The 878,362-nt window shown below is 39.3% G+C and overlaps 5 protein-coding genes, 3 long non-coding RNA genes and 2 pseudogenes across 15 annotated transcripts; 3 read left to right on the top strand and 7 right to left on the bottom strand.

The window, feature by feature from the left end:
• Nucleotides 1-85,006: 85,006 nt before the first annotated feature.
• LOC129484012 (nucleophosmin-like) lies at nt 85,007-86,184 on the bottom strand (annotated as a pseudogene).
• Nucleotides 86,185-115,679: 29,495 nt separating this feature from the next.
• LSMEM1 (leucine rich single-pass membrane protein 1) lies at nt 115,680-126,088 on the bottom strand. The gene is made up of 5 exons (XM_055281413.2): nt 126,048-126,088; nt 125,774-125,920; nt 121,805-121,936; nt 119,707-119,835; nt 115,680-116,930 (listed from the first exon to the last, which is right to left on the bottom strand). Exons 3-5 carry the CDS (start codon nt 121,929-121,931, stop codon nt 116,791-116,793), a joined length of 396 nt encoding a protein of 131 aa, XP_055137388.1. The 5' UTR covers nt 121,932-121,936; nt 125,774-125,920; nt 126,048-126,088; the 3' UTR covers nt 115,680-116,790.
• A 4,478-nt stretch (nt 126,089-130,566) lies between these two features.
• IFRD1 (interferon related developmental regulator 1) lies at nt 130,567-184,303 on the bottom strand. Of its 2 annotated transcripts, XM_063642123.1 has the most exons (13): nt 184,233-184,303; nt 184,004-184,068; nt 151,507-151,611; nt 151,286-151,370; nt 150,331-150,455; nt 148,054-148,211; nt 145,197-145,247; nt 144,934-145,112; nt 144,735-144,843; nt 138,997-139,131; nt 134,830-134,958; nt 134,314-134,409; nt 130,567-131,330 (listed from the first exon to the last, which is right to left on the bottom strand). In XM_063642123.1, exons 3-13 carry the CDS (start codon nt 151,553-151,555, stop codon nt 131,241-131,243), a joined length of 1,206 nt encoding a protein of 401 aa, XP_063498193.1. In that variant the 5' UTR covers nt 151,556-151,611; nt 184,004-184,068; nt 184,233-184,303; the 3' UTR covers nt 130,567-131,240. The 2 variants fall into 2 exon arrangements, with proteins under 2 accessions (XP_063498193.1, XP_055139703.1); XM_055283728.2 differs by lacking the exons at nt 184,004-184,068; nt 184,233-184,303 and adding an exon at nt 156,583-156,782.
• Nucleotides 156,720-161,498, bottom strand: LOC129484900 (uncharacterized). The gene has a single exon (XM_055283730.2). It carries the CDS (start codon nt 157,446-157,448, stop codon nt 156,720-156,722), a length of 729 nt encoding a protein of 242 aa, XP_055139705.2. The 5' UTR covers nt 157,449-161,498.
• LOC129484901 (uncharacterized) lies at nt 165,015-174,181 on the top strand. Of its 3 annotated transcripts, XR_008658559.1 has the most exons (3): nt 165,015-165,098; nt 165,690-165,885; nt 173,933-174,181. It is a non-coding gene; the product is annotated as an uncharacterized lncRNA (long non-coding RNA). The 3 variants fall into 3 exon arrangements; XR_010121574.1 differs by lacking the exon at nt 165,015-165,098 and having other exon boundaries at nt 165,240-165,885; XR_010121575.1 differs by lacking the exon at nt 165,015-165,098 and having other exon boundaries at nt 165,240-165,885; nt 173,914-174,181.
• A 49,054-nt stretch (nt 184,304-233,357) lies between the features above and the next one.
• On the bottom strand, nt 233,358-234,339 carry LOC134736956 (cytochrome b-like; annotated as a pseudogene).
• Nucleotides 234,340-257,903: 23,564 nt separating this feature from the next.
• On the top strand, nt 257,904-280,422 carry LOC134737035 (uncharacterized). Its single transcript, XR_010121577.1, has 3 exons — nt 257,904-257,981; nt 267,475-267,543; nt 280,218-280,422. It is a non-coding gene; the product is annotated as an uncharacterized lncRNA (long non-coding RNA).
• On the bottom strand, nt 265,750-404,931 carry ZNF277 (zinc finger protein 277). Its single transcript, XM_055283726.2, has 12 exons — nt 404,699-404,931; nt 322,486-322,687; nt 313,433-313,521; nt 313,078-313,160; nt 290,259-290,350; nt 280,789-280,899; nt 278,398-278,530; nt 272,409-272,476; nt 270,761-270,857; nt 268,714-268,756; nt 267,552-267,726; nt 265,750-266,039 (listed from the first exon to the last, which is right to left on the bottom strand). Exons 1-12 carry the CDS (start codon nt 404,787-404,789, stop codon nt 265,853-265,855), a joined length of 1,371 nt encoding a protein of 456 aa, XP_055139701.1. The 5' UTR covers nt 404,790-404,931; the 3' UTR covers nt 265,750-265,852.
• A 119-nt stretch (nt 404,932-405,050) lies between these two features.
• DOCK4 (dedicator of cytokinesis 4) lies at nt 405,051-877,181 on the top strand. Of its 5 annotated transcripts, none has more exons than XM_063642120.1 (53): nt 405,051-405,405; nt 605,205-605,288; nt 608,789-608,829; nt 610,815-610,870; nt 615,461-615,557; nt 620,143-620,291; nt 624,904-624,988; nt 631,972-632,123; nt 657,002-657,083; nt 657,934-657,994; nt 662,260-662,392; nt 667,128-667,216; nt 687,273-687,398; nt 700,854-700,978; nt 702,113-702,275; nt 706,906-707,012; nt 724,641-724,797; nt 729,366-729,463; nt 729,570-729,653; nt 729,830-729,930; nt 732,562-732,643; nt 734,015-734,185; nt 738,574-738,766; nt 755,242-755,369; nt 757,467-757,601; nt 767,837-767,935; nt 780,653-780,747; nt 791,133-791,208; nt 793,680-793,780; nt 794,202-794,260; nt 812,752-812,900; nt 814,616-814,701; nt 819,261-819,287; nt 819,432-819,527; nt 820,465-820,525; nt 824,976-825,069; nt 834,110-834,258; nt 836,645-836,731; nt 838,540-838,644; nt 843,421-843,562; nt 844,932-845,098; nt 848,115-848,201; nt 856,252-856,428; nt 857,267-857,350; nt 861,221-861,340; nt 861,692-861,813; nt 862,143-862,209; nt 863,881-863,962; nt 864,113-864,222; nt 866,375-866,447; nt 868,202-868,315; nt 871,085-871,146; nt 874,575-877,181. In XM_063642120.1, exons 1-53 carry the CDS (start codon nt 405,369-405,371, stop codon nt 875,025-875,027), a joined length of 5,880 nt encoding a protein of 1,959 aa, XP_063498190.1. In that variant the 5' UTR covers nt 405,051-405,368; the 3' UTR covers nt 875,028-877,181. The 5 variants fall into 5 exon arrangements, with proteins under 5 accessions (XP_063498190.1, XP_055139698.1, XP_055139699.1 ...); XM_055283723.2 differs by having other exon boundaries at nt 862,143-862,263; XM_055283724.2 differs by lacking the exon at nt 819,261-819,287 and having other exon boundaries at nt 862,143-862,263.
• Nucleotides 781,233-794,782, bottom strand: LOC134737034 (uncharacterized). Its single transcript, XR_010121576.1, has 3 exons — nt 794,468-794,782; nt 793,627-793,752; nt 781,233-786,273 (listed from the first exon to the last, which is right to left on the bottom strand). It is a non-coding gene; the product is annotated as an uncharacterized lncRNA (long non-coding RNA).
• Nucleotides 877,182-878,362: the final 1,181 nt, after the last annotated feature.

Below are 878,362 nucleotides of genomic sequence, written 5' to 3'. Positions count from 1 at the left end.
AAAGTCTTCTAGACACCCCTGAGAGCAGCTCAACTCAGCTAGTCATTGCTTCTCTACAAATCCCAGTAACATCAGTCTTCTCTCCCAGAACTTAACGTATTGCTTCTATGTCACTTTCACCTCTTCACTCCAGGTACTTGGACTCACACCTGAATTGCTCATGAACAAAACCAAACCTTTAAAGGCTCAATATTTTTCAACAATGCATTAAGCTGAGAAACAAAACAGGGCGATATTAGGTTCCATTCCCATCTTACTGTCCACAGAGCTCCCCTTGATCGTAATTCAAACAATGAGAGGAAAGGTAGGAAAAAAATGGCCCCATGTATATCAACTGCATGGATGAAGAGTGCTTAGTGGGGATTTGAGTATAGGGTCCCAATATATAATTTATAGGCCCTCTGGGGGTAGGAGTAAAGAGAGTTAGGGGGAGGTTAGATAAGGCATTCTGGAGATAGTTTCACAAAGTTGTGTTTTGAAAGCAGACAGTTTTCTAGGTGTATAAGAGGAAGAACGGCATTCCAGGCAAATCAAACAGCACAGGGACAGACGCTATTCTTCCTCTTGGGACATAGAGTGTTCTGGCAACAATAGCAGTGTTGAGGGTATAATCACAATGTAAGGTCAGTGGGGTTGGCAGGAGATAAGACAGGTGGGATGGCAAGGGCCAGATCATGAAAAGCCCCATAGGCTAAACTAGGCAACTTGGATGTGGCTCCATAAGCAGTGCTCTGCCTCTGATATGTGTGGCACCACAGGGACACTCTAGCTTCATAAATGGAGCTGGAGGGGAGGGAAAAGGCCACAGTCAAATGACGACTTTCGAAATAGAGCCTTAAAATTTTTCCTTCTATAATCAGCTACATTATTAGATGTGTGATGAAAAACTATCAATTCCTGATCAATTGTATTGCTGTATTTAGCAAATGTCTAGATAAAATACCTATCTTTAAAAACTGGCACTGGGAATGTGAGCTCTTGCATCCATGGGAGTCACTGAAGTTATTAAAGATAACAACCATGAAACAGTTTTACTTCAAATCCAGGCTCTACTCTTATTCCTTTACTAGCTGTGTTACTATGAACAAGTTACTCATTTTCTAGCCTCTACAATGGAGGTAATAATATTATCTAACTCATAAGTTTATTGAGAGGATTAAATGAGACGGAGTATTAGCTTCCTAAGCTGCTGTAAGAAAGTACCACAAACTGTTTGGCCTGAAACAACAAAAATGCATTGTCTTAAAGTTCTAGATGCTAGAAGTCTAAAATTAAGATGTTGGTAGGGCCATGCCCCTTTTAAAACCTGTAGGAGAGAATCCTTCCTGCCTCTTCTAGCCTTTGGCCTTTGCCGGCAATTTTTGATGTTCTTTGGCTTATAAATGCATCTCTCCAATCTCTGCCTTTGTCATCACAGGACCATCGTCTCCCTGTGTGTGTGTCTCTTTTTCATATAAAAACATCAGTCATATTGGGTTATACTACTCCAGTGTGACCTAATTAATTACGTCTGCAACTACCCTGTCTGCAAATGAATTTACATTTGAAAGGTACTGGTGCTTAGGACTTCAGTATATCTTTTTGAGGAGAAACAATTTAATCCATAAGAAATAGTATCTGAAAAGCCCTTGGCACTCAATAAACATTTACTATTATCATTAAGGAAGAAGAGAGCAACAATTATGATCCACATTTACACTGTAATATCTTGCACTTCGCAGTCACTTTGTAAAAATCGTTGATATGGTTTTGTATGAATTTATATTGTTATTTTAGGGGTTTAAATAAGCTCAGTGTGGCTTTCCATCAAATTAGAAACAGTATCCTTAAGTACAAGGAAGTATCATCGTCTACTTCTCTTGTGTGATCCAGAGTTGACAAAGATATCATATGATAAGAGTTTAAATGCCAAGCAAATGAATTAACACAACTTATAACCACAGCTCTATTGTTTTTGAAGTATGCACAATGTTATTAAATTTATTAAGCTGGTTATTAAGCTTATTTAATTTATTTTTGGAAGGAAAATGTCTGAGAACCTCACCTTCCTTGAGGTGAGGATGCTTCAACTTTTTCAATAGCAGAATCCCTGACTAATATACAGAATTTAGTAAGATTTGTATGGTCCTGACAGGCTTCTCTATCAGCCACACCCTTCCTCACATTGTTATACATCTGGCATTGTTCATTTTCTATTCCCTAAAATGGAAAGGAGAAAAATGTCTTTCTTTGTTCATTTTGATAGTGATTTTGATAGTGACTTAATCATTTTGATAGTGATTTTAAAATACAAAAGATGGATGGGGACATACAAAAATTGAATTAAATCATAAGATTTATCAAGATGAAAATTTGCAATTCAGAATTAAATGGTCTTAGAGTGCTCTGAAATTTGTTGTAAGTAGAAAATCAGTTCAATTATCAGATTGGAAAGTATATATAAAAACACTGTTTATCAAATTCTTGTTATATTTTCTTAAATGTACTTTTAAAAGTTACTTCCAGGATAAACTGCAGTTTTGTATCTCAAATGCCTTTCAAAATCAACCTATGGTAAAAGACAGGTTGCAAAAATTTAGGAACAGTACATTGACAAAGAAAATGTTAAATAAGTAAATTTAACCATTATATGCTAGGTTGAAGTAAATATATAATGGAAAGGAGCAAATGAGAAAGGATGGAAAAGAATGTGAAAAAGAAGAAAGTGTTTGTGTCTTCTGTTTGGGAAAAAAACATAGACATGGGAATTCAAGTAAAGAATGATGACCAAGCAGCTACGGAAAAACATTTAGCTAACAAGAGAACTTCCACTGAATGGGAAGTCTAGGAATGTCCGAGGAGGAAGCTGGAGAAAGCAGCTGGAGTATGAGGAAACTGTCATCAAGAGGGGAAAATCCTGCATCAAGGAATTTATACTCACTGTTAATAGCTGTAGGTAAAATTCTAAGGTCAGTTAGGAGAACCAAAGCTTAGAATAAAAATGCACTCTGTTAAAAGGTACAGGGCAGTTTACCTAAATGTACTCAGATGTTTATCTTTTTTAAAACTTTGATCTCCAGTGGATTACAGACTTCATTCTGTCTGTTAGTGTCCTCTGGTGAGCCACAGAAGCTCTCTAGTTTCCAAATATTGCCATTGATCATTTGTTTCGCTTTGGATGGTTCAGGGTGCACAAATCTAAAATCTAAAATTATACTAAATGTAGGAATTTGTTATTTTAATGGAGATAGATATAAATCTAAATATAGATATGTGATTCTGTGAATACATATACACTGGAGTAATATTCAAAATATTTTACAACCAGTTTAGCATCAACTAATCAGGACAGAGACTGGCTACAAATACCCAGTATGGTCATACTGGTACATGCTTTCTGAGTATCAGCTCTGCAGGAGAAAAAAAAAGTGGTAGATAGACAGACAGATTTGAGTGTAAATGTGGCTACTCATACTTCCAGTAAACCAAATCTATATTCACACCATAAAAATGCAATCCATATGTTACTTACTGTTCACCTGGTTGTAATTTTCCTTAAATGTAGACCTAGTGAATAGGAGGAAATATATAGCTTCTGGGAAGGAAAGGAGGAAGGAAAGAAGGGGCAACTGCATTTATGAATCATAATTCCTAGCTCTTAGCATAGGTCCTGATTAGACTATAGCTAGAACTTGGAATTGCTTGGTAAGTACATACTTAGTCTCATCCATGACTTATAAGGGAACTAAAGACTCTCTTGGTGAAAAAAATTTTGAATAACAAGTTATGTTTACATGTACACAGTTAAAAGACTCAGCTGATGGACCAGGATAAGGAGCAGGGGAACTGAGAGAATCTAGGTGTGCCCTTAAGAAAGAATTCCCCCCCTGGCTGGGCATGGTGGCTGCTCACACCTGTAATTCTAGCACTTTGGGAGGTGGAGGCAGGCAGATCACTTGAGGTCAGGAGTTTGAAACCAACCTGCCCAAGATGGTGAAACCCTGTTACTACTAAAAATACAGAAAAATTAGCTAGGTGTGATGGTGGGCGCCTGTAATCTCTGCGACTCAGGAGGCTGAGGCAGGAGAATCCCTTGAACCCAGAAAATGGAAGTTGCAGTAAGCAGAGATCATTCCACTGCACTCCAGCCTGGGCAACAGAGAGAGATGGGAAGGGAAGGGAAGAGAAGGGAAGGGGAGGGGAGGGGAGAGGAGGGGAGGGAAGGGGAGGGGAGGGGAGGGGAGAGGAGGGGAGGGGAGGGGAAGGGAAGGGAAGGGAAGGGAATCCCCCTTGGAGAAGGAAGAGTCTGGCATGGGGCCATAATTATCTGGAAGGGAAAAGCAGTCTTGGATGTACCCTGCAGCACCATGCAACTGTCAGGCAGAGTCCCGGGAGAAAAAAAAAGTAGCCTCCGGACTCTTCTGAGAAGGGCTTCTGAGCTGCATCCAGCATTACCTCCTGTGGGACTTGGCAATTATTTAAACTTTCTAGGTTTCAGTGTCTTTATCTGTAAAATGGGGATGGTAATGTTAACAGTCCTTGTATCATGGGGTGGTTGTGACGACACATGTGGGAATTGCATATAAAGCCATTACAGAACTTAACACATACTAACTGTTGTTACCTGGAAGCTGAGGTGCCCTCTGAAAAGAAAAGGTGAGTTGTTTACTGATGAACTAAAAAAAAAATCTAACAATGATAAAAATAATAATAATAGCAATAACAATAACAACAGCCTCACTATATTACGTACCATTTAGGGATATGGCTAAGGGTGCCCCATTCCCCCTCTACACAGGCCTGTATTTTTGTTTCCCTCCTAAGAGAGTAATTTGGGCTTAGTTTTAGGGAATTCTGGGCTTCCCTCACTCTGGGGGAGAATGTGAAGCCTTTGATTTGAAAGCAGAGGGTCCCAGAGCTGAACTGTCTTGGGGAAAAGAACTCCTCGCATTAAAAAAGAGGAGAACAACCTATCTGAGGGAAACAAAGAACATTGGAATACACCTGTTCCCCAAATCCCACACATCAACGTTTTTAATTAAAAATAATACACTATTATCAGGGAAGAACTTCTTTATAACAGTTTAAAGTTGCTCCATATCACTCTAAAACAGGTTTAAAAACGTTCCAACAAAGAAAAGGCCACAACCAGATAGCTTCACAGCTGAATTCTGCCAAACATTTAAAGAAGAATTATTACGAACACTTCTTAAAATTTTCCAGAAACAGAGCTAGAGAAAACACTTCCAAACACATTTTATAAGGTCAGCATCACCTTGATACTTAAGCCAGACAAAAACAATGCCAGAAAAGAAAACTACAGGCCAATATTTCTGATGAACATCAATGCAAAAGTCCTCAATAAAACATTAGCAAACTGAATTAAGCAACACATCAGAAAGATTATTCATCATGACCAAGTGGAATTTATCTCCAGTATGCAAGGCTGGTTTAACATATGCAAGTCAATCAATGTGATATATCACATAAACAGAACAAAAGATTAAAACCACGTGTTCATCACAATTGATGCAGAAAAAGCATTTGACGAAGTTTAGCATCCTTTCTTGATGATTCTTTTTAAATTATTATACTTTAAGTTCTAGGGTACATGTGCACAACGTGGAGGTTTGTTACATAGGTATACATGTGCCATGGTGGTTTGCTGCACCCATCGACCCGTCATGTACATTAGGTATTTCTCCTAATGCTATCCCTCCATTAGCCCCTCACTCCCCAACAGGCCCTGGTGTGTGATGTTCCCCTCCATGTGTCCATGTGTTCTCATTGTTCAACTCCCACTTATGAGTGAGAACATGTGGTGTTTGGTTTTCTGTTCTTGTCTTAGTTTGCTGAGAATGATGGTTTCCAGCTTCATCCATGTCCCAGCAAAGGACATAAACTCATCCTTTTCTATGGCTGCATAGTATTCCAGGGTGTACATGTGCCACATTTTCTTTATCCAGTCTATTATTGATGGGCATTTGGGTTGGTTCCAAGTCTTCGCTATTGTGAACAGTGCCACAATAAACATACGTGTGCATGTGTCTTTATAGTAGAATGATTTATAATCCTTTGGGTATATACCCAGTAATGGGATTGCTGGGTCAAATGGTATTTCTGGTTCTAGATCCTTGATGAACTGCCATACTGTCTTCCACAATGGTTGAACTAATTGACACTCCCACCAGCGTAAAAGCATTCCTATTTCTCCACAACCTCTCTAGCATCTGTTGTTTCCTAACTTTTTAATGATCGCCATTCTAACTGGTGTGAGATGGTATCTATCTCATTGTGGTTTTGATTTGCATTTCTCTAATGACCAGTGATGATGAGCTTTTTTTCACATTTGTTGGCTGTATAAATGTCTTCTTTTGAGAAGTGTCTGTTAATATCCTTCCCCCACTTTTTGATGGGGTTGTTTTTTTCTTGTAAATTTGTTTAAGCTCCTTATAGATTCTGGATATTAGCCCTTTGTGAGATGGATAGATTGCAAAAATTTTCTCCCATTCTGTAGGTTGCCTGTTCACTCTGATGATAGTTTCTTTTGCTGTGCAGAAGCTCTTTAATTAGATCCCATTTGTCTGTTCTGGCTTTTGTTGCCATTGCTTTTGGTGTTTTAGTCATGAAGTCTTTGCCCATTCCTATGTCCTGAATGATATTGCGTAGGTTTTCTTCTAGGGTTTTTATGGTTTTAGGTCTTACGTTTAAGTCTTTAATTCATCTTGAGTTAATTTTTGTATTAGATGTAAGGAAGGTATCTGGTTTCAGTTTTCTGCATATGGCTAGCCAGTTTTCCCAACATTATTTATTAAATAGGGAGTCCATTCCCCATTGCTTGTTTTTGTCAAGTTTGTCAAAGGTCAGATGGTTGTAGACATGTGGCATTATTTCTGAGGCCTCTGTTCTGTTCCATTGGTTTATATATCTGTTTTGGTACCACTACTATGCTGTTTTGGTTACTGTAGCCTTGTAGTATAGTTTGAAGTCAGGTAGCGTGATGCCTCCAGCTTTGTTCTTTTTGCTTAGGATTTTCTTGGCTATATGGGTTCTTTTTTGGTTCCATATGAAATTTAAAATAGTTTTTTCTAATTCTGTGAAGAAAGTCAATGGTAGCTTAATGGGGACAGCACTGAATCTATAAATTCCTTTGGGCAGTATGGCCATTTTCATGATATTGATTCTTCCTATCCATGAGCATGCAATGTTTTTCCATTTGTTTTTGTCCTCTCTTATTTCCTTGAGCAATGGTTTGCAGTTCTCCTTGAAGAGGTCCTTCACATCCTTTGTAAGTTGGATTCCTAGGTATTTAATTATTTATGTAGCAACTGTGAATGGGAGTTCACTCATGATTTGGCTCTCTGTTTGTCTGTTATTGGTGTATAGGAATGCTTGTGATTTTTGCACATTGATTTTGTATCCTGAGACTTTGCTGAAGTTGCTTATCAGCTGAAGGAGATTTGGGGCTGAGACAATGGGGTTTTCTAAATAGACAATCATGTCATCTGCAAACAGAGACAATTAGACTTCCTCTCTTCCTATTTGAATACCCCTTATTTCTTTCTCTTGCCTGATTGCCCTGGCCAGAACTTTCAATACTATGTGGAATAGGAGTGGTGAGAGAGGGCATCCTTGTCTTATGCCAGTTTTCCAAGGGAATACTTCCAGTTTTTGCCCATTTAGTATGATATTGGCTATGGGTTTGCCATATAAAATAGCTCTTATTATTTTGAGATACGTTCCATCAATGCCTAGTTTATTGAGAGCTTTTAGCACAAAGGGGTGTTGAATTTTATCGAAGGCCTTTTCTACATCTATTGAGATAATCACGTGGTTTTTGTCATTCTGTTTATGTGATGGATTATGTTCTTCCTGGTTTAGTCTTAGGAGGGTTTATGTGTCTAGGAATTTATCCATTTCTTGTAGATTTTCTAGTTTATTTGCATAGAGTTGTTTATAGTATTCTCTGATGGTAGTTTGTATTTCTGTGGAATCAGTGGTGATATCCCCTTTATCATTTTTTATTGTGTCTACTTGATTCTTCTTTCTTTTCTTCTTTATTAGTCTGTCTAGCAGTCTATCTATTTTGTTAATCTCTCCAAAAGACTAGCTCCTGGATTCATTAATTTTTTGAAGGGTTTTTTGTGTCCCTATCTCCTTCAGTTCTGCTCTAATCTTAGTTGTTTCTTGTCTTCTGCTATCTTTTGAATTTGTTTGCTCTTGCTTCTCTAGTTCTTTTAATTGTGATGTTAGGGTGTCAATTTTAGATCTTTCCCACTTACTCCTGTGTGCAATTAATGCTATAAATTTCCCTCTAAACACTACTGTAGCTGTGTCCCAGAGATTCTGGTACATTGTGTCTTTGTTCTCATTGGTTTCAAATAACTTAATTATTTCTGCCTTAATTTTATTATTTACCCAGTAGTCATTCAGGAGCAAGTTGTTCAGTTTCCATGTAGTTGTGCAGTTCTGACTACAGATAGTATGAACTATGTGTAGTGAGCTCCTGTCTACTTTCCCACTGTTTGTCAACCCAGGTCTTATCATTTTTCTTTCCAAATGCATTGGGTTCTATGGTGATGTGACTGGTGTCCCCCTGCGATATTCCTCTGTGGCCCCTTATAATAAATGTGCATTCCTTCAGATCAGCTAAACACTATGGTCTTAGAGTTAAAAAAAATAAAATTAATACAAGCCATAAACAAAACAAAACAAAAAATGCCAACTAAGGGTGTTATTCTTCCATCTTTTAGGACAGGGAAGATTTAAAATTATAAAACAAAAACATAAACCAATGGAACATAATATAGAGTACAGAAATAAATTTAAACATGTAGGGTGCTATGGTTTGAGTGTGTTCCCCAAAAGTTTCTATGTAAGAAGCCTCATCTTCAATGTACCAGAATTGTGATGTAAGGCCTACTGGGAGGTATTTATTTGGATAATGGGAGCAGATCCCTCATGAATAGACTAATGCAATATTTCAGGAGTGAGTGATTTCTCGTTCTTATAGAAATGGATTTGTGCCTGAGAGAGTAGGTTTTTTGTTTGTTTGTTTGTTTGTTTGTTTGAGATGGAGTCTCACTCTGTCACCCAGGCTGGAGTGCAATAGCGTGATCTCAGCTCACTGCAACCTCCACCTCCCTGGTTCAAATGATTCTCCTGCCTCAGCCTCCCGGAGAGTAGGTTGTTATAAAGCAAGGTTGTCTCTAGTGTTTGGCCTCTTTTGGGATGCCTCCTTCTCCTTCTACTTCTCTGCCATATTATGATGTGGCACAAGGCCCTCAACAGAAGTCAAGCAGATACTGGCACCATATTCTTGGACTTTCTTTCTAGCCACCAGAATTGTGAGCCAAATAAACCTCTTTTCTTTGTAAATTAACAAGTCTCAGGTATTCTGTTATAGCAAAACTAAATGGACTAAGATGTGTGGACAACTAATTTTTGACAAGGGCACCAAGAAGACACAATGGGGAAAGGGTGCTCTCTTCAATAAATTGTGGTGGGAAAACTGAATTAAACTGGACTCTTATCTTATACGATCCTTAAAAATCAACTTGACATGGATAAAAGACCTAAATGTAAGACCTGAAACCATAAAACTCCTAGAAGAAAACATAGGAGGAAAGCTCCTTGACATTGACCTTGGCAATAATTTTTTTGGTTAGCACACAAAAGCTTAAGCTACAAAATCAAAAATAAGTAAATGGGATGACATCAAGCTAAAAAACTTCTGCACAGTAAAGGAAACAATCAACAAAATGAAAAGGCAACCTACAGACTGGGAAAAAATAATTGTAAACTACATATTTGATAATGGTTTAATATCTAAAATTTATAAAGAACACTTACAACTCAATAGCAGAAAAACAAATAACCCAATGAAAATATGGGTAAAAGATCTTAACAGACAATTCTCCAAAGATGACATAAAAATGGCCAACAGGTTTATGAAAAGGTGCTTAGTATCACTAATTATACAGAAAATGCACATTAAAACCACTATGAAATATTACCTCACACTCATAAGGATGACTATTATCTAAAAGACAAGAGATAACAAATGTTGGCAAAGGTCTCGAGAAAAGGGACACTTAATACATTGTTGGTGGGAATGTAGATTGGTACAGCCATTATGGAAAACAATACGGAGGTTCCTAAAGAAATTAAAAATAGAACTATCATATGACCCAGCAACCCCTCTTCTGGATATATACCCAAAGGAGGTGACATCACCACCTTGTAAAGATATCTGCACTCCCATGTTCCTTGCAGTATCATTCACAATAGCCAAGATATAGAAACAATCTAAATGTCCACTGATGAACAAATGGATAAAGAAAATGTGGCATGTGTACACACACACAATGGAATATTATTCAACCTTAAAAAGAAGGAGATTCTGCCATTTGCCACAACATGCATGGACCTAAAGGACAAAATGCTGAGTGAAATAAGCCAGATACAGAAAGAAAAGTATGGTATGATCTCATTTGCCTGTGGAATATATTTGTAAAAATAGTTCAAATACATAGAGCCAGACAATGAAACAGTGGTTACCAAGAGTTGGGGGAGTGGCAGGAAATAGGGAGATGTAGGACAAAGGATACAAAGTAGCAGGTATGTAGAATGAAAAAACCTAAAGAGCTAATATACAAAATGAGGACTGAAGTTAATAAAATCGTACTGCATTAGGGATTTTTGTTAAATAAGTAGATTTTAGCTATTCTTGTCACAAAAAGCAAATATGTAAGATGACAGATATGCTAATCTGCCTCACTATAGTAACCATTATACTATCTATATGTATCCCCAGATTGTCTCTTGGATAGGTTTCCAAGGGGGATTAGTTCCAGGACCTCCATGGATACCAAAATCTGCAGATGCTCAAGTCCCTGATATAAATGGTATATTATCTGAATATAACCTAAGCACATCCTCTTGTATACTTTAAATCATCCCTAGATTACTTATAATACATAATACCATGTAAATACTATGTAAATAGTTGCTATGCTGTGTTGGTTTTAAATTATTTTTATTGTTGTATTGCTATTTATTATTATTATTTTTCAATATTTTTTATCTGTAGTTGGTTGAATCTGCAGATGTGAAACTCAAGAATACAAAGGGCGAATGGTATACTCAACAAGAATGTTTTAAAATACAGGTTTTAGGAACCAACTTGGGAGTTATCACAGGGTTGAGGAAACAAGAGCGACCTAGAGAACAACTGAGGCCCCATAGCACTGCCAAAGATCTGAGTCACAAGTCAAGGATGTCACAGAACCCAAGAAAGTATGGGTTTCTTCTAGAAGTTAGAAGATGGAACTGGGATCAAAGTCAAACAGAATTGAGTTCTGTTTGATCAGCATCCAGAAACAACACAGGAGTTGGCTGACCAACCCTAGATGCACACAGTTTGCTGGCTTCCTCAACAATGGGGCCAATAAAAGTCTCACCCTCTGAGATGGACCACTCTCACAATATAGGGCTTAGCTTGCCCTGAAGGATTGGAAAGAAGGAAGGAGTTTGCAGAAGATCACTTTTAAAAGACCAGAGTTATAAATTGCTTAAATTATTAATCTAGAAGTTTATTATTTTGAGTTTTTTCCCAATGTCATGCATTGGGGGGAAAAAATGGGATATAAAAAATGATGAATGCTAATAATAACTCAAAGCCACTACTTTAAATTATTTTAAATGTCATAAGCAAGTTTTCAGAATTAATGTCAGAAACATATGCATGTTTCCATCAAGAGTTAAATACATAGTTTGGAGTGAAAATGAACAGCTATGAGATGTTTAATTACAAAAATATTTTGTGTGTGAGAGGATTCACTTTTGGTCTTGAAATGTAAAATTTGGCATTTTTATTTTTAGTCTACTTGGTGTCCTTATGTGACCAATGAGTTTATGTGTAAAAACAGTTACCATGGTGGCTAGAGACCTCCCTTTCTACATAGATGAAATGTGAGTAGTAATGTTTTAGATCCATTGTTTTCAACTATGTTCCTTTTAAATGTGTTTCTTCCCTCTAATATTACAGCATAAAGATGATCCACAATGCACTTAAACTCTTTCCTTTTAATATCAAGATGACTCAGCCACTCTGTCCTGTAAATAATAAGGTTGCAACATTTACAGATTACTCCTGTCAACTAAAAAGTGGTTAAAGTGAAAATTACCCAGTCCTGGCAGACATTCATGTGACCTAAGGTTTGGTTTTTTTCTTAGGATTTATAATCTCGACAGTTAATTTTGCAGGCCTCTTTTAAAGCCTGTCTTTTAGCACAAATTGACATTTAAGCAGCTCTTTAAAGCTCTAGTATAAAAATGTTAACACCGTCTGGGTTTTTTCCTATTAACATCACCTATTATTTATTACCATAGTCAGAGAAGTGAATCATTAATTTTCCCCCCTTTCAACATTTTCTTGGGAATTGGAGGCAGTGGAGAAGACAGGACATCCTCAAATTTATTTCCTTCATTAAAAAGAAAAAAATAAACTACTTAGATTAACATTAAAATCTTTTGTACAAAAAAAAAAGAAGACAACACACAATGAAGACAAGCCACCAACTGGGAGTTGTAATACATTTAACAAAGGGCTAGTGTCCGGAGTATAAGTATGTTAATATATACAACTACAAATTATTAAGGAAAAGGTAAACTGCCAGTATGAACATGGGAAGTGATATGAACTAGCAACTTGCAAAAGAGAGAGTTTGAATGGCCATATAAAAAGATGCTCAATCTTTCCAGTAATTAGAAAATATCAGATTAACACAATGAAATGCCATCTTATGCTCATAAGACTGGCAAAGATGTAAATGTCTAAGGGAGGAGGATAGTGCTTTGAATTAGTTTTGCGTGCTCAATATTTGCTGGGCCCTCACTTCCAGTCCAAAAGCCAGAACACCGTCCAGCCAAATGGCTCCTGGGCTTGGAAGGTGTGAGCTCTGGCCAGTCCTTAAGGAAAGAGATGAGCCCAAGGAGCACCCAGAGACCCAAAGAGAAAGTCCTAGGAGGAAGAGCAGACCAGTAGCTGAGGCTTCTAGGGAAAAATTGGCCTGTAGAGATCTGTGGTCCCTGGGTAAGGACTGCTATTCTTTCTGTCCCCCGAGGAACTTCAGAGGAGTCATTCAGGTACCAAAATCTTCCTTTCCTAAAAGATGGAAGAATAACACCCTTAGCTGGCATTTTTGGTTTTGTTTTGTTTATGGCTTGTATTAGTTTTAATTTTATTTTTTAACTCTAAGAGCATAGTGTTTAGCTGATCTGAAGGAATGCACATTTATTACAAACGGCCACAAAGGAATATCGCAGGCGGACATCAGTCACTTCACCATAGAACCCAATCCATTTGGAAAGAAAAATGATAAGACCTGGGTTGACAAATAATGGGAAAGTAGACAGGAGCTCACTACACATGGTTCACACTATCTGTAGTCATATACAAAACATCATCAAAACTGGGAGACATCTTCCATTACAAGATGAAGTCCGTGTATCCTCACTTCCCCAACTATGTTATTATTCAGGAGAGTAGGTGTCTTGAAATCCAAAATTGGTCATATATATATTCACAAGTTTTGGATAAGGCCAGGCCATTACTTGTTCAATGTCTGAAGCCCAGAAAAATGAGTTAACTCTTGAAGGAAACAACTTTAAACTGTATTGAATTCAGCTGCTTCAATTCAACAAGCCCTGATAGTTGAGACCAAGGATATCAGAGAGGTTTTTAATAGTGTCTGTCTATAATAAAGGAACGGTTCAGCAGGCAGATGAATACCATCTGGGAGCTGCTCAGCTAAGGGAACAATGAGATGCTGGATGGTACTTAGGACCTATTTGTGGTATTTAAAGAACACAGTCGAATTCGTCTAATGAAAAACAGATGTGAAGAGAAAGTAAAGGCATTTGAGACATTTAAAATCATTTTTCTAAGTAATCCTTGCATTAAAGGAGAAGTTACATCGAAAATTACTGATAAAAATGAGCATCAATGAGAAGACTGCATTTCCTGTCTATGGCATGGGGCCAAAGCAATACTCAGTAGAAACGCACAGCCTTAAGTGCATTTTTTAGAAAACAAGACAGACAGAAAATGAGTGTGTTAAGCTTTCAACTCATGATGATAATAAAAAGAACAAAACAAAAAATTATAAATGAATTTTAAAAGATAAAAACACAAATAGATTAAATACAAAATAACCCCTCAAAGGCAGACTGGATTAATTAAGATAAAGTTAGTTCTTTAAAAAGTCCAATAAAACTCAGAAGCCTCTGGCAATTCTTTCCAGACAGAGAAAGAGAGAAGACCAGAAATAAGAATGCAAACATAGCCAAGGATGCAAATAATACTTGTGAAACCACAAAAGAATCTATCTAATACTTATATCAATAAATCTAAAATTTTAAAGGAAAGAATTGTTAGGGATGCATAGATTATTAAAGGAATATCAGAGAAAATGTACAACTGAATAGCCAAATAGCCATAGAAAAGACTTGAAAACATGGTTTTTAAAAACCTGCTCTACAAAAAAAGGCATCAGTCCCAGACCATCGTGTGACTGAGTTCTACAACCTTTAAAGGAAAGACTTTTTTTCAAGTTTGACTTAATTCATTTCAGGGAATTGAATTGATATAAAATTTCCTTATTTTTTCTATAAAGCTAGCACAACACCAAATTGAAGAAAGACTATCCAAAATAACATTTTTCTAAACCTCACATAAGATTATAAAAGGAAAAGTCTTCTTAAAAGATTACAAATCAAAAGCAGCAACATATTACAATAATATATCATAACCAAGTAGAACTTTTTAACAAGAATGAAAGGGTGGTTAAATGATTAAATAATAAGAAATGTATTCATTTAATTTCTTATATAAATAAACAAAACCAGAAAATCTATTTGATTCATGCAATAATAGGTGCTGAAAAGGCAGTTGATAAAATTCCAAAACTACTCCTGAAATAAACTCAGTATATTAGTCCAGGTTCTCTGGAGGGACAGGACTAATAGGATAGATGTATATATGAAAGGGAGCTTATTAGGGGGTATTGACTTACACGATCACAAAGTGAAGTCTCACAATAGGCTGTCTGCAAGATGAGGAGCCAGGAAGCCATGCCAAGTCCCCAAAACCTAAAAGTTGAGAAGCCAACATTGCAGTCTTCAATCTGTGGCTGAAGGCCCGAGAGCCCCTGGCAAACCACTGGTGTAAGTCCAAGAGCCCAAAAGCTGAAGAACTTGGAGTCTGATGTTTGAGGGCAGGAAGCATCCAGCACAGGAGAAAGATGAATGCCAGAAGACTCACCCAGTCTAGTCCTTCCACGATCCTCTGTCTGCTTTTATCCTAGCCACACTGGCAGCTGCTTAGATGGTACTCACCCAGATTGAGAGTGACTCTGCCTCTCCCAGTCCACTGACTCAAATGTTAATCTCCTTTGGCAACACTCTCACAGACACACCCAGAAACAATACTTTGCATCCTTCAATCTAAACAAGTTGACCCTAAATATTAACCACCACACTCAATAATCTAAGGATAGCATGAGAATAGGAATAGAATGAAAATAGCATGAGAATTTTTGCACATTGATTTTGTATCCTGTGATTTTGCTGAAGTCGCTTATCAGCGTAAGAAGCTTTTAGGCTGGACTTAAGAAGCTCAACCATTGAGATAACGGGATTTTCTAGATAGAGAATCCTGTCATCTGCAGACAAAGATAGTTTGGCTTCCTCTCTTCCTGTTTGAATACACTTTATTTCTTTTTCTTGCAGATTGCCCTGGCCAGAACTTTCAACACTATGTTGAATAAGAGTGATGAGAAAGGGCAACCTTGTCTTGTGCTTCTAGAAGGGAAATGCTTCTAGCTTTTGCCCATTCAGTATGGTGATATCGCCTGTAGTTTGTCATATATGGTTCTTATTATTCTGAGGTATGTTCTTTCAATACCTAGTTTATTGAGATATTTTAACATGAAGGGATGTTGAATTTTATCAAAGGCCTTTTCTGCCTCTATTGAGATAATCATGTGGTTTTTGTCTTTAGTTCTGTTTATGTGATGAGTCACATTTATTGATTTGCATATGTTGAACCAACCTTACATCCTGGGATGAAGCCTACTTGATTGTGGGGGATAAGGTTTTGATGTGCTGCTGGATTCAGCTTGCCAGTATTTTGTTGAGGGTTTTTGTATTGATATTCATCAAGGATATTGGCCTGAAGTTTTCTTTTTTAATTGTATCTCTGCCAGGTTTTGGTATCAGGATGATGCTGGTCCCATAGAATGAGTTAGAGAGGAGTCCCTCTTCAATTGTTTGGAATAGTTTCAGTAGGAATGGTACCAGCTCTTCTTTGAACCTCTGGGAGAATTCAGCTGTGCATCCATCTGGACCTGGGCATTTTTTGGTTGGTAGGCTATTTATTACTGCCTCAATTTCAGAACTCATTATTGGTCTATTCAGGGATTCAATTTCTTCCTGGTTCAGCCTCAGGAGGGTGTATGTGTCCAGGAATTTGTCCATTTCTTCTAGATTTTCTACTTTATTTGCATGGAGGTGTTTATAGTATTCTCTGGTGGTTGTATTTCTGTGGGGTCAGTGGTGATATCCTTCTTATCATTTCTAATTGTGTTTATTTGAGTCTTCTCTCTTTTCTTCTTTATTAGTCTAGCAGTTTACCTATTTTGTTAATTTTTTCAAAAAACCAGCTCATGGATTCATTGATTTTTTGAAAGTTTTTTTTTTTTTTTTTTTTTTTTTTTTTTTTTTTTTTTTTTTTTTTTTTGGTGGCTCTATCTGCTTCAGTTCAGTTCTGATCTTGGTTATTTCTTGTCTTCTGCTAGCTTCAAGGTTTGTTTGCTCTTGGTTCTCCAGTTCTTTTAGTTGAGATGTTAGGTTGTTAACTTGAGATCTCGCTAGCTTTTTGATGTAGGCATTTAGTTCTATAAATTTCGCTCTTAACACTGCTTTAGCTGCATCCCAGAGATTCTGGTATATTGTATATTTGTTCTCATTAGTTTCAAAGACCTTGATTTCTGCCTTAATTTCATTATTTACCCAAAAGTCATTCAGGAGCAGATTTTTCAATTTCAATGTAGTTGTGTGGTTTGGAGTAAATTTTTTTTTTTTTGAGACAGAGTCTCACTCTGTCACCAGGCTGGAGTGCAGTGGCATGATCTCGGCTCACTGCAATCTCTGCCTCAAGCGATTCTCCAGCCTCAGCCACCCGAGTAGCTGGGACTACAGGCATGCATTACCACACCCAGCTGATTTTTGTATTTTTAGTAGAGACGGGGTTTCACCATGTTGGCCAGGATGGTCTCGATCTCTTTTTTTTTTTTTTTTTTTTTTTTTTTTTGAGATGGAGTCTCACTCTGTAGCCCAGGCTGGAGTGCAGTGGCGTGATCTCGGCTCACTGCAAGCTCCACCTCCCAGGTTCTTGCCATTCTCCTGCCTTAGCCTCCCGAGTAGCTGGGACTACAGGCACCCACCACCACATCCGGCTAATTTTTTTGTATTTTTAGTAGAGACGGGGTTTCACTGTGTTAGCCAGGATGGTCTTGATCTCCTGACCTTGTTATCTGCCCTCCTTGGCCTCCCAAAGTGCTGGGATTACAGGCATGAGCCACTGCGCCCGGTTGGTCTCGATCTCTTGACCTTGTGATCTGCCTGCCTCGGCCTCCCAAAGTGCAAGAATTACAGGTGTGAGCCACCGAGCCCAGCCTGGAGTCAATTTCTTAATCTTGAGTTCTAATTTGATTACACTGTGGTCTGAGAGACTGTTTGTTATGATTTCAGTTCTTTTGCATTTGCTGAGGAGTGTTTTACTTCCAATTATGTGATCGACTTTAGAGTAAGTGCCATGTGGCAAAGAGAAAAATGTATATTCTGTTGTTTAGGGATGGAGCATTCTGTAGATATCAGATCCACTTGATCCTGAGCTGAGTTCAGGTCCCGAATATCTTTGTTAATTTTCTGTTTCTATGATCTGTATATTATCAGTGGGGTGTTAAAAGTCTCCCACTGTTATTGTGTGGAACTCTAAGTCTCTTGAAGGTCTCTAAGAACTCGCTTTATGAATCGGGGTGCTCCCATATTGGGTGCATAGATATTTAGGATACTTAGTTATTCCTGTTTAACTAAACCCTTTACCATTATGCAATGCCCTTCTTTGTCTTTTTTGTGGTTTCAAGTCTGTTTTGTCAGAAACTAGGATTGTAACCCCTGCTTTTTTCTGTTTTCCATTTGCTTGGCAAATTTTCCTCCATCCCTTTGTTTTGAGCCTATGTGTGTCTTTGCATGTGAGATGGGTCTCTTGAATACCGCATACCTATGGATCTTGGCTCTATCCAGCTTGATATTCTGTGTCTTTTAATTGGGACATTTAGCCCATTTACATTTAAGGTTAATATTGTTTTGTGTGAATTTGATCTTGTCATCATAATGCTAGCTGGTTATTTTGCAGACTTGTTTATGTGGTTGCTTCAGAGTGTCACTGGTCTGTGTACTTCAGTGTGTTTTGTAGTGGCTGGTACAGGTTTTTCCTTTCCATATTTAGTGCTTCCTTCAGGAGCTCTTGCAAGGTAGGCCTGGAGATGATGAATTCTCTCAGCATTTGCTTGTCTGAAAAGGATTTTATTTCTCCTCCACTTTTGAAGCTTAGTTTGTCTGGATATGAAATTCTGGGTTAGAAATTCTTTTCTTTAAGAATGTTGAATATTGGTCCCCAATCTCTTCTGGCTTGTAGGGTTTCCACTGAGAAGTATACTGTTAGTCTGATGGGCTTCCCTTTGTAAGTGACCTGGCCTTTGTGTCTGGCTGCCCTTAAGATTTTTTCTTTCATTTTGACTTTGGAGAATGTGATGATTATGTGTCTTGGGGGATGATCTTCTCATGGAGTATCTTACTGGGGTTCTACGCATTTCCTGAATTTGAATGTTGGCCTGTCTTACTAGGTTGGGGAAGTTCTGCTGGATGATATCCTAAAGTATGTTTTCCAACTTGGTTCCATTCTCCCCGTCTCTTTTAGGTAACCCAATCAGTCTTAGATTTGGTCTCTTTACATAATCCCCTATTTCTTGGAGGTTTTGTTCATTCCTTTTCATTCTCTTTTCTCTATTTTTGTCTGCCTGTCTTAATTCAGAAAATCAGTCTTCAAGCTCTGAGAGGTTTTCCTCTGCTTGGTCTATTCTGCTGTTAATACTTGTGATTGCACTGTGATGTTCTTGTGTGTTTCTCAGCTCCAATGGGTCAGTTACATTCCTTTCTAAGCTGGCTATTTTGCCTGTCAGCTCCTGTATTATTGCAATTCTTAGCTTCTTTGTGTTGGGTTACAACATGCTTCATTAGCTCAGTGATGCTTGTTATTATCCACATTCCGAAGCTTACTTCTGTCATTTCAGCCATCTCAGCCTTGGCACAGTTCTGAGGCCCTTGCTGGAGAGGTGTTGTGGTCATTTGGAGGAAAAAGGGCACTCTGGCTTTTTGAGTTTTCAGCATTTTTGTATTGATTCTTTCTCATCTTTGTGGGCTTATCTATCCTTGATCTTTGAGGTTGCTGACCTTCAGATTGGGTTTTTTATGGGTTTTATGTTGTTGATGATGTTGTTTTCTGTTTGTTTTTCTTTCAATAGTCTGGCCACTCTTCCTTAGGACTGCTGTGGATTTCTGGGGTCCGCTCCAGACCCTAGTTGCCAAGGTTTTTCCCATACCTGGAGGTATCAGCAGGGAAGACTGTGAAACAGCAAAGATGGCAGCCTGCTCCTTCTTCTAGAAGCTTTGTCCTGGGTAGTTCTGACCTATTGCTGGCCCAAACATGTCTATAGGAGGTAGCTGGAGACCCCATTTGAAAGGTCTCACCCAGTGAGGAGGAACAGGATCAGGGACCTGCTTAAAGAAGCAGTCTGGCTGATTTTTGTTAGAGCAACTATGCTATGCCGGGGATCCCTTCAGCCCCCAATCAGTTTCGGCTTTCCAAGGCCCATAGGCTGAACCAGTTGAGAAGCCCAAAAAGCCAAGGTGGTGGCCTGCCCCACCCCTCAGGCACTCCATCCCAGGGAGAACTTAGAGCTCTGTCAGTCCCATAGAACACAGGTGGGGGTGGCCAGAGGCCATGGCTGGGAGGACCTACCCTGCAAGGAGGAGTGGATCAGGGTTCTGCTTAAAAGAAGTAGTCTGGCCATGCCTCAACAAAATAACTGTGTCATGGTGGGGAACCACTTCTGCCCCCTTGGCCTGGACTCTCCGAAGCCCGCAGGCTGGAATGGCTGAATCGTACAACCAACCCAGGTGGTGGTCCTCCCCTCCCTTGGGCACTCCATCCCAGGGAGAGATCAGAGCTCTGTCTATAATACATGTGGGTGTGTGTGGCTGGAGGGCCCAGCTGGGAGGTCCTGCCCAGTGAGGAGGAATGGAAAGGGGTCCCGCTTAAAGAAGCAATCTGGCCACAATCTAACAAAGCTGCTGTGCTGTGCTGCTTGGGGGACCCTTCCTTGTCCAGACCATCCAGACGCTCCAAAGTCAGCAGGCCAGAATGGCTGAGCTGACTGAACAGTCAAGATGGTGCCCACCTCTCCCCCTGGGGACTCTCTCTCTTTTCAGGCAGGCTCTATCCTGTCGCTGGTGGCTGGCTGAAATTCCAAGCCAGTGGGTCTTATCTTATGAGGTGTTGTGAAAGTGGGGCCTACAGGATGATGCCACTCAGTTCCCTGGATTCTGTCCTCTTCCTGGGGCTGTGTGTGGACCTCCCATCTTGACTTCATTGCAGACGCATTTGTTGGGGTTCCTGGGGCTGGAGTATTGTAAAGCTCCTGGGTCTCTGTGCATGCCTGAGCAGCTGCTTGCCCAGACTCCACACAGCTCTGTATGTCGTACCTGAGGCCCTGGTGATGTGGGCTCACAAGGGGATCTCCTGATCCTAGGGGTGCAAATATACAAGAGAGAAGTGGCGTTTCCCAAGCCTTGGACTAAACATCATAAGAAATGTATCAGAAAAAAAATCAAAACTTTATTAAAAAATGTTTAAAGACTTGATTAAGTGGAACATCACGTTATGCACAGTATGTTTCTGGATATACTATTTTTCCAGTTGTATAAGTAGGGCAAATTATTTAACCTATGTCTTCTTTCCCTTGTCTCTGAAATGAAAAGCAAAACAGTATATATTTCATTAGGTTGTTATATGGATTAAATGAATTAACTTATGTAAAATATAATGTCATTGTCTGCTATTATCACTAATAAAAATATGTCATAAATGAAAATACATAGTTAACTTATGTAAAGTATAATGTCATTTTTGCTGTTATTAGTAATAAAAACAAGTCTTCTCAATTTATAATTTCAACGCAGTTTTAAATGAAATGCCAAAAATATTTTCATGGATCATGAAAAATTAACTCTTTAGTTCATCTGCAGATATGAATGTTAAAAATTACCTATGAAAGGCTGGGCGTGGTGGCTCATGCCTGTAATCCTAGCACTTTGGGAGGCCGAGGCAGGTGGATCACGAGGTCAGGAGATCGAGACCATCCTGGCTAACACGGTGAAACCCTGTCTGTACTAAAAATACAAAAAATTAGCCAGGTGTGGTGGCGGGCGCCTGTAGTCCCAGCTACTTGGGAGGCTGAGGCAGGAGAATGGCGTGAACTGGGGAGGTGGAGCTTGCAGTGAGCTGAGATAGCGTCACTGCACTCCAGCCTGGGCGAAAGAGCGAGACTCCATCTCAAAAAAAAATAAAAATTACCTACGAAAATATATGAGTATGACAGGGAACTTGCCCTGCATCTATTTGAAAGCATACTGTGAAAAACTCTGGTAACTCAAATAGTGTAGTATTTATTAAAACAATAAACATCATTAATGAATAAAGAATACAATAAAATAGAAAGTCGAAGCAGATTCCTTTATCTGTATATGTGGGAGTTGGCGTAAGATAAATGTAACATTTCAAATCCATGGAAAAAGAATTGACTATTTAAAGAATTTTGTTGGAACTAATAACTATCCATTGTATCTTTATCCAACACCAAATACAAAGATAAATTCCAGATGTAGTCTCTACTTAAATGAACTATAAAAGTATTAGAAGAAAATATAGGGAAATAAGTATATAACTTTAAGAGGGAGGCATTGCAAAGTATATTAGTCAGAGTTCACTAGAAGATAACAGAAATTATTCTACCTGGCTTAAGCAGAAAACAGTTTAACACAAAGAGCCTAATACTGAGAAAATTAACAGAAGAGATTGAAGGAGCATGATTTAAGTAGAACTTTCAGAAAAGATTTCCAAACATCACTGCAGATCTGGCCACCAAAATAAACAATAACTCTTCTGTGATCAGAAAACTCCAACATCAGGAAGCTGGGGAATCCACTAACACTAAGACCACTCTACCTTAGCCCTTCCATATTAGCCAAATGAATTCCCATCTACCGGATTTCTTGATAGCCATGAAAGTAAAGATAGGAACTGGGACTTCTACTACTGCTGCCTCCGAAAATCAAATGCACCTCCCACTCTGCTTGCCTGTGGAAATAGCTAGAATAGCAAAGGCATAGATGTACTCTTCACTTCCACCTTCTAAATGCTGGCAGGCAGGGAATTGTCTGCTAGATATTAGTTTACTGAAAAATTTAAGCTTTGATGGATTTTGTGAAAGTTAGTTTTTACACATTGTAGTCTTTCTACTTTCTAGCCTCTAGTATGAATTAAAGCATACTACAAGCAGGTTGGAAATTTACCAAGGGAGTCAGTTTGCAATTCCTTGTACAATAAGAAAGAAAACTTAGAAGCTATAAAAGGGATGATTGATGAATGAACTACATAAAATTTAAACTTTGATATAGTAAAATAAGTGATAAAAAAGTAAAATAAACCAAAACAATAACAATAAACAAGCAATATCCTGGGGGAAAATGTTTGCAATATATAGAGCAGATGAACATCAGTGCTCATAATGTATAAAGATGACTGCATCACTAAGAAAAAAACACAATAGAAAGATGAAGAGAGTATCAGAACAATGAATAGAAAGAGAAATATACACAAATGATAAACACATGAAAGGATTCTGAACCTAACCAGTGAAGAGTGAAATGCATATTAACACAAGGCAATATGATTTTGATCTATCAGATTAGAAAAAAAATATTTAGTTGCTGACATACAGTGTTGATGGAAGTATTCATTAGTATTATCTTCTGGAGAGCCATTTGTCAAAATTTCTGATATATGACCGAATTTTAAATGTACATGCCATTTAACTGAACATTTTCACTTCTAGGAATCAGACATCCAGAAATCTACTTAGTAAGGCATCATTTGTGATAGTGAAAAATGGAGACAACCTAAATGCTTTCATCAAAAGGAAATAGTGTTAAATAACTTAGGCACAGCCATTCTATGAAAATAATAAGTAAGCAGCTTTTGATATGTATGTCTATTCATTCCTGGAAATAGACACAAAATTTCAGTACAGGGACAGATCAATTGTTACTTACAGTAATCACATCTGTTCCCCCTTCGCCCCGGTTATTTTCCTTTCTGAGATGGTATAATGAGAGTCAGATAGATATCATCATATATAGAACAGGGTCTGTATTGTAGGTGTGAGGAACTTCATAAATATGAATCTGGGAGCTTATACAGAAGAAGGCAGCTAGTCCCCAACTTTTGTCCTTAGAAAAGAAAGGAAACCTTTGCTTCCCAATCTAAACAAATTCTCCTAGGAGCAGAAGAGAAAGAATCCTAGGTTCTCATCATTTGGAATATAGGTAAGTGTTTCCAAGGGGAAATTAACACAAGCATTTCTCAGTTTACAACCTTTAGAATGTCTCCATAGTTTGGGAAAGATAGGTTTATTACTCTTCAAATGGAAGCAGATGGCTCTGGGTCTAACACCCTTGCACATGAGGAGCAAAGAGATCTGAGGAGATGGGGACATGCTCAAACATGTCAGTTTCCTTTGCTCAGGAAGCCAACCAAGCAGAAACACGAAAATACTCTCTTCCCGACAGTAAGCAAACGAATAAATGTAGATTTGTGATAGTGTCACCCAGAGTAATAACAATATAGAACATTCGATGAAAAGCCAAGAAATAGAACAATATATTAAGTATAATCTTACATATGTGAAATTAGTAAGCTAAAGATTAACATGACTAGCTCTTGGGAAAGGGAATGGATGTAGTAATTTTTAAAAAGTAATTTTCATTTTAACTATTTACACTTATTATTTGATCTGGGGTAGAACTAGGGGTGATTTTTAAATTTTCTTATTTTCCAGATTTCTTATAAGAAATATATATATTTGTTTTATAATGTCACCTTTTTAATAGTCAAAAACATTTCATTCATCAAATTGTTTCTCACACTTCAAGACAGCCATGAGATTAATAAATTGTGTCTGTTATCATTTACTATGTAATTAGGTTTCTCACTTATTCCAAAAGATAATTGGTACGTCACTGTTGATGGAATGAGCTTCTCTTCTGGCATCTGTTTATCAATGTTTGTTTGTTTCACACTAACTTTTTAAAACCTCATCCACTTAGCAATATTTATCAAGCATCTATTACATACTTGGGATTATAAATGGCACTGAGGTTACAAAAAATTGCAGTTGGTCCTTCTTAAAGAGCTCACAATCTACGGAGAGTAAACGTCCTGTGCTAAAACATATCATAATTCCCTGATAAACAACGGCATGGGAAATAAGCATGGTGTGGGCCATGCACAGGGAAGCTAAACAGAAATAGGAAATGTTTCACAAACAGGTGTCATTTGAAATAGATCCTGAAGATACCAATCATATCACATTGCCGCTGAAGGGAATCAGAACAGTAGGCAGTTTTTTATCAACCCACTAAAGAATATTAAGAAGCAGCTTAATCTCAATTTGTTAACTGATTTTTAAACCAAATGAGATAACACAAGTTTCCAGCATATAAGAGAAATTTAGTTCATGAGGAGACAGAGTATGCATGTGATTGAAATGAGTGGGGTCTCTCAAATTGTTATTATTATAAGTTGGGGTAGCTGTATAGGTATATATTACTCTTAACTCTTAAGTAGTAAGTCCTGTGTAACATAGATGTGTTTTTGGGGTTTTGTTTTTGTTTTTGAGACAGAGTCTCACAATGTTGCCCAGGCTGGAGTGCAGGGCACGATCTCTGCTCACTGCAACCTCCGCCTCCGAAGTTCAAGCGATTCTCCTGCCTCAGCCTCCAGAGTAGCTGGGATTACAGGCACCTACCACCAGGCCGGCTAATTTTTGTATTTTTAGTAGAGATGGGGTTTTACCATGTTGGTCAGGCTGGTCTCGAACTCCTGACCTCAAGTGATCTGCCCACCTTGGCCTCCCAAAGTGCTGGGATTATAGGCATGAGCCTGATGCCTGGCCAGATGTTCTTGACAAAAGTAAAATAGAGAATAACTTGGTGGTTAAATTTTAAAGCTTAAGTTCCTTTGGTTCGGTGAAAAGAACTAGGCTACTGCTGTGTCCACTCTTCATTACTCCAACAGAGACTCAAGTGAGGGGGACCCAGTGAGAGCAGGGAGAGTCAAAAGAGAGTGAGGCTTAATTAAGCCAGTAAATCTCAAAATGTGCTCCTCAGACTAGTAGCCTCAGCATTACCTGGGAATGGTTGGAAATGCAAATTCTCAATCCCCACTCCAGAACTACTAAATCAGAATATCCCAGGGTGGGGCCCATCCATTTGTGTTTTACCAAGCGCTTCAGTAGTTCTGCTGCCCACTGGACACCCAAGTTTGAGAATCACTGCACTAAGGTAAGAGCTCATTCATAAACATGCCAACAGTTAGTGGCTTTAATTTCACCAGCTACCTTCAACTTATGTATTAGTAAGAAGGAAACATGGCAGACAGGAGAATTTAAGCAAGAAAATTTTTTTTTGCTATTTTTCTCAAATAAATGTATGCAAATATTTAATAGAGGGTACACGAGTAAAAACACTCTTTTCATTTTAAATAAAATAGACTTGCAAGTGATGGGATGAATGTTTATGTCCTATTGCCTCTTGGGCTTCAGAGAATCAATGGAAGCTGCAGCAGGACCAGTCTTCACAATGATAAAGCAAACAATCCTGGATTTGTCCTGACTTGAGGAAACCAGGGTGATGCTCCTTGCCCCAAACACATGTCCACCATCCACAGGCCACATGATCAAAATTCCATCATGAAGACATTTTTTTCCTGCTTAAACTAAGCATTATCTGAGTATCTACACTTACATATGCAAATCCCTCCCCCATTCCGCCACCCAAAGAAGAACACCTTAAAATGTCACCAGTTTGATTCAACCATGGATTCATCAATCATAATCTCTTCTTCTGAAATGAGAAGTCCAGAAAGGAGTATACAGCCAGGTATATAGGGAGCAGAATAATGTAGCTAAGTGAGGTGGGGACATCAGTCACTGGAAATAAATTTCAACTTCTTCACCCACATAAGACCCTGGATTCTTCAGAGCCTAATTCTGGCCTAACTTTAAATAAGCCCTCCACCCCTTAAATGCCTCAAATTTCCAGCTGTCTAAAGTCTCTCAAGTTTAGGGTTTTAAAAATACTTGGTGGTCTTTGAATGTTAAGTAGGTAAAGAGAAAAAAAAAAACTCTAAATTTACAGTGTGTGGGAGCAGGGCATTCTGGCTAACTTCACTCATGACTCCTATTGCCAGTGCCAGTCTGAAGATCATCTAGAGTCCTGGGTGAAGTCAGGGAAGCCTTTTGTCCAGCACTCAAATATTATCTCCAGGTGACAGCTTATTTTACCCCAGTGAAGGAAAAGGCTGACTAAATTATAGTCAAATATTAATGGATGCTCAAAGCTTTGCATTATTCTTATAAAAATAGAGATACAAATAGTCACTATTTTTATAGAGACTAAACTGTGGGAAGGAGGCAAGTGTTATTTTCAGTGAACTTCACTACCTATATTGTTTATTTTACATACTTTTGTCTCCTCCTACAAAATATTCTGATAAGGCAGGAAGAAAGAGTTCCTTATATTTTATTACAGAACTGAGTTAAGTGGTTAATTAATAACTTGGGGCTTTAAACCACTTCCCCCACTGCCTAATGAAGAAAAAGATGTCTCAAGGTTTTCCTTCTATTCCTGGTAGCTGAGTTCTGAAGAGATAAGTAACCAAAACTGCTAACATCAATCACTCTTGGGGAGATAAACTGCCTGACCTTTTGGGGAGCCATTTACACTTATATAACACCAAAACCAAGGAGCTTGAAACTCTCATGGGAGGTTATTGTGCATATACAATCTTTAAGTATTTACTGTTGCCACTCCTTAAGAAAGGAAATAAACACAAAGAGTTATAAATATACTTTCCTGAACCAGCAGGGAGAGATCAAAGGAAGCCCCCCCTCCGCCACAGCCTTCTCAATCCTAGCCCCATCCAGTCCTCTATCTCATTGCTGATTCCCCCCACCCACCCACATACCCAGAAATCCTATTCCTCAGAAAATGGCACTACCATCCACCTGTTGCTCAGGCCTAAACCATAGGAATCTTCCTGGATTCTTCTCTTTCCCTCCCCAACCCACCACCAAATCAATCAGATCAGCCAAGTCCTACCATGTATGATCCAGGCATGAATGACCAATACACACATGTATACCCAACCACTTCTTGCCACTTCCATGACAGCCTCCATCAACATCTCTCATGGGGACCCTGACAGGAGCCTCCTACCTGGCCCCTTAGGAACTGAGTCATCTTTTAAGATGTAAATCAGATTTTGTGACTACCCTGCTTCAAACTCTCCAGCAACTTCTGAGGATAATTAGAATAAATTTCAAATTTTCTATCATGGTCTGTAAGGCCCTATCTGTTCATCCTCACTGTGTTCTACTTGTCTGTGGGGGTTCAGTTAGGCTGGAGGGAAAAATTTTAGTTATAGAGAATATACACAAACCCTTTTGGAAGGCCTGGGGGTTTTTACATATAGTACTTGGCTGAAGGCAGCCTTGTCCCCTTAGTTAAATACATTAGAGTAGAAACAAAGGAATGTGGGAAATTTATCTAACTAGCTTGTTTACTCATGTGGTCCTAAGATTAACCTTTGATCTACTGCAGGTGCTTAATTGCTTTCCACTCATGAAGTCTGCAATGTCAATTACCCTGTAATGGTGGTGACTCACGCCTTTGTCAATTAATCTTTACCGAATAAATGCGAGTCTCACTGGCTGGTCGGGCCATGGTCACAACTGTTTACAGCACTCTCCTGGGAGTCTGTAAGTGGCCTGGATGCTCAGCCAGGCTAGCAAAGCAGAATATCTGTGTCAGTGTACTTTATTCACCCGTCGTGGGGTCAGGGTCTGTGGGATGGACCCCCACACTTGTTCACTCTGTTCAGACTCTCCAGCTTCACTGGTCTTCTGGGGTTTTTGGTCCCTCAAACTCACCTGGCTTATTACCTTCTTAGAGCCCGTTTCCAGAAAGCTGGTTCCCCAGATCTTTGCACAGCAGGCATCTTCATATCATCCAGGTCCCAGCTTACATGTCATGTCTTCAGAGAAGAATTTCCTGAAATGCCTCTCAAACCCCATCTACTGTTGGTCCCCTCACTCAACCACATTATAACCTTATTATTTTCATTTTTCTTTGGATCACTTATCATACATGAAATTCTCTTATTTTTTAAATATCTGTCACAGTAGCGAAGATATGGAATCAACCTAAGTGTCCGTACACAGATGAATGGATAAAGAAAATGTGGTACAAAACACAAAGGCTATTCAGCCTTTAAAAAGAAGTATGTCCCGTCATTTGCGACAACATGGATGAACCTGGAGAACATTACATTAAGTTAAATAAGCCAGGCACAGAAAGACAAGCCCTGTACAATTTCACTTATATGTGCAATCTAAAAATGTCAAACTCATAGAAGCAGAAAGCAGAATGGTGGTTGACAGAGGCTGGGCCTGGGGATAGCGGATTGGGGAGATGTTGGCCAAAAGATACAAAAGTTCAGTCAGATAGGAGAAATAAGTTCAAGAGATTATTGTACAACATAGTGATTACAGTTAATAACAATATATTATAACTGGAAAATCATTAAGAAAGTAGATTTTAAGGGTTCTCATCATAAGAAAATGATAAATATGTGAGTTAATGCATTAATTAGTTTAACTTAGCCATTCTACAGTATATACATTTTTAAAAATGTTGTATATCATAAATACATGCAATTTGTATTTGTTCAATTAAAAAATAACATTTTAAATATATATATAAATAAATAAATATCTGTCTCTCTACACTTGACTGTAAATTCCATGAACGCAGGGACCTTGTTGCTACACACCCTAATTCCTAGAGCAGGGCAAAGCATAGAATGATCCTTGGTAGATACTTGTTGAATTATTGAATAAATTAAAAAATTATTCTAACTAAACCTACTCTATAGAAGTTTCCATCATATATGTAATACTAGGAACAGTCAATTCGACAAGTATTTTTATGTGTCTACCAAGAGCCAGGAATTATTCTATGCATTTCATTGGGTTGGCCTGTATTGTCCAATTTATTTTGATGAGGACGTGTTTTTGATCACCAGAATATGCATTTTAAATGCTCCCTGAAGAAAAAACTCACTTCAAGTATACAGGTTATGCCACTCACAAATCTTAGCCTGGGCATTGCTACTGGGGCTCCCAAAGGCGCCATTATAAAGCAAAATCTTATCATCACTTCTGGAAAAATAAATCACAGAGACCTTTCTGAAGATGAGGAAATGGCATTTTCAGGTATCCAAGAGTAAGACTCGAGTCCTGGGGCTGACATTCACAATGCAAGTAAACTTGGACAAGTTACCTTATCCCTCTGTGCCTCAGTTATGCATCATTTAAAAAGAAGAATATTAACATTTTTCCTGCCTACATTATAGAGTTATAGCAGCTAAGAACACTGAATACATGTCATCTAATATTATAGGCAGGCACATGCTCACACACACACAGAATGGATAACAATCAAACAGTAAATAATATATGGATTATGCTTACCATTTATAATCAAGTAATTTACGTTCAATGCAAATGATTGCTCTCACTAGAAGTAAGAATAGTTAGATCTTTCCATATCCATTTGTTTAAAAGGGATTTCCCAAACACAGCTTCCTTTTCATTTCCTTGGATCATGTTTTGAGATGTCCATAGGTAGTAGCTATTCTTCTTCCTAAAAAGAAACTAAACTCGAAACACAGACTACCTTTCAGTTAGGGCTGCAATGACATGTTCAGTGGCCCCCAATTCCCAAATTATTCCTTTCTGTATCCACTGATGGTGATAGGAGTCAGGGAGAATAACTGATACACTGGATCCCAAGTGTGAGTGCAATATGCAGACAGGCCAGGAGAGTCCACTCTGATGGAATAGTCTATGTGGATAATTCTCAGGCCTCTCTGGAGGTAGCGTAGATATACATAATCTATAGACTTCTCAACCCCCATAGTTTTTTCAGCTACAGATTTGACAAGGAGAAGAAGAGAAAATGACATTTCAGAACTCTAACTCTAGTAACTGATATAGTTTGGATGTGTGTTCTCACCCAAATCTCATATTAAAATGTAATCCCCAATGTTGAAAGTGGGACCTGGTGGGAGGTGATTGGACCATGTTGTAAGATTTCTCATGAATGGTTTAGCACCATCCGCCTTGGTGCTGTTCTCTCAATAGTGAGTTCTCCTGAGATCTGGTTGTTTAAAAGTATGTAGCACCCTCCCTGTTCACTCTCTTGCTCCTGCTTTCGCCATGTAATGTGCCCACTCCCTTTTCACCTTCCATCATGATTGCAAGCTTCCTGAGGCCTTCCCAAAAGCAGATGCCAGTACTCTGCTTCCTGTACAACCTGCAGAACAGTGAACCAATTAAACCTCATTTCTTACAAATTGCCCAGCCTCAGGTATTTCTTTATAGCAATATGACAATGGACTAATATAATTTTTGACAAATATTCCTAGGCAAAATTCAAATAATATTTTCTAAATGTTGTCTGTTTACTATCTCACCTTGGAGGATAAAGCTCATGCCACTTCATCTTTCCAACTCAAAGTCATTTGTAGTTCATCAATTATTAGGGAACTATTTCTTTCAACTCTTACTTGGGGCTCCTTCTTAATTATTTCACAACTCTGGAATATAAACTATATAAGCATATGTGAACATCAACTTAAAAAGGAGGCCTTTCAACAATTTTTGCACGTGGGCAAGTTTAAGAATTGTACCATAAAGGTGCCTGAAATGTGTAAGGATATCAAGAATCTTTAAAGGAAAAAAATTAAAGGTAATTCTATTAAGTACCTATTAGATTTGCTTGAGAATACAATCTAGATATTAGGATGTACCCTTCTTTCTGCCTTACATACCCAAGTCAATCTTCTTTAAACTCACTCTTTAGACCACACAGAGCTACACCATGAGACTGGCTTCTGAGTGACCAGAGTATATGAGGAGGTTCTTGGTGGAAGAATGAAGATTCTTGGTGTCTGCTGCTGATTGCAGCCATATGCTGGTTCTGCAGGCTGTTTCAGATCTGTCCTCTGAGTTCTTCTGGGTCTGCATCCAAATTCCAGAGCCTGGGTTGGGTGGCTATTAAGCTAAACATCTATCAGAATCCTAATCTCTACATGCAGAATTAAATGCAATACTCTATGTGTGGTTTCTTGTGTGTGTTTTTCTGAGGAAGAAGGACAATAGATTTTATTAGAAGTTAAAAAACCATTTGATACGGTTTGGGTCTGTGTTCCCACTGCATGTTGAATTGTAATCCCCAGTATAGAGGAAGGGACCTGGTGTGAGGTGATTGGATTATGGGGGTGTATTTCCCCCTTGCTGTTCTGGTAATAGTGAGTGAGTTCTCACGAGATCTGGTTGTTTGAAAGCGTGTAGCACTTCCTCCTTCCCTCTCTCTCTCTCTTTCCTGGCAGCCATGTGAAGATGTGCCTGCTTCCCCTTTGCTTTCTGCCATGATTGTAAGTTTCCTGAGGCCTCCTCAGAAGCAGAAGCCTGTGCATCCACAGAACCATGAGACAATTAAAACTTTTTTTATAAGTTACCCAGTTTCAGGTTGTCCCTTATAGCGATGCAAGAATGAACTAATATACCACTAATTTCCATTATCTGTGCTATCCTAGTTACTGAATTCTCTCTGGTTTAATCCATCACTTTGCTTTAACTCAGGCTTCAGGGTTCACCCATATTTAGAAGCACAACCTCTCTGGCATGTCTGAACAGCTCGTCTCATTCCAGCCCTTAACTAAGTTTAGCCATCATCTCTGGGCACTTTCCTGTCTCATTCCCTTCCTGTGCCTCCCCTCTTCTTTGTACACATTGCTATAAGTATTTAGCCTTGGTCCCACCCAATGTCAATATGCAAATCCCTATTTCAGCTAAATGTGCTGATCTTTAACCCAGTTAAGTATATTATCCTAAATGGATCCTATTCACTTGCCACTCCATGCTATTGAAGAAAAAGTGTGTGTGTGTGTGTGTGTGTGTGTGTGTATTTGTGTGTGTAATAAGAAATTTAAAGACTTCAATAAAATACATTGTAGTTGGCCTGTAGAATTGGTCAGAAAAGGACTTCTTTTTACTAAAGATTTGTGCTTTTAAACATAACATAAACCAACCAGGAAGGGGGTTTTGTAACTGCAGTCACAGTCTGTAAATGAGTTCTTGACACTGGGCAACAGATTTAGGAAAATATGGTCCCTCAGGCATAGCAGGTAACTACTAGGAAAATTATACTAAATTTCAGTATTGGAATAAGCATGTAGATGACCTAAAAGGCCCTATCTGCAGAAACCAGCTATTTTGTTCCAAACTCAAGAGAAAGTGTACCGTTAAATTCAGTAAAAAGTCATACATAGTTGTCTCTCATTTCTGGCCTGTGTATAATACACAAATGATATTCTATGTTGCCACAATGCATATTTTTCCCAAAGATAGAAGCCATATGATCAGATGATTAAAATGGAATAATATACTATAAGGATATATATTCACAAATTATAATAATTATCTTATCGTTTTAAATAATGTCTTTGTTTTAGGCAGAATTCTAAGATAGACCTCCAAGATTCCTGTCCTTTAGTTATTCAATCAAATACTATCCAGGTGCTGCTGTAAAGATATTTTGAAGATCTAAAGTTCCAAATTGGTTGACCCTAAGCTACAGAGAATCACATGAGCCCTTTAAAAGCAACATTTTATCTGGCTGGTAGTGGAGGATGAAATCAGAGAGACTTGAAGCCTGAAAATAATTTGATGTACAATCGTTGACTTTGAAGACAGAAGGGGTCACATGCAAGGACCAAGGAGCAACCTCTAAAAGCTAAGAGAGACTCCCAGCCAACAGTCAGCAAGGAAACGGTGGCCTCAGTCCCACAATGGCAAGTAATTAAAGTCTACCAACAACCTGAATGAACCCCGCAAGGCCAACACCTTTATTTCCACCTTTTGAGACTCTAAACAGTGAACTTGGTCAAGCCATGCCAAATTTCTGACTTACAAAACTGTTACTTAATAAATTAATGTTGTTCAAGCCACTAACTTTGTGGTAAATTGTTGCACAGCAATAGATAACTAATACGCTATTCCGATGTGCCATGTTTCTTTTGGCTCTAATATTTTCATGCAGTTTTGTACAAAGATTCAAAATCTGACTCACAAAGAGAAACAGCGAGGCCACCAGGTGACCATCAGAAGAGCTCTGTTGACTATTCCAATGATCATTTGTTGGGTTATGATGATCTGTATAGGAAAATGACTCACTCAGCTTTAATAACAAGCCAAAATAGAAGAATCAGCAGAACAATCTAACTAAAATGACTAACAATCATTTTCTAGATTGAAATGCATATTAGGAAGTTTTAACATAGGTCTCTGATGAAGTTAAATGTTTATTTTTATAGCACACGATTTTGCAATAAAAGCAAGTGATTGTAAAAACAAAGGGGCAGAACTACCCTGGATGATTCCATGGAAACCTGAGAGTGAATTCATACCTATGGGCATGAAAATTTGGTTTTACCACTGCTGCCTAGCACATCTCAACATTGCTTGGCTGGGCTTACCTTTATCCAGATTTCTGCCTGCCTCTCAACAGAACAAATATAATTGGAGGATGAGGAAATTGGTAGTCCATGGGGACCACAGAGAAAGTATATTAATGAGAATTCCACTGGGAAAGCAGTACAAAGCTCTCTCTACTCATAGTCTGGAAATAGCATGATTCTCCAATTAAAAATTAATCAAGTGAATAAGACCCTGCAACACAAAACAGCGAAAGAAAATTAAACGTCTCCCTAGGGGAAAGCCTACAAGTCATAAAAATTTAAAAAATAAAACTGAATATTTGCAAATATAATTTACAAACTTAAGGTTGTTGATGACTCACTCCCATGGCAAGATCACAAGTCCCGTATGCACAAAAACCACCACCTAGGGGATGGAGGGGGCAGATAACAAAACACAGACTCTGAGAACCCATCCCCCACGGAGGGTGCTGACGCAGAAGGCCTGGGATTCAGAAGGTCTGGCTTCAGTAATTAGGACTAGTAACTTGAAGGGATTCTGATAGGCATCTGATATGAGAAGCTCTAGTAGCAACCAGTTTCCTCACAATTGTCTAGCAAGTTAGGTGCTCTCTCAGTACAGCACATTGCTTATTGTACTGCTTATTCAGGAGCTGAACTTGCATTTGTGAATTATTCAGACACTTTCCAGTTTTATCATCCAGTTACAAATGAGATCATCCTAAGCAGATCTAACCTTAGGATAAACACTGGTGAATAGAACTTTTCCTGTTGCTATTTCCTTCATTCACTAATGAATTCAACAGCTAACGAGAAGCTATTATGTGCCAGGCACCAGACAAAGTCCTGAGGATTCAACGACAAAGAAGTAAAAATAGCCCCTGTTCTCATGGCATTCACAACCTAGAGTCATTAATAAGCAAATATGATACAATATAATAAGTGGTAGGTTGAGAAAAATACAAGGAGGAGAAAGAGTTCCTGGCAGTGGAAACAGCTCGTGCAGAACCTAGAGTTAAGAAGGAAGCTTGGTATGGTGGAGAGGAGTGTTATCAGTCTGTGGGTGTACGTCTGGTGTGCAAATGTGCACAAAGGTGTTGGGGAGAATAGCAAAAGATGAAATCAGAGAGGAAAGCAGGGGCCAAATTATGTCCCCTTAAAGGTAATCTCACTGCGGCAAAGTGTATTGGTAAACTTTCTCAGGGCTGTTATTCAAAGGGCTCTGACTATGTCAAGACAAAAATAATAAGGCTGGATACTGTGACAAGGTGTGTTTTAAGGACATCAAGATTTTCTAACAGCTTAACACTTCTTGATACAGCAGTTCTTGTGTAAATTCAGAAAAACATATGACTTTGTTTTCTCTCTTTTCCCATATAACATGAAAGAACACATTTCTCTGATCACTTTCAGGTGAGACTGGTACAGCAGATAGTGATCCATAAAGACAGCTACTATGTACCTTTGCATGTTGCCAATATTATCAGGCTTCCAACTCACAATATTTATAGACTTTAGAAGTCATGGTTCAATGTTCACCTGGGGCAACAATCTCTTGTAAGTCTTAAGTCTTCTTTTGTGGGGCAGCATCAGATAGAACCTCAACTTCCCATTAGGTGGCTTACTCCAAATTTAACAAGCCAAGCTCATCCAGTTCAAGCTGAAGCTTTTCTGGATTGAAGGTCTGAGCTATAGTTCTAGAAATTAATAATTTGGTGTCAGAAAAAGAAATGGAAGAGATCAACCAAGATATGCAATACAAAGAAAGTTTGAAAGTGACAGAAATATTTGAGTTGTCAATAAGTAACAGGTGGCATTCAAGGGAAGGTGTGATGTCGATATCTGGACCAATAAAAGTTAATTAACCCCTGGTGAATTGAGGGATTATATGTCTTAGCCTGGACACTGGATGTATTTCACTTGCTATTCCAGAACAAATTTATTCTCCACCTTGCTCTTCTCTGCTCTGTGCCTACGGACTGGCTTGTTGATGAACTGCATCGTGAGCTGTGCTGCCCTCTGGCTTACAGCTGAGTTCAGCCAGTGGGAGGCACTAGTAGATCAAAGTGAGGAAGAAGTGAGGCTAGGGTATCTTTTTCTCTGGCTATTGTTTGGCTCTTTTCTTCTACCAAAGGCCACAACCCCCATCAGATCAACTCTGCTATACCCTCTCTCTCTTTCTGTCTGTGTGTGTGTGTGTGTGTATGTGTCTTCCATCTCTCATATATGTATATATCAGTTCTACTTCCTTCTCTTGCTGCCTCAGATCTAGGAGGTAATGACGCCCTTCTGTTGCTAGCTTTATCATTCCTTACCGGTTCCTTTCGACCTTGCCTACCCTGCCTACATCTTTGTAAATGGTCCTTTCATTGAACTCTTTCTGTTACTCGGTTTAAGTGGGCCATTTATTTCGTGTCTGGATCCTAACTGATACAGCCTGCCACAGACTGCATGCTTCTTACATCAGCATCTAGAGTTAGCCTGACTTTCAGAGGTAGTTAAGACAATAACAATTGCTACTAAAAGTTAGATAGAAACTACAGTTCACTAAATGTATTCAGAGGTTATCTCACTTCTCACTCTTTATCCATCACGATTAAAATGCAGATCTCGCCTGCTCTAATGGGATAATAATTATAGATGATAAATGTAAATATGGGTATTTACTACCAGATCCAAGTCTAAATCATATTCTTAAGAATTCAAGACTGAGCATGGTGGCTCATGCCTGTAATGCCAGCACTCTGGGAGGCCAAGGCAGGTGGGTCATCTGAGGTCAGGAGTTCAAGACCAGCCTGGCCAACATGGTGAAACCCTGTCTCTACTACAAATACAAAATTAGCCAGGTGTGTTGGTGCATGCCTGTAATCCCAGCTACTTGGGAGGCTGAGGCAGGAGAATCGCTTGAACACGGGAGGTGGAGGTTGCAGTGAGCTGATCACACCACTGCACTCCAGCCTGGGCCACAGGAGTGAAACTGTGTCTCAAAAAAAAAAAAAAAAAAAGAATTTAGGAACCCCAATTTTGTATAGTCTTAAAGCTGAACGAATTAGAACTTCATTACATGAACTGGCTGGCTCTATTTCCTTCATCTGGACTCCAGATTCTTCAATTTCACTGATACTTATTTTTGAAACTTCATTTCTATTAGCAGATTTCTAAAGGCAGGAAAGGTGGGGTTTTGAGTCAGAAATTATCAGGTAGATATTAAGACCATATTTTATAATGATAATTGAATCAATTAAGAGTAGAAATCTGCCAAACCAATTGTTTACTGGCATATAGATAAATCAACCACCATAATGACTATTCTCCCTCTTTTTAACAACTTGTTTCTTTTTTATGTAGACATAACACAAATATCCTTATTGTATAAGCAAAACATATGGAAAAAATTTTTAAACTTTTGTAATTCTAAACAAAAAACAGCAAAGATAAAATATTTCTATAATAAACTTGATAACGAATTTCACAGGATACTCAATTCCCAAAATAAGTAACTCCATGATGAGTGTACACAAAATAGAGTTGAGAAATATGTGAAAATATAAATACAAAATATATGAGCAGTTTGTGCCTTTATATGGTAAGGATGTTGTTGTGGGCCCAGAAGAAAGATTTCTGTGTTAAAATTCAGGGAGTTTGGGCCGGGCGCGGTGGCTCACGCCTGTAATCCTAGCACTTTGGGAGGCCAAGGTGGGTGGATCACAAGGTCAGGAGATCAAGACCATTCTGGCTCAGACGGTGAAACCCTGTCTCTACTAAAAATACCAGAAAAATTAGCTGGGCATGGTGGCGAACGCCTGTAGTCCCAGCTACTAGGGAGACTGAGGCAGGAGAATGGCGTGAACCCGGGAGGCGGAGCTTGCAGTGAGCCGAGATTGTGCCACTGCACTCCAGCCTGGGCAACAGAGTGAAACTCCATCTCAAAAAAAAAAAAAAAATTTCAGGGAGTTTGGTGGTCTTCCTTTTAAGGTAAGAGAAAGTGGAACTGAAAAAGTTAGAATGCAACTTGGATTACTTCTGACACAGTGGGTTTCTTCCCTCATACCCAGAGAGCCAAAGGGCGTGAATCAGTGAATATCAGAAAGTGAAATATTCAGTGATTAAATGAGAAAATCCAGGTCTCCTTCTGATATATGTGTATCAAACAAAAAAAATTACCCCCAAATAAATCACACACAATAAAGATCCTATCTCCTTTTAGGAGAGAAACTATCATCATTGGAAGATATATTTCAGATGTAAAATAATGAAATATATGACCTGCAGATATAACAGCATCAAAAGAACCTCAATTTCCTATTGAGTAGCTTGCCTCAAATTTAGGAAGCTCTTCCAATTCAACATAAAGCTTTCCTGACCAAACTCATTCAGTTTGAAATAAAGCTTTTCTGAACTGGAATGATACTTTGAACTATAGTTCTAGAAAGAAATAATTTGAAGGTGGGAAAAGCAGGTGGAGATCATTCAATATGTATAGTACAATAGAAAGAAGGGAAAGTGTGAGGGTAAAAGAAACATTTGTCAATAAGGAAGTAATTGGTAACATTCAAGGTGTAGGCTTAGTAGTGGGGGAAGGCGTGTCCCAAACTATCCTAATGAGTGGACAGAAATAAAACGAAGATGGTAATCATAGCCTACAGAATGGAAAGATAAGTGGTTGAAAGCAGGAAAACAATCATCATGTTTGATCTATATCAGCAGTCCCCAACCTTTTCAGCATTAGAGACCAGTTTCATGGAAGACAAAAATCCTTGAAATATTCTTTCAGGTATTTCATTTTTTATGGCCCTAGTTTGTATTGGGGCAGGGGGTGGGCGAAGGTTTGTGGATGAAACTGTTCCATTTCAGATCATCAGGTATGAGTTAGATTCTCATAAGGAGCGCGCAACCTAGATCCTTCACATGCGCACTTCACAGTAGGTAGGGCTCATGCTTCTGTGAGAATCAAGAATCTAATGCCGCCACTGATCTGACAGGAGGTGGAGTTCAGGCAGTAATGCTTGCTCACCCATTGCTCAACTCCTGCTGTGTGGCCCCGTTCCTAACAGGCCACGGACCAGTACCAGTCTGGAGCCATGGGTTGAGGACCCCTGATCTATATGGCACTTTAAACAACTTATTTGGCAGATTTCTACTTTTTTTTCTTTCTTTCTTTTTTTTTTTTTTTTGAGACAGTCTCTATGGAGTGGAGTGGCACAATCACAACTCATTGAAGCCTTAACCTCCTGGGCTCAAGTAATCCTCCCGCCTCAGCCTCCAGAGTAACGGACTACAGACACATAACACAATACCCATCTAATATATATATATATAGATGTATATATATGATGTATATATGATGTACATATATGATGTATATATGATATTTATATAATATTTATATAAATATTATATTTTATTATATATGTATTATATTATATATTATATTATATTATTATATATATTATAATATTATATATAATATTTATATATTTATATATATATATATATATATATATATTTCACCTAGGCTGGTTTCAAACTCCTGGGCTCAAGAGATCCTCCCACCACAGCCTCCCAAAGTGCTGGGATTACAAGTGTGAGCCATCATGCCCAGCCGATTTCTGCCCTTAATTGATTCAATTATTTTTAAATATGACCTTAGATATCTACCTGCTCATGATTAATTTCCAATCATTCAGAAATTTTGCTTGTGAAAAGGAAAAATCCCTATTTTGTGCTCCTTTACACCCCTGGGACCTAACAGCTAATGCCTGGCAAATGGGCTCTCAGACCTTGTCTATCCAGTCAGTACTAATTCAACCAATGATAGAAAGGGCTTAAGATCAAGGGAAGGATTTTTCATGTGAGGGAGGAACTGTGTATGTATGAAGGCAAAGAGAAGGAAGCCAGTAGGGAGGAGAAATTGATCACATTAAAAGAAAGACCTTGATTTAGAGGGAAACATAGGCTAAGGTCACCAGAGGCAATGGTCGAAGATGGTGGAAGAGCCTTCCTAGGGCCTCTCCCCATTATTTCTAGAAATCCTTCTTCATTCCTGTCAATTCCCTTTTCTCTTTCCCATCAATCTTTCTTTCCCCCCAACTTCACAGTCTGTTCTTTTCATTTATTCTATTTCCTCTCTCCCTCACTTCACTTTTCTCCCTTCTACCTAGCCATAATATAGATGTGAAATATAAATAATAAATATTAACTTTTTAAAAATTACATTAAGTTTTATGACTGTTCTTAAGCTAAAATCAGGTGAATTGAATGTTTTATATTTATATCTAAAATGTTTTAATGTGGCTGTAGAATAAATATTTTTCCTTTGGGTAAAAGGCAATATTCTTAAAACTTCACCCCAGTGTAGACTCTTGGAAAAAGAATTTGTTTTTTGGTATAGAAGGCAGTACTTTGTAGCAGAAAGCATTATGTTATAGTCTATAACACGGGCTGCAGAGTCAAGCCGACCTGAGATAAATCACAAATCCACCACTGGCTGGCTGGGGGACTTTGGCAAGTTTCCCCATCTCTGCAATGGTGCTATCATCTTCCTCTATAGAGTGGCTCTAAGTTTTAAATGAGGGAATGATGGAACTTTAGCCTAGTACCCTGCACAGAGTAAACACTCAATAAATAGTAGCCATTGCCATTATTAGCTGCTATATCCTGAACTCCCTGAAAAAAATCAGTAAATTTTTTATTAAAGATAAATTAAACCGGCCGGGCGCGGTAGCTCACTCCTGTAATCCCAGCCCTTTGGGAGGCCGAGGAGGGCGGATCATGAGGTCAGGAGATCGAGACCATCCTGGCTAACACGGTGAAACCCCGTCTCTATTAAAAATACACAAAAAAAATTAGCCGGGCGAGGTGGCGGGCGCCTGTAGTCCCAGCTACGTGGGAGGCTGGGGCACGAAAATGGCGTGAACCCCGGGGGGCGGAGCCTGCAGTGAGCCGAGATCGCGCCACTGCACTCCAGCCTGGGTGAAAGAGCGAGACTCCTTCTCAAAAAAAGGATAAATTAAACCAAGAAGACGTTCTTTCAGACATTTAGTTTTTTATGGCCCTAGTTTGTATTGGTAAATTTACCATTACTTTTGTTCTCGTTATTCTCATTTAGAATGAAAAAGAGAAGAAACGGAATCAAACCCAGCCTCCTGCTAATACACACAGTTAACTGCCAATTGCAGCCGGCTGCCCCCAAGATGTAGCAGGGCTGAGAAAGTGAAAGGTGCCTGTGTTAACGTGACAGCTGAAGACATAAATAAGCATATCACTTTTAATTTAACTTCCCAAGCACTCAAGCTGTCACTCAAGATCATTGTTACGCCAATTATCTGGCATTAAATATTGTTATGATTTCTGACATCAAATCCATAATAGAACATTGTTTTAGAGTGACAGTTCAGTGGAAAATTCCCAGTAATTTCCCCCTGGCAATCTGGCCTGGTGAGGTTTAATTAAAACAGCCAAATTACAAGCTGCCTCAGAAGGTTTTATAAAGAAATTGCTGGCTGGCCTTTAGTGATAATGGTGCTACAGAACATTGCTTATTGTCACATGAGCTTACTTGGATATGAAAGAATTGGTCATTGATACAGTAATGGAAGCCAAGACTTTTTATTGCTGTCATTTCTGCTGCTTTTACTGGCAGTGAAAGTAGGAGATTTAAAGTTTCGTTTGTCCTCATAAATATGCCCAATCATGGAATAGCAAGGCAAAGGACTGGCACTTTAAAGGTCATCCATTTGAAAATCTATTGAAGGCTAAATAATTTAAAATCCTAAGGACATCAAATAATATTCCGAACACTAACAGAAAAAGACAGCTTGGTCCGGGCTCAAGCAAGTCATTTCAAGCCCTCCCGTCCAGTTTGCCAGCTGCTCAGTCCCCAGCTGCTTATATTACAGAAGAGGGAAAGAGGCTAGCTAGGGCTTCAGTTCTGTCGATGAGTGAGGTGGTAAATGGGGCATCGGGCTTCTCGCTTCAGCAATCTTTTGTTCTTTAGGGACTGCTCTGAAATTTCAGACCTGGAAAAGCCTTTCTAAGATGATGATTACTCCTCTCATCCTAGTGACATTAGCTCAACGTCTTGCTAATGTAACATATATTCTTCAGCACCTTGCTTTACTGTCTTTCACACATCTCTACTGAAGCCTTTGGAGGCTTCAATCTGCTTTTTCAAAATAGTCTCAATCTGCTCTTTGCTCTTAATCTGCTCAAATTGGCTACCTAGACATCAACCAAATAGTCCAACACCACCCTTCTTCATTTCTGTAGTCATAATGCTAGTGTGTTATTTATAGTTTTGAAACTACATATTTTTATAGATTATATGAATACACAATATCAGATTCAGGAAAGAGTGTGAAAAATAAGCACATAGTCAGATTTTCAACTTTGTATTATAGTAAGTGGATTTAATATAACTCCTTTGAAAATATATCTGAAAACTTTTTCTCCCATTATATAATTCTTCTTACATTGTATATTTACATTATATATAAAATATATAATTATATAATGTAAGAAAAATTGTAATGTATAATGTACTATAATTCTTCTTACATTATACAATGTCCCTTAGACATTACTTCTCAGGAATGACATTGAGCACACATGGACATAAACACGGGAACCACAGATACTGTGGACTAGTGGGGCGGGGAGGTATGGAGAGAGTTGTGGGTTGAAAAACTACCTATTGGGTACTATGCTCACTGCCTGGATGCAAAATACCCATGTAACAAACCTGCACATGTATCTAAAGTAAACGTTGAATTTTAAAAATATATGTGTATGATGTACTAGAGGTATGCCTGGCACCAAGTAAGCACCTTCTCAGGAATGTCTAAGATGGCATTATATCCTTCAATGTACTCTTTATTGGGAGCAAAGAGTAAACTTAAATCCTTAGAATTAAATTGTGAAAGAAAAATATATAGGCAAACTATATTATCATACTTCTTATTTTTAAACATGTAATCATGACAGTGAGAATTGTCATAGTGGAATATAAAGAGAAAATTTAGTCGGAGAACCTTATCTACTGGCACCAAAACTTTTACTTGAAATCTAGTGAGAGTCACTCAATTATTTAAGCAATACATGTGAAAGAGCTTTGATTGACAATGGACACTAAATTACTCTAAAACTTTTACTCATCAATAAAATAGTTGCCCATTTGGAGTTCCATCATCAAACCTTGTTCCTATTTCATTTTCTCTCATGGTCATAAACACATCATAGAGACAACTCTGGAATTGTATTTACCTAGGTTTGAACCCATCAACTCTTGTTTACTGTGTGACTTTGGGCAAGTACCTTAGCCTCTCTGAGCTTCAGATTCCTTATCTGTAAAATTAGGACAGGTGAAAATAGTATTACTATACAGAGCTCTTGTGAAGATGAAATGAATTAATATGGGTGATATCACCAATCAGAATAGCTAGTATTGAAAAGTCAAAAAAAAAAAAAACAGATGCTGGTGAAGCTGCAGAGAAAAGGGAATGCTTATACACTGTTGGTGGAAATGTAAATTAGTTCAGCCACTGTGGAAATCAGTTTGAAGATTTCTCAAAGAATTTAATACAGAGCCACCACTCAACCCAAAATAGTTCAGTATGCCAAAAAAGACACGTGCTCATATTTTCATTGCCATGCTATTTACAATAGTAAAAACATGGACTCAACCTCGGTACCCATCAGTAGTGGATTAGGTAAAGAAAATGTGGTACATATACACCATGAAATAGTACGCAGCCATAAAAAAGAATGAAATCATGTCCTTCACAGCAACATAGATGGAGCTGAAGGCCATAATTGTGAGCAAATTAATGCAAAAAGAGAAAACCAAATACCTCATGTTCTCACTTATAAATGAGAGCTAAACACTGAGCACACATGGACATGAACATGGGAAAAACAGACACTGTAGACTCCTAGAGGGGGGAGGTATGGAGGGAGGTGTGGGTTGAAAAACTACCTATTGGGTACTATGCTCACTGCCTAGAGGCAATATACCAACGTAACAAATCTGCACATGTTTCTAAAGTAAAAGTTGAATTTTAATAATATATGTGTGTGATGTACTAGAAGTATGCCTGGCACGAAGTAAGCACTCCATCAGGGCTGACTCTGCTACTCTAGGATATGAATGCCACAAAAGCAGGAGCTTGGTCTTCACTGTGTCTGTCTGTATCCACAGTTCTGGGACAGTACCCAGCACAGAGTACATGCTCAATAAATATTTGCTAAATGAATGAACCAGAACATTCAAGTATAAAAATGAACCACAAGATCATTTTTCTTTATCACTTTTTTATTTTTTTCGTTTAGTATTAAATGCTTACTGTGTACATTTTCCAAAAACATTTCTGTTAATAAAATCCACACAAACAAGGAAAAGAAGTCATGGGCATATGGACTCTACCAACACTGGGAAATACAACAAATTGTAAATTCTGCCAATATTAATTCTATAAGAAAATGTTGTCTTTAAGCAATTGCCTATGGCTCCAAGTTGCAGATGCAATTAATGCAAATAAGAAGAAAAATGTATTTAAGGTTTTTATTCCTAACATCTAAAGCCTAAATGCATTTCTTCCTTATTCTTCCTTGAAATAAACTTGCAATAGATTATTTCTATTTTTCATAAGATTTTTGGATATAAAATCCAGTTGGTGCACCATGATTCACTTCACTATTTGGTATTTCTGCAACTATATGTAAGTGAGTAAAGGACTGTTATGCTAGTTGCTGATCATCTACAATTGGATTAGAAAATGCACACCAAATGCTAGTTGCTGATCATCTACAATTGGATTAGAAAATGCACACCAACAGAAAGAAAAATATTGCATGTCGCATTTATTTGTGGGATTTAAAAATCAAAACAATTGAACTTATGGACATAGAGAGTAGAAGGATGGTTACCAGAGGCCAGGAAGGGTAGTGGGAGGGTGGGGGTAAGGAAGGTGGGGATGGTTTATGGGTACCAAAAAATAGTTAGAAAGAATGAATAAGACCTACTATTTGATAGCACAACACAGTGACTATGGTCAGTAATAACTTAATTGTATATTTTTAATAACTTTCATATTTTAAAACTGGATTGTTTGTAATTCAAAGGATAAATACTTGAGGCAATGGATACCCCATTCTCCATGATGTGCTTCACATTGCATGCCTGTATCAAAACATCTCATGTCCCCCATAAATATATGCAATTACTGTGTATCCACAAAAGTTTCTTAAAAAAGAATATGCACAACAGTCAGAAAAGCCCTCTAATTCTATACACGAAGTTAATTTGAATATGTCCTTAACTACGTACTTTGAGTTACAAAAAAAAATGACTAATAACCATGCTTCCCCAAACTACTAATATTTTCTATTCATCAAAAATAGGTCAATTATTTATTCTATTTTAGTCATCCACTATAGAAAATCTTTGCCGAGTGCCCACAATAAGCCAGGCCCTGTGCTAGGTGTTGAGGATATAGACAAATATGACCCCTGCTGTCACAGGATTTACAATCTAGCTCATGTTACAGAGGTAGTTTCATACTTGTATTTCAGATTTTATTTTTACTTATGATTTTATATAAGTTTATTTATTTTCCATTGTTCTAAGAATAGAAAAAAGAATCCTTATCTTAAAACTTCAGTTTTTTCAACCGTCATTTAATTATTTCAAGTCACCTGAAATTATCACAAACCAAAGGAAATTACTAGTTTCAATAACTCACAAGCCTAAGTATCTGTGTTCAAATAGTCTCTGAGACTAGAATTCCTGTCTATTTTGATATCTATGGATTGGAGAGGAAAGAAAAACCTAGTATTGGATTAAATGTAAGAGATTGATGTTGACTGGCAGGAGGGCAAGTCTGAGGCTCAGAATATGCAGACCTGCAGTCACATCGCTGACGCTGGAGAGTGAAGCAGAGTTGCAGTTCTTTGAAATTGTTCATGAGTGAATAAACACGAAAAAAAAGAAAAACATTCTTGAGTTCTTTAATAAATAATTCTTCATTAATATATTCACTGGCATTATTCAAATACTATAAGTGTGGTTGTCCAAATGCTTGAAAATAGCTTATTGGACTAGGGACTTTCATTAGAATAAGCTATCCGCTTCCCTTATTTACATGATTAATATCTATATCAAACACATTTTTTAATGCAAAGATAAACCCGTTCTGCAGGTCAGAATTATCACCAATTCCAATGAAGTCTGTTAATGAGGTGTTTGTTTGTTCTGTAGAGTACTATTCAAACCAGTAATGCACATCCCATGTAGCTCATAATGACTTTTTTATTATGCAATCAAGAGTATTCGCAGGAACAGCATACCCTTGCCTGTTTACCATGTCTCTGTTTATTTGTTCACTGATTTATGAAGTGCAATACATTGCAAAGGCTCTCTTAGTAATTATGGAAAATCACTAAGGTTCCTCTGTATAGTATTTTTCATTATACTATAACAAGAGTTGACAGATAACTCTATTATGTAACTAAAGATTAAAGTTTTTGTCCAAGTGATGATAAAAAGCTCAGGAAATCCAGTATAAATTTCAATTAATTCAGAAAAAGAGAAATTTACCCAATGTTCAATAGATCATGTAGACCAGTGATTGGTAATCTTTTGGGGCTCAAGGATTACTTTGAGAATTTAATGAAAGTTATTAATTTTCTCTCCAGAAAACCTAGACCAGGTAAAGAACTTCTGGTGGAGGGGAAAAAAAAACAGTGATTTTTCACTTATCAAGCAGTTATGCATCATTAGATAGTCCCCAGTTGCCAATGCCTTCTCTGTTTCTGAGCTCAGCTGTTTCTACAGTACAGTTATTAAAAAGGTCTACCTGAACTGTAAGTTCATCATTATAACTTAAATATAGGTTTGGACCTCAGAGGCTTGCTTTACTCCTCCTCTCACCTGAAAGCCTCCACAATTTTAATGTTCAGAAAAGGAAAGCTCCTGAGATGCCTTATCACTAAGAAAAGCGTCCTGAGACCCTCTTGGCCATTCTGGGTGGATACTTCATATCTTTGATTCTATCTTTCTTTTAAGTCTGCAGCTTCTCCATAGTCATCAGTTTTCCCCACTCTGGTATGTCCCTAAATCTGGTCTCAGCACTCCACCCCACCTTCCCTTCCAAATGTTCCTCTTGTGTTTTCTAACATTCCTAATCAATAAATTCCACTGTATCTTTAATAGCTTCTCTGGACATTCCTTTCTCCCCTTGCCTTAAGTATCTCCTGAGAACATTGCTTCCTCTGCAACCTTCTCAAATACAGGCCAGTCACTGCAACCTCCCCACCCCACCCACAAACCCTACCCAGCATCTCACATACACAAGGGTTAGAAGGTGAATTATCCTTCATGTTTCCCATTGCAACCTCAAATCATTCTTCTTCCTTCCTATAGAGCTTCCTGCTAAAGCTCTGAAACTCATACTGGCCAGCTATACCAGCTGCTCTACCTCCGTAATGCTACCATTTTATCTTTCAGTTACTCCCCTTCTTTCTTTGACAGGATTAGATCCTGGATTCTAGACCAGAGTCTTCCTTATCACCCCCACTCTGTCATCATTTTTAGTGAGGACAACATCCACATGGTTGATCCATCACACACCCCAGTGTTTCAATTTCCTAACCACCTGAATTTCAAGACTGTTTCTTTCACAGTCTCACCCAGCCATTCCCATAACAACACTGTGGGTCCTGTCATTATCACTTCCATAATCTCAGTTTCAAACATCCCATTTCTGGTCACCACCTTCTATTTCTTTGAGCTTACTTATTCTATTAACCACTCTCTCCACTGCTACACTTTTCCAACTAGACCACCATCTATCTATTGCTGACATACACCCAACTCCTGTCTTCATTTACCTTTTTTTTTTTTTTTTTTGAGACAGAGTCTTGTTCGGTCGCCCAGGCTGGAGTGCAGTGGTGCGATCTCAGGTCACTGCAACCTCTGCCTCCCAGGTTCTAGCAATTCCCCGAGTACCTGGGATTACAGGTGCATGCCACCATGCCCGGCTAATTTTTTGTATTTTTGGTAGAGATGGAGTTTCACCATGTTGGCCAGGCTGGTCTTGAACTCCTGACCTCAGGCGATCCACCCACCTCAACCTCTCAAAGTGCTGGGATTACAGGCGTGAGCCACCGTGCCTGATCCACTTACCTCTTTTCCAACCTTAGATGCTGTGGTCCATCATTACTATCATTCCCAGGATGCTCTCTCCTTCCAGTGTACTATCCTAACAAAACCCTGGTTGAACCTGAATACCCACTTGTGTTTTGAATAATGCTAGGGAAAAAATCTTAAAGTCACTACTACAAATCTCTAATAGGCAAATAATACTTCCCGGAATGTCTATTTTGTTTATCTAATAAGGTCACTTTTCCACTCCCTAAGAAAATTATTTCCTACCTCTCCCTCTCCAAAAACCTTCTACACCCCATCTCCTTTTCATTCATACTTGATGACCTTGACTCATACTTCCTGAGAAAAGAGATGTCATTCGATGGAAATTCCCTCACCTTCTCACTTCCGTATATAAAACTTGCTTGTGTCAATACCTGTTGCAATGGAAGAAGTATCTCTCCTCCCTTCAACAGCTAATCTTCCCACTAGGCTCAGATCTCATCACATTACTTTTTCGAATGAGGCAGAGTGCCCCCTCACAAATGTTAATACTGGTGCAGATGCCAACAGCCTCATGAATGGACTTAAATGTCAGAAGAAATACTGCTCGGTCTAAACTCTAATCCAAACCTGATACACTTCCCTAAAGTATCATGTCTGGCTCCTTTCGTGGAGCTACCCCAAGACACAATTCATATATACCAGCCATGAGGTAAATCTGGAGTCCTGGCTGTAATTACCTCACTTTCCACCCAGCAGACGAGGTGCCCATCTTGTATAGGAATGGACAACAAGCCAATATCTCCTATGCTCTGGGGGCTGAGGAGCAGCCTTTCCTCCTTGGAAGGGTACAGAAAGACTTGGATCAATCTTTATAATATTCTATTCCTATTTTGTGGAGTGCTATGATATGAATGTTTGTGTCCTCTCAAAATTCATATGTTGAAACTTAATCCTCAATGTGACAGTATTAAGAAGTGGGGCCTTTGGGAGGAGATTAGGTCATAAGAATGGAGGTCCCATGAATGGGATTAGTGCCCTTGTAAAAGAGTCCCAAGAGACCTAGTTCGTCCTTTCTACCATGTGAGAACACAATGAGAAGGTGACATCTATGAAACAGGCCCTCACCAGACATGGAATCTGCTGGTGCTTTGATCTTGGACTTCCCAGCCTCCAGAAATGTGAGAAATTACTGTTGTTTATAAGATACCTAGTGGATGGTATTTTGTTATAGCAGTCTAAACAGATTAATCATCCAGGTACTTTCTAAATTCTTCCAACATTTGTTAGAATCAAGATTTTTAGAGTCAAGAAGGACATTAGAGATTATTTGTTCAACTCCCATTTTAAAGGTTCGGCAAAACAGAGTGATTAGTACAAATCACAGGTTAGATAGTAGCGAGGTGGTGAACACAGTATAAATCATAATCTCTAAGACAGACGTGGTGTCCACTGTGCTATTTGAAATTGTGAGCTCTCTGTAGTAATAATACCCTAAAAGTACTATGATGTGAGCATCTGACCAAAAAGCAGAGAAACAGATTCATGGGTTCACCTTGTCAATTACATATGGATACTCAAAAGACATCTACAATACCAGACAAGAAACCATTCATTAGTGTGTAAAAGTAACATTCCAGGAGTGTACCAACCCATTAGCTATTTTGTATATTACTTCTCCGGAACAGTCACAGCTATCATGGCCTTATTGTAAAAGGATACTGAATTCTAAAGGACTCTGGATTTAGAAGCTGCCTTTACACAGCTGGAGATAGCTTCAGTCTCCTGGTGTTTAAGCAAACCCAGGGAATTTTAAAAATTAATCTCATTTTATAATTCATCAACCAGCCACCAATTAAACAAACATATACCGAGTGCCTGCTATTGTCAGGAACGGTGTGAGATGCTGGGTTTACAGTGACAAACGTGATATAACTCCAGCTCTCAGGAACTCAGGATCTGGCAAGAATGCCATAATGACACGGTCACTTGGTACAGCCATCTTGGAAGCCTAGCACAAGTAATTTGCTATTAATAACAAAGTACTAAAGTTGTTGAAATGTTTGCTTTTTTAAATTTGCTATAAAAAACAGATTATTGTCCTTATAACTTTGTAGTCATTTACTGTCATTGTGATATATATTATTTATTAGGAATAAAAGGGCTAGAGTCACAAATCATAAACTACAAATAATCCACATACTATCTTGTCTTTGCTACAGCTCACCATCTGGGTAAAAATCAGTGGGGGTGTGTCAGCAAATAAAAATTATCTGTAACATGTCCAAGTAGGAAAAAGTTGACAAGCATGAGTCCAGAGGCCAATGGGAGAGGGAGACACACAGATAAGCAATAATTACAAGATAGACTGTTAAGTGCTATAATAAGCACTTGGTATATGCATAGGAAGCTGTCAGCATGCGAAGAGTATCTAATACAGTCTTGGGGGTAAAAGAGAAAACTATGCATCTAGGAGAAGGTGGGGTTAGGGTCAGAGGAAACCATACAAGATGTAGCTAATATGGGATAAGACAGATCAAGGTGGGCAGAAACAGGAGCTGAATTGGGATAGCTTAGGCAGAGCATGAATTGGGGACCTGGGTCTCATACATCTTAAAGCAAAGCAGAATTTGGAGTTTGAGTTCTCAAGTTAAACTGGAGAAACCTGACAAGGCTCACAGTCCAGTACACAGGCTGCAGTCAACTTCCAGAGGTACAAGGACAGCAGGGGCCAGTCAGGCTGCACAGCACAGCCAAAAGCATGGTGGCATGGATCAGAGGTCAATATTTGGGCTCAGTATTTGGAGAAATAATCTGCAAAGAGAGTCTCTGCAACCATCAGAACACACAGGACCACATAGCAGCAGGGGCAAGGTGTAAGTATGAGGGCAAGATAGGCCTGTCTGACCTGTGCTCTTGCCATAAGCTCTGATTTAGGTATGTGGAAGATGAGGGTTAGCAAGTGTGTGCAGCTCCAGAATCAAGCAAGTAGAAGATATAGAATAAAAATAATACAGCAATATCCCCGCCACTGAAAAGCTGCCTAATAAAGGAGAAAGAAACAGGTAAGCAAACAAGCTCTAGCGATGCTGTGACAGAGCTTGTACAGGTGTAGAAGAGTGCAAAAGAGGAAGTGGTTGATTCAGCCTGGCAAGAAAGCCCTCATGACGCATTCATGTGGTTGCCTAAAGTTTTGAAATGTAGGTGACTAGTGACTAGACTTGGAAGATGAGTAGGTGTTTGCTTGGCAGACCTCAGAGGAAAAGGGCCACTGGGAAAGACATTCTGAGCAAAGGAAGCTACAGCATGAGCAGGAGTCAGTTGCACACATGGAGCAGTCTGGAGCATCAGGGATAGTGTCTTAATCCATTGGTGTTGCTATAGAAGACTACCTGAGACTGGGTTATTCACAAAGAAAAGAAGTATATTTGGCTTACAGTTCTGCAGGCTGCAAAAGAAGCATGGCACCAGTATCTGCTCCTGGTAAGGCCTCAGGAAGCTTCCAATCATGGAAGAAGACAAAGGGGGAGCAGATTTGTCACATGGCAAGAAAGGAGGAGGAGAAGGAGAGGGAGAGCGATTGAGAGAGAGAAGGAAAGTGCTATGTTCTTTTTAACAATCAGATCTCATAGGAACCAACAGAGCAAGGGCCCACTCATGACCTCAACGATGGCACCAACCCATTCATAAGGGATCCGCCCTCATGATCCAAACACCTCCCACCAGTCCCCACCTCTAACACTGGTGATCAAATTTCAACATAAGATTTGGAAGACACAAAGATTCAAACGCTATCAGTTAGCATGTGGACAAAACATTGAGTCAGGATGGATTTCATAATTTGTGGAGTACAGTGAGGAGAGATTTCTGAGCCTGACACTCTGCACAGAGGGCAGAGTGGAGTGGGACTAGTTTGAATTTTATTGTGTAAGTCACTAAAGTTATTTTAAATTTTCATTTAACAGCTTTATTGAGATATAATTCACATACCTTATGATTCACCCATTTAAAGTGTACAATTCACTGATTTTTAGTTTATTTACACATATGTGAAACCATCACCACAGTCCATATATTATATATATATATTTACACTCACCAGACTATGGAGGATTCGCCACCAGACTGGGAAGCAACAGCCCAGGATCCTGAGCTGGCCACCCGTCCGTGCACAGACAAGGAGAGGTCTCATGAAGTTTCGGTGCCGTCTGGGACCCTAACTCTTTTTTTAACAAGTTGTTTGGCATGAGGCCCAGCCACGAGGGCCCTTCACGACTGGGCTCAAGGAACACAAAAAGGTCAACTTGTTTTTGCGATTGTCTATTGTTTTTCAATAACTAACGTATAGGAATAGATTGAAATAGAGATTTTTTCCAAAACAGCACAGGATGAATGCCTCAAGGGGCTCACACAACCTATTCTGGGACTTGGTGACCACTGTTTGTGTCCACGTTCAATTGAGTTCAAATTTAATATTTAACTTTTCCTCCACAACATTTCATAGGAATGGAATCAAATAATATGTGGTTTGTTGTGACTGGGTTCTTTTACTTAGCATAACGATTTCAAGATTCATCCACGTCGTAGTACGTGTATTTCATTTTTATGCCCAAGTAATATCCTATTTTTTGGATATAGCACATTTTGTTTATCCATTTGTCTATTGATGGACATTTACGTTGTTTCCATGCTTTGACTATTATGATGAATGCTACCATAAATATGTGTGTACCAATTTATTTGTGGACAGACTTTGTAACTTCTGGGTATATACCTAGGGTTAGAGTTGCTAGGTCATACAGTAACCCTACATTTAATCATTTGAGGAACTGCCAAACTGTTTTCCAAAGTGAACGCACCATTTTACGTTCCTGCCAGCAGTGTGTAAGAGTTCCAATTTTTCACAACTTCACCAATTCTTGTTATTATCAGACTTTTTTTATTCTAGCCACCCTAGTGGTTGTCAAGTGCTATCACTAAAGGTTTTTGAGCCAATAATAAATGCAAATTTAGTTACAGAAGGATGACTCTGACATCAAGATGGGGAAAGAATTGAAATAAGTAGGACTAGAGGCAAAAGAGTCTAATAAAGAGATTCTAGCAAAGTTAGTAATAATATATAATTGAAATTTGCCAGGAGAGTACATCTTAAATATTCTCACTGCTGAAAACAAAAACAAAAAATTTAACTATACGAGGTTAAAAGAGAGAGATAATAAACCTATGACATAATCTATGTTTCTGTCAGTGGCTACTTAAGAAATATTACAAGTAAAAGAGGCCCATCACTCCAACTACTTTGTAATATCAGGGTCTTGACTTCACATTGTTTCCTCTAAAAGTTGATCATAATCTTTTAACAACTATCATGAAAATGGAGGCCACATTTTGAGACTCTTCCAAAGGAAGCCACCTCTTCTACACCTACCAATTTCTTTGCCTGTTCTTCCCACTTCCATCCACCCCAGTGATATTTCTGGACACAACTAGTGGTGATCCTGTTTTTAATGCATTAACAAGGATTAGGCAATTAATTGGCTCTAGAAGGTGAGAAAGAAAGAGGAGTCTAGTAACTCCTGGTTTCTGGCTGGGGTGGCTGGTAAATAGTAGTTCTTCTCGCTAAGACGCATAAAGCAGACCAGGAAAGGGTACTTAGGGGAAAAGGAAGTGTAGTTAGGGAAAAAGGAAGTATTCAGATTTAAGCACTTTGACATTGGAGACATCCAGGAGAAGAAGTTGGCAAGTAGCTGGATAGGAGTCTGCTTCAAGTGCTTAAACTACACACCTGTGGAAAAGCTTAATTATTTGCTCATTTAAATGTCTAGAACTTGCCATCCTCCTGCCCTCTGCTGTAGTAAATAGAGTTTGAAATCAGGAAATTGGCCCCAATACTCAGTGAAAAAAAATTTGGAGGAAGTATCTCAGCAAAAGATAAAGAATAGCTATGTATTTCCCCAATTCCCTTCTGTTCTTTGCTGGTGAGATGCACCATGTTTACAAAATCTAAAACCAATCACCGACTTCCCCTGATACTTGAATTCATTTGTTCACTCAGTTGTTCAACAGAAATGCATCAGTGTCAGGTACTGTTCAGATGCTCAAGATGCAATTTATTAAACAAAAGAGACATGGTTTCTGCCCATCTTATCCCCCGCCATGGAGGTGCCTCCATGGTTTTTCTCACTCACAAGCTATTTTTCTGGAAAAGACAAATCATCTAGCATCTGGGAATTGCACTAGATAGGAAGATTTTATTTTATGCATCAAATAATTTTCAATAATTATTTAAACCACCTTGGAAAAACATTTTTAAATGGTTGGCAGTTCTCCTAGAATACTAAGTTTCGTGAACAACATGAAAAAAATGGTTACAAAATTGTTTAAATCTCCAAAGAATACAATGCTAATTTTCTAAAGTAAGATAAGAGTTGAAAATCCTAGTTTAAAAATGGAAATTCAGAATAAAATGTTAAATACAAAACTGTAAACACTGCAGCACTGTTTGCCTCTGGCTCAAAAAACAAAAAAAGCAGGGCATTGAGAGGGAGCCACATTGATGTTTACAAGGCTTTTATTTAATGGTGCAGTTTCAATGATGAAAATTACTAAAACCCTAGATGAGACTGTTTAATCAAAGAATAATAGCACTTTGCTAAATTCTTATTGAAGTTTAATTTACATACAAAATTCTCTCATTCTGAGCAAACAATTTGATAAGTTTTGACAAATGTATACAGCCATGTACCCCATCAACACAATAGAGCAAAGGTTAATAGAACTTTTAGTAATGATGGAAATATTCTGTATCTGGCTTGTCCAATGTGGTAGCCATGAACTACATTGGCTATAGAGCACTTGAAATGTGGCTTGGGGAATTAGGGTACTGAATTGTTAACTATTTCATTTTAACAGCACATAGCATTTTCTTCACCCCTAAAAGTTCCTGTTGCTATCATCTTGCAATGTTACTCTAGTGCCCTCTACTGACAAAGCCTAGCATTCCACAAGCCGGCAAATAAATATTTATAGGATGCAACCTCACTATTACAAAGCAGGGACTAGAAGGGTAGATTTGAATAGATGACTGGTGCAATAGGTGTGCTTAATTTTGATGAATTTCAATTTAACCATTTTCTTTGTCCTTTTTGTCTTACCTTAGAAATCTTTGACTAAATATTTTCTCTTAGATTTTCTTTTAGAAGTTTCGTAGTTTAGCTCTTACATTTAGACCTATCATCCAACTTGTGTTAAAATTTTTATATGGTGGCCAGGCATGGTGGTTCATGCCTGTCATCCCAGCATTTTGGGAGGCAAAGTGAGAGGATCACTTGTGGCCAGGAGTTCGGGGCCAGCCTGGGCAACATAGGGAGACCCCATCTCTACAAAAAATACAAAAGTTAGCCAGGCATGGTAGCATACCCCTGTGGTCCTAGTTACTCAGGAGGTTGAAGCAGGAGGATCACTTGAGCCCAAGAGTTCAAGGCTGCAGTGAGCTTGATTGTGCTACTGCACTCCAGCCTGGGCGACAGAGTGAGACCCTATCTCTAAAAAAAAAATAAATAAATTATATGGCTTGAGGTAATGATATTTTTACATATGGATATCTAATAGCTTCAGCATTTGCTGAAACACATTTGTTGAAAATCACTTGACCGTATACACACAGGTCTATTTCTAAATTCTCTGGTTTATATGTCTATCCTTACACCAATGAAACTATTTGGATTATAGCAACTTTATAGTAAATCTTGAAATCAGTTACTGTGAGTCTTCTAACTTTATTCTTTTTCAAAACTGTTTTGGCTCTTCTGGGTAGTATGCACTTCAATATAAATTTTGGAATCAGCTTGTTAATTTCCATCAAGGAAAATGCCTCCTGGGATATTCCAGATTTTATTAAATCTATAAATGAGGTTAACTGACATTTTAATTCTATTGCATCTTCCAATTCATGAATTCAGTATATCTTTCCATTTATTGTAATTTTATAAAATGTATCTAAGCAATGTTTTGTAGTTTTCCTCAGTTGTTATTCTGGGGATTAGACAAACTCAAAATTCTTACCCCTTCTGGTTCAGAGATTAAACTTTCGTCTGTCTTTCATCTGTTTTTCAAAACTTTCCAATATCTTTAAATAGTTTTTTTAATTATTTAACAAGTTTTTATAATTATCTGCTTGGAATTTGTGGGATCACTTCACTCCTCCAAAAGCAAACTCCTTAAATATGTTGATAATAATCAAGTCTAAAGCAAAGATTAGAGCTCTTCTTGGCTCTAAATTCTATCAACTTTCTAGTCACATCTGGTGCTTGCATTATGATATCTTCATTTTAGTCAGCTAAAGCCTGAAATAGGAAGAACAAAATAGACAAAGCAAGCTCATTTTCTATCAAGCTTCTTATATTTATGAATTACACAGATTAGAACAGATTTACCAACCAGAAAACCCAAAGATGTGGTCATTCTCTCGAAATATTACATTATAAAGCACATAAAAATCCTCATGGAAAGCGAAGCAGTGAGGAGAGTACAAGTAAATATTTCACAATATTCTCCAATGTGTTTTAGTTCTCATTTCCAGCAATTCCTCCTACCATGCAACTATGTTCCCCAATTTCTCCGTTCAGAAAGCAGCAAGAGCAAGGGGGTCTCATATTCACTGCCATGTTCGGGTTTGTGTTGTTACAGCAGAAATGAAGTTGGAAAGAAATTAGTTAATACTAAGTATTTGAAATACAAATTAGACTTGAATATTCTGGCAAAAACAATATCCTTATTTAATTTAATTATTCAATTTTATTTTAAACATATTTGACTAGTTGATACATGTACATAGTACAGCATTCATAAAGTACAAAAAAGTCTATCATGAAAAAGTTTCCTTCACTCATTTCTCCCTACCAGCAAGTTTCTTCTCATGTTTTCTTCTAAAACTTTTATAGTTTTATTTTTTATATAAAAATACTTGAATCATCCGAAGGTATTTTTATGTAAAGTGTAAACTGTGGATCCACTTTGGTTTTGTTTCCAGGTAATTACTCAATTGTACCAACACCATTTGCTCAATAATCTACATTTCCCTTTACTAATCTGAAATGTTGCTTTCATCATCTGGATATTGAGGGCTTTAAAGCAATAAAACAATTTCAAACTACATACACCTCTATTTGACTTTTTTAGATCACTACTTAATTTCACATTGTTTTTGGTATTAGGTAGTAAGCAAAGAGAAATTTTAACTTAGAAAAATTATTTTTATAAAATTTTCTAAATGATTCATCAGTTTCCTATGATTAGCATTTATAGAATACTTACTATATAACAAGCAACTCACTGGGTATGAAGGAAATGGAAGTGTTTATATATTTATTTATTTTTGAGGGTCTCACTCTCTCAACCAGGCTAGAGTACAGTAGCGCTGTCATAGCTCACTGCAGCTTCAACCTCCCAGGCTGAAGCAATCTTCCCACCTCACCCTCCTGAGTAGCTGGGCCACAGGCATGCAACACCACACAATTGCTTGCTTAGCTGTACTATTTTTTGTAGAGACTGGGTGTGGCTATATTGCCCAGGCTGGTCTTGAACTCCTGGCCTCAAGCGATCCTCCTGCCTTGGCCTCTCAAAGTGCTGGGATTACAGGTGTGAGCCACCATGCCTGGCTGAGTTGTTCATTTTGATAAAACATTTGCTCAAAACCTATCCTATGATAGACTATCTGGAAACACAAACCATCAAGAGGTTTATCTCTGGGGAAGTGACTTAATTTTTATGGCATACCCTTTTATCACTTTTGGAATTTTATGTCCTATGTCTGTTACTTATTTTAAAAGTTTTGATTCTAAAATCCTATAGAGGGACCAAGATGGCCGACTAGAAGTCGCTGTGAACCGCAGCTCCCACTAAGAAGAACAAAAATGGTGAGTGGATCCTGCACCTTCAGCTGAGGTATGCAGGTTCCCCCATTGGGACTAATCAGGCGGTTGGCATGACCCGCAGATAACGAGGAAAAGCAGAGTGGAGCAAAGGCCCACCCAGGAGCTGCACAGGGCAAAGGGAACTCCCAACCCCAGCCAAGGGAGGCGGTGAGTGATTCTTCTACCCTACCCAGGAAAACATGCTTTTTCCATGGATCCTGCGATCAGGAGATCCCCTCGTGAACCCACGCCACCAGGGCCTTGGGTCCCAAGCACAGCACTGTGCAGACACTAGGTAGCCACTCAGGTTGCGGCCAGTGGCAGCACACTGGAGACTGCCTAAGACACCCAAGTTGGTTGGGTAAGGGGTGGGGACAGCCGCCATCACTGCAGCTCCAGTCGGCCGTTTTCCCCTGCCGGTGCCAGGGAAACTGGATGATATGGACTGGGAGGAATTCCCCAGGTACGGCTGTGGCTGACCACGGCCAGACTGCTTCCTTTGGTGAGACCCAGATCCATTTCTCCTCACCACACAGGGCCTCCCTGTGGGAATTTCAGCAACTCCAGCCAGATGTTTACAGACAGAACGCTGATCTCCCTAGGACTGAGCCCCTGCGGGGAGGAGTGGCCGCAATCTCCATGGTTCAGGGAACTTAGTCTTTCCTGCCTGCTGACTCTGAAGAATCCAGGCAGCCCGGACAAGGGGGATTCCCTACAGTGCAGTGCGTCCACTCTGCCAAGGGGCAGCCAGAGTGCTTTATTAAGCGGGTCCTGATCCTGTGTCTCCTGACTGCGTGAGACCCCCTCCAACAGGGGTCGCCAGACACCTTATAAAAAAGTGTTCCCACCAGCATCAGGTTGGTGCCTCTCTGGGACAGAGCTCCCAGAGGAAGGAGCAGGCAGCCATCTTTGCTGTTCTGCAACCTCCACTGGTGACACCTCCCGGTGTGGAATGACCTAGGTGAATAGGGTCAGGAGTGGACCCCCAGGAAACCACAGTAGCTCTATGGAAGAGGGGCCTGACTATTAAAAGAAAAATAAATAGAAAGCAACAACAACAAAACGAAAAAGACCCCACAAAAAAACCATCCAAAGGTCAGTAGCCTCAAAGATCAAAGGTAGATAAGTTCACAAAGATGAGAAAGAATCAATGCAAAAACGCTGAAAACTCGGAAAGCCAGAGTGCCTCTTCTCCTCCAAATGACTGCAATACCTCTCTAGCAAGGTCAGGAGCTGGGCTGAGGCTAAGATTGTTGAACTGACAGAAGTAGGCTTCAGAAGGTGGGTAATAATAAACTTCAGTGAGCTGAAGAAGTATATTCTAACCCAATGCAAAGAAGCTAAGAACAATGACAAAACATTACAGGAGCTGTTAACCAGAATAAGCAGTTTAGAGAGGACCATAAATGACCTGATGGAGCTGAAAAACACAACACAAGAACTTCACAATGCAACCACAAGTATCAATAGCCAAATAGACCAAGAAATGGAAAGAATCTCAGAGCTTAAAGACTATCTTGCTGAAATAAGACAGATAGACAAGATTAGAGAAAAAAAGTACGAAAAGGAATGAACAAAACCTCTGAGAAATAGGTGATTATGTAAAAAGACCAAACCTACAACTGATTGGGGTACCTGAAAGAGACAAGAACCAAGTTAGAAAACCAAGTTAGAAAACATACTTTGGGATATCATCCAGGAGAATGTCCCCAACCTAGCAAGAGGGCAAACGTTCAAATTCAGGAAATCCAGAGAACCCCAGTGAGATACTCCATGAGAAGATTATCCCCAACACACATAATTATCACATTCTGAAAAGTCAAAATGAAAGAAAAAATCTTAAGGGCAGCCAGAGAGAAAGGCCAGGTCACTTACAAAGGGAAGCCCCTCCGACTAACAGTGGATCTCTCAGTGGAAACCTTATAAGCCAGAAGATATTGGAGGGGTCAATATTCAACATTCTTACATGAAAGAATTTCTAACCCAGAATTTCATATCCAGCCAAGCTAAACTTCATAAGTGAAGGAGAAATAAAATCCTTTTCAGACAAGCAAATGCTGAGAGAATTCAGGCCTGCCTTGTAAGAGCTTTTGAAGGAAGCACTAAATATGGAAAGGAAAAACTGCTACCAGCCACTACAAAAACACACTAAAATGCACAGAGCAGTGACACTCTGAAGCAACCACATACACAAGTCTGCAAAATAACCAGCTAGCATCATGATTACAGGATCAAATTCACACATAACAATACTAACCTTAAATGTAAATGGGCTAAATGCCCCAATTAAAACACACAGAATGTCAAGCTGGATAGAGTCAAGACTCATCAGTGTGATGTATTCAAGAGGCCCATCTCACATGCAAAGACACACATAGTTTCAAAACAAAGGGATGGAGGAAAATTTACCAAGCAAACGGAAAACAGAAAAAAGCAGGGCTTATAATCCTAGATTCTGACAAAACAGACTTTAAATCAACAAAGATCAAAAAAGACAAAGAAGGGCATTACATAATGGTAAAGGGTTCAACAAGAAGAGCTAACTATTCTAAATATATAAGAACCCAATACAGGAGCACCCAGATTCATAAAGCTAGTTCTTAGAGACCTACAAAGAGACTTAGACCCCACACAATAACAGTGGGAGACTTTAATACCTCACTGTCAGTATTAGACAGATCTTAGAGACAGAAAATTAACAAAGATATTCAAGACTTGAACTCATCTCTGGATCAAGTGGACCTGATAGATATCTACAGAACTTTCCACCCAAAAACAACAGAATATACATTCTTCTCAGTGTCACATGGCAGTCACTTATCTAAAATCGATCACATTAGATCACATAATTGGAAGTAAAATACTCCTCAATAAATGCAAAAGAACTGAAATCATAACAGTCTCTCAGACACAGTGCAATTAAATTAGAACTCAAGGTTAAGAAACTCACTCAAAACCACACAACTACAAGGAAATTGAACAACCTGCTCCTGAATGACTTTTGGGTAAATAATGAAATTAATGCAGAAATCAAGAAGTTATTTGAAACAAATGAGAACAAAGAGACAATGTACCAAAATGTCTGGAACGCAGATAAAGCAATGTTGAGGGAAATTGATAGTAATAAATGCCCACAAAAAAAGCTAGAAAGATCTCAAATTGACATTCTAACATCACAACTAAAAGAACTAGAGGATCAATGGCAAACAAATCCCAAAGCTAGCAGAAGACAAGAAATAACCAAGATCAGAGCTGAACTGAAGTAGATACAGACATAAAAATCCCTTCAAAAAATTAATAAATCCAGGAACTATTTTTTTGAAAAAATTTAAACAATAGACAGACCACTAGCTAGACTAATGAAGAAAAGAGAGAAGAATCAAATAGACAATAAAAAGTTATAAAGGGGATATCACCACTGACCCCACAGAAACACAAACAACCATCAGAGAATACTATAAACACCACTATGCACATAAATTAGAAAATCTAGAAGAAATGCATTAATTCCTGGGCACATACACCCTCCCAAAGCTTAACCAGAAAGAAGCTGAATCCCTGAATAGACAAATAACAAGCTCTGAAATTGAGGCAGTAATAAATAGCCTACCAACCAAAAAACGCCTAACACCAGATGGATTTACAGCTGAATTCTACCAAAGGTACAATTAGCTGGAACCATTCCTACTGAAACTATTCCAAACAATTAAAAAGGATGGACTCCTCTCTAACTTATTTTATGAAGTGTACATCATCCTGATACCAAAACCTGGCGGAGATAAAACAAGAAAACTTCAGGCCAATATCCCTGATCAACATCAATGCAAAAATCTTCAATAAAATACTAGCAAACTGAATCCAGCAGCAAATCAAAAACTTATCCACCACGATCAAGTCGGCTTCATCCCTAGGATGCAAGGTGGATTCAACACACGCAAATCAATAAATGTAATTCATCACATAAATATAACTAAAGACAAAAACCACATGATTATCTCAATAGATGCAGAAAAGGCCTTTCATGAAATTCAACATCCCTTCATGTTAAAAAACTGTCAATAAACTAGGTATTTAAGGAACATACCTCAAAATAATAAGAGCCATTAATGACAGACCCACAGCCAATATCATACTGAATGGGCAAAAGCTGGAAGCATTCCCCTTGAAAACCGGCACAAGACAAGGATGCCCTCTCCCACCACTCCTATTCAACATAGTATTGGAAGTTCTGGCCAGGGCAATCAGGCAAGAGAAAGAAATAAAGGATATTCAAATAGGAAGAGAGAAAGTCAAACTGTCTTTGTTTGCAGATGACATGATCCTATATTTAAAAACCCCATTGTTCCAGCCCAAAAGCTTCTTAAGCTGATAAGCAACTTCAGCAGAGTCTCAGGATACAAAATAAATCAATGTGCAAAATCACAAGCCTTTCTATAAACCAACAACAGACAAGCAAAGAGCCAAATCATGAATGAACTCTCATTCACAATTGCTACAAAGAGAATAAAATATCTAGGAATATAGCTAACAAGGGACTTGAAGGACCTCTTCAAGGAGAACTACAAACCATTGCTCAAGGAAATCAAAGAGGACATAAATGAAAAAGCATGCCATGGTCATGGACAGGAAGAATCAATAATCAATATCGTGAAAATGGCCATACTGCCCAAAGTAATTCATAGATTCAATACTATTCCCATTAAACTACCATTGACATTTTTTACAGAATTAGAGAAAACTATTTAAAAATTTATCTGGAACCAAAAAAGAGCTTGTATAGCCAAGACAATCCTAAGCAAAAATAACAAAGCTCTAGGCATCATGCAACCTGACTTCAAACTATACTACAAGGCTACAGTAACCAAAACAGCATAGTACTGGTACAAAAACAGACACATATACCAATGGAACAGAATAGAGAACCCAGAAGTAAGACCGTGTATCTACAATCATCTGATCTTCAACAAATCTGACAAAAACAAGCAATAGGGAAAGGATTCCCCATTTAATAAATGGTGGCAGGGAGAACTGGCTAGCTATATGCAGAAAAATGCAACTAGACCACTTCCTTACACCTTATACAAAAATTAAGATGGATTAAAGACTTACAGTAAAACCCAAAACTATAAAAAGCCTAGAAGAAAATCTAGGCAATACCATTCAGGACATAAACATGGGCAAAGATTTCATGATGAAAATTTCAAAAGCAATTGCAATAAAAGCAAAAATTGACAAGTGGAATCTAATTAAACTAAAAGCTTCTCCAAAAGACACATGAAAAAATGCTCATCATCACTGGCCATCAGAGAAATGCAAATCAAAACCACAATGAGATACCATCTCACACCAGTTAGAATGGCCATCATTCAAAAGTCAGGAAACAACAGGTGCTGGAGAGGATGTGGAGAAATAGGAACACTTTTACACTGTTGGTGGGACTGTAAACTAGTTCAACCATTGTGGAAGTCAGTGTGGCGATTCCTCAAGGATCTATAACTAGAAATACCATTTGACCCAGCCATCCTATTACTGGGTATATATCCAAAGGATTATAAATCATGCTGCTATAAAGACACATGCACATGTATGTTTATTGTGGCACTATTCACAATAGCAAAGACTTGGAACCAACCCAAATGTCCCACAATGATAGACTGGATTAAGAAAATGTGGCACATATACACCATGGAATGCTATGCAGCCATAAAAAAGGATGAGTTCATGTCCTTTGTAGGGACATGGATGAAGCTGGAAACCATCATTCTCAGCAAACTATCTCAAGGACAGAAAACCAACCACCACATGTTCTCACTCATAGGTGGGAATTGAACAATGAGAACACTTGGACACAAGAAGGGGAACATCACACACTGGGGCCTGTTGTGGGGTGGGGGGAGGGATAGCATTAGGAAATATACCTAATGTAAATGACGAGTTAATGGGTGCAGCACACCAACATGGCACATGTATACATATGTAACAAACCTGCATGTTGTGCACATGTACCCTAGAACTTAAAGTATAATAAAAAATAAAATAATAAAATAATAAAAAACTAACAGCTTCTGCACAGCAAAAGAAACTATCATTGGAGTGAACAGACAACTTACAGAATGGGAGAAAATTTTTGCAATCTATCCTTCTAACAAAGGTCTAATATCCAGAATCTACAAGCACCTTAAACAAATTTACAAGAAAAGAAAAAACATTAAAAACTGGGCAAAGGACATGAACTGACATTTCTTAAAAGACATTTATGCGGCCAAGAAACATATGAAAAAACAACATCACTGATCATTTGAGAAATGCAAATCAAACCCACAATCAGATACCATCTCATGTCATGCCAGTCATCATGGCAATTATTAAAAAGTCAAGAAACAATAGATGCTGGTGAAGCTGCAGAGAGATAGGAATGCTTTCACACTGTTGGTGGGAAGGTAAATTAGTTCAATCATTGTGAAACCCAGTGTGGTGATTCCCCAAAGACCTAGACCAGAAATACCCTTTGGTTCCATAATTCCATTACGGGTATATACCTAAAGGAATATAAATAATTCTATTATAAAGATACATGCATGCGTATGTTCACTGCAACACAATTCACAATAGCAAAGACGTGGAATCCACCCAAATGCCCATCAATGATAGACTGGATAAAGAAAATGTGGTACCTATATACCATGGAATACTATGCAGCCATAAAAAGGAACAAGATCATGTCCCTTGCAGGGTCATGGATGGAACTGGAAACCATTATTCTCAGCAAACTAATGCAGGAACAGAAAACCAAATATCGCATGTTCTCACTTTTAAGTGGTAGCTGAACAATGAACATATAGACATAGGAAGGGGAACAACACACATTGGGACGTGTTGGAGGGTCAGCAGGAGGGAGAGCATCAGGAAAAATAGCTAATGCATACTGGGCTTAATACCTGGGTGATGGGTTAACAGATGCAGCAAATCACCATGGCACACATTTACCTATGTAACAAAACTGCACATCCTGAACATGTACCCCAGAACTTAAAATTATTTTTTAAAAAAGAGGGAAAAAATCCAATGTGTTCCATAAATAATTTGTAACATTTAGTGGATTTTTATATCTCATTAAAAGTCATTCCACATTGTAGCAAGTTAATAAATTCTAACACACTCTCTTGTTTATTTATCTTAATTTTTTTTTTCAAAGAACAGAGCCTGCTGTTTGACTCAATTTGCCAACCAGCATAGATTATTGTTGGATGCAGAGGATCTTACGACCCTTCACTTGTTCTTAATTAACCACAAAAGCTCCACAGGGAGAATTCTAGTGTATAGCATTAGTCTCTACTTGAAAATCAGTCTATTTGTACTTAGCACTAGCTTCTCCAAAGCTCTCCCATGACTCTCTGCTGGGTCCGACATCCCATATTAATGCAGCATCTCAATCCCTATGTCGACAGAGATTAGAAGACCATTTTTCATCTAATTCCCTTGCCCCACAGCATTCGCCTCTGTCAACGAGAGTGTAGCTGGGAGGAACTCAGCAAGGTGCTGAGGAAAGCTGGAATGAATCCTCTGTGAATATTAAATATACTGAGATGAAGCACTGAGAGAACACCTGATGAGCTATTGTTTCAGTAGCTTAAAATGAATTAATTTTTTATCACATTCAGGTTCTGGGATAAACGAGAAGATGAGTGAAGCATTACCCAAGACATTTGCTTTGTGGTTGTGCAAAGGAGTAGCCTAACACAGAGGGATAAATGCCAAAGGCTTACTCAGTCTATGGTCAATCTCAGAGGTGTTTGGATCATGCTGCAGTGTGGGGAGGATTGAAAAAGGGCAAGACCAGAGTAGAGAGACCATTTAGAAGACAGAATTAAAGCAGTAAGTGTGGGATAGAAATGACAGGAAAACGATTAAGGAGGAAGATCTAAAACATAATAACCAGGTAGAATCAGTAGGACCTGAGGACTGATCGGCAGTTTAGAGAAATTAAGAACAGGACCCTGCAGTCAGTGACTTCTGGCACTATTATTAAGAATTCTGGCTTAGTAAGACTAACAGAAATAGCAACTGAATTATTAATAATATTGGATACTTAGTAATATTGAATTAGTAGTAATATCGGGTGGAAATAGTGAGAGATAGGGATGATTCCCAGGTTCGGGATTACATGACTGGTAAGTAGAGGTACCTTTCTCTGGTAAAAAGAGGAAATACAGAAAGAACAGTTTGGGTGGGAGGAGGGAAAAATGAAAAAGATGCTGAGTTAGAGGAGCTTGGGAAGCATGCAGTTAGAAACATGCCACAGGCAGATGCATAGGTGAAAACTGCAGGCAGGAGAGGAGTTGAAGTGTAGAAATACAGAGCTGTAAATGGTCACACATATTAGTAGTTGACAGTATCAGTGAATGAGAAAAGAGAGAACCAGGAAAAATAAGTAGAATGTAGGAAAGGGGGAATGGAGTGAGGGGGAAGACCAGAGGGCTTGCAGGGAAACAAGGGCAGCAATAGTGACACAGAAGCAAGGGAGGGGAGAGTTCTAGAGAGAAGGGTCTGATTAGACACTGCTTCCTCACCAGATCAACCCAAGCAAAGTTGTGTCCAGAAATGCATAAGATTTGAGAACTTCTCTAGGACCTCAGGCCCAGGTCTCGAAGAGGATCCCCTGGGGCACACCAGGAACCTCCCACCAGTCTTCCTGGAAGCTACCCTGATTGCAATGTCCAGAACAGAGTAGTCTCCCTCTGCATTCGTATCTCGAGTCAGCCAGAAGTTTCACAGCTCCTACAAAGCAGAGAGAAGAATTTATCCCACTGTTCAGCATGTGGCCCTTGTCAGCTTCACAGCAGCTGGAAAAAATTTAAAACTCATGGAATCATGGAAGGGTGACAAAACAACTTGCCTACTAATAAGTTAGAGATGATAGTTATATGTTGGAACTGCAAAGTTGACACTCTTAGATTCGTCTATACTATAGTGTAGAGTAGTAATGTCTTCTTCGTGAAAGCAAATGTTCTAGATAAAGTTTACTATTTTAGAAAATAAGTATTCTATTTTAGCCGTCTTTTAACATAAATCTCATCAAATTTTGTCTACATTCCCAATACATGGTACACTGGATATAATATAGTCTTGCTTGCAAACTCAAGATCATCATTATGATCATTATTTCTCATGGTAAATAACGGAAAGGATGAGAAGTCACATTTATCGTTCACCTACTATGCGTCTGATATATAATACTTAACTTCCTTGAACCTGTGAACTAGGCATTGTTATCTCCATTCTACAAATAAAGACACTAAGGCTTAGAAAGATTAACTTGCCCAAAATAAGATATATTTAGCCAAAATATGTATCTAGTTATGTCTGATTTCAAAACTTTTCTATTCCTCTTCCCACAACCACCCCCCCCAAATTTTACCCCAACTTTTGAAAGTTGCTTTTTATAATCATTTTTTGCTACGGGGACCCTTAAAGGCTGTTTACCTCTATACCAAACAGCCCAGTTTGCTGAGATTTTAAAAGACGATTTCTCTCCCTCCTCCCTTGCTACCAATATCACTTTCAATATATCAGCTTTAGCAGTAACCCCTCCCTTCTCCTAATATGTTTTTTTCTAAAACCTAGGCAACTTGCCAGGGAAAACCAAATTGCCTATCTTATTAAATGAATAATACTTGAGAGAGGGATTCCTATCTCTTCTGTGAATACTGTTTTCATCCTTTCTTAGAGACTTTTTAATACTGTCAGATTTATGGCTGTATTCAAGAAGGTTAAAGTTCACCAAAGTCTAAATATTAAATAAATTGTTCTCTGGGTTTGCCTAACAAGTCTGCACCCAATCACTAAACCATATGTGGGCCACAGTGATTAGTCCAGAGGTGGGCAGGTACCCAAGCTAAACAATCAGAGCTTTTCCTAGGGATTTTTCTGGCTGGAGTTAGCACCAAAGAGATGCTCTTGTCACTGGAGCTATTACATTATGAGTGCAGAGTTTTTCACCACTTTATGGAACAGCCTACTGTTGTAGTAGAGAATAACTACCACTCAGAGTGAACAGAAACCAAAGAAGGAGAGAAAAAGGATCTAGATAGCCTTTGTCTCTGGATCCAGTTATTCCTAGCTCTGCAACCACCATGGTCTTATAAGCATATAAATTCCCCTCCCTTTTTTTTTTTCTTTTTTTTTTTTTTGAGTCGAAGTCTCGCTCTGTCTCCCAGGCTGGAGTTCGGTGGTGCGATCTTGGCTCACTGCAAGCTCCGCCTCCCGGGTTCATGCCATTCTCCTGCCTCAGCCTCCCGAGTAGCTGGGACAACAGGCACCCGCCACCACGCCCGGCTAATTTTTTTGTATTTTTAGTAGAGACAGGGTTTCACTGTGTTAGCCAGGATGATATCGATCTCCTGACCTCATGATCCACCCATCTCGGCCTCCTAAAGTGCTGGGATTACAGGCGTGAGCCATCGCGCCTGGCCCCTTTTATTTTTCTTAAGCTAGTTATACTTGTCTTTCTGTCACCTGTCACGGATAGATCCTTGACCAATAAATGTGGACATTAACCAACAACAGTACTTCTCAACTTTGTCTCACATTAGAGTCATCTGGGGAGTTTTTTAAAGTCTCAATGCCCAGGCAGCATCCAAAACCAATTAAATCAGAATTTCTGAAGGTGGGAACCAGCCACCGGTATTTTTGTAAAGCTCCCCAGGGGAATCCAGTGTGCATCCAGGATAAAAATAACTGCTCTGGAACAGCTTTCACTGTTCCATAAAAAGTGGCTTATCAAAAACCAGCAAGAAAGGATGAAACTTTAGATATATTCATATTGAAACTTTAGATATATTCTTATTGAAATAAAAACCAAAGGAACAATTGCTACTATTCCTTGTGCCACTCAAGGCATACTGAAAATCATAACTGATGCAATAATACTAAAAATGTTGTATAAAGTTTAAATCTAGAAAGTGAACAAACAACACTGTCATCTTTGGGAGAAAATATGACTGTCCACATAGAAAATCCAATAAAATATGTAGATAAATCATTAGAATTACTATTAGAAAAGCGACTTGATACAAAATAAACACATGCACAAAGTGTCAATTCTCTCCAAATAAATATGTGCAATCAGTAGAAATGTCCCAGGACTTCTTACAGAACTTGGCCAGCTCATCCTAATGTTCACTTAGAAAGATAAGGGACCAATAACAGCCAAAACAACTTTGGAATTGTTTACAACAAGTAGAGGACACGCCTAGCAGATATAAAGTCTCTCTCTCTTTCTCTTCGCGCGCGCACACACACACACACACACACACACATTCTTATACCATGCATATCTACTTTGACTCCAGAGATTAAAGTAGTATGCTACCAATGCAGTAAAAAAAAAAAACCAAATTGATTAATAACAAAGAATAGAAAGTCCAGAATCAGACCAACATATATCCAAAAAGTTGGTAAGTAACAGAGATAGAATAACAAATCAGTGAGGGGAAAAAATGAACTATTTAATAGATGGCACTTTGCATGGGGGCAAAATAGATTCCTATTTTCACAAAAGATAAATTACAGAAGAAGAATTAAAGACCTAAGCTTAAAGGCAAAATTTTAAACATTTTAGACAAAAAAAAAAGAAGAGTATTTTATAACCTTAGGATAGGGAAAGGATTCTTAACAAAATTTAAAAGTACAAAATACAAAGAAACCCAGTAATAAATGTGACACTTAAATTTAAAATTTCTACTATATAACACAACACTATAAAAAGATATAAGCCACAAACTGGGGGAAAATATTTGTACTGTAGAAAGCCAACAAAGAATTAGTATCCAGGCTATGTAAAGAACTCCTGTAAGTCCAGAAACCTAACAGAAAAATAGACAAAAATGGGTGGGAATGGGCAAATTACAGATGAAACCCCCTCAACAAATAAACATATGAAAACTATAAAGTATGATATATTTTACACTCATCAAATTAACAAGAATTTAGTAACATGACGACCACAAATTTGGGGAAGGATATGGGCAAAGGGAACTCTGAAAAACAAGTGTAAGCATATATTGCCACAACCTGTTAGAACTGTTTGAACTTGTCCTAAGATCCAATAATTCTATCTGAATATATGCTAGGGATACTATGGCCCATATGGACTATGAGACACGTGCAAGTGTATTCACCACAGCTTCATTTGTAATAGCAAGAAAAGAAAGAAATGAAACAAAAAAATTCTTATGAATAAATTATGATATATTTATATTGGAAATATACAACTGTTAAAATGAACTAGAACTGCATGCATTGATATAGATAATACACAAAAGCATATTATTCATTCTTGTATTATAAAAACATTCAACAAACTAGGAATAGAAGGAAGTTACCTCAACTTGATAAAAGGAATCTATGAAAAACCCACAACTAACCTCATACTCAGCAATACAGGAAAAGGAAACTCTCGTCAGCAAGTGGAAGCATGTATTGTCACAACCTTTTAGAACTCTTTGAACTTGGCTGGGCGCGGTGGCTCATGCCTGTAATCCCAGCACTTTGGGAGGCCGAGGCTGGCGGATTACCTGAGGTCAGGAGTTCAAGACCAGCCTGGCTAACATGGTGAAACCCTGTCTCTACCGAAAAATATATATAAAATAGCTGGGTGTGGTGGCACATGCCTGTAAACCCAGCTACTCAGGAGGCTGAGGCAGGAGAATTGCTTGAGCCCGGGACAAGGAGGTTGCAGTGAACCGAGATCATGCCACTGCACTCCAGCCTGGCTGACAGAGCAAGACTCTGTCTCAAAAAAAAAAAAAAAAAACTCTTTGAACTTGTCCTAAGATTCAATAATTCTATTTACTTAACTATTAACTTGATGTTTTTCCCCTAAGATCAGAACAATACAGATGTCCACACTCATCACTTCTCTTCAACATTGTACTGTAAGTTCTAGCTGGAGAAATTAGGTAAGAAAAAAAAAGGCATCTAGATTTGAATGAAGAAGTAAAACTACCTCTAATTACAGATGGCATGATCTTGTATACACAAAATTCTAAGGAATTTATTAAAATCAAGACTAATAAACAAGTTTGGCAAGATTGCAGATAAGAGATCAATATATAAAAATCTATTGCTTTTCTATATACTTGCAATGATCAACCAAAAATTAAATTAACATAATTCTATCTATAATCACATAAAAAATAATAAAACACTAAGGAGTAAATTTAATGAGGTACAAAGATTATAACCTAAAAACTACAAAAATTGTTTAAAAAAAATTAAAGAAGATCAAAATAATTGGAAAAATCCTATCTTCATAGACTTGAAGACTTAACATTGTTAAGATGGCAATACTCCCAAATTAATCTGCAGATTCAATACTTATCAGACTCTCACCTGACTTCTTTGTAGAAATGGAGAAGCTGATCCTAAAATTCATAAGGAATTGCAAGGAACCCAGAATGGCCAAAACAATTTCAAAAAAAAGAACAGAAGTAGGAAGACTCACATGTCCTGATTTCAAATTTTAGTACAAAGAAATAATAATCAAGACAGCATGGTACTGGCACAAGGATAGACATATAGATCAATAGGCTAGGATTGAGAGTCCAGAAATAAATCCATATATCCATGGCCAACTGATTTTAGGGAAGGATGAAAAGATCATTCAATAGGAGAAAAAAAATAGCCTTTTCAACAAATATGCTGGGACAACTGGATAGCTATATGCAAAAGAATGAAGTCAGGCACTTAACTCATACCATACAAAAAAATTAAAGTAGATCAAAGATGTACATAGAAGAGCTAAAACCAGGAAACTTAGAAGAAAACAGGGGTAAATTTTCATGACCTCCTTGGATTATGTGATAAATTCTTAAACATAACACCAAAGCATGAGAAAGAAGAAAAAAATAGTTAAATTGGACTTCATCAAAATTAAAAGTTTTTGTTCTACAAAGGATATCGCAAAAGTGAAAAGACAGTCTACAGAATGGAAGAAAATATTTGCAACCTATATATCTAATGAGACTTGTATCCAGAATATTTAAAGAACCCTTACAATTTAATAATAAGGCAAATAAACCAATTTAAAAATGAGCAAAAGAGCTGAATAGAAATTTCTCCAAGGTAGAAATAAAAGTGGCCAATAAGCACAGAAAAGATGCCTAACACTATTAGTCATCAGGAAATGCAAATCAAAACCACAAGACACCGCTTCATACCCACAAGGACAGCTAGAATTAAAAAGTCAGATAAGTACAAGTGTTGACATACGTGGAGAAATCAGTACCCTCATACATTACACATGGGAATGTAAAATGGCACAGCCTCTTTGGAAACAGTCTGGCAGTTCTTCAAATGATATTGGTATACAAAAGAATGGAAGCATAGCTACACAAAAACTTGTTCATGAATGTTTATAGCAACACTATTCATAATAGCCAAAGGTGGAAACAATACCAACGTCCATCAATGAACAAATGGATAAACAAAATGTGATATATCTACACAATGAAATATTATTTGGTCATAAAAAGGAATGAAGTACTGACACATGCTACCACATGTATGAACCTTGAAAAATTACGCCAAATGTGTGCTGAGTGAAAGAAGTCCATCGCAAAAGACCACATATTACAGTACACAGTTCCTAAGAAATGTGCATAATAGGCAAATCTAAATGACATCAAGTAGATTAGTGGTTACTTCCAACTAGGAAAGGAAGGAAGTGGGGAGATAAGGTGGTGATAGCTAATGGGCACAGGTTTTCTTTTTTAGATAAAAATATTCATATTCAGATGGGTGTGGTGGCTCACACCTGCAATCCCAGCACTTTGGGAGGCAGAGGCGGGAGGATCCCTCGAGCCCAGGAGTTGGAGACCAGCCTGGGCAATGTAGGGAGACTCCACCTCTCCAAAAAATAAATAAAAATATTAGCCTGCTGTGGTGCTGCATGCCTGTGGTCCCAGCTACTCATGAGGCTGAGGTAGGAAGATCACTTGAGCCCAGAAGGTCCAGGCTGCAGTGAACCAAGATCATGCCACTGTGCTCCAGCTGGGGTGACAGAGCAAGACCCTGTCTGTCTGTCTCTCTCTCTCTCTCGTGTGTGTGTGTGTGTATATGTATACATATACACACACATATATACACATATATACACACACACACTCAAACGCACATATTCATATACACACATATATACAATATATACATATACTCATATTTTTTAAATTGACCATGGTGATGGTTGCACATATCTGTGAATATATGAAAAATTTTTTAATTGTATACTTTCACTGGGTGAATAGTGTGGTATGTGAATTATCTCTCAATAAAGGTAATGAAAAACTGCCATTTAAATGACTTGTAAGATGTTATTTATGCCATAACTCCACTTATTTAAAAACACATGAAACAAATTTTTTTAATGTTTAAAGATAGAAATACAATATATGTCTTAAAATTAATTTGGGCAGAAAACAAACATTTTAAAATGATGAGTTAGCTTGAGAAAGATTTTTAAAGTGAGTAAATTGGGGAGGATGCAAAGGGAGCTTCAACCACATCTGTAATGTTATATGAAAATATTAAAGCAAAAGCAAAACAATTGTGTAAAAGCATTGTGGTATTCTCTAAAATTTTTAATAGATCTTTTTTGTTGGCTTTAGTTAGGGCCAATTGACATAAGCAGCAATTATACTAATTGCTAAGCCAATATTTGTCTCTTAAGCCAATATTTGTCTCAAGAGAAACAAAGTCTATAAGATCCCTCTACTTGGTATATTTTGAATAGAAATAAGGACCTGGGTCTATAATTAATGAGGACTTGCTGTACTTTACATCCTTTAACTTTTTAGTCTCTTTTCCAAACTTTTTTCTCTTTCTACCCTATTTTTCTCAAGTGCTTTGACAGATAATAGATGTAATATAACCTAACAACTATCTGACTAATGCAAGGATTTTGTATATTATCTTCTTTCAATACAGTCTAAATTCTGACATTTTCCCCCCACAAATTACCTGGCTATAGGCTCAGTCTCAGTCTGGGTTGTTGAGCCACAGATAATAACCATGGGTAACCAGCATGTAAAACATTCTGACTTAGCAACTATAAGACCAAGAATTTGCTTTGCTAGATATCTTGGTTCCTCAACATGGGAGTAACAACTCTTCCAGAGTGTATGAAATGCCTTTTGCAAACTAAGAGTTAAAATCCTCTCTAGATCTCCTATCACCTTAGACTAGTGATTTCAGCGCAAAGGACTTCCAGATCTCCCATCTCCTCTCATTCCCTCTTCCCTGTTCCGCTCCTCCACGTGCTGAACATGGTTCTCATGGCTGATTTATTAACTTTAGACCATGTGTATCTATTGCGTTTCTGCCACAATAGGCAAGGATTCAGCACACACTATTACCCACCTTTCCTTCCTCTTGCCTCCTCATTTTTGATATTTAGGTAACTATTTTAATTCATCTATTGCTTATCTTTATTGTTTTAATCATTAAACTATTTGAATGTATTCAACCCAATCTCGACTCCAGTTTGTAAAATAAGAATATTAACACTCTTACTTGCCCTCCATCTCACCTTCCCCTTCTACCTCCCGTCCATTGACAGCTGCCTCTTTGCTTTTCCCTTTTCAAAGTTGATACTATTTATAGTCTGTTCTATATTCATAACTGTGTGTTCCATAATTTTTAAATGTCGTCTTCTCAACTCAAGTGATTTCCAAAGAAAGATATTATGACATGGTTAATTTGCAAGTATTGTTTTGGCTTACAGGGAGATTTTAATGTAGTCATTTTGATGCAGCTTCATCAAAATTTAAAAATTCTCTATTGTTTAAAACAAGAAATAGAAATGTATGCAGTAGACTCCCCTAAGCCTCACCCCATCTCTGAACATAGGAGAGGATAGGAATGGGGTGAGGCTATTTATGATGCACATTGCTTGATCTTAAGAAAACAAATGCTTAATATGATTTGCACAGTAGGCCACCTCAAAAATGTCATGTACCTTCTGTCTTCCCCTGTATTGTGAAGGCATATAATCAGAGGGAAATATTGGAAAACTCAATTATTTCCTAAATTTGGGGCAGACTAGACAGCCAATCTAAATGAGAATAATAGCAAAACCTTACAACAGAATATGTCTAACTGTGCAAATACCCCTATGGGGAGATGTAGCAAAATTACAAAGAACAATGCTTTATAAAAATAAAACCTTGTCTGAAATGCCAATGCTAAATCTCTTCAATAAAATATAAGCTTAAGATAAATACTAGAATTTCTCATTCATCTCTAGTCTTCTGAGAAGGCTGTAAAAGAAGCATTGTTCTCTTCATACACATACCAGCCCACCCACAATTTCAGTGACTCCCCTGAAGCCATAATAAGGGTGCCAGTATGTTGCCACTAGAACCCAGTCTCATAAAGCTTGAAAATTGCTATAAGACAAAAATCAGTCTTGGATCCTGTACCACAAATTTTAATTCTCAAAAATGTCAGAATACATATTCCTGTAGCAAAACTCCCAGTCTGCATTATAGTGAGGCTTCAGAGTGTTTGACAGTTCATTCAACTGTCCTCCCACAATGTTCAGCATTCTGTTAGATAAGTTAGATTTAGTTCCCTTCATGAATGAAAGGAAGTGGACGCTTCCTTGTGCAGACATCCGTCTGCCTATGTCTTGCCAGAGTATTTTTGAAAGAGAGAAGAAGAAAAAAAAGATGTTTAAAAAGGAGTGCAATAGTTGTAAAAAATATTGATTCAATTGAGGTTGACTTTCAGATTAACATTTCAGGCTGTAAATTTGCTTAAGACCTCTGAAACAGAGCTGACTGCTGCTTCTGCTTAATTTTAAAAACAAGAATTCCTGCCCAAATTTCGGGTGAATTAAGAGCAATCATGGCCAGTCAAGTCAGCATGGAAGCAAAAAAATCAGTTGAGTTTTAGATATCATGTCAAGCAAGAATTGCTTAGCAGATAACCTCCATGACTGTCTGGATCTCACATTTAATACAGAACTCAAATGGGAGACCGAAGGGAGGGGTGGCATGGAAAGCTCCAGGAACTTCTACTCTGTTCAAGTGACCAGAAATTCACACACAAGAAATGGTGAGTTTCCCAATCAGAAAGGCAGAAATGGAAATAAAGAGGAAATTGTTTTGGGGAAAGAAACATTCTAGAGTGAGTTGCACTGACACTGAGTTGTCACCAGGACACTGAGGTAAAAGAAGAAACATTCCAAACATGAGGAAGTCATTCATTTTTGCTGGGCTATGTAGGGGAAGTTGACCAATTCCAGTGAGCTCTTAGACAGTAGACTGAGAGGGTGAAGGAGAATCCTCTGTGGGTGGTCAGGAACCTTCAAAAGTACAGCTCTCTCTGCATCAGCTAAGACAGCTCAAAGAGTTAAGATCAATTGATGTGGGAATTAAAGTAATCCTGTAATGGATCTCATTAAGCTGTGACGTACTAAAGTGAAGGAAAAGGGTACACAGCAGGCTCTGGTGTATGCACACCTAACACACATAAACCCTTCCCATATGAATGTGGACAAACCCAGGGGGTGCCCAAGGGACCCAGAAATTTCTCATGCTATCCTGATGCCACAGCTCAGGATTTCCTCCCCCTCTCAAAGGCTGCTATGGGAATCTACCTTTCTTCCACTCTGAGTTAGATGAAATACTTAGGGTTCATTAAATAGACTTATTCTCTGATATGTAAAAGTCTTGTTTCTATCCACCGTGTTCATAGAGTAATGAGAAGCTCTTATGCGCAAATTAACCTGATATGATCTGAGGGAAAATGGAAGGTTAGGATGGGAGGAAAACATAGAGGGATGCCTTCTATTTCATCATCTATAAACCAGGAAAGATACTCATCTCTACAGCTTCTTGCCACCTACAACTGGGCGGGTGGGGGGGGGGGGGGGGCCTATTCTGATCCCTCATCCTCTAGAAGTAATGTGCAAAAATATTCTAGGAAATATTCCCTTTGTAAAATATCCACTATATAGCCTTATTCTTTGCAAATTTCAGAAATGCCATGTGCAGCTGTGGACTAAATGGGCTCCAAAAGAGTTGTGCAACATGGTGGCCCTGAATACCTTGTATCCCAAGATTCATTCTTTACTCATATGGAAAATATCTTCATTGCACATCTACTATGTGTCAGGCTTTTTTCTAGAGGCTGAGAATACAGCAACACAAATGGCAGGGTCCCTGTATTCATGGATTTTTACATTCAACAAACAAGTAAATGATAAATATATAACCTCAAGCAGCAATAAGTACTGGGAAGAAAAATAAAGGTTAAGGAAATTGGCAGGGAGGAGAGCAGGTCAGCTGCTTTAGAGAAGATAATTAGGTAAGACCTGTCCAAGTGGTAATAGGTGAGCAAAACCTGAGTGATGTGAAAGAACAAGCCAAAAGAAAAGTGTAAGTTTTATTAGGGGTGTGATGGAAAGCCATTGTAGGGCTTGGAGAAGGGGAGTGAAATGACTGATGGTGTTTTATAGAGACCAGTCTAGCCGCTGTAAGAAAAACAGACTTTAGAGAATCAAGAGAGGGTATAGGGAGACCAGTTAGCAGGGAATACCAGTGAGAGATGACGATGGCTCAGGAAAATACAACCAAATGAAGGTGATACATGATTAGAGTCAGCGTATACTTTGAAAATCAAGTGTATGGCTGATGGATTGAATGGAGGGAAAAGATGAATCACGGATATCTTTTAAGTATTTGGCCTAAGCAATTAGATGAAAGGATGTATCACACACTGTAGTGAGAAAAGACTCGGGAGGAGCAAGTTTAGGGGAATGGGGAGCCAGGAGCTTTGTTTAGGATATTTGAAGTTTGAGATACCCATTAGACATTCAAATAGGGATGTCATAGGCAGTTGTGATGCAAGCAAACCTAAAATTAGGGCTCAGCTAGGATGGTTCTTGGCTTTGCACCAGAAAGAATTTAAGAGCGAACTGATAAAGTGAAAGCAAAGCAAGTTTATTCGAGCAACAGGGTACAGGAAAATGGCCGCTCCATAGACAGAGCAGAGCTGGCCCATAGGCAGAGTAGCACAAGTGGACTGCTGGCTAGCTATATTTATAGCCACTCCTTAATTATATGCTAAATAAGGGGCAGGCTATTCATGAATTTTCTAGAAAAGGGATGGGGAGTTCCTTGAACAGAGGTTCCTCTCCCTTTTAAACTATATGAGGTAACTTCTGGGCATTGCCATGGTATTTGTAAATTATCGTGGTGCTGGTGAGAGTATCTTTTAATATGCTAATACTTTATAGTTAGTGTAAAATGAGCAATAAGGGCAACTAGCGATTGTTTTTGTTGTCATCTTGGTTTTAGCTGGTTTCAGCCAGTTTCTTGAACTCCTTACCTAGTGATCTACCGGCCTCAGCCTCCCAAAGTGCTGGGATTACAGGCATGAGCCACCGCACCCAGCCTCAGTTGTTTTACTGCATCCTGTTTTAATCAGCAGCCTCGTGAATGGGGTCATGACCAGTACCTGGAAAACAAGTCCTGCTGATCTCCCATCTCAGTTGGATATGCAAATCCAGAGCTTAAAGTAGAAGTCAGAACTGACTGGAGATATTAATTTGGAGGTAATCAACCATGTGTAACATACCACATATTAGAATAAAGTTTTCTTCCCTTCTACTTGACCAATAAAGCTTTGCATTCGATTTACTTTCCTGTTGAGAAAAGGTACTCAATGGAAGTTTAAAGACTTTTCACAAAGAGTGGAGTTCACTAATGATGAAAGATCCTCCAAAACTTTCTTATGAGCACCATCCAGAGCTTGTTCCAACTGAGCTTGTTTAGTTGGAAGTTATTCAAGCTCCTGATGTATATGTAATTTTAGAAATGCATTTGGCGCAAAGTATACATATATCAAAACATCTTGGTGCACACCATAAATATATACTGTTTTTACTTGTTAATTAAAAAGATTTTAAAGAAATGCATTTGGGAAAATCACCCTCTACTTACCTGCTTACAGTTACCATGTCTCCCACCTGGCCACACACACAGCTATGGCTAATCTGAGCACTTGTTGGTACTGTGATTCCTCATGAGAAAAATCAGCTAATTCTATTTGCCCTCTTTTCCATTTTCCTTTTAGTATTAACACAGAGTGGATTTATTAAAAGGACTCAGAGATCTTGCACAGAAACCAAGAATGGAGATGTAGCCAAGACTCAGGAAAGACCTAGAACCAGAAATAGGAAAGTCACCAGGACTCTCTATCCTTCCTTTCTGTTTTTGAGTATCTGTGTCAGTCTTTTTCAAGATAGATGCACTCTCCCTATTTTGTGGTCTACATGGAGGAATATGGCCACCCACAGGTAAACCCAAGTTCACATGCATAATAGACTATATCACTGGCTTTGATTCTTCTTACCACCCACCACTCATCCCTTCAGTCCATATCCACGCCGTGTGCCATATAACTGCAGCTCTATCAAGGGGCAGAGTGCATTGGGGTCAGTTATTGACTTATTTGGCCAAGAGAATGGGGCAGAAGTGAAAACACCACTTCCAAGCCTAGCTTCTATGAGATCTGTTACATCTCCACTGGTATCCTTGTACTTTGGGCATTGCCATAGGAACTTTGCAGCCTAGGCCACTAGTGCCAGGATGAGGATAAAAGGCACATGTAATAGATCTGCTCAGCTGGGCCCAGACTAGAACAGCCAAATCCCTGGCAAGCACACATACATGAGTGTAAATAAATGATGATGGTCATGTGACCCTGAGATTTGTGGGTGTTTTGCAGCATTACTGCTCCCAGAACTACAGGACAAGCTAAACGACACATGTTACAGTGATAGTCACCCCCAGAGACTAACTTATCTCTGTCTGAATCCCAACTTCACTTTCTGAGGAAAGAGACTATAGTGGATTCAGCTTGAATCAAGTGTGAACACCCATGGCTAGGGAATGTATTCAAGGCTGTACATATAAACATGGCTATCGGTAACCCATCCCTGTGGATCAAGACAGAGTTCTCAAATGAAGGTAGAGATGTGGTGGTTATGGTGAGCTGAGCGGGCACCCAAAAGGAGTCAACTTCTGCTTTATGTACAAAATGCTTCCTAGAGCAAGAACTGCCTTTAGGTAAAAATTGTTTACCGTGACAAAAACTGTCTCCTGCGAGAAAATTCTGATCCCAAAGGCAACTGAACTTTGAAGAAGAAAAAAAAAGAATGAGAAACAGCCATATTCTTTAAAAAGGGAAGATAGAGCACAAGGAGAAATGTTTAACTGCAATAATTCACAAGCTTTGGGTAGAATTTGATCAATGGTATACCATTTGACCCAGCCATCCCATTACTGGGTATATACCCAAAGGACTATAAATCATGCTGCTATAAAGACACATGCACATGTATGTTTATTGTGGCACTATTCACAATAGCAAAGACTTGGAACCAACCCAAATGTCCAACAACGATAGACTGGATTAAGAAAATGTGGCACATATACACCATGGAATACTATGCAGCCATAAAAAATGATGAGTTCGTGTCCTTTGTAGGGACATGGATGAGACTGGAAAACATCATTCTCAGTAAACTATCGCAAGGACAAAAAACCAAACACCGCATGTTCTCACTCATAGGTGGGAATTGAACAATGAGAACTCATGGACACAGGAAGGGGAACATCACACTCTGGGGACTGTTGTGGGGTGGGGGGAGGGGGGAGGGACAGCATTAGGAGATATACCTAATGCTAAATGACGGGTTAATGGGTGCAGCAAAACAACATGGCATATGGATACATATGTAACAAACCTGCACATTGTGCACATGTACCCTAAAACCTAAAGTATAATAATAAAATTACAAAAAGAAAAAAAAAAGAATTTGATCAATGGTTTGCAAGGAAATCAAGGGTGAGGTAAGTAATTTCTATTCCTCGGCACTTACTCTTTTGCGAATCCATAAGCCTTGGCTGCTACCAGCCATTCCATGCAACCTGCCATCAGGCACAGATCTGAGCCTGGCAAAGGACAGAGACTAGTCTCTTAGTGAATAAAAAAGATCAGGGTGGAAAGGTGAAGTTGAGACATAATCACAACCATTTCAAATTTAATGAGTACAACATAGGTAATATTAGACCTTTACTTGAACGGTGAATGTAAAATCAGAGAGTTATTACACTGTAAAAAATTGATTTACTCAAGTTAGGTAATTCTGTCTCCTCTAATCACCCTTTGGGAAGATATAATGAGAACTTGTAGGTTTTGAACATTCAAATCGTAAAAATGTTTATAATAATGTACATAGTTTCATTTGCATTTACTATTTAAATTTCTCTGATTACCAACCCATTTCTTAGAATGCTAATACGAGGATGGAGATTATATTTTTACTTTACATGTCACTTCAAGAGAGGAAATAGCTGATTATGTTTTCACCCACTTACAAATAGAAGCATCCATATATACATATATTTGAAATACCATTATTATTACACAGACCACATGTGAAATTTAAATGGAATAGTACACCATATTGTAAATTATAGCCAAATGAACTATGAATACTTCTTTGGTTGGTTGGTTGGTTGGTTGGTTAGTTGGTGTTGTTTTGTTTTGTTTTTGAGACGGAGTCTTTCTCTGTCACCCAGGCTGGAGTGCAGTGGCACAATCTCAGCTCACTGCAAACTCCACCTCTGGGGTTCAAGTGATTCTCCTGCCACAGCCTCCTGAGTAGCCTGGATTACAGGCACGCACTACCACACCCAGCTACTTTTTGTATTTTTAGTAGAGACGGGGTTTCACCATGTTGGCCAGTCTGGTCTCAAACTCCTGTCCTCAAGTTATCTGCCTGTCTCAGCCTCCCAAATTGCTGGGATTACAGGCATGAGCCACCGCACCTGGCCCTATGAATACTTCTTTGAACAACTGAAATAATTCTGAAAGTAGTACATGATACTTGCCAAAAATAATGCTTACTGAAGGATTCTATTTGGAAGCAATTAATAATTAATAATAGTATCATAATGAGTGCATTTTGGGAGGTACAGGGTGTCCTACCAAATACTTGCCAGGCAAGCAATAAAATTTTGAACAAATAATCTAATTTAAAGAGAAAGGTAAAAGAAAATTGAGATGAAATGAAAAGCTGTTCCAAATACTTTATAAGAAATCGTACTGGGACCAGAGTCATCTAGCAGCAGCTGCCACTCTGAATTTCGGTTTTCGTGAAAAAACTAGAAGGGCTAGTCTTCAGCTTATGTTTTTTCCTAGGCAAAAATCCCTGAGGCAAGTAAATGCAAAGCACTGTGAACGACTCTAAGGGTGAGTTGGTCTTACCCTGTACCCTAGACCTACTAAATCTGATTACCCAAATGCATTAAGATTCTGTGTTTTTAACAGGCATCCCAGGTGATTCTGTTGTACAGCTAAATTTGGAAACCATTGCTCTGGAGAGAAAAATAGAAAGCTAATGCTGACACAATTGGTGCATCTGTGATGGCACTGAAGCAGGCATTCAGAATTCTCAGGAAATGCCAAGTCAGGAATGGCCTTTTTGGCTCAATACCCCACCCTTTTGCCCCTCCCTCCCAGGAGCTAAGAATTTTCCTTTCTTTAAACATCTCACTTAGGCAATGTGGTGCAGTTGGGGTGCGTGACTCCCGACAGTCTCTGCAGCCCCTGTGTGCCCTGAGAGCCAAGGGAAGGTTGGCACTGATGGAAACAGCATGACTGAGAGGTGGACAGGTGGAAAGTGCTGCCCTTCAATGACACAGTCCTCTGAAGCTCAGGCTGCAGTTTAAATCTTTCCTTAATGTGAATAAGGTCAATTAAGTTTCTTTTCTTTAAACTGCCTTTCTAGCATAGGATTTTAAAACTTTTTTAACACCTCAAGTGAAAACTAGATCCATCCAATGATATGAATGATTTGGAATTAAACTGGCGTAGGGTCCGAAATGAATCTCTAAATTATTTAATCTCTAAATTGTGTATATATTGGGGACTGGACTACAAAGAGGAGCAACTGACCACAGGCATGATTTACTTTTAAATGTGTGTTTTAAATCTATGTTTCTGCTGTTTTACATTTGAAAAATTAAATGCCACTTTTAATTCACAAACCCTTCCATGTATATTGATTTTTAAGTTATATCACCATAACTGCACCACATTGCCTAAGTGACATTATGCTACATGATAAACTGCTAATAATGAAGACCTAAAAAGAGCCTCCATCTGCCCATCAGCTTTCTGAAGAGCAATCAAGGCAGCACTTGTGCTAAACTGTGCTTAAGGTGCCATGACTCCCGATAGTGTCTGCAGCCCCTGCGGGCTCTGAGAACCGAGGGAAGGTTGGCACTGATAGAAATAGCATAATTGAGGGGTGGACAGGTAGAAAGTCCTGCCCTTCGATGACACGCTCCTCTGAAGCTCAGGTTGCAATTTCAATCTTTTCTTTAATGTGAATAAGGTTGATTGAGTTTAAGGAACCTATATTCAGGGATCTAATCATCTTTAGATTTCCAACACAGTTGGAAGGACAAAATCTACCTCTCTGACCCTTGTACACTGCTTTTGATGGTCACCAAGAACAACTCAGGCCACTACAGAAAGAAGGCAAAAAAAAGAGCCTGCAGAGTAGTGGAAAATAAGTAGACATATAACTTACATATAAACACACACATGTACACACACAAGCATAAAAGTGTATGCCAATGTGGGAGGCAGGATGCATAAGAAGCAAGAGGTTGGATACACAACAGGAAGAAAACAGGAAAGGCCACTGGGGCAGAACTTACCCAGTTCTCTTTGCATGAGGAATAAGAAGCCACTTCTTAAAAGTCTTCCTAAAAGAAAGGAGAATAAAGTTATACAAACTTGGTCCAAGAGCACTAGGTCAGTACAGGAAGGAAAAGGAAATTTGGGGACAGTTGTTTGCCTGAGTCACAGCAAAAGAGCCTGGAATACACGAAATGAAAAATAAAAGATTTCTTTCACTAAATTTTCAGTCAGGTACAGAACATGAAAAACAATACTCCTCTGGCCTGTGTAACGGAATATGAAGGAGTTAATCATCCCTTCTCACTTCCAGGGAATGTGGAGCTCATCAGAGCAGAGGGATACAGCAGCCTGGGCATGAAGTTGGACCTGCCTCCTTCTGGAATCAGGGAGATGTAGGAGAGAATGACAGAGGGAGGAAGAGAGGGCAGTCTGGCAGAGTGCTAGCTCCTAAGCTCATGTGAGGCATCTCAGGGGCTTTCTGAACCAGCTGGAGAGATCTGAGAGCCATCTCCGTTTCCACAATTACAGACAGGAACAGAGGTAGAGAAATACCTTTTTTCTTTCTTACATTATGACCTCTTAGTAACCTCCATAAAGGCATGACCTGAGGAAATAGGAGTCATCCATTTTTTAAAGAATGTGATGATATATCAAAGATGACTCATGTCTTGATCTAGCATGTGGCGTTATAGACGGATAAAAGAAGACATATTTATGTATACATACACACATGCACACACATGCATACATGTATTATGGTTGCAATCATGTTTAAGTATAGACACACTCTTTTCTTACTTTATTAAAAAGTTTATTTCACATATATATTTTGTCTCCCCATCATTTCCATGTCTGACCACTGCTACCGTTATATCGTATCACAACATTACATACATACTTAAAACCAAAGGGTGGAGTTCCATCTTTAAAAACCAAATAGGCATTTTGGACAACAAATTCTTGGTGACAGAACCTGGAAAACATTTATTAAACACAGTAGGGAAAGTTCTCACTCTGCATTACAGAGAGGACACCAGATATCAACTGTCACAGAAATGAAATGAGATGAAATTTTTTTAACAAATTGTTTAAACTCTTTTCTTAAAGTGACTTCCTCCACTGCCAGAGATCTTGAACAGCCTCTTGGTCGGTTATCTGGAAGCAGTTCTTCACATAACTGATGAGCTTAGCTTCCACTTCAGGAAGAGAACCGCCTTGTTCTATACTTGCTTGCATTTTTGCTTTAATGTCTTTTACAGGACTAGATCCTTTTGGTGTTTCAGGAGATTTTTTCCTGTTTGTTTTGTTTTGTTTTGTTTTGTTTTGTTTTGTTTTTGAGATGGAGTCTGGCTCTGTCGCCCAGACTGGAGTGCAGTGGCGCTGTCTCGGCTCATTGCAAGCTCCATCTCCCGGGTTCATGCCATTCTCCTGCCTCAGCCTCCCAAGTAGCTGAGACTACATGTGCCCACCACCACACCCGGCTACTTTTTTGTATTTTTTAATACAGACAGGGTTTTACCGTGTTAGCCAGGATGGTCTCGATCTCCTGACCTCGTGATCTGCCCACCTCGGCCTCCCAAAGTGCTGGTATTACAGGCGTGATCCACTGCGCCCGGACTTTTTTCGTGTTTTTTGAAGGATTCTTGACCTTTTGATCTGGGTGTTAGTGGTTTTAAGTCTTTTCCATTCTGGTTTCATTTTTGTGCATTTTTGGCTGGTATATCTCATATAGATTTTTTCACTGGAGCTTTTTCTTCAAGTTTCCTCATCATCTTCATCATCATCATCATCATCATCGTCTTCACAGCAGGTTTTACTTTTTTCCATGGAACCCTGCTACCACCTATAGGAGCAGATCACTTTCCAGATATACCTAAGAGTTTCACGTCCTCCACCTCATCTTCTGACTCTGCATCTTCCTCCACAGCTACTAAGTACTGTCCACTAATATGCACTGGCCCTAAAACACACTTCAATTGTAAGACCACAGGTAGTGGTATTTCAAAGCCCCCAAGGGAAACTGTTGCCTGCACAGACATTTTCAAAGTTGCCAGTGTTACTTTAATTGGACTACCTTTGTAATTCATTGCTTCTGCTTCAACAATGTGCAATTCATATTTTGCACCAGCCCCTATACTGACCGTTCTTAAAGATAACTGGTGCTTATTTTCATCATCATTCACCTTAAAGTGATCATCTTTGTAGGCCTTTGGTTCACAATTGAAAAGACAGCTCTGGGGCCTCAAAGGGCTCATCTCCATGTTCATCGAATCCTCCATGGAGGGGCGGCATGCAGTTATGTGGGAGAGAAGGCAAATAGAGATAAACGACTACTGCTCCAGGGAACGGCCCCACAGAACAGAATCACACCCAACACATACATTCTTATACGCATTTTGGTTTTTTTGGCTGAAATAACAACTATTGCTGATGGGTTTAATGACAATCCAGATGGTGGGTGGTGATGCCATTTCCCAAGTAGGGAAAACTGGGAGAGGAATCAGAGTGGGTCAGGGGGAATTATTAACAAGAGTTCAGTTCAGGACACATTCAGTTTGAGATGAAAATGTTAAGTACGCAGTGGATGCACTATGTGGGGTTCAGAGGAGAGATTGCAGGAGATGTCAAATGGGGCATCATCAGCATTTAAAGTCATGGCCCCAGATGAGCTCTCCTATGAGGAGAGGGTAGATGGAAAACAGAAAGCAGCCTAGAACTGAGCCCATGGAACCCTAGTTTTGTGGCTGGATCGAGGAAGTGGAAGAATGCGGAAACTAAGCTTTATGTTGAATTCAGTTGAATTTCATAGAATTGTGTTTCTCCAATTATAATCCTTGGTTTACCCTAAGGGAAAGGGTTCTACGACCAAATTATATGGGATATCTCTCATATACCACTCCCTCTGGGAGTTTCAGAGGACCAGAGCAATACTTATAGATGAAAGATTCGGAGATGTCCTTAAAAGAAAAAGTTAAATTTTAAAAGAGCATTTCTTTAAGTCAAGGGTTCTTGGAATGTGATCCCCAAACCGGCAGTATGAGCATCACCTGAGAACTTGTGAGGACTGTTCATCCTCAGCTCCCTGCAGACTTACAGAATCAGAAGCTCTAAAAGTGAGACCCTGCAATCTGTATTATAAGAAGCCTGCCACAGTGACTCCGATGTGTGATTCAAAGACCACGGTCCAAAACATTTGGCCATTTTTCTTTTGTTGACAAATAAGTGCTTTCCAAAATGTCCTAGTTGGAAAATATTGTTACTGCAAACTCCAGTTTTAAGATCTTTAGTTTAACAAACTTTAAAGTGCAGAATCACTATTAAGAATTAAATTCACAGCTGGGCACAGTGGCTCACACCTATAATCCTAGCACTTTGGGAGGCCAAGTTGGGCAGATCACCTGAGGTCAGGAGGAGTTTGGAACCAGCCTGGCCAACATGGTGAAACCCCCATCTCTACTAAAGACACAAAAATTAGCTGGGTGTGGTGGCCCACACCTGTAGTCCCAGCTACTTGGGAGGTTGAGGTGGGAAGATCGCTTGAACCCAGGAGGCAGAGGTTGCAGTGAGCCAAGATTGCACCACTGCACTCAAGCCTGGGCAAAAAAGCAAGACTCCATCCAAAAAAAAATTTAATTTACTATCTTACTTTTTATACATTTGTTGCTAAATCATCATGCCCCAAAATATTTCTATCAATTAAAAAGTGGCTTTTTGCCAACAAACACACTTGGTTATATGCCAGTCTATGATATATTTTTAAATATGCTTTGTTTTGTTGTTTTTTTGAGATGGAGCCTTGCTCTGTCGCCCAGGCTGGAGTGCAGTGGGGTAATCTCGGCTCACTGCAACCTCTGCCTCCTGGGTTCAAGTGATTCTCGTGCCTCAGCCTCTACAGTTGGAATTACAGGCACAAGTCACCATACCCAGTTAATTTTTGTATTTTTTAGTACAGACGGGATTTCACCATGTTGCTCAGGCTGGTCTCGAACTCTTGACCTCTAGTGATTCGCTGGTATCAGCCTCCAAAAGTGCTGGGATTACAGATGTGAGCCACCATGACCAGCCTCAAATATGTTTTTAAATTTTACAAATGTAGCGATCTCTTTGCCTTCCTAAACAGATCAAATTATCTACACCTGCACTATCTAATAAGTTAGCCCCCAACTATATGTGGCTATTTACATTTAAATTGCCTAAAAAAATGTTGACAGTTTCTCAGTCACACTATCCACATTTCAAGTGCTTGATAGCCATGTGTAGCTCACAGTTACATCAGACAGTACATATCTACAACATTTGGTGAACAGCACTGATTTAGATTATGAAGAGTTCCTCGCTTTTGTTACCAATGAATCCCTCATAGCCAGAATTTTTTAGAAGAAATTGTGATATGTGAGTGTGATCCTCATTTTTCCAGAGGATATCAGTCTTGATGGAAAAAATTAACGAGGGGCAATGAAAAACTCAGCTAAGAAAATCAATGGTCGGCCAGGTGCGGTGACTCACGGCTGTAATCCCAGCACTTTAGGAGGCTGAGTTGGGCAGATACCTGAGGTCAGGAGTTTGCAACCAGCCTGCTCAACACAGTAAAACCCCATCTCTACTAAAAATGCAAAAATTAGCTGGACATGGTGGTGGGTGCCTGTAATCCCAGCTACTTAGGAGGCTGAGGCAGGAGAATCACTTGAATCCGGGAGACAGAGGTTGCAGTGAACCAAGATTGTGCCATTGCACTCCAGCCTGGGCGACAGAGCGAGACTCCATCTCAAAAAGAAAAAGAGAGAAAGAAGGAAAAAAGAAAAAGAAAAGAAAAGAAAGAAAATCAGTAGTCTAGAACTTTAAGCTCAAATGTCTCCCTCATTTTTCTACACAGAGTCTTAGGCATCCCATGCTCCAACTCCATTGAAGTTCCCCTCCTGTTGCCCTTGAAATCCTCTCCTCTCACCACATAACAGCTTTGTCCAGCCATCACCCCTTTACCACTACTGCTGCTGCTGGTGTCAATTCTCACTGCCATTGTCATTCTCACCACATGTTCTGGCCACTCAGCATCTCTGAAACCCCCTTTTCTTCACTTGGGCACTCCCACTTTATGAATCCATGCTTTCTTAAACTAGATACCTTCCCCTTGCTAGTCTCCCTTGCAGTCTGTGTAGAAGCCTTTGACCTAGGCTCCACCAGTCAGGTGCATCCATGGGAGATTTCAATTTGGGAAAAAGCAATACAATTAAAAGGCACCACCCATGCTATCACTATGTGATAGCATGCCGGTGAGGATGGCAGAGGGTGGCCACAGAGATGTTCTGCTTTCAGCAGCAGCAGGGGCAACAGTCTGGAGGTAGTGCCCCATGCTCAATGTCAGCAAGGCAAATCCCTGTCCTGGCTCAGCATGGCAGGAGGACCGCCACCGGAACAACCCACTGATGTGACTTGCATCTTATTCCTGGCTATAAAACATCCGAAGCCCCATTCTGGCTTCTTGGAATTTCTGTGAGCTATCTTTTAATATGCTCCTTTTCAGCTCAAATTAGCAACAGTGGGTTCTGTTGCTTGTAAATAGCACCCATAGCAGAAATTCCTACCCAAGTTGGAACGAGTTCTCTTTATAGCATTTACCCACACACATTGATTATGCGGCTTGTGTCAGACTCTCTGCCAGGGACTGGAGATACAAACATACAGGAGATTTGTTCTCAAGGGGCTTAAAATTCAGGCAAAGAAATAGATCAGGACACCAATAAGGACTTTAAAATACTGTCGGTGGTCGTGACAGAAATACAAATGTGGCATCGTGGAGACCCAAAGGACAAGAAGGAGGAAAGCAAACTGGGGAAGTCTTTAAGGAGAAGATGGCTCTTGAACTGCGTGGTCAAAGATAAACAGGTGTTTGACAGGCAGACAATAGGACGAAGGAAAGGAAAAAGCATGCAGCAGGGGGAGCAGGCTGCTTCAGTCTTCCTTGTTCTGGAAGCAATGGTCAAAGCGTGTGGTCAGATGGGGACAGGAAGGAGTCCGGGTAGCAAACAACAAGGCCAGAGAAACCATGAAAACAATAGTGTCATCTGAGTGCCAACTGTGTACGTGTTCTAACCATTTTACATTGTATTAACTCATTCATGCCTCATTACAACACTAGGAAGTAGATGACTCTATCAGCCTTACACTATAAAACACTAAGGCAGGCTGGGTGCGGTGGCTCACACCTGTAATCCCAGTACTTTGGGAGGCTGAGGCAGGTGGATCACCTGAGGTCAGGAGTTTAAGACCAGCCTGGCCAACATGGTGAAACCCCATCTCTACTAAAAATACAAAAATCTGCCGGGTGTGGTGGCAGGCGCCTATAGTCCCAGCTACTCTGGAGGCTGAGGCAGGAGAATCGCTTGAACCCGGGAGGCAGAGGTTGCAATGAGCCGAGATTGTGCCACTGCACTCCAGCCTGGGCAACAGAGCGAGACTCCACCTCAAAAAACATAAAATAAAAAATAAAACATTAAGGCAGAGAGAAGACTTGCCCGGGTTACACACACCTAGGGGGCAGCAGAAGAAAGGTTTTACCCTGTGATACAGCTCTAGAGTCCATACTTTTAACCACCCACGCTACTACAGCCAGTTGGGAGCCAGTGCAGGGCATCTTTATATTCCATTCTAAGGAGCCTGGACTTGACCTTGTAGCAGTCCTAAAAGGATTTTTTTTTTTAACTTTTAAGTTCAGGAGTACATGTGCAAGTTTGTTATATAAATTGCGTGTCATGGGGTTTTGGTGTGCAGATTATTTCGTCACCCAGGTAATAAGAATAGTACCCAACAGGTAGTTTTTTGATCCTCACCCTCTTCCCATCCTCCACCCTCAAAGAGGCCCTGGTATCTGTTGTTCCCTTGTTTATGTCCATGTGTACTCAATGTTTAGTTCCCACTTATAAGTAAGAATGTGTGGTATTTGGTTTTCTGTTCCTGTGTTAGTTTGCTAAGGATAATGGTCTCCAGCTCTATCCATGTTGCTGCGAAGGACATGATCTCGTTCTTTTTTATAGTTTCATAGTATTCCTTGGTGTATATGTACGACCTTTTCTTTGTCCATTCTACCATTGATGGGCATTTAGGTTAATTCCTTGTCTTTGCTATTATGAATAGTACACTAAAAGCTTTTAAGCAGGTGAACGGAATGATCAGACTTGTGTTTTAGGAGAAACACAAGGTATTCACAGAACAAGGCAGCATGAGTATGGGTAGCTAAGCAGGAAGACCTGACTCCTCTTCCCACAATGCACACACACACATACCTCCTCCTGGAGCCTGCCACACAAACCAGGACAACAAAAAGGAAACCTTTTGGGAAACGGATTCAAAACCAAGGAAGAAACAGCAACTCTTAGCAGAATATCTCACAACAGACTTGGGGCACAACCATGGTTCCCAACTTAGCAGCTTTGTGACCCTAGGCAAATTATTACGTTGATGCAAAAGTAATTGCGATTTTTGCCATTGAAAGTAATGGCAAAAACTGCAATTTTGAACCAACCTAATACTTCACTGATTTAAGCTTCATTTTTTTTTCTGTGAAAGTGGAGAAACAGAATGAAAATCCCTATTCCAAAACTCTGGGAGGAGGTCAGACCTGTTTTCAGAATTCAGATTTCTGGATGATAGAACAGTAGCATGTTGTATATACCATGTATTATGTAACGCACCCACTGAGCTCCGATGCACTCCTCTATAATCAAATTCATTAATATTTCTGCAGCAAAACATGAATATTCACAACAGTTGGGATAAATCAAAACTAGAAAAAGTCTCACATAAGTTCTAGTTAGGTTTTGCTGTCAAAAGATTTCAGGTCAGGTTCATTTCACATTCAAATGAATTACGAAAAGCTTGAGGCTTTCAAAGATTTTTGGGTTTCCAAATTGTAAATAAGGGATTGTGCCCCTCTTATTGTACTATTGCTTTAGAGCTGTTGTAAGAATTAAGTGAGATAATGCATATAAAGAACTTAGGTTCTGCTATCCCTCCCAACTGTCAATGAATGTGACCCAGGATCCCAGCTATAGAGCCCATGTGCCTCAACTCTGCCATTTCAAAAAGAGTTCAAACTGGAGCCACTTTCATCCCCTCTTTTGATCGTAGATTCTAATCTTTACATCTGTGAGCCCTACCACCAATCATAATGCTTCCTCCATCATTTCTCTTGGGAATTCTAGCAAGTTGTCATGCAGTCGGGCCCCTCATGAAGTCCCCAAGTTCCTAAGGTGGGTGCTATAGACCAGCCCACTCCACGCGCCTCGATGCAAAGGCCTGTCTGCAGGACCATTCCTGGGAGGTGTGGAGCTGTGGCTAATCACTGTGAGGGAACTTCCTTGCATCCATGATATTTTTGAAAGCAAAATGTTGTTAAAACCAGGAAAAGTGATCATTACATTTTACTAAATATGGGAAAGAAATACCAGGGGAATCACACGGAACTTCAGCCAGACAATGGTCAGCAAGGAAACATTTATTGACTGTGTTTCAGGCATGACACTGCTGGGCCACCTGCCCCACCCTTAAGGACAGCACAATTCCTATCCCTTCTTCTCCAACCCTCCATTATATTCCTTTATCTCTATCAGAGTTTTGCTGAAATCAGTGTCACTATCATCATCATCCTTCCATGAATACAATGCTTTAAAACTTACTTAGGACTCACACACACATCACCTTGTTCCTGCCTCACAGCTGCATGGGTTATGATTAGACCTGTTTCACAGGTGAAAAAACTGGAGCTCTTGGAAGTCTGAAAGTTGCTACCTATGTCTTTATCTTTCTCTTCTACGGGACACTGCGCCTCCTCAGCCAGACTTCCCACGGAAGGCAATTTTCATAAAATGCTGGTTGCTCCAGCAGAGGCCCTGGAGACAAAAACATCAAGCAATCCTGAGTAATGCATATCACACCCACAGACCAAGCCATCAATGCCATTTCGTGTGTTTGACTGGACCAACTCAGGAGGCTTCCCTGGACTGGCCATTAGGCCCAGGGTGTAGAATGATCACAGTTCACCTGTCTGCAAAGAGAAGGAGAGCTCCTGGGTATTGACATTTCCATCTTCATTACCAAGAACGGCACTTCCCACACTCTGACTGAGCATCAGATTTACCCTGAGAGATGTTTTCAACTCCTATTTCCAGGCCAATCCCCAGAGATGCTGAGATCATCAATCTGAGGTAAAGGCTGGGAAGGTGTTCTTTTTTATGTGCCCCCAGATGATTCTGGTACAAAGGCAGTCTGGGGAACCACTGACCTAGAAAAATCAAGAGACACACATTACAGACAAACCACTTTAAACATACCAAATCCTACTTCCTGGCCACTTAAAATGTTGTGGCCACACCAGGGACAGAAAGGAAATGGCCTGGGAATATTCATGCAAACAGCTGTAATAAATATTCACTTTGGATAACTTTTGTACAAATGACATAGAGATGTTGTGAAGGAAGTATTTAAAAAATTAGGTGGAATGACAAATGAATATTGGGTATCCAGAAGATGCTCTCAGGCAGATTTGTATGAGGGCTTGTTGCTCATTCTTCACCTCATTCTCTCTTTTTCCCCACTGCCCTCCCCTACCGTCCCCAAGTAGGAGTTTATTTCAGTTGCAGGATAACACTTCAGAAGTCAAATGGAAACTGAAAAATTACTTCTCTGGTTAGCATCTGTTTGGCAATATGTTTACTGCCTCTATTCAGCCCTGAGCAACTGCCAGGAAAGCCAAAAAGAGGGCAAGAGCTCTATTCATCTAATTACTTCAGCAGAAGAAAAATGTGTTAATTAACTGACCTTAATAATTCATATATATCTGAAGTGAGGGATCATTAGACTTGCATGCAGGGCCTGGCATCTGAGTAAAGGATCACTGGAACGATCTCACAGGCAGCCTCATTTTGGAGAGCTGATCTATTTTTGTTTTCTTAAGAACAAATCTACCACCTCCAAAAATGATTGAAGAACTTTTCTGCAAATTACAGGTTTGTGGTAATACCTTGATTCCTCCAATTTCCTTAGCCCCTCAGGCGGATGTGAAATATTTTTAGAATCACAACAGCCTAACATATTAACTGGATTTCATTATGCTGGCTGCTGATTGGAACATTATACAGTAAAGGGGAATGCGACTGTGTGTGTCCTCTATAGACTTCCAAATAAGAATGAGGAGTGACAAGAATGAGGCTTGCTTTGCTGGGGAACTGATAGAATCATTCAAATCACAGTTCCCTATCAAATATGCTACTGAACAGAAACCAGCCCAGGAAGTAGTACAACAGGCCTCAGCTTTTGAAGATAGTCTAAGGAAGAGAAAGGATGCTGATAATTTTATTCTCAAAGATAGTGGGACCCCTAAGCAGGTACACTGTTTACATTTGCCTTCCTGGGGTTTTGGCAGGGGGAGTGCAGATCCATTTTAAATCCACGGATAGAAAGGCAAAAGTGAATCATGGTGCATTTGCAATGGAAACAAATCATTTTCCAAAAGCATTTATGAAACAATTACACAGGCATCGTAGATGGAGAAGCACATAGACGGAGGCTGTGAGTCTATTTCACAGAGGACAAACAAAAAATGACAAAGAGTGGTAGGAGGTTCTCCAGAGGGTCAGCAAGACATGGCAGTGATGACAAAGACACAGCTGCCACGGCGGCCGGACCAGAGCACCTGCCCCCTGGCAATGACTCCAGCCCATCAGGCCAAGGCTGTCACTGTAGTGTGTGCACCACAGCTGAGCCCCAGAGCCAGCCGCAGAGCAGGGGGATGCCTGTCCTTGCCAGAGGCCTCAGAGGAGGTGGGAACAGGCCAAGAGCACTGCCAACATAGGACCCCAGGTGTCCATGGGTTCCTGGGTGTTACAGGTTGAATTATGTCCCTCCTCCCAAATTCATGTGTTGAAGTCCTAATCCTCAGTGCCACAGAATGTGAATTTATTTGGAAATAGGGTCATTGCAGTTAAAATTAGTTAATGAAGTTATCCTGGGGTTGGATATGCCCCTCATCCAAAATTTATCCATTTGTAGAAAGAATGCCATGTGAAGAGGCAGACATACACTGGGATAATGCCATGTGGAAGCTGGACTTACTGCTACAAGCCAAGAAACTACCAAAAGCTAGGAGAGAGCCCTGGAATAGATCCTTCTCTAGCACCTTCAGAGGGAGCATGGCTCTGTTGACACCTTGATTTCAGGCTTCCAGCCTCCACAACTGAGAAACAATAAGTTTCTGTTGTTCCAAGCCATCCAGTTTACGGTACTTTGTTACAGCAGCCCCATGAAACTAAAACACTGGGCCATCAAGCCTATTTCTCCATCTATAAAATAGGGTTGCTTAAATAGCACCTGTTCATAGGATTGTTATGAGCATGAAATGAGACAACACTGGTAACGTGGTTAGCTCTGTCCTTGGCATATAAAGGGCATTCAATAAAAGCGAGTTAGCTACTGTTTAAGGGGCTACAGAATCAAATTAGCAAAATAGTGGTGACAGTGGACATCCATCTGTAATCTTTACCCTCCTAGGTTTTGCTTATATATCCCGTGAATTGTGATACATATTTTCGATCACGATGGCTAAAATATTTATCTGCATGGCTGATTCACAAACACCGCAACTCTCAAATCCTTCTTTCCATATCACTGCTTCACTAAATCACTCCTGGCTTTCAAATTCTCCACCGGCCCCTCTCTCTGCACCTTCCTCACTCCCTGCATCTCCATCTATCTCCACCCACATCCTTTTCCTCTTTTCCCTTTCTGTTTGCTGTGCCCACCTCCAGCTATAAATCTTCTTTGCTCTCCAGCTGCTCTGCCTGGAGCAATCTCCCATAACAGTGGGCCCTCTCCTCCTTTCTTTAAGCCCCCTCTCTCATCCTACTGTCTGCTCAAAAAACCCATCCACATCCAATTATAGTGAATGAAAATTGGAGGCAGGTTCCCACTCATACCTAAACATCAACTACCTTCTAACCTTAACCCACGCACAGCTGATAAAAATAAACCTTTAAAAAACAGAATGAGTCATATTAATGCAAGCTCTCCTTATTGCACCACAAGGAGCTGTGTCTCCACACCTTGCACAGAAACACTGCATGTGCATGACAGGGAGGTGTGCATGGATGCCAGTTCAGGAGAGAGAGCTGCTGGGGAGGTGGCCTGAGCCCCCTCACCTTCCCTGCCCTGCACTGGTGTCTACTAGACACCCCCAGGGAAAGGCAGAAGTAGAGCACCCAATAATTCATCTGTAAACCCACAGAAAGAAAACCACACCACACAGGCAGTCCCTACCTCCCTCACTACTCTCATCACCATGAGTCAACCTTTTGGGATTTTCCTCCCACCAATTTTAGAAGCAGCATCCAAAATATGAGTTGAATCAAGTAGAGCAGTGCACAAGTTTGTGGTGAGAGGAGCTCTTCAACTCTTTACCAACATCTTATCAACAAGTAGATAGTAGATGGTTCTCATGTTTGCCTGCCAGCACCTCCCAGTTTCTTTTGAGGAACTGTTTCTTCCCTGTTCCATATGAGTCTCATGATGCAATTAAGCACAAACATACAGATGGTAACAAAATGGACCCAGATTGGGTCAATCATCATACCTCATTGCCCTGACCACAGTGACTGCCCTAGGACTAGGCATGAGCTATGACGACCCAATGGAGCCCTTCTCTATGTAGGCAGAGAGTGAGAGAAATGCCTTTTCCCACTGGGGCTGGTTGCTAAACTGGAAGGATGTTTCCATGGGATTTTCATTAACTATCTTCCTCATTGCATTAGGAGAGCTTGCCTCCAGGAAGAGGACAACCCAAAGAGGGAAGGCAGAGGTAAGAGACTGACAGAGGCCCACACAAGGCTATAGCAGCAGCATTCGAGCCCCAGGATCCAACCAAGCTTAAACCATAGCCACCCCCAACGCACCCTCAGTTCCCCAGTTGCAGGAGTCTTATTTAGCCCAGTTGGAGTTGGAGTCCTGGTACTTACAACCAGAGCTGATATTTAGCTCATTTACATCTATATAGTGGTAATGATACAGAAGGGCTGGGCTCTCAGTTAAAGCCCACCCTTAAACCTTGAAACAGGCCCTAAGTGAAAACAGCTGACCCTGTTTTTCCATCCACATGTTGCCTTTTTAGCCTGCCCCACCCCTATCCTGTGTCCATAAAAGACTTCAGCTGGCAGAGCAATACAAGCAGCTGAGTGTCAAGGATACAAGTGGCTAAGCAGTGAGCAGAAAAGTAACTGAGTGTGGGAGACTACAGATAGACGCAGCTAACCTCAGACAGCATGGTTTTGGAGAGGGGCCCCAGCCGAATTCGGCCAGGTTTCAGAGAACAATCACCTTTCCATCCCCTTTCCAGCCTCCCTTTCTGCTGACAGCCACCCACCACTCAATAAAGACTTCTGCATTCATCACCTTTTAAACAGTTTGTGTGACCTGTTTCTTCCTGGACACCAGATGAGAACCCGGGTGATGAGAGGGTAGGGACTACCACTCTGATCCTCCACTGCGTTGGTTGGCACTTGGCCATCCCTGGACGGCAGAGCTGAAAGAGCACTGGTTGTAACACACTTGGATGTTGCTGCAGGACCCGCACAGAGCCTGATCGCGCCAGAGAGGAGCGACCAGCCAGTTTCAGTGTTCATTCGCTCCAGTTCTCACGATCACTCTTTCACACGCTCCTGCGTGGAGTGGCCCACAGCAGGCTGAGTGAAACAAGCCACTCCAGCTCCCACCTGCAAACGGAGTCACGGGATCTTTCCCATCTTGGCATCTATGGTTTATGGTCAGCAGCCATTTTGACTGTGTTATTGGTTGTTTACTATTTTGATAATCACCACAGCTTTCAGCAAAAAAGTCCTGACCCATAGGAGTAGGTGGTTAGCAGTGCTACCCGGGCTGTGAGTGGGCAGCCTCCATTCCCTGCAGTCTATGGCTGCCTCTTTAGAATTTCTTCCTCCTCAAATCCCACCACAACAGGGGACGAGACCTGAAAACTCTCTTCCTATCCCTGAGATGTGAGGAGGAGAGCTGCAGGGGCAAAACTAAGCTCTTATTCCTTATCTTGACATAGTCCCTGGCTAGAGACATCCCAAAAGACAGAACACAAGACTCCACAGGTACGTTCCATAAGGAAGAGATCAGAACAAAGTCAAAGAAGATGAAAAATGACGGTTCAGAGAGCAAAAGTTCAGGGAAAGAGTGGGTACTCCTCCCCCTGGGAAGATGGCACTGCCCATAAGAATAAGTAGTTCTCCCTTTATAGGAAGACTGAGATAAGAGTGGGAGGCTCACAAGCATTTCACGTGCTATGCACTGAATTACGTCCCTGCAAAATTCACACATTGAAGCCCAAACCCCCAATATGATGGTATTTAAAGATGGGAAGTAATTACTTTGGGAAGTAATTAGGTTTAGATGAAATCTTGACTGTGGGGCCCTTATGATGGGATTAGTGCCCTAATAAGAGGAGATACCAGAAAGTTCCCTCCCCCTGTCTCCCCTGCCCCTCCTCTCCTCTCTTTTTGTCTCCCCACCATGTAAGGACACAGTGAGAGGGTAGCTATCTACAAACCAGGAAAGGGGCCCCCACCAGAAACCCATCACACTGGCTTCTTGATCTTGGACTTCTTGCCTCCATAACTGTCAGAAAATAAGTTTCTGTTTAAGCCACTCAGTCGATGGTATTTTGTCATGTTAACCCAAGCTGACTATAGCATCATGAAACCAAGAACCTGGCTGAGTATATGGGATTCTGAAAGCAATGGAGCAACCCAAAATGTTGAGAAAACAAGCTGAGAGGATGGTTCAGCCCCTCAGCCACACAGGTGAGAGCAGGGGTACTCTCAGAATTTTGCTGAATGACCCCAGGCTGCCCTGGCTTTTGTCTACAATGATATCCTGTTAATATTTAAGCTCAATGCTTGCTGACTCCACAGCATCCTCCCAACCAGGCAGGAATTTCAGCCCCACAAAGATGCTCTACGAACCCTCAAGAGGAGTCCTCAAAAGCTATCCCACAGGTTCTCACGGATTGGTAGGAGCAGAGCAGCCATCCCTACACACCAGCCTCCACAGCTCCACCTTCCCCATGGCTCCTGCGTGGCCTCTCCACCGTCCTGCTTACTTCACTCCCCAACGGGCCTCAGCAGTTCAGAGGCTGTTTATGTAAAGGACACAGGACAGGAGTGGTGTCTCTCTGTGTTATGCTCAGTTGTTGAGCCTCACCAGCCCCAAAGTGTGACAGGCCTTGGGCCTTGATTAGGGCCACTTAGGCTGACTCAAAACCAACACAAAACTCTAAATCTTAGAAAAAAGAGATGGGAGTCCCATTCCATGGTTTCTTATGCAAACTGATCCATCTTCTCCCCAGATTTTAAACACTAATGCTGCCATTCACCATAGCAAAAATATGGAATTAACCTAAACGTCCATCAGTAGATGACTGGATAAAGAAAACGTGGTACACATACACAATGGAAAACTATTCAGCCATTTTTTAAAAAAGAATGAAATCATGTCTTTTGCAGCAACATGGATGGAACCAGAGGCCATTGTCTTAAGAGAAAAAAGTCAGATGCAGAAAGATATTACATGTTCTCACTCATAAGTGGGAGCTAAATAATGTGTACACATGGAGGTAGAGTGTGGAATGGTAAACACTGGAGACCTGCAAGGGTAGGGGGCCAGGCAGGGGCAGATGGTGAGAAATTAGTGAGTACATTAAGTAACATACATATGTATGTTATTTGGGTGATGGATACCTAAAAGCCCTGATTTACCATTATACAATCTATGCATGTAATAAAATTGCACTTTGTCTCTTCCAAGTCAGACATAAAGTCCCCTTACCTTGTCCAGAGCAGGCATTCTGATGCCTTACAGTAACACATTAAAAGGAACAACTCAACTCCTCTAACTCTTCAATTAAAGATCTAGTCCCATGTGACTCTACTTACTAAGCATACAGCTGTCAGTTTCTCTCAAAAGCAAGCAAAAGGCTCAGGGAAAGTACCCTATCAGGGCACCTTGTTATACAAGTAAAAGCAAATAAATGCAAGAAGGGGAGTTGTGACTGACCTCCATGGGCCAAATACAGCCACATCTCTGTTCTAGTCCAGGCCTTGTGACACAGACACACCATTACCAATTCAGTTACCATTCAGGTACTTCTCAGAGAAGAGTTGAGGAAAGCCGGTGGCACTTGGCAGAGCACAAAGCATGGATGTTAACAGTGGCCAATTGCCTAAAGACAGCATGCAAGAGAGAGACTGACTAGTGAAACATGGGAAAAAAAACAGCCAATCCTGGGGAGAGAATTGGACCAAGCTGCCAGCCAAGATTAACAGCACAGGCCGGGCGCGGTGGCTCACGCTTGTAATCCCAGCACTTTGGGAGGCCGAGGCGGGCGGATCACGAGGTCAGGAGATCGAGACCACGGTGAAACCCCGTCTCTACTAAAAAATACAAAAAATTAGCCGGGCGTGGTGGCGGGCGCCTGTAGTCCCAGCTACTCGGAGAGGCTGAGGCAGGAGAATGGCGTGAACCCGGGAGGCGGAGCTTGCAGTGAGCCGAGACTGCGCCACTGCACTCCAGCCTGGGCGACAAAGCGAGACTCTGTCTCAAAAAAAAAAAAAAAAAAAAAAAGATTAACAGCACAGTTAATCATCACCCATAAGAGGGCTATGCTTGATTTTCCAATACCCCTTCTCAATAGGTTTCTCCCTCCATATAAGACTCTTACAAGGATATGGGAAGTTTCAAGAAACAGGACATTTAGGGGGCTCATCTCCTTTCCCCACTCCAGGAGACACTTGGCCAGCCCATGCCTGCGAGGAAGGTAGACATTCAACGATTGCCATCTTTCAGGAGAATGAAATACTGGGTGCGTTGTTTCCTCCAGGCCCCAGCAAGAAGAGGGGGAACAGAGGCCCCTTATCTCATGCCTCAGCCCATCATGCTATCTCCCTGAGAGCTCATGCATGTTTGTTTTTCTGGCTTCTGGAACCTCTGCTTGGAGCTTTGCAGAGTTCCATTTGTATCCCTGGCTTTGGCTCTTAATTTACAGTTTTGCTGCCATCATCAGGAAGGCTATGGGCAAAAGCAATGGCAATCCACTGACTAGATAGAAAAGAGGGCTCAGGGTCTTAGGAAATTTTGCTTGGTAGAGAGAAACACAGGATACAAAAGCATACCCTGGAGAGGCATCTTAGCTCTGTTAATACCCAAAGCATCTTTACAAAAATAAATTAAAGGTAAATTTAGACTAGAATTAAGTACGGGCTATTACAAACAGAAAATTTTATGGGTCTGCTAGGAAAATGAACATTTGGAAGTTACTGAGTGAAGCCAGTCTGAAGTGTGTATTCTGTGGATACAGATAAAGACTGAATTGTCTGGCAGATACCACTGAGATAGAAAAGATTATAAATTGAAATAGGGACAAAAATACCCTGAGTGAAATAAACCTCAATGATGATATTGATTTTATTGCTTAGAAAATTATTAACATCGGCATGGTAAATAAGACTTTCTTATAGCATGAAGAAATGACCCCAACAGGGTGACAGCCTTGTCACCTATGAAAAGTAGGTTTCTCAAAAGTGCCTGGCAATGGGAGGTGGGCTGTTCAGAGATTGTTTTCCTAATCCAAGACTTGCCAGGCAGGGTAAGTGGTGGCTCCTGGTGCCCTGGAAACTCCATCCACTCTCTCTTTTCAGGACCCTGTTTAACCCTGGCTGCCCCTCCCGCCTCTGCCACTGGCCTCACCACCTCCCATGCCACCTGTGCAGGTTTGCCTCCTCCACTACCACTGCCATTCTGAAATCAGCAAACATTCGGGATAGTAGATCATCATCTCAAACTGAAAAACTAGATCTATGATCATCCTCCCATCTTCTTGTCCTCCTATCTTCCAACTCAGATCTACTTCTTGGCTTCATTTCTGACAACAGCACCTCTGTTCTCTCAATCACCCAGACTTTAAGCCACCAAGTTGCTTTTGACTTTTTCTTCATTAACCCTGCCCCTAAACCCACTGTGTAGGGGAGAATTAACCTTACCCAAGGGCTTTTAAAATGGCTAATGAAAAGCATCCAGCACTCGCTTCCTCCACAAAGAACAACCAAAATAGCAAGCAGATAATCACACTGCAAATAGAACATCTAAAAGAACACTGAAATTAAACAGGGAAGTGACAGGAAATACGAGGCATAAAAGGAGAGGGAAGTGAGGTGGCCAGCTGGGAGCCCAGAAACACTCCCCGGTGCAGGGAAAGGGTAAGTGAGACACCCCCAGCAGTCTACATTCCCACCACGAACTCCAGCAATCTTAACTACAGGAGAGCCCCTCAATTCTTGGGTCCCTGAGACTAGCATAGGAAGCTCTCTAGAGGCCACATGGTACCAGTGCTCCAGAAAGGGAGCTCACAATGAATCCCACATACCTGAGCTCTAAACAGCTGCAGCATGGCATCATTTTGAGAGCCCAGGCCCCATCAGACTGAATACTGCCTAAGAGTCCCTGCATCTCCACATCCCTGCAGCCCCACTGACATCCCCTCATGTTGCCCAGGTGGCTCTCAAACTCCTGGCCTAAAGCAATCCTCCTGCCTCGGCCTCCCAAGTGCTGGGATTGCAAGTGTGAGCCATGATGCCTGGCTAATTTCTTTTAAGTTAATCAATTAGCTATGTGTCCAGCCAAGACCACGTGGCAAGTGAAATATGTAATTCAAATTTGCTATTTGATCCTAAAACTTAGTAGAAGTATGCATTATTTCTGTGATATTAGAAAATCAGGAAAAGAAAATTTGCCGCAGTGAAATTTAACCAAGACAGAACTTGGCTGGGTCCGTGCTGGCTGGTCGAGTTTATACTTCCTCATAATACCAGTTTTATATATGAGTTATCACATCAAGCATGGATTCAAAACACAGATTGGAAACTTTAGACCCATATATTCAACTGCCCACTGGACATTTGCTGTTTGTCTCAGAATTTGCTCAACCTCAAATTGAAATTTATCAACTTCCTCACCCACAAAGCCTGCTTCTTTTCAGTATTCCCCCATCTCAGCGAATAGCACTTTTATCTACCCAGCGGCCCAAGCCAGAAAACTGAGAACCATGTGTGACTCCTCCTTCTCCCTCACCCACATATCTAATTATCACCAAGCCCAGTTGAGCCTCTAAATATCTTCTCTGTTCCAAGTCCTCCTGCTCCAGAAGGTCATCACCATCTGACAACTGGCTTGTAACTTTCTGCTAGCTGATCATCTGGCTTTCAACTTCCTGCCTGCTGGTATTACTGCCTCACCTCTTAGCCCTTCTAATTCTCCACAGTGTAAACAGAGTGATTTTTTTAAAGCAGAAATATTACTTTGTTATTCTCCCTTAAAGACTTTTAATAATTTCCCACTGTCCTGTGGGACCGGCCTCCCACACACCATCAACACCTGCCTGTCCAGCCTGATCAGGCACCACTTCCTCCTCCTACTTGATGCCCCAGTTATTCTGAACTTCATCCAGTTCCTCAAATTCACTACACTTTATTTCTTAAGTCCAGGTTCTTATTCATTCTATTCTTTCTACCTGAAAAACTATTACCTCCTCTTTGCCCAGCTAATTTCTGCACATTCATTAGGTCTGCTGAACGTTCAATTCTTCTGGGAAATATTCTGTACATATTGGGCTTTCAAAAGATGGCCATAACCGTATCTCTCATTCCACATGCTCTTTGGAGCCCTGAGCCTCCCATGTGAGGAATCCAACCATTCCAAGCCTGTCATGTTGTGAGGAAATCCAGGTCTCATGTGTGGGTCCTGCCCAGGGGCCAGGTATGCAAAGGAAGACACCTCCCGTGATGCCAGCCCCCGGCCATTCAAGTCTTCCTAGATGAGGTCCCAGGTGGCATAGAACAGAAGAACTGCCCCACTATCCCCATCCCAAATTCCTGACCCACAAATACTGTAAGTGTAATAAATTGGTGGTATTATGCCACTAAGCTCTGGGGAAATTTGTTGCCTAGCACTAGTAACTGATATGCTTTCTCTTACCACACAGGCCTGGATTACACTCCCTTTCTCTGGATTCCCAGAGCATCCTGTACTTTTCCCATCCTAAATTTCCACACTGAATTATCATTGCTGCCTTGCTCATCTCTACCCCACACTAGATATGAAGTCTGTAAAGGCAGAGACCACATTTACCTTATGTACCTATATATCCCCAGCACTCTGCACAGGGCCTGGCACAAAATAGGCAATAAATAATAGTTACTTAGCAAATTATCAATAAGGGAGTGCCACAGGAGCATTAGAAGGATTGCCAAAAGCATTGCCACAACAGGAGAAAGCAACCAGAACATGCACCCTGTAGAACGGGTGTGTCATCTTCATGTAGGAAAGCACCCCAGGTCAGTGTGAGGGTTAACCAGAGCCTAAGACCAGTTCCACTATAAAATCAGGTTTCAATTTGTGAAATCTTCATGAAAAGAAGACAAGCTGTGCACTCGAAGAAAGACCCAGATAGCAGAAAGGTTACAAGGTCAGGGCCATGGCTCTACATGGCAAATTACACTATGAGTTTAGACACAAAGGGACTCAGAGAGAGAAACAACGTCTGGCCGACCTTTATCTAAGGGCTGAAATTAAATATTAATCATAGAGTCTGACCCAAATCTATTGAGGCTACAGCTAAATCTTCTTTTCAACAGAGGCCTTTGTGGAGCTCAAAAGATGTAGGGAAAAGGGCCGGGTTGTCACACAGGGGAATAATAAAAGGATCAGGAAGATTCATTTACCGGATAAGGAAAAATTATAGGAGTTTAGCATAGGAGTCAAGATTTTATTCAGAGAAACTAGATGGAAATGTAAACACTTTAATTCCATAGTCAAAGTAAAAACCTAAAGAACAAAGAATATTTTCTAATCTTATTTCCTGGTTAGAACTAGGGCAAATGAATTGAAGTGTGTTGTATGATATGTAAAATAAGTATTACTAGCAACACAATCACATTTAAATCAACAAGGAAGGCTGAGCATTGGAATAAAAATGTCCTTAGAAACAACTAGAAATTCAGTAAATTGTTTTGACAATAAAGAATACCTTTTGAGATTTTCCTCTCTTCAGTTCCAAGATTTTTTTTCCTACAAAGGCTCTAACATAAAAAGGAAGTTGTTAATTTAAAAAAAAAATAGCCAGGTGCAGTGGCTTACACCTGTAATCCCAGCACTTTGGGAGGCCGAGGTAGGTGGATCATGAGGTCAAGAGATCGAGACCATCCTGGCCAACATGGGAAAACCCCGTCTCTACTAAAAATACAAAAATTAGCTGGGTGTGGTGGCGCACGCCTGTAGTCCCAGCTACTCGGGAGGCCGAGGCAGGAGAATCGCTTGAACCCAGGAGGCAGAGGTTGCAGTGAGCCGAGATTGCGCTACTGCACTCCAGCCTGGCAACAGAGTGAGACTCCGTCTCAAAAAAAAAAAAAAAAAAAAAGCCCTGACAAATGCAGACATGATGTACTTGCTAGAAGACATTCTATAAGCAGAGAGAACTGGGGTCTCACAGAGGTTTCAGACTGAGTTTTTGAATCGGCAAAGCTTGTACATGATAAAAAAAAAAATCCAACAAGTATAAAAGGATATAAAATACAAACTAAGTCTCTAGAAGTGTTCTTTTAATGCCCTTTTTTCCAAAAATTAAAAATCCTTGAACTTATTTTAGGCCTACTTCAAGAATACATTAGGAGTAAATTTCTGCGTTTGTGCCAAGAAAAAAAAATCTATTTGATCAATATGTGGTGTTATTACAGTCACTATCTTAATTTTACTCCTTAAGTTACTTTTCCTCCTCTCAACATTTTGAGACATGACCATGGCAAAATCCTACCACCTAGTGGAAAAACTCTCTGCTCTTTATTCTAAATCCACTTTAGAATTTGGAATACATTAGCTGTTAGCCACTAACTACGTATGTAGATCACTTTTAAAACTTACTTTCAAGAGAATGAGCTGTTCAAACATCTTTAATCAATGAAAAAAATGTAAATTTCAGTACCAAAAACTTCAGCAATGTTACCATTTCCAGAAAAACAGTATATTTGAACTGCAGATCATTGTTAGGACTTTTTCCATTTTTATGTTCATTTAGTGTTGAGAACATTAAGATCTAGACACAAGTGGGTGACATCAGGCACAGTTTTAATTGTCCTGTTCATATTAGCATGATAAATTCATATCCACACCTGTCTATGGCAGTCATTCAAACTCAGAAATGACGTCTTTTCTCTTCCAACAGGTCTGTGAAGCAACCCCCATTCTTTTAGTAGATTTCGAGGTTGCAATTTTTTTACAAGGAATAAACAACAATTCTGTTTCTTCATAGATATAGATTTTCCAATGCTTTGTTTAGTTTGATTACCCCATCCCAGGCAATAGTCCTGAAGGCACAAAACCTGCTTTAGAAATTACAGACTGAGGCAATAGAGAAGAGAAGGGAAAGAGAGGGAAGGCAGAAAGTCCAAATTATAATAATATACAGAAATAAACAGCTATGAGGAAGAATTTAATATCATATGCTATAGATCCATGATGTGTTTTTAATTTCTAATCACTCAGATGAACTATGGAAAACCACCATATTCATCCATAAAATATCCTTGACTGCCAAAAGCAGAATCCTGGGCTAAATATCTGACCCCATATGGGTGGACTTTCTTTTCTTAGGTCAAAAATTAAGACCAAAGAATAAGTTGATATGAAGCCAAAGAAAATAAAGAAATAGTCAGAAATCAATCAAGATTCAAGTAAAGGTGAGTGCTAAAATAATTGGAAGTAAAACTACACCTAGGAAACTGAAACAGAATGGATGTAGGAAAAGCTTGAAAAAGGAAATGCCAAGTATACTGGGTCAGAAGCCAACCACGAGAAAAGAGTGGGTCTAATTTAGAGCATAACAGTTGCTGGGGGGTTAGCGAACCATCCAGTTATAAGCTGGGTCTCCTAAAATCAAGGCAGCCTAAGCTCTGCCTTCACATCCATGGCTCCTAGATCACCACACTCCATTTTAAACACTTTATTTGCTGAGGAAAAAATGAAAATTGGAAGGCATCCAAAGAAAACTAAAATGACCATAGAAGGACAGTTTAAAAAAAAAATCTAAATGAGTTAAAGATGGAAAATCTGTTTAAAGGACAACAAATGCAAAGAAGAAAGACTGTAGGAATGAAAGAATGTAGTGCACATTCAAATTTCTAACAAAAAGGATGAGAGCAAGCAGACAAAAGAACTAAACCTGGAGTGGTGGCACAGCCCAGTGGCACAATGGCTCACACCTGTAATCCCAGCACTTTAGAATGCTGAGGCAGGAGGATCACTTGAGCCCAGGAGTTTGAGACCAGTCTGGGCAACAAAGCAAGACCCCATTCCTACAAAAAATTTTTTTAAAAATTATCCAGGCATGGTGTCACATCTGTAGTCTCAGCTACTTGGGAGGTTGAGGCAGAAGGATTATTTGAGCCCAGGAGGTCAAGGTTGCAGTGAGCTATGATAGCACCATTTCACTCCAGCCTGTGTGACAGGTTGAGACCCTGTCTCAGAAAAAAACAAACAACAAAAAAAAGAATTAAACCTGGAGAAATCATAATGCAAAGATGTTCAGGGTCTTGGGCAAAACAAACCAAAAAGACCAAGACAGTGTAAATCACAGGGAACATAGCAGAGCTTTATGAAGAAGAGAGGACTTACTGGCTGGGTATTTCTTTTTCTAAACTTCATAAGTCAGGAATTGAGCTGAACACTGCAGAAAATGTCAGGAACACACAGACTTTCTTGTCTGTCAATATGATTATAATCTCTAAACTAGAGCAGTTTCTTGGGTTGTCAACCTGTGCAGTTGCAGAGAACACTGTGCTTGGTTTAATACTCTGCTATTGCCATCTTGAAATTATTAAGAATTTATGAACACGGGGCCTGCACTGCATTTTCATTTTGCACTGGGCTCCACAAATCACATAGCTGATCCTGCACTAAATTCAGACTGTAAAGAATTCCACCACAGGCCGGGCACGGTGGCTCACGCCTGTAATCCCAGCACTTTGGGAGGCCGAGACGGGCAGATCACTTGATGTTAGGAGTTCAAGACCAGCCTGGCCAACATGGTGAAACCCTGTCTCTACTAAAAATACAAAAAGTTAGCCGGGCGTGGTGGTGGGCGCCTGTAGTCCCAGCTACTCGGAGAGGCTGAGGCAGGAGAATGGTGTGAACCTGGGAGGCAGAGCTTGCAGTGAGCCGAGATTGCGCCACTGCACTCCAGCCTGGGTGACAGAGCAAGACTCCGTCTCAAAAAAAAAAAAAAAAAAAAAAAAAAATTAGCCAGGCGTGGTAGCAGGCACCTATAATCCCAGCTACTGGGGAGGCTGAGGCAGGAGAATAGCTTGAAACCAGTAGACGGAGGTTCCAGAGAACCGAGATCGCACCACTGCACTCCAGCCTAGGCAAAAGAGCGAGACTCCATCTCAAAAAAAAAAAAAAAGAAAAAGAATTGCACCACTACCAGCAAAATGTCTCTTTTCTCCTACATCTGAAAACAAAACAAAACAAACAAACAAAAACCAGACAAATCTGAGAGTAAAGCAAGAACAAGGACAATATATTCACCTCCTTTTCTGCAAGACCCCCTTTCTGTCTCACCTGCTGACTGAGCTCCCCCTCATCATCCTTCCCCAGGACAGCAGCTGCAAAGTTAAGGAGAGTGGACCTTGACTGCATGAGCTGCATCATCAGAGTCCACTAAGCAATGGATTTCTCCACAAAGGTTACTATAAGTTAAGAAAAGCTTTCCCTAGTCAACTGACATCTCTAATCTTTCCAGGTTAAATCACTCTTCTTCAGGAGAATCCATAATCCACCTTTGAGGAGTAAAGAGATGCATTTGCAAATAAGAGAAAGCCTACAAAAATTAAAGGTTTCTTATCCCCAAGCAATTTTAATAAAGAGGAAACTGTAGGAAATACATATGTATACAAATACATTCCTAAAAGCTACTGTTTCTTTATTCATTTATTCAAAAAGCCTTCTGTCTGCCAGACACTGCTAGGCACTAAGGTTTCAAGGATGAAAAAGAGAGACATGGTCTCTACCCTCGTGGTGGTTACAGCCCAGTGGAAGGCTGACTATGAACCAGGAGTTATGCTAAGTGTTTCACAAACAGTGATCTCCTTTCAAACACTATAGGGTCAATGTTATCACCCTCATTTTCAGAGAGGAAGGAACTGAGAGAGTGGTTAAGGTTCCTTCCCAGGCCACACAGCTTTTAAGAATCAGAACTAAGATTCTAATCAAGTTCACCTGACTCCAAAGTCCATCTGGTGCCTGAAAATATTAGCGTAGGACTCCTTAAGGAAGAAAAACCAAAAACATTTTAGAAGGTCTGTTTGAGAAGACTGGATACATACAGGAGGGATGTTGAAATGAAGGGATTAGAAAGAATATCCCAAACAGAAGGAATGCTATGAACAAAGATATCGTGGAAATAGCACGCTATAAAGAACCTACAAAGCAGGATTTGGGAACTATTAAAGATTTTTGACTAGGGAGGGTATAGATTTACATTTTTAAGAAGATTATTCTAATGGCCTTGTGGAATGAGGACTTGAAAGAGACAAACCCAGAGTCTGCGAGACCAGTGGGAACGCTGTTGTGATCATTTGGACAAAACACAATTATGGGCTTAAGTAGAGCACAGACGGTAGGGATAGGGAGGAAGGGATGGATTTGAGCAATGTTTTAGAAGTTGGAAAGGGACAAATTGACTACATAGAACATGGTCCTGGGTTCGAAATAGGAGACTGAATTAAGGACAGAGGTTAGTTCTTAAAACAAGCAATTTACCTCGATCTGGGTCTTGAGGAAAAGCTAAAAGTTAGGGTGAGGTTGTAGGCAGTTCTGTAGAGACATCCAGAGAAACTCTCCAGATGGTTCTGTTATTCTCTCTAAAGGTAGAGTGATCAACTGTCTCAGTTTGCATGGGGCTGAGGGCTTTCCTGGGATAGCAGTTAGCTTATTGTCTGCTCAAGGAGATGTCCGCCCTCCCCTGAACCATTCCAGCTCTTATTTTCTGGGCCATAAATTTGGGCACTTAAAGCACGTTTTCTTTCTGATTTTGCCATTGTGTGGTAACCTTGCTTCCCCACTTAGAGATAAGGTCCATGAGGGATGCACGTCTACATGATGAAAGCGTCTGGAGCTTAATAAACTCCTAGTGCTTCACGAGAAGATTCTTCCCGGAAGAGGCCTGAAGATAAGGTTACCTTGTACAGACCTTCCTAAAAGTGGGATTGGAGAGCTCCCTTCTGAGGAAAATTCCTCAAATCCAAAAGAACCAGCAGCCCCTCTCTAGAGCCGGCAGAAGGTCTCGTCTGGACCTCAGACTCTGCTTTCCCCCTTCTTTCTGCAAATAAAAAGATTAGCCACGCTCATAAATCCGGTGCTTACCAAGTGCTAGGCATCATTTTGTTCGATCATCACAGCAACTCTGTGAGATAAGTGTTATTCCCATTTTATCGAGGAGCTGACCAAGGCCCAGGAAAGGTAAATAACTTAGCCAAGTTCACACAACTTGTGAGCAGCAGAGCCAGATTCAAAGGCAGGTCCTTCAATTCCAAAGTCCACAGTTTTCACCATGGTGTACACGGTCCTCTTAGCCTGTTCATGGCCATTTCCTCCAGTTGCAGCTCCCAGTTGTTCCAGGTCTGCTGCCACCATTTGCTCTCCCTCCAATATCCCACACATACTCCATCCTCTCACTTGCCTTCTTTCTCTCAAATGGACCTCCTTCGCTTGAAGTACCCAACTGCCACCAGGTGTCCCTCCTCTCCTATTAGTGAGCACCACTTTGCTCTAATTGCAAATCAGAGGCAATGCAAGCAGCCTGGAAACTCTTCCTAGCTTAATTCAATTAAACAAATTCACGTTATTGAGCAATGTACTAACATGCTGGGGATGCCCAGACCAGAATCAAACAAAGGGTACAACACAAATACACGATTACAAGGCAAAATCTAAGAGGTTCAAATGAAGTTCTAGGCTCAAAAGAAGAGTGAATTGCATCAATTTGGTGGGAAAACATTTATAAAATATTCCTTTGTGACTTCTACCAAGTAATATGGAAAGAACCTGGGTTTTCTAGCATCTCTACTGAAGGTTTTCTTTAAAAGGTCCCAAACTGAATGTCAAAGACTGCCTCAGGTCTTTCATCAGCGTTTTTCTGAGTCTATAAAAAAACTGTTTCTGAGCCTCTACATAAGTTTACAGTAATTCAGAAGTTGATCCTGACTTATGAATATTAAAGAAGTTTGGGAAGGGGACACAGAGTAGAGTTCTAATTTAGTCTAATTCTGGCAATATTGAAAATCACTTTAGGGAATGACAGATTAGACATTTTTAGCATTGGAGAAGCCATAATTGAATTATTAACTGGTTTTCAATTGTTTGGTCTACTCCGTTTGTTCATTAAACAATAAATGCTCTGTGGCAGCAGCACTCCACATTCAGAAGGAATGTTCCTAATGAAATAAGCCTGTTACAGCTCATTTCTTTGGGGATTCATGCATGAAAAATGAATCAAGTTTCAAAATTTAAAAGGGAACAGATGAAGCCAAGAAAGAAGAAGAATTAGGATCATGACTCTCTAAATTCAGGACTTCATTTCTCACAGATCGTTCGTTCTTTATCCACTTGGGAAGACATGAAATATCTCATGCCTGCCTCCATCTGAGAAGACGTCAAACACCGCCGCCTTGCAGGTGGGCTCTATATTTCATGCCATGGCTGCTTTCTCTGTTCTTATCCACCTTCACATCCTACTCCCCACATTGCTGGCCAAAAAGCAAATGTCTACAGAAGACTTCACAGCTATGTTAATGTTAATACTAATCTTGAAGGGAAAAAAAAAAACCAGAAAACGAAGAAATGAAACAGAAGTAAATGCTTCCTTGAATTTCTTTCTGACCGATTATGTGACTTCTTTTGATTTCCCTTAAGTGGTGAGGGAAATTCAAGGGTAACACAAGTTTTGTCCAAATTGACTGATTTGCAAAGACAGAAAACTCAGCTAAATTTAAGACAAGTTTTATTCTTTGCCATTTTAGGAGTTGCACTATACTACATAACAGCTTATCTCTGCTCACTTTAACTTTTTGCTCCTCAGCTCCTGAGGAATAAATCAATCACTTGTCTCAGTTCATGGTGCATGACTGTCATTGGTTCCAGTTGATTATTGAATATTTTAATATTGGTTGATTACATTTTTAATCCCACTAAATCTGAAGAGTAGAGTTGTTTCTAAGTCACTTATACAGCTAAATCAAATAAGGGACATCTGTCCATCCCCAGAAGGGAATGTCAATCTTCTCCTACCACACGGTCTAGAAAAGGTCTTCAGAAGAAGACTCAAGACAGGAAGTTCCCACTCAAAATGATGGGACTTGGTGGATCCTGATGTAATTGATGTGGATGGGATCAGGCAGGGGTGAGTCTAATGTGTAGCCACTCCCTTAGGCAGAGACCCGAGCAGCACTACTTTTCTCAACCAGATCTTCTCAGGCTCTCTTGGGGCAGTATGTAGAACAAGCCCCTTGCCTGGGCTCTCCTCGGGTCCCTTACCCTTCAGAGTTCCCAGGTGCTTGCTCACACCTGCTATCAAAACAGCCCTCCACAGCCCCAGTGAAGCCTAAGCTCCATGCAGTTGAGGAGGTCAAGACAAGTGGGACCGGAGGTACAGGAATGGGATGGAAATAAAGACAAAATGAAAACGAGTGAAGGAGGAAGTGACACGGGCATGTTCTTCTGAACATATTTGGGGGTTCTTTGACAAGAGATTACTAGTGTTGCCTAAACATTCAAAATAATATCTACAGAATGGCCACCCTCTTTAATATACAATTTAAGTTCATTTAATTTTTTAGTGACCTATAAACAACACAGAGACTGAAGGGCTTTGTGTCAACTCCCTTATTCTCACCAGCAGCAACACCCTCCCATGATGCAGAAGAAAATGCTGAAAGTCGGGGGAATTAAGGAACATGATCAAGGCCACACTGTTACTCGTGCATAGAACCAGAATCAGAACCCAAGTTTATTCTGAATCCGTTATCTGTCCAGCCACATAAACTGAGCACCAGAATCATCACAGCAGCATTTCATAACAGGAATTCCTAGTCCCACCCCATGCCTGCTAAGTCAGAATAGCCGAGGCCACAGTCCAAGAATCAGGGTCTTTCCAGCCTCTCAAGTGATACTCGGATGGGCACACTGAGGAACTGCTATTTCTGATTCATGGTTACAGATCATTACTGATTGCCTGTACATGGCTTATTTGCATGACCAGATCAGAAGCCTCTTTGAAGGGACCATGATTTTGCTGCCTCTGACACCCTTTGTAGTGTCCAGCACAGCATGGCACCAATGCTGGGCACAGTGTATATGCTTAGTACCCATTTATTAAATGGAATTTTGTTCTGTGTTGTTTTTTCATTGCTTTTTAAAAAACCATTTTCATCCTCATAAAAAGTAGAATTACATTTCAGTAATGTTTTCCCTATGTGAAAAAAAAATTACTGAGAAGTTATCTTCACCAAATAAGTGGCTGCACGGATTCCAATAAGAACATTTTTATTTTTCCTTAAAAGAAAATACACTGCCTGACCACAGTTCTAAGGCTCTCTCTTCTTTTCACAGCTTCTTGGGGGCAAACTCATTCACAGAGGAGCTAGACTACCAGTCTTTTCTGATGATCGATCTCTTTTGCTTATCCTTCTCTCCTGAATATAAATAGGGTCATTATGTTAAGCTGGAATAAAATTATTTTTATGCCCTGACTCAAGGAGAACTTGTTTCCATTAATCTTTTTTCTAAGCAATAAAAATTTGTTATAACATGATGGTTTGCACAATATATTCCAAGATACCTCAGTTAGTCCAAATGACATGTGCACCAAGATTCTCCCCTTTTCCCCAGGCTATTGTTACCCAGAACAAAACAGTTGTTTTGTGTTATTTTCATATCTCCTTGTTGCTTTGTTCTTGCTTTGGGGATTGGTGCTCATTGACAGAGTCCTGGCCAGTTGACCCTGGTCTATCCCTGAGTGATAAGTAAGTACCCTGTACCCCTTAGGTTGCAGCTCAGTGGCCTTACTAGAAGCCAGAGCCTCCTAATTCCAGGTAGCTCCAAGACCCAACAGCCTCCAGGTGTCACAGCAGTGCATGGTATGCAGAGCTGGGCCAGGCCCACCTATAGGTGGTTACCAAGACAGAACAATTTGTGGGGCTATAAGAAAATTCTTCCAGGGTCCTCATGGCAGAATACAAAGTACGTGACATGGGACCTGGAGTCAGAAGATATGTGTGATCCTCCCATAAGGGCTGGCGACATCAGGAAGGGTGTGCAGATAAAGTCTGTTACTAGAACAATCATCCCTCTCTCAGCCTCTTGTGAACACAGCCAAAGTCCAAAGAATGGTACAATACTCTCTTTTCTTTTCCTATCAGGACATGTCTTGGTTCAGCTGTTCCTTCTATTCCTTTTGCTTCTCCTGGGCCTTACCTTTAGTGTCCCACTCCCTCCTCCCAGTGCACCCTGTGGGTCAAGCCTTTAGCCCCGGGCAGACAGACAGGTTCCTGGCTCCATTGCAGGTAGGTGAATGTGGATCCTTATGTTATTCAGACTAGATCATTTGGAAAACAACAAACCTTCCTGCTTATACTGATCGCCTGTTATACCGTAACTTAACGAGTTATTTTGCTAAAAGACTCTCACCCCATCATCCTTGCTCAGAAGAGATCAGGGTGGCTATCATCTTAAACCATGCCACAAAAAAAATGTTTGGTCCTTAGTCTCACCAATAGAGGTTTAAATGTAGCCGGTTATTTCCACTATGCCACGCCTACTACTTTTAACAATAATATCATTATAATAACAACTAACATTTATTGAGTTAGTCCTTTATATTTTTAAGTCCTTTATATTTATAACCTTTTTTAAGCCTCATAATAATACTATGAAATCGATTTTCTAATTATTCAATTTTACTGAACACAAAAAATTAAGTTAATTTCCCCAAAGTCACAATAAGTGGTGGCACCAGGATTCAAACCAGGATGTTGGATCCCAAAACCCATGTTCTTAACCGCTGTATTTGACTACCATAAGATTATCTGTAGCCAGCCAATACGTTTTAAACACGTCCAATGGAAGTTGTTAATTTGTGAATCGAATACCCAATACCAGGAGTTGTGGTGACTGAAGTCTTCCAGGCTGTGAGGGTCAGAGGCATCACCACACCTCTGTCTGTGCAATACAGGCAGGACAGTACAGATAAAAAACATCGGCTCCAAAAAGATGAATAAAATGATTTATCAGACACTATTTTATGTTGTAAAAACCATAAATTTCTTGGAATAAAGGTTATCACTGGGGATGAAATATATCCACTGTTTAGATATTAAAGAGAGAAAAGTATAATAAGGCATACAGAAAGGAAAGAAATGTGGTTTTTTTTTCAAAGAGTTGTTGCATCAGATCATCAGTTTCTGAAACAACTTTACAACAAATCGTGATAACAAATGATTTTTGCCATACCCTATTAATAGGTCAAAAAAGATTTTCCAATAATTGCAAATTTCACATTTTAACAATGTTCTGCACGATATCTATCAATTTTAAGAAAAAGAGTATCAATACAAATGGTTTTTGAGTGCAAAACTGGATAAGCAAAATGTGTTTATTTCATTAACTATTTAGTATTGTAAAGTGAATGCTTAATATCCTGGTAAACCCAAATGTTTTTGATCAATCCAAAATGATAGAATCATAATACTTCTTCAATTGACTGGTAGAATATTTTTATATTAAATAAAAGATTTTCTAAGACTCATATGCTTTTTAAACTCATTTATTTCACACTGTACCTTATGTCATATGCTGTGTGTCTTACTTTCATTGCTGGAACTAATGCAGGTTCCAAATATTCTAACTACATAATTTCCTAGTGTAATTTAGCAAAGGCCACAAATCTATCAGATTTCTTCCAAATCAATCAGCACGGTACCAAAGTGCTTTTTCCATGAGAAACAAAACACACAAAGCTTATATAATTACATATAACTGTCCATCTCCTTTCTTTATCCTGCACTGTTATGTAAGCTCCTCTTGAGTAGAGTGATTTGTACAGAGTAGGAGCTTAATAAACATTAGCTGAATTAATTAGGCTTTCCCTTTTGACCCCCAACCCCACATAACTACTGCTCATGTTTTCACCAGCAAACACCAGACAGCAACTAGCTCTGGGGCCCACCCATCGCTGTCCCTGGGGAAATAGAGTCAAAGTCTAATCACCTGAGCAGAATCCCTCTTATTGAAAAGAGTAATCACCTGGTTCCCTTCAACACATAAAACTCAATGAATTTCTCAGGCTTTCCCAGACATCTGTAAAGGTGTATGAGGTGTCATGAACTTCACTGACACGGTGAACTTGTTCTGGTAGCAAAGCTCCTTCTGTAAGAAGTTGGACGTACATAGTCAAGTTATCTTGCTTTGTTGATTCTCCTCCCTGCTAGCTGCCTACCCAATTAAAGTTGAAGCTCCCTACCATAAAAGGGGGCTGAGACAAGTTCACCCCTTTTTAGTTGCTATTCCCATACCCACTTGCCTTGGAATTGCTCCCATTTTGCACAAAAAGTGGGCCCCAGGGGTGGGTTCCCTGACCAGATCATCTGTTGCCTGAAGAAGTGCACTTTCTCAGTTCCTAACCCTGTACACTCCCAGGAAAGTAAGAAGCTCAAGGTGTTAGCAGGTGCTTTCAGAAAATCATTTCTTTAGTTTTGTTCAGAGTCCAGTTGGTTGAGTTGGTTGAGTCGCTTTACGATCATGTTATTGATTCTCTTAAGATCATCTATGTCTTTTCCTTCAGCTGTTAGTCTTCTTGACACATCATCCATCTTGTTTCCAGTTTGAACTTCAAAACAGAAAACAGACTGTGTTACATTGGTTTCCACTGTGTTCCACTGAAATTCATCAGATCCCCATGTTGGTGCTCAGCTGATGCTGAAAGACACTCTTGGTAAATCCCCTGTTCCCATATCCACACATGCCAGAAGCCCAGGAGAGAAACTGGTGAAGGCTGAAGTTGCCTATCCAGTGAATTGTTTTTACAATCTCTTGGTGCCAACCTAGACTACCTTTGGCAACTTCACACCAATTATAGCTAAAAAAGACCTTGCTGTGAGCAACCAAAGGAAACTGTCAGCATGTTTGATTATCCTCCCAGAAGTGATTGCTATGTTGATTTATTTTGAGACCCATTCTCAGAAAAAGGTTTTTGCTCTTCATTTGAGAAATTACATTCTTTGGGTTCCAGCCTATTTTGACATAAGTCTGCTTGTTCTGAATTACCAGCCCAAAATGAATGTGTAATAATTCTCCCTCAGACCACCCATTAGAATGGAACAATATTTTCCAAATACACAGGACCTTTGGCAATAAGATGCAGAATGGAACACTTTGAGGTTTGCTTATCAGAGTTAAATTTTCTAAGATGGCTAGAGGAAGGATTTAAGATAATAAACTTAATGTATCTAACACAGAGCAATTATCCAATAAAAAGACACACTTCTTTATTCACCTGATCTTTCTGTTTCTCATTTAATATGACTTTGTTGTCAATAAAAAACACTCAAGGCAAATATAAAATAAATCTTATTCATAAAAGTGGAACATAGTGATGTTGATAAAGTACATAGTCTTTGATGTCAAGTGGAGCGTCCTTGAGCCCCAGTTTGGCACTTATTAGCAACATGACCTTGGGCACATTAATAGATCTCTCTAAATCTCAGTTTCAGCATTGGTAAAACCAAAATAATAATGGATTTGGCTGGGCATGGTGGCTCACACCTATAATCCCAGCACTTTGGAAGGCCGAGGCAGGAGGATCACCTGAGGTCAGGATTTCGAGACCAGCCTGGCCAACATGGTGAAACCCCATCTCTACTAAAAATACAAAAATTAGCTGGGCATGGTGGCTCACACCTGTAGTCCCAGCTACTTGGGAGGCTGAGGCAGGAGAATCGCTTGAATCTGGGAGGTGGCATTGCAGTGAGCTGAGATCATGCCACTGCACTCCAGCCTGGGCAACAGTGAGATTTCATCTTAAAAAAAAAAAAATAAATAATAATAATAATAATAATAATAATAATAATGGATTCTACAATACAGAGTTGTTATGAGGTTGTGGGCAAAGAGGTATCAAGGGCTTAGCACAGTGTCCGGGACAGAGTAATGACTCAATATATAGCATTCAGTATTATTTCCCTCAATCTTGCTACTTATCTCACAGAAAAAAGAATTTGGCGGAGGGTTGTTCACATGTCTGTAGACATACCTAAAATTTCCTAATAGTTTAACTCGGTCATTACCCCCAGGCAGGTGTGGCAGGATGACATGCCCAGTATTAATTTATGTTGGAGTAATGGTTCAGAATACTAGCCTGTGTGCTCTTTCTGGCATTGCTGGTTCAGTAGCCAAGCCTCCCCTAATTGATCATCAGATGCAAGTTTGCAACTATTGTAAAAATAGTGCACATGTTAGCTTCTAAATGCAAAAGGTCATCAGCCCGGTGCAAGAGAAGCAATTAAACATGACCCCTCCCTCCCAGTCCCAACCCTTTTCTCCAGAGGCTAGATAAAGACCTTCAAGCTGCAAGGAGGGAGGAGTCTTTGGGGGAGGAAATAGGATTGGAAGCGGTGAAAGGGTCATCATGAACTCTGCCCACCTGTCTCCTCTCATCGTCATCATCACCTCTGCCTCCTCTAATCCTGAATGAAATTAAATTAGAGCCCTTCCAAAGGCTACAAAGCACTCAAGGGTGAAAGAAATGACAGTGCAGTGCACCCAGGCAAAAAGATATCAAAGATGACACCTTCCCTTAGGCTCTGTCTGCTCTTAAGTCATCTGGAAGAGAATCAAAATAATTCCAGAAGAGAGAGGAAACTGGTGGGCTCTGTGGGAAGAGGCAATGCTCAGAACGGGAGGACAGCACCCCAGGTGGACAGCACCCCTCCCACATCCAAGGCAGAGAGGAGGGTGGTGCTGAAGGCTTGAAGGATCTCTTGACTGAGAAGCTGAGGTGGGGGAGCCTGAGTCACCACTCAAGGTCACAACATGCATGGCCCAGGCCAGGAGCAGACAAAGCAGGTTATATTAGGAGCAGGTTGCCTGGACAGGATCAAATTGGAAAGAAGCCACCTTTATACATCTCCAACACTGTCTCTGGGGCCTTGCACAAGCCCTCAAGTGCTTCTCATTGATGTCTAGGATGATATGCAAGTGAGAAAACCTGGGAGCGAGTTCAGTTCGAAACCTCAATGTTTCGATGTTATAGATCTGAATTTAGTGGAGAAATCTAGGCATTGGATAAAGTAAAGCTAGAATCAACCAGAATAAGTTGCCTTCCTTTGGGCAGCTAGAGGCTCCAAGTGAGAAATTAAAGTGCTATAGAATTATTTAACATACATATTCATGGACTTCTGGCACTATGGGCTTCTGCAGTGGGTTTGTGCCCAAGGGACCCTGTCCTCAGCCAGTGGGGTTCACTCAAGGCATTCCTTCTTCTTTCAGCGTAAGCATTGATGACCAGGAAGCATTGACTGGAGGGTGCAAACTTTGCGGGAGCAACGTTAACCAGCTATGAATAAATGCATACAAGTAATTAAAAATAAACCTGTGGTGGCACTTACCTATTAGAAATATAACGAAAAAAACCAGTGCCAGGCTGACAATCAGCACAATTAGCAGCCCCACAAAAAACAGACTCCGGCTTCCATTTCCTGAGTTTGTGCCAAGGACTGGGATTTTGTCCTCTAGAGCTAATATGAAACAAACAAAAAACAAGGACAAAAACTGCTCAGCATACAACTTGTCAGCAGAACTGAACAGTACCCCTGTGTTAGACCATGAGTAATGGATACACCCACTTTCTCTCTGACAAGCCTAGAAAGTGACTTCTTTTTTTCTGAGACAGTCTCACTCTGTCAACCAGGCTGGAGTGCAGTGGCTCGATCTCGGCTCACTGCAACCTCTGACTCCCGGGTTCACGCCGTTCTCCTGCCTCAGCCTCCCGACTAGCTGGGACTACAGGCGCCCGCCACCACGTCCGGCTAATTTTTTGTATTTTTAGTAGAGACAGGGTTTCACCATGTTAGCCAGGATGGTCTCAAACTCCTGACCTCATGATCTGCCCCCCTCGGCCTCCCAAAGTGCTGGGATTACAGGCGTGAGCCGCCGCGCCTGGCCGTGACTTGTTTCAGGAATATCTTTGGGCACAGAGAAATTTGTGAATTATTTACCTTCTTCTCTATTGGTATTCAAGGAATAAGCAGGGTTAAGCTATCTCCTTAGACCTGTTTGGAAAGTTCTTTGAAGACTATCTTAACACTGAAATAGCAGAAAGTGAATTTTTGTGTGTGGGGAGAGGGAATATAGAAGTTAAAGGCTAAGAGTGATAGAAGTTCTATTATCCTTTCCCAAAGTAACCCAGGAGTAAAACAGAGCTGGTTGTGGGACACCTATGCTGGGTGGAAGACTCAACTGAATGCTCTGGGATATCTCCCTGGAAACTTCTTTTATTATAGGAATAATCAGTTAAGCCTACATCCATTTAAACAAAAACGGCCCTGACCTATTTTGGTTTTTTAAAGCTGTCTTCTGGATAGATATGCTCTGGAAGCAAGGTTCTTTTAAATGCTTTGCAGTTGAACTGAGAATGCAGCTACATTTTGTCAATAGCTTGGTTCACTCAAACCAAGAATTGTCTGCATTTAATCACCGTTTTTCAAGGTCTGGTTGCCTAATAACACCCAGATTATTAGTTGCAGTGAATAAGCAACACCGAAACCTGGGGTAGTGGAGATCATCGGATTACTTTTTGCACACTCTCCTACATTGAATTGGTCCCACTCACTGTGCCATTTGATTATGGACAGATGGGTGGCTTACGTCCCATGCCTTATAAGTACATCCTATGCCATACCCTTCAGCCACTTTTGCTTCCTAATCAAAGCAACAGCATAGGGCTGACACCTGAACTTCTATTGAGACTGACTGCAATAAAAACAGATGAAAATTTGAACTTATTAAAATGAAGAAAAAAGGAGGAACTCAGAAAGGATTTAGACAGGAAATAATAGATATAAAATTGGGACAATAAGTTTAGAGTGCATATGAAACAAATGGCAAGTGAGCAATTAACACTGGTGTTTGAATGTCAGCATTTAAGCTACAAAAGATGGCACTCAGAGTGATCTGATAAAGTTCATTTATAATATTTAGGAGGCAAGATACACATTTAGTATTTAGCAGATTTTATTTTGCTTCCCCCACCCCCATTCTCCAACCCTTAATTGCGCAATTTGTAACTTGTAAGTAGAAAATGCTCTGGATTGAGCATTCTCTCAGCAATCTGCTATAAAACAACACTCCTGTGGGAAGTGGTCCCCATCGGTGACCTAGCCATGGTCACTAGGAGAGGGATGAGCCAGCCTCCAGGAGTCCAGCTCTGCAGGCTCCACCCCTTTCCAGGGACAGAAATGCCACAGGATCTCAGAATATTTGAAGTCAAGAGTTCAAATCTTGTGTAGGAGCCAAGAAAGCCCATAATCCTGTCAAGTATTCAGAAAACAAAAGCAAAATTGCCCAACAACAAATAACATTTCCAGTGCCAACCTCTTCCTAATGCCCACTCTGCCCCCACCACACCCACACATCCAGTCAGCAGTGGCTATTTTTAGGTAGCCTAGAAGCTAGGAAGGGCCACTCTGCCTTCCCCAGCACACATACGGAACAGATGCTGCGATCCGGCTGGACAGAGGTTTAGTTTGTTTAAGTCATTTATGGAATCCACCACATAAAGCTTTCCATCTTCCTGAATGCCACAAGAACCAGTGTCCTGGGAAGAATGAGTCATTGTCCCTGGAAGAAAACACTGATGTTAAAAACAAGAGGTTGGGCTTGTGAACTCAACTTCACAAGAACCACAGCCATCAGGAAGCCAGACAGGCCTATGAAGAACCACCCACAAACAGTATTTTCAACTAAGGCTCTGGAGAACTTGGCTTATCCAGAAAAAAAATATTTCCTTCTGTGGACCACTTTGTAATCGTTCTTTTTGCTTTGCTTGCCAGGAAGCTCACAGTCAAATGTGTGGCCCAATTTTAAGAATTGTACATCCATGTATACCCTGCTTATCTGCAAATGCTCTTTTCTCCTCCTCAGGTGTCTCAGTTCTGCCTATATTTTCCCTGGATCTGTTTTTATTTTGTAACTAATTTTAAAATTTTTCTCTTTTATTACATTGTTCACATTCTGGTGAGATGCCTCAAATCCTTTGTGCAAGAAGACTAGGTAGACAAAATTAAGCTAGTCAGCAGTGGCCACAAAACATTCTGAAAGAAGAGAATATTACCATGAACCATTCTAATTGCAGGAAGCTTTAATAGAAAATTGCAATTTTTATAGCCTCCCTCCATATGGCATATAAGTCCTTCTCTTCACACAATTCCTTTAGCCATAAGATGCTGACGGTGAGTCCCCAAGACAACAATCTTAGCAAACTTAGCTGCTATAGAGAGGAATCCTGCTAGACTTCAGGACCTCTGAGATCTCTTCCACCTGGGTTTCCCTTAGACTGAGGTCACTTATGTAATAGCTTAAGGTTTATTAAATATTAAAAGTAATATTCTCTAATGACAGCACAACTGCAAGCAACACTGAAAATCCTGAAGAGTTTAAAAGGTTTTCATGGAAATGTACCTCTAGCACAACAGAGAACTTGTGGCCATTTAATTATGTGAAAAGAAGGCTCTAGAAAGACAAATTTCAATTACTATAAAAGCTTTTCCTTTCATGGTTATCAAGTCTAATCGTGATAGAGGACGTTTGGATCTAGAAAGGGTGTTAGATGTGCTTTAGCTCCCATCCTTTCCGCAAATGAGGAAATGGAAGCTCGGCGAGGTAAATGCCCAGGATCACACATTTGCCTGGTAGCAGAGCTGGAATCAGGCCTTTTGTTCAGCGTTCAATGAGTCTTGCTTTGTGCTACTTTTCTTTTCTACATCCCTTCCTAATCCTGCCTCAAGACTCAGCTCAAACATCACTTCCCCTAAGAAGAGAGAACCAACCTGTCTTTCCTTTTGCCTTTGCTGGATTCTTCACATTCTTCTATCAGAACATCTATAGTATTTTATTGCATTTATTTGCTTACATCTTTGATTTCCCCAGATAGACTGAAAACTCCTTAGAGTAGGGACCAATCCTATCCTTCAAATGCCCAGTGCCAGGTTTAGAAGTTGGTGACTTATGTTAAGATGGAACGCCTGAAATGTTTATTTAGAATTTAAATCTCACCGTCTTCAAAAGAATTGGAGGCAGTTAATAATAAGTACATGAACAGAAATAAGATTGAGGATAAAAATCCTCATGTGATGTCTATCTGGACTCTAGTAAAGTCAATGCGATAAATATGGTGCCTGTGTGTATTTGACAACACACTGTTTACTTCCTGTTACTGCAAAAATTTCCTTTAAAACTCAACTACAGGATGAAGAGCAATATAGAGTTGGGAGAAACCAAATTCAGAGAAAAAAAAAAGTATACACCTAAAGAAGATATGGGGGAAAAAAGTATCAGACATTTACTGAGCAATTTAAATTTAGTCTAAAATATTAAAAAAAAAAAAATTTCCCAGTAATACCTAAAACTACTGGTACTTGTGAAAAATGTGCTACCAGAACCCTAGCTAAGAAAGTGAGCTCAGAAAGTCATGGACTAAAAATTTTTTTTAGAGTTAAAACTAAAAAAGTGTGTTTCACTTATCTTGAAATTTTAATTAACAAGAACAAACAATTCCCTGAGTTTTCAGATAAGATACTACCATAACACTTTATTGACATTACTGAATTCCAAATATACTTCATAGAGCATTCCTAAGGAAATGACTAGATATGACAATTAAAAAAAATTAAAAAGCAGCAGCAAATAGAGTAAAAGGGCTTTAGAGGTCAGTCAAATCTTATCCTTTTGCAGTTAAAACCAAGGCCCCCAAATATTCACTCATACATAGTCACAGATTTTAAAACAATCCTTTTAGATGTGTTTTATATTTTATCATCCGTTTATACTAATATTTGACCAAACAGTAATATACGACCAGGAAAAAAGTTTTATGTGTCACATCACAGGACCACTGTTCCGCACACAGCTTCTATTTTAGGTGTGGTAACTGAAGCATGGTTCATTTTTGGATCTCTGACTTAATAGCCTTGAGCCTTAGCTTCCCCTTCAGGAATGTATCTGCTGTTGCTTAAATTTCATACTGAGGCTTAATCAATGTTTACTAAATAGAGACCTAGCTAGAAAATCACGGCCACAAAAACTGACTTTAAGAGTACAGCTAATAAAATCTCCAAATTACTGGCCTTGCTATCTACTCAAAAGGTGACTCCAAAAAAAACTAAGACAACAACCTAGTGAGCCATGATGTGCTCTGAAAGAAAATGTTTTCTTTAGAGTGAAGTCGCAATGTAAACATATGCTATTCCAATATTTTTTTAATGAACTGCAACATGCAAATGGAAAAATAAAGAACTAGCAAAGAAAACTGAGTTGGGTGCTGTTCCAGGGCTCCAAGAGCCTGCAAATGACTTGCAAATGACTCATGAGTCTGCTAGTAAATGGATACAAGATCACATGGCCCTAAAACCAGGCCCCACAGCTGTTTGACACCCAGTAGTTGCTATCTTTGGCATCTCCAAATGAGGGCATCTAGGAACAACCAGCAAGGCTGGAGAAGCCAGTGTTACTAGCAATTCTTCATCACAATAACTTGACCCTCCTTTCAACTCCAGTGTGCAAATTTGCTTATTCACCAAGATTGGCTAAAGCAGCATCCCTTTAACAGAACCCTTTCTTATACCTTGACTGGAAACATGTAAGTAATTTCATTTTCCTCTGGTTTAGATAACTGCTAACAGTTGATTTTTTGTCATTTAAGAATTCTTTGACTATTTACAAAAAAATATTCCGACAAATAAAGATAATCGTCTATGAAAAATTGCCTGGTGCTTTATTTTTTAACCACAGGAGCTTGGTATCAAACCATAGCAATAACTCACACCAGTATTGCTTGCCACAAAAACGGAATTATTATAATAGGGCATAATTCAAAACTAATAAGCAGTGTTACTGAATGAGTCATGGTAATTTGTTCTTTAATTTCATTTCCGAGTCAATGCCTCTTAACACTCAGGAAGTAATTTTTAAAATCAAGTCTAAATCATTTCTATCAAAAATGAAAAACACAGAGCACATGCAACAAAAACTTCCCAGACTCAAGAATCATAATTCAGTCTCAGTAGAGTAACAGCATGCAAATTACTTACAAAAATGTGAGCTCTGACTGCTAGGTTACCAGAAAAACAAAACAAAACAAAACAAAACCAACAAACAAAAACTAATTGTTCAGAAGCAACTACAACAAAACTTTTCTACAAATTCTGTAGTTCTCTCTTTGCCTTTCTTCAGCATACGGGTGCTCCTATGAGGCCCATAAGCCCCAGCATGAAACTGTTGGTCTATATTGTGTTAATTTAGCCAAGCAGTGTTAAGATTCCATATCCTGACTTTTTTCATAATGTCTAAGGTTTTTAGTAAATATATGACTAAAACTATGCTTTAAAAGGAAAACAACAAAAAAACACCATGCCCTGATTTAGTTGGTAATTGATGAGGTTTTTATTGGAATGAAGTTACCGTCCTTATCTGGCTGAAGCAACTGTTAGCTGACACCACCTTTCCAGCACTCCTGCCATGGTATGCTTCCATATATAAATATCCTGCAGCAGGCGGAAGCTGCCACTATGATGACTGACTTGCAAACACTCCAGACAAACCAGAGAACTGCAATAAACATGGACAGAATATGATTATGACATCATAACAAGGATGACGGCAGGTCAGACGCCTAATGCTTCCAGTAGCTACAAAAAGCAATTGTGAGTGGGCGATTTCATGGCTACAGACCCACCACAGGTGAAGGAAGCACTCCATCTCATCAGCCGCCTTTCCTTTACAAAGGCTTTGTTCTGTGAGTGTCTGCACATCCTCCTTTCTCAGGAATAACAGCCTTCTATTTATGTGGTTCCCTCACATACATGCCAAGGAGCTTCTGCCCTCTGCTGTACATAAAAGATGCTACAGTGATGAGACCAACTATCCCAGCAGGATACTAACAGTGAGGTTGCAAACAGCTGTGCAATCCTTTATCATCCTTACTTCCATTGCCATGGCTTGATGGACATTATTCATCTTTGAAACATTTTTCATATCAGTGAGAAAATACGTGTTCCACAAAATTTTCTTTGAGACAGAATCTTACTCTGTCGCCCAGGCTGGAGTGCAGTGGCATGATCCCACCCAGCCTACTGAGACCTTCCTGCTTCCAGATTCTCCTGCCTCAGCCTCCCGAGTAGCTGGGATTACAGGCATGTGCCACCATGCCTGGCTAATTTTTTCATTTTTAGTAGAGATGGGGTTTCACCATGTTGGTCAGGCTAGTCTTGAACTCCTGACCTCAAGTGATCCAACCACCTCGGCCTCCCAAAATGCTGGGATTACAAACATGAGCCACCATGCCCAGCCCAAAATTTTCTTTACACCTATATCCCATACGGACCTCACTCTGCTTTGGGGGAAGAGGAATGTCATTTTTTTTTTCCCTTCACACTACCTAGTCTAAGAGGGAATGTCATTTTTTCAAGCCTCATCTGTACCAAAGACTAATTCTTGGAGGAAGACAATATAACTAGTAACTTTTCTCAGAAATATAGGTTAAAAAGCTATGTCAAATTTCTCTGAATAATGAAAATGTTCATGTTAGCTATTATGCTGTTTTTAAGAAATCTCCCAACTACTTGATCTGCCTTAAGCCATGTAACCTTTGAAGATATAATAGAAGTAACTGCCTCATTTGGGGGCATTTACTGCTTTTCCTCTCTCCTGTAATCTTCTAACTTTGTGGAATATTAAACTCCCCTGAAGGAGGAAGGAAATGGAAACTAAGGAATTTAATTGTTGAGGGATATACTGATTATAAGTGGCAGAGATGAGATGTAAACCCATACCTCGCATTCAAGTCTGAATTCAACTATACACCAGTGAGGGGTATAAGACTGCCTTTAGGCCGGTTAGACTTCTGGAGAGCCACTTAAGAACAAAGCAAGACAACCTACTTCATTTTAACTATAACGTACCTGGAAGACCACCTTTAAGAAGAGTTTTGGGGCCGAGCGCGGTGGCTCATGCCTGTAATCCCAGGACTTTGGGAGGCCAAGACAGGCAGATTACCTGAGGTCGGGAGTTCAAGACCAGCCGGACCAACAAGGAGAAACCCCGTCTCTATCAAAAATACAAAATTAGCCGGGTATGGTGGCACATGCCTGTAATCCCAGCAACTCAGGAGGCTGAGGCAGATTATACCATTGGACTCCAGCCTGGGCAACAAGAACAAAACTTCATCTCAAAAAAACTAAAAAAGAGTTTTGGGTCACAAAAAGAGATATTCTCACATGAAGTGTCTAATCTAGGGACACTCTCAAGTATTTGCTTTTTCTTTCATATATTACATCTCAGGGTATCTAAATTCACTCCCAGGAAATTTAGTACCCATCAAAGAGGAGTCACAGACAATGAACACTTCAAAATGCTTGAGCCTCAAAATAATGAAAGCGGGCAAAATTAATCAAGAATCAAGCAATGAACAACTAGTCTATCACACAGCATTTTTCTACTTTCAAGAAAACACAAGCATTCTTACACATTGAACACCCAGCCACCCTTGTCTAGCAGTTACCACAAGTGTCATGAATAAAGTCACCTGCATATAAATTCAACATGCAGATTAATACTCTATACCTTCTTCATCCCAAAAGCCCAGTAAAAAAGCAGGAGTACAAATTACAAAACCAGAAAAATTAAAATAGGAAGAAACAATACTGAAGAGCTCAATAAATGTATTGAACACGGTAAGAAGAGTGTTATCTGCCTTAGCAGGGCTATCACGGATGAGTGACAGTAGGACTGACCCTGCAGAATTCAGGCAGGGCTAGGATTTAGAGGCAAGAGGGTGGCATGGAGCTACACAGAGGCAAGTAATTTAATGCTAGTCAAAAATAAAATGCAATACAAATTGCAAAATTGTCTTAGAGAAATATCCCAGACAGAAAAAAAAAATAAGGCCCAAGATTCAATTTGGGAGCTCCACTATGTCATGGAGTTCCAGAACAAAGAAAATGAGGAGGAAGAGGAGAGATCAAGAACTTCATATTTTCCAGGTTGCCAATCCCACCAAAGCACAGTATCATGCAATTTTAGAACACTAGAAACAACAAGATGCTGAGAAAACGAAGAAACAAAAATAAAAACTGCATCAGGTATCTCAAGATTTTGCAAATTAGAATAGAGCAACGCCTTCAAATTTCTGAATTTGAATACACTTGTCAAAATTTTCAAAAATTCCAAATTTGATTTTCCACCTAGAATTTCTTATACCATGCAAACTATCTTTCAGAAATATGAAGTCACTAAATAACTGACTGATCTCTCACGCACTCATTCCCAAGAAACTACTGAAAGAAGTGCTCCATGTTAACAAAGAAGTAAATTAAGACATGGGATCCAGAAAATGAGGGATCCAAGAGAAAGAAAAACAAATCCTCACGATAGTGCTGTCTCAGGAAAACTGCTGTACAACTGGATTAGAGAAACTAGTCTAGATTGTCAAGTACAGACAAACAAGTACAGAATCAAGAAAAGTTGTAACAAATTTATTTGGGATGGTTTGGGAAGAATCAATGATGTGCATAAAAAGCCAAAAAATAAGAGAATTAACTCCAAGACAAAATGTTGTATGAGAATGAAAATGTAAGCACATTAAACTAATTCACGAGTGAGCATACAAGTATGATCACAGTTATGCAAACAAGTACGTGATCTAACCAAAATAATATTAGAAGGATGTGAAACGATAAAAGAAATTTTCACCTGTCTTAATAGTAAGTTGACAAATGCCAAAAAAATAAATGGCTGTATAATCTATTATTTAGAAACCTAAAACCAAAAACTGAAGGCTGAAAGAACCAAGCTAGAAAAAATTGAAGGCTGAATGTCTCTTGGGATGGGACTGAGGAATGGGAAAGGATGGAGCAAGGGGCTTTCCTTATTAGCCTTGAAGTACCATTAAACTATGTTCAGGCTGGGCGTGGTGGCTCATGCCTGTAATCCCAACACTTTGGGAGACCAAGGCGGGCAGATCACTTGAGGTCAGGAGTTCAAGACCAGCCTGGCCAAAATGGTGAAACCCCATCATGACTAAAAATATAAATTAGCCAGGTGTGGTGGAACACACCTGTAATCCCAGCAACTCAGGAGGCTGAGGCAGAAGAATCGTTTGGACCCTGAAGGCAGAGGTTACAGTGAGCCAAGATTGCACTACTGCACCCCAGCCTGCACAACAGAGGGAGACTGTCTCAAAAACAAACAAAAACCTATGTTCATATAACACTTCGATAAAAATTCATTTTTATTTATAATTACATATACATACATATATGCATCTGAATATCTAGAAGAAACTACCATTTGCAGTCTCTTTTCCATGGTTCTAACCTACTTGGAACATAACTGAGTGACAACATACAAACACCTTCTAGATTCTAAACCTGTTTTCCACTGCACTGTAACTGGGGGATGGGACTCAGCAACTGTGACTCCATAAGCCAGCAAATGATTTTCACCTAGAGGGAGCACCAGACTTCCAAGTGTTGTTGGGATGTGGGAGGGGAACACTAGTTTGGAAAGAAGACCTTAAACGATTTTGATACTTCTCCCTACAGTGTATATGCTTCCCTACCCCTCACTGCGACCTACAGCAAGAGTATCAAAGAAACAAGTCTACAGATTTGAAATGGCATGTTGCTTGCACCATATATTTTAATCTAAAGTTTATTAAATGTTAACGTGTCAAAATGCTTTTCATAAAATGAAAGAAATATACCTCATGGGCAAACAAGCAGCAATTCTTTTCTGTTTTGCTTTTGAGACAAGGTCTCACTCGTCACCCAGGCTGGAGTGGCACAATTGCGGCTCACTGCAGCTTTGACCTTCTGGGCTCAAGTTACCCTCTTGCCTCAGCACCCAAGTAGATAGAGTACAAGCACACACCACCACACTCATTTTTTAAATTTCTGGTAGAGACAGGGTCTCACTATGTTGCCCAGGCTGGTCTCAAACTAGGCTCATGCCATCCTCCCGCCTCAGCCTCCCAGAGAACTGATTATAGGCATGAGCCACACTGCACGTTGCCAGCAGAAATATTCTTGAAAGTCAGAAACCTTAATCCCAATTATGTATTGTTACATTCTTTTCATCTACTTTAATGTTTGCAAATATACACATAAAGCTTTGTCTCCCTGCCCACCTGGCCTAGTCATTTTGGACTCTGTACCTCAAAGCCATAAATAATGTTTCTTCTATTACAAGAGAAGCACTTTCAGTATGGAAAAAAATCTTTATTTCAAAGTAAAATGCACAAAGTCTCATACAGCAGATAAAATCAGTGTTACTGCTCTCAGAGGTTAAGGTTAGCAACCTTTCTGGCATATGCTAATTCATCATGAACTCCCAATAGCTGAACTGAATGGCTTTTAAGTACAGCTATATGGTCTCAATGGTATAATTCCTTTTGTTGATGCCAGTGACAGGATTTTAAAAGCTACATTCCATTAAAAATTAAAAACACAGCAGCTTTTCCAGGGGAACTAGATCCCAAAATTGTATCCAGAACTCTTGTCTAAGATATTAAGTTAAATATCTTGTATGTATATATCATTATAGTAAATCAGTATTCTTGACAACCACAGTGTAAGAAATTAAACTTTGGCTAATTGTTTTCCCCATCATGAAATCAAAGTCTTTTGCTGTCTTCATAAATAAATTATGACCAAACATTACAAATACTTTATACATGTTTACTGATTTACAGAGAATATTTAATAATCAGAACTCACCAGTTTCAATACTGTACATTAAATTATAAGCAATACAACCACTACTACAAAAGTTATCTAAGTTAATCCAAGATAAAAACTGTCTCTAGAGTTTAAATACATTGAAATAGAAAAAAAAAATAGAAATTAGGAAATAGTCTTCAAGTTCTGAAAATCTAGAAGAATTCTCCAACATCTGCTCTCTTATCTCGACATTTGCTTCTAGCTTTGGTTCGAGCTTTGAAGGCTGCAGAGTTATATAAATGCTGAAATGAAGAACAGGAAAAACGTGCATCAGTAAGACTTAAGATATTCTTATAAAACAGAAAAAGGGTAAAAGTCACAAAGAAAAGAAATGAACTAATTTGACCCTATAAACATTTAAATGTTTATAAAACACACACAAAGAATAAAGGAGAAAAACAAAGAGTTAATGGGGGCCAGGCAAGGTGGCTCACACCTGTAATCCCAGCACTCTGGGAGGCCGAGGTGGGCGAATCACGAGGTCAGGAGATTGAGACCATCCTGGCTAACACGGTGAAACCCCGTCTCTACTAAAAATACAAAAAATTAGCCAGGCATGGTGGCACATGCCTGTAGTCCCGGCTACTCGGGAGGCTGAGGCAGGAGAATCATTTGAACCCAGGAGGCAGAGGTTGCAGTGAGCCAAGATCACGCCACTGCACTGCAGCCTGGGCAACAGAACGAGACTCCGTCTCAAAAAAAAAAGGGTTAATGGCTATTCCATAGTAAGAAAAGTAAGAAAAGTACTAACCAAATTGTAAAACGCCAAGAAAATAAGACAATTTCAAAAAACAACAGTGAAAAAAGGACATTAACATTTAGCTTCATCCAAGAAAAGACAAATCATGACTAATGTGGAAAACAGTCCTACTTGGCTGTCAATTAAAACAAGGAAAAAAGTGATGAAGTGCCATTTTAATACCAATTAAATAAACAAATTTTTTAAATTAGAAAACTCAATGGTGTCAAATCTTTGTGTAACAGCTACATGCCTTCATTCATTGCTGGAGACAATTTAAATATTGTCTCCAATATTAGAGTAACTTTGGAAGGTAATTTGGTAATACATTATGCAGGGGATTTCTTCAAAAAAATTATTCAAAAGAGAAAAGTATGTAAAAATATTGATGTTTCTTAAAAAACTTAAAATGCTGTACAAGAAACAATTATGTGGATATAAAACTGATAAAATATCCAGGTTCTATAAAATGTAATTAAACACTTCACACCCACCAGAATGGCTATAATTAAAATAATTATTAGTGAGGATGTGGAGAAACTGGAACCTTTCTACACTGCTGATGGGAATGTAAACTGGTGCAGCAGCTATGGAAAAGAGTTTGGTGGTTTCTGAGAAAGTTAAATGTAAAACTATCATCTGACCCAGCACAATTCCACTCCTAGGTAATACCTCCCAAAATTGCAAAGAGCCTTTCAAAAAAAATTTTGTATGTGAATGTTCAGAGCAACACTATTCACAATGGCCAAAAGATGGAAACAGCCCAAATGTCCATCAACTGTTAAAATGGATAAACAAAATGTGATATATATCCATACAATGGAATATTATTCTGCCACAAAAAAGAATAAAGCTCTCTGATTCATGCTACAACATGAATGAACTTCCACAGCATTATGCTAAATGAATAAAGCCAGACACAAAAGGTTGCATGCTATGTAACTCCATTTATATGAAATCTCCAGAAAAAGTAAATCCAGAGACAGAGAGCAGATTAGTGGTTGCCAGTGGAGGGGGGTAGCACAAGGGAAGTGACTACTAATGAAGAGAAGGTTTTCTTTTGAGGTGATAATGTTTTGGAACTAGAGGTGCACAACAACATCATGAATGTAGTAAGTGCCACTGAACTGTATACTTTAAAATAGTCTGTTATATGAATTTCATCTCAGCACAAAAAAAAATACATAAATTAAGGATTTTTGAAATGTAGGCTGGTCGTGGTGGCTCATGCCTGTAATCCCAGCACTTTGGGAGGCCAAAGTGGGTGGATCACCTGAGGTCAGGAGTTCGAGACTAGCCTGGCCAACATGGCAAAATGCTGTCTCTACTAAAAATACAAAAATTAGCCAGGTGTGGTAGTGCACACCTGTAATCCCAGCTATTCAGGAGGCTGAGGCAGGAGAATCACTTGAACCTGGGAGGCAGAGGTTGCAGTGAGCCGAGATTGCACCACTGCACTCTAGCCTGAGCGACACAGCAAGATTCCATCTCAAAAAAAAAAAAGAAGAAAGAAATGTTAAGTAAAAATGATATTAATTACCAGTTTCCTCATTTGTAAAATGAGTCTGGTACTTCACTTAGCAGGCTATTATCTGATACAAGAGGACTATGTAAATACTTATTCTTAAACATAAAAACTCCATAGAATAAAAAGAAACAAATAATGAACATCATTCCTATATTAAGATAGAATTATACATAAAATGTATACGTACATATTAAATTTTAACGTGTTGTCAAAATATGTTTCATAAAATGAAAGAAATATACCTAATGGGCAAACAAGCAGCAATATTCTTTTCTCTGTTTTGCTTTTGAGACAAGGTCTCACTCTTGTCACCCAGGCTGACATATATATATATATGTGTATATACACACATATATGTGTATATACATGTGTGTATATGTGTGTATATATATACATGTGTGTATGTGTGTATATATATACATGTGTGTATATGTGTGTATATATACATGTGTGTATATGTGTGTATATATACATGTGTGTATATGTGTGTATATATACATGTGTGTATATGTGTATGTGTGTATATATACATGTGTGTATATGTGTGTATATACATGTGTGTATATGTGTATATACATGTGTGTATATGTGTGTATATACATGTGTGTATATATGTGTGTATATACATGTGTGTATATATGTGTGTATATACGTGTGTATATATGTGTGTATATACGTGTGTATATGTGTGTATATACGTGTGTGTATATATGTGTGTATATCCGTGTGTGTATATGTATATATATACATATGTGCATACACACACACACACACACACATATGCGCCCCCCCACACTCTAAATGCTTTCTATATCTTTAGTACAGCTATTCTACGTGAAGCATCATGAAAAACTAAAACTCCACATATAGGTAGACACAGCTAAGTTGCTGACATCAGACAGAATCAAAGCTTTGGCGCTCAAAACTTAGTTTTATTAAAAATAAAAACAAAACCTACCCTTTCAAAACGAGAAATCTTCATCGTTTTAAGCATTGCAGCATCAAGCATCACTGGAGGTCCAAGTTCAAATACATTTCGAAGGAATTCATTTGACTTATATGAAAGAAAAAGGTGGTACAGCTCAGTATTAAACATTATAGCTCTTTTTCACTAGACAGAGTGACTCTGATTAACAGAAGTTATGTGGAACCTACAGATATAAACTTAGATCACTTATTTTCTGTTTCTCAATAGGAGAGCAAATTGTTTTCAATGCCTTGAATCCAAGAAAGCTATGTCAAGCTATTTGCTTCCATACAGACATCAGTAACCGTCCACCCAACTTCAACAATACAAAGAAAAAAAAGGAAGAGCTTCAGATTTATTCAAGTCTACTTTCAAAAATAAGTTTACTGTTTTCTAACATGTGGAAGCACTCTGGATACCTCATTAATTTCAAAAGCCAATTAAGTGAGCCATATTCAAGACTGCTCCCTACTTTAAAAGCATTTATGTAGAAAGGATGACACTTACCTGCAAGTGGTACTGCATCCCTGATCCAAGAACCTCCTTAAAGGTGTCATAGGTGTGTTTTTTTACCCAGCAATCAATATACATGCGTTCAGGACCAAATTTAATGGTTTCTGTTGGAAAATCCCGTTCCTAACCAATGGAAGAACCAAAATTACCACAGGCACTAAAATGGCCCACAGGGATCTTATGTAAACACAATTTCTAAATGGTCATATACATGCTGAGATAAACGAACAATATGGCTTAAACTGATACTGCCATACCTGAGATGTGGACAAACTATTGCTATCCTGTATGTAAGGGTGTAGAATTGGTCTAGTTTTGATAAACTTGAAGGCACAACTGAGTTTCAGTAACTATTAAGGCAAAAACCACATTGTTGAGAATACCTTTAAATTTCAACAGCTCTCAACAAACTTAAAAAAAGTCAGGTGTTTTTAATGGCCTACGATGGGAGAGGGAAGAAAGCTGCAGAACAGTCAGGAAAACAAAATGGTACCACAAGCAGGGGGTGAAATGATGGGCAGTAGGGATCGAGGGAAGGAAGTGAGGGTAAATAGGGTTAACTGACCAAGCAAAAAGGAAAGGTCCAGCAACCAGAGGGCTCCAAGAGGTCTCAGGCTAGGTTTGTAAGAAAATAAGAGGTAACACTAGAATCTAAGATTTTAGTGATGAAACAATTCTGTCAGAAGACCATTTCGAAGGTGTAACCATGGGAGTGCAGCCCAAATGACATGGAAATAAAAGTCAGATGGATAAAAAAAGGTCAGCTGGAATAGTGGCAGAACTTGTTAAGAAGAAAACTGGCTATTTAATTCTTTGGTAAATCACGAGTATGTCAGAGTAACCAGGAAGGGAGGAGCTGACTGCCACAGGAGGAGGAGAAAGGAGATGGAACTTGAAGGACAAAACCACTCCACCTGCCTTCCAGACATCTACCTCAGCCCCTTCTCACTCAGCAGACAAAGTATATAATGTAATACAAAAGACCGTCAACCCTTAACACGGACATGCAACTTGCGGGCTTGTGATTTCATCAAGTAACTTAACCTTGTTGAGTCTGTTCCCTTGCCCGTAAAACGGGGCCATCTTTACCTATACTGCATGAGGGTTATTAGAGGTGTAAAAGAGGACATGCATGTCAGGCAATCACAGTGACTGTCTGGCACGTAACAGCAGCTCAAAAATAAATAAATAAATAACAGTAGAGTTATCTTATTTCAACCTTCTTTATTTCAGAAAACATTAAGGCACCAGGAAAGAACTATTTCCCACCAACCCTCTATAAAGTCATCAGCATCCTTACCTATTATCCTCTTTCCTTTTGGTAACAGACAAACCTCTGTCCCTCCACAATTCAAGGCTAATCCCAATCTTTTACATATATAGTCAATCCTCCATATCTGGTTGGTTCTGCATCACGGATTCAACCAACCATGGACTGAAAATATTCAGAAAAACATTGCAACTATACTGAACATGTATAGACTATTCTTTCTTTCCACTATTCCCTAAACAATAAAGTATAACAACTATTTACATAGCACTTACATTGTATTAGGTATTATAATCTACAGATGATTTAAAGTATACGTGCACAGGTTATATGCAAATACTATGCCATTTTATATCAGGGACTTGAATACTCAAATTCTGGTATCTGAGGGGGATCCTGGAACCAATGCCTCACGGATATTAAGGAACAGACTACATTTTCAGATGCTCCTTTCTCCACCGGTTCCTTCTCCATAAATTGTCTCTAGTATCTAGAACAAAACAAAACAACAAACCTTCCCGCAATCTGGCACTACATTCCAACTATCAACTCTCTTCCCCTTCCCATTACAGCCAAGGTTTTTAAAATAGTCAAGGCATACCATCTTCACTTAATCACTTCTCACTTTTCAATCCACTTCAATCTGGCTTTTCCCTCATCACTCCACTGAAGCTGCTCTTATAAAGGTCACCAAGGACCTAATCGACAGACCTAAGTGAAACGTTACTCTCTCACTTGACCTATCTGTATATAGGATTTAGCCATGCTCAAAGAGCACAGAACAGTGGGTTCAAATTTCAGCTCTGCTACTTAACTATTGGTCCTTTGGTCCCCATTTCTCCTTTAAAAGGAGACTATTCTATTGCTTAAGAGGTATAATAAAATGAAAACTGTATGGCAAAACACCTAAAATATTAAGTGCTTGCTGATTTGAGGAATCCATGAGCCTCAAGAAAGGTTTTAAATGAAAAGAATGGTGTGGCAGCCACTATCACACCTAAGATGTTTACATCTTTGTGGCAGTTGGGCAACCTTCATTTAAAAGACCCATCCTTCAGAAGCTGGATGCTCCAGAAAAACCTAGGTTCCAGTGAAAAAAAAAAAAAGAGAAACAACTCTTAGCAAAGCCCTGAGGACAGGCCTTTCTCAGGCAGGTGCATTGAAGCAGAGGCTGGAGGGACAAGGGCGATCCTGAGATGAAGAAAAGAAGGTGGGTGGGTAGATCACTATGGGATAGGAATGGCTTCCATTTAACAGTTGCCTGAGGAATACGCAACAAGGGGCTGTTAATACTGGTGTAGGCTGAAATGTCACTTGTGTCTTCCTCTGAATAATCAGTACTCAGTGCTATGGCTGGCCTGGTTTGACGGCCAGTAGAGACCCTTACAATATACTACTCAAAAGGGATGCATCAAGGCAGAAAACTTGAAATCAGGTCCATCCAGAAAATCTAGGACATGTCATCATATCTTTGGAGATTACAGTATCTCAAAAAAAAAAATCTAAATATAAGAACAGTTTATAGTTACTTAAAGAAAATAGCTTAGAGATACTGCCACACTAATTATAAGACTGATTTTAATTCTTAATATTGATATTTGCTTTAGTTAGGAGGTTTTTTGTTTTTTAGACTATAAAATCCAGAGTAAATATAAAATACTACTATAATGTGATAAGAGTCAGCATTAACCAAAAGTATTTAGATCCCAAAGGATCTAATTTGTATCCTAGATTTCACTTTTCTAAAAATAGATTAGAATTAAGAAAGTAGGGTACATGTAAGAATTCACTGGAACATATTAAAACTGGATCTGGGGTGGGGTCTCGCCATCTCCAGTTTAAATTCTCATTTTAAATTTTCATACACACATCAAGTTGAATGACATTTTGATGATATTCTTAAAATAACTGCTATATCAGATAGCAATAATCTAAGAAACACACCCTTTAAATCCAAGAAATATTTACCTGGCCTACCAAAAACAATTATTAAAGTTTTCAGTTTTCTCCAGTGAGATATCTTTTGTCCTATAGTTCATTTTAGCCATGCATTCTAAACCAATTTATTTGCCATATAGATTGAAACAGGTTTGAGGATTATAGAAGAAATTCAAGCATCAGATAATGATTTTAAGCGGCCTTGTTAAAATGCTGGGTTTTGTTATTTCGGTTTTTAGCCTCCAGCTTTCCTAGAAAGATCATGAAGATCTCTGGCACAGTGGCTGACGCCTGTAATCCCAGCACTTTGGAAGGCCGATGCGGGTGGTCAGGAGTTCAAGAGCAGCCTGGCCAAGATGGTGAAACCCCGTCTCTACTAAAAATACAAAAAAATTAGCCAGGCGTGGTGATGGGCACCTTTAATCCCAGCTATTTAGCAGGCTGAGGCAAAGAATTACTTGAACCCAGGAGGCGGAGGTTGCAGTGAGCCAAGATCGTGCCACTGCACTCCAGCCTGGGCAACAGAGTGAGACTCCACCTCAAATAAATAAATAAATAAATAAATGACAATGAAGCTGGGTTGGAGTCTAAGGGGTAGGCAATAACTTACTAAATTCACAAAAAACACTGTATACTAAGAATGTATATGCTAAGCACCATGGTTTAAATGATGACAAATATACCAAGGTCAAATACATTTCTATCACTATGGGTCCTTTTATTTAAAAGAGAAAAAACTAAAATAAAGTATCTTTATACACCAGCATTAATTTTTCTTTGTTTGAAAAAAAAAAAAAAGTCTTCACTTATATTGTTAAAAACATGCTAGGTCATAAAATGAGAAATTATTTTCAAAGGTGAAATTCAATCAACAAAATGGTCCAATTGTCAAGTTTAGCCTGAAACAATCCAATTTCAAAATGAGAAGCTATTACAGCATTTAAGAAGCCTACCTCCACTGCCCTCAGGACATCTCTGAAAACTGACCGCTGCTTTCTCTTGTCCACTTTGGCCCGGTGTTTATTTCCATCTGTTGCCAAGGCCCTAAGCATCTGTGTCAAGGACTCCATGTCTTCATAAAAAAAGTCCTGGTCAAGAAAAGCAATTTTGTTTCCTTTATTATTGTTTTTCTTTCCTGACCTCATATAGAGTTAGCAAAGAACAGTCTACCTTTGGAAAATATCCAGTTGCATAGGGCAATGTAAATCTTCATGGGCAATGTAAATCTTCATGGTGTTTAGGGACTAGGCATACATAAACACATATTTTCATGCAAAAATCGAACCCAGAAATGCTGACTACAAGATGATGTACTACAGCAAAACAATTAACATTTCCCTTCCAAGTAAATGCATCCAACAAATATTTCTTGTGTTCCCACCATATATAAGACATTACTGGGATTTCAAAGTTCAGTGAGAGACAGATATACCAATATAGCTTCTACCCTTGGCTCCCCAGTCCCCAAACCAAACATTCACAGGCTTCCAATCATTCTTATCCCAAAGGCATAAAGCTACTAGTAGTGCTTTTAAAGCACCTACTTTCTAATTTACTGCCATATTTCAAATAAGTAATAAAGCACATAATTCGGGTGATTAAATTATTTAAGGCAAGAACAAGTTTTAATTCCTTTTGGGGGACGGCTGCAAAATGTATTGAAATTTGCTGTGACCTTAAGCAGATTATGGGCTTCCTTGTCACAGTTAACATGGCTATGCATTTAAGAAGTCTCTTTATTAGTGGTGTTTTTATTTTCTAACTCCATTTCACAACCACATTAAAAACTAAAAAATGAGTCAAACTTATTTAGCAGATCAAAACTAGAACAGACACTTCTTACTAAGAAGCCAGGAGATGGGCAATCTCCAGTTCTAGTTAATTCATACATGTTTAACATTTATTGCATTAGAGGTTAAGAATCATTTAACTTATTCTACTAAAATAACAGCTCTTCTGGGCCTTCTTGGTTTCTTTTAATGTCTAAAATGAAAAGGATTATTACACTGGTGGAAAATAAGCTTGAAATTAATGTGACAGATATTCTAGCTTTTAAGTACATAAATATCTTCTTGTCATATTTCCAATTATATATTCTTAACTATTCCAACAAATGTTTTCTTCAAATGTTCCAATTCAACCTCCTATATCTAAGTTAGAGACAACACCCATTAATAAGACGCAAAGTGGGTATTAAAATAGACCAAACTGTGTTTAAATTCCAGTGAATCAGATTGCATCATAACAAGATGGGAATAATTTTATTTAAAAAAAAAAAGCACATTTCAGGGACTAGCAGTCTCCTACTCATTTTACTGGCTACTTGTTCTTTTACAGTATTTTAAATATATATATATGTGTATATATGTATATGTAAAGGGTTTTTAAATTTGTATAGAAGAATAAATCAAAATTTAAGAAAATTCTATACATTATTTTAATTTGTTCTAAGAAGAATCACTACCAGTGATTATCAACTGGGGATGATCTTACCTCCCATTGGACACCTGACTATGTCTGAGACATTTTTGGTTGTCACAACTAGGAGAAGGGGGTGCTATCGGCACCTAGTGGGGAGAAGCCAAGAATGCTGCAAAATATCTTTCAATGCACAAGACAGCCCCCACCCCTACAACACCAAAATATAATCCAGCCCAAAATATCAACCGTGTGTGCTGAGATTGAAAAACTCCACTGTAATATAATCTTAGCAATGGATAAAACCCAATCAAGTTTAGTTTGTGAATCACCAAGTTCAATATCCTATTAAAACTTGAAAAATTAAATGCTAGGTATTTTAGAAAAAAGACTCTATAGTGTACTTAGGCATTAAAAACACAAAAAAAGGAAGGAAGAAAATAAAATGTAACATGTAACAAAAAACAGTCCATAAACAGCTTCCAAAAGCCTATTAATAGGAGTTTAGGATAATTACATAATAGAGCTGTACCACTCTGGCACAAATAAAAAATGAGCTCTCAGAGAAATAAATATCTTCATATACTCTTACCAATAATAACAAAAAACAGCAGTCATTACTACACAAGGTCAAAAGTCCTAGATCAGAATCTCAAATCTACTACTCTCTACATCAAGTTTTATAAATTATAAATCTAACTTACCATCTGAAAAAAAAGATAATACCCACCCTTTCAAACAATGGTTGTAAGCATTAAAAAGACATAAAAATAAATTCCCCAATAAATTCTGAAGCATTAACTATTTTATCAATATTCTAGACTTGGAGGTATATAGAACTCACATTTTTTAAAAAAATCTGTGTAGCAATCACAACTATATGAGGCAGTTTAATATCATATTTAAGACATAGGATTTGCAGTCAGAACATCTAGGTTTGAATCACAAGCATCCACCATGTAGATCTATACAACCTCAGACAGAACTACATTAGCAATCTCTCTCAGGCTCCTCTTATATAACAGTTATTACCACCCACATCTCATGGGTTTTTTATAAGGAACTGAACTATTAGAAATATATAAAACACAGGACATAAACATCCATTAAGTTATAGATCTTACTGTTATGAACAGCCTGTTTGAATCTAACACAATATAAATACAACAGAATCTAACACAGTATAAATACAACAAACTCGTCAGCTGAAGATAATTATTTCACAGCAAAATAACAGTTACCAATTAAATGGTTTCAAAAGTTGATTGGAATTAGGATGAAATGAAACCAAAGAAAATTTCCAGTAAAGTTTAGGCAGACACGATGAGATGCTTAAGGTCACAAAAACTAACCATTCCCCAAACTATTATTTCTATACAAAAGTCACTGGAACACTCATTATAAACAAAATAAGCTGGGTTTGGATAGCTAAGTATTAAGAAATAAAAATCATACAAAAGCCTAATATTAAAATAAAACTTGAGGCCAGACGCTGTGGCTCTGTATCTATAATCCCAACACTTTGGAAGGAGGAGGGAGGATTGTTTGAGGCCAGAAGTCTGAGGCTGCAGTGAGGTAAGATCTTGCCACTGCACTCCAGCCTGGGCAACAGTGAGACCCTATCTTTAAAAAGACTTATTTATTTCAATTCCTGCTAATCAAGGCAGAATATCTGCTAATCAAGGCAGAATATCTTTGTCAAGGTATGGAGATATTTTTACACAGGGTCAGTTATTATACAAACAAGGGCAAAAAACAAGAAGAATGCTAAGTTGCTGCTTCTGAAGTATAAAATCTAGGTGATTTCAGATTTGGCTCCAAGGAGTATATTTGGTCTTTGATTATCTTTTTTCTCTCTATGCTGTAGCACTTCCCCTGTCCGCTCAGCTGGAGAATGTAATGGGTGAGCCCTGGAAAAGGTCTAACTATATTTTGTTAAATTTTCCCAAGTTGGGATTGTACCAGCAATGGCTCCCAAGATCTTAATTCTGCCCACCAAATAATGTCTCTCTTACATTAAGTTACTCTAGAGTTCCTAAAAGGACACTAGTAGACTACTGCCAAACACAATACTCAATTCAACCAATATTCCAAGTAACAGTTAACACTTATACTGTACCTATCACGTGTTCTCAAAAACTCTATGAGGTTGTGACTAATAATTTCTCCATTTTAATGATAAGGACACTGAGGCATAGAGAAGTTGCCCAATATTATCCAACCAGTAAGAGAGAAAGAGATCTGAAGGTAGGCAGAACAGCTCCAGAGTCTACTATTACCTAATTGGTTATACGGCAAACATCCATTAACCTAGAACTCTCATAAAGGAGTAATAATTACTAATTTCAACTTTGAACACAGTTTATTATTATTATTTAACCAACTCATTCATTAAAATCCGACCTAAAAGTTAGCTCTTCAAAAGTATTTTTCTAAGTCTCTCAGGCAGAATTCATCACATCACTAGATTTCAAAGTTAATAACATCAGAAAGTAAGTTAGCAAAAAGCCTTGAATAATTCAAAACTCATTTGCTGTATGAACCCTATTTTAAATCTGTCTATGTATTTCACTAACGCCCTGGAATTAATTTTTGAACACCCTGTAACTATCCCCCAACCAGCACCCACATATAAAAAGCTTATTTAAAAAAAAAAAAAAAAAGGCAAATAAAAACACTAGGTTCTGTTTTGTAACCCAGTTCATTTTTGTCCTTGGATAAAAATTCAAGTCAAATGAAATATGTCTGGATGAGTTGTCTTGGCTATCCTGTGTTATTTATTAAGTTGGAGAAAAGATATGTGGGTGTGTATGTGTGTATATACATATATATGTATGTATGTATGTGTTTATATATATATTTATACAAACTTAAACAAATTCAACATGTATAATTTAAACTGCATTATGACTTCATTTTAAAAATGCATTTCCAAGGAAAAAAAAAGAAAAGAAACTGCCATTTCTGGCCAGTAGCGGAATGTAAGATTAAAAATTGGGACATCTGGTTTCCGTGCCTTGAGGTTAAGAAGCTATTAACTAGCTCAATAAAATTAAATTGATTGCTAAATTTGAGTCCAATTTCTCACATAAGGAGAATTATTAGCTACTGACAACATTAACTTACTTTCCATTCCTACCTACTATCCCTCAAACAAAAGGAGTGTAGGGGAGTTGGAGAGAGCCACTTCACCCATAAAAATTTTAAGACTGTAAACTTTCTTCAATACAGGCCTAGAATGGAATATGAATGACTATACATGGCAGAACTGTATTAAGCCTGTTTGGAACTGTTCACTGTTAAATAACTTCTTTAAATGCAAAAAACGTTTCATTCTGAAAATATATTCTTTCTCCTTAAATTAAAAAGCATCTAGTAAGTAATTCAAGGTTGGCAATAATATCTACTATTTAGTTACCCATTTCCCATATATTTGAGTTTTCTTATTGGATCCTTCACAGATTCAGTGTGAAGGCAGTCAAACCTGCTCCTCATTTCTAAATATCAGCACAGTATCTGAATCACATATCTTAAGAATACATTCTCCCTTCCAATGGTAAGATTTGAGGCATTCCTTTCTCTTAGCAATCCTTAAAATAGAGATGACAAACTAGGGTTACCAAATGACCCAGTTTGCCCGAGATAAAGGATTTCCTGGAACATAAGAAGGTAAAGTGCTAAACCAAGAACAGGTACAAAGCAAATTGGGTTGACAGATCAAACTATCACAAACTCAAATCCCTTCGAGAGCCAAGCCATGGTAACTAACATCTGTGAGTGGACAAGTGAATGGGTAACTGCAAAGCGCATGTCCCAGTCTAATGAGCAGTGTTTATTTCCATCTTTGGCTTAGAGAAGTTACTGAACCCATCTCATCCCAAACCTATGCTGACTTAGTATTTTATTCATTTGTTTGATATTATGAAGCATCACATGCCTTCATTAGCTTGATATATTGGGTATCTGAGAAATCCAAGCAGCTTCATAAAGATTATGCTAGACAAAACTCTCTCCATGAGGATCCCTAAACTTCAGTTCTATAGATAGCAAAAATTAAGTATAATGAACCACAGTCAAACATTGCTCTACCAACCCTTACTGGTTTCCGCTCTCTAAAGTATTATACCACCACTGCCAAGAAGTAGGGAAATAAATCACTGGGTTCTCAAGCTGGCCATGTTCCAAAGTTATTGTCCAATTCTCAATTGCAAGGTAATGATGGAACAATGGGCCTTGTGACACAAGCTTTTTCCTCTGCCAGTTAGATACTTACACTCTCTATTCCTCTGGCCAATTCAAACAGAAGTGCCAAAGATTCACCAGCAGCTATTCTCATGTTTACATCATCACAAGAGAGGAGGCTTGGAAGCTTATGGAAATGCCTAAAAAATAGTTAGTAATTACTATGCGAATACAACCAATTATGTCCACTAAATGTTGCTTTTATAAAATATGAAACTAAAAATACATACATCTCAAGCTTTTTCTTCACTTCATTGATTGGGCATATGGTCAGCAGTAGTGTCCATGCAAGAAGCGAGCTGATATGAAGCACTGTATTAGGGGTGCTGCAAATAACAGTAGTGTCTTTCTCTTTGAGATAGGACTTAGTGAAGATATTTTCCAAACATTCCAGAGTTGAGTATAGTTCCTAATGCATAAGAATATGAAGTAAGATAACCATCTTAAATTAGAAATAACTGCAGATAACTAGAATCAAAGGTTTTTTACTTACAGTAATGTCATCTGTGGCAATAAAACAGCAAACACCAAAGCAAGTTGCACACTAAAAAAAAAAAATATATATATATATATAGACATTAATGATTTCATTTCTTATTAATTCTACATCTTCCTGCTTTTATAATTCAACGTGAAAATGTTCTCAGCAGCATAATATATTAGGTGCCAAGCATTATATATAAAAGAGGTGAGGAGAGAAAGAATATTGAACTAAGATCAAAGGAAGTACGTTTCAGCTCAAGCTCTGCTACCAAATTCACAGCATGACTTTAACTAAGTGATTCTGTTCCTCTTTGGTCTTCTTTTATTGATCCATAAAATCAAAAGCATGCAAAAGAATTACATAATTTCTGAAACAATTGCAGCTCCATAATCTATTATTTAAATTATTGAATTATTTTTATAAGTCTATGTCAGTAAAGCATTCCAAAAGGATGAACTATCCCCTTGTTTCCTTTCTGTATGCTTTACAGGTGCTTACTAGATCATTAAACTTCAACTGTAATTCAAAGATAGAAAGTTTAGACATATGAGATAAAGAAGCCTACCCTCTATTAAAAAGCCTTTAAAACACATTACAATTCCATTGGTTTTTACGCTGTTAAAACTATATTCTTTTGTTCTTATGAAGACTCTACTATGAAAACTTCTAAAAGAAATCAGCTTTCAAGAAATAAGCACACAGGAGCAGAAATTTCCTAAAATGTAAATAATTGTCTTCAAACTTCCCACCTAATTAATTAATCCCATTAATCCAGATTTCACTTATTCTGGATTATGCTGAAAAGAGGCTGGGAATCGTATAATTGCCTTTTGTTTGGGGAGGGGAAGGGCTAAACAAAAGTGAGTACCCTATATGATTACAAAGGTAAAGCTTATCGAATAAAACATACTCAGAACACAACACTTACACAAGCCATCTACTTGCAACATAAACAGAAGCCTTCAATTCTCAGAACATTTGTTTCAACAAATTAATCCACAGAAAAATAGAATTTGTAATCTGAGATTTTATTATTCTCCATTTCCCCTTTCTCCACATTTTGTCACTAAAATTCCCTCATGTTGTTCTAAGTATTATTAAAGCTTTAAGTCTTTAAAGGCACCATTGGTATCAGGCCCAGGTTTTAGCCAGTTCTGTTCCAGTACTATGAGGATATCTGTGATATTAATCTGCTTGGTATCACTATTTTATTTTCATTATATCATCCTAGTAAAAATTGGACACTGTTAAAATCTAAAAGTAGCCTAAGCATTAAAGGAAATTTTCAATCCATAATCCCTTCTGCTAAGTAAGCAGCAGAAGCAAGGCTACATCGTTCCTTTTAATGACTAAGAAAAACAGCCAATTAAAAGACTAGGACTGGCTAGGTGCGGTGGCTCACACCCATAATCTCAACACTTTAGGGAGACCAAGGCAGGAGCTCAAGGCCAGCCTGGGCAATACAGCAAGACCCATCTCTACAAAATATTAAAAGCGAGCCAGACATGGTGGCACATGCCTATAGTTCCAGCTACTCAGGAGGCTGAGACAGGAGGTTAACCTGAGCCCAGGAGGTGGAGGCTGCAGTGAGCCATGATTGTGCTACTGTACTCCAGCCTGGGTAACAGAGTGAGACCCTGTCAAAAAAAAAAAAAAAAAAAAAAAAAAAAACCTTAGGACTGCCTCAACTTAATATGGATTCCATCTGCTAAACGGGGAGGCTAAGGTTTTTTTAAAAATTCACAGCAACTCAGAAGTATGGAAAAAAAAAATGCCTTTAAATGACCAAAAAACTCACATACAATCAAAATTAAGTGACTGCTCCAAAAATCTACCCAGCAGAGTGTTTTCTGTCATTCTAGTACGAAATTATACCCATAGTTCCACATGATTTAACAGCTGCACATATTCACCCAAAAAGAAGAAAAGAAAAAGTTAAGTAGCAAAAGCTAATTAAATATTTCAGAATTACTAACTACTGGAGGGCAAGGAGATTACTATGAAGTTGCCAAACTCCAATTTCTTTGCCTCCAGGGCAAACAGCTAGACTATTCCCAGCCTCCATGTGGCTGGTAAGCCAAGGAACTAGATGAAAAAGTGCTCTGGCTGAGTCTGTCACCTAGCTACCCTGGCTGCCCTATGGAAAGAACCTAGAGGTGGGCGGAGCTGCAATGGAGGCCTGGGGTTCCAGCCAATTTGCATTGGGTGGTGATGATAAGAAGAATAAATAAATTTTTACCAAGCTACTTAGACAAAGATTAATGTTACTTACCTTAAGTAATACTAACAAGGAAGCTGATTTGGATAATCAATATTAAAAGTATTAAAATGTTTCAAGCTTAAACTGATTCACTTGTTTAAAAAAACAGCTTAGGATCACGTTATTTTTCCAAATCCACTAAGACCACCTCAGTGTCTTGTTTTCTGTGACACAGTAAAACATCTCCATATGATCATTTATATCACTTATTACCGCACCAAAAAACAAAAAATAAAACCCCCAAAACTCAAAATCTAAAGTCAAGTGTTACAAGAGGTAAACATCCAACACTTAGAGAATGAAAGCTTTCTCAAACCCCAAAATTAGAAGACTTTCACAAGTCAGAATTTCAGAGTTTCCTATGTCTACCCAAATCCATAAATATAGAATTATCTTTTTTTTTTTTTTTAAGATACAGTGTCTGGCTTTGTCTCCCAGGCTACATTTCAGTGGCATGTTTATGGCTCACCGCTGCCTCGAACTCCTTGACTTACAAGATCCTCTCTCTTGCCTCAGCCTTCTGAGTAGCTGGTACGGTACTACAGGCGCACCATGTCTGGGTGTCATGAATAGACAGATCTATAAATGTAAATATCTTATACTTACAGTTTGCCTAGCCTGGATACTAGCTGACCCATCACAAATGATTTTCTTTAGGAATGGTCCAAGAGTTTTCAAAATCTCTTCACTTTCAATTCCAGGGCCCAGCTGAATACAAAGAACAGATGCTAATGCTGCAGCTGCACGTTGCTCATCACTCTTACCTATAAAAGCAGCCAAGATGCAATCACGATAGTCTTTTCAGTAGACTAACTTACTAAGACAGTTATTTCCCAAATTTGATCAATGACAAAATAGCATTTACCATTTTTGAAACCCCATGCTCCAGGCTTTGATGTAAGTTACAAACTTAGGCTAAAGAGCTCAAACTATAGAAACAGACCTCACTCAAATCCTAGATCCCACTTATTAACCAAATGATCATCAATTAATTACTCTTATTCTCTAAATAGAATTCCTCATCTGTAAAATGGAGATTAGTATCTATCTTAAGGGAGTATTTTAACAGTTCAACTAAATGTGTTTCAAGCCAATTTCTGTCTTCAAAGTCCTTAATGTACTCATATAAACAGTGCTCAAATTGCCCTTGAATTAATCTCCTAAGCATTTCAGATGTACACAGTCCATCAGGTAAATCTTCAGGGTTTCCCCACCAACATTTTTTTAAATAAATAGGGGATTAAAAATAAACAACTCTTTAAAACCATAAAAAAAAATTTATTAACTTTTTTTTTTTTTTGAGACAGGGTCTCACTCTGTCGCCCAAGCTGGAATGCAGTGGTGCAAAAAATACATTTATATAAAGGTACATATAAATTAACTCTTGAGAACTGTATACACCACAAGCGTGGGGCAAACACTAAGCTTAAATTATTACCTGACAAAAATGTAAAAAATATGCAAACTAAAACGGAATTTTTAAAGGTCATCTAGTCCAACAACCATTATAGCATATAGTTTGAATGTAAAACACCTTTAATAGAGCCATTGTGTTATCTTTAAAAAGTTGGGTCTGCTGTCAACTATACCAATAACAAGATATATAAGCTTAGACCCACCTCAGTTTTCCTAGGCCTTTCTTTATTCTATTCAATGGAAGAGGTGAATTTGATCAAACGTTTCACTTACAACAAAATTTTTACTCTCAGGTAAAATGAGAAAAATAAGGATAGAAAGCTTAATTCATTCAATTTTTTTGAAAGTGCATTTCTACATTTTTGGTGCTAGAATATTTTGCTAATAAAACAATGATAGTGGAGGATAATTATTTTCATAATGTTCTTTTTTTTTTTTTTTTTTTTTTTTTTTTGAGACGGAGTCTCGCTCTGTCGCCCAGGCTGGAGTGCAGTGGCGCAATCTCGGCTCACTGCAAGCTCTGCCTCCCGGGTTCACGCCATTCTCCTGCCTCAGCCTCTCTGAGTAGCTGGGACTACAGGCGCCCGCCACCACGCCCGGCTAATTTTTTGTATTTTTAGTAGAGACGGGGTTTCACCGTGGTCTCGATCTCCTGACCTCATGATCCGCCCGCCTCGGCCTCCCAAAGTGCTGGGATTACAAGCGTGAGCCACCGCGCCCGGCCTTTCATAATGTTCTTACTTGGCTGAGTAAGTTGGCAGACACCAAATCTTGTTTTGTTTTGTTTGTTATAATAGAAACCAAGTATTGCTTTGTTGCCCAGGTGGTCTCCAACTCCTGGCTTCCAGCAATCCTCCCACCTGGGTCTCCCAAAGTGCTAGAATTACAGATGTGAACCACCATGCCTGGTCACAAGTCTTTTTAAATTTGGTGGTTCCTAAATCTAGTAAATCTGGTAACACTCGACTTTAAGGTCTGATAAAATTATCTTTCAGATCTCTCTTTGGTCTTAAAAGTTCTATCACTGTAACAATTTGAATTCCAGAATTTCTATTACAAAGTTCTAGAATTCGAATATTCCAAGGGATATCCTGAAAATGATGTAATTTACAGGTACAATCAATGTTTTATATAAGTGCAAGGGAAAATGAGCTAGATGTCTGACACACACTTTCAAGCTTTTCTGGTATAACAAGAGAATGACCATCACCCCTTCTGATACAAAAAAGGATGATGACAATCTACTCTACTCCTTCTTAGTTTCAAGCTATTTTTTTTTTTGTTTACGTAAAACAAAAACAAAGTTTTAATAAGTCTCATTTTGAGCTATAACAAGATGGTGCACTCCTTGACTATTAGAAAATTTTAAGAGTGGGCCAGTGTTCCAGTGCTATTACTGAATGGTACTGAAAAGATAACACAGTCCTTACTAGTTCTATGTCTGTGACTCAAAAATAAGGGCATTACCTTTTTTCAGGCAGCGTTCAATGCTATCAGTTAAAGTCATTCTTCTTTCCAGAATAAATTCATACAGCATTTTTGAAGCCAGTGCATTTTTAATACCTTCAAGAGCTGCTTGCCTTGTCTTTGCACTATTTAACACCCAACATAAGAGAAAGAAGATCAAGTTGGAGTATACAATAAATAACTTTTTAAAATCTTATTTCCTTCTAAACTTTATCTATGTATAGATTTTTTAAATCTAATTCTCATCAAGCTCTAACCATTTGTCAATAATATAATTTAATTTCCATCTCTGACTCACCTTATTACACAAAACACTTCAGGCTCTTTTATATCATGGCATTTTTCTTAGTTTGATAGCCACAACTTTAAATGCCTACATAATATTTTATTGTTTCAATGTACAAGTATAGTTTCAATGTATTGTTTTCCTATATTACATATTTAAGTAAATTTACACTATTTTAAAAACTATAAAAGTCTAGAATTGCATCTTCAGGGCTTTTTAATTCTATTAAGGTCAGTTCTGAAGCTATAGTGAAGAAAAACAAGCTAGCTTTGACATTTTTTCACATTATAACAACATTAGTGGACAAGCAGCTTAAAGCAAGGTTTCATTATCATTTCTAGTTGAAGATTAACTTTTAATTCAACAAATTCATTTCTATTATAATCAAATACAGCTATGTACGTGCTATTATGCTAGAACAATGACTAATCTGACTGAATCTAAATTCTAATGGCATGTTACTACCCACATTAAAGTCCAACGAAATAAGAAACATCCAAAGTAAACAAATTAACCTTTAGGAAAAACATATTGCTATTATCTGAGAGCTGCACAAATTATATACATGTAAGGTAGCTGATTAGAATCACACAGAATAATAACTTCTCTTAGCTTTTGACTAAGATCAAGCGTAGAATCACACAGAATGGAGTTTCCAGCATTGCCTACCTCTTATCCAGGGTTAGGTCAATTAATCCCTTCAACTTGTACTCTAGGTCTTCTTGAGTTCCTTCCTCATCAAGGACTTCTGGTCCTAAGAAATAATATAAACCAGCCATCGTAATTTAAAAGAAAAAAAAAACAGGCAATGATAGTATACTTTAGCTACAAGAATTCCTCCACCTGAAACATTTTATCTAAAGTTGCAAATTTAAATTTAAAACTCATACCATCTTCAGCAAAACTGGAAGGATCGCTATAACCACTGCAATGGCTCATTGTTTCAATTGATGCATCTTCATCACTAAAAGGCTGAACATTTCGATGCTGGCCACCTATTAGGTAAAAGAGGAAAGAGGTAAATTATTTTATTGCCATTTACCTAAATATTTAACTTTGGAATTTTTAAGTTTACTTAAGAGAAATCCAGTAATAAAACCACAGACTCATTTTATAAAAAGAGATTTTATCACAAGTGAACATAAACATTCTTAAACTAAGTTCACCTAATATGTATTTCAAAGCACCAGTGATACATCAACTATACACATCAGTCCTCTAACAAGAGGCATTCTTTTTTTTTTTTCTTTTTTGAGACAGAGCCTCCCTGTCACCCTGGCTGCAGTGCAGTGGCACAATCTTGGCTCACTGCAACCTCCACCTCCTGGGTTCAAGCGATTCTCCTGCCTCAGCCTCCTGAGTAGCTGGGATTACAGGCACGCACCACCACGCCTGACAAATTTTTGGTGTGTTTTTAGTAGAGACAGGGTTTCACCATGTTGGTCAGGCTGGTGTCGAACTCCTGACCTCGTGATCCACCCACCTTGGCCTCCCAAAGTGCTGAGATTACAGGTGTGAGCCACCGCGCCCGGCCGAGGCACTCACTTTTTATAACACAAAAACTGATACAAAGGTGGGCGAGGTGGCTCCTGCCTGTAATCCTAGCACTTTGGGAGGCTGAGGCGGGCAGATCACCTGAGGTCAGGAATTTGAGACCTGCCTGGCCAGCATGGTGAAACCCCGTCTCTACTAAGAATACAAAAATTAGCCCGGCGTAGGGGTATGCGCCTGTAGTCCCAGCTACTCGGAAGGCTGAAGCAGAAGAATCACTTGAGCCTGGGAGGCAGACGTTGCAGTGAGCCAAGATGGTGCCACTGCACTCCAGCCTGGGCGACAGACCAAGACCTTATCTCAAAAAAAAAAAAAAAAAAAACCCTTATGAAGATGAAATAATTATTTCTAGACCACGATTTCAAATCATGAAGACAATGAAAACAGATCCAGAAACAGAGTGTTGTGTCATAGATAATCATAAGAATAAGACAAATATATTTTCCAATGAGAATGGCTGGACTTAGCAAACATGAACTGGTGAATGGGTTTTTAGGTTACACATGTCTTATGTTAAGGAGAATTAAGGAGTTAAGGCAGGGTAGTTTTAAAGACAACTTGAAGTGAGAGAAGACAAAAAAGGCTTAAAATAGAAGTTTTGGTATTTGATACAGTATAAAAGCCTATCAGATAAACTAACTTTAAGGGAAAGTTTCTACAATGTGCAAGAGTTTAAAAGTACCAATGCTGGCCGGGCACGGTGGCTCACACATATAATCCCAGCACTTTGGGAAGCTGAGGCTGGCAGATCACCTGAGGTCAGGAGTTGGAGACCAGCCTGGCCAACCTGGCGAAACCCAGTCTCTACTAAAAATACAAAACTTAGCTGAGCTTGGTGGCAGGCGTCTGTAATCCCAGCTAACTGGGAGGCTGAGGCAGAGAATCGCTTGAACCCGGGTGGCACAGACTGCAGTGAGCCGAGATAGCACCACTGCACTCCCTGCCTGCGGGACAAGACTAAAACTCTGTCTCAAAAAAAAAAAAAAAAAAAAAAAAAAAGTACCAATGCTGTTACTAAAAATATAAAATCTTCTTTTTAAAAACTAGAATCTTTCTTTAAACTTCATTAACTTCAGGAATAAATACACAGTCACTTAGGGATTTTGTATTAATAAAAGAATTGCCAAGTCATGAACTACATACAATTTAACTAAGTTAAATTAAGTCCCAAATTCTGCCCCAAAAGTGACCGTGAGTCACCTGATTAACCTCTGAACCTAATTCCCTTTCAGTAAAATCAAAGTTCATATGTTCAAACGTCACCACCTTAAGGGTTTTTTTTTTAATGCTCCAAATTTAAGCCTGTTACTGTTGGGCTGGATTTTTTTTTTTTAACGGAGTTGTCTTTTTTTAAAATCAAAACAGAGAATTTAGCAGATTTTTAAATTAACACAGCAAGCAAGTGGCCTTCAGATTTGCTTGCGTGGTGCCAAAGTAGTAAAGCATAAAGATTAAGTAATGAAGCCAAAATCTCAAAATTTCTTGGAGTGCTTAGGACAGGAATAAACAAAGACCTATGACATCACACTCTATTTCTGGATCTATCTTCCTCGTTTTTATGACTGAAGTCATGGCAATAGATGAGTGTCATCTGATTAATTTTATTAACATTTATTCACAAGTCAATTCAGTTTTTCTTTTTCATAGCCTGTTTCTAAGAGTATTCTTCCTGTGCAGCTCTTACTCTGCTCCCTTAACTCATCAGTATTAATGATTTCTAAGATTCGAGGGAAAGAAAAAAATATATACATATATATATATCAAGAAAAAGAACCCTGTATGAATGCCTGATATTTAGGTCAAACTCACCCACACTGTGATCCTAAGTACCATGAAAGAGATGGCACTCTAGGCACATAAAGTACTTATTTCTAGAGGGCTTACTAACAAGGTTTTGTTCTTTCTTGAAAATATTCTCTTTAAATTAAGTGCTATGACATACCTGTATAAAAGAAGTCAATTTTATTAGCTTCCTAAAACTCTCCACTAACATAAAAAAATAAAGAGTTTAAATGGAAAACTCATTAAAGTAATAATGACAATGTGGTTACATAGTGGAGACCTCATTTGAATCCCATTTCTTCTAGATGTCACTTAAAAATACCAATTAGGTAAGGGGCTTGTAAGTAAGCAAAAGTCTGTGTAATTTTCCATCTCTTCTACTCAACTATTATTTATTCATTGTTTATTAAACAAGTAAAACATTCACATGGGACCAAGTTAAAGTTTTAAAAAGTAAATCTTACCCCCATACCTTTCCCCAGTTCCACTTCTGAGAGGTAACCACAGTTAACAAATTCTAGCACACACTTCCAAAGATATTCAAAGCATGTACTGTGTTATAAATCAATCAAAGAATTATTTTCCACTTGTTTACATATGCTAAAATTCAGTGGTGAAATGGATCTTTTCTACTAAAATAGTGAAAAGGTAGCAGCAATAAAGCTGATGAGGTCACAAATGAGCCCTGAGGCAAAATTTAAAAGGCAATCCCCGTACAGCCACCAGAGGCCTGTATAGGTACCGTAAGCACAAAGAGGGAAGGAGGCTTGCCCAGAAACTTTAGACGGGAATAAAAGTTTGTGCGTGATCTAGGCCATTACTAACATCATTATAACTTTCAAACTTTAGCTTTCAAACTTTTCCATTTCATCAACAAAAGGGTAAAAGAATAAAATAAGTATCTTCTAGAAAGAATTCAAATGTATGATTCAGATAAGGAAAAGCTGAAACACAGTGGTAAGAAATATCCTTAGACCAGGCACCGTCCCAGCATTGTGGGAGGCTGAGGCAGGAAGATCCCTGGGGACGAGGGGCTCGTGACCAGCCTGGCCAACACAGACCTTGTCTCTACAAAAAATGTAAAAAATAGCCAGGAATGGTGTCACATGCCTGTAGTCCTAGCTACAGGAGGCTGAGGCGGGAGAACTGCTTGAGCCCAGGAGTTAAGAGGTTGCAGTGAGCTATGACCACACCACACTGCACTCCAGCCTGGGCAACAGAGCCAGACTCCCTCTTTACCTTAAAAAAAAAAAAAAGTATCCTCAATTCACATAGAACAACCAGAGGCCACAATAAACTAATTACATATTTTACATCTTGATAAAGAATGAATTTCATCAACATGGACAGCATTCAAAATAAAGAGGCACCTAAAAAAATATAAAAAATTGCTGTTTTAAGAATCCCTCCCTATAGTCAATTATTAAATGTTTAATACATGATCACGAGTTTTTGAGCTTTTTAAATGCCAGTTTCCAATAACCTTTAACAACATAACCCCATATTTACTTTTCTTGTGAACAAAGGCATATCATTCTGAGTGGCAGCCGTGGCAGAGGGACAACTGTGTCCAAAAATACCTAATGGCTAATAGTTCCAGTGTGATAACGTCGGAGAATACTCCAATATTTAACTCCTGTTTAAATTTCTAAATAAAATGTTACCCAGGTTATTTAATACTCGATTTGAGTTTATTGGGGTCTCTCCTAGAAGGGCCTTCCAATTCCAATCGGAATCCTTTTTCTTAACCATATAATAAGTAGAAAACCATAACTTCAGTTAAGCACCTACCCATCCCACCCAGGAAAAGTTTCAACTTCGTAGCGAGAGCACTACAACCTCAACTTTTAGCCAACTGCAATCTAAGCTCCTCACCACCCTGCCTCTCTGGGGCTCACTGCAGAGAACATATAGAATGCAGCACAAAGGAGAACGCGTTTCTTTCCCCTGTGAGCAGGAGGTAGCCTCGGGAGGTCGCAGAGGTGCTAGAGGTTCGGGGCTTCTGCAGATGCCAGTTAGGGGAAGGAGCACAGCCTAGGGGGAATAAAGTGGTCCCGACGCCTCCAACGCCTCCGCCTGGCCAGGTGGACACGCGAGACGGAAAGCTTCCCCGGCGCCTCTGCGTCACCCCGGGCCCACCGCGCAAGGCCCAGGCCGCGTGACGCAAGAGCCCGTCCAAACCCGCCGGACGTTTGGCATCCCAGGAGCTCCATGTTGGAGCCAGGGTGTCAAAGGCGGCCAGTGACGGCACGGACTCAACTCCCCGTTCTTCCCCACCCGCGGTCGGGGAGAGATCGGGCGAGATCGCCGCAGAGAAAGGAACTCTGACAATGGTTCCTTTCCCGCCCAGCTCCCGGTCAGCCCCTGTCCCGACACACTCTCAGGCCCAAAGACCCATTCCTCCCCGCCCCGACGGCCGGTGCCCAAGAGTCCGGTTCGCACGCCAGATCTAAATCGCGCGAGGAGCAGCGCCCACGGCACGCTGGGAATTGTAGTTCAGTAGCCAACCCACGCACCCTGGAAACGCAAACGTGTACAGCAGAGAAAGAACTACAACTCCCACCACGCCCAAGCATGGGAGACTCGCCAGCCTGGCCGGCAACCGGGATGCCGGCGGCGGGGATACCCCATACCTGCTGTCGCCGCCGTCGCTGCGGCTGCTCCTGACCCGCCGCCGCCAGCACTGCCACCGCGGTGGGGAGTGTTCCGCTTCTTGTTCTTCGGCATCGTGGGACGCCCGGTGCCGCCCAGAGTCGGAGCTTAGCGAGGATCAGCCGATGGAGCTGCACTTTTTACTCGTGCGTCTGTGCGGCGGGCGGCTGAGAGGCGAGTCTTCGGCTAACAACAGAGGCGAGAAGCGGCGGGGGTAAGAGTGGGTGGTGGCGGCAGCAGAAATCCCCGTGAAGAGCTGTGATCGAAAACGATACATGTTTCTCTCTAGCGCGGGAGCTAAGGCGGGGCAGGGGAGGCCACGACGCCTTAAGTAGCAAGACCGCCAGCTGACGTCACCCTGTGGGCGGGGCTTGAGCGCTCCCCAGCCAATCCCTGCACCCCTCCCCATTGGAATCCTCCGTCGGGCGGGGCGCGGATCCTGCCTACAAATCCCATGCGACGAGTCTTCCGTCCGCGCCCAGGGAGCCTGTCTTCGTGGCCTCACTGAATTCTGGGAAACGTAGTAAGGCTGAGGCCGGGGCCTCCTCCCAGCCCTCTCTTCCCAACGGGCTTTTCTGCCGACTTGCTTTTCTCCTGGTGACCCACCCCTGCCTCGGCGCGGCCCCCGCCTTGGAACTGGGTGAGGTCGGCACCGGCGATGCGCAGTGGAGCGAGTATGCCCTATGAAGAGAGTCGGCTTCCAGCTGGCAGCTATGCAATCACCTTTGCTTCTCTTTCTCCGGAGGCTGGTGTTCTCCTTAACCTTTCCCCTACTTCCCTGCGGCACCTGCCAGGCACACAGTCTCCTGGGTAGCATTTCCATGGTTTTAGTTTTAACTAGTTCCATGAACTACTTAAGCCATCATCAGTACTGTACCTGTAATTGGACCGTGGTTCAGGGTTATGTGCTCCCCCGACCCCCCCCAAAAAAGGGATGCTTTCGTCTACTTAGTTGTGGAGTTCGTGTATATCTCAGATTCTAGACTAAGAATATATGGCGATTCAGCGTTGTGGGTTTCTATACAAGAATGTGTCCCTTGACAATACTACCTGCCAGTTCTGAGAACTTCACAGCTGATAAAACAAACACAAGTTATACAGATCAATAATCGCAGTGCAGCCTTTTTTCTCAAGGCACTCCTAGATCTCTGTCTTCCTCGTTAGGACATTTGTCAAGTTTTTCGAGCCTGTTATCAGGTTCATATACTAATGCTTATGACAGATCAAAGTCCTTGACTCACCTCAATGTAGGTGAGTCATCCGCCACTCCACCTCTCAGCTGAGCTCTATTCTTCTATTTGCAATTGCCTGTAGCACATTTCCACTAGAATGTTCCACTTGTGCCTCAACCCAACATCTCTGAAACAAATACTATGTTTCCTTCTTCCTGTCTTCCCTTTGTTCACTGTACTATTTATTATCCTCCCATATGTTAAATTCCAAAACTCAAATTCATACATAGTCTTTTTTCTCTTTGATGCACCACCCCCCCCCCACCATCAAAGCAATTAGTTTTAAAATAACACCCTTAAATTCCTGTCCTATTCTGTGATCACATGTGACCTCAGTTCATGCCTGGGCATTTTAAGCAATCTCCCAGTCTTTTCATCCATGTTTCATGCACAGTAATGCTGACAGATTTATTTGTGTGTTCCCTATTTTACTAATCCACCTGCTTTAATAGTTGCTCAAAAACATTCCATGGCTCTCATGACTAACTTTAAATGCCAACCCTTTTAGCCTGGTCCTGACTCCCTTTCCAGCCTCATCTTTCACTGCTTCCTCATACAGTTCTTGTTCTTCAGCCAAACAGGACTGCTTTTCATTTCCAATACACAACTCTGTTCTCCTACCTCCATTTCCTCATTCATATTCTTTCCTGTTCTTGTAATGCTTTTCCTCCCATCTTCACCTTAAGAAATTTTATCTACCTTTCAAGATGTAGCTCATGCTGCCACCTTTCTGAAGCCTCCAGCCAGAATTGTTTCTTCCTTCTCACAACTCTGACACTCATCCTAATAATGCCCTAATGGCACTTACTACCTCCCCACACGGCCTACTCAAAGGTGCTATTTAATGGGCAACATTTCAGGGTTGCTTTTACTTTGTTTAATCCTGAAGCAGCCAGTAAACTGCACAGAGCACAGAAACCAAATACGGAGGCAGGTTGTGGGGGAGGAAGCAGCTCGCATTGACTCCTTGTATCTAGAGGCACACTGCAACTCAGTGACAGGACCTACACAGAATGAGATGTCTCACAGAATTGTAGACTCAATATCTTTTATAACCCTAGGCTCTTCACCATCCAGAAACAACTTATACTATACATAAGGCAACAGTTTTGCCACTCTGGAGTCACATCACCTAGGCCTAACATCCAGGTTCCAGCCCTGGAAATGTTGCTCTGCATTTGGGGCAGGGGCTTTTTTTCCAAATCCCTTCACATCCACTTAGTCGTTCTTGGGCAGGCCTGGCCGTGGCCCACCACATCATATACATACTTGTTTTACGTTTATTTGTGAGCACATCTGTCATCTCATGAAATTATCAGCTTCCCAAGAACAAAAATCTGTTTTTCTTTTTAATTTTTTTTTCTTACTTTTCTTTCTTTCTTGTTTTTTTTTTTTTAAATCCACAGACCCAGGAACTTGAAAAATCTTGCTTTCATCATTTCTGTATCCTTCATGGCACAAAAAGAAGTGTTACATTTGAAATTGAAATTATAGTCAGTATATATATAGTCAAATGAACATTTAAGAAATAATTGTTGACTAGATTTTTCTGGATCAAGGAAAGGGAGAAACTTATGTATCACTACATACATACATTCTGGATCAAGGAAAGGGAGAAACTACTTATCACTACAAACATGAAGTATAGCCTTCAGTATAATGAATTCTGAGAGATACTGTACTTTTGATAAAATTACCTTACTATAGTTTTATGCCTACAGTTTAGCTCCAGGCCAGTGCAAATATCACAAAGATTTAGCCCACCTCCTCATGGGACAGTGGTCTTCAGCTCCACATATTATTTTGCAATATGTTTAAAGAAATTAGAAGACTCCAAACATCAAGTCACTAAATGATTACAAATATCAGAAGGGACGGGGAAGCACGAAAGGGAACAGGAAAAGGGGCTTTCTCCAGACTTTGCCTTTTTCTTCAGGAAAGACCACTCTCCCTAGAAACTTCCATCTACATGTTGACCAGAACTGTGTCACAGGATGACCCCTAGCTGCAAGGAAGTTTAGAACACAAGTATTTTTGGCTGGGCTCATTCACAAACAAAATTGAGGTTCTGTTGTTAAGAATGAAGGGGAAACCATGGATATAAGGTAGACAAATAGCAATGTCTGCCTCATATACCAGGAGGCAAAATACTCTCATGCTCTAATAAATAAATATCACATATTTGTTACCAACATGACATCATGTGCTGCCTCAACATTTAAGTCATTGTAAAATATATTCTCTTCTTATAAAACAACTTAGTTTAACATTCCATCGAACAGAAATCACCATCAGGGTAAGTATACTCAAATGTTGCAAAAATAAATTTTACATTAATCAGAATTTAGGGGCACACCCGAGAAGAGTTCTAAGTTCTCATTGATGACTTTGATTCAAGAACAAGTAATAGAGATAAGATTCAGTATTCATACCTTCCTTGAAGGCATAAACATGAAAGGTTTTCTTTGAATGACTTTAGTCATCGCCTCCTTGGGATTCTCTGCATAGCACTGAGCAGAAATAATACCTCCCAGATCCTCCATGTAGGGCTTGTCAGAATCTGTTTCTTGCTTTTATCTCCCAAATCACTTCTCTCATCACCTAACACAGTCCCTTTCCTAATGCCATATCAGACTCTTAGCAGGTCTCTGAGCTCGCCACTCTCAAGCTTCCAGGCCTCACCTAGGTTTGGCACCTGCCTCTCTCTCCGTATTGCATCTCTTGCCCCTCTGTTCATGCACTGCACTTCAGCCACACTAGTCTTTGCCAACTGAAAAACACAAAGTTCATTCCCCACTTAAGACTTGCAACAGCTTCTCCCTCTGCCTGATATGATCAACCCGAGCTTCCCACACTTGCCATTCAGATCTGAGCTTAAATGACACCTACCTGAAGAGGCCTTCCTACTCCCACTCTTCCACTCTCCATTCTAAGGTCACATCATCACCCACCTACCACCAACACCTCCACCCTGCTTATATTCTCCCAAAGTACATCTCACTACTTAATTTTTTTTGGCCCAATTAGTTTTTGTCTCTTCTACTAGAATGTTAGAATTACAAGAAAGAGATACTGTCTGTTTTATTCACTGTTGTATCTTCAGTACTGGAACAGTACTTGGCACTTAGATATTCAATTATTATTTACTGAATGTTTACACCACTCCTGAGAAGAATAAGCGTTAAGCGAAAGAAGGTGAAGCTGGCTGTCCTGAAAGACTGTAAGGTGGATGAGAATGGCAAAATAAGTCGCCTTCATCTAGAGTGCTCTTCAGATGGATGTGGTGCTGGAGCATTTATGGCCAGCCACTTTGACAGACATTATTGTGACAAATGTCTCATTGCTTCAGCAAACCAGAAGACAATTAATTGTGTATGAGTTAATAAAAGACATGAACTAACAAAACACATTTACTGAATGGATAAATGTATTAATAATTAAATGTCACTCCTCTGCCTAGAACATCCTTCCCCACGATCTCCCCATCATCCTTTAAGTTACTGATCCTGGGTCACTAATCCTGGGCCCCCCAACTTGTCTGATTTAAATGTCTTTCTTTTTTGTTCTTGTAGTGCCTTCTTTAGACTAGCATTAATTTTATGTATTGTAGTTTTTTTTACTTCTTTTTTTTTAATGTGTATTGTAGTTCTTGATTACTTGTCTGTTTTCCCCTCAGACATGAGATACAAGCTACATGCTACATGTGGGCAAAGCCCAGTTTTGTCACTTCTGAAACACACATGTAGCACATTTGTGCAAATTAGAAACAGAACACCAAGTCTGATGAGTGTTTATGGGCTGGAATCCAGTCACCAATCTCCCTTCAGCAGGGAACAACCTATACATCTGTACATAGTGGCCCAGTAGACAATAACTGTATATGTTTAATTGAATGAGGGAGTCAATTTCCTCTGTATTTTAGCAGTTTTCTTAAAAGCAAAGGAACTAATGTGGGTTAAAGGATGAGGCTAACATTTATTGGAAGTCCACACTGCCACTGTTCTAGACTGTTTTCACACCTCTCATGTAATTCTTACAGCAACCCTACGCAGAAAAGATTAGTTTTACCATTTAGTGGATGAAGAAATGAGCTTAGAGAGGTTTTGCAACTTCCCCAAGGTCGTACTATTGGTAAACAATGAGTCTGTGATGAAAGCCTAGGCTGGCCAGGTGCGGTGGCTCACGCCTGTAATCCCAGCACTCTGGGAGGCCAAGGCGGGCAGATCACAAGGTCAGGAGATCAAGACCATCCTAGCTAACATGGTGAAACCTCGTCTCTACTAAAAATATAAAAAATTAGCTGGGCGTGGTGGCGGGCACCTGTAGTCCCAGCTACTCGGGAGGCTGAGGCAGGAGAATGGCGTAAACTAAGGAGGCAAAGCTTGCAGTGAGCCGAGATGGTGCCACTGCACTCCAGCCTGGGCGACAGAGCGAGACCCTGTCTCAAAAAAAAAAAAAAAAAAAAAAAAAAAAAGGAAAAAGAAAGCCTAGGCCTATCTGATTCCAAGTTTGCCCCTGGCTGGCTTTGGCCATATGGGAACCTGACTGCTTGTTCCTAGGAGTCATGGGTTTTCTTGCTTGCTTTTTTATAATTTCAACTTTTATTTTAGATTCAGGGTATATATGTACAGGTTTGTTACATGGTTATATTGCATGATGCTGAGGTTTGGGATATGAATGATCCCGTCACCTAGGTAGCGAGCATAGTACCCAGTAGTTTTTCAACTCTTTCCCCCTCCATCCCTCCCGCATCTAGTAGTCCCCAGTGTCACTGTTGCTTTTTTATGTCCAGAGTCATGGGTTTTATTTGCAATCCTGCAAGAAAAGGCCCCTTGAAGTTAAATTTTGCCTTGTTCCCCTTTTTTTTTTTAGAGTCTCTTCACCCCTAGTATCAGTATACAGGGGACATTCAGTTGTTGACTGCCTGATGAATGTTTGCCAGTATAGTTTTTTCTGATATTTCTAAAGCTTTAGCAGAACTTTATTATTAAATAGTAATGTTATTCCATCAAATAATTTTTTACATGGATTATCACTTGTTATGTTTTAGATTGCATTGTTTTCTTAATATGTTTGCAATTTTTGTTTTATTGCCAAGAATGGTGATAATACAGCATGCTAAATTTGAGATCCCTGTTTGTTAAGAAATGATACAGTGGGCACATTTAGTTAGAACTCTTTAAGCCTTAAGATATATTTTGTTTGCTTTTTTCTTTTTGTTGTGCAGAAGATACTTCTTTGTGGTTTTCAGTTTTGAAATTACATACACTTTCTATAATGAAATTTCTGACAAAAGACAGTAAGTGTTTAATTGTCTTCTAAAATGGGAATGTTGCTTATCTCACAAAGCTGCAGTATTATCAATAATAAAATATGAGACTGTGTTAACAGGGTACTGTGAGCCATAAGTACCATAATACACACAGCCAAACTAGGATAGTTATGACGCATTGTGTTGGAAGAACTTTTTATGGCAACAGCGTAAGTAGGAATTATCTTTTTGTTGAACGTAAAGAATATCATTGGACTTTTCTATTTGGAAATCCTGACTCTTCATACTAAACATAACCAAAATCAACTTGTTCTTTACCAATCTGTCTACATTCTACAACGTTTTGTTTTTTTGTTTTTGTTTTTGTTTTTTTGGTGGGGGATGGTGTTTGTTTTTTGGGTTTTTTGTTTGTTTGTTTTTGAGACAGAGTTTCACTGTTGTCACCCAGGCTAGAGTGCCATGGTGCAATCTCGGTTCACTGCAACCTCCACCTCCCAGGTTCAAGCAATTCTCCTGCCAAAGCCTCCCGAGGGATTACAGGCATTCACCACCATGCTCGGCTAATTTATGTATTTTTAGTAAAGACGGGGTTCATCATGTTGCCCAGGCTGTTCTCGAACTCCTGACAAGTGGTCCACACACCTCGACCTCCCAAAGTGCTGGGATTACAGGCATGAGCCACCACACTCGGCCGTTTTGGGGGGGCTTTTTTTGATATGAGTCTCCCTCTGTCATCCATGCTGGAGTACAGTGGTGCCATCACAGCTCACTGCAGCCTTGACCTCCTGGGCTCAAGCAATCCTCCCGTCTCAGCCTCCTGAGTAGCTGGGATACAGACGCATGTATCCCAGCTAATTTACTTATTTATTTTTGTAGAAATGGGGTCTTGCTGTGTTGCCTAGGCTGGTCTCGAACTCCTGGGCTCAAGCAGTCCTCCCAGCCCAGCCTCCCAAAGTGCTGGGATTACAGGCATGAACCACCACACCCGGTCTACAACCAGTTCTTGTTCCCAGCTTTCTCCGTGTGATAGTACTAATTTTACGGCCAACAACCAGAGAATCTTAAATAGTTGACAATTTCTTAAGGGGTAACCTACTTCAGACTCCTGCCTCCCTAGGAAACCATTGACAACATGATTAAGATCCAAGGCTCTAACTCAGTATTCCAGAGTTCAAATCCTGGCCATACCATTTGCAATGGATTCTTGAGCAAGTAACTTCACTGTTCCATGCCTTGGTTTCAATGTGATTAATGATAGAACCTATTTCATGTGGCTGGAACGAGGAATACATGAAACAATACAAGTAAAGTACTTAGCTCAGTACTCAGCACATAGTAAACAATTAATGTTAGCCATTAATATTAGTAAACAGATATTTATCATTTTTTCTTAAACTCTGACAGTGCTAGAACTCACACAACTCTTCAGGGCAGCTCGTTCCAACAGTGGATATTTGTCATTTTTTGAAAAGTCTCAATTCCTTCAACAAATATTCCTCAGGTGTCCACTGTATACCAAGCATGTTCTAGAGCATGAGAACAAAGAGATGAGTGAAAACAGTGTTTGTCCTCATAAAGTCCCTAGTCCAGCAACAGAACTCAGTACCAGGTGGCCTGTGGCTGTCGGTCCCTCTCAGCCCATTTGGAGGTGACTCTTGCTTCTTTCATGACGGATCAGCTTTCACTGCCACCCCCAGGGACATGACCAAGGAGGTTCCTCCTCTTTACCCCTAAGCAGTGAGTCCACAGACTCCCTGGAGAGTTCAGTCATCTCTTCTGGAGCAAGTCACCTAGCCGCAGTGAACCTCCATTTCCTTATCTCAAAAATGGGAGTAAATAATCCCTGCCCTGTTGATGTCACTGGATTGTCATAAAAATGATATCATTATGTAAAGGTCTTTGTAACCTGCCAAGTACTCTGTAATGATGAGATACTCCTTATATTAAACCAAAGAAAGAAATGACTCTGCTAAAGATGGAATTTTAGACATCAGTAAGCAAGGGAAGATCTTTTGGCTGGGAGCTGATAAAGTGGTTAAGAGGAGAAATTTACTAAGACCCAGATCAGACTTATAAGGACAAGACTAGATTGAGTCAACCAGGCCTCCAGCATTGCTCCTAAAAATCTTATTGGAGGCCATATACTGTGCTGGAGGGTCACCGAGTTTTAGATCCAGACAGACAGAACTAGAGTCAAAATGCCTTATCAACCACTTACTAGTTTGGTGACTGTGTGCAAGTTCCTTAATCTAAGCTATATGAATGAGGAATATATGAAACAGTACGTGTTAGCTATTAATATTAGTAAGCAGATATTTATCCATTTTTTTCTTAAATTCTGCGAGTGCTAGGAATCACACAACTCCTCAGGGCCGCTAGTTCCAACACTAGATAGTCATCATTTTTGGAAAAGTCTCAGTTCCTTCAACAAACATTCCTCAGGTGTCCACTATATACTAAGCATGTTCTAGAGCATGAGACAAAGGGATGCCTGAAAATAGAGTATTTGGCCTCATAAAGTTCCTAGTCTAGCAGGAGAGCTCAGCATCATTTGTAAATCAGATTCTCTCTCCTTGGAATTCAGAATTAGAACTGAGAGACACTCAAAGAGTCTGGACTGTCTTCTGAGCAGAGAATAAAAAGTAGCTATCATCTGCCCACCACAGACATGGAAAAACAAGAAAGACAGTTTGCAGAGAGGAGAGAATGAAACAGGACTGTAGAGAGAAGCAGAGACAAGAAATGGATCTTCCCATCTCGTCATGAGCTTCCACTTCCAGGTAGGCAGAACAACCAGAGACTCAATTGAATTCCTGCCTTAGGCTCCCAGGGAACACCCTGAACTTTTTTTTTTTTTTTGAGATGGTGTCTTGCCTCTCACCCAGACTGGAGTGTAGTGGTGCGATCACAGCTCACTGAGGTCAGGTAACCCTCCCACCACAGCCTCCAAAGCCGCTGGGACTACAGGTGTGCACCACCATGCCCGGCTAATTTTTTTGGCTTTTTTTTGAGACAGGATCTCACTCTATCACCCAGGCTGGAGTGCAGTGGCATGGTCTTGGCTCACTGCAACCTCCGTCTCCCAGGTTCAAGCAGTTCTCCTGCCTCAGCCTCCCAAGTAGCTGAGATTACAGGTGCGCACCTCGAACACCCAGCTAATTTTTGTGTTTTTCGTAAAGACAGGGTTTCACCATGTTGGCCAGGATGGTCTCAAATCTCTTGACCTCGTGATCCGCCAGCCTCAGCCTCCCAAAGTGTTGGGATTACAGGCGTGAGCCACCCTGCCTGGCCTAATTTTTGTATTTTTTGTAGAGACGGGGTTTTGCCATGTTTCCAAGGCTGGTCTGGAATTCCTGGACTCACACAGTCTGCCCACCTTGGCCTCCCAAAGTACTAGGATTACAGGGGTGAGCCATTGCGCCCAGCCTGAACTTTTAAAATAAACTCTTTCTTATGCTTAAGTTAGGTCCAGTCAGTTTTTATTTCTTGCAAGCTAGAATAGTTTACAGTTTCTCCTTAGCACTCCTCTGTTTTTTTTTATTAGTGTCTCTTGGAGTTCCAGAAAACTGTCCAGGCATTTGCAAGTGGGACTTTAAAAGCCTATCTTTTACACTCAGATGAAAGGCAATAGGAAGTAGGAACAGATTCTCCAACACTTTGGAGGCATGTTAGCACCTTTCTAAATTATGGAGAATGAGTGAACTGCCAAATTTCATTCATCATTACTGATATTTATTGTGAACCAATCCAGCCAAAAGAATTCTGAACAGACACTTTAAAAACCTATGCCAAACTGAATTGACCATACCAGGCTTATCACATTGAAATATTTATTTAAAATAGTCTTAAAATTATAATTATGTTGTTTTATTAAAATCAAGGGAGAAAACTAACCATTTATCAAACTGCTGAGACTGCTAAAAGAGTTATCAGCCTTATATAAATAAGACACACTTAGTAAATATTTTCATTCCATTCAAGAAAGGCTTTTGTGACCGAGTGCCATGGCTCACACCTGTAATCCCAGCATTTTGGGAGGCCAAGGCAGACAGATCACTTGAGGTCAGGAGTTCGAGACTAGCCTAGCCAACATTGGGAAACCCCATCTCTACTAAAAATACAAAATTAGCTTGGCATGGTGGCGAATGCCTGTAGTCCCAGCTACTCTGGAGGCTGAGGCAGGAGAATTTCTTGAACCCAGGAGGCAGAGGTTGCAGTGAGCCGAGATTGCACCACTGCACTCCAGCCTAGGTGACAGAGCAAGACTCCAGCTCAAAAAAAAAAAAAAAAAAAAAGGCTTTAGAAATTAATTTGTTGCAGACATCATTGATTTCCTGCCGCAGATCCATCTTACTTTCTTGCTTATCCTCAGAACTCCAATTTTGTTCAGATATCCAACTTCCTTCGAGGGGCCATGTGCTTCAGGGGAACGCTGGACCCCAGCTCCAGGGGTTGGGTCATAATTGATTCCTCTTATAATTGATTCCTCTTATAATTGATTCCTCTTATAAACGGTTTATTCTTGGGCACAGAACACAGCTCTAGCCAGTGAGGTGTAAGAGTTGAGGGCTTGAGGGAAAGATTTCTCCTTCCCAAGAGAAATACAAATGAACAGATGGTCTTGTCTTTTTCTGGATGTTGTCATTTGTGAGCATAAAGGCAAACAAAGCTAACACCAAGAATAGCAAAAGAGAAGGGTTAAAGAACATTGATGAGGTTTTTGAGTCACTGAATTAACCAACAGGCACCACCTACCATCCCCTACCCCTGGACCCCTTATGTGATTATAATAAATGCTTTTAATATTTAAAAAAATTTAAACTTGAGATTTCTGTGGCTTGGGGCTGAAAGCATCTCAACTGATACTGTTACATCTAACAATCTCTTTAAAATGATGATACCATTTGGCAATTTCTAACAGTCTTATATGCATTCAGAAATAAGTAAAAATAATCCCCCAACTATCTCCCTACTTCCCTTAAAAGTCCCAGATGTTCCAAGAAAGAAAATGTCTTTGAAATCCTCACTCTTGTCACCTGCTGTTTTGTACATACAATGTATGAACATAGGGCCCTGCCCACTTCATTCCGCCTCCACAGAATTCTGTCCAAGGACACCCTGTTAAAACTGTATTTGGAGAATTTCCTTCCTTCTGTGCCCACTATTATTGTGTATGACTGCTTTTTGGGCTTTTTCACTCTTGTTCTTTACCCATCTTTGGCTTCTGAATTAAGAGTTTTCATTTCCCTTAATGGTCCTTAATAGGGTTGTTTGTTACTGTTCTTGTTGTTGTTGTTATTAATTGGCATCAGAACTTTTTTTTAACCGAAACATCTTTCAACGGGAGGAATCCATTTTTCTGTCAACAGTATCCCAGGTGGCTAACTTTCATTATGCTCAGGTCAATGATTCATGAATGGTAGTTTTCTTTCTAAACAAGTGTTGCCATAATTGGTGAGTAATGGTACCTTTGCTGTATTCCAAAGACTGAGGGAATAAAACAGACTCCACCCACATGATAATAGGGTTAATTTGACTCTACATATATAGATTGAAGGTTGTTTATTTGTTGGCTTGATTTCCATAGCCTCGTCTTTTTTGGCGAAGGAGGTATCTTGTAGTCTCAAGTTATTTCTACTCATGCATCCATTCAAACAAATTTGCCTTTGTCTCCAGGTTGTGTTTCTTATGATAAATTTTTGGAAACCCTAGGCTGATCAAGGAACTCTCAAAATAGGAAGTGAAACAACAACATTTATACTTATAGCTCTTTATGTGCTTAAGGCAACATTCAGGAATATTCTTTCCCTACCCTTGTTCTCTCAAACTCTGCCTCTTTACCTTGATCTACCTCTCTCCTCACCCCCTGTATTTTTCTCCTCAAAGGTATGCACAGTGCTTCAGTGCCATTTTCATAGCCCTATAAGCTAGAAAACCTGCCTACACGTTTGCTTTTAAATGAGGTAGTACACTTTGCCAGCTTCACTATTTTCTTTCTTGTATTATTATTCCTTTTTTACCCAAAAATTTGGCACCATTTTTTTATGAACTCAGTAGTTATGATTTGACAGAGAGATACAAGCAATTAAGTAATGTATTCTTTTGAAGCTCTTCAAAGATGACATTCAATAAAATCCCTAGCTTTGATATTTATCCCAAACTCCAGAACCCCATATCTAATCACTGTCTTCTTCATTTACTATTCCACAGACTGGTCATATTTAGCAAATGAAAAATGTATCCACTCTACCCCTACCCCACTCTTACCTGTTTCTTCTTTGGCTTTATGCATCGTGGTTAATGGCTCTACTATCCATCTCAATATGCAAACCAGAAACCTAACCTCATTCAGCATGCTAAACCATTTCACATCTAAAATATGTCTAGACCCTGTCCTTTCCTCTCCTTCCTACTGAAACTACCAAGTATTACTTAGCCTCTTAGTTCACAGTCCCACCTCTAGTTTTCCCCAGCTCTAAGCTATCAGAATGATCTTCCTTATCCCATCCCTAATCCCATTACCATCTCCATGAAGACTTTCCAGCCCCCACTTTCATCCCTGCAGAATGGATTGCCTTATCTAGTGTGGCCCCTAGTGCTCTGGAGGGATTTCCATTATGGGGAAGTAGCATAGCCCTTAGTGATTAAAAGGTACATTTTCTGAAGTCAGACCATTAGGATTTGAACCATGGCTGTACCACTTACCAGCTGCAAGTTACCAAATCTCTGTTTTTCAGTTTCCTCTTCTATAAAATAGCACTAATCAGTAGTACTTCTTGGGGGTCGATGAGATAATTAAGTAAGATAATACATGCTGGCACTTAGCGCATGCCTGGCACATGGTACTGATATACACCCAATAAGCTATCATCATCATCATCATTATTATAGAAAATCTATGACTTTCACTGCACTAACTTGTTTATATTTTTCTTTACTAGGTTTTGAGTTCCTTGTATCTAATTCATCTTTGTAACCCAGCACCTAGCACTGGCCTGAAAAGTAGGAGACACTCCATACATATTTTTTGATTGAATCATCAGGTTACTGCTTGGCTTATAACTCCTCACTGGCTCCTGATTGCCTGCAGAATAAGATTCACACTTTTTCAGCCTGGGCAACATAGTGAGACTCCATTTCTAAAAAACATTAAAAAATTAGCTGGGCATTAGCTGGATCACACACCTGTTGTCCCAACTACTTAGGAGGCTGTGGTGAGAGGATTGTTTGGTGGGCTCTAGAGGTTGAGAGAGACACTGTCTCAAAAAAAAAAAAAAAAAACTGTTCTCTTTAGCCTGATTTATGCACCTATTCAGCTTAATCTCCTATACTCTAAGCAAGATTGCTTGCAGCTCCTTGGACATTTCCTTAAATCAGGAATGTCCTTCCAGGCCCTTTCCCCAAACTTGGTGAACATTTTTTGATATATAAGACCTTAATCTAAGTATCTTTTCCTTTAAAATCTTTCCTGACCCTTTTATAGGTGGCCAGCAAGTCTAGAAACATAGGCACATACATAATAAATGGTTTGTTGGTTTTATACTATAATACACAATGAAATAATATATTTGCATTGCGTGATTTCATGGCCACCCTGTAGCTAGAACTGATCCCTCCTACTCCTTCATGCCATTAGCCCCTTTTATGAAGCACTGATTAGCTGAGACAGAACAGAGCACACAGAGGTACTGCTTTATTCATCTTTGTATCTCAACCACCTAGCCCCATGATTGGCACAGACAGGCACTCAACAAATATTTGTTGAATTAATAAAACATCAGTAAATATTTATGGATCATCATTGCATAGGCCAAGAAAAACTGCCACCCATTTAATCATTGATAGTGAATATCCCTAATCCCCCTACATTCATTTTCATCACTGCTGCTCTGGGTGTTCAATGAAGCAAAATACTTAGCATGTGTCTTGGTGATCTCGTTTTGCATTTGTTGCATTCAGCTTTCATTCATAGTTAAAACGTGTTCCTTGAACAAATATTTTCATTTTTAAAAAAAGGAAAATTTTAAGGAAAAGTATCTGCTTTAATCAGTCAACATTATTTGAAATTCTTTTTCTTTAAGAGGAAAAATATTCGGCCTGGCACGGTGGCTCACGCCTGTAATCCTAGCACTTTGGGAGGCCAAGGTGGGCAGATACTTGAGGTCAGGAGTTTGAGACCAGCCTGGCCAACATGGTGAAATCCCGTCCCCACTAAAAATACAAAAATTAGCCAGACATGGTGGCGCATGCCTGTAATCCCAGCTACTCTGGAGGCTGAGGCAAGAGAATCACTTGAACCCAGGAGGCAGAGGTTGCAGTGAGCTGAGATCATGCCATTGCACTCCAGCCTGGGCAACAGAGCAAGACTCTGTTCAAAAAACAAAAGAAAAATAAACAAAAAAGAAAGAAAAAAGAAAAATATTGATAAAGTAATAGGCATATAAAATATTTCAAAATTAACGATACATTGAAGTATGAATGAATGTTGAATGTTCATTTTAGTAAGAGCCAATTAAAACCTGACCAGATAAATATATTTCTGTTAAGGTCAACTTGAATTTATACTGGCTGATGGAGCTTATGTATGGGGTTGCAGTCAGAGCATGTGGCATTTTTTACAAGCGCGCGCACACACACATACACACCCCTGTAGCAGATTCTTCTGGCTCAGTTCTGGACTGATAAAATCCAAGTCAGTCTCCTCTCAGCAAATTCTCCAGTGAAATAATATCCCTTAAAGATGACATTCAGCTAGAAAAATAAATGTTTAACATGACAGTTGCATAACATAGTCTGTGAAATTGAAGACAGCCCCTGGCTAATGATGATACCCACATTGTCAGATCCATGTTTTGCAGTCAAACACTTAATGATCTAATAAGGGAACCATTTAGAGGTTCTCTCTGCTTTAATAATGACTCATTGTCCTGGGAATCTTCACTCTCTATGAGAATAAGCCCTGGAGTGGCTCACAATTTGATGGTCACTATGACAACTCTGAAGCTTTCAGAGATGCTCTGGTTCTGTCCGCGGGTGGTTATGTGTTGATCTGATTTTGAAGGAGTGTTGCAGTGGAGAGGTAATACCGCCATCACTTATTGAAATCTAAAGTAAAATTATTGCCGTCCAATAAAATATTACTCTGTTCACCATTAATCCAACCTATAAAAGGCATCTTGCATCATGAGACATAATATTTAGTCACAGCACAATAGCATCCAAGGCTAGGAGTGCCAAGTTGGCATTTGAAACCTCTCAGAAGAAGTTTTTAAATTATATAGGGTGATCAAAAAAATAATTGAACACTTCCAAAATGTATTTGTCAGTAACCAGGTAATTCAGAATCATGTATGAGCCAAACTGTGAGTGACCTTTTCAATGTCTATGGAAAGTGTTAGGTTGTGATCATGTTTATATTAATATTTGTACGTGTTCAATTCTTTTTGAATCATTCTGTACAATAGTATGAGTGTGATATTAGTATAATCTGAGGTCCAAACATCCCACAAAATGGGATTTAGATGGTCTTTGAAACCCCTGAAGTTATATGCAAAAATATTGTATAGTTGAAAGTTAAAGTTATTTAATTTTATCCCATATTATAATTTGTCTTTATGTAATAACATGGAATTGATAAAAATTTTCATTAACAAATTTTACAATGATGTAATTACTTAATTGCTAAGTTAATTTTAAATTTAATTTAGAGTTTAATAAACTTCTACAGTTTTTAAAGTATATAGTAGACATATTAAAAATGTGTTATCATATTAAGTACAGTATATAACCCTGGCTGTTGTAGCACCATTGTCATCATTCCTGCTGTGGGATCCAGGGCCATTGCTAGCCCATAGAAAAATCTTTCCAATTCATACAGATTTTAAGAAGGCTCCTAAATGCCCTTCTTTTGGTGGGAATGAGTCAGTCCTGCAGTGAGAAGCATTGTTTAGTATATAGGCTTGATTTCAAACTCTTTTCATGCTCTCAGCTTGGTACCTATGTTCAGTGCACAAAATAAACAACTATACACAGCAGCCCCATGGGGACCTCAATGAAAATGAGAATAGACTATGACTCTTCAATACTTTTACTAATTAAAATACCTCGAACAGAGAGCAAGACATGCTCATCAATTAAAAAATAAGACAGGCACAGTAGCTCACACCTATAATCCTAGCACTTTGGGACGCCAAAGCAAGCTGATAATTTTGAGCTCAGGAGTTCGAGACCAGCCTGGGCAACATGGCAAAACCCTGTCTCTAAAAAAAAACACAAAAATTAGCTGGGTGTGGTGGCTCATGCCTGTGATCCCAGCTACTCGGGAGGCTGAAGTGGGAGGATAGCTTGAGCTGGGAAGTGGATGTTGCAGTGAGCCAAGATCACGCCACTGCACTCCAGCCTGGGCGGCCGAGCGAGACTCTGTCTCAAAAAAAAGAAACTATATTTAGTTGTGAAACTGCCTTTACAAAAATTATAACTGAGAAAATTATGACCATGAAAGATCTGACCTAACTGACTCCATCTTGCTTCTAACCTCCAAGCTGTCCTTGTTAATTCCTGGGTGTAGGCAGAACTAACTTTGGGAGGAACTTAGTTTATAGTTTAACTTTGAAACAAAGGATGATAACAGCCCTTTCCTGAAACAAACCCCCTTTCTGCCTGGGGACTAGATTGCCCTTGCAGGATTAACAAATTAGCCACAAGATTAGAAACTGTGGTTTAGGAGTATGCAGCTGCAGGCTACAAGATTCTGAACCTCCCCAAATTTCTCCTGGAGGTAACAACACTGTTGTAAAACCTAAAAGTAGTGCTTGAGGTATTTTGCAGACCCTGTACTCAGTGGATCAGCTGGCATCACCCAGATGGATAAACTGCCTCATCTGGTCTTCTGGCCCCACCCAGGAACTGATTCAGCACAAGAGGACAGCTTCAACTTCCTATGATTTCATCTGTGACCCCACCAATCAGCACACTCCACTTTCCAACTCACTACTCACCAAATTGTCCTTAAAAACCCTGATCCCTGAGTTTTTGGGGAGACTGATTTGAGTAATAATAAAACTCCAGTCTCCTGTACAGCTGGCTCTGCATGAATTCAACTCTTTCTCTATTCCAATTCCCCTGTCTTGATAAATTGGCTCTGTCTGGGCGGCAGGCATGGAGAACCCATTGGGAAGTTACAGTTGATTCTATGATCCACATGTTTTAACAGTTTAATATCTCTGAAATGGAAATGTCTTACAGTGCCATATCCATTCTGACACTCAATAAATTGTATATAATGAATATTTTCATTGGGAAAAAAAGATTAAGGAAGTGAAGTAATCCTAACTTCTATTTATATTGTGTTTTCCCTGTTTTCAAAGACTCCTTAGACTAAAAGAATCCCTCTTCAACCCCAAAGCAGTTTGCTTACACTCTTGTAAGCACTGTAAGTGTATTTTACTTTTCTCACCTGCTGAACCATAAACCCCTACAGTGCTTGGCCTTTGGACTTTTCTCTTCATCATGCCATTGGCCAGCAGTGTGACCACACGGAAGCAGCATGGGCTCTGAAGCCAGGCTGATGTGCGTCCAGATCTAAGCCCTGCCGTCTACTAGCTTGGTGATCTTGGGCAAGTTATTTAATCTCTGAGAGTCCCATTTCCTCATTTGTAAAATAGGGATAGTCATACTTAATACATGGAATTGGTTCAAAGGTTTAAAAATGAGCCAAGTTATAAAGGATTGGCACTTAGCAGGTTCTTTGTAACTGATTATCAGTATTTTTCATAGACAGCACAAATTTTGGAATCAGTTTCAAATCCTGGCTTAGTCACTTGATATGTCTCTAACTACAAGTTACTTCTTTAAGTCTCAGCTCTAAGTGCCATGAAGGTCAAGATCTTGTCTGTGGTGTTCACTGTTGTCTCCTTATCATCTAACACAGATCCTGACACATGGTTGTTGAATGAACCAATAAATGAATGAAAAATTAAGATAATTTCTTACCACACTATTGTAAGGATTCTAAAAACTGTACACTACACTCTGTACCACTTACAGTTACAATGCCTAGTACACGGTAGGCCACAATAACTGATTTTTGATGCTCCAGACAAATGAATATAAGAAAATAGGATATATAAAGTCCTTGGGCATTCATGCTCCCGTATTTATCATGTAATTATAGGAGTAGGCAATAAGAGGATGTGGCTAAATGGCTGGCCTGATGACTAATATCTTCTAGTATTAAATTGTGTTCATACTGCCAACACAACACTATTAAAGGCAGCAAGAATCACTTGTTTGTTTAGTAAATATGTACTGAGCACATAGGATGTAGATGATGCCAAAATGGACAAAATATTTATGAACAAGTACATCTATGTCAAGGACAGAATGTGGAGATGCTTGCTTTCTAAGAATTGAGGCCTCAGATGACTGGAGTTCCCATATAAAGGAGATTCCAAAAAGATTGTAATGAATAGACAGAATACTTGGTAGCCCCTTTCTTTAACTCAAATACTACTTTCATAACTGTGACATTTCTGCTTCCACTCATTTAGGCAGAGAGAGTAACCCCTATGACCTTTGGTCATCAATGCAGATAGTAGAGAAACAGAGTATGGAGGTTAGGACAAGGGAGTTTCCTACTGCCCTGGATATTTCCCTCCCAGTATCGCAATAGGATGGGAAGGAGGACTGCATAGATATGAGGAATAGGTGGTGGGAGGGTAAACTGCAGCCTGTGAGTCTAAAGATAAATGATCACACCACACCTCATCCAGAACCTGGCTTCTAGGTGATTTCACCTAAAAGATTCCAAACTGATGCATGTCATTCGTGTTCTCCAACATAGATAAGAGAGTAGACTCCATAGGTAGTAGTAGAGTCCTGTTTCTCAAGAGGAGAAAAAAGTCCTGAACTGTTATGCTGAATTATCAAATTTGAATTTTGTTACCACATATTTATATATTGAGACCAATCAATCTTAATTCAATTTATATAATATGACATATAGTTAAAACAATAGTGTATGTCTTCGTATAATAATTTCTAGCCAAAAGAGCAAGACAGAAACCTCCTAGTCTAGCCTTAAGCTTCCTTAGCTCCCTTTGTGCCCTGTAAAGCACTAATGGTGTAAGTAGCTTTCTGGCCACAACAGGATACACAGGATACTGGTAGTAACAGCAATATAGCTTGAAAAATAATAAGCAGAAAATGTTCTAGGATCCAGGACACATGAAGAGAGAAGGTGGGAGGGAGGGGAGGAGAAGGATGAGGCAAGAAAGAAGAAGAAAGGAAAGAAATAAATTATTAAGTTCCATTCATCTCAAGGAGTAATTATGTAAAACCTTGAGCCAGAGGAGCTCAGAGGAATGGTCCTTCCACTCTCGCTGGCCTTTGGGGAGCCTCTGCATCAATCAGCTGGGGAACACGGTGTTGACCTATATGAAACACGATGCTGGGAGAATCTTCTACATCAGGCCCCAGGCTGTATGAGTACCCCAGGCTACTTCTGGCAGAGTAGCAAACTGCAATAGGTGATCCTTCTGGCTCCCTTTAGTCTAGTCCACCCACTTGGTCAACCTCAAAACGAACAGAGATAGAAAGGGGATGAAAAGTAGTTAGGAGTGAACATGTGTGTGGAAGGGAAGCAGAGAATTAGCCCCATTCCCGGACATGGGCTCATGAAGGTTTATTTTGGGTAGGCCAGATGTGAAATACTTCTCTATTTTCTAGTGTTCCCAGGGCAACAAAAATCAGGGCTCATGTCATTTGTGATGAAAAGGAAGTTTAGACTTTTACCAGGTTCTCCTTCCTAAGTGCTTCTGAAAATCCCCAAGGAATGCTCACCTGTTCCACACATCTTCCCTGGCTATTGCTTGTCCCCTCAGCTAGGACTTAGACTGCTGCTCCAGTCTTCAGCAGGCCACCCCTGGCCATCTCAGAACTACCTTCCAGGTTGTTGCCAGGCTTCCCTATCTGCTGTATTCCCGGCACCGACACATGCCCATCCCTGAATCCCCAAAGTACCACAACAATCAGGAGGCTTGGGATAACAGGAGGGAATTATGATATAGAAAACAGCATTTTCCTAAAAAAGAATTGGGCTCCCAAATCCTTCACCTGCCTCAGGTTGCATCTTTTCTATGTTGCTGATTACAATTTTTTGCTTTCCTTGGCTCCTAACTCCCTCTGTGGAATGACAGTGGGCAGCTCCAAGTCCTTTTATCCAAGAGAAGCCCTTAGGGCTCTGCAGATGCTGTCAACCCCACCATACCTCTGATTTGTATCTGCCAACATGGAACAGACATGGAGAGGATAAAGAAGTAGGAAGAAGCTGAGAAGAAGGGAGATGAGAAAGATCTGACTGAAACATCAGCACTATGCTCTATGGCTCAGAAGTGTCTTCTAATAGTAACATTCTATATTTTATTTATATAACAACTTTTCTCATGAGTTATCCTCTTATAAGAAAAACTGAAGGACTATCAATAGAAAACTTAACCAAGCTGCAATTTTTGTAACATGAGGTTGTAGTATGTGTTCTTTTTTAGGAAGATGCTAGGCCCACCTTATCCCGAAAGAAAAAAGAATATGCCTTGTTTATTGAGATTGCTAAAATATTAAATTGATATCATGAGTCCCATTTTAGTGTGCCTGAGTGAGAATCTGTTGAAGCAGACGGGACATTATGGGAAGAAATATTACAAAGTAAAATTAGATTTTTCATACACAGAGTAGCAGCTGTTCAGATAGCAGGAAAATCCTTAGAAGCCATTTATCAGGTGGCAATGTGGTGAACAACAAAGACAACTCTTCTTTCAGATGTGAGAATGGTCCAGCACACCTCTGTGACTGCAGATGACAGCATGCTGTGTTCCAGATATTGGAACTATCAAATAACTGATGTTCAAAGGCTTATACTTCTGAATGAACATTCTAGAGTGCAAATTGCCTTTGACTTAACGTGACCAAAAACAGAATTCTAAAGTGTAATCACATGCTGGATGTGCCCGACGGCTATGATACAGAGTGATGTGTGCATATGCCAGTGGTTTCTGTAGGTACAAGACATGCCAAACACAACTGAATAGCCAGGTCTGAGATTAGGCAAGTGTTTTAAAGTAGAAAAAGCCACAATTGGGATAAAAACAAAGCAAGAATATGGGTGACAAACAAGAAAGTACAACAGAGTAATTGCAACTAAGGCAACTCAATTGGTAGATAGGTCTAAGAACCAAAGAGTTCAAACATTTGTAAATTATTTCCCTGCTTTTGGACAGACAGGTCAGAGTTACTTTTCTGAACTAGAAAGATTTGTAGGGAGATGAATTTTATAGGCAGTAAAGGGCCACCTCAAAGTAAAACTGTCAAGTTAATAAAGTCTGTTGTCATGATGACAATAGCTTTTGAGAAGAGGATTGACATGATGTCAACGTTTTGTTTTTAGGAAGATTAATCTACTGGTAATACGAAAGATGACTCGAAAGGGGACGGGCAGGGTGGATTCAGGTTTTGTGTGTCTGAAGCTAATACCAGCTTTAAAAGGGTGGGGGCTCTGTTTAAGAAAAAGAATACAGATTCAAGTATACAAAATTTGCTAGGGCCCTTCCCAGAGCCTTTGAATGGCTTCATGCAAGGAAGGGAGTCTGAAGGTTAAGCTTCCTTACCTTCAATAAGCCACCTCATAAGCAAATGATAGCTAAGCCACTAACACTGTCACCCTCATCTTGCCAGCCACCCAAGTGAGAACCCCAGGAGTCATCTTTTATCCTTCATCTTACTTCCTCTTCAGTCACCCAGCCATGCCCATTTAATTTCCTAAGTATTTCTCAAGTTCATTTATTTCTTCATTCTTCATTCCAGTACCTTAGATCTACCTGTCACTGCCTCTTAACTACTCCATTGCAAATAGCTTTTCCAAACTGGTTCCCTGTTTCCACCTGTTTACCTCCTAGAAACCTATCCTTCACCCAGCCACCCAGAATACTCTATCTATGGGTAGATCTGATAATCTCACACTTCTGGTTAATACTCTTCATTAAAGCTTCATCAGGAGAAGGCCCAAGCCTCCATAGCATTATAAGCAAAGCCTGTGTGATCTCACCCCTTTGTCACCCTTGCTTTGCACTTCTCACATGTCAGCACAATACTGCATTTCCAGCAAATGCCTTGAAAGTTTTTACATCTGGGTTTTTGGTTCCTGACTGACCTCTTGGCTGAGAATTATCTCCCTTTACCCTCATCCCCCCTCCTTCCAAACTCTCTTTACCAGGCTCACCTTTTCCTGGGGGTCTTCATAGAGACCCACCCCTCTGCCCCAATCAAGCTGGTGAGGTGCCCTCCTCTGTAATGCCACATACAGTGCTCCATCAAGGCACTCAGCACCCTGTGTTAAAAGGACCTGTTTATAGCTGCCTTTCCCTCCCTTCTCCAGACTGTGATCTCCTTGGGAATAGGAGCCACATCTGATGCATTTTTTTATCCACAGCACTTCACAGAATGTAGGTCTCACTAGATATTTTTGAATGAGTGAACAAGTTAATGATGAAATCAAGCACTACATGCGTTATTCTCTGTGATACAGTATAGAAAGACAAGAGATAATTCTGGGGTATGTCTAAGCTTGTGAGCAGGAGAAAGAAAAGAAAGCAATTAAACACAGAAGACAGAATAATCAGTAAAAGGGATCAATAGCTATTGTTTATGTTGTTTTTCTACTTATCAAGTTAAGTTTCTAAAATGAATGCATATTACTTTTTAAAAATGAAAGAAAGGAGTTTATTAGGGTAATTGCTAAGCTACTGAGACAAAAGGACTACAAAATAGAATGATGAAAATGTAGTGTAAATGTAATTCTCTCACATGTAAAAATTCAGTGGTGATCAGTTTAGGGCTGGCAGAGGAGCACTGCTGTCCTCAACATGCTAGCCCTTCCACCTTAACAGCAATTGCTTCTACTATGGTTTGAATGAGTCCCCCAAAGTTCATGTGTTGGAAACTTAATCCCCAATGCAACAGGATTGTGGGGTGAGGCCTAATTGGAGGTGTTTAGGTCATGAGGGCTCTGCCCTAATAAATTGATTAATGTCATTATCTTGAGAGTCAGTTTGTTATGAAAGTGAATTCAACCCCCTCTTGCCCACTCTTGTACATTCTCTTGCCTTGTGATGCCTTCTATCATGTTTTGATTGTAAACCAAAAGTATCTGAGACAGGTCTCGGTCAATTTGGAAAGCTTATTTTGCCAAGGTTAAGGACACACCTGTGTCACAGCCTCAGGAGGTTCTGACAACATGTGCCCAAAGTGATTGGGGTACAGCTTGGTTTTATACATTTTAGGGAGACATGAGACATAAATCAATGCATGTAAGATATACCTTGGTTAGGTCCAGAAAGGCCTGACAACTCAGAGTGGGGGCCTCCAGGTAATTGGTAAATTTAAAGGTTTTATGATTGGCATTTGGTTGGAAGAGTTATTATCAATAGAAAGAAATGACTGGGTTACAATAAGAGGTTGTGGAGACTAAGGTTTTATCATGCAGATGATGCCTCCAGGTAGCAGGCTTCAGGGAGAATAGATTGTAAATAGATTGTAAATTCTTATCAGACTCTAAGAGTCTGTTCTATCAGTAATTACGAAAAGGATGAGGGCGTAATGAGACATGTGTGGATCCCACTTCCCATCATGGCCTGAACTAATTTTTCAGGTTAACTTTGGAATCCCCTTGGCCAAGAGGAGGGGTCCATTCAGTTGGTTGGCAGGACTTATAATTGTATTTTTGGTTTATGTGATGCGGCAAGAAGGCCCTCACCAGATGCGGCCCCTCAATCTTAGATTTACCAGTCTCTGGAACTATAAGCCAGATAAACTTCTAATGTTTATAAGTTACTACCCATTCTGTGCTATTCTGTTACAGCAGCACAAAACAGACTAAAAGCTTCCAACCAGTGGTGAGAACAAAAGACAAATGACAGGACAAGTAGTCAGCTTAAGGGAAGGCATAAGTTGCCCCCACTCTTAGCCAAATGTCCATACTCAACTGCAAGGGAGACTGGGGAATGTAGTTTCTAGCTGAGCCTCCACAGCTAACATATGACAGGTTCATTTTTATTTTTATTTTTTTAAAGACAGGTTTCACCCTGTCACCCATGCTGGAGGGCAGTGGTGCAATCATAACTCACTGTAGCCTTGAACTCCAGGCTCAAGTGTCCTCCCACCTCAGTCTCCCAAGTAGCTGGGATTACAGGAGTGAACCACCACACCTGGCTGAAAGTTTTATTCATGAAAGGAAGGAGAGAGGAATACCAGAGACAAGTGGCCTGATGTAAAGTCTTTTGTTTCTACAAAATGAGAAAGAAAGAGAATGTTTTAGCAAAAGCCAGATTTCATGGGATTAAGAGTTTTTGGTCAGCAAACAAGTGAAGATGAAAAAGTGCAGATATTTATTCAGATTTAACAGTAAACAGAAAAAATAAATGATGACAAGAAAGAACTAAAGAGTAATAGGTGGTGGTGTTTTGGTTTGTTTTGTTTTTCTTGAAGGAGTAGTGCCCGAGTGTATTAGTCAGGGTTCTCCAGAGAGACAGAACCGATAGGATATATGAAAGGGGATATATTAGGGAGATTTGACTCATATGATCACAGAGGTAGAGGAGTCCCACAATAGGCCACCTGTCAGCCGGAGAACCAGAGCGCTGGTAGTGTGGCTCAGTCCAAATTCAGAACCCTCAAAACCAGGGAAGCCAACATTGCAACCCTTAGTCCAAGGTCAAAGGTCCAACAGCCCCTGAGAAGCCTCTGGTACAAGTTCTGGAGTCCAAAAGCCAAAGAACCTAGAATTGGATGTCCAAGGGCAGGAGGAGAAAAGGTGTCCTGCTCCAGAAGGGAGAGAGAGAGAATCTCCCCTTCTTCTACCTGTTTGTCCCAGCTAGGACCCCAGCCCACATTGGATGGTGCCCACCCACATTGAGGGCAGATCTTCCTCATTCAGTCCACTGACTTCCAAATCAATAATCTCTGGAAAACCTCACAAATAAACCCAGAAATGATGCCTTACCAGCCATCTACACCTCCCTCAATTCAGTCAAGTTGGCACCTAAAATTCACCATCACACTGAGAATGTTTGAAGACATCAGTGGAGAGAAAGATAAAAAACTGACATTTGGCTAGGCATGGTGTCACACCTATAATCCCAGCTACTTGGGAGGCTGAGGCAGGAAGATTGCTTGAGCCCAGGAGTTTGAGGCTACAGTGAGCTACAATCATGCCAACACTGCACTCCAGCCTGGGCAACAGAGTGAGATGCTATCTCAAAAAAACAAAACAAAACAAAACAAAACAAAACCTGACAATCACCCAGGTGCTGTAGAATACATATTCTTTTCATCAGTACATGGAGCATTCTCCAGAATTGACCACATCTTAGACCACAGGACAAATACCAATAAATTCAAAAAGGTAGAAGTCATATCTCATATATTTTCTGACCACAATGGAATAAAACTAGAAATCAATAAAACAAGGGGAACCTCAGAAAATACAGGACATGAATATTAAACAACATGATCCTGAACTACCAGTGGGTCAATGAAGAAATTAAGAAGGAAATTAAAAAAATTTTTGAAACAGGCCTGGCACGGTGGCTCAGGCCTGCAATCCCAGCACTTTGGGAGGCTGAGGCGGGTGGATCACCTGAGGTCAGGAGTTCGAAACCAGCCTGGCCAACATGGTGAAACCCCATCTCTACTAAAAATACAAAAATTAGCTGGTGTGGTGGCAGGCGCCTGTAGTCCCAGCTACTCGGGAGGCTGAGGCAGGAGAATCGCTTGAACCTGGGAGGCAGAGGTTGCAGTGAGTCAAGATCGCACCATTACACAACAAAAGCGAAACTCTGTCTCAAAAAAAAAAAAAAAAAGAAAGAAACACTATCATAATCATCATAATCTTTACCTTCCCTTCACCAGACACTCCCTACACAGCACGCTGACCCTGTGCTGACTTAGAAACTCCAGAGCACCAGATTACCTCAAGACAGCACAGTCAATTTACAACCAAAAGTATGCCTGCAACAGAACTCTCTGCCACCTGGAGAGTATCTCCAGACGATGGCCACTTTACAACCTAGCTCTGCCTGCAATGGTGCCAGCTCGACCATGGGGTAGATAAGACACCATAAGTGAGTCAAGTAAACCCCCACCTGCTGGCTCCCTCCCCTGCATGCTGTTCATGCCAAGTCCCCCTTTAAAAGCCCCTGCTTTCTGCCCCCAAAGCAAAACAGTATCCTTAAAGGGAAGAACCTGTATTTCTTCTCATAAGCTAAGCTTTGGAATAAGTCACTTTCTTTATAACAGATCCTGTTCCTGTTAATTGTACTCTGCAAGCAGTGAGCAACTGAACCTGTGCTTCAGTTACAGTAGGGCAGATGCCTCTTCAGTCACACTGAATTCACATTTGTCCCCTGGTGGCTGGAAGAATCCAGATGTACATGATAAATCCATGGAACACACATAAGAAAAATGGAGATAACAAAGCATGTCGATCTTGAAAAGATGTTAGGTGAGCAATCCTGTAGGTGGGACCCTACATGGCCACAAAGGGCCAGAGGTTTTAGCGACTTTGATTTTCTACCAAGAGCTCATGCTTCCCTCCCTCTATCCTTCCCTCCTCATCACCTTCCTGACCCACTATTTGCTTTTAATTTTCTCCATGTTCTTCTGCATATGATCACCTTCTGGTTTTTGTTCAATCTCAAAGAAACATTTCTAATCTCTGCCAAGGTACCCACCATTTACCGGGTTAAGAGCATGGACTCTTAACTCAAAAGGCTTGAGTAGCATCTTAGTCTTTGAGCAATTTAACATCTTTAAGCCTCAGTTTTCTCATATGCAAATGGAGATAATACCTACCTTGTGATCAGCTTCTGAGAATTAAATGGGATGTCCACGTAAAGTTCTTCGCATAATGTTGGCACCTAGTGATCACCAATAAATGTTAATTTTATGTAACAGTGCTACCAGATAAAGCAGCTGGCATCAGCCCAAAGCCTGACCAGTTCAGGCTGTCGGCTCAAGTGAAAATAAGTAATAAAGGAACATCAAATACTGGGATGAATTACACACATCCCTCTGGAACAACCTTTAACTATGTAGACCTTGAATGAACCAGGATCCAGAAGGAGTGCAGTCTGGTTTTAACAGCAGTCAGCCTTGGTAGGGCCTCCTGGGGTTGGCCTTCACAACAATAGGAAGTGCTGAGTCATCCTGCCCCCGGGGTAGGGTGGGGAAGCCCACAGAAATCCTTCATGGCAGGCCTCCGAGCAAGCATTCCAGGGCCTACTCTGTCCACTCTGGTCTCCTGACCCATTTGCAGCTGACCTTCTCTTTGTCACAACCCTATTTATTCTCCCATCTCTCGCCCACTGATCCAACTGGTTATTTTCCTTCTCTGGACTCAGACCTCCTGATCCCAGTTCTTGGGGTGCAGCCAAATGATCAGGTGTTCTTATAAACACCTGAAAATTTTCTCCTTTGAATCAGGGGATGCCCTGAGCAGGGAAAGTACTAACTTTCTTGCGGGAACATTGCTCCCGTTCTTCTTTTAAGAGTTAAATGAGAGGGAGGAAAAAGCAAGTAAAAGGTCTGCACAAAGTGAAAACATAAAAATGAAGCTAAGGGAAAAATTAGATGTGTTTTCTAGAAGATAGATGGAGCGCAACTATGTTATTAATTTCCTAATCTTGTCTGTGCAATCCAAGGGCATAGCCAGAGTTGTAAAGATGGCTTGCCATCTATTCTGTTATAAATTCTACCCATAATAAGTATCAATTTTGGTAACTAATTGACCCTAGCTTTCTACTGTAGGACTGTGAGATGAATGGTTTGTTCTGATTGTCAGGATGCAGAGCTCTGCAGCAGACTGCAGGTGTCATGAGTTACAGAGCTGGTCAACACAGAAAAGGAGCAACACAGGAAATGCATTTCAACATCTTCAGTCACTGGGGAACCTGAATTGGCAAAAATACTTGCCCTTTGAAGTCTTGAATGTACCATCCCCCGCCCCATGTTTCCATCTAAGCCCCCTACTTCCTGTTTCCTCCCTTGTCAAATGTGAAGTTGTTAGAAGTCTCATGCAGGAGGACTGAGTGGTCACAGTCAGTCCCCACTGATCCTCTTGCAACCTTGACCACAGCCCCTGCAAGCAATAGGAGGTGGGAGGTGCTGGGCAGCTCACAGAGCAGAAACTACCATCTGTGCATTTCCTTCCCCCTTAGGTACCAATCTCTGAGATTGCATTCTCCCAGCCAGTGGTCACTTTCCACCCCTCAGGTGATGCAAACAATAGTCATCCCATTGCGGAGGCACCCACAACCTGACTATGAATCTTTCTCCATACTGATCCCTGAAAGTGGCTGTGGCATGGCTGAGGTCCCTCCAGAAGTGCCTTTGAAGAGGATGCTTTCCCAGCAGACAATGAGGGCTGCTCTCTGGTTCACAGAGGGCACACTATTGGCCCATTTCCTGATCTCGAGATTGTTCTTCTTGGCCAACATTATTCAAAGCTTGCCTTCTGTTCACCAGGTCCTGAAGTTCCTACTTCAACATTTGTGCTGAAGATCAGGCCCCTCGTTTAAATTCTTACTCATATTTGTTTGCAGACTGATTTTTTGTTTTAGACCCTGGGTCTGTGTACTCACATTAATTCTCCTGGTTGCCAATGAAATGAACTGACACAACTTATTTTATTTAGTTAGATTTGTGTTATTATTGAGGAACAGGACAGAATTGTGGGAGGATAATTGAGAATTTTTAAACTACTAAGGGTTATTTAAGTTATTATTTTATTAATATTTCTGATTATGAACCTACTGCAAAGTCATTTTACAAGATATAAAAAGCTGGGGAAAATTTAAATCACCAAGATAAAAGCACAATAATCTCACCACCCAACAGCAATGATTATTCATTTTGATGTATTTCCTTCCAATCTTTTTACCCTACAATTTTTAGTAGGAATAGTAGGTCTATTTTTATTCATAGCTCATTCTTCATCGAAGAATGGACACTGTGCAAGGGGTGTAGCATACGTATTTGCTAGTATTTCCAACAACTCAGAAAAATAGGTGTTGCTAAAATTGTGGAAACTGAGTCTCAGGATGGTGAATTAGTAAATTGTTCAAGCTAGGATTTAATCCACATTTGTTTTACTCCTAGGGCTAAATGCTTTAAGAAGTGAACTCTAAACCAAAGCCTTTCGGTGGACATTATGGAAACAATGAAATGCTAAGAGACGGCTGTGGAGAGGTTGATGCTATCCCTAGTGATAGTCAGATCTCTCCAGTTTATTGTTAAACCAGATCTACTAAACGAAATTTCTTCATCTGTATGTAGCCATTTTTAAAAAGAGATTTATTTCTCCATGAATCCAAACTATCAAGGCCCATCATTGTAAGCCGACTAGAAAGGAATGGAGAAACTCCTCTGAAACATCCACAAAGCAGCCCAGTGGGAAGTACACTAAAAGGAAGAGGAGAGTAAATCTTTGGCAGTTTGGGCCACTTTCAACACAGCACGAGCCTGGGCAATATCGTGGCTGCCGGGAGACTGCCAGCTACAGATGAAGTCAGGACAGCAGGGTCCAGGGCTATTGCCCAGACATGAATAGAAGTCAGTGAAGACAGGCATGTAGATGCAGTTCTGCTAAAAACATCTGGGCTCAGATAAAAACATGTATCAGGCAATTCCTTTGCTAGTCCTGTGCTAGCTTTGGGGCATTAAAATAAGTACACACAAAGAATGGCTTCTCTTCCTTGCCCACAAGGAATTTCATTCATTCGACAAATATTTATTGAACACCTATGGTGTGCCAGACATGTTCAGGCTATATGTATAAATCTGTGAACAAAGCAGACAGAGATCCCTGCTGCATGTAGCTGACTATTCAGTGGGAAAAGACAGACGATAGACAGTAAACACAATTGAAGGAAGTTGTGCAAATTCCACAGCCTGCCGTGGTTGCGGTATGAAGAGCAAGCTTTACTGGGGAAGCTCACAAGTCCAGGTTCAACAAGAAGAGGCACGTGGTCCCTCCATCTGATATTCAGTTTGAACTCATTTGTTTCCAATGTCTGTGTGTGCTCTCATTTTCCTTTTTAATTTTATTATTCTTAAATTTGTAAAACCTTTGCATTGCTCAATATATTTAGAGCAATATCACTGCCTCTACACAAAATATAGAATTTTATATATATATATAAAATCTATCTATTCATCCAATCTTTTGTTCCTAATCTTGTTTTTTTTGTTTGTTTGTTTTTTTGAGACAGAGTCTCACTCTGTCGCCTACACTGGAGTGCAGTGGCACAATCAAGGCTTATTGCAACCTTGACTCAAACGATCCTCCCACCTCAGCCCACTTAAATAGCTGAGACCACAGGCATGCACCACCAGCTGGGCTAATAGACGAGGCTTCACCATGTTGCCCAGGCTGGTCTCAAACTCCTGGACTCAAATAATCCACCCACCTCAGCCTCCCAAAGTGTCAGAATTACAGGCATGAGCCACTGCACCCAGCTGATAACTTTTCTTTTTCATAGCTGTTTCATTCTCAATTTTGTGGATGCACCATAATTGATTTAACAAGTCCCCTGTTGGTGGATATTTGTTATTGTTTTTCTCTCTTTTTTTTCTTTTCAATTTGTATGGGTTCATAGTAGGTTAATATATTTATGGGTTATGTGAGATATTTTGATATAGGCATACAAAGCCAAATAATCACTTTAGGATAAATGGAGTGTTCATCACCTCAAGCGTTTCTTTGTGTTCGGAATATTCCAATTATACTCTTTTAGTTATCTTTAAATGTACAATAAATTTTTGTTGACTGTAGTCACCGTGTTGTGCTATCAAATACTAGATCTTATTCATTCTAACTATATTTTTGTAACCATTAACCAAACTCATTTTCCTCCCCACCCCCACTACCCTTCCTAGCCACCAATAACCATTATTCTATTTTTTGTCTTCATCAGTTCAATTGTTTTAATTTTTAGCTCCCACAAATGAGTGAGAACATGTGAAATTTATCCTTCTATGCCTGGCTTATTCCATTTAACATAATATCCTCCAGTTCCATCCATGTTGTTGCAAATGACAAGATCTCATTTTTTATGGCTGAATAGTACTTCATTGTGTATGTACCACATTTTTTTTTTAATTTTACTTTAAGTTTCAGAATACATGTGCAGAACATGCAGAATTGTTACATAGGTATACATGTGCTGTGGTGGTTTGCTGTACCTATCAACCCATCATCTAGGTTTTAAGCCCCACATGCAATAGGTATTTGTCCTAATACTCTCCTTCCCCTTGCCCTCCACCCCGCAACAGGGGCTGGTATGTGTTGTTTCCCTCCCTGTGTCCATGTGTTCTCATTGTTCAATTCCCACTTATAAATGAGAACATGCGGTGTTTGGTTTTCTGTTCCTGTGTTAGTTCGCTGAGGATAATGGCTTCCAACTTCATCCGTGTCCCTGCAAAGGACATGATCTCATTGTTTTTTTTGTTTGTTTGTTTGTTTTTTTTGAGACAGAGTCTCGCTCTGTCGCCCAGGCTGGAGTGCAGTGTCTCAATCTTGGCTCACTGCAAGCTCCGCCTCCCGGGTTCACGCCATTCTCCTGTCTCAGCCTCCGGAGTAGCTGGGACTACAGGCGCCCGCCACTATGCCTGGCTAATTTTTTGTATTTTTAGTAGAGACGGGGTTTCACCATGGTCTCGATCTCCTGACCTCGTGATCCACCCACCTCGGCCTCCCAAAGTGCTAGGATTACAGGTGTGAGCCACTGCGCCCGGCCTGATCTCATTGTTTTTTATGGCTGCATAGTATTCCATGGTATGTAAGTACCACATTTTCTCTACCCAGTCTATCATTGATGGACATTTGGGTTGGTTCCATGTCTTTGCTATTGTAAATAGTGTTGCAATAAACATACATGTGCATGTGTCTTTATAGTAGAATGATTTATATTCTTTTGGGTATATACCCCAGTAATGGGATTGCTGGGTCAAATGGTATTTCTGGTTCTAGATCCCTGAGGAATCGCCACACTGTCCTCCACAATGGTTATATCAATCTACATTCCCACCAATAGTATAAAAGCATTCCTATTTCTCCACAGCATCACCAGCATCTATTGTTTCTCGACTTTTTAATAATTGCCATTCTGACTAGCATGAGATGGTATCTCATTGTGGTTTTGATTTGTATTTCTCTAATGATCAGTGATGATGAGCTTTTTTCCATATGTTTGTTGGCTGCATAAATGTCTTTTGAGAAGTGTCTATTCATACCCTTTCCCCACTTTTTGATGTGGCTGGTTTTTTCTTGTAAATTTCTTTAAGTTTCTTGTAGATTCTGGATATTAGACCTCTGTCAAGTGGGTAGATTGCAAAAATTTTCTCCCATTCTGTAGGTTATCTGTTCACTCTGATGATAGTTTTTGTTTGCTTGCAGAAGCTCTTTAGCTTAATTAGATCCCATTTGTCAATTTTGGCTTTGTTGCACTTGCGTTTGGTATTTTCATCACGAAGTCTTTGCCCATGCTTATGTCCTGAATGGTATTGTCTAGGTTTTCTTCTAGAGTTTTTATGGTTTTGGGTTTTACATTTAAGTCCTTAATCCATCTTGAGTTAATTTTTGTATAAGGTGTAAGGAAGGGGTCCAGTTTCAGTTTTCTGCATATGGCTAGCCAGTTTTCCCAGCACCATTTATCAAATAGGGAATCCTTTCCCCATTCTTGTTGTTGGCAGGTTTGTCGCAGATCTGATGGTTGTAGATCTGTGGCGTTATTTCTGAGGTCTCTGTTCTGTTCCGTTTGTCTATATGTCTCTTTTGGTACCAGTACCATGCTGTTTTGGTTACTGTAGCCTTGTAGTATAGTTTGAAGTCAGGTAGCATGATGCCTCCGGCTTTGTTCTTTTTGCTTAGGATTGTCTTGGCTATACAGGCTCTTTTTCGGTTCCATATGAAATTTAAAGTAGTTTTTTTCTAGTTCTGTGAAGAAAGTCAAGGGTAGCTTGATGGGGATAGTATTGAATCCCAGTGTTTTCTTTAGTAGTTTCATAGTTTGAGGTCTTAGATTTAGTCTTTAATCCATTTTTATTTTATTTTTGTATACACCCAGAGATAGGAGTCCAGTTTCATCCTTCTGCATGGACATCCAGTTTTCCCAGCACCATTTATTAAAGAGACTATCCTTTCCCCAGTGTATACTCTTGGCACGTTTGTTGAAAATGAGTTCACTGTTGAGTATGTATTTATTTCTTGGTTCTGTATTCTGCTCCATTGGTCTATGTGTCTGTTTTTATGCTGGTACCATGCTGTTTTGGTTACTATAGTTCTGCAGTGTAATTTCAAGTCATGTAATGTGATGCCTCCAGTTTTGTTCTTATTGTTCAGGGTAGCTTGGGTTATTCTGTGTCTTTTGTGGTTCTGTATACATTTTAGTTTTTTTATTTTTATTTCTGTGAATAATGTCAGCATTATTTTGAGAGGGATTGCATTGAATCTGTAGATCGCTTTGGGTAGTATGGACATTTTAATAATATTGATTCTTCCAATCTATTAACATGGAGATAGATATTTGGATTGTTTATAATCACTTGCTACTATACATAATTCTCTCAATAAATAACTTTCTTCACATATTTTGAATTTGTAGAGATTCTTAAAAGTAGAATTGCTCAATCAACAGGTAAATGCAAATGTAGTTTTATTAGTTAATTCCAAATTATTCTCCATAGGGCCTAAGCCATAATGATGACAGTACCTACTTTTCCACAGCCCCACCAATAAAGTATATTAGCAACCTTTTTGAACTTGCCAATCAAATAAATGAGCAGTAAGATTTTTAAATGCTTTTAATTCACTTTTTTCTTAATAAAAGCTAGATTGAGTAGCATTTCACATATTTTAGGGTCATTTTCGTTTTTAAAATTTTTTTTCTGTTTTAAATACCCAGTTCATTCCTTTTGTTTATAGTGCCTCTTTTTAGGAGTTTTCCTGAATATTCGGCTGGTTAATTTTTCTTATGTAGTTTAGAATCAACTTCTCTGACTCCAGAAAAAAAAAGGTTACTTTTAATGTAATGACAATAAGTGTGTATATTAACCTGGGAGAACTGGCATCCTCATGATGCTTCATTGTCTAATCCAAGAATACGACACATCTTTCTACTTTTGTGTTTCACAGGAGTGCTTTAAGGTTTTTCTCATATCTGCTTAGCACATTTCTTTGTACTCATTTGGCAAAACCACAACAGGATGCAGCTGAACGTTGCTGGAGAAAATCCCATGATCATGCTGACTGGTCTTACTTTAAATTTACTACTGCTAACTGCAAGCGGTGCCTTCATGCTGCTAGGGTGTCACACTGCCTTGTCCTTCCATCTCCAGCTCTTTCACATAATCATTCACACCTTCTCCCCTCACCCTTCTCCCATCCTCATTCAGCTGATTGTCTTGTTTTCTACCTCACTGACAAAACAAAACAATGCAAAACATCAGAAGAGAACTTCTGCCATTTCCCATAAGGTAATAACGCCAGCCACCCAAATTCAAATCTCTCCATATACCCTCTCTCTGCACAAAAAAAAGCACAGCTCAACAAAGACAGCTAATAAATAAATAAATAAATAATTAAATAACATGTACCTTCAGAATAACTGGGAGACAAAATAACTGAAAAAGATTTCAATTTAGATGTAAATGGAGGAGGAGACATTCAAGAGCAGGAGTTGCTCCACAGCCTACCCCAGAACAACACCAGTCTTGTGAGTATTACATGGGGGAGAGGAGAGAGCACTGGGAGAACCTCAAGAATGTCAGCTGGGGTTCACCCCCCGCAGGAGAGGGGAGAACACAGGTCTCAGATCGTGTGTTGCTTCACCCTTTTCTGCATGGCCCACTGGGAAAGGGCTGAACTTCCCCAAGCATGTGTGCTCTACTCTGTCCCATGTCCCTCTACTGCAGAGGGACTAGGGGATGCCTGTGAATGCCACGGTTACAGCAGGCACCAGGGGCCCTTCAGCAGCCCATGAAGGTCTGGGAGAGGCGTAGGGGCCTAGTTTCCATGGCCGAGAGCTCTTTGGGATCCAGTTGACGGGGTTGAATGAAAGCCTAGAGAGATGACAGTCACACTTGGGAAACAAGACAAACAACAAGCAATTAATAAGCAAGACAGATTGTTACATCTTATGTTTACTCACTGGCATGATAATTTACTTAATTATGTAGTGGAGACAATTCAGGAATGCTATAAGATATAGTAAGTTGCTAATCATAGGATGCAGGGGGTAAATACAAAAGATGCTTGAGAACAGACAGATGTTATAAACTAGAGTCACCAGGTCATGGATATCTTGATGAGAAGCAGGGGATCTAAAGCTAGATTTTTATCTCTGGCATAAAAGTTGTTGAGGAGGCGTTTACCAAATGGACCCAAAAACGAGCAGGATGGAGGATGTATATCTGTAACCCACAGGGTGTGTCTGATTGGCGTGTTCTGAGAAAGGTCTCAATTTAGCCAGCAGAGGGCAAGAGAATACAGAAACCATTCCAAGATTTATGACCTGAAGATTGTTTGGAATAGAAGGATTGCGTAGGTGTCTAAGCAAAAACAAATCACAAAAACAGTTACAAATCTGGCTCTTTTGAAACAATATATTTTAAAACTACATATCTAAAGAAGAGATTGACTACTGTTGGCATTGCAATAAATTCATGCCTTTTTATAAAAAGTCAGAATTTCTTTAAACAGTGCATGCCTTTATTTATAGATCCATAAGTGCTTGACAAAATATGGGAACCTCTTTGGAATATTTAACCTAATATTTTAAGAAACATTTTTATTTGAAGATCCCAGATAAATGAAACATTTATAAACATACATAGCAGTGATTTATTTTCTAAACCTCAGAAATAGGCTTTTTTAAAGAATGAGAGTCTATCATAAAGGTAGCATGTTATGACATTTGTTAAATAGACGAATTATTCAAAACAAACATATATGTAGTCTACCATGTAAGAAAGAGTGAAAGAAGCACCTGCCCTTTCCCATAGATACAGGGCAAATGCAGGGTTAGACGTCAGCAAAACCCAGAGGACAGTGGCCATGTGTCTGCTCCCTCCGATGTCCATCAGCTCCTCCTTTTATGCCATGCCCCACACCCCTACCTCCGTTGCTAAAAGTATCCCAATTATTCAAATAAAGTTTCAAGCCCACAGACTCCAGACCCAGGTACAGAAACAGCAGCAGGCTTCCATCGGGCATTCTAAATGTGCTGTTCATACACTTAATCTGGGGTGACAACAAGATAAAAAAATCTCCTAGACTGGAAGCCTGGAAACCTGGATTATGGACATTATCTGGTAAACTATTGAACCTTTCTGGTCCACAGTTTTTGGCTTTTCTTTTAAATCTACAAAATAAAGGTGTGAGGTTGGATGATCTCAAAGATTTCTACAAACTCATAGGTCCTAAAATTCTATTTATTTTATCCCCAGTTTGCAGTTAGTTCTCCATCTCAGCTAACATGGGAGCTGATAAGAGTGTAGGATGCTGGTCTCCATTCAAGAAAACACATAATTTAAAAAAGAAATCTTGAACACTCTAGGAATAAGCTTCACAAATAGAATTTCAGACTGAAAGCAGTTAATAAATTTATTTTATTTATTTTATACGCTAGATGAGAATGGAGATATCCTTCAAACCACACATTTAAAGGCCAACTTCAGTTGTGAATACAGGCTGCTTTTACACACCCCCAGGCTTTACTGAACTATACTCCTTAGGGCTCTTAGGGCACTGTGCAATTGAAGTGGCAATCAAGAAGGCAGCAATTAATAAAAGGTAGGATGGCCAAATTCTAATACTCCTCCAGGCAGCAGCGTGGAGATGCATTACCTCCTACTCAGACTTTCGACCATCTGTAGCAGCTGAAACTCATTCAGCTCCAACTAACAGAACATTCAAGTGCAGAGGCTTAAACCTTAAGAAACAAGAAGTTCAGAGCTAGGCTTTTCCAGGTGTGGTCAGCTCTCAGGGGTCTCATCCACAGAATTAACACCTCATGGTTACAAGATGCCTGCAGCCTCACATAACAGCTCCATAAAGCAGGAAGCGATGAGAGTGGGCAAATATAACTTTCTTCTCATGCAACTCTTGCTTTATCAGGAGGAAAGTCTTTCCTCCAGCACACTTGCTCTTATATTTCATCAGCCAGAACTAGGTCACAGGCCTTCTCCACGGCAAGGGAACAAGACTTCTTTTCCTGGCTTAAATCAGTCCTGGGTTCATACCCTAAGGTTGCAAAAGTATATATATTATTGCTACTATTGGGCCCATTGCTGCAGAACAAAGAATCCTGCTTCCAAAAGTGAAATGGGGGAAGAATGCTTATTCAGTGGCCAATTAATCTTTTCTTCCAAATGATTTCACAAACAGCCTAAGGACAGTGTTTCTCTGCTAGATTACAATAATGGCCAGATTTAAGCCCAACTGTGGCACTGAGAGATTGAAAATAAAAAATAGCTGTTGGTGGAGTAGATGATCAATGCTATTTTTGTCTCACTGAATTGAAGTCAACTAACCTGAGGTAGCTGGCATTCTTTGCACACCAGGTTTCGTAGATTTCTTCAGTGCTTTTTCTGATCTTTTATGAGACAGGAATCCACAGGCTGCTAATTGATTCATTACCAACTCACTGCTATGATTACAGGAGAGAAAAGCCTAATAATTTTCAGTGAACAAGATCCAGAGAATAAGACTCAATGTGAAGTAGTTGAGTTGTGGGGAGCCATAGATTATAATCCAGGACACATGATTTTCAATACTAAAATTAGGAAATCAAGCAAGCACATTTCTAAGACCCTTTCTTCAGTACTTTTCTATAGTCTAGGAATATTTGGAACTGAGAGAAAATTAGCATTTAAGAGCAATTTATAATGACTTTAGTAGAGAATGGAGGTAATAAGGCCAAGGTCAAGGACACGAGTCTAGTTTAGACCAAATTTTGTTAAAATCAGACATCCATCACAGTCCCATCTAACCAGCAGTGGCATACTCTTGATCACATGAAATCTGAGAAAAAAAGTAAAACTATATCAGCAAAACTGCTCCCAAATGGAGGGGAAAAAGCCAATTCAAATGTATATACCAATGATAATATCTAAAGACCATATTGTCAGTATATATCTAAATAAATTAAATGAATTGATACCTTTTTAACGTTTAAGTGTTTTCTCTCCTATTTTGCACATTTCCCTGATTTGATGAAGTCCTAGAAAATTAAAGTGCACGTTAATGCCACATCCCAAAAGAACCTCTGGCATTCAAGCTTTCAAATGCAGCCAATCTAGTCACACAGAACCATTGTTTGTCTCATTCTGTGTTCTAAAGAAAAGCAAACACTGGCTTGTAAAACTCTTTTTCATTATGGGAAACCAGATAAGCCAATGGGGGAAACACACCATTGTGCTTTCCTTTTTATATCCATGCCATTGCAATATACACCCAAACTCCAAGTTAGGGCATTTGTCTATGATTGCCTGGATTTTTCTACTTGAACAAATCCAAGTTGGTTTTTTAATGTGTGAGCAACAGCAACTTGCTTTTCCTGTTGTTTTCCTTTTTCTCACTTCACTTCTTCTTCACTTAAACACCTTTGTCTTAGTCAATTGGGGCTACTATAACAATATACCATAGCCTGGGTGACTTAAACAACAAACATTTATTTCTCACAGTCCTGGAAGCTGGGAAGTCCAAGATCAAGATGCCAGATGCTTGGGTTCTGGTGAGGGCCCTCTTCTGGGCTTACAGATGGCTGCCTTCTTGCGGCATCCTCATAGTGAAGAGAGAGAGAAGGCCCTGGTCTCTTCTTCCTCTTATAAGGGCACTAATCCCATTCACGAGGCTTCACCCTTATTACTTCCCAAGGGCCCCACCCACTAATACCATCACATTGGGGATTAGGGCTTCAAGATATGAATTTTGCAGGAGACATAAACTTTCAGTCTACAGCACCCACCAGAGGAGTTTTAACATATTTAATTTCTACTTTTCCCCTCCATTGTTTAATTTATTGTATTTCTCTTTCCTTTCTGTTGAAAGAAAAATCTGTGTTGAGCAGGCTGCCAGATTATTCCAGAGAATTGATTGAAGATGTTTCCTCGGGAAGACTTTCTTGGCAGACAGACAAAATGCATCCTGCATGTTTCTGCAGCAGCCCATAGAGTGCAGCACCGCACTACTCACTCCCTCCCAGGACGAAACTCTATGAGTTGTCAAATTAATTTCTTCTTTCTAAAATGCATAACACAGTCCATTCTGGGCTTCTATCTGTTCAAGAATTTAGAACCAGAACTTTAGACAAAGGGATTTTAATTGCATGCTAATAAAATGTCAAAACTATTGTGCACAAAGTAACTGTGCTTTTTTTTTTGTACAATGCCTCAAGGATTATGAGAGAGATTTGCCCCGTAAGTGAAATCCATTTTGTAACTCATCAGAAAATCTTTAACCTATGAGCTAATTCTTATAATCTCCTCTATAAGCCATTACACTGTGTCTTTCCACCTTCTGGATCGCACAGTTAGACAATAAGCTAAAATGAGTGGTCTGCAAATTTGGTTAACCCATTGCTAACTTTAAGTAGTGATTTTTACCTCCCTGTGAAAATCTGAATGATGAATAAGGACTGTTGCTTGTTTGGAGAAGTTGCTTATTTCACAGGACACAGCTGTTATGCCTCATGTTAAACTGTGAAGAGCTGCATCAGAAGGTCACCTTCCGGAACTGTCCTTCCTACTTTAAAAAGAAAATACCCAGAGAAGACAACAAGGATGTGGCTTGACTTTCAAGGCCATCCAGTGAGATAAAAGAGTTTCTCCAGGTGATGGTGGGAGTTTTCAACCAAGGCATAGGTATTACCATTGGTCAGAATAGTTGGGGGGTTGGGAGCAATGCTACTGGGTTTACAGAACAATTGCTAAGGCACCAGCAGGATACCTAGAAATACACAATCATCTTCCCAAAGACAAGTTTTTATTTCTGTCACAGACACAGCCTCTGAGGCAGCGATTAGTGAGAAGTAAAATTCAAAAAAACTAGGGCATTTTTCATTGTCTTTAGTATTTAAGAAAAAGGGTCCCCAAATATTTCCATTTGAGATGATAAAGTGCTCTTCAGTCATTTAGCTTACTCTTCAGTTCAGATGACTCATCATCTTGATTTCAAACAGAGAGTTCATATATGTCTGTTTTTAAAAACTGGTTCAAAAAGTCTGAAGTTACAAAACTAAACCAAATACTCATTACTCTCACGTCAAATTACAAGCTTTTAGCTGCTGGGTTTTTTTTACATGCAGCCTGGAGCCCTTGAAAACCTCTAACTCCCCTGTTAGACTCTCCAGGATACACAGAAGTTGCCTCATTATTTTAGTTAATGGTAATTGCAAATAAGCCCCCCAAGTTATTTAACTATGTGCTTACCACTGCTTTAAAAGAACCTCAAGTTAGGTCCTCATGTAGGTAAAGGAGCTTCCTTCACATATGTGTGTTCCTAAACTTGTCAAAGATTGTAGCAAAGCAATTTAAAGCTAAGATAAGGATAACTCTCAATACAAGATTAATTTGAAAATGCTTAAACAAGCATTTTTATTGAAGTCTAGCATACATACAGAAAAGTATAAAAATATTAAGAGTATAGTTCAGTGAAGAAATACTATGAAGGAAATGGATCAAAGAAGACTTTACTGAAGGAGGTGTCAGCCTACAATGAAATGTTTTAGGGGGAAAAGGAGGCTGGTGAAGGGACTGCCATGAGACCAAAGTAAGAAACTTGACACATGTCCCCCAGAGTTTGAAGAACACAGAGATTGTTATCTGATTCTCACCCAAAAGGGTGTGAACCGAGGGACTGTGTGGAGCTGCCAGAGCAAGAACAGAGAACTGTGGCTGAGCCAGCAGTGTTCCTCCCAATGGTGGACAAGGGTGTTTGCTTTCCATAGACCAAATTGACATCACAGAGGGCCATGACACCAGAACCATCTTCAGAGGACCCTGCTCAAGAGGTTGCCGGCAGGGACGAGGAGACCCCAGGTGAGGACTTTGGAATAGGACCGGAGAGGAAGTCATAAGAAATCAGACACAAGGACAGTACCTGGGTCAGAAAATAGTGTAATGAGAAGATCCTTGGTGGGTGGTGGCAGGGGGAGGGCTGTCCTCAGAAGTGCCCCAGGAGAGAAAAGAAAGCCTGGCATTTGGACATTCCCTATAACAAGTGCATTTCTTTTTTGTTTGTATTTATTTATTTATTTATTTATTTTTGAGACGGAGTCTCGCTCTGTCGCCCAGGCTGGAGTGCAGTGGGGCGATCTCAGCTCACTGCAACCTCCACCTCCCAGGTTCAAGAGATTCTCCTGCCTCAACCTCCTGAGTAGCTGGGATTACAGGCGCGCGCTACCATGCCTGACTAATTTTTGTATTAGTAGAGACAAGGTTTCTCCATGTTGCTCAGGCTGGTCTCGAACTCCTGACCTTGTGATCCACCTGCCTTGGCCTCCCAAAGTGCTGGGATTACAGGCATGAGCCACCATGCCCGGCTGTTTGTTTGTTTTAGAGACACGATCTTGCTCAGTCACCCAGACTGGAGTGCAGTGGCACAATCATGGCTCACTGTAACCTCAAACTCCTGGGCTCAAGTGATCTCCCACGTCAGCCTCCAGAGTAGCTAGGACTACAGGCACACACTACCATGCTTGGCTAATTTTTTTCTTTTTTTGTAGCGATGAGGTCTTTCTGTGTTGTCCAGGCTGGTCTCAAATTCCTGGCCCCCAGTGATCCTCCCACTGTGGCCTCCCAAAGTGCTGAGATTTCAGGTGTGAGCCAGCATGCCCAGCCCACAAAGGGCATTTGATCTCTGAGAGACAACTATAAACAGCAAGAGCTAAATTAAAAGGCAGGAGCTTCTTGTCCTGCCATCCTCTTCCACATTCAAATCCTAGAGGAGACAGAGGCAGGGAATGAGGAAGGGAAAAGATAGACCCCTGTGTCCCTCCCCACTGCTGCTCTGGGCAACTGCAGGTCAGACCCGCAAAGGGTAGGGGTGGGGATATGAGGTGAAGTTTTCATCTGAACTAGACTTTTTAATACCTGAAAACAAGACTGTTCTAATAACTGAAAGAGACCAGCAACAGAGGGCATGTGCCCAAGATGTCCACAGGGCAAGAAAAGAAAATCCAACACAGTCTGTTTGAGGGCAGCTCATTCCATAATGTTAGTTTGAACATCCACAGGCAGTATTGAAAAAAGCCTATTGGCCATCACAAAGTTGATCTGCTACCTGGGAATGTTTGGATTCTTAGGCAGGATTTGGGTGAGATGGAGAAGCTTTTAATTAAAGTCAAAAGATAAGAGCAGTGTGACATCAAGTTCTTCCTGCAGCTTCAAAGCAGGAAAGGTTAAAATGACAGCTTGGACATCTAGGTTCTCTCTAGGAGCTTAAGTAGCAATCATCTTTTTTTTTTTTTTTTGAGACGGAGACTTTCTCTGTCCCCCAGGCTGGAGTGCGGTGGCGCAATCTCGGCTCACCGGAACCTCCACCCCCTGGGTTCACACCATTCTCCTGCCTCAGCCTCCCGAGTAGCTGGGACCACAGGCGCCCACCAACACGCCCGGCTAATTTTTTTGTATTTTTTAGTAGAGACGGGGTTTCACCGTGTTAGCCAGGATAGTCTCGATCTCTTGACCTCGTGATCCACCCGCCTCGGCCTCCCAAAGTGCTGGGATTACAGGCTTGAGCCACCGCGCCCGGCCGCAATCATCTGCTTCACAGGTTATCCCTTACCTACCTGGCCCTGTCTCACCACACCGTATTTCACTCCAGGGGCCTTACTTTCAGAGGCATGTAGCCTAAAAGTAATATAAAAATTGTAAACAGAAGGAGATTCAAAGCCCTGAGAAATGAGCCAGTGGAAGGAACCTGGGATGTTGAGGTCCATTTTGTGAGCTGTGCGCCTGTCTCAAGAAAGCAGTCATTGTGTGACTTCAGGTGGCAAGCCCAGGTACAGTGCGAATTTTGGCAAGTAGGTGTGTGTTTTGTCTTTGGAGCGTTTGTACGGAAATGACTCCTAGCTATCTTTTAGGAGACATTACCCTAAGGCTTAACAGGCTGTCATTCCAGCCTGGGAGCTCCCTCTCCTTTGAAATGTCCAGCTCAACAAGTGCATGATTCCTCAGACATTAAATTAGAACTCAAAGGTGAGATAAGAAGCAGGCAGGAAATAGAATTGCATGTCCTAGGGCCTTGTTCTCCTATGTCTGCCTTTCAAGGAAGAAAAATGTTCAGAATTGGCAAATGGGAGTGAATGGGAGGGATTGTGGCTTCCAATGCATAGTAAGGTTTGTCAGAGCCAGAGGAGTGAATCTTGGTAAATCTAAACAGATCAAATAGAGTTCAACTTAATCATTTTGAGATTTTTTTTTAAAGGTCCTGAATTCCCATATTTCGGTTGACATCACCAACTCGGAATTCTACAAAAATATGGCGGTTTCTGGTCCCAGGGCTTCTTGGCCTTTGCAGGGAGAATGGTCAACAGTACTAAAGCAAGGCCAGTGGAGTCCCAGACAGAACCATTAGCTTTTTCTCATTAGCCATTCAGCCATCTTCAGGATGTCACAATTGAGATCTGTGGGGCACAATTATGAAATGTAGGAAAACAAGACCAAAAACTCTTGGGCAATGTTTTTGTGAAGTAATATCTTAAATCTCACATTCATCTAAGAACTTTGCCTCCCACTTCTTGTTCTTATTTTTCATAGCATCTGTAGCATTTCAAGAATAGGCATGAAAAATAAACTCCTTTTATGCCCTTTAGAAGAATCATTTCAAAGCCTGCTTGGTAGATATACAGCAGTGATTTAAAATGGAATATCCACCCTAACTAGTATTCTGTCTTTTGGTGCAGGGGTGATCCACCACCATTATTAGAGGATTTTTGATCTGATTTATTTTTCACCAGTAGTGGTGATACGTTTAGACTCATCCACTCAAGACTCCCATAATGAGTACATTTTGCAAGGCAGCCAGCTAAGCTTAGAAGTATAATCAAGCCCCCCCCAAAAAAGAAGTATAATCAAGCCCTGAAGATGACAAAATCCGCATAAACAACAATTATTAATAATATTTATTGAATTATTGGTATGTGCCAGGACCTGTTCTAGTGTTTTATTTACATGCATAATTGCATTGAATCATCACAGTAGTTTAACGAGGTAGGAACTATATATCCCTCCTTGCTACGGATGAGGAACCAAAGGCACAGAGAGATTACATGACTATTCCAAAGCCAAACAGCTTGTAAGTTTTGCCATCTGGAGGCTACCCAGCAGGGACTGTTATTTTATATTCATTAGCACTGTATTCCCAGTAAGAGTACTTTCTGGACACAATCAATTTGCTCAGATATGTGCAATTCTAAAATTTCCCCAGATGCCTACCCCTGCTGCCAAGCATTTAACCTTCTGAAAACAGTGTCACAGAGCCAGGTGGGTCTAAGTTAATGAAAATCTTGAGAGTGAGTTCAAGTTTCGCAGTTAATGTTTCTGAATGTGCACTATCCTGTTGGACATCTTCTTCAAGTAATAGCTAAAACTTGTCTTAAGAGCGGGTCAGTTGTGTGATTTTCCTCTTTTTGACCATTGAAAAATTTAAATATGTCAGTTATGGGCTGATTACAGTTCACTGTTCAGTTTCCTCTAAGTGCAATATACTTTCCTACCTTATTACACCCACTCTTCCTTCATTGCTGGCTTCATTACTGGCAACATTCACACCGCACTATCCCATTCTCCTCCCCCTGCCCACTTGAGACTTCATTTGTTCCCCTGACACCTTCCTCTGCTCATTTCACCCAGCATGGGCCAGGGGCCAGGGTCCTAACACTGTTTAAATCAATTTGGATAAAAATTATAGGTTTGCCTTTTTCTTTTTGAGACAGGATCTTGCTCTGTCACCCAACCTGGAGTGCAGTGGCACAAATACGGCTCACTACAGCCTCGACCTCCTAGGCTCAAGCAATCCTCCCATCTCAGCCTCTGGAGTAGCTGGGACTATAAGTGTGCACCACCATGTCCAACTAATTTTTGTAATTTTCTGTGGAGACAGCTTCTCCCTATGTTTCCCAGGCTGGTCTTGAACTCCTTAGCTCAAGTGATCCACCTGCCTCAGCCTCCCAAAGTGCTGGGATTACAGGCATGAGCCACCATGCTTGACCTACAAGTTATAATTTCGAATCAAGCCTATTAAAATCTGATTTCTGAAACAAGATGGGCATAAAAAGTAGGCTGTTGGGGTCAGGTTGCTATACCTTGGGCAGGGTGGTCCAGGTCTGAAACAGAAGCTCCACAGGCCTTAATATTTGTGGGGCTTAGGGCCAGAGTAAAAATTATTCTTTATTCTTGTTTCAAAGTATTTTATTAAAATTCAAAGGAAAATACTAATTATAATGAATGATTATAAAAAGTGTTTATTGTGGTAAAAACATAATGTGAAATTTACCATCTTAACCATTTTGAAGTGTACTATACAGTAGTGTTAACTGTATGCATCTTGTTGTCCAACAGCTCCCTGGAACTTCTTCATCTTGCAAAGCCAAAACTCTATATCCATTGAACAACAACTACCCTTTTCCACCTCCTTCCAGCCCCTGGCAACCACCATTCTACTTCCTATTTCTAACAGTCTGCCTACTTTAGATGCCTCATATCAGTGGAATCACGCAGTATTTGTCTTTTTGTGACTGGCTTATTTCATTTAGCATAATGTTCTCAAGGTTCATCTATGTTGTAGCATGATTACCCAAATTTTAAATCAAACTTATGTAAATCAACTTGATGTTTTAATTTAGTTTTTTGAAAATATTATGAAACCTCATTAAATATATTTATAAAAGTAAAATTACTCACAATTTTTACAAGCCATGAAAGTGGGCCCCTCAGAGCCCCTTTCAAAGAGAAAAATGGCCATGAAGTGTGCAGCTATCTACAGTCTTGAGCTACAGAGACTTTAGGATTTACCTGTGTGTTCAAGCTGAGGCTACACCCTTTCCGGGGAGCTACTGGAGGCTGCAAGGCAGGAGTAAGAAAACTGAGCCATTTCTGCTCAATACAGGACCCTTCTACTGGCAGTCTTTGCGCCTGAGCTCCCTGCCGGGCTGGCCAACACTTTTTCAGAGATGTGTTGCAGTCTGAGGGTCCTCCTATCCCAATTCCCCTCCTTCCCTCTCTCTAATCACAAGTGTCAGACACTTGTGGTCTGAAGGCTTCTCATGGCCACTCCTCTTCCCTCATCCCTTTATCTTTCATGAGCATTTCCCAAAGAAATCTCTTGCAGTTCTGACTGTCTTGCCATGTGCATTCTGGAAAACCCAAACTGGTACAATGCTCTAGCATTCTGTTTCCATTTAGTTGACAATGTGAAGAATTCATATTGCACTTTGCTCATGTTACAACAGGCCTACATATATACAAGTTTTTTTAAGTAATATGAATTAATCTTACAAAATATTCCTTGGCCACCATATACAATTTTTGTGAATACTGTGCTCTGGAACCACAGATTGGAACATGAGGAGAAGCAAGAACATGGACACTTGGCACTACTGAAAAGTATTTTATTTTACAATAATTTATTGCATTCAGGTTATCTGAGAGGAAGCATTCAACGTATTAATTGATTTTATCATCTCTTTTCTAAGCATTTCTGCTACTCAAATTCTCACATCAAAGATTCTTAAAAGTACAATTCTATATTTATTTTGGTTTCATCATAAAAAGTCCACTACCAGCCAAGATGGAGTAACAGAAACCATATTTACCCTCTCACCTTAAACAACTAGGAAAAAATGGACAAAATAAATGAAACAATTTTACATATTGGAGAACAGGCAGCAGGGCCTTGCTCTCTGAGAGAAAAAAAAACAAAACTAAAAAGGGAGCCCTACGGTTGCACCAGTTTACTCACTGGAGGCAGTTTCTAGGCTGCAGTACAAAAAGGGGAAACCCAAACAGACCCCAGAAGTCTTGCTGTGTTGCAAAGCAGGTATTGTCCAAGGCAAGTAGAATTTTTAAGACAAATTACCAAAAAAGAGGGAGCTTCTGAAAGAGAACAAGCAAGCTCCAGAGATCTACAGAGGAGTATGCTCAAGTATTTGGCTGAGTACTACTCTATGTGTGTGAAAGGAAACTACCCAAGGCCAGCAAAGGAACCACTGGAAATGAGAAGGCCTAACAATTCCAAGAGCTCACACAGGGCTGAGAATGGTTTGTGTTGCACAAGCCTGAGTGGAAAGGTTCTGCACGACATGGGCATTGGATAGAGTCCTCAAAAGTATTCCACCTTAGTTGGAGGGCTAAATTATCCTAGATTGAATACAGCTCTGGACCCGCCCTAACAAAGATTATAAGAAAGATTTGAAAGAATCCAATTGATTCCAAATAACTGTGTGCCAGAAGAAAATGTAATACTATTTAAAGGAATACAGCAAAATCAGATCTTCAAAAATGTTCAATATCCAATCATAAATTATTAGCATGCAAAGAAGCAAGGAAAATAATGATCTATAACCGGAAGAAAAACTATGCATGAAGCACAGAGGGAAAAAAGACTAAGAAATACACACAGCATCAGTGACTGTGAGCAATATTAGGGATTCTAACATGTGTGTAACTGGGGCTTACATTACACGTTAGAAAAAATACAGGGATATTTGATGATACGATGATCAAATTTTTTCCGAATTTGATGAAAACTGTAAACTCACAGAATCTCCACAAACCCCAAGCAAAACATGCATTCAGAAAACAATGCCAAGACAAATTATGGAACATTATGTACAAAGAACAAAGATAAGAATGACAGCAAACTTCTAATCAGAAATCATGAAAGCTGGAAGAGGCTGGAACAGTATCTTTAGAGTACTGACAGAATAAACTTTCAAGCTAGAATCATTTACCCAAAGAGAATATCAGATAATGAAAAGCTGAGAGAATTCATTGCCAGTGAATTTATAAAAGAAATATTAAGTGAAGCTTTACAGGCATAAAGAAAATAATATTCATTGGTTTTAGCAAAGCATATCTTCTATGAATTGATATAAACTCCTAGAGATTAAAGTCATACACACTTCTCTTACATTTTAGAAAGTATGTATAACACTTAGCCCAATTTTGCCAAATAAACAATAAACTCAATTCTCACCTGTAAAATTTACTTTCTGTTCATTAGTTTAAAGAATTGGGAGAAGCAGAAATTAGTTTACTATTTAATTCACTGCAAGAGAGTTTACTAGATGAAATGCACTGAACCTATGAAAATAGTATGTAGATTTTATAGGCTCAGTACCTGCAAGTAGGTCGTAAAGCCTGACCTGATATTAAGCATTTTCTAGGATATTTTCACAAAATTTCTAAACTCACAGGGTCTCACTTTGTTAACAATCTGATATTAGCTGCTATTTAAAAACAAAATAATTTATTATAACCAAGACCATCTGCCAAATGATTATTTCCAAAATATAAAACTCCAATGCCATTGTTGTAAGAAGTCTTTATAATAACCCCTAATGATCCTTGCTGCCTGATATTCATGCCCTTCTGTAATACCTCCTTTGAGTGTGGGCTGGACTTATTGGCTCACTTCTAATGAATAGAATATGGCAGAAGCCGGGTGCAGTGGCTCAAGCCTGTAATCCCAGCACTTTGGGAGGCCGAAGCAGGTGGCATGGTGAAACCCCTTCTCTACTAAAAATACAAAAATTAGCCGGGCGTGGTGGCATGTGCCTGTTATCATGGCTACTCAGAGGCTGAAGTAGGAGAATCGCTTGAAACCCAGAGGCAGAGGCTGTAGTGAGCCAAGATCATGCCACTGCACTCCAGCCTGGGTGACAGAGCGAGACTCTGTCTCAAAAAAAAAAAAAAAAAAGAATATGGCAAAAATTATAACATGTCACTTTTGAGATTAAGTCATAAAAAAGACTGGCTTCTATTTGACTTCTCTCCCCTCCTCCTTCTCCTCTCTCTCTCTCTCTTTCTCTTTTTCTCTCTTATCAGTGGGTGTATGGGAAGTCAGCTGCCATGTCATGGGGCAGCCCTATGGAAAAACCCAACTGGCAAGAAATTGAGGGCTGCAAACAACCACATGAGTGATCTTCGGAGCAGACCCCAATATCACTACCAGTTGAGCTGTTAGATAAGACTACAGCCCCAGTTGATAGCTTGATTTTAACCTTGAGAGATATTTTGAGCCAGAGGCATTCAACTGAGCTGTGCTTGGATTCCTGATTCATAGGAATTATTTTAAGCCTCTAAGGGTTAGGGTAATTTATTACACAGCAATACATAACTGATATAGCTATTATTCAGTAGTTTAAATACTTATCCATGAAAAAATATTGATGACCCTTTCCACATAATATAGGGGAAAATAATTCTACTTGCTACTTTGTGCAAGTATGTATTTTTATGGATCAGCCAACAGACCAACATGTGACAAGCTATTACATGGAGATTGAAAATCTGGCACCATGAATTATTCAACCATTGTCTCCAATGAATGGTCTGACACAGAGGTTAGATTTACCAGGAACCAAAGTAACACCTGCACTATCCAACTCTTGTTACCATTTTGTAATCTTGGAGAATTATTAGGTTCTTTGAAAAGTGTTCCAGAGTAGCATCTTTAATTGTGGATACCAGGTTCAAGTTAAACAACTTTCTGCCCACACAAATGGTAGAATTACATGATGACTTACTAATTCTCCCACTGAACAGAGCTGTACACAACCCTTTGACTATCTGGCTAAGATAGCTCTTTGGGGACTAATAATCTAGGGCTCCCTGGGACCTAATAATTATATTAGACTAATATACATACATACACACACATATATATATATATATATAACTCTAAATAACATCTATGCTGAAGCCATGAGACAAAGAAGATGATGATGAAAACAACATTGGTAGACAGTTTAAAGTTTATAATATTATACTACTTGTCATTCATAGTTTCATTTCTTTCCAAAAATCTTGTGTGCTAGATATGATTATTATTATAAGCCCCTTTCACCATGCTACACTCTGCCTTGCACATAAGACAGAGTTTGATAACTCTAGAACAATTTGCCTCAGAGTAGTTGTTAACCTCCTAAACTGTGAAATGCCTACATAAAAAGTAAATCGTTCCATCATAATGAGAAAAATCCTACTATCCCACTGCCTTCCCAACCTACCCTAGGCTGGAATTTGAGATTCTTTCTATTCCACACTGCTTACGAAAATTTTTTTTAGTTGCTTTTGAGCCACGTTCTCTGAGCTCTCCTACCAACACCATAAACAAAATTGATCATATTTGTTAAGGGAAAAGGCAGTCCAATGACACGGTAATGAGTGCCGACTGTGGAATGTTCATCTCCTGCAGAAATTTATGGCCCCATTCACCACAGCATCATATGCCTCCTAGAAAAAGAAGCAGTAGGTAGTTTATTCCTGTCTGGAAATTGATGTGTAGCCAGGGGTAGCATGTGCACATTCACGTCTGCCTAAAGCAGGATGTAAAATGTGCCTATGAATCAAACATACTCTAGTATTTTTAAATCACAGAGAGTCAGGACTAGCTGCAAGAGGCAAGCTTTTGTAGCTAGGCTGCACTTTGCTGAAATACTAGCCTTGATCTGTTGCTGCTCCATTCCTTGGACTAGATGTTGTTTATGGGTCCTTTTGGCTCTAATGTTGTAAGATTTGTGGATTAGCTAAGTTGGCTTAAAGAATCCTCCTGAACTGTGTTAGCCATGTATTGGATCTTTGATATCATCTGATATTTTTCTTAGGTGCTTTGGGTTAGGAGAGATAGTGCACATGGAAGAACATTACAGATTGACTATGACCAGCAAGGAGTCATCAGAATTAGTTGGGAGAAAAAAAAGAAAATGTTTGTATGAGTAAGAAAACAGATTACAAAATAATGTGTTTGGGCAAAGACCACTAGTGGTGTCCCAACTTCCATTCTCTCCTATTTCCTTTATATTAGAACTCCTGCTTTTAAGCTGGGCACACAGCCATCTGAAACAAAGCTATATCTCAGTAGCTCACCGGGAGATATGGTTATATGTCTAAGTTCTGGCCAATGGAATGTAAGCTAAAGTATTATGTGCAACGTCTTGGGAGTGTCCTGCTGGCCAGAATTCAGACAAGATGCCTGGAGCACAAGTAGCCATCCTGAACCATGAGGTAGAACTCATATGTTGAGGATGGCATATGATAGAGGAGCCTCGATCTCTGCCACCATGGAGTGTCATGGCAGCCAGAACTGCCTCCAAACTTCATTTACCTGACAGAAAAATAAACTGCTCTCTTATTTAAATCACTGCTATTTTGGATTTTCTGTCACTCATAGAGGAATTAACCTTGCTAACAAACCAGAGATATGTGTATCCCATTTTAATAAAATTATGTAGGTGTGTATGCAACATGTGTTCACGTGTGAGTATGTGTGTGTGTGTTGACTCTAGCCACTCAGCATCCATTCTCCCCTTTTAATATCATTCTAATTTCTTTGTAGGGAATTGCCTCTCTCCCACTGTGTGATGTCATTGTGGGATGGTCAATACACATGCCTATCCTGTCTCTAGGTAATTCAAGGAGGTCTCTGGAGGTCCCTATCATCAGGTCATTCTTCTCACTGCCGTGTTTCAGTGGGAGGTAAGTTAGAATTTCTTAGACCTTGGTCCTTAATCCTCTCCATTTCTCGGCTGTGCTCCCTCACAAAGGATTTATTATCCACACCAGCTTCTAGACATCTATAAACAGATGATTCTCAAAATGCCTTCCCAGCCAGCCTGAGCTTCTCCCCTGAATTCTGTACCCATGTATTCGTTAGTATCCTGGCAGAAATGGGCGATACATTGAGACTGAAACCACTAGAGTGAGTGGACAGGAAACAGGGACATGATAAAAGGTCATGCAGTATTCTGGAACAAGCAAGAGCACATCCAGAACCTGGAAAGAAAGAGAGGTGGAGAAGTCACCTGACAAGGGCTATGGCCTGTGGTTCAGAGATACAGTCAGCCCACAGCAACCCTGCAGGGAGGAAGCCAGATAGATAAACATCTCCTGCATTCCCTTTCCTTCTCTAATCTGCTGGGGTTCCCCACTGAACCAACCCAGTACGAAGCCAGAGGCAAAGGGAGTTTGTTGATGCAGGTCAGCCTCCCAGGGCCCAGAGCAGGGTGGAGGAGGATGGAGAGTAGTTCCGGAGAGGCAAACAGAGAATGTGCAGCACAACCCACCTATCCACTTGCCTACTAAAGATCTTTTGATGTCTCAAGGCACCTCAAATTCATTGTGCCCCAAATCAAACCATTCATCTAACCCCTCCCTGGATTTAGCCAGCCTAGTCCTCTGTCATTGTTCCCAATCTTAGGAAATAGCACCATTACCAATTTAAGTAAGCCAGAAACCTGGAAATGATTCCTGACTCCTCTCTATCTCCACCCACCGTCAGTCTATAGCCAAGTTCAGCTAATTTTATGTAACCTACCTCCAGCAAAACAAAACCGAACCCACTCTCACCTGGTACTTTCATCCTTAAGAAGAGTGGGGCAAACAAGGCAAAAAGCCAGGCCAGGCTCACTGAGTGGTCCATCCTATCTTCTGCAGCTGCCACATCCTTGTTTCTTATAAGCCCTATTCCTCAGCTTCTCTTCAATCCCAAGACCACACAACATAGTCTTCCTGTAAAACCTCTTTTTGCTTAATATAGTGAGAGTTAGTTTCTGCTGCTTGAACAAGAGCCTTAATGAGTAAAGTAAAAGATGTAATTAGGAACCTAACTGAAAAAGTATTTGGTCCTTAAATGTGTCATCCTTCTTCAGAACCTATAGGATATCTGAAACCATTCTCTATTTTTAAAATATCTTCTCCAAAAAGAAGTAATTAAAGATAATTCTGTTAATTAAAAATGGTAAAATACCGCTATGTATAATTCAATCATTGCATGTGCCCATATGTTAACAATGGGCATCCCTCTGACGGGGAATTAGAGGTGATTTGTACTTTCCTCTTTGGGTCTCTGATTGGGGATCAGAGAAAACATAGGTGTTTTCAACTGTGGGTAACTGGGTTTTACAAATTAAGTAAACATTATCTTAAAAGGTAAAGTGTAGTGTATCAATGCTGGAATAATAGTAAGGAAGCTTTGATACTGCATACTAAGGTACATAGCAAGAAAGCAGCTATTGTGGAATTGCTTTTAAGAACAAAACAAAGTTTTGGCTTTTGCATGGGTGTTCCCACTACACACACACACACACACACACACACACACACACATACAGAGTAGCTGAAGTCATCATTCAATAGACATTTATTCATGTATTGAATGTCTATTTCTGTCTAGGCACCTTGCATGTCTTGGAGATACAAATGAGTGAAGCATGGCATTCATTCTTTTTTTTTTTTTTGAGATGGAGTCTTGCTGTGTCACCAGGCTGGAGTGAAGTAGTGCAATCTTGGCTCACTGCAACCTCCAACTCCCTGGTTCAAGTGATTCTCCTGCCTCAGTCTCCCAAGTAGCTGGGATTACAGGCATGTGCCACCACACCCAGCTAATTTTTGTATTTTTAGTAGAGATGGGGTTTCACTGTGTTAGCCAGGATGGTCTCAATCTCCTGACCTCGTAATCTGCCTACTTCAGCCTCCCAAAGTGCTGGGATTACAGGTGTGAGCCACCGTGCCCAGCCGGCATTCATTCTTGAAATGCTTAGAATCTTATGTAGAGTTTACCCAAAGCGTGGCCTGTGGACCACCTACATCAGAGTCACCTGTGATGACTGTTAAATGAAGATACTTAAGTTATTCCCCAGGGCTAGGAAAGAGAACACAATGGAGACGACAAACTTAATTTTTAATAATATAAGGAATTAAACTGGGTAAAAGGCAAGGAACTGGGATTCCAGGTCAGTATAAGACAAAAGCATTCAATAACATAATCCTAGAGCTTCCCAACTTACTAGTTTGTAAATGACGTGTCATAATGACAATATTATAGGCTTATACCATTATAAGAATATACATGCTAGAGGTAAAAGCTGAATGCTGGCAGTGTCCATAGCTTGAAGGAATAATTAACATATTTATTAATTACCCTCCTGCTAATCCTTCAAACAGGTTCATTATTTGACCAACAGATTGTACCTCCATTGTAAGTAATCTGTGGACAATAATAAGTGAAGCTGAATTTTTATGGTTATATCTGAATTAGGAATGACTTACATTTCATACCATGGAGCCACATTCAACTGACTCTATATTAATACTGTCTTTTGGTCATAAAACATCAAGAAAACTTATATTTAAGCTTTTTTAAAAAAGTTGCAATGGAAATGTTAACAAAATGATTATTTTAAAATTATAACTCCCTGTGCTGCTTTTACCCTGCTTCAATTGTACATAACTCATTCATCCATGCATATATTTATTTATTTATTCATTCAGTCAGTCATTCATTCAAGCATTCATATACAGAGCATGGCAGATAGGTATGAGAAACTGTGGAGGTTCAAAGGTAATTAAGCTCCTCTCACAAAAAAAGTTTACAGATAAGACATGTGAAAGAACAGATGTCAGAGATAGCATGTCATAAATACCACAAAATTAAAACATGCAAATTACTAAGGGAGCCTGGAGATGAGAGAAATGGCTGTCATTTGGGTTCACCAAGACTGACTTGCCACTGACAGCTCAGATAATGAGGGATGAGACAGACAGGCTCGGCAGCAACTTGGATATGGGAGTGAGAGAATCAGGGATGCTTGGAGTCTGGGTAGATAATAGGTATAATGGGAAGATGGAAGTCAAGAAGAAGAACAGATTTTGAGAGAGGAAAGATGAATTCCATAAGGACTATGTATTAGTCCATTTTCACACTGCTATAAAGAACGGCCCAAGACTGGGTAATTTATAAATAAAAGAAGTTTAATTGACTCACAGTTCTGCATGGCTGGTGAAGCCTCAGCAAACTTAGAATCATGGCAGAAGGGGAAGCAGGCACATCTTACATGACAGCAGGCAAGAGAAAAGTGAGCGTGTGAGAGCACAGGAAAAATTGCCATTTATAAAACCATCTGATCTCATGAAATTCACTCACTATTATGAGAATAGCATGGGGGAAACCACCCTCATAATCCAATCATTTCCCTCCCTCGACAGAGGGGATTACAGGTCCCTTCCTTGACACAAGGGGATTACAATTTGAAATGGGATTTGGGTAGGGGCACAGAGCCAAACCGTATCAGACTGAATCTGATATACTAGTACAGTATTTATGGAAAAGTGACAGAAAGCACAGAAATTAGGAAAACTAGTCCTGGGCTCTGCAGAGATCACAGGACTCAAGGTAAGGTGGCGTACAAGTCATACTCAAAGCTCTACTGCTAACTGGAAATGTGGCTTCAGTTGCATCATTTAGCCTCTTTGGTTCTCAGTTTCCCCCTCTACAAGGTGAAGACACAGTGCTGAACCCAAGTTCCCCACAGTGTGGTCTACAATATGATTTTAGGTGGTCCACATGGAAATGTTAAAAAATTTTTTACCACTCATATTTATGTTGATGTGTTTTAGAAAAAAAGATTGCCCAGGCCTGTCATAGTGGCTCACATCTATAATCCCAGCACTTTGGGAGGCTGAGATGAGATGATCACTTGAGGCCAGGGGTTTGAGATCAGCCTGGGCAACATAGCAAGACCCCATCTCTGCTAAAAATTTAAAAATTAGCTAGGTGTGATGGCTCATGTCTGTAGTTCCAGCTACTTGGAGGGCTGAGGCAGGAAGATTGCTCGAGCCCAGGAAGTCAAGGCTGCAGTGAGCCATGATTGTGCCACTGCACTCCAGCCTGGGCAACAGAGCAAGACTCTCTCTCTAAAAAAAATGATTGTCCAACAAACTCTTCATTTTGCTGACACTACTTCTTTGGCTAAGTAAAGTGGGAAAGCATACTGATTTTTTAAAATAGTAAATAAATAATACATGCAGTAAACTGATAGGGTGGAAATGGTGAAGGTCATTTGCTAATGATAGGGTTGAGATAGGTTGACAACCTAAACTTTGGTTTAGGTTGAGTAAGAGGGTGCTTCATACTCAATAGTCCTAAGAGCCTAGGTTTTATGGCATTGTCACAGGTAGAACAGGAATAGATAAGACCATCAAAGGGCCAGGCACAGTGGCTCACTCCTGTAATCCCAGCACTTTGGGAGGCCGAGGTGGGCGGATCACCTGAGGTCACGAGTTTGAAACCAGTTTAGCCAACATGGCGAAACCCCCTGTCTACTAAAAATACAAAAATCAGCTGGGCGTGCGGGTGCACACCTGTAATCCCAGTTACTTGGGAGGCTGAGGCAGGAGAATCGCTTGAACCCAGGAGGCAGAGGTTGCAGTGAGCCGAGATCGCGCCACTGCACTCCAGCCTAAGCAACAGGGCAAGACTCCGTCTCAAAAAAAAAAAAAAAAAAAAAAAGACGATCAAAGGAAGAGCATATGACAAAGGAAAGGGGCTTAGGGCAGAGTACTGAGGATTTTACATTAAGAAAGAAAGAAGGGAAGCAGGCAGCAGGCAGGGGACCAACCAGTCCTATCAGCAGCTTTGGATGGAGCTGGGGGTAATGTGATCAGAGGAGGAGGAGGCAAATTGGAAGGTCAAGGAGCTGCCACCTTGGCTCTTTGCTCTCAGAGGTGGGATGCTAGAAGCTTGTTCCATGTAGAGGGAGCTGAAGGTGGGGAGATGGACCAACAGTTTCTCATTCTTCCTGAGGGCCTCCACATACCAAGCAGACATTCTCTGATCCTAGGATTCAGTAATCTGAGGGAAAGGATGGGAATTGCATTACGCCATTCTTGCATTGCTGTAAAGAAATACCTGAGGCTGGATAATTTCTAAGAAAAGAGGTTTAATTGGCTTACAGTTCTGCAGGCTCTACAGGAAGCATAGCGCCCGCATCTCACAATCATGACAGAAGATGAAGAGGGAGCAGGAGCAAGAGAGAGGTGAGGAGGTGCCACACACTTTTAAACAACCAGATCTCAAGAGAACTCCGTCACTATCGCAAGAACAGCACCAAGGGGATGGTGTTAAAGCATTCATGAGAAATCCATCCTCATGATCTAATCACCCTCCCACCAGCTGCCACCTCCAACATTGGGGATTATATTTCGACATGAGATTTGGGCGGGGACAAGTATCCAAACTGTATCAGGGACATTAACTGCACACAGCAGAACAACAAACGAAATCAGTCACCCCTACATCCCACACTGTATCTTCACCTACTCTTTTAGGTATGGGCAATGCGTTCCAACCGACATTTAACTGGTGCCTACAAAGTTCCAGACGCTGTTCAGGATACTGAGGATTTAGAAATACTTTAAATGCAGTTACTACCCCAAGGAGCCTACAGCAAGGGGAGGAAAGCAAACATGTTTATAAATAAATTAGAATTCAGTGTGATGAGTCTAACTATAAAAAGGTGTAAGGAACAGGAGTAATAAAGAGGAGAGAGTGAAGAACTCTGCTTGGATGAGAATAGAAGGACGGGTGGTCAGGAAGGCCCAACTAGATGTAGATGACCCCAAGTCATAAAGGAAATCTTACATTTTATATCACACACTCTGTTTAAGATTTATTCATTGAAACAATACTTACTGAATGCCTATTATGTGCCAGGCACTATTCCTTTTTTTTTTTTTTTTTTTGAGACAGAGTCTAGCTCTATCGCCCAGGCTGGAGTGCAGTGGCGCGATCTCGTCTCACTGCAAACTCCGCCTCCCGGGTTCACGCCATTCTCCTGCCTCAGCCTCCCGAGTAGCTGGGACTACAGGCACCCACCAACACGCCCGGGTAATTTTGTTTTTTGTATTACTAGTAGAGACAGAGTTTCACCCTGTTAGCCAGGATGGTCTCAATTTCCTGACCTCGTGATCCACCCGCCTCGGCCTCCCAAAGTGCTGGGATTACAGGCGTGAGCCACTGCGCCCGGCCTGTGCCAGGCACTATTCTAAAGCAGCCAACAAAACTGACAAAAATCCCTGCTCTTACGGAGCTTATAAGTTAGTGAGGGGAGACAAATAACAGGTAAACAAATAACTACACAGCATGTGAAAGGGTAAGGGACAGAGGAGCCAGGCACGGTGGCTCACAGATGTAACCCCAGCATTTTGGAAGGCCAAGGCGGGCGGATCACTCGGGGTCAGGAGTTTGTGACCAGCCTGGGCAACATGGTGACACATCGTCTATTCAAAAAAATAAAAATAAAAGATAACCAGGCATGATAGCACGTGTCTGTGGACCCAGCTACTTGGGAGGTTGAGAGGAGGATCACTTGAGCCCAGAAGGTTGAGGCTGCAGTGAGCTGTGATTGTGCCACTGCTCTCCAGCCATGGCGACAGAGAGAAACTATCTCAAAAAAAAAAAAAAAAAAAAAAAATTCAGTGAAGAAAAATAAGACTGGAAGAGAGAGGATCAGGAAGGCCTAAGGGAGAGTGATTGTTATTTTTTAAAAGATATTCAGGGGAAGCCTCACTAAAAACAGAATATTTGAGCAAATCCCTGAAGGAAATGAGGAAGAAAGCCATGTGGACATAGAATAGTGTTCCAGGAAGAGGGAACAGCAAATGCAAAGGTTCTGAGGTAGAAGCATGGCTGGTGGTGCTGAGGCAGCCGCGTGCCTGGTGATTCTAAGGTAGACGCGTGCCCGGTGGTTCCGAGGCAGCCGCGTTCCCGGTGTTTCTGAGGCGGATGCGTGCCTGGCGTTTCTGAGGCAGCCTCGTGCCCGGTGTTTCTGAGGCGGACGCGTGCCCGGTGGCTCTGAGGCGGGCGCGTGCCCGGTGTTTCTGAGGCGGACGCGTGCCCAGTGTTTCTGAGGCGGTCGCGTGCCCGGTGGCTCTGAGGCAGCCGCGTGCCCAATGTTTCTGAGGCGGATGTGTGCCCGGTGTTTCTGAGGCGGACGAGTTCCCGGTGTTTCTGAGGCTGAGGCGTGCCCGGTGGCTCTGAGGCAGACGCGTGCCTGGTATATTGGGAGAACAGCACAGAACAAAGTGAGTGGGAGCAACCAGAGCAATAGGAAATAAATTAGAAAGTTAAATCAGCTGAGTTAAATAAGTAATAAGTTAGGTAAGTTAGATAACCAGTTAGATCCAGTTCCAGTTTGAAGACAGAATGAGAAGCCTCTGAAATATCGTTGGAGTGAATATATCCAGTGGGAGTGGGCTCTTTGAATCTGGAGTTTATTAAGCAAATATCTCTTGAGCACGTGCTATGTGCTAGACATTGAAATAAGTGCTAAGGACATAGAGGTGACCCCAGACACAGTTATTCTTGTCTTCAAGGATCTCAAAATCAGACAAGTAAGCAAATACTGACAATACATACATAACTGCAATGATAAGGAATAGGAACACCGGGCACCGCGTATGGTGTGCGGGGGAGGGTGTTGAAGGGGCACCTAACACAATTATTCGGAGTGAGGGGGATTAGGGAAGTTTTCCTACAGAAGTGACCTCTAAGCCAAGACTTGAAGTAGAAGCAGTTTGCTCCACAAAGGAGAAAATAGTGTGATTTCTTGACAAGTGCGAGAACCACTGTGCTCCCAAACCATCTACATAGACCTAGGATAAGAAATAAGCCGGACATTTACATGGGGTTGCTGCTTTTCAAGGCACTGTCCACGTATTATTTTATGAGGCCTTCACGACGATCCTGAGAAGTAAGCAGTACAGGGTTATTATCACCATTTTATATGTGACCAGGTTAAGGTCCATAGAGATGAAATGACTCCCCAAGGACACAAGACCGGTACCTGCTGGAACCAGGGCCTGAATGTGGTTGATACATATGCAGCACTTACTATGTCTCCGGCAATATATTAAGCACTTTACAAGCAGTAATCTCTTTACTTCTGACAAAAGTCCTATGCCATCCCCATTTTACAGATGAGGAGACTGAGGCACAGAAAGGTTACACCTTGCCCAAGGCCACACAGCTAGTAAGCCGTGAAGCCAGAATTGAAACTCAGTCATCTGGCGTGAGAGCACTCAATCATACCCTCCATACCATATTGCCCATAGTTAGAAGAATTTCAGTCATTACTGAGACAAAGAGAGGTACACCTGTATAAGTGTGTGTGTGTGTGTGTGTGCGCACGCGCATATATGGGGTGGAGTGAGGTGGGACAGGTGTTCTTTCCTGGTAGTCCTGAATTACACCATTATCGCTATCATCTATATTGGGATGGCCAAATGGGCTTTATAAATGAAATATGTGTTCATTTTGTATAATCTTGTTTAACTAGGAGAAACTTCTCTTATCAAAGGGATGGAGGGATGGCTTGGTTTCTATGACCTGGGAATTGTCTTGAGGTTCCTCTAGTTTTGTTGCCTCCTCCACTCATAAGCTTTCCAGATCCTGCAGAGTATGTACAGAGAAGATTCACATACCGGATATCACAACGCAAGGATCTGACTGCTTCAGAAATACACTGTCAGTGAGACATCCCAGTGAGGGCTGTTCCCTTTAAACCCATTTCTTGAGGTGGGTTCTGAGGCTGCCATTCCTCAAAACATTTATGTAACTCTTCCACTCAGAGGTGGACCCTATGACATATAGAGAATGTTCATCCTTACAGCAAGGAACTGTGGGAATGTCTAAGGGACATTCATAGCCAAGTCTATTAATAAGGTTTTCATTCTTACCAACTTAATCGAAGTCTAATTTCTATACCATAAAGTTCACCCATTATAAATATACAAGTCAATGACTCTTATGAACGTATAGAGTTGTACAGCCATCACTGAAACCCAGTCTCAGGATGTTTCCATCACCGCATAAAGCTCCCTGGTGTCCATTTACAGTTAATCCCCGCTCCCATCCTCCTGCTTTAGGCAACAACGGATCCCATTCCCTCTTTATAAATTTGCCTTTTCTAGATATTTCATATGAATGGGATCATACAATATGTGGCTTCTTCCACTTTGCATTATGTTTTCAAGGTGTTGTAGTATGTATCAGTACTTTTATTTTATTGTTGAACAATATTTCATAATGTATGTAATTTTGTTTACCCATTCACCTGTTGATGGCATTTAGGTTGTTTCTAGTTTTTGGCTATTATGAATAATGCTGCTATAAACATTCACATGCGTGTCTCTCTGTGGACATGTTTTCATTTCTGTAGAATAAGAATTTTTTTTTTTAAGACTGAGTTTCACTCTTGTTACCCAGGCTGCAGTGCAATGGTGCAATCTCGGCTCACTGCAACCTCGTGGGTTGAACTGCCTCCTGGGTTCAAGCAATTCTCCTGCCTCAGCCTCCCAAGTAGCTAGGATTATAGGCATGTGCCACCATGCCCAGCTAATTTTGTATTTTTAGTAGAGACAGGGTTTTACTATGTTGGTCAGGCTGGTCTTGAACTCCTGATCTTAGGTGGATCACCTAAGGAGGCCCTCCTCAGCCTCCCAAAGTGCTGGGATTACAGGCATGAGCCACCGTGCCTGGCCAGAATGAGGATTTTTAAGTGTGCAATTCAGTGGCTTTTAGTATGGTCATAGTCATACAAACATCATTATTATCTAACTCTAGAACATTTTCTTCATCCCCAAAAGAAACCCCATACCCATTAGCAACCACTCCTTTTTTTTCTCTTCCCTCCATCCCCTGGTAACCATGAGTCTACTCTCTGTTTTAATGGATTTGCCTATTCTTGACATCTCATATAAAAGGAGTCATGCCATGTGTGGCCTTTTGTGAGTGAATTCTTTCACTTAGCATAATGTTTTCTAGATTCATCCATGTTGTAGCATGTATCAGTAATTTTTTTGTTTTTTTTTTTTTGTCTCCCAGGCTGGAGTGCAGTGGTGTGATCTCAGCTCACTGCAATCTCTGCCTCCCAGGTTCAGGTGATTCTTGTGCCTCAGCCTCCCAAGTAGCTGAGACTACAGGTGCAAACCACTGGCATGCCCGGCTAATTTTTGTATTTTTAGTACAGACAGGGTTTTGCCATGTTGGCCAGGCTCATCTGGAACTCCTGACCTCAAGTGACCCGTCTGCCTCAGCCTCCCAAAGTGCTAGGATTACTATGCTTGGCTTAGTATTTTACTCTTTTTTGTACCAGGTAACCAAGTATTTTATTCTTTTTTGTACCAAATAAAGTATGGATGTACCATACTTTTTTATCAATACATCAGTTGATGGTCATTGAGTTGTTTTTACTTTTTGGCTATTATGAATAATACTGTTATGAACATTTGTGCACACGTTTTTGTGTGGACATGTTTTGAATCCTCAGTTCTCTTGGGTATATATCTAGGAGTAGACTTGCTGGGTCATATGCGAACTCTAAATTTAAGTTTTTGAGGAACTGCTAAACTTTTTTTTCAAAGTAATGGTACCATGTTACATTCCCACAGGCAATGTGTGAGGGCTCCAATTTTTTCACATTCTCAGCAATGCTTGTTATTATCTGTATTTTTTCTTAATAGCCATCCTAGTGTTGAATAAGGTTTCGACCAAGGTTTTGGCAAAATTAAGTAAAACTAACACCACCACCAAGAACAAGAAAAAGAATCCCAGAGGTTAATAGCAATGTAAAAAAGGAGTTCTTGTGTGGTACATAATTTGACTATTAACAATTCCCAAGTACTGCCCGGCCGCCCCGTGTCTGGGTAGAAGTGAGGAGCTCCTCTGCCTGGCCACTCCGTCTGGGAGGTCTACCACGGAGGCCAGAAGCAATGTGGGAGCTGGACGTGGTGGCTCACGCCTGTGGTCCCGGCACTCTGGGGGGCGAGGCGGGTTGATCACTTTGGGCTAGGAGTTCGAGACCAGTCTGGCCAACTTGGCGAAACATGAAGAATACAACAGACAAACCAACCAACCAACTCAATGACAACAAAACAGGTCTACCCTGGAGTCATACTCTAATTTTCTCTATTTTCCTCCCTTTCTGATCCTTTATCCCACTTTCTTTTTCTTCCTCTTCCTTCTCCCTCTTCTTTGTCAAATAGAGGATTGAGTTATTATCACTGATCCATATAAAGTCCCTCTCTCATTTATTTTAACTCCCACCCCCATTTCTATTCCCCGACTTCCCATGTGCAACCTTCCTAATATGTTTGATACGCATCTTTTTGTTTGTATGTATTTTTAGAAAATGTTTATTGTTTTTGTATGCAAAAAAAATTAATAAAAAAAATAAAAAAAATAAAAATAAATAAAAATTCCCAAGTAATTTCTCTGTAAGAGGCTGGAGAAACCGTAGCATTGCATATCTGAACGTGGCTTTCGGTGGGACTATTTGAAGGGCAACACTGATCTCTCCCCACTTCTGTCTGATCATACAGAGGCTTTGGAGATTCATAGATGGCACATATGAAGACAAATTAGTAAGACCCTTTTGGAGGGCAATTTAGCAATAAAGTTTCAGAAGACTTAGACCCAAAAATTTCAGCTTTCAGAAATTTAGAATTTATCTCTGATTCTGATCAATCAGAATGTATCTCTAGAGACACTCAAAATTTATGCACAAGGATGTTTATTACAATATTATTTATAAAGACAGTTACGAAAGACTAAATCCTTGAATCTTTACATCTTTATTCTTATCTACATTTTTCAAATGTTCTATGGTTCCTTTATATAATTAAAGCAATTCAGTGTAAGTGTTATTTCTTAAAAACTCTATTCCATCTTCAAGGTCTAGTTTAAGGATGCATCTTTCTTCATGCCTTCCTCAGTCATCCAGTGGTTCCTCTTTCTTGGCATTTCAGGTGCATCTAGGTCTGGGTCTAAAGCAAAAAACAACAACAGAGGGATTGTTTGTAATGGCAGAGATCTGTCACTATAAGTGACTTATTAATCAGGTTTCTAACTATTCAAGAAACTGATTATACTTCTTTTGCATATTTAAGAGTTGTTTCTGAGATCATCAATAAGTGGGGAAAAAAATTCTTTTTCTAAATTAGGCTGTGAAATTTCACTTTTTTTTTTTTTTTTTTTGAGGCGGTGTCTCGCTCTGTCACCCAGGCTGGATGGAGTGCAGTGGCGCAATCTCGGCTCACTGCAAGCTCCACCTCCCGGGTTCACGCCATTCTCCTGCCTCAGCCTCTCCGAGCAGCTGGGACTACAGGCGCCCACCACCACGCCCGGCTAATTTTTTGTATTTTTAGTAGAGACGGGGTTTCACCGTGGTCTCGATCTCCTGACCTCGTGATCTGCCCGCCTCGGCCTCCCAAAGTGCTGGGATTACAAGCGTTAGCCACCGCGCCCGGCTGTGAAAATTCACTTTTAACCAGCTCAGAAGGGGTTACTCACACCTGGTATGCTTCCTAAGAGCATAAGACAGCAACATCCCTGAGTTGAGCCTCTGGAGTTTACTGCTGGTTTACTTCTGTAACTAAGGAAAGAAGCTATTACATGCAGACAGTGATCCATGGCAAAATCTCAGAAGACTCCTCTGTAATGAGCTAATCAAATAATAACAACCTTGTAGTAATAGTTATGCTGCAACAGCCATGCAGCTTCCCAGAACCTGCTTATTAAACCTCAGAGCATTACGCATACTTCATGAGCAGTTTCACTAACAGGTTTTAATTGATAAGTTGGAACATTTGCCTCATACAGGTAGAAAATCTGTCAAAGGAAATTAAATGTATGTATGTGTATACATATATACATACATATATATTTATTACTATAGAATTTGGCATCGTTTTATCATCCACACTAAAATGCCTAGGCAGACAGCAAAGAGCCTCAGACCATGCTTTTTCCGGTCCAAATAAATAATAATGGATAATTTGGAAAGTGTTAATTATACTGAATTACAATTAGTAGTATCTAAGTATGAGGTTGTTATGTGATATATTTCATTCACTGTTCAGCCAACTGCTTTAATTATAATTTTGGTTATGTTTTCTGCACTAATAAACGAAAAATATCACCTGCTCTGCTGGATTATACCAACAGGCACAATAATGTTAGGAAGCAATGAACCTTAGTAGAAATTCATGAAGAAAATTTACATACACTACAATCTAAGAATATTTTAGAAAATATTGTATCTATATATTTGAACGGACTTGTAATAGGCAATTAATACTAGCAAACACACATTCCTCTACTTTATAAAAATAACAATAAAATGTCCTTAGCGAAGCCATCACAAAAAAACTTTATAAGAGACAGAAAATCAGAGAGAGAAAGAAGAAGAAAGAAAGGAGAAAAAAATCAGAAAGACAAAATTCCAGGTGTCAGGGTCTTGGAACAAAATGATGTTAGAAATGTTCTCCTTCCCAGGTAGGCCTCACGGCTCATATCTATATTAATGTATATGAATCTATATTGCTATCTTTTTATTCTTTTTGATTAGTAGTTGAAATTATTGAAACTTTTTTCTCTTAGCAATAAGCATAAACTGAGCAATATTAGTGAAATCTTAGTAAACCCTACCTTGGAATCTTATGTCAGGGAAATGGCCCATGGGGCTTGAGTCAGGTGACTCTGGTTCAAAAGGACAAAAGTGTTCCAAGGTCTTTCTTGGGCCAACAGTGGTAATCTCATGTGTTGTGTACCAGAGACTTTTGATTTATAAAGATGGCAAAGGACTGGGAGGCTTGCTAAGTGCACACAAACAGAGAACGAAGATTTTTCAGAGGCCAGGGTTTTAAAAGACTCAACAGGAAAAGGGGCCATCCCCATTGAGTCCCTTACAATCATCCAGACGCTGGATACTGGGTTTAGCCAATCTTAGAACATGCTTTTTGAAGTCAAGAAGTAGAAACTCTAAAGAACAATTCCAGGCACACCATGTGGTGCCAGCTTAGCTGATAGGTCCCTGTCAGAGGGCTTTCTGAGGGCAGCCAGGTCAGACCTGGCTCAGCAATTCATGCCTTCCTGCAACTGTGTCGAGAGACTGCTCTGCCGGGCCTGGCAGAATGAGAGAGAGAAGAGCATCTGCCATGCCCCCTGCTGTTTCTGCTCAGACGACCCCCACCTCCACCCCCATGTTGTAGAATAGTAGTCCAGGAAAAATATCCTACCCCCAGGTCTGGGCATAAAGAAGGGAGCGGGTGGCTAGTCTAGGTCTTTGAGTTTCAACCACTGCACCCCTAACTGCAGACTTCTGTTTAAGGTGCAGATGCTAAGAGGACTCCATTCTGATGACTGTCTATATCAAGGCCTCCTACCCTCAGGGAAATTGGGTGAGCTGTTCCTGTTGACGAAGCTATGGGGCTCTCCTATGGGAGATACCAGTATTAGCATATGGGACTTGGTGCCTAGATTGGGGCTGGCTTTGGGGTAGGTGGAACAGAGACTTCTTGAAGCTCTCATGTAGACTAATCCAAGTCTCCTGAAAGTGGCTGCTATGTCTCAACTTCTCCCTGGCCCAGTGTGACTGCCCCTCATGGTCCTTCACACTGGGGACTTCTCCATATTATACCTTCAGCTTCCTGGCCCAGGAGGGATCCTTAACAATCCATTACCTCAAACAGATGCAAAACCCAGCAATATAGTGATACTAAAAAGACCTTCAAGACCAAATCCTGGTGAAAATAGCTTAGCCCGTGTGAATATCCCATGATTCTAAAAGATACAAAGAATTCACTCCTGAGCTATTCATGTCCGCTGACTATTCGCCCAACACTGATGAAGGTGTTGGGGATTCATCAGTGTATGAAAGAAATGAAAATCCCTGCTGGGGAGAAAAATAAAGTAGGGAAGAGGAGGACAGAAGGGGGATAGAGTGGGTTGCAGTAACAAATAGGGTGGCCAGAGGTTTCACTGTGGAAGTGCTGCGTTTGAGCAGACTTGAAAGAGGTGAGACTTGAGTCATGTGGTACCCAGAGGAAGAGTGTTCCAGGCAGAAGGGACAGCGAGTGCAAAGGCCCTCGGCTGGGAGCATGGCTGGCTTGGGCAAGGAGTGACAGGGAGGCAGATGTGCCAGGATCAGAGTGAGCAAGAGAGAGAGCCGTGGAGAATGACATAAAGGGGGATCAAGTTGTGTGGGGCCTCACAGGACCTGAAAGGACTTTGGCTTTTGCTCTGGGTGAAATGAGGACTCCTAGGAGCATTTTGAGCTGAGAAGAGAAAAGGCCTGACTTATATCCTGTTAGGAGTCCTCTGCCTGTGATGGGTCAGCTCACAGCACTCGCCTGGTTGGCTTGATGATGCCCACACTAAGTGCAGGTGAAGCCTCGGGGAAGGAAGAAAGGAAGTAGAAAGAGCAGCCAAGCAGGAGGAGCAGCAACGGGCACAGGAGGTGAGGGAGGCTGTGATTTGGAGCAGCAAGGGAAAACACAAGAATCCACATTTGCTGACAGTGGAGGAGTGACAGCTGGCACAGAGATGGAGGTGATGTGAACACAGGTGTAGGATTACATCAGTCTAGAGCCAAATCCCTAACCCACCTCCATGACCCTGGAGGGCTTCAGAACAATTATGATTTGACACATGAAGAAAAAGTTAAAATATGACCAAAAGAGGGCGTGGTTTTCACTTTCTTCTTTCATGAGCTTACGTCTTGGGAACAGTCTGCCAGACATGCCTCGCCACTCGCATTATGTGTGTCCCATACTGGTATCTGCTTTTAATGAATGCTGTAAGCCGCTTTGCACATGAGCATATACCAGTTGCTACTGGTGAGATATTAAACACCTATTTTATAATCAGCCTTTGGAAAATCCAAGGTGTACAGGGGAAGAGTACAAAGAAATCCAAGTCTGATGCTGAGCAAACATAGAAAATGCAAGATTTCTGATAAGCAACATGGGACAAGTGACCAATTTGACACTGGCCCCTGTGCCTGGTGTAGGGGATCAAAGATGTAAAGGCCCTGGGAGAGGCAGGTGGGTGGGGATGTGATGATAGGTGACTTTTTGGGGGGCCACCCTACATCTTTTCTATTTGATTTCAAAAGTAAAGGTTATTCATTGCAATTTCCCTCACAAAATTACAGAAGAATGTGAAGTTTAAAAAATCCTTCCTCTCTAATCCCTCTAACCACAAATAGTCACAGTTAACAGTTTGTTTATCTTCTAGAGTTTTTTCTGCACATGTATAATTTCTTATGTATATATATTATATATATTCCTATTACATATATACATACAAACACATATGCATATTTAAACAATGAAACCAGAGTTCTCCTTTACTTATTTTTCTCCCTCCTTCCCTGAACCCCTTACTTCTTGATGGTTTTCACTCCAGGTTAGGGTGTATAGATCTGCCTCATTTTTAAAAATATTTTTTTCTATTCTAAAATTAATATGGGCTGGATGTGGTGGCTCACACCTGTAATACCAGCACTTTGGGAGGCTGAGGTGGGCAGATCACTTGAAGTCAGGAGTTCAAGACCAGCCTGGCCAACATGGTGAAACCACGTCTCTACTAAAAATACAAAAATTAGCTAAGTGTGGTGGCATGCACCTGTAATCCCAGCTACTCTAGAGGCTGAGGCAGGAGAATTGCTTGAACCTGGGAAGTAGAGGTTGCAGTTAACTGAGATCATGCCACTGCACTCCAGCCTGAGTAAAAGAGTGAGACTCTGTCTCAAAAAAAAAAAAAAAAATCATATGGAACCAAAAGAGTCCAAATCACCAAAGCAATGCTAAACAAAAAGAACAAAGCCAGAGGCATCACATTACCCAACTTCTAACTATACTACAAGGCTGTGGTAACCAAAACAGCAAAGTACTAGTACAAAAACAGACACACACATAGAGGAATGGAAGAGAATACGGAACAAAATAGGGAACCCAGAAATAAAGCCACACACCTACAACCACTGATTTTTGATGGAGTCAACAAAAATAAGCAATGGAGAAACATTTTCTATTTAATAAATTGTGCTAGGATAGCTAGTTAGCCATATGCAGAAGAATGAAACTGGACCCCTACCTTTTACCATATACAAAAATTAACTCAAGATAGATTAAAGACTTAAAGGTAAGGTTTCAAACTATAAGAATCCTAGAAGAAAACCTAGGAAGTACCATTCTGGACATCAACCTTGGGAAAGAATTTATGACTAAGCCCTCAAAAGCAATTGCAATAAAAACAAAAATTGACAAGTCAGACCTAATTAAACTAAAGAGCTTTGCACAACAAAAGAAACTATCAACAGAATAAACAGATAGCATACAGAATGAAAGAAAATATTTGCAAAAAAAAGAAAATATTTTCAACAAATATCTATTATCCAGAATCTGTAAGAAACTTAATTCAACAAGTAAAAAACAAATAACCCCATTAAAAAGTAGACAAAAGACAGGAACAGACACTTCTCAAAAGAAGACATAGAAGCAGCCAATAAACATGAAAAATGTTCAACATCACTAATCATCAGAGAACTGCAAATAAAAGCCACAATGAGATAACATTTTACACCAGATGTTATCTGTCAGTCAGATGGCTATTATTAAAAAGTCAAAAAGCAACAGATATTGGTGAGGCTGCAGAGAAAAAGGAATGCTTATACATTGTTGGTGGGAATGTGTATTAGTTTAGCCACTGTGGAAAGCAGTTTGGAGATGTCTCAAAAAACTTAAAATGAAACTACCAATCAACCCAGTAATTCCATTACTGGGTATGTATCCAAAAAAATTGTTCCATCAAAACGAAACGCACTCATATGTTCATCAGTATTCACAATAGCACAGACATGGAATCTACCAAGGTGTTCATCAACGGTGGATTGGAGAAAGAAAATGTGGCACATATACACCATGGAATATTACACAGCCATGAAAAAGAACAAAACCATGTCCTTTGCAGCAACATGGATGCAGCTGGAGGCCATTATCCTAAGAAAATTAAAGCAGGAAAAGAAAACCAAATACTGCATGTTCTCACTTATAAGTGGGAGCTAAACCTTGGGTACTCGTGGACATTAAGTCCATGGCAACAACAGACATTGGGGATTACTATAGCATGAGGGAGCAGGGACAGGGTACTATGGTCACTACCTGCATATGGAATCATTTGTACCCCAAATCTTAGCATCAAGCAATATACCCACATAACAAACCTGCACATGCACTCCCTGAATCTAAAATAAAACTTGAATTTAAAAAAAAAACGGACTGAACTTAGCCAACTGCTCAACCCTTACATCCTGAAGCCACTTGTTGTTTATTTGATGCCAATATGGATTATTATTCTCATTAAGGATCTGTAGAGTAACTTAAATTTTAATGCTGTGTGGATGGAGTAGAGAGTGGAAGGCTGGAAAGTCAGGAGGAAAGGATAAATTAAAAAAATTTTTATTGATCATTTTACTATGTAGTATCTTTATCATGCACATAAACGTAATTGTAGTTTTTTTCCCCTTTAATATAGTTGAATCTTTTATGGCTTCTGTTTTTCTTTTAGTTTTCTCATGCTTACTTCTAGAACTTTTATGGTTTCATTTTTTTCCAGTTTACCTTGAAGGGTAATAGTTACTCTGGGGATAATGGTTATGTTCATTACCTTCGTTGTGGTGGTGATGGTTTCATAGATACATCAAAACTTATCAAATTGTAGGTGAATTAAATATTTTAAATATGCCCATTAAAAGTTTTACTATTGTAATGTAAATTAACTAATTAGATTTTTTTAAAAATTGTGGTATAATGCACGTAGCATAAAATTTGCCATCTTAACCATTTTAAGTGTACAGTTAGTTCAGTGGTGTTAAGTACATTCACATTGTTGCGTGCCTCACTTTTCTTAAGACATGGGATAGCAGAAGAGTCACAAATGTGGGCTTTGGAATCTGGCTGCCTAGGTTCAAATCCCAGCTCCTGTGCCTACCACACAACTTCTGTGTAGTCTCAGGCAAGCCATTTATCCTAGATGCCTCCGTTTGATAATCTGTGGTGTTATTATCTCAATTTCTAAAATTGGGGTAATAACGCCATCTATCTCATAGCAGTGTTGTAAAGCTCAAACACATATTAACAATTAAATTACTTATAACAGGGTCTAGCATGCAAGAATAATTAACTATAGGGCAAATTATATTTAATTAGAAGGATATATCATAATTAACTAATGCCCTACAAATGGCCAGTTAGTATATTTTGATAGATAGCTGTTAGCTATACTGGAGGCACCAATTCAAATTTTAACTTGTTCTTTTACGCTTCCCTTTAGACAAATGATACCAAAGTATTTAGCCTTTTATAAGGTAGGATATTTCATATATCTGAGAAAGCTAAGTGCAGGAAACATTCTGCCCTGGAATAAATTTAGTTGGATCTATATCTCACACAACACATAAGGATAAACTCTAAGGTCATCAAAGACTTCAAGATAAACTGGGAAAAAAATGAAGCCATAAAAGTTCTAGAAGTAAGCTTGAGAGAATTCCTATATAACTTTAGAGAGGGGAATGCTTTCTAACTAAAAGGAAAACAGAAGCCTTAAAAGATTCAACTATATAAAGGGGGAAAAGAACTACAACTACATTTATGTGCATGATACAGACACTACAAAGTAAAAAAAATCAAGAAAGTTTGTATTTCATTTAAAGACAAAAGGGTAATCTTGATATATAAGATGTGCTTAGAAATTGTGTGTTTTTTTGTTTTAAAAAAAAGACCAAGAATCCAGGGGGAAAAAAATGAGCACAGGACATGAGCAGATAGTTCATGTAGAAATAAACATTCAAGGCTCATAAATATATACAAATGTTCAAACTCACACATAATAAGAGAAATGCAATTGAAGCTATACTAAGATATTATTTTCCCTATATCAGATTAGTAAAATCCAGAAGTTTGACAACACTCTGTTGGTAAAACTGTGGGGAACAGGCGCTCATATATCACTAAAGAAAGTATAAATTTGGTTCAAACTTTTTGGAGGACAACTTGGCAACATCTATTGCAGTAAGCTAAACGGCGGCCCCAAAGACATGTTCGTGTTCTAATCCCTGGGACCTGGGAATATTCATTTATATGACAAAAGATTAAGTTAAGGATCTTGAAAGGAGGCATTTACCCTGAATTATTTGAGTGGGCTCTAAATGCAGTCACATGTGTAATACGATCACATGTATAATAAGACCACATGTGCAATAAGAGAGAGGCAGAGGGAGTTTTTAAGTGACATACAGAGAAGGTATAAAGAGAGGAAGGCCATGTGAAGCTGCAGGCAGAGACTGGAGTGATATGGCTGTAAGCCAAGGAACTCTTACAGCCACCAGAAGCTGGAAGAGGCAAGGAATGGATTCTCCTCTAGAGTCTCTGAAAGGAATGTGACCCTGCGGACACCTTTTTTGCACACTTGATTTCAGAATTCTGGCACCCAGCATTGTGAGAGAGTAAATTTCGTTGTTTTAAGCCACCAAGGCTGGAGCAATGTGTTACAGCAGCCACAGGAAACTAATACATTATTAAACTTACAAAGATTAGTAAAATTAGAAATTCAAACAAATTACAAATAAAATGAAATGACAAATATAAATGTTGGAGACATGACCATCCTGCCTCCCACTCAGAGGCAGTTGGAAAGGTGAAAAAGCACACACTGGCTGACCTCTGTGACAGAGGGTGCTGCTGCTGACATTTTGGGAGCAAGGAGCAGTAATACTAAACAGGCATGTAGGCAGACCAGTCCCAAACACTGACCAATTCCTTCACCCTGAATGTCATTAGCAGAGAAGCCCTGCCATACCTTTTAATGTTGCAATCCCACTTCTCGTCATTTTTTTCCCACAGATTTACTTGCACACAAACAAAATGGTGAATACAGAAGCTTATTCAGTGCAGTGTTGTGTGTAATAGTAACAAATTGGAAATGACTCAAATGTCCTTAGAATAGTCAAATAATAAGTTATAATATATCCATACAAAGGACTACTATGCAATTGTTTTAAAAGATTGAGAAACTTCTCGATTAACTAATATGAAAATATTCCAAAATATGTTAAGTGGAAAGGGCAAGGTATAAAACAATATACACAGAATGCTAACATTTATATAAAAGGGAGGGAGGATAATACAAAGCTATATTCATATATAATTTTATAAATGTGATTATCCAAGAAATGGTTTGCAGGCAGATGTGAGAATGTGATGGATGAAATTAGAGTGGCAATTAGCTTTTCACATTTATTTTTAAAGTTTTTAATCATGTGAATATAGTGCTATTAAAAATATATATATATCTGCCGGGCGCAGTGGCTCACGCCTGTAATCCTAGCACTTTGGGAGGCTGAGGCGGGCGGATCACGAGGTCAGGAGATCGAGACCATCCTGGCTAACACAGTGAAACCCTGTCTATACTAAAAGTACAAAAAGTTAGCTGGGTGTGGTGGCATGCGCCTATAGTCCCAGCTACTCGGCAGGCTGAGGCAGGAGAATCGCTTGAACCGGGGAGGCGGAAGTTGCAGTGAGCCGAGATTGCACCACTGCACTCCAGCCTGGGTGACAGACAAAGCGAGACTCTGTCTAAAAAAAAAAAAAAAAAAAAAAAAAAAAAAATCTAAGGCGTGAAGGTAGGCTCTCCTCAAACACTTGTGGAGCCTGTGGCCAGAGTACAGATGGAAGGCTACATACTATAAGTCTAAACATTTAAAAGCTATAAATCAAGCTGGGTGCGGTGGCTCATGCCTGTAATCCCAGCACTCTGTGAGGCCTACACAGGCAGATCATTTGAGGCCAGGAGTTCAAGAACAGCCTGGCCAACATGGTGCAACCCCATCTCTACAGAAAATAAATAAATAAAATAATGAAAGTTATAAGTCAAGCCAACAAACAGTTAATTAAAATATGTTCTCTTCTCCTACTTTGAAAAACTTGCTTATTGACAAAATAGAAAAAAAATAAGTATAAAATGTAAAATTTGGCAAAATATCAAACATGATAAAATTAAATTATTATTGTGCATGTCTGGGTGGTCCGTTGATAGTCCAGAGATGTTGAGAAGAGCAGTAAATAAAGACATTTAATTCACAGTGTATTTTATATTTTTTCCATATGTTATTTTTTCTTCATTTCAATAAGATCACTAATTATGTAGTTATAAGCAAGATTTTCGCATAATTTGACTCCTGTAGACGGTAATACCAAATTAGATAATATTTCTTGAGTAGTTAAAGTTTTTAGATGTTTTTCTTAATTAGTTTCAATTTGAGGAAACTTCTCTGCTGAGGCAAAAACAACTGGACTTGTCCATAACTTTTCAAAGTAACATTTAGATTAGAAACAAACCATAAAATTTATATATCATGTTCAAACAATATAATGGCGTCTTCACTTTAGTTACATCATATAGATTACTAGCACTCAATTGCCCTTCTCTCCATCTCTCAAATAAATATTTAGATCTATACAGTATTTCTTAAATTTCAAAAATTTCAGGCCAGGCACAGTTGTTCACACCTGTAATCCCAGCACTTTGGGAGGCCAAGGCAGGTGGATCACTTGAGCTCAGGGGTTTGAGACCAGCCTGGGCAACATGACAAAACCTTGTCTCTAAAAAATAAAATTAAAATGTCAGTGCTGAGAAATTGTAAAGCAAACTAGAAGTAGCATATGTCCTTCAGTATTCTATTCAAAGGACTCAAACTCTCAGAACTTGCCCAGGTCTTCCTGAAGTATGAATACCATTGGCTTCTTTTAAATTGGGAGACTATGTAAATCAAAATAAAATAAATTATGAAAAAGCATCTGTAATACCTAAAAACCTATTATTACAAAGATTGATAATGTGGTTTTAGAAAAAAAAGGAACTCTGAAGTAAATTGACACAGGTGAGGATGTGGTCAACATAATGCAGAAAGCAACAAGCTAACTCTTCTTTCAAAATATCTCAAATCATAATAGAACTGAAGATGCAATAGCAAACAATTTCACAGAACTGCTGAGAGCACATAGGAAAACCCAGACTAGCCATCTAAGACAGATGGAGATGAATGCATATAGCTATATAGTAAAACTTTCTCCAAAGAGAGTTACTAGGGGGAGAAAAATTTCAAGTCTCTGAAGAGAAGGTAATTAATCCAATTATTTCAATGAACTTGAGTTTATCCTTGCTACAGTGTTTCTGGAATATTTATGTTTATCCTTGCTACAGTGTTTCTGGAATATTTATGTGGTTGTAACCTTGACAGTGTGGTCATCTATTTATAATATAGCAGCAAGGGTCTGATACAAAATTCTAATACCCTAAAAGTACATCATTAAAATGCTTTATATGGAATAAGAATCTGAAATTCTGATTACTCACTAAAGGGATATATCTTAAAGTTAACTCAGTAAGGGAAAGTGGTTACAATGGAGAGAGAAAACAGAAAGAAAACTGAAGGAGGTCAACTGTAGAAAGAAGACTGGATGAAGTGGGAATAGATTGACTTATCAAGGGAGACCTATGTTCTTCATAACCCCTATGCTCACCTCTCCAACATGTAAATCACATTGTGTGGCCATGGCCTTTTTATTTGACTGTCTCACCACTGTACTATAAGCTTAAGGATAAGATGATGACTGTTGTGTTCTCCATTGTGTCTCCAGCAATTACACAAGGTCTAACATACAGTAGGTACTTACTGGTAGATGTTAACTGGATGGATGGATGGGTGGGTGGAAGGATAGAGAGGGATGGAGGAATGGAGAGGTGGGTGGATGGGTGGATGGGTAGACAAGTGGATGAATAGATGAATGGACAGATGGATGGATAGATGGGTGTCAAGAAGCTGCAGACTCCTTGGCCACAATAATTAGGAGTTTCCTCATATCCATGGGAAGCTCAACTACCAATGCCACAGCCATGGCCACAAACATCTCTCAGACACCACTAATCAATTAGTACTGCTAGTTGGTTAATACTGACATAGTAGTTAAAGTGGGTGCTGTGAAAACATTCAGGCAGTAGTTTAATTAGAATTTCAGCTTTGGCTGTTGACGGTGAAGCTTTCTCCCTGAGTTGCCCCGGGGAGGGGATTCTCCATTTCTGGTTTATAAGACCAGAGTATGGAATTGTACTACAAGGACATTCTCATTTAAGAAGTTTATTTTCAATTAGAGTAGTGAGTGGTATAAGGGTGAGAATGGTAGAGAAGTACATGATAGATGCTATCTGTCTGATGGCAATGAGAGGATATTTGACTGGCTGCCCTCTGATTCATGTGAGTGTAAGCAGGTCAGCCACTAGGATTCAGAATAGGCATTGACTTAACAACTTATTATGCTTTGTTGTTTAGACATGTGAAGTACTGGAATAACTGCTAGAATGAGAATGGGATATACAAGGGCCAGTATGCCTCCTAATTTATTAGGATAGATCTTAAGATTGCATATGCAAACAAAAAGTACCGCTCTGGCTTAATGTGGGGTGGGGTATTGAGGGGGTTGGCTAAAGTGTAATTATCTGGGTCACTCAGGAGGTCGGGAAGGAGGAGGAGAAAAATTAAACCTAGAACATCTTTGGTTGTATATTGTCGGGGGGAAGTGATTTTGTTGGGGTCTGATGAAACTCCTAAAGGGTTGTTAGATTCTGTTTCATGCAAGAATAAAAGGTGAACAGTTGCTAGAGCTGTAATGACGAAAAGTAAGATGAAATGGAAGGCAAAAAATCGTGTGAGGGTGGCTTTGTCAAATGAGAATCTGCCTCAGATTCGTTGTACAAAGTCAGTTCCAATATATGGGATGGCTGATAGTAAATTTGTAATTACTATAGCGCCTCAGAATAATATTTGGGCTCGTGGGAGCACATAGCCTATGAATGCTGTTGCTATAGTTGTGAATAGGAGAATAATGCCAATATTTCAGGTTTCTGGAAATAGTAATGACCCATAGTATAACCCTTGGCCAATGTGTAAGAAGAGGCAGATGAAAAATATTGAAGCGCCATTAGCATGAAAATAGCAGACCATTCATCCATAGTTTACCTCTCAGCTGATATGAGTGACTGAAGAGAAGGCAGTTGAGGTGTCTGATGAATAGTGCATGGCCAAAAATAATCCTGTGATGATCTGGAGAATTAGGCAGGCACCAAGAAGTGAGGCAAAGTTTCATCATGTAGAAATGTTGGAGGCTGTGGGAAGATCAATGACTGAATAGTTAATAATTTGTATTAGCGGGTGTCTTTTGCAGGTATTGGTCATTAGTATTCTTATAGTTGAAGTACAATGATGGTTTTTCATATCATTAGGTCATGGTTATAGTCCATGTGGAATAATGGTATATGCTTTATTTTTATTAAATGTTCTCTTGGTTATAGAGTTTGTAGGCTTTTCTTCGAAACCTTCTCCTATTTATGGAGGCCTAGGGCTAATTATTAGTGGTGATGTGGGTTGTGGTATTGTGCTGAATTTCGGTGGGGCTTTCATGGGGTTAATAGTCTTTGATTTATTTGGGTGGTATGATGGTTGTTTTGGGTTATACTGCAGTGATGGCTATTGAGGAATACCCTGAAACACAAGGGTCAAGTATAGACATTTGAGGAGGTTTATTATTAGGATGATTTGGTTGATGTTGGTTCAGTGAATAGTTGAGTACAATGGGGTGGTGATCACAATTGATTTTAAAGTGTAGAGAGTTGGATAATTTTTGAGGGTGAGGGGGTGGGGTTGTGTGAGGATTCTGTGGGTGTGGCTGCCTTCTACAGTTATGGGTGTTGATTAGTGGTAGTTGCTAGTTGATCATTATTTGTTAGTATTTATGTTGCAATTGAAAATACTTTGGGTAATAGATTAGATAATTAATAGTAGCATTAGAAGGGATGGGATAAAACAAGAGAGAAAGTAGAGTTTTATTAGGCCTTTTTGAGTAGATACAGTAATGGAGGCTGAAACTTAGATTTGTGAGATGGTCTTTGGTGTAGACGTTTCTAGTCAAATTAGGTCTAGTAGAAGTGAAGCCACATTTTGGTTTGTGAATAGGCTTGAGTGGGAAGTTGAATGGTTAATTGTGGCTGAATAAAAACCTAGGATATTGGAGAAGCTGAATGTCTGTAATGGGTACTTTAGTTTGAGGTTATTGGTTATGAGATTAAGCTCCATTGCTAGTAAGAGGCCTAAGGTGGTTACACCTAGGGCTTTGAGCTATAAGTGGAGTGGTATAATTGTTTGTGGGGATGAAGCAGGAATAGTACTGTTGGTGATGAGGAACCCAGCGAAGATACTGCTGATTGTTAGGCATTTAATTGAGTTAATTAGGAAGGGTTATTTTCGTTAATAATAATCAGAGTTGTGAAGTGAGGTTGTCCTATGAGAATGAAGAAAATAATACAGGTACTATAGACAGCTGTTAAGGAGGTGGCAATAAGAGCAATAGAAAGGGCTCAGGTGTTGGTGTATGATGTATTTGCGGTTTCAATAATAAGGTCTTTAGAGTTAAAGCCTGTGAGGAAAGGCATACCTGTAAGTGCAAGGCTACCAATAATAAGGGAGGAGGAAGTGAAGGGTAAAGTCCTGAATAGTCCTCCTGTTTTTTGGATGTCTTGTTCGTCATTGAGATTACGGCTGATGGAACCTGAACATATAAATAATACAGCTTTAAAAATGGTGTGTGCGCAGATGTGAAGGAATGCTAGATGTGGTTGATTAATGCCAGTTGTGACTATTATAAGGCCTAGCTGGCTTGAGGTGAAGAATGCTATATTTTTTTAATATCATTTTGTGTCAGAGCTCAGATTGCTGTAAATAAGGGGGTAATGGCCCCCAGACATAATGTAAAGTCTTGGATTGATGGATTATTTTCTATTACAGGGCAGAAGCGGATGAGCAGGAAAACTCCTGCTACAACTATAATGCTGGAGTGGAGTAGGGCTGAGCAAGCACAACAGCTTGCTCAAATTCCCGGTGTTCACCTAAAAGGAATTCCAAATATTGGAAGAGAAATTTTAGAAGTCCAAACCTAAAAAAAATAGAAAATATACCACTTTCTCATAACTGGCAACATTTTTTAGGGATAGTTCTGGTCAGGATCAATGTAATTGTTTTAATGAAATATTTTATTAACAGTGTTATTGAGAAATAACTCACATATGATTCCCCCACTTAAAGTACAGAGTTCAATGGGTTTATAATATATTCAAAGAATTGTGCAACTATCACCACAATGAATTTTGGAACATTTTCATCACCCCAAAAAGAAATCTTATTAGCAGTTACTTCCCATTTGTCCAGATCCTAGAAACCACTAATCGGCTTCCTGTTTCTATACATTCCCTATTCTGGACACTTCATGTAAATAGAATCATATGACATTTGGTCTTTCTTCAATTAGCGTGTGATGTTTTCATTCATCCATATTGCAGTATGTATTAGCACTGCCTTTCTTTTTATTGCCAAATAATATTCGATTGTACAAATATATTACATATTGTTTATCCATTCATCAATTGATGAATGTTTGGATTGTTTCCACTTTTTGGTTATTATGAATAACGCTACTACAAACATTCATGCACAAGTTTTTGTGTGGACATATGTTTTCATTTCTGGTGGGTTATATATCTAAGAGTGGAATTGCTGGGTCATGTGGCAACTTTATGTTTAGTCTTTTGAAGTACTGCCAGACTATTTTCCAACGTGACTTTGCCATTTCACATTTCCATCAGCAAAGTATGAAGGTTCCAATTGCTCTACGTTTTCATTCACACTTGTTTTCCCCTGTTTTTTTGAACAGAAGGCAGCCTTGTAATATATGCAAAGTCTGACTACTGGGTCCTCCTATTTCCCTTTACTTCTCTCTCTTTCCTAACCAGGTTTTATTTCAAGTATGTAGTGCCCTCCCTGGGCAGTATCCCTTCCCGCTCTCATATACTGTTGTGGCCTAAACTCTAAACCACTGATCCCTCCTTAATTCCCCAACCCTTATGATTTTTATTCAAAGACTTTGAGGAGCATCACATTCAAGAAGCATAGGTAAGCAAACCAAAACAATTTCAATATAACTCAAGTTCTTTCCATGACTTCTCAACACTGAGGAAAGTGTTGGGGTAGACATGTAACAAAGTACCCCCATTTTTCTAAGAAAAAGAAAATGTTGGGTTTTAAAAATATTTTTTCTTTTTTCTCCATTTTTCCCTGTTCCCCACTTCCTACTTAGCCCTTTAGTAATACAATTATAATCTTTTACCTCCCTTTCACCAGACACTCTCTACAGAGCAAGTTCATCTAACTATGTGCTTAGAAGCTCCAGAGTGGAGCTCTCACTCACCTGGAGGTTGCCTCGAGAGATGATAGTCAATCTACAATGCAAAATATGCCTGCTATGAAATTATTTCCTACTTGGAGAGTTTCAGCCACCTTTACAACCTAGTTCTGCCCACAAGGACACCAATGGTCACCAGCTTGATCACCTGGTAGATAAGGCACTAAAGCAAGTTTTGTGGACCCTCACCTGATGCTTCCTCTGCTGCTTGTCATTCATGCTACAACCCCTTTTAAAAGTGCCTGCTTTCTGCTCCAAAAGCAAAGTGTTACCCTTAAGGCAGGAAGCCTGTACTTCTTCCCCCTAAGCTAGCTTTGGAATAAAAATGTCACTTTATACCAGACCTCACTCTTGTTAATTAGACTCTGCAAATAGTAAGCAACTGAACCTGTGTTTCAGTTACAGACACATAGGTAGGTGGCCTAAATCGCTTTCAAAGAAGGACTGACTTCCCAGCTGGGGGTGGGTGAGATGGGGTGTGCAGTGAGCTACTTCAGAGGCCTCTTCCTTTCCAGAGCAGCTCACGTTCTATGATGAAGCCCATTGAAGGTGTATAAGCACATTCATTCCGGCTTGGCACAGAACACTCTCTCTATAGCTCCCTGCCAAATTGGCCAAGGCTACTTTCCGCCTGCACTGCAGTTCAACTTCTTTCTTTGCCCAATCCTTGCCTTCTTCCCTTCACAGGTGTTGATTCTTAATAAACACCTTGCACTTCAAACTCCATCTCAGCATTTGCTTCCAGAGAATCCAAGCTATGCGAGTTGGTACCAGGAGTGGCCCAAGAAAACAGGAAATAAGATAAGGTTGTTGAGCAGTTATCAGTTGCCTCTGGGTGGCCATGAGGACTGGTAGCAGGAGGAACACAGATAGCCCTAGGGCAAGGTGGCAGTCCAGTTGTGAAAACTTTGTGAATTTGGAAGGTGTACTGATGGAAGGGAATGAACCAGCTGGAGTGATTTTGGGCATATGAGGTGTATGGAGAAAAGAGCAGCTGCAAGGATAAGGGTATTGGATGGTGACTGCTAAGTGCCAGTGATCCTGTACAGAAACATAATGAACATTTAAGGGCTGATCAATAAGCTTTTGTAAGCCAGGTGTGAAAGCCAGAGGGCCTCTGTATATGCATACAAAGAAGCTCTCATTTCCTCAAGAAGGGTGGAAAAGCCAAGGAACAAGTTCAGGAAGGTTAATTCTCCAGACTCCTCTGAACTTACAGAGCCCATTGACTACAGATGCTGCTCAAGTACATTATGTGAAAGGAAAATAAAATCTTGGGACCCCAAATTCACTGTGCTAAATGGAAAGTTAAGCTTACGAACTGAGTCACATAAAAACTGCTTTACTTTTGTTCCCAGATAGCTGTAATTTCACATGCTTACTTTCTTTTATATAAAATGTAGATCTACTAAGCACAAGACCAATGCATAATTGACTTTTCCCTCCACTTTTTCCTTTGCACATATAAAATGTAGATTCACTGAGTGCTAATTAGAGCCTCAGAAGAATGTCACCACTTGCCTCATTGCCTACTCACTCCCCTCCTTTTTTCCTTTCCTTCTTCCCCTCCTGCTCACTCTTTCCCCTTTAAATATTGAAGTCCTCAAAACCTTCTTTGGAAAAAGCACAGGAGACAGGATTCTACTGTGACTTGTGTCTCTTTTTCCTGGGCACATCCTAAACTTTGCCAGAATAAACCTCTAAATCAATTCAGTTGCCTCAGTCACTTTTTGGTTTACAATTATGAAAGTACCTTTCATCCTCCCACCCCAGAAGACAATTCAGAAGCCTCTTCCTCTTCTTCATGTGACATTTACTCTGATAACTGCAATGGCAAAAGGGGAATATCTAGATATTTTGCAGACTGCTGGAAACAAAATCTGAGTAGACATTGATGATACCTAGAGACCTGAAGCATCACCATAACACTCTTGTTACAGTGAAGGTATATGGGAACTAGGAAATAAATACAATTTTAACCAAGTTCTGGCTTAATGGTCTACTGTGTCTGTGAACTAGTCTGTGATCAGTTCCGCTGTCACCAACTGTACAACTAAAATGGACATAATTGACAGTTGGTGCAACTCCCACATAGAGCTCTTGGTCTGTGAGGTAAGAGTAGGCTATCATAGCAGGAAAGATGAAGTAAAAGACTCTGAACCTCTCCTGCGCTCCCCCCACACCCTAACACAGTGATATTGTGAGAAAAAGCAGAGATCGATGCCAATCTTAAGGATCAAAAAGATGTAGACATGGTGATTCCTAAAATATCCCCCTTTAATTTGCCAATCTAGGCCCTGAGAAACCAAATTGGTCTTGGGGGATTACTATAAATCCAGAGTCAGCAAGCTTTTTTCATAAAGGGCCAGATGGTAAATATCTTAAATTTTGCAAGCCATAGAGTTTCCTGTTGCAACTATTAAATTCTGTTGTAGCGTTGTATTAGGGTTTTCTAGTGGGACAGAACTAATGGAATATATATATATATATCTATATATAGATAGATATAGATAGATATAGACCTATATAATATATATATTTTCCATTAGTTCTCTCTCTATATATAGATATATAGATATATTCCTATATATATAGGCCAGTCTCTGTTTTCAAATTTTTCTGCTTGCTTATATTCTAGCTGTGCTGGCAGATGATCAGATGGTGCCCACCCGGATTAAGGGTGAGTCTGCCTTTCCCAGCCCACTGACTCAAATGTGAATGTCCTTTGGCAACACCCTCACAGACACATCCAAGATCAATACTTTGTATCCCTCAATCCAATCAAGTTGGCACTCAGTATTAACCATCACAAGAATGGATAATTTGTAAATGTGGTTGTGTTTTTTGTTGTTGTTTTTTGTTTTGTTTTTTTGAGATGGACTTTGGCTCTTGCTGCCCAGGCTGGAGTGCAATGGCGCAGTCTTGGCTCACTGCAACCTTCACCTCACAGGTTCAAGCAATTCTCCTGCCTCAGCCTCCTGAGTAGCAAGGATTACAGGCATGCACCATCACATCTGGCTCATTTTGTATTTTTAATAGAGACAGGGTTTCTCCATGTTGGTCAGGCTGGTCTCGAACTCCAGACCTCAGGCAATCCACCCGCCGAAGCCTCCCAAAGTGCTGGGATTACAGGCATGAGCCACTGCACCCAGCCTGTGGCTGTGTTCTAATAAAATTTTGCTTACAAAAATGGGTAGAGGACTGGACTTGGCCTTCAGGCTTGAGTTTGCTGACTCCTGCTATAGACTACAACAAACATAACTAAGTAGTGTCACCAGTTATAGCCACTAGGCAATATATAGTACTATGGTTTGACTGTGTTTCCCAAATTTCATATGTTGGAAACTTAATCTTCAAATTCATATGTTGATTGGAGGTGGATCCTTTGGGAGATAATTAGGATTAAAGTTTATCAGGGTAGGGCCCTCATGATGGGCCTTCTAAGAAGAGGAAGAGAGGCCTGAGCTGGCATGCATGCTCTTGCCCTCACTATGTGATGCCTTCAGTCATATTGTAACCCAGCAAGAAGGTCCTCACCAGATGCCAGTGCCATGCTCTTGGATTTCCCAGTCTCCAAAACCATAATAAATAAATTTATTTTATTTATAAATTACTCAGTCTTAGGTATTCAGTTATATCAACAGAAAATGGAGTAAAATATATGATATCTTTGCTAGATAAAGTATATGGCATTAGATATATGGCATGTGGTCACTGATTTGATGAATACATTCCTTTTTATCACAGTCAAGAAAGGGAATTAGAAATGATTCACATTCACATTGGATGGGCAATAATATATATTTTTCAGTTTTGCTCCAGAGCTGTGTAAATGTCTTCCCTCTATCATGATGTACTATGAAGAGATCTGGCCTACTGTGCTCATGAACCACCCTGTGATTAGCTCCCCTGTCACCAACTGAACAACTCAGATGGACATAATTGGCAGTTGGCACTACTCCCACATAGAGCTCTTAGTTTTGTTCTGTGACATTCCACATAACAAGATATTAACTTATTACATGAGGCATTATATTGACAGGAACAAATGAGCAAAAGGTGACTAGCATGCTGGAGGCTGGTAAGACATGGGTGGTGGAAGACAAACTCTTTGAGTATACAGGAGCCAGCTATATCCATTAAAATGTTATGGTCCAGTGGTCAGGGGCATGTGGGCACCTCCTCCTAAGGAAAAGACAAATTACTGCATGTTTTACTTCTGACCACAAAGAAAGACACACTATGCCTGGTGGATCTCTTTGGGAACTGGAGGCATCATATTCTATGGCTAGAAATATTTCTACAGTTCATATACTGAAAGAGGTGAAAAGCTGCTGGATTTGAGAGCTGCAAAACAGGAAAGGGGTCTGCAACAGGTCCAGGCTGCAATGCATGCAGCCCTCCTGCATGAGTTACATGAGTCAGCAGATCCCATGGTGTTGCAAGTATCAGTGATGGGAAAAAAGACCACGTGGAGTTTGTGGCAAGCCCCAGTGGAAGAATCACAATATAGATCCTGGGGTTCAGGAGCAAGGCCATGCCTTTTGAAAAACAACTTTCGGTATGCTCCTGAGTCCTGGTACAGACAGAATGTCTTACCATAGGATGGAAAGTGACCAGACTTCTAGAATTGCCAGTTGTAAGTTGGGTCCTGTCAGACTCACCAAGACATGGTATTAGACTGGCCCCACAACAGTTCTTCACAAAATGAAGAGGTATATCCAAGAATGAGCATAAACAGGACCAGAAAGCACAAACAAGCAGCATGAGAGGGAAGACAGACCCCCATGGCACCCACCACTCCTGCACCAGCTTGCCTTCTTCAGCTCACACTTGTGGCTGCATGTGTGATTCTGTGCAACTAACTGAAGGAGAAAGCCCAAGCTTGAGTTACGGATGGGTCAGTATGTGCGTGCAATTTGAAAACAGACAGCAGCTACCCTTCAGCTCCACTCAGGGTGGCCTTGAAAGACAGTGGCAAAGGAAAATCCTCCCCATGGACAGAACTTTGGGTACATTTGGCTATCCACTTTGTGTGGTAAGAGAAATGGCTCAAGGGTAGAGTCTTTTTTTTTTTTTTTTTAAGACAGAGTCTCACGCTGTTGCCCGGGCTGGAGTGTAGTGGCATGATCTCCGCCTCCTGGGTTCAACAGATTACCCTGCCTCAGCCTCCTGAGTAGCTAGGATTACAGGCACCTGCAACCACACCTGGCTAATTTTTGTATTTTTAGTAGAGACAGGGTTTTGCTGGCCAGGCTGGTCTCAAACTCCTGACCTTAAGTGATCTGCCTGCCTTGGCCTCCCAAAGCGCTGGGATTATAGGCATGAACCACTACACCTGGCCTGGTAGAATCTTTATGAATTTACAGATGGCATCAGATGGGCCAGCCAGCTGGTCAGAGACCTGGACAGAAAATAATTAGAAAATCAGACAGAAAGAGGTTTAGGGGGAGCATATGTTTAGACAAACGGGGACAAAGTGTGGAGGTGTTTGTATCAAATGTTACCATCCACCAGACAGTGTCCATTAGAGAAGAGGCAATAACACCCAAGTAGAAAAAATGCCCAGGCTAGCCTCTCTCATCAGCTATCCTGTTGCTGGCACATGGATGAAGTGGCCACAGTGGCAAAGATGGAGACAATACCTGGGCAGCGCCATGGACTTTCCTTTACCAAGACTGATCTGCTGATGGCTTCTTCTTTGAGTAGAAAGGGAAATGGCCTAAGGCTAACTATCACCATTGCTGAATGTCCATTAACAGAGACCAGCATGGAGCCCTTGACATGGTATAATTCCCTAAAGAGACCAACTGGCCAGTGTGGCAGCAATGTGACTACACTGGGCCCCGTCAATCCTAGAAAAGCAGCAGTTTAGGAATATACACACTCTGGGCACTGATTTGAATTTCTTACCTGCAAGCCTCAGCCAACACTATTGTCCAGGGGCTTACAGTGTGCTTGACCCAATGGTATGAGACCCAATGGCATCAGACCATGGGGCCCCCTGCAGAGCAAAGGAGAAATAGGCTGGGCCCACAATCCTGGATCCACTGGTTGCAGCACATACCACACCTCCCAGAAGCTGCCAGCCTGAGGGAGCATGGAAACAGCCCACAGAGGGCACAGCTGAAGCACCAGGGCCACGGCATTCCTCTAAAAGGATGGGGTGCCAATCTCTAGGATGCAAGGTATTCACTGAATGAAAGCCCATTCTGTGCTCTAAGAGAAAGGACAGATAGGATCAGAAGCAAGGGTGAATCGGGGGTGGGCCACCCACCATCCCTCTCAGCAACCCAGCCACTGAGAGACTTTGTATTTGTTTAGTTCTGGGCTCTGCAGGGTTAGAAAACCTGGCACTCAAAGGAGACACACTTTTTTGTCAGGGGACATAACAAGAGTCCTTTGAATTATAAACTATGGCTTCCACCTGGGCAGCTTGGGCTCCTCGTGTCCAGGACCAACAGGAAGAGAACTTACCACCTTGGCAGGAGTGATTGTGGCTGACCATTGGAAGGAGGCAGGCCTGCTATTACACAATGCGAATGGGACAGGAAGGTCTATGGGTGGAACCCAATTGTGACTGTAAACAGGCAAGTGTAGCAACGCTGGCCTGCAAAGGGCATGGTGACCAGGTGCTTAGGCCTCTTCGGGATAAAGGTCTGGGTTACAGCACTAGGTAAGCTCCTGAGTCCAGCAGGGGTGGTAGCTGAGGGTGAGGGGAATTTAGAAGACAGAGTGAAGATGGAGCCAGTGAATATTATTTACAGCCTGAGACCATCTGCAGCAGCACCTCCTTCTTCCACGTTTCCTCTGAGGAATAGAAGCCCACAGAGCAATGGATAAATTGTGCCACAAGTGGGCTGGGAAATGTAAATCTGAGCCCTGGCTTGAGAGAATGTGTTAGTCAGAGACATGCCTACCGTCGTTTCAGCCTTGAGAGTGCAGTGTACAGACAGCCTTCAGCCATCAGGTCGTCAGTGTCTGTCTCAACTTTGCAGAGGCCCCTTTGGCCAAGGTCACACTCTTCCCGGGGAGCCCACATCTGGAGATTGAATAAGGCAGGAGTGCAAAGGCCTGGGCCTTCTAGCCTGCTGGGCTCCCCCTTATCCTCCCACCCCTGTCTGTGAGCGGCAGACTCCCTCCAGGGCCAGGGCTCCACACCAGACTGCAGTTCTTCCTTCTGTTTCCTCCCTCTCCCACCCAGCCATCACTAACCAATCACTTGCAACCCAAACACCACCGTAGTGTCGGCTTCTGGGGAACTCAACCCTAAATAAGAAGTATATGAACCACAGCAATAATTCTTTGGAGTCCCTTTTTCTCCCCTCTCCCATCAACTTCCTTCCTAAATTTTAACTGCTCCAGTCTTCTCCTTTTAGGGATTCCTCAAAGTACTCTGACATTTTTCTCAGGCTGCATTATTGAAAGTGAGTCCTCACATTTCACACCCACCTGGCAGAGAACCATGACAGAGCTCTGCCCCTACCCCTTTTGTATTTCGTCTTCCACATTCACTGCCGATCCCCTGCAAAGGGGAAGCTGTGGATGCTCATAAGCTACTTTTGTTGTAGTCACACATATCCCACAAGTGTAAATTATTGCCAAGGGTCTAATGAAGTATACCCCCACAGGTATTTGCATATTTTTTTTAGAGACAAGGTCTCTCTGTTGCCCAGGCTAGAGTGTGATCATGGATCACTGCAGCCTTGACCTCCCAGGCTCAAGCAATCCTCCCATCTCGGCCTCTTCAGTAGCTGGGATTACAGGTGCGCACCACCATGCCTGACTAATGTTTTATTTTTTGCAGAGACAAGTTCTTGCTATGTTGCCTAGGCTGGTCTTGAACTCTTAGCCTCAATTAACCCTCCTGTCTCAGCCTCTGTATTTGCATTTTTTAAAAAAGTTGTTAATCTAAAGAATGCCTCTCTAGCAGACTTTTACACACAATAAAGTGATAACAAGGTTGCTCCTTCCCTCTATTATTCCAAACACTCCTGCTTCTTTGCCTGCCGCTTGGCTTCCTCAAATACCAAAGAGCATTAAAACAACAAAAATAACAAATGACTGAGTCCTTGTTAAATGCTGGTCCTTGAGCTGGGCCTGTTACATTCCTCCAAACCTCTCACCAACTTCATTTTATATAAATGGCTGAGGCTTGGAGAGCCCGGCTCCCAAGGGCACATGGCTCAGAAGTGGCAGAGTGAGAATATCCACTCAGCTGTTTTGACTCCAAGTGCCCAGTCCACTGAAAGAGAAGGAAAGCCACTACCAGCTGGGCCCAGACGCAGGCTGCCATTAGGAACGGCTCAATAGCGCACCGCAGAAATCATCACACACTTAATTGCTGAATAATGATCAAAGGCATCGTTCACCAGTTAGGGCCTGAAAAATATGCTGGACTGCAAAGAAAATATTCAGTGGGATGTTCCTGGATCAATAGGAGAATTTCCAAATTTTTAATTTTCTTACACAAGCTTTAAAGCAACAGTGAAGCCCTCTGCATGTGTGAGTGCTGTGAGCTGGAAAAAGGGCTCTCCATTTGGGGATGGGGTTAAGGGGCGGTGGACAGCTGCTATTTACTAAATGTTAGTGACTGTCGGTTGTTTTAGATGTGTACTCAGGGGTAATGACAGGGATGCAACGGCCTCAGCCCCAGTGAAGTGGCAGTTTGGTTCCGGGAATGAAAGCTGATGAAGGCAAAGCACCTGTGATCCACCTCCCCTCTAATGTAACATTGCCATTATTTGTGAATTCCAGTCCCTCTGGTGGTAGCAGTTTTAGGAACCTGTGGGAAGTGATATTTCAGTTGTTCACACAACTATCTCAGCAAGTAAACCTCCCTGGAATGTCCTTTGTGAAAGTGGCAGAGATTTAAGGACAGGGTAGCGTGGTTGTGACCTTGGGGATATTCAAAATATTCTAACTCTTATGGTCCACTGTAAATTCCGCAGTTCCCCAAACAGGCCACGCAGAAATGACTCCTGGAGGCAGACAGCAGGAAGCTGCCACTTTGTGGTGGCCAGGTGGGCAGGGGGCAAATTTCCCTACAGTGTGACAACCCCTCCGTGCCCCCACCAGGAGTGCCAGTATCTGCGACTGGTCTGGAAGCAGTGGTGAGGGTGCAAGGTAGAGGGAGGAGAGGGTACCCATAGGACAACCTCAGATGTAGCAATGAGTGCAAATGACATTTTGGAGATCTGCAACAGATGATTGTGATATGAATCTATCTGTGGTTTCTATCATCAAAAGCACTGCTAAATTCTTCCATGATTTACTGTCTGCATTCATAAAGGAAGGAAATGCTAATTTTCAGTTTGTTCATGAAAATAAAGATGTCATTTTTCCCCTCTCATTCACAATCACAGACTCCTTGAATTCTAACCATGGACCCCTTCGGGGAGGGTGTAGGGACCTCAGGCTATGAAATCCTAGTTTCAGCCACTTGTTTCAGGCTATGAAATCCTAGAACCAGCCACTTGTTTGTCACGTTGTTCTCTAGGACTGGAGTTCATTGAAGTCCTGAGTTGTGTACACCAGCAACTAATGTCTATTATTTACCTAAATGCATATCATCCCATGTGTTCCTCGGAGGATAAGGGGGGGCACACAAGTGTCCTGGTTTTCATCATAGCGCAAATCATGTCCCAATTTCTGAGGAAACAGAAAACTCTTCCTATTGTGTAAATTCCCTGGGAACCTCAGGTTGCCCTAGGGACCATGGAATTGAATTGCAGACACCATGGATCCAGGCACGCAGTGAAGTGGCAGCTCCTTGTGGCAGTGCGTAAGTCTGGGAGCAGTCACCAACTCCCTTGGGCATGGTAGAGCCAGAAGAGAAGAGTGACTCTAATAGAATCCTTCTGCTTTGGCATCGACCGCACATGCCAGGGAGAAGAATGGCTGGCATCTGATCCTTGACTTTGTTTGTAAGAGTTGTACATTCTTACAGTTCACTTAATTTCTAATTATCTCCTGGTAGAGCGTAGGACTGGAAACAGATTATTTTTCAGATGTGGACCTTTAAATAAAAATATGTAGTAGATTTTGACGATGGCATGAGTGGAGTAAACTGGCACTAACACTTTTGAAGTATAAAGTGAAACTCAAATTTGGTCGTTACCATTTACTGTATTTAAATTGCAGCTATTATTTCATGGAAGGAAAAAGTAGACAGCTTCCACCTGGGACATCAAATAATGTTGCTCTGAACAAATGTCAAACAAGAATTTTGGCATAGTCGCCAATAAACACTCAGACACTTTTCTTGGCTCTTGCTAAGTCCTTCTGAAACTCCAGAAGTAGTTGTAGCTGAAGGCAATGGAAAACACATGCCCAGGCCTTGACCTCTATGCTTCATTCCTTCAATGTTTCATTCCTTGACCTCAAGCTTGCTCCGAAATTACCTGCACAATATAGTTCCCCTTTAGGCTGTTTATTTCACTGTTTCATTCTCTCGGCAGTGAGGTGTTGAAAATATTCCTAACAGTGTGGCATTCAAGAGTACAAACCCCACTGGGACTTCCATACTCTGTAGACTCTGTATAAACATATTAACAATAGCACCTAGGAGCCCATAATTGGCTTTGTGTGAGCTGTGGCTTTGCCTAAAGACTTGCTGACCACCATTGTCTGTCCAGCAACTCCCAACAGTGGAACAAGGATAAGTCCCTTCATTTCTATTCAAAAACCTGCAAAATAAAACAGATCTGAATCTTTGGGGGCTAATAAGATTTTGGAGCCTATTATTCCACACTTAATCCCTGCCTAAATCATGTTTCTCCTTATACCTTGTCAATACTCTTGCCAAACTCAAAGTCTATAAAAAAGGAGAGAAATGAACCTGAAGTAACATGACATCAGCATGCAATATGCAGAGAAGTAGGCTGGGAGAGAAACTGGTAATTATGTTCAGGCTTAGTGATGATTAAGTGATAATGATGATAATAATAGCATATTTATCAAGTGCCTGGTGTAGGCTGGAAACTATATTATTTCTGGGCTCTCTATATTATCCCATTGGTCTATATGTCTGTCTTTACACCAGCACCATGCTGCTTTGATTACTGTAGCTTTGTGATATGCTTTGAAATCAGGAAGTACGAGATTTCCAACCTTGTTCTTTTTCAAGATTGTTTTGGTGATTCGAGTCTCTTGAGAGTCCATATGAATTTTAGGATAGATTTTTCTATTTCTGCAAAAAAATGCTGTTGGGATTTTCATAGGGGTTATGTTGTGGAAACTATGTTATACACTTTGAAAGATATCCAATCTATTTCTTATGACAGCCTATGACATAGATACTATTATTTTTTCCGAAATACACATAAGGAAACTGAGGCACACAGATGTTAAGTAACTTGCCCAAGGGTACACAGTGAGCTAGAGAACTAGGTTTGCACCTAGGCAGTCAGATTCCAAATACCATCTACTTAACCATGATCCTGCACAGGCTTCTGACTGATGATTTGAGAAATCTAAAAACTTTCTGCCCTTCTACTGTACAAGAGTGCATAAAGCAGATGCAGCTAGTTGTTCAACAATATCCATCCTCTCTTTAATAATAAAACTACTGAATTTGGGTTGGCCATATAACCACCCAGCTGGTGACCACATGTCCCAGCATACTCTGCAGTTAAGGATGGCTGTGTGATTAAGTTCTGTCCAATGGAGTGTGAGCAGAAGTGATTTGTGCACTTCCGTGATGTGCACCTATAAAGAAACTGGCATGCACTCCTGTGGCTCCTTCCCCATGTCCAGTGATTGGGTTGGAAGTCCTATGCAGTGATGGCCTGGCAGCCCTACTGCCGTGGACTATCAAGACTGTGATGGAAAATACAAATAGACTCTTGGTTAAGTCATGTGTCCTTGGGCCTTTTTGTTACAGCAGCTTAGCCTAAAACTGATTCATTTGGTGGCAATTCTAATTCTATTAGAATTAGATTTGGGGGGAAGATTCACTTGGAATTTTTCCATTGGGAATTCAGCATAATGAGGTTTTCAAACACTTATCCAAAAATAGAATATCACTTTGTGTATATACCATTCAATGCTTGCTGGTATTTGCTTTTTTAATTTTCTTGGTGATTTTTAGGTTATACTTTCCAATCTATTAATAGTATCTTTTTATAAAGACATTGGCACTGAGTTGTGGAAATCAGGGCATGTGCTTTGAATTTCTTTCCCAGTAGTAGTAATGAATGTTCATCTGTCTACATTTTTCTTTTACCTGTTCCTATGATCATCTGCTTTTGTTGGTGGGAGTGCCTGTCTGGAGCTGGGGATTTGGCCCCAGTATTGAGTACAGGGCCTGGCCAACTAGATTATTGCAGCAGCAAGATCATGGTTGGGCTGGAAGCACCACCTCCAACAGCTCTGACAAACTGCTACTTCTACATATCGGCATGGTCGATGTGCTTCACACAGAATGCACACTAGGTCCATGAATAAAGCTCAGACTTTATTCATATTGGTGACATCAGAAACTCTCCCAGTGACTCACACATTGCAGAAGTTGGAGAGATCGTTCCTCAAATTCATTGCCCAGGTGTAAAGTCATGTGATATTACAGTCATCCTTAGGAAGAATATGTTTGGTGCAGTTCATGTGAATATAGACTTTTTAAAACTTTTTTATTAGGAAAATTTTCAAACACATTCATCAGTAAAGAGATAGGTGTGATGAGTATTCATGTCCATGAATATCTTCATATAGATGAAACCAAGTTAAAAAGAACATCAAGAGCTTTGAAGAGGAAAAGAATTTGAGAAAGGGCAGACAAAGGAGGGTGTGATACAAGAAAGGGGCTGTGCTCAGTCGAAGGCTCTTTGTAAGGTGGATGACAAGGGCCACCGCTTAGCTTGCCTGCAACGCCCCTAATACTGCCCACAGGACTTAAAGATGAATTAATGATAATAAAAACAGTTAATATTTTTTGAGCCTTTCCTATGTGCTGAGCACTGTTCTACAAACTTATGAAGTAGCCATTAATATTATGCTCATTTTACGTATTAGAATATTAGGACTTTGAACAGTTTAACTTTCTCAAAGTCCCATGGCTGATCACTACTGATAGGATTAGAGCTAATATTTGATCCCAGGACTTGTTGACTCAAGAGCCTACACTCTTAAAAACATACCTGTGTTTATTAAGTCTAGTCTGTGGACTTTTGGACTCAAAATCAATTGGGGCACTTGTTAAAAAAGCAGATTTCTCACCCTCACCCTAGACCACATGCATCAGAATACCACGGTGTAATGTCTAGAAATATGCATTAAAATAAGTTGTTTTTTTTTAAAGTCCATCAGAGTTTAAGAACCATTGTCCATGATATTCTGGAGAGGTAGTCTCCATAAGAGGTTCTCTGAACTCTCTTGATTAATATATAGACACCATTACTCTAATGGATTATGTATACTATAAATATACACAAATAAAAATTATTAAAGTATCCCCTGGGTGTGTGAACTCAACCCTACGTTTGGGAGCACTGGTTTATAGTCAATACAGTATGAATTTGTTATTCTATTTTATCATGTCACAAATATCAGGAGTCATAAATTAGAATTAATTCTCACACAGGAATTAAATCAGGCAATCTCATATAAACATCCGGATTTCTGATTTCTTTGAAAAACAGAAGATTTGGCCACCTGGGCCTGTGTTTCTGCTATAGCAACTGGCAGGGCTGCTTAGGGAAATGGGCTAGAGCTGAGCAGCCAGCCCCTTGCGGAGTGCACACACGCATGCCTCTGGGGTCGCCGTAGTCCCTGTCTAGCACACCTCACTCACTCGTATTAATTACGATGGTGGGCACTTCAGGCTTTGACATCAGATCTACTGCCTAGACATGAGGATTTCTAATTCTAGCCTAACATGAAGTTTAGATAATCTTCATCTTGGCATGTTGCTTGCTGCCAGTTCATTTTTACCCCCTCAACTTTGAAAGTTATTCATCTTAGTTGACTCATAAATTTGCTGTTTTTGTAGGCTTCAAATGCTAAAAATAAAGTAATTTTACAGAGGTCAACCTGAGCACAAGCCCACAGTTATTGTGTGCACCTTAGCTTGTTTTAATAACTTAACCTGAGTTAGGGAGCTGAGGATAATAATATGCTATTGAAAGAAGAAATTTCACTAACCAAGACATTTAAAAAACAAGATTAACATTGTCATTGGTTTCAAGGGAGATTAAAAAAACTATGTTGTCACTTTCCAAGGAAAGGAAGAGTGTGCAAAGATAAAGCTATCCTAGAAATTAATGAGCCAGACTTCTCCCCAGAGCTTAAGCCATTCCTTGATTGTAAGACAAAAATAACTATTTCATTAGTGTCTTAGAATTTCACTGGCAAAGGAGATTCTAAGTTTCACCCTGAGGTTTGTGATTATCCATTTGTTACTGGATTACCACTAAACTCTCTTGTGGCCTGCCTCTTCGTGGCACATCCAAAAAGAACACAGAGTTAACTACAGAAGCCTCAACAACAGATTTTTATTGAGGAACATTTTTTCTTAGTCACAATGAATTTTATTAGAAAGAATAATCTCAAAATAAACTAATATGGTTAAAATTTCACACTGAACAATTTATTAGAGATTTTATAAAAGACCAAATTGTTTTGATAAAATTTAGACCTACAAATATATGTCCAGAAAAATTGGATTTAATAGAAACAATGGTCACAATAGAAAATTCACAAAGGCAGAAGTTTTATAATGGATACAATTTTTTAGATGAGATGTATTCAATCCTTCCTGTATAATATGTACAAAACAAAATTACATTTTTTGGAAAATAATGTTAGTAAAATAAAAATAAAAGTAAAAAGTATTAGAAACACATTTACTAGACAGGATAGGAAAATGATCAGGGAGTTAAACTGGCTTAATGGAACTCACTTCAGAAAATTTATTACGTCTGCACTCATAAACATGGAGTCCAAGGAGGCCATGACTGAAACACTTATCCTGTAGGAAGGGTCAAGTCCACACTCTGGGGACAGAATGTCTTTGGTTCCCACTAGGGGGAAGTATCCTGAATCCATTAGAACTCGGGCACAAGTGTGGAGACTCCCTGGCTGAATCTACTCAGACTCCACCGCTTACCATTTGAGAGAGCCATGCCTAGGCATTGCCCACTTTTCTAGGCATCCTTGCAGTTCCCTTCAAAGTGGGTGACTCCCCAGCCCAGGTTCCTTTGTTTACATGACTTTCCCTGCCTAGCAGGTCTTCCCATGTTTTGATTCCTACCCTTCCTTCAAGACTCAGGTTCTGTGACCCCTCGCTGCCTCCCACGTGGCCTCCATCCTCTGCAACCCAGACCTTCCTCTCCTCATAAACTCCTCTGGCCAAAGTCACCCATGAACTCCTTGTAGCTCCTTTCAGCCAAGGGCAATGCCCATAAAGGAACACAGCTGGTGGCCATTAACAGCCTCTACCAGGCCAGCTATGGAAAGAGTGTCTCATTTCTGAAGGAGGGAGCTGGGCAGTTTCCACCATACGCCTCGAACTCAGCAGGACCAAAACCAAACTCATTTGGTCCTGACCATTCTTCTTACAAATTTTTTCCTGATGCTCACCGCCTCATTTGAAGTTCTCATGACCTCCTGAACAGATTAATCTACCAACCTTCTTCTTGATCACCTTGGCCTACTCCAGTTCATCCTTCACACAATCACCAGTTAGCTAATTGTTTTTTTTCCCCCATGTGTGTATTTTTTTTAATTGTGGTAAAGTATACATAGCCTAACATTTACATTTTGAATAGGCAAATGATCTGAACAGATATTTCTCAAAGAAGGCATACTAATGGTCAACAGATATATGAACAAAGCTCAACATTACATCATCAGGGAAATGCAGATCAAAACCACAGTGCCGTATCATCTCACCTGTTAGGATAGCTGTTACCAAAAAGACAAAAAATAACAAATGCTGGCAAAGATGCAGAGAAAAGAGAACATTTACACATTGTTGGTAGGAATGTAAATTAGCAGAGCCACTATGGGGAGCAGTATGGAGGCTCCTCAAAAAAATGACAAATAAAACTACTATATAGGCCAGGTGCAGTGGTGGCCCACGCCTGTAATTCCAGCACTTTGGGAGGCCAAGGCAGGCGGATCACCTGAGGTCAGGAGTTCAAGACCAGCCTGGTCAACATGGTGAAACTCCATTTCTACTAAAAATACAAAAATTAGCCAGGCCCGGTGGCAGGCGCCTGTAATCCCAGCTTCTCAGGAGGCTGAGGTAGGAGAATGGCTTGAACCCGGGAGGCGGAGGCTGCAGTGAGCTGAGATTGTGCCCCTGCACTCCAGCCTGGGTGACAGAGTGAGACTCCGTCTCAAAAACAGAAACAAACAAACAAACAAACAAAAAAACTACTATATGATCCAGCAATTGCACTACTAAGAGTTTATCCAAAGGAAAGGAAATCATTCTATTGAAGAGACATCTGCACCCCCATGTTTACTGCAGCACTATTCAGAACAGCCAAGATATGGAATCAACCTAGGTGTCCAACAACAGATGAATGAAGAAAATGTGGTGTATATGCTCAATGGGATTCTACTCAGCCATAAAAAAGAAGGAAATCCTATTATTGTGGCAACATGGATGGCACTGGAGGACATTATGTTAAGGGAAATAAGCCAGGCATAGAACGTTAAACACCTAATGTTCTCACTCATATATGGAAGCAAAAAGAGTTGATCTTCTAAAGTGTAGAACAGGCTGGGCATTGTGGATCATGTCTGTAATCCCAGCACTTTGGGAGGCTGAGGCTGGTGGATCACCTGAGGTCAGGAGTTCAAGACCAGCCTGACCAACATGGTGAAACCCCATCTCTACTAAAAATACAAAAAATTAGCTGGGTGTGGTGGCAGGCACCTGTAATCCCAGCTACTCAGGAGGCTGATGCAGGAAGATCACTGGAACCCAGGAGGTGGAGGCTGCAGTGAGCTGAGATTGTGCCACTCCACTCCAGCTTGGGTGACAGAGCAAGACTCTGTCTCAAAAACAAAACAAAACAAAACCCGAAAACCAAAACACAAGCAAACAAACACACAAAAAAGAAATAAAATGTAGAACAGAGAACAGTAGTGGCTGGGAAGAGTATAAGAAAGGGAGGGATAGACAGGTTTGCTAAAGTATACATAATTACAGCTGGATAGGAATAAGTACTAGTATTCTATACCACTGTAGGATGACTATAGGTAACAATAATTACAGTTTCAAATAGCTAGCATATTCAACATTCCCAACACAAAGAAATGATAAATGTTTGAGATGATGAGTATGCTAATCACCCTGATCTGATCACTATACATTATATGTATTGAAATATCACTATGTACCCCATGAACATGTAGAATTATTATTTGTCAGATAAAAAATTAAATAAAAAACACTTTAAAAATTTACCATTTTGATCAGTTTTGAATTTATAACTCACTGGTATTAATTACATTCACAATGTTGTGTATCCATCACTACTATCTATTTCCAGAATTCTTTCATTACCCTAAACAGAAACTCTGTAACCATTAAGCATTAACTCCTCATTCCCCATCCTCCATCCCCCAGCCCCTGGTAATCATCTATTTTCTGCTTCCAGAGGAATGTTTTTAAGGAAGTCACCTGCACACCATGCCTTGTTCAACAAAATATCCTCAAAGTCCTCTTCGCCTCTCCCATGCTGAATGCTCTGCCCTTTCTCTGACTCCTTCAGTCTCTCTCCAGTCTCTTCACTGCCTTGCTGGTCTCTCTCACTCCCACCTTGTCCCCACGTATCACTCAGCACCAGCTTCCAGCATGCCACCTTCTAGATCCCACACAGCAAAGTGCAGTCTGGCTCCTTACCCAGCTTTTGATTCACGGGCAGCACCCTTCTGGGACTCTTGTGAATCAAATTCTCCCAACCCCATGAGATGGCCCCACAAATCTATTGTATAATAGAGGGGAGATGAAGAAGAGACCAAATGCAATATTTGCTTATGGCGCCCAAGACTATTTCCAGCTGATAGCCTGACATTCCCCTGTCTTCTTTTCTTTGGGGTTGCTAAATTTGAAACTGCATTGGCAGCAGACCCATTAGTTTAGACATATACAGTGGACTGGGTAAGTATGGGGCGACAGTTAAGCTGAGACCTGGATGATAGGAAGACATTACTATAAAGAGGAGGGGCAAGCATATACAGAGAGAAAAACACGCAAAAACACTGAGGCAGAGAAAAGTGCAGTCTCCTGTCCGAGGAGCAGAAGGAGGCCTGGTTGCCTGGGGAATAATGGGCACTCCAGAAAATGGCATGGGACAAGATGGAAGATATGTGGGTCATGTAGAGGCCGGGCATAGTGGTTCATGCCTGTAATCCCAGCATTTTAGGAGGCTGAGATGGGTGGATCACTTGAGACCAGGAGTTTGAGACCAGCCTGGCCAACATGGCAAAATCCAGTCTCTACCAAAATTACAAAAATTAGCTCAGCATGGTTGTGCATGCTACTCAGGAGGCTGAGGTGGGAGAATCACTTGAATCAGGGAGATGGAGGTTGCAGTGAGCTGAGATCCCGCCACTGCACTCCAGCCTGGGTAATACAGCAAGACTCTGTCTCAAAAAAGAAAAAAAAGAAAGTTTAGACTTGATTCCATGTTCACCGGGAAGCCATTTGTATCAGCTGGGAAGCTTTTATTGCGAGTAATAGAAACTCCACTTAAAAAGTTCAAATAATACAAGGGGAGTTTATGGCCCGACTAAATGAGAAATCCAGAGGAGGACAGCTCTCAGGTGAGGGCTCTGGCTCCTTCCTCAGAAATTATCTTGATTTTGCTCTTCTCTAAAAGTTCTTGGGCTACTTTCTCTCAACACCACTTGATGGCTTTGGCAGCAACTAGGGTACAGGTTTCTTTTTTCATAAGGAAAGGGAGTCTTAGTTTCTCTAAGTCATTTAACAGAAATCTTCAGCTTCCCCCTGATTGGAGCAACCTGGTCTGGCCACAGTGACCCAGGCTTGCTATGCACCTTTGACTTGGGTTTAGTTACTGCCCATCTCTAATCCAATAAGCCAGTCTGCGTTGAGGGTGAAGTTATTACTCTAGTTAGCACTCCCCTCCCCCTGGAGGTAGGGCTGGGGTCAATTCCAAATGGCATGGCACTTAATGAGGGTAGAGTGGCTCCCCAAAGAATTGGAAAACTATAAGGAAAGAAAGAAAGGAGAATGGATGCTGGGTAAGTAACCGAGAAGGTCCGTTACACCATGGGAGGATTTTTTTTTTTTTTTTTTTTTTTGAGATGGAGTCTCACTCTGTCACCCAGGCTGGAGTGCAGTGGCACAATCTCAACTCACTGCAGCCTCCACCTCTGGGGTTCAAGTGATCTTCCCACCTCTGCCTCTCAAGTAGCTGAGATTACAAGTGTGCACCACCATGCCCAGCTAATTTTATTAGTTTTGGTAGAGACGGGGTTTCACCATGTTGACCAGGCTGGTCTCGAACTCCATGGGTGGACTTTCAAAAATCCACTCTAGCTGTTACGAAGGAACACACTGGAGGGTCCAGAGAGGAAGGAGGGAGGCCAGTTAGGAAACTGTTATAGTAGTTCAGGTAACAGACCATGGTGGCAGGGACTGAGATGTGTTTTGGAGATAGAACTGACAGGACTTGGTGACTGATCTGACGAGGGAGGAGGCAGTTTTGGCAGACTGTGAGGAGTCTCAAATGCCAGTCTTTGGAGTTTATCTTTTAGGCAAAGATGGAGGTGTAGGAGTGGGTTGTTTTCTTTGTGACAGTAAGAGATTAATAATGTTTGCTTTTTACTTTCACTTTCTCCCCCTCCTTCAGAATTAAAAAGAATTTATAAACAATTTACTACAGCATATTCTTTTGCTCTTCTGTTTTCCAAATGAATAAAACACCAGTATCTATGATCTTGAGTGATTTCCTGCTCACTCTGTAACCAAGTCAATTGACTAAGAATATCCTCAAAAACTGTTTTTTTGCAGTCTAATTTTATAAGGCAAAAAGAGCATAGCTTCACTTACATCTTAGAACATTGTGAAGTCAATATTAACTTCGCTGAATGTTTTCAGTTTGAATTTAACATGCTTACAGTGCCATTGCAGATTGCTATCATCAGGAATCGAACATGGTTTAGCCTTTCAATATATCAATTATAAGGCGTAAGAGTTCAACTGCAGCAGTTTAATCCTTTAACTACCTATCATCTAAAGCTTACTGAAGGAGTTGAATTAAGCTTCAAGGATGTAGGGTGGCTATTTTTGCAGACTAAGCAAACAATAGTTGAAATTTGATGCCCTTGATCTGTCAATTCTGCATATACATTCAGCAAAGTACTGACATTAAAGCATTTATTCTTGTTCTGAGTGCATGTTCTATTCCATCCTCTCAAAGAATTGCTTTTCCTCCATTCATTAAAAAAGCTCAGGACTTGGCTTTGTCTCATTTTAAATTCCCATGTATTATAATGTTGGATGTCACTTTGTTGTGCTTTTTTCTTTTGGCAGGTCCTCATCTCTCTGATCCTGTTTCCCATCCTCTCTTTACCCTTGATGAAGATAAAATTCCTGGCTAGATACCTTGTAAGATTGTATCTTCATTGTCAAGTGAGATAGAAGAGCTGTGAGGACCACTGAGCCTTACATAAAATGTTTTCTTCTGAGAATACACTACTCTTTGTGTATTCTCCTAGGACTGGTGGTGAAGAATGTAGCTATTGCTCTCAGAAGGCAATTCATTGATGGAAGTAATTCCAGGGCCATGCTGAACCCCAGCTGAAAGTTCCTAATTTCATCTTCCATTCCTAATTATGTCTAAACATGTTCACAATAGTGTTCAACACCTAGATTTGTAGCAGTTACTGTCATGATCTGCCAGTTCTTTTTTGCATAACAGTTTCCTCAGTCTTTGTGTAAGGGCCTTCCCCTACCTTCAGAGGATGCTAAATCAGTGTGTGAGGTAGGCTGGAAGTGCCAGGGAATTAACACTGCCCCTGGGAACAGCCCTCAACCCATGACCAATGGGAGTGGGTGAATGGCCTAGCTTTTTTGCCCCTTGGTAGTGAGCAGGGGGTGGGGGGTGTTGCGGGCAACTGTAAGAATAGTGTTCTGTGCAATCTCCCAGAGGTCCTCAGTGAGGTTGAGTCGTAGTTCCCATACCAGCAACTTTTTCCTTAATGTACAGTTTCATGGTTTTTGTTTTTTTTTTTTTCATTTTTCACTCTCCTGCTTCCTGAACTGGTATATTCCAGGTTTACCTCTTAAAAAAATGACCTGCACTAAGCACTAAAATTCTTTCTCAAGGCTGTCTGTGGGACTCAACAAGTTAAGACCCTAGTACTGATGGTTTTTCAGAAAGTCTATGTCTAACTAGCTCACAATGATATCCAAGCTATCAGCTCTCTGGCTTTATTTTGTCCTGCCTTAGTTCTATGTGAAACAAGTCTACTCCGCCTCCTGACTGACTGGACTTAGTGTATTTAGTGGTAACTTTCCAAGAGGTGGTTTCATGGTAATCCTGGCCACATCCACCATTTGCTAAGAGGCTGTGTACCTTCTAGAAGAGCCAGCTGATAAACGGCCAAGCAGATGGAGATGAAATATCACCTTTACTGCTAATTAAGATGATATTGCAGAACATGGCTTACTGCTGTGGGCAAGCAAGCTTCTTACTACTGAGGCCCCAAATTAGGCACTTATTTATATACATAGTCAGACAGTGTTGGACAACTCCAGCCTTCCAACTGCATGGGGCAGACCCTTCCACTCTGATGTTTATACAATGGTGGAGCAGAACAGGCTGTGTTCTCTCTGCAGACAGGCAAATCCCAAAGAAAAAAAGGAGTAAGGGACCGAAGCACAGATGCTAGTTCCTGTCCTTTAAATTTCTAGTCAGAAAATTCACTCCTTCTGTCTGGTAGAAGTGAAAGAGGGAGCAGAGAGAAACCAAGAATGTTATGTAATGGATTCCCTTTCTCGTAGAAGCAAAATACTTTGGAAAATGAGTTTCCCCTTTTCCAACACTCCTCAGGTTTTTGTTCTCTTTGCTCATTGGGCTTACCCACTAAGCTAAGGCCAGTCAAGAGTGTGACCATTTCCTTTGCGGGAGGCCTATCAGGACAGTGCTGCTCCCACCTTCAGGAGTGCATCTCCCACCACCCCCACCCGAATGGCCACTACTCTTTGTGTATTCTCCTAGGACTGGTGGTGAAGAATGTAGCTATTGCTCTCAGAAGGCAATTCATTGATGGAAGTAATTCCAGGGCCATGCTGAACCCCAGCTGAAAGTTCCTAATTTCATCTTCCATTCCTAATTATGTCTAAACATGTTCACAATAGTGTATCAGAGGTTCTGCAAAGAGATAATATGGCAATGTAAAGTTGCTTCAATAAAAAACATTTTGGTAAAAATTGATGTTTCAAATTTAAAAACAATCTTGACCATTGTGAATCTCTCAGGGAGAAATTAAAGTACAAAGATCGGATTCTCTTGTCTGAGTTAGTTAGAAGACATTAGAGTCTAAAATTCATCCTTCCCAATTTCTTATTCTGCTTATTCTGAACTGGATTCTTGATGCTGGGATGCGCTGTGGTTTCTTCCAGCAGCCTGGAGAGTGTCTCATTAGAATTGCTAGTGTGGCTTTCTTCTGGAATTGGAACTTGAAGTTAAACACCAAGTTTCTGGTATATCTCACTTTCAAAAGAGTATCATGAAAGCACTAACTGGCAACAAAATTAAACAAAAGAAAATGAATCAATTCCAAGATCTTCAGTAATAAGACAAAATGATGCTCCCAGAGATCTGCATTTTCCATAATAGAGACTTAGCGGTATCCTGATTTTGGATTCCCCAGGATGCTAGTCCATCTGTGTGTTACCTGATCTCCTTGATCTCTGAACTTAAACCTGATTGGGGGGAATCCTCCTGAAGACGTTAACATGTTTTATCATTCCTGGAGGAAGAATCCACAGAGATTTCTCTCAGGGTGACATATGAGACATTTGCATTCTTGCCAAGTTGAGAAATAGGCAATGATGGCAAGCCCAGTTGTGCGGTCTGTTTTGACTCTTTCTTTCCCATTCTGTATTTTCCTTTTGAGCCCTCTCTCTTCAACATCCCCTGATCCAGGGTGTTTGTGCTCTAAATAATGATGGCAGTTTCCACACTCTCCTGTGTGTTCACTTCCCAGTTCTTTGCCACAGTGGCTCCTGTTGTTGCCTTGGGCTTTGGAATTGCCTCGGCTTGTGAAGGCTGGCTTCTAAGAATAGTTTCCCCTTCATTCCTTCACTTATTTCGGCTGGAAAACATCCTCGGCCTATTCCTGAACGAAAACTGCTGTTGATGTTTCTGCAGCTTGAATCCCTAGGCGTATTGGTTGGAATAAGGCTCGGCTATGAATGATAGAAAACCTTAAATAACTGTGGGAAGGTAGAACTTTATTTCCTTCACATAAATGTGTATTTCAGCATTCCAGGGCTGTAGAGTCCTCCAAGGTGTCAGGGATCCAGATTCCTTTGACATTGATGTCTCACCATGCTTGACTTTGACCTCACTACCCCATATGCAGATATCTACATCCTAGGCTACAGGAGGTAGGAAGGGATGAAAAACAAAGCAGAGGGTGCTTATGTCCAGTATCTTAAGGAAGACTCTTGGAAGCTGTCATATGAGACCTCCTGCTTATATCTCGTTAGCCACAATTTAGACACGAGTACCCTGAGCTGCAAAAGAAGTGCAGTTCAGGATAACTGAACCTGGAAATGTAATTTTCATTTTAGGTAGCTTTATATCCAACCACACTTTATTATTATTGAAGAAAAGGAGGATGGATATTGTGGGCAACTGGACTAGACTAGTTGCACTGGGACCTGGTGAGGACAGACACCTCTGCTGAGCCCTCAGCATACAACCATCCCTTGCTTTCGATCTGTCCAGGTTCCAGCAGTACTTCTGCTCCTTTTTTTGGCAGTAGTGGATGCATTCTAGTGCTTGGTTTCTCTCTAGGCCTTTTAGGGAGAAATAGCTGAATTTGTTACAGTATAACTTACTTTTTATGTTGATCCCTTTCCTTCCCTAATGTAAATAGGTCTAATGCTACTTGTACTTTCTGTTTTTTTTTTTTTTTTTTTTTTTAACTTTCTCTTTACTGGGCCGGACATGTGCTAACATTTGGTTCTAGATTTATCTAATGGGGACTTCAGTTGTGAAAGATAAGTCAGTAGGTTTTGGTCTGCCAAAAGCAACCATTGCCCCAAAAATTTTGGCCGCCCTCACCTTTCTTAGTTATATAATCTTAACTGGCATGCATTTTCTAATTGGATTAACAGCGAATCTGAGCTTGGATTCCATTTATCACTGTCCCACCTGGCTCTCTTCTGTTATCTTCCACCTTGTTGCCTTAACTCTGTCTTAATTCTAAAAATTTCTCAGGCATGTTTCCTTTGAGGCACAAGAAGCTCTAGTATTCCTATATATAATTACAGTAGCAGCTGGAAATTCATCCAATAATTCCTTGAATGTTTTGCTTTCATCTGAAAGCAAATCTCTCAAATTGTCCTGACTTTCAGGGTACACTTGGTATCACTGTCCCAGTCTTTAAAGAGCAGTTCCCAGTGGTTTTTGTCAAGGTGTCTCTATGTAGCTTAGAGCTACATAGAGTCCTTCGCCAATAGTGGCCTATGTTCTTGCTCCATCTAGGAGTCAGTACAGTTTGCTGAGATTTTGCTTCTATTCTTGTTAGATTTCTTTGGGTCAAAGTTGCCATTTTTGTCCCCAGATAAACCTGAAAACGTTTAGCCACTTAAAAAAACAACTAATATGAATTAAACCCTAAGTACAACATCTTTTCCCTTTTATGTGTTGGTCTGTTCTTCAATTTCATTTTTCCTTTTATATCTATTTGACTTGTTCTCTATCGACTTTCTCTCCAAAAAAGCTTTCTCCTTCCCAAGTTTAATTACTTAGTTTATTGTGTTCTCATTCTTCCACTGCTCCTGTCCTAACACTGAAGCATGCTCTAAAAACCTCTTCAGACATTCCTTGATGTCCTGAACAAACCTGATTCCTACAGACAGACTGCTGTAGGCACAGTCTAATTGCCTAGACCGCCTCTTTAGTCTTTGGTTTTAAAATATTTAACTTAATTGTATCTTTAACTTAGGCATTTATCATTATAATACAGGCTCCTATATCTTTGTTTGCTTAGTTTTCAATAAAAGTCTTCCATGGTGTCTGCAGAGTGGGAGGGTTAGAAATCTAGAGCTGTGGCCAGAGCCTATGTAATTACCAAATACAGTTGAGTTAGGACCGAATGGTGGGAGCAGGTTGAGTCTCTGGACAGGCAATACGACTCCAAGATGAGTTTTGGGGCATTACCTACACAGACTAGCATTAATAATTGAAAACCAGAGCCTCAGACTCCAGCATTCTGTAGCACATATGCTGCATAAAGAACACACTGTAGGGCTGGGCGTAGTGGCTCACTTGAGGTCAGGAGTTTGAGACAGCCTGGCCAACATGGTGAAACCCCATCTCTACTAAAAATATAAAAATTAGTCGGGTGTGGTGGTGGGTGCCTGCAGTCTCAGCTACTCAGGAGGCTGAGGGGAGGTTGCAGTGAGCCGAGATTGCACCACTGCACTCCAGCCTGGGAGACACAGCGAGACTCCATCTCAAAAATAAAAAAGTAAAAAATAAAAATAAAAACCCACTGTAAAGAAAGGTCAGAAAGGCCTTTAGGAGGGTGATTAGGTCAGAAGGGCAGCCGTCATGGATGGGATTAACGACCTTATAAAAGGGTTTGCTATAATTTCAATGTTTTGATGTTCCCTCCAAAATTCCTGTTGAAACTTAATTCTTGCTACAACAGTGTTAAGAAGTGGGGCCTTCAGAAGGGTGATCAGGCCATGAGGGCAGAGGCCTCATCACTGGGATTCATGACCTTACAAAAGGGCTGGAGGGAACTAGCTAGGCCCTTTTGTCCTTCCATCCTTTTGTCCTGTGAGGACACAGCCTTTGTCCCCTCTGGAGGATGCAGTATTCAAGGTGCCATCTTGGAAGTAGAGACTGGGCTCCCGAACTGGACACTAAACTAAGATCACGGACCTCCCAGCCTCCAGAACTGTGAGAAAAAAAATCTAATTGTTTATAAATTTTCCAGTCTCAGGTATTCCGTTACAGTAGCAGAAATGGACGGAGACAATGAATGACAATGGAACATGTTAAATAATATAAAGAAGATACTATCATCCAAATCCAGAAAGCAAGGCAACTAATCCAATTGCTTTAACAAATAAGTGAATAAGTGCTTTAACAAACTGTGAATCGTTATAGATTAAAAGACCCTTAAGAACCACACCAACCAAATATAGTGCATGGATCTGACTTGGAACCTGATTAAACAAACCAACTGAAAAAAGACTTTTTTTTTTTTTTTTTGAGATGGAATCTTGCTCTGTCACCCAGGCTGGAGTGCAGTGGCATGATCTCAACTCACTGCAAACCTCCACCTCCCAGGTTCAAGCAATTCTCCTGCCTCAGCCTCCCAAGTAGCTGGGATTACAGGTGCATGCCACCACACCTGGCTAATTTTTGTATTTTTAGTAGACACGGGGTTTCACCATGTTGGCCAGGCTGGTCTCAAACTCCTGACCTTGTGATCCACCCACCTTGGCCTCCCAAAGTGCTTGGATTACAGGCATGAGCCACTGTGCCTGGCTGAAAAAAGACATTTTAAAAAACTTTTAATTTTGAAATAATTTCAGACTTTCAGAAAAGTTGCCATAGTACAAAGAATCTCCACGTACTTTTATCTAGATTCCCTAAATGTTAACATCTTGCCATGTTTACTTCATTATTCTCTATATACCCTTGTTAGTTTTTTGGGAGTAAGTTGCAAACAAAATGCTCCTTTACCCCTAAATACTTCAGTGGTATGAATATTTCCTGAAAACAAATATATTCTCATCCCACAGTACAGTTATCAAAATCTGGAAATTAACAACAATACCATAACATTTACTACAAATCTTATTCAAATTTTGCCAATTGTCCTGCTAATGTCTTTTGTAGCAAAAGAAAAACTTTTTTTTCTTGGTCTAGCATGCAATCCAGGATCATGCTATGCTATCTTTAGCCACCTTTAATCTGATATAGTTTTTCAGTCTTTGTTTTTTATGATAAGATTTTTGAAGAGTAAAGGCCAATTATTTTGTAGAATGTCCTTCAAATTTGGATTTTTTTTTCCATTTTTCCTTTTTTTGAGACAGTCTTGGTCTGTTGCCCAGGCTGAACTGCAGTGGTGCGATCTCGGCTCACTGCAACTTTTGCCTCCTGGATTCAAGCGATTCTTGTGCTTCAGCCTCCCGAGTAGCTGGGACTATAGGTGCATGCCACGCTGCCTGGCTAATCTGTGTATTTTTGGTAGAGATGGGGTTTTGCCACGTTGGCCAGGCTGATCTTGAACTCCTGACCTCAGGTGATCCTCTGCCTTGGCCTCCCAAAGTGCTGGGATTACAGATATGAGCTACTGTGCCCAGCCTCAAACTTGGATTTGATTGTTTCTTCATTATATCTAAGTTATGCATTTTTGGTATAAATCTACAAAAGTGATATTCTGTCCTCCTCAGTGCATCTTATCAGGAGGCACACAATATTCATCAGTAATGAAACTGATAATATTGTAAACATACATTTTGAGACAAATGGGAAAAACTGAAAACAGATGATATTAAGTTAATGTTAATTTTTTTTAGGTGTCATAATGGTATTGTGGTTATGTTTTTAAAAAATGGTATTTAATGTTAGTGACATACACATTGCAGGGAAAAGTGAAGTTAACTGGCTTGATGTCTATTTCCAGGGAATTTGGCCACCCTAGGCAGAAAGCGGTAATGATAATATAGTCAGCTCTTGATTGTTCTAATATAATGGCCAATTTGCATATTATCCAGGTCTTTGACCATTTCTTCTTTCTTCTGTGGCTTTTCTTTTAGTCATTACATTTATAGCTCACCCAATATAGTACAGAAAGGACATTCAAATTTTGCAACTTGTTGGATGAAGAAGGTCCTTGGGGAGGAGACTGAAACTACTGACTGAAAAATCAGGTTTATAAATAATTTGAACATTTCATTTCTTTGTAATTGGCATATCCTTCTATAGATAATTATGAGTTTAATGAAATGAGATAATTTAAGATGATCACACAATAAAACTTTATAGCTAAAATACAAAGTCTTCATCTTATTTTCCTACTTCATTTTTTTCATGTTCTTAGTAAGTGCATTTTTCTACTTTATTTTTTGAAAAGCACATTCATTTTTGAAAAGTTTATTTCACCAAGGACTAATCTTTTGTTGATGTTCAAATTTAACTTTTATTTTGTTTAAATTTATTCTTTCATGTCTGTCTCATAGGAGAAAAACATGAAAAATTGCTTCTGTGGTAGTTTCTTCTAGTTTTTCAAGTACTCTTGTAGTAGCAACTGGTTCAAAATACTGCTTTGTTTCAAAGCATACAGTTTAGATATATCTTCACTGATGATGGGAACATTTTCATTTTGTTCCTGAGCTGTCAGGTCACTTTCACTGTCAGATAGTGTACACAGGAGAGTGTCATTTTCATAGGTTGGAAAATAATACCTGAAAACAACCACAGATACATAGTATTAAATTACCAAACTAATAGTGTCCAGGTAGCTGAATGTACACATTTACTATAATTTTGCCAGGTATCCTTGCCAACAATTTCATAGCATTTTGCAAAGGCTATACTGGAGACAACTTCTGATTGCTTTCACTTTGACTTTTACTGGCTGACATCAACCTTACCAAATCTACTATCTAGATTTGGTAAACCAAGATCGTGGACCTCCCGGCCTCCAGAGTTGTCTCTGGAGTTGCCCGCTGGCCACTTAGCCTCTGCTTGATCATCTATCATGATAAGAAACACACTATCTTCGAAGGTAGCTGACCCTAGTAGTGGGTAGCTCTAGTTGTTTGATACACCTCCTATGAAGCTAAAAATGACATCTTTCTCATTTCCACTCAAAGGTCCTAGTCTTTCCTTATAAGTTAACAAACTTCAAATATAGTAATTTTTTCAAAGACAAATTCTTCAAATACTTGAGAATAATAAGCTCTCCCTTGTGTTTTGTTTTCCAGCCTAATTGTTCCTTCTTTCTAGGTAATCACAAAATGAAACACTTATGGAATATAAAGTTTGTTATTCTGGTTTCTTCTCTGAATACATTTTGAAGTTACTTTTGGAATATTACAAATTTTAATTTATATAAGAAGGATTATAAGAACAGGGTACCCTCACAAGTGTGGGATTTTCTGAAGGAGAAAAACTAGAACTTTCTGGTTAAAGTTCTGGGGGAACTGACTTAACATTCCCTAAGAACAGAAGGAGCTCTGGGCAGCTAGAACCCCACAGCCTCTCAGAGGAGCCCTCGACTGAGGTTATCCAGAATGATGTGAGAGCCAGTCCAGAAGGTTCTTGGCAAAGGACACTTGGGAACCAGTCCACAAGGTTCTGGCAAAGGATACTTGCGAATCCAACAACAGATGACCAACTGCTTAATTATTTCAAGTGCCAGTATACAAAATATATACCAAAAGTCCTAGCAGTATGCAAACTCTGACACAGTAATTTTACTTCTAGGAGTTCAGCTTAATGAAATAATTAGATAAGTGTGCTAAAAGGTAGGCATATAGATATTCACTGTATCATTATAATAGCAAAAAGTAAGAAACAACCTAAATATCTCACAGAATAGATTATATCCATACAATGGATATTTAGCAACCATTAGAAAGGATGCAACAGATGGATCTGGCTATAGAAAGATATTTACAATATTCTGTTAATAAAATATGATTTAAAAAATCTGTATCGACTTCATCTCTCTACATATGTATCTATCTCCATATCACAAATACTGAAAAACATTTGGTTTCATTTATAAGAGGGGGATTATTTTAAAAATAAGCCTTTTGAATATTTTTACATTTTTCCCCACACTATACTGATGTATACTTTTTATAATAAATATGTATTCCTTTTCTTCTGTAGGTTTAAAGAAATTAAATAAAGGGACAAAATCAAAGAGTTGGAGTAAAGAAGTGCACATGTGGTTTTGCAGTACGTACTCCAGTTGATCCCACGTCTTTCTATTGGGGAGCAGCGAAGTGTGTTTAGTTTCTTCCATGTGAGTTCTTAAGTCTGCTTTGGATTTGAACTTCACATGGCAGCCATAACATCTGCATTGGTGAACTTGCCTCCGAATAAAATTGACCAGTTTCACTTGCTGATAGAAATTTAATCCTGAAAATGACAAAACACAGAATCATTAGACAACTGTTCAGACCCATTTTTTGCACTATTATAATTTCTTAAAGGAGCTGCTTATTTTTATTAATCAACCTGAAGAGGTAGTACAATTATAAAGCATAATAATAGATACCAAATAATAACAGCCCATATTTACACAGGGCTTATGAGCTAGGCACTATTCTAATAATCTTCCATGTATTAATACATTTAATCTTCATAAAACTCTATCAGATAGGTAGTATCATACCTACATTACATATTAGGAAACTGCCTAGCATCGCATAGATAGCTGTCAGCTGCAAAGCCCATGCTTGACTACTAAGCTAATTATATAAACAATGTATATACATGTCTATAAGAGCAGCAAAGTAACACATCCAAGGACCTAGGAAAGCAGTGACTGAGCTGAGCTGTGAGAAGTAAGTTTTTTACTGTCTTAGATCTATTAGCAAGTCAGTACTTTATGTATGTCTTAATGCCCCAAATCCTTCTATTGTTGTGATACTTAGAATGATGCAATTGGGTACACCTATAACAAACAATCCTAGCTATACTGCTAAGCAGTGCAGTAGGCATTTACCATACGTTATTCACTCCTCACAACATTTTTCTGACCTGAGGCCCAATGTCATAGCCAGTAAGTGCCAGAGCTGGAATCTGAACTCTACTTTGACTTAAAAATCCATATTCTACTAGCCCCCTCCAATTTATGATATATTATTAACCACTAACTTATATTTCACTTGAAGCACTCATATATGTAGGAAAGAGGAAGAAGGAGTATATGAAACCAAAAACCATATTTGACCATTATGGTTGAGCATCACTGCTTCACAGAGAGTTCTGTCAAGACCATCTATAGAGAGACAGGTTTTGGTGGTGCACTCTCCAATCATAGCTACTGAACATAGGCATAGCTTACAGGATGGTTTATAAAAAATGAAGCATCACAGAAAAAAACTTCGGAATCAAACTTACCAAGTTCTGACTTTATTTTGAGAAGATCAAATTCGTGTGCATCCTAAAAAAAGGAATGAATACATCTGTAAGCATATGAATTATTTAATCTTTCAGGCTGAAGTTATAAACAGCTTATTCACAGGAGTTTGAGTAGTTTAGAAACTCAGTCTGAGTTCAGTACCTTCTGCTTTTGAAGTCTTCCAAGTCTAACTACTTCCCTCCATACCCAACTTCTTTTTACAGCATAGTCCAAATAAGTCATGTCAATCAGTTAAATCATCATAATTGGGCCGGGCGCGGTGGCTCACGCCTACAATCCCAGCACTTTGGGAGACCGAGGCAGGCGGATCACCTGAGGTCAGGAGTTTGAGACCAGCCTGGCCAACATGGCAAAACCCGTCTCTACTACAAATACAAAAATTGGCTGGGTGTGGTGGTGGGTGCCTGTAATCCCAGCTACTCAGGAGGCTGAGGCATGAGAATCGCTTGAACCTAGCAGGCAGAGGTTGCAGTGAGCTGAGATCGTGACACTGCACTCCAGCCTGGGTGACACAGTGAGACTCCAACTCAAACAACAGCAACAACATTATAATTGCTCATAGCTTATATCTATAGTTTTTATAATTTACAATGTATCCATTTTGTAGCCTTCTAAAAACGTAGAAGTCTATGTATGCATTCTGCAGTGTGATAAATGTGTAGGTAAGATATGTTTCTGTTGTACTGTGCATTTGGACTAGAATTATGGATATAGGTTCTCTGCCCCACATAGGTTTTTTACAAATTCTGCTTTTCATTTTATGCTGTCAAATACACTGTTTAAACCTCAAAGCTTCTCTTCACTCACACCTTCCTATAAATCACATTTCTTTTGATTTTTACAATGCACTTATTTTTTGCTTGTTTGTTTGACACCTGCAATTGTCTGTGTAAATGTTTTAACCTACAATCTCACAGAGGATAAAGACCATTTAACTCACTGGGATGGCATTTAGTGTAGCACCATATGCAGGATGATTAGGAATTCGTGATGTTATCACTGAAAGTGACCCAGCAGAGATTAAGGACACCTGTCAAGGATGCCAAAAAGGTAATCCCTACACAGGATAGGCACACTAAGGCTGCCTTCAATACAAAGACACTAAGATATTATGAATTAAATCTAAATACAGGAAATTATACACACATACTAGTGGGAACCTTTTTCAGAGAAACTAAAATCAAGGAAAATGCTTATGGTCTTTTGAGCGCTTTCTAGGTCCCTATTTTACTAAACTAAGAACAGTATTTCTGAATAAGGGTGGGGTGAAAGTAGAGAATATGGTCCACTATTGGCAGAGGTGGCTGCAAGGAGGGGACACAGAGATATCAGAATCATCCAGTAATATTTTTCTATTATAATCACCCCTCTGCCCACAAGCTGTGATACTATCATGAATCATTAGATGTTTCCCTTCCCTATCCGCCTTGTGCAGCTAAGGATCAGAGGTGTAGGGTGTGTGTCCTCTCTCAGGTATACTGGGGTGAAAAAGGTTTAGAACTGCTAGCTCCAAGCTTCACTATAACATAAAAATGGCATCCAGAAAGGAAAGCCCACACTAGGAATGCTCCCTAATTTCTTCTCTCCAAATCCTGGCACCTGAGAGAACTGTAGGATCATGCCCTAGAACCTCTCTACCCACCCTCCTTTTTTCCTATTCTTCCGGGGCCTTTGTAAATGGCAATGTTCTCCCTTCTTGCTCTCCTATTCACCAGCACAAGCAGCACTGGAAAAAACACTCAGAACCTGTCCCACCTGCTGAGCTAGAATGATCTTGTAAGCATCTCAAAGGTGAGATGGCATCAGTGGTCTGAGAAATCTCACAATAACAAACAGCTCACTCAGGTCCACTCAACTGTACTAACTAAATTGCCCTGAGCTCTGGTTCTCCCTGACAGACCTGGCCTGTCTCTTCTGTTTGGAATAATGATTGGGAAACTAAAGTATAAGCAGATGAGGGTGCAACAACTACCAGCTTTCTCCTGTCAGAATAAAACAAAATTCAAATAAATACAGGTATCTTACCTCCATGTGGACATACAACTTCTCAATTGTTTCTGCTTGCTTTTCACAAAATAAGCAGACGGCAGAGGCAGGGTATTCTTCCCAATCAGACCAGTCGCTGAATTAAAAAAGAAAAGAGAAAATACGGAGACTCCCTTCATTAAGACAGTATACTACACAGTGACTTGGTACTGCTTTCTCCTTACTAAAAATCCCTGCCAATCTCTTTCAACTCTGACATTTTGGTAAAGACTGTCACATCATATTGTGACTCTCAGATATAGCTTTTGAAATTCAAAGCAGCACCATGAAATTAATATACATAGTGAACAGTTGCTGTTCCATTTTCTCCTATTTGCCATTCTTCTGAGTAGCTATCTCAGTCCAGAGTCAGAGGAATGTCGTCCTGAGACAATGAGGTTTAATTTGCAAAGGAGACATATCAGAAAATGTGATGCTCTCTCTCATTAACCACAACCACTGAGTGCACACGCTGTGAGGTGTGATGCTGGGAATGTGTTTCTGCATGACAAACAGTGTATTTTACAAAGGCAAACCGTGTCTCTTTCACGAGGGAAATACTGATTATTTTAAACTGGGCAAGTGTTAAATCTGGTGGTAGACAGGGAACTCAAAAAGGATACAGGATCCCTTTTACCACTTTCCCTGCTCCTTGCATTTACCTTTTTGAAATACTACCAACTTCTTATCTTTCCCAAACCAGGAAAACTGCCAGGAGGGAAGAGTTGTGGAGACGAAGAACACCCATTCAAATTCAGATGAGAGAATTTCTCATGGCAAGCTCAGAAATGATCACTGATAAGACTCTCAAGATCAGCCTAACCCAATTCACACAGAAGCTTCCCTATTAGAAAACAGGAAACATTTTCCTTAACTCTATCCATCCAGGAGGGAGCCACCAGTCCTGGCCCAGGTCATGACTTACTATTTATAACCTTTTGTGTCATAAAAACTTCAACATTCACGCATTAAATATTCCAACTAGTATGTCTTAATGGGAAAGATGTTTTTATTTCAGTCTGGAAGATTCTCTGCCTGAATCTCTATGCATCAAGAAAATTCAGCAAATGGCAGCTCTCTACCTTTGGGCTTTACTTCACTATTAAAATAATAGTAATTTAAAATCCTGAGAGAGAAAAAACACCAAAAAGCTTTGACTGAAAAGAAGATGAAAAATAAGAAATCCTTTTAGGTTGAAAAGAACATTTCTCAAGCTTATAATTTCAAGCAAAGAAGCTGTGAATGTTTAAAGTTAGTCATCAATGGCCTGAACACAGAACAGGATTAACTTCAATGCAGTTATATTCTCTATTCCAATGACAGCAACATAGAGAGTTCAAAGATCACATCATTTCAAGGTCTGAGCACTAACTGAGCAGGCAAAGCACTTCGGAATGTATTTTTCTCTGAATTATATATTACTTGTGTGTTCAATCAATACCTTTAATTTAGTTGGAATAACAGTGTCTTTTGGAATTTTTATGTCAAAGTTATTTTGAATTCAAGTTTTTGCCACATTACATGAAGGGATGCATGGCTCAGAGAATTTTTCTTCTTATGTTCCCTCTTCATAATTTAAACCAAACTAAAGCATTGTCCTCTTACTGTTGGAACACTGCAATTAATTAGCAGCAATAACAACTCTTACTCTTCCTGATGGTCCAGCAACTCCCGATCATCTTCCAACTGAACTTCTTCCCACGATTTTCCAAGTTCCTTTGTAGGAAGAACAGAGGGATGAGAGAGATTGGAGGAGAGAGAAGGGAGAGAGTACGTAGAACTTTGAAAAAAATCAGAACCAAAAAAATAAACAAAACCACCCATGTTTAAATGGTTTTGAAACAGTACAAGTAGGATATACAGATGGCCCAACTTATGATGGTTTGATTCAACACTTTTTTTTGACTTAATGACAGTGCAAAAGCAATACGAAGTTGAAACCTTAATGAGATAATTTTTTAGAGAAGCAGCAATATCCTTTCAGTCAAGTTCTTTTCTCTTAAATTTGAACCAGTGTGTCTCAACCCTGAATGTGTATTAGAATATCTGGGATTCTAATGGCCTTTGTTCATTGTTACATTTCCAGAGCCTGGCATACAGTGGGTACTATTACTATAAACTATTTTTTGAGTTGAATTAGAAAGTAGAATTCAATTTGTTAGAACTAAAAAATAAAAAAATACACCTGAGGTCAATTTAGATTCTACCTCAAAAGGTGTTTTTAAGGTGATTAGTGAGTTACTGTCTATAAAGAAATAGTACTAGGCATGAGTAGGTGCTCTAGTACCTACTCAAATCCCTTTTATCCCTTACCATCAGTGGAAAAGTTCCACTCTTTTGGGGCTATGTCTGGCAAGCCTAGTCACAGCGTTAGCAAAACTTTATGGAGTGATGAGTAGGAATGATTTATTTCTTTTGTTCCCCTTGGGCCGTTTCTTCCTCTCTTCTTGCCCTGTCTTCTTTCTATCCAATCTTCCCACTGTGCCATGCAAAAGCAGACAGTGTCACAAAGAGAGAGGTAGGAACATTAATGGATATGTTTTCAAGCAGCTAAACTATGGTTAGGATCAAGCCCACCTGACCTGCTACAAGCATGGATAGCTTTGTTGTTCAATATTCTTCTTTTGAAAAACAAAACCAAAATTCACTCAATTATGGACTCTTTTTCCCCCAAATAAAGGTATTCATCTAGCTAAAAACAAAGAACTATGAGTGCCATTATGATTTAGAAGGAGAAAGAAAATCCATCATTCATCAACTTAATGAGAGGTTTTGAAGCTGTCATTATCTATCAGCTAAATGATGCATACATTTAGATATACAGAGATCTATCATAATGTCATTAGAGATGGTTAATTTGGACTCTATAATGTACTTCCCAGAGTCATCATGAAGTGTCTGAACCTCATTACAGAACACCAAAAATGGCCTCAACACTGCCAACAAGATGCTTGTCAGAAAGTTTGGCAATGAATTAAATCTTTCATGCCTTACTTCGTTTTTCTGTACTTGGACTTAAGGTCATGGTTTTATTGCTACAAGGTATTACTAAAGTATGGGCCTTCTGTGACTTGATAATTCTGAATGATAAGGGCAAATGCTGCTTGTCAATGAATATTTTGAGCCAAAAATAACAAAAAAAATCTTTCACTGTTAAACTTCTAAACTCAAAGCATTATTTTGCAACTTCCTCAGTGTTAGGTACAATATGTAGAGATTTATCTAGGCCATACAGCATTAGCCACTTACCCTACTTGAGAGGAAAATGAATGTACATGTTTATTAGTATATTAGGAAATAAGCAATTTGCATGTGACAGTGGCCCAGTTTCCTAGAGTGCTCTGATTTGGTACAGTTAAAAATATGATTTATTATAGAAACAAGACCCAAAGCAAAAAAAAAAGCACATAACTCTCTAATTAAGACACTGTGCCTGCTAATGAATCATGTCAGGAAAGCAAAGAATGTAAGAAAAACAAAGTTTGGAAGGCATATCACTAAAGATGTTCAGACACCCCCTCAAACCCCTGCATCAGATGGCTCATGAATAATAAGAGGGTGGAAAAAAACATGGAAAAAAAAGATCCCCTTCACCCATCACACTTCTGCCCTAATACATACTCACTTACATGTGCTTACACAAAACTCCATCAGAAACAGAAAGACGAGTGTTTTCAGTGTAAATAACTTCACTAGAGAGAACTATAAAAAACGATGAAAAATCAGTTAAAAGCCTACTTTTGTTTTAAGTGGCTTTGTATACTTAAAGAATAAAAAAATTTAAATCAAAGAATGATAAAAATCATAGCAAAACCAATTCCCTTTAGCAAAACTCGGTTTGAAACATGAGCATCATAGGAATATGTAGCTGAAGCCTCGATGTTAAGCAGTCTGTTGCCCTCTGAGGAAGGGTTATCTGAATGTGAACCTAACTGGCACCTTATCCCCAACCCATCCTCACTACCTGCTGAACTCTTTTGTTTGTGAGAAAGCAAAGCAAGAATTTGAAGTAGATTAATTCAGACTATGCAAAAGACTTTTAATGTTTTTGCAAGTCTGTTACTATTCAGAAACTGATATGAATGATTCAGCACAGAAATTATCTCATCTAAGAAGGAAAATGGAACTTGTCAATTTGCTGAGCTCAGAAAGCCAAATGCAGCCTCTCTGTCCATTGGCTCTATTTGTGCTGCCTATTAGAGTGTATCTTGCCACGGATATCCTGGATGTTCCCATCATTGTTGCGCTGGCAGAGTCTATGGCGTTGGAAGTGGAGGTGAGGAGCTCTGTGTATAAATGACTCAGTGACTGCATATATCTGCTATAGGAGAGGTCAAACGCTGACTTTCCATATACCATTACAAAGGGTCCAAACTAACGTGCTTACATGGTGGTTTTCCATACCGACTTCTGAACTCTTTGAAAGTAGTGACTCAAATCAGCCTTTCTGTCTACAGTATTTTTTCTTTCTCTTCTAGCATCTGGTACCTGGAAGGCACTCAAATGTAAGTAGAATGTATGATGTCAATAAAATGGATGTATAAACCCACTACTAATATAACAATTCTATCTTTTGCCCACACTCATGCACTCATGTGAGCCATTTTCCTCAGAGGGATAACAAGGGAATATCTTTCTCTTTTTTTTTTTAAATATTGTCATTATTCATTGTTTAAAATTTTAGAATTTATTCTTCATATTGATTTATTACTCATGTTCTTCACGTTAAATATTATTCTTTAATGAGGTCTGAAATAATACTAAAATGATACTGAGAAGAAACTGGCCTTTATTTTTCTCTACCTATACTCTGTTAGTATTTGGGACAGTTTTTTATACACTTGTTCTATATAATATTATACTTTTAATGTATAACAGTATTCCTTCAAATATTCCTAGAATGTTACTAAGGCTGATACCTCTGGTAAGCACCCCTCTAGTTTAGTGCCTGTGTATATCTTTAGTGAAGCCAATAGGCTTCTTCACTCCTTTTCAAAGGTGTTTACATCATTTCCATAATGCTAAGGCATCATAACACATTTTAGGTTTTCTTTTTTTGTTAATCATTCTTAAGTTTTTGGTTATTTACCTCAGCAGGAATTTTGCATAGGAATAGGGAATAGAAAATAGGGAATAGGAATAGGAATAGGAATCGGAAACGGGCTAGGAAGACTAAGAATGTGCAGCAGAGCCTTAAAGTGCTGATTAAAGTCAGTTTTACTTTGACCTTGGCTCACTTTTTAGTTTATTACAAAAGAGAATAGGCAAAGGTGGGTGAATAGATCATTATGAACTCATCACCATTACTTGACCAAAATACCCAACCCAAAGCATAAGATGTAGGTACTAGTCTTGCCTCAATTGTAAAAATGAAGGAAACTGATGCACAGGATAAGTAACTTGCCCTAGCCATGTGACCTTTGGAAAATTAGCCTCTCTGTGCCCCAGTCCCCTTACCTATAAGAGGCTTAATAACAATACCTGTGTCATAAAATTTGACTTAAATTAAACAATTTAATGTAAATACCTAGGATAGTGCCTGCAGATTGTAAGTATCAAATAGCTGCTAGTTAAAAAAAAGACTTCTATCAATATGACTCTAAAGTTGTAATTTAATTTTCATTTTGTACGTTGTTAAAGCCCTTAACTTTCTCTTGAAACACTTCTCTTAATCTGTGGTCCACACCACATCAAATCCGTGCCCTGTGTGAGCAGCACAATCTAGCATGCTCATCTAGAGATGGCTGGCCCTGGCAGATGATTTCGGTTTTGACAGCTGCCCTACTTGATGCCCAGGAAATGAAGTATCATACTTTTCTAAAAGTGCTGGCAGAATAAGAGTAAGCAAATCCTTTGAAGTCTCCTCTAAAAGGTAAAAACCTCCAGCTATATAATGTTCTGCTAGTCTCAAGCTCTTGAATATTAGTTTTAAAAGAGCCCCAGAAAGAAGAACTATTAAATTGCTCCTATAGCTAGATGCAGTAGCTGAATATTTCTTAGAGCTAGCACTGAAGTCCACTCCCTATTAGACTGGGCTGGGTCCTGAAGCAGCATTTGCTCTAGGAAGTAAAGACTGAGTGATTTCGAGAAAAGATTGAAGAGATCAAAGGGTACGTTTGCCTTTAGCTGGTTGTAAAACATTTGTAGAAAACCATGGCAACCTCTTAGAGTCAATCTTCAAACACACGTTAAACTTGCTTCTCAAGGGGAATTTTAACACTACAAGGAATAGTTAGAACAGGCAAAATTCCACCCTAAAGTAGAGATTTCCAACATAATTCAGGGTATGCTTGTTTCTATCCAATAGATAAAATGGCTGATTATATTCAATTAGCATTTTGTGACCAGTGGGTTTGGGTTTTAATTCATTTACACTGAGAGGAAAAAAAAATTCCATTTGCTTAAGAAAAATGCCCATTCAAAACAGAACTCTCCATTTTTCTTCCAGTTCCTCTGGAGAGTTACATGACCTCTTCTTTTATATGAGTAGTTTCCCTCCTTTATCATATATATTTTTTAAAAATCAGTAGATTGAAGGCAGGTCCAGTTCCCCAGTCATTGTTGTCTATCAAAAATCCCCTCCCATATTTCCAGATGCCTCTCTCCCATCCCCCACTGTCTCCATCTGAATGCCTCTTCTTGAAATCTACAGAGGCCAGCAAATGGCATTGAGGTTTCTGTGGAAGGAGAGCTATCAATACATTTAAAATCCTTGGCATGGTAACCTGGTTAGTCTACCTTACAAGCCAAACAAATAAAAATCCCCTTCCATAGTAAAACGGTTTGGTTTCCTCGAAACTTCCCTTAAAAATAAGCTGACTGAAGAGAATGATAAAGATACACACTTTTGTAGGGGTGAAGGGGAAAGAGCAAAGAGATTGCTTTTAAAGAATTATTTTGCATAGCACCTAGCACATCTAGTACTCAACTGTTTCTTTTGAATAGAATATAGAAGTCTCTCTGGCCAGGTGTGGTGGCTCAAGCCTATAATCCCAGCACTTTGGGAGGGCGAGGCAAGTGGATCACTTGAGGCCAGGAGTTCGAGACCAGCCCGGCCAACATGGAGAAACCCTGCCTCTGCTAAAAATACAAAAATTAGCCAGGTGTGGTGTAATCCCAGTACTGTACAGTACAGTAGCTGTAATCCCAGCTACTGGGGAGGCTGAGGCAGGAGAATTGCTTGATCCCAGGAGGCAGAGGTTGCAGTGAGCTGAGATCATGCCACTGCACTCCAGCCTGGGCGACACAGCAAGACTCCATCTCAGGAAAAAAAGAGACAAAAAAAAAAAAAAAAAAAAAGGAGTTTCTGGCCCCAAGTTAAAAGATATTACATAAATGGGGGATGGTATGTGGATATCCAAATGCTGTACTTTTTTTTTTTTTTTTTTTTTTTGGTCAAGATGACTGTGAGTTCTAGAGACATGGCGTTTTTACTACATAAACACTGTCAAATAAAAGACAAGTCAAATCGAATGTCTTGTACTCTAACCATTTCAAAGCTAATCACTACTTGAATGTGCCCCTCAATTACATTTTGACCTTTGCAATAATTGCTTATTCAAATATTAGTTGGTCCTCAGAAAGATTTTGTTTGCAGTACTGTGATCAAATTTTAAATTATGAAAAGAAAGCCTTACCAAATAATTGATGACATAAAATCTGTCATATTCTCTGTTCTTAGGATTAATCTTACGATGCTGTTTTTTCCTCATGTGATCTTTAAGTGTATTTTTGTCCCTGAAGGTCTTCTCACAGTACAAGCACTGCAAACTACAAGAAATACACAAACACTGATAAACAAGTCTCTTGTATAGTTGCTGCAATAATCCTTTATCATTATTGAGTTTCGTATTTATTCATTTTAGGTCACACAGAATCTTCAAATGGGATATACCATCCTTGTCAGAATCCCCCCTCACTTTATTCATTTGGCTTTGCAGAGTGCATACTATGGTGAATTTTGTAGTCAGCTAAGTTGACCAACTTGGCTGTTCAGTTAAGACTGAGACAAAGACAGGTAATATCCAAAAATTGTTTTAGTTCTTTACTAACTGAATTACCTATTCTAAAATAAGTATGTAAGTATGTTCTTCAAATAATTATAATGACTTGCACTGACTGCACCCATTGTATATAATAATTAGTACGTAGTTTGGGATATCCTGAGAGCTGATTGGCAGGGTTTAATTCCTTGCTCCAGTGCCAGCTAGCTGTGGGACTTGGTAAAGTTACTTGCCTTCTCTGTTGCCATTTTCTGATTTCTAAAGTGAAGATAATACCAACATTTTAGAGATTCTTAAATGATAATTTCATATATATATATATTTATTGAGCACTTACTATGCACTATGAACTGTGCTAGGTATTTATTCATGTATGTGAATAAGATAAATAGTAGCTGTTACTACCATATAATTCTCATACATCTGCTCGAATATTTCCACTGACTGGGCATTCATTACCTAGAGAAGCAGTGATTACCAGTTTTGAGCAGATTATTAACAAAATGTCTTTCTCATACTAAGCCTCCTGACAGTTGATACAACATGTATTATAACTGCTACTCAGTAAAAAGTAGAGAGTTCTACTTTCTGGAGCCACATAGTGTCTAAGTATAATATATTTTACATGGGAAACTCTCAAATGATTGCAATCTGTTACTGTTTCAATTTTGAATTTGTTTTTATCTCTACTAAATACCTTTTCATCAATTTCTTATGCCAAAGAATATATTCCAGGGCATAATAATATTCTTTTGTAGTATATTCTTTTATAGTTGACAATTTATGGGTGATAAGCTGACTATAGATATTCATTATTGCTAATCTTGCTGGAAGGCACATCTGGTCTTATTTTATAGACAGTCGTTTAACAAAAGGGTGAAGGGACTCGATTTAACATAGTGTTGACATCAGAATTTGAGTTAAAAATTTCTTGTAATTAATCTGTATTACTTGCTTCCTCTTATTTATTTATTTATTTACTTTTGAGACAGAGTTTTGCTCTTGTTGCCCAGGCTGGAGTGCAATGGCACAATCTCTGCTCACTACAACCTGTGCCTCCCCGGTTCAAGCAATTCTCCTGCCTCAGCCTCCCGAGTAGCTGGGATTACAGGCATGCACCACCGTGCCCGGCTAATTTTGTATTTTTAGTAGAGACGGTTTCTCCATGTTGGTCAGGCTGGTCTCAAAACCCAAGCTTAGGTGATCCGCCCACCTCAGCCTCCCAAAGTGCTGGGATTACAGGTGTGAGCTACCGTGCCGGGCCCTTATTTTTTTTTTTATGTGGTTGCTCTCAATGTTGTGGGTTGAAGCACCACACTTGTTAGTATTTTATTTAAATATAGAAAACTGGGTTCTCGGAGAAAAAATTTTGGGCCCTTTCCTAGAAAGAAAAGTGGATACATTTTTGAAAGTCATTTTGGTGACCTAAAGAATTTTCTTCCTTATTTCAACAGGCTAAGCTCTAGATACGGTTGCCAGAATATGACCTTGAGGAAATGGAGTATTATATACAAATGTGAATGAAAACCAAAAGGCAGAAGAACACACACAGTATGCTATGTTTCACACAAAATTAAACACCATTCCATAATTTGACAATATATTTACCTTATTAAATATGTAGACAAGTTACAGCAAAAAATAAAGGAATTACAATTACAAAATTAAGAATAGTGGTTTCTGGGGAAATACTAATAAGGAAAGACACATAGGGAGATTCAAAGGAATTAACAATGTTCTATTTCTTAGGCTAGACAGTGAGTATATTCTTCATATCCTATACGGCATACATTGTATGATATATATATTGTTTGGTATATATAACATAGTGTATTTGAAAAATTTAAAAAACACCAAAGGGCAATATGATCTAGACAAAATAAGAACTGTCGTACAAAATGTGAACTCCTCCAACATGGGAAATTCCCACTTCTGTAATTACTCTATTAAATTAATTTAAAAAAATTCACAACACAGCCCAAGATTAAAATAGCTTTAGGCAGTGTTTCATAAATCAGTACTTACTTGTCAAGCTTTTTCTGTAATGTACACAAAAATTCATTGCAGTTTACAATGTTGTCTGGCAATCCAATGTTGAAAGCATGTTCTCTGGCCATGTGGTTCAAAATAACAGATCTAGGAAGAAATTTGAGCAATTAGGATTATTCACAAATCATCTAAGAACACATTTGGGTTGGAATAGCATTCGCATAATAAAAACACTAATTAGAGGTATAAGCAAGTGCTAAGCACTAACACAAAGATTTCAGCTATTAAAGAGTGACATTATAAAGTATATAAGTGTAACTGTCACATCAGTTCTGTAAAGGGATACCAAAGTTTGTTCCACTATCTGCTGATTGGCCACACTCTATAGAAGAATCAGGTTCTGTCCTTTAAACCAGGGGTATTGGTCCATGGCCTGTTAGGAAGCAGGCTGCACCGAAAGACGTGAGAGGCGGGCAAGTGAGCATTACCACCTGCGCTCTGCCTCCTGTCAGATCAGTGGTGGCATTGGATTCTCCGAGGAGCGTGAACCCTTTTGTAAACTGTGCATGCGAGGGATCTAGGTTGTGCACTCCTTATGAGAATCTAATGCCTGATGATCTGAGATAAAACAGTTTCATTCTGAAACTGGTCCCTGGTGCCCAAAAGGTTGGGGATCACTGCTTTAATCTATTAAATTAACTATGCTGCTTCTACTTTTCCAATTCATCATGGAGAAGAGTAAGAGGCAACTGCCTAACAGAAAATACAACCTGCTATGACCTAAGATCACAGGCATTTAGCCAGTGTATCATTGGACAATGACCTGGAACCCACAGTTAACAGGTCTATTAAATGCAAGGGCTGTGATAACCTGCAACACAATGACCAACTTCTTGATTAATTTATACAGAAAAGGACAAATGTAATTGTGTAACTTTTACATAGCAAAAAAGTATATGTGTATAATATATTCTACAGAGCTTTTATCACAACTTTAGTTCATAAAATAAAGGTGACTGTTTTGGAGAGCCTCATCAGTATAAGTACCATTGATAGACTATGCATAGTGACATATCATATGGTTTTATCTAGATTATTTAGACACTTACCTGGTCCCCCCCAAAAAGATGTTTTTAGTGTTTTTTTCCCCTTGAGAAAGTGAAATAAAGAAATAAAGCAAACATTTCTATAAAAATACTTTGTTGACTTTTTTTTTTTTTTTTTACTATGTAAGAGATACATTTATTAACCTTGTGGTTAGTATGCTCGTTTGTCTCACTGCCTATTACTGATAACTTTGACTAAAACTACTTGTTGGGGTAGTTCACAGTGCCTTTTGGGCCCACAAAGGTTTTCCCAGGGGCAGCCCAGACAGAGCTAGACCTTTCCAGGGGTTCCAGACCTGAGGCTCAGGCTGTGGAAGAGTTCAGGTGAAAGCGGAGCTGGGAGCCTCTTGTAGGCAGTGTGGTAGGTGTGTGTGTGTGTTTTGGGGTGGGGGAAGGGTGTCAGGCAGAGGGTCGGAAAGTTCCCTCTATCCCCGAGGCCATGTTGGGGTAAAGTACAGTGCCTCTGGATTCAGGGAGGTTCTCCTGGAGTGGCCGAGCCATAGTTAACATCTGCCTAGAACTTCCAGGATGAAGATCCAGAGCCTAGATTGTGCCTGGGTACTGTCAGAAATGGTATCTGACTCAAAGGGTATGGGTGGGTTGGGAGGTTCCCCTCATCCTCACCCTCAGGCTATCTAGGATCAAAATGTCTTGCCATTAAGAGTCACACTGAATGTACTCAGGGGAGCCGAATCCGGCTCTCAACCTCTCTGGGGCCCAAGAATCTGGCAGCTAGAGTCTGAGTTACGAGATGAGAGGCCAGTGGTTGGCTCATGGGGTAAATGAGTTTGGAGGCTTGGCCAGTCTCGAAGACTCCGTTCAGGTAAGCCACAGTGGCTTCTGGGATCTGAGAGGATTGGTTCAGCAAGGATTTTGGTCACAGCCAACAGCTTGCTGGGAGGGATGTGGGTGGAACTGACTGACAGTCCTTGGAACTTGTTTCCAGGCTTATAGGCCAGGTCTTCTTGACTCCAAAGTGTTCCCCCAACAGCAACCAAGCCTGTCAGGTCTACCCAGGACTTTCAGGCCTGACATCCAAGCCTTGGAATGGACCAAGAGCTGGCTCAGGAGGAATAGGTGTACTAGGAAGGTCCCCATGATCTCAGGCTATGTTGCCCCACGGAGAACAAGCCCATGTGTGAGCCTAGGCTTGCTCTGAACTTTTTTGGGGCTTGCCAGACAGGAATGCAGATATTGAAAGTGAAGGAATGAGGGCTAACAAGCAGCTGTCTCAAAGCAGATAGGAGTGTTGGGAGGCTACCCCGGCCACATACTTAATTGCTACCATCCCTAATGCCTTCGGGATTCAGGACAGTTCTACCACAGTGGGCCAAAATTGAGCCAGGTTTGCCAAGGGTTCTATGACTGACATCTAAGAGCTGGAAGGAGACTGAGTGAAGGCAAAGTCAGTGTTAGGAAGAGGGTTGGTGGGGTTAACAGTCTTCACTTGGACCCATGCTCTGATCTGGTGGTCCTTGATGTCTTCTAGTTTCAGGGGAGGTTCCCCTAGGGGTGGCCTAGCCTTAGCCAGGACTACCCAGGATTCCAAGCCTGATATCCAGGCTCTGAAAGGGGGGCCAGGTACAGATGGAACTGGTAGCAGGCTCAAGAAGGGGCTGGCTGTCCTCTCCAATACTACGGTGGTTTATTTTACATGTCAGCTTGACCTGGTTAAAGGATGCCCAGATAGCTGGTAAAAATAGTATTTCTAGTTGTGCCTGTGAGGGTGTTTCTGGAAGAGATTAGTATTTGAATCAGCAGGCTGAGTAAAGAAGATAGCCCGTACCAACGAGGGGAGGCATCATCCAAGCCATGGGGGCCCAGATAGTTGAGCTGGGATATTCATCTTCCCTTGTCCCTAGATACTCAAGTTCATGGTTCTCAGGCCTTTAGACTCAGACTGAATTTACCACTGGCTTTCTTGGATCTTCAACTTGCAGATGGCATACTGTGGCACTTCTCGGCCTCCATAATTGTGTGAGCCAATTCCCATAATAAGTCTCCGCTTATATATCTATATATACTATTGGTCCTGTTTCTCTGGAGAACCCTGACTAATACAAGTACCTAAGTGGTTTGCTAGCTAATTCAAAATTAGCTTGATTCAGCCTATTAGTCTGAGGTGAGAAGGGAGGAAAGGCTTCACCCTTGTAGCCACAGTTGCTGGTTGGTAAAGGGCCAAGAAAATCTTTGGGGCTTTGGAGTAGAGATGGCACCTTATGTGATCTGCTTCAGGTCAGATTTTGAAGTCCTTTAATTCTTGATCAGCCAAGATGATTCTCAAATTGCTGAATTACTTCTTTAATTTTTAAATTAATTCCTAATGTCAACTTGCTTTAATTTCTGGGAAATTAAATGCATAACAGTTTAAATTATTATTTCAACTTTCTTTATAAACTTTATTTTATTATTAATGACCTAACTGTACTTTGAGTACCCATACAACTATTTTGTCTTTTACTTTCAGTGCAATATGCAATAACTTACATGAGACATTCAAACTTTTATTATAAAGTACGGTTTGTGTTAGGCAATTTTGCCTACCTGTAGGCTAATATAAGTGTTCAAAGCATGCCTAAGGTAGGTTAGGTATATTACATGTTTTTTTGACTTATGATATTTTAAATGTACAATGACTTTATTGAGATGTAACCCCACTGTAAATCAAGGAGCACTGGTATTATACTTTTTCACATTCATAATGGTCCTTACAAGCATGTAATAACTATAAATACATAATACCTTTTGGGCTGAAATGAAGTTTTACTTAAAATATTATTTCGTGTACTTTTCCTTTTCAAATATTCTTTCCCTATACTTTAGGAACAAATATTTCCCTACATAGTGCTCTCTGATCTCATTTTTTTTCCTGGTTTAATACTGTTTGTAATCAGTTTTCACTAAACTTATAAATGTGATTTGGGCAAATAGGATTAAATTAAAGAAACAGCTTTGAGAGAAGCACTTCTGGAACAGTGGGGCATGGACCTCTGAAAATCTGCTCCTCTATTAAAGCAACAGTAGCACTGGTGAAAATGGTCAAAATAAACTTTTTAAGGACTCTAGAATTAACAGGAAGGATGCAACAATCCAAGGAACATTTATTTAAGAAACATGGCTCAACTGTGGTAAGAATGGTGAGCTTTGTGATGTTTTAATTTGCCCCATTCCATTCTCCTCCCCTTAGCTCCACAATAGCCTTGACAGCAGGCTCACAGCCACTGGAAGGGGCAGAATACAAGTGGGCCATTCTGAAAGAACTGTTACAAGAACTGTTACTATTCAGCCTGTATGGCAGGTGATGGGAAAAGGCCCATTCACAGGGTTTATCTTTATTTGACATGATTCAGTCCACCCATTGAAAAAATTCTCACCCCTAAGGCATTTGCCAGAAACAATCAGTGACAATTTTGTAACAGCACAGCTGCCTGAGGCAATACTAATTGCAGCAAACAATAGGCCAAAAAATTTAAAAGGAAAATCTGGGTAATGAGGCGTCTACAGAGGACTCTGAAAAGTTGACATTTTCCTGGGGATCTAGAAGGCCATACACATGTGCTGGTCTATGTATGCCCAAGAAAAACCTGTGAAGATCCTAATCTCTCACCTCTGGTTAACCCTGAAACTCTACACAAGCAAGAAGTGGAGGCTAAATGAGAACTGTAAACTGACGAAGTGTTGAAGGTGTGCCCCAACCCACATACAAAGCCCCTTGGCAAAGGGCAGAAGATGGTTCAAGGAATTTAATGAAATCTCTGTCTGATCATTAGCTGAACACTAAGCTAACTGTGCAGAGACTTCAGTGGCCACACAGTAGCAATAATATACACTTTGGAGAATTAGTCCAAGAAAGTCACTAAACACACAAAAAGTAACAAAAACCCTGGTGGGGTAGAGCAGGAATCCAATTTCCAGAGTTGCCACATTATATTACTTAAATGTTGAGTTTTCAACAAAAAAATTACAAGACATACAAAGAAATAAGAAACTTTCGTCTACATACATGGGGGAAGAAAGCAGAAACAGAAATCACCCCTGAGAAAGTCCAGATGTTGGACACACTAGACAAAGACTTTAAGTTAGCTAATATGAATATGCTCAAAAGAACTAAAGAAACCCCTGTCTAAAGAATCAAAAGAAATTATGAAAATGATATCTTACCAAACAGAATACCAATAAAAAGATATAAATTATTATGTATTTTACATAGGCAGAGTGGCCAAGAGTAGCCAGAAAGTATTTTTTTAAAAAGACAACCAATTGAAATTTTGGATTTGAAAAGTACAATAACTGAAATAAAAAATTGACTAGAGGGGCTCAAAAGACTTAAGCTGGAAGTAAGAATCAATGAATTTAAAGATTGGTCAAATGGGATTTTCCAGTCTTAGAAACAGAAGAAAAAAAAACAACAAAAAAATAAACACAGCTACAGAGATCAAGTTTACCAACATATGTATAATAGGATTTCCAAAAGGCGAGCAAAGAGAGACAGAGAAACAGAGGGAGAGAGAGAAACGGGGCAGAAACAACATTTAAACAAATAATGCCTGAAAACTTTTCAAATTTGATGAAACACATTAACTTAAACATCTAAGAAACCCAATAAACTTCAAGTAGGACAAATCAAGAGAATTAATCCAAGAAAATCGCTAAACATCAAACAGGAACACAAATCCTGGTGGGGCAGGGGAAGAATCTGATTGATGATCTCTGTAGCTGTTTATTTTTTTTTGTTCTTTTTTTCTTCTGTCCTGAAGACTGGAAAATCTCAATTGAACAATTTTCAAATTCATTGATTCTTACCAAGAGATAAGAGATCCTTACCAACACATAAACTGTCAACAGGCAAAGACAAAGAGAGTCTCTTGAAAGATGCAAGAAAAAAGTCAACCCCTTACATACAGGCAGGCAGTCCTTAGTAAGTGATTTCTCATCAGAAATTATGGAAACTAGAAGGCAGTAGAATGTCATATTCAAAGTGCTGAAAGAAAAAGACTGCCAATCAAGAATTCTACATCCTATAAAACTATTCCTCAAAAAAATGATGGAAGAAAAAAAATGAAGGACAAATCAAGACATTCCCAGATAAACAGAAACTGAAAGAATTCATTACTAGCAGATCTCTCCAACAAGAAACTGAAGAAAGTTCTTTAGGTGAAAAGAAAGGGACACTAGACAATAACTCAAATCTACACAAAGAAATAAAGATCACCAGTAAAGGTAATTACATAAGTAAATATAAAATACAGTATAATCGCATTTTTATGACCCTTTTCTTCTCATATCTGACATGAAAGATAATTGTATAAAGCAGTAATTAGAAAACATGTTCATGAGCTGATAATATATAAAGGTATAATTTGTATGACAATAATAGCACAAACGAGTGAGGAGGAAACAAATTATACTGGAGCAAAGTTTTCGCATATTATTGAAATTAAGTTGTTATTAACCTGAAACAGATTGTTTTCAATTGAAATGTTAATTGCAATCCCCAGGGCAAACACTAAGAAAAAGAGTTCAAAATCTATGGTATAAGAAACAAGGGAGCCAGGCACGGTGGCTCACGCCTGTAATCCCAGCATTTTGGGAGGCCGAGGCAGGAGGATCACGAGGTCAGGAGATCGAGACTGCCCTGGCTAACACGGTGAAACCCCATCTCTACTAAAAATACAAAAAATTAGCCGGGCGTGGTTGCCGGCGCCTGTAGTCCCAGCTACTCGGGAGGCTGAGGCAGAAGAATGGCCTGAACCCGGGAGGTGGAGCTTGCAGTGAGCCGAGATCCTGCCACTGCACTCCAGCCTGGGCCACAGAGTGAGACTCCGTCTCAAAAAAAAAAAAAAGAAACAAAGGAACTAAAAATCATACAGTAGAAAATACCTATTCAACACAAAGGAAGGCAAAAATAGAGGAGAATAATGAGAAGACCTAAAACACATTGAAAAAAATAGCAAAATGGTAGAAGTAAATGTGATCTTATTAGTAATGACATTTAACACAAATGAATTAAGTACTACAATGAAAAGGTGAAGACTGGCAGAATGGATAAAAAATGATCCAACTGTATACTGTCTATAAGAGATATACTTTCGATTCAAAGACACAAACAGGTTAAAACAAACAATGAAGGGTGCGGAGGAGAGGAGAAAAAGTAGATGTATGGTAACAAGAAAGTACTCATTACTCTATCCTTGTCTGTTATCCATCTCCTTCTTTCTATATTTATGTCCCAATGCATACACAAATATTCTATATTATGTCCCAAGGCATACACAAATGTACGCCTGCAACACTGCTAATATAGTGCATAGGTGGAATCAAGTTGTGTCTTTAATCTCATAGGCTGAGCTTTTCATAAATGAAAAGAACTGATGAACGAAAGGGGATGTTTTATAAGAACTAGACACTATTTATCTTTCTCACTGGTTATTTTAAAAAAATGTACATTTAGTATAGAACAATGGCATAAGTCAAGACTACTGAGGAGCTCATGTAATTCCTATGTGACCCTACTCAATACAGAATGCAGGTAAGTTAGACTAGAAGAACAGGAGGCCTATATTAGGAACTAGAGAAACACCAATATTTAATATGTTCAAATACCAATATTGTAAGAATTTAATGTCATATGGATATTTCAAATCATATCAATATCCACATTCATCACTAGAACTTTATAGAAAACAAAAATATCATCTGTAGCTTCCCATATGCCAGTATGAGAGATCTTGACAATAATCACATGCCTCCTCACTAGGTCAATAATTACCTTAACATAAAATCGGAAATATTTTGTTAAAACATTGTCAGTGGTAATGTTTGGTAAATTTTCTGATGATGGCATGGGTTTTCACTGGTACTTTTAAGTTAACTTTTAAGACTAGCCTTTATTGTTATGCCCATAAAGTCCTTTGAAATAGAAGGACAAAGTTAGAAGTACAATCAGTGGCCTTGGCACTGATTTTTCTCTATGCTAACTGATCCAAGAATCAAACCTTTACCACTGGTGTTTTGAACATTAATGCCTCAACTAAACTCTTTTATAAATTCCAATAAGTGGATACCTTCTCCTTTCCAAGGTTTTTCACATAACAATGTCAGTTACTGTGCTGGGCTATGTTTTCACTAAAGACTGCTTTCTTTCAAGTGAGCAGAGAATGATATTTTACTGATTGTCCCCTGTATGCTGAATCAGTGAATCCTCAGTTCCTAGAGGTTACAATTTCATAACTTGTATTTAAGTGAATGTATATTTGTAAACATTACTGATGCATAATAATAAATGTGTCTGGTCTTTGTCTCTTGTCCCTAGCACAAAGTTTCTAGTAATTTTTCTAGTGATAGGAGTATCTTTATTATATGAATGAGGCGACTCATGGTAGGACCCTACATAGCTTCCAGATGGGGAATGTTCACCATAAAGACCAACCATATGATTAGAGGGTTGGGACTTTGAGCCAGTCAGACCTCCAGAGAGGGGAGGGGGCTGCTGATTGAGTTTAATAATTTAATCAATCATACCTACATAATTAAGTCCTAATAAAAACTTGGGACACAAAAACTCAGAGTAGGTTGCTGGTTGGTGAATTCCTTAATGTGCTAGGAGGGTGACAGGTCCTAATTCCTTGGGAAGAGGATTCAGAAACTCCTTATTCAGGACCCTCTCAGACCCTGCCCAATTTGTCTCTTCATTTGGCTGTTTCTAGTCTGTATCCTTTATAGTAAAACTGTAATCATAAGTACAGTGCTTTCCTGAGTTCTGTAAGTAATTCTAGCAAATTATCAAACCCATGAAATTATCAGTGGGAACCTCTGACTTTATAACCAGTGGTCAAAACTTTGGGTAGCCTTGGAACCACATGAGTTTATGGCTGGTGTCTAATGTGGAGGCAGTCTTGTTTGAGCCTATGCCCTTAAATATGTAAAACCTTATGCTAATCCCAGGTGATTAGTGCCAGAATTGAACTGTACTGCACCAGCTGGTTTTGGACCAGCTGGGGTTGGCGATAGAATCATCAGTGCCCCCACTTCTTTTTTATGTCTTTATTTTTTAATAACCAAAAGTGAAAAGTTACTAATGATTTAGAAGAAAAGAGTTAGTATACAGAGGTGCATCTGCAATAGTTTGCTGCATATGGTCTTGCCGGTCAGCCAATTTTAAAAGCCCTATAATATTAAACATAAATCTGCTTCTGTCATTTTAAGAATTTATACCCCTCTGCTGCTTAGAGCAACTACAGTTCATCTTTGATGTTGGGCATATTTTTAAAAAGTACTGCTTATATATGAAAGGGTCCTGAGCCAACACATAGAACTTAATTTATATAACCAACAGTTAGGGATGTTTTGATGAGTTTTCAGATTAAAAACAGTAACATTTAAAGATGCATAATGGCAAACCTGTTTCCAAGGAATTCTTCATTGCAAAACATACAAACGCCATGAAAATTGGTATCATTTCGTTCTTGCTGCTGTTGTTCCAGAATTTCTCTCTGGAAAGTAGAAACAGATTTATGGTATTATCTTAATGCACAATTGGCTAATAAAAAATGTCAAAGTCTGGATGGGAGGAAGCTGGGCTGGAAGCATAAAGGGAGTATATAAAAGTTGCCAACATTTCAAATTTCTCCATTCCTGTTTTTGCGTTAAACTCCAAGTCTGTCCCATAAAATGTTTACAGAACACTCCACTTGAACAGCTATGTGGGAATTAAAATCAACAAGGTTTTACCGTCCTTTGCTACCCTGTCTTTCCCAGTGTTTTCCCATCCCTATCCTCTTCCAAAACCAAAATTGTGGTGGGATCTTTGACTTGCTCTTTTCCCTAATTCTCAGTTTGATTTGTAATCAAGTTCTGATCAATTTTTCACTTGAACTATCTTCCACATAACTTTTCTCCACCATTCCCAAGGTCACCCTTCTGAGTTCAGTTTTTAGTCATTGTGGGTTACCATAAATAAAGTCTCCTAAAGGTTCTCCCTGATTTCAATCCCTTTTCTATCATATTCATCCTCTTTTTGCTGCTAGAATTTTTCTTAATATTTTCATGCATAATTATCTTGTTGCACCTCAACTCAAATAATTTAAAATATGCTCTGATAATATCCTGCTCTAATCAAGGTGGTTCCATATGTTATTTTTCCTGAGGTCATTTTATTTCCTTTTTCTTTTTCACTTTCACAAATCTTATCTGCTAATCAAGATCCCACTTGATTCCTGTTTTTTTTTTTTTTTTGAGACAGAGTCTAGCTCTGTCCCCCAGGCTGGAGTGCAGTGGCACCATCTCGGCTCACTGCAAGCTCCGCCTCCCGGGTTCACGCCATTCTCCTGCCTCAGCCTCCCGAGTAGCTGGGACTACAGGCACCCGCCACTATGCCCTGCTAATTTTTTTGTATTTTTAGTAGAGACAGGGTTTCACTATATTGGCCAGGATGGTCTCGAACTCCTGACCTCGTGATCCACCCACCTCGGCCTCCCAAAGTGCTAGGATTACAGGCTTGAGCCACCGCGCCCGGCCTCGATTCCTGTTTCTATCATGCAACCATTTCTGGCCACAGTACAACAGTTAAGAGCTCAGGCTCTGAAACACATGGAGCAGATCTGGATTTGAAATATGGCTCTCACATATAATTGATATTTAACCTCTTTAATCCTCAGTTTTCTCTTTTTTAATTTTTTATTACACTTTAAGTTCTGGGATACATGTGCAGATCGTGCAGGTTTGTTACATAGGTATACATGTGCCATGGTGGTTTGCTGTACCCATCAACCCATCATCTACATTAGGTATTTCTCCTAATGCTGTCCCTTCCCTAGCCCTCAACCCCTGATAGGCCTTGGTGTATGATGTTCCCTCCCTGTGTCCATGTGTTCTCATTGTTCAACTCTTACTTATGAGTGAGAACATGTGGTGTTTGGTTTTCTGTTCCTGTGTTAGTTTGCTGAGAATGATGGTTTCCAGTTTCATCCATGTCCTTGCTAAGGACATGAACTTGCCCTTTTTTATGGCTGCATAGTATTCCATGGTGTATATGTGCCACATTTTCTTTATCCAGTCTATCATTGATGAGCATTCGGGTTGGTTCCAAGTCTTTGCTGTTGTGAATAGTGTTGCAGTAAACATATGTGTGCATGTGTCTTTATAGTAGAATGATTTATAATCATTTGGGTATATACACAGTAACAGGATTGCTGAGTCAAACGGTATTTCTGGTTCAAGATCCTTGAGGAATTGTCACACCGTCTCCCACAGTGGTTGAACTAATTTACACTCCCACCAACACTCTAAAAGCATAATAACCCTAGAAGAAAACCTAGGCAATACCATTCAGGACATAGGCAAGGGCGAGGACTTCATGACTACAACACCAAAAGCAATGGCAACAAAAGCCAAAATTGACAAATGGGATCTAATTAAACTAGAGAGCTTCTGCAAGCAAAAGAAACCATCATCAGAATGAACAGGCAACGTACAGAACGGGAGAAAATTTTTGCAATCTATCCATCTGACAAAGGGCTAATATCCAGAATCTACAAGGAACTTAAACAAATTTACAAGAAAAAAACAAACAATCACATGAAAAAGTGGGCAAAGGATATAAACAGACACTTCTTAAAAGAGGACATTTATACAGCCAAGAAATACACGAAAAAAACCAACAAACCCATCAAAAAGTGGGCGAAGGATATGAACAGACACTTCTTAAAAGACATTTTTCCAGTGTTCCCCATTAATACATTCTATTTCTACTAACTACATCCAACCTCTCTACTCTAGTAAGATTTTCTTTCTCACCAATATTGTGTAGAACTGGCTTTTTACAACATGACAGCTGAAAGGGATCTCATGAAACTATCTACTGACTCTCTGTAAGAGATGTTAGGGGATTTGTTTAAAGCTACATAGCTACTTGGTGCTATTTTCATGATACCACTTTTACTTTTTTCTCAGAAGGCACCCACTGTAGCACATGTTGATACAGAGCTTAGAACAATGACCTCCTCATTTAGTGAACAAACAACTTCAGAAGCCAGGGGATAGTGATCTGGAGAGGTAGGGCAGCATTAAAATCTTTCTTACAAAATACCCACACGGAAGCCTCATTGAGATGAATTCAATATAAATGAGCCTCTCCGCATTTGGGGCTTAGAACACACTAAAATAACAGCATAGATAACATTTGCAAATATAATTATTCCTTATTTCTAGTTTAATTAGAAAAAGAGGAATTCTAAGACTTTCTAGGTCACAGACATTTTAATTTGCTATTTGAAGTTGGTTAAGTTTTATACAAGACGGTTTCTAAGACAATTCTCATGTTTTTCTGCATTTCAAATTCAAGACATAATTTAACCTGTTCTATATGATACAGGGTCTTTGCTGTGAACAATTACTACCATACCGTACTGTAATGCAAAAGTATTTTACTTTCAGGATCACTTTGCAAATGACTCTAAACTGTTGTGCTCTTTTGCTTTAACTTTATTCTCTCTCTTTTATGGCCATCTATGTTTATCTCCCTTTATTCACTGAAGCTTTTCATCCCTGTTAGTGGGTCTACTTCTACACCCACCAACTGGCTCCCCCATCTACACTTCCTCTCCATTAGCTATCCTCTGTTTAGACCTTCTGTTCTTCCTTTTAACCTAGAACAAAACTATAGAGACTTAGGGACTCCCAAAACTCAGCTAAGGAAAAACAGATCATCAAATTCTAAGAATAAAATTAACTCAAATATGTTTGGTACCTATGAAATTAACTCAAATATGTTTCGTACCTAAGAAAAAGTAGCTTCCAATATCTTCCTTAGATGAGAGTCGGGGGAGTTATTTTCATCTGGTAGGGTTTGTCTCTTGTTATTGAGTTCTCTACAATTTGGATCTACTGAGCTTACCAGATACCAGATGGATGGATTTATAGGAAAGACTTTCCCCGTACATATATTTTAAAAGTATGTTTATCTGATGCATGCCCAGAGGGATGGAAGACAAAATTTGACTGTAAATGGACCTTTAAAAAATTAGTCTGCAAATATGTAATTACACTATCTAGAAATAAAACTAAAACTGGTAATCAATAAAATCTTAAGTAACACCTTAATGGATCCTTGTTTTCTATTGAATAAAATCCAAAATATTTAGCATGGCATTCACAATACTCTGTACTTGATTCTAACCTAGGTTGTTTTGTTTTTGTTTCTCACTCTGTCACCCAAGCTGGAGTGCAGTGGCACGATCATGGGTCACTGCAGCCTCGACTTCCTGGGCTCAAGCGATCTTCCCACCTCAGCGTCCTGAGTAGCTGGGACTGCAGGTGCACACAACTATGCCCGGTTAATTTTTTCTATTTTTTTGTAGAGACAGGGTTTCTCCATCTTGCCCAGGCTGGCCTTTAACTCCTGCGGTCAAGTGATCCTCCTCCCTCAGCCTCCCAAAGGGCTGGGCTTTATAGGTGGGAGCCTCTGCACCTGGCCTCTAACCTAGGTTTTTAAAAGTCTTCTCTCACGTTTCTTCCCCATACAATCCTATGTTATAGGGAAAAGCAAGAACACATGCCATTATTTAGTTGTGTATTATTCTCAGTAGCAGTTCTGAACTACGTACTATGATTCTGAAGCCACTCAATGGCCTGGAGTAATCGTTCCCTCTTTTGCCCATCTTTGCTTATGCAAGGGTCAGTTCAAATGCTGTATCTTTGTGGTGAGTGGAAAGGATTATGGCCTGATACTTAGGAGTTCTGTAGTCTTGTTCTGTTTTTGTGACAAAGTAGCTCTTAGTGTGGCCTTGGGCATACCACTTCTCTAGGACTCAGTTTCAGATGACCTCTAAATTGCCTGTGAAACATTCTACAAATCATTAAAGTGACTTTCCCAGACCGTTTTTGTATTAGAAGTGATACTTCCTTCTTTACCACAGTTTTATAGCATTCAGTTGGCATCTACATTGCTTGGTCTTCAGGAAAACTGTGTCCCAACCATCTCTACTCACAGAAAATGAGCTCCTCTATGCCATAAGCACACAATTTCTTATAGTAGATTCTCAATAAATACATGATGACTACATTTATACCTGAGGTGCAACAACATACACACTACAAATCTTTGTGCTCTACTGAAAATCAAAATGGCTTTCTCAAAGGAAAGGGGTTTATAACACACTTGATTATCCCTTACTGACAGATGGTTGGCACTTATTATGTAGTTTATATTTCATTTATAAAGTAAAATGAAGAGCTTCCCACAGGGACAGTAAGTTGATAATTTGTTTAAACAAAGAGAATGGTCTACTACATATGTAAACTATTCCAAGAAATTTACTGTTGATTATGATTTTTAAAAATCCTAAAGTTTTCTTCTAAACTTATAACAGACAATTTTTACAAAATATATACAGAGATACATAGAATTTTACTTGCTATAGGACTAGGGATTTAGGGATAGGTTTTTACTTTTAAAAAATCATTTTTACTTTTAATACTATAAACATGGCCTGGACAACATAAGGAGACCCCCATCTTTACTAAAAATAAAACAATTGGCCAGGTATGGTGGTGCGTGCCTGTAGTCCAGCTATCCAGGAAGCTGACTGAGGTGGGACGATCGCTTGAGCCCAGAAGCTTGAGGCTGCAGTGAGCTGTGATCGTACCACTGCACTCCAGCCTGGGCAAGACAGTGAGGCCCAGTCTGAAAAAAAAAAAAAAAAATTTAAAAACATACTTTTTAAGGGCACAAATACAGTTTGTTACTAAAATGATGTTTTGAGCAAAATAGAAGATGCAGGTCATAATAAGGAAATGAATTAGTGATAATTATAAAGCCCAACAGCTAAGGAAAATGAAGTATGTTGGTATAGAACACAATTACTTTTGTTTCGTTTTCTAAAAAATATTAAGAATTGAAATAATGAGATCAAGGTTTTCCTCCTTTCCACACTAATAGTTTAGTCTACAAAGTACTTTTGCCTTATAAATTTCTTAAAATAACAACAAAGATATAATATATACTTTTGACCATTTTTCACTTATACATAAAATGTGAAAATAAAAAGTATTTTAAATATGCAACTATTATGTCTGGAACAGTTTTCATTATTGTATTGTAATCAATTCAATAAGGAGAAGAAAGCTCTCCTTTATTTGTTGAAACTGCCTTTGCTGACATAGCAATGTCATGACATTCTAAATGAATTAGTAAACCAGGAAGCTAAATAAGACAGGTAGCTATCCCTAAACTTTGCTACTGTTCTATTTTTAAAATTTTTTTATTATGAAAAATTTCACCAACACAGAAAAGTTAAATCAACAGTACAATTAACATTCCTATACTGAATATTTACATTCAGTAACTGAACATTTTGCCTGTTTCTTTCTCTCTCCTCACATGCACACTTACATTTGTATATTATATACTTTGTTTTGGCTGTACTATTTGAAAATAAATTGCAGATACGATGATACTTTACTCCTAAATACTTCAGCATGCCTCTCCTAAGAGTAAGGACATTCCCCTATGTATAACCACAAAACCATTATCATCACAAGTAAGAAAATCAACAGTAAATTTAAAATAGCTTGTAGTATCCAGATAATACTTAGATTTCTTCAATTACCCCAAGAATGTCTTTTAATGTTCCTCCCTAACCTCTACACAAGACCACTCCAGGTTCACACATTTCATTTGGTTGTGAGGTATTCTACATCTAAATCTTAAATTAGAAAATAATTCACCTGCCTAGGACTCAGGCTCTGATGCATAGAAAAAAATTTTTTTTCCAAACCAATAGTCTTCCAAAGTATATGAACGACTGATAGGAAAACCTTGTTAATGTTATTATCTCTACGTAATCAACTCAAAATGTATTCTACCAGATAATAAGCCCATTGAAGGCAGAACTGTTTTATTCATCTTTGTAATCTCCCCTGGGTATTATAGACAGGGTGAACAATAACGGTTGAATGGAGTTGCCGTGTTTCCCATGGCTTCTATTTCTTCAAAACTTCGAGTGGTTAACAGGAGTCTAGGTGGAAGACAGTCAGATTATCACTAGGCCCTAGCACCTTTATTCCTATTGCTGTTACCTTGCTGGGATGTGAGAAAACAAAACAGTTTTAAATTCCGTGCATCCTTCTTCTGTGGTAAACATACTGACAACTGCTGATCAGGCAAAAAACTGAGTAGAAGCTACTTGGGCGATGAAGAAAAGTATTTTTTCTTTTCTATTTTCTTCTCTCCTCTCCTTCTTCCCTTCCTCCTTTTCTCCCTCTTTTTTTTTCTTTCCCTTACTCTTTCTTTCCTTCATAAAGGTTAGTATCAGATAGAATTAGCTGTGGCATATGTTTGAAGTCACTTATGAATAAAAAAAAATTAGGAGACACTCCGTAAAAAGCACCACAAAGATGTGCAAATTGAAGATGTGCCCATCTACTTTGTGGATTTATGTTTTCTAAAAAAAAAAAAATTCATGCTGGGCTATATATCAGGTTTTATTCATTTAAGTTTATTCTGGGCTATATACTAGGAATAGGGAGATGAAGAGCACGGCGCAGACATTATACGTTTGAGCCTCTCAAAGAAGCTGATAAAAATCAGTTAAGATTTTCATTACAAATACACTTAGATAAAACCATAGCTGTAAGAATATAAGATCAACTTATGTGTTAGGCAGAAGTCATAATAATAAGCTATATATGTTTTTCTAATTAGTGTAAAATGTCAAGTGTGACAGCAAAGGGGTCAATGCCTAGTCTTTGATCTTTATTCATAAGCTAAAAGCAGAGAAAACATTAATAAAACAGCAGATATAGCAGATGGCACTCAACATAGTCATAGGGGATTGACACATAGGTAGAAAATGAAAATGTGAGTTAGGCTGAACATTATAAAAACCAGTCAATTTATGAAAGAGCAATTTAAAAAATGTTTATTTAGGTAAGAATTTATACACAGGAAAGTAAAAAACTGATGGTTAAAGTGACAAATCCAATGGAAATAACCTGCATTAACACATGAAAGTAAAACCAAGATGGATGTTATCAGCTAGGGCTATCAAAAACATTTTATGGAGACTGACAAGTAATAGATTTACAATAGAGTTTCTTGGCTAAATGGATATATGAGTGGCTATGAGAGAAAAAGGCACACTCCTCAGACTCCTTCCCAAACCGGCTTAAAGGCAGCAGCATGGCAGAACCAGCTAGGCATTCTCAGCCTAGGAGTCCAGTAGTACTCCTCCAATATAGAACACAACAAATCTCCCCAGGAAAATTATAGCAGTGGCCCAAAGGCTCCACAGCAAGGCAGCAGAATTTCCTATTTCTCCTGCTTTTTAAGAACCATGGATTAACTCTGAAGTATCTGGGATTATTTCACTTATGCCTCCACTTTGTTCTAATAAATGTTTCAAGCTGCTACAGAGCAATGTAGCATAGACATGGGAGTAAAAGAAGAAAGAAAAAAGTAGGGTGGGCACCTACATTGCAAATAAAAAATAAAATACACACACACACACACACACACACACACACATACACACACACACTCTCTCTCTCTCTGTCTCTCTCTCTCAAACCTAACCTAAAGGTAGGCCCTAAATGTGGCTCTCAGCTTTGGCAGACAAGGGAAACACACCAGATAAAGGGTTTGTGTGGAGAATTCAGATGGCCCTTGTTGTCTGTTCCTAGGAGGTAACTTACTAACCCTGAGAATTTCCCGAGTGACTAGAGGGTCTGTGTTATTCATGGTGGGCCCTTTGACCACACCTGATAGTTTATATAAACGACATAACTCAGGATGGGAACTGGCCATGCCAGAAAGACCAACCATGTGATTAGTGGGTTGGGGCTCTGAGCCACATAAGATCAGCCTAATCTCCTGGGAACGGAGGGGAGCTGGAGATCAAGCTTAACCATGTGACCAACGATTTAATCAATTACACCTACTCAATGAAGCCACAATAAAAACTCTGGACACCAAAGCTCCAGTAAACTTTCTTGGTTGGGATTATTCCGGGTATTGTTACATACTGATGTGCCAGGAGGACAATGCATCCCTAGGAACGATGGCAGCTTTGTATTTGGGAATCTCCCAGATCTCATCCTATGCGTCTCTCTGTTTGATTTGTTCTGATTTGTATCCTATTGCTATGACTGCACTGTAATCACAAGTATAGTGCTTTTCTGAGTTCTGTGAGTCATTATAGCAAACTACTGAACCTGAGAGAGTAGTGGGAACCCTTGAATTTGTAGCCAGATGGTGAGAAGCAAAAGTATCCCGAGGAACCCCCAATTTGTGGCTGGTGTTTGAAGTGAGGATAGTCTGTAGAGGGCTGTGCCCTTAAGTTGTGAAGTTTGGCCTGTCCAGGTAACTGGAGTCAGAGTCATTGTGGGTACATAATAAGTATATGTATCATGGACAATATACTTAGGATTAATAGAAAAAAACAACGTAGGACTGTTTCCAATATCAAGCTTCAAAAAAAAGCTAACCCTCACCCCAAAGCACACCCTCAAACTCAGTGAAAACAGTACAGAGGGGTGGGGTATGGATTGTCATGATGCAGTACAGATACTTCTTGTCTCCTGACTGATTGTTTAAGACTATATAGAGAAATTATGAAATTTTTCTATATAGTCTTAAACAATCAGTCTCCAGTCTTCCTCAAACAATTGTCCCTGAACACAGATTTTGTAAGTATTGGTTGGTTATAATCTTGAATCTGTCTTTCTTCCAGTCAGTATCTGGAATGTTGCTTTTATAGACTCTCACATGGATACAGAGGCACAGGCTTCAGGAGATCATCAGGAGGAGACATTTGGGTTGACTCTTGTAAAAACTGCATAGTCAGTGATGGGGTTCAGAACATGCCACCCCAAAATACGGCACCTTGGAATAGCAGAAGCAGGAAGCTCACTTTTACCTCCTCCTTCCCCTTTCCCCCTAAAGTAGATCGTAAAGCCTTCATTCAAAAGGTACCCTCTCTTATACCTGGGGGAAAGGAGCATCCCTATCTCTGAAGACACAAGGATAAACAGAAGAATCTGAACAAATAGGTTTTGCTAAGTCCTCTCCAGTTTTTTACCAGATCATATCCCCCTTGTCTAATCATACTTCCCCACAACTATCCACTCCTTCATCAAATTTGGCAGAAAAATGCACAGGTGTCCATTTCTTTGGGTCTTCATTTCCTTATGAAGGCTCTTGAGTCAGGTAAAACATACAAATACATTTGTATGCTTTTCTTTTGTTAATCTGTCTTTTGTTTTACAGGTCTCAGCCATGAAACTAGAAGTGAGTGAGGGAAAACATCTTTCCTCTTCTACATCCTAAGCACAGACTAGAACTTGCATGAAAAGTCATTTAATTGTTACTCAAAAATGACTGAAGAGAATAGCCACACACTAGACCAGAGTCCACTAATGCTCATCCACCCTCCTAACACCAACTATTGGCCTCCAAAGTTGTACCTCATATATATCATGATCATAATTTTTTCAATTTTTTTTTTAAAGACACAATCTTGCTCTGTTGTCCAGGCTAGAGTACAGTGGTGTAATCTCGACTCACTGCAACCTCCACCTCCTGGGCTCAAGTGGTTCTTGTGCTTCAGCCTCCCAAGTATCTACGATTACAGGCATGTGCCATGACGCCTGGCTAATTTTTAAATTTTTTTAGTAGAGAAGGGGTTTTGCTATGTTGGTCAGGCTGGTCTTGAACTCCTGGCCTCAAGTGATCCGCCCGCCTCGCCTCCCAAAGTGCTGGGATTACAGGAGTGAGCCACCACACCCAGCCATGGTCACAATTTTTAACATACTAAATTTTAAGTAAAGTGTTAGCAGACGCCTAGCCCTTATTGGGTGGGTATCAGAAAACTATCCAAAGAACATCTGGCAGTGAGTGACATAATTTGCTCGCATACACTCCAAAGACAAACTTCTGGCAAAATGGATATGAAGATAACCAAATATAGCAATTTATTGATAAAATAATTGATAGGTAAGTCAACAGCAAGATTAAACACCAAGCCATAGTAACAGGTTTTAGAATTTATGACAACTAGTTGACAGGGTCAATAGTCTCTTGAAGCTATACCTCATTTAGTAGACAAATACATATATATGTATTTGGACATATGTATACATACTAAATACATATGTATGTATGCATTTATCTTTTAGAACTCTATAAAAGGAAAAAAAAAAGCATCTACCTTAGCCAAAAGTAGCACTTAACCACTAAGATACTAACTAAAATCAAGCAGGGGGAGGAGGAGTTCAATTTCTGCTTAGGAGATAGATACAAGAGAACATCCTATCAATGAGAAAAAGCTGAATAATCAAAAAAATTCAACTGGGAGGTTGAGGCAGGTGGATCACTTGAGGTCAAGAATTGGAGACCAGCCTGGCCAACATGGTGAAACCCCGTCTATTTAAAATGCAAAAAAATTAGCCAGGCATGGTGGTGCATGCCTATAATCCCAGATAGTCGGTAGGCTGAGGAGGCAGAATCCCTTGAAACCAGGAGGCGGAGGCTGCAGTGAGCCGAGATCACACCACCGCACTCCAGCCTGGCGACAGTGAGACGGTCTCAAAAACAAACAAAAGAAATAAATTCATAACTTATTTTGAGTCCAAAGAGCTGAACTCACAAGCCAACTAGACAAACTGAATTCTAAAAGGCGGTCAGACACGAACACAGAGCATGGGAGGAAAAGGCAAGTAGGAAGACAAAAGTTTGTATTTTAAATAATTCTTAAAGGCAAAATCCGTGAAAGTCCTAGACACAAGGGGTCCAACTCCCGCCATGGACTTCCTCCAAGTTCTCAGGAGAAAGACTAGGAATAGGGCAAAGAGACGTGAACAAAAGCCCTTTAATGGTGAACAGGCACGAACCCCAGCTTGCTTCTGGGGACCATTCTTTAGCACACAAAACAAAGACTATAAGCTGCTGGGAGAAGGACCCAAATCCTACACTGCAAAGTAGATGTTGGCTACTGCTCGGGATGGGGTAAAAAATGTTGAGAAATAATATAATTGTTCCTGAGTTTTTCTTCTCAATGGTATCTGAGTGTGTATTAGTGTTCTGGGGTATAGGAGCTGGATGTAAGGACAGGCCTGAGAGAACCTAACCTGCAGTTTGTCAAGCAAGTTCTGCAATGCACTTTCCTTAGAACATTCAAAATAAAGTTATAGGCATGTATTTGGTGTTAAAAGATTTAAATATTAAAAAATTAAATATTTAAAATAATTAAAAGTTATGAAAATGAAGACCTTTTCTTTCAAAAGACAGGATAGGTCAGGTCTGGAAACAACCTGATAGAAAGGTGGCTGGAAAAGAAGGTAGATGAGGAGACCTACAGTACCACCTCTTGGTCATTGTGCTCCCCCAATATGTTTAGGGACCAGTAAAGATCTAAAGTGCATTCCCTTTTTGCTTACATGCTGGGATTATAAAAGAGCCTCTCTAGAAAAGGGATAAAAACATGAACATCGACTGGGGGCGGTGGCTCACGCCTATAATCCCAACACTTTGGGAGGCCGAGGCGGGTGGATCACCTGAGGTCAGGAGTTCAAGACCAGCCTGGCCAACATGGTGAAACCCCGTCTATACTAAAAATATAAAAATCAGCTGGGCATGGTGGTGCATGCCTGTAACCCCAGCTACTCAGGAGGCTGAGGCAGGAGAATCACTTGAATTCAGAAGGTGGAGGCTGCAGGGAGCCGAAATCGCGCCATTGCACTCCAGCCTAGGTGACAGAGCAAGACTCCATCTCAAAAAAAAAAAAAAAAAAGAACATTCTGAAATCTCAGAGGAGAGAAAACCTTAAAGAGCAAGCAGTTCTACACATGGACACAGGAAGAGGAACATAACACTCCGGGGACTGTTGTGGGGTTGGGGGAGGGGGGAGGGACAGCATTAGGAGATATACCTAATGCTAAATGACGAGTTAATGGGTGCAGCACACCAACATGGCACATGTATACATATGTAACAAACCTGCATGTTGTGCACATGTACCCTAGAACTTAAAGTATAATAATAAAAATAAAAAACTATAATAATAAAGAAAAAGAGCAAGCAGTTCTAAAACAGTTTAGAATATAGGATTAAAGTTTTCAGCCATTAATTAAAGTTCAGGATAGAAAATAAATAGTACATGGTCAAGAAAATGGAAACTTGAAAGTAATAAAAATTAAAATTCTCATTAATCAGATGCAGAAAAAGGTCTGTCCTGTTGATACAAAGGTGTCACAAAGTACTAGCTTTCTTTTGAAGTGACTTATTTATAATACCAGAACCCAGACTGCAGGTCAAATGGCAGAGCTCCCTGATACATACGGAATGCTGATGAGCCTCTTCTCTTGAAGAGTGTGAGCACTCAGAGTCTGTTAGTATAAGCACTGGAGACACTGGACCAGCATTCCTTTGAGGAACTGACATCAAGGCATGGAGAGTGGTATATTAGTCATCCGTAATTAAAAAGAGGGACCAGAGATGCTTCTTTGCTATCTAGTCCCTATATTCCATCAGAGTAAATACATTTAAAATATAAAGGAAAGAAGGTTTTTTGGTGAAAACAGTTGACTTGGATACTTCAATCAGTTAAAGCAAATTTTATTCAGTAAAAACTTCCTAAAGGCTCATTAAAAGTTTAGTATTACACTGGGCACTGTAGTCTATGACTTCTATTTGGTCATAACCTCAAATTCAGAATAGGTTTAAATCTTTCCTACCCCCGAGAAAGGAATTTCCAACAAATTAAACAATCAGTATAACTTTTGAGTATCTACTTTCCAAAACACTGTAGCTGATAGCTAAAGTTAATCCTCCACAGAAGGCAATTTTTCCTAAATCATTTCAGCTATATGAATTACTCTACATGTCTTTAGCTTCCCAAAGCACTTCCAAAGCAGTCATTTGCCCGTAGTACCATTCCAGAGGCTCATCTTCTCCAAAAACTCTTCTCTTTCCATTCAAAAAAGCCATGAGCTTCTTCTTCTTATTATTATTTTTAAGGAATGGAGTCTTGCTTTGTTACCCAGGCTGGTCTCCTGAGTTCAAGCGATTCTCTCGCCTTGGCCTCCCAAAGTGCTGGGATTACAGGCATGAGCCACCGCAGCCAGCTCATGAGATTCTAGAGAAGAGCATTCCAAGCAGAGCAAACAGCAAATGTGAAGGCCTTACAGCTGGAAACAGCTTGGTGTGTTTGAGGAACACAGACATAGCCAGTGTAGCTGGAGTACAGTGAGCACAGGAGAAAGTGGGTGAGAGAGACGTGGGAGAGTGGCTCAGAGAGGCATGTGACAGATCCTTTGAGATCTTGGTAAAAAGTCTGAATTTTTATTCTAAATAAATTTGAAAGTATTGGATAATTTTATTTTTATTTTATTTTTTATTTATTTTTTATTTTTATTTTTTTTCTTTTTGAGATGGAGTCTCACTCTGTCGCCTAGGCTAGAGTGCATTGGCACAATCTCTGCTCACTGCAACCTCCGCCTCCCAGGTTCAAGCGATTCTCCTGCCTCAGCCTCCCGAGTAGCTGGGGCTACAGGCGCCTACCACCGCACCCGGCTAATTTTTTATTTTTAGTAGAGACGGGGTTTCACCATCTTGGCCAGGCTGGTCTCGAACTCCTGACATCAAATGATCCACCCGCCTCGGCCTCCCAAAGTGCTGGGATTACAGGCGTGAGCCACCGCACCCGGCCTTGGATAATTTTAATTACTAGTTACATGATGTGAATAAGTGAACACTGTCTAAGTTACTGAAAGAGTTTTCAAATTGTTTCAAACTGAGGCTGGCTAAAGACATAACACCAACTCCTCTTGTTCTGTTTGCCATTTCTTATCTTTTGTGACAGTAAGATGATATTTTCATTTTAATCCCACTCAGTTTTAAGGTGAAATTATCTTTTTCTGTCACATCCTTTATTCTATCTGATGTAACATTCAATATGAGGAAATTAAAAGTATAAAAAGTTCAGTAAATTTCCACTAACTTAAGGATTAAAAGACAAGTTTGGTTAATAAAGTAAAATGGAAACATGAATAAATTATTTGTACAGATAATGATGTATAGCTTCACCAACTTTCAGAATGGAATCTACCTACAACTGAGTGAAATATTTTGGAAGCACTCACAGCAGGGGTCAAATAAAAAGCTACTTTTTCCCACCCCCAAAATTCTCTTTTAAGTGTCAAAAGGGTCACTGAACAGTATTGGGAATGACTGATCTGTTTGCCAGAGTCTGATCACTAGAGCATTTGAATTTATGTTAGCAATATACTCAAATAATATATTAAATAATACTTAATATACTTAAACACACACCTCTGCATGTAGAAGGCAGGGATAACTGTACTAAAACAAAAACTATTAATGGCAAAATACAGTTTCTTTAAAAACAATCAATAAAATCCACCTTTCTCAGCATTTTATGAGAGATGATAGAAAGTTAACCTTGTGACATTAGAATCTTAAATAAACAAGGAAAAGCTATCCATGTCAATGACTAAAATAAGACAGTGAAACATAAAAGACAGAGATAAATTTCTTAACTGGATGATGATATACACCCCCAAATCCATGAGAGTTGATCTGACTAATATTTCACCTTCTTGAAAGATATCAGTACCTCCCACCGTTTCTGAAACTGCAATGATAAAGGCAACAGCCATCTGCTTGCTATACAGGATAGAAATACAGTATTTTTCTTCTACTTTGAGTCTCACTGAGATAGCTTTTGAAGAGTGTCTTCAACACAGGACAGAACATCTAAAAAAATAAACTAGAAGATAAAAAAAAGAGATGAATTTAATCATTTACATGGAATATATCATCACAATGAAAAAAGGTAGATGTACAAAATAAAATGTAAATGCAAGAGTTAACACACAAGAAACTAGAAAAGCCAAATTCCTATTTGTATTAAAGGTATAAGAGAATTTAGCTTAGGTAGGAAGAGAAGGACTTTAAAAAATTCAATAGGTGGCCATGGGAGATTGAAAAATACCCATCTTTTGGAAGAAAAAGGAAAAAGAAAACTATCAGCATAGCATGACTCGGTATAGTATTACCAGCCTGAGTAAGTATTTTCCTGTAAAAACTCAAGGTCAGGTATAGTTTTAAAAGAACATATAAGAAGCTTAGGCCCAAGGGAATAAGAAATTCCTATCTACTACTGAACTAAGATAATAGGAAATCAGATTTTCTTTAAAAAAGTATTTAAAATGAAAACAGAATATTATTATTTATTTACATATATATTTATGTCCTGTTCAGCCATTTTCATTAATTCTAACAAATGTCAATTTACAAAATGTCACATTTAGCTGGACACAGTGGCTCACACCTGTAATTCCAGCACTTTGGGAGGCCAAGGCAGGTGGATCACTTGAGGTCAGGAGTTTGAGATCAGCCTGGCCAACATGGTTAAACCCTGTCTCTGCTAAAAATATAAAAATTAGCTGGGTGTGGTGGCACGCACCTGTGATCCCAGCTACTCCTCGGGAGGCTGAGGCATGAGAATTGCTTGAATCTGGGAGGTGGGGTTGCAGTGAGCCAAGATTGTGCCACTGCACTCCAGCCTGGGTGACAGAGTGATACTCTGTCTCAAAAAAAAACAAAAAAAGTCACATTTGCTCAGAAAGAAAGATCAAATGTGATAAGGTATCCTGGTGCAATTAGAAAGAGAATGGTGATTGGGGTTGGAAATTTAGGAGTTTGAATTGCTTCCCTTTCTATTTAACACAGTATATAACCATGGTTTATGCATGTTTCTTACTGTCCTTGACCTTGCATTTCCTGTTAAACAGGGGTAAGATTTCCTGCCTGACCTCACTCAACAAGTATATATACAAAATGTCCTGTAAATTTTAAGTCCTTGTTGAAGATGCTCAAAGTGGTGAGCCTTAGGACTCAGAATAATATTGTTTTAGATTGTGATTACCATTTGTTTCCCAAAGAAAGCAGTCATCAATCTGAAGGTTAAACTTACTCAATGGTCACTGCAGCTAAATTGATCTCTGTTGCACTGTTAATAACAATGTTACATTCAATGGGAAATATCATCTTATATTTAAGAAAATTTTATTCTGATGCAGTATTAGAACTTGTATGTATTGTGCCTGAAAGACAGGAATTATGCAAGAAAGGTATAAATATAAATTGATTTTTTTACTTTTAGTTTGTTGGCATACAGTAATTTGATCCTTTACCAAAAGTCTCTAAAACTATATTTTAAAAAGTGGCATGAGGAAGAACAATCTTCTCAGTGGGAGATAGGCAATTTCATTTTGTTGTGGCTTTATTGTGGGGAGAGGTAAGAGACATGAAGTAGAATTAAAAACAGAAAAAACTGTTTCTCTCCTGAAGATAAATTTGTTATATACGTTAAAACTTTCATAAAATATTTGTAGTTGTCATGAATGATATCTCAAGCTGACATTTGAAATAGTGATTAAAAAAAATACCTTCATACAGTTACCTTTCCCTCTTTCCCAATTTAGTTAAGTTACGTCTTGCTACTGAGAGCTTACGAATACCACACATTTTCTCCTGTAGACAAAGGAAAAACTGGGGATTTTTTTATGTTGAAGTGCAAAGTGTAATGCAGTGATTATAGATGTCTGCCTTAGCTACATTGTATCCTTGTTAATCAGGAATATTTGACTATACGGCTTTATAGAAATACAAGCCAATAATTCAGGATGAAATTTCAGTTCATACTTAAGAGCAAGCCTCAGAGAAGATACAAAAGTTAATACAACAGTCTGAACTGCTAAGAGGCATCTTAGTAAGGCAGATTTTAAAATAACTACCTATAATTGAAAAGCCAAATAAAATAGTGTGTCAATAGAACTTAGAAGAGGTTATTAATTTTGACAGGTGGCATATGGGAAACTTTTGGAAAATGTGGCAGTTGAGCAATGCCTTGAGGGATATGTATCTATACAGGTGGGGGTTGCCATTCCTAGTTCATGAAGCAGAATCCTGAAAGTACCTAACATACTTGATAAATGTGAGAAAAGTAATGTTTACACTACAGTGTAAACTTCACAAGGGCAGGGACCATTGCCTGTTTTATCCACTGCTATATCAGTAGTATTTAGAAAATATCTGGTACAAGATAAATATTTGTTGAATAAACGAATTAATTGGATGCTGGGCAATTTAGGGAAAAGACACTGGAAACACAGTTTGAGCCTAGAAAACCTTAAGAACATGAAGACAATAAAGAACAGTGCAGGTTTTTGAAGCAGAGAATAGGGCCAGGCGCAATGGCTTGCTCTTGTAATTCCAGCTTCTAGGAGGCTGAGGCAGGAGGATCCCTTGAGCCCAGGAGTTCGAGACCAGCCTGGGCAATATAGTGAGACCCTATCGCTACAAAAGGATCACTTGACCCCAGGTAACAGAGGTTGCAGTGAGCCACTGTACTCCAGCCTGGGCGACAGAGGGAGATCTTGTCAGAAAGAAAAAGAATAAAGTGATTTATGTTATTTATTAATATTAACAAATAATCAATTACTATTAATCAATTAATAGTAACATTGATTTTAATAAGTATTTATTAATATTAAAATTCTGGAGGCAGTGTCAATTGCCCGAAGAGGTGAGTCTATAGACAAGCTAAGTATGAGTATGGATGTGGGACTTGGGACTCAGCTGGACCCGGTAGGATTTGACAAATGACTTAGATATAGGGGTGAGAAAAAAAAGAATCAATTAAATATGCTTCTAGAGATTTCCAAACTGAGTGACCAGGAGAATGGTGGTGCCATTATGTAATAAAAGGAGAACAGGCAAATAGCAAGTTTTGGGGGAGGAAAAAAATAAGTTCTGTTTTTAGGCATACTAAAGTGCTGACTAGAAATCCAAATGGAAAAGTTTCACATGAGGAAATACAGATTTGGGGCTCAGAAGTGAACCAGGATGAAAGCTATGGATGAACTCAATTAATGAATATTTACTCTGACTGCCGACTCTGCACCAGCACTAACATTTAAGCCATAGGCATAATAGTGGTAGTTACACGGATGTGCATGTCCTGAATGGGGGATAAGATCTTGAGAAACATACAAATATATATTTAAGAGAAAAGAGGGAAGAGAACCACTGGACAAGACTAAGCTAGATTGATGAGAAATAAGAAAATGATGCACCAAGATCAAGTGAGAATTTTTAAAGGAAGCTAAAGGGAAGAAGGTGTTCAAGCTATTGAAATCCTCGAGAATCTTCCTAATTCTGTAGTTTCCTTCAGAATATGGATGAAAATATTCAAAGAAGTGTCAAGTAGGAATCAAGCTCTTCAAAAAGAAAACTGGGAACACATACAAATCTTGCAAATGTCAAGAAACCAGCGAAATCTCAAAGAAAGTGGAAAAAGAAATATGATTCTAGCATAAAATCTGTTACTGTAACTTTCAGTGAATCATTTAAACTCTATATACCTCCAGCCACTCACACAGAAAACAGAGTTTTGTCTGTTTGTTTAAAATGAGGTTTGGGGAAAAATAACAATATGAACTTAGGAGTACAGGGAGGACTAGGAAGGATGTTTAAATATAAGACCCAGTTTCTGCCCTTAAGTTACAAAGTCATTTTGAACTAACAGCAAACCATACAAAGGTACTTAAACTATATGCTTTACCTAGAGTTCCACATGAAAGAATAAATATTGAAGAATAATACATATGCAAATCATCGTTAATGCAAATCAAGTCAGCAAATGCCCTACTAATACTCTAGTTTGAGGGTTCTTCCTCGTGGACGTGAGTTGAGATCCTCAAGTTGAGATCCTCAAGATCCTCAATTCAAGGTCTTTGAGTTGAAATATTGAGCTGGGGTCACTCAAACACTGACTACATTATACATCCATTATCATAAAGCAGTTTGATTGGTTTAAATTACATGTTTTAGAAACTAGAATGGAATTCTGATTAATAAAAAATTGTTTGATAAAGTATAATTAGTAGCAACATAAGGAAAAAACCACCAAGCTGTGGTAGAGTGAGTGACTTCAAAACCCTCTGGCTGTAAAATCTTCCTAGGATGAGTTCCTGCACACTATGGGCCAAGGGCATAAACATCTTCAAGAGTTCCAATGCATGATGAGAAAGTGCCTCTCAGAAATGGTATGCCAGTTTACATTCTTAAAAGCAGCTGAAAAAGTACTTGTCTCTTAACATTCTTGCCACCATTTAGTACTATTATTTTCAAATCCTGTTAACTTGACAGAAGAAGAAAAAGTATACTGTTACTTTTGTTTCTTTTAATGGTTTAGACTTCTTTCTGGACATGCTTCTTACTGATTTGTAAAGTTCTTTCTATATAGAAGAGATAGATCCTATAATCATTGCTAACGCCCACAGAAGAATCACCCACACTAACCTCATGCTTCCACACTATGTAGCATAAAATTGTGATGAACTGGCTGATGGCAAATTCAGCCTGTCTTTCTGCTGTTTGGCAAGTCTTTTTTAACTTTTTGTTGATCCTCTAATCAGAATTCCAGTGGCGGGCTATTGTAAACTGCCTCTGCTTTCCCTCAACTTCAATCCAAGCCTGAATCCCCTCCCTACACAGACTTGGCAGACGATGAGCACCCAGGACAGAGAGATTCCCAGAGCCTAGAATAATAGTACCAGACACATGAGAGGCCACATAATTACTACGCTGGCATGGCAAGGCTTAAAAGGCATGTACCTGGAACATTTGGTTTGAAACTCTAGCTCTGCACCTCATTCACTATGTGTTCCTGGGCAAATTAAGCTTCCTAGGCCACATTTTACTCATAAATAGAACGGCATTTAATAGCCACCTCACAGGGTGCTATGAAGCAAGAACCAAATACAAGGCATGGCTTATGGATGGTCATCAGTCATTGTTAGCTTACTTCCAATCCCCAAGTTGGTCTAGTCTTTCTCAGGATTTGACAGCTTGAAATGGATTTATACACAGCTACATTTACTCTTTTCTTCATGTCACTGATGGGCAATGAGGGCACATTAATGGGTCTTTATTACTACAAAGTCAAGTTTCTGGCACTGAAGGATTTCCACAATTTAGCTCCATTTTACCTCTTCAAATTTATCTCATACTCCTCCCCATAAAAATTTTTCTACCTAAGCCAGAGTAGACTTTTACTCAATTTTCCTGAACACACCTTGAACATTTAGATGCATATGTATCTTTCTTCCCTTCTCTACAACTCTCTTAACTATCCAAATCCTTCTCATTGTTAAGACACAGCATTATTACTGTTACTTTTATTGGCTAATATTTATTAAGTGCCTTCTATGTGCCAGGTAGTGTTTTAAGTGTATTACATGTCACTTAATCTTCATAAGCCCTGCAAGATATTTTATCATTATCTCTATCACCAAGATAAGAATACATATTTATCTTTCTTCTCTAAGTAGACTGTACACTGTTGTATGATATGGACTATGCCTTGTACTCTTGTACTTCTTTGTATAGGCATCTACTTAAGCAGAAATTCAACGAGCATGTATGGATTAACTGCCTTTTCATTCTCATTTTGTTTCTGTAAGCTGGCATAATGCTCACTTCCATTAAATGTATCACTATCAAACTGTAAAGTAAAAAAGGTAACTTAAATGCAGTATATGTAGGTATTTTTAGAGACCTGAGTCCATCTGCAGACACATCGTACAGATTCTGCATGCTAAAGAACAAGAATGGCTGAAGTAGTAGGGTTTGAGTTCTTATAAATAAATCCTTAGGACTACTAGGATCATGACATCTTTTGATCATTCTTAAGGCCACTGTTAGCAACAGTGAGAAAATTCATGTAAATTGGAAATTATGAATAAGCGCACGCAAATAACATTCATAAGACATGATAGTAAATTTAGCCTTGTTTTGCAGATTTCATAAGACACTGCTATAAGGAGAGAAGAGAAACTCAGGAAGTCCTATTTCTTTACTGCAGTTGTTGTACAGGAAAAGCGTAACTTTTCTTACATATAAATCAACATCCAAGGGTATCACCTTCCTCTACTGGAAGAAATAATCATTTGGGATGTCTACAAAATAAAATGTGCTTCCAGGGACTTTAAATTATATGACTATGGTAAATAGTGTTTATTTTTCTCCTAGATCTCTTGAGGATATAGCACAAATATTTAAATCATTTCTCTCTCTTATAACATATTTAGCTAAGTCCAAAGATACAAGAAAGACATAAGAAATCACTAAAGGAACAGCAAGTCAACTTCAAGTAATAGTTGAGATTAAATCACAAATAATGGGAACCCATGTACTTTTAAACAAAATTAACAATTTAAAAAATTACTTTCTGATTAACTTATGAAAATAAAAATTTTCAGCCGGGCTCACGCCTGTAATCCCAGCACTTTGGGAGGCTGAGGCGGGCAGATCACGAGGTCAGGAGATCGAGACCATCCTTGCTAATACGGTGAAACCCCATCTCTACTAAAAATACAAAAAATTAGCCGGGTGTGGTGGCAGGTTCCTGTAGTCCCAGCTACTCGTGAGGCTGAGGCAGGAGAATGGCGTGAGTCCAGGAGGTGGAGGTTGCAGTGAGCCGAGATTGCGCCACTGCACTCCAGCCTGGGCAACAAAGCGAGACTCCATCTCAAAAAATAAATAAATAAATAAATAAAATAAAAATAAAAAAATAAAATAAAAAATTTTCATGCTTGTATGTGCTGTTATCTTTTTTAAAGGCTAAAGATGCTGAGATTTTCAAATTAGCTTGCTTATGGTTAAGGCTGAAAACCAGAAAGGCTACTTTGTAGATTAAACCATATGCTTAATTCATAAAGGGAAATAAAAAAAATGCTAGTGCATAGCACATTCCAGCGAAGGGGAGAAAAAAAGGTTAATCAATTCAACTCAATTTTAGCTGAGGGCATTTTTCCACGACTACTGAACCCTAGCATGTGTCAGGCAGCTAAAATTACACTAAAATGTGTAAGTTCTGTTGTTATTTTAGAGATAATCCAGGAAGTAAAACAAAGCCAAAAATTCTCTCTGCATTTTTAACATAAAATGCTTTAATTTTCAGTCAAGTGTATACTTTTTTTTGTTTTAAGACCTTTTTGTATTGTCTCCTCTTTTACATATGTTTGAAAGTTTCCATAACAAAAAGTAAAAAAAAAAAAGAAAAAAAAACCAATATGATTTTATATGTATTTATATGTATTTTCCAGACACTATTCACCCTTTAAAAACAATTCTTACCAGTCTCTGTTTCTGAAGCTCTTCTCTAAGAATTCTATCTTCTGGTAAAACATCACATAACAAAAAATAATTCTCTTGTTCTTCTGTTGAGAGATTAGGAAAACAAATAAGAAAAAATATATTAACCATTTTTTTCCAGGAAGGACTTATTTCTTAAAAAATACAGATGTGTGTGTCTATTAGGATCTCTTTGGCATAGAACTGTTTTAGCTTTATTCAAGTTAGGCAAAATAAACACATCAATTTAATTTTATCTATCATGAAAGTAAAAGCAATTCTAATATAAGACAGTAAGATTATTCCTTTGAATTTTTATACTGTAGGGGAAAAGATGGTAGCCAGGATGCACACTTACCAAATGGAGCAGTGGAATTAATTCTTATCACACTACAAAAATCTGTGATGGGCTGTTCAGTGAACCTTTTCCTCCAATATAAAATGTACCTTAGAACAATACAAAATAAGGAATGATGAGAAGATTCAATATACTATTTGCTTTAGAATGACAGGAATCTATAAGCACATTCAATTATCCCAAAGCAACAAATCAAATGTTAACTTAAAACTGCTTTTCTAGCAGTTTTTTGTGAATACAAAGGCAGTGAAGCATTATAGAAGTATCAAATAAAGATTTAATAAAAAGGAATTACCATGTAAGGGCATGAAAACGACTAAACTCTACTATCCCCAAATTCAATAAACAGACATATAGGAAAGTTAAAATGAATTATTTTTATGTGATAATGAATTTTTCTGAAATAACATCTAAGTTTATGTGTCTTTAAAATACAATAATGATTAAATAGACTATGACATGCTGCAATAAAGAGAAAACTAAGTGGTTATCTTATGTGTCAAAAGAACAGAGGTCAGAAGAATAATGCAATGAGAAATCAGTTTAAATTCAATATCAATATAACAAGATAGAAAAATTCCATATGTCCACACTGAGTCTGAAATGAGGCAAATTTAGACTTTGGAAAAATAGCCTAACTTACAATTCTTGTATCTAATGAGCAGAGTTAGAAGCAACACACCAGCTAAATTAAAAACCAAGCCTAACACCCAGACCTACATATGTGATGAAAGAGGGAGTAAGATGACAGGATTTAACAAGTGGTTCATCTTTCCATTTATCTAACAAGATTTATATTGGCAACTGCAATCTCATTTATTGAATGGTACCAAGAAGAGAGTGTTATCTTCATAGAGAAAAGAAAAGGAAAGGTTGACTCTATAGCTCCCAATTTAACAGGCCACACAACTGAGGGATAAAACAAGTAACTTACACCAAAAAAGAAATGGGACTTATTGAAATAGACGAAGAATATAGGAAGAGTAGAAATTTGGACACTTTAAATGGCTTGACGTAGCACATCTAGGAATGTTTTGGATATAGTAGGTCCACAGTAAATGTTTTAAAGAAGTAGAGAATTTGAAGATTCCTGTAAAGTTCTCTAAGTAGTCCCCAATTCCCAATATTTTGTCTCCTTTTTATTATTAATTTTTTTTCTTAACATTAATTTTCCAATCCCATGGTGCTCTATGGAAAGGGCATTTGTGTATTAGAAGTCTGTGCTGGAGAGAGGTCTGGGAGAAAGAGAGAAACATGACATGAGCTGACATCAAATAAAAATACACTGAATGAATATACAATATGTAAGAAAAAGTCAATGAATAGTGTATAGAAATAGAATCTCATGTTTAAGTTTTTCTTCTCCTGTACAACCACACTGTTAACTTTGATGGGTAAGTAAGGGGAGAACTCTTTCCTTATAAAACAGTGCTAACTTTTATTCTAGGAGATCTTAAAATGGCAATCTTAAGCTCCTATTGAGCCTTAAACCACAAATATATAAATGATGCACCCTACTCCTTGGCTAACTCACTGGCTTCCATATTAGAAATCTCAGAAAAAGGCAAGTGCATATTGGATCCATCACAGCAGACAGAGAAAAAGTACCTACAAAAGGCTGGGACATTATTTCCTTAGCCATCCTGGGCCAGCTTCAACACCTTGTACTCCTCGGTCTACTACATGGCTACTCCTAATCTCTATCTTTCCATTCCTCACTGGTTGCTTTCCCCACCACCTCATGGTAGAAAGGAAAAAAGGGGAAAGAGAAGACAAGAGGAGGCTTAAGAGAATAAAAATGACATTCCTAGTCCTTTTCTTATTCTCCCCCAAGCACATTTTCTATTACAAAGTGGTGACAGGGATGAAGGAACACAGTAGAACCTGTATTAGAGATGTTAAAACAGAAGATGGATTATTCCTCTAAACTGAAATACAGACATCTATTTTCATGATTAATCAAATTTATACATGGCAGAACCAGGTGCTAAGATAACTGACTTCAAAAGACAGGAAGACCAAGTTCCCTCTGGAGGTTCCTTATGGCTACTGCTAGAATACACCAAGGAGAGGATCATCAGTCCTGGTTGCCACTCCATTGAGGACTATCTGGATGGTATCCTCTAGACAAAACGGAGAATAGTGGTCAGCCCTATATAGTTAGTTCCATTTTGGGTCTAGAGCCTGCTGAAAGGCAGTGATAACTCCTTGAATACACAGACTACTTAACTTTGGAAAATGTTCACAGTCTTAGAAAAGTATCTGTGTGAAACCATGTGGAACAGATGACCAGGTAAGAGCTTGGATCCTCGTGAACAGACTGCTCTTTGAATTATTAATGACTTTTTTTTTTTGAGATAAGATCTCGCTCTATTGTCCAGGCTGGAGTGCAGTGGAGTGATCTCAGCTCTCTGCAACCTCTGCCTCCTGCGCTCAAGACATCCTCCCCACCTCAGCCTCCCGAGTAGCTGGGACTATAGGCATGCACCACCACGCCCAACTAATTTTCCTATTTTTTTTGTAGAGATGGAGTTTTGCCATGTTGCCCAGGATAGTCTTGAACTCGTGAGCTCAAGCAATCTGCCCGTCTTGGACTCCCAAAGTGCTGGGATTACAGGTGAGAGCCACCGTGCCTGGCCAATGACTTTTTTTTTTAATGGACAATCAATATTGTTCCTTGCTTATCTGCACAGATCTTATGATAGAAGCAGTTTTGCTTTTTAAATTAAGACAGTGGTCAAAGTATCATAGTTGATGTATTAATTACCACCCCAGAGGCAATGGTGAATAGGGAAGCAAGGACTTTGAATTCAAAGGTATGAACCTGAATTTAAAGTTATTTAATCTTTCTGAAACTCAGTTTATTCATGTGCAAAATAAATTCTTGATAATTAAATAGAATAATGCATGTAAAGCACACTATCCAAAATTCTGGGTGTTTAATATATATGACAGTTATTACTATAAGAAAAAGTAACATATTTAAATAAGACTAAGGTAGTGAAGAATTTATGTTTACTCCAGGGAAATAATGAGACACACAACAAAAACAACAGTAACATTTCAGCAAACATTTGATGAAAAAGACAAAATAGTTATATTAATAGCGTCAGAGGGCACATATAGGTGGCTAAAGTGGTAGAAGAGAAGAATGATGATAGTGACAATAATGACAATTATTAGCAGCTACCATTTAATGACTCCTTACTTGCCCAAGGTCAATTAAAATGTTAGAATTGAGATGTGAACTTTGTCTCTCTGGCTCCAAGGCCAAACTCAATCTTCTTCTTTTTTTTTTTTTTTTTTGAGACGGAGTCTCGCTCTGTCGTCCAGGCTGGAGTGCAGTGGCGCAATCTCGGCTCACTGCAAGCTCCGCCTCCCGGGTTCACGCCATTCTCCTGCCTCAGCCTCTCCGAGTAGCTGGGACTACAGGCGCCCGCCACCACGCCCGGCTAATTTTTTTTGTATTTTTAGTATAGACGGGATTTCACCGTGGTCTCGATCTCCTGACCTCGTGATCCGCCCGCCTCGGCCTCCCAAAGTGCTGGGATTACAAGCGTGAGCCACCGTGCCCGGCCTCAAACTCAATCTTCTACAACACAGTTCCTCTAGTGTCATGTGGGGACGAATCGGTACAAGAAATGCAGAAAAGGGAAGACAGGGACAGGAAAGAGCCCCTACAATTAAAGTTGTAATAGAGACTTAAAGCATTTTTTTCCCCTCAGAGACCAATGAGGTCACATAGAATGCTTTTTGACAAGGCAGAACCAGAAGTACAGAAATGAAGTCTGAAGAGAAAGAGAATGTTTTCCCTTTCCGAAAGGCATACTACTTAACAGTAGCCCTCAGTCTGAACTGCTCCTAAGTTGCTACCTAAGGGCTGAAAATTGATACCAACTGTTTGGGGCTGTTTTGGAACTGCTTAACTAGGCAAGGAAAGGGTGCAGAGAAGTTCCACTACAGAGGTAACAGGAGCCTGATTCCAATAGTCAGTGGGTCTCAGTTTCCAAAAACTTCTATGTTTGAGTACTGTCTCTTTGATGTCTGAAGAGAAGAATCACATGACATACTTATTTTCCATCAGAGTTTACTTCAAGGTGATATGCACAAGGGAAGAAATTACTGACATCAATTAACTTAGAATCATGGGGAGATTCTGTCTGGCAGAACCTCAGTTGCCCTCCTCAAATAGGAAGTGTTTCCCATGGGATAAAGCAGGTAATAGGTTGGTCCAAGAGGAACAAAGTTGTCATTTGAGTGTTCTCCTCCTAACCAAATCTTAGGTGACAACAACGTCAAAGAAAAAAAAATCATCTGTTACAAAGCAAAATATAACCATAAACCACTATACAACTTAAACACATAAAGTTAGGCATCATATCTTACTGTGGTATACTATAGACATCAACAACAACATACATTTGACCTATGTCTAAATTTGAGTAAAGAAACATCCTAGTCATTACACACATAATAGTGGTTTTTAAGCTTATAATTAAGAGGTATCAATATATACATTTCCTTTCGGATGGTACAGGCATTCAGATAAATTGTAATCAACTGAGTGATAGAATAAAGATAGCAGATCTTCAGTACGTGCTTCTTGTGGCATTTTTTCCCACTCACTAGAACATATTGTTCAAATTTAAGAGCTCATTTAGTACTTCTCTTCTGTATTTTTCCTACTTCTCTAGTTTACTGAAAGCTACAATTGCAGCTACTCAATATATAAAGCCCACTAAGAAATAACATGTGGTAGGAACTCTATTTGGATGAGTTATCAAAGTATTTCATACTTCATTAAAAATCCATAAAAGTAATTACTAGGTCATCAGCAAATACTTTTTTTCTTCCAAAGGAACTTCAAATCATGTCTCACGGAATTGTCTCACAAAAAATCCTTGTTGCAATATCTTGCCTGCCCACCCCCACTGTAATTGGTATGGTTATTGACATAGGTATAAAGGTTTGAAATATGGTTGTTAATTAAGTAGCAGTGAATGTGTGGAATTTAATATAGAAAAGGGTAAGAAATAAGAAGTTAACATTTATTTTCCAGAGCAATTTTATCTACTGAATAAAGCTAGCAAATAGCTCAGTATAAATAACTATGTTAAATGGACTCAATGGAAAGATTTTTATTTTTGTTTTTATTTCTTCTGCCCCAGGAAGTTTTACTGTTATTTTGTTTCATAAAAAATACATTTAGTATGAAAACTTGTAGCTTACTTCTTGTAAACCACAAGGTAAGTCCATCTCTTATTTATTATCATCTTCATTACCTATTGTACTCAAAAGCAACAATTCCTCTTGAGTTCTGAGTGAATGTGTTCATGCCAAATGAACCTCTCATGTTCCCTCCTCCCAACCCTACACCTTATACCTTGTCTTCTAAAATTAGAAACAAGTTACATGATATTGAGAAGATTCCAACTTAACTTTGATCATAACAATCAATACTTGGATTGTTTGGGAGAGGAATTTTTAGTTTCCTTAAGTAGTAGGAGGTTATTATCTAAAGAAGACTGGATATAGTCAAAGGTATTTAAAAGCAACAGAGTTTACTCAGATACATGCCTGATCAATTAGAATTAATCACATTTATACTTGCTGAGAGTGAAAATTTTACTTAATTAGAAGGACAGCTGACAAGGAAAATCTAGGTTTCCATATTTCAAATACATGTTAATGGTACACTTTAGAAAGCACTTATATCAGATATGCATCCTTTTCTTTTTAATTAAAGCATCCATTTTATTGTATATCTGCATTTAGAGCATGAATAATCCCAACATTTAATTACTGACTCCTAAGTCCCGAGACCTAGTAAATAATTCAATTTTCCTGCCCCCGTATGGATAATAAGATAATGAGATTAATAACAATGATACAAATAGAGACATTGATTAGTACAAATATAGCTACTTAACTATGATACAAAAGCACAAAGGAGAATACAAACTCTGATTCAGACATTCCTCACATACTTAATGGGCAGAGGAGAAAGAAAAATCTTAAACTATTCAATTATCACTGGTAGTTAATAATATTCTTCTGCAATTCCTGAAGGAAAATTTGTGTTTATATGATAAAAGGGAATAAAAGAATAGTTTCATGGCCAGGCACAGTGGCTCACACCTGTAATCCCAACACTTCGGGAGGCCGAGGTGGGTGGATTGCTTGAGCCCAGGAGTTCTAGACCAGCCTGGGCAACATGGTGAAACCATAAAAATCTAAAAACGTAAAAAATTAGCCAGGGGTAGTGGTGCATGCCTGTAGTCCCAGCTACTCGGGGAGGCTGAGGTGGGAGGATTGCTTGATCCAGGGAGGTGGAGGTTGTACTCAGCCGAGGTCGTGCCACTGCACTCCAGCCAGGACTCAAAAAGAAAAATAAAGGTTTTGTATTAAAGAAAAGCTGACTAAGAAGCCTTAGGAAAGAATAACCCATGCAGTATTTCTTTCAATGGTTGAGTATGAATTAGAAGATCTCTAGCCTAAGAAGTGTCTGAAACAAAATCAACAGATCTAACCACATATAACTGGGTTGCATATGAGAAAGCTCCCAGAATACTCCGAGAATAAAGACATACACAGAATATATTTTAATTGAGAATAAAGAATAACAAATGATAATGAGGAGCAGAGAGTATGTCCTATGAAAACACGTAAGGAATTAGTTTATTTTACCAGTTGGCAATATATATCATTCAATTAACTCTCCTCCTATCTCTGCTCCCTGATAAGGCAACACCAAAATCTCTTCAAAAATAGTAGTGCTGAGTTGATATAAGGCAACATACACAGAAGGCACATGGTAAATATTCAGTATTGGCGCTAGGCAATAAGGACAGAGATGAAGGCTAGAGAATAGTTATCATTACCCCTGTGGGTATGCTGGCTATTCCAACTTAAACTATCTTTCCAAAAGTTTAGATTATTTGGAAACTTGAATGAAATTTTCTCAAAAGCTACATTTTACAAATGATAATTAGGTTTTTAGATTAGCATAAATACAAACAGAAAACTCAAACGATAGCTGCAGAAAACTAAGATTTCAAATATACCTTTGGTAATAAAAATACAAATAAAATTTTGCATTTTATCTACCATTTATCAGGTACACATTATGTCTTAGGCACTAGCAGATGCTACACGTACTCTTCCTTTTTTTTTTTTTAAGAAAGGGAGACTGCCACATGCACCACTTCATTCGGATGTGTCTGGAATCTTGGAAGCTTGACTACCCTATGTTCTCCTACAAACGGACTTGAGAGCTTGTCTGGAGGTTCCAGCAGGGAAGTGCAGCTACTTGTATACCCTTGACGAAAGACTGGTCCTCTTCTAGTGGAGATGGTTGTCCTCTTTGACTCAGAACACAGCTTTGGGAGGCATGAACATGGAGTGGTGAGGGAGGAAGGGGACAGATACTTAGCCAGCCAGATAAGCCAGATCAGCCAAATCAACCCTGGCGATTAATGGGGCGACAGATGTCGCAGCCAGATCACCCTCACATTCCATACTTTGTTTTATGTAATATTCAATAACCGTGAGGGCTGGCGTTATCCCCATTTTATAGATGAGAAAATCAATGCTTGGAGTAGTTAGGTAGCTTGGCAGGAAATCACAAGATTAGGAAGTGCAAAAGCCTGCATTCAACCCCAGGCTTTCATATTTTCATAGTCAGCTCTTAATAATACAGCTTGCTGTTTTGTAAGACCTATTGTAAGAAAGAAGTTTGCTAGGAATGTTTTATATGGCCTGGGAGAAACAGAGTTTAGATGCAGGGGTATTCAGTGTCTGGGATACTACAATGTTTTATGGGGAAATCAGGACAGAATACCTCAAAATGGGACCTTACCAGATATACCAAATTTTATGCTTTCAGTAACTATACAAGGAAGGTATTTCTCTTGGACAACTACTTCCAGAAATTATAAATTAGGAAAAAAAGGAATCAATCTCATCACAACACTTAAACTGAGATTTGTTTGGGCAATATCCTTTTGGCTTGAAAGGCTCCAAGGATCCCATTCCCAAACACTGCCTTTTGAGTGTCCTGTTGCCAAGTCTATTCTGGAATTACTGGAAGGACCCACTCAGAGAATGTCTATGGCCTAAAACATGAGACATAATCTGGGAGACATCAGTAAGATCTACAATGTCATGGAATGCTGCAAAGTGAGTATTATCTACTCTTTGGAAAGTTCATCTCTTTAGAGAACTTATAGAAAATAAATTAGTATGTGACATTCTCAAACTTACAGACTCAAGAAAAATAATGCAAAGATTTTTTCAAAGTCTAAGAAGTTGGCTGGGTGCAGTGGCTCATGCCTGTAATCCCAGCACTGTGGGAGGCTGAGGCGGGCAGATCACCTGAGCTCAGGAGTTCAAGACAGGCCTGGCCAACATGGTGAAACCCCATCTCTACTAAAAATACAAAAATTAGCTGGGCGTGGTGGCAGGTGCCTGTAATCCCAGCTACGTGAGAGGCTGAGGCAGGAGAATTGCTTGAACCTGGGAGGCGGAAGTTGCAACGAGCTGAGATTGTGCCACTGCACTCCAGCCTGGGTGACAAGAGCGAAACTCCATCTCAAAAAAAAAAAAAGTCTCAGAAGTACAAAAGAGTTGTAAAGTTTTTTTTTAAGTCTAAGGAGAAACCTGAAAATGAATATGAATTTTCATATTTGTATAGGAATTATTTTATATATAGATTATGTCACTCCTTTAATAAACAATACATTTAATTCTCTTTCTTAAGAGACAGGGTCTCATTCTGTCACCCAGGCTGGAGCGCAATGGTATAACCATAACTCACTGCAGCCTCGAACTCCTGGGTGCAAGCAGCCCTCCTGCCTCAACCTCCCAATAGCTGGAACTACAGGTGCATGCCATTGAGCCTAGATAATTTTTAAATTTTGTTTTCAGAGCTGGCATCTTGAACTACTGGCCTCGGGTGATCCTCCCACCTTGGCCTCCCAAAGTACTAGGATTACAGGCATGAGCCACCACACCTGGTCAAATTTAATTCTTTTAAGGACAGAAACAGAACTTACCTTTGGAAATCAGCAACCAACTTGACATCAGCTATGACAATCTTATGCTCAATAATCATGTGCTTCAGAAGTTTGTCTTGTTCAGCCACAGGAAAATGTTCTTCACAGAAAATACAAGGCACAGATGGAGAACCTTCTAAAGTGGTGGTGCCACCTGGACTTTCTGGCAGGGAAAGCGGCTCCAGGATACAATCCTTACTGTCTGGAATAGACAAAAAAAAAGAAAGAAAGAAAGAAAGAAAAGCTGAAACCAACTCTTCATATGGATGATTTCCCATCTCCTGCATTAAAAAGATCCTAAAGATATTTACATGTCTCCAAAAAGAAAAATACATAGTGCTAGAGAGTAGGATATTTTATTATCATTTTAAACAGCATTTGTAGCCCAGAGGCAGGGAGTATTGCAAAGCAGCTCAAACCCCTCATTTGCTTGCTTGAATGGGGGAAACCCATTTGTCAGGGCAGCTGTTCAAGCCTTCTTCTTGGACACTGGCCAATGGCAGCAATTCCCGGGGTACTTGCAAGGGGGAAGGCTGAAACACTCTGGGTTAAGGTTCTAAGGCTCAATTGTGACCTATGGCTGAGAATCATCACACCAAGGGAATAAATGGTATACATTAAGGTTGCAGATGATGCCAGACCTGTCTTTTAAGCTGCTTCCTGTCGCATCCGCAAACTCTTTCCTGTTCCTGATTATTTGTCACAAAGAAGAACAAAGCTCTCACGCTAGGTAGACACAGTATGTGCTGGGTGGCCCTCATGGCAATTTTCTATGTTGACTTATGTTTATCATTTGCCTGTTACACAATTATGCATTACAATTCAGGCTTCTGTGAACAAATAGATAACTGCTCAATCACTAGACATATGTAATGTGGTAAACATTTTTCCTGGCTATATTATTCCTCTTCCTAACATCATCTACAGTATCTTTAAGAGCTGAAGTATGTAAAGTCTATGTCTCTCATTTCAGAGCCTAAAACCACAGCCAGTTGTGACAGTAGCCCCCTTTAGTCTGCCAGAGTGGACGTCTAGACCTGTCAGCTTATACAACAGGCTATTTAGTAGTTAGTAATCAGGAAACTGGGGTAAAGAAACTAGGGTAAGGCCTCTGGCATTTGCAAAAAGGCAGGCAACCTTCAGAAAGAAAAGAACCTTCTTCAGAAAGAAAGACACAAAAACTATGCCACAGACAAGTATTCAGAATTAGATTAATATTAGTTCTCCCGTTTAAGTTTCCTATTTTTTTCCCTTACTTTATCTTCTTTTTAAAAGCATTCTTAATTTATGAATTAATTGAACCAGTCACTGGTACACTGGTGACCATGGCTTGAGAATTATGTAAGTGCGGTGGCTCATACCTGTAATCCCAGCACTTTGGGAGGCCGAGGTGGGCAGATCACGAGGTCAGGAGTTCGAGACCAGCCTGGCCAACATGGTGAAACCCCGTCTCTACTACAAATACAAAAAATTAGCCGAGTGTGCTAGTGTGTGCCTGTCATCCCAGCTACTTGGGAGGCTGAGGCAGGAGACTTGCTTGAACCTGGGAAGTGAAGGTTACAGTAAGCTGAGATGGCGCCACTGCACTCCAGCCTGTATGACAGGGCAAGACTCCATTTCAAAAAAAAAAAAAGTTTCCTATTTTTTTTTCTTACTTTATCTTCTTTTTAAAGGCATTCTTAATTTATGAATTAATTGAATCAGTCACTGGTACACTGGTGACCATGGCTTAAGAATTATGTAAGTGTGGTGGCTCAAGCCTGTAATCCCAGCACTTTGGGAGGCAGAGGCGGGCAGATTACGATGTCAAGAGATCAAGATCATCCTGGCCAGCATGGTGAAACCGTGTCTCTACTAAAAAAATATAAAAATAAGCTGGGCGTGGTGGTGCACACCTGTAGTCCTAGCTACTTGGGAGGCTGAGGTAGGAGAACTGCTTCAACCCAGGTGGTGGAGGTTTCAGTGAGCAGAGATCATGCCACTGCACTCCAGCCTGGTGACAGAGCGTGACTGTGTCTCAAAAAGAAAAAAAAGAAATTATATAAGCAATGTAAGAGGGCAGCATTAATTCATTCACTTAACAAAAATCAACTATCTATGGCGATGTTCAATGTTGCATGATGTTCATTGCTACCAAGGTTAAAGTGCTCACAGTCTGTTTGAAGGTACAAGTAAGTTAAAAATATAAAGAGATGGAGAATGTACAGGGTTTACAGGAGCAGCGGTTGAGGGAGTCACTTAACTGAGCTGGAGAAGGAAGGTGTCCCATAGAAGAGGGCCTCTAATACATCACCCAAACATACTCTAGTCACACTAAAGTATGCTAAATCAAACTGTTTATTTTTGTTCACAAAATTAATATCAGAGAAGGTGAAAACACATAGGATATACATGACAGTACGAAGAATATTTAAAATACATAAGCCCTTTAGAAGCACTATTAACAAAACTGGTGTTATCAATTACTGTATTTATTAAATTAGGTAATGAAATCAAGCAGTTCTGGAATTCTACAGTTCTTCAGTTGTAGGTTATACTTTTTAGTAGTAGGTTAACTTTCGTAGGAATTTAAACTCAAATGTGAAAAACAGAATGGGGGACACAGAGATAAGTAATATACTTATGAAACTCTATGATAGTATTTTACATCCACTAGTATACAGCTACAAAAGGCAGCATATTCTAAATAAAGGTAACATTAGTAAATATTACCTGCCATGTAGGAAATAACAAGTACTATATTACATCCTTTCCACAAATTTAATTGAGATACACAGAAATTTATTGGTTTGACTGCTGAAAACAAGCCTATGGTATTAATAATAATAATCAACAGCACAACTAACATTTATCAGCTACTTGCTATTTGCAAATTACCTGCAAAGTGTGTTAGGACATTTTCCTAATTAATTCTAACTATCTTATTCAGTAGTACTACCATAATCCAATCTTCCAGATGAGAGAATCAAGATTTAGAAAACTTGACTAAGTTCCCAAAGTCACAATGTTAGTCAGTAGCCTAAACATTCTGAGTTGAGCCTAAACTCAAACACTATGCTATTCTGCTCCCTGTACCAAATGGCATTTCTCCAACTCTGTTTCTTCTTTAGTATGTGTATTTGGTGCTGTGAATTTATATATATACATTTATAAGCTACTTTGTATTTATATGTACTCTGCCAATGTCCTCCAGTCTCCCTAATACCCCATAGCAATTCTTATGCAAATATCAGTAGCCCACATTGTCCAAAAATCACTAGAGTACAGTTCATCGCCATAATTTTCTTCATTTTTTCCCAAGGTTTTATTGCAGTCTATTATTCCTCTGCGGTTCACTTGTTTTTCCCTTTTGTATGTCTAATGCTCAGTTTCTCTTTTTTCAAATTATTCCTAAGAGAATGGACCTAAATATTCACACATACAAGAACCAAACTGCCTGTGGTTACTACAAAGGTCTAGAAACAAAATCATGAATATGCAAATTTCATGCAAGAGAAACTTGTGGTTTGGGAGGTATTAAGTTGTATTTGGGGGCTTGAGTTAGTATGTAACAGAGTCTCACTCTGTTGCCCAGGCTGGCGTGCAGGAGCACAATCTCAGCTCACTGTAACCTCCGCCTCCTGGGTTCAAGCAACTCTCCTGTGTCAGCCTTCCAAGTAGCTGGGATTACAGGTGCCTGCCACTACGCCCTGCTAATTTTTGTATTTTCAGTAAAGACCAGGTTTCGCTGGCCTGGCTGGTCTCAAACTCCTTACCTTAAGTGAGCCTCCTGCCTCGGCCTCCCAAAGTGCTGGGATTATAGGCGTGAGCCATGGCACCCAGCCAGAAAATAAGTTTTAATATAACATTTTTAGATAAGAAGATTTTAAAGTTTTATCTGATTCCCAAATGATTTTTTGGCACCTTGCTCAAAATTATAACAGCATTGATCATATGGAGTAATTTGTTTATCTCTTCGTCTTCTTTGCCCCACTTCAGGTTGTTAGCCCTTAGAAGGCAAAGTAAGTCCTAGTTGTCTTTATTTACTTGGCACGTACACTGAATTAACCTGCTACCCCACTATGACTAACATAATCATTGTGTATTTGTTTTGTGCTAGGCATTGTTAACAACTTCACATGTATAGTATTAACTCAATTAACCCTCACAATAACCCTATGAAGGAGATTCCACTTCCATCCCTGTTTTACAGATGAAGGAACTGAGGGGGTGAGAGGTGAAATGACCTGCCTGCAGCTATAAAGTGATGAAGCCAGGGTTTGAATCCAAGCAGTGTTGCTTATATGTTAGCACTCTTAACTAATACATAAGAGTTTAGATCTTTTCCTATAGGAAGTAAAGCCACTTATGTTCTAAACTGATATGAGAATGGACTGGAAAGAGGAAGGTCTCAATCTAGGGAGACCAGGTGGGAAACTACTGCAGTGTCTAAGCCTGAGGGCTTGTCTGAGGCAGCAACAATAGCAGTGGATAGAAGAGAGAAGAGGGATAGAGGTTAAATGTACAGTTCTTGATTACTGACTGGCTACAGGGAGTTAAGGAGAAGCCTCCCATGTTCCTGGCTGGGGAGACAGCACAAAATGAAGTACCAGTCACCAGTCAAGGAATACACGTAGAGAAGCAGGTTTTGTTTGTTTTATGGCAGGGAAGGATAATAAATTATATTTTAAATGTACTCACTTGACCTGTTCAGAAGTTAGACATTCCTCTTATGTCCGATAAGGGTAGCACAGACCGGTGTCTTATGTGATGCATTTGTACTATTCTGTCTGCCAGGCCCTTCTCCAGGTTCTCCTGTGGTCTTGGCCCACCCCATCTCTCCATGCCCAACAAGAGCAAATATCTCTGTTGTAATTAATTATTTACGTGTATACCTCTATTACTGTGCTAGTCTGTGAACTCCTTAAGGTCAAGGACTAAGTCTTAAGTATTTTCATATAGCTGGTGCGGTGGCTCATGCCTGTAATCCCAGCACTTTGGGAGGCTGAGGCGGGCAGATCACAAGGTCAGGAGTTTGATACCACCCTGGCCAACATGGTGAAACCCCGTCTCTACTGAAAATACAAAAATTAGCAGGGCATGGTGGCGCAGGCCTGTAATCCCAGCTACTCAGGAGACTGAGGCCGGAGAACTGCTTGAACCCAGGAGGTGGAGGCTGCAGTGAGCCAACATCATGCCATTGCACTCCAGCCTGGGTGACAGAGCAAGACTCCGTCTTGAAAGAAAAAAATAAATAAAAAAAGAATCCGGTGGCCTGCAATAGCTGAAATAGCTATCGAATGGCTGGTATTTGATAAATATCTGCTGAATGAAGACATAAAAGAATGAATAATGGACCAAACGTACTCAGTTTCTAGGAAAGTCCTGTTTCAGGGAACACCTGTGGCTGTCTTTAGGGGAACTTTCTCTGCCTGAGATTGAGCGTAGTCCAACTATATTTACAGCCAGATGTTTAGTGCTATGGGCCTTGGTGTAACAGGCCCACTAGTAAATAATAAGCAATGATGTAAAAATTACATTGAATTTTAAGATAACAATAAATATTGCTGAGAGTAATAAAAGTATGTTATATTAAATTAGAAATTTTTAAATTATTTTTTCACTCTTCATGTAAGTATACTCCCCAGTAAGCAAGGAACAAGTGGCATTTGGAATTCACAGTATGTAATACCTACCACTCTACCAGAGGATATTTATATGAGATAGACCTGAATCCTGAATAGATTTTAGCTTAGAGCAGTGGTTTCCAAATTTGAGTTTTATCACCTGGAGAGCTTTTTAAAAAATACTGACTTGAAGACCTTACTGTAGACTTAGAAAATGTAATTTTTACCAAGCAGTAGTCCCTAGACCACTGTCTGGAAATCAGTGGTTCAGAGGATGATCACACAAGGATTGTGAATATCCTGATCATATAACAGTGTGGGTATTTTAAACCTAAGGAAAATTCCATAAATTAGGTGACATGGCCTTGTGGCAAGGCTTATTTGATAGTCTATTCCGTCTAACAGAGAGTGTCTAAATTACTAAGCACTGGACCAGCAGACATAATTCAGTAAGATTTGTCTGACAGATTACTTCCAGCTGTCACTACAAGTGTCACATTTATATCTTACTCCATGATAAAAGACAATAGAGGCTGGGCGCAGTGGCTCATGCCTGTAATCCCAGCACTTTGGGAGGCCGAGGTGGGCGGATTACTTGAGGTCAGGAGATCAAGACCAGCCTGGCCAACATGGTGAAACCCCATCTCCACTACAAACACAAAAAAATTAGCCGGGCGTGGTGGCAGGTGCCTGTGGTCCCCACTACTCGCGAGGCTGAGGCAGGAGAATTGCTTGAATCCGGAGGGCAGAAGTTGCCGTGAGCTGAGATCGTGCCGCTGCACTCCAGTCTGGGTGACACAGTGAGACTTGGTCTCAAAAAAAAAAAAAAAAAAAAAGACAATAGATACAGAAATATATAATCCTCTGCCACAGGGATCTTGAACCCTAAAATACAAAAGGAAGTAAATCACATCTATCCTATCTCCTTTTAGCAAAGAGGCAAACATCTTGGAAACTCTGCTTTGGCCCGAAATCCACTTTGCACATGTGTTACACATTAACAACAAATTATCTGCTCTAGTTCTCACTTTGAACAGCAACTCTGTTCAGATGAACCGTAAAAAAACACCATTCCAAGGAAGTTGAATTTTTTAGGAGACTCTATGCTGATTATTAACATTTTTATTGATTCTGGGGAAGACCCTCAAAGTGTCAAATTATTATGCTAGGGAAGCGCTTCTCAAAGTTCTTCAGTGTGCACATAAATCACTTGGAGGTTTTGTTAAAATGCAGATCCTGATTCAGTAGGTGTAATGGTCATGGAAATGCGCCATTCAAAGCTCCTGCTGCCATGAGCTTAACTGACAAGAGGACCTCAGGTGTGGTGCCCTGAAATCCCATTTGCACTGAAGCTAAGCCTCCCACACGCTGCTCTGAGTCAACGAAAGGGGATTAATATCCAGCATGCAGTTGACCCTTGAAAACCACGAATTTGAACCATGCACATCCACTTACACAGGAATTTATTTCAACAGAAGTTTACACCTAGTGTGCCCATCTCTCCTGCATCCCCTTCCACCTTGTCCATATCTTCAGCCTCAGCCACACCTGAAACAGCACAACCAATCCATCCTTCTCCTCAGCCTACTCAATTGGAAGACAATGAGGATAAAGACCTTTATGATGATCCACTTCCACTTCATAAGTAGTAAATATATTTTCTCTTATGTTTTTAAAAAATATTTCTTTTTTTCTAGCTTATTTTATTGTTAGAAATACCGTATATAATATATATACAAAATACGTGTGAATTGACTGTTTGTTATGTTCTGGTCAACAGTAGGCTCCAAGTAGTTACATTTTGAGGGAGTAAAAAGTTATAAACAAGAATTTTGACTAGGCAGGGAGCTGGTGACCCTAATCCCTTGAATTGTTCAAGGGTCAGCTGTATATTAAAAACTCATACAACTCAGTAGCATAAAACCTAAATAAACCAGATTAAAAAATAAGCAAAGGACTGGAATACACATTTCTTCAAAGAAGACATACGAACATCCAACAGGTATATGAAAAGGTGCTAATCACCAGAGAAAGGGAAATCAAAGCCACATTGAGATATCATCTCGTATCTCCTAAGATGGCTATTATTAAAAAAACCCAGAAAATCACATGTGTTGGCAAGGATGTAGATACATTGATAGCCTTGTGTACTGTTGGTGGGAATGTAAAGTGATGCACCTTATGCTATCAAAACCAATTTGGAGGTTCTTCAAAAAATTAAAAATAGAACTATCATATGAGCCAGCCACCCCACTTCTGGTTATTTATCCAAAAGAACTGAAAACAAGATCTCAAAGAAATATTTGTACATTTATGTTCATTGAAGCATTACTCAGAATAGCCAAGAGGCAGAAATAATAGATGTATGGACAAAGAAAATGTAGTATTTAAATACAATGAATAGTATTCAGCCTTAAAAAGGAATGAACCTTAAAGATATTATAAGAGAAATAAGCCAGTCACAGAAGGAAAATGAACTACACGATTCTACTTATATGAGTTATGTAGTCAAACTTACTGAAGCAGAAAGTAGAATGGTGGTTGCCAGGGCTGGGGAGAGTGGGGAAAAGGGGAATTACTGTTTAATGAGTATGGAATTTCAGTAATGGAACATGAAAAAGTTCTAGAGATCTGTCGTACAATAATGTACATATACTTAATAGTAGTGTACATTTAAAAATTTGTGAAGAGGATAGATTTCATGTTATGTATTTTTTTTAACCATAATTTTAAAAAATGGAGAGGAAGAGAGAAAAGTCAAGGCTGGAAGAATTATGGTCCCATTACTTCCCATTAACCAACCCTGACCAAGTTATTTAACCTTTCTTAGCCTGTTTCCACAACATAAAATGAATTAATCAAAATATCCACCTGATAGAGTGTTCCACCCGACAGAGCTGTTCTAAGTGTTAAACAAAGAAATTAATGTAAAGCACATGAGTGTCTGACACACATGGTCAATTATAGGTTAGTTCCTATCACTAACCCTGGTAATAATGAGAATGGTTTTACGTTTGAGGATGAAGAGAGATGGGCATCACATGCACTGGTATCTATTAGCAATTCCTATGGATTAATTCAAAATAAACACTCTAGGGCCCCAACACAGATTTAAAGAATTAAATCACATAAGAGTGAAGCCGAGGTTAGGCTGGTGCAAAAGTAATTGCTGTTTTTGCCATCACTTTCAATAAAATAGAATAAGCCTACTTCCCAAATATCTACTCTTAGGTCCTGAGTATACTGTTGAAATTCTAAGGCTTTTGCATTCTGTTCATCACTTTGTTATTTCTGCAGAACGTTAAATTCAGAGACAAGGGAGAAAACACAAGGAAATTTTTGATCTAGACATAAGGAAAAGTGAAGGGATTTATATTGATAGCCTCAGTTTTCTGAGAATATGAGATAAGCTCCGTTCATATTGAAGACAAAGGTTAAAAAAGGGGAAAAAGATTCGGAACTACCACTATGGAGAATGCAATCTTTTGGAGACAAAAGATAAAAAACAAATGATCCTACAACAGTCCTGAAGGCCTAGCTAAGTTGGCCTGCTGCCTTACTTTTAGTCAAACATATGTTTTAGCAATAGATTTGTATTCGGTACCTAAAAGAGACTGATATTTTTACAATATCTATTCTGGGTTTTCAAACTATGTGGTTTTATATAAACACATATACATAAATAAATGTAATGATAAGACAAATAGGCTATTTTAAAATCATCTAACCTGATGCTGCTCAACATAACTTTCTGTGATGAAAAAAATGCTCTATATCTACTCTGTCGAACAATGGTAGCTATTACGCACATGTGGCGATTGAGCATTTAAAACGTGAATAGTGAGACTTGGGAACTGAATTTTAATTTTGTTTTAATTAATTTAAATTTAATAGCCACAAGTGGCTATTGACTAGTCTATTAGACAAGACAGATAGAATTTATGCAGATGTTCTTAACCTGAGGTCAGTGGGCACTTGATTCAGAGACTGGGGTTTTGGGAATTCAATGGGAAACTATCTAAATACTGTGTGTATGTGAATTTTTTCTGGGGAGAAAGTCTCTTGATTTAATATTAATAGATTCTTGGCCGGGCGCGGTGGCTCACGCCCATAATCCCAGCACTTTGGAAGGCCAAGGTGGGCAGATCATGAGGTCAGGAGATCGAGACCATCTTGGCTAACATGGTGAAACCCCGTCTCTACTAAAAATACAAAAAATTAGCCGGGCTGGTGGCACGTGCCTGTAGTCCCAGCTACTACGGGGGCTGAGGCAGGAGAATGGTGTGAACCTGGGAGGCGGAGCTTGCAGTGAGCCGAGATCGCACCACTGCACTCCAGCCTGGGCGACAGAGGGAGACTCCGTCTCAAAAAAAAAAAAAAAAAAAAAAAAAATTAACAGATTCTTAAAAGGGTTCTGGGGACCCATAAAAATTTAAAAATCATGTATCCTGTTACTTATATTTTTCTATCATTTGACCCACCATTTTTATTTATAATGTCTATGTGACTAGTGTCATTCAATTGGGATTTCAAACAACAAAATAACTTACTAAAATAACCATCATTCTGGTTATTCTCATTTTGCAGCCAGAGCAGAAAGAGATAGCCTGAAGACAGAACAGGCAATAGTTATACAAGGCATAATATGGAAACTACAGCTAAATACCCTTGGTAAATGTAATTCTTAATATCTGGCTATCACAGTGCCTGAAATCTCCATTAAAGTTAACCCTTTGGACTGCTGTTTCTGGAAGTAACATGTTATCTTTACATAAACACAGCAATTTACTAATAACAATTGCTATAATTAATTTTCTATAATTTACTATAATTAATAGGAGTGGGTTCAAAGTTATGGGGTTATGTATTCTGGAAAGTCTCTAATAGGGCTAGATTACTGCATCCTGTCTACGACAAAAATTTATTTGAGAAAAGGCAACAAATTTTTCCACATAGACTCAGGGAAAACAACTCTTTTGCTCCCCGCCCAAATTTTTATTTTTACATTCTCATTCTATAAAGAAAACTCTGTTTTAGGTGTTAAGCTTTGTAGCATCTTTTATCATGCAACAGTTTCTAGGGAAGCCCATTTGTTCAATTTATAAGCAAGCATAAGCAATAGCAAAGATGAGACACGTAGGGGTTAAGTAAGAATATTTGGCAACTATCCTACTGTAATATTAAAGCTGTTAACATGTCCAACCTTTCTAGAAATACCCAGACATTTCTTTCTCATACATTCCTAAGGTACTATCCATCCATCCATCAGATTCCCCCACGATGGGCTGGGAAGTTGGTTATTTCCAAATCTATTCTTTTTGTCTAGAAAACTCTCAATGAGTTCAGGAGCTACTAAAAAATGGACTCGGCAACAAACCATTTGGTAGACTTGAGGTGGACCTCTTTGTAGAAATGGCTTGATTTCCTATCCATATTTTGGGTGAATTGCATGGTTAACAATACAACACTGATGAAGCTCCTTTCCCTCTATGTCAGCAAAGCACTGCAGATTCTAAGATTTTGACTGCCACACCATTTCCATGTGGCATTTCTTAGTTTCAAACTACCTAATGATGAAAACGTGGTTAAACTTCCTTTCTCAAGCAACTTTGGTAAAAAGTGGGAAACTAATGGTGCAATGGTTACATTTCCTGGCTATAGATTATGAATGTTTCTGGTTTATACATGATACCTTCTTACCTTAATCAATTTCATAAAGAGGAATCAGTGGTGTCTACATTACTAATGCAACAGTAACAATGATGTGGAAGCAGCTTTTTGAAATATTATAAATTCATGATAGAAATAAATACTAGGAAGAGAAAATAAATGGATTAAAAACAAATCCCTCTTTAATATGATAAATTATTGATTTATTTGTAGATTTAAATCAGACAAGATTTCCGGTGTTAAAAAATATGCTTTAAAACATATATGGTTAAGTATATTAAGTTCTACAGAAATACTTTCTATAACTCCACTGCTTAATGCCAATGAGATTTAGAATCTAAAAGGAAATGAAATGAAGGATGAAGGACCATACTATATGTTATATGCTTACTTTACACACTCTTTCACATCAAAGACATTTCATTTTCTCTACTGCTTTTACTGTGCACTACTGAAGATACTTCAGAGCACTCAGATTAAGACTACTACGAGTTCTTACTTCGATAGGGCCAGGACTAGGGATGCTGGGGCTCTAAGTAGAATTCAAGGCTGGGTGTATACTGTGTTCTAAGAGGCGGATACTAATAGTAACTAAATTCTCAACGTTATTTCCTTACTACCAGTAGAAGGAGCAGACATTAGGGATTTGGGAATATAAATGTAGTATGATTTTTCAACAGTAAAGGGGAAAAGAAGCAAAAAAAAAGACATTAAAATCCCTAATCTTGGTTCTGGTAAATCTAATTAACCAGAATAACCTATTGCGAATAAGCTAGTGATCTGAACAGGAGGGCCAATGTAACAAAAGACACTGACAAAAAAAAGAGACTTTTTGGCAAGAATGGAAACAAAGCGACTGGTGAGTGCTTTTATTTATTTGGTTCTATAGAGGAAGAGATAGAAAAGAAGGGAAGGTAAACTCTGACACGGATAGATTTGAATGGTTATTGGCCAGTGTTATACTTTCTAAATAAGTGATGCCCAATGGAAATTTCACAGTACATTAACAGAGGTTGGATTTAACCTAATTTAATTCATTTGATATGACAGAGTATTACTTTGGAAATAGTAGTCTAGTTAATACTTTAATGAAATGAGCTGGCAACTAGAAAATTGTAAGTCACCTATCTGATGCCCCCTATTATAATTAATGTTTTACATGGAATCATAAATTTCTGAGTTATGGGGCTAAGATTATCCCTATTTACAAAATTAAGTAGCTATGACACATTTTTATTTTACTGTTTGATGTCTTAATTCATTAACACGACCAATATCTTAACACAATAAATAGTTTTGTTTTTATGGAACAGATAAAGAATGATTCTTTTTAGGCCTATAAAAGTTAATAAAAGCAGGGCGTTGTGGCTCACGCCTCTAATCCCAGCATGTTGAAAGGCTGATGCAGGAGGATCACTTGAGCCCAGGAGTTCAAGACTGGTTTGGGCAACATGGCAAGACTCAGTCTTTACAAAAAATAAAAAATCAGCTGGGCATGGTGGCACACACCTGTGGTCCCATCTACTTGGGAGGCTGAGGTGAGAGGATTGCTTGGGCCCAGGAGGTTGAGGCTTCAGTGAGCTGTGATCGTGTCACCTAACTCTAGCCTGGGTGACAGAGGAAAAACCCTATCTCAAAAAACAAAGGCAAAATGAAAATTAATAAAAAATAAACTTTTGAAAATACCATATAACCACTCATTTAAATTCTTATTTTTGAACATGTGAATTTCTCAAACTTTTCTAACAAGATATATATATATTTCTCATACTATATATTAATGTATATAATTGCTATAAAGCAAGACTCGATTTGAAAATGAAAACTAATAAATTGTCTTTTAGTTCTAGTATATGAGACAGAAACTTTCTTAAATTAGGCAAGTCTTAGCTGATACTCATTTTATCACCACAATTTTATGAACTTATTTCCCTAGAAAGTAATTCTCCCTTCTAGTTCACTTTCAGGCAAAAGGCTCTGCTAGACACTGAGGAGCAAGCAATTGAAGAAAAAAAATAGAGCTACCCTAACCTCAAATAACCACATTTTTTTTTTAGACGGAGTCTTGCTCTGTTGCCGAGGCTGGAGTGCAGAAGAATCCACATCTTTTCCACCAGAGAGGGTGGTTATGTTCACAGACACACCCAACACAACTTTAGAATGTCAGGGAGCAAGATGGTCGAATAGAAGCCTTGACCAGTAATCCTCCTGGCAGGAACACCAAATTGAAAAACTATCTACACACAAAAAAATGCACCTTCATAAGAACCAAAAATCAGGTGAGCAATCACAGTACCTGGTTTTAACTTCATATCCCTGAAAGAGGCACTGAAGAAGGTAGGAAAGACAGTCTTGAATCGCTCGTCACCCTTCCCCCATCCCCCAGCAGTGGCCATGTGGCCTAGAGAGAGAATCTGTATGTTTGGTGGAGGGAGAGTGCAGTGATTGTGCGACTTTGCCTTGGAACTCAGTGTTGCCCTGTCACAGAAGAAAGCAACACCAGGCAGAACTTGGCAGGGGCACATGGAGGAAGCGTTTAGACCACCCCTAGTCAGAGGGGAATCACCCACGCCAGCGGTCACAACCTGAGTTCCAGCAAACCACAGGCTAAAGTGCACTTGGGTCGCAAATAAATTTGAAAGGCACTCGGCCACAAGGACTGCAATTACTGGGCAAGTCTTTGTGCTGTGCTGGGCTCAGGGCCAGTGGATGTGGGGTGCATGTGACCCAGTGAGACACCAGCTACGGTGTCTAAAGACGTGCTTGTGCCACCCCTGGCAAACAGGCATATGAAAAGTTGCTCAACATCACTGATAATCAGAGAAATGCAAATCAAAACTATAATGAATATCATCTCACCCCAGTTAAAATGGCTTTTACCCAAAAGACAGAAAATAACAAATCCTGGTGAAAATGTGTAGAAAAGGGAACCCTCATATACTGTTGGTGGGAACATAAATTAGTATAGCCACTATGGAGAACAGTATGAAGGTTTCTCAAAATACTAAAAATAAGGCTGGGTACGGTGGCTCACGCCTGTTATCCCAGCACTTTGGAAGGCCAAGGTGGGCAGATCACCTGAGGTCAGGAATTTGAGACCAGCCTGGCCAACATGGTGAAACCCCGTCTCTACTAAAAATACAAAAATTAGCCAGGCGTGATGGTGTGTGCCTGTAATCCCAGCTACTCAGGAGGCTGAGGGAGGAGAATCGTTTGAACCTGGGAGGCAGAGGCTGCAGTGAGCCGAGATTGCGCCATTGCACTCCAGCCTGGGCAACAGAGCAAGACTCTGTCTCAAAAAAATAAACAAAGAAACAAACAAACAAAAACAACTAAAAATAGAACTACTATGTGATCCAGCAATCCCACTGCTAAGTATATACCCAAAAGAAAGGAAGTCAGTATATTGAAGAGATATCTGCACTCCTGTTTGTTGCAGCACTGTTCAAAATAGTTAAAATTTGGAAGCGACGTAAGTGTCCATCAATGAAAGAATAAAGAAAATGTGGTATACACAGTAGAATACTATTCTGCCATAAAAAAGAATGAGATCTCCTCATTTGCAACAACATGGATGGAACTGGAGGTTATTATGTTAAGTGAAATCAGCCGGGAACGAAATGACAAACTGCATGTTCTCCCTTATTTGTGGGAGCTAAAAATTAAAACAATTGAGCTCATGGAGATAGAAAATAGGATAGTTACCAGAGGCTGGGTAGTAGGGGGTAGGGGGAAGGAAGTATGCTCAATGGGTATAACTATAGTTAAATTAAATAAGATCTAGTATTTCATAGTACAACAAAGTAATGATACTGTGTAACAATGTATTGTACATTTAAAAATCACTAAAAGAGTAAAATTAGAATGTCTGTAAGATAAATAAAGGATAAATTCTTGAGGTAATGGATATTCCATTTATCCTGATGCAATCATTATGCACTGTATGTGTGTATCCAAATATCTCATTTATCCCATAAATACCTACACCTAGTATGTACCCACAAAAACTTTCTTAAAATTAAAAAAAGAAAGAATGTCAGAAGCATCAGAGGAGAAAAAAAGAACAAAGTATAATTTTAAGATAGCCCATATCTAGCAAGTAAGATACTAAATCACTAGATTCATGTCCTCCATTTCCAGTTACATGCCTGCCTGCTAAGGCAGGTGATTTGGCCTTACTTTGAAGTATTTAATAAATCCTTTTCCTTCAAGTTACTTGGACCCATCAGGATTTGGGCTGCTTTTAAAAAATGTAGTTATAAGCAGTCTTTAAAAGCTCCTGCAAAACACCTGAGATTCAGTCATGTTCAGGACACTTAAAAAATATAATTCTCCAATTTATTTGTCTACTGACAATTACTCTTATGTTCTCAGTGACATGAAGTATCATAAATGCCAGCTCCATGATGTAACAAATATGTGACCACATTAGAAAGATCACTTGACTTCAAAGAGGAAGGATGAAGGAATAAAATGATGCTGGACAATAAAACAAGACACAACAGATTTTATTCCTAGCATTTTGGATACAGTATTAAATTCCTGTTTTACATAACAAAAATAAATCAAAAAAGTGATAGAAATCTCGTATCTCTGAAAGAATAGATTGTCTAGTTTACATAAATGGTACATGTTGCAAATTACTCGTAACAATTAACAATGAATTCTGTCAGCAGTTAATCTGATTAGCACTGGCTTCAATGGAATGTCTAAATGGAAATTTACTGAAAATGATATCCTAATTAATACCATTATTTTTATTTTCAGGAAACAATTCTCAATCCTAACAGTATGTATGAATCAACTTGGGAGCTTTGAAAATATGCTGATATTTTTTACACAGAGATTCTAATGTAATTTCTTGATGGTGGCTGGGATATGTTTTGTATTTTATTTTATTTTTTACTACTCCCAGCTGCTTAGAGAGAGATATGCTTTATGTGAAAGCACAAACCACTGTTCTAATGAAAACTCGATATGATCAATTTTATAACTTTATAAGTTAGTATAAGAAGATAGACACTACGTAGAGTAAGAGTTAAAAAATGGTTTCTGCTTTTAGGAAAACATATTACCTTTTCTATAGGTTTTGGAAGAAGAAATATTTTGTGATAGATATTATATTTTGTAGATAGCTGATAAAAAAGAAATGATTATTTATGAAACGTAATTAGACTACAGTCTTTATTAATATATGTTCCTTTGAGTCTGCTCATATATATTTGATAAATTGAGAATAATGTCAGAATACAATATAAGTTGTATTGGTTCATATGTAGTTTTGCCGGCACAATAGTGGTTTGAATCAATCAGGGCCGAGCTTTCTCATTACTAAAAGCAAGCCTCAGCAATACATACAGATCTTTAACACAACTCCTGAAAATTCTAAGTCCTTCCTTATAGCAAATAGGGACATTTTCAAGAAAGCCAAGAACGAGGATGAAGACCCCTCAAAGGCATTTCTTCCTGGGTTTTAAAAACACCTGACTGACAGAGGTCTATACCCAGGGTTAGATATTTAATTTTGATGAAACTGACCTCAATTCGACGTAAGTGCCCCCAAGGACCTACATTTTGAAGAAAGAAGCATGAATTCTAGAATTCAAGGATGCAAAGAATCAACTGGACTATGACTGTGAGTGCAAATCCAGTGAAGAATTAACCATATTACGCTTTTCATTGGGATTACTTAACTGGACTGATTCTGGATGCAAATCCAGTGGAGACTTAACCATGTCACTCTTTTTATTAGGATTGCTCTGGTTACAAAGTTCCATTGGTTTTGAATGATCTGTCCCTAACCCTCTTCCCTCATATGATCTCTATTATTCTTATTGTGTGATTTTGTAGAATGCAAAGTTTTTCAGCAACACAAATATAGTATAGAGTAGAAGTACCTGAATATAACAAAGTATTTTTAGGGTAGAATAATACACTGGGACAGACAAAGGTATCTACTGGCCAAGTCGGATAATACAGCTCAGCTTCTAGACTTTGATAAACCCTTGATAAACAGGGTGGGATTAGGACACAAAGGCATCCCACATATTGAAAAAGTGCTTCTGGTACAGTGTATCATGGCTTACAGCTAGAAAGGACCTAGAATCAAAAACCCACTTTAGAGATAAGAAAGCTATGACCCAAAACCTTTTTTTCTACCAAGCCATCCTCTTTAGTGAAGTGCTACAAGTCTTCTTGCATATGCCAATGTGCACTATGATAAATGACTGGCTATCTTAACTGTTTCTGCCTCAAGTTAACAACCAAGTTAACAATGAGGCTTTGTACCTCCCTGATACAGTTCCAGTGTTTTTTCCTGCAGAAGAATAATAAAATAGTGTTTGGTTTACCAAAACATGCTTTACAACTAATTGTCCTAGAATAATTTATTCCCCCCCAAATCCAGACACATAAATGCCGTACAGTGAGATAAACATATTAAATGGAGAAAGGTAACACAGTATCACTCAAGATTCCCCATCTTATGATTTGGGGTATTCATTCATGGAAAAAAAGACACTGATATCAAAGAGATGTAGAGTCTTTTATTTACAGCAAATTGTAAAAAAAAAAAAAAAAAATCCATTGTATTTTAAAATTTAATTTGATAGGGGCCGGGCGCGGTGGCTCACGCTTGTAATCCCAGCACTTTGGGAGGCCGAGGCGGGCGGATCACGAGGTCAGGAGATCGAGACCACGGTAAAACCCCGTCTCTACTAAAAATACAAAAAAATTAGCCGGGCGTGGTGGCGGGCACCTGTAGTCCCAGCTACTCGGAGAGGCTGAGGCAGGAGAATGGCGTGAACCCAGGAGGCAGAGCTTGCAGTGAGCTGAGATTGCGCCACTGCACTCCAGCCTGGGCGACAGAGCGAGACTCCGTCTCGAAAAAAAAAAATTTAATTTGATAACGCATCCTAGGAATAAGATCATGAACACATTCAAGGTCTTGCCATTCATTGTCCATATGGTTCTATACTAATGACTAACAAGAGGCAATTATATTTGAATACTGACAAATCAAGGTGTATCAGTCAGGTATTATCATATTAATGCCAGATAACAAACTGTCCCAACACACAGAGGCTTAAAACAGTAAGTAGTTGTTTAGCTTACACTTCTGTGGGTTGACTGCATGGTGTAGAGATGTAGAGTCTTAAAAGTGAAAAAACTCCTCAAAAATCTAGATTAAAACAAAATGCCCAACTGACTGTTTATCTAAAGTTATTAAGTGGCAATCAATGAAACCAAACCAGATGTTTATACAAACCACATAAAACAGATAATCAGTAATCTTAAAAAAATTGAGAGTAAATCAAAATAAGCAAGCCAAGGAACAATTAATGCATTAAAAAACATCATGATTTTGGTATATTTTACTCTGATCCGAAGGTAGGTAGTTATCATAATTCTAAAATATTTTCTATTTTAATTTTAAATATGCTTTTAATTTTAAATATGCAAAAAAGTTTCAGGAACAATAATCTATACACTTTTTTTGTAATTCTTGTGTTACAAAATCACTCCAAATTTCTAGAGTTTGCCAAATGATCCTATGTGGGCTAATGATCTGGTGTTTACCAAATGATCTCATATGCAAACCGAAAAAGACAAAAAGCAACACATTGTAAGTCCTTAAGGAAGATATACATAATACTAATTAGGAATTCCAAGCTCCTGAGAAAAACTGTTCTTTATCTGATGGTAAGTCCTATTCAAATTAAACAAATTAAAAAAAAGAAACAATTAAGCCCTACAGCTTTCCAGTTCAAAAACTGATTCAAAATACTCAGTCACTAAGCTGTGTTTTGTGTGTGTGTGTGTTTGCGTGTGTGTGCACGCAGGCACATGGTATATTTTCCCCCTGAATCTAAAATGAGCTTTTCTTTCCTGAAGGTCAACTCTGCTTCCTTTCCATTTTTGTACTTTCACACATGGTCACTTTCTCTGGACACTAGGTGAAAAGCTGTGTCTTACTGAGAGGTATTTTCCTGATGGATTTGATTTATAGGAAAATTAAATTCACTTTCATGGCAAATTGTCATGAGGTACCTTTGACTTTCTAGAAAAGGCACACCAAATCATTCAGATTGATTTGAACGGGTCTTAACTGGGTCAGAGTTAACAAAAATGCATGTCTATCCCTATAAAAGAAAAGAGTTAGTTCCTGATGCTTGAGAATTTCACTCGTCTGTGGGAGCATCCAGGGAAATCTTAGTGAAGGTCTCGGCTGGGGCAAGCTGCCACCCCTGCTATTTTGAAAGTTCAGTGGGCTGACATCCCCTTTCTGGAAAAACGAAATATCAATACTAGAGAAAACTTTCTTTCCCTCCATGCCTCTCAGGTTCAAAGCCTCAAACCTTCTACTATTTTCCTAGTCAGCCAATATCCCCTATCAGTGAAAGGCGCATTAACAAAAAGGAATACACAAAATGGAAAAGAGAAGAAAATGAAGGGGATTTTTAGAAGTAGGCAAGAGAGAGAGAGAAAAAAAGGCAGCAAAAGCTAATCACATGCTAGCAATTATTAAAGGGTTGTTCATTGTCCTTTTTGTATTCCCACTTTATTCTCCAATCTTTTCTCATTCTCAATTCTGATTCTATACAGCCTAAAGCATTTAAGAAATAATACCTTTCAAATAGAATGTGATAATTTTCAGTAAGATAACTAAAATTAAAACATATCAGGAAAATGTTTGATTGCTGAAACTGATAAAGATGAGATCAGCATCAAAAGATACTAGCTTTACCAAATCCCAGCAGTCCACTGAACACTGATTATTGATCATATATGATAGCCACTAAATAAAATAGAGAAATGTAAAATAAATTATTTCGGTTGTATAAAATAAGCTAAGGGAACAATAATTTTATTTAACATATCCAATATACATAAGAATACATTAAGAGGCTATAGTAGTGGTCAGAGTCTTTCAGAGCAGAAAGATGCTTTGCTCTGAATCTCACTGCAAGCTGCCATTTCTGCTGCCTTTTAAACCAGTGATTCACAATTAGGTAGAGAATATTGTTATAATACTTTGGGAAGCATTGTTACCATCCCCCACCCACCTTCCTGTGAAAACCACTGGAATGAACAAACTCTTACTCAAAAAGGAATAAAGAACAGAAAGTTTATGAATATCAAAGAGATGATTCCTACAGTTATTAGAATATAAGTATGTATTTTTTGATGCATTCAGGTTTCATTTATGAACTTCAGGAATGATTTTTTAAAAATTTAACATTTATGTGACACTGATAATTCTATAAGAGAAGACCCAGAAGTATAAATAGTCCAGGGACATTTCGAAACCGAAAAAAACCACAACATTGCTGATATTACGAGTTTTTGGTGAAGCAATTCTTTTAGTAGTACAATAAAACTTCAAACGTTTCCACAGGATTTTCTGTGCTCCGCATACCTAAATTTTATAATTATTTTCAAAAGTCAGTTTGGTTGTTATGATATGCTGGTGAGGTCTTTGAGTATCTTATCTGAAATCTCAGAAGCTACTGCAGCTCTTACCCTGCTGTCAAAAAAAAAAGTCTTCATTTTTTGATATTTAAATTTTGATTTTTAAATTTGATATTTAAATTTTTTGATATTTAGTGACAACCCTGGACCAATGTTAGTAACCTGATGGCCAGACAGTAACTATATAGCAATCTTAAGAATTAAAAAGTAGGCTGGGCACTGTGGCTCTTGCCTGTAATCCCAGCACTTTGACAGGCCTGAGGCGGATGGATTGCTTGAGGCCAGGAGTTTGAGACCAGCCTGGCCAACATGGCGAAACCCTGTCTCTAATAAAAATACAAAAATCAGCTGGGTGTGGTAGCCGGTGCCTGTAATCCTAGCTACTATGGAGGCTGAGGCAGCAGAATCGCTTGAACCCAGGAGATTGGAGGTTGCAGTGAGCCCAGACAGCGCCACTACACTCCAGCCTGAGTGACAGAGTGAGTGAGACTCCGTCAAAAAAAAAAAAAAAAGAATTAAAAAGTAAATGTAAAAATGTTATTCATAGGAATAATTTCCCTCTTTCTGCAGTAGGATGAAAATACTACTCACAGCTTCTATTTGTCCCTATCATTTAAAAGCACAGCAGAGCCAACAAAGTATCTGCCTCTAGTAGCTTCTTTCTGGACCCTTCCCTCTCCAAATACTGACCCTTCTTTTCTACAGAGAGGAACCCAGTACTGGGTCTTTTACCATCTCCTCTCATTCAAAATGTAAAGGAACAGCTCTCAGTGATCTTCTTTACTTCTTGGTTGACCAATGTAATACTTTGATTAAAACTCTCACTAAATTATTTTGACTAACCCTTACAGTGTTTTGAAACAATTTTCTGAATAAAAAAGCTGAACACATAGTTTACTGTAAAACTTTCAAGCAAAGTGAAAAGAAAAAATACCCATAATCTCACCATTCAGAAATAACCACCATTAACATTTGATGATTTTTCTTCATACATAGGCATACTTCACTTTATTGTGCTTTTTACAAATTGAAGGTTTGTGGCGACCCTGTACAGAGCAAGTCTATTGGTGCCATTTTTCCCCAACAGCACGTGCTCACTTTATATCTCTCTGTCAAATTTTGGTAATTTTGGCAACATTTCAAAGTTTTTCATATTATTATATCTGATATGGTGATCTGTGATCAGTGATACTTGATGTTACTAATTGTTATGTAATCCTTTTGGGGAGCTAACAAATTGCGCCCATATAAGATGGTGAACTTTAAGATAAATGTGTGTGTTCTTACTGCTCCACTGACCTGCCATTCTCCCCTTTCTCCTCCCTATTCCCTGAGACACAATGATATTCAAATTAGGGCAATGAATAATCCTACAATGGCCTTTAAGTGTTCAAGTGAAGAGTCTCAAGTCTGTCACTTTAAATCAAAAGCTAGAAATGATTAAGGTTAGTGGAGAAGGCATGTGGAAAGCCAAGACAGATTGAAAGCTAGGCCTTTTGTCCTAACCAGCCAAGTTGGGAATGCAAAGGAAAAATTGTTGAAGGGGGCTGAAAGTGCTACTCCACTGAATGCACAAATGATAAAAAAGCAAAACAACTTATATGGAGAAAGTTTTGATGAAGGGAGAAGTCAATAAATGCCACAAACTTCACTGTTGTCTTTTGTTAAGAAATTGCCACAGCCACCCCAACCTTCAACAGCCACTACCCTGACCAGTCAGCAGACAAACACCGAGGCAAGACCCTGCACCAGCAAAAAGACGCAACTCACTGAAGGCTCAGATGAGCGTAAGCATTTTTTAGCAATTAAGTATCTTTTAATTAAGGTATGTACATTATTTTTTGACATGATACCATTATTGCACACTTAATACGTGGAAATATAACTTTTATATGTACTAGGAAACCAAAAAAATCCATGTGACTCGCTTTATTGTGATATTGTCTTTATTGTGGTGACCTGAAACCAAACCCTTAATATCTCTGAGGTATACCTGTATATTTCAACATATATTTTTATTAAAATTCCAAAAAATACTTTCTTGATACTTTTTTTTCTCGATTTAATAGCTACAAATAACTTTCCACACCACGGAATATCCTTCTATAAAATTACTTGCAAGAACCACAGTATTCTAACATTGAAACATAACACAATTTGTTTAACCGATTCTCCAGGTTAGACGCTTAGGTTGCAAACATTTCTTGTTACCACAAATAAAGTTGCAGTGAAAACACCTGTACCTAATTTTTTGCCATTTTTTAATGATAATTTTCTTGAGACAAATTATTAGAAGTAGAATTTCTAGGTCAAAGAATATGGACATTTTAATGTGGTTTACTTATATACTATGTTGTGGCTAAAGAAAGTTTGGGCATTAGCATTTAGGAGTTGCATTCTAGGCAAAAGTGTAGGCCAGGGCAATGGGTTTTGAATATTAGTATACATAAGCTAATGAATATTACTGTACATAATCCATTGGCTTATGCACAGTAATATTCAAAACCCATTGCCCTGGCCTACACTTTTGCTTAGAAAAGGTCATTGTGGCTGGCAGGAGCTGGAACCCTCCTATCTAGTCAATGTCAACCTTTGCTTTGAAATGCCAAGATAACATTTTGTTTTCTAAGTCGCTGTTTTTGTTTATATTACTCAATGTTTTACAACTGAAACCTGTGTTTCCAGAGGTGAAGATTCTGACACAGAATTTATCCTTTTGAACAGAGGTAGCTCTGAAGAGCAGGGCCTGAACTTTCATGAAGCCTGAGAACCCAATAAACTGTACACAAAAATGTGTATATTTATATATACATTTCTCAGGGGATAGTGTTCACAGCTTTCAACAGGTTCTCACAGAGATATGTGATGCTCATAAAAGCTTAACAAAACCAAACCCACAAAAAGCCCACTGGCATAGAAAGCAAATGATATCTACTTACAACTGAGACAAATACTGCAGAAAATGCTGACATTGCAGAGCCGTGTATTAACTACACACACAAATGCAAATGAACAGCATGTACTGTATAACTCTGAGGAGTGAGACAAATTTGAGAGGCCACGCTGCCCAGTATGATGATCTGGAGCTACAAAAGCTGGGGCTTTCATACTTGAGGGGCTTTACTCTCTTTAAGGTCAGACTGATAAAGAAGAAAGCCTGTTTCTATTAGGCATTATGCTAGGAAGTTTACATGTAGTCTCTGATTTAATTATCAGAAATGTCCTATGAGGAAGGCAGTTTTATTATTGTTAAGTAGTAAGAATCATAAACAGTTTTAAACTCATCCCAATGGGTCATTGAGAACTCAATTCCATTACCACATTTCTGAATCATTGGCAACAGCCTCATTTAATGACTATACTGCCATAGCTAATGGGCCCCAATCCCCATACACCCTCCTGCTTCTGACAGTTGGCCAGTCCCTAACCTCTACTAGTCTCAAAACCCTCAATAAGATCAGCAGTTTGCTTTATTCAGAAAGACTGTGCCTTACAAGTACATATCTCCACTGTCCAACAACAGTAAATCCAGTTTTCTGTTTCACATATTGAGTAGAGGCCTTTCCTTGACAAAAAGGTTATACACAGGGTTACACAGCCGGTAAGAAATGGAGAGGACTGGCATCCATAAAGTCTGACTCCAGAGCCCAAGCTCATTATAGCTCATAATACACTTCCTGAGCAAATATCTTGACATCTGGATTATGATGGAGAAACCCTGGTTTTCCCCTCCTCCTCTTGACAGTAGGAATGTTGTTAATGAAATACAATATACATTTTATTACTGCTCTGTACTATTTTTATTATTTTTTTATGGACACTGTGAGTGTCTAAGTCCTTATGAAGTTAGGCAGTATTATATATCAACTTTTATAACCAAAAGTATCCATATTTCTAATTGGAACAAATATAAAATAAACTTCTTAAATGCTAAGCTTTGAAGAGTTTCTAAATAGGAAAAATGGCACATTTTTATACTATCAAGTATAAAGACAAAGTATTTTTCTTAAAAATATATAGCCCTCTATATTGTTTATAAAATATCCTGAGAGGCAATCCTACAGAACAAACTTTTTGTCATAAATTACCTTTATTTAGATATTTAACTTATTGGCTTTTAATATATCAATACGGAAAATAAATCATGTAAACTGTGTACTTTTTTCATAAATAAATAACTATGGCAAATAGACAATCCCTATAAAAACTGAATCTAAAAATACTGTTTGCTATAGGAACTTAAAGTACCAAGTTCTCTTTGTAATGACAATATCCCATACAGTGCTCTCTTTCTGGCTTGCATGCTGAGATTTAATATAAAGCTGAAAATTCCTGGCTAGCAGCTTGGACATTTTAAGATCCATTAATCTGGGCAAGCAGTCTACACACGTGGCTCAATGATCTTTTTTTTTTTTGTATTGCTTTTTTAAATGTCTCAGTAATTTGGAAGACAGGGCATGAAGAAAGACAAAATCTATTGAGGCTGCAAAACTAGAAGGGCAGATTGTAGGAAGGAGGAGAGCTATTACATGCAGGCTGGCTGAGAGTAGTGTAAAGAACTCATCGTAGAGAAATAGAAAGTAATGAGTTAGGGAACCCAATTTCTATAGAAAATGAGTACACCCTAGGTACTCATATGCTATAAGACACTGAACAGAAGAATCAATGTTTAGTAGAGGATAATACTCTAAACCTTTGGCACAGTGCTTTAAAAACTAAACCATTCTGAAATGTTTAGTGCCTTGGTATAAGTCAAAAGATGTTACTTAAAAACCAGATAATGAACTTTATTTGGAACAAATGGTAGTTCAGGTCACCTTGCTTTAAAAAAGTTTTCTATTATAGAATATTCAAGTGAAAGTGAGCTGAATGACACAAGAGCTTTGACTAGAGGCTTTGATATTCAAGAGGATTAAGCAAATGAGCAATGGTGTCTTTTAATGGAGACAAGATTATGAATAAATTCATAAAAACAGATACACTCCTAAATGGATCATAAAGGTTAAAAAATTTAAGAATTTGGGGTGAAATGTTATGTGGTGTGGTAGTATTTAGGGAAGAAGCATGAAAATAAATTAGGGGAGAAGTTAACACTAAAAAAGGAGTATTTTTTCCATCATCAATTCCAGAGTTGTTATTCTTTCCTCCCAGAAAAAGCAAGAAATGATTGTCGATACAGGCTAAAGTAAAATAATCGCTTTTCTTAATCTGAAAAACAAAAACATAATCAGAAAGTAGATAGAGCTAGGCATATGAAATGCCATCCATTGCATTTATGGGATGTAGCAAATTTATTTCTGAAATAAATAAGCTGAAAACCAAATTGTTGTATGTTAGGTAAAATGGACTTTAGAAAAGGTAAAAGGAAGGACAGTCTTCAAGTATGTACTTTACTATTGAAACTTCATTCCGATCACTTATGCACCTGGTTGAAGCTGATGACACCAGACAACCTATAGTACAAGGGAAGCCAAGTAAGGAATTAAAAGAGTCTAACGCAGAGAATGATAGAGATCTATAGAATTTATGAACTGACCAACGGCTGAAGTTTTTATGGTGGCTGGGATCTTCCCAAGCTGTCTGAGCAAACCCATAAACAGAACCACTGAAGCAAGATCTAATAGAAACTAATTAAGGGTTGGGTAACCTATTGTCATGAGTTCTGATCTTTCTTTCTCACACACATTTCTGTGATTGGCTTTGAATGACATTAACCAATCTATCAAATCATGAAAGAACTGTTAAGACTAAAAGAAAAATATCATAAATTTGTAAGAAGTGAACCTCAGATGAAAAACACAATCACTCAATGCTTTAATCATCCTGAAAGTCAGAAAAGGTAGCAGAGACACTAGAGTAGGCCTAACTATTTCTATCACCTGTGCTCTCTGCCTAGCCCACCTCCCACTCCTGATTTCATTCCCATTTTGCCCTAGTTTTAGGAAACTAATACGTTCCTTACACTCTGAAATGGAATTTGAAAATTAAAGTTTAACTGGTAACTAAGGCTTATCCCTTCCTAGAAATAACACCCTATAAGAGCAAGACTGAGGCGTTTATTCAAGAATACACATTGATGTTACATAATGCTAGGAAAAAATCAGAAATGACTCAATACCCAACAATAGTTAAATGAATTACAGAAATTAAGCAAGTCATTAAAATGTGTGTTTTTTTTTTTTTGAGACGGAGTCTCGCTCTGTCGCCCAGGCTGGAGTGCAGTGGCGCAATCTCGGCTCACTGCAAGCTCCACCTCCCGGGTTCACGCCATTCTCCTGCCTCAGCCTCTCCGAGTAGCTGGGACTACAGGCGCCCGCCACCACGCCCGGCTAATTTTTTGTATTTTTAGTAGAGACGGGGTTTTACCGTGGTCTCGATCTCCTGACCTCGTGATCCGCCCGCCTCGGCCTCCCAAAGTGCTGGGATTACAAGCGTGAGCCACCGCGCCCGGCCATTAAAATGTGTTTTGAGAGACTTGGTAGTATGGGAAAATACTTGGAACATATTGCTAAATGAAAAAATATAGAAAACCGTATTTATGATACCCATTTTTAAAAAATGTGTGACATATTTTTAAACAAAAGGAACTACCAAACAAAGCAATGAAAGCTAAACTGGAGAGGGTAAAGGAATTACTTTTGTCTTCTTCCTCCTTTTAATCTTTTTGGTGCTGTAGAAGCATTTTTTTTGAGACAGGGTCTCACTCCTATCACTGGGGTGTTGTGCAGTGGTGTGATCACGGCTCACTGCAGCCTCAACTTCCTGGGCTCAGGAGATTCTCCCATCTCAGCCTCTTGAGTAGCTAGGACCACAGGTGCACACCACCATGCCAGCTAATTTTTGTATTTTTAGTAGAGACGGGGTTTTGCCATGTTGCCCAGGCTGGTCTCAAACTCCTGGACTCAAGCAATCCACCCGCGTTGACCTCTCAAAGTGCTGAGATTACAGGTGTGAGCCACTGCGCTGCCTGTAGCTTTTATAGTCATATCTCAGCATGTTTACCTGATAGATGAACTTACCTACTTGTTAAATCTTATAACAGTTTTTCTCTCCTAATGTATTTGTATGTCAGAGATTGCTTAATTCACGTATCTATTGATATGGTACCTGAGACACTGCACAAAATCCTTTTATTCCTTTTTAGAAAGAGCATGCTAGAGGCTGAAAGTCCAAAATAAGGACTGCTCAGTTTGTATGAGCAGTTACTTTTGTGCATGCATTAACACATTTATAACTTTTCATCCTAATTTCTCTAATAAGGCCTTGAACATTAAAAATCTCTCCTAAAGCTGCCTTTTTCTCTTTCTTTCTTTCTTTCTTTCTTTCTTTCTTTCTTTCTTTCTTTTAAATAAAAGTCTTTTGGACACTGCGAACAAAACTATGAAAAGCAAACAGTTAATAAAACAAAGTCACTGGACGTGTCTCTGAAATTAAGCGCTCTTAAGTAACCTGTTTAGTGGTTAATTTAGAAAAGGCAACCTCTATTAAAGTAATAAAAAGAAATCTTCGGGAAGTATCTGCGGCTTAGGTTCTTTTCTATAGATCTGGGGGTCATGGCACTCTTTACTACTACGTAATTTTTATTCCTAGATTTTACTCTTATGCTAATTAGAGTTAGGTGAGTGTTTTAAAGGAAAACTGACTTTCCTTCTAATATTTGGAATATACTAGTAACAAAACATCCATCAGTTAGGCTTTTATAATATACAACAGGGTAATACATCTTGACTCAGTTTAATTTATGCAAAAATATAAAAATTCATTGTATTTTATTTTATTTGGGGGTAATGAAACAAAATCAGAACATCTGCTGGCATGTTAAATATCTTTCTAATTAAATCCAGCACTGAATGAATCAATTCATTAGTAACAAGCCTGGTTTATTATCTCATTAATGCAGATGGTTAATATCAGTAAGGGAAGAAAAGAGAACATCAAAAAGTACAAACACAATTGCAAAGTGACATGGGTATCAGGGAGAATACTATTTGAAGCAAAGTATTAATAATTTAGCTTTTCAAAGATAAAAATGAAAATCAATTTGCTAACATGGAAAGGGGGACATTTATGAAGATATGTTTGTTTTTTTTTTTAATGTCACAAAGGCAAATGGTAGCATGAGGGTAAATATGTAGACAAAAATGTTCATTAGAACCACAGAAAGAATTCTTTCGGTGCCAAAATAATAAAGCATGTTAAGAACAATTTAGAAGTTTATATATAAATGCTAAATAAGAAATTTTCCCCATAGATAAGATTATTTTAAACTTCCTATTTGCAGGCTTGCCCATCTTGACAAACAGCAATCACCCAATAAAAAAGTAAATTTTTAATTACTTAAAATTAACATTAATACATAGGAAAAATGATTAAAACATTTCATTTAGCCATAGGCCACTTATTTGGAGAACTTAATTTCATAATAGTAGCACAATGCTAGAACAGGGGTGCCAGATAGAATACAGCATGCCCAATTAAATTTGAATTTTAAATAACCAAAGAATACTTTTTTTTTTTTGGCATAAGTACATCCAAATACTGTATGGCTTTGCATAGTATAAGTATATTCTGTGCAGCAGTTAAGACATATACAAGGTACATCCTAAAAAAAAAAAAGTGTTTATTTGAAATTCAAATATAATTTGACATCATCCCTTATTGTCATTTGCTTAATCGAGTAATCCTAACTAGGAAGAAAGCAAAAAAAGGCTTCTGTGTATTCATATTAGATGGTAAAATGTATTCAAATTAAATGCTAAAATTCATGCACTTACCTCACAGAAGGCTTATTCTCTCAGGACCCACAAACTGGCAACTCTCACGCCAAATTTACCTCACTGATATATTTTATTTGCTATGCAAAGTATTTTAATTTCAATTAGTTACCATCATTAAAATGAAAAGAGTAGACATAAAAAAATGATTTCATATTCTGGCTTAAAAAAATTTGCCAGCCTGGGTAACATAGCAAGATCCTGTCTCTACGGAGAAGAAAAATGTTAGCCAGGCCTGGTGGTGTGTCCTGGAGTCCTAGCTACTTGGAAGGCTAAGGCTGGATTTTGCTTGAGCCTAGGAGTTCGGGGTTGCTGTGAGTTATGAATGGGCCACTGCGTCCCAGCCTGGGCAACAGAGCAAGACCCTGACTCTAAAAAACTAAAATAAAGTAAAATAAAATAATATAAATTAAAAATTAAAAATTTGAAAATTGTGATAACATTGGGAGTGATTTTCCACTTTTCAATAATCAGATCTAAATGGCTGCTTCCTTAGAGAAGGTATGTTATTGTTTGCCATGACCCTCACCACTCCCTATTACTCTAACATCAAGCTGAAGGTAGTAGTAAATTTAAAGTGGTCACGATTAAATTAAGTCTAATAACAACAGGTATTACTAATACCTAAAATCTACTAACGAAGTCTAATACCTGCTATTTTTAGACATTATCTAATCTTATTTTCTATTCCACTTCCCTCATTTCTGTTACCTGGCAGGTCCCTTGCAGGCTCTGAGTCCATGACCTGATTTCTGCTATAAACATTCATTTTATACCCAGCTCTCTCTAGCACCCATTAAGATATGGAAAGAAGTTGAGATACTGCTAAAGTCTATTTTTCCTGCCAGTTTTTAAGTTTGATGAAGGCAGGAAGCCTGTTTGTTTTGCTTATTCTTCTGGTTCTACCACCTAGCACTGTGTCCTGCACAAAGTAAATGCTGGGTAAATACTTGTTTAATTGTCACAAGGCAAGGAGAAGCAAGAATAACTAGCGAAACAAAAACCAAAAATATAGAGCAATTTAGAAATAACCGGTGTGGCGTCAGCAAGTAATATTGTATTGATTATGTTGATGGTCATCAATACACAATGTTTGTAGTCAGTGAAGTGTGTAATCCCATTGAAAAATAACTTAGCATAATAATCTAATAATCTTCAGAACTCTGGTAAACTCCTTATACAAAACTTTATATTGTTTTTCTGAGATGTTTCCAAATAAATTAAAGGTCATTATAATCCATTCCCCATGGAACAAACATAGAACTGTTTTGTATTTCCCAATTCTAGCCACTTTTCCCCAATGTTTTGAATTTTGGATGGGTATGAAAATGCAAAGAGAAGAAAGAAAAGAACAGATTTTCTATATGGTCTATTTCTAACAATTCTGAACAAAAATTATGGTACTAAACCTCTCAAGCATTCTATCCCATGCCCCAGCTTTAAACTGTACTAATGTGGCCAGCACAGTGGTTTACGCCTGTAATCCCAGCACTTTGGGAGGCTGAGGTGGGTATATCACCTGAGGTCAGGAGTTTGAGACCAGCCTGGCCAACACGGTGAAACCCCATCTCTACTAAAAATAAAAAAATTATCCAACCATGGTGGTGCACATCTGTAATCCCAGCTACTCGCTAGGTTGAGGCAAGAGAATCACTTGAACCTGGGAGGTGGAGGTGAGACACTTAGAGAGCAAAAGTGAGCCGAGATGGTGCCACTGCACTCCAGACTGGGTGACAGAGTGAGACTCTGTCTCAAAAAACAAACAAACAAACAAACAAAAAAACCCAAAGAACTTAATTAATGGACTTCCCTGGAGATGTTCTTAAATGGCTAACATACCCTTCCTCAGGAGTATAGTCTTCCTCTTTCTAGGTCCCTGGTAGGTGGTAACTTTAAGGAACTTTTCTTATTTCTATGTATAAGACATTCAGGAGATAAATTTGGGACACAGAAATAGCTGAATTTCAAAATTACTGATAGTTGAAAGAAAAGGACTAAATATTTCAAATCAAAATTATTTAGGAAAATCCATGATTTACATGTGCCATGCCTATTATATGTAGAATCTCTTATACAATCATTCAAAAAATATTTATTGAAAACCTATGGTATGCTAAGCACCAAGCTAGGAGAGAGGACTACAGAGATGAAAACATAGATCTAGTCTCAAAGAATGGGTAGCAACACAAGCAATTGTAATACCTGGCATTTGTTTTAAATAAAGGTATATACAAGGTCGAGAGAAAATCCAGGGTGAGGAGAGCACCTAAATCTGCCAATCAAAGTGTAACAAGTCAATTATTTGAACCAAGACTTAGGGGTAAGTACAAATACATAAAAGGAGCAAGTCCAGTGTGGAAAAGCAGGGCACTTCAAGGGGCATACGGAAGGAAGGCAGAGATGGCATATTCACAAAACTGAATGTTATTAGTATTCAGTGATTTGACTCCAATAAGGAAGCAATTGCAACAGCCCAGGTGAGATACAGTGAGGGTCTGAATTAGGGCAGTGATCCTCAAGAGGAAGGGGCACATGCCAGGTGCTTATTATATCAGGCTTCAGTGGGTAGTAGGAATTTCTGTGTTGTTACTGATTCCTTGGACTAACTGACATCTGGATTTCTGATCAAAGGATTCTTGCTTATCTTGATTTCTGAATCCTGTTTAGCTCTTTATATTATAGCCTGACAGGTGGGATTTCAGGTCTGGCCAGACCACCAACAATGCAACTTCTTTAGGCTCTGTTACCACATCCTAGCATAGAGGTGGTTCAGCTTTTGTGGTGAACAGCAATTTTTAATACTTAACTTTAAGACTGTCTCAGAGACTTAAATTTCTGCCTGGATCTTCAATTTCTGGATCCTACCTGCCTCTTAAAACTTTATGTGATAAAGTTAACTTGTGTCCATCTTGCAATTCTCTATTATATCTGCTTCCTATTTTTTGCTAAGTCATAGTTTCCAAAAAATCATTTTTTTACTGTATGCTTTTGATGTGTTTAAGCATAAAAAGAATGAAGTATTAACCACAAACAGAAAAAGCACTATTTAAAAGGCTTCTTTCAAAAAGGTGAATACTTGTCAGCATCCACACAATTGAAATATATTAGCTTTCCATTTAAGAAACAAAAATAGAAAAAAAAAGCACCCCCAGCTTTTATAGTTGAAGTTATTACCTACTACTATAGAGTAAATGGCAATCACTTGTTTTTTTGTTTTGTTTCTTTGAGACAGGATCTGGCTCTGTCACCAAGGCTGGAGTACAGTGGTGCCATCTCAGCTCATTGAAGCCTCGAACTCCCCTGGGCTCAAGCAATCCTCCCACCTCAGCCTTCAGAGTAGCTGGGACTACAAGCCCATGCCACCACGCCCGGTTAATTTTTAAACATTTTTTGTACAGGCGAGTTCTCACTATGTTGCCCAGGCTGGTCTTGAACTCCTGGGCTCAAGCAATCTTCCCGCCTTGGCCTCCCAAAGTGCTGTGATTACAGCCATGAGCCACCGCACCTGTCCTTAACTTGGCTTTTTCTTACACTTGTTAATAACAGATAAATAAGGATTAGGAAACACTTCTTCTCATTAGCTAATCTGACACTCTGTAATGCCATATTTATTTTAACACAAATTGTTATTCAGCTAATATTTCATAGCATAAATAAATTTAGAGGCTATAAAAAACAAACAGCACATTAATTTCCAATCATGTCAACACAACCCCAGACACACACACAAACTGGATGTGATGTTGTTGCCTACTACAGCACTGCCTATCCTGTACACCAGTGGTTCCTGAATTGTATCATGCATTTGAATCACCTGGAGGACTTGTTTAAACAGAGTATTGGGCTCCATTCCCAGAGTTGCTGATTCGGTAGGTTGAGTATGGCATGTCAATTAGCATCCCTAACAAGTTCCCAGGTGATGCTGATGCTGCTGGGGAACCATACTTTGAGAACCATGGCTGTATACCAACATGTGATATGAATGTGGGGAAGGAGATGGTGTCCCAAATGTGGTTTATTGCTTTCTAAAAAGCTTCTCTAAATTAAAGATTCAATGCTAGTTAGACAGTTTGGAAAATTAAGTCTTGATCATGGGAGAGATTCCAAAATACTGATTTCTTTTAAGGAAAGAAAATAGTGTTTCATGGCTATTTTAACAGAGATGCTCTGTGGGAGAGCTTAAGATGTTGCAGTTTCATTAGCATTAACCAGTGTTGCTATGGGGACAAACTAGAAAGAAGTCATCAGTACACAAGTGAATGAAAAGAGGGGAACTGATGAATAATAATAATGATGATAAAATAACTTTAGCATTTCTGAGAAAATAAAGCAAAGTCACATTGTACGATTTCTGGTATTTCTATAAATTAAGGTACAAATTCTCATTTAATAATAAGATATGATCATATATAGATCTCTCCATCTTTAGAAGATGCATAATCTCCTTGCAATTCAGGGAAGAAAACAAAAACAACATCTTTTTGAAAGGATGAGAAGGAAAACTGGCAGAAATAACATTGCAGGATTTTATTATGTGCAATAAGGCATGATGGCCCTGAGGCTGGGGGCTACGTGGGAAGGATTAGCTATTTGCCCAACTGGATATGGGGGACAGAGGGCTCAAGTAGGTAAAAAAACATAGTTCAGGAGATGAGGAAGGAAGAAAGACAGGTGAATGGTCTGCTCTCAGTTTTTCAAATAATGAAATTAAGAAGAGTCAGAGAGAAAAATAACATGAGAGGTAGATTTAAACAGGTTGGGGAGCAAGTATCATTAGAAATTGCTTTTAGTGGCCGGGCGCCGTGGCTCACGCCTGTAATCCCAGCACTTTGGGAGGCCGAGGCGGGCGGATCACGAGGTCAGGAGATGGAGACCATCCTGGCTAAAAAACGGTGAAACCCCGTCTCTACTAAAAATACAAAAAAATTAGCCAGGCGTGGTGGCGGACGGCTGTAGTCCCAGCTACTCGGGAGGCTGAGGCAGGAGAATGGCGTGAACCCGGGAGGCGGAGCTTGCAGTGAGCTGAGATTGCGCCACTGCACTCCAGCCTGGGCCACAGAGCGAGACTCCGTCTCAAAAAAAAAAAAATAAAAATAAAAAAAATAAAAAAAATAAAAAAAATAAAAAATTGCTTTTAGTGACACGTGGTTGTATGCATCAGTTTGCTTATGGTTTGTAATGATACTTATATTAGAATTTTAGACTCAACGTTAGCAAATGAAAATGCTATCTCCATGGAACTTTCTCCAAATTTTCCATTTCAAATTTCATTTCTTTGATTTTAGAAGAAAATCTAACAGCAAAATTCTTAAATTATTATATTTATACAACTGAGGACCAAGATTTACCACACCTGATATTTGATGTTGAATGCCTAGCAATACAGTCTTCAAAATAACTCCCTTTTGAAGCCTTTTATTACAACCTCCTCTTTGAAGATGTCAAAATCCTATTTACCTTTTTCCTGGGCATTCCTTGTTAAACATACCTGCTTATCAAATCCATTCACAGGACACTACTTATCAAACCATATTGTGATTTGCCTGTTTACAGGCCTGCTTCCTCTCTGTGACTTTCTCAAGGACAAAAGCCATGTTTTATTCATCATTCTATCCCCAGTAGGTGGCCCAGTTCCTAAGACACTACAACTAGGTTCTTAGGGAATACTCTTTGGTTTGTTTCTTTGTTTATTTACTCATTGACTATACAAAGCTTGAAATGCTGAGTATCTTTTGTTTCTTTTACTGGATCTCATGGTCAGGATTTCACCATATGTTGTCACTGCACTTCAATACAAAGGTCTAATCACTCTTTCATCTGATGAGGGTACTTCATTACTACTTTTCAGATAAGGAAACAGAAGCAGGGAGCTATCAGATGTTTAGTTTCACGTCCAAGGGTATCACTGGTAAATTATATTGTATGTCCCCAGATTCCAGGTTTGTTGATTCTACCCAAAAGAATTCCTTTTCAGGAATTAGGCAAAGTTATTTTTATCCTAGAGACATTATGGGTATATATGTATAAAGTACCTTTTAGCCAGAAAAGAGTTTTGTTTCTTTTGTTCTTCTTTCTGTCTCAATGACTCAAGGAAACCACAGCTCTACCCTTGTACTGCACACAGAAAAAATATTATGCTATCCTGCTCCATTCATTCACTCTTTTAAGAAAATGCTTAAAGAACAACGGGGCTCTATGGTGACAAAGGCACTTTATTCTCAGTTCAGTATTCCACTCAGCAGCCTTGTTTTTCTACTTCTTAATTGCAATAAGCTACCCTCTTGCATCTCAAATGTAGCTGTAATCCAAAGGAAATAAGCAAATCAATGGAACTTTCATTAACTGTATACTTCTTAAATAATATAGTAAGAAAAACATAAATAATGGGGCTTTGCTATACATGTAGTTCAGTAAAATGTACCAGTTCACATATTGTGCACCAGTGTAAAAAAGTTAGGCCAAAAGGCATAAATGGGATTGAGAAGTTATGTCACAAGACTGGGTCAGTCTCACAAAAAACTGATAATTGAAGTGGCATTCCTGAAAAATCTATCCTCCTTACTTGCTGCTGATGCATGAAATCATATCTTTATCAATCCATTCTTTTGCGTTATGTACCACCCTCTCTTATAAGCTGTCTTTAAAAATGAGAGATATTACTGAGAGAGGCAGTGCTTGTGTCACTTAAAATCTCAGTATGAATTTCATAGATCTACAAAATGAAATTTAAAAATGAATCAATCAACAGAAGACATCCCCTTTGCCTGGCACTGCATTTCAATACAAAGGCCTAATCACTCTCTCATCTGAAGAATTTAATACTTCATTACTACTTTTCAGATAAGGACACAGAAGAAGGGAGCTATCAAATATTTAGTCTCAGGTCCAAGGGTATTACTAGTAAAGAATACTGCAGGTCCCCAGATTCTAGGTTTGTTGATTCTACCTAGAATCCTTCCCCACTGGGGAAAAGAAACATAACTAATTTCAAGGAGCTTCCAGTGTAATTTATGAGACAAAACATATACATATAAAACAAAAATGCAAGTAACAGTATTTCATTGACTGAGTAACACATGAGTTGGTATTATTATTAGAGAGCAATATTTCTCAAACACTTTTTTAAGTTATGGAACTCTCTTCCAAATTATCTCACATAAAATCCCATTATATAAAATCTGTATGAGCAGAAACTTTTTGGTTAAAGAGGGTACAGGGAGTCTTCAGTGTGCCATCTGTGCCAACTGTCCTTCATCCCCAATGAGGCTCCTTGGATCTGAGGCATCTCTGGGATTAGAGTTAAAAATCATTAAATTTAGCAGCATTTAAATAAATGCTGCTAAATAATTATTAAATAATTATTAAATTAATTTATTAATATTATTAATAAATTAAATAAACATGCAGCAAACTGAGAAGAAAAAAATTCACTGTGAGTCTGACAAGTAGAGGAAAGTTCCAAGTGTGGATTCTTCCTCAAGTTGGTTTTTGAAGGCTAGGCAGGATTTATATGATTGGAAGAGAGGAAGAAACAAGAAATGCAAAGAAAAAGGATCTGAGCAATATGAAGGTTAGTGAGAAATAAAGGTGGGTGGAAATTATAAGCTAGAAAAGTAGGCATAAAAGTTGATATATGTTGAAAAGGAAAACAGGAGGCACTAGGTTTTAAAACTTGGGAATGATGTGATGACAGCCGACTTGAAGAAGGGAGACTGGTAGAAGATGCAAAATGATTTGGATACAAATTAATGTTTATTGGTGAGAGGGGCACTCATTTTGCAACTCACACCAACATTCTTAGCAAGACTTCCACCCCTTGGGAGGGTTGGGGAGGAAGCTTTTCTATTTCTTTGTTTACCTCTCCCCACAAGAGGAGCCCAGGTTAAAAAATAAAACATTATCAGGGCAATGTGCCTGAAAACACTACTCTCAACTATCAGGGAACCTGCCCCGATATTCATGTAGGTTCTTTTCTATTTTCCTGAAGCGTCAGCCAGCTTGAGAAATAAAGGGACAGAGTACAAAAGAGAGAAATTTTAAAGCTGGGCATCCGGGGGAGACATCATATGTCGGTAGGTTCCCTGATGACCCACAAGCCGCAAAAACCAGCAAGTTTTTATTAGGGAGTTTCAAAAAGGGAGGGAGTGTGCCAACAGGTGTGGGTCACAGACATCAAGTACTTTACAAGGTAATAGAATATCAAAAGGCAAGTGGAGGCAGGGCAAGATCACAGGACCACAGGACCACAGGACCCAGGCGAAATTAAAATTGCTAATGAAGTTTCGGGCATCATTGTCATTGATAACATCTTATCAGGAGACAGGGTTTTGAGATCAACCGGTCTGACCAAAATTTATTAGGCAGGAATTTCCTCTTCCTAATAAGCCTGAGAGCGCTATGGGAGACTGGAGTCTATCTCACCTCTGCAGTCTTGACCATAAGAGACGACCACGCCCAGGGGGGCCAGTTTAGAGACCTATCCCCAGGTGTGCATTCTCTTTCTCAGGGATGTTCCATGCTGAGAAAAAGAATTCAGTGATATTTCTCCCATTTGCTTTTGAAAGAAGAGAAATATGGCTCTGTTCTGCCCGGCTCACCAGTGGTCAGTTTAAGGTTATCTCTCTTATTCCCCGAACAATTGCTGTTATCCTGTTCTTTTTTTAAGGTGCCCACATTTCATATTGCTCAAACACACATGCTGTACAATTTGTGCAGTTAATGCAATTATTACAGGGTCCTGAGGCGATATACATCCTCCTCAGCTGACAGGATTGAGAGATTAAAGACAGGCATAGGAAATCACAAGAGTATTGACTGGGGAAGTGATAAGTGTCCATGAAATCTTTACAATTTATGTTTAGAGACTGCAGTAAAGACAGGCATAAGAAATTACAAAAGCATTAATTTGGGGAACTAATAAATGTCCATGAAATCTTCACAATCTATGTTCTTCTGCCATGGCTTTAGCCGGTCCCTCCATTTGGGGTCCCTGACTTCCCGCAACACTCAACTCTGTCTCCTATTTCCTTCTCTTTGATCACTTGTGCTTGAACACATCATCCAGGTCCCTCTTTTTCAGGACTCTCTCCTGCTTTCTACTATCAACTGTTTGCAAAGCTATTCTTATACAGCTATCTGGTTTAAGTATCTACTAAGCAGACCTCTCTCTTCCAGTCCCCGAGGTATGAAAGGGATCAAATGGCTCATTTAACACAGTACAAAGTCACACCTACTAACATAGTTTAAGAGGGAACCCCTAATTTTGAGTATTAAAGCCAATATTTTATTACTCATTTTGTTCATTGTACCTATGTATTTATTGGTTAAAACACAAAAGGGAAAAGATCAGTAATGAAGTGCCCTCCTGCCTCAGCCCATCCTAGCAACATAAAATTGCTTTAGACAGAAAACTGTGGAGACTCCAAGGCTTTAGCTAGAAGGACTCAAAGCATCAGAACAGTTGAACCTCTGGTCTGTGAATGTTAGGATGACAGTTTTTGGACCACAACTAGTATTACCCATGAGTGAGAAAAGAATGTGAAGTCACGTCTAGACATGTAGAATTTGGAGTTAACAGTACAGGCTAGCCAACACACAAAAGAATCAACAGGATGGAAGTAACAGGCAGAACCAACAACACAGATAACTCGGTAAGAAAAGATATGTCAGCAAACTATCGCAAGGACAAAAAACCAAACACCGCATGTTCTCACTCATAGGTGGGAATTGAACAATGAGAACACATGGACACAGGAAGGGAAACATCACACTCTGGGGACTGTTGTGGGGTGGGGAGACGGGGGAGGGATAGCATTAGGAGATATACCTAATGCTAAATGACGAGTTAAGGGGTGCAGCACACCAACATGGCACATGTATACATATGTAACAAACCTGCACATTGTGCACATGTACCCTAAAACTTAAAGTATAATAATAATAAAATTAAAAAAAAAAAAGAAAAGATATGTCAATCCAGATTGTGTTTTACAAGGCAAATTTCTTCCATGAAGAGAAGTCCCTGGAGAGAAAAAGTAAGAAGGTGTCCCATGTACAAGATGGAAAAGAAGAGCTAAGAATTCAGGGAACATTAAATAGTCACCAAAAATGATGACTATCATTTTTGAATGTATAGTTAAATGTACCAAGATATATGAGATTAAACCTAAAACAATCAGACTAGGAAAGAGAGTTTATGGAATGATCCTACTAAAAAAATGTATATATACACATATAAACATCATACATGTTTATACATATATATACAGAAAAGTCTGGAAGAATAGACACTAAAAGATTAACAGTGATTATCTCTTGGTGGCAGATGTATAGAGTAATTTTCTTCCCTTTTCCTTTATACTTTTTGGTGTTATGTAATTTCATTTATTGATGTGTTATTATAAATGTATTATTATAATTGGAAAAATTAAAGCTGTTTTTTAAATCTCTATTTTAGTTGTTTTATGATTCTGTTTTTTCCCCCTTTGTTTAGCACTTGTTCATTCTTCTGACCCTTAATTGAGCTTCCCGAGATTTTAATGCTTGTTTTTCTCTTTATGAAAAAAATAAAAATAAAACCAACCAAATATAAGACCTGCCCCCCTCAACCCTCACTCCCTATTCAGAGCCACATCCACTCTCCTAGATGAGCCAGTCTCTATCTGCAGTCATGATCAACAGGCATACATCCTAAGACTATTTGCATGTACTACAGTCATCTTGGAAATATATTAAATTTTCTTATTTCCCTGACAACCAGAAACACAGATTCTTGACTTCACACTTTTCATAAAAGATAAATCATTACCCAACTCTCCAAGGTGGAAATTAAACTTCTATATCATTTACCTTCTTCTGTATTTGTCCACTGACACCTACTGAGTACCCAAAAAGTATAAGGCCTAATTTGAGGCTTTTAAAATCTAAGGTCTCATAAAGTCTTTTTTTTTTTTTTTGAGATAGAGTTTTGCTCTTGTTGCCCAGGCTGGAGTGCAATGGCATGGTCTTGGCTCACTGCGACCTCCGCCTCCTGGGTTCAAGTGACTCTCCTGCCTCAGCCCCCCAAGTAGCTGAGATTACAGGCACCTGCAACCATGCCTGGCTAATTTTTGTATTTTTAGGAGAGACGGGGGCCTCACCACATTGGCCAGGCTGGTCTTGAACTCCTGACCTCAGATGATCCGCCCGCCTACACCTCCCAAAGTGATGGGATTACAGGTATGAGCATCCGTGCCTGGATGCCTATTATGTTACAATCTCAAAGACTCTCTAATTCTAGATTATAATAAATTAAAAAAACATTTAGTCATATAACATGATAGGTGCTCAATGATTCAACATGTATCTCTTGGATTTGTCTGTCTTCTATTTCCAACTTCACATCTTCTTTGCCTCACACCAATATTATTTCCAAAACGTTCTAGCTTATTATTCATTTCTGGGAATTCCAACACTCTAAGCTTGAATTCATCCTGTCTTTATGTTACTCTCAGACTAATCTTCCTAATACAATTTGCTCATGTCAATCTGCTATCTCAAAATTTTATAGCTGCACTGTACCATGTTTGAACTTTTCTGCATCTATTTTAATCTACCCTAGCTAATGTTGACCAAAAGGAAGAAACTGACACAAAAATGAATATAAGTAGAGAGCTCATTTGGGCCAAACTTGAAGACTGTGACCCAGGAGCACAGATTTAAGTTGCCCTGAATATACCCTCCACTTAGCAGCAATTACAAGTGGATTTTTAAAGGCAAAAAAGGGGAACAGGGAGTGGACTGATACAAAGTTGTTTGTCAGGAATTCTCATTGGCTTATACAAAAACATTGATTAGTGATTGGTTATACATTGCTAAACTATAGAGTATGGGTTACAGTGTGCAGTGTGGCATTAGGTTAATTTGTAGGTACTTGTGGCAAGAGCAAGCAGTTTCAAGAGATGAATACATAACTCAAAGCAGGTAGCAGTGCATGACTGCAGTCTCATTTAAATGTCTCTCTGGGGCCTAATAATTAAAAGGACTTGCATTCCTAAGATAAATGTTCTTTTTCTTTCCTCACTAACCAAAATAGTTTGCTCTGCCTTTCTAATAGTCATTCATAGGCCGGGTGCGGTGGCTCACGCTTGTAATCCCAGCACTTTGGGAGGCCGAGGCAGGCGGATCACGAGGTCAGGAGATCGAGACCACGGTGAAACCCCGTCTCTACTGAAAATACAAAAAAAAAAAAAAAATTAGCCAGGCGTGGCGGTGGGTGCCTGTAGTCCCAGCTACTCGGAGAGGCTGAGGCAGGAGAATGGCGTGAACCCGGGAGGCGGAGCTTGCAGTGAGCCGAGATTGCGCCACTGCACTCCAGCCTGGGCGACAGAGCAAGACTCCATCTCAAAAAAAAAATAATAATAATAATAGTCATTCATTAAATCAGTATTTATTCAATGCTTACTGTATGCCAAGCATTTGGATAGACATTGAAGGTACCAAGGAGAACAAGACAGAAAAGTCCTGCTTCCATATAAATCTGCTCCAGTCAGTGTCTTCACTGGCTATGTCTTCCATACAAACTGATGCTCCACACAAGACTCCAAAATCACCAAGCTTCCTCCTCATTTGCAATGCCGTTCTTTACTATGCATTATCTGATCTCAAAGGAGGTCCAAATCCTAGGTCCTCTAGAACTGGATCTCTTAGGTCCTCAAAGGCTTTTCTTCTCATCTTCCATTTACTTTTGGACTGATCCCCTTAGTACCCAGTTATAATATCAAATTTCCTATTAAGCTCTTTGAGGACAAATATTGCCATATATTTACCTTGGTTGGGTTTTGTTTTGTTTGTTTGTTTTTGAGATAGGGTCTTGCTCTGTCGCAAGGCTGGAGTGCAGTGGCATGATCACGGCTCACTGCAGCCTCGACCTCCTAGACTCAAATGATCGTCCCACTTCAGCCTTCTATTTCTGAGTAGCTGGGACTACAGGTGTGCACCACCATGCCTGGCTAATTTTTTTTTTTATCTTTTGTAGGGATGGGGTGTTACCATGTTGCCCAGGCTAGTCTCAAACTCCTGGGCTCAAGCAATCCTCCCACCTCAGCCTCCCAAAATGGTGAGATTACAGGTATGAGCCACTGTACTTGGCCTTACCTTTTATACCAATGTAGTTCCTGGACCATTATATTTTTGAGAACTACCTGGACATTCTTTAGTGACAGTGTAAGTGGCAAAGAAGGAAAACAGAAGACTTTCCCTTCCTTCCGTTGTGGAACCATGCTCACCAAAGGAAGAAGGTGAGTGTCCCAGTTTTGGATACTCTGACATTGGCTATTATAAGATATCCAGTGATATGTGCTGAATTGTGTCTCCCTAAAAAGATAGGATGTCCCAACCCACTGTATTCAGAATATGACCTTATTTGGAAACATGGTCTCTACAGAGGTAATCAAGTAAAAATGAGGTCATGAGAGGTCATAATCCAATATGACTGATATCCTTACAAAAAGGAAAAATTTGGACACACAGACACACACATAAAGGAGAACACCATGTAAAGGTGACAGCAGAGGTTGGGGTAATACACTATAAGGAATGCCAAAGCTTGCCAGCAAATCACCAGAAGGTAGGAGAGGGGCACTGAACTTATTCTCCCTCACAGTCGAGAAGAAACCAATCCTGCTGACACCTTGATCTCAGACTACTAGCCTCCAGAATTGTGAGGCTAGATCACAAAACTTTTGTGTTTATGACATAGTTTATGACACTATGCTATGACATAGCATAGAAAACGAACGTATCCACAACAACCATGGAATGGAGCTTCTCCCTTGCAATGGCCTAGAAAGGACATGAGAAGAGGATCTAAGAGGTCACAATAATATAGAGCCACGGTAAGAGAGAAGGGTGGTTGCAGCTTCAACTGGCATTCTCTGTCACCTTTACCCAGTTGCCCCAGCACTCAGAATCTGTGGATTGATCCCAAAACAATGTATGTGCTGACTGCTGTCACTGTTTTAGGGTAGCAGTAAAGGAATAACTGAAAGGAAGAAATGATGACTTGAAGGTCCATGAGCCAAAATATCCAGAAGAGTAGTCACTAAGAAATCAGAAAGCCAAGAAGAAGTTTCTGAAGGGAAGGCTAGAAAAGAAGAGTAGATGTGAGGAAAAAATATTATTTTGGACACTGTAAACCAACATTTATTCAAAAGATATATAATTTGATCTTTTCTGTGCCACTAAACTAGGTATTCAAAGTAGAAAAAAAACAGGATTTGTGCTACTTTTCCTAGTTAACAAAGGGTGGAACACATTACATTTCATTTGTGAAAACTGTTCATAATTACTTGATGAATTTTTTCCTAATTATATAAATAACTGTATATTATGAGGCTTTAAACTACTAAATTATAAAAAATTATGTTTAATGCATATATCAACGTTACAAACAGAAAGTGTAGGTTACTGCACATCAACAAATCACACGATCATAAATTCTAAGTTAATAAAATTAGGCAATAGGTGACATAAACAGAAGTCTTCAGGTATTGTAAAAGAAAGAGGTAATAGAGAAAACTATATATGCATATGATACTTAAAAGAAAAACTGGTTAGGGAAAATACATCTAACCTTTTTTTTGCTCTTTTTATTTCTGTGTATATTTAAATTTATGTCTACTAACTTCTCTGTTTTAATTTTAAAGAAGTAAAAGTCACTGATATCCAGAATGTCAATGGGTCTGCTTTAGTGAACAGAAGTATATGCGATTTAAATTATAACCAAAAAAATTGTGCTTAAAACCTCAATAGGTCACATAAGCAGAGAACCTAGAAGCGAGAACTGCTTATTATGAGAAATATGGGTAAAATAGTTAGAAATATATTTCCATTAGGCTTAATAGCTCACTGTCATAGGAAGTACATCTTATTTCCACAGAAAGACTATTACAGTATACATATTTCTTACTTTAAAAAATATATTTAGTGAGTACAAGTGCAGTTTTGTTATGTGGATATATCTCACGGTGGTGAAGCTTTTAGTTACATTACCTGAATAGTGCACATTGTACCCATTAGGTAGTTCCTCATCCCACTCACCCACCTGAGTCTCCAATGTCCATTATTCCACTCTCTGTGTCCATGCGTATACATTATTTAGCTCCCACTTATAAGTGAGAACGTGTGGTATTTGACTTTCTGTTTCTGAGTTATTTCAATTATGATAATGGCCTCCAGTTCCATCCATGTTGCTGCAAAATAAATGATTGCATTCTTTTTTATGGCTGAGTAGTATTCCATGGTATATAACACTATATTTTCTTTATCCAATCATCCATTGATGGACATGTAGGTTGATTCCAATGCTTTGTTATTCTAAATAGTATTGTGATAAACATGAGTGCAGGTATCTTTATACATTATTTCTTTTCCTTTGGGTAAATATCCAGTAGTGGGACTGCTGTATAAAATGATAGTTCTATTTTTAATTCTTTGACAAATGTTCAAATATTTTCCATAATGGTTGTACTCGTTTACATTCCCATTTTCTCTGCATTCTTACCAACACCTGTAATTTTTTGACTTTTTAACTACAGCCATTCTGACTCTTATAAGATGGTATTGTGTTTTTGTTTTAATCTTCACATCTCTGATGATTAGAGAACATTTTTTTCATATGCTTTTTTTTCAGATGCATTTGTATGTCTTCTTCTGAAAAATGTCTATGTCCTTTGTCTGCTTTTTTAATGGGTTTTTTTTTTCTTGTTTAGTTGTTTGAGTTCCTTGTGGATTCTGGTATTAGTCCTTTGTCAGATACACAGTTTGCAAGTATTTTCTCCCATTCCATAGGTTGTCTTTTCATTCTGTTAATTTTTTCTGTTGCTATACAGAAACTTTTTAGTTCAATTAAGTTCCACTTGTCTATCTTTGTTTTTGTTGCATTTGCTTTTGAGGTCTTAGTCATGAATTCTTTGCCTAGACCAATGTCCAAAATATTTTTTCCCAGGTTTTCTTCTAGAATTTTTGTAGTTTCAGGTTCTTACATTTAAGTCTGTAATCCATATCGAGTTAGTTTTTGCATGTGATGATAGATATGGGTCCAGTTTCACTCTTCTGGATATGGCTGTATAATTTTCCCAACATTTACCATAGATTCAATAGGCTGTCCTTTTGTAGTGTATATTTTTGTCAACTTTGTCAAAGATCAGTTGAATGTAGGTATGTGGCTTTATTTCTGGGTCCTCTATTCTGTTCTATTGATCTATGTGTCTATTTTTATACCAGTACCATTCTTTTTTGGTTACTGCTTAGCAGCCTTGCATTATAATTTGAAGTTAGGTAATGTGATATTTCCAGCTTTGTCCTTTTTGCTTAGGATTGCTTTGGCTATTCAGGCTCTTTTGTGGTTCCACGTGAATTTTAAAACCTTTTTTTTATAATTTTGTGAAAAATGACATTGATATTCTGATAGGAATTGCACTGAATCTGTAGATTGCCTTGGGCAGTATGGTCAATTTAATGATATGGATTATTTTAATTCATGAGCATGGGATGTTTTTCCATTCATTTCTGTCATCTACAATTTCTTTCATCAGTGTTTCATAGTTTTCCTTGTAGAGATCTTTCACCTCCTTGGTTAAATGTCTTCCTAGGTATTTTATTTTGGTTTTTTTTTTAATGGGTAGCTATTATAAATGGGATTGACTTCTTGATTTGGTTCTCAGCTTGACTGTTATTGGTGTATAGAAATGCTACTAATTTTTGTATGTTACTTAACATCCTGCAACTGTACTGAATTTATAATCTAGGCATCTTTAGCACCTATCATAAACAAGCAGAAATAATTTAGCTTTATCTTTTCCAATTTGGATGTCTTTTATTTCTTCTCATTCCTGATAGCTACAACTAGAACTTACAGTACTATGTTGAATAACAGTGGTGAAAGTGGGGAAACTTGTTCTATTTCTGAGGGGGAATGCTGTCAATTTTCTCCTGTTCAGTGTAACACTGGCTGTGCGTTTGTCGTATACTGCGCTTATCATTTTGAGGCATGTTTCTTCTGTGCCTAGTTTGTTGAGAGCTTTTATCATGAAGGATGCTGAATTGTACTGTATGTTCTTTCAGCACCTATTGAGATTATCTTTTTTAAAATTTTAAATTTTTATGGGTAAACAGCATACGTGTGTATTTATTGGGTATGTAAGATATTTTGATACAGGCATATGGTGCATAAGAACCACATTAGGGGAAATGGGATATCCATTCACCTCAAGTATTTATCATTTCCATTACAAATATTCCAATTAAACTATTTTTTAAATGTACAATAGATTCCTGTTGACTGTAGTCAACCTGTCATGCTATCAAACACTAGATCTTATTCACTCTAACTATATTTTTGTACTCTTTAATTACCCTCACCTCTCCGCCACCACTACCCTTCCCAGCCTCTGGTAACCATCATTCTATTCTCTATCTTCATGAGTTTGCTTGTTTTAATTTTTAGCTTCCACAAATGAGGGAGAACATGTGGTTTGTCTTTCTGTGCTAGCTTATTTCACTTAACATAATGTCCTCCAATTCCATCCATGTTGTTGCAAATGACAGGATCTCATTCTTTTTATGGCTGAATAGTACTCCATTGTGTAAATGTATCACACTTTCTCTAGCTATTCATCTGTTGATGGACACTTACTTAGGTTGCTTCCAAATCTTGGCTATTGTCAACAGTGCTGCAACAAACATGGAAGTGCAGATTATCTCTTTGATATACTGATTTCCTTTATTTTGGGTATATACCTAGGAGTAGGATTGCTGGACTGCACGTTTTTAGTTTTTTGAGCAACCTCCAAACTGTTTTCCATGGTGGTTGCACTAATTTATGTTCACACAGTGTACGAGAGTTCCCCTTTCTCCACATCCTTGCCAGGATTTGTTATTGCTTGTCTTTTGCATAAAAGCCATTTTAACTGAGGTGAGATGATATCTTATTGTAGTTTTGATTTGCATTTCTCTGATGATCAGTTATGTTGAGGACCTTTTCATATACCTGGTTCAGCATTTGTATGTCTTCTTCTGAGAAATGTCTCCTTAGGTCTTTTGCTCATTTTCTTAATGAGATTATTAGATTTTTTTTTTTCCCAATAGAGTTGTTTCAACTCCTTGTATATTCTGGTGGTCAATCCCTTTTCAGACGATAGTTTGAAAATATGTTCTCCCATACAGTGGGTTTTCTCCTGACTTTGTTGATTGTTTCCTTCACTTTTCAGAAGGTTTTTAATTTGATATGATCCCATCTGTCCATTTTTGCTTTGGTTGCCTGAGCTTTTGGGATATACTCAAGAAATCTTTGCCCAGACTAATGCTCTAGAGAGTTTCCCCAATGTTTTCTTCTAGAACGTTTATAGTTTGAGGTCTTAGATTTAAGTCTTTAATCCATTTTGATTTGATTTTTATATACGGTAAGAGATAAGGGTCTAGTTTCATGCTTCTGCATATGGATATCCAGTTTTCCCACAATGATTTGTTGAAGAAACTGTCCTTTCTACAATGTATGTTTTTGGCATCTTTGTCAAAATGAGTTCACTGTAAATGTATGGATTTATTTCTGGGTTCTCTATTCTGTTCCATTCTGTTTTTATGCCAGTACTGTACTGTTTTGGTTACTATAGCTCAGTAGTATTTGTTTTTGTTTTCTTAAAAATTTTTTTGTGGGTACATAGTATGTGTATATATTTTTGGGGTACATACTTTGATACAGGTATGCAATGTGTAATAGTGACATCAGGGCAAATTGGATATCCAACACCTCAAGCATTTATCTTTGTGTTACAAACAATCCAATTATATCTTTTAGTTATTTTAAAATGTACAATTATTGTTGACAGTATCACTCAGTTGTGCTATCAAATACTACATCTTATTCAATCTTACTATATTTTTGTATCCATTAACCACCCCTTTGCTGTGTAAAAGCGTTTTTAACTTGATGTAACACTGGAGTACAGAAATCTCTTTGATATCCTGTCATTTTGTTATTTGTTTTCTGATTGTTTTGTAGTCTTCCCTTCCTTCTTTCCTTTCTTCTAGTCTCCGTGTTCATAAAGGTGATTTTCCCTGGTGGTACATTTTAATTTCTGGCTTTTCATTTTTTATCTGTTGTAGGCTTTTTGATTTGAGGTTATCATGAGGCTTGCAAATAACGTCTTCTAACCCATTATTTTAAACTGATAAGCTAGCACTGTGGTTGTATAAACACACTAACAAAGAAGCAAAGAGAAAACCAATAAAACTCTTCCCACTTTTAAATATTTTGTTGTTTCTATTTAGATCTTATTGTACTGTCTGTCTATGTCTTAAAAGTGGTTGTAGTACTTATTTTTGATTGGTTCATCTTTTAGTTCTTCTACTCAAAACACTCAAAATATGAGTAGTTTACATACCACAATTATGGTTTTATACTATTCTGTACTTGTCTGTGTACTTACTATTACCAATGAGTTTTGCATCTTCAGATGATTTCTTGTAGTTTATTAACATCCTTTTCTTTCAGACTGAATAACTCCCTTCAGCATGTCTTGTAGGACAGGTCTGGTGTTGACAAAAATCTCTCGGCTTTTGTTTGCCTAATCCAGAATTCTCTGGATTAACAGGCAGAGTCTCTTGTTCTCTTTCCTTACCTTTCCCCAAACAAACAGAATCTCTTTCTCCATCATGAGCTGTCTGGAATTGGGGGGACAGGGGTCACAAACACTCCTGTGGTCACTACCACTGGGACTGTGCTGAGTCAGACCTGAAGCCAGCACAGTACTGGGTCTCACCAGAGGCCTGTGGCAACTATTGCCTGGCTACCACTGAGTTTTACTCAAGGCCCTAGGGCACCTTAGTCAGGAGTAATAAATCCAGCTAGACTTGTGTCCTTCCCTTCAGGGTGAGGGGGTTTTCTTCTGGCCAAGGATGGGTCTAGAAATACTGTCCAGGAGCTAGGGCTTAAAACTGGAAACTTTAGGAATCTACTGGTGCTTTCTTTTCCTGTGGCTGAGCTGGTACCCAAGTTGCAAGAGAAAGTCCTTTTACTCTTCCCTCTCCTTTCCTCAAGCAGAAGGAGTCTTTCTCTGTGGACACCATAGCTAGGAATGTGCTGGGTCACAACTGATGCCAGCACAGTACTGGGTCTCACCCAAGGTTCATTGGTGAGTAGTGCCTGGCTATCGCTGATGTTTATTCAAGGCTCCACGGTTCTTTAGTCATTAGGTGATGAATCCTGCTTAGACTAGGTTGTTCCCTTCAGGCAGTGGGTTCCCTTCTGGTCCAGGATGTGTCTAAAAATGTCATCCAGATGAGATCGGGCATGTTCAGGGTGGTATGCACCAAAATCTCAGAAACCACCACTAAATAACTTATTCATGTAACCTAACACCACCCGCTCTCTAAAAATCTATTGAAATAAAAAAAATTAAGTAAAAAAATATCATCCAGGAGCCAGGGCCTAGAATGGGGGATTTAGGACTCAGCAAGATGCTTTATTTTACCGTGGCTGAGCTGTATCCAAATCGCAAGACAAAGTCTTCTTCACTCTCCCATTCTTCTCTCCTCAGACCAAGGACGGAGTCTCTGCGGGAGCTGCAAGCTGTGATGCCTAGAGTTGGGGTAGGGGTGACACAAATACCTCCCTGGCCACCACAGCTGGTGTCTCAGTGGGTCGCATGTACCTCAAGTCCACTGGCTCCAAGCCCAGCACAGCACAGGGATTTGTCCAGGAATCACAGTACTTGTGGCCTACACTGCCTTTCTGATTTCTTTAGGACCTCAAAGCATTGTAGCCTTGCTGGTGGGCTAGCTGAAACTCAGGTTCCAAAGGCTGGAATGGATGGTTCCCCCTGGCTATAGGGCTGGTCTGAATGTTCCTTCCATGGGTGCTGGCTGAATTCTGCCCTGTGTTGCTTTCCACTATGACAGGGCAGCACAGAGCTCCAATGCAATGTCCCACAATTACTGTGCTCTCCCTCCCCTAAGCACTCTGCGCTAAGCTGCCACTGCTGAGAGATGGGGAGAGAAAGATTAGACAATTCAAGACTGTCTTTCCTATTCTATTCAGTGCCTTTTTCGTTGATATGATGTTAAAACCAGGTACTGTGATTTGCTCACCTAACTTCTGGTTCTTATGAAGGTGCTTTCTTGTGTGGATAGTTGTTCAATTTGGTGTTTGTATAGGTGGGGATGATTGCTGGAGGGTTCTATTTATCCATCTTCCTCAGCCTCCTCTGCAGGTGATGTTATTTATTTATTTTTGATGTGCTGTTGGATTCTGTTTAATAGTATTTTGTTGAAGATTTCTGCATCTATGTTCATCAAACATATTGGTCTATAGTTTTCTTTTTTTGTTGTGTCCTTGCCTGGTTTTGACATCAGGGTGTTACTGGCTTTGCAGAATACGTTAGGGAGGATTCCCTCCTCCTTGTCTTTTTGTAACAGTTTTGGTAAGCCAGGTACCAGTTCTTCTTTGTGTATCTGGTGGAATTTAGCTGGAAACCATCTGGTCCTGGGCTTTTTTTTTGTTGCTTTTGGGAGATTTTTATTTCTGTTCTGGATTTCTATTTCTTCCTGGTTCAATCTTGGGAGGTTGTATGTTTTTAGAAATGTATCCATTTCCTCTAGGTTTTCTAGTTTGTGAGCATAGTGTTGTTGATAGTAGTCTCTGATGATCTTTTGTATTTCTGTGGTATCAGCTGTAATTTCTCCTGTTTCATTTCTGATTGTGTTTATTTGAATTTCTCTCTTCTTGGTTAGCCTATTGAGCAGTCTATGAATTTTCTTTATCTTTTTTACCAGAACTTTGTGTTTCATTGATTTTTTTTTTTTTTTTTTTTTTGGTTTCAATTTATTTTAGTTCTGTACTGACTTGTTACTTCTTTTCTTCTGCTAGCTTTGGGTTTGGTTTATTCTTGTTTTTGTGGTTCCTTTAAGTGCAACATTAGGTTATTAATTTGTGATCTATTCTTTTGATGTAAGCATTTAATGCTATAAACTTTCTTCTTAGCGCTGCTTTTGCTGTGTCCCAGAGGTTTTGGTATGTTGTGTCTTCATTTTCATTTGTTTCAAAATTTTTTTAAATTTCCATCTTAATTTTGTCATACTGATCATTCAGGAACAGGTTGTTTAATTCCCATATATTTGTGTAGTTTTGAGAATTCCTTTTGGAATTGATTTCTGGTTTTATTCTACTGTGCTCAAAGAGGATACTTGATGTGATTTTGATTTTCAAAAATTCACTGAGACTTCTTTTGTAGCCTAACATATGGTCTACCTTGAAGAATGTTCTATACGCTGATGAGAATAATGTATATTTTGTGGTTTTGAGGTTGAAAGCTCTGTAAATGTCTGCTAGGTCCATTTGGTCTAAAGTCCAATTTAAGCCCAGTGTTTTTTTGTTGATTTTCTGTCTGGATGATCTGTCTAGTGTTGTCAGTGGTGTGTCGAAGTCCCTCACTTTACAACATAAATGTTTCTAAAATTGCCTTTTGGGTTGTAATTTAAAAGATTAGATTGTGTTTAATTTCTAATACGGAAAGTAAATAGTGAATGAGGACTCCTAGAATTTTATGAGTCACCAAAATTCAAGCCATTTGCCATAGCACTCACAATCATTCTAGCTTTCCATTTTAAAACTTACTGTGAATTGTACAACATGGGTGTTTCATTAATACTAACTAATGAGGACATTTTTTCTCTCCTATACTTACATTTTCAACTATAATAGGATGAAAGGGGGGATTATTGACCCAAATTTTTAGAAGCTATATTAGGGACTTCGGGTATCTAATTGATTCAACCTCTAAATACAAGAAAAAAACTAAAGCCCATAAATGTTCAGACTCTACCTGACCAGGGTAGTACCTAGGCCTAACGTAATCAAAGGATAGTACCTGAAAAATAATCCATTAAGAACAAATTTCAAGAGACTATTTACATTACATATATGCTAAAACAAAGGGTTACTGGTGCTATTTGTATTTCTTTTGATGTGCTCTGATTTTGGAAAAATCAGCAGGTTAAGTCAAAGAAATCTTGAAAAAGGAGAACAAAGTTAAAGCTCTCACACTTACCTGATCTCCAAACTTACTAAAACGCTACAGTAATTAAGATAGTGTGGTACTAGCATCAGAAAAGACCAATATAGATCAGTGTTAGAGAATTCAGAGTCCAGATATAAACCCTCACGTATATGGTCAATTGATACAGTAGCTTTTTCAACAAATGGTGCTGAAACTGGATATCCATATGCAAAATAATAAAGCTGGATTACTTTCTGAAACCATACACAAAAATTAACTCAAAACTGATCACAAACTTACATGTAAGAGCAAAACTGTAAAACTCTTGGGACAAAAACAGGGGTCAATATTAACAACCTTGGATTAGGCAGAGCTTTTTTGGTTAGGAAACGAAGAATACAACTGATTAAAGAAAAAAAAATAGACACATTTGATATAATTAAAATTAAGAACAACAACAAAAAAACCTTTTGTACTTCAAAGGACACCATCAAGAACATGGAAAGACAGCCCACAGAATGGGAGAAAATATCTGAAAATCACAGAACTGATACAGGACTTGTATCCAGAATATATAAAGAACTCTTACAAATAATAAAAAAGATAAATAACCCAATTTAAAAATGGGTAAAGGATTTAAACAGACATTTTCCCTCAAAAGTTATACAAATAGTCAATAAGAACATGAAAAGATGCTTAATATCATTAGTTACTAGAGAAATGCAATTCGATACTATAGTAAGATACTACTTCATACCCACCTGGGTGGCTATAGTAAAAAACTAGTAAGTGTTGGTGAAGATGTGGAGAATTAGAGCCTTAGACACTGCTGGTGAAAATTTAAACTGGTACAGCTGTTTTATAACAGTTTGACAGTTCAAAATGTCAAACATAGTTACTATATGACCACAGGAATTCTACTCCTAGGTATATATCCAAGAGAAGTGAAAACATGTCCACCCAAAAACTTCCTTATTCCACCATTTACCACAAAATAAATTTCAGGCAGACTAAAGACCTCAACAAAATATCAAAATATGAAAATACATTAAAAGAAAATAATGAAAAATTTAAAAATAATATTGGAGCGAAATTTTTTTCTAACTATGACGTAAAACACAGTAGTACACAAAAGATTGATCAATTTTGCAAAAAAATAAAATTTCTGCAGGCAAAAAATAGATGGCTATTAATAACAATGTCAAACAATAATTAACAAACAACAAACAGAATAAATTATTTCCTTACTATATAAGACACTCCTTCAAATCAACGTTTACGACTTAATAGAAAATGGGAAAAGGACACGGACAAACTGGTTATAAAAAAGAAAATACAAATGGCTCTTATATATAAGATGCTCAGCTTTCCTTACAACAAACATGAAAATTAGATATAAGTGGATATTAAGATGCAAATATATACTATGAAAAATAAATACAAATAAAAAAATATAAATTTTATAATATAAATAGTCATGTAGGATATCATTTTTCTACCACTGGACAGACATACATCAAAAACTTTGGTAATATGCTGCATTCTCAAGGATAGGCATCTCTACAAATTGCTTGCAGTGTAAATTAGTACAGTTATGAATAATGAAAATTTGGCAACTGCTAGGGTCTGAATGGTCCCCTTAAAATTCATATGTAGAAACATAATCACCAATGCGCTGATAGTAGGATGTAGGACCTTTGGGAGGTATTTAGGTCATGAGGATGGAGCTTTCATGAATGTGACCGTGCTCTTTAAAAAGAGTCCCCATAGAGCTGCCTTGTCCCTTCTGCCATGTAAAGACACAGCTAGAATGAACTATGCCCTCATCAGACATCAAATTTGTTGGTACCTTGATCTTGGACTTACCAGCCCCCAGAACTATGAGAAATAAATTCTTGTTGTTTACAAGCCACCCAGTTTACGGTATTTTGCTACAGCAGCATAAATGGACAAAGACAGAAAACATTTGTCAAAATTTAACCCAGAAATTCTACTTTTAAGAAATACAAGGATGGTTACTGCAGCATTCTTTCAAACTTCAAAAGGAAGTGCAATAATGTGAATGCCTATTAATAATGAACTGGCTAAATAAAGCACGGTAAAGTAGAAAAAAAATTTTAATCAGCAGGCAGATTTTGAAAGATACTAAATATTTTAAACTACCAGTGAGGTGATTCTAAAAAAACCTTATATTAAAATTACCTAAGTAACTGAAATAGAGGAAGGCAAGAGAGCAGTTAGCATAATTGAAAAAAAAAGTAGCCAGAAAAACAGTAAGAACTTTAATTTACACTTTCATATAATAGACCTATTACCAAAAATTCCAAAAAATCTGGAAAAGAATACAACTAGAAAAGTTATATTAATAACAAGTTGTTCTTAATTTTCAATTAGGTTCTCAATTTTCAAATGAGAATATTGGAACCTGTGATTTAATATATAGAGGTAAAGTCTCAGAATATTCTGTGCATAAAACTTCATCAAACTATAATAACCATGTAGTCAATTTGAAAACCAAAACCAACTATTCTAACCATTTTAAGTGCCTCTGCTTTGAAAAAAGAGCACTGCCAATATCGCTGGTAAGGAAGTAATATCATTGTATAATGATAACATGCTAAGAGTAAATAGATCTAGGAGTTCCCATGACAGTGCTGCTGGTAGAAACTAGTTGTATGACCTTTGGCTTTTGCTTTATAATTCACTTATATGGTAAAAGTAGTTGAGGTGATAAAATGAGATCAAGCATGGAATGATGCTCCAAAAAATATGACTTGCTAACAATGTGGGTAGGACTGTGGAGGAAAGCCAATGTAGCACTCGCCCTGCAAGGACAGTTATCTTGCAATGGTTAACAGGCAGAGAAGAATAAGATGGAACCAGAGGTGACTTAGCTTCTGCACTGGACATATAGCAGGCAGATGTCTAATCTCATCCAAGTGCCAATCAGAAGTAACACTGACATTTACTGGGCATCTGAACATAAAATACAAGAGCAAAGTGCATCCCAATCCCAATCCCAATAGGATTGTGAAATCCCTATTTCTGAGCTGAAATGAGAAGCTGATAATGAAAATGAAGCATTAACAAGATAAAACAAGAAAATTCTGGGTAGAAGTTTACCTTTTGGGTGGAGGAAAGAAGTCAGCAAGAACATTTCACAGAAAAGTTGAAGATGAAATCTAAATGAAATCTTAAGGAATGAGCAGGAGTTAGGTAGGCAGGCAGGGAAGAGATTATTTTAGGCAGAGAGAATATATGAATTAGAGTTAGACTGGTCAGAAGACAATAAATATAAACTTTTTCAAAATATGCAGAGATAATGAGAGTAGATCATTCAGAAAATCTTAGGCTTTTGGAATTACTGGCCATCACTCTGAAGAGTACAAAGTACTCCACTGACCATAGATAAAACTTCAGCATAGTGAGGTCAATAGGATAGGACGTGCAGTGTCTTGACTTAGACACTGCAAAAAACATTTGATACACAACTGCTCTAACACAAAACTGATATTAAATTGCCATCCAGATATACAACTCAAGGGGATCTTGAGGAAAGTGCATCCCAGGGAGCAGACTGTTTCAACCCTTGCTCATCCCTTTCAATGCCTAGATTATCATCAACTGTAATGTGTGTTATTGTTTGGGTATAGACATATGCTTGCACTTCCAGTAACCTCAGAGAAGTGGCTTCAATTCTTAGTACTTCATTTGTAATCTAGCTTTCAAATTAGTTCAAAGTAGGTATATCGTCAACTCAGAACAGGTACTGGAGAAGACACAAACCACATGAAGTGTTAATCTGCAAGTGATCTCAGACATACTACTTTATTAGAATTCTTCAAGCAGACATATCTTGTCCATTTCACAAGGTTTCTTCGGTTGTCTAGTTGAGACCTTGCTTCTTTTCCTTCCAATTCACTTTCTGTTTGTCTTCCGCTGAAACTTTAATCTCAATTAGATTGACTCCCAATCCCATTTTAATTCCTTAGATCTCATTATCTACTTTAAAAATCATCTGTCCAGTCTTTCACATATGACACTTATGAGAGAAGGGCTTTGAGATAACTTTCAGTTAAGGGAATATATATATATATTAGGGGCAGTTCCCAGTACTGTTGTTGTTTTCACCAAGGGAGGTAATTGGAGAAAACAAAAAATTTTAGATAGATACTTCTTTCCTCATGAAGTAGAAAATAATATTTTGTCTGTTTCTGAAATAACAGGCTAGATTTTTCACTCAAAATGACCTATTTCAAGTTAATATACTTGCTAGTCAGAAAGAATACATAAACCGTAAACTGATCAGTGGAAAGATTCTTTGAATTAACAAAGTTCCGTGGTTGTGTTGATAACAGTACTTGATGTAAAATAGTACTATGCTGATATCCTCTCTTGTTTTCAGAAATAAAAGGGAGACATCATTCACGTTAAAGAAAATTTAAAGAATGTCAGTAAAAACACTCATACGCAATGGAGTATATATATAATAAAAACTTATCCCCCCCCCCAAAAAAAAGGGAGGATGGAGAGATGGAAGGAGCCAAAAAAACAACCTGAAAAATTGCAACCCAGCATTTGGACCAGATGGCATTCATCAGAGACTTCAGAGATAATGGAGCTACTCATAAAACATGCAGTTTATCATGAAAAAGCACTCCAGTGGAAGACTAAGTACCTCCAAAATTTTGATAAGGGTGACCTTGGATTTATCAATTGCACAGAATAAAGGATTTGCAGTAGATATGAATGTAAGTTTTCAATATGAGAAAAATTATAGTGACAAACCAGCATTTCTCCTTTCTGGTTTATCACACTAAACTTCACTCCAATTAACACACTGACATTTTAAGAGTTTCTTTTTAAAAAAATTTTATACACACACATCATATACAAAAACACAATTTTTTTTTTTTTTTTTTTTTTGAGACAGAGTCTCACATTGTTGCCGGGCTGGAGTGCAATGGCGTGATCTCAGCTCACTGCAACCTCCACCTCCTGGGTTCAAGTGATTCTCCCGCCTCAGCCTTCTGAGTAGCTGGGATTATAGGCGCCTGCCACCACGCCCAGCTAATTTTTTGTGTTTTTAGTAGAGATGGGGTTTCACTATGTTGACCAGGCTGGTCTTGAACTCCTGACCTCGTGATCTGCCCGCCTTGGCTTCCCAAAGTGCTGGGATTACAGGTGTGAGCCACCGTGCCTGGTCACAAACACATGATTTTAAAGACACAATCACTCCTCTATCCCAAATCCCCAATGAGGTGAAGTCTTGTTTAAAAATTCTTGTAAATTTTGTATAAAATCTGGAGCTTAATTAGGAATATCTGGTAAAAACACACATGGATCAAAACAAAAATACAGAATTGCAGGAGTATTAATATATGGCCAATTTTAATTATGGAAAAGCTATAAGCTATAAAATTCCTTAGAAATAAGAAAAGCATGACTTTGAAAAATGTACTCTCATTTAGAAAATAAAGCAAATTTAAAAGTGTAGATTTCCACACAAAGTCAAGTGTGCACTCAACAAAGAGGTTTAATTACTTGATCTGTGACTCTTAGATGATTCTTCTAGTGTGGAACTCACACTTCACAAATGGTTATAAGTAAAGGAGAAAATATCCTCAGTTATCTCTGTTCTCTGGTTGAGAAGCTGCAAGAGATTAAAGTAGTGGGGCCAATTCTGGGAGACTTGCATGAGATATACTTTCATTTTGGGCTTTTTCCTTTAACATAAAGAAAATCATAGCGATTTTTAGCTGGGCATCCAGTTTGGACTACATAAGGAACATGTCCAATTAACAAGTCTCCTAACTATCCTGCCCTGACCCTATATCCATTCTCACATTAGTACGGCCACAGACTGTTTCTATGAGGTTTCACCATGTTGGCCAGGCTGGTCTCAAATTCCTGACTTCAGGTGATCCACCCACCTCGGCCTCCCAGAGTGGTGAGATTACAGGCGTGAGCCACTGCGCCCGGCCAGCCACAGGCTGTTTCTATACAGCAAATCTGATTCATATTACTCACCCACTTACAGCACTCTCCTCATCATGCAGGAGAAAATCCAAGTTCTTTTGCATGGCCCACAAAGTCCTTTATAATGCAGTCCTTGCTCCCTTCTCTAGCCTTGTCTCCTACTCCATTGCTCCATTTTAGGTTTTGGTAAAAAGCAGGTGTAGGGCATCCCAAGCCCTTCCTCAAGCACCTCACTCTATCAAGAAGGCATACCCATCCTTGGCCACCTGGCAAAGACCTCTGCCTAGGAATTATCTCTTTGTGAAGCCTACCCTAACTGCCTAGACAGGTTAATAACACAGAAATCTGGGATAAATTAACTTGCTGCTTCAGTGTTGACTCTTTCACGGCACTTCTGCGTTACTTTCCTCTACTAGACAAGTGGCTCCTTCAAGACAGGAACTTGTCTTGTTCTTTTTGGTGGCTTTACGGCCTAGCACATAATTAGTGCTTAATAAATGCTTGCTGAGACTCAGAGCTGGAGAACATCAAAGGTGTCATTTTTTTCTAGGGAAAATTGTCTGTGTGACAATTACTGGAGAGATTCTACTAAATGCTTTTGGAGGCCATTTGGCCTCATGGAGAACAAAGACCCACATGGCCATATAAATAAGGGCTTAGCAGATTGGACAGTTTTTTGTAAGTTGGTTATGAGATGCAGTATTTTGTTCCATTTTATCTACCACTGCTTCTCTTTGAAGTCTGCAGTTTTAAGAAGAGTTTCTGAAATGTCCTTGTATGCCATCTCACTCTTCTTTGCAGTGTTGTATGCAAGCTGCTACTCTAGACTACGCTACTCTGTATCCATCTACCTGCCTGTTAGTCTTTCCTGGTCCTCTGGTCTCTCTCACTTCTTCCATGAGGCCAACCATAATTACTTCTTTCAAACAAATATGTTCTCTATCCATTCCTCAGAGCTTAACCTAGTTATTGGTACTAGTTACTCTTCTCCAATTAGACTATAAGCTCAAAGAATACACAACTATGTCTTGTCCTTTTAAAACACTTCCCTAATTGACTTCTTTTCATGTCACTAACAAACACTGTATTTAAATGATATAAATACAAAAAGCATCCCTTCATGCAGGATGTTAATACAGCACTGCTTAATTTATATAACCCTTTAAACTTTGTAAAATAATCTCCTAAACACTTCATACCTCACCAAAACTCTGTAAGATTATTTGTTTTAGTTGTGAGAAAACAGAAGTTCAGGGATTGTGATTTATCTAAGGTCACACAATGAATATGTCAACCTGATTCTTTGGTACACAAGTTCAATGTTCTTTGTACCCCACTATACTCTCAATCTTTGGATAAGACCAAATTTCAGGGGTTGTGTGCATAAAGAACAAGTTTATAGTGATCTGTCAATTATATAAGCAAAAGAACTTAGCATATACTATGTACAATCTGATTACCTGAAACAATAAAAGGATAGTAAAAAAATAAGAGTGTTGGAAAAGCCTGGCATAAAAGACCATGCATATTTAATATGCTCCATTCAAAACGTCTGGGGTGACTTTCTAGGAGGAGTTTAATATTTATGGGAATGACAAGGTCAATGTATAAGGTATAATGTCCATAAAGTCAAGCAATGGACAGCATGTGCTCAACAGGTTGAAAAAAAAAAAAAAAAAAAGGCCTCTCCTCTTCCAGAAAGAACATGCATTCACCTGTGCACATACCTGTTGGCCAAATGGAATAGAAGACTATATAGAAATATGGGTGATATATTCAATAGAAGTAGTTGGTTGAGGCCGGGCGTGGTGGCTCAAGCCTGTAATCCCAGCACTTTGGGAGGCTGAGGCGGGTGGATCACAAGGTCAGGAGATCGAGACCATCCTGGCTAACACGGTGAAACCCCATCTCTACTAAAAATACAAAAAATTAGCCGGGCGTGTTGGCGGGCGCCTGTAGTCCCAGCTACTCAGGAGGCTGAGGCAGGAGAATGGCGTGAACCCGGGAGGCAGAGCTTGCAGTGAGCCGAGATCGCGCCACTGCACTCCAGCCTGGGGGACAGAGCAAGACTCCGTCTCAAAAAAAAAAAAAAAAAAAAAAAAAAAAAGAAGTAGTTGGTTGAATGATAACTCACAAAACATGTTTATCTAGAACCTCAAAATGTGATTTTATTTGGAAATAGGGTCTTTGCAGATGTAATTAAAGTAAGGATCTTGAGAGCATCCTGAATTAGGGTGCGTCCTCAATCTAATTCCTTGTTAGAGACAGATAGGGGGAAGACAAAGAGATGCAGGAAAGGAGGCCATGTGAAGATGGAGGCAGTTATGCTGCCAGAAGCCAAGACCACTTGGTACCACCAGAAGCTGGAAGAGGAAAGGAAGGATTCTCACCTAGAGCCTTCAAAGAGAGCGTAGCCCTGCTGAACATCTTGATTTTGGACTTCTGGCCTTCAAAACTGAGAGAGAATACATTCCTTTTGTTTTAAGATGCGGTTCATGGTAATTTGTTACAGGCAACCCCAAGAAACAAATACAGTATACAACAGCTGAACTATTAGAATTAAAATTTCTCTCTCTACAAGCTGATAATGGGACTTCCCCAGATAACTAAATAGGATAATTTGATTAAAGCTACAAAGACGTATGTAGCTAATTCAGCTACATAGCAATATAGCCATTCAGGAATGGCTTCACATTTAAAAAAGTTAAGATTTGAAGTATGAATATGACTTTACCAGAAAGAGAAATTATATATATTTATAATGAGGGTTACAATATTTACAAAGTATAACTTATAAAGAATATAACTGTTAAGTTTAGCCTAAAGCTGCCTCCTTACATAGGTTTGGCCAAAAGTTTTCTTCCTACATGGTGAACTGTAACCTAATCGGATGTGTAAATACATGGTAACCTACTCTTGTGCCAATCATGCAGTTTTGGCCAATCACAGGCCAAAAACTGTTTAAATTGCATTTAGGCAAAGGCTGATAACCAATACAAATGCTTCTGTACCTCACTTCTGTTTTCTGTCCATAAATCTCCTTTGACCATGAGGTAGCGCAGGAGTCTCTCAGAATCTGCTGTAATTTTGTGGAGTGTCCAATTCACAAATTGTTCTTTGCTAAATTAAACTGTTACATTTAATTTGTCTAAGGTTTTTCTTTTTACATAACTTATAAAAACAAAAACACGCAGCCTGCAAGCATATGAAAATGTGTTCGAATTTCTGAAGTATGAGTGAATTTCACAGCAGGATAAACTAATTTCACGCAAGGATCAACTAATGTTGACAGAGTTATAATTAATTTTGATAACTATCCATAAATAAGATGCATTCAAAGTCTGATTCACTAACGTATTGCCACAAGAGATATCAGCAAATGTAATTTCAGGAAAAAGTAACAAGCAAAGAGGGCAAGGCAGCTGTGTCAGTTAAACTCTGCTTGCCTAAATTGGTCTACTTTGAAACTACATTTAATGTAAGTGAAAATCCTAAAGAAATGGAAATTTGCCAGTTGGCTCTGAATATTGCTAATAGGAGTGAATAACAATGGGGCCTATGAATCATTTTGAAGCTGTCTTAAAAAAAAAGCTTTCACTAAAAAATTCCTCTATATCATACTAGTTTTGGATTTTACATCAAAGAGATGCCTAGATTTATCATTTAATTAATAAACAGTAATTCAGAAACTGACATTTCTGACAATGATACCACACACAGACAATATAAAAAAATGCAACTAACCTACATTCTTGAAGTCAATGAAAGCTGATAGAGGAATGTGAATTAAATTTTCATAACCTTAAATAATGCATTAGGAAGCTATGGTTACCTGACTTAATAAGAAGCACAGGCTTGAGTACTCTGGAACAGTAGGTCAGAAAATGGTTACTTAGGAAACTTTTTTGTTGTTGTTCAATATTCAAATCCTAATTCAAATGTACTATCAAAGGAACACTAAACTAGAGAAACAAAGACGCTGATTTGAAGAGTAAATGTTCTCATACTGTGCTAAAGTGGTAGGTTTTGTTTATGTAAATATTAATTTCAATGATATCTGGGACATTTTCAAAACAAGTCTGGCTTCTTGTATATAACGGAGAAAATGCTCCTTAAAGGATGCTACATCTCCCTGAGGCAGAAAAAATACCTGTTTCTTGTATTTATCCTGTGCTTTGGCATCCTATATTTATTTTCTTACTCCTGGGGCATAAATAGGAAACATATAAAGATGAACGACAATGATTACTATTACAGACACAGGATGCAGGATCTTTTCTGGAGATATCTACAGATGGAACTGTTTGGGATGGCAACATTCTTAATAAATAAGGGGGAGATAACTCTGATTAGCATTTCCCAAATTAAATTCCATGGAACACTAAAAACCCATGAAATGTTAATAGATGCTATTTGAGAAAAAAGTAGTGATAGTCAACTATTTGGGAAACAGGATATAATATTTACGTCTTGGACAGTCACAAAAATTAGCACACTAAAGTCCTAAAGTAAAACAGTCAGGTAACTTTAACTCAGGATTTGCAAATTATTTGCTCAAAAAATTTTCTTCATGTAATATCGTAATACTTTTCTCCCTTATAATTCTATGGAGTCCTGGAATACTGTCCCTAAAAACATAAATGGTATACTAAATTTACATTGGCCTTGCCTAATTCAATAGCATAGCAAAAAAAACAAGAGAACATGAATTTCTATTAAAATATCTTAAAAGCATGAAATGACTTTTTCAGTCCATTACCTAAAGGTCTTAGTTTGTCTTTAATTTTTAATTCATTTAGGCTCCAAGAACATGTAAATATGCATGGTTGGATGTACTCTGGGATTCACACAAAGAAAAGAAAAACATAATTGTGCCCTATTTGTAGAAACAACTATAACTACTGACATCTAAAAATATAAACGGGAAAATTATTAACATTATAATTTAATGTGTTCTATCAATAAACTCTAAGATATTTCACAAGGAAAAATAATCAAGAACAGGGATCTTTCTCTGCAGCAAATCCCTTGTACTTTAGAGGTCATGAAAAAGAAAGGGTATTATTACCTTATACTTGAGAATTATATTACAACTGGCTGATTATTCAGGATTAATGAGCTCAGGGTTAGAAGTTCAGTGGCCATATGGGCAACTGTAATGACTTGCCTGGCACTAAGCCCCTGCCAATACCACTAATCAGCATGGCAGGAGTCCCTAAGCCCACCATTGGTTTGGCTCTGTTCCAGCCTCAAGCCAATGGCTCTGCATCAACCCAGTTTTCTTGGCCTCATCTCTACCTGGTTCTAGGATGCTAGTCACTGGACACATGACTAACTGCTTGAAACCAAACCTCAACTTTAATTCCTTTTCCAGTAATTGAGCTCTCAATCTGTTGCCCTGATTCTATCACTTCTTGACTTGATGCCTCATCCAGAATCCATCTTCCTCTATATTTGTTGCTTTTGCAATTTTCTTTTTTAGAGACAGGGTCTAGCTATGTTGCCCAAGATGGTCTTGAACTCCTGACCTCAAGCAATCCTCCTGCCTCGGCCTCCCCAAATGCTGGGATTGCAGGTGTGAGCCACCAAAACACCCAGCCCTAAATTTTTTTTCAGGACTTTTAATAACTTGAGTCCTGTCCCTAAAGTCCAGTTTACTTGTAGCTGTGTCCTTGCTACTGAACAAAGACTCACTGACCATATTTTAGTCATGTTCCTCTGAACCCTTTTCCTGACCAGGCCCTGTCCTTGCCAGACCTGCATAGTTCAGTTTTATCAAGAATCCTGCTACATCAGTTTAGAGAGAATCCCCCATCCTCAATATCTCACCACCCTCAATAGCTGACAAACTTCATCATCTCTTACCATCCCCCAGGTGATATCTGATCACCCTGGCCTGCCTTCAGCAGGAATCCCCCCTTATCCCTGATGTTTCCTCTTAGTGATTTTCCATCTCCTAAACCCTCCAACCTATTTCTTGACTATAAATTCCCACTTTTCCATGTTGTATTAGGAATTGAGCCCAGTTTTATACTGAGGTGTCTTTTCCTCACAAGCTTGTCCAATCCCTGGCCCATAGGCCACACACAGCCCAGGGTGGCCTTGAATGAGGTCCAACACAAATTCGTAAACTTTCTTAAAACACTATGAAATTTGTTTACACTTTTTTAAAGCTCATTATCTATTGTAAGTGTTAGTGTATTTTATGTGTGGTCCAAGACAATTCTTCTTCCAATGTGGCCCAGGGAAGGCAAAAGATAGGACACCCCTTCTCTACTGTAAGAGTTCCTGAATAAAATATTTTTTCTACCAGTTTACTGTCCAGCTCTAGTTTTTCTTTAATACTACCCGCTACCAGATCTCTTTACTTGTCTGTATTCTAACTGATGCCTGTCTAATCTCTATGGCGTACTCTGCCTGCAGTCATCTGGGCATTCTAAATGACAGTACCCCGAGTAGAACCCAACTTATTAAAGTAGACAGAGTCTTCACATACAAGCTGCTCTGTCCCAGCACATTTTTCTAATCTCAGAAATTTCCTTACAGGAGTCAGCTATGCTCTGACTTTATTAACAAGGCCAAAGCTCTTTCCTTTTGAATGTGACAAGGAAGACTGCAACCCCAATTGCTTCTGAAAGCCTTCCTATGACTACAGTTGTCCGTAATACCTACTTTAAAACATTCTAACCAGAGACTTCTGGGTCGGCAAGACAGTGGAATAGGAGGTCCCCTGCTTGTATCCCTGCTTCTCTCAAAAAATTTTGCAGCCATTCCTGGACAAAAGTGCCTTTGTGGGAGCCTTGGGATTTAGGCAGGAGTTTCTAAAACCCCAGTGGAGTCTAAAACCTAGAAGGGTCGTTTTGAGAGGGCAAACCTACAACCAGGTGGCAGGCTCATGAACTGTGATCTTGCCTCCGGACTTGGAAATGACCCTGTCTCCCTGTGGGCTTGGCTACAGCCCCATTTGGATTTGGGCCTCTTCCAAAACTATCCACCAGGGAGTCTGGGAAAAGTCACACATACTAGTGCCTAGGGAGATAGACCTGTTGACCTCAGTCTCTGCTGTGGACCCTAAAAGGATCCTTTAACTTGGCTCCAGGCCTTCTCAGCTACAGTCCTAGATCAGTGTTCCTGGAACAAAGACACAGAGGGAGACACACCATTCTGAGTCCCCTGGGCCAGCTTGCAAACCTCAGTCCAATAGCAGTTCCTGAAATGGCCCCGAATCTCATCTTCAAGCCTCTATCAGCTGCGGAATGACAGTAGTGCTGCCTAGCCAGGGATCAGCTGGGAGACATGCTGCATTAGTCAGGTTCTCCAGAGGGACAGAACTAATGAAATATATACATATAAAGGGGAGTTTATTAAGTATTAACTCACGATCACAAGGTCCCACAATACGCCATCGGCAGGCTGAAGAACAAGGAGAACCAGTCTGAGTTCCAAAACTGAAGAACTTGGAGTCCGATGTTCGAGGGCAGGAAGCATCCAGCATGGTAGAAAGACGCAGACTGGGAGGCTAGGCCAGTCTCTCTTTTCACATTTTTCTGCCTGTTTATATTCTAGCTGTGCTGGCAGCTGATCAGATGGTACCCACCCAGATTAAGGGTGGGTCTGCCTTTCCCAGCCCACTGACTCAAATGTTAATCTCCTTTGGCAACACCCTCACAGACACACCCAGGATCAATACTTCGTATCCTTCAATCCAATCAAGTTGACACTCAGTATTAACCATCCCACATGCCTATTCACATCCCAAGGGCAGGCTTGCAGTACTCAGTCCCACAGTAACAACCAGAAAAATAATAGAAAGGATCAACACAACTAAAAGTTGATTTCTGGAAAAGATACACAAAATTGACAAACCCCTAGCTAAGCTAACTAAGAAAAAAAAGACAGAAGCCTCAAATACATAAAATCATAAATGAAGGAGATATCACAGCTGATACCACAGAAATACAAAGGATCATGAGGGTACTATGAGCAATTATATGGCAACAAATTGGATAACCTAGAAGAAATGGATAAATTCTATGCACATAGAACCTAGCGAGACTCAATTATGAAGAAAGGGAAAATGTGAACAGCTCAATATCAGGTAAGGAGATTAATTCAGTAACAAAAGCTTTCCCATGAAAGAAAAGCCCAAGACCTAATGATGTCACCACTGAATTCTACCAAATATTTAAAGATAAACTAACACCAATGCTTCTCAAACTCTTCCCAAACACTGAAGAGGAGAAACCACTTCCAAACTCATTTTACAAGGTCTGTATCACCCTGATACCAAAGCCAGACAAGGACACTTCAAGAGAACAAAAGTACAGGGCAATATCCCTGATGGACAAAATACTCAACAAAATAGTTGCAAACTGAATTCAACAGCACACTGAAAGAATCATTCACCAAAATCAAGTGGAATTCATCTCAGGGATATAAAGATGGTTCAAAATACATGAATCTATAAATGTGATAAACCATGTTAATAGAATGAAGAACAAAAAATATATGACTCCATAGATGTGGAGAAAGTATTTTAACAAAATTCAACGTCTCTTCATGATTAAAAGCAAAGAAGGAATCTACCTCAACACAATAAAGGCCATTTATCAGGAGTCCCCAACCAGTACTGGTTCGTGGCCTGTTAGGAACTGGGCCACACGGCGGGAGGTGAGCTGCATGTGAGTGAAGCTGAGCTCTTGCCTCCTGTCAGATTAGTGTCAGCATTAGACTCTCATAGGAGTGTGAACCCTATTGTGAACTGTGCATGCAAGGAATCTAGGTTGCACACTCCTTATGAGAATCTAACACCTGATGGTCTGTCACTGTCTCCCATCACCCCCAGATGGACTGTCTAGTTGCAGGAAAACAAGCTCAGGGCTCCCACTGATTCTTTATTATGGTAAGTATTAATAATAATAGAAATAAAGTGCATAATAAATGTAATGTGCTTGAATCATCCCAAAACCCAGTCTGTGGAAAAATTGTCTTCCACAAAACCAGTCCCTGGTGCCAAGAAGGTTGGGGACCACTGCCATAATGTTACCGGGGAGTCCTTCCTCCCAGAGCTCCCAAGACGGCGGCAGGCTGCTTCCAAGATGGTGGCAAGCCTCTTGTTCTCTGACCTGGGGTTCTTGGCCTCACGGATTCCAAGGAATGGAATCTTGGGCCATGTGGTGAGTGTTCTAGCTCTATTAGAAGCCGTGGGTCACCGTGGAACCCAGCAACTAGTGTTCAGCTCGATTAGGATGAACCCAGGCACTTAGCCATGCAGGAACAACAGCAAGCCTTTAGCCCGATCAGGAGCGGCAATGGGCGCCTCGCTCGATCAGGAGCACAGCGGACACCCTGCTGGATCTGGAGGGGTAGAAGTCAGCGGCGGGTCTGCGATGGTGGCAAACAGCAGTAGTGGACAAAGAGCAAAACTCAACTCGAGCCGTAACAAACACGGACCAGAAGAGTGTGCAGTTGGCAAGATTTAAGAGAGTGAAAACGGAGCTCCCATACAAAGCGAGGGGACCCAAAGAGGGTAGCCCTTGCTGGCTCGAATGCCTGGGTTTATATCCTGATAATTGTCCCTCCTCCTATGCTCTCAGGTGATAGATGATTGGCTATTTCTTTACCTCCTGTTTTTGCCTAATTAGCATTTTAGTGAGCTCTCTTTACTACCTGATTGGTCGGGTGTGAGCTAAGTTGCAAGCCCCATGTTTAAAGGTGGATGCGGTCACCTTCCCAGCTAGGCTTAGGGATTCTCAGTCGGCCTAGGAAATCCAGCTAGTCCTGTCTCTGAATAAGGCCTTGCTAACATACTCAGCAGTGAAAAGTTAAAAGCTTTTTCTCTAAAATAGGGAATAAGACAAGGGTGCCCATGCTCACCACCTCTACTCACCACAGTATTGAAGCCCTAGCCAGAACAGTTAGACAAGGATAAGCCATCAAAATCAAATGTTAAATTTTTTTTTGTGTACAAACAACATACTCTTATATACAGAAAACCCTAAAGACTCTACCAAAAAACTGTTAGAACTGATAAACGAATTCAGTAAAGTTGCAAGATACAAAATCAACAGGCAAAAATCATCAGCATTTCTATACACTAACATACGAATTGAAAAAGAAATACCATTTACAATCGTGCCAAAAAAAAATACTTAGGAATAATTAACTAAAGAGTTGTAAGAACTGTACAGGGAAAACTATAAAACACTGATGAGAGAAATTGAAGAGGAAACAAACAAATGGAAAGATATGCCATGCTTATGGATTAGAAGAATATTAAAATGTCCACAGTACTCAAAATGATCTACAGATTCAATGCAATCTTTAATAAAATTTCAATGACATTTCTCACAGAAACAGAATAAACAATCCTAAAATTCATATGGAACCACAGAAGACCAGGAATAGCCAAAGCAATGTTGAGCAAAAAGAACAAAACTGGAGGCATCACTCTACCTGATCTCAAAATCTACTACCAAACTGTAGTAATCTAAACAGCATAGCAGCTGGGTTTGGTGGGTTACACCTGTAATCTCAACACTTTGAGAGGCCAAGGCAGGAGGATTGCTTGAACCCAGGAGTTGGAGACCAGACTGGGCTAACATAGTGAGACCTCCCTCTACAAAAAATTTTAAAAATTAGCCAGGTGTGATGATGCACACCTGTAATCCCAGCTACTCAGGAGGCTGAGGTGGGAGGACTGCTTGAGCCCAATAGCTCAAGGCTGCAGTGAGCTGTGATTGTGCCACTGCACTCTAGCCTGGGAGACAGAGCACTCTAGCCTGAGCAATAGAGTGAGACTCTATCTGAAAATGAAAACAAAATCCAAAAATCCAGGTACTGGTATAAAAATAGACACATGGACCAATGAAACAGAACAGAGACCCCAGAAATTAATCTGTGCATTTATGGTCAACTGATCTTTGATAAGGGTGCCAAGAATACATAATGGGGGAAAGGACAATCTCTTCAATAAATGGTGTAAGGAAAACTGGATATCCACATAAAGAAGAATGAAATTGAACCCTTATTTCACCTCCTATATAACAATCAACTCAAAGTAGATTAAAGGCTTCAACCTAAGACCTGAAACTGTAAAAATCCTAGAAGAAAAAATAGGGTAAAAGTTTCTTGACATTAGTCTGGCCAAAGATTTTTTGTACATGACCCCAAAAGCACAGGCAACTAAAGGAAAAAGCTAACAGGTATATGAAGAAATGTTCAACGTCACTAATCATTAGAGAAATGCATATTAAAATCAGAAAGAGATATCCCCTGTTAGGATGGCTATTACCAAAAGACAAGAGATAAGCATTGGAGAGAGTGTGGAGAAAAGGCAACTCTGTACACTGTTGGTGGGAATGTAAAGTAATATAGCCATTATGGAAAACAGCATGGAGGTTCCTCAAAAAATTAAACATAGAATTACCATATGATCCAATGAATCTACTTCTGGGTACATATCTGAAGGAAATGAAATCAGTGTGCCTATGAGATATCTGCACTCCCATGTTCATTGCAGCATTATTCACAATAGCCAAGATAAAGAACCAAGCTAAGTGTCCATCAATGGATGAACAGATAAAGAAAATGTGGTGCATATATATACACAATACAGTGTCATTCAGCCTTACGAAAGAAGGAAATCCTGCCATTTGTGATAACATGAATAAACCTGGAGAATGTGAAGTTAAATAAGACAGACAGAAAAAGATACATACTATGCGATCTCATTTGTATGTGAAATCTAAAATGGTCACATTCATAGAAGCAGAGAGTACAATGAATGATAGGTACCAGGGGCTAGTGGGAGGGGAAGATTGGAGAGATGTTGGTGGAAAGATACAAAATTTCAGTCAGGAAAAAGTTCAGGAGATCTGCCGTACAACAGGGTAACTATTACTAATAACACTGTACTGTATACTTGAAATTGCTATGAGTAAATCTTAAATGTTCTCACCACAAAAAATGATAAGTATGCAAGGTTAATTAGCTTATTTTAGCCGTTCCACAGTGTATATTAATACATACATCAAAACATCATGCTGTACATAATACATACTTTTAATTGTCAATTAAAAAATTCTAAAATACAAAACAAAAAACAACGGCAAGTTACTGAAGTCTAGTGTGGTTCTTCATTAACTCTTGCTTTAGCAAGGACTCCTGACTTAACTTTCCCCCTCCAGTACACTGTTATCTGATTAAACTTTGATCTTGTCATTCCTTTTCTTCAAAGTTTCAAGACCCAATAAGTTCATTTTGCCCACTGCCCAGAGTCGATTTATCAAGACAGGGGAACTGAAATGGAGAAGAGTTAAAGTCATGCACAGCCAGCTGTACAGGAGACTGGAGTTTTATTATTACTCAAATCAATCTCCCCAAATGGGGATCGGAATTTTTAAGGATAATTTGTTGGATAGAGAATCGGAAAGTGGTAAGAGCTGATTGGTCAGGTCAGAGATGAAATCATAGGGAGTCAAACTTGTCTTCTTGCGCTAAGTCTGTTTCTGGGTGGCGGCCACAAGACCGGATGAGCCAGTTTATTGACACGGGGGTCCCAGCTGACCCACTGAGTGCAGGGTCTGGAAAATATCTCAAGCACTAATCTTAGGTTTTACAATAGTGATGATATTCCTAGGAACAACTGAGGAGGTTTAGAACCTTGTGGCCTCTAGCTGCATGACTACTAAACCATAATTTTTAATCTGGTGGTTAATTTAGTTAGTCCCGCAAAAGGCAGTCTACTCGCCAGGCAAGAAGGGGGTTTGTTTTGGGAAAGGGCTGTTATCTCTTTGTTTCCAAGTTAAACTATGAACTAAGCTCCTCCCAAAGTTAGTTCAGCCCACATCCAGGAATGAACACCGGCAGCATCCAGGAATGAACACCGGCAGCATCCAGGAATGAACACCGGCAGCTTGGAGGTTAGAAGCAAGATAGAGTCGGTTAGGTCAGATGTTTCTCACTGCAATAATTTTCTGCTATAATTTTTGCAAAGGCAGTTTCAGTCTGCATAATCAAGTTCTAACATCTGAGACAGTATGATCTACTTTCAATTTACATTTCCAGACTTCTTTTCCATTGCTGCCATTTACTTATCATTTTCTCTAGGCAAAATGAATTGACTTGATACTTGTTGTATATGCCCTTAGTTTTTCTATTGCTCCCTCCCTTTGTGTAGGCCTATAACACTTTTTCCTTGTTTCTGTATGTCCAAATATTATTAAACTTCAAGGCCCAGTGCCACCTGTTGGGAATAATCTCTTTTTTGCATAACTCTATCTATATTGCTCTAATGTTCCCTAGCACTTTCTACCTTGTAATATGTACTTCTTATATCCTCCCTATTAGGTCATAAGATCCTTGATGGCAAGACCAATGTTATTCTCATTTTTGTATTCTACAGCATTCAGAATAAAGAAGTTTGCACATAGCAGATGCTAAATAAAATTTTTGAATGAATGAAACCTCAGTTCTATCAATAGCTCTTTCAGATTTGCACTGTTTATTACAAATGGAAAGGAGAGTGAGATAGGATGCATCCTAATAATCAATCCATATTGTCTCAGAGTAAAGGATCCCAGAAGACATCTACTGCAGTGGTTCTCAGCCAATTTTCTAACCTGATACACCTGATCAATGACACACACATGTGCAACTAATGCTTCAGGCCATATCCAGATTTTTCTTCTTCTTTTTACAGATGCTAGGATTGAATTATGTCGGCTCCCGAGCTGTAAACCTACCTCCTCTTTCTTTTACTGACACTGGAAGATGGAGTTGAAAGGATGCTAACATAATCTCACTCCCTCATTTATAAACCAGGAAATCTTAACCAGGAGTGCTAATAACTTCTCTAAAATCACAGTCAGTTGGAAGGAGAAGTGGGATTAAAATCCTAGCGCTTTATGAGGCTGGGTGGGTGGATCACTGAGCTCAGAAATTCGAGACCAGCCTTGGCAACATGGTGAAACCTCACCTCTACAAAAAATACAAAAATTAGCCGTGCATGGTGGCACACACCTATAGTATCAGCTACTCAGGAGACTGAGGTGGGAGGATGGCTTGAGCCCGGGAAGCAGAGGTTGTAGTGAGCTGAGATCATGCCACTGCACTCCAGCCTGGGCAAAAGAGTGAGACCCTGTCTAAAAAACAAAAAACAAACAAACAACAAACAAAAAAAAACCTAGTTCTTCTGATTCCTTGTCCAGTGAGCTTTTTGCAAAGCTGTACTGTCTATGACCACTGCTGCTGGAAAAATAATTCAATGTCCCAGTACATTATTAGCATTACTTTCCTTTGTGAGTGGGTGCATATTTAAAAAGCATTCAAAAGTCATACATAAACTGGTTTGAAAGAAATTCAAATAAGCCTGCAGACTCTCACCTTCCTTTCCTTCCCCTCACCTCCTTCATTTGAGAAAATCAGTTGTACAGTGCCTTGGCAAAGACAGTTTGATTGATGTTATGTTACAGTTCAGCAACAGTTCCTGCTATTAATTGCTTTATAATGGTAATTATGATTAGCGGGTACAGGATATTTTCTTTTCTAATTGGCTATTACTGGTGAATAGCAGCTTATTACATAAAAGAAGACTGTGTTAAATAACCACAATTACAATTCTGAGATCTTTACTAGTAAAAAAACAAATCTCTCTATTTGGATAAAAATACTAAAAAAAGGTTTTTAAAGGCAGGGCCTCTGTGATTACTTGTAGGGAGGGGAGAGTTCTTTCAGTTAAGAAAAAAACATGAAATGAGGACAGTATTAAAGAAACAAGGAGGCAAAACAAGAATTTCCTTTCTTTTAAAAATAAACACATGTAAAACTTTAGTATGCTCAGTGCCTCTGGCAAGGCATGCATATCACAGATTCAAATGTATCCACTTCATCCCACAGTGCTATATGGAACTAGAAGAGACTCTCTTACAAGCTCCAGTGAGACAGGGATGCAGAGTCCACCAACTACACTGAGATGTCCACATAGATAAGGCTAGGGGTTCTTCATTTGTATCCCATATAGAACCCAGCATGGGGCTGATTCACAGTTGCCAAACACCACCAAATGCCATCACAACATGACACTGTCCCAGAGGATGAGGTTAAAGGTATATTTAACAGTTTCTGTCCTTACAGAGTTTATATATTGTATAATGTGGGATTTGTCTTGATTCCAGCTTTAATGTTCTTTGATTAGTTTGTAATCATTTTAAAGTTACATCCAAGCTTTTGTAGTAGTAGTAGTAGTAGTAGTAGCAGTAGCAGCAGCAGCAGCAGCAGCCATGATAGTAATAAGGAGGTCCTATTACTTGCTCAGGGTCATACAGCTTTTAGCTGACAGCTCCTTTTGATTCCAGTTTATCCAAGTCTAAAGCTTGGGCTTGTACCCGCTACTGCCTCTTGAGACAGACCTTTATCAGTAGCATCATTTGTCCCTATATTTTCATAGTGCCTCAAGATTCATAGAGTGCTTTAACATACTCTGCCCTCACCACACCTCCGAATAATATCAACATCATTTTTTTTTCCTGATGAAACTGAGGCTCAGAGAGGTTAAACGATTTTCCCCAAGTTCACATTGCTAAAAAGCTACAAATTCAGATGCAGAATCCAGGTCTTCTGACTCCTATTCCAATTTTTCCTTCTACATATTTTACTGATTCAATATTGTACATTGATTATTTTAAATATGCTACTTATGGAGAAAGCTTAATAGTATCCCACATTATCTTATAAAATTTTAAATATTTTACCACTTGTCAATTGTTGACTCCCTCTTTTCCATCCTCCCTTCACCCCATGAAGCAAAGGTTTAAATCCTGTTTAGCTCTAGAAAACTTTACTTGGTTCCTACAGCCAAAGATATCATTCAACCCCAGCTGCCTATGTTGCAAATAAATGCCACTAGTCACAAAGATGATCAGTGAGATGTAAAGAAAAACAGAAGACTGATCAGTCAAATCTATCACCACTTCTGAAAAAAGCTGCCCTGCTCACCTTTGGGTCAAGTAGGTCAGTAGAACATACTTGTTTCAGCATGAGGTGGCAAGTCTTTAAGGTACTGTCAATGAAATGCCAACTCATTCAGAGTCTGATAAGTTTATCAAATAAGTCAAAACTGAACCCTAATTTTGTGGCAAAGTTCTGTAAGAAGAGGTAATAGAAACATTTAAAGATTTAATCACTGGAGATAGCATTTTATGCACATGGCTTGTTTCTATATACTTGTGATTTATATTTAGAAGAAAGTATGATTTCTATTATATGAATCTGATCGACATCCTCTTTACAGTTTTTCCAGATGGAAGTGTATGAGTGTGTGTTGTAAAGGGCAGTACTATTCTTTTCCATGAATGGAAGGTCAAGGTCAACACAATAAGTGTATGTAATTCAGTATCTGACCCATCAAATCCCTCAATAATAACCTGCTCTTCAAGTGCAGAAGACATATTAAAATCACTTGTATCACTTCTGGCACATATGCCAAAGATGTGCCTATACCTATGACTGAAATAACAGTCACAATTGAAGACCAAACTATTATATCATCTCACCTAATCATTTCCACATCCCAGCAATATAGATACAGTATTACTCATTTTACAGAAGAGAAACTGAAGTTCAGAGGTTTACTAGAATCTCATCCTAAGTTGGCCTGATTTTAAAATCTTTTCACTATTCCATACTGCCTTTCTATGGTAACATTGGCTTTAGAGCATATTTATGTGTAAGAAAAGTCTGTTTCAGACCTCATTCAATGGAATTTAGTTACTATGAGACATCATTACAACCGTGCATAGGATAAAAGTCTTTTTTCAGTTATTGTGTGACTTTGGGCAAGCTACTCTTTTCATCAGTTTCCTCATTTGTACATAAAAAGCATAATATGACTACCTAGGGGTTGCTGTGAAGATGAAATGAGATAATACCTATAAAAGCATTTGAAACAGTACCTGGCACAGTTAGTGCTCAAAAAAATGTTAGCTATCATACACATCATCATTATTATAATATCCCTTTTAATAAGAGCTCTTCTCTAAATATCCTACAAGTTGGGTCCCACTGATTTGTCATAGGAAAATAAAAGAACACTTTAAATAAGGCCTCTTCAGAACCTTATACAAAATGTATTAGTCCATTTTCATGCTGCCGATAAAGACATACCCAAGACTGGGCAATTTACAAAAGAAAGAGGTTTTAATTGGACTTAGAGTTTCACATGGCTGGGGAAGCCTTACAATCATGGTGGAAGGCAAGGAAGAGCAAGTCATGTCTCACATGGATGGCAGCAGAGAGAGCTTGTGCAGGAAAACTCCTCTATTTAAAACCATCAGATCTCATGAGACTTATTCACTATCATGAGAACAGCACGGGAAAGACCTGCCCCTATGATTCAATTATCTCCCACCAGGTCCCTCCCACAACACATGGGAATTCAAGATGAGATTAGGGTGGGGACACAGCCAAACCATATCACCAAACAAGACCTACAAGAGTAGTTTCTATAATTATCTTCTCTGACATCCCACGGCCTATACCTTGTGAGGCAATCCCAGTATACAATGTTACTTGAGTTTCTTGATGACTTTGAGTGTCAGCGCGTGTGTGGGGGTGGGGAGCTGGGTGTGAGTAGAGTAGCACTGTATAGAAAGTGAGAGAGGATACAGAAGATAATATAAAGGCTTGCAGAGCACATAGTTGTAATACTAGTATGTAGCACCGACAGACACTCTGACAACTCCCAAATTCCAGGAAAGCATTGACAGCATAAGCAGTTACCACCAACACATTCCTAAGCTTCCCCAGGGTTACTCCACAATTTAGATTGCTTCCTAAGTGAATACAGTATCAAAGAGCAGGCAGTTCTTGATACGCATATCTTTATAATTGGGCATACCTTTATAATGAAAGCAACTAATACTTACTGAAGTCCGACTTTACAATAGGAAATATGCCGGGCTTTCATAAATATATAAATATGAAATAATCACAATAACCGTAAGACAGGTATTATACAGACATTTTCATAAATGTGGCAGCACATATGATAAACCTATGTTACACAGCTTTTAAATGTCAGAATTGGAATTTAAATACAGTTTTGTCAAAATAAGGTCTAGTCCTCTTTGCCAGGTCAAATATATGAGACTGGACTTAATGGTTTATAGAAATAGAATGACAGCCTGTAGAAAATTGGTAACAGCCATATAGATGATGAAAGACAGAATTCAAGGTCCATGTGGTAGGTCATTCAGTTACAGGCTTAAAGTTATAAAGGCCAGATCTAAATTATTCTTTTAAAAAATGTAATTATTATTTAAACAACATTAAAACTTCATTTTAAAAAACTGAAAAACTATCCTTAAATGCTAACTATGATCACCTTGACAGAATATCATCTTTCTGATATTTTGCATTTTAGTTGGTATGCATACCTTTCACAAGCATAAAACATCTATTCAGTTTTTTATTCTATTTCAGTTCCTCTGCTCAAAATAGTCGCCAATCTAAATGTCTTGAATAAATTTCAAGCATATTCTAACATTAGACTGTTATACAATGTTTACTGTATACAGCTTTGATAAACACTGGATGTACAAAAGTGAAATAAGACAACTCTTGACCTCAAGAAGTTCACTGTCCACTGGGGTAGACAAAGTTGCCAAAAAATAACTACAGTGTGACATGGTAAGTGGGTAATGGAGATATGGGAAAGGAAGCAGGTGACTGAAGATGAGGCTATACAAGTAGACTAGAATCTTAAATGCCACACAGAGAGTTTGGACCTAATTATACATGTAGCAGAATTACACTGAAGATTTCAAGTGGAGATCCATGAATATATTTGTTTTACAATGTGGATTAAAGGAGGTAAAGTCAAGAGTCAGCAAGATCAACAGGAAGGTTTTGCAATCGTCCAGGCTAGAATTCCATTCTGGTCAAACATTTATTAAATATTAACAATGCGCCAAGAACAGAATCAGGCTGACAAACACACATACGACTGGTTCTCAAGAGCACTTTCTGGGGTATGGGAGATGCAGGTAGGTAATTCAGCAGTAATGGTGAGGGTTAGTAATGGAATTAGCATAGTGGCTGTAGCAAAGAATAGAGGGAACAGGTTCAAAATAAGGCACAGAAAAATAAAGCTTGCTAACTGATCAAATTCAGTACCTGAGGGTGAGTTAGGAATCAAGGATGCTTCCTAGGTTTCTAGCTTAGACTAGATGCCATTTATTGAAATAGGAAATACAAGAATGAGGGGTTTGCATCACCTGCTACCCTTCCCCCTTTCTTCCAGAGACATCACACATGAGATGGTAAGTTCTCTAGAAGATAAACATTACCAAAATCATCAGATAATAAGGTCTCCAGAATCCAAGCATTAGCAAAATCATCAACTACTAAACATGCATTCGGAGGGAAAAAAGTTGACTTTGACAGAATATTACAATATGGAGATACAGATTAATACTCAGAAGAAATAGCCTCAGTCACAAAAGCCTCCTAAATGTATTATTATTAAATTGTGCTACCTAGCTGACTTTTAACTAAAAATAGCAAAAGAACAAATGCCAATGACACCGGGTGAGGGATGCTGAATCTATTTATTATCTTTTCTTAATTTTAGGAAACAAATTGAAACCCTGGTTACTGTTCAAATGTATGTAAAGCAGTGTCCTTTAACCCTTGACCTAGTGGGCTGGGCGCAGTAGCTCACGCCTGTAATACCAGCACTTCGGGGGGCCGAGGCGGGTGGATCACCTGTGGTCAGGAGCTCGAGACCAGCCTGCCTACATGGCGAAACCCTGTCTCTACTAAAAATATAAAAATTAGCTAGGCATGGTGGCACACACCCGTATTCCCAGCTACTCAGGAGGCTGTGGCAGGAGAATCACTTGAACCCAGGAGGCGGAGGTTGCAGTGAGCCGAGATCGTGCCACTCCACTCCAGCTTGGGTTACAGAGCAGGACTCTGTCTCAAACCAAACCAAACAAAACAAAAACACCAAAAAACAAAAATGAAAAAAAGCACAAAAAATCCTTGACCTCGTCAATTTGGGGACCTTCTTGGAGAAGGATGGAGCCACAGAAGTCTGGCAACACAATGGACTCAGTGAAAGTGTTGCACCTGCCTGCACCCCACCCACTGACTCACTCTAGCAGAGATTTTGAGGAATTGCAAGGATTTCTATAAAAAGTCTTCCTAGGCCTCGCTGTCCCGGGGTATTATACACACAGACTAACATTTCTATTATATGAATCTGATCGACATCCTCTTTACAGTTTTTAATCAGAGCAAGAAGAAAATCTCTTAAAAGAAGCAGTTTTCAAGAAGTCAAAAAGGTATATTTTTTTTAATTTTATTTTTATTATACTTTAAGTTCTAGGGTACATGTGCACAACGTGCAGGTTTGTTACATATATATACATGTGCCATGTTGGTTTGCTGCACCCATTAACTCATCATTTACATTAGGTATTTCCCCTAATGCTATCCCTCCCCCATCCCCCAACCCCACGACAGGCTCCGGTGTGTGATGTTCCCCACCCTGTGTCCAAGTGTTCTCATTGTTCAATTCCCATCTATGAGTGAGAACATGCGGTGTTTGGTTTTCTGTCCTTGCGATAGTTTGCTCAGAATGATGGTTTTCAGCTTCATCCATGTCCCTACAAAGGACATGAACTCATTCAAAAAGGTGTATGATTTTTACAGAGAAAGACATACTTGATAACCTAAATGACTGCCTAACAAAAAATATACTTTTAATATAAATATTTACACCTAAAATTTATATCACGCTTTGTTGGCTTTGAAAAGATTTTGGAAAAAGTAACAGAATGATACATCAGTTATTAGGCAGAATTTTTAATGACAACTTTATCTTATAAAACGACATAAAAAATCAACCATTAATTTCTCCTATTGACTGCTACAAGTCAATGAGAATACTGGATAGTTCTCCCCCAGGGTGAGACATTTTTTTATGTTATAGATACTGCAAATTCACTACTACTCAACACTTTTATTGAAAACAAACTGGAACCAAAAACTAAGCTTTCATCAGTTACTTAATTCTATCTACTAGTCATTGAAACATTGGTCCTGGATTATTTCCTCAAAGTTTGTGACCATATGGGGGAAAGAACACTCATATACTTACAGGTGGCAACGTATGCTGAATATATTTTAAGAGGAAAGTCTGGCATCTGTCAAAATTTTAAACTTGCATAATCTTTGATCCAGCAATTTTCCCCCAAAATATACAACCAGTGGGCAAGAATATATGTACATAAAGCTGTTCATTGCAACATTACTGAAAAACTAAAGTCACCCTATATGTTCATTTATAAGGGAATGGCTAAAGCATGGTACATTCATATTTTGGAATACGATGGGCACAGTCCTTAAAAAAAAAGGAAACAAATGTACTGACGTGGAAGGGTTTCTATGATAGACTGCTGAAAGAAAAAAGAAGGTTGCAGATCTTTTAGTTTATATAGATTTATCCCTTTTTATTATAAAAATCAAATCACAGGCCTGGCGCAGTGGCTCACACCTGTAATCCCAGCACTTTGGGAGACTGAGACGGGCGGATCATGAGGTCAGCAGATCGAGACCATCCTGGCTAACATGGTGAAACCCCGTCTCTACTAAAAATACAAAAAATTAGCTGGGCGTGGTGGCGGGCGCCTGTAGTCCCAGCTACTGGGGAGGCTGAAGCAGGAGAATGGCGTGAACCCGGGAGGCGGAGCTTGCAGTGAGCCGACATTGCGCTACTGCACTCCAGCCTGGTTGACACAGCGAGGCTCCATCTCAAAAAAAAAAAAACAAAAAACAAATCATATAGATGTGTGTCATATAAGAATATGTTGATTTAACAAATACGGGTTGTAGGATTAAAAAAAAAAAGAATATGTTGGAAAGAATATGTACCAAAAACTCTTGTCACTTAATACTCGGGGAGTGGCACTGTGAGGTGAAGGAATTTTCATTTTTTTTACTTCATACACTTCTGAATGGTTTGAAGTGCTTTTAAAAACTTTTAAACTTGTAAAATCTAAAAATAAATATTTTTAAATATTTTACATTTTTGAAAGGCATATCCTTTTTTTTTTGTTTTTGTTTTTGATACAGAGTCTTGCTCTGTCTCCCAGGCTGGAGTGCAGTGGTGGATCACGGCTCACCGCAACCTCCGCCTCCCAGGTTCAAGCGATTCTCCTGCCTCAGCCTCCCGAGTAGCTGGGACTACAGGCATCCGCCACCACGCCCGGCTAATTTTTGTATTTTTAGTAGAGACGGGGTTTCACCATATTGGCCAGGCTGGTCTCGAACTCCTGACCTTGTGATCCGCTCACCTCGGCCTCCCAAAGTGCTGGTATTACAGGCGTGAGCCACCGTTTCTGGCCATTTTTTAAAATAAGTTAGACTGTGAGATAAATTCACCAAAGAGTATATGTTTAGATCTTAAACTGGTAGCCCTCTGGAACTTTGAGAATCTGGGAAACTGTAATAGTCTGTTACCATCAGATAGCCCAATATATAACCAACCCAAAAATAAAGGATTAGGGTGTTAAACTCAATATTTAACTCAGGAGACTACCAAAGATTTGTTTGGTAGAGGTACTAAAATAATTTCAGAGTATGGAGTTCCACTGTTGGGAAATGGGAAAAACTGCACTTCATCTCTGTGCCGCTGAGGTAAACATTTAAGATGCTATCAATTTAACTGTGAAAGCAAAAACAAATAAACCGAAAAACAAAGTCTCAATAGTCTGAGAACTATATTTAAGCCCCAAACCATGTTCATCAGAAAAAGACAACTTGTGCTAAATTACACATCAAGACAAAAATGGGGTGGGGGGAATGGGGGAGGGATAGACCAAAGGTAAGAGTCCTAAACACAATCCACCTGCAGCTTTCAAAATTTGGTTTTTTATTCCTACAGTGGATCACAGGACAACTTGAAAGTCAGGTACAGCCAAAGTTGTGATGATTTTCAAAACCCTTTTCAAATGTTCTTTGAAGCCACCAGTGCAAATTATCTATCACTTTCCTTTTCTTTCTCTAAGGACCCAGAGACTGGGAAGATCTCTCAGGCTCCACATACAAATCTGGAGAACACCCAGAGCAGTTAATTATCTACAGAGAGATTGTGAGATACACACACTTTCCCTTCAGAGGTCACTTCGGCCACAAACTGGGCAAATCTGTAGAGTGGAGAGCAGTGACCACCAGTCTGCGACTGGAAATTCTTCGGAAGCTAAATAAAACCCATCTGTGAGGTCAAGCCAAGCAAACCGAGGCAGTGTACTGGTGAGGAGAAAGAGCTGCTAATCCCAAAGTTACAAACACACGCGCGCGAACCAGACCTGAACCAAACACACACAGCAGCTAGCGCAAAACTGGGAGCTCCAAACCAGAAGACAAACGCTCAGGGAGCTTCCCCGGCGGAGGGAAAGGCCATTTCCTGGCATTCTCTGCGCCATCCCCGCGCAGCCCCAACCAAGTAGCCACCCCCGGCTCCAACCCATCCCGCTGGGCCACCACCCGTGGGGCCCAATTGAACCCAGGTGGCCCAGAGCTGAACGGCTCCTAGGGTCAGACCAGAGGTCCGTTGCACTCCCAGTCATAGAGAAAGGAAGACACATCAGCCGCGCCTCCGGGGCACCGTACTCACCCCCATAACCTACACCCCCGACTGTGCTGCAGCTCCCATCACGGTCTTCCTGCATTCGGGCGACAGCCCCCTGGGTCTTGGAAGCAGCCATTACCCGGCAGAGAAGAAAAGGGAGGGCCGCGGGGCGGGGCGGAGGCGGGGGTGGCACCAATAGAAACGCTACTGGAGGCGAACTCCCCGTCGACGGGATGTTTTCTCCATGCCTACGCCACGCTCTGGACCAATAGGACGTAATGAGTAAAACTGAATCCCCGCCCCGAACCACAATTGCCGCGCCCACTTCCGGGATGGGGAGGCCCAGAACTACAATTCCCAGCGTGCTGCGGGGCCCTGAGACGGGAGGGCGGGACTAGGCGCTGGCGGGCGGGGGTGAGCCGGAGAGTCCCCCGGCGTGTTCGCTTAGTTCAGTGAATCAGAACAATGACTGCGCCGCCGGGTCCCCGGGAGCGCGTCGGAGGACTGTGAGCAGCCGCCGCCAGGAGAGCTGCGGGCGGCGCAGTGTCAACGCTGGGCTCGGGAACCTCCAGCACAGATCCTGCCCAGCGCCCGCAGCCCGCGCGAAGCCGCCGGGCTCCGGCACTGCAGCGCTGCTCGGGGACTGTGCATTGTTGTGAGCCGGAGAAGGGGCGCGGGGATTACAAAGCCTGAAGACCCGGGAGCCCCTTTAGCCATGTGGATACCTACGGAGCACGAGAAATACGGCGTGGGTGAGTCTCCGCGGGGCGAACTTTTATTCTGCTCTGGCCCGAGCCAGTGCGCATTTCTCGTCCTTGCCCCCGCGCCCATCTCGCTCCGCCCGGTTGAAAATGCCTAATCCTGGCATCGCGCAGCGGGTACGGGGCTCTGCCGAGCCAGCTCCAGGCAGAGGGCTGCGCACCAGGCTCTCGCCCCGCACCGCCTGCTCGGCGCGCCCCTCACTGGTTCCCCGAGCGCCTGCACAGCTTGGGGTAGCGCGCGGCCGGCCCGCTCGTTTCGGGCTCTGCCTGCGGAGTTTGGAGTGGCGACTGGGCGTGTGTGTGTGTGTGTGTGTGCGCGCGTGTGTATGTGTGTGTCAAGTTGGAAGAGGAGGCGAACGGGGTTTCTCTCCTTCCTTACCCTTCTTCCCTAAAGCGACAGGGAGCTGCAACGGTTCCTCTGGGGGGAGAGGGAGACAACACTCGGGCAGAGAGAACACCCCCAAAAGAGTAGGGAGGCGCAAACCCTTCCCTCTGGCTCGGATCGACATTCCCGGAGTGTGGAATGTGGCAGGGTCCTGGAGAGAGCCGCTCTGACAGGCTGAGCCCTCTCTGACCCTCCTCTCTCCCTGCGATCCCGGGTTTATGGGGTGTGTATGTTGCGGGGCGGGGGCATTGGTAAATTTCAACATCTGCGCCGCTCGGTTCTTTGGTCTTTGGAGGAGAACGGGTATTTCAGCAGTGTTTTTACTGCTGGCCACCCTCTCGACCCCGGGTGAGCGCAGTGGGGGCGGTGTGGCGGTACAGGGCTGCTGAGTGATAATGGGGAGGGGGATCGGAAAGCCTGGTTCTTGGGGGCAGGGAGATAGCTTTTAGGAAAGCGTACCCTGACACTGGCGTTCGGAGAAAAAGGAACAGGATAGCGCTCGCTGTTCTGTGTAAAGGTGAACAACAAAGGACATTAATGTTGACTGATGAATACAGGAGTCTCCCTTTTCCTCCTCCGATTTCAGGCGGGTTACAGTTCCCGTTTTTGTTGTTTGATTTCAGCTGGGTCGCCCCTTGACAGTTACTCGTTTTAGGGTTGAGACTATTAAGAAGCCAGGCTCTCCCAAAAGCCTGCAGCCGGCCAAATGCAATTATAACCTCCCAGAAGGTCTAACAGAGAGAAAGCATTATGGATTTTACTAACACTCTTTATTTCTTATAATGCCCTGTTCAGCCGACTGGTGTACTTTGTGTGTGTGTGTGTGTTTTAAAATTGAGGACAGGTCTAGTGATTTAGATGATGTGTAGATATCTGCTTAGGTTCTAAATTCATTTTCCTGCAATTTAAAAAATCTGGAAAGCCTTCCCGGGGAGTCGTAGTCCGAGGGGATTTTTGTTTTTTTTTCCCAACTTTGCCTGGGGATAGGACTTTGGGGTCCATTGAAAGGACTGTAGGATTCAACAAAGTCATTCCCACGTTTCACATTAGCTTCCATTCTGGATTGTGACTGATTAGCAAGACAATAGTTTGACCTGAACCCACCTTTGGGAAAGGTTTCCAGCTTTCCCTCCTTCAAAGTGTCAGGGGAGTCTTTGCCAGCCTCTTTACTGGCAAGGAGTAGATGTTAGTAGTTGTTATTTTCCTTCTCCTCACTCTCCTCTTTTTTGGGAGGTAGATTAACCCTTGCTAGGGAAAAGATAGTCCCTTTGCTGGACTGGTGAGGGACCAGAGGGCATTGCCTGCTAAGCGGCTTTAACATTCAGTGCAGGAAGCTCAGATCCATCCAGGCAAAACTGTCCTGCTTGGAGTCGATCCCAGATGTTGCTTTCTTCCAAGTGTTAAATTATACAGATTATGGATGGGATTTATTTTCTTGATTTCTTCATGTGCCAGGTCACAGCTGGGGTGCTGGTATCGATTAGTTCCTCTCTTGCCTTTCTTTACAAGCTATGGGCAGAGGCTTAAAAACCACTCTGGGATTTCCTGGAATGGCAAACCGGATATTATCAGTCAAATGTTTTGGGCTGCAGCAGACACCTCGGTTTTGGGTGGTTGTGATTTGATTGCAGAGTAGGGGAGGCAGAAGGGTGTGCTCACAATTGAGAAAAAGGTTGAATGAGATGAAGGACGAGAGCCAGAGAGAGGGTCTTTTGCCCCAAATTACTGCTGCTGTTCTCAATATCACATGTGCCAGAATGTTAATTAACCTTTATTATTAATTTTTGAGCATTTGGATTGTGGAATGCTTAGCTGTTTTTTAGAATCCATCTGTTAGGTGTGTGTGTGTGTGTGTGTTGTGTAGTGAAATTTTTGCTAGGATACTTATGTGTGGACTTTATTTTTCACCATGGAGAGCACTGTTTGTAGCTGCTTATATTGCAAGTTGTTTGTTTTTTCTTTTAACCTTGGTTAATGTTTGTGTTTTTCTCATGTAGTTCTTACAGATGTTAAAGAAAAGATCTTATGGGCACAGATTTTTGTTACCAGGTGTAATAGTAATTTAGTTTCTTCATTCTTTGAAATAAATCAGTCTTTGTAACAGAATATGTGAAGTTTTAGTATAAATTATATATTTCTGTAAAGGTACTTTTTATATACCCTCATGTACGAGATAATTATGCTTTTATATACTTATGATTAAATTTCAAGCAGCATACTGTAAACATGGGTAAAATTACTTAAATTTTATATCTGTAATTAAATGTATCAGAGACGGAAATTCTTTTTCATATCTGATATATAGGCACTGTCCCATTTAATGAATGATTACATTCATTAAAACAACGAATACTCAGTCGTAAGTGTTCTGATTTTAGGAAAAGGTATAGTGATGAAGTTATAGTTCTGAGGAACAGGGAACTTTGTCTTTTAGAAAACATGTTAAGAGGCACAGTGATAGGCAATTTCACCTTAGGAGATTCTAGTTAGCTCTTGATTCTGGGCTAGACACTGCTGCCAGCTGTGTAACCTTAGGTAAATCACTCAGTCTTTCTGGGTCCCAGCGTCTGGGGCAAGTGTTAACTAAAAGCCTTTCCTAGTACTAATTTTGTAGAGCTCTTCCAACTAACTGTGTTCCTTGGTTAGAAAAACATCTTCATTGTGTTGAGACTGCTATGACAGAGACACTTTTGTTGTGACATATCTCACTTGGTTTTTAAGTAAGATCAGAGGTAAGCAAACGCTACCTGGCAAGCTGCCAGAACTGAGGTGCTGGTTGCTCTCTTTCTCAATTTGTTTGATTCTCTGTCTAGCAGGAGCTCCATGGGCAGTGACTGAAGCATTTTGTTTTTTTTTTGTTTTTTAAATGTATTTTCCTTGACAAATAATAATTATATATTTTTTAAGTTTTCGTTTTTTTTCTTTTTAATTTGGAGACAGGGTTTTGCTCTGTTGCCCAGCCTGGAGTGCAGTGGCTATTCATAGGCGCCACCATAGTGCACTATAGCCCATAGCCTCAAGCTCCTGGTTCATCACCTCAAGCAATACTCCCACCTCAGCCTCCTGAGTAACTGGGATTTCTGACATGCACCTTCTCACCCAGCTGTATATATTTATGGTGTACAGTGTGATATTTTGATGTACATTTACAGTTGGAGTGATTAAATCAGGCTAATTAACAAATTACACCTCATATAATTACCATTTTTGTGGTGTCAAAAACATTTAAAATCTATTCTAGCACTTTTGAAATATACAATGCATTGTTATTTATTGTATCTCCATTCTGTGGATATCACCTCACATCTGTTAGAATGGCTGTATAAAAACAATGAAAGGTAACAAGTATTGGTGAGAGTGCAGAGAAAAGGGAACCCTGTGCACTTGTTAGTGGGAATGTAAATTAATACAGCTGTTATGTAAAACAGCATGGAGGACCTTCAATGAACTAAAAATAGAATTACCATATGATCCGGCAATTCCACTGCTTGGTATATATTCAGAGGAATTGAAATCAGTATGCTGAAGAAATACCTGCTATCCCATGTTCATTGAAGCAGTTCTGAAAATGTCTGAGATATGAAAGCAACCTAAGTGTCCATCATCAGATGAATGGATAAAGAGAATGTCATATCTATTCACAATGGAATATTATATAGTCTTGAAAAAGGGGAAAATCCTGTCATTTTCAGTAATGTGGAGGATATTATAGTAAATGAAGTAAGTGTAAGTCTGGCACAGAAAGGTAAGTACTGCATGATCTTGCTTACATGTGGAATCTAAAGAAGTTTATTTCATAAATATAGAGATTAAAGTGATGGTTGCCAGAGTCTGAGGGAAGAGGGTGGTTGGGGAAAGTGGAGATGATGATCAAAGTGTACAAACTTTCAATGAGACGGGGGAACATGCTTTAGTGGATCTATTGCACAGAATGGTGACTAAAGCATTCTTGATTGCATACTCACCAATTTCCTCAGATTACCTCTACCTCCTGCACGTCCTCATCTGTTAGCACACCTCCCATTCCTCCCCCCGCCCCACCCCGCCTTAAAGTGGTGGGAATTATTCATGGAGAAAGCTAAGACCTTTGCAGATATGTTTTTGCGTTCATTTGTCCAACAGGCTTTTATGCACAGATTCACAGATGAGTCATGGCATCTTCCTGAGCTGAAGGCTGCACCCCTCAAACCTAGCCAGATGTTTTACGTGTGTGAGCTTAGTTAAGCTTGACAGGAGAACATGGGCTGGATTGATTGGTGCAGAAAATCCATGAACCTTATAAGAAACAAAACTCAGAACAAGCTGATCTGAAGTCACGTGTCATTTAAAAAGTAAATTGTATTGTGCGAGTATCACTTAGTCATCACATAAATTCCTGTCTTCTATTTTTCTTGAAGGGGTTTTTGAACTCATCTGGGTAGGAATCATGTTCCTTTTTAAAGCCCCTTCTATGTTGGTGGAAGATGTTCCTTCTCGTATTCATACAGGATAGTTAGGTGTCATTCACCTTAGAAAGGTGCTTTAATGATAGCGTATGTGTGTGAGAGAGCATAATAAGGATGTGTTTCCTTTACTCTTAGTTTTTTGTAGTTTCTTAGCTAACAGTTTCTTAAAGTGTTTTCTATTAGTGGTCCCATGATGTATCTACGTAGCATGTAAAGCTAAATAATAATGTGCTGCTTGGGATTGTTTGTGACATTTAGAACCTGACACAGGATTCTAAACTTTAAGTGGGAATGGAAGAGGAATGATTTATACCTCCCAGTAAAATACCACCGAAGGGCCATACAGACAATGGGATGGCAGCTCATGTTCTTGATCTGGCCTCCTATGGGAATGGCCTATAAAAATGTTCCCCTCTTTTGGTCATTCTCCTAAGTGACAGTTCTTCACAAGGCCCCTGAAGCCACATAGAGATGCTGCCCTTCCTCTATGGTCTTGTTTTTTTTTGTTTGTTTGTTTGTTTTTTTAAGAGGCTGTTATGGTAGCTAGTACAAGGGAGATTATAAAAATTTCAAGAAATTTAGGACTTCCTATCTCTAGCTCTATTCTTTTCCAAAAGGAGATAACATTTTCTGAGTTATGTTTGATACAATATGTCTGTGTTTCTATCATAGTGACTTCATGCTGTGAGTATATACATCAGAGGAACATTAAACTCTAATGAAACCCTTCTAAAACGCTGTAACTGTAACACAGTAATACAATGTTTTAGTTAAAAAGTGAAATTATTTTATCTGAGTCTACCCTTTGAAGTTGAATGGTAATTTCTATTTAAGAGATGAGAAAACAGTTTCATAGAGATTAAGTGACTAACTCTAGATTAGTAGCTTTTAATCTTGTTTGACTATTACCCATAAGAAATATAGTTAATTTCCTGACCTAGTATATATATAAATATCCCCCAGTACCACCCCACACACATATAATTGAAACAGCACTTGCTTATACTCTATGTAATGTTTTATTCTTTTTCATTAAAAAAAATGCTCGTCACTAAATTGACTTATTAATGGGTCCTGACCCACAGTTTGAAAAACACTGCTTTAAATGCTACATTTGTGATACCAGAAGGACAGCAACTCACATCTTACTGGGTTTCTGTGAAGTTCCTTTCATGACATTGGCAAGGAGTTGATGGTGGTGGTGGTGGTTGTCTTTGATAGTCAGATACATGGGTTTATTTTAACAAAGAATTTAATTATCCTTTTTTCCTTCAATGTAAGTCTAAGTCTGTCTTCTGTAGTATTTCTTATTAAAGATGGAACAAATATTTAAAGCCATCACATACATTGCTTAAGTTTTCTCTTTTAGTACTTGTATGTCTTCCTACCAGGACCTTTTTGACAAGGATTACATAATGACCAATATTAGACTCTTCTATATCATGTCCTTCGACAACATTCTCTGGTCACTATAACAGAAGAATAAAGATAATGGGTTTACTGAGGTACTTTGCCAGTTGTAGGTTTACCACTCACTATTCTTTTGTACCTATTTTTATGTTGCTGATCATTATTAGAAAGACAAGGCAACTTGTATAACTTGTTTTATTAAAAAACTGAACTCTATGCTTACTTGGCTAGAGTATATAAGACAAAAAAATAAGGAATTAAAGTTCCCCAAGCCTAGCTTCATTTAAGCAACTTAAACTTACTTAAGGAACAACTCTTGAACTCTCTGGCATTGAAAAAAAGCTGTGCTAAGATGACATTGGGTAACTACTAAGAAAATAAAAATCATCAAAAAAGTGGAATGCCTTTGGTAACGTAATTGCAGTAAAACTGATATGCAGTACCCTGAGGAATGTATGGTAATCCTGATGCTTTTGGAAAGTTTTATATAACTTTTATTGGAAACTGCAATATAAAATAGCATTTATGGAGCACTTGCTACATGTCAAGCACAGTTCTAAGAGCTTGTCTTATATTGTCATTTAATCCTCATGATACCTCATGAGAGAGGATTCAGTTATCACTCATATTTCACAGGAAATTGAGTCATAGAGGGATTAAGTAACTTGTTTAAGGTCATACTGTAAGTGGTGGAGCTAGGATTGGAACCTAAGTTGTCTTGCATAGAAACTGTTCTCTTAGCCATTATGCCACATTACCTAGTATGACAGTGGTTAGCAGAAGTTTGAATCAGTAATGCCACCCCTTAAAGTTTACGTGACAAAAAAAAAAAAAAGCAACAAAACGTTTTATGCACAGAGTTGTCCCTTGCCGTGTTGTCTGTGAAGCAACTTACATGACCATGTAGTCGTTAAATCAGTTTTGGTTATGGGCACATTGGAGCATCAGACAATCACGAAATGAAATATTTTCATAAACAACACTATTTATTTATTTTTATTTTTGAGACGGAATCTTGCTCAGTCGCCCAGGCTGGAGTGCAGTGGTGCAATCTCGGCTCACTGCAAGCTCCGCCTCCCGGGTTCATGCCATTCTCCTGCCTCAGCCTCCCGAGTAACTGGGACTACAGGCGCCCGCCACCATGCCCGGCTAATTTTTTGTATTTGTGGTAGAGACGGGGTTTCACAGTGTTAGCCAGGACGGTCTCGATCTCCTGACCTCGTAATCCGCCCTTCTCGGTCTCCCAAAGTGCTGGGATTACAGGCGTGAGCCACCGCGCCCGGCCGCTAAACAACACTATTTCAAAAATATATTCCAGGTATATAGTGTTAAATGACAAAAGAAGAGTAAATATGGACTATGATTAGAGCTACATGAAATGTGTAGCCTATGGAGAAGAGGCAGTCGATGCACAGATAAGAACAATTTTTTTTGTTAGAATATATAGATTATCAGTAAATTCTTCTTTTAAAAAAACTTTGGAAATATGAGCAGTATTGAATTTTAAATTACATATTGTTATTTATGAAGGAAGAGGTGGCATAAAAATGAGTAAAGAGAGGCATTGCAGTAACTGAGGTGAGAGATAAGTCCGTGAATCAGGTTAGCAGTCATTGTCATGGTGAAGTGTGGATAGATCTAAGACATATGTAGGAAATGAAAGCAACAGGTTTGGTCATCAGATATGAGGAGTTAAAGTAAGGAAGAAGTTTAGGATGTTGTCTTAGCTCAGGATACTATAACAAATGTAGACTGGATAGTTTAAACAAAAGAAATTTATTTCTCACAGTTCTGCAGGCTAGGAAGTCCAAGATCAAGGTGTTGGCTGAGTCAGTTCCTGGTGAGAGCCTTCTTCCCGGTTTGCAGGTGGACATCTTCTTGCTGTATCTTCACGTGGGTGGGGGGAAGGGGTCATGAGGAGGAAAGGAAGCAAGCTTTCTCTCATCTCTTCTTATAAAGGCACTAATCCCATCATGAAGGCTCCCCCTCATGGCCTAATTACCTCCCCAAGTCCCCCATCTCCAAATACCATCACACCGAGGATTACAGTTTCAATATGTGAATTTTGGGGGGATATAAACGTGATTTTTAGCAGATGTCTTCCTGTTTTTGGCTTGGATGCCTGGATGAATACAGGTGCCATTCAACAAAAGAACCAATTTTTTTTTTTTTTTTCCTAGGCAGGTCAGGCTTATGTAAGATGAAGATTTTTGTTTGGCCACCTTGAGTTTGGGATACCTGCAATTTTTGAGATACCTGCAAAACATTCAGGTGATGAGATCTAGTAGAAAGTGAGTCTGCAGCAAAAAAGAGAAGTTCTGTGCTGAAGAGTGTGATTAAAGATTATTTGGCTTATGAGTGAAGGCTGAAGTAATGGGTCTAAATGAGACTTCGCTAATTGCTTTGACTTTGATTATGTAGTCTGCCTGTTCATTCTAAGTTTTAACATGACAGACCCCAAATTTCAAACAGCAGTCATCTCGAGGCATTTTATTAATATGGGTACAAAGGATTCTCAAGTAACAAATATTAGCTGTCCATTTAGAGTTGGTAGTAAACTACATTTTATGGTCTTTTCTTGCTTCCTTCTAGGGCGTTGCCTGGCTAAGGCATTAGTTATTTCTATGTCTGTGACAGTTTTCTCCCAAACAAATATTTCATGCCAGATTGTGCACGTTTGTGAGATTTCCCAATAAGCATGTTGAAAAACAGAGTGCACAAATAATATTTCAGTGAACAAGATTTATACATCCCTGAAACAGCATTTAAGAACACGCACTCATCTAAAAATGGAAAAGTGCTTCAATATATAAAGCAGTAGATTTTGTACATACAGTTTTTTTTTTTTTTTTTTTTGGTAAATATATAATACCTCTTAGGAACCACAAGAATTCTTAAAGTTATACTATGGCACTCCTGAAAAATAAGTGATTTAAAGGAAGGAATTCTAGCTTATGATGGCACTAGGTTCCCTTCCCCTCATGTAGGCTCTCCTAACTAATCAGTGAAATAACAATAAATTCACAGAAAGAGGCAAACATTAATAATATTGAAAACTAAGTCTGACAGGAAGTCTGTTGGCAAAATTCACGTGAAATTTCCCTAAGGCAGGTGGAACTGGTTGAAGAAAACCAATGTTTTCTTGGTTTTCAGTGGTACGGCGTGGTGATTATAGTTAATAATAATGTATACTTGAAATTTGCTAAGAGAATAGATTTAAGTATTCTCACCACAGGAAAAAAAGGGAACTGTGTGAGGTGCTAGATATGTTAATTAGTTTGACTGTGGTAATCATTTCACAATGTATGTATATATATTTAAGGTGATATAAACATCAATTTATACAACTTAAATATATACAATTTGTATTAGTTAACAATACCTCAATAAAGCTGGATTAAAAAGAGAAAAAAACCTATTGGTGGCTTCTTTTGGCTTTCCCTTATTAAACAGAGAGGCCTCAATGGCTGGAAAGATGACAGGAAGACCCATTGCCCCTTCCCCACTCTCTGTCACCAGCTTAGAGACCAGGTCAATACATCCAACTTGGAGCACGCCATTTACTGCTGGAAGCATCGGTAATCCTTCTCTTTTCACCCCATCTTTTTAATTCTGTTGAGAGATGACCACTCTCAGAAACGAGCGGGACAGGAAGGTGGGTAGGTGGGTGGAAAGAGGTCTATAGAAGATGCCACTTCACCATTGAGAAGTGTACTGTGGTCTTCATAAGGACAGTGATTTCAGAGTTGGCTTCAAAGTATTGCAATAACAAAGCTTACTAGATAGTGTAGTTTTTCTGGCAGGGTATTGATGACAGAGAAGGAGGTAGGGGGATAAGAGATGATTTCATCTGAATTGCCCTGAAACCATGGTACATGGTATATAATAACTTACAGCTGGGAACCTGGCTTGGAGCTGTACACATCAACTAGCCTTGAACGCAGATCTGAAAGTAGAATTGAACCCATACCTTTATTTTTAGCTCAGTCCTTCGCATTGTAGAGAGGTTCGAGATCCAGGTTGCCTTAATCAGTGATCACATTTGCATCTCTATGGAAGCGGGAAAGCAACTAAATCTGGACAGGTATCTGTCACTTAGCAATGAACGAAAACATGGCTGTTTCTCAAGAAAACGGGAGAGTGAGGAAGAGGGGAGCGCATGACATTTACATGGGAGGCTATTGGAAACTACTAACACATGTGTATCTGTTCTCCTCCCCCATTTGTGTCCCCTCTGAGTGTGCCAGAGAGAGAAGGTTGGTGGGAGGGTGGTTGGTGGGAACCCTTCTGGATATGAAATTTGAAAGTTTTCCTGGTTGAATTTGCTAACAACTTATCTCCCAAGTTGTGAAACATTTTCCCAAACCGAGAAATTTGCTGTTTATTAGGCTATCAGTTGGACATTAACCAAAAATTTCTCCCTGAAGTCTTTAAGCAGAAATGTGGAGATTTGGTTCTATGTCTTATTTTTTTTTTTTCTCCAAAATGGAATAATCTCATCCATTGTTGGCAACCAGAAGTAGGCAGGTTTGGGAACGTGGGGATGCATGTACATAAGGCAACTGAAAATAGCCCCAACCGAGATCCTGGATGAAACATTATTCACTTCCTGGGGAGAGGAGAGAACCTGTTCTCCATTCTCCTCTGGTAGCCAAAGTTGGTTGAGGAGCTTGTGAAGCTGCCTTGATAACAGGCTCAGGGGTTAGCCAGGGTCTCAAAGAAACAGGAAAACCCAAAACATCAACAGGCAGTTCTATAAAGAATGAAGAGAGAAGAAACCTCTGAGGTTTTCTCCAGTAGTCTGGATGAAAAACATTAAGAATAAGATCTGATTCCTAAAAAATTGCACACATAGTAAAGGTTTGCCCCTTCTCCAGTTTGTTTGCTAGTTTGTTTATTTTTTGAGATGGAGTCTCACTCTGTCACCCAGGCTGGAGTGCAGTGGCACAATTTTGGCTCACTGCAACATCTGCCTCCCAGGTTCAAGTGATTCTCCTGTCTCAGCCTCCCGAGTAGCTGGGATTATAGGCACCCACCACTGTGCCCAGCAAAGTTTTGTATTTTTAGTAGAGATGGGGTTTCACCATGTTGGCCAGGCTGGTCTTGAACTCCTGACCTCAGGTGATCTGCCCACCTTGGCCTCCCAAAGGGCTGGAATTACAGGCGTGAGCCACTGCGCCCGGCCTCCAGTTTGTTTTTTTAGGAGAACTATATTTGTATTAATTGTATGTAAAATCTCCTTTAATACTCTCATTCATAGTTATAGAAATTGATTCAGAAGACTAAATATTTATGTTCTTTGCCCCAGGTTAGGCAATATCATATATACACTATGTAGAAATTATTGTAATGAGTTTTAAAATGGGAAAATACTTATCAGAGGTGAAGAATTGGCATACACATTACCTGTAATGTTCTTACAACCAATTGTTATAATTGAGGAGATGGCTTATTTTTAATTTCATACTTTCTAGTAATTTCTTAAATTAGCATGAATTTCTTTTATAATCAGAAAATAATTATGTAAGTTCTTCTATAAGCCGAACATTATTTCCTTTGTGGGCTTTCCTTTCAGGATTAGAGGCTGGACTGGTAGAAGTTGAGTCTGGACAGCCTGAATTTAGTTTGTCATTTATGTGCAGAAAGTACTCTGTTTCAAAATTTTAAAGTAGCTTTCCTTGTTATACCAGTTTGACTGCCTGTGATGTCACTGCTGTGTTCATGTTCCAGTAACCACAGTGAAGATGTGCTTTCATATAGCTGTGGGGTCTAAGTCTTTGAAAGGGAGCTCTAATTGCTCTTTTAATTTGTTGAAACAACTTCAGATGAATTCACCTAAGGTAAAAATTCTGTTCTCTCCATGAAATGTTTGCTTAGAAGACTGATGTTGGTGTCACTGCTCACTTTTCCTTTGTTCTATAAACTCTGTCCTGTTGGACTATGGACCCAGGGATAATTTGTGCAGGACAGACCTTTCAACATAGAGAGTCAACAATTTGAAGAGGTTTTATTTAGCAATTACAGAATAATAGGAATAATTGCTTATTTATGGATGCTATAAACTGAATGTTTGTATTCCTCCAAAATTCATATGTTGAAGCCCTAACTCCCAATATGGATATATATGGAGTAAGGAGGTTACTAAGATTAAATGAGGTCATAAGGGTGGGGCCCTGATCTGACAGGATTTGTGTCTTTATAAGAAGAGATCCTGGAGAGCTCACATGCTCTCTTCATAGGTAGCATGAGAAAGGGCCATGTGAGGGTGCAGCAAGAAGGTGGCAAGCCAGGAAGAGAGTCCTCACCAGGAACTAGTCCTGCCAGACCTTGATTTGGGACTTCCGTCCTTCAGAACAGTGAGCCTGTGGTACTTTATATGGCAGCCCAAGCAGAAGGGTTAAAGACATATTAGGGATTGTAGGAAGAGGGATATAAAAAAAATAGAAGCAGGATCCTCAACCTCAGTGTAATCAATGTAGTTAGTGTTGGCCCTCTCTGTGGTTTGAGATCTGACTCCCCAGGCCCACCTCTGGAGGCACAGACTTAATTGAGCTAGACTTTTTTTTTTTTTTTAAGACATGGTCTGGCTCTGTCGCTCAGGCTGGAATGCAGTGGCGTGATCATGGCTCACAGCAGCCTTGATCTCTCAGGCTGAAGTGATCCTCCTGCCTTAGCCTTCTAAGTAGTTGGGACTATGGGCATGCACCACCACACCTGGCTATTTTTATTTTCATTTTTCGTGGAGACAGGGTCTCACTGTTTTGCTCAGGCTGGCCTTGAACTCCTGGGCTCAAGTGATCCTCCTGCCTTGGCCTCTCAAAGTGCTAGGATTACAAGTGTAAATGACTGCACCCATTTGAGTTAGATTTTTTGATGGTAGATATCGACTAATAACTCCAGGTATCTGTTTGTTTGAATAATGGCATTTTTGCAAAGTTGCTCACATTGTCTTGAGTTGTCACATCACTTTGGGTGCCTTCAAAGCAACCAAAAGAGGTAGAGTCTTCAGATGCTTCATTTCTTTTTGCTACAGTTTTTTATAAAAACCTAGGGTGACAGGTTTAATCATGTAGGTTAGCATTTTTTTAAAAGTAGATGGGAGTTTTATTATATGAAACTTTGGTTTGGGGCATTGGGTTAGGAGTACTTTGTTTTTGGAAGTCCTGGCTGTTGAATGTCAGGTCCATGAAGAGAATGAAGCAATATTTGGAGGAATTTCTTTTCTTTTTCTACTATCCTTAAGTATGTGTTTCCTGAGAGTAGCTAGTACATTCCTCCAAAGATTTACTTGTTGCATTTTTTTTTCTTAGTGACAAGCATAAGGGCATATTTTACAACATGTTGGTAAAAAAAAACTTCTGTTGGGTGATTATTTACGGTATATGCTTACAATGTATAAGGCAATATGCTAGCTTGATGAGCATCCAAAGAGATATAGAACTGGATGACTGGACAAGTGAAGGAGCTAGAAATGTTTCATAGTTTTATCTCATTTACTTTGAACAACATTTCTTCAAGATAGATGTTACCCTGATTTTTTTTTTAAATACACCGTAAGGGAGTACATGAAGTATCACAGATAAATCAGTGTGAAAGACAAGACAGATATTTCCCCTTCAAGCTTTAAAATGAAGATAAGGACTTGGGATGGTGATGATATTATTCACTTGTGCACCTGAAGAAACAGCCCTGAGGAGGAAAGAGTGTCTCATATCCTGGAAGACTCAGAACTTCTACAAAAGAATAGAAGTTTCATATTGAGATACTTCCCATAGCAGTGAGTCACTGGCTGCTAAGATCGCCCAAGATAAACAGCTGAGTGGAATCACATTTTAAATATCTGGAAAACCTTCTTCCTCTTCCTTTTGGGTAATTTCCACCTCCTCCCCCTCCCCTCCCCCTTGTCCCCTCTTATTCCTGTCACCTGACCGATGTTAAGTATCTTGGAAAATGGTTTGTCTTTTTTTGTGTGTGATTTCTTCTAAGACTGGGCAGAGGAAGAAAGGTGGATTTAGGATTGATTCTTCTCCTTCAAGAGATTTCGGGAAGGATAAATAGAAACTGTAGTATATAATTATATATACACACTATATACACACAAACACTGTATATATACTGTACTTATTTAAATTATACTATGTTTAAGTTATATACTATATAATATATAATATTTAAGTATACTTATATATAATTATATTATATAAGTATATATAGTATGTAATATTATATAGTATATAATTTAAACATATCCATATTTAAATTACAGAAAAATGAGAGTGGCCAGGCAGAGGAAAACCCAAATTTAGGATGAATGCTTACCAAGGGCTGGGCCTGTGTGATTGGCCCCGTGCACGTACTCCAGCCTTACAGCAGACCTAGAGAGGGCCAGTAATTTGTTGCAGGGGACCCACCTATGAAGGGCTGAGATTCAGGCACTCATCTGTCCCAGCCTGAAGCATGTGGTCCCTTCATGGTATCACACCTTTGTACATAAGACCTAGGGTCAGAATCTGGAGGCACAGCCCCAGGCTTTGGGGTTCTATGGGCAGTGCTGAAGAAATTGCTCACTATACTTTACTTTTTAAATAAAATACTAGTGTTAATACCAGTATTATGTGAAATAAGTCCCCATGTTGTCTTTTTACTCTAGCATTGGTCTGTGGTAGTGATGGTCAGTCAGTGTGCTGACTGCTGATGGGTGGGGGTGTGGGGAACAGTGGTGACAGAGGAGCCACTAGGTGCCTCAGGAGATGGGGATGGGTACTAGAGGGGTAGGAAGAAATAGGGAAATGGGAGCCAAGGACCAAACAGTGCTGAGTGACGTGAAGGGAATAAATTTGTGCGTGTTTGAGTGAGGATGGACCAGGAGCAGGGAGGAACCCTGGAGTGAAAATAAAATTCATGGCTGGTGTGATGGCTCACACTTGTCCCAGCTACTTGGGAGGCTGAGGCAGGAGGGTCGCTTGAGCCCTGGAGTTTGAGGCTGCAGTGAGCTATGATCCCACCTGTGACTAGCTACTGCACTCTAGCCTGGGCGACATAGTGAGGCCCTGTCTGAAACAAACAAAACAAGAAACCTGCAGTAACAGGGATGCCTAGTAGGTAGGGGGATAGAAAAAAGGGAGGATTCCCATTCATTGGAGGAGCAAGAGAAACCCTGAGCTCTGAGGCTTGTGGTTCTGATATTGGAAGCCCTTGCTCTACTGGGACCTGGGGCTTCGCATTCTGCTTCATCTGTGCTCAGAGAAGCCCTGTCCTACCTGTCCAAGGAGCTGGTGTGCTCCTTGGTGTGCTTAATAGGTACCTCTTTGGTCTGAATTACTGCTGTAGTCTTCTAATCTTTCTCCTTTTCTGCATTCTCCTTTCTCTAGTACATGCTTTGGACTTAAGCCACAAGTGACCTTTTTCATAAAGCAAATTTGTTGATGTAGTTCACTTGTAAAAAACAAAATCTTTAATTTTTTTTTTTTTTTTTTTTTTGCAGTCAGGATAGAGTCCAAAGTCATTTTATGGGACACAAGTTCCCTCCTAAATCGGCCCCTGTCTGCAATCTCATCCTGTGCTGGGCAGTTCTTTCTCTTATACTCTGTCCTCCATCCTGTGGAACCACTGGCTCCTCAGAGATGCCAGGCTACTTGAGGACTGTTGCCTCTGCAACTGCTGAAATGCTCCCTGGGCTGACCATCCACCTCCTGCTTCTTTACCTGGAAAACCTAACTGCAATGTCTCTTCTTTGAGAGTGTCTGTCTCTTTCTACTCCTCCTGGTAGAGGACTGCTCTACCTCTGTTCCTGCTCTGTGCCCTGCAGCTGCCTCTCTCAGGGCCTTTGCTACTGCTGTTTTGAAACTGTCTGACTTTGCTACCGTCTAGGGAAGCCCTTGAGGCTAGAGATGCTGTGTTGTTCAGCTTTGATTTCTCTAGAGGGTAACACAGACCTAACCTGTAGTAAGTTCAGTAAGTGTTGAATCAATGAATGAATGGGTTCCTTGGATGAGGGAGAAAGCCCAAAGCTCAGCGTGTTGTAGTTATTTGTTACATTTATATACAAAGTTGTCCAGGATGTATAATCCAGGCTTTGTTGAGTGGATGAGGGTATCCTGACTGGGGCCTGGCAACCCCCTGACATCCCAAAGTATTGACACAGAGGAAAACAAGTGTTTGTGAGAGAAGTGATAGAATTTGTCAAAAGTATATGAAATTAGTTACATAAAATCTGAAACATACATTGTGGTCCTATTTGTCCTGTGACTATGTAAAATTGCCGTTGAAAAAACCCAGAAAGCCGGGCATGGTGACTCGTGCCTGTAATCCCAGCACTTTGGGAGGCTCAAGCAGGTGGATTGCTTGAGCCCAGGAGTTTGAGACCAGTCTGGGCAATATAGAGACCTTATCTCAAAACAAACAAACAAAAACCAGACAGAGAATAAAAATAAGAAGGCTAGGCTGCTATGTCATGAAGAAACCTACCACCAACTGCTGAATTTCAGTGAAGATAGGACTGTATTATTTTTATTGTATCCTCTGCTCTTAGTATAACATTTGCTACATAATAAATTGTAACATATAACATATAACACACTGACTCATGTTATTTGAGTCAGTGTGTGCAGGTATAAATTTTTAATAGGGTATTTACACCTGAAGTCTTTACAACAGCATATGACTGCTAGACTCCGTTTGAATGCCAGAAGATACTCAGATACATCTGCTTGTCATATCCTCTGGCCACCATGTAATGGTCAGTTGTAGAAAATCTTCAGCCAGTACTGGATCTTAGGCATTTTTACTGCTTTCTGCAAGTTTGGGGTGCTTTTCCAACCTTTTAGTGATTGCATTTTGCAACAAAAATTTCCTACCACTGTTTTTTTTTTTTTTTTTCCAGAATAAGAGTATCCTGAGATAGCAAGGCAAGCTGTTATCAAAAGACAGAAACAAAACTCCTACCAAATATGCAATTAGCCATTGGTGAGAAACAGCATTTTCACTCCACAGCATAACCAACACAAAATATAGAAATATATGGCATGCTGAAGAAATAGACTACAATTGTTATTTATAGCTTCCCATTTTAAATTGTTTTCATTAGAATAGGCTTATTCACTAGAACACTGTGTTGGCAGTGATCTGTCACACACGTGTATGGTATGCTCTGCATATGGTGGCTGGATTTTGGGATGTCTCAGCTGGGAAAGAGGATACCTTCTTTCTCATTTACAGTGGTGTGACATGGGCTACCAGGAACCCTCATCATTGTTCTTACTGACTTGATACTGAGAAAATATAAATTCAGAAAGATAAAATAAGTTTAGTAGGATAAAATGCTGCTTTTATATGATGAGGCTGTATATAAGCATTTATTCGAACAACAACAACAACCCTTTACTGTGAAATCCGAGGTTTGAAAACCACTGACTTCAAATGAGGCTGGAGTATTGCATGTAAATTCTGTTACAACAAGGTTTGAAGTTACTACCTAGATTTTCCTAATGAGCTGACATCCTTCTACTTTAAGTGGTGGTGGGGAAATCTTCTGGATTGGGGGGTATGAATTGTCATGGAATTATTGCATGTTCCAGACACGTATGCCATGCAGCACAGTTTGCACCACTGATGTAATAAAGCTCTTCATATCTGAAAAACGTTTGTTTGATATCATCATTCTAAAGTACCTAGTTGAAAGGGTTAACTCCAGTTTATCATATGAAAGAGGCCAGAATTCTAATTTTGGTTCTTTCACAACTGTATGAACTCAAGCAAAGCATTTATATTCTGAGGGCCTCAGCTGTGAAAAGACAGTTGGATGAGGTGATTTCCAAGTTACCTTGAAATTACAGAATTCATTGTAAGTTCGAGAGTCTCTTGGGCACTCTGACTAGATGTCATTGGAACTGTCTGAAGTATTCTGTATCTGAAATGTTTTGGTTTGTGTTCAGGTAACTGAAGGTGAAGTGTATGAGATATTTACTGTTTGTGCTGGTCTCTTCTACCAGACACTTTACTCTGTTTGCAGCATTATGTGTTATCTTGAAGCTCTTGGGCAATTCCCTATAGTATTTGGTTCCGTTAATTTTGGTAAGTATTTGATAAATATCATATAAAACCACTCTACTTCCCTAAGTCTTTCTGTCCTTAACAGGGAATTGCCAGAGCTATTAAGTTATTTAAATAAATTAACTAAGCCCTATATTTGATTTTTGAGTCACATGGTACCAATTCAAAGAAAACATTGGTGAAAGGGGTCATATTTGGAAATAACTTATTTTTTCTGAAAGACTTCTTTTCTTTTTCAGTTGTGAAAAGGATGAAAATATAATATTGCACTTAGCTGTCAAATGGAAAATAATCATTTTAGATCTCATTTTACATCCAAATTATAGCACTCACTGACCATACTGTGCAAAATTGGTCAGATTCCATCGACTGGTTGCATTTACTCCACTAATTGGAAAAAATTATGACTATTAATCATTGTGACACAAGGCAGAATGTCATCATGGCATGACATTCTTATTTTCCACCTGAGAAGTGGTGGCTTCTGAGCGCAAAAGCACACTCTCCTTTCCTACCTTCGCTTGCCATTTCTTTTTTGGGTTTGGTTATAGTTCTCTGTAGTAAATCAGACAAAGACTTGTAAAAAGTGGAGGATGGAGAGGCAGAGCAAGAAAGTGTTCCTTCATTTTTATTCCCCAGAAACAGCTGTGAAAATGAAAATGGGATAGGGAGAGAAGAAAAACATCATAAGAGAAGGAAATGTGGCTGTTGCACAGACAAAGACATTTGAAATTATTTGCATGTAGACAATTGATGGAGGTAATGTCTTTTTGGGCATAAGGACTTCAAAATGACTGGACTCTGAAGTTTTATTTTTTTTCCCTCCTAGATTAACTCAGAAGAGAAATGTTTTCAGCAATTTGCCAGGATTTCCTATGAGGATAATAATTTTCTAGTTATAGAAGTAATTATGGCTGTAACACATGAGTTATTTTGCTATTGAGTTTTGTAATTTCTTAGTGTTTTGGTATACTTAAAATTTATTTGGGCAATTGCATTTCTTAAGGAGGATTGAAAAGAAAAAGGTAACTGATAAATGCTAGTCTATCTCATGCTTGGCTTTTGAAAATATTTCTGGTTTTTATTTTTCTCTCTAGGTATCAGTATTAATGGCTTAAAAAAAAGAGAAACAAAAGTGTTTAATTAGTGGTTTATTCTTCCTCCCTGGACCATCTATTTTTAATAGCCATGGCATATTTGCTGGGTGACTTTTGTTTGTCTAATAAATAAGCAACTTATTTTATATGTCCCTGAAATTTTGTTACCCTCCAAATAGAGTTCTTATAGTACTCTAAAGGAGAACTGACATGCTTTGTTTTAATGTTTCCCAATAGGAAAATTATGTGGCATATCTGGTGAATATTAGGTCCAAATGCAGTGGTTTCTCTGTGGGTGTCTTAGTAAGGATAATGAGAAGATTCTTTAATTTCCATTTCTGCCTCAGTACTAATGTTAATTTGATTTCAAATTGTTAATGCTACCATATTTTGTGATGATACAGACTACTATAAGCGGTACCTTGTTTTATAATAATAGTAAACCTTTACTGAACTCTTACTAGGTGTCAGGCCCTATGCCAAGGTCATACATGCATCATTTCATTCCGTGCTCATGACAACTACATGATGTGAGTACTATTCTTATCCACCTTTTTACTAGTGAGAAATTTAGGAACAGAAATGTTCTAGAACCTGTCCGGGATCACAAGGAAATTGAGTTGTGGAACTCTGATTTGCTTTCAGATTCTGAAGCCTGGTTTCTTAGTATGTTATAGTGTCTTCCCAGTCATGTCTTCATTGCTCTTTGTTTTGTTTGGGGTGATGGTATGGGAATAAGAGGTGTCTGTTACCATAAAGCTAAGCAACTGACAAAATTCATAGTACGTATTGAAGCACAGGTTCCCTCTTCTGAGACCAAGCAACTCCACTGGGATGCAGGGGTGCAAGGTGGCTGTTGGTGCAGAGCCAGGGCTAAAGGTTGGGCAGCCTGTGATCTTGAAACCTCTGCTTGGTCTCCTTCCAATGGAGATCCCCCGAGGATGTCCCGGTGAAGTTGCCCCCTGGCCTAGCCCAGCACTGTTGCAGAACTCATCAGAAGGTAGTGTGTGAGACTCAGCCAAGCATGGTGTGCTTCCAGAAGGCTGGGGCTTCAGCCGTCAGCCCTAAGTGTGCAGCTGTGATGGTCCTTCCACCAAAGTGACTCCTACCCTCAGCTGCAGCCAGTGATGGCTGGCACCTTCCCACCTGGCAATAGTTGCCAGCTGATCTATAAAAGACTGGATTCCGCTTGGGAAAGGCAGTTTAGGACTGTGCATTCATTGGTGTGGGAAGGAGCAGGTAGTGAGAATGGAACACGTGAAGTAGAGACCTGCCTGTCCTTTAGAGATGGATCTGTGGCAGTACAAGGGAGAGCTAATTATAACACCATTGTGTCACCCAAATGTTGTGGGCAGACTATTGGTGGTGTCTTTTATTTCAAGTGAACTTTTTCTTTTCTTTTTTTTTTTTTAACTGAGGGTGGCCCACATTCTGACTTCCTTTTGAAGCCGTCAGGCCTCATAAACAGAATCAGACTTGAATGCTTAAGTCATCCCTTTCCTGTTTGTAGAATACTACCCTATTCCACTTTTTCCTGTTTGGATGCTTTCTTACTTGTCCTGTTTGATCCTTTTAACTCTTATGGGGTAGACAGAGAGGGTTGTTCCTGTATTCATCATGAGACAGTTAAGACACAGCAAATTAAGTGACCAGTGCTGTTCGTTTGAAGAACTTAGTTTATTCTTCTGTGTACTTATTTTCCACATCTGCAGAACTGTGACCATCCTCCACATAACTTATAGTCCATACCAAGTAGTGGATCAAACGAGCTCCTGCCAGGCAGTCACCAGCTTCTGATGAGAACAGCAGCATGCAGTCTGCACTTCAATGCTGCACTCCCAAGACCAGCTGTGGCCCCCACACTGCCAGTGCTGTAGTTCAGTATTATTGGTTTCCTGCAGATTCTTTATTTTTTAAATAGCCCATGCCAGTTTCTTTCTTTTAAGTGTGGGAAGGGTCCTAAGCTTTAGTTTCCTGTTCTGTAAACAGGGATGATACTCTTTGCCTTGTTTATCTACCATGTAATTATTATGATCAAGTGAGATTATTTTTGTGAAGCCATGTAAACTATAAAGTGCTTTCCAAGCATAAGGAATTACTGGGGATGACCTTGAGTTTCAGACGGAGGTCAGGGGCAGTTAAAATAATTGGTTGTGATACTATCCATAATCTCTTCTATCAGTACCCTCTGAAAGCTCTAGGGGGGAATTGTAGGGGTCACACAGGTGTTATTGCTAGAAAATGAAAGAGCAGAAAGGCTTCTCAAGCCTACTGAGAAGGACTTAGCTCACACTTCTGGGAACCAGTGTCCAAGGCGTGTGAACATAGGAACAGAGACTCTCTGTCAGGAAGGAGTCACCAGCTGACTCCAAGGCCCGGGGTTTTTATGAGGAGAGTCAGTGCCATCCTGCATGGAACCAGTCAAAAGGAGGTTAGTAGCTTGTACCTTTTGCTCCAAAAGGAAAAAAAAGAGAAATGAATGACAAGTTGCAGAATATGTGCTATTAAACCTCAGATAAGTTAGAGTTAGCCAAAGGACTAGACTGTAATGCCCCTGGGTGAGGGCGGGGTGGAGACTACAGCTCTGCGCTGTGAAGAAGTTGCCCAAAGCAGCACCTACAAGAGGTGCCTGCAGATCATACAGAGGGGTGCATTTGGGAAAACCTGACCCTGCCCAGTTATATTAGCAAGTGCTGTTCACCTGTGTGGCTGTGTGTGTGTGGTTTTCACTGATGTGTGAGTTCCTCCTTTGTGCCAGGCACTGTGCTAAGTGCTAGGTCTACATTGGAGTGTGGAGGGTTTTCAGATCTCACAAAGCTTAGAAACTCATGCATCTGTTAAATACAGGTCTGTGCATTAGGCACGTGCAGTGTGCTGTGGGCACAGAGATGAGTGAATTCCAAAGAACTCAAACCTGTGTGGAGAAGTCAGAGAAAGGGTCACTGATAATGGTCCTAGGAGAGACAGGGTGGTGTGGTAAAAAGTCAGCACAGAGGAAGGGGCCCTCAGACCTGGGCAGGTGCGTGCATCCTGGAGAAGGTGTTACCTGAATTGAGTTGAGAAGGTACTGTAGGAATTAACTAGGTGAAAGAAATAGGAGAGGGCATTCCTGGATAAAGAAACAGCAAAAGCAAAGGCAAGGAAGCCTAAAGGCTTACAGGAGTGGCTGGGAAACCGCACATGGATTACTCCCATAAATGTTGCCATTATCAAAGTACTGCTACCTGTAGCTGACACATTGCCTCACTCCAAGTTAAATCAGTGGTTCTCAATCTGATTGAACTACCCAACCCTCACCCCCACTACCAAAGGTGTTTGGAAATGTGTTGCTTTTGATAAATGAGTGCTTGGACAGCCCTCCTGGCATTTGTTGGACAAGACTAGGTATGCTACATGGCCATCAGAAGGAAGAACTGCCCTATCCCATATGCCCATGCCATCCTTTTTGAGAAACCCAGGTTTAAATCCTGGCAGACATAATCCCGTGAGGTGACAAGACAGTAAGTGTGTTTACTGTTTTCAGCTAAGGTATGAAAGCCAAGGTCACATAGTTTTCAGACCATCAGTAAAGCCTGGAATGCTTTTCTTGTCAATACCTTTTGTTTGAAATTTCTTTCGCCCTTTTGGTTTCCATGTTTTATTGATGTCCTGCTTTATAAAATTCTAGATAATGCCTTTTGTTGATAGTATCTTTGTTAAGAGCTAACAGTTCTCCTCCTCCTGTTCCCAAATGGAGGACCTTCCGTTAAGAGGTAGTTATGGCCTTTCTCTGCCCTTTCTCTTCTTCCCTTTTCTACTAAATTGGCAATTGGCTGGTGAATTTGGAAGATGAGACTGAGCTGGCCTTGCTCATTCCCTCCTTTCTATGGACATCTTCCCTCGTAGAGAGGCTGCCTTCTGATTTGTAAGGTTAGTGGCAATGTGGGAGGCCTACATGTTTATGACCTAAACATAGTCTAGGGGAGTGTAGTTGGGCCCTGTGTACAGTAATGCTGTTTGTGTCCTGCACGAAGGGAGCAAGTGGCAGCTGGAAGCCAGCCAGAATTCCACTGGGCCCAGCCAGCTGTGCTGGGGCCCAGGCAGTTCCTTTTGCTCATTTGAACAAGTGCATTGTACAGTCCTGTGGCCACCCTGTTGCACAGCTCCAGAGGCCACCATTGTGTTCTCATTGTATTCTGTGTCTCATGGTTTAGGTCTTGATAGTGAGGCACATGTCTGCACACCTAACCATGTGCTTTCATGCAGAGTTTACTGGCCATAAAGCTGACTTCAGTTTGACCTGCTTCTTCTGTCTCTCCAGTGGGTGAAAGAGATGGTATTTATTACATTTTCTGGACCTATAGTTTCCTTAGTGACAAGAGGCTTTGCTCCTTTGTAATCTCTTAATTGTGTTTCTCTCTCACACACACAATTAATACATGCTTCTGATTAAAAGTTCACACAGTATAGAAAAATGTAGCATATGAAACTGAGGTCTTCCTTCGCCTCCTTCTCCCACTCTTCTTCCTGAAATCGATCAGTAGCCAATGCAATGCTAAGGCCCCTCTCAGATCCTTTCCTATTCTGTTGGTGTGTATAATTTTAAAAATGCGATCACATTATTTATGTTCTGTAACTTGCTTTTTAAAAAAAATATTACATCATGGAGAGATCATTCCATATAAGTACATCATAAATCTAGCTGTCTTTTAAAAATTAATTAATTTATTTCAAAATTGATTTGAAAAATTGTATATGAAAACAGTAATAACTATAAAACTTAAATTTGACTCCTTCTGCATGCCAGGTGTCACAACAACTCTATGGGGTAGGCAGTGTTAATACAATTTTTCAGCTCAAGAAACTGAGGAATAAAGATCACGTAACTTGTCTAAGATCATCCTGGACAAGTATAAAACTGGTATCTGAAGGCAGGTGGTGTGACTCTAGAATGCACAGTCTTAAATGTTATACTTGACAGCATTTGGTATCAAATTCAAAAGGTAAAAAAGGTTAGTGATATGGTGATTGTAGAGGTTCCTGGCCCTGTGCCCCAGTGCCTGGAGTTCTCTCCCTAGAGGCAGATCCCTTTGGGTACAGGTGCCCAGGCTGTCCTGCAGACTTACTAGCATAGAATCCTCAGGAGGTTGTGTATGCCCACTGAAAATGATTTTCCTTTATTCTGTGAGATGCAAGTGCACGTACCGTTCAATCCATTTCAATCCTGTGATCCTGCTTCTTGTTACTCTTTTTTTTGTTAAGAGTTGCCTACTATTCCACAGTGGGAATGTATCATACTTTATTTAAATAGTTCCTTTTCTGGTTTTCAGTATCATTCTTTTTTTTTTTTTTTTTTTTTGAGACAGTGTCTTACTCTGTTGCCCAGGCTGGAGTGCAGTGGGTGGCACAATTTTGGCTCACTGCAATCTGGAACTCCTGGGCTCAAGCAGTCCTCCTGCCTCAGCCTACAGGCACAAACCACTATCCCTGGCTAATTTTTAAATTTTTTTGTAGAGATGGAGTCTCAGTGTGTTTCTCAGTCTGGTCCCAAACTGTGCTGACCTCAAGCTATCCTCCTGCCTTAGCCTCCCAAAGTGCTGGGATTATAGGTGTGAGCCACTGGACCCAGCCCCAGTATCATGCTATTCCAAACAATGCTACCTCAAAAATTTTGTACTTATATGTAAATATATACAATCATATAATTACACATGCGCTCATATCTCTGTAGAATATAGACTTCAGTGTGAAATTTCTGGGTCAAATGGGATGCACACTAAATATTTTTATAGATCATAGCAAATTATCTTCTCAAAAGGCTGTATCATTTTATATTCCCACCAACATACTTGTTTCCTCTTTCTTGCCAACATTTGATATTATCTCTAATATTTTACAAGTCTGTAAAGTGATATTAGTATACCAAATGAGCAAAATTAACAACATTTGAAGTTATTTTTAGCTTATCCAGTCTTGCTAATACTCACTTGCTCAAGAAGAAAAGTTATGTGCAAGCCATTCTGCAACTACTACCTCCCCTTTTAATTAAGAAATGCCTTCCAAACTTTTGCCTTAAAAATGCAACTATCATGAGCCATTTTTATCAACTTCAGGAAAATGACTGCCATGTCACCAACATGGGGATGCTTCCTAGAGGGGCAGGCAGTTATGAATTGGGAGTCTACTTACAGCCCTTTAATACCTAAAGCAGCCTGCGTTGCCAACCCCTGCCCCTAAGGTGGTGGAGCAGTGCACAGCCACAAAGTGCTGTTGGCACTGTGGGGACCCTGGCTGCTCAAAAGAAGGATGCCATCATCGGGACAGTGCCTCATTCAGACATACATATCTACAGGCAGGGAGCTCATGCTGTTGTCGTGGCACGGACACAGCTCCTTAAGTGACTCTCAGGCTGTGCTTTTATCATGGGCAACCTTCTCTGAGATGATTTGCTAAGGAGAAGCCAGTGCCTTTAAGTCCATGCCCACAGATTCCATTTCTGAGTACTTTGGCTCCAGAAGACCAACTCACACTTACTTCCAAACTTGGAAAAGGAGAATCGCAGCCTGATCTGCCTGGCAGATGGCAGGTTGTGCTGTGTGGACCTTTCGGGGTAAACGTTGTCTGCAGAAGTGAAGAGGATATTTTTACATATAAAGGAGCACTGTGCTTCTGTTTTTCTGAAGTCTTTGGTCCTCTGATGCTTGTTGGGCTGTTTGGGAGAGCAAGGTTTTCCAGAGTCATTTTGCATCTGCTGGGGGTTTCTGGGTTGAGGGGGGCTAGCTCCTTCCTTGTCTAGTTCTGCCTCTGCCCTACCATGTGCTTAGTGAATGCCATTTCTCTTTTATGGTCTGTTTTCTGAATGATGAACTGTGCCTACATGGCACTGACAGCTGCACCGTAGTTGACTTTGAAGCTATTAATTTTTAGTTTTTACTTTGGAATTTTTTTTTCCATTTATGTTCTATTTTAGACTTTTGGACTTAGTATCCAGCAGAATAAGAAACTGATGCTGTGTGTGCACCCACCCCCACTCCACCCCTTTTTAAAACTAGATTGACAACTTGTCAGTTTATTAACAACATGTCAGAAGTTGGCATAATATGAAAAGTCAAAATGGAAAAGTGCTTATGCTAAAGTGATATGAGCCTAAGTTTAATATTCATCATACCTTTGAGGTGTCTGTTTCACTGTGTATTTCTGATTTTGAGGGGTTTTAAATCTATACTAATCTCCTAAATCTTGACAGCATAACTACCATTTTAATTTCCATATTTCTAATTAAGCTGGGTTTTTGTAGGGTGTGAAAGGAAGGGTTTTGAGGTGACCTTATGTGTCAAAAAAATCACACAGTGATTTTAGAAAAACTTCCTTTTGAAGCAGCTGTGTTCTCCTTGAAGGGATTCTTTGAGCGCCAGGCATGTTTAATTCACTTCTGGGTTTTTGTATGCATGTAGCTGGGTTAAAAAAAAAAAAAAAAAAAAACCTTTTGTGTTGGATGCTTTGCTGAAACTCCCGTAACAAATAATGGTATGTTAACATTGTATTTTTCTATAAGGCAATGCTACTAGAGAGTTCACTTAGAAGATTTTTTCCTGTGGTCACTTTTTTTTTTTTAAGGTACAGGCCCTGTTTCCCAGGCTGGAGTGCAGTGACGTGATCACCACTCACTGCAGCCTCAACCTCCCAGGCACCAGTGATCCTCCCACCTCAGTTCCCAGAGTAGCTGGGATTACAGGCATATGCCAGCACACCGGGCAAATTTTTATTTTTTGTAGAGACAGGGGTCTCTCTATGTTGCCGAGGCTGGTCTCGAGCTCCTGGTCTCGAGATCCTCCTGCCTCAGCCTTCCAAAGTGCTGAGATTATAGGTGTGAGCCAAATGCGTCCAGCCTCCATTTCTATTTCTGTTAAATAAATAAGCATCTTAAGTAGCTTTTTGAGTTCATCACAACTTTTGAGGAATTGGCTAAGCTCAAACACAGTTTTTTAAAGTGTTCATTCTGTGTCCCATCATAGGTTCATTTTATATCTGAAGTTTCTGTGTCTTTCAGGAAACCTTTGTAATAGATATTGTCCTGATTTCTCATGGCTTGGTTAGCCTATGAGGATACGTACAAAAGCTTCTGATTTGGCAGCCTGCATCATGTGCACCTTTATTCTGTACCTGAGCTTATCTTCTGTGGTTCCGAATAGAGGATGAACGAGAGGAGTGAAGGGAAATATGATGAATGAGGCATAGAAAAAATATTTTTATTTTTTGGATCCCTTTTTTAAAAAGTGTGCAAAACCAGTCATTTCCATGTGACTAGCTGCTATCAGAAACCAAAAAATGTGCTTGTCATCACAGTTGAGGCAGCTTCTCTGTCGGATTGGAACTCAGGTTATGTTGGTGGGTGACTGGTTTTGAGGAATGATATGATGAAACCATGTATTTTCAGTTCAGCTCTTTTCCTAGCAGTGTTATTTCATGGTGGGTATTTCCTGGCTACATTATAGGGATGGGAAGCCGAGACGAAGGTATAGTCTTTGACAAAGCAAGTCTTTTGAGCAGGTGTGGCTGGGAGAGAGAGGGGCTATTACCGATGATTTTTTGATCTCTCATAACTCCTCACCCTCTTTTAGCTCTCCACTCTTTTTTTTTTCTCCTTACCTCTCTTACGGCAAAACAGTTTATTCATTTAAAGTATAAAATGACTTGAGACCGTTAAAAATTGAATAAGAAGAAAGGCATACTGTAAGCCTCACTTCAGAAGTACAAAATGAGTGATACAGCCAAAGTCCTTCTTAAATCTTGAAGCAAGAACACAACTCTCTTAGTGCATGCACTGCTGTCACAGGACGTTGCATTTCACCTGTAACTGTGATGAAAGAAAATGAGACCAGGAGCAACCTTCAGAAAGGTCTCAGGGAATGAGAGAGTGATACCGATGTTAGTAAGCATTTTGGGATTCTTCTACATCTGGATGGTGGGTACTTAATACAATTTGTTTATTGAATTGATTATGGTCCCACAGCCATGGTACTATCATCAAGAAAGTCCCAGGGGATAGGTATAGGTGTGTAGCCTGTGCTAAGCAGGTGAGAGCTGGTGGCCAGTCATGCCCATGAGATTTCCCATGGTGTCCATATAGCATAAAGAAGAACAGCCTTTCTGTAAAGCAGGTGTCCTTTCCTTTAAGCAAACCTAATGCTGAGTTGATAAAGATACAGATTTCCTATAAAAGGTGACTCTTTTTTTTTTTTTACCTTATGAAAGGGCTTATTTCAAATTTCTGTTAAAAAAATCGGTAGTCTCCTATAGCATTTGACATATCAACTATGAATTTACAGAAATTCATAGTTGTGCAAAACCAGTCATTTCCATGTGACTAGCTGCTATCAGAAACCAAAAAATATGCTTATCACAGTTGAGGCAGTTTCTCTGTCGGATTGGAACTCAGGTTATGTTGGTGTGTGACTGGTTTTGAGGAATGATGTGAGGAAACCATATATTTTCAGTTCAGCTCTTTTCCTAGCACTGTTATTTCATGGTGGGTTGCAAATTTGCATTGGTTTGCAAATCCATAAAGATATTTTAACAACAGCTACCATTAAACGAACAGTTCTGTTTGCCACGTATCAGGCTAAGTGCTTTTAAATGCATTATTAGCTTCTTCACTCATCACAATAGCCTTGGTAAGTAGGTGCTATCATTATCATCTATGTATTTCAGAAGAGCTATCTAAGATTTAGAAAGGTTACTTGCCTAAGATCACACAGGTATAGTAAGGGGTGATAGCAGACTTTGAGCCCAGGGCTGTCTGATTCCTGCAATTTAACTCTTAACAAATACCTCAGCCTAGGCTGCTGTCTGTAACAGTAGGGACAGGCACCACTCTGCAAGGATCATACAGATTTCTAATGTCTCTCCCCCAACTACTTGTTCTAGCTATGATTTTGTGCTCTGGAGCTTGATTTTTGGAAGTGATGACTAGAATTAGAAGTTGGTTGGCAGGAGAATTATTTTCTTCCTTCCCTCATTCTACCTCATTATCCTTGTAACCTAGGGAACTTATGTCACTAAAGGACACCATGGCCAAGATCTTGAAAATGGTAGGTAAGGCTTCTCACATGTCGATGATCAACATCTGTGCAATGATGTCATTAAAAACAAGCACAAACAACACCACCACCAAACTTGTTTTTATATTATGTGCAATTTCAATTTTATATTATGTGCAATTTCAACACTGAACACAGTACTTTCAGAGCAAATGCAGTTGGTTGAAAGAAACAGGCACTCAAGATGACAGCTTACTGTAACGAGTCAGTTTCCATATTGTTACTGAGTAGGACTTGGTGTTAGAAGACTCTGGGGGGTAAAAATTAATGTAATTAAAATATAGTAATTGGCAGATTTGTGCAAACTACAGGTTTTTCTGTTTTGATCCTGAAGAAGCCAAATAAGGGCATTGTACTTGTAGTTTTTTTCCAATACATTTTTCTGTGCCAAGAAATGGGCCACTAAAAATTTTATATTGTTATTAATAATGACAGGTCACACAGACAAGAGCTGCATTACAGTAGGAGGGAAGAACAAAGCTCCCAGTTCTATGTTGTCTTTGGAGTCAGAACCAAATGAGCATTGTGAAGTCAAGTGGAGACCTGCAGACGGGTTCATGGACCCAGAGGCTTTCTAATGGCTACACATTGGGTGAGGGTGGTGATAAGAGGTATGGGTGGATTTAAGGAATTCTGTTTCCAGATCTCAACTTTCATATGTTCTTTTTCTTTAGTGCCTGTACTCTCCTTTCCCAGTAGATCTTCTTTCACTCAGTAAGAGAAAGGTCAGTCTTCCACACACCCCTGTTCTTAGTAGGGTGCTTTTTGGATTGTGGGGTAGAAAAACACCTGCTCTCCAAACAAAGGAATGATTGAAATAATGGTGTTGGTTGATGAAAATTAATGACTCTAATGACAGGATAACAAATACTTTTGCAATTCAGGTGGCATCCAATTCTTTATTTTCCACAAAATTGAGAAAGGACTTAATTGACTTGTCAGTTGATCACTAAAAATAATTTTGATGATAGATCACTCTGAGATTTTTTTGGCGTATGTCCCAGAATGAATTCAAACTATAGAGGAAAGTTATTATAGCACACTTAGATTTCCATGTAGTTATTTGTGTGAATAAGTTTTGTTAGCTTTTAGATTAAAAAAGGGGATGGGGGCAGATAGGAATAAAACTGATGCACATTTTAGCAGTATTCATCTGCAAATGCATAACTTAATTGGAAGAAGAATCTCCTGTGTCTCATTAAGAGATAAATTTTAAAAACTAATTTTTATTCTTAATAATCATTTATAAAGATGTGATATTTATGTTTTTATCAATTGTATACAACAAATAACAAATATAAATCAATCCAGCTGAAAAAAATGAGAGTTTTATGGCCACAAAACCTTCTAAACATTCACATTTATACACATATGTCAATTTCTAGTAAGTTAAACTTATATATTATGTATACTTAATTTAGACATATATGATAGGATGATTAATACAACTTTCAAACATGAAAACATTTTACCTTAAGATAAAATTTTGTGAGGATAGTGAAATGGAAATACAAAGGCAGGGCAAATAAGGGAAAAATTTCTATTACACAAGATCTTTTTCATGTTTTTTAAAACATGTATAATGGTAGAGAGCAAACAGCTTGGTGTTTTGATTGAGTGGATACATTTTAGAGACTCATGTTATAGTTTAATTTTCAAATGTCATTATAGGACACTTTGGAAATCCTTTTTTTACTATTTAAACTTCAGATGAAGAAATGATTAAGATGTCAAGTTAAAAATGTCCCAGGGGACGGGGCCGGGCATGGTGGCTCATGCCTGTAATCCCAGCACTTTGGGAGGCCGAGGTGGGCGGATCACGAGGTCAGGAGATCGAGACCATCCTGGCTAACACGGTGAAACCCTGTCTCTACTAAAAATACAAAAAATTAGCCCGGTTGCAGTGAGCCAAGATTGCGCCACTGCACTCCAGCCTGGGCCACAGAGTGAGACTCTGTCTCAAAAAAAAAAAAAAAAAAAAGTTCCAGGGGAAACAAGTGGCTATAATTCTTTTAGTAAGCATGCAAAAACAAAACAAAACAAAACAAAAAAACAAACAAAACCCACTTTTTAAAACATTGAGATAAAACATCATCTAGTGAAAATGAGAGACCAGTCATCTGGGAGTAGAACATGGACGTGAGACAGAGCCCTAAAATTGGATGGTATTACAGGTTTCTGGGGCCATTTGGGGTCATAATGAAGGGGAGGGTTTTGGGAAGAACATCTTTCATTATCCTAAGGTGGTGATGAGAACTTTTAATTAAAATAGTAACAATAATACTTACTATTATTATTTAAAATCCTGCCTTTATTCCCTGTAATCATGATTTCTTTCATATACATATATGGTGATGTGTATATGTGGGATGTGTTTCCCTGTGTGTTTGTGTATGTGCATGTGTAGTTACGATGTGATGATAAAGAGAAGGTTTTTGGTCCTTTTACTAGATAAAGGCAAAAAATCAGTAAGCTTGTGATTTTGTGCAAGATGACTCCACATACCTTTTCATGATAGAATGTCAGCAGCTGAACCTTGAATTAAGTGGTGAGTTGGATGAGCTTCTGAATGAATTAAAGCCCTTGAGAGAATAAAGCTCAAGCTAGAAAAGGCAGAGTGTGTTTTGAGGATTGTGGCAGTTTTTTCCAGATTGTGTGTGTGAGAGAACGATTTCTGCTTTTGGATGATAGGAGCTACCTCAGGTTGTGTACTAATGTCTGATGGGATACCACAGACTCTCACAGCCAACCGAAGAGTTGAAGGTCTGCAGCTGATCCAGGTGGAAGTCAGCAGATGGAATGCTTCATCTGCTGGACAGAACAGGAAGCAGGTGGAGACTCAGGAGGGAATTGGTGCAGAGGTGGGAGGTGGGGAAAGGCAATGAGGAAGGAAAACCCTGCATGGGAAGGCTGGAGTGGTCATCTCTGAGCCCTCCTTGTGGGTCACCTGCCCGGGGCTGGCCTGCCGGTCCAGGTCCTGTCAGTGCCTTGCTGTTGTCAGGCCACACAGGTATTCTGCTTGCTCTCTTATGTATTTTGGTCACTGCATTGTTGGCCATAATGCTGCTTAGGTTGCCTTTCTTGCGGGCTATTTTCCATGTGGAATTGCCAGTGAAAATGTTTGGCTGTGGGATTTTGCTGGGCTAGCACCTGCCCTTGGGCATTTCCAAGTTTTTCCTCAGCTGGCATAGCTGTGACTACGGCCTCCTGCAGGTCTTCATGCTGTTTTCAGTGTGTGTACTCGTCTTTGGGAGCAGATGATTCCTAAATATTACCCAACTAATACCTACTTGGAAAGCCACACTAGATCCCAGTGGAACCCTTTTGAACTAGCTGCTGACTGCCTTTAAAAGAGCAGCGCAGGCCTCAAAGCCACTTCTGTTTGGCTCTGTTATTAATCTCTTTAGGAAATGATTCCTTAGGGAACCAGGGCAAGAGGGCCTGCTGCCTGTAAAACAGCTGCCTCGCCACTAAGTCTTTAGAAAGAGACAATGGAAAATAATTTAGTACAACAAGGACTATTGTCCGGAAGTGACATTTCCCTCCTTCCCTTGAGTTGAAACAGTTGTGTTGAAACATGGAAAAGTAATTATAAATTGGGGAGGGGTTGGGGAGTCATCCCTTTTGCTATTTCTTTCTCACACAATGCACGAGGGAAATCATGCTTTTTAGCTGTTTGTTTTCTCCCTGGTGTTTGGATAAAATGTCTGTAAAATCTGACCCTAAAGTAATAAGGCAAATGTATAGAATGTCAGAGGGATTACACTGGATTCTGGGCATCACTGGGTGGCTTTTGAGCTGTGGACATGCCAGATGTCTTTGGTACCAGTGAAATGATAAATGTCTGTGTGAACAGACTGGTAGTCATGAAGGGCTCACACGAGGTGATTAAGCTTATTTCTGGTTTGTTCAGATCTGAGACGGTATCCTGTGGGTTCTGCTGTAGTCATGGGGTCTTTCATTACATAAGGCTGTCATTTTTACCTTTGCACCTATATAGCAGAAAATAAGATTTAACACTTTTTGGTTGAAAATTTGGAAATAACAAAAAGTGTAAAGAAAAAGTATCAAAATGTATGTATAACTTAACTGCCAGAAATAATCTGTTCTTCCTGGCTTTACGTTTTTTACTTATGTATTTGATATATCCTTACAGTAACAGGATTATAGAATATTTACCGTTTGGCATTGTGGTTTTTCCACATAATGACATATTGTTCATAAATTTATTTCTATTGCAGAAGATGAATACTTGAAGATGTGAATTACTGTAATTTTAATTAATTAGTGTCGTCTGGTTCTGGAGGGAACGATTGCCCGATTTTTACCTCTGTTTTTAATACTGGCAGTGAATATCTAAAAGTCACTTGTTCTCTTGATACGAAGGAAGTAGAGATTACCTGGCCTGTATCTGAAGTCAGATATTTTCTAATAGTTCACTTGCCACTAGAAGTAGAGAACAAGTCTTCTGAGAGATATGGCCCAAATTCCTTTCTCATAGGGAGGTAAAATAGGACCCTAAAAGAGAGGCTGGTGGCCACCAAGAAGAGATAAAGCTTCTGGCTTTCTTATTCAAGAAGTATTCTTATTTTTGCGGGCATTCCCTCTGGCCAAATAGTTGTTAGCCTTCTAGGTAGAGAATATTTCCCCAAATTGCTCTTAAGAATCCCAAAATGCACAGCACAGGAAACGTACTGGAATATTTGCTTTAAATTTCATCTGGGCATTGTTATGGACTGAATTGTCTCTCCACCCCTAATTCATATAAATCCTAACCAAGCACTTCAGAATGTGACTAACAGGCCCTTTAAATAGGTGGTTAAGTTAAAATGAGGCCTTTAGGGTGGGCCCTAATCTCTTCTGACTGGGTCTGTATAAGAAGAGGAAATTGGACACATAAGGAGACACCAGGGATGCATGTGCACAGAGGGAGGACCATGTGAGGACACAGCAAGAGGACAGCCATCTGCAAGCCAAGGCAAGAAGCCTCAGAGGAAACCAGCCCTGCCAGCACCTTGATCTTGGACTTCCAGCCTCCAAAACTGTGAGAAAATAAATTTCAGTTGCGTAAGCCACCCAGTCTGGTATTTTGTTGTGGCAGCCCTAGCAAACTAATAAGGCAGCTAGAAGAATTGTTTGAAAAATTTGGGAATATGCTTTCCAACTATAATTACTAATGTGGAGAAAATGTCAATGTGGATATGAAGAAAACACCTTAGCAAACAGAGGGATGCAATAGGGGTTCAGGGTACCCAGGCTTGTGCAGGTTTTTGGTAAAGCTTTAGTTCCCACATCATGTGGTTGGTTCACCATGTTCCATCACATTATTATGCTGTATAGAGTACACCTATGTAACATTATGTGATTTTTTCCATGGATCAAATATTATATTAAAGATAAAGTGAGCTTCAAATCCCTGACAAGTAGAAAAAAAAAAGATAAAGGAAAGAAGTTAAATACAAAAAAAGAAAAAACAGTTTTTTTTAACATGGATTATATTTAATGAAATAAAATATGACATGGTCAGAATTCTCATTACAATTCATTTAAATATTGCTTTTCCTTTCAATAGCCAGTCTATTCTGTGAAGCAGATTGTAATTGTATTCATTAGTTATTTCTTTATGGAAAATAGGTTAATTATTTTTCCATTTAAAAGGAAAATTAATATCAGAAGTGAGCCATTCAGCCTTGGCAATGAGATATGAAAATGTGGAAGCTTAAGCTATTGAAGCGTGATGCTGAAATATTTAAGCTTTGAAGAAGAGTTGGGACTGTTTGTGAAAGTTTTTCTAACATTAAGAATTGGAAATATTTATTGTGTCCTGAAAAATAAGTTGTGGATGTTTGGTGGAAGCAGGTCTGATCCATGTTCACATTAGTTTAGCCTTCCTTTTCTGTGTGTGTGTGTTGTGATTTGAGAGATTTTTCACATTGCTGGATTATATTTGAAATGTATGGCAATGGTTATAAGGTCTGACTGGGATCATTGCACTAAAAGTGCAATTTTTTTTTAGCATATATGGTACTACTTCTGAGTGTATACTCTCCTCTGAGGCAATAGCTAACAATATTTCTGTGTACAGTATCTCAGTATCTTGATAATTGTTCATAGGCAGTCATTTTGGCTTTAAAATTCCTTAGATTACTTAAGTACTACGTCAAGTTTTGTGGGTACGTACAACTCTTCTTAGCATCCTAATTAAAAATACTTTTAAAGAAAATTTTTATAAATTTTATAAAATATGTTAAATAATCCTTTCCTTCTTAGAGTATTCTGAATATAGCTTGACCATTTGTATAACTAATGAAGGTCATCATTATGAATGTAATTCTTGTTCTGCCTGTAATGATGTCTTTGGAGCTATTGAGATAAGCATGTTCTGCTCCTATAGTAAGTAACTCTAAATATATATGCTTTTTCTGCTTTTTTTTAGACAGGGTATTATTCTGTCACCCAGACTGGAGTGCAGTGGCATGATCATAGCTCATTGCAGCCTCACCCTCCTGATCTTAAGTGATCCTTCCATCTCAGCCTCCTGAGTAGATGAGGCGTATGCCACCATGCCTGGCTAATTTTTTTTTATTTTTAAATTTTTTGTAGAGATGAGGTCTTACCATATTGCCTAGGCTGATTTTGAACTCCTGGGCTTAAGCAATCCTTATGTCTTAGCCTCCCAAAGTGCTGGGATTACCGGTGGTCACTGTGCCCGACCATATATGCTCTTTCAATATTTTTCTTGCCTTTTATTTTTTTCTCTCTTCTCTTTTGTCATAAGACGATCACTTACAATTTTGTTTGCTGCTTTTTGCGGCCTTTTTCCTCTTTCAAATTTTGCTTTTACTCTGCTTATGAGAATGGAGATAACAATTGAACTTACAGGGGCTGTGTAAAAATCTGGAAACTGAGAGGCCCAAGAAATTCTGTTCAGGAAAAAAGTGTTGGTGGAGTTTGTAGTAACTAGTTGAAGTTGCACAACTGTTCAGATGAATATAACTTCTCTTGAGTGTCTATTGTAGGCAGGCTCTACCCCAGTGGCGGCACTGCTCAGCTCCCTGAATTTGGACTGGTGAAGCACAAAGGTGATTTGTTGCCCTCCTCCCTTGTCAGCCATGACATTTAGATTTTGCAGTTGAGAAAGAAAAATTTCTGCTTCTCTCAGTCTTGGTTTGCATGCTAGAATCGAGGCCAGAATTCTCACTAAAGGCTACACGAGAAAGGTGGAGCGGGACAAGAAGGCCTTGGATGGTTGACAGATGCATAATTGGGATTTACCTGCCTAATTCTGCATCCCTTAACTAGTGGGAAGATGTTTCTCAGAAATTTCTTTGTGAATCAAAAAATAATTTATAATTCCCCCACCCTCATAGAAAATGCTTCCTTTAAAATATCAAATATTTGGGTCACAAAATTCTCAATCCCTCAAAGAATTAAATGAGTCTGTTCTAAGTGGCATTTTAATTTTTGTGTTTTAAAGTTTCATTTTTCAAGCTGTATTGCCACCAGTTTTGCTGGGAAAGGTATAGCTTTGGAGCAATGGCTTATTAGTCCATTCTTGTACTGCTATAAAGGAATACCTGAGACTGGGTAATTTATGAAGAAAAGAGGTTTAATGGACTCACAATTCCACAGGCTGTACTAGAAGCACGGCTGGGGAGACCTCAGGAAGCTTTCAGTCACGGCAGAAGGTGAAGGGGAAGCAGACATGTCTTATGTGGCTGGAAAAGGAGAGAGTGAAAGGAAAGATGGACTTTAAACAACCAGATCTCATGAGAACTCACTATCATGAGAACAGCACCAAAGGGGGAAATTCACCCCCATGATCTAATCACCTCCCACCATGGCCCTCCTCCAACATTGGGGATTACAATTCCACATGAGATTTGGGCAGGGACATAAATCCAAACCATATCAAATAGTGATAATACACATATATGTGTATTTTTCTAAAAGGACCACCCAGGGTGCTGATACTGTTTTTTAAGTTGGCTGTGCTTAAAATGTAGTTTTTCGTGGACTTCTGATCCAAACTGGGACAACAGATGTACCTGATTTTCCCCTTCAGTGATTGACAAATATAGCTCTGAGTAGAATTCAAAATTATTCTCTTCATCAGCTATGGTCAGTGTTTACCTGACCTAAGTCCTTATATTACTTTATGTTTTTTTGAGACAGAGTCCCACTCTGTCACTCAGGCTGGGGTACAGTGACATGATCTTGGCATCTTGACCCACTGAAGCCTTGACCTCCCAGGTTCAAGCGATCTTACCTCAGGTTCCCGGTGGCTGGGACCCCAGGCATGCGCCACCATGCCTGGCTAATTTTTTAATTTTTTGTAGAGATGGGGGGGGGTCTCCCTATGTTGCTTAGACTGGTCTCGAACTCCTGACTTCAAGCAATCCTCCCACTTTGGCATCCCACAGTGCTGAGACTACCACTGTGCCTGGCTCGTTAACTATGTTTTTAAAGGAACTCTTTGTATGTGTACTGGCAGGTTACCCAAAAGGGGTGACTTTGAGACTTTAATTTACATAGCTCCAAACAACATGTCCGGGTGAAAGCATAGATATCAGAATAGGTATGACGGATCTAAGAGCCAAAGCATTTCATTCTCATTCATTGTAGTCCACATGAAGGACATTTGAATCATTCAACATTTTGAAGAATTTTTAAAACATGCTTTTAGATTGTTTTACAACAAAATTAATGATGTAAAGGTAGTTTAAAACTTGATTAATACCTGATTTTTACTAGTTAAGTACCAGACAGCCTTTATTTCAAACTGGGAAACTATTTTAAATACTTATGAGTAGTAGTATTTTTTTTTTGCCAGAAATTGTGACATGTGGTAGATTCAATGATTCAAAAAAATCGATACGGTTTTCAAATTTTAATTTAGATGTAATCGTGATCATCACTGTATTTATATATCCAAGTGAATACATTTTAAGTTGTTATTTAGAGGTATGAAGAATAAGAGGGAGCTGGTGGGAAGTTTGCTAGCACAGGAGAAAGTAAAAAGAAGCTTCAATTTTATAATAATGAAATTAAAAGTCTTAAAAAATCTTAGAGATTATTTAGTACAGTACTTTATTTTTTTTCTGAAGAAACAATCAAGGCAGATACTGGTTAACTGAGTTACTTAAGCTTACTGAGGTTGGCTTGAATTAGCAATTAAGGAAATAATACAAAGGCCCAAAGCATAAACTCCAAAGGATGATAATAAGCATGAGGGATGGGCAGTTTTGATTATCAGTATCTTAAAATAAGTTCCTTGAATATATATGACACCATCCTCACCAAATGTGAGTATGTGTCTTTGCTGCTCCTTCTTTTGCCATGAGCATTTTAAAGTAATGGGCGGAATTCCTAATGTTCATGGCATTCACAGATTCTGTAATCAAATGAGTATTTTCATGGCCTTTTCCTGTCTTTCACAAACATTTTTTTTTTTTTTGTAAAGGTGGGACTGACCACTATACAGCTGTGCATTGGGGAGTCACTGGTGACCTCAGCCAAGAATGAATTCAGGCCATCCGGCTACAGGCCAGAAGCTTTGCCAGCTTAGCTACTTGACCACCTGCTTCTGTTATTCTGTTCCACTTGCACATGGAGGGTGTTTGTTCTTTTCCTGGCATCAACATCAATTTAAGAAAATTCCTTGGAAGAAGTTGGAAAGGGGAGGCAAGAAGTTGATCAGTGTTATTAGTTTGCTGAAGAATAGCATCTCTTAATTGAGATGCTGGGACATTGGTCCAGCTATAGGCCACTGGCTGAATGGAATTTTCTCCGCTAATGAATTCTTTTGTAGTTGAGAACTGTTGGAGATGTGTCTGATGGCAACCTTGAAAATTACAAACCATTTATCTTACTTTTCCTTCACTATACAGCCCCAACAAATACAGTGGGTTTCATTAAAGTAATGAAAATTTAAGCTGGCACGTATTCTCAGCTACTCTGAAGGCTGGGGCAGGAGGATCACTTGAACTCAGGAGTTCAAGTCCATCCTGGGCAACATGGTGAGACTCTGTCTCTTAAAAAAAAAATAAGAATTTAAAACAGATATAGTTATCAGAATTTATTATTCCGTGCAACTATTATCACCTAAGAGAAGTTACTTTAAACATTTAACAGTTTTTCAGTGATGCCACCATTATCAAGTAAAAACATGTTAGAAATTTCTTACAGCCCAACGAGGTCAGGCTCTTTTTTAAAAAAAACTTTAATAGTTCTAGCTGGGTTGTTACATCCAATTCCCTTGAGAGAATTGAGGTTTAAATTTAAAATAAATCCTCTATGAAATGATTAGATTTCACAGATTAGATTAGATTCACTGTCGGCTCTGAAGGTACCTCCTGTGACATGATACAGGCAAAGTAAATGTGTAAGTCTTCCAAAGTGATTACTTAGAATAACACATGCACACACACACACAAAATAGTAATGCGAATAATAGAGGACAGGAGGAATCTTTTGGAGGCGGTGGATATGCTCATGGCATAGACTGTAGTGAGGGTTTCATGGGTGTATACTTACCTCCAAACTTACCAAGTTCTATACATTAAATATGTACAGCTTTTTTTTTTGTCAGTCATACCCCAAGAGCATGTTTTTTCTTTTGTTAAAAAAAAGTACAAAACACTTACTTTTGGCAGTTTTTTCTTTAATGGCGTAGTTCTAGGTTATTTCATACTTAAAATATGCCTTTTAGTTTCCCAAGAAACCTAGTTCAGATTGTATAGTGGACATTGATGTTTAAAAGCTCCTCACTTTCTTTGCCACTTATAGATATGGCGTTAAAAAGAAGCAGCAGCAGTTAGCAGGGATTTTCCTCTTAAGAAGATGAGAAAAGATGTGACAGAAATGATTGGGGACGATGGCCTGTTCAGTTACTCCTCAGTAACAGTGGTGCTTGTAGGATCGTGATAGTGCTAGAGATACAGAAAGTGGCAGTTATTTGGAGGGGGTGAGGGATGTCAAAGGGGTCTCAAGGCTTGGCGCAGGATGGGAAATGTGATGAGGATGTTTAAGCAGTAGGGTTCTTTGATCAACTTTGTGTTACTGAATGATTCCTAGGTGTTCTCATTTACCTTGATCTACTCTAACAGAATTTATCCTTAGTTTTATTCAGTTTCTTAGCAAAAGTTAAGTACTTCTTGATTTTTTTTCCCCTTACATTACTGTAAGAAAGGTACTTGATATTTAAATATCAAGATAAAAGAAGGGAATAATAGTTATCATCTTGGAATTTGTAACCCAGGGAAATAAATATGTAAAACATGGATTCACCCTAAGTGTCCAAAGAAATGGGATACACACACACACACACACACACACACACTATTCCACCATGAGCAACAATGAAACCATATCATTTGTAGTAACATGAATGGAGCTGGATGTCATTATCTTAAGTGAAATAAACCAGGCACAGAAAGACAGATACCTCATGTTCTCATATGTGGGAGCTAAAAAATCTGATCACATGGACATAGAGCATGGAAAGATAGATAGGAGAGATTGGGAAGGATGAGTGGAAGGGAGAGGGGAGGATGAAGAGAAGTAGGTTAAAGGTTACAAACATGCACAAATATAGAAGAAATAAATTCAGTGTTTGATAGCAGAGTAGGGTGACTGTACTTCACAAAAATGTACTGTGCTCTGGTGATGGACACCCTAAATACCCTGGCTTGATCACTACACGTTATATACATGTAACAAAATTTCTCATGTACCCCATAAATTTGTACACATAAAAATAATTTTTAAAGAAATTAACTTTGTACACATGTAGTGGGCAATTTTTTCCTTCTAGCCATAGATTGAAGCCGAAACTTGATATTCTACATAATATTAATATTAACTAGGCAGTTTCTGCTGATACCAGTTCTTAGAAAGGTAACAAATTTTTACTCCTTAATGGATAGTTCTATGTTTCACCAGGTTGTAATAACATATCCATTACCAGTTAGAGACATTTTCCCAGTACTCTGTAGTGGAACTCAAATGGAACATATTCTGGCTTTGCCACTTACTAGGTATTTAAGCCTTAGCTTCCTCATCTGTGTGATGAAATAACAGTACCCACTTCAGGATGGTCATGAAGATTCAGCAAGTAAGGCATGCAATGCATTTAGCATGATGTCTGGCATACTTAATGCCCCAGAAAGGTTTTTAAAAATAATTGTAGGTATTGAGTGTAAAACAGGCTCTCTGACTAATTCTAAGATTGGTGAGTTGAGAGACTTTTCCATCTGTTGAATTTTAGATAGAACACAAAGTCGTGTGTGTGTGTCTAGAGTATATAAATGAAGCAGTACATACTTAGTATAGTTCCTGGCACAGAGTAAGTAATCCAGATAGATTAGAGAATAACAACTATGAGTAATATTATTAATTCAGTTTTCAAATGTTTATAAAATGTGTACTTTATTAATATGGTTGGGTGCAGACTTTAAGACAATTATATGTGTATATATTTAAAGAACACTAAGCTTGCTATATAACCAGTAAAGATGTGCAGGATGATATTAATATGATTAGAATACAAATGCCTTCAAGACAGGGTCTTTTTTTTTTTTTTTTTTTTTTTTTCCAAGAGACGGGGTCTCACTGTCACCCAGGCTGGAGTGCAGTGGCATGATCATAGCTCACTGCACCTTCAAACTTCTGGCTCAAGCAATTCTCCCACCTCAGCCTCCTAGAGGCATGCGCCGCCACACCCAGCTAATTAAAAAATTTTTTTTGGTGGTGATGGTGTTTCTCTATGTTGCCCAGGCTGGTCTTGAACTCCTGGCCTCAAGCAGTTCTCTACCTTGGCCTTCCAAAGTATTGGGGATTATATGCATGAGTCTCTGGGCCTGGCCAAGACAGGGTCTGTGTGTGTTTTGTTTACTGCTGTCTTCCCAGGGACTAAAATGTGTGTGGTACATATAAATGCTCAAAACACTTGAATGGAAGGATGGATGAATATGTACTAGACACATATCAATGTGTGTGCTTGCCTAGCCCCTTGCAGTTCTAACTGATCATGAATTTTTCCATGGCATAAAGGTTGAGAGTATAACTTCTGTCACCAGAAAGTTCAAATCTACTTACTGGCTGTGGGTCTGGGGCAATTTACTTACCTCTCTAAACCTTAGTTTCTTCATCTGTAAAATGGGGTAATAATTATTTCATTGATTTATTATGACTATTAAATTAATGAATATTTATAAATCGCTGAGAAGAGTATCTGCCTTGCCTATAAATAATTAAATAATTAATAAGTCAATAAATGCTAATTGTGCCAGGAATGTGCACACAACCGAAAGACAACCATTCATTGGCTGACATTGGCATGATTTTGGCTTAGGTCATAAAGAGCTAGGCCAAATTTCTCTTTTAGGAAGCTATACCTGAGAAGTTGGAGATTAAGTCAGTTAGCTATGAGAAAGGAGATTTATAGCCCAGGGAAGAAGGTAGTCATTAAAGGATGCAGGCAACAAAGATGCCTTGTTGGCCAGGGCATTGATGAGAGTGGAGCATGTTGTGCACAGAGGAAGGGAGAAAATGGGGAGGGGAGGGAGGAGGGCAGGATGCTGGGGTATGGGGGTTAGGCCATGTCAGAGTGGTTCCCCCAAACCCATTCTTTTTGTTTGTTTGTCTTATAACTTGAGTGGAGCTCTGTTCCTTGTGAGACAAAGGACATGATGTGATTAGTCATTCCTAATAACTAGCTTGCCATGTCTTAATTTATTCCTTTTTGGTAAATGATTAATTGTTTAGGAAAAACCCACCTAAAAGTTGTAGGATATGGCAGTAGAGGCAGTAGCAGCTACAAAGGAGGATAAGTTGACGTCTGGCTCCCCACACTCAGGCAAAGTTATGTTGCATACAGTATAATGAACAAAGAAATCTGTTACAAAGAAGTGTCTGCCTATTTAGTGGAAAGTGAAGTATCCTTGGATAATTCAATAGTGCTTGAGAACATTATATGTTAGGGTTTAAGTAAGTGACTAGATAAAAAAGATAAAATCATGTTTACTGTGGCTTCTTTTTTCAAGGTAGAGAACCATGCAGTTCATTTTGAGAAGGTTTCCTTTAACATCAGGTAAAGTTTAGCCAGATGAACTTTGGACATTGTGTGAACCAGTATTCTTTTAGTTGAAAGTGATAAAAACCCTCCTCAAAGTAGTCCAGGGGCAGAGGTTATATGGAGTTTCTTAGGACTCCATTGCTTTTGCTCCAAGTTTACATGGTTAGGATTTTGGATAAAACAAGAGAGAGGGGAGTGGGGGGTGTGGGTGGGGGGCAGGAGGGAGGGGGAGAGAGAGACAGAGAGAAAGACAGAAAGAGAGAAAGAGACAGACACTCTCTTCCTCCCAACATCTATACACAAAACTAAGTGAAAGGGCACAGGTCCTGCTTGGGTCACATTCCTACTTCGGGTTGTACCACTGTATCCAGGGGGATGATGAGAGATTGGTCCAGTCTGAGTCATGTGTTTCCTCTGAGGCAAGGGGGCTGGGGTACCATGAGTGACAGCCCAGCCCAGGCCCTGCAGAGTGGAGGAGGGGAGGCCCTGCAGGGGAGGAGAGCTGGCAGTCAGAGACAACACTTCCACTCCAGGCAAATGAATGGCAGAGTGTTTGTTATTCAGGAAACCACTCCTCCAGAGCTCTCCTCTCTTGATGCCAGATAAATGAGGTTTCACACTATTTGGAATTACTTACTTTCTTTGGGAACACACAAAATAAAAATTGTGACCCATTTAAAAAAATTACATTATCATTTTTTAAATCAATTTTTTTGTACTTATACTGTCATACAAAGGGAAACTTTTTCACAAGCTTTTATACAAACACAGTAGTAACAGTGCACCCCCATTTCTATCCTCCAAATCTTAAGATCTTGGGAAGCTGAAACCAATCTGGATGGGGAGTAGCAACTGTGAGTTCCGAATTCTCTGTAGTTAGGATGCTCAGGATGTAGGCTTTTTGTTATCCTTTACTTACAGTCACCGTGGAAAAAACTACCTCGGCATAAAGGTTCTCCAGTTTTGTTATGCCACATTAACCAAGATGTGTAAATGTCATAAGTGAACTATTGATATTAAGTTGTCCAGAGAGACTGTACCAGAGCTCAAGTCATCCCCAGGAGAGCTTAACCCACCTTCCTTCCATAAATAAAGCGCCTCTGACATCACATAAATCAGCCCAACCTCTCTAGTCAGTATAGACTGCCTTTTTTTCCCACCCTAAAAAATTTGCTGCTTGACATTGGAATGTAGAATGAATATGCTGCTTTTGTGTTTCACAGGTTGATACAATGATAAAGACAGATCCCAGGGTCAGAGCAAAATTCTCTGGTTACCTTTCTAGTCTAATTAAAATTTATAGGAAGTGTAGCTTTCTATTAGGTTTTCCATGCCAGACATGAAAGATCTATGTATCTTTCCTTCCCATTACTATGTGCCTGGCCAGATTGTTTCATGCTGTTAGCATCCAGGTTACCTGGTACAGTGTATGAAATTTTCTTACATGGATTTTGCAATGGGCATACATCCTATTCAGTTTTTAAAACAAGTGCAGCAAGTTTTAAAACAAGTCCACAGAGTTTTTTTTTTTTCCTCAACGTTTTCTTTTATATTGGACTTACATAGGTAGTAACAAATATGTTCAATGTTCTAGAAATATTTGTATATAGGGTCTATTTGAAGACTGACTAGCGGTCACCAGGTAGACATCATAACAGGAAAGGAATCAGTAGGAAATTTGCCACTTACAAACCTTATCTGTATATGTCTGCTTTCAAGGCTAACTTAATTATTAAAGTCCTATGACTCACTTGAGTTGTTAAGTCTTTCTGTCGCCCTGCAAATATTAGTTAAATGTCTATACCAGAGAACAAGAGGTACAGGGCCACAGTGGTGATCCTGATGTGGGGCCTCGAGTCCTGCTTAATAGAGCTCAGAGTCGATGTTAGCCCGTGAAAATATTTGCTCAGCCTTCATTCTCAGGAAAAGTGATGAAATGTAAACTGATGAATGCTGCGATAGGATCTTTAGTAGAGGCTATAGCCAAGTACAAGTAAGTCGTTTAGAAAGATAAGTGTATAGAAAGCTAAAGTTTGACAAATTAATTGTTGTTCCCTGCTGAAGGAACATTCTGTTTTCTTTCCTGCAGTAGCCACCGACCTCTGGCTGGGGCAATGGGGGTGCCTGCTTAAGGAGATAACCCAGGGCTGTTCAGATTTCTGTGTAACCTCTGACTGCCATGTTCAGAGTCTTGCTGATTTACTAAATAGATTAAGATACTTTCCAGTGATTGGGCCAGCTTGATAGGCTTCCTTTGTCTTAGTTGCTCCTCCCTCAGGGTTTGCCTCAAATCATCCTCTTCAGGGAAAATTTGCCCCAAGAATCCCGTGGAACCTGATGTGGTCTGTACTGTCTTTGAATTCCTGTGGCATTCTAATGCTGTTAAGAGCTAGATATCATACTGTTCTCTTATTTGGTTCTCTGGCATTGTGTGAGTGTACATTTGCCTTCCCAATTAAATTATCCCACCAATTCAATTTGCAGAGTGTTTTCAAAAGAAATATTTTATCATCTCATTTGATATTCACAAAAGCCCTCTGAGAGAGGTAAAGCAGGAGCCTCTGTTTACAGATGAGCTGAGTCACAGTCGGATATACATGGAGCCTTTGCTCCGACTGCAGTACACTGAGATAAACAGAGGAGAATACAGGTTGAGTAGTCTTTATCTGAAATGCTTGCGACCAGAAGTGTTTCATATTTCAGATTTTCGTTTTGATTTTTAAATATTTGCGTTATATTTACTGGTTGAGCATCCCAAATCTATAAGCTTGAAATGCTCATTGGAGTGTCATGTTGGTACTCCAGAAATTTTGGATTTGGGAGCATTTTGGATTTTGGGTTTTGGGGTTTGGGATTCAGGTATTTGGGATTATTATGTATAATAATACATAATATTATGTATTATATACATTATGTATATATTATGTATATATATACATATTATGTATTATTATACGTAAGTATAATACAAAACGCTTGTTATAGAAGCTTACATCCTGGCTACAGAGGAAAGGTATATACAGTTACCCCAGATTGTGACTATTTTGTGGAAATGTGGGAAGACAGAACTGTTACTGGGATAGGGAAAGCGTCTGGGGTAGGAGGGTCATATAAGTGCTAGATCCCAACAGATGGATAAGACTTGGACAGAATGTGACACATCCTTGTCAGGGAGACAACTGTTAGAGCAAAAGAAATATGGAAGTACAAACCGTGTTTTGACAGGAGGAAGTAGGGCCGTTTGTTTGTAGTTGAGGAGTGTGTTTAGAGAAGCAGGAAAAACATACGTTGGAAACTCAGGATGGAATCAAATAATGGAGGGCTTATGCTAGACCAGGTTGGGCTATGAATGCGTTTGAGAATGGGAGTGATGGTGATAAAGGTGGTGGACACGCACCAGGGAGTGATGAGGATGAGACGGGTTGAGGGACTGCTGCAGAGGCTACATGATAGGGGCCTGAACAGGGATGATGAGGGCGGGAGGAAGAAGAGATGCAGATATGAGAAAGATTGGGAAGGGAAGAAAGGCAGCGCCAGTCAAGTAATGGGATGGTGGTAGGGTTTTGTAGAGTGGTAGAGACTTGAAAAGATGCTAGAACATCATTTTATGAGACAGTAACATATTTCTAGAAGGGCATATTTGCAGTGATGTACTGATAGGGAGGATACTGAAGGCATTTGGTTACATTCACAAGTATAAATTGTGACCGACTCTTTGGCTTCTGTTACATCCTTCATAGCAACCAACACAGAGCAGGCCACTTGGTAAATATTGCTGGCTTCAGTAATGGGATTCATTTAGTTGACTTGTAGTAACTTAGATGAAGCTGGGCTGAACCTTACCTGCCGTGTAAACCTTAAACTGTGGTAATAGTAAAAGAGAATGGGCAAGGAATATTTAAAATACTTATGGAAACAAATGATTTTTAAGTGCTGTCAGGAGCTTGAGAAACATCCATTTATAACCAAACAATTGAGAAGCTCATTAAAAATACTTTTTAGCCATTTATTACAAAGCTTCTCTAACTACTTTTATTGAAATATCCTTTGAAATTTGCTAAGTATATTAAAAGTGATAGTTTCTTTGAAATTTTCAGTATTTGACACTGATAACCTTAGTAAAAGAGAGATTTCTTTTTTTTTTTTTTAGACGGAGTCTTGCTCTGTCCCCCAGGCTGGAGTGCAGTGGTGCGATCTCGGCTCACTGCAAGCTCCGCCTCCCGGGGTTCAGGCCATTCTCCTGCCTCAGCCTCCCGAGTAGCTGGGACTACAGGCGCCTGCCAACACGCCTGGCTAATTTTTTGTATTTTTAGTAGAGACGGGGTTTCACCGTGTTAGCCAGGATGGTCTCGATCTCCTGACCTCGTGATCCGCCCACCTCGGCCTCCCAAAGTGCTGGGATTACAGGCTTGAGCCACCGCGCCCGGCGAGGGATTTCTTATATATGAATAAAGAGGATAGCATTTTAACAGCGTTGATTGCCCAAGTATTATTTTAAAAAGTAAATGCAATGCTGTAAGTGTATAACTAGTATCTTGAAGATTATTTTATGAACCTTATCAATTCTTGTATTTGATCTAAATTCATTGTGTTTAGGAATTCCAAGGACTATTTTAAAAAGCACAACAAAAACCAAAGAAAGGTATAACTTTTCCACACAGATTAAGTGCTAAATTTACTGTTGTGTCTATATTCCTACTTCATTTGTTCAAAAAGTATTTATTGAAAATTCATACTATGTATAAGCAATAGGTGCTAGGGATACAGAGATAAGTAAGACCGTGAGTAGTACCAAGTCCATATAGGCTTCTAGCTAGAAACTTGGGCATCACCCTAGTAAATGGTTCCTAAATGTATTATTCCCAAGACCAGAAGCATCAGCACAATCTGAGAATGTGGAGGTGCGGCTCCGCAATCTGTTCTTACAAGTTCTCCTAAGTGATTCTGATACAAGTTTAAAGGTTGAAAGCCATAGAATTTTAACCTGGGCTGCCATGGAGATAACTGCATTTCGGTATTATTATAGTCAGTATTGTATTATATACTGCATTTCAGTGTATATATATAGTTTCCAAATATTTTATGCATTTAAAAACATTTTGAGGAGAATTTATAGGCCTTACTAGATTCATCCTCTCCACTATAGCCAAAGAGACCATCCTTATGTGCTAATCATTTAAATGCTTAAAATCATTGTCATTGGTCACACGGGATCAAGTCCAAATCCTTTAGGATGGCTTGCAAGGTGTTTTCATGGCCTGGCCCTTGTCTGCTTTTCCAAGAACTCCTCCTATGCTTTTCAGCACATGCCCTGTGCTTTAGCCTTAGTGGAAGTCATGCCACACTTCCTTGATTATACCAGGACACCCAAATCTGTGCATTGACAGCTCTCTCCATCTGAAATATCCCTCTGTTTCTGCTTCGCCTGGTAAACTTCTATTCAGGCTTCTGGTCTGTAACCAGATGCTCATCAGCATACCAGGGCAGAGTTAGAGTGCTCTGATCCCTGAACTGTGAGAGTTTCCCTTACATTATCTCCAAATAATTATTATAAAAATTATTTGACCACAGATTTCCTATTTTAAAAATCTTCGATACTAAATGAAGATCTTTCAAATGGATTACACAGGTATATAGTTGCTACAGAGCGGTGCTTTCTTTTAACCCTTAAAATGTTCATACCTCTGGAGAGTAAGCCAACAGCTGGTGTAGAATCTGGCCAGCAGTGTACCATGTCCAGGGCAGGAAGGGGAAAATGACGTCTCCCATGGCTGCTACAAGGTGGGTATTGGATAAGCACTCTGTAATTACTCTCACTGCTTGGTTGCCAGGCTGTTGGAGGCCAAAACGCATTTGAGGTTTTGTGGTTTGAGCTGTTGTCCTCCCACAATACTATGAGCTGCTCTCAAATGACGGGAAAGAAAGATGACTAGGGCTCAACCACAGTGAATAATTAAAAAAAAATTTGAGCCTCACCTCCCAATATAAAAATCATACATACTCACAGAAATCTAGGAAGATAGGAAAAAGTGTGAAGGAGAAAAATTACATGTTTCCCTGTCTGCTAATGAAGATAACATTAAAAAAAACTTTTTTTAACGTATGTTTTTAACTTTTAAAATCAAGCTATATATAATTTTATAATCTGATTTTCTTTTCATACTATAAACTTGTCTCATAAATTCTCAATACATATTTTAACAGCTACATGATATTTTATTGAATTAATTTGTCTTTGCTTATATATTCTAATATGAAAGGTTAAGGTGGTTGTCCATTTTCTTTCTTTGTAAATAAAACTACCTTGAATATATAGTGAATAATTTGTGTGTGTGTGGTTTTTTATTAGTCTTTATAGCCAAGTATATAATTAAGTATGTCAGTAATTTCTTCTGAACTTCATCTGTTTGACATTAATCAAATATTTATTGAGCACTGGAACAATGCTGGGTAGTGCATCCTTACACAGGAATGTAGAGTCTCCAAATCTGCTATTTGTGAATACTACATCATAGAAAGTAGCATTTGGACAATTTTATGTGGTTTTATCTCTATTATAGAGTGTCATGCTTGGTAAGATAAGAGAAGAGCAGACTTTAGCTTTCTGGCTCACTGATTAACCAAATATTTAAACATGAGTACAGTTTATAATTCTTCAATTCCATACAATTTTTACCAAATTATAATGTCATTGCAATGTGATATTTTTCTTTTCATTACTTCTAAGAAATGCATACATTTTTACAGATTGTTCATGAAATTATATCTCATAATTGGCCGCTAAGTTCCAAATATGTAGTTCTTTTAGACTGAGAAGGATGAAGGAGGACTGAAGAGAGAACTAATTTTTACAGTGTCTGTGTGCTGGACACAGTGTGAGGGAGGCCATCCTGAGAGTTTGGTGTTGAGATTCCCATTATAGAGATGCAGAAGCCGAGGCTCAGTAAAGTACAATTTCAAGGTTGTGTAGGTTGGGTAAGAGACTCTAGTGTGTCAGCCTCCAAAGCCCATGCTCTGTTACATCTAGGGGTCTCGAGGTCTGCGAGCCCTGTGAAAACAAACTGGGCTATGATTCCTGTGTGGAGTGAGGTCATAATTCTAGAATTTTGCTGTCCACATATGGCTCTTTATTTTTAAATTTAAACTAATTAAATGTAAATAAAATTAAAAACTTATAGTTTCTCCATTGCTCTATACACTGTTCAGTGCTCGGTTGTCACATGTAGCCAGTGGCTGTCACATTGGATCGTGCAGATGTAGAGCATCTCCATTATCACAGAAAGTTCTTCTGGATGATGACAGGCTGCCTCTGGAAAAGTCCTTAAATACTACTGTCCATTACCTTCATTAGCAGAATCACTGACAAACTCAAATACTTCCCTGGGACTCTGACTCACATCTTTTGAACTCTGGGGTCCACACTGTCCACAGTCTGGGAGTCCTGACTGAAGGAGGGGAAGAGAACTTGAATAACCCACTGGGTGGTGATTGCAGCAGAACCATAATACTAGTTTATATGGATGTTTACCCAAAAACATTTCTTTGAATATGACAGGCCTTGAGAAAAGTAGTGATTTCTGTTTCTTTACATGATGAATGCTATGAACGATGTATTTCCAGGTGCAAGTTACTTTTTTCACATTTTCTTAATGTTTACTCAACACCCATTCTTAATTCAGTTGGGGAAGGGTAAACCAAAATGCGGAGGAATTAGTGGGAATCAAAATTCAGGTTATACTCTGATGCATTTTGAACATATTAAATTAATCCTTAGTATTCTCCTCAGGAAACTTTAATGATACAGAGAATAGACTAAGGACTTCTTTTGGGGATACATAAAAGAAATTTTAACCTACTGTGTATATATTTGGTTATGGCTTTTAAAAGTAGTTGGGGAAAACAGGTCATTTTGACGGGTTAAACAGTGTCACATAAAAGAAAAAGCGCTATGCTACTGATCTCTAAAAAGCCATTTAACTTCTCTGAGTTTTATCAATTTCCTTGTCAGTTTCTTCATCAATAAATTGGAACAACATCTTCCTTTCTTGTCAAAGTCAATAGAGACTCAATGAAATCATGAATATGGAAGTGTTTGGGAAACTGCCAGTGAGTGGTGTACTGTGCATATGTCAATATGGTGTTGTTTCGTTGATCCTCTCTTTTCTCTACCTGTTTTAAATCTGAAGAACAGCAAGGTATTGTGTCAGGCCAGAGCTCCTGAAGAATGCTCCCTGCTATTGCGTGCCTGTGGCCTGGCTGAAGTTGCAGTGCAGGATCTTGTTCTTTCTAGAGGGGCAGTAGTAATGAGATTGACATGATGAAAAATACCTTGAGTAGGAGAAGTCTTGATGCCATGGGCTGCATGAACTGTCTTCCCTTTGTCAACCCCAAGCCAGTGTTCCTGGGAGATGAAAGAGTCTTTATCTCATGGAGGAAAATATATCAGTGTCTGTCTTAGTAGATCTGTAGCAGAGGACAGTTGTCTTGATATATTGTAGACTGTACCCTATGTATCAGCTGCCATCCTGATTCAACAAGGGGGAAGGAAGTTGTCTAATACTTGTTAAGCGTGGAAGGACATTGTGACAAATGTAAAACATCACTATAGAACCTCACATTAATCTGTATTTCAGAAAGCAAGTGCAAAGAAAAAGGAGTCAAACAATGTCTAAGCATGGAGTTGTGCTGTTAGTTGTGAAAGCAGCAGTCTCTTGTTCAGTGGTTATTGTAATTCTCATGCTTTCTTCATGTATGTTGTTTAAAGGTTACTTATTCTTTTCATCTAAAAACAATATTTTAAAAAACCGACTGGGTACAGTTGCTTATGCCTATAGTCCCAGCACTTTGAGAGGCCGAGGTGGGAGGATTGCTTGAGCCCAGGAGTTTGAGACCAGCTTGGGCAACATAGGGAGACCTTGTCTCTATAAAAAATAAAAAAAATGAACTGGACATGGTGGCAAATGCTCATGGTCCCAGCTACTCGGGAGACTGAAGTGGGAGGATCGCTTGAGCCTGGGAGGTCAAGGTTGCAGTGAGCCCACATCAAGCCACTGTACTCCAGCCTGCATTAACAGAGTGAGACCCTGTCTGACAACAACAACAAAAATTGCTACATTATTGTTTCTACAAGAAGTTTGCCACTCTGTCACAGTTGTCCATTTTTTATTATTGCTAGCTTTTAACTTAGAGGCGGATGTTGCTGAAATATTGCTACTTTCTATCCTCCAAAGTACCTGGTATGATGCCTTGCACACATTGCTTGCTTATTCAATAACTGGGCTTGGTAGAAATTGGAGGGTGATCCTTTTGTTTTGCTGGGACAATGTGTCCTTCACACACATCCCACATTCTATATTGGAATTGGCAATTAATTTTCTAGTTGGAATAATGTTATAAATAATGGGTTGGTTCCCAGAGTGGTCCACCAAATTAACCCATAATATGGCTTAGCTCATGAAGAAATATACATGATGGAGAAACAACCAACTGACTTAGAGCTAAATTTTACACAGCTAAAAACTTAAATTGATAAGCTGGGAACTGCCTATCATTTTTTAAATATAATTTCAGATAATTATTATATTTGTCCAATTTTAAGTTATTCTTAGATCTCAGAGTATGAGCCTCTTCCCTTCATAGGAACATTAACCTTAAATCTAAAGTGTAGCAGCTGGTGGACATGGAACTAAATTTAATTTTGTCTACTTTATGTCAAAGTTGTGCTGACTATTAAAAACACTGTGATTTTAGTATTTTCCTTCCACTTAAATGTAGTTTTTAAATGGCTATTTTAAAATGTTCAAAGTGCATTTTAAATTACCATTTACAATGGTGTTCTTTGATTAATTTACACTGGTTTTTCTTTGTTATAAAGAGAATTACTTAAAAACTCAGCAAGTCAGTACATCATGGTGGTAACAAAGGCATAAATCTAAGAATTTATTGTGCTACATTCTGCAAAGGTAAATACAATTTATTGTAAAATAATATTGAGATATAAGACTATGATATATTACTCATTTGCCACTCCAAACTTTTTAGTCTTTAATTTACTTTTGAAAGTGACATTGGCATTCTGTGTGACCACTGATCCTATTTGTTACATGTGTTTGAAATGGTTAAACATAAAAATATGTTTAAATTTTTATTACATGATAGATTATACATTTACTCTTACAGGCTCTTAGTTTGAAGAAATGTTCATTTTTTTTTTTTCACATTTTACTACTTAAGATATGTTTGTTGGCTTAGTGTGTGTAAATTATAAAGGTACTCCTAATAATCAAGACTTCAGGCTGGATGCAGTGGCTCAAGCCCATAATCCCAGTGCTTTGGGAGGCTGAGGAAGGAGGATTACTTGAGATCAGGAGTTGAGACCAGCCTCAGCAACATAGCAAGACCCCCGTCACTACGAAAACAAACAAACAGACAAAAAATATCAAGAAATCAAGACTTTAGTATGTTTTGAATGGTGGACGAGTTTGTTTTTGGGACTTAAAATCGATGGCAGGGACATTTTTACTGCATATACCCTTTTCGTTCATTTTCAGTTGAATCAAGGAAATAGAAACCTTCTCAGTGCTGCAAGCTAAGAAGTGCTGTGCACACTGCCTGCCTGTTGGACTCTGTGACTTGTACCCCATCACACCACAGAGCTGTATCTTTAGGAGGCGTGCTGTGTGGCATGTGGATCCAATTATCATCACCATGACTATTTCATTTGATGGAAAATCTGTAGTAAATCAAGAATATTAAGTCTGTTTGTTAATATTGAAGTCCTTAGCAGCCAGCTGTGCTGAAACTGTTTGTTGCTTATATTTATGTATGAGTTGAATGCTAATACTCTCTGTCGTGGAATGGTCTTATTGTCCATTTTCTGAGCTCGTTACATAGTAAATGGAAGAATTATTTTTTCTTTAGCTTCTCTAAAATTAAAGTTGAGCATGTGCCTTTATATAAATATTCTTTTATGAATAGAGCGTTTGAGAAAATAACATTCATTATTCATTTGTATGTCTTTTAATGAATTTTAGGTTTTTTCCTCTCTGTCTCAAATGCAACTAAGCATCAAGTTATTGCATATTAGCTTCAATTAACTAGAGTTAGTGTTTTTTTTTTTTTTAATAACAGTTTGGTGCTCTAGTTAAAAATACATGGTTCCACATTCTGCTTTTGTGTGGCTGCTCTTCCTTTCCGTCCTCTGAATCTAAAGCCAGACACAGGTTTTTTGTTTTTTGTTTTTTGGTCATCAGATTTCTGTAGGTGGTTGGGTCATATTAATTTTCATGTTAATGTGTACCTTTTTTTTTTCCACATCTCTACTTCTTGCTGAACTTTCCTCATTATTGAAAAGAGACATTCATCCAAAAGCAACAGAGCTCTCTCTCTCATTTAAATTAAAAAAAAAATGCTTTTTAAAGAAAAGCGTTCAGAGACCCACAATAGCAGAACTTCGTGTTTGCCAGATTTAACCTCAGTATCGAAATGCAATGGGGGAAAGATGTGCCACTACTGCGTATGACTCAGAGATGCTTACTGGCGACGAGCTCTAGACCCAGTGGTGTCCCTCTGAATTTCCACAGTGCCTGCCTTCACAGTGAACTAAAAATTAAATGGATTTTTTCTTACCCTAGCTGTGTGACAACTGTGGTGCCGTGGGTATGCCACTGACTCACTCTCCTTTTTACTACTACTACTGTCTACCACATTTGGAGCATTTTTTTTGTTAGGTGCTGTATTGAGTACCTAACGTACATGATTTTATTGGCGTCCTGCAGACCTATGAGGTAGGTGTTATTACTGTTGCCATTCTACACTTGAGGCAACTGAAGTCACAAGAGGCTAATGTAGCTACTGAAGATGGGCCCATCAACTCCTGTTCTGATGCCAGAGGCCCAGGCGTTAAACACTAAATTGCCCTAGCTGTAGGTACAAATCTTCCCCCTTGTGAAACTGCTTCAGAGCTGTGTATTACATCATATCTCCTACGAACTGGCTCCAGGGTATGATAAAAGTATACAGAATTAAGTTACTCCTCCTGTCATGGAAAGTCACTTATTTTATGTGTGTTGTGCTTAGTGGAGATAAGGAAACGCTGCTCACCTTCCATTTAATAACCAGAAAACTCATCTTTAAGAGATGCTTGTGACTTAAACAAACCTCTGCAAGCCTTTTAGCATCCCCAGTCTGGCTGGGGCCAAGTAATATCTTGTAATTAAGCTATGGGGATTATGTTGCTGTTGCTGATGTTCCCAAGAATGTGGGTAGGAAATGGTGTCTGAATGTATAGGAGTCCTGAGAAGGGACCATGGTCTCACATTGGGACTTTTCAAGTTTTGGGGAGGTTGAGGATGGTGTTTATTAAGTCACCTTGGTGCTTAGCTGTGAGGACTGCTGGAGTGGAGGGCTTGGAGCTTTATTCAAAACTGGAAGAAAAGGATGGCAATAGATGAGCTGAGCAGATGTTGAAGGCACCTCGGGGAAGATCTGTGAATGGGATTAGGATACTGAACAGTCCAAACCTCAAGAGGTTTACAAGGCAGACCAGGATTGACTTGCTTTTGAATAGGTGGGCTTTGTCTCAGTGTTTGAAGGAAATAACTTGACACAGGACTACGTGTGGGGGTAAAGCAAGACAGGACGAGGTTATCTCCAAGTATAAGGGGCATAGACAGAAGCAGCAGATTCAAAGAGCTTGGAACGGCATGTTGGCAGACAAGTGCTCATTCTTGACGGATGTTTCATTGATTAACTTGAGGCTGTACCCATAAATTACCTAGTCGTTGGCTAATTTGTACCTTGATATTTCTGCCAACCATGATAAGACAATACACATTTACCACTGCAGTTGCATTAGACATTTTGGGAGATTTTTGATTAGAAAGGTAGAGTTGGGGTCTTAGAAGGAGAAATTTCCCAGGCAGAAAAGCATTTCAAAGCATGAGCTTGGAGTGAGACCTAAGTTCAGATTATATCCTAGGCTCTTACTAGTCTTGTTATTTTAGGAACATTACTTCTCTAAGCCTATATTTTCTTTTCTAAAATGGTGGACAATAATAAGGCTTTCCACAAAGTGCTTTTGGAAGGATTCGGTAAGACAGTGTGTTGGAAGCAGCTGGTACCTTGCCTGGCCCACAGTAAATGTTCAGTAAATGTCAGCAGCTGTTGCCTTTCCCACATCCTCTCCATCCTTTAAGCATGTGGCAATTGAACCTGGCCCATAAACCTTCTCTAGGGGCTGCCTTTGCGGCATATTTCAGAGACTGAGGGCTTCTTCAGAAGCCTGTTGATAGGACAAGCATATCAGGTGCTTTGGCCTGGAAGCTCATTCCTGCTTCCTCTGCCAATATTTTTCATCCATTTTCCAGATGTACTGAATTCAGAAAAGAGACACTAGAAATAATATCTCCTGGTGACAGATGAATTTTCTTTTATTATTCCTTTTATAGCTCATGTGAATTGCATTCTCTTGTCCATGATAGGATGGTTGACCTTCTCTTCTTTGATAGTCTTCTTTTATTATCTGTAAAATAAGGATATGTTGTATGTTTTTTATAATGTTGTCTGCTCCTCCTTTTTTTTTAAACCTCTTTATAAGTCATTTCTTTCTTTCCTACAGAGATTTTATGAAGACCTTGTATTCTCATACACAGAAGGGTTATCAGACCCATGTTGGCGTGGTAACAGAAAAATTATCACGTGTGCCCAGAATCTGTACTCTGAAAGGCCCAGTTGCTGAAAACATGATTGTCCTGCACTTTTTTCTTCCTTGGAGCTGGCTTATGTCAGCCTATGGGCTGTTTGCTTGAGCATAGAAATAGTGGTATATTCAAGTGGGAAGCTGAGAAACCATAATGACGAAGGGATGGCAGCGCCATCCTCTCCCAGAGCCTGGGAATGGCCGCACAGCTGCACCATCTTTTATGCCATAGGCATTAATGAATCATAAGTCTCTCTTGAAAAATTTCCATGGAGAGTTTCTATGATGTACCAGCCAAAAAGAGATGTGTTAACAAAGCACTTCTTAAAATGGTATTTTTTAAAAGTTCAAATAATTAGGAACAGAGCAAGATGAAGCAGTAGAGCTTGCAGGAGGGAGCAGCGTGCTCAGTGGCCAGAGACTTCACCTGAGTTCCAGAAAATCAGATTTCAGGGCTATCGGTGCAGTATGGTATCCACAAAACGTTGGAGTTCATGTTACCTCTTTTGTCCAGTGGTTTGTGTGTTCCCTTCTCACTGAGTTGGATTTGACATTCAATTTGAATTGACAGTGAACTTTGGGGTAATTCCTTTCAGAAACCTGCATCATTTTAGGATCTGGGAAGCATAACTCTGTGGCAGGGGCTCTTAACCAAAAAGCCCATGGATAGAATTCTAGGGTCTCTGAATTTGGATGGGAGAGAAAAAAAAAAACTCTTTATTTTCACTGTGCCCTAACTGAAATTTAGCATTTCCTTCAATTATGAATACAGACAGCAAATAATGGTTGTATTTGAAATGTGAAATTGTACTTGTGAAACATGCTACTGGCCCCTAGATTTTATGCTAGTAGTCCTATTATTCAGTGTTAGTAATGGAGAAGCACAAAACAACTCTATCAGAACTTTGTTTTTTAAGGGTTAGATAACCGTATTTCATTTTAATTATTTTTCATTGTCATTACATGATTTTTATGCCTTTAAAAACATTATTCTGACCAGGAGTCCATAAGCTTCACCAGCTTTCCAAAGGGGTTGGTTCTATGTTAGTCCTGGCTCTAAGCCATTCTTCTGACGTCTCCCCCTGTCCCTCTGCCTACACTCTGGAGAGCTGATATGTGGCTTTGAAAGGCCCAGCATCAATCACTGGAATCCCTATTATAATCTTGACTCCAGCAATGAAGATTCTGTTTATCTTATTTTTATCAATGCTTTACATGTCTTAAAGGAGGAGGCTTTCTTTAGCTTTTCTGTCTTTCCAGGACAATGCTGTCTACACAGACTTCCAGTGGAAGACGTTGATTCCGCGACAATTTACTAGAAAGCTGGATGCTGTGAAAGCAAGACACAGAAAGCAGAGAACATCAAGCAGTGGCAGTGTGGAGGAGAGGGAGAGAGCATGTGTGCTTGAGCAGAGGGGTGATAGGAGGCCTGAGGGGAGAGCTGGTGGAGGCTGTGAAATGAGATGGGGAAGTAGAGAGTTGGGTGGAATAATGAGGAGATGGAGAAGTAATTAAATTCAAGCTTTCAAGCCTCCTCCTGGTGGAGGCTTCTCTTTATCAAAAAACAAAAAAAACAAAAAAATCTATGTTTGCTCCTGGGAATTGTTCCTGTGTAGTTAAGGATGGATTATTCACTCTTGTCTTCAATTACTTGAATTCAGTATGGAGGTTTTGTGACTCAGAGCTTACCTCTCAAATAACTGCCTTATTTTTATGATGGTTGTGGCCAGGTCTTCTGATGCAGTATTTCTAGATTTTATACTGAACACAGGAAAGTGGGCAAACTTTTCAATTATAGGAAATACCTTTGAGGGTATTTTGAGGTATTGGGCAAAGGGTGAAAAGAATTTCAAAATAAAATATTTTTAGGCAAAATCTCTGTTAACTGTAAGAATGTTGACTCTGTTAAGCCCAGAGGGAAGTGTTACAGGTCAGGTGGATCCAGGACAGAGCTAAAGGTCGTAGACATGCACTGATATAAATGTCTGCGCGTAAAATGTGATTCTAAGAGACTAAAAAATTGTCTATTCTGGTACTAGTAGAACCTAGGTTTGGATCTCTTTGAAAACCCCCAAAATATATTTTACTTGCCATTTAGAAAAGATAGTTTTAATGACTAGACTTATGTGGGTTGTAGTCTCTAAAAACCCAATAATTTACTGTTTACCTGTGTATATTTCTAATGACAACACTGAATTCAGATTGAAGGTAATCTAAATTAGGTACAATACAATATCTATAAACATTATTATATAAGAACTGTATTACCGTCAAATAATTATCATATCTGGATTAATATAACAAAGTGTTCCCTAGTATATATTACTAGGAGTCCTGCTTTAAAAAATAAATACAGGATAGTTATATATCATTTGTAGGTAGATGTATTTATAAGGTGCTTTAGGGCTTTTAAGAAAGTGTCTTCTCTTAAATATTTAAAACATCATTTTTATTTGCATTACTGGTTTCCCTATAGCATATCCTTTCTTTAGAGAAAATATAATCAAATTTTGGATACTGTTATACTCATCTAAATTATTACAAATTCTTAATTTCAAACTTAATGAAGAAATTAGATGTGATGAAGGGATATCGAAGTCTCCTAGATCTCTGTTAAATGTTCTTCCTCTGCCAAAGTTCTTTTTTGAGACAAGGTCTTACACTGTTGCCCAGGCAAAAGTGCAGTGGTGCCATCGGGGCTCACTGCATCCTTAACCTCCCCAGGCTCAGGTGATCCTCCTGCCTCAGACTCCTGAGTAGCTGGGACTGTAGGTGCACCCCACCACACCCAGCTAATTTTTATAGTTTTTGTGGAGATGAGGTTTTGCCACATTGCCTAGGCTGGTCTCAAACTCCTGGGCTCAAAGGATCTGCCTGCCTCAGCCTCCCAAAATGCTGGGATTACAGGCATGAGCCACTGCACCTGGCTTCAAAGTTCTTTCAGTTATACTGGCAACAAAGCAGCTTTTGGGGCTTTGAAATTCCTCTATTTTATTTAACACTTCTGAAATCACAGTGACCAGGAAGGAGGGGATCAAGTTTTGCCAGCTTGTTAAAGAATGCCTTGGAAAGCCTCTTCTAGGATGACCGTGCTGTGGGGACTTCTGTAGCTTTTGCTTGGAGACTTTGAAACTCCTCCCATGCCAACCTTAGAAAAAGGCTGATTTGATGAAGTCTTTCTGGCAAAGCATTTAAGACCCAGCCACTTTTCAAAGGTGAGTTCCTCTGTAAAGTCACCTCAGGTTCTTGCAACAAAAACCAATCTTTGTTCTAAGTGTTTGATGAATACTGCCATGTTGTGATTTTAGATGTTGGATCCTTGGCTTTGTTATGTGGACTTCTGGCTTTGGGAGGTATTTTATCCTGTTAGAATATCATCTTTTCCAGTGTATTTCTCTCATTTTCTATATCACAAATAAACATGTAAGCACATTCTAATATAGTATGCAGTTTAAGAGAAGTTAGATGACATTGAATAATAGATTGTCATAAACATATTTTTACATACTTGCTCTCACACCCTCCTCGACCCACCCATTGCCCCATTTTTTTTTCTTCCAAGTAACTAAGTTCTGTGACTTGGATGCTGTCACTTGGACTTTAGAGGTGAAGTCAGATGACAAAAGAATTTCCATGCAAATCATGTTTCCAGAGTCATCCCTCAAATGCATGTATGTCTAGTGGAATGCAAGGCTTACTAGAGGAAGGATGAAATTTGGTGAGTGTTAAAGGAAATGTAAAAATCCTGCTTAATGATCCTGTTAGGTTTTTATACAGATTAACTGTTATTACACAAGAAATGGTATGTCCGTTTGGAATTTCTCATCCTCTGAATAGCCAGCTTTAGCACTATAAACTGGGAAGAATTCTGTTGTATCTCTGAATATATAATATTGCATTACTGCGAGCCCTGCGGCCCTTTTCCTGAACAACATATGCCTGCATGTGGCTCAGTTTTGTGTGAGCCAAACCCATCTTAGGCCTAGCATATGGGAGTTTATTAGTATGTGTATGTTCTTATGTTGTTTAAGAGAGATTTTAGGGTCTGGAGAACTGAGACATGGCAAGTTACAACAAAGCTTTGCTTAGGGATGTGGTTCATGGATCTCAGCCTAAGTCTGAACACTTATGCCTATAACATATCCTCGTTCCAGTTCTTGAGGCAAATTGTCTTTGATTCACATTTGCTTTTTCTTTCTGTGGTGCTTGCCTGATGCTTGCTAACCTCTCTAGCACCTGCTGCCTTTATACCTCCCTCAGGTATCCAGTCCCTGCCTTGGAACCACCTGCAACTTTCCTCCTTTTTACAACATATTAATAGATATTGTTTCATCATATAGGGAGCGGCTCTTACAGAAGCACCGGAAAATATCTGCATTTATAGCTTAAGTGTAGTACTTTAAAAAATTTTAACAAGCAAGAGTGTTTCATAACCCAGTGGAACAAAAATTCCTAATGATGAAATCCAGGCATATTCTGGGATGAGATTCCTCTTATCACACCTCTCTGCTGGCTTTCCGTCAGTAGTCCTGGTAGGACTGATGTTCCCAAGCATCCCAAGGAGAGTGTGCATACCACAGTGTGCTTTAGAGATATGGCATTTTGGTGTGCAGAGTGTAGTTACAGGATACCTCTGATAGAAAGATGTTTGCAAAAACTACTAGGATATTTTCTCATCTGTGCCAGAAATCTGGGTAGATGAGTGCTAGATTATTAGCCTTGGCACTGAGGTGCTCACCTGCAGAGCTCTGTTGCCACTGCCCTGGGTCCTTGCTGACCTGGCATCCTGGAGAGACCCTGGTCCTCCTAGATCTGACTCAGGTTGCAGCTGTGAGCTGGGTGCCTAGTGCCATCTGCCTGGGCAAATGTAGGAAATGCCAAGTGGGCTGGCAATTTTTCGTGTGGCCTTTGGATCCTCACTCAGCCATATGGTGCTAAAATGTCAAACTGTTCCTGAGTATGGGCCATGATGGAGAAGGCTAGATAGAGAACACAAACTTCAGATAAAGAAGCTGCTGAGTCTGTTTATTCCCCAGCCACTGGCTTATCACTTTGCTACTTTAACCAACATTTACTGAATAGTGCTTAGTTCGTAGTGGACTACTTATATTGTGAGAGGTGCCAAAAAAAGAAAATAAAATACTCAGATGGCTCTTACTGGCAAGGATTATGTCTCCTGTGTCCATGTATCTTGTATGTAATACTGTCACTAGAGGAAGGTGAAATGAAGGGATTCTTCCAGTAGAATTTAATGGGAGGAAAGTATCTTAGAAATTGAAGAATGCCAAGGAAACTGAATCCCCCAAAAGATTGTAGCATCCTTAAATTGTGATTGCAGAGATATTACCAAGCCCCATACTCTTTCCACTTCAGCTTTTTTTTTTTTTTTTGAGATGGAGTCTTGCTCTGTCGCCCAGGCTGGAGTGCAGTGGCACGATCTCGGCTCACTGCAAGCTCCGCCTCCTGGGTTCACGCCATTCTCCTGCCTCAGCCTCCCGAGTAGCTGGGACTACAGGCGCCCGCCACCATGCCCGGCTAGTTTTTTCTATTTTTAGTAGAGACGGGGTTTCACCATGTTAGCTAGGATGGTCTCGATCTCCTGACCCCGTGATCCGCCCGCCTCGGCCTCCCAAAGTGCTGGGATTACAGGCGTGAGCCACCGCGCCCGGCCCTCCACTTCAGCTTCTTTCTGCTCTATTCTGGCAGTAGCACTTGTTGATGGATTGACATAATGCCTTGAAAAGTTTACAGTCCGTGTAGGAAGAGAAAATGTAACAGGAACTTACAGATGATCCGAATCAAAACATCTGCAAGTGCTGTGATTGAGACCAAAGGGAATGTGTAAGTCTAAAGGGAGAGAGGAGGAGATGAGTGATGTGGTTCAGATGAGGTTAGCCCTGGCAGGCTTCCTAGAGGAGATGGCTGGGGTTGGGTTTGGCCCATGTAGCTCTTCTTAGTCCCACTCTCAGGAGACTTTACATAAACACATTTTTCTCCTGGCACAGGGCATCTGACTGGTTGGAAAGAACAGGAAGACAAAGAATAGATGCTTGAATTCCAAGAGGCCCTCCCATTCCTTATAGTTGGAGGGCCGCAAACTTTTATATGTGCCCTCAAATGCATAGAATTAAACAAATCTATCAGATAACAATTTAAACCTAGGTAAAAGACAAGTCATTTCATATATTGGATAGAGAGTTGTAGCTTGAGAGACTTTTTCACTAATGGAGCTTTGTTGCCTTTTCAATTTAAATAACGTCTGCTTGACTTGGTTTATAAATATTCAAAGAATTGCTTTGGTTTTAGTTAATCATACCTGACCATATATAAGCTCAGCTATTTGAGGCATTTTAAACAACCAGTTTCATATGGCAGTTTTGTGGCATTTCTGGGATGGAGGGCCCTGGAGCTAGCCTTTTCCTGTTTCCATTGCTGTGGAGGTCTCGTCTGTGTCTGGGATTCAGCCCAAGGCATTGTGACCCTATGGTGAATTGCTTGGAGTGGCCCAGGGGAGATGTTCTTTTCCTTTTTTTTTAACCTTTTGGTTTTGAACTAATTTTAGAATTACAGAAAAGTTGCAAAATTCATAGAAAGAGTCCCCTTACCTAACTCACCCACTTTCCCCAGTGTAAGCATTTTACATAATTATAATAAAATTATTTTAGTCACCCCCACTTATCCAGTCTTAGAGAAAGCCTCACACTTATTCATAAAAAGACACATGTACAAAGTGCTTTGTTTCCAGGTACAATCGAATGTCTAATAAAAACAAATAGATAAATACCCTGTGCTATGCAATAGTAAAAATACATGTCAAATGCATAAAGGAAACAAGCAAGTTGCAGAAGGGTATATGCCTTATGTTTCCACCTACTTCAGGTTTAAAAGCATGCAAAGCAATACTAGATACTATGTATGCATGTGAAGTAGCAGTATAAAAACTTGCACATGTATGTGAATGATATACACAAAATTCAGGATCCTGTTTAGTTCTGTAGTGGTAAAGAATACATGTGAGCTTTCTATTGTACTTGTAACATTTAATTTTAAAAAAATGAGTGGTAGGCACTCTGGGGATCATTATATTATTTTCTAAACCTATTCAAGGACTAAAATGTTTAATTTAAAAAATGGTAAATAATACTAATACAAAAGCCCAGCAAGTCCATTTATTAGAAATGCATTAGTGACGAGCTTTCCCAAGACAGCGTTGTACCTGCTGAGTTGAAAGGCAAAGGAGTAAGGCTTCAGTTGAATTCTTGGCTCTTCTACATGGGTTAGACATTCAACATGTCTTGAGTTTCCTGGGTCACATTTTCTCTACCTGTAAAATTTCCGTGACAGCCTTTACAAGCCTAACATACAATAGTGAAAATTCAGAGCTAAAACTCTTCAATAATGGTGCTAGAAAAGGTGTGCAATGTTGTCTGTGGCCCTGTACTCTGCCAGGGTTGGCATCCCACCAGCCCCACTTTCTAGCTATGTGACCTTGCCTGAGTTATTTTTTCTTTCTATGCCACAGTTTCTTCATCTGCAAAAGGGGCTTAATAATAGTACCTACCTCATTGGGACATTGTGAGGACCACATGAGTTAATGCATGTAGAAAACATAGAGCCTGTTTCTCCCTCTCCCATCTGGCTCCTAGACTCAGTGTATTTGCTCTTCATAGAGTCAAATTACTAGGTGCCTTAAATTTGAATTAGTTGCAAGTAGTTGAGAATTGCAATGAGTGGGGGGATGTTACATTTTAAAACTGTGGATTTCTGGCCTCTCTTGAACAAATGAAGCATTTGTTAGCACTGGCCCCAATTGCAATCTGGCAACTCTGCTGTCCCCTGTAAGTGGAAGTGTCCCCAGTTCAGTGTAGTTTCCAAAACACTCTCATGTCCTCTAGACACTGAGGCAGGCTGTTCATTGTCATTTATTGTCCAACAGACATTTGCACCAGTGACATTACCTTCCAGGCCCCCATTAACATTTGAGTTTGCAACCCTAATTTAAAGAGGTCGTAGTGATGCAAAGAGGGGATTGGATTATACATCAATCCATGTTCTCCAGAGAAATAGAACCTGTAGGAGATTTTACATATGTATTTATTATTATCATTTATATATAAGGAAATCCTTGGGCAGGAGTTGATGTTGGAGTCTTGAGTCAGAATTTCTTCTTCAGGGAAATCTCAGTGTTTGCTTTTAAGGCCTTTCAACTGATTGGATGAGGCCCACTCACGTTACCAAGAATAATTTTGCGTTTACTTAAAGTCAGCTGATTGTCAGTGTTAATCACATCTATAGAATACCTTCACAGCAATACCTGATTAGTGTTTGATTGAATAGTTAGGTACTATAGTCTAGCCAAGCTGACACATGAAGTGAACCATCACAGACTGCAAGTTTTTGAGTGGTCTTCTGATAACTGTGTGGCAACTGTACACTTTTCTGTCCCTTATGGTAGAGGATTGCCGTGGGATTAGGGATTGAGGATTTTTCAAAGGGGTTGAATATAAAAAGCTTGGAAAACTTCTGAGCTTTGCAATTAAAAGCTGCTGTGTCTGTGCCTCTGATTGGAGAGGCAGGATGTTGGTGATTGATGATGCAGGATGCTTCTCTGAGTAGAGGGTAACAGAGATGCTGCGTTTGGTAGTTCCGGGTGTGTCATTCAGGGTTGAGAATAGTCATGTGTAGACACTGGGTTTTGGAGGAAGACAGGGCATTTAGGAAGAAATTTTATTTATTTTTATTTTGCCAGCTGTAGAGCCTCATGCTAACCAGGTGTACAGGTGTGTGCTCTGCCTGCTCAAGGTCAGGTGTGAATGCAGGTTCTGAAAACATCTCCATCGTTAGGTATTAATGCAGGTTCTGAAAACATCTCCATTGTTAGGTATCAATGCAGGTTCTGAAAACATCTCTGCCGTGTGGTTCTGTGCATTGGAAGGTTGCCAACAAGGCTTAAAAGGAATTCTCCCAAAGCCTTCTTTGATTCTTCGAGATTTGTGCAGAGTTGCTATAGAGAGGCTGAAAGGCAAGGAAAAAAATTCTTCCGTGTATGTTTTTTTTCTGCATTTAAAAAATGCATCAGGTACGATTATTTTCTCTTAACTTTTTTTTTTTGTTGAGCAGGAGATCTGAATAAAGCCTCAAGACTTCATTTCTATATGTATTTTGAGAATTCACTACAACTTAAAATACTGAAATGTGTTTTGTTTCCATGAAAAACAGTAGACTGGCCAAGAATATTAATCTTAAGGAATGACCCCAAAACCCAACAGCTCAGCCTCACAGTTTTAATCTCAGAAAGCACGTTTTTGTGTGGAACATATTCAACTGCTGAAGACCGAATATATCATCAGCTCTGGGTGTGGTTTGGACATTGCTACACTGGAGTAAGAACAAGGTCCTGCAGGTGGGGATTGGGGGCTCTGACATCTCCACATTTCAGAGTTCCCCGTTCTAGGGGAGAGCATGGAGCCTTATGTTAGTTGGTTTGTTATTGTGACTAATCTTTTACTTGACTATCCTTGGTTTTTCATGGGATAATTTGAGCTGTGTTTTTGTTCTTGGACTGGATCGCAAACTTTTGGGAGGGAAAAGCCATGAATCTAGACCTGGGACCTGTGTTGTTCCATCTTGGTTCTGTTGGTGCCTTAGCTTTGAGGCCTTAGGGGCTGTCTCTTTTTCCTCATCTTAACTGCAAGGGGATTGAGCTGGATGGTAACTAAAATTCTAGAGGTAGTGTATTTTCCTTTTTAAACTGCACCTTGGCAAAAATTTTTAGCTTGGTTGGAGCTCCTCACAGTCCCTTGATTCTTCTGCTTTTTCTTCAACTAACATCCACTCTTTATTCAGTGGAGGCCTGTAGTCTGTGGCATGCTAATATCTCAATTCTCCTGCCCTCTTCAAACCTCCTATTCTGCTATTTCCCTTTTACTGTAGAGATAATGATTTTTTCTGTCTCTTTAGTACATCTTCATTGGTCCCTTTAGTTTTGTCACCTTGACTATATGTATATGTTTTAGGAAAACTTAATTATCACTGTCAATCTGTAAAGCACTTACTATTTTGTCACACTTGGCTACAGAAGTATCAGGCTGCCACTGAATTTGTTAATTTGATACTTTCCCTGTTCCCTCTCATTATAGGTTAGCTAAGATGAAATCCCATCCTCACATTTGATAAGGTTATTCTTGGATATTGCCGTTTTCTTAAGCTCTTAGTCACACATTGTCCTTTATATTTTAAAAAATATACTATTTATGAAATTGCTGCCTAATAGACCAGTGGGAGTGCCTTCTGTTGGGATTAGTGGTTACTGGATCTAGAACCCATTTTTCCTTGTATTAAATAGCAAACAGATTTGCTTTGGGAATTAATGTCTCTGTTGGAAAGATTCAGCCCTTTTTGGGGGTATTTTTTGTGCTTGCTACTTGAAGTAGCTTTTTTGTTGATATAGTGGTAGCCAGCTTCCATACCATTTGCAATTGTTTTCTAGATCTGAGAGGCCCTGGTTCTTAATGTACATAAATTGGTTACAGGAGGATTTGCAGCGACTGTTGAAACTACCGGTTTCTTATCTCTTTCCTGACTCTTGGTACCAATTACTGCCTTAGTCTGCTCAGGCTACTATCACAAAGTGCCACAGACTTGGGGGCTTAAAAAACAGACATTTATTTCTCACAGCTCTGGAGGTTGGAATTCCAAGATCAATGTACCCGCACAGTTGATTCTTGCCTACCTGCAGAGGGGTTAGGCCAACCTGCAGAGTTGAAATTATAATGCAGGCCCACTTCTGGCTTGTAGATAGCCACATTCTCACTGTGGCTTTTTCTTGGTGCATGTGCATGGAGAGAGATCTTTCTCTGCCTTCCTTTTCTTATAAGAGCACTAATCTCATTAACGGGGCCCCATCCTCAGGACCTAGTATAAACCTCATTACCTATCAAAGAGGCCCCATCTCCAAACTGTCACATTGGGGGTTAGGAAGTCAACATATGGATTTTTGAGAGACACAAACATTTAGCTCATAACAGGAACAGAGAATTGTGGGGGAGTTGGGTATGGGCAGGTGTGTTGTTAATAGCTCTGACTTCCTGGAATTGGGAACTGCCCTTGCCTTCTTCCTGTATACTGTTCTGTGATTTTGGTACTCATACTTCGTCTCAACATGTGCTGCCTGAATATGTAAATTGTAAAAATTTCTTCTGCAAATACTTTCTTGGCCATTCTTCTTTATCTGTATCTGAGAGACTGTAACCTAGGCTTTATAAGTAGAGAAAGCCTATCAAAAGTAAGGGCAGTAATTGTCCTCCCATACCATATGTATGCCAAACCAGTGAGAGCATATTGTGTCCATTTTCCAACAAAATACTTCTGTAGCCAGGTGTGACAAAATAGTAAATGCTTTACAGTTTAACAGTGATAATTAAGAGTTTTCCTAAAAACTATAGTCAAGGTGACACAACCAAAGGGACCAATAAAGATGTACTGAAAAGATAGTAAAATCATTGTCTTTAGAGTAAAAGGGAAATAGCAGAATAGGAGGTTTGAAGGGAGCAGGAGAACTGACAAAACATTTTTTAGGAGGGTGTTGACAAATTGGAGTGGACCCAGAAGTACACAAAAGTTTTAGCAAGTATGTCATATGAGAGATGATTGTAGAGAAGAAATTATTTAATCTAGAGGTGGATGATGATGATGATTGATTATGATCGTGGCTAACATTTACTAAATGTTGATTGTGTGCTAAGCACTATGCAAAATACTTTATGTGTATTATCCAATGTAATGCACACACAGAAAGCCTGTGAAGCAAAGATTATTGTTAGCCCTGTTTTACAGATGAGAAAACTAAAATTATAAAGAGGTGTGAGTCAGGTCAAGGTCACTCAGCTAGTAAATGGGAGACTGTTGCTGGGCTGAGGAGTGTATGGCTGCAGAACCTTGGCTTGGTATCTCTACTTTTGAGGACATTTGTCAAATATGGAAAAGAGATGAGCCATTGAAGAGGGGTTAGGCCAACCTTATGTAAAATATTATCTTACTGTGTTTTATTGCATCTGAGATACCACTGGCTATAAAATGAGTCATTATTTTATTTGCCTTTCAGAAAAATTGCCGCCTATTAAAGTTATAATGCAGAATTGATCGTAAGCCTTCCTCTGATTTTATAGTTGTTGAAATGTGCAAAAAGCATGTCTTAGAATAGATGGAAAAATGTTGTTCTGTGTGTGATCTCGGACCGAAGGACCAAGCTGCAAGGGAGATTTTAGCTCAGAGAAATGCTTTGCAACCTCTCAAGCTGTGGAGAAATGTAACCTTCTCTGACAGAGGCCTTGACACATAGCAGGAGCTCGCTGTGAGGTTCTCTGTTGTGCAGGTGTTGAGACTGGCTGGAGGAACTCTCTGGGATGATGTAGAGGGATTTATTCAGTTGAGTAGAAGGTGAAATAAATTATCTTCTAGAATCCTTCCAAAACTTTTAATGAAATATAGCAAACAGGCATCACATAAGCAGTGATAAAAAATTATTTAAATGTGGTTGGCGGTTATTTGTACCAATTATCCATAGCAATATGTATGACCCAATACCCTTTCTTTCTTGCTGTCTTCTCTCTCTGTTTCTCTTTTGGCATTCTAAACATGGTTGGTAGTTTCGCATTTTTTCCTCAGGTAAAGTTCAGATTTTTTGGCTCAGTAGTGGAGGCACTCTGCCTTCTCATCCAACCCATCTTCCCTGCCTTTTTGCCTCTCTCCCAAATTCCATAGCTGAATACCATTTTGCTTTCCCATTGAAAATAAATGAGATATCATAAATAAAAGCTCCTAGCACAGTGCTGGCATACATACTAGCCTTCTGGAAAATGTCAGCCCTCTCTCTCTCTCTTTTCATTTTTCAAATTATCCATCAGTCTCTGCTTTCAAAATCCTATTCATCTTTCAAGACCCAATTTAAATGTGGTCTGTTTCCAAAAAGCCCTGCCTGATCACATAAACTAGAGGTAATTTCTGCCCCTTCCTGACTCCTAGTGTGTTTTGTTTATGCCAGCCTGATAGTAGTTACAACATTTGACCTTGAACTCTAGTTATTTGTATCCAGTCCTTTGTCTTCCGCCTAAGTATAAATTCTGAGGGCAGACACAATTCTCTTGGCCACATCATCCCCCAGCAAGGGGCTTGACACATAGGTGTTACGCATGTGTGAGTGAGTGAGTGAATTATGGCATTTTATAGCAGATTTATCTTCTCATAATTGTCTGGATTAAGGTAATAAAAATTATTTTGTGTTCCCTAAGTGCATCATATTTGTCTGTGGGAGTGGGAATTCTGGCATGATGTTAGGCTGAGTGATTTACAAGCTACTCTGGGATTGCAGATGTGAAATCAACCACAGAGAGAAAAATCTACAAGATAATGGCTTTATGTGTGTTGCTAGTCCTTCATAGTTTCTATGTTTCTTTTGATATTAAAACATATTAGCTATAAAATGAAACCTGTTTCATTCTTTCTGTTTTGATTGTCTTCAGAGCTTTGAAATTTTACAAGCTATTGATTTGGGTTATAAGCCACACTGAGGCCAAAACTTCTCACAGTGTACTTAATTTTCACAACATCTTTGGAAATTGGCCCAAATAATTCCCCTTTCAACCCATGGCACTGGTGTATGACACAAGAAAAATCTGATTAGCTCTTGATGGTTGCCAAATACTTGGTTTTCTCAGTTTGGCTAAAGATTTAGATTATCATTTGGGGCAGGTGGCCTGGAATTAGGAAGAATGTGGAAGGAAATCAATAAGGGTTGGTTTCTCTTATTATTTTCTGTTGGCCTTTAGATATTCCACCAGGAAAGCAACAAAATTCAATTTTTTATCATTAAACTTTTGGATAATTTGTACTGGTTCAATTTTTTTTTGATGAGAGGACTGATTACAATTTTATGGAACCCTTGGAAAAAAGAAATAGAAAAAGCTATTGTTTACCTTTTTTTTTTCTTCAAAGTTTCTGGTGTTTGAATTTATATTCTAGATGGTATTTAATTCCTTGCACAGCAGTCTACAGGCAGCTTAATCAAGGCAGCAGGTTAGTCAAGTGGATGTAATACTGAATGCTTGGATTGATGGCTTTCTGTTGATTAAAGGAGATAGATTATATAGCTAATAAGAACTTGCTTTAGGGAATAAAATTTAATAAATAAGTTAGACTATAATTGGGTATTGGAATAAATTTGTCATGTCTTATGTAGTCTTTCCATTCAAAAAATAATTTTTTTTCTCAAGTACCTACAGTGTGTATGGTACTGCATCAGGGAAGTATAATGAGAAGTACGAATAGATAGATGCTTAGTTTTGACAAAAACATAAAGAAGACTAAAAAGGTAAAGCTTAAATATATTAATGAAAAGCTATTTATTTCCATGGTTTTAACTATTTTAAAATGACTTAAAATTCAATCTATATTTATCAATAAGCCTTAATCATATTTACTTGAAAAATATACCAACTTTCAATTTAGTAATATAAAAGAATTAATTTAAAGAGCCACAATTAGATAATTATGTCTTAGTTAAAACGAATTATGCCTTAAGGCAAAATTAAACTAAAGATTTAGAAATAGTAAATTATACAGAAAGGACTTTATTGTTGATTAAACAAAAAATTGTGGGGTTTTTTTTGGTATATATATACACACACATATACATGTTTTAATGGTGAAATAAATTTTATAGCAATCGCGGATGAATACTGGTTAAGGAAATTACTGAAGTAAATGTGTTTTATTATGATATATTATTTTTATTCTGAGAAATGGAATATGCCTCATTGAAGCATAGCATTTTCTTATTAAATAGGATAATGCATTGTGGCACTTTGAAACCCACCTCGATATACTTATCATTTTAGAATCCACTTCCTTATTTTTCTGGTCTTAGATATTTTATTAAGTTTGTTTGTTTGTTTGTTTATTTATTTATTTGAGATGGAGTCTCACTCTGTTGTCCAGGCTGGAGTGCAGTGGCGCTATCTCGGCTCACTGTAAGCTCCGCCTCCCGGGTTCATGCCATTCTCCTGCCTCAGCCCCCTGACTAGCTGGGACTATGGGCAACTGCCACCACACCCGGCTAATTTTCTTGTATTTTTAGTAGAGACGGGGTTACACCGTGTTAGCCCGCATGGTCTCGATCTCCTGACCTTGTGATCTGCCCGCCTCAGCCTCTCAAAGTGCTGAGATTACAGGCATGAGCCACCGCGCCCGGCCAGTAAGTTTATATTTTTAGGGTTATTTAAAGATGTAAGTGAAAACACTTTTATACCTTCCACAGTTTATTAGGTCAACCTGCCATATTGAAATTAGATGCTTGTGGAAGAGATTAAGATGTATAGGGTTTTTGATGGTTTGGCATAGGATATTTACCTCTCACAAGCTGTTGGTGTCACTGCTGGCTTTCCGTGCCTCAGGGAGGAAGAGTGTTGCTATTGTAGTGAAAGCTCCACCCTGTTTATTAATCTATCTTAACTCTATAAATTATGGGCTCTGAGACTTAGTCTAACTACAATTGAAATGATCCTGAAGCATTGTAATGCAGTGAAGTATTCAAAGTAATATGAACATTGTATTTACATTTTTCTAAATGTCAAATTGACATCATTCTGGCCTCCTACCATTGGCACAAGTTTAACCAAATAATAGCTAATCTGACAACCTGTGGTACACTCCAGTATTTTATTTTCCATTCTATTTCATTCCATCCCACTCCATTCCATTCCAGTCTGTTAAAAAACATTATTTCACAAACCATTTCAGGAAGCCTTAATGTGAGATAACTCATGGTTTGAGAAACACTGGTTCACTTAACAACCACCTGCCTGTATACAGCACTCTTCCAAAGAAGCAGTCTTTGTTCTTTATAACCATACATCCAAAGAGCCATTTTATTTTTTAATTTTTAAAATTTTCTATTTACGTTTTTTTTTTTTTGAGACAGGGTCTCACTTTGGCACCCAGACTGGAGTTCAGTGGTGTCGTCTCGGCTCACTGTAACCTTGACCTCCCAGGTTCAAGCAATCTTACTGCCGCAGCCCTCAAGTAGCGAGGACTATAGGTGCACGCCACCATGCCCGGCTATTTTAGGAGAGACGGGTGTCACCATGTTCCCCAGGCTAGTCTCAAACTCCTTAGCTCAAGTGATACACCCGCCTCGGCCTGTCAAAGTGCAGGGATTACAGGCATGAGCTACCATACCTGGGCCAAGCAGCCTTTTTATAACATACTTTTTTTCATTCAAGCAAAGAGGTGTAAAATCAAAGAGCCTAAATAAAAGATTAAGCAGGAAAGTGTGCTCATTTATATGAAAAAACTCATAATAAGAACATTTGTGGAGTGGAACAGTAAATTCTCTCTCGATCAGCCCTGGACTCTATTTTGGTTTCTGTCTGGCTAGGAAGAACTACCCCTGCAAAATGCTTCTGCATTTGAAGCTCTCAGAAGCTCCTGCAGGCACCCACATGGCTGCCATCAGTATAGCCTGTCACCTCTCGTCAAAACACTAGAGAGATGCAGTATGGGCTGTATCCCTATTCTGGGATATAGGTTGGAATGAAGACCTAGAAGTCTCAGAAGGACTTCAGTATTAGAGAAGTAGAAAATTCTTAGGGAATTTAGAGGCAGTTGGTCATCCTGGAATTTGAGATTCTGAATTTTAGGAGCCCTGAATACCAGTCTCTGGATTCATCCATTTCACTTCTGTCCATTGTCAGTTGAAATTCAGGAGTGAAACAGAATTCCTGACAAAGAGTAAAGACTGACTTATAGGAGCCTCCTTGCTTAATGAATCCTGCAGTGAAAGTGGGTCTGTCAAGCTGTGGGCCAGGTGCCCAAGGAGAAGTTTAAACCAGGAGTAAATTCTGTAAGGCCAGAGAATATTCTGTCCATCCTTTAATAACCTTTTTGCATGTGTCGCATGTTCCCTTCTACTTTGTAACCAAGCATATTGAATGGAGGTGAAATAGCAAGACCAAAGGCCTTTCCCCACCTCCTCCCGCCCCTTTTTTCTATTAAAGCATTTGCTTAACTGCCTTGCTTGGGCGTATGCATGCCTGGTCTCTATATAGCTTCCTCTTTTAAGGTCCTTTCAGGGCAGGTATGCCATCAATCTTTGTGCTGTTTGTAGATATCATCTCTGTGTGAATGTTGTTGATGCTATTTTTAACATTGCATCCTTTGTGTGAGCTGCCACAAGGCTGGGATGACCAAATGTCCTGTTTTTATCCCAGAATTTTCCTGGTTAATTTCCATTCTTTTGTTTGTGATACCTAGAAATCCTTTTGGGATGGCAAAAGGATTCGTTTCTGCTTCATTAACTGTGATGAACCTAAATTCAAGCAGAACTGTGCATTTGAGACAGTGTGACTTAAACCTCTTCAGCAATCCCTGTAGTTAAGACTAAGCAACCACAGAGAAAATGTCCTCTGGCTCTAAAGTAGGGGGCCAGTTTACATGGATTGATGAGATCCTATCAAAGTGAGAAGTAACCTTTGTGGCAGTCCACTGTTTTCCTAATGGTCTAAGGACTGCTGGCCTCCCACCCCCTGCTCTTTTCATCCTTGCCTTCAATGCAGATATTAATAAATCTGCCCGAAATGAGATTTTTGAAAGCTTTTCAGGCTCACAATGATTATGCTTATATGAAGGGATCCCTTTTTTCTTCTGTCTGACTTAGTCTTCTGCCTCCAGACCCTGCGTATTTTCCCTGTAGGACACTGGTGTCTTTCTAGGGATAGAATTTAAAAGCATCTCCTCCTCCCCCCATACCAATAGTTCAGTTTGAAACCATGAAGTGTGTTACAACCCCACTTTATGCTTTTTCCTTTCCTCCTTTTTTGTGTCATTAGTGTTCATGTCTGTCTCTCCTATTACATCTTTAAGGGCAGGGCCTGTGCCATATGGTTTTTTTTTCTCTTTCTCATTAGCTGGCATGATTTTTGGCTCATTATAGGCACCTGATAAATATGTTATAACAAAAAAAGTGAATAAATAATGTATGTATCACACTTTAGCTGTTTCCTGCATTGTACCATGCATGCATACATTCACTCTATCTTTGATTCATTTAGTCAAAAAAACATTTACTGAGAGGTATTGTCTTTGGAGCTGGGGATGTGAGGAGAAATAAGACATGGGCGCTCTTAAGGAGCCCATGGTTTATTGTATGAGAAAGTAGTTGGTTTCCTCTCTCCTTGTCCTATAAAATCAAGGGCAGCTAAGTTTCACATACGGGTGAAGGATCCACCCTGGAGTTTTTGAGTTGGCATCCCTGTATCATGGCTGAATTGCTTGCCTCCTTTTGCCCTTCCCAGGTACACAGGGAATCACATGGCTGCATATACTTGACACTGTAGTCACCATGGAGTGATTTATTAGTCATGGGCCACAGCGCTTTTAAAACAATCTCAAGTGCTGAATGGAGAGCTGATCTCATCTAGTGGGCAGCATATATCTCATGCTGTGAGTTTTAGATTATTTCAAAGAACAGAAGACCCCTCAGAAACTACAAGAAGCAGGATTACATTTGTTAGTTTTAAGACATATTTATGGCATACGGCCGGCCATTTCCTTTGTATCATGTAGGTTTTCACTATTATCAGCCTCCATATTTCTGTGCCAACTTGACATTGCGAGAAATGGCCCTATTTATTGTCTAAAATACTGGAAGTCAAATGGATTTATTTTTGGTAACTTTTACTGATGTAATGACTTGACATAAAATAAAGACTGTTCCAGAGACTGTGAATTACTGCCCACGCAAATTCAACTTTGCAATGCCATTAATATTTTACTGCCACAGTGAACAAAGTTGTTAAATTTAAGTCAAGAATTATTGGTTCCTTTTGGTAGGACACGTCTGTATTTTTACTCAGCCTCTGTACATTTTATTTTTCCCCACATTTACTAACTTAAAACATGACCTACGTTTATTTTGAGAGTGTAGACCAGCATTGAGAAAGTACATACTCAGAGCGTATTTTTTTCCGATTCAACCTGCTCTTGAGATTCCTTTATAATTTGTATATTATTTAGAGTAGTGATTTTGACATCCTTCATCCCTAGCTTAATTTTGCTTGCTTTACGTAGAATCCCTGCTTTGCTTAGACAGAAAAAACAACTGACAAAAGCATCCCATTATTATACTTATTGGGAGAACCATGACATCTTGTTTATATTAACTAGTGAAAGACATTCATGTGAGGAAGACAAATATAATGTAGGCATCTTAAAATACAAAGAGAAGTGTTAGGAGACTCCCTGTCATTGGTGAGCATAGTGGGTGCCTATCTTTGAGCTTTGAGAGTTACCATCTGTCAGATGGCACCAGGGACTTTTTGGACCTGGTGCCCACTTCATTCCAGGCTCATATTGGCTCTCCCCAACAGGTACCTGCACTGTCACACAGCCCCCGTCCCCATCCTGTAGTGCTCCAAGACTGGGATGCTGTCCAGGCCTGCAGCTTCCTGGATTGCCCTTTCCTTCCAGGTTTGCCAGGTGACCTCTTACCCAACATTCAAACTCGGCTCAAATTTCCCTGAATGCGGGAAGCCTCCCCTGACCTTTCCAGGCAGAGTTAAAAGTGGCTCCAGGTCTAGATGTGTTCAAGGCCCTGTTCATTTGGATCAGGAACCCCAAGGACTTGTCACTGGGGGAATGGCTTTACTGAAAGTCCAAGATTATGGATATGTTAATGCATTTGCTTCTTCATTTTATCCCATTATAAAAGGTGTGACAGAGGATTGCATTTTGAATTAGGTGGCATGAGATCTAGTCACTGTTCTGCTGCTAGGGCGAGTAACTTGGGGGAAATCACAACCCCATAAAAGGAGGAACGTTGTCCTCCTCTGCTGTTTATTGATTTCTACATATGAATGAGCTAAAAAGCTGCTTGGGATCTTTTGTTTTTTCTTTTACTTACATTTGAAATAATTATAATTATAGACTCACAAGAGTCTACTTCCACATGAAGAATTTTATGTACCCTTCACTCAGCTCCTCTAATGGTGACATCTTATACAGTTATATCAAAACCAATTTATTAATATTGGTACGTTGTTAAGTTAGACTGTATTCCTTGTTCAGTTTTAATCATTTGTACACACACTAATGGGTGTGCGTGTGTAGTTAATTGCAATTTAGCCTCATGTATGGTATATGTAACCACCACAATAATCAGGATACAGAATTGTTCCATCAAACAAAAGATCTTCCCTTATGCTGCCCCTTTATAGGTGTACCCATCCCTCCACTGTTCCCTGGCCACTAATAAATACTTGTTTGTTCTCTGTCTCTTTAATTTTGTCATTTCAAGAATGTTATATAAATGGAATTATACTGTCTATAACCTTTTGAGATAATGCCTTGGGATCCATTCAAGTTGTTATAAATAGTTCACTCCTTTTTATTGCTGAACAGTATCCCATAGTATGCACCACAGCTTATTTAACCATTCACCCATTGAAGGACATTTGGGTTGTTTGCAGTTTGGGACTGTAAAAATAAAGCTGCTAAGAACATTCGTATACAGATTTTTTGTGAGCACCTAAGTTTTTACTTCTCTGGGATAAACACCCAAGAGTGTAGCTATTAGGTTATGTAAGTGCATGTTTAGTTTTATAAGCAACACCCAATCTGCTTTCTGCAGTGACTATCTATTTTACATTTTCACCAGCAGTATATGAGAGGGATCAGTTTTTAAGGGGAGAGTAATTCAACACTGAGAAGATCATCTGGTTACAGAACTTAGAATCTTTTAGGATCGGGGAAGGAGAGTACTGGGATCTACCCTTGTCAGAAGATATTAAGAGACTCTTTAAATTGTGTGTTTGTGGTGCCGTTTGTCTAACTGAATGTTGTTTTAAGTAAATGAGGTATAAGCTTAGGCTGCCCTCCACCCTCACCCCCAGACAGAGTCTCGTTCTGTTGCCCAGGCTGGAGTGCAGTGGCGCAATCTCGGCTCATTGCAACCTCTGCCTCCTGGGTTCAAGCAATTCTCCTGCCTCAGCCTCCTGAGTAGCTGGAATTACAGGTGCGCACCACCATGCCTGGCTAATTTTTGTATTTTTAGTAGAGACAGGGTTTCACCCTGTAGGCCAGGCTGGTCTCAAACTCCTGACTTCATGATCCACCCAAAGTGCAGGCCTCCCAAAGTGCAGGGATTACAGGTGCTAGCCACCACGCCCAGCCAAGCTTAGGCTTTCTTTACAAAGCACACATACTCATTGGTGATGTAGCATTGGTTTATTTTGTTGTTGTTGTTTTTAATGTTTTCATTAGCAGGCATTCAGTGTGAGACTGCTGGTACCAGACACTAAGCGGGGAGCTGATCTAATATGAGGAATTGGAAGTCAGGGAGATAGTGTTTAACTCACCACCCTTACCCATTTTAACTGCAGGTATTTTTGTGAGCTTTACCTTCATCTCTAATGTGGAGATGATAATACCCAATTCTCTGGGCTGCTGTGAGGACTAAGCATGATAAATAAATAAATAGCATGATTCCTGATTATGGTATGCACCCAGAGAGCCTCTGTCCTTGAAGATTTCAATGTTACGCCATTTTGATTAATTTTTATGTTGATTAGAAATAGCTAATATTTTCACTCGTTTTGCAGAAGAGAGAAAATTCCATTGATGATTCTTCAATAATAAGAATAGTGAAGGCCAGACACAGTGGCTCACACCTGTAATCCCAGCATTTTGGGAGACCAAGGAGGATGGATCACTTGAGCCCAGGAGTTTGAGATCAGCCTAGGCAATATGACAAAGCCCCGTCTCTACAAAATATTAGTCATGCATGGTGGTGCATGCCTGTAGTCCCAGCCACTTGGGAGGCTGAGGTGAGATAATCTGAGACAGGGAGGTCAAGGCTGCAATGAGCCATGATCACGCCACAGTACCCCAGTCTGGGTGACAAGTGAGACCCTGTCTCAAAAAAAAAAAAAAAATAGTGATGATGAGCCTGCCATTTATTGAGAATATATTGAGTGCAGTGCCATGCTTGTTAAGTATGAATTACCTGTCTCACTTAAGCTTTATAGCAGATCTGTGACTAGATACTCTTACAATACCTGTTTTTCAGATAAGGAAAACCAAGGCTTAGAGAGTGAAATAACTTGATGAAGGTCACATATCTTGTGAAACTGAAATTGGTAACACAGTCTGTCTGTCTCTAGTTTTAATCATGTACCTGTATCTATTCCTTAGTGTTGATTGCTTCTTCAAAGGCCGTTCTCTGCATGGTATAAATTATAACTGAAGTGACTTTATACTAAGCAACACCAGATACACTGCTGCATTCATTGGGAGACAGCCTGTAAGAAGTACAATTGAGCTTTGTCTATAGGTCAATGGAAGCAACCACACAAACAAAATGACCTTGCGTTTCAGAAAGGAAGACTCTTAATAATTTTGGTATTTTTTAAATAGCTGGTTTGGGTTTTTGAGAGGCAAGACGATTACTCTAAATGACGTGATAGAGAGGGTTTGGGATCATTCTGATGGGGCGGGGGGGAGCATTGTCTCCGAAAACATATGATTTTCCCGACACACTGTAATTTAATTCACAAAGATATTATAGAAAATAGTGGATATTATAATTACCTGAGAGTAAACTGACTTATCCCTTTATTCATTCATATGTAATTTCAAATTTGGTGAAGCTATGGGATTTTAGGCTTCTTGTTTTCACAGTGAGGCCTTGGTTAACTCAGTGCTTTAGGGCCACGCTTGAGACTTAGGGCCCTGAAGCATCCTTATGAAAACATCTTTTTGATACATAGTAAACCAAACTCATGTTTATATGAATATCTCATCTAAGTCTATTATTTAGTTCTTAGCACATGAATAGATTCAAATACAGCCTATGTTTTGAAAGTTGAAGCAGGTTATTGTTAGGAAGGTGGTTAAAAAAACCAATTATATATGACGTGTCAGTAAACATATTGCTTTAGTGAATGTGGGTTCCTTCAATGAAAAATAAGCAATTAGCTAAGTGGTTTTCTTAAGACACTATGGGCCAGGCACTGCGCTAGACAGTTGATAATACATGATTTTATTTTATCCTTAAAACGGCCTTATGAAGCAGTTAATTATGTTATTCCCATTTTATAAATGAGGAAATGATATTTCACGTCACATGGCCAGTGAGTGGGTAGGCCTCTCTGCTGTTATTACACTTCTGCTTCTAAGCTGTGTTCTTTCCTGTATTACACTGGAGGAAGGAGAAAAAGAACTTGTATTTGGTCCTTGGCTGGGTGGAATATCCTTTAGTGTGGCTGTAAGGACATGGGTAGAAAATACTCTAGTCAATTCATTTCTTATTTAAATAGTGACAAAGGTATGTCCATGTTAACCATTTCTCACTTATCTTATGCTTTATACATAAGAATGGCTTATAGAGAATGTTGCTTTATTATATCACTTAAAATGTTTGGTCAGACAATGGTGACTCATGCCTTTAATCCCAGTACTTTTGAAGGACAAGTCAGGAGGATCGCTTGAGACCAGGAACTCAAGACCAGCCTGGATGACAAAACAGGATCTTGTCTCTACAAAAAATAAAATAGTCAAGTGTGGTGATGCAGTATTGTAGTCCCAGCTATTTGGGAGGCTGAGGTGGGAGGATCGCTTGAGACCAGGAGTTCAAGGATATAGTGAATGATGATCACACCACTGCATTCCAGCCTGGACAACAAAGCGAAACCCTAGCTCTAAAAAAAAAAAAAAAAAAGTTTTTAATTTCTTAATGATCGGAAAAACTAATACCCTATCCTCGTGATACACTTCTGAACTTCTGATTATAGCTCGTGCCAGGGCAGAGTAATAGGTGTGCCGTATAACTATAGACGGTCCTTCTGTTACTTCTAGTTAGATCCCTTTTATCTAGATAGATTCTGTCTATTAAGATTTAGGATATATTCTTTAGTTTTTAAAGCAGGTTTTTCTTCCTTATGATAGCTGATTCTGGGGATAATGGAAATTTATTTGCCTGCCTTGAGTTATAGCAGAAGAATGTGACAGAAGATAGTTCAAGGCTGTAATAGTTCTGGAATATACAAATTGCCATGGGTATTACACAGGTTGGTAGTAGAAAATTTATTGAGCAAATAGTTGATACATTGGATAGACACATTTAGAAAATTATTTCCTCTTTTATGCAGGGGCTAAGAGGTTTCTTGACTTGATAGCTAAAATTCCAGAATCTGTTCTTTGCTTGAATGATTGAAATGACTGGTGTAAACTGCAATCACTTAACTAGACTTTTATTTTGACTTTGAGTCAAAGATGTGTTCATGGTCCTTTTTATAAAGGCCATGAATTTTCATGTTACTTTTTTGTGATATATGTTAAATTTCTTATCCCAGTGTTGGGGTTCAGAAACCCATATCCCCAAATACGGCACTTTGACATGCTGAACCGAAGAAGCCTCAAGGTCTACCTGACCTTCCCCCTTTCTCCTCAGCCACCATCTCTCCCAAAGCACAGGATGAAGTTAAAGTTCTTTATCTGCCTAAAATCCAGAAGGAACAAGGAGATCTTCTCCATCTTGTTAGACCAAGATGTAACCACACCCGAATGGACATTTTCACAAGATAATGTCTGATTTAATCCCTGCTCCCTGATCCATTCATTCTCCCTCACAATCCCTTTAACAGAATTCCTCTTCTCTCCCTGCTATTTTGCCAGGAAGGCATAGAAGCTTCTGACTCTAGTTGGGGTTTTGTGGTTCTCTCTGTGTATACATTAATAAAGTTTGTATGCCTTTGCCCTGAGTAATTTGCCTTCTGTGAGTTAATTTTTCAGCAGAACTTCAGAGGGGAAGTTTCCCTTGGCTTCTACACCTCATATGAGAAAATTGGAAGTGATCTTGTTTTTGGCTACATAATTAGGGAAATATGGGCTTCAGTGTATATTTGATAACTTAAAGATAGTCACTCATAAGATAAAAACAATGTTTCAACTTTCAAAATACTAACATTAATTAAAGCAGACAAAAAAACTAGTCTTTATAACAACATAGAAGGTAAAGCATGTAACACATAAGCATACAACAAAAGGATGAAATAAAAATGACAAATTCAAATATATCTATCATCTCAATAAATGCGTTTGGGCTAAACACTAGAGGGTTAAAACTCAGATTGAGCTTTAAAAAATCCAACTAAATACTGTTTATAAGAGGCAGTCTTGGCTGGGCGTGGCGGCTCACGCTTGTAATCCCAGGACTTTAGGAGGCCAAGGTGTGTGGATTGCTTGAGGCCAGGAGTTCATGACCATCCTGGGCAACACAAGAAGACCCCATCTGTATTATTAAAAATAAGAAGAAAAAGAAAAAAGAGACAATCTTAAAACATAATGACCCACCTCTAAAGTAGTCAGATTCAAAGAAACAGAAAGTAGAACGGTGGTAGCTAGAGGCTGGGGGGACAGAGGAAAGAGGAGTTAATGGGTATAGAGTTTCAGTTTTGCAAGATGAAAATGTTCTGGAGATCTCTTTCACAACAATATGAGTATACTTAACACTGTTGAACTGTACACTTAAAAATGACTAAGATGGTAAATTTTATGTTTTGTTTTTTTACCACAATTTTATAAAAATACCATAATGACCCACCAAAATTAAAAATAAAAAGACAGGGTAAGATTTATTAGCAATGGCAAATGAGAATCAAGTGTGACAATGTTAATATCAGACAAAGCAGAATCCAAGGGAAAACTTAAATGTGGAAAATATTATCTAATATTGTTTGCAGCATTTTTTTATAGTCAGGAGTAAATGTAAATCAAATACTTATAGAAGTGACTGGAGAAATTGATTTTAGTATAGAATTCTATACTATATACTCTGTAATTCAAAAAGAAGAGAGTATCATCTGTGTTTAATAAGAGATCAGATATAATTTTGCACCAGGAAGGTCATGACTTTGATAAGAGCAGTTTCAGTGCATGAGTGGGGTCAAAACCACTGGTCTCTCAAAGAAGAATAAAAGGAAACCAGAAAGGGATTTCATAGACCCTGAATATCTATATGTTGGTCCATGAGCCTTCCTGCCTAGAGTTATTTTCTTTGCTGTCTGCAAATGAAATCTAATTTTTAAAAGTTAAAAGCATTCAATTTGTTGCTATTCTCTGTCACATTAGAGTGGGGTGAAGATTTCCTGGACAAGGGTGATGAAATAATGTAGGTGGGAAGCCTAGAAGGGAAGGTTTCTGAAAGTTAAAGAAAATTGAACCTAATGCTAAGAGGTCAGTGACCGAGAGAACATAAAGTGGATAAAAGAGAGAAAGAACCTTGCCCCTGTGGATTTGTCTAAAGCTATGTTAAACGTTTTGTTGATGGAGATGGACCTTTGTAAGAAGCACTAGGAGCCTGTGCTCCGCAGAACACGCAGGGGAATGTGGGGAATCTAATAACAGGATAGCATCCTGTTACTACTCCCTAGAAGGAAGAAGACTTCTTGGAGATCAGACTCTTTATCCAAGGATACAGAAAATATCATATCTGATAGAGAAATACCGTGAGACAGGAAGGGGGCATGAGATTTGGAGTCAGGCTGACCAAGTTCAGATCCCAGCACTTCCACATATGAGATGATAAGAGAGTTATTTAGTTTTGCAGTTTTATTATGAGGATATAACATACAAAAATATCTAGCACTGTATCTGGCATATAGTAGGTACTCAGAAAGTGACACCTGCTAGTTAATAAATGTCTCTTTTATGCTAAGATGACTGAGATCATGGGGTGAATTCCCTTGATGCCGGTCTCCTAGGCTGAATCCTCTGTTCTCAAAGAATGAAAAATTGAAAGGTACTTCCCAGTCCCCCTACAGTCAAATGGCTGCAGTGACCTAACTTTGATAATTATGTATTTCAGGCCTTGGAATGTCTAAATGTTTCTCCAAATGTTGAATTATTCTAAAATTAGCAAAGACATGTTGAAGAAGCTCACAAGATCATGGAATCAGGCCTCTGAGGTCATAGTATTCAGTAGATATATTACTTATGAGCCTGGAAGGAAAGGTTTGCAATTTTATATAGTATAATATAGAATTTGCTCTTGGTATCAACCTAAATTCATAAACAGATGTGTATATTATCTGTATTTATGTGTATTGAAGTCTGTATTATGAGGGCGAATAATTAGAAGTTGACTTTATATCAAACCAGGCTTATATAATTTAGATGTGTCCCCCAAATTTGTCCTCTTCTAGATATGTCCATTTGCTTTTAGTATGACTAGTAGGAATGTAGGGGTTTTAGTGTCTGATTTTGAGGATATAAACACAAAAAAAGTATTTTTTCTCTTTTGTCTAGATTGCTAATCCAGACAGAATGTAAAACTCACCCAAAATTTGTGAAATTTGAGACTGGATTTCTTTTTCATGGCATTACAACGTTATTTTAAAATAGTGCTACTAAACAGTTTTATCAAAAAATTCCAACAAATGACATGTGGCCCAGTGGATGAAAAAAAATTCTGCAATTATTAATAGATGTTTTTACTGTTCAGAGCTTTAGCAGTTACTTGTTTAGTAATGGTGGTGTTTGTGCATAGGCTTTGAGGCAAGGGAACTAATTAGGAATTCTCCATAATAATTTAAGTGAAGCTTAAATTATTAAAAGGAGCAATCTTGTAATCCCAGCACTTTGGGAGGCCAAGGCGGGCGGATCACGAGGTCAGGAGATCGAGACCATCCTGGCTAACATGGTGGAACCCCGTCTCTACTAAAAACACAAAAGATTAGCCTGGCGTAGTGGCAGGCTCCTGTAGTCCCAGCTACTTGGGAGGCTGAGGCAGGAGAATGGCGTGAACCCAGGAAGCGAAGGTTGCAGTGAGCCGAGATCACGCCACTGCACTCCAGCCTGGGTGACAGAGCGAGACTCTGTCTCGAAAAAAAAAGAGAAAAAAAAAAGCCATCTACCCATTTATTGAGCACTAAATATACGCCAGGCACTGTGCTGCCTGCCTTTGTATAATCCTTACAGCAGCTCCATGAGATGGGTTCCATTATTATCCCCATTTTATAGATAAGGGAACTGAGACTCAGAAGAATCAGTGACTTCCCCAAGGCCACAGAAGGGTGGAGCTGGGATGTGAACCCAGGTTTCTGACTTCAGAACTCAGACTTAATAACCACCCAGTTCTGTTTCCTTATGAAAGGGCTGTGTCTCCAATGTTCGTTTAGGGCACAGTTGCTTGGATTTGGCACACATGTTGCTATAGAACCTATATTTCAATCAGTGTTAGATGTTTGGGCCAATATTAATGTGTCAGAGATGTCTGAGTGCCAACAGCACTGTAGATCTAAAGGCATCCTGAGATGGTGTTGGGCTTTTAACTTTGATGGGCCAGAACTACTCTTTCCTCAGTGTTGTCTTGCCTTGGACATATTTGCCCTTTCTTGTACCCCTTCACCTACTGCCTGGACTGGTGGGGAACTACTGCCACAGCGGGGTGGGGGCAGAGGCTAAAAGTGGCGGGGTGGGGTGGAATGGGGCGGAGGCTTCTGTCTGGCAAAGCTTCTGGGATTCTCCATTTATCCAGTTCTCTATCTTCCTCTGCTTCCCTCCCGCCCTGCTGTTTTCACTTCTTGTCTTGGAGAGTGAGTCCTTCTGGATATCTCTTCTGCTGCTCTGGGTCCTTGATGGAATGACATAATGACTTGGCCGTTGTCTCTGGGTGTTTTTACTGCCAACAATGATTGGAAACAGGGAGCTAAAGTGACTAGCTCTGGTCCTATCCCTGCCCCTTTTTTTCCACATAGATACACAATTTCATTAGAAAGAGATGAAGATGCATATGAGCTCTATGTAGGCCACTGAATATTCAGACTTACAGGGAAGGGCACATCTACATTTAAGGAAAAATGAAGAAGTTTTGAGTCTTCTGGGTGGTTATTGAAGAAACTGGGCTCTGACTCTGTATGTACAACAGATGGAGAGTTTGGGAGCATGGCAGGGGTGAGCTGGAGGGCTGACAGTTTCTCCTGCTTCCTCTCCCCTTGCCAGACAGGCTTGTTTGCCAAAGTGGCTTGTTTCATTCATGGATTGTGGACAGGCTCAGGACTGGGGTTGAAGGGGTAAGAAGAGAAGATGATCTTAGCATCTTGATCTATATTACTGAAGGGAAAAACGTAGGAAGGGGAGTTTGAAGTATGGAGAGAAGTCCCGGTGGCCACTCAACGGTGAGTTACAGAAGGAAGGCATTTTTGGCAATGGTTTCTATATAGAGTCATTGAGTATTAGTTACTCTATATTTATATGAAGTGTGAATTTTATTTTGGTGTAGTATCTTTGGGTAGATTGAGAGGCCAAAATATTTATCTTGTTTTCAAATTACTCTGAAATCTCAATTCTTTACTTTATCATCATCTTGCCTGTCTCTTTTGAATGATTTTCATTTGAAGCAGTTCAATTAAATCTTGTTAAGTATAACAACAAATTACTTAGTGATTCCTATAAATTCTCTAAAATACAAGAAGGAGAAAATTGAATATAGCCCAAGTAAGCACCAGGGATTTTTAGAGAAATGATTTCTTCAATCTTGTCTCCATGGTTCTGTTGTTATTCTTTTATAAAAGGTCTCAGAGAGAGGAGAGAAAAAAATATATATATATATTATAAATAAGAGGTCTGCAAGAAGATCAGAGATTTTTGTGGAAAATGGGGATGGTTCAATAAGCAAAATGAATTTCCTTACACAATAGCTCTGTATTTTGTGTAGAAAATCGTGCATGGATTTTCCTGGCTCTGGACGAGGAGGCCATTCTTTCTTATGGTGATATGAGAAGAAAGGTTTTAAAGAGTTGAGTGGAGAGAGGCTTTTAGAAAGTGCCGTGATGTCTTTGGATGTCCAGGATTGACTCAAGGTAAAGGAAGAGGCATGTCATGAAGCTTGGTCTTAGACTTAAGCTTCTATTTGGAAATCAAAGTCATAAGTCAGTTCTGCCATAACACGAATGCTGCTCTCCTAAAAAATCACCATGCCATACAATAACACAAGAAAACCACAGTACTTATGAGGCAAACAGATGCAACGTTCAAAAACTTCATCAGCAGTACATTTAAAAAAAAGAAAACGTGGCTGGGCACAGTGGCTCACGCCTGTAGTCCCAGCACTTTGGGAGGCCAAGGCAGGTGGATCACCTGAGGTCAGGGGTTCGAGACCAGCCCGGCCAACGTGGTGAAACCCCATCTCTACTAAAAGTACAAAAATTAGCCAGGCGTGGTGGCTGGCACCTTTAGTCCCAGCTACTTGGGAGGCTGAGGTAGGAGAATCGCTTGAACCCGAGAGGTGGAGGTTGCAGTGAGCTGAGACCACATCACTGCACCCCAGCCTAGGCAACAAGAGTGAGCGAAACTCCGTCTCAAAAAAAAAAAGAAAAGGTATGAACCTAATAAAAGTGGTAGCATGGTTGTACACATGTTAAATGGTTATGAAATACACAAATACTATAATAAATACGACATTTTGACTTTAAAAAGACCTGAAGTTTATTTGTGAATGAGGGCTTTAGAGGACTGCAGCTTGTGAGTTACTGTGAAAAGGTAGGAGCAAAGCTATGGGACTCCCAGGAAGGCTGTTAACACCAGGTATCAATGGGTGTGGCTTACAACACAGGCAGTGAACTGAGATGGTTGCTGGATGTTTTAAAGTGTGTGCACAGGTGTGTTTTGTTTGTTGCTGCATGGTTTGGTTCACCTGGGAGTCTTCAACTACTGTTTCTTTCAGAGGAAGCACACTAAATAAACATGAAATTTGTGTTATGCTCAAATTGTTCCCTTTTAAAATCAACTGCATTAGAACAAATTTGTATTTTCAAAACAAGCATTAGAGAGAAGTGACTGTACTGGCTGGGTACAGTGGCTCATGCCTATAATCCCAGCACTTTGGAGATGAGGTGGGAGGATCACTTGAGGCCAAGATTTCGAGAACAGCCTGGGCAACAACAGCCGACTCTACAAAAAAAAAAAAAAAGAAAAGAAAACTGTACAATAAATTCTTTTGATTTTGTTTATTCTCTTTGATATTTACAAAAATATAAATGTAAGTCCTTTAGTTGGTCTAAAGAATAGGCTCTTCACTCTTCATCACCTTAGTTGTGAATACGTTATCAACAGAATTGTGGCCAAAGCTCACCCTTTCTGCAGTTACAATGTGATGTTTGCAGTCATTTGCTAATCTTAGGTTTTCTCTTCTGGTTTTCCCACTTGTGACACATATTCTTTGTGGCGGAAAATGGGGCAGGGATGCTGGGGCAGGCAGTTGCTTTTCTTTGATGTATGATCATAAAGTGAGCATTTTTTAGTAAAACTATGTATTCAAATGTCCATCAAGTGATGAATGAACAAAGTGTTTCTATACGATAGAATATTATTCAGCCATAAAAAGGAATGAAGTACTGATACATACAACTTGAATGAACCTTGAAAACATTATGCCAATTGAAATAAGCCAGACACAAAGGGTCACACATTATATGATTTCATATATATGAAATATCCAGAATAGGTAAATCTGTAGAGACAGAAAGCAGGTTAGTGGTTGCTGGCGGCTGGGGAGAGGAGGGTGGAGGGTATGAGGAGTGACTGCTGATGAGTATGGGGTTTCCATTCGGGGTGATGAAAAAGTTTTAGAACAAGATTATGGGGATGGTTGCACAACCTTGTGAATGTACTTAGTGTCATGAGTTGTACACTAAATGATTAAGATAGTGAATTTTCTGTGATGTGTATTTTACCACAGTTAAAAAATGGGCTGAGCATGGTGGCTCATGCCTGTAATTCCAGCGCTTTAGGAGGCTAAGGTGGGGAGATCAGTTGAGGCCAGGAGTTTGAGACCAACCTGGACAATATAGCTAGACCCTTTCTCTGCAAAAAGTAAAAAATAATCTGGGCATTTTGACTTGTACCTATAGTCCTGCTACTCAGGAGGCTGAGGCAGGAGGATCACTTGAGCCTAGGAGTTAGAGGCTGCAGTGACCTATGATCGTGCCACTGCACTCCCGCCTGGGCAAAAGAGTGAGACTCTGTTAATAGATAGAGAGATAAATAGATTACATAGATGATAGATGGATGGATGGATGGATGGATGGATGGATGGATGGATGGATGGATTGATAGATGGCATATGTTAGATCTCTGTCCTGGGCATGGCACCATGCTTAGCACTGCAGAGGATGCAGTGAGGAGTGAGGCAAGGTGCTGTCTTCAAGGAGTCTGAATTGTGGTTGAAAGATGAGATAAACAAAACAATAGTTAGACTGCAAGACAGAAATGAAATGTGCCATGGAGGAGGTGAGAACAGTAGGCTGCAGGTGTCCAAAGTAGGAGTGCACCTTTTCTGGAAGAATCTAAATGGTGTTCTTTCAGGAAGTAGCACGTCAGATGGACTCACTGGGTCTCAATTGAGTGTCAGCTAGATAGCACTGAAAAATATCTATTCCTAGGCTAGGCCCTATTCAGATTAAGTAAAAGTCTGTAAAGGGAAGAACTTTGAAATAGATTTTTTTTCTGTATAAATTTTTTAAAGATTGCCAGGTGATTCTTTATGCAGCCATTGGTGCAAACCACAGGTTGAAACAACAGTCAGATATTGATAGATGTATTCTGGGCAGAGGGAATTTTAGGGGCAAATGCCCAGCTGGGAGAGCCCAAATTCTGCTTGACTGGATACTAGAGTAAGCCAGAGATAAAAATGTCTGCAGTATAGACTGGAGAGAGGGAGGCTTGTTGGGCTTGGGTTTTAATGGTCTATGGTAGGTGCTCTCAAGGTGGAGTCTAGGGGTCCCTGAGACCCTTCTAGAGAGTCTGTAAGGACAAAATTATTTTCCTGATAATTTTAAGATGTTGTCTGCCTTTTTACTTTGGATTTGATGTTTGTGTCGATGGTGCAAAAGCAATGCTGGGAAAACTTCTGGTGCCTTAGTGTGAATCAAGACCCTGGCACCAAACCGTAGTGATTGTAATTCTTACCTCTTTTCGTTCTTGCAGAAAAAAATAGAAGTTTCACTTAAGAATGTCCTTGATGAAGCAATAAAAATCTCAGTCCCTCGGGTTCACATCTTTTTAATATTCTGTGGGACGAGATAGGAAGCACACGTAAATTACTTCTGCTGTGTACTAGAGAATGCTGGTTGTCTTGAGGAAAAACACTTCCACAAATATTAGAGTGAAAACAAGTGAACTAAACACTTTTTTCATGGAACATCATTTTACTTGGTAGACTGATTGACATACAATAGTTACTCAGACTTTGGTGTTTGACAGACATTTTTTTTTGGAAATGAATAACGAGAGCCTATCACTTCAAGGTAAACAGTTGACAACATTTATTGCCAATGATAAAATCTGAACTTTCAAGCAAAAATGCAAATTTTGGAAAATGTGTTTCTGCCACTGTGAACATAACAGCATACCAACACTTTTAGACTTCTTACTTTTATATTGTGTAATGAAATGCATCAATATTTGGATGATCTGTATTACAGGTGAACCAACATTTTCCAGTATTAGTGGTGGGGAATGACCGTGTCATGAAGGCTTGACCAGGGTGGGAACAGCTCAGGCAGGCAGGATGGCTCATTGTTCATGTCTTCATTCAGGAACACAATGAAGTAGGTTGAGTTTCCAGGATTTGGCCTCTGCATTGGGGATGGTTGGAAGAAAAGCCAAAAACCACAGCTTCTTCAAGCCCAGTGGACTTAAAAAACAGTAGTACTTTTAAAGAAACAAGGAATTCAAGGGAAGAGCTGTTTGTGGGACTAGGGGTAAAGAAAAATGATGGCTTTGCTAAATTTATATCAGGCTGCGTCCTGATACACATTTTTAAAAATCCAGGCCAAGCATGGTGGCTCATGCCTGTATTCCCAGTAATTTGGGAGGACAAGGCAGGAGGGTCACTAAGGCCAGAAGTTTGAGAACAGCCTAACAACATAGCAAGACTGTCTCTACAAAAAAAAAAAAAAAAAAAAAAAAAAAAAGAAAAATCAGCCAAGTACGGTGGTGCACGCCTGAAGTCTTGGCTACTCAGGAGGGACGAGGATTGTTTGACGTCAGGAGTTGGAGGCTGCAATGAGCTATGATTGCACCCCTGTACTCCAGCCTGGGCAACAGAGCAAGACCCTATCTCTGAAATATATATATATATACATATTTTTTAATTTTAAAAAAATTCTTTATAAAATTTTTGGAAAAGGAGCTAAACCTATTAAAACTTGTCTACTTGGGGGAGACTTTTATGGAGTAAGATACAGAGAAACCAATTTTCCAATGTGGTTTATTTCTCTCCTTACCTGCCTTAATAATCATAATTTCCCTTTAAAAAAAATCTTTTATGGTACTACAATTTAGTCCTCTCTGGCCTACTGACCTTACTGTCAGAACCCCTGATCTTGTGCAGAGTTGCCCTCTCCTCCTCATCCCAGCTGTTTTACCAGGGTCCTAGTTCTTCTGTTGTTCCTACACACTACAAATTTTCTTCCTTGGTCTTAAATACTGGCGTTTGTATTTGGGAACTCACGAACAGATCTCTTTGGCTTTTAAACTGCTAGAACTTGGCCAACACCCCACTTTGCCTCAGGAATTTCCTAATAATGGCTCCTTTCACCATAGCCTCTGACCTAATTTGTTGTTGTTCTTTATTTGCATGCTCGTTTTTATTGAATATGCAGTAGTATAATTTCTCTTTCCTATTAGTAATCCACTCCTGCCTTCTAAAAACCGTAGTCGGGAAAAAATCTGTGGTTTCCTGAGTACATAGTCAGCTCTTTCACAACAACAGCCCATCACGTCCTTGAAGACAGTGCTGAGGTCAGGGATACAATAATTGAGGTAGAAACTGGAATCGAATATGCAATTTTTCTGTATGGGCAAGTGGGAGAGATGAGAGGCTACTGAAAGTACCTGAGGAGGAGTCAAGAGCCAATGAGATTCAGAGGCCTCTTGTGTAAGCCAGTTTTTCTCTGCTATAAAGAAATACCTGAGGCTGGGTAATTTATAAAGAAAAGAGGCTTATTGGGCTCACAGTTCTGTAGACTGTATAAGAAGCATGGTTCCGGCATCTTCTTCTTTTTTTTTTTGAGATGGAGTCTCCCTCTATTGCCCAGGCTGGAGTGCAGTGGCACAATCAGCTCACTGGAACCTTCACCTCCTGGGTTCCAGCGATTCTCCTGCCTCAGCCTCCTGAGTAGCTAGGACTACCACCACGCCTGGCTAGTTTTTTTGTATTTTTAGTAGAGGTGGAGTTTCACCATACTGGCCAGGCTGGTCTCGAACTCCTGACCTCGTGATCTGCCCGCCTCAGCCTCCCAGAGTGTTGGGATTACAGGTGTGAGCCACCGCGCCCAGCCCGCTCCAGCATCTTCTTCTGGTGAAGGCCTCAGGAAGCTTACAACCATGGCGGAAGGTGAAGAGGGAGCAGCCGTTTCATAGCGTGAGAGAGGGAGCAAAAGAGATGCTATGTTCCTTTGATCAACCAGCTCTCATATGAACTCATTACAACAGTGAAGGCACCAAGCCATTCATGAAGGATCTGCCCCCATGACCCAAGCCCAGCCCACTAAGCCCACCTCCAACACTGGAGGTCACATTTCAGCATGAGATTTGGAGGGAACACACATCCAAATCATATCACCTCTCATGGGGAAGGCAAAGAGAGGGTAAGCTGGTGGCTAGAAACTAGAAACAAAGATTTGAGAGGAGGGAGATGCTACAGGTGTTGGTACAGTTTTGTGGGTGTGAGCATCCTGGCACTTCTACTCACTTCCAGTTTACTGTGAGCAGAATTTTCTGGATGGGTGTGGAAAAGTCTTCATCCAAGTTGGTCTGAGCAGAATCACAGAGGCTCTTGGAAATGGCCCATGTGGATTTTATGTAGCCAACTCAACTCTTTTTTACATGAATGAAGAAGTCTGTACTTATTTAAAGGATCTGACAATTCCAGGTTAGGCCGGCAGGTCCTACTCTGCCCAGAACAGGGACCTCGCCCCTGGCCCTTATATGAGGAACTTGGTCCTGTGCAGGTCAGGACACTATCGCATGAGTTCTGGAGAGCAAAAGCCAAAGATGGAACTGAAGGGAAGGGAGTGATACATTTTCGGAATTAGAGCTCATAAACATTAAGATGGTTAAATATGAAAAATAGAAATTACTGTCTAGAATTAAAATTAAAAAATGGCAAGATAACAGAAGACTTGTGAAAATGTCTAACATAGGTATAAGTTCAATATAGGCTAAATGACGTCAATATAAACAGTGGTTTTCAACCAATTTGTAAAATTAAAGTGTTTTTCTCAGCTTGATATAGATACACCTGAGACCAGGACCCCTGCCTAGGTCCTAAGGAGAGGAAGGCAGAAATAATGAGAACTGAGGCCCTTCCCTACCCCCTCCACACACAAGATGGGTCATACCCCTAGCATCCTCATATCTACTGCTCAGACCTCCAGGCATCCCTGCCCCACCTGAGATGGCTTTTCTTCCCCAAAGTCCTCACAACCACTCCTGGGTGTCATGTGATCTACTTGAATGATGTCAGGCACTAGCTATTGAGCTTGTGCCAGGACCAGATGCCCCAGATGGGATGAACTAAAAGGACCACTCTTCCTGTACCTCAATGACATCACCTGCTGTGGGTGCTTTTCAGAAATGATCACACCCTGTTTCTGATGTAGGTCACCCACACGCCTTACACTCCACTCAAGGGTGGACATCCAAGGGGCAATGGGGGTTTGGGGATTCGTTAGAACATGGGCAGGGATTCTTTTTGCTGAGGTACAGGTGCATTCTGAACGGGGAAGACGCTGGCAGGGAGTGAGGGTCCGCACATTTCAGTGGGGAGGGGAGTTGCCCCTGTGGGACAGCCTCCTCCTGCAGCATGTAAGCCACCCCTCCAGCTGACCACCAGTCTGACTTCCCCAAGCAGTGGATACTGTGTCTATACTGGAAATGTCTGAAGGAGGGTCCTCAGAGCAGCCCATGATAGGGTTGAGGAATCTTTAATCTGAAAGGCTACAATCCGGAAGTCACTCCAGGCAGAGATGAGGTCTCCCCTGAAAGCAGGGCCACCACCTCTTTGGCTCAGAGATTCCTGGATGACTCCCCCATGCATGACACTTGCCAGATTTGTCCTTTACCCTGCCTCCGCCCACTGATGAATGTGGCCTGAAGATCATGTTCACCATGTGGCTCCTCCCTAGACAGGCCCAATGTCAGGGCAGTGATGCAGGGGTAATAACATGTAAGTGTATTCTATCCCATTTGGTTTTTTGGCAAACCTAGTCATGTCTTTGAAGACTACGGCTATAAGATGGATGGACAAGTAGTAGATCTATAAATATATCACCCTGGACTCAATCCACAGGGTGATGAATGTGAAAGGTTGTTTGCATGCCACTGCACAAACCCATATGAAATACTCATCTTGGACTTTTAATCAAAATTGAATTCTGCAAGTGTTAGCAATGTTTTTAAGAGCAGATTTTTTAGTATTTAAATTTTTTAGCTTTATTGGGAAGTTATCTGTTAGGATAATACAATTTAATAAAAGAAAACAATACTAGGAGACTTGGAAGCTCCTATTCATATTTGGTAGCCCTTTGGCTCCTCTGGGAGAGCATCCACAAATGACTTTGCTGTGGATACAATGTTGTGTTCAAAGAGGATTTTACTGCAGCTTAAAAAAAATAGTGCTATGTATAGAAATGGACTCCGGCTACTCACAAATATGTAGCAGTTGTCCAATAACTACCTTCTCTTCAGACTTCTTAAAACTTGAGGACTTTCCTTTTCTGCAGGGCACACTATCCCTGAAAATCAATACGTTCCTATTTTTAGTTGAGTAGTTTTACCTTGAGAGAGCAGGTAGCCCAGGAGTTTCTATCATGAAAGCTAGTTGCATTTATGTGAGAGGTAGATTGCCTGCTTTACAGAGCATTTTCTTCAAAAGAACAGTCCTGCTTTTTCTACTTTAAGCTTCCCGTATATTTTTTTTCTTCTCTGTGACTTACTGGGGGGCCTGTGGAAGAATTGAGTTGGCCAGTGCTCTATGTCCTCTGGAAACCTAACTAGAGGGAGAAGTGTAGTTAGCACTTGTCTTGGGTGGCACTTGGGAAAGGTTTTTTTTGTTTTTTTTTTTTTTGCATGGGGAAATAATGGGAAGAGGGCAGTACTACAGTACTCATGAGCACCCAGCATGCTGCTTCTGCTGCACCAGGGAAACCCCAGCCCCTGGCCATGCCAGCTGGCTTGGCACCATGTGGCTGGGGAGTTTTAGTCTTCCCCTAAGGGAAGGGAACATCTCTTATTGAGATAAATCCATCAAGAGAGTCAAAGGCGCGTTCCTCTTACATCCATCTTTTGAAATGGGGTTAGGATAGGGAAAATTTTTCTCCATGGCTGCTCTCCTTCTCCCTCAGTAAAAAAAACTGGGCCAGATACTGGGAGAGATTGGTCACCTTTACATCCTGGTCCCTGGCAGCGCTCAGAAATAAGGAGTCTCGCCAAAATCCCCTACATTCTACTTACACCCCTAAGAAGCAGGATTACAATATTCACTTTCAATGTCCATTTTCAAGGTTTCTTTAGCAATTGTTGGGTTTCCGTTGGCACTGAAATGCAATCGTGTGGGTATTTTGACATTTGTCTTTGATAAATAGAAAGGATGTAATTAAAGGTCAGATCTTGAAATGAGTTTTTAGTTTATTTTGGTGTATGTGGAAACTTGCTGTGTTTGGTCAATGTTCTTTTAATTATCTAAGTTTTAAATACCTTTTTAATTATCTAAGTTTCACTGGGGTCTGCAAATTAAAGGAGTATAAATAAATGTCTTATTGCCAGCAGGGTGACCTAACAGTATCCTCAGTGGTCTAATAAGAAGTAGTGTAATTAATGGTGTAAAATATTACACTCTCTTGTTTATTCATTGAGGTAGAAATTTTAATTCAGAGGGAGAGTGAGTGTCTCCTTGGCTTGTCCTACGAAGTTTAAAATCAGAGCAGGCTAAAATGAGGGCTTTGTTTAGATCAGTCACTTTTTACTCAGTTCCTAGAAGGATATGTATCACTCTAGTATAGTGTTTTGTTTGACACCTAACAGATTATGTAAAGAATATAAATTTAGAATTCAGGTTACTATTTTTTTTATTAGAGAGTGGTATTTTTGCAAGCTCTTTAGGGTTCAGGATAGCTTGCAGTGAAATAATATCTTCAACATATATCTAAGTATGTAATTTCAGAAATGTTTGTATTATACTAATCTTAGGCTCTTATAATAAGTTTAAACTCAGAACTTTTGTGTGTGTTTTTCTTACAAAAAGGAAAACCAAGAAACTTTAGTAGCTCCATTGCCCTCTACAAGGTACTCTCCATATTCTGAAATAGTTATTGTTGTTGCACGTGCAGTCTGGGTAATTGATGATTTCTCTTTTATGGGTACTCCTACCTCTGCAAAATTTAGTATAAATTCCTCAGGCTGATATTTCCAGCCCTTGGCTTGTGGCTTTACTAGGCCCCATCTTCCTTGGTCACAGGCAATCAGCACATCACCAAAGTGAGTGACTGGCTGCTTTCCAGATGCTGTGTGTACTTCTTCCTACCTGAGGATCTTGGTCATGCCTAGAGTAACTTTTTTCTGTTCTTCCCTGACCTTCACTCTTCAGAATTCTATGCATCTCCAGGGCTCATCCCAGGTGCTTCATCCATGTTGTCTCTCCTATTTCCTTCAATTGAATAAAGCATCACTTTTCTCTTATAGTATGCATTATTCCTTTACAGAGTGGTTGTGTTCGTCTGCTGGAATTGCCATAACAAAATACCACAGACTGGGTGGCTTAAACAACAGACATTTATTTTCTCATGGTTCTGGAGGTTGGAAGTCCAAGATAAAGGTGTCCATAGTTTTGGTTTCTTCTGAGACCTCTCGTGTTGTCTTGCAGACAGCTGCTTTCTCTCTGTGTCCCCACATGGCCTTTGCTCTGTGTGCCTGCCTCCCTGGTGTCTTTTCCTCTTCTTAGAAGGACACCAGTCAGACTGGATTAGGGCATGACATCCATGTGACCTCGTTTAACCTTAGTTACCCCTTTAAAGACCCTATCTCCAAATACAGTCATATTCTAAGATACCAGGAGTTAGGACTTCAATATATGAAGTTTGTGGAAACACAAGCCAGCCCATAATAGTGGTTATTTATATACATTACATGTCTTCTCCTCTTTCCTTTCCCCCATTAGACTGTGAGGTATTTGAAGGCAGGGCCTTATACAGATGGGCTTATTAAGTCTTAATATAATGCCCATACATAACAAGTAGTCTCTAAATATCTGAAGTTAATTTTGATTAAATCAACACTTCAAAAATTTAGTGTAGTTATTAGACTTTTATGGAAATGATCTATAGCCACACATACTACTTAAAAAATTACTTTGTGAATTTGGCAAAATGCTGCCAAGTCATTTATAAAACAACACATGGCCAGAATACTAGGCTTCTCTTCTTTTTTTTCCCCTTCAGGCTTAAATGATACTCATTGTTCTTTTGCATACATATCTTCTCTCATTCCTATAAACTCAAGGTCGAAAAAAAGGTCAGGGTGGAACTTAACACGTCCACCTCCTAAATCCGCACAGGAATCTTCATTCTCTGCATTCAACTGGCAAATGTTAAATAAAGCTTGGATGTAACAAGCCAAATCATTCAGCTCTCTGGGGTAGTAACATCAAAGGCTACATCAGGAAGCCATGCTACTCAGAATTGGATGTTCCTTGGGAATACTTATGAAGTTAACATTGGCTAGGCTAGGAACACAGTAACTGCCATTTTGAAAACATATGAGGCTTAAAGCATTTTTGCCATCCATCGTGGTGTAGATTCCTGGATGCTCTATCAAATACATGTCTAAATGTCAGAGCAGAATCTTGGCTGCATGCTAAAAAGAATGCCTTGTTTAGCTACAGCCTCCTTAGCAGCCCACCTCTGTGTGTACACGCATTGTTCAGAAAGGTCTGGTTAAATTCTCAGCTTTACGAACAAGGTGCTGCCCTGCTATCTGGTTGTCTGATTTTCCCAGTATTAAGAGTTGTCCTCATCAGTGGTTTAGAATACCGATTGTTTGAGGCAGATTGGAGTATAAGCTCAACCTGTCTGACAAATAGCTTTTACTAGAAACCTGCCTAAGAGAAAGAATTTAGTGTCTGCCTAAAGGACTTGTATTTATTCGTATCTGCAGGTACCAGGTTCTCATAAATTCCATTGTCACCTCCCCAGAGCTGTAGTTAGTTGAATGTTGTGCACTCTTCTCTTGCCACAAGCCACAAAAGGAACAGCCAAACAGAATCTGTTGTGGTCCGTTGCCCCTTACATGCCTTCCCATTCCTTGATAGAAGATAAAGGCTCTGGCTGGGCACAGTGGCTCATGCCTGTGATCCCAGCACTTTGGGAGGCTGAGGAAGGAGGATTGCTTGAGCCCAGGAGTTCAAGACCAGCCTGGGCTGTTACATAGTGAGATCCTGTCTCTACAAAAATTTTTTCAAAATTAGCCAGACATCGTGGCTTATGCCCATAGTCCCAGCTGCTTGGGAGGCTGAGGTGGGAGGATTGCTTGAGCCCAGGAGGTCAAGGCTGCAGTGAGCTGTAACTGCGTCACTGCACTCCAGCCTAGGTGACAGACTGAGACTCTGCCTCAAAAAAAAAAAAAAAAAAAAGAAGAGGAGGAAGTGGAATAAGGAGGAGGAGGAAGGAGGAAGAAGAAGAGGGAGAAGAAAGAAAAAGAAGAAAGAGGAAAAAGGAAAGAAGAAAGAAGAAATCTCTTATAAGAATTTTTTTTTTTTAGATTTGTTGTCTTTTGGTCCTTGCTTCAAGGAAGCATAAACCACATTTGAAACGTAGTTTATCCAAAGTAACTCATATAGTTACAATGTTCACATTTTTATTTCACTCTCATGATGATTTAAAAACTTCTTACATTTTTAAAAAAGACTTAAGTTGTAAAAACAGCACAGAGGGGTCTCATTACCTGTTATATTGTGGTGGCTACTATTTTTTTTTCTTTTATTTTATTATTACTGTACTTTAAGTTTTAGGGTAATGTGCACAATGTGCAGGTTTGTTACATATGTATCCATGTGCCATGTTGGTGTGCTGCACCCATTAACTGGTCATTTAGCATTAGGTATATCTCCTAATGCTATCCCTACCCCCTCCCCCCACCCCACAACAGTCCCCGGAGTGTGATGTTCCCCTTCCTGTGTCCATGTGTTCTCATTGTTCAGTTCCCACCTATGAGTGAGAACATGCGGTGTTTGGTTTTTTGTCCTTGTGATAGTTTACTGAGAATGATGATTTCCAGTTTCATCCATGTCCCTACAAAGGACATGAACTCATCATTTTTTATGGCTGCATAGTATTCCATGGTGTATATGTGCCACATTTTCTTAATCCAGTCTATCGTTGTTGGACATTTGGGTTGTTCCAAGTCTTTGCTATTGTGAATAGAGATTTTGGATTTTCACATCGATTTTTAAATTTGTTTCCCTAAACATATTCCTATGTTCTTTATTGTAATTTTCTATAACTTATTAAGAAAAAGATGGAAAATAAACCCAGATAAATTAGAGAAAGTAACTTAGGAATCTGTCCTCTATGAGTTAACATAAACATATTTCAGATTACTTTCCACGGTGATGGTGACTGGGAGTTTTTCCACTTGGATACAAGAGCAGAAAAATGCACTCAACGTGATTTCTGACATGTTTCTGACAATGGCCAGTATCTTCCTGTTTTTTATGATCCCAGCAGCATATTAAGCTAGTAGTCTTTAGAGGATAGCCTAAAATGATGCTTTAATCCCTTTCTTGAGACATAATAGTTACTCTTGAATGCATATCATCCCCCAGCATTACTGATCTCATCTTTGAGCTCATTTACTGCTTATTATTGATATATCATTTAGCATTGGGTTAATTATATACTACCTTATATTTTTTCACCTATTTTTTATTCTCCAGAGCTGTGAGATAAGTATTTGTTGTTGAAGCCGTTCACTCCATGGCATTCTCCCCACCCAGATTATAAACATTTTGAAACTTCTGCCTTATGGTTTTTATATTCTTTCTATATTTCTTAGCACAAATTTAAAACACCGTAGGTCATTTGGATATTTTTCTCCTAAAAAATGGTATTTTATACTTGTCCATTCAAATTATGTTCTCCAATACAGGAGATGAGGCGGGGTGGGAAGCCAATTCCTTCTGAAAACTGATTCTCAGAACTTGGTAGCAGCCAAGGTTAATTTTGAGTTTTGGCGCTTCCCTTGCAATCAGAGAGCCAAGTTTCATAAGCCATGGCCTGCAATTATGCCTAAAGAGGCTGTAAAGGTTCTGAGTTGGGAGTTTTTTTTTCCCCTTAAGAGTAGAGGGCTGCACTCTAATGATTAGTTTGCTAATGGAGAGAACATGGCTGGCTAATGAGGCATTCTATTGCAGTGATGTACTTAAAAGTAATTCAGTAATAATTGCTGCATGGTATGATTCATATTCCAGAACACACAGTAGCAATAACACATCTGTTGTGAAAGTACCATTATAAGATTGAGAATGCATTAACCTACCTAACCCGGTTCACTAATGACCACTATGGTAAGAAAAAATTCAGAATGAATTTCTCTGCAAAAAGAGATCTTTCTGTTTGGCTGGGCAAACATTGGTCCTCAGCAGGGAGAATATAATTGAGAATGGGAGGTGGGAGCTTGGTTTTACTATCCCTGTTGGAATAAAGCTCTGGCTGCTAGGTGGTCCCCCAGAAGTTAGCCCTGTATCTTGTTCCAGAAAGGATATGCAGGACCAGGTTCTAGGTCTCAGAGAAGGGGAAAAATTATTGAGGATTATTCTTATTAAAGAACACTCATTAGTTTATGGGTTTTTTTTCTTCTTTTATTGAGATGGAGTTTCTCTCTGTCACCCAGGCTGGAGTGCAATGGTGTGATCTCAGCTCACTGCAACCTTTGTCTCCCAGGCTCAAGCAATTCTCGTGCCTCAGCCTCCCAAGTAGCTGGGATGACAGGCATGCGCCGCCATGCCTGGCTAATTTTTGTATTTTTAGTAAAGACGGGGTTTCGCCCTGTTTGCCAGGCTGCTCTTGAACTCCTAGCCTCAAGTGATTTGTCCGCTTCGGCCTCCCAAAGTGCTGGGATTACAGGCATGAGCCACTGCGCCCAGAGTGTTTATGATTTTTAAAATTCTATATAGATAATCTTTCACCTATCTATGCTTTCCCAAGACAGAACCTTTGATTTTTAAGGGCCAGGATCAAATATACTGCAGCCCTGATTTGCCTAAGTAAATAAAGCTTCTTCCTGAGCCCCAGGAGATCGCACTTTGGAGGTTTCCCCCTGGCTCTCAGGAACATGGGATGTTCGGCCTAGAAAGGAGGGTGGAGGTGCTGTGGATTTGTGGTTAGGACTTCTCTGGGCTCCAGTTCTCATTCATTTTTCAGTACTTCCATGGCTACTGTCTTGTTAGAAAAATTATACCCTTTTCTTGCTTTGCATTTGCTCTCCAAGTTTGGGGATTTTGATCTGAGAATTGAAAAAAAAAACATAAAAGTGAATTATGTGCTATTTTCCTATAATTTGATGAGAAAATGATAAACAGTGATTCATAAGTTTAAGAAATGGAACTGTTTCATGTGACTTGAGTTTATAGATATTTGAAATGATTTCTGTAGTATCACGTAAATTCAGACATGTCAGACATGTGGACAAGTCAATATAACCAGAGATGGAGGTCTAGGCATCTGTGGGGTTCAATAAGAAAACTCTTAAGCATTTTTTAAACTTCTTATTTTACTCATAACTTTAAAAGTTTATTGGTGTAAACAGAGTTTTTAAAGAGCTAACCTATTGTGTAAATGGTAATTTTTGACACAAAGTGTTTGGAATACTTAAAGACATTTTAAAAAAGTGTTTGGCATATATTAACTCGGTTATTTCTTACGACACTCAATAAAGTAGGTACTTGCTGTAGTTCATTTGGGCTGCTGTAACAAAAATATCATAGACTGGGCAACTGAAACAACAAATATTTTCTCACTGTTCTGGAGGCTGAGAAGTTCAAGATTAAGGCACCAGCAGATTCAGTGTCTGGTGAGGCCCTGTTCCCCAGTTCATAGGTGGCACTTTCTCACTGTGTCCTCACATGTTGGAAAGGGAAAGGGAGCTCTCTGGGGTCAGTTTTATGGGGTCTGTTTTTTAAGAGCATTCATCTCATTGCTGACAACTCCACTCTTACAGCCTAATCGCCTCCCAAAGGCCCCACCTCATAATACTATCTGATTGGAGGTTAGGATTTTAACATATTAATTTTGAGGTGACGTAAACATTCAGTTCATCATGGTACCTTTCCCAAGGCCACACAACTGGAAAATGGCAGGGCTGAGATTTGAACCCTGGCATTTTGCTGTAGAGTTTTTCCTCTTAATGACTATTTTCTTGGTATGCCTACTTTAAGCATTCAGAGTGTTTCTTAGTCACTTACTCATTAATCTTTCATTTCTTGAGACCCGCTATTAATTAGATGTTGTTAACGGGTATGCTTTCTGTCCTCAGAAACATCAGCCTGGAAGTGGGAGACAGATAGATCCATAAAAAATCCCAGAGTAGTACAGAAGGAGTGTTATAGCAAGAACTGAGGGAGGTCGGCCTGAGAGGGGAGAGATCCATTCTGCCGGGGAAAGGGTGCATGTGAATCTTAGAAAAGGTCTCAGAACCGACCATCCTTGCTAACATGGTGAAACCCCGTCTCTACTAAAATTAGCTGGGCATGGTGGCGGGTGCCTGTAGTCCCAGCTACTCTGGAGGCTGAGGCAGGAGAATGGCATGAACCCGGGAGGCAGAGCTTGCAGTGAGCCGAGATCGCGCCACTGCACTCCAGCGTAGGTGACAGAGCGAGACTGTCTCAAAAAAAAAAAAAAAAAAAGGAAAAGGTCTCAGAACCTTAGCATTTAAATGATGGGTGGAGGATAAGGGCCAAGCAAAAAAAGACTGTAAGAAAAGTTGGTCAGCAGGTATTGAAAGCAGAAAGTTCAAGAATGAACTACAGATCTATTTAAGAGCAAAAGGAAAAATGAGTCTATGTGCCAGCTTGAGAAAGATAAAACAGTTATGGTTGGAAAGTGAGGTAATGGAGTTTAAAAATACCTAGAGGGAGGGTTCTGAGGGGCTTCATTGTGTGGAAAATCATAACAGTTAACATCAAATCCAACTGAGGGAATTGCTTCAGGAAGTTGGCACTGGGTCATGACTTTTCTAGGTCTGATTGCTAGCCTTTGTAATAAGCTCTTTTATTGGTCCCATTTGTCTTTTGCCATAAAAGTACTTGATGCTAAGCAACGGTGTGTACAAATCAAGCCTTTCTTCTTTATAGCATATATTTTACCCCTTCGGGGACGAGAGCTATGGAGTAGGCAGGGTGACCATCGTCTAGATTCAAAACACATTTTGAGTGATATATTGTAGATGACTTTCTTAACTAGCATGTGAAATATATAGTAAATCAGCATGACCTTACACTGGGATAATGGAGCTGAATTTATACCAAGGATCTGTCTGCCTGTGATAAAATTGCTTGTTAATTCTGGGTAGATGACATTTTTTCTGATGGGTTGTTGACCATTATAATTCCCATCTTTACAAGGTGGTTTCCAAAGTGGAAATCTCACTCTATGTGTCTGCCCTGCACTCCTTCCTTCCATAATACACCCCCAGATTCTGTTCCTCGGAGACTTTCACAATAAGTGAATGGCTATTTCCTATGAACTTCTCAGTGTTGGCTGTTCACTTAAGTCTGAATTCAAAGCTCAGAGTTTGGAATGTAACCCATTCTTTAAGGATGGAGCTTATTTTAAATGCTTCCCTTAGCCCTGGTATCTTTTGGGTGATGTGTGTGCATGTGTATCTGTATCTCTATATAGATATATAACTTTCATTATTCATAATTTCTGACCTCATCTTTGCCTTTGGTAAATCCTTGAAGGTCTAGTATGTTCCAGGCCTGAGGAATATGGGAGTGAATGTGATTTGGTTCTTGAATTCACTGAGCTCTGAGTCTAATCAGGGAGATAGAAGTGTACATGTCTAATGCACTTTGATATATGCAATCTTGGATGTTGAGTGGAAGCTACTCAAAGTACGTAGCTATCTTTTGTTTTTTTTTTTTGTTTTTTTGGTTTTTGTTGAGACGGAGTCTCGCTCTGTCGCCCAGGCTGGAGTGCAGTGGCACAATCTCGGCTCACTGCAAGCTCCGCCTCCCGGGTTCACGCCATTCTCCTGCCTCAGCCTCTCCGAGTAGCTGGGACTACAGGCGCCCGCCACCACGCCCGGCTAATTTTTTTTTTTTTGTATTTTTAGTAGAGACGGGGTTTCACCGTGGTCTCGATCTCCTGACCTCGAGATCCGCCCGCCTCGGCCTCCCAAAGTGCTGGGATTACAAGCGTGAGCCACCGGGCCCGGCCAGCTATCTTTTGTTCTGTGGAAAGTCAGGAAAAGCTTTCTCGTAGATGTGGTGCTAAGAATGGGGCCCTTGGGCCGAATCTTAAGAAAGGAACAGCTCTCTAGCAGGCTCAGAGGGAAGGACGGGGTCTTTTCAGGCTTGGGTAAAAAACTGGAGCATCTGTGTCCACTTGCCTCTGCTGGATAATGAATTGGCTTTCTATAGCTGTTTCATCTTCTTCCCAAAGGGAATGGTAAATTTTATTAACTCAGCATCCAAATGCATATCTATTCCACAGTGAATCTCATGGGAGTGCCAGAGATCTCAAAACAGTAATCTCGACTAATTTATCTTTGAGGAGAATTATGTATATTTATTTTTTAGAGTTACCTAATTTCATGAATGGCTTTAAGTAGTTTCTAATAATACCTCAACTGTATCAAAATGTTACTTGAAATGCTTCATGCGTAGTATAATATTCCTATGCACAGTAGGAAGGAGGTATGATGGTTAGCATATGTAGGTTTGAAACACAGCTCATTTTTTATTGCCAGAATTTATTTTTGTTAAAATATTTCATGGGGTCTAAAAATAAAGGTATGATTGTAAAATTATAATAACCTAAAACATGAAGAGGATAAAATACTATTTGTGAGTTCTTGTTTTGCAAATATTTATCAGTGTTTAATTTGTGTAATAAATCTACAAAAAACACAACCTGTTCATCATTTTTTATTGGCTTTTAATTTATTGTAGTCTACTTACAGTTGTGTTATTAGTAATGTGATATATTGGGTTCAAATACCATCAAATATATTTATAAATATGGGGGGGTAGTTTTATCTTCTATGTCATCTGTCTAGCTAGCTATCTAATTACATCTGTTATTTTTCTTATATGCACATATTATGAGGTTCCTGGACCAACTTCATACTTGGCTTTTCTGAATGATGTGTGTATAAGGTCAGTGAACCTATACGAAAATGTTTATTCATGAATTCAGTCAATCGACTTATCAATTTTAGTGAATACTGACCATGTGCTATGATAGTTGCTGAGTTGTCAGCAGAACTGTTACCCTTCCTGACCTCATGGGACTTACAGTGAAGTACTGGGGACAGGCATTGAATGAGTAAACACAAGTAAATACGTAATTATCAGTTGCGTTAGGGAACGCAGTAAACTTTTTTCTGTTAAAGAGAATAAGGAACTACTGTTAAAGAGAGGCATGTGTGTGGTGGGTCACATTATAGATATGGTTATCAGGTTTGGCTATTGCCAATACAGGGTTTCTTTGGACTACTTTTTTTTTTTTTTTTTTTTAAATCCGAGACAGGGTCTTGCACTGTCACCCAGGCGGAAATGCAATGGCACGAACTCAGCTCACTGCCACCTCTGCCTCCTGGGCTCCAGCGATTCTCCCATCTCAGCCTCCCAAGTAGTTGGGACTACAGGCATGTGCCGCTAAGCCCAGATAAATTTTTGTATTTTTTTGTAGAGACGAGGTTTCACTGTGTTGCCCAGGCTGCTCTCAAACTCCTGGGCTCGAGCCATCTGCCCACCTAGGCCTCCCAAAGTGCTGAGATTACAGGCCTGACCTACCACACCTGGCCTCCTTGAACTACTATTGATTGACCTTTCTGGGCCGCAAATGGGGTAATTAAGTATTCAGAATTTAAACTTCTTTTCCTCTGCTTTTTAGGTGTTGTAAAATGTTTCTTAGATTATATAAAAATCAGTGTATGTTAATTTGGGTCTAGTATTTAAATTATGCTCATGAGATGTAATTTAGATGTAAATTATTCTCATGAGCATAAGTTAAATACTAGACGCAAATTAACATATACTCAATTTTACATAATCTATATAATTATGTAAAATTACACATAATTTTACATAATCTATATAATTACATAATTACATAATCATATAATTACATAATTATTTACATAATTTACGTAATTATATAGATTATGTAATATTACTTAATTTACATAATCTTACATAATCTATAAAATTATCTATATATTATATAACATAGTACCTATTCAGTGCTAAAGGAAATTATATATATATAATTTAAGTATAAGATATGTAATTTATAGGCTGGGCACTGTGGCTTGTGCCTGTAATCCCAATACTTTGGGAGGCTGAGGTGGGGGGCTCATGAGGTCAGGAGTTTGAAACCAGCCTGACCAACATGGTGAAACCCTGTCTCTACTAAAAATACAAAAGTTAGTTGAGTGTGGTGGTGCACGCCTGTAATCCCAGCTACTCAGGAGGCAGAGGCAGGAGAATTGCTTGAACTCAGGAGGCGGAGGTTGCAGTGAACCAAGATCATGCCACTGCACTCCAGCCTGGGCAACAGAGTGAGACTCCGTCTAAAAAAAAGAGATGTAATTTATAAAAAATTGATATAATTTCTTTAGCAGTGAGTAGTTTATTTTTAGAGAATTTGAGCAGAGGTATGTGGATTATCCTTGCATTTTTAGTGCATATAACTTTTCATTTTAGTGTTTACTCACATTTCTGCTGTTGCTGATAATTGTGTAGCATGGAAACATTTGAGACGAGGAGTGAGAGAGAAGGAAGGCATTTCTTGAAAGACTGTACTATTTGTATGTACCACTGTAAAGCTCCGGTTATATAACAAATCGTTGATGCTGAAACACACAGTGGAATCCCTTGAATTCTACCAATGAATTTAGCTTTCTGTGAAAAAAACTCTGGTGTGATAAACTCTGTTAGGATTGGGATTTACTTTGACATTCTGGCATTCAGCATTATCTCCTGCATCTCAGGGTAGTAATAGGAAATTCATTACTGAGCTATTTTCATAGGCCGAGGAATGACCAAGTTCTGTTCATACACACACCTGTGTGGTCATTACAAACAATACTGATCAGAACAACAAAAGTATATATGACTAAGCACTTTACTATAAAAATATTAGTCAAACATATGTTTAGTCTACAGAAGGCCAGTATCAGAGGCCCATGGAACAACCTGAATCTTTTTTTTTTTTTTTTGGATCAGGATCTTGCTCTGTCACTCAGGCTGGAGTACAGCCTTGACCTCTCAGGCTCAAGTGACCCTCCTGCCTCTCAGCCTCTTGAGTAGCTGGTACCACAGGTGCATACCATCACACCCAGCTAACTTTAAAAAAAAAATGTAGAGATGAGATCTCACTATGTTGCTCAGTCTGGTTTCAAACTCCTGGGCTCAAGTGGTCTTCCCACCATGGCCTCCCAAAGTGCTGGGATTACAGGCATAAGCCACCACGCCCTGCCACAGCCTGAATCTTTTTCATCCTTCCCTAGAACATTTTAAACTTTCATATGTTCAGACCTTCCCTGGGATTTGGAACCAATCCTTTTCTTAGCCAAGAAAGTTTAAAAATCCTTAATTTGGTGGCTTGAGGTTGGGTACCAGTACTCCTCTATCACTTCCTCTCTTCTGGGTGGGTACTTCGGTTCCATTAACTTAGTTTCTTTTCCTGTGAACTGATAGTTGACTTTTTGTGGTAACCAGGTCTTGTGTTCCGTTCTCAAGCCCTGCTTTGGTGTCCTCCATCTGATACGCATTCCATTTATTCTGTATTAAGGCCCTGCTTTCTAGAGACAGAAGTTCTGCCCCTGAGCCTTGCTGCTCAGCCCCTTTTATGCAGACAGCCTACTTCTCTGCCACCTTTCTGTTCTGTGTTCCCTAGTACTGTGTCCTGTAACCCATTGCCAGAATGTCCAGTTGTCCTTCTCCATGCTGGCTTGGCTTGTGACATTCCTTATCTTCTCACTGGGACCTTTACTAACCAGCTACATTTTGGTCTTTGGGTCTGGGCAGTACCAAATCTCACTCATTCTGGAATGCCTCATTTACATTTAACACTGTCCTAGCTCCTGGGTAGAATTCAAGGGCATTAGATTCTTCTTGTCTGATGAAATATTTATTGAGTACTAGCTGTGAATAAGGCAATACTTTGTGTTGTGACAAATAAATAAGTGAAACTTGGTTGTTACTTCCAGAACCATACACTTAAAAGACCAAAATAAAATTAGTACATGTTACATAATGGGTTAAAGAATGGCCTAAAAAGGCCTGGCACAGTGGCTCATGCCTGTAATCCCAGCACTTTGGGAGGCTAAGGTGGGAGAATTGCTTGAGCCTAGGAGTTGGAGACCAGCCTGTGCAACAAAGTGAAACCCCTTATCTACCAAAAAGTAAAAAATAAAAAAATTAGACGAGCATGGTGGCATGTACATGTCGTTCCAGATACACAGGTGGGAGTATCGTTTGAGCTCAGGAGGTCAAAGTTACAGTGAACCATGTTCCCACCACTGCATTTCAGCCTGAAGAACAGAATAAGACCTTGTCTAAAAAAAAATGAATGCCCTAAAAATATCACACACACACACACACACACACAATTTTATATAGTTGAAGAACTTTCTTCAAAAGACCCTATTTAATTATTTAATTATTTATTTATTTATGACAAGACCAAGTTTCTCGCTCTTGTTGCCCAGGCTGGAGTGCAATGGTGCGATCTCAGCACACCGCAGCCTCTGCCTCCTGGGTTCAAGTGATTCTCCTGCCTCAGCCTCCCGAGTAGCGGGGATTACAGGCATGTGCCACCATGCCTGGCTAATTTTTAGTGGAGGCTATTTTTAGTAGAGACAGGGTTTCTCCTTGTTGGTCAGGCTAGTCTCGAACTCTGGACCTCAGGAGATCTGCCTGCCTTAGCCTCCCAAAGTGCTGGGATTGCAGGTGTGAGCCACCGCACCCGGCCTAAAAGACCTTATTATACCCATTTATTTTTTATTTTTGTTTTAGTACAAAGCACACTTAAATTCATGAAAATTGCTTATTAAATCTTCTTAAGGGAATTTACTGAAATGCTTTGATTTCATGGTTGTGTTTTAAAATTTCTTGCTTTTATTTTGTCCTTCTCAATATCAATGAACTTTATACAAGCATATCAAATTAGTATGCATGGATTAGAAAAGATACCATTTTTTGATAGAGTTATCACTGAAACAATTAAGAGAAAGAAGACTTCCGTGAAATGTTGCTGAATTCTCTATTCATAGGAATCATAGTCAAATAACTTTAAGAAATGTCATGGGTCACTTAGTTACATATTCTTTCTCTTAATAGATTAAAATTTTGAGGTCTGACTCCTTTTTGTGTTCTGTTCACCATTTCTGTTGATTTAAAACTAAACCTAAACTAAATATTTCTTACAGCAATTAAAATCCCTTACCCTCCCCAACGTCTTCCCTCTTAAGGCTTTTATTTTCCTTTATGTAACTTCAAGTCTTTATGTGTTCCTCAGTGATTCAACATTGCCCTCTCAACTCAATTTCATTGTCTTTTTTTGACTCCTCCTTGCTCATAATCCATATAAAATAAGCCAAATGTCAGCCCTATACCATTGAAAGACTGATCAATGGTAAGTAAAGTAGAAGGAATTTTTCAGGATTGCAAATTATCCTTTTGCTGTACAAAAATTCACAATAAAAGTCCTGTATTAGGCTGTTCTTACATTGCTATAAAGAAATACCTGAGACTGGGTAATTTATAAAGAAAGGAGGTTTAATCGGCTCATGATTCTGCAGGCTGTACAGAAAGCATGGTGCTGGCATCTGCGTCTGGGGAGGCCTCAGGGAGCTTCCAATCATGGTGAAAGATGAATAGATGAGCAAGCACATTGCATGGTGAAAGCAGGAGCAAGGGGTCGGGGAGGTACCATACACTTTTAAACGACCATATCTATCATGAGAACAGCACCAAGCCATGAGGGATCCATGCCCATGACCCATACAACTCCCACCAGGCCCCACCTCCAACACTGCGGAATTACAATTCAACTTGAGATTTGGGCCAGGACAAATATCCCAACTCTATTAACTCCCCAGTTTGGTCATTGCAATATACTGTTAAGCTATGGTCAATTTTCAGTTTCAAAACTTTCTTTGTTGTTGGTTTTGTAATTTTCAATCACATACGATTACATTTTTTTATCCCTAGGTATGCATCGTATTTTAATAGACAGTTATCATTTTTTGAATTTCAAGTTTGCCACAACTAAGTTGTGTAATTTGAAAAGTATTCTTTTCCAATTTGCAGTACTGATAGCCCCTAGAGTTTCCCTGGATGTAAACTCAAAATTTTTGGAAGATGTTTTGACCTAAAACTATGTCGATTTGATATAACTATCATTTGGGAAGGAATGGGTTTGCTGAAATACAGCTCTATTTCTCGTGATCCACTTTTTTCTATGTAGCTTATCACTGTGTCACAAAAGAAAATTCACTGATGCTCATCCCTGAGCCCTGACCTGATACCATTGTAGTTTTTTTTTCCTTGTGATGACTGTTAATTTGACCAATGACAGACCAATGTTATTGAAGTAAGGAGTGTTTTTAGTGGGATTAAATGAATGCTAAATTTGTTTTTGAGACAAAGATAGCATGATGTGCTTTTGAAAAAAGCCTGTTGATATATATTTTAATATAAATATTTGCCAATCAGCTGCCATTATTTTAGTGTATTTTTATGCTTACCCTGGTTAAGTCAAATGGTCTCATAATATCTAAGCTCAGTATGCTTTTCTAAGATGAAGGCTAAATTTTCTGTGTTTAAATTTCAAAAATAACCATTTTAGACAGTTTTGGTGCTTTTTCTGTTTATTTTTTCCTTATATGTCGGAGAGCCATTAATTTTTTATAAGGGCCTGAAGTTATGGTGGATCCATTTTTTATCTCAATATTTCAATAGAATTTTTAAAAGGCAAGCTTTATAAAGCTAATGTTATATTAGGTGGGTGTAAGACATTCTCTTCCTTAAAAACTACAATCAAAATTGCTGGATTTTTTTGTACTAGTTTTTGAGGTGATACATTACAGTAATAAGAGTTTCCTTACAGAAAGGTCACTTTGCTTATGCAGCATTTCTCATTTAAAAGGAACAATACTTTTGCTGACTATGAGCTTTACTTTGGGAGTGTTTTAAAGCAGGGAAAGCAGCCTTGCTTCTTAGAATTGTTGGTCCACATGAAGCCACCAGTGGGGTGTTCATGACTGGACTCCAGTGTGGTGATATATTAATATAATTGTTTCCCCCCCTTTAAACGTGTGATGACTTTAAATATAGTCGCAATATTAGGTAGTGGATTATTTTCATGAAGAGTATATTAATGATGATTTGTAGACTAGCTTAAAAAATAATTTAAAACCAACCGTTAATTGCCCAGAAAGAATTACTTAACAGTGTTAACAGGAACAGAGATTTATGGGGAATGGGAGGTGGGAATGTGGGCATTGAGAAGGAGCACATGTGCTCAGAACAACTTCATGTTTATTTGTGATCAGGTGATCATGAAGCAATTCTGGGGTGACATTGTGCCTACTTGTATTCTTCCAAGCAACAGCGTGACTATCTGCCTATTTAAGGATGCAGCAGCACACCTTGACAATGTTTGGAGTCCTTTCTTTTCTGCATTCTGATATAATTATCTCCACATGCCCCCAAATCTTCCATAATGATGCCCACATGAGAGAGACAAAAGAGATAAATCTGTTGATAAACTGAAGTTTGATTTCTCATGACACTTTCAGTTATTAGGCAGGTAAAGATTTCAGTATTCTGTTCCTACTTCTCCCAAATGCCCACTGAGAGAATAAAACCTTTCTGACATCCTGAGGTGTGGGAGGGTGTAATTTACTGGTGCCCAGAGCCTGCTGTCTGTGCTTTTCATTCCATCTTCTTAGGGAAGAAGGACAGTGCAGTTTCAAAACTGGAATAGTGATTATGGCCTTCTGATCTATTGCTGCCTGTTGGGCATGTTAAAAAAGAAAAGGAAGAGAAGTTTAATGTAAATCACAATCTCTTTGTGGCAGGGTCATCTTTGGCTGTTTCGCACTGTAATAGCCTTTGGAGAAACTGTTTTTCACTTGAGTTCTTTTAGATGTTGCTTTGAAGAGACTTGATGCTTCAGGCCCAGAGTCCTCATGCGAGGCCAAGGTCAAGCAGCAAGAACCCAGGTTCTTTCCGTTCAGGTAGAGAGCCTGTCACCCCATTAGGTTGTTAGCAAGAGTTTTCTAATACTTGAGATCAAAAGTGTGCACACGTCAGCTCTGCAGGGAGCTGTTTTGCAGACACATAATTGAATTCTAACATCTTCTTCTATTAGGAAGTATTGGTAAAAATATTTCACAGGATTGTTGAGGGGATTAAAAAATAAAATGTGAAAACCCCTAAAATGTGCTTAATGCATGGTAGGAACTTGATAAGTGTTCGTTTATTTAGTGGCAGATGAAAGACCAGTGTGGCAAACGTACTGCGTGGTGGATAAACAAGAGGGAAGATGTGAATATTAACAGTGTGATAGTCAGTCAAGGAATGGTTCATGACAATCCCTTGTATCTTCATTCGCCAAACAAAGTTATTACACAGCCAGCCTGGGTGGGGGTGTGGGATATTGAGAACAGGGCTCAATATTGAGAAAGTGGTCCTGGGTTTATTAACGTTGACACACAAAAGCCTCTGTAGTTGCTTGCGAAGTGCTCACCTGCACATGTGTGGTTATCTGGTTAGATAGTGAGAGCATCACACCTGGTACAGGGAGCAGTGCAACTGACCTTGATTTGGAAATCTCAGGTAGCAAAAACTGATGCCAGCTTTCAAGATTTGGATTAGTTCAATGAATGCATTTAACACTGTATTAGTTAATTCTCACACTGCTATAAAGAAACACCTGAAACTGGGTAATTTATTTAAAAAAAGAAGTTTAATTGGCTCATGATTCTGCAGGCTGTACACGAAGTGTGGCTGGGGATGCCTCAGGAAACTTTCATCATGGTGGAAGGGGAAGCAGGCATGACTTACATTGCTGGAGCAGGAGGAAGAGAGAGAAGGGGGAGGTGCTACATGCTTTTAAACAACCAGATCTCATGAGAACTCACTCACTATCATCAGAACAATAGGGAGGAAATCCATCCCCATAATCCAGTCATCTCCCAGTAGGAGATTACAGTTCAACATGAGATATGGGCAGGCACACGAATCCAAACCATATCAAACACCAAACCGTAATTTAGTATTTGATTCATATGTCCTTTGGAAGGACTTCTGGATATAAGTTAAAGTCATTGGTTTTAAGTTGTATATCCTTGAAAGGTCATTAAGTGATAAACTGTAACTAAGACATTTATAAAAATTGAAAAATGGATGGGTGATTTGTTGGTGATGGGTTTGATTATTTCTTCTGGTGGAGAATGGGAGGTCGGTGTCAACAGGGCAAGGTACAATAAGTGGGTAAAGTTTTTTGTATTGATTATCTATAGCAAAAGTGTTCTTAAATTAAAACCTAATTTGAAGCCCTAGAAAGGAGGAAAGGTAATGGATCTTTAGTTTCAGGCATCAACCTTCTGGAGCATCCCTGGCCAATAAAAATGAAATGCAAGTCACACATATAATTTTAAATTTTATAACAGCCATGGTGAAAAGAACTTTAACAAGTAAAAAAGGGAAAAATAGGCAAAATTAATTTTGACATTTATATTTAACACAGTATATCTAAAATATTGTCATTTCATAAAAATTATTAATTAGGTATTTTATATTCTTTTTTGGAACCAAGTCTTCGAAATCCAGTGTGTCTTTTACATTGACAACATATAAAAACAAGCACTGACAACGTATTGAGCACTTACTGCCTGCCAGCTGTTACTGTAAGCTCTTTAAATGCATTACTTATTTAATCCTTTCAGTCACCCTGTGAGGTGGTAGATATTAGTGTTATCCCCATTTTATAGATGAGGAAACTGAGGGACAAAGGGGTTAAGGAACCTTCCTAAGGGCACAGAGCAACTAAGTGGCAGAGCTAGGATACATTCTCAGCAGTGCAACCCTAGAAGTTTCATGTTAACCAGCAGGCTCTCCTGCCCCAGTTAACACAATCCTGCCTGATAGGAAACTAAATGAGTGGAAACTTGCCAAGGGGACTCAAAGCTAGTAAGTGACTTAGCACATGTTTAAACTCTGTGCTCTTTCCCATAGTACTAATAGAAAAAAACAAGAGGCCATACTGGCTGCTTTAATCATGATTTTATCACTACTGAATATGAAGACTTGGATATGTACAGAAATTTTCACTTAGGAGTTTGGGTATTTCTATGTGTATGTATATATGTGTGCAAATAAGTATTGTCTTACATGTTTTCCAAAAGAAAGAGGGTAAGAAAATCCATTAATTATATAGGAGATACATTTTTTTTATCTATAAACATCTAACCTTTCAAAGAATTATAAGGGGATATTTCAGTTGCCAAAAGAACACATTTAAAAAAGCTTTGTAATTCTGTTTATTATCTGGTGGTTTATCTAGCCATGGACTGAGTGTTTAAACTTGAAGAAGAATGACTGTGTATTAAAACTTCACTCTAAAACTGATCCTCCAGCCAACAGTGTGACCTGTCTGAAGATGTGATTTTATGCTTCTATGCTTTTCCCTGAAAACTCACCTCGTTGTGCTCCCTGTCTGCATGCGAGGTCTCATATGGGACCTTGTCCCACAATCCCACTGGTCACCTGCTTGTCTACTGCCTTTCCAGCCTATTTATTTAAAAATCTACTCCCCTTCACCACTGTTGGGTATGTACCTCTCGCTAGGGATGCCACTGTATTTTTGACTATTTCCATCATATTTTTTATCACCTTGTGTTGGAGTAGTAATTACAAATCTCCCACCTGCATGCCACTCCATGGATCTCTCAGAGATGTCTAAACAGGGCTGTATTTCATTCACAATGTGTCTCCTTTGTCCCATAATTGACAAATGGTCCCAATAAAGTGTTAATATGATGGTCTAGGTCTCAGGAGTTAGATACCCATTTCTGAGTGGGGCTGGAGAGAAAGGCTTAGGGAAAAGTGAGACTCTATTTAGGAGATAACCCAAAATGAAGCTGTCTGACAATTTTTTCTCAGGGTACATAGTATTTTAGATAAGGATATCTTTTTTTCTTTTCTTCAAGGAAAAAATTTAAAGCTTAAATCTCTCAATTTTTTTCTAGACATTTTATTATTTGTTTTTGACACTTTAAGGGTACATTCCAGAGCTGCAGGATATTTTGCTGTGTCATTATTGAATCTGAACACTATCATGTTTATATAGGCATCTTCAGTGAATTTGGGCATTTTTATGAGGATGTCTATTTGTGTGCAAATAAGCATTTCCGTATGTGTCTTTCAAAACAGAACAAATCTAAATCTAAAGATAATTTTCAAGTTTGGCCAGGGAATGCTTACGTTATATTGATTCCATAAAAACAGGGGAATGTATTACCTAGAAGCTGAAGAAGAGATGGCCTACATTAGGCACCTGAGTGTCAGAAGGGGTTATCAAGAAAGTATACAGTTAATACATAAGTCTGTCCTGATTGAATTAATTAATCAAGAACTACAGGTGTTGAAAAGAGAAATGGTTGCCCGGAGAAGGACATCATCTAAATTGGCATCTTGGAATGTTAAAAAAGGAAATAGCTCACCACAGCCCTAGCCTGGTGAGCTGCCCTGTCTGCACCACAAAATATAGAACTCTGAGACTCCTGAGGGTTATCTCGGTTTTTCTGTCTTTTCTTCCTTTTTACCCAGGGTTCAGCATGCAAGGTTATTCATTAAAATCCTGTCTTTTTCTGATTTGTTTTTTCAGGGGTGGTGGGGGTGCTGGTAGTGACAGAATTTTCCAATTCTCCTGGGTGCCTTTGCTTTTCTATCCTGGTGCTACTGACCGTGTAAACTGTGACAAAATTCCCTTCTAATCCTTGGTTACTGTTTAATTCCCCTACATGTGCTTCAGAGTCAACATTTAGTGTGCTTGGGCAGGATGGCCTTGGCTCACCGTAAAACTCTGTCAGAATCGGTTAGATGTGACTTCAGAGTTGGGTTTTATTGACATTTTACATGCCTGAGTTGATTTTGGAAATTGCCTCTGTTACCACATCCTTACTTCTGATCCTAATGGGAAGCCAACATTTGCTAGATTTTTGGCAACCACTGTTTTAACAGGAAGAACCTGTGTGTCATACACTGCTGTATTCCACAGCTTTGAGTTTTGACAGTAAGGAGAAGGTAGGTACTCAATAAGTATTTATTGAATTAATGAATTTTGGTGCTCTCAGTTCTGATTTTAAAATGTTTTCTGTTTCATTGACTCTCATGTTAAGAAAACAAAACCTTTCCCAAACTTAGTTATTTAATATAGAAACTATAATTCTAAAGAATAAAGAGAAGAAAGAACAGACAGACACAGACGTTAACTGGTGCACGGCTTATGGTCCCTATATTTAAATGGGCATTAACTGTGGTGGGTTAGTTTTTCTGGATTTCCCTTTCTGCCTTATTTATTGTGGAAATTTGTACACAAAGGTATACAAAGATAATGTAGTATATATTCATGTATTTTTTGAACTTCAAAAATTATCCACATTTTGCTAATCTTATCCATGTCTGATCTTTCTTTTTCCTGTAGTACATTTAGGCAAATCCTAAATATGATGTTATATTACCTCAAAATACTCCAGGATACATTTGTGAGGATTTTTTTAACCCAATTGTCATGACATGTAACATAAGGAGTAATTATTTCAAGAATTAATATCCTATATAGTCAGCCCATATTACAATGTTTCTGATGGTTTCAAGGATGTACTTGTTAGCTGCAGAGACTTGATTAGACTCTGGCCTGTTTATTTGCTTTTTTTTGGCAAAAATGTCTCACAGCTGGGGCTGTGTCTTTTTTCCTACAAGGGAGATGTGTTGTCTGCCTGTCCCTCTTCCAGGGACACTGCTGAAGATACCTAGATCAGCAAGTTCGAATGCTGTCAGCCCGATCCCATTTGAAAGTTCTCTATCAAGCTTTCCTTGATAGATTTAGCATCCATTGATGATCACTGTCAAGATCCATTATTTATCTAGCAATTAGGAAAATCACAGTTTTCTCATTGTGATTCTGTCATTTCTTGTACATTTATTGGGTGAATTCTTCCATAAAGAACTTCTACCCATCTGCTATTTGATTACCTTGAAATACACTTTTTACAGGAAAGGCAAGATAAATGCTTGATACTTTCTCCTTATTTATAACTTTTTGGAATCATAAATTTGTGCCCTGGCAACTGGCAGTAAGGAATAATTGAAATTTTCTCATCAGTATTATTATGAACTCATGAGTTTTTACATATTAGATGTCTTTCAATCTAGTGCACTCTTTTCCTCTTAAATTGCCCTATCTTAGGTCACTTTGACCTCTGTTTCTTTTTGACACAGCCAAATCAGTTTTCGATGGGCTATGGATTTAAAATCTCTAATCTTGTTTACTGGTTTATGAAAGGTATTTGAAATTGCTCTCTTGAGCATCCTGACCCTTTGATTCAAGCAAGTATCGTGGGACTGAGGGGAAGCTATGAAGTTCTTTGCCAAATGTTACCTTATTAAATCTCTTCATTTTGAGGAGAAAAGATTAGAAGATGGCTTTGTGATATGATCTGTGTGGCAGTTTCTGATGTTGAAGTGAATATACTAGAACAATTTTCTCATAGAATGGGATATAGTAAGAGCACTGTTCTGAAGTCAGACAGCCCTCGCTCCAAATTCCTGCTTGACCACTTCCAAGCCATACAACTTGGCCAAGTAACTTATGTTCTGTATGTTTTAGTTTTTAAATTTTCTAAAGTACACATACATGGTAATAATACCTTCCTTTTGGAATAGTTGTGTGGTTAACTTGAAGTGATAATGGTGAAAACACCCCAGCACAAAGCCGGCCACACGGGAAGTGCCTTGTAATGGTAGCATAACAATGGTAGCAAGTCACGTCCCTGTGATTTGGCATTAAATCTGGATATCTGTTACTTCACTCTGTAAAAACATGAAGGGAGATTTTCCAAGAAAACAAGGATTTTCTTTCGTTTCTTTCATTATGCATGTCTTGAAATTTCCTGCATTGCTCTATTTGTGGGAACTGAAATAAACATTTTCTCAGCCCAAGCATCATGTGACTGTTTCTTATTGCTAGTCAGCAGTGTGAAACCTCAGATGAAAGTATATTAACTGAGGGTCTGGTAGAACTGTTCAGCAAAGCTAAGCAGACTTTATTTAAAGGAAATGCTCATTCCCTTTTGCTGGACACACAACTTCTAAGATCCATGTATCATGCTGCTAAGTAGTGGCTTTTGGATGCTGTCTGTATAAATGAAATTTTCTAGTCAGCTGAAATTCAAATACTAAACATTCAAATCTTTTAGTAGCTGCTGATATAAATTGTACTGAAATGTAACTGTTTTAAGCGGAAGCAATTTAAACATCTTTTCACTTTTTCTTTATGATTGCCATCAGTCAGCTGTTGCTCCATAACAATCAATTCCACAACTCAGTGGCTTAAACTAATTTTCATTCGTTCTCATTCTCTGTGATAGAGATTGGCTGGGCATGTTCTACGCCAGGCCTGACGGCATGACTCTACTTCATGTTGCAGGCCTGTCTGGGTTTAGGTCCTCACTGTGGATTAAGCTTAGGTGTGTTCAGAAATGTTTATTTTGAGGGCCCAATCTGAAGGAAGCAAACCAGCGAAGCTGTTGCTATGGTCGTGGTAGGAGTAAAAGAGTGTTAGCCCAACTGTGCAAGTGCACTTCAGCTGTCAACTGGAATCACATCTGATTCCATTCCGTTGGTCAAAGTAAGTCAATCACTAAACCTAACAGCAGAGCAGGGAAGTATACTTATTCCATGAGGTGGTCAGGGAAAAGTGATTATTTGCCAAATACCAATCTAATTTACCATACTAAACTAAGCCTTTGGTGTGATCCTCTAACAAGGTTCCATGCTATGTGTAGTTATTATTCATACCTTTAATATCCCTGCCATCAATTCCGACTTTTCATCTTGTTCATTCTGTGCCACAGAAAACCATGTCTTTTAAAAATTGTGTTCAGGTAAAGATAAATTCTACATGAAGATTTTAAGGCCTTCTGGGGAGTGAAGCTTTGTTTTCATAGCTATTTTGGATGTTTGGTAACCTTTTATTTTATTTTATTTTTTACCGTAATCATTTTGTTCCAAAAAGAATTAGAGATGTTGCCAGAAGTTTGACTTCTGGGTATGAGGGGTTAAGCTCAATATGTAAAGATAAAAACTTCTAGGAAACAGAGGTTAATTCATTATGTTATAGTAACTGGGTCATACATTATACTATTAATCCTATATTTTATATTCTAATCTTATATCTATAACCAACTCACAGAACAACCAGGCGGAAATTACCTAATCTCTAGGTACTTGTATGTGAAACCAATGGAGATGATAGATGTGAGAGCCTGAGGCAATTGTGGTGGTATTCACATATCAAATAAAATTATTTTCAACTATGTTAAGATCATATTAATAAAAAATTCTACTGATTCCTAATTCCTAATTAATCTGCCTAAACTACATTGAAATTTACTTTACCTTAGTGCCATTTATAGATAAAGGGATTATTTATAAAATTTATGTTGTGAACCCTCTGAAAAGAAGTACATTATTAAAATTAGATAATAATGCTACAATTAATGCTAATTATAATTAGTGCTAATTTCAAGTGTGCCTAATCTATTCAAAAAATAGACCCAGTGGACTTTAAATTGACCATCTCTATAATACATTAAAAGTAATAAAGTGGTTTTTATTTAAATAATTCTAGAATAAATGATACTTTAATTTAAAATTTATTTCTAGCTAAGTCACATGGGTAGAATTTTACCAAGTTTAAAAAAATTATATATTTTTCAGATACATGAATAGCACTATCAATCTCAGTTGCTTCTGATATAAAATGTCTCAGCAAGTACTGTGGTGATTAGTATTTTTCTCTCCTTTCTCTTTTTCTATATAGTAAACTATAAGCCTTAAATCATTAAGTGTAATGTAATCTGAGGAGAGAGAGTTCACTACTATCCATAAATACCTCTACATCTCCTTTAGTCGAGGGTTTAATATTAACAATACATTCTCTGTAGGCTTTTCTAGTTTCTTACAGGAAGAAAAAAGTAATTTTGTAGCGAACAGCAATTATGAAATTTATTTGATTTGCTGGGAAATCCCAGCCTGCCTGTGGGTCGCCAATCCTATTATCCCCCAGTAAAGGAGTAGGGAAGGTAATTTTGTACCACAGCAACCACCCCCCCTATTTCTAGCCATTCTTCCTTTTTTTCTCTGGCTTTCCTGCGTAATTACCCACTTCGTACCTGGCTTGCTGCTAATTGTTCAGACCCACAAATGGGGGCGTGGTGGTGGCTGTTATTTCCTCTACTGACATTGCAATAATGTATGAGACTCTCTGGGTTAACTGTGTATTTGAGATTTCACTAAGCATGATTGCATTAACATAGATTTCCTCTCCAGTCATGACACAAGTTTTTAAAAAGTTTTTCAGGTTCAATATTTCATTACTACTGTTCCCTCTGCATCTACCCTTCCTACCATTTACTGTGTGTCTATTCCATGACAGGTGCTGTGCTAAGAACTCTACGTGTATAATGTCATGTAATTCCCACGACTCTCCAGGGTAGGTGCTCTGATGACATCCATTTGTCACATGAGTATTCTGAGGCTGGAAGAGCCTTCAGTGACTTGCCCAATTTGTCACAGAGCTGGTAAGAGGCAGAGCAGGGCCCCAACCCAAGTCTGTCTCTGGACTCATGAGCACTAGGAGATCTTGCGCATTACTCTGTGATCTTCCTCTTTTGGTCTTCACATTTTATACTATGATACCTTAGATAGTTTTCCCTCTTTCTATTCTTGAGCCCCAGGTCCAATTTACCATCTTTCTTTTTGACTCCTTCAAGAGAACAGCTACAAATAAATTATTTAATTTAATCAGCATTTATTAAACATCACCTGTCTGTGGAGTATTGACGGGCACTGGAACTACAAAGATTTGTTTATTTTTCTGTCTACAAAACATTTGAGATAACTGACAAAGTACATAAAATAAGAAAGGGATAAAAATAAGTTGCAAGACCTTTAAGATGTAGTGACTTTCCTCCGGGGATCTTTCTAGAAGAATCCCACTTGAGAGTGGTTCTTCATGTTCTTGTTTTGTCTCCTTGACCTGCTCTGTGGGGCATGAGTGTTCATCTGCACTTTTCGTGTCAGGCTTCCCTCGAGGACTCTGTCTTCACCCTGAGTCTGGGATGAAAGCCACCCTGATTTGTGACTGTAATAACCAGCTTCTCCTAAAAAGTTGGTAGTGTTAGGGATATCTTCACATGGATTGTCTTGTTTCCATATGAAATAGTGTCTTAGAGCCCTGAGAAGTAGCTGTCATGTGGAAACGGAGTCATGCTTGCCTGCATTCTGTGTGTCTCCTCCAAACCTCACTACTTCCTTGAATTACCCACAGGATTCACATTCCTGTCAGACTGCGGGTTCCTTCTTCCTGTTTCGATTCTTTTTTCATGGGCTTTTTGCACCACTACCCGCCTTCCTGTCTCGGGATTTTTGTTACTGGCTCATCCTTCTTGTCTTCTCAGATGTCAGCCTCCTGTCCGTGGCCTGTGGGCTACTTGGCGGACCCTCTAGAAATGTACCTCGACAATTGTTCATGTCTTTTAACAATTTCTTTTATATTGTTGAGCAGATGGAACGATTAAGTCTATTCTCATTCCTCATACCCCACAAATCTACAAAAGTGTTTAGTGACATAAGTGTAAATATTATTGAAACATCAAAATATCTTGCTGCTGCATCCAGTTGCTAGTTCACAGCATTCAGGTGACAGTGGCTGTATTTGTAGAGCCTGAGGAAAGTGGCATAAGATGTTTTCTTTGACAGTGGTTGTCTTACGTATTTGGATATACCCATTGTGTAAATATGTGTTGAACGGAGGAGCTGTGTCATCCATATCTAACAGAGGTGAAAACGAAAGTCTACCATAAGGTCTGTCTGCCTTTAGCCAAATGGGAAGTGATGTTTCTGCACATTGACACAAGTACGCAGCCAACCATAACCTCTTCTTGAGCAACTTAAGCTGGCACAGGAAATCTGAGACATGACTGAATGACGTGTCAGGAAAGAAGAATTTCTGAAATGTTTAAACAAAAACTGGCAGATATGTAACATTTCTCTATCAATGCAAGAAATCATCCTACATGAAAAAGGAAGCTCAAAATTTTGTTTATATAAAAACTTTTTTAAATTACTTGAGTTTTGTTAACATTTATCCTTTTACATAGGGTTGCTAAAGTTAGCGAATAAATTACAGGATACCCAGTTAAAATTTAATTTCGGGTAAGCAACAAATAGATTTTTAGTATAAGTAGGTCCCATGAAATGTTTATGACATATATATACTAAAAACTCATTCATTATTTAATCTAAAATTTATATTTAGCTGGGCATCCTATATTTTGTCTGGCAACCCTCCTTTTAAGAAAATCTAATAATCCATATTTACCTGATAGGTAAATTAGAATATTGATTCTTTTTTGAATGAAAATAATGTATTTTTTTAACTGTTCTAACTTTAGTTCCTCTAATAGAAACTAATTTAGATAACTAAGGAACCACAGGAATTTAAAAGCTGACCTATCAGAAATAACTTCAGCTACATTACATTAAAATGAAGAGATGGAATCTGAAATAGGAAAGTAAGATTTATACCCATTATTCAGCCAAAATCTGTTTTTCTTTAACTTCTACCCATTGATCCTAAGTCTGCCCTCTGGGGGCTGTAGAAAATAATGAAGATGATGTTATTAATCATAACCAGCACTTGCTGTGACCAGTTATGTGCATTAATCTATTGGATTTAATTTGTTTACTCTTTGTAACAGCCATGTGAGGTAGGTGCTTTTCTGATTTCCATTTTACAAAATAAGAAACTAAAGCACAGAGTAGTTGATTAGCTTAACCATAGCCACATCTCTTTGTCTACTCAAAGTACCAGAGCTTTCGTAGTTTTAAAGTTCCCAATTCCTTCTACCATTTCTTTTAGCGCAAGATCTCTAGACCCTTTTCTGTCCTCATTCAACTCTCAGCTTGTTGTGGCTTGTCAGTGCCCTGAAATTTAAATTTATGGCCAAAATTTAAAAGTATACTTCATAAGTCATATAATTCACAAGTAGAGTACAACAGGATTTTTAATGGCCTTGGTACTAAAGTTATATTTCCAATAGCGACTCATGGATTCCCTGAGTTTTGTTTTGTTCTAGTTTTTGAATGGGGAATGTACTTTTACATAATACAGTTGGCTCACATTGACCTTTTTTAGTCAGGTAAAACTTCCAGATTCTTATCTATACAAAAGGCAGGTAAGCAAAGTCTCCCTCAATTTCCTCATGCACAGTTTGCTTTTTTAAACAGATGTGCAGGAATTCACTTGTATTTGTATAACTTTTACAAATTGTCTCATTTTACCTTATTCTTCCTGCCTGCTATCATTCTTATATATTTATTTTTGTTTGTGTTTTGAGACAGAGTCTCACTCTGTTGCCCAGGCTGAAGTGCAGTGGCACTATCTCAGCTCACTGCAATCTTTGTCCCCTAGGTTAAAACGATTCTCTTGCCTCAGCTTGCTGAATAGCTGGAATTACAGGCGCACGCCACCATACCCGGCTAATTTTTGTATTTTTATTAGAGACGGTTTTGCCATGTTACCCAGATAGGTCTCGAACTCCTGGCCTCATGTGATCCACCTGCCTCGGCCTCCCAAAGTGTGGGGATTACAGGTGTGAGCCACCTCACCCGGCCGTATTTTATATTTCTTTATAATATATCAGAAAGGTAGTACTGGCCTATGTTTGGAGCAGAGACCCAGACTCTGCAGGAGATACGTGTATAAGTGAGTGAGCTCCCTCCTGTTTCTCGTCTCCAGACATTCCTATGCCTCTGCTTTCTTCCCAGTTGGCTTGAGTAGACATCCAGGGGGGTGACATCAGCATGTCTATATTGTTTGACCATTTCAGCTTTGGGGAAGAAGGTTAGAGCTGTGTTACAACATTTCTCTCCCTTAAACTCGACAAACTCTTAAATCACCTTCCTTTGATATTCCACAGTGATCCTGCCTAGTTAAATATTTTTTTTTCCTAAATCGTCTCTCTATGTGCCATGCCTGTAGCTGTAGCTTTGGTAAAGCTTGTTTCCAAAATAATAAGACTTATAATACCTTGTTCTTGGTAATCAAGAGAGTTAATAATAGGAAAAAGTATTTACCTGGGGGAATTGTAAACCATTTGTATTTCATATAAAAAATGACAGCTCTAGTGGTCTTGGATGTAGCTGGGAGCAGAATGTTTTGAGAGAAATGGGGTAGAGTGTAGTGAGACAAAAGAGGCTTCTTTGTGATTGTTTTCAAGGAAAGCTCAGATTTAGATGTAAACTAATTAAGCATCTTCTAACATTTAAAAAAATATGAGAGATAACATCTTATTCATGCACCTGGTATTTCTAAAATTTTATGAAAAATTTAATGAATTTATGTATATTGAATTGATTCATGTGTCAGTATACCATTTAGTAGAGAACAATTTTCTATATTTTCATCATTATCAATAATTAGTGTAATTAATATCTATGCTGATACATTTAATAAATATAATAGAATTTTACTCAGGCTTGTATTTCTAATAAATACCAAACACAAAGTGATCAACACTTATTATTCTCTTTCTGGGACCACTTTGATGTGTCTTAGCTACCTTATATACATTAAATTTGTTATGTTTTTAGCAACCCTATTAACTGATAAATTTACTGATTGTAATTTTTCTTAGAATGAATAACATTTTATAAAAATTAGCATTATTCAGAAAATTACAAGTGCTGTATTATCCAGTGCTTTCTAGCAGCAACATTCAGCCTAGAATGTTGCCATGATACTGTATTTAAATAATTGGCATGTTAAAACACACACACATATTAATAAATCATAGGTGCTCTTTGAAGGTAATCTATTACACACTATGGTTTAAAACATGATTTTATAATGCATGATACCACAACTCACTTTGGAATGCATATGAATGATTTATTACTGAAAGACTTTTTCTAAATACGTATTCCATCACTCTTAAGCACACAGAAGAAATGATGCGTAATTTTCTGTTTTATAAATAATATATCTTTAAAAGATGTTAGTTTCTATAAATACTTAAAATATTTTTGTAGTATAGAAAGTATAAAATGAAAAATGTTCTAATTTGGGTTTCATTTTATATGATGTCTTTCCCATAGTAGTTAATGTAAATACTATTCTATTTTTGTCTTTAATGTTCAGAAGAAGCCCAGCTATGTTGTGTTTTTTGCTAGTATGATATTGGGCTAAATTTTATAGCATTTTTCCTTTTTAGATAACTTAATTTACCATATAATTGTCCATACTGGGGTGGAGCAAAGATGTATCCAAAAGGTTACTTTTATTAGAAAAGTGTACTGCTTTAGAGTTTTGAACTTCTGACTACTGGCTGACAGTAACCTTATTTGCTGCGTATCAGTTGTCATTCACTTACTCTTTCCCTGTCTCATTGGCTTTTCTCTCCCTGTTTCCCATTTTGACTTTATACTGAATAAAATCAAACGTCTAAGTACTCTACTTGCTATATACACCTTGCCATTTATATGTAACAAGTCTCTTGCAGGAAAGTGTTCAAATGATGTGATCTTTGTTTTATGCTATTGGAAAATATACTTGTCAACCTTAAGAAATAGTATATTCAGTCAACTCTTGATTAAATGTAATATTCTTTCCTGAAAAATAAAACCCAGTGCTCTGTTTAGTTCTTAGCTACTTTATAGTCTGAAAATAAGACAATGACAAATTGGTTGTAAGCTTAATTTCAATTTTAAATGAAAAATGATTTCTAAAAAAAATCTCATTTTGTTTCATAAAGCCCTGAACACGCTACACACTTATATAGAATTTAGGATTCATTTGTAACCATAAAGAAATGATAATCAAACTTCCCAACAAGATGAGGTTTTGGGGAAATATGAATTAAACTGGCTACCTGGAGAATGTCCAAATATTGCAAAACATATTTTGAAAATATCAAGTGGGCCTTAGGGTGGAATTCCATAAATAATCAAAAAAGCCAGATGTCTTTGATCATGAAATAATTTGTGGGAGTGTGCCAAGGTGTTCTAAGCTTTCCTCATCTGTTTTTAAAATAATCCATTTAATATGAAAATGGGTTCCAAAAAATTTAACATTTTTTGCCAAATTCAGTTTGTCTTTATTAACTGATTCCCCAGACTCTAAATTAATGAAGAATGTGATTTTAAATGTTTTAAGAACCCCCCAATTCTTTTTCTTAGTCAACCCAAACCAGCAAACATTTATTGTGTGTTTACTGTAAACACGGTGTTATACCTGTTTCAAGGGGATATAAAAGTAAAAAAGAAAACAAAACATACTGTTTACCTTCAAATTACTGCAAATGATTCCAACAAAATAGTTTCCTGTAGTATTTTATAAAGAAAGTTCTTTAAGTGGCTACCTGAAAATATTTTTAGCATTAAAGTCAACAAATATTTTAGGTGTTTTTCTTCACTGTAACAAATTCTAGGAGAATATAGAAAAAGTATTAAATGTAGCACTTCTTTTTGACAAACTAATTTTTTATAATCTAGCTTAAAAGATAAGATAAAATATCAGATAGTGTAAGGACATGAGTAAATGGTAATTGTATTACGATTTTAAGTGCTGTAAAAGCTCACAGAAAATGGAAATTAGAAGTCACTATATTATTTCAACACTTCTTTTGGGCTAGAAGAGCTAATTCCCATAATAGTATTTATTTCTGTAAGTTTTTTTTTTTTAAATAAGGACAAAGTTTAGCCCTACTTATGTTTGCACTATCAAAAGTTTCATTGTGACTATGCATGTGAATGGGGTAGTGTGTTTACATCCAGGTTGAAGTACTTTGTAATGAAAATCTTTGGTTCAGAAATTAATGTTGTCATATCAGTTTTTGAGATAGGCTCAAATTCTGTTGTTTGCTGCCAATGAGTATGGCCCAAAATTTGGGAGCTAGTTGTATTTAGCTATACAGTATTCGGTGAGTTGTATCTGAATTCAGAAGATGATCCCTGTGGGCCTGGGATCCAGGTCTTTAAGGAGGGTTGGCCAGCCAGCTGGTGGTGAGATCTCTGACTAGAGGCTGGGGTCAGGATGAGGCTGGTTTTGCAAGTGAAAAAATTGGCCAACTGGATTGAAATGCTGCTAGAGAGAACTGCCTCTGCCCAGATGAAGTGTTGCCTGGGTAACACAGGAACCACAGACAGACAAGAGGCGAAATGGAAACATCCGTAGACAGGAAGGAGTATGTCCCTTCTCCCTTCTCAGCCTTGCAATCACCCACTAGTATCCCTATGGCAGATCTAGGAGCCAGCAACTGGCAAAGCAGAAGTGAGGTTTGCAGAATTGTTAGCCCAGCATCACAGAGGAGGATGAATTTGTAGTTGATAGACAATGGTTTAATAACCGACACAGAAGAATAAATGCCTTCTTCCTGTTTGGCTATGAGCCCCTTGATGTAGGAGTTGTGTGTTATTTATTTCCAGTTCCCAAATATCTAAAATCTAAATCATTTTATAACTCATTTGACAGTAAAAAATCTAACCTGTGGATGTAATATTTGCTCATGTTGCTGCAAAAATATTAATCCTGCCTGGATGCTCACCCACATCTGCCTGGGAGGGTTTATAATACCTGATATTTAACCCAAATTATTTTGTAAGACCTGGAGAAATTCTTTTTTATTTTTAATGTGAAAGTCATTTATGTGAAAGTAACCGAAAAGGCTTATTACATACTAGTCAAAAGGCATGCTAAAACTCATTTTAGATAGAACTATTTTTTCTATTTTATTTTTATTGGGCATGTAATCATTGTACATATTTATGGGATACAGAGTGATATTTTGATTCATGTGTAGACTCAATTCATGTATAGAATGTATAATGGTAAATCAGGGTAATTAGCATACCTGAAACATTAAAATCTTCTAGTTTTTTGAAAATATATAATAAATTATAATTAACCACCTTCACCGTACAGTGCTACAGAACATTAGAGCTCATTCCTCCTATCTAGTTATAATTTGTATCTGTTAACCAGCTTCTCCCAATACCCTCCTCCCCCATCTCCTCCCCTGCCTCTGATACTCACAGTCCTACTCTCTACTTCCGTGTGTTCAAAATTATTTTTAGCTCCCATGGATAAGTGAGATCATGTGGTGTTTATCTTTCTGTGCTTGACATATTTTGCTTAACATAATATCTTCCAGGCTTATCCATGTTGCTGTGAATTACAGGATTTCATACTTTTTTATGGCTGAATATTTCCTTGTATACATACACAAAGAAATATTATTCAGCCATAAAGAATGAAATCCTTTTTTACATTACATTTTATTATCTGTAATAATACATGTAATACATGTATTATTTTACATTACATTATTGTAAAGAAGATACATTTTCTTTATCCATTCATGTGTTGAGGGACATTAAGGCGTATTCCATATCATAGCTATTGTGGATAATGCGACAGTAAACATGGGGATGCAGGTATCCCTTTGATATACTGATTTCCTTTCCATTGGATAAATACCCAGTAGTGGAATTGTTACTGGCAGGGAATCTATACAGGTCTGCAGCAACCTCAATTCTTGGCTCCTCAGAAGAAAGAACTTGATAGAGGGACATAGACAAAGTGAGAGACCTACGCAGGTATTAGGACATGAGTGGAAGTTTATTAAAAAGCTTTTGAGTAGGAATGGAAGGAAGTAAATGATTCTTGGAAGAGGGCCAAGCAGGCGACCTAGAGATGAAGGGCACTGTTTGACCTTTGACCTTGGGTTTTAGACGTTCGCGTGCTTCTGGGGGTGTTGCTATCCCTTCTCCCCTGATTCTTCCCTTGGGGTGGGCTGTCTGCATGCGCAGTGGCCTGCCAACACGTGGGAGGGGCTGCATGAGCAGTGTGATTACTGGAGTTGTACGCATGCTCACTTGAGGCATTCTTCCCTTACCAGTGTAAAGTTCCCAGAGGAAGGTTGTATACCAGTAAAGCTCCGCCGTTTTACCTATTAGTGTGCGTTTGTGAGACCACTTGCTCAGCTTCTGAGATCTTATCAGCAAGCTGCTGATCACGTTTCAGGTGTTGCTATCTGTTGGGAGATGGCCACTTCCTGGTGCTGGCTGCAACAAATACTACTTTAGGGAGACAGTTTAACAACCTCCTGACCATCACCTGATGGTTGCCTGACATTCCTGGTGGCAGGAGCCAGGTGAGGGGTTCTCCTGGCCTGCTCATGTCTGCCTCACTACCTACTGTAACAGGATTGCTAGGTCATATGATAGCTCCAGTTTTAGTTTTTTGGAGAAACCTCTGTACTGTTTTTCCTAGTGGCTGTACTACTTTACATTCCTACCAACAAAATATAAGAATTCCCTTTTGTCTGCATCCTCAAAACCTGGAGAAATTCTAAATTACACAACACATCTGACCCCAGCATTATCAGATAAGGGATTAAGGATCACAAGGTCTAACAAAATGTCTTGTGTAGTTTAGTAAATGTTCCATGAATTGATAGTAGATTGTTTACTAACTTCTTGTTGTCATGTATTTTGCAAGCTGATACTCTGGTTATAGATAGATTTTTTTTTTCCCACATGTGAGAATTTCTAAAGGTGATAAATCTATGAGCTCTTCGTAGTTACTGAGTACATGGAAATATAATGGTTTATTGGAGCTTTGGAAAAGGATATGGAAGCTCTTTTGATAGAGCCTCAGAGAAACAAAACAGAAAATGTTTTGAATTCCCAGTAGCTATGGTGTTCAAACAGGTTATGACTCAGAAAATAATTTTCACACTGGTTTGCAGGAAGATGAGTTCAGCAAGGTGAGGGATATTTTACTTCAATCTATGATAGTCATGTAATTTCACTAAAGTTGTAAACATATAGAGGAGGAATCTAGAGTTTCATTGGTTTGATCTTTTTAACTAGAAATATGAGATAATTCTTTACCCTTCCTTTGACAAGATTTCGATGGTAACTTCCTAATAGATTTATTTCTGTCAATATTACATATTGCTGTTGGTACATTTTTCTAAAGCTACTGTACTTTTAGTTTTTCCTCTGCTAAGGCAAGGACAGGCAAATAAGAAGATTTTGGCAGGTAATTGTGGATAAAAATACATTGAAAGGTTAGAAAATATTTTAAAGGACTATACTTGTATTTCTTTGAGAAGATTGAAGACTGCTTTGAATACGTAAATACTTTTACAATTTGTATGGCATTCCTATTGGAATAGAATCATTCCAATTCAAGTAATAATAGAACTTTTTAACTTTTAATTTTATGTGTTTGCATTCATGTGGCAGAATAACAGTTTACGGTTTAAATCAGTTAGGGTCTGTTAAACTTCAGACTATTAATCTTAATGATGCTAAGGAATTCCTTTTGTTTCTCTTCGGTCAACATCGATTGGGTCTTCCAACATGTTTAGTACACTCTGCCAGGCGCTGTGGAATATACATGAGAGAAAAGTCTGAAAGATAAAAATGAAGGAGAAGTTAAGTAATAATTAAGAATAGTAGAAAAAATCTGCGTCCGAGTTTTTACATTCATTGCCAGCATCAGATATCAACAAAGGTACAAGATATCTCAGGAGGAGAGCTCTGTTGTGGGCTGTGGCAAAGATAAAATCATATTATAAGCAATGCTATTATTTTAAAAACAAAATAATTTTGTAGAACAAATTGGTTTTCTCCTACTATCAGGTAACCCAAAGGCACTATTGATCTGGTGGCAAGGAATTCTGTGTAGTCAACTGTCTTCTGCCAACTGCTTTACTTACAGCATTTGCCTGAAGGCTTGTTTTATTTTATTTTATTTATTTATTTATTTTTTGCTTTTTAGGTAGAAAGAGGTTGTAGCTGAATGGCTCACATCTCTTTGGTCACTGTCACTGCTTACCTCATGCCCCTTCAACCCAGCCATGTACATGACACCAGCTGATTCTTACACAGTCACCTGAACAAACTCTTGAAGCTCCAGGGAATAGAAGGAGGAGGAGGAGAAAGGCAGGGCCAGTGTGCCTACTTTTCCTTTTCCCTTAGATTTAGGCGATTTCTTTTTATGTTCACTTCCTAATATGAGCTGTGTCTCATGACCTCAGTTTATTTTTATTTTTAATTTTATAGTTTTTTTTTAGTGGTTCATTTTAATAAAACTTTATCACCAAAACAACCCATGGCTTCAAATACAGTTTTCAAATCTCTGTCGCTGGGCAGGCCTTTTTCCTGGACTTCAGGAACCTAAATATTCAACTACTCCTTAAATACTGTCAGCTTGTTATTCCACAGGTTCTAAAACTCAGCATGAATAAAACTTAAATCCTATTTCCCCCAGAAATATTAGGTTGGTGCAGAAGTAACTGGTGCAAAAGTAAGTGTGATTTTTGGCATTTTTTTTTAATGGCAAAAACCACAGTTACTTTTGCACTAACTTAATACATCACTTCCCATAGTTACTCTCAGTGAATGGCATTACCATTCATGTGCTTGCTTAAGCCCGAAGTGCTGAAATCATAATATCCCTTCCTTCTTCCTCCCACCCCTGTATCTAAAGGGTTCTCATCTACTTCGAAGTCCACATCCTAAATAGCCTTTTAATTAGTCATCCCCTATTTAACTCTGTTGTCATTATATTCATTTGGCCTGAAGATTTCCTGCCTGCTACTATAGCTGCTTTCTACCTAGCCCTATTGTCCTTTCACCTCATCTAATCCATCTTCCACACTGCCATTAAAATGAACTTATTGAGTTGTGATTCTCATCCTTGACTGCCCCAAATCCTTCAATGGATCACCGTTGTTTTCTGGCTAAGATCGGAACTCCTGTCAAAAAGTGACCAGCTTTTTCTTTCTACTCTTAATGTTCCAGTATGACTCAGTTTGTGTACTGTGTAACTCTCTTCCCGTGGCTGCACATGCCCTTTTGTTTCCATCCTTTGCTCTTCCCTCTTCCTTGCCTGTTTGACAATTTCTAGCTTGGTACTTTCTGTTTTAGGAGGCATTTTCTATTTTCCTTTATTTTTCTTGTTTCTTTTTTAATGCAATGGATCTGTTTCAATGGAGAGGCATTTTCTGTTTTCTACCACTGAATTGGGTACTCTTGATCTTTGCTCTGATACCAGTCCATGCTCTTGTCACCGTATATCCACCACCACCACTAATTGTAACAGCAACAAGAACAAGGAAGCCAAGTTTTAAAGAGAAAGCTCTTGTGTGAGGCTCTTTGTACTGTATATGTGTTATTTCATTAAGTCCTCAGAACGACCCTGTGAGACAGGTGGGTACCATTGTCTTTGTCTTAGAGGTAAGGAAACTGAGAACCACAGTTTTAGCCGATTTTCTCTAAGTCTTCCAACAAGATGTAGAATTGAGATTCAAGTAAGTTACTCTTATTGTAGAGTCCTATCTAGTAACAATGACTTGATGCTACTTACCTCATTAGGCTGAGAGCCCCTTAAAGGCAAGAATTATGTCTTTCATTAATAGTTGGTTGAGTGACTGCCTGAATGAGAAGATGAGCAAAGGCATGCGTGTTATAAAAACATTTAGCCTACAACGCCAACAGTAACTCAATCTTCTCAGAAGAAAAGTACTGAGCTGTTATCCGCCCAATGACAAAAGTTTGCTCAGTGTACAAACTTGGTGTTACGTAGACGGCTTGCTGTACAAGCCATCATTGTCTGGCAGTACTAATGTCAGGCAACAGGTAATCATTTGGGCACTCGGAATAGCCAGTCTGTTATTCAAGATGTGCAGGAGTGCATTTTAAATGTCAAGCACATTTACTTCTTTGAGGGAGACACATTTTATACAGGAGTGAAGAATTAAAGATAGAAATTGGAAATTCTTCCTAATGATATCATTCATTAATATTTCTCTTTTTTGATGTTTTTAAATGTTTCAGCTGGTTATTTTCATGTTAACTCATTAAAAAAGTTATTCTCTGGTGAGTCACTTGGGGACAATCAGAAGAGACAGAGATCCTACATCTGAGGGCTCTCTGAATCCTCAGGAAGTACCTTGGGACATGATTTCAATCAGAGTGTGAATACCCACTAAGTACAGAGCCTACAAGAGGTGCTTGGGGATGCAGGATGAATGAGACACCATGTCTGTCTTTAGAAAGATGAGTCTCGCTGCAGCCGATGGGAATATCAGAGAAGATATTTTGCTCTTTAGGTTGCCTTATAGGCTTCTCATTGCCTAAGGCAGAGTAATAATTATAATAATTTGTATGCATTTGCAATGTGTCAGGAACTGTGCTAAGCACTTGATGTGGGTTCTTTTGTTTAATTCTCACTATAAGTTTATGAGGTAGATATTATTACCTCTATCTTACAGATGAGGAAACTGAGGTTTAGAGAGGGTAAATAACTTGTCCACATTCACATACGTAGAAGGGATGGAGCTGGAATTCATACCCAAAGCCACTGTGCTCTTAATCATAGTACTATGCTACCTCCCTATCTGACCCAAAGCAATCTGGGTAGATATAACTGTCAAGATCATTACAGGGTGCTCTAACATTGTTTTATCTTTTCAAGGAACCAACAAGGAATGCAGGTACTCTCACCACTTTACAGTTGAAGAAACTATCAGCCGGGCGCAGTGGCTCACACTTGTAATCCCAGCACTTTGGGAGGCCGAGGTGGGTGGATCACGAGGTCAGGAGATCGAGACCACGGTGAAACCCCGTCTCTACTAAAAATACAAAAAATTAGCCGGGCGTGGTGGCGGGCACCTGTAGTCCCAGGCAGGAGAATGGCGAGCCAAGATTGTGCCACTGCACTCCAGCCTGGGCAACAGAGTGAGACTCCGTCTCAAAAAAAAAAAAAAAAAAAAAAAAAAAAAAAAACAACAGTTGGAGAAACTGACACAGAAGGATTTTTCCTGGACCAAAGTCATACTGTTGTTATACTAGATTATGAGTACAACAGTGCAGTCTTCTTTGCAAACTCCCCAGTAGCAAGTAAACAAACAAGAACAGCAGATTATGTGTGAACAAAGAGATCTGGTGGTTATTATGTATTTCTTCAATTCATTTTTCTTTTCCCTTGTTGTGTGAGACATGCATAATTTTCTTGGCTCTGTATATAATTACATACCTGCTTTGAGATGAACATTTTTAAGTGCAGTGATTAATGGGCTGGGATTGGACGTAGTCGCCCTGCAGTCTAAGTTGTTCAATATCTTTCACCAAAAATGCTAATAATTAAACTACCAGTGGCAACAAACAGCCAAGGTTTGTGCTGATAGGTGTCTACTGTAGTTTTCCGTGGCAGTAATGTGGTAAGCATTGAAACGTTTCCTGGGGATTTCAAGTGGTAGCCTTTGAGGGTGTGTTTTGTACATCTCTCCTGCCCTGGAGAGCTTTCCTGTTCCCCACAGGTACTGGAAGGAAGTCAAAGCTGTAAGTTCTAGAAGAGCTGGCAGGAAACTCATCTCTGCCCATTTTCTACAAGTAATGCTGCTTCCAAGCAGGCAGCAGCCCCAGTACTTTACTGTGACATTTACATTATTCTTTTTTTTTTCTTTTTTAGCCCTCCAGTTATCACCCAATGAGAATGCAAAATACTTTATTTTCTCTCTAGTATATTTTTTACCCCTTTAAAACTTAGCTGAAGTGGTACCTTCTTAGAGGTCACCACCCTGGCTGAATCATACCTATCCTCCTCTCTCTTTCCTATTTCAGATTGCTTTTAATTGCCCTGGCCAACCATCCAGGAAGAAACACTGCCTTAATGGCCTTTCTGACCAGTACCTCGATGTCAGGATGTTGATGGGTTTGTTTGTCTGGTATCTTGGCAGTATCCAGTTCAAATCTAGGAGTAGGAACCATCTACTTTTTTTTTTTTTTTAAGTAAAGGTGTTTTTTTTTTTTCTGATTATAAATATAATAATGTTTATTGTGTAACCGTTTTTTGGGTGTTTTTTGAGACAGGGTCTTGCTCTGTCTGGAGTGCAGTGGCACGATCTTGGCTCACTGCAACCTCCACCTCCCTGGCTGAAGCAATCCTCTCACTATAGCCTTCTGAGTAGCTGAGACCACAGGTGCCTACCACTATGCTCAGTGGGTTTTGGGTCTTGTTTGGTTTGGTTTGGTTTGGTTTTTCTTTTGGTAGAGACAGGGTTTTGCCATGTTGCCCAGGCTGGTCCCAAAATCCTGGGTTCAAGCAATCTTCCTGCTTCAGCTTCCCAAAGTGCTGGGATTACAGGCATGAGCCACTGTGCCCAGCCCATTGTATAACAGTTTTAAATGAGATAAAAAGAAGAGACATGAAGTCATCTTTGAACTCGCCACTTGCAGGTGACCAATATGTTAATTTGGGTTCTCCAGAGACACAGAGCCAATAGGATATATATATATATATATATATATATATATATATATATACACACACACACATATATATATATACACACACATATATATATATACACATATATATGTGTATATATATATATATATATATAGAGAGAGAGAGAGAGAGAGAGAGAGAGAGTGCTATATGAAAGGGGATTTATTAGGGCAATTGGCTTATGCAATAATGAAGACTGAGATGTCTCATGATAGGCCATCTGCAAGCTGGAAAACCAGGTAAGCCAGTAGAGTGGCTTAGTCCAAGTCTAAAGGCCTCAGAACCAGGAAAGCTGATGGTGTAACTGTCAGTCCTGAGGCTGAAGGCCTGAGAACCTGGACTTTTGTCCAAGGACAGTAGAAGAAGAGTATCCCTGCTCCAAAAAAGAGAGTGAGCAAAATTGTCTTTCTTCTGCCTTTTCTTCTATTTGGGCCCTTAGTCACTTGGATGGTGCCCACCCACAGTGGGTGAGGGTGCAGTCCACTGATTCAAATGCTATTCTCTTCCTGAAACACCCTCACAGACATGCTGCAAATAATGGCTTACCAGCTATCTGGGTGTCCCTTAATCCAGTCAAGTTGATACCTAAAATTAGCCATCACGACCAGAGTTAACGTTTTTGGGCATTTGGGTATGAGTCAGTGTATGTTGGTTGTGTCCTTGGACAGAAGCTCCACTCTGGACACTTGATGTGGTATCATGTGGTGATGCCATGGCCCTCCCTTACGTTTTTTGATTCTTGGACAGAAGCTCCGTTTTGGATGTCTGGCATTACATCTAATGGTGATTGATGTCAGTGACTCCTCAATAATTCCATCAACAGTGTTTGTCTTATTGCATAACTTGTAACTTGAGGAAAAGAAACTGTCATGACACAAAAGTGTCATGGAAATGAACTAGTGTTGAAATGGAACTTGGAAGTCATCTATTCTTATGGCTCCAAATCTGGCTGTGCATGAGAATATCTGGGGGACTTGTTGAAACTGCTACCATCCCGGGCCAATTGAGCCAGAATCTTAAGGCTGGAACCTGAGAATAACAAATGCCCTTGGGAATTCCTATACTCAGCTGAGCACCATCTAGTAGGCTGGAATTGGAGAGCCAGTTTACTGATTTTTAAAACGTAGACATGGTACCTTCCCTCATGGAGCTGAAGTTTTACTAGTTAAGATAATGGAATAACAAGTAAATAAAAATAATAATTAAAATTATGGTAAGTGGTTTGAAGGCAAGGCACTGAGGGAGAATAACTTTCGCTACGGTGGTCAGGGAGAGCTTCCCAGAGAGGGAAGCAGTCTCAGGACTAGTAGGCTGAGAAAGAGCCAGTTGAAGGAAGTGTGGAAAAGAGGCTTCCAGCTGAGGAATGGCACTCCAAGACATGCTGGTGTGAGAAAAGCTTGGCATGTGTCAGGGAGTGAGGTAGCAGTGAGTCTGGAATGTGGCTAGAGAGGGGAGAATGCACAGAGATGTTCGAAGTTGTTTTAATTAGTTACTCAACAACCCCAGCTGGTAACTGGCAGAATGCGGGCTAGAACCTGCTTCGCCGATTGCATGTCCGGTGAATGTCCTGTATGCTGCTGTATTAGTCTGCTCAGGCTACCATAACAAAACACTGAAGACTGGGAGGCTGAAACAACAGAAACTTATTTTTTTACAGTTCTAGAATCTAGAAGTCCAAGATCAAAGTGCCAGCAGGTTTGGTTTCTCCAGAGGCCTCTCTGATGCGCTTACCAATGGCTATCTTCTCTCTGTGTCTGACATGGTTCTCCCTCTGTGCACATATGCCCCTGATGTCTGTTTGTGTGTCCAAATTTCCTCTTACAAGAACACCAGTCAGGTTGCATCATGGCCCACCTTAATGCCCTCATTTTAACTTAATCACCTGTTTAAAGGCCCCAACTCCAAATATAGTCGCATTCTGAGATATTGAGGTTAGGATTTCAACTTCTAAATCTTGAAGGGTACAGTTCAGCGCATAATAGCTGCTGTCTTGTAGTTGGCAAAATCCCCCATTTGTCCTAGGATCTAGTCTAACAAGACAAATCCCTGTTTCCCACTTGCTACTGAGACCAAGAGGGAAATCTGTATTACTTTCTTGGATTGAAATAACCCTAAACAAAACAGAGACTTAATATCCCTGCAAACTCTAATACAGATGGAGGAATGGTAAGTGATATGGAGCTGGCTTATACATTTTTTGCTCCTCTGGCTGGGAACTTTAGCAGTTTCAAAACCTTTCCTTTCCAGAGAGTCCTGTGTCTGCCAAGGTCCTTTGATGCAGACAATAGAACCCATCCTAGATGGCTTAAGTGGGATTTACTATGGGATACTGGTTGGTTTATAGACTCTTTGAAAGGATGCAGAAACATGCTCTGGGCTAAATTTCCATGAACATTTCCTAGAACCACCCCCACAGGATTAGTCTGACAAGAGAGCTGCCGCTGCCGCCAACCCCAGAACCACACTGCTTCTGCTGTGATCCACAAAGCTGCTGCCATGTCTCACTCCAAAACCCCATACCTCTGTCAGCACCTGTGCCAGCAAAATGGGTGCCTCGTACCTGGCTTGGTTCCTTACATACTAATTTCCAAATCAAAACTCACATCTGATGGATGGAACCTAGTCTCACCAGGCTGTACTCTAGCTGCAAGGGAGACTTGGGAAGGAAAGACACACAATATGGAGAGGTCTCAAAGATAGCCCCTTCCCTTTAAAAAAGGAATAGAAAGAAAAGGACTTGGGGTACCCAAAAATGTCATATGACAGATGTCCTCCGCAGCCCACCTTTTCAAGATGTGCTCACATTTTACATGTCCCAATCCTACCCTGACAACACTATAAAACATAAGCAGGCTCTATATTCATTGTCTTTTACATCTTTGAGGGGTACAAATAAGATACAAAGACCTTAAATTGGAAGATGAACATGAAAAAATCTTGAGTCCCATCAGTAAATTCCTTTTATTCTTATGATTGTACAGAGTTCTGACTTAACAATTTTTCGACTTTATGATGCTGCAAAAGCGAATATGCGTTCAATAGAAACTGTACTTAGATTTTGGAATTTTGATCTTTTTCTGGGTTAGTGATATGTGGTACAATGGTATAATACTCTTACATGACATATTCCACATTTTATTATAAAATAGGCTTTGTGGTAGATGATTTTGCCCAACTGTGGGCTTAATGTAAGTGCTCTGAGCACATTTAAGGTAGGCTAAGCTATGATGTCCAGTAGGTTCAGTGTATTAAATGCATTTGGACTTACAATATTTTCAATTTACAATGGGTTTATCAGGACTTAACCCCATCATAAAATGAGGACCATCTGTATTATGTGTGGTGGAAGGATGATAGAAGGCCACGAATTACAGGCTGGTGTATAGCAAGTACAGACCCCGCATTTTTGATTCCCTGTGCTTCTGTCTCTTGAATGGTAGCTTTAATCTTCAGGACAGTCTTTTGCAGTGTGGTCAAAGAGGAAGCAAGATATTGGAGGTGCCTTCACCTAGAGTGGTTTATTTTAAACTGGGAGATTCTGTGTGCTTTGTATCTTTCAAGAGGACTCTACCTGAATTTTCTGCTTATAACTTCTCTCTCTTTTTGGGAGGCAACTGTGTGTAGATACACAGCCATAACTGAGTATTCACAAAATGTAAAAGTAATTAAAGTGGCCGGGCATGGTGGCTCAGGCCTGTAATCCCAGCACTTTGGGAGACAGGCGGATAATGAGGTCAGGAGATCGAGACCATCCTGGCTAACACGGTGAAACCCCGTCTCTACTAAAAATACAAAAAATTAGCCAGGTGTGGTGACACACGCCTGTAATTCCAGCTACTCGGGAGGCTGAGGCAGGAGAATCGCTTGAACCTGGGAGGTGGAGGTTGCAGTGAGCCGAGATCGTGCCATTGCACTCCAACCTGGGTGGCAGAGTGAGACTCTGTCTAAAAAAAAAAAAAAGTAATGAAAGCTATTGTACTATCTGGAAGGACACAGCAGAAATCATAGAATATGTGCTTCTATTGATGCAGACGATTGTTTTAAGTCAGCCCTTGGCTATCTATCACTCATCACTGTTTTTGGTACTGGAGATACAGCAGAGATAAAGATATATTAGCACATCTTGATGGTCACTACAATATGTTCATCAAGAGATGCTATATAAGTCACTAGCTAAGTATAAAAACATTGACAGCTGCCTTGACTTTGGAATATAAGATTTAAGAAATTAGCATTATTTTTACTGGAGAATGAACCGTCCGTTTGAATTGTCTTATTAATGTTCGGAGTACTTTTTCCCACTTCCATGACTTATATTCTCCTGTTTTGAAACCTACTTTGCTTTACACAAAGTGAAAATCGCTGTGTTTTTCTTGAAGCTGTTTAGGTCTAAAATTTTTTAAAATATTGAGGTTGGTGGGAGGAAAAGTGGTGGTCATAATTATCAGTATTATTATTAGGACATCCTATATCTTAGGAGTGTCCTACACATGGTAAGTATTAACCAAATGAATAAATGAAGGAATGAATGAAAAAACATACTTTGGAGTCAGATCTGGATTTCCTTTTCTGCTCTGCTACTTACTAGCTGGGTTATCATCATCTCTCTAAGCCTCAGTTTCCTCATCTGTGTACCACATAATTGTACCTACTGCATAGGTCTGTTTTGAGAATTAAATAATGTTTGTAAAAAAAGTGAGATAATGCTGATCTGACTTCAGTTTAAGCACTCAATAAAACATTTCCATTACCACCACTGTTATCACTTTATTCCCATTGAAGATTCTCGTAACAAAGACACTGGGAATTTCTCCAGCAAAGGAACCTGATGACATTTTTAAAACCATGTACATCTTGTGTGTGTGTGTGTGTGTGTGTGTGTGTGTCTGTGTGGTGTGTGTGTGTGTGTGTCTGTGTGGTGTGTGTGTCTGTGTGTGTGTAACAATCGTTAACATCTTCCCGGAATGTTTTTCCACAAAATAGAATTTGGCAAATGCCGCTATGAATCAGTTATGTTTATAATTCTTTTTAAAGGAAAAATTGGGTGTGTTTAAGAGTTTTTTTATAATGTGGCCATAGAGAGCTTATGAAGCATTTGCTGTGTGTGCTGACTCTTGTTCCATATTAAATGGAAGGATGGAGTGTTAGAAAGCGGGTGACAGAAAGACATGTGTAGCAGGCCCAAGGCCGGTGAAGGAAGGCCTGGTTTGTATCTTGCTCCTGGGCATCTGTCTTGAGCTACCTTGTGAACCAAAGCCTCGTACTCTAGGACAGTCTTCTTAATGTGGCTGTCATTCTCTTGCTGGCAGTGAATGTCTGCGTGGTTTAATTCTGTGACTACCTGGTCGTGTGACCCACCTTTGCAATCCTCAAGGGTGTGGGGCAGGGCAGCCGGGACAGGATGAGGCTGTTTGCAGTGGGGAGCGTCACTTCTGTATGTGGGGCTGTAGCCATGAATTCATCCAGTGTGGTAATTACGGGAAATGCTGATTTACACATCTGTGGTCCTCGTTGCTTTATGGGAAAGATCTCCATAGATGGAGAGAAGAGGGTGAGTAGTTTTTAACTCCATCATTTCCCTCTTATATTTGAAAATATTCATGTGGAAAAAAAAGGAATGTAAAAGTAAAACAGTAGGACATGAGGGATTACCATGTCTCTGTTTTCTGATTTTTCATTGTGGTAAAATACACATAAAATTTACCATCTGAACCTCTTAAGTATACATTTCAGAGGTATTAAATACATTCATAGTATTGTGCAAACAGCAGTCCCATTCATCTTCGTAACTCTTTTCATCATGCAAAACTGAAACTTTGTACCCATTAAAAATAACTCTCCATTCTCCCTAGCCCCAGCCCCTGGCAACCTCCACTGTATTTTCTGTGTTTTTGACTACTCTGATTACCACATGTGAGTGGAATCATACAGTATTTGCCTTTTTGTGCCTGGCTTATTTCACTTAGCAGAATGTTCTCCAGGTTCATCCATGTTGTAGCATATGTCAGAATTTCCTTCCTTTTTAAGCCTGATTATTATCTAGTGTGTGTATGTACTATATTTTGCTTATCCAGCCATCTGTTGATGGACATTTGGGTTGCATCTCCATTTTAGCCATTGTGAAAAATGCTGCCATGAACGTGGGTGTGCCAGTATTTCTTTGAGACCCGATTTTCAATTATTGTTGCTACTATATACCCAGAATAGAATTGCTGGATCATATGGCAATTCTATTTTTAATTTTTTGAGGAACCATTATACTATTTTTAGAGAACTTTGTACCATTTTACATTCCTACCAACAGTGCATAAGGGTTCCAATTTCTCCATATCCTCACCAACATTTGTTAGTTTCTGGGGTTTTTTTGATAGAAGCCATTCTAATGGGTATGAGGTGGAGTCTCATTGTAGTTTTGATTTTCATTTCCCTAAACTGATGAACTCAAGCTGTTCTTTTCCTGTTAGATTTTGCTTTTGACCTTTAAATGGCTTAAAAAATCAAAGATGAAAGCTTATCTATTCTTTTTCTCTTCAAGGTGCTAGAAATGAAATTAGCTGGCTCTAGGAGCTGGCAGCTGTAAGTATAAAGTGTATCCTATGAACTTGGTGTCAAGCTCTTGGAGTTCCAGAAATGAATATCATGATTCTTCTAGCTGCCACCTTGGACATGCTTCTAATCGTTTCCATTGTACCAATGTTTTCTAAGGTTTTTTCACATAAACTACTTTAAAATATTTTTATTGGCTCTTAAATGTATCATCTTGTTCTGAGTTTGTGTAGACTTTGAGAGCAGTAATTTTGAGTGATTATATTTGTACAATTAGATATGCTATCTGAAAAGGAATGTCTCTAAGTTTTAGACAAAGCTATTGGAAAATGTCTCTATAACTGCTTATCAGTCTCCACATTCCATGACTTTTTCCCCCTCTTTTGACATGTCCATGTTTTCCTAAAATCTTGAATCAATTATTGCATTAGTCAACTATCTCTGTTAAATTCACTGGGGAGACTTCTTTGAGGAAACAAGGTTGGATATCTAGAATTCTCTGATTTTATCATGTCACGAGTTGGTGAAATATCACTTTTACTGTTAAATGAAAATGAAGGGAAATATAGGATGATTATTATCATACCTTGATTTGACAGGTGAAAGAGTACATTTCTAAATTCAGCCATGATGATTTTATATTCATTGCATTTAAAAAATTTGGAAATGCGGGCGGGGTGCAGTGGCTCGTGCCTGTAATCCCAGCACTTTGGGAGGCCGAGGAGGGCAGATCACGAAGTCAGGAGTTTGAGACCAGCCTGGCCAGCATGGTGAAACCCTGTCTCTACTAAAAATACAAAAAATTGTCCGGGCATGTTGGTGTGCACCTGTAATCGCAGCTACTCGGGAGGCTGAGGCAGGAGAATTGCTTGAACTTGGGAGGTGGAAGTTGTAGTGAGCTGAGATCGTGCCACTGCACTCCGGCTTGGGTGACAAGAGTGAGACTCTGTCTCAAAAAAAAAAAAGGAAATGCTGCAGTATAATTTTATGAATGTGAAATTATTACATGTGCTTAAAAGCATTATTGTAGCTTCATTTGCCTCTGAATTTCCCGAGTGGTTGTAACAAGGCTGTCTTCCTGAATCTCTGCAAATTTAAGTCAGCTTGCACTAGGAAGCCGCAGATGTCCTTAGAGTTGAGTTTAATCTTGACTCAAATCAGCTTCTCCTCCAGAGCTTTGACCTATGACTTAGCAAGAGCTTTTCCTTCTTTCTGCCTTCACTTCCCAGTTCCCAAAAGACCAGTTTTCAGGACAGTGTGATCCTTAGAGATATGGGAAGAGAGAGAGGAAGCAGCCTTTGATCTTTGCCATTGTGTAGAACTCACTCCCAGATTCTTTTTCCTTCTTTTTCTCTCCCTTTCTTCTGTCTAGCTGACTTCATTGTCTTCCTGCTCATATTCTGTCTATGACCCTTATAAGACAGCAAACAAACCCACAATCAAGGTCTTGCCTGATTGAAGCCCTGAGAATTGGCTACATGAGGCCTTTGCTCAAGGGACTTAATATTTAATGTGTTCATGATTGGGTTAATAAAACAGGGAGCAGGTGACAAATTTAGTCTATGGAAGCCCCATTCGAAGAGTGAGCATTTGAGAGGGCTGGAAAGACATATCAGAGATTCTCATCAAACAGGGTGGTTTAGATGAAAGGTCACAAATTAAATTTAATGTGAACTATGCTAATATAATTCATATTAAGAGTATAATTTAAGCATATTACATCATGTCATCACTTCATATTGCTTTTGGAACCATCTTGGAGTAGAAGAGCAATGTTTGCTTTTCCTTATAACAGAGGCTTTAATGATTTATTAAAAACAAATAATTACTAGGCTATGTACATTGTAAAAGTACATTTCCCATGGTGTGGATAAAGAGAAAGGAATAAAAATAGGGCAGAATAGAGAAGCCAAGATAAGGTGTTTGTCACTGCTACTAGAATTCCCTCTCTCCAAAAAATTTTCTAAATATTTTCCAAACATTTTGACTTTATACCATTCATACAGTTTCTTCTATATTAGTGAAACTCTACTGGTTAAAAAAAAAAAAAAAAAAAAAAAAAATAAGCCTGTACTTCCAAAATGTGTATTTTTATTTACAATTTATATCCATATACTATAAATTCTTGTTAAGCATAAAATAAAGCACTTACAAAAACAGACATTTTAATAGGATGAGATAAAGTTAAAAATAAACTCTATCATTTAATTTTTATTAGTTTTATAAAACCTTTTAAATATGATTATGTACTTTTAGTGAGAGCAATATGATTAAATGTGCTTCATTATTATTATTTTTATATATTTATTTTATAAAGACAGGGTCTTGCTCTGTTGCCCAGGTTGGAGTGCAGTGATGTGATCACAGCTCACTGCAGCCTTGAACTCCTGGGTTCAAGCGATCTTCCCAACTCAGCTTCCTGAGTAACTAGGACTACAGGCACACACCACCAAGCCCAGCTAGTTTTTAAATTCTTTTTGCAAAGATAAGGTCTTGCTATGTTCCAAGGCTTATTCATTTTTTTTTAATTTTTTGAGACAGGGTCTTGTTTTGTCACCCAAGCTGGAGTGCAGTGGTGCCATCATGGTCCACTACAGCCTTGAACTCTTGTGCTCAGGTGATCCTCCCACCTCAACCTCCAGAGCAGCTGGGACTACAGGCACCTGCCAAACGCCTCGCTAATTTTTTGTATTTTTGGTGGAGATGGGGTTTCGCTGTGTTACTTAGGCTGGTCTCGAACTCCTGAGCTCAGTTGATTCACCTACCTCAGCATCCCAAAGTCCCAAAGTGTTGGGATTCCAGACTGAGCCACCGTGCCTGGCTTTTTCTTTTTTTAAGAGATGGGGCCTTGTTCTGTTGCCCAAGCTGGTCTCGAACTCCTGGGCTCAAGTGATCCTCTTGCCTCTGCCTCCTGAGCTGCTGGGATTACAAGAGTGAGCTATCTTGCCCAGCAAATATGCTCCATTATTTTTAACCTTAGCTTAATTCTTTGTGATACAGGGATTTTAAGTTTCCAAGTAAGTTATTATCTTTTGTCTCATTGTTATAATTTATATACAATAAATTGCAACCATTTTAAAGTATACAGTTTGATGGATTTTCACCTAAGTAGCTTATTTTGATATTTTAATAGCTGATGTCTAGTATACAATATATAGTTATGTTTAAAATATTAAAACTATATATTAAAAAGCTTTCCTGATTATTTCAACCTTGTATATATAATTTGTTTTTGTCAGCTCTTTTTAAGATCTGGTTAGATCTTCAGTTTTTACTTACATGGCTGACTAACGTAAAACCACAGAAGTGTCCATTTTATCAGTTTTTGTTTGCACATGCTTATATTATTAGTGCTGTTTTAATCCACGTTTTCATTCCAGGGATCTTTTTAAGCCATTTGTCCATTTTGTAAATGAGTTCAGTTAAACCAAGATAATCTTGTTTGTAAATCCACTTAGCCGGTCCCAGGTGCACTCCAGTCTTTCACAATATGCTGAAAGTGAAGAACTGAGTGTGAACACTTCCCTTGGGAGGAATTCCCCTCTTCTTTCTGAATGCCTCATGGTTCCATTACCCTGTGATGTAGGAAAGGCAGCCATGAGAATTCATATAATAAACATTAGGAGAGCTTACATATTTTTAATATAGTTTAGTAGTTTTAACATATATATTATTATATACTTAATATCTATTATCTATTTTATATAGTATATTTAGCATATTTAAAAGCATACACTTATTTTTTACAGAGAAATTTTAGTATGTTCTCCTGTGCCACAGTGGCTCATCTTGTGGACCTAACTCTATCAACCATTGTCAGTTTGTTGTTTACAATAAAGCCACATAACCCCTTTTCCAAATAACATCTTACAGAGAGGGTAATTATGTAAAAATAAGCTGAGCTGCTCTTCTTGAAAGGGGGTTGCAGAGCTGAAGTCTACCTGGTCTCATCACCTGCCATATCCCTTTCCCACCTGCCACTCTCCTGTCTTCCTATCAAGGCTTGCAAAGCACAGTTGGACTCAAGATAGGAGGAAAAGTTTCCTCTGATCATAGTATTAGGTATCATTGTGCTTCTCCTTTGCTAGCTCTTTGTTTTTATTTTATGGACACAGATTCTTGTCAGTGATTACATTTCTTTCCTTATCTTTCTTTAGGAAAGGTTTTTTTTTTGGAGACAGAGTCTCCCTCTGTCACTCAGGCTGGAGGAGTTGCATGATCTCGGCTCACTGCAGCCTCTGCCTCCCAGGTCCAAGTGATTCTCCTGCCTCCACCTTCTGAGTAGCTGGGTTTACAAGTGCCCGCCACCATGCCTGGCTAATTTTTGCATTTTTAGTAGAGATGGGGTTTCACCACATTGGCCAGGCTGGTCTCGAACTCCTGGTCTCAAGTGACCTGCCCACCTCGGCCTACTAGAGTGCTGGGATTATAGGCATGAGCCACCGTGCCCGGCCCTAGGGAAGTTTAAAGCCAATTCTATCTCATCTTTTGCAGTACAACAGGTCCTCGAATAACATTTCATTCATTGTCGTTTGCTTATGATGATGGGGAAGAAAAAAAAAGTCGATTCTCAGCTGTGGCCACTCTTTGTGTGGAGTTTGCACATTGCCCACATCTGCTTGGGTTTTCTCCAGGTATTCCCCTTTCTTTCCATATCTCAGTGATGCGCACGATAGGTTCATTGGCGTATCTACAGGGTCTCCATCTGAGTGAGCGTGGGGGTATGTGAGTGCACCCTGTGATGGGATGGCTGTCCTGTCCAGGGGTTTCCCTGTGGAATAAGTGGATAAATAATGATCTTCTTTGTCTTTATTAATCTGCCTTAAATGTATGTATAGCTCACATTTATTTCAATGTTGAATATTAGAAGTATTTTAGGTCATTATTTAGAAGTTTGGTGATGTTTTTGTGACCAGAAATATGCTGCAGGAACTTAACTTTTGTTTATGTCAATTAGCCTTTGGTAAAATTGGTTTCATTATATATTGTTTGACTGACTGAAAGTCGCAGTTTCTAAGACCTTATTGATGATGGTAAGGACTGACTGTATGTAGAAATACATGGACTGTAGGAATACTGTTTGTAGAAATTGAATAAATTTAGAATACAAGGCCTACTTTTGGCTTCACCTTACTTTCTTACCTTTATTTACTTTGCTTCCTATTTCTTCAGTTTTTATTTTCTTTTTAAATGAAACAAGTTTATTTTAACTTTCTATATTAAGTGTATGTTAAATTACTTTAATCCTTCTTGGAATAAGTTCAAAGGGCTTTGAAAATATCGCCTATTTTATTGTTGCTCATAAATGAACCTTAAGATTTTTGGAATCAAAGTTCTAAATAAATGTAAAATAAGTGAATTCCAAATTAAGTGAATGACTTTCACTTAATTAAAAGGATTTGGGAGCATAGGTGAATAAATCCAACATTGCATGAAACATCTTTTTTTCTCCCTACAAGAACTGAAAAATACATTGTTGTATTTCATTATTTTGTAGATTTTTTTTTTTTTTGTCAGTAATTCCTAGTTCAGAGCTTGGTTTAGAAAAGAAGAACATTAGGGCTTTCTAAGTTGGAAGTCATCTAATATAGTCATGATTTTTGTGGTGTCTTTGGCTACAAGGTCAGTATTTTAATGCTAAGATTTCTTGGAGAGTGAAAATTCTTTTCTCTAGAAATTGGGGTCAGTTGTGGTAAAGATACATGGAGAGTTAGAAAGGTATATAATGATAGATCTCATCATTTTGAAATTGTAAGGCAGTGTTAAATAACTTTTATCCAAGGAATATAAGGTTTTGTCATCTCAAACTCAATGCTGAGCAAGTCATTATTTTGTGACCCAGTTCTGAGGTGGAGGTACTTATTTCCTGTACCTCACAGTTCCAAATATGTTACTTTGGTTTTTATTTTATTTTTACATTTTTATAGAGTTAGGGTCTCACTATGTTGCCCAGGCTGGTCTTGAACTCTTGGGCTGAAGTGATCCTCTCACCTTGGCCTCTCAAAGTGCTGTGATTACCAGCGTGAGCCACTGCACGTAGTCCCAAATACGTTCCTTTGCTATTTTATCCCTGCTCTTCTCAGAGGAGTGCTTCATAAGAAACGCCCAGAGACTTTACACAGTGGGAGTTCAAGAAGCTCAGGGGAGACCTCCTGGACATTTGTTGTTTGCCTCCTCAGCAACCTGTTGCCCCTTTCCAGGAACAGCCCCTATCTTCATTTGCCACTTTGCACTCTCTACTCCTCACCTGTGTGCTTAGGTAAGGTCCCAGCCCATATGATTAGCTCCCGGTGTAATTATGACAACACTGCTGACAATGCCATTCCCTTGGACATTTCTTCCACAAGTTCTGATAGACATAGCTGGTTTTGCAAGGTCTGGTAATCCATGCAGCCATTGAATGGGAAAGCAAGCAAAATTTTAAATAAACTATAGAAATAAATCCTCATGTTTTATAAGTTGAGTATTGTCAAGTGTTTGGAAAGAGCCCTTTTAAAACTATGACTATGCTTTGCAACACTTTGTAATTAAGCTGGATGATGCCTTGTTGGGGTTTTACAAGTTAGTGGTATTCATCTTCATGTGAATGGACAGAGTTACTTCTTGGACTTCTGAGAAATAGGGATCAAAGTGGGGAAGAAGTGAGTGGAATAATTTTTTCCTTACAGTAAAAACCTTTTAAAGATATGTGTATGCACTGAGTCACAAAAATGAGACAGGCAAGGCTGTTTTTCCTTTGCCTTGTGTTTGGTCTTGCAGCATGATCTGCTCCAGTGAAGTCTGATTGTGGCACCTTGCTTGTCCTTACCTTGAACTTCAAATCCTTGAACCTGATCTGAGGAGTAGGATATAAACAGCACCCTAAGGTCTTGCATGTGGCCAAATTTTGTACTATAATTAGTAAGGGTTATGGCCTGTCGTTGCCTTTCCTGAATGATGGCTGGACAGTAAGAATTAGCGCTTTATTAGCTCCAGGTTTTCAATGGTTAAGAAAACAGAGTCATATTATGTGTATGTTCTTTGAAAGAATGATTGGAATGAATAAACACTGGGTAAGGGAAAATTTAGCATTTAACTGGTTTTCCACTTGGCTTTTTTAACTCCAGGGATTTTGGTAAATTAGAAACCAGAACTACAAACTGGAATCATATTGATGTGTTCTATCAATTGCTTTGAAAACAGACAGACTTTATATTTGATATATATTATTTCAACTTCCCTTGGGCCTTAGTTTGTAAAGCTGTAAAATGAGAATGTTGAGAGGAAGAATTAAGAGTTTAATAATGATATTGGAGACGAGTGTGAAATAAATGCAGAGATATATCAAAGGGGGATGGTGGGAGGGAGTGGATGTACAAGCCCAGCTGCTTTTATATGAGGAAACAGCACTATTGCGGGTGGGTGAGTGGGAGGCAGCAAATCTTTTTGTATAATAGTTCAGCGATGGGTCTGGGGCATTACAACATAATGTAAAGATACAGATGGTAAATTGGTATGTTGGAAACAGATCTAACCCAACATGGGCCTGGGGATCCTTCACTGAAATAACATAACTTTGTAATGAATTTCAAAGAAATACAGAATAGAAATCTGTAATACATTATGTGCCCGAAGTTGGGGGGAAGAAGGGGTAACAGGAAAGAATGTTCAATGAAACTCCAAGATTCTACCAAATGCAACATTACTTATATCTGTAGAGTTTTTTATAAGAAGAGTTTTGGGACTTGGAAGTTAAAAGGTAGATTTAAAAAATATATATGTGTGTGTGTGTGTGTCTAGCTACATATATATGTATATATACACACACATACAGTCAACATTCTGTATCCATTGGTTCCACATTCGTGGATTCAACCAATCACAGATCAAAAATATTTTATAAAAATTGCATCAGTACTAAACATGTACAGTCTTTTTTCTTCTCATTATTCCCTGAACAATATAGCACAATAATTATTTACATAGTGTTTACATTGTATTAGGTATTATAAGTAATCTAGAGATGATTTAAAGTATATGGGAGGATGTTCATAGGTCATATGCAAATACTGTACCATTTTATATAAGGAACTATTTGAGCATCTGTGGATTTTGGTATCTGCAGAAGGTCCTGGAACCAATCCCCCACAGATACCGAGGGATGACTGTATATAAATATGTATAGATATAAATCTATAAATATCGATAAGGTATCTGTCTAGCTATTTAGCTAGACTTCTTTAAGGTTTTAATTAAAATTAAGTCTTCTGAGAAATAAATTGGAATAGTCTTTGGAAGATTTAAGAGTATCTTTTCATGCCTTTTTAAAATGCCTGAATATTTTCTACAGCAATATGAAATCGTCTCATATAATAATATAATATCATTTGAGCAGCTCCAAAGGTTCTTTCCTTCATGCTCCCAAGTTTTTAATGAAAATATATTTGCAGCCAAGAGCAAATTAATTTTTTGATTATTAGAAAATGTCATTCTTTTCTCTGATCTCCTGACCTATTAATGGCTTCTCCAAAAATGATTGCAATCATTTTTAGATATCTTACTTCAGAAATTAGCATCAAAAGTTGTTGAGCCTACTAATTCTTCCCCTAACTCCATTTCTCTCCCTGGCTGTTCTTTTCAATAAAAGAAGTCATTTGAAAGTAATCTGTAATTTAATATCATTATAATTTTCCACCTAAAAAGTATAACGAATGTATATGCAGGAATTTTCAGGCCTTTTGTAATCTGGTGCCACCAAATCTACCCTCCATCATATTAGTAAATCCTGCTGTTGAAGTGTCCTACCTCATCCTCTGAGAGAGTTTTTAACTCTCCACCCCAGAGTCTTGATAAATTTCTAATTAATGCATGAAACTTTCCTTGACAATGCCTAGCCACCAAGATTGTGCCATTGCATTTCCCTTTACTTTGTAAACTTCAAAAGTAACACAGTATTTTTTAGTGTCCCACTCATTTGTTCTAGGTGTAAGCACAGTATTGTATAGTACAGTGGTATTATATAGTATTAACATAAATGTGTGCCTAATACTCTCTTCTTTGTTTATTTTTAACTGTGAGCAATGGCCATATTTTACTCTCAGAACTGCACCCAATGGACCATACTGCCAGGTCACAAGAGATTTTCGCAATTCATGAATTTATCTGTATAATGCCATTATCAGAAATTATTAACTTTGAAATACTAAGCTAAACAAAAACAATACATAGATGTTCTAGCTTCAGAATTTGGATTTTAGTAATACTTGGCAAGTTCAATTTGTCTTGACAACATGAAAACTTATGCAGACTTTCAAATCAGTAAAAAAAATCAGGATTGAATTTAGCAATTCTCCTAATGTAAAAGTTAATGGTGAAAGAGTTAAGTATACACTGGAAGCTGGAAGCTAGAGCTTTCTCTCTTGCGCACTTGCTATCTCTCTCTCTCTCTCTGTCAGACTCTTCAGTGAATTCCAACATTTGAATTTTGTCTAAAAAAGTATTATTGGGACTACAGTTATTAGTCATTTGTATCAATGACTACCTTTAATCTTTCTATCTAAATGATTGTTTACCAATGTGGAAGACTAATTGAAATTCAATACCTAAAAGTATTTCTGGGCTAGTTTAATGTTATGTAATCTATATGGATTACTACACCATACTAAAAAGGTTGTTGGGCAAGTAAATACCATGTTTAGGATTGTGCTGATCTGTGTATAGTTCATTTAAAGTCAGGGAATCAACCCAGTGCCCTTAACATTGGATAGCAAAAGAGCCTCCTCCATAGTCCAGGGAAACGTTTATCTCAGTTGGAGACCTTCCTTAAAACTTAAATACAAACAAGACTGGTTCAAAGATGACCAGTATTTTAAAGTGTTTTAGGAGAGGCCTCTTTAAATTCTGGGGGAAAGTGCCAGTTTTTTTTGTGCTGCTGAATGTCTCCTTTTAGAAGGAAAGCTAAAACAGACACAATGACAAATAAAAGGAGAGGAAAATAACCAGTTGTGAGTGTCTGCTCTGTATCAGACATCATGCTAGGTGTTGAGACAGATCCTCTTAACTCCTTAAAATAGCTACCTAGTTTGAGTACACTTATCATATAGAAAAAGAAATGAAAGTCCAAAGGATTATATCATGTGCCCTGGGTCACAAAATCAGTAGTGGTGAAGCTAATTTTCAGATTTAAGTCACCAAGTCTCCAAACACCAAACCTTTCTAGCACATCCGACTTGATAGAGCTGTAATTAGATGTATTTTTCAGCTCTGTTTTTAGGTACATAAATATTTAGGATTGGTAGGTCCTCTTGATGATTTTATCATTGTGCAATAATCTTTGTGCTACTATTTTATGCCCTGAAATCTACTTTGTCTGATGTTAATATTACTACTCCAGCTTTCTTTTGGCTAGTGTTAGCATGTTAACTTGTGCCTTTATATGTGAAGTGCTTTCCTTGTAGACAGCATATAGTTGAGTCTTGCTTTTTTAATCCAATATGACAATCTCTGCCTTTTAATTGTGGTATTTAGACCCATTTGCATTTAATGTGATCATTGATGTCCTGAGATTTTAATCTGTCCTCTTGCTGTATGTATTCCATTTGTCTCATTTGTTTTTTGTACCTTTTCTTCTTTTTCTGTCTTCTTTAGTACAATGTTATTTTAATGATTATAATTTATTTCCTCTCTTCGCTTATCAACTGTAAGTCTCTTTTATTTAATGATTACTTAAAGGTTTTAACATACATCTTTAACTTGTCACAGTTTACCTTCAAGTGATATTACACCATTTCACGTGTAGCATAACAAGATTACAATAATATACTTCCATTTCTCTCCTTCAAGCCTTTGTGGTACTGTCATACACTGTATTTATATAAGTTATAAACTCTAGAATATATTATTATTTTTGTTAGAACAGTCAATTGACTTTTAAGGTGATTTAAATAATAGCAAATTCAAAAAAAATATTTACCCATGTAATTACCACTTCTGGTGCTTTTTCTTTGTGTACATCCACATTTCCATCTGCCTGAAGGGCTTCCTTCACTATGTCTTGTAGTGCTGTTCTGCTGGTAGTGAATTCTTTCGGCCTTTGTATGTCTGAGTAAGTTTTTATCTGACATTCGTTTCTGAAAGATATTTTGGGGGAGGTAGGGGGAGGGCGAGCATCAGGATAAATAGCTAATGCGTGTGGGGCTTAATACCTAGGTGATGGGTTGATAGGTGCAGCAAACCACTATAGCACACGTTTACCTACATAACAAACCTACATGTCCTGCATGTGTATCCTGGAACTTAAAATAAAGAAAAAAAAAAAAGATATTTCTACTGGATGTAGAATTCTAGGTTGATTTTTTTTTTCTTTTTCTTCCAGTGTTTAAAGACGTTTCTCTACTTTCTTGCAGAAATTGATTCTTGATTGTATTATTTATGAGAAAAAAATCTGTCATTCTTACCTTTCTTCCGTTGTACTTAATGTGCATTTTTCTCTTTTTGTTTGTTTGTTTTGTTTGTTTTTTTGAGGTGGAGTCTCGCTTCATCGCCCATGCTGGAGTGCAATGGCTTGATCTTGGCTTATTGCAACCTCTGCCTCCTGGGGTCAAGCGATTCTCCTGTCTCAGCCTCCTGAGTAGCTGGGATTACAGGAATCTACCACCACACCCGGTTAACTTTTTTTTTTTTTTTTTTTTGTATTTTTAGTAGAGATGGGGTGTCACCATGTTGCCCAGGCTGGTCTTGAACTCCTGAGCTCAGGTAGTCCACCTGCCTCGGCCTCCGAAAGTGCTAGGCGTGAGCCACCACGTCCAGCCTTTCTCTCTCTTTTTTTTTTTTTTTTTTTTTAAGAATTTTTTCCTTAGCATTGGCTCTAAGTCGTTTATGATGTGTAGTTTTCTTCATGTTTCTTATGCATGTGCTTCATTAAGCTTCTTGGATCTGTAGATTTATGTTCTCATCAAATTTGGAAAAAATTTAGCCATTATTTATTCATATGCTTTCTTTGTCCCTGCCCTTCATTTGGAGACTACAGTAACTCACATAATAGGCCGCTAGACATTGTCCTCACAGGTCACTGATGTTGTGTTTAAATTTTTTTTCTCGGCCAGGCATATTAGCTTACACCTGTAATCCCAGTGCTTTGGGAGGTGAAGGTGGGAGGATCCCTTGAGGCCAGGCGTTGTAGATGAGCCTCTGCAACATAGCAAGACCCCATTTCTACAAAAATTAAAATAAAAACCTAGCCGGGCATGTTGGCATGCACCTGCAGTCCTAGCTACTCAGATGGCTGAGACAGGAGGATTCCTTGAGCCCAGGGGCTCCAGGCTGCGGTGAGCTATAATCACGCCATTGCCCTCCAGTCTGGGCAACCGAGTGAGCAAGACTCCGTCTCCAATAGATAAATAAATTAACCAATTAATTTTCTCTGTGTTTCATTTAGGATAGTTGCTAATTTTATGTTTTCAACTTCATTAATCTTTTGTTCTTCAGTGTCTAATGTTAATCCCATTAGTAGTTTTGTTTGCTTTTTCCATATCACATGATAGTTTTTACAAAATCTCTAAAAATTTGATTTTGGTCTTTCTAATGTCTTTTAATGTCTCCATTAAATTTTTGAATATATGGAATACAGTGATAATGCTATTCCAATGTCTTTGTGTGCTAATTCTAACATCTGTATTAGTTCTGAGTCATTTTAGATTGGTTGATTTTTCTTCATACAAAGGACTATATTTTCCTGCTTATTTGCACTTTTGTAGAATTTTTATTGTGTATCAGTGGATTTTACCAGTTTAGATAGCGAATATTTTGAATACCTGTAAATACTCTTAACCTTCCTTCTGGGGTGCACTTAAGTTAACTTGATTCTCTTGGGTCTTGCTTTTAGGTTTTGTTAGTTGGGACAGAGTATCATTTAGTCTGGGCTACTTTTGCCTTAAAACTGAGGCAAACTTTTCTCTCCCAAGTGTCCCACGAATTATGAAGTTTTCCAGTCTGACTAATGGGAACAGGCCCCATGTATATTTCAGATACTGTTCCTTCTAATCCTTCAGAGTGGTTCTTTCCCCAGAGTCATGTCGTTTCCTCACATTTTGCACTGGTTAATGTTTTTTGGGATACTTAAGGTAGAACCTTTGCAGATTTCTGTGATTCTTTCACGTTGTAGCTTTTTCCTCGCCGCTGCTGTAAACTCTAAGCTGCCTTGGTCCCCTCAGACTCCCAACTCTTTTCCCTCAGCTCAGGGAGTTGGATGGGCTCCATTTTGGTTCCTCCAGTGCTCCATGGCCTGGACCCTCTCTCAAGGGAGTAAGCTGGGGCAATCATAGGGCTCACATCATATGTAGCCCCTCTATCAAGGGAGTAAGCTGGGGCAATCATAGGGCTCACATCATATGTAGCCCCTCTATCAAGGGAGTAAGCTGGGGCAATCATAGGGCTCACATCATATGTAGCCCCTCTATCAAGGGAGTAAGCTGGAGCAATCATAGGGCTCACATCATATGTAGCCCCTCTATCAAGGGAGTAAGCTGGAGCAATCATAGGGCTCACATCATATGTAGCCCCTCTCTCAAGGAACATGTTCTTCAATGCCTGAAATCTGCTGTCTTGAAAAACCATTGTTTCATATATTATCCAGTTCGTTGTCGTTGTTTTGAGACAGGGTCTCACTCTGTCACCCAGGCTGGAGTGCAGTAATGAGATCATGGCTCAAGTGATCCTCCCACCTCAGCCTCCCAAGTAGCTTTTTTGTTGTTTCAGGCAGTGGGTTAAATCCAGTTTCTTTTATTCCATCTTGGTTGGAAGCAGATGTATTAGGTAGAAATGTCCATTGAAGGGTTTTCTTTTCTTCTCCAATTTGGCAGCATTTTTAGGAAAGTATTTCTTTTTATCTTGGTTTTTACTTCTTTATTACTGACCTGTATCTTGTATCATAAGAATACAGTTATCTTAAATCTATTTTTTCAATTGTCTGAATTTTCTTAAATGATTCAAGGCAGAACAAATGAAGAATGCTATCTTTTGAGAATTCCAAAGTTGTATAGATGGTGGGTATACTTGTATAAATCTGGTTATTACCTTTTGTGTTATATTGTATAGATTATAAGGTAGAATGGGCTAGGATTGCTTTTTTCCCTGCCAGTAAAAGTTCCCAGAATCCAGTAAATGCCAAGTATATCCAATAAAGAAACAAACACGAATGATGAGGTTTTGAGTTGACAAGCTTTTCTATACAGTTGTTATTTAAGGGATAGGGTATTGAACAATGATTTCTCTAAGCAGCAGTTCCATATGCCATGACTATATAAACTTATACATTATAGCTAAAGGGAACTTGCATTCTTTCCACTCCATTAAAAATGTACTGTTATTTTCTTAACTTCACGTTATGAGGCATGGACTTAACAAACTTTTTTGGGCGGTTTGGCAAATGGCAATTGACATATATTCCTTCATTTTTTAAATGGTAGTATTTGCTATGGCTTTGCTTTTGATGACTGTTAGTCAACTGTTTCTCTCTTGAACAAAATGGTGTGCTCTCACCAGCCTGTCACACATCAGACTTAGAGTCATGACATTTGAATTTATTCATTCCTAGCTTGTTATTTTAAGAATATCCTCAGATATTATTGGGCAGTTACTATCTTTCAGGCAAGTGCTAAGTTTCAAGTGTGTATGGTGAAAAGACTTGATCTTTGTTCTCAGCCAAGGAGCATTTAGTGACAAATAATCATTATAACACATTGTGATAAATTATTTGCTGAGTTGTTCATGTGTTTTATAAATATTTACTGAGAATCTGCTATGTGCCAGATATTAATACAGGCTGTGAGTTTATAGCAGTGAATAATTCCCTAGTCTCATAGAGCTAACATTTTAATGAGGAGAAAAATGATGATGTGGAGGGAGTGGGAGAGTGGAGAAATGCTAGGAAGATAAATTAGAGTAAGAAAATGGAGCTTGTCAGTGAAAGGGTGTTGCCTTTTAACAGTGGTCAAACTGTTGTTGTAAGGTGACATTTGAGCCAAGACCTTAAGAAATTGAGAGGACAAGTCAGTCAGATACCTGGGGGAAAGTGTTCTAAACAGAGGCAGATATAAAATAAGAAAGGATGATTGTGCCTGCTGTGACTGAAGAGCCAGAAAGGGTCCAGAGTGGGCAGTGGAATGAGCAAGGGGAAAATGGCAGGAGGTGAGCTCAGCAAGGCAGAGGTGAGGAGAAGCTGTAGCTGGACTGAGGAACCAGATCACCTGGGGCTTTATTGGCTGTGAAAAGGATGTGAGTTTTCATTCTGAGTGAGACTCTGAGTAGAGGAGAGACATGAAGGGATTTGGGGTTAGGAGGATCCTTCTAGGCATTGCCCCATGAAGCAAGGGAAGAGGCTCATGGGCTGAGGGCTGGGAAGAGTTAGAAACTGTAGCAATAGACAAAGTGAGAGATGGTGGAGAGCTTGGGCTAGGATAATTGTAGTTGTGGTAGTGTGAGATGGTTCAACTCAGGATTTATGTTAAAGAACCTATCCAGTGAGTTTGCTAAACGATTGGATGTAAGGTATGATGAGAAAAAAAAAGGTTTGGGGCCTGAACAACTAGTGCAAGAGAGTCGTATTTCACGAGGTGAGTAAGAATGTGGTGGGATCAGGGGATTCGGGTAGGTTAATACCTGCCCAAAGGTAGGTAGAGGAAGGAAGAATTTGATTTTAGACCTGCTATGTTTGAAGGACATGTTAGACACCAATGGAGATGTCAAGTAGATACTTGGATTTATGAGTTTAGAGTAAGAGATGAATTTGGGGCTAAAGATAAAAATTTACTAAGACATAATTTAAGTAGAAAAACTTACATACCTTGATGAGTACTAGATAAAAATGTCTAAGATCATCCAATACAGATCATTTTTATGGAAATGGAGAACCTAAAGCCCAGAAAAGTAGAATGAGGTGCCCAAGGACACAGGTTTTTGGCAGAATTCGTGTCATTTGATTTCTTGTCTTCCACTATTTCCAGCCCAGCACGCAGTGTTTTATTCATGCTGATATAGTTCAGAAATGGGGGGAACCTACTAGTACAAAAGCCAGGATAGTAAGCAATGGTATAAGGCAGTGTTTAAGAGCACAGACTCTGGAACAAACTTCCTAGGTTTATTCCTCATTCTCCCACATACCTACTGTATGACCTTGGTTAAATGATATAGCTTCTCTGTGCTTCAGTTTCCTTATCTGCAAAATGCGATTGATAATAATAGTATGTGCCTCACAGAGTACTTGGGAACTTAATTGACAGGACATAAGTAAAGCATTTAAGACACTATGTTAAGTGCTATCCAAGAGAAGCTGCAGCTATGATTTATTATTGTTATTAATAATTATTATTCTAAGTCACTCATTGGGAAATCTTCAGAAAGTCTTTTCTTTAAACTTAGTTTCCCTAGCTCGGATGCAAAATAATAAAGTCTTCCAACTGCTTCCTCTTTAAGATTCTTATTTCAGAGTGGAAGCCAAGAGCTTTCATTACAACTTCTTGGGACCCAGAATTAGCTTATCTAGGGGGTATTTAGATACTATGGAGAAGTCATATTGAGGTCAAATATTCTCAGATCCCCTCTATCCAGGTTTCCCTGTTCATTCCCTGACATTCGCATCTACTGGTGCTTGTAATTGGTTGGTAGCATGCTCTGCTCTATTGGAACAGTGTGTTCTTTTAATTGATTGCGTTCTGTGAGAATGGCTTATCTGCCTTTTTCATTAACATTCATGATTCTGTGACACTTCATTCTCTCCATTAATAGCTTTATGGATGTCTTTTTAATAGAGATTTAATCTTGCCTTTAACATTTTAGGCAATGTCTTGGTTATCTACACTGTAACATCTCATTGTTGTGTGTTTATGTTATTAATTCATCATTGTGTACTAATCAAAACAAGTAAGCTCCTGTTTTTAACACCCCATTCTTTGTGGATAACAGTTGATTTGTGGCAGGTTCTAGATGAATTGAATATTATAATTTATGAGTAACGTTGGTTAATTTTCTAGAGAGAATAATGAGATTATTGATTAAGTTTTTTTTTTTTTCTAAAGGAGATTTAGTAACAGTGTCAGTGAAGAAGTGTGAAAGTCTCTCTTTATTTCACTGGTTGGTGTGTGATTATTTTCCTTTCTCTGCCTGTCTTAGTTTATTTTCTGTTGCTATAACAGAATACCTGAGACTGGATAATTTATAAAAGAAAGGAGTTTATTTAGCTTGCAATTCTGGAGGCTGGGAAGTCCAAGATGGAGTGGCCGCATCGGGTGAGGGCCTCATGCTGCGTTATAACATGATGGAAAACACCACATGGTGGGAGAACTTGCGGGCGGGGCGGTGCAAAAGAAACAAGCACGAGAGGCTGAGCTTGCTTTATAACAACCCGCTTTCATGGTAACTAACTTACTACCATGAGATTAACACACTCTCATGAGAAAGACATAAATAACTCTTCATGATCAAATTACCTCTTGAAGGCCCCACCACCTCCCAACCCTGCCATGATGGCAATCACATTTCAACATGAGTTTCAGAGGAGACAAACCATATTCAAACCATAGCACTGCCTGACATGCTAAGTGTCAACCTTGAAGTAAATCAAGTGAGTTAACAGAAGCAAGTTATCCCAAGATGATTGGTCATGCAGATGGTAAGCAGTTGGACAGCAAAGATTTAATTTTGTGTAGATTATGCATATCAACTAAATACCATTTTTTCCCCTGACTTATTTGCTCTGTTTTTTGTCATTCATGGTGGCATTCATGGAACTTCTACTCGGCACGTGTTAGTCTTCTAGCCTCTCCTCAGACTTTTATTAACCTTTGCTGTCTTGGATGTGAATTTTGTTCATTATTGTTTGGGAGGTTCTTGATCCTTCCTCAATGTCTGCAAGACATTGAGAATATCCTCTTTCACACTTTCAAGATGATCTTCCTGTCCTTAAGCAGGTAAGACATGAGCTTGGAGCACAGTGTCTTTGTCTCCTGGTCACTGATTCCTCTGGACTACAATGATGTCTGTTCTAGTAAGTAGAATAGGGTCCACTAAACGAGGAATAAACATCCTCAGATATTATAACTCTGTCGCCTTGCAGATGACTATTATTTTCGTTCCATCAAAGGACTGGATAATCTTTTTTCTTTATTTTATTTTATTTTATTTTATTTTATTTTATTTTATTTTATTTTATTTTATTTTATTTTTTGAGACAGAGTCTCGCTTTGTCGCCCAGACTGGAGTGCAGTGGCGCGATCTCTGCTCACTGCAAGCTCCGCCTCCCGGATTCACGCCATTCTCCTGCCTCAGCCTCTCCGAGTAGCTGGGACTAACAGGCGCCTGCCACCACACCCGGCTAATTTTTTGTATTTTTAGTAGAGACAGGGTTTCACTGTGGTCTCGATCTCCTGACCTCGTGATCCGCCCGCCTCGGCCTCCCAAAGTGCTGGGATTATAAGCGTGAGCCACCGCGCCCAGCCTCTTTTTTTCTTTTTTTTTTTTAATTTAAGAAATGATTTGCTGTGTTGCCCAGGCTGGAGTGCAGTGGCTGTTTACAAGAGTGGTAGTAGTACACTGTAACCTTGAACTCCTTGCCTCCAGCAGTCCTCTTGCCTCAGCCTCCTGAGTAGCTAGGACTACACACATGTGCCACCTCGCTTGCCTATCAACTAGAGAATCTTTACACTGGCATCTGTGTTCCCCTATACACCCATAGGCTGACACTGTCATTCCAGTGGGGTACAGCTTAACTGTCCAGAAGTATGCTATTTGGTGCAAAAGGGGCAGGCTGGGTCCAAGCGGATATCTTCTCTTTGCCACAGAATCACTGAATTTTAGGGTTGTGGGGGGGATGGGGTCATGGAAATAATGTATGTTTGGTCCTTCATTTTATTGATGAGAAAAGGAAACTCATAAGTGGGAAGTATCTTTTCCAAAATGTAAGTTAATAGCAGAACAGGAACCACTTACTAAAAAGTCTTTTTCAATCCTGTGTTACCCCCATGGTGAAATGGAACAAGAAGCAGATGGGTAGAGTAGAAATGGTATTGGGTTTGGAATCTGAAGATGTGGATTTTATGCCCAGGTTTATTGTTACACAGTAATTATATGATTTGGCATAATTAACTTCCAGCATTTTTGAAATTGTTTTTTATCCATGGAATGGTGAGTTTGTCAAAGACCCCACCAACCTTCATCTGAAATTTGTTGTGTATTCATATACACTGAATTACAGCATATTGTTATACTTAAAATCTGTTAAAGGTTGTGATTTGATTAAAATGTTGGCTAATATGGAAATATACCATGACCCCATTTTCTTCTCTCCCCTGTTTCCTTGAGGTCAGAGGAAATACATTTTTAACTTCATAATTGTATATTCTTATCTACTCTGACAGCTACACCTCAGGGTCTCACCTCTCCTGAAAAGAATTATAATAATTGGGCATTCTGTGACCTTCCTGTCACAATAGATGCGTATTTGAGACTCCAGAAGGATTTTTATTAGTAGTGTTCAACAGTATTTCCCTGTTAAACCCAAGAAAAATAGTTCATCAGACATCTCAACTCAGAGCTGCATCTGAGCCTGAGCTGGTATATGTTATCATTGTCTTACCAAAAAATTATATTTGATCATTTGTCAAAAATGTAAAAAAAAATTACCTCTAAATCCATCATCCAGAGATAACTACTTTAGACATTGCATATACTTAGACTTTTTAAAGTCTTTTTAGACATTGCATATATTTTGACTTTTTAAATGCGTGTTCATAAACATATACATATGCACAAATTTAATGCACAATGTAATTACATATACGTTTTTTAATGGAGTAATACTGCATGAACTGTTTTAGAATCTGCTCCTTTCATTTAATGATGGTTTTTTCTGGTTCACTCTGCCTTAGCATCTACCTATTTATTGAAATGTGTCTTGGGTCACTGTGCCTAATAATGTATCTATTTATTGAAATGTATTTGTAGGTTCACTGTGCCTTGGCATCTTCTGTACTTACTGAAATGTGTGTGTTGGTTTACCGTGGCTCATCGTCTACCTATTTTTTGAGCTGTGTGTGTTGGTTCACCATACCTCAGCATCTATGTATTTATTGAAATGTCTGTGTTGGTTCACAGTGTGCCTCCACAACTATCTATTGAAATGTCTATGTTGGTTCACGGTGCCTTGGCAAATGATACTTCTTGATCAATTTTTCATGTGGTTAAATTTTCTTCTACAACATCCTTCTTAATGCTGTCTAGTATTTCTTCTGTATGAAGCACAATGAGTTATTTAATTAAGCCATTATTATTGTACGTTTTGAAACCAAAGTACAGTGTCTACATGTGGTAGAATTTCCCGTTTGTATCACTTAAATAAGAAGATGTTTCTCTTTAGAATTCTGATGAGTTAGAAGGTAAGATTTCGTAGTACAGAAACCAGAAATTTAATCTCTACTGCTTGAGAATCTTGTTGAAGAATTTCCATTTAATTGCTTTTTGTTGTTTAATATCAGTTTCATTAAATTTTCTCTAAAGCATTTTGACCTCACTTAAAATTGGGTCAGTATACATATAGAGAGAGTCTATTTTCCCAGGTAGTGGGTTACGTGCAAGGTAAGTTATAAGTCTGGGCCCCAAACCACTTACATTTTATTAGTAAAAATAGCAGTATGAATAAGGCAATCACAATAGAATAAATGTGTTGTATGGTAAGGTCTGAAAACTTAAATGCTAACTGAAGCCAAGCAGGAGTATAGAGGTCTGGGTGAAAGTTATAGGAATAATTTGAGACTGTGTTCTCTATCTAAAGGGATCAGGTGTTATTTAACTCAAACTAAGTTATTAACATGGGAAATAAAGACCTGGAGTAACTAGGTTCTCTGATTTTTTAGGAAAAGCTGAAATTAAATTTTTTTTTTGAGAAAAACTTCTAATTCTTAAATGTTGGCAGTAGTTATAATTGTTTTTAAACACAGTTCTGTCCAAACAGGAGATGTCTGTGACTCTACTGTAACCCATATACCTAGGTAAAGCTGGCTCTGGGGGCAAGTGGTCAGCAATTTGAGAGTCAGAAAATCCTTCAGAAAGATAAGGCTTTCCTACATTTATCATTCCGAGGTTAGTTTAAGGATAGGTATAATTTATAAAAACAACAACAACAACAACAGAAAAACAGAAGACTTCAAGTAGGCAATTACTTAAGGGAAAAAGTGGAAAAATGACAGTTTATAACTGGATTTATGCATCTTTAAGGCCCCCCCCCCAATGAAATCCTCTTGAAAACCTTCCATTTTCTACATATCACAGTAAGTGCTTGGTAATTCAATGTTATCAACAGGAATTGTAGCAGGGTTCCTTCCACTGTAGGTAATCAGTAAACATCTTTTCATTGAAATAATAATGTAAAAGTTGGACACAATTCCGACATCACTTATACTTAAGTGTGGAATGCATTTGAAGTGTGTGTTGAAATATGGATGATGATTCTGGGGGATCTCGGAGATTCACTGAGCTGGAAACAATATAATATATCATGGTAAGAGAATGCTAACACTCATGGCTTCTCTGTTCTGCCTCCTCCATCTAAGTCCCTTTCCTGTTATTCACTTTGTACTGTGAAAAAACTAGACTACCTCTCAGAAGCAAAGGAGCAGCATAAAGTGAACATGAACACTTCCATGGATAAATTTGCTGGTATGCACTATTTCCTAGGCCTAGAAGATAGCAACATTGGTCTAATATGTTGCCTTTCTAAAAGAGTTCCTGTCGAGTTGGAATAGACATGATCTAGCTTGTAGCCACCAAACATTACAGTTGGTGACTAAAGAACAAGGATTTAAATCAGCTCTAGTTGGCTTCAAAGGTTATGTTCTTTCCCTAGAACCAGAGTTTGACTTCTTTGAGAATTATCTAGCTTCTCCTAGCATTTTATTTTTTTTGTTACTTTGGTCACTTGGAGGAGAAATGTGACCCGTTTTTGTTGGTTGTTAAGACACACACTTAATGACACTAAGGGGGTAGCCTGGGTGCAGTTGAAGCTCCACAGCCAGTGGTGGCACAAGAGTGACAGTACTGTCACCTCCAGACCGTTCTTGACCTCACTTGGCATATTGATCTTCAGCCCTGATCCAATTATGTGGCAGGGTGTCATTAGTATTTGTCACCACTCAGCTGCTTTCATTGCTTCTCCCTAAAAAGATTTGGAGGACTCAGAAGTCTCCAAAATAGAGATGACCTATTGATATGCCTGCTAATTAATTCTTCAAAAGCACTTTGACCTCAACTCCATATTTTTTCCTCTACTCACATTTGTGTGGCTTTATGGCTTCCTAATCCCCCAAACAACAAATAATGGCTTTACATATTTTTTAAAAATGAGATGTACTCATTTTATAAAATCCAAGTAACATAGAAAAATATAAAGAAGACAGTTACAAAGCACCTCCAAATCTTACTTGACAGATACAAAATGTTATGATTTGGGGAATATCAGCCTCTTCAAATATACGGATAGAAGGATGAATGAATGGATAGGTAGACAGGCATGAATAATTTTATAACAATACTAACATGCTGTCCATGCTATTTTAAAGTTTAAACCTTTACATTTAATAAAATGAAACGGGATAACCTTTTAACTTCTGATTAATTTTATCATAAAAAATTAGGAGGTTGGAGCCATAATGGTATTATAACCTTTAGAATGGCTGAAATTAAAACTACTAAAAATATAAGGTTTATATGAGGATATGGAGGAACTGGAACTTTCATACAGTCCTGGTGAAAATGTAAAATGATACAGACCCTATGAGAGAATATCTCTTATAAAATTAAATTTACCCCTATCTAATGATCTCGTAATTCTGCTGGTATTTATTCAAAAGAAATGAAAACCTATGTTCACAAAAAAGTGCAAGAGTGTTCAGATTTATTCCTAATCATAAATACTTAGAAATTATATAAACAGACTGTATAGTCATGTAATGGAATAATAAATTTTAAAAGGGCTATTAATATACACAATGACATGGATATATTTCACATTATATTGAGCAAAAGAAGGCAGGCATAATAGAGTATCTATTGTCTGAGTCCATTTATATAATATTCAAGAACAGCCAAAACTTTTCTGTGGTCATAGAAATCAGAACAGTGGTTGCCTATGAGATGAACGGGAGGAAGATTACCTGGAAAGGTGCAAAAAGGAAGTTTCTGGGATGACGGTAACGTTCTATATCCTAGTTGGGGCATTGGTTAAACAGCTACAGTTTGCAGATGCTTCTCGACTGACAATGGAGTTACAGGCTGATAAACCCATGGTACAGTAAAAATATCTTGAGTTGAAAATGTATTTAATATACCTAACTTACTGAACATCTTATCTTAGCCTAGCCTGCCTTAAACATGCTCAGAAAACTTACATTGACCTACAGCTGGACAAAATCATCTAACACAAAGCCTATTTTATAATAAAGTGTTGAATATCTCATGTAATTTATTGAATACTGTGCCGAAAGTGAAAAACAGAATGGCTTGCCTCCACTGCCCAGCATCACAGGAGAGCATCATACCATATGTCACTAGCTTGGGAAAAGTTCAAAATTCGAAATTTGAAGTATGGTTTCTACTGTCAGTGTGTATTGCTTTCACATCATGTAAAGTTAAAAAATCCTGTCAGGCAGGGCACGGTGGCTCAAACTTGTAATCCCAGCACTATGGGAGGCAAAGGCAGGTGGATCACCTGAGGTCAGGAGTACGAGACCAGCCTGGCCAACATAGTGAAACCCCTTCTCTACTAAAAATACAAAAATTAGCTGGGTGTGGTGGTGGGCGCCTGTAATCCCAGTGACTTGGGAGGCTGAGGCAGGTGAATTGTTTGAACCCGGGTGGTGGAGGTTGCAGTGGGTAGAGATCATGCCATTGCACTCCAGCCTGGGCGATGGAGCGACACTCTGTCTCTGGGGAAAAACAAACAAACAAACAAAAAAAGAAATCCTCTAAGACCACTGTAAGTTGGGAATTGTCTGTGTATATATATTTGTCAGAACCCATCACACTGTACACCCTAAGATCCGTACCCTTTGTTATGTACATCTCAACATAAAAAATTTAAAAGCAAACAAAATTTAGACATTTTAGATATTACATATTGTCTCCCTGTTATGAAACCAGAGAAGATTAACACACTTATGCTTTCTCTCACCTCCTCCTATGTTGCTTGTGTTATTTTTTTCTTTTTTCAGGTTTCACAACATTCATTCTCTGATCTGCAGTCATAATGCCCCAGTTGTTTAGTCTTAGTTCTATATTTAAATGGATTCTGTGCTCACCATTAATCCTTTTGCCACAGTTTTTCCATGTCTGATTATTTATTTTTATTCATTTCTTGTTTATCCAAATTTTCATTGTCAAGTCCTTTTTTTTTGGTTTGTTTATTCTAAGGAAAGACTCATGGATGTGCTATTTCCTGAGTTTTTACATGTTTACAGATGCTTGCCTTTTGTTTTTATGCTCGAATTGCAGATGAGCTGGATTTAATATTCTTGGGTCATACCTGTTTCCTTTTTTAAAGACATGGGTCTTCTGACACCGAATATTATTGTGAAGATATCTGTGGTCAGCCTGTTTGTCTTGTCTTTCTCCCTCTAGTAGATAACTTCCTTTTTATATTTGATACTTGAAGTTTCTTTGTTCTTTTAAGATCCCAGATCAAAGAACATTTCTTTCTTATGTTCAAAAACTCATTCAAGTTATAGCTTGGGTTTTTAAAAATTATGTTTAAATTTTTTGCTGGTATAGGAATGCCCTTTTGATCTGCACATCGACTTCTTCCTTTATTCTGGAGAGCTTTTTTTAAATGAGTGTTGTAATTTTCTGTAGTGACTGGCTTTATTTTGTTTTTTAATATGAACACTTCTGTGTGCAGAACAACAATCATCTTTATGTTTGTTTATCTCAACTCTTCATGTATTACATTCTCTCTCCTTCCTTTAGTTTCTTTGTCTTTCCTGCTGCACTCAGTGGGATTATCTCTCTACTCCATGCCATTAATTACATTTTCACTTCCTCTGCCCCTTGCTACTTCTAATTTGTTTATTAACTGCATAATATTATTGTTCTGTCTTCCATGCATTTCCTGATTTCTACAGTCTTCCCTTTTGGTCTTTTGTTCTATCTTCTAGTCTTTGGGTCCTTGTTTTATAGAATTCATAGTTTTATGAAGTTTTTATAGCATGTGACACATTCACTGAAAGTCTTCTTACGTTTCTGGGGTTATGTTTCTTACGGTCTGAGTTTACATATGTCTTTGCATGCTAGATTTTTTTTTCTTTTTGTAGTATATTTTTATAATTGTCCTCATTTCATCTCACTCATACATAGTGGAGGCCACTCTCCACATCATCTGTGTGCTCTGACCACGCAGAAGTGAGTTCACTTGATCCTATTTCTACTTTATCTGGGATGAATTTGTCTTCCAAATCCCCACCTGCCATTTAAGGGCTGGCTATTAGCTTTAATGCAGTGCTTTTAATCCAAGGGCGTGAGGGCAGGGAGAACTCAGCTGGAATGGAGTACATTTAGGGGTCCTGGGTCTGGGTTGACTATCTCCATGTGTCCAGGACTTTCCCAGATGAGGCATGCAAAGTCCCACATCATGAGAAACTTCCTCAGTCCAGAGCATAAAAAGATGGCTGGTTACCCCATCTTTCCCCTTCAAGTTGTTGTTTTTTTTTTTTTTTTTTTTTTTTTTTTTTTTTTTGAGACTGAGTCATTTTTTCTGTCTCCCAGGCTGGAGTGAAATGGCAAGATCTTGGCCCACTGCAACCTCTGCCTCCTGAGTTCAAGCAGTTCTCCTGCCTCAGCCTCCTGAGTAGCTGGGATTACAGGTGCATGCCACCACACCCAGCTAATTTTTGTGTTTTTAGTAGGGATGGGGTTTCACCCTGATGCCCAGGCTGGTCTCAAACTCCTGGCCTCAAGTGATCCACCCGACTTGGCCTTCCAAAGGGTGGGATTACAAGCGTGAGCCACCGCATCTGGCCAAAATTGTTTGAATACCCTAGGCTCCTGCCCACTCCATGCAGCCATGCATGGTTCAGCTTGACTCCAACTCTGCTTAGTATCTTGGAATGTGGTCAGGGTGCCTTGGTACGTACAAGAGTCTAGTCTCAAGGATTGTTTCTTTCTTTATAACTTTCAATTCCAATTCAACTTCTCCAGTTTAGAGAATTTAAGTGAGGATGTTCAGGGTTTAGTCAGCTGATCCTTTTTCCTCATTACCATGTGTGGGGCAGAGGACACGGGCCAGATTCAGAGCCATGCTAGAGTTTTATTCCTTTCCTCCACCTGCCACTTTTCAAAAAATAGCATATAGTTAGTGTCATTTTCTTGCTTAGTTCCTTTAAAAAGATATTTAAAATTTTTTTATTAGCCATTTGAAGAAGCAGATTCAGGAATCGTGTTTGATTCCACTATGATTACCTGGTTCATTGTAAAACTATGGTTATCTCAGTCAGTCAGATGATTTAGCCTTGTATATTGTCTCTTTCTCCCTCCATCCTGCCCTCAAAATGCACACATGAACAGCTCTCTCTGTATTTCCCATATGAGTGTGCAAGTGAAAATATTAGGTTTGAGAGAGCTGAGAGCCAAAACGCAATCAAAAGCACAATAGATTAGCCCATGAATTGAAAATGTGCTCCTTTCTTGCAGGATTTGTAAGTTTAGATGCTATCATTTGAGAACTCATTTCTAGGTATTGCTTCAGATTGAGCACTATATTTCACACAGAAACATTAATGGTGATGTGGTTTTTATGTTGAGCTTACTAGTTCTCTTAAGACTTGTTTCTTTAAGAATAAAGAAGATTATGATTCTTCAACAGGGATGTAGTGGCTCAGATTTCCAAGGATTGTGTTACTTGGGGCAATGAATGTGAATGTTGGAAAACTAGTGCTGGCTGTCTCCATCCATGTCCTTAGCAGAACTGTTTTAATAATTTTGTGTCCGTGAAAGCTGGTTAAGCAGTCATAACCCATGAAGTCAAGAAACGTAAGCACAGTCCTAACTGAAAAGGTCAGGAAAGCAAGTGATACAGCGTAAAAGAGGGTAAGGTTTGAGTTTTGAATGAAAGTGAGGAATCATTGCAAATAAAATTCAGAAAGTAATTTAGGGCACACCTTGAAAAGTATTGCTGAATTCATTAGCAGGATGTAGCATGTGCTTTTAGAATAAAAGGCATTTACTGCTACTGTCCCTGAAGAGGGATTTTTGCTTGGTTTTATTTTGCTTTTTGTAGTGGGGTTGGGAGTATTCAAAAATCCACATAAATTTGAAGTTTTATGCTTTTTCACCTTTCTCTTCTTTAAGCCTGAAGCAGTAGGTAATAGCAAGAAAAATGATTATTTTTATATTTGTTTTCGTTAGCCTATCTTTTTTTCTACTTTAGAACAATGAAGAAGCTTGGCCTATTTTTAGATTATGATGTATCTGTCTGCATATTGTATTTCACTTGGAATTATTTGCTTTATATTGAGCTTTTCAGAAATATGTGCAGTATAAAAATTGGAAATTTTAAAATATACTGTATCTCTTACTAGATTGTTTAATAAACAGACATATTTAGTGACTGAAGTCAGAAGTTATTACAATGAGCTTTATTTTATTTACATTTGTGAGCTAAATTAATTAGCACTTTAATGTCTCTTTTCCCCTTTAGGAATGTTGTAAAAAGATAATTTTTTCTTTCCTCAGAGATTAGAATGTCTTTTTTTTTTTCCATGGAAAGTAAAATATGTTAGAGAAAATTATTCAGTGGATGCTTAAATGCTAATTCCAAGCTAGAATAAAAGGTAGTACATTTATTTTCACCTCTTTCCTATCCCTCCACCTTTTTAAGGCAAGTGTGGGGCTTTGGGGAAAATGAGCCAATAAAGATAAACAACATAGAATCACAATGATATGGCTGGAAATAAAATCTGGCCTACTTTTCAGCAACTTCTTGCTGTTCTATATGGTGTTCACATCATGCATGGGAATCTGACTGCAACACATGGTTGTGTAGGGAGGAATTCACAATAAGATAGATCCTTCATTGGTTCCTTACAACAAATACCAAAATACAAAAAGGCCCTTTTTAAAAATAAAGCAAGCAACCTCAGAAATGGAAGCCAAGGAGAGCATTTATGTGAAACATCATTATAGTGATATGTGAAAGGTTTTCCTAAAAATCTAATCCATTTATTTGTATAAATAACTTCTTAATTTAATTTGTAGTTGATAGCCATGCACTTCGGATTTCCAATTTAAAATAAGCAGCACCTTATACCTAATTAGTTATCAAATATTTTAGTTGAAGATGGCACAGAACTTTTTTAGTTTCTGTGTTTGAGTAGATATTTTTGTCTATTCTCTTCCTAAATATTTCATAATGTTAATGCAGTTGAGGTTGGGCCAGAATAACAAAATACTGACTTTTCCTCCAAGATGATATACACATTGTCACCCATCACATTTTTCTTGCTATCAAAATTTTCTAAGCTTGCTTTGACCTACTTAAGGGTCTTACAACAAGATTAAAAATTCTAGGGAATTTTGTTTCGCAGACAGCAGTGGATTCAGCGCTTGTACTTGTATTTTCCAGCTTTGTTCCTATGGAGATAATGGCCAGTCTTGTCATGCAAACCCACTGCCTTCTTTTTTTGGTAGACATGCTTTTTGTTTTGACTCCCAGGAAGCAATACCATTTGAATTGTTTGTTGGACTTTGTAAGGTACCGTGCATTTATCTTTCAGTATTTCATCAGGAGACACTTTATTGACATGTTCACCTTACTGTAATTCTGGTTTGTCAGCGTTTCTGTTATAAACCTGTATGTTTCAGGAGTTCATTTAATAGTTTTAAGAATGTTCTGGAGTAAAGCAAGCACTCTTCCTGTGGCAATAAGGTTAATTTGAAGAGGCTTGAAGTGATGAAATACACATAGCGAATTCTCTTTGAAAAAAGCCAGTTGATGAATTGCAGCTCAAGAGAGAGAAAAGAAAGAGTGGTGGGGAGTGAGGGAAGAGGCTCGAACTTGATTAAAGGTTAGAAATCAGTGCACACAATGGAAGGTTATAAGAACTGGACCTGGTTTTCTTTCTGAGAAGTTTGTAGGAAGACATGATCAGTCTTTAACACTATAAACCTTATATGAGGAAGGACAGATAAGAGGGAGGGAGGGGAGGAATGAAAAAAGGAAAAGAAAACTGTGAAGATAAGAAAGTGGAATTAAGGTTTCCTAAAGAAACAACAACAAAAGCCTTTGGTGTCTCACCTTCACCAGGTGAGAGAGTGATGCTCAACTCCACTGAAACCCAGCAGACAAGACAGGGAGTGGAACAACTATGTGAAGGATATCTCAGTTGGGTAGGCAATGCACTGGGCTGAAGGCCATCCTTATTTGCTAGGTATCTGAACCAACCCTTTTTCCACATCCTTGGATCCAGTGTCATCCTTTCTTGCTTTTTTGTGATTGCTAGTGTCTGATTCTTTGACCTAGTTGTTAATAGATAGTGGTAGTATGATGATCCTGCTATTTGTATAATCTTCCTGCTGTTTTTCCCTCTGCCCTGTTCTGGTTGGTGGTACTACATGAAGAGGACAGATAGGCGTAGTTTCACTATGTTACACTGCAAATCACAAGAGAACATGGACCAGTGACTTCTGCTTTAAAAGGCATCATCCTTGTCCTACATCACACCTCTTCCTGAGTATTTGCCTTAGATTGTGGCCAGTGCTTTTACAAATGACAATCCCCCAAAATTCAAACTTGCTTTTAAAAAGTTCATGAACTGAGAAATCTGAGGAGTTAACTTTGACTATTGCTGCAGCACCTGTTGGGTCCACGAGTTCATTGTATCATCACAGCTCTCTCCATCCCTCTGTGAAGACTTCTTCTAGCAAGCTTTGTCCATGTGGCTCTAGCCTTTCATCTGTCTCAGAGCTCAAAGTCCCAAAAGATGAAAGATATTTCTCACCAACTCTGGTTAAAGTTTGAAGGAAGAGTCTGTTAAGACTTTTCTCATTGCCCAAATGAGAGGGTGTAGAATGTGTGTGGCCTGTAACCCTCAAACTACAGGAAATAAATATAATTATTAGAAAAGATGAAAGGCAAGCTGCACCAACAATGTGTGTTCACTACAGCCACCTTGCTCCTGTTTCATGATTTTTGTAGTTTCATTGTGGTTTAGAAGTACTTGAAGGATGTTAATCCATTATTTAGCTGCATTAATTGAGGCGGCGCTAACACAGCCAAATGGCTTATTCATAGCTGACTTTGAACAGGAATTTTGTTTGTACAGTTGAATGTATGTCTCAGATTTGAGCATTTGCTGTTCAAATCCAACATGAATGCCCATCCCAGCCCTTTTCTCAGTCTTGAGGTGTGTTCTCTTTAGAAAACAGATTCCTGTATGCTTGCTGTTACACTCCCAAATGCTAGTTTAGGCTTAAAAGGTCATCTTTTCTGCATTCTGCAAAATGAAGATCCTGATCCTCTATATTGTTCAGTAGGAATCTGAAGCCAGCATTTGAATTGGAGATGTGACATGCCAGTAGCAGAGTTCTTGATACCATGAAGTTTTCATGCAGATGTAACGGTTCTCTTTTGGAGCTGCTTTGCTTCTATTCAGAAAGCAAATTCAAGTCAGTTTGAATCAGAAAGTTACATTTGCAATGATTTACACATTCAGATCTTTTTTGAAATATTATAGCTATTTGTCATGAATATTCAGAAAAACAATGAATCATGATACTGTTTCATTTTAGCCATATTTTGCACAAATAATTTTTTTCTGTGATGCTTCAGTAGTTTACACTTCTACTTCTAAGAATTAAGTGGGCTTAGATTGGTTCGAATTAGTATCTCCTTCTGTGGACACACGCAAACAAACCACCCAGTGAGTGCAGTTACCTTCTCCATTAACACTGGTGTCTGTTGGAACTAATGAATTTCCATGTAAGTTCAAGAGTGACTGCTGGCTGACATTGTAGATTATTCACCCAGAGTGACAAGTTTATCCTTTAAATTAGCATGGAGGTTCAAGGGTTACTAACAGTTCTCATCCAACCTCAATCTGACTTTGCAAAAGATGTTGCAAACACCAGTTGTTGGTCTTGTACTGCAAATGAATGGTAACATTTTATGAATTATTTTTCCCCCATTTTATTTTCCTCCCTTTGAGGCTGTTTAGGATTTTCATTTTTATAAAACAGTTTCATATCCAGAACCTACCTGAAAGAAGCAATTCTATGCTGTATCATTTGAGAAGTTAAAAACATTCTTTCTTCTCTAGGGTTGCCAGGAGACTCAGATGTGCTGGAGTGTGAAGAGTGGATGTGCATTCTTCACACGGAAGGTTTAATTGAGATTTTGTTTCCTGGGAGTGGCCATCCAGCCTTTCTGTACTTGCACATTCACAATGATTAACTTATCAGGATGTGTTGGATCCAGTGGACCCCAGTGATGGAGCGCAGAACCAAGGAATGAGCAGGCACATTTCAGAGCTGGGTGCCACCAACTAAGTGATGGATTTTTCAAGCGCATCTGGAAGGGGTCGGATGCTGAGAAACAGAAGAAGAAAAACTCGAAATTGTACTTTACTTGCAAAATAATATTGCAAGATAAGCACTACTGGGTATCTGATTTATATTTGAGGTAGACAGTAGGAAAGTTCTAGCCACAGCATTAATTATTATGTTTAAATAATTAGAGAGTGGTCTAAAAAATAATCAGGACCATGTGAGCAGGTTTGAGCAATAGGATGATTCAGTGTGAAATGCTTGTTGTCTAATGCTGAGAGAGAAATGGACAAAGGGAACCCAGTGAGGCAATTAGAGACTTTTTGTAGCAAGACTGAGATATGAGCAACCTGTGCTCAGTTTTCAGTGCAGCTGACTGTGTCAGAGAGCAGAGCACTGCTGTCTTGCTGTGTAGATGATGATCAGAAGTGTTCATTCATCTCTGAGTTTCCATTTTACTTGATCCAAGTTGTTGAGAAAGCTTTCCTTTGGAGTTAAAGTTTCTCCTACTTGCTAATTCTTAAAGAGACTAGCCAGATCATTTTAAGTTATTATTCGGCAATTACAATTCAGCCATTTCATTGGGCTGATAAACCTTTAGTGCTGAGATTATGCTAATGAGATGATGTAGTTCTGTGTTCGCAATGGTGGGGTAGCGGTTTTCAAACAAACATTGATAGGTCCGTTTGATGCAGGGTCTGATCTCCATTCCGCCAACAAAATACTTTCCCTTTAGGAATAGGAATATGTATTCTCAGAGTAATATGTAAGGAAGATATAAGAAACGATTTCTTATCTTTGCTTTTACCTATTAGATTCTCAGCCCTCAGAGGGCTTGGATTTTGAACATATTAACATATTCCTTTGTTGGAGCCTTCCTCAGGTTAATCTTTTTAAAAAGTCGATTTACCACTTCCCATTGCCTTCTCATCCCTCTGGGACCTGTACTTCATGCTCTAGTGATACTTAGCTACCAGTTGCTCCCTAGATGGCTTGCTGTTCCTTTCCTTTCTCTCTTGCTATCCTTTTCCTCATTTAAAACTCAAGTTCAGGGCTATCTTTGTCGTGGAGGCTTTATTGTCTCTCTCCCAGATGTATCGTTAATCCTCTTCTATGTACTGCTCTGTACTCACCTTTAGCTCTGTCCTTCTCAAATGGAATGGTAACTCTTTGGTTTCATGGCTCTCTCCTTCACTAGACTGTGAGTTCGGAGAAAAGACTGTGATTTACTCACCTTGTCTCAGCTTCTTTTCTTGGTACTGAAATCAGTGCTTAAGAAATGATGTTGAAGGAAATTGTGTTTGGAGAAGGATGTCAAATAAACATTTGAAAAATAAACCTAGTCCCTTTCTTTTTTCTATTTTGATGAGCCTGTGCCTTGGTGTCTCCGTACAATCAAAGCTCTTTGGTGCAGCCCAGTTTCTTAGCACGTGAGTCTTCCACTTCATTAAGTTCATTAAATCTGCTTTGACCAAAATAACAAAAGCCAAATGAGCTGATATGTATCATTTGCCTATCAGGTTTGGTGCAAACTATTTTTTATTTAGTTAATTGAAATTAACTAAAAACATGAGTAAAGGACTGGGCATGGTGGTTCATGCCTGTAATCCCAGCACTTTGGGAGGCCGAGGCAGGTGAATCACCTGAGGTCAGGAGTTCAAGACCAGCCTGGCCAACATGGTGAAACCCTGTCTCTACTAAAAATACAAAACTTAACCGGGTGTGGTGGCGCACACCTGTAATCCCAGCTGCTTGGGAGGCTGAGGCATGAGAATCTCTTGAACCCGGGAGGCGGAGGTTGCAGTGAGCCAAGATTGTACCACTGCACTCCAGCCTGGGCAACAAAGCGAGATTCTCTCTCTCAAAAACAAACAAGAAAACAAAACAAAACAAAAAAAGGAGTAAAGAAAGGTAGCCTGTCTCTATACACAGTTCCTTTTTCTGGGCCTAGAGGCTTGAGACTTTAGAATTCTACAAGAGTCTCAGATTTTTCCAATGTATTTGTGAGGTTGAATTATGTTATTATTTATCCTTTTTAATAGTTGTCCCAAATGATAAAGTACCATTGAGTAGCAAACGAGTTCATCCAAGCTCATTATGTCCTTACCTGGCCCAGCTGAGCAACATTTTCTGTTTACAGCTGAAGATCGACCTCCCACCTCGAGTCACTTTCAGTCATTTCCACTCTCTTTAATTTGAACTTCTGTTGCATTTCCAATGCAAGTTCAAAGTACCCTTGAAGTGAGATGACCAGGAGAGTAATAGGCAAGGGAATGGAAGTTGGAGAGCAGGAGTGGAAAACTCTTTCTGTAAATGGTTCGATAGTATATATCGTAGGCTTTGGGGGCCATACAATCTCTGTTCCAACCACACCACTCTGTCATTGTAGTGCAAAAGCAGGCATAGACATTAGGTCAATGAATGAATGTAGTTATCTTTCAATAAAACTTTGTGGACACTGAAATTTGAATTTTATATAATTTTTACATGTCACAAAATATTACTCTTTTAAAATTTTGTCTAAGAATTTACAAATATAAAAGCCTTTCTTGGCCCACAGGTCTTACAAAAGTAGGTGGCAGACTGGATGTAGCTGGTAGGCTGTTACTTGTTGGCCCTCTTTTAGGGCAGCGGTCCCCAACATTTTTGGCACCGGGGATCAGTTCCATGGAAGACAATTGTTCCACGGACGAGGGTAGGTGGGGGGGATGTTTCAGAATGAACTGTTCCACCTCAGATCATCAGCCATTAGGGCATTCAATTCTCATAAGGAGCGTGCAACCTAGATCCCTCGCGTGTGCGGTTCACAGTAGGGTTCACGCTCCTATGAGAATCCAGTGCCACTGCTAATCTGACAGGAGGTGGAGTTCAGACAGTAACGCTCACCTGCTTGCCACTCACCTTCTGCTGTGCGGCTGGGTTCCTAACAGGCCAAGGAATGGTACTGGTCCATGGCCTGAGGGCTGGGGACCCCTGTTGTAGGGGACAGGTGAGCAAGTGGTAATGAGGCCTTTATTAAGCTCCTCCTATGTGTTTGATAATATACTAGTGTTAAGAGTTCTGAGAACTCAAAGTTTAGTGGAAGAGTCTGTTGCTTGTGCAGATAGAGAGGTGAGTGCAATGAGAGGGGCTTGCGTTGGGTATCATGGGAGTTCCAAGGTGAAGCCCCAGGGTTGGGGGGGTTAGCTGTATGCTTGTATAGGAGGAGCCAGGGAAGGCTTTCTGGTGGAGGGGACACCCTCTTAGTTGAGTCTAAAATGATCAAACAGTGAATGGGGCCGTTCTCAGCAGAAGGAAACACATGAGCAACCTGGAGTTAGGAAGCAGCATTGTGAGTGATAGGAACTACAAGGATCTGGTGTTGCTGATAAAGAAAATAAAAAATAGTGAGAGAAGAGGCCCCAAGTAAGGCAGGCAACTGGGCCAGGCCACAGAGGGTTAGCACTTTATTTCATTAGTCATGAGGATCCATTGAAGGGTTTTATGTGAGAGGGATATGATTGACTTCGTTTGGATAGGTCATACCGGCACCTGAATTGAGGAGGAATCTGAGGGGCCAAGAGGCAGGAACTACCATTAGGGTGGCTGAAAAAGGAACTTATCACATTGATAGAGTTGGCTATCCTCTCCTTGGCCAGTCAGCACTTTAAACTAAGACCAGATGGGCAAGAAGTCTCATAGGTCTCACTGCTAAAATAGCTCTCTCATTTATTTTCTTTAATTCCCACTCCCCATTTCTATTCCTCGTCTTCCCATGTGCAACCTTCCTAGTATGTTTGATACGCATCTTTTTGTTTGTATGTATTTTTAGAAAATGTTTATTGTTTTGTGTGCAAAAAAAATTAATAATAAAAAAAAGAAAAAAAACAAAGAAAAAAATAAAATAGCTCAGGTGCACAGTGAGTAGCTACTCTAACCCATGGTAGAAATCGGAAGCTGGGTCTGTTGTATTCCTTGTCATCATCCAGGGTATCTTGGAGCTTGTGGTGACTTCCGTTGCATAGAGCCTAATTGGAAGCTCAGTGAGAGCTTAGAGAACTCAATGAGAATGAGGTAGAAAAGGCAGCTTTTTATTATTATTATTATTCATCACTGAATCCCTAGCACCCAGCATGGTGCCGGCGTATGGTAGATACTGAGTGAATATTGAAGATTTGGCTTATGTCAGCATTTGGAAGACATCTGTACTATCATCAGTGTCACTAAATACTTTAGGTTGGTCTTCAACATTTCTGTTGATTAGTGCTTTCTCAATGACCAGCTGTGTTATGCAAACCAAGTTTCTTAACTTGGAAATTTGGTTATTTTGTGAGTGTATTTAGTAGCATGAAATAATGAGAAAGAAGTTGTCCTTTCCTGTGAAGTTCTGTAGCTTAGAATATAAACGGTAAGACATTCAGTTCAGAAAGGTTTGTATCACTTTGCTAATTATACATTATGCATAACCAAGAACAGGCCTTGGTAGCATTGTTCATTAGAGCCCAAAATTTAAAAATAACCAATGTCTGTCAGTATACAGTGAAGAAAGAAATTGTGTTATTTTGAGCAGAGGTATCACGTGATCTACCTTAAGTTTTAGAAGAATCACTCTGGCTGTCAGTGGAGAATTGACTGAAGTCAAGGTTTCTGAAGCAGGAAGAGCTTTAGAAGTCTGTTAATTATCCAGGCTACCCATGATGGTAATTTGACTAGGTTGGCATTGGTGCAAGGGGCAAGAAATAACCAGATATATACTTTACAAGTAGAGGACAGTACTTGTTGATGGGTTGGGTAAAGGATGTAAGAGAAAGGAGGCAAGAAAAGAGGTAAAGGACTTTTGGCCTGAGCAGCCGGGAATGCATTGGCCGTTTACTGGGATGGAAGGCTAACAATAGAACAGAGTTTGGATTGTGGGTTGAGTAGGGTGGGAAAGAGAGTTCAGGAGTTCGGTTTAATAGAGGTATTAAATAAGAAGTTGAATATACTAAGTATACTAATCTGGTGTTCAAGGGAAAAGCCCCAACTAGAAATATCAATCTGGGAGTCTCAGCGTTTAGATGATATTTAAAGCCAGGAGGCTGAGACAGGCCCCATGTGATGCTTGAATTATCCAGTATAATCATTACATTTTCAAGGCAGATTGATTATTTTTATGAAGTCATTTTATGTGAAAATTGAAAGCATTGCATCCTTGTATCTCCTTAGAGATGCATACATAAATAGTCTTTCTTGGAAAACAAGTCGAGATGAAAAACAGAATTCACATATACATGATAAACATTTTCTTGCCATGGAAAGCCATGAACAAAGCAGTTTAGGAAGGACACGCATTGAACAGCATTTATGACTGATAAGGAAAAGAGACATGTTTCTGTACTGCGTCACTTAGTCTGCTGGCTGGCAGTAATGTGAAATATCAAAGTTTTATTTTTTTTTAATGACATGAAAAGAGCTAGAATATAGATTAAAGGGTAAGTCTGTTTTTGAGAATAATTTTTGTTAATTTCTCAAAAACATACAATGAATTGATAAATTGAGGATTTTCTTTATGGATTTTCAAGTTGCAGAAATAATGCTGCACAAGGTATGCACCCCCTTTCAAGGGATGGAGCACAAAATGCCTGTTTGCCTATTTCTCTTTCATTAGTATTCTAGTGGTTGGATTCCAAGGACAGAGTTTTTAAAAACAAACAAACAAAAGCCCTTCAATATTACTGATTTAAAAAATAGTAGAAAGGCTAATAACCTAAAACCTCTGGTCTCTGATCCGGAAGGCATGATGTCATCTAATGTTGTGCTTTCTTCCTGAGCTTTTGCTCCATGAGAAGCAAAGGATGTGTTTTTATGAGGGGGAGTGTAGCTGTGCTCTGTCACCCTGTCTGGTTGCCTTGGATGCTCTTTACAACTTGAATAGGAGTAAACACCAAATCTTAGGGGGAAACAGAGGCTTTTGCCAAAGCTCTGTGCATTAACTCAGCACCAAGTTCAGGTACATCTCACAGCTTCAATGCTTCTCCCTACACATGCTTCCCTCAGCTTTGTAGAGCAACTCTGGAAATCATTCATGAAGGATACATAGAAAAGGCTTCTCAGCTGGACATGGTGCCTCACACTTGCAATACCAGCGCTTTAGGAGGCCAAGGTGGGCGAATCATGTGGGTCAGGAGTTCAAGACCAGCCTGGCCAGAATGGCGAAACGCCATTCTCTACTAAAAATACAAAAATGAGCTGGGCATGGTGGCGGGCACCTGTAATCCCAGTTACTCGGGAGGCTGAGGCAGGAGAATCGCTGGAAAACCGCTTGAACCTTGGAAGTGGAAGTTGCAGTGAGCCGAGACCACGCCACTGCACTCCAGCATGGGCAACAGAGTGAGACTCCATCTGAAAAACAAAAAAGGAAAAAAGGGCTCCTCTTTGATTGAAGTGGTACTTCAATTTTGGGGGCAATTTACAGGCCTTTGACTTCCTTAGCAGGAAATTGCAGCCCAGGAACCAAAGTTTGGATGTTAAGAAAATAAGCATTTCATCAGGGAAACATTTACTGATGCTAACTACTTGCCAGGTGGTTATAGGAGTAGTCAAAGAAATGTCAACATTGACAGCTCACATGGCTTGGCGGCCTAGGTGTGCTCATCACTGTGCTGAACACCATCCATGTTCTCCATGGGACTCATTACATTCCCACAGAACCCTGTGAGGCAAATACTGTTATTACCCAAATTTTACAGTCTGAGGAAACTGAAGCACAGCACGGTTAATAGCTGGCTGGGGTCACATCGTTAATAAGTAACAGGAATGAGATTTGAACCCACCTATGCAGAAGCCTGAGCCATGCTCCTCACCGCTACTCTGTGCCTGCTCTCCTTTCAAGGGGCAGTAATTACAGCTGAGACAGCCATCAGCTGGTCAGGGGCGGAACACTCTCCTGTACCACCGCGGAGCTTTGTGACGTTTGGCAAATTGCTTCTCTTGTCTGGGCCCAGCTTTCCTCATCTGTAAAATACAGATAAGAATACCTACCGCAGAGAGTTGCTGTGAGGAGTACTTGTACTATATTTGTGGATACTTCTGGCTTAGTACATAGAGTGGTATCCAGTCTGCGGTAGATGTTTAGTAAACATTGAGTGAGTGATTATACTGTGCTAAACACATACCACAGCATTTCCTGGGGGGAACTGGATAGGGACAGAGGAGATTGCATGTGAAGGGAGAAAGGTTTACCTTTCTGTTCTAGGTGTTTCTCACACTGTCATGACATAGAATATAGTACCAAGTTAATGTGCCTGCTCATGGTTAGTGGTCTTTTGCAGTTTACAATTTTGACATTAATTGGAAGCATAAATAATCATATGCATTTTTTTCAACATAGCATTTAGTATGCCCTTCACATGATAATTGGGGTTTGTTCTGGGCCTATTCTGTAGTCTATTAGTGGTGATCAGCTGGCTCATGTAAACTGGGGAAGCGCAGAGTGAAGAAACTCTGGAAGAACCCGTAGACAGGGCCTTGATCCTTTTTGTGTATAGTTGTGTTTGACAGCTGTGAATGGTTTGGGAACCCTCTGAGGAAATATTAGACTAGAACTCCCCTTGCAATAAATAAATTAAAAGACATGAACTTGAAGGAAGCTGTTGAAAGACGGGGAAAATTAGCTTCAGAGGAGACATGGGAGAATTCATGGAAATGATGGGATCTTTTTTGGATGAAATACTGTGCTTCAGCTGGTGCTCAGGTTCATGGAGTGGACCCATCTGACTTGCCCATGGGAAGGCATTAAACTTCCTCCTGCACTATAAGTGGCCTCAGGAATTTTTATTCCACTTTATGTGTAGAGCTATGGATGAAATTCAGGTACCACTTCTTTTCTGAGCTAGTCAAAGGATAAATAGGTATTGTTTTCTATTTACTTTCATTTGTATCTACCCCTTTTCTTCACCTAGGTGTAGGCCCTTTGAGAACAGATGCCTAGTCTCCTATATAGATGAAACATTTCATATCTCTGGTATTTACCTCATCTATATAAAACATAACTAAGAACTAACAAGTAAGTTTCTGAACTGCCAAAACAGATTTGCCGAAGTGTGCTAAAGCTCCTCATATTCATTGGTAGTATTTTATTGATTCTTTTTTATGCTTAAATATGAAAGGCTGATTTCTGGAGCAAAATAGTTTAGAAGAGAAAAATCATAATGGCTTTGGGCGTCAGCTTTTGTCCTCTGTGTACCCTCTGGTGTTCGTCCCCCAGCATGGCTGGACATGATAATGGGCCATCTCCCATCCTCACTTGGCCTCCACCTTCTTTCCAGCTGCTGTTGTTGACCCTCCAGAACTCTGGGGAGAAATGGGCAGGAAAACGAAGTACAAATAGTTGGATAAGTATAGAGAAAATTTAAGGAGTTATGTTGAGAAATCCCACATGAAATTTGGATTAGATCATGTGTTAGGATTAGATCATGTTTTACCAGAGTTTTGATGGTGACAGAACCTGAAAGAAACATCTAAAGCCAGGCTATTGTGATTGGCAGTGACCACACCTTTTCATTATATTTTAGCTCCCTGAAAAGCCCAGCTTTAGTTGACTTACTAAATTTCCTTAATTTTTTTTTTTTGTTTGTTTTGTTTTTACTTTTAAGGTACCAGTGACTTTGGCATAGAAAGCAAAGTCAGTTTTGGCCTATCTTCTGTGCCACAGGGTCTTACAGTGCTCTCAGGTTTGAGTTTCTGAAGGTATGATCATTTAAGTCAGAGACTATAACACATGATTGACATTCCCCCCTTTTCCAAAACAAATGTAAATTCTAAAATTAGTTTTTCATGAGGCCAGTCGGGATAAGCTACAGACTACATGAAGGGCATTAAGTGTTCAGACTGATACTTGTTTTGTTTGTTTTGTTTTATGCTTTAACAAGCAAAAGGACCTGCCACAGCTGGGGGATAGTGTGAAGGTGAACTTTTTTACCTGGGGGGTTCCAGATTGATGCACAGTGAGTAGCTTGATGTAAGTTACTTCTATCAGGACCCAACTAGATTTTGGAAAACTGACAGAGTGATCTATTATTTCTACACATGTGTGAGGATAAAAAAGGTTCAGTCTTGTGGCAAATAAAGGAAAATACTAGCTCTTAACTCACCTGTTTTGAGGAGATCTTGGTTAGCCTGTTCTGTTTGCTTATTGTGTCAGAACTCAGGTGGGTGCGGGGCAGGTGGTGATTGAGAAACACTCAGTACTTGTATATATCTGTCACACAGCTTCAAACACAATATAGGAAAGTTTTTCTGTATAATGTTGGATATTTTTAACTCTGCAGCTCCAATTGTAAATTGGGATTTTCTGCCATAATGTGACTTAGTTCTAGACTTAACTCCTAAGTAAGCAAACAAACAAGTTGACTTTCCTGGCTGTGTTTTTAGGAAGAACTCACAGCAAAATGCAGAATTTTTTTTAAAGACTTCATCCTTTAGTAGGCAAATCTGCTATTCTGGATTTATTAAAAAGTTTAAAAATTGAACAAACAGTATACTAAAAAGACCTTAAAACTCAGTGATTAAAAAATTTCCTAAAGTATCTTAATCTTTTAATTGTATTTCCTTTAGCTATAAGAGGTAAAGATAGGAAAGATAGCAGGGATATTTATTTATTTATTTATATTTCCGTTTTACCAGAAGCTGATAAACTCAGAATTTTTAAACATATTATTTTGGGGTCTTGATGGCCTATGGTCAGTGTTTTGATCCATTCACTTAGATTTAGAAATAGTTAAATTATTCATTTATATAGGTTGCTTTTCAACTTCCAGAATTCATTAAAACTATATTCACATTAACCCGTATTATTAATAGTGAAACTATTAGTAAATTGTCAATATAGTTATAACTATTTGTTAGTAATAACAAATGACTGTTAGCAGAGGCTATAAAATAAGATAGTTTTTAATTAGTCATTAATAAAAAGAGAAAAAGTCATATCTTATATGTACTTTCATGCAGGTACACCTTCTTCTAGCCATGCTTAGTCATTTGAGCTCCTGATTCTTCTTTTTGTTAATGGGAATCATCTGTAAATTCCTGTACACCTAGGGAAGAATATGTCTCATCCTCAATTTAATTTTTGAATGTTGAATATATTTTTGGAAGTTTTAAATTGTCTTCCAAAAAATTAAATTCTTTGAATTGTTTAAAATTTTTCTTTTGAATCTTATTATTTTTGGGCACTTGTTATTTCACTTTGCATTAGCTGGATTGCAATGTTATGGGTACCCACTTTGTATGTGAGCACCAAGGGCATGAACATTGTCAGATTTAGTTCATGGACAGGCCAAGTCACCTCTATTGATGGTCAGAAAAATAAAAACAAACGCAAAATTATCGTTTGAACCAAAGAACTGCAATAGATGGATTGTTCCTAATTAACCTATTGTGAAATCAGTGACTGCTTTTGGCCCTAACACCAGACCTGTTGTTTGTTTTTGAAGATATTTTGGAAAATTTATCTCGTTTGTTTGGCAAGCTTCATAGTAGAGGGCAAAGGAGAAATATTTCTAAAGGTTTTAACCCTAGCTAAGCATAGGGATTTTGATTTCCATGAAAAAATGGGCGGGGTGGGGGAGGAGGATGTAGGGAGTATTTTTTTAAAGTTTCTTTTAAATAGTGTAGCTTTTGGCAAACAAAGAAAACCTAGATTTCAATTATTGTAGACAACATCTGGAATCAATAGTTGCTGAAATTTACAGTGAGAAGAAAGGCATGGAAAGCAACTGCTTCATTAGCTTATAAAATTAGAAGAGCAGAAGAAGAGAGGGCATGATTCCCAGGGGAACCTGGTGCCCTGTAAAAACCCTGAGGAAGAATTTAAAAGTTCATTTATAATTGGTAAGTGCTGAGTTGGTAATGTTCATTTTTATCCTGATTTGGCTATTACAGTTTCATGAGTTTTGCCTTAACTTGTTATTAAAATCTCTATGATAAACAAGCAGCATTTTTTTCCTTAATATCTTTTCATTTTAAAAATAGTCATTGAGAGGAAGCAGAAAGGCTTCATAGAGAACTTATAAGGTGGAAATAACAGAGTTTTATTAGTTTCCTAGATAACATAAGCCACATGAATACTGGTTGCCTGTGTGTGTGTGTGTTTTTTTTTTTTTTTTTTTTTTTTGAGATGAAGTCTTGCTCTGTTGCCCAGGCTGGGTTCACTCCATTCTCCTGCCTCAGCCTCCCGAGTAATTGGGACTACAGGCGCTCGCCACCATGCCTGGCTAATTTTTTGTATTTTTTTTAGTAGAGACGGGGTTTCACCATGTTAGCCAGGATGGTCTCGATCTCCTGACCTCGTGATCCACCTGCCTCTTTTAGGAAGAACCATGAATGCCAGGTTTACAAGTACCATATGTAGAAAGATGTGAGTGTTCCTATAAGGCCTTTCTAGTCCCAATACTGTGCAAGTCTGAAGAATAGCTGACCTGGGCTCGACCCAGATCCCAGAAGACATGAGTGTTCATTCCCTCAACTCCCATTGGTCAGGTAGCTACTATATTTTCCACAGAGGTTGGGATAGGGTGTGGTTGAGAGATCGGTGTTCCCAGTGCAGCTATGTTCCCTTGGGGAAAAGGGAAATGATGGAAGAAAGCAAGGTGTGTTCATAATTATCCAATCTGTCCTGGGGGCTGTGAACAGTATGGATGGATCACCAGGTTGTGGCAAAGTTAGGGTGAGGCCTTTCAGGAATCAAGGTTTTCTAGGAGGCCAGGTGGAGAAACACAGTATTCAGGAAGAGTCAGCTCATGTTCATTCTGTCTCCACATTTGCCAAGACCTCTCTATGTCTCCCATACTATATTGCCTCTGCTATGTATAAATCCCTCCCATCACCCGGTTTTCATTACATGTGGAATTATTATTTCAGTTGTTTAATCAATTAAGTAGGCTATTATGAGGTAGCTTCAGAATTTAGTTACTGATTCCAACTAGCCAACTTTATAACATTTCCAAAACATAAATCCTTTGTAAGATGCTCATGGTAGTTTGAAGCCAGTGTCTTATTTTAAGTAAGATTTTAATAGTTAAAATCAGTTAAGCCATACATACAGTATGCCACAGAATTAATAACTTCTGATAGCCTCTGTGAATATCAGTAAGTCCTAAGACCTTAGTTAAAAATAAGTGTTATTATACAAAGTGATTAGGAAGTCTAGATTCCTGCCAGAAAAACAAATATATATAATTTTATCTAGATTCTTTTATAAGTCACTGATAATTGCACTGAAGATAGAGAGTTTGATTCAAACCTGAAGCTGATTACAGTTAATTGCAGGACCCATCCAATTTTCCTTGAAAATGTTGGCTGAAATCGCTCAAAAGCAATCTTTTAACCAAACACCCATATACAAATTATTTGCTTAAGGAAGTAATATCTAAAGAGATCATGCCATGTATGAAAATTGGACAAAAACGTTAATTTGTTTCCATTTTCTGAAATAAATGAAATGTTCTTCATTTTCTGAAACACTTGAAATTTCACCTGATACACTGAGTAGTTGTTTCAAGGATGCCTATGGTAGTGGTATAAATTTGGTACTTTATATTAAAGAAATCAAGACTAAACTAAGTATATTGTATCCACTTCAAAAAGAACCCATTACAGGTTTTGATTGCAATTGAAATAATCCAGCTGTGTCTGAATAACCCTGTGACAAAACATCATGATTAGAAATGGCTAAGGTTGCAAGGCAAAAATTATCAATGGATGTTATGAGATATGATGAAAAACAGTATATTTGCATAGTCTCAAAGTATCTTCCCTTAAGATACTTGTTACTTACAAAGGCAAAAATAGTAACTGTACAGTGGAGAAACATGGGACACTTAACCAAGTTATCAAGGTTAATATCACCAGTAATAAAACCTATCATCATCATGTACCTCCTGATGAGATACACCAAGCAGGGCACATCATCACTTCTGTGATATTCATGCCAAAAATGCATATTCTACATTTAATTGTGAGGAAACAACCCAAAATTTAGAGATACTCTACAAAATAAATGGCCAATATGCTTAAAAGTAGCCAGTCATGAAAGACAAAGACTGAGAAACTGTCCAATATGGGAAGGGACTAAGAAAATGTAACAACTAAATGTAATGTGCAATCCTGGACAGGACAAATATGACACTAGTTGGACAAGTGGTGAAATTTGCATATGAATTGGAGAATAGTTAATAGTATAAGTTATGGTTTAAATGTTTTTGTCCCCTCTAAAATTTATGTTGAAATGTAATCCTTTTAAAAACTCAGGAGTTGCCAAAAAGACAGTATTAAGAGGTGTGACCTTAAGAAATGATAAGACGGTGGGGACTCCTCCCTTGTTAATGGGATTAAGGCCCTATTCAAAGAGGCTTCAGGCTGTGTTTGGGTAGTTTACACTCTGCTGTTCTTCGTCCTTCCACCATGTGAAGACAAAGCAGGAAGGCTCTTACCACAATGCCAGTACCTTGATCTTGGACTGGCTAGCTTCCAGAACTGTGAGAATTAAATTTCTTTATAAATTACCCAGCCTGTGATATTCTGTTACAGCAGCACAAAATGGACTAAGACAGTATATTTTTTCAACAGTAACTTCCTGGTTTTGGTAAATGTACTATATTTATTTAAGAGCTTCACATTTGCTGAAGCTTATTTAAGAATATATCTTTATACTATTTGTGTTACTTTCTTCTTTTCTTTCCTTCTGTTACCAGAAAGGGGTCCTGATCCAGACCCCAAGAGAGGGTTCTTGGATCTCAAGCAAGAAAGAATTCAGGGCAAGTCCACAGAGCAAAGTGAAAGCAAGTTTATTGGAGAAGTAGAGATAAAAGAATGGCTACTCCATAGACAGAGCAGCCCTGAGGGCTGCTAGTTGGCTATTTTTGTGGTTATTTCTTGATTATATGCTAAACAAAGAGTGGATTATTCTTGGAGTTACCAAGGAAAGGGATGGGCAATTCCCAGAACTGAGAGTTCCTCCCCTTTAGACCATGTAGGGTAACTTCCAGATGTTGCCATAACATTTGTAAATTGTCCTGGCGCTGATGGGAGTGTGTTTTAGCATGCTAATGCATTATAACTAGTGTATAAGGAAGTGAGGACCACCAGAGGACAATTTCATTGCCATCTTGGTTTTGGTGGGTTTCAGATGGCTTCTTTACCACATCCTATTTTATCAGCAATGTCCTGATGACCTGTATTTTAGCCCTGCCAACATCCTAACTCATCCTATGACTAAGAATGCCCAGCCTCCTGGGAATGCCACCCAGTAGGTCTCAGCCTTATTTTTCCCAGCCTCTGTTCAATATGGAGTCACTCTGGTTTGAATACCTCTGACACTTCTTCTTTCTTCCTTTCTTTTCTTCCTTTTCTCTTTCTTCCTTTCTTTTGAGACAGGATCTCACTCTGTTTCTCAGGCTAGAGTGCAGTGGTGTATAGCTCACTGCAGCCTGGAACACCTGGGCTCAAGCAATCCTTCCACCTCAACCTCTTGAATAGCCAGGACCACAGGCACACACCACCATGCCTGGCTTATTTTTGTAACTTTCTTATAAATCTGAAATTAATTCAAAATTAAAAGTTAAAAAAAAGGCAGTGGGCTTAATTTTTTCCACATAAGAATAATAGAACTAACTATAAGTGTATCTGTTTGCTGTGTACATTTAAAAATCTCTGGCAATATAAAACACAGAGGCATAGAACTCTGTGAGGTGTAGAAGGAGAAGTAGCCTGAAAGTAGACCTCAGCACATGTGAGTCATGGTTTTGAGAATGCTTTTTGGTAGGAGAGTACATCAGCACTTTAAGTTGGTGTGTGTGGGGGCTGGGTCCCTCTCTTCCAGTTCACTTTTGTGGTATTTGCTGAACAGTTAAGAGATCCTCGTTTCTAGGTGCTCTGCTGGTTGGAATACTAGTCCCTTCCTTAAAGATGTGTTTAGTCTTATTGAGGTAACAAAATTCCTATTGATGGTAGAAATTGATAAATTTGATAAAAGCTAATAAAATGGATTAAATGTGCATAAAAGAAGTGCTAATTGAATGACCAAGTGACAAAATCCAAGCACCTGAAGAGTTGTCCATCTACACACTCTGAACTGTGTTTTGTAGCAAACAAAAAACGTAGGAAATTTCTTCTTTCTCATGACTTAATAACTCAACACCAGTGCAAAGTGTTATCTTCACCATTATATCCTAGGGCCTAGCACAATATTGGCACATGGAGAGTAACCATTAAATATTAATTTAATAAATAAGTCAACTGCACACCTTGGTGATTTCATCCCATTATATATTCAACTGACACTTGTTGAGTACCCACTAGGTGTCATGCATTGTGCTGTGTATTGGGAACATAAAGGAGCCGCAAAAGTAGAGGTGGTGAGTGAGTATAATCAGTTTTGGAGGGACATAAATGGGATTGGTGTGGTGGAGTTAGGGTACAGGCTAAGCCTTCCTTGAGGATGGAGGGACTTAAAGGGGATTGGTGCGGTGGAGTTAGGGTACAGACTAAGCCTTCCTTGAGGATGTCAGGCCTCTGAGCCGAAGCTCAGCAGTCGTAACCCCTGTGACTTGCAAAAGCTTTATTGCTCATACAAAGCCTGTTTGGTGGTCTCTTCGCATGGACGTGTGTGACAGAGGAGGATGCTTGCGTTGTTTTGAAGAAGACCTGTTAAGGGGACAGGAGTAAGAGGCCCAGATGTCAAGTGCAGGGGAAAGCAATTGGAAAGGCATAGATAAGAGAGGTTCAGTGGGACTATTGAGTGGGGAGTTGTAAAGGGTGAGATTGGAAAACTATGCAGGAGCTAGATTTTGAAAGAACTTTGGACTTTGTTCCTCTATTTCTCCATTGAACTGTTCACTGGCTCCCCTATCTCCTTGAGAAATAGTTTTTGACTAGGTGTCAATGGCCAGAGCCAGTAAAAATTAGTATTTGTTCAAAATTGGAAATTGGCTTAGTCATCGGAGCAAAAGGGGGAGTAATTGTAGAAATTCAGAGTTTGACTTCTTCTGACTGTAAGGCAATTTGTAGGTAATAATCTAGCAGACCTCTTAAGAAGTCAGCACTGGGAATGGGAGTCAAAATCCACATTGGAAAAAAGAATACCTATGAAGAAAAAATCAGAAAAATAAATGCTTAGTTGTATGAGGAAGATGAGTGACTGGAGCTGATACAGGACCGAATATACGTTCTCTGGAGAGAACGTTATAGAAGAGGCTGCAAAAATAAGCTGGGCACTTTCAAGTGGTGTGTGTGGAGGCTGGGTCTCTGTCTTCCAATTCACTTTTGTGATATTTGCTAACTTTTTTTCGTGACTTTCATGATACTGAGCTGGCCTGCTGAGTCCCTCCGGTTGCAGGGTGGAGATGGCAGTGATATTTGGATGTACCACTTCAATTCTACTGTGTTATATGTTTTGTGACTTTGAGTATTTAGTATTCAAAGAGAGAAGTCGAAAAAAAGGAACAGAGGGATATAACATTTCTTTTCTCTTCTCTTATAGAAAAAAACTAGAAGTAACAAAGTCAGCAAACTTAATCTTGTATCTTAAATAATCTTAGTTCTTAATCTTAAATAATATTATTTGAATATTAACCATCTCACATTGGAAAAAGGTGGTTTTTTCATTTATTTTTTCCAAATATTGGTGGTGGATTAAATACAATTGATTGGAAAACGATATTTTATTAAAACAGTTTTTCATTTGGATTGTGGGAAAAGCAGTTGCCTTCTGTAACTTCATTCTCCACCGGGACATGAAGACTGTATTGTAATTTTTTCCTGCCTGGTGCTGTCTATTGTCCCTTGCACAAATAATACTGTTGTGCAGAATGAATGGTAAAAGTCGCATCTGCCTCCCTTCGTAACTCTGCCTTAGCATTTTTGGAAAATCCCTCTTAACCCCGTTACTTTCCTTATCAGTCTCATTGCCAAAGATTTTTTTTTTTTTGCTGCCTTATCAGAAAAAGCAGTAGTATCAGCTTTTTTTCCTCTTGAGGTTCTTAAACCTGAGTCTGTCTAAGTTTAACTTAATAATGATTTCCAAGAAACTGTAGTAACAGAATAGAGAAAGGGTTTTTTATTTACTATTACAAATGGAAGGCTTATTTTGGCTTTTGAATCTATGGCAGATTCAGATCTAGCTTCCAAATTTCCAGTTAACAATTATGATGAAAAAATTTTATTATTTCATATTTACTTTCACATCGAATTCTCATATATTTGTTTGATCCTTGTGACATCCTGTGAGGTAGGCCAGGCAGGGGGTGTCATCCTGGGCTAGCAAATGAAAGGACCAAGGACCACATGGTTCATAATTGGTGGAGCTAAATCCCAAGCCTCCATCTAATTCACATTGTTACCCTTTCCTAAGTGCTAGGATGCTTTTGAAATAATTGTTTGGGCTTTCTCTCATCTCATCTAGGATGCTCCTTTTGACTGGCAGTTGCCAAAATCATAACCTTTTAATCACATTACATTGTTTTTAAAAGTATGGATAGGTGGATGCAATAATCAGCTTAAAGTTTTTTTCTGTTTTTTTTTTTTGTTTGTTTTTGACCTTCGGTTCTTCTTGTAGCCACTTAGGAAAGGACCTTAGCATTTGTGACATGAAATCCAAGGTGAAGATCCTGTTTATGACCCTTTGGAGAATAAAACGGGTTCATTTATTGCCACCGTGAAAATGTCTTCAGATCTGAATGTGGAAAAATTCCCTCCTGATGTTGTTAATTCTCTTCCTTGTTTGCCTCTTTTTTTTTTCTGTTTTTCTGTCTCTAAAATGAGTATTGAAATGTCTGTGTCATAGAAGGTTAGAACTAACACATGAAAAACTTAGCAAAATCCTTAAGATAAAATAGTAATGCAATCATGTTATTTTTTCTTCTCCCTTAGAAAGAGGACTTTAAACAAATTGGGCCAGAAGTAAATTCTGAATGGGGAGTGCTTGAAAGCTTGTAAGAGGCTGAGCCCCTCAGGAAGCAGACCCTGAGATGGAGATTGGCTTGCAGGGTATTTAGCAGGAAGTCCTCTCGGGGTTCACCCCAATGCAGTGGCGAGGAAGGAAGCAGAACTTGCCAGAGGGAGAAGTTGATCTGTGATGCAGGCCTAGTGACAATCTTAGTCACTTAAGTGGGAATGGCCCTGCAGAGTTATACCAAGTTGTAGTGCCAAGGCCCAGCCTTCACTGGATGTAAGCCACCCTGGGAAGTAGCCCCAGCCTTGAGCAAAGCAGCTCTCTTCAGCTGAAGCCATCCCACAAGGGTGCTAGGGTTCGAGGACTGTCTACCCCAGCACTCCCAGCCACAGGGAGAGTCATTGATTTCCAAAGAAGGATCTGGGAGGTGCATCACAGTACCTACCACGATGCTTTGCCTTGGCCTTGTGGTTCAAGGAGGATGACGTTCTGCAATCCCTGGGAGAGCTATCCTCTTAACAGTCAAAGGCAGCAATGTATTTTCAGGTGGTACCTTTTAATACATCAGAAACAATTATGTACCTTTCATTGAATATGCTTCTGATTTTTCAAAGTCACATAGGCCAGAAGAGAGTTGTGTGACATGTCTCAAAGGCTGACCATGATAACTGGCATATAAGAATGCAGTCCTGCTTTTGAGTGTGCATATATTTGTGCCTCTTAGGTGAGCCTGCAAGGTGTGTGAGGCCTGTGGGCACAACCTATTACCAGATGAAGACAGATCCCAAACATGTGGCAGGTCTGAGGACCAGAAGATGGAACACAGCATTTCTTTATTCTTCCCAGTGAGTTCATTTGAACACAGAGCAGTATCCAGGAGATACCACTTCATCTCCACATAGTCCTAACTGTGACACACATAGCCACCTGGGAGTTCCTTGCGGTTGGGAATAACCAGCTTGCTCCTAACTTCATCTTTTGGAGGGAAAAAACAGAAGGGAATAAAGAAGAAAAACAGTTCTATGCTACACTTTCAAAATGACAGTACCAAAAGAAATCTCCAAATGACTTCTATCTTTCCTCCAGCCCTGTCCCAGACAGCTAGAAAACAGGGAAGTACCTTGAAATAGACTATTGATTTGTTTTTTTCCACCATAGTTTATCTTTCCCTACAGTGGGGTTTTGTACATATGTAGAAGAGGTGACCCCTTTTCCTTTTCCATCATAGTTCTCCATTTCATGAACCAAAGTACCTGAGAAAAATTTAGTTCTCCTTGGCCAGGTATGGTGGCTCACACCTGTAATCCCAGCACTTTGGGAGGCCAAGGCAGGCAAGTTGCTTGAGCTCAGGAGTTTGAGACCAGCCTGAGCAATATGGCGAAACCCCATCTCTACAAAATATGCAAACATTAGCCAGGTGTGGTGGTGAACGCTTTCAGTCCGAGCTACTGAGGAGGCTGAGGTGGGAGGATGGCTTGAGCCTGGGAAGTGGAGGTTTCAGTGAGCTGAGATCATGCCACTGCACTCCAGCCTGGGCGACGGTGAGACTCTGTCTCAAAGAAATGAAAAAAATTAAAAAAAAAAATTTAGTTATCCTTAATCCCTTTCCTTTTTCTCTGTTTCTTCCAAATCTTATCTAGGTTCTTCAGAAATTCTACCCCTTTATCTCTTTTCCATTTGTGAGCCTCCCCCAAATAATCCTCATAAAAGTTGATAAACCTTAATGGATACTTCCATGACGTCTACTTAAGGGATACTTCCAGAGGTCTAAGAATTCCTTTAGAATGTCTACAACACCAATGCCTGCTGCATCACTGCCTTCTGATGGTCACTGCTATGTTTTCAGCACCAGTGTCCGATATTTTACGAGCACTGATATAAAATTTTATATTTAATTTCTGGTGCAGTCAGCTTATTTTTGCTGTGAAAAACAAGTTTCCTTTTGCCATGAAATAGGATTCTGTGGGCTAGCCTCAGAACCTGAGAAGAGTAGCTTTGTGTGTTCTGTGTTGTAAGCAGTTGGCTCATAAGTGACCTTTTAAACCACAACCTGTTCATGAGTTGGAGAGCCTTTTAGCAGAAAGATGAAGCCAAAATCTGGCCTGAAGAGAGAAGTCTTCCTTCCTTTGTATCACAAAAGACAAAGCATTTTCATGATTTCTTTCCTGCATTATGTTCCATTCATCTTAGATGGTCAGCCTGTAAAGGGCAAGGGCAGCATGCGCTGGGCTGGAATTGACCTGTGCCAAGTAGAATCATTTTGAATATTATTTTGACAATGATGAGGAAGAATATGTTATTGTCTGTGGCTTAGAGCGATGTGATTGACTTATAATAATTCTTTTTTGTTTGTTTGTTTTGGAGATGGAGCCTCACTCTGTTGCCCAGGCTGGGGTGCAGTGGCACGATCTCAGCTCATTGCAACCTCCGCTTCCCGGGTTCAAGCGATTCTCCTGCCCCAGCCTCCCGAGTAGCTGGGATTACAGGCACCCGCCACCACGCCCAGCTACTTTTTGTATTTTTAGTAGAGACAGGGTTTCGCCATGTTGGCAAGGCTGGTTTCGAACTCCTGACCTCAAGTGATCTGCCTGCCTCGGCCCTGCAAAGTGCTGGGATTACAGGCATACACCACTGTGCCTGGCCAATAATTCTTAATACTTTGTTTGATTTAAAATTTTAAAAGTCATGGACTCTTGTGATTGAGTTTCTTTGTATTCAGTTTAAAAGTTTTAAAATGTGCATTGGTTCTTGGCATGAGCAAATAGCATCATTGAAACTAAGGAATGAGTCCTCATTTCGCTGCATCATTTACCTTCTTTTTATCTTCCTCATGGAAAATTAGGAGTTGTGTTTGAGGCTGTTTCTCATGGCTATTTAATTCTTAATAAAGTGTCAATAGATACTAAGCTGATATCATTATATAAAGGAATGATACTGTTAGTAATAACAGGCGGTTGCTTAGGACATCTTTTTCAAAATGGTTATGCTATGAATTTAGTGTTTTCAGCTGACAGATATTTTTTAAGGACTTACCTATAAACTGGGTTTATATACATATAAACTGGGTTTATTAATCCAAGTAAATTTTTCCACAGTAGCAAATGGGCAGAGATGAACACATCACCACAGCAGTCGTTTTTATATGCAGTTTAAAATTGTGCTCTCAGGGCCCTGTGACTAAAATAATAGAACCGAATATTTATATTCCCAGCTTTACCAAAGGTTCATTCTCTATGATTGTTTCCTGTAGCTACTAAGGATCAATTTATAAGAAACTGTTCTATTTATTTATTTATTTATTTATATTTATTTATTTATTTATTTATTTATTTTTGAGAGGGAGTCTCGCTCTGTCGCCCAGGCTGGAGTGCAGTGGCGCGATCTCGGCTCACTGCAAGCTCCACCTCCCGGGTTCACACCATTCTCCTGCCTCAGCCTCTCCGAGTAGCTGGGACTACAATGGCCCACTACCACGACCGGCTAATTTTTTTTTTTTTTTGTATTTTTAGTAGAGACGGGGTTTCACTGTGTTAGCCAGGATGGTCTCGATCTTCTGACCTCGTGATCCACCAGCCTCGGCCTCCCAAAGTGCTGGGATTACAGGCTTGAACCACTGTGCCCGGCTGAAACTGTTCAATTTATAAGAAAAACAAGAAAAGGAAATTGAGGGATCAAAACACTGTATAGGCATCTTTGGTAAACCTTGACATTATTTGGGGGAAAATGCCCCTGGGAAGTGTACGATGAATAAACTTTTGTATAAAGAGATAGGTACTTTATAATAACTGGTGACTGCATTTTCAATTATAGATGTGTTTCATGCAGAAACACTTGGAGAAATTTAAAGGGATTTAGTTGAAAATTTGTTTCCAAATGGAATTTGAAGATAGCAGATGCTTTAAGTGCATTTGACAAATTGCATATTGAGGCTTCATTAATGCATACATGGTGTATGGGTATCTGCTTTGCTAAACTGGTTTTCCTTAGTTTATGATACATTATATGCTACCACTGAGAAACATGAGCCAACCATATTTTCAAATTCTTTGCTCTTTACCTAGAACTGCCTTTCTCTTTCATAACCTGAAGCCTAAACATTTTTCCTGAGTATAGTATCCATCCATCCATTCATTAGTACACAGCAAGGTGGAGTTACTTGTCTAACTCAATGACTGAGAGTGCTTGCCATTTTAGAAGATAAAGATCAAAGCCATTCCTTGAACTATATCCTGAAAAATATTCCTCTCCAATATGATCCATAGTTTAAAACTTATTCCATAGATACTTTTAGTTATAAGAAGAGTCCCTGAGGTTGTCCGAATCCATTAAATCCTAGACACCATTTCTCAGTGCCTTTATTCATTCCATGTGTTTGTACTCCATTCTTATACTCAGATGCTCATGCTGGCTTTTGAAAGATGAATGAGAAATAGTTTCTCTTCCCAAGTAGAAAGACACAGATAGACGAAGCACTGTAATATTATGTGATGCCTTACTATATTTGAGGTGTGTCAGAGTGTCCTGAGAACACAGATGAGGGAGTAATTGTATTCCACGTGGACCCACGGATGACAAAAAGGAAGGAGTAGCATCAGGAAATCTTCTAATGTCCTAACCTTGGAGCAAAGCCTTAAATTAAAGCTGCTTTGCATTTCCCAGTGCAGGAGTGAAGAAGGCAACCCCTTAAAAAGGGAATAATAGATGTAAAAGCACTGAGGTCTGCAAGAAAAAGCTTGATGAGAATTTGTGTGTGGCTGAGCGTAGGGCAGTGTGTGGAGAGTTGGGTTGGGTGTGAGCCTAGAAAAGTCGGAGAGCAGTTGATAAGGGCCTCATGAGATGCTGAGAGCAGGCTGTCTCTTCTGCATTATCAGATGGCTGTTGCAGGTGGAGACAAGTGTCCACTTGATCACAGGCAGTGATTACACAGACTAGGCTGGTTTGGAGGCAGAGTTCTTTGTAAGTACTACGCCATGACACTGCTGAGCTGAAAGTCCTCTTGCAGACTCAGAATTTGGGACTGGCAGGGGAATTTCAGTTCATTTGTCTAGCTCCTTTGTTTTATAGAGGAACCATCTGAAGGCCAGTGAGATTAGGGAGCTTCTTTGCTTACCTTTAATGTTTATTACATATTACATAGCTAAATAGTCAAATCAGAATTCACCCACATATACTGTTTGGATAAGAAATGAGATAATACATGGTTATGGCTCAGACAAGCTGTCATCCCAGTTTTAAACAACTCCTGTGAAAGAATGAGTTTTCCCATGTAATGCAGTTTTTGGTTCTTAGATTTTTAAGCACACTCTTAAAATAGTATTCTCAATAATGAAAGAACCCGACTATTGAAGATCAGAGCGTTTAACGGTAACGGCCACAGCCTTAAACCATACCCTCATTCACTCACCCAGTGATTATTTACACCCAGCCACACCCTCGTTCACTCACCCAGTGATGATTTACAGTGAGGATGTGGAGATTCTGAGAGGTTGATATCCTGACCCAGGTCACACAGGTAATAAGTGATGAGATTGGGGTTCAAATCCATGTGTCAAAATGCCAGGCTTGATGCTGTTTTCCTTTCCTACACTTGAGCGTCTTGAGAATGAAACTTGGATCACACCAACATTTAAGAGGAGGGCTAAGAAAGAAGGTGTGGAGAAGGCTGGCGGGTGTGACAGAAGCAGTAGAAGATTCAAGAGAGGAAAGATTCCTGGAAGGCAATATGAATGTGGCCACATTGAGGGCACTGGAGATCTTAGTAAAGCAGTTTCAAAACACAGCAAAGGCTGGATTGCAGGGGCTGAGGAAGGTGAAGAAATGAAGTCTATTAGTAGTACTGCTGTGTTCAAGAAGGTGATGAGGAAAAAGAAAGGAGAGCCAAAAGTGTGGGAGGCAGCCCTGGGTGTACGAGGGTGTTCCTGAGTGGTAGGAGCTGTGTACAAAACTGTATTGGGAAGTCCATGCCCCAAGACTTCTAAGAGAAACATCAGTAGTGCAGTTTGGAAAGGCAATTCTGAGTACAAGTTTGTCTTGAAGTCTTTTAAATTGCAGTCAATCTACTGTCAGTTCAGTTGCTGATCCCTTGTAAGAAGAGGTCTCTGAAAGTTAAATGAAGTAATCTGTCAAGATATATAGACCCTTGATTGTTTTGCCAGCAAAATGCTTCTTGCATGTCATTATGAGGCTAATGGTATTCATGGTTATAGTTAGAAAATGATATCATAAATTAGTGCTTGGCTAAATGTTCTTAATTGGTTTCTATCCATATAGTTATTTTGTTCTGTCTCATGGACTTTGGCTTGTGTTTTCTGTCCTGTGTTTTGACCTCTACTGTTAATTTTGTTTTGAGATCATAAAAGGGCATGAGACTTCTCTAAAAGCTCATTGCTTATTGGCATGTTTTCATTTTTGACAGATTCGTGTGTTCCTTTAGGTTTTTAAAATATACATTCCCAACAGTAGCAATAACTTATTTTGGGGATTGGAGTTATATCTAAATCTCACTCTGAAGCAAAATTATGTTTCCCTCCTAAAATTTTGGCCTTTTAAGAATCATTTTCTTTTGATGTGAATTGTTAGTTGATTTCAGTGTGCATAGTATTTCATAGGAGATATCTTCTCCCTTTTTGTGTGTTGAAATGCATTTTCTTTATTTCTCCATATTTGCCTCCTTTCTGACTCAAGCTTTACTTACTATTCAGGGAAGAATCACTGAGCTTTATTCCCTCTATAATTCCTGGAGTTGCCAGAAAAGGACTAATCTGTGCGTACTTTCTCTGTATGGATACACCATCCTAGTCCTGTCCTGCCCTGCAAAATGTTTCAGAAACCAATTAATCTAAACCATTAATCTATAATTAATTGTGATCCCCCTCCCCATTCCAAGTGGTATTGTGCAAGTGGGAATTGTGGTGGCTGTGTGTTTAGACCTGTGGGAGGGCCCAGTCATTACTAAATAAAGTGTCTCCGTTGATTACTGCACAAGAAGACTGCTTTTATGCACCACATACTATGCTAGGCTCTGGATTCATAATGATAAGCAAATGGATGCAGTCCTTTCTCTTGAGAAACTTACAGTTTATGGAAAAGAAATCTGCTCCAAACAATATAGCAGAAAGGTAAACCAAGCCTAATAACAAGCAGGAAATATATTCCTCATTTATTATTGAACACATATTTATTAACTACTATGGGCCCGGCATTTGGAGGAGGCAGTGAAGAAAGCAGTGAAACAAAAGGGTCACAGTCCTTTAAGGAGCTCTCAGGCAGTACCTTTGTTTATATCTATTATTGGGTGATAGCATTGACATATTGTGTATTATTTTAATAAATTTCATATATATGAAATGCATATTTATAATACTTAATCTAAGAAGTTGGCAAAGTGTGTGAACAGTGATTTTCTTAGAAAGATATAAAATTAAAATATGACAGAGAGTTCCAGCTATCAAATTATACTTCCTATTTATATTCATTTTTCCTAGTCAATAACATGTAATAATAAGCTGTAATGGACATGACTGTCTTCATATATTCTTTATCATTTTTTACAGTTATTGCCAGTTTCCGAGGAACCGTTCCATATGGCCTGTCATTGGAAATTGGAGATACAGTTCAGATCCTGGAGAAGTGTGATGGTGAGTAGCCTTATGAACAACCTCCTCAACATACGGCTGTTCATAAAGTCTACAAATTCTGTCCATACCTCTATTAATCTCTGGAACTTTTCCAATAGTCACCGCAAGTCATTTTTGACAAAATTATTTCCTGCATTTTCAGTGTTTGGCTAATGGAAAGGCATCATTTCCTATTTTTAAGCTGATTATAATATTATTTCCTTATAGTCATTAGATGCAAACAGAGAAAGCAGTTGAAGCTACCGTGTCTGTGGGAGTTCTTGACTCAGTGCCAAACTAGAAGGTTTTTCTCAGAATCCTCAGGATCTAGTAGATCCCACAGGACAGGAAGAAGCAGAGCCCCAGTGCAGACATGGCTTACCTGGAGTTGAGTAGCCAGATGCCTCTGGAGGGCTCCTGCCCAGGCCAACTCTGCTCCAGACCTATAGTTTCTTCCCCTCGAACTTGGAATAAAATTATTCAATGCACTTGAATAATATTAGTAGAATATATTGTCTGACCTTGTATGATTATTATTAATTTATGTAGTAGGTAACTCATTTAAGATACCTAATAGTTCTCAAATGTTTCCATTCCTGTTCCATGAAACATCCTTAAACGCTAGTCCTTAAAAAGATTTCTGATCAAATGACTACTTTTTTTTGTTTTTTGTTTTTTTGTTTTTCTTTGAGACAGGGTCTTCCTTTGTCACCCAGGTTGGAGTGCAGTGGCATGATGATGGCTCACTGCAGCCTCGACCTCCTGGGCTCAAGGGATCCTCCTGCCTCAGTCTCCCAAGTAGCTAGGACCACCGGGATACTCTATTATGCTTGGCTAATTTTTTTGTTTTTTATTTTTTGTAGAGACGGAGTCTCACCATGTTGCCCATGCTGGTCTCAAACTCTTGGCCTCAAGTGATCCTTCCACCTTGACCTTCCAGAGTGCTCAGATTACAGGCATAAGCCACTGCACCTGGCTTTTCTTTTTTCTTTTTTTCTTTTTCTTTCTTTTTTTGAGATGGAGTCTTGCTCTGTCACCCAGGCTGGAGTTCAGTGGTGCCATCTTGGCTCACTGCAACCTCCGCCTCCTGGTTCCAAGTGATTCTCCTGCCTCAGCCTCCCGAGTAGCTGGGATTACAGGCACATGCCACCACACTCAGCTAATTTTTTGTATTTTTAGTAGAGATGGGATTTCACCATGTTGGCCAGGCTGTCCTCGAACTCCTGACCTCAGGTGATCCACCCACCTTGGCCTCCCAAAGTGCTGCGATTAGAGGTGTGTGTCACTGTGCCCGGCCACCCAGCTTTTCTTGTTAACAAAATGACTACATTTTAGAACCCCATTAGTATATCCCAAAATACTCATGTTTTTTCTCTTTTAAGGTTTTCCTTACTAGGAATTTATATTATGATGACATTTTATCATATCAAGGTTTATTATAGATGAAACTGTATTCCCCCAAACAGAACTATGACATTTAGACCCTAGCATTAGATGGTGGTGATATTGGAACGTTTATTCTGTCCACTGTGATTGATACCTTAAGAAATATAATAAGGTTTCCTATGTTATTGCCAGATATATTTTGTCTGTTACTACTTTGTATACAGATAAATATAAAATTTATTTTAAATTGGTGTATGAAACTGGGCTCCATATCTAATAGGAGGTGTTTTGTAATCTAAAACTTTTTCTGTATAGTATAATTGGACAGAGACCTCTCTATGACATTTTTGCAATTCTCAAGACGTTTTGGTTTTTCATAGAATAATTATTTACAAATGGATGTATTTCTTGGATCTGTCTTTATGGCAGCTGATAAACCCTGAGATATAGAGATTCTGATTTTCAGTTCATTCTGCTCTCCTCAGACTGATTTTAAAACTGTTAGGGATAATATTTTACAATATATCCTTTTAAGAAAATGTATTATGAGGAGGAAAAATGTTTAAATACAAAGCTCAAATATTTGTTTTGTATTAAAATTTTGACTAAAATTTAATCATTGAAAAAATTCTATTAGGCATAATATTTACTACATAGTATAATAATTTTTTTTGCCAATAAGCAAAATGGTCTTTACACTTGAAAAAATACAATATATATCCTGATTTGTTTTCAACTATAAAAAGACATGTGAGGATAGTGCTGCAAAATTGATTCAGAATTGCTGGGAGCTTAAATCCAGCAGTCCTTGAGCCCGCTTATTGGCAAGGGATGCGACCTAAGACCCCCAGGATACCTGCAATCTTGGATGGTACTGAACCTTATACGTCCTACGTTTTTTCCTTTACATGTGATAGTTTAATTTATAAACTAGCCACAGTTGACAATAACTAATGATGAAATAGAATAATTATAACAATATTCTGTTCACAGTTTCATGAATAGAAGATTCATTTTTACCTAGATTTTAGCAACCTCAGCATATGATTTTTTTTTCTTTCCTTATTAAATTCAAGAACTTTCACCTTTTCACTTAAAGCACTTTATGGCTTCTCTTTGGCACTTCCCAGTTGCCAGCATCACTACTCTTGTGCCTTGGAGCCGTGATTAAGTAAAATAAGGGTGACTTGAACACAACGACTTTAAAACTGTGATCCTCAGTCTGGTAACCGAGAGGGCTAGTAAATAACTAATGGGTAGGTAGCACTGACAGTGTGGATATGCTGAACAAAAGGATGATTCATGTCCTGGGCGGAACTGAGCAGGCAGGCACGGGATTTCATCATGCTACTTAGAATGGCATGCAGTTTAAACCTTATGAATTATTTTTGGAATTTTCCATGTAATATTTTTGCACCCAGGTTGACCATGAGTAATTGAAACCGTGGAAAGTGAAACCGCAGATAAGAAGGGCCTACTATAATAGTCATTCTACAGAATAAAAATTATGCTGAGCTCTTGGTCAGCCATTGTGCTGATGAAAATGTGCCAGTTAATTCTGGCAGTGAATGATGGCTTTACTCTTTGTATGATATGAGACTGATCTTAACCCAAGACCATAGGCTTAAGGATGTGCAATTCACATCATGACTGTTGGCCAGGTACTATTATTTGGTGGCAGGGTCTGGCGTTTCTAGTCAGGCAAGTAGAATTTGGAAGTGTATGAAATCTTGTGCAGATTCTTGACTTTCCCTGTGACATAATGTGGCCTTTCATAAAATGGGAAGAAGTGGTACTCAGAGAGTTCAAGTAACTTGGCCAAGATTAAACAGACAATAAGAAGCAAAGCCAGAATTGAAGCCCAATGCTCTGATTTTAAAGCCTTTATTCACATTATGGATGTTTCTGTTGTTTATAAAAATTTTTGATACAGTTTTTAAAAAATGGTTCTATTAATAGAATTCTTATGTTTGGTCACTCGAGCTATTTTGTAGCCTAAGGCCAATACTTACCATATTTATCCACAGAATCTTTACATGTATGGTAAAATTCCATCGGCAAAGAACAGATTGATTTATTATCTTTAAAATATTACAATGGTTTATCAAAATATGACCATGATTATTTTTCCACAGGCTGGTACAGAGGATTTGCCTTAAAAACCCCAAATATCAAGGTAAAAATTGTTATTTCTAACTATAATTATGAAATTTATTAAGAAAGATAGTTATTTAAAATTTTTTTATACAATTGAAATTACAGTTGGGACTCAGTTGAAAAGCCAAATGATAATGCAGATTTTTATAATTTTGGAAATTCCTTTGAACTTGGATTATAGTTAAGATATGCTACTCAAATGATAATCCTATTTAGCTCTTGAAAATTGTACTGAGAAGACCTTAATAAGTTCATTATATATAAACAAAATCTTTTTGAAGTGGTAGTTTCTCAGAGGGCTAAATTAAAATTCAGGCAGGGGAAATATATATGCCAAAAGAAATATTAAATAGCAGTATTTAATCTTTATGTTTTCCACGGTATCATTTGTAAAATATTGATATGCAGAAACAAGTATACTTAGCAGCATGTTAAGAGTCCCTTTGGGTTTGGGGGGCTGAAGCCAGGAAAACAATATTATTAAAAAACTCATCTTTCTTACCATTTCAGGCAGAAATTAAGATTCATTATCCTTGATACATTTCTATAAATCCTCAGGAATTATAGCAAGAAGTAATGTCATTTTTGTTTTATTTGTATAGTTTGTGATTTTGACACTAATCCTTACTAATATCTGTGTTTTTCTATCTTACTCTAATCTCCTCAGTCTTCACCTATATTTCCTACTTTCTCTAATATTTTCATATATGTCATATTTTTTTTGGTTTAATTCTAGCTTTGGGATTGTAGATAAGAAATCTGTATTTTCATTCTCAAAATACACTTTTGCCTTTTTCCTTAAATATGCCATTTTCTGGATCATTCAACTGTGTTTAATTACTTCATGTATTTTAGGTTATCCTAAAGGGGAACCGTAAGGGACAAAAGAGTATACAAATTTAATTTTTTAAATACTTTAGTCCTCATTTAACATTGTTTTTATATATCTATGAGGCACATGCAAATATAGCTTCAGTATTTAATGAATTCATTTAGACCATGTTTGGGAAGGAAACTTAGTATGATTTCTCTGTTATTTCTGTCACTTGTAATAAACCTCAAGTCTGACTTTTCCTGATTAGTTAGAATTACTCTATTTGTTGATCCTACCATATTGAAGAAAACAAGTGAGTTTTAAAAATCTACATATATATGTAGATTTACTACTATTGAATAGAAAGAATTTGCCTATTAAATTTTATTTTATACTTGGATCCACAATGGTGATATATATATTCAAATGACATTTATTTTCTTAAATATTTAATTGAGTTTGTCATTTAATTATACATTAGAAATTCTTCAGAGGATAATTGCCATTTAATGAACAATCAAATTGATGCTCATTTTTTTGTTCTTGTTTCTTTCAATTTCCCATTTAGAACAAAGAATCAATTTCCTTGCCCTATCATTTCCCTACAATAAAAAGCTTCAAGCTAACATGGCTTCTTTTGTTTGATTTCTGTTCCATCAGAATGGCAGTATGGTGATTAACTGCTGCTGCGTTGTCATCAAAAATCTTCCATAACATAGAATACACATATTATCTCTAAATTTGCAGTGATATTTTTTGTATGTATATTTTCAAGAGAAATATGAATGTTTTGGGGAGAAAAAAAGAACTACCATCAAAACAAAGAACCTTTCAAAACTATGCAATACATATTTTAAAAACTCTTATTCAGTATAACATGATTTTTATGTAGAATTCCTGAAATTTTCTTATTTTTCTGTTTAATAAACAATATATTTTCTGAGCAAGATTTAATTTTTTTGATCATATTTGTTTAGAATGTCTGTAAATTTGTGAAGTAGTTAATGGTAGAAAATGAAAGGATGGATCTTAAGCCACAGTAGATTTCATCCAAGAGAATGTGGTAGAGATGTTGCTTTTCCCTATTCCTGATGTTGTCGTGGTTGTATGGCTGTGTTTTATATAAATGACTTGTGAAACCAACCCTGCCTTAACAGCTGGCATCGTAACCTTCATGTTTTCTTTTCCAGGGTATATTTCCTTCCAGCTACGTTCACTTGAAAAATGCCTGTGTAAAGAACAAAGGGTAAGAAATATGTTTTATTAGTAGTTGGAGGATTTTCACAGAACCTTTGCTTCTTTTGGAATTTGAAAGGCATAGTAATTGTCTTGAAAAATGAACTGTAGAAGATCATACCATTGTCTGTGTTCTTTGTTAAAGATATATTGCATTAAGACCATTGGTGGAGAAAATTAAAGAACCCCATCTGTGCATGCTGGACAACAGGATCTGAGAGACTGGAGGTCTCTCAGTGTCCACAAATCAGGGAATCAGCCTACGCTTGAGCAGAAGGAGTTGGTTCCTTTTGGTTTCTTGCTACTTAGGGAAGCATGTCAGTCAGACCCATTAAATGCTGTCATATTATCTCAAACCCCAGGAATTTCCTAGGTTCACCACTGATTCTAAGATGCATAGTGTGTCTTTCTCTAAATGGGCATAATAACATATTCTTGTGTGACCACTTCACAAAGCCATTATTCTATTTTGGAGAACATCATTTATATGATACTTTGTTTGATTGAGCTCATTGATCACCTAGTATTTCTAATACATTAAAAAATCTTCTAGTCTATTTCTGAAAGGATTCGAAGTGGTGGTCACTTTAACATAATTCTCATAAGATGTAGCAGGATAAAACAGAAGAACTTGCTTGTGTAAATAGTTAGCATGAGCAGATCATTCATTATAAGGGGCCATGGATTTACACACCAACATTTAGTGTCAGTGTCACAAGGAGTATTCACATGATCATGGCATAATTTTCATCTTACAACAACAGAATACAGATTCAGCCATAGAAATTATATTTTTTCTCAAATCGTGATAAATAGCAATTTATTATTTGAATTCTTAAAGCATAGTCATGGCATTTTCCAACTTGAGTCTTATGATAAAAGTTCCAAAGAGGCTATTCAAATAATTTCCCCCTCAATAAAGATACGGTATTAAGTTTCAGTTCAGTGAAACAGCCTCTCCAAGTGGCTAAGAGTCTATGGTATCGGAATACTATGCAGCCATAAAAAATGATGAGTTCGTGTCCTTTGTAGGGACATAGATGAAGCTGGAAACCATCATTCTCAGCAAACTATCGCAAGGACAAAAAACCAAACACCGCATGTTCTCACTCATAGGTGGGAATTGAACAATGAGAACACGTGGACACAGGAGGGGGAACATCACACACCGGGTCCTGTTGTGGGGTGGGGGATGGGGGGAGGGATAGCATTAGGAGATATACCTAATGTTAAATGACGAGTTAATGGGTGCAGCACACCAACATGGCACATGTATACATATGTAACAAACCTGCACATTGTGCACATGTACCCTAAAACTTAAAGTATAATAAATAAATAAATAAATAAATAAATAAATAAATAAAGTCTATGGTATAAATACTTTGAGAGTTCCCTATATGGGTAAAACTTAAAGAATCTCAGAGACCATGACTCTACATGTCTTATATATGTGAGCTGCTTTAAGCATGTTAATAGTAGCAGTCAGTAATAGTAATTATTGAATAATAGATTAAAAGCATAATTCTAATTCTAATAATTACCACTACTACTACTGATCTTTTAAGAAATGTGTGTCCTTCAAAAGTGTGCAGCTGTAATCCACCAGAAGCATCAAGCCAAGTTGTTGGTCCTTTTAAAACTTTCCTACTGGGCTAGATGTGACACCATTCAGCCCCCCTCCAGTAAACCAGAGGATACTTCAGAATACACTCCAGCCATGTGCTTACTCTTTGTTCTGATCCTTCTGTGCTAGTGATCTGGGCTTGGCAATGTGAAAACACCATGGGCTACCCCTGTTCCTTAAAGTGTCCATTTGAGCAAGCCTGTGCAACCAGTCCTCTTTGCTGCCCTTGTCCCAAGCCCAACCCTGACCTCCCTCAACTCTGCAGTGCAAAGGGTATTATATGCTCTGACCAAGGAAGAGAAAAGAGAGAATGCTATGCTAGCAAAGATGATGTCAAGCATCTCTCCACTTAATCAAAGTCTATCCCTCAAAGTGAGTTGGGGTAGGGTATGGTTTTTAAATAAGTACCTCCTTTTTTTAAATCCTGGTTAGTAACTGGTGTATATCTGATCCCCTTCCATGAGCCCCAGGAAGTTTAAATGTGGGTAAAGGTACCTAAAAATTTGGTGGTGTAAGTTAAAGACTCTCTTATGGGGTCTCCACCTGACACCAAGTATGATGGACATTGTGCAGCAGAAGAGCAGAAAAGCCCAACATTAGTTTCTATAAAAGAATTATTGGAATTGACTCAGACCCTAGGTCTGGGGCTGTTACTGGGAGAAAAACTTTGGCCTGAAAACATTTGAGAGCATGTATTGCCAGGTGATTGCTTTCCCAGAGAGGAACATCTTTGGGGTTTTGGTATTACCTGTCTTATTTTAAGTGGATTTACGGCCCACTAGGATGAAATAATGGAAAAGTCCATCCCAGAATAACTGAACAAAATATACTTTCAGTGGTAACTACTTACGACAGACTATTTGAACACTGATTTTGGTTTTGGAATAATTAATAGAAAACAGTCGCCTTGCCTAAAATGGCAATTTTATGCTTAAAAATTTAAATTTTGCTTGGACAACCCCCAGTCAACTTCTCGCAGACTGAATTGCGTGTATGTTCTTTCTTGTGTCTTCAGATCAATGTAGGACTGATGGAGGTCAATTAAATTATAGTTTACGGACAGGGAGGCCACTTCTGTATTGTTTAATTCCTACTGAGGTCATGTCACTTTTTAAATGTTAAGTAGGATGTCAAGTTTTCCTGGAAATTCAGTGTTTCCTCCTGGACCGTGTATAGGATCATTTTATAATCTCCATCTCCAAATATTCATCATTTAAATTGCAACAGCTGCTTCGAAAGTAAAATAAATGTACTACCATTTAAAAATGTCATATGCAGACTTAATAAAAGGTTCTGTATCTGTCACAGTTTATATATTACTGTTTACTTTTATTTCTAGTTTAAAATCCCAGTTTTACATTTTCAGCTGCGTTTAAGCTCTAGAAAGAAGGAAAATATTCATAGGGCAAGTATTTTAGCAGCACTGTGAAATGAGGAGCTGAAACTCTGTTGGGAAAAGAATCAAGGCAAGATTTTAGTTTCCATGTGTCTGACAAGAAGATTTTACAAAAGACAGTTATATACACTTTGGACATAACATGAAAAAAGAATCACACAACAGTTATTAGCCTCATGCTAAGAAGTAATTTCCCCTTGATCATTAGACAACATGGTTCTGTGTCTAATATGTCATTACTTTCTATGTATTAGACGTTTTCTTGAGAAAAATATACTGAAATAAAGAAAATAGTCTCAATCAATATATCAGTAGCATTCTTTGGGAAGCAGTGGTAGTAATAGCCACTTAACCAGTTTCACCTGCACACACACACACACACACACACACATACACACACACACACACACACACAGAGAAAGAATTTGAAAAAAGAAACTGGGGATGAAGATTATTATATGCCAAAGGTAGGATACAGAGGACAAATTAAATCTTCTCAGCTGGGCACGGTGGCTTACACCGGTAATCCCAGCACTTTGGGAGGCTGAGGCAGGCAGATCACAAGGTCAGGATGTCGAGACCGTCCTGGCTAACACGGTGAAACCCCGTCTCTACTAAAAATACAAAAAATTAGCTGGGTGTGGTTGCAGGCGCCTGTAGTCCCAGCTACTCGGGAGGCCAAGGCAGGAGAATGGCGTGAACCCGGGAGGCGGAGCTTGCAGTGAGCCGAGATGGCGCCACTGCACTCCAGCCTGGGCGACAAAGCAAGACTCCATCTCAAAAAAAAAAAAAAAAAATCATCTCTTTTATTTCCCCCATGCCCTCATGCATAGTCTCAACTTCAGGACCACCATACACACCCTAGTAGATATTGATATAAATATTTTCCAAGGATAGTTTCTGACTTTTAGAGAAGAAATGAGAAGACTATGTTACTCTAATCAGAAAGAGGAACATTTTGGAACGAATATTCAAATATCGGTGATGTCATAAGCCTTAGGTTCTATGCTGTATGATAACATTACTTAGAATACTAATCATTTCTCATGGTCCTAGTTTGCAAATAATAAAAATTAAGTGTTACTGAGATCAAGGGAGTATTCAATTAGTATCTCAGTGTCTAGTTACTTATAACACAGAGTTAGTTTGGATGCCCACAGCCATCATGTCCTGGTGATTGAATGGTGTTCCTTTTACTCTCTTTGAGTCCTATAGTCACAGCCCTTGGAGTTTATGTAGCCCAGTGACCCCGTGTTACAGGTGAAGGCTTTTGGCCTCGGGTTAAATGAGTTGCTGCCTAGTCATGAACTGGTACTGGAGTGCAACCCTTCTGATGCTGTTCCTTCTTCACCACGCTGCTCAAACTTAATCTGCTTGAAGTGGCTGGTCGTTCTGGTATTGTCCTACCACAACCCACGTAGCATTCCTCACATTAACTTACAACCAGATCCTGGTTACTGTCTGTAGAACCAACAATAGCTAGGCAGCTTTCTTTCCCAGTTATCTGTTAGAGTATTTAAAACAAAATTGTTGTCTATGGTATTTACATATATACTTTTTCTTTTTTAATTTCACAGACAATTTGAAATGGTTATTCCCACTGAAGACTCTGTTATCACAGAAATGACATCAACATTAAGAGACTGGGGAACCATGTGGAAACAACTCTATGTGGTTAAGTAGCTTTTTAATGACATGATTTTTCGGGTAAAGAATTGTTTTAAGAAATACATGAACATGAGTAAGCATTGACTAATATAGCACCTTCTGCAAGTCTCTAGGATTCCTTGGGGATATAGATATTAACAAGACAGTCTTGTTGCAATCTCTGTGTCCACTGAGCATGGGTTTTGTGTTATTTTTCAATACCATAGGAATATAAAAGATTATTTTCCTGGCATCTAACCCAAATAGGATGGTTTACATGGACCTATTGTTGAACCTCCTGAATATTTTTAATTTCCAGGGAAAAATAAAATTCAAGACAATTTTGGTGGCATTGGTATTTTATCAAATTCAAATTCTGTAAGTCAAATATTCTGTAAATGACAGACTTCTTAGCTAGTATCAATGAGAATATTCTAAATATACTAGAGAAAAGTGTTTCTTGAGGGGAAGAAGGATCTGTGTTTTGGAGATACATAGTATATATTTATTTACTTACTATAAGTAATCACACTGGGAACTTATGTGGCAAATGCCATGGTAAGTACTCTTTGATGCAGTATCTTCTTTAATCTTTATACTACTCAAAGAAATAATAATGATGATCACATCCAGCTTATACATGAGAAAAATGAGGCACAGAGAGTGAAGTACTCACCCTACATCAAGTAATGGGAAAGTGGCTGAGCTGGGGTTCTGGTGTGAATATGGTGCTGTCACTCTGAACCCCACTGTAACTGTGGAAGTCTAGGGGTGGTGAAATACTGGGGAAGACCTCATGCTATTTCTTCTTTTATTTTTAAAGAAATTTGTAGAACGGCTTAATCATTTGAAGGGATGAATTCAAAATACAAACGTGTACCTATCCTGACAAAATGATTTAAAGCAGCCTGTCAAAGAAAAAATCCAAATTAGTGAGGGACACTGGCAGAATGATAGTGTTTATTGTCTGTTACATCTAAAATGCAATAGGATATTTCATTGAGGTAAGAAAATCTTACAGAGTCACTAGTGAAAACCCTTTGATGCTGGACTTCTCTGATGAAACCCTCCTGGAGCTGGTAGCTTTAGAACTCACTATGAAAATCCACAAGACAACCTTAGGTGAATTAGCAGAGGATAGGTTTTGTAAATAACAAAGTCAAGATAACCGACCTCGAGGGCTCTGTGCTAGGGCAGTGCAAAGAAATGCAGATCTCCTTTTTAAATTTTTTTTTTTAATATTGGAAAGAATTCAAAATCCAAGTATTATTTCACTTAAAGTAACATTGTGCATGGCACTAACATGGAAAAAGAAACTATTTGAAATGCTCAAACCACTGCATTCTAAATACCCGACATAAGAGTTATAAAAATAATGACAATGTGAGTGTTGTCCATTAGCTGAACTAGAACACAAGCACTTTTCCTTTTATATAGCTACTAGTGGGGAACAAAGTTGAATTTCCTCTGGATTCTGCCTTATCTAGCTATTTTTACCTGTGTTCGAGGTTTCAAATGTCTATTTTGGGGAGAGACTTCGTTGGTTTGAAAATCTATGTGTTGTAAACTCTATAAGTAAACTCCTCTCCTCCCAGCGTTCTGAGTAATTGGGAAAGAGATAATTATCTAAATGTTTCCCTGGACACTGGAATGGTAGTCAGTTACATTATAAACAAATATTAAGTTTAACTCAGAGGTATTAGATTTTGGGCGCTAGGAGTGAAGCTACCTTGGCCACATCAGACCTTTGGTTTCTCTTTTCCTGTTGTAAATGTTTTGTGCCAAATGTTTTGGTTCAAGTTCCTCATGCTCAAGTGTGTTTAGGTTATTTTCCATCCTCTTTTCCAACAGTTTTAAGGCACCTAGCTTCTCTACTGGAAGATGTTTGATGAGGGCCATGATATTTTATAAATTGTTAGCAATTTATATGACAGTGCTTAAAAGCACATGGTGAATGCTTGAAAAGTGCTAGTTGCTCTTTAAATAACGTTGCTAAGGACCTAAATAATGGTCTTTAAAAATACCACTTAATAATCAGTAATGTAACCATAAAAAGTTTAGGAGAAATATAGCAGCCATCTTTTACTGAGTACTTTTGTGCAGGCCCTGCGCTGGACATTTTACATCTCTCTTTCCTGGGGCTTTGCCAGGCAGTTTTTATTCTTGAATCTTATCAATGATAATTTACCTAGGGTCTCATGCTGAAGACTGAATCTAAATCTAAGTCTGCTGCTGCCAAAACCTGTACTGTTTTCATTTTAAGGCAAATAAAAGTTCATCGCTTTCTAAAACACTAAAGTACTCTCAATTAACTTTTGCTATATTTTTTATATGTTTCCAGAATCTCTTGATGTTGTTTTATTCCAAGTGTTTAATATTGTACCCTACCTGTTTTCATTTAGCACTGAATCAAAAGCATTCTTCATATATCTGAATAGCCTTCATAACTATCCAATGTTTAAAGAATCATGATTTTATGACTAGATGTTCAGTTGTAGAACTTTTTCTTACACTAGTAGAGCAGGTTTGCTGGCCAGGCCTGCAGTATGTCAGCATTCTTGCCACATCTGGGTTTTCTTCCCTTAATTCTTCTTAATGTTCTCTTAAACTTAAGTACTAGAGATGACATCACAGAAAATCAAGTCCATCCTACTAAACAACTACAGAATGCCTTTCCCAAGAGCAGGCAGGTGACTTTCTCCCTGTGACAGTCAGTTGAAAAAGGTGCTGTCTCTCTTCTTTGCTACATGAGATTTGACTTGTTTAATAACTTGCTTATATAATTGTATTGACTTCGGTGGACTTTTCCTTCCTACACTGACTTCCTCAAGTGTTTGTATCGCCTGTACAGAACCTACCTCTTGAGATCCACAAAAATTAACATGTTTAAATCAAGCTATTCATTCATGCATTCTCCAGCTGTTAGGGATACACAGGCAGACAGCCATGTGATTGGGCACTTACAGCCACGGGGAGGACATGGACACTGAGCAGTTAGTTACAAGAGTATTGTGTTACAGTGGCCTTGTAATGGCTTGTATGGGAGTGTGTAACGTGAGTTAAGAGTGAGAAGCAATAGAAGAATGGGCCCAACAGAGTGCTTTCGGAGTTGAGAGACAAGCAAGATGATTTATACTGAGGAGGATCAGGGGTGACATCGTGGAGAATGCTTTTTGTTTCTCTGGCAAGTTCGTCTGACCTGCACATCACGTGAAACATTCAAGACACCAAGTACTGAAAAAGGAGATAACACGTCACTACTTTTTAAAATAAAAAGTACGTGATGTCTGAATGTCTTTACCCATCACCCAGAATTTGATATTTCTGGCAGCTTACAGCTGTAGAAGACTTTAGAAGGATGATAACCTCAGTACTTTCATATCACTGCTCATGAAGTCCACTCCTAATTTTTGTGGAAAGTAAAAGCATAGCTGCTGGTTAAGAAAGACAAAGGGTAAAGACTTAGATAAGATTTACTCTGTTGTCTCTGGGGTAAGGGATATATATTTTGGTTTTGGGGAAGAAACAGTATTTGTAGAGGGCTCATTCTGGACCAAGCCCAAAACAATAACAGTACTCTAGTACTAATAACAGCTAATACTTACATATTTTTTCTGGGCCAGGCATCATTCTCAGAGTTTTAATAACTCATTAATCCTCACAACCACCCTGGGAAGTAGGTACTATAATACCTGTTTTACAGATGAAAAAAACAAGCACAAAAATGTTAATGAATTGTCAAAAGCTTTTTCAGCCAGTAAATGGCAAAACTGAAATTCAGATTGAAGTTGTTTGGCTCTAAGTAAGTTGATATTCTCTGCCGCTGTGCTGTAGTGCTCTCTGCACAGTTGCTACCACTAATCCGTAAAACAGGCTTGCAGAAAGTGCTGTCCATGTACAGATGACAAAATTGATTCTTAAAGTCTGTACCACTAGTAAGTGACAAAACCAGGATTTTAACTTGTCTTCTTTCCAGTAAACCACGGAGCTTAAATTGAATTCCACAGGAGATTATCTTGAATCTCCATGATTGTTTAAAAGTAAGAAAGAAAGCATTACCTTTTTAAAAGTCTAAATACTGGCCCAATAATAGCAGTGCATATCCATCAATGAATGAATTTTGTGCCCAACTTCTGATAGGGGATCCAATAAAGTATTGAGACCAATGTGCAAGAAATATAATTGGAAAACAATGTCTTCCATCTCATCAGCTTTAGTTGCATGCAGCCATGGCACAGAGAAGAGAGAAAAGAATGTGAGCAAAAGTGATCAGGGAAGATTTCCTGATGGAGGTGGAAGTCAAGCCGAGCCTTCTTGGGTAGTAGCATTTGAGTAGTGTTTAAAAAATAAGTAAATAAAAGGAGCACGTGAGAAGTAAAGTTGCATTTCTGGACATAAGAGCAGTGTTGTGAAACTTAGATGAAGCATATAGAGAAGGCAGCGAGTGTGTTTGAGGACAGTGAGCGAACAGTTTGTCTATTAACGGACCTCTGTCCAGAGTGGCAAGCACATAGCGGGTAACCAGAATGGGCCTCTTCCCTTTCCTTTTTGGTTATGCCACAACTCAGTATGGGGACTGACTGCCAAATCTCCACATTTATGTACTTCTTAGCGCAATGAAGGCGATCTCTTCCACCGGCTGTGGCACATCATGAATGAAATCCTGGACCTGAGGCGGCAGGTGCTGGTGGGCCACCTCACCCACGACCGGATGAAGGACGTGAAGCGCCACATTACTGCCCGGCTTGACTGGGGCAATGAGTGAGTATTGAGCATCACAGGGCGGCCTCTAGTAGGTGAACACAATGGAAGTGACATAGGCCTGAGCCAGAACGTGGTAATGTCACTGGAAGCAATCCTATGGGCTTTTTCATGTTTCCTGTTTTTGGAGGCTTAGTGCGAACTGTCATTGATAGAGCCGAGAACCATTTCTTCTCAAGCTGGTGTAGGCACTGAAATGTTGTTTATTGTCTAGTATCATATGTGGCCTGATGGTGTGGACATGCTCATGGAAAATGAAATATTCACAGCAATGAATTAGATGTGGCTTCTGGCTAAAATGGATCTTGTTCTCAAATAGGCTTTAGGTTTGGCATGTGGATTTGCTTTTAAAAAAAATCTTTTCAATATCGTGGTAATAGGTCACCAATATAATCCGGAGGGAGACACTAATGTTAACAGCTTCTGTGAAAAGTCTTATGACAAGTGCACTGGTGGGGCCTTTTATTATTGCTGTGATTAGTCCTGTACATACATATTAGCTACTTTGAGGAGCTGCCTGAGAGAACTCAGTAAAAAGCTGTTCTTGACCGAGATTTATTTTTAAACAAAACCGTAAGTGACTAATTTAAAATACCAGCCATGTACTGAAATGGTAAATCTAATCACTGAAAGCTCTGACCAAGGCTGATATTGTACTAAATGTGAATATTAACATAGAAGTGACCAATTAGAATAAGTCACCTTTGACTGAGATCCTAGGGTTGCATGAGGTTTAGGTTTAAAGCAGTGACATGGTTCTTTAATAACTCACATGGCCCTATCTTCCCTTCTTTTCCTTTCTCCAAATCCCCATTTGCTATTTGGACCTTCAGAGGATCTTAGGGCAACAGAAAAAAAAGGAAAGCAGACAGAAATGAAGAAAATGACAGGAAGTGAACCATGGGTAAATTTGCCTCTTACTGAATGTGGAAAAACCAATTTGAAGCAGAATGCCACTTCCCATTACCATAGGAAATCACTTTGTCAGAAGCCAGGTTTGATTCTTCCCAAGATGTTACACACTCTGAATGTGAATACCCAGACCTACTAACAGATTTTTAAACCTCCATCTCACTCAGAGGACTTCCGGTATTTTGTTGAATAGGATGTGCCATTCATCTTTTTACAGACGATGAATAGAAGAGCCCAATTCATTTATCTCTAGAAGATTCATTCCTGTGAGAAATAAAACAGGTACAAATGTGGAGGGGCAGCAAGAGCACTCTGCTTTCTTAGGACCTGAAGCAAATTCCTTAACCCTCTTCATGTCAGTTCCTCATCTGTTGAAGGAGGAAGTTGAACTAGAAAAAGCGCAAGGGTGCTTTCAGCTCAAGGATGACATTTAAAACACACAGCACCTCCTAACAGATTAGACTTGCCAGCCATTTACAGGGAACTTCCTATCCTGCCATGGGAATGAATTTCACAGGAGATTATCTCAAATCTCTATTATTGTGGAGTGGGAGGGGTCCACTGGAGCAAAACCTATGCTGCCTAATATGTATTTCTTTATTGTTTTGAAAAACCTTTGAGGATTCTCTGAATTATTTTGGGTCTTAGTCATTATGCTGGTCCTCATTTAAAGGACTAGTTTGTAAATAGGAAGAAAGTTGGAGGAAGTTAGCTTATCCAAAATAACATAGGAATGTAGATCAGGTAAGAAAATGATACTTCTTCAGTTTTATGAAAGAAAATGATGGCAGAATGAAAAGGGGAAGGAAGGAAAAACATTAATTATGACTGAATCATGACTCAGTTTTTGACTTACGTAAGTTCTGGCTTGTACTTTGGGCAGTTCTGTGGCTAATTTATGATAAGCTGGTAAAACATTGATGCATGAAAATGAGCAGTATAATTTATTTAGATCATCTTCAACTTCATGAATTTTCTGAGCTATGATTCTGTTTTCTTTGAAATTCTTTGACTGTTTATTTTAAAATAACTTACAGTACAGAGATTATGAATTTACCTTATTCCTTTAAGTATACATTTTTTTTCTTATTGAATAGTGCTCATGGAAAGCAAATTAAGTTAATCTCTTGCCTATTAAACTAGATGAAATTGTCCTGCAAAATAAGCTGCCAACACATAAATCTCTGGATGAACATAAATTAAGAATGTGTTCCATCTCACATTGTATATTAAACTCTTGAAGAGTAGTGAAAAGAAGCCCTCTTGATGTGGGAAGCTTAGGAAGAAGAGATCATTAATCTCATTTCCTAACAGGGCCAGCAAAAGAATTGTTCTTGCCTGGGAACCTCAGACAGCACTAAAATAATGGTACATGTTTCTGTTGCCCACAGAGTCCTACAACACGATGTTCTTTGACTTTTCTGCTGATATTATGTGGGAGGAGGCAATCAGTTAATCCTTTCTTCTTGTGTCACAGAGTAGTTTAGTAACTGAGTTGATAGAAAACATGACACTCTCCCTGTGTGATCTCCTCTCATCCTCTCTCTCCTCTACTTGCCTCATTTCTCCTTATTCTTTGTAAAGCACTTCCTCGATTCTACTCTGTGGGCTAGGAAACCTCAAACCATGGGAAGATGTACCTAGGAATTAACAAAACTAAATAGAAACAAATAAGACTCTTCACATAACCAGGATGCCAGGAAGCTAACAGAAGCTGAACAATCAAGACTATAGGAGAAAAAGACTTGTAGATTACAGGTGTCTGAGGTTGCAGAATTTCTGCACTCATTCTGCAGCCATGTAGGTCACCTGTCTTCACGTATCTTATCTTCCTCCTGCATGTGACTGATGTCTGAATTTCCAAGTTCAAATTCTCAAGGAGGGAATCTTATTGACAACCAATGTCTAATATTCCTGTTTGGGCCGAGCATTTTATACCAGCCTCTCATAAGCTACTGGCCAGTCTCTGGGTTATTTGTCCTTAGGTCAGGTGCTTACCCATTGTTCAATCAGGTGTGGCTCAGGAAGGGGAGATGGTCAGATGACTACCTTGTCTGCCACCACCACTCCCAGCAGAGAGAGTGGGTAGAGCAGCTTCTCATAGAAGGAGCTATGAGTAAGACAGGTATCACACTGGTTGTATGCCCTCTTTCCTTTGCTAAATGATCTTCATCAGCAATATTGACCCAGTGTCAGATGATGACTTACACTGTAGTACAGTGGTTCTCTTTCAGAAGGGAATGGAGAATGGAAAACAGACCCTATCAGAATCCCTGGTGAGATGTAGCAAGGGGGAACATGGACATTTTGAAAACAAATCACAGTGCTTATTGTGAGTTAAAAATTAAACTAACATTAAATAATGGGTGTGTGAATTTTTTTCTAGGTTTCCCAAAGAGAAACATCATTTAGGAAAATTGAGAAACTGTTTTAGTATCTGAAAGACAGCTCCTACTGTCAAGGAGGTGACAGCTTTCTAATCTTCTTAAGAACAAATAGCCCTCAGGGTGGCTGGGGCAGTGCCTGGCTTGAAGTAGGTGGTGAATTAATAAATTTTACTTATGAAACCTTAATGAGATTTTGGGGGAGGGCATGGAAGAATTTCAGATTTTTTTTAAATACAAAAGTAAGAAAGCTGTGGTTCTATAATTGGAAGTGTGATACCAGAAGGCTTCTGTGTTAGAAAGAGTGGTGATGTGAAAGGGATTCAGAACAAGTGATCCTCAGAGAACTGAGTATGCGGCCTTGGATGTGGCGGTTGAGGGGGTTCTGCTAGAGAAGAGGGTATCTCGGCCTTGATCGACAGGGCATTACACAGGCATTGTGTAGCCTTTGAGATGATCATGGAGGGTTAAGGAGATGAACAGAATTGTGTGACATTGGTGTCAGCATTTTACCGTGGGTGCCCTGGAGGGGATTATGCTAGGAAGGTCGCTAGAGGGAAGCTAACCAGAATAGAGTTAGACTCATGCTCCTCTGTTGATGGGAAGACATCACAAGTCAATTACCATACTTGGTACCTCTGAGGCTGGATATAACCTTAGAATACTTCTCAGCACAGCAAGCCACATGTCAGCCACAATGAAATCTGACATAAAGGGTTAAACTATTCTGCCAGCCCAGGCCCAAAATTCTTCTCCCATTTCCATTTCCTGCCTTTACTGAGTTTCTCCTAACGACTGACCTCAGAATTTGCTGTAAATAAGGACCATGCACAAGTTGCCAGAGATTCATATAAGAAACATGTTGACTCTGGGCACAGCTAAGTATACTGGTGCTAGGTCAAATTCTAAAGACCAAATTTCCTTCCCCTCAACTCCAATTTCTAGAACCAAATGATGTCTAGCTCTAGTTTCCATTCACTCCAGTGTGGAAGCCCTTCTCTTGTGATAATTTGAAGGGCGCCGAAGGCTCCACACCATATGGTGCTAAGGCCCCCAGTGGCAGGAGCACTCCACTGAGAGTGCCAACCCATCCCTCCTGGATTTGCTTGTCTTTCTCACCTTCTATGTTTCAAGTTTTGTCCAGTGTCCAGCGGAGTTATATTGTCTACCCCGACTGTAGTAACAAGTCATACAAGGTGAGAGAAGCATGGTGGGTGATATACCTAATTTCCAAGTGATGTAGTAAAAAAACAATTGTTTTTAACATATTTCATGGAGGGAACTTTTCCCCTAAACTTTTGCAATTTGTTTTCTAGACAACTGGGACTGGACCTGGTGCCTAGGAAAGAGTACGCAATGGTGGATCCGGAAGACATCAGCATTACTGAGCTCTACCGATTGGTAGGTACAGGAAATCTTGGCTCCCAGTCTCCCTCCTAATTTTCTGGTTTCCATGGCACTCCTCATACTTGCTTGATTTTGTAAAAACAGGATGTTCCAGGATTAATTTAGAGAGAGTAAAAAAACTTGAGAGCTGAGGTGACCATGCCCTCAGTACAGTACTGAGACACTACCTGTCTAAGAATAACATGATACTCTCCAGTGGGTCCTCAATGCCCAGGCACCAGGAAGTCAATACAAAGATATTTTCAGTGCTTTTGCAAATCTTTCCACTTTTTGTCTGGTGTAATGAAATGCTTACAAGTCACACATACTTATCTGTTGTGTTTGAGGACCATGCTGTAACTAATGGTGTCTCGTCTTGGCTCAGCAGCATGTTAACCCTCCTCCTGCCCCCATTAGCTCTATATACATATAGTGTGTGTGTGTGTGTGTGTGTGTGTACATAATAGCACTATATACACCAACTACTGAAACGGTCTCCTCCTTAGTCTTCAACTGCTGGACTTATACCCACCCTTCCCAGACCCCAGTCCATTCCTAAGTACTGAAGCCCGTGAATCATCTTAAAATATTTGATCATATTGCCCATCATGGTCTCACTTATGACTTGAGTTTTTTTTTCTAGTTACATGGTAAGTTAAAGTCCAGTTTTTTTGCTTGGCATCCAGGTTCCCCAAGTCTGGTCCAATCTGCCTTCTGTTTAGCCTTGTATTCTTAAAATTATATGAAATGTACCTAATATCTTGATATTAACTAAGTTCTGAAAATCCAAAATCAGAGAAGAGGGTGGTTAGGATGGGCTTTCAAAGACCATCACCCTAAGCATAATTGTACTTTGATCTCATTACTGCTGCTTCTTACCATAAAGTTCCAAGAAGGACTGCCTATTGGAAATAGTAGACTCCTTTTTGGATGATCCTGCCTCTTTTGGCATATCTTTCCAAGCTTATTTTTCTGAGAATAATGAGATATTCTTAACCTGAAGATTATCCATGTCTGAAAAATGTGGAGGAAAATTTCAGTAAGTCCACTGGGGATGTATCTGATTTGAGAAGGCAGTTCTTAATATTGCTTTCAGATTTTTCCATGATCATCAAATTGATGTTCAGATTATATATACTTCATTGTGTCAGTTGGAATCAATTCCATTTTTTAGAGGATATTCTTTATTGTATATTGAATTTCTTCAGAGTGGTGTTGTGTGCTGCTTGCCTTCATGACATCAGTGCTAAACAGAGTATCTGGCATGTAGCGAGAACATAGAGGTCAGTTAGTGGGAGGCGAAAAAGGAAAAATAAGAGCATTCCAAGTTAAAGTCATCACTGCCTCTTAGCTTACGTAACAAATATAATCTGTATAGTTTGTCAGTCATATCCTCTGATGTGGCATCTTTATTTTTGTTCATTTATTTAACTTATTGAACATCATATTCTCTCACTTTTAAGAACATCTCTCACTTAATTTTTAAGTTCCTTTAGGGGACACACTGTATATACCTCTATATGTCCAAGATAGTCTTGTACAGTGCTTTTGCACTTAGTAAGCACCCAGTCAATGCTTTGGAGATCATTACGGTATCATGAAAAGACTGTGGATTATTGGCTCCAAACAACTACATTTACAGTCTATCTCTTTTACCAGTTATTTGGGTCTTGGATTTATTATTTAATCTCTCAAAGCCTCAGTTTATTCATCTACTAAATGGGGAAATAATTATTTTTATTTTTATTACGAAGATTAGATAAGAAATATATGTAAAATGCCTTTCCTTGACAGATAATATTTGCACAACACATAAGCATTTAGTCAGTTTTCATTCCTTTCTTATCTTTATTTCATCTGCATTGGAGAGCCAACAGGGTAAAAATAATTGACGCCTCATATTAGGGTTAGATTTGGCTGTGTCATGAAATAAATAAAAAGCAGAAGCTAAAACATGATAGAAATTTATTTCTTAAAGTATGCAAGTTTAGAAACAGGAATTTCTGGGTTTGGTTGTGGTTTTATGGTATGAAAAGAGCCTTATCTTTCTGCTACATTGAACATGGCTTCCATCACCAAGAACACCTCTAAGTGCAGTATAGCTGCAAGAGTTCTAGCCATCATATTTGCATTCCAGGCAGTAGGAAGGAGACAGGTTTCTCTCAGTTGACGCAAATACTTTAATGAACCTTCCTGGAAGTTCCGCACAACACTTGCACTTACATCTCATTGGCAGAGCTTAGGCACACCCCTGTTTTTAGTTGAGTATGGCAGGTATTGGATAAATAACTGATGTGACACAAATATATTTTATTTTCCTGAGTTTGATTTTGTGCGTATGTAATTTTGTCTCTGTTCTTTTCATGTAGCATTATATATGGGATGGCAAATTGATTTAACCTCTTTCAGCATTCCAGTTTATTGGTGGGTCGCTGCCCAGAGTTCAGTGTCGATGAGATTCCAGGGTCTCATCGATTAGCAATGTTGGCTGTTGGTGGGAAAGACAGCAGGGGATATTTTAGTATGTTACAGCTCAGATCCTAGTCCAAAATCTTCATTTTATAGATGAAGAAAATAAAATGTGATTTGACATGAAAACTTATTTTCTCCTCAGTGCTGGTTGCACTTGACTATTTCCAAAACAACGACAATAGCCCAAGAACAACTCAAATAATTAGAAGCTTCAGAAGAGCATGTGCTTTTCTTTAAGGCAGTTTCTTTTTCTTTTTTCCTTTATTTTTCTCTTCAACTTCTATTTTAAGTTCCGGGGTACATGTGCAGGTTGTGCAGGTTTGTTACATAGGTAAATGTGTGCCATGGTGGTTTGCTGCACAGACCATCCCATCACCCAGGTATTAAGCCCAACATCCATAAGGCAGTTTCTTTTTCAAGTTTCTGTTTGTATCCTGGCCTAGCAGTAATAAGATTCTCTGTAGCCCTGGTGTTTTTCTCTGTTCAACATGAAAGTGACTGACTATTGATTTCACCAGGGAGAGCTGGGAGGCACCATCACCAATCCCTTGTTGTTGTTTGGCAATTTATTGTCACTTTGGGTCAAGGACCTCAGCATGGAGGTTAAATGGCCCAACACAGAGGACATTTGATTAATTGTTGCTGCTTTTCTTCTTTTACTTCTTCCTAGTCAGTGTCATGTTTGAAACACAAGTGTTTGCATCTTACTAAATTCATATTGTATCATTAGAAAAAAATGTCTCACTTTAGTTTCTTGATAGCCCTGTTAGCAGATCTTTCTCACCTAATTGTGTTCATTTAAGCAGGAAAAGTGCTAAACCGCACAGTGTTAGCATATGTCCACTTAGATAGTTTGGTTTAGTGCCAAAGGCAAGATTTCAATCCTTCTATAAATAAAGGGAACCTTATTAGCCAGCTTCTCTCCTATTTGTGCCTGCAGGTTTCTATCTGTTTAGAAACCTGTCTTGGTCTTGTAAGATCATGCATCTGCTTACTCTGCAATTCTTAGAAGGTTAGACTAGCAGATCTCAGAGGGAACACAGTGGTTCTCACATGCAATTTCAACCCAAGGGGATATTTGGCATTGTCTGGAGACATTTTTCGTTGTCACAACAGGAGATGGGAAGGAGAAGTACTATTGGAATCTGGTAGGTAGAGGCTAGGAAAAGCTGCTAGATGTCCTACAAAGCCCAGGACAGCCCCCACAACAAATATTCAGCCTAGTTGTCAGTAGCACTGAGGTTGATAAACCCTGGTGTAGACAGTTCATTCAATAATTAATGCTTTATTTGAAGATTAAAAATTTGAGTCAGTTAAATAAATCTTTGGGATGAATCTCTTTCTTCCCCTAATCAAAGAGCTAGTTCAACTGTTAAGCACAGTTAGAGTAACTGATAGGTGCATTTGTAGCCACAAATTATCTCAAGCTCTTGAAGTGTGAACTTGACTTTTTAATTTGATTGTAATAATACTTTCACAGAGATTTTTTAGCAGTTTGCCGAAGTACCGAATTACCAAGAGAAAAGAAAGTAATCATAACCTGCTAAGTCCAAATGGGTCCTAGACCTGAAAGAATAGTAGGGATGGGAAGAGGGGTATTTTCAGTGCTAGAGTGTGCCAGATATGAGGGCCCATGTTAAATGTGCAAAGGGTAGAGTCAGGCAGGCTTATTACTAGCATGCATTCAAGGAACAAAAGTTCCAAGGCCATAATTACTCGGAAGACACAGCAATACATTGTTTAGTTTGCCGTGATTTGCATCTGTCTGCACATGATCCTGATCAGTGATTCTCAACCCTCATTGCCCATTAGAATCACCTGGGGAGCTTTTAAAACTGCCAGTCTTTGGACCCCCAGCCCCTAGAAATTCTAATTTAATTGTTCTGAGATAAGACCTGGGCATAAATATTTTTTAAAAGCTCTCTTGGGGACTCTAAACTGTAGCCAAGGTTGAGAACCACTGATCTAGATATATTGGATTCGTTGCATCAGTAAAGGAGCTAATTTTTTCCCCTCAATTCTTGTGAATGTTGTGATTGGTGCAGGGAACTTTGCACTGTTTGAGGTTAAGAGAGGATATCTCCTTAAGGTCTATTCTTTTCATAGGGTTTTTCATCCATTTCTCTAGCTCTGGCCTTTAGTAGTCATTCAGTTCTTCATAGTAGCTTGTGCTCTGTTACCCTTTTAAGTAAGCATATGTTTTCTTTTAAGTAAATCAGTAAATAAATTAGCAGTTCTGGTGGGGTGGAGGGGAATGGGGAAGCCTTGATAGTTAGAGATGTATTTTTATGAACATATGATGCCACTTTTGCCACAGTTAAAAAAAAAATTGTTAAAGCACAAAGTAGAGCAACCTTTATAGAAAACAAGGCAAAATCATTCTTTTTTCCTACAGGTAGAATATTTTTCTCCAGGAAACTGTGTTTAGTAATTATAGCCCACACATGCCTCAATGCTTAGGTCTACTTTTAAAAACAACTTACTTACTCTCCACTTCTATGAAGAGAGTCCCAGTGTACCTGTTGAGTATACAGTGATTATAGATGAATTTAGCTAAATTTTTTCCACCCTTTGCTTCTCAAGTAGTTCAGAATAAAAGTTTTAACTTCTAAGCGTGAAAAAATTCTAGTGATTTTGTGTTGCGTTAACACTTGTAAATTTACATGACATTTTGGCTTCATTTGGTCATTCAGTAGTTTTTGAACTCAAAGGCGTAAAAAGATGGCTAATGTAGACATAGGGTCATTTACCTTATCCCTCAACACAGGCTATGGCTCTGTTACAATGAAATTGAAATCCCTGAACTATTTTTTTAATTGTCAAAGTGATCCAAAAGAGGTAGTTTTGTTATTAGTCTGTGCTATGAAAGTGATAATCTTCCACATTCTTAGCACCTGTTCTATTAATACAGAAGCCTAGTCACGTGTTTTTCCTGTACTCTTATCCTGAGTCAGTGTTACTCGAAGTGTGGTCCAAGAAATAGCTGGACCTTGAACTGTTGGTCCAACTATACAAATGACAAGTAAGTGATTAGAAACTTTTATGGCATTTTGACATTGCCATGGCATTTTTATTGTATTTCATGAAAGAATCAGTCTGCAGTGAATTATGGAGAGAAATAACCTGCTCCCTCACTGCAAGCAGTGTGAGGAGCTCTAACCTAGATAGGTAAATCCTGCACCCTCCTTACCTCTCAGCTAAAGCGCCATTTTCCCAGGACGCCTGCCCAGTCTCATGTCAAATCCCCACTTTTATACTCTCATCATAATCTGGATCTTTAGGCTGGGCGCAGTAGCCCACACCTGTAATCCCAGCACTTGGGCAGGCTGAGGCAGGAGGATCGCTTGAGTCCAGGAGTTCAAGACCAGCCTGGGCAACATGGTGAAACCTTATCTCTACAAAAAGTATGAAAATTAGCTGGGTGTGGTAACACGTGCCTGTAATCCCAGGTACTCTGGAGGCCGAGGCAGGAGGATCGCTTGAGCCTGAGAGGTAGAGGCTGCAGTGAGCTGAGATTGTGCCACTGCAGTCCAGCCTAGGCAGTAGAGCAAGATACTGCCTCAAAAATAATAATAACAGTAATCTGGGTCTTTGCTTCCATTCGTCACAGTTGCAGTTTTACATGTGTATGTGTGACAATTTTGTTCATGTCTGCTTCCCCTAGTAGATAGATGCTCTGTGAAGGTGTGACCTGTTTCTGTTTTTACTCATCATTGTGTTCCCAGGGCTTGGTACATAGGAGATACTTGAATGTATGTTGGATGAATGATCATCCCCATGTTATCCTCCTTCCTGGACTCGTGAATGATTCTTTTTCTCCCTCAACCTGTGGGAACTCACATCTTGTCTTGTTGCCCAAGTTGAGCCTGGACTGGCTGTATTGAGGAAGGAATTCAAGGTGGACATAGATGCTATCTTAGCTTTAGACACCTTGCTGGCTTTCCTAGGTCTCTCCCTATGGCGCCACAGCAAGTTAGAAACTATTATTTGCCACAGCCTGTCTTAGACAACTACCACAACTTTACAATTTAGTATAACCTAAAAGAACTTTTAATTATGAGTAATGAGAAGTGATAACTTAGATATAATTTAGTCTGCTTTTTAAAAAGATGACTAATAATTTGTTCTCATCTTGGGAGTTGATAAGGGAGCAAAAGAATCCTTTGAACTTCCTGCTTCCTGAATCTACTCAGTGAGTTGTTATTTTAACATTAATGATTTTAAAAATTCTTCAAGCAAGGTTCTTTGATAATCTATAAACTTCACGGTTTCTTATTTTAGAAGTTGGAAGAAAATTTGGAATTTAACATCCAAAGTTAAATTGGATAACTTCCAGACTATTTCTATGTCCATAGTCTAAAGACATAGAATGTATATTTTGCTGTGGATTTAGATACCAAATTCACAGCAAAATAAAAAGTTATGGCATAGGACATCACAGTCACCTCATAGCTAACTAGTTTGTTGGGTCCTATTATTTCCTTCAGTCCATGCTGATCATGTTTTTGTTGGGGGATGTCATTCAGATGGAACATCGACATCGGAAGAAAGACACCCCGGTGCAGGCCAGCAGTCACCACCTCTTTGTCCAGATGAAGAGCCTCATGTGTTCCAACCTGGGAGAGGAGCTGGAGGTCATCTTCTCACTCTTTGACAGTAAAGAGAACCGGCCAATCAGGTACCTGCATGTGGAGATAGGGTTTCAATGTCTTAATGTTAGAATGGTGGATATTTGTGATTGGCAAGCTGTTAAGATATTTATCTTGTATACTTTTTACTCCATCAGCCTCAATTTTCTCACCAGTAGAACTCTGAGTTTCTAAGCTGCCTGTTCTTTGGATGTTTCTGTGAGGGATGATGAATGCGGCATTCTTTGACAAATTCAAAAGGGCTATAGAATCAGAATAATTGATATTAAATGGAAGTATGGCATGGATATCAAGTCTGTTATTTGTTTTAATTATTTTGTATTGGTAACATAAAGAAGATACAGATTCTCTGGAGAAGTTTGCTTATCACAGCATGCTGTATCTTTCAGATTTTCAGTAAACCATTCTGTTATTCTTATCCTATCAGGATCAAATGGTTTAAAGAGACAACTAAATACTTAGAAACCTTCCCATTAAAGTTTCAGAGCTTTGAGATGATACCTAATTTTCACATATTTCTTTTTCTTTCTCAGTTCTCTGAGTCTTACCTATTACAATTCTCTTTTGGTTCTCTTTTCTCTTTCAGTATTTAGGAAAAGATATATAGTGTATGTTTTGGTTGTTATCCGAAAGTCTCAGCTCCTATTAAAACTTTTTTGTCTAAAATTTTTAATATTTGTTTTAAAGTTAAACATAAAACATGCCATCTTTCAAATTAAAAATTTCACAGATAAATTGAGAATTTGAATTGAATCACACAAATCACACACAATGACCCAACTGTACCATGCTTTAAAAAAATACTTTTCAATAAACACTAACAATGGTAGGCAATACCGAGTCTCATATATATATATATATATATATTATATATATATATAATATATATATATAATATATACACACACACATATACACACACATATATATACACACACACACACGCACACACACACACACACATATATATATATATAATTTTTTTTTTTTTTTTTTGAGATGGAGTCTTTCTCTGTCACCCAGGCTGGAGTGCAGTGATGCGGTCTTGGCTCACTGTAACCTCCACCTCCTGGGTTCAAGTGATTCTCCTGCCTCAGCCTCCTGAGTAGCTTGCCCAGCTAATTTTTGTATTTTTAGTAGAGATGCGGTTTCACCATGTTGGCCAGGCTGGTCTCGAACTCCTGACCTCAGATAATCCACCTGCCTCAGCCTCCCAAAGTGCTGGGATTACAGGCATGAGCCACTGCGCCTGGCCTATTATTTTATAAACAGAAAATAATCTTGGAGTAATTCTTTTCTGGTAAAATAGTTTTCTTTTTCTAGGGAATATGTGTGAAGTTTATTTTTAATGCAGTTACAGCCATAAAATCTTTGTTGAATTAGCTTATATCTTAGTCATTATCTACTAGTAAGTGTACTTTTTATTTCTTGACAGTGGACTATGTCCATAGAATTTAGAAGGTGGTGTTTTTGTGCACCAGGCACAAAATTTATGAGGTGTGGAAATAACAGTGGTAATACAGTTTTAAAATCTACTTTCTACACTGTTAGAGGAATTGAATCAGTGTGTTAAAAGAACTTTGCCTCTTTATAAATCAGCACTACTAAAAAGGGAAGAAAAGGCGTGAAAAACTGATCCAAGTTATACTTTAGAAATGTGAAAGATTATTTAGAGATAATATTTGTTTATATGTTGAAGTGTGTCTGGTTTATGGGTAGTTTAGTTTACAAAATCTTTATAACATTGTCTGTATAATATGTGATCTCTTTAATATGCTTTATAAACTATATAGAATGTAAAAGGAAGAACTAAAGTTATTCTTTTGCTCATTTCTGTTAAACTAAAGTTTTTTTTGTTTGTTTTTGTTTGAGACAGAGTCTTGCTCTGTCACCCAGGCTGGAGCTCAGTGGCACATTCTTGGCCCACTGCAACCTCCACCTCCTGGGTTCAAGTGATTCTCGTGCCTCAGCCTCCCAAGTAGCTGGGATTACAGACACCCACCACCACGCCCAGCTAATTTTTGTATTTTTAGTAGAGACGGGGTTTCGCCATGTTGACCAGGCTGGTCTTGAACTCCTGGCCTCAAGTGATCCCCCCGCCTTGGCCTCCCAAAGTGCTGGAGATTATAGGCATGAGCCACTGTGCCTGGTCGCCTGTTAAGCTAAAGTTTTTGTGGAATACAAACTCCCCTTTGCCACTAATGCTCAAATTGCATTATCATAGGATTGTACTAATTTGGGATTAATATTAGCTTGTCTCTAAATATCATCTCATTATAAACATTTTCAAATTTTCTCATTCTAAATAGGTATTGATCTTCAGAGGGCTCCTTATTTTATTCCTATATCCTTAGCAAAAGTAAGATAATAACTCGGGTACAGCGTCCGCCAAAATGTTGTGTTTGTGTTCCACAAGTTCAAGCCAGGAGCTGTGTAGGTTTCCTCGTCTGTAATGTGGCTGGGCTGCCATGCCTGCCTACTTCCCCTGGTCTCTCCCTCTGCTTTTCCCTCTCTCACTTCTGCCTTCACCCTCCCCTTTTGTCACCCTCCTCCCCATCCCTTTTCCTTCCTCCTCCTTTCTCTGCACCTGCCCCCCCCCCACACACACACACCCCTCTTCAATATCCCACCTGATCTGTAATGATCCTAGGAGAAATCAAGTCAATCCCTTCCCACTGCTTCTCCTCAATGCGTTTGGTTATCTGTGGCTCTCACCTCTCAAACTCACAATCACCATAAAGGTGATTGGCAAAAGAATGGATAAGTATCACAATATATGCTTACTAGATGTTTGGAACAGCCTCAGATTTATGTTCTTGATGTTTCTGAGGCCTTAGGCCACACAGTGATTGTTTTCTTTTAGGAAGTGTTCAAAACTTTGTAATGAGTTAGTTTGGTTCAAACTGCTGGGAACACAGAGCAGTTCACCGTCCCTGCATGAAGAGGCCTTAGGATGCACAGATCTGAAGACTGGGCCTGACTCTTGTCTCTGCAGTTGATGGTGACTCTGCAGCCCTGACCCCTTTACTTCCTTCTATTTTTTTCTTTCATCTTGGAACTGCTAACAGTTCTTGCTGCCTTCATCCCACCTGGTGTAGGTAATGAGTATCAAATGTCTGCATCTTCTCAGAAAAAAGTACTGTGAATGTGAGGTGTGATTTTAAGGCATTGTTATATTTCTTCTTATTTGTGAGTGTTTTAAAATTTTGTATGTCTTTTAAACTTTTTATTTTAGAAAAATTTCCGACATATATAGTAGTAGACTATTGTAAGGAACCCTTATGTACCCTCCACCAGCTTCAACAACTGTCAACACAAGTTTGATCTTCTTTTAACCACATTCCTTTCCAATTTTTATCTTTACCCCCAGATTATTTTGAAGCAAATTCCTGACCTCGTAACATTTTCAAATATTAAAAAAAAGGAACTCTAAAGGAATTATCATCTAAAAAATGGATATTCCTTTAACATCATCAAATATTCATTTGCCACTGGATTCAGATTTCCCCTATTGACTCATAAATATTGTTTTACAAATTGTTCAAATTGAGATCCAAATAAAGTCCATATGTTGCAGATAAGTCTTACACATAAATTTCAGCTCTTGCTTCCCTCTTCCTCTTAAATTCCTGGAACTTATTTGTCATTTGGTTTATTTTGTTTTGAGAGTTCAAAGTCTAATTGCAAACATTGAAAATCAGTGGACAAAAGATGGTATAGTTAAGTGAATGCTTGTGTTATTAAGTAGGAGGGTTAGTGCTATAATTTACAAAAAGTAAAATGCCAGAGGAAAACAAGTCAGTATACGAAAAAGATACTTGCACACTCATGTTTTTAACAGCACAATTTGCAATTGCAGTAATGTGGAACCAGCCCAAATGCCCATCAATCAATGAGTGGATAAAGAAAATGTGAGATATATATATACATGCCATGGAATACTACTCAGCCATATAAAGGAATGAAATAATGGCTTTTGCAGCAACCTGGGTGGAATTAGAGACCATTATTCTAAGTGAAGAAACTTAGGAATGGAAAACCAAACGTCATCTGTTCTCACTCATAAGTTGGAGCTAAGCTATAAGGATGTAAAGGCATAGGAATGACGCCACAGACTTTGTGAACTCCGGGGAAAGGGTGTGAGGGGGATTAGGGATAAAAGACTACACACTGGGTACAGTGTACACTGTTTAGGTGATGGGTGCAATAAAATCTTAGAAATCACCACTAAAGAACTTCTTCATATAAAAAAATTTTAAAAAAAATTTAAAGATAGAAGGACAGAGAACTAGAGATGTGATAAAATGTATGATAAGTGTTAATAATAGAATCTAGGTAGTATGTATATATGTGTTCACTGGAAATTTTTTTTGTTTCTTTATATTTAAAAATTTCCATAATAAATGCTAAAAAACATTAAAAAAAAAAAGTAGAATGTAGTCTAAATGATCTTTAAGGCTTCAGTCTGGCCATTGATCACAGAATGTTACCTTGTCCAGGTACAGGTAGAGGGACCAATATGTGCAAAACCTATAGAGGACAGATTAGGAAACAGGGTGTTTATTCCTCACATAAGACAGATAACTGGTTAGTACTTTGAAAAAAAAAATTCCTCCTTTAAGAAGCAAACAGCCAGCATTTATTGAGCACTAACCATCTGTCATACTCTGTTCTAAGTGCTTTAAATATATTATTTGCACCAATTTTACAGATGAGGAAGCCAAGACACCGAGAGGCTAGAGAAGGTGACCAAGCTTCTGTAAGTGGCAAAAGGCAGAGCAGAGCTGCAGACCCCGTGCTCTGGCCCAAAGCCTGCCCTCTGAACCACGCCACCAGCAGTCGCATCAGAATCACTGCCTAAGCACTTCAGTATTTGTCTGAAAGTTTCCATAGTTAAACAGGATTTTATTGGCCAGAAAGGGAGCTTTAGAGACTGAAAGTCTTAATAATAAATTATTATGAATTCTTGATAATGGTAATACTGAAACTGATATAGGCCTCAGAAATCGTCTATGCTATAGAAGTTGGGTTTTAAATTGAGTCCTTCTCGAAATACTTTAAGAATAGCAAAGTGGCTCCTCCAGCTACCCATGAAGTGGAAAGGAAAGAAGGCCAAGAGGAAGAAGGTGGCCCTGACCCCTGCTGTCTTGAAGAAGCAGGAGGCCAAGAAAGTGATAAATCCTCTGTTTGAGAAAAGGTCTAAGAATGTTGGCATTTGACAGGACATCCAGCCCAAAAGAGACCTCCCTGGCTTTGTGAAATGGCCCCGCTATATCAGGTTGCTGTGGCAAAGAGCCATCCCCCATAAGTGGCTGAAAGTGCCTCCTGTGATTAACCAGTTCACTCAGGCCTTGGACCACCAAACAGCTACTCAGCTGCATAAGCTGGCCCACAAGTACAGACCAGAGACAAGGCAAGAGAAGAAGAGGCTGTTGGCCCAGGCTGAGAAGAAAGCTGTGGCAAAGGGGATGTGCCCACTGAGAGACTACCTGTTCTTTGAGCAGGATTAACACTATCACCACCTTGGTGGAGAACAAGAAGGCTCAACTGATGGTAACTGCACATGACATGGATCCCATTGAGCTGACTATCTTCCTGCCTGCCCTGCATCATAAAATGAGGGTCCCTAACTGCATTATCAAGGGGAAGGCAAGACTGGAATGTCTAGTCCACAGGAAGACCTGCACCACTGTCGCTTTCACACACGTTAGCTCGGAAAATAAAAGAGCTTTGGCTAAGCCAGTGGAAGCTATCAGGACCAATTACGACGACAGATATGATGACATCGACCATCACTGGGGAGGCAATTTCCTGGGTCTAAAATCTTTGGCTCACATTCCCAAGCTGGAAAAGGCAAAGGCTAAAGAACCCACCACTAGACTGGGTTAAATATACACTGTTGAGTTTTTTGTACATAAAAATAATAATTCTCCTCAAAAAACAAAATAGCAAAGTGGCATCAATTCTTACTTTATGCTAGTGATCAAAATCTTAGATTAAGTACTTAGATGTGTCCAATACAAAAGGAGCCAGCATGTAAAAGTACTCCCTTTGTCGTTCACTCAGTAGAATTATGAAGCACGTAGTAGCTCCTCAGTACCAGGAAGAGTGCATTTCCTGATAAGAACTTGTCATTGAAGCTGGACCATATTTAGAAAGCCCATTAATTTTGTTTCAAAACAATTACTGAATATCCCTGAGGGTGGCCCAGTATGTTAAGCCTGCAAAGTGTGTTTTGGGCACTTCTTGCAGTGACTAAAGATTGAGGCCCATTCCCACGGCATCCTGCTCAAACACACCTACTCCAGGCTTCTTTTCCAGTTTACCTTCCTCACTTGTTTATGTCACATCACCAGCCCAGTGTCTCCTGAAGGCACAGCCACATTGGAGAAGCAAAAATCACGTACTTTTATTTGAGGTATATACAGTCTTGACACAATTTCTCTCTATAAAATATAATTATTAGTTTTATAAAACGAGTTTTCCAGATTTTTACATGAGCCAATTGTTCTTAGAGCATATTTATCTGGTTGAAAGTTTATGATTTCTCCAGCCCTCAAGGGTATTGCTGGGAAAGGGAGGGAATAATTTCTCTGCAAATCATATGTAATTTTATTACATTCATTTAACACTTATATAATGCTTATTATATTCCAGGCACCATTCTAAGCTCTTTAAGAAATATTAATTTAATTAGCCCTTGTAACACTCTATACAGTGGATACTACTAATATCCATGTTTTTATAGATGGGGAAACTGAGGCACAGAGAGATTTAATAACTTGCCCAAGGTCATACAGCTGATACGTAGTGGAGCTGGTATTCTAACATGGCAGTTTATGTAGGAATCTGTATTCTAAATCACTGCTCTACACCCATACTCATCATGTACAATATCTATAAGATTCTACATTATTCATCAACCTATTTTTACTCACCAGTGTGTAATAAGGAGTCTGTCGAGGGTTTGTAGTTTTAAGAAACTAGAGTAGGAGGGACTTGACCTCGTTAAGAATTGACAGGGAAGATCTAGTAATGAGGGAGAGGGGAAATCACTGATTGCCCAAGGTCCCTTAGGAGGCATCAGGAAACAGATTTGAGTTTGCTGGTGGGGAGATTAGCCATGGGCCAGAGAAAGGAAGAGACAGAAGAATGTGGACATGCATAAACTGAGGTGTAGGATTGGGCATATGAGTTTTTGTTACATGAAAGCAAACTACTTAGCATTATTTGCTACTGTGTTTCCTTTAGCTTGCATTTAAAATTGGCTTCTGTACTACATGGTGATAGAGTCATGGTATTTGTTCGTGCTTTCCATAGGTTGCGCAGCTATGGATGTGTATATTCTTATCTCTCCTGTTTTGGCATATGTCAATTAATCTACAATAGACAGTAAATTTTATGGACCAGTGAAAACAATGCTGTTTACTGGTTGACTACCTCCCTTATGACTTTCATTACTTTGTTTACTGATGTACTCTAGGGCTTCATCAGTTAAAGTTGTAAATTTGTCTTGGGACTAATCTATTAACATATTGCATTCTCATCAGAGAATGTATTTAATAGGAACTGAGTACCACCAGTTGGTACTCAGCTGGCATAGGGCTGCTCATGCATGTGAGCTGCTGGCATGGGCTTTTATTTGAGAAAATAGCAGCAGGGTAGTACTTCTGGAAAAAGTGTTATCCCGATGATTACATACAAAAAGTCTTATCCTAGTAATTAAGTACAGATGAGGTTTACTGTCTGCTTGTGACTTACTCACATACTTTTCTGAAGCTAGGTATTTTTCCTAACATCACACCATTAAACTCTCCATTTTTCTTGAAATACTTCATTTCCATATAAATTTTGTATTGCCTACAATTACCTTCTATTTGGTATATCATTCCATTCTATCATTTAAGAAAAAGAAAGTAATGAATGCAATTGGTGAGGTACAGATTTTTTTAAATACGGAAATATGGATTCATACTGAATTCTGAAATACATCTGGATATCCCTTCACCCCCAAGACACATACCTTTGTGTGTCTTGTGCACCGCATAGTAATCTAAGTGGCCAGATTCTGGAGTCAGATGGCAAGAGTTCAAGTCCTGGCTTTGTCATTTATTAGCTACATCAGTTTTGGCAAGTTAATTCATGTCTCTCAAGGCTGTTAACTTGCCTGATAAGTAGAGATAATTATAGTACTTTCCCCATGGGGTTATTGGAGGATTAAATTTAGTGTAATACTTTCCACCTGATAATTGGTCAGTAAATCTTAGTTATTAGAATGATTATTTTTAAAAACCAGTACAGGAAATATACTTAACCAGAAATAATATGTGTTAATTGCTCTTGAAGCCTTAAAGAAATATGTTCCAAGGAACTGTTTTTTTTTTAGGTATATGGTATTATAGTTATGTAATATTTAAAGAGACCTACTAGTAAAAGGTAAAATGGAATCAGAGGTATGATTTGCTTTAAAATACTTCAGCAATGGAAGAACAAAGAGAAAGAAAAAGCAAAAAGGAGAAAATATAACAAAATATGTGGAGAAAATATGACAACATTTCTTGGTTATGAATTCCCTGTGATAGGTATATGAGCTCTTGGCTGAACTTCTAGCATATAGTATATATAGTTAATGAATTGCCTGCTTAAAATTTATTAATGTTTTCATACTGTATGTAGGCCATAAAGCAATGAGAAAAGACATTTTTTTCCAATGTCTTTAAAGAACATTGGAGTGGTTTAGTCACTAGCCTCATAGATGATGGTCTGAATTCCATTCTGCCTAGAATGATATACTCGTTATATGAACTGACAGTTAAGGTTTTCATAATGTTTTTGACAAAACTTAAGAGGAGTATTTTCCTAATGGTCTAGGACATTGAGTGTTATATCACATATACGTTATAATAATATTCCCCTTGAAGCATGAGCCTTGATTCAGACTTAAAATAGGCAGCTTTTAGAAGATTAATAAAGATTCTGTGAGAGAAAATGCCTTGTATGCTTAAATCCTTAAAGGATTTTTGCCTTACAGGCAAAATCAGTGCCACCTTCCTAGAAATTCTAAATAAGTATAGGTTTATCCTCCCAAAGGTGAGGGAATTCCCGTTGTAAGAATGCACATCACCTCTACCCATTCACTAGTTCATTCACTCACTATGAAAGCACGGTAAGAGTAAGTGAAGTGTTGTGTGCCAGCTGTCCGAGACCCTCTAAGAGTTTGTGGAGGTTTAAAGTTGAATCCTGAAGCAACGGCAGAAGGGATCCAGACACAAGTGAAGGAATCTACTTTGAAAAAGTGGAAGGACACTTCTTTTATTAATGTGGAAGATGAAGGAAGTGAAATGGGTGTAAAATGCTGAGATGGAGTCAAGAGACTTTAGGTTTGTGGCCTTGATCTTTTTTAAGTAAAGGGGGAAACAAGATCAGCTGCCATTGGAGAGCAAAAGAGAGGACAGAGGAAGCTGAGGACTGAAAGTGAGTTGGAGGAGGAAGGCAAGCAGACGTGGAGCAAATGTGTGATAGGGATCCAGCAATCTAACCCCTGGGCCTGCATCTAAAGAAATGAAACCAGTGTGTGCAAGATGTATCTGCACTTCCATGTTGACTGCAGCACTACTGACAATAGCCCAGATGTGGAGTCAACCTAAGTGTCCATCAACAGATGAATGGATAAAGAAAATGTGGTATATATACACTTCGGAATACTATTCAGCCTTAAAAAGAAGGAAACTCTGTCATTTGGGACAACATGGATGTACCTGGAGGACATTATGTTAAGTGAAATAAGCCAGGCACAGAGAGACAAAGAGTGCATTATCTCACTGGCATATGGAGTGTAAAAAAGTTGAACTCACAGTAGTGGAGAGAAGAAGGGGGATTACTAGGGGTTAGGGGAAGGAATTTTGGAAAAGTAGGATACAAAATTTCAGTTAGATAGGAGGAATAAGTCCAAGAGAGCTATTGTACAACATGGTGGTGATGGTTAATAGCAATGTATTATATACTTTCACATTGCTGAGAGAGTAGATTTTAAGTGTTTTCATCCCCAAAAAAAAACACGTGAGGTAAAGCACGTATTTTACCTCATGGTAGGTTAGCTTGATTTAGCCATTCCACAATGTATACGTATTTCAAAACAACATGTTTTATTTAGAATTGATAAATAAATACAATTTTTATTTATCAATTCTTTTTTTTTTTTTTTTTTAAGACGGAGCCTTGCTCTGTTGCCCAGGCTGGAGTACAGTGGCACAATCTCGGCTCACTGCAACCTCTACCTCCTGGGTTCAAGCGATTGTCCTGCCTCAGCCCCCAAGTAGCTGAGACTACAGGCATGTGCCACCATGCCCGGCTAATTTTTTGTATTTTTAGTAAAGATGGGATTTCACTGTGTTAGCCAGGATGGTCTCAATCTCCTGACCTCGTGATCCTCCCACCTCGGCCTCCTAAAGTGCTAGGTTACAGGCGTGAGCCACTGCGCCCAGGCCGTTTATCAGTTCTAAATAAATAAATAAGTAAAATGTTAAAAATATATAAATAATTAAGTGTAAAAAAGAAAAGTGTGATAGAGAGTAAGTGAAGGCTCACAGAATTGCTGAGTGCAGTGAGGGCTGCACCAATGGGAGACATCTGAAATTGCTAGTGCATCCAGACTCCCAGGTTAGCTTTTGCTGGACGTGCTTAGCAAATAGGGATCAGAAGCAGGTGGTAAGGTTGGAGACTGAAACATCATAGGTGGAAAAGAAGGAGAAAATTGAGGATTCTGTGTCACAAGGAAAATCTAAGAAGTTACCATCATAGCTTCCAATGAGTGAGGCTGATACAATCTAATACCCTTTTCCATTTTAAAAGGAAATGAAAAAACTGTACTTCTTTTGAAAAGACTGAATTGCTAGGAAAATTTTTCGAGAGCGTACAGAAAGAACTGTTAGGGAGAATTGTTATTTGGCCCAGACTAGCAAAAAATGCTAATATTTTTGTGCATGTATGCTAGTACATAACATAAGAGAGCAGATATGGCTTTTTCATTCCCTGCACTGTGCTAGTATTTCTTCTTTCATACATCATTTAAAACGTATAGCATGATCACAGAAGTTCAGCATCTATATTGTTATATAAATTAGGAGCATATGTTGTTTTGAACATCAAAAATCATGGGCATAGATCCCTTTTTGTAGTTTCATGTTATAAAATCAGCTCAAAAATGTGACGTCTCCAAAGCAGAGCAATAATGTAGGGAAAATGTCTGACTGGCCAGAAGTACAGGGAGTACAACTTTGTTTGAGAACAAAAATAGATGGAGACGGCATTCAGAGACCCTCCTTGGATTGTGGCAATATCAACTATTCCATACGGCCCAGAGCATTTCCTGCTGTGTCTAGACGTGCTGGCACAGATTTCTCTGTGGGTGTCTGCCTGACTGTCAATGACCCACAGCGACCTTCCCTCGGGCCTCCTGTTGAAAGGCACTCCTACTTTCCGCCCTCCCTCTTCTCCATCATTTGATTGTTTCAGCAGGTGCATGAAATGTGGGATTGTTGTCACTTCAGAGTTAATCAGATTCGTGGTTTACTCCCCCTTTGGTCACACTTCTGTGTCACATAAAAAAAGAAAATCACAAATAATTGCTTTAGAGATGCTGTGGTGTCAATAATGGGAGAGTTTTAAATATGAAATGAGCAAGATGGAGGATCTAAATTAATACGAAACAAGCAGAGAAATGCTTTATTCATACTGAGAGCACCTAGGGTAGAACTGATTCACTTTTTTCTCTGTAGCATTTTAAGAGCCATACAATTCTAGTTGTTTTTAAAGTTGTAAATTTCTGCATCATTATAATGTGTTATTATAATAATAGGTGCCCAGAAATTCCAAGTTGCAGAAAACCAAAAACTCATAGAGTCAGTGAACTCAGAACTGATTTTCTCTTTCCCTTTCACTGATTATTCAAGCTACTTGTCTCTTTTTACTTAAATAGTGCAGGATTTTAGAAAGTGATCAGAAGGTTCTTTTACACCTATTCCTGTGTTTTAAAAGATAACCAGATTGATGTTCTTTTCACTAGGATTTGGGTCATCTCTGTCTTTCTTCCTTTGCCTTATGTCTGCTACCCATAAGGTATTCAGAATTACTTAGTTTTCCTAAGTTCCCTACAGGATAAGCTATGGTCACACTTAGCAACCCACCTCGCAAGGACTTCTTTGGTATTCATCGCCATTTGTGTTGTAAGATGGTTCAACATTAACAAAGGAATTGTTGATGATGCAGCTCTTCTTAGTTCCTTTTCCAAAGATAAGGCTTTGCCCACTCATCATCTAGATGTTCTCAGCACCTTGTAGAGTGCCTGACACAGGGCTGATTGATGCAGTTAGAGGAAGCTTATGAGTCTTACATTGTTGTTGAGGCAAAGCATTAAGAGATCATGCTATTACTATCTTAATTTTTGCTATCATCTTTCCACTGTGGTGAGGATGTGCTTATTAAGAAGAGAGAGTACTCAAAGTGTTGAGTGCATCAAAAATGTTTATAGAGTCGTTTCATGTTACACTGCTAATAAGAACTGTGCTCTCAGCCCTGTCTCTGGGGAAACATCATTTGCAAACACTGTCATGCTAAAAAAAAAGGACATAAAAATTGTCAGATAAATGTATAGCATCTTTCCCTAAGTAGTTCCATGTAGATATTTTGGACTACAAGTTAAAGAGAGACTGCATCTTCTTTTTATTTCAGTTGAGCTTTATAAAGTTCACATTGTTCTTGTGGAATTGCTGATGTTCATTCGTTCATTCATTTATTTATTCAGCAAACAATTCTTGCTGTCCTTCTCAGGGCCAGACACTCATTTGGACACTGGGAACACATCACTGAATAAAACAGGAACAAAAAATTCCTACCTTCATGCCATTTATTAATATATTGTTAGACGATTCGACATTAACAAAGGAATTATCAATGATGCAGTCCTTGTTAGTTCCTTTTCCAAAGATAAGACTTTGCCAGTAGACACAGCTTATAGTCTACTGATGTTCAAAATACTCAAGCAAGTATTTTTGCCAGGTTGCTTAGTTATATAGTATACCTCTAAGGATTTTACTTGAAATGAACTTTGGGATTTCTAAAGTCTTCTGAACTTAGAGTCATGGCTATCTTTCTTAAATCAACAGTCAATCAAAATCATTTCCTTAATTCACCAGTTTCTGTATCATCCTTTGGATGGTACCCAATATGCAATTTTTATTTTGTAAAAGTATTTCACATTTCTTAACAATCAATCAAAATCATTTCCTTATTTCATCAGTTTCTGTGTCAGCCCTTTGTATGGTATCCAATATGCAATTTTTATTTCACAAAAGTATTTCACATGTCTAAAGCAATGGTTCCTAACTTTTTCAGTACCAAAGATTTCTCTTTAAAAGTATATAAACTATAGACTTCAACAGAAAATAATGAACCTGTTCTCATAAGCATTAACATTTTCCTATCAGTTAAGAAGCTTTGTAGCTCCCAGGTTAAAAAAGCACCTGATCTTCAAAAAATATAGTTGAATGAGTCATCTAATTAATAAATAGTATTTAATGATGCTTTAGATCATTTTCATTTTTAAAAGTTACAATGAATATAAAGAATCTATCAGTAAGATGTTGTGTTCATCAGTAAAAGCTATTGGAATGGAAATTTGATTTTGGCTTGTAAACTAAAATGTATCTGAAACAGATCTCAATCAATTTAGTTTATTTTGCCAAGGTTAAGGGCATGCACCTAGGAGACAGGTCTGTGCCTTTCTCCGAAGATGAGAATATTGAGACTTCAATATTTAAAGGGGAAAGGCAGGCTGGAGGGGAAAGAGGAAGGTGGTCACATTACTGAATCCACATGTTGCAAGAGAAAAGGAATAGATGGGGGAATAGTCAATTATGTATTCATCTCACGCTCAGTAAATGAACACTTTACGGACAATAAGGTGAACATAGAGTAATTACCTGTGGAGATATTTAACCTGTTATCTGTAGCTCTCTGCTTAGGTGCAAAAGGAAAGGCAGTTTCTTGCATGACTCAGCTTTCAGCTTAATCTTTTTACCTTTGGCAGAGTGAATTGGGGGTCCCAAGTTTTTATTTTCCTTTCACAGACGTAATTTCATGAAAAAAAAAAAATCTCTCTAAGATAGTAAATGCATGAACGATTTATTATACTTACTGTTTTTGCAGGGCTTGAATTACATGGATTTTTATACTTATTCTGTGTTTGTTTATGGCTTTTCTGCCTTTTTAAGAAACTGCATGCTTCAACTCAGAGTATTTATAAAGAGCTCAGGTTTACTTTACTTTAACATTCCTTATTATAGATACATTCCTAATGAAAAGATGTTAGAAAGGTTACAATAATTTCTGAATATAGATCAGAGTGATTCTTTTCTCATGAAATGTCAAAGATACAGTGTTTACAATGATCAAATGATATAAATTCCCAGAATGATAAGCAGAACGCATTCTGCCTACATACAGGCTTTCTCATTTCATGGTCCCTGTTTGTGTTAACCAGATCCTATCTGTGCCTACTTTTGGTTACTTCTCTAAGGAACTCGTTTTTTAGTGAAATTCTTAATGAGTTCTGTAGAGGGAGACTCAAGCAAGTATTTTTCTCAGCTTAGTTATACAGTAGGCCTTTTTCTAAAGATTTTACTTGAAACGAACTTTGAGATTTCTAAGGTCTCAAGTCTTCTGAACTTAAAGTCATGGCTGTTTTCCTTAAATCAACTGTCAATCAAAATCATTTCTTTAATTCACCAATTGCTTAATCTGGTAACAGAACAGAAGATGTGAAACAGCAGCTGATCTGAACATTATTTATAATTTTAAAGAGTATTATATTCTTTTTTTATTGAATTTTGCCTTCCTAAAAACTCTTTGCTAAAATTTTACCTTTCCTAAAAACAGAGATATTTGTTTCAGATATCTTTATTTTTCTGCAAAGACAAATAGCATGATGGCGAATATTGTACACAATAATCATCCTGACTAGTAAGAAAGAATTGGCTTGTTATTCAAAATTGGCAATGGAATTGGCTATAATTTAAAAATATATCTCCTGTTGTATCATTCAACTAAACCCAAATTCTTTATATGCCAACAAAGCCATCACATCATTTGGTTGCATAGTCCTCAACACTCAATTATTTGTAAGGTGAATATGGGCTTGAGCATTAATATTTTTAAAAGAAAACATCATCTATCTCCTCTTTAAGTAAACTCTGGCAACAGTTGTATCAGAGATCTTCCTCTTTCCATTTCCCTTTAATCAGAAGAGCTCATGACTCTAACTTTGCTTCAGTTTTAAAATTAGAAAGCACATTAATAATCTTATCTAGGAAGACTTGCTTGAGAAGTTGCTTTCATTTATTGCCAAGGAAAAACTCTGTCATTTGTGTTGTCATGTGGTTGGGAGGAAGAGGGGAAAAGTCTTTGACCCTAAGATACCAGGCGTACATTGCCTGTTTTCTGGTATACATGACTATCATAAAACACAGTCAGCAATTCTGATTAATTAAGACTAGGGCTTTTGGGTAAAAACAGTGGTCCTTTCACATGGCTGGGCTTTAAACAAACAGGAAGCTTTTACGTCCATCCTGACTCAGTCAGTCAGGATCTCCAGGGTGGGGCCTGGGCTTTATACAGCTCACCAGGAGAATATTGTACACAATCAGGTTGGTGTAAGGCTCTTGTATCGTTTCGAACCCTGAGAGCATGCCAACAAACAGCACAAGGCAGTGTGGAGCAATAAGCTGTTTTAATGAGTGCCTGGGTGCAGACAGGCCGAAACCTAAAATGGCATCAGCCCCATGTGAGGACAGGGCAGGGGTTTTATAGTCCTCTGTAAACAGGAAGTGTCCCAGTCTGACATGACAGCTACGTAGTACCCGGACAGTCTCCCTCTCCATCTTCAGGAGGTATGTGTCTTCTGGCCAGCTCTCTTCCTGCTTCTGCTATCTTGCTGATGCTCACTGCTGGGTCTTGCGCCTTGGGACTGGGCCTGAGGAGGGAGGAGTTATTCATTCCCTTAAGCTTTCAGGCCCCGGGGAGAATCTTTCAGTTGGGAACCACTGAATTAGAAGGCCCATGGGTCTCTTCTGTTTAGCACTGATCATTCCCTGTACATAGGGCATCTATTCGAATGTCCTTCATCTCTGCCATCATGAGCACCAAAGCCCCGTAGTCCAGCGGCCACTGCAGAGCTGCCAGCACACCTTCCAGCTGCTTCCCAAAGTATCTTGCCTGGACAGAGGTAGCACTGGTTTCTTGGGGGCATAAATACAGCAATTTATAGTGCAGCCTGAGCTTTTTTGAATTGTCCTTTGTTAATCATTCTAGGCGAGACCACAGTAACAGCTCTCTTCACAGTGTTGGGGGGAAAGATAATTTTTTCTTTAACACTCATACGTTCTTAGTTGGAATGGTCCTCTTTATCAAAAGACAAATTAAAAAGAGAAAAACGGAAGTTTACTAACATGTATATTTCATACATACATGAGATATATTAATACCTAAGGAATGAGAAATTCTCAAAGAGGTGGCTTTGAATTCCAGCTTATATAGTATCTTCAAGAAAGAACAGTAAATTATGGAGAAATGACAAGACCAAAGAGGACTTGAAGTCTCTAGGGAAGGCAACTTCTAGGAAGGCAAATAACTGGCAGACAAAGGCTAGTTGATAAAGAGTGTTGGTAGGGATACCTCTGGTGCCATCTCCAGGCCTGTAACGTTTAAAGTTGTCATCAGCGGTTAACCTTTGTTCTCCCTGGTAGAAGAAGGGGCAGGCCCATGACCATGCCACCCTGAATGTGCCTGATCTTGTTTGATCTCAGAAACTAAGCAAGGCCAGGCCTGTTAGTACTTAGATGGTCTAAGAGAGGCAAGATTCTTTTTGTTTTTGTAAATCTATGCATTGCCTTTAGGCAATTAGAGGGAAGGCAGAGAGCTTTCCAGCACCTACTTCTTAATTGCCTTTAGCTCAACAATTCTTATGCCAAAGAGGCATATTTTGGGGTGCCATATTCTGGTCTCCCACAGCAGATTGTTGGACGTATCTTACACTGTTAGGCGATAATCAGAATGCAGGAGAAGCAGTGAAATAGAAACAATTCAGATCACCTTACGTTTGTATTCTATTGCCTTTTAGGGAGAGGCTCTAGGGTCAGCACTGCACTCTGGAACCATCCTCTTAGCTCTTCTCATTATTCCTTCGTCCGTCTTACCACCCCTTAGCTTCTGGTGTGTCTCCCTTCACACCTACTCAGTGTAGAATGGGTATTAATTGTTATGCTCACACTCTTCATACAGCATAGTTAATTTTTTTTTTTTTTTTAAGACAAGGTCTCATTCTGTTACCCCAGCTGGAGTGCAATATCAGCTCATTGCAACCTCCGCCTCCTGGGCTCAAGTGATCCTCCCACCTGAGTCTCCTGAGTACTCGGGATCACAGGCATGCACCACCCCACCCGGCTAATTTTTAAAGTTTTTTGTAGAGGCAAGGTTTCACCATGTTGCCCAGGCTGATCTTGAACTCCAAGGCTCAAGTGATCTGCCCGTCTCTGCCTCCCAAAGTGCTGGGATTTCAGGTGTGAGTCACTGTGCCCAGGTTAGCATAGTTCAATTTAAGACAAATGACTGCTTTTTCAAATATGCTACATGGGATTTTGTTTGTTCGTTTGTTTTTGTTTGTGTAAAATTGGTTTGAATATAAAAAAAACATGACAGGTGTTTTTCCAATTAGTTTAATAGAACACGACCGTCTAACTGTGTTGTCTGCTGTTATTGTTCTTCTTGGAGACCATAAATCTATTTCAATGATATTTAACTGTTGAAAATTATTTTACAAGCGTTCTTTGTAATTTTTTGTGGATTGATTAGCTTGCAAATCTTTCTCACAACATGTTTCAACCGAAGATATTACCCAGTCATGTATTTTTGGATAAAAGTACATGTTGTGTAACTTTCATGTTCATTGAATCACTAGACAGTTTTACTTCTTATGTGAGGTGAACTATAAAAGTGATAAATATAAATCCACGCAGAAAAATATAACAATTTTTATGTGAAATATAAAAACATATTTCATATAAAGTGTCAAAATTTTTGATATTGGGCTTCCCAACTGAAGGGTTACTTCTACTGGGTGGTTTACAAGGAGGCACAGAGGACAGAAGCATCCTACTGAGAAACAGAAGAGAAGCCATCAGGACCTTCAGATCCCTACTGTGCCTCCTATATTATTTGCATGACCAGGAAGAACATTTCTACCACAATATGCTGTGAAACACACTTGTCATCATTAGAGGTCTTTCTGAGTACATCAGAATATCAGTAGTTCAACTGAGCAATTGGTCACAGGTGTAATCTCCATAAACACAGATATGTTGTGGCTTTTTGTTTTTTTCATTTGGCTTCATGCAGTTTTGTTTGTTTGTTCATTTGTTTGGTTGATTTTTTTTTTTTTTCGCAGACAGGGACTTTGCTATCTTGTCCAGCCTGGACTTGACCTCTAGGCTCAAGTAATCCTCCTGCCTCAACCTCCTGAGTAGCTGGGACAACAGGAGTGTGACACTATGCTTGGCCATTTGTAATTATTATGTTTTAATTTTATTAAGAATATTCACGCAAACAACTCTTGGTTTGTGTGACGTAGTTAGTCTTGCTCTTCTTTGTCCATTTCTTTCTGTTTTTTGAAACAGGGTCTTACTCTGTCACCCCACTGGAGTACAGTGGTGCGATCATGGCTCACTGCAGCCTCGACCTCTCAGGCTCAAGCAGTCTTCCCACCTCAGCCTTCTGAGTAGCTGGGACCACTCAGCTACTGATTGCCAGGGATTACAGGCACATGCCACCATGCTCGGCTAATTTTTATTTTCTTTCTTTCTTTCTTTCTTTCTTTCTTTCTTTCTTTCTTTCTTTCTTTCTTTCTTTCTGTCTATCTGTCTTTCTTTCTTTCTTTCTTTCTTTCTTTCTTTCTTTCTTTCTTTCTCTTTCTTTCTTTTCCTTTCTTTTCTTTTCTTTTCTTTTTTCTTTCTTTCGAGATAGGCTCTCAATATGTTGTCCCAAGCTGGTTTTGAACTCTTGGGCTCAAGTGACCTCCCACCTCAGCCTCCCAAAGTGCTGAGATTACAGGTAGTGAGCCACCATACTATGCCTTCTTTGGTGCTCTGAGGTGCTCTGTTCTTTCAAAGAGAAGGTTGCATTTTAGTTAAAAGGTGAGACTCTCAAATCAGACTCTGGAATTTAATATCCTGGCCCCATCCTTGACTGACCACACAACTTTGGCCAACTTATCTAATATCTCCTAGCCTCCGCTTTCTCACTGGGATGACAAATGGGCAACGACAGTCGTTTCCACCTCCTACTGTGGTGAGGAGAATTAAATGAGAAGAGCAATGTAAGGCATAAGTCATAGGGTCTGGCACAGGGTACATATTTGCCTTTATTATTTTTTCCAGGAATACTTATTTATGTTCTTATTTCATTATCCTGATTTCATCAAATCATTGTTGGAAGAAGAAAGGTTATAAATAATAAATAATTGTGATTTGTTTTTCTTTATTTCCGAAGAAATAGTCATTTTTGATTTATAGTATCATGATTTATAATGACTCATACATGGAATTCAGGTGGACACTAAATTTCTCCTGCAGAGAGACTGCCTCTGGAAGAACATGGCAGTATATGGGGAAGTCAAATAATGAATTTTCTCTGCTGTTAATAATACCAACTCTCATTTCTCAGTGTTTCTAGAAATGTTCCATTTGCTTATTCATTCTTTAAGAAGAGGAAGACAGTATTCTCATTTGAAAACATATCAGTATAGTTTTTTTATTACTATATGTTGAATATAATAAAGATGTAAAATGTTCATGAGGACAGCATTAAATGGAATAATCTGGAATCTGGGGTGCCGCGAAGTTAATATGAGAATCTCAAGTGAGGTCGTGAGGCATCACGGATTGAAATATCTTTTTGCAGAGTTTCATGCATTTCCCTACCATAAAGTAAAGGACATGATGGGAAAGTTGGGAGAGAATTAAAGCTTTCCAGTTATTTGGGTGTTACTCTATTTTGTCCTAAAAGATTGTATTTGGTTAGTCTTATCAAACATCTAAGAATACCAAATCATTCACTAGGAGTTGAAGATACAAAAAGGTTAATACTCATGGGCCTGTATTCTAGTTGCTCATCGTGTAATAGGAAAGAAACATAAAAACTTCTCTTCCCCTTAGGAAAAAAGTCTAAATGATGTATGTAATGGAGGTATGCATATCTTGGAAGGACATTTTTTAAGTTTACAAAAACTAATTTTGTCATCTGATCATACTTACCACAGAGTTGCAATAGAACAGACTTAGAATAGACTGCCAGAAACATATTTCTGTGTGGCCACAAAAGTATGCGCAAAATATTTGGAGAATTTCAGAAGATGTGCCAGAATGCAATATTATTGGCCAGGCATGGTGGCTTATGCCTGTAATCCCAGCATTTTCGGAGGGTGAGGCAGGCAGATCACCTGAGGTCAGGAGTTCGAGACCAGCCTGGCCAACATGGTGAAACCCTGTCACTACAAAAAATGTAAAAATTAGCCGAGCGTGGTGGCATGCATCTGTAGTCCCAGCTACTCTGGAGGCTGAGGCAAGAGAATCATTTGAACCTGGGAGGCGGAGGTTGCAGGGAGCTGAGATCATGCCGCTGTACTCCAGCCTGGGCGATAGACCGAGACTCCATCTCAAAAGAAAGAAAGGAAGAAAAAAGAATGCAGTATTATTGACTTGTTCAGTTTTTCTTTGGGCGTTGAAGGCATACCTTCTGATATTCTCCAAACATTTTGGTGTGGGCGAGTAATAATAATCCAAAGATTCGAAAATACATTATTAGAGGTCTTTTTTTGTCCAAAACCATTTGCTGAATGATTAGTTGCTGTATCACTAAAGCAGAAGATAAATTGATTTGAGTTGGCATAACAATAGCATGTCATCAAATGAATAAAAAGGATTTTTTTAATTGGCCGTAGATGTTTTCCTTTTTTTTTTCTTTTTTCTTTTAAAAGAAGTCTGGCTTTTAAAAGAACTGCACATGACTTATTTCTCCATAGTACCCATTTTCAGTCTATTTGTATCTCCCCCTTAAGGCATGCTTAAGCTAAGGTATATGTCACTGGCTTAGTACATATTGATATTCTTTCTGAAACAGGATATGATATAGTATAATACTTGCATAATCAGGATTCTGTGTAGACTAGTGAAATTAAAATAGTGACAGAGCAAAAAGGATCTGTTTCTGCAATAGAATACTTTAGGAAACATTGTTTTCCAGAATATTGATGAAATGTACAGATATGGAATTGGATTTTATGTCAGTATTAAAGTTAAGGTTTTAATATTGAAAATGCCCTATTGACTTCTGCATTTTAATCTTATTGGTGTCTATCTTTTTAGACTGACCAAGATAATGTGAAATTTGCTTTGAATATTTCTGTAGAGGTAATGAGGAGCTTCAAACCTAATTACATCTCAAAAAATATAAAGTAGAACATATGGTCCATGATATAGGAGAGGGGAAAATGCTCACATTGCTTATGTTCTAAAATGTAATCAATAAATACGTTAGTAGGTAACTGATTACTAAGAAACAGACCAAATACCATACTTAAACCTTAGCAGTTTTGACTAAGTAAAGCTGAGTTCTTAAATCTTTTTGGAGTTTTGTGTTTGTTTAATAAAATAATTTGTTTCTCAAGTCTTTTTTTTTTTTTTTTTTCTAAGCATGTTTCATTAAAGAAAACTACTGGTCGGGCGCAATGGCTCACACTTGTAATCCCAGCACTTTGGGAGGCTACCTGAGGTCAGGAGTTTGAGACCAGCCTGACTAACATGGTGAAACCCTATCTCTACTAAAAATGCAAAAATTAGCCAGGCGTGGTGGCGCACACCTGTAATCCCAGATACTCAGGAAGCTGAGGCAGGAGAATCGCCTGAATCCGGGAGGTAGAGGTTGCAATGAGCCGAGATCGTGCCATTGCACTCTATCCTGGGCAACAAGAATGAAACTCCATCTCGGGGAAAAAAAGAAAAGAAAAGAAAAGAAAAGAAAATTACCAAAGAACAATTTCAAACCAAAGACCTCTTTGAAACCTGCTAAATCAAGATTCTCACTTCTTTCATTCCTCTTAGCCCAGGAAGGGTATGGAGAAAGTTACCTTGAACTCTTGGGACCAGGCTTGACTACTGAGTGGGTGCCCCAGGCAACTGATGGCTTTTCCTTTATCTCAGTATTCTGGAAATATTTACTCAATATTTCCATAGAGAAGAAGAGGAAGTTACCTTATAGCATTCTAATGGAGTACTAGGGTTTTGAATTAATACATGGAATAGAGTCCTTGCTCAGCCACACACCATCTCTGTGACCTTGAATAAAACTATTTACTATTTCGCAGTTTTCTCATCTGTAAAATGGTCATTATAATAGTACCTATTTCCTAAAGGCATAGTGAGGATAAAATGAGATAATTTATGTAAAGTCCTTGGCAGAGTACCTGTCAAATGGTAAATTCCCAAAAATGTATTGCCTAATAATATGGTTAAAGTATAATTCCTTTGTCCCAAGATGAATTCTTGCACATTTCCTTTTCATTGATTTTAAATTTGAAATAGTCCAGGCCTGGTAGCCCACGCCTGTAATCCCAGCACTTTGGGAAGCCAAGGCGGGAGAATCACCTGAGGTCAGGAGTTTGAAACCAGCCTGGCCAACATAGTGAAACCCCATCTCTACTAAAAAAAAATTACAAAAATTAGCCGAGTGTGGTGGCACACAACTGTAGTCCCAGCTACTCAGGAAGCTGAGGCAGGAGAATCGCTTGAACCCGAGAGGCAGAGGTTGCAGTGAGCCGAGATTGTGCCACTGTACTCTAGCCTGGGTGAAAGAGTGAGACCTCCCCCCGACCCAAAAAAAATTAAAATGATAAATTTGAAATAATAATGAATTTTCTTTTATTGTGAAGAGAGCTTACAGTCATTTTCTTTGAATTATAGCAAATGACAATTGGATAAGATTAATTTTTCTCTGCACCCCCAGTTGTAGGTGTCATTCCCAGCCTCCGGTTCGGAATAATATCACATGTGAACTTTAGCTTCAATTGAGGATACTTACAGCAATTTTTATTCTCTTCATGCATGCCTTATTGGCCATCTGTTTTCTGGGAAAAAATATAGGTAATAAGAGTGAAAATGGCCCCATAGAAATATGTATTGACTGCCCTTTCTCATATGAGAAGTCAGAAATAGGCATAATACAAGTAAAAGATGAGATAAGCCAGGTAGTTGATTCTGTTAAACATATCTATCTAGACTTAGATCACCAAAGAGAATAAGTGTTCCAAAACAGCCATAAATTCAAATTCTTATGCTTCCTTAGAGATCTGTTTATGGTTATCTTATCTCCTCTTATATGTATTTGAACGACAGAACCATTATTTAAGGCAAGGATTGGGTGATAACATAGAGGCTTGCTTGGTTCTGAGCCTTTTATTAATGTCCTGCTCTCCATTTCCCTGCTCATTCCCTAGACTGAAGCTACACTGACCAAAGCTACAGCATTTTACATTCTGTAGATGTTGGTTGTGTGCTCATTGCCTGAGGCAGCCAACTATTTAATTCTATCATTGATACCAGGATATTGAAATTCAGTTAAAATTTGAAGCTCACAGTAGCTGGTAGATTAATTTTTTGTGGATTTATATTTGTTTTATTTTGTTGAACATAAATAGTGTCACACATTACCTTGGATCTAAATGGCATCCATGGCTTGGTGCAATGACTCACGCCTGTGATCCCAGCACATTGGGAGGCCGAAGCAGGCAGATCACTTGAGGCCAGGAGTTCGAGACCAGCCTGGCCAACATGGTGAAATGCTGTCTCTACTAAAAATGCAGAAATTAGCCAGGCGTGGTGGCATGCACCTGTAATCCCAGCTACTCAGGAGACTGAGGTATGAGAATCTCTCGAATCCAGGAGGCAGAAGTTGCAGTGAGCCGAGATCATGCCACTGTACTCCAGCCTGGGTGACAGAGCAAGACTCTGTCTCAAAATAATAATAAATAAATAAATGGCATCCATAGGTATTTATTGCTATGAATTCGTGGCTGATCAACAGCATTATTTGTGTTTTCATTAAATCTAGGTGGCACTGTATTTTCTTTTTGGTTATATAGATGAGAGGTTTCTGTGTTGCCCAGGCTGGCGTCGAATGCCTAGCCTCACCTCCTTATGTGCAAGGGCAACAGTCCTGAGCCACCACAGCTCCCGGTGGCACTTTATTTTCAAATGCAAATTTAGTGGGGGTAGTTGGAGATCTTTTGTTCGTTTGTAGACCAAAGAAAATTTAAGTTTCATTTTTGAAATCTCTACTTGTGTTATGGATTAGTGACTTATAAGACCATAAAATATGAAGCCTTCTAATAGATAGTTAGCACTCAGAATGTCTTTAATGTTAATTAACTAATGTGACATAAAACATGAAAAAGAAATCTTGGTTACAAACACATGAAACATGTCATATTTTTCTCTTTTAGTGCATTTATTTCTACCTCTTGGAATAATGATATTACTGATATAAAACTGTATTCAAGTCTTTCACAAGTTAATGTCTATTTGTATATAGGTGCTTTCTGCCTTCGTAGTTGCTGCTTTGCCAGTTTTAACAGAAGTGAAGCAAATATTTGTTGTCTTCGGAGCTCTCCTAATTTATATAAGCAATGTTGATGTTAAATGAACAACCTAATGTTTAGCTTACCTGTTGTGATGAAGAGTAGTTACAGAGGGATAAATCTTTAACTATTAAATAATTTTCAAATTGTTAAACGTTTTTTCTCTTGTAGTGAGAGATTTTTCTTGAGGCTGAATAGAAACGGGCTTCCCAAAGCCCCTGATAAACCGGAACGACATTGCTCCCTCTTTGTGGTGAGTGGATCTTGTTTCATTCATAAGGCAGATTCATCCAGTTATGATTCATACTATTTAGGAGAAATAAATTACTGTGAGAGAACATAGTGAATTTGCTTTTAAACTTTATGTAAATAACACACAAATTGCATTAGTGCCCAGAATTCTGAATATCACCTTCCAGGATTACTTTCATTCCTTTCGTGTATTACTGCTTCTTTTATACTATTACCAAAGTATAACAGTGATTGCCGGGCATGGTGGCTCACGCGTATAATCCCAGTATTTTGGGAGGCCGAGGCAGGTGGATCACCTGAGGTCAGGAGTTCAAGACCAGCCTGGCCAACATGGTGAAACCCCGTCTCTACTAAAAATACAAAAAGTAGCTGGGCGTGGTGGTGGGCACCTATATCCCAGTTACTCGGGAGGCTGAGGCAGGAGAATTGCTTGAACCTGGGAGGCAGAGGTTGCAGTGAGCTGAGATCGCACCACTGCACTCCAGCCTGGGCAACAAGAGCGAAACTCCATCTCCAAAAACAAAAAACAAAAAACAAAACCAGTGATCGCACTCAGCAAGACACCTGGTATTTAGTATGTGCTTAATAAATGTTTAAAGAATGAATGATGAGTGAGAGATTGAATCAACAATGCTCTCTTCTTTAAAGTATTACTGGTATCAGTTGACCTAAGGTTGATTGTAATGATATTTTTAGAACATGATTTAAAATCATGTACTTCTGCTACAAATATTCCATTAAGAATGTCTGTGTTCATCTCTGTCTTTCTTCTTTTGTTTGTGAAAATAAACTGCTATGCCCTTAAGTGCCGCTTATGTCTTCCAAAATAACCAAACTTTGTTTGTTTATAGGATTTGGGTAGCAGTGAGCTAAGAAAGGACATCTATATCACCGTGCACATTATCCGAATCGGTAGGTATAGCACTTGTCAGTGCAGTAGGGGCAAGGAACAGAGAGGAGAAATGCCAAGAGGTTTCTATGTTTTCATGATTTATTGCTGTCTGAATCAGAAAGATATCAAAGCCAGATTTGAATCCAAGCATCACAGAAGTTGTGAACTGTCCCCAGACCTTCCCACTCCCACATATGACCTCCTCACCTACCATAAACAGATTCTGGTCTCTTTTAATATAAGTAATTAGGAAGTTTGTTGTGTTTCATTTTGTTCTGCTGGCCTTCCTAAACATATTTGATTCAAAAATTCTGTGTTTGTCTTTTAAAATTCTAATTTCTGTTAGCATAAAATGAATTTTTCAGAGCTGAGTTTCCTATAAGTTAATGAAGGCTCTGTATAAATTGGCATTTTCCAAAGTGCAGAATGCTTCAGAGCGTTATTCCAGAAGGTGCTACAAAAAACAGCCTGTGAAATACTGAATTCTGAATGATTTTTTAATTTGTATAATGTCGTCAGCTTATTAAAGGGTCTGAGAAGTCTTAAAGGGAAAAATAAATATGCCTGTCTAACTTTGTTGACCCTAGTTTTCCTCAAATTTGATCTGACTATGAAAACACTTATATAATGTAGCAGTTATTAACATCTTGCAGAACCCACTTTAATGTTCTGTGATGAACTTGCTCAGTGAAGCCAGAATGTGTTCCCTCATTTTTACACATAAAATGCCTCTAAAAGCAGGCATTTTATGGCAGAGGAACTAGGTGAAATGAGGAATGGTATAACCTACACAGTTTTTCCATTAAGTCTAACCAGTCATTATTGGGAATTCATTCCCACTTCTTCACTAACTGTACTCCATTACTTGCCTAGGAATACTTCTGTGAGATAGTAATATTTTGCCATGTAGTCCTGCAAGGTGATTTATTTTTATAGGCTTTGGTTTTATGTACACGATAACTGCATTGTGCATTGAGTGAGACTATAAAAAACATACTTTTATTCCAGCTTGGATTTTCTGTATGTTTTTTCTCATAAAAATCTATTCTGAAAACCTGTTTTCATTTTATGCTCTTTTTGTATTTGAAGGACAGTAGAAATAAAAAATAGACATTTTTTGGTTTTGTTTTCATTTTTCTTTTTATAAATGAGTCTATGAAAAAAAATTGGAAAGAATCTTTGAAAAGGTTGGAAAGTTAGAACCCATGCTGCTGTTTTCTGTTGTTGTTCTGTTTTTTTTGTTTTTTTGTTTTTTTTGAGACGGAGTCTGGCTCTGTCGCCCACGCTGGAGTGCAGTGGCACAATCTCGGCTCACTGCAAGCTCCGCCTCCCGGGTTCACGCCATTCTCCTGCCTCAGCCTCTCCAAGTAGCTGGGACTACAGGCGCCCGCCACCACGCCCAGCTAATTTTTTTTTTTTGTATTTTTAGTAGAGACGGGGTTTCACCGTGGTCTCGATCTCCTGACCTCGTGATCCACCCGCCTCGGCCTCCCAAAGTGCTGGGATTACAAGCGTGAGCCACCGCGCCCGGCCCATGCTGCTGTTTTCTTATGAGATAAAGCCTGTCTGTTCTCAGGATGGCAGAGGTAGTTTGTTATTTAATCTGTGTTTCTTTAAATTCAAATGTAATACCAATGGTTAAAGTAAAATGTGGTTTTATATATCTTCATGTGAACATTGCTAAAACTGTAATATAATCTCTGACAGCAGTAAGAGAAAAAGTAAACCACTTTTGCTTTCAGAATTTTCTCAAAGATATCTATAGATTTGGGGTGGTAAAAAAAACATGCAGCAAAATGAGTATATGCACTTCTGGCCCATGGACTTCCCTCAGCGTTATTGCCAAGGAAGCCACCTCAGTAGTACTGCCCATCACAGGGCAGCCTTTCAAATGCTTGGTGTTTGATTTGTAATTGCACTTTTTATTAGCGTTGTTATGGTCATTAAGTTGTTAAAATGAATGTTGAATCAGAAATTACCTCCCTATCTTTGTCTTCAGTTTTGGGCAAATGAATACTTCTCTAGGATTATTGCAAAAAACATTTACCAGTTCAACATTTTGAGACCGAAGGAGAAGTGCAATTAAGGTAAAATACACTAAGATAGGTTAAGATTTAGTCTGCCAGCTCCCTTGATGGAGTGAAATTGGTGGCAGATCATTGTCTTTCAGGGTGTTAGAAATGCAAAATGCTTGTTCCTCAGTGCCGCAAAGAAATAGCACTCAAACATACATTTAATTTTCTCAGCAAGGCAATTTTTACCTTCTTCAGAAAGGGTGCCTCTCACAGATGGAACAATGGTGAGAGCACACCTGGACAGGGGAGGGGAAGGAGTTCTTATTCCTGACGCAGGTAGCCCTTACTGCTGTGTTGTTCTCCTATTTACTAGGGCTGGACTGCACAGTCTAAGCTAATTCCGATTGACTATGTTGAAAAGAGCAGCAGTACAAGCCAGAGTGGTGGGGTGAGTAGTTTGGCGGGAAGGACAGTTAGAAACAGGTAACTAAAGGTGACTTAGGTCAGAGCAGGTGACCGGGATGACTCAGGTCAAAGCAGGTGACTGGGATGAGTCAGGACAGAGCAGGTGACCAGGGGAACAGATGTAAACTACTGATGAGAACTGGCAGGAAAGTTATTTACTGAAACTAGAGGCAAGGCGGCGAAGAGAACCAGGAAGTTAAACTTTAAAATGGAGAATCAGGCCAGGCGCGGTGGCTCACGCTTGTAATCCCAGCACTTTGGGAGGCCGAGGCGGGTGGATCATGAGGTCAGGAGATTGAGACCATGGTGAAACCCCGTCTCTACTAAAAATACAAAAAATTAGCCGGGCGTGGTGGCGGGCACCTGTAGTCCCAGCTACTCGGAGAGGCTGAGGCAGGAGAATGGCGTGAACCCGGGAGGCGGAGCTTGCAGTGAGCCGAGATTGCGCCACTGCATTCCAGCCTGGGCGACAGAGCGAGACTCCGTCTCAAAAAAAAAAAAGAAAAAAGCATGTTTTAAACCATGATATTGATAAAGACTGGTGTACATATTAATATTTCATCCTAATACATTCTGTAATATTATTCAAAATAGAGATAAATTGAGACCTTTGTTTTTTCATTTAAAAAGTGACCAAAGTTTTAAATTTGTTTAAATCAGTTGTGTAAGTAAAAGTAGGATTGGTCGATAATTAAATTCAAGTATGAAATAAAGTGTTCAGTTTTCAGACAGAATTTATATTAAAATTATGTAGAGTGAAATTTGGCCATACATACGTTGTCAGGTCATGAAAACCTGATATTTTGAATTCTTACATTTTGCACATCTGAAAAGCAGCTAGCTTATTTTGGCCATTTTTTAGTTTTTATTCTAACTAATAAAATAAGAGGTTTTCGGGCTGTGTCTCCCTGAAAGTGACATCTTGCAGAGGTAGTTTTCCTTTACTACTGACGAGTGAAAGCCAAATTGGGTATTGTCATCCCATTTTTTCCTGCTTAACATTGGATTTTGGAATTGCTGGAAATATCTTGATGTGCTATAGGAGAATTTTGCTCAGATAGAAACAATTTATGGTTGTGTTGAAAAGCATCTAGAGACAAATTTGCAGACTTTTAAAATCATTTTTTCCCACATTAACTTGTTATATTTCAACTTTAGTGTGCTTTTTGCTTTTTGTCTTCAAAATAATCCACTGATAATTAAATACCAACAATAAATTAAAACAATGTATTAATAACATTTTTTAACATGTAGCAATTTAAACTAGTTAAAACTTTACAACAGTTAAAACCATTTTGGTGATAACTGAGTTCTGAACAGCCTGAGAACTGAGGCAGGACATGCGCATTTGATCACCTGTGCTTACTTGCCGTACTTCAGACAACCTCAAACTACTCTAGTCACAGGTGAAATTTTTGAAATAGTTTTTTTGAATATGGAATTTGTTTAAAAATAGAAAATGGAAGAGTCACCATTACTGCCTCTAGTGACATGAACTTCCTGGGATGCCTTCACGAATCTCAGGGGCCGGGGGATGGTTCCCAAACGTGGAATCTGTTCCAATCTTTGTATTTTACAGATGGCAACTGACGCCCAGAATTTAAGCTACTTACCCAAGGTCACACAGCTAGGTGACTGGAGAGGAGAATCCAGAACTGAAGCAATATCTTCTGTTATGCCCAACCTGGGTGGTCTTTATTGCCCAATTATATTTCAATGGCCTATCTTATAGCTGTATGTTTCGCTGCCTAAGATGCATCTAATCAAATGGCTCCATGGGTAATGCTTGCTCTTTAATTGAACAGGTCGAATGGGAGCAGGAGAAAAAAAGAACGCCTGTAGTGTCCAGTACCGACGACCCTTTGGCTGTGCAGTTCTTAGCATCGCCGACCTGCTAACAGGAGAGACAAAGGATGACCTCATTCTGAAAGTGTACATGTAAGAAACATGCACGTGGTGAAGGCTAGGGTGGGCACCGGGGTGCATGTGGGTCCTACTTGGGCAAATGCTACTTTACGTGGGTAGAGAAGAACAATGGGCAGTTTATGAGCCATTCCTCAAAAACCCAGTAATCTGTAGACTTGTTGCAAGTGAGCCCACAAGCCACAATTTGCCATTCAGAGGAATTACTGAATTAAGAACCAATGAGTACAGACAGTTTACCAATTAGGTAGACCGTCTACTATGTGGGATACCACCTTTGAATTTATAAACCTAGCATGTCTTTACCTTCAGACAGTCAATGTGTTCTTGGAAAGTAAAAGTACTTTTTGAAGTAAGTTTATTAGAATTGGGAAAGGGAAGCCCAGATGACTTCCATCCTACTCTAGGTGTTAGTTTGCTGGGCCTGCCATAACAAAGTACCACAAACTGCATGGCTTAACCCATTTATGCCTGAGGTTGCAATTTTTTGAAATTTTTGCAATCCTACCTTGGCGATGACCTTGAGCAGTAGGATATAAATAACTCCACATGCTTAGCGTTCCAATAATGGAACACTAGGCATAGATTTTTTTTTTTTTTTTTTTTTGAGATGGAGTCTCGCTCTGTCGCCCAGGCTGGAGTGCAGTGGTGCGATCTCAGCTCACTGCAAGCTCTGCCTCCCGGGTTCACACCATTCTCCTGCCCCTGCCTCCCTAGTAGCTGGGACTACAGGCGCCTGCCACCACGCCCAGCTAATTTTTTGAATTTTTAGTAGAGACGGGTTTTCACCGTGTTAGCCAGGCTGGTCTTGATCTCCTGACCTGGTGATCCGCCTGCCTCAGCCTCCCAAAGTGCTGGGATTACAGGCGTGAGCCACTGCGCCTGGCCTATAAATAGATTTTAAACAATAGAAATGTGTTGTCTCACAGTTCCCAGATCAAGGTATTAGTATAGTTGGCTCCTTCTGAGGGCTGTGAGGGCAATCTGCTCCGTGCCTCTCTCCTGGCCTCCGGTGCTTTGGTGGCAGTCGTTGGGGGGTCCATGGCTTGTAGACGCGTCACTCTGATCTCTGCCTTCATCTTCACATGGCGTTCATGGCTTTCTCTGGGTCCAATCCCCCACCCCACCCCGCTACTTTCTTTTTTTTTTGAGACAGAGTCTTGCTCTGTCACCCAGGCTGGAATGTAGTGGAGCAATCTCGGCTCACTGCAACCTCCGCCTCCCAGGTTCAAGAGATTCTCCTGCCTCAGCCTCCTGAGTAGCTGGGATTACAGGTGCATGCCACCATGCTTGGCTACAAATTTCTCCTTTTTATAAAGATACAGTCATATTAGAGTGTGGGTCACCCTAATAACCTTCTTATATGATTACCTCTGTAAAGACCCTCTTTCAAATAAGGTCATATTCTGAGGTACTGGGGGTTAGGACTTCAACATTACCTTTGTTGGGGGATACAGTTTAACCCATGGTTCTCTACTAAGAAAGTTACTTGATATATTCCAAATCCTAAGTTAAATGATTTTTTAAATGCATGTGGGTTTGGCCCACACCACAGTGCCACCTCCCCACAGGCTTGGACATTGAGGCCTAATATACAGCAACATCTTCAGAGCAGACTCATTAGGGTTTCCACACTCCTGGTTTGAGGACCACACCCTTGGCTACCTCCATGAGTGAACTGGCTTTTGTATTCCATTCTGGAGATTGTGTTAATATACCTAATATGTGCCAGTAGATTTTTCATAGGTGACGGTAACACGAGTGGCCCACTGCCTATGGGACATATACTTAAAATTGCCTTTTTGACCTCTGCTGCCGGGTTTCATGGATTTTTCTACTCTCCATCCATTGGAACCTATGTAACACATTTAATAATACATTGACAAAGATTTATCTATAGTCTATGGTTTAGGACCGGAAACTCTCTTCATCTCTCTTAAAAAGGAAAATGCCTGTGATGTTGATGTTAAACTTGAAACCTTCTGGTGAAATTAGTGGGTGGTAAAAGTTGCTACTCTTTTTATCACATAGCAACCCTCAATTTCAGTGGTGAAGCTTAAATCCATGATGCCCTTCTTTCCATACTTAACTGGTGGTCATAAAACATAATTTATTTGAAATACTAATGACTGATAATAACCACCCTTTACTGTGTGCTTACTATGTGTGAGGAACTGTGTTAAGCACTTTGCATGTGTCATATCCTTTTGTCCTCACAACAAACCCATGAAGCAGACAGATGCTCCTACTCAGTTTTACTCATAGGGGAACGAGAGTTAAATAACTTGCCCCATGTTGCCTGGCTAATAAGACAAGGAAGCAGATTTGAGGTCAGGACTGTCTCGCCCCAGCATCTGAGCTTTCCAGTTAATAGTTTGTATTTTTCCAGGTGTTATTTCACACCATAGTCTAGTAAGGTGATGATGCTGCTGTTATGTGGCTTTTTAAGCAAACTGAAATTCATCACAAACACACTCTCATCATTTCTTAAAGTAGTCTTTCCAGGTGTGAGTAGCAAGTATTGTATTTATCCTGCCACTGGGAAAACAGAGGGACGGACAGTCCCATCATCACCCTTTATTATGCAGCCAGCGGAATCAGACCTATGCATTCCAGCCCTGCCAATGGGAGACAGTCACACTCACGAAGACAAATTGTTCTGCTCTTTGTGTTTTTTTTTATTGTCTGCTTTTCCATAAGCATCAAATAAGGTTTTGGGTAATTCTTAATAGAAGATAAATTCCTGAAAAATGCCCATTCAGCAAATAGTGATGCTGTTTCAAGAGTAATACTAACCAGTCAACACAGTCACTGTAGATTAGGAAGGAACTGTGAATTTAGTCAAACATGGGAAAGTGCCTGTTAGAAAAAATTGGGGAGAAATTTCTATTTGTTAAGGTGATTGAACCCCCAGCCCTTCTGGGACTCAAAGAACAGTAGCAAATGCCTGCCTGAGCCTGGAGGATACTTTAGTCACAACTTTAGGAGCTTTAGGAGCTTTTTTTTTTTGAGTTTTGAGTTTTGAGTTTTGTAGGTTAAAATCATGAATTCTGGAATCACTTAACTGTCTAATAGGAAGCAAGCCATCTTTCTTTCTTCCCCACTGGGCTGAAATAAGAAAACCGGAGGCAGAATGTGCTAAATGGCAATTTGGTGTCTTACAACTAGACAGGTGGGATGGTTTCATTTCATCTTAATTTTCCAGCCCTGTAAGATTCAGCGTTCATTTTGATATCCCACTGTTAATTGGCTCAAAAATCACCTCCATCATGTTCATCCTGCAAAATCCTGTGGCAATAAAATAAATAAAAATGTAAGCAAATAATTATGAATTATCTGCCTCAGACTTGATCACTAGGAAACAGAACCTGTACTGTGGGAGATTTTGATTGATAGTGTACAGAATCTTGATGTTCAGGCCTCTTGGGAGGATGAAAAAAAAAAGCATGGCTTTGGGAGGCCGAGGCGGGCGGATCACGAGGTCAAGTGATCGAGACCACGGTGAAACCCCGTCTCTACTAAAACTACAAAAAATTAGCCGGGCGTGGTGGCGGGCGCCTGTAGTCCCAGCTACTCGGAGAGGCTGAGGCAGGAGAATGGCGTGAACCTGGGAGGCGGAGCTTGCAGTGAGCCGAGATTGCGCCACTGCACTCCAGCCTGGGCGACAGAGCGAGACTCCGTCTCAAAAAAAAAAAAAAAAAAAAAAAAAAAGCATGGCTAATAAAGTAGTGAATTTACACATATGTTCAGATGAAGGAAGTTTTCCCCAGCCAGGGAGAGTAGTGGCAGTGAGGATGTATAGAAGAACCACATGCTTACAAATCATTATGAGTTATCAGGCAGAGGGACATCCATCCATCCATCCATCCATCCATCCATCCATCCATCCTTCCATCCATTCATGCCACTGACAGTTTTTAAGCATCCACAGCATACAAAGTACTAAAGGAAATTCAGATATCAGCCAGTCCTAGATCCAATCCTCAAGAACCTTAACAGTATCCCAGGTGAACTACACCATGTAAACAAAGATAACATGACCTAATGAGTGATAAAAGCTGAGAAAGAGGTACAGATTGCTGTGAAAAGACAGAGAGATGCCCCATGTGGAAGCTCTGAAAGAGTAATTTTATTATTCTTTGGTAAATCCTGCCAGCCTTTTGCCAGTACAAGCTGTGTTAATGTCAATTTCATTTTGCTTAATTTGCTGCATTTTGATGCTGGACAAACCTGGTCATGTTACAGTAGGCAGAGACTTGCTAATGAGAATTAATTTACTAAGCATTTATTATATGCCAGGAATTACCCTAAGCCCATGTTTGTTTAAAGTTCTAGTATATCGTCTGTGTTTCATAGATGGGGAAATTAAGACAAGAGTAAACTCACCTAAAGAACATAGCTTGGTTAATAGTGAGAATTTGAATCTGGGGAGTTGAACTCAGTTGGGGCTGCATTCCCCTGTATGCATCGTTCTCTGAGATTTCTGTCTGTTTTGGGGCCACTTGCAATCTGTGAGTTGTTATCTTTGCTGCTTCTGTCATGAGGTAGGTGGTCAGGCATTACCAGATACAGACATTCTTGCTCATCCTGGGATAACTATGCTAAAACTGGCAGTCAGTTGCAGCAGGTTGATGGGGACTCCAAAGAAGTACATTATAGTGGTTGTGACAAAAAGGGCAGGTGTTCTATGAGGGTCACTGCTTGACTGCATGCATCATTAAAGCTTAACAGAGTGTTAATGTTTTCATAGGTGTAACACAGAGAGTGAGTGGTACCAAATCCATGAGAACATCATCAAAAAGCTGAATGCACGTTATAACTTGACTGGCTCCAATGCAGGTGAGTGTATGGGCTGGCTGACTTTCCCTACACTTTTCGTTCCAAGCCCTTTTTTTTTAATTTGCCTGTGTGGGAAGGAAGTTATCAGCCCTTTGTTTTCCTCTCTATTCACTCCCTAACTTTAAAAATGCTCAATGAACATTCTGGTACATCTTCCTATGCTATGATAGGCTTGTACTTATAACTCCCTATAAAAAATATATTCTATTCTTGTTGAAACGAAAAAGATAATCTGAATTTCTTCTTTGGTACCAAGTCTTCATACTCCTAAGTCGTTATTGAAAACTAAAAATCAGCCGGGCGCAGTGGCTCACGCCTGTAATCCCAGCACTTTGGGAGGCCGAGATTAGCGGATCACCTGAGATCAGGAGTTCGAGACCAGCCTGGCCAACATAGTGAAACCCCCGTCTCTACTAAAAATACAAAATATTAGCCGGGTATGGTGGCAGGTGCCTGTAATCCCAGCTACTCGGGAGGTTGAGAAAGGAGAATTGCTTGAACCTGAGAGGCGGATGTTGCAGTGAGCTGAGATAGTGCCGTTGCACTCCAGCCTGCGTGACACAGTAAGACTGTCTCAAAAGAAAAAAAAGAAAGCTAAAAATCACATGACAAATATGATGCTTGGATTTGTGACTGAAAGAAGTTTGATAAATCGCAATTTTTAGTGAGGTCCAATAAAAACATGCTTCACGGCCAGGCGCAGTGGCTCACACCTGTAATCGCAGCACTTTGGGAGGCCAAGGCAGGCGGATCATGAGGTCAGGAGATCGAGACCATCCTGGCTAACATGGTGAAACCTCATGTCTACTAAAAAAAAAATACAAAAAATTAGCCGGGCATGGTGGCAGGCACCTGTAGTCCCAGCTACTCAGGAGGCTGAGGCAAGAGAATGACGTGAACCCGGAAGGCGGAGCTTGCGGTGAGTCAAGGTCGCACCACTGCACTCCAGCCTGGGCGACAGAGCAAGACACCGTCTCAAAAAAAAAACAAGAAAGAAAACACACAAAAAAACATGCTTCGCTGCCTATGGCTGGCTTTGAGCAGCAACATTATTGACAAACATACAAGTTCACACATTGAAGTTGGCTAAAAAAGAAAGTGATGCTGACTGCAGTGGCTTGTGAAGAAAAATGTGTGTGTGCTTGTTCAGAGAGGAACTGAAATATATACCACTACAAGTCGTATGAGGTACATAGTATTGTACTAGTAACATATAGTATATACTACATTATATAACATATACAGATTGCATAGCATATATGATGACATCTTTAGGTTTGGTCAGGAGACAAAAACCTGGTGAATATTGTTTGTTCTTATCCACCATTCAGACCCACACTGAAGCAAAACAAAGTATGCAGTCATGTGCTTTAATTGACATAAAGAAACTTCAAATAAAGTAAGCTGTTTCTTAAACTGAATGTGTTGTTTTTTAAGACTGATTTTTAAAAGCACCTTGAATATAGATATTTTTGTTGCAGTCCAAATCACCTGGCAATTAGGAGAACCAGAATTTAAATTCAAACCACCTTTCTTTTTTCAGACCCTTGCACATCTTGCTAGACCAAACTGACCGGCAAAGAGAAAATCACTGTAGACAGAGCTTTGTCATTCAGTTCAGTGAGAGCCATGAGTACCTCTAACTCATACATGTGGCAACGCTTCAGACTGTAATGAGTGGTGAGGTCAGTTTCCTCCTCCCTCTCCTAAGAGTTGGAGACATAACTTGGGTTTTTTTTTTTTTATGCAGATGGCCCTTTGCTTTGGACAAAGTCCTGCATCTACCACTAAACAAACAAGACACTTGGAGCACTTAACGTTGAGGGCAGAGTCTCTAAAAGACTCACAGGAGACAGGAGAAATGAAATACAACATGGAGCTACTATGTATGCTTGTCTTGTCTTTTCCCACAAAACAATTATAATTCTCGGCTGGGCGCGGTGGCTCACATCTGTAATCACAGCATTTTGGGAGGCCAAGGCGGGTGGATCACAACATCAGGAGATTGAGACAATCCTGGCCAACATGGTGAAACCCCCGTCTCTACTAAAAATACAAAAAAATTAGCTGGGCATGGTGGCGCGTGCCTGTAATCCCAGCTACTCCGGAGTCTGAGGCAGGAGAATCGCTTAAACCAGGGAGTCGGAGGTTGCAGTGAGCCAAGATCGCAGCACTGCACTCCAGCCTGGCGACAGAGAGAGACTCCATCTCAAAAAAAAAAAAAAAAAAATATACACACACACACACACACACACACACACACACATATATATACTTCTCCTGATTGTCCATGGATAAAAAAGTTTAATTTCAATACCCCCTCAGTAAGATAGTAGAGCTGCTGTTTGTTAGAGAACATATCTGTGGAATTCATTGGTAGACTTCCAGCCAAATCCAGTTCTACTCTAAACCTTTTGGTGTTTCTTGATACCAGTGACCATCATTTTGTCATTAAATTTACCCTAGACCTGTGCTGTCCAATTCAGCAGGCAGCAGCCATATGTTGCTGTTGACAATTAGACATGAACCTACTATACCACTAGAATTGAGATATGCTGTAATTGTAAAGAACATACCGGATTTTGAAGACTTGGCCCAGTAAGAAGAATGTAAAATATCCCATCAATAATTTTCATATTGATTACATGTTGAAATGATAACATTTTGGATATATTGGGATAAATAAAATGTGCTATTAAATTTTTTTCTTTTTTACTTTTTTGACATGGTTACTAGGGAAATTTAAATTTCATTCATGATTCACATTATACTTCAGTGCTACTCCGGGCTCTGTTTAAAGGCTAGCATTTTTTTTTTTTTTTTTTTTTTTTTTTTGAGACAGAGTTTTGCTCTTGTTGCCCAGGCTGGAGTGCAATGGCACGATCTCGGCTCACCACAACCTCCGCCTCCCAGGTTCAAGCGATTCTCCTGCCTCAGCCCCCCGAGAAGCTGGGATTACAGGCACGCACCACTGCGCCTGGCTAATTTTGTATTTTTAGTAGAGACGAGGTTTCTCCATGTTAGTCAGGCTGGTCTCGAACTCCCAACCTCAGGTGATCCGCCCACCTCGGCCTCCCAAAGTGCTGGGATTACAGGCGTGAGCCACTGCGCCCGGCAGGCTAGCATTTTTTTTTAAGTTCTTATGGATCACAAACAAATCCATTATGCCCTGCTTCTTTCTTTCTGCCTATTAACTGTGAATAGAAGAGTTGGTAACCATTGCGTATCTTGTTCTTTCTCCCTATGCGTCCTGTTACCTTAATTTGCTTGCATTTGCCCTCTATATGGATAAACAAATACCAAACTAATCCTGACCTTCTGACTTTTCACATGTAGTCCCTGACCTTCCTACCGTCATAGATGTAGTCTTGACTCACCATGATATGTTGAACTGTTGGCTACATGTCTTTCCCAACTCCTTTTCATCTCCCAGCCCTTTCCCACTGCAAATATGCCTCGTGCAGGACAACATTCATCTGTTATTAGGTTGTTTGAATATATCATTGTCCAAACTCTGAGGTGTTACCCAATTGCCTCTTGAATCTTGGTGAAGTCCTCAATGATAGGCTTTGATTTACATCTCTAGATAGACCCTAACATAAGTGATCCTGTATCCTTAAGGCTTGCGTTAAAGGTCAGGATTCCAGTTAAACCAAACCACAAATTTCCCTCTGCTTACAGACGGGAGTCATCTCTTAGAGAGTATAGTTTAGTATTTAAGAGCTTTTTCTCTGCAAGCAGGATGTCCTAGGTTTGAATCCTCTAAGGGATATTGGGAAGATTAAAAGAAAAAATCTATGCAAAGCACTTACCATAGGACTTCATACATGGTAAGTGTGTGTGTTGAATGTTAGCTATTATTATTGTTTACCCACTTTAAAGCCACTATCTGAAATATTCTATCCTTACCTCTTAAGTTGTCTGTTTTCATTGTTTCAAAATGGATCCTGATTCAATCTCCTTAATGAAGACTTTTAGAATAACACAGTTGGATTATTGATATGTCGTGAACCAACCCCTTCTATACTTTGTTTCCTTCATCTCCTCTCTGCTGATTTGATTGCTAATATCTCTTCCTGGTTTCTTTTAACTTAATTGTTGGCCTTCTGATTAACTTCAGGAAGGAAGGGAAGCACATTCTGTTTCCTTGGGCAGTTCCTCCCATGTTTAGATGTGTCCACATGTTCCATGCGCTTTGTCAATTTTACTAGCTCCTTATTCTTACTGGAATCCTGAGTGAAACCCTACCAGAAAGTGAGATCCAAACCACCCTTTCCCATGAGTCATACCTTTTCTGTTTACAGCCTTTGTACTGAAATGAAAAGCTACGTGTTGTAGCCTTTGCAAAGAATGAAAGAAACCATTGTACCATAAAGCCTTGTAAAAAGGTTTCCCCTTCCTTGGGCAGGATCCATTCCCATTTTGCAGCCTACTGTGATGCTCAGATTCCTAGGCAACCAAATGTATGCTCTTTATACCTGGCTTCTGCTACAAAGCCCTGTCTGCTCCCCTATCCTTGTGACCTCAGCCCTTTTTTACCCTTCTCTCTTAACCCTGAGGCCCAGCCAGGCCCACACAGCCTGCATCTATCTGCCTTCTATTTCTGTGGTCTCTCTCTCTGATCCTATCTAGCCTCTCTCAAGCTGAGGCAAACCCACCCCTAAGCCTCTTCACTCTAATATTCTGCTCTAGAGAGTGGAAGCTCAGGAAGAATCCTAAAAACTATTTTAAAGAAAACCAAAGCTTACACTCTTCCCACCAAAGCTTCCACCCTTTAGTCTAGGTAGATCATTGTTCTGTATCCCGTTGATCTATATCCTTGGATGAGGAATGGAAGTTCTGTGGCCAGCAGATAGGGATTCCAGAGCTGTTCAGCTTCATTATTGAAAGGGAGGCACATTAATGGCTTACCTCAAGATAGTGGGGGAAGCAAGAGCACAAGAAATTGAAGAGGGAAATTAGGGTGCCTAATGTTTAAACTGTCACAACAGTTACATAATGTTGACTTCTGCTGTTTTCTTTCTGGACCACAGAATTGTTGATTAAATGGAAGCAGTGCAGTCAAACGTTTTCAAAAGAATTGAGTTCACTCTAAAAAGTACTATTTTTCCCCACTTTGTCCTGCTATTCCTCAGTCATTGGCACTAAAAAAAGAGAAAAAAACGCAACTTTGAAATTGGTTTTGGAAACAAATTCTACCAGCTAATTTCCAGGCCCTTTATGCTTCATTGATGTCCTCCTAGCTATTGGAGTTGTAATCTTGTCTGGTTAATAGATAAAGGGATTCATCTAGTTAACTGGGCTTTTTCCCCCTCTAACCTAAGACTTACGTTGCAAAGGTACATTAACCACTAACTTAGTTGAGTTTAGAAACTGGTAGAATATTGCAAGCAATCCATTTAACTTTTTAAGATGTTTTAAAAATTAAATTACTATATCTTCACAGTTAGATTTAGTTAGGTTGAGTAGTTTGAAATCTCCAAAGTTGTGCTGTTTTATGAATTTTAAATCCAAAGGCAGTGTGAGAATTTGAAATTCTAAAAATATTCATTAATGTGAGCCTGGTTTAGGTTTGTTGAGCAAATGGTTATTATAAATGTCACCTCTGATAGACAGCAGTTGAATTATAGGAATGTGAAATTAGACTGAGCCAATGTGATTTACTGAGGCAAATTAAGTTCTACGTCTTGAAACAGTGTGTAAAAATCATTGGCTATGGTTCAGTATGTCCTAAGAGAAACTTCAAAGTCTTTTCATATTATCTATGTATTTATGAAATATTTTCTATAGTTTGCACATGTAGCTTACAACTAGAAGAAATCATATTTGCTATTCAGGTAAGTTTCTAGAGTCTTCATTTTATCTTAGATGAATGTACATGGTTGTATTCCTGCCAGCTATACTTTTTAACCCCCACAGAAAGTTAAAAAGAATTACCTAGATAAGGAGACCACAGTCTATAGCGAAAGCAGTTTAACTCTATTCAGGAAATATATGGTGTTTTTTATTTGGCTGAGGCGAAGAGAGGCTTTTTGAGAGTGTTAGGTTGCATTTTTGGGTCCACACATACCAATGTAGTCATTTTATTCAGTATTACCAAGTTGGTATAATTCGTAAGAATTTGATCAGTGCACCTGATTTTTGAACATTGTATTTGCTTTCTAGTATCATTAAAATAAAAGTAGTACTTATTGGCACCACCTATTGGTTAGACATTTAATATGTGACCTTTTTGCTGACTTTTGGAATTTCCTAAATATTTTACCATGATCTCTCTTTAAAGTTTTTTTTCAACTAATTTCATTTATAGAAAAATAGTACAAAGAATTTGTAATTTCCCAAAGGTTAACATTTTACTACATTTCATTTGCATAATCTCCCTCCATTTATATATGTATGTGTGTGCATATAGTCATATAACTCAACATTAATGAATTTGATATAATCCTTAAGGATTATATCAGAGCCTTGATTGTATATGTTTGTGTGTGTATATATGTACATATACACTTATATATGCATGTATACACACATATGTACGTATATACACATATACACATCTATACACATCATACATATATACATTTCTTTTCCTGAACTGCCTGAGAACAAATTGCAGACATGATGCTTCTCTACCCCTGCTTACTTCAGAACATAGCAACAGAACCACAGTACAGTTATCTAAATCAGAATGTTGACATCGATCTAATACTAATATCTAATCTGCAAACCTTATTCAGATTTTGACAATTTTCTCCATGTCTTTTATAATAAAAGAAAATCCTAGCCGGGTTTGGTGGCTCCCACCTGTAATCTCAGTACTTTGGGAGGCTGAGGTCTGTGGATCACTTGAGGTCAGGAGTTCGAGACCAGCCTGACCAACATGGTGAAAACCCATCTCTACTAAAAATACAAAAATTAGCTGGGTGTGATGGCACGTGCCTGTAATTCCAGCTACTCAGGAGGCTGAGGCAGGAGAATCACTTGAGTCTGGGAAGCAGAGGTTACAGTGAGCCAAGATTGTGCCACTGTACTCCAGCCTAGATGACAGAGCGAGACTCCATCTAAAAAAAAAAAAAAGAAAGAAAGAAAGAAAATCCAGGCTATTTTGTATGCAGTTGTCATATCTCTTGTTTCCTTCAATCTAAATCATGCTAGTGACAGCAAAGAAAAAATATAGTTCAAAATATGTTACTACATTACACTGTAAGATTTTTTTTAAAGTTCATGCAGTATTTAAAAAAAAAAAAACTAAATCCAAATGATGTTAATGGAAGTAGTGATTAGAGCTTAATTTCATTTTCTAAATGAGCTATGTATGGCTAATTTAGATATAATCACTAGCAATACTGTTTGCAAGATTTGCTGCATAGGAAAAATATGGAAGTATTTCAATAAATTAAAATAATCAGATATTAAACTGCAATCATAGATACTATTGTAGAGGAGGAAAAATATTTCCTCATGTATCCTAGGTTCATGGATTAAGCCCCCACAACAAAAGACAGAATAACAAAAGAAAGCTATACCAACATATTTAAGTTCTGTGTGACATGAGAGCCTTCATTAGGAAATGAACACCTGAAGAAACAGTTTTTTTGTTGTTTGTTTGTTTGTTTTTTTGAGACGGAGTCTCGCTTTTTCACCTAGGCTGGAGTGCAGTGGCGCGATCTCGGCTCACTGCAAGCTCCTCTTCCCGGGTTCACGCCATTCCCCTGCCTCAGCCTCTCTGAGTAGCTGGGACTAGAGGCGCCAGCCACCACGCCTGGCTAATTTTTTTGTATTTTTAGTAGAGACGGGGTTTCACCATGGTCTCAATCTCCTGACCTCGTGATCCGCCCGCCTCGGCCTCCCAAAGTGCTGGGATTACAAGCGTGAGCCACCGCGCCCAGCCAGAAACAGTTTAATCTTAGTTTTTTTGTAGTAGGTCTGATGAAGAACAGGGAGTTGTAGAGAAATACTGGGGGTGAAAAAGGTATTGTCTAATGGCAATCAACTGGGAGAAACTTAGGAAGGCCTGTTTATTCAGATTCTTCTCTGCAACACTTTGTTTTCAGAGATAAGGATGTACTTTTCATCCAATATACGGAGGGCACCTCTTATGACCTGCTCAGGGGAGAATGACAGGGAAGGTCCGAGAGACCTTCCTGCACATGGTGTCTCTCAAAATAGTCAGTATGCCAAGGAACCATGTTTTAGGGTATTGTGTCCTGAACTCCATCACTATGCTCTATACACATTTTTTAAATGGTTTGCAGCCCATGGATTCCTTTGTATTGGTATTGTGGAAATAAAATACAAATAGCTAATAATAGTTACAGTAAAAACAAACAAAGCCTGTTTAAAAAACCTAGACATAGTCCTCAGTATATACTATTGAAATGTTGATACACTAAATCAGAGTAAGAATGGAAACTTTAAAGTGAAAAATTCCCCTTAGTTAAAAAGGAAATGTTGAAATCCCTTTGAATGGTCCCATCACTCCTACCAAATGTGGAGAAGCCCCTCTCCAGCTTTCATTGTTGGTCAGCCAATTTCTTTTGTAGTTAAGACTCAATGAAAGTAAATAATTTCACATGTCTTTAATGCCTTTTCATTTGACATTCTGTGACATTATGTATTGCTTCAATCTTATGTTCTCTATAACTCTTAGCCATGAGCTAACCACTTCTCTAGAGAAAACATCAAAGCCTTTCCCAAAACTTTGAAATTTAGAACTAGCAGATCTACAAACCAGCAGTTATAATCACAAGATTATTTGTTCATGTTTATCATACCTTTTACATATTAGAAGGTAGTTATCCCAATGGATAGGGTTACCCACTTCGAAGATCTCAGGAAGATGATCTTCAGACAGTGAGCCTATGGTCAGACCCTTTGAGTTATCCTCAGTGATGTCAAAATTAGATTCTTTAAGACTTAGTTTAAAGAAGCAGTCAACAATAAGCATATTCACAAATTGAACAATACTGGCTAAAACTCAGAAACCGAGGTATGACTATTAAGAAATAAAAGTGTTTTCTTTATTCCTGTCTTCCTTCCTCCCTTCCTCTCTTCCTTCTTTTTCTTTTTTCTTTTCTTTTCTTTCTTTCTTTCTTTCTTTCTTTCTTTCTTTCTTTCTTTCTTTCTTTTCTTTCTTTCTCTCTTTCTTTTTCTCTTTCTCTTTCTTTTTTCTTTGCCTCGCTCTGTCACCAGGCTGGAGTGCAGTGGCACGATCTCGACTCGCTGCAACTTCAGCCTCCCGGATACAAGTGATTCCCCTGCCTCACCCTCCTGAATAGCTGGAACTACAGGCGGCGCACCACCACGCAAGGCTTATTTATTTATTTATTTATTTATTTATTTATTTATTGTATTTTAGTAGAGATGGGGTTTTACCATGTTGGCCAGGATAGTCTCGATCTCCTGACCTCTTGATCTGCCGACCTTGCCCTCCCAAAGTCCTGGGATTACAGGCATGAGCCACTGTGCCCGGCCCTCTTTTTTCTTTCTTTTCATCTTAAATTGGCTTTGAAAGTACATCTAAAAGAGGAGATACATCCCAAATTTAAGCAGTGGCAATATTAATAGTGTAAGTATCTAGCTCTGCAAGTTGACAGTGTTAAAGGACAGCTGTAATTTGGGTACTTTGGTCCTACTGGGTAGAGGCTTTAAGTAACTAGACCCCTTTCGTCATGTAATTACCACATTGTTAAGCAGGCCTCCGGTAATGTTCACAGCTCCCATTTTCCCATCTCCATCTTGATTTCTCCATCTAACCTGGCTCATTTGTACACACCGGTCTCTTCCTAATATTCCGGCTTTTGCCCCATTGACTCATTTTCCAATGGTATTGGCTCACTTGATACCTCACACTTTCTAGAAATCTGACTTTCTTTCTTTCCTCTGCTTCAGAGACTTTCAGAGCCTGTCTCTGACCTCCCAGTGTAAATACCTCATTTTAATCAGCCAGGATTTTACTGCTTCGTGTAGCTAGGATGTGCCTCTGAAAAGTTTTCACTGACTTTGAGTAAAACTCCAAATAGGATATATAGCTTCTAATGTATTTACTTAAAAATTCAATTATCTTATCTTATAAATATAACACATAACAGTCTAATGCACAAAGCAAAGCTTAGATGATTAATTTTGTAAATCAAGCACATAGGAAGGAATAGATGTAAAAGTTTGTGCTCTGATAAGATTGAGGCCCTACGTATTTCAGAAATGAACAGGTTTTACTGAAAGTGATTTTTGCAAAAATCTACTAATATCATCTATAGGAAGTTTTGTTAACACCTCATAATGTTAGTAATTTTGTAGTACAAGTTTAGAAATTCCACCAATTGTGTTTTACTCTTAGTCCCCACCTCCCAAACACATACAAAGTATGCAAGTACTGTCAAGAAATAGTGATTTGAGAGTTCACTACAGAATGGCAGTGTGAAGAGCTGCACCATCCTCCTCCAATAGAACAACCATTATTGATGAAAATCATATTTTCTTTTACATTTTAAATTAAATTATTTTTCTTATTTATTTTTAAAAATGAAATGGGGACTCACTATATTGGCCAGGTTGGTCTTGAACTGGCCTTGAGCAATCCTCCCATGTTGTCCTCCCAAAGGATTATAGGTGTGAGCCACTGTGCCTGGTCACAAATTGTATTCTAAAACAGGACTAATGTCTAGAAATCTTCCTAAGTGTAGGCAGCAAATAAAGAGTAACTGCCAACCCCTGATAAGAATCAAGAGAGCTAGTGAAACTTATGTCACATCTCATTTTCTCCTTCCTGCCTGCACCAGCTCAGCGTGATGAAAATTCCACTCCATATATACGTAGCCAAGAAGATGGGGTTTCCTCTCCCCTCAGCTTCCTGTCAAGGTATATGGTATCTCACCAGGAGAGGGTAGGCTACTAGCATTTCGCATTTCCCCTGGTCCCAGTTGTATAGCCTAAAAAAAGTAAACATGTAACCCACTCCATATTGTCTCTTCCACACCTATGATGCATGGGATCCCTGCGAAAAAACAACACCCACTAAAGATGAATTGTGATAAAATGATAACAGTTAGCAATCAATGAGGCAGAGTAAGCAAATGCAACAAATGAGAATCATGATCTTTTGGAATTTTAGGTAATAAACTATCAGGAAAAGAGGTAGCAAAAGAGATTTCAAATGAAAAAGAAAACATCATAAAAAAATGAAACGAGATTTTTAAACCCATATATCAAAAGAACATTGAGTATATACATTTCAGCATTACTCAAGGCACTGGTATACAGTTTTTGACAATGAAAAATCTTTGTTTTCTTTGTGTATAAATTCTAGTGGTTAAAGAGAAGTAAATAGAACTTCTAAAATTCTTTTTAAAATGTTATTAAAATAAATCAGTGGACTACTTAAATAGCAAACGAGCATAGTTGGAAAATGAATTAGTAAAATTATAACTTAAAATATTAGCCAGAATGCTACCCAAGGGGTAAATGCAATGGAATAACCTGAATAAACGTTTAAGAGCAGTAAAGGATTGAATGAAAAGACCAGCGTACATCTAGTAGGAATTCCAGAAGGAACAAATAAAGTACATGGGTAAGCTGCAATATTTGAAAAGGCTGAGAATTTGTGGAGCTTTTGCAGAGGATAAAATGTGCAGATAAAAGAAGAAAATGTTATAAGTAGGATAAAGTTATATCCGGATAAATTAAATAACTTTTGCAGAGGATAAAATGCCCAGATAAAAGAAGCGAAAGTTATAAGCAGGATAAATAAAATTAAAGTCATATCTAGATAAATTATGGTGAAACTGCAGAACACCAAAGACAAAACCAGAAACCAGAGAGAAAATACTGATTACCTAAAAAGAAATAATAGTTTTAGCAGCAGTTACAGAGGTCAGAATATTATGGAATAATAAATATCTTAAAACTGCTGGGAGCAAATGGCCAACTTTGAATTCTTTACTTGCCAAGCTGTTACAGTCATTGCTTGGTATCCATGGGAAACTGGTTCCAGGACCTCTCAGGATACCAAAATTTGCAAATGCTGAAGTCCCTTACATAAAATAGCATATATTATTTACATATAACCTATGCACATCCTCTCATATACTTTAAATTATCTCTAGCTTATGTATAATACCTAATGCAATGTAAATGGTATCTAAATGATTATTATTACTGTACTGTTTTTTGTGGTTACTGTTGTTGTGTTATTTTTTATTATTTTATTTTTCCAAATATTTTCGATACCCAGCTGGTTGAATCTACAGATGCAGAGCCCCACAGAACAAAGGACCTGCCATATTTAAAAGGGGGAGTAAGATAAAATTTCAGATAAAGACTTGGAGATTTTACATTCACATTCACTGAAACAACTAGTCAGAGTTCATCATCAGGAGTAAAGAACTGAACCCAGGCCGGGCGCGGTGGCTCACGCCTGTAATCCCAGCAATTTGGGAGGCTGAGGCGGGCGGATCCCGAAGTCAGGAGATCGAGACCATACTGGCTAACACAGTGAAACCCCGTCTCTACTAAAAATATAAAAAATTACCTGGGTGTGGTGGCGCACACCTGTAGTCCCAACTGCTAGGGAGGCTGAGGCAGGAGAATCACTTGAACCTGGGAGGTAGAGGTTGCAGTGAGCCAAGATCGCACCACTGCGCTCCAGACTGGGCGACAGAATAACACTCTGTCTGAAAAAAAAAAAAAAAAAAAAAACAACTGAACCCAGAAGGAAAGAAATGTAAGAAGCAGATGTGTACGAAGACAATAGTAAATGTCAGGATAAATCTATTTAAGCATTGACTGCAAACAGCAACAATTTAAAAATATATCATCATCAGAGTTTAAAAGATCCAAGTTCCCAGAATTGTTCCAGAAGAGAATAGAGCTATTGATTAAATTTAGTATTTAAGTCAATTACTTATGTTAAACATTTCAAGAATAGAAATAGTATGTATAATTTCCAGAACTATAGAGAGATAAGCGAATAAGAAAACTCAATCCATTTAGAGGGTAGAAATGAAAAAGAAGGGAAAAAAAAAGAAGCAAATAAAAATCATGATATTTGAAAAACAAAATAAGATAGCAGTATAACCTCTCCTCCTGACTAAATTACATGCTAAGTATCTTCTAAAGGATATTTCAGAATTTGTCACTTGTTCAGAGCGTTGACTTATTAGTATCCGAGGACAGCACCGTAATCTCCATGTCATTAGGAATTTCACCACCTTCGCATATGTCTAATTGTACATATTGTCTATTTGTATTTCTCAGTTATGTCTTTGTTAAGTCTCCCATGTTAGAGGATTGTTCTCAATATACAGACATATTTGCCTTTGAAACCTTTATAGAACCTAATTACAATATTTGGATTTATCTGGTGGTAAGTGGGCACAACTATTAAAAGAAATATTTTATTTCTATATGACACTAAGGAGACTTTGGCCATATTTTGATGGAAGCTAATTTGTTGATACTCATGGTAGGGAGGAATGAGAACAGAAACAATGGTAGATACAATGATAGTAGTGGCAGTGGCAATTGTAGCAGTAGCAGCTGACATTTTTGAGCACTTCCTTTTTTTTTTTTTTTTTTTTGAGATGGAGTCTCGCTCTGTTGCCCAGGCTAGAGTGCAGTGGCGCGATCTCAGCTCACTGCAAGCTCTGCCTCCCGGGTTCATGCCATTCTCCTGCCTCAGCCTCCCAAGTAGCTGGGACTACAGGCGCCCGCCAACACGCCCGGCTAATTTTTTGTATTTTTAGTAGAGACGGGGTTTCACCGTGTTAGCCAGGATGGTCTCGATCTCCTGACCTCGTGATCCGCCCGCCTCGGCCTCCCAAAGTGCTGGGATTACAGGCTTGAGCCACCGCACCCGGCTGAGCACTTCCTTTGTGCTAAGCATTACCTAAAGTATTTTATGGAATGGTACCATTATCTTTATTTTACAGATGTGGAAACCAAAGCACAGAGAGGTTAACGTTGAGGTAGTCACTTGCAACTATATGATATGATTCTTAAACTGCACACTTAATAACAACATGTATGTATCCAATATATTTATCACAGTTTTCCATTTTTGCATTGCTGTACATTCGTAGCTACATGTTATTTGGTTTATTAGTGGCAAAATGGCTGATGTATTCTAAAATTTCAGCAGCTACTTATAAATCATGCTGTGCTTTCCATTTTTAATGTAAAATTGCAGAATTTCATGAATTTAAAAGGAGCCAACTTATAGAATAAATGAGCTTCAATTCTCATGAAATTAGAACTTCCAAGTAATCAGCCACATTTGGCTTAAAAGATACCAAGCCTTTCTTTCGTGTACTACTACTCTGTAAACTGAACTTAATCATGAATCATATGTTGTTTTATGGCAGACTCCAGATTAATGACTATGCCTTTTGTTTAAAATTAAATGTTAAGTATTTATCCACTGCGCTTGAACATCGCTGATGTGAAAGTTCACTTTAACGATTACGTCTCTTCCAAGAAAGGGAACATTTCTCCCATAGCAATTTCATTTTGGGCACTTATATTAAGGGCTAAAAAAAGTGACTTAACATATTATTTACATAAACAAAATTAGGTTAAATTTTATGAAATTAAATTATAAATTAAATTTTATGAAATTTAAATTTTATGAAATCAAAATTTTATGAAATTTAAATTTTATGAAATCAAAATTTTATGAAATTTAAATTTTATGAAATTCAAATTTTATGAAATTCAAATTTAATCTAATTTTACAGGTTGTCATAAATTCCAATAAAAATTCCCTAAGCTTTCCAATTCTTTCCATGTTAATTTTTTCTTATTTTAATATTCCTATCATACCTATAATCCATTCTGTTTTATATTCTCTCTCTTTCTGTCTCTCTCTGTATAAGTTTCTTATTTTCATTGTTAGATTATCAGTTCCTTGGGAGTAGGAACACTGTTATATACATCCTTAAATCCCACTTTCCACCCTCCTCTCAAGCCATAAGTTACTGCTGCTCAGAGTGTGCATTTTGAACTGTGGCAGGAATAAGGTGAAATGTACAGATAAAATTTAAGAAGTTGCCCCAACCCCAGAGATAGCAGTTAAGGCCAGGAAAGTGAAGTAGGATGATAAGAAAGAAAACGGAAAGAAAAATACCATTCTCCAAACATGCCCTGTGTCATAACCCTGAAAAGACAGGGCTAATCTCAGGTAATTGGAATGTGTAAATATTTGTCTTTTTTGTCCCAGCTTTAATAAAGTATAATTGACAATTAAAAATTGTACATATTTGTGGCATACAATATGATGTTTTGATATATGTATACACTGCTAAATGATTAAATCAAGCTCATTAGCATATTACCCTCACATATTTTTTTTTTTTTTTTTTGAGACGGAGTCTCGCTCTGTCGCCCAGGCTGGAGTGCAGTGGCGCCCTCTCGGCTCACTGCAAGCTCTGCCTCCCGGGTTCACGCCATTCTCCTGCCTCAGCCTCTCCGAGTAGCTGGGACTACAGGCGCCCGCCACTACGCCCGGCTAATTTTTTTGTATTTTTAGTAGAGACGGGGTTTCACCGTGGTCTCGATCTCCTGACCTCGTGATCCGCCCGCCTCGGCCTCCCAAAGTGCTGGGATTACAAGCGTGAGCCACCGCGCCCGGCCTACCCTCACATATTTTATAGCAGTGAGAACTTTTTCAAATCCACTCTCTTAGTGATTTTTAAGTGTACAGTATATTATTATTAACCACCTCACCATGCTATACAGTAGCTCTCTAGAACGTCTTCATCTTGTCCAACTGAAACTTCGTCTCCTGTGACCAAAATCTCCTGGTTTACTCTCCCCAACCCCCATATCCCCCACCCTCTCCAATCCCGGGCAACCATCATTCCACTCTCTGCTTCTATGAGTTCAACGTTTTTAGAAGGAATGTGTAAATATTTGCTGTGTCTCTCCTTTGTAGTGATGAGTAGTTTCTTAGTCTTCATTATGTTATTTCTTACTGTTCTGGCGGCTCGTTTATCCAGCCTGTTGGTTGTGGTCATGATAATTAAGGACCACTGTAAAAATAGGATCTGGAGTTTCCTTGATTGGAAAATAAATGGAATTGCAATGGCTCTTTATGGGCTGGTCCCTGTGGACTCACTGTCAGAATCATGTTTTTTCTTTGTGCACCCACTCTTTGATGTTTCTTAGTCATATGTTGTGGTTTCTTTGTGGAAAGATTTGATGATTTGGGCAAAGCCAGATACACTGTGGTCAAACGCTGTGTCCTGTTAACCTTTGTAATTCTTGATGTCTGTGAATTCTTCATTCTGGAGAAATTAGGGAACCTCCAGATGGCAATAACTGCCCTCCCCCTCAGCCCCCATTATCATCACTTGGCCAGTCAAATGACATAATTCCATTGAGGGCTTTAATCTATATTGCTCTAAACCTTCAGGTTGAAAACTACTATATCTATCAAACTTTTAGTGTGTATCCAACTCTGAAATGCCTGCTTTTCCTTTTCCCCATACTGTTTTGTCTATTTGTCCTGTCATTTTCCCATTCCCTTCCCTTCTCCACTGACTGATTCCTCTTTGTCGACTGTCTCCTAAATGGGTCCTCTCTGTCCTTTTGCACTCTCTCCCCTCTGTGGCCCTTGCTCTCTAGAGAACACTGATGTATTTTTGTTTATTATTACTCCCCCTCCATCTGTCTTTTTCTAAAACATTTTTTCTCCTTTTCCTATCTTCTTTAATTTTCTTCAGGATTCACCTCTCTGACCCAATGGTTTTCTTTTATCCTTGTGTTATCCTCTGTAAAGTACAGTATTCAGCTTATGGGCTTTTTTGTTTGTTTGATTTGTTTTTGTTTTTTTTTAAGTCGCTGCTGGTTAAATGAATGCTGGCTCCTATAGGGCAAAACAAGAATCTTGATCAGTTTTCCTCTCTCCAGCTTCTATTGTGAATAGCCCGATCTCTTTGTTTTTTCATTACTCTTGAGTCCTTTTCTCTTCTTCCTTTATGTATACCACATGATGTTGCTAGTGTCTCTGATCAGATCATTCGTTGAGAAGCCCCAGTAAAATGATCTTCACTTGCAAAAATTACAGGATCTTAAGAATTTTGTTAAATTCATCTTATTCTGTACTGGAAAGCATTGCTCATATAGTACGTCAGGATTTGAACTGTTTTCCCCAGCAGTAAGAACTGTTATTATGTACTAGATCTGGCAAACACTGGTATTCTACAAATACCATATCCTGGTGATGCTAATGATGATGGCAATGATGTGGGTGAGTATTTTGAAGGCAAAAGGACAGAAGTGGGAGGAGAACGGAGATACCCGTGATTAGGTGGGGGTAGAGTGTGAGTCAGGAAGAAATAGCTGCTGGGACAGATGGATCATAACACATCTTCGTTTATCTTCATTCTTCTGCCTCTAGGTTTTAAAAAGTTCTACTAGTATCACATAAAGTGTCCAAAAGCTTCACTGATGATAGTTGTCTCGATCAAATCATCCAGATGGCTTATTCTCCCCTTCTTCATTTCCCGTGGCCATGCAAAGACAGACACTCTCCATTTTATTGTCATCAGTCGCCTAACTCAGAGTGAATGGAGTGGGGCTGGAGAGGGAGATAAGGGATAGTTAGGTTAAACTGGGATGCAGATTTGAAGTTCTGAGGATGTGCCAGACTTAATGTAATTCTCGCGACAGCTCTTGGAGACATTCTGTTGGTGCACAAACTGGGAAGTGTGAGGACATGGTCATGTCGTCATGTCCCTGTCCTCCTTTTCTTTGTTTATTGCCGCTCAGCTAGCTCTGATTTGGGCCTCAGGAGAGGCTCCAGTTTCTCTCTGAGCCTAAAGCCTTTTCTTTTTTCTTTCCTTCTTTTTTTATTTTTTGTTTACAAATTTTCCTGATATTTTAACCGCTCTATTGAACAATAAGCAAACCAACCAAAAAAACGCTAGTTTCATTGTTATTGTTTGTTTGCTCTATTATTGAAAAAGAGTAAAAGGGAAGATCTTCCTCTAGACATGTGACAAATAAACTTTGCATTTTTTTCATCACAGCATGATGTCATTCTCACACCTTTGTTCTTGTACAGCATCATAATACTGTAAGTCATTTTTGGGAATTATAACTTGCACGTGATCTGTGCATCAGAAATCAGAGAAATCAGAGAAATGTGGTGATAAGTAATAATGTAGATAGAGAATCTAAATCTAACGATGTACATTTATCATCTTCTTGACTCCACTAAGCAAATTCATCTTTTTTCTTTTTTTTTTTTTGATATGGAATTTCGCTCTGTTACCCAGGCTTTAGTGCAGTGGTGCGATCTCGGCTCACTGCAAGCCCCACCTCCCGGGCTCATGCCATTCTCCTGCCTCAGCCTCCAGAGTAGCTGGGACTACAGGCGCCTGACACCACGACGGGCTAATTTTTTGTGTGTTTTTTTGGTAGAGGCGTGGTTTCACCACGTTAGCCAGGATGGTCTTGATCTCCTGACCTCATGATCTGCCCTCCTCGGCCTCCCAAAGTGCTGGTATTACAGGTGTGAGCCACCGCACCCGGCCAGCAAATTTATCTTTAAATTGACTTCAGGTTAATGATGACTGAATGTTTTCAAAAATAAGTCACCTTTGACTGGTTTCATTTTCTGTCACTAATATAGTAAATATAGATGGGAGATATTTTTGTCCTTCTTATTTTAAAACATAGAGGCCAGGCGCGGTGGCTCACGCCTATAATCCCAGCAGTTTGAGAGGCCGAGGCGGGCAGATCACAAGGTCGAGATCGAGACCATCCTGGCCAACTTGGTGAAATCCCATCTCTACTAAAAACACAAAAATTAGCTGGGCATCGTGGTGCATGCCTGTAGTCCCAGCTACTCAGGAGGCTGAGGCAGGAGTAATCGCTTGAACCCGGGAGGCGGAGGTTGCAGTGAGCCAAGATCGTGCCAGTGTACTCCAGCCTGGGGACAGAGCGTGACTCCGTCTCAAAAAAAAAAAAAAAAAAACATGGGGGAAAGAGTGGGAGGCGGGTGAGGGATAAAAGACTTACAAATTGGGTTCAGGGTATACTGCTCAGGTGATGGGTGCACCAGAATCTCACAAATCACCACTAGAGAACTTACTCATGTAACCAAATACCACCTATTCCCCAATAACCCATGGAAATAAAAAATTTAAAAATATAATAATTTGGCTATCTTAAAAATTGAAACATAGGAAGATAAACGAAGAAGGAATGAAAAAGCTGAAAGAGAAGTGCTGTCTTTGGAGTGTGCATACAGACATATTCACAATGATATGACATTAAATATTTTTGTACTTCTTGCCTGGAAATTGAGAAAATAATATATGATAAAAAGTGTTTTGCATCTTCTGTATATCCCGCTATGGTAATGTCATTATAATTGGGGTAAAAATAATAATTTTTTCTTCTTACTGACTAAATTCTCTTTCGTTTGTGAAAGTGTCCTGTATCCTGCTAAATTCTCCTTACTTGAAAATCATGTCATCATAAGTTTCTACGGTATATATTATTAATATAATCCTGGTTTCATTATAATCGGCTTTACTTATGTTTCAAGAAAATATCAATATCCTTAAAATCCTTAATGTCTTCAGATTTGTGTTTATGCTTTTGATATTTGATAAGCAACTATTCATAGGCCTTATAGAGTTTTGTTTTCTGTTTTTTTTTTTAAACCTCCCATTTTGATGTCAGTATAGGGCCAGGTGACCTTCATCTATTTCTGGAATAAGTGTTGGCACAGGAACGTGCTCTACCAGACTGGGGTTGGAGGAGAGATTTGGGGGTTGGAAGCCAGCCTGCCTCTTAGAGTTCTGCTCATTTTCTCCACTTGCTATGAACCTCCTTATGAATGGGAAACTCAGATGTTGAAGTTGGAAAAGTGTTATTCAGATATGATTCATATAGATTCTGTCAATTTTGTCTCCATCAAAATCGGGTTGTCTCCGTTAACCCTTAGTTTAAAACCATGGTATTCTAAATTTGGGCTTGTTGCAACACATCAGTTTCTCTTTATTTCTATTCTGTTTTTAACTCAGGTATCTCTCATTTGTTTTAGGTTTAGCAGTTTCCTTACAGCTATTGCACGGAGACATTGAACAAATCAGAAGAGAATATTCATCAGTATTTTCTCATGGAGTATCCATAACAAGGAAGCTGGGATTTTCAAATATTATTATGCCTGGTAGGTGACTTGGGATGTACCAACATGATGAAATATGGGTATACTCTCTGTTTTTGATGTTTGAGAAATTTTTCAAATTGCCAGCTTTGAAGCATTCACATAGGCCATGCTAAAGAATGAAATGAGGTATGTGACTGTAAGTAAGCACATTTTTTTCTAAAATATCCTTTTCAATTTAATTTTTAAATTTTTCCTTTTATATAAACTTTCTTGTCAGTGATTTGAAGCTCAAAAATGTCTTTACATTCTGATTATCCTAAAGTGATTAACTTGTGGGGGCCATGGCTACATTTCATTATGACCACGAGAAGAAGGAAAACTGAGATACCATCCAGAAAATATCGTACTCCTTGCTGGAAAATGTTGGTGAAGATGCTTAGAGGATATCCTAAGTTTTGATAAAAACCTGTTGAACACTAGTTAGCCATATGTAAATAAGCAGCCGTATGCAAATATTATATGTACTTCTATACCTTTTCTAGATCTGTTTGTGTGTATGATTTAGATCTATATTAGTGCCCCCAAAATTCCCCAAAAGTAGAAAAGATGTGGGTTAAGGAGGTTTACAGTGTGAAATGAATGCCAAATTCATTGAAACTGATGGATTTGGAAGTGGGTCAGTCGTAATCTCTCCATGAAAATAAATTTTTAAAAGCACACCCCTTTATGTGCTTATGGAAATTTAGGGTTTTCTGAGTGTGTTCATCTACAACTTATGAATTGGATAAGAATAGTACATTTGCTGATGAGGAAGGATGTATATTTAGCAAAAATTGATTTAGTCAGCAGGCATTGGTTGAGCATCAATCAAAACTTTGTGCCAGGGGCCAAAAGTTAAAAGATGAGTTCATTCATTCTACAAATAAATATTTAGCACTTTCTATGTACAAAGGCATTCTTCCAGATACTGGGGCTATAATACTGAACACAACAGAAAAAACTCATAGGACTTACTTTGTAATAAGGAAAATTGTAATAAATATGTAAGTAAAACACATATGTTCAAAGATGATGAATGCTCAGGTGAAAACCAGTGTAGGTAAAGAACTAGGGAATGTCTTAGATGGTAGTGGGTGGAGAGATGGAGATTTGAGGTAGGTAAGAAATTTAGGTGAGAAGGCAGTAGAGTAGAGACCTAAAAGACGTGAGGAAGCCGTGCAGATAAGAGGATTCCAGGCAGAGCAACAATAAGGGCAGTGGTCCTGCAGCCATAGAATCGTGGCTTGTTTGAGGAACTGCAAGAAGGCTAACTTGGTCAAAATACAGTACTGGGGATGGGAGTGGAGATTTGAAGAGGGAAGTCATGTGGACCTTGTAGGTCACACTCAGCACTTTGGGTCTTATTCAGAATGAGGAAGGAAACAGCTAGAGGTTTCGAACAGAGGTGTGACACTGCTTTACATTGCCACAGAGCACTGTGGTTGTTGTATAGAGATTATACCTGGAGAGAATATGGGAGGGCAGCAGAGAAACAGGGAGACCGGTTTGGAGGCTGTTTGAGCTAATCCAGGTAAGTGGTGATCATGGTGTTGAGCAAGGTGTTAGCAGTGGAGATGGCGAGAGTAAGACCTCTTCATGCTTTGAGGGAGATTACAGTCCACAGGCAGAGACACGCTGTAACCAGAAAGGAGCTGGAGAACGCAGCATGGAGAGCACAGAGAAGTTGTAGAATCTTACTGAAGGAGTCTCGTTAAAATTTCCTGGGGAGGTAACACCTGAGCAGGGTCTTCAATGCTAATGATTCTAGGCCCACATCCCCCAAGTCTTTGTTCTCCACTGCACTAATAGCAAGTACCTGCTTTAATAGTGAAAGACTGTGTAGTCATAGCCAACATGGCTATACCTCTGATGTGTCTTTTGTTTGTTTGTTTGTTTGTTTGTGTTTTCTTTTTTAGAGATGGGGTCTCACTCTGTTGTCCAGGTTGGTGTGCAGTGGCACAGTCATTGTTCACTGCAGTCTCAAACTCCTGGGCTCAAGTGATCCTCCCACCTCAGCCTCCTGAGTAGCTAGGACTACAAGCATATACCACCGCACCTGGCTAATTAAAAGAAAAAAATTGTAAAGATGGGATCTCCCTATGTTGCCCAGGCTGGTCTCTAATCCCTGGGCTCAAGTTATCCTCCTGCTCTGGCCTCCCAAAATGCTTGGGTGATAGGCTTGAGCCACAGTGCCTGGCCCACCTCCAATGTTAAAAGGAAATTTCTGGCCTGTTGCAGTGGCTCACGCCTGTAATCCCAACACTTTGGGAGGCTGAGGCAGGTAGATCACCTGAGGTCAGGAGTTCAAGACCAGCCTGGCAAACATGGTGAAACCCCGTCTCTCCTAAAAATACAAAAAATTACCCAGGTGTGGTGGCGTGTGACTGTAATTCCAGCTGCTCTGGAGGCTGAGGCAAGAGAATCGCTTGAACCCAGGAGGCGGAGGTTGCAGTGAGCCAAGATCCTGCCACTACACTCCAGCCTGGGCAACAAGAACGAAACTCCATCAAAAAAAAAAAAAGGAAATTTCTATGCTCTAAAAATTTTAATTTCTAAAATTCTGTGAAAGTCATAATTTTATGAGAGAATAGCCTTTTAAAAACTTTTGAAGTTTAAAAGCAAAAAAAAAACAAGTCTAATTGTTATTTAGTAATGAACCACTAGAGTTCTAGAAATTTGACACTGTCCCTAGGAACACAGGGCTATGACCAGCTGGGGTTATCTTCAACAAGCCTTTGTTCTGTCTATACCTATCTGTTTCTTTGTGTGTGTCTGGACCTCTTATTTTCTTTCTCTTTTCCTTTCTGTCTTGATCTTAATCTTTCTTTTTCTTCTTATCTTTCCTCCCTTCTCCATCTTCTTTCCTTCTCCTCCTCCTCTTCCTCCCCCTCTTCTGCTTCCTCCCTCCTCAGAAAAGGACTAAGCTACACAGGTTATTGTGGCTTATTTTAAAAATTTTTTGACATATCCTCTTGTTTTTACAAATCAAGAAATGAGTTTTTTTAAGTCATGAATTTTATTATAAAAGGACCTCACTTATGTTTGATCTTTCATAGAAACAAAGAGCTTCTGCCCTTTTGTCTACAGATAGAAGATGACGAATAGCATACTAAGTAGTAGTATTTCTGGGTGCTCCATACCCCACCCTCCACAACCAAGAAAAGGGAAAAACAATAGAAAGACCAAATAAAATAGCCTGAATTGTTGACAGTATTTGTTTTAAATGAGATCTTCTAAACCACTGTTTAAATCTCATGTGTAAGTGCAAGCAAAGGAAGTTGTATCTGACAAGGCACCTGGCATAGCTATGAGACCCAATAATAAGATTGCTATGAATAAAGACCTAAAATGACCAGTATCGCCCATTGCACCATTTTGTAATTGCTCGACTGAAATTCCTTCGTGCAAGGAAGGCTGAGAGAACATCCTGTGAGTTTTCCTCAGATGACCTGACCTAGCTTAGGGACCCAGTCGGCCTGAGCATCTCATGGTACTGTTGTCAAAAATGACTGTTTATAGAACTGTTTACTTGGTGGCATGCTATTCTGTGGCCCTTGCAACTGTTCATTATTTCCTTCAGTTGCTATAAATAACTGGAATTTCCTCTTCAACAACAACAAAAAAAATTCATCCCACTGGGAAGCAAATTGATGGGCAAATCTAATATATTAAAAAAAACATTTTAGAGCAGAATGCAGCCAGCTGCTGGAAGAATTCCTCAGCTTGGTCTCTGGGCAGTATCATGGAGAAATTGAAAAATATAAAGCAAGATGACACTTCACTGGCTGATTAATTGTCCAGGATCTGCTGTGCTCACGCAGCTTTTGTGTGGCTTTAATGATGGACATGAACTTCTGTGGAATAAGGCTCGCTTCTGTCCCTTTCCGGTACCACCTTGTAATGCGAAGTCTACACTGTCCAGGAAAATTGTTCTTCCAGACATATGTCTGTAGTGCAGGAGAGTACAAAAGAGGTTTTTTAAAAGCACTTCCTTCTCTTTCTTTTTTCCCTTTCTTCCTCTACCTCTGGCTTTTTAATCTTCCATAATAGAAAAGGGAGAGATGTATGTATTTCCTTAAACAACTGAAAGCAACTGTAAAACTCAGTGGAATTTTTTACACTAGGAAACATGCAATCATTGTTTTGTTTTCCTTTGTTACTTTCAGACTTGTCAATTCATTCTCACCAGTGGCTCTAATGAAAACTTGAGCTGAATTCTTCCATGAGAAAGTGTATGTGAAAAATATTTCTGATCCCAATGTTACACTGACAGTCTGCAAGCATAATTTTTTTTTCATTGTCTAGATGTGTCCTTCAGAGTTAATTTGTATCTTTAGTGTTCTGATAGGGGTCAAAACAGGTGAGGCACATGATTATACCAACAGGACCAAGTTTATGCACACAGTCACTGCCTCTCTGCAGAATGAATTATCTGTGATCCTGACAAGGACAAGAACATATAAAAAACTCTTTTCGATCACAGACTGTAATCAATGCCAGACTCTTTTTGAAATGGGAAAAACATAGGCACAGAAATTCTCCACTTGTCTCACTGTTGTACAGACAGGTCCCCTGGTGTGAGGAGTACCTGCCCATATGCTTCTGAGTCATCATGAAGTCCTCTGGACTCTTCCTTGGTTAAGGGTCTGTCACGCAGCACTTTATTTCTTAGAGTGTTAGACTTCCAACTGAGAAAAAGCATTTTCTCTGAAGCTCTGTCACTGCCACCTCCAAGCCAAATAACCCTGATTGAAGGAGTTCCACGGTCTGGGCTATGAGAGGGAGGGAGAGCAGCAAATTATTTAAATCCGTGCTTTCCAATAGGAACATCATTTGAGCCACAAAGGTAATTTTAAATGTTTTGGTAGCCACTTTTAAAAAGTGAGAATAAAAGAGATGAAATTAGTTTTAACCATATGTGTTACTTAACTTAAAACATCCAAAATATTAGCATTTTAATAGGAGATCCATATGAAAAACTACTGATGAGTTATTTTACACTCTGTTTTCAACCTCAGTCTTTGAAAGCTGGCAAGTATCGTACATGTACAGCATGTCTCTTTTCAGCGAGTCACATTTTAAGGGCTCCATTGCCACATGTGACAGTGGTCACCCTGTTGGACAGCCCAACTCTAAATATCTTAACAGACCCTAGGCAAAGCAGGGCCTGGCCTGTTGCTAAGTATCAAGAAGGTCTAAGTTTCCATTCATCAGACATTCTGGAGCAAAGCTGCTGATGTGTCAGGAATGTCATGGAACATCTAACTGTCTTCCCTGGTCCCCAAATGTCCATTTTTTACTCTGCAATTCTTTCCAGGCAAAATTTTCTTTGCCTCCATCATGATTTCACTATTTAAGCTTTCATGCCTGTACCCTATTTCCTTAGAGACTTGTTTCCACATATCAGTTGGTTAAACTGTCATTCTTTGTTAGGGAACCCATCATTTATACATTTCAGTGCATTCACTTTTAGTAGGTCTTTGAAGCTCTTAACCCTAAAAAGTTTTTTTTTCTTTTTTCTTTTTTTTTAAACAGGGTCTCCCTCTGTTACCCAGGCTGGAATGTAGTAGTACAATCACGGCTCACTATAGTCTCAGCCTTCTAGGCTCAAGTGATCCTCCTGCCTCAGCCTCTTGAATAACTGGGACCACAGCAGGTGTGCCACCACACCCAGCTAATTTTTTATTATTTGGAGAAATTAGATCTCCCTATGTTGCCCAGGCTGGTCTTGAACACTCCTGGGCTCAAGTGGTTCTCCTGCCCCAGCTTCCTAAAGTACTGCAATTACAGGCATGAGCCACCATGCCCATCCCCTAAAAAGATTTAAGTGAAAACATTGGAGTGATAGGGTTGAGATTTGGGGACCAGTTTTAATAGTAATTTGAGGATTTGTTTATTTTATAAGTATTATTCAAATCAGTCCTCCTTTTTCTTTATCCAGTCTGTCATTGATGGGCATTTGGATTGGTTCCAAGTCTTTGCTATCATAAATAGTGCTGCAGTAAACAAATGTGCACATGTGTCTTCATAGTTCAAATAAGTCAAATTTCTATTTGGTCAAAGTTGACTAAATAATGATTTACAGACTGGAGTTAGAAGAATGTTATAGAGATGTTTGTCTTATGTTTAAGAAAGTAAGCAATTTCGAAGGATATGAACAGACACTTCTCAAAAGAAGACAGTTATGCAGCCAAGAAACATATGAAAAAAAGCTCATCGTCACTGGTCATTAGAGAAATGCAAATCAAAACCACAATGAGATACATCTCATACCAGTTAGAATGGCGATCATTAAAAAGTCAGGAAACAACAGATGCTGGTGAGGGTGTGGAGAAATAGGAACGCTTTTACACTGTTGGTGGGAGTGTAAATTAGTTCAACCATTGTGGAACACAGCGCGGCGATTCTTCAAGGATCTAGAACTAGAAATACCATTTGACCCAGCAAACCCATTACTGGGTATATACCCAAAGGATTATAAATCATTCTACTATAAAGACACATGCACACATTTGTTTATTGCAGCACTATTTATAACAGCAAAGACTATGAACCAACCCAAATGCCCATCAATGATAGATTGCATAAAGAAAATGTGACACATATACACCATGGAATACTATGCAGCCATAAAAAAGAATGAGTTCATGTCCTTTGCAGGGACATGGATGAAGCTGGAAGCCACCATTCCCAGCAGACTAACACAGGAATACCACAAGTTCTGACTCCTAAGTGGGAGTTGAACAATGAGAACACATGGACACAGGGAGGGGAACATCACACACCAAGGCCTGTGGGCGGTGGGGGACAAGGGGAGGGAGAGCATTAGGACAAATACCTAATGCATGCAGGGCTTAAAACCTAGATGACGGGTTGATAGGCACAGAAAACCACCATGGCACATGTATACCTATGTATCAAACCTGCGTGTTCTGTACATGCATCCCAGAACTTAAAGCAAAATACAAACAAAAATATAAAAAGTAAATAAAAGTCACTTTGAGAAAAAAAGAAGTAAGCAATTTCATTTATTATTATTATTATTATTATTATTTATTTTTTTTTTTTTGAGATGGATTCTCACTCTGTTGCCCAGGCTGGAGTGCAGTGGCACGATCTCGGCTCACTGCAAGCTCTGCCTTCCAGGTTCACGCCATTCTCCTGCCTCAGCTTCCTGAGAAACTGGGACTACAGGTGCTCACCACCATGCCTGGCTAATTTTTTGTATTTTTAGTAGAGACAGAGTTTTACGGTGTTAGCCAAGATGGTCTCCATCTCCTGACCTTGTGATCTGCCTGTCGCGGCCTCCCAAAGTGCTGGGATTACAGGCATAAACCACCGCACCTGGCCAATATAAATATTCCTTACTATGTACTGATAGAGAAATACATATCAACAGATGGAATTGAAACAGCAGTAAGCTTGCTTTTGGAGAAAGTAGATGTGCACTAGTAAGATTTGATCTTCCTTAAAAATATATCCTAAATCTGCCTGGGCATGATGGCACACGCCTGTAATCCCAGCACTTTGAGACAGTTTTGCACAGAGGCAAGAGCCCATTGTGGGTGTTGTATCATATGCCCTTGCTTGCTTAATTATCATAAGCAAAACATAAAAAGCTACCTCCCAAAAGAGTTCAGTATCTCATAATACTCTTTTTAAAACAAAGCAAAACAAAAATGAGAATGACAGGCAGAAAATAGAGAAAACCTGATGGGTTTTACTCAAGTGTATCTTGTGTGAGAAATTGGAAATACAATATTAGTTAATTTTTTCAGCCTATCCATACGTTTGCCCTGTATGTGCTCTGCTTCAGTCTCCAGTTACCTGTGAGTCCTGCTCCCATTCCTCCCTCCTCCTTGAAGGTGTCATGAAGTGACAGAAGCTTGGACATGGAAGACACGTTGTAGTAGTTTCCTATAGGTGCTATAACAAGGTGGCTTCAAACAGCATACATTTATTATGTTACAGTTCTGGAGGTCAGAGGATGAGCTAGTCTCACTGAACTAAAATCAAGGTGTGATCAGGGCTGCGTTTCTTCTGATGCCTCCAGGGGAGAATCTACTTCCTTGCCTTTTCCAGCTTGTGGAAGCTGCCTGCATTCTTTGGCTCATGACCCAAGTCATTCCAGCCTCTGTGTTCCTCATCATATCCCCTTCTCTAATTCTGACCCTTCCTCCTCCCTTTTTCAAGGACCCTGTGATTATATTGGACCCACCCTGATAATCCAAGAAAATTTCCCTATCTCAAGATCATTAATTTAATCACATCTGCAAGGTAACATACTCATAGGTTCCAGGGATTGGGACCTAGGCATCTTTGGGGAGGGGGTATTAATCTGCTTATCACACACATGAGGGGCATCCCAGCCCACCCACGTTTCTAGTGCATGCATTCCTCTTCATGGTTCCTAGTGGTGGTTTTCTGGCTCGTACTTGAATATTTGTATTGGCCAAGAACACATCATCACATTGTCTCTCAAAATGACTTATGTTGGACCAGTTTCCCTTTCTGCTTGGAACCTCAACATTTTAAAATTCAGTTAACTCTATTGTCTACCTCTTCCTTCCTGTGATGGGTTCTGAGTCCTTTCTTCATATTGTTTATGGTCTGGATGATACCATTTGTGTCTATCTCTGTCTTGTAAAGATGGTCCCTAGAACTGTAATCAGTATTTCAAAACTGGTCTGACAAATGCAAAGCAACACAGGACTACTACCTTCCTTGCTCAAGTCACTTCTCCTGACAAAGGCTGAATTGCAGTAGCTTATTTGATGGCCATTCTTACTGCATGGAATTACAGGTTTTCATAGGTAATGTGGGGTCACTGATAATACCTAGGGCACCATTCTTAATCCCTACACTTTAATTTCCTCATCTGCAAAATGAAAATGATAGTGCCTTTTTTATAAAGTTGATATGATAATTTAATGAGATGTTCTACTTCTAGCATTTTGCAAAGTACCCAGCACATAGTAGGTACTCAATAAAGTGTACTGCTGCTGCTGTTGCTACTAGGACTGTTACTACTGTCATCTTCAGTAACAACATCATCAGCAATAATCTAAGTTCACCTAAGTCATTTACACATTGTCTTTTTTAAAAAAAACTAAAGGACAGGAAATTTTATTTGGTTCCATAACTCTTAACAAATATCCTCTGTGTGTGTGTGTGTGTGTGTGTGTGTGTACGCAACACACACACACACACACACACACACATATATATATATATATATATATAAAATAGATAAAGCCGCTGGGACAGTGTACAGTGGTTTACATGCTATGGTGATCATGCGCTGTATGCCTTTATTCAAGGCATTCATAAGACAGAAACAAAGATTACAGTTTTCAACTACTGATGGAAACTCTTACCCATCTAGGTCAAGCTGTTAATGGATCCATTTGACTGCAGTCACTGGTTTGTTCCCAATTTTGTGACCTTATCTTTATCTTGTCTACAGTGGTATTCTGAAAGGCCTTCATATGTGTAAAGGCTCCCTAGCCAGCAGGCCTGCTAAAGAGAAAGAAAGCGTGGTGCACATCAAATTTTCAGAGTAATAAATTTGAGAGGTACGAGGTGTTAATAAACATAGTCAGGGAAATAGCTTGTCACACGGGTGCTATGACTCCATTTCATACTGACTGGATGGTTTCTCTCTTAATTACCCAAGATGCTTTCTGAACACCATTTGGACTCATGAGTTTTCTCCAGAGTCAACCTCAAGTGTATTGATTTTAATTAGCACTTGTTTCAACTTGATCCTTCTGCATATTTTGGCAAAACGTGGCACCTTGCAGAATTGGAACATAAGCAAGCTGTAAAATTCCTGGGGAGAGGCACGTGGAGAATGTCATCCAGGAGAAGTGTTCTTCTTGTCGTGTATTCTCTTTTCAAAGAAATCTGGTTTTAGTCTAAAAGATTTGCAAAAGATAATGGGGTTACAGGGATAGTGACAGTTAAAGAACAGAAAATTAAAGCATACGTATAAGGGGTTTGATTTTGTGAACGTGTTATTTTCAGGAGGTTCTTTTGTAAGGCATAGCAACAGCATAATATAACAAAGCAGTGTTGTCTCTCTTACCACCTCTCGTGTCCCCACCTTTACCCTATTCTCATTTTAATAACAAAAATCTGAGACCCAGAGGTTTCTAATACCCTGTATAGACTGATGTCACACACCATAGCAGTAGCAAAGACTAGAACCTGTATCTCCTTATTCTGATTGTCCTGTGAACCTACCGCCTTTAGTGTATTTGAATTCAGAATCCTTTTTGTAAAGAAGAGATGGGAGAATCCAGCTATGTTATGAGCTAAACAGGCCTTGGGGACTGGGCTGAGAAAGTAATGCCCTTTGGAACCTTATTCCTTTGTCAAACACTGTAGCCTACTCAGGGTGCTCATCTTCTCATGAGGCCTTCTCTTATTACCCTGTTGAAAATTTTAACTCTCCCTCCATCCCCATTCAATACTCTGTATCCTCCTTCTCACTTTTATCCACAGTGCCTATTATCGCTCAGCATACTATATATTTTACTTATTTATTTATTTATTTATTAAGGACTTACCCCTACTAGAATCAAGACTCTGGGGAAAGAATTTTTGCTATATTCACTACTGAATCTTCCTGGCTTGGAATAATAGTATCTAGCACACAGGAGATGCTCAAGAAACATTCGTTGAATAAATACAGGTACATAGAAAAAGAATTTTGTGATGCTGGCAGTACATCCCTCATTTTCCCTCCTTTGGGCCTAGCCTACAGACAGAGGGAAACAGGTTACCTTGCAAACCTCCCTTATCACCTCTTGCCTTTTCTGGAGTCTGAGGGGCCATGTCCTTCCAGCAGATAACAGTGGAAAGCACCTTCCCAAGAAACACTTACTCTTTATTTTGCAGGACAGTTAATCCCTGTGTGGTTTGGACAAGCTAATTACTAATTATGAGAAATTCCTAAGGTAACAACCCCTGTAGCTATACTTCCCATTAGTCAGTGTAGGTTTTATAGTCTATTTATAAGCAAAGCTACTTATTATGTGTCACTTACTCCAAGAAGCAAAAGAATTCTGCTGTTTTTAGCCAATATATTTTGCTCTAAAGTATCTTGATTTGAGTGTTGATTTTTACCTGCCAAATCTGTTCGTGGAAACATTATTATCAAGAATTTCCTCCCAAACCTCTTGTTAAACTAGCATGTGCAGACATTGTGTGTACCAGACGTATTTTTTGTTTGCTGAAGTCAGTTGATTCAGGGGACAAATTTTGGGGATTTGCTGTTGATTTTTTAATGGAATTGTTAAATAAAAAACATCAAATGTGATAGTAAAAAATATATGTAGTAATAAAGTAAAGTAGAAAGTCTAATAAACATAAAATGTACTGGGCCATTCTCTAAAAATTGGTAAAGGAAATAGTTAAAACAGAAAACTTTCAAAGTACATAAATATAATTTTTAAAGTGTTGAAATATGTTGCTTTTCTCCTGGACTTTAAGTTCATTGCCTTCCCAAGTTGGTTTGTATGAGCTGTATAAGAGTACTAGAAATTCATAAGCCAGAGACGTCTGTATTGTTTCCACTAATGTATGTTTTATATACTCTTTGTAAAGGATGACTAAGATGTAATTCTTTTTAGGACTTACTCAGTTTTTCAGTTTTATGGCCCACCTGTATCCTTGTCAACCCAGGTCATTTGCAAATGATGCCATCATAAAAAGTTGGTCTTTATGGAGGAAGATGATCTGGCACACTGATATTCTCCCATGGTCCATGGTATTGAGGAACTAGGATACTTCCTTGTGCACACTTTGACAAAGAAGTTTTATAAAACTCCCAATTGTAGACATAGTTACACGGTTATTTTTCTTTCTAGTGATTTGCTTTCTTATGGGGAAATTTTTTATTAGAAAACAGAGTATTCAAAGTCAGGAGATCGAGACCATCCTGGCTAACAGGGTGAAACCCCATCTCTACTAAAAATACAAAAGATTAGCCAGGCGTGGTGGCGGGCGCCTGTAGTCCCTGCTACTCGGGAGGCTGAGGCAGGAGAATAGCGGGAACCTGGGAGGCGGAGCTTGCAGTGAGCCAAGATCGCGCCTCTACACTCCAGCCTGGGCAACAGAGCGAGACCTCCCTTTTTTTTCTCAAAAAAAAAGAAGAAAAGAAAAGAAAACAATATTACTTTTGATTCTTTCAAGTGTTTGAAATATGTGTTAAGTAAAAGTAAATTCGACCTTGCCATCTCACCATTTACCTTTAAAAACTTTCTAGTTGTGCTTTGTTGACTTCTCACTTCTCTATGCATTTATTATTTCCCCCAAGTTTAATTCTTTTTTTTTTTTTTTTTTTTTTTTTTTTGAGACAGAGTCTGGCTCTGTCCCCCAGGCTGGAGTGCAGTGGTGCAATCTCAGCTCACTGCAAGCTCCGCCTTCTGGGTTCATGCCATTCTCCTGGCTCAGCCTCCCGAGTAGCTGGGACTACAGGCGCCCGCCACCACGCCCTGCTATTTTTTTTGTATTTTTAGTAGAGACAGGGTTTCGCTATGTTGGCCAGGATGGTCTCGAACTCCTGACCTCGTGATCCGCCCACCTTGGCCTCCCAAAGTGCTAGGATTACAGGCTTGCGCCACCGCGCCCAGCCTCCCCCCAGTTTAATTCTTATAAGAAAACTAAAAGCATGCTGTTAGCACATTTGCCTAAGTTTGCTAGTTGGCATCAAATTTCTCTTTTTTTATCTTGCAATAATAAGAAAGGGTTGAGATTTTTAAAAACTCAAGTTTTATAAATCACTAGTAGAGAAAAAATCGACAGTATATATGTACGTATGATGTGTCTATTTGAATATAGGGCCTTTCTCATTTGTTTTATAGCTTGATTATATGAAATATTAAGCTGAGTTTGTCTGTATGACTGAATTATTCTACATCTGTGTTCATAAAATGCTAATCTGGATTCTTCCAGCAGTGAGATCATTTTGTCCATGAATTTTGGAAAAGATTTAAGTTGTAATTGTACCCTTTACAGTCCTATTATTTTACTGCATTTAGGTATTTCTTCTACCCTAAATTGCTATGACTATAAAGTAATAAGACTGGTTTCTCTGAGCCACCCTTGTTAGGCTGTCATTTTATAATCACACCTCATAAATAAAATGAGGGAAATATTGAAAAATGGTGAGACTTGACAATACCTTCCTACTTGGTCCCAGTATTCGCCTCCTCGATGTACAATTACAGTATTTCTAATTCAAACTAGCAGAGGCTGGCTTTTATTCTTCTCAGATGTTGGCAGTGAGGGTGAGGACACTTTTATAAAAATGCAAATATATTTGTACTTTTATATGTATGTATAATATTTGTACTTTTATATGTATGTATAACAGTATATTGTATAAACTAAAGTTTTTCTTGATAGAGCACTTTATTACATTTCCTAATATATATATACAACATGGTTTTAATTTTCCTTTCCTTATAGGTGAAATGAGGAATGATTTATATATCACTATTGAAAGGGGAGAATTTGAGAAAGGAGGGAAGAGCGTGGCCAGAAATGTGGAAGTTACGATGTTCATTGTAGACAGTAGTGGCCAGACCCTGAAGGTATGTTAATACTTGATATTTCCAGGTCAAACAAGTCTGTATAATTGCTTTCACTTAATCTTTAATGTGATCAGTTATTTTCTGATTTGTGATCAGTTAATTTCTGATTTGCGTTATTTTCTATCTTATTTTTCTCCTTCACGCCTGTGTAGTTTTCTTTTTGTTTTTAATTCACTAAAATTCCTTTCAGAAAAGAGAGCAGAAAAACGCAGTCTTCATGCTGAAGACAAGCCAGGAAAAAAAACAACAACAACTTTTACAGTTTGCTTAATTAATTGTGTCAATAATTTTCTTACAGCAGCTATTACTTAAAAGCAGCTTTTTTTTCTTTTTTTTTTTTTGAGACAGAGTCTTACTCTGTCGCCAGACTGGAATGCAGTAGTACGATCTCCACTCATTGCAACCTCCCCCTTCCGGGTTCAAGCAATTCTCGTACCCCAGCCCTTCAAGTAACTGGGATTACAGGCATGCACAAGCATACCCAGCTAATTTTTGTATTTTTAGTCGAGACAGCGTTTTGCCGTGTTGGCCAGGCTGGTCTCGAACTCCTGGCCTCAAGTGATCCTCCTGCCTTGGCTTCCCAAAGTGCTGAGATAAATGCAGCATATTTTTAAAGCCATTTCATTATTTAATCCTATATATTTTCTTTCTGACCAAAATAGGCATGAAGACTAGGGTACTACTTACTAATTGGGGCAAGAATAGCAGGTGTTTTTATGGAAGAGGTATTTTTCATGAGCCCCTTCTTCATAGAGACATACAGTTGCCCATTTAAGTAAGAAGGTTGGCCCTGGTGCTTAGTGAGTCACCCACTGAGGCACAAAACAGGCTTTTGACTATGACAGGTTGGGAACTTTGCCATGTATTTGAACTCCAAGTGGGCCATGCAATCGTCCATCTCCCACGTGTCACCCAGGTCTACCCTTGGCACAGTAAATCCTTGGAGACCAGCATCAGAATTAAATAGATACACCCCACTAAGCAGCAGCAAGTACAGAAACACACGGCAAAGGACCAGCGAGGTAATTGCATAGTGCTATTTGAGGGGCAGGCAGATAGAGCAAAGTGATGGCTTTGCCTTTTCAAAAGATCTTTAGATGAAGCTCTCTTTAACCTGTGTGTTCCCTTTCATAGGATTTTATCTCCTTCGGCTCTGGGGAGCCACCAGCCAGTGAGTACCACTCCTTTGTGCTTTATCATAACAACAGTCCCAGGTGGTCTGAACTGCTGAAACTTCCCATTCCCGTGGATAAATTCCGGGGCGCACACATCCGCTTCGAGTTTCGGCATTGTTCCAGTAAGTGTTTGGTGGCATTGGCTACCTGTCTCTTGTGCTGGAGTATCCTGCCTACTGAGGTGTCATGAAGATGTGGGTTGATCTTAAGTTGATTACTTTTGTAAAAATCATTTTGTTCCATTCTAGAAAGATTAGCCAGAACGGGGAGGCACAGCGTTAAAAGCTAAACTGGTTCTGGTGGTCTTAGGCAACCCTAACCATTCTGATATCTCCAGGAGCTGATCCAGCTCTCACACAGATCGGGGAAACCCACTAGGACTTTTCATGGCATGTGAAGCCACTGGGAAAGCCTTTGGTCAGTTCAGATGCGTATCTGATTTGCGTATCTGCATCACCGTACTCCCTCAGACAGTATTCAGATGAGAATCAAATAATGTCAGCTGGAAAAAGACTTGGAAGTAACAGGAAGTAATTGCCTCATTTTACAGATTTTTTTGTTTTGTTTTGTTTTGAAGCAAAGTCTCACTCTGTCGCCCAGGCTGGAGTGCAGTGGCGCAATCTCAGCTCTCTGCAACCTCCACCTCCCGGGTTCAAGCAATTCTCCTGTCTCAGCCTCCTGAGTAGCTGGGACTACAGGCGCCCGGCCACCATGCCTGGCTAATTTTTGTATTTTTATTAGAGACGGAGTTTCACCACATTGGTCAGGCTGGTCTCGAACTCCCGACCTCAGGTGATCCACCCGCCTCTGCCTCCCAAAGTGCTGGGATTATAGGCGTGAGCCACCACACCCGGCCTCATTTTACAGATCCAAACAACCCAAGACATAGAACTGTTACAGGGTTTGTCCACATGGGCATTGCTATCCATAAAATTATCACTTCTCAATGTTGCTATTTCAATTTTTTTGCATTCATTACCACCCTCTCAAGCCCCATCTCTCTCCCCCAACTACCCCCGTCCAGGAATCTTCTGATATTCCTTGTGTCCCTGAGTATATCTTAGCACTGCTAGTGTACATTGTGACCAGAGAAAGTTCTGGTGAATCTAGCTTTGGGAGCAGTACAACGAACGAGGAGAATCACATTTTTGAAGAAGCAGCAGGCTCTTTTCCAGTCTAGAAGGAATAGGGGCTTTGCCAAAAGATTTGTGGTGACTTTACCTCAGTGATGTTGTATTTTACCCAAGGTTCAGGCAGAGAAGGAGGACTTTATCTTTTGCTGGAACTGTGGCATATTTCAGAATTGACTCAGGAGCTTCATAAATTATGCTTGTGTGGATGTATCTGAATGCAGGAAGAGAGCTAGCAGGGTCTTAAAATTCTTCCAAATTCCCAGAAGAGTTTCATGTAACGGACTTGAAGTGGGAAAACATAAAGGACTTAGAATGGTGCCATACTATTTCTTCCATCAATCTTTGTTATGAATTCTCACTGGGGCCTAATATGAGGTTTGAGCTTTAAGGTAAGAAAAAGAGAAAATAAAGGTGATATAGTGGGGAAAGTGAGAAAGAGCATTTGGAGATAATTATTCTAATTCAGAACTTGGAAAGTAGAATAAAGGCTATTTTCAGTAAAATCTATTGGATCTCTACCTTCAAAAATTCCTCATAGGTTTTTTCTTTTAATCTTCATAATCAAAAGTCAGAAGAAACAGCAAAATGTAAAGAAGAGGGAAAAAATCTTGATAATACCACAGACCATGAATAACCAATGCAATCATTTTATAAAGTGGGCTTCCAAATATTTATCTGTGTTCATATATTTATTCAAAAACATCAGTTATTCATGAAACAAATATTTATTGAACACCCACTATATGCCAAGCATTTTACTGGGCACTAGAGACACATCAGTGAGCACAAAAAATAGCCCCTCTCACAGAGCTTTCATTCCAGAGAGGAAAGACAGATAATAGCTGAGAAACAAAGTACGTAGTACATCAGATAGCAAGTGATGACGTGCAGTGAAGACTTAAATTGCAGCTAGGGGGTAGAAAGTGATGGTACTGTGTTGCTATTTTACACAGGGCAGTCAGGAAAGACTTCGCTTATAAGGGCATGTGTTGGCAACAAACTAAAAGAAGTGAAGGCCTGAGCCATTGAGACTATTCTGTCTGGGGAAAGAAGATTCCAGGCAGAGAGGACAGTACAAAAGGCTTGAGTTTCAAACATGCTTGGCCTTTTCAAGGAACAGCAAGGAGACCAGGAAGGTAGCAGAGGTGCCAGATCTTGTATAGTCTTTTATTTCATGATGAGGACTGTGCATTTTATTTGAATTGAGAAGAACCACGAGAGGATTTGGAGTGAAGATACGTCTGGCTACTGTGTGGGATAACAGATTATAGGTAGTATGGTTGGGAACAGAAAGACCATTTGGGAAGCTTTTTTTAGTCTTCCAAGTAAGAGATTTAAAGTGTTTTGCATTACGATGGTAGTGGTTCAGTTCTTTTTTACAGAATATTAACAGATTGGATATGAAAAAAGGAGAAAAGTCCAGGGTGACCCAAAGATGTCGGCCTGAGAATGAAGTGATCATTTAATTAAGTGGGGAAGACAACAGGAAGAATCTGTTTGGGGAACAAAAATCAAACTTGCATTTTAGACATGTTAAATCAGAGATGTCTGTTAGACACTCAAAATGTCAAGTGGGCAGTTGAGTGACATCCAGGTTGGAAACCTGGGAATGAGAACATACAGTTCAGTGGTTGGTCTACTGAGCCAGCACTGGGGGGTGAGGAGGATCCCAGAACTGTAGCATTTGTTGATTTCCATGGTGTAGATACTCCCACTATGGCCAGTTTCAAGCTTCCAACATGACATCACTGAATGTAGAATTGGGGAGAGATGTGCATTCTCAGCTCCTATGGGCCAGTATGATCCAGCTCCAGCACATCACTAATTTTGAGGATTTCTAAAGTCTGAGACTGATTGGAATTCTTAGGTAGTAAGTTGAGATAGCAAAGGGGAGTCCAAGGATGGGTCTCTGGGGTACTTGCCATATTTAGAGCTGGGAGAATGAGAAGGAGGCATTAAATGACATTAAGAAGGACTGTCTAGTAGGTTGAAGACCAATGCAGGAAGAAAAGAATCCAGGAGCTAAATGAAGGCAGTTTTTCAAGAGAGGATTGATCACATGTGTCAGATGCCAGTGGTAGATCAAATAAGATGAGGACAAATAATTTGATTTGGCATCATGGAACTCATTGAACCTGACAAGTGATTTTAGTGAATCTGTGGTGGTAAATGTGAGTTAAAGAATGAGATGGAGGGGAAAAAGGGGGAGTAATGGGTATAGACAAATCTTTTGAGAAGTTTTGCTATAAAGGATACAAGAGCTATGGTCACGCATAGAAAGACTCAATGTCGTCAAGATGTCAGTTGTTCTTAAATGAACCTATAAATTCAAGTTTCTATATTATCATTGATGTGGAAATCTCTTCCCAGAGATCTTTGGTGTGATTTTTGCTTGACTTTTTAAAAAAACATGAATTCTTTTTCCAGTTTCGCTATGGGGTTGAAATTAGTGATTTTAAAAGAAAGTCCTTTGCTATAATTACATTTTCAGGGATGTCCTCATATTAGGGACCAGCACCACCCAGACAAAATTACCGTTTTCTGCGTGAGGCTCCACTTCCCTGTGCTTAAATTAAGCCTGGAGCAATTAAATGCTGTGTTGCTAAACTTCTTGTCTGATCTTCAGGATCACCATACCTAACTCCTCCAGCTCAGATCTCACTGCATCCCAAAGTTGAACTTCTCTGTTCAAGTATAATGTTCCACTTGTGAAAGAGTAACCATCCAGCCCTTAACAGGCTGCTGGCCCTGGACAACTCTCTGCCCATCTAAGTACAAGGGGAGAGTCAAGTTAACCAAACAAGGTTCTGTTGATGCTTTCTCCATTTTTGGAGGAAAAAAAAAAAAAAAGCTTGGTGGAAAGAACTGGAATGGTACTTAAGAGATCTACAACAAGTTACCTAACATCTATGACCTCAATTTCCCTATCTATAAATAATTACTAATGATCCTTGGCATTTCTAGCTATTGTAATTCTTAATTAGGCACCTGAAAACTTCATCGCCTCATTTCCGGCTTCCAGAGTAGTGAGCTCTTATTAAACTATAGGTTTAATATTCATATTGTCTTTCAACGTGCCTAACTTATTCCAAGGAGGTAACTGCAACAGGACTTACTTTCCTTACGTGTGTGGATATAGGGAAAGAAGTTCTATCATGGACTGGGGTAGAGCTTAGAGATTCCCTTTTGATGGGTAGTAATCAAAACAAACCATTTCACTTTCATTCAGTCACTTGTTCATTCATTTAACATATATTTATTAAGCACCTACTATGTTCCTACCACTCTTTGCAACAATAAACAGATAAGACCCCTGCCCTCAATGGGACTTAGGGGTAAAAAGAAGAAACAGACAATCCACAGATTTTTAAAAAACAATTTCAGATAGTGATTCCCGTAAAGAAAATTAGGCAAGAAATGTAAGTTGCAGATAAGGGGGCAGGAAGAGGGGATTAGAGGGTGGCTGCTCTATATAGATGGCCTATCAGAAAAGCTGTGCTGCATTGTGTAGTGGGAACTGTTGTGTATGGGTTATATTTCTTGATGATTATGCTTCTTGACAAACTATGTACCTGAACATACATACACTTAAATAAGCCAGTAATTTTGTTTTTTACAGCAAAGGAGAAAGGAGAGAAGAAGTTGTTTGGGTTTTCTTTTGTCCCTCTGATGCAAGAAGATGGTAGGACTCTTCCAGATGGCACTCATGAGCTCATCGTGCATAAGGTAACATCAGTCAGATGGTGGCGATGGGCAGTAAAAAATAGTGCTGAAATAGCACCTCACTATCTTATCATTTTGAAAAGAGAAGAAAATGACTGAAAAGAATACTCTTGTAAGATTGCTCTCAGGGAGAATGTCTTTTTGAAAGTATTGTTTCTATATTGGGTCATATTCTAGAACATATTTTAGAGATGATTCATGTTTTCATCCTAATTTAGGGGTGGATGTTTTGGTAAATCTGTGTATTGTTCTTAAAGTTCTTTCCATTGCTGTGATAGGGTTAAGTAAACCTTACAAATAACTTTTTAAATACTACATTACGCGCTTTCTTGTCTAGGTCTGTGTATCCCCAGAAGTAAATTTAGCAAAGTCAGCATTACTTTTTTTTGTCTGCTATTGTTACTAAGCAGGCAGAGAAGTGGCTATATTTCATCATGACAACTTTAGCAGTTCTTGTAAATCAAGAATTGTCATAAAAATCATTTCGAACAAAGTATATTGTAATAGGCAACAAAAGAAAGCTTGCAAAGGAAGAACCCCTTGTAATTATCTGAGAATACTAGTAATAATGAACTATAGGGTAAAAAATGTATTTTTAAGTGCACAGGGAATTTTCTCCAAAATTTGCATTTCTCCATTTCTATAACTGTGTAATAGCCAGGCCCTTATCAACTCTCACCTATGATAACTGGTCCTGCTGACCTGGGTCTTGTCTCCCTCTAGCCCAGACATTAGGATCACTCATCTAAGGAGCAGATCCAGCCATGTCACTTCCCAGCTTAAGACCCATTCAAAAGCTTCTCGCTGAGAGAATAAATCCCAGGCATCTCAGGGCATGCCAGCTTTCTACCTCCCTACAGCCTCACTCCTCACCACTTCCGGCCTCTTGATGCTGCAGCCACATCCAGCACTTTCTAGTTCTTCACCCTCTGCTGCTGGCTCTTTCTGCTCTTCCCTGTCCTTGTGGCTCCTGGAGTCAGCTTTTCCCTGCCTCTCCCTCTGAGTATCTTCTGTTCATCCCTGGAGGCTCACCTGGGCCACAACCTCCCTCAGGAACTGTCCCCTGCTTCCTGGCCCAACTCATATTCTCAGCTGGCCAGTTGCCCTTCCCTGAGCTCCCTGGTGTCTGCACACATCTCTCACCGTTGTTCTCATCACACTGTCCCAGAACTGTCTGTTGATCCCTCAGCTTACCACGTTAGATTTATGAGCCCCTCGAGAACAACAGCTATGTTGAGGGATTCTGGCCTGTGATAGATGTTCAGTGAAGATTATTGAATGAATAAGAGATTACAAGCAAAAACTTTCTTTGGATTGCTAGTCAAATGAGAGGCAATGTATAACACACCTGGTATTTTCTTTTTTCTTTTTTTGAGATGGAGTCTTGCTCTGTCGTCCAGGCTGGAGTGCAGTGGCGCAATCTCCGCTCACTGCAAGCTCCGCCTCCCAGGTTCACACCATTCTCCTGCCTCAGCCTCCCGAGTAGCTGGGACAACAGGCACCCGCCACCACGCCCGGTTAATTTTTGTATTTTTAGTAGAGACGGGGTTTCACCATGTTAGGCAGGATGGTCTCTATCTCCTGACCTCGTGATCTGCCCAACTCGGCCTCCCAAAGTGCTGGGATTACAGGCGTGAGCCACTGCACCCAGCCCACATCTGGTATTTTCTATTTTTATAGAATGTATATTTCGGTGTCTATTTCCTTAATCATTCATTTTCTCATTATTTGTTCAACATGTTTATTGACCACAGACTACAGCCAGGTACTGTTCTAGGTGCTGAGAAAATAGTGGCAAACAAAACAGCCAAATCTTTCTGTTTCTGGCCTTTACATTCTCTCTTCATAAAGTAATCTAAAAGAGCTAACAAAGCTAACAGTGTTAAAATAGAAAGAAACAAAAATATTTTAAAGCATAGTAACCAGAAAAGCAAACAGAGGAACTACATATACTAGGCTGCAGGGATGATCTATTTATCTCAGCTTTAGGTCTGAGGCTCCCCGATAAGATATATAATATAACAGGCAATGTCTTGAGCTTCGATTTTCAAAAATGTAAATGGTACTTCGTGTAAATGTCTTTGTAACATTAAATCTTAGCTCAGAAAAGATAAGGCTGAGATAACTAAGACTAGGCTCCCCGTTTCCTAATGATATATAAAAGAATGAATCACTTCTACATAGCATATCCCATCTGGACCCTCTCACCTGTGGGTCTGAGGGTGTGTCTTGTATAAAAGAATGAATCACTTCTACATAGCATATCCTATCTGGACCCTCTCACCTATGGGCCTGTCCAGGTGCCTGTCGTCAGGGCCAAAACTTTTCTCAAAAATAGGACTTTGACTCAGTTGAAGCTCTTCCACAAAGATTGACTTAGTACTGAGAATCCTAATCCATAAAGGGAAATTTATTTGAGCATGAAAAATGTGACCTCAACCACAAGAGAAACTCAGTATGGTATATGTAGGCTGTCTAATTTGGGGCAGACCTACATTGTATAGCTCCATCAGGAAGCATTCGCTCCACAGAAAAAACCCCAAGTAGCTGAGTTTTCTTATGAATAGGGTTATTTAGTATTTCTTATTTACAGAGTTGTGAAATACTTGCCAAGTATAACAACTTTTATTTTTCTTTCTCATACTACTGAGCCAACAAGTTCAGTTTCAGCTTATGGCCACTTGTAGTTTATGATTATGAAACCATATTCCTAGCATAATACATAATCCTTTTCTGCCACGACAGGAAGGCACACAGCCTACTGATCATTGTGCGGCCTTGAATTCAGTATTTAAAAAGAAACGTGGAGAGAGAAGTGTATTTCAAATTATGAGCTAAAAATATAACCCATTTAATAAGTGGTGCTGAGATAAATAAAATGAGTATTAGGGGAAGTGGGGAAGAACTGGATTCCTACCTTCCTCTTATTGCGAAAACACATTCCAGATTGAATGTAAGAAATAAAACTGGGCCTGGCACAGTGGCTCATGCCTGTAATCCCAGCACTTTGGGAGGCCGAGGCTGGTGGATCACCTGAAGTTAGGAATTCGAGACCAGCCTGGCCAACATGGTGAAACCCTGTCTCTACTAAAAGTCGAAAAACTTAGCCCGGCGTGGTGGTGGGTGCCTGTAATCCCAGCTACTTGGGAGGCTGAGGCAGGAGGATCGCTTGAACCCAGGAGGTGGAGGTTGCAGTGAGCCGACGGGATCATGCCATTGCACTCCATCCTGGGCAACAAGAGTAAAACTCGGTCTCAAATCAATCAATCAATCAATCAATCAGTCAATCTGTACGAGCCTTAAAAATATGGGTGAACATTTTTATAATCTACAGGTGAGAAGGGCCTTTCTAAGGATGTCTCAAATGTTAGAAATCAAATTTAAAAATCAAGTAAGCCGGGCGCGGTGGCTCACGCTTGTAATCCCAGCACTTTGGGAGGCCGAGGCGGGCGGATCACGAGGTCAGGAGATCGAGACCACGGTGAAACCCCGTCTCTACTAAAAATACAAAAAATTAGCCGGGCGTGGTGGCGGGCGCCTGTAGTCCCAGCTACTCGGAGAGGCTGAGGCAGGAGAATGGCGTGAACCCGGGAGGCGGAGCTTGCAGTGAGCGGAGATCGCGCCACTGCACTCCAGCCTGGGTGACAGAGCGAGACTCCGTCTCAAAAAAAAAAAAAAAAAAAAAAAAAATCAAGTAAATTTGGCTACATAAAATTTAAGATATTTATTGATAAAACAATCATAATCCAGGCTGAAACACATGTCAAACTGAAAACAAATTATAAAACAAATATAGTTGCAACACAGCTTGTAAAGAGTTGCTTTATAACCCCGTAGGTAACCCTTAGCAAGGGTTACTATTCCTAATTGACCAAGAGGTATCACAAATCGGTAAGAAAAGGAAAAATTGATAAATGCTACAAACAGGCTATTTAAAAATAATAAATGCAAATGTATAAAATAAAAGCATGAATAAGTAAAGAAAACCGTTTAAGTTAAAAAATTCGAAACCTTTTTGCCTATCAGATTGGCAGAGATTTTTAAAGCCCAGAATTGGAGAGCAAGGTTAAAGGAAAACAGTCTCATGCATTTATAGAAGAAATATGAATAGTATTGTGTTTCTGGAGGGCAGTTTGGCAATACATAGATAAATTTTAAATGTGTATATCCTTCGACTTAGCCATCCCACACATATTGGTATTTTTTGGGAGAAGATAATAAGACAAGGTGAGCAAAGGTGATTCAAGGATGATCATTGCAGATTGCTTAAAATATGGAAAACATGGAAGTAATTTAAATTGCCAGTAACATAGATCTGATTAAATTTAGTTATACCCATACAGTGAATGAAATATTGTATAGGTGGAAACAATGTTTACAGGATAATTGTATATGCAAGGAAAAGTGCTTATTGTTAATACTTTATACATGCATATATTTAGTATAATACCATTCTTATAAAATTGCTTAACTGTATGTTATTATGTATGTATGTGCATACAGAGATGCTTGGAATGATATCCTTAAATATTAATGACTTTATTTTCATATTGCTTAAATGTTTTGTTAGTGGACAAGTGTTATTTTATAATATTAATAATTTTTTTTTCATTTTGACCAAACAAAAATAGGAAAAGACAGAAATTTAAACTTAGCCTTGTTTTATACTATTTAATTCTGGACTTTTATGTAAGTAAAGACCATTCTTCTGTCATATAATCTTGACAGTAATGTTTATGGTAAGGTTTTGAAGGAACATTAATTGTCTTGGATTTTTATAAACCATGTTCTGTGTCATTCATTGACAGGTACTGCCCATGATATCAAAGACTGATGAGAGATGAAAAAAAGGCGTTAAAAATGTGTCTTTAAATCTGTCTTGGAGATATGATACAGAGAATAGCTCTGGTTTGTAGTAGAGTATTGGTTAAAACCTACTTGCTCTTCATGTAAAGAATTAGTTTAAAAGACTCAATCCTGCAGTGAGCTAAGAAGAAATCTGCTGTGTTGAAGGCTATTAGTATCCTAATTTAGGCCTTAAATTTGTGAGGTAGTTTCCCTTTGTAGCAATGGCTGGACTTCACTTCTGAATGTGTTCTTAAGAAACCGTTCTTACCGAGCTGTTACAGTAAATACTTTGTCAAGGACCTGGACTCACCTTTTAGGGCAGGTTCTAAGGAATCCTAAGGGAAAAGGTCATTTTCAACGTCACTTGATTGATTACATATTTAGAGTGGTTTCCAACGTAAATAAACTCTGAAATCTATAAAAATTTGCATATCATTAACTCTAGGAGGATAAGTAAAATAACTTAGTTATCATTAGAGATTTTGTCCTTCCAGAGCCCCCAGAACATCAGTAATATCTCCAAATGGCTGACAGATAAGCCTAAAAACTTCCCTTTGGAATTGCTAGTTTGCTAATAACCATATTTAATCTTAAGTTTTGGTATTTCATTCTGTTAGAATTATTGTCTTCCTTAACTTTGTAGGAATGTATTTGGCTAAGCTTCTTCAGCTACCTGCTGGAAAGCAAGTTAAGAAAAAAGAATTAAGCAAAAAGTTAAGAAAAGAGAATGAAGCAAAAAATTAAATAAAAAAGAATGAGCGGAAGCAAATTTGTTTTCCAAAAGTCAAATCTCTTAAGGAGATTGATATGAGAATCCAAAAAGAGGGGCCTAGGAAGACAGTAACTGTGTGCTCAAGTCCCCATTCATTCTGACTCACTCTAGTGGAGGAGTTTTAGTCACTGGAAGTACATTCTGAAACACCCTCTGGTCCAGTAAGAAAATAGTAATAATACCGTCTGCCTTGGAGAAGTTGGGGTTTTGTAAATTCATCACTGTTGATTGTCAGGCACCACCATAGCTGAAGTGGCCTGACTCAACCAAGCTAGAGTTTTGCTTAGTAGAGAATCTTCTTCTTGTAGTGGGGTTTATTGGCTTCCTAATCCAAGGCATTCAAGAAGGAAAAGAGCCAGGTACAAAGTCAGCCAAATAGAAGGTGATGCTGTTTCCTGGTTGGAGAGGGATTTATTTAATATGATGACATAGACAATAAAAGTCTATTGTGGAGTAACTTATTTCACCTTTGTTACCTAAAAATTTGTCCATAAACCCTTTGTGGCCCACATTTTTCTCTACAAGTTTTCAGGTTCTTATGCTATATCCTAGCTATAGGGATATGCTATATCCCTAACTTGGTCCATAGTAGTCCAACAAATACACTTCACTGGCCACTACCCTTGAGATGGACTTCTCAAATCCAGGTAGAAGCTACTGTTCTCTGCTTATCTCAAACTTCAGTGTAGCCTTTTCCTATAGTATGTTTGCATTCATAAGTAAAATGAAAAGATGAGGGGAATCTGAAAATTTAGATAGACTGACAGGATTGCAATCTAGCCTGCTACCCAGTGAACCCCATGTGCTCCCTAGTGAACCCCATATGCTCCCCCAACTCTTCTAAAGGACTTACCCTGTAACCATAATCCATAAATCTTAGACAAGCCAGAAACATATCTGTCCTCCCCAGGCTTTGGTATAGAAGAATTGATCACTTGACTGATACTTCATTCATTACATGCTGTGAGAGAAATTAAAAAACATCTGCAACATTTTAAAATAAATAACCTGGTAAGTTTAGTATAAAAACATATCAAGCCGAACAGTGGGGAGAAAACACTAAGCTATCTTAATAGGTAGACTTAGTCCTAGCACTTATGGATATTTAAGTGACCTGCAAAAGGCCCTTTCAATGCTAACCAATTCATACTGCTACATCTTCAGCCCTCCCAAAATGTTCTGCCTTAAGTGAGACCTGACTTTCCTCTGCTGAGAGGGCTTCCTGTATAGCTGCTGGAGTAGAGAGCCCCTCTTCCTAAGCCGGGTGTCTAGTGTCTGGTGGTCAGCTGTCTCCAAATACCCTAACGCTTTCCAGAGATACTCTTTCGCCACCCTCTTTTGAAGAGCTCCCCTATCCTCTGTAAGGCTCATTCCATACAGCGCTGCAATTTTCCATGTGTCCTAGTTACTGTCTTCCACCAACTTGTATTTTGAGGGCCAGTGAGGAAGGAGAGGGGAGGATGGACTGGTGTGGTAAGTAGCTGATTAGTTTCCCACAATCAGCCTAGTTCCTAGTTCAGAGTCTTCTCCTTCTGGTTGACTGTCCAACTTCCTGTCCTCTTGTTTTCGTGGCCACTTCAACTCTAGCCACCTCCATTTGCCTTCTACTTCACTATGGCTACACCCTAGGCTGTGTTGCCTCTCTACCTATCAGAATCTCCCACTGATTAGATAGATGGGTGGATGAAATCATCCAGAAGCACTTGATATAAAAAATCATAAACTCCCAGTATTCTGACCACAGCCTTTCAACCTTCTGATTTTCTAACTATGCCTATTTTTCAGTCTTTTTCTCCTCCACTAGACCACTCTATTTTCTTCCCATTGTTATGTGAGGTATCTCTTTTTTTTTTTTTTTTTTTTTTCTGAGACGAGTCTCGCTCTGTCACCCAGGCTGGAGTGCAGTGGCGCAATCTCGGCTCACTGCAAGCTCCGCCTCCCGGGTTCACACCATTCTCCTGCCTCAGCCTCCCCGAGTAGCTGGGACTACAGGCGCCCGCCACCACGCCCGGCTAATTTTTTTGTATTTTTAGTAGAGACGGGGTTTCACCGTGGTCTTGATCTCCTGACCTCGTGATCCGCCCGCCTTGGCCTCCCAAAGTGCTGGAATTACAAGCGTGAGCCACCGCGCCCGGCCTATCTAAGGTATCTCTTAATGCTTAGTTCTACTGTGCCTGCATAGGAAATAAGAAATAGTCCTAGATGAATCTGGAAGCATTGCCCTCTCCTATCCCCAGCCCTAGAAGAAATTAGGGCTAGGGGTAGGAGAGGGCAATGCTGACAGATTAGGGCATTGCTAGAAGAAATTATACAGTTGCTATAGGTTAGCATCTGCCTGAGTATAGATGTGGGTCCATCAACATTGCAGGCAAACTAGTCCTCACAAGAGCTATTTACAAGAGCTTACCATTCTCCCTACCCCACCACTTCCCAGCTACTTAACAGAGAAAACAGATGCCATCAGACAGGAACTTCCTTAACTTCTTGTGCTCTCTCCTTGCCACCTGCAAACTTATCTGCATCCTTCCTTTCCTTTCGGCTTCCTGTCTCAGGGGATGGGGCAGGATTCCTTCACTTCAAGACTAGTTCTTCCACCTACTTCCTTCAGGATCTCCCTCCCTCCTGACTCTTCTGGGACCCTGCCCCTCCCAATGTCCTCTGTCTTCCTCCTGCATCTCTTCCGGCAGTATTCACACAAATTATAAACATGCTAAAGCCTTTTTCTTTTAAAATAAATTGTTTTAAATAGCCACCATGTTCCTTCTTCCCTTCCCGTCATGACATGCAGCCTGCATGAAAAATCTGTCTTCCCTCACTGCCTCTGCTTCCTCACATCCTCATTGCTCAACTGAAGTTTCTCCCCTTTAGGTCACTAGTGCCCAGCCAGGGACTAAAGCCACTAGACATTTTAAAAACCTTTCCATGCTTGACTGCCCTATAGCATAGAGCACTATCAATAACGCTTCTTCTTGAAAATCCCACACTCCTTGGCCTGACGATGTGCTCCTGAGTTTCATCCTTCCTCCTCTTTGAGGACTCATTTCTCTTTATGGATACCTTAAATGTTGATGTTACCAGGGGTTTAGCCCTTGGCTACCATCTGTGTCTTATACTCTCTAGATCCATCTCATCCATTTGGGCAGGTAAGCTATGCTGTTAACTGCCAGATATGTTTTTCTAGTGCAAAACTTTTACCAGCCTACTGAACATCTTCAGCTGGTCTTCCCAAAGACACCACACACTCAGCATATCCAAAACTGAGCATTTTGTCTTGTCTCCATCTACTCCTGCCATGAAGAGAACCTTGTCACAGGCTACTCTTGTTACATTTACCTACCATGTCTAAATAGTTGGTTGCATGACTGGTCAGTTCCACCTCCTCGATAATACTTTAATCCAACGAAGCTAAACCAGAGGTGAGTATTAGAACCACCTGAGATTTTTCTTATTCAAGAGATTTGGGGGTAATCCCAAGACTTTTATGTATTGAAAAATTCCCTACTCCAGACATACTTAACTATGTACAGTTGCCTCAATATGCCTGTACTTTTTTTTAGCAGTTATTTTAAATATATTTTAAATTTATAGAAGAGTTGCAAAAATAGTACGGGAAATTCCCATATAACCTTCATCCAACTTCTTATGTTAACCTCTTATATAAGCTATAGCATATTTATCAAAACTAAATTAATGTGGGTACAATACTGTTAGCATGGAATTTATTTGGATTTCACAATAAGTTTTCCCACAAATGTCATTTTTTCTGTTCCAGGATCCATTCCAAGATCCCACATTGCGTTGAATGGTTGTGTCCCCATAGTCTCATATGTGTGTTTTTATTCCCCTGTGCCTTTAAGTGTATTGTTTCTTCCCTCCCTTGACTTTTCCTCCCTTGCCTGCTTGATGACCCTTTTATCCTTTACAACTGAGGTCAAATAGTCCTTTGACCTCAGATCAAAGACCATCCTTTTCGATAAGGTCTTTCTTCCCTTCCCCAGCAGAACTGTTATCTAGTAGTCTTTATCCCAGTGTTGTAATCAGTATTAACAGATAAGTGTGGAGATCAGACATGCAATGCCCTCAAGGACAGAGACTGTGTGCATTTCCTTGTTACATTCTTTTTTTTTTTTTTTTTTTTGAGACAGAGTCTCGCTCTGTCGCCCAGGCTGGAGTGCAGTGGTGCAATCTCGGCTCACTGCAAGCTCCACCTCCCGGGTTCACGCCATTCTCCTGCCTCAGCCTCTCCGAGTAGCTGGGACTACAGGCGCCCACCACCACGCCCGGCTAATTTTTTGTATTTTTAATAGAGACGGGGTTTCACCATGGTCTCGATCTCCTGACCTCGTGATCCGCTCGCCTCAGCCTCCCAAAGTGCTGGGATTACAAGCGTGAGCCACCGGCTCTTGTTACATTCTTAATGCCAAACTGAAAGGCTGACAAATATTGGGAATTTAATAAATGTTTAACAGTGACATGAAGGACGACTAGTCATTTTGAAAAAGTTCCCTAAAGAAAGGTGATTTCCTCCAAAAACTATTTAAATCTGGTTTTTGTTGACTGGTAATACAGAATTTCAACTGGATTGTCTACCATACTGTATTTTTTTAAATGTAATTACCTACTTTTCACGAGTTACAGATCCCTTAATTTGACTAATTCTATGAATTCCTGTGCCAGTTTTTAAATTAGTAAATTGTAGATGTGGATCTCTCAATCATATATCTTGCATAACTCAAATATCACACTTTTTGGAACACTGTCCAGGACTGACCGCTGACATTCTCTTTCACATATCTAAGACAGTAGTCAAAAAGCAGCCTAGAACATAATGCAGTATTCTGTATCATAAGCTGTACCAACTGATTTTTATATGTATTAAATATGATATATGATATATAAAATATATATAATATATATTATATATCATAAGCTGTACCAACTGATTTTTATTCCAGAGAAAGAAATATACTGTGAGCCAAACTATGTAATCTCAAAGAAGAGACTACTGCTGCTGCTGCTGCAAAGCCTGCATTTTAATAATTTTGTAAGAGTCTGAGGGAGCACATCTCTCTGGCCAGATCTGATTTCAGACTCCAAGTATAGTAAAGCAAGGATGGTTCTCATCTCTCTCCTCTCTAATTTGTAAATTATCTCTATGCCATTTTAAGATAACTTGCACAGATTCCAACATAGCAAATGCAAAGAACTATCCTTCACTATTACAGTGTCATCGTTTTGTTCCCCCAGTCCAGTAGCAGCTTCAAGAAGCCGTGGTCACATTGCCTTGTTTCCCCTGGAAAAAAAAAATGGCTTCATTAATTCTTCCCTCATCCATTTGCCAGCATACATCTGCCATAACACTGGTAACACTTTAGCTGTGCTTGTGTCTTCCACAAGAAAACGAGTTCTCTAGTAGAGAGGACAGTGTCTTCTTACTCTCATATCCACATTGCCATGCTCCATGCCTTCACTGGGTTTGATAGAAAAAATATTCTCTATGTGAAAGCCTAAACTGTTGTTTTACAAGTATTCCTCAAAATGCAAATGATCCGTATTTAACCACCCCATCCAGCTTAGGGGTATAGCTGGATTTTTACCATGGTAACAAAGCCATCTCTCAATTACATGCAGCACAAGAATCTCACATCTGCAGTTTGGTTCTGTTGAGCCTGTATTGCTCAGATTTTTAGGCATTTGAGCACCCAACCACTATTCTGTTGCACTTAATATTTCCAATTAAAGCACAGGCAGTGCCAAACCATACTTTTCCAGCCTCATTTCTATGACTTCATTGACTCTTAGGTTTTCACCAAATGGGAAGACTGTTTATTCCCATTTGTTTTCTCCAGTCCATACTCTAGTTCAGGATCTCACTCACAGTAGACCCTTTTCCCACCTGGGGAATTTACTGACTCCCTGGCTGCTTCTAGTATTAGGAAACTGGATAACCTTTTGGCTTAAACTCTAGGCGACAGCTGTTTCTGCCTTACAAGGCTACCTTCTAGAACCTCATTTGTATTATTCACTGCTCTTGAACCCATTTCTTTCCTATCCCTTCTCGCTGAATGAAAGAATAAATGATTTCTAGCTCATTTCTTGTGTTCCTAAGTTCTATGTTATGCCCCATCTGCTCCCACCTGCCCTTCCTCCCTACCTTATCCAGGTTGCATGATCCCTTTTGCTACCTGCATGTTTTGAAGACATAAACTAGCCATTTCATGATAAGATTCGTGAGCTTATTGCATTTGAAATTATTTCATCTCCATATACCACTCTGAGCCCTCTCTCAGGGTGTCTCCCACAAAGACACCTTTCTTTTGAAAAGCTAACCATTTTTGGTCTTTCCTAGTGATACCTACCATGCAGTATTTTATCTATAAATTAAAAATATTTGAATTAATTACTTGAATTCAAAACTTGGCTAAAACAACAGTAGAGGGAGGCAATGTTATATGGTAGTTGTGAATACAAATTTTGGTTCAAATTCTGACTGTGATACTTTCTAATATTGTGACATTGGGCAAATCACATAAGCTCCTTAGGTTACAATATCTTGCTTCAAGGATTGTTGTGAGAAGAGTATATACACACAGTGCAGAGTAGTGCCTGTCACACAGTAAGCACTCATAAAAGGTAGTTGCTTGGATTGCCTTAAAAATCTCCAGTATTTGTATGGTATATTCAGGGTGCATGCTGAAAACCTCAAGGAAAAATAAAAGATTTGCTATAATATTTTCTGTGTGATAGCTTAAGTTTTTCAGAAATAGATTAAAACCTAACCCCATATCTAGTGTAATCCTACTGGATAAAAAAATCAGCTTTGAACCCCTGGTAAATATATAAAAGGGTTCATAGAGACCAAAGAGTACATGTTTTTCTTCACTGAATTGATGGGCAGAATTCTCTCCTGCTACCCCCATCTCTCTTACACACACCCCAGTGTTCTTGCCGAAAGCTCTTGAAATAACTTTTATGTCCAGAGTATTGTTCATATTTATTATATTTTGTACTTGAGCAAGGGTAATAGAGTTTAGCTGTAAGAAGCTATCAAGATGTCATGACTCAGACAGACTCAGATGCTGAGGTCTTGGACCCCCCCAGGCTGGGGGAGAAGTGAGAATGAATGCTTGGTGGAACTGACCTGACCACATCACCTTTTCCTGGCCCATGGAAAAGCAGCCAAGTCTTCTATTCGTAATACCCACTAAGGATACAGCACAGCCATCACACCCTCACTCATACAAGTGGTCCATCCCATGGCAACCAGTTGAGCTACATGGGGTATCAAGCAGGAATTCCAAGAGGCTGCAGAAGTGCTCCAGAGATGGCAGGCAGTTAGGGGGAGGAGAGTTAATAAGAAATATGTTTACAGGGGCAGAATTTCTGGGAACAGATGGATCATACTAGACGAGGGCAGGCTCCAAATCTTGGGGAGGAGGCCTGGAAATAGTAGGACAGAGTGTCTGGGCTGGGTTTGGCATGAGACTTAGTCACACTAGGAAGTGGTGGTTAGACATATGGAACACAAATCAGGATAGAGATGAGAGATCAGAGGATGTTTCCAACACTATAGACCAGATAGGGTGAATGTGGGGTGCTGCCCTCATGCTTTGACTTGCCAGGGATGAGACTGAGGGGAGGGGGTCAGTGATCTAGGGTTCCAGAACATTACTTTGCCTAAACACTTTTCCTGAAGAAAGCATTTGAAGTATTCACTTTATAATTATTCTTTAAACCATATATGTATGTTTTATGCATTCTTCTGTCTATATGAATTCTTTTGCAGTAGTAAAAGAAACCATTTGGAGTTGTAATATTAAAAGAGAATTATAGAGGCTGTTTATTGTGTTTATATTGGTGTTTCTGTTACTGGGCAGGTGTATTAGTAAAAACATCTTGTCATATTCTGATTCTGTTTCTCTAAACTTGTTAGGTCTCTGCTAAATATTTATTATTAAAAATGTAGCCAGGCATGGTGGCTCACGCCTGTAATCCCAGCACTTTGGGAGGCCGAGGCAGGCGGATCACCTGAGGTCAGGAGTTCGAGACCAGCCTCAACATGGAGAAATCCCGTTTCTACTAAACATACAAAATTAGCTGGGCATGGTGGTGCATGCCTGTAATCCCAGCTACTTGGGAGGCTGAGGCAGGAGAATTGCTTGAACCCGGGAGGCAGAGGTTGTGGTGAGCTGAGATTGCACAATTGCACTCCAGCCTGGGTGACAAGAGCAAAACTCAGTCTCAAAAACAAACAAACAAAAAAGTAAAAAAAAATTGCAAGTCACACAGAATAGTCTAGAATACTAAAGGGATTCTGTGCTTAAACTCCTACCTGTTACTAGGGCAGTAGCCTTGAAAATATTTGAACAAATTCAAAAGAATAAAGTTAATATAAGTTTTCAAATGTATAATCAGAATCATCTAAGCTGTACCAGCTGTATATCTGTTACAATTTTTTCCTCAAAATTTTAATTTAAAATCACCTTTATTATTACAGCATTAAAATCAGTATTCAGATAAACCAAAATAAAATACGATGCCATATTCTCATTACCCAGGTGATATTAACTATTAGCTCCTTAGTGTATATCATCCAGATATTCTGTGTGGATTTTTTTACCCAAATGATATTATATAATACACTATACAATTTTTCTCACTTTTAATTTTTGTGGGTACATAGTAGGTGATTATATTTATGGGGTATATGAGATATTTTGGTATAAGCATGCAATGCATAATAATCACATCATGGGAAATTGGGTATCCATCTCTGCAAGCATTTTTCCCTTGTATTACAAACAATCCAATTATACTTTTTAGTTATTTTGAAATGTACAATTAAATTATTAATAACTATAGTCACCCTGTTGTGCTATCAAATACTAGGTCTTACTCTTTCTGTCTTCTTTGTACCCATTAACTATCCCCTCCTCCCTGTCACCTCCCACTACCCTTCCCAGCCGCTGGTAACCATCCCCTGTTCTCCATCTCCATGAGTTCAGTTGTTTTGGTTTTTAGGTCCCACAGAAAAAGTGAGAACTTGCAATGTTTGTCTTTTGGTGCCTGGCTTATTAAATGCTTTGAGGTAGTCTTCTTTGGGTTAAATCTGCTTGGTGTTCTGTAACCTTCTTGTACTTGAATGTTGATATCTTTCTTTAGGTTTGGGAAGTTCTCTGTTATTATCCCTTCGAAGAAACTTTCTAGCACTATCTCTTTCTCTACCTCGTCTTTAAGGCCAATAACTCTTAGATTTGCACTTTTGAGGCTATTTACTAGATATTGTAGAAGTGCGTCATTGTTTTCTATTCTTTTTTCTTTCGTCTCCTCTGACTGTGTATTTTCAAATAGCCTGTCTTCAAGCTTCCCAATTCTTTCTTCTGCTTTATCAATTCTGCTGTTAAGAGACTCTGATGCATTCGTCAGCATGTCAATTGCATTTTTCAACTCTAGAATTTCTGCTTGATTCTTTTTAATTATTTCAATCTCTTTGTTAAATTTATCTCATAGAATTCTGCATTCCTTCTCTGTATTATCTTGAATTTCTCGGAGTTTCCTCAAAACAGCTATTTTGAATTATCTGTCTGAGCTTGTGGTGAATGCTGCCAGACCTGAGACTTACCCTGTTCCCCTCTCATCCAGGGCAGGTCCAGAAATGCTATCCAAGAGGCTAGGCCTGTACTGAGGGACCCCAAGAGCCTACTTGGTGCTCTACCCCACTGTGGCTGAGCTGGTACCTAAGGTACAAGGCAAAGCCCCCTTTGCTTTTCCCTCTGCTTCTCTCAAACAGAAGGAATCTTTCACTGTAGTCATCACAGCTGGGAATGTGCTGGGTCACACATGAAGCCAGGACATCTCAGAGCCCAAGCCCTGCAGCATACTCCCTTGGTAACACTGCTGGTTATTTAGGGCCCAAGGGGTCTTTAGTTAGCAGGGGATGAATCCTGCCAGGATTGAGTCCTTCCCTTCAAGGAAGTTGGCTCCCTTTTGGCCCAGGATGGGTGTAGAAATGTCATCTAAGCCTGGAAGGGAGGCCTCATGACTCTGCCCAGTGCCCTATCTTACTGTGGCTGAGGTGGTAACCAGGATGCAAAACGAAGTCCTCTTTACTATTCACTCTTCTCTCCTTAAGCAGAAAGAAGGGGTCACTTTTGTTGCTGGAAGCTGCACTGCTTGGGGTTGGGGGAGGGATGGTGCCAGATTTACTATTCCCTTACTCACCCAAGCAGGTGTCTCCCTAGGTCACATGCTACCCTAGTCCATGGACTCTAAGACCAGCCTAGCACTAGGAGTTGTCTAGGAATTGCTGTCCTTGTCTCCTAGACTGCCTTTCAAGTTTACCTAGGACCCCAGAGCACTTCAGCCCATGGTAGCGAGGCTTGCCAAGAAACTCAAGTTCCAGCTGCTGAGATGGTGAGTCTCTTCTGGCTAGGGCTGGTCTCAGTGCTCCCTCCTTGCATGGCCACTGTCTGAGCCCAGAACAGCTTTATTTCCTATTCAATGACAGGGCAGCAGTGAGTTCAGTGTAAAGCCCCCAGGTCACTGCACTCTCCTACAAACTTGCACAGGTTCTTTTTCCATGCTACATAGCTACTGCTGGGGGATGGGGGAGGGGTGGGAGATGGGAGAGGGCATTGGAGATTCAGAACTGTCTCTTCTGCCCTCCTCAATACCTTTTTCAGGGATATGAAGTTAAAACCAGGTACTGTGATTGCTCACCTGATTTTTGGTTCTTGTGATAGTGCTTTTCTTTGTGCAGATAGTTGTGAAAATTTGGTGTTCTGGGGTTGGTGCAGGGGAACAGGCAGTGTAGGCTTCTATTCCATCATCTTGGTCTGCTTCATATTTATTTTTAATCTACCAATTTTCAGTTAATTATTTTCCGATCACTACATTTTTTATCTCATGTGGAACTTAGTCAATGTACAGATTTTTAAAAAGTCAGACACATCAGCAGGTTTGTTCATATCTGGGACCATATGTTGCATCTGGCTATCTGTTTCTTAAGTGTTTAATCTAGAACAATCCCTTTTTTGGCAACACTGACTTAGAGATAAGACCAAGCATCTTACAGAAAACCCCCATCTTTTGGATTCTCTGGTTTCTTCCTTGTAGTGTTGCTCAACATGTTGCTCTATCTCTTGTGTTTCCTGTGATATGGAAGTTGAATCTAGATGTGATGGACTGGGGTTCAGCACCTTTGGTAAGAATGCATTGTAGATGATGATATGTGTCTTTGCATTGCCTTGCATTGGTGTAATGACAGCTCGATTCCCCCACATGCAGTTATATTTGTCTTCTTGCCAGTAGGAAGTAATCTGTATGTTGCTACATTGGCATCATATGAACATCCGATTCCTCCTCAACAATTCTGTTGGTTTTAGCACTAAGCAACAATCCTTGACTAAGATAATTACAGTAGGGATATGAAATTATATTTTCTAAATCTGTAATTGCTTTTACATGTGTTAGCTGGCATTTTCTATCAAAGTAGAGATTTCTCTCACATAGTAGGGCTCTCAAATTATAATACCTGAAATATCTTTTCTTTTAATTGCCAGTTTTCAAAGGAAGTGTTTAACAGCTGCCTCAGATGAGATGTTGTAAGAATTTAAGTGTTTTTGAAAAAAATACTATGGTCACTGCAAATATGATTTATTGATCATTTTCAAGGTATCAGGACTGTGTTAAAGGCTTTATATAACCTAATTCTTATGACAACACAATGAGATTTTAGAGAAGATAACAGAAACTGTGTGGTTAAATAATTTGATTTGATATGGTCACTCACATGGGAAGTTACAGAGCTGGGATGCAAACTCAAATTAATCTTAGTCCAAAAATCCATGCTTAATTATTTTATACAGTTTTTTTGCATTTTATTTAAAAACCAAATTCTACTTGTAATACTTGTTTCCCAATTTATAAACACTAGTAATATAAATTATGCTTAATAATTCTTATGAGATCTCTTCCCCTTCCCTTATGTTTTTTTTTAATATTTTTAACAGTGTGAAGAAAACACAAACCTTCAGGATACTGCCCGCTACCTCAAACTTCCCTTTTCCAAGGGCATTTTCCTTGGGAATAATAATCAAGCCATGAAGGCCACAAAGGAGTCTTTTTGTATTACATCTTTTCTCTGTTCCACAAAACTCACACAAAATGGTAATGTATAATATTTTATTTGAAAGCCCTGGTACCTAGTAATCATGTACATTTTGGTAAGCATATTCAGTAAACACCAAAGTTATAGTTAAGAACTTTAGAAAAATTATTGATCCTTCCGTTTGTGATTTCTAATAAAATGGAAACAAATGTGACCCAGTGATCTGTTGAATGCATGCCATTTAAGAAGGACTTCAAAATTATCCCAGTACTGAAAAACAAGTACACAACTTTTCAAATAAACCATCAAAACCCAGCTGCTTAAAAAAAAAAAAAAAAAAAAATACCAACACCTTAGTCTCGTGTTTTATAGCTCCATAAACAGTGCTAATTGCAGGCTTTAGAATAAAGGCTGTTTTTTGTTTAATTAGATGCATATTGCTTTAAAGTTCTAGCATTACTTTTTATGTCAGTGATTGTTTAGCAAGTTATGATTAATAAAGCAAGCTCTTTTCCTTGGCAAATTGCTATGAAAAAACATCTTCTGTAATGAAGGAAGTAAATTAAACATTTTTGAGTTTTTTATCATTGTTATATAAGACTTCTGGCTAGCACCCTGAATGCTACATTAAATAGGTTATATTCATTATGTTGAGAAGAATCACTTTATAATGAGGTATTGTGTCTCATAAAAACCTGTGCCTAAACAGGTGTGCTTGTTATTAGTTCTTTCTTAGTTCCTTCTTCTGTGTCAGAGAACAGCATTTGTAGAAGGAAATATTTCTTATTTTAGATCATAGTCTCAGAAAAAAAGCATAATGTAGCATCAAAATTTTGACCACTTATAAAACTCCTCTCAATTTCAACATGCATTGCTGCTGTATTTATATAGGACACCAAGTTAAGATATGTTATACCAGGCTTTATCAGCATTTAGTAGTTAATGATTTTACTTAAATAAAACCTCCATTGGCATAACTCAATAAATGATTATAAAGCATTTACCAAACCTCAGGTATTTTTTTATGAGGCCAGTTTACCCCCATAGAAGTTATGAAGATAATAAAATCAACCTCTTATTGAGATCCTTAAACAGAAATTTTTATTTATTCTATGTGGATTAGGTGTGTGTGGGTAGTAGAGTTTGCATTCATGTTTAACTGCATTTCCCCAATAGAATATTTTGGGGTTGTATTACTTATTTATTGCAGCTGTAACAGCTACCACAAACTTACTGGCTTAAAACAATACAGATTTATTATATTGCAGTTCTGGAGGTCAAATATACAAAATCAGTTCCACTGGGCTAAAATCAAGGTGTCAGCAGGGCTGCATTCCCCCTGGAATGGAGAGAATCCATTTTCTTACCCTTCCTAGCTTTAGAAGCCACCTGCATTCCTTGGCCCATGGCCCCTTCCTCCATCTTCAAAGCCAGAAGCATAGCATCTTCATATCTCTCTGACTCTGACCATCTTACATCTTTTAAGGATGCTTGTGATTACATTGAGCTGGATAATCCAGTGTAATCTCCCTATTTTAAGATCTTTAATCACATCTGTACAGTCTTCTTTTGCTGTGTGAGGGAAACGTAGTCCCTCCTAATTCTTGGAACAGGTTCTTTTGAGGCCATTATTCTGCCTACCACACAGGTAAACCTAACAATAGATTCTCTTCCATCAAAATATTTGGTCCTATGTACTGAATTTGTGCTAGTTGTAGAGTTTAGGATGTTAGACACAATTAGGAAAATAAGACAGAAACAAATCCTGAAAATTAGAAGTTGCTACTTTTTAAAAGTAGAGAACATTTTCAGGTAAATATGAGTAAAAAACAACTTATGAAATAATTATATTAAACATTTCACTATATGGAAAGTGGGATTGGAATTCCATGCAATGGTTGGCTCATTTTTGGAGACAGATAAGTGCTTCATTATTATTTTGGCTTTGATTAACCTTGTCAATGAGAAATGGCTCAAATGAGCCAGGAAATACATGTTTCAAGAGATGGGAAGGAGGACGGAAGTTAGTTGGTCTTTCTGAAATTTACATGCTAAACACACATCTTTGTGTCAAAGTAATCTAGTTCCAAATTGGAATTAAATTGCTATGTATTCATTTTTCTTGACGTGGAAAATATACAAGTCTTATTTCTACTGCAATTCAGCATTTACTAAGTGATATGGTCTCTAGGAGCAGTTTCCTAGAGCAAATTTGCATTTCAGAATTCCCAAAGTGTGTCTGTCTGCACACGCTTTGCGTTGTCCAACATGGACAGTGTACCAAGGTCAGAGCACTATGCTGGGCATCTGTGACTGCCAGAACAGGTAGAGATTTTAAGGTTTGGAGGATTAGGGGTCATGGCATCCTCCTATTTTATAGCTCTTGATAGATTAGGTACATAATATACACCTAATAAATGCCTGTTGAATGGAATCGTAGAAATTGGTATTTTCTGTGATAGGTTATAGCTCCTAATTTGCAACTAACATCCTCAGATGGCAAAAGCAAAAACCTAGGATACAGCAATTTTGCCTGAACTCGAAGTATTTTGCATACATGATTAATTACATCCAGATGGAGATAACTACTGGGCTTTTCCACATGCTCCATCATGGGCAGTGTAGAGATTCATCAGCCTTCTTGCAGGGAGGATGGGCAGGCTCGTCCCGACTCATTTTCTGGACCCCTGTAATCTCTTTTCCAGCCCTACTTAAATGGGCCCTAGTCCTTATTCTCCACTGCTGCCACTTTGTAGCCAGCATAGCCATCTCCTTCCTCCCCACACTCCTCACATTGGGCAGGGTCCTGCTGGCCCCTGCAACTGCCTCACTTCAAAGGAAGGGAAAGAGAACACAAAGGAGGAGTGAGAGCTGGGATGGGGGTGGAGTGGGAAGTGAGGAGTGAATGGCAGGGGAAATGCACGAGGGATTATGAAAGAGAAGATGCCAGGGAGGGGAGGCCTCCTGAAGTGAGATGCAGGAAGTAGGAAGTAGGTGGGAGGGAAGCAGCAAACTGGGTAGAACAATAGAGCTTTGCCTTTGTCGCCCTGGGTCTCACTCTGTGGAAATATCTGATATGCCAAATATAACCAATCAATTTTAAAAGGTTTCAGTCATACCCCAGGATGTCTGAATTACATCTGAATAGTCAACATTTTCAGGCTTTTTGGTTATGAAAACATCATAAATCTCTTTTTCAAAGTCAGTATTTTTAAAATCCCTTTATTTTTCTCATTCTAATTCCTCCTCCTCCTCTTACCCGTGTTTGTTGCAGATAAACATTCCTGTTTGGTACTGAATTCCTTACTATTAATAGTAAATCCTTTGTGAGGTTTTTCTCTTGAATCTGGCTTTGGTGGAGCTTGCTTCTCTTTCTCCTTGAAATTCTTAATGCTTTTTCTCACTTCTGTTCTCTATATTCTGTTTTTCTTTCTCATCTTACTTCCCTGGTTTTGGGGGGTTTGGAGTTTTTGTTCCCTCATTCATCTTTCTGTTTCTTAGAAAGTCCCTTTTGGGTTTTGCTAAAACAAGTGATTTGAAGTGAATTTCCTGCTTCTCTGCCTGGAAATTCTGTCCTGGCTTCTCTCTCCGCCAGTCTAGTCTGGCAACTCCACGGAGCCCTGAGGCCAGTTCTACCAGGTCCCGCTGCCCTGTGCGTGCTCGGCACACGTGAGCCTTCAGTTCTCACTGCATTCATTGGCCTCCAGATGCCACCTCTCCCTACATGCTTTGGAGACTAATGATGCATGGACACCATCTCCCAGAGCCTTTCTAACTTCTGCCCAAGAACGATAAATTTATTCCCTCCCCAGGTGAAGAGGTTCTCTGAGGACCTGCTGAACTAAGGCCCACATGTCTGTTTAGGAAAGGGTTAAAGAGCTGGGCCCTGTGCTTACCTGGACTCTGGGATGAAAGATGGCCCATGGAGTCCAGGAGCTGCTCTTCTCGGGTTGAGAGCTCCCTGGATGATCTGAGAAATCACTGGGCCTGTTATCATTCTTTTAGTCTGCAAGATTTGGGTCACATTGCCAAGAAGACCTTTGTTGCTGGGTGGAGTTGGTTGCTAGGCAGAGTGCTATGTGCTGGGCACCCAAACGGGAATAAAGCAGGTTCCCAGCCCTCAAGAAACTCTCATCTTTCCAGGAGGAGGCAGAAAAATTAGTCAACAAATATTTGTCACCTGCCTGATTTGTTCTTGATGCTGGGAATACAGTAGGGCCCAGGTTGGCATGGCTTTTTTCTCTTGGAGTTTACAGTGTAGGTGAGGCATAGACAAATACACCAACAACTGTAATGGTGAGGTAAGTGCTACTGTGATGTGGAAGCATGTAGAAGGGACAGTTAGCTCGAGATTTCAGGAAAGGCTTCCAAAATGAAGCAACATCCGACCTGAGGACTAAAGGATGGGTAGGAGTTTGTAAGTCAAGAGCAGTGGGGAGGAAACAGAATACAGTGAAATAAATGCCATCCTAGAGAGGGCTAGTCATAGTTTGTGGGAGCCTGCAACTTGAGTGGCTAGCAGAGGGGAGCCACATGTGTTAAGAATTTTACTTTTACTAGCAGAACGCTTTCATGTGAGGACCTGTTCTCTATTAAGGCAATTAATCTTCCTTTTCTGTTTTGAAAGGTGATATGCTTGATCTTTTGAAATGGAGAACCCACCCAGACAAGATCACTGGCTGTCTCTCTAAATTAAAAGAAATCGATGGCTCAGAGATAGTAAAGGTATATAGTATTTCGTTACTATTTTCCTTGCAGAGATTCATAGAATAAAGAACATTTGGAAGAAAAAGACAGTATCTTATTTACTCATTTACTACTTCTTTAACAGTTTCTGCAGGATACACTGGATACCTTATTTGGAATTTTAGATGAAAATTCCCAAAAATATGGGTCTAAAGTGTTCGATTCTTTGGTAAGTTCAAATTCCCTTAATTATATTTTAACTGTTTTGTCTCTCATTCTTGACTTTGATGAGGCTGGTTCAGAAACATGCACTTAATAATGTAAGAGTTTGTTTTAAAAAGAAGCAAAAAAAAGGAAAACCTTGATTTGCATTCGGTTTTATAAAGCTCAATTTTCTTTTTTTAGGTTCACATAATAAATTTGCTGCAAGATAGCAAATTTCATCATTTTAAACCTGTAATGGACACATATATTGAAAGTCATTTTGCTGGGGCACTTGCATACAGGTAAGGCCCTGTATCTTGTAATTAGTTTAGAAGTGGTTCCTTTCAAGCTTTTCTCAGCAGAAGAGCTGACATAGGAAAATTTAAAAGGGAGTGTAGGAAGAAATGGAGCACTACTGAAGTGTCTCTTGAGATAGTCTCTTCCCTGCTAACACACCCTTTTTAAATGGCTCGAACTTATTTTGATTAAAAAGGGAAAAAAACATCCTGAATTCTATTCCTGAGCCCTAAAATATAAAGTCTTTCCTTCTTGTCTCTGTTTCACTGGATATTCCTTGGTCTAAAATGTCTGGTTATCTCACTTTGGCTGTTAAGAGTCCCACTTCGTCACTGTACTCCCTGATGATTATAAATGTTCATAAGAAAGAAATATGAATGGAAAACAACCTTTGCCTTCACACCTACTGAAAGTCATTCATTCATTTATGTTAAGATTTACTGAGGGTCAGCTGCTTGCCAGGCACTGTACTTTTTGCTGATGATGTGAAGACCTGGTCCCTGGCTTCGGGCGATTTAGTCATTGGGATCTACTCTTTGATAGGAGCTGCTATTTTTATTTTGAGACGGAGTCTCGCTCTGTCGCCCAGGCTGGAGTGCAGTGGCACGATCTCGGCTCGCTGAAAGCTCCGCCTCCCGGGTTCACACCATTCTCCTGCCTCAGCCTCTCCGAGTAGCTGGGACTACAGGCACCCGCCACCACGCCCGGCTAATTTTTTTGTACTTTTAGTAGAGACGGGGTTTCACCGTGGTCTCGATCTCCTGACCTCGTGATCCGCCCGCCTCGGCCTCCCAAAGTGCTGGGATTACAAGCGTGAGCCACCGCGCCCGGCCAGGAGCTGCTATTTTAAGTGCTCCTCCTTTTCTACTGGCTCAGGTGATGCTGAAAAGTTATGAATAATGTTATGCTTTAGCTAGTGTCTGCCTCTTCTCAACATAGTTGATAATTGCCAGAGGCCACAGCTTCTCTCTTTTAGTTCGACAAATAACTGCTTAAATAGCCTTGGAGTGTATCTCACTGTCTGTCTCCCAGTCCAGTATGGTCCTTGCTGTTCTCCCATATTTCTACCTTATACCTTAAGCACCTATGAGCATGCACGTGCCTGACTGTTCCCTGAGATGAGTTTAAAAAGCATGAAATCAGGTTGATATCCTTCCCCCATCTATGTAATATATAAAGGTTAATAGGTTATCAGATAAGCATTTGATCCTGTTTACTTGGATATTCCCAGCCATGACATGTTAAGATCGGTATCTCCAACATCGAAATGAATGAAGGTATTTTTGTTAGACTTGACCCTTCATCGGTGTGATTTTTTGCTGAGAGTGAAATGCAACCACAGGAAGGAAAATTTTGAAACATTGGCCCACTCAGCCTAACAATTTGGGCCCTAGTGTGAGGAGGTCACTGCTTCCAAGTTAAATTGTCTTTGGAAGCTAGAAAACAAGAGTATAATTTCTCACACTTCTGGTTGGCCAGGAAAGCAGGATCTTAAAAAGACGAATAAGGCTTGTGGAATCCTCTCAGGCTGGGGGTGATCAGAAACTCACTGGCATGTTATCTTAAAAAATAGCACTCCACCAACATCTGCCTGCTGGCACATCCAAGTATTCTCCCCTGACCCAGAGAAACATTGCTGGGTAAACGGTTTCCTAGAAACCAAGAACTGGCTGGGCGCAGTGGCTCATGCCTGTAATCCCAGCACTTTGGGAGGCCAAGGTGGACAGATCATTTGAGGTCAGGGGTTCAAGACCAGCCTGGCCAACATGGTGAAACCCGGCCTCTACTAAAAATACAAAAAATTAGCTGGGCATGGTGGTGCCTACTTGAATCCCAGCTGCTTGGGAGGCTGAGGCAGAAGAATCTGCTTGAACCTAGGAGGGAGGCGGAGGTTGCAGTGAGCCAAGCCACTGCACACCAGCCTGGGTGACAGAGCAAGACTCTGTCTCAAAAAAAAAAAAAAAAGAAAAGAAAAAGAAAAAAAAAAGAAACCAAGAACTGACCAAAGTTCAAGGTAGTAAGACTGTCATCTTGAGAGTGTGGGCTGTTGTTTTTACATTTTTTCAAAACAGGAAAAAAAAATACCTTGGCATTTCTAGAAATTCTCCTAAGGCACATATTCACATAAGCCATGTTCTTCTCATGGGTCAGAAAATTGGCTTGATAAATCCATGAGGTGTGCATAGCAGTGGGGAGGCATTGTCTCCGTCCCCCCTCCCCACCCCATTTTGCCTGCAGCCTAATGATATTGCATCCAGCTGTTTACATGGTCACTGGGAAAGAAATCCCAATGAGCAGTTTTACACTACTGACCATGGCAGTCATACTGCCAGGCACTTGGTTGGCCAGAGTCCTTTTCTCCAATATTTGTGTTCACCCATTTGGAGGCATTACCAGAAAGAGCAGGGCTATGGAATATGTCCAGATTGAGTGTTGTTTCTCTCTTAAGCTTTGAAAAGGGGTGGCAGTGTTGATCTGCAGATTTAGTAAAATTATTATACAGCAGATTGACAGGAAAATGTGAGAACTGATGGGAAAAGAAGCCTCCTCATGATACAGTTAAGTGTTGGATTTGTTGGCATTTAATTGAGAATTAGACCAATTCTACATTCTGCACATTTTCCCCTGTATTTTAGAGATCTCATCAAAGTGCTCAAATGGTACGTGGACCGGATCACAGAAGCAGAGCGGCAAGAGCATATCCAGGAGGTGCTGAAGGTGATCACATACTGTTGATAACAGCAGAGTCTAACAAAGCTGTTGCATGCTGATGCTTAAACTAATTGGTTCCTCTACACAGACAGTAATGGGTGGTGATATATTACTGACATTCCAATTCAAGGATCTTAATCAGTTTGTGGCCGCTTGAGAGCTGATGAAATTTGAAGGGGTCTTTGCCAGGCTAGTCTACTGGAAACTGTTCGGGATTGAATCCTTGTTCCTCTGGGCTGTAGAGCACTTGAAGTGAAGTCTAAGATGAGCAGGAGAGGGAGGGTTTATGAGAGAAGACTATATAGGGGAAGTTAAACTTAGAAGTTCCTGGCTCTTGCTTCCACCAACCTGACAGACACCATCGGAGAACCATTTATGTTAAATTTTAAGAGCAAATAGGGTGGCTTAGCAGGGATTATAATGAGGAAACCTGAGGCTTTACTGGGGCTTGTGGCTTAACACTGCCCACATTGCTGGGCACTATATGCTCAGTTGTCTGGAGATACTAATCCCTTACTTGCAAACATGTTGAAAAAGAGTACAAATTCTTAAAGGAATTGTCCAGTAACAGTCCTGGTAGTCTTCTGATTCCTGTTGTTGAGGACCATCCTATTTGGTGTCAGTAGATTTAAGTAGACAATGTATACATTTTATAAAACAGCATTTTGTGAATTATACCTTTGTAATTTTGGGCTGATTGAAGTAAAATGCTAAGTGGCAAGAGTACTACTTGTCAAAACAAAATTATTTTTTAAAAAACAGTTATCTTTTTGTTGACTAAATTTAAAAAACATCTGAGGGTCAGAAACACTTAGTGTTCATCATACTCCAGAATGATAAAATGTTTGTTATTTTTTTATTATTATTTTTTTAGACGGAGTTTCGCTCTTGTTGCCCAGGCTGGAGTGCAGGCTCATTCTCCACTTACCGTGACCTCCACCTCCCAGGTTCAAGTGATTCTCCTGCCTCAGCCTCCCAAGTAGCTGGGAGTACAGGCGTGGGCCACCATGACTGGCCAATTTTGTATTTTTGGTAGAGACGGGGTTTCTCCATGTTGGTCAGGCTGGTCTCGAACTCCTGACTTCAGGTGATCCGCCTGCCTCGGCCTCCCAACGTGCTGGGATCAAGACAGGCATGAGCCACCGTGTCTGGCTAAAGTGTTTTTAAATTTTCTATACGTTTCTCTCATTAGGCGTCAGAGAAAAGTGGCTGTTTCCCCTGAAAGTAAATACTGTTCAAAAAAGCCTCACAAGGCGTCGGTGTCTACATGAATAATTTAAAAGTTTAATGCCATACCATGGTTTTTATGCTGTGTCATTGTTAAATAAATACTCTTTGTCTCCTTTGAAGCTAACTTTTAAAAATTGTATTTTTAAGGCACAAGAATACATTTTTAAGTATATAGTTCAATCTCGAAGGCTGTTTTCCCTTGCCACTGGTGGGCAAAACGAAGAGGAATTCCGCTGCTGCATTCAGGAGCTTCTCATGTCAGTCCGTTTCTTTCTTTCGCAAGAGAGCAAAGGGTCTGGAGCATTATCTCAGTCACAGGTAATTTCTTTTCATCTATGCTGAATAGAAGAAAACGATAAGTGCAGTTTATTTTTACACAGCAGCATAATCAAATGTTTTCTCCATCAGAAGTCAATAGCTCCAGTTTATATTTGTAGCTTAACCAACTTTATGAGTAGACTTTTAAAATTCCCCTACCTTCTGCGTACCAGCTGAGCAGAAGTGGGTAGCCTTTCCCTTCTCTCTCTGCATGGAGAGGCTATTGGTTTGCATCAGCTTCATTTCCAGTTACCAGAACACATACTGACAATTGGACATGCTGTAACCACCAGCCCTGGGGAAGGAATTTCACTAGAGCCAATCTCTTACAGTTCTTTTCCTCAAGCCTCTCACTGCATTTTAATCTGTCAACTGGAGAATCATTATATTGGACTCAGCTAAACTGCATGTTGTTTTGTTTTATTGAACTTGACCCTAATCATCCTGGGACTGATCTTATAAGACCAGTGCAGAGCTGCTGCTGCTGCCAAACTCTATTACCGGAAGTAGCCCCACATGTTTTTTTTTAAGAACAGGATCCATCTACTTCCCAAATGGCATGGCCTTGAATATGTTCCGTGAGGTAATTCTGAATATTTTCCCTATACTTTTTGTATACTTTTAATTCTAATGACTTGGTTGAAAACCTGTCAGAAGGAGCAGCAGCCTCTTACCATGCCCTAGAGGTTAGAGAAACTTGTAATCATTGAGAACTGGGACATAAAAAGGGAGATTAGGAGACAAAATTAGATCCTTAACAGTACTGTTATGATTTGGTACTATGTGATGTTCAGAAAGCAAAACACCAGGAATGCACCAGCCCTCTGATAATGTGCTGTATTTTTTCTGACTGTTTAGAGGTCTGTGCTTGTTCCTCTCTTCTTTATAGAGGTGGACTCTTCTTCCATCTGGGCAAGGATACAACTCAGGCTCTTTTAAATATCATTTTGGCCTTTGCAGTCAAGAGTACAATTACTGCACTATGGGAACTTGCCAGAGACCTCAGTGTTAAGTTGCCCACTACTAGCTAAACCCTGCTGACAGCACTTGATATTTGAGCAGGATAATCCACCAGGCTAACCATGCACTCCTTCAGATCAGAGTTCTTAGAAGTTTACTGTCTCTACAAAAGTAATTCAGAATTTGAGTTTTCACCCTGAGATTTTTCTTTTTACCCTTTATCAGTTACAGAGATGAAACTTGCCTAATTCACACCTGAAAAATATTTTCTTACTCTTAAGAGTAACCGTAAGGCATGGTTTCTTCTTAGGGATTCAAGAGACTTTTTTACCTTAGTTGTACCACTGGATCCTGGAGGTCCCCCTAAGGTGGCTTGGGCCACCGGGGTACAGCAGAGTGGAGCAGCTCTGCTCTCACCTCTTCAACACACTGGCTCCCACTGCTCTTGATTCTCTAAGCTCTATCCCACAGCAAATTTTAGAAACAACTTTAGCACCTTCAAAGAATCATATTTGGCATTTTTTGCTCTCAGCTTTTAATCAAGAGATGATATGTAAATGTGTCCATAAAGTTTCTGAATATCTTTGTAAACTCTACTGAAGTCATTCTCTTATTTTATGCAGTATCACTTACCTGTATATTTTGATGTGATAATTTATGTTTGGGTTGATGCTAAGAAAAAATCCATATAAAATGATAAAATAGTTTTCTTTGTTAAGCAATGAGAACTTTGCCTGTCTGTATTTGGGGAAGACAAGAAATGCCACACACCTCTGCCCGTACCAGGTTCCCTTTTGATCCTATGCTCTCTTTGGAGAGGCAGTGCCACTAATTCAATGGATCCGATGTGTTAGTTTTCTATTGCTGTATAACAAATGACCATAAGCTTAATAGCTGTAAACAACACTCATTTATTAGCCTACAGTTGTATAGGTCAGAATTCCAGGCAGGTTGGTTGGGTCCTTTCCTTAGGATCTCCTAAAGCCAAAATCAAAGTGTTAGCTTTCATGTGTTATCTGGAGGCCTGGAAATGAATTTGCTTTCATGATCTTTTATGCTATTGGCAGAAATGTTTCTTTGTTTTCAGAAGACTAATGTCCGCATTTCCTTGATGGCAGTCAGCCGGTGGGGGGAGGTGCTGTCAGCTGCCAGAGGCCACTTGCAGTCCTTGGCACATGGCTGCTCCTTCCTCAAATCCAGCAACAATATGTCAGATCCTCCTCATGCTTTGAATCTCTCTGACTACTTCTCCTGCTACCAGCCAGAGAAAACTGTTTTAAGAGCTCATGTGATTGGGTGAGGCCTACCTGGATAAATCTCCATATTTTAAGGTCAACCGATGAGTAATCTTGATTACATCTGCAAAATCTCTTTTGCCATGTGACATTATGTAATCACAGGAACGCCACCAGGGGGCAGGGTCATGGGAGTCGTCTTAGAGTCCTGCCTGCCACATTTATAGCCAAATAAAATTTGGCTCTGAATTGGTCAGAGCTTTACTATTAGGCTGGCTTATAGGCAGAAACCTGGTTTCCTTGCTCCATTTTGCATTTTTTCCATGTGGGCTACAACTCAGGGCAAACCCTGTCTTCTAGAGGCCATCCCCACAGTCCTTTGGGTTGGATTGATGGGAAGCTGCCCCACAGATGTATCCATCCTGGTCCTACTGGGGAGGTTCATTTAGTCCTCCTGCCCCAAATGCAACTTGCTGATGACTGTTCTTGTTAGCCCTGTCCTGGAAGGACTAAGGGCTAACCCAGCTGGTGCAGCAGTGATTCTTAGCTTTCCATTTCATGGACACACACCCCCTAACCCAAGATCCCTAAAAGAAGAAGAATGTCAGAAGGAATAGAGGCCCCAAACACTGCTAGACAATTCCCAATAGTGGTCTTTCCCTGTGTGTCCTGGCTACTAGGAAGGTCAAAACTAAATTGTACTTTTATTTTTACTTGCAGTAAAAACTCTCAGCTTGCCCTGGCACAGCCGTCTTCCTCCCCTCCTCACAAGATACTTGTTCTTTATCCTTTTTAATCATCCTATTATATGTGTATCTTATATTGTAGGCACATTCAGATGCCTTTTTGAAGTCAAGACGTATAAATAAAGAAATAATGGATAAATTAAGGGATACCTGAGGAAAATCAACTTAGTTGACTTTTCAGTAATCAGAAAGCTGGGCTCATTTTATTTAACTTCATCAGTATGACTCAGCTCTCTGCAGGGTGACGTGAAGGTTATATAAATACAGGCTCTAACAGAGAATATCAAGTTATTAACTTTAAATATATTCAAGTAAATCTATAATTTTTAAGAGCCAAGGGCCATCGCTGTTGACTTATAGCATCTGGAGTATTTTGATGGCGCTGGCATCAAAAACAGATCTTGGCTCTTCTAGATATTTTTGCTGCTGCTGTATAAATACTAAAATTCTTAAATTTGAGTGTGAGTGAGTCTGTGTTTGAATCATGAGCACATGTAGACGTGACCTACTTTCTGATGGAGCCAGATCTCATTGGTACGCCAACAAGCACTTGAATTTTAGCATATTAGAAACACGTGCCTCCTTCCCTGACTAGGGACAGTTGAAGCTAGTCAACTCTTTTCATTGCCCTCCTTTTATGGAATTTTAAAAGGCTGACTTTGTTTGTTTTGATGTATAATCCTAGCCCAATTTTTTAAGTATGCCCTTTGAGATTTGATGTGAGCATCTTTTTTCCCCCATAAAAAATGATGATCGGGATTTTTATTTACATAAAAATACTGTTCTTAGTCTGTACACACAGTTCTTGGTTTAAAATAGATCTTGAAGCAACCCAGGGGGTTCTTGTAATGATCTTTTTGTTTTACAAGAGATGAAACTAAAGCCTGAATGATGAAACTAAAGGGTGCTCAAATAACTTTCCAAAGTCACAGAGTTGATTGGAAGCAAAGCTAATACTATATATAACTTAGGTCTTCTGATGCCCTGTCCTGTGTTTTTTCTTAAATCAGAAATGGAGTGCTTTGGAGGAATTAATGTGTTTGGTTTCTTAAATGTGAATGAGATTTAAGTGAGCATTTCAGAAAGCTTCTTGCAAAAGGAATGAATATAACTGGCTACAATCCGGGTCTTGGTTGAGCATTCTTTCTATTCAGTTGTGATACACTTCATTGATTCTGTGAGGTTTTTGTCAATCCTTTTGCTAATGTCAGTGATTTTCCAAAATTTCTCAGTTTTTATTATGCTGCTGCTTTGTACTTTTCAAAAACTGTCCTATTCTGCTGCACTTTTTAAAAATTTACCTTTTAGCTTTAGGTAACAGAAACATTTCATACTTTATTCCTACCATTCAAAAATACTTGCCACGGTCCTTAAACTCACTGACGTTTTGCGGCATATTTCTCATGGCATATCTGGGAGTTGATTTAAATGTCTTCTTCTTTTTAAGGCTGTGTTTCTGAGCTCTTTCCCTGCCGTGTACTCAGAACTGTTGAAGCTCTTTGATGTCCGGGAAGTAGCCAACTTGGTCCAGGACACCCTGGGCAGTCTACCAGCCATCCTGCATGTGGATGATTCCCTGCAGGCCATCAAACTGCAGTGCATTGGCAAAACTGTGGAAAGCCAGCTTTATACCAACCCAGGTAGGGTGCTGAGTCTCTTGGAGGAAATTGTGCCTCTGAAAAGCCATTTTGTACATCTTGTAGCCATTGGTCAGCAGATGCAATTAAAAACAAAAAACTAAAAGGCATTTTCTCAAAACCATTGTTTATTTGGATGGTAAATGTATTTAGTAGTCAAATACGAAAGTATGGCGATTAAAACTTTATTTCTGGAAAGAATGAAAACTAATGATTACATTATTGTTTTTTATGCTTAATGGGATCTAACTCTTTCCTTCAGAGATGCTTACAGGTACCTGATAGGATCCTTATTTGTCTCTTTTGTTTTTAAAAGTTTTTCATCAATTTACATTCTGAAGCTGTATGAAACTTTGCATTATTGTTGATTTTTACTTTACCCCAAGAGCAAGTGGTCAGTGACTCAAATTAATTTTGTTATAACTGTTAGTAAGCTCCACTGCCTCTTGTTTTCTTCTGTTTTTTTTTTTTTTTTCCCGAAGAAATAACAGAGTGAGTACTAACCTCGTTTTAAAGTTTATTTTAAGAAATTTTAATCAGTCTCCCAACTAAAAAACTTATTAAAATAGATTCTATTAATAATTATTTTCCCTGACAGGCACGGTGGCTCACACCTGTAATCCCAGCACTTTGGGAGGCCAAGGCGGCCAGATCACTTGAGGTCGGGAGTTCAAGACCAGCCTGGCCAACATGGTGAAACCCCATCTCTACCAAAAATACAAAAAAATTACCCGAGTGTGTTGGGAGGTGCCTGTAATCTCATCTACTCGGGAGGCTGAGGCGGGAGAGTCGCTTGAACCTGGGAGGCAGAGGTTGCAGTGAGCCGAGATGGTGCCACTGCACTCCAGCCTGGGCAACAGAGCAAGATTCTGTCTCAAAAAAAAAAAAAAGAATGATTTTCCCATATGAATGTATGTATGATTTTTTGAAATAGTTTTATATATAGTAAACAATTTTTTACATATTTTCTTGTAAAATATTTTATACATACATTTAAGAATAGAGCATAATAATGGCAAATCATTAACAAATCTTAACATTACCACTTATTTGCTTTAGTTTTTGTTTTTTTTTTTTTTTTGAGACAGAGTCTCGCTCTGTTGCCCAGGCTGGAGTGCAGTGGCACGATCTCGGTTGACTGCAACCTCTGCCTCCCAGGTTCAAGCGATTGTCCTGCCTTAGCCTCCTGAGTAGCTGGGATTACAGGTGCGCACCACCACACCCAGCTAATTTTTGTATTTTTAGTAGAGGCGGGGTTTCACCACGTTGGTCAGGCTGCTCTCAAACTTCTGACCTTGTAATCCACCCACCTCGGCCTACCAAAGTGCTGGAATTACAGGCATGAGTCACCGCACCTGGCCTTGCGTTAGATTTTTTAATAAGAAATTCATCACAGATATACTCAAGGTCCTCCTGTCTAGGCTCCCACTTCCTTCATAGAAATTTCCACTATCAGAGATTATGGTTCCTATTTTCTATTCCTTTATTAACATAGCTTTAAACATATATTGTATGATTTTTTCTTCTTTACAAATTTTTAAATCATTTCATCTTTAAATGATAACACTACATTGTATGTCACTCTTTGGAGTTTTTTTTTTTTTTTTATTAATATTATACTTTTTTTTTCTTTTTTTTTTTTTTGAGACAGAGTCTTGCTCAGCCACCCAGGCTGGAGTGCAGTGGCACGATCTCAGCTCACTGCAACCACTGTCTCCCGTGTTCAGATGATTCTCCCGTCTCAGCCTCCTGAGTAGCTGGGATTACAGGCACCCACCATCATGCCTGGCTAATTTTTGTATTTTGGTAGAGAAGGAGTTTCACCATGTTGGCCAGGCTGGTCTTGAACTCCTGACCTCAGGTGATCCGCCCACCTCAGCCTCCCAAAGTGCTAGGATTACAGGCGTGAGCCACCACACCCAGCCTAATATTGTACTTTTATATTTTTCCATGCCACTAGATATAGCTCTACTTCATTATTTTTTACTGTTGTATGATATTCCACTGTATGAACATATCACAGTTAATTTATTTTTTCTCCTGTTGAAGGACTTTTGAGATATTTCTAATTATTTTTTCTGAAATAGCACTTCAAACAATGTAAAAGAAAGTTCAACCTTCCGATTTCTCCCAATAAAAACATATCCTGGAGAAAAGATATTTCTTGTAGTGGTTTTCCGACTCTGCTGCTCAGAGCCCTAAGGGTTCTGTGCAGTGACTCAGGAATCTCTCTGGGGTTGGGAACAGGTACTGTGCAGGGGATGTAGGTCCCAATGGAGCACCCTACTGTAACTCAAACACCAACCCTGCTTTCACCACACTAAGAAAAGTTCACTCCTGTCTCAGAGGAATTGCTGATTTCTGCCATATTTCTCCCACACTGACCAGATAATTCTTTGTTAAGTTAAAGTCTTACACTAAAAGAGCAAGACAGTCATCAAAATCGTTTTCAAATGTAAGGAAAATATTATGGGGGTTTGTGTTCATTGCCTCTGAGAAATGTAATCTGTCTTTGGGCCCAGTTCCTTGTTGGTTCCTGATGCTCCATAGTCAATGGAGAAATCAGGACTAGAAAGATACACAGAGAAGAAGCTGCTGTGATGCAGGATAAAGAATGTTGGGTCCCATGGGAATTGATGAGACTATGTACTATGGTAAGGGATGGAAGGAATCATGAGACCCAAGAACTGTTGACCCTGCAGGGTCTGTGCCAGTGCCCTGGAAGAGAGGCTCAGGGCCAGTGTAGGGAAGCTGGTAATTGTGAATACAGTGGCATGGAAAAGGAAGAGAAGAGGAAACCCTGTCTGCTCATGTTGTGTGGGAAGCTCTCCATGGAGGATGATTATGGACAAGCAACAGTGGCTCACGATCAACAGAATCCTTAGCACGTGCAGATGTTCTACAGAGAAAAGGCTTTTGTCACTGCCGCAGCAGGATGTGGCTTGGCTTGGTGTTTCCTAACTCATCATTGAAGAAAACAGAGACTGTGATGTATAGATGGGCTGGGCAGAACACATCAAGAAGGAGCCCATCCTCATGGGGAAAACTAGGAAGTGTCCCTGAGAGCCTTCCAGGGCTCAGAGTACCTTCTGTTTAAATCACAAGTGACTACACAATACTGCTTAGGGAAACGTGGAAAGTGCTTCTAGTGACTTTGGCATTCTAAATCAGAAACTGTGGACTTATGGGACTGATGGGCATATTTATGTTGTCTAGTTGAAAGAGCAGATGTTGGAAGGAAAAGAAGAGGTGAAATGCAAACAGCAGGCTCCACAGACAGTGTCAGAGAACAGGACGTGATATCTTGGGTCGTGGTTAACTGGAGAGTATGATCCTCACAAGGGCCTTGGTACATCTCACAAAAATATGCTGATTCTGTCTGACTGGAGGGGAAAGAAGAGGGACAATATAAAACTGTATAACTAAAGAACTATAATAAAAGAGGGCCCAGTAGTCCACTCAAAACAAAAGGTAAAAGGGTTAAGCCTAACACTTCTGACCTTTCATTTAAAAAATTAACACACACAGCCCGGGCGCGGTGGCTCACGCCTGTAATCCCAGCACTTTGGGAGGCCGAGGCAGGCAGATCACAAAGTCATGAGATCGCAAGGTCATGAGATTGAGATCATCCCGGCTGACACGGTGAAACCTCCATCTCTACTAAAAATACAAAAAATTAACTGGGCATGGTGGTGGGTACCTAGTCCCAGCTACTCAGGAGGCGGAGGCAGGAGAATGGCGTGAATCTGGGAGGCGGAGCTTGTAGTGAGCCGAGATCACGCCACTGCACTCCAGCCTGGGCGACAGAGCGAGACTCCGTCTCAAAAAAAAAAAAAAAAAAAAAGAATTAACACACACGTACACAATTTTTACAACAGCAAAAGGATTTTTTTGGGGGATGGGGAACTTGGGATTGAATGCCGTAGGTTTCTATCTTATTTTCCCAGAGATAACTGTATCCAAATGACAAGGGATGGGTAAAAAAAAATTCTTTTATTATAAACATAATAGCATCACCAAAATATGGAAATAAGACTCATTTTAGATACAGTTATGATGTAGTCATTTCCCATTGCTGCTGTGACAATAATCGCAAACTTAGTGGCTTAAAACAACATAAACTTCTTATCCTACTGGTCCACAGGGTGGAAGTCCAAAATTGTTCTCGGTGGGCTAAAATTAAGATATTACCAGCATCTCTACAAAAAATAAACAAAAAATAAGTGTGGTGGTGCATACCTGTGGTCTCCGCTACTCAGCAGGCTGAGGTGGGAGGATCACTTGAGCCCAGGGGGTTGAGAATACAGTGAGCCATGATGGCACCACTGCACTCCCACCTGTCTGACAGATGGAGACCCTGTCTCAAAAAAAGGGGGGAGCAAAGAGTACAGTTGGCTCACATTTTAAGAAAATGAATTTCAAAACCTTTTCAGACCTTAGATGTTACAAGCCCATCAAGATATCTAGGAAGTTCTAAAAGCTGACATTTTATTAGAATCCTGTATTAGTCAGATTTCTCCAGAGAAACAGAACCAATAGGGTGTGTGTGTATATACATGGAGGACGGAAGGAAGGGAGGGAAGGAAGGAAAGGAAGGGAAAGAAGGAGGAAGGAAGGAAGGAAGGAAGGAAAGGAGTCATAAGGAAATGGTTTACATGATTATAGAGGCTGGGAAATCTCATATCTGCAGTCAGTACACTGGAGACCCCTAAGAGCTGATGATATAGTTTCAGTCTGAGACTAAAGGCCTGAGAAGCAGGAGAGATGATGGTATAAGTTACAGTTCAAGTCTAAGTCCAAATGTAAGAGAAGACCATTGTCCTAGCTCGAAGATCATCAGGAAGAGAGAGCATATTCTCCATTACTCAGCCTTTTCTTCTATTCAGGCTCTCAACAGAGTGGATGAGGCTCACCACATTGGGGAGGACAGTTTGCTTAACTCTGTCCAACAATTCCAGGGTTATTCTCCTGCAGAAACTTCCTCACAGACACACCCAGAAAAATGTTTAACCAACTATGTGGACACCCCATGGCCCAGAGAAGTTGACACATTAAAATTAACCACCACAAATCCCAAGGAGAAAAAAGCAGAGGAGGCATGCAAAGGAAGAAGCATGGCTGCAGAATAGTCATGGTTGAGCTTAGAGTAGAAATTAACACATAAGAGAAGACAGAAAGAAGGACATATGTGAATGTCAGCACCAAAGAAGGGAATGAAATGTTGTCATGGGAAGATTCAAGCCAGGCTGCATTAAGGGTCTCTGGGCAGCCTCACAGCTGGACAGAGCAGGCAGGAGGACTGAATCACCCCCTTGGTCACACCCCCAAGGTCAAATTCTAGAACATCTGACCAAACCTAAAGGACACAGATAACTTTTGGAATCTAAATAGATTGGTATTTAATGTCTAAACAATCTGGGGTCCAGGTGGACTTATTTAAAGCATTAAAAATCAGCAACTCATTTTTCCCTTTCTCCCCCAAATTTTATTCTTCCTATTTACTGAAGGACATGAATAGAAGAGTCTAAATAGTTTTGGAGAAGACAGCTTTGGCAATGACAAAAGGGTAGATTTGATGCGGAGAGATTGTTGGGGAAGGAGGAAGTGAAGAGGGTAGCAGAGACATAGTTTAGGGCATGGTAGTGAGAGGTCAGGAACAGGGTCTCCCGGACTTTGCAAGGTCAGATCTGCTAGAGCTGTGGGTTTTACATTCACTTTGCATTTGTCACCATTGCTTGGTACTTGATGATTTGTTTAAGAGATGGCTGGAGTTAATGCTGAGCTATTTTCTTGCTAAAAAATAGCTACATGTTTCTACTTTGGAAGAATTGAACAGTTTATCAGGCAAATCCCAGCACAGATAATAGAAGTAAATATAAAGACCTAAAGGCACTGATCGTGTGCCATTGGTGAGAAGCTTGCTGGTACGACTTGCTTTTGCCTACAAACTAAAAAATCAAGTGTTTTAGGGTAGGAATTTTTTAAAGTAGTCAAGAGTAATTGTTTTTCTTTTTGGCAGGAACTCCCCAGTCCCCATTAAGAATTTTGTGGGCCGGGCGCGGTGGCTCACGCTTGTAATCCCAGCACTTTGGGAGGCCGAGGCGGGCGGATCACGAGGTCAGGAGATCGAGACCACGGTGAAACCCCGTCTGTACTAAAAAATACAAAAAATTAGCCGGGCGTGTTGGCGGGCGCCTGTAGTCCCAGCTACTCGGAGAGGCTGAGGCAGGAGAATGGCGTGAACCCAGGAGGCGGAGCTTGCAGTGAGCCGCCACTGCACTCCAGCCTGGGCGACAGAGCGAGACTCCGTCTCAAAAAAAAAAAAAAAAGAATTTTGTGGATTTTATACAAAACTGCAATAAAAAATTAAGGGAAAGAAAGAGAAAGGTAGACTATTAGACTATTTTTAAAGTATACGCTAAGAATTAATGCTCTCCCCAACATTTTAGACCATAATATAAAGAAAGGATGTTTGATGGGTTTTTCTATTAATTTGATAACTTCAGGAATAAAATCTTACTACAGTTGATGGGTGCCTAGTAGCTTTTATTTCTTAGAACTATAAAGTGTAGTTTAGTGTTGGGTTTTATTGCATTGCAAGTGATTAAATTTCTTTTATTCTTAAAAATGACATTTGTTTAGAACTTTTCTGCTAGCCAGGGCTTGCAAAATAGAGAGTCCTTATAAAGAATAAAGTTGCATAAATAAGGGCTTCTTTTTTCTGTAGAAGCAGAGTAATAATGCAGGACCATTGGAAAAAATGTACAGACCTTAGTTTTTTTAAATATGGAATTTGTGATGATGATCCAATATAAAAGTATATTTTCAAAAACTACCTGGGACCTCAAGAAAGCCTTTGGCTAAAAATCACTAGTGTTTTGTTCCTTCAGTCTCAATCCCTTTATCTCACCCTTCCTCTTACCCCTTACCTGTATTCTCCTCTGGCTCCCTCTCCCAGGCTTTTCCAAATGGGAAAACCTCAGGGGTGAAGGCCTTTCCAGGTGTTCTTCATCATCAGGGAGCTCTGAAAGCACTTGCTGAAAGTTTAACAGTTTCCATAGTTTTTCAGGCTCTTTTCTTGGATTTTATGAAAGATTTGCCCACATAATGATTTTGGGTTTTCTGTTTTTGTTGTTGTTAGAGGTTAAACAGCTATAACCATGTTTAAGTGGATGTTCTTAATGAAGAACCTAGAAAGATGTATCTTTGAAAAATAGTTTCTACATCTGTCTCTAGACAGGGCAAAGATAAAATTAATAGTTTTAGGTAACACCTCACCCTGCACATAAAACTTAAGATGAAAAATATGCCTCACTGAAATCATAGTTGCCCCTAGGTTTTAACTGTGGGTTTTGAAAACAAATGTAAACTCACATATTTTGGGAGTCACAAGACTCCCCTTCAACTTAGTTCTCTTACTATGTTTCTGAACTTCTCAATGCTGATTGACAGTATAACAAGCACATTACTGGGGAAAGGGTGACACCTGTATCATTTCATTTCTTACACATCACTCATCCACATTTGCACAGATTTTCAGAGGGATGGGGAGCATGTGTGTCACAGGCAGCTGCCGTCCGTGGCTTGCAAGATAGTGGGAATCACTGTCTCCCTGTGCTCAGAGCAAGCACCAGCAGATGGAGTCATTGTAAACCAGACTGATAATGGGCCTCCTCACTCTTCCTGTTTAAGCTGTGTTTAAACCTGCACACAGAAATGCCAGGCTCTATTTCATTAGCCTGTAATATCCGGTAGAACTCATAATGGAGTCCATTCATTCAACAAATATTTATTATGGGCAGACTCCACAGTATTATAGTAGAAATATATTATGATGGAAATACTATAACAGATTGAACCAATACAGTCCCTGCCCTCTGTCTGTTTACAGTAAAGCACAAAAGTAGATGTCGAACAAATAATTATAATATGATAAAGTACAGCAGCATTTGTGATGGAGCAAGTTTCCAGGGTGCCACGTAGCAGGGAGATCTGAGCAAATCTTGGGGCTCATTCCACCTGCTTAGCCTCAGTTAATGCCATCCATGTGCTGATCCAACTCTCACATTTATATTTCTAGGCCAGATCTCTCCTCGGGGTTCCAAACTTGAGTATCCAACTGTGTTCTTAACATCTCTCGTGGATATCTCACAGGCTCCTTAAATTCAGCATGTCTAAAATGGAAATCTCAACTTTTTTCTCTCTGAGCTTAGTCTCCCCTGGCTCAGTAGGTGGCAGCACCATCCACCTAGAAGCCTCAGAGTCGTTTCTTCTCCCTTTTGCCCTTTTAAGACACCTCACGTGCTTCTGTAGCTTCCCCACACCCCGACTGCCTCCTCTCCAGTCCAGCTGCGTTTGCTGTGAGCTGCGTCTGTCCCTTCTCTCCTTGTTTCCTGTATTTCCTTTCACCTACCCATCTGTTAGCCAAAGTTACCTTTAGAAACATACCAGATGATGTCACTCCCAGCTGCTACTCACATCCCAGTTCTGTCTTACTCAGGGGCACGGTCCAGAATTGATCTTCCATGCCCTGTGATGTGGCCCCGCCCACCTGCCTCATCTCATCTCTTTGCTACTTTTCTCTGTTTGGAATCCAGTTTCTTCAGCTCCTGCCCAACAGAGTTAATTCCCACTTATCCTACATGGTTCAGTCTCTCATTTTCTTAAGAAATCTTGCTGCCCCACTGACTCAATTATCACTTATAGTACACTGTGTTTTGCTTCTTGAATCACCTAGCACAATTATAATGAAATAGAGAATTGGGTATTTCATTGATTAACATCTGTTTCGCTCCTCCACCCCAGAAGGGAAACCCCAGAGGCCAGGGACTTTATCTGCCTTGATCACAATGATATCTTCAGCTTCCCTAATAGTGCCTGGTGCAAAGTAGGTGCTTAATAGATGTTTCGTGAACACTAGGTACTGACTGAGTCATGGGTTAGGGATCGGGATACAGTAGCAAAAGCTACTGAATAGTCGGGTGCGGTTGCTCACGCCTGTAATCCCAGCACTTTGGGAGGCCGAGGCAGGTGGATCACCTGAGGTCAGGAGTTTGAAACTAGCCTGGCCAACATGGTAAAACCCTGTCTCTACTAGTGTAGCAGGATGAGCCGCAGTCAGAACTCCTCAGACACTGAGTTAAAGAAGGAAGGGCTTTATTTGGCTGGGAGCATCGGCAAAACTCATGTCTCAAAAACCGAGCTCCCTGAGTGAGCAATTCCTGTCCCTCTTAAGGGCTTACAACTCTAAGGGGGTCCGTGTGAGAGGGTCGTGATCGATTGAGCAAGCAAGGGGCTGCATGCACCAGTAATTAGAACGGAACAGAACAGGACAGGGATTTTCACAGTGCTTTTCCATACAATGTCTGTAATCTATAGATAACATAACCGATGAGGTCAGGGTCTAATTGGTAGATCTTTAACTACCAGGCCCAGGGTGTGGCACCGGGCTGTCTGCCTGTGGATTTCATTTCTGCCTTTTAATTTTCATTTCTTCTTTTCTTCGGAGGCAGAAATTGGGCATAAGACAATATGAGGGGTGGTCTCCTCCCTTACTAAAAATACAAAAATTAGCCAGGCACGGTGGACCGCACCTGTAGCCCCAGCTAGTCCGGAGGCTGAGGCAGGAGAATCACTTGAACCTGCGAGGAGGTTGCAATGAGCCAAGATCATGCCACTGCACTCCAGCCTGGGTGACAGAGCAAGACTCCGTCTAAAGCAAAAAACAAACAAACAAAAAAGCTACTGAATAAATGATGTGTATTGAAAAAATCTTATTGGAAAAGCAACTTTTTGGGCTAAGGATGAGCACGAATATGACAATAAAACAGTGTGTGGCAGGGTGGCTATGTAGGAGTCCCAGGCCAGGAGGTGGCACGACTACCAAAAGTAAGATGTACACAGTACATGTGTCTTGCTTTAGGAAGGATGCCTGAGGTGGAGGCATTCAGGGTGGGATTAAAGCCCGTGGGTGGAATCTGGGAGCTTAATACAGGGATCATCAGTAGCCCTCCACTGTTGCTTTCCTCTGTGATCCTGACGTTGTCTGCATGAGAATGTAGCCCACTGAATCTGCGGTCTTTTCCTCTCTGAGTTCTTGTTGTCTGTATTCCAGTGTCTGAAAGGCTTGTTTGCAGGTTTTGCAACTGGCTGTGACTTTGGCAGTTCAATTCCTGGTGGCTTTGATCACAGAGGCCCATCCTAGCTCTGATGTCAGGCTTTCTGTAGTCAGCAGCTCTGCTACATACAAAGCTGTGCTGCAACGTGTCCTTCTGCCTCCCTTGTTTACAATCTCCCCATATTGAGGCCGCCCCACAGCAGTGCCCATGTCCAGCCCATGCTAGAGCCCAGTTTGTGGAATATAATGGCCAACCCTTGTGTGGCTGCCATGGGACTCACAGACCTCGCTCTCTTGGTGACCGATGCTGACTTCAAGGATCCCTGTCTAAAGCTTGTTGGTAGAGAAGGCAAAAGTATGACTCCTCAAAATTAACCTAAAGGAGGAAATCTACCTAGCTTCCCTTGCTCTTTCCTAGTCCCGTGTCCAGTGGGGATTACTGATGGGAGCTGGCTGTATATCCACTCAAGTGTAGACCAAAAAAGTAAATGAGAGTCACTCCTTATACACTCAAGGAGACATAAAACACAGTGAGCTTTATCTGAGATGTGGAATATGAGTGTATCAGCTCTTTCAAGGAGAGAACCTGCATGGCAGATTCTATTGTTAAATGCATGGAAAGTTAGTGAATGTTCAACTTGGATTGTTTTATGGGGGGTCTTATTTGATGGGCCTGGTTGTTTTCTTTTAAAGGTAAGAATTAGCATATCAACCAGTCAGCTTGTTTGGCATTTACCCACCCATTCTATCAATTGCACTGGCTGGCATTGCCCAAGTAGTGGAGAAAAAGCAAATCTGCAAGCTAGGTTGTTATATATTTCTTTTTATACATGCCACACAAATTATTTGTCCACCTTACTTACTTTTTTGCAGTTGATATTTTCTTAACAATTGGCTGCAAATTGAATTTTTAGAAATCAAATCCCCCTAGCTGAAGGAACATATCAGATAAGCTTTATCTTCCTTTCTAATTAAACATTACTAGGCAATGACTACTGGCACTTAAATTTTCAGGGGTTTTTTTTTTCCTGGTACTTTTTGTCAAGTAATTGATTTGTAAATAAGTATTTAAGTTCCCTGGTGAGGCTTAATGTTTAAAGAAGGCTTGGAATGAATTATTTTACAAGTTTGGATTTGAATATTCTGTATTTGTTTTCTTAATGTATAGAATGCCTGTGCCTTATGTTGTCTGTTATGATGCTAAACCTGAGGCCGGACCTCGTTATTTTGGTAACCCAGTGGCAGGCATCAAAAGAAATAGGAGACTCTGGCTGAGCATGGTGGCTCAGGCCTGTAATCCTAGCACTTTGGAAGGCCAAGACGGGTGAATTGCCTAAGCTCAGCAGTTCAAGACCAGCCTGGGGAACATGGTGAAACCCCGTCTCTACTAAAAATACAAAAAATTAGCCGGGCATGGCAGCATATGCCTGTAATCCCAGCTACTCAGGAGGCTGAGAAACAGGAGAATCACTGAAACCCAGGAGGCGGAAGTTGCAGTGAGCCAAGATCGTGCCATTGCACTCCAGTCTGGACGACAGAGTGAGACTCTGTCTCAAGAAAAAAAGAAAAAAAAAGGAGAGAGAGAGAGGCACTTTCACAGTTGTGGATGCTTTATTTGAACTCCTTATCACTTTTAGTAGCATACAGAATCACTTTTATCTATAGATATAGGATAAAATTGAAAGAGGAAGAAAGGAGAATAACACTTACATAGCACTCATTGCATTCCAAGCACTGCTAGCTAATATGATCTGTAAAACAATCCCAGGAGGAGTTACCATTGCTGTCCTCGTTTTACAGATGAAAAGACTGAGGCTAGTATTTCACAGAACTGGAATTCTAATCTAAGCAGTCTAATTCTTGGGTCCTCAAGTAGAAAGAAGGCAACAAATAGGGATCTTAAACAGGGACAGTGGTGCAAGTCAAGTAGAATTTTTAATTTTGATTGAATGTAATTTATCACTTATCTTTGATAGTTTGAGGTTTTGTACCTGTTTAAGAAATCTGTATCTAACTCAGAGTCACTAGAATTTTCTTCTATGTTTTCTTTCAGAACTTTTTTTTTTTTTTTGAGATGGAGTCTCGCTCTGTCTCCCAGGCTAGAGTGCAGTGGCGCAATCTTGGCTCACTGCAACCTCTGCCTCCCAGGTTCAAGCGATTCTCCTGCCTCAGCCTCCCTGGTAGCTGGGACTACAGGTGCGTGCTGCTACACCTGGCTAATATTTTGTATTTTTAGTAGAGACAGGGTTTCATCATGTTAGCCAGGATGGTCTCAATCTCCTGACCTCATGATCCACCCGCCTCAGCCTCCCAAAGTGCTGGGATTACAGGCGTGAGCTACCACGCCCGGCTTTTTCAGAACTCTTATACCTTTGGCCTTTGCATTTAGGTCTATGATCTATACCAAGTTAAATTTTGTATTTGGTGTAAGGTAAGGATAGAGGGTTTTTGTTTTTGTTTTTAACATATGTGTATCCAATTGTTCTAGCACCATTTGTTGAAAAAAACTATTGTTTTTCCATTGAATTACCTCGGCATCTGTTAAAGAAAAATTATTTAATGACATTTGCTGAGGATGGTAAGTGTCATATGCATCCATGTGAAAGAGACCACTGAACAGGCTTTGTGTGAGCAATAAAGGTTTTTAATCACCTAGGTGCAGGTGGACTGAGTCCAAAAAAGGAGTCAGCAAAGGGAGATGGGTGGGGCAGTTTTATGGGATTTGGGTAGGTAATGGAAAATTACAGTTAAAGGGGGTTGTTCTCTTGTGGACAGGGGTGGGGGTCACAAGATGCTGGGTGGGAAGCTTCTGAGACTCATTGTCCAGGAGAAGGAATGTCACAAGGTCAATCGATCAGTTAGGGTGGGGCAGGAACAAATCACAATGGTGGAATGTCATCAGTTAAGGCAGGAACTGGCTAATTTCACTTCTTTTGTGGTTCTTCAGTTGCTTCAGGCCATCTGTATATATATGTGCAGGTCACAGGGAGTATGATAGGTTAGCTTGGGCTCTGAGGACAGTAAGTCAGGCTTTTTTCAAGGTGAGGGTCATGGTGATAGGTGTGGGAATGGCTGCAAAGGGATTTTGCAATAGGGGAGAAAGATTGGGCTGAATTTCTAATATAGCATGGGTAAGTGGGACTTCATAGCCAAGGAACAGAGTCAGGGTGGGTAGACAGGAAATTATTAAGAGGAAACATTAAAGATAAGGGTGGGAGGTGGGGGCAGGGAGTGTGCGAATTCTGGTTAAACTGACCTAACGGGATTCTTGCTGAGGACAGGGCAAGGTGATCAGATATCACCTGGGAATGGTGGAGGATGAGGAACTCAATCAGATATCAAGGGTGTTATCAACTTTATATTAATATATTGTTGGAATTGATTTGCTAAAGTTTTGAAAAGCGTTTTTATATCTGTAGTTACAGATACAAAAATAAATTTTTTTAAGGTATAAGCTCACAGGTTTAAGAGAATGGAAGAAGAGATACAATGCATAAGAAATAGCAGCAATTTTTACAAGGCTGGGTGGCAGTTGACTTGCAGACAAGACAAGGCTAAAATGTGGGCATGGTGTGTGTGGAGTTAGGGTAGAGCCAAGGAGCAAACTAATTTATTCCACAGAACCTCAGAAGACTCAGGTAGGCTTCAGAAAGGATCAGGAATTGAAAATATCAGGTAGCTCTGAAGATGAAATTGATTCATTTTCATGTGCGTTGCACCCTTCATCTTCAGAGAAACTGATCAGCCCAAGAGAAACCGTCTCAAATACTGAACTCTGGGGCCCCTGCTCCAGTGGAACACCTAGCTTCCCCATCCTGCAGTGATGCTTCATTAGTTCACAAGCTTGCCTAGGCATACAGAGATTTTGTGATTTCCAGTTAGCATTTTAGTGCCTTACATGTAAAGATGGACAATGAAGGATCATCAGATATTGGAGAAAAGCCCCTCATGTGAAAAGCAGAAGCCAAAATAAATAAAGAAAAAAGTAATCCCAGCACTTTGGGAGGCTGAGGCAGGTGGATCACCTGAGTTCAGGAGTTCAAGACCAGCCTGGCCAACATGGTGAAACCCTGTCTCTACTAAAAATACAAAAACTACCTAGGCGTGATGGCACGTGCATGTAGTCCCAGCTACTGGGGAGGTTGAGGCGGGAGAAACACTTGAACCCAGGAGGCAGAGGTTGCAGTGAGCCAAGATTGCACCACTGTACTCCAGCCTGGGCAACAGAGCGAGACTCCGTCTCAAAAAAAAAATAATAATAATAACTAGGAAGAAAAAGATAGTTCAGGGAGCAAAACTGTTACCAGAATAAGGGTCTTGAGTGTGAGATGTTCAGGTCCTTGGCATTCTGAACAATTCGGCAAAACACACAAAGTAACAAAGGAATGCAACACAGGAACCAAGCAGCAAAAACGGGAATTTGTTAAAGTGAGAAAGCACTCCACAGGATGGGAGTCAGCCCAAGCAAGCAGCTCTAGGGCCCGGTTACAAAGTCTTCTGGGTTTGAAGCACTTCTTTTGAGGTCCTTTATCTGGATGAAGGATTTGATCTGTGGCTAATTAAAGGCTGAGATGAATTGGCACCCTATGCAGATGAAGGGATGGTTGATGGTCCCTGCTTGGCCTGTGGCCAATCCAGAGCATTTTCCCTTTCCATCTGAGAGGTGGTAGAAGGGGAGGATGGTAGGGAGAGGAGCCTTTGATACTTGTTACTCATACGTTGGGAGAGGGGGGGTTTTCCTTTTGGTTCAGCTTTTGGAAGTTTGCATTAATAGGCCTTAAGTTCCCTGCCCCCAGACTCAGGTGTTTTCCCTTTTTATCCAGCTCTGGGAAGTCAGCATGAATTGGCCTTAGATTCCCTGCCCCAGACCGTAGTGTTTTTCCTCGATTCAGCTTTAGGAAGTCAGCACAAATTGGCCTTAGATTCCCTGTTTCCAGACCCTATTTTCCTGCCTCAAAACAAATTTTAAAAAATATCTGATTTCCTCAGGGAGAGAAGAGAATGCATCTGTGAAACAAGAATGGGAAGCTCTGAAAAGAGAACATTCAGAGAAATAAACAGGAATGGCTGCATAATGCAAATACAAGACCTGTTGTTCAAAAATTAAGAATTTCAAGGTGGCAGTAGCATCACTTTCACCAAGCATGGGGTCCTTCTGAGCACAGGGACCTGTGTGCCTTCTCAGGTTACACAGCCACAACACTGGCCCTGGGAGGGAGAAAGCTCTTAGAAATAAAATATCTGACAGCATAAGTAAGAAAACTGAATACATGATTTGGAAGATAAGGTATGGAAATTACCAAGAAGTTAAACAAAAAGAGGGGAAACATCCTAGAAAAGCAGAAGATAGCTCAAGAGATTCAGTGTAAATGTAGTTGAATTTATGGACAAACGATAGAAGGAAATAATCCTAGAAATAATTCAAGGCAAATTCCCAGAACTGAAGAACACAAGTTTATAGATTGAAAGGGTCAAGGTGAGTTACATAATCATGAAATTTTGAATTACCAGGGATAATTTCCCAAAAGCTTTCAAAGAAAAAACCAAGCAAAAATCCAGTCATGTACAAAGGTTTGGAAATCAGAACAGCAGCAAAACCATAATGTTAATTTTGCCAGAAATTGTAATATAACCATTTTGAGAGGCTTAGGGAGAAAAGGGAGTGTATTAGTCCATTTTCGTGCTGCTGATAAAGACATACTCAAGACTGGGTAAGTTATAAAGAAAAAGTGGTTTAATGGACTCGCAGTTCCATTTGGCTGAGAAGGCCTCACAATCATGGCGGAAGGTGAAAGGCACATCTTACATGGTGGCAGAGAAGAGAGAATAAAGCCAAGTGAAAAGGGAAACCCCTTAAAAAACCATCAGATCTTGTGAGACATATTCACTACCACAAGGACAGTATAGGGGGAACTACCCCCATGATTCAGTTATCTCGCACCAAGTCCCTCCCACAGGGAATTATGGGAACAATTCAAGATGAAATTTGGGTGGGGACACAGCCAAACTATATCAAGGGGGAAAAAAAAACAAGTCCTCATCTACCATAGTAGAAAGTATCTTAACAAAAATTCGGGAAACAGCAAGAGAACCATGTAATTTAGAAATTTAGAGGTAAAACAAACAATTTTAAAAAGATATCTATTTCACCTAAAACTGTCAAAGGCCTCCTGAGGTAGGAATTGTGCATTAGGGAAAGGAACTGCTGTTTTTCAATATAAACCTTGTAGAACTAATACCTTTGTAACTACATGTGTTAATAATTTAACAACTAAAATTGAATTAAAAGTAGATAAGGATTTGCCCTAGGTATTGCGTGGGACTCCAACAGATGTGACACTAATGACTCTTCTCTCTTCAGATTCCCGATACATTCTTCTGCCTGTCGTGTTACATCACCTCCACATTCACTTGCAAGAACAGAAGGACCTGATCATGTGTGCACGTATCCTTAGCAATGTATTTTGTCTCATCAAGAAAAATAGCTCAGTAAGTAAATACAGGTCATAGTATATAGTTCCCATCAAACGGCTTCTGGAAATAAACTTGTAACAGTCTACAAAGAAACCGCACTAAAGAGGAAGCCTCTGAGACTCACTTTTATTTCCAGTTGGGCTGGACTTTTTGCTTCTCTTTGGAAGGAATTTTTTTAACCTTGTGGGATTCTGTAACCCCAAATAACCTGGGTTCCCAAAACTTGTATTTCAAGAAAGAACTGCATACTGAGTGAGAAAAATGAGAAATCTCAAAGCCTCCTACACGTGTCTTTAATCTTGATATGATGACTGCTCTGTGGCAAGAATAAATTACTGCTTGCAACATGAAGTTTTTGATCCATTCTGTGAAAGGCCACTTCATGATACTCAGAACTTGGCTATGGTCCTTGGGCCGGGTCCCCTGGAAATTGCAGAAGCAAAGGACAGCCCCAGGAGATTAGGGGTATCTTACAATATAACCATTACTTGGCCCCACCAGTGATCTCCAAATTGTTACGGATTTGGGGATTCCTATCAATGTGCCTGACTCTTGATGCAATGCAATTGCATTAGAGAATGCACTGCAAAATGAGAAGAATCACATGCTTGCTTATAAATGGGACAACTCAGAGTATTTGTGTTCATGGCTCAGGGGTCTGGTGTGAAATCCACATATGGAGAATATCCTCTTCCACTTCTGCCAACATGCAACTGTTAAGTAACCATTTTGCTCATCGGTAACAGGTTTTATGGAGCGGAGTTTGGCAATGAGTGCCAAGAATCCTGTTTCTCTGCTTCCCTATTACCTTTATGCTACAGTTTCCCCAATTTGTCACTTACGATCAGCTTCTGAAGATCAATGAGATGGGATGGGACCTCAGTGGAGTTGTTGGAGATAGAGCCCCAGTAGCATGGGAACAGAGTTGAGAGAAAAAAGCTAGAAATTCTGCCTCTGGAAGTGTAATAAGAGGAACCTGCATGGAACAAAGCAGTTGACTTTTTCCCACCCCCATGATCCAGGCCCCAGAGGCGATCTGGAACTGAATACAACAGTGGTGACAGAAAGCATGAATTCAGTTTTAAACCCCCCTCTGTAAAATTCTTTAAAGAATAACTATGCTATGCCTAGTTAGAATCTTTTTCCAAATTATAATTGCTGAGAGTAAAGTGTAAGTTACATAGTTCACTGCACAGAACCAAAAACAGCAGAAGAGAAATAAAAAGAAATCACCTCCACAACTTCTGCTCTGTAAGACATTCAGAGCAGAAACCAAGTCACTGGAGGGAAAATTTTGGTAGTTTTCTTGCAAGTATAAGAGAATTTATCATAACATCCCAGCCAAAAAGCTCTTTCAAACTCATACTTTCTAAAAGTATTTTTTACAAAGAGTGATCTCCTTGGTTAGGAGCATTTGTACATAGAGTTTTGTTTTGTGCAGGTGTTAATAAGAACCCAACTCCACATACAGTCAGTGCAGAGCAATTTGGGTTTCTCTTTCAAGTCCTGGGGCGTGGATACTATTAACTTTGCATCAGGAAAGCAGTTTCCACATAGCCACTGACCTTAGATCCACTCTGTAGCTAAGGGTATTTGTCTGGGCCAAACACCATTTCCTAATATTTACATGCAAAGATTTTTAAAAATCATTTTTTATAGGAATAGTCATTTGTACTTAAAATAAAGTTTTGGAAAATGACTGATGTAACTCTAATATTGAGAAAAGTAAATATAAGCACAGTCTGGAACCAAGGAATCATAGACCAAGAACCAGGATGGACTCGCAGTGAAGATTCAGGCTCAGGGAGGCAAACTGACTTGCCTGAGGTCACACACCCTGTTGGGAGCCTAGCTGGTGTTCTGAGTTAGTCTGGTGTGCCTTCATGATATCACCCACCTTTTTACTTGAATCTCAGGTATCCATTGCACCACTGAGTTGTGTACTCTTGGGTAAGCCATTAACTTCTCTGTGCCTTTGTTTACTGTAAAAGGAGATCATTCACTTAGGTGAAATCCATGCCTCAAGTTCTCTCTTTGATTTCCCCTTTTCTGTTAGATTGAAATGCATGTTAAACCCCAGTTTCCTGAACATATTATTTTTTTTCTCTTAAGGAAAAATCTGTGCTGGAGGAAATAGATGTGATAGTGGCCAGCTTGCTGGATATCCTGCTGAGGACCATATTGGAGATCACCAGCCGACCTCAGCCATCCAGCTCAGCAATGCGGTTCCAGTTCCAGGATGTCACTGTAAGATCATAGAGCAGATGGCATGTGGAGCAGGGCCTGGTTATGCTTCAGTCATGTTGCAGGTGGCTTGATGTTATAATCTGGAAAATCTGGCCTTAGGAGAGTAACCCATGAGCATTTCAAAATCATATGAGGTTACCTTAATTTTACAAGGAAACCAAGATATAAAGCATGTTTGTTAAAGGAACTTGGAATAAGCAGTTTTTAATTGCAGAAAGCCAGCTTTGATATTAGTCATACCTTGCCTGGTTTAAATTGACCCAAGATTTTATATCCCAAGTCAACTTGATAACTTTTTATTCTCTTATCATCCATCAAATTGCTTGAGGAAATGAGAAGAGTGAAACAGAGTAATAGGAGTCAGGGGCCCTGAGTTTTCATTCCAAATTTTTCACTCTGACTAGTCAGGATCGTAACTTTTCTAGGCCTCAGTTTTCTTAGCTAGGAAATGAGAAGGTTGGAATTGGCGAATTTTCTTTTTTTCTTTTTTTTTTTTTTTTTGAGACGGAGTCTCGCTTTATCTCCCAGGCTGGAGTGCAAATGTGCGATCTTGGCTAACTACAACCTCCGCCTCCTGGGTTCAAGCGATTCCCCCTGCCTCAGCCTCTTGAGTAGCTGGGATTACAGGCACCTGCCACTACACCTGGCTAATTTTTGTATTTTTAATAGAGACAGGGTTTTACCATGTTGGTCAGGCTGGTCTCGAGCTCCTGACCTCAGATGATCCACCTGCCTTGGCCTCCCAAAGTATTGGGATTACAGGCATGAACCACCATGCCTAGCCTGGAATTGGCAAATTTTAAGGTGCTTTGAAGTGCCACTATTTTGAGTCTAATATTATATCTGTATTTTGTATTCATGTAAAACATTAAGAAAATAATATTAAGAAATAATACATCTGGTAGTTTATATATGTGTATCTATTTATGTATATAGAGGAATATAAAATGGTATAGCCACTGTGGAAAATAGTGGCTCCACTATATATATACAAGTTATGAATCTACTGTATATACAAGTTCTGAATCGTCCACTTTCTCAATACTCTCATCAGCATTTGGTGTTATCCCTTTTACAGAGTGGAGAGCATTCTGATAGCTATGTAGTGATATCTTGTTGTAGTTTTAATTTGCATGTCCCTAATGACTAATGATGCTGAGCATCTTTTCACGTACTTACTTGCCATCTATATATCCTCTTCAGTGAAATGTCTTTTCATGTCTTTTTGCCATTTTTTTAATTGGATTGTTTTTTCACTGTTGAGTTTTTATTTCTTTTTATAATATGTGGTTTGCAGGTATCTTCTCCTACTCTGTAGCTTGTTTTTTCATCCTCTTAACAAGCTTTGCAGAGCAAAAATTTTTAATTTCATTTAAGTCCAGTTTATTAATTTCTTTTTATAGTTCAAGTTTTTGACTCTTTTTGCCTAGCTCTGTATCTTAAATGTTATCTCCTAGTTTCTTTCCTAAAAGTAGTGTAGTTTTATATTTTACGTGTAAGTCCCTTAACCATTTTGTGTGTGTCAGATAATTCTAACAATCTGACATTGCGATGTGGACATCTATTGATTGTCTTTTTCATTCAATTTGAGATTTTCTTAGTTCTTGGTAGGATGTGTTATTTTCTCTTATGACCAAGACATTTCTATATTATAAAGCTCTGGATCTTACATAAACCTTCTGTTTTAGCTGGCTTTATGTGACACCACTCATCAGTGGTGACACTCATCAGTAGGAACAGTGAGTGCCTGCATGTTATGGTGAGACAGAGATAAAAATCCAGGTTCGCCGCTTGGCTTCCTTTGACACCTGAGGCAAGAGGGTTTCTTGTTACTGCTGGGTGAGATGGAAGTTCTGGCTCTGCATGTGGTCTCCACTGCCAGTGTGGTGAGAGTGGCTTTGTTACTGCTGGGCCATGGTGACCGTCCTGACTCTACTAGGCCTCTTTGACCCCACCCCAGTGGGGAGGGAAAAACTGTGACTTGTTACTGCCAGTTGTGGGTGGAAGCCCAGGTTCCTCCCATTGTTTTCACCAACACTGACTCGTGGGTATGAAAGTACCTGCTCCCTATTTGACCTTCTCTGGCTCCACTCTAGGAGAGATGTTGGGGCACCTCACTACATCCTCATGAGGGTGGAAGTCTAGGCTCCTCACTCAGCCTTTGCAGTGAACAGGTGACTGAGGCCAAAGTTTTCTGTAGTGTTCAGCTAGAATAGAGCAACTGTGGCTAAAAGTATTGCCCTGCAGGGCTGCCGTTTCCTAGTCCTTTAGCTGGAGAAATAAGGTTTTTTGGGACTTTTTCTTTTGTCTACCAACTGTTGGTCTTTCACAGTTGCTGGCCTCTTCAGCCCCATCTTTGAAATATATGAGGCAAAAAAGAAAATCCAAAGAAATCCACACCATGCCCTTCCTCAGGTCCCAAGGAGGTTCTTGGCCAGTCTGCCCTCTCTCCCCTCCTGTCAGAGTCTTTTTCTGTTTGTTTTATATTTGATGTTCAGGTGTTTTAGTTGTACTTAGCAGGAGGAATAGGGGAGAAGTATGTCTACACTTTCAACGTGGAAGAGGAAGGATGTCTCCTTCACTGTGGTTTTGATGGTAACATTTTAATTGCTTACTGGCAATATAACTTACATAGTTTGAAAGTTATAATGGCAAGCAAACAAAGTCATAGCAAATGCTGGGCATAGTTAAAGATTGCCTGAGATCAGAAGCTAAAACATTTTTTAAACTGCTTTCTATCGACGTGCAGAGCGTACAAGGTTGTTGTGCACCAAATCTCTATGGGATACATGTGGTCTTCAGGCCATACGGTATAATAACCAATGCCAATTACGAGACTTCAGGAAGTCAGTGAATCAGGTCTGTGGGTGGAGGTGGGGTAGGGCAGGCAGAGTGATTGTCCTGTGTACTAAATTATAAGAAAATCACGTGAAGAGAATCCTTCCTGCATAGCTCTGTGGTACCCCTTGCTGTGTGAGAAACCAGACTGTCCAGGTATGTGGGGTGCAATTTTCCATGATACACACACATAAATTATTTGACGTCTTTGCTTTTATGCTTTAAGACTTTTTTTTTTTTTTTAAGAGTACTCACACAGACCTAGCTTGAGTCCTTCTCTGTCATTGCACTGACTCTGTGATGTTGGTCAAGTTACTAATGTCTCAGCCTCTGTTTCTTTAAAACAGAGAAAATAGGCCAGGCGCAGTGTCTTATGCCTGTAATCCCAGCATTTTGGGAGGCCAAGGCAGGCGTATTGCTTGAGGCAGAGGTTTGAGACCAGCCTGGCCAACATCTTGAAACCCCCACTAAAAATACAAAAAAATTAGCCAGGTCTGTTGGTGGGTACCTGTAACCCCAGCTACTCAGGAGACTGAGGCACAAAAATGGCTTGAACCCAGGAGAGGAAGGTTGCAGGGAGCCGAGATCTCACCACTGCACTCTAGCCTGGGTGACAGAGCGAGACCCTGTCTCATAAATCAATCAATCAATCAATCAATCAATCAGAGAAAATAATTGTACTTATCTCAAAGTTAGTGTGAGGATTTCATCAAATCTGTAAAGGTGTTTAAACAGTATCTGGTCTGATACTCAATAAATGCTGGCCATTAGCCATTGTGGTAGCAGCAGAAGTCACAGTCATATCATGATTGTTGCAGACATGCTTGATGTATTGTTGTTGTTATAGTAATTCTATGGCGAGAAATATGCCCTGGTCTTTCACAAAATCCATTCTCTGGAGACTGAAGATCTGTTGAATTTCTTTATCATTTTCTCACAGAGAACAGGCTTTCTGAATAGAGAGTCTTTACATGGCAGTACTACATTGAGCACCTTTTCAGTCTGTGCAGACACATATGGAAAAGTGCCCATGACAAGTAGACACACTGTGAGTAAACACAGATCCCACAGTGTGCCATTGTGAATTCTTCCAGTGCTCTGTAAGCACCATGATTATTACCTAGCCTCCCAGCCATACCAGCACGAGCACTGGAGTCTGCTGTATCGTAGTTCCAGATAACAGAGGCCTTATTTTTAAAATTTAAAAGGATTGTACTTTTTGTTTTTCCACCGTTTTTTGAACTTTAAAATGCTTTCCCTAGCTAGAAAAAAAAACAAAAAAGCACCATTATGATCAGTTCCTTTCAAAAGTCTAATTATAGGTAGAAGCAGATTTTATAAAGCAGTATAAATGACCACTTGCCTTGCATTCTCAACTAATGGAGCTCCAGAGTTCCTTACAATTTATAAATGCTTACTCATTCATAACTCTGTTAAGTACCATTTATGGAGCACGTGATTCTTCTGGGCATAGGCCAGGTCTAAGACAGCTACTCTGATGTGTTTATCTAAAATTTTCATGTGTTGTCAGTTTGTGGTTGGGGTATGGAAATGGGTCTGGGTTAATTCTGTAAGAAATATGTGGAAAAAAATAATGTATGTGTATAATAGGTTTTGTGAAGATAGTTGTAGCCATCCAATACCCTTGCTATACAAAGTCATTTGTAGAAATTCCCATTATACTCAATCTATACATAAAATGGCCACTGAAGACTACAGAGTTTTCACGGTGATTTATACAAAAGAAAGTATCACACTGCAGCTAAGTACCTCTTGGCCACTGGTGGCTTTTTATTTCTTTTTAATAAATTATGGGTCTAGGATTTTCATATAGATACATTCTTAAAATATCTTAAAAGCAAAGAAAATTACATTATGGATAAAATATACATTAGTAATTGGACGTCACCACTAAAAGACTTACTCATGTAACCAAATAGCACCTGTTTCCCCAAAAACCCATGGAAATAAAAAAATTTTTAAAATTAATTAAAATGTAAGTTTAAGAAATAGAGCAAAAAAATTACATTAGGGATAAAATACACATTAGTAATTGGACATCTAGGCCTCCTAACAGAGTTGAATGTGGTTGCAGTTCCTAAACAGCATAAGTGAATAAATGACATTGTAGAGTAGATGTTGGGATTGACAATAATCATCATAAATGCCCAAGGGATTATATGTCATGATTATAAGTTACTGCAATGGGCATAAGTCAGATATGACAAAATCATAAATCTGGATTCAAACAGGTTGTTCCCTTATGTATATTGACTGTAAAGACTTAAGATGAAAGTCTATTCCTTATTGCATATTTCTTCTTATTACTAAATTTACAACAAATAATATGTCATTTTTCCCACTTCAGTATATTTCACTATTCACAGGATTGTGTATTGAAGTAAATGTCTTAGGAAAATTAATCTACTAGCTGTATTGGAGACAATGTGAATATGATATGGAAAAACTAAGAGATGGAAAAGAGATGAATGGGTTTCTACTAACTAGATTTGCATTTTTAAGTCAAGGCATAGTTAAGTGAAAGGTAAAAAAGTATGAACCTTAGTTATCAACTGATGGATTCTAGTATACTTACTGATATTTTAATTATAACCAAAAACCTTAGATGTATTTTCTCTATACAATCAAATAGTCTGAGCAGAAGGAAGATGAGTCACTGAGTACAGACTTCTAGAACCAGAGATACCTGGGTTCACATCCCAGTCTCACAATTCTCAAGCTCTGGAACCTGGGGTAAATTTCTGAACCTTAAGAGATAATTATCGGCTGGGTGCGGTGGCTCAAGCCTGTAATCCCAGCACTTTGGGAGGCCGAGGCGGGCGGATCATGAGGTCAGGAGATCGAGACCATCCTGGCTAACACGGTGAAACCCCGTCTCTACTAAAACTACAAAAAATTAGCCTGACGTGTTGGCGGGCGCCTGTAGCCTGTAGTCCCAGCTACTCGGGAGGCTGAGGTAGGAGAATGGCGTGAACCCGGGAGGCGGAGCTTGCAGTGAGCCGAGATCGGGCCACTGCACTCCAGCCTGGGGGACAGAGCAAGACTCCGTCTCAAAAAAAAAAAAAAGAGATAATTATCTTTTCTTTAAAGTGAAGTTGATTGTGTCTACCCGGCAAGGCCCAAACAAGGAATGAACTCAATAGCATAGTCAAAGTATGGTAACTTACACATAGTGCCATTCCATAAATCATAGTGTTGTCATATGTCTTTTTTATTTTTTTGAGGTATAATTGACATAAAATAAATGACAGTTGTTTGAAATGTACAATTTTAGTTTTGACATATGTGTATTCCTATGAACCATCACCACAATCAGGATAGCAAATATGGTCATCACTTTCAAAAGCTTCCTTGTGCCCCTCTCGATTCCCTCTCTTTTGCCCCTCCGTGCTACCTCATCCCCAAGCAACTACTGACCTGTTTTTTATAGTAACTTATCCGTTACTGTACATAAATTTACATTGTTTAGAATTTGATATGAATGGAATCATGTACATAGCTATTATTATTAATCATATACTACATAGTTTTTTGGGGGGCATAGGGGCAGGGGATTCTGTCTTGACACACAATATATTTGAGTTTCATCCTTATTCTTTTGTATATCAATAGTTTATTCCTTCTTATTGCTGAATAGTATTCCATTGTATGGACATACTGCAATTTGTTTATTCATTCAGCTCTTGGTAGACATTTGAGTTGTTCCTGGGTTTTGCTCTTGTGTTCCATTTACCTGTTTTTCTGTTTTGACACCAATAACATACTATCTTGATTGTCATGTTTTATAATAAATCTTAAATCAGTAAGTGTAAGTCTTCCAACTTTACTTTTCTTTTTCAAAGTTGTTTTGACTATTTTAGATCCTTTTCACTTCCTTATGGATTTTAAAGTCAGATCAGCCTTTCAATTTCTAACTCCCAAAGCTATGCTAGGATAATTACTGGGATTGCATTGAATCTATATATCGATTTGGGGATAATTGGCATCTTTTTTTTTTTTGAGATGGAGTTTCACTAGTGTCAGCCAGGCTGGAATGCAGTGGTGCAATCTTGGCTCACTGCAACCTCCACCTCCTGGGTTCAAGCAATTCTCCTGCCTCAGCCTCCCGAGTAGCTGGGATTACAGGCTTGTGCCACTACACCCGGCTAATTTTGTATTTTTAGTAGAGCTCAGGTTTCACCATGTTGCCCAGGTTGGTCAGGTGATTCACCCACCTCAGCCTCCCAAAGTACTGGGATTATAGGCATGAGCCACCACGCCCAGCCAAAATTGACATCTTAACAATATTGCATTTCCCAATCCATGAACATGTAATATCTTCATTTTTTTTATGTCTTTAACTCCACCCCTCAGCGTTTTGCAGCCTTCAGTGTGCAGATTTTATACATCTTTTGTCAAATATATTAGTAATTATTTCATATTTTAATACTATTTTAAATTTCAATTTCTGATTGTTCATTTTTAGTGCGTAGAAGTAAAATTGATTTTTGTACATTGATCTTATGTTTTGGAATGTAAATAAACTCAATTAGTTCTAGTAGCTCTTTATCAATTTCATAGCTTTTTCTATATACACAGCTATGCTTTCTGTGAAGAAAGACAGCTTTTTAAAAATTCCTTTCAAACCTGTATTCCTGATTGCCTTTTCTTGCCTTATTGCACTGACTAAAACCTTCAGTACAATGTTGAATAGAGGTGGTAAATAAGCTTTGGGAGGTTTGAAAAGTCTTTATTTTGTCTTTGCTTTTGGAAGATATTTTTATATTTTATATTTTGGAAGATATTTTTCTTGGTTAATAGTTTTTGGGTTTTTTTTTCCCTTTAGTTCTCTGAAGCTGTTGCTCCATTGTCTTTCAGCTTGTGTTCTTTCCAAGAGAAATCTTTTCTCATCTTTGTCTTTGTTCGTCTCTATGTAATGTGCCCCTTTTTTTTCTGAATAGTGTTTTAAGATTTTCTCTACCACTGGCTATAAGCAATTTGATTATGATGTGCCTTGGTGTAATTTTCTTCTTGTTTCTTGTGCTTGAGGTTTGTAGAGATTTTTTGATATATAGGTTTATAATTTTCAAAGAGTTTGAAAAGGTTTTTTTCTCATTTCTTCAATTATTTTTTCTGTCTCTTCCTTCTTTTTGAGACTTTCAGTTACATAGGTACTCTGCTACTTGAAGTTGTCCTATAGTTCACTGATGCTTTTTTCTGTTTTTCTTTTTATTTCAGTTTTTTCTGTCTATGCTTTATTTTGGAGAATTTCTACTGCCCTACCTTTCAAGTTCAATAATCTTTTCTTCTGCAGTGTCTAATCTGCCACTCGACCCATTCAATTAATATTCATCTCACAAATTGTAGCCTTCATCTCTAGAAGTTTAATTTGGGCTCTTTTTATGTCTTCTGTGTCTCTAAATTAACATATTCAGTCTTTCCTCTAGCTTCCTGAAAAATTACAATACAGTAATATAACTATGTTAATGTTCTTGTCTGGTAAGTCTATTATCTATGTCATTTCTGGATCTATTTCTATTGATATATAACTTTTTCTCCTCATTTGCATCATTTTTTCCTTCTTCTTGACCTGCCTGGTAATTTTTCATTGCATGCCAGACATTGTGAATTTTACATTGTTGAGAGGTGGATTTTTTTAATTTCTAAAAAATATCTGAGCTTTGCTATAGAATGAGGTTAAATTTATTGGAAACTATTTGATCATTTTAGGTCTTGCTTTTGAAATTTGTGAGGTAGGACCAGAACAGCATTACTCTAGGAGTAGTTTTTCTCCAGTACTAAGGAAACACTGTTTTTGGTACTCTAACTGATGCCTTATTAATTGTGAGGTTTTTCCAGTCTGGCTGGTATAAAAAAAAGGCTCTATTATTCCCAGTCCTGTGTGAGCACAAGGCACTGTTCTCTCAATCCTTCTAGATTATTCTTTTCCTAGTGTTGGGTTGGGTTACTAGCTTACACACATACACAAAAATATTAATAATATTGCCTTTAAACTTTTTATTTCTTTTGTTAAATATCAAGGATTCCCGTGTTCATTAACAAAGTATATGTTGAGCTTGAAGGATGTTTCTTTTGGCCCACACTGGTTAGTTTCTTGAATATTTACCCTAAAAAATATATACAGATAATTATTTGTCATACCTGTGTGTTGCAAATGATTATCTGCAAACAGAGATATAGCCTGAGCACCTGGTTGCCCTGACATGGTCTTTAAGTGTTATAGCATCCTTGGGTCTCCCATGGCAGTGGGCGAGGATACATTGAATTTTCCTGACCCAGCTGCCTCTGTTGAAAAATTCCACTTCTCAGGGCTTTTAGTCTCTACTTATAAAGTCTGTAGTCTCTTTCCATGTAAAATCTAAGAAACCAGTTCCCAATTAAATTGCATTTCTGTAAATATACAGTTAGTTACCAGTGATCGCCTCTCCTATTGTATTTGTTTTGTTTTAAATGTTATTGCTCTGTTTAAAAGTGGATAAATTCTTTCCTGAGCACAAAAGGTTGCATTGAAAATGCAAGCATTTTAAATTAGAAGTTCATTGAAAAATGCAAGTGATAGCAGCTTTATGTAGGTCTTCAAATCGATAGATGCTATGTTTACTTTTTTATTGTTAATTTTTAAGAATTAGAATTTGTGGTTATAAATCACATAGAGCCCAAGCACAAAAAGAATGGCCAATTAAAAAAATTGTTTTCAATCCTCCAAGACATCTGAATAAAACTATTTTTTAAAAGGAGATTGAAATGCACATTATGCAACATATGGCATTCATTTTACCCTGTGAGTCAGCAGATCAACTCTCTGATGAGTTGGAGGAGGTCATTTGAATTCAAAAATGGAGCATGAAGCTACAGAAAGGGCTTTGGAAGCAGAAAGACTGGGGATAACTCCAGCTCTGCTACTTTCTAGCTGAGTGACTTGGGGCAAGTCATTTAGCACATCAGAAACTACATTTTACCTTCTTCAAAAAGGTATTATATCCCCTACCTCATAGTGTTGATATGAAGCTTAAATGATAGAATTAGTACAGACATTTTAAATGCTCAGTAAACGATCGTCACCCTCAGTGCCTTACCTTCTTTAAAGTGTGAAGTTAGTTCCCAAGTGAAAAGCTTCCACCCAAGTTAAAACAAAAAAAAAATCCTCCTTAAAATTATAAATTTGTGAATACCAAGTAAATAAATGGTAATCATCATAGGGAGTTTTGGCTGTGACATTTTGGATAATTTAGATTAAGAAGACTTCACAGGGCAAGTTTGGATCATCGTGATTTCATTTTAACGTATTTTGTTTGAGGACAGTTCAGTGTAAGTTACTGATGTTCTTTTATGTCCTTACTAAAAATAAAATATATGCTTTTTTTTTTTTAACTTAGGGGGAGTTTGTTGCCTGTCTCCTGTCCCTATTACGACAAATGACAGATAGACATTATCAACAGCTTCTTGATAGTTTTAATACAAAGGAAGAACTAAGGGTAAGTGACATTTTAAAATATTTTCTTTAACATATCTTTTTGGTTTCTTTTGTTTTTATTCATCACTGTTCAGATAAATCCTAGACAATTGCTTTACCTGTTTCCATTAAGTTCTAAGCTGTTTTTTCTCAGCCTCATCCACAGATCTGCTCATCTATATTGGCTTTTAAAGATTTCTGTTACTCAAGCAAAGCTATTAACTCTTATTTCAGAGAAGGATATAGGATGTGAAGTACCTGTCATCAAAGTTCAATAAACTAGAAGCAGAATAACAGAACTGAAGAGATAAAAACAAATAGATTAACTATGTGAACCTAGAAATATTGCCTTAATAGAAAATAAAAGAGAATATGTAAATATGTTCACTCGTTTCATCTCACTAAAACCATAATGAGAAGTTCTGGCTACAACTTTTAGACTAGGGATACAGAGTTCTATTTGATATTCTCTATCAGCTATAGTCTAATCAATATGCTGTGCTACTCTGACAAGCTGACATTAAATAGGAAATAAGGATGCCAGGTTTATAAAAATCCAGTATTTGCTGAGATTCACAGAACTGTAATGCTTCCTTCATGGTTTCACTAAATGCTTGATTATTCTTAGTTGGAGGAATGATATGATCTGTCACCTTCCTTATTTACTTTTATTTCTCTTCCATCTCTTCAGTTTTCCGGACAACTTTCATATGGAAACCATCATATTGGAAGTCTTGCTTTTAAGCTGGGTGGTGGAGAATTATAGGACCAAAAGTACAGTTCTGCTATGACGTTTGCTTGATTGGAAGCCTTCCCAGTGCCTTAGGGGAAGAAATTGTTGATTTTTTAATATAGATAGTACATAGGGGTCACTTATTTTTGACTTTAACTGGAAAATATTGTATGATCTCAGAAAAATCTTCCTGTTGTTACCTTAGAGAAGTTGACAAGCTGAGTCATATAAAACAAAGAATCATTTGTGGCAGATTTAATCCCTCAGCCGTCAGTCATTTGGCATATGGCATCATGTTTTTCATTCTTACATTTAATCTTTTTTCTTTTTTTTCTGAGACAGGGTTTTACTGTTACTCAGGCTGGAGTGCAGTGGTACAATCATGGCTCACTGCATCCTGTAACTCCTAGGCTCAGACGATCCTCCTGCCTCTGCTTCCCAAGTAGCTGCGACTACAGGCACATGCCACCACATTTAGCTAATTTTTTAAATTTTTTTGTAGAGGCGGGGTCTCGCTTGTTGCACAGGCTGGTCTCAAACTCCTGGCCTAAAGAAATCCTCCCATCTCAGCCTCCTAAAGTACTCGGATTACAGGCATGAGCCACCATGCCTGGCCTTACATTCAATCTTGAATTTAGAATTAAAAATGGATAAAAGGCCTTATGACTTACCTACTCTGAGTACAAAAATCCATAATGTCAAAAGGAAGAGAACTGTGCATTTATTAACTTTCGTTAGAAGTTGTATTTTTAACACAGTTAAAGAATCATTAGGTTTTGCTTAAGAAGTCTATGACTTCATATTTGAAAATTTCCCATAGGAAAAGCCTACATATTTTTATGGAGCCTGGGAATTAAAAAATAGCAGAGAAGCATAAACTGAAAGACGTGATTAATTATCCAGGTGTTGAGTTTTATGCTTTGGTATTCGTGTTAGCAGTAATAAAACAAATGGAAATAATGAATAAAATGTTTTATGTGGACTTTTCTCATTTCAGTCAGCCAATCCACCTCTTCAAAGGACAATTATATTCCCCTCTTCAAAATTACTGAGGCTGGCAGGGCGCCATGGCTCAGGCCTGTAATCCCAGCACTTTGGGAGGCCGAGGTGGGTGGATCACCTGAGATCAAGGCCAGCTTGGCCAACATAGCAAAATCTCATCTCTACTAAAAATACAAAAATTAGCTGGGCATAGTGTCCCGTGCCTGTAGTCCCAGCTATTTGGGAGGCTGAGGTGGGAGAATCGCTTGACCCCAGGAGATGGAGGTGGCAGTGAGCTGAGATCACACCACTGTACTCCAGCCTGGGCAACAGAGTGAGACTCTGTCTGAAAGAAAAAAAAAAAAAAAAAAAGCAAGGCCTTCTGACCAGGAGAATTATTTAATGATATTAATTACTTAATCTGCCATTCAGGAAGTGGATATTAAGCAACTCAAGCATGGCAAGCACTGTGCGCCACACACTAGGGACATAACCAAGCACAAGATACCCTGTTCCTACAGGGGAATAATCAGACAAATAATGGGCATTAGCACCCTGGTGGTGAATGTGCACGGTAAGCATGTGATGCTTTAGAGCATGTGGGAGGTGCTGCCAACCCAGACTCAAGGCAACAGGAAAACTTCCCAGGGGAGGTCTCAGCTGAGAACTGAGGTTAGTAGGAGTGTGCTAGATATATATTTGGCTGGAACATTCAGACCTCTCTACTAAAATATCACCTGAATGCCCCGACTGACACAGCACACTCTCTACCCCACGTTTATCTGTTTATGTGTATTTCCCAGTTTATGTGTATATCCCACTGGGCCATAAGCTCCTTGATGTCTGAAGCTTTGTCTGGCTCACTGCTGTATCCTCAGATTCCAGACCATGCCTAGCACATAGCAGGCATTCAAGAAATAGTTGTTGATCGTTTGATAGTATATAGAGTTTAAGGCTGTATGAATGAGTATAGACTTTGTTTTGAGGACTTTTGAAGCTTTTGAGTGTTTTAAGAAGGGAGAGACAAGATCTCATTTGAGGGAAGAAAGACCTGTCTGGTTGCACTATTGAAAATGCATTTGGCCAGACACAGTACCTCATGCCTGTAATCCCAGCACTTTGGGAGGCTAAGGCAGGAGGATCACTTGAGCCCAGGAGTTAGAGACCAGCCTGGGCAATATGGCAAGACCCTGTCGCTATAAAAAGTTTTTAAAGACTAGCTGGGTGTGGTGGCACACACCTGTAGTCCCAGCTACTCAAGAGGGTGAGATGGGAGTATCGCTTCAGCCAGGGAGGTGGAGGCTGCAGTGAGCTGTGATTGCACCTCTGTTCTCCAACCTGGGCAACAGACGGAGACCCTGTCTCAAAAAAAAAAGAAAGAAAGAAAAAGAAAAATAAAAGAAAAGAAAGAAAGGGGATTCACTGAGGTCAAGATGAGAGGCAGAACCCTGTAAAAGATTTTAGGTAGTAACCTAAGCTAGAAATGACTGTGGCTTGAAATAGAGGTGATTGTGGAGATAGATTCTAGGGACATTTAGGAAGTTGAATTGGCAGGACTTGATGACTGATAATATTAAAAAGGTGAAGGAGAGGGAGGAGTTGTAAGTGACTCCTAGGCCTTTTGACAATTGGCTGGACGTTGGTGTGGTGCCATTCACTGCATGAGGATTCCAGGAGGAGTTAGGTGTTCAGGTTTGGGAGCAAAGGTAAATTCGGTTTCAGCCGGAGTTTGGTCACCTGAGGGACATTCAGATGGAGATGTTTAGTAAATTGTGTCTGAAGTGCAGGAGAGAGAGAGATGGGTTGTGGGATGTAGATCCGGAAACTGTCAGCCAGTGAATAATAACTGACATCATGGGAGTAAATGTGAACATCCAAGGAGAGTGTAGAGTATGAAGGTCAAAGGAGACCTACATAGAATCCTAAGCCTAAGGAGGGAGGCATGATAAACAGTGCCTGCTACTGCAAGGAGGTCAAGTACCATCATGAAAGGTTCCCTAAATATTGTTGGTGAACCTAATGGGCAATTTCACTGATGAGGGTGAAAGCCAACTTGTCATGGATTGAAGAATAGAAAAAGATACAGTGGATTGTATGCAGTGTTTCAAGAAGAAGAGGGATACATTTGGATGTGTAGACTTTGTTTTAATGAATACTTATGATGGAGGAGACTTAAGCATGTTCAAATATATTCTTGATTACAGCTGGTGGAGAGGGAGAAGCTGAAAATCTAAGAAAGAGGTACTAACTTCCAGGGTGAGGTCTCTGAGAAGGCAGCAGGAAGGGACAGAATTATCCTTGACTGGGAATAAGATTCTTACACTTACCCAGTGTAAGAATGAAACAGAAATAACTGGAGTGAATGCAGGCTAGAGGACATTTATTTAATTTAGTAAAGGCTAATTAGTCATCTTTTTTGTTTCGTTTTGAGAATGAGTCTCGCTGTGTCACCCAGACTGGAGTGCAGTGGCTCAATCTCGACTCACTGCAACCTCCGTCACCCAGGTTGAAGCAATTCCCCTGCCTCAGCTTCTTAAGTAGCTGGGACTACAGGTGCGCACCACCATGCCCGGCTGATGTTTTGCATTTTAGTAGAGATGAGGTTTCACCATGTTGGCCAGGATGGTCTCGATCTCCTGACCTTGTGATCTGCCCACCTCGGCCTCCCTAGTCATCTTGTTTTAATCTGCATTTTAAAAGTTTATATATCACCTTATAAAAGATATTAATAAATGTTTCCTGTGCTCAATTTTCTTTAAAACCAAATATTTCTAGTTATGTTCCTGAACCTAGATTGTAATATTTTCAAAGATAATAACACTTGTCCCTAGACCCTTATACAAAGTCCTTAGTACCAATTTTACTTCAGAAATCAGAATTTTTATGATTTCATAAAGATATGTGCATATATAGCACCTCCAATAAAATCTAGAGTGATACAAAATATTCACTCCATATGGGATAAATAAAGACTATAAATCATTCTGGTCAGGTTTTGCTGCCAAATGGATTATAAGAGCAAAAACTTTTAGAGTCATTTTGGGTTTTGATATTGTAGTAAAGGAAGTGAAGACCTCTAAACAGCAAGCATTTTATATGCAATTTGATATGTATCAGGCACTGTTCTAAGCAGTTAATTAATATTAACTCATTTTAATCCTCAAAAGGACCCCATAAAGTAGGCCCTCATTATTTTATTACAGATATCAACTGTTGACTCAACAAACATTTATTGAGCTTCTTGCTTAGACATTAGGGATATCAAGACTAATAAAAGCCTGTTGTTAAGGCCATCTAAATCATCCTGGTAAATAAACATTGTATGTATAAACTGCAATGGTATTGGCTAACAGTTACAGAACACCTCCTCAACCCCATCCCACAGCCGTGAGCCAGATGTGGTGATTAACCCACATTTCATCCTCTCCCTACCTCCTCCGCCATGAGATTGACTGATGCTATTATTGTTCTCAAGTAATTGGGAGAACTAGGAATTCTATTAACATCCTGAGCTCATTGCTCAGGCAGCTAAACTCAGCTTTTCCCTAAACTTTAATAAACTTTCTTAAACCAAAATCTTTCCTATCAAATTATATAAAATTGTAATTGTCAGCTCTTTAAAGATAACAAAGCAGTTCTAGTCATAGAATGGAGATGTCTGAGAAAGACCAGATTAATAGAAGGAGAGTTACTTGGGGTTTTGTATGTACATTTAGGTTAGAAAGTAAATAGGTAAAGTACAATTAATAGGGTGATATTTAATGGAAAATTATAAGTGATATTGAAATTAGACACCAAAAATTCCACATAACCCTACTGTTTTAAAAAGCGATAAAGTGTATTTACCCTCCTCTCAACCCCCAACGTATCCTAACCCCCAGAGGTAGCTGCTGTTAACACCTAAAGGTGTAGACTATTTTGTATATTTTGTATACTATATATATATATTTTGTATACTATATATGTATGTTTACTATATATATACACACACATTTTTAATGTTAATATAACTATATTGACGTATACTTTTTTACGTGATAATATCTCATAGATATTATATAGCCCGCTACCTTATTCTTCTGAATCTCATTATATGGATGCTACATAATTTAATCATTTCTGATTTTTGCCATTAGAATGGGTCTTGCAGTAAACATCTTGATACATCTCTTTCTATGGACTTGTACCCATATTGCTGTAGAATAAATTCCTAGAAGTGTAATTGTTGGGTCATAGGATGTACACATTTTACATTTTAATTGATACTTGATCAATTATATATTGAGATTTTCAAATGAATATTCATGTTGTTTTTTATTCCTAATGTTGCTTTTTCCTTTCTTTTTAACAATTCAAAGAAAGGTAAGGTTTGTCTTAGCATTTCCCAGTGGTTCTATAAATCAAAATGAATTTTAAAAATATGGGAACTGAACAATGAGAACACATGGACACAGGAAGGGGAACATCACACACCAGGGACTATTGTGGGGTAGGGGGAGGGGGGAGTGATAGCATTAAGAGATATACCTAATGCTAAATGACCAGTTAATGGGTGCAGCACACCAACATGGCACATGTATACATACGTAACAAACCTGCATGTTGTGCACATGTACCCTAAAACTTAAAGTATAATAATAATAAAATTAAAAAAGAAAATAAAAAATTAAAAAAAGAATTATTATCAATAAGAATAAATTAATAAGTATGTAAAAAAAAAAAAAAGTATGTGGCTCTCAAGTATCTACTAAGACTAATGGTCTTTCAACTCCATTCATCCCTAAACAGCCTGGATGCCTCCAGGGTTACTGCTGAAGTAGCTTCTGGCTTCCTGAGCAGTGTGCCACTTCTTCTCCTGGGTCCTCAGGTTCCTACTTGTGTGTGAGAGGCATGAGTCACAGTGTCAGAACACAAGTATGTGGGAGCAAAGACCTGAGGGCTGGTACTTTGTATTGTTTTTTTCCTTCTCTAGAACATAGTATTATTTAAAAATGAACAAAAGTAAACACTAGGTAGTGATTAAGATTTTTTTCCTCCTTCTGTCATCAGTAATGTTTTATTATACACCCACCTTGTACTGGTGGCTACAGTTTTGTCCATATCCTTGGCATTTCATGTATATACAGCAGTGAGACTCCTGTGCTTTGTTGATTATAACTTTTCATAGAACTGTGGGGATCTTGCTATAAGCACAAGATTATACATGAGCTGGAAGTTAAGTACAGCACGATTATTAACTACATTGTCTCCTATATACTGTCCCACTAGCTTTCAAAAATTATATCTGGGCTGGGCGCGGTGGCTCACGCTTGTAATCCCAGCACTTTGGGAGGCCGAGGCGGGCGGATCACGAGGTCAGGAGATCGAGACCATGGTGAAACCCTGTCTCTACTAAAAATACAAAAAATTAGCCAGGCGTGGTGGCGGGTGCCTGTAGTCCCAGCTACTCGGAGAGGCTGAGGCAGAAGAATGGCGTGAACCCGGGAGGCAGAGCTTGCAGTGAGCCGAGATTGCGCCACTGCACTCCAGCCTGGGCAACAGAACGAGACTCCGTATCAAAAAAAAAAAAATTGTATCTGATCAAGCCCCAATCCAGCTTTACAGGACAAAGTCCAATCTCCTTATCATGTTGTTTCTATCCTCAATTTACCTTCCAACCACATTATCCTCCACCCCCTTCTAAACACCTTTCAGTCACTCCAGCCACTTCAAACTACTGTTATATTCCTTAAAAACCAAATATATAATTTTTAATTCCTATGAATCATTTTTTTCTATCTGTAATGCCTATTCTACCACCACCTCACTTCCATTACCTAATGTGTACCCCTGTTAATCCCTTCTCTGATTCAGCTCACCCTACAAATCCCACTCAGGTATCACCTTCTCGATGAAGCCTTCCCAGGATACCGTCCTCCCTCTCTGATAGCGTGCAATAATGCACTCTCATTATTTGCCATTTCCTTGTGTTTTTGATGACTATGGGCCATTGAGAGTTGAGACCATGTCTTGGTGTCCTAAGCACAGAACCTGGAACATTAAATCTTTGTTGAAGGAATGCATGCTCTTAGTATTCCTTCCTGCTTCAAAAGATTTTCAATATAATTATTTTGACTTATCTTTATTTGAATATATTGATTACAGAAAAATGGTTATATAGCTCCAAAAGATTGAAGATCATTTGGGAGTTATTTTGCAGAAGATACTTAAAGATTCCATTTTAAGAATATAAATTTCAATGTGATAATGATTATTAACACCCTTTAATTGAATTCAAACCTCACATCAAGGGTATTACACGTTTGAAATTTATGGCAAATTTTTTTAATGACATTTGACTATAGTCTAAGGGTCTGTCCTGTTCGTTGTTCTTGAAGTAAGAAGAAAATGTCCTAGTCTGTGTAGCAGCCTCATGATGTTTTGTTTTATGGATGTCTTAACTCATGTTTCATGAACTCAGGATTCATCTCTCTGTGTCTTGCCAATTCTGTTTCACAAGCCTAATTTTTGTCTTTTGCCTTTCTCTTTTTTTAAAAAAATTTAGATTTAAAACAAATTTTAGATTCAGGTGGTACATGTGCAGGTTTGTTAACAAATATATTGCATGATGCTGATATTTGGGCCTCAATTGAGTCCATCACCCAAATAGTGAACATAGTACCCAATAGGTAGTTTTTCAGCCCTTTTCTTTCTCCCTCCCTCCCTTCTTTTGCAATCCCCCATGTCTGTTCCCATTTTTATGTCAGTGTGTATCCAATGATTAGCTCTCACTTATAAGTGAGAACGCAGTATTTGGTTTTCTGTTTCCATGTTAATTCACTTAGGTTAATGGCCTCTAGCTGCATCTGTGTTGCAGCAAAGGACATGATTTTGTTCTTTTTTGTGGCTGCATAGTAGTCCATGGTGTAAATGTACCACATTTTTTAAGCCAATCCTGTCTTGTGTCTTCTTAATATCGTAGTATCATATGTAAGCATAAGACAATTTTTATATGGTACAGTTAAAAAATCTAAAACACAAATTTGATCCTCTCAAACATCTGCATAAAACCCCTCAGTGTCTCCACAATGCCTGCAGATAAATGTCCAGACCCCTTACTATGGAAAAAGTTATGAAATTTGTCTATCTTTTATTTATCCCTATTTATCTTTCAGCCCTATGTCTTGCCACTGCTCCTTGCAGTCCAGGCAACCCTGTGCTCTCTCTTGCCTCTGAGGCCTACAGGTGTTGTTCCCTCTGTGTGGAATACCTGACCTTCAGACTTACTCACATTTGCAAAGCATGCGTGTATCTGTGTGGTTTTTAGATTAACATTTATCTCTCCCACTAAACTGTGAACTCCATGAAAGCAAAGAGCACATTTAACGTACTTACTATTGTATGGCATGTTCCAGACACTCCATAAACACCTGCTGCATGAATAAATAAAAAAATGTCTCTTACCAGGTATCCCCAGCATCTAACACAGTGCCTGGCACATAGTAAAGCACCCAATATTTATAAATCAATACATATTAGTGATCATTTCTAAAATCATAACAACTGTTCCTACTTTGTTTTATATTTAATTATGAGACTTTTTATTGTTTTGGAAGACTTTCACAAGAACTTTCTTACTTGAACCTCTCTCTTGAACCTCTGCAGAAAAAATACTTCTATAAAGTAACACCTCCCTGTTTCTTTTTTATCTCGAACCCTGATTTGAAGAATACCAATAATACAGTTTAACCATGTTAAATAATTTAACGCGGTTAAGTGACCATGTTGTGCTGTATGATGTAAAACAGAAAAAGAAACTGCTCCCATTCTGCCAGGTTTTAAATGGTAGCATATGAAACACTTATTTCTTTGTGCTGTCCAAGCAGGAATATTATAGGCATGGCAACGTTCTTTTTCAAATTATAAAAATAATCTGTTACTTAGTTATATGTGCAAAACAACCACATCTGTCTATGCAAAAACACATATTTAGTGAAATGACCAAAGTTGAAAAGTACTCGGAGAGGACAGTCAAGGAAATACCACTGTATTTTGGGTGGGAGGGACGGAAATGTTAAAGAATCTAGCATTGAGGTCGTATTGCTTTCGAGTATTGGAACTGAGTTTGGAATAAACCCTGTTGCATGGCAGACCAAGACTTGCTAAATTACATGTAAATACTAAAATGGAAGGTATTTGTGTTACGACAATGTGATGTGATGAAACATTTGCCTACGTTTTAGAAGTAAGAAAAATGTGGAGATGCCTTTTGAATAACTAAATGATCACACTGATTTTTTTTAATCTCCTCTAACTACAAGAGACCTCAAAGCCCCCTCATTTTACAAGTATGAGAACTCACTCCCAGAGAGGTTAAACAAATTGCCAAGGTCATTGAGCTAGTTAATTGCATAGCCAGGATTTAAAATCTAAGTTTTCTGATCCTCATTATTATGCTCTTTTATTTTTCTTATAAGGCTTCTACTGTTGAATATGTTTGGTTTTATAAATGTCAATGAAACTTGAACGGATACTGTAGAAAACTACTTGAGACACTGAAAAGTTTTCTTGGGAGAAATAAAGATTTATGTCAATTCACAGGCATTGGCAATGTCACATGCTGCCACAGCCTTTTATTGTGGGAGATAAATGGGACTAGGAAAATGAGATAGCACAGAAACAGGTCATCTATCCCCAACTCCTTCACCTGCAATACTGTTTCCTTTCTCCCCAGCACTACAAAAGAAAACTCAAGTTGCTAGCTGGTAAGACAGATGTTTTGCCTCCTAGAGCCAATCTTTTCAGCCAGTATTTTTCCTCCTTTCAACTGACAGCACAGTCCCCCACCCCACACACCACATACACACATACATACACACCACCACTACCACTAAGAGTGCTGCCTCCAGTTTCCAATTCTCTTACAACTTTTGAGGCAAGAAGATAAAACTTCAGCATGTTAGAATTTGTTTATACTATTCCTAACTAATTATAGACCATAAAGCCAAAGAATCCCCACTCTCATGACTTTCATATCTATCTAAGCAAATGCACCAAGATAGGAAACTGAAGTGGGATATAACTCTTTCAAAGATAAATGCACAAGCCATTTTTGCAGGGATTATATATTATATAATATATAGATATATATATTATATTATATTATATAGATATATATTATATAGATATATATATTATATATATATATATATATGTCTGAGTAACTCAAAAGAATCAACTGAGAAACCATTAAAATAAGTTTCAGAAATGCATTAGAAAGGGCTTCTCACAGTTTTAGTAAGCTAATGACCTACTCTCCCAAGAGAGAGCTAGAATGTGAAGTGTTTCCCAAAATTATCTGACCTACAGTGAAATACATTTGGGAAACTCTGCTTCCAGTGATTCTGGAGACATGGACCGGATCTATCTAGCCATTTAAAGATGGATGACCTAGTGGGCATGTTTCCACATGGCGCATACTACGTATCAACATATGTGTGTTGATGCCAAAGAAGCTAAAATAAGTTCTTGTCAAAATATTTATGGGCTTGATTGAAGTTGTTAGCGTATATAAAAAGAAAATAAAGCTACCACATGGTTTTTAGTTTTTAGATTTTTTCTGTCTTCTGTTGACATGAGTGACAACCATAATCTTACATTCAAGCAGCTTACATGTTTAACGTAATGTGTCATTGTATTTGATAAATAAAACTCTTGTGTTTGGGGTTGCTTTTTATTTTGAAGCAACACCATATCGTTACCTTCAATCAGATTGTTAGAGAAATATATTTGCCTAGAATCACTTAGGTTACAAAAAGCTCTTTAAGTTTTCTAGTTAATAAATCTAAATCAAAGCTAGATTGAGCTAATCCCTTTTTGAGTAGGGAAAGCTCATTTCGTTCATTGTGTGTGGTACATTATCTCCTTTATTCCACTTTAAGTATTGTATGCTGTAGCACATTTGACCCTATATCTTGTAATGTTTAAGGAAGCAATATGCCGGCCAGGCACCATGGCTCATGCCTATAATCCCAGCACTTTGGGAGGCCGAGGAGGGCAGATCACCTGAGGTCAGGAGTTCAAGACCAGCCTGGTCAACATGGTGAAACCCCGTCTCTACTAAAAATAGAAAAAATTAGCTGGGCTTGGTGGCGGGCGCCTGTAGTCCCAGCTACTTGGGAGGCTGAGGCAGGAGAATGGCTTGAACCCGAGAGGTGGAGGTTGCAGTGAGCCGAGATCACGCCACTGCACTCCAGCCTGGGCGACAGAGCAAGACTCCGTCTTAAAAAAAATAATAAAAAATATTTCCATGTCTGATGATAGCTTCTTGTCAGGAGTGTTTTGAGGTGATCAATTTAAAGATAACATCTCAGTAAATACTACTACCATCTCGCATGGCATCTTTGTGAGGAATATATTGATAATCTCATAACTACTAAGCACTCCTCACTGGGCTGGACTTAGCGCATATCCTCGTTTGAATGTATTCTGCACAGCACACTCTGGAAAATTCACTCAAGTTCTGTAAACCTGCATACATTCCATTAATACTGCATCTCAAGAATGCCCTGTAAGAAAAATAGGTTTTTGTGTGAGATGCTTTTTGATGAGCATAACTTTCTAAAATTTGACACCCAGTTAAAGGAAAGCAGAGCTGAGCCAGGACTGTTCATTGTTCTCCTGCATTGAAAAGTTCTGACGTTTAAGACGCTATAATAGAAGAAAGGGAATGTATTTCCCTGTTAATCTTCTGTTACAAGTTTTCCACTTTATTTTCAAAACCCTAAATTGTTAGAATTTGTGGAGAGAAATAAAAACTCATTTTCACTGTGCCCAAGAAAGAAAAGAAAACATTTGGGTGGGTTAGAGTGCTGAGAATGGGAAGGGTCATGACTCCTTCCCTCGGGCAAACTATTAAATTATGGCTCCTTTCTCTATAATTGCTTTGGAAATGGTAACAGTACAACAGTACTGCCTGTGTATGTGCATATGTATGTTGACAGTTACAATAAACCAATAAAATGATCAATTTTCTCCTTATCCAAGGATTTCCTGCTGCAGATATTTACTGTGTTCCGAATATTGATACGCCCAGAGATGTTTCCAAAGGACTGGACTGTTATGCGCTTGGTTGCTAACAAGTAAGACATTTAAGTTGATGATAATTGCAACTCAATGTATAGAGGAAGAAGAGAGTACAAAATAATCTTGTTCATTTGATCTCAAGTTTGCAGGGTTTTTTTTGCCTCTGAATTAAGCCTTTAAAAAAATATTACCACTTGTTTTGAATTACTGTTTCCTTTGTATATATTAACATTTGAAAATCAAACAACATAATAGCATATGCATTGAGAAGTTCTGTTCCCATTGACCCTCTACCCCTAGGCTGTATAACCACTTGTATTTGTTTCTTACATGTCCTCCTAGTGTTCCTTTATACAGAGACCAGCAGGTAATGTAATATACACACTGTTCTGTATAACGCTCTTAGAAATCCTGGCAATCTTTCCAAATTAATAGATAGAAAGCCTTTTTTTTAATGTATTTTCCTTTACAGCTGAATAATATTCCATGGAATGACCATACCATGGTTTATTTAACCAATTCTCTGTTACTAGAAATTTGAATCATTTCTGATGTTTCTTAATTCTTCTTAACAAAATACATACGTGAAGCATCTGCCCAACACTGGGAATAAGACATGACCCTTGAGTTGGACACATGGAGATTGAAGTTCTTTTGTTTATCCAAGTGGTATGGCCAATAGAGAGCTGAAAATACTGCCCCGAGGAAACTTCAGAACCAAATACAGGCATTTGGGAGGTTATTGACATAAAGCCGATATTGGAATCTCTAGAAGATGATAAATTCAGTTTATATTAAGCATATCCAGCATGATCTGAGAGCAATACTAGAAGAGAGAGGAGGCAGGAAAGGATATTAGGGCAGTCGGAATGGCAGGAGCTGATCCCGGAGAGTACTGTGTCATGGATTTATCTGCTCTCTCCACTTCCTGTCTCCAGAGTCTCAGGATACAGAATGGAAAAGTGCTCTAGGAAACTGGCCTGGTCTTCACTTCCAAGCTTGTTATTTACCCTATTTCATTAGCATTCTCACTCTCCAAGCCCACATTTGCCTGCTTCCCCTTCTTCCTCTTTTCCGAACGCCAACACCCTCATGCTCAGGATGAAGGTTGGATTCTCTAAGCATCTATCCATAGGCCACGGTCGCCCTGTGTTTTCTCCAGATGGCAAGCTTTGATGGTGGTGAGAGCTGCAGGAATATAGGATTCGATTTTGATTATATATGCTCAATATGGCTTCTGCTGCAGTATACATTTATAGACTTGGAGGTGTTAAAATGATGTGTTAAAAACTTTGTGAAGTAACAAATAGTACAACATAGCATATTATATTTTACATAAGTACAGAAGCAGCTTTTCCATTTTGAAGATTAATTGAGACTGTTGAAATAGCTCTCTAGAATTTAACATATTTAGTTTGATATCTGTGAGTAGAATCAAATGTCTATTCATTTGGATGTCCGCATGCTACAGATTTAGGTGGGAGTTTTTGCTCATGCATCTGGCCTTATAACCAAAGAGCAAACATTCTGGGTACCTGGGAAGGGCTGTGAGATAATCCAAGGAGCCAGATGGGAAGAGGTCTAGGCTATGGACATCATCATCATGCAGCATCAACATTTGGTCATTCTGCCTGACTCATGTGCAGAGGAATATTTTGGATTGAATTAAAATTTCAGTGGTAGAAATTCAAACTGAAAGTAACATTGACATTTTATTCCTTACATATACAATTTCTGCTTAAGCTTGCCTAAAATTGTGACAACCATGTGGCTTTTTGATATTAAATACTGCCTCTCTCTGCCCCATCATGACTCCAGTTTTAAAGACTTTATGGTCACACAAATGGATAGCAGTCTGAGAGTATAGATTCTACCTTTGAGTAAACACACACTGTTCAGAATTTTCATTTACAGTGTTAATCAAATAGGAAGGTGATTTTGTTAGAGATGAGCTCTGTGTAATAAATTTAAACAGAAGGTTACTCCCATAGCAAACCCAAGAAGTGTGCCATCACCCTTTGCTACATGTGGTGACTTCATTCCATTGCCACCCATGTGAGTGCTGGTAGGAGTCTGGCGCTGCCTCTCCACTGGCAATGGCTGGTGGCTGCAAGTCCAACCTCATTCATGGACAGGACTCCAGGAACTAGAGAGACCACTGCCTAGTTGGAGCAGCCAGTCTGCTGTATGTTCTTGCTCTTGCCTCTTCTTTCCTCTCCTCTCCTCCTTTAATAGTCTGTAACCATTCTCCTCCATTCGAGTCATGAAAGCAGATGAGGTTTGCTTTGCTTCATAAATGCAGCATAGTCTGAAAATTACCCCTCTACTATTTGTGTTTTATCTATGAAAAATATTAACCCATATAATATTGATAGAAAAGTAGATTTCTGAAAGATGTTAAGGACATCTTAAATATGTTAAAGAGCATACACTAGGAAGAAAAAGTTTCCACTTGGCTAAACCATGTTGAAGCACGTTGCAGGAGTTACATCTACGTCTCTGAAGTTGACCACCTTTTCTTCCATGGTTTCAACTTTCTTAGACAAACATTTGTTCAGGGCCTCTCAAAGGGGCATTTTAACCCAAACTCCCACTTTTATTAACCCAGTCGTGTGCTTAATGCATGTCAAATTGATAGCAGGTGGCTGAGAAGTCACCATTGCCCTACCTTGAACTCAGTTGAATTGCTCATCCCTCAAAATGAATGTTCTTTTATGTGTTGGTCCTTTCTTCCTGTGTTTTCAAGTAAATTAAATGCCTTTAACTTTCATCTATAAGCTGTGTTGTTCCAAATCTTGTAGCTTGCCTGCTTTGTGTGAAGCTCTGCCAGAGTTTGTGACCAGACACCTGGTGATTTGTATGGTTCTTTGGTTTTTTCTACCTGCATGCCTAATATTATATAACATAGCAAGTGTGCCTGCTCATAATTCTGCCAGGGCAAGAAGCATTTCTTATCTTTCTTGCTTGCTGCAGAGCTATCTCATGACCCCCTGTAAGTTCCTGGTAGATGTTTCTGATGAGAACAACTGCTCAATCTAAGAAAGAAGGAACATAAGGAAGATGAAAATTAAGTACCAAAAATACAGGACACTCTGAGACAAGCTTCTCTCCACCCCCTTCCCATACACATTGTGAAATAAAGTACAAAAATAAAGTCACAGCTTTATACATATTTTCAAGAAGAAAAATCTTATAACACACTTGCTTACTGAGGAAGGTAAAAACTCCCTCTCTCTTCAGTTGAAATTTCAGGTCTTTATTTTGGTTATCTTGTGTGCGTGTTGGCCTCAAACATATCATGCATTAACCAACTTGGGTTTCAAATGAGATCTACATAGCCAAAAAGCGATTTGTTAAATCAAAGTTTCTTAGAGAGGTCGTCCATTCATTTACTGACCCATTTATTCAGCCAGTATTTTCCAGTGCCTAATGTGTAAAATAAGTACTATAAAGACAAAGAGCACAGTGATATGAGGGTGTTATGAAGGGAACATTATTCTGGACTAGAATAGGAGGGGTCCTTCATGAAGGAGTGAAGCTTGAACTGAAAGCTAAGCAGGGGGTAACAAACAGCAAAGGAATAATGATTCTATCAGTAGGTAGCATCTACAAAGGCCCTGTGGCCAGAGTAAATGTGGCACACTCAAGGAACTGAAAGACTGTTAGTGTGGCTGAAACGTGGGGAGGGAAGGAACCAGTAAAGATGAGGTTGGTGGAGGAACACAGCCCAGATATTGCTATGTGGAGAGACCAAAGAGAAACCAGGGAGAACCAGTTAGGAGCTTACTGCAGCCATCCAGGTAAGAGACGTTGATGATGGCTTGGACGGGCGGATAGCAATGAAGGTAGTGAGAAGATTGGTTTTGGAAATAAGGATGACAAGACTTGCAAGTGACTGGGTGTGGGTGGGAGAGAAGAAAAGTAATGGAAGATGTTCCTTAGATGCTTGGCCTAAGTAAAAGGATGAATTGTGGTGCCATTCACCTAGGTGGAAAAAATGGAGAAAGGAGTAACATTGGGGATGAGAGAAGTGAAGAATTCCATGTTGAACGTAAGTTTGAGGTGTACTAGATATCCAAGTGGAGATGTAGAAGGGAAAGCTAGACATGCTTGCATGGAGCTCAGGGATGATGTTGGGGCTGGACATGTACGTTTGGGCTCCTCAGCGTATGGTTAGGATTTGAAGCCTTGGAATTGAACAAGAGCACTGAGGAAGAAAGTACAGACTGAAAAGAGAAAAAGGCAGGACTGAGCCCTGGGGCATGCCACATTTTAAAGGTCAGGAAGTGGAGAGGTATCCAGTGAAGAAGACTGAAAAAGAGCAGCCTATGACGTAAGATGAGAACCAGCAGAGTACAGTATCCTGTGAAGAAAGCATTTCAAGAAGGAAGCAGTATCTAGAGCTGCTGGGAGGTTGGTGGTGATGTGGACAGACAATTGGTCCCGGGATTTGGCAGTGCAGTAGATATTGGTGACCATGACAAGTGTTGTTTCAGTGGAGTGGTGAAAAGGAAGACCTAATTAGAGTGAATAGGAGTTGAGAAACTGAAAATAGTAATTACAGGAAGAGTTTTGCTATCAAAGGGAGCATAGGAACAGGGCTGTACCTGGAAGGAGATGTGAGAACTGGGGTTCGTTTTAGAATATGGGATATTATAGCATGTTGATTTACCAATAGGAATTGCCCTGTTAGTAAAAGACAGAAATATTGGTGCTAAAGAAAACAGGGATAATTAAAAGAGCAATGTCCTTGGGCAAGCAGGGATAGGATTTCATGCAAGGTTGCTACGTATGCCAGCCCAAGAACTAACTGCTACCTGTCCATGACAAGCTTGCACGTAAAAATAAATCATCAGTGTAAGCATGCAGTTTAATTAAACTGACATTGTTTTTTGTGGTAAGACTTTCTCAAGGAAGGAAGCTTCCCACACTTAGAGCAGCATTGATTTAGTGTACACAAAGAAAGCTAGGAGCATTGACAGTTTATCCATAATAACAGGAAGGAAGGCGAAATATGCGCCACTGACCCTGAAAACTTGAGTGGTAGAGTAGCTAATCTGCTGAGCATCCATTGACACGGCTATTATTGTTTTGATTTTGGCTTTTTTAATTAAGTGTAGTTATCCTTAAAGGCTTTTACTGTTCAGGGAGAGAATGGATACTTATTTTTTATCAAAACTATATATTACTATGCTGAATATGCCAAACTTGAATAGTTACAGCAAATAATGACAAAAGAATTGCTTGCACAATCTATCTTCTCCAGGTGAGTTGTGAGGAGTTGGTAGAGAGAATGAATGCATGAAGGAAAGGCTTTCTTAGGGTTTAAGCCTAAAAGGTCAAAACAGAGGCTGTTGCCATATGAGTCATTTTCTACCAGTACTGCCCAGTGGAGTACTAGTCAAAAGAGTTTTCAGAGTCACTCTATGTAAATCCTTTCCCATTCTTTTTGCCTCATCCACACTGCGTGCCCCATTGACTGAAAGCAAAATCACTCCTTTCTCTGCTTCCCTGCTTTAGCTGATTCTGTGCCCTCCACTTGGATCAGCTTTGCCTGTCTGATTTCAGTCTGTTCAAAATAGCTAAAAATAAATAAATAAATAAAATTAAAAGTTGTATAAGCTTCACATTTTAGAGTCATGTAATATGGCAAACAAGTATAACAAAGCATAGACTCAAATGTATTAATGAGGTCACAGTCATTTAACACACACTTACTAGTCTCTGCCCCTATGGATGCAGTGGTAAAAAAGGCCAAATTCCCAGATGCCATTGCTCTCTAAGTTCCAGCCCTTCCTTGTCTCCTCTTTCATGTGTAACACCAATCCTCAAAATAAGAAGGATGATCATATGCATCAGAATCACGTGGTTGGGCCTGGTTGCAAACCTCCCAAGCCATAGGTAGTGGTAAGACCCTGAAGTCTTAAGCATCCTTTGGGTGAGTCTCATGCATGCTGGTTTGAGAACCACTAGTTTAGATGCATTCCCACATTGGTTATCCAGGAATTTCATCTCCCCTAATGTCTTTGTGTTGATTTTTTACTGCCCCAATTAATCCACCAGGTTATAGGGAAATTGTTGGACTCTAGGTTTAGATGTCCTTAGTTTTCCATTGTATAAACATCAATATTGTCGAGACCCAGTTTATCCACAAAGGTATTTCTCTCAGTTCATGTATGATTTTTGGAGACAGGCTTGTGTTTGAGCAGATTATCTAATTGGAGTAATTAAAAAAAAATTATGGGAGATAAGCTTTCCTGGGTGAGAGTGAGAGGGAGAAATAGGGTTGCTTGAAGTTATTTCTTAAGCCCAAAATGAGGTGGCAACTGGAAAACCATAAAGCAATAACTTTGATTTCCTGTACACCAGTTTTTCTTTTGTACATAAATTTTATCATGCTGCGCCTGTAGATTAGGATTGTCAAAAATGATCCTAGTGCATGCCTTGCTGTAGCAGTAATCAGTAATTTGGGCCATGCACGGTGGGGCCGAGGTGGGCAGATCACTTGAGGTCAGGAGTTCGAGACCAGCCTGGCCAACATGGCAAAACCCCATCTCAACTAAAAATACAAAAATTAGCCTGGCACAGTGGTGGGCACCTGTAATCCCAACTACTTGGGAGGCTGAGACAAGAGAATCGCTTGAATGTTGGAGGCAGAGGTTGCAGTGAGCAGAGATCACACCACCGCACTCCAGCCTGGGTGACAGGGAGATTCCGTCAGAAAGAAAGAAAGAGAAGAGAGAGAGAGAAAAAGGAGGGGAGGGGAGGGGAGGGGATGGGAGAGGGGAAGGAAGGAAGGAAATCAATCAATCAATCAATCAGTAATTTGGCTGTTTGTGGTAGCATATTGAAAATCTTTTTTGACTATTGAGTTGGAGCACTGAGATTTGCAATATCCCCATATTCAAACACTGAGTCATGAGTAAAAGAATGAAACCAGAGAAGCCACATGGTTTTGGATAAATTGAAACAAGTAAAGAAAGATCCCTAAACACCACAGGTATCCACTAAAATGAAGGAGCAATAATGTATAAATGCCTCTGGCTGGCTTAGAGACCTGTGTATTAGGAAATGATGTCAGTGATGAGTTACCATAGAAAGCTCTGGGAACTGCCTTGGTGGCTTGGGCTGAATGTTATAGGTATGAAATTAAAGCATTTGAATAGTCCTTTTAAGATCTTTCTAGCCCTGAGCAGTCATATTTTTGGAGGCCCTACTCCTCATCCTATCAAACACTAAATAGACCCACATGCCACCTTAGATACAATTTTGCTGAAAAAAAAAATTAAAAGTATTTTTTATATTTGCTTCTTAATTATTGGCTTATCAAGTAAAATAATTTAATTCTGATTGGCTGTGATTTCTCAGCATTTATGTGTACTATATTTAGGAATTGTAAAATTATAAAATAATCTATAATTTTAAAATTGCATAAATATTAAAATTGGACAGTTAATGAAAGTCATCATGTCCCTTTCTGTGGACATGTAATTATTCATTATTTTTACTTTTTGCAGTTTCGATTTGGTTGCATAACATTCTTTCAGGTCTCAGTGTTTTCGGAAGTCCCTGAAAGGCTCACGGGCCCTATGCCCTGTGCCTCTTTCTGCCTAATGGTAAGGCAGCCCTGATGAGAGGGTGAGGTGTTCAACCTAGAAATAAGAACTGCAAGCCCCATATGAATCATCCTAATATTCCAAGAGTCAGGAGAATGATGAAGCAGAATTCGTGGGACTATTTCTGACTCTGGCCACCCCAGAGCCTTGCTCTTCAATGGGTGGTTGCAAACCAACAGCTTTAGCATCCACTGGAGCTTGTTAGAAATGTAGTATCTCCAGTCCCACTCCAGGGTTGCTGGATCATCTGCACTTTAACTAGATCACCAGGTACCTGTTAAAGTTTGAGAAGTACTGATCTAAGGTAGAGCAGTGGTTCTCAGCTCTGGGTACACCGTAAGAATCACTTGGGAGCTTTGACAATCCTGATGTTCTGATTGTAGCCCAGACCAATCGGTAGTCTCTGGCGATGTGACCCAGACATCGTATTTGAAAAGCTCCCAGGTGATTCTAGGGCCCGGGGCAGGTTGAGAGCCACTGTTCCGTAGTAAGGCCACAGAGGTTCCATGTTGTTTACCAGCAACTGTACCTCAAAAAGCCACAAATATATTTTGTGTGTTTGGGATTCACCATGTAAATAACAATTTGGTAATCTGCCATGGAATAACTTCTCTCTCCCTTGGAAGATTGAGTCTGTTAGCTCCTTTCTGTGACATTTGGCCTGATAGTCTAAATTCCAGATATGTCACATTTCACTAACACCAGAGATATTGTGTCTGAACATCAATCTAAGCTGAAACTGTGGGCCACAAGGTGATTTTTAATGTAAACCCCAGGTGTAGTGGGACTGTGTATTTCTCCGTCGAACATCAAAGCAGAAAGTGTGTGCTTATAACCACATGTTAAGGATACAGATTTTTCTTCTTTAAACTTAGAAGTCCAATGATCTTACTAGATGCTAGGCAAGAACAACTTCCTTGCCTGATAGCCTTTCATTTTCTGACGATTCAGCTTCAGTTTCATATAGTAAAACTTGAGAAAAATACTTTGGAACAGTAATGATGTCTTCAATTATCATTGATTTTTCCAGTGCCTATGGGAAATTGCCACATTATACCATCATTTGCGGGTGATATATCTCTTTGATATGACTTTCACTGATGGTATCTGCCATTTAGGGGACTGAAGAAACCACAAGACTTCTCCATCTCATAGGTTTTTATTATACTTAAATTTAATAGTAAGATTCACTGAAAGATGCATATGACATATATAAAATGCACACGCATGTAACTGTGCCTGTTCATGGTAGAGCGGATGCCCATGAAATCGTGGTTGTCTTGTTTCCTTTTCATTACCTTGAACTTCCACATTCAACCATCAACTTACCCTTATTAATGTTTCCCTACCCCACAAGAAAGCTATAATAGTGAGTTTCCTAGCAGATAACAATAATGAATATTTATGTCTTTCAAAGTCTATATTTTTCTAATTAGTAAATATAATCTATATTAGCAAGATAACCAAGGTATGAAGTTGATAGTGTATTTTGTTTTCTTTTGTTTTTTCATTTTACCTAGGGTGACATAAATACATCCTCCAATTCCAAATCCCATGAAGAGAACTGAGGCTTTATCATATCGCACACTTATTACACATGCATCTCAGAAAAGGTCAAAGAAATTTTAAATATCGACAATTTATATATTGGTGCTCAGTCTATAGTAGCTCAGGGGGTGGCTTATCTTGCTTTAGTATAATGCTGTGTTAAACATTAAGTGAACCAATTGGAAATACGTTCAACTTTAAATATTTATCTCCTGGTTATAAAAATTAGCAGATTTTGAACAAATTGCAGAGCTCTAGAACTAACCAAGAATGCTCATCAAATCCTTCTTTTTAAAATCTCCCCAGCGAGCTACCTGTGGCTGTATTGGTCAGGCTTTTCCTGATTTCTCCTGCCCTGGAGATGACCCTTCTCTGAATGTCTGTAACACTGTTGGTTTCACACAGCTTAGTACTGGGTTATAGACAATTTCACAGTCTGGAATTGTTTCTTTAGTGGCAGTCTTGTTGCCCTTAAAGAGGGAATCTGCCTTCTATAGCTCTTGCATGCCCTCTAATACCTTAAACAGGGGAGAACAGAGAGAAGGCTAATAAATGCTCAATGTATTCTATTGTTTTTTCCTATCCATTTTGTCTTTGGGCTCCATTTTTTTGTCTGTATTTTAAAAAGCATGGCTTTCTTTTATGATAATCAAATATGGAATGTTGCCTGTAATCCTAGCACTTGGGGAGGCCCAGACAGGAGGATAGCTTGAGGTCAGGAGTTCAAAACCAGCCTGGTCAACAGAGTGAGACCCTGTCTCAAAAAACTGAAAAACCATTTGGCTGGACACAGCAGCATGCACCTGCAGACCCAGCTACTTGGGAGGCTGAGGCAGGAGGATCACTTGAGCCCAGGAGTTTGAGGCTGCAGTAGGCTATGATCATGCCACTGCACTCCAGCCTGGACAACAGAGCAAGACCCTGTCTGAAAAACAGAAAAATATGAAATGTTATGTTTGTAGTAAATCATTTTGCTTTGTTTGGAAATTAACAGAAAACATTACAAAACATCAAGGCAATAATGTATTTCTGTCTGAGTCATATGAATTCATAGATCTTTCGTGTATCAGTTTACAAAGGTCCTGACTTCAGTGATAGATTTCTTCTGCTTTTATTGACCTGTCGTCTCTTTTTTGTTTCAAATATGAATTATTTAATATTGCTCCAGATGCTTGCTGAAGAAGGTTTTATTTTATCTTAGTAGGTTTTTATTCTTGTATACCAAATGATTTTCACTAATATGAAGTTTTCATCTTGTCGTTTTTTTTTATCACTAGTGTTATTATTACAACAGTTCTGTACCTCTCAGATGCACTTCGTAAGAACTTCTTAAATGAAAACTTTGATTATAAGGTAAGCATTCATTTATATGACTCTCCTGCTTTGGTTAAAAGAATCACATTATATTATAGGAAATTACCTAACATTTTCTTGGGCCATATTAGTTTTAACTATGAGTAATATTAGAACAGTTTTCATTGTATTTGTGAACAGATGAAGGCTGTAATAATGCTTATCAACCTGGGAAATCATAGCGCTTAAAAGGAGATGGTTTTTTATTGTTACTGTACATTTTAATTCTTGCTCTTTTCTGTATGATCCCTGTTTATGACAAAGGAGACTCAGAACATAGTGTTTTTTACTTTTTAGAAATGGAGTTTATATGAAGAAAACATTTACAAAGTAAACCCTTTAGTTTCTTATTTCTTTGTCTTCTCATTTTTTAGAATGAATTAATGAAAAGAAAAAAATTAAACATTGGTAAGGTTCTTTAAGGCAGAACCCTCTGTATATCTATGATATAATGTGATATGCTTGGGTGCCTACAGATTCTTGATATACTATTTTTCAAACAGCAAGTGATAAACAGCAAACGAAGATGAGCAGTGCCTATCTTGGCTTTCTTCCTCAATGGTGGTTCTTTGTTTTGGGCATCTTTGTTCTTACTCTGTTTTGAATAACATATTTCATATCAAACATTTTTATAAAATTTCCTTATTGGATAATAAGAAAATACAAAAAAGCACAAATACAATAAAAAAGGAATTTTAATAGTTACATAAAATTTGTCTATATCATAGCTTATAGTATATCAAAATTTCATATTTATTTCTTATAAATTACTCATTTTATGTACATTCTTATAAAATAAAACTTGGCATATATCCCTAATTATTTCTTTGGTTCTTCTTTTGTTTCTGGTTTTGTTTTGTTTTGTTTTTGAGACAGAGTCCTGCTCTGTTGCCCAGGCTGGAATGCAGTGGCGCAATCTCGGCTCACTGCCACCTCCGCCTCCCAGTTCAAGCGATTCTCTTGCCTCAGCCTCTAGAATAGCTGGGATTACAGACACACACCACCATGCCCGGCTAATTTTTTTTTTTAATTTTTAATAGTAGTATGGGGTTTTGCCACGTTTGCCAGGCTGGCCTTGAACTCCTGACCTCAGGTAATCTGCCTACCTCAGCCTCCCAAAGTGCTAGGATTACAGGCATGAGTCACCACGCCTGGCCCTTAATTGTTTCTTTGGATAAATATTTATTAATGGAATTGTTGAGTGAAAGGTTATACCAATTACATTTGATTGCCTCTTTTCCTGCAGCTACACCAACATTAGAAGAGATTTTTTTTCTGACAGATAAAGAGAAAAATCCTGTTTGCTTTAATTTACATTTCTCACTATTACTTATTGGCTAGTTACTAGTTATTGATCAAAATTCGTATTTTTGTGAATTTTCTGTTCTTGACTTTTTTTTTTCTTTTTTTTTTTGAGACAGAATCTCCCTCTGTCGCCCAGTCTGGAGTGCAGTGGCGCGATCTCGGCTCACTGCAACCTCCGCCTCCCAGGTTGAAGCAATTCTTCTGCCTCAGCCTACTGAATAGCTGGGACTACAGGAGCGCACCACCACGCCCGGCTAATTTTTGTATTCTTAGTATAGACGGGGTTTCACCATATTGGCCAGGCTGGTCTCCAACTCCTGACCTTGTGATCCACCCGCCTCGGCCTCCCAAAGTGCTGGGATTACAGGCATGAGCCACCGCACCTGGACTGTTCTTGACTTTTATTCATTATTTTACTTAGGGTTTTATTATATTCTTTTTTATTTGCAAGAGCTATTTATGTATAACAGATACTGATTTTGTGTCATATGTCTCCTGGTTTGTTATTTGTCTTTAATTTTACATGGTGTCAGTGGAGAAGTGTGCTCCTTCCATTATGTCCTTTATTTTATTTTATTTTTTTTGCTAAGTTTATTTCAGGGAACTTTATTCAGATCTCTTTCTGATTCTGTTTTTTGGTATAAGAAAACTTAAAAAATTTGCCTGGGCAGGGAATTTTTATATAGTGTCTGAATTTAAAGCAATTAGCATATCTGAAGAAGTGTATGCATTTTTTACAAGTTCTACGTTAGAAGGAGTTCCAAAAATGAACTCACACAGGAATAAAGAAATCCATCTTATACCTCATTCTCTTGGAGGTACTCAGACATATTACAAGAGAAACCACACATCTATCTTTTAGCATATACCAAAAAGCTCGTGAAACCTGGAATACAGATTTGGAGCAATATACACCTAGATGATAGTACTTATTTATTTAGTTACTTCTTTGTTTTAGAAAATTTTAAGCATATGTACAAGTAGAGAGAATAGTATAATGAACCCCCATGATGTACCCATATCCAGCTTCAACTATTATCAACTCAGTCAGTCTTACTTCAACTATACCCTCAACCACTTTTGAAGCAAATCCAAAATACTATGTTACTTCACCTGTCAATATGCTTGTAATACCATAGTATTGAAATATCTTGTTCTTGTTTTAGATCTGGGATTCCTACTTTTACCTTGCAGTCATTTTTATAAACCAGTTGTGTCTGCAGTTGGAGATGTTCACACCTTCCAAGAAGAAAAAGGTGTTAGAAAAGTAAGTATCGATGTATGATCAGGTGAGAAATGTTGCCTCTTAAAGAGTATTTAGTTCAAATGATTCATAAATCAGAATGCCCATAACTGAAAATCACACAGTGAAGAACTGGTGACCAAGGGGCCAAGAAGCAGTCTTTTCTGGACATTTTAATATTTCAAACATGTTTGCACATTGTTTTGACCTGGCTCTTTCAGGATTCAAAATTTCTATAGATGCAAAAAATTATGAAACAGATCTGTTTTACTAAAAGGTTTACACGAGGATTTGACTTAGAGGCATTGTGACATGTGTATTAAACGTCTTTAATTAAAAACTCCTTGCCTTTTAATTCAGAATGATAGATTGTATCCTAAAAACACACAAATACTTCTTTGTTCTGGAGGCATTGTATCACGTTTGGTTTTTTGTTCTATTTCAGGTATGGTGACATGCGGGTAACAATGGGTTGTGAAATTTTCAGCATGTGGCAAAACCTAGGTAAGTGAGGAAAAGAGAAGCCACATCTACTATACAGCTCCTCGCTGTACCTTGAAGTGTACAAATGAAGAAAGGCAATTTACCAGTGACACCATTTGAAACCAAATGTCTAAATCAATAAACATCTATAGAAAGTAATTGACACTTTGGCATTGAATAAGGTTACAACAAATTCTTTAAATTGGTCTCTAAGAAAAGTCACCTTACCTTTGTGTGTTTCATTATTAATTAACGATAAATTTTATAATCTAGCATTTCTCCAACATTACACATATTTCCAGGGATGAGGCAACCTTTCAGAATTTGGAACTGTAACAACTCAAAATTTCTAGAACTCTGAGTTGAAGCTATGAATCATAATAAATTTAGGTTAAACTTCATGAAACATTGACTTGAACGTCACTACTCTTAAAAACTTGAAACCATTTTCCTATGTCATAAAGAGTATAGCCAAAGGATTTTAAAAGCGTCTGCACTTGCTAAGAAACTGTTGGATTCAATTTTGTTAATCTGTTATAGCAGATAGAGTATATTATTCCAGAAAATTGATGGTACAGATCTGGTTGCATAGAAAACAATATTTGGAAAACAAATTGTTTTAAAATTCATTGGCATAGGGTCCCTTTCTAGAGATTTATAACTTATTTCATTTGGTATGTTAACTATGCAGGTTTTTAGTATTCATTTACTATTACTGCATCTTAATGCTCCTCTTAGATTTATTAAAATGGTTGACTTATTTGAGTTGAATATATAATGACCTGAAAATATCTTTTCTCTTGGGCTTATCCAAGCACAACTTGAAGATGGAAGGATTTATTTTCTGTGAATGAAAATAGAACCATTATTGTTTTACTTCCACTCATGTTAACAGACTAATTTTTGACCAGGATCATTACAGGGTGATTTTTTTTAATAGGGTATGTATATTCCTCAAATATACATAGCAACTTGAGGGAGCCTTGGTATATATAATTAAGCCCAGTGTTCAATGCTTGCTGGTGATTTCAGAAAAAATAAAAAATAAAAAAAAAAATGAAGCCAGGAGCAATGGCTCATGCCTGTAATCCCAGCACTTCGGGAGCCTGGAGCAGGCAGATCACTTGAGGTCAGGAGTTTGAGACTAGCCTGGCCACCATGGTGAAACGCTGTCTTTACTAAAAATACAAAAAGTAGCCAGGCGTGGTGGGGGGCACCTGTAATCTCAGCTACTTGGGAGGCTGAGGCAGGAGAATCACTTGAACCTGGGAAGTGGAGGTTGCAGTGAACCAAGATTGCTCCACTGTACTCCAGCCTGGGTGACAGAGTGAGACTGACTCAAAAAAAAAAAAAAAGAGTTATCATCTTGAAAACAACCTTCAACTATGTAAGGCCAGCCAGAAGATATCATGGTCTGTCTTTAGTTGCAGCTCAAAAATAGTTTTCTTATTTGGAGACTGCTCTTCTTAGTCTTCAGTGTTTTCAGGTTTCATTGATTCTTTGTGTCCTTGTTTTTTCTAAAGAAGATCAAGGCCCTTGTAGTGTCCATATTGCGTTCGACATTAATTTAGCAAGATGTTTTTGAAAGAATGCTGCATTGAATCTGTTTGAATGCACTTGTGGTTGTGTAAGCTCTTTTCTGGGCTCAAATTATGAGAGCAGGACAGATTCTGTTGGGTTACAAGAATGTTAAAAAATCATGGCCAGTTTCTGTTCTAGATACATCTCAGCATTGCCATCTATGGTTATTTCCACATAAACCTGTGTCCAAACCATAATAGCTATGCATTTAGGCCCATGACCCTTGGGCTGCTAAATAAAGCTGTCACATGTAATCTCCCTAAACATGTCACTGTATACTTCATAAACTTTTATCCTCTATTTTGTCTTTCTTCTAAAATGAAACTATTTCTGCCTCTCTGGTTTTTATATTAAATTACTTCTCTGTTTTTCTTTTTTTTTTTTTTTTTTTGAGTCAGATTCTCGCTCCATCACCCAGACTGGAGTGCAGTGGCGCAGTCTCGGCTCACTGCAAACTCCGCCTCCCGGGTTCACGCCATTCTCCTGCCTCAGCCTCTCCGAGTAGCTGGGACTACAGGCGCCCCCCACCACGCCCGGCTAATTTTTTGTATTTTTAGTAGAGACGGGGTTTCACCATGGTCTCGATCTCCTGACCTCGTGATCCGCCCGCCTCGGCCTCCCAAAGTGCTGGGATTACAAGCGTGAGCCACCGCGCCCGGCCACTTCTCTGTTTTTCTCAGAGACCTAGAGAATATGGAAAATTTCTGGAGCATATCAATACCTATAATGCAGTATTTTGTTATACTGTAGCATCAGCATCCTTGGAAGCTTGTAAGAAATGCAAAATCTCTCGCTCCACCTTAGACATACTGAAACACAATCTCTGGGATTGGGGCACAGCAGTCTGTTTTAGCAAGTTCTCCAGGTGATTCTTATGTACTTGGCTAAAAACTGAAAAGCACTGCTTTAGTTTATCCTCTTTCTTTGTTGTTACAGCCCTAAAGACTTAGCTCTAACACAATCCTAAGGCTGTTAGAAAAGGCTCTTCCTTTATACTCAGCTTACAGATTCCCAGCATGACGTGGTTCAAGCGTAGGGTCAGTGTAAATTTTTACTTAATTCCTTGATTGCTGCATTATTTCCCAAGAGTTGTGTCTAGACTTTGCAAAGACTTCCCAAATATTAGGTGAATTTTAAAGTTTGTTGCTGTTGTGCAATAGCTAGAATTGGAAAAAATTCAGAAATGTTAAAGCCTCTCTTCCAACATATATTTTTATAAAATGAGGAGAAGAATAATTAAGTATTTAGAGTGATATTTTGATACCCCTTATAGGCCTCAAGTCAGCTTGTTACTTAGGAATATCAAAGTACATTAGTTATCATTTGGTTTACTTATAAATATGTCATGTTGAGAATTTGAATGCTGTAAGAGAATTTATTCAGGTAGTTATAAATTTGCCATGTTTTAATGTAACAGTCCAATAAATTCAATTTGACTAAGTTTATGAAGCACTGGATATATGCAGGTATTTTGGAGGACATAAGAAAAAATGGTCCACACCTATTAAAATCTTAGTTTCCAAATCTTGTATTTTAAAATTTTGTCCAATTTAGTTCAAACTATGACAAAGCTTGACAAAAACAGCATCATCATGTTTTAGTAAAGCTAGTAAGCTTTTATGATTTCATAAATCAAGATCCTCAATATTTTAATAGATACAAAATGCACTAACTTTTAGAAAATAAGATGAAGGGAGGAAATGCCCAAGGTCACTTAATATACTTTTATCCACTTGAAACTGTCTAGTTGGTCTAATTTAGAAATACACATTTTACTGGATAATACTTTTAAATCAGATTTGGTCATTGATGTTTACCTCTGAAGTGTTGAAATTCTTCCATATGCTAGAAACATGTTGTTTTTTTCCATTCCACTGAGGACAGGGAGGGGAAAGACACATGTAATTCAGTGACTTGTCTGCTTTTAAACTTAAAGCTGTAGGATTTTAAAATCTGATCATTATGTCCCTTAGCAACCTGTGAGCAATTTTTCAACCCTATGAGACCTAGAACTGCTTACGTTTACAGTGTTATTTTTAACTGTAAATCATCTAACAGACATTTAGTTGTGTGTGCTTGAAATATTTTATAATTCTAAAATTACATAACAACTTGTCTGTAGTATTAAATGTGCTTTTATAATGATTATTTACATTAAGAAAGTTTAACCTTTGTTCTGAGTAAGTAAATATTTGGATCCTTTAGTATATTTGTAGTTCACACAACTGGAGGAAGCGAGTTCTAACTTCTCTTCTGCTTGTCCCCTCAGTCTTAGAGTTTTTGCAAGCAGGGCCATGAGCACCCATTTTTACGTCACAGGAATGAATCTGTGGCTCTGCTAGTTCATGCTTCAGCCCTAGTTCTATGAGGTCTGGTTGGGAACATAGAAATAAAATCAAAAGGTTTTGTTGTCTAAAGGCAACAAATAGTCCTCCACAGGTCAACAAGGCAGGGCTTCTCTTCTTCCCTTGTGAGACAGCTGTGGATCCTGGGGACAGAAAGGCTTTGAGCTCTTGCCTGGAACTTTAAGTCATGCTGCCTGTCTCTAGTGCATACAGAGCACTGACCACATCATCCCGCTCATATAATTAAAATTTAATTTTAAAGTATTTTTTAATTGTGGTAAAATACAAATAAAATGTACATCTTGGTTGGGTGCGGTAGCTCACACCTGTAATCCCAGCATTTCGGGAGGCTGAGGTGGGTGGATCACGAGAGGTCAGGAGTTCAAGACCCTGGCAAACATGGCGAAACCCCGTCTCTGCTAAAAATATAAAAATTAGCTGGGTATGGTGGCATATGCCTGTAATCCTAGCTACTTGGAAGGCAGAGGCAGGAGAATCGCTTGAATCTGGGAGGCAGAGGTTGCAGTGAGCCAAGATCGTGCCATTGCACTTCAGCATGGGGGACAGAGCGAGACTCTGTCTCAAAAAAAATAAATAAATAAGTATAAATAAATGTACATTCTAACTATTTTTCAGGGCACAGCTCAGTGATATTAAGTATATTCACATTGCAATGCAACCATCACCACCATCCATCTCTAGAACTCTTTTCATCTTGTGAAGCTGAAACTCTATACCCAATAAACAATAGCTTCTCATTCCCGTGTCTCCCCAGCCCCTGGTACTACCATTCTACTTTCTGTCTCTATGAATTTAACTACTCTGGGTACCTCACATAAGTGGAATCATACAGAATTTATCTTTTTGTAACTGGCTTATTTTGCTTAACAGATTGTCCTCAAGATTCATTCATGTTGTAATGTATCAAAATTTTCCTTTTTAAGGCTGAATAATATTCTGTTGTATGGATATACCACATTTTCTTTATTCATTCATTCCTCAGTGGACATTTGGGTTGCTTCTGCCTTTTGTTTATTGTGAATAGTGCTGCTATGAACATGGGCATATAAAATATCTCTGAGATCTGGCTTTCAGTTCTTTTGGGTATATAGCCAGAAGTGGAATTGCTGGATCATATGGGAATTCTATTGTTAATTTTTTGAGGAACTGTTCTCCACAGCTGCTGTAACATTTTACATTCCCACCAACAGAGCACACACATTCTAGTTTCTCCATTTTCTCTCCAGCATTTGTTATTTCCTGGTTTTTTGACAGTAGTCATCCTAATGGGTGTGAGGTGGTATCTCATTTGCAGTTTTGGTAAAATAATGTATTTTTGGAGCATAAAAGCCAACTAGTGATAAGTAAACACCTTTTCTTAAATATGGTATTCCACGGCGTTTTCATTTTCTAAGTTGAAGGACTAAAAAATGTTCTATCAAGAGCCGTGGCAGAGGAAGGCATATATTTTCCCCCAAAACTTTACCCATCTGTACCCCTAATTGCAAGAACAGAGGAAAAGGTTATTCTTTACTAGTATGTTCCAGCGTTGGCTTTTATCTTTCTTCAAGGTTAAGTTTTTCTTTCTATTTTTAGATGAACTAACATTCTTACTAAATATAAAGTGAGCTCTTTGTTCCACATTTGCAAACACAGCGTCTTGTAACTGCTGTAGAAAAAAAATCAATACTTCCCTAGCAGGCTGTTCTGTGTGCATAAATATAAAACTCCAACAGTCCAAGTAGCAGTTGCCCTAAATACTTCAAAATAAGACCATGTGGCCAACAATTAGAGGTAGAGAAAGTATAGTAAATCTATGGTTTAAAAATAAATCATTTAAATGAAGTTTATTTTGCTGTTGCCATACATAGCTCAAAATTGCTTTGCTGGTTCTGTAGGAATTAAATTTTCTATGGTTGGAGAGCCTGTTCAGGTTTGCAGATTCCATGTTCCCAAAGTATGTTTTCAGCCAATAAGCTATTCTCATGCATTCCTGCACAATGACTTAAATGTAGGTGTGGCTTCTCTGACCTTCTTACTGTCAGTGGAAAAAATCAGGCTACAGAATGTAGTATATGGACCTTGTTTGAATTGTGATTGAAAGAAACCAGCTATACATGACATGTTTTAAGACCATCAAAGGAAATTTTAATATAGGCTGGGTTTTAAATTAATTTAAGGAATTTTTATTTCTTTGTTAGGTGTGATAAAGGCATTAGGGTTCTATATTTGTAAAATGTCCTATCTGTTAAAGATGCTTACTGATGTGTGTACAAGTAGACTGATACAATGTCTCAGGCCTGCTTTAAAGTACTCTAGAAAAAAAATAGTTGGGGTATTAGGTAAAATGGGAAGGACAAGAGTCTTGATAATCATTGAAGCTAGATGATGGATGTATGGAGTTGTTTTTTTTTTTAACTATTTTCTGTGATTTTGTGTGCATTTGAAATTTTTCATATTAAAAAGAAATTTGAAGAAAATTTGATTGTAAAATATCATAAGTGGAAGAGATTTTTTTTTAAGAGATTCAAAAGTACTCAAGCAAGTGCATGCTAATATGGTCTTCATTAGAGAGGCCAAGGGATGCCAGGCTCCGGAAAGACTAAAGACCAAGATAGTAACATAGAAGCTCTGAATCTCATCTACCAACTCAGGCATGGGAGAACTATTCGGGCTGGCAGGAAATTCAGTTTCATTTTGTATTCCCTCTCTCTTCCATCCCCCTTTTTTCACACACACCCAAAAGCTGTGCAAAGGTTTAGTGTCAAGGCAGCAGAGAGAGGATAGCTGGGGCTCTGCTGGGGCACAGCCTCTGTGGCTGGACTTTGAGCCCCTGCAGCCATCTCGAGGCAGGGTTATGGAACAAATGCAAGACCTGTTAATCTCAGAATTTGTGAGCCTTTGCCCCAAGAGAAATTTTCTTCCCCCTTTTGTCTTTCCCCCCACTCAATTTCCAGGACATCTTGATAAGCTGTTTAGTGAGTTTAGGCTTTTTAAAATGACAGTAAGAGTGATTGAGTTCAGGTTGCACGGGTTTTCTACCCTGACAAAAATAACTGAGGGAAGGAATTGCAAATGCTAGCTGCTAGTTACTGGCTGGAATTGTATATGTTGATAGAATGAGGAAAATATAGGGAGAGCTATGAATTTATGTTTCAGTTAGTTTGTCAGTCTTGAAAGTATTTATTCTGGCTGGGCACGGTGGCTCATGCCTGTAATCCCAGCACTTTGGGAGGCCAAGGCGGGCAGATAATGAGGTCAGGAGGTCAAGACCATCCTGGCTAACATGGTGAAACCCCGTCTCTACTAAAAATACAAAAAAAAAAAAAAAAAAAAAAAAAAGCTGGGCATGTTGGTGGTCGCATGTAGTCCCAGATACTTGGGAGGCCGAGGCAGGAGAATGGCGTGAACCTGGGAGGCAGAGCTTGCAGTGAGCTGAGATCACACCACTGCACTCCAGCCTGGGCGACAGAGCGAGACTCCATCTCAAAAAAAAAAAAAAAAGAAAAAAAGAAAGAAAAGAAAGTATTCTATGGGCAGTAAATAGTAAATATACAATTAGATTAATAAAAAGTTTCTTTTGAGGTATTCTTGCTCTGATGAGGAAAACTAAGCAGTCCTTTGGGAAAGACAAAAGAATATCTAGGTCAAAAATAAAGGTAGGAATGCAAAAGGAGTTATGAGCCACGTTTCTTCTTCACACATAATAGGTGTGGATAAGTAATTTAGAGATAGTGATGATACGGCTCTGATGAATGGAAGAACACCAGGGTTTTTGGTCTTGCACCAATTTAGATAAGAGGACACTCACACGTGTGGAGTGGTTTTAAGGAGCGAAAAGTTTAATAGGCAAGAAAGAAGAAAACAGCTCCATTGTACAGAGACAGAGGTGGGGGGGCTTGAAACAAAGAGAGACTGCATGAGCAGTGGAAAAGTGGTCAGTTATATCAGAGGCTGGAGGAGGCGATGTTTGATTTGCATGGGCCCAGGGGATTGGTTTGTCCACGTGTGTCATTCACACAGCCCGCAAAAAACCTGGCCCTCCCACCTTAGTCCTTTAATATGCAAATGTGGGTCGCCGTGATATTCTGAACACATGGTGTTATCCGGAGGTAGCCATGACACTTGGCACAGGTGGTAGGAATCACCATATTGGCCATGTCAGATGGACCTAGTTTTTAATTGCTGGCATTTGCATATCAAAGCTTGCCAGCCTGGCTCTTTAGCCGCCTTTTCTGTTAGAGAAGAAATGTTTCGGGCAGTTGCTTTTTATTGCAGGAAAATTTTCACTGAGAACCTTTACCACCACTATCTGCCTAAAAGTTATTTCTTACTAACTCCTGTATTATTCCCCCTTTAAAGAGAAGTAAACCTAACTGCTGTTAGAGGGTGTTGGATGACCATTCTTTCTGGCTACTTCCTGTTGAAAAGGGGTGTCGTGTGTGGGAACAGCAGCTGGGCCTTCTCCTGAGGTTGATTTAAGGGTTTTGAGAAGAATAGCATGTCTACGTTTGGCTTTGTTTGCAGCACTGTTTGGAGTTTGGTTACCTTTAGGCAAAAAAATATAAATTTTACAAGAAAGTTTAAAATACAGGGTTAGAATATGAGCATTAACATTACCACCATTAGTGGTGGTCCTATAGACCATAACTGACAGTAGAGTTTGACACCTGTTTGCTACACCAGTGGAATGCAATACCGTTTTGTCTTTACTAGATGTTGCTGTACATTACCAGAAATGTTAATATAAAAGTAACATTTTTCTTGAGGAAAAGCATGTATTTCCCCCTTGACTTGCCATTAGAGAGTAATTTTAGGCTTAGGCTATTTTTATAACTTGCAATATGATTGGGAGAGATATGTTATTGGGTAGCTAAAATAATTTTATCATTAATTTGACAATTTATTAATTTTTTTATAGCTTCCACAGACTCTACAACATACTTAAACTTTCTGACTTGTTCTAAACATCTTTCCTTTAAATAACCAGTTTTTTTTTTTAGGACAAGTATTTACCATACAAAATCTTTCCTTATATAAAATCTTTTTTAAATAACAGTCTTTTCCTAGCTTAAAGTGCATTATATTATCAACCTTTAGTAAAAAAGTCCTATTAAACTTAGTGATAGTAAAACTTTTATACTTACTTTTTATCCCTATTAGTTTTGCTATAACCAAAACAACCTTGAGTAAATCTTTCCTGCAATTATTAATCCTGTTATAAGGATGATAATCAGGCAAAATACTACAGCAATTAGAATTTTACAACCAGAATTCCACATTGTGGGTGACAGAGTGTATAGTTTTATTGCAATTAATAGTGGGATGATAACAGTTCCCACAAGAGTGGCATAGTAAATAATTTCCATTTAAAATTATTTCTTTACTTGCCAAGATATAATCTCCTTTGTGGATTTATAAAGTTACAAATGCAATCCCATGTATAATTAAAAGTTGCTTGCAAATATGAGTTAAAAAGAAGTTTTAATATTTGGTGACGAACTTTGAGAGGAAAGGTTAGGTAAGAGTGGGATTAAGATGAATAGCCCTTACTTAGTTACTTATTTTTTATGAGTTTTAGCTTAAGATTTTCTATTTCTACACATTTATGTTTAGGACATTCCTCTGGGCTGTCAGGCATTGCTCCCTTAGCTTTTTAGACTTTGACTTGTGTGTGATGTATCCAGAAGTTGATTTCTGTAACTTTTATTGCCGAAGGAGTTGAAAGAACAGTGTAGGGCCCTTTCCAGCTTGGCTTATGGAAGGAGAGAGAGATGAGAGTTTTTGCTAATGCTAAATGTCCTGGGTTGAATAAAGGTGGCTCTGTTTTCTGGGGTTGGGCTTCTGCTAGTTGGGTCCATTTTTGTTGGAAGTAATAGAGAGGTTACATGCTTAACCAATTTAGAGGTTTTCTGCCTGAAAACAATATCTGAGCACATTGATAAGTTTTATCCTTTCCCAAGTGAAAAGCTTGGTGAAAGATTTTAAGGACCTTCCATTGGCTGGAGGCTGGCAAATGGAGTTTGCCATTATTTGACCATAGCAATTCTGAGGGCTGGAAAGTATGCCCTTGAGAAGTGGCCTCTTTTATTTCTGTAGGGAATACTGAAGTTTAATTTCTTTTATGGAGCCTTCCTAGATTAGAAGTGGTTTGAAGCATGTTGATGCCTTGAAGCTTCCTTGCCTTTGACCTAGCTGCCTGATTAGCCAATTTATTTCCTTTGGCTACCTCACTTGTTTCTTTCTGATGTCCCCTGCAATGCATTCTTGCTATTTCTTGTGGAAGAAAAACTGAGGATAATAACCTATTGATTTTCTGGTGATATTTTATAGGAGAGTCATTAGTGGTAAGAGAATATCTTTCCTTTCAAATGACAACATGAGCATGGAAAATTAGGAAAGCGTATTTGGAGTTAGTATAAATGTTAGCTACCTTTCCTTTGCTTAATTCAAGTGCTCTTGTAAGAGCTATTAGCGAATTGAGCACTGTGCCTGGGGAGAGATGTTATTTAGATTGACTACTGCTTATCCTCCTTTTGTATTTCTTGTTTTACTGGCTGTTAGCTAAGAGCTTTCCCTAGAGGACAGTAATTCTGCCACATTATGTGGGGTGTAAACCTTAAATTATTTCCTAGGGTTAACTTGGAGGCTGTTTTTGGCTAGTAGAGCTATTATGACAGTGGCTTGGAAGCATGTGTATATAATAGGTCCTCCTAACTGCAACCAAGGTTGAGAAAAATATTGGATTAGAATTTTTCCTGAGACACTCCTTACAGTCTTGCTATGGGAAGAGGGGAGGCCTGGATTAGAGAGGAGAAAAGAGAGATACTGGCTTTAGTGTTTAGAAGGAGGCTTACTTTCCTTTCTTTAATTTTCAGAATTACTCAGGGCTCTTGTGCTGTAATGGCAGTTTGAGCTGCTGGAGCCAGGGCTTGAGCCCTGGGACCCATCAGTCCTGCTGGACCATCTGTGAGACTGGTCCTGAACAGTGACCTCCACCTCTGGGGGCAGTTCTGTCTCCAGTGGTCTCCGCCACAGGCTGGACAGGGTTGAGGTAGCTTTTTCTTGTTGCCTAGGCATTCCTTTTTAAAATTCCCTGGTCTGCCACCCTGATAGCAACTAGCAGATGCACCTTGGGGGTCCTGGACTTCTCAAGCCTGCAAAGCTGCTGCTAGAGCCTTTGCCCTTCTCCTGAGCTTTTTCTTTTTCCTTTGGGCCTCCTTCTGGTCCCTATTATAAAAGACCAAAGTGGTCACCATTAGGAGGCTTTCTAAGGTGCTATTTGGTCCTAGAGCTTGCTTTTGTAGTTTCCTTTTAATATTGGGAGCTGCCTGTGTAATAAACTTGTTTTTTAGAATAAGCCATCCCTTGATTGAATTAGGGGTAAGGGGTTGTATTCTATTAGTGCCTTTCTCAGCCTTTTCATAAAGGCTACAGGATTCTTATCTGTCTTTTGGTGTATTATAGACAGTTTAGAGTAATTAAGAGGTTTGGCCCTTGTTCTCCACAGCCTTCTAAAATGCATATTAAAAAGTGCTTTTTTTTTTTTTTCATTTATTTCCTGAGTTTTGGGGGTTTCAGTCAGAGTTCTTTACTGGAACTGCTTCCCTTCCAATTGGGAATGGTGTTTCTACTATTTTTTTGCTTTCCTTATTTGCTTTCTTCCGTTTTGGTGTATTATAGGAAATATATTGCTCACCTCTTAAATTCTCTGTTGCTTGCAGAACTGCTTGCTTTTTAACTGCCATTAGGGGCTGGTTTAGGAGCAGTATAACATCCTTCCATGTGAGGTGAAATACATGAGTTAAATTTTGGAAAACTTCTATATACCTATTAGGATCTTTGGAAAATCAGCCTAAGTTTTCCTTAATTTGCCTAAGGTTCTATAATGAGAAGGGAACTTAAAAGGGCCCCAAATAAGGGGGATTTTTAGATGGTTCCCCTGGAAGTTGCTTTTTTAATTTTGGGGAACTTTTTCCCTGGTCCTGCCTGATAAGATTGCTAAAAGAGCTGGGTTGATCTTACAGCGCTTGCAAAGGTTTGGTAAAAATGCCATGTCCTTGTGCAAAAGAAAATGAGTTGCTTTTCTCTTTAAAGTTCTGAGGTTGAGGAAGTTCTGGTGTTTTAGAGTACACTTCAGAGGGGTGTAAGCTGAAGATTATTTATTACCCATTTAGAAAAAGAAGTGAGAATAAAAGCATTTTTTTAATCTGTTTCCTTTCCGTATCACCCAGAGTGGAGGAGAAGACAGGGACCATTCTCCGACTCTTTTCCCTTTCTGGTTTTTGGATCCCGGCACCATGTTAAATGTGCTGCCCATGGTTGAAGGCATGGTCCTGCAAGCCATTGAACTGGATGAACTAAGTGGTGGGACCAACCACGCTTACCCACGCAACCTTAGCTTGTCCACCTTGTGTGATTCCCCCTTTGACTTCCTAAATTTGTGATTTGCCTGGCTTTCTAAAAAATGGATCTTGGAGAGACTGTGTTGCCTTTAGGCAAGGCTTCTTTAACAGAGGAAACCTGCTAGATTGCCTGCTATTATGGCCCATGCTAAAGCACTTACCTTTAAAAAAAAAATGGTTCTAGTTAACTTCCGAACTTAAAATCCCCTTACTAATTAAGCTAACATTTTAATAGGAAACACTATAGGTGCCTTAGAAGAACGTAGAAACCAAATGGCCGTCTTTTTTGCTGATGGGAAAATACTGAGACTAACATTCGGCTACAGAAGATATCTTACTCCCAACTGCTGAAGGCAGAACTTTCCTGTTCACAGAAGTAGCAGTAGAAAAACTTAAAAAGGAAAAGTTGCAAAGCTACAATGTACTGCAGAGAACTAGCAATGTGTCCTGTATTAGTGAGAAACAATTAAGTTACGTTTGTTGAAACCTTGAGAGAGAGGAAAGGACTGCATGACTTTGGTGATGTAAAGGGACTTTCAGATGGGCACAGGTCTGAGGGTTGTGTTTGGAGCTGTATTTCTGGCTAGATAATCAAATCACTTTGATCACTTGAACTCACACTGACACTCAACCCAAGGTAAAATCAGCCTGCCTCCTGTGATAGAGGGGCACTCTCGGATTGTATAAGGTCTCTAGGGAGCACCCATTCCCAAGATTGGGGGACCTCCCAGATGCCCCAGGGTGCAGCTAAAGGAGGGGGTGAACATCTTGCCAGTAGAGATCATGAGGACCTTGGTCCCCAAGGGCACTCAGGATACAGTCCAAGGGCAAGGAGATCCAGTTCCTAGTGGAGGCAGATATCTGAGACAGCCTTGGGACAGCATCACAGACTGTGGTTGAGAAGTTGATACAAAGCCCTCTATGTATCTTCAAGATAGAAGGTAGTTCAAACCAGTGGCCTTTTCCAGGAGGATGGAAATTCCAAGGGAATTCAGGCTTATTAAAGTCTTAGCACAGAGCTTCCCATCTCCTCCTTATCACCATATTGGTCTGCAGAGGGTAGGCAGGACCCTGTTCAGAGGGCCTTTGACAGAGGGTACTGGTGCTTACATTCTAACTACTATAGCAGAGCTCCACTAATTGCATGTGACAAAGTCGAAGATCAAAACACCAAATTCATGTTAAAGAAATACATTGTCTCTGGGAGCTAGGAAGCCCACAGGTGGATCTGGCTTCAGGCATGATCATTTTCAAGAGGACACACATCAGGGCTGGTTGTTTCCCAGCTCTCCTTTGTTTTGTGTGTTGACTTTAACCTCTGTGTACTCTTAGGCTTTCTCCACTCCGTGGAAAAATGGCTTCCATCAGCTTCAAGCCTATTTCTTCTTTTCAAAGTCCCTTTTAGAATGTCGTTCATAGCCACAGATTGTTCCTGCTGGGTGATGTGCCTATCATGAACCAGTCCCTGGGGCCAGGGATGAAGCTGAGTTTTGTTTGTTTGTTTAGAGAAGTCCTTATGTTTCTCAGCTGTACTTCATTTTGGGTTTCCATGATCCTCCTGCCTGAGCCTCCCAACTGGCTGGGACTACCAGGAGTGCCACTGTACCCAGCTGAAGCTGGTCTTTTGACAAGGCCCAGGTGATATGCCTACTCTTGAGGCTGGGGCAGTAGAGTGAGGACTCCCCAACTCCATCCCAACCACATGGAATGATGGATTAATATGGGACAAATGACACATGCGATTGCACTCTCCCATCAGAAAGATTAAAAAATCCCTCTTCCTTTCCACCCCTCAAGTTCCTAATTGGCTTTCTTGCATTTACTGTCAGACAACTTTAAGAGGAGAAATTGGAAATCCTTGCCAGCTCACCTTGTCTCTCTCTCTTTTTACTTTGTAATTCATTGTAATCAGGTTTTCACTTGCATTACTCTTCTGCCACATCTAAAGGCCTGTAGTGAGTCCCATTCCTAGGATAGTGATTAAGAATTCATTGTAGAGCTAGCTAGCTGGGTGACTTCGGGCAAGTTGCCTAACTTCCCAGGATTTTAGCTGCCTTCTCTGTAAGTGGGAGGTTGATAGTTCCTACCACCTGGAGTTGTTGTAGGGAGCAAATGAAATTACACATATAAAGCACCCAGAGCAGTGCCTGCCATAGGGAATGCTTACAAGTACCAGATGTTATTAAGGAGTCACTGCATTTGACAACCTTGCCCCTCTTTGCTTCTGAAAGCCTTCTCTTCTCTATCATTTCCCATCACCACTTTCCCACTTCTCCTTCCCTACCCTGCACCATGTCTCTTTAGTCAGCCCCTCTCTTGTCCCGTCACATGTGTGCCCAGGCTGCCCTGTTCCTTTTGTTCCTCTTATATTTTGCCACAGGTTTCCCCCATGTGATTTCATTCATCCTGTTTATCACTGAAAGTTCTGAAATAGTACATCTCCAGCCCAGGCCTCTGTCCCGAGCCCCAGACCAGGCTCTTTGACATCTGCTAGAGTATTCAGTGTTAGAAGTACTTCAAACATGCCCCAAACTGAAGTCGTGATCTTGCCTCCCATCTTAAGTTGGCTCCTGTTTCTATAAATTTGATATCATTTAATAGCAGTGTTTACTCTCACTCATGCTCTTGCCCCTTTTCTCTATTACCAAAGCTGCTGCTTTTGAACCAATCTTTGTCATGTTTACTTGGATAACCTACTTGGCCCTCCAGCATCTGTCTCCCCACTACAGCCCATCTTCCACACTCTCTCAGTTATTTTTATACAAAATAAAACTCTAATTGGCCACTACCACTGACAGCTGAACTACCCAACTCCCTCTTCCACTCAGCTTAGCTTACAAACCAAGCCACCCTCATTGCCAACACATCCCTCACCCCTGCCACACTGAACTTCTGAGCGTGACACACCTTGCCTGGCTAACTTTTTGTATTTTTTGTACAGATGAGGTTGCACCATATTGCCCAGGCTGGTCTTGAACTCCTGGGCTCAAGCAATTCTCCTGCCCTGGCCTCCCAAAGTGCTGGGACTGCAGGCATGAACCACTGCACCCGGCCCTTTGTTTTTTCTTGATACTAGATTTGTAGCTTAGCAATAGCCCAAATACCCATTGTGATTTAGCTGTTTACAAGTATGTCTCCTAATACAGTGTTTAAAATACACTAGACATTCTTATTTCTTGAGTCAGTGAATGAATAGATTAATGACTGAATGAGTTAATAAAATGGAAATACAGTAAACACATACAATATAGATTAAGGTACATTTTTATGATCTTGACTTTCCCCAAACTTCCCAAACTATTAAATGAATACTTTGTTCCTTATCAAAACATGTACAAGAAAGAAGTAACCATTACTGCTTTGTCTCTCTTTGTGTTTATAGTAATTTCAATACTTAAAAATTTAAACCATTGCTTTGACTGCTGTAATGCCTTGTTGAGGAAAGTTGATGTGTGAAGACAGAAGATACCATGACCTCTCTGGCTTACAGACTGTAGGGAAGTTTTTCTAAATTCTCTTCTCTCACATTGGTAGCATATGCAGCATTGCAACATGGCCCTTCAAATCTAAAATATTCAGCTGTGTGCAGTAACAGGCACCCTTCCGTGTCATTGAGAGAGGGAGGAAAGTTTTATCATGACAGAAATGCTCATACTCTGAGGATATAATAGAGAGTGAATACTTGAGGGTAGAATTAATCAAACAACTCTTCTTGATGCTGGATATTTTAGCCTAAAGGAAAAAATAATACATGAGTTTAGCTTTTAATGTTTCAACAGTTTCACTGATTGTCCAGAAGTCATTGTGTGCCCACTTTTCTCATGTGTTCATGTATTGCCAGTGTTACTTTCTGTGTCAAGATATGAAAAACTTGCTATTGACTTGGTCATGCTCTTGCCAATGTCCCATAGCACTGAAAATAAGGCGATTATGCAGAGATGGGGGCCCACCTTCCAAAGACAGTGGAGGTTTCCCAAGGCACTTCCAATCACAAAAAACAGTGAATTCACAAACATCCACATTTTCCCAGCTCTCATCTCAGTCATCATTTTAGCTTCTCCCCAGATTCTTTCATATTCATGTTACTTAAAAAAACTCCTCTAAGCCAGGCACAGTGGCTCACGCCTGTAAACCCAGCACTTTGGGAGGCCGAGGCGGGTGGATCACCTGAGGTCAGGAGTTCAAGACCAGCCTGGGCAACATGGTAAAACCCCGTCTCTACTAAAAATACAAAAATTAGCTGGGCGTGGTGATGCGTGCCTGTAACCCTAGCTACTCAGGAGGCTGAGGCAGGAGGATCACTTGAGCCCAGGAGGCAGAGGTTGCAGTGAGCAGAGATTGTGCCACTGCACTGCAGCCTGGGCGACAGAGTGAGACTGTCTCAATAACAACAACAACAACAACAACAAAAACCCTCTAAAGTCATTTATACTATACCTATGCACTGTGATTCTACAGTGTCACTGGAAAATTACCCTCCTTCATGAAGCCATCTATCTTTCTGCTCAGGCTCCCAACTTGTAAATTCTAAGTGGATGCTCTCAGTAGCATGTGCTTTCAGCCATGATGCTGAAGGTTAGCTCTTGAGTGTATTTTTCATAGCATGCAATAGTCATATTATAGAACTAGAAACTTATGAGATTTAACAAAGATGATTAGTGTAATAGACTTAATGCTCACCAGCATAATATACTTAAAACTCACCTGCTACATGAAATCATCTGTGTCCATACCATTCCCCACCTTCCTTTCCTCTGAATTATCAATACCATACCGTTTAGCACTTGGTAAAACACCATTGTGGGTTCACTATTGTTACATTTTAGTCTTTTCAGAAAATGTTTATATTCTTTTGAGGGGACCACTATTGAGATTTTTATGTAAGTTGTGTATTTATTCTGTTAAGAAAAAACACAAGGGGCCCAGCCTGGTGGCTCATGCTTGTAATCCCAGCACTTTGGGAGGCCGAGGCGGGTGGATGGCTTGAGCCCAGGAATTCAAGACAACGTTGTGAGACGCCATCTCTATTTTTTAAAAAACAGGCTGGGTGCGGTAGCTCATGCCTGTAATCCTAGCACTTTGGGAGGCCACGCTGGGTGGATCACGTGAGGTCAGGAGTTTGATACCAGCCTGGCCAACATGGTGAAACCCCATCTTTACTAAAATACAAAAATTAGCTGGTCATGGTGGCATGTGCCTGTAATCCCAGCTATCCAGGAGGCTGAGACAGGAGACTGGCTTCAGCCTGGGAGGCAGAGGTAGCAGTGAGCTGTTTGTGTCACTGCACTCCAGCCTGGGTGACAGAGCAAGACTCCATGTCAAAACAAACAAAAAAAAAACACACTCGAGAAAAATTATATCATACAGATAAGAACCACCTAGCCACCTTTTTTCTTACAAAAAAATCATCCGTAATCTCACCATCCAGAGATAACCTCTGTGGTTAACATTAGGGATATAATACTCTAGACTAAGAGATAGATGTGTGTGTGTGTGTGTGTGTGTGTGTGTATTTTTTTAAATTAAAAATGTTTCGTTACATACTGTATTGCACTTGCTTTTTGCTTTTTCACTTAATTATATTGAAAAACTTCACCTATGTTATCTTTCTTCAGCCTTATGTTAAATGATTGCATAAAAATTTTAATGTGTGCATATACAATAACGTACATAACCAATTCCTGATTATTTATATTTTATATATAAATATATAATTTTTTTTTTTTTTTGAGACAGAGTCTCACTCTGTCACCCAGGCTAGAGTGCAGTGGCACGATCATGGCTCACTGCAAGCTCCGCCTCCCAGGTTCATGCCATTCTCCTGCCTCAGCCTCCCAAGTAGCTGGGACTACAGGCATCCGCCATCCTGCCTGGCTAATTGTTTGTATTTTTAGTAGAGATGGGGTTTCACCTTGTTAGCCAGGATGGTCTCGATCTCCTGACCTCATGGTCCACAGTCTCGGCCTCCCAAAGTGCTGGCATTACAGGCGTGAGCCACCGCACCCAGCCGATTTATATAATTTTTAATTGTATCTCATGGGTTATTATATTTTCTTGCTTGAGGAGATGACTGTAATTGAATATATTTGTAACAATAGTTTTAAACAAATTTTATGATATTAATTTCTGAAATCATATTAAGATTGAATATATTGAAGCTCAAATATTTTTCTCCCTTTAGGAGAGCACAAGCTTCATTTTATCCCTGCTCTGATTGGCCCCTTCCTAGAAGTGACCTTGATACCCCAGCCAGATCTTCGTAATGTCATGATTCCAATTTTTCATGATATGATGGACTGGGAGCAGAGGCGGAGTGGCAACTTTAAACAGGTAGGCAGAAGTGCTCCTTAGAAGAGTTGGAAGAGTTTCAGCTCTCCTGAAGCATCTGTGAACTTCCAGATTCAACTCCAAGTTGGGAAATGAACACTGGGTCAGCAGACCTACATTCCAGCCTGGCCTATTCACTCCCAAGCCACACAGCCGTGGATGCTTCTCAGATCCTGTGTTGTCCTAAGCCTTCAGTGAAGCCCTGAAAATCATTTGATTCCTTTTCAGCTGAAAAATTTTGTGATTTCCCAGATCTGTGTTTAAGAACTTGCAGAGACTTTATTTGCACCCAGTTGGACACAGAGCAGAAGAATCAGAGAGTTAATGATTAAACTCATTGAGCTCTCAGTGGTCTGCACATTGTATTTGGCGAATGGCTTAGCTTTGAGCATTGGATTCACAGTATGTTTTATTGCTCTTTGCTTGAAGCATTGAGAATTAATTTAAAGGAGAAAGCTGTGGAAATTCTTACAAAGGAAATTCCAAGGGAATGAGCTTACAATTTCTCATGACATAGGTTCTAATAGTTATACTCCAGTTTTAGGAAAACAGGCATTCTTATTACAAAACCAGATCTCTTAAGGAATCCACTGCTTTTGCTCTGCCAGGTCCTTCAATTTGGAGATAGTAGGCCTACTGTCTGTTCACACAGTCACAACACAAACCTGTGTGCCCACAGGGTTTGGCACTTCCTCATGCTTCTCCAGAAGAAGCCTCCCTCAAATCTCAGGAATGGTTGTCAACCAGTCAAGCAATCTGACGGCAAACATGGAACCCTCCTGTTGCCAAAAGCATGGGTGTTTCACCTGTATCAGTATACACATTTATTTTCAAGAAAGCTAATAGATGAATGAAAGACTATTTAAAAATTGCACTTAGGAAAGAAAAATCCACTTTCCTTCCCCCTTGTCTTTACCTCTTGATTGAAATTTGGTTTACAGGAATAATAATTGGGCTTAGACTTTTGACAAAGTCAAATATTCCTCCCAGTCCCTAATTGTTTTAACTCTCTCCGGCCGTAGAGAAGTTTTTCATTTTCTGTCTCTTCTGCCTCAGATAGATATAGATGAAGGGATATTTTTCCATTCCTGATATTCAAGTTCCAAAGGATTTACATCCTGGAAAATATAAATGTTTTGACTACAGTTTTCAGGAAATATGTCCTTTCTCTCTCTTGCTGCTTATTGCTGACTTAGACTATTGCTATGGATCTACCATCTGTATGTGGGTAAGGCAAGTTCTCAACTTCAGCAAAGATTTAGTGCAACCTCAAACTGTTTTGAGAAAGAAAATAGATGTAAAACACATCAAAGATTTAAATTAATGTATGTGGATATGTTAGTTTCCTGATGTCCTTATATATAGTGATGTTTAAAAAAAAAGAAAAAAGAAACAGGACTTGCCAGTTTTTATAGCTCCTAAAAAAGAATTCAAACATTTAAACTGGGCTCCAGGCATTTGTGTTTGAATCAACAAATAGATAGATGTCTTTGGCAGCAGTAAACGCTACCCAGCCAGGAGTGTGAAGTCATGTAACTCTATCTAGATTAGTCGCTTAGAATTCCAAAGGGATGCCTGCTATCAACCATAGCTGATAATGTCACTTTCACAAAATTTACCATGGCCTTTTTCTTGGCATAAAGAAATATGTTTTAACTTGCCTAGAAATTCCTACTTGTGAAGGGGAGGAAAGAGAGTAATAGTTGGGTATGTTTCAGGTGGAAGCCAAGCTAATTGACAAACTGGATAGCCTGATGTCAGAAGGCAAAGGTGACGAAACATACCGTGAGCTCTTCAACAGTATGTGAGTAATATGTTTATCTCAAGTTGATTCTATTCTGGGGATTTGGTGTCAGTACTGAGCCTCTCTGCACCACGGTAGCTGAGAGCTGCAAAGACAGCTTAGGTCTCACAGGAGTGCTTTGTCTTTGTAGAGTGTGAAATAAAGGATAATTGCCTAACTCTGGCGAATGGATCTTATAATGTCGATGATTAGGCATGTCTTCCTATTTTAATCTCTGATTAGGACAGTTTGCATATGTTACATAACAAATCTCACTCTTTTCATGCCTGATAATTTTAAAACCATTCCTGCAAGATAATGATTTTAAGTGGGGTTATAAGTGGGAGAGGAGAAAAGGGGTGTGGTGTAATGTTTGTGTGCACTGCTTTCCAAAGCAAGATACTGATGCTGATTTGCTGTTGGAAAATTAACCTAGTTTGCATCTGTTCTTCAACACCTGATTTAATTCATTAATACTGATTGTTCACTCAGCATTAATTGCTTCCTAAATGCTTTTTATTAGAGTATCTCAGAAGCAAATCACTTTTAGTAAATTCTGTGTTTTGGATTTCTATGGAAGATAGAGAAATAATGGAATGCTGTAAAGAGACTTTAAGGTTGCCCTATCCATAGAATCTGATCATAGCCACAGGATGAACTGCTTGTACCAAGTATTCATGCATTGTGTTTAAGTGGCCAGAAGATACAGTGAGAATGTTTTAGTGCTTTGGGATTTCACTTCTGGTACTTGTTTTCTCTACAGCTTCCTATGGATCTTAGTCAGATCTTAGTCATTTTCAAATCTAACATATGTGCAAAGTATTTCTTTTTGAAAGAAGAATTCGCTTATTGTGCTTGAAAAATGTTTGCAGTTCTTTCAGAAGTGCAAAATAATGCAGTAACACATTTTTTTCTATGACAAAATATATTTGTGTTTGTATTTATGCCCGAGTATCACCTAAAACTAAGTATCAGTGCTTTAGTATTGATGGCCAGGTCCAAAACTTTATGATTGTGAATTTGCAACAGTAGAAACATTAATATATAGGCTTGAAGAATATTATTAGTGACTAATAGGTTAGATAGATTTCAGCATGCCTGATTAAAAATTATCTTGAAGCTTTTAAGAAAATTACATTAAAAGGAAAAGCCAAGAAGGGTATAGAGATTTCCTGTGGTAGTGGTGGGTGATAAAATATATTCTTTGTATTGGATTCTGAATAGTATCATTTTTTTCTGATATGGTAATTAAAACAGCAGTTTTCAAAATTATTCACCAAGACCTCATTCATTCTAGTGTACACAGCTTCAGTCTTTTATGGCAGCTTGGAGTTTAGCAAGAATTCTGATTAAAATCTCATGCAGTATAATAAATTGCTTTTGAAAACTGCTCTCATTTCAGTTACTAGTCCTTGGTTTGAACAAAAAACCAAAATGAGAAAGCACTCAGTGAAATGAATCTCTTGAGATTTGTGATTAATTATTTATAACAAATTCACAAGATTAATAAATACTCACATAGTTCTTTAGCGCCTCTTATCTACTTTAACAAAGGCTTGATAGTATGCAATTTCAATTGCTCATGTATAAATATGACTTTGAAATAGAAGATGTACCTCGACATTAGGATCAAACCAATAATTAAAATATTAAGCCTCTATAATTAGGACTATTTTAAGGTGCCTGATTCATTCAATAGAGATTTTTATACTTTTGTTGATTTTTAGGATATTACTAGAAATGCTACTATAAATAATTTCCTTTCATGCTTTTATGATCAGCATATTAGGAATAAATCAAATCGAAAGTGATACTTAAGTGATACTTAAGTGTCATTACTACCTGAGCACAAGAAAGAAGGTGCAAATATTACTTTATTTCAGGAAACAATAAATTGCTTTTTTGGCAGCAGAAATCACAATGAATTAGTATAATCACAATGAGTCACTGCACACATTATGAATTAGGAACACATGCCGTTATATGGTACAAATTCTCATTTGTTCTGTGTAATTCATGTCTAAAACCTCTTAAAATTTGTTCTGAAGCTGAAAAGCTGTAAGTAGTTCACTACTTTCTAAATTGTAGTGCTTGCCAAAATGGCCCCCTTGGAGTAAGACTTTAAATTTGTCTAGTACCTTCCTTCCTAAGAACTCAACTCGTCTTTCCCTAAGCCCAAACATTATCTTCATGAATGCATACTACATCTTTTTGAAACTTATTTCAAAAACACGTATTCATTTTGATAACACTGAAATTCTAGATTATAGACACCAACATGCAATATCCAGAATAGAGTACCACAACTAAATTCTGCTTCCCCTGGCTCCACTTGATTCGCTCATTCTGCTGTATTTATTGGGCACTCCCCAGGGCTGGGGATGCAGCAGTGACTATGCTGTAGGAGCACACAGTAGGTCTACCTACAGTCTTGGGGGCTCTAAAGGGGCTTTCCAGAAGAAGTAACATTCATTCAGGTATTTCTTAGTCTTTCACTCTGCCTTCTCCTATGTAGTTGTAAATAATTCAATAAGACTCCACATTATTTCAAAGATTTTTAGTGATCACACATTTAATTACCATTTGGAGACAGAGAATTCACTATGTGACACCATACCTTACATCTCTAACTCTTCTCTTTGGATTAAAAAGAGCATGCACAGACACAGGTGTTATATATTAGAGTGATGACTTATACATAACCCCATTATGATACTGAGAGAGGGAGATTGAGGGTCAAATCCCCAACACACACACAGATTTCTTTCACAGAGTGAAAACCTGCTGAGCAGAGTCATCCTTGCAGGGCCATGGCTTATCTTGCTTCCCAGTGTTAGGAATTTCTATTGCATGGAACAGAGCAGCCTTATCAATTACCAATGAGAAACCCCCTTTCACTGTTATTAGGGCTCCCTATATGCTCAATGTGGGCACATGGGCATTATTATAGAGTAAATGAAAATACCCACTCTCACCCAGGTTACCTAGAAAGGCTCTTCTCTTCTTGTTGATAGCCTCTCTTTCTCAGTTGGTATCAGGTAAACAGGGAAATGGCAAGATTCCCAAGAGAGGGAACAAGGCTGGCTGAGCACACAGATGATCTGGGTTTTAGACTCAGTCCTAACATTTGGTCTTGAGTTAGTCAAGGAAACAGGCTGTGCATAACTTTGCCTCTTCTTACAAGAGGATTATGTAGCTCTTACTGCATCAGAAGTCTGTGCAAATTAATGAAACTTATGCCCATAAAAGAAGTCTTCATGTATTTTTAGAATTATTACCTAACTTGAGTTCTTTGTTTTTTAGCCTCTAAAGTATGAGGTGTAGGCTGTCACGGGGAAATTTCTACATCATTCCACATTGCTTTTTGGCAGGCAGATTTTCATTTGAGTTCAATACAATTTGCAATTTAAGCCTGAAAGAGGTGCTGTTCAGAGGTTTTTAAAAGAAAACACATTTTAAACAAACTAGGGGACCTTCGCCTGCAGGACTGGTCAGGGCAGATTCCATCCCTTCCATATGCAGTCTCCACCCTTAACCTAAGAAACAGTTTAGAATAAACCAGAAGAACAGGATGAGGGATGCATAGGAAACTGAGAAGGAGACAAGACAGAAGGCTGGGCACTAGAATGCCAATAACAAGAGAAAGAGGTGGGGGATGACGGATAGAAAACTTGGGAGAGAACATAGCCACAGACAAGAGAAAGCTTTGACAAAACAGCTTTCTTCTTGAATGTTTATTTTTGAACTAAGTACACATATGATATGCTTAGATTGTACTTGTAAGAAATGTTTTCTCTCTTATTCCTGAAACTAAGATGAAAGACAAATAAGATTTTAGGCAGAAATGACAATCATTGAATTTTGAGGGGTAGGGAAGTATCCACATATTGCCATGCTTATGTTCTTTCTTTTATCTTTTGGGGAAAGTTCAATCATAAAGCCTTTGCCAAGTACACTGTTAACTTGCTGAGAGGTGGGAGTGGAAGTAACACAGATTCTACTTATCATAATTGTTATTATTTTGTGTTTACATAGTACCTCTGCTCCAAGGTGCTTAGGATTAGGGGAAATGTAGGAGGAGAGATGTGGTTCGGTACTTGTCATCAATCTGCTGTAACAACCACATAGAAAATCCTCTGTGATTAGTGACAAAATGAATGAAACTGTTGAGTGAGTGCACAGATAGTACAATATGTATTGAGTGGGCAAATGTTAAGTGAAAGGAAAAAACGCAAAACGTCATACCGTCTGTACAAGGATTTTCCTGTAGCAGTTGCATTGCAGTAAAATTGCTTGGATGAAGATGCATTCCACTGAGCGGTAGGAAAATATTTTTATGTGAATAAAGCAAGATCTTGCTTAAAAGTAAACTTGGAGGCACTCCTGTTTTTGCTTTTTGCAGTGTTATTTGATGTGGTAAGATGCAAGCCTCTGTTAGTGTAAGGGAGAAGCTAGGAAAAAATGTCTTTGAGCTGTGAGATGCTTGTGTATTTTGAAAATATGATTATATGCATGTGTTTGTATTTTATGACTTGGATAATCTGAAAATCAATTTGCTTTGTCAATGCTTCCTGGATTAGAATTCCACTATTTGGTCCCTATCCTAGGTAAGACATTGTTTGCAAATTGTGCTACTTGTGAGATGTTGCAGTGGTTGCTAAGGCATTTAAGGTACTGATGAAAGTAAAGTGGTTGTCATGGTGACTGATAAAAATAAATGTTGAAAATGCCCCGGGTTCTTTCTTTTCCAGTCTGCTAAAGAAAATTGAGCGGGAAACATGGCGGGAAAGTGGCGTTTCATTAATTGCTACTGTAACTCGTCTAATGGAGAGGTTGTTAGATTACAGGTAAGCCGAGTCGCATGTTTTTCTGAACTCCAGTTCATGCTGAGCTCCAGTTAGAAATCAAATAGAATACAATCAACGTTCCACTCTTGTGAATCACTCAATTGATTATCAGACCATGGAACCTGGTATACTAAGATAATGAACTTCTAACCAGCTGGTTCAGAGCTGTTAATTTGAGCTTTTGTTTCTTTTTTGTTGCTTTGTTTTGTTTTTTGATAGTTCTTTCAAAGTCTTGGTGAATTGAGAGGATTCTCAGAGTCCCTGAGAGTTCTCAAAAAAAAAAAAAAAAAAATCTTTATTTTGGTATTTAGACTTAGCCTCTAGAACCAGTAGAACCAATCCATTTTAGGGTGAAAACATTGTAACGGAGAATTGTACAATCATGCTATTCTCTTAAATATTCTCTTAAAAAGGGGACGTGGGTGAGATGAAACTCACACTGTCACCTTCCGTAGACCTATGTTTTTTATTTTTATATTATCTAAACTGTTAAAGTAGTTCATCCCACTTAAATACATGGTGGTTTGGTTTTATTTTAGGAATGAAACCCTCATTGTCGTTGTTAATGGCCAGGCTTACCAGCCAGTTCTCACCCCACTGTAGGAAGTGTACAATAACACACTTTCACTCCTCTAACTTCCTGAGCCCATGTCCATTGAGAGGGAGCATAATCTTGACATGGCAATGAAATTCTTAACAGAAGCTGATGCTCAGGAGTCTCTGACTCCCCACATTCCCCAGAGATTAGATTATCAGTCCTTGGAGCATGTATCTAAAGGAACGAACGCTTGCAATGCAAATTGCCTCTGGTCCCTACAAGTGGCTTCTTTTTTTTTTTTTTTTCTTTCTTTCTTTCTTTTTTTCCCTCAAAAAGAAGAAACTGTGTTTGCCCCTAGGAAGGAAGTTCTGAGTTCTGACTATTGCTTTTTGTTTTTAGGGACTGCATGAAAATGGGAGAGGTAGATGGCAAAAAGATTGGCTGCACAGTTAGCCTTCTGGTTAGTAAACTATTCCCCCTTTTCTCCTTGTGCTTGTATTTTTTTCCCAGAAATACTATGTTTTGTTTGTGTTTAATCTGCAATGTGATGTTTCTTAGAAGAGTTCTTTTTAAATTTACAAGTGCTTTTAAGAGAAGCATAGTGAGCTGCAGGTTAAATTAAAGTCCAGGAAATCCTCAGTCCCAGACATAACAAGGTGCATCTCCTGCATTCCCCACAGCCCTAATAGGAGACCCCTGTGGGATCCCAGAATGATGCCATTGGGTTCCCTGGTTGCACTACTTCACCCTCCTAGAGTCTTGTTGCTGTCCTAGGAAAAAGCACTGTGTCCCCTGTTAGAGGTCTTTCTACTTTTGTGTAGCAATTTCTTTCTGTTCTTCTTTTCCTTTCTCACAGAGTGATATGCAGTCCACATTTTGATAAGTATTAGTGATCTCTTCTTTTGTGAACAAATGACCGTTTTCTATTTAACACCCTAATTTTTACTCTAGCTTTTTTGCAAATTGAATTCATCATAGCACTTTTGTTAAGGTTTGCTTTATAACTAGGATGACCAAGCAGGACATTTTTGAGAGTAAAATTAAACATTCTGTAAGGATAACAGGCTAATCCAAAGCTGTCCTGGGCAAGCCAACATTTATATAAAATGTCACATAACTAACTATTAAATAGAATGGTATTCTTACCACAGAGCAAAGGAGTGGCCCTACATTTAGACATTTATTTGTCATATTTTAACAAGTCAAATTAATGTTTTTGATAAGTTCCTTTAATCAGATCTGAAGTACAGGAAAATATAAAATACAGGAAAAGTCTAGTTCTATATTTGTGAATCTCATGGTTTCTTTTTCTTATATTTTGTAGAATAAATGAATCCTCGCCATCTATTATATTCTAAGTTCTTGCACAGTCATTCTTATCCTTACTCTGATCATTTGAGTTCCTCACATGCCATATCATTCTCTATTTGCTTGCACCTTGAACTTCTTTTGCCCCTACTTTGATTTTGTCTTTTCTTAGCTCATCAGTTTCCATATTTTTGTTTTGTTTTGTTTTGTATTACGTTGTCTAATCCTGTCACAGTCTATCTTCAAAGCTCAAGGCTTCTGCTTTCTTGTGACTGTCTTTTCATCTATTTTCTTCATTTCTTGCTGCACTGCTCCTCATCTCTGAGTCTATGATGGTATCCGTCTTTATCACACCCACTGCCTCCTCCACATTTTTAATCTAATTGTTACATCTCCACCTCCAGTATCAGTCCCTAAAAATAGTGAGACCTAAGCATCCTCTGTGAGGCCACATCTTGTTCACTTTCTTCCATAATGTTTTCATTAGACCCAACGGTAACCTGCAGGCCATCAGCCCAGGCTCACTGGGTCAGACCATTGACCTCTGCTCTCAGTACTCATTTCTAACTTGAACATAGTCATTCCCTCTCTTAAATTTCCTAGTTGATTCTCCAGTTTCTTACCTGCTTTTGCCAGCCTCTTATCACAGTGAAGACCTTCAGTCTGGGTTTCTCCCACGTCCCTGCTTGTATGTCAGTGTTGGGAGAAAAGCTAAGTGCTTGATAAGCTTTAGGTCTTCTCCATCTTCTTAACTCTGGTTCTACCTCAACTCCAGGCACAAAGTCTCATAAATAACCTCAAAGCCTTTACCTTTCCCCAAAGTAATCCTCTCCATTCTTCCATCTTCTTTCGCAAGTACCTTCCATTTGGAGATGAGCAAATAAATATAGACCTTATGTTCACTTCCACAATTGGTATAAAAGAAGAGATCACTTCCTTGGATGAAAGAATTAATACTCTGCCCCTAATGTATTTACTCTAGTCTCCCAGTAGGAATGCACCTGAGATTTAATATAGTATAATCAGTGGCCCCATTACTAACCACTCGAGACACCATCCTAATAGCTTTGCACTGACCAAGAGTAGTCCTTCTAGAAAATTTTAACACTTTGAAAGCTCTACTTATTTCAAACTAGCACAAGAATACTTATTAAAGAAGCAAATATATCACTTTGAAGCTAATCTTTTTAGCCTCTACTCCACATGGAAAGTTCTTGATTTTTTTCTAGTAGCAATGTGGTTCTCTTCAATTACTCACTTCCTCTTAGAGACTTCTCTTAACTCTTTGGAAAAGTCAATTCCAGATTGTCTTCGGGAGAGCTGTGACATCCCTTACAAGATCGGGGTTAAACTGGTTTTAAAAAAGTAATATTTGACATGACTAATACTAGGAAATGTAATTATTGTTTTGTTCTTTGTGTCACACACTTTGTCAGACATTTGGAAGATTATCATCTGCTGACTGGAGATATTTTTTTAAGAGAACTATTTATTTAGAGTGATTGCTTGTGTTGTTCTCAAAGCTGCTTCTTACCAGAAAGCTATTAGAGCAAATCATCCTTTAATAATATAAAAACCTGCTGTGGAGTTGTTAGACTTGTGTTTATGGTACAACAATTCTTGCTAATTAAAATGATTTTGGTTATAATAAGAGAGACGTGAATAGCATTATTTACTGAGCTTTTTAAAGAATGCCAAGATCTACAGGAGACAAGAATAAAAGAGGGAGGATAATGGTATAAACTGAAAGAAAAATTTATGATGCATTTGACTTAATATCAGTGTCTCAAAGTTAGAAAAGTCCTCAGATTGAAGAATGGACACCTGTTAGGTAATGGGCAGAAAGTACGTTTGATAGCAGATCCTCAGGCTTCAAGCCCAAGTACCATTTCAACAGCCACATTTGCTAGATTGGTCCATTATTAGCAAAGCCCTGTCTAGCTAATCAGCTTTAAAAAGTTTTTAGAATTCCTGGCCTTTCCTCATTAGAAAAGCCTATCACTCCTTCAAGTCAACAGATTTATTCCCTCATCACTGATTTCCCCTTCTTCCACACACCAACTAGCATCAGTTGAAACAGTAACAATAAGTAGTAATAGTAGTTCAAGTGTCTCCAGCAGAGATTTCATAATGCACAATGATTTGTTCACTAAACATGTCTTGTTTGGAGACTCACAACATTATGCTTTTACTAGAATCCAACTTCATTTATATTCACTTTTATGTTGACTAAGTTCAGTGAGGACTCATGTGCTTTATAATGTGGTGAAGAAGTAGCTTTGGATGCTTATCAGTATGCCTTTAAAATGCCAGCCTGGGCCAGGATCGGTGGCTCATGCCTGTAATCCCAGCACTTTGGGAGGCTGAGGCAGGTGGATCACTTGAGGTCAGGAATTCGAGACTAGCCTGGGCATCATGGCAAAACCCCATCTCTACTAAAAATTCTTAGCTGGGTGTGGTGGTGCACACCTGTAATCCCAGCTGCTCAGGAGGCTGAGGCAGGAGAATCACTTGAACTCGGGAGGCGGAGGTTGCGATGAGCTGAGATTGCACCACTGCACTCCAGCCTGGGTGACAGAGTGAGACTCTGTCTAAAAATAAAATAGTGAACATAATGTGTCCAGGTAAGTAAAAGTTGAGTTTTTGTTAAAAACATTTTAGAGATGTTTCCTAAGATCTAAATACTTCTTAGGAAACAAAATATTTTCAATAAGCATGTTTCTGTAATAATAATTTGAAATAAAATCTCTTATTTGTCCCTTTATATTTTGGACATAAACTGGAAACATTTGAAGTCCAACACATAGGAAATGCAGAATAACATCTTAAAAATAAAGAGCCTTTTTATTTACCCTTTTACGTTGCTTTTACTCATCCTTACCTGTATGTCTTAGAGATTTTTCTTTTTTGTTTGTTTGTTTGTTTTTTTAAGTCGAAGTCTTGCTTTGTCAACAGGCTGCAGTGCAGTGGCATGATCTTGGCTCACTGCAGCCTCCGCCTCCCGGGTTCAAGCGATTCTCCTGCCTCAGCCTCCCGTGTAGCTGGGATTACAGGTGTGCACCACCACATCCAGCTAATTTTTGTATTTTTAGTAGAGATGGGGTTTCACCATGTTGGCCAGGATGGTCTCGACCTCTTGACCTCGTGATCTGCCCATCTCGGCGTCCCGAAGTGCTGGTATTACAGGCATGAGCCACCATGCCCAGCTGAGACTTTTTTCTTTAGAGCAAAATATCTTTGAAATTTAGAATGAAAGAAACTATCCTTTGAATATCAATCAGCAAAGTTAATAAATCCATTAATCTGTTACATATTTTAAATATTTTTTAGTTGAATAGCCTGATTGTTCATTGACATTTAAACAAACAAAAGTAAAGAAATATGAATCAGGGATAATAACCCAAGATACTAACTTATCCAGTAATTGCTAGGAAATGACTGACACTGTCACTGAGCCACCTTACTTCATTTTTAGAGATATTTACATGGAAAAATGCATCCATTCTCTTGGCTCCAGACATGGAACTTTAGCAGGGTAGAAGGCAGATAATTGTAGGCCAGACTGTTGAGGAACTATCCATACCTGTACTCTTTTTTTACAGAACTTCTATAAGACTGAACTGAACAAGGAGGAGATGTATATACGCTACATTCACAAACTCTATGATCTGCATCTCAAAGCACAGAACTTTACAGGTAATTCTGTCTTTTGGCTCAGATTGGGGAGGGGGCTGGTGTATTAAGCATGATCGTTCCTCCGCTTTTTATAATTAGAGTGGAAGACTCAAGCATTTCTACTTTAAAATTAAAATTTATTTTTAATTGGATATATATTTCTGCAGATTCTATATATATCATATACATGATACATACATGTAGGTTGTTTGACTATATCTCTTTGCATACTTTTTCAGAGGTTGCTCTGGGGATTACCAAATACATACATAACTTCTTACAGTCTGCTTATAGTTAGGATTTTACCACTTCAAGTTTGTATTAGTCTGTTTTCACACTGCTGATAAAGATATACCTGAGACTGGATAATTTATAAAGAGAAAGAGGTTTAATGGACTTACAGTTCCACGTGGCTGGGGAGGCCTCACAATCGTGGTGGAAGGCAAAAGGCACATCTTGCATGGTGGCAGACAAGAGAGAGTTTGTGTAGGGAAATTCTCCCTTATAAAACCATCAGATCTCGTGAGACTTATTCACTATTATGAGAGCAGCATGGGAAAGACCCTCCCCATGATTCAATTACCTCCCACCTGGGCCCTCCCATGACACATGGGAATTGTGGGAGCTACAATTGAAGATGAGATTTGGGTGGAGACACAGCCAAACCATATCAAAGTTAAATGTGGGAATTTTACAACTATATAGGTCTCATTATCCTCCCCACTGTATGTTGTAGTTGTCATATGTATTACATCTACATATATTGAAAGTCCCATCAAATGATGTCATAATTTTTGCCTTTCAATAGTCATACCTATTTTAATGAATTTAAGAGGTTAAAAATTATTTACTCAGATGTTTACCATTTCTATTATTCTTTCTTCATTCATGAAGTTCCCAGGTTCCTTCTGTTATTATAATATTTTTGTTGAGCCTGAAAAGCTTGTTTTAGTGTTTCTTTTACAGCAGATCCAGTGGTGAAGAATCTTCTTAGTTTTCCTTTATCTAAGAATGTCTTTATTTCACCTTCATCCCTGAAGGATAGGTTTGCTAGATACAGTATTGTAGGTGAACAGTTCTTTTGTTTCAGTACTTTAAAAATATAATTCCACTGTGTTCTGGCATTCATGGTGTCTAACAAGAAATATGCAGTCATTTAAATTACTCACCTACAAGGCCATATGTGGTAGCTCATGCCTGTAATCCCAGCACTTCAGGAGGCCAAGGCAGGTGGATCGCTTGAGCCTGGGAGTTACAGACCAGCCTGGAAAAACGTGGTGAAACCCTGTCTCCACCAAAAATACAAAAAATTAGCCAGGCATGGTGGCACAGGTCTGTAGTCCCAGCTACTCGGGAGGCTGAGATGGATCGCTTGAGCCTGGGAGGCAGAGGCTGCAGTGAGCCAAAATCGTACCACTGCACTCCACCCTGGATGACAGAGCCAGACCCTGTCTCAAAAAATAATAAAAAGAAATTACTCACCTACATAAAGTTTGTAACTTTTTTCTGGTTGTCTTCAGGACTTTGTCTTTGGTTTTCAGTGGTTTGATTATTATATGTATGGGCATAGTTTTCCTGTTTAGTTTAACTTGTTTGGGTTTGCTGAGTTTCTTGGATCTGTACATTTATTTCCTTTACCAAATTCGGGAAGTTTCCAAGCATTATTTCCTTAAATGTATTTCTCTACCAGTTCTTCTCCTCATTTTGAGGACTGTAATGGCATGAATGTTGGGCCTTTTGGTATTGTACCACAGGTTCCTGGAACTCTGTTCATTTTTGTTCAACTTCTTTTTTTTTCAGATCACTAATCTATTGATTTAAGTCCACTGATTTTCTTCTGTCGCTTCATTCAGCTATTGAGCCTTTCCGGTGAAATGTTTATTTTTGTTATTGTATTATTCAGTTCTAAAATTTCCATGTAGTTATTTTCTTTTTACAGCTTCAATTTCTTTGCAAAGAATGTCTATCTTTTTATTTATTCAAAAATGTTCACCTTTACTTTATGGAGCATGGTTATAATAACTGCTTCATAGTCTTTGTCTATAATTCTAACATCTGCATCAAGTTGGGGTTGGCATCTTTTCATTGCTTTTGCCCTTTCAGAGTTGGTTAGTTTTTTAAAAGTCAGGTAATTTTGGATTATATTCTAGACCTTTTGAATATTATGTTATAAGACTCTGGATTCTGTTAAAATCTTTAGGAAGAGATTAACTTTTTGAATTTTAACAGACAGAAGTCCTTGTTATATTGATCCATTGGTTTGTTCTACACTTGTGCACCTTGGAGATGAGTCTGACTTCATATGCAGAATTCAGTATCCCTTTCTTGAGCTCCCTCCCCTCTGTGATCCTCCCCATTCTTCCTGTCTCCCAAGAACTTCCTTTCCTAGTACTCTGGCTATATAGCCAAGGCTTGATCCTCTCTCTTCATGCCATGATGCACTCCCTGCAATTGGTCTCTCTGTGGGCAAAGCAGTGAAAGAAAAGAGCTCATAGAAGGCACTACTGCCACTGCCACTGCCCCCACTGCCACCCCTACAGTGTGCAGCTTTGTTTCTGAGACTCAGAGTGAGGCCAGAAATGTCTACAGTGCTTCACCCCACAGGGGATCTTCCACCCAGTACTCTGACTAAAGGAACTTTTCTTGGAGCTTTTTCTGTCTGTTCCCATTTGCAGTTCCAGGAAACAGGGAAGTCTAAGCCAGGAGATGTGGAAGGCAAAAAATAAAAACAGAATTAACTGTGCTATGGTCATTCTTTGAGTATTAGTTTTTTTCCTCAGTCTACCTGCTCTTACTTACTTTTCAGAGTCCTCCAATAGTTACGTTATATAGTCTCTCCAGGCTGTTTAGTTGTAATCAGTGGGAGAGATAGGGTGGAATGCATGTACTCCATCTTAAGCAGAACCCTTTAATTAGATTTGGGAACCTCAAATCTTGGTCTTTTGCCACATTGTTCTTCCAAGGAACTCCTGAATCCTGGCTCCTCCCCCAGCTTTAAAAGCAAAAGGGAATCCTTTATGAAATGGTACTTGTGTTTCCAGAATTTACGCATTCCTCTAGCTGAGGTTCCACTGTCTCAGTTAGTAGCATCACTGTTTACTCAGTCAGAAGACCCTGATGTACCTTTGACTTTTCTAGCCTCCCTCAAATAATCATTCATGAAGTTCTATTAATTCTGTTTCCTAGAAATCTCTAGGAAACCATTTCGTTTTCACTGTTCCCACCTTTACTGCCTCAGTTAGACCTTCATCATTTCTCACCTGTCTGCCTCTGAACTATTACCAGAGTTATTCTTTGGAACAGGAGTCAACAAACTGCAGTCTATAGGCTAGCTACCTTATTTTGTAAGGGGAGTTTTATAACAGCTCACCCGTGCCTACTTATTTGTGTATTGTGTATTTCTGCTTTTGCGCCACAGTAGCAGAACTGAGTAGTGGAGACAAAGACCACAGCCTAAATTATTTACGGTCTGGCCCTTTAAGAAAAAGTTTGCCAGCTCATTCCCTAGATATCACTCTGTTGTCAGTGTATGTGTTCTACAAAATAAACTTCAAATTCTTTATTCAAGGTCTGTTGTAATTGAACCAACGCCTGTCTATTCAGCCTCATCTTACCACTTGTACCACATACCCTCCTTTCATCCTTCAGGATCAGTTCCTTCGCCCTCTTTTCCATGCAGCCATCCCCCTCCTGAAGTTCTTTTTCTTCTCTTCCTCTTACCATCTCCATGCCCCTAGGCTAAGTGATTTTCCCATCTCTTTTTTCTTATTGCATTTTTTCCAGATTTTTTTGTTTTGTTTTGCTTTTGAGACAGAGTCTCACTCTGTCACCCAGGCTGGAGTGCAGTGGTGCGATCTCGGCCCACTGCAACTTCACCTCCCAGGTTCCAGCGATTCTCCTGCCTCAGACTCCTGAGCAGCTGAGATTACAGTGCCTGCCACCATGCCCGGCTAAAGTTTTTTGTATTTTTAGTAGAGACGGGGTTTCACCATGTTGGCCAGGCCGATCTCGAACTTCTGGCCTCAGGTAATCCACCTGCCTCAGCCTCCAAAAGTGCTGGGATTATAGGTGTGAGCTACCATGCCCAGCCCCAGATTTCTATTAAAGTACCTATCAACTGTTTTTTATTAATAATTGCATATTATATGATTATATATTATATATTGTGTATGTACATGCATGCATGTATATATGGATAATCTTCAGTTAAAGAGTCCCTTGAGGACAGTAATCTTTTCTTTTCTTTTTTTTTTTTTTTTTGAGACAAGGTTTGACTCTGTCACCCAGGCTGGAATGTAATGGCACGATCTGGGCTCACTGCAGCCTCTGCCTCCCAAGCCCAAGCGATCCTCCCACCTCAGCCTCCCAAGTAGTTGGGACCACAGGCACATGCCACCACAGCCAGCTAATTTTCTTTTTTCTTTTTTCTTTTTTTTTTTTTTTTGTAGAGACAGGGTTTTGCCATATTGCCCAGGCTAGTCTTGAACTCCTGAGCTCAGAAGATCCACCCGCTTTGGCCTCCCAAAGTTCTGGGATTACAGGTGTGAGCTACTGTGCTCGGCCCACAGTGATGTTTTTCTTATCTTTAGTCTTCTCAGTTCTTAGAATAGTGCCTAGCAATGTGAGATTTAAATAAATGCATCACGAATTAATGTACCCTTTAATTAAATATTAACACCTGATAAGCAGATTTTCTTTCTCAATATTGGTAATTCTCAATTCAAAAAGAAAAAAAAAACAGTAAACTTTTAAAAAATTTTTAAAGTTCATAAAAAAAGAAATGCAGGAGGTAAGTGAGGATAAGCTACTCTAGATATATAACAGATATATTTTGGTTCTCTGAAATAAAGTCCAAATTTGTCTGATTATATTTCAAAACTGGGTAAATCTTTTTTCTTTAATTTGTTTACTCAACTTGCAGTCTTTATGTTCTCCAAAGTCATAAGAAATCAGTTCTTTTCCCATGTAACATTTTATTCTTCTCTCTTCTATCTTCATTTCTGTCCTTGGAGACAGTGAAATTGACAGGGAACTTTTCTATCTTTCTGTTTAAGTGACTTAACCCTTTTCCAGCCTTTTGTGACAGCATCCTCCATGCCTAACTCATCTCTACTCTTCTCTCTTATTTCTTTTTGCATATTGGTGTCCTTGTAATACACTTCTCAAAATGGTAGAATGAGATTAATAAAAATTTACTACTGCTTCCTCTAGACACAGTTTTTCTCAGATATATGTTGTCATTTTCCCAAATCAAATTCTGAAACAGGTGTAATTTGTCTTCACATCTTTTCCATGCCATCGCTCAGTCATTTGTCAGTTTCATCTGATTGCCTGCCAGTGCCTTCTTTTCCCAGGCTTTCCCAGGGGCACCTGACCCACACCTGGCATTCCGCCCATCCCAGGACCTTCCAAGGGCAAGCTGATTGGGAAAGCATTTGGAGACTGGAGACCTTCATTGCTCTTTTTGTTTTTTGGGGGGTTTTGTTTTTGTTTTTGAGACAGAGTTTCACTCTTGTTGCCCAGGCTGGAGTGCAATGGCGTGATCTCAGCTCCCTGCAACCTCCATCTCCTGGGTTCGAGTGATTCTCCTGCCTCAGCCTCCTGAGTAGCTGGGATTACAGGCACCCGCCACCATGCTAGCTAATTTTTTGTATTTTTAGTAGAGACAGGGTTTCACTGTGTTGGCCAGGCTGGTCTCGAACTCCTGACCTCAGGCAATCCACCTGCCTCGGCCTCCCAAAGTGCTGGGATTACAGGTGTGAACCACTGTGCCCGGCCTCTTTTTGTTTTTTAATTGTGCATAACATAAAATTTACCATCTTAACCATTTTTAAGTGTACAGTTCAGTGGTATTAAGTATAGTCACATTGTCATGCTACCATTACCACCATCCACCTCCAGAACTTTTCCGTTTTTTGAGATGGCAGTCTCACTATATCACCCAGATTGGTCTTGAACTCACATGATCCTCCTGACTCACCCTCCCAAGTAGCTGGGACTACAGGCGTGTGCCACCACACCTAGCTAATTTTAAAATAAATTTTTTTAGAGACGAGGACTCACTGTGTTACCAAGGCTGATCTTGAACTCTTGGCCTCAGCCTCCTGAGTAACTGAGACTACAGGCACAGAACTTTTCTCATCTTCCCAAACTGAAGCTCTGTACCCATTAAACACTAACTCCCCATTCCTCTTACCCCTGGCAACCACTATTCTACTTTCTGTCTCTGTAAATTTGATTTTCATCACCCTTGAAGTCATCACTGCCTGTGGGCAGCTGTGGGAAGGACATCCCTCAGTCTTCCTAATCTCTCGAAATGATCATTTAGTCTCTGGGGTGTTTTCTGAGTAGTCACATACTGACAGAGACACAAAAGAAATTTGAGTAACAAAGAAGATAACTCCTGAGCCAGGTCATTAAGAGAAAGTAGGAGTTATTTCAGCTAAGGGGGAAAGAAGATCTTGCAGGCACAAGCTATGAGGCCCTTAGGTGTGAATCAGAGAGGTATGTGAGAGGAAGCACAGCTTGTTCGGATGACAAGAGCAAAGAGTGTGGATGCAAGAACAAAAATATGCATAGGGTTTCCTTAGATACTTAGCATTTATTATAATGATACTTGGGGAATTAAACATCAGGAAATCATCTCAGGGATGTCAGAGAAAACTAGATTCCTATTAAAATAACAGCACCCTTCTAAGGATCTGGTTATTATAATTCTTGTGCAATCAGAGTAGTCGTCCATGGCTACCTATGTTATGGTGATTCAGCCCTGTGTCTGCGTCCACCAGTTAACTGACACCCTTTAGTGGCTGCTTTCTCTGTCCATCTCACGTTCAATCCCATAAAGAAAGAGACCAGCAAGAGTGCGTGCAACAGAAGGCATCCCTGTCCCTGTCGGGCAGCTTTCTTGTGCCCAGCTGCCTCTGGACCACAATGCATCTTGCTCATTCCTGGAAAGTGGATAATGGGATCTGGGGGCTACAGCTATGAGGACTGGAGCCTCAGCAGCTACTGAAGCTTCTTAAAAGAGATGGAGGTGGGCTCTGTCATACCTGTACTACATGGAGAGCCAGTGGGAAAATGTGGATGGAGAGACTGGTAAGAACCAGACTGGATTAAGAAAATGTGGCACATATACACCATGGAATACTATGCAGCCATAAAAAATGATGAGTTCGTGTCCTTTGTAGGGACATGGATGAAACTGGAAACCATCATTCTCAGTAAACTATCGCAAGGACAAAAAACCAAACACCGCATGTTCTCACTCATAGGTGGGAATTGAACAATGAGAACTCATGGACACAGGAAGGGGAACATCACACTCCGGGGGCTGTTGTGGGGTGGGGGGAGGGGGGAGGGACAGCATTAGGAGACACACCTAATGCTAAATGACGAGTTAATGGGTACAGGAAATCAACATGGCACATGGATACATATGTAACAAACCTGCACATTGTGCACATGTACCCTAAAACCCTAAAGTATAATAAAAAATAAAAATAAATAAAAAATAAAAATAAATAAAAAAATAAAAAAAAAAAAAGAACCAGATCATGAGCAACCTTCTCTGTCACTGTAGGAGGCCTAAATTTATTGTTTGAGCTACTGAGAGTCATGGACTGGTTTTAACCAGGGAAGCAACATGATCATTTATTTGCATTGAAAGAAGTTCATATTGCTAACTGTGCAAACTGAATGGAGGGGCATAAGAGACTGCTGGCGGATTAGGAAAGCTTTCACAGTAATAATTGAACCAGGAGATTGTATAAGCTCACCAAAGGTAATTGAAGAGAAAAAAGGCCAGAGCCTGTGATAGGGGCCCTGGCCCTTCTTATTGCAACTATCTTTTTTACATGGAGATGGCCACATCATAGCATTGTAACTTAGCATATTATTTTAGGGCTTTACGTGTAGTTACCCTAAAGGCAAATAAATGAAGAAAAGGAATTACTATTATTGATACCATCTTAAAAGCTATCATTATGTCTTTTGAGAAACCTGAGGTGGAGTTAAATGGATTAATAACATATGTATTTGTCCATTTTATTCAATTTAGTAATTGAGTTGGCTATTATGACATTAGAGGAAAAATTATTATAGTCCTTTATCAGTGACAATTCTGGTTCCTATTCTTGATCTATTTGGCTATATTTACAGTTCAGGAAAAGGAGAGACCTGCAGAATGGCAAGTATCCTGTCAAACACACTATCTGCCAACTATACTTAAATCCATAGGTCACCTTTTCCACTTATGTGTATATGGAAAATCACCCCTTGTTTCTGCAGGAAATCCAACCATGCCAAGCATGTAATGATATCAGTAGTCTTTACAGAAGATTTGTGGGGCCATCTGGGGCAAGGCAGTCATATCACACAGCCTACAACAGTTCTTTCTCTTTCACACACACAAATACACCCACACACCCACACACTCCCCCCACTCCTCATCCAACACTTCCACCCTCTCCAATCCCAACCCTGTTGCTAGATTTTTATTTTTATTTTTTTTTTTGGTCTTCACTCAGCTCCTCTCTGGCTTCTTTGCCCCTTGTAAATTCTGCCTCCACTCTGACCGCCCCCCTCAGCAGTTTCGATTTTTCAGCCCTTTATTATCCCAAAGAATTTGCCATTCTTTATTTCCTAAGCCTGCCCTTTGGGAGATGCTCGTAGTCCCCAAGGAACTTACTGGTGAACTCTCTCAGCAGACAAAGGCCTGTCTCCCCACATCTTTGAACCAGCAACAGCAATATATCGTTACACATTTTTATTCTGTAGCCTACAGACATCTTAGGGAAAACAAAAACAAAAGACAAAAGCAGAAACGAAAATACAGGGAAACAAAAGGTGAAGTACAGATCTCTGATAAGTCCAAGTCCATCATCCAGGGGAAGTCCTCATTCATTATCCTACTGCTGCATATATTCTGGACATTTTTCTGCTGCATCACAAAATTTAGAAAATAGTATTTTTTTTTCCCAGTTTGTCGGAAACTGGCCACATTTGAGGGAATGTGGCTTGGGGTCCTGTCTCAATCATTGTCTTCCCACGTGACTTGCAGAAGCTGCATATACCCTCCTCTTGTATGACGAGCTACTGGAATGGTCTGATCGGCCTCTCAGGGAGTTCCTGACCTACCCCATGCAAACAGAATGGCAGCGCAAAGAGCACTTGCACCTCACCATCATCCAGAACTTTGACAGAGGCAAAGTAAGTGGCCCTGCCCCGCCCGGGGTCCCTCCTGGGGTGATGGTGTTGATGTCCCTTCCCCTTTCATTTCTAGTTTATGAATATTCACCTCCTTGAGCAAGGATCCTCACATTTTAATGTATATTAGAAACACCCAAAAGCTTGTTAAAATGCGGATTCCTAGGCCCCACTCCTCACCATTCTGATTCATTTTGATTCTGAATGAGCCATTCTGATTCGTGCCTTGTCTGGCACGAGGCTGGGGAATCTGTGATTTTAACAAGGACCCTAGGAGAGTCCAATGTGCATGACCTTTTCATTACACTTTGATAAACACTGATTTAGAGATTTTGATCCCCAGTAACATAGTCTATTCGTGGCTGCTTTAGCAAAATATCCTAGACTGGTTAGCTTATAAACAACAGAAATTTATTTTTCACATTTCTGAAGGCTGAGAAGTTCAAGATCAAGGCCTTGGCAGATACAGTGTCTGGTGAGGGCCATCTTGCTGTGTCTTCACGTGGTGAAAGGGGCTGGCTAACTCTCTGGGGCCTCTTTTATAGGGGCACTAATGCCAATCATGAGGGCTCCACCCTCATGACCTAATCACTTCCAAAGACCCCATTTCCTAATACCATCACCCTGGGGGTTAGGATTTCAACATACGAATTTGTAGGAGACCCAAACATGCAGACCATAGCACTCAGATATTATATTCTCTGAAAAACGATTATCACCCTTCACACTCTCCCGAAATTGGCATGCATTCTGCTCCATTATACTTTAAGGTACAATATATGAAAATTTGTTTAAAGAATTTTGTGGCATCCCATCATATACTTAAGAGATGCCTTGGGGTATTGAAAAAACCTCACTGACTTCATAAAGCAATTCAGTACATCACCTGCCTCCACTTCCTACCCCTCTTCAAGGGCTTGTAGTACTCTTTTAAAAAGTCCATGAATCTGACCGCCATTGTTTATTGGATTTGAACACTTGGATGCTTTGGTGGTACATGTCTTAGACTCAAATATATCTTCTAGATTGCGAAGGTTAAACAGAAAATTAAAATACAACCAGTGGCTGTAATCCTTTTACAAAATATAATCGGGTATACGTAAAAATTTGATGCAAGGAAATTGCTTCTTCCACATCTTCCTTTATTATTTATCTAGCTACACTGACATATCATTACATGAATACCAAAAGAAATGTTTTTGTGCCCTCCTGCTGTAAAATTTCCACCTATGGGATAAGGTGGTACAAACTCTCTGGATTCATTTATTGTTCAATCCCCAGGAGTTTGTGCTAGATCAGGGGTTGCAAACTATGGTCCACAGGTCAAATGGCTCACTGCCTGTTTCTGTACAGCCCCAAAGCTACAAATCTCTTTTACATTTTTAAATGGTTGAAAGAGATCAAAGGAATCATAACATTTTGGGACATGTGAAAATGATATGAAATGCACATTTTAGTGGCCCTAAATTCTTATTGGAACACAGCCATGCTTAATTGTGTCTATGGCTGCTTTGGTGCTATAACAGCAGAATTGAGTAGTTGTGACAAAGACTATATGGTCCTCAAAGACTAAAGTGTTGACTTTCTGGCCCTTTACAGAAAATGTTTGCTGACACCTATGCTAGATTAAAGAATTTTTACATTTCTGCTGAGACCAACTTGATTAGACCTCTCACAATTTGCAAACACAACTAAGCCAAGCAAGGAATCCAGGGTACCAGTCACAGATAATTGGGCCTTAGGGGTCAGTGGTAATTCTCTCCTCTGCACTGAGGGCCTGTTTATATCCATCTACTCGGCCATTGTGGAACTGTAGTTATTTCAAGATGATTCTGGAATGACACCAGAAAACATTGTTCATGCACCATATATTAATGACTGTTGTGGTAGATTATCGTTTCCAGCATTCAAAGGATTTTTAATAATTTACATTTTAATTACATGGTGTTTTCAAGCTTGATGTCTCAAGGTGTGTTATAAAGACTAAGAAGTGGCCGGGCGCGGTGGCTCACGCCTGTAATCCCAGTACTTTGGGAGGCCGAGGCGGGTGGGTCATGGGGTCAGGAGATCAAGACCATTCTGGCCAACATGGTGAAACCCCATCTCTACTAAAAATACAAGAATTAGCTGGGTGTGGTGGTATGTGCCTGTAATCCCAGCTACTCGGGAGGCTGAAGGAGAATCGCTTGAACTAGGGAGGCGGAGGTTGCACTGAGCCAAGATGAGGCCACTGCACTCTAGCTTGGCAACAGAGTGAGACTCCATCTCAAAAAAAAAAAAGATTAAGGAGTAAGGCTTGGTGCTCTGAAAGCACTCATGTTCTGACTTTTGGGTAGAAGTAAGTGGATGTTGTCAGATGGTTCCATTGATCTCATTCATTTGTCCACAGTGCTGGGAGAATGGCATTATCTTGTGCCGGAAGATTGCAGAGCAGTATGAGAGTTATTATGACTACAGAAACCTGAGCAAGATGCGGGTAAGGTGCCTGGATGCATCCTGATCAGGCCATAGCCTCCCTTTGTGATTAGCTTTCCAGTATGTTTCTATGAAATTAACTTTGTGGTCTTGCAGAAACCTTTTTTAAGATAAATCCTCTGAAGCATACTTAGCTATTTATACAGAGAAATAGCAAATTGATTTGCGTAATGCTTTTATTTAATATAAAAAAGTGAGCACTTGATCATTTTTAAACACCACATATGAAATATACAATCTAATCCAGGATTAACACTTTTAGTTTATTGTGGAAAATCTCCACCCTGTTTGAAGAGTTTCCACTTACACCTAAGTTTCTGTAACGATATACCATTCTTAGTCCCATAATCTGCAAATCTGTAGGAATGGCTGACCTATTTCTAAACAATTTAGGGCCAAATTCTGTAGGTGTCACCTCTCTTTAGCTTCAGCAATGTGTTTTTATTTGCTGGACTTAGATCGACGTTTCAGTACCTAAGAGCTCAAGGAGTTGAGTATTCTGTTTCTCTGAACCAAATGTTTTATATCTGCTTTGCTCTTAGGTCCAAACAAGTCCTCCTTGCCCTCCAAGTCCTTACTCTTGAGCAACATGAACATTTGTGTCATCTTGTAATACACAAGATCCTGCTGCCTGCTTCAGTTCTTCAGGGTTTCTAAAATAGGATCATCAGTTTTTATACATTAAAAAAAAGATCACAATATTGCCTTTTAATTTTGAGGTAGCCATTTAAGAGATAATACCATAAACCTGTAACAGCTCATAAAATCCCTGATATCCCAACAAGGAATTTATTCAACTGGCAGGAACTGACTCTGTCCTTTTGGCACAGTATTTCATGTCAGCAGTTCATCGATACTTCTCCTAACATGAAAACGAAAGAGAAAAACCTTGTTTTAACTTCAGTCCATCATGTTGACTCTGGCAGGCACTGCAGTTTTATATAAAAACATTGCTGTTCATCTCTTGGCATTCTGTCCCTGTAACAGAAGCGAGGTGATGATGTTTACTTGTGAGAGCCCTTGGGTGCCATAGTCACTAAGATTTTTATAAACCCAAAGCATTACACTTCATGCCAACTGCTCTTTGGGGTGCTGTTACTAGAGGGGGGATGGAGGGGGAATCTTCAAGTGTAATATTAGTCTTTCTCTGGAAACCCTGGGGATGATAAAACCATGAATGGGAAACCATAAGCTTTATATGCTTCATAGTTTCAACATTGTCAGGCGCACTTAAGAGCTTTCAGCCCAGACAGCACTTTGCACTATGGGTCTCCTTTGGTTTGGTTTGTTGTTTTATCCTTGCTCAACCTGTGCAAGATTGCACCTTCCGAATGTCCTGAATTACCATGTGCCAGGTGGAGGCAAACCCACAGGTAAGTACATCTGGCACGAGAATTCTCTCGAAAAGTTTTGCCTCTAATAATTCATGTTAATTTCTACTTGATTGTGAAGAAAATATTTTTCTTGATAGACTACATGCATAGAAATAATTTTTCTCTGGGGATAACATGTGACAATACACTTGATCCTTTAAAGCAGGGGTCAGCAAACTACAGCCTGTGGGCCTAGCAGAATTAAGTAGTTATGAAGAGACGATATGGCCTGCAAAATGTGAAATAGTCTCCGGACAGTTATAGAGGAAATTTGCCAATCCCCGACTTAAAACATCAAAAAGAAAGTCAAACTTTCTTTTCAGCAAACTCAATTAAAATAAAGTTCTCCTTTATATAAAAGAGAAATCTTGTTCTATAAATTTGATAGAACCGAAAGATGAGATAAAATGCTTAGAACTTTTCCTGTGCTTTCTAGATGATGGAAGCCTCTTTGTATGACAAAATTATGGACCAGCAACGTCTTGAACCAGAGTTCTTCAGAGTTGGATTTTATGGAAAAAAATTTCCATTTTTCTTAAGAGTAAGTAATATACTATTTAATTTGCTTTCATAGTTCTCATATAGATATCCCAATCGAGAAAACTAAGATGTTAATGACGTTTTATATGACAGGTAATAATATACATGAGACTTTTTTTAAACTTTTACTTTGCAGACACTATATTCTAGAATGCCTTGCTTTAAATAATTTCCGAGATAGCAATCAACCCCTTCCTAAATTTAGTATATTTTGTGAGCAGTCTTTGATAATTATAGTTTCCCTTGTCTGATACCCACTATTTTAATTCCATCTGCAATTTCCATCAAGTTAGTATTAGAAAAAAAATGGTGGGGCACTGCAGGAGGCCTGGAGTTGCAGAGTATCGAAAGCAATGCAGTTTCACATCATGTGAAAACCCTACCTCCAGCACCATGTAAAGAGTGTTGTTTGGCCATTTGGATGAATTTGTAAAAAGATAAATGTCACCCAGCAAAGAGACCCAATTTCTTGCTAGTATAAACTCCATTTCTACAAAGGGAAAACTTTTAGACATTTTAAGACACCCACAAGATAATAAAATATTCAACTCCATTCTTTTCATTTTTCACATTCTGCCAAGTAGTGTCTTCTATGCTTGAATATTTATTGAACACTTCAGTATATACAACTTCCTTGTACAAAAACATTGCTTAAAAGAGCAAACGTAATTCCCCAAGCAACTAAGGAAAGGTATCTGGGATAATTTCTAAAATTGAATCAATTTGTTACAACTTTAGTTCTCAATATACAAATATTTTGATGTTTGTGTTTACCTAAATCTTGCCTGTCAGCACATATGACAGAATACTAGCATGGATGTACTTGGAGAAGAAGAGAAAGATTTCACTTTATTGTTTAATAATCATTATCTGTCTTTCAGAATGAAAAAGACAGATAGGTAGATTCCAAAATATCCAATACAGGTTCATTTTAGTATCACATGGAACAAATGTTTTCTTTAGTCGGTTGAAATGACCATGCATTTGGGTGCTGCACAGACATAATGTGAAATCTCCTTGTTGCATTAAAGAGACTCTACACAGTGTAGTGGGTGGTCACAAAGCTGACTCTGCAGGTGGGCCTGCCTAAAAATGGAGGAAATCTTGACTCCTGATCAAAAACAGCAGCAAGTGGGCACAGTGGCACACTGTAATCCCAAGAACTTGGGAGGCTGAGATAGGAGTATCACTTGAGCCCAGTTCCAGACCAGTCTGGACAACAGAGCAAGACCCCCAAAAAATGAAAATTAAAAAATGGCAAAGTCAGAATACATGTTGAATTTTAAAGACTATGTTTTGGAGGTGTAGCTGGTCCTAAGCTGTTATGAGCAATCCCCCTAAGGACTGCAGATGGCCGGGATCCAGGTTCTGAGTAGAGCAGCAGACAGTCCAGAGCAATAGCCACACAGAGGGCTGGGGATTGCACAGCAGGGTCTAGACGCGACCCTGCCACAGTAGGTCGTCTCCCTCTGTTGGCACAAACAGACATGACACTGTTGGCAGAGTCACATCTGAAAGATTATAATTAAAAGTATAAAGTTTTAAAAAAATTAGAAGTAGTTTAAGAGTCGTAATTTTAAAGAGAGTTTAGCAAATTGGAAAACTGCATTAGCAAATAGAATAAATTTTGTTAAAAAGTCAGTTAGAATAAATCAATCTTCTATATCATCCTTCTTTTAAAAATAGCTTTCCTGGGTATAAATGGCATTTACTTCACAATGAAAGAGAAGGGTCCCCCTCTATTGGTTTCTAAAGGGCACTACACTCTTCAGAATCCCAGAGCCTGACCTTTTTTTTAAGGAATCAGATACTAATCTGTTCTTGGATTTAAAAGCAAACAAATATCAACATTAAAAACTTCCTTTTGGCCAGGCACAGTGGCTCACACCTGTAATCCCAGCACTTTGGGAGGCCAAGGCAAGAGAATTGCTTGAGGCCAGAAGTCTTTTGTTGTTTGATCAATTTCCAAGAAAATTTTTAGCACTCAAATACATTTATCCACTTTTATGATCTAAGTAGGGATTTTTCCCCTCATGGAAAACAGGTTATTTGGCTGGGCATGGTAGCTCATGCCTGTAATCACAGCACTTTGGGAGGCCAAGGCCAGAGGATCACTTGAGCCCAGGAATTCAAGACCAGCTGGGCATCATAGTGAGACCCCGTCTGTACTAAAAATTAAAAAAAATTGCCGGGTTTGGTGGCATGCGCCTGTGGTTCCAGCTTCTTGGGAGGCTGAGACAGGAGGATTGCTTGAGCTCAGGAGTCAAAGCTTCAGTAAGCTGTGATTGAGCCACTGCACTCCAGCCTGGGTGACAGTGAGACCCTGTCTCCAAAAAAAAAAAAAAAAAAGAAAATGGGTTATTTAAAGAATATTAACACAGAAGTTCTACTTCTATATACATCCTTAAGAAAATTTGAAAATATATATTTACACAAATACCTGTATCTGAATTTTCATAGCAGCATTATTCATAATAGCCAAAATGTAGAAAGTGCCCAAATGTCTATTAACTGATGAATGGGTAAACAAAATGCAGCGTATCTATGCAATGATACTCAGCAATAAAAAGAAAGGAAATACTTATATGTGCTACAAAATGGATGAACTTTAAAAATACTATGTTAAGTAAAAGCTAGTCACAAAAGGCCAGCACATTGTATAATTCCATAATAGGCAAATCCATACAAACAGAAAGTAGTTTTGTGATTGGCTGGGGGAAGGGGAAAATAGGAAGTAACTGCTAATGAGTATAGGGTTTCTTTTTGACATAATGAAAAGATTCTGAAATTAAATTTTGTTAATATTTGCACAACTCTATAAATATACTAAAAACCACGGAATTGCACATTTTTAAAAGGTGGATTTTGTTGTGTATATCTCAATAAAGCCATGTTTTTTTCAGAAAAAAAAAAAAAAGAGTACTGATAAGGAAGATGCTTTATTTCTTAGAGACCCAAATATCAGACCCAAAATTTCATTTTATTTTAAAATGGCTTCTTAATACCATTGAATGCCTGTATTCTTAGAGCAAATGCCCTGATTTTTACAAACTGTTATATATAAGCATTGTTTTAAAATATATTTCATTTACTAGGATATTCAAATATTTATTGGGGGCTCCTGTAATAGGCAGAGAGGGATGTATTGTCTTTTATTTTACCAAGCAAATTAATTATCTTTGGAGTAGAATTTTAAAAATATAGCATCAGAAATTGTAACTTTGATCTAGAAATTTTTAAATATAGAATTGTATGGGGTCCACAATTATAGGTAGAGTCTGCCTTAACCTTGTGTTTTTCAAAAGATCGTGATTTATTTAGGGGTTTGTGGGGAACCAAGGTAGGTTATCCAGCCCAGTTCCTGCGGTATTTCCTCTACCTGCCTGCAGCTGCCCTTTACCTGCGGAAGAACTGAGCCTCTGCCCATGACTTGTTTCTCACTCCCTCTCTGTGGCCTGGAGTCCCTCTTTATGGCATTTTACATAAGAACCTCATAGAGCAGAAAAACACAGAAAACCTTGGACCTCAGCTCCTCTAGGCCCCAAACTGATCTCCCCTTAACTTGAAGATCTCCAGGGCCTGAGATTCCACAAGTTTTCCTGGTCTTGGTAGCTCCCAGGTGTTTTTCCTGCATACACTAGGCCATGTTCAGAGTAGAAGGAGCCCAGGGTTTGGACTCAGACCAGAATTTCAATCTAGTATATGTGGACAAAGTATTTCAAGACATTAAGCCGTGGCCAGGTGTGGTGGCTCACGCCTGTAATCCCAGCACTTTGGGAGGCCGAGGCAGGCAGATCACCTGAGGCCAGGAGTTCAAGGCCAGCCTGGCCAACACAGTGAAACCCCATCTCTACTAAAAATACAAAAATTAGCCGGGCATGGTAGTGCACACCTGTCATTCCAGCTATTCGGGAGGCTGAGGCAGAAGAATTGCTTGAAGTTGGGAGACGGAGGTTGCAGTAAGCTGAGATCATACCACTGCATGCCAGCCAGGGCAACAGAGTGAGACTCCATCTCAAAAAAAAAAACAAAAAAAAACAAAGACTTTAAGCCCTGATTCCCCAATTATAAAATGGGGTGTTGCAGGGGGCACTGACTACCTCTCCAGCTTGTATAAGTTAAATAAGACGTGCAGTGTGCTTCATCAGTAACTGTGCTCAATTACAACTTCATTATCATTAAAATGTCAGAGATCCATCATATCTAATCCGATCATTCAGGTGCTTTTTGGAAACCTTCCCATCTTTCCAGCTGTCTTAACCTACCTCAGAAATAACCTTCACCATTCTTACCTGAAGGAGAGCATCATGAACGGCAGAATACACACACACACACACACATACACACACATATAAACAAAACAAAGCAGACAACAAATTTACTTTTCCTCCAAATTGTGAAATTACCCACAAGAATTTGATATGTACTTTATAAAAATAATCTTTACACATATGCTTATTAACATTTAGAGGGATACAATTGTTTTGTTTTTATACTTTGGTGCTCTGAGAATCCACCTCTTTGCACCTCATGCAAGTGAACCAGGAAGAGTGAGGCATTCTATTGGGTCTTATTAAATGCAGTAGAGAGTGAACTCATGATCTTTATCTGCATTTTTAACAATTGGGCAAACTTTTCAGATTGTTCCAGCGTATTTTTTGTTACAGTGTCTTGGTATGGGGCATGTGGTCAGTTACTGCCAGTGTCATGTTTTTTGGCTCTGTCTGTAATCCACTCAGTTATATAGCCCTAATTTCTTTTTTGCTTTCATCTCCAGAATAAGGAGTTTGTGTGTCGAGGGCATGACTACGAGAGGCTGGAAGCCTTCCAACAGAGAATGCTGAACGAGTTCCCCCACGCCATCGCCATGCAGCACGCCAACCAGCCCGATGAGACCATCTTCCAGGCAGAAGCTCAGTGTATCCGCACCTACAAGGGCTGGACTCAGTGAGATTGCACTGGCTCTTAGCTGCAGAGCATTTTCATGCAAGGTTGTTCAGCCAGCAGTCCCTTTTCAATAGCCGCGTCCTTACTGCTCCCTCTTTCCCATCATCTTAATTTTAGCTTAACTCCTTCTGAATAGAACTTAATTGTTCTATTTATTATTATGATGTCAGTTGAAATAACTCTCTTGAAAGAATTTTTCCCTTTTAATTAAACCTCCTTGTATAGCTCAACCCTGCCTTTAAAGCTCTTTTTTAGTGATATCCTTTAGAATAATCTTCCTTTGACATATCCTGTGGAAACTGCTTAAGTTCAAGAAAATCATAGTATTATGTTTACGGCACATATTATCTGCCCCTCCCCCCACCCTGATATTTGTATTCTAGAATGAGGAATGGAAGAGAAAGAGCTACTCCAGTATCTTTTGGGGGCTTTTAGCTGTGGCGTCCTGAACAGCCTTTAATCATTGCTGTATAATTCATACTCTTATTGTCTAAACACGAACAACTGAGCTGAAATTATATAGGTGTTAGAGACAAAGGCAGTTCACCCCAGCACTCTTTTCTGAACCCCTCTGCCTTTTCCTGAAACTGATGGTCTTAAAAAACACTTTTAAAACTTCCACTGACAATTATGAATACCATTTCAAAGCAGAAACCAAAATGCAAGACATGCAAGAAAGTACATAGGAGAAATATTTTGCTATCTTTCTTTAAATAAGAAGAGAAGGAGGTAAATATACAAGTTACTATGATACCCCTTTAATGTAATTTTTAAAAATATAAACTATAACTAAACACCCTGCCTATGAATACAAGATTTGGGAGAGCAGTTATCACAGATGTAGGAAGGCTAGGGACACAGATAATCACACAGATAAATGTTAAGTCATCGTCAGTGTTCTAGTTTCTGTCTTTGGTCATGGTTGCATAGCTATTTACATGTTATTATAAGCAAACAATAAATTTAAATGGGTCATGCACAGACTAAGAGATGTCTCATGAACAAGGATTAGGATTATCCTAATTCTGAGTACCTAAGGCCCAAACCATTCCCATCTACCTACACACACACACACACAGAATTAGTGATATCTAAATTCACAGGTCATGAAAATTTCAAGCTGATACTTCACCTACCTAAAACTAGTTCGAGACCTGTAGTTTGAGAAGTGATTTGCTAGAACTGAGTTCTTGGCATCTTCTTGGTAATTTTTTTAATGACTTCAACTGAAATGGAAACAGAAGATTGCTACCCATCCTCTTCTCTCTGCCATAGCTCAGCCCGAGCCAGACTTCATGGAGTTTGCCAAGTCAGGTTCTCTCCTTGACTCTTTAATCCTAGATTTGCAGATATATGCTGTGACTCCCATTCCGGAGAGCCAGGAGGTCCTGCAGAGAGAAGGTGTTCCGGACAACATCAAAAGTTTCTATAAAGTGAATCACATCTGGAAATTCCGCTATGACCGACCATTTCACAAAGGCACAAAAGATAAAGAGAATGAATTCAAGGTACCATGCAATTCTTATTACATGCTAACCCCTCAGATAGACTGCAAGCCCCTTGGGGCGCAACCCTTGGTAAATATTTATTCAGAATAGTGTCAAGTGACAGAAACAGAAGGGACTATATAAATCATTTAGTCTAGTGGTTCTGCAGCTCTATGTGCATCAGAGTGAAATGGAGTGCTCCCTAACCAAGCAGATTTCTGGTGCCCAGCTCAGGAATTCTGACTCAGTTGGTCTGGGAGGAGGTCCTAAAATCAGCTTTTTTGTAACAGTTCTAATGCTGGTGGTTCTTAGACCAGTCTTTGAGAACTCCTGGCTGAAGTCAGTCCTCTCATTTATTTATGTTGAACCAATTGTGGGAACCTTGGGATGTTTATTTTCACATAAAGTTCAATGAATAAAGAATAAGTAATGAACAGAGAAAAGGAGTTCCTGAAGACAGAGAACAGTTGGGTAGACTGCTGGTACGGTGGGTAAGTTATGTGCAATCTTTGCTGCTTGTTCTTGTTAGAACAGTGTGTAATTAGAACTTCTCAGGACTCCAAGTAAAAGCAAATCTTGGATTCTTTGTGTGTGTTGAGTTCTCTGCTCTCAGCAGTTCCAACACGCCTTCCTACTTCAGCACCCTCAGCCAGAGAGGGACAAGGTTTCTCATAGCCCCACTGCAGAAAAGAGGCAAGATTGTTCAGTAGATAATTAGAGTCTGCCCCTTTCTTTGCAAACAATGACATAGTGAGACCCCCCCAGTTAGTATTTCATACCTAAACAAAGAATGCAAAATTAGCTTATTTTGGTGAGTTAATTGGCTTAGCATTTTTCGTCACAGATGTTCCCTACTTAAGCTAGGAAATGTGCTTCTAACACGATTGTCTCGTGTTAACTCACTTGGTCAGCTCTGCCGGTGTCAGTTTCCAGTACTCCCCGAAATGTTTCCAGGGATCATTCACAACCAAGAGGAGATCAGAAGGGGAAGGTTTTGCAGAGTTATGACAGGACTGAATAAAGAGCAGTGCCTTGTGCCCAGAGATTTTATGGGCTAAATATCAAGGCAAGGAGGCCATTGGAAAACAACAATGAGATAGTATTAAAAAGATCCATGATCATTTTCTTGTTTTTTTCTGGAAACTTATTCTTTGTGCCTTCCACAATCAATTAAAGAAGATATAGCTAGTTGATGATATAGTTCTTCTTGCAGTTGCTTTTAGTGAAAACATAGTCAGAAATCACTGAAATCAGGCAATTGACTTGTTCAAAGTCACCTTCTAGTTACCGGTAGCTCCAGTCCTAGAACTCACATTTTCTGCCTCCTCTTCCATTTTTTTTTGCACCGTACTACATTTCCTTGTGGCTGTCACTTTAAATCTGTATCAGTGGTGCAGCAGTCTCCCTAAAAAAAAATAATAATAAATCTGGCTCCTGATTCCTCTGCTTTATAGCCCTCGGAATCTGGCTCCAAACTGCCCCTCCAGAAACCTCGTCTCCACCACAACCCACTCACCCCTCCTCCCTCTCAGCCTCCGCGACACTCAGCTTCTCTCTTCCTCTCCCGCCAAGCCCTTTCGCAAGCCGCTCCTCCTGCCAGCGCTGCTACCCCCACTCTCCTCCTGGCAAACTCCTACTCACTCCTCAGAATGCAGCTCACGCGTCGCCCCCTCTGAGAACTGCTGTCCTCCTCCCCCAGGCTGGCGTGTGCGCCTGCATCCCCCTCTGTAGGCCCCCAGAGCCTTGAACATCCCTTTCTCTTCACTCTGAGCTCTTATTCATCTGCTTACCTCCCTGTCACCACCAGAACACTGCGAGCTCTTGTCACAGGATCTCTGCCCTATTCATCTCAGCACAGCTTTGCTGGCTCAAAGGAACGCTTCCATTTTTGTTGTTGTGGTTTGAGTAAATGACACTATTTCAGGAATTTTGTAAAGTGTATTATCCTTTTGGGAATACACTTGGTTTAAGTAAGAAAGATGAGGTGTAGATACTAAAACCTGGTTGACAAAAAAGAAACCTGTCATCAACAGCAGCTCATACCAAAGGCGGCATGGTTTCACATGTCCTGGGGTTGCTCGTCCCGGCCAGAGGAAGCCCTGGCTCTAAAATACAGATTTGCCTCTGTTAACAGCAGTTCAAACAAGCACAGGAAAATGTGGCACAGTAGATGTAGCAACTGACGAGGTGTCAGAGGTCCTAGTGGGTAGGTTCTAATGCTGGCTCTATCGGTAGTGTAGCTTTTGAGCAAGTCACATTGCTGCTTTAAGACCTAGTGTCTTCAAAAACAAATAATTTGAGACAGAGTCTCGCTCTGTTGCCCAGGCTAGAGTGCAGTGGGACGATCTGGGCTCACTACAAGCTCTGCCTCCCAAGTTCACGCCATTCTCCTGCCTCAGCCTCCCAAGTAGCTGGGACTACAGGTGCCCGCCACCACGCCCGGCTGATTTTTTTGTATTTTTAGCAGAGATGCAGTTTTTAGCCAGGATGGTCTTGATCTCCTGACCTCGTGATCTGCCTGCCTCGGCCTCCCAAAGTGCTGGGATTACAGACGTGAGCCACCGCACCCGGCTGTGTCCTCATCCTTAACATAGATCATGCTGTGGGTTCTTAAAGCCTTTGCTTCCCTTAGGACTCTGTTGTTCTAATCTTACATTGACAGCCTGATACATTGACTGGCTGACCCTTCTAGACATAAATGGTTAGATGTTAAGGAGTGAAGAGAGTTTGAATTAGAATTTTGGAGAAATAGCAAAGAAAATAACATGATAGCCTATTTTTGTATTTTTAAGCTTGCCGTTTGAAGTAGGAGCTCATTTATTCCACATGGAAAAAAGTTCGATGATATACAGTGGAATTGTTAAAATCAGCTTCAGCAATCTCTCACTGTGATAGTTTCATGGGTGCTTGAATGAAGACTAAAGAAAGGCTGACAGGAATAAGCAAAACCTGGTAACAGTGAGTGACAAACACTAGTCATGGAAGTAGCTAGAAAGAAGGGCAACTTGGGAGACTTAATATGTTTTGTGTTTTGTAGAGTCTCTGGGTGGAGAGAACGTCATTATACTTGGTGCAGAGTCTGCCTGGCATCTCTCGCTGGTTTGAAGTGGAAAAGCGTGAAGTGGTAAGGATCAGAGCTTATTCTCAAGCACTTTCTCATCACAGTTGTTCACTTGGAGTTGTGCCGTGTATTCATTACTTCTCCTTTGACCCAGATTCTCTGGAAGCACTCATAGGAAAATAGTGAATGTTTATGGTATTGACCACTATTACCAAGGCTGAGAAGGTGAATATTAATATTATCCTAAAGCGTCCAGATGGAGGGATTCCTTGAAAACAACTCAATTTGCTACATGTAAAAAAACTACTCAGGCCCTTGAGTTAGAAGACTTGGAATTCCGGCTCTCCTAATTACTATAGCTGTGTGACCTTCAATGCTTAGTGTGTCAGACCAGTGCTAATACTACCTGCTTTATCTTATTTAATCATCATATCAAAGCTATGAGGTATATATTCTTATTCCTGTTTTTGCAATTTTTGACAAGAGGTCAAAAGCCTTTGCCAAAGATCACATAGCAAGATGTTGAAGAGAGACTCCAACCCAGACATTTCTGATTCCAAAGCCAATTATATTAATCTCTTCTAGCAGTGGTTTTCTTACAGGCAGAAGGAGGCTAATGTCAAGTCTCTGCACAGTGCCCGATGCACAGTAAGTCCGTGTTGTTACAGTTCCCAGTAGAAGGGATGGCAGCGTGTTAGTCTCACTGAACAGTGCTGGGTGGAGCACCCACTGTAGATCAGTGGGTGCCACTGTAGAACCTGGTAACCACAGCTCCCCAGAACCCTCCGGTTGTAAAATGTGACCCCAGCTCCAGTCCCCAGTTGTGGAGAGCAGGGAGAGCAGCAGCTGAAGGCAGCCACATCCAGGGTGAGACTCCGCCCAGCTGTCTGTGCTGTTCTTCCAGCGACAGCACCTCGATGTCAGCCACAGCCCTGCAGTCTCACAGCCTCCCTTGCTACATCCATTATAGCCATTTATTAACTTTATTTCACTTAGTGTGAATGTTCATTTGTTTCACTGCAGAAATAATAATGTGTTTGTTGTTTTTGAGCTTGGGTCTCACCCTTTCATTGCCATAGTGCTCTGACAGGAAGTGTGCCAATTGTGCAAATATAATGTAATTCATACCTTCTTTAGGTCACAAGCCTATTCTGTCAATCCAGAAGAAAGAACAGCTCCTGACCAAATTGTTTTTCAAGAATTGTTTGTCTTACCTGAAATGTCTCAGCAATGAAACTTCTCTCAGCCTATCCTATTCAATTAAGCTAAGGATTTAAAAATTAAAATTGAACTCTATTCAGCAGATTACATCAGTACAGTTGTATTCTTGTCCAGTCTGAGGTCCAGAGTCCCCAAAAGCTGGCTGCTTACATGTTGTGCCCTGGTACCTTCCATGGAAGTGGGCAGACTGCTAAACGCAGTGCTCAAAAAGTCTTATTATGCTTCCTGCTGAATGGCATGGGTCCAACTTATAGAAGTGTTTTTAGTCATCCATGCTGCATTAATGATCCAGAGAGCCTTTAGCTACTTACTACCCAGAGCATTAAATCCTGTGAAGTCTCACCAATGGTCCTAGCCCTTGGAAGTGTCATACACACATACAATGCTAATAAAAAATAGCACGCTGATAATGATAAAAGGAGCATTACTAAACACAACCTTTCAAACATCAGCTGCCTACTTTATTAGAATATGTAATCTTATGTTCCATCAAATGGAACAAATCAAATTCAGCTGTTTTGTTCCCTGAACACAGCCCACTCTTAACAGCTTTTGTGTTTTTCTCTTGTTCTTGCTGCCTAGAATGTCCTCACTGTCAATTAAAGCTATTGGTTTCCTGGTTTAACTCCTAGTGTAGAAGGTCTTCAAGAACAGGGACAGGTAGTAGGTACTCAGTACAAATATATCACGTTGAATTGAAATTCCTCATCTGCAGATGTCCACATCTGAAAACCAAGAGATGTTTTCATTTGTTTGGCTCCAAAGCTCATTTGCTAATAATACACTCAAGCTTTTCTAATGCAAGTCCATTTATTAACTTTATTTCACTTAGTGTGAATGTTCTTGTGTTTCACTTTAGAAATATATTTCCTTTTTGTTTTTGTTTTTGAGACTGGCTCTTGCTCTGTCACCCAGGCTGGAGTGCAGTGGTATGATCATGGCTCACTGCAGCCATGACCTCCCGGGCTCAAGTGATCCTCCCACCTCAGCCTCCCAAGTAGCTGGGACCACAAGCATGTGCCACCACAACTGGCTAATTTTCTGATTTGTTGTAGAGATGAGGTGTCACGATGTTGCTCAGGCTAGTCTTGAGCTCCTGGGCTCAAACAGTCCTCTAGCCTTTGTCTCCCAAAGTGCAGGGATTACAGGCATAAACCACCATGCCCAGCCTTATTAATGTAATGCATTTGATTAAAGGAACCTGCCCTAGATCCTGCTAGGGGTTACATAATATACCATATATGGCCCTATACTTCCTTTCTAAAATCTGAAAAGTTCTTAATTCTGAAACATGTGGCACCAAAGGTTTCAGATGAAATTGGGGACCTTTATTTTCTAAATCATCTAAATCATAGGCCCCCCCCACAGCTTATCAACTTTTGTTAAGATATCAATGCCTTTGAACTATTGTTTCCTCTGCAGTTTATTATTTTCAAAACCCAAAAAAAGTGTTTTTGTCCTGATTAAAAAATAAGCTCATTTCAGCTGGGTGCCATGGCTCACCTGTAATCCCAGCACTTCGGGAGGCTGAGACAGGTGTATCACCTGAGGTCAGGAATTCAAGACCAGCCTAACCAACATGGTGAAACCCCGTGTCTACTAAAAATACAAAAAAGTAGCCAAGCATGGTGGCACGCACCTGTAGTCCCAGCTATGGGAGGCTGAGGCAGGAGAATCGCTTGAACCGGGGAGGCAGAGGTTGCAGTGAGCTGAGATCACGCCACTGCACTCCAGCCTGGGCAACAAGAGCAAAACTCTGTCTCAAAAAAAAAAAAAACCTAAGCTCATTAAAAAATTTTTAATCAAGACAAACATTTATAGTTTAGAATCCATAAATGATTTTTTAAAAATCCAACTAAAGATCACGAGAATATTGTCATACCACATCCTGCCCATCAGGAAACAGTGTGCCTCTTTCTAAATACTGTCTACCCAGAATCTAACCACTCCTCAGCGCCCCCACCAATAGCGCCACCCAGTGCCTGATTACTGCAGTAGCCTCCTAAAAGATTTGCTTTCCCCCTTATCCCTGTAGTCTCTTCTGTACATGGCAGCCAGTGACCTTTTTAAACTTAAGTTATAGCATACAAAAATAGAGAAAATGTATAATGATATAATGAACCTGACTTACCCATCATTGCTTCAACAGCCATCAAAAAGGCCAATTTTGTTTCATCTACACGTCTACCTGCTCCCTCTCAACTGGACTATTTTTGAAGTAAATCTCAGATGTCATAACACTTCATCTACAAATATTTTAGTATTCATATTTATTTTTAAAAACCTGAAATATTGTCACATTAAAAATTAACAATAATTACTTGATCATAAAATGTACAGTGTTCGTTCACACTTTACCAAGTCTTTTATTCTGCATTTTAGACCAGTCTGGGCAATGTAGTAAGACACCGTCTCAACAAAAAATTTAAAAAATTAGCCAGCATGGTGGCATATGTCTGCAGTCCTAGCAACCTCCTACTCCAGAGGTTGAGGCCAGAAGATCACTGGAGCCCAGGAGTTTGAGGTTACAGTGAACTATGATCATACCACTGTACTCTAGCCTCGGTGACAGTCTCAACCCTCTTTTAAAAAAAAAAAATTATATATTTTTAGGCCAGGCATGGCGGCTCATACCTGTAATCCCAGCACTTTGGGAGGCCAGGGCAGGCAGATCACTTGAGGTCAGGAGTTCAAGACCAGCCTGGCCAACATGGCAAAACTCTTGTCACTACAAAAAATACAAAAAGTAGCTGGGCATGGTGGATCACGCCTGTAATCCCAGCTTCTCAGGAGGCTGAAGCAGGAAAATCGCTTGAACCCAGAAGGTGGAGGTTGCAGTGAGCCAAGATTGTGCCACTGCACTCCAGCCTGGGCGACAGAACAAGTGAGACTGTCTCAAAACAGAAAAAAAAAAACTTTCACTCTGTTATTCGAATCCAGATTTAAATAAGGGCCATGCACTGCAGTTGATTGAAATGTCTTCTAAGTCTCTTTCAATCTATAAGTTTCCCCTTGCATCACTTTCCTTATTTTTTGTTGAAGAAACTAGATTGTTTATCCTGAAATGTTTCCGTACGTGTGGATTCTGCAGACTGCATACCAGTGAGGTCATTTAACATGTTTCTCTGTCACCTGTATTCCTTGTAAATTGGTAGTTAGAACTAGACACTTGATAAAATGTTTTGCTTTTATTTTCGCAAGACTATTTCATACTTGGTGTTATGTGCTACTGGTTGCCGTGTGTGTGTGTGTGATGTTGGCAGCCGCCAACATTCATTAATCTTTTATGGGTTGCAAAATAGTGATATTTTATTTCATGTTTATTTACTCATTGGAATCCTCTGTAAAGAGGAATGTCCTCTCACTAAATATTTGATTACCCTGAGGTACAGGAAAGATAATGCTGTATTCTACAAAAGCGACCCGAGGGGTTTCGGTTTGGTTGGTTTTTAGCATCATTAGTAACTCATGGATATATTTGTTTTGTTTTAATCCATGGCAGTTATTCTTATTAAATTTAAAAATGTTCCATCTTTGCCTGTTGGGAGCATCTTCAAAATGGCTCCTGAGTCTTTTTTCACAGTATCCAAGTAGTCTTTGTCACTGAGCTAACACACAGGATCTGATTGTCATATTCGACGCAGGACTCAGTGACCCCTCCCAGCATCAAGCTTTACTAGTAATTTCAAGGCAGGCAGGATGCTCAGATAAAGCAGCGAGATTTCTGAGACATCACACATCATCTGCTAGCTAGGTCTTTCTTCCCCACATCAGTAATAATTCAGAATTATAGGTGGAGTCCCTGAGGTTCACAGGGTTCCTCATTCAGAAGCACATTTAAATTATGAAGTGTCAATTAGGAAACATTCCATTTTCTACTCCAGAGAGTCAGTTGTAAAGCTTCTCAGGGACATTCTGTAATCATGCCTCATGGATTCTGGTTTATTTACTTAAAGAAATCCTTTGACTGGGGACTTTAGGGCATTCTGTAGATAACATCTCTTCCTCCTAGCAATTATTTTTAGTCTGTTTACTTGAAGGTTCAATTGACAAAGAGATAAGACATAGTCACCTGTCTTTTCTGTCCCTTAAGGACATTCCCCAGTAAAGAAAATGAATGGATCACAGGCCAGATACTTTCATGTTTTCTTCCCATCCTTACCTTTACCATCCTTCCTGGTAAGACGAGGTGGTCTAGGATCACTTGAACGTCTCCTGCCTCAGACCTGAAAGCAGCTATTTCTCCAATGACTCCTTATTCATTTTAGCGGTGAACAGTATTTAGAGATTATAATCTGAAGGATAGAGGAAAGTAATTCTTGGTGAACACTCTATCAATCACATATCTTTGCACACTTCTTTGAACGTCCCCTTAGATTTCCCTAGAAGTGAATTAATCAAAAGTATCCCCACTGTAACTGCTGATTCATGGATCAGCAATGGGATATATCATTTACACCCTGTCTAGAGGGGATAACTAGTCTTAGGAATACTTATTTCCCCAGCATCTTCTCCAACACTAAGTGTTATATATTTTAATCTTTCCAAATAATGGACCAAAATTATACTGGGGTTGGATGTTTTGTTTCAGCATTTTTTGAATGCTAAGTGAAGATGTGTTTTCATATATTGATGTACTTTATACCAATCATATCCTTTGTCTCTTTTCTTCAGTATTTGGCAAATATTAACATTTTGTCTATCCTTCATGGTGGAAACATTTTCCAAGTCGTCTGTATTTTGCCTGTGTTTATTATATCTTATTTACTTTCTAGAAAATTTGATTTTTAATAGCATTTGAATTTATGAAGATTGCTTTTTTCTTATAGCCAAACGCACATAAAATCTACTATTGTAACCATTTTTAGTTGTGCAGTACAGTAGTGCTAACTATATATACATTGTTGTGCCACAGATGTCTAGAAGTTTTTCATCTTGGAAAACTCAAACTCTATATTCACTGAACAGCAGTTCGCTCCCCTTCCCTCTAGCCCCTGGGAACCACCATTCTATGTTCTAAGGTGTTTTGCTTACTTTTTAACTTTCAGTTACTCAGAGCTCTCAGACTTTCCTTTATGGTTTAGGTTTTGTGTACATAAAACAAAGGTTTAGTGTTACAAATAATCTGAAAGTAAATACCCATTTTCCACCATTCAGGTAAAGAAACAGAACATTTCCAGCGGTATCCTGCAGGCCTCCCGTGCACCCGTTCTCAATTATAGCTCCATCTTCACCATAAAAGTAGTCACTATCCTGACTTTTATGGTATCCATTCCCTTGCTTAGTGTATCACCTATTTGCCTCTCTAAACAAGTCGATTTGGTTTTACCTGGTTTTGAACTTTATATAACATACTACTTGTGTTCTACTGAGACATATTTGACTCAGTGTTATTTGTAATATTTTTCCATGTTATTGCATGTGATTGAAGTTTGTTTCATTGCTGTATACTATTCCATTCCATGAACACATCACAGTATGTTTATTCTCTTGTCAATGGACATATGGATTTTGGAGATTAAGAACATTTTTGTACGTTTCCTGGTACACATGTGCACAAACCTCCTACTCCACTTTTCCTTATATGCCTAGAATTTCTGAATCTATATGTATACACACACACACACATACACACATATATGTATCTTCAACTGTTTTTCCAAAGTGAATGAACCAACTTGAACTTCCAGTAGTAGTAATTGAGAGTCCGTTGCTCACAATCTCACTCTTATCTGCTGTTGTCATTTTTATTTTTACCATTTCAGTGGGTGTTTAGTAGTATGTTATTGTAGTAGTATTTTTCACATCTTTGATCACAAATGAGGCCCAACACCTTTTCATTATTTGTTTACTGGCCATTTGAATGTATTCCTTTGTAAGTGGCTGTTGAATTCATTTGCTCATTTTTTATTGGGTTGTTTGCCTTTTTCTTACTGGTTTTTAAGAATCCTTATATACCCTGAACATGTGCTTTTTGATGGTTACACATTACAAAATCTTCTATGTTCTTGCTTATCTTCCCTTCTTTTTATGTCTTTGATGAATGTTCAGTCTTAATATTCTAGGATTTTTCAGTGTTGGTTTAAGATGATCTAAGTGACCTTTAAAAACTCTAATTTGTTTCCTTGCCTGAATGAACCAATATTTAAATATGCTCATTGTAATCCTGAATTACTTGATTGCTGAGAGCTTGGCAGACCTTCTCTTCAAGGCAATAGCAGTTCCAATGACATACATTTGAAGAGCACTTTTATCATTTTCACAATTAAGTCCTCCATAGAGCCTGGAATTTTTAAGTCATTATGATTCTATTTGGCTCTCCAACAAATAGATCCTGCAGTATATATTATCTTGTTTTCTATAATTCCCAACTGTGTGCCATCCTGTGCCACCTTATGGTGCTGTTATATATACATACGAGGTTCATGTGGCATATGTCCCATCTTCCCAACTGGGCTGAAAGCTCCTTGACATCAGAGGATCCATAAATACAAAGCTCCCATGGTGCTTTGTATCAAATAAGCATGACAAAGGTGATAATATTCAGGGTCTCTGAATATTTAACCCTTCAAAAGAAAAAAAAACTAGTTTTAAAAGACACGAGATGCTTGGATATTATTTTAAGGATTAAATTGGTTGTTGCAGTGCTAATATAGAATTGATGATTATCCAAACCACATTTCAATGAATAAGTATAATTACCTGCCCTTTCCAAACCTTGCTAATGAACATCCCACTTGACTTCCACATCCTTGTCTATTCTACAGAATGGCCCCTGATATTGATGGAAGCCAAGGGGGAGCACAGATAATTCAGAACATGGATAAACTACTTTGTCTTTCTTCTTGAATGTCACAAATTCAATATATATTTATGTTCATTTGCTTCTCAGGTAGAAATGAGTCCTCTGGAAAATGCAATTGAAGTGCTGGAAAATAAGAATCAGCAGCTGAAGACTCTGATTAGTCAGTGTCAGACAAGACAGATGCAGAATATTAATCCCCTGACTATGTGCCTGAATGGAGTTATAGATGCTGCAGTTAATGGTGGCGTTTCCAGGTACCAAGAGGTAAGGATTAGGTATTGTTGTTTCAGAGAAAGTTTTCAATTGTGACTTCTTGGGGTTTCATGAATCTTTTTTTCAGATTATGTACCCATATCAGCATGCAAACACAGGGCTGCAATTGACACAGAGTCCTTTGTTAAACAGAGCAAACATCAGTCATTTGTAATTGCCCAGTAACTCCATTTTCCCAACATGTTATATTTTGGTAATAAAAATGTGTGTGTGCATTCTTGCATGAATAAAAGTAGAAAGGACATTAGGACTGTTTAATAAGTATCCATCTAAAATAATTTGTCTGTCTAAGCAAAGAAGTTCATGGGCATAGAAAAATCTGATCTGGGCTGGGCTCAGTGGCTCACACCTGTAATCCCAGCACTTTGGTCTGAGACCAGCTTGAGCAACATAGGAAGATCCTATCTCTATTTAAAAAAAAAAAAAAAAAAGACAAGACCGATCTTGCTTAGACGATACTTTAAGTGGAACTTTCATCTGCTCTCTTAAACAGAAAGATATAGTACCCTGAAAGGTAAGGCCACAATCTAGGTCACACTGAATCTTAAGGCAGTTTGTTTTAGGATACAAGCCATATAGCTTACTGATTTGGGCTTGTTCTTTATTTTACCAAGGGTACTTATTGTACAATCACTGATCTTCCTTTAACAATTCTTTCCTTATGTTCCCATTCTGACCAACCACCTACATTAGTAATCAGCCCATCTGTCCCAAAATGTGGTTTATAATGGTGTCATTTCCATAAAGATGCCAGGTCTTTAAAAACAACTTGTCTTTGACTTGTCTTGTAACTCCACTGAAGTAGACTGATTCTCCTTTCCCTTACTAGGCATTCTTTGTCAAAGAATATATCTTAAGTCACCCTGAAGATGGGGAGAAAATTGCACGATTAAGAGAGCTGATGCTTGAGCAGGTAAGGGAAGCAGAAGCCAACCCCCTTCTATGTTGCCTGGATATGTGCTCGCTTACCTAGAGCCCCCTCTGCATGGTTTCCTGCGTCAGTGGTCTAACTGAAGCTGGCAAGCAAGGGTGACATATTCCTGTAATATATCCCAACTTGCTAATTTCTACTTTCTTCCCACTCGGATGCAAAAATTAAGTTAACAATGAGTAGACTATGGCAGCCAGTTACAGGTTGCGTGTCCTTTATCCAAAATACTTGGGACCGTAAGTGTTTCAGATTTTCGAATATTTGCATATACATAAGACGTATCTTGGGGGAGGGACCCAAGTCAAATAACAAAATTTATTATTTCATATACATCTTATACACATAGCCTGAAGGTCATTTTATATAATATTTTAATAATTTTGTGCATGAAGTTTCAACTGCAACCCATCACGTGAGGTTGGGTGTGGAATTTTCCACTTGTGGCATGTTGGCATTCAAAAGGCTTCAAATTTTGGAGCATTTCTGATTTTCAATTTTTGTATTAGGGATGTTCAACCTGTGAAACAAACAGTTTCATGTGGTCTCTTAAAACATTCTTTGAATGTTCTCTTCCTAGAGACTTGCTGTAGTCTTGATGCCAACTTTTCACTCAAAATTCTGCGCTCAGAAAAGTTCAGGCCAACTCCAAATATGAGTGCATGAATGAGATTGTTACTTAAGCATTATAATAAGGAAGTGGGCAATCAATAGACCTTGCTTTAAAGCAGTGTCATATTTTGCAAAGTAAACCTATAGTTACATTATATGGACAAAACTAGATACAACTCATCATCATCATTTTCTATCCCAGAGAAGCGTGATTTTATTTATTTGGAACTGTCAAGTACAAAGAACTGGAATGAGTAATCTGTTGCCTACTGTGTCCCTATTGATAGCCTGAAATGGTTTGAAAACCTCTGAGGTAGGAGACATGGTTGGAAGCCTGTGTTAAACAGGAAATAAAGACATTTGATTCCTGTGAAAATGGAATATGTGTGATGAAACATGACAAAGGCATCTCTTTCTACTCGATAATGCCAAATTAATAAGTAAAGCATGCTCTTTGGATTAGAAAATGAGGTTGTGTCTGGTTTTCATCCATTTTTTTATGCTCTGTAGGCTTAGTCCACAAAACCTAATACTGCAGGGAGAGAGGTGGCCACAGAAGAGAGAGGAGAATTACTTGAAGCTGATCTGTAAGGAAATAAAGAATTAGTCAAGTTCCCAAACGTGACTCTGGGTGTTTGTAGATACTAGAAGTGAGCAGTTTCGGTCATCCAATACTTAGGATTATGCAATGACTTTAACCTTTGTCGATTTTTAAAGATCTGTGTTTTACCTCTTATGAATGGTTCACTTCACCCCAGGACTATATCTATCTGCTGGATTCAGCCTGACTGAATTATTTCCCCAGAATTAAATGGTAGCTCAGGGTCAAGAAGACTCCCAAGAAAAATAAAACCAGGGAACCTTTATTTCTTCTATCTCTTGCTTTTGTTCCTGAAGTCTTGTGGAAAGAGCCATGGCCTAGGAAATGAGAGATCTCTAAGACAAGCAGTGCACATGACTGTCAGTGTGACCTTGGCCAAGTCTCACCATCCTGTGGGGAGGTGGACTGGAGAGGGCATCATCCTTCTCTGGACCTCTGCAAAGTAGTTCAGATAAACTCTCTAGAGGACAGGGACATGCACCACCCCAGTGCTCCTTCCAGGACAGACTTACTCTGCCTCAGCTGCAGGAAATGTGGCTCTCAACAGACATCTCCAGCTGTCGGGCCCTTCAGGGATTGCCTCCGCTGCAGAGAGCCACTTGGCCCAAGGTTGCTACCTTCTCAGTGGCGCACATCCCATACTGAGGAAGCAATAGAAAGCCTGGCCATTTGGGACCAATACAGGACAACTCCAACAGACCATTAAAGGTCCAGAGGTTGAGGGAGGAGGATCGTCTGACACCAGGAGTTCAAGACTAGCCTGGGCAACATAGCAAGACCCCATCTCTACAACAACCTAAAAACTAGCTGGGTATGGTGGTGCATGCCTGTAGGCCCAGCTACTTGGGAGGCTGAGGTGGGAGGATCACCTTAGCCCAGGAGTTTGAGGTTGCAGTGAGCTATGATCACACCACTGCATTCCTTCCTGGGCAGCAGAGTGAGACTCTGTCTCTAAAAAGATTAAAATACAAACAAATTTTTAAAAACATTCCAGAGGTCCCTTGGGTTTGGCAGCAGCTGACAGGACTGCTGTGCAGCTCAGCTTCTTTTCTTGTCAAGTCCGTCTTCTGTCCCTCTCCGTGACAGGCCTCAATCCCAAGGTACACCCCGATAAACATTATGAAATCCATGCTGGAGTCTACTTCCCAGAGAACCCAACTTGCAACATTCTGTGAACAAAAGGGAGGTCACCTAACGCTAGTGTTTAAAATGGAGAAGACTGGGGGCCTCTATGTTTAGATTCACCTCCTACATCCCTTCCATGTCCTCATCACAGATGTAGCCTCTCCCTTTATGCCTCAGACAGACTGCAGTCCAAGTGTGCCTTTCAAAGGCATCCTTGATATTTGTTATGCAAATGTGCTGGCAGTGGGCAGCATCCAGAGCCCGGTCCCTTAGGGAAGGTGCCGGATGCTCCAACCCGCCAGGGTGAGTCCTGTTTGACCTGAGCTTTCAACCTAAAATCTTCACAAGCTGCAAAGATTAAAAACAGCAACAATAACAACAAAACCTTGTGGTGATGTAGGATTCATTTTCCTCCCAGTCTATGGAATTTGTCCTTTTGACCGTGTTAGCATGGGGAGCATTTTTTAAATACAAAGGACAGCTGCTGTTCGAATCAAAGGAATCACACATTATTGATGGTTGAACAAAGAAGGTTGAATGTTTACCTTTATCTCTTCCGATCCTCACAGCAGGAAAGTTTTTTAAGTAGGACCTACTCTCTTGTTGAATTATAAGTGAATATGAATAGTTTTTTGGTTTTTTTTTTTTTTTTTTTTTTTTCAGACAGAGTCTAGCTCTGTGACCTAGGCTGGAGTGCAGTGGCATGATCTTGGCTCACTACAACCTCCACCTCCCAGATTCAAGCAATTCTCCTGCCTCAGCCACTCTAGTAGTTGGGACTACAGGCACGTGCCACCACACCTGGCTAATTTTTGTATTTTTAGTAAAGACAGGGTTTCACTGTGTTGGCCAGGCTGGTCTTGAACTCCTGACCTTGTGATCAACCCGCCTTGACCTCCCAAAGTGCTGGGATTACAGGCGTGAGCCACCGCGCCTAGCCAGGAATAATCTTTTTAAACAAAAACAAGAAGCATAGAAACTGTCATAGAATGCCTTTTTGTTTTTTCCATCCTCCCTGGCAGATTCTGAAAGTCTGTGGGAGGGATGGATGAGCACAGAGGAACCTAGTGGGAGAGAGAGGGAAATGTGGGGGAGAGGGTGCCATGCAAAGAAGAGATCCTTAAGGGAGAATTGCCGGCCCTCTTAACAGGGAGCAGCGCATGCCCCTATTTCTTCTCTACCCTGGGAAGAGAAGGAAGGGGCCAAAGGGACACATAACTGTTACAAAGCATTGTAATTATAGATCTAAAATACATGGGAAAGAAGCCTGGGGGAGTTGGAAAATTAAGTCTGAAATCAGAACCAAGTTCTAATCCCCATTTGTCTTCTATCCATGCAGGATTTTTCAGATCCTTAGTTTTTCTTCACCTGTAAAGTGACAACTGTTCCTACCTTGTCAGAGGCAGAGGATTAGCAATAATGCAAGCGAAACGCGTAGTAAAGTGCTTGGCCCATAGCAGGCACTTAGTGAGAGGTAGTCATTGATGTGAGGTTTTTTCCTTATTTTGTTAATTAAGGCACAGATTCTGGAATTTGGTTTGGCCGTGCATGAGAAGTTTGTACCTCAAGATATGAGACCCCTTCACAAAAAGCTGGTTGACCAATTCTTTGTGATGAAGTCGAGCTTAGGCATACAGGTATGTATACTTAGGTGTCCATGGCGGGGCAGCCTGATCACTGCCGTTTGCTTGTTAAAGGGATGATGATGTATCCAATAGTGACATCTTTTGGTTTTTCTACCAAACTGCACTGTTTTAGCAGGGAGCCCTCAAATACAATTGCCTTGTCTGCTATTTGCAAGGCTTTCCTTTTGGAAAAACACAAATGTAAGTGAGGGAAAGCCAAATAATACTGGAACTTGCTTTAATAGCTCCCTATGTAAAGATTTGATGACAATTAGGATGTGTGCCTAGTATGCTAACCTGTCTCATAAGTTATTTTGCCCAAATCATTACCGTAATGAGATATTTCCTTTACTACATCTTTAGGAGTTCTCTGCTTGTATGCAAGCCAGTCCTGTCCATTTTCCTAATGGAAGCCCTCGTGTGTGTAGAAACTCAGCACCTGCTTCTGTGAGCCCAGATGGTACCAGGGTAATTCCTAGACGCAGGTAAGTCATACTGCAAATTATCTTACAATTTGGCCTCACCCACAAGATGATCTGGAATGGTTCTCTCATTCTTTATGGCACAATTTGTCAAATACGCTATTTCTTAATGAAATAAATGACCCGCGCGCGAGGCAGCTGCAGACATCTGCCACCAGTAAAACAGCAACAGCATGAGAAATAAATAAACTCAAACATTTGATTATATTGAGGCAAACAGGAGAAAACAAAATGGGATGTATTTTCCCCACTTTGGTTTCATAGCATTCTAGCACATGATAAAGTACAATTTGGAAACTGAGTTAATGACCTTTTTTTTCCCCCTGAAACAGCCCGTTAAGTTACCCAGCTGTCAACCGATACTCTTCCTCCTCACTGTCCTCACAAGCTTCTGCTGAAGTAAGCAATATTACAGGGCAATCAGAAAGCTCTGACGAAGTCTTTAACATGCAGGTACTTAATTAGCTTTTTGTCTGGTTGTGTTTATTCCTTTTCTGTCTCAGTCATGAGTGTTTCTGTTCATTCTGCTGTGCTGATGAACAGACCAACAAGCAAGAACTTGGCTTAAGGACAAACCTTTAAACACTCTTCTTGCTTTATGGGTCTCTAGAGTCTACAAAGACGTTTCTCTTAAAACTGCCCCATCACTCTAAGACGACATCAGCAAGCAATGGAAAAGCCCAGGCATGCTGCACAGGGTTCAGCTCTGAGACCTGCCCCAAGTTCCTTCTGCAGTCCGGCACTCTCAGAGTATATCGCCGCTCACTAGCTGCCTATTAGCTTGCGTTTTTTTTTTTTTTTTTTTTTTTTTTTTTTTTTTTTTTTTTAACGAGTTTCACTCTGTCTCCCAGGCTGGAGGGCAGTGGTGCGATTTCGGCTCACTGCAACCTCCGCCTCCCGGGCTCAGGCAGTTCTCGTGCCTCAGCCTTGTGAGTAGCTGGGATTACAGGCGTGCACCACCATGCCCGGCTAATTTTTGTATTTTTAGTAGAGGCAGGGTTTCACTATGTTGGCCAGGTTGGTCTCGAACTCCTGACCTCAAGTGATCCGCCCAACTTGGCTTCCCAAAGTGCTGGGATTACAGGCGTGAGCTACTGCGCCCAGCCCCTCTTAGCATTCCAAAATGGCTTTTTTTTTTTTCTTTTCTGAGAAGACATGATTTGGCTAGGTGCAGTGGCTCATGCCTGTAATCCCAACACTTTGGGAGGCCAAGGTGAGCAAATCACTTGACATCCGGAGTTCGAGACCATCCTGGCCAACATGGTGAAACCCCATCTCTACTAAAAATACAAAAATTAGCCGGGCATGGTGGCGCATGCCTATAACCCCAGCTACTCGGGAGGCTGAGGCAGGAGAATAGCTTGAACCTGGGAGGAGGAGGTTGCAGTGAGCTGAGAGCACGTCACTGCACTCCAGCCTGGGCAACAAAGCGAGACATGATAAAAAAGACATGATGTGAGGGTCTGTTTTAAAATTCTCTTTACTTATGTACATACCAGAAAGTTTCCAAAGTTTTTTTTTTTTTTTATACAAGAAAAATGTAGTTTTTAGGGATTTTAGAGCGAGTATAACTCCTGCAACCAAACATTTTATTTAAACACTACTAATATGGCATTTATGATAGTTTAGTAAGACTAAGCTGAAATTTTCCTCACCACTATCTTTGGAAAGGAGGCATAACACATATTTCCAAATTCATGCTTTGAACATACTTTTGCAGATAACAAGAAGGCACATTTTATGCCTTTTAGAAGCACTCACCTATTTTTGGGCCCTAGGCTGGAAGTCATTCTACTTATACCTCAATGAAGGAATGCGCTGCTAACTGGTACAAAGTCACGGTGTGTAGCTGAATCTAACATGAAGGCATTCCTTTGGCAGGAGTCAAAATCTCAGACTTTTTATTAATTCATGCAGACTTCTTTGTCAATCTGTTATTAAGATTTTCTATATTGTTAAATGGGCTTTTTTTTTGCTACTTTGAAAAAAAAGTCGATTTTGTTTCAAATATGTCAGTGTTGTGGGAAGCCTTTAATCAGGGTGTGATAATAGCTCCCTGTGTGTTTCCAGCCAAGTCCATCTACCTCAAGCTTGAGTTCTACTCACTCGGCTTCACCTAATGTGACAAGTTCTGCTCCATCGAGTGCCAGAGGTCAGTGCCAGAGTGTGGGGAAGACTGAGGGTTCCCAGAGAACCTTCCAGTCCTGGGAACTGTGGCCAGCTGCCACACGTTCAGGCTCTCGCCTCCAAACAGGTGCAGCACCACTACCATGCTGATGATCTTCTCTCCTTCTCTTCCCAGCTTCTCCTTTGTTGTCTGACAAACACAAACATTCCCGAGAAAACTCTTGCCTGTCCCCAAGAGAGAGACCATGCAGTGCCATCTATCCAACACCTGTGGAGCCTTCGCAGGTACTCCTTGTAGGGTAGAGAAACTAGAAAACAAGGACGATTCTGGAATTGCTTACCTATCTCTGCAGAAACACATGGTAGCTGCCAAAAGCAAGCAGCTGGGCAGTGTCAGACCAATCCAGCTGGTGAAGATTGCACCTCTGTTTTCTGCCCATGGTTAGAAATTTCTGCCTGAGCCATCTTTTTTTTTTTTTTTTTTTTTTTTTGAGACAGGATCTCGCTGTCACCCAGGCTGGAGTGCAGCTGCACAATCCCGGCTCACTGCAACCTCCGCCTCCTGGGTTCAAGCAATTCTCCTGTCTCAGCCTCCCGAGTAGTTGGGATTATAGGTGCCCACCACCACGTATGGCTAATTTTTGTATTTATAGTAGAAATGGGGTTTTGCCATGTTGGCCAGGCTGGTCTCGAACTCCTGACCTCAGGTGATCCACCCGCCTCGGCCTCCCAAAGTGCTGGGATTACAGGCATGAGCCACCACGCCCAGCCCTGAGCCATATTTCTGATAGGGACACATGGTAGTTGCTTGGCAGTGATGCTAAAAGGGAAATCGGACATTTACTCTCCTTGATCTATTTCATTGCTGCTGCTTAAACATTACGCAAAGTAGTTGGGTGAATAAAGTGCCTGTGTGTGTTTGCATGCCCTGTGTATGTACCAGAAGTCTGGGGGAATGTCTTAGACTAGGAAAATACCCTTGAAGAGAAGCATTCTCCTGCCCAGCAGTCTTGGCCTTTGCCTAGACCTATTTAAAAGAGCTGCAGTCGATTCCTTTCTGGGTACCCATGAGTATAGGAGCAATTTGTTTGCCTTTGCCATTCTTGAATGCATGAGAAAAGAGCGGTTCAGTCCTGGGTCTTTCCCTGTCAACTCCTCATGGGAGTAAGGGAGCATAGCCCTCACCCCCTGCCTGAACTTGGTTTTGAAGTGATGCCTGTTTTTCTGAGAGCAGAGGCTTGGGCTCAGCCCTTGGGCACTTTGAGAGCCTTGAAGGGTGGTTTCAAAGTTGAAGATTCATGGGTAGCCCTGAGTTTTAAAGATTTGGGAATAGTTTAGGAGCAGAGAAAAATAGTTATTTCTACTCCAGCTAATTTCTCTGTTTTTCTACACCATCCTGGCAGAAGTCTGTAGCCACATCTGGAAGTGGATGACTGAGAGTGGGATTTGGCTTGATTGGTTTGTCTTTGCTGATTGTGTGATGCTCCCGAAAGTCCCAGGGTACCGCCTCGGCACAACGCTGATGTCTTGCAGAAATTATATCTGAGTGCATTTGGCTGGACTAGCTATTTCCCTTTGTCACTTGATGATGCTGCAAGGGAATTTCTCAATTTGTTCTGCTCCAGGATAACTTGTTGTCAGCATGGGCAACTCTGAAAGCCTTCTCTGATTTGCCTCCCAAGTTTTCTGGTTTTAGTAAAATTGGAAGCAGTATATATGTTGCCAAAATTTCAATAGTGTGCATTGCTGTAGTACATCTACTTTTAAGGATTTGGTGCTTTCTATTTAATATAGTAGGTAAAACCATGTAAAACTGGCATTTTTATAAGTTAAAAATTGTAGACTATCAATTATTTCATATATTTTTTACCTAATAAAGGATTTTTAACATGCAGGGGTTAAACTTCATTCACTAGTGATTTTTTGAATATTTCTCCTTTAATTCTTACTTCTGTTTATATCACCACTGTAGCATTTGTATTTATAAAGAACTCCACACAGGCCAGGTGTGGTGGCTCATGCCTGTGATCCTAGCACTTTGGGGGGCCAAGGTGGAAGGACTGCTTGAGCCCAGGCATTCGAGACCAGCCTGGGCAATATAGTGAGATTCCATCTCTAAAAAGAAAAGAAAAAAAAGAACTTCATAGCACACCTGCTATTTACTATTTATTTTTTACCTTACATTTTATTATGAACATTTACGATTTATATTTAAAATGTAATACAAACTTTTCAAACACTCTTTTCTTTCTCAAAACCTAAGGCTCTTCCCACCCCTTTTTACTTAAATATAATTAAATTATTTGTTCCTAGGCTCATATCATATAAAAATTATTTTGAACAAAAAGTTTTACTGAGGGGATAATAATCTCATTTTCTAAAAGGTTTCACATGCCCGTATATCACATCATAAAAATCAACCCTTGTACCTTTGCAGAGGATGCTGTTTAATCATATTGGAGACGGGGCCTTGCCACGCAGTGACCCAAATCTCTCTGCACCTGAAAAAGGTAAGGCCAGCCCCATGGTCAGTCCTGGAATGTGTAAGGGCTTGTTTTATCCTCATGTTCTCCAGTCTTCTGTGTGTCTGTGTGGAAAGCAGTGCTCTAGCTCTTTAATGTCAGGACTAGTATGCTCTTTAGGGGATTAATGAAGGACAGATTTATTCATGATCATTCTTCAAAAGCTGTTTTCCTATAAGATTTTAACAGCAGAATCTGAGCAAGATAGAAACGCCTGTGTTTAATGGCTTTTTGTTATCATCCAGTGAGTCACCCAGGCAATGCCTCCTCTTCCTGAAACAAAGTTGCCAATTAGGCTCCTTGTTCAGCACAATGAAAATAGCTACTTCCAGATCGATTCCGTGGTCCCACCCTTTGTCTCCCTTACAAAGCTCATTCAGCCAACTCATGTGTTGTTTGTTGTCACTCAGATACGGCTCTTGTACAATTAAATACCATTTAAGAATTGCAATCCAGTGCATAATGGAGTGTGCCCTGCCTCAAGGTCACACAAAATGAGAACCAAACACATGGATAGCAGTAAATAGCCAGTTAGGATCAGTCTGCAACACAGCAGAAGATGAAGAGCAGATTAAACGTGATTTCCTCAGCTACGGGGTCGGGGCTTGCAGCAAGTCACCCATTCACCTCTCTCAGGGTCAAGCCTCAAAAGTAAGAGCAGTTCCCCAGACCAATGAATCAAGAGTCGTTAATGAAATATTCTGGGAAAGTGCCTTTTAATTGCCCTCATTAAGAACTAAACTGTATTGTCATTTGGGTACACCTGATACATTAGAACTTTCCTTGGGAGATGGAAATTAGTGAAGTCTTAGGCAAAATTAATTATTTTAAAACACAAATTTAGCTTTAATGTTACAAGTCACATGTTGATCTTTGTCAGTAGAACTAAGGAATGTGGTATTTTTCTCACCCCGTCTACTAAAGAAAACCACAATGCAAATTTAAAAGAATAGAGAAAAAGAATTTTAAGAGTGACAACTCCACCCCATTAAATGAAAATGGTGGAGTGGTAAAATGTTGAAATTCTCAACATACCCACCAGATGGCAGTGTCTGTACAGGGAGTGAGTCACTGGACCTCAGATTTGATGTTGTAAACCTCATTGCATAGCGGCTGTTTACAACCAGCATGTCCTGCCCTTATTCCTGCCAGGATTGCCCCATATTCCTGCATCTTACCGAAGCACAGAGCAGACAAATTACAAAATAAGAATGATACTGTCCGTATTCCAAATCATTTTTTAAGGACATATTTCAGTGTGATTCATTGATTTCAGAAGGAGTTCTTTCCTCAAGGAGTTATCAGTGAGATAATGTGGCATGGCTGTTCTTTCCCAAGAATTCTGCCAAATAGTTAAAATATTAGTATGTCATTGCCTTCTCCATTTTTAGGTGTCACTTGTCCAGAAATGTTTTTAAAATAGTCTAGTGACTGCATCTTCCGTCCGTTATCCAGCATCTAAACACATTTGTCATTCTCAGCAAGTTTTACACCCCAGTGTAAAGATTCGTAGTTCCCTTTGACAGCACTAAGGGAAATAGAGAGACTTGTTAGCGCCCAGTTAAATGGTGACTCTGTTGGGCAGCCAATTAAATAAAGGTTTAGTATTCAAGAAGTTTCCTGTTTTGTTTTTCACCCAGTTAATTTTTTCATTCCGGATAATTCTGACTTTCTTCTAAGATCTCAAGCATTGGAAGGGCAAAGCTGGACCGTGTGTTTTTAGCTGTGTTATTCCCTTCCAGCTGTGAACCCCACCCCTAGCAGCTGGAGCCTGGACAGTGGGAAGGAAGCCAAGAACATGTCGGATAGTGGGAAACTTATCTCTCCCCCTGTCCCTCCAAGACCCACACAGACTGGTGGGTATTTGAAGCATTTGAACAATCACTTTTATAAAATAACTTTTATTGACTACTCCAGCTTGTCCTGAATTCCTGAGAGAAAGGTAGGCATTTGATTTCTGGGATAAAAACCTTAGTAGCTGCATAATTCCTTGACAATTGTCTCCCTCTTTCCTGAACTTCTATTACACGGGGTGAAACAGTGGTCCGTTCCAAGTAAGCCTCTCAGACAGATTTTATCGAGTGCTCTTTACCAAGCCACCATTCTCAAATTCGGGGAGGCATCCTAACCTTGGTAGGCCACTAGCATCTTCTCTAACCTTCACTTTGAACTACTTCATTCTTATCATCAACCTCCGCTAACTCAGCTACTTTCTTCAGTCTTATTCAGGACTGATGCCAGAGTTTCCAGTTGCCTCTAAATAGCTATTGACTAACAGTTATGCTCCACAAGCTTATCAGAATCATTAACTTTGCATCCATAGTTATCTGTTGCTTCGAGAGGTCTTTATGCAAGGACTATATTTCGCAAAGGGTTGATTCAGGGTACTGCATCCCTCAGGTGGTCATTTAAGCAGCAAAATCTTGGCCAGGTGTGGTGGCTTCACGCCTGTAATCCCAGCATTTTGGGAGACCAAGGTGGGCGGATCACTTGAACTCACAAGTTTGGGACCAGCCTGGGCATGGCGAAACCCCATCTCTACAAAAAATACAAAAATTAGCCAGGTGTGGTGGTACACACCCGTAGTCCCAGCTACTTGGGAGGATGGCTTGAGCCCAGAAGATGGAGGTTGCAGTGATCCAAGATGGCACCACTGCACTTCAGCCTGGGCCAAATAAGGTAGTTCACACCTGTAATCCCAGCACTTTGGGAGGCTGAAGCAGGCAGATCACTTTTGCCCAGGAGTTTCAAGACAAGCCTGTACAACATGGCAAAACCCCATCTCTACAAAAAAAAATGCAAAAAATTAGCCAGGCATGGTGGCACACACCTCTAGTCCTAGCTACTTGGGAGGCTTAGGTGGGAGAATTGCTTGAGCCCAGGAAGCAGAGGTTGCAGTGAGCCAAGATTGAGCCACTGCACTCTAGCCTGGGCAACAAAGTGAGACCCCTGCCACAAAATACAATAAACTATGTGCCACCCAGTTTATTCTATACTTGTCAAAGCCAAAAGTCAAGTCACCAATAATTTTTGAGAGACATACGAGGTCTTCAAAGAAAACAAGAATTAACTTTAAGCTTATTGATCACCTGCATTAGTACATCAGTATGTGTACGGAGGCCTAAAACTTATTGACCAAATTATTTGTATCTCATTCACAACGTACATATATTCAGGCAGTCTCCAATTTAAACCTGGTTGTGTCCCTAAAGTTGAGAACCTGAAAGCATTTTTTAAGGAGTAATATTGATGCAAATGTGCTGTGGTTGCAGGGGCCACCATAGTGGTGTCAGCAACTGCCTGAGTCAAGAGGAAGAGGGTCCCAGGGAACAATCAACTTTCTGCCACCGTTAAGGCAGGAATATAGTTCTCCGTCAGGATCAGCTTCCCCATACAGATGTGATTTTCTTCCATAATCAGCACCCACAATCAACAGGTTAGGAGAACTAAGGCTGGTATTAGAATGTGACACGTGCTGACAGCATGCTCCAGCATTCAAGAGTGCAAGAGAGAGGCTGCACGCTACCAGTGTGATCATGGAGCACTCTCCCTGACCCCTTAGGACCCAGAGCACACAGATGACCTTACCCCTCCCAAGTTAACTGGCAGGGCTGCCATCCCTTCTGCACTGATTGCTGTCATGGTCTGTTCTTGTGTCATCATCTGTGGTCACTGTTGTGGGGCTCTGTAACTGTCTTTCTTCCTTACAGCCTTTCAGTAAGTTTTGAGTTACAAACCTCACTGTGACAGCTGGGAGAGTGGCAGCTAATCACAGAGCAACATACCCAGAGTTCACCGAAATGTCTCTGTGGAATTAAGAAATGTGGCTGACTCTCACCCTGTTGACTGTGTCACAGCCAGCCTTTACCATACAGGGCTATGCTTTAGAGAGCTGGATTTGCTATACAAGCACGCACACAGGAACAGTGCTATCACGCATGCTGTGTCCCAGGTGTAGGACTTGAAAATCTAGTGAGAAAAAGCAAACAGTTCACTCTTCTTGGCCACCATGATGAAATCCATAGAGACCCACCACCAGGGGATAATGGGAAGACCTGAGTACAAGCATTAGGGGAAGAAATGGAAAACCATGCACCTCTTGTATGGCCATGGCCAAGGGTTTTCTACCTATTTGGGGAGTACTGGGGTTGTTGGGGGGAGCTGATTAAATATATTCCCATAGACCTGTTCCAGGCTGTCAGGGTGGCCATGGTGTTCCCATTGGTGCTCAGGCCAAAGTCAACAGCTGTTCCCCAAGAACTGCTCCCTAGCATCTCACACCCAAAAGCACTTTATGAGATAGATCAAGCATTGCAGAAGCACCTGGACTTTGGGGAAGTGGAAAGGACATTGGATTAGTTTGGCAACCTGTCATTTGGTCAAAGCATCATATATGCCATGATAACTTTTCACTGATGCTCCCATATCTTGGCAGTGCTGCCCTTTGTGAGAGCCCATTCTAGACAGGCATCATTTAGCTTCTCCCCCATCCTCACAACCCCCTTTGCTTAGAAGGTCCTTATGCACTGGATCATCTGTTTGGGTTTGTAACACAGAGGGCATGTACAGATAGTCAATCGTCTGGTTTTTCTTAATTGAAATGTTATCTCTCTCCCCATTGACAGCTTCACCAGCAAGACACACGACATCAGTATCCCCCTCGCCTGCCGGGCGATCTCCATTGAAGGTAAAGGCCCTTCTTTCAACTGAAACTAGAGACTGGCCCAGGTTTCTTTTTCTCTAAGACTCATCCTAGATATATCAAAAGGTGCTTTAATTTGCAGGGACAAGGCAAAGAACTTATCAAGCAGGGTTAGGGGAAGCTGGTTGAGAAAAACGACACTGGACTTTCCCCTCTGGGTGCCTCCTCCACGAACGTGCAAACTGAAGTCAGTGCATATACTAAATTAGGAAAGGAATGTGGTCCAATGTACCTCCTAGGAAATTTTCAGCCTGGCCTTTTAGTTTAAGGCACATCAAACACACACACACTTAGATTGAGAAACATCAGTATCAAGATCTACTAAATATTCTCTGTGTCTTTTTGCCTTTATCATCAGCCAAACCCATTTTGTCAAAGCCAAACCTAATGTTCCCTTTTAATATTTTATACCAAGTTTCTCATTTACATTAGAAGTACATACTTGATCATGAAAAACGAGGCAGTAATATGGATTTTAAAAATTTCTAGGGAACAAACTGGAAAGCTGTGAAGGTCAGACATTTGAATCGGTTTGTAGACATGGGCTATTTAACATCTTTAAACATAAAAAATCCCTCATGAAGATAAAGAATAATATTTAGTCTCTATCCAAATTGAATCAGACTGGCTTCAAGGATTGTCAGTACGTGAGAGATTGGTGTTCAGAACTGCTGCACCAGAGGCAAATATGAAGTGTGTCAAAAGAATGATTTTGTACCTGAGTGACTCAGGATTTACACACTCCACGTCCTGTGTGTTGATGAGCTAGTTCTAGCTAATGTGCAAAAGACAAATTAGCCTCTACAAACACATAGGGGCAGGTTGCGATCCAGTGCATCTGTGGTGCTAACAATAGTTGCTGATAGCAATTGAGAAACGGGAAAACAACCCGCCTCCCCCCACAAAATGGAGAAAATTGCAAAGAAGTGTGGTTCCCTTGGATTGCCAGAATTTCTGATGTAGAAATTCGCGGGTAAGTGCAAGTGATTTGCTCGTTTTGTTCTCATTCTGTAATGCAGCTGTTATTATGAAGTACCTGTGACAGCATTCACTCTGGAAGTCATAGCCTGTCACCTCGATTGATGGAAAGGAAAGCAACATGGCTGTTCCACACTTTCACATTTACCCTTACACAGAGCTCCCACACGCTGCTATGGAATTGTCATCTGTATTTTTCAACTTAAATTTTGTTGGGTAGTAAGAAAGTATTAGAGATTAATTCTTAAAACATTAAAAAGAACCCAAGGGCTAAAAATGTTTGAATAGCTATGAAATAGTCTTAGCAAGCTGGTATATACTGTCTCTCAGCAGACCTGTGTACATTTTTACTGGCCATATGCATTCCGAAGCCATGTCTTTATATGGAGGGTTTGAAGAGAACACAGATCGAACATTTGTGTTATACCTCCTGGGTTTCATTAGGGGGCACACTGCTACCATGTTACTAGCTTTGCAGTGTGCTGCCTTAACTGATAGAGTTTAGTGGGGTTTTGGGGTTTTTCCTCAGCCAGCCATCAAACTATGGGTCTAACCCTACAGCAAAGACTGAGCTGACCTGCCATGTTTTGAATTTCAGGTCTGACTTTTGACAGAGGTAGCAGCGAATTGGGAACTCTTAACTGGCCTTAATTTTAGGCTCCTACTAAATGACAGGATGTGTATCTACCAGCGTTATTTTGTTTACAAAGAGAAACCAAAGTCAAGTTAGCTTAAGATAGCATTTCTCAAAGTGTATGCCATAGAACATTAGTTTTCCAGGACATTTTGTAATAAGCGGGGAAAAAAAGGTCTATAGTCAAGTAAGTTTGGAAAACACTGGGCTGAACAAAATTATTTGTATTCCTTTTTCCTAAGCCTTGAAAATGCGAATATACACAAGGAGTATACGGTGTGCAGCATTTCCCAGCGGAACCCTCTTTTCACAGAGCATCTATCTTAGGACTTGTTTTCCTTGGGATACCAGTTGGGAAAGTAACAAACTCAGATGCCAAATGGGGCCAGACAGCTGACATAAATGAAGGAAGGAGGCCGGGTGTAGTCCCCACCTGGTGTAGTGGGGACTGGCAAAGTGAAAAGGGACAGCCCCTGCTCAGCTTTTAAAGATTCTATTAAGAGAATGTGTTCCATTGTGGCCAGAACTTCTAGTTCTTTATGAACTGCCAGAATTCTGGAGTTTCATGTGAAATTTGAAATGTTAAAAATTAACTAAGTAAGTTTTTAAAAAACACTGCTGATGAAACAGCTCACATCACAGGCTACAGCCGGAGGGCTACCAGTTTGCCAGTTCAGCTCAGGAGTCTGGAGTGATGGCTGGAGAAATGAGGTGCAGAACCTCGGGTGCCTCTGCTCCTCCTCCTGAACTCTCTGGGTCCTCTGAGCTGAGTGTGCTCAGCAGCCCTGGCTCCTGGCCTGCAGCATGCCCTGCTGAGCTGGGAAAGTGAATAGCGCCCCCAAAGGTTTTATGGTGTTTTTTGGGTTTTGGGTTTTTTTTTTTTTGCCAGTTCCCTCTCTTCCAAACTATAGGACTAATGTGTGCCTCCAGATTATCTTGGTGGATACCTTTTTTTAATTATTTATTTTTTGAGACAGGGTCTCATTGTGTTGCCCAGGCTGGAGTGCACTGGTGGCTCACGGCTCACTGCAGCCTCAACCTCCCAAGGCTCAGGTGATCCTCCCAGAGGAACTGGGATTACAGGCATGAGCCACCACGCCCAGCTAACTTTTTAGATTTTTAGTAGAAATGGGGTTTTGCCATGTTGCCCAGGCTGGTCTCGAGCTCCTGGCCTCAAGTGATCCCTGCTTGGGCCTCCTAAAGTATTGGGATTACAGGTGTGAGCCACCACGCCCAGCTCCTTTCTCCTCTATCTGAAAATGATAAGGAGTAAACTGGGCGGTGTGAACTGAACTCAAGGACTGATGGCCCTGGCAGATAAACGTCTGGTGTGCATTTTCAGTGCTACAAAGGACAACACTCAAATTTGAGTGTGAGTGTATTAGTCTGCCCGGGCTTCCCTCACAAAATACCACAAACTGGGTGGCTTAGACACTGGGAATGTATTTTCTCAATTCTGGCAGATAGAAGTCCAGGATCAACACGTGGCAGCCTTGGTTTCCCCGAGGCCTCTCTCCTGGGCTTGCAGACCGCCCTTCCTGCAAGGTCTTTGTGTGTCGCATTCCTGACGTCTCCCTGTGTGTCCAAATGTCTCTTCTTATAAGGACACCAGTCAGCTTGGATTAGGATCCACCATAATGGCCTTTTACCTTAATCACCTCCTTAAAGGCTGCATCTCCTGATGCAGCCAGCTTTGGGGGTGCTGGGGGCCGGGGCCTCCGCGTGGGGGCGTGCATTTCAGCGCATCTGCGTTCACGACTCAATGCTGTGTCTCCCTCTCGTTTCCTTCTCCCCGGAGCAGGGCTCTGTGCAGTCTTTCACCCCCTCTCCAGTGGAGTACCACTCTCCAGGACTCATCTCCAACTCCCCTGTCTTGTCGGGCAGCTACAGCAGTGGGATTTCTTCTCTCAGCCGGTGCAGCACGTCGGAAACCTCAGGCTTTGAAAATCAGGTGAATGAACAGTCAGTCCCCCTGCCCGTGCCCGTGCCGGTGCCGATGCCAGTGCCGAGCTACAGCGGAGAGGAGCCAGTGCGCAAGGAGAGCAAGACTCCGCCCCCGTACAGCGTCTATGAGCGGACTCTACGGCGCCCCGTCCCGCTACCTCACAGCCTCTCTATCCCCGTCACGCCAGAGCCGCCCGCGCTGCCCCCCAAGCCTCTGGCAGCGCGATCCATGCACCTGGAGAATGGGGCCCGGAGGACTGACCCCGGCCCGCGGCCCAGGCCCCTGCCCCGCAAGGTCTCTCAGTTATAAGTCACTTTTCTATGTACCTGCGATGCATTCTTTGCCCGTTTACAAAATAAGTATGATGAGAAGACATTTAGTGTAGGCACTTTAATAACTTACTCAGCTCCTTCGATGAATGGAATTAAAACTTGCTTATTAATATCATGTTGCACAATATTAAAAGTTGCTGATCTAAAACGCCAGATGTTAAATGAAGTATGGCTGAATTTCATTAAAACGTTTCTCATTTGAAAGTGGTAGTGATAAAGACTCCTTTTGTACCTTTTTATGTTCACTTTTTTTTATATAGTTTAATCTTAAAATCAATACGATATTGTCAAACAATACAATGTGTGACAATGTATCGTTTTTACTGAATACTTGATACTTGGAGAAAGCTTATTAAGTCAGTGCACATCCTAACACAGTGGTCCTTATTTTAGAAGACTTCTGTAAATAAGGCAAGGTTTATCAGTGCAGATCATCAGAATTAAAGTTCAAGCAGGCGAGCAAGACAGTATACTTACTTAAGGGGTTGCAAAGCTTGGGACTGGAAATAATTGTTTTGTTCTTGAAACAAAATACTTCTTTAAGGTTGCTTTTGCTGTTTGACTGCTGTCTACATTCTTAAAATTCTATTTTGTGAATTGGTTGCTAAATCCCTTACTACCCTGACACCATTGGTATCTACTGTATTTCTTTTCAAGGTGCAATTTGCTTCAGAGTTCCAATCAGCTAGATTAAGCAAGAGGCTCCAGAAGAAATGTTTACTTGAATTTTGCGCTTCCTTTCTTGATAGTTTCCTATATAAAATTTGTCATTGAACAAGAGCAAATGCTGAAGTATTAAAGAGGCACAAATGACTGTGCCCCATTAGCAAGAATTCAGGAATCAATACAGGACAGTATTAAATTAATAGCTTAAGTGAAGAAAAAAAAACTTAGTGAAAATGTATTAGCACGATTAAATGGCAAAAGGACTTATAAAAGGCAAGGGCATTAACTTTCAATCCTGCACAAAATAAAAAATTCCTCACGACTCTCCACTTTTACCAGTGGAGTTTGTCTTAGCTGACCTGTCGTCCTTCTCTTGAAGGAGGATTGCTGTAGACTTCTCTAGCTTGAATATTGCAACATAGCATCTTAGGTCTAGATAGGGATGCTAATGCCACAGTTGTAGAAGTGTGAAAAAAAGCACCTTGTATGTAGTAATGTATTTTATATCTTTGTTTTTTCTTTTACTGACTGTTTATAACACTCAATTGACAATAGATATGAACTGTATTTTAAATCATACTGTTCAATATTTTCCCTCTTTTGTTGGGAAGCTCATTTTAGTTTAACTATGTTTGTTTTGTTGGTAGCTTACCTGGAAGGCAGTGACCACTTTTTTATATTCTCTTAATGAAACCATTCAGCAGGTATATGCTGTTGAGGCTGGTTATAGAGGTTTTCTATAATAAATGTTCAAGTATTTTTGTATATAACTGGTTAATTTTAATAAGAGATACCATTATGTGTAAAAAAAAAAAGTAAAAATAAAAGCAAACAGTTGTTGATGCAGTATGATTGTTATAATTATGCCAAATACTTTATGTATGGAAAAAGAATATTTGTACGTATGTGCTTTTAACAATTCTGCCATATTGACTTTACAATTTTGAATGTCGGAAAAATTAATATATGTTAAATATTTATGTTTAGTGAAAGTGTTCATAATTGAGAAAAGGAACATATGCATTTTAGCTTTGTATCTTGCAAGTTTTGCAGTCAGAAATTTTTTGAACTAGCTTTTGCTTTTGATAACACTTTGTGTTTGTAACCACATTCATATATATATATATATATGTGAAGCTCCATATTTCTGTTGCTTTAAAGAAGTAAAACCTTCCATTTAAATAAGATGACATGCATAAGATAACAAAGCTTCCTTGATTTCCTTTTCCTGTGTAATTTAATAGATTTGTTGACTAGTGCTTGGGCACAGTATAAATCAGTGTTATTTGCTCTTGGAGCCATTTTTTAAAAAAAATTTTGGCAGTGAGCAGTTGAATTTATCATGTGTGTGTATTTCTGAAGCAGCTACATAGCAGAACATTTTAAGAGATTCTGTTAGCCCACATGTTCATGTTGGTTGCTGCTGAATGGTAAATATTAAATAAAATTACCAGATTAATCTTAATATTTCTGTCTTTACTCCTATAATCAGCATGTCTTTACTTGGAATAGAAGCGGCTCTTGATCTTATTATAGTGAGATTTCCAGACTTCTTTTTAAATAGATCCTGTTTGTGTTGTGCTGCCACATAGATGCACTTCACACTACAGCTCACTTACGCCATAGGGAACAATCACTGGAAAGGTAACAAACAGTATGGGTTAATATCCCATAGAAAGGGTAACATTTACCCTGGTCGGCTGACCATTCTTTGGCCTAACCAGAGCCAACTTAACAAGTCAAACCATCAAAATGTGTTTGCATCAGAAAACCTGACATAAAACAGATAACTTCCAAGCATATAAGGGCATGGTTAAATGGTGGTTTTGACAGCTGTGGTAAAAATCTATCTGCATGCCAACTCTTCTCCCTGGTTTTCATAAAATGATAGAAAATATACATTTGACATACACTGAAAAACCCATTGACTACAAGATTTCTATTAATAAAGCCTGGCTTTTAACTTGGTGAAATGTGTCAATATTGTATTAGGTTGAAGACATTTATATAACTCAGTGCCAAGAAAACCATTGTCTACAGCTTCAGCCTCGTAGAATACAAAAACTCATTTAAAGGCCATTGTCAGCTGGGCACAGTGGCTCATGCCTGTAATCCCAGCACTTTGGGAGGCTGAGGCTGGTGGATCACCTAAAGTCAGGAGTTCAAGACCAGCCTGACCAACTTGATGAAACCCCATCTCTACTAAAAATACAAAAATTAGCTGGATGTGGTGGCAGGTGCCTGTAATCCCGGCTACTCGGGAGGCTGAGGCAGGAGAATTGCTTGAACCCAGAAGGCGGAGGTTGCAGTGAACTGAGATCATGCCACTGCACTCCAGCCTGGGTGACAGAGCAAGACTCTTGTCTCAAAAAAATAAAGGCCATTGTCAGTGTCCTCCTGATTGTTTCTCAACATTAAGTGACTTTAGAATATTTTGGGGTTATTTATATTACAACTGAGCCCATCAGTATTTGGATTCTACAAGCATAATTACAATAAGAAGAGCTCAGTTTCCTACATAAGTAGGTTTCTCCCTGGATTGTTACTAATTGTTCTACAAAACACAACAAACAGAATAACAAGTTGCATAGCTTTGCCTTTGTTTTATCTGTACACATTGAAAGGTGGTTTTACCAAAATGAATTC

The sequence above is a fragment of the Symphalangus syndactylus genome, chromosome 6 (genome assembly GCF_028878055.3).
Source record: "Symphalangus syndactylus isolate Jambi chromosome 6, NHGRI_mSymSyn1-v2.1_pri, whole genome shotgun sequence".
In the NCBI taxonomy this organism is placed as follows: Eukaryota; Metazoa; Chordata; class Mammalia; order Primates; family Hylobatidae; genus Symphalangus; species Symphalangus syndactylus.
The sequence above is the reverse complement of the archived record's forward strand: the minus strand, read 5'-3'. Positions and strand labels throughout refer to the sequence as shown.

Coding starts and splice junctions, on each gene's coding strand:
- LSMEM1 (XM_055281413.2), bottom strand. CDS start 121,931: ATGACTCATTCTTCCCAGGACACTGGTTCTTGTGGCATTCAGGAAGAT. Junction 119,836..121,804: donor CGGATCGCAGCATCTGTTCC/GTATGTGTGCTG, acceptor GTTTCATATTAG/CTCTAGAGGACAAAATCCCA. Junction 116,931..119,706: donor TTTCGTTATATTTCTAATAG/GTAAGTGCCACC, acceptor TCTGTTTTGAAG/TTCAAACTGGAAACAAGATG.
- IFRD1 (XM_055283728.2), bottom strand. CDS start 156,676: ATGCCGAAGAACAAGAAGCGGAACACTCCCCACCGCGGTGGCAGTGCT. Junction 148,212..150,330: donor TGAACGCTGCCTGAAAAAAG/GTAATGCCCTTA, acceptor CTGCTTTTATAG/GTAAGAGTGATGAGCAACGT. Junction 145,113..145,196: donor TTGCCACAGATGACATTACT/GTAAGTAAAAAA, acceptor CTTATGCATTAG/GAACTATACTCAACTCTGGA.
- LOC129484900 (XM_055283730.2), bottom strand. CDS start 157,448: ATGGAACTAGTTAAAACTAAAACCATGGAAATGCTACCCAGGAGACTG.
- ZNF277 (XM_055283726.2), bottom strand. CDS start 404,789: ATGGCTGCTTCCAAGACCCAGGGGGCTGTCGCCCGAATGCAGGAAGAC. Junction 278,531..280,788: donor TTACAGAAAAAGCTTGACAA/GTAAGTACTGAT, acceptor TATTTCTTGTAG/TTTGCAGTGCTTGTACTGTG. Junction 270,858..272,408: donor TTGCTGGACCATCAGGAAGA/GTAAGAGTTGTT, acceptor TTTTTAATTCAG/CGACTGGTCTGATTGGGAAG.
- DOCK4 (XM_055283723.2), top strand. CDS start 405,369: ATGTGGATACCTACGGAGCACGAGAAATACGGCGTGG. Junction 657,084..657,933: donor GACATTGCTCCCTCTTTGTG/GTGAGTGGATCT, acceptor GTTTGTTTATAG/GATTTGGGTAGCAGTGAGCT. Junction 734,186..738,573: donor GAGCATTATCTCAGTCACAG/GTAATTTCTTTT, acceptor CTTCTTTTTAAG/GCTGTGTTTCTGAGCTCTTT.